At 39.8% G+C, this 1,066,633-nt stretch overlaps 12 protein-coding genes, 1 long non-coding RNA gene and 2 other non-coding genes across 33 annotated transcripts; 7 read left to right on the top strand and 8 right to left on the bottom strand.

The window, feature by feature from the left end:
• Positions 1–54,324: 54,324 nt before the first annotated feature.
• LOC109033965 (clarin-3) lies at positions 54,325–214,885 on the bottom strand. Of its 4 annotated transcripts, XM_072303164.1 has the most exons (8): positions 214,450–214,885; positions 164,167–164,192; positions 146,357–146,422; positions 119,816–119,840; positions 70,954–71,221; positions 64,433–64,621; positions 61,745–61,880; positions 54,325–57,525 (listed from the first exon to the last, which is right to left on the bottom strand). In XM_072303164.1, exons 5-8 carry the CDS (start codon positions 71,171–71,173, stop codon positions 57,393–57,395), a joined length of 678 nt encoding a protein of 225 aa, XP_072159265.1. In that variant the 5' UTR covers positions 71,174–71,221; positions 119,816–119,840; positions 146,357–146,422; positions 164,167–164,192; positions 214,450–214,885; the 3' UTR covers positions 54,325–57,392. The 4 variants fall into 4 exon arrangements, with proteins under 4 accessions (XP_072159265.1, XP_018902396.2, XP_018902395.2 ...); XM_019046851.2 differs by lacking the exon at positions 146,357–146,422 and having other exon boundaries at positions 164,163–164,192; XM_019046850.2 differs by lacking the exon at positions 146,357–146,422 and having other exon boundaries at positions 214,450–214,884.
• An 11,321-nt stretch (positions 214,886–226,206) lies between these two features.
• On the bottom strand, positions 226,207–352,242 carry LOC109033940 (probable G-protein coupled receptor No18). The gene is made up of 8 exons (XM_072303261.1): positions 350,607–352,242; positions 333,185–333,278; positions 311,446–311,590; positions 277,972–278,200; positions 256,733–256,919; positions 252,575–252,675; positions 235,479–235,717; positions 226,207–228,047 (listed from the first exon to the last, which is right to left on the bottom strand). The coding sequence occupies exons 2-8, from the start codon at positions 333,251–333,253 to the stop codon at positions 227,851–227,853; spliced, it is 1,167 nt and encodes a 388-aa protein (XP_072159362.1). The 5' UTR covers positions 333,254–333,278; positions 350,607–352,242; the 3' UTR covers positions 226,207–227,850.
• A 3,550-nt stretch (positions 352,243–355,792) lies between these two features.
• On the bottom strand, positions 355,793–365,172 carry LOC109033918 (ras-related protein Rab-28-like). The gene is made up of 5 exons (XM_019046772.2): positions 364,699–365,172; positions 363,647–363,829; positions 359,275–359,401; positions 358,285–358,388; positions 355,793–357,381 (listed from the first exon to the last, which is right to left on the bottom strand). Exons 1-5 carry the CDS (start codon positions 364,774–364,776, stop codon positions 357,214–357,216), a joined length of 660 nt encoding a protein of 219 aa, XP_018902317.1. The 5' UTR covers positions 364,777–365,172; the 3' UTR covers positions 355,793–357,213.
• Positions 365,173–365,302: 130 nt separating this feature from the next.
• PGAP3 (Per1-like protein PGAP3) lies at positions 365,303–374,422 on the top strand. The gene is made up of 7 exons (XM_072303222.1): positions 365,303–365,756; positions 366,947–367,095; positions 369,240–369,392; positions 370,766–370,890; positions 371,470–371,603; positions 372,818–373,022; positions 373,969–374,422. The coding sequence occupies exons 1-7, from the start codon at positions 365,615–365,617 to the stop codon at positions 374,018–374,020; spliced, it is 960 nt and encodes a 319-aa protein (XP_072159323.1). The 5' UTR covers positions 365,303–365,614; the 3' UTR covers positions 374,021–374,422.
• An 89,613-nt stretch (positions 374,423–464,035) lies between these two features.
• LOC109042826 (protein D3) lies at positions 464,036–469,349 on the top strand. Its single transcript, XM_072303139.1, has 6 exons — positions 464,036–464,478; positions 465,184–465,304; positions 465,840–465,977; positions 466,631–466,712; positions 467,861–468,040; positions 469,109–469,349. The coding sequence occupies exons 1-6, from the start codon at positions 464,284–464,286 to the stop codon at positions 469,113–469,115; spliced, it is 723 nt and encodes a 240-aa protein (XP_072159240.1). The 5' UTR covers positions 464,036–464,283; the 3' UTR covers positions 469,116–469,349.
• LOC109033953 (protein D2) lies at positions 469,036–488,552 on the bottom strand. Of its 11 annotated transcripts, none has more exons than XR_002009104.2 (7): positions 474,038–474,199; positions 473,515–473,764; positions 472,694–472,823; positions 472,162–472,299; positions 471,361–471,439; positions 470,176–470,408; positions 469,036–469,277 (listed from the first exon to the last, which is right to left on the bottom strand). XR_002009104.2 is itself a non-coding variant. In XM_072303142.1 (6 exons), the coding sequence occupies exons 2-6, from the start codon at positions 473,707–473,709 to the stop codon at positions 470,291–470,293; spliced, it is 660 nt and encodes a 219-aa protein (XP_072159243.1). In that variant the 5' UTR covers positions 473,710–473,764; positions 488,262–488,402; the 3' UTR covers positions 469,306–470,290. The 11 variants fall into 11 exon arrangements, 9 of the variants coding, with proteins under 9 accessions (XP_072159243.1, XP_072159244.1, XP_018902372.2 ...); XR_011900332.1 differs by having other exon boundaries at positions 470,186–470,408; XM_072303142.1 differs by lacking the exons at positions 469,036–469,277; positions 474,038–474,199 and adding an exon at positions 488,262–488,402 and having other exon boundaries at positions 469,306–470,408.
• LOC109033951 (protein D1) lies at positions 474,260–481,467 on the top strand. Its single transcript, XM_019046822.2, has 7 exons — positions 474,260–474,297; positions 474,467–474,671; positions 475,655–475,775; positions 477,716–477,868; positions 478,733–478,814; positions 480,340–480,528; positions 481,211–481,467. The coding sequence occupies exons 1-7, from the start codon at positions 474,275–474,277 to the stop codon at positions 481,215–481,217; spliced, it is 780 nt and encodes a 259-aa protein (XP_018902367.2). The 5' UTR covers positions 474,260–474,274; the 3' UTR covers positions 481,218–481,467.
• Positions 481,244–492,388, top strand: LOC109033952 (protein D1). 4 transcript variants are annotated; one of them, XM_072303141.1, is made up of 6 exons: positions 481,244–481,382; positions 489,330–489,559; positions 490,280–490,409; positions 491,041–491,187; positions 491,737–491,815; positions 492,180–492,388. In XM_072303141.1, the coding sequence occupies exons 2-6, from the start codon at positions 489,359–489,361 to the stop codon at positions 492,331–492,333; spliced, it is 711 nt and encodes a 236-aa protein (XP_072159242.1). In that variant the 5' UTR covers positions 481,244–481,382; positions 489,330–489,358; the 3' UTR covers positions 492,334–492,388. The 4 variants fall into 4 exon arrangements, with proteins under 4 accessions (XP_072159242.1, XP_018902370.2, XP_072159241.1 ...); XM_019046825.2 differs by lacking the exon at positions 481,244–481,382 and adding an exon at positions 488,569–488,669; XM_072303140.1 differs by lacking the exon at positions 481,244–481,382 and adding an exon at positions 488,634–488,720.
• Positions 492,389–493,821: 1,433 nt separating this feature from the next.
• LOC109041428 (phosphatidylethanolamine-binding protein 1) lies at positions 493,822–500,354 on the top strand. Of its 2 annotated transcripts, XM_072303136.1 has the most exons (5): positions 493,826–494,371; positions 495,655–495,787; positions 496,850–496,987; positions 498,505–498,586; positions 499,525–500,354. In XM_072303136.1, the coding sequence occupies exons 1-5, from the start codon at positions 494,102–494,104 to the stop codon at positions 499,784–499,786; spliced, it is 885 nt and encodes a 294-aa protein (XP_072159237.1). In that variant the 5' UTR covers positions 493,826–494,101; the 3' UTR covers positions 499,787–500,354. The 2 variants fall into 2 exon arrangements, with proteins under 2 accessions (XP_072159238.1, XP_072159237.1); XM_072303137.1 differs by lacking the exon at positions 495,655–495,787 and having other exon boundaries at positions 493,822–494,371; positions 496,828–496,987.
• Positions 500,355–507,068: 6,714 nt separating this feature from the next.
• Positions 507,069–516,938, bottom strand: LOC140225203 (uncharacterized). 2 transcript variants are annotated; one of them, XR_011900334.1, is made up of 3 exons: positions 514,626–516,938; positions 510,831–510,958; positions 507,069–508,568 (listed from the first exon to the last, which is right to left on the bottom strand). It is a non-coding gene; the product is annotated as an uncharacterized lncRNA (long non-coding RNA). The 2 variants fall into 2 exon arrangements; XR_011900333.1 differs by having other exon boundaries at positions 510,831–516,938.
• Positions 516,939–517,078: 140 nt separating this feature from the next.
• On the top strand, positions 517,079–526,690 carry LOC109033912 (protein D1). Its single transcript, XM_072303138.1, has 5 exons — positions 517,079–517,397; positions 520,237–520,363; positions 521,010–521,147; positions 522,359–522,440; positions 524,064–526,690. Exons 1-5 carry the CDS (start codon positions 517,215–517,217, stop codon positions 524,350–524,352), a joined length of 819 nt encoding a protein of 272 aa, XP_072159239.1. The 5' UTR covers positions 517,079–517,214; the 3' UTR covers positions 524,353–526,690.
• Positions 526,508–1,009,769, bottom strand: Octalpha2R (alpha2-adrenergic-like octopamine receptor). Its single transcript, XM_072303134.1, has 2 exons — positions 1,005,897–1,009,769; positions 526,508–538,459 (listed from the first exon to the last, which is right to left on the bottom strand). Exons 1-2 carry the CDS (start codon positions 1,006,557–1,006,559, stop codon positions 537,332–537,334), a joined length of 1,791 nt encoding a protein of 596 aa, XP_072159235.1. The 5' UTR covers positions 1,006,560–1,009,769; the 3' UTR covers positions 526,508–537,331.
• Positions 547,542–547,613, bottom strand: TRNAQ-UUG (transfer RNA glutamine (anticodon UUG)). Its single transcript has one exon. It is a non-coding gene; the product is annotated as a tRNA-Gln (tRNA).
• On the top strand, positions 550,730–550,803 carry TRNAN-GUU (transfer RNA asparagine (anticodon GUU)). The gene has a single exon. It is a non-coding gene; the product is annotated as a tRNA-Asn (tRNA).
• LOC140225202 (uncharacterized) lies at positions 727,703–729,650 on the bottom strand. Its single transcript, XM_072303135.1, has one exon. The coding sequence runs from the start codon at positions 729,180–729,182 to the stop codon at positions 727,797–727,799; it is 1,386 nt and encodes a 461-aa protein (XP_072159236.1). The 5' UTR covers positions 729,183–729,650; the 3' UTR covers positions 727,703–727,796.
• Positions 1,009,770–1,066,633: the final 56,864 nt, after the last annotated feature.

The following is a 1,066,633-nucleotide window of genomic DNA, read 5'->3' as shown; positions in this document are numbered from 1 at the left end:
GCATCGCATCGGAGATAACATCGCGGCACGCGTCTAGCAGCGCCGCGACGCACGGTGGAACGATTTAATAGAAGAGGTTGGACATGAATTTTTTTAATAAAACTGGAAATTTTGATGTTTATTTCGTCACATTTTCAATTTCAAAGGGTGCTTCTAGAAGAAAATTTTACGAGAAAACCAATGGAACCACTTTTAGAAACTCAAAGTTTTGTATAATCGGAGTTATACGCGTTTAAAGTTTCCGAATTTTGTCCGACCTCTCCTATTGACTTGATCCACTGTGCGACGCCAACAGGTGACAAAATGCGAGCATCTTCGCCTCGCGTGGCGCCTAGCTCGCGCTTCGGCTTGCGTGACTCGATTCCTTCGTGAGGTGTTGAAGTTCCGCAAACATTTCTGCGGATCAGCCTAGACCCCTTAAGTGTTTCCATTGGGTTGGGTGTTCATCGAGGCCTATTTTGACGAAACTGCCGTGCTGAGTAAAAACGCCGTTTAAACCTTCAGGCGTTGCCATATTTTCTTTATGGTAAATTACGAATTTTCGGGAAAATGCGTGAATATTTTTCTTCCAATTTTTCAGATAATCTTGTTCGAAATTTAACCTAAAGTTTCTGAAAATTTAAAGGAAAGATATTCATAACTTTCCTCAAAAATACACATTAAAGAGAGGGAAAATTGGTATCTTTTAAATGTTCATACGGCGTTTTTCCTTAGCACGGCAGTAAAAGGCAAGGGTAATTTTGAGGGTCAATTTTCGGCCTACTCTAATGTTCTTATCCTATCAGCAATTACTTTTTTAAAAAAAATCAGAAAGTCTCACGGAAACCGGTAGTATTTTATATCACATCATTTTTTTTCTCAAAGAGGGAAAACTTTGAGTAAAGTTGAAGTAATATGTCACGGAATGGTGTAATCCTGGAAGTGAAAGAAAATATGATGAGAGGAATAGCAACGCTAACAAGCTCATTTTATGAACGCATAAACACTTAAGAATTCAAATAAACATAGATCCTTTGAGAAGGTTTGACAAAAAGCTCAAAGGTTAATAACGTCAAAACATTTTATTGATGAGAGAACAACAATGTTTAAAGTACAAAGATAAAGTCATTCGGGACCTCGTGAGAATAGCTTGGGGTTGTACATATTGACGGTTTAAGTCAGCAATTATATAACTCGTTTGCGGTTCACATTTTTTGCGAAAGTCCCGTCAACACAACTAGCAGAAGTTCACGGAACTTTGCGCGAAAGTTAAGTTCCGTAAACCTATCTCTATGTGGACAAAGCCTTCCATTTATAAGAAATAAACGAAAAAACTATGAAAGAACAAACATAAATGTGGCATTATAAGTTTAACGTCCGCCACCGCGACCGCGCCACGTTGACCGTGCTGTGTTTGGCGCAATGCGTGAAGTATTCATGTAATCTTGTAGGCGCTATGCGCTTCACGCCGCGGCGCCGACCGCTGCGGACCGCACTGTGTTTGACGCGATGCGTGAAGTATTCATGCAGTCTTGTAGGCGCTAATATGTATTACTTGCCGACCGCTGGCCGCCGAGGGTTTCTGCTTTTCATCTCAAGTCCTCGTCATCATTGCTCTCTGCGATGCTTGGTTTTTCCCTCATCTGGCCTAATTAAAAGTTCGGTCTCTTGTATCACCGCAACACGACAAAATTAGAAATTACTTCACTCTCAAGAAATGAGAGATTTTGTCGCCTTTTCTCGTTTGTGATTTTATTTTGAGTCCAATTTTTTTTATACACCTACATTAAAAAAAATTGCAAAATTTGCCGCCATGGGCCGCGGCCCATGTGGCCACCGCCTAAATCCGGCCCTGGATGCAACCGACCTATTAAAACTCATTTGATTTCCAGACTTCAACATTTTCAAAAAACAAGACGCTCGCTCAAGGTCGTTGATAATTTGAAAACTGTAGCATCTTGGGAGTCGAAACGGGATAAAATATAAAACAGTAATCTGTCCCCGCAACGGCTGCGATTCACTGCACAGGTTAGCAGCGTTGCCATAACGTTCGAGAAAACATTTTATCTTGGGCTGAATCATCGGCATTTACTCCGAAACAGAAGACCATTTTACAAGCATGCTCGTTCAAGATAACTCAGTGCTGTTAAGCTGTGCAGCGATTCGACGAAATTCCGTTTGATAAATGAGATTTTTGTGTCTGAAATGGCAACAGCGGTGAGATCCCGGAAGATAAATCGGTGGACCATTAGGCGTGTAAATGAGCATTGCAAATTGTGCGAGCAGCCGGGCGCGGTAATTAACGCCGCTCATGATTTCGGCAAGCGTTTTATGGGTCACTATCTCGGTGAATGCACCTTATGGTGATCCGGCGATCAGATTTTCTTGCGAGGGAGATTGGAGTATTACAACGAGATGTAAGATATTTAATTTTGGAGGGTGGGCTCTGCGCGTATTCTTTAAGATATAAGGGTGAAATTGGACCGCGCTAAGCAGAAAAGAACCAAGCCACATCAGCTATCACCAAATTTAAGGTGATTCGATGGACGCCATATTTTGTGTCAGAACGGCATGCGATATATCGCATCAATTGGTTCCATTTTTTCAGCTACTCGTCATTTTTCTCCAATTTTGAGATCGCAATTCTGTTGTCAGGAGACTAAAGCACTCACTTACCAATACCAATTTTAACAGAGAAATTCAACGTAATAAAGGCGAGGTTTTTTCAGAGAGAAAACATCGCATTCGGTACTGATATCGAAACTGCACTCGAATGCGATATTTTCTCTCTAAAAAAAACACGCCTTTATTACGTTGAATTTCTCTGTTAAAATTGGCAAGTGAGTGCTTTAGTCTCCTGACAACAGAATTGCGATCTCAAAATTTGAGAAAAATGACGAGTAGCTGAAAAAATGGAACCAATTGATGCGATATATCGCATGCCGTTCTGACACAAAATATGACGTCCATCGAATCACCTGAAAGGCAATTGCTGATGTGGCTTGATTCCTTTCTGCTAAATGCGGTCCAATTGACCTTTGATTAAAACAAGATATTGAATTTGGTCGAAGGCGTCATAATTACATTCTGAACTCACCTTTTCCACACAAAAATTTGATTCAATAAAATTAAACACTAATCTTCTTTCATTGAGTATCACCAGTGAATGCTTGTAAATTTCTATTATTGGTCTTTGTATTTTCCTAGACATATTTATACCACAAACGTCAAAACATGTTAAATCCAAAGAAAGTTATGACAGTTTAAAATTCACAGTTCAGAACAAGTAGTTTTCAGAAAAAAATTTCTTTCCCATATGTGACGAGAAAATTATTTTTCTTATCTTTTAAACTGGAGTAATTAGCGCACGTTTTGCTCTTTTTTTGAATAGCTAATGACCAATTAATATTTTTTTTACTGGTGTATTTTTTGTCTTTGCAAGGGGCACGTCCCCTCACCGCTTCGCGGCTTAACCCTATACGAAACGCTTCGCGCCTCAGACGTTAGGCATACGTTACGCGGTACTCCTATGATTTTACTTTATAGTGTAGGATATAAGAACTAATTTTTATAGTGAATTAATCCTCAAATGTGGATTTTAAAGTCAGGACAAGCAGAAATCTCAAGAGGGTCTCTGAAAGTCAGAGGGATTTCTCCCTCTTCTCGACAGAAAACTCCATATTCAACGTTATACAACTTTCTGCCGATAAAACTCCAAAAATATGCTTGTGTGTATTACTTTATTGTCCATCAACTGCGAGAAACTGTTTTGAAGTGCCTTGTAATACGTATTATCGCCGAGATAATCCATCGGTGAGGATTGTCCTACGCAATACTCATTGCATCACATTTGTTGAACAATTTGGCACTCCATGCCTCTTAGCGTAGTAAGATGAGAAAATTGGACATGATGCAAATTATGTAACTGACTCTGATTAAGTATTTAAAATCGTCAATTTGTGTAAATACTTGTAATATGCCGTTATCGATAAATATCGTCAAATTACTTTTTGAACGTGGGGATCTTGAGATTTTTAAAACGAAAACAATAATTAAAACGGACGTTGCCTCTCGATAGAGCAAGCCCAACTTTCAGAAATGATTTGGTGTTTCAGAAATTCCAATTTTATGACGGTTTCAAAGGTTATATAATATTTTTTTAAAAAATTACGTTTTTGAAAATATGAATCGGTTCAGTAAAATTTATAGAAATTTATAGGCATTCTAAAAATCTTGTACAGCACTTAAATATTACCAACTATATTACTTTATACCTAGGATAAGAGTTTAACAAAACATATAAGTTGCAATTATAAAATAAACTAGATGGTTTTTATCTTAAAGTTGTGCAGAAGTAAAAAATTTATAAATTTTTAACAGTTTTTAACAATTTTTAACAGTTTAATAACATTTAATTTCGGCTTAATAATTAAGAACTTCATGTGTCTTCGTAAAATTTTAGTTAAAACCAAAGTAGATGTATATTATTGTTAATAATAAAAATGAGTTACTTTCTAACTAAACTGATAGACTAAAATATTAAATTATAAATTATAAATAATACAAGTTGGATTTTGCAATCGCTAGCGATGGCAATATTCGTCATGGGAACGTTAGCTTCTGGGATATGAAAATGTTAAGGTACAGTTCGTTTGTAGTATCTTCTGAATTGAAGGGGCTATGTAATTTTGGGTTGACATCTCTTTTTTAACATTTTTAATTATTTTCTTTGCATACAAGAAAGCTGTTATGTACCAATTATTTATTTTCGTTGGATTATATATGGTTTTAGGAAGTTAACGCATTTAAGTTTCAGGTTCGCTTTTTCGGCGTAAAGTATACATAAGGTATCCCAAAAAACTTGTTCTGTAACTTCGAAAGTAAGATAGATACAGACATGATCTTGATCTCATTTTAAAGATCAACTCAATACCCATCGATTAAAACCAAGATCAGCTCAATCGGATAAAAAATTGACCGAGTTATGGCAATTTGAAATCAGCGAGGAAAGTTTACGCCTACGGTTTTTAAGGAAGATTCTTCATCGCCGTAAATCGAAAAGTCGGCCGATAAAGTGATGCTTATTGTGTTTTTTTATTTTCGAGGTGTCATTTATCAACATTTTGTACCATCAAACACAACAGTTGACAGTGCGTATTATTGCAAAGTGCTAAAGGAGTTGAGAATGCACATTTCCCGGACACGGTCGGACTTGAAAGCTTCGTGGATACTCCATCAAGACAATGCGCGCGCGGCCTCACACATCGAGCTTAACACGTGAATTTATGAGTAAAAATGGAGTTGAAACAATCCCTCATCCCCCTTATAGCCCTGACTTGGCTCCATGTGATTTTTGGATGTTTCCTACGCTTAAAAAGGAGCTTCGCGGACGAAGATTCGTATCGAAGACCGAAATCCAGAATGCAATTCAAAACTTTTTCAACTCCATCCCAGAGGAAGAATTCAGGTAAACAATGTTGGATAAGTGGCAAGAGCGCATGAAAAAGTGCATCCGGTTTGATGGACGGTACTTTGAAAAGCAAAAGGAAGTTATGGAAGATTCGGAGGAAAGTGGATACGAATATTTACTTTTTGAATCCTGGTAAGCGAAAAATCTTCCTAAAAACCGTAGGAGTAAACTTTCCTCACTAATTTCAAATTGTCATAACTCGGTCAATTTTTATTCGATTGAGCTGATCTTGGTTTTAATCGATAAGTATTGAGTTGATCTTTAAAATGAGACCAAAATCATGTCTGTATCTATCTTACTTTTGAAGTTACAGAACCAGTCCCGGTACTTTTGGGACACCCTACGTATGATATTTTTACTCTCCACATATGCCCGAATACGCATCGTAGAAACCTATGTGCTTCCTAAGTTGCCAAGTATTAATTATTGTTAGATGATTGGTCTAACACATTCAATACAACCAGTAAAAATTAGCTGTCCCCTACGAGATTCGAACCCCCGCTCGCACAAAAAGTGACGCTCTCCCAGAATCAGAACAGTGGCTAACTGAGCTACCTCACCACTCGGATGATGACGGAGAAAAAGAGAACAGTTAAGTGATCTCGGACGCTGAGCGGGGCTTCACAAAAGACGTCCTTGAGATTTCGACAGTTCGGCCACTGGCGTCCTAAGAGACAACGGATTAACCGTATTACTCTGTGAGACATTGTTTACCTATGCTGTCATATGTCACAAGGTTCATCACACCATGCATTTGCGATCGCGGCAGTAAGCTGAGGCAATATTTCTGTATTCATGGATTAAATCCATCAATCGAGTTCTGATTTTGGCTCATATATCCGTAACGGGTCCTCCAGAGCAATTTTCCACCTTGTACGATGGTTATTATTTCTTTATATCTATGTTTAAAATTTGAGGTGGGATAATGGCGGCTTCTCAAGAGCAACGAGGTAGGCGATCTTTTGCACCAACGAACAGAAAACTGATGGCGAAAAATAGCCAATGAAAACCTCCCAAAAAAAAGAATTTGCCTAAAAACGGAACTTCGTGGTTCTGCGCAGATTTACCAGTCAGACACGACATCTCAAAGTGGAAAAAAAACTCGCTGAAAGCGAATTTTAGACATCAACACAACTTGACGTAGAGACATGATTGGCTAAAAAATACAACGGTTTTTGATACATCGGAAAATCTACCAAAAATCGGAGACTGGGCGAAACGCTCAAGGTCGCAGAGGTATAGGGAATCCCATAGCGAAAGCAACGGAACGATTGTAATATCATGGGGAACTCCGTTCCCACGACAATACTATAATGATACTACTTATAGTAGATATAAATAAAAGTTGTTGATGACGATGAATGATGACGAGGACTTGAGATGAAAAGTAGAAACCCTCGGCGGCAGGCGGTCGGCATGTAACACATATTAGCGCCTACAAGACTGCATGAATACTTCACGCATCGCGTTAAACATAGTGCGGTCAGCAGCGGTCGGCGTTTTGTTCGTAATTTGATCTCGAATTTCCGAAAATTTCAAGGAAAAATATTCCTAACTATCCTCAAAAACACAAATTTTCTAAGTGGAAATTTGGCAACATTTGGACGCTCATACGACATTTTTACTTAGCGCGGCAGAATGGACTTTGGATTAGGGATGAGCCCGAATTTGGAGTTGCGGAGAGCACGTCGGGGACCAAGAACACATATTTTCAGTATAGATTGCCCCGGAATAATGATAGATTGGCCCCATCAGCATTGCCAATAAATCCCTCCGCGAGGGAGTTTTGTCCGCTCGCTACCCTGCACCATGCGCCCTTTCAGCCTCCTCCGGAATCTCCGATTCAATCAAAGGCCCCGAGAAAAATGACTTCGCTGCCTTTCATCCCCTCCGCTCCGCCCGGTGTCGATCCTCCTTTTCAATGTCCCGCCGAAAATTCCTCGTCGTTGGGTAAAATCCGACAGAGCGCTTTCCAAAAAGGCGGCATCGTCAGCGCTAAATTTGTCGTTTTCCACTCGAAATAACGTAAGTTCATGTCAATGTTGCTCAATTTACCGTAGAAAACACTGGGAAAAAAAGTTATTGGATCTAGAGTCCATACTCTTGATAACATTGACAAGAAAAAATACTCTTGATTCAATCAGATTTAAGCTTAAATCAAAAGGGAATCCGCTCAAATGAAGAGGCTTGGTTCTCGATTTAATCAAAAATCCGATTGAATCAAGAGTATTTTTTGTTTTCGATGTTTTTAAGAGTCTGGACTCTAGATCCAATGTGTTTTTTCCCAGTGAATTTTATTTTTACCAGGAGTTTTGAGCATTTGTAACTGAACATTTCTCCAGCCTTTCCTCTGATCTCATGCAAAAATTAGACACATTTTGGACATTAATCACTGAGGCACACCGCACACCGCCCCACGGTGAATCGAGTCAATAGGAGAGATCGGACATTTGGAAACTTTAAAAGCTTATAACTCCGTTTATACAAAACTTTGGAATAAGGGAGAAAATGATGGACTGACTAAAGGTCTCTTGTCGGTTGCCGTTAGTTAGTCTGTCACTTACCACCTTTGTCCACCGCAACCACACGCGCTTCCGCCAAAAGGATCGCTTCATTTGCCCCAAGTCTTCTTTGTCTGTAGCTTTGTCTACCAATTAATCAGCCCGAAGACTTCATACGGAGATTTTTAACAATACATTTTGCATTAAAAACGGCATCAATGCCCAAACGATGCACAAAATTCTCAGCCATGTTTAAAAGAGCCGGAACGGTCTGATTGGAAATACAGTCACACACGGTTAAGTTGTTGGATTATCTTCATTTAGCAACTTTCTTTGCCTACAAAGACGAAAATATGTTGCCGAACTTTGAGGCGAAGCCAGGGATACATGGAGGCGCGCGTAATTACGAGGAGAAGTAACACGTTTGCGGTTGAGATCCCCTCCCTCCCACCCTGACACCCTTAAGACGCAACTCAAAGTTTCTTAAAAGCTCCCGGAGCCGCAAACGGTACCGAATTGGGTAAACAAGCGAACACGTTCGTCTGAGCTTCGCCATCGCCGCAATGTTTGTTCGCTCTGAAAACGGATCGAGCAACTAGACAAGGTTGTCGAATCGCGGACGGAGAGGACAGGACCTCACGAAGACTCTTTTTTTTTTTAATATAAATATTTATTCAATGTAAACTACTGAAACAGCATCGTATACAATTCCTTTTGACTCAATTTTAACAACAAATTTTAACAACCATATTCACGTTCAGATATAATTCTCGACTTTGAATTTTTGCGGGGAGAAACTCAACAAGTAGTTGAACTCAAAACCACCCTCAAGATTTTTCAGATGGGATCTTTACCCATCCATGTTTTTCGTATAATTTTACCCCGGGAAATCTTCTACTTGGTATAAAGTATCATTTGGATCGGATCTGACGTACCCCAACAAGTATTCGCATCAAATTTAAAATTAGGAAAGAAGTTTCGAAATCTTATTACTCCTCCAAAAAACTTAACGTTGAGGACAAATTTGAACGACCATTTTCACGTTTAAATATAATTCTTGACTTGGGATTTTTGCCGGGAGAAACTTAACAAGCAGTTGAGCTCAAAACTACTCCCTGCCCATTGTTTACTAAACTGTGACTTGGTGCGTCTCTGTAAAACTCGGTCCATTTGTGCACCTACTGACTCACGTGTGCAATCGAGAAGGACAAGCTATGATCCCTTCGCAATCAGTGGCGATTCTAGAAATTAGGCAACACTGCTTCTCCTCCATTTAAACGTTTATAAAACAATCGATTTAGGTGAGCTGCCTCACCTAGAATCGATATTTCGGTGCACTAATTGAAGATACCGTATTTAAAGAGTACATCTTGCTATGAAATAGAACCTATAATTAATAAGTTGATGCATAATGCTGAGATACCTATTTCATTATTGTGCGATGAACCATTTATCTTGATCCTTACCGTCCTCTTCAATTTGGCACGTTTTTCTCACTAATCATTTTTTATGGAAATTTAAGAGCTGCGGAAATTTAATATACCGTAAACTCATCCGCGGAAAACGCAACGACGCGTAGTCATCCAGTAATTGCATTAAGTAGATGAAAAATAAAATCGTTCTTTTACTGTCGCATATCTCTCTCCTCCTATGATTCCATATTTCTTCCTCATAAAAATTTCTATCGCACCGAGCAGAACAAGTTGACTGAGCCAGCTTAAGTAAATCAACGAAACACATAAAGATATATTTGCATCGTTGGGGTTCCGCGCTGGTACTTTAAAGTTTGAATATAACGCCCCACAATAAAATCAATTTTAGTAAGATCATTGCGCTATGAGATGGTACCCTGCGTAAACAACCTGATGCCAATTTTACAAATAAGTGCGCCGTTAAAAATATCGGAATGAATATTGAACGTATTTATGCTAAAAGGGACTATGTCCCACACAAACCCAATGCAAATAGTTCCTTTTAGCACAAATACGTCCAAATAGGAGTGTATTTTATTCCGGAGCCTGCCGTCTGCCGTCTCCTCCCCCCCCCCCCCCCCAAAAAAAGAGAGAAAATATTCGAAAGTCATGAAAAAGGAATGAAATCAGCTTCTTAAAAGCTGAATCAAACCAACCGATTGATATAAAAACACGATTCAATTAATCAATACTTCAGCATTTTTACCACCGGTATATCATCCAGAGAAAATTTATAAATTACGTTCCACCCCCGTGTATAGGCTCTCAAGGCCTTATGGGAGGAGGGGCTGTGCTCGAGTCCCCAGTGACCCAAGTTATATTTTATTATTATTTTTCATGTTTCGTCTCACCCTCAGACATGCAGAGACATTGGGGATGCAGGGTAGGCCCGATTTTACCCTTCGGATTATTGTTAATAAAAAAATAAATAAAAAAGTACATCACCCTCCGTTTTCATGACGCAATCGATATATTATGTCATAGCAACTCGGGTTTTTGCTAAATTGAGTTTTCTTTCCAACAAGACCTTTTTTAAAGAACATGAAAAGGGACTCATTTTTTTCAAGTTCCGACTTTCAGTTTTAATAATTTATTTTACCTTCCTATCATATCATACCTTCAAAACATGGAACCTTCAACTTTTCAAAAATGTAACCTAAACGACTGGTTAATATTTTTGAGTTAATTTTTCTTAGAGTTTACATTGATCAAACCTTTTGGGTTGAAAATTTGCAACCTTGTTGAAAAGCAGGCGCGAATCGCCAAGATTGAATCTGAATTGCGTCGATGATAATCCAAAGGATACATTCGTTCCGCATGCCACTTTCATCATCGATTGATCTGTCATTTAAACCTATTATAAAGGATCAATAAAAAGGTGTTTGCAACGAACACCTTAATAATTGATTCTTTACCACAGTTTGAAATGGAAAGATATGGATAATCAATCATTCACGTCTCGCCACTCTTCCTCATCAGATGTTGCAGAGTAACCTATGGTTTTGGCTGTTTTCACCAAAAATTTTGGCAAACAACCAAATCCATTTGGTTGATCCGATAAAAAAAAAGTAGCTCACAGTAACCCAAAGTAACCATAAACACGGAAATTTCAACTGTTCCAGCAGTTGCACATGCAGTCAGCTGTTGCACATGCAGTCAGCTGTTGCACATGCAGTCAGCTTTTGCACATTTTGTCAACTTTTACACATACGGTCAGTTTTTGCGCTTCCGTCCTCAATCTAGCACGGCGAAACGTATCCGAGGAACACTTTTTTTTCACGGAAGGAGATCCGAGGGTCGATATTTGGTTTCATGGAGGATGATTTCGCATCATTTACTTTGAGTTAAGTGTGCGCAATCAGCTTCACAGTCGAGCGCGCCTTGCTGCCTCCGTCTCCACTCCGAGCTGGCCCGGTGGACGCGAATCACTTCAGCTTTTGTCGCCGAAAATAATTGGACCCGGAACAGTTTTCCGCGAGGGACGAGTGAGGTCGCACTTCCTCAACGCATGGGGCTGTCAACTCTGCCCGGCAACGTTGCAAAATGTATCGTGTGCTATTTTGATTTTTTGGAATAGTGATGTGAAGGACTGGAACGAAATGCGAGGAAAATGTGGAGGATAAGACTGTCGTGCTAAGGAAGAACGCCATATGGACGTATTTCTACCAAACAGACCTATGTGGCGATGAGAAATGTGGGGTGTGCTCTAGAAATCTGGATAAGAAGCAATGTAAAAGTGGGCGTGGTTCCTTTTGAAGAATTGGCAAAGCGGGATATTGCATTCTATCAAACAGACCTATGTGCAACTGAGTGCGGAACTCATGAGCCGCGGGCATGGCAAGAGAGCCTTGTGCACAGGGCTCATGAGTTAAAGACCACGCTCCCGGGCATCGTTGCTCCCGTCATCGTCGCTGACGTCACTGGTGCTTGATTATTATCATTCACTCTTACGCAAAGAGACTAACGAGCACACCCCATATTTCTCACTTCCACGTAGGTCTGTTTGGTAGAACCACGTCCATATGAGCCTTTAAATTTTGTCAGCTCTCCTTTGGTAGAAACCGAATTTTCTGGGCAAATCATGAATATATGAGGCCTTATATGTAACAATGGCGGAAGTGAAAAATTACCGTTTAGAAACACGCTTAAAAAACTGTTTCGTTTACACAAAAATTTAATATGCTTGGCTCTGGCACAATGTACAGATCTCGAAGATCACGTCTCAAGTATTTTCTCAAAATTTTCTCGATGCCAAAACAGTTTTTTTAATGTGTTTCGAAGAGGTAATTTCTCACATCCGCTATTGTTACAGATAAGTTCTCATTTGTTTTCAAAATATTCAGACACTTTTGTATACATGGTTTAATCTAAAATTTCTGAAAATTTCAAAGAAAAATTTGCATAAATGTCTTCAAAAATGTATGTTTTACTGAGGGAAATTTGTCAACTCCTGAATGTTCATACCTCGTTCTTCCTCGGCACGGAAGAAGATAGATAGGTAATCCACATTGAGGAGCACTAAAAGAAATACTTTTGATTTGCCTGGGTGTTTGTTGATGGTGCCTATGATGGAATCTATGATTTGCAAATCATTTTCAGTTTTTCTTTTCTCTCATGTGAGAAACTAGTAACGAATATGGATAGTGCGATGTTTCCAAATTAAATTGAAATCGTTACAATTATTACTTGGCATGAGGCCAACAATCCGAAATTTGAAACGTTAATTTCATACATTTTGGAGTTTTGGAAATATTTCATATGGTATCCCACGATTTTAAATGAGCAATGTCGGCATACTTGTGTATCGCACTTGGGAACTTACTTGTGCATCGCACTTTAGGCTAACGAACATCCAAATGTTTCCGAGTTCCCTTCGGAATACAAAATCATTGAGATAATGAATATTTCACTTCGAAACTTGTTTGACATTTTTTTTCATTAATGTTAGAGTAGAACTCCCTAAAAATATTGAAGAAACAAAGACACGAGTTTTCCGCAAACATCGTGTCTCATTGGGGACGCAAGCGCAGAGTCCGGATGTACAATGTACTTACGACGTTATTCCTTAGGATGATGCAGTAGTTCCCGTGTCAGCCTTCGATTTCAAGCCGTATCGATACTCTCAGAGGCTTTGACCAGAATCAATCAACCATCATCGTACCCACAGAGACCCAGTTGACAATCGATGGGCTAGGCAAATAAACCAAACTGGACGAAAGAGCAAAATGTTTGGACTCAAATACTCTTATCATTTTTTGCAAATCTATGAGTAGGGATTAGCTGGATTGCGTTTTTCAAAAAGGAACCAGGAGCATTGCAATGTTTGAAAAGATTGTGCAACTTCATCATTTGCAATAGCAGCACTGAAATCATGCAAAAATATGAAACTATAGTCTGTTTCACGTAAGCTGATACTTTTTATTCGGCATTAAAATCCGTAAATGGCAACGCATCAGTCCCGAACGCGGTGACCTGACCGCTCGCCGGCCACCCTCTTTTGTTCAGCGACGAGAGGCCGGCAACCCGTCCATTGTGAGGGTAGGAACAATGGGCACCCTTTATCCCTCCTTAATGAGCCCTAGTACCAGGACCCAATTTTCTTTCTCGTTGAAAAATTAAACTTTTAGCGTGAAAATTCAGGTCCAGCGGGAAATTTTGATGAAAATGAACTAAAATTTCATCCGATTATCTTAATTTTTACCCGATATACGGCATTTGTGGTTGACCGCGATTTGGGAACCCTTCATCCCTCCTTAATGAGCCCAAGTGCTGTATATCGGGTAAAAATTAAGATAATCGGGTGAAATTTTAGTTCATTTTCATCAAAATTTCCCGCTGGACCTGAATTTTCACGCTAAAAGTTTAATTTTTCAACGAGAAAGAAAATTGGGTCCGGGTACTAGGTCTCATTAAGGAGGGATGAAGGGTGCCCATTGTTCCTACCCTCACAATGGACGGGTTGCCGGCCTCTCGTCGCTGAACAAAAGAGGGTGGCCGGCGAGCGGTCAGGTCACCGCGTTCGGGACTGATGCGTTGCCATTTACGGATTTTAATGCCGAATAAAAAGTATCAGCTTACGTGAAACAAACTATAATATGATAACGGTTGTCTTAAATTTCCAGTTTTAGGTGTAAAATAGAAACAAATGCTCTTGGTTCCTTTTTTGCAAAATACAATCCAACTACTATTAGAATACTGCCGCGCGCAACCGCACATGTAATAAGAGATTCTAATATATATGTAATATAATTCCTATTTTATCAATTCAATTTTTTTCTCCCTTTTTTATCTTTTATTTTTATAGGAAAGAGACGAAAAATTTTGGGCGCATTTATATAGAGGAATACTGTTTGGAGAACGTCGAAATTCATCATCAATTTTAGTGATCGATCACAACTAAACGACTATTACGCACTGAAACCATCTTCTCATTGTTGATGTCTATTACCTTCATAATGCGAAATAAGATCTTAAATCGATTCCACGTCTCGAGTATCAAACGATCATGCAGGGACTTAAATGACAACGCGATACTGAATGAACGAACTCTTTGAGCTTATTTCATTGTTATCACGGGCTTGAATAAACCAATCTGATGCGTGTATCATGTTTCGGATCTGCGTATGTTCTATACTCTATGCATTACTCTGCCGTGTTAAAGAAGAACGTTGTATGAACATTCAGACGTTGTCAAATTTCTCTAAACAAAATACTGAACTTTGACAAAAGCTATGTATATTTCGTTTTGAAATATTCAAATCATTTAGATTAAATTGAGAATGACATTCTCAGAAGAATTGGAGGAAAAGTATTCACAAATTTTTGTAAAAATTTTGATTTTATCAATGGAAATCTGGCAACGCCTGATGGATCATACGGCGTTTTTCCTTATTGAGGAAGTATCGCAGGACTGCCCGGGTGCTTGCAGTTCACGATACCTGAGGAAGTTCGCCACATCGTATGACAATTACATCCTAGTGAAACTAGAGGAACATACAGTGCGTCCAGTGTTTCAAAATTTTCGCTCGAATTTTAGTTTTTCAAGCACATCAGTACGTGTTATGCCTGCGGCACCGTCATAATTGAAATTACCTCGCATTATTTTGTCCAATTCAAGTTAAGAAAGTATATTTCGAACATTCTTCTTTCGCGATCGTGAGGTGTAAGAATTATTTTGGGGGCGCCTCTCCCTCATCACTCCGGCTATACTGATGTGCTAAGGAAAGACGCCGCATGACTCTTTAGATGTTGCCAAATCTCCTTTGATAAAGCAAGCATTTTTAAATTAATGAAGCATTTTAATTTGCATTTTTTGATAAATAGAGCATTTCAAAATTTTTAAATATTTTTCCTCCGATTTTCCATGGAATTGTCTTCGTATGTAATTTGATCTATACTGCCGAAAATTTGAAAAAAGTTTATTCATAACTTTCTTCAAAACTAAATATTTTATAGGAACATTCGAATACTGATCACTGAGAAAAAAAAGTCGCTTGGAACAGTGCGACCGGCGCCAGCGCGACGCGAGGCTGGTCGCTGGCGCGCACGGTGCGGAACGCATAGTAGCGCCTTTCAAGACCGCAGGATACTTCACGCAATGCGCGTACAGCACTACAGCACGGTGAGCGCGGCGCAAAGTACAGCGCCTTACAAGTCTGCAGGATCCTTCATGCATTGCACGTATACCTGGGTGCGCGCTTCAGTTGTTTATTTTCTTGGTGTCGAACCTGCCCCGTTGTACACATTTGCCAAACAATGCACACCTCGAGCTTTCAATCCTAGATCACAGGATAGTAGAGATTTTGCAATCTTGTATGATTTCCGGTAAAAATATAATTTACTCGCTCTGGAAAAAAGAAATACATTGGATCTAGAGTCCAGACTCTTAAAAACATTGACAAGAAAAAATACTTTTGATTCGATCGGAATTTTGCTTAAATCGAGAACCAAAACTCTTAATTCAAGCGGATTTCGTTTTGATTCAAGCACAACTCCGATTGAACCAAGAGTATTTTTTCTTGTCATTGTTTTCAAGAGTCTGGACTCCAGATCCAAGCAACTTTTTTTTTCCAGTGAACGGCGGTTTTTCTTAGTTCGGCATTATGCGATCATGAATTTTAACCTATCTCGGACTCACCCGCGGGTGGCACTTTGATTGGAAGCGTGTTAATTTTATTTACACTGATAATGTTAAGCGATTAAAAACTATTGTGACCATTCGCGAGAGTCGCAGACAAGCGGGACGGCTCTCGAGATGTGACATGTGCCAGTCGAGACGACGGTGATAAGTGTGCCACGGGCCGAAGCCACTTCCCACCCAAGTCATCGTGTGTAAGTGTGATGGAATAAAACCATGTATTCCATACTTATGTCTCACACTGACTCGGTATATATAGTTGCCGGATCTAAATAAACATTTTGTAACTTAAGTAAAATAAACGTATGTAAAATAAACTTACGTAAAATAAAAACAAGCAGTGAACTCCAACACAATGTGTTGATAAGGCGCCGTCATTAACTCGCACATATCAACCCCTTTAGTTTTCATTTACAGAGATTTCAAAATAGGCAAACAGCATAAAAAGAGAATTCACGATCCAACACTGCGAGGTCAAAGACGCACCTTGACGAGACCGTGTATTGTGAAAGTAGAAAGCTATTCGATCGAATTTAAGTTTTTTGATCTGCCTCAAGCAAAATCTTATCAGATTCTTGAAGAAAAGTGCTACGGAATAATTTAAGCGAAGAAAGGAAAAATTCTGTCGAACTCCTAGAAGATAAAGTCGATTTAAAGGTATTTTGGGGCTAAAATACCCAAATCACCGGTAGTAAAAATCCCGTTATATTATTGAAAAGAAATTGACTCGATATAAATGCAATTGCATTAAATACGTCTTGATTTTGTTATTTTAAACGTCTTTCCATGCAAAGAAGTTCAACCATGTCGTTGCTTTATTCATTCATGAATTGAAAGTAAGCAATCTACATCCCGAAAATCTACTGATTTGCCGTAAAAAATTGCAGAAACTTGATATACCAGGTCGATGCACCCACTCGTTGAATTTACCAACCAATTTTGTGAGTGCAAATGTGTAAGAATCAATATGCTATAGTCATTTTGGGTGCATTTATTTTTCATGAAACAATAATAATTTCAATCCCGAAAAACCATCAATTTTCCGTATAAAATCGAAAAAATCAAAATATGTCAACTCCCCGACGTGAAAATTAGATTCTACGTATGTAAAATGTAAATACTTATGTATCGATATGCTGAACAGAACTATGTGTGGACAGTCAGAAGCCCGCGGCAACATTAATTCAACAGAAAAACTGTAAAAATTAGATAGGATTTTAGCCGCTTTGCCCGCCTCTCCTCGCTACTTACAACAAACCGTTCTTATACTCATCTCAAAATTTTTCTCAGAGCTTTGGGTTATTATCAGCTTCCATTTAAACTCCGGTTCGATGGCCGAATCGGCTGCCAAAAAAGCAAGCCACTGTTGAGGGGTTCTATGAGAAATTCGTGATATTATCGGCTCTCAGGAAATCACCCCATGGCTAAAATTGGTGGTATAAATGTTTAAGTGCTTAAAATAATCGTATTCAAGAAACTAAGGAATTAAACTATGGAGTCAATTTCTTTTTAATAATATAACGAATTTACTACCGGTGATTTAGCTATTATAGCCCCAGAATACTTTTAAAGCGCCTTTGCGTTCCAGAATCTCGACGGAATTTTTTTTTTTTTTTTTTTTTTGCTTAAACGATTCAAGAAACATTGTAGTTAAAAATATAAAGATTTTTCGATTTGGACGTATGAAAAATGTTTAACTCGTTCAGGCACACCGTGTATTGTATGGAGTACTGCTGTTATTCGACCGTTGTCTTCAGGTCAAAATTCTTACAAAGAAGCCCCTTGCAAGAGGCAAATTTTTTGTAATTTCTCCCAGTTTTTTCAGCGTTAGGTATATAAATGAATTGTTTGTCAAATTTTGAGGTCAATTATATTTAATTGTAATTTATACTTTCTTTTTTTCCCCTTCATTTTATTTTTCGTATCGAGGAGTCGAGGTTTTGTTGATTTCTTCGGATTTCGATTACTGTAACTTCTCTTCTATTCGGCCGATTTTTATGAATGAGGTCTCTTTTTATTTGTGTTTTAACGGAGAGTAAGGAAAAAATTGCTAAATACATGCGAAACAATTTTTTTTGAAAATTGGATGAATCCTAGCGTGACGGTGAAATGGTTAATGAAGCGTGAGTAATTGGGGTACGGGTATCGGCCGCGTTGGGACCCAAGGCCCATTGTTCTTCGTGACGCCGACGCAGTGATCAGGAGCGTGGGGACGAGAGGGCTTAGTGGACTCCTGTATGAGCCACGTTTAGCAAATGGTCTAATGAGTCTCGAGGCTCATCACAGATTGCACTTACCACTATCCTGGTGGCCCCGGCTATCAGAGCAAGGAGTACCAACTTTTGAAAAGGATAACAGTGTTGTGGAGATATGTCAAAGCAACGTTGTGAACAAAACGGAGTGAGTGAAATTCTCATTCAAGGAGTGCCGAACTGGTCAGCCATCCTCGAATCAGTTCGCTTGCTTCCGCTTATATATGCATATTTTAAATCAGCGCGCCCCATTCTAAGGTTTTTTTAAAAAAAACCAAGAAACGTAGACTCTTGGTATTCATTACACATAAACTAGCGAGCCCCAGAATGAGAAACAAATTTTAATCATTATTATTGACGGATTAGTAAACTTTTTACACGCTTTGGAAAATCTCAGAAGTTCGCGGTAGTCACTTTTCGGTAAGGAACTAGGGGACTCGGTTATTGTATCGAGGGGGGGGGGGGGTCGAAACGATCGCAAAGGCGGTATACTACGTATACGCGCCAATAGCTGTAAATCCTCATTACTCGGCAAGAAAGACAAAATTATACCAATACCAACAAGTTAAATCAAATTATTAGATGTATGTAACTCAATCGAAAACACAGGAAAATGCGGAAACAAGGCTAAAATACAAAACACAAAGGCAGGACGTTTCGGTACCTTACGGCACCATTATCAACTGCTAAAACAGAATTAAAAATAAGGAAGAAACTAAAATAAAAACCAGCGAACAGTGTTACATGGTGAAGTTGGTATTGAAATCAGTATGTTTTGTATTTTAGCCTTGTTTCCGCATTTTCCTGCGTTTTCGATTGTCGTATCCGTTTCGGGCTGCTTTTACATTCTCTTTGTTCCCACTATATGTAAACATGAATCTCTACCTTCAATCAAAGTATCACAAGCGTTATGCAACGTTTCAAAATTTCCGCCGTCATTTTATTTTTTTACTGAGAAATTGTTCAACGAAGCGTTCAACGAAGCTGTCCGAAATTTTATCTGTGCTGCCGGTAACATTCAGTGAAATTTTCAAACAGATTCAACCAACAATTTCTCTATAAAAAAATGAAATGACGGCAGAAATTTTTCAACGTCGCATGGCGCTTGTGATACTTCGGCCGGAAGGTGACAAGATGCAAATCTTATATAGCAGCTCGTAACAATGATAACATGGAAAAACAAGGTGGAAAACGGGAAACAAGGCTAAACAAACGATACACGTCTCGTTGTTTTATTGTGTGTTTTTTTAGCCATGTCTCCTATTTTCCCCTTGTTTTTTCATGACTCATTGAAATCATAGAAAAATAGTTTTTATAATAAAAAGAACAGGAAAAGGATTAGTACCTACCAAAGTAAAAACTATTATGTTATTTCTATACCCTCCATCCTTTGGAACTGTCAGATTATGATTTTCATACTTTAAACGACTAATTTGGGTTATAGTGTCAATTTCTGGTACAATTTGACAACCGTGGAACCTTTTATGACTATAAGCTCCCTCTGAAGAGTGTTGACCCTTCTTGACTGAAGCCGTGTGGGAAAATTATAACTGGGAAGTGATGGAAAAGGAGCTGGAGAAGCCGGTATGATTCAAATGATTCAAGTGTGTTTACTTATTTTTGAAGTCTAGGTGCTGGACGCTCAAAGCACTCCTATTAAAAACGGAAAATTTTAGTGTGAATAATATTGTATCTGGGTAAAAACTCCATGAAGAAAGAAATTGAACAACAAAATATGAAAATTCCAAAATTAGCGTTATCATATGGCCTACCTGTCGCAAGCTCACTCCGCAGTTAGCAACAGCCCTCAGAGATACTCTTGAATTTGATCTGGAACTCTGTTAGGCAGCGTTTAAGTACTTTCAAACATGTGTAAGATTCGAGATCATTTTTTTGGCACTTGGCCCGTATTGATAATACATACGGCTTCAACTCTTGAGCTAAAACTGTTAAAATATAGCCATGCTGAAACTATCAGACCACGAAAAAACCACCTGAAAAAAATAAAATGAGAGCGGAGATTTTTGAACCCCGCCTAAGAGGTACGTGGTCTGGTGATTTCATCGTCGATTTATAATTTCAGAGACCCATTCGGGGTATTTTTAAAAACATTTTAGAAAATGAAAAAAGACCAACAATTTTTAATAAATTTAAGAAACTTCACTTACTTGAATTTATACACGGAGAAAAAAACCTCGTGCGTGGAACCCGAAGTTCAAGTTATATGGATCTCTGAAGTTTCCAGATTGAGCATCTGAACACTTTAGGTCTAGCTGTCGAGGTTCGAACCACACATCTGAAACTTCAGTTCTTACATCTGAAGTGCTTCGGTTTTCACATCCGAAAAACTTCGGTTCTCACAACCGAAAAACTTCGGTTCTCACATCTGAAGTACTTCAGATGTAAGAACTGAAGTTTCAGATGTGTGGTTCGAACCTCGACAGCTAGACCTAAAGTGTTCAGATGCTCAATCTGGAAACTTCACACACATCTGAAACTTCAGTTCTTACATCTGAAGTGCTTCGGTTTTCACATCCGAAAAACTTCGGTTCTCACAACCGAAAAACTTCGGTTCTCACATCTGAAGTACTTCAGATGTAAGAACTGAAGTTTCAGATGTGTGATCCGAACCTCGACAGCTAGACCTGAAGTGTTCAGATGCTCTCAATCTGAAAACTTCAGAGATCCATACGACCTAAACTTTGGGTCCCACGCACGAGGCTTGTTCTCCGTGTATATTCACAGACAATTTTGAAGACATTTTAAGGTTAATTTCATTCAAAACACTTAAACCTCAGAGATTCCGAAACGTTGCGATAAAGATGAGCATTCTCAGACCTTTGCCACCAATGTGCACATCTCTCAACTTCAGATGCTACAAATTGGCTGTAAAGGAGTTTCTCACATCGTTCCTTCGTTAGCAAGTCTCCTTCCCGATGTTGCGAAACGTGAATCATCGACTATCCATACATCCCCATTTGAAGCTATGATAAAGAATCGATTATCGAGGTGCTTGTTGCGATCGCCATTACAATCGATACTTTACCATATGTTCAAATGGCGAATCCATCGATTCATCGCGAGCACACTACGCTATTGCGAGCAATTACCCGGCGTCGACAAAGTGGAGGTCTATTCATCACCGCCAAATGCAGCTTTGATATCGTCATTAACGCATCGAATTCAAATGTTCGTTACGCTCGCGAGCTTTTCGTCATTTGTAGCAACAATTGTTGCTGATGCCCTCAGCGCGCAAATCGCTGGAAATCCGGCGAACGAGCGTTAAGCAAGGCGAGTTTCCGATTCAATCTAGCAACGCGTTAATGCCCTCAAACTTGAGAATTCGATAAGTCTGTTGATTTTTGGAGCAGGCGAACTTGTTAATTGCTCGCGGATTTGCAGTCACAAACTTACGCCCCGTTGCGAAGTCTCCGGGATCGCGATGACGCTGATGGTGTGGTTGTTTTGATTACTTGATGAGTTCGGCAACGGTGTAATTGCTTCCTTGCATCTTTTATTCCGTTTACGAATTCATGAGCGTTTACTGAAAGTTGCCGCACAATCCGGGTTTGTTTTTAACTTTTCTTCGGAATCGGCTATTAGTATCTGACTGCGCTCGAGTTTCAAGCTGCTTGGGAGTGGCTTTATTTCTCCCGAGTTTGCATTTAATTGAACATTTAAAGCGATACTAAGGTGGGACCCATTTTGAAGTCAGTTAGTTGTTTTTTATTAGTTACATGCGCGAGAAAAAAAGGAGTAGGTATTTTGCTGAGGGTTCAGTTACACGATCAAATTGAGCCATCAAACTGAAGCTCTGATTGGTGGAAAAAGACCTGAGGTGCGGATGCGATGCGACCGATGAGAGGCCCAATTTGATGGCTCAATTTGATTGTGTAACTGAACCATAATTAACGACCCGATGAAGGGGTGTAATCCACCCCACAATAGTTGCAAAAGTCATGTTGGTTACATCTTTAGCGAAGGTATTTCGATGATGAAATTACAAAATCGAGTATCTCAATTGAGGGGCGTGGAGGACAAGGCGCATTAGTGCAGTTTTTTGACGAAATTGAGATATTTATGAACTCAACTAAAACTAGTTTGAAAGTATATTCTGTGAAAAATTCACAACTAAAATCCAATTTTAAGGCATCAAAAAGTGAGTTTAAACATTGCGAGTGGTTTAATTTTTTAGGGGCGGGATATTGAGGGCAGTAGAGGGTGCGGAATTGCATTACAATCAGGATATTTAGTGCCTTGGAAATGACAGATGATTGTTAATTGCTCTAACTGGAATAAAGTCTCTTGGATCTAGACTCCAGACTCTTAAAAATTTGACAAAAAAAATTACTCTTGATTAAATTGGATTTTTTCTTGTATTAATCAAAAGGAAATCCGCTCGGACTGAAATGCTTGGCCCTCGATTCAAGCAAAACTTCGATTTAAACAAAGAGTCTGGACTCTGGATTCAAGAGACCTTTTTCCCAGTGCTCTCTTAAAGCTATACTATTTTATATTTTATTTTTATGTTTTCCCAAAAAAAGGATAGTAACTCTTAAACCATCATTTCTTCGATTTAGTGGAACATTTGTGAGCATTTTTGGTCCCAAAATACTCGTAGCATACCCCTTTCAATTTTCCCAACCAAGGTACCCACCAACTTTTCCATAGTCCCGTTCCCTGCAGCCAGTAACATTCTACAAATTAAAGGATAATTTACGAGCGATGAAATTGAGGAGCTTTCGGGAAAAAGGGCACATAGCAAAAAATTGCGTTTTAGAGAAATGCATTAGAAGTTTTGATCATTACTCTATGGCCACTAACAGTGACTTTCGTTCAAAATCGGGAGTCCAAGCTGCGCTCAAATGTACGATCAGTGGCCAGAAATTAATGAATGAAACTTAAAATGCATTTTTATCAAACGCTATTTCTTGCTGTGTGCCCTTTTTCCGGAAAGCTCCTCAATTGTCCTTTTTAAAAGAAAGAAGTAACTGTCAACAATCGCATCGTTTGTAAATTTTAAATGTCCCATTCCAATCGTGTGCAGACGGCTTCAGATTTTTTTTTTTTTTCAGCGGCGAGTGATATCTTCATCGGTAGCTTAGAATTAATCACACCTGTCAGAGCAGAGCTCATGAGCTATTGCGCTAATCCTCAAGATGCAATAGCCCGATTCATTGCACTTCAGATCTTCCGCTCATCTCCCACTCTCCTCTCTCCCCCTCTCTCTCCTCCCCCTCCCCCTCTCCCTGAGAACGAGTCTAGTTTCCACCTCGCGTTCCGGTGGCGCCTCCCGCGGTGACCATGCTCAGCTGCCATTAGAGTGTCTCTTCGATTTTTCGAGCCTCCTGAAATAGGTCGAGCCAATAAATAGACTATCCGTCTTCGCCATGACATGGAAAGGGCTTAATTTTGAATTGCATCGAATCAATAAATTTCAAGATCACGCGTTTATGCGCTGATTGCGTTTCCTGACGCAGAACTGCATCCTGAGCTTAGTTGCCAACTGTGATGAATGTTGAGACGTCTTTTTGTGAGGGAGAGCACAGACATGTCGGTAATGAAGATGTTGCACGTGTGAGGGATTTGCGATTGGACAATTGATTCTCATGTAAAAGTTTGCGAGACCTCGATGGTGCCACTGGTTTTCTCTGAAATCAACTCTCAAGCTCAAAAGAAGCTCTAAAGGTGAGGCCAAAATGGAGGGGATAACCCACGCTATCCTCAGAGTCCACCTCTACACCAAGACAAACTCTCCATGCAAAGATAGGGAGCAAATATATTGACAGGGCTGCCACTTTATTCGGGGACTCTAAAACTGAAAACACGGCATCACTGCTAATGTATTTGCTCCCTATCTTTGCATGGAGAGTTTGTTTTGATGTAGAGGTGGACTCTCAGGGTAGGGTTAGATATCCCCTCCATTTTGGCCTCACTTTGAGAGCTTTTTTTGAGCTTGGGAGATGATTTCAGAGAAAACCAGTGGCACCATCGTGTTTCTCGCGAACTTTTATATAAGAATCAATGGTCAAATCGCAAATCCCTCACACATGCAACATCTCCATTCATTCTCCTCATATCGTCGCTCCTCTGACATAAAGGTGCGTATATCGATTTCCTTATGAGCTCCAGAAAGCAAGGATTCATCACCATACAAATAAATAAACCTCAGTACGGCTAGGAACAAAATATTTTGGTCTTTCCTCTCTGGTTTCTTCATAGATGTCTTCTTTCAAAATTAGCATTTTGATCAGGCGAAAATTGCTTTTACTTGAGTGGTGGCAACTATGCCATTGTATAATAAACAAAACTCCAGCTCTCTTGGCAGCTGAAATTCCTTTATTTATAAGGTTGGTGTGTGGCCGGTGGGTGGTGAGGGACTCGTATCATCAGTCATCAATCGGTGCCAATAAATCCGGTTCATTTGGTTTGCTCTCTCGGATGTTGAGTTCTTAATTATGATCTCAAGTTTTATTACCTCGCGGGAGATAGAGCTTATGGTTCGTAGGATCGTTCTATCGATGGTCATTGTCAATTACCGCGGATGTTACAGAATGGTCATGGTTGCAATAATTGTGGAGGGCAAGCGGAAAAATTTCGTCGAGAAGTCCCATGTAGGAAGATGCGACGGAAAAGCGCTACCACTCCGTCTCAGATGCAGGCAACTTGACCAAAAAGGCCACCGAATTTTTAAAAAAACGCTAATTTTTTTTCGAGAAAATGTTTTTTAGAACTTCTTTCTCTTTTTATTGATCAATAATCTCAAATCTTCAAAACGAGATCCTATGCTGGGCTCAAAAAATCCATTGGACGGTTATAAAATTAAAGTACCTACATTATGAATCGCTCATATACTTTACCATGCTGTTTCATTTTTTTGTTACGAAAGAAGAAAACGGCATTGGAATGTTTGTGAATATATTGTCTCCAATCTAGGTGGATTTCATTGAAAATTTTCAAGGTGTTAAATGTTCTCTTATCTTAAAAGGAAAGAAAAAGAAATAAAAGAGAAAAAACGAGGGCATTTATAGGCAACGTGAAACGCAGTTAAGCAGATTCTAAATGAATCCGTTGAGCTGATGTTTCAGCATTCGTATTTTTAATTGAATGAGCTGTAACTAAATCTTCAAATGTGGGAAGTGTTTAACAAGTTGTTATACTTTACACTAATTGCTAAGCTTTAGCTTACACGTGAAAAGACTGCATACTGTTAGTGATATGCTGGCAGATTCTTACGCGTATAAGTTCTTCAGCAGAATCTTGTTAGTTGCCAATAAAACGCCTCTCTAATGAGCCTTTGCCTATACCCTTGTTTCGTGGCTTCATTCTTCTTGAATTACACGACCCGTTTTGTAACTTTATAGCTTAGCTGAGTTTGAAACATATGTCTCCGAGGAAAAAGGGTGCCTAAATGAGCTTAATTCTCATTCAGTGAGCATTCAGTTTCATACTGAATTTTTTGCATCACTTTTGAAGATTCATCTGCCAACTTTGAACGCAAGGACCAACAGAGAAATGGATTAAGCGAAACTGCCGTGCTAAGGAAAAACGTGGTAGACACCTCTAGACATCGTCAAATTTTCCAAAATTAAATATTTATCTTTGAGGAAAGCTATGTAATTTTGCCTCGAACTTTTCAGATACTTAAGAAATAATTAAAAATAAAATTATCGGTAAAACTGGAAAAATTATATCCAATAATTTCCTAAAAAATACTTATTTTATCAAAGGGAATTTTGCAAATACAAGGGCTATTATGACATTTTTTCTTAACTCGGCAACATACGCAAAGTTGTTCTGGTAACAAATTATTGTCACCCCTCTGACGTGAGGGCATATCTGAAATTCCTTAGGAGCCCTATTCTCCTATAACACTATGCTTTCTGCAGCTCAAGTGAAAATAGACATACGAACTTACGACTGAGTAGCTACGTTATGAGATCAAATCAACCACATTTCTAGCACTGGTCATTATACATTTTTAGGCTACCTCTGGCAAGTATTACTGTTATCAAATTTCGTGCCTATATTCAATTATTATAGTAAAACGTAAAATAGTAAAAAGTATGATTCAATTTACTAAGTCTTTTCTATTGACAAAGAAATATCTCCGAATTTAGATTATTTTTACGGCTGCCTCAGAACTTATTGAAGCTATATTGAAAAACTTGATCTATTACGAACTCAGTTGCTTCCAGGACTTTATGTTCACCTAACTTTCGTCTATTAAATAAATGTCCACCGCTATTTATGTCCACATTTTTTCCTTCTCATTTAAATGACAGGAACCACCTCAAAAATAAATGCATACTCGTACTACTACTACCTTCATTCTTAAAAACATTTCATTCATGAATCAAGTCATGAAATAGTTAGTTAGTTAGTTAGTTATTATAATTTTGAGACATTCAGTGACTCAGGCTATTAACGTCTTTACAGGTAATTTTGAAAATAGGAGTATAAACGAAAATTTAGATTTGAACAGACTCTAAGAGCGGATAAAAACATATGTTCATGTGTACACTGTATCGATATGATAAGACGAAAACCAAAGCGGGAGCCTAGGAAACGCTCCAATGCCAAATTAAACATTTTTCAGTAACAGATGCAGTCAAAATTGAAAGTTCTCTTTAACTAGTTATTTCATGCGCCTTCAATCTTGTAGGATACTGTGCAACGCCTCTGACGCGAAATAGTTGCTTATAGCGTTGCTGCGCGGCAGGCAAACAGCGTGAAACGCGCATAGGTGCCTACAAACCTAACAGGATACTTCACGCGTTGCGCAATGCGTGAAGTATCCCGTTAGGTTTGTAGGCGCCAGAGCGCGTTCTGCGCTGCTAAGACGCCGCTCCGCTCTGTGTTAGACTCTAATATTTAAACTCGCGGAGTCAGCGTTTTTCAACTCATGATTTTGAAATGTTTGCACTCTCTGCATTGAATATTCCCTTTTAAACTGATGAAAAAGAAATATGTACTACTGGAAAATATAATGTGTTTTTTATAAATATAATAGTGGTTCTGTGTCAAATTTAATGATTTCCAAAGCATTCAAATTTATTCTTTTATGTTTTGGGCTTTTACTGTGCTGCAGCGTGGTGTAAGCGCAACTAAACGCTCAAAATTGGACGTATTTAACGCAAGGAGGTCGATGTACAAATAAGTTAAAAACGAAAAATTGCGTGCTTCTTAGTTTTTTTCCTCTTTTATTAATTTTTGTATAGTTTCTTTCATCACAACTACGGCTCATTGAGATTCATATCGATGCCATCGCTAGGAAAAGGTTTTACAAATATTTACCACGTTTTAAAAATGTAAATGTTTTTAAAATGAAGTAATCAATTTCATTAAAAAAAAAAGAATGTACATTTAAGGCATATTTTATATGGAGAATTTCAAGGATAGAAATTAAACCAAGTATTTACCAAAGACAATTTGAAAAGATGAGTCAAAAGAAGAAATTAACATTTCATTTAAAATATGAATTACGATAACAACACCTCATTCTCTCTTAATTTTCTCATTTCGATATTGTCAGTATAATTTTACACACGGACTAAAATATGACGCTTGAATTTGATTTTAGTGGACTTTACATTTGTGGACTTAACTTAGTGGACGTTTAAGTAATGGACTCAACAATAGTGTGGGCTTTAGAACTGTGGACGTAAAAATTGTGGACGAAAAGTCTGTGGACGTAAAAACAGTGGACAAAAGTCCGTGTACCACTCAATTTTCTCTCACGTCAAGCATCCCCCAATGAAACACCTGACGGGAAAAATCCAGCAATGAAAACTTTTGTTCCTGTATCTAGTGAAATGAATAGCAACATTGAAGCAGCCTCACGTTTTCCTCTGGCAAATTCAGTCACTCCCGGTGAAGAGCTAAGATTGTGCGGATGCATTTAACGTGTATGAATGATTAATACGACAAAGTGCACAGTGCCGTTTTTGCTCGCAGAGAAATGGGGAGGTGCCGCGCAGTTGTTTCATTATGCTATTCTCGGTCCAATGACGCTACGAGGAACTTACCTTAAATTAAGTTTGCAGGAATTTATTTCCTCGTTCTCCTCCCTCGGGAAGCTTTCGCTAGTTTTTTCCCAGATGAAGATGACGCGAGAGGGGAAAAATAAGATTATGACAGTGTCTTCAAAAATGAAATTTGCTGAATATTCCCACACGAGTAGCTTTCCACGAGGATAAGTTATGTCACGAGCATAAAACTATCACAGAGAATATGATAATTTTCTTTGTGTCAATGATATGTGATGAAAGATATTTGAGAAATCGTTCACATCAAAAAAAGCTCCGGCCGTGGAGGCCATAAGCAGCGGACCTGGAGCACGGACTGGATGGGCTATATGGCACTACCGTTCGCCTACGCGCCTGACGGCCGGATTGCTACGTGCGGGGACGATGCGGAGTCCTACGGACATGAAAACCGTAAGTCGCGGCCTCGAGCGGCATAGGCAGCTTGCGCTCTAGGCGCTACTTACGGGCTGGACGGCCGGAGCTCTGCGCGCCGCCGCTGTCCGCGACGTGGTGGATTTTTTCGGAACTACAGCTGAAAATTCACCATTAAAGTACATACTTAGAAAAGAAAAACTTTCCAGCAAAGTTTTAAACATTGAGTGAATTATCTTGTGTCAATTTCTGAACAAGATTTTTTTTCTTTCCTTCTTTTTAAAATAGGTATATATTTCTTTGTTGATAGTTCATAACAATTTAGTTTCAGGAAAGTGATGGATAATTCAATGTCTAAGAAAGAAAAAGAGCATATGAACGTTAGCTTGTTGATCATGTTTCAGATATCAAGAGAGATTTGAACTCCTTGGCTGATAGTTCAGCAAGTCAATTTGAGAAAAGAGATGAATCTTAGAGAAGAGATGATGCTTATTGAGAAAGAAAATCAGCATATGAATGTTAGCTTATTCATCGTGTAGAGATATCAAGAGAAATTTTCAAAAACCTAACTTTAATGTTGCAAGCCTTCGTAGAAATAAATAAAGCACTGGGGAAGCACTGGAAGGAACAAATGTAGATAGATCAAAAATTCATGCTACCTATTTTAAATGTAGAACAGACTGTCCAAGGTATGATAAATTGCTAAAACTCATTGCAGCGAAAAATGTAAATTGAAAAATCATTTTTATCACTTGGCAGCCCGTTCTCAATAAATGTAATTACTTTCACTCAATGAGAATTCAGCATTTGTCAAAAACAAAACCTGGTTCATCCCTCAATAAAAAATACGAATGCAAAGTAGGAAATCACCCAAATGATTAACAAAGGAAAAGCACAGGCGTAGGTCTAGGTACTTACAGATTTTTACTCCTTACGACTAGAAAAGCTTCAGAATCTTGAAAATGAGGTTGAGAATATTTCAAAGTGTAAATTCAGTAGTAAAAGTTGACAAAACTTCAAGATATAACTCTCCGCAATAACTACCGGATACAATTTCCACAAAATATTAGCGAAGAAATATACCACCGAAAATTGTCACACTTGTTAAAATTGTAGATCTTCCCTTCAGCAAACTGAAGCGCGATTCACACAAAATTTTACCACTATTACAGTACACTGAGCTCCCTAGAATTGGGATATGGAATCAGAGAGATATTCACAGCAACAATGTTTGCACTGGCTCTTATCGGATAATCAACGCAGGCAAGATTGGCTTATAGCTTCCGCTGGCGGACAGCTATTTTGGCAACAGAGAAGGGAGGTGTTGGATGTCGGAGAGTGAAATACTACCTACTCTCAATTGAAAACATTTAAGTATAAGCCAGAGATTAGATTGAAATGGAATAAAAAATCAACCCAATCTTATGAGCAAGCAAAGGTGGCACAATGAAGTTGCAATCGGTAAATAGACATTCTTGTGTCTACATTATCAGTATTTTAGTGTGGCGGTAATTTACTCTGTGGGAAGATGCGTGGCAGGTAATTGATTGCTTTTCTTGGATTTAAGTTCTTTCCCTTAGTAGGGGGAAAATAAGTGAATTGCAAACGAACTTACAGGAGGAGAGGATATGAGCTCAGTGTGTAGGTAAAACTGACAATTTTCACTTAACTCTCGTCGCATTTCCGAAAGTATTTGACAAGCGTTATCACACAGAACTTTAGAATCAATCGTGCACCGCACAGAATCAAGAAAATATATCGAAAACCTCCAAAATTAAACGAAAAACGAACACACGTAATGAGCAATGATTTTTTTTTTTTTGTTGGTTAGGAATTGGAATCTACCCGAAAGTTTTTACCAATTTTGTTCGCTAGAGGTCGCGTTTGGTGGGAGCTCCTCCATTGAGGTTACCCAAAACAAAAACACAGTTTAGAAAGTATTGAAGTTCAATTCACTGGTCACTGACAATAAAGTTTTACCGAGTAATTTGAATGTTTGTTCACTTATTCCACGTCAGTACTACTACTGTCCATACCGATGTCGAGAACGTGGGTGCGTGCCAATCGTCTAGGCATTTGACTATTATCGAGAAGTCCGACAGCGAGGTGATTTGGGTGCACATGAAGTTTGTTTACATATTTTCGATGCATGACTTTAATAACTTCAGCTACATAAGGCATATTAGCATCACGATGTATTGAGTCATTACGAACATACCAGGGCATCCCTGAGATTCGTCGGAGGATTTTGTTCTGCAGTGTCTGAATTTTTTTAACGTTTGTTCGAGAGGCGGTTCCCCATAGTTGACAGCCATACGTCCAGACTGGTTTAATGATAGATTTGTAAATTTGCAATATGACCAACAATGACAAGCAATTTACTAGATTCTAACCTCAATAAACAACGCTGAGTGGTGGCTGCGATCGCTCCCGAAAATGTTCAAGGCTGGCGGCAACTTTAAATTCACGCACTGAATAACATTGACGTAAAATATTATAATTTTCTGCGAATATACACGTAGCCGTCTCAATTTTAATCTGATGGTGACGCCATTTTCCGAAAACTGAATCTCACCTCACTGCCAACGGCCGTGGAAGCGGTTGGCTCCGATCCTGAAACCCGTAACTTACGCTCGGCTCCTAACCGGTCTTACGGCCATGAAGGCCGCGCGGGGTCCACGGGACACCGGCCGCTGGGTCCAGTACTAGCTGGCGCACAGCGCGTTAACGCCGGGATCACCAGTGTCCAGAGCAACCGGGTCACAGGGCCGTAGTTTTTTTTTTGAGTGTTCATATTGGAGACTTCTCCAATTTGTATAAAACTTTCTAAAACTTCCACCCTTAAGTTTCATTATTCACAAACGCAGCCTCCATGTCTGCACACAGCTGGATATTGTGTAGTATACCTCCTAAATGAAAGCGCGGTTCAGAATTAATTTGCGCATTCTTACACCCAAGTAGCATTTTTAATGTAAAAGTTGAGAAAAGTTGAAACAGTGTTTGTATTAGTTGCAACAAAGTTGTAACTTTCGGTCAACTTTTGGTCGATAAGTGCCGATTTTCGGCGATCTGATCGGAAGACAAAGTTGCAACCTGCTGAGATTGCAACATTGCTGCACCAAAGTTGTTTAAAATCTAAAGATAGGTAACCAGCAATACTTTGAAGTTGAAACATGTTTCAACTTAATTGCAACTAGTTCCAACTTTGATAGCTCCTTCGGGGGAGAGAGTAGGGAATCTGCACATCAATCTATTAGTTGCAAGAATCAAACGATTTTGTTGCAAGTTGTTGCATTGTTGCAACCTCTGCTACTTGGGCAGAAGTCCAGATTAACGCCAATTTTACTTTATTTTGCAGTAAGGAAATACCATTTTCAGCTTATCACAGAAACAACGTACGTACCACCGATGTGGTATGCACATCGATAAGTGCTTTTACGGATGAGTTTGAAATACTGGTTCGTTACTGCAAAATGAAGTCCAATTCAGCTTCTCCTAATTTTTATTTCCAAAGAAACAGCCTTAGCTTCTAACAGGTAGTAATGGGCGGGGCCTGTTTTCTCCGAAAACTGAAAAAGATAAATGAAGCTGCACGTGGTAACTGAGTTTAAGAGTTTAATTTGCTCACTTGATCCGCTAACCCCCCCCCCCCTTTACCCCCTATCCCTCCCGTCCCATCTCCGTTTCCGTGCACCTCTCTCCGCAGTTGAAATTGTGCGGAGCACATATGTGAGGATGAAGTTTGAAGTCCAAGCGAAGGGGTTGAAGGGGGATGCGAGGGCAGGGAAATTGGAGTAAAACGCGAAACAAAGTAGTGAATTTTGGGGATTGGGCGCGGGTGGGGGTGGGTAGCCGGATAATGACGTTAATTACGCTTCGTTCCTTTGACGGAAGTAATTTCATTCACAACCCGTCGTTTCCCGGATGAAGGAACATAACTCCATTCCACGGTTGCAAAATTGACTAAAAAAATGCAATACTTACAAGGATGTACTAATGCGATATTCGTCCAAAATTTGCCTGATTTTTGCATGGAATCAGAGAAGAAATCGGTGTAATTTTTAATCAGAAATTCTCAAGATTCTCCTGGTAAAAATGCACTTTACAAGAGGAAATTTGGCAACATTAAAAATTAGTCACGTTCTTTTGTGGGGAAACGGATGAACCGCCTTAAACGTGCGTTCTCGGGACGCGGGTAAGTTCGCGCCACGAGGCGACATCGGGCTACCCTCTGAGTCAAAATCGCGTAAATGTCATGGGAGTCCTATGCACATAAGTGGTTTTGCATTTCGCACTCGGCTCCCGATAGGAAGTTGAGGAAAACCCCGGGTACTTTTCATGCACTGTCGCGGATCTTATGCGGAACCGTGGAAATTTTGTTGTTGAGGTGTGTTCGTGTGTTGGCTTTTGGGCCTGGCGGGAATGCTAGCCGCTTAAATTTATCGTGGAATTTCATCCCCATGCAGTAGCTTGCTCGTGAATCGTAGAGTCAAACAGGCTGCGTTGTGTATAATGCTGCTTATACACGGAGAAAAAAAACTCGTGCGTGGGACCCGAAGTTTAGGTCATATGGATCTCTGAAGTCTTCAGATTGAGCATCTGAACACTTTAGGTCTGGCTGCCGAAGTTCGGATCATACATCTGAAACTTCAGTTCTTACATCTGAAGTACTTCAGATGTGAGAACCGAAGTACTTCGGATGTGAGAACCGAAGTACTTCGGATGTGAGAACCTAAGTACTTCAGATGTAAGAACTGAAGTTTCAGATTTGTAATCCAAACCTCGACAGCTAGACCTAAAGGGTTCAGATGCTCAATCTGAAAACCTCAGAGATCCATATGACCTGAACTTCGGGTCCCACGCACGAGTTTTTTTTCTCCGTGTATCACTGGCGGTTGGCTGGGAAAAGTTGAAGGGATCATTTTTATTTTTTTATTTTTTTTCTTTTTTTTTTACTACTTCAAATAGCCCACAAGGGCTAATCCCACGCTTTAAGTCCCATCCCCCCTCCGTCCCTACTGAACCAGCCCCAGAAAACCATTATTTGACCATTATTGAACCATTATTTAGGGATGTCTCATATTTTTATTATAGTAGACTACTCACCAACAGTGTTATTTATCCATTCATTTAATTATTTATTTTTTTTATATTTTTTTTAAACTTATCTAAGACTTTTCTTGATACGCTGGAAAATCTCACAGAAAACGTTATAATAAATTTTTTGATCACTAAAATTCAAAGATAATCGGAGATTTTTAGCTGTTACGATGGAATCACGTGTTTTTCAACACCTATCAACTTCTTTATGGTGGAGAACATGCCTGCATGAGTTTAAATGTGAAAAGTAAGATATACGGTACATTTTTTTTTTTTTGAGGGGGGGGGGAGGTTAAGCAGACAATAAAAACCTCGAGCAGAATTACTTTGGTTAAAGAGATCGGGTTTTAAAAATTAAAGGTGAAAAAAAAAAATTACTGAAACACAAGGATAATCATTTACTCACGATCAATCTTCCATTAGCAGGGATGAGTACATGGCCTTTTCCAACCTTTCATTTAGATGAATATGCACTTGGACCTACGCAGAAGTTGATAGGGCTGTATCTCATCCTTCGCTTCGAATTCACTAATTGTACGAAAAAAGTCTGCGAAAGGTTCGTTTAAAGTTCGTCTAGCTGTGCTGAAAAGCTGTAACTGTCACAATGTGAGCCTTACTTACACCCCGCGTGTTTCAGTCGTAAATGTTACCGTCAGAGACCTTGAGAACTTGAACTCTCTATTGCTGACGCCTAGTCCCCCAGGAACGCAGGGTGAATTGAAATCCACGCAGAGGCATGATTCTGTTAAGATTTAATCATGTCAAAAATTATATCAGCCATTCTTGCAGCCGCATTCTCGAGTATTTACGGTGCAACATCTACCCTTTACCGTTGTTACTGTTGTAAAACTCGTAACTTGTAAGCATGCATAATGTAGTTAATTTGTCGCTTCGCTAACAAATTGAGTTTGTAAGAGCTCGAGCGAAAAGTCCATTTTCTCATTAATTTTGAATAGCAGAGTAAGCTATGTGGGTGTTTTTGCACGCGGCAAAACCCATTAGTTAACAATGTAACAAAATGCACCGTGGTGATTCTAGATGCATTCCAATGCAAACTTAAGGTGACGGATACATTACACCAGGGAGGGACGGATTGAGATGTTAAAAAAATATCTTTTATCGATGATAAATGATTGGAAAAAGGTTGGGCCTTACATACAACTTGTAACGCAAATGTCATCACCTCTGGTTGAATTCTGTTCCCTTCAAAAGCAAAACTAAAAAAGCTATTTTTGTAGATTTTAGATATTTTGGATTTTATGGTCCAAATGATGTTATCGATTATAATGCGAGACAATTTTAAGATTAAAAGTCTTAACGTAGATTCCAATTTAACTTGTGTTTGAAAACGCTTTATTTTAGAATTTTAATTTTTAAACCACTGCAGAGTCAGATCCGTGATTTTTGCATTTACTTTCTATGCAAAGATGGCGTCAGATAGTCGTCTGCTGCAGTCTAAACGTGCCTCAATTCACTGTCGTTTCTCGCTTGAAGGAACATAACTCCATTCCAAGATTACGAAATTTGACCGAACAATTCAATTTTTTACAAAAATGTACTCGTGCTTCTTTCGTTCAAAACTTACCTGATTTTTGCATGATATCACCGGAAAAAGTCGCTGAAGTTTTCAGGAATAAGTGCCCAAGATTCTCTTGGTAAGAATGCAATTCATGTGGGAAAATTTAGCAACATTGGAACATAGTTATACGTTCTTTTATACGTGAAAGGACGTCATTTTGCGTTAACTCCGGCGTGCCCGTCATATCTCAGCTAGAGGTTGAACGCGTAACAAGAGATGATAGGACGGAGCCTTAAATGAGTTTGTAAAATGGAGATGTTGCATGCGTGAGGGTTTTGCGATTTGACTGTTGATTATTCGTATGTAAAAGTTTGCAAGAAACACGATGGTGCAATTGGTTTTCCCTGAAATCAACTCCCAAGCTCAAAAAAAGCTCTCAAGTTGAGGCAAAAATGGAGGGATTATCCCATGCTATCCTGAGAGTCCACCTCTACATCATGACAAACTCTCCTTGCAAAGATAGGGAGTAAATATATTGACAGGGCTGCCACTTTATTTGGAGACTCTAAAACTGAAAACACGGCAACCCTGCGAATGTATTTGCTCCCTATCTTTGCATGGAGAGTTTGTCTTGATGTAGAGGTGGACTCTCAGGATAGTGTGGGATATCTCCTCCATTTTGGCCTTAAATTGAGAGCTTTTTTTGAGCTTGGGAGTTGATTTCAGAGAAAACCAGTGGCACCATCGTGTTTCTCGCGAACTTTTACATAAGAATTAACAGCCAAATCGCAAATCCCTCACACATGCAACATCTCCATTCCCACTCTTGGATTCTTCGACCAGCGATTCCTCATCCGAAAACATTGTGAAATTTGGCAACGCAGGTATCCCGGGTGCTGACGCCGGGAACTCCGGGAAGGCAAAACTGCGCTTCGTCTCGACTTATAGTCAGATCCGATCGGCACCTCGTCTTAATTAATTGATGGCACAGCCCCGCTGATATACAACATACTGGATGCACGAGACATAATTTTTATTAATTGCACGCCTGTCCCCTACGCTTACTCGCTCCTGCTGTTCTCAGAAAAGGTAAATGAGGTTCTCAGAGCAGACTTGCATACGAATAGCGAGACTAAACAAGTGAGCCATTATAGGTCGTAAAGAGTCCCCAGGAGTTTAATGGTCGCTAAACTGATGCTATTGACTTGAAAGCCGCCCGATCCATCCTTACGAGTATAATTTTACAGTCCGCACTTAAAAGAAAAATCTCGGTGCGTTTACTAAGAAAAGGGTAAAATTACGAAGAATTCAGGGTTCTATTTGATCCCAGTTTTTTCTTGGTAAAGTTACCATTCATGGAATTGGTAATTTTACCGAGAAATCTTGGTAATATTTTTGAACTTTCTCGGTAATTTTACTGGACCGTGGTAAAAACGCCAATATTTTTTACCGACTGTGGTAGAATTACCGAGATAAAATGGCTACGTTACCGGGAATCGATTACCGATAAAAGTGGTATTCTCACCTGAAAAAACAGTAAAAATACCGGTTTTTAGGTAAGTTTACCAGTCTATTTTGGTAAAATTACCAATAATTGGTAAAAAAAGTGATATGGTAAAGGCACCAGCGGACCTTGGTAAAAACGCAGAGAATTTTTTTTTCAGTGCGTAAAAGAGGGAAAAGAAGTGAAGAATCGCGAATGCACACACTGAAAAAAACTCCGGCCGTGGAAGCTGTATACTTACGGGCTATGTAGACATAACGTCTGCGTTCCGGGTTCAGAGGCCGAAAGTTCCTGGCGTAGCACTCGGAGGAATCGGCCTCTCAGCCCGGTGCGGACGGTTTGTCTATATAGCCCGTAACTTTTTTTTCAGTGCATAAGAGCTTTGAACTTACAAATGTCTATTTATTCCGTTTTATTCTGCTCAGATATTTTTAGTGTATTTTCCGAAGAACACACACTATTTTTTTATTTAGAGTAATAGGCTGAGTTAGTAACTAGGGAGGTGTGTCGAGAATTTTGGATGTGGTCGTCATTGCTGCCAGCATGAAAACCAAATTTTTCGGGCGCACTGTCTCCGGATAGATCCTGTTTTGTTGTAAAGGAGGTTGGCAGGAATTAAAAAGACTTGACTTGATCCACTCGTGGAAAATCGCCTAAAGGGTTCAACGAAATTGCAAATTCTCTACTTAACCATTTCTCCATGTAGGGAGCCTGATATACCTAACTTTAATCACATATCAACAGTGAATTTAAAAAAAAAAAGGTGAAGGAGGGTAGGAGGGGTAACAAAGATGGCCCTTAAATCCCGCCAATCAACTGTCACATTTCCCACCGAAACCGCATATCCAACAAAAAACGATTCGGCTTTGCCATACTTAACTCTGCTGTTATGCTCCACCAAAAAATTCGCCAAGGGAAATAAGAATTCCAAATAGTGCGCCTTGTCACAGACGCCTCGAGTTCAGGGATTTATTATTCGCTACCCACCCACCCTCTTAGCACACAAAATCCGCCCCATGTCTCATGCAGATGAGGCTTTAGCTCTCGAAAAAAGGAAAGAGTGCGGTTTTTAGGAGAAATGCATCTTCCTCCCTTGAAGCAGGAGATTTTCTTGAAAGCCATCTTTGATCAAAAAGCCAATGCATGTACAAAACGACGGAGCATTGTTGTCATTCAGTTTCCATAAAGCTACTTTTGTAGGCGTTCCTCCTCAAATATAATATTTTTTTGCACTACTGTAATGATGCTTTGACAGTTTTTGAAACGAATTAATATGTGAGGATTGAGGATTCGACTATCCTCCTAGTGGCGAGGCGTGAATGATCGATTATCGATATTTCCCCATTTGAAGCTATGGTTAAACATCGATTATTAAGGTTTTCGTTACGAACATCCTGTCCATCGATCTTTTTCCATAGGTTTAAATGGCAGAAAAATCGATATATCGCAAAGCACGCCCCACCAATGAATTCCTCGTGTGCTTCTAATTCAAATGAGTGCACCAATTGCACCACTGAGGGCAAACCATAAAATTAAATTTCATCAAAACACGTATTTTTGTAAAGAGCGTTGAAACACGTGGAGTTAAATTCTGTTTAATTCCCTCGTGTGTAATTTTTTCTATGGAAAGGTCATATTTTCAGCGAGAGCAAATGTTGCTTGATAGGAATAAATTACGAAAATAAGGAGCCGATGAGGAAATAAACACATTAAATGGAGAATGCGGAGAAAGTAAAGAAATTTCGAAGCTGTCCAAGGATTACCACAGCCCCGCCAAACGACAATTTTCCTAACGGTTTGTGACACTTGATCTTTAAAATATCTGACCATTTTACTGATCTAATTTTGGTTAATCATCTTCAGGAGAAGAGAGACAGCTTTCTGCCCATCTCTCAGGCGGTCATTCAGATAATCTTTTTCCTTCTTAAATAGTAGAAGATTAAAATGTTCAAAATCGAACTTTTAAGGCAAATCATCATAAATGAGTTAATTTTGGAGTATTATCAACGACCATCTGCATAAAATCATCATTGAATATTGGACAAGAGAAGGGGCTCAGCTCACAGCACTATTTAACTAAAACTCTGCCCTCTGCAAAGAAAATGAAACAAATCTTTCGACTCCGATTGGCGAGGGTCTCGTCTCTCGTGACCCATCGCAAATAAGGTTACTCGCGCGGTTACTACGCATCATACGATATCATTGATGCCTTCGACATCTTGCCCTCAGGGTGCCTACTATACGCTTATGATCCGGTAACGATTAATCTCGCTACGTGTAAATCCGTCGAACTCGAAGTTAACTTGGCAAAAAATTGATCTACGGCGAACGAAGATACTCACTATTCACCTTAAAACGAGTTTGAGCTTACTTAACCGTGACCTGAGGTCGCTTGAATGGCGAGTAAGATCGGACGACGATTCAGTGAATATTGGATTTGCGCACATACTATGCCTAAGCGCCATACTGCCGCGCTACCCTAGTAGCAGAACAAATTTTTGTTTTTCTAAAAAAAGTATAAAAAAAAACATATCTGTTATCTAAATGATCGTTTTATATAAAAAAGGTGTAACGCTTATATAAAAAAAAATCAAAGTTCAGACCTGACCGTAATACATGAAAAATGGTAAAAGCTAGATACGGTAATTTTTTTTTATACACACATTTTTTATTTTTTTATATAACGCATGCATACGAAAGTGTTAAAAGTGAACATTTTTATGTAACCATTATATAAAAAAATAGGTCATCATTTTCGTGAGATTTTTGGGAATTAGAAGAATTTTTAATATGTTCGCGAAAAACTCAGGAAAATTATAATATTTTTTTATATAATGGTTACATAAAAATGTTCACTTTCAACACTTTTATATGCATACATTATATAAAAAAAATTAACTTTCGTACATAATATTTATCTTTTCCTTCTGCGGTTCTGCTACTGGGGTAAGCAAGAACGCCCTATGATCCTTCAGACTATGCCAAATTTCCTTTGATGGAAACCGACTTTATTGGAAACTCATCAATATTTTTCTCCAGATTTTTAGAAAGTTTTGTTCGCAACTTCATCCTCAACATCTGAAAATTTCCAAAACAACTAGGTACTTGTAACTTTCCTCAAAAATTAATGTTTCATCGGTGGATATTTGGCAACCATCGAATATTCATACGCTGTTCTTCTTCAGCAACGGCAGCGTATAGGCCTCTCGTGAACACAAAATTGAAACGTGCATGTTGTTGTGCCAAATAAGGTTACCCTAAACTTTGCCTGAAACTTGACATCTGCCTGTTGGTAAGGTAGGAAGGTGCGTGTTTCAAATTTTTAAGCATTATACAATGAGTTAGAAAAACAAACACTCGATCCATAAAAATGATTTAAGTTAAAATTTGCGTGTTTTGGAGGTCAAATCGGACAGTTTTTGTGGAGTTTCTCCTACGCATGGATGTAACCAGCCCGGTTTTTTTCTTAAATGAACGGTGAGGCTTGTTGAAAGAGGAACGCGTTTGCGTCGCGCTGAAATTCTTACTTAATTATTTTAACCTCCCCTCATGATTGCTTGATTAAAGCGGCGTTTGCTTGATTAAATTTAAGCCCCAGTGACTCCTTGATTTAAATTTCAAAACAACCTTTTAAATAATGGTACCTTTTAGAGATAAGTGAGTTTCCGCAGGGTGTCCCGAAAGTTCCTCAAGTCCCTCCTCCCCCCTCACCACTCGCTCTGGTTAACTTTTAAACGCTTCCACATATTCTATTTATTGGGAAGAAGAGGCAGCTTACAACCTAAGTTCCTGAATAAGCAGAAATTAATAAAAGGTAATTCTGTGTAAGGTAGAGACGTTTTTACCTTTCTTCTGGACCCAGGAATTGATCCAAATTAATTGAGTGTTGTTTTGTGAGGATTTAGACCTCAAAAACTCCATTACAAATAATGGGCTTGTAGGACAAGTTTCTGAGTTTCTGAGTCTCTGAATCGTTGCAATAAGGATAAATATTTCCCCTTCAATCAATCGTAAAAACCGGGCGAAGAATCAGGGGTGCCTAACTGATTTCTAACAAAAGCAAAGAAAGTTTAGACCCGATAATTTCATTCGTCTTTATTACTGTCATCAGCAAAAAAAAAAAAGAAAAACAAATTGAACATCATTCGATTTTCTGAAACTTTGCAAATACGATCAGGAGCGGACTGGCTCCTTGAAGAGGCCGAGTAAATTATATTTTTACCGGGAAACATACAGGATTGCAAAATCTCTACTATCCTGTGATCTAGGATTGAAAGCTCGAGGTGTGCATTGTTCGGCAAATGTGTTCAGAGGGGTAGGTTCGACACCAAGAAAATAAACAACTGAAGCGCGCACCGTGGTACACGCGCAATGCATGAAGTATCCGGCAGACTTGTAAGGCGCTGTGCTATGCGCCGCGCTCACCGTGCAGTGCGCGCAATGCGTGAAGTATCCTGCGGTATTGAAAGGCGCTACTGTGCGTTCCGCACCGTGCGCGCCAGCGGCCAGCCTCGCACCGCGTCGCGCCGGCGCCGGTCGCACTGTGTTTGATGCGATTATTCAAATTTGCGGCGTCGGCAGTTTTCAACTGATGATTTTGAAGTTTTTGTAAGGTTTTTTGGAATTTATGCCATTTCAAGTGATAAAATATTACATTAAACCCAACTAATATTCTTCTCTTCATTTACAAGTTCTTATAAATGATTTTAAGTACAAGCATGAAAGTGAAGCGACTTTTACGCGTGGGCTCCCTCGTTGCTCAGCAATTAATGTCGTTATCGTTTGGACAATATTTTGCTGTTCAGAATGACAATTTCTGGCTCATCTCTAAAAACTCTTGGATGCATGAGGAAACTAACGGCCCATACGCACGGGACGCTAATGCAACACTAATATGAGGCAATTAACGACTTGTTTTTATTTCTCTCTTTAGTTTTATATTCATGCCCTCATACAATCTTTCTTCCTCTTTTTTCTGAATCCCCATTCTTTGCGAACTTGGTTTGAAACTGTCTGCAAAGAGCCTCTGCTAGAACCCTTTTTCCGTGAGATCTTCATTGACAAGGAAACTTGAGCGGTTCAAATCATGCTGATGGAAAACTTTAATGTTTAGGTTAGGGACAAATCTAACAACAAGAATACTACCATGCTAAGGAAGAACGTCGTATGGGCCTTTAGGCGTTGCCAAATTTCCCTCGATAAAATACGAATTCTGAAGGAAACTTTTGGATATTCGTCTTCCAATTTTTAGAAAATTTCAATCGAAATTTGAACAAAAGTCTGTGAAATGAAGAAAACACTTATGACTTTCCTAAAAAATTAATAGTTTTTCCAGGGGGAATTTGAGAATTCCTGAATGTTTTTACGGCGATTTTCAATACCACGACAGAATGTTACGCCCTCCAGGCATTGAGCAGTCATGGTAGGTGATATGGGTAGAGTCATGCATGCAGACGCACTTCATTTAAAGTTTCGGCGATTCGTTAATTTCGATTTAACTTTCCGAGTTACCTACATCACGATTTAATCAAAGCGCTACTATGGCGATCCCGGTGTATTTCTGTCAGACTGCAATTGGATTATGGTCTTAAGCGCAAAACTTTCTGCTCCCGTTATGAGCTTCCTGAGCTACGACATAAAGATGACATTTGGTGCGGTGTCGCCAAATTTTTCCGCAAGATAGTTCAAAATGACATCAGTCGCTTCATCTTTCACCGAGATTCGGCAAAGTTTAAAGTGTTAATCTTTTTCGCCTCGTTTTATCAAGTATAAAGCGTTCGTGTTGGATACAGAAGAGCGGTGTAAACGCAATGTAATTTGAGCACTGAAATGAAAATGTTCGTACAGCTCGGAAAAAACGTGAGGAGTCAAATTGTTGGGTTTTGATCAAAACGGAACCAGTAACCTGAAATCTGCAACAGCCATCGATACAATGCCGATTTTTTCGCCTTCGTATTCACAACTATAGAGTATTGGGCATTATTCATAACCATAATCATAGTGGCTGTAGACGTTAGCGACGACAAGGGCCAAAAAGGCATTTTGCTTTTCCAGAAAATCTCACTGTACTAATCGTAAGCTGAGAGTATGAATGTTTACTATAATGTATTTATATTTTTTTCAAGGACGACTTATTTACTTTAAAAGGCCCCATTTGAGTATGATAATTTTGTTAAAAAGATTGGAGGTGCCCTACATAACATGGCATCATAGAAAGGACAATCTATACCAATCCACAGTAAAATTCAACAGCATTATTGTAACTTTGAAATTACGTTTTCAAAAGAGATTTCAGTGCTTTGCCACCATCAAAAATGAGGAATACCAAATTAAAAGCGTATGGAGTTCAGCTAATTTTAAGATGGGTCCCATCTTATAGCCTTTCAAATTCTTAGATTCGTTTCTATGTGCTTTGTATTTTTGTGGTGATAAATCACATCTCCTAACTTAATACTCTAGAATTTAACTCTATAGGTGTAATTTTTTTTATTTTTTTATTTTTTATTTTTTATTTTTTTTTTTATGATGCCATGTTATAATCGTCCTCAACTCCTGGCTGAACAACAGTATGAGCCTCATAAAGCACTCTTAAAGAAAATAGGTTATCAGGGAGATGATTAAAAATACGGGCTTCAATTTCCTATCAAGAGGTATTTTGTACCCTGACCTCTTTGAAGATATTTTACTTAAATTGGCCCTGAATGCAAATGGAAGCTTTTAAATGTATAGAAAGCTCGGATGAAACTTAATAAGGAACAAATCACCGTCCAGTTTTACTTGTGGGCATCCGGTGTTTGAAACAAGTAACCCATGAATGAAACAAATTTCCTTTGATGATAGTGGGGATTTGAATGGGTGCTCCGAGGAGTAAATGCCGACTCGCCTTGAGAGTTGCAAAAAGATGAAGGCAAAAAACAGCGAAACTAATTTGGAACAAAGTGGCCTGCATCTTCATCCGAAGCAACGTACATGATAACTTTTTTTTGCAGAATGCAAAACTTTGTTTCGGCGTGTACTAACCGGACGGGAATATTTGCGTTGAATCCGGTAATTGAAAAACTCTGAGCAAGTGAGCAAACCGTTTCTACCATCCTGAGGAAAAACGCCGTATAAACCTTTGGGAGTTGCGGAATTCTTCCTGATAAAACCCAATATCTCCAGAAAATCTGTGTATTTTTGTCTTAGATTTTTTTTAAAAAAAATTATTTGGAATTCCGTTTGGTAATCCTGCAATTTTTTTAAAAACAAATACTTAATTTTCAAAGAACAAAAGGGGTCTCAAACGCTGGAAATCTAACAAAATTCAGACGCATATACGGCTTTTTTACTTAGGATGGCAGACCTCTCATGGTTTCCACTTTTTGTCGGCTTCCTCTCGCTCTGTTTTCTCTGAATTAATGAAATATTGTCTGGCACACTATTTCCCAAGCATTGCACCCCGAGAAAGCTCTTCCGCATGAGGTATAATTTACTTCAACAACAGGTTTTGTGGTCCGTTTTCTTTCACCCCCCCCACCCTTCTCCAAGTATTTCTGCGCATCTTTTTTCTTACATTTTTATTTGAAACTTCACTCATTATTTTATCTCATTTCAAAGAGAGTTTGCCCTCATGTATTCGTTCTTTTTGGCTGAGAACGTCTAAGAAGATTATTTTTAATGGGCTTTTATTTCAAATTGTTCGTGCAGTTTGTTGAGAAAGCACGCTCTGGATAACTTTTAGACTGACTCCTTGTTGAACTCGGAGGATTGCTCAGAACTACACTGAAAAAAATGAGTTAGCGTCAGATGACTAAAAATGGTTTCTATACACTAACTCAAATTGTGTGATTTGGACACACATGATTTTTGGTTTCTGTACACTAACCACTATTAGTGCTGGAAACTAATTCCGCTACTCTAATTCGCATTCGGTAGGGTTGGGTCAACCTAACCTCAAAACTGAGAGAGGAGAAAACGGCTTAGCGAATGATAACTGGACAATACTTTCAGGAAAAGAAGATTTCTTAAAAGATGAGAGGTAAAAATCAACTGACCGGTTCCAAATGAACGACAGAGGAAAGGAATATCCCATAGGTATGTGCAAGTAGACAGAATTATCCTTTAGAGAGACACACACTCACACATGAAACGGTAGCGAATGTTCACACTGAATAAACATATCTCGTCCGAACACTTGAGATATTCTTTTGAAATTACGGGAGAACACGAACTATAGAAGTAAGCAGTAAGTTCACAGATTTTCGTAAAATATAAACTGAACGCGGAACGCTTTAATCGCAATTTAATATAGAAGATTGACGACTCCAACGAATATCATGCTTGTTTACGTTTTGAATCGAACAGACGATTTCTAACCTTAACAGGTTTATTTATGTTGCTTTCGAACGTTTTCAAGAAAGAGAGGACACTATAAATCATACCGGGAGTATTTACATTGTCAAACGAGCCCGAAATTTCACATTTTAATTGATTTTCACGAGCTGACGCGATTGAGGCTGTTGTACCGACGCCACTTTTTCGAAACTAAATAAATGTAACGGACAATGTGGCAGTTAGTGTTGAGGGCGAATTAGTTTGACCCGAAGGTGAATTTGTCTTACCACAGCGCTAATTTTACAGCTAGTGCTGTTTTCCAATTCTGGTTCGCGCTCTAGTAAAGTCAAGTCAGCGTATGAAGCGAATTGATTGGTGCTTCAGTACAATAAATTAGTTCTGAAGCCTAATTTTGATTCTACTTGGCGAGAACTTACCAAATTAGTTCTCAACGCTAACTACTTTTTTTCAGTGTATTTTTTGTTGGAAAACTTAGAAGTCTTCTGAAAAGGAATTTATTCTTCAGACGCACATATGTTTTTAAAACTTTAGACTCGTTTTTATTGCAGTCAGACGACTTGCTTACCTCCTTCATCCACCACTGAAGACATCAATCATATCATTTAAAATCAGGAAGTCAGCAAACTATTTTAATGTTTATTTTCCAAAAACTTCAGTTCGAAATTGAGACAGTGTACTTAAGAAATCTCGCACCAAGAATTTACGCAACTTAATAGGTAAGGCAGAGATTCAGTTTTGAATTCAAAGCTTCATGCTTATCTTCTTAAAATGATTGACGAGCAATTTGTTTAACATTGAAGCACATAAAATTCGCCTAATGATGGTCGATGAATTCTAGAGTGAGTACTTTTCGAAGCAAGTTTTTTGAAAATTTGGTTGGGATATAGCTAAATTATTTGATCAATTCTTTGGTAATCAGTCATCATTCAGTGACTTTGACCGGTACCTTCCGAAAGTAACTTAGACAAAATAGTTAGTTAGTTTATTTAGCAACCAAGCTATTTACGTCGGGGACCAGGAAACCTTAAATTTTTAAATTCAATTGCTTGGGGTCTATAAAATATATTTTATCCAACCCAAAATCGGAGAAGGGTATAACTTCATTATTATGGACCAGAAAAATCGACCAACTCCCAATGAATTTATTGTGCTTTTGAATTTTATTACGAAAAATATCGGTGAACCGATAATACATGGGGTAAAAAATTAAATCATACAAAATTCCAGCAACTTCTCACAAAAGGCATTTTAAAGTTTTCAATAAATTATGTAAGACATCAAAGACACGATAATTTACTTTATATTAAAATAAAACTAAATACTGATAATATTGTCAGACTGTCAACTCATAACAGCTCCTTGCAACAGTTTTTCAATCCACCAAAATAACTCGATTTTTTCTGCGCTAAGTTTAAAAAATATCCATTGTTTTCCCCGTGAATTATTTTCATTCATCAAATTTCAGGTCGACTGATGGATGAAAAAGCTCATTTGTAGTATGATGATTCCAAAAGTGGACAATCTCCGCTCTTCCGTCAAACAATCACACGTATTCAATTACATTAACGAGCGAGAATCTGTCCACATCATGAAATAAATTGAAAAACGGGTGCAAGGTAAAAACAACCGAAATCATATTATCTGTAAATTCATGTAAGCTTTGGATTGCGTTACTTTCAGTTACAGGCGAGGCTCAAGTCGAGAATCACTCTATCCTTTGTCAAAGTGCGATCAAAATTGGAGAGGCAATGGAGTTGCGGGAAAGGCGATATTTCGTCGTATCTGTGACGTAAGCGCGAATCTCCATTCCCACGTGGGCCCTGATTTACATGTAAACCAATGCTTTTCGGGACTCACGTGAGAATCGAGTTACGCCCTTGACGATTCGCTGCAGCGAGCGGAAAAATCTGTTTAATCGAATTGAATTCGGAATCCAGGGCTGACACGATCCGCATTTTCACATCGTTCCGCAACGTGTTTATGACCGACATCACCCAATTAGACGGATGTTTTATTTCATTCGGACCCGTCCGGCCGTATTTCGCATTTCCAATGGCAAGTCGGAACGCCTTCGACGCGGAGGCAAGCGGCCCGCAGCGCGCGCCGGAAAAGCGGGCTGCATCCATTGTGATGCAAATTTAATGGCGGGAAGCAAGAGGAGGATGATTTATGGACTTGCGTCGAGACATGTGAGTAATTGGTAACGTACTGCGGATTTTAAGCCGTGTTGCCCGGTCATGTTAGCTTGGCATGAATGATCGATTATCGATTTTTCCTCATTTGAAACTATGGTGACGAATCGATTGTTAAGGTGTTCGTTGCGAATATCCTTATGTTGACCTTTTTCCATGCACTGGAAAAAAAACACATTGTATCTAGAGTCCAGACTCTTAAAAACATCGACAAGAAAAAATACTCTTGATTCAATCAGATTGAAGCTTAAATCAAGAACCAAGCCTCTTAATTTGAGCGGATTTTCTTTTGATTTAAGCTTAAAACTGCTTGAATCAAGAGTCCTTTTTCTTGTCAATGTTTTCAGTGTCTGGACTCTAGATCCAATGTGTTTTTTTTCCCCAGTGTGGGTTTAAATGGCAGATCAATCGATATATCGCAAAGCACGCCACACCACTGACTCGCTTCGGCGCAAGGAAGTTATTCCTGAATAAGGAGTATTGTTCTACAGTTAGGAGAAGTGTCGATACCAAAAAGTGCGGCTCATATTGAACACCGAAATTTTCTAGCTTTTCCGGTGTTTTTCGTCCCAAAAATCAAAGTTTGGCTCAGGTAATCGAGATTCAGTTCCTCTGAGCGAAAATTATGATTATCTGAACCAAATAACTTTATGTATAAGCCGAAGCTCAGTATCTGGACCAGACTCCTTTCTCTCGAGGTAGGGGAATGATATCTACAGACCTTTTTGCACGCGGGCTGAATGCAACAGAGAGGAACCATTTTGTGATGCTATGTCAAGAGCCGCCTCAAACTTCCCCTAGTCACAAAGTAAACCGTTTAGGGCTTTACGAAAGGAAACAACATTTAAGGAATGACTATGAATACGGCCCCAGGATATAGCTAAGCAAATCAAAAGTGGCTCATTCAGTGGCTATACTGTCATGCTAAGGAAGAACTTCAAATGAGCCTTCAGACGCTGCCAAATTCCGTCTGATAAAATATGAAAATTTCGAGGAAACTTGCGGAGATCTACCTCCCAATTTCTCAGGGAATTTAATTTGAAATTTGATCTACAGTATCTGAAAATTTTACGGACAAATATAAATTAATTTCCTTAAAAATAAATGTTTTACAAGAGAAAATTTGGCCACGTCTGGATGGTCATGCGGCGTTTCTCCCTAGCACGGTAGAACCCCCCTCCCCCCTCCCCCCTCACCCGTCCCTCCTTCAATAACGGGTGCAGAATTTTCCAAGTTTCCAAATTTTCACGGGCCCGCCTGCAGCTTTCCACATTTTTCTCATCAGTTTTCCACAAAATTCCTCACCGATTTAAAAAACGAGGGCCTTTTTCTTCTTCTTATTTTTGATTTTAGACTTTTGACCCAAGAATATTTTCCCTCCTTCGTAATTTGTAAGGGCCTTTCCACACTTCCTAACGCCCGTATCATCGAGCATTTGCTGCGTCCTCCCTCCTTCCAATCAGAAATGCAGAATTTTCCAAGCTTTCACACTTTTACGCGCCCGCCTGCAGCTTTCCACATTTTTCTCATCAGTTTTCCCACAAAATTTCCCACCGATTTCTAAAGCGAGGACTTTTTTCCTCTCCTTGTCTTCGATTTTAGACTTTTGGCCCTCAGAAATCTTTACTGGAAAAAAAAAACACTTTGGATCCAGAGTCCATACCCTTAAGAACATCGACAAGAAAAAATACTCTTGATTCAATCGGATTTTTGCTTAAATCAAGAACCAAGCCTCTTAATTCGAGCGGATTTCCTTTTGATTTAAGCAAGAACCCGATTAAATCAAGAGTATTTTTCTTGTGAATGTTTTCAAGAGTCTGGACTCTAGATCCAATGTGTTTTTTTTTCAGTCTTCTCTTCTTTCCAATTTTTTCTGAGCGCCTTTCCAAATTTTCATCGAGCGTTTGTTGCCACCCCCCCCCCTCCTCCAAGAAGTTATTCTAGCGCAACTGACCTATTACATTCGTATTCCAAACTAGACAGGACAATCGGACAACCCGGCGCGCACATTAGGTTTGCAAAACAAGAACCGGCCCGAATTAGTCATCTGAGCATTGTTCCCCGGACTGGGCTCACCCTTGATTGTTTCCAAGCGGTCCCGGCCCGGAATTTAGATTAAGCAGCGAGCACGCCCCGACAAAGTTGAGGGCACCGCGACCGGTGGCGGCGAGGGAGGTTGGGGGTAGCAACGGCGACCAGAGCTCGGGTTTTAAGGGCGCTTTTTTCAAGCTTATAAATAAAAGCCGGAGTCAATTACATCACAATCGTTCCAGCGCCCCGCGAGTGGTGTAATCCCCGCGAATCGCTCGTTGGCAATTTAAAAAGCGCACTCGCTCTTCCGCTTTTACTTGTTGCGCCGTCGGGTCTTGCAGTCGAGTGGTTTTTGTCCTTCCTTTTAGTTCGCGTTTTCCGAAAGGATAATTGAGTCGGCTTCTGCAAAAACTGCGGGTGTCGATCGAGGAGTTATAGGTGCAGTAACGGCTCGAGTAGCAAAATCGCGGTTCCACAAAACAGCCATTGAAGATTTTATTATGGTGCCAATGGAGATGTTGCTTGTGTGAGGAATTTGCGATTTGACCGATGATTCTTGTGTAAAAGTTCGCGAGAAACACGATGGTGCCACTGGTTTTCTCTGAAATCAACTCCCAAGCTCAAAGAAAGATCTCAAGTTAAGGCCAAAATGGAGGGGATATCCCACCCTACCCTGAGAGTCCACCTCTACGTCAAGACAAACTCTCCATGCAAAGATAGGGAGCAAATACATTAGCAGGGTTGGCGTGTTTTCAGTTTTGGAGTCCCCAAATAAAGTGGCAGCCCTGTCAATGTATTTGCTCCCAATCTTTGCATGGAGAGTAGTGATGGAGAGAAGTACTTGATGTAGAGGTGGACTCTCAGGGTAGGGTGGGATATTCCTTCCATTTTGGCCTCAACTTGAGAGCTTTTTTTAAGCTTGGGAGTTGATTTCAGAGAAAACCAGTGGCACCATCGTGTTTCTCGCGAACTTTTACAAATAAGAATCATCAGTCAAATCGCAAATTCCTTACACATGCAACATCTCCATTTGTATACATTATCAAGTGTAGCATTGGCCAAGGTCGAGAATGTTAGTCGTTTCCTCAAGTCTAAGTTGGCAATATTGGAATACAGGATAATCAAAATCGAGATACGCCCCTACGTCAGAGGAGCGACGATATACACGCACACACACGAGCACTCTGCCCTCATGACGAAAACTTCTGTGGCTATAACAGAAAAGGTTTAGAAGCCCTATGAACCGAACTATTTTTTTCAGTGTGTGGTGGAACGGATTTTTAAAAATTGTCCGAAAAGATCAAATATACAATTTAAATTATTTTCCTGTGAATGATAAGACTTTTCCATAAATATACGTCATCTTGCTAGTTTTAAACACACATACTGAATATCATACCAAATACTTTAAGAGAAATAGTACTTTTTCAAAAATTTCCAAAACTTTGGTAGGATTTCTCTCGTAACCAAAAGAGAGGAGTCATATTATTCAAGCAGAATAGTGTTGATCGCCAGTTTGATCGCAGAAAGTCTTTGCCGGCTCGGGGGACAAGAATCGCCTTCAAAAGGGCGCAGCCGCAACCCGGCGACGACTGAGTTTGAATAGTTATCACCTAGAATATGAAGGCGCTTTTGGCTGCCTCTAAAATCATGACATTACGCAGAGGCTAAAAATACCTGTACAAAATGGCTTACAATGTGTGGAATACCTAGGTTTAAGAACACCGAAAAAAAAGTGAAGCTGATTTACCATTCTGGATGTGAAAAAAGTGTGCGAGAACTCTCAAAATACTAAATTAACTGCTATGGCAGTTAGTTTTACATCTTGACATTGCTAAAGTAACTGCAGTAGCTGTTAAGTCAGCATTTTGTAAGTTCTCGCAAACTTTTTTCACATCCAGGATGGTATATCAACTTCACCTTTTTTTCAGTGAATCGTATAACTGTACTAACTTCGGGGTTTTACATATGGGGAGTTTCAAAATTATGTCTTAAAAAAAAAAAAAAAAAAAAAAAAAAAAAAAAAAAAAAAAACAGTAAAGATCTGCTTAAATTCATGTTCAATCATCTCAATCTTATACTCGCAGACTTTTCTGGACACTTAAATATAATACAGCTAATGATGAGGGATTTACTGTTTGTTCCCATGCACGGTTATCTCAGGTTTGAATCAGTTGTTTTCAAGAGGGAACAAGTCCATCTTTGCATGAGCCTTTGGCTTGCATGAAAGGACATAACCAGTGGCGTTGCGTGAATGACCGATAATCGATATTTCTCCATTTGAAGCTATGGTAAAGAATCGATTATTAAGGTGTTCGCTGCGAACACCCAGTTTATCGATCTTTTTCCATAGGTTTAAATGGCAGATCTATCGATATATCGCAAAGCACGCCACGCCACTAGACATAACTAAGACTCATCGAGGAATGGACGTGTTACCTTTTGAAAACAAGTGATCCTTTTGCACAAAGTTTAAAATAGTAATGTTAGATTCATGTTCTTCAATGGAAACATCTGAAGACTGCCTAAATTCCAAACCAAAACTATCAAAATCATTCATGAGAACTTTTAAAGCCAAGTCTATCATTCTGCGAAGTTGATTTCTAGTTTTTTTTTTTTTTGCATCTTCAGCATATCATTATCATAACACTTTCAAGCAACGATTTATAGGGTAGCAGAGCATGGCTTCAACAAAACCACCTCAGGTTGAGGAAAGAATCAGGATCAGGAAAAAAATGACATTAAAAGAAGTTATATTAAAGTACCAGATCAGATCATGTACTCCCTAGTCAAGCATTAAAATTCTCAGAGATTCATCCAACATTCTGAGGGAAATAATATGTTTTTTACTGTTGCAAAGCAATCTGGTTGAGGGGAAATATAGTGCGACTTTCCTCATAAATGTGAAGATAGAACTCAATGGAAAGGAATAGGGATAATTCAAGGGAGCAAATCCCACAAAATACATTAGTGGGATGAAGAAGAAATTAGAAAAGTTACGGAGCCTCCCATGAGGAAGTTAGCGGTTGGCAATCCGTGCCAACACGTTTAACAGGCAGATGTATTTAGTGAGGGCGTTGATACCAGGAAAACAATTCAACCCTGTAAATACTACTCGGAGAGAACTTTCGAAGCAGTAAAACTTTCGAAGACCAAACTCATTCGGAGGCTGGATTCGAGATTTCTTTAACCGATTGTTTATTGGTCTGAGGAATAGATTCCATTTTTTTCTCAGCGGAAACGCCTCTTACAAATGTTACATTTTCCGAATCATATCGATGTCAACAATTTCACATCAGATACAAGATTAAGTAGCACCGCGTCCAAGATATTGAACCCCATGCTCATCCTTGATATACTTGCCTCCTCATCTCGTCCAAGATCTTGGACTCCATGCTCATCGCTTAATTTCTCACTTCTTTGCTTGAGCATGGACTCCAAAAGCAAGCAGACCTCCCTTTAGTTTTAAAGTTCATCATGAAAGAAACTCGTTTACTTCGCGTATCTAATCTAACTTGAACTAACTTAGCCTAACCTAACCTAACCTAATCTAACCTAATCCAACCTGACATAACCTAAGCAATGCACAATTTTTTTCGAGGACACATTTTTTCGTCTTTATTTCACAAAAATTGCATTAATAAATGTTTGGACCCTATGCTCGTGTATTGTCAGAGAATACGTGCATTCCACAATTTTGGACGCTATGCTCACTTCGATTTTTCGAAAAAATTATCCCTAATTAAAGTGAGCATGGAGTTCAAGATCATGGATGTGATGAGCAACCGAACATTATATAGCTGAGCATGGAGTCCAATATCATGGACGCGATGCTAAATTACCAGATACAATACATTTGAAAGACCATATGCAAGTAATGCTAGCAGTTTCTACAAAGGTTTTCCGACTCGATGCGAGGCGATGTTTTTCATAAATGTTCAAAAAGCGGAGAATTTTGCACGGCAGTTTATGATACAAATATTTTAACTCTGGTGTGAGCGGTGAAGTATCACACAAAACTGAAGGCGTTTTCGACTTGTGACAAGAGTCAATGCTTTAACGGTTACACAGCCCTAAAAAAGAAATGCTATTGAGGCTGACAAAGAGATATTTTAATATCTTTGCTCCGATTTTTACATATAATAATCCTGCATGATTTATAAGTTTTGGTCATTCCAGAAGTTTGTGAAACAACGAAGCTTTTTGGTATTTTTTATTTATTTTATGCTTCATTTTATTCTCCAACTGCATATCTATTTTCCTCACTAAAGCTAAAGCCCAGTCCTTGCAACCGAAGTTTATTTCTCTGTGCGTACTGTCTAAGCTCAGAGATCCTTCAATTCGGAGGAAATGCAAGGTCTGTACGTTTCACAACAGTGAGAAAACACAAAAATTTTCAGGATATTTGCCGGATATTTTGGACAAAGTACGCTGTTTTTGTGATAGATTGAATTAGTGAATCATCTCCAGAAATGTCATCTAAAATGCAGTAAGGGTTTATGTTGATTGCTTAGCAATATTGGTTCCTCGTCATATAAATCAATGGCGGTGTTTCGATACTAAAGGAGCCAGGTGCTCTCACAAGAATCGATTATCCAACACAGAGTTAAATGGAGGGAAGCCGATGTTGCCAACCCACTGGATCTACTGGATCTCGCGAATCGATATCAGTGGCGTGGCGTGAATTGCGATATATCGATTGTTATGCCATTTAACCCTATGGTAAAGAATCGATTATTAAGGTGTTCCCTGCAAACACCCTGTTAATCGATCCTTTTCCATAGGTTTAAACGGCATAACAATCGATATATCGCAAAGCACGCCACGCCACTGATCGATATGTGTCCCGTTACTCATCTGAGTGATATTTTGCAGTTTTTTCTGCTAGCTTCTCTAAAAACAATTTGCAGAGATTTGACAAAGAAAAAAGACATTCTCAATGAAGAAATATTAAAGTTTATTTACAAAAGAAAATGTACAGAGTAGTTCGTGACTTACAGCAAAGGCATCCTTAGAATTAGTTAAATTTCCATTTAAATTAACAATTTTGATATTACTTCAATACCTAATCAATTTACATGGCGAAACGTTAACAGGTAAAAAATAATTTAACTACTGGACCTTGAGGTCAAATCTAATCTTAACATACAATCTAATTTTTACATCAGTTAGGTAATATTATCAGTCAAAATTCTTTCATCGTGGTAAAAAAGACCCTTTATTCCAATTTTTTGGGGAGGCAAATATATTCAACACGTGTCGTCTTCTTCCTCTTAAATATTTTTGAATTTTAGGGTCTTCGCCCAAAAGTACGTTGAAAATGAGCACGGGGTATCGAAAAAGAGGTCAACGCATCTGACCTCTTTCTGCAGAAAAGACATAACGACTATTGATTTTTGCATGTCGATGCGGACGGTTTTGTAAATTCGTTCAAACATTAGTTCCTCTCTAAACGCTATCGAGATGAAGTTAAGAATTAATTGCCATTATTTTGAAATTTCAAAATTCCTACATTTTGATATCATTTTACTGGTAAATGGTGGCTTTTGTTGATACATTTTTACTCTTTATGGATCAGAGAATCAGTGGAAAGGCCCTTGCTGCTTTTTGCAAAATTATAACTCTTTTGAAATTACGAGGCAACTGATCTTAAGACAAAATATGTTTTCCAGTTTCTAAAAAAAAAAAAAAAAACACACATCAAAGCTGATCAGATTTTCCAGGGTTAGAGAATGCCTTCATTAGCTCATGATCTCACTTTTTGGCCTTGGCGCCCTATATGGATAAACTCAAAATGAGAATAAAAAGAAGAAGAAGATGCAGATTGGATTTTTTCTTTGAGTAATTTAAGGCTGAAGAAAAAATTCTGGGAATATGGTTGAGAAATATATATAAATTCTCTGAATCAATCACAATATTCATCAATGAAGTTAAAAAAAAAAAAACCCAGCATAGTGCGAACAGAGATTGAGCCCATATCCTTTTGTGCTGTCAGTAATCTTCTACTTTATAAAAAATATGAAATAATTTTTCGTTGTGATTTTTTTTGTTCTTCATTGAAACATACATGATTTTGAGAACTTGAAAATTATCGCCAAAATCAATAGTTTGCAGTAATCTGATTTTCAAGTAAGAAAAGTAATTTATTTTAGAAATTCGTCAAGGACTGACTGACTAAAATACGTATTTCTAAGAAAAGTAATTCACTCGAGAAATTAGTCAAGGACTGACTGACTAAATTCCACCTTTGTAATGAAGCATTTACTCATCAAAAGCAAGTCAGATTTCTGTAATGCACTATTTCTATATCAAGATTGATAATTATCGAAAAACATATTTAATTCTCTACAGGCTATTAGAGAAAACGAGGAAAAGATCTGTATGAATTCTCATTTCCTATGAGATGAAGTGGATTGCATTTTGCAAAAAGGAACCACTAGCATTGCAATGATGCTAAGATTGTGCAACTTCATCTCTTGCAATAAAATTGCGGAAATCGTGAAAAACTATGAAATTTAGATGGTAATGTTTGTCTTAAATTTACAGTTTTTAGCGAGTAAAATAGAAACTCTTAATGGATAATCGGGTTTTTCCTCCAAGACATAAGAAGTTGCACAATCTTAGCAACATTGCAATGCTAGTGGTTCCTTTTTGCAAAATGCAATCCAAGTATTACACCTACTCATGATGAGTTTGAAAAATTAAGTGATAAAATTGTTTCAAATGGATATCCCGCAAACCTTAAAAAATTTTGACGAAGGATCATAGGTCGTGAAATTAGAAAAACATGTACACTTGGGACCTGATATACTTTTTGGTGAATTAAATTATTATCTAAGACCGATCGTTCAATGCTGAGCCATTATTTTGCATGTTTCTTCATTTTCTTTCTTCACATTCTAAGAAATCTGTGAGAATCGAATTCATTACAACGAATGTATACAACGGACGCATACAATGAATCGAGACACGTATTTTTAGACACACTCTTAACATGTCGCGCACTAATGAAAATCACAAATTTCGTCAAATGCCGAGGCAGATAATGAATAATTCTATCTTAGACTTAAAACATGTTTATCTTGATTTTTGTCGTGAAAATGATCTGAATAGGTATCCAGACACGAGCTTAAGGTTCAGTTAGCAATTAATTTCTGAGTTTTCCATGACTTGTTGGTGCTTAAGAAACATGTTCCGCGAAAATGCTTGATGCTTTCATGAAATAAAGATTATGCAAAAGTTTAAATGTAAAAAATTATGTTAAAAAATTTTGCTTTTTCGAATTTACACAATTTCCATATTTTGAAATCTTACCAGTGTAGAAAAAAATACAATAAGAATTTCCATCAAAAAGTTGAAAAACATATGTCTTCAAAATTTTACAATCGGTCTATGCAAACAATTACCTGATTTGACTAATAGCCTTCGACATTCACACTAAGATGTATCCCACTTGTTATGTCGTTTAACTCACTTCATTTTCTTGAGTAGCTCACATCCCAGACTATTTATCTTTATCTGTGGGGGTTCGTCCTTGCAAGTTTCTGAATATGCGAACATCAATTTTAAAGATTTCATACCAATACTGCCACGCAACGAAGGAACGTCTTATGAGCATTCGAGAGTTGTCAAAGTTCCTCGGATGAAACATGTATTTTTGAGGAAATTTATAAATATTTTCCCTTGACATTTTCAGATATCTCAGATTAAATTACGAACAAAATTGTAGAAAAATTTGAAGACAAGTACTCTCGAATTCCCTGTAAATTCGTTTTGTATATCCGGGGAAAATATGGCAACGCCTGAAGGCTCATACAGCGTTATTCGTTAGCATAGCGGAATACCATCGAGAACGAGTCATTTCGAGGCACGGAAGTCGTAGTTTTGGTTTATTTCGAAGACTCAAAGGAAGTAAACTTTGGTCGCGGTGAACGTCATCTTCAAGCGCATTGTAGTGAAGCGTTTTTATGGCACCGCAGTGTATGAAGACATTTTATCGAGTTAGTACAGCATAATGGCTCCATTTCCTTTCTCTTCGCTCATCGAGATGGATTTTTTCCTCAGGCCGTTCCCCGTCCCGTGGTATATGATGAGGAGATTGATCAGGTTTACTCCGATCCCAGCTGTTACGAACCTGCAATAAAATATCGGAATTTGATGAGAGAGCGTATTTAAAAATACTCACACTGTAAAAAAAAATCTCGGTGTATTTACTAAGAAAAGGGTAAAATTACCAAGAATTCAGGGTTCTATTTGATCCCAGTTTTTTCTTGGTAAAATCACCATTAATGGAATTGGTAGTTTTACCAAGAAATCTCGGTAAAATTATTGAACTTTCTCGGTAATTTTACTGGACCTTGGTAAAAACGCCTATATATTTTATCGACTGTGGTAGAATTACCGAAATAAAATGGCGAAGTTACCGGGAATTGCTTACCAATAAAAGTGGTATTCTTACCTGAAAAAAACAGTAAAAATACCGGTTTTTAGGTAAGCTTACCAGTCTCTCTTGATAAAATTACCAATAATTGGTAAAAAAAGTGAGATGTTAAAGGTACCAACGGACCTTGGTAAGAACGCCGAGAATTTTTTTCAGTGCATGAGTGTCGGGATGAAAAACGGCGCACAATGGATTTGGTCAATCAGAGAGGTCGGACTTGAAATTTTTGACTATAACTGCAAATTTCGATGTTTAAATCTGTCACATTTTAAATTTTGAGGGGTGCTCTATGAAGAAAATTTCACGAGAAAACCAGTGGAGCCACTTTTAAAATCTCAAAGTTTTGGTTCAACGGAGTTATTAGCTTTTAAAGTTTCCAAATTTTGTCCGACCTCTCTCGTTGACTCGATCCGGTGTGTGTGGCGACAGAGTAAGTACGAGGGGAGGGAAGTTATACACGTTTTTAAAGGAAATACGAGTGAGTAAGGATTTCGATTTTGCCTCTGAAAGAGTTTGAAACAGCTCTGGTAGCATTGTCTGTTTTCGGCCTATGTAAAGGAGTAGACTCATTGGACCGCGTTTAGCTGGAAGAAACCAAGCCACATCGGCCCAAATTTAACTGGGCAATTTAATTTTTTACAAGAGAACATCTGCGCGAATTCCTTTGACCATCTTACAGAATTTGCTCCTTGCCATGCAGAAAATTCGCTGAGATTTGCAAAAAAATCCGCACAACCGTTTTCATGTAAACAATTAAATTGCCAAATTGAATTTAGCTTTAGGTGCTCTGGCTTGATTCCTTTCTGCTTAGCGCGGTCCAATGGGGTTGTTGCATATATGAGGAATTTGTGATTTGACTGTTGATTCTTATGTAAAAGTTCGCGAGAAACACGATGGTGCCACTGGCTTTCTCTAAGATTAACTCCCAAGCTCAAAAAAAAGTTCTCAAGTTGAGGCCAAAATGGAGGGGGTATCCCACCCTACTCTGAGAGTCCACCTCTACATCAGGACAAACTCTCCATGCCAAAGATAGGGAGCAAATACATTAGCAGGGATGCCGTGTTTTCAGTCTTAGAGTTCCCAAATAAAGTGGCAGCCCTGTCAATGTATTTGCTCCTTATCTTTGCATGGAGAGTTTGTCATGATGTAGAGGTGGACTCTCAGGGTAGGGTGGGATATCCCCTCCATTTTGGCCTCAACTTGAGAGCTTTTTTTGAGCTTGGGAGTTAATTTCAGAAAAAACCAGTGGCACCATCGTGTTTCTCACGAACTTTTACATAAGAATCAACAGTCAAATCGCTAATTCCTCACACATGCAACATCTCCATTATTAAAATGTGTACAAGGTATGCAGACACGCTTCCTCTTTTTTAAGTAAGGTTCGTGCAAAATGTAATTTACAAATAATTTAGACTCGGACATTTTGTGTGTGTCCATCAACATAATTATCAATCAGTAAAAAGAAAACAGGAAAAAAAAATGCTCAAAATCTTTCACGAAAAGCCACATTGCTCTCAATGTCACGAATAACAACGTGCATACCTTGACCTAAAGAGATAAGCATAAAAAATAAAATTACGGGGATCTAAGTTTACATAATAACTTAGTTTTAAATCGATAAAAAGTAGCCCCAGCTCCTCTCCTCCCCCCTCTCCAAGGCCGAAGACGAGCAATTTACGCGGAAAAAAATTAAATTTTACCTATTTCCTATTCATTTTACATTTCTATCGTAGAATTTGCATATGTTAAGTATAGCGGAGGCTCTACTGAATCAAAACTTGGCCGTGCTGAATTTTCACGGTCATTGATAACATTGTTTTCCTATGTCTCTCAAACTAAAAACATTGAAACTAATTTTAACTTGTCTTATCTACTTTGAACACACAAGTCTCATCTTTTTATTATTTTTGTCCTTATGTTACTGAGATGAATACGGAAAAACTTTGAGACAAATCATTGTTCATTACATTTAAGTCACTCGTCAAGATTAGGCACAAGGCCATTAAGAAATACAGAATCCTTCGTGCGGGAAGAAGAGGGGCACGTAACGAGGGACGAACCTGAGAACAAAGCTGACCCGGAAAAGATCGAAAAATAGTTACAATTTAGGCCAAGGTTGCCATTGACAATACCCTTATGATTTACGGCTACGCGTGTAATTACGGTAGCAGGGGCGGATCCAGCAATTTTGCAACATCGGATTTCCTCCATTTAAACCTATGTTGAATAATCGATTCTTATTGAACCTGGCCCTGGCCCCTCCAAGAATCGATTCATTCACATAGGTTTAAATGGAAAATAAACAATGTTGCCAATTGGCTGGATCCACCAATGTAATTATGAGACCTCTACGAATATATTAAAAAAAATAATTTCCTTCGAATGCATATGGATTGCATTTTGCAAAAAGGAACCAAGAGCATTTCAATGTTGCTAGGATTGTGCAACTTATATTTCTCACAATAAAATTACCAAAACCTTGCAAAAAATTAAATTAACTATAGAAATTTTCGTATTGAATTTATAGTTTACTGGGAGTAAAGATAAAACATGTATAGATGATCAGTTTGTATTTGCGAGGTAAAAAAAAAATTGCATAATCTTAGCGACGTTGGAATGCTTGTGGTTCCTTTTTGCAAAATGCAATCCATGTATCCATAGAGTGAGGCGTCTGTTGGTCGAGTAAGGTTCCCTCTAGATAAATTATCGTACATACAAAATTCAATTTTCTGGAATGAAATTTTTTTCAAGAAGTTTAAATTTTAATGTCTTGCTGATACGATCAGTAATTTACAGCTTCATTTCAGTTTTTCATTCAAAATCAAATAGTTTTGAAAGCGACCACAGTCACTCATGAAATTCCAGTCGTTAGTTTTGAGCCATGAAAAAGTTCTTAAATCCTGGGATACAAAGAACTGCACCCCACATACGACAATGTGCGAATTTCTATGACTATTATGAAAAACTTGTTTTCATAAATGTTTGCGGTGTCACAAAATAATGAGCCGAACATTTTTTTCCGAGACTTGCGCGAATCCCCAGTATTCGCGGGTTTCTTTGATCATTTTGTCTGCATAGAGTTCCTTCCTTACTGAAATTTAACGATGAGAGATTAAGTTTTTTCTGACGACGAAAAGTGTTTCTTTCTTTACTACGAGACAAATTACAAGTCATCAAATGTTTAACTAATTTAAGACGTGTTGTTGACATTGTTAATATGACTCCGTCATCTTTGTTACCGATTGCTACTTGTTGCTAATCAATATCAGGTTCAATCATCGAAACACGAGTCAAAGACTAATGTTAACTTGTATTAACAATTGGACGTATTTCTGCCAAAAGGAACTATGTGCATTATGACGTGAGCCCTGTTAAGCATATATTCTTATGGGTTTCTGGGCTCATGTCTGAATGCACGTAGTTCCGTTTGGCAGAAATACGCCCAATTAGGCTTGTCCTCATTGGTGGACTGACAAGTTGGCAACATTGCTTCCTCTCCGTTTAAATCTATGGAAATGAATCGATTATCTGAGGGGCTAGGTGTCAGGTGCTTCGAAAAGAATCAATTATACAGTATATCAATGAAGGAATGTCGTTGTTGCCAACCTGCTCCTGCTGCATCCACTTTTGATAGACCTATCATCGTTTCCTGTTCAAATAAACGTAACTTCATTCCAAGGTAGCAAAATTGACTCGAGCAATTTAATTTTTTACAAGAATGCACCTGTGCAATTTTTGTCCAAGAATTTCCTGATTTTTGCATGCGGTCAGTAGAAAAATCAGTGAAAGCCAGAAATGCCTAAGATTTCCCTTGTGAAAATGCAATTTGTGAAGGAAAATTTGGCAACATTGAAATGGGGTTGCGTTCTTTCGTCAGGGGAGCGACGCTATGTTCAAGTTATTTCATACTAACCAGAAGGAAATCCCGAAGGTTGCAAGACCCTCCGATGTCCAGAAGTTCCGCCGGTCGGACAAACTCATCACATTGTATTGCAGCTTTTCGTAATACTGCAAGGACCAAACTAAAATAGCTACTAATTGAGAACAGACTGAAACACACAAAAAAATCGGAAAAATAACGATGTGTGCCACAAACAGTGAAACGACAAAAAGTAATGAGAGTCGTATTTGTGGAGTCGTCAAAATTATTCTCCTTTGTTTGATCTCATATCAGTCATGCCAGAAGAGCGGGGTTACATTTGAAACATTTTACGAGAGGTCAAACGATTTGAAGAATCGGAACGGAGAGGCTTGGCTGTGTAATTCTATGACTTGCAATTACAATTACAGCGTTTAATGCGATACTGTCTGATCGACACAATTAATTGCACGCATATTTTCTTAAATGAATAATTTCACGCAGCATGACCTCTCATCGAAGATGTAACTGTGATGAACAAATGAACTGGTACCATTTCATAAAGGCGTTCTCTAATTGAATACAAATATAATTAAAGACAACCCTGGTAAAAATTGGCGATAAGAGCTGCGTTTCAAAATACCAAAGGAATTTTTATAGCCGGCTAAAGATGGCTACAGAAAATCATATAGCTGGCTGTAGAATGCGGAGAAAATCATACGGCCGGGCTATACGAAGCGATAAAAAATTATGCAGACGGGCTATAGTTCCTATAGCTTTACACTTTATCGCCTGGCTGTTGCTTTTTCGCCATCGATTATAAAAGGCTATAAGATATTGTGTAGAAATTCGTGTGCTTTGGAAATCATTAACTTTGATACGGAACCACCTTAATATTTACAAAACACACGTTATATTTTCCTTTAATACATATTTGTTTCCATCAATTAAAACGAGAATAATCCATACACGATGTGCAAACATTTCAAAATCATGAGTTGAATAACGCTGACTCCGCCAGATTAAATATTAGAGCCTAACACAAAGCGGAGCGGCGACGCGCTGTCGCCTACAAACCTAACAGGGATACTTCACGCATTGCGCAACGCGTGAAGTATCCCTGTTAGGTTTGTAGGCGCCAATGCGCGTTTCGCGCTGGCTGCCCGCCTGCCGCACCGCAGCGTGTCACGGCGCTTGAAGCAACTATTTCACACCAGAAGTATTGCACAGTATCATACGAAACTGAAGGCGCTCTAATATATTAGGAATGGCAGGCATCCATCAAAAGTACGGAGCTTTCCTCGCAAAATAAATCAAGATACTACGGCCCAAAAAGAGAGCAGTGGTCCAAAAACTCACTAAGTCCTAGCATCCGTAATTAGTGACGTTTAGCATACACTTTATCGCCTGGCTGTGAGTTGTTTAATCGCCATCGGCTATAAAAGGCTATAAGAAATTGTGTAGCCGGCTATAGAGGCTATAGAATCTTATAGCCGGTCGTAGGTCTATGGTATTTTGGAACACAGATTGCCAATTTTTACCAGGGAAGCAATTTTAATGAGTTTGCAGCAACAGTTCTCCATCTTAAAAGGCATTTCAAGGAATAATATGCACTGAATAACACACTTACCCTTTTTATATGGATTTTATTGTAATGGACTGGGAGAGGTATGAGTTTGAGCAATACACTTCATCTTATCTCTTTTATATTTTTACGAGGAATGTGAATCAAACAACGGGAAGTTTCGTAAGCAACTTTTAAAAAGATATATATAGTAAATGTTAAAAATGAACATTGATTAAAAAGCAAACATAGAAAAACCATTTTGGAACGACAATTCCTGGCTCAGTTTAAAAACAACGTATACAATTACGCATACGTGACAATTGTGTTCCCTACAGATTTTTTTTTTTTTTTTTTTTTTTTTTTTTTTTTTTTTTTTTACGAATGAGCGGGTAATGGTTATTCCTAATAACAAAATTTAGTTAATTCGTTCTGTTCTAAGGTTATTCATTTCTATCACGTTCAACAGTTGATTTCCAAAATTCTCGTTGTGTGAACCATTTACTTCGTTATACTTAGAAAAAGGTTTTGTAGCTGTTTGTCTAGTCCAGACCTTTTTTAATAGCTCATTCACCATTCAAACAAGTGTGGTCATCGTTGGAAGTGAGTTTTTGGGTATTATTTTTGTTTTTTCTTTCGCTTTTTGCAGTTGAAAATGGTGCCGCATCTTGCTCGGTAGCCAAATAATTTATTTGTTTTTCTTCTTTGTTTTTTTATATCATGCGTGTGTTACGTTGGGCTGCTTTGTAATTTTACATCACACCATGTTGCCACAGTAAAAACTAGTTTAAATCTATGAGAGAAACTTTTGAATGTGAAGTTTACGAAGAACTTCGTTCCTGCTTTGAACGGCCGACCGGCGCACGGTGGATCGAGTCAATTATAGAGGTCGGACATGAATATTTTTGACTAAAACTTCAAATTTTGATGTTTATTTCGTCACATATTAAATTTCAAGGGGTGCTTGTTGGAGGAAATTTCACGAGGAAACCAATGGGACAGCTTTCAGAACATCAACAATTTGCATGAACGGAGTTAAAGGCGTTTAAATTTTCCAAATTTAGTCCAACTTCTCCTATTGATTCGAGCCACTGTGCGGCGTGACTCAAAGGATCCGAGATATTATCATCGGCGACAGCGGAAAGGGTTACCGTAAAATGCGGAGATATAAAACTTACGTGAAATTATGTTCCATAGGTAAAGGCCAGGAATTCCGGCCAAAGAGGTAATTGGCGTTGTGGCCGTGTTGATGACGGAAAATATGGCGGCGATAATTGAGAACACTAATCCTAGGGCCATGCTCGCCACGGTGACTAGCCAGTAATTGTAGACCAAAAATTCCGGGTCCTCCCTCATAAATTCGACGACTGTCAAACAGAGAACGCAGAACGAGCATTTTAGAATTTTCACTGGAAATTAAACCACGGGACAAGGACAATGAAATTCGGGATGGTCGCTGATGAACGCGGTGCGGCTTGTTTCGTGACTACAACACCCGTTGCCGGATGGTGCAAGGTAATAAAAGTTGGATGTGGGTAGAGAAATGCAAAAAGGAATGGTTTCTAACTAGAACTCCGGAATAGATCAAAGTAAGTAGGAATTGAAAATACACTCCATCAGAAAGTGTCGTCATTATTTGAGGACATTAAGTTTGATGTTCAGATTGTGTAAGTTATTACAGCTGAAATATTTGATATTCTTTGTAAAAGTTTCCTTCTTAAAATCCTTTCTCTTCTTCTCCCTTAAATTCCTCTGCAACACTCTTTTTCAGTCTGTTAGTCTATTCGCTAAAAGTTCTGAGAAATATGCATACCACATGCAGCGCTTTGTTAATTATGAATTTTTAAATCATTTCAATGAAATGCTGCCATACGCAGTTTATCATGTTTCACAGGACTTTGAAGCGGCATTAGTTTTCCTTCAATTCACAGGGTAGGCAGCAAGACCTACATAAAGGTGGAATAGTTGTGTCACAATGGACCAGTAGACAACGTACATTAGTTATGCGAATTTTGGATTCCCCACTAACATGAAAAACAATGAACTACACGAATCAAATGAACAAAAAAAAATGAAGGCGTCCCGCGCCGAGATAATGATTTTGAGGGTTTTCACACATCTAACCCTCATCATGCCGATGCTCATTATTGCATGTAAGCGAAAAAAACACGTGAACTGCTCACGGATCGTCGGCAATCGCTGATTCCATGCGACATAAATTTATTCGTGCTTGAAGGCTAGGTACAGGCAAACTTTTTCGGATGTCCTCTAAAAATACTTAGTGTAGCGCATTGACTAAGAGTCAAATTGTAAGACGGTATATAACCTCATGGCGAATGTTCGTCCTTTAACATTTTCATGGTTGCCATAAAATCCCTGACTTTCCTTAACTTTTTTTGCTTTTTCCTGACTACTTAAGTGTCCAATTTTCTGACTTTCCCTGGCTTTTGAACAAAATTTCCATCAAGAAAACAAAACGCTGACTTTTGCTGGACTTTGATAAGTAGATATGTCAGAAATGTCCACACTTTTCCCACGAACCCCCTGACTTTCCATGTCTCTTCCCGGTCTTTGCAAATTCCTTGATTTCCGCAGATTTTCCCGGTTTCCCAGACCACTGGCAACCCTGCATTTTTACAGGCAGATCCTTCAACATTTAACTACTGTTTCATATTCAGAAATTGCATTTTATCAAAACGAATACGTTCACTGGTGTTTAGGATTTTCTGGATCCCCATGTTTAAGACTTTTGGATTCGACCAGGCAACGTTACTTTCCACTTGCGTATGGTGGTGGGAGTGGTAGCGGCGGTCAACATGTTCGATGTGCTGTAAAATCTCAATCGGTCATTAACTCATTTTAAGGGAGGGATCGGTACGTTTCCACCTGACATACCGTTGCGGCTTGACCGTAAGGCCGTTACTGCATTTTCAGGAAGAGCTCTGTTGTGCGCGAAACTCTAGGTTTTCGACATTTTCGAGGCTGAAGTGGACTAGACGTATTTATGCTAAATGGATATATGTGTAAGTGGAAAGATGGGGTGTGCTCGTTAGTTGTCGGGCCATAAGAATGAATGGGAAATATACGGCGGCAGTGACGTCAGCGGCAACGACGTGAGAAATTAAGATAGGAAGGCGGTCTTTAACTCATGAGCCCTGTCCATAAGGCTCTAGATACATGCTCACGGCTTACGAGTTGGCACTCAGTTCTTTTCGATTTAATTGAAAATCCGCTTTTCCATTTTTTAAAAAGAAACTATATCCACTTTTACATCCGGCTTCCACGAACACTCCCCATCTTTCCACTTGCATACGGTTCCTTTTAGCATAAATACGTCCACGTATGCTGCCGTGCGAAGGCAGAATGCCGTATGAGCCATCAAGCGTTGTTATACATTTCCCTCGATAAAATAAGAGTTGACTCGAAAACTGTGAATATTTTTATCAAAATTTTTCAGAGAAGTTGTACATCTCCAATACCTGATAATTTAAAGAAAAATATGCACAACTTTCCAAAGAATCCATTTTTTATCCAGGGAAGTTGGGCAACTTTTGAATGTACATACTGTTTTCTTCCTTAGCCGGCAGCGTTTAGACAGATACTCTATAATATCTTTAACTTGAATTTTGCACTCTGCGGTATTTAATTGAGTTTATTTAATTTTGCCTTTAGATTGCTTACATAATATTATTAAACCTAATTCTAATACAAGGATGTAGTAGAATATAACTTAATAATAATCAAGCACTTCAAAGGCAATATTAAATGAACTTAATCAGATTCTGTATATAAAACAAAATTCACGTTACTATTTTTGATGTCCCCCGTGCTCATTTTTATATGCCCCTGCTACCACGACTATACCGCACAAAGGATCGAGTCAATTACAGAGGTTGGACATAACATTTTAGACTAAAATTTCATAGTTTGATGCTTAATTCGTCAAATTTTAAATTTTAAGGAGTACCTTTAGCAGAGAATTTTACGAGGAAACTAATGTAACCCCTTTCAGAATCTCAAAGTTTTGTATAAACGGAGTTATAAGCTTTTAAAGTTTCCAAATTTTGTCCAACGTCTCCCATTGACTCGATCCACTGTGTGCCGTGAAGGAAACCGCTGTCGGATAAAATTTCATTAAAATGCAACTTTGTGTGCAAGTCTACAGCTGAGACGGCCGGAGTAAACAGTAACCGTGATAGAGGGGGGGAGGGGGTGTGTTACACCGCAAAAAATAATCCCGAAAGTAATAAGTGTCATATTTCCCGCGCGGCACAGGCGCAGTGTCTTCGGCGTTGCCCGCGGAAAGGGCGAATGCAACGACCGGACTTACGTACTGCCGAGCTACGGAAAAACGCCGTATGAGCGTTCCAGAGTTGCCAAATTTCTTCCGCTAAAATGCTCAGTTTTGAGGAGTGTTCTGAATATTTTCTCTGGAAATTTTTTGGTAATTTAGATCTGATTACGAATAAAATTCCCTAAAAAACTTGAAGGAAAATATTCACAAATTTCCCAGATAATCAGTATTTTATTGGAGGGAATTTGGTAACGTGTGGAGGCTCATACGGCGTTTTTCCTTAGCACGGCAGCGTATCTCGGGAGGTACACGGTGCTGCAGTGCCGAGTTTTATTGAACGCATCAATTTTAAATTTTCCGTAATGACAAAAACGGCGCCTCCTTCCCCCCCCCCCCCCTCCTGTTCACCCGGATCCCGCAGCGGGGGAAACTAATCTCAAGGAAAGCATACGGATGCACACAAATTAGGGTCTATAGGTTGCAACGGGCGCGTTGTTGCCATTCTGATTGCACGGTAAAATGTTCACTGAAAAAAAAAGGATGTTGATTTAACATTTTGGAGGGGAAAAGTGTGCGACAACTCACAAAATGCTGAATTAACCACTATACAGCAGTTACTTTTGCAATGTCAAGATGTAAAACTAGCTGCTAGGGTGGTTCATTCGTACCTTGAAAATGATCACCGGTGCCATTTTTACCGGAACTGAGTTATGCATCATTTCCGATTCCTCGGATATTTTTGTACTTACGAAAAATATCATTTTCTGCTGAGGTCGAATCATTGAATATTTTGAAAATTTTAGGATCAACGAAAGTGCGTATGGCAGGTGCCGTTCATCAATGAAAAGAGATATAACAATTTTCGTCAAAAAAAAAAAAAAAAAAAAAAAAAAATTTGCAATGCAAGAAACCTGTCGTAATTCTCACCACCGGTCTAGTGGCGATTCTAACAAGTTGGCAACACTGTTGATACTCAATTTAAATCCATTAAATACATCGATTCAAAGTGAGACAAGCTGCATCACCAAGAATCGATTGTTTCATATACATTTAAATGGAGAGAAAAAAGTGTTGCCAACTTTCATGCATCTCCGCTGCATCGGTCCCTTCGTAATACGCGTATGTGACGCAAAATAATTTTCCGCAAGAAATTTCGCAATTGCTCAATTGAACTGATTATTTTCCAAATCACGTAAGAGCCAATCTCTATTTTGTTGGTTCGTTTTTTCTTTATTTTCCCTGCATAACCAATCCTGTCCGATTTCAAAATAGCCTCCTAGAAGAACATACATTTTTTGGAATTCGAAGATTGTCAACAAAGCAAACAAAACGGGTTTTCTTGTTTTTCTCGCATTCGCAATTTCGGCGCTTACGTGATTTGGAAAATAATCGGTTAAATTTTTGAGCGTTAAATAACGCCAGCTGCGTCCCTCATTCGATCCTCTTAACGCAGCATCACGGAGACCTGAGCCCCTGCGTTATGCCATGATTTAACGCTGCCCTTACAAACAATAATACAGCAAAAAAGCGTCTAAACGTATAAACGATTCTCTTTAACGCAGTTTACGGTACATTATTTCTCCCACGTTCATCCCGACTCTTGGTGCACGGTAATCACGCCCCTCCCCCCCGCTTACTGTTTTCTTTTTTATACCCTCCTCCCCCTTCCCGGGCGAGCTTCTCCCTCGTTTGTGTTTTGATTTATTATTTCCCGCGATATCCTTTTTAAGTGCGGTAAGAAGATAAATTCACTCTAGCGATTTCGGTTATGCGATCACTTCCGGAATTTCTCCGTTTCCCGCTTCATTTTCCGCGCTGACGAATGTCCTCGGCTGTTTCACCGCTGCCTCGGATCACTTGCATTTACCTGCCGGTATATTTTTATTTTGTAACATAACTTTAGGGGATTAACGAAAAATATGGGGAGGGGGGAGGTTAGAAATGAAAGTTAATGGGGAAAATAATTGGAAGAAATAGAAAAATAAGTGAAAAGAATTAATGGAAAAACAAGTGAGGTAAAAATGTTAAGTAGAAGTGATACGGAAAAAACGCAAATAGAGAAAAGATGAAAAAATATAAAAAAAAGAGAAAAATTGCAAGACTTTAAACAAATAAAAAATGAGAAGGAATTTAAAAATTGGGGGAAATGAAAATATTGAAAAATTGTTTTTTTTAAACGAAAATTATGGGGAAAAAATTAAAAATTATTAAAACAAATATGTGAAAAAATGTAAAATAAACATGCGCCAGGCATCAAATAGGTTGCACAAACAAGTGGCCGAATGTATGATTTTGTTGTTGGATTTGTCTAATAATCATACAGTAAAAATTCGAAAAAGGCATCATTGATGTACTTTAAAAATGATGATAATGAAATGATGATTTAAAAAAATGAACATCATGAACGAGGAGGAAGAACTTACTCTGCTAAATCTCAAAATTGAGGTATTGCTCCAAGCCATAGATAATATTATTGTATCTTAATGGAAACTGTCATTTTTGGATGCAAACACAAAGAAGATAAACGAAGGCCAAAAGACAATGAGATGAATTTTGTGTGTGATATTTGCGTAACACCGAGGAGGGGCCTATTTCCCATTTACGTGTGCTGAGTGAATTCGTAGATTTTTACGTAATTTAAAGGTCATAAAGAGGAAAACTGTTTATATGAAACAGGTCATTTTTAAAGATTTATTTTCAATTGTATTCTCAAGTTTTTCCACAAGAGATGCGCTAGAGAATAACTATTTACACACTTAACTAGACACATTTTCTGTCACCTGCAGGTCGATTGACGAATCGAAATCGTTAATTCATAAATCATGCAGCAACTCCTCATGAGATTGATGTAATTAAATAACGATTTAATAATCTAGGCGCAGGATACGACTTTTTGAACTCAACGGATATGTGTGTTGCATACGCATGAAAATGAAGGCGCACTGCGGGCCGATCAGTGAAGCTGGAATGCAAATCGATAGTTGAATTGTTATCGAATGATCTTCATAGATGTATCCCTATTCTAGTAATGTTATACGTCGTTTAAACTATTTAGCGATCAACATCACTTAAGGTCTATCACGTATACTAAGAATTCAAAGTTCATTTTGACAATACAAAGTTGCAAAGTTTATATGTTTTACTATTGAAAAATTCTGATATTTTGAAGTTCCTCAGGTGAATAACAACTTTAGTTGATTCCTTTCTATTTTCTGAGGCTCAGATTGCTAGCAACTGATTGATAATGCGCCTCAAAAAATAAAACTAGATCAACCAAAGTTTTTTTTTTTTTTTATTCTGGCAATATTTGAACAAAATTCCCAAGTTTTCCTCGAAAAGAGACGATTTTTTTAGGATCCTTAACAAACTAAAAGCAAAAGTTTTAATGCACTAAACATCACTTACTGCTAATATCATTCGTTCTGGACCCGTAGCCGACGTTGAGAGACTTCTCGCCTTGGAACAAGCCGAAATTTATTCGACCGGTCGAGGTCTGGGGGTTGAGCGTCCTCTTAGCCTGGGCGTCCACCCAGTGGTTCGTCGTGAGTGCAACCCCTATCAGCATGATAGCCACGCACGAACCCAGGAACGTGATGAATATCATCCCTCGTTTGTAGAGATTCATTTTCGCCTTCCTCTCCTCCCTTCAGCTGATCTCTTCCATAATGGGCGTCTGAAACAGAGAATGGAATTTGATTAGGACCTTTGCTTCGTGACATTTATCTTTGCTACAGAGCAAACTGCTCACCCAAAGCATAAATGCATTAATAGATCACTAAACCATGAACGAATGTTGACTTGAGAAAAGTGCTCCCATTTCCCGGAACTAGTTCCAAATTCCGGCACTTTTAAGGTTTTCCTAATTTTTTCCCCGAAATTTATAAAATGCCCGAAATTTTCCGGAACTTTTAAGATTATCCTAATTATTCCCCGGCATTTATAAAACTCCCGAAATTTTCCGGAACTTTCCCGGAACTTCAGAAAAAATTCAAAAGGAATCTCGGAACTTTTGACGGTCGTGGAGTTGGTGAAATTGGAACAAAAAAGTTCCGAATTCCGGAACTTTTGACGGACGTTGAATGAAAGCTCTGCTTGTGAATACAATTTTTGGAGGTAATTGACGCATAGAATATGATGCGCACATTAAAAACACGAAAAGTAACTCAGAAACCGAGAAATACCCAGATCAAAAAGCGCAACTTTTCCGCAAATTTAGGACGCCCCCGTTTTGCGCCGAACTGAATGCACCAATCAGAAGCGAGCATGGGTTTCTGCTACTTCCGTCAAGTGCCTTTCTACTCCTCGTAAATGAAAGCAATGAGAAATTTGAAACTCAGTTGCGTGGCGTGCTTTGCGATCTATCGATTTTTCCCCATTTGAAACTGTGGTAAATAATCGATTATTAAGGTGTTCGCTGCAAACACCCTGTTTATCGATACTTTTCCATAGGTTTAAATGACCGATCAATCGATACATCGCAAAGCACGCCACGCCACTGTTGAAACTATATATTCAGAATCAAAGAATCGAATCTCGTCCATGTCATTTGTTGGGAACAAGCATGCATTTTGCATTGAAATACGCTTTATTTTAACAAACATCAATAGAGAATGAGAGGAGACTCCGGAATTTTGGCTCCAAAAATACGCAATAACTCACCTCGATATCCACTAACCTGGTACTCTCAGAATATTAAATAAAAACACAAGGTGTAGTGACCCATCGAGTACAAATACATTTTAAATACGTTTAGTTTTATATTTGATGATTTAATTTCTGGCAACCTGTCAGGTATGACGTAAGTTGCTTTAAGAGGGAGGGAGGCTGAGCTTAATCGCAGGGTCAAACAACGAGAATTTTCTAAAAATACTCTTCCTCTCGCAAGCTCCGAGGCGGATTTAGCAATTTGGCAACACCGGGTTTCCTCCGTTCAAACCTATGTTAAATAATCGATTCTTGTTGGAGCACCTGGCTCCTTCAAAAATCGATACATCTTAATAGGTTTAAATGGAGAAAAACAATGTTGCCAATTTGCTGGATCCGCCAATACGCATGCAGACGTTATTATTCTATAAACAACTAATGTTCCCAGATTATTTACTCTCTGAACATAGAGATCAGATTTCAGTTGGTTTCAGTTTCTCGTGATATGAAAATAAAATTACCGTAACTTCCTGTCTTTAGAAGCAACTTCGAAAATGAGACGAGAGCAGTGGCGTGGCGTGAATTGCGATGTATCGATTGTTATGCCATTTAAAACTATGGTAAAGAATCGATTATTAAGGTGTTCGCTGCGAACACCCTGTTTATCGATCCTATTCCATAGGTTTAAATGGCATAACAATCGATATATCGCAGTTCACGCCACGCCACTGGACGAGAGTAGTTACCGCGCATCTCTGTGATGGTCAACGGTGTAAACGAAAAGCTCCCGAGTTTACTCTGTAAAACGCTGGCGGCTGAAGAATCTATCAACTTTATGGCTACGAAGTTTGCTCCCTCCTCGAGGCTTTCGATAAGAGATAGTTTGGAAGTTATAACCCTGATGATCTTCGCCTCTCATAAAATGGAGTGGGGAGGAGCTACGAGATAGGGCTCAAAGCGCGGGTGGACGATGGGCCTCCATCAACGATCGAGACGTGAGATGACGCGCAAGGTGTGTGCGGGAACTAATTGTAAGCAGCCGTGCTAAGAAAAAACGCCACATATGAACCTGCAGACACTGCCATATTTTTTTCAATAAAAACCTAATTTACTAGGAAAATCGTTTGTATTTTTCTTCGATTTTTAAAAAAAAAATTATTTGCAATTTTATCTAAAATGTCTGAAAATTTTAAGGAAAAATACGCATAATTTTCTTTAAGAATAAATGCTTATCCGGGACGACTTGGAAACTCTCGAATGTTCATACGGCGTTTTTCCTTAACACGACAGTGAGGAGGTTATGGCCTTTGTTGGAGTGTCGAGAATATATGCACGATTCATGATTTTTTAATCGAATTTACCGAATTGAGAAGATGCAAGGTCACAGACTCACAGATGTGACTGTTGTTTTGGCTCACTCTACCTTCCAATCCTTGTGAGGATAGAAATAATAAGAAAGAAAGTTCGGTAAAACCAAACTTGAAATTGATATGGAACCTATCTTCCAAAGTGAATGATTCGGACGAGCATCAGACCTACTGATTCTGTCGTGTTAACTGAATTCCTGAAATCCAATTTAGCAGATACCATTCAGTCAAATCACACCGCACTTTCGGTGGAGATTATTATGTTGCATTTTTTTGGTTTGAGATTTGGTGGAGAATCTTAATCCCACTCATGGAAAAAAAAAAAAAAAAAAAAAAAAAAAAAAAAAAAAAAAAAAAAAAAAAAACACCAGCAGGGTGCTGGTTTTGAGACGCGTTCACTCGTGTTGGATACATTTTTTGCGTAAGCCCTGTCAACACTCCTAGCAAAAGTTCACGGAACTTCGCGCGAAAGTTCACTTCCGTAAACCTATCTCTGTGGGGACAAGGCCTTTCATTTGTAAGAAATGTAAGAAAAAATTTAGAAAGAACAAACATAAATGTGGTTTAATCATTTTAACTTCCGCCGCCGTGCCGCGCTGACCACACTGTGTTTGGCGCAATGCGTGAAGTATTTATGTAGTCTTGTAGGCACTGTGCGTTTCACGCCGCGCCGCGCCGACCGCTGTCGACCGTACTGTGTTTGACGCAATGCGTGAAGTATTCATGCAGTCTCGTAGGCGCTAATATGTGTTACATGCCGACCGCCGCGTCGAGGGCTTCTTCTTTCCATCTCAAGTCCTCGTCATCATTTCTCTTTGCACCGCGCCGCTCCAGGCCAAATTACGTGTTTGGTTTCTCTCTTAACTCAACTAATTAAAGGTGCGCAGTCTTTTGTATCACCGAAATACAACAAAATTAGAAATTAATGAACTCTCAGGAAGTGAGAGATTGTGTCACCTTTTTTTGTTTGTAATTTTTTTCTGAATCCGATTTTTTTGTACCTGCATTTAAAAGAAATTGCAAAATTTGCCGCCCCCTAATTCTGCCGCCATGGCCCGCGGCCCATGTGGCCACCCCCTTATTCCGGCCCTGACTGAGTCAATATGAAATGGGCGCTTCAGAAGGCTGTATAGTGACCATACTCTCCCAATGAAGGAACTCGAGCTTCCACCATTGTCATGCTGAGAGCAAGTGATTCCTTTCTGTCGCAACGGCCGGCACCAGCGCCGAATCATAATAAGTGTTATTAATGAGCAAATGTTGTGGTACTGTGGTAGCATATGTTCCGCTTTTCCGGCAAAAATATTCTATCCTGAGGTTGGTTCGCGGCGAGACTGTATCAATCAAAGACACAGGGTTGCCCAATTCCAATTTGAGAGGTGCACTTTAATCAACCGAGGAATCCGGGGATAAATCGCTGCTTCAAGTTTTGTTTGTTTCGTGGGGAAGTAAAGGGACAGTGAAAATCTCAAAGTAGTTATGAAAATCAGGATCAGAAATAATGATCAATCTCAAATTGCACTTTTTACAGTCAGCGAATGCCCAGAGTACGGCACGGCAACAATGAATATTATAGAGTCGTGGACCGCTCTGGTGGTCGATTTTGAATGATCAATCAAAAGCTAATTTGTGGGATTGCGGGCTCCGTAAATTGTTGATGAAAACGATGAATTGGTCTGTCATGAACTTCCAAGAGGCAAGCACCGCTGGACGAGGATTACATTCCAATCACACTGAAAAAAAAGTGGAAGTGGGATTGACCATAATGGTATAGTAAAAAAAAATATGGTGATAAAAAGCCAAATAATGGTCGATTTAAGCATCTAGATGAAAGTGAGAATCATACTCGATATAAAAATTACCATACCCGGATTGTAAATATCAGTTAGGTGTGTCTGTCCATCGTTTAGGTATTTCTCACCATCAGCTGGGTATTTTTTACCATACGATGAGTTAAAAGTATGGAATAACATGGTAACACTTGCGTTTGATATCTGTAGGCATCTGTATGCGACTGGTCATGGTGTTGGTAGGTTAAATTTACCATACTGGTATAGTCAGCGTGGTGAGAGCTCCCGCTTGACTGCGCTGCGGTCTGTGGTCCGCCATTTTTCGTTTGTCTGTTTGTCAGTTATAAATTTATCACGTTGAGGGTCGGAGTCCGTGGCTGTGTTTTATTGATCCATATTAATCCATGTGAATCCACGCGTAATTTGCCCAAATTTGTGTTCGAATTGTCCCTAAAGCTACCGTCTTCTCTTCGAATCTATCTATATTGATCTGCCACATACATTTTCTGAGATTTTTTCGTTATTCGTATCGACCAATTTCTGGAGGTTAGGAGTTGCTACAATGAATCTGGCTTGCAAAGTGAAGGAATCCTGAAAATTTGAAAACCTTCGCAAAGTTGTTCTGCAATCCAGTGAATATCGGTTCTGTGTAAAGTCATTTCGAAAACATAAAAGTGCGGAAGTAATTTGAAAATAATCGACTAGAAGTGATTTTTGAATACTTCGTTCGTAGGTATATCTATATTCTTGTTAAAATTTTCGAAGCTCAACATACTCAGATGAAGAGACAAATGTGCGTGGGATTGATGTTTAACTGTAACTTTAAGCAAAATTTGGCAGCTTCTGCCCCACCGTGAACCGTGCGATTGGATTTTCATGTAGTGTCTTTTTGTGGGTATATTTTGAACTATCTATTTATTATATGCAATTAAATTTTCCGTGGATCTGATTTAGTCTGTAAATGATACCTTAACGCGAATAACAAGTATGGTTTTGGTATCATTTACTTGAAATCAGTGAAGCAATTATCTGCTATTTCTCGTTGAAACTGTCTTTAACTGCCATTGATTGTGTATGTAACGGAATTTCTAAAAGTAAGATGTAAGTAAAATATCCACGACTTTCATCAAAAGCATTTAATAATATAAGATGAGTGGATTTTAGAATCTACAAGGTTTGTCGCAGCATCTGGATGCTTGAAATTACCATACTAGTCAGTCGGGAACGCCACACTGGCACTGTGTCGCATAGTGTCAGCCGTATCGTGTTATTTACCATACCGGTATATTGGTAACTATGCTGCAGCTTCACTGTGTAAAAAATCAAGTAGACAGTATGGTAAATAACACCCAAACTCTGGTAAATCCCACCGATTATTTTTTTCAGTGCACTTTACCTTGCTTCATTATTTCTCGCTATTTTCAAAACCTGCATTAGCATGCAGATCAAATTGTTCACACTTGAATATGAAATTGAGTCGATTCATCCAACAAAATCCTTTTTGTCTAATTCTGTTATTTTCTGTTCTCTTCTATTTGGTCTGTTGGTTTCGATCTAGAAGCACTCACAAAAGTACAAGCTTTAATCTCAATTTTTCAGAATTTTCAGGGGTGTGTAAGTTTAGGGGTGTAATTTTTTAAAAGGAATGTAAATTTACAAGGGTATTAAAAAAATAAGGTGATACCTAGTGCTGTTGGCGCAAAAATGTTGGATCACCCTCAATTATCACAAACATTTATTAATGGATAAAATCTCGCCACGACCTCGCTTACGTTAGCCTTGCATCCTAAAGCAGAGAACTAAGATTTTCAACGTAAAGCACTTTCCGGCATTTTTTCAGGTTTTTTGTTCTATGATTTCGAAAAATCGGGGGGGGGGGGAGGGTTGGTCTCTAAAAGTCGACCACAGTGACTTACGTAATAAACTTGAACGAGGCCTTCTGTTTAGTCAACCATTTGAATTGGAGTATTTTTCTCAGTGCAACGAATTAAAATCACAACAAAGAAGGTCACTGGTTTGCTCGACTTCGAGTTCATAGAATCCAAGCGTAAATAGTGACTCACGTCACAATTTGAATCCAGGTTTTTCCATTGAAGTGCATTTATGATCTGTTAAACGGTCGTCCTCCCTCAAGAACGGAGCAGGGAAGCGGCACGCCTCGTCGCACAATGGACCAATCCATTGACAGACGTCAGACAAAAAATTTGTAACAAAATCCTCACATTTGTACAAATATTTCGTCAAATTTTGAATTTTTAGAGGGTGCTTTTGAATGATAATATTACAAGAAAAACAGCGAGAGCCAGTTTTGAGCCTCTACGTTTTGTAACAATCAAGATTTTGAAGTTTCTCGATCGTGTCCAACTTCTAGTTTGGTTGTTCCTTTGTGCGTCGCGTCGCGTCGCGCCATGCGCATGAAAAAGTGATTTGCGAGCTGAAGATGATGTTCCGCTCGCCGGGGCGCAGCTTAATAACTGGGTCGCAGAGATCTTGCTCGTTCATCACGATTTAATTCAATTATTGAGAGGTGCTCGGCTTTCATCTGGAATCATGATTTACGCGGACATTGATATAGTAGATCGGATCCGATCGTGCCCGGCCCAGAACCGGTTCACGCCTCGAAACAGCAGACGAGCGTGCGATCAACCCGAATGCTCACCGATTGTGTTCGGATCCCTAGGGGAGTCTCGCGCGTACAATATGGAGTGACAAATTGGAGAGTTCTTTGTCGATGGGCTAATGGAGATGTTGCATGTGTGAGGAATTTGCGATTTGACTATTGATTCTTATGTAAAAGTTCGCAAGAAACACGATGGTGCCACTGGTTTTCTCTGAAATTAACTCCCAAGCTCAAAAAAAGTTCTCAAGTTGAGGTCAAAATGGAGGGGATATCCTACGCTATCCTGAGAGTCCCCCTCTACATCAAGACAAACTCTCCATGCGACGATAGGGAGCAAATACAATGACAGGGCTGCCACTTTATTTGGGGACTCCAAAACTGAAATCACGGCAACCCTGCTAATGCATTTGCTCCCTATCTTCGCATGGAGAGTTTGTCTCGATGTAGAGGTGGACTCTCAGGATAGCGTGGGATATCCCCTCCATTTTGGTCTCAACTTGAGAGCTTTTTTTGAGCTTGGGAGATGATTTTTGAGAGAATCAGTGGCACCATCAGGTTTCTCGCGACCTTTTACGTACGAATCAATAGTCAAATCGCATATTCCTCACACATGCAACATCTCCATTACACTGGTCACAGAACTGTCCTTTAAAAAAACAATAAGATCCATCTGAACGCCATATCGAAAAATACGACGCATCCACCATTGTGTATACAATGGTTCCTTCCACCTTAGTTTCATCCATCATGAGACACAAATTTGCACGGGTCGCTGAACAGTGCTGAAAGTTTCCGGGAAGGGCCCCCTGAACCCCCTTGTGGGCTAAAAAAATTCCCCGAACTCTCCTTTAGAAGAAAAAAGGAACCCGCAGACGCCGACAGATAAAAGGTAATCAATTTGAGATGGCAGCAGAAATGTAAGAAAAGTCTGTGAGAGAATTGCGCACGATCAAACCCTAAGAAATAATATACATCGACGGTGTAAGTCCCCAACCACGTATCTTGTTTGCGGTGTTTGAAAATCTCCGCTCCTATTTTACTTGTTTGGGGAAGAACAAATCGACATCTTTCCTTGAAGTTTTTGCAGGATTTTCTTCGCACATAGAAAAAAAATCACGGCAGTTTTTAGGAACTGCTGTTGAGTAGTTTTCTATTTGAAAAATAAAGTATGACAGGAGGTCTGTCACGTCGCAAAGCGAAATCCGTGGTTGCGGACTTACACCGCACCGTCGATATATATTCTTTTTGTTCTGTAATAATAAAACGACCCTCAGCAAGTACGTGATAGTAAGGATACTCTTTTTTCCGAGGTTATCGTTCGCATCTGGGTTGGTTCCATGAACGTTGTTTTTGCTTTAACAGACATTTTTAGAGAAATTTTCAATTTACAAAGTGACAAGAAAGTAGTCTCATTAATGAGAGGGAGGCAAAATTAAATTCTTGACAAAGAGGTCGTTTACGTCAAGTTTATCTTACCTTTCACCCTTGAAGGGATTTAATATTTTAAATCCCGGGCTTCATTACCGTAAATTTTTCAAGTTCACGAAACTTATGAAAGGACAAACACGGAGATTAAAATAAATAAACAAAGCCGAAAAATTAACAAAGATTACTTTGCCAAGAGGATCCGGGCTCAAAGCTCGTCTCGAAATAAAACAATTAGTGCCGGAGCTCAACGGTCTATGGACGGCGAAACCAATATTTACTTTTGTTAATTGTTACGTCGGGCAAAGATGGCTCGAGGCAGGAAAAGAAAGGTGAAAAAAAGGATAATTAAATGGAACGAGTAGGAAGCATTGGAACGTGAAGATAAAGCTAAAGAGGAAGGAACGAGGATGGGGTTAAATAAAATTATGCCAGGGAAAGCGCCGCACAGTGGACTAAGTCAATCGGACAGGTCGGTCATCGATAGTTTTTCTAAAACTGCAAATTTTTATGTTAATTTTGTCAAATTTTACATTCATGACCAAAAGAAAATTTTACGAGAAAACCAATAGAACCACTTTTAAGACTTCAATTTTTTGTAAAAACGGAGGTGTATGCTTTGTAAGTTTTCAAAGTTCCTGGAAAAAACACATTGGATCTAGGGTCGAGGCTCTTAAAAACATCGACATGAAAAAATACTCTTGATTCAATCGGATTTTTGCTTAAATCAAGAACCAAGTCTCTTAATTTGAGCGGATTTCCTTTTGATTTAAGCTTAAATCTGATTGAATCAAGAGTCCTTTTTCTTGTCAATGTTTTCAAGAGTCTGGACTCTAGATACAATGTGATTTCCAATTTTTATGTTAATTTTGTCAAATTTTACATTTATGACTGGAAGAAAATTTTACGAGAAAACCAATAGAACCACTTTTAAAACTTCAATTTTTTGGAAAAATGGAGGTGCAAGCTTTGTAAGTTTTCTACTATCCCGTGATCTAGGATTGAAAGCTCGAGGTGTGCATTGTTCGGCAAATGTGCACAACGGGGTAGGTTTGACACCAAGAAAATAAACAACGGGAGCGCGCACCGTGGTATACGCGCAATGCATGAAGTATCCTGCAGACTTTTAAGGCGCTGTACTATGCGCCGCGCTCACCGTGCTGTACGCGCAATGCGTGAAGTATCCTGCGGTCTTGAAAGGCGCTACTCTTGAAAGGGTCTCGCGCCGCGTCGCGCCGGCGCCGGTCACACTGTGTTTGATGCGATTATTCAAGCTTGCGGTGTCGGCAGTTTTCAACTTATGATTTTGAAGTTTTTGTAAGGTTTTTTGGAATTATTGCCATTTCAACTGATAAAATATTACATAAAACCCAAAATATTCTTCTCTTTATTTACAAGTTCTAATCAATGATTTTAAGTAAATTCATGCACTGGAAAAAAAAAAACACATTGGATCTAGAGTCCAGACTCTTAAAAACATCAACATGAAAAAATACTCTTGATTCAATCGGATTTTTGCTTAAATCAAGAACCAAGCCTCTTAATTTGAGCGGATTTCTTTTTGATTTAAGCTTAAATCTGATTGAATCAAGGGTCCTTTTTCTTGTCAATGTTTTCAAGAGTGTGGACTCTAGATCCAATGTGTTTTTTTTTTCCAGTGTTCGTCAAATCTCACCCATTGACTCGATCCACTGTGCGACGAGGAGATGAGGATGAGCAATCGAGATGAAGCGCGCGGTTGCGTTTCTGGCGTTGAAGGCGCTCAAGTTCCATCGATTATCTACTTACATCGGCGAGAGGGAAAAAAGTGGAATCTTCCGGTGTTTCTCGGCCGAAATGCGGCGCTGTGGAAGAACAAGCTGTCAGCGAAAAGTAAAAAGAACGTGAGGTTCCGCTGGAAGTTCCTTAATGAGCTGTTTATACGATTAGATGAATAATTAGGATGCAACATTATTAGCCATTCGCGCATCGTCTCATTAAAAAACCTCCGAGAAGGAAACTGCCCTAAACTAATATACAGCGTTGTTCTTTCTAGTTTCGGGCTTCGTGGTTGCCAAATTGCCTCGTTTTGATGCTGCTAGAGAATTTGCAGGTGTCTGAAATTTGATGAATTCCGTGTTCAGGTTAGTGGAAACTATTGAATGGAACGAACACGAGGATACCCTTGCCTTGGTTCATAAACTGAACAATTATTGTAGGAAATATGACAAAATTATAAATCTGCTAAAATGAATGTGTTTGAATGAGAAATTCTGCCAGATGACGTCACTAGGCGGTGCATTTTTTCATTTTTTTTTTTCAAAAACCGCACTTATGCACTTTGTCCTCCAAGCCCCATATTTAGAATCACATGTATAATATTTCGAATCCAAAAAAACTCAAAATAAAAATATATTGGCCATCCTTTGATGTAAGAAGAGAGGGATGAGTTATATATGCGAGCGGAAATGAAACTGGGCACTCAGCAACTTTTACCCGAGTCATACCATCGCTCCTCTTTCTGTTTTCAAAGATGTTAGATAATAACCTTTTGACCAGCTTACGATTAATTGAAGGGGGAAATGAATTGAATTCAGACAACGATGCTCACTAACTTCACAGTCCCGTCTCTCCACATCTGTGGCGAATCGTTTGAATAAATTATAAAGATCAATTAAAGGCGCCGGATGGAATAATGAGTCATTTTCTGACGCACCAGCGTTTAAAAATCGGAGTCTTGTTAAAAGGAAGAGCAACTGGTGCCATCAAATGTTGGATCAACTTAATTTAAGCAAAGGAAAAACACGGAAGAGGAAAATGTACGATTTTAAACTTCCCAGGAAAAAATGTTTTACCCTCTACTCGACTTAGGCTCTCAAATAATATTGTTGCTCGACTTAAAAACACCCGATCTGAACAAGATTTGGGCCTAGTTTACCCTTAAATACCAAAACTTTTTTTATACGGAAAATCATAGATCGGGTGAAATTGACTCTATTTTATTTCTTTCTTTTTAAAGGCAGAAATACTCTCTGAAATTGAAGGAAAATTGAAGACACGATAGCATGAAGCATGAACTCGCAATGCTTTGCTAGGGTCTACGGTGTCAATGAGATGTCGCTCATATCGTCGCTCCTCTGACGTAAGGGCGTATCTCGTTTTCCACCTGAGCACCAGAAAGCCTTGAGTTATACGGAGCACGAGGCTCACGTGGAAATCCGGATACGCCCCTACGTTAGAGAAGCGACGATATTTGAGAGGAACGTTTAAAAAACGAAGTCCGATTTAAGTCTCTTCTATCTTCAGCTGTGTTGCTCGCGGAGCCCTTGTAACACTACTACAATTGCGACAAACCGGAACATCACAACATGGAGCGAGGGAAAGGATGCGCGATGTCAAAGGCGCAGAGATACAACTATTCGTACTTGATGGATGTCCGTGTTGCATCTAAAAAATTGAAGGCGCGATGGAGCAAGGCGTTAGCTCGCAATGCTCAGCTCTATGTTGTCAATGAGATGTTGCTTACATTTGGAGGGAAAGTTAAAAAACGAGGCCCGATTGAGTCTCTCCTATATTCGGCTGTGTTGCTCACGTGACCCTTGAAGCCCATTACAAATAAGACTAACGGAACCATCACAAGATGGTGATAGAGCGAAGGAAAGAAAGCGCGTTGATGACGGCGCGGTGATACAACTATTCGTGCTTTATGGATGTCCATGTTGCAGTTGCGAAATTGAAGGCGCAATGGCGTGAGGCGCGAACTCACAGTACTTGGATCAACAGACACGCACCAAGTTGCACCTAATTTGTAACAAGAAAATGAGATTTTAAGTTTTATCTCTATTGAAGACTCAATGTTCAGGACAAAATTCGGTAGCTACTTTTATAATCATAATATTTGTTCTTGACTTTTAATTTTTGACAGAAGAAAATTTACAATTAATTGAATTAAAAACTCTTCCTATCTCATTTTTTTTTCTTTTTTCAAAATACGACACAGTGCGTTTCTATTGATATTAGCCTACAGTTCACCCTATGAATTGGCTTTAAGTTATTCAACGGACAATGAGTATGATTCACAATAAAAGCAAATATGAGTTTAGAGACACGGAAGAATTTTGCGAATAAATACTTCGCAACGTTGAAATTTCCTTAGTTACTTCCCTCTGAGATTCGACGGTATTCCACGAAGAATAAAAGTTTGGACGATAAAGACTGACCAATATGCTTTTCAAAAAAATACAATAAATAAATAATTGGATGACAGCCAATAATTATTCAGTTTATCTCAGACAACGCGCAAAATTTACGACCGGCGTATCTGACCCGAGGAAGATTATTAGTGATACATCCCCTCTCTCTTTCAGTGTCTGTGGCATATCTCTGTAATTTATGGCTGTTAAAACAATGCAATCCACTATCAAAAATATAACTGTCTTATTTTCTGATTTTTTTCTTTTTTCTTTTCGGTAATATAGGTGCGGTCTATCTGACTTACTCATCACTAACACAGTTTGCAACGCTGTTTTTGGCTTTTGGGGATCAATAAAGATAGGTACCAAAGCCAGCCGAAGAGTTCCCACTGTCCGAATTTTGGAGCCCCCTCCCCCTTCGCACTTAGGGTTATGTCTGAAAATATGTTAATTATTTGGGCGCATAGGATGTGTTTTGCATGGCTTGCATATTAAAATTGAGGTGAAAAACTCTTTAAGCTGCGTAACTAGGCTCCAATTAAATATTGGACAAAAGTTCGGCTTCAACAAGGAGGATAGGCATAAATGCAGATCCAAAGTATCAAAATATTTGCACCCGTGCAAAATATTAAGATGAGCCGAGATCGAATCCACAAGACGAAGCTACAAGCAAGTAAACTCAAAAGTTTCGTCTTCAAGGGAACGATTAGGCAAGATAAGATTCTGAGTGGTGAAATAGTTCGAAACATTTTTAATTTTAGCGGCTTGAATTAACTAGACTCTACCTTTTGCAAGATCGAAAGATATTTTAAGACATATTTGTTGTTATACTTAACGGGTAAAAAATGCATACATAGAACGGTGAACATGTTTTAAAGTAAATGTAGATTGAAACCAGCTGTCAAATACTCAAATTTGACGATTAAAGATTAATCCAGCCAGGTGCAAATTAGTTTACAAAAATATTATCTGTAAGTATACCTTATTTTGATAATTTTAGACAATGCTGAGCTCGGTATTGCGCTCAAAATATGCATCCTCAGATTTAAGTTGCGCACCACCAAAAATCAGGCCCATCAAATAAATTATATTCAACCGAAATCGTTTTGACCGTTGCACAAATCAATGTGATACGATTCATACTAAATCAGTGATATGATTACTGCTGTGGTTCTCTGACTAATTGTTGAAAGCTCACGTCAGAAAACCATCTGCTTTTGAAGTTGAATGGAAACTCGAATCGATACCAACGCGAGCTTGCATTCATGCGACACGTTTCATCGCTGATAAGAACTCAGTAAGGGAATGCAAATGAAAGCCGAAAATCCCGGTCACCAAGACTGATCCTAAAATGCTGATAACAGGCTTGCCGCATACCTAAGTTCGGGTGATGCCATAAAAATGGTGTGGCAATGCGACGAAATGAAAATGGGTCGCCTCGATCCAATCAAAGGGTATCGGATGTTTTTATACACATTAAATTTTCGACCGAAAATCGGTCGTGATTAGTATCGCGGACCCATTGTCAAATTTACCAAAATAATATTTTGTTTTCAATTGCAAGAAAATTTCAGTATTGTACATAGTAATGTCATGTCCAGGGATTTGCCATGCTTTTATCGATCTTTTCCCGAATGAGGTTCTCAGACAGGGCGACGCGACGGCCATGCGCTTATTATATCGGTCACAGTACTTTTTCACTTTCGTGGTGATTTCGTATTCGGCGCACACCATGTCGCTTCCTCAATGCTACGTGCGCAAGTAGCATCAATCTACGTGTCTTTTGAATACAAACTGATCGGAACGAAAATTCATTCGATCCACTGAAATAATCATAAAAAAATAAAGGCAACTTATTGGAAAACTGCACTAATGCTGACTCATATGATTCGTGCTATAGAGAAATTGTCATTTACGGATTGCAAATGTGCCTTACGGTATTGTGCATTTTTCTGGGGTATTTAATACCCCAGAAACATTCGGCAACAGATTATATCACGCATATTTTTCGTTCGGTTTTGTACCACTTAGAAATGAGGAGCTTGGTGGCGCATAAGTGCATAGTTTTTGAAAAATTTAGATATTCATGTTTCAAACTAGTTTCTGTGAAAACTTCACCACTAAAATCCAACTTTTAAGCATCCAAAAGTGAATTTAAACTTCCTCTCCGCCATAATGCTCCATATTATTTGAAATTTTAAACACGTATTTCTTGAAATAGCAAAAACTACATTTATGCGCCTTGTCCTGCGAGCACCTCAAATGTTTTTTTTTTTTTCTTTTCTTTTCTTTTTTTTCTGACACTCGCTTGCTAGTAATGCTCTTGACTTCAATTTGTTCGATAACTTTAAAAATAAAAAATGGAATTGCTCAATTTTATACACAAGTTCATAAAACACGCTTTTGGGTTTAAAGTTAAAATATTTTAATCCCAGAAAACCTGCCAAATTAGTGCCTCCGAGTGGTTCCGGCTTGCTGCGCTGTAACCAAATTAAGAGGTGGATTATAAGTTTAAGCCTGTGAACTCCTTCTTTAATAAATTTTCATAAACTATGAATAGTAAGAGTGAAATTAGCATTGGGAGGTATCGGTTGTTCTGTAATAGACCAGCAAAAGCGTGAAGAAATATGGACTACATTTTGCAATTAGAAATTACAATTTCTGGCTGAGATTAGAAACAACGTATACACCATTAGTTTTCCTATGCACAATAGTTTTTTTTTACTGATTAGTCAGAAATTGCAGTTTGTAATTGCAAATATTTTACAAATTTTCATTTGTGCGAATTTGTTGATTAAAAAGCTTTTATTACGGCTCTGGATGTTTTTTTAGAAGTGTAAAAACCATTTCGTTAATTTGACACAAAAAATGACTTGCATCGGCAGATGTATTCATGCTCAATGTCATACAATATAGCAATTTCAGACTTCCATTTCCGAGTGGATACAGAATGTGTCAAAAGAGCAGCTTTTCATGGAGCAATTTTAAAGTCATTCAAAACTCAACGCCAAAAATGGTTTACTCATACAATTTACATTTATACATAGCATTCATCGCATTCATTGCATGAACGAGTCAATTGTTCAGACACGTGGCGTGCTTTGCGATATATCGATTGATCTCCCATTGAAACCCATGGAAAAGGATCGATAAACAGGGTGATCGCAACGAACACCTCAATAATCGATTCTTCGCCATAGTTTCGAATGGGAGAAATATCGAAAATCGATGGTTCACGCCGCGCCTTTGATGTGGTTGTCACTATAAATTTACGATTGGGTGAACAAAAATTGTCCCCATGAAAATTCGCCCTAAATATCAACCAATTATATTTTCAGAAGCTGAATGGCGATATGAAAAAAAAAAAAATATGTTCGTCGGGAAATTTATAGGGGAGGTGTTTTTTTCTTTTAATGTGGGTAACATCGATCATCAAAGACCAATATCCAAATTCTACGACCATTAGTTTTGTAATTGGGTGAATTTCGTCGGTTGAGCACAGTGAAACGAGTCGAGTGAGCTCGTTGCGCCTTGCTGCCAGCTTTAACAAATAATCAGCGGAAACTCATCATCCCACTACTTGTTTCGAGGTGAAAGTTTTACATAGAATGCAGTGAACGCATTCTTTTTATCCAAGCCAGATTATACGCCTTTTTGCGTGTGAAAACTTGAAAAAAAAATAATCAAATAATAAGAATAAACTTCTCGTGTGTTTCAATCGATTAAGGCTTGTTATAGTAATTTTGCGGTTCTTTTATACTTGAACCAGTAGATATTTTTCGCGGCTTCACTGGAAGAATCAATTTCGGGCCGAATAAGTTTAAAACTTACGTGAAATCTCATGGTTTGAATCAAGTTGAAAAGGGTGCCATAAAATCGAAAACTGAGTCTCATGTGCATAGCCTTTTTATGAAATATTTTGATCCCAGCTCTATTAATATCGATTATTTTGTCATTATTTTCAAATGTGCTTCAAAATAATTTAATGCACTATAAAACATGTAACGGTCTGGGAGGGTTGAGGAGACAATTCTGCCATTTTTTGTACGTGTTAACGGTTAGGTATACCGCAATCGTAAAAAAATTATTAGGGGGAAGCGGGGGTCCTCCAACTTTAAAGCAACTATAAATTTTATTCATAACCCTACACCTCATCGAAAAAACAGGATGCAGACTTAACATTCTGGATGTAAAAAAGTGTGCGACAACTCACAAAATGCTGAATTAACCGCCTTAGCAGTTACTACAGCAATGTCAAGATGTAAAACTAACTGTACTGAAAAAAAAATCTCGGTAAAAAAAAAAAAAAAAAAAAAAAAAAAAAATCGGTGTATTTACTAACAAAAGGGTAAAATTACCAAGAATTCAGGGTTCTATTTGATCCCAGTTTTTTCTTGATAAAATTACCAAAAATTCAGGGTTCTATTTGATCCCAGTTTTTTCTTGATAAAATTACCATTTATAGAATTGGTAATTTTTAAAATTATTGAACTTTCTCGGTAATTTTACTGGACCTTGGTAAAAAAGCCAATGTTTTTTATCGACTGTGGTAGAATTACCGAGATAAAATAGCAAAGTTACTGGGAATTGATTACCAATAAAAGCGGTATTCTTAGCTGAAAAAAAAAACAGTAAAAATACCGGTTTTTAGGTAAGCTTACCAGTCTGTCTTGGTAGAATTACCAATAATTGGTAAAAAAAGTGAGATGGTAAAGGTACCAACGGACCGTGGTAAAAACGCCGAGAATTTTTTTCAGTGCAACGTTTCGTGAGTTGTCGCGCACTTTTTTTACATCCAGAGTGTTAAGTCAGCATCCTTTTTCTGGTACTTTCAATTCAAATCCCTTTCATTTTTCCTTCATCGCCCTCAATAAAAACCCCGAGAGTAAGGCGTCAAAGTTGGCATCAAAGCTTGCGCCGGAATTTTACGGCAGTTATGTGTGGCGCGGCTCTGCGGTTGGGCGACGACAGGGCGGATGCAGGGACACGCTGGGTTTTGACATGGGGTTGCGGTCACGGACCAGTTGGGGTTGGGCCTGGGGTTGCAGCCTCGTGGCGCACGGGGGACCCTCCGCGTGTGGCGTGTCCGGATTTTAAATGCACTCTCCCCCAACCGTGGCACACACTTGCTCATATTAGTTGAGGCTGTGAAGTGGATTTCGGGGAAAAGGTGCATTCAAGTAGCCACAGAAGTTCCGTTTCGACTTATACTTTAACAGCCCAATCGCGGAACTACGTACCTTCATTGTTATTAGTGTTCGAAACTCACATGCGCCAAAGCGCCAAATGCGCCTAAAAAATCGGCCTTGGCGCCTAAAAAACGAAGGCTCTGCGCCAACGTGGCCCCTAGAAAATCTGAATTTTAATTCATATTCGGTGATTATTCAAAATTTTCAGCACCACAAATGAAAGCTTTTTCTATTCTTTACGATTTCATCATTTGTGGTTTTGTCTTCCCCAAGTTACAGCTGCTTACTAGTTCTGTTACGAAAACATCTTGCGTCTAACTTTTCACTAAATGCGCCGTAATATGTAGGCGAAAAGTCAATTTGGCCACTAAAAAAACTTCAATAGCGCCTAAAAATCGGGCTTGACGCGCCACGTGGCTCCTAAAACGCAAAGGTGAGTTTCGAACACTGATTTTGATGTTTCAAAAATTCTGCCTTTGTTTCATTTTGTCAAAGAGAAATAAAGCAATTTTATAGCTTGAGATGTACACAGAATATTCTGCCGAAAAAGAGGAAAATTCGAGAAAGTTGTCAAGAAATTACTTTAAATAAGATTCCAAAGGAAAAATAAAGTATGATAGGAAGTCTACAACGTCGCAACGAATGGAGATACGTGGTTTCAGACTATAGCCATCGATTCCGGACTTCTGTTACCGAAGAATCTCGCAGAACTTTCAGCAGCGCACAGTTTACTGTCCCTATCCTTTGCGCGGATGGAATAAGTCATAACTCAGCTGTACACTGAGAAAAAACTATGGCTTATAAACCTATTAGAGGTAAATATGGAACACCACTAATAGTAGTACCTCTACATATAATAATAGCACATATACCTTAGTTATGGTACGGGGTACCTTAATTAGGTACAGAGACCTTAGTATGGTTCACAGACCGAGAATCATTAGTTTATTTACGACTATTATAGGTGTTCCATATTTACCTCTAATAGGTTTATAAACCATAGTTTTTTCTCAGTGTAACTTGTTCAGCCCAAGTGCTGGGAACACTGCCTGTATAGAAAACTGCCGTGCTAAGAAAGAACGCCGTATGAAAATTCGAGAGTTGCCAAATTTCCTTCGATAAAATGTTTATTTTTAAGGAAAGATAAAAACATTTTTTCAGGGAATTTTTAGGGACTTAAAGTGAAATTGCGAACAAAATTATCTGAAAAATTGGAAGAAAAATATTCATAAGTTTACCAGGAAATTCGTGTTTCATCAAAGGAAATTTGGCAACGCCTGAAGGCTCATACGGCGTTTTTCCTTAGCACGGCAGGAAAGGCTAGTAGAGGGAGGAAGAAGGATCAAATTTCTACATTTTTCACAACCTAAGAAAATCACCTTCGTACAGGGGGGACGCAGACTCTCCCTGAAAGTAAAGGACGAAGTCCATCGCACCCCCAGAGAATTGCTCGAATTTCGCCTGGAAACAATCAAAACCTCTCCCTCTCTCTCCCCCCCGTAACTCCGTAACTCTGTAACTCTGCATACCAATAGACATCTATTTCAGCAAGTATAGAAGGTTGTGCTGAAACTGATGCATGTTCTCTATCCGCTTGTTGCACGTGCTGACCTCACTTGTTGCTTCGCTGAATCGTTCAGGGAGTGAATCCAACCGTTTATGATTTGTTGACTAATAGTTCGAATGGGGATAATCCTTCATATTGGAATAGGAGTCACACAATAGGAAAGACATAACTTCTATTGATGCTATAAACGATACATTTATGTGCGCATCGATTTTCCTGACTGTAGCACCAGTAGCACCTTCAACTACTTGAGGATCTGGCCGTATCGCTGCCATTATACAAAATGGGTATGAAACTATGATTAACACCAAAAATCTCTGTACCTTCCTAAAAATGCATGGACAATTAGGTGGCTGTAAACTGATGTAACAGACCTGGAATGGAAAATCTTCAACACCGAGAATTGGGACAGCTCAAAAATGATTCAAACATCTGCAGAAGAAAATATTAATCTCAAATATTTTATTGATGCAGGCTGTTCGATCTGTTCTTTCAGTATTTTTCAGTGACTTTCAACTCGATCGGAAATGCCCTTGCTTTACTACAATTATCTGCCTCTTTTTACATGAGATCTTAATTTTCAAAATACCTCCAAATAAATGTATTTACCGACCAACCAAACATTTCACCTGATGTTTAAAAAACATCTTTGCTGCGTTAGATGGCAACTAAGCGCTCAACATTTTTGGTTTCGATTTGTATTTAGTATATTACAGCACTAGTGCTTTGGTGACTGAATAGTCCACCAGCTTAAAAACAAGATGTCGGAAAGCTACCTATGTTTAAGATGCTTAATGGGAGCTATATAATGCTTTTTATGATAACCACGCGAAGGATATAATGAATGGCTTTTTCCCTAAAATTTACTTTGCTAAAGCCCGAGCAGTTTTACTCTCACCTCTGATCATCAAAATTTTTTCGCCTTCTCGTCTCAATTTTTTTCAACATCCCCACTTATTTCATCTGAGACTTTTATACAGCCCACTCTCACAATCGCAAAGTCATTTGCCGAGACCACCAACGGGAAAGTTCCCTAGAACGTATATTCAGAGGCGTTTTAAAGTGTAATTGTTTATGTTTAGTATGAAAGTGTACATGAGTGTGTGTTTTCTTTGAGTTTGCCAGGAAAGGAGATTTTCCCGGAAATTTCCAGGAACTCTCCCGGGATTGTTTCCTCTCAGATCCCTGATCCTTGTGCATCATACAGCCTCCCATTCGTCGTATTTTGAATTTTTTTTTTTAAATTTTCAACTTATTGTTTATTTTGATAATTACAGGGTGGAATTCAGTTGGACAGAACTTAACCCGAGGGCCTCTTTTACATTCTAATATGAGCCTATATTGATTTATTACTTACATTTATATAGTGTGTTTCCCCCCCGTAAATTTTTTCTCATAAAAGTATGTTGAATCTAATTTTTGGAGTGCTGGAGGTCCCGTATTTTGTTTTTTGATGACTGTGCAAAATTCATGAATGAAAATTACCTAAATTCTATTCAAAAGACTTTTTTTGTTTGAATTTCGTCCCTCGAGGAAGATAATTTTATTATTTTATAATTTTTATATTCAAATTTCCGCGGAGCGAGGGGTTAAAACTTCATACTTTTTTAATCATATTAGTGCACGATCCGATAACTTGCCTTTTGAGCGTCGCGTTGGCCGGTCGTGGCGATGCATTCAAATTTTATGCAGGATTTAAATTAAACTTGCCTAATCTTCTCGTACTAATTATTCAGTTCAGTGCGATCGGATCAAGCTGCAACAAATGCACAACTTTCAACGACGGCAAAATAAATAGAATATAAAGCTGCTTTCCCAACCTGACCTCGTCCGATTTAACGACTGAAATTTGCAAATTAATCGCAACACCAATCAAAAACACTGAAGCTTACAACTAGGTTATCATCCAGTGATATTTCATAACCTTCTACTTCGCAAAGAAAATCTTGCGATAAAACACAAGGTTTTCTTATGAGACAACGGAGAAAGACAGGTGCCCTTAATGGTATTTTTCACTTTAAAAAAATAATTTTTTACCTACCTTATTTCTATACCTTTTGTGTCAAAAACTTCAAATTGATTCGTCTTGAAGTTAATTGTATGAGATACAAAAGTAGTGTTTGGTCTTCAAATTTGAGCAACCTCGTGTATTTTTCACGAGATAATGTTCTCAATCTCGTATTCAAAGGAAAGAACAGGAAACTCTTTGCCTAAAGTTAATTACAGCGAATGCATCAATGTTTGCCACGCTGAAGCTTTTTTGAGGTATTTGAATTTTACGCGGAAACAAAAGTGTTAAGGGTTACCCCCAAAATTGCGATACTACCCCAGTTTGTTCGATGATATGGAAATGTTCAACAAATGTTGGTAGTGACTCAACTCATGTTGGGCTCGTACCGCAACATTTGGGTTAGTAACCAAAACTGGGGTACTACCACAATTAATTGGAAATGTCCAAGTTGTCAACCTTTACTTCTTTTTTTTCGGTGTGGGGTACAAAAAGGTCTTTACGGCCACCAGCCTTTAGCACGAGGGAATGCTATCTGCGTGTGAAAGTGTTTAAGGAGCTGAGCGGAGCTTTTTTTTTTTTTTGATATGGAATACTTGGAAAATTTACGGAACCATCACTGTGTTGATCACTGCGATGCAGAACCCAATGCCATAAAAAATGTAAAGTTTTGGTTCACTTTTCCTCGGTAAAAACCTCGGACTAAAATAGAAAGGCATGTTGCGCAAATCACAAATAGGTCGGTTTAAAAGCCTATTACGTCTATTTTCTGATGAATTCTCAGTTCCATGTGAATCAGTGTAATCCAGAGCTCATCCGATGAAGATCATTTGCGGTTAAAAACATCCAGGAATTCACGCGGTCTCAGGAATTGAGGAAGCCGAGCCGAATGAGATTTTCTGCACCACTCTCTTTTCCAGACGGGTGCATGGAAAATGGTTCGCTAATCAATCGGTACGTTGTTGTACGCCACGGAAAAGTATGTAGGTTAATATCACATAGTTCACGCTCCGAGCGTTAAATTCAGATTTTTCGAGCCATATGATGCGATGCTGTCTCTCTACTAGCTACACCGTTCGGCGCAGTGGCAAGGTAGTAATATTGTGACTCAGCCCCGTGCGGACACAATACCAACACATTTTAACCTAGATTTTTACTGTGGATTCACTGGCCAAGTTAGAAATGCTCATTGACCGAGTCAGAAGCGTTATAATTGATATACGTGACGATAGTTTCATATCTACGGAATAAGGCGAATGGCTGCGAAAATTTGCGGTGCGAACGGACACAGCTATTTAAAATTTCATGAAAATGAAGTAATATATACACCGAAAAAGAAGATGCTACATTCTGGATGTAAAAAAAAGTGTGCGACAGCAGACTCACAAAACGCTGAATTAACTGCCACAACAGTTAGGTTTACATCTTTTTTTTTTTTTTTTTTTTTTTTTTTCTGGACGAAATTGTTTTATTGTGATTTACAGGGTGGAACTATATGTGACAAGAGCTTACCCGAAGGCCTATAGTACATACTAAATGCAACCTAAATGTTTAAATTGAGTACATTTATATTATGCAAGATCCCTCCGTATATTTCCCTTTATAGATTCTTAAGTGCTATGGTCTGTGGCTTGAAGATTCCTCCAGTTTTGCATCTTGACATTACTAAACAATTGCTGTAGCGTTGATTCAGCGTTTTGTGAGTTGTCGCATGCTTTTTTACATCTAGAATGTTAATTAGCATCCTTTTTATTCGGTGTACAATGATTTCGTCATCGAAAAATTTCACGAAATGCTGCAATTAGATTTCAAATTTTCTACAGATTTTTTTTCTTTCATGTCACCTTGGGTATCAATCAACGCCGTCCCCCAGGTTGTTGCATTTCAGTCGTACCTTCTATTACTTTGTACTTCAGTCGGACAACCTCTGAGAAGTCAGTGAAATATTTTCACTCAGAGGGTGCAACAAGCGATAGGCGCTCGTCAATCGAATCGTGTCGAAGAAAGAGCGAAAAGTGTGACGGATTTGACAAATGCCTATTATGCAAGACTCGGTACAGCGACAGGGCGACGAGAATCGTTCAGGTTTGATGGATTAGCGACCATTCGAGGTTCGATTGATATCTGGAACGGCTTTGCATGACTCCCAATCTTGATTTCTACGTTGAGGAGCCAAAAAAGTGACGTCACGTCGAGATACGTTCCACGCACAGCTACCGAACAAACGTGACACACAAGACTGCGATTGTGGACACTCGGAATGGAGATGTTGCATGTGTGAGGAATTTGCGATTTGACTGTTGATTCTCATGTAAAAGTTTGTGAGAAACACGATGGTGCCACTGGTTTTCTCTGAAATCAACTCTCAAGCTCATGAGATTTACAGATCTATTGCCGGGATGTATGAAAGTAAAAAATCAGCCTACTGGATAGCTAACCCAGAAGCACAGTCTGTGGTTCGTTTCGGTTTCGCTATCCATATTTTCCGCTTTTGAAAGTGAAACGCTAGACGAGGCTGGGCGGATAATCGACGTTCGGACGTGCGCATGGAGCTACGTGCCATAATGCCATTCAATAACGCTCGCGCTTTGTCCGATAGAACGCGTTACCGAAACTGTTCCGGAACCAAGTGACCGCTTTACGTTCACAGGCTGTGTCCATGATATGCATATCAATTCCGCTTGGGATAAAAAATTCCATCTACTCCTCCAAAAGGTCTCGTTTTGGGTCTCTGCAAACCTCTAAAGAGGACACATATGGGCAGAATTCAATTTTTTCTACAACGTAAAAACTATCTCAAGAATTAGGATTAGTTTATGTCTTCGCTAAAACACTCTCAAGAACGAGACTTCAACAATAAACTGTTTTCCGAATCAAAGTGGTGATTATTATGTAACATGGATAGACAAAGTGACAGATAAAAAAGACTGAAGGAAAATGGAGTGATCCTAAAGCTTCCACAAGTAGAATTGCTCCATTTTCCATTTGTCTACAGCTTTGTTAATAGCTTTGTCTATCAATTTGAATATAGGCCCCGGAAGTTAGCGAGCGCTACTAAACTCAAACTAGCTTGTGTAATATGAGGTGCAAGAACGTCATATAAAAGTATTCGAATGGTTCTTTCATCCGTTTTTCAAAGCGCCTTCAAATAGTGATGATACCCCGCAACACACCAGAGCTCGAATAGTGGTATCACAGAAACTACTTTGTGTGGTACGGAGTGCAAGAACGTCGTATACGTATTTGAATGGTTCTTTCATTTGTTTATCAAAGCGCCTTCAAATGGCGATGATACCCCGCAACACACCAGAGATCAAATAGTGGTATCATAGAAACTACTTAGTGTGGTAGGGTGTGCAAGAACGTCGTATACGTAGTCGAATGGTTCTTTCCCCGTTTTTTTAGGCGCCTTCAAATAACGATGATACTCCGCGACACACTCGCGCTCGAATAGTGGTATCGCGAAACTTGTTCGTGCGATATGGAGTGCGCGAGTTATATATTGTGGAACGGATTTAGAGTAGTGCATGAAGTATAAGTCATAGGCACCTGCACCGGCGTCGCGGAGTCGCGCGGGACGACGCGGATTGGCGACACGGGTGGCCGAGATATTATGGCAGTCCCTGCCCGAGATGCCAGAACTACCCAAAATCTAGGTACAATCAAGATCAGAAGCCTGGTGGCGCGTGAAGGCGCTCCCCCCGAGCTGGCACCCAGGCGGAGTTCGGGACCTGGCCGATCCACCGGAGATGCGTCCGCGGGTCTGCTTACAAGTTCCTTGGGTCAGCAGATTTGGGGATGCATCTTCCCGTGGGAAAGGACGCCGTGGTCAAACTGAGGAGGCCCGGAAAATCTAGGCGAAAGGCGCGGTCCTCAGTCTCCTCGTACCGTTCACCGCGTCAACGGGCTAAAGTCGCCACGGGCACTCCCCTCCTTCTGGCCGGTCTTGGAAACTCCCTTTAGCGCCACGGGCCTAAGTGGTATTAACCCTTAAAGTCTAAGTCTATCTCTTAAGTTCTCGCTTAAGTCTCTGAGGTCTCTATAGTAACGGAAGTCGTGCCGTCACTGACCCGCGATCCGGGCCTTAGTGTTTAAGTTGTAGTGTTAAGTTGAAGTTATTCGTAGTGTTGTTGAAGTAGTTGTTGTTGTTCAAGTTATTCGTAAAGGATTAAAGTGTATCTAAACCTAGAACCAGTATTGGATTATTACCATCCCGCTTCTCCACGCCTAGAAGCCAAGGTTTGTGGGTATTTTAGGGATCTGGGGTTGAGCTTTCGGAGGTCATTCGGAGAGCAGTTTTAGAGGCATTGCAATTGATTGGGTTGATCAGCAAGGAAATAAGTTTTGCCCTGCTAATGTGTTTGATCCCTATCAGTTTGACTAGATTTAGAGGTGGATTCTCAACGTAGCGTGGGATATCTCCGCCATTACGACTTGAACTTTGAGCTTTCTTTGAGCTTTGGCATTGATCTAAGAGAAACCTAGAGGCGCCATCGTGTTTCTCGCAAAATTTTACAGTAGAAACAGTACTTGAATCACAAATCCCTTACACGTGCAAGAACTCCAGTCCACACTTCAGCGACCCTAAACGGTGACCGATCTCGGATTTTCACCTCAATTGCAGGCCGAAATTCAGCCTTTCAGCCTAATTTCACACGCCCCACGTTTAAAAACACAAACTTAAAATGTCATTTAAAAAGTTCGACTGTTCCAGCCGAGCCTCTTCGCCCTTGCTACAAATTCCGCACCGCTTTACGGCCGTGTTAGGTAAGTAAAAACGCCGTAAGAACCATCAGGCGTTGCCAAATTTCTTTCGATAAAACACGAATTTTCAAGAAAACTTACGTATATTTTTCTTCCAATTTTTAAGATAATTTTGTTCGCAACTTCTTTCGAAGTTCCTGAAAATCTCAAGGGAAAATATTCATAAATCTCCTGAAAAATACAAATATTATCGGGGGAAATCTGGCAACTCTCTAATGTTCTTACGGCGTTTTTCCTCAGCACGTTTAGAGCCTGACGATGCTGATGCGAGGCCGATTTAATGAGGCTTGGCGGCGGGCGCGCTCATCAGCCGAACTTATCAACTCCGATTCGGGCGTGCGCCCTCCTCCCTCCTCCCCCCTTCACCCCCTTCACCCCCCTTCACCCCCTCGCCCCCCGACCCTATCTCCACCCCCCGCGCCACCCGGAAGTCCGCGTTTTCGGGATCGGGAGCTGCGAAAGGGCGATGAGTCGGAAACGAAACTCCTTCGGGCCGGGCCCGGCGCGCTCCCCCGGAAGATGATTTCGGAACCCCCTCCACCCCTCCACCCCCTCCCCCTCGGAGCGTGGAGATTAGGCGCTGCGAATATGTCGGCGTGAGTTCCGGCTCTGTAAGTGAAGTTGCAGTCTTTGCTTTTGTTTGCGAGTTGAGAACCACCGGAGAGGCAGGTGGCGGGAGGAGACGTCGACACCCTCGGATTAACTCCGAACTGGGGCAGCGCGGCCGAGAAAGTGCTCCGGAACGCTCCGCCGAAACACGCACAGATTAAGTTGTTCGCGTAAGAAAAACTAATCTCGATAAATTTGATGTTATGAATGAGTTCATTTGTGAAAATTTGAGGAAAAGAATCACTCAAGCATACAGTGGCGAGGCGTGAATGATCGATTATCGATATTTCCAAATTTAAAGCCGTGGGAAAGAATCGATTATTAAGGTGTTTGCTGCGAACACCCTGTCTATCGATCCTTCCCAATAGGTTTAAATGACAGTTCAATCGATATATCGCAAAGTACGCCACGCCACTGCAAGCATAATCTGCCGTGCTAAAGAAAAACGCCGTATGAACAGTCGTGAGTTACTGAATTTCTCGGGATAAAACATTAAGTTTTGGGGAAAGTTAACTTTATTTTTTCTTAAAATTTTCAGATATTTCATATTAAATTGCGAAAAAAATTATCTAGAAAATTTGAGAAAAAAAATGTTAACAATTTCCCCGGTAAATTCGTTTTTTATGGAAAGAAATATGGCAACGTTTGAGGCTCATACGGCGTTCTTTCCTAGGACGCCGGTAATGTATATCGACTTTGGAATTTTGGGGAGAATGAGCCCACTTTATTTAGATTTAGAGGGTGTTAAACTCTCTCCTTGGACCGCGGGGTGGCCAGGAGGACAACCTACTAGTTGCAAATGCAATTAACTTCACACACGTAGAGTCTTAAGTCACTCCAGAGAGTAGCTAAGTTAGCATTTAGATCATAGATACAAATGTTTACGAAGCAGCCCGGGACAATGGCAACAGGAGCAAAAGAAGGGGGAAATAGAAAACAAGGCTAAAATGCAACGATACACTGAAAAAAAATTCTCGGCGTTTTTACCAAGGTCCGTTAGTACCTTTACCATCTCACTTTTTTTACCAATTATTGGTAATTTTACCAAGACAGGCTGGTAAGCTTACCTAAAAACCGGTATTTTTACTGTTTTTCTCAGGTAAGAATACCACTTTTATTGGTAATCAATTCCTGGTAACTTTGCCATTTTATCTCGGTAATTCTACCACAGTCGATAAAAAATATTGGCGTTTTTACCAAAGTCCAGTAAAATTACCGAGAAAGTTCAATAATTTTACCAAGATTTCTCGGTAAAATTACCAATTTCATAAATGGTAATTTTACAAAGAAAAAACTGGGATCAAATAGAACCCTGAATTCTTGGTAATTTTACCCTTTTCTTAGTAAATACACCGAGATTTTTTTTCAGTGTAAAACACCCGAGACGACTCGACTCAAAATGAGTCATTATTTTCAGTCGAAAAAAAAAAACAAAAATAGAACAAACATCGATGAAAAAACCTGAGACCTACATGTTGGTGGTCGACATCCAAGAAAAACAAACGAATGAACGTATAAAGTTTCATTGTTGTATTTTAGCCTTGTTTCCCGTCTTATCCCCTTGTTTTTCTTCAGTTTTCATTTAGATCATATCAAGCTCCTCTGATGTAAAGGTATACCTCCGTTCTCAGGTGAGCCCTGAAACGCATAGAGTTAAATGGAAAATAGAGCTAAACTTGTCACGCCCCTCTGTCAGAGAAGCAACGATACTGGACAACATTTTGAAATCCAGAATTCAAGAGTAGTATGGCAGTAAACTATTTTATTCCGATGAGCGCAGCATCCATGAATCGGTTAAGTATTAAGTGTACGACGCTAAGCAGAAAGGAACCAAGCCGCATCAGCTATTGCCAAATTTGATCCAGCAATTTAAATTTTTACACGAAAACGATTGGGCGGATTTCTGTACAAATTTCAGTGAATTTTGTGCACAGTGCGCAACAAAGTCCTTAAAATTTCTAAAGGAGTCTGTACTAACATTCTGGTGTAAAAAATGAAATCGCTCCATTAAATTAGGCAATGGCTGACGCCGCTTGGTTTTATTTCTGCTCAGCGCGGTCCAAGTGGTGTGTTTTTTTAAATTTTGAAATGTCTTTAAAATTACAAATAGAGGGAAATGTTTCTAAATGTTGTATTTCTACGAACGCCGAGCCCTCATTTCCGCAGAATCCAAACCCGTGGAGCACCACTCAATCGACGCTGATTCCCACCTTCCCGACGCGCTGCCGACGCACAATGGTACGAATTATTGGATGAGGTCGGACAAAAGTTCGAAACTTTAAAAGCTCATAACTCCGTGTATACAAAACTTTGAGGTACTAAAAGTGGTCCCAATGGTTTCTTCGGGAAATTTTCTTCTTGAAGCACCCCTTAAAGTTTAAAATATGACAATATGAACATCAAAATTTGCAATTTTAGTAAAAAAAGGTCATGTCCGACGTCTCTGATTGATTTAATCCACCGTGCGACGGCGCCGGCGGCAAGAACGGCTCACGCGTGATTTATCCCTCGCCGGAGCTAACGTCTCATTTCGCCGAGCTTAGCCGCGTTTTTCAACGCCGCCTCGCAATAAATCCCAATCCAAGTGCCGCGAGTCCTCCGGCCACGGCGCGAACAAAACGGCGGGAAAAAAACAAAAAACAAAAAGCAAAAACGGGAATAGATTAACAGAATCAATATCCGAGCTCCGAGACTCGCGTGATAAGGAATCGCGATGCATTGCACCCCCCAGGGATGACGGCTCCTGCACGCCCCCGCCTACCCCCCAATCAAATTGGCAAAATCCCCGCTTTCCCTTCGATTTATGCCCTTCTCCGTTGCCGTTTCGCCGTTAAAAAACCCCCATTTCTGTCGTGCTAAGATAAACGCCGTATGATCCTTCAGGCGTTGCCAAATTCCCTTCAATAAAGACCGAATTTACTTGAAAAATTGTGAATGTTTCTTTCCAAAATTTTCGGACAATTTTGTACGCAATTTAATCTGCAACATCAAAAGATTCCGAATAAAAATATGCACGAATTTCGTCAAAAATACGTGTTTTATGAGGGGAGATGTGGCAACTTTCGAATGTTCATACGGCGTTCTTCCTCAGCACGGCAGAATATACGTGCTTGTGATATTGAATGCAGATGATCATTTGACAGCGTAAATGCCATCCTTGTTGCTGAAAGATTTAGCGCTGCTGTAGTGAAGAGTGATATAAGATACTGGGTTGCCATTTTGGTGACTGGTTGACTGATGTGTTCGTAAAGAAACTATGAACATTTTTTGAAGAAGATTTCTGGGAGGGATCGGATCTGTAATGATAGAGTGCGTCAGGTCATGGAAGTCGGTAATGACATCGTATTCGACGTCATGACCAAACAGCTTGTCTGGTACCGTCATAGATGCGTTCTCTAAAGACATCAGAGAAAAAACGTTGCTGATTTTTCATGGATTACCCGATGACAAATTTTCGTCATGTGACTATTACGGCGGCTCAAATAGACATTGAGGTTATCTCAACGCTCAGCGGCCTTGCCAGCGGCCTTTTCACCTTTCAAAGGTGATGGGAGATTGCGTTGGCTGATGACCCGCCATGACAGTCATCGGGTAATTAGCGAGAAGTCAGCAAGTTTTCAAGAACGATCGTCCAACTCTCAAAGGTACTCATCGGGTAACCATCAGTTGACCCGATGCCTCCAGAGAACGCATCTTGTTAACAGGATGACGGAAGAAAGGCTGCCAATGAAGATGCTTGAGTCGTCTTTTTTTATGTCGTCGGTCGCTTACCGATGGCATCGCTGTGATTGCGACTGATGGTTACGCCCATTTTTCTCTATCCAATCACAGACAACTTGACTTTGTTATGGCGCGATGTTATGGATTACGCTACTAAAAAATTGTTAGAGGTTAGGTTTCACTGATGGTGCTCCATGGAGACACTCCGGACTCGGGTGACGAGTGATTGCGGCTGATGGCGTCAAAGCGTCACGTGACTGATGGTCTAGCTCAGTTTGACAAACTAAGCTCCGCCCATTTCTGATGGCATCAACGAAACAAAACACGAATGATTGCGCAGTGACGGCGACTGATGGCGACCGATGGCATAAAAAAAGACGACTAATATTGGGTTCCTAAGAGGAGACGACTGGAACGCTTAGTGTAAGGGTGGCGACAGGGAGTTTTAAATTAAATGAGGGAGTGGCAACTTCCTGAAGGGATGTGGAAGGGCCGGGCAATGTAGGACTCAAGCGTCGTAGCAGAGCGCCAGATAGCGCTGTAAAAGCGACAATTGTGTAATTAATTTTTTGGCCAAATTTAGGGGGAGGGGCAAAGTTATTTAAAGGATACAAAGCCTCAAATCATTTCCAGAAACGCCCTAAAAATTCTAAAGTGACCCCGAAAAGGACGCGAATTCCTGATATATACAGCCCCCAGTGACACTACCATTTGATGAATTTGTGTACCTATCTCCGTAAAGTCTTCGAATGTCCGTAAAGTCGATGCGGTATCTTTACCAAATTAGACCGATATTCAATCGGAGCTTTTCAATAAAGCTCTGTTTCAGAAAAAAAGAAACTGCTCAATTTTCCCCACTCTTCACGGCTCACAGCGGATCGAGTCAATTAGAGAGGTCGGAAATACAGTTTTTCACCAAAACTGCAAATTTTGATGTTTAATTCGATAAATTTTAAATTGTACGGATTTCCTCTAGAAGAAAATTTCACGAGGAAACCGCAATAGAACCACTTTTAAATCTGAAAGTTTTGATTAAACCAAGTTATGAGCTTTTAAAAATTCCAAATTTTGTCTGACCTCTCCCATTGACTCGATCCACCGTGCGGCACACAGTGGATCGGGTCAATTAGAGAGGTCGGACATGATATGTTTGACTTAAACTGCAAATTTTGATGTTTATTTCGTCACATTTTAAATTTCAAGGGGTGCTTTTAAAAGAAAATTTTACGAGGAAACCAACAGAACCACTTTTAGAACCTCAAAGTTTTGTATAAACGGAATTATAGGCGTTAAAAGTTTCCAAATTTCGTCCGACGTCTCCTATTGATTCGATCCACTGTGCGGCACGGACGGAAGGTCCGTAGAATGTCACCGTGGCCTTTAGCCCGGATAAATGGCAACGCAAAAGAACAAGTTTAATGGGTCGCGTTCGATTTCTCTCGAGTGAAATGGAAGAGCGGCCGGAAAAAAAATCCTAACGGGACTTATATTAGGCAATTTGAAACAATAGGTGGAGTCGTACGCTACGTGATGCTCGAAATTGAAGCCGGTCAGTGGTCAGCCGTATGCAAGCCAGAGAACCCGGTCAGCAAACCCGTCTCCGATCACATCCGTATCAATCGCTGCGCCATTGCTCACAGAATGGACGACCAACCAGGAAAAAAAAGTTGAAGCAAAAATAAGTGAAGAATCGAACCCGCGGTTGTCGGTTATTTGCGACGAATTCGAGTTGCAAATGGAACGAATCCGATCGGAAAGAGACTAGTTGGACGGTATCAGTGACAATAAACATAATATTCTTCAAATCCTCCAAATTTCGTGAGACATAACCACCAAAATCTTCAATATGCTCTCTATTCCAATAAAATCATTTTTAAGACGCTCGATGGATGGGGTGAGGAGGGAGAGTAAGACGGTCGAGGAGCGGGAGTGAGGAAAAGGAGTTCAAAAGTCAGAGTTTTAATAGAGCTGATCTTTACTTTCAGAGGCCTTTGTTCAGTCATGAACAGCTATATGTGGCCCTGCCAAGGTCGAATTTCAAAAAAGGAATCAAAATTCTGAGTGAATTTTTCTTTGAAACTTCGTCTTGTGATGCAGCTAAAATTATTTTCTCATTAACCGCCAACGGGCGATTTCGCTGGCCACGAAGTGGGCTCTGGGGAATACGCAGCGCCCCGGGGGTTGGGCTGCGTAGCGACAAGGGGGCAGAACCCCCTAGTTAACCATATACTGAAAGATTAAGGCAAAAAACCGGAGGTCACACTTGAATCAGTGCTCTCAAGAAGGGTGGAAATTCGAACCCGTTTTTTTTTTTTTTTTTTTTTTTTTTTTTTTTTTTTTGTATTTTTGACGATCTTTTTACGTGACATTTGCGTTCCGGTGGGTCTCTGAAATCACGTCCCAGGAAGTGGACTACCGCTGCTGCTTTCTCCGGGAATATGGTAAGGACAACCGGAGCGTTTAAAAATGCAAAGTAACAACGATTTTGAAAAATGGTCTTCCGCTGATGTAAAATTTCGAGCTGTGAATACGTTTGTGCTCAAGATTTTTCATACTGATCTGATGATTGCGTAAGCCAAAAAGCGCTTAAAGTAAAGTTTTATCCACAACACCTCGTTTTCTTCTCATTACATATAATCTAAAATATAGTGTTGTTCAATTTGAACTCCATAAATTTTATTTTGTATAGGGAATTAGGGAACGGTTTCCCCATAAGCAAAGCAGGATTAGTCATCTATCCGTGGTCTTAATGACTTAAACTCGGTCCAAACTCTGCCCATCAATAAATTGCAATCTGAAGTTCAAATTGAATGCAATAAAATCGCTGAAGCGGATCCAGCAATTTGGCAACACCGTGTTTTCTCCATTTACACTTATGTAAAACAATCGATTCTTGTCGGGGCACCTGGCCCCTCCAAGGATCGATACATTTTCATTGATTTAAATGGAGAAAAGCCAATGTTGCCAATTTGCTGTATCCGCCAATGTCGCTGGGTCATCGACCCATGGTTTCAAAGACTTGAACATGCGCTCTTTAGACCCTAAACATCGTTCCGGGGGAAACAATGCGAGGAATTCATAAGATAGAAGTGTATTTGGGGCATAAATCATGCTCTTTTATTCTTGAGCAGAATGAGAGTCACTGCCACCCATCGCACTGTCTCAGCTCGAGGCGAAGCGCAGCGAAGCATTCAAATTGGCACAAAAAAACGGGTCCCAATGAGCCTGGACCCCGATCTAATATTTATCTTGTCTCACAAATCATCGGCAGGACATCACTGCAAACGATAATTGCAGATCCGGAGAACATTGTTGCCGTTAGAGAGCTATAAGTTACAAGTTTTTGGAGACGTATTTTAAGTCATTCCTGAAGCAGGGCCCTGTCCAGCGTCCACATGAGCGCGGCTTGAGGTACTTTTTCGACGAACTGCTCAGTTCCCGGAACTTATTCCTTGAAAGGAGGGATGCTGTCCACACGAGTTCGCCCGAACTGGAACCGGAACTTTAATAAAACTGTACAATCATCGCAAAATAATAGATTATTACGGCCGCCAAAGTAACAAAAATAAATGTCAAGACATGTTAAGGACGTAAAAAACAAAAACAAACAAATTCACATCAAAAGAAACATATAAAGAAGCTCGGAGTACGGGGGAAGTTCCGGGTTTTGGAGGAATAAGTTTTTAGCTCAGCTAAAACTTGTTCCGGGAACAAGTTCCTCGGAATAAGTTCCGCGTACCGCGCTCGTGTGGACAAGGCCCAGCTCCTTTTCTTTGACTCAAAAGAAAAGAACTCCGAGTCTTAGGTGCGTACTAATAGTCGTTTCCGAACCAACTACTTTTTCTGGGAAACCTCATTCAGTCAATACGATGTTTCTCGGACAGAGAAACGTAAATCCATTTTGCGGTGGCTTTTATTCCGAAAATTTCTCATAACTTCAACCTCAGAAATCAATTTTTGAGCAAAATATTGTTTACGGATGGATCTAAGATAAATCGATTTCTAGGAAACATCGAGATTTGTTCCTCATAATCCATGTGTTTGCAAAAAATTGTCATCTTCACTGAAAATATGGCGCTAAGTCAAGTACCTCGCCGTCGTGCCCAAACAAACAAAGCCTGGCGTGATAACGTGAAGACAATGATCCATTAACTTCTCGGTTTGCCTAAGTCCTCCGGCACGCTCGGCGATTGTGTATGATTGATTCGTTCGATTATCACTCCAAGGGTCCATTGCAGAAAACAATTAGTGGCTCATCCCAGCAGGAACACTCCCGCCCTGCCTCCGGCCCGGACTATTCTGCATTGCTAAGGAAAAACGTCGTATGAGCCTTTAAATTTTGCCATATTTCCTTCAGTGAAAAGTCAAATTCACCAATTGTGAATATTTTTTTTCAAAATTTTCAGACAAACTTGTTCGCGATGTAAGTAATCTAAAGTATATGAGAATCTCAAAGAAAAATATGCATAACTTTCCTCAAAATATACGTTTTATTCGAGACAATTTGGCACCATTGGAATGTTCATACGGCATTTTTCCTTAGCAGCATTGACGTAAGAACCACTGAAAAAAGTGCCTTGTCCGAGAAACAAGGATTCCAGTCTCCCAGGCAAGACCGTCTTGTTATATTTGATCCACAAGGTATTCTAGTTCATGGGACCCATACAGTCTTGTTCAGGGAACAAGACTTCCTTGTTGAATTATCGCGAGGGCTGAGGGACAATACTGCCGTGCTAAGGAGAAACGCCGTATGAGCTTTTAGGCGTTGCCAAAATTCCCTCGATAAAATACAAAATTCCTGGAAAACTTGTGGATATTTCTCTACAATTTTTTTACAGGATTTCCATCACAATTTAATCTATCGTATCTGAAAATTTTAAAGGAAAGTATTAAAACTCTCTTGAAAAATCAACATTTTACTGGAGGAAATTTGAAAACTTTCGAATGCTCATACGGATTTCTTCCTTAGTACGGCAGAATACAGCCTAACTGACAATTTTTGCGAAAATGAGCCAGCGACTTTGCTGAATTCTACAGTATAAATTATGGAAGCGAATGTTCTTATTTGTGCGTTAAGTCATGGAATTCCATATATTTTCATCGACTTGGACGTAGTGATGCTTTTGATGGTAAAAATTTTCCAAAAGAATGTCCTCGGCTTGGAGCGCCTTCAAATCTTGGTGATACTCTCAGCATTGCCAGGGTGATAGTTTAGTTGCCTATCCCAGCCTCCAATCTAAACCCAACTAGCACCGGAATTACTATGTATGTACTCGCAAACGAGTGCGCTGGCTGGTACCATGCATTTATGAAGGAAAAAACAGCCTGTTTGAATTCCCAGTATAATAATACTCAAAGTTCTCTATATTAATTCTCCACTTGCATCTTGTTATGATATTGTAGAGAGGCAATGAACATTCTACCTTAAACTGTAAACTGTTCTGATTTAAGCGAGAGTAAAGTGTCAAAAAGTTGCTATTTTTCGGGAGAAAATTGGGTCAGTTTTGCCGTAGTTGTGACAGCAAAGCCGTAGGTAATTGGTCAGTTTTGGACCAAGAGGACAGTCTCTGGCACAATTGGTATGGCCAAGTTTAGGCCACGTTAAATTAAAGAGCCCCAATGGAAAATTTACTAATTTTCACTTAAAGAAAGTAAGCAAATGGATATAAATTCGAATTTGAAAACACGTTTTAAAAGCTTAAAACTTGAAACCTAAAATTAATCGAAAAATAAAGTAAAGGTAACCCCAACGTAAAAGTAACCAATTTTCACGGGAGAAAAATATGAAAGGGGAGTCTCGTGAGGTAGGTTTTTTAAAAGACAAGAAACTCGGAACGTCACACAAGTATATAATTCTGCCGTGCCGAGGAAGAACACCGTATGAGCATTCGTATGTTGCCAAATTTCCTCTAAGAAAAGATTAATTTTGAGGATAGCTATGAATATATTCCCTTGAAATCTTCAGACGTTCAAGATCAAATTACGAACGAAATTCTCCGAAAAATCGAAAGAAAAATGTTCATAAATATTCCCGAAAATTCGTGTTTTATCAGAGGAAATTCGGCAACGCCTAATGGCACATACGGCGTTTTTACTTAGCAGTGCAGTATTAGAGGGTGGATATTGACGGGGTGACAAAATGAGACGAGGAGAAAGTAGTTAGTCGAGTCGGTGGAGTTGAACTTTTAAAGTGAGCGCGGCGCAGAACCTCCAGAAAAGCGGACACGAGCGGCTGTTTACAGAAAGTTCCGAGGCATAATGGCCGAATTGTGACATATAAATATTTAGCAGACGGGGCAAAAATATAGGAAATATCGGAAGAGGGACGTTGGAAGTCGACGGAGGGGACTAGGGGAGGGGAGGAGGTTGAGCGGGCGGTCGGGCTATTAAGCGTGGCGTAACAAAAATTTTCACTTGCCTTTCCGTTGCCTGCGCTTTCGGTTGACGCCTGCGTTGTCAGATATATCTAATTTTCAAAAATTAAGAATTTGCAGTTGACTTAAATTTTGTGAATTTCATCTTTAAAAATTATTCTTCTCGGAAAACTGAGCACCATGATATCCTTGATTTCTAAATTGGACAATTATAGGACAAAATATGACAAAATAACCTGATCTGCTAAAATAAACGTGTTTAAATGGAAAATGCCGCCAGGTGACGTCATTAGGCGGCACATTTTCTTACTTTCAAATCCATTTTTTTTAATTCCCCATGTCAGAAAAAAATTATGAAAAATACTGCGAACTCAGCTCTCGGATGAAGCAATTTGTGTGTGCAAATTCTCCATCATACATTTCTCCATTATTCAATCCTAATACGATGCATTTTCTACAATTTCTTGCGGTAAATTAATAAGTTACTTTTAATGAATGGTTGGTTTTATGTATTCAAATATTTTTTTTATCATAATTATACTATTTATAAACGACTATCATTTAATGAACCAATATTACGCTTCGTAATTCATAACTGTGGTCCAGTATCTCGGGAATTTGCAACAAAGCGAGATTTGAATAGTTTGGTCAAATGAAATTAATATTAGTGTCTAATTATGATTAGAGGCTCGTTAAGGGAGCACCTAATATTAGCACAAGTAATTGGACAAATATTTGGAGGGTCCGTAGCTTCCGGCTGTAGGAAGATTAAATCATCCCTTGAATAGCCCACTTACACTACGGAGGGAGTCCTGAGAGAATGAAGGTCTACAAGACAGGGTTGCTTTTGGTCAACTATTAAGAATGAAGTGTAAACGAAGTAGAAAATGGGGGAGTTGAGGGTAAACTGAGGGTGAAGCATGCCGTTAAAGGTTTGTTATGCGTCGATAATTTGTAGGTAACGAGTTGAGGGCTGGCTCTTTCTTCAAAGCATGGGTTTACTGTAATGCGCTTTCGCGAACTTTTCACTAGGTTAATATTTAAACGTCTCTGATATTTCTACAATGAAAATTTTGAACACTGGAAGTATTTATAGAAATTCTGCGAAATGTGGCAACATCCAATTTGATCAAATTAAACCCAATGTGTTCAAATAATATTAAACGCACACATTTTTCCCCAATACAATATATTTTCATGTCCCGGCTGCCGGAACCGGGGACTAAGGCAGAGAAGTCAAAGTTCCTCGCTGATAAAAACTTTAAACGGCTATAATTTTTAAAGCAATTGAGATAAAAGCCGAATGAACTTTGTGCGGGGAATTATTCACTTTTTCATCATATTTTGCCTCGCTCCATGTTTTATACATTTAGTCCAGCCTCTCTGTCCCCGCCGGAAGAAAATTCAATATCAATTTAATTTTCGGAGCCTCCCATTCGATTATGATTTGACCCATCGACTGGAACTTCCTTCGTAAATATCTAGTTTTCTCTCATACGGTCATCCTAAAATTTAAGTGGCCGGTCGGTAAAATAACAGAATTGTGAGCATGAAATTTCAGGAGAATTATTCAGTCACTGAAACAAAAAGGCTGTATAGAGACACCGTCCGTTCCGGGCTCAGAAGCCGAAAGTTCCGGGTGCTGGAGCCGTAGCTTCGATTGCTCCGGTTGCTACGTCCGGAACTTTCGACGTCTGAGCCCGGAACGCGAACGCTATGTCTATGCAGTCCTTAAGGACGGCTTCTACGGCCAGAGTTTTCATTTCACTGTTGTGAAAAATTGTCATGCTGTGATGCAAAGATAAACGATGGAGGCTAAGAGGAGGGAGAGAAAAGGGGAGGGGGAGTGATGGAGGGCAATAAAAGGGGGTTGCTATTAAAGAGAAAAATCCTGAAGTTTAATGATTAGTGAACATTCATGCAGAAAGCGAATATCTTCTCATTGTTTTTAGCAAGACAAACTCTTTCTAATGAGCAAACATAGCGTCGCTCCTCTGACGTAAGGGCGTATCTCGGTTCCCGCAAGACCCCCAGAAAGCATGCATTTATACGTAAAACAGGGCTTACGCGGAAATGGAGATACGCCCTTCCGTCAGAGGACGACGATATGTGAGCACTCATTGTTAAGACTCAGAAAGCTACGTCGCAGCATTTTCCCGTTTTTTCGACCATTCTCCTCGTATGTAAAACTGCATGCGTGTACATTGTGCAACTGATTCTGATTCAGGTATGCGAATGGAAGGGTTTACAAATGGACTGCATTTTGCAATTTGGAACTTTAAATTCCGTCCCGGTTTGAAAACAACGTATGTGCCATTAGTTTCCCTATGCGCAATGCACATACGTGTTTTTTCAGATGTGCCAGAATTTAAAGACCGTTTGCGTGTTTTATGAAAGGCATACGCAAAACAAGGTCCCAAGAAGCTAAATTTGACGGAGTTCTTCAGAAAGGAACCAACTCACATTAAGTTACCACATTAGTTTAAGTAAGTATCACATTAGTTTAAGTAAGACAAATTGACTCCAATTTTTAAAATATGAATACGTCAACACAGCAAGAAACAGTGAAATGATAGTTAGCAGATCTACCTTGAAACCACGCGGCAACTCCGCATAAAACTTTAAAAGTCATGGAACTTGTAGGTACATAAATCCACTTCGACTCATTCTAACTCTCATTGAACTCCTACATCTTCGGGAAGGAAGAATACAGTGCAGGAAGAGGGAGGGGGGGGGAGTAGCCAGGATGGCTCATTCACTATGAAAGGCACCGTGAGAGAATGATAAAGGTCGGGCGAGTAGGAGCCACGCCGAGCGAAATAAGTAAAAGTAAGAGCAAAGAACGGAAGGGAAAGAAAAGTTAGTTACGGCCGTAAGTCCGATTTCGGCCAACCTGATTCGATTAGCCAAGTTTCGTTAAAATTGCCAGGGCTTTAATAAGATAAGTAGTTATCCCCGGTTGCAAGGAGGAGAGCACATGAGCGTGCTCTATTAAATACCCCCTCTCCACCCCCTTCCGCCCCCTTCCACCCCCTTCCACCCCCTTCCACCCCCTCAATCCCCTCCTCCCCTCCTCGCACCTCGCCTGCGGGTTTTGATCAAATTAAGCTAATGTGTCTCGCTCCTGAACCTGCGCTTTTTACGCGCGGCTTCGTTCGCAGCTGCACAGTCAAGTTAGCGACTATCGATATTTTCTCATTTAAAACTATGGTAAAGAATCGATTATTAGGGTATACCTTGATAATCGAGACTTTTCCACAGGTTTAAATGGAGGATTAATCGATTCATCGCAAAGCACGATATGCTACTGGCGCATTATCGGGACGGAATGCGTTTTTTTCCGATGTCTGTCGCGCCGCACAAAAACCGCGGGCACTTAGTGATGTTTAAATTTCAGTTACGCGGTTAATGAGTGCGCTCTGTCCTACTTGGAGGAAAAACCGCCTACTCACCGTGTGGTTCTCGATGGATATACGTGGTTTTGAGCGACGAGGGATACGCCTTCAGTGGAAGTGAAAATTTAACCGCAGATGAGACCAAATCTAACGGATGCAATTCCCCTCCCTCTGCTGTCTTCATTCACCCGTTTTTTTTATCGTTTTAGAACTCTTTACTGGGCCTGGAAATGTTGAAAAATTCGCCGTTTTGCGAGTGCGTCTTATTTTTTGAGGTAGACATGAACCCTCCTTCTTTTACCTCTTCCGTTCTTTTGATTGCAAGGATTAAATAATCTATTTATTTAATTTTCCTCGAAATAAATAGCAGAGGACGTCATTTTCATCTCGTGCTTGTAGTGTAGAATTGGCTGCAGGCACAAATATTGTAGGAAAAAACAGGGTCGGATTAAGGGGATGGCCACATGGGCCGCGGCCCATGGCGGGAAATCTATAGGGGGCGGCAAATTTTGCAGTTTTTTTAAATAGAGGGATAAAAAAAAATTCGGATTTAGAAAAAAAAATTACAAACGAGAAAAGGCGACAAAATCTCTAATTTTCTGAGAGTATAGTAATTTTTACTTTTGTCGTCTTTCAGTGATACAAGAGGCAGCACCTTTAATTAGTCGAGTTAAGAGAGAAACCAAACACGCAATTTGGCCTGGCACGGCGCGACTTACCTAGAGAGAAATGTGACGAGGACTTGAAATGAAAAGGAGAAGCCCTCGGCGCGGCGATCAGCATGTAACACATATTAGCGCCTACAAGACTGCACAAATACTTCACGCATTGCATCAAACACAGTGCGGTCATTGCGGAAAGCGTGAAACGGATAGCGCCTACCAGAATGCATTAATACCTCACGCATCGCGGCAAACACAGTGCGATCAGCGTGAGACGCATAGCGCCTACAAGACTGCGTGAATACTTCACGCATTGCGTCAAACACAGTGCAGTCTGCGAGGCGCGGCGGCGAAAGTTAAAATCATTAATCCACATTTATGTTTGTTCTTTCATAATTTTTTCGTTCATTTCTTATGAATGGAAGGCCTTGTACACACAGAGATAGGTTTACGAAACTTAACTTTCGCGCAAAGTTCCGTGAACTTTTGCTAATAGTGTTGACAGGGCTTTCCCAAAAAAATGTGTTCAACACCAGTAAACGCGACTTATGCACCCCTCCCCCGCTGGCACGTTCATTTGATGGTTTTCATTGATGTTTCAAAACGATTGAGAAGGGGGTGGTAAAATACTAGCGGCCCATTGGCGGCAAGTAGGTAAATCCGGCCCTGGGAAAAAATGAGGAAAACTTTAGAAAGAGTCACATTCAGTTAGTTTCACGCCTGACAAACGCATCCACATCATTCTACATGACATGGTTGACTATGTCGCCGTGATGCAACTATTCGTACTTCGTGGATGTCTGTGTTGCATAGGCTGTACAATGAAGGCGTTTTCATTTATGTTACGTCTTGCACACTTACAATCAAAAATTATGAGTCGATTTATGATAAAAGTAGTCAAGTTAAGGAAGGACATTTGAGCAGATAAATTCCTTCAACTTTTACTTTTTTTTTTATGCGTATCGCGCCAGTCTGATAGTAAAACCGTAAAACCATTAATTTCTGTAAAATGTCAGCACACGCTACGAGTAACAAATCAACAAATATTAATTCACCGTATAATATTAATCGACAACCAATGATGTACTGGCCGAATTTTTACGTAACTTCTATTACCAAGTACGTTAAACTCCGTAGCATTTTCTCGTGAATGGCAGTTACAGTTCACTCTTCCATGAGGACATAAGCATCTGGAATAACTGATAATGAAACCCCGAATGCTGACTTCATCCCTGCAAGGGGTGCACTAATGACCTGCAATTAGCTGCCCTCAGTGTCACAGGAGACCGAAGCTATGACCGCGGACACCTGGCTCGGTGGCAGAAGATTAGTCCCGATTAGCCTGCTGTCCCAGTCTGCCGTGCTAAGGGAAAACGCCGTATGCGCCATCAGACGTTGCCAAATTTCATTTGATAAAACATGGATTCCCTGGTGAACTTATGGGTATTTTCCCTTCAATTTCTTAGATTCATTTATTCGCAGTTTCACCTACAGTTGCTGGAAATGTCAAGAAAAAATATTCACAAGTTTCCCCGGAAATAAAAATTTTAGCAAACGAAATTTGGCAACTCTCGAATGTTCATACGGCGTTCTGCCTTGACATGGCAGCAGTTTGCGGGCGCGGAACATGACCGGTCATGAGCTGTCATTGCCCCACAGGTGATGACTTCTCTCCTGAAGCCGGAGGAGGGAAAAAGGCCATGCATGATATTAGATCTTTTACGGCACAGCGCAAATGCGATGCAATTCATCGTGGTCATCCAAACAATGTTGTCGGAAACGGGGGACTTAAAAATTTCCAGACATAGTCTCATTTAATTCAGCAATTTTCTCTCTTTCAAAATTTATACCAAAGGTTATAAAAATCCTTGTTTCAAATTATTTAAAATAATATCAGACACGGTAATTGTTCATATGATAATATAAATAAAAAAATTCCAATGATTTTGAAGTGTGACCACAGTGCGAATTCTTCATTCATAGGAGAAGATAGGGTCATAGATGCAAACGCACATTCAGCCGGATTTCTACGACATACAAGCAGAGGCGGATACAGCAATTTGGCACCCTCGGATTTTCTCCATTTAAACTTATGTTAAGTAATCGATTCTCAACGGAGCACTTGGTCCCGCCAAGAATCGATACATTTTCATAGGTTTAAATGGAGAGAAGACAATGTTGCCAATTTGCTGGAATCCTCAATGCATCCAGTGGCGAGGCGTAAATAATCGATTATCGATATGTCCCCATTAGATGCTATGGTAAAGAATCGATTATTAAGGTGCTCGCTGCGAACACTGTGTTCATCGATACTTTTCCATGGGTTTAAATGACAGAGTAATCGATATATCGCAAAGCACGCCACGCCACCAGACAACCGGGATGCATGAAGTCAAGTTGCGCCCGGTTATACAGGGACGAAGGCGGGAGTCTCAACTTTTAATGTCGTAACCTGTAACAACCAGCGAAACTAATCCATCCTGTTGCCAATCCACCAAGGCTAACAAACTGAATCGGATACATTCGGATGAAAAAGTTCAAAAATGAACGTTCGAAATGTTCACGGCGTCGGTTCGCAGTTCATTGAACTAGTGGAACTGTGCTGAAAGGAACTAACAAAGTTCAAATGAAATGAATTAAAAAGAACTCTGCAGCACGCAAATTTTATGCGCATCGTTCTATCATTTCGTCTATCGGTTTGTCTATAGCTTTGTCGATCGCTTTGTCTATCGCTTTATCTATTGCTTTGTATGTCGTTTTGTACATCGTTTTTCTATCGTTTTGTCTATCGTTACTGAATAAAAATGGATTGAATAAAAAAATAACTTTGCAGCACGCAAAATGCGCATCGTTCTATCATTTCGTGTATCGGTTTGTCTATAGCTTTATCGATCGCTTTGTCTATCGCTTTATCTATTGCTTTGTATGTCGTTTTGTACATCGTTTTCCTATCGTTTTGTCTATCGTTACTAAATAAAAATGGATTGAATAAAAAAATAACTTTGCAGCACGCAAATTTCATGCGCATCGTCCTATCATTTCATCTATAGGTTTATCTATAGCTCTGTCGATTGCTTTGTCTATCGCTTTGCATGTCGTTTCGTACATCGTTTTTCTATCGTTTTGTCTATCGTTACTAAATAAAAATGGATTGAATAAAAAAAAAAAAAAAAACTTTCAGCACGCAAATTTCATGCGCATCGTTCAATCGCTTTGTCTGTCCCTTTGTTTATCGCTCTTTATGCCATTTTGTCTATAGTTTTGTCCGTAGCTTTGTCCATCGCTTTGTCTATCAATTTCAGTGATTGCCCACAGTCACTTTCCTCAAAGCCCAATCTGGTTGATACACTGAAAAAAAATCTCGGTGTATTTACTAAGAAAAGGGTAAAATTACCAAGAATTCTATCTGCCAGGGAAATGAAATCTGAATTCTACCAGGGTTCTATTTGATCCCAGTTTTTTCTTGGTAAAATTACCATTTATGGAATTGGTAATTTTACCGAGAAATTTCGGTAAAATTATTAACTTTCTCGGTAATTTTACATGGACACTTGTAAAAACGCCAATATTTTCTATCGACTGTGGTAGAATTAACGAGATAAAATGGCAAAGTTACCGGGAATTGATTACCAATAAAAGTAGTATTCTTACCTGAAAAAACAGTAAAACTACCGGTTTTTAGGTAAGCTTACCAGTATCTCTTGATAAAATTACCAATAATTCGTAAAAATAGTGAGATGGTAAAGGTACCAACGGACCTTGGTAAAAACACCGAGAATTTTTTTTCAGAGTAGCTCCAAGAACTTCCGGCGAAATTCTGTTTTTATGGCATGATCCGGCAACGAGGGCGAATCGACGAGACCGGAGACGGCGTGACTCCGCGAGGCGCCAGCGCTGCGACGGCGCAGAGGGGCGTCCGGGGCGTCGGGACGCCGGCTTAGCCGCGGTTGCGTCACTCAGGATGGCCCTTTGTCGCGTCGCGTCGTGCAAAACACATCCGCCACCTCCGCCGGGCCGCGCTACGATCTCGCGAAAACGCCACCGCGGTATCCGTCTGTTGAGCCAAAACTGGATGAAAGGTGTGGGCTCACTCCGGAACCAAAAATAAATAAATAGATGAATAAATGGACTATTTTTGCCGAACGGAAATAGAGACAGCCGGGCGATTATTGAAATTGATAGAGAAACCTTTAGACAAAGAAGACAGAAGGGATATGGAAGGATCCTATTGGTGGAATCGGGTAGAGTACCTGTATAGCGAGAGTACGGACAGATCGCTTCATGGAGGGCTTAGGGTCCAAAAGTGCAGCCACCCTTCTAACTAACTTCTAACGCACAAAATTTCACTGCAAGTCTGCAGATTCCAATTCTAATCAAGATGGCTAAGGATGTACTTAATGAGCGTACTTTCGCAAAAATGAGTAAAATGCGAAAACTAAGTCAAGTACGTGCTTTTTAAACGATGGTTCGCAACAATTGTATCAATAAATCGCTCTGGATAATTGAAATTCTTAGGTTGGCTGCATTTCTGGGCCCTAACGTTATTCGCGGAGGCATCGGTGAAGGCCTAATGAATTTTCGGAGTTTCACATCTGTCTATACTCTCGCTATACAGGTACTCTAGAATCGGGTGATTGCAATGGACAAAGGAGGTAGGTAACAGACTAGGTATCGGCAACCGACGAGAGGCCATTTAGTTAGTCCATTATTTTCTCCCTCAGTATATGAGAACCACCCATCTCAACCAGTAGGATCGCTCCATACTCCTCATGTCTTCTTTGTCTATCGCTTTGTCTATCAATTTCAATCAGCCCATAAGAGGGAAAGAAGGGGTGTGCTTGTTAGTCGAGGACCGTAAGAATGAATGGGTATGATAAAGCTCCAGTGACGTCAGTTGCGAGGAAGCGGCCGCTGCGGTTCCGTGTGGGAGTCGCTAACTCATGAGCCCTGTCCACAACGCCCTTGTCACATGCCCATGGCTCATGAGTGCCACATTTAGTCGGCACACGGAGGAAAAACTTCGTGCATGGGACCCGAAGTTGAGTTCATATGGATCTCTGAAGTTTTCGGATCACGCATCCGAAAATTTGAGATCCAACTGCCGAAGTTCGGGTCAGACATCTGAAGCTCTTGGTATGTACCGGAGTACTTCAGATGTCCGACCTGAACCCTTCGGTGTATACCGAAATACTTCAGAAGTCTGACTCCAACTTCGGCAGCTGGACCTCAAGTTTTCGGATGCGCGATCCGAAAACTTCAGAGATCCATATGACCTCAACTTCGGGTCCCATGCACGAGGTTTTTTTCTCCGTCCACATAGTTTTGGTGAGATAGTGAGTTTCTGCATACACGGCACCACTGTGCATTGGATACCAAAATGTACTTAAAATTTCAAAACGGAACGGCGTTAAAAAGTTATTTGATGCAAGGTTCAGCCTTTTGGGCACCCTGTGATAAATATTCATTCTTAACGTGATGTGTTTGTGAATTCAATAGACTTCAAGGGATCGTAAGGTTTTGATGACATTTCTTGATCCGCAAACTTTGCTTGAACCAAATGCTTCCGTTGGGATCATTCTGGATTTACGATACGAGTATGGTGGCCTGACATTATCAGGGTTGTAAGTTGTAAACATACGCTTTTATTATATGTCAGACCGAAGTCAACCATGCAAACCCTTCCGTTCGACTTAACTCCCACAAACTCTGCTGCGCACAGTTGCCAAAAGATATGAGTGAATTAAAACAGCATTTTTTTTCTAAGCTAAGCTTTTGCTCAGTTATCAAACAAATGCATGAATCTATAGATATTGTGAAGATCTCGAGTAGGCTAAAAAAAACTCATTTACACTAAATTTTAAACTTTTCATTCGTCAACATTCTGAATTGAATCAGTGGGAACGAAAACACACCAACTCGAAAAAATGAAAATAATCAAGACATACACAAAACTGCACAGTGGATGAAGAATTTAGTCCATGAAAAAGATTTTTGGTGCCGAAAGACAAGTACTACAGCGCATTTTTAAGGTCCAAGATGGAACAGATGCGCTAACTTCAATGACCTTTATAAAAACTGACTGTCATCACTGAAAATGTAACATTTTCGAGTTATCGAGTTGGTGTGTTTTCGTTCTCACTGATTCAATTATTCAGTTTTGTAGTGGCTATAAGATGTGTTTTTTAGTCACGAAACTAGACAAAATTTTCAATGTGAATATTATGCAAGTAATTTTTGCACCTACATTTTCGATAATACGATTGAAAGTGTGTACTTTGAAAGTGTTCTACGCTCAGTTTTTTTGCAAAAAGACAAGGTTATCAGGAATTAAAGGGGTGACTTTTTTCAAGAATATTAAAATTAAAATAAGACATTCTAACTGAACTTCATGCTTGTATCGGTGAATCAAGGACTCGGACTCCCGCTTCCAGGACTTTGTGTCCACCTACCTTTCGTCCATTAAATAAATGTCCACCGATATTTATGTCCACTAAACATTAAGTCCAGTCTATATTAAGTCCACATGATTTAATGTCCAACCATGAATATGTCCACATTTTTTTTCCTTCTCATTTAAATGACAGGAACCACCTCAAAAATAAATGTATACTACTACTACCTTCATTCTTAAAAACATTTCATTCATGAATCATGTCCTGAAAGAGAACAGACTCTAAGAGCAGATAAAAACATACGTTCATGTGTACACTGTACGGATATGATAAGATGGAAAACCGAAGCGGGAGCCTAGGAAACGCTCCAATGCCAAATAAAACATTTTTCGGTAACAGATGCTGTCAAAATTGAAAGTCCTCTTTAACTAGTTATTTCGTGCGCCTTCAATCTTGTAGGATACTGTGCAACGCCTCTGACGCGAAATAGTTGCTTAAAGCGTTGCAGCACGGCAGGCAACCAGCGTGACTCGCGCATAGGCGCCTACAAACCTAACGGGATACTTCACGCGTTGCGCAATGCGTGAAGTATCCAGTTAGGTTTGTAGGCGCCAATGCGCGTTCTGCGCTGCTAACATGCCGCTCCGCTCTGTGTTAGGCTCTAATATTTATACTCATGATTTTGAAATGTTTGCACTCTCTGCATTGATTATTCCCTTTTAAACTGATGAAAAAGAAATATGTACTACTGGAAAATATAATGTGTTTTTTGCAAATATACTAGTGGTTCTGTGTCAAATTTAATGATTTCCAAAGCATTCAAATTTATGCTTTCATATTCTGGGCTTTTACTGTGCTGCAGCGTGGTGTAAGCACAACTAAACGCTCAAAATTGGACGTATTTGACTCAAGGAGGTCGATGTACAAATTAGTTTAAAACAAAAAATTGCGTGCTTCTTAGTTTTTTTCCTCTTTTATTGATTTGTATAGTTTCTTTCATCACAACTACGGCTCATTGAGATTCATATCGATGCCATTGCTTGGAAAAGGTTTTACAAATATTTACCACGTTGTAAAATGGAAATGTTTTTAAAATGAAGTACTCAATTTCATTAAAAAAAAGAATGTACATTTAAGGCATATTTTATATCGAAAATTTTAAGGATAGAAATGAAACCAAGTATTTACCAAAAACAATTTGAAAAGATGAATCAAAATAAGAAATTAAAATTTCATTTAAAATATGAGTTACGATAACAACACCTTATTCTCTCTTGATTTTCTGATTTCGATATTGCCATTATAATTTTACACACGGACTAAAATATAACGCTTGAATTTGATTTTAGTGGACTTTACATTTGTGGACTTAACTTAGTGGACGTCTAAGTAATGGATTTAACAATAGTGTGGGCTTTAGAACTATGGACGTAAAAATTGTGGACGAAAAGTCTGTGAACGTAAAAAAAGTGGACATAAAGTCCGTGTATCCAATATCCATTACCGGAAACTGCATTGACTAAAAAACGCACTCATATTATACTTAAGACGTAATAGGATATTACTTACACTTATGATCACATCACGTCAACATCTGAAATCAAACAAGAAAGCCAATTTTAAAATTTGCATATTTTGTTTCTTTAAGCAAAACATCGTCACAAAATGTGTGGGCTTACAAATGTGAACTTGTACAATTGCGAGTTTTTAAATACTTTATTTAAAAATGAGAGGGTGGGTAGGAGACAAAACGACAAGGGGTAGAAAGGAAGGAACATGTCAATTACTTTCGACTGATTCATCGGCATGTACGTCAAAACTCTTGAATTTTGACCTTTTGGGAGGGATGGTCGAATAGTGAAATTTAACGCTAAAACCTAGGGCAGCGACTTGAAGTTTTAACATTCAGGCATTTCAGGAATGCCACGAAGGGTGAATTTATCGTTGCTGCCACTAGTTCTGAAACGTGTCAGAGAAAGAAAAACGTGCAGTTTTTTAACGGTCGGATTAATAAAACGTTGCTGTGTCAAACGCAGAATCAGATATTTCCGACCTTGCCAAACCTCGCACGAAGTCGATGGGAAATTCCTGCAACGGAAAACTGAGCATCCATAAATTAACGATGATTGATGCAGGCAACGTAGAAAAAAAGGACCGATACACCACTCGTATGAACATAGCATTTGACCGTATGTGCATGGGGGTGGCTGGCATTAAATCGTGAAAGCGTTCGTCTAGTGGCAAAATAAACGGGTCTGCTGCAAGCATCAAAAAATTCTATTTTCCGGAAAGACTTCGAGAGGAAAGGGCAAAACATACATACCAAGTACTAGTATATACAGTTCTTTAACTTCCCACACGGGCAATGTCTTATTTCATAATTCAAGTGTTATTGCTGGAGCCATATTCTGGAGGAATTAGATGAAAACGTGTTTCAATTTGCAGTGCTTGTACCATAAAGTATATGCGAATGAATCAAACACTGGAAAAAAAGTCGCCTGGATCTAGAGTCCAGACTCTTGAAAACATTGACAAGAAAAAATACTCTTGATTCAATAGGATTTTTGCTTGAATCAAAGGGAAATCCGCCTAAAGAGGCTCGGTTCTTCGATTCAAGGAAAAATCGGATCGAATCAAGAGTACTTTTTTTTGTCAATGTTATTAAGAGTCTGTACTCTAGATTCAAGCGACTTTTTTTTCCAGTGCGCATAAGTGCAATTTTTGCGGTTTCAAGAAATACGTGTTTGAGGTTTCGAAATTTCATGGATTCTTATGGCGGAAAAGTAGTTCAAGCTAACTTTTTGATTCTTAAAACTTGGAATTCGGGAGCAAATTTTCACAGAATACGCATTTAGACTTGTTTTGACTTAAAATCATTAATCTCTCAATTTCTTAAAAAAACTGCACTGATACGCCTTGTTCTCCAAGCCCCTCTTGCCCCAATGTAAAACTTTGAAAACCGCCATTCAAGAGCAGAAATCCTACACAAAAAAGTTGTTCCCAAAGGTGTTTCCATTTCGCCACTTTAAGGCTACCTCCACTATCTTTCAACCCTTCATAATAATAATATTCATATATTGCAACCCAGCTCTCACACATTAGGAGGGCCGCGCACACGTATACAAAGGCCACCATGGTCGGGGGTGGGGGGGGGGGGTGAGAAAGTTAGAGCTTCTTAACATTATCCATGACATGGCCCAAAAACTTCCAGTGCACCCCTCGGTAACGCAGTGTTTCCTCTCAGCCGGTGAGAAAAACACCGATCCCCCTGATTTATGGCCGCCTTTTATGACGTTCTCTTTGAATAAGAGCCATGATTTTTCCTCGCCTCCGCCCCGGGACCCGGGCCGGCGCGGAACGGAACGAACGCACCGAGAAGTCACAAAATGAAACGGCGCTACGGAAAGGCTGAATTACATTTTGAGAACGGGCGCGCTCCCTCGCTCGGGAAAAACGGCGTATGTACATCCTGATGTTGTCGGGTTTCCCCCGTAACATTTAGTATCGCAACATGTATTTCATGCCCTATGTTGTAAATTCCTCTTCCTAATATTCCGCCCTGTAGATATTTTATTTTTAAATATAGTCTCAAGTGTATAAACTAATGTAATGCATTGATCTCTGTGTGAGGAGATACATAAAACCAAAAAACATTCCTTAAAATTTTCAGATAAAATTGACAATGAGTCTCAATCATCTACGATGGTAAGGATCGAAGCTACCGTAAATGATCAAATGTCCAACGAAACCATTTTGCCACGAGAGGAAATTGAAAAAGCTGCATTTTTAAAGACTTTAAAAAAATGTCAAATATTAGACAGAAATTTAATGATTAGTTCTGTTAACTGTCTACGGGGTGATAGGTCAAAATGTCCAAAACAAAAAGTCCAAAAGTCAAAATGTCCAAACCCTGAATGCCCAAAAATCTAAAAAGGCCAAATATTAGTAATGTTCGGCAGACAAAAAAGTCCAAAAGTAGGCAAATGTCCAAATGTGAGGTTAGGCATTGGTTGAGTTGTCATCGGATTTTTGGGTGCAGGTTTGCAAACTGTTTGTGAATGCAGCCATAGAAACAGATGTGTCGGATAATGAAGAGATGCAGGTTAGGAAAAAATGGTGATAAAATTTTTCATGAGAGCAGGTAAATTCTTACTTTTAAAAATGCATTAGTAATCTATTTTCAAAATTCTAAGTGATATTGACAAACATAACAAACATGGCTAATATTACCCCGTTTGTCATGAACAGCCAAAAAAATAAATTTATTCTTGTCCATAATAACTTCCTATATCAACGTCACTCTGCTTATAGGGACACAACCATATATTGGCGTTGCGTAGAGCGATCGACTTGTGATGCACGGTGCTCGACCAATGCTGACACGAGGGCGGTGCATATCAAAAGTGACGGAACGGCGAAGCATTTGCATGCTCCCGACGTGGCAAATGTAGAAGTTAGACGATTTTTGGAAAAATTAAAGAAACATGCAACGACCCGACCGAATGAAGGCGCCACGGATATTGTCAAAGACGAAGTAGGAGCCATCCAAAACGAAGAAGTGTTGGCACGCATCCCTGGACGGGACGCAATGCCCTCCGTCGCCTTGTAAACCGCACTCAGAACACAACGCGGCCACCTTTACCCATGGCATTGGAAGATATCGAAATTCTGAGACGTTACCGAAGGACATTATCAGGTCAACGTTTCCTGATGTACGATTCAGGACCGGCTGACCCAAGTCGCATTCTCATTTTTACAACTGTACAGAATATGCAAAGACTGACGGCTAGTAGGATGATTTTCACGGATGGGACTTTTAAAATTGTCCCTCGACAATTCTTGCAACTGATGACAGTCCATGGAGATTACAGGGGATACTCCTTTCCATTTGTGTATGTTTTGTCCGTAAAAAAAGACGAAGAAACGTACCGAACTGTGTACAGAGAGCTGAAGGCGTTCGCCGTCCGACATCACCTTCGCCTAGAACCCAGCGATATGATGTCGGACTTTGAAATTGCCAATATTAATGCGTCCCGCGAATCATCATTCCCTGATGCAGACCTCCACACCTGCTTATTTCATTTCGAGCAGTCTTTGTGGCGGAATATTGTCTCACATCATTTGGACTGCATTTTTCAATTTGGAACTATAAATTCTGGCCCGGTTTGAAAACAACGTATGTGCCATTAGTTTCCTACGCACATAAGTGTTTTTTCAGATGAGCCAGAATTTACAGTTCCAAATTGCAAAATGCAGTCCATTTGGTGCATGATTATCAGAACATCCATGAGCCACTCATCAGGGATTCTTTACTAGCATTCATGGGTCTACCTTTTGTACCTCTAGCGGATATTTTTGACGTCTTTGACCTGCTGTGCGAACAAGCGCCAGATGCCGTGCTACCTTTCGCTGAGTACCTTGATGAAAATTATGTCACAGGTAAACCGGCGACAAATCGCCGGCCAGCCCTTCCTCCAAGATTTCCACCCAGCCTCTGGAATGTTTACCAGTTGACAATAGACGGACTACATCGAACGAATAACATTGTGGAAAGCTCTAAGTACCAGAAAATGGTCAAGACACACCACCTAAATATGTGGAAATTCCTTGATTATATGCGCCGAGACCAGCACGATACAGAGCAGTTGATAATACAGATAGACCACGAGCACACCCGCATTAAGCAGCAAGTCAGCAAAAAATCTCGTCAGAATCAGGAAAAAATTGAAAGACGTGCAAGGCGGTACGCTGAATTCAAAGAACGCGATGAAATCCCACGTTACCTACGTGGGATGGCATATTACGTCCGCGTTTCAGCGGAGCCGCAACACGAAGCCGCCGACACCGATTCTGACGAAAACGCCTGAAAACAGTTAGTATATAATTACTCTTTCCATTAATTTGGACATTTGCCTACTTTTGGACTTTTTTGTCTGCTGGACATTACTGATATTTGGCCTTTTTAGATTTTTGGGCATTCAGGGTTTGGACTTTTTGACTTTTGGACATTTTGTTTTGGACATTTTGACCTATCACCGTCTACGGCGTGCATTAATTGTAGGTCTCAGATTCGGGGGGGGGGGGATCTATGTTATGTTATGTATCTTTCGCAAAAGTATATGAAGTCCCAAATTTTTTCCTTTCAATTTCAAAATTTTGGTAATCATTCTTTTTTAAAAAAAAGCATTGATAAAGCAACATCATACCCCGTAGAAATAGTTTCGATTTTTTTTAAAAAAAAATAATAATAATAAAAAACGCTTGCTTATGAATAAATTATCGATTTTCTGCCATAGAGGCTTGAATATAAATAATAATTCTAGACTCCACAGGAAATCAACAAAATTTTTCTTTTTGGAGACCCGCACAAGAAAGCTAATAATAAAACACTATACTCACTTGCGCGTAAAGTTTTTCAAAGGAAGTTACTTTGGCGAACATCACTATGGACGATTTTTTTAAAAATAAAAGTTAGCGCCAGATAATTGCAACTTTTTGGGCTGCGATCTAATCCGTCGTCTCAAAGAAAATGAGGCACTAAAAAAACCCGCATATAATCCGAATCGTGGATTATCAAAATTCTACTGTGCTATGGATGAAATTGCGATCAAAAATCTCGATAAAACGGAAAAAATGTCAAGTTCTTTGGGAAATTATCATTTTATGAAAGGAAATGTGGCAAAGTTCGAAAGCACATACTGTGTTTTCCCTTAGGACGGGTGCGGGCGGTGCCGGGAGAATAATGAGGGGAAGGGTGGAAGGGTGCTAGGATGCACGCGTGAATTTTGCCCCCGAAATAAAGGAAATGAGAAAAATAATGTACGCTTTTGGCCCCCCTTCTGGGCAGGGGCGAAACGGAAAGCGTGCAGTTATTCAGATCCTCGCCTTTTCGGAACGGGCGATGGACCGGCGGGCGTTTACCGACGTCCTGCTGCGAGCGCATGGGTCTTTCGTGTTTACATACGGCCGAGAAGGGGTGGAAAGTGAAATTGCATGTTTTGAATTTTCCGGCTTTGACAAAAATCGGTTTCTTTACATCGAGAGAACGGTTTTTTTCTCGGCAGCTGTTGCTGGGTACACTGGGGAAATACTTGTTGCGTCCAAAAAATGATTAATAAATCACCAAAGCTTAAGCAAATTTCGACGAACCAATACACTTTCCCTAAGGTAAATAACGCGTAAAAAACGATGCGCGCATGAAAAACGCGATAAAGTAGCGTAAATGGTTTTCAAGAGTGTACCTACTCGATTTTCGTTGAAAATTTGACTGATTTTTGTACGGGAAACAATGAAAAACCAATGTAATTTTCAGTTACAAATTTCCAAGATTCCCCAGCGGGCCGATTATTGAAACTGATGGACAAAGCTGTAGACAAATACGACAAAAGGGATTTGGAGGGATCCTATTGGTGGAAGCGGGTGGTGGCAATGGACATAGGAGGTAGGTTATGGACTGACTAACGGCAACCCACCAAAGACCCGACAGTTAGTCCATCATTTTCTTCTTTAGTCTATAGGAATCAACCGTGTCAACCAGTAGGATCGCTTCATACTTCCTATGTCTTCATTGTCTATCGCTTTGTCTATCAGTTTCAACAATCGGCCCGCTGGTAAGACATCATTTTGCGCTGGGAAATTTGGCAAAATTGAAATGCAGTTACCTTATTTCGTGCAAAACGACAAAAGGACCTCGGTGTTCTGTTAGTACCTACAAACCCCAAATATTTCTCCTCATGCATATCAATACATATACTGTCTCATCTCCACCGAAGTCGTTGAAAGCTCTAGAGTGTATGTTTCCGTGTGGCCACTCGATAGAGTATCGGGTTCTCAGGACCATGGTGCCAGTGGCGTGGCATGCTTTGCGATGTATCGATTGATCTGCCATTTAAACCTATGGAAGAATATCGAATGACAGGGTGTTCGCAACAAACACCTTAATAAGCGAGTCTTTATCATAGCTTCAAATGGGGAAATATCGAATCGGTCATTCAGGCCTCGCCACTGTGTGATGCATGCATGTTGGCATGTAACAAATTGGAGGAACATCTACAGCTCGTTGTAACACACACGCTTCACTGGTTGAATGACGCCCGGAATATGATGTGCGCACTGCCGAGCTAAGGAAAAACGCAGTATGAGCGTTCGAATGTTGCCAAAATTCCTCTCAAAAAATATTTATTTTTGAAGAAAGTTATATGAATATTTTTCCTTCGCATTTTCAGACACTTCAGATCTAATGGACCACTAGACAAGGTACGAATTTAAGCAATCTGATACATGTTTCTTAACCAGAATTTCACGTAGAACACGAATAGCGCAACGAATATTACTGAAACTAACTCCTAACGAAGATTTCAACGTTTTTATTTCACATTGGTCACGAGGAATTTGAACTGCCCGCTCACAAGAAACTCAAAGCTCTACTCGAGTCAAATCGCGCACTACAACGGTTTCAGCAAGCTTCTCCATCGAGCAATGTTCATTTCCCATTATATGTTGTTGAAACCACAAGAAAGCTATAGCTGAGCCAAACCGTCAAGATTGAGGTCTCCAGATTTTTATATTGCAGAGACTATCATGATGAAAGTTTAGCGCGCGATGTGAAACACGTAGAGCATTGAGTTTTCGTGAGCGGGCGGTTTGAATTCACGCATCATGAATCATAAAATATCTTCGTAAGGAGTTGATTTCGGTAACTTTTGCTATGCGCATCGCATTTTACGTGAAATTTTAGTTGAGAAACATGTAGCAGAATGCTGAAATTCGTACCTAGTCTAGTGGTCCATTACGAAAAATTCTCTTAAAAATTGGAGGAAATATATTTGCAAATTTTCCCGAAAATTCACGATTTTTCAAAGAGAATTTGGCAACGTGTAATGGCTCATACGGCGTTCTTCCTAAGCATGGCAGTGTACTTCATGTTCATAACCGAAGGGTATCAAATTGTAAGAGTGCCACCCACCATTTCATCGCCTCATTATCATGAGCTTAGATTTGCCGCCGGCAGGAATCGCGTTCCCTTGGTGCGGTCGCCGTCAACGTAGTAATAACACATCAAAAGCGAGCTTTATAAGCAGGTTTTTGGGGGAATACATCAAAGGAATAAGGTTCTAGGGCCGAAAATGTATTTTACCGGAAGGTAGGAATTTATTCTGAAGAAAGCGTCGCCAGTGTTTAGGAATCAAGCTACTGCCGCAGCGTTTTCCATCGGATAAAAGAAGAACATTATGCTGCAGAAAATAAAGTAGGCTGTGACAAGTTATTACGTATTCTTGGGATTTTTAATGTGTGTAGTGCTCTACATGGATTGAATTTTGCAAAAAAGAGCCAAGAGTATTCCAATGTTGCTAGGATTGTGCAACTTCCATTCTTCGCAATATCATTACTGGCTGCATGCAAAAATTAAATTTACAAAGATGATTTTCTTCTTGAATTGACAGTTTATTCGGGGTGAAGATACAACTTGTTCCGATGATCAATTTATATTTGCAAGATAGAAAAAGCTGCACAATCTTAGCGGATACTGGAATGCTCTTAGTTCCTTTTTGCAAAATACAATCCATATGTACTACACACGTATTCTCATGTAGTATTATGCTTGGTTGGTTGGTTGGTTGGTCAACACATTTATTCACAGGTGCACAGACAGGACAGGGCTTAACACTACACAGCCATTACCAACGGCTTGCATGTTATTCTGTAAAATAGCATGTCAATAAACTAAAAACAATTGGATTTCAATAAAAGCATATTAAAATTGCGTGATATGTTTCGGAGGAAACTAGCGAAATTACCTATCTAACACAGAACTCATTTCAGATACAACGTTTGTTTTTCTTTTTATCTGAATGATATGATTATCTTCTGAAATATGTACAATGATACACTTTTAGGCATTTTACACGTCTGCACAAGAATAGGTACACTGTTAGACATTTTACATGTCTCAGAAACAACAGGTGTCCCATTAGTTATACGCTACGCAGGTGGGTGCTTTCACGGATGAGCAAAGAATAACAGTTTCTTATTGCACAATGAAGTCCATACATAGATCACCGTGCTCGCAGTTCATGAGATGAAACTTTTTTCTAGTGAAGAGCTTGGTATTTTTGAAAAGACTTGGCAACGAAGCGCAAGCATGCAGTGCCCCATATACGATTGGTTGACACGAATCTGGGAACAGAGAGTTTTTTCACCGTTTGGAAACGTTTCGCAACAGTCGGTTCGTCATCACTTTCATTGTCACGAAAAGTGGCTTGCATGTTTCGGCGATCACAACTCGGTTGTCACGATGTTTTCAGTCTGATTTGCCACCGATAATTACGTCATCGTTCGTCAGTCAACACGAGAAAGACTGCACTCTACTATCGAAACATTCTCAATTTTAGAAATGCATGCAATTGAAGTTGATTTGCATGTACTGAACTAGAATTTTTCTTTGATTTTTGTCTACTATTTCATCGTTATTGTGTAAAAATGTCAACATATACTGCATGCACTAGCACGTTTAACAAAAAAATCATGCGTAGCAATCTTGAAACAGTATGAACAAAAGCTGATAAAGCTTGATTCCTAAGAAAAAAGTGTCCATAAAGACAGTTTTCACTTATTTCTTGCTGTGTTTGACAGTAATTGCAATCGGGGTATACCAGATATATATGTATGTACAAGGTGGTAAAATAGTGTCATTGACCCAGCGCTATTTTACCACCTTAAATGTTACGAACAGTTCGGACCACGTTTCTTGGAATTTATTTTAGTTTTCCTGGATATATACTATAGACAACAATTTTACAACATTGTAAGGGTATTGGTATGCTCAACTAAATGCTATCAAATTGCAACAACAAAGCGAAACTTTAAATAGCAGCGAAAAACACACCATCAGAGGTGGAGAGGAAAACTCCACCACCGATTGTTCTTCCCTCACTTTAAGTACGCGAGCGTTTTGCTGAGATCTTCTTTATCATTTCGAAGGTGTTGGCTCGGATCGACGGTGAGGTGTAAGTTTTCCGCACGCGAAAAAAAGTTATTCATCGTAGTCTCTCAGATTTCCACTGCGCGGGCACGTCAATGCGGCCGCGAAAAAACATCAAAAGACTTGACGGAGCGCGAACGAGAAGACAAGATAAAGTCTAACAACCACGATGAAGAGCGAAATAATAAAAATAAAGTACACTTTTCAGCAGTCAGGTGCGGAATCACTGAGCGCTCCCTCGATTTGTTGACTGCGAGGAAAGATGAAAAAAGCTCAACTTTTTTTTTTGGTCGAAATCCTGGCCATTTTTCTCTCTTCCCGACGAGCGCTTAGTCTTCGAGCTGTTTTAACGAGTGATAAAAAGTTATGTTCGCGTCTCAACGTCTGGATAGATTACTAACTTCTTGGCGCTTTGAACTTTTCATCCGTCCAATTTTCCCCGATGTTCCGGGAGATTGTACGGATATTTTTTCGAATAGGGATTAATGAATATTTCGACCGACTTTGAGCTGTATCAATAATATAAAATAACAACCAGACATCGCGAAAATAAATAGAACAGTCATCACAACCAGTGGCTGGTTAAAAATGCGCCAGCTACTGTGCGATAGTCAAGAAAACTACCACGGTAGAAGACACAACTAACCCGGTAGTTACAACGACTACCATGGTACACATCGTACATAGTAGTTGTTGTAACTTTCGGGTTAGTTATTTTCTATACCGAGGTAGTTATCGTAACTATATAGGTGGCGCATTTTTAACCAGCCGCTGGTTGTGACGAATATCCTATTTTTTCCGTGAAAATTAAATCGAAAAAAAATTGAAAAAAAAACCACCTATGTGAGAGCTTTGATACCTTATATTCTACCAATAAATAAAATGTTATTCTTCTTTCAGCTGATATAGTTTGGTATTATAATATTATATTAATGAAAATCTATATTTGTGTCATGAAAAAATAACACAAGAACCCTGGTTTTTAAATTGCGGGTACTTAATTGCTAAATAAAGCCCTCTAAATGGTAGCGGCGCGGGTCTGATAATCATGATGTTATCAGGCATTTTAGGCAACCGATTTATTATAATTATGTATATACAGAACCTATGTCCACGATTATTTCTTCGCAAATCTGGCGAACAACTACGAAAGTATTACGTATGAGCGGTCTAATTAGATAGTGTGCCTGTATATTTGGAGAAATTAATACTATGCCCAACATTTTATTGATGTGTTTTGTACCCACTTAATTCCAACCCTTGCTCTGGTACTTTTGAGAGAGTTTGACAACATCCCAGGGGATAAGTCCCTGATTAGTTTGCGATTCTCAGCGATTCCATAATTGAAGCGCTGATCGTCTTTTCAGCAATAGCCCCGATCAAAGTTTAATGGCCTACCGTCGGCTAAACTCCCTCCAAATTGGAAGCCTAATTACAATGAGCCCACTTTTGCTATCCGCCCCCCATCAGCGGCTTCAAAACTTGAAGTTATGAATTTAACGTTACACTGCTCAATATGCATACTTTGTTTCGCCAGAGGATTGTAAAATCGGCCAGGGGGTAGGTCCGATGAATTTCTTCGCCAACGATAGGACGGCACAAGAAAAGTGTTGTTTACTAATTTCCTTTTTAATTAATCCCTATTTTAATCGTGTAGTTTTATCGGTTAGCAAAACGTTGTTTTCAAATTTGGTTGTGAATCCTTAAAATTAATCATGTTAGAGACCTAAAGAAATGGGTTCACAGTTGCGGCCGTAGAGGAAGTAATGAAGGCCCTTGACCTAAAATTGGTGCAAATCGTTGTTTCAGTAGAAAATTTGCACAAATAAACTTTTTATATAAGCCTTTTTCTTAAAGCCTCAAAACCTCTTTGGAAACGTTTGTCTTTAAGTTTCCAGTTAAAGAACAGGAAAGTGGCCATGCATCATGATTCCCTGAATTTTCTTGACTTTCATACGAATGAATTTTTGACCGAGTAAGGCAATTTTTTTCTTTGTATATTACGTTTTTTTAACAGAAATACACAGTTGGCCAGTTAGTCAGCGCAAGGAAAATTAAAATTCAATCGCTTTGCACAGACTTCTCCTTTCATGAAGAAATTTCCTGTCTTTCTAAGAATTGCCCTGAATTACCCCTGACTCTCCAGATTTATTTTAAAATCCTACCCGTTCAACAAGATTTCCTTAGCTATCGACACCCTGACCAAAATGTAAAATAAAAATTCAATCCCGTTTCTTACTTTTTCGAGTCCAAACTGGGTTTCACATTGAATAATCTCGGTCGAAATCTCATTTGCGATCAAAAATGCTCCAGAGTCTTTATGTATTCATTTTTCCCGCCTCCAGGCACACATACAAAAAAGCTCATGATCATCAAACCCGCGTTGTAACTGCTCATTTTAATGACGTAATATCACACGATTTACATAAGTATTAGAGGCAGAGGAGGCACTAAAGGCCTAAAGAGTGGATATTTAAGTATGCATCTCAATAACGCTCCAGGCTTCCAGAGTTAAAAATGAACGAACTGCTATGCTCGTAACGGAACCTACACTTTGCGTTTCCAGATCGTGCTGAATTTTGCGCTTAGTGATTTTGGAACTGAAGAATTTCTACGGTCAAAATGAGAGAGGGTAAACTATAAGTTGCAAGTATAGTTCAGCCAGATTTTATTTAAAAACTGAAATAAAAAAATAACAAACATTCAAACACACACGTATGGATGAAGCAGTTATAAAACTAGAGAGTTAGAGAGGTTTAAGCTTTCTTGGAACTAAATATCTTGCTTCCACCTATATCTTTTCAACGTAGTTCTTGAAATAATAGTAAACTCTAGGGATGGATAGATCCTCTTAATCTTCTAGAGGAACAATAAGTAGAGGAAATTAACGAATGATTGGGTCCTAATTCTGACGGGATACTTTCACTGGCAGTTTTTGAAGCACTCCCTCACTATATGTTAGTTAATGTTATATCACAACAAATGCATTAATGGTTTTGCTTCTTTTCCTTTCTTCCAGCTTTGGCTGTGTGTAAGCTTTTATTGTTCGGGAAAGGAAGTTATTCACATTCTATTGAGGTCTTTAAAACATTAGAAGTTTACAACCTTTACACACATCACTATATCAAAACACCAATCGTTGAGATTGTTGGATCCCCAGCCCAACACGTTTTGTGCCACTATTTTTACACATTGGATATTATGCTAAATTTCAAACTTTTGAAAGAAAACGGGCTGCTCGTAATTTGAGCCAGGATTTTTTTAAACCCCTTTATTGACTTCTTTCTCACCGAACCTTCTTTTGAGGAATTTTTTAAAGCACGTGGACAGCTCCAAAGGTCCCATTTTTCCTGAGTATGTCCTAGGGATATTTCCATAAGCTACATAAACTGATTGCGGTAGACGCACATATCATCAGACAGTATGTTGGAATTTTTCAGCCAACGTGCGTTAAAAATCAGCATAAAGCTGAAAATCTCAATGCAGAGGAAAAAAACTCAAACACAAGCACAACTTTTCCTCGAAGAGATATACGCTGTTCAGTGCAACTTTAGTAACGTTTTTTGCAGTTGCCTGCAGGTCGTTACTGGTATTGCACCAAATAGTGTATCTCGTTGAGGGAAAATTGTGCTTGTGTGTGAGCTTTTCCCCTCCGTATTGAGATTTTCAGTTTTATGCTGATTAGTAACGCACGTTGCCTAACAAATTCCAACATACTATCTTCCATTAACTACACTGGAAAAAAAAAAAAAAACACATTGGATCTAGAGTCCAAACTCTTAAAAACATCGACAAGAAAAAATACTCTTGATTCAATCGGATTTTTGCTTAAATCAAGACCCAAGCCTCTTAATTTGAGCGGATTTCGTTTTGATTCAAGCAAAAATCCGATTGAATCAAGAGTATTTTTTCTTGTCAATATTTTCAAGAGTCTGGACTCTAGATCCAATGTGTTTTTTTTTTCCAGTGCAGGATTGCAAAATCTCTACTATCTTGTGATCTAGGATTCAAAGCTCGAGGTGTGCATTGTTCGGCAAATGTGTACAACAGGGTAGGTTCGACACCAAGAAAATAAACAACTGAAGCGCGCACCGTGGTACACGCGCAATGCATGAAGTATCCTGCAGACTTGTAAGGCGCTGTACTATGCGCCGCGCTCACCGTGCTGTACGCGCAATGCGTGAAGTATCCTGCGGTCTTGAAAGGCGCTATTATGCGTTCCGCACCGTGCGCGCCAGCGGCCAACCTCGCGCCGCGTCGCCGGTCAAGAAGAACCAAGCCTCTTAATTTGAGCGGAGTTGTTTTTGATTTAAGCAAAAATCTGATTGAATCAAGAGTATTTTTTCTTGTCAATGCTTTCAAGAGTCTGGACTCTCGATCCAATGTGTTTTTTTCCCAGTGTAAGCTACACACTTTTCCATTTGTTTCTTTCTCCCGTTCTCTCTCCCCAAACCAGTCTCCATTTGAGACAATCAGCAACTCAAACCTGAACTATCCCTAAGGTCTGTTACCCCAGCGTCCGTCGCACAAGTCCTCGTCCTTAGAGTACCTATATTGAGAGAGTATGGCCACTGGTGTTACCACCTCTGATTGGCTCAGCCATGTTAGGCTGAATGGAGCCCTTAGGATCCAAAAATGGCGGACGCCATAAATTAATATAATGCAAAATGACTCAAAATGTAGTTTTTTTTTGCTTATCGTAACGAGAAATTTACCCAAATGCACTATTGCGACTTCTTTACATATTTTTAAGGCTAACCGTGTGCAATTTTTGAGAAAAATTATCCTAGATGTAGTAAGGTCGGCAGCAAGTGCGGTTGGTGAAAACCGAAAAAAGTTGGCAATGACCCCCCCTCCCTTCCACAAAAACCAAAACAACGCACCGCCATTTTTGGGTCCTAAGCCTCTCCATGGGGCCCAGTGGCCACACTCTCTCAATATAGGTACTCTACTCGTCCTTAATTTCCAAACTCACCGCGAAAATCCGGCCGGGAAATGCGGCAACGCCGCGACAGTTATTCAATTCATAATTCGCTTTGGGAGTAACCGGTGATAGGATCCCGATGCTGATGCAGCCGGCTCCGAGCGGGAGCGGATTACTCGTTTTTACGGTAAACCAGGCCACGATTGCAATTAGAGAGGAGACGGGGCGACGTTGCCGAATCTCACCCAAAAAACACGAATTCCGGAGGGCGATTTCGTTAACTCCCTCGCAGCCCGACATCGGCGCCGCGGAGATGGAGACAAGGGGCAAGTTCATTACCAAGCTGCCCCCCTGCACCCCCACCCCACCTGCCCCCCCCACCCCCCACCTCCCCCCCCGTCGCCCGGTGGCCGGCCGGCACCGCAGGCCTCTCTCCACACTTCCACCGCCGCCGTCGAAGCTTTTTTATGCCCTCGCGAAGGCGGCTCGCCATCAATTTTAATTCTTTAGTTTGCTCCTGTTTTGTTAACGCCACGCTTACGGACGACCCGTTACGACTCGGTGGCGTTACCGAGTGATAAGTTTTCTTGCGGCTCCGAGGTAATGAATTTCCTGCAGGAGCACGTTTTGCTACCTGACGAATGTTGCGGCAGTGAGGAGGAACACCGTATGCAATGGTGATTCTTGTAAGCTGGCAACACTCTTTTTCCTCCATTTAAATGTATGTGAAACAATCGATTCTTGATAAGGCAGCTTATCTTACCTAAAATTGATATTTTCGATGGGTTTAAATGAAAGGAAAATAGTAATACTCACTTGAAAAATCACCACTGACCGTGCGTTCATTTGGAAAATCCAAAATGTTTTTGGTTCTTTCAAATTTTTGGGAAATACATTCACATTTCCTTCTCAAATTCTCAGACACACAAAACGTGCTTATATGGCTGCTTTTCGGTTCGCACCTAAGATTTCCGTAGCCAAACGAAGCATGAGAGCTGTTATGGGATGCGTGAATGAATAACTTACGCGCCTTCAATTTTTATCATTGCAATACGGTAATCCACGGAGCAGTAATAGTTGCGTCAAAGGATAACTTGCGAATAAACTTCTGTAAATATTTTCTGAAAATTTATGTTTATTACAAAAAATTTGGTAACGTTCAAACATGTATGCGTCATTTTTTATTGACACAACAGAAAACGCCACTTTGCCTGGTTCTATCACCTGAATGATAATCCCCTATGATTACACCGTGGCTAAAATGTATCATCCGTCAACATTTTTAGTTTTTGAATGTTCCATAGGAGTTAAAAATGTCGATTAGACTATGCTATTCACCATGGGCGATCTGTAAAATCCTCGTATCGGCAACAAAAATGTTCCTATTACAAGAGGGTGAATTTAACAAGGGGTTGTGGCATTGTGCCTAACACAGAGTGCGCGCGTCCAAAAGCTGATGAAATCAATAGGGGTCTGTTGCACCCAAGCAACACATTCAACTAAGAAAACTATTGAAAGATGAAAGTCGCAGATTTTTTACAGACACAGTCTAACTGAAGTCTCTGAAAGTTACATGTAACGGCCAATGACATTTTTTGAGGCGAGTTTTATGATGAACCGAATCCAATAAGCGAATTTTTTTTAGAGGTTCGGTACTACTTTTGTGCCCGAACCTCCGAGCTGGCTCTATTTGAGTTCGGAACCTCCGATTCGGAGACTATAACGAATCGTAGCGTCGATGCGTGATTTGTCTTCCTGAAAAAGGTTTGACCTATCGAAAACCAACGGATCTGATTGGTCGAATCTGAAAAAAACGGTGTCCACTGGTGTTGGTGATTGATGAGATAAACCGAGGTAGAATTTCCCAAAGAGGTTCGGAACTTTAAATAAAATTCGCTTTACGAGCCAAACTAACAATGAATTTTTTGCCGGAAAATAGCGCCTTTCCGGAAAAGATTTCAAAATAACGATTACATTTCCCAAAAACTTGTTCAATATATTGACATCCTACGCAGGGTAGCAATAGAAAGACTGACGTTGATTTTCTCCGCGTGAGTAGTCGCAAATTGTTTGAAAAATCGCTCTTTTCAATTCGGAAGACCTGCGCGCGTGCTTGAGTCGTCGCTCTTCTGACGTAAGGGTGATTTCGGGTGATCTCGATTTCCGCATGAACTCCAGAAAGCATGGATTTAAATGTAACCCAGGGCTCACTTGTAAATTTAGATACGCCCTTACGTCAGAGGAGCGACGAAGTGACAGCGCTGGTAAATGAGTCGTAAAGTAAAAAGCTAAGTTGGCTTAAGCGAGGAGCTCCGACAAAAAGCCCAATCGTGCAAGAGAATTTACCCCTCGAGGCATCGACGCGAACTACCCCCCTCGTTTCTTTCACGCCCCAACGCTTTGCTCTCCTTCGGGAAGTTGAAATATTAATTTTGGATGAGACCTGACGAATACTCACAAAGGACCCGCCGGGACCCCGTATCGCAGGCCGAGAATGCTGCCGTGCTGAGGAAGAACGCCGTATGAGCCTTCAGACGTTGCCACATTTCCTACAATAAAACCTTAATTTACTGGGAAAATCGTGAGTTTTTTCCTTCAATTTTTCAGACAATTTTGTTCGCAATTTTTTATAAAATGTCTGAAAATTTCAAGGAATAATACGCATAATCGTTCTCAAAAATACATGTTTTATCCGAGGCGATTTGGCAACTCTCGAATGACCATACGGCGTTCTTCATCAGCACGGCTGAATGCCGGAAGGGATCCGCTTTGAGTGTGACAACGCCCGAATGAAAATTAAAAACTCAGGTTGTACCTCCTCCTTTGTTTCCCTTGATTACAAACGCGCAGACAAGATTTTCTTCCGCGAACTTCAATGGAAATTCTGGTTGATCGGAGGACAAGGTTGACCTCGAAAAGTTCATCTTAAATTCTTGGAGGTTAGATTTAAATTACAATGCTGCCCTGTCTTTGGAACCAGTGACAAATCCTACTAGTGGTACTGATTGGACCACTTTTTGCAATGAGGAACTACTAACGACGCTCAAAATAATAACATATGCGCCTTCAGTTTTTTAGCTATGCAGTACGGACATCCACGGTGCAGTAATAGTTGCATCATAGAATAATTGAAGCGCTGGGCGCTGAAAGGACATTTCTTGGTTGCGGTTGGTTGGTAGAATCTTTGCTATCTATTAATCATTATAATTAAGGAAATAAATGAAACTCGTTTAAACAATCACCGAATTTTCTTAGATTTTACAGTGCTGAAAACGAAATATTTTAGAAAATTCACCCAATGGATAACTCCCAAAAATAAAAATTAGCAGTGGAGTTTCTGAAACACTGCAACTAAGAAATGACCTTTCTGCACCCGACGCCTAAATTTGCGAATAAACTTCTGTAAAAATTCATAGCCCCCCTCAAAAGCATCGTTTGTGTCACTCAATTTTGCGCGTAGATAAATGCGGTCATGCATTTGGCGTTCATTTGTATAAAGCTGCGCAGTCTGCAGAACAACCGAATTTTATAAGGTATTACCAAAAATTTTTCAGTTGATCGCATTCTCATCGCAACATTCCTTCATCACGTCGATGTATCCAAAAATCTTCCATCTACCCAAAATCTAATGCTTTTTACCTGTTTTTGGACAAAACTATCCGTAGCTGCATTTTGCATTTGTTTACATGAAGTTCCGTAGTCTGAGCAGATAAATCCCTCACCTTCTCCAAATCTTTCTGAGTTATCCGAGACGTAACACCAGTTAATTCTTTAAGGAACACCACTGTATCAGCAAAACATCCCCTCGGTGACATTATTGATATTAAGCCAAAAACATTCTAAAATGCGATTTTCAATTACGATGAAGAAGGGACGAACATTGAAACTAAGGGATGAATCTTTGCTATCGGACTCCATAGAGGGGAAAGTTCAGCGATGACCAGTGAGTCCAAAATCTTGAACAAGATGAGTAGGCAAGTGAATTGAGGATGAGCGTGGAGCCCAATATCTTGGACGCGATGCTACATTATCTCGAGATAATGTCGGATCGCAATTTTTTCGCTCCCGACTCGATGAAATCCGCTCGGAACGGCAACGCTAAGTGACATCTTCTTTGAATCGTCACGACATCCCGCACGGCGATTCTGACCGTTTGACCCAATTTGGCGGGAAAACTTTCCAGCTGAGACTCAGCTTCGCACAGGTACGAGCAGACGGGCAACCCACGTGTTCCATCTTTGAGTCTGCATCTCCGACTCCGACGGCGGCGGCGTCTGGCGTCATGACGCGCTTAATGAGCGCCGCCATTGTTTCGTTTGCGTCATCTTCTTCCGACCCAGGCGAGTACCGGTGTTGCCATTTTGACTGGAAATTCACCTATCGAGGATGAATAGGTGTGCTGTGTAGAGTCCCTTTATACTGAGAGTCAAGACAATGTGAATCCATTTCTGATTGTTTCCCGTATTTTAGGCCTTCACAGTGTCACAAACGGGAATAAAGATTACAATTTTACCGATTGCAAAGATTATAATCTGGAATGGACTAGAGTCCCTTTATACTGAGAGTCAAGACAACAACCCCTCACGGAGTCACAAACGGGAATAAAGATTACAGGAATTGAACGTTTTTTGTAATCTTTGATCGGCCCATTCTCAAATTCCTTTCTCCGTCCCTTCTCTCATTCCGTTTGTTCCTTGCCGAACCCGTAATTCCCTGGTCCATTCCGGACTATCAAGATATAATCTTTGCAATCGGTGAAAATGTAATCTTTATTCCTGTTTGTGACACTGTGGAGGCCTAAAATAGGGGAACCAATCAGAAATGGATTCACATTGTCATGACTCTCAGTATAAAGGGACTCTAGTTTGACGTATAATTCGTCGGATCCCGCAGGAAAAAACGTAACTACATTTGGACTACATTTTGCGATTTGGAACTGTAAATTTCAGCCCGGTTTAAAAACAACGTATCTGCCATTAGTTTTCCTATGTACATGAGTGTTTTTTCAGATGAACCAGAATTTATAGCACCGAATTGCAAAATGCAGTCCATTTGATTGTTGCTCAAATTTTCCTCGTAAATAGCATTTTTACCGATAGAATATTTCGTATTTCTGACAAAAAAATTTCCCGATTTTTCGTGTGATTTCACTCGAAAATCAGTCAAATTTGGGACGAAAATTGCGCGAGTACATCCCACTGCAAAAAAATTGAATTGTTTGAGTCAATTTTACTGCCTTGGAATGAAGTTACGTTCCTTCGTTCGGAAAACGACGAATTTTTAATATAGATAGGTAATGAAGAGTATTGGCAGTATGAAGACGAGTTTTAATGGTCGACGTTATCAGAGATGCTGCTCTTTAAATCAGCACGTTGTGTGATGGCATCCAGCACGTAGGTGCAAATACTGCAAATCATACACCTTGATTGTCTAGTTTCCCACATTGCCAATTCTGGGTGTCGGTTAGGTCATACCTAAGGTTAAACTGTGAATGATGGTAAAATTTTGCTCAACGAAAATCTAAAATTCTTTTAAAAAGAACCAAGCTTAACTTTCTGGTACTTTTTCATATTGATTAGATAAAGCCATAATGAATCCATGAATACCTCAGATCACACGCTTTCCAACTTTCCTTCAAGAAGAAACGTGTTTCCGGTGAATTTTACTTGGGATATGGCAACATAAGAGTCTACCATATACCTCTATTCAGACGTTTCCAGAGATAAAGAACGACCCTCGACTCGAGCTTGTGTCTTTTCTTTCCGGAAATTTGGCAACAAGACGCCTGGTTTGACTTTTTACACTCGTGTGGTGGTACATCGTGGTCATCGTGAATGTCGAGTATCGTTATTGGATTGCGCAACACAGCGGTAATCCAACATAGAACCTAGGAGTTCCCATAAGAAAATAACATATACTACACCTGATATAAATATGTTTTGGTGTCCTCTTGATTTGTGCACCGCTTTCGATACAAAGAGAAAAAATAACACGAAAATTTGGTCAATACGGAAGGTGAAACACTCAGTAACCAAGCTGTCGGTTGTTCCCGGGTTTCCTGGTTTTTCCATGATTTTCTGTGCTAAATTCAGTACAAAATGTACTAAAATTAACGTAAAATTTGGATTGATTTGCAGTGTTTCTTTTCCTATTTTGACCAAAAGAAACACGAGAACACAAATATTCTCGTCTTTGCACAGGGTAAAAATGTGTAAAATTCGGTCCTGTGCGATCGAACATTTATTGATTTTGTGACCGTAAGTATGTATGGTTTCAGATGAAATCATGTCGCTCATGTCTTTGCAAAAGCACAGTAATGCGTTTCATTAAGCCTCGTAAGTACTAGTATTCAGGCTTATGGGCGACAATTTCCTTCAAACCGGTGAGTATGCAACCTCACAACTGTTGAGTTGAAATGGTTATCGCTATTCGTTTTGAAAGATCAATAAAACCATAAAGTGAATGTGCCGGACAGGAAAGGGTGCATAAGACGCGTTTCCTCGTGTTGGACACATTTTTTTGCAAAAGCCCTGTCAACACTACTAGCAAAAGTTCACGGAGCTTTGCGCGAAAGTTAAGTTCCGTAAACCCATCTTTGTATGGACAATGCTTTCCATTTACAAGAAATTAACGAAACAATTATGAAAGAACAAAAATAAGTGTGGTTTAATAATTTTAACCCTCTATGGCATGAATTAATTTTGGATCTCAGATTCCAAGGAACACTAATCTATTTTGTAGCTTCCATAAAAATAATTGAGTACCAATTTTTTTTTTCAAAATTTTAAAGTTAACGGAATTAATTTTTCCAAAAAAGAAAAAACTAATGTAATTTTGCAAAATCTTGGCCCAGGGAAAAGACTCAGTTTTAAAAAAACCCCGAAAATACGTTGTTATGAATTTGTAAGCTATGTCATAGATGGTTAACTTCTGCCGCCGCGCCGCGCTGACCATGCAAAGTATTCATTCCTACAGTATTGTAGGTGCTATGCGTTTCATGCCAACCGCTGCTGACCGCGCTGTGTTTGATGCAATGCGTGAAGTTTTCATACAGTCGTGTAGGCGCTATACCTTTCAAGCTGACCGCGCTGTGTTTGACGCAATGCGTGAAGTATTCATGCAGTCTTGTAGGCGCTAATATGTGTTACATACCGACCAACGCGCCGAGGGTTTTTCCCTTTCATCTCAAGTCCTCTTCATCATTGATTGCTCTTCGCGCCGGGCGGCTCCAGACGTAAGGTCGTATCTCAATTTCTATTTGAGCCCCATGCTCCATATAACTCCAATGCTTTCTGGAATTCATGTTGAAATAGACATACGCCCTAACGTCAAAGGAACGACGATATGACTATCGGACAACGAATACGAAAAAGACTGGGTATAAAAATCACCTCGTACATCAGAGACACAGGTGTTGACATTTCGTCAGAGTCGTTTTGATCGGTCGTAACTAATGTTAATCCTAGCGTAACTCTAAAACGGAGAGTTTGCTCTTATTGAGTTTTAAGCTTAGTACTGAGCTTTTCTCTCTTATAGAAAGAAACATCGACAACCATGACGTAAACTTTTAACGTCTATGTCTTCAACACAAAGTTAAAAAAAAAAAAAAAAAAAAAAAAAAAAAAAACTTTAGTTCTGTTAATCATCCACTCTAATTAGTCACGCAGCTCGCTCTTTCCGAAGGGTTAAAATAGAAAGGAAAACCTGCCCCAACTCAACTCCCGGCGTACTTGCTCCACTCGGATCCGGTTGGAAGCCCACGCCGCGCTGCTCTCGAGCACTGATACAAATCTATGACGAACGATAACGGGCGATTTGTTTCGGAAGAGATGAATTAGCTCCATTACGCAATGTTAAGGGCAGACCTTGCGACAACACAACCGATGCGAAGTCGGGTTTGAAGTCATGGTTCGCGAGGATACCAGCATGGTGGCGTCTAACCTAATTTCCCTCGCTCCAGGCTACGTTTAGAGCAGGGACAAGAGATTCTCCACTATAATGGCGACAGGTGGAAGCTTTTACTTTCGGGGATTCAACATTACCTTATGGACATTGTACTGTAACATCCTTTTTGCATTTTTAATCCCAGAGTTAGGTCATTTCCTAACCAAACGCTCAAACTAGAGTACCTGTATAGCGAGAGTATAGACAGATGTGAAACTCCGAAAATCCATCAGGCCTTTACCGATGCCTCCGTGAATAAAGTTAGGGCCCAGAAATGCAGCCAACCTATGAATTTCAATTATCCAGAACGATTTATTAATACAATTGTTACGAACCATCGTTTATAAAGCACGTATTTAACTTAGTTTTTGCATAAATTTACTCATCTTTGTGGAAGAACGCCCATTTATGTACTTTCTTAGCCATCTTCGTTAGAATTGGAATCCACAGACTGGCAGTGAAATTTAGTGCGTCAGAAGTTGGTTAGAAGGGTGGCTGAACTTTTGGGCCCTAAGCTCTCCATGAAGCGATCTGTCCATACTCTCGCTATACAGGTACTCTAGCTCAAACTATCCCGCGTGTAAACGACCTCAAACGGCCTTGACCCACAAAACTACATCCACCAATATTGCTCATCAATCATGACCAATCGACAAACTATCAATCTCGTCAAACAATTCGTCGCTGCTCTTGCATAAGAACGTATCTAAATTCTCTTTGAGCCATGTTCTCCGTATAACTTAATGCTTTCTGGGTCTCATCCCGGAAATCGAGATTTGCCCTTACGTCAGATGGACGACGGATTAGCCCGCAAACGTCCATAAAACGCACGAGAAACCATCTGAGAGCGATGTTATCGAATCCGCCTCTCCGCGAAGTGCAGTCGCGCAACCTAAACGATCATTGCGGAAAGCATAAGTGTAGGTTCAGGCAGCCTCCCTCTCCCTCCTCCGCCGCACAATGGATCAAGTCAATTAGAAGAGTCGGACATGACATTTTCAACTAAAACTGCAAATTTTGATGTTTAATTTGTCACATTTTAAATTTCAAGGGGTGTCTTAAGAAGAGAATTTCACGAGAAAACCGATGGAGCCACTTTTAGAGCCTCAAAGTTTTGTATAAACGGAGTAATAAGCGTTTAAAGTTTCGAAATTTTGTCCGACTTCTCCGATTGACTCGGACCACTGTGCGCCGGTCCACGTGCACACGATGCGATGCACCGCTGACCCAAAAATCATGCAGGTCATTGTGCACGATCGGATAATAACCGGACTGCATAAATTATCCACGGCGCGGCGGGAGGAAAGATCATTCGTTGTGGGCGGAGCGCCGCGCGGCGTCCACCAGCGCAATGAGCCTCGCGATGACTCTGCGAATGCAACTGCGATTCGGATTATGATGCGCTGGTATCCTGCTGCTCTGAGGCAAAACAACGTATGGGCCAGTAGATGTTGCCGGAGTGCAGGTATCGATGAGGGCCGTTTTTGGGACCGCACCCTCCCTGAAATTTATCAACTATACGATTTTTTGGTGATTGAAGGCCTATGTTTTACGGAATGCATCATGATTCATAAACCAATTGGACTGCATTTTGCAATTCGGAACTATAAATTCCGGCCCGGTTTAAAAACAACGTATGTGCCATTAGTTTTCCCATGCACATAAGCGTTTTTCAGATGAGCCAGAATTTATAGCGCTCCAAATTGCAAAATACAGTCCAATTTAAGGTACGGAAGGGCACGCATAGGAGTATGAAGGGGGAGTCCAGGGAGGGCCTGACCCCCCTAGAATTGAAAATGGTATCAGCTGTCGCCCTCCCCGCAGAAATTCCGGATGGTGGGCAAAAAACCCTAGTCGAGCATCTCTTTTAATGTATAGTCCTAGATGGAAATAACTTGTTAATTCATTCAGGTAGCATCTCCTGAAATTTTCATCATAGAAGCCTCAAAATGCGTCCAAATAGAGTTCAACATTCGAAAATTTTCCAGATGTGTTGAATGCTAAAAATTAGAAAGTATTTAGTGCTGAAAATAAAAATAAAAAACGTAATTTTTCTGCAGAAATTGATGGAAAATGTGCGTCTTAGAAGCCTCAAAATGCGTCCAAATAGATTTAAAATTTCGAAGTTTTTCTCTCCCGGTTCCTCCTCTGAACTGGGGGGGGGGGGGGGGCATTCTATACCCTCCAGAGGGCGTAGCCACCTAGTTCGATAAAAAATCAAAGAAACTTTGGCATCATTCGAATGCTCGTACTGTTTTCTTCCTTAGCACTGCAGTATCATTGAAGTTCGATCGGGATGCATCAAAGCGGTCCAGGAAGCGAACGCAAGGCAAGACAGCGTCCTCGCGTTCTCTAATCTATTTTCGATGAATCATCTCTTGATGACGCTTCAAAGGATCGCGTCAGCTCATTCCGCTGCTGAGGTTTTTTTACTCCGCACTTTTACAGGGATTGAAGTATGAGTTTTTCTGGTGGCTTTTCACTTTCACGAGGAAATTACACACGCGAAATGGGTTACCGTGACTCGCGAATGGGAAAATCTCCCCGGGGAGACCGATTTCAGGCTTGAATCATTGACGAGTTCGTAGCGAAACTGAAGAAAATAGTTTTTCGGATCGTGTTGCTACAGATTTTGTAACGTATTTTGCTTATAAGAGGGATGGGAAATCACCGTAATTATATCGTAATGCATTGTAAAATATTGTGCAATTTGTCAAGCTCCGGACAGAGAAGGTACTGAGCCATAATCAAACATGCTGCCAATTTCCAAAAGTATTCGATGGCGCACTCTTTGAATACTGGTGAAACGTGTGAGCACAGACTGCCGTGCCAAGGGAGAACGCTGTATGATCATTTAGACGTTGCCACATTTCCTATGACAAATCACGAATTTTCGGGATTATTTGTAAAAATATTTTCTTTCAACTTCTCACAGAATTTTGTTCAGGATTGGATCCAGAAATTCTGAAAACTCCGAGGAAAAATATTCATAACTTTCTTCCGAATTAAATATTTTCTGAGAGGAAATTTGGCAACATTCGGATACTCATACGGCGTTTTTACTTAGTACAGCAACATGAAAGGATCATATTTGTCAATAGATTGAAATTGCAAAAAGAGCCATCTACCCCCGGCATGACTAAATCAGCGAAAGGAGCGGGGCGAAAAAGAAACCAACAGCAAGTGAACATAGGCGCGTGTTGATAGAAAAATAAGCATTGGTGGATTGGCACAAGTTTCAAGTGACGACTTTCAATTTTAATTTAACTTTCGATGTCTTCGGCGCTGTACCACTTTCACAGATTCGAATTGGCGGTCACGTACGGTCTCCAAATACGGCGCTTTCGACGAGCCAAATTAGCTTGCATTCATCTAACTCGGACCAGTCATGAATAGCTGAATCACAATCACTGATTGCCTCTGATGTCTTACGGGGACAATCGATAGTTTAATTTGTATACAAAACGCGTACCAGAACATGCTACGCAAAACAATCCCACCAAAAATATGCTCTTCTTTACTAATTCTGAAACTAGGTTTCGGAGCATTAGATTCATATTCAAGGTTTTCAAAAGGTATTATGAATTTTACGCTACAAACCAATGTTTAATGACCGCAAATCACTCACACACCGCACATCGGGAGTTTAGTCGACAGCATGACATGATGCCATCCAATAAAGTTTCCAAACTTTTTTCATCAAATATGTACACTGTTGTAAAAAAGAATAGCAATACTTACTGGGCAGAGAAAGCCAATCGTAAATATGAAATTATTAATGCAAGTTAAAATACCACTATCTTAGACCTACGGAGCACAAGGTCACACAAAATGAGAACCATAATTTGATGGAAAAATTGAATACGGAAGGGAGAAGATCATCGGGGAAATCGAATTTTATGCAAAGGATTCTGAGTGAAGTTTATCCATCAAAGAAAGTTTTCAAAGAGGAAAACTACTCTATGATAGAGCCACCACTGATGGTGGATTCGACTTGTGTATTAATTTGTAACGCTGCCTTTCAGTCTTTCTTAACTCTATAATAAACAACCAAATAACATTTCCAGTGCGAAATCTCCGTCTCGTGTTTCCTCCAGAAGAAAAATGTTACAGGAAAATTTTGAAAATGAAGTTAGAATGGAAACGAGTGCAACTTTCATGAAAAGAAAAATTTTGATTGCTGGCAAACAAAGATACAAAATCCCAAATTTTAGTCATTGATCGGCAATACAAATTTAAAAAAGTAGGAAAATCATCTGACCTCAGCTTTTGAAAAAAAGCTACATATAAAAGAGGGAAGAATATCCAATCCGTTGCCAATTTTAGACTGCAACAAAAAAAGGAAATGGAATCACCGATTGTAAATCGTAAGGTGCAGTTTAATTCGATAAAGAATGACAAAAGCAAGCGGTATTTTATTCCATCAATTCCAGACGCAGGGGAAACCCTCAAAAGGAGGAATATCCTGAAAGAAGCGTATATATGCTCGACTTATTTTCCCTTTTTTTTCTCGCTTGAGCAAACTGTCATTTTCATTAGGAAGGTCGTCGAAAAGGAAAGTGTTAAAATGGAAACTCGGTCTCCTATCTGCGCAAAGTTCTCATCTGAAAGCAATGTTGCCAAATACATAAACAAATATAGTTGGCAGACAATGATGCTTCCTGGTCTAGTGTTTAAGAAGACGCTTGGATGCAACTATTCCTGCTCTGTAGATGTCCTTATTGCCTAAAGAAAAAATGAAGGCGTTTGAAAGCTGATTTTTCTTGGATGAAATAAAGTTGCAATCTTTTGAAATTAAAATGATAGAGTAAAAATATCACTGGCGATGAATTTGGCTTTTCTTGTGAGCGTAAAATTTAGATAAAATCCCTGATTGAGACTATAGAAACGACACTTCTCCACACGTTTTTTCGTTTAAATATTTGCGTTGTGTGTGATGTCTTGCTGAAACAAAAAAGAGAGAAATTGCACTCGAGGTGCATGTGCCTCATACTATTTATCAATGGTCTATTTTATCATTCTTCTGTCAAGAGAAATGGATTTCAAATCCATTTCTCTATTGATCCTTTTGCAGGGGTGTTTTCGGAAGAGTAGTCGGTAATCACTTCTGAGAAAAAGAAAAGACGCCAAAAATAAAGGCTGCATAAGCATGTTGCGTGGGTGCCGCTTAAAGATGTACATACTTATTAGAGCGCTCTGACGCGGAAGGTATTGAAGTCCGTCGATAACGTTGTGACGTCGTGCTTGGTCACGAGTGATTTCTTTTAAATTGAAAATGGTAAACACTTCTTGCTCTTGGCGTGGATTTATTTTTGCGTCACAGAAAATAAGCAAAGCCAAATATGTACACAGAGATGGTTGCGGAAAATAACCGCAAGAGCAACTCTCACAAGTTGACAACAATTTGTTTCCTTCATTTAAGTTCATAATAAGTAATCGATTGCAGTTGAGGCGACTGAGACACTCTACCTGAATACTTATCGATTGCTTCAAGTTTACTTGAATGGACAAAATCCACTGTTACCAGCTATAGAGAAAATCGGAACTGATAACCTAGCGCGACCTCAGTGTCTTGAAAAAAGTACATTTTTTAGAGGAGCATTTTAGTTTTTTTCTTTCTTTGTTTTTCTACATGACGCTTTTGCTGTTAAAATTCTTGTCGATTTTCCCCATGCCAATTTAAATAATTTAAATGAGAGAGAAACTCAGTTCATATTCAATTTTTAGTAAAACTTGCTAATATTTTGGTTCCGATTGTTTTATGAATTTCAGACGCAATTCCATTACACATATCAGCAAAATCCAAAGAAAAACATTCAAGCCTCTCTTAGAAAATGAATATTTCATAGGGGGCAATTTGATGAACTCCAACTTTTCATACGGTTCATGATTGCAGAAACTTGATGTTTTGGCATCTCATTATGTATGCCTAATACTGAGGCTAAAACCATAAAAAACGGTTCTTTACGACTTATGCATTCTAGTTGCCCCAAAGTCAACTAAAAAACTTTTTCAACGTTGGGACCAGCTGTTCTTTATATACAAACATTTAGGGGAGAATATCAATTGATCAAACTAACTTTTGAGGAGGAATCGTCATAAACCAATCGCATCGACCGAAACTTTTCATCGAGCCAATCAGAGATGTGCCCCTCAACCATCCACTATCACACGCGAGCAGTCAACATTGTTCGAGCGAGCGCATCAGGGCAATTTTGTGCAACATTTCCCTGCCTGCTATGGGTTAAGAGATTCAGTGAAGAGTGAATAATAGGATTCTATCGATTTGAACCTCGGTTACGAATAACGGCGCCAATCTTTCACCTCTGAGCGTCAACGCCAGACACAGCTTGACCTTTTAAGTTAACTATTCGGCGTCGATTATTGAGTTCCTTAAATAGAAACTCAGGATTTTTTTTATTTCGTTTATTTTTAAAGAAAACTCGATTTTTTTGGAAGTTGAAGTAAGTACAATCGTTCAGAGAAAAGAATGAAACACGGGAAGGCAGCTTGGGCTCGAATAGATATCAATTCATTTTGTAGGTATATTCCTGGTACCACGTATGGAAAAACGCCGCATAAATACTTGGAAGTTGCCAAATTTAAATTATTTAAATGTTAAAATATTTATTTTTCAGGAGAGCAATGCATATTTTTTACTTGAAATTTTTAGATACTTAGAATTACATTGCAAATAAAATTTTTTGAAAAATTGGTAGAAAAATATTCATAGGCTTCCCTGAAAATTTCAATTACATCGGATGAAATTTGGCAATGTCCTAATGTTAGAGAACACCTAGAAAAGTGGGATAGGAAAGAGGAGAAGAAAAGAAGTCATCCCGAGGATAGTCTCGCAGGCAACCACCCGAAGGGCAGGCAACAAGAATAACTTAGGAAGATAAAGAAGAAGACAGGTGGATAGGAAAGAGGAAAAGAAAAGAAGTCATCCCGAGGATAGTCTCGCAGGCAGCCACCTTAAAGGCAGGGCAACAAGAATAACTTAGGAAGAGAGAGAAGAAGAAATGTAGAGTGAAAAAGAGTTGTTGATTGACGAAGGGGTTGAAAGAATGTGACGAAGAGAGAAAGAGAGAAAAGGGAGGGGGCGTCAGATAATGAGAATCGCCCTTGAAGGAAGAGTTCGTGGCGCCGTAAAGCTTAGCGCCGAAGCAGAGTGCCGAAAAACGTGGCAACCCTATTGAAGAAGACTTAGCGCCGTAAGAACGTAGCGCTGAAGAAGAGAAGCAGAGTACCGAAAGACGTGGCAACCCTGTTGAAGAAGTCATAGCGCCGAAGAAGGGTACCGAAAGTCGTGGCAACCCTTGTTTAAAGAGGTCTTAGCGCCGTAAAACGTAGCGCCGAATGAAGGAAAGGAGCGCCGAAATGCTTGGCAGCTCCGAATACTTACTCGTACTTACTTGTAGGTGAAGGAAGATCTTGAGATAAGATAACAAACTCAGAAGATTGAAGGAGAGACCTGCTACAATGAAATCGAAAAATAGGTGATAGAAGTGGGCAGAGCCCAGGTGAAACGGTTGCGGGCCCCATTGACGGGGCGGGCGCGCACGGAGCGCTGCCAAAAGGCTTCATTTGAGCCTTTCAGCTGGAAATCCCGGTAAGACGGGTTAGACGTCCATGGGTCATGTGCCCATCACGCCAAAGGGCGAAAGGTCGCAGTTTGTGGCCTTTAATTTGCCCTAAAAGGGACCTTAACGGTAGAATTGCGCCGAGCGCGCCCTGGTGGCGAATATAGCAAGCGCAGTCGCAGAATGTTCGCCGCGCAGTCGCCCGGGTTGCAAAGAGGCGGACAAGCTGATCCTTAACACCTAACCTTAATACGACTTTCTTAGTAGCGCACGGCAGTATGAACGATTGAGGGTAACAAAATCGTCTTTTTTCAGACGAAAGAACGTAACTTTATATCAAAATTGTCAAATTTTTAGTTCCAAATTTTGCTTTTTTTTTTAGAAAGTTTTGAGTATTCATAAGCAAAAATTTTACTGATTCTGTTAGTTGAAATGGTTGCGATAGGATTACGCAAATGCCCCCTTTTTTACATTTTTGGAGATGCATAGGATTGCGCGAATTTTTCTGATACTGAAACCTCACATGTTCGCGCGAATATTCAATATTCAACGAAGCGTTAATGTGGCAACTTACAGTCTTGTAGGCGCTTATATGCGTTTCACGCCAACTGACCGACTGTAGTGCGTTTGGCGCAATGCGAGAAGTATCCACGCAGTCTTGTAGGCGCTAATATGGGCTTTACGCCGACTATTCTGTTCAGCGCAATGCGTGAAGTATCCCTGCAGTCTTGCAGGCGCTAATATACGTTTAAAGCCGGCTGCACTGTCTTTGGTGCGATTATTCGAATTCGCGTTAGGACATAGTCGCGACATCGAATAATGGAGCTAAAAAGGTCCATGCTGTGTTTCGACGCCGTATGAGAATGTCAACGTTGCCTCGTTTCTCCCAATTAAAAAATTTTTTCCGAGAAAACTTAGGAAAGTTCTTTATACCTACGACCATTAGCCAGTCTTTTCATTTCATTTATCATCAGAAGGTAAGGCATCAATGACTTGTCAACCGACTAATCCATCGTAAACTAGCGTTAATATAAAAATGAGTTTTTCCAACTGTTTCCTGTTTTACCAAAATTTCTACCTTGAATTAAATTAATTTTAAATTCGCGCATTCCTGTATCCAAATTGCCAAATTTAAATTACTTAAATATTCAAATATTTATTTTTCAGGAGAGCTATGCATATTTTTACTTGAAATGTTCAGGTACTTAGAATTGATTTGCAGATAAAATTCTTTGAAAAATTGGTAGAAAAATATTGATAGGCTTCCCTGAAAATTAAAATGAAATCGGATAAAATTTGGCAAAGTCCTAACCTTAATACGACGTTCTTCCCAGCGCACGGCAGTATGAACAATTGAGGGTAACAAAATCGTCTTTTTTCAGACGAAAGAACGTAACTGTATATCAAAATTGCTAAATTTTTAGTTGCAAATTTTGCTTTTTGTTAGAAAAGTTTTTAGTATTTATAAGCAAAAATTATACTGATTTTTCCTCTGGTTCTACGCAAAAAAGCGACAAAATTTCAAAGAGGAAGAGAGAGTATTCTTCCTATAATAAATTGCTTTTGTCAGTCAATTTTCAACCTGGGAATTTTGGTTCTTTTTTCCGGAGAACGAAAGAATCTACTCTGGCAAAATATTTATGTTTACAAATTGTTGTCAATGAATTTTTCAGACTTACGGGATTAAGTTACGAATAATAATCTCCAAGGATGAAAAAGAAAATAAAATAAATAGTTTCCCAAGAAAGTTGCATTTTATTAGAAAAATTGGCAATGTCTCAAGATTCATCCGGCTTTATTCCTTGGCACGGCCGCATGGGTGTTTGGGGGTTTGTGGTGCTGAGACGAAAAATTGTTTTAGTCTGTAAAAGATGCTTTGACGTTAGCGATGTGCATTAGGTTTGATCGCATTAAATTAAGTTCCCGGAAGAGATCTTGGAAGGGGGTTAAAAGTACCAAAATGATTCCGAGAAAGCCTACGGCCCAAAAGATTCCTCTAGGATGATCACAGAAATATGTTCGTTACCACCCACAGAAAACGGGTATTGGTGCACAAGAGTTAACTTTTCTGAGAGGCTATTTCCGTCAGCTTGAGAAAATTTGAATCTAAGTTTTCGTTGAAAATAATTCCTATCAACCCAAAATTTAGATTAGGAGCGCATTCTCCTTTATTCTTGTGTCGATGGAAATTCTTAGAAAAGGCTAAATGAAAACTGACCAACTTTTCACTCAAGAGTACGATTCCTAACCTCGTAATTAACGATTCAAAACCTCCAAATTCCAGTTTGGTTTGAGGTTTTTCATAAATTGAGGACACCGCACCAAGAACAGCCAATAGGCGTATAGGTGGTTATTACGCCCATCTGCTTTTCGGATTCTACGTACCCTGGACTATGCTGTGGTAGCGATAGAATATAAATAGGTAACGGCTCGAGGTCAAAAAACCTTCATTTTCCGAGTTAAGCGAGGCCTCTGGATCGATATGTGCAAGAACGACCTATACGCGCGGCCTTATCATTCTCGGTTCGCGGGCATCGGCGCGGCGCAGCGATAGTGATGGCTTGATTTTTTTATCTCATTTTATAAAGATTTGTTTTTATTTCAGAAAAACGAGCTATTGAAATAATTTATTCTCCTCTCAAACTATCCATTCCTCCAAAAATGTATACTTCGCATATTGCCACCAAAATGACTGTTGGGCGTAATACGGCCCTATAAACCGCTTTTTTAAATTAAATATATTAGAGTGTAAACCCAAAATGTATCGCAAAATCTACCCGGCATCCTTCAATAGAAGGGTTCGATCACCCAAAAACACCAAAACAGGGTATATATATATGAGTCGCTTTTATAGCGCTCTTTGGCGCTGTGCGACGCCTAATCGCCACAAAGCTCGGTCTTCCCACAGGTCATCAGGGAGTTGACAATCTCTTATCTCATTTAACACCCCCTGTCGCCAACCTCTCACTGGGCGTCCCCTACGTCTCCTCCCAGGAGGAACCCAATCAAGCATCTTTTTTAGCAGCCTCTCTTCCGTCATCCTATTGACATGACCATACCAAACAAGTTGTTTGGTCATGACGTCGAACACGATGTCATTTTCGACTTCCATTATCTGACGCACTCTATCATTACGGACCCGATCTCTCCTAGAAATTCCTGCTGACCTTCTCCAGAAATCCATCTCCGTTGCTCTTAGCATATCCTGTGTCCGTTTCTTCAGCTGCCAAACTTCACATCCGTATGTTAATATACTTTTGACTATAGAGTTGTATATCCTCCTCTTGTTATCTTTGGAAATCCGCTGATCCCAGAGGATTCCATTTAACATCGCTATAGCCTTCCTTGCTAAGGTGTTCCTTTCCCTGATAGCTTGATCCGTCCTTCCATCCTGGGTCAACCGCACTCCCAAGTACTTAAAGTGCTCGCAGCCTTTGATCTGCTGCCCATCCTCCAACTCAATGCTTTGCTGATCACCGCCAAAAGTCATCTTCTCAGATTTGGATATGCTGACTTCCAGACCCCACTTCCGATACTCTTCTACTAGCTTGCGCATCATGTATTCCGCGTCATTTTGATCTTGAGCAACCACCACCTGGTCATCAGCAAAGCACAGAGTAAACAGAGTTTCGAGATCACCCAAGGGGACACCCATACCAGAGCATTTCTTTTCCCATTCTTTTAGCACGCACTCGAGATAAATTTTAAATAATGTTGGCGACAAACAACATCCCTGTTTTAAACCCTTAGTCACATAAAATCCCGCTGACAACCCCCCATGGCACTTAACTTTGGTAAAACTCCCTTTATAAAATCGCTTAACAGCGTCAATCAACCCCCCGTTAAAATACGATTTTTCCAAGGCCTCCCAAAGTTTCACCAACGGCACGCTGTCATACGCCTTCTGGAGATCCACAAAAATTAAATGCAGTTCCTGAGCTACGGCCATTTTCTTCTCAATGACCTGGACAATAACAAAGAGGTGATCTATCGTAGACCTGCCAGCTCTAAAACCAGCCTGCTTCTCTGCTTCGTAATCCTGCCATTCGTCCTCGATCTTCGCTTTCAGTATCTTCCCGTACACTTTGCTTATTGTCCCGGTCACTGAGAGCCCCCGGTAGTTGTTACAGTCGTCCTTCCTTCCCTTCTTTTTGTAGATGGCCTTGATCCAAGACTCCTTCCACTCCCTTGGTACCTCGTCACCCCTGATGCATTGTTGCATCAGTTTTCTGAGGCACTCAAAGAGCTTGGCAGTCCCGTACTTGACCAACTCGACAGGAATCCCACCAGGACCCGGTGCTTTGTCATTAATTAGCTCTTTAACCGCTTTAATTATGTCACAAGTGTGGATCTCCAAGTTGTTCATTCTTCCGTTGTCCGTGCTGTTGTCTCGAAACTCTGGGCGCCTTTCCGTCAAAAGATCTTTAAAATGATCCTCCAGTTTTTTAAGTGATATCGGAGAAACGATGTCGCGCTTCATGTCTCTACGTAAACCTTTAATTAACTTCCAGCTCTCAGCACTTTTTCTCCCCCCTAGGTAGGTGTTAATTCTAGAATAGTTGCTTTCCCAAGCTTCATTCTTCTTCCGTGTTATGAGGCTCCTAACTTTAGACTGAGCTTTCCTGTAAGCAACTTTATCTTCAGTCTTTTTAGACGACAGAAATATAAGGTGTTTTTGCCTCTTAAGATTTATCTCGTCTTCAATTTCTTCATCCCACCAGTAAGGATGCTGGTATTTATTACTGGTTTTGTGAACACCTAGGGCTTCTTTCGCTGCAGAGTGGATACAATCTTTGATGAACTGATATTGCTCTTCCGTGGTACCCGAGAGTCCATCCCCCAGCTTCTCATCTAAGCGTTTCCGATACAGAGCCTTGACACTAGGGTGCTCCAAACTTTCGATGTTATACCATACTTCATGATTTTGCGTTCCCTGACTCTGCTGTTGCTCAGGCATTGGCTCTTTATCTTTAATCCCTTTAACGGGAAACGCTATATCTGCTCGGAGGAAATGATGATCACTGCCGCAAGAGAGTCCCCTGCACACTCTAACTTGCTGCAATTTCAACTTAGTAGTGTGCTTTACAATTACATAATCGATGATGGATTTCAATCCTCGCGTTGGCTGGACCCAGGTATACTTATGGATGTCTTTGTGTTGAAAAAAGCCATTCAAAATTTTCATCTCAGTTTGAGAACAAATTGAGATGAGCCGATCACCGTTATCATTAACAGCATCCTCCCCAAACGGTCCAACAACTTTACAGTTTACTCGTCGTCCCGTTCTGCTGTTCAAATCACCCATAAGAATGGCTTCCCTGCCAGCACCAACGTTCAGTATTTCATCATTCAGATCTTCGAAGAATTGATCCTTACATGCGACAGTGGCATCATCATTTACACCGTATACTCCGAGCAGCGTGATCTTATGTCCGTGCAGGTTAAGGTTCATTTTGATAATGCGCTGGTTGACGGCCTCCCAAGTGCCCACGAACTTACGTAGGCTTCTCCGCAAAAGTAATACTACTCCTTGCTGAGCACGCTGATCTTTGGCTACGCCGCTGTAGAATAGATCATAGTCACCGTAATTTGCCGTAATTGCCGTGCCCTTTTTTCTTGGTCTCAGTAAGAACAGCGACATCCACTCCAAGTTTCTGAATCTCCGATATCACTTCCGGTAACTTATTTGAAATGCCTTGGACATTCCACGTCCCAAATACCATTGTTACCAAAACAGGGTACCTGCATAAAAAAAGTCTGCGCAGTATATGAAAAACAAAACTTTAAATGCGTTTTTCTCAAAACGCGGTTCCCAGTTAAAGGCATTCCGGAGAGTTCAAATAGTTGTATCATTGCGCCTTAGAAATGTGACGGAAGATTAAAATGGAAATAGCCTCCATGTACGCTGGGCTTGTCGATTTCCTGTGACATTTTTGCAGAGGTGAATGCATAGCTGAAGTGCGCTCCAGCTAGAATTGTGCATAGCAAATGGGTAATTTTTATAGGAGGATTATAAATAAACAAGTGATTAGAAATGGAAACAAAATAATATGAACTGTACAAAACGATTATTCCGATAACGGAACTTGGCTATTTTGAAAATGCCTTCAAATGCGGCTTGATACCTCACGCATTCCGGAGAGTTCAAATAGTTGTATCATTTCGCCGTAAGAATGTGACGGAAAATTGCAATTGAAATAGCCTTCATGCACGCTGGCCTTTTCGATTTCCGTTAACATTTTTGCAGACATGAATGCGCTTAAGTGCGCTTCAGCTAGAATTGTATTTAGCAAATGGGTGGTGTTTATAGGAGGATTATAATCAAACAAGTGGTTAGAAATGGAAACAAAATAATATGAACTATGCAAAACGATTATTCCGATAACGGAACTTGGCTGTTTTGAAAACGCCTTCAAATGCGGCGTGATACCTCACGCATTCCGAAGAGTTCAAATAGTTGTATCATTGCGCCTTAGAAATGTGACGGAAGATTAAAAGTAAAATAGCATTCATGCACGCTGGATTTTTCAATTTCCGGTAACATTTTTGCAGTCATGAATGCATAGCTTAGGTGCGCTTCAGCTAGAATTGTATTTAGGAAATGGGTGGTTTTTTTACGAGGATTCAAAAGAAACAAGTGGTGCGGAATAAAACAAAAGAATATGAACTATGCAAAACGATAATCCGGTATCGGAACTTGGCTGATTTGAAAACGCCTTCAAATGCGGCGTGATACCTCACGCATTCCAAAGAGTTCAAATAGTTGTATCATTGCGCCTTAGAAATGTGACGGAATATTATAATTTTTGGAAGAAAATTTCTTGCAATACTCCTCTATGGGATGGTAACCATTGTTCAATATTAAGTTTCTTGATATGAAAATCTTCCTAAAATATGATTAAATATCATTGAACTACATTCATAGGAACAAAATAATACATTTTCTAAGTTGTTGATATGCCTCATTATCATATAAAAATTTATTTTCAGTACACACTGTGATACTTCACACTCTTGCATGTACTTTTAAATGAACTGCTTTATTATACAGATGAAAAGACAACCGAGTTTAACATGCCTATACCTAATTGAAAAATTAAATTTTTGGAACAAAATTTGGAAAAATGTACCGAACACACTTGCTCAGATGAAAGAAATGTTTTAATCTTGAAGCTACAGAACACACTTTTATTCCGAGAATTTTAAGTATTAGTCATTGCCCATTGCGATAGTCAGCACTGCTTCATTTTCTCGTACGATATTTCAATGTGTTTCCGATATTTTTTTGAAGGAAACTTTGAAAATGACTGAGGGTTAGTTTGTCCTCGAAAAAGTTTAGGGGCATCAGATTTTAGTGTGAACAAATAGATTATGTTAAAGTATCCAGAAAATATGTCTTCCTGAGATTAGCTGAAATATTTATGTGTAGATGACTCTCGCCTTCTATTTTCAATCGTATTGATTCTGAGGATAAACGTGGCAACTGCTGAGTGCGAGTGAAAAACAGCATCTAATTTGATAAACAAACTATTTTGTAGGATGATTTTCCACCCGCAAGCCGTCTCGATTGAAAGCGCACGAGTTGTCGTGAGGTGGAGGTTGTCTATTTATACTTTCTCTTTCACTTCTTAAGTCAATTAATTTTCCCTCCAGAACGAAGACGAATGATACTGGTAAAAATTGTAATTAACTGCATAAGTCTTTTCAATTACTTTTCAATTATTTTTTTTATTTTTATTTCTAACTCTCCATCCATTTCGGTTGTCAGTTGACTTGTTGCGCTTTCTTTACTCATCAATACTGATTTTCAAAGATGAGGAAAAAACTTTTCCTCCAGGTTTGAATGATTTCTCTGCTCCTTGCGGACTATACGTTTGACTTTCTTGCAGATTTTTTTTTTCCAAATAAAGAGAACTCGTCCTTTGACGTATTACGATAAGTAAAATTGAAAAAGTGCGGTTTGTTTCGAAGTATGTTTGATGTGTTTAGATTGGACCCTCTTCATCCTCATACAGTCATACATGATCAAAATGAGGTCTTCAAAGTGAGTAAGAAACAGTATGAGAGAGACAGCGGAGAGAGTGAGTTTGGCTCATAATGAAGACTGAGTTTTATGGCTCTTATGATTGGAGTTTTCGGTCACAGAAACCAAATTTTGGCCCGGCGAAATTCCATTTCAAAGGCCGAATTTTTTTATCACATTGACCAAAAATCTTCTTTTTGTTCTACAAACATAACAACATTCTTCATTTGTCACTCTTATCGCCATCTATTTCGATATAAATGTGTTTTCTCCTGAAACTATGAAACATAAGGTTGATGATGCGGACGTGTGTTCCAAAACGCGCTTTTTCCGAATTTTAATAAAATCGGTTTTCAGAAATTGGTCGCTGGCTCAATCTTTGTTCTAACCTCATATTTTAGTATCGGTCATGCACTAAAAGATTGCGGTCTTACCGGTCTATACACCGGTTGTGTGTCATGACGAAATATTGAACTAAAAAACAATTGAGCGGTTTTTTTAAGCGAGGCATCCGTCAAAAATCGGACGCTGTCGTGTACATGTTTGACCAAAAATGCTCAAGTATAGAAATCACTTTGTTTGTAAATATAGTATACTATAACTGTTTGTAAATATAGTATACTATAACTTTTCTCAATTTAACTACTTTAGCTCTTAAGCTAAGCTTACCATATTAGTTTATTACATCATATTAATAATCTAAATTTATGTTAATCTACTAGTTTAAGGCAGTGACTATATAACCGAGCAGTTCAAAGTCCTGTAATTTATTGTATTTTGATGCAAATAAATTGAATTTAAACAACAAAAAAAATAGAAATCACTTAACTGCGGAAAAACGAGAATGGACGGAAAACATATCGGCTCTGGGTTCTATGTAGGCTAATCGTTCCGTCTTCATAACTTTGCGAATAAATCAAAGACCATAAGGAAAATGAATCAAAAACCGAGATGAAATATCGGATGAATTAGATAACTTTCTTTGATTGCTTGGTAAAAGGAGACGTTGATTTTATCACACCAGCGGGTCGATTGTTGAATCGTTATCGAATGCTTCTGATCGATAAAGCCCTATCTTAACAATGCTATATATCGATCAAGGTCATTCGATAACGATTCAACAATCGAGGAGCAGGATATCAAATATTTGAGCTCCAAAAGTTCGTTTTCACTTCAAACGCCAGACGTGTTCTTGCTCAAAGTTCGGTGACTTGAGATTGGCCCCGGGTGGTGTTATCTCCGGACACAGTATAGTACATCGATGCTTTGATATTACTAACCGACGATCTATATCTCATCAATAAGTTGATGACGTATGCCCACGCTTTTATACCAGTCCAGCCAGATGATTTCGAGCTTTATATGAGACGACAATGAAACAGAAAATTTCCGGAAAAATAGGGACTTTCAGATCCACGGAGATTGTCAAATTTTGTATCACTAATATTTAAAGAAAATCTCAAATCACAAAGGCTGAAATGTCTCTCGGTACCCCATAAAATCGTAACCAAACTACCGCGTGGTTTTCATGAAGAAATTGTCATTTCGATTATCGATTCCCGTCACAGGCTCTTATATGAAAATGTATCTCTGATTGTTGAATTATGTTTGGAGATATTAAAAGTTTCGCCCTTAATCTAACGTCTTCTTACATGACATTTTAATGATGGAACATGTCTCGTGGGCCCGTTGTGAATGGGCCTGTTGCATGCAAGAGATACAGCCGTGCGAATAGACTTTTTAGAGGTTAAATGACACGAAAATTACGATGGTCACATTAAAAAAGTCTGAAATACACTCCTTACTGCGCAATTTGTGTTGTTAGGAACGCGCTTTTTCAAATTTCCCGCGTCTGGGGGCAGTTTTCTAACGGAAACAATTAACGGCAACTCGCGGCTATTTCCGGTCAACTAAAACTGACAACATAACCTAAAAATCGGAGCTCGTGACATCGTGAAATGAAATGTAGAAGGATTGCGTTGGATATTTAAAAGTTGATCGATTTGGTCACCGCATAAAGCGTATGTGGACCACTATAGGAGATCACGTTGGGTTTGTAAACAAACTGAAGGAAAAAATAACAACAACAACAACAACAACGACTCGGCATCTTCCGGAAATCACCGAGCCCGCCGTCTGCTCGTTTCCGGTGATTAGAAAACTGCCCCCAGACGCGGGAAATTTGAAAAAGCGCGTTCCTAACAACGCAAATTGCGCAGTAAGGAGTGTATTTCAGACTTTTTTAATGTGACCATCGTAATTTTCGTGTCATTTAACCTCTAAAAAGTCTATTCGCACGGCTGTATCTCTTGCATGCAACAGGCCCATTATGATATAAGGCTTTTTTCGATTTCTCCACTCTCTTTCACACGTCAGGGCACGCCAGGTAACGTTGAACCCCCCCCCCCCCCCTTGAAAATTGTGTCAGGCTTAGGTCAATCCAATGTTATAGGTATAAACCATCCTCTTCCCTCCAAAAGTTATACCTGTTAGTTCAGGGACGGCTCCGTCACTGAAAAGTAAAGTCCCTTAGCTAGTAATAAATTGAGAATGAGAAACGATTTTGGCAGTAATTGAAACGATACTTAAAGAAGACATCTTTAGAATTCTAACGGTGTACATACTGCCATACAAAGGTAAAAATTCATAGTGCGTTGCCAAACTTCTCCCAATAAAGTATTTATATTTCAGGAAAGTTATGAATATTTTTTTTTTTCAAATGTTCACATACTCTCAAAATTTAGGGTTCTATTTGATCCCAGTTTTTTCTTGGTAAAATTACCATTTATGGAATTGGTAATCTTACCGAGAAATCTCGGTAAAATTATTGAACTTTCTCGGTAATTTTACTGGACCTTGGTAAAAACGCCAATATTTTTTATCGACGTGGTAGAATTACCGAGACAAAATGGCAAAGTTACCGGGAATTGATTACCAATAAAAGTGGTATTCTTACCTGAAAAAAAAACAGTAAAAATACCGGTTTTTAGGTAAGCTTACCAGTCTGTCTTGGTGAAATTACCAATAATTGGTAAGAAAGTGAGATGGTAAAGGTACCAACGGACCTTGGTAAAAACGCCGATAATTTTTTTTCAGTGTAAAACGCGCATTAAGGATCATAAGATTTGGTCTTTTGATGCACGCCAAGTTATTTTTTTTACTTGAAGCCTAAAATTTGGCAACTGTTTACGAGCGTGGAATAGGAGCCCGCTGCCACCGATCCACACCTGCATTCGTGCGCTGTCGTTTCCCCCAAATGAATACACGACTTTATACTTACTCCGACACCGGCGGCGCTGCCAACTTACGGCACCGATATCGGAATCGTGACCATAAACCGGGATCCGAAGATGCTGGTCCGACAATGTGAGGGGAAAGCAGATCGCGCCGAACAGAAGCTAAGAGGCATCGAAGTGACATTTCCGCTGCACGCGTGTGAGAGAAAAAAACAGAAGCTCCCGCGGGTTTTCCTCGCGAGGGGAACTGATCTGCCGTACTGCGGAAAAACCGCGCAACTGGAATCTAATGGAGATCTCACGTACGGGGGGGGGGGGGGGGGGGTGATGTAAAAGCCCTGTACACTGAAAAAATAGTATGCTTTTTTAGCACCTAGGATGTCAAAAATGTGTCTGGTGATCCACAAATGCTGCCTCTACTGCCAACGCCGTTAAATTTACATTCATAGGTTGTAAAATTAACTGCGAGGACAGTAAAGGCAGCATCTTCGGATCTTCAGACACATTTTTGACATCCTAGGTGCTAAAACAAAATATTACTTTTTTCAGTGTACCACCCGTCACGGTGCCCCTGAACTCACTTTAAATGCGACTTTGTTGTACATCAAAAATTCAAGTTGGAGGTTGTAGTGGGGTACTCCCTGATGGGTTTTTGGGCAATTTCGAAATAGGTTGTCGGAGCTCCTCGAAAAATAATCGCATTTTTGTGGTTTTTTAGGGGTAAAATAGCAAAATTGGCCTCCGGGCGACAAATTAAACCCCCTCTCCCTCATCCTTGCCTTGACCGATCTGAATTTTTAGTATGTTTTTACCTGGTATAAGATGGGACTTTTCTGAAATTTTCATGCCCATACAAATTTTTTTGCTCCCGCGGCAGCGTTGCCAAGTTGCGGACTCCAAAATATCGAATTTAATGATAAAATGAAGGTTTCGGAGTGTGATTTCCATTCAAAATCAAAAATTCAAATTGTAAGTTGTAGTAGGGTACTGCCTGATGGGGTTTTGGCCAATTTCGAAGTAGAGTGTTTGAGATTTTTGAAAAATAATCGAATTTTTGCGGTTTTTTAAGGGTAAAATAGCACACTGAGCACGGGGCGGCAAGTTGAACCTTTTCTCTCTCATCCTTGCCGTGACCGATCTGAACTTTTAGTATGTATTAACCTGGTATAAGATGTGACTTTTCTGAAATTTTCATGCCCATACAAAATTTTTTGCCCCCCGCGGCAGCGTTGCCAATTTGCGGACTCAAAAATATCGAATTTGATGATAAAATGAAGGTTTCGAGGTGTGATTTCCTCCAAAATTTCACGAAAAATGTGCAATCTGAGAGTTTTCGATAAGAAAAAGGCATACTTGAACAATTTAGAGTTGCAGTGTTGCCAGCTTTTGATTTAAAATTCGTCAAAATGACCCAAATCGCGTTGCAACCTCGAGCGCTGGATTTTTATTTCGTTCAGAATTGGTTATTACGGTTCTTCTGTACTCTATGCATTTAGGTACCATGAAAATTATGCCATTACTTACTTGATGGGTGCAGCTAACTCAAAAAGAGAGGCCGGATAAAGCGATGAGTCGGGGGAAAACGAGCGGTTCGGGTTGACAGAAAGTTCTTAAATCTACTCCATCACCAGAAAGTAGAATTTGAGAACTTTCTCCCACCCCCCAAACCTTATCCCTGTTGCAGTCAATCCTTTGAACATCTGATCTGAAATTTTGCCCCCGAATTTTTACCAAAAACGTGAAAAATAAAAACACGTTTTTGTGCAAAAACACATCATGTTTTTGGTAAAAATTCGGGGGCAAAATTTCAGATCAGATGTTCAAAGGATTGACTGCAACAGGGATAAGGTTTGGGGGGTGGGAGAAAGTTCTCAAATTCTACTTTCTGGTGATGGAGTAGATTTAAGAACTTTCTGTCAACCCGAACCGCTCGGTTGTGCGCGATTCGATTATCCACGATTTTTTTTGGTGGTTCTCTCATAGAGTGGAAGAAAATTTGGCCGCGGTCAATCCTAAAAAAAATTATCTTAAAACCTATGGCAATAATTGCAGCCCAAAACTGTCGTGATTCCATGGCGTAAACCACTGTAAACGATTTCTTCCGGGTATAATTTCCCCTAAAATTGATTCTTTTAAGATAAAATTTATTTATATTTAACTGGTAATGACGTTTCTGTCAAATATTTTTCAAGTGTTTTGATACAATCTTTTAAAATCCAGTCTCCTTTGTCACTTTTCCGAGCCAAATATCTTAGTTTCAGATTATTCACAATTTTCGATTATTCGCAATTTTCGAGTATCGGCGATTTTCGATTATTCGAGATTTTCGATTACCCACGGTAACACCGGTCCCAATCCCTCGGATAATCAATGCCTCACTGTAGGTTGATTATAGATCGAGATTTGAAATTTAGATTGAGAAAAAAGTAGGGCCCATGGTTTTCTTCAGGAAATCCGGTCCTCCTAAAATTTCGAGGGGTCACAAAAGTAGTTTCTTTCAGCCTACGGACGCTCCCAAAATGTCAAGTCTCTATCTCAATTAACTTAGAAGTTACATCGATGATGCAGCACTTTTGGGTCATCCTGTAGATACGGGGTTCTTGCTAAGCACAACAGTGATCTTCTGAAGCCCTGGTGGAGGTGAGGGTGTTCAGGATTTCTCGGTTCTTGTAGGGCTGTCAAGTGTCAATGGTGACGGATCTGCTGCGAAAGGGGTTCCCTCGCGTCGCGTGTGAGTTTGATCCATTGCATCCCGGAGGGAGATCATCTTGCAACTCATGGACCACGTAACTTTTATCTCAAAACGTAAGCACATCGGTGGTTTCTGCTCAACGAAGCGGGAATCACTGAAAGAGCGCAACACGTAGGAAACAAGATAAGTTAAAGATGGTTAAACTTTTCGTAAGGAACTGACTAAAAGTCGTCGAATAGGGTTCCTTTGGTCGAATTTGGAATTGCTAAAAGTGAACACACACACGCCGTGACCCATAGAGGAAAGGACAAAATATTGTGATTAGGAACTTTATACTATTTCTAGCGCCCACACAGAAGCAACCATCTACATCGGGAAACTAATGGTAGGTTTTTCTCTGAAAATGAGCCAGATATAGTCGTTCTTTTTGCAAAATGAAGTCAAATTACAGGGTCGAAAATATAATTACACTAATACTATGACATGCATTCATAGTATATTTTAAATTGAATTATCATGAAAAGAAAACTTACTCACATTGAAAGATGAAGATCGACCATTTTCTGAAAAAAGAAAACGTAGAACATTAATGCCGGCTGGTAAAAAATGATAAAATTCAGTCAAAAAATACAAATGCAGGAAAAAACTTTTAGATCATCACTGAAAGAAACCCCCTTGAATTAGACAATCATTAAAAAAAATCCGGTATCAATAAAAGAAAGTATGTAAACAAAACAGAATGAATAAAAAATTTACATGAGAGTAAAATCTGCAAGACAGGAAATACAAACATGCACATGACAGAAGTTTGCAAGAACCACATAGATGATAGAATAACTGTTCATAAGGTTGACAAAAAAGGCTGAAACCTATCGAAAATCCTATGAAAAGAAATTAAGCCGAGACTTAGAGTAACATTGAGACATGGAGACATTGTAGACATTGAGATTTGCGTCTAGCATCAAACTCCGAGATGTAGTTTTGTAAGCTTTAAAAGATCACTTGAGTGAGCTTTTGTGCTTTAACAAGACACTGAGAACGGAGGTAAAACAAGATAGTGCAGGATTGGAACACCTGCGCCAAGTTTTGCTTCCTTCGCGCGTATGTTATCTGAAATATGCATAATATTTCGTAAAATGGCATCGCTGGATCAGAGAAAAGCTCTGAATCCGTCGCTCGAAGGCGGAGGGATTACATGCTCATGAAATTCAACCGCGCGAGGAGTGAACTTGAAATCAGATAGATGCGTTTACACTCGCCGAACAAGTAGGTAGGAGCTTGAATACCCGGCATGCATTTCTGGTTCATACTCGTGTGACCAAAAATTCTATCTCTCACCTCGAAAGCGACCTGTATCTTCTTTCTGCAACATTTTGTACTCACTCTCCTTTTCTAGAGCTGAGTCTTTTAAATTTTCTTGTCTCTTTGACAAAGTACACTTGAGGGGCTTGGAGGACAAGGTGCATAAGTGCAGTTTGTGCTATATAGAGAAATGCGTGTTTAAATTTGCGAAAATACATGGACCCTTATGGTGGAAAGAAAGTTCAAACTGACCTTTTGATGCTTAAAAGTTGGAATTTGGGAGCGAATTTTTCGCTAGTTTTACTTGAATTCATGAGCATCTCAATTTTTTCAAAAAACTGTTCTTTTGCGCTTTGTCTTTCAAGTCCCTCGCTGCTGCATGACTTCAAGGTCATTTAAACCGAAATTAATAGAGAGGGACCTAGTCACATTGAAATCGAACGAAGGAAATGGGGTTCGAGGGGCTTGGAGGGCAGGGCGCACAAGTGCAGTTTTTGCTGTTTTGAGATTGACGTGTTTGAAGTTTTGAAATTACATGGATTATTACGGCCGAGAGAAAGTTTAAACTGATTTTTTGTTACTTTACAAATTGGAATTTGAAGGTGAATTTTTCACAAAATATGCACTACGGCAAGTTTCACTTGAATTCATCAACATCTCAATGTTTTCGAAAACTGCACTTATGCGCCTCGTCCTCCAAGGCTTCTTAATTCAACAATATAAGACCGGGTATGGAAAAAAGAGGGACTTAGAGTGAGGAAGACAAGGTTTGAGACATGAGTATACCAACACTCTAAGTCTTTCATGTTAAATTTAACCAAGAAGTTGGTTTTATTAGCCAATCTTCTGCCACTCACGATCAAACTTCGGTTTCATCGTCCTTGTTCTTTTCATTCATTTACTCATTGAAGAGCCTTGAGCGGTGTCGCAGAGCGCTAGAGAGCACTGTGAAGCAACTTTTATGCATGCATTCATTCACTCGCCGATCGCTGACTCCTTTAAAAAATTCGCTGGTGAAATATTTGCAAAACTCACAAGCAAAATTGCACTCAAAGGAGCGCTGCACCGCAGGAAACGCACCTACTCTCCCCTTCAAGATAAGCGACAAAGTAAACGAATATATATATAAGTTGAGTTTATGAGGAGAGTGGAGAGAAGATAAGTGTCTTCGCGAAATGATGCTTATGAAGAAAAGTCGCTTTACCGCAACTTTTAAGAGCTTTTCAGCAGTACGTGTTTTCCTTTGTGGCCGCTACTGTGGAGCTCGCACATTCTCTTGCGCTATGCTATGCCATCCTTTTGATATCAACGTTCCCGTAGAATTAACAGACCTCTGGGTGTACATGCATTGGAATATTATTTTGTGTCACATCTAAAAATGTTTCTATCACCGAAAATTTGAATCGGGTTCTGTAGAATGTGAGCAGGCGATGCATTTAACGTAAGAATGATCTGCCGTGCTAAGGAAAAACGCAGTATGAGCATTCGAATGTTGCCTTTCCTCTCAGAAAATATACAGTTTTGAAGAGAGTAATGAATATTTTTTCTTGAAATTTTCAGACTTTTCAGATCAAATTTCGAATAAAATGCTACACAAACACACATGCACACATAAACATGCACACCTTCTCCTGAAAAATCATTGTTTTTGGAGGGAAATATAGCAACGCCTGATGGCTCATACGGCGTTTTTCCCTAGCACGGCAGAATTGTTATCAAATTCATTAATTTTTTTTAGCAAACCGTTCCTAAGCCCTCATCAATTCTTAAAATACGGCTTTTTGTGTTTAAATGTATCAAAATTTAACAAATTATTGTGACGAATATTCTATTTTTTTCGTGTGTGTCCTACTTCCCGTATCAACGTTAAAAGTCGGTTACTTTTTCTTACCGAGTAGGTTATTTTTTCCAGCAACCCGTCTCTAACCCTCGTCAATTCTTAAAATTCAGATTTGTTTTTGTCTAAATTTATAGAAATTTAACAAAATTGTGACGACTATCCGATTTTTTCCGTGCGTGTCCTACTTCTCGTATCAACGCTAAAAGTCGGTTCACTGGAAAAAAAAAACACATTGGATCTAGAGTCCAGACTCTTAATAACATCGACAAGAAAAAATACTCTTGATTCAATCGAATTTTTGCCTAAATCAAGAACCAAGCCTCTTAATTTGGGCGGATTTCATTTTGATTTAAGCTTAAATCTGATTGAATCAAGAGTATTTTTTCTTGTCGATGTTTTCAAGAGTCTGGACTCGAGATCCAATGTTTTTTTGTTTTTGTTTTTGTTTTTTTTTCCAGTGTTACTTTTTCGTACTGAGTAGATGACCGGAGAAAAACGGGAAAATCGCGACACACCTCGCGATAAAGACGGGCGGATGGATAGGTGCGAGTAATCCAATTAGAGTTGGGGTGGTCTCGGAAATCTGTGTCAACCCTCTTCATGCGCTACAGTTGGCGGGAACTTTGAGGCGAAATGCTGGAGACCACTTCAAAATGCCGACCACCTCTACTCGCAATGAACTCAAGGGCAGATGTTGCCACTTAGATTGTCGATTAAAAACCACATAAGAGTAACAGCTTCTGCTGGAATCAACTCGGATGACGTGGACTGGGAGTAATTTGTCGTGCAATGGCAAAAGCACGTAAGTTGATTTTCGAATGAGCCTTTGAACGTACGGATTTCCACTCAAAAGAGGGTTCAGCAATAGATTGCGTTATGTGATCATCAGAGGAGTTGAATTTTGTCATTCAAGTGGTGCTCGGTTAGAGTGGTTTTTGCAAGATTCGCCGGCGAACCGAGCAGGAAGGTTTGCTTTCAACTCGTTCGCAGATAAAACGATTCGCTCGTGGATTTTCATTTTGCTCTAAAATTCTTCTATTTATGTGTCTCATTTGGACTGAATCAAACAGAGAGGATTCGAGTAATATTGAGTTACAACAGAGAAAAAATAGGCAGGTTTAATGTTTGCCTTTTTAACAGAACTTTGAATGAAATAATTATAATTAATTTAAAAATTAATTATAATGATATTTGAGATACTCCAAATTATTTTTGGACTCTATTTGCTTCAAACTGGACTGAAGTTGTTTTAAAGTGGTATCAGTTTTAACATCGTGACCGATGTTACATTGGTATGATAACGAATATCTCGCTCATAAATACAACGAGGAAAATTTATGGAAAGTGGACCTAGAAGAACAAGTGTCTTCATAGTGACATTTCAATATTTTTGAGCATTCTGTTTTTTCAAGAGAAAATTACTTTGCTTTTTGGGATCCCTTTTCGCGGCACGTCCTCAAGAGGGCGATAAAAATTATCTCACAATTTTATGCAATAATAATGACCAATTTTCCTCGGGAAAGCTAAATACGATTAAAAATCGTTTAACACAAATACGTCTCTTTTCTACGTTCATTATAAGTAAGATGTCTTAATGCAACCATTGATGCTCAGGGGCTGTCTGTTTTGCATATCGTAAAAACTTAAGGCGCTCTAAGTCTCTCAACCTCAAAGAGATGCGCTCGAATTCTCATTCAACGTAGCAGTCACTTAGTAACTAATGACTTTAATAACAGGCAGTTAAGTTTGACAAAATATGTCACAAGTACTTATAAGATGGATTGCTTTGACCTGTCACTCATCAACCATCATTACGCAAATATTGAACTGGTTCTTGAAAGTAATAGCTATACTTTGGAAAGCTATAAAGGTAGGGGCTCTGGAAAATTTTGCTTTCTCCTCGTGGTAAAGAAACAGATTTTCGATAATTTGACAACATAGACTGCAAATCCTGTCCGAAAAGCACGCACCGGCCATTAGCAAGCCTGCCAATCGTAAATTTCCCCGCTAACTAACTGGAGAGAGATCCGCAAAAAGAATGGCACAAAAAGGCTTGTGGGAGGTTTTGTTTGTCGCCGCGACGATCCTTATTCTTAGTCAATGTGTGTGCGTACGGTCAATTAGCCAGGTAATTTAAGAGGTCCTCCCTGTTACTAACTCTGCTTATACAAACCCCCGACTGCTTTGATTAAAACCAAGCCTCCTTCCCCGCTAAAAGATGGCAAATAAACTCGCTCCTGCAAAGAGTTTCCCACTTGAAAGTAATTGGACTGCGAAAATGTATTCAGAGGCTTATACGGTCACGCATTGTCTGAAAATTTTAGGAGCCACAGACAAACCATATCGAAGCCCATAATGCGAAACCGCACATTTCTCCGTTCGCGACGCTGCAGACTTCCCGTCATGTTTCATTTTTTGGCAAACTGGTTGACGTAATTTCTTGAGGACTTCCTTGGTTTTTTCCTCCGTTAGAGAAATATTCCGCATAAATTTCAAGTTATGATGCTGGCTCCTTTTTTATGAAAAAATAAACCAGGAGCGGGGATTTTGAGATGCGCAATTCCACACTTTGGGCATCGATATGAGGTTCTCGATTCCAAAACCAAAAATCCCTCCACAATTCTCAACAATTGTACGGTATCATTGTAATTAATATCAATATAATGAAAACGTACTCATGTGCGTATTTCTTGTTAATATTCTGCGTCTTATCGAAAAAGAAGCGAATTTTATTAAGCAGATGGATGATTAGGTCATTTCTCAAAAAAAAAAAAAAAAAAAAAAAAAAAAATAAAAAAGATTGCATAGTTTTTAGACGGTTACCGTAACGGAGGTTGCAGGTTTTAGAACTAGACCGTTCACAGTACATTGTAATCTGATTTGTTTTAAATGTAATTTCTTGAGAGGAATAATTATAAATTTTATTTGATTTGCTCATCGAATGAGATTTACTTTACACAAAGAAACATGCCTGCACTGTGCAGCCTGCACTGAAAAAACGTGTGGTAACATCTACTATAAGTCTACTTGATTTTTTACACAGTGATTACCATCTAGTGAAAATAACCAGAGTTATGGTAGTATTCACCAGAACTCTGTTGATACTTACCATAATATGGTAAATGCTCTCTATGATAGCATAGAGTCTGGTTTTTATTACCATACTCGTATCACTGTGTTAGAGTATGGTCAAATCTATCATATTTTTTGACTGTGTGCGCTGCTACAAGTTCGAAAATTTGCATCTATCAACTACATTCGACAAGATTTCTGTATTCGTTTGAGAGAAAAGTAATATTTGTTGCCAACAGATTGCAGCACGAAATCTGCGGATTGTAAATATTACAGGTCGTGTAAAACTGGAAACACGTTACCTCATTTTAGAAGTGACGTAAATTCCAGCACTCAACCCTTTTCTTTCCAATATGAGGAGCAAGTGAACCGTGCATTTTGAGCGCGCTCGACAAAGGAAGGAAAACAGGTCTCAAAACACCTGATCATCACAAAGCTACAGGTGTTTGCGGAATTCGGAAAGAAAGAATGGAAGGAAAAACAGGCAAAAAAACGCTAGAGTAAACAGGTCAGGATCGAAAGCAAGCGCCATAGGCGTAGCTAGGCCATTTTGCTGGGGGGGGGCCTGGCCCCCCACCACCGGGGGGTCTGGGGGGTATGGAATACCCCCCAGGTCAGCGGGGGGTCCGGGGGGCCTCCCCCGGAAAATTTTTGAAATTTTAACTCTATTTGAGCGCATCTCGAGGCACTTGTGGCGTTAATCTTCCTTCAATTTCTGCATAAAATTCACCCAGTTTTATGCATTTTAAGATTAAAATACTTTGAAATTGTTGCATTCAACAGGTTATTCCATTTATTTTCTCACTTTTAACCACTCATTTGTGTGAAAATTGCGAAATAAATGTTTAGTGAATGCCAGAATCATGCCAGAGGCATCCTCTCACGGGCCACGGCGACAGAGACTTACCGTTAAAGATGGTGTTTTTGCACCATCCAGAATTTCTGGGGGGGGCCAGATGATACTATTTCCAATTTTGGGGGGGGCCAGGCCCCCCCTGGCCCCCCCTTCCTACGCCACTGGCAAGCGCTTTTTTCAGCGAGGAGCAATGATGCAAGCACGCGAGGATATGGTGGCGACATTCTTTGCTATGTCTACGGTGGATTGTGAAGTGAAGTTTCCAGAAATCGTCAATTCGCTAACGCAAGGGCGCATACTAGTTTTGGAATAAGCCGCGGAAAGCATGGTATCTTACGGATGGAGGGCTCATGTCAAGAGGGGGCTACGCTTTTGCAACGAAGAGAAGAAATGCACTCTGTTATGAGCTTCACGTTGCAGTCGCTGAATGTGTGGAAATGACAACTGCATGTGGCAGAGAATGGGAAGTAAAGCGTTTGTCTTCTTTGGAGGAAAGAATCTAAGAAATGAAATATCGAAATCCTAAACGAAATTCATGTATTATGTATGTTTTTACTCATTCCGATTTGTTATTTTTATCTGACCTCATTTAAAAGGGTCACCCACGTATTATATGAATGCGAAACTGTTGAAAACGAAATTGACCAGCTTTGTGCTCAAGTTCAACCTTTAGATCTATCAACATTAACAAGCGGGCAAAAAACCTGAAAGTCTTTAACATACTTTGCAATCAAAACTTTAAAATTCTCTCTATATCCTACAATTTCCATAACTTATGTTTCCCGACATCCCAAAATTTAATTTTCTGTTTTCTTATATTCCCACAATTCTGTACCCCTTTCTGACACCTCACAATTTCATTTTCACTCGCTTCAGGCGACAACAGATATTTGATGCTTTGAAGTCTAATGAGTCTTATGACTATACCACTTACTTATTTTCTCATTTTTTCAATTTTTATCGATACCTGATACACCTGGGCAACTTTTAAAGTTTTGGTATGAGTCGTGTACTAGAAATCAAGATATGACCACATTTTGCGTTAAGAACTAATTTTAATAATATCATTCAATTCGAGGGGCAATATCGAAAATATCGAAAGACAGAATATTTTAAGATGGCTAAAGAACTGATTCTTGAATCTCAATTGTGAAGTGGTCTTTTAAAATGGTAGCTTGCACTAAATTTCAAGAGATTGTGTTTGAGGAAGCAAGGATTGAGAAAAACAATGATCCAGCCTCTTTTAAAAATCTAAAATTGGACAAGAGATTTGAATAAAAAAAAAAAAAAAAAAGTTTTGCCGTACGAATCCCGAAATAGAAAATGATCCGAAGATGATGAGAGTTCAGATGCATCAAATTCCCAAAAAAAACAACTTTTTGTGACTCTTGAACAAGCTGTCTCGCATTATAAGTTTGGCATCCCTGTGCCTTCCCCCTTGGTCCCCACTTTTACCATCGTACCACAATTCGATTGCTCGGCTCATGCGGTCTCAAGATTGAGAAGGCAAACATTTCTCGAGTACCCTCTGAGGAGCTTTCAAGTACTTTTAAGCGCTTATTAACTAATTCACGCGCAGGGCAAGATGTAATGCAAATGGTTGCATACCCTCCAGGGGTTGCCAAATTTATTTTTTTCCCGGGGAACACAACTTCATAACTTTTTAAAAGGCCCGTTCACGAGTACTTCGCAATCGACACGTTTGAAACGGGTTGCCTTGCGTGAATTCCCAAAAAGTGGGATCTCGAACTTTCGCTCTAATATTGCATTACCTACGCTTGAATAATGCACGGTTAAATAAGGGGGGAGGGGGGTGGGGGTGGGTTCGCGGCGAGAATGGGTTCGGACGGTCAGCGGGGTTAAGTGAGTGTACGGGGAGCATGGGAAATGTGGCAAATGTCGAAATTTGAAGCTCCGGAGTTGAAGTTGGCCATGAACGAGGACCTTTGCTTCGCGAGTTGACGGCTCGGCTCCGCGTGATCTGGACCGTAAATGATCTAATTTAAATGGATTAAAATATCCGCGTGCGGGAGCGCACCTACCAGTGTTGCCATTCGCGTGAATTACCGACTCGCTAACGAAGAACGGCGTAAACTTGATTCTATTTTGCTAAATTTTCCGTGGTACACTGGAAAAAAACACATTGGATCTAGAGTCCAGACTCTTAAAAACAATGCGACATGAAAAAGTACTTGATTCAATCAGAATCAGCTTAAATCAAGAACCAAGCTCTGTTAACTTGAACGGATTTCTTTTGATTTAAGCTGAAATCTGTTTGAATCAAGAGTCCATTTCTTCAAGTATTTTCTCAAGAGTCTGGACTCTAGATCAAATGTGTTTTTGATGTTTCCGAAAAGTTAATTTTCATCGGCAAGGTGAAGTAAACAGATATTGCTTAAAATGTTTTGAAATCACTCAGTTTAAATTCGCACAAAACTCACTGAGATTCCTTAAGAAAAATATCTTTGCGGAATCTGATTTCCTCCCTCTTCTCGGTCTTCTTCTTATTCTTCATCTGTTTTTTCCCGTTCCTTATCTATTTTTCTGTTTCTTGTTTTCTTCTCCTTCTTATTCTTTTCAATTTTCTTACTCGTCTTCATTTCCATTTTTTCTTCCTCATATTTTCTCCTTGGTATTCTTCCAATTACTTTTCGTATCATCTTATTTATATTCTTTTTCATCTTTTGCTTCTTTCACTTTCTCTTCTCCTTCAGCTTCGTCCTCTGTCTTTCTCCCTTCCGTATTTTCCCCTGTTTATTCTTCTGCCTCTTCCTGTTCATCGTCTGTTTCCTCTGATTTTTCATTGCCTCCTTTTTCTCATCCTTTCTCACTAAATGCACCAAAATTTTGAGAGAAAAAAATCCACAAGATCTCCAGTTGATTCATATATTGTCAGTGCAAACGTGGCAACATTCGAACCGCGTACAGTGATTTCCCAGCATAGCGGGTTCAGCGAATTCCATCCGAAAAATGACACATTTGGAGCCACAGTCTGCGGTAGTATTGCCTTTTCAGGGAAAGGTTCTCAGTATTTCCCATATGAAGCAACGTATAATACGTATCAAGTGTCCGTATGTGTAAAAAAAAATGACAACGTCAGTGTCGAATTGGCAACGTTTGAACTGCCTTGCTCATAAATTTAATAACCGCGTAATTCCAGCGGTAATCGTGTGTACATCCGCGTTTTTTTGCTCGAAACGGCAGTTGAGACCAACCGCAAAACCAACGGAGCGAATTTTGAATCGACCGGCAAACTAATTTATATGCGTAGTTTGGCCCTAAAAGCCATTCTCAGTGTTTATCTTTAAAATACTGGAGTCGAGATATGCGATATAAGTATCGAAAACAACGAGTGAGGGTTTTGAGGGTTGAATTGGTAATCGTCGGGGCGCTTTTGGACGACCCGTTGGTTACGCACAGGATATCGCTTCTCTGGGGCTTGTTGGTGCGGTTGAGCTTGTTCCATACTTGCGTTCACCGATTTTGGGCCTAGTTTCAACTCCCGCGAGAATACCGTTGAAAATTGGAGTAAGTCTGAATAAAGTGAATGAAATAAGTAGGTGAGGGTATGAAACGCTCAATTTTGGCCGCGAGAGTCGCTCACCCCTTCATTCCGAAGGAAACCCATTTCACCCTCTTTGAGAATTTCACGTTCTGACTGAGCATTTGCATGAAGCGGCCTCTCAGGAATAATGCCGAGTGCACGTATGTATTTCAGTAAGTCAAATTCCAGGCCAACCTCAGGAGCGTTGATTAATTATGTGGAAGAATACAGGAGTCAGCAAAGTTTTGTCAGATCAAAATTAAAATAAAATGGAGAATTGTGCTTTAAAACGCATATTTCCTTGCATATAATAGTTCAGTGAATGCACTTCCCGCACTTCATATCCATCATCAGCACCGGTTACCAAAAAATCAACTTGGGAAAATTACAAATCCAGCCAAAAAGGCAGGTATCATAATGCATGTTGGTATTTGAAAAAGTAGAAATAATAAAAGGAAAAGCAGTTCTAAGTTAAAAACTCGGAAACTCGAAACAGAAACAAAGGATCACACAAGTTTCGTAATCAACTGTACTCATTAAACATGTATATGAAATATTTTCTGGATTTTACGGTAGAATCGAACTCAGCGATCATACAAATAAATGCACTCAAAGAAAAAGAGTGCAAAATTTGATTCCTAACAATTTATTTGATCATTACTTTCAAGTTTGGCACATTTTAGACTCAAACGTTTTATTGTCTAGGTTTTTCGTGAAAACATGTAGAGATCCAACAACTGACTTCATATTTTTTATACTATTTTTTGGACTGTAGTTTGTTTAAAATGAGATTCAATTCAAGTAAAATTCAATTCAGGTTTTAAGTAGAAAAAATCTGAAATTGAAGTTTTATAATGATTCAAATCAAAGCTAACTAATTGAAGTATCAATTCTCCCGTAACGTAACTTTTGATTTTCCAACATTTGCACATCTCAAACAATGTGATTAATTTGAATGCAAAATTTTGACCTATATCCAAAACAGCTTACTTCGCAGCATACTCCAAAAGAGAGAAGATTAGTTATTTTCGTGCGGATCTTAGACTGTTGACCAGAGCAGAAAAGAAGGGGTTTCAGATAGCCGATCAGTCTTCACTCATCTGTCTAATGACCAGTCATTCATGACATCACAGCCAAACGTAAAAACTGGGAATACGTAATAACAGAAATTAGATTCCCAACTCATTTATTAAACTGGATCAGCGAAAATCGCTGATCGAATAAACCTCGCGGGCAGCTCAGGTGTGTCTTGATTCGCTTCATTTGATCTTTGTTCTAATTTATGATCTTGAGTTAAAATCAGCAAAAACGTTGATTTGTTGTCTAATTAATTGAGAAATTTCAAATTTATGGTTTTATCATTCCAAAATCTTCATTGCGGTGAGTTTCGCTGTGTATGTACCAATATCTATAACTTAATTTTGAGTTTTTTAATTCAGAAAAAAGATGAGAATCTACACGTTTTATTTTAATTGTATTTGCTTAATATTTTTGGTTTTAATCAAAATAATTAATCTTGATTTTGGATCTTTTTATTTTTTCCTACAAGGTTTTATAGTAACTATTATGAATTTTGATTTATTTGTAAGTAAAATATTTTCCTTTTGATAGATTCTAATTTTTTCTCATATTTAGCTTTTGTTATGTTTAGTTATCATTGTAATTATCAAATTGTTTCAAAGTGTAGAGGTCCTTTACGAATCACCGAAAAAAAAATTGAAGTCGAATTAACATTCTGGATGTATAAAAAGTGCAAGAACATATAAACTGCTGAATTACCCGCCACAGCAGTTAGTTTTACATCTTGGCACTGCTAAAGTAACTGCTGTAGCGGGTAATTCAGAATTGTATACATTCTCAACACTTTTTTACATCCAGAATATTAAATCAACTTAACTTTTTTTTCGGTGAAAAAAAATTATTAGCAGAGATCTCTATTCCCATGGACAGCCAAATTCTAAATTTCTGGTTTTATTCCGTCAGCGGACGTTGAATCGTTGGACTCGGACAGGGACGTAGAATTCCGAACGAAGACCATTCTCTTGAAAATCACGATCCAACGCTCATGCTGCCGTGCTAAGGAAGAACGCCGTATGAACATTCGAAAGTTGCCAAATTTCCTTCGATAAAATGTTTATTTTTGAAGAAAATTATGGATATTTTTCCTTGAAATTTTCAGGAACTTCAGATCAGAGAACGAACAAAATTCTCTGAAAAATTAGAAGACAAATATCCATGAGTTTACTGGGAAATTCGTGTTTTATCAAAGGAAATTTGGCAACGCCTGAAGGCTAATACGGCGCTTTTCCTTAGCACGGTAGCATGGTCCTGCAACTAGCCCTGTCTCGGCTCGGGATGCGCTGGTTGCAACTCCCGCTCAAACTTTCAACAATCCAATAATCGTTGTGCATTAGCATTCCGCGAGCATTCCGCCAAAGTTACACCGTCCTCTTCCCTTAACGCGCGGACATCATTGATCTACTCCACCGTGCCGAGAGAAAACACCGTATGGGGCCTTCGGCGTTGCCAAATATCCCACGATTAAAAAGCAAATTTTCGGGAAAACTACTCAATATTTTTCTCACGACTTTTTACATAATTGTATTCGCAGTTAAATAAAAAAAATGCCTAGAAATTTCAGGAAGAAATATATAAAACTGTGTCCAAAATTAAATTTTATATCAGGGTAAATTTGGCAACACCCTTATGTTCAAACGGTGTTCTTCCTTGGCACCGCAGTATATAACTCCACGTAGAGCGCAGGGCGAAGTATCCTCTTTTTACTCACTCTTTTTACCCTTTGCTCGCCGGAGAACCAGAATCAGTGTCGTAAAGTGAATATTCGGGCTCAACAAAACCACGAAGATCAATACATATAAATATTCTTTTTGGTGAAAGTTTTGGAATCTGAAGACTTTCATATCCCCAGGAAAGTTACGGAATCTGGGCCGAGGGGCATGAAATTACGGGGAATCGCTGAATTTGCTAATCAAGTTAGCGCATTGCGTTTTGGCCAACCTTGATGGAGGCCGACAACAAGTTTTTCGAAAAATCTGAGGATTATCCCGTCGCCATTACGTAAGAAATTCGTTTTTCCTTTACTTTAACTAGAGTATGCAACCCGCACTCAAACACACAAAAATAGAAGAAAGCCACAATCTTTACATTTTGCGAAACGCGAAAAGAAACCGGTATTTTTCGATATATTTCCTAAATTTCTGAAATTTCATGAGAAATTTCACGTCGAATTGCAAGATTTTATTTTTCATGAAACTTTTCCACCCTGAACCGAGGTTCATTTCTCCGTGTCGATGCCGTGTCGTATCGCGTCAGTCGGTCCTTCTCCGCTGACTTTAATATAAGATAACATCATTTTCCCTTTCTTCATTTCCCTCGCAAAAACGCAAAAGACAAAAACGCAGCCGCCTTGAAAATAAGCTCCTTCGACAGTGGAGGGGAGCGGGGGGGGGGGGGGGTGAGCCGCGCGATGAAGAATAAAAAGAAGGGGGATTCATAATAAATTCGCGTCGTGCAAATTGGAGTCTCCTGAAAACGACGCTCCTCCGACGAAAAGGCGTAACTCAATTTCTACGTGACCCCTGTTCCCCGTATCATTCCACGTTATCCGGGGCTCGTATGGAAATGGAGATACGCCTTTATGCTAAGAGAGCGACGAAAAGGGTCACGACGGACCTTCTTTCTTGGCGGGTGACTCACGGTTCATCGGAAACATCTCAAGCATCCCGGTCCGCGAATAATGAAAGCACAAAGTCTCGTTTGCGTGGTCGTGAGTGGCGCGGGGGTGGTGGCAGGGGAAGTGGGGGTGGGGGGGGGAGGGAGGAGGGTCCCTAATCTGCGTACCATCTTTTTCGGTGTATTAAATTTGCCGGAGCTGAATTTATGCAGGCTGGAGGCGCCGCATCGCACAGTGGATCGAGTCAATCTGAGATGTCGGACATGGAATTTTTAACTAAAATTGCAAATTTTGATCTTCATTTCGCCAAATGTTAAATTTTAAGGAGTACAAGTAGACTCTGGATTATCCGGGTTAATTGGTGCCGGGCCCGATCCGGATAAAAAAAAATCCGGATAATAATAGTAAACACAAAAACCACCAACCAACAACACAGTAATATTATTGTGTATGCATTATGTACATACCAACACGAATTTAAAAGTTTAACGCCAAATTAAACGACTCAATGGTGATTGTGAATGGTAGCCGACAACGATAAATTACAATACAACGATTAAAGCGCGCAATGCGTGAAGTATTCATACAGTCTTGTAGCCGCTAATGTGCGTTTTAGGCTGACTAACCGACTGCACTGCGTTTGGCGTAATGCGAGAAGTATTTATGCAATCTAGTAGGCGCTAATGCGTGAAGTATTCCTTCAGTCTTGCAGGCGCTAATATGCCTTGCGACCGCTTCTCCGCGGATCCGCTCACTTATCGGAATGCGTACGTAGTTAGATGTTTGCAAAATCGATCCGGATAATCCAGCGTCCGGATAATACGAAGCCGGATAATCCAGAGTCTACTGTACTTCACGGAGAAAATTTTACGGGGAAACCAATAAAACCACTTAAAGAACCTCAATCTTTTGTAGAAACTTTGAAATTTGTTGCCCAGTGCGTATAAGACCCAAGTCCAGTTGTAGGCACAGTAAAATTTCTCTGTATATAGTTTTCTATAGTGTCTGTATGTAGTTTAAGTATACAGAAGAGAATAGGTTAGGAAAACTCTGTATCTCTGCCTCTTCATTAATCCCACGGATATTTCTGTAGGAAATCACCAAACTCACTATTTTGCTATTATGTCACATTTGGGAATTTTTGTTTTTGGCTATAATACTGCTACTGGAAAGTCCAACCCAAAACTTGCATCTTTTGTAATGTCCCCCTCTCAGTTAAACACGTTTTAACAACTCGCCCTACCTATCAACAATTAAGGCCAAACATTTTTCCTCCACTTTCTGATCTCAATACCATACTTTCAAAGTTTTTTCTTGAAATCCCTCTCTTTTGCAAACTCCAGATTTGATGTATTCTTTTCTTTCCGTGTCCTATCTTTTAATTTTGTGTACTACTCTTTTGTGACCCGTACTTTTTAAATTTTTTAAATTCTGTACTTCACTATTTTGATCTCTCCTCTAAGATGTTAATGGCTCAGATGTTAGAAACACCAAATAAACGTATCTACCAACCAGCCAACCATTCCAGATATTTCATTGGAAAAAATACCACATTGGATCTAGAGTCCAGACTATTAAAAACATCGACAAGAAAAAACACTCTTGATTCAATCAGATTTAAGCTTAAATCAAGAACCAAGCCTCTTAATATGAGCGGATTTCCTTTTGATTTTTAAGCTTAAATCTGATTGAATCAAGAATCCTTTTTCTGTCAATGTTTTCAAGAGTCTGGACTTTAGATCCAATGTGTGTTTTTTTTCCAGTGTTGGACATGATTGTTTTAGATGTGGAATTTTTGCCCCTTGGACATTTTTGTTCTTTGGACTTTTATTTTTGGACACTTTGATCTGTCACTGGAGTTATAAGCGTGTAAAGTTTCCAAATGTTGTCCAACCTCTCCTACTGACTCGATCCACTGTGCGTCGCGCCCCGCCTCACGGTTTTCTTCCGGGAGTCCCGCCGCGACTCGGAGCTCGAATCTGCGGCGTTTCAGCCGCGAATCTGAAACGGAACGGGGATGAATAACGCTGAAATCATGACCGGACGAGCAGGTAGCGCACCGCCTCGGGGTGGCTCGTTTGGGGCTTGTTTACGACCTTGAAGTCCCACCGTGCGCCACTTTGTTGCGTTTCCGATTTCGGAGGTGACATTTACATCCGAGCTGAATCTCAAGAAACACCGAACTAACGAACGAATAATCATAATGAAATATCGTCACCTTCAGGCCGAGCTTTATCACAAGCGCAATGCGACGTTTCAAAATTTCCGCCGCCATTTTATTTTTTCGCAGAGAAAGTTTTCAGCAAAGCTGTCCAAAAATTTCACTGAGTTTTCTTTGCGCTGCCGATAAAATTCAGTGAAATTTTCAAACAGATTCAACCAGCGATTGCGAAAATGGAATGATCCTATTGGTTGAAACGGGTGGTTGCTATAAGTAAAATTTTGAACTAGCTGAAAGGTTTCTCGTGGGTTGCTGTTAGTTAGTCTATTACAATTACCTGCGGGCTGATTGCTGAAATTGATAGACAGAGCTATCGACAAAGAGGACAAAAATGATGCGGAGGAATCCTATTGGTGGGAGCGGGTGGTTGCGATGGACAAAGGAGGTAGGTAATAGACTAACTAAAGGCAAGCCACTAGAAACCCCATAGTTAGTTCATCATGTACCCCTAGTCATAGAAACCACCATTCAACAAAGGATCGCTCCAAAATCCCTACGTCTTCTTTATCTGTCGCTTTGTCTATCAATTTCAACAATCAGCCCGCTGATTCCACTAAAGGATCAATCCATATTTCTCTTTCTCTATCACTTTATCTATCAATTTCAATAATCAGTCCGCACAGTGGAGAAAAGCAACTCAAAAGAAGCTTTCACACGGCGATGGCGCATTATGACCCCGAGCGTAGCCCCAGAAAATAATTTCCAGAGGGTGGAAAAATTTCTTTCCCCGGAGTTGGAATCCATAAAAGCGGCGGCGGTAGAGCAAGATAAAACGTGAGGGCTGTTCCGCCGTGCTAAGGAAAAAACGCCGTATGAACCTCCAGGCGTTGCCAAATTTCCTTTGATAAAACGCAAATTTCCTGGTAAACTTCCAAGTATTTTCCTCCCGATTTTTCAGATGATTTTGTTCGCAATCTCACCTAAAGATTCTGAAAATTTAAAGGAAAAATATTCATGACTTTCCTCAAAAATAAACATTTTATCGAAGGAAACTTGGCAACTCTCAAATGTTCATACGGCGTTCTTCCTTAGCACGGCAGTGTTGCGGAGGGACGAGACCTCTCGAAGACCCTCGCGGAGAACTTGTTGAGTAAATCGTGTTATGCTCACAGCTGTCAGCATGTGACAATTTCGGGATCAGTTATCCCCACAGTTGGGTGATATTTATGCGTTCTCAGGTTCCTCGCGAACCCGCGGACAAATCGGTCGATGGTGAAACCGAACATATCAATTTTTTAATGCGCCTTGATGTACGCAAGATTGCTCATATGCTAGGGCTCATCAGATGACGGACATGTTTGATTTCAACATGGGCTTATTAGAGCAGGCGAGGGATTCACATTTGGATCAAACCGGCCGAGAAGGGTTATTGATTCTTCATACGATGAACCTCGTTCGAGTTTTCCCTGAATAAAGAAAGTGAAATGTAACGATGGTCGAAGTTATAAATAAACTTTAGTCTAATGGACTCTTCTCGGGAGAAAGAGGAGCTAAAGAAGAGGAGGAAGGAAAGTAAGAAGAAGTAGGGAGAGGAGGAAGAGAATGGAGGCAAAATAATAAGGGAATCATTTTTTTCTTCATCATCTACTCTGTGCTTTTTTCTCTTTCCTTTTCCTCTTTATCATTTTTTATCTATTTTCTCCCTATTCTACGTTTTATCTCAACTCGGTGATGTTAGACCGAGTCTGCCAGACTTTGGCAGCAAAAAAGAGGGGGAAAAAATAAAAAAAATAATAATAGAAAAATTGTTGAGAAGAGGCAATGGCTTTTTCTGACAAAAATTCAGAGGAAGCAGAATTGACAAAAAGCATGGAGGCACGAAGGATACACACATTATCATTTCGCCTTCAAGTTCCTGTTTAGGCAAAAAAACATCCCTCGCGCAGTAAAAGTTATCTTTTCGAGGAATCATCTCTGGTTTTGTCTACGTATCTCGTGATGGAATTGAACACGACCCGATGGATTTTCATGCTCAAGCGCTATTTTACCATTCGACGCATGCTAAACAATACCTTTGATCATGACTAATGTGCATAATTGCACTATGTAAAACTAATAACTCACTCAAAAATTCATTTACGGAAGCGAAGCTTCCACGGCGTACCTAATTTCAGAGAACGCCAGCGTAAAAGAGAGCTCTTTGCTTTTAGAAAGTGCTTACTGCATTATACGTAATTTCAATGCAACATCAAATCGTAATGAAAAGCAATTTCCTTTGACTCTGTGTCTTAATGACTTAAAGCAAATATCTAAACACAGCAGTGCTGAGTGCCGCCTAGGCTGAAACACAGGAACAATGCACGCAGAGTTATATTTCCTTATTTTTTTTTCGTGCATGTTTATACAGTCACGCAGTATGCAATTCCGCGATCAATTAAAGTATGTGTACCGTTCTATCTTTACTACCGTGCCAAGAAAAAACACAGTATGAGCCTTCAGGCGTTGCCGAATTTTCTCCGATAAAGTACGGATTTTCAAGGAAACTGTTGAATACTTCCCTTCAAAGTTTTCAGAAAATTTTGTAAAAGATTTAATCAAAATACTGAAATTTAAGCAAAATATGTGTCGCAGGCAAATAGTGAATTCAGGCATTTTGTCAAATGCTAAGGCACATAGTTAAATTTTGACGGTCTATAAAATTTTTTGACTTTATGGCAAAGAGCTCGGGAGTTTCAATATTTTTGGTAAAATAACTCATCAAACCTACGAACTCTTTTTGTCTCTTCCTCTTTAATTGTCTCTCATTTTTGAATGATGAAATTCTAAAAATTCTGTATTTATAACATACTGAACATTCCCAGATAAGTGCCTGCGCAGAAGCTAAACATCGTTTAAAATATTAATGTGCAATGCAAATTTTACTGAGATTTTTTTCTTACAGGAGAAATTAATTATTTTGTCAAAAATTAGGAAAAAAGCAGAATTTCAATCTAAGTTAGAATATTTGACTACTTGCCTATAGGCATTTGACAAAATGCCTAATTTTTCTATTTGCCTGCGACTAATGCATAAATTGCCTCAAAAATACATTCTTGGTTCGGGGGAATTTGGCAACTCTCGCATGTACATACGACGTTTTCCCTTAGCACGGAAGCTTAGCGCAGCGTGACGTCATAATAATCGCAGAACGTCATGTTACATGGGAACGGCGACCATTACGCGTGCAAAATAGATTGAAAAGCCGGCGCGGTCGGCGGGGAGATCAAACAACAGGAAAGAGGTGCGAATGCTGTGTGACAATGCTAAAACAATAGTCCTCCAAGTCCGACCCGAAGAGAGTTCTTAGCGGAGAAAGGCAAACAATTTTCGTGCATAATATTAATTACGGCCGGATAGGTGGTTGCGCCGTTGCCAAACGGCGTGAGATACCCAGAATTCCATCGATATTTTCTATCCTGCTATGTAAATACGCCGTATAAACCTCCAGACGTTGCCACACTGCCTCTGATGAAATACAAATTTCCAAGGAAACTTGTGGGTATTTATCACCCAATTTTTCAGAGAATTTAGGATGTGCTTTAATCTGCAATATCTGAAAATTTCAACGGAAAATATCCATTGATTTCCTCAAAAATGGATGTCTTATAAAGGGCAATTTGGCAACATTCGGGTGTACATATGGCGTTTTTCCCTAGAGTAGCGGTTTTGGGAGGATTTTATTTCGCAGACAGTCCGACGACGATGGTGACCGGTAAATCATCGGGAGAGGCGAACTCCTCTTCCGTGTCATTAAGTTTCCATCGCATAACATAAATCCGGAATAAGTTATTCCGGGCGTGCTGCTATCGGGGCATCTAGCGCTAAGCGAGAATGAAGTATGATTAAAGAGGGATATATTCAGGGTTGATTACAGTCAAAACATCATTTATTGGCCGCCCGGCGTTGAACTGTGCGAAACGGCCCCGCGGATATCCCGCCTTGCCCCCGGGAAACGGGATTTGTCCCGCTCAACTGCCAACTTCGAAGGGACGTGCGAGCAGTTCGGAGGTAACAGCTGTTGATGTCTATTCGCTTACTGTGCGAATATGCAACGCTAGTCTTTGATACTGCAAATGCACGGGTTCCGTTGTCATGTTGGGCGAAATATTTTCACCGTTACAGCCTTAACACACACACGGAGAAAAAAACTTCGTGCGGAGGACCCGAAGTTTAGGTCATATGGATCTCTGAAGTTTTCGGATTGAGCATATGAACATTTTAGGTCCAGCTGCTGAGATGAATGTATGTAAAGAATGTACTCGTGCAATTTGTATCCATAATTTTTTCGACTTTTGCATGGGATAAGAAGAAAAATCAATGACATTTCTAGTTTTAGTTTCTTTAAACCTCCCTGAATCACAATGTAAACTACGTGGTGGGGCCTCCTAAAGGTCGCGATAGACGATCAAATTCTTGAACCAATTACCATCAAAGTGTCGGTAGTCATCTGTCTTAAACTAATTCATTTGCTTAATTTTAAAATGAAAACTTGGCAGAAATGTTTCCTGTGGCAGGAAATGATGACTGGTGGCACTCCATTCTGATCTTACTTTGAACAAAATAGTGCGGCCCGTCAAAATTTGATGGTAGATGGTGACCATCAGTCATCAGCATGTCTACTTTGATCGGCATTGGTTCGGAATTTGATCGTCTATCCAGGGCTTAAAGAAAAGGAGCTGCGCAAGGAACAACTATGAATCTGACCCTACGAAAAGGGTACTAAAGAGTGTTATTTAATTTATCAGGTAGGGAACAAAATTTTCGGGTTTGATACAAGGTAAAGGAAGTCAAAAACGGGAAAAAGTTCATGACGGAGCGATTGAAGCTCCCTCGTCGAAGATTTCCACTATTATGGAAGCACGTTGACACTGTCTCAAAAACATTTCAAACTCGATTGAAGAGCTCGCGCATAGAGAGGATGGGAGTACAGATGGGTTTTATCGAATTTTCCGCCTTCGGGATGACACCATTTACGCGAAAACGGGCCACGGAGAAATGCGGAAGTCTAAGCTTTTAACTTCGAGAGTGAACGGAAACTTCCCTGACGGACAAAAAGGGTAGAAGTCCCAGACTTTTTTCGCCGTTGATGTAAGAGTAACCCACACAACAAAAGCTGCGGTACTCGCATGCCCTTTCATGTGAGGAGCAAATTGACCAATTACACAGCTTTTATCCGCAGAAAGGAACACATTCGACGGTTTATTCAAGAAATAACATATTTGCTATTGATTGTCACGTAAAGATATGTGTTTTTATGGATGGAAGCGTTCTGGTCATTTTTGGTAAACGCTGCGTGCAACGAGAAAATGAACAGTGCTTGATCATGAGAGGCTGTGTTTGCAGCACGGTCCGAGCACCTATTTTAACTCTTTTCAATAAATTCGTCGTGCTCCAAACGAAAGTACGTAACTTTATTACGAGGTTGCAAACTTTACTAAAATATTCGATTTTTTCAAAAATATTGCTTTGCATATTCTGTCGAAAATTTTGCAGATAAAAATCAATGATATTGTCGATTAGAACCTTACAGCAGTTTTCTAATGAAAATAGGCATACTGGAAAAAAAACACATTGGATCTAGAGTCCAGACTCTTGAAAACATTGACAAGAAAAAGGACTCTTGATTCAATCAAATATAAACTTAAATCAAAAGGAAATTCGCTCAAATAAGAGGCTTGGTTCGTGATTTAAGCTTAAATCTGATTGAATCAAGAGTATTTTTTCTTATCGATGTTTTTAAGAGTCTGGCCTCCAGATCCAATGTGTTTCTTTTTCCCAATGCACCAGTTGCGAGTGAATCTTTTGCAACGTTGAAAAATAGTTACGTCAATCCGTCTCAGAAATGACCGATTTGCTGCCAAAAAGCTTCAATAATCATACTAATAAAACAAGGAGGCTGCGGGGCGGGGGGGAGGGGGGTCAAAAATGACGAAAAATTGTGTAACGCAATTTTGGGATGGCCCGCAGTGGATCGAGTCAACGGGAGAGGTCGGACAAAATTTGGAAACTTTAAAAGTTTATAACTCCGTTCATACAAAATTTTGAGACTTTGAAAGTGGCTCCGTTGGTTTCCTCGTGAAATTGTCTTCCAGTGGCCCCCCTTGAACTTTAAAATGTGATGAAATAAACATAAAAATTTGCAGTTTTTGTCAAAAATGTCATGTCCGACCTCTGCTTGACTCGATCCACTGTGCGACCCCTAATCTCCTTGAAACCTCTTTTTCGTAGGATTACTCTAAATAAAAAATTTGAAAGTTAAACCGAAGAGTGAACGGGTACACCTGCATCTTTACCTGTCTCTTGAAAGTGGTGTGGTGTGTGTGTATGGGGGGGGGGGGGGGAGGCATGACGACTCTCTTTATCGAAGTTCAGGGTACCCTTCACACTTACAGCCTCTGTTTCGAATTCTCAGGACGGGCATGAGCAGCGTTGCCAAGTTAGGCCCGAAAAAAGTCTGGTCAATAGGTGAGAATTGTGTCGGAATTCGTAAGTTTGGCAGAGGCTCGACGGAGTCTTCCCACAACTCTCGACTCCAGCTCGGAAGCTCTGAAATTAATTAATGAGGATGAAAGTTGAATATATTTTCCCTGCGCTGATAAACAAGTTAGGAGAAGCTTCCACGCACATTTTATGGCGGCCGTCTTGTAATTTTCTTTAATTCGTTCTCTCGGCCGCGGTCGGGCTCAAATGCAAGGCGCTGTGGTGACGATCGAATCACTGCGTTGTCACATTGTTCTCAAAATTACTCCATTATTCTTCATCCCCGAGAATACCGGGGTGTTTTACTCGAGTAGCATTATTATTTTTAAGCTGGTAACGAAATAAGGCCGTGGTAAAAATGCGCCTGTCGTTGGCAATTAGCAATTATTGGCAAGTAGCAATCTGCCCTGGTAAAAATTGGCGATAAGAGCTGCGTTTCAAAATACCGTAGGAATTCTTATGGTCGGCTAAAGAAGGCTACAGAAAATCATATAGCTGGCTGAAGAATGCGGAAAAAATCATACGGCCGTACGAAGCGATAAAAAATTATGCAGTCGGGCTATAGTATAGTTCCTATCGCCGGGCTTTACACTTTATCGCCTGGCTGTTGCTTTTTCGCCATCCATTATAAAAGGCTATAAGAAATTTTGTAGAAATTCGTGTGCTTTGGAAATCATTAAGTTTGATACGGAACCACCTTAATATTTACAAAATACACATTATATTTTCCTTTAATATATATTTTTTTTCATCAATTAAAATGAGAATAATCCATACAGAATGTGCAAACATTTCAAAATCATGAGTTGAATAATGGTGACTCCGCCAGATTAAATATTAGAGCCTAACACAAAGCGGAGCGGCGACGCACTGGCACCTACAAACCTAACAGGGATACTTCACGCATTGCGCAACGCGTGAAGTATCCCTGTTAGGTTTGTAGGCGCCAATGCGCGTTTCGCGCTGGCTGCCCGCCTGCCACGGCGCTTGAAGCAACTATTTCACACCAGAGGTATTGCACAGTATCATACGAAACTGAAGGCGCCCTAATATGATAGTAATGGCAGGCATCCATCAAAAGTACGGAGCTTTCCTCGCAAAATAAATCAAGATACTACGGCACAACAAGAGAGCGGCAGTCCAAAAACTAACTAAGTCCTAGTATCCGTATTTAGTAACGTTTGGCATAAACTTTATCGTCTGGTTGTTGCTTAGTCGCCATCGGCTATGAAAGGCTATAAGAAATTGTATAACCGGCTACAGAAGCTATTGGAAATCTAACAGCCGGCTTTAGATCTATAGTATTTTGGAACACACATTCTACTGCCAATTTTTACCAGGGTGCTCATGTTTTACAAGGCAAATTTAAAAATTTAGAGTATAGAAACAATGTGAAAAGTACTGATTGTTATGCACTTGGAATTCAAACAGACTTTGTATCATCTGGTCCAGTAGCAATTAGTGCATCTGGTGAAATCAGTAACCTTATTCTGCCTGCTAAGGAAAAACGCCGTGCGAGCCTTCAGGCGTTCCCAGATTTCCTCTGGTAAATCATTAATTTTCAGGAAATTTTTTGAAAATTTGGACGTATTATGCCACAAGGAACTACATCTCACGCAAACCATAGTTCCTTTTAGCATAAATACGTCCATTTGTATACCAGTTTCTCAGCTAATTTTGTTCGTAATTTGATCTGAAACGTCTAAAAATGTCAAGGAAAAATATTCATACAATTTCTCAAAAATATAAATTTTATCGAAGGAAATTTGGCAGCTCTCGAATGTTCATACGGCGTACTTCCCTAGCAGGCTAGGTCCGGATAGGCTACTAAACTACCTGGCTGGCAAAGCGGAGAGTATCACCAGGATTTGAAGGCGCTTCCAGCCAAGGACGTGCTTTTGTTGTTCTTTACCAAATGAAATCAAAACTGAATCGATCTAAATTAGTGAAATTTGATGCCGCTTCTTAACTGCCGGCGAATTCTGACTGACTGCGACGTATTTACAAGTTGAAAAAACTCGGGTCAACGACGTTCCGGTCGAACGAAAGTATCTCTGAGATCGGCGTGTAGTTGAATTACATGGATGAAGATAGAGAGACTGTTCGTTGCGTTGTCGTCGTGGTTACATTCGAGAGATGCGAGATCCAATGCTGTAACACACTCGCGGGTGGGTGTCTTCCCGCTCGGCCGTAACTAGTTTCAATCCAAACAGCGTAATTAACTGACGGAAATTGAACTTGCAGAAGCTTTTACTTCCTCTTTTATGGAGATTATCAAATCGAAATTAAATTTTGTACACAAAAGCAAATAAATCGGTGTGAACGACTCATGAATGCTCCTGCTTTTCTACTTCTCATAGCTGAATGTTAATTATTTTGGATCGAGTTTGTAGGATCAGGAGCCAATGACCTGTGCTGTTGGCGCAACTGCCTCCCGTGAAAAAAAGTTCTGAAAAAAGTCTGATTTTTTTTAAAAAAAAAAAAAAAAAAAAAAGCATGATCATATTTCCTTGAGAAATACAATGAGATTTCTGACCCATGACATTGGAGTATAGCAATTGAGGACCACACCAAGAAGATTCTCAAGCCAACCAAACCTCGAGATGTAAACAAAGCCTAGACCAAGTTAGTGGTTAATACTTAGACGCATTTAAATCAAAAGGAACTTCATCCATTGTGGCATGAGCCCTGTAATGCATGCATTCTTATGGATCCTAGGGCTCATGCAAGCATGGCTATTGCTCTTTTTGATTTAAGGACGTCCAATTCTATCTGGCGACAGTTCTCAGTAGAAAAATCGCCATATAATGTCAGTCGGAATAATGTCACTTACTGCTGTTTTGCCTGAAACTACGTCATTTTTTGCGCTCTTACGGCTTTCACCTGTGTCTCGTTTTCATACAATTGAGACGCTGTTTGAGCTATTTCAGTGATTCCATTAAGATCAGACGAATTTTGAAGAAAACTCGATTTCGGAAATTTGAGACTTGCTGCTCTCTTTGCTCTCAAGGCAGAGCTGGTCTTCGATAAAAACCCGGGACGCACCACCTCTATAAAACTTTCCGTCCTGAACCTGACCTACACGCAGCATCGGTCCTCACAGTCCATTACCATCTCGGCATTCCTCCTCTTCGAGGCTCTGACACATATCCGCCGTCATCAGCATCATCTGGCCGGAGCCGAAAGCCGATGTCCGCCGCTGCCTCCCCCCCCCCTCCCTACGGCATGGAGGTGGCGGTGGTGGAGGAGCGGCGAGGAAGTACCGAACCGTAACGGTTTCAAAAGTCACACCTGAGCGCGAGTCCACCCATCCCGACCCGACTTGCTCCCCAGCCCCCACCTGCCCCCCCCCATCTACCCCCCCCCCCCCGGTTGACTGATTTAACTGCAACAGTGTAACTGTTCAACGTGCTTCGAATAACTTCGTCCGCTACTGCTGTAGAGTGGACCGGCCTGAGGCACCCGCATCGTATTACTGCGACGGCGTTTTCTGCATGTGTGCTTCTTTCGCGGTGTGAAATTTACACACAAAGATGGTAAAAATGTGAAAAAATTAGGCACACGGTTAAAAAGGGAAAACTATATCTGTAGTTGTGGGTCGAAGAATCGTAGCTACATTTTCGCGGCAATTCGAAAAATCAGAGGGAAACCATGTTACAGACCCCATTATATGTTGGCCGTTTTGCAGCTTTAGAGATCCTGCATCTTGGACCGGGTGCTAAGTCCTATTAATATATGTTTTTTTTTTTTTTTTTTTTTTTTTTAAAAATAATAGGGTTACAAAATGTATTTCGCTTCAGGACCAAATCTTTCAAAAAAAAAAAAAAAAAAAAAAAAAAAAAAAAAAAAAAAAAAAAAAACATTATTCTGACAAAATTGTGTACTTTTGTGACATATCGATGATGAAACTACCAAACCGCGTATCTCGTTTGCGGTGTCTAAAAATCTCCGCTCTCATTTTATTTTTCTGGAGGAGAACAATTCAATATCATTCCTTGAAGTTTTTACAGAATTTTCTTCTTCGCACTAAGAAGAAAAATCACGGAAGTTTTCAAGAATTGACGTTGAGTACTTTCCCATTTAAAAATTAAAGTATGGCAGGAAGTCTGCGACGTCGCAAACCGAGATACGTGGTTTGGTAGTTTCACCGTCGATATCTATTTCTCTAACAAAGTAAAAAAAAAAAAAACTCATCGATTAATCTATTCAATTTTCAAAAAAATGTTACAGATATTGTCTTGACTGACTCCAGACTACAGGATCTAAACCGGTTGGAAGTAATGCAAATGGAGGCGAAAATGTATTAAAGTCCAAGGAGGAGGGATGACGGGTGAACTATACGAGAACCATTGCATAGGCCGAGGACTCAGAACGAAGAGTTCTGATGTGAAATGAACGTATTTCTGTCAAACGGAACTTGACGTGAGCCCTGCTATGCATACATTCTTATGGGTCTCAGGGCTCATGTCTTAATGCACATAGTTCCGTTTGGTAGAAATACGTTCAAATGTTCCGTCTCGTTGCGTCACGTCGTCGAAACTTTAGAGATGAGCCGCTGCTAGTTCGATCCGTGTCTGAATTACCATTGAATAATTGACCGTCTACTGGATGAGAGACCATAATCCATAAACTTTCAAGTTAATGATACCACCGCATAAGAACAGACACCGCATTTCAGACAAGAAACTTTCCAAAAATGTAAAACCGAACCGGTAGTATGACGGTTTAAGGTGATTCGATGGACGCCATATTTTGTGTCAGAACGGCATGCGATATATCGCATCAATTGGTTCCATTTTTTCAGCTACTCGTCATTTTTCTCCAATTTTGAGATCGCAATTCTGTTGTCAGGAGACTAAATCACTCACTTACCAATTTTAACAAAGAAATTCAACGTAATAAAGGCGTGGTTTTTTTAGTGAGAAAATATCGCATTCGAGTGCAGTTTCGATATCAGGATCGTATGCGATGTTTTCTCTCTAAAAAAACCACGCCTTTATTACGTTGCATTTTTTTGCTAAAATTTGTAAGGGAGTGCTTTAGTCTCCTGACAACAGAATTGCGATCTCAAAATTGGAGAAAAATAACGAGTAGCTTAAAAAATGGAACCAATGGATGCGATATATCGCATGCCTTTCTGACACAAAATATGGCGTCCATCGAATCAACTTAAAGTTAGCTGTTCAACAAATGTAGTTTCGGGAGAATAAAAGTTAGGAGTCTATTTCGCCATTTTAAAGGCATTAAGAGCTACGAGTTTCATTAACGTTAAGCCCTCTTCATTCAACGTATTTCTCATGGCTTGAGTAGGTCTTACAGCTTAAGTAACGACTTACGACCTCCAATTATCGTAATATAACGAAAATTTACGCTTTTCTTAGTTTTAGCCGGTTGGCTTCTCTTCTTACCCGACCTGATTTATTCTGAATAAATAGAGCCAAACCAACACTATACCTAGTACCCGTTTGCCTTGAGGCAGATCAGCAAAACAACACAGGAATTTCTGCCATTCGATAATACTTTTCTAGATTCACTAAGCTCTTCCAAATTTCTTCCAAAGTTTTCTTGTTCAGTTATGTTGTTCGGCAAAATGTTTCTACGGATCTGGGTAATTCCTTGGAAATTTTAAAACCGCCAAGTGCGACACGCACAAAAAAGAAAAAAAATTGACGGCAAAATAATAAAATAAATTTTGGCTTCGTGTCTTATGTTGAACTTAATATGTTAAACATCTCGAAAAACTCAATTGTAAAATATTGAACGCTCTAAGAAGGGAAGCATAGCGTCATTGCTCTATCAATTGTTACGCCTTGTCTCCACGGGACGTTTCACGGGATTTTTCCAAAGTTTGAATCGCAGGAATGAAACTTCTGGAATTTTTCCCATTAAAAAACACAACAAAATGTCTTCTTCTTCTTTTGAAGTCATTCCTGGGACTCCGCAAGGACTCTTAGTTGGTACTGTGATTAGTATTGACAAACTCAATATTTTTCCCAACTTCGCAAGTGAGATTTTTCCGTGGGACAAATCCCATGAAACATCCCGAGGAGACAAGGCCTTATGCGATTCAACTGCCCTTTGCCACGCTTTTCATCGAACAGAAGTGGGTTTTGCTATCGATCTCTTGCAACTGCCTCGAAGCCGTCCCACAACAACAGTTCGAAGCAAACCATGCAATCAAGTAATTGGCATGTTTGTTTACATTGGACGTTAAGGAGTCTACTTAGCTTACGCCGAACCAATCTAATTTCCGAGCAACTCCATGTGCCTGTACATCAGGAACGGTTATTGCTACAACTTCTCTTGTATGCATTTATACATAGTCGTTCAATATCGTCATCTACTACCGGAATGAACATGTTGGCTCGAATGAAGTAATTGTCAAATTCCGCGGGTTCAAAACTTGGTGAATTTCCACGAGAATTTTTTAAAGCATTTTCCGAAGGCACATACACTATTGCATTCTCCTCTGATGTCTGGGGCCCGAATTTCGTCACGTTCTTTCACATAGAAGTGCATCATCCATCGATGAGTCCAAAACGCACCACCGGCCAATCAGAAGCGCTGAGCCGGCGACTGAAGTGCAGTCGAGACTCGTCCTAAGTATATTTAAATACGGCAGAATAACGGCCAAAAAAATTCGGACCTACCATTGCACTTAAATATACTAAGGTCGAGTCTCTACTACACTTAAGTCCGGCTTAGCGCTCTCTGATTGGCCAGTGGTGCAGTTTTGACTCATCGATGAGTGTTGCACCTCCCTGGGAAAGAGCCGACAAAATTCGGCCCCAGACTCAAGCCAGAGACCATTAAAAAGGTACTGCTCAAAGACTGGAGATTACGAATACAGTAGCCGTTCAGCTTACGAAAATTTTAAGACAACCGGTGAAATTCAATTGTAAGACTTTGGAATTAAATTTCCAGACAGTGTACAATGGTATACTACAACCAGAAATATAAAATCAAAAGGTAGAATGTTACAAATTTCAAAAAGGTATCACGGAAAGTATTATTGTACGTATAACTGTGTTAGCTGTAGTGAGAATTCATTGTAATTAATACTTTATTTCAAAAGTTCTTCTGCTCGAAAGAAAACTTCGGCCCTGAAAGTTGTACTTACGGGCTACATAGACATACAGTGGTAAAAATTGGCAGTAGAATGTGTGTTCCAAAATACTATAGATCTAAAGCCGGCTGTTAGATTTCCAATAGCTTCTGTAGCCGGTTATACAATTTCTTATAGCCTTTCATAGCCGATGGCGACTAAGCAACAACCAGACGATAAAGTTTATGCCAAACGTTACTAAATACGGATACTAGGACTTAGTTAGTTTTTGGACTGCCGCTCTCCTGTTGTGCCGTAGTATCTTGAGTTATTTTGCGAGGAAAGCTCCGTACTTTTGAAGGATCCCTGTCATTCTTAAATTGTTGAAGCGCCTTCAATTTCTTATGATACTGTGCAATACCTCTGGTGTGAAATAGTTGCTTCAGACGCCGTGGCACGCTGTGGCGCAGCGGGCGGGCAGGGAGCGCGAAACGCGCATTGGCGCCTACAAACCTAACAGGGATACTTCACGCATTGCGCAATGAGTGAAGTATCCCTGTTAGGTTTGTAGGCGCCAGTGCGTCGCTATTCCGTTTGTGTCAGGCTCTAATATTTAATCTCGCGGAGTCAGCGTTTTTCAACTCATGATTTTGAAATGTTTGCACACTATACATGGATTATTCTCATTTTAATTGATGAAAAAAAAATATGTTTTAAAGGAAAATATAATGTGTGTTTTGTAAATATTAAGGTAGTCCCGTATCAAACTTAATGATTTCCAAAGCAAACGAATTTCCACACAATTTCCTATAGCCTTTTATAGCCAATGACGATAAAGTGTAAAGCCCGGCGATAGGAACTATAGCCCGGCTGTATACTTTTTTATAGCTTCGTATAGCCCAGCTATATGATTTGCTCCGCTTTCTACAGCCAGCTATATGATTTTCAATAGCTTTCTTTAGTCGGCTATAAGAACTCCTATGGTATTTTGAAACGTAGCTCCTATCGCCAATTTTTACCAGGGTAACCGTCCACGTTCCAGACTCAGGGGCCGAGAGTTCCAAGCAACCGAAACTACGGCTCCAGCACCCGGAACTTTCGGCCTCTGAGCCCAAAACGGACTATATGTCTAAACAGCCCGTAACTTTTTTTCAGTATGTTGAATGTTACCCAAGGCTTAAAAATTGCCCTATTAATGATACAAATTTTAAGGTGTTTTTAATCACAGTGTAAATCATATAAGGGTCTTTATAATGAAAAAAAAAATATATATTTGAGCGACGCTTTTGAAAACCATTTCTCGTATACTGCCCTAACGTAATCAGTTCATGATTCGATTTCTGTCTGTTCATCCGACAACGTCGGCGCTTCTTTCGCTCTCGTTTTGATGGAGGGGGCTCCTCCTACTGACTGCTACAGATCCGCTCGTTGCTGCCGTATTGAATGTAATACTTCAATGTATTTACGCTCGATCCTATACCAACGTGCGCAAATTATTCAGAAAATGGCAACGTTGCCTCCACGATTTCCATTTTCGTGCGGACACGAGGCGCTGCGCTGTCGCGGCGCGAAGAAGGAGAGGGTGGGGGTGTAAAATCCTAGTGCACGTAGACCTAGTTGAACGAGTGTACAGTATTTTCATGTCATGCTAGAATAGTCAGTGTTCTTGTCGTAGGTAATTAGAATACACCGTGTTGCCGAAAAATCAGGATTGCCATCACGGTACGTGCCAATACAGGTACACTCCTCACAAGGAGACTCCAAACTTTCACACCGGGGGAGGGGGGGGGGTGTAGTTTCATTTGTATCCATTATTTTTCATTTTTTCGTGACTGGACCTTGATCAGATCTTCCTTTTTGGAACCCAACTAGGGCCCAATCATGAGCCGATCCCCACTCATTTTCACTTGAGTTTAGAGGCCGTAAAGGTGAAATCTACATTTCCGACTCCATTTGCACAGACTGAAATGTTAGAAAATGAGCTTTATGACTTCATACGCTGGCGCATAAAAGAACAAACCATTGGGTGGGCGTGTTAGACTATACGTTCGTAATTTGATGCCTTGCCTTGTCACATTATATTATTCAAGGGGTATTTCGTAAATTTGATGTTACTAAGAAACCAGTGATACAGCTTCTTACTTATACGTTTCCTAATAAATGCAAATGTCGCAGACAGTCCAGCAGTTGTTAGCAGTTCGCAAAAGGCATGAGCGTTAACTCGTCAAACTACAATAAAAAGCATTGACATATGGTGAATGATTCATCGGTAAAGAGCTTCGAAACGCGACCTCGCCTCGGATCGCCTTCAAATCTGGGTGATACTTTCCGCTTTGCCTAGCAGTTAGTTTAGTTGCTTATCCCAACTAAACCCAACAATGTTCATTAATATCAGTCCGAGCTGGTGTGATGGTTTCAAGAGGAACAGTTTGTCAGAATTTTAAGCAAAACAATCAGCACTTCACACATTGTCCCTTTACTTCTAAAGTTTCACATTATTTTATTCAGCACTAATTGATTGCAATTTGCCGGCGTTTGGCATGTATACAAGCTCTTAAAGTGCTCGCACCACGACCATCATGACTGATGCCTCTCAAATTGAATCGAGCCACTGCGAGGCAACTTCGGTCAAAAATCGCTAAATTTGGCAACTAAGAAGTGGACAACATGATGATGTCGCAGCATGTTGGAGGCTGGAGCGGGCCGGGCCGATGGACCCAAGTTGCGGAGTCCGAGCACAGAGCGACGGAGCTGCCTACTGGAAGGCCGCAGCCATAAATTTTTGTCAGATTCCCCACTAATTGTAAGTCGATGACTAAATGCAAGAGATTTTTAGATTTTGCTAGATTTTGATTTCTTGCTCACGTAGGAAAAGATTTTTGGTAAATATTTTCATTATTCAATTGTATTTTTAATGATTTTCAGCCCTCGTGCGAACACTCACCTCTTAGAGCATCATAAAATACTGAATTTTTAAAACTGTGACACTTAAGATATATGAGAAGCAATTGATTTAAGCAGAAAAACGTATAATTTTGATGAATTCTTACTTTTAAACATCGAAAACCCACAAAGCTTCTTAAACTGACACAATTTGACTGCCGGCTGAGGCATTTGATGAAATGCCTGATTTGACTTTTTTCCCGCTCAAATTGATTTATTGATTTTTGATGATTCAATAGATTCTGGATAATTGAAAGAATATGGAGAAAAAGTATAATTTATTTCTATAGTGGTACATTATTACGGCTTAACTTCAATAATTTGAGAATAAAATTTAAATATAAAAATAGCATTGTGGTTTTACTCCGTATAAATTAGAAAGATGGATGGATCGCAAATCCGCGATCCTCCCAGAAACCCTCCTTCCTCCCGCAATCAAATAATTTATAGCACATCCAATTGGACTTAATTCTGCATTTGAGGAATTATCCAGTAAAAGGGCGTATAAGGGTTGCAATACTGCTATGATTGCGCAATTTTTTATAGCGTCTGTGGTACATAAAATTCATTCCCAGTCGACTTGCTTTCTTACATCCTAGCTCATCCTTAAAACACGCATGTGCAAAGGAAACAAATGACAAATACATAATTTCTAAACTGAGCCATAGATTACATAGACCCTAATTGCAAAATGTAGTTCGATTACAACGTCTGCGGCGGTTGGTTCTTCTGTAAGATTAAGATATCAATTCCATCAAAATTGCTTCACTTAAAATGATACGTCTAGCCGGAGGTGCAGCTAAATCTGCTACCCTCCTGACGAAAACACTTAGCCATACTTCGCGTTGAACCCTGTCGTCGATTTATGTCGATACTTTCCCGAGCTCATCTCCGAGTGCAGTTACGCCCTTTTGTCAGCCATGCGAGGAATTGAATTGAGTAACGCCTACGAGCCTACGTTCTTCACGCATGTATCAGTTAAACGTGGAATGAAACCCAAACAAAGGGCCAAAGGCAAAGTGGCAACGTCATTGAGCGGGTAATTACTATCATCTACGAAAGCAGCCTGTCTTACGCAGGAATAATGAAAAATCAAAACCAAATTTATCACCGCGGCTACCGAGGGAGGCAGGTAGCCACTGTGTCCAATCCACCAGTTCTAATCAAAGATCACGACCTCGTCCTCCAAGTCCCTCGGTTGCCATTCTCCTTGAGATTCTCTTCATTACGGAAGGAGCGTCTTAATTTTAAAGGGACAGGTTTATTTTGACCCTGGAGCTAGGATCTTACACGAGGAAGATGAGTGTAATTTATGTGCAAGCGTGAAGAACAAAAAGTAGTGTTAAATTTCGTTCATCCATTCATTATCCATAACTAAAATTTCTGTTGTGCACACAAAAAAAAAATAAATAAATAAATTAAAATAAAATAAATAATAACGTTAACGTTGCAGTTGTAGCAACAATTAAGTACCTAAAACTTACTCACTTGCAAGTATTAATTACACATTAAATTGGCCTCTGCTGCTTTTTATCTGTATTCGTTGTTATCTATGTACGAAACCTAATCGACGTGAAAGAAAAACAAACCTAGGTAGATATTATTGAATGAATGTGTGGTTCTTTTCACCTACTCCATTATTTGAAGGCATTTATTCTGAGTATCTGGCATTTAAACTTACACACTTACACCAAATCATAATTATATGAGCTATCAAGAATTTGACTGAAAGGAGAATTTTTTTTATTTGCATACGTAAAGAGGAGACATGGAGTAAACCGGTGCGCCTTCAATTTTCGCGCATGCAATAGGGACAGTCGTAGAGCGCGAATAGTTGTATCTAGACGTCTGTATTTCGTCCGTTTGTGCGTGCGTCTACTGACCGAGCAATCAGTGAATTTCGTCTCATTACAAGTAGAAAGTGAGACAAAAGGTAAACTTTAATATTAATCGAAAATGCTAATCACAAGTTAGTAATGATGTGACTTACTCTTTTTCATTTATTTGACCCCGTTTCTTCTGTAAGATGTGTTTCAGGGAAATTTGGGGCGGGAAGGGCAAAAGAGGGCATTAATTGGTTGGGAGGTTTCAGATTCTCCTCTCCTAATTAATATTTCAGAGAGGAAACTATTGGGTGAATTTTCTGAAACCTCTCGCTTTCAGCATTGTAAAATCATGAAGTACAAGTCAGTACATGTCACATAGAATTTCATACATTTGCTTTACTGATAAGGAATGAAACGTTAACAGAGATACTGAGGCACAGCAACCAAGAAATGCCATTTTTGCATCCAGCACTTCAATCCCCCCAATTTTTCTGTTGATCAAAGGCGGTAAATTTGTGGGGCATGTAAGAAAAATGTTGCACCGTCTTTCGCAAAACACCAATAAACGTGTTTCAGAGACGGTGTGGCAATCTCCGGAGAACAACTTGGCGACGTCATTTAGTGCCCTGCCGAAGACAACGTCACAAAAGATTTATTACCAAATGACGGGCTAAATCAGGCTCACGTTTTTTTACACAACAGCTACCGTCTCAACCCCCCTCGTCAGCCCGAATACTGCCGGGATGCCGAGATCAGGTGCGTGACGGATCGGAAAATCACAATTTTCATTCCGCCCCGGGATCGTGCGTGAATTTCCTGAATTTTCAGAGACAAGTGCTCCATTTGTCGGGGACGCTCTCGTAATAGATTAACGCATACTTTCACGCAAAATGAAGCGCAGGGAACTTATTGCGAAAACTTTCTCACTCTGCTGCTTTGCCGTGCTAAGGAAAAACGCCGTAGGAACCTTCAGGTGTTGCCAAATTTCCATTTCTAAAACACAAATTTATTAGTAAACTTATAAATATTCGTCATTTAATAATTTTTCATAAATAATTGTTTGCAATCTGAGGCTCCTGAATATTTTAAGGAAAAATATTCATAGCTTTCCTCAAAAATAAACATTTTATCGAGGGATATTCGGCATCTCTTGAATGTTCATACGACGTTCTTCCTTAGAACGACAGTGTTCTGAAGAGAGTGTTTTCGAACTCTGTTGCCATTTAACGCGAATATCAATAAATATTAAAAACTTTACATTTTTTGTTCAGAAGTTGATTTTCAGACCCGTGATGAAAGATTCGTTTTTATTTTCTCGTAAAATTTTGAAGGTGAACTAATTTACGTAGCGCCTTGCAATACCATGTCTGGAAGTCCATTTTAAGTTGGAATGAATCCTAGAGAATCCTAATTAAATCAACTAGCCAATCAGATAAATTTGCAGAATGGTAAAATTTACTTTCACTCTGTTTTGTGGACCAGTACTCTTCTATGGCCGAAACGCGTTCATCCGAAAAAAAAGAAGCGTCGAGCTTTGTGCTCTTTTCGAAGGGGATTAACTTCCGCCCCAAATTGAGTATCCGATCCAAAGAGTTTCATTCGGATGAAACTTTTACCTCTTTTGAACTTTTAAAGTCTTAAACTTCCCGTTTTAAAGGTTAAGCGCAATGAGTCGGCTAGGCATGTTTTTCGACTGAAGCGTTGTCGAACCGATATTTTAAACGGCTTGGTAATTAAGAAATTCAAAGTTCGCCCATTCCATTATTTCCCCTCACGAACTGCGCTTCAAAACAAGGGCGCGTGTTTGGAGAGAAGCTTTCCAGCTTCACTGGATACTGGCGCTCTTGAGTGTGTCGAGTATTTGCAATTTGAGTACTGATTCCTATATAAAATTGTGCGCGAGACATGACGGTGCCGCTGGTTTTCTCTGAAATCTACACCAAAGCTCAAAAAAAGCTCTCAAAGTTGAGGCTGTAATGGCAGAGATATCCCGCGCTATCCTGAGAGTCCACCTCAATATCAAGACAAACTCCTGTATGCAAAGGCATAGGGAGAAAATGCATCAACAGGGTTGCCACTTTATTTGGAGACTTCAAAACTGAAAACACGGGAACCCCGCTGATATATTATAGCTCCATATCTTTGCATGGAGATTTTGACTACGTATACAGGTGGACTCTCAGGGTGACGTGGGATATCCTTTCCATTACGGCCTCAACTTTAGGAGCTTTTTGGAGCTTTGAAGTTGATTTCAGATAGAACCATGGTGGAACCATCGTGTTTCTTGGGAACTTTAAAGTAAGCTAAAAGTACTATAAATCACGAATCCCTCACGCATGCAAAAGATCAAACTCGTCGAACTATACTTGCATGCATACCCCATGATGTACCATGATTACTTGAAGTTGAGCTAAACAGAAAATGGATCACATTTCGGAATAAAAAAATTGCTATTCCTGTTGATACATAATAGCACACCTATCTGCGTATAGAGATCGATGGCTCAAATGGGTGGTATTGCGAAAAGGTACTGGGATTCCAAAAGACACAATATATTTTAATGATACCCGCTTTCATATTCTAAGCAATGTAATCCTGTAAGGCAAAAGTTGCCGTCCTCTAGATTTCTGAAGCACCACCTTGACAACGTTTGACAAACCAGCAGGCAAAAATTAAATAAGAATATCCTTTGACCTCTAATTACATCTTTCAACGCGCAGTGAGGGAGAATCATTCCTAAATACACTCAAATTTTGAGTAAAACAAGGCAACTCTGTGATGGAATGAAGGGTTACCCCTCACCGAAAATTGCGTCGAAGTTATGGCTCTCGGCTTTAATTTATTCTAATTAAATGAAATCGGGTATAGATGTAATCAGATCGGATTGGCCTAACTCGAAATGGAGGGAAATCAAAGGCTGAAGCGATTAAACTGAAGAATAAAGGCGAGGTTTGTAGCGAAGTTTGAGATTCTTATTCAAGTTTCTGGATTCAAATGTTTCGGGCAGTTTCGTAGACTGTAAGACCTTTGTTGCATCGTCCATTAAGAGCATGAATAGGTGTATTACGTCTTGACTTTTGAAGTATGAGATTGGGCATGGGAAAAAAGACTTGAAGGGGGGGCAAAGTTTTCCAGGGGTGCAAAAAAAAATCGCAATTGAGGAGCCTGGATGACAAGACGCATAAGGGCAGTTTTTGAGAAAAATTGAGATATTCATGAACTCAACTAAAATTAGTTTGAAAGTATATTCTGTGAACAATTTACAACTAAAATTCAACTTATTTAAATCATCAAAAAGTGGTTTTAAGCCTCCTTTCTGCAATAAGGCTCTCTTTAATTTTGAAACTTTAAACACGTATTTAAAGCAGAAATAGCATAAACTGAACTTATGCGTCTTGTCCTCCGCGCCCCTCAATTCAGGTAGAAATTATTTACGTTGCACATTCACTTAGTCTCACTTTCCTCCAAGCTCCTCAGCTATGAAAAGTCCATACCAGAAACCCAGTAACACTGACCAACAGCTAGTCTACCAAACACATTTCACGTGGTCATGTCTATTTATTATGTAATACTGCCGTGCTAAGGAAGAACGCCGTATAAACATTCGAAAAATGCCAGATTTCCCTGGATAAAAACTGAATTTTTCAGAAACATTAAGGTGATTCGTCAAGCTCAAGTGACGTGGTCGAACTGGCATGCGATATACCGCATCTTTTAGGTCAAAAATCTCGGCAGATTTTGAATTTTCAGCAAAAAAAAGGACGATAGCCCCTGCGCATGAGCCTAAAGAATCATTCTAAACCCAAAAATCGGCAAAATTCAGAGAAATGAAAGCAGGATAATGTTTGGAAAAAAACCTCGCATTCGATTCAGCTATCGATTTCTGTATCGAATGTGAGGTTTTTTTCCAAACACTATCCTGCTTTCATTTCTCTGAATTTTGCAGATTTTTGGGTTTAGAATGATTCTTTAGGCTCATGCGCAGGGGCTATCGTCCTTTTTTTTGCTGAAAATTCAGAATCTGCCGAGATTTTTGACCTAAAAGATGCGATACATCGCATGCCAGTTCGACCACTTCTTTTGAGCTTGACGAATCACCTTAAGCACATTTTCCCTCGACATTTGCATATATTTTAGATGGAATTGCGACCAAAATTGTCTGAAAAATTTGAGGAAAAATACTCAAGATTTTCCCATTAATTTGCTTTTTATCGAAGGCAATATGGCAACGTCTGAAGGCTCATACGGCGTTCTTCTTTAGCACGGCAGAATAGTTCAAATAGAGTCGAGAAGTCCGGCAACTGCCTCCAGACTTATTACTCGCGGGCGGTAATCAGAGGCAATGGCAGGGGAAATTCAATTTTACGCGTCTGTTTGGTTTGCGGGGGAGAATATTGCGCTCGGCTGACACATCGGTTGTGGGAAAAAAACCTCCTCCCAGAGCAAAATAGAGGTTTAAACGAATCGGAAAAGCACATTGGCAACCTTAAGGCTCGAGTAATTGCCGACTCATGAATCTTGTCCTTTTTTGGTCCGGCACACAAGTCCGCGCGTCCAGCGATTCTTTTCTGCTTATACCAACTGTTTCCGCTTGCTTTGCATAAACTCAGGACTCGAAAACCGAATTCCTCAGATACGCGAATATTTTCTCTGGAGCGGATATCTTTCCGCGCATAAAATTTAAATTAATTACGCCGCAGATGCGGAAGAGCCTCTCTCTTCTAGCTCTTTTCTCACCAATTTCAATTATTCGATGTATTAGTTAGGTTTAAGGCAATTAGGATAGGTCATGGACTATATTTCACTAAATGGAAAAAATGGTTGTCTATTATCATTTTATATTATATGTTTACAAGGTGATTTATTGGTGCAGCATTTAATTATTATGAAAGCTTATACTCCTACGGCAGCGAGGTATAGCAGTTGAAGAAACGGTCCCAGGACATTCTTAAGGCATCGGAAAATCATCTCAAACGGAATAACATAATTAATTTAATTGACACATAATCTTACGGTTTTCCTTGCGGGCCCTTTCAATAATAATTGAACGTATTTCTGCTAAACTGACATATGTGTGGGTGGGAAAGAAGGGGTGCGCTCGTGAATTGAGGGCGGTGAGAATAAATGGGAATTCCAGAGCGCCAGTGACGTCAGCGGCGACCATGACGGAACGACGACGACGCCCCGTTGACGAATCATTAACTCATGAGCCCTGTCCACAACGCTCTTGTCACATGCCCACGGCTCATGAGTTAGCAAACAGTCGGACTGCGGTAAGAGAAGGAAACCAAGCCACATCTGCTATTGCCACATTTAATTAGGCAATTAAATTTTTTACATGGAACGATGCGGATACTGTGCAAATTTCAGTGAATTTTCTCCATAGTGCGAGGCAAATTCTTTAAAATTTTTTTAAAGAAATCCGCACGAAAACCTTTTTGTAAAGAATTGAAATGCCTAGTTAAGTTTGGCAAAAGCTGATGTGGCTTGGATCCTTCCTGCTGAACGCAGTCCAGTTGGCGCTTGGCTCCGTTTGATAAAATGTAAAATCTCGCTTTTCCATTTCCAAAAAAGGAATCATGCCCACTTTCACATTGCTTCTGATGCAGCTTTCTAGAGGACACCCCATATTTCCCATCCGTGCATATGTAGTTCCGTTGAGCAGAAATACGTCCAATCGGCCGATAATCTTCAGGAGCAGAACCCATTCCTTTAGAAAAAAACCCTGCACTGAAAAAAAATTCTCGGCGTTTTTACCAATGTCCGTTGGTACCTTTACCATCTCACTTTTTTACCAATTATTGGTAATTTTACCAAGACAGACTGGTAAGTTTACCTAAAAACCGGTATTTTTACTGTTTTTTTCGGGTAAGAATACCACTTTTATTGGTAATCAATTCCTGGTAACTTTGCCATTTTATCTCGGTAATTCTACCACAGTTGATAAAAAATATTGGCGTTTTTACCAAGGTCCAGTAAAATTACCGAGAAAGTTCAATAATTTTACCGAGATTCTTGGTAAAATTACCAATTCCATAAGTGGTAATTTTTACCAGGAAAAAACTGGGATCAAATAGAACCCTGAATTCTTGGTAATTTTACCCTTTTCTTAGTAAAAACACCGATATTTTTTTCAGTGTGGTTTCTGCAAAACGCAATCCGGATATCCTCAAGCTAACCTGATACGACCATGTATTCCTTCCTGACGAATCCAACGCCGTCAAGTGTCGAGCTTTTTGCTCTGTCACGAGCTGCGGGGCCGAGCGGGTTCCCCGCCGCTTAGACAACAGTTGGACAAATTGCTCCGGTGATAAGGCGAGGCACGTCACAATCACCGGCTCGTTAGGATGGGCCTTGGTTGATTGCCCCGTCCTCCCCCCCCCCCCCGGCCCCCTTTACCGCTGCCCCGGGTGGCGTGGCCATCCACTCGAATGAATTTTGTCGGTTTTTCTCGCCGGCCACCAAGCTTTCTGCTGCGTTAGAGAAAAACACCGTATGAACATCCGGATTTTGCCAAGTTCCGCCGGTGAAATATGCCTCCCTAAGTAAAGTTAACATTATGCATGTCTCCTTTAAATTTTCAAAACCTTTAGATTAAACTCTGGAAAAAATTATCCGATAAATTGGAAGAACGATCTTTGTAAGTTTCCCAGAAAAGTCTTCTGTTATAGAGGACAAATTTGGATACGTCCAAAGGCTCGTGCGGCGTTTTTCCATAGGACAGTAAAGCTGGCAAGAAATTGAATCGGTCAGTTACAAAAAGACTCAACCGCCAAAAATGAGAATTCGAGAAAAACAGTAAAATAAGTTTAATCAGGCCCGCTCTGAATCATTGAGTTCAGAAAAATTATCATCTGTAAAGAAGGCAATAAATTTGAGGTTTGAATATAGTTGTTTCAAAAATTTTCATGTGATTTGAGCCGAGTAAGAGGGAAAAAACAAAGTGGCGCTTGAGCCCTTTTGTAAATAACCGATTCAATCGTGATTGGGATTGATTCAGACATTCGAGAGACAATCGAACACTCCGTTGCAGCCAAATGACTCATTTGCGCTCAAAATAATAGCGATTTTTCAGACATCCCCGCACGACGACGTGCTCATAAACTTGTACTGCGTTAAGCAGAAAGGAACCAAGCCACATCAGCTATTACCAACTTTAATTGGGCAATTTAATTTTTACGTGTAATTGGTTGGTTTGGTGTAATTGGTGGTTGTGTGGATTTTTGCGCAAACAGTGAATTTTCTGCATCGCACAAGGCAAATTCATTAATTTTTGTTTGTTTTTTGCCTATACTAAAATTTAAATGACTCCTGGAGCTGCAACCAACAGGAGAACTGGGAACGGAATACCGCGGTTAAAAATGGGGATGCGACGTTCACTTTCATACTCGGGCGTATACTGGCCACGTTTCCATCTGAACTCACGACACATGGAGTCAGCGGACGTGGGGCGAATGACGATGGGCGAAGAAGATTAAGACCGGATGAAGGTAGAGCTATGGTCCCTTTGTAGGGAGAGTTATGCCCTATGGCACACATTTTTGATTGGCTCTCATTTTTAGGCCTCATGAATGTCACAAACGGGCAGAAAGGTCATACTCTCGATGAGTTGCAAAGATTATGAACTCGAATAGAATAGGGAACTAAGGGCACGACAGGAAACTAACAGAATGTAGGAAAGGAATCCGGTATAGACCAAATATAACGAACAACGGTCCTAACTGCAAAATCTTTCTGCCCATTTGTGACATCCAGGACCTGGAATGGTGTAACTCTCCCAAAAATGACTTTAGGCGAAGTGAGTTTTGCACTCCTCATGAAAATGAATTTGCTCCCACCCAAAAAAAAAGTGATCATCATTTGGACTGCATTTTGCGATTAGGAACTATAAATTCCGGCCCGGTTTAAAAACATCGTATGTGCCATTAGTTTCCCTATGCACATAAGTGTTCATCCAGAAGAGCCAGAATTTATAGTTCCAAATTGCAAAATGCAGTCCATTTAACATTCTGGATGTAAAAAAGTGTGTGAGAACTCAAAAAACGCTGTACTGACCGCTGTAGCAGTTACTTTGGCAATTTCAAGATGTAAAACTAACTGCTGTGGTGGTTATTTCAGCGTTTTGTGAGTTGTCGCATACTTTTTTATATCCAGAATGTCATATCAGCATCACTATTGTTCGGTGTAGGCGGGAGTGTAATTTAACTCCATCGTGGAATAATAGCAGCCCCTAGAAACGTTTAAAAACAGTTTTGAAAGGAAATCCTCTTAATCAATATTTGGGTCAAAATTATGTTTTTTTCTCTCAACTTTGAAACACACTGTATAATAGTTCCGTTTTCCCTACCATTAATGCAGCCAATCTCCTTCCTCCTCCACGAAAGCGACTAAGTAGGCCCGCGCACCAAGCGTGAGTAAACTCAGAATCGTTAACTATTTCCTGAGGTCGCAAGTTCGGAAAATCTTAATGGCAAGGGCGACATTCCTCACCGTTGCCAGATCGGGCACAGAAACCATCCGTCCGCGAGGTTTCCACCGACCATCCGACCACGCTGCACGCATAATCAAGACTGTGGTGCTTTTTAAACGTCTAGCCGAACCGGGAGCTCCTAACAATTCTTAATTACGCAGGAATAAACTAATCAAATCTGACCCACTTTCTAATGTCAACACTGCTCGAGCATCTGGAAAATTTCAAACGTTCCGAAACGAAAAGGCAACGATTTTCTTTGGGTGCCCGCGCTCCTTGCTGCTCTACTCTGCGTACCCCCTCCCCCCCCCTCCTTCGCCCCTGTATACCAATATTTCTAGGCAGCGCCTTCCCTGCTTGCGGCTTCGGTTGTATTCTCTCAATTCTTGACTAGCAGTCGTCTGTGTAACGGTTTGTAGAGTGAAAAGCATCTAAATAAACTATTTTGTTTACCAATTTTTTTCAAATTATTCTTTCTCAGTATATTTATGGAGGCACACTTATTTTAGAGCCCTCGTAGAGGAGAAAGACATGGACAACCGCCCAATAGATGGGCACAAAGCTGGCTCTTAACACTGTAGCTTAATTAATGCTTTTCGTGTTTTAATTTTTCTATTGGCCGTTAGGATAAGGCCAATTTTTTAAAATATGTGTACCAAATTGGACTTATCTAAATAAAAAAACTGTATCAATTGAGATTTGAGCCTTTTTCATGTGCATGTGTATTCTTATGGACCTCAGAGCCCATGATGTCAGAATGGATATTTAGGGCGTAAGTCCGTAATCACATATCACGTTTACGGTGTCTGAAAATCTCCGCCTCTTTGTCATTTTTTTAAAGGGAACAAATTGACATCATTCCTTGAAGTTTTGGCAGAATTTTCTTCGCACAGAGAAGACAAATCACGGGAGTTTTAAAAAATGGCCGTTGAGTAGTTATTCGTTAAAAAAATAAAGAATGATAGGAAGTCTGCGACGTCACAAAAAAAAATTTAAAAAAAGAATAAATAAATGATTAAAAATAAAGAGTGCATAGAAATGCTGCGGCAAAAGGCTCCTGCGGCGAAGAAGAATCCGCCTGCAATCGTTTTAAACAGGAAGCATTTGCATTCCGGGCATTCAGAAGGAGGCGCACAGTGGAACGCGTCGATGGAACATATCGGACATGCTATGGAGACTTATTCGAAAGCATATATCTTCGATAAAATCAAATGCAGAGTTAGGAAAGTGGTTCATTTATTTTCTTGTAAAATTATCTAGCTAAAGCACCCCCAAAATCGATATGGGGACGGAATAAACATTAATTTTGTACAGTTGAAATAAAAAATGTTTTGTTCGTCTTTCCCAATGTTCCGTTCCACTGTGCGGTGGTGGAGATGCAGAGGTGGCTAATTTCCCGGCACCGCGAGTCGTTGCACCGGGAGCAGTGGGCATAGATCAAAATCAAGATCAAAAGAACTGGTCATGCCTTGTTGCCAAACATACGGCTAAAACAGGAAATTGCGTCATGTAAATGGACGCAGGTGTCCAAATCCAATCCGTTTTGCTTGGATATTTTTTGCATATACCCCAGGCAAATAGTCAAATCACGTATTTTTTCAAATGCTTAGGCAGACAGTCACTAGGATAGAAAAAAATTATATATATTCTCACTTGGGTTGCAATTTTAATTCTTGATGCTTTTTGGAAAATATAAGGCTTGGTTTGTGTAACAAATAATTCACTGTTAAAATTTGCAAAAAAACCTTCAATGGTATCTCTAATTATGTTTAGCCTTTGAACGAATATTTTCATCGAAATTCTCAGCAATTCATACAATACAAATAGTCTTTCAATAAAAGAAAGGTATTTAAAAACCATTAGCAAGTGAGAGAGAAATAGAAGAGTATATTTAATAATATTTAGGTGCGTACTAATAAAACCGCACTTAAATATATGTTTAATACATTCTTACTTTCTAAACGTTCAAATTAACTCAAGATCCCTTTGACGATATTCACCTGAACTGAGTGCACCTTCAAAAGTTAACTATCTGCCGGCGATGAGCATTTCATTAAATGCAGAATTTAAATTTTTGTCAGTCACACATATTAAGGCGTCCAGCTTTGTTGCAGGGACATAATATAGTTTGGTAAAAAGATAAATCAAATCATCCAGTAGCGAGTCTCGGAAACGACAAGGTGGATTTTTAAAAACACCTTAACGTACCTCAATTTTCATTATAATCGTTTTAATTTATTCGAGTTTAGGCAAGATAAAAAAGGTTAAAACGGTAGAGAATGCGCACTTTATTCCTATCTCACCGACCTCTACACTGCGATACATGAATAGACCCTTCTTAAAAATAATTAAAAAGCTCCTCTCCTCTTACGGGACGAATCTGGGGAGTTTATGAGCATTAAAGGCACCTTCATGCTCAAGTCCCTTTTCACGCTTGCCTCAGCAGCAGAACAATAAAACTCCGACTCATATTTTTCCTCCGCGTAATCGCGGGGTGTAAAATTAAAGGGATGGCTTCATAAAAAGAGAAAAAATAAGTTGGCGAGTTTATTTCACCTTTACTGCGCCGGAGACTTTCGGCGCGCGGATGAGATACTCGATTCAGCACCTTAAGAGTGCTTAATAACGACGAGAGCACCTGTTTCCGTTTCACATCTAAGGCCGCATCACTTCGAGCATTTGAGGCAGCCTGCTAATAATTTAATAGCTTCAGTCAAATGCCTACCTACATTTCAGGGTTAAGAAATTTCCTCTTCCAGATCATTTTCTTGAGTAGAAAGAAAATCATGCAGACGCAAGTGCACAACTTGGTCGCTCAACACGCGTGTTAAATCGATCCAATCCTCTGTTCGGTGATCCAAACCAAATGTTAATTTAAAAGTAAGTCTTTAAAATAAAGTTCAGAATAAGTAATCCGAAGTTTAGTGAAAAATTGAGGCATTTTCTTGTGAATATGTTAGAATTAAGGTACAACCATACGAAAAATTATTGTTTCCGTCTCTATTCCATGGAAATGAAGTACGTTTACTTAGACTTTCAAAATTTGAATTCCAGCATACGTAATACAAGCAGCCCAAAAATGTTTGATCATAGTCCAAAACATTAGCGGACCCAGCAATTTGGCAACACCGGATTTCCTCCTTTTAAACCTATGATGGAACTGTATCGATTATTGGAGAGGCCAGGTGCTCCGACAACAATCGATTACTTATAACATAGGTTTAAATGGAGAAAACCCGGTGTTGCCAAATTGCTAGATCCGCCTCTGGTCCAAAATTGTAGATGAATTACAAACAGTCAAGGTGAGAAAACGAATATTTTCCTAATCTATATTTAACGACAATCATTTATTTTATTTAGTCGAGTAGCGTTCCAAATGTATTAAAAGTGACCCAAACACGCCTGATAATAAAGTTCAAAGTTTTAGAGAAACGAATAGCAGCCAGCGAGAGGAAACGAACATTTTCCTCGTTCATAAAGGACAAACATTTAGTCACGACCTCACGGCTCAAAGCTACAGATTTACTCCCACTTTTCAATTAAAGAACTCAATAGGAGCGCTCTGATTGTAGGGCTTAGCGCGGGTGGCTTTCCGACGAGGGAAGGAAAATATTCAAGCGCCGACAACAGGACAAACAAACGGAGAAATTAAAAATGTTTCGAAATTAACAGGAACGAGGGCGCAGCGTCAGGTGTTGGATTTGAGGATTGGGCGAGAGCGTAAACAAAAGGGGCCTTCACGAGGGTTGATTGGTTTGCGATAGGCCGTAATAAGGCTCGAGGGAAAGAAAGGTTTCACCCCCTGTTGCGAGTCCCACCTGCGATTTGGGGGATGGTGATGTGGTGCCCCAGCGAGACCGATCTGTTGCGTAGCGAATGAGAACCCTTTAGCTGGTAATTACTCATGCCGGGTTGTGCCCTCCTCTCTTAAAGGTTTCGCTGTTTTGTGTTTCCGATGTATCGAGGGACATGACTTTATCCAACATCTTTTTCCTGTATCGTAGGTGGATGTAGTCGACAGAGTTTAAGGCGATTCGATGGACGCCATATTTTGCGTCAGAACGGCATGCGATATATCGCAGCAATTGGTTCCATTTTTTCAGCTACTCGTCATTTTTCTCCAATTTTGAGATCGCAATTCTGTTGTCAAGAGACTAAAGCACTCACCAATTTTAACAAAGAAATTCAGCGTAACAAAGGCGTGGTTTTTTTAGAGAGAAAACATCGCATTCGATACTGATATCGAAACTGCACTCGAATTCGATATTTTCTCTCTAAAAAAAAGCACGCCTTTATTACGTTGAATTTCTTTGTTAAAATTGGTAAGTGAGTGCTTTAGTCTCCTGACAACAGAATTGCCATCTCAAAATTGGAGAAAAATGACGAGTATAGCTTAAAAAATGGAACCAATTGATGCGCTATATCGGATGCCGTTCTGACACAAAATATGGCGTCCATCGCATCACCTTAACAGTACCTACTCGCATTTTGGATAAAAAATTAGTTTGCAGTAGCTTTGAGTTCAATTCTGTTAAAAATGTGACCACATTTTGCAATAAGGTGCCACTATTTCTGGCTCGTTCTAGAAACAAAAGATATGCCATCGGTTCCCGTGTGCAGAAAGGTGCTTTTACAAAGGAGCCAGAGATAGTGGCTCCTTATTGTAAAATACAACCCAATCCAAATTCGAAAAAAAATATTTTGATCGTGGAAAAAGTCTCTAAACTTTGCTCTTGACGTTGATTATAACTGAGTAATAAAACTTCAAATCCCTATCCCTTGGTTCAAACTCAATGCAACTTAGCACGGTATTGTTAAACTCTGTCCTAGTAATGGTGCTCGAATTTTTTTAGTGTGTAGGCGGATTAACTGTATTTTGAGATGAACTCTGTTGTCCGTAAAATTCCATGCTTTTCAAGACTCACGTTAAAATTGAGATCTATACCCCCACATTAAAGGTATGATGACATGCAGAGGATTTGAATTCATGGCATTTTCCTTCCCTATGTCCAATTTTGGTGTAGAGTCGTAAAAAGCTTTGATAAGTTGCTTGTAAAACTGGCGAGATAAACGTTTTGCAATTAGGAAGGTAGCAAATTTTATTGGATATCTTCATGCATTCATTGAGATTTTCTAATTATTCTTCCTCATAGGAAGACTATTTGGTGAATTTTTGGATGAATCCATTAAGATCATTATTTTCTTCGAGAAAATAAAAAAATTAAGCAAAATGTATGATTCTGTTCGTTTGTGGAGCCTCTTTATGAATTTCTGACCTTGACCTCTTACTCAACGAAAAATTTATGGTCTTATACCGTAGCACCTGACGAGGAAAAAAATTTAATGACACGAAGGAAAAGTAAGACAGGAAGACCAACAGCTGCTACTACCGTGCCAAGGAAAAACACCGTATGAACATTAACACGTTGCCAAACTTCATTTGATGAAATGCGAGTTTCTTGGCAAACTTCTCAATTTTTGTCCTTGCATTTTCCATACTATTTTTGCTATTCAATCTAGATCATTTGAGAGTTTCAAGAGAAACAATTCATAAACTTCCTCAAAACTTAAAAGTTTACGAGGTGAATTGTGGCAACATTTGAATGTTCATACGACATTCTTCCTTAGCGCAGTGCAGTAGTGGCCGACATAGTAGCTTTAACATCCTCTATGGGTGGACACCCTTCTTAAATGCTGACAGCTATTCGTCTTTTTTCATTATCAGACGAAGCCCTAAATTATTCCCCAGCTTTTTATTTCTTTTCTCTTTTTTAACCTGTTTGTTGTAATTCCAGTCTTTTACAGGCTGGAAATGAGGAGGGTCCTGGCATGCGACCGAGAATGATGTATGTTCCTCCGCGAGTCCGGTAATTCTTGGCTAAGCGAGCTTTTCTGTTGAACACGGCAGGGGTTTATTCCGCGATCTCAAAAAGAAGGGGACCTTTGAATTAATGGCTTTCGTGTGAGATAAATAGGGAACAGTCATGCAGTAAACGCACTATAGGTTTCCACGCTCAGTGCTCGCGGCATGTCATTCTTGAAATCAACACTTTGCCTCGCTTCTCTGCGCTGTCGACACTAAAACCAAAAGGATTATCATTCAATTTTAGGTGACTTCTGATTGGATAGGATATTTCATACGTGAAGAAGACTGTTCATAATAGTAGCTCACTAAATTTGTTGATCAAACACCCACTACACAACAGAACTTAAATTTGAGCGGCGCGGCTCAATCGAACATGATTCGCCCTCATTTGCCCGTATAGGCAAAATCAGCTCCTAGGCGTTAAAATAGTTACTTACTCAGTGCCTTGATTTTGATTTCCCCTGCAATCTTCTTTAGGATGCATGCACCGCGCAGAAAACCGTGCCAGAGTTGTTTTCAGCAAGATGGACGCAATTTTGTGTTAATATTTCAATCGTTTTGTCACAACTCATGTAGAAACACAGTAATTTGATATTTTAACAGAGAGTCTACGATAATCTTGACGATGAAGGTATTCTGACATCAGTGTAACTTTTACTTTCAAAGATTTTAGTTTTCCTACGAACAATTTCGCTGTTTCCTTTTACCTAAAGTAAAGCAGCATGCCTTATGATTTGGCCAAAAACAGCTTTTTTAAAAAGATATTGCTCTAAAGGTTCTTAAAATTCAATAAAGATGTAATGCCAATAAGGGCTAAAAAAACGAAGTCCTGGAATTGCAGATTTCCACGAGCATTAAGTCGGTCTGTCATAGCTCTCAAAAATTATAGATATGTCGACCGATACAAATTAGTGACAAAACGTCGGACTATTTTTGAATGATCAAGAGGTGAATCAATTGCTTCAGGATCAGATGGTCATATGAGTGCGACTTCTGACTAGGTTATATGCGATTGGTAGTCTCAAACGACCATCACATAAAGCCGATAATTATGATGGACTATCGTTAGGAGCCATCCAAGTAACAATAGGCACTTTTTCCAATTTTTTCACTCCCCTCTTCCACGTTTTAATTCCTTCCTTCCCCTCTTAGCATACTTTAAACAGATTCATCAGGCACTCCTCCCCAAAGCACCACCTTCTGCCCAAAGTTCCTACAGTCATTTATGGGAAGACTCTACCAGATTAATTTTGATCATTGGCCTTCAAAGATCTCATCGGCCGAAATTAATGATGGCTGCGCTGCCAAGTTAAGGAAAAACGCCGTATGTACATTCGAGAGTTGCCAAATTTCCTCAAGTAAAAAGTTTACTTCTAAGAAAAATTATGAATTTTCTCTTGAAGTTTCCAGATAATTTGAATCTAACTGCGAGTAAAATTTTCTGAAAAATTGGAGGAAAAATAACCACAGATTTCCCTGAAAACCCGCATTTTACAATAGAGAAATGTTGGCAATGTCTGCTGATTCATACGGCGTTCTTCCTCAACATAACAGCGTTATTAGGGACCGTCTAAACATTTAGTCAGATCCTCGCTGAATCAATTGTTGCACGTTTCTTTCAGCACCAAGAAACTTTTTATCTGGTTAACCCCATGGGGTTGTAATGAAAAAGAGCTACGAACCTCATATTAGTATCATCCGTATTCTCGGCACAGTATCATATCCACAATACGTATCACTCACTTCACTTTTCACTTCAACTATCAATACGCACTATCCAAAAAAGAAAATCCTCGGGTGTAAAACCACTTCAAAACAAATCTGTTTCAAAAATGCACACACACTCTCCGATAATCCAAGCTGGAGATTGACTCAAATTCACCAATCCCGCGTCAAATTTTCAAAGTGCACGAATTCTCAAAAGCGCGTGGTGCCGGGCGGAAACCGGCCGTAAACAATGATCGAAACCGGTTGATGCGCGGACAGCGGACTGGAGCGAAACGCACTGCGCAGCCGGTGCGAACGAACTGAGGTGGGTTCACCAACTGCCGCGGGTTCGGCGCTCTGCCCGGCTGGTATGGGTGATGCGGTCGGTCGCCTGGTCGTCCTCTTCGGATGAGCTCACGGTTTTCATGATCCAGAATTTCACGCTGAGTAGTTGTAGTTTCTACCCGGCTGCCCCCTAGCCCCCCTCCCCCGGCCAGGCGTCGCACAGTGTGGCATCCTCATGGACGATGCGGACAAAAATCTGGAAAACACTGAAAAAAATTCTCGGCGTTTTTACCAAGGTCAGTTGGTACCTTTACCATCTCACTTTTTTTACCAAGTATTGGTAATTTTACCAAGACAGACTGGTAAGCTTACCCAAAAATCGATATTGTTACTGTTTTTTCAGGTAAGAATACCACTTTTATTGGTAATCAATTCCCGGTAACTTTGCCATTTTATCTCGGTAATTCTACCACGTCGATAAAAAATATTGGCGTTTTTACCAAGGTCCAGTAAAATTACCGAGAAAGTTCAATAATTTTACCGAGATTTTTTGTAAATTTACCAATTCCATAAATGGTAATTTTACCAAAAAAAACTGGGATCAAATAGAACCATGACTTCTTGGTAATTTTACCGTTTTCTTGGTAAATACACCGAGATTTTTTTTCGCAGTGAAAACATTTAAATTTAAATAATGAAGATAGTAGCACCGACATAGGAAAACCCTTTGGCGCTATCAAATTAAAACCCCCAAAGAATTAGAAAATGTTATATCTGAGGATTTTGCGTATTTTTCGAGAAAAAATCCTTTGAAGTCGGCAACCTCGAATCAGCCCTATGTTGACCACGTAAAAGCGACGTGAAACACCCAAACTTTAACTTCGAATATCTCTAATAGTCGGAAAAAGTCGCAAGATCTTTTCGGCAGAATTGAAGTTGGATATTGAGGATTAAGAAAATGTCAACTACACAGAGAATTTTGCGTTTCAAGCGAGAAATATTCATTTGAAGTTGACGTCTTTTTCCCGTGTATTTCTTATGGACACTGGTCTATAAGAAATACACGGGAAAGAGAAGTCAACTTCAAATGAATATTAAAGGAGAGGATTAATTGTAACTTCTTTTAGTATAATTATCCGTTCTGAACTTATGAATGTTGGGTCTTTTTTATCAAATGAACATTTACATAATGTTGTAACTTCTCATGCTTTTATAATGATTTTTTGTATAACCATATCTTTAGTTATTGGTGGTTTTAGTAATTGACTTATTCCTTTGATAATTGGTGCTCCTGACATGGCCTTTCCTCGTATAAATAATTTAAGTTTTGGACTTCTCGTTCCTTCTCGACCAATTTCCCGCCTAATTTTTACCCAAAATTAAAGCAGACTTGAGGAAAAATTTGAAAATGAACCATCATTGTGTGTCAGAAATATCTTTCAGATGTCAAACTCCATAAAAAAAATTCAGATGTCGAGTTGTGAGTTTTTTATTTTTGTCCACAGAGGGCCGCACTGTGCGTCGGGGCCTAGCTCACGCGGCGCCGGTTGGGGGGGGGGGGGGGGGATTGCATCCAGAGATCCAGGTAACTTTCTTCGCCTCCCGCACAGGTTCCCGGGAGCATCGGATCGGCGGCCCCTGCTAATTATCGTCCCTCCGAACACGACCAGGTGGTACGGCGCCCGTAACCGAAACTCTCGTTTGTCGCCGTGACACGTCATTGTTGGTTTTCATCAAATTGTGTAACTCTCGGTTCGGCGAGGGTCGTTAAATGAGCATTCGCGGATGTTTCCTCCCAGCGATTTCAGTTTTGCACACGTTTTATGCAAATTACCGTCACGAGGTTATTATCAGTTTTTGGGATTAGTGTTTCGGCAGCAAGTCAGCGGGGCGATTACCTATTGAAACTGATGGACAAAGCGATAGACAACGAAGACATAGGGAGTATGGAGCGATCTTACTGGTTGACATGGTTGGTTCTTATAGACTAAGGAAAAAAATGATGGACTAACTGTCGTGTCTTTAGTGGGTTGCCGTCAGTTAGTCCATTACCTACCTCCTATGTCCATTGCCACCACCTGCTTCCACCAATAGGATCTTTCCAAATCCCTTTTGTCGTCTTTGTCTATAGCTTTGTCTATCAGTTTCAATAATCGGACCGCAGCCCTGACAAGCGAGAGAATACTTGTCTTGGTCACGTGGGGATTCGGCCGGTTGCCGATTTATTATTCAGAGTGTGGAAAATTTGGCAACAATGTTTTAATGCGAAGCATAGGAACGCTCTATATTTTGGTGACACCTCGAGATTGAAATCATGCATATCGGGGTCGTATTTCCATTCAAGGGGTGCAAAATATTCGTCTGAAGTGTTCCTGAATTTTGTTTTTGATCAGGAGAAAAACAGTCAGTGAAATTTTCCGTTTGAATTTTCCAACAGTTTCCCTATAGACATATACATTCTGGGATGACATTTTGAAACGTTAAAATGGAGTTGCACAGTTTAAAAAAATGTTCTGAAACGGATGAAGTTTTCACAGAGTTTAAAATAAATAAAAAATTGCCATTATTATGGATAAAAGTTTTCTTAAAGAGTCGTTGTTACTGGCTCGTGCGTAAAATCACATGCATGGGGATAATAACGATTCATGATTTTCTTTAAAAAAATGAGCCTGATATAATGGCTTCTCTTTGACAATTGTTTCTCTTTTAGTCAATTTTTAGACATTAATACCTACCGCGAAAATTCCAAATCAGGCTAAAGGAGACATATGAAACCATTAGCGATCAATTAATCCGACCTCTAATAAAATTCACCTCAACGTTAAAAATTTATATTCCAACGCGCATTGGAAATTTTCAATCAGAAATTAAAAGTAAACAGAATTGACACGAAGAGGAAATGTGGTTACGCAAATACGTATTTCCCCTTCAATTCTCAAGGTAGGCCAGACAACATCCTTCGAGTGGTAATAATTTTTCATGGGTTAAGTTTACCCTTGTATTTGATTTGCTCTATTTTTTTAAGTTTTTATGACTGACTGTGAATAAATACACATTGTAAGATTCTTCGCAGGAAGCAGTGTTACAATTGATGGAGAAAACGCTACATCCACCTGGATAGACGATCCATATTTGGATCTACATATTTTTCGCAGAATGCGGAGATCCATCTGGATGGATCTAGCTGTTTTTGCTGAATCCTTCAATTTTAAAAAATCAAAGCTCGATTTAATCATTGTAGCACAGTTCACCCAATTGTATAGCATACCCGATGAACTCCCTCAAGCAACATTTTTCAACAGCCTTTTCTCATTTTAAAAGATCCAATAGATCTTTTTTTCATAGATCCGAGTGTACTATGGTCCACAGTCTCTAACACATGTGTCAGTCGCATGAAACAAGTGCCAAACACTCTTTCAAAGTAAGCAATTTTCTGATAGGACGAAATCGTGAAAATACCAGTGGCAATGACGCATTCGTGAATAGACACAGGCCTTCAAAATATTTTTGCGGTTCGATATCAATGAAAGATGCGTAGCTGCTGACGTTCAAGGTGAAAATTAATTAGGCACAAAAAACCACTAACGGAGTACCGACATCGGATGTACTTCATAATGGAACAGTTGGCTGATCAGAAATAGCACGTATCATTGTTGTCACATTTAGGGTGCTCTTGGATAAAATGTGGCGCTCATATTTACACTCCAATAGACGCTCAGTTTAAAATATCATCGACTCTTGTGGATGTTATGAATTATTTGTAATTTCATGAATTTAAAATAGTGATATTTTTTATGAGACGAAATTTCCAAATTATTTAATAAATATAAGAAATATGAAGTGTAAGTTTCAAATTACTAACAGAAAAATTTGCGGGCTATATAGACATACCATCCGTTCCGAGCTCACAGGCCGAAAGTACCGGGTGCTGTAGCCGGAACTTTCAGCCTCTGAACCCGGAACGCGGACGGTATGTCTACAAGGCCCGTAAGTACGGCCTCCACGGCCGAAGTTTTTTCTCTCTTTTTTTCGCATATTACCACTCATGCCGGAAGTTCTCCCTTTTCCAACCATAAAATGAGAGGCTTGGAGGACAAGGCACATAAGTGCAGTTTGTGAACATTTGAGATATTAATAATTTGAAAGATAAGTAGCCTTGCTGCATATTTTATGAAAATTTCGCTCCCAATTTTTAAGCATCAAAAGGTCAGTTTGAACTTTCTTTCCGCCATTAGGATCCATATAATCTCGAAACTTTATTTATTTAAAAAACCGCGTATTTTTCAAAATATCAAAAACTGCACTTATGAACAGAAAAAAAATGATGGTGCTATGACGACAGAACCATCTGAGCACAAGGATCCTGCAGTTTCTTTGTTGCACTTACATAATTTTTCTGTTGTGAGAACAGAACTTCGGTCGTGGGAAAATAGTACTCTGTCCTCAACGGAAGCTTCTGTCACTATTACAAAAGAAGTGCAGGAGCCCTGTGAACAGAACCATTTCTTTCAGTGTGCGCCTTTTCCTCCAAGCCCCTTAGATTAAAAAAAAAAAAAAAAAAAAAAAAAAAAAAAAAAAAAAAAAATTCCTTTAGTTTCTCTCCACCCCGCTGATTTCAAACCCTACACCGTAAACTTGTCGACGATGGAGGCAGAGTTTCCGAGTTGTAAGCGAGCGAAAAAGAGGGAGGGGAGGAGCGACTTCCTGGGTTTCCACGTGTTAGTCTATTTACCGGATACCCCGGGTGTTTCGGCACTGCTCGGCCGCGAGTCGACCGTGGCACTCAATTTGAGAAAACGCGTTGCGCTCCGCTCCTCCGATGGCGAATAATTAACTTAACGACGACTTTTTACGCGCTGCACAACGGCTAATTAAAAATATTTAAATGCTCCCGGCTCGCCCGCCTTATCGCGGATCCGCCATCTTCCCGCTAAAGTGAGCCGGATAATTTTTTCATAAGGAATGAAACGCGACTATGGATATTTTCCCATTTGAAGCCATGGTGAAGAATCGAATATTAAGGCACACCCTGATAATCGATACTTTTCTATGGGTTTAAATGGCGGATTCGTCGATTCATCGCGCGCCACTGGAATGGGAAAGAATGCGACCGACGGAGCTTAATAGCATCTCTTGTTACCAAAATCACCGGGAGAATCCGATCGGAGCCGGGGAAGGAAGTAACCGCATTCCCGAGGAAGTTAATTTAATTATGAAAGGAAATTCCGCTCCGAGATGAATGTCCTTATTAAAAGATGCAGTTTCATTCACAAATTGGAAAACTATGATTATACTCGTTTCCACAGCTTTGTTGAAAACACTTTCCTGGGGATTTCTTTAAAAAAAATACTACGTGATTGCTTCATATTCATATCATAAGGAGATTGAAGCGCTGAGTGCAAAAAGGGCATTTCTTGGTTGCGGTGTCTCAGAATCTTTTCTAATGGCCTGGTTACACGATCAAATTTCCGTCAAATTCCGATCAAAATGATGACTAAGATGGCGGTCGAGGGTTATCTAGATTGATGAGTAAAATTAATTGAAACAACCTGTTGATTGAAATAAGCATGAAATAAGCACGGTTGTGTGGAAATCAGATGAAGGATGAGCCCCACAGCTCCATCATCTACGATCAAATTTTTGCAGGCCGCAGAAATTTGATGGTGCATGGTGCGCACCAGTCACCATTCGATCGGAAATTGATGGAAATTTGAGCGTGTAATCAGCACATAAGGTTCCACTCATTATGATTAAAGTAAATATATGGAATTCGCTGAAACTTTTACTGAATTTTCTCTATGATTTGACAATGCTGAAAACGAAAAATTTCAGAGAATTACCCAATAGCTTCTTCTCTAAAATATAAATTAGCGGTAAAGATTCTGAAACACAGCAACCAATAAATGCCCCTTCTAAATCTAACGCCACAATTTTTAGGTGAAAACGTTTTGAAATATGCATTATTACGTAAGACCAACTATTCTGTAGCTTCAAATTAATTTGCGTGAAATGGTCATTTTTGAAAATACATTTATTAAATTTGTTTAATTGAAATGCATGTTTTATATTATTTCATTCAATATTGAATTCGGTTTTAAAGTTTTCTTACATTGGTTATAGCATCATTAAACTCGTTCTGATCAATCGTAGCAGCATGTCTTAGGCCGGTTTTCTGTAGTTACTGCGAATACCAAGAACGATATTAATAGACTGCAATTGATGATATATTTCTTATAATAAACCACCAGAAATTGAAAAATGATTTGAATTTGATCACTCAGTTGAATGAATGATTTTGCAGTGGTCATACAATCAACGAAGTATTCAATCAAGACCCTATGGAGTTCTTCTCTGTATGCGATTTTGTATCTTTCGTAGTTGAAGGCAAATCTGACATGGACTGACTACTGAGTACAACGCAACTTCAGGAATAAAAATGAAGTGAAAGTTAGGTTCTTACTCACAGTCGTTCCTTAAATTTTAAGGCCTGTTTAACCAGTGTATTGGCTTAAGAAGGCCTAAAAATTTAAGGAATGACCATGAATAGGACGTCTCACAAGCACACTAATTTATCCCATTGATGTAAATGAAATCTACATCTACACATGCTTCCCTTTTCAGAGAGACCTATTGCGCACGGAAAGGCCCAATTATATTTCTTTTTTTAATATAACATTATTGGTAATGGAATATGTGTTGAGTAAAACGCTTTTCAAAGAATCTTATTTTAAAGCGCTAAGTTGAGACATCTGAATCGGAAGAAGAGTAATTTTACTTACCAATAAGTAGTAATTTGTTTGGTGACTTCAGAAGTATCTGGAGCTCTTCAACACGACACTCCGCTCATATATATCTATGATATGGGTAGATTTTTATTTTTAATGTAGATTTGTTTGTTTAGCTCAACAAATGTGAGTCTGTAAATGTTTGTGCTAGTTTGCATTTATCTTAAAAGGTAAAAATAAAATGTTTAAGCCTGTTTTCCTCCATTTTTGCATCGACTTGAGAGAGAATAGTGCAAATATTGAAAAAGGTAAAACAAATATAAATACAAATCTTTTAAAATATTTTAAATGATACACCCATCGGAATAGCTAAAGGTTGTAGAGCTCAAAATAATTAATAGAAGTACGAACTTCATGGATTTTTCAACCGCCAGGGGCATTAAAAGCGATTAACAGTTCAATTTACGAGAGCCATATAATTTATTTACCGATTGTAGTTAATAATGATCCCAAATAATTGCGAGCATGTAGAGCGTCAATCTGGGAGCCATTTTTATTCTACTGTGACTTACAACATAAACCATTAGCTCCCCAGTAATTTACGGGAACTGATATTGCAGCACGCAACTGCGTTTTCCTGGCTGGACGTGAATTAATACGTTTCAATAACATTTGATTTACTGTTTTTATACCACTACCCCTGCCCCTGAGACTTACAAACTGCACTTACGGCTATTTGTCATAGTGTGCATTTTCTCCGAGTGGAAATAATTTAAACGCACGGCAACTTGCAAGAGGGCATGGATTGGATTGATATGAATCGATCGAAAAAAAAGCGTGGATAAATCGACACGATTCGATCAACATCGAATCCATCCGCAATGCATCGACCGAAAATTAATTAAAAAACTTTATGTCGATCGAATAACATGAATCGATCGAATAACATGAATCGATCGACAGCGACTCGATCGAATAACAAGAATCGATCAATATAGCGACTCGATCGATACCAATTTGATGAACGATATTCGATTCATTCACGGGTCTGTCGATTGACTCACGCAGGGCCGGATTTACTTATTTGCCGCCCGTGGGCCGCCTGTATTTTGCCGCTCCCTTCTCATTCGTTTTGAAACATCAATAAAAACCATCAAATGAACGTGCCCGCGGAGGAGGGGTGTATGAGACGCGTTTACTTATGTTAAGAACATTTTGGGGAAGCCCTGTCATCACTACTAGCAAAAGTTCACGGAACTTTTCGCGAAAGTTAAGTCTCGTAAACCTATCTCTGTGTGGACAAGGCCTTCCATTCATGAAAAATGAACGAGAAAATTATGAAAGAACAAACATAAATGTGGATTAATGATTTTAACTTCCGCCGCCGCTCCGCGCAGACCATATTGTGTTCGGCGCAATGCGTGAAGTATTCCGACAGTCTTGTAGGCGCTATGCGTTTCATGCTGATCGCTCTGTGTTTGCCGCAATGCGTGAAGTATTTGTGCAGTCATGTAGGGCCTAATATGTGTTACATGCCGATCGCCGCGCCGAGGGCTTCTCCTATTCATCTCAAGTCCTCGTCATCGTTTCTCTCTAAGTCGCGCCGTTCCAGGCCAAACTGCGTGTTAGGTTTCTCTCTTACCTCGACTAATTAAAGATGCTGTCTCTTGTACCACTGAAAGACGACGAAAGTACAAATTACTTCACTCTCAGAAAATTGGAGATTTTGTAGCCTTTTCTCGTTTGTAATTTTTTTTTCTAAATTCGAATTTTCTATACCTACATTTAAAAAAATTTCAAAATTTGCCGCCCCCTACAGATTTGCCGCCATGATGGGCCGCAGCCCATGTGACCACTCCATTAATCCGGCCCTGGACTCACGGTTGTCAATCGAATCACGTTTATCGGTTCATGTTTATGTTTTTCGATCGATTCATGTCAATTGAATCTATATGATCCACTCAATTTTTTTGCTAACCCGCGGAGCTGACTCCTTGACAGGATTTTCATTCAATTTTTACTGTAACATCAAACGTAGAGCAACCAGAGTATCGGGACGATAGTTTCATACAAGAATTTGAAAATAACGGATATTTTTCCGGCAATATTCATTCAGCGAGCAGCATACCGCACATCTCGGTGAATACCCGTGGCGAGGGGTGAACGATCGATTATCGATTTTCCCCCATTTGAAGCTATGATGAAGACTCGGTTTTTAAGGTGTTCGCTTATCGATCCTTTTCCATAGGTTTACATGACAGAGCAATCGATACATCGCAAAGCACGCCACGCCACTGGTGAACACTTTTCTGGCATGCTGGCCGCGAACTGAATTTAATTAACCGACTGCACACATACCTTTAACGGCACTGCACCAAACCCTGTCCGGTTGATATTATTAATCCAATAATCTTATATATTTATCAGGGAAGAGAGGCCAAATACAGGAGGCGCATCGAAAAAAGCAACTATGCATTTTACTCATAACTGAATATACAACATAAAAAAGAACAAGTTTCGGTCAAACAGTTTAACAGAGGAAAACAAATAAATCTTTAACGTCAGGCTGTCGAGCAGCCGACAAACTCCGTGCAAGCACGAAGAGGAGAAAAATTACATTCGCATGCATAAAGCGCAGTATTACAATCAAAATACATGCGTTCGGCGTGGTTTGTCATAGACACAGCCGAGTTTTAAACGAAAGATCTGTAAAAATGATAGAATATTGTGACACGATGTCACGTTTCCATTTAAAATGTAAACTTCTCGTGTCAGAGGGAATAGTCATCTGTATCTAAACATAGTGTGTCTCTGAAAAAGTGAAAATATTATAAAGTCAAGAATACTTGCGTCACACTGATTGCCACGCTTTTTGGACTTAAATCATCTACTGCAGTTCTAGAAAAATAGGTGTCATAAGGGTTGTTGCCGTGATTTGAATTTACTATGGACACGCTTCACCCGTTAAAACACTGTGTTTATAGTCGTTTTTGAGTCAGCTATTTTCTTCAAGGAAGCCCAACATGTTTTACATTGACTTAATTTGCGTTTTAGGTATGTTAAACGAGGCCTAGGTAAAATACAGCGGCTGGTACAATGCACAATTTTAACACAATTTCGTAAAATTCAACGGTATAGCTCTAAAAATAGACTTTTGTAAGGAGTTTCGATGATTTGTTCCTTCAGCAAAGAAGGAGTGCTGGAGGAAAAATTCAGCAGATTTCTACATTTTAAGGTAGGTCCGTGCCAACCTTGAATTTCGTAAAAATTATAGAATTTTTTTCAATATTTGCATACTTTTTGTAGCGGTTGCTTATGCTATTTTATCTCAAGGATATATTTCTACAGCAATACTGTTGAATATTAGCAGAATGTTGTAATAAGTGTCCCTTCTATGAAACAGGATGTTTGAGGCCGCACAATTAAGCTTGCTTACACACGATGAAAATCATTTTGGATTACCTAAAAAAGGTGCAAAACGACATTGAATATGGTTTTAAGTCAATCTAACTTAAGTTGAATGCATGTAAGCAAAAGAAGTCCGTCTATTTTGGAAACAAATTTAAAAAGAATTTATATTGGATTTTAAGATTGGAATTGGAAGTTGGGTCAGGCCTTTTCCCTCTAAGAACTAACCGAGGAAATAGCGGTAAAAACGTCTGACTCAGCCCGAAGCAGATAGAGTGTTTCCTCCATGTAGATAGACTTGAATTGGACGTATTTCTGTCAAACGGAACTATGTGCATTATGACGTGAGCCCTGTTACCTATATATTCATATGGGTCTCAGGGTTCATGTCTTAATGCACATAGTTCCGTTTGACAGAAATACGTCCAATTAAACTGCTTCTTTTGAAGATTGCTATACGCAAAAGAAGTTTATGTGCAGTCAAGTTTAAAACCCATAACTATGGCGCCTTGAGTGCTTTAGCGAGGATTACTTTCTGCGACTACCACAAATTATTTTGTGCTGCAGGCCAGCATAAACATATAGGTAGACCTATAAAATTCCACATAAAATATGATTTCCTCAAAACTCCCGATGCAGGCAGACTTCTTTTGCTTTAAGTGTCTCCAAACTTAGATATCTTGACGGCATCGTCGCAGATAATGCGGAATAGAGTATTATCTGAAAAGAGAAAGCATTGACAGAACTATTCATGGCGGTCTCAAGAACCAAGAGGGCAGCAAACTTTCCTCACACAAAATATCTTAAACAGACGTTGCAAGCTTTCACATTCAGGTCAGAGACTTAGAAAATGGTTGCTGTTCGTAACGTTTGAATTTTCTAGACACCATATGACAATATTTATCTCTTGATATCCTTGAAACATGCAAAAATACTGTAGAAAATGAGTTTTAAAACTTGCATCAACTTAATTTTGAAGTTACATATATATAAAGAGCAACCGGTAATTTAAAACCATACGTTGGCTGCCGATTTAGGTTTTGCTGCCTACTTTGATCGGAACTGGCTCGGAATCTGATCGTCTTTTGAGGCCTTTCTGGCCATACCTTCACTCGTAGAGACATGAATGAAGGCCTGATGGATTTTCGGAGTTCCGCATCTGTCCAGACTCTCCCCATAAAGTCACTCTAACCCGAGTTACCATCCCTCTTAAATGCCAGTTCCACCTGCTTGCTAGACGCGAAAAGTAGGTTCCGATCCTACTTTGAGCGAGATACGATAGGATACGATAACGAGATACGGGTAATACTTTATAGGTAGAGTATGGACAACTCTTATTTACGTAAATCTTAGAGGCCAAAAGGGCGACAGTGAGTTAAACGAAAATCCCTAGACAAGTGCCGCTGCCGCTAGCAGCGGTAGTGGGTGCTATGCATTTGAAAGATTGATCGATATGGCCGACAGCGCATTGTAAACAAGCGTTTTAAGGATGAAGACTTTGAAACTGAGAAAATTCATGCAAAATCCAAGTTTTAAACGTGCTTTTATGATTTTTGACCAGCGTACCTACTCTCGCAGTTTAAATTGATACCACTTGTCAATGGAGATGTTGCATGTGTGAGGAATTTGGAATTTGACTGTTGATTCTTATGTAAAAGTTCGCGAGAAACACGATGGTGCCACTGGTTTTCTCTGAAATCAACTCCCAAGCTCAAAAAAAGCTCTCAAGTTGAGGCCAAAATAGAGGGGATATCCCACGCTATCCTGAGAGCCCACCTATACATCAAAGACGAACTCTCCATGAAAAGATAGGGAGCAAATACATTAGATGGGAAGGGATGCCGTGTTTTCAGTTTTAGAGTCCCCAAATAAAGTAGCCTCTGTCAATGTATTTTCTCCCTATCTTTGTATGAAGAGTTCGTCTTTGATGTATAGGTGGGTGGGCTCTCAGGATAGCGTGGGATATCCCCTCTATTTTGGCCTCAACTTGAGAGCTTTTTTTGGGCTTGGGAGTTGATTTCAGAGAAAACCAGTGGCACCATCGTGTTTCTCGCAAACTTTTACATAAGAATCAACAGTCAAATCGCAAATTTCTCACATACGCAACATCTCCATTAGAGTTCATAGACTGACTACCCTATTGGGCCCCAAGAGCTGCATGACCCGATCAAACCTAACCTCCAAATTTTCGAGGTGTCCATATTCTCCCTATAAAGGTACTCCAGTTACGGGCGGCGAGTTGCAACCCGATTAGCTACGAAGATAGCCAAACAAGCCGAAGGCCTACTCGCCGCTCAAGACGCGCGTCTAGCTCGCAGGTGTATCTTAGAGTCCCTTTATACCCAGAGTTAAGACAACTCGATTATCAGCTGACTGGCAGCCGGTCTTGGCTGGTCATGGAGCCACAAACGAGTGCACCCAAACGAACGATATTGAGGGATAAGGATCAGGAATCCTGCTGTGTCTGTCACACAAAAACAACATCAACAAATTGATCAATTAAAAAGAAAATGAGATTGGTTTGTGAATAATTTCTTAATTTATTTTCATTTTGGACCGATGGAAGTAACCATTTACTCTTGATAAACCACAATTAGGTAATATTTTCATTATTTTTGTTCACATTCGAGTCACCGCCATCTTGGTGCACTCGTTTATGACTCCATGAGTGAGAACCAATCAGAATTGATTTTTTTCTAGGCCACTTTCAGCCCAACCAAAAGAGAGTTGTCGTTACTCTGGGTATGAAGGGACTCTAGTGTATCTGGCACTTCAGAGTGGGACTCCGGACAGCTCGACGTCGTCGCTCTCCGAGCCGAGAGACCCCACGACGGACCGGCCGTGAGGTTTACCCGGAGGCTATACTTGGTTCTCGTTGAGGGTGGGTCCTGGTCCGGGACCGGGCTGGGGGCTGAAGGGCGGGTTGGCCGAGCGGGTGCTCCGGCCCGAGGCCCAGTGTCATGAGCCGTGGCGGCACGGCGTCGCCGCGGCCGAGGAGCGGAGGTAGACGCTCTGCCGCGTCGCCTGGTTCAGGAACATCTTGTTCCGCTGGCTCTTGGCCGTGCAGTGCCGCAGCGTCAGCCGCCAGAAGGCCAGCCGGAAGTCCGGGCTGTAGAAGGCGTAGATGAACGGGTTGATCGCCGAGTTTATCCAACCTGCAACAGAGCGGATTCCGGGTTCTTGAGGGGTGGGTTCGAGTGCGGGGATTCGAATGGAACATTGCACAGAGTCAGAACTAGTCGGCTGGCCACAGAGACAAGAGACCCTCCACTGGCCTCCTAGCGACAGGTGGAAGCTTTTACTTTCGGGGTTTCAACAATTCCTTATGGACAATTATTAGGGAGCAACAGTCATCACCCTGGTTTCGGCTGTTGACTTACCTACAACATGGTTGATGATGAGCCTCGAATGACGTCATGAGCCAAACAATAAGTTTCCCAAACGTCGGCCATTTTCGGCTTGTTTGTAAAACAAAACTGCCAACAAGTTGTTCAACATCAACCATGTAGGTAAGTCAACAGTAGAGTGCTGAAGTCCCGAAATTAAAAGCTTCCACAATGGCCAAGATACTATAGTGGAGGGTCTCTTGTCTCTGGTTCAAGTGCGGGGATTCGAATGGAACATTGCACAGAGTCAGAACTAGCGGCTTGGCCAGTTTGCTTTGCTGAAAATGACTATATGAGGACTTATCTGTAATAATGGCGGATGTGAAAAATTACCTTCTCGAAACACATTCAAAAAACTGTTTTGGCAGCGAGAAAATTTTGAGGAAATACTTGAGATGTGATCTTCGAGATCTGTACATTATGCCAGAGCCAAACATATTAAATTTTTGTGAGAACAAAACAGTTTTTTAAGCGTGTTTCGAAAAGGTAATTTTTCACATCCGCTATTGTTACGGATAAGTCCTCACATATGTATCTTGAAAATAAAACAGCCTGAGATGCCAAATTGCGACACCACGTATCTTCACTGCGGTATTTCAAAATTTCCGATCCTATTTTAATTTTTCGAGGAAAAATAAGCCAACTCTCCAGATTGAAATATACAGAATATTCTGCTGACAGAGAAGAAAAATAAGGTAATTTTTAAGAAACTATACGTTATCCAACTTGCCAAGGAAAAATTAAAGTATTGCAAGAATTCCTTAACACCGAAAACGGAGATACGTGGTTCAAGAACGATGATTTCGCAAGTGCGAATAGTAGAGCCAAACACAGTGCTGCCAGAGCAAAACGCGTACTGGCGCCTACAAGACTGCTTGAATACTTCACACATTGCGCGTAAATCACGGAGGATACTTCACGCATTGCACGTTACATCACGATGCGTATGCGCAATGCGTGAAGTATTTCAAGCAGTCTTGTAGGCGCCAGTACGCGTTCTGCGCTGGCAGCATTGTGTTTGACTTTACTATTCGAACTTGCGAAATCATCGTTTTTCAATTCATGATTTTAAAATGTCTGTTTACTCGTATTGTTGTTTAAAAAGCTAAAAAGTTATGTACGTAAAATCCAACTGATCCATTTTTTTCTTCACATGCTTATTTATAATATCTAAAGTTGAGGCTAAGTGGCGTAGCCTCCAAATCTATAATGTATTTGTACACAGATAACTTTGGCCCTCGGAAAAATGCACAGTAAAACGAATAATTATAATTTTACGAGAGCCCAACTTGGGTAATCAGCCAATCGCCAATGCCAATCTCCGGGGCCAATTTGACTTATGCTGTGAGAGAGGATTGAATCGATTCACCGTTGTTTCCCAGACGGAGGAACGTAACTCCATTACAGGCTTGCCAAATTGGCATAAAGAATTCAATTTCCCACAAGAATGTACACCTCTGCAATTTAGTTCAAAATTTCTCTGATTTTTGCTTGAGATCAGAGAGGAAATCAGGGAAAATTTCAGTTGGTAATGCCCAAGATTCTCGTGTTTAACTGCAATCTGGAAAAATTGAAAAAATGATATTGCTGATTTAACAATTTTGTAGTTAAAAAAGTGTCCGTCATGTTTCAATGTAGATTTTACAATAAATAAATGTTTATGTAACCACCGCCATGGTTAAATTAGCTTTTCACCATTGAAAAATGTACATTTGAAACATGTCGGACATATTGTTTAAAAATTTAATTGTTGAATCAGCATTTTGCTTTTTTTCCGTGAGGGTAAATGTTGCAACATTGAAATATAGTTACGTTCTTTCGTGGGGGAAGGGACGAAGTATCCTCTGATGTTAAGCACAGGTGGTAATTGCATACTTTCGAGGGCATTTCGAGAACTCTTAAAACGCTCTCCATAACATAAGCTGTAACAAGAACCGGATACCTCTCACGCTCTTCATAAGATCGTTCCTCCCGCGTGAAACTTTCCACGCAACACCACTTATAAGGGATGAAAATAGGGGCAAGAAAAGCCAGCGCTACGTGGGAGTAGTTTATCTGCAGCATTCCTGTGTCAAGCCGCGGATGGTGAGACCTGTCCGATGCAGCCTGTCCTCCGGCGTCGCGGCGCTAAGAAAAAACGTCGTATGAGCTTTCAGACGTTGCCAAACTTCCTTCGACAAATCACAGATTTTCGAGAAAATTTCTAAGTATTTTTCTTTCAAATTTTCAAGGAGCCTCTTTCGTAATTGAGAATTTGCAAGTGTCTAAAATTTAATGAATTTTGCATTTTAGTGGAAACCATCGAGTGAACTGAACATAAGGATACCCTTTGGTCATAAATTGAATTATAGGAGGAGATGTGACAAAATGATCTAATCTGCTAAAATGCATGTGTTTGAATAGGAAGTGCCGCTAGATGACGTCAGTAGACGGTGCATTTGTTTACTTTAAAATCTATTTTTATACCATTTCCCATACCAGAGAAAAATTGAAAAAAATACAGCGAAATCGGCTCTTTCAGCACTCTCAGATGAAGCAATAAAAAATTTGCGTGCAAATTCTCCATTTAATGTAAAGTGTCTAAAAAAGGCAATGAAAAATTCTCATAAATTTCCTTACGAATAAGTATATTTTTTAAGAGTAAATTCGGCAACATTCGAGTGTTTATACGGCGTTTTTACTTAACACGACAGCGCTAGTGCCCTCTTGAGTGGTAGCCCAAGGCTCTGAGGCGCCACTCACTCCCACGACAAAGCACCTTCTCGACTCGCCTGTGTTTTTAACAGCGGGATATATCAAACAGTTGCAACCGCCCATCGGGAATATGGACCCTGCAGTGAGGCGAGGCGGTTTGCGTATTACCCCCCCCCCCTCCCCTTCCACTACCCCTTTCTCACCACTAAAGACTATAGTGCGTGTGACAGGATATTGACTGTGACATTATGTATAACTACGTATCCGTATTGCAATGTTTCAAACCCTCCTCATAAATCTGATATTACCTCGTTTGAATTTACTTCTTATAAGAAGGCGGAAAGTCCAAGAAACCAACTTTTCCGGGATAAACAAGGAGATCACAAAAGTTCACGAACAGAGAACGAGGTAGTCTCCCAAGGTTTCTCGAGGAAGAGGTAATTTTCGATAATTCAGACAGTTATATAAGAGAAAATGTATTTTGAACAGGTCTTGTAGGATTGTTTTTTTTTTGAAATGGACTTCCCTCCGCCTTTTTCCTTTGAGCTTTGCGATGAAAAAATGAAGGTTCACTGCTTCCAATGTGGTGTAACATGAAAATTGAAACAATCTCGTTTTCAGAATTCAATTCAGATAAAATGTTGATCCAAGAAATCTGCCTCCAAAGGGGCCGTCCAGCAACTACATCACCCAAGTAGGGTGATGGCGTGGGGGGGAAGGGGGGTCTAGAGGTGGATGACTGTAGGAGACGGGGAGGGAGGGGGGGAAGTCAAGGATGACATAAGCTTTCTTGAAAGCAAAAAGGCTGAAAATGTTCGCTTGAAATTTGAGGGGGATTTTTTTTTCTTCTATAAATAATTCCAATTTTTTTTCAAATCGATAAAGTTTGCGTTATTTCATTGTTCAATATACTGTGGCCTTAATTACTTTTTTTTTTAAAAGAACACAACATTTATTGAATACTCAATTAAAAAGAATCAACCATGTTGTGGTCGCTGTACATTGTATATCTACTGATTTTTTCGATTTTCTGCGTTTTTCCCCCCAAAAAATTGGGGAAAGGGGAGCTACGCTAAGGATGACGTAATTTTTAGGGAGCAGGTCTAACAACAAATGACGGTTGCATAGGGTGAGGGAGGGAGGGGTCGAACAATTGAAAAAAATGGGTTTTTAATTTATGGACGGCCCCCAATGTTTACCCCGTGGAATTTATCGAAAATTATTTGCCCTCGGGCGAATAAGAGATTGGTAAAGGTTTCGCAATTTGGCATACAGAATTGATCTCCTCACTCTTATAAAGCGCGATTTTTTGCGGTTACGAGTCATATTAGAGGGACCGCGGAGCTATTGTGTTTAGATGAAGGGAAGGGGGTTGCAAAGCTGACGGTGAGCCAAGTTCGAACGTGTGTACCATTTGTATCATTATGCGAGCGAAACGCGCATTTGAGCCAATCTAACTGCGAAATTGAAACAGATATTTCAGAAAACTGTAAAGACGATAAACTTAGTGCTAAAAAAGTTCGCAGAACTGTCACGAAAATCTGCTTGCAATGGGGGGAAATAGATCCCACCAGGGTCATGAGTAAATTGATTATAAGTCTCGTTAAAATGGTCGAAGCTTTATTAATTGAATTACATTTTGCAGTAAGGAACCACTATTTCTGGCCCATTGTAGAAACAACATACATGCCATTGGTTTCCCAATGCAGATATGTGATTTTATGAAAGAGCTAGAGATGGTGGTTCCTTATTGCAAAATGTAACCCAATTTATCTTCAGTGAAAATGCATGACTATGGCTGATCCCTGACTGGATTTCTCAGATATGGATTTTCAGAGAATCCAGTGGCCAGCGCTGAGGAGTGTGTTACGTGTTTGTTTATGTATCTACCAGATGCATAATTATTATCGTTGCAAGCAGACGTCTCATGCTAGCTAAAATCTTAGTAATTCACCGTTGATAATTGCAAATTTTAATCACTTCTGCCTAAAATTGCTAAAAAAACATTCGCCTCATCGGGCTCAATTGGACGATTTCAAAATCATTTGATCATCATACAATGGTCGAAGATGTTCTCTTTACGCCCGGAGGAAAAAATAAAAAAAAGAAGAGGGGCAAAGAAACTCCGTCACATTATTTTTGAGAGAGTATGAATAAAAGTACTACCTCCATGTTGCCTCTTTTAGGCGCGTAAAATTCGGCATCACAGAAAGTTAAGAAATCAACTTTCAGACAAGACATGAACATGAGCCTCCGTTATTATATCAAATTGACCCCCGGAAAATGTCACCCTCTAATCTGCATTTTAAGACCGTTCATTTAATGGAGGCACGTTAAACTTCCCAACGATGTTATGCAAACTTTTGTGTACGCGCATTGTTTTTGGATAAAGTTTCAAAGAAAGCACGTGTGATGTAATGCTACAACTTATTCATTCCTTATCTACACCGACTCATTGACAAAGAGCGATGCTCAATTTCAGGGAGGGTCATTGGGTCATGCGGTGCAGAGAGAACGCCTCCAATGGCGTTGCGTGATTTGCGATATATCGATTTTTATGCCATTTAAACCTATGGAAAAGGATCGATAAACAGGGCGTTCGCAGCAAACACCTTAATAATCGATTCTTTACCATAGGCTTAAATGGCATAAAAATCGATACATCGCAATTCACGCCACGCCTCTACGCCTCCATGCTTTGAGAAAACAGTCTTCATTCTTGCCGCTCTGAGCCGCGGTAACAGCCAGAAGCCCCTTCAAATTCAATGAGCTATCTCACGCGATAACTATTCGTACTCCCGAGTACTGCGTTGCATCCCGGCGAAATGAAGGCGATTTATCACGAGCGGTGCGGCTCAACTTATTGGCGATGGTATCGGCCGTCTGGGAGTGATTAATTTTATCACTACCCGCACGCAGACACTGTTTCCCTCGTTTTATCTCCCGTTTTCCATTTCAAAAGCCTCAGCTTATGAGCATCGCATCTTACGGCATTTAATGCCGTAGTTTTTGACTTATATTCCAAGCTCTACTTCCGAAAATTCCCTTATCTCCCGTTTCAATTACTTGGCTGTTGCTGCTTCCTTTTGAAGCTTCATACTCTTGTTAATCTCGTCTTCTTATGTGCTTTCACGGTTGAAAGCTCTACGGACATTTATGAGAAATTGGTTGGTAACCACTTACATCGTAAAGAACCGATGTAATACAGACGAGTAAAAGCTAAGCTTCCAAGACGTTATTTTTTGCCAAAAACTTTCGCGTATCCTGAATCCCTAATAATCTCTTTGATCCTGTTGTATACTGGATGAAACATTTATTACTTTTTGTTCTTTTGATGCATGTTAATGCTTTTCATTGATACTCAGAGAGCAAATGGAGGGCAGTAATATGGTGTCGTTATGAAAATCAGTATGAAATAATTTATTATGAACTTTTGATGGATCAGAATCCTTTTCAGTTTTCGCATCTTTATTTATTGTGATTTGACAGTCTAATAGAACTAGTATGAAACGTGTGAATTTAATTTTAAAATTGCGGTGACAGTGAACTCAAAGAATCACTATAAAACTTGTTTAACAATAATTATGAGTCTTCTTAGTTTTTTACACAGTGATACTATCAACCGAAAATAAGCAGAATTATGGTAGTAATCACCAGAACTCTAATACGGTAAATGCCATATTATGGTAAATGCTACCATAAAGTCTGATTTTTATTACAATACTCGTATCACTGTGTCAGAATATGGTAAAATCTACCAATTTTTTTCAGTGTGTGAAAAAAGCTCTTAAATTCTTAATCAGTGATTACAATAATGCTGCTGTACTAAGAAGTCACGTGTTTTTCGGTACAGAATTAGTTCAGTTTGCCACGTGTAATTTTATTCAATGACAGGTTACAAATTTCATTTTTGTGAATTTTTCTATGATTACACGTCCTGCAGGTAAAAAATAAAATATACGTGTTTTTACGAATTAGCCAGAAATTGTAGTTCCCTGAAAAAAATTGTAAAGAAATTGTAGTCCAATTGAGACGATGATGATCCAACTCCGTGCAGTATCCCATTGAAAAGAAAAATGGGGGAGAATACATCCCCCCTCCCCATACGATTAGTTTCCCTTTCCTACATATATGTGTGTGTTTTTACGGATTAGACAGACATTGTAGTTCCCTGAAAAAAATTGTAAAGAAATTGTAGTCCAATCGAAGCGTTTATGTTCCAACTCCGTGCAGTATTCCATTGAAAAGCAAAATGGGGCAAAAATACATACCGCCCCCCTCCCATACGATTAGTTTCCATGAGTACATATGTGTTTTTACGGATTAGGCAGAAATTGTAGTTCCCTGAAAAAAAAATCGTAAGCGTTTATGTTCCAACTCCGTGCAGTATTCCATTGAGATGAAAAAGTAGAAAAAAAAAACCTGTTCAAACTGTGGCATGGAATGAAAAGAATGAATAGTATTGAATGAAACTAACTAGCTACTTAACCGAAAGCGCTAACTCACCGAGCCACGTGAGGCAGGCCATGAGAACCGGCGGGATGGAGCCCTTGGGTAAAAAAGGGTTGATAAGGTACACGATGAAGAAGGGGAGCCAGCATGCGATGAAGCCACCCACGACCACGCTCAAGGTTTGGGCCGTCTTGCTCTCCCGCTTGAACGAGGACACTCGCGTGCTGTTCTCCAAAAATTGGTTCCGACACGAAGTTGGCAGAGAGTTCTCCGTCGCCGGCCTATCATGCGTGCTGAAACAAAAAAATCGACGGATTTATTCACTCGCCGTAAATCGAAAGCACTTGAGATCCACAACCAGCATGAAAAAATGAGCCCGGAAGTGACTGAGAAAAAATGGAAGATAGCTGCACTGGAAAAAAATTCTCGGCGTTTTTACCAAGGTCCGTTGGTACATTTACCATCTCACTTTTTTTACCAATTATTGGTAATTTTACCAAGACAGACTGGTAAGCTTAACTAAAAACCTTTTTACTGTTTTTCTCAGGTAAAAATACCACTTTTATTGGTAATCAATTCCCGGTAACTTTGCCATTTTATCTCGGTAATTCTACCATAGTCGATAAAAAATATTGGCGTTTTTACCGGGGCCCAGTAAAATTACCGAGAAAGTCAATAATTTTACCGAGATTTCTCGGTAAAATTACCAATTCCATAAATGGTAATTTTACCAAGAAAAAACTAGGATCCAATAGAACCCTGAATTCCTGGTAATTTTACCCTTTTCTTAGTAAATACACCGAGATTTTTTTCTCAGTGTGGAGAGACGGGATAAGAGGGAAATGAAGGGGGTAAAAGGAGAGAGGTATGGTAAGAAACATTGAAAATTACAATGCATTTCCTCATCAAAATCGAACGGGGAGAAGAGGGTTAAAGTTGTATGCCTATTGAAAAACTCAAAGCTAGAAATGAAGATTGAGGCAACGATTCGTGCTCGAGGATTGTCCATGTTGCATAATCACAACAATGAAGGCGAAATAAATATCCTCGCTCGCAGCAACACCGGTCCCTACATTATTGTACCACCGCAAAGTTCGTAAAGATATCAGTTCCGTCTTAATTTCTTTGTTTACGTAACATACGGTATTTGAGCAGGACAAGTTGCATTCAGGCGTTCAAAACAGGATTGCATTTTTTGTGAGTGCAATGCCGAAAGTTTCCTAATGCGAATTGTTAAGACTAGCTAACTCTCTAAAAGGAGGTTAGTAGATGGAAGAGCGAAATCACGCAAGTTAATAACTATTGATGAATTATCGAAGTTTTTCGCCCTGCATAACTATGTAAAGCAACTTTTTCACACTTTCTATTTTCCGCAGTCTTTGAAGTGTAACCCTTTCCGTCCAGCAAACTTCTTTTTAACAACTTGCGTGGATTCTCCGCATAAGCTCTTGGTCAGGAGAGTTTAGAAGAATTTCACTCGAGCGTGCTCAGGGTCGCGACAACTTTAAATGATGGGATTCTAAAGGGGCACCTCAAAAATGCATCCGCGCATCCCTATCCGGAACTGCTTGAACTTTTTCATCTTTAATAATCTCACTCGAGTAATCCGAGGTAAGGGAATAAGGTGAGCGCTACATCCCTACTTTTGATGGAAAAAATGGTTTCCCTGTGTAATGTTAACAGGTTGACTCAAAACTTCACAAGCGCATGCCCCTGGTTATACAATAGTAGTTTTTATATTCATGATTTTGCTCCACAGAAACGTCCTTCAAATATTCGGGTGCTCCTACATTTCCTTTTTTCCTTTGATATTGCAAAATTTCGGCGTGAGTCCGCAATCACATATCTCGTTTGCGGCCTCTGAGAATCTCCACCTCCATGTTTATTCTTTGAAGGAGAACGAATTTACATCATTCCTTAGAGTTTTTGCAGAATTTTCTTCGCTTAGAGAGGTAAAATTACGGCAGTTTTAAAGATTTGCCGTTGAGTAGTTTCCCATAGAAAAAATGCAGAATAACAGGAAGACTGCGACGCGACGTCGCAAACCGAGTTATGTGATTGCTGACATACACCGTCAATTTGCTATTAAATTGCACCTCAAAATAGATCACTGCAACCTTATGACTTCATTGCGTATAGTCACCTTAAATTTCAATGCCCGCATCATGAGGTTATAGGACATTCCGTCAACGATTTTTTGTCCGTGCACCTGTTTTTTCCAGTAATTTACGTCCACGCGTTTTTTCGGCACGGGAGTTTTGGTCCACGTGCCAGTTGACACCCAAAGTTAATTGACCCACATGTAAATACAAACGACAATTGCTCACGACGTTTTTGGATGAAAATGTAAAATGTCTTGGAAGAATGCATGCGGATTTGCTTGTTTTTTTATTTTGTCTGTTTGGTCCATCGGAGAATAATATATAGTTAAGAGTTTTGGTAAAATGGGGGTGTGTCAATTCCATGAGACAAAATTCACTAAAACTCTCTACACCTCTTTGGTGTAACAGGACTTGATTATCTTTCAAGAAATTCCCACCTTGTTATACCTGAACGACCTGAACCGGATGAACCTCTGTATTTGCCTCAAATAAAGGCTCTTAGATTTTTCCTGTGTACGATAAGTACCTTGATTTATTTTGCGAGGAAAGATCTGTACTTTTAAAGGATGCCTGTCATTCTTAATACGTCCAATTTCGTATAATACTGTGCAACACCTCTGTTGTGAAATAGTCGCTTCAGGCGTCGCCGCATGGCGGGCGGGCGGCCAGCGCGAAACGCGCTTTGGCGCCTACAAACCTAAGTGGATACTTCAAGCATTGTGCAATGCGTGAAGTATCCACTTAGGTTTGTAGGCGCCAGTGAACCTCTTGCGCTGGCAGCACGCCGCTCCGCTCTGTCAGGCTTTAATATTTATACTCGCATAGTCAGCGTTTTTTAACTCATGATTTTGAAATGTTTGCACATTTTGCATTGATTATTCTCATTTAAATTAATGGGAAAAAAATATGTATCAATTTATCAAAGGAGAATAATAATATAATGTGTGTTTTTTAAATATTGTTGGTTCCGTGTCAAAGGGTATCCCGGGATAAGCATGTCAAAATGCCCTTGTGAATGGATTTTTATTTTAACCATTTTAAGTCATCAAGGGGGTCCTAAAACTTAGGTTTTGGGGGGTTTCAGCCCCCCAACCCCCTCCGCCCCCCCTCAGACCCCCAAAAACCGCTTTTTTGGGCTATTTTTGACTATGCTAACGTCATTTCCTCATAACTTTCGTAATTTTCGATAGAATTGAACCAAAATTTGTCAGAATCTACATCAATTAGCTTAGTTTGTGTAGAAAAAAATTCATTATCATCGGATAATATTTTAGCCCCTAAAAAAATTCGTAAAATTTTTGAAAAAATCATTTTTTTCCTTTTTTCGCGGCTAGGTGGCGTATGGAAACATGCACACAAACAAAAATTGTCTCTTTTCTTAATTTATACATCCAATAAGATACAGGAAAAATTTCGTGTTGATCGGAGTGGTGCGCCATACTTAAAAACGCAATTTTCTAACCTCAAAACGGCCTAAATGCCACCATTAGCCTCCTTTGATGACTAGGCGTGGAGAAATGTAGAGAGAAATATCCGGTTTTATCGTCTCACCTCTTAAGTGATCCACTTAAGTACCTTGAGTCAAAATTTCGAGTCGATCAGAGTGGTGCGCAACACCCAAGCACGCAATTTTCTAACCTCAAAACGCCGAAATTGCCCATTTCGGCACCCATTATCACTCCGTGTGAAAAAATAAGAAGAGGTACATCCGATATTATTGTCCTACCTCATGAATTAGACACTTAAGTGCATTTAGTCAAAATTTCGAGTCGATCAGAGTGGTGCGCAACAACCGAACGCGCCGATTTCTAACCTCAAAACGCCCAAATTGCCCATTTCGGCACCCATTATCACTCCGTGTGAAAAAATAAGAAGAGGATACATCCGATATTATTGTCCTACCTCATGAATTAGACACTTAAGTGCATTTAGTCAAAATTTCGTGTCGATCAGAGTTGTGCGCAACACCCAAGCACGCAATTTTCTAACCTCAAAACGGCCAAAATGCCTATTTCGGCACCCAATACACTCCGTGTAAAAAAGTAAGAAGAGATACATACGATATTATAGTCCTACCTCATGAATTAGACACTTAAGTGCATTTAGTCAAAATTTCGTGTCGATCAGAGTGGTGCGCAACACCCAAGCACGCAATTTCTAACCTCAAAACGCCCAAATTGCCCATTTCGGCACCCATTATCACTCCGTGTGAAAAAATAAGAAGAGATACATCCGATATTATTGTCCTACCTCATAAATTAGGCACTTAAGCGCATTTAGTCAAAATTTCGTGTCGATCAGAGTGGTGCGCAACACCCAAGCACTCAGGGAAACCTCTAAACTCCCAGGATATATATGACGGTAAGGAGGCTCGCCCATCCCCACGAAGAAGCGTTCCCTCCTCCAAACTTCCATAATACGTAGCGGTGCAATGAGTACTGGCAAATTCAAGTCAATAAATTAACAAGAGGTTAGAAAGAATCCTAAAGTGAAAGGAAATCACTTTTTTAGTAAAGAAACTTTGTTATGAGTGAAAGAAACGGGTTTTTTTTTAAATATAATTAAGATAAAACGGTAAATACGACTATATGTATAGTCGTATTTACCGTGGTCTAGCATTGGCCTCAGTATACCCTTCAGCTCGCCCAGAGGGATTCCCTTCATGAATCCCCAGACACACCACGTGAAGTCTGACCCACTTCAAAAAAAAAAAAGAAACCACACCTTCAATTTGTTTTTTGTTTTTGTTTTAACCTAATATACGTACAAATTGTTTCAGAGGTAAACAAAAAAAATTGTAATGAGCAAGTGTTTGTTGACAAAGTCTGTTAAAATGAACCTTCTTTGCCAAGAAGAAATCATACCAAATACCCACCAAATTAGGTCAAATTTATCTCGTGCTTCTTAAAAAAAATCTATCCTGTAAATTCAAACGCAAAATTGCGATTGACACCAGCAAAATGGAGCAACTTAAAACCATTGATCACTCGTCTTTATTTCTTGCCACTGATTTTTGTTTATTTTCCGATTTGTATATCATGTCTTACCTTAAGTAATAATTTTGTCATCTCTACAATTGTAAATATTAATTATATTTAAAAAAAAAAACCCGTTTCTTTCACTCATAACAAAGTTTCTTTACTGAAAAAGTGTTTTCCTTTCACTTTAGGATTCTTTCTAACCTCTTGTTAATTTATTGACTTGAATTTGCCAGTACTCATTGCACCGCTACGTATTATGGAAGTTTGGACGAGGAAACGCTTCCTCGTGGGGGATGAGCGAGCCTCCCTACCGTCATATATATCCTGGGAGTTTAGAGGTTTCCCTGAGTGACCGGGTCTGCTACGCGGCAGGGTGCCATAATAAACTTTGAAATGTGCATCATGCAATTTTCAAGCGGGATCTTGGCTGACATACAGTGATAATGAATGCCAAAATGGGAATTTTGGGAGGTTTCAGGTTAGAAAGCGGCGTGTTCGGGTGTTGCGCATCACTCTGATCAACACGAAATTTTGACTCTAGGTATTCAAGTGTCTAATTCATGAGGTAGGACTATAAAATCGAATGTACCCACCTCTCTTTTTTTTACACGGAGTGATAATGGGTGCCGAAATAGGCATTTTGGCCGTTTTGAGGTTAGAAAATTGCGTGCTTGGGTGTTGCGCACCACTCTGATCGACACGAAATTTTGACTAAATGCACTTAAGTGTCTAATTCATGAGGTAGGACAATAATATCGGATGTATCTCTTCTTATTTTTTCACACGGAGTGATAATGGGTGCCGAAATGGGCAATTTCGGCGTTTTGAGGTTAGAAAATTGCGTGCTTGGGTGTTGCGCACCACTCTGATCGACACGAAATTTTGACTAAATGCACTTAAGTGTCTAATTCATGAGGTAGGACTATAATATCGGATGTATCTCTTCTTATTTTTTCACACGGAGTGATAATGGGTGCCGAAATGGGCAATTTGGGCGTTTTGAGGTTAGAAATTGCGTGCTTGGGTGTTGCGCACCACTCTGATCGACACGAAATTTTGACTAAATGCACTTAAGTGTCTAATTCATGAGGTAGGACTATAATATCGGATGTATCTCTTCTTATTTTTTCACACGGAGTGATAATGGGTGCCGAAATAGGCATTTTGGCCGTTTTGAGGTTAGAAAATTGCGTGCTTGGGTGTTGCGCACCACTCTGATCGACACGAAATTTTGACTAAATGCACTTAAGTGTCTAATTCATGAGGTAGGACAATAATATCGGATGTATCTCTTCTTATTTTTTCACACGGAGTGATAATGGGTGCCGAAATGGGCAATTTGGGCGTTTTGAGGTTAGAAATCGGCGCGTTCGGTTGTTGCGCACCACTCTGATCGACTCGAAATTTTGACTAAATGCACTTAAGTGTCTAATTCATGAGGTAGGACAATAATATCGGATGTACCTCTTCTTATTTTTTCACACGGAGTGATAATGGGTGCCGAAATGGGCAATTTCGGCGTTTTGAGGTTAGAAAATTGCGTGCTTGGGTGTTGCGCACCACTCTGATCGACTCGAAATTTTGACTCAAGGTACTTAAGTGGATCACTTAAGAGGTGAGACGATAAAACCGGATATTTCTCTCTACATTTCTCCACGCCTAGTCATCAAAGGAGGCTAATGGTGGCATTTAGGCCGTTTTGAGGTTAGAAAATTGCGTTTTTAAGTATGGCGCACCACTCCGATCAACACGAAATTTTTCCTGTATCTTATTGGATGTATAAATTAAGAAAAGAGACAATTTTTGTTTGTGTGCATGTTTCCATACGCCACCTAGCCGCGAAAAAAGGAAAAAAATGATTTTTTCAAAAATTTTACGAATTTTTTTAGGGGCTAAAATATTATCCGATGATAATGAATTTTTTTCTACACAAACTAAGCTAATTGATGTAGATTCTGACAAATTTTGGTTCAATTCTATCGAAAATTACGAAAGTTATGAGGAAATGACGTTAGCATAGTCAAAAATAGCCCAAAAAAGCGGTTTTTGGGGGTCTGAGGGGGGGCGGAGGGGGTTGGGGGGCTGAAAACCCCCAAAACCTAAGTTTTAGGACCCCCTTGATGACTTAAAATGGTTAAAATAAAAATCCATTCACAAGGGCATTTTGACATGCTTATCCCGGGATACCCTTTAATGATTTCCAAAGCACTTTAATTTTTTCTTTTACATTGTGTGCTGCAGCGAGGTGTACGCGCAACAAAATTGTCAAAATTTGACGTATTTTACTCTAAACGATCGATGTACAAATGGGTTAAAACTAAAGATTGCGTGCTCCTTGGTTTTTTTCCCTCTTTTATTCATTTTTGCAATGTCTGTCGGGACAACTGCGGCTCATTGAGATTAATGTCGCTTGGAAAAGGTTTCAAAAATATTTGTCACGTTTTAAAAATATAAATGTTTTCAAATTGAAGTAATCAGCCCCAGTCTCCAATAATTTAATGAAGAGTATGTCCAGAAACGCAGCCCCTGTCTGCTCACACGCAGTGTGTAGCATCAAATAACTTTTTCTACTTGTTTCCAAAATATTCAATTTGGCAGTGCTGTAGAGTTTACAAGAAATCTAATGTTTCTGCCAAACGTAAATAGCTTTTGAACAACTTTTGTTTGTCTTCTGGAATTTCCTCATTAAACTTTTTTATCGAGATCCTTGCCCTCTTTTAAACGAACCACGGTAGTGGCATATGTAATTTGTGGCCGTAGTTGAAAGCGACATCAAACTGTAAACACAAATATTTTGAACAAACAAATTTTTAATTTTTCGGTATTGCAAATCAAATTGATAAGTTTAAATCAAGTGAAATGGAAAAAAGCTACTTTTGACCAAGATATTCGTTTTCCTGCAAGGACCGAAGTTGTGACGAAATTGAAAATCATTCGATCTTTCCCGGTCCTTCCTCAACAAAGCAGTTAAGCTTGTGCAGGGTGGCAAAATTTCATGAAAAATAAAATATTGCATTTCACGTGAAACTTTTCATGAAATTTTAGAAACTTATGAAACATAACGTGATACTTGTGAATTTCTTCTATTTTAGCATGTTTGAGTGGGGGTTGCATACTCTAACTCCTGAAAAATACGAAATATTTCACAGCCTCGTGAAATTTCATGAAGTGTTTCACAGTAATTTCCAATCTTTCATTTCTTTCTTACGTTTTGAGCGTGTGCCAGGGTGTCTTGGAGGGTGTCTGTTTATGCACTGGAAAAAAAGAAACTCATTGGATCTAGAGTCCAGACTCTTGAAAACATCGACAAGAAAAAATACTCTTGATTCAATCGGATTTTTGTTTGAATCAAGACGAAATCCGCTTAAATTAAGAGGCTTGGTTCTTGATTTAAGCTAGATTCTGATTGAATCAAGAGTACTTTTTCTTGTCGATGTTTTTAAGAGTCTGGACTCTAGATCCAATGTGTTTTTTTTTCCCAGTGTGTGAATTCGATTATTTCGAACACAATATAGGATATTGTCGCGACACACTTCAGTCAATTCCAAAACTCCGAAGATCCTCGAACCGTACCGTTACTCACCCGTTACGTTCTACTTTCACGAGTTCGCGAACTTGACGTTGTTTGTCGCCGTCGCCTGTTTGACGTTCCGCGACGATCGTGCGTTCCGTTCCGTTCGGGGGACTTTTAAAACTACTCGGGCGAGTCGTTTATCAAAATTTACTCGAACTAGCATCAGTTTATCCGCGAGCCCGTGGGAAAATAATTAATCTCTGATCCTCACCCGCTGAATTAGAAAAACTCGGGGCAATCTGTGCGGCTGTCATTCCGACTCGGGGTGCAGTTCAAATTAAAGTCACCCGCTCGACGTCATTAATCAAATTTTTCCTCCGCCGCACAAGGGGGCGAGGTCAAACATGATTTGGAAACTTTTGATTTTTTTTTTAAACTTTTATTGAAGAAAATAACTACAAGGTATCAAATGTTTTTACATTATCTATTTACAGGGCACAATAAGGGTAATTCGATGGACGCCATATTTTGTGTCAGAACGGCATGTGATATATCGCATCAATTGATTCAATTTTTTCAGCTACTCGTCATTTTTCTCCAATTTTGAGATCGCAATTCTGTTGTCAGGAGACTGAAGCACTCACTTATCAATTTTAACAAAGAAATTCATCGTAATAAAGGCGTGGTTTTTTAAAGAGAAGACATCGCATTCGATACTGATATCGAAATTGCACTCGAATGCGATATTTTCTCTCTAAAAAAACGACGCCTTTATTACGTTGAATTTATTTGTTAAAATTGGTAAGTAAAGGCTTTAGTCTCCTGACAACAGAATAATTGCAATCTCAAATTTGGAGAAAAATGTCGAGTAGCTGAAAAAATGGAACCAATTGATGCGATATATCGCATGCCATTCTGACACGAAATATGGCGTGTATCGAATCACCTTAAAATTTGATTAATCGAGTTGTTAAACTAACGCAGAATAAAATGCATACATGGTTACTATATTAACGGCGCGGCGTAAAGTCCGCAATCACATATCTCGTTTACAATGTCTGCAAAGTTACGCCTCTATGTTGTTTTTTAAAAGGAGAACAAATTGGCATCATTCCTTGAAGTTTATGAAGAATTCTCTTCGCGCAGAGAAGGAAAATCACGGCAATTTTAAAGAATTGCCGTTGAGTAGTTTTTCATATGAAAAATAAAGTATGACAGGAGGTCTGCGATGTCGTAAACCGAGTTTTACGATTGCCGACTTACACCGTCGATATACATAATCGTTGCTTTAATTGTTGTCTTTGTTTCACAGCATCTAGAAGGCACAATTTGGGCAAAAGATAAAAGTGGCCACCGTTTATGGAGAACTGACACTCCTATTTGGTGATCAACCATAGACAAATTTGGAAACTGTGGAAGCTTTACCCTCTCCGATATTACTTAAAAATGTGGAGGTTTTAGACTGGTTTAACTGTTTCCCTCGCAAAATTTTCTATTTAAAGCACCCATTAAAATCCATTTTTTGAAGAATTTAACATAAAAACTGTGCAGTTTTAGTCCTAACTTTCATGTCCGACCTTTTTCAAAGGTTTGTTCCACTGTGCGCGGCCGTGGCTTCCGCCTTGTCGTTTCCTCTCTCGCGGGTTTCTCGCTAAGTATAACGCTTTTGCCCTCGCAGCACGGTCTCCGGGGTCATGTTTTCAGGGCGGGTTTCGATGCATCCCGCTGTTCGAACCGGATAAGTACCCATTAACAAGGTCTACAGGGTGTCTCAGGTTTAACCAGTTGGATTTCAGGGGACGATTTATTAGGTCAAAAGATGGAAAAGATTTTCGAAGCTACAGCCTCCCCCTCCCCTCCCCCCACATGCCTTTCTTCAGAATGGACCATTAGGGAAGCGCAAATTCAGCATGAATTGAGACACTATACAACGCAAAAATACGTCCAATTGCCGCTCCTACTTTACTTTTTCGAGGAGAAACAGGCCGATTTTATTCAAACGAACCCGAATTTATTATAAATCAACATTGTTCTAAAAAATGTAACTTGAAATTGTAGCTGGATATTTGAATCATGTCCACCAAGTGTAATGCGCTGAAGATGGGGTAAGTCCCGAAATGCATCAGCTATACTTTATAAAATAAAAAGTAAAATATGCATCTTCGGCTAACATTTCTGTATTATTAACCAAAATATTGCAATTGAAATCCAAACAGAGTATTCTGCCTACGGAAGAGCAAAATCATACAAGGTTTTCAAGGAATTGCGTTGACTGGTTTTCGAAAGGAAAAAAATAAATTATAACAGAAAGTCTGCGACGTCACAAACGGAGATACGTGGTTTCGCATTTTGACCATCGATATTTTCGCTTCAAAATTTGACAGGGGCAACGAATAAAAAACTAAGTGTCTTGGAATCGAATCCTAAACAAGATATAAGCGTCTACAATTTCTTGCAACACCACTTAACTGTGTGACAAGTATCTTAAGGCCCACACAAGCCTTATGTCTTGTTTTCAATCCGTTAAATTCCATCCAAACGTGTGAAAGCTCCCCAGGAACGGTGCCAACTGTCGTTGACATCACTAACAGTCAATCGCCTCGTTGACACCATCACCATTAACACTTTGCGAAACGCCCAGGAGTACCCTGCCGTGCTAAGAAAAAACGCCGTATGAACATTCCAGAGTTGCCAAATTTTCTCTCAGAAAACAGTTATTTCTGAAGTAAGTTATGAATTTTTTTTCTCGAAATTCTCAGGAACTCCAGGTGAAATTTCTCACAAAATAATTTGAAAACTTGGAGGAAAAATAGCCACAAATTTTCCAGAAAATTCGTGATTTACTATAGGAAATTTGGCAACGCCTGAAGGTTCATACGGCGTTTTTCCTTAGCACGGCAGTACCGGCCTTTCCCTTCTTACGCTCTCGTTGTCGGCACGGCACGGTAACAAAGTTAAAATGATCATTGTTCGAGTTTCCTGCACCAGCGGTTGTGGCGGGGGGAAAGGGGGAGAAAGAGGGGGGGGGGTGCGGAAAGTCGGGCAATGAATAAATACCCATCCGAAGGGGCGATAAATCGATATTCCTTGTGGCTTTCACGGAAGGAAATTCCTAAAATCCCCAAGAGCCTGATTCGGGGAATATTTCACCGGCTCGAAGAGGCCATTTTTCGCTCCTCAGGTTGTTTTGACAGAGAATTGCGTCATTATTGATGTTCCGTGCGATCCTTAACCCACTCTCCTCGGGTGAACCACCGTTGCCGTTTGGGGTCCCCTTGAGCTGACAAAGTATCACAAGCGTCATGCGACGTTTAAAAATTTCCGCCACAATTTTATTTTTTTACAGAGAAATTGTTCGACGAAGCTAGTCTGAAAATGTCACTGAATTTTCTTTGTGCTGCCGATAAAATTCATGGAAATTTTCTAACAAATTAAACCAACAATTTGTATGTAACAGAATAAAATGGCAACGGAACATTTTGAAACGTCGAATGGCGCTTGTGATAATATAGCCGGAAGGTGACCACATGCACAGTAGATAAACTTAACCGACACTTGGTATTAATATAGGAGGTAGAACCTAAAATAACCTAAACGGTTAGTAATTTTGGTTTCAGGACATTTTGTCAACGATTTTTTGTCTGCGCACCTTTTTTGTCCAGTAGTTTACGCCCACACGTAAAATTAGCAACGGTGACTTGGTCCAAGCGTTATATTTTAGTCGGTATGTAAAATTATGTAAATAATTATGTATAATAATTATGTAATAATTATGTATTATGATAATATGGAAATGAGAAATTGAGAGAGAAGGAGGTATTGTTATGGTTGCTCATTTTCTAAATGAAATGTTATTACTTTCTCCTTTTGAATCATCTTTTTAAATTGTCATTGGTGAATATTTGGTTTTATTTCTATCCTTAAAATATTGAATGTACAATATACCTTATTTATGTAAAGGTACTTTTTTTATTTTTTCTTTACGAAATTATTAATTCATTTTGAAAACATTCATATTTTTAAAACGTGACAAATATTTGTAAAACCTTTCCCAAGCAACATTAATCTCAATAAGCCGCAGTTGTGCCGACAGAAACTGCAAAAATGAATAAAAGAGGAAAAAAAACCGAGAAGCACGCAATCTTTAGTTTTAACCCATTCGTAGGTACATCGATCTTTTTGAGTCAAATACGTAAAATTGTGAGCATTTGAATGCGCATACACCTCGCTGCAGCACAATAAAAGCACAAAATGTAAAAAAAAAAATTAAAAAGGCTTTGGAAATCATTAATTTGACACGGAACCACCAATATTGAAAAAACACATTACATTATTATTCTCCTTTGATAAATTGATACATATTTTTTTCCCATCAATTTAAATGAGAATAATCAATGCAGAGTGTGTAAATATTAAAGCCTAAGAGAGCAGAGCGGCATGCTGCCAGCGCGAGAGCCTCACTGGCGCCTACAAACCTAAGTGAATACTTCACGCATTGCACAATGCTTGAAGTATCCACTTAGATTTGTAGGCGCAAATGCGCGTTTCGCGCTGGTCGCCCGCCCGCTGTGCGGCGGCGCCTGAAGCAACTATTTCACAACAGCGGTGTTGCACAGTATTATACGAAATTGAACATATTATGAATGACAGGCATCCTTTAACTGTACAGATCTTAAATAAATCAACCGATCGCAAAATAAATCAAGATACTCATCGTACACTGGAAAAATCTAAGAGCCTTCAGATGAGGCAAATATAGAGGTTCATCCGGTTCAGGTATAACAAGGTGGGAAAATCTTGAAAGATAATTAAGCCCTGTCGCACCAAAGGGGTGTAGAGAGTTTTAGTGAATTTTGTCTCATGGAATTGACGCTCCCCCATTTTTACCAAAACTCTCAACTATATATTATTCTCCGTTGGACCAAACAGAAAAATTAAAAAAAAAACAAGCAAACCCTCGTTCTTCCAAAACATTTTACATTTTCATCCAAAAGCGTTGTGAGCAATTGTCGTTTGTATTTACATGTGGGCCAATTAACTTTGGGTCTCAACTGGCACGTGTACCAAAACTCCCGTGCCGAAAAAACGCGGGGACGTAAATTACTGGAAAAAACAGGTGCGCGAACAAAAAATCGTTGACGGAATGTCCTATAACCGTAATTTTTGGTTAGATTTTTTTCAAATTACAATGTAGCATTCACCAAATCTTATGGTTGAAAATTAGCAACCTCGTGAAAAGTCAGGCGTGAGCCACCAAAATCGGACCTGAATAGCATTGGTAATAGTTCAGCGAGCGCTAACCACTCGCAAGTTACAGCCTACACGGCAACCAAAAATGGAATAAAAAATATTGAAAAAAAAAACAACAACAATAAGATCAGTATATATGTATGTATGCATACTGAAAGGAAAAACGTCGTATAATATTTCAGGTGTTGCCAAATTTACTTTGGAAAATCACAGATATTCCAGGAAACTTGTGAAGATTTTCCTATCCAATTTTTCAGATACTTCAATTCGCAAATTTATCGAAAATATCTGAAAATATCAAGAAACAATAATCACAACTGTGCTCAAAAATACAAAATTCATCGGGAGAGGCCTACCACCATTCGAATGTTCATATGGCGTTTGTCCTTAGCTCGGCAGCGTAGCAAACATGTGTCCAGCGTGTGGGCCCAGCAGGTCTGAGGAAAACTCTAAATAATGAGAATATGATCTGATAATCTTTCGTACGTGATGAATTGATGATTGGTTTTAGTTAACAAAATAAGCGTGACGCTGGTGGCGTCACCTTTCTTTTTGTCCTTTTGTCCTTCTGTTCCATTTGCACTCTTGAACGCTATCCTTTGCATGTCAGTGTATGAACTTGCATTCAATGCTGGCATTTAGTTCCGATCGGACACGAAAATTACATGCTAAAATTAATATTAGGATGCACCTCGAAAGTGCGAAATGGACTCTACCCTTTTGTTCAACTTTGCATTTTGGTCGGCTCAGATTCAATGGAAAGGAGTCTGTGTAGGCATCAAAGGATTGAAGTTTCTCTGGAAGTTGAGTTATCATACAGAGACGGACACTATTGCGGTAAAATGTGAACATTCTCTATGTCCGCAAAACACAGGGACGTTTCTGAAGAGTAATTATATAATTTTTAATTACTTTTGATCTCTCTACTGAATTTCAACTAAAAGTTGGACCTTTCAGAGAAAATCGACTGCCCGCAATTCATGACGACACGCGTTTCCTATGTCAATTTTCTAGGAACTATGAAAATATACTGGAGAGTCCACGCTGTTATTTCTCTGAACATTATATCTGTCCTGGGGTTTTTGAAGTTTAAGTTAAAATACCCAAACCACATACTGAGTTCTGCGGCGCACAGTAACCGTGCTCTGCGCACCTTTTGAGAGTTTCATGATCGTCTCGATGAATTTGATTTTGACTTACAAAAGCAACCAAGCCCGTTTTACACCCTAAACAGAACTTGGTCGCTCTTTTAAAATGATTTTATTCTAGACTCATTTAATTGCTTTGATAGAACGGTTCATTCAAAATAATCTATCTGCTGTGGTTTTTTTTATGCAAAAGTACGTCCCGGCATTTGATTGTGACAAATGCCCACTTCACGTTAAAATTTTAGAGGGTCGGTTCCTAATTATGTTCAGGAGGCTGACACAAAACTCCGAGCTACAATTATAACGTCACAAACTAGTAGATGTATTCTATGAGATCAATTCTAAAAACCTCCCTAAAACTGAGAAAAATGTTTAATTTTGATGGGCTTAGTGTGTGTGAAAAAGTCTTAAATTGTAATTGTGCCCTTATTTCTTTCATACATTCACATATGTATATTGTTCCCCGCAAAACGTTCAAAAACAGTACGAAAGAAAACTCATAATAGCCGCACCATGAAGCCTGTGAGAAAAAAACACACAGCACAAACAAACAAATTCCTCCCTTTCACACGTATTTATTCTACCGTGTGGCTTTGGTGAATGAGCGTCGAAACAAGAAACAAAAGGTTAAAATGCCGATGTTGGGCCCGTTGGAATTTCACGCTCATCTAATTGGAGAATCCACAGCAAAGGGATCGAAAAAGCTTCTCCGATGTGGTTTAGCGGCATATCACCCAGGAGGCACAACAGTGCTGCGCTCTTTTCTGATTGCGAAATAGGGAGAATATCCCGAATTACACGAGAGAGAATTTCGGGAGAAACTTCGGGAGAGTTATCCGAATATTTCGGGAAAAATACTCGGTAGACAAAAGTGTTCGCGCCTTCAATTTTGCATATGCAACATGGACATCCATCAAGCACAAATAGTTGTATCTCTGCGCCGTCATTAAAGCGCATCCTTTCGCTACTCTATTTTCATGCTGTGTTGGCTGTTGGTTTCGTTTGTTTTATTTGTGAATGCGCTTCAAGGGCCACGTGAGTAACACAGTCGAAGATAGGAGAGACGTTTAATAGCCTTGTTTTTCAATTTTTCACCCTGATATGAGTAACAAGTCATTGGTAGCATAGAGCGGAGCATTGCGCGTCCAAGCCTCGCGCCTTCAATTTTGAAGACGCAACACGGACATCCATCGAGCACGAATAGTTGTATCTCTGCGCCGTCATGCACGCGCAACTATTCCCTTGCTCTAGCCCTGCTAAAAGAGGGCGTCACTAACTAGACGTCAAACTGTGTCTAATTTTCTCCCATAATTTATTATTCATTATTTTTTTGTTTAGTTGTATATAAGTAAACTAAGCAACATCCTGTCTTAAAAGTTCGTTGGTGTGTTTTTTTGTAGTCGATGAAAAATTCATAGAAAATTCCAAATGTTATTATGCTCTTTGGTGAGCTAGTAAATGATTGTGGTAACACATTTTGCGTATTAATATTGAATGAAATGAATTCTTTCTCCATTATTAATTTCATTTTCTATTAAAGAGAGAGCACGCGAGAAGAAAAGAGGCACCGTAACATTTGATTAGGACGGTCCTAGTTAAGTTTGTTCAACTGGTAACAAGCTCAAATCGTTTTTTCCACACATACAAAGTAAAAGGGGAAGAAGAAGGAGGAGAAGGAGAGGAGTAAGAGGAAGAAAAATAAAAAGAATAAGAGCGAATCTGTTGAAAGCAGTGCCTTAAACTTTAATGGGTGATAGCAAAGCATCGCCTTGGTCCGCCTGGCAAAAATTGTGATATGTATGAGCTAGACCATCATTTAATGCAAGATCTTCAGGCATTCATGCGTCGCCCCAATGTAAATTTACCTGCTCCGAGGATATTTATGTTGCGTTCATTAAAAAATTAGGGTACTTTGACTTTTTTTAAAGCTCAAAATTACTGGCATCAGTGGCATCGACCATCCAAGTTACTTTCATTTTCTCACCTCTTTAGTAATTAAAACTTCATATTTCATCGAAAACATTTTACATTCATGCAGTTATTGATCAAATCGAGAAATTAAATCATTCAAAAATACAGATAACATGTGTGATTTTATAAGATGACCATACAAATCAAATGCTTTTAAGTGATACGTTCTATGCTGAATACTCACTTATTTTGTTTGTGGCTATTGTCCTCGCTTTCACTAGATTCCCTATCGGACCTTTCAAAATCGTGATTTTGGTGATCACTATCCGATCTAATTTTGTTATTCTGAAACACACAAAGAGAAAAAAATCAATTAAAAATCAATAAAGTGACACATTTCTGATGAAATCGATTATTTAAATCAGTTTTGCAACCCTCAAATGAAGATACGTCCTTTCGTCTGGAGAGTGACGTAATATCAAGGAATTATTTCGCAAAATCCCTTAAACTATCTAAAGGAGGCCGAATAGAATTGTGGGATGGCAAGGTCCCGGCCCCTCTCAGTTCCTCCACGTATCCCAATCGGGAATTCCTGACCCTGATGGAACAATAATCAAATTCCCGGCTCTAATTGAATCTCGGAACAAGTCGTCCTTCCGCGGACGAAGGAACGTAACGCCATTCCAAGGTTGCTAAATCGACGCGAACAATTTAATTGTTCCCAAGAATGTACCGGTGTAATTTTTGTCAAACATTTGTCTGACTTTCGCCAGCGTGAGATCAGAAGAAAAATCAGTGACGTTTTCAGTCAGAAGAGCCCAAGATTCTCCCGGTAAAGATGAAATTTTCAAGAAGCGAATTTTATTTAGGGGTTCGGTACTCCTTTTGTGCCCGAACCTCCGAGTTGTCACCCTATTTGAGTTCGGAACTTCCGATTCGGTGACTGACGAATCGCAACGTTGGTGCGTGATTTTGGTGCTATCTCGCGAGGTGGCTCTAAAGAAAGGCTTGACCTATCGAGAACCAACGGATCTGATTGGTCGAATTTGGTGAAAACGATGTCCACTGGTGTTGGTGATTGATGAGCCAACCGGGATAAAATTTCCTAAAGAGGTTCGGAACTTTGAATAAAATTCGCTTCATTTGAGTTCGGAACTTCCGCTTTGGTGACTAACGAATCGCATCGTTGGTGCGTGATTTTTGGTACCACCTCGCGGGGTGGTTCTAAAAAAGGTTCGACCTATCGAAAACCAACGGATCTGATTGGTGGAATCTTTTAAAAACGGTGTCCAAGGTGTTGGTGATTGATGAGACAAACCGGGAAAGAACTTCCCAAAGAGGTTCGGAACTTTAAATAACCCTCTATCTAATCCTCATTCATATAACCCTTTTATCAGGCATCCTAAAATTAAGGTATCAATTTAATATATTTAAATGCTGTTTTATTAGTGCAGCACTTAAATATAATTAACTATATTATTTATTATTATAACTCTTCTTCTCTATTACTAATAATTACTATATATATTATTCTATCTCATCTTCTCTATTACTAATGATTGTTAAATATTTTCCTTACATTTATCAATTTAATCAAATACATCGACGGTGTAAGTCGGCGAGCACATATTGCGACGTCGCAGACTTCCTGTCATACTTCGTTTTTTAAACGAAAAACAACTCAACGGCAACTCTTTATAACTGCCGTGATTTTTCTTCTCTGTGCGAAGAAAATTCTGCATGAATTTCAGAGAATGATGTCAATTTGTTCTCTTTTAAAAAAATAATATAGGGGCAGGGATTTTCAGACACCGCAAACGAGTTATGTGATTGCCGACTTACACCGTCGATATACATATAAAATAAAATTCGCTTATGGGGAAATTTGGCAACACTGGAGTATAGTTACGTTCTTTCGCGGGGGAACGACGAGGCACCATGACTTCTAATCCGAAGCTACTCGATTCAGGGAAATTAGAGAAACACCCGCGCGCGGCATCGATCCGGGGACTCGGGGAGCCCTAACCTCTCCGACCGCAGACTCTATTGCCTCCGCTCAGCCATCAATCGGCAATTTGGAGGCGAGGACGTATAAAATCCTCCGAGACGAGTTCGAGTTCGCTCCCGGCCGCGCGAGGCGATGCAGATAAAACCTCATCGATGACACGCGGGTATCAGTAATGTCCCGGTCGCCGGCCTGCCCTACCCCTCGCGGTGCTCGATTGCTCCGCAGACGGGAGGGGTGAAAACGGTACTCGCTGAAAGGTGGTGGGATTCAGGCGCAATTTAGACCGCTGAATATTTCACCGCTGGAGCTGCGCTGTTGTCGGTGCGGGAATGGGACTGGGTCCGTGTTTTGTCGGACTTACCTCGGCAGTTTAACCGTGCTAAAGGAAGAACGCCGCATGAGCCTTCAGGTGTTGCCAAATCTACTCCGGAAAATCACGAATTTTTGGGAAATTTGTGAATTTTTTACTTCGATTTTTGATTGAATTTTGTTCGTAATTTGACCGAAGGTGTCGGGAAATTTCAAGGAAAAATATGAATACTTACTTCAAAAATACATATTTTCACACTGGAAAAAAGTAGCTTGGATCTAGAGTCCAGACTCTTAATACATAAACATTGACAAGAAAAAATACTCTTGATTCAATCGGATTTTCCCTTGAATCGAAGAGATTTAAGCGGATTTCCTTTTGAGTCAAGGAAAAATCCGAAAAGAAATGAGAGCTTGTTTTTTTTTTTCTCAATGTTTTTAAGAGCGGGGACTCTATATCAAAAGCGATTTTTTTCCAGTGCAGAGAATAAATTTGGCAACATTTGAATGTTCATACGGCGGTTTTCTTTAGCACGGCAAAACTGAGCTCAGCGATTATATCGTCGCACCTGTGGTGTATGGACGTATCTCACTTTCCACTTGAGCCCTGTTTCACATATATATCCATGCTATCTTGGGCTCATTCGGAAATCGAGATACGCTCTTACGTCAGAGGAGCCACTGAGTGGACCGCGTGAACCGAGCCACATCAGATATTGCCGAATTAAACCGGGCAATTTTTTACAAGAGGGTATTTGTGCGGATTTCTTTGAAGTTTTTGAGATATTTGCTTCGTACTATGCAGACTATTCACTGAAATTTGCACAAAAATCCGCACAACCTTTTTTGTGTAAAAAAATTCAATCGCCTAATTAAATTTGGCAATAGCTGATGTTTTTTTTATTTAATTTGCACCTAGAAGACTGAACAGAATACACTTGTCTACGTATAAATGTCTTTAAAAAGCTTATTTTAATTGTTAAAAATATAACTTAACATTATATACGAATGTAAACTATAAATTATATAGTTGATGTGGCTTGGTTCCTCTCTACTAAACATGGTCCCACACATCGATGGTGAAACTACAGAAATGCGCATCTCGGTTTGTGGAGTTGCAGACTTCCTTTCATACTTCATTTTCTACGTGGAGAACTACTTTAGGACATTTTACAAAATTTCAGTGATTTTCCCTCTCGTTAGAAAGAATATTCTGTGAAAGCTTTAAACCGTGATGTAGGTGCGGTCTCCTTTTAAAAAATAAAATAGTAGAATAGATTTCAAAACACAGCAACCGATATACGTATTTTTGCAGTGTCACCGTCGATATGACGTCCCAACAGCTTCAAAAAGAGTAACAAGCATAGGAATAACGTCTAGAAAAATGAATCTAATGGCGTCAGAGCAGGAAATTTTACTGAAGGAATCTCTCATTCTTCTTTAAATCATACTCTTTGATAGAAAAAGGCCCGAGCCTGGAATTGAAATATTTGGTGCGCCAGAGCGCAGATTAGAACAATGAGAATCAAACAAATCCAATGGGCCCTACAAGATGATATCAAAGTAGGAGAGACGCAAAATGAGTTAAATGACTCCTCGTAGTGATTTAAATCTCTCCTCCAGATTACGATGCCTGTGATATAGCCTTTATCGAAAAAACTCCACCTCGGAGGAAATCACACAAATTACAGATTGTTTAATTATAATAATAATAACCGACAAATACATGCAAAAAAATGGAGTGTACTTATTTCCTAATAGTAAACCCAGAATTGAGGGGCTTGAAGGACAAGGTGCATAAGTGCAGTTTTTGCTATTTCGAGAAACAAGTGATTGAGGTTTCGAAATTACGTAGATCTTTATGGCGGAAAGGAGGTTCTAACTGACTTTTCGATGCTTATAAAAATTTGAATTTGGGAGCGATTTTTTCTCAGAATATGCAGTCGGACTAGTTTTACTTGAAATCGTTCATATCTCAATTTTTTCAAAAACTGCACTCATATGCACCTTGTTCTCCATACAAGCCCTTCAATTATTCCTGATGTTTATGTGACCCCAAACCTTCCGAGAAAAATGTATCCTTACCTTGGTAGTATTTTGACTAAGCGCCTCTAAATGATTGTGCCGTTGAGCAATTACACAACTAATTTTGGTATAAACGTAGACCATGACCACAAGGGGAATGAAAAATGATCCCATTGCCGAAAAAACGACGTAGCCCTGGTTTTGATTGTACGTGCACTCGTTCATCATCCGGTGCTCAGGATCATACCTGCAACAAAAAGCAATCAAATGTGGGTTAATATAAATTAAGAGGTTTAGATGAGAATAAGAATGTTGCAAAAAATGGACCACTAGGCAAGGTGAGAAATTAAGCAATATGATACATGTTTTCCCATCAAACTTTTACGTAAACGCGATTTGTTGAACGAAAATTACTTAAATAGAAATTTTTAACGAAGATATTAATATTCCTCGATGCGCAAACACAAATTTCCCTCTCATCATGGGTGGCTGCAGCCACCTCCGGACAAAGTCTAAACTCAGCAACAATGTAAGCGGTCTGAAGAAAAGGTGGCACCTAACCATAGATACATGGTACTCCCTTATTCTGAAAATTCATAGAAAAAACAACCATCTACTTGAGTTAAATTACACACTAAAAGTTACCGTAAAAGTCTTTACTGTCCCAACATATGACAACCTTATTTCTAACGCTTTGGCTCGGCCATTACACGTTCTTTACACTTTGAGTGTTATACTTTATTAACACACAGAGTGGTCACTGCTTACTCAGAAATTATAAACGAAAACAAAAACAAAAACAATATACAAATAGAGTAAAATGAAGGAGGCGCGTTGATGACGGCGCAAAGATACAACTATTCGTGCTTGATGGATGCCCATGCTGCATCTGCATAATTGAAGGCGCGATGGCGCGAGGCGTGAACTCGCAATGCTCCGCTTTAAGCTGCCAATTCTATATCGCTCATATTCGAGAGAAAAGCTAAAAAACGAGACCCGAATACACCACTGGTATCTTCGGCTGAGATGATACTAAATGTTTTTCTATTTTTTCAACTTAGAATTATCAGCTTATCACATTAGAATTGTCATCTAGTTTTGATCCTCTATACATGCCCTGTTCTGGATTTCATAAAAGGATATTCCGCCTTCATTCAAAGAAGTGTTCACACTCTCGCACCTTTGTTACACCGAAATATATCTGTATTTTTGGTTTACTTACACTTTAGAAAAGAAAATTAAGAGGACACGTATAAACACGAGCAGCAACTTTTTCGTAACGGTCATCAAAACGTCCGAAACTAAAAATATGGTCCATTTATGTTCTGCATTATGAGGTGAAATTTTATTGCTGGCGGGTAGTGCAAATGCAATAAACCCTGCATCGCTGCGCCCATTCAGCTACAGAGCATCAGGTGGGTCGGTGTTGGAAAGAATATGAACCCAGACAATATAGAACTAACAACGCCCAGATGAGGACCTGTAAACTCCGGTGCAACAACGAGGAGAAAGAATCCTCCTACGTTCATTCAATGGCAACATTGTTGTATCCCACCGTCCATCCAGTTTATGTATCTTAACCTTCCCGTATTTTATGAGACGATTTCTCTACCGGGGCGAAGCTCTGCCTCCGGAGAGAGCACAGGGGAGATTTAATGCTAACAGGTAAGACAGGCCGTGCCCTGCTCCGCCATAACACTCGAAAGTGTATGCCTTTTCATTTTTACGACTCTCCAGGAAGATTTATTCGTCCGATGTAACTCGTTTCTTGAACGCGCACGGAGCTCCATCTTACGTTATAGTTCCAGTAAAGATTTCCAATCTTGCGACGCAACGTTTGGTATCGAAACGGCGGAGCGCTGCCCGAAAATTATGGGGTTCGAAACAAGGCGCTCCTCCAAAGCGTTAGCGTATGCATTCGGTAATACAAAGTCTACCGGTCCTTCAGTGCCTAGAGTAGGCAATCCTGAATACTTATCGGATGAGTGTAATCAAACAACGCGTATGTATGTCGCTATCTTTTCAAATTTCTGCTCAGTTTTTAATTTTTTTGCAAGGAGACTAATCAAAGTATCTTCTTTAAATTTCTGTGCCTGTATTTGAATGTGTGAAAAAAAACAAAAATATTTTTTTGAAAAACTGGTTTCGGTCAAAAAAATAAATCTTTGCACTTCATGATTCCATGTTTAATTATGATCCTTTTCGCAGCTATCGGCAGATTAAGTATCTCTAGGTGCGTCCGCTTTCTTTAAATTTTGAAATTTCACCCAATAAGCTTCTTCTAAATGTGAGACTACACTGCGGCCATAGAGGTGACCGCCACCCCTTCTATATTTGCACACATAAAAGCCGCTTTCACAGTGCTCTCTGGTGCTCTGCGAAAGCGTAACCGCCACAGTGCCTGTCCTCTCACGGCCCTTCGATCGGGGAGTTCGCACAACCTTATTTCATTTTAAACCCCCTGTCATCACCCAACGGCGTCCCTCCTTCTCCTCCCAGGGGGACCCCAATCTTCTTTGGTTTATTATCCTTCTTCTGTTTTATTATCCTGTTAACACCTGTGTGTCCCTCACTATACATCATTGTCCTAGAATCATGAGGTACCAAACTCCATTTTAGTCATTTCAAGATTTCAGGGAAAAAGTGTGCGTCGGCCTCATTGACTTCAATGTGTAAATCGCAATTTTTAATCTCATGACCGGCGTAAGATAGGGCTACCAAAACTCATTACACACAGGAAACCGTTATTGGAGGTTTTCAAAACAATACTAACTCGATATTTTCTCAAAAATGCGTGAATTAGATACCTTTTGGCTCTCGGGCACTAATATTTACGTTGAGAAAAATTAACTGTCGATGAAACGGATATGTAAGGTAACGAGCGACCCATAGTTTCGAGCCTAGAGCATACTTATTGAAAGAAACAAGTATTTGCCATTGACGGTGGGGAATTCGGTCGTTCCTGTTCGCTTTTTATGGGTTCGATAAATTACCCCCTCCCCCCGTCCCCTTCAGATGTTAATAGCCGCGGATAAGGAGTTGCAGGCCGTTAAGGAATTCCACTGTCAACCCTCTAAAAGGACTTAGGGCTCAGCGGCGGCGGCCTCTTTTTGTCAGGTGTTGATTAATCGAAATCAAAGCTGTCTCGGGCAAAATTCCCGATGTGGAGCGGGAGCGTGCTTTATCTTGAGTTATCGCTTCATCATCACCTTGTCATTTGCGGCGCCGTTGCCAACGACGATTCGGTTTTCAACCCCCGCCTCCCCGATAGGCCTGTATCGAGGTCGTAGACCGTTTCAAGTCATTCAAAGGGTGAGATAGAAGGGAGAGAGATGGGGAGAAAGAGGGGGCAGTATGTGCAAATTTTGTACAGTTGCAGAATGGAGATGTTGCATGTGTGAGGGATTTGCGATTTGACCATTGATTCTTATGTAAAAGTTTGCGAAAAACACGATGGTGCCACTGGTTTTCTCTGAAATCATCTCCCAAGCTCAGAAAAAGCTCTCAAGTTGAGGCCAAAATGGAGGGGATATCCCACCCTACCCTGAGAGTCCACCTCTACATCAAGTCAAACTCTCCATGCAAAGATAGGGAGCAAATACATTAGCAGGGATGCCGTGTTTTCAGTTTTGGAGTCCCCAAATAAAGTGGCAGCTCCGTCAATGTATTTGCTCCCTATCTGTCCATGGAGAGTTTGTTTTGATGTAGAGGTGGACTCTCAGGGTAGGGTGGGATATCCCCTCCATTTTGGCCTCACTTTGAGAGCTTTTTTTGAGCTTGGGAGATGATTTTAGAGAAAACCAGTGGCACCATCGTGTTTCTCTTGAACTTTTACATAAGAATCAATGGTCAAATTGCAAATCCCTCACACATGCAACATCTCCATTTACAGGATATTATTATAAAGTGCGAAACCTCGTATAACCATTGCGGTGTTTGCGGTGTGTGTGAACAAGAGCGGAAACGTATACTATCTCAATCAAGATATCGAAACCACCCAGCAGAGAACTTTGTATTAATATCATTGGCGTGGCGTGCTTTGCGATGTATCGAATGATCTGCCATTTAAACCCATGGAGAAGGATCAATATACAGGGTGTTTGCAAAGAACACCTTAATAATCTATTCTTTACCATAGCTTTAAACGAGGAAGTATCGATAATCGATCATTCACGCCTCGCCACTGATCAATATTGGTACTCAAATATTGAATACACATACAGCGTTTATGTCTAGATGCGACATTCTGAAACTGGCGTCATTCATTCCTCGTACCCAATTCGTCGCCACTCTGCCCTGGTAAAAATTGGCAGTGGAATCTGTGTTCCAAAATACCATAGACCTACAGCCGGCTGTAAAATTTCCAATAGCTTCTACAGCCGGCTACACAATTTCTTATAGCCTCTTATAGCCGATGGCAATTAAGGAACAGCCAGGCGATATGGTGTATGCTAAACGTTACTAATTACGGATGCTAGGACTTAGTGAGTTTTTGGAATAATGCTCTCTTATTGGGCCATAGTATCTTGATTTATTTTGCGAGGAAAGCACCGTACTTTTGATTGATGCCTGCCATTACTAATATATTAGAGCGCCTTCAGTTTCGTATGATGCTGTGCAATACCTCTGGTGTGAAATAGTTGCTTCAAGCGCCGTGGGACGCTGCGGCGCGGCAGGCGGGCACCCAGCGCGAAACGTGCATTGGCGCCTACAAACCTAACAGGGATACTTCACGCGTTGCGCAATGCGTGAAGTATCCCTGTTAGGTTTGTAGGCGCCAGTGCGTTGCCGCTCCGCTTTGTGTTAGAGTCTAATATTTAATCTGGCGGAGTCAGCGTTATTCAACTCATGATTTTGAAATTTTTGCACATCCAGTATGGATTATTCTCATTTTAATTGATGAAAAAAAATATGTTTTAAAGGAAAATATAATGTGTGTTTTGTAAATATTAAGGTGGTTCCGTATCAAATTTAATGATTTCCAAAGCACACGAATTTCTACACAATTTCTTATAGCCTTTTATAATCGATGGCGAAAAAGCAACAGCCAGGCGATAAAGTGTGAAGCCCGGCGATAGAAACTATAGCCCGGCTGCATAATTTTTTATCGCTTCGTATAGCCCGGCCGTATGATTTTTTCCGCATTCTACAGCCAGCTATATGATTTTCTGTAGCCTTCTTTAGCCGGCCATAAGAATTCCTATGGTATTTTGAAACGCAGCTCTTATCGCCAATTTTTACCAGGGTGACGCAAGGATTTATCTCTATTTTTGGATGAGCCCCAGTATCCATATAACTCTATGATTTTGGGGGCTCATACGGAAATCGTATTACGCCCTTATGTCGCACAGAGGATTGAGTCAATCAGAGAGGTCGGGCACAAAATTTTTGACTAAAATTTCAAATTCTGATGTTTATATCGTCACATTTTATATTTTGAGGGATGTTTCTAGAAGGAAATTCCAGGAGAAAACCAATGGATTCACTTTCAGAACCTCAAACTTTGGTATAAACGGACTTATAAGCGTTTAAAGTTTCCAAATTTTGTCCGGCCTCTCCTATTAACTCGATCCACTGTGCGTCAGAGGACTGGCGAACTGATGTGTTGCCTTTATATTAGATTAGAGAAAAATGGCAGACGTTTCTCTCCCAGGTATTTAAGAAGGTACTGTAAAATTCCATATTTTATGACGATAAATTGCATTTTATCATTTATTCAATATTTATATTAATTTTATGATTTAACTACATCGTTCAGGAAGTTATTACGTGCATAAAAGTAAGATCCACTCCGATTATTAACCATAAAGATGCTCAACTTACAATCTTTATCGGAAGAATTTGTTTATATTTCTTTTTTTTCCATTTTACTTTAAGTGGAGTCAATCTTAATTTGCATACAGATTAAAAATGACGACGCGGAAATTTGTGTTGAGACCTCTATCTTATTTTATTCTTTTAAAAACGCTGCTCTTAGAGTAATTAAAATGCCGAGTACACTTTGATGAAACACAGGAAACACCGGGCCTTTGCTTTTACCCTCAAAAAAGAGGGAATAAAATTAAAACTATTCTAAAAAAAATCCTACTCAACTTGCCTCATTGCTTATCTTTAAAGTCATAATAAATGAGACGTCCTTTAGGGTTTAATTACTAGACTGTAAGCATTTCTGAGTGCAGACGCAATTTTGCAAGTTAGCAACACTGTGTTTCCTCCATTTAAAGTCATTAAAAATATTGATTTTAGGTGAAACAAGCTGCCTCACCAAGAATCGATTATTTTTCATACATTCAAATTGAGAAAAAATAGTGTTGCTAACTTTCAAGATTCACCACTGGATCTTCAAGTAGATGTTCAAGTCCCTGATAAGACAATGCCACGCAAGTTCTCCAAGGTTCGAGATAAGACTTTTATCCTCTGTGAATTTTTTTAGAAAAAAGTGTCCCCAGTCAAGACATTCTTCCTTACCAAATATTTTAGAAAAACATCGTTTTTCACAGAATTCTGGCATCGGTTACAGACCAAAACTCATAAGAAATTCAAGAGGAACCTTGGATTTTTCTCAAATTTTTGGGGGCCGCAGCGCATAACTCCAATTATTCGGGGCTCTTTAGAAAAAAACCTTATGTATTAGAGAATCCTTATTTTCAGCCATGAAATATGGTCCTACAGGTTGGCCTTTTTGCGACACTCTGTATTATGACATCCCTTCTTTCTCACAGAATAAGAGACAATATATATTTTTTCTTGTTGGTTTATTGGCTTAAATATTCCGTCAGGAATCTACGATCTTGTCTCTATGGTATATATCTGTTGTCCCCAGATATCGAAGGATAGGAAGATCTGTGCTGTAGTCTTTCCCATTTTTAGGCGGTTAGGACCAAATGGAATGTGCTTCTGCAATGTACTCATCGAGTCCGTAAAAGTATGTTGCAAATACCAAAATTCGAACCTGGGACTTATTCTGTCGTGCTGAAGAAAACCGTGTCAGTCTTTAGACATTGCAAAATTTCTTTTGACAAATCACGAATTTTCGGGAAATTGTATTAATATTTTTCTTCCGCCTTTAGAGAGAATTTTTTTTAGTTTTATCTGAAGTGTCCAAAAATTTCATGGGAAAATATTCAAAACTTTCCTCAAAAATTCATTATTCCCGAGCGGAAATTCGGCAAATTTCGGATGTTTATGTATGTACGGTGTTCCTACTGCACGGCAGTATTCTGCCTTACTAAGGAAGAACGCTGTAAGAAAAATCGAGAGTTGCCAAATTTTCTCCGATAAAATGTTGATTTTTGAAGAATGCTATGAATATATTCCCTTTAAATTTTCAGGAAATGTTGGTGGAATTGTGAATAAAATGATCCGTAAAATCGGCAGGAAAATATCCACAAGTTTACTGAGAAATTCGCGTTTTATCAAAGGAAATTTGGCAACGCATGAAGGCTCATACGGCGTTTTTCCTTAGCACGGCAGTATTGACCCAGAGTCTGATCACCAGCCTAACCTGCTTGAAAAACCTCAAAATATGAATGCGCACCGGCAACACCGGAGTTTAAAGAGCGTCATTCATCGATTGGGAACACCGACTCAACGGCCAGCAGCGAGTGATAAACTACCTCTCGAACAAGTGAGGAAAAGTAAATGAATAAAAAAGATGATGGGCCATGAGCGTCAGGCGTCAGGAAAAGCTAAATCCATCACGATCGCCTCGTCGGATTCGGCGTGGCGCCATGAGCCGCGAGAACTTTGGCAGGGCGCACGGCGAAGTTTACTTCCTTTCCCAATATTTTAAACCGTCTCCAGCTTCCGATTCCTTGCGGAAAAAGTTTTGCGTCGTAAACCGGCATCGATCTTGTAATCATGTATACCGGACGCCCACTCAGAAATTTCACACGCATAGGTTCCGGCTTGAATGAAAAACATACTTGTGGGAGGTTGGTCATTTTCGTGGGCTGTTTTATGATTCAAGAGGCTGTGAAATTTATGAAAGATACAGGGTTATTCAAAAGTCACGCACCACCGGACATGAGAGGGTGGTCATTAGAAAATTTTTGAGTTGCACCCCCCTCTCCCCCTGAGGGGGTCAAAACTGGAATGTACCTAAAAAAGTTTCCCTTTCAATATGAGGAAAAACGTCACAAACTGCAAGTCGATATCATAGTTAAAACTAAAGTTATGGCCAGTGGTGCGTGACTTTTGAATATCCCTGTATGAAACGTTGGAGGCCTTGGTGAGTTCAATGTGCGCCAAGAACCCAATCACAATGCAAAAAGTCTTACTCAGTCAAAATCCACCCCCTCGCTTTTTTTACTCAATTCCGGTTTGTCATTCATTTTTCTCATGCGTGAGCCATGATAGATACAAATTAATTAAACGATGCTTCAAAATAATATTGACATGGTTTCGATCAAATTATTCCACATCCGGCTAGTATAATTAACAATCTGAAGGTCTTATTTCATAAAATTTCGTCCAGCAATATGCAAAGTAAAATTTCAAGATTTTTAATTTCATGAGATTTTGCAATCCTGATCCTGCACTGGAGAGTTTGATGCCTCGATGAAATATTGACAGCAGCTTTTGCTAAATCCAAACGGTGAATCAAGAAGAACATTAATGAGTCGCTCCATAATTTCAGAGGCATTTTATTTACGTATCTATTATTTTATTGAGTCATTGCACCTGACAGCAAAACTTACGCATCATCTATGGATTTGTAATATTTCTTGGTGCCATCAAGATCTGAGAAAGAGTTACGCCTAATTAGGTAGATCGTGTTAATTCTTGCGGTAGGGTTGGTTATATGCCATGTTAGACAAATAAGACTGGTTAGAGTTCACGCTAACTAAGTTTATGTGCAGCGCGTGGAAAGATTTTCCGTTTTCATTTCAGCATCGGTAAGAAATAGACTGATCAAGATGCAAAACTCCTATTTCACTTTAAGAATGCGTAAGCCTTACAGATTATACATGTTTAGGTCAGATAAGGTAGATAAGGTTGGTAAGGTTAGAATTTGGGGTTTGTAATGTCAGTCATAGCTTATTTTAGGTTGGTTGCGCCAATTCAGATAATTTAGGTTTGACTTGCTAAGAATGGTTAAATGAAATAAAATCCTTAGAATACAAAAATGAGATTACTTATTTCAGTTAGATGTGCCAGTTTTAATTCTCGATAGAAACAATTTAGTTTCGTCGCGCCACAAAGCTCCAATAAATCTGCGGCAGACAAAAACAATTCCTCTGCCTGGCGCCACGAGCCGTGACTTAATGAAACGTAATCTTTCATTTGATTTCCAAAACAGCATTACTGGATAGGGTCTGCAGTAAAAGCCTATTTTTCCTCATGCTCAGAAGAATAATTACAGCTGTCCCTAAAAATTCCCTCACCACGGTTTTTGCGTTTAAAATAGGTAGAGGAAATAACACAGCGTTTCACTAGGAAAGCAGATATAGCTTGGAACAAAACGCCATCCATTCGTATCTCCATCGACCGGCGCACAGTGAATCGAGTCAATAGAATAGGTTGGACAAAATTTGGAAACCTTCAACGCTTATAATTCCGTTTATACAAAACTTTGAGGTTCTAAAAGTGGATTCATTGGTTTCCTCGTGAAATTTTCCTCTAGGAGCACCCCTTAAAGTTTCAAATGCAATGAAATAAACATCCAAATTTGCATTTTTAGTCATTAATTTCATGCCCTACCTCTCTAATTGATTCGATCCACTGTGTGGCGCGAAGAGACGTGACAGTGATAATAACCCTTGAATACAACTATTCGTGCTCTGTGGATGTTTGTGTTGCATATATAAATATATGAAGGCGTTTCGGCTCCAGTTACTTTGGGCATTGCAAGTCGCTTGGGAATAATTTCTGTGATGAGCGAGGGACTATATTTAATCTTTGAAATGAACTCACACCACCGGTTGTGATCATTCGGAATTCTCTCAAAATTTGTCTCTCAGTGCAGAGAAGTGGAGGCATTTTCAAACACGCATATGAACGGCATTATCGGATTTTCCTTTAAAAAAACTTGATCGAAGAAAGTGTTTAGATGTTGTCATGAGTTTTGCGATTTTCGATTTTAGAGTAATTTTGAGATTAGATGACCGAAAATAATTATCAATCTATAGTAAATGGAGCTCTTAGTGGGTTTCCATTTTGGCAGAGGTTTACTTTTATAATAAACGTAATCACAACAACTATACTTATTGTTAGCCAAGGCATTCTCAATAAATCATAAAATAAAATTGGTCAAAAAAGAGGAAAAGAAAAATTTGATTTGTACAAGCTTATACCCCCATATGATGACGATGTTCACTGAGGAATAGTAAATACTGCTGTATTGCTTTTCCCATTAGTCTTATGATTACCTCATCATTTACTTTTAAATCACCCTTAATTTTAGTTTTCAACTCAATAGTTATACATAATTTCACCATCAGCCTCCATTATATGCTTTCAACTTACAGAAAGTAACGTTAAGTGTTGAAATATTACCTTGCTTCAACCATATATTAAACCGAGTTAACAGAAATCTTACTTTTCTGGCTCTGCGAACGCTTGTGTTATGACGATTAGTTTCAAAAACAATTAAATGTACTGGAAAAACTTGATTCACAACCTGAGCTTACGTGAAGTTCATTTGTCATAATCTCGAAAAAATAAAAGTTAAATAGGGAACCAAGATCGAAGGCCGCTAAATTTGAAGCTAAATGGTGAGTGAATCGAATTGAGGGCGGGTCACAGTATCAACCTCCAGCACTGCGAGCCGAGTTACTGCACGTTTCGGAGCAGTAAAACGCCACCATAAATCATCTTTTTACCACGGTTTCCTCCACAGACCAGGTGAAACAATTCTCCGCTGAAAAAAGGACCGTAGCACACTGCAATATTTAGCCCCTGAAACCGGTCGAAAGTCGAATGGGTGCTCTTTTTTCTTCTTCAGCTTGAAAGAGACTGAATCGAATTTTTGTACTGGGGTATGAGTCTGATGGAAATTTTCAGATTTGATGCGAACATATTATTTTGTATGGATTAGCTAACAAAAAAGTCTCTGGAATAATTAACGATTTGGGTTATTTATATGGGGGAAAAAATCATACATTTTGTCCTAAAAATTATTATCTCCGTTGTTCATCCCCAGAAAAGTTTTCTATCCTCGCGAATTTTGAAACGCTGTAATGGACTAGCGACCTCGTCAAAAATCAATTCAATTCAGGAACCAACCTTACTTGTTGCAGTTATTCAAAAACAGCACTTTGAATTTTCTCAAACGAATATGCCCACAGGTATGAAAAGTTCAGCAAATTTCGTAATTGATCAGGATTTGTGATAAACTTACAACTTTGACTAAAACGTAATGTAAAACGACTACGGATAATGTAAAGTATGTCTTCAATGTGTTGCATGACTATAAATATCGATTAACATGTTTTTCCCCATCAGTTCTATCAAATTTAATTGGTTCATCAATTTTTACAGCCACTATTTGTGACGAAAACAATTTAATTCTTACATCCTCGAATTCCATACACTTCCATTGGAATCATATCATCTACTTTTTATCATCTGAATTTACAACTTGCGAAAATTCCTCTACATACATATATAGCAGCCGTGGGCCAAAAATTCTTCTTGGCCAATAAAAATTCACAAGTTCCTTTCGTGCCGATGTTACTTCAATTCAAATTCATGTATAATATTAGGTTCTTATTTCCTGTAAAAAAAGTCTTCACGATGGCCAAGGCCGAAAAGCTCACCCTAGAAACTTCAAATAAAAACATTTAATACAAGTTCATCTTGATTTTTTAATTCATAGCCCTGGCTACCCCATAACACAACAATTCTCTGCCAAGACTGTTCCCCCGCTGAAAAATCGCAATTTCCCGACCAAGAAATCCCCCACCTCGATTCAATTACACCGTGGAAAGCATAACTCACAATCCAACTGGAAACACTCAGTAGCCCCGAATGTGGGTTAATATCTTTGTAACCTCTTGGAATTCGACTAACACGCCAACCTCATAAATCAACACCGAGTGGGGGTGATCTCACCGCCCATTAAAACCGGAAACGATGTCGTTTACTCTTAATAAATGCGCTCGAAAATCTTTTTGGCCAGTTTCGGGGGTCGAACGCTGCAGTGTGCGTAGTGCGTGCCGGGGCGTATTTAAATCGGAAGAAACCATCTCTGCCGTGCTAAAGAACGCCGTATGAACATGCGAGAGTTGCCAAATTTCGTTTAATAAAATGTTCATTTTCAAGGAAAGTTATGCATATTTTTCCTTGAGATTTTCAGGGACTTTAGGTCAAATAGAGAATTCGCAGGTGTCTGAAATTTGATGAATTTTAAGTTTAAGTGGAAACTACTGAGTGAACTGAACACGAGGATACCCTTGGTTCATGAATTGAACAATTATTGGAGAAGATATGACAAAATGATCTAATCTATTAAAATACATGTGTTTAAATGGGAAATGCCGCCAGATGACGTCATCAGGTGGTGCATTTTCTCACTTTTAAATCTATTTTTATACTATTTCCCATATCAGAGAAAAAGTATAAAAAATAATGTGAGATCAGCTCTTTAAGCACTTTCAGATGAAGCAATACAAAATTTGCATGCAAATTCTCCATCGCAAACAAAATTATCTGAAAAATTGGAAGGAAAATATTCGTGAGTTTACCCGGAAATTCGTGTTTTTTCAGAGGAAATTTGGCAACGCCTGAAGGTCCATACAGCGTTCTTGCTTAGCACGGCAAATCTCATCTGAGACTTGGGCCTGGGGTCCCATAAGGATACATGCAAACTAGGTTCCATGTTACAATCAAGATGGGTTTTTTTTTTATTTAAATACGTTCGTGTAATCCTCAAAGAGCCCTAAACGTCCGCATTACGTCGGCGGCGGCCCGCCGTTTGAAAAGAACCGAGATTACCGTCGAGGAACGCGCAAGCCGCAAGGGTTTTCCGGAATTTTTTTCGCCGCTGTTAGAGCGGGATTTTCCTTTTTAACGGTCGCGGGAAAGAGTTTCGGATCAAAGCAAAGGTCGAGGCGCGCGGACTTCAAAAAATGTCTCGCTGCGTCCTCTCGACGTACGACGGGAATCGCGAGGAGATACGTTCGCATTGTGACGCTCGGAGAAATGTCTTTGTCAGGATGAGTTTGAACGCTCCTCAGAATGTTAAAAGGAAGATATTCGGGGATTATGCAAGTTATGCGATGAGAAGAAAAAGAAAGGGAAAAAAGAAATGTGCGCTGACTTTCGTGATCTAATGCGATGTGAATTTTGAATTGGACGTATTTCTATCGAACGGAACTAAGCGGCATAAGGGGAGGAAGGAAGAGGGGGGCTTGGATTGGTGGGTGTTGCGGAGCGCGATGCTTGTTCCTTCCTATACTTGCAATGCTTTTCCATGGCGTTTAGTTCCGTTTGACAGAACGCGCTATCCGGAATTCTATGATCCTCAAAAGGAACTCAATTTGGCGCTTAGTTCCGTTTGACAGAAATACGTCCAATGGTGAATGCTGACTGCCGATGTTCCCGGAAAATTGCAACCAATCCTGCCGTCTTAAGGAAGAACGCCGTTTGAACCTTCAGAGGTTGCCAAGTTTTCTTAAATAAAAACCGAATTCACCGGGAAAATTATGAATATTCTTTTCCAAAATTTTCAGATAACTTTTTACGCTATTTAATCTACAATATGTAGAGATTCCAAAAAAGAATATGCATAAATTTCGTCAAAAATACATATTTTATGAAAAGGGATGTGGCGACTTTCGAATGTTCATAGGACGTTCTTCCTTAGCCAGGCATAATTGGAGGCGAAGATAAATAGAAATGACATAAAATCATATCCAACGCGTCTAAATAATCACATTTTTAGGAATTGAACGGCTTTTTAACGGTTCTCGTAGAACATAACTTCGACTGTATTGATGCCCCCATCAACGACTTTTACATGTATTGTAAGGAAAGGAGGAAAGAGCGGATTTCCATGCTATGCAATCTTTGCATAATCTTCCTCTTCTTTTCCTTTTCGAAATTTTGTGCCTCTTGACTTGCACTAATCTTGGCTATTCTCGAGCCAATAAGCTTCGATGGATATTTCTTAGCCATTTGGTCGGATGAAGTCTCCGAGTATAATGCCAGTACATTATCCTGCCTCAGTGGTATAAAACGCCTTCATTTAGTCCGTTATGCAATACACACCATGGATGTACGAATAGTTGCTTCTCCTCCCCTGACAATCCAGCACCGTGTTACTCCAAATGAATCTTCAAATTAGTAGCGAATTTTATCGCGTGATGTATCACGTTTTACCAAAGAGAGTTTCTCTATCAACATATGCAGCATACAATAGTATTCTAAACAATTTTTAGTTCCTAAACGCACATTTATCTCGAAATTTTCAGCACATCATAAAACAAAGAATTTTTAAAATTTTAACATTTAAATGTACGAGAGGTATTTGAAAAGGAAGGAACAAGGACAGTTCCTGAATTTGAAGAGTTTTTCTTCCCAAAATACTGAAAACTCGTTAATTTCTCGCCATTAATGTACAGCATTCCGTAAACTGTCAAAATTTGACTACCGGCCTAGGCATTTGGAAAACAACAAAACAAAACAGCAAAAAGGAAATGTTGCATGTGTGAGGAATTTGCGATTTGATTGCTGATTCTTATGTAAAATTTGGCGAGAAACACGATGGTGCCATTAGTTTCCTCTGAAATCAACTCCCAAGCTCAAAAAAAGCTCTCAAGTTGAGGCCAAAATGGAGGGGATATTCCACGCTATCCTGAGAGTCCACATCTACATCAAGACAAACTCTCCATGCAAAGATAGGGAGCAAATACATTGACAGGGCTGCCACTTTACTCGGGGACTCCGAAACTGAAAACAAAGCATCACTGCTAATGTAATCTTTGCATGGAGAGTTTGTCTTGATGTAGATGTGGACTCTCCGGATAGCGTGGTGTATCTCCTCCATTTTGGCCTCAACTTGAGAGCTTTTTTTGAGCATGGTAGTTGATTTCAGAGAAAACCAGTGGCACCATCGTGTTTCTCGCGAACTTTAACGGAAGAATCAACAGCCAAATCGCAAATTCCTCACACATGCAACATCTCCATTCCTGATTTGACTATTTACCTTCGATAGAAACAACGCGAAAAACGAATATTCAAAAACGGGAATTTGCCGGGTGACCCGGCAGCAATCCCGACGATAAGACGTGCGATCCCGACGCAAACTCGACGCGGATCTCCCACCTTCCACGACAGGCCCACTCATCCGTCGGAAGTTTCAACCTGCTCTCCATCTGCTTCCGGCCCAATAAATGGGCCAGATCTGAGGCCTGATACGGGCCCAGGCACCGTTACCTTAAGGGATGGAAAACTTTCACCCCCTTTCCACCGTCTCCCGCCTCCCCGTTATCCGCGCCGTATGGGTGTCTGTATTTGTGTATGTTAAGAGATTTCCAGGTGCGGGTTAAGCAGTTTGCCTACACGGACGGGGGAACGAAGGGGTGACGAGGGCACCGACTCCACGCTTCGCGCCCTTTCGCTGTCGACACCCTTTCAACCCGGCGCCTCGCCCTGAATCACACAGGCAGGCGCACGGTCGTTTCGTTGTTATATTGCCATGTTGTGCTAGGCTTAGGTCTCGACAGTGTTATGTTAGCTCTGCCGGTTTAAAAAAGAACGGCGTAGGTGCCTTTCGGCTTTGCCAAATTTTCATTTGTCACACTGAAAAAAAAATCTCGGTGTATTTACTAAGAAAAGGGTAAAATTACCAAGAATTCAGGGTTCTATTTGATCCCAGTTTTTTCTTGATATAATTACCATTTATGGAATTGGTAATTTTACCGAGAAATCTCGGTAAAATTATTGAACTTTCTCGGTAATTTTACTGGACCTTGGTAAAAACGCAAGTATTTTTTATCGACTGTGGAAGAATTACCGAAATAAAATGGCAAAGTTACCGGGAATTGATTACCAATAAAAGTGGTATTCTTACCTGAAAAAAACAGTAAAAATACCGGTTTTTAGGTAGGTAAGCTTACCAGTCTGTCTTGGTAAAATTACCAATAATTGGTAAAAAAAGTGAGATGGTAAAGGTACCATTGGACCGTGGTAAAAACGCCGAGAATTTTTTTTCAGTGCAGTTGAACATTTTTTCAAAGAAAAGTTGGTAATATCTTTCTTCGGCCCTGTCCACACGAGCGCGCTTTGAGGAACTTATTCGACGAGCCTGTAAGTTTCCCGAAACTTGTTCCTTATTAAAACAAGGGATGCTGTTCACACGAGTTTGCCCGAACTGAAACTGGAACTTCCATAAAACAATTGTAAAATAATAGATTACCACGTCCGCGAGAGTAACAAAAACAAATTTCAAGATATAAAGGACGTAAAAATATAAACAAACGAATTTACAACAAAACAAAAAAACATAGAATAAGCTCGGAGTGCAGGGGGGTTCCGGGGCTTGGAAAAATAAGTTTTAGCTCAGCTAAAACTTGTTCCGGGAATTAACAAGTTCCCCGAACTCAATTCCGCGAACCACGCTCGTGTGGACAAGGCCTTCAGATTCGTCAGAAAATTAGATTAAGAATTTGATCTGAATTATCTGAAAATGTTAAGGAAACGCATGTATAACTAACCGTCTCCGTGAAAAAATTTACATTCGAGGGAAATTGGACGTGTTTAGATTGAACGGAAATATGTTTCACGCGATCTCCATGTACATAGATCCATTTACCATGAAATATGCCCGATTAATAAAGATATTAACAATTAGTAAAGAGTACAGTCCATGCCACTTTAAAACTATACGGATTTCATCTCTAATGAACAGCAAAAGTTATGTGGGTAAAATACACACAGCACTTAGCTAAATGCAATTTTCCTTCACGTATTTGTCCCGTCTCATAAAACAAATAATACGTGCAAACATGAGGAGTTTCTTAATAGTATTGTGTGCATTTCAAAGAGGTACTAACCTCTTTCAAGGTAAAACTGCGTTTCCTGGTGCCTTGTCAGGAATAATGCAGGGATGACACTTCGTCGCCTCCTGGCCAAAATATCACAAGCACCATGCGACGTTTAAAAATTTCCGCCACCATTTTATTTTTTTACAGAGAAATCGTTCAACAAAGCTGTCCGAAAATGTTACTGAATTTACTTTGTGCTGCCGATAAAATTCAGTGAAATTTTCAAACAGATTCAAACCAAAAATTTCTCTGTTAAAAAAATAAAATTTTGGCAGAAGTTTTTAAACGTCGTATAGCGCTCGTGATACTTTGCCCGGAAGGTGATGACACCGGGTAAGTCTGAATTAGACTCTTAAAACACTCGTAATGAGCTACGACAGCCAAAACGCCTTCAATTTCGTGAATACCTCACCGCCCACATCGGAGTTAAAATATTTGTATCAAAATCACCGTGCATCTTTACACTACTTCGTTTATATTTCACGCCTGTGAGAAATGTCGCTTATGATACTTTGGCCGGAAGGTGACTACTTAAGTCAATGCATAACTATTATAACATCACCCCTATTCGAATAGTTTGTATCATATCGAGGAAAAACCAATCTTCCTTGAGCCCAACAAAGCAATTTCCCAAACTTGGCATCATCTTTTACCAGCGAGAGTCGCTCGGGGTTGAATGGAGGTCGAGACGTCAAAGGGCAAGTGAGAGTGAGTGATAGGAAAATAGATATTTTCATAAATTTTCTCGTTCGACGCGCCACCGAATAAGCCGACTCGATCTATTAACGGAAACGGATGTATTTCTGCCAAACAGGACCATGTGCATTATGACATGAGCTCAGTTATGCATATATTCTTATGGGCCTCAGGGCTCATGTTTTAATGCATATACTTCCGTTCGGCAGAAATACGTCCAAATGTGAAATGGAGTAGGCGGTTCGGTTCGAGGCTGGCGCAATTTACACGAGAATGCGACCCGGGGAGCACCGGCACCTCGCAAGAATATTCAGTGTAACAACCCCCTCGGTGGGAAAAATAATGGGGCACGGTTATTAGATGTTAGATAACTTTATGCAGTGTATATTCACTGTTCGTTTTTTCCGCACTTACTTGGAATTGATCCTTTTAACTGTTGCAAGACGCCCAACGAATAGTTGTTGGCAGAAAAATGATAGTAGGACATTCTCTGCCGTGCTAAAGGAAAACGCTGTATGAACCTTCAGGCGTTGCCAAATTTCTTTTGATACAACAAGAACCCCCTGGTAAACTTCTGAATATTTTTTTTCGAATTTTTCAGATAATTTTGTTCGTAATTTCACCTAAAGTTCTTGAATATTTCAAGGCAAAATATTCACAATTTTCCTCAAAAATAAACATTTTATCGAAGGAAATTTGGCAACTCTCGGATGTTCATACGGCGTTCTTCCTTAGCACGGCAGTACTGCTCTCTGTGGGCTGATTATTGAAATTTATCGACAAAGCGATAGACAAAGACAAAGACAATGGAGCGGTTCTGCCGGCTGATTGTTGATATTGATTGACAAAGTCACAGACAAAAAAGACATAAGGAGTGTAAAGCAACCTCTATGGTTATAATTGGCGGTTATTATAGACTAAAGGAGAAAATGATGGAATAACTGTTAAAGTCTCTCGTAGGTTGCTGTTAGTTAGTCTATTACCTGCCTCCTTTGTCCATTGCAAACACCCGTTTCCACAAATAGGATCCCTCCATGTCTCTTTTGTCTTCTTTTGTCTATAGCTTTATACACCAATTTCAACATTCACGCTGCTGGTCACACTGAACAAACGAGGTAAGCGATAGAAACTGACGAAAACTCACGAGAGACCATAAAGTTAGTCTATCATTTTTCCCCTTAGTCTGTAACAACCAAAAATTTCGACTAATGGGATGGCTCCATTTGCTCTTCGTATTCTTTGTTTATTGATTTGTCTAATAATTTCAATAATCGGCCCATGGCAGGATAATGTCTATTCACTGCTGTCTGTTTCATCGAAAATGACGAGGTCACCCGGTTGCACAGTTTGACAACAAGTAATTGCACCGATTTTCATTGGAATGTATTATGCATTAAACATATGATGTGAGCGCACATATTTCATGCTGAGCAGATAATTTTACCGTGAAATTTCTGTGGACCATGACCACCCTATTGATGAGACCATTAATTTTCCTCTCGTTTAAATTACGCATCTCACTCTGCCCATTCGGATAGAATAAACTGATGAACACTGAACGAGCAATGATTAAAAAGGACACGATTTTTGATTACAAAATGACTAAATTTCTCTTTTTGAATCAATCGATTATTTTTGCAACACTCATCTCGTCGTTTTCCCAACGAAGGGACGTGGCCCCATTCTAAGGTTGCAAAATTGATTCAAACAATTTAAATTGTTATTTCTTTAATTTATCGGTGCAATTTTTATCCAAAATGTCTCTGATTTTTGTGTGCAATTAGACGAAAAATAAGGAAAATGTTCAGTTTGAAAAGCCCAAGTTCTGTTTGTAAATAGTCAACGTGCGAGGGAAAATTTGACAATATTGAAATGAAGTTACGTTCGTTCGTGAGAGAAACGACAATTTGCTTTTTTTTTCTTTTTCTTTTTTTTCTTTTTTTTCTTACATTGAAGTTCAAGAGTGTAAATACACTGTAATTAAAACTACAGTTTTGGTCCTAATTTGGATCAGGGAGGAAAGCAATGGATAACTAATTAATGAGAACATCTTTCTTTTGACCCGAATGCGTGACAGCTCTTGTCGTAAGTTTCAAGCTGTCACTATTGTCTTCTCCTTTCAGCTTCGAACGACGCGACGATACAAAACGGAACTCAATGGATGCCCGTATGGGGGTGGCCCTATTTTTCCGCTTCATAACGACTAATGATTCGGAGCTTTGCATTCGAAAGCCCGTATTCCGATGCACAAAGTTTAGAGAAGCTAATTGACACTCAAAAAGAGAAACTTCTCTTTGTGACTTTGAATTTGACAGCGTATTTGGATGTCTACACGAGTTACGTCACACGGAAACTTTTGCAACTCTCGGGGCTAACGATGAAGTGCTTTCGCACTCTCAATGAACAGCTGAGTTCCATTGCTGTAGCTTTATAAGGAGATTCATTTTTAGGTGAGAAAGCAAAATGCCAAAATGGTGATTTTGCTACCACAGCGAGAAGTAGTCCTGAAAAATGTTCCCTACATCAAAAACCGTAAGATTTGATAGATAGGATTTTTTGTCAGCAGTGTTGATGATTGATCAGCCAGAACCAGAAAAAACTTCCCGAAGAGATTTGGAACTTGAGTTAAAATTCGCTTAAGTTGTGATTTTCATTTTACAGACAAGCTGATGTTCAGTAAACTTATTGAGACCACAAATATATGCTCGAATACATGCAACAGGGATGTATATGACCAACGCTGCCCACGAGAGAATATGTCGAATCCTCAAAAATTGAAGTTTCCACGACCCGGAAAAAAATCTTGGTTTTACAAACCAATAAGTTCATTTGGCACTTTCCGATTCAAAGGAATGAGGCCTCTGTCCAACGAGCTCACTTCATCTAGAAACTTGAAAACACGCCTAAGTAGAAAATATCTAATATGAACATATTAGAGCTTTCACGCTTGTTTTTTCTCAGGAAAACTAGTCATCGTAACTAGAAATCAAACCAGTTATCGTGATTTTTTGAGAACTTCCTTGATTGTTCTTCTCTGCCAGCAGAATATTTTATTTGAATTTCAAGCTATAAAGTTGACTTGCACTGAAAAAAAATTCTCGGCGTTTTTACCAAGGTCCGTTGGTACCCTTACCATCTCACTTTTTCTACCAATTATTGGTAATTTTACCAAGACAGACTGGTAAGCTTACCTAAAAACCGGTATTTTTACTGTTATTTTCAGGTAAGAATACCTCTTTTATTGGTAATCAATTCCCGGTAACTTTGCCATTTTATCTCGGTAATTCTATCGCAGCCCACAGTCGATAAAAAATATTGGCGTTTTTACCAAGGTCCAGTAAAATTACCGAGAGAGTTCAATAATTGTACCGAGATTTCTCGGTAAAATTACCAATTCCATAATTTGTAATTTTACCAAGAAAAAACTGGGATCAAATAGAACCCTGAATTCTTGGTAATTTTACCCTTTTCTTAGTAAATACACCGAGATTTTTTTTTCAGTGTGTTTCTCTTCAAAAAAATAAAATTGGAGCGAAAATTTTGAAACACCGCAACAGAGATACGTGGTTTCGCACTTTGGCCATCGATAAGTAGTAAAAAATGGAAAGTACTCACCATCCAAATATGGGAGGACAGGTGATGGTGAAGGCCATGAGCCAAACGATGAGGATCATGCAGGCGGCGAGACGCTTAGAGCGGCGTCTCCGAGAGTAGTTGAGTGGTTCGGTGACGGCGAAATAGCGGTCCACCGAAATCGCGCACAGGCTAAGGATCGAGGCCGTGCACAGGCACACGTCCAGAGAGATCCATATGTCGCACAACAGCCACCCGAGCTCCCACGAACCTGCAACACAACGGATCTACCATCAAAATCAGGCATGGAAAAAGGGATAGGAGAACACTGAAAAAAATAATATGCTGTTTTAGCATTTAGGATGTCAAAAATGTGTCCGGAAATCCCAAGATGCTACCTTTACTGCCCCAGCAGTTAATTTTACATCCTGTGAATGCAAATTCAATTGCGTGGGCAATCAAGGCAGCATCTCAGGATCACCAGATACATTTTTGACATCCTAGGTGCTAAAACAGCATATCATTTTTTTCGGTGAAAAACAAGGGGGGAAAACGGGAAACAACGCTAAAATATACAATAATAGAAAACCCGAGACGTTTCGACTCAAAACAGAGTTATTTTCAGAGTTATTTTCAAAATAAATCAAGACTTGTAAAAATATCGAAGAAAAAACCTGAGGCCTACATGTTGGGGGCCGCGATCTGAGGGATATCAATGAGGGCTAAATTTGGTTCGATACCAGAATCTCGAGATTTGGCTAAAATGTACAATGGACTACTAGACAAAGTATAAAAGTAATCGTTCTGAATGACGTATGGGCTGCATTTTGCAATAAGATACTACAATTTCTGGCTCATTGATAAAATCACGTATATGGATATGAAGATTGATGGTTCGTATGTTGTCTCTAAAATGAGCCAGAGATTAAGTTCGTGATTGCAAAGTTCAGTTTCAAAAGAAGGGGTACCGATGAGGGTCACTATGGGGCCCACCCTGAATTTCCTTAACTATACGATTTTTCGCTCAACAAAGGTGTACATTTCACGAAATACATCAGGATTTAGTCATTTTTGGTCTCTTTTCGTGCCTAGTGCTGGCCCAAACATGGGTCTGACGGCCGATTCAAGCAAAAAATGCGAGTTTCGTGAGTTGACGGTCAAATTCCGAAAAATCTGAATTTTTAGCCAGAGAAGAATCGATAGACCCATGTCAAGGCCGGTATCAGACTTGAAAAGATACCGAAAAAGACCAATCCATGCAATGTGCAAAAAGTCGTAGGACTTTAAAAATCCAGCTAAGATGGGCTTATTAACTGTCAAACGGCCCTTATCGATAATATATAATATCAGCTTAATATCAGAATTCCATAAATGTATAAGTTTAGAAATTTGCAAAATGCCTACTGAGTTTTGCGTTGAATTTCAAGAGCATATATCTGTTGTGAGTGTTGTGACACTTTCATTTTCCCTCGTTCTGGTGATTAAATACATAAAATTCCCAAAGAAATGTCAAAAATTAAGGGACAAGAAGGATGAGAAGTAAGTGGTTAAAAAGGAACACGTATTTTTTGATCGGAAATTTCTCTCCCTGATTGCTCTTTAAGTTCTTTTAGACACATCTATCTACAGACGTATTGCCTAAGGATGTAAGGAAAACCTGCAAAAAAGGACAATCGAACGCGGAGATGAGGCGTGAGAAGTTAGTGCGAGATAGAATACATTTAATCATCCCCTTTTATACTCCTCTTGAAATGTTGTTAATCGACTCAGCCACCTACACAAGAAGTGCCTGAGGGTATAAGCAGAAACTGCAAAATGGACAATCAACTCACCGACGTCTGATACAATTTGACGCGACCAACTTGTGCAGTATGCAGAAGATAAGGGCGGTCATAAATTTACGTGGTCGTTTATGGGCAACCCAAGAGCCCAAGGTGTTCGGACCGAGACCCTCGGCGCACAATGGATATAATCCTTGAGAGAGGTCGAGCATGACATTTTTCACAAAAAGTGTACATTCTGAAGTTTATTTATTTACTTCAGGGCTGAATTTTACGAGAAAACCAATGAGACTATATACCTTTAAACCTCTGCGTCTTGTATTAAGGAAGTTTTAGACCGAGTTTGGTAGAAACGCATCAAGTCGCATTCTGGAGAAAAAAATTAATTGGGAAAGGTTTTGAATTCAATTACATGTAAAATTCCCTCTGTCGAAAATGCTAAGTCGAGGAAGAATATTTTGAACGTGGAAAAAGTATTGTCAGCCGTTGTGTAAACCTCTAGTTTAATGGAGGAATAAAACTTCAAACCCTTTTTTCTCTGTTTAAACTCGATGCATTCCTGCGATTAAAAATAGAGCATTTGACTGTCACACATCGCGTGTAATTGTTTGCTATGTAATTTGCATGACTTGTACTGCAAAGTTACACGTATGCACGTGTAGGTTATCTATGTGACTTGTCCCAGTAGCTGTACCACTTGTTGCGTCCACCTAGAACGGGGGCCGAATTTTTCCGGACCTTCCACCGTGCTTAAATATACTGAGGACTATAGTCTCGACTGCGCTCAAGTCCGGTCTAGCGCTCCTGATTGATCGGTTATACGGTTCGGAATCATCGATGGCTGTTGCATCTACGTGTGAGAGAGCCAACAAACTTCGGCCTCTGGGAAAAGGAGAGGAGAGACGAATGTCACATCAACCTAAATGCACCAATAATCAGTTAGCCAATGGGCAAGTTGAGCTGGTAACTTGTATATTAGCCAAAAATAATAAGATCTGTCCAAACGGCAACTTTTTACGTTGAATATTAACCGAAATATTGCCCTTTGAAAAGTCGGGTTTTTGACGTCCTCCAGCATTAAAACATGATTCTGTGACCAGCGCAACTGACCCATTGTTATAACATAAATTTGTGTTGAACTGTGCCATTTCCCGAAGTGTCATTATTGTCTCCTCTTCATTTTCCCAGTTCCATGCGCGTCGCACAAGTACCTGCACAGTCAACATTGATAACGTAGACGTGAAATTCCACGAATCCGTTCAACTCGATTGCAGGGCAAGATCAGACAATGCGCCTTTTTTGCGTGTGCCAACTAAGCACGGTCTACTAAAGAGTTTAAAGTTCAGCCCCACTGCGCGGCGTGATAAACGCTTCCGTTCGGATAAAATAACGTCTCCAAGTAAATCGGCGAGCTCTATCCTACACCGTGTCATGCTGCTTCCGCGAAACTCAAGTATCAACCTGGGACCGTTCTTGCCCTAAACTGCAGACCTTGTTGCGGTGAACCTAGCATGTATAAAATATGATAGCTTTAGTTCGCGTAAAATATGTGGTTCGATATATATTCTACGGCATAGACAATGAACACCACAGCGGGCTTTGGTAAATGAATAAAGGTTACTTTGTAATGAAATGGAGGGCTGCTTTTATATCGAGCTTCGATGGAGTTTCAAGATTCTGGCCGACTGACATACTTACATCTATCCGCGCTAATTCATCAATTAACTATTTTATGTTTTTCCTATTGTTTGCTGTAATGTTAAATCAAAACCAACCTCACAGATCTATCTATGTCGAACCTATTTTGCGATTTTATTTTCGTATTTTTCAAATGGATACATATCGACATGGCCGAATTAAGGGGGTGGCCACATGGGTCGCGGCCCATGGCGGCAAATCAAGCGGGCGGCAAATTTTGCAATTTTTTAAAAAAAATCGAATTTCAAAAAAAAATTACAAACGAGAAAAGGCAACAAAATCTTTCATTTCCTGAGAGTGCAGTAATTTCTAATTTTGTTGTCTTTTAGTCTTAAAAGAGACAGCACCTTTCATTAATCGAGTTAAGAGAGAAACCAAACACGCAATTTGGCCTGGAACGGCGCGACTTAGAGAGAAATGATAACGAGGACTTGAGATGAAAAGGAGAAGCCCTCGGCACGGCGGTCGGCATGTAACACATATTAGCGCCTACAAGACTGCACGAACACTTCACGCCTTGCATCAAACACAGTGCGGTCACTGCGGTCAGCGTGAAACGGATAGCGCCTACAAGAATACATGAATACTTCACGCATTGCGCCAAAGACAGTGCAGTCAGCGTGAAACGCTTAGCGCCTACAAGACTGCGTGAATACTTCACGCATTGCGTCAAACACAGTGCAGTCTGCGCGGCGCGGCGGCGGAAGTTAAAATCATTAAACTACATCTATGTTTGTTCTTTCATAATTTGTTCGTTCATTTCTTATGAATGGATGGCCTTGTCCACACAGAGATAGGTTTACGGAACTTAACTTTTGCGCAAAGTTCCGTGAACTTTTGCTAGGAGTGTTAACAGGGCTTTCCCAAAAAAAAATATGTCCAACACGAGTAAACGATTCTTATGCACCCCTCCCCCGCTGGCACGCTTACTTGATAGTTTTTATTGGTATTTCAAAACGAATATGAGAAGGGGGCGGCAAAATACAGGCGGCCCATGGGCGGCAATGTAGGTAAATCCGGCCCTGCATATCGATGGCCAAATTACGAAACCACACATCTCCATGGCGGTGTTTCAGAAGTCCCGCTCCGGTTTTATTATGTTTTGATGAGAAACATTCCAACTTCATAGCTTAAAATTGAAACAAAATATTTTGCTAAGCAAGAGCGAAGAAAAATGAAGGAAGTTCTCCAGATATTACGTCGACTAGTTCTCAGCAGAAAAGAAAGTATGACAGGAAGTCTACAACGCCTCAAACGGAGATACTTGGTTCTGTACTTTGACCATCGATATATTTTCCCAGAACCAGCCTGTAATTTCTCCATAGAGTTTTATTTTGTCGCCAAAAGACTAAATTGAATTCATTTTGCAATACAGGAGTGCGATATTCTGACAAGATTGCCATAAAATAACCAAAACTAAGGGAAGTTGTAAAATGACTCGAAGTCAGCACTGGAAAAAAAGTAGCTTGAATCTAGAGTCCAGACTCTTGAAAACAGAGACAAGAAAAAATACTCTTGATTCAATCGGATTTTTGCTTGAATCAAAAGGAAATCAGCTTAAATTAAGAGGCTTGGTTCTCGATCTAAAAATCCGATTGAATCGAGAGTACTTTTTCTTGTCGATGTTTTTAAGAGTCTGAACTCTAGATCCAAGCGACTTTTCTTTCCAGTGAGGTGCGGATGTTGAAGTTTTACCATTGAAATCCGAGTTTAAAAAAGACAAGTTGGTTTTTGCAATCGCTAGCGATAGCAATATTCGTCATGGGAACTTTTGCTTCTGGGATATGAAAATTTTAAGGTAGGTACAGTTCGTTTGTAGTATCTTCAGAATTGAAGGGGCTATGTAATTTTGTGTCGACATCTCTTTTTTAACATTTTTAATTTTTTTTCTTTGCATACAAGAAAGCTGTTATTTACCAATTATTTATTTTCGTTGGATTATGTATGGTTTTTGGAAGTTAACGCATTTAACTTTCAGTTTCGTTTTTTCGGCGTAAAGTATGATATTTTTACTCTACGCATATGCCCGAATACGCATCATAACGACGGTGAAACTACCAAACCACGTATCTCGTTTGCGGTGTTTAAAAATCTCCGCTCACATTTTATTTTTTTGAAGTAGACCAAATCCATATCATTCCTTGAAATTTTCACAGAATTTTCTCCGCACGAAGAGGAAAAATCACGGAAATTTTCAAGACTGGACGTTAAGTAGCTTTTCATTTAAAAAATAAAGTATGACAGGAAGTCTGCGACGTCGCAAACCGAGATACGTGGTTTGGTAGTTTCACCGTCGATAAGTGACCTATGTGCTTCCTAAGTTGCCATTTTTTTCATTCAAATAGATGTAACCGAAATGTTAGATGTGTACTACCTATACTACTTTCATGTCATTGCTTTATTTATTTATTTACTTTTTGCGTAGGTATATATTGTTATTTTTTGCTGAATTTTGGAGAAAATATTGCTTTAAGAACGTGGAATGTAAATTAATTTTATTGAAAAAAGAAAATACCATCATTAATTTGGGCGAACAGAGAAAATATACATCAATATTTGGGTCAACATCTCCCTGATTATATAAAGGATGAATATATTAGTATTTCTGTATCAAAAAACTTAGCTTTTGTCTTCAGAGATACGATGATTCTAGTCCCAGTCAATTTGTTTTATTGAAAAAACAAAAAAACAAAAAATAAATAAAAAAAAAAAAAAACAACTGAAATGTTAGCATACTATTTTCATGTCTTTCTATTTGTATCAATAGGTACTTTTTGCTTAACTTACGAACGTTGAATGCAAATTAACTTTATTGAAAAAAGAAAATAACGTCATTAATTTGGGGGAACATGTGGCTGATTATATGAAGGAGGTATATTCCAGTATTTTTGTTTAACATATTAACTCACGAGAAAATGTTCGTACATTTATCATCTAGTATTAATTATTTTTTGATGATTGGTCTAAAACATTCAATACAACCATTAAAAATTATCTCCCATCGCCGGGTATCGAACTCCCGATCACCTATTGCCCGCACCTTATCAAAAATATGGGGCGCCTCAGTCGACTAGGCTATCACAGATCGAGCGAAGGATGGGAAAAAATAGCATTTAAAAGACTCGGACGATGGGCGGGACTTATCACAAGAGTTGTCCTTGAGCGATTCGGCGATTCGCGTCTTCGTAGCTTCTGGAGAAATGAGCTAAGCGCCTTTCTCTGTGAGACATTGTTTGCCTATGCTATCATGTGTCTCAAGGTTCATATCAGCAGGCATTTGCCATCGCGGCAGTAAGCTGAGGCAATATTTCTGTATTCATGGAATAAATCAATCAATCGAGTTCCGATTTTGGCTCATATATCCGTAACGGGTCCTCCAGAGCAGTTTTCCACCTTGCACAATAGTTATAATTTCTTTATTTCTATTTGTAAAATTTGAGGTGGGATAATGGCGGCTTCTCAAGAGCAACGAGGTAGGCGATCTTTTGCACCAACGAACAGAAAACTGATGGCGAAAAATAACCAATCAGAACCTCCCAAAAAAAAGAATTTGCCTAAAAACGGAACTTCGTGGATCTGCGCAGATTTACCAGTCAGACACGACATCTCAAGTTGGAAAAAAACTCGCTGAAAGCGAATTTTAGCAATCAACACAACTTGACGTAGAGACATGATTGGCTAAAAAATACAACGGTTTTTGATACATCGGAAAATCAACCAAAAATCGGAGACTGGGCGAAACGCTCAAGGTCGCAGAGGTATAGGGAATCCCATAGCGAAAGCAACGGAACGATTCTAATATCATGGGGAACTCCGTTCCCATGACAATAATTTTTTTTAAATTAGAGATAATGTTTTTAAATCTCGATGTTATTACACTACTAAATCCATATAATCAAGAGTAAAAACTACTTGCCCGACAATATTTATTGAGTACGAATTTCATTCTTCGGAATCCGTTATACATTATCCACTGGGAGGACAGCACATCAAAATAAGTATAACGTGACAACAGGGTGTGCGCGGGTATTTGACCGAGAAATTCATACAATTTTTTACCCTTGTAACCATGTTCAAGCCCTCCTGCGTGGATATTTTGTGCTAACGGTTGTTCTGGCTCGGCGTAGGCCCCAGATTAAGGGATCTGGATAGAACAATAAAATCGTACGTTTATTTCTCGTCGAGTATTTTCGCGGGCGAGTTTTTGTGGGAACAGCCTGGCACTCTGAAATTGATATCAATTTCACCCTCTCAGCGGGCCTCGATTTGCGGCGTGAAATGAAGTGTTTTCGCGTGTCGCCATCTTTAGCAAGGCGTTGAAAAGAAGCCGATAGTCAATTCTATTACAGCCTATTGTATAAGAATAAGATAACATCTAGGTGATTTCCAGAAAAATGGGGTATATTTTAAGAATTTCATTGAGTCTTGTGGTTCATACAAATATTTAACTGATATATAGTAATTCTTGAAATTGAGTTAGCCGATTGTTATCGAGAAAGTCCATTTAAAAACAAATTGGGTACTTTTCAAAATACCTCGGCGAATAGGTAGTGAATTATTTCACCTCAGATCTCAAAATCTCGGTCTCCCTTTTTTTTTAACCGAAAACCTTAAATTGAAGTAAACATCTTTCATGAAATGCATGTTTGAGTAAAACATGATATTTACTAGAATTTTTTATTTTTAGTAAACTTTTATTGACAGCTACTAAACATCTAAAAATTGCTTGGTTCTTCTTATAATATAGACACTTCAACATTTTGGCAAAGAAAAAAAAATTGACAAATTTTGAATTGTCAAATTGAAAAAAAAAATAAAATGTTTACTAATTGTTCCATTCCAAGCACCGTAAAAATCAGATGTCTTTTTCAAAATTTTTCACTCAGTTCTTATTAGTTGAACTCACTGCATACATAGGTTTTTTGGCGTGAGTTATGTTATGTCTTTTTCCCTATTAATAATCCCGACTCGGAACAAATTTTGCTTCTAACTTCTGTTTTAATATATGACCTGTAAATTAATAATCTGCCCTAATTTGTATTTTTGTTGCCTTCTATTTAGGCGGGTGAATTGTAGTAATCTTTAATCTGATATTTGCCATATTTTCATAGTAAGTTGGACCAGTACTTTCGACTAATAAATGATTCATTCATTCAAAAAAGTAGGAAACTTAATAAGTCCTTAAAATGTGACTCTTCGTCTATGAGGAATATTGCATATCAACATTCAAAATACATATACACTGGAATAAAAAACACATTGGATCTAGAGTCCAGACTCCTAAAAACATCGCCAAGAAAAAGTACTCTTGATTTAATCAGAATCTAGCTTAAATCAAGAACCAAGCCTCTTAATTTAAGCGGATTTCGTTTTGATTCAAGCAAAAATCCGATTGAATCAAGCGTATTTTTTCTTGTCAATGTTTTCAAGAGTCTGGACTGTAGATCCAATGTTTTTTTTTTTTTTTTTGGCGCGTATACGTAGTATACCGCCTTTGCGATCGTTTCGAACCCTGCTCGATACAATAACCGAGTCCCTTAGTTCCTTACCGAAAAGTGACTATCGCGAACTTCTGAGATTTTCCAAAGCATGTAAAAAGTTTATTTATCCGTCAATAATTATGATTTAAAGTTGTTTCTCATTCCGGGGCTTTTTAGTTTATGTGCAGTGAATACCAAGAGTCTACGTTACTTGGTTTTTTTAAAAAAAGCCTAAGAGTACGACGCGCTGATTTAAAATATGCATATATAAGCAGAAGCAAGCGAACTGATTCGAGGATGACTGACCAGTTCGGCACTTTAAGAATGAGAATTTCACTCACTCCGTTTTGTTCAAAACGTTGCTTTGACAGATCTGTAACCTCGGTTATACTTTTCAAAAGTTGGTACCCGTGCTCTGATAGGCCGGTGCAAGTGCAATCTGTGTAAGTGCAATCTGTGATGAGCCTCGAGACTCATTAGACCATTAGCTAAACGTGGCTCATACAGGAATCCACTTACCCCTTTCTTCCCCACGCTCCTGATCACTGCGTCGGCGTCTCGACGAACAATAGCTAATGACGGTCGCCAAGCGAGGCCGGATCCTCAGCCCCTCGCCCAATTACTTACGCTTCATTAACCATTTCACCGTCACGCTAGGATTCGTCCAATTTTCAAAAAAAATTGTTTCGCGAGTTTTTAGCAATTTTTTCCTTACTCTCCGTTAAAACACGAATTAAAAGAGGTCTCATTCATAAAAATCGGCCAAATAGAAGAGAAGTTACAGTATTCGAAATCCGAAGAAATCAACAAAACTTCTCCATTGAGAAAATAAAATAAAGGGGAAAAAAGAAATGTATAGATTACAATTTAATATAATTGACCTCAGAATTTGACAAGCAATTCAATTATATACCTAACGGAGAAAAAACTGGGAGAAATTACATAAAATTCGCCTCTTGCAAGGGGCTTCTTCGTAAGAATTTCGACCTGAAGACAAGGGTCGAATAACAGCAGCACTCCATACAATACACGGTGTGCCTGAACGAGTTAAACATTTTTTATACGTCCACATCGAAAAATCTTTATATTTTTAACTACAGTGTCTCTTGAATCGTTTAAGCCAAAAAAAAAAAAAAAAATTCCGTCGAGATTCTGGAACGTAAAGGCGCTTTAAAAGCATTCTGGGGCTATAATAGCTAAACCACCGGTAGTAAATCCCGTTATATTATTAAAAAGAAATTGACTCCATAGTTTCATGCCTTAGTTTCTTGAATACGATTATTTTAAGCACTCAAACATTTATACCACCAATTTTAGCCATGGGGTGATTTCCTGAGAGCCGATAATATCACGAATTTCTCATAGAACCCTTCAACAAAGGCTTGCTTTTTTGGCAGCCGATTTGGCCATCGAACCGGGGTTTAAATGGAAGCTGATAATAACCCAAAGCTCTGAGAAAAATTTTGAGATGAGTATATAAGAACGGTTTGTTGTAAGTAACGAGGAGAGGCGGGCAAAGCGGCTAAAATCCGATCTAATTTTTACAGTTTTTCTGTTGAATGAATGTTGCCGCGGGCTTCTGACTGTGTCCACACATAGTTTCTGTTCAGCATATTGATACATAGGTATTTACACAAGTAGAATCTAATTTCCACGTCAGGGAGTCGACATATTTCGATTTTTTCGATTTTATACGGAAAATTGATGGTTTTTCGGGATTGAACTTATTATTGTTTCATGAAAAATAAATGCACCCCAAATGACTATAGCATATTGATTTTTACACATTTGCACTCACGAAATTGGTTGGTAAATTCAATGAGTGGGTGCATCGACCTGGTATATCAAGTTTCTGCAATTTTTTACGGCAAATCAGTAGATTTTCGGGATGTGGATTGCTTACATTCAATTCATGAATGAATAAAGCATGGACATGGTTGAGCTTCTTTGCATGAAAAGTTTTTTCGGGATGTGGATTGCTTACTTTCAATTCATGAATGAATAAAGCAACGACATGGTTGAAAATTGACTTTATCTTCTAGGAGTTCGACAGAATTTTTCCTTTCTTCGCTTAAATTATTCCGTAGCACTTTTCTTCAAGAATCTGATAAGATTTTGCTTGAGGCAGATCAAAACTTAAATTCGATCGAATAGCTTTCTACATTCACAATACACGGTCTCGTCAAGGTGCGTCGTTGACCTCGCAGTGTTGGATCGTGAATTCTCTTGTTGTGCTGCTTGCCTATTTTGAAATCTCTGTAAATGAAAACTAAATGGGTTGATCTGTGCGAGTTAATGACGCGCCTTATCAACACATAGTGTTGGAGTTCACTGCTTGTTTTTTTTTTTTTTTTTCTTCCAGTGTAACCTTTATAAGTTGATGACGGACGAGTGATCGTAACAAATGGCGGACAATACTGACGTCAGGTTCAAATAAGTGCACGACGCAACGCTTACCGTTCCTTCTCCGAAGTTCGACCCCACATCTATAATCAACTTCTTTCCTTTATTTGCTCCAGGGTCTTAGATAAAAGCACCGTCGCGATGAGAAACACTTGGTCAGGAGACGTGTCCTTCGGTCACTGCTTCGGCGAAAACCGTCCCTCGGGATTGTTTGCGCTTTCAATCGAATCGGTTTCCGCGAAAACGTGACATCCCCTCCGTAATATCACCGTAATCGCGCAATCGTCCCCGTTCAGGACGCCGTTGATGCACTTTCGAGATTTCGCCGAACGAGAGGAAGCGGCATGACGGGGACATTTTCAGCCGAAATTGTTCCACCACTTTCAGGGTATGAAGTGTTCGGTAAAGTGCAATGGGGTCGTAGAATCGTAGCAGCGTTGCAGCGTACCAGGTAAAAATCGAGGTTTCCTATAAAACGTCACTTTAATCCAAGGTTGCAAAATCGTCAAAGATAAAAATGACCGAATATTTTTGGCTTTTGAGCTTCAAGCTTCCGCTTCGAGAACTTCGAATTGCGCCGGTCTAAGTTCCTGATGGATTATTTTGGACTTCTCTTTCGAGATGTTTCTAAAAAAGGTCCATGCCACCCACGATCATTAATTTGACGACTAAATTTTAGCTGATGATCGATTGGATGGAACCGGTGGGAGCCTCCGAAAAGGCACTGAATCTTTAAAAAAAAGTGTGCTTGTTGCGAAGAATTAAGTCATCTTTTTGGTAGAAAAACGTATCTAATTTCAACGTCACATAATTTCTTCTCGTAGTTATTAGCTATTTTTACCGGGAAATTAGGGCATGCAGGGCAAGTAATATGGAATCTTAAACGGGACTTTTTTTGCTTTTCTGCTGATTACGTTCAAAAATCTGCAAAATTTCGAACAGAAACGCTACGCTGTCATGCTAAAGAAAAACGCCGTATGAACATCCGAGAGTTCCCAAATTCTCTCCAGTAAAATGATTCTATAGGAAGGAGGTTATGCATATTTTCCCCTGAAATTTTCAGATATTTTAGATTTAAGTGCGGCAAATATGGTCTGAAAAATTGAAATAAAAATAAAATTTGCTGGGAAGCTTGTAAATAAGCTTCCCAGCAAATTCGTAATTTATCAGAGGAAATTTGACAGCGCCCGAGGGTTCATACGACGTTTTTCCTAAGCACCACACGGTAGTGAAGTCATAATTCTGTAGTATAATTTATAGTTCCAGTTTTCAACCATAGAGTAGAGTTACGTTCTTTTGTCTGCCTGGAAACGGCGATTTCTCAACACGCCAATCATCAGTCAGTATTAGAAAAGAAAAATGAAGGGGCCATTATGCTGGTTTTCGAAATTGAAAGATAAAGCTATACACAAAGAGAAAATGGAACGATCTTATTTGTGAAACGCAGTTGTCGCATTGGACGAGAGAGGTAAAGACATAGACTAACTAACGGTCTCACATCAGTAGTGTGGCGTGCTTTGCGATAACTCGATCTATCTGCCATTTAAACCGATGAAAAAGGATCGATAAACAGGGTGTTTGCAACGAACACCTTAATAATCGATTCTTTACCATAGCTTCAAATTGAAAAATATCGATAATCGATCATTCACGTCACGCCACTGTCTCACACGAGAGACATCAGTAGTTAAAATTTCCACCCCTAGTCTAAGTAGCAGCAACCACCTGTTTCATCTAACAGCATCGCTTCATGTTCTCTTTGTCTGCATTGTCTATAGCTTTGTCTATCAATAATCAGCTCGGAGTGGCACGGCGTATCCTTGAGCCAGAGATTATTCCAGATATTTTTAATGGCAGTGAGGTAGGAGTTTAAATCCAGGTCATAAACTCGTATCACGACTTCCCGATTGACTCAATCGAAACACAACGGAAATAGTTTCGATTGAGACAGGTTCCTAGATTCTCTCGAGGGTTCCGGTAATTGCTTTGATTAAGATCGGGATGTTCCTTCGAAACTTTTCCACGAGTGGCGGGCGTTCGATCGAGATGATTGCGAAATTAATAGCTATTTTAATGTTGTACAACTCAATAAAGAGCGGGTTTCTGCTCTGTGTAATTCGCAGCATACGTCTCGCGGTGGAATCGGAAACTTTGTGTTGGTTTGAACCCTCGGAATAGTTACGATATTCTTGCGAGCTTTTAAAACGCTTTTTTGTTGGAAACGAAATTCAGTCCCAGGTGATGTCTCCTACTTTAAATTTTGGGCGTCCACTAAAAAAAGGACCTTTGCATAAACTTAGAATTAAGTTATTGATAGAAGGTGTTCTCAAAACATTTTTGACAAATAATATCTGAACATATAAGAAAAGAGCATTATGACGGTTTAAAATTAGCAGTTTAAATTATATAGTTCCAAACAAAATTCTGACCTCTAACATAAAGAATTCCATTTACAGCAAATAAAAAACGCACAAATATTGTAAAAACGGAATCTACTCGGAATATGTTGGTGTGTCATTGGGATACATATATTTTGTTTTACGATACAAATGTTCTGTTGTCATAAACACATCCGTGTGTTTAATTTACAGAAAAATCTCCTCTCAAATGCAGGTCACTTCAAAGCGAAACGTCAACTCATAATATATCAAACTTCGGGATCCTGTGACCATAACAATTGTTTTATTGATGGATGAATCTTAATACAAAATGTCCAAATAAAGGCACCAGCATGCTCAATGTTTTGCAACGGTGTAAAGTTCCTTTTTACGAGAAACCTCGATACTCTTTTCCAAATGCAGGTATCCTGGAAACCAAACGCCGGCAAATTTCAACTCATAGTTTCTCAAATTCAGGGCTCTTATGACCACAATAGTAGCGTCATCGGTATTTTAACGCAAAATTTCCAATGAACACATTAGCATGTTCAATTCTTTAACAGTGAAAGTACCTTTCCACCGGAAAACTTGGATCCTCTTTATTCAAATGCAGGTCACTTCAAAGCCGAATCCCGTCAATTATTTAATCATGATTTATCAAACTCAGGGATGCTGTCGTCGTTTCCTGGACGAAGAAATGTAAGTCCATTCCAAGGTTGCCATATTGACACAAACAATTCAATTCTTTACAAGAATAATCCTGCGTGGCTTTATTTGAAAACATTTTCTAATTTTTTACGAGTTCATTACAGAAATCTGTGCAATTTACATCTAGAAATTCCGAAGATTCTCCTGTTAAAAACCGATTTGCGAGAGGAAACTTGGAAACATTGAAATGTAGTTACGTGCTTTTGTGAGGGAAACAACGTTATAACCACTGTCGGTATTTTTTTTTTTTGTTTTGTTTATATGATGTGTATCTCAAGACGAAACGTCCGAATGAGCACACTATCATGTTCAACTTTTTTAACGGTATTGAGTCCGTTTTCCCCGGAAAACTTGGATCCTCTATTTCCAAATGCAGGTCACTTCAAAGCCGAGCGCCGGCAAATATTAACTCATAATTCATCAGCTGCGCTCGTTCTCATTAGAGACGGACGGCGATGACATTATCCGCGGGATGACTGAACGCTACACGGGCGATCCAATCAATAGGAACGTTGCTCTCTGACGGAATCCTCTCGGAAAAGGGTCCTCTTCCTCCGGCGAGCAAATGAGTTTTTAATGGAAACGCCCAACACCCACGGCTCGGCAAATGTAATTTGGGGAGCTCCGCCTTGCAGTCCGAGCGCCCTCCTAACTTACGATAAATAAAATTGAATTAAATAAAAAAGAGGGCGAAGCGGCATAATTGTCAGGAGCGAATTATTTCGGCCCCGGGTCCTTTTTACCCGGGGCTCTCGTTAGAGGATCATCAGGCGTTTGAGCTCTAATTCAATTCGGCGCTTTCGGGGGCTGCTCATTTTATTATACTTACTTTCGCTCCGAAATCACGAATTAATCAGTATTTGGGCTCAAGTTGCGAATTGAAAGAATAAAAATATAACGAAATTACGCTTCATATTTGAAATTCCGAGATCCAAAATTAAGGAAGCACCCACCGGCCTTCCCGCTGACAAGCGGAGCTGAGAACCGATGATACCGCGGTCGTTCTAGAGAGACAGCTATCAGGTGAGAAGTTTTGTCTCTTTTTCTTATTTTTGATCATATTTTTTCACTTTTTCTTTCAAGGATCCACGAACAAGCTTGGCCCAAACAGTTTCTGAATAAAAAATCTTGTAGCGTTCAATGCTGATACTTGCAGCGAGCTGTTGTCAACATTTACATTTTTTCAAAAGGATTTCGGTTCGAAAATGTGGGCTCTTTGTCACTTCGGTGGCAAACTTCTCATTGTACTCCACCACCCTCTATTCCATTTCATGCATTAAAATTATGTTTTTCTCATCGGCACTGCTAAGTCATGCATTTTGATCATTTTAGAACTATCAGATATTTAGGACCAGGAGGTGAATAGAGAGGTGCGTCTCCGAAATGACGGACACACTTTTGACCGTTATCTCAAATGTCTGATGAAAATGAAATAAACATACGAGTAATTCATGACTGAGCAGTGCTTTTGAGGAAAAATTATTTTAAGGCATAAAATCTAGTAAAGAGTGGTGAAGTAGAAAGTAAAGTTGTCGCCGAAATGACAAAAAGCCCACATTTTTGCACCAAAACCCCTCTGAAATCCATGTAAATTTTAAATATAGCTCGCTACAAGTAGACTCCTGAAGTTTACAACAGGCCCAGTACAAGTCAAATTCGAAGAGTTTACCTTTAACATGAATATATTTCGTGGCAGTGCTATAAACAAGTCCAAAGTTGGCAACATTTATCCTTTTTCTATCCAATGCAACCACTATTTTTGGACCCTAAAGCAGCCTACATGAATAAAGGTGCATGCGGTTTTTCAAAAAAGATATTCTCCTTCGAGTGAACGCAACGGGAGGAATTTGCTGACTCTATTTTGGTCCCTCGTGAACGGAAAACGTTTGACCGCTGATCGCTCGCTCGGCTGAAAGCGGAGCTTCGGAAAAGATAAAGATTTGGTAAATCCATTTAACTCAATACCTTCCTCAAAAGCATTTTCCACGCTCATCCGAACTTATCAAAGGCAAAGCGGGGCCTTCGCAAAGCCTCAACGTCGGTAAAGTGTTCAGAAAGGTAGCTTGATCCTGTTTTTCATCTCAATGGACCTCTAATGGATTGCTCGTGTCAACGCGAAGGTTTCCGGGAATCGGTCGCTCCGAAATTTTTCAACGAGGATTTAGCCTGTTTCACATGAGTTACCATGTAGTCCCTCTTTGAAAACCTCGTTTTTCACCGTATGAAGGCGATGATATATCGTCCGCTCGGAACCGTGTTCAAACTTAATCTTTCATGATTAAATGTGATAGGATGTATGATCAATTTTCGCTTTTGATAAATACGCAATTTCACAGCACTTTGCCGCTGACGTGATATTTTAGTGACTTTAGTGCGGAAATACGTTCAACTCGCGTAAAGAGCATTGGACTTTTCAATATCTCGAGAACCTGGCTGCGAATCATGTTAATGTGAGGTTCAAATTACATATTCAGAGATTTTTTCGTGGTCGCATATATAAAATGGGTTGAAAGTAACTTTTAAAGCTAAAATTTTAGCTCCAAAATGTTATTGGAAGATTGGTGAGTTGTGGCATTTATACTGCTACACACTGAGTACTTATTCCGTAGATGCCCAAAACTTATTTCTTGCACGAACTTCCAAGTCGAGTCAAATCAACCTGTGTTTAAGTGCATTGATTTTGATATATTATCTATATTCTTTCAATTTTTTTGGAGGTAAGTAATACTTGAAATGTTTACCTTCCTGGTAACATACCGGCACTTTCTCACCCATGTTCCTCACGTGGCCCTTGAAGCACCGTTGCAAATAAGACAAACGGAACCAACACAATACGGAAACAGAGCGAAAGATAGGAGGCGAGTTGATGACGGCGCAGAGATACAACTATTCGTACTTGATGGATGACCGTGTTGTATCTGCAAAATTGAAGGCGCCATGACGCGAGGCGTGAACTTGCAATGCACCGCTCTCAGCAACCAATTAGATATAGCTCAGGTTCCGGGGGGAGAGTTGAAAAAAGAAGCCGGAGCTCTTCCATGTTCGGATGCATTGACATTCGATTTTTTTTTTTTTTTTTTTTTTTTTCTTAAATGGATGTCTAATCATTTGTTTAAGATATATATTTTTAGACCTTTATCTGAAGCTCGTATGTATTGACCCTATGTTTGGTCACATGCGTCCTTACGTGTTTTTAGGCCAATTTAACCCGGCTTGGGGATTCAAGGGTTAAATAAATGTAACCATGTACCGAAAAAAGGACGTTAGTTCATAGCGGCAAAATTTTCAGCAGCGAAATTTTGGTTGAGATAAGTCGAATAGTCAGGTCTAAAGATTTCGAAGGATCTCTACTGTGTCCTGAAAACTAAAATTCGAGCACCTTAGTTCAATTTTTGTGGTTCAAAAGAGGGTTTAAAATAATATAATAATCCAACAAGTTTGTTACTCAAGAAACGCACAAGAGTGCGTTTCTTGAGTAACAAGCGTTTAGCCATAACATCTTCGGTATAACTTGACATTTTGGGGGTTTCTTTTCGATTTGTAAGCATATTTCTAATAAATAGTTCCTCTATGCATTGGTACGACTGATTTAATTTTGATCAGTTTGTGTATACATGAAGTCCCTTGCCGATTTAATACCACACTTACTGGGGTTTCTTTAAAAAAAAAAAAAAAAAAAAAAGACATCAAACATGGTTTTAGAGAAAAAGTAAACGGAAACTCATGTGATACAGACTAAATTCTTTGATGACATTCGGGTCAGCTACTCACCGTTTCTATACAAACACGTCCTAAAAAAACTGCAATCTAATTCTTTTTCATACCTGATTCCGAATTTTGACCACGTTCATTCCTTTTTCCTCCCTCATAGGGTTGTTGAAAAGGGTGGGAATATCGGAGAGAATATTACATGAACTGAGTCCCGTTTCATTTAGCGCCGAGAGGCGAGATCCACATATGAAATTCGTCACTCCCTTGACGTAAGGACGTATCTCAATTACCTCGTGAGCCCTATTCTCCGTATACCTCTATGCTCTTTGAGGCTCATGTGGGGATAAAGAGATGCCCTTACGTCAGAGGAGCGTCGAATTCTGATATCATTCAGAATCAGACGTCTCATCTAATAAGACTCACACATCCCATCGACAATCACGGTCATATAAAGGAGTCCCGAGCGGGAATTCCTGCAGGTGGAATGAAAAGAAAATGACACAAATTGATTCGATTTCCAGGACAGAGGGAGAAGAACAAGGAGAGAAATGGAGTGCGCCATTCATTCTGCTTCAGCCCTATCCTCTCTCAAATATAATAATACGGACGCGCGTTTGCCATACTGTCAGAGAATTTCAAAGGATAACACCGTGAATTTTGATTAATTTCGTTCCATCTGGCGGTTTCGAGACCGGAAGGTGTCAGAAAAAGATAAACACGCCGAGAATGAGAGCAGGCGTTAGCTTCCAGTTTAATGCGATTCTCTCACTTGTCTTAACTTCAGTTAGGAACAAAGGAGTTAAGTATATTTGCCTGCTCTAGCGGCCGGTGCGCCGGTAAATTTCATTTCACCGGCACTGTATGAGATAGAACTTGCCGGGGCTTCCTTACTGAGTAAGTGGGCTTAACTCTACATCACTACTGGAACAGTCACGGAATGAGCGGAGAAAAGAAGTATATTCAGTAGCTTTTTATTAAAAATTTGCATACGCAAACGTTTGAATAAATGTATGCGTACTCGAGGTACCGGATAAAAATATACGTCGCGAAATGACTTTACTCGTAATGTGCACCGAGCACTGTCCCCCTATTTCATTAATCTCCAGAGACGGTGCGACTTTAAATTAAAGGTGCTAAGCATGATTTAAATATTTTTAGGGTCACGAACAAAGAGGAGGAAATGCACAAGTTAAAATAGACCCGAGCCAGTTGTCATCACAATGTTGATGAAAGGTTTTTTTTTCTTAATTGAACATCAGCAAAAATGCAGGGACAGTACATTTTAGAGACCCCATACTGCTACCGCCTCTATGTATAGTGTAGAGGTTATGTTCGAAGGTCGACTCTTAGATTTGCCGAATTACAAAGACAGAAAGATGGAGCGCTAAAAGCAAAAAATGAAGCTTCTTTTCAACCACCTCTACTATTGGCTAGAGGATTGGCGGCAAAATCGGGACAAGTTTGAAATTCAAATGTGAAAAGAAGAAAAGCAGAAGTTGCGAACAGTTTTGAAAACCCTGTAAACGCGATGGTTAGGTTTGCTAAATGCGATCAAATTATGAAGCAGCAACTTTATTGCAACACTGTAATCGCACTGGTGCCTTCTTGCAAATGCGATCCATATAAGGTGCGACTAAAAATGCGAGACTCAAAGTTTCATCCGGGCTTAAAATTCATTAATGCATTATAAAACGGTACAGTCATTGTTCCCGAAATAATAGCCCGGGGAAGATCAGACACTACCCGGTGCATTTTTAGTAGCTCGAGGGGGCGTGGTATCCTCTTCACCGGCGTTCTGCTCCCTCGGCAATCTTTTCTTCCGTAGCTTTAATTTGAATTTCAAGTTTTCACTCGACGCCGGCTTAATAAATAAGTGGGGCAGGAATGTAGGTGTGCATCAAAGGGGGCTGCACGCGCCTTGAGAACTCGGCGCCGGCGGGGGGAGGGGAGGAGGGTCGTGTAAAAGGCACTTGGTCTTAAAAGATTAAAGGGGTGACAAGTTCCGTTTAGGTACCTTACTCGAGACGTATTTATACACGTTCAGCGTGATCCGAATACATTCTCTCTCCGTCATTCTACGCTGCGTCTGTGCCGGATCTTCCCGAAATGGGTCCGTTGAAAAATTTCGCCGGAGCGAGAGGAGACGCTGCTTACCTTTGAAAGGGGCTCAAAAATCAGGATAATGACAATTACACAAAAAGGGAATCAATTAAGTCTAAAACTATAAAAAAAGCTGTGGGGATCATAAATGAATCAGTGAGTTCGAAAACACACCAACTCGGGTTTTTTTGATTTTCACTTTTTTACGGTTTAGTAACACTTATAGATAGAAGTATCTGCACGCAAAAGGAAATTTCGAAATTGCAATCGGAAGTGCTCGAAACAGCGACGGGAAAAGGGAAAAATCGAAGTATTTCATGGGAAATACCAATTTTTGGCCATTTCAAGGGAAACGAGTGACCATCCGATTTTGCGGTTTTATGTTTTCGGTTTAGTATACCCTGTACCAACAAGTTATATAAATATTCAAGCGTTATTCAGGTCGAAAAATGTAAATTTTTCTGGGCAGACTATAAAAAATCAATATCTGAAAGTCGGTGAGAACGAAAACACACCAACTCGGAAATTTTTAAACGCTTAATTCTCTGTCATCAAACATGGTGTATCGATTTCAATTTGGTGCTTTACAAAGTCTCTAATTACTTGTCCTTTGGCACCAAAAAGGTTTTTCTTAAACTAACTTCTTCGCCCGCTGCGCAGTTTTAGGTGTTTCCTGAACAATTTTTTTTTTTTTTTTCGAGCTGGTGTGTTTTCGAACTCACTGATTCAAATTTCAACAAGTCTAGAAATCACTGTATTTAAGGGTTTTAAATTCGTATAAATAAGAAAATGACAGATAAACTAGTCTGATATTATTATCTATACTATTATTAACAGAGAAGAAGAAGAGAGGAGAAAAGATGAAATAATATTTAAGTGATATACCAATAAAACAGCACTTAAATATATTAAATTGATAAATGTAAAGAAAATATTTAATGATCATGAGAATGAGAGATGAAGAGATAGAATGATATTTAAGTGTTGTACTAATAAAACAGCCATCGGGAACATCTGAATTTTACTCTCAATACGCATGTAATGAGCTACGACGCCGACGAACTATTTTCGCCGGTCAAAAACGCCTTCAATTTCGTGGATACTTCACCGCATACACCGGAGTTAAAATATTTGTATGAAAACGCCGTGCATCTTTACACTACCTCGTTGAGTTTCACGCCCGTGAGATCCTATATTTTAAGAGCCATTCAGTCCTTTTCCAAATTTCAAAATAATGTAGTATCTAGGATTTACCGTATAACGATGATTTTTTTGAAATGAAATTTTAGAATGGTGTTTGTTGCTTAAAGATCCCCAAAAACCGTTCAAGTGGACACTTCAATCAAACCCGAAAAAGTGCACTATTATTCTCGATTTATAATAATATCACCGTCAAAATATCAACATTGAGACTGTTGATTTAAACTTGAGTATTTTTCTTGGATCAACTTACTCTGCCGGCCGATTATTGAAATTTATAGACACAGCTATGGACAAAGAAGACATAAGGAGTATAGAGCGATCCTATGAGTAGAAATAGGTGGTTCTTATAGACTAACGATGACGGTCAACGGTAACGGTGGTCAATGATGGACTAACTATTAGATTTCTCGTGGGTTGCTGTTGGTTAGTCTATTACCTACGTTCTTTGTCCATTGCAACCACCCGCTTCCACCAATAGGATCCCTCCATATCCTTTTTGTCTTCTTTATCTATTGCTTTGTCTATCAATCTCAATAACCAGCCCGCAGGTAAGAATAAATGAAGCCACCCTCTAAAGTCATGTCCTAGGTGAAGAAACGTAACTCCATTCCAGGGTTGCAAAACTGACTGAAAAAATTAAATTTCCTATGAGAAAACGACTAAACACTGTCCGACCAACATATTACTAATTTCTTTGTTACAATCAAAATAATAATCAGTGTGATTTTCAGATTAAAATGCCCTGATAGAAATTCAATCCGCCAGCAAACATTTTGCAACGTTACAATAAAACGTGCACGTTGTAAATGTGTATTCTTTCGCCTGGGACAGGATTTAAATCTTGTAAGCCGAGTTCCAAATCCAGTTCTAATTTCACAGTGAGCGCTTTCCCCTAAAAACGCAGTCGGGCGGACTTTTTAGGCTCCGAGAATTTGGACTTATATGATCATGATAACCGCGGTCAACTCAGCAAAAAGGACCACTGACAGTAATGCTACCCGAGCAAGAAAGTTAATGAACCAAAAAAACCGAGGTTCTCCCCTAACGAAGTCAAGAATCGGTCCACTGATTCGATTTTCCTCCCCTATGCGACACACTCCCCTCTTCCGCGTTACCGAAGGGCGAGTAGATCAGTAAAGCCCGATTTTCCGTAATCGTGCTCCCCTCGAAATTTGACTAATCTTATGCAATTCAACATTTCCATTTCGACATTTTCGAACACGCGTAAGAATGGGTGTATCGAATTTCCCATTAGAAAAACGTTATCAAAGAAAGTGGTAAAAATGGATCGCGTTCGGCGGAAAGGAACCAAGCCACATCAGCAAATGCCAACTTTCACTGGGTAATTTAATTTTTTACGAGAGAATTTTTGTGCGGATTCTTTTGAAACTTTCAAGTTAATTGCCTCGTACGATGCAGAAAATTCAGTGAAATTTTCACAAGAATCCGCACAACCTCTTTTATGTAAAAAATCATACCGCCCCAGTTAAATTTAGTAATAGCTGATGGTTCCTTCCTGCTTTACGCGGTCCAATTGTTGTTCCCCATGGCAAAATGTAGTCTTTTTTGCTATTAATGGACCACCAGACCAGGTACGAATTTAGGCATTCTAATACATAATTCTGAATCAGAATTTTACGTAAAACACCTATTAAATGAGAGTTTTAATTCCTATTAATATATTATAAAAAAACAATTTATATCGGTTGAAAAGATCGATTAAAGTACTCCCCAGTTACAACAGTTTCAGGCGCTATATTCCTATTTTATGAAGTTAAAAATAACAGTTTAAAATAATTTAATGACATAAATCAACAATGATTAAAGTAGTGAAAAACAAATTTCATTTGGAAAATTTACTGGTGTAAAGCGACACTTGTCTTAAAATAAAAATAAAAAATTTAAATGTTGAATACGAGTTTTGAATTATTCTTGTAAAGTATTAAAAAAAACTTAAAATATCCATAGAAAAACTAATTTCTAATAATAGAACGACTCGTAAAATTGTAGTTTTATTGAAAATTAACAGTGTCAATATATGAAATTTTATTCGTTTTTAATATTTTGTTAAACTGTTATTTTTTGGTTTTAAAAGATCAATTATAGAACTCCCCAGTTTCAGGCCTCATATTTCTATTTTGAACACCGATGACGGTGAGCACCGATACTTCCTCTAAGGAGGAGCAACAAAGACTATGCAGCAGGGATGTGACTACACTCGACACACCACACTACAATCAACGCTATAGATAGGCCCATGCCCTGTCTAGGCACAGTTAACCACAGGGGGGTCATCAAAAATGTGAGAAGAAAATCCACTCATATGCACCGAACAAAGCAAACATAGAAGCCGTCGATAAAAAAACGTATGTCGTAGAATATAAATAATATATTTTATGTTTTCACTACACACAAAGGTTAGACAGGCACCATAAACGACCCATCCAAAAACAAAATAAATCGGAGCTCTCTATCGGAAATAAAAGGAAACACCCCGATTACAATAAAACAATCGGAAATTAAAATCGGTATTTAAAAAAATAATGTAATACTAATTTATATTTCACAACTGTTTAAAATAAAATGTTTTGCAGAAAAACTGCAATAAATCAGATATTTAAACTGTCATTTTATCACTATCACTTGTATCTTTTTATCGATTTAAATTATATTTTCCTTGTTAGTGATAAATAGTTATCAAAGTTTTTTATAAGGATTCTTTTTCGACAAAAATTAAAGCTACACCGGTTTTCAGGAAACAATGATTTAAAAATAGTTTCTCACCAATATTGTTTAATAAATAATGTAATAATAATTAATATTTCATGGTTATTTATAAGAATGTGTTTTGCAAAAATATGGCAACAAATGAGATATTTAAATTTGTTTTTTATTGTCTTTTTTTTATCTTTTTATTGATTTAGATTAAATTTTTCTCATTAGTACAGTATAATACTTTATGTTTTGTAAAATAGCTTTTTTAAAACAAAATGGTCTACTTCTGTGTTTTATGAAATCAACTTTAAAAAAAAATAAATTAGAATAATTTTTTTAACTTTTTTTAGTTATTAAAATGTTAATCTACTTTCCTTTCTTTAAAAAAGTTTTGTTAAGTAAGTGATTTTGATTGAGAATTTTAAACCGTCGTTTTATTTCAAATCTAAGTATGTTTTTATTGCAATAATAGTTTCCTTTTCGATCGGTGTATAACACTAGTTAAATTTGTGTTATATTTTCAGAAAACATGACTAAATTATAAATTTTCCACTGGTATTTTTTAAGTATGTAAGAAAAATTTTTCAGTGATTCTTGCATCAAAAATTACTGGAATCAAATTCTAACTAAAATATTTACGTTTTAACTCCACATTGGTTATGAGGATTTTGCATTGCCTCGTCACAAGAAACTCAATACTCTATGTGAGTCAAATCGCGCACTACAACGGTTTTGGCAGGCTTCTCAATCAAATATTGTTTATTTCCCACCCTTTATTGCTCGAAGTGTAAACAACTTGCTATAGCTGAGCCAAAGCGTCAAGACTGAGATTGCCATATTTTCATATTGCAGAGACTGCCACGGTAACGTTTAGTTTGCGATTTGACGTACATAGACCATTGTGTTTTTATGAACGGAAGGTTTGAATTCACCGGTCAAGAAACACTACATATCTTGGTTAAGAGTCAATTTCAGTAATTTTCGTTGCACGAATCGTGTTCTAAGTTAAATTTTAGTTAAGGAACATATATTAGAATGCTTAACTTCGTACCTTGTCTAGTGGTCCATTCTCCCTCTCTTGTAACATGACACGCCTTTCATACATTTCAGGTAAACATTTCACGTCCAGTTGCGCAACGGAGCCCGCGGCTGAAACTTGCAGCATTGGTTGAAGCGAGAGCAATTGATGTGACACACGAGTAAGTGTTTATTTTGGGACACACCGACTTCTCTGCCCCTCGCTTTTTCCTCGGGTACGGAGGGAACGTGTCGACAATAAAATGTGTCCCGAGCAGGGGGGAAAGGGTCTCCTTAGAATGGTCGCGAGAGTGCAATCAACGCATCGGTAAAAGACACGTTTGCTTGCGTTTCTACAAACGGAGCGCGTCGTCCGCGAAAAAACTCAAGTGAGACGAGGGTCTCGGAGACCTCACGCGTTTCTGCGGGCTGAGTAATTGCATCGTGCCCTTGGAAATCTCTCGAGGAACGGGCAGTTGGAGAGGTCTCGCGGACTTCCTAAAAAGCGTGCTCAGGAAATTACAAGCGAAAACTGAGAGTTAGGACGGCAGTCTACCTGATGGCTGTCAGTGCGAAGCTACTCTGAAATGTTATTTTGCGAGGACCCCTTGCTAAATTGGCCATCCATTGCTCTTAACGGACGACCTGAATACTAGCTCACTGAGACAAAAGAGGTGAAGTGGGAAAATTGCAGGTCGAGGAAACGAGGCCCTGCACCAGTCGTCCAAGAATGAAAAAGAGGGCTATACTTAGACGCACTTATAGTCGACTACATTTTGTAATTCGGGATTAAAATTTCTGGCTCAGTTTAGAAATAACGAAAGTACCATTAGTTACCCTATGTACACAAAGGTTTTTTCAGATGTGCAAGACATTTTGACACCAATTTACGGGATGAAGGCCAATTTATAAACTCCACTACAAGCCTAAACGGACAACATTTTAAAATTAAGAACTACTATTTCTGGCTAATTTCAGAAACAACATATTTGCTATTTGTTTCCCCCGACAGACAGGCGATTTTACGCATAAACTGAAAATGGTAGTTCAATAAAAGGTATCCGCGCAATGCATGAAGTATCCTGCAGACTTGTAAGGCGTTATACTATGCGGTGCACGCACCGTACCATACGCGCAATGCATGAAGTATCCCGCGGTCTTGTAAGGCGCTACAATGCGTTCGCGCCGCGCACGCGCTAGCCCCGCGCTGCGCCGGCCGCACTGTGTTTGATGCGATTATTCAAACTTGCGGCGTCTGCAGTTTCCAACTCATGATTTTGATGTTTTTGTTTATTCCAGGAGGGCTATGCCGCCTTGCTAAGGAAAAACTACTTATGAACATTCAAGAGTTGCCAAATTCCCTCCGATAAAATTTTTATTTTTGAAGAAAGCTATGGATAGTTTTCCTTGGAATTTTCAGGAAATTTAGGTAAAATTGCGAACACAATTTCTGAAAAATTGAAGGAAAAACATTTACTAATTTCCCCGAAAATTCGTGGTTAATCAAAGGGAATTTGGCAACGCCTGAAATCTCATACGCCGTTTTTCGTTAGCACGGCAGTATGGGAAGAGTGAAGATTACAGAGGTATAAAGAAGATTACAGTAAAATTACAGAAGAAAGCTATGGATAGTTTTCTTTGGAATTTTCAGGAAATTTAGATAGAACTGCGAACAAACTTTCTGAAAAATTGAAGGAAAAACCTTTACAAATTTTCCCGAAAATCCGTGATTGATCAAAGGGAATTTGGCAACGCCTGAAAGCTCATACGCCGTTTTTCCTTAGCACGGCAGTAAGGGTAGAGTGAGGATTACAGAAGTGCGGCGCTCGGTGCCCGGATGCTGTAAGTGGTTCGACTTTAAAAGCTCCTCGTGAGCCGGCGAGTGGATTTTGGACCCATCAACTATGATCAACGTATTTTCCGCGAAATTCCACGCAACTTCACGTGTTTAGCGCGCAAATCTCGACCGCGCACGAGATCCCATCACTCCGCTCCGTGCGCTCTCCGGAAAAAACCCCGACACTTGCTCTCGTATTAGCTTCCTCTGTAATCCGCTCGTGATCGCATAAAATAAGCGGACTGCGTGGAATAAGGAGAACTCCATCTTTCTTATTTTTCGAGGACGGACAGAGACCGGCGGTATAATGCCGGGTTGAAACCAAAGTGACTTCCTTCGCTTCAGATTTTTGCCATGTTCACAAAGAAAAGAGCCCCTAAAATGGCTGTCAGCTCATGGCGCACAGCTCGAGATGCTATCAGAAAATATGGAATCAGTCTCAATGTGCGTTTATGTAAGATTATACTAAGAATGGACTACTAGACAAAGTACGAATTTAAGCATTCTGATACATGTTTTTTAACCAGAATTTCATGTAAAACACGATTCGCGCAAATAAAATTACTGAAACCAACTCCTAACGGAGATATTATCATTTTAATTTTACATTGGTCACGAAGAATTCGAACTGCCCGCTCTTAAGAAACTCAAAGCTCTTCGTGAGTCAATTCGCGCACTACAACGGTTTCAGCAAGCTTGTCAGTCGAGCAATGTTCATTTCCAACCATGTGTTGTTCAAACTATAAGCAATTTGCTATAGCTGAGCCACAGCGTCAAGATTGAGGTTGTCAGATTTTTATATCGCAGAGGCTGTCATGATAACATTTAGCGCGCGATGTGAATCACATAGAGCATTGAGTTTTTATGAGCGGGTAGTTTGAATTCACGCCTCAAGAATCATTGAATATTTTCGTAAGGAGTTGATATCGGTAATTTTTATTGAGCGCATCGTGTTTTACGTGAAATTTTGGTTAAGAAACATGTATCAGAATGCTGGAATTCGTACCTAGTATAGTGGTCCATTGTTGTGAAAAAAGTGAGAGCACAGGCGACCAAATTTGACCTCCTTTAGAGCAATGGGCCTGTTGCAAACTTTTGCTATAGCAAAAATAAGAGTTGTTTCTTATAGATAGTGCCTCAAAAATCACGATGAGCGCATCGGCAAAGTCTGAAATGCACTCATAACTTCACAATCTGCGTAAGAAATTTGCGTTTTTTTAAGCTTCCCGCTTCAAAAACGATACTACGGCACAGGTGAACATTTTGTTAGAGGAGTCGCTCCATCGTCGGCGATATTCATCATGGCCGACGCTTGCGCGCAGTTCCGCGCGTGATTCAAGGAGAGTTCAAGGTCAATCAATTCGGGCGTGGAAAACATGAACGTTAAAACACGCCGATTGTTATCTGGTCTAATCCAGTTCAGGTATTATCTCGTCCCATCACACGTGTTTTGGCGGATTGGCGTCGGCCACGATGAGTATTGCCGACGATGGAACGACTCCTTTTACAAAATGTTCACCTGTGCCGTAGTATCGCTTTTGAAGCGGAAAGCTCAAAAAACCGCAAATTTCTTACGCAGACTGTAAAGTTATGAGTGCATTTCAGACTTTGCCGATGCGCTCATCGTGATTTTTGAGGCATTATCTATAAGAAACAACTCTTATTTTTGCTCTAGCAAAAGTTTGCAACAGGCCCATTTTGGTCATTTTAAGTTGGTAGGAGGAAAACCAGTGTTAACCTACAACCAAATTGCCTCTAATTCGCTCGTTTGACCCGTGCATCACGAGCCTGCCTAGGAGACTTGTATACTAACGTTGTCAATGTGTTGGGTAGAGTCTTGTGGTTTGTTAGAAAAATGTTAGGTACTTTGACCGAGAGGATCAAACTAACACTTTGTTGTTAGTTGGCCAAGAATAGGTCTTTTTGCGATTTAGACTACTTTTTACGATTAGAAACTACAATTTCTCGCTCGGTTTAGAAACAACGTAAATACCATTATTTCCTCTATACACATAGGTGTTCTTACAGATGAGCCAAGCGTTCGGGTTCCTAATTACATACAAAATGTTGTCCATTTCAGAGAATCGGGGATTTTCCCCCATGATGCACTGCTGCAGCTGCTTCGGCTTTACTTGGCTCCTCCCACTACGCCATTCTAAGAAATTTTTCGAGATTCGTTGAAACTTTGCTCTCCCCATCTCCAAAATTAATTATCTCTAGCTCGGTTCAAGGACTTTTGATCTCCTTCATTTACCCCATCAGTCAATAAGAACGACCTATTTCAGTAGGATCGCTCTATGCTCTGTATGTCTTCCTTGTCTATCACTTTGTTTACAAATTTCGCAGACATTTCAATCACCCTGTATCTTTTCGTAATATTACGGGGAAATTAAATGTTTCATAATCCATCCCCCAATCCTCGCGATTGACATAACCATTTGCCTAAAAGTCCAACTCCTTCAGGAGAGACTTAGAACTTTATTTATTTTTAATCGCGTCGAATAGAAGAATGTATCATAAAAAAACAAATCCCCTTCCGTAGAACACTCGGACTGTCAAGCACCAGATCATTTATTAAAGCTCCTGCAAAAATACTTACTTTAAGATTGCAGCTTTTCCAGGAATCTCGCGAAAAGTCGGCGAGAAAGGAAAAGGAGAAAAAATTGATCCCATCCGTCACCGTCCCGAACGGGGATTCTCCCTTTTGACTTTATCTGCCGGCTCTAAAGGTTTCTACTTTTAATGGCGCTCAAACGAACCTGTTCATTTATAATCTGTTCCGATCCCTCAAGCGTTCCGCCCTCCCCCTCCGGAGCAAATTTTATGATTGAACGGATTGTTTGGAAAAAAGGCGCAAATGCCACGATAATTTAATTGCTCCCACGCCTTTCTGCAAATAAACTGTTCAATTGCACTTTCTCTCGCTTTCTTTCTTAAACCGTCGGCAAATTCCCCCCAGTCCCTCTGCAAACACTGATTCGAGCTGGCGAAAGCAAATTAAAAGTATTTATAATCAAAAGTTCTCGGTTTCTTGGCGACAGCTTTTCATTAGCAGCTTTTATCGACTTTAAGCCTCGCTCTTGGACTTTGAAGCGTTACTCAGAATTGTATATTCCCGTCTAGTTCCTTCGCGTCAATTGTACTTGAAATTGTCACCAAATTGCTAATATTTTCTAGCTTTGGGTTGACATTTACAGCGATTGGTTAAAATTGCTCACAAAAGCCAAAGAGGTAATAACTGGGATATGCAGTCATAATTTATATCTATATTACTATACTCCGCAGATTTTTAAACTCCGCAAACGAGATACGTGGTCTGGTAGTTTCACCAGCGACGTATAACATGTTTGCTGAATGGAGATGTTGCATATCGACGGTGAAACTACCAAACCACGTATCTCGTTTGCGGTGTTTAAAAATCTACGCTCGCATTTTATTTTTTTGAAGTAGACCAAATCAATATCATTCCTTGAAATTTTCACAGAATTTTCTCCGCACGAAGAGGAAAAATCACAGACATTTTCAAGACTGGACGTTAAGTAGTTTTTCATTTAAAAAATAAAGAATGACAGGAAGTCTGCGACGTCGCAAACCGAGAAATGTGGTTTGGTAGTTTCACCGTCGATATGTGAGGAATTTGCGATTTTACTATTGATTCTTACGTAAAAATTCGCGAGAAACACGATGGTTTTCTCTGAAATCAACTCCCAAGCTCACAAAAAGCTCCCAATTTGAGGCCAAAATGGAGGGGATATCCCACGCTATCCTGAGAGTCCACATCTACATCAAGACAAACTCTCCATGCAAAGTTAGGGAGCAAATACATTAGCAGGGTTGTCGTGTTCTCAATTTTAGAGTCCCCAAATAAAGTGGCAGCCCTGTCAATGTATTTGCTCCCTATCCTTGCATTGAGAGTTTGTCTTGATGTAGAGGTGGACTCTCAGGATAGCGTGGGATATCCCCTTCATTTTGGCCTCAACTTGAGAGCTTTTTTTTGAGCTTGGAAGATGATTTCAGAGAAAACCAGTGGCACCATCGTATTTTTCGCAAACTTTTACATAAAAATCAGTAGTCAAATCGCAAACTCCTCACACATGCAACATCTCCATTATTGTAGAGATGAAGCAACCGTACCTGTGGCCCACCAACAACAAATCGAAGACCACATTTCGCACATAAAAGCGGCTCTGTAACTATGACAAACAAGCCATTCAACATCACGCTCGGTAACGGTCAATCGGTAACGTAAAATTTAAACCCTCGAAAGTATACAAAGCTGCGGACCGTTAGTGCAAAACCTCTAAAATATTTCCTCACGAGTTGCCACCCAAAAAGGGGGTTAAACTTTCACTCGGACTGTGTTTTGCCCCACTCATTACCGGTCAACGGAGGGGAGGGGCGTTTAAACAAACCATCGTCCGATGATAATCGACCCTCGAAAAAGAGTTTTCGAGGGTCGATGGGCCGGGGGCTGGGACGGGATAGGGAACAGTGACCCTTGGGGTGGGGGGAAGTATTGTCAGAACCATTTGCCGAAAGGGCGTCGCCGCGGGGGGGGGGGGGGTGATATAATCCTTGCGAATCTCCAGAGCTTTCATAAGGTTATTGTCTTGACAAGGGTCAACGCGGAGTCCCGATGAAGCCCGTTTATTGTTTCATCCCGGCGACGCACAGTGGATCGAGTCAATAGGAGAGGTCGGACAAAATTCAGAAACTTTAAACGCTTATAACTCCTTTTTTGCAGATCTGTGAGGTTCTAAAAGTGGTTCCATTGGTTTCCTCGTAAAATTGTCTTCTACATGCACCCCTTGAAGTTTAAAATGTGACGAAATTAACATCAAAATTTGTAGTTTCAGTCGAAAATTTAATATCCGACCTTTCTGATTGACTCGGTCCACTGTGCGACGCCGCGGTCGTCGGTGCTAGTAAAATAACCTACATTAATGATGACCTTTTCTGCCCGGAATTGCTCCGGGATACCATTGTGTTTCGGGACGTATTTCTCAGCATTTGGAAAGTTCATTACGTGGCCGTCTGGGACTCGTCGTTGAGTAAAGTCGAGCTTTTGTTCGCTTTTAACCGGTTTTTAGTCGTGTTCTTCCACGTGAACTGCCCTGCTAAGTAAAAACGCCGTATGACCATTCGAATGTTGCCAAATTACTCCTTCAATAATATTTATTTTTGAAGAAAGTTAAGAATATTTTTCCTTTGAAATTTCAGATTTTTTAGATCAAATAACGAACGAAATCCTGTAAAAAATCGGAGGGGGAGTTTTCAAGAAAAATTCAGAAAAATTGTGATTTTTTGAAGGGAATTTGGCAATGCCTAATGGCTCATACGGCGTTCCTACCTAGCACGGCAGTGAAGTCTTTCGAGTGTCCGCGTAAAAAATTAAAACCAAGCCTTGTCCGACAGGCTTAAACTTTTTAGACCTGTGTCTTCGTCATTTAAAGCAGATAACGAGGAGGGAGAAGAAAAATAAAAAGGAGAATAAACAGAGGGTAGTAGTAGAATGAGCTTATTTTTACGAGGTGCCCATTTACACCTCTAGGAAAATCAACATTATGATGTCTATAAATACAGATATAAATATGGTGAGGAAGATTGAGCGAAGAGGGAGAAAAAGAAGAAAGTCTTATCTTCCTTTATTTTATCATTATCAAGGCTCTTCTACTTTTTCTTATTCTTAATATTTTTAGCATGCCTTACATATATGTTGGCACGCTTTGGATTTCGTTTTGATGTGGAGTGTGAGGCCAGCCCTGTATTCTATAATTTTCAATGATTTTTGTGCCGAATCTTATGGGTTTTTCTTCTTATTTTTTTTTTTTTTTTTTTTTTTTTGCACTAGGTGGTTTTAAAATTTCCAAGAAAACACCCCGATCCGTAGAAACATTTAAGATTGTTAATTTTTTTTTCTTTTAGTTTAAAAACGGTCAGGTTATTGTGGAAAAGAATAAGTTATAATTTAGAAGTTCTGATTATTGGTAGAATGTTTTAAAATGTTTACAATTGAACTACTGGTTGCAGTCCGGAAACTATGGCCGTTCAAAGAGGATCAATTTTTACGTTGTTTTGTATTGATGTTGCCAACATGACGTTTGACACCAAGAAAATAAGACTTTTCAACGACCAGAGCGCGCACCGTGGTACACGCGCAATGCATGGAGTATTCTGCAGACTTGTAAGGCGCTATATTATGCGGCGCTCGCACCGTACTGTACGCGCCATGCATGAAGTATCCCGCGGTTTTGTAAGGCGCTACTATGCGTTCGCGCAGTACGCGCCAGCCCCACGCTGCGCCGACCGCACAATGTGTGATGCGATTATTCAAACTTGCGGCGTCGGCAGTTTTCAACTTATGATTTTGAAGTTTTTATAAAGTTTGTTGAAATTATTGTCATTTGAAATGATGAAACATTACATAAAACCCAACTAATTTTCTTAATTTCATTTACATATGTTTATAAATTGTGCGTTCTTACCCATTAGGTAGGCTGCTACTGCCAGCGGCATAACGAAAATCCCGACCAAGAAGTCTGCTACCGCCAGAGACATGACGAAGCAGTTGGTAACGGTGCGTAGTCGCCGGGTCGTTAGCACCGCTGTTATGATCAGCGTATTACCAACCTGTAAACAAATAAATTAGTCAATTGAAGAGACTGATGAAGAATTATACATTAATCGCTATCTTTAGCAAGACTGAGATTGCCAATCCATTCAAATACAAATAACCATCCCATTAAGATGGGACGATCCCAAATTTACAAATTGAAATTTGGCAACTTTGAATTTTAGTTACGTCCTTTCGTCTGAGAAACGACGATTTGAATCCCCTCGCTCCATCTAGGTAATTCTTGTGGACTCGATACATTTGATATATCTCGTACGATTTTCTTTGCGAAAATCCAACTTTAAAGCGCCCTAAAAATTAAATTACAGGCAGAGCACTGAGCACACTTGAAAAATTAAATTAATGCGTATACATATTTTTTTCCAAAACATTAACCCTGAACTTAATGTCGGATATTTAGCTTTGGGGGAGAGCCGGGTTCACCCGGGGTAACTAATTGAAAACTTTAGGAGCTCCAGGTTACAGCATCATTCTTTCAGATGAACTAACAAAAGACACGGACTTATTGATCCCTTCTTGGGGTGATTGATAGCCGGCGGATTTGCCACAGCGCTCCGTACATAATCCGAATACTCTCAAAGAAATCCAGCACGCCCTCAGAAAATGGAGTCAATCTATTCGCTAACTCCTGGAGAGTTGCTCTGGCGAAAATTCGTTCGCTTCCTGCCAACATTGCCGCCATATCCCGTCAAAAACTACCGTTTTCGGCTGAATTTCGTTCACCTTCTAAGTTGGAGACGCGTAACTCCAACATAAATGTAACGTAAAGAAAGTGGTTTTTCCTTAACTCCTCCGATAAGGAGCGCGTTTAGGCAGCCTCGTCCGACGAATCACTGACGGGCGATTGCCTTCCCTTAGCTGGAAAATAACACTCGAGAATTTGTTCCTTTGAGCACTCCCGGTTTGGATTAATTAAATTTTTGGAAGTTCGCGCGGTAAAGAAGTGGATTATTCTTGGAATTGTGTAAATTGAGGAGCATTTGTTCTAGACCCTCTTCTAAGTTGAGTGCGGTCAATGACAAAAGGTTCGTGGAACCTTCGCTTTTTCTTACGGTTGGACTATATTTTGCAATTACAAACTACTCTACCGTGCTAAGGAAAAACGCCGTAGGTATGAGCTTTCAGGCGTTTCCAAATGTCCGTCGACAAATCACTGATTTTCAAGAAAATTTAAGAATATTTTCTTCCATTTTCTCATTTAATTTTGTCTGTAATTTGATTTGAAAATTCTGAAACTTTCAAGGAAAAATCTTGAAAATTTTCCTGAAAAATAAAAATTGTATGGGAGGCAATTTTGCATCTACCTTTCTATACAATTATCAAAATTAGTTAAGCAATCTAATTTTTTAATTGCGAATTTTCAAACTGGTGCTCTATTTCAAGTATACTGAAAAAAAATAGATCTGTTCATCGGGTTCCTGCACTTTCCTTGTTACAGCTATACAGAAGTTTCCGTTATGAAAACAGAGCACTCTGTGCTCACGACCGAAGTTCTGTTCTCAGAACAGAAAAGTTCTCTCGGTATAACTAAGAAAGGGCAGGAGCCCTACGTCATCAAAACCGACCATTTTTTGCGTAATTGCCCTGTTTTATTTTAAGGAAGGGAATATTATTGGTTAAGGATAGTAATTTATTGTTACATACATTTTTTTTCAGAAAGATAGTTTTAAATTTTGCTTCGTGAGTGTAAAAAATTGCTACTTTACAACACCACAACCTAAGATACGTGTTTGGATCCATCCTCCTTTTTATCTTTCATCTCCCACAAAACTCCTTTTAGTCTAGCGCTTCATAATGGTTTCTATCTCGCGCTGGGGAGCGGAGTTCCTGAGCATTTTGGTCTAGTTGCCCCAACGCCGCAGCTGTAACGATATCTTGAACGGAGGTGTTTTTCTCACTCTGTTAAACGTCCTCACCCCTTCCCCGACAGATTTGCATTTCGCATCCGCTGCATTCGGAGGGAGCTGCTATCCTCGCTCCAGATATCTTCGTTTCTCTGACGGAGAAGCGTAAGTCTATTCCAAGGTTGCCAAATTCACGCAAACAATTAATTTTTGACGAGAAATTACTCTTGCAATTTGTGTCCAAAATTTGCCTGATTTTTCCATGAGATCAGAGGAAAAGTCAGTGAAATTTTCAGTAAAAAATGTCCAAGATTCTAACGTTAAAAGTGCAATTTCTGACGGGAAATTTGGCAACACTGTAATGTAGTTACGGTCTTTCGTGAGAGACACGACGACATGTGCATCTCCGGCCACGCCCAGGAACCTTGATGGTGTTTTCCTCCGCCGAACAGACCGCGAATATTGATGCGGCGAAAAGTAACGAGATAAAAAAAGAACTCGGATGCGGTGCACCCCGACATTTTAAACAAGGTGGATTGGTTATTTATGAAAGGAACTTTTAATGAACGACAAGATGATAAGGAATCTCTTTTTTCCAGCTTCCACGTCTCCGCGGTCTTGAAAGACGAAACTTTTCACATAAATTTAGTTCTTGCGTTGGGTGCACTGTTGCTCCGCTTGTAATGGTCAGGCACAACGACGTTGCCGCCGGATGAGTGATATCAGAAGCGTGGCGTGAATCGCGATTTATCGATTGTAATGTCATTTAAACCTATGGTAAAGAATCGATTATTAAGGTGTTCGCTGCGCACACCCTGCTTATCGATCCTTTTCCATAGGTTTAAATGGCATAACAATCGATACATCGCAAAGCACGCCACGCCACTGAGTGATATCAGAGTGAATCTTCATCAGTCTGTATTAAGGATTTTTCACGTGTGATTTGCCACCATTGTATTTTGATTTTCGTAAATACATCGTTGAACTTTAGACTTTGTGCACCCGTTGCTGCATAGATTGACTTTTACTGGCAAAATTTCAAATATCCTTATGAAAAAGTAACTCTTTAATCGGTGGATAATAGTTTTTTCCTTTTATCGAAAAAATTGGGGGGGGGGGGGGGGGGAATGCGCACAAGCAAGTTGCGAAAATTGATCTCAGTAAAAAGAAGACTTAACAAGTTGGTTTTTGCAATCGCTAGCGATAGCAATATTCGTCATGGGAACTTTTGCTTCTGGGATATGAAAATGTTAAGGTACAGTTCGTTTGTAGTATCTTCAGGATTGAAGGGGCTATGTAATTTTGTGTCGACATCTCTTTTTTAACATTTTTAATTTTTTTTCTTTGCATACAAGAAAGCTGTTATATTTACCAATTATTTATTTTCGTTGGATTATGTATGGTTTTCGGAAGTTAACGCATTTAACTTTCAGTTTCGTTTTTTCGGCGTAAAGTATGATATTTTTACTCTACGCATATGCCCGAATACGCATCATAAGTGACCTATGTGCTTCCTAAGTTGCCATTTTTTTCATTCAAATAGATGTAACTGAAATGTTAGATGTGTACTACCTATACTACTTTCATGTCATTGCTTTATTTATTTATTTATTTATTTATTTATTTACTTTTTGCGTAGGTATAAATTGTTATTTTTTGCTGAATTTTGGAGAAAATATTGCTTTAAGAACGTGGAATGTAAATTAATTTTATTGAAAAAAGAAAATACCATCATTAATTTGGGCGAACAGAGAAAATATACATCAATATTTGGGTCAACATCTCCCTGATTATATAAAGGATGAATATATTAGTATTTCTGTATCAAAAAACTTAGCTTTTGTCTTCAGAGATACAATGATTCTAGTCCCAGTCAATTTGTTGTATTGAAAAAACAAAAAAACAAAAAATAAATAAAAAAAAAAACAACTGAAATGTTAGACATACTATTTTCATGTCTTTCTATTTGTATCAATAGGTACTTTTTGCTTAACTTACGAACGTTGAATGCAAATTAACTTTATTGAAAAAAGAAAATAACGTCATTAATTTGGGGGAACATGTGGCTGATTATATGAAGGAGGTATATTCCAGTATTTTTGTTTAACATATTAACTCACGAGAAAATGTTCGTACATTTATCATCTAGTATTAATTATTTTTTGATGATTGGTCTAAAACATTCAATACAACCATTAAAAATTAACTCCCATCGTCGGGTATCGAACTCCCGATCACCTATTGCCCGCACATTATCAAAATTTAGGGCGCCTCAGTCAACTAGGCTATCACAGATCAGCGACAGTGGAGAAAAAATAGCATTTAAAAGACTCGGACGATGGGCGGGACTTATCACAAGAGTTGTCCTTGAGCGATTCGGCGATTCGCGTCTTCGTAGCTTCTGGAGAAACGAGCTAACCGCCTTTCTCTGTGAGACATTGTTTGCCTATGCTATCATGTGTCTCAAGGTTCATATCAGCAGGCATTTGCCATCGCGGCAGTAAGCTGAGGCAATATTTCTGTATTCATGGAATAAATCAATCAATCGAGTTCCGATTTTGGCTCATATATCCGTAACGGGTCCTCCAGAGCAGTTTTCCACCTTGCACAATAGTTATAATTTCTTTATTTCTATGTTTAAAATTTGAGGTGGGATAATGGCGGCTTCTCAAGAGCAACGAGGTAGGCGATCTTTTGCACCAACGAACAGAAAACTGATGGCGAAAAATAGCCAATGAAAACCTCCCAAAAAAAAGAATTTGCCTAAAAACGGAACTTCGTGGTTCTGCGCAGATTTACCAGTCAGACACGACATCTCAAAGTGGAAAAAAACTCGCTGAAAGCGAATTTTAGAAATCAACACAACTTGACGTAGAGACATGATTGGCTAAAAAATACAACGGTTTTTGATACATCGGAAAATCAACCAAAAATCGGAGACTGGGCGAAACGCTCAAGGTCGCAGAGGTATAGGGAATCCCATAGCGAAAGCAACGGAACTAGAGTACCTGTATAGCGAGAGTATGGACAGATGTGAAACTCCGAAAATCCATCAAGCCTTCACCGATGCTTCTGCGAATAAAGTTAGGGCCCAGAAATGCAGCCAACCTATGAATTTCCATTATCCAGAACGATTTACTAATACTATTGTTACGAACTGTCGTTTATTAAGCACGTGTTTGACTCAGTTTTTGCATAAATTTACTCAATTTCGCTCATTTCTGTACATTCTTTGCCATCATGGTTAGAATTGGAATCTGCAGACTGGCAGTGAAATTTTGTGCGTTAGAAGTTGGTTAGAAGGGTGGCTGCACTTTTGGGCCCTAAGCCCTCCATGAAGCGATCTGTCCATACTCTCGCTATACAGGTACTCTAAACGGAACGATTGTAATATCATGGGGAACTCCGTTCCCATGACAAAAGAAACGACTTACTGCTAAAGCAGCCAGGAATTGAATGCTTAGAAATTGCGAAATATATGTATATGACTTCTCCTCGTTTTTATGAACAAGCATGCCGTTTGGAAGGCTTGAATCAGTTTCCACCTTTTTAGAGCTTTCAAAGCACAGAAGGTGCATTTACGTAGGGCGTCTATTGCGATCGTTCAGACGATAATGAGACTTTTTATGGGCTGTTTGTGAATTTTGTTGAGCTTGAATGAAAGTTACAAATCTTCGTTACGGAAATGGTGTGGACCCTGCACCATCTCACCACTTTATTACATTCAGTTCTAGTAATTTCTTAACGTATTTTTCTCTAAGTTACTTAATATATTATATATTACATCTAATTTATTATATAATCATTATTTCAATCCCCAGCAGTTTCTGATATTGAATAATTAAGATGAACAGACCTCGTTACTTTGTATCTTTTGAATACCAAAAAATTAATCCCATCCGTAGTTCAAGCAGAACATCAAACTGGAATATTATTCCTCCTGGTTACAGCCATGAGATCGCTCGAAGAATTTTTTATAGGCATTTTCCGAGGTTATCATCAGATGACTTTCGTAAAAATTTGCAGTAATTTGCAATATTTTTTATTTTTTCAGTTTTTGCCATGCATTAAAATTTTCAAATCTTTCTCATGACTTGGCAGATCACATTTTACGGGCTCGAAAGAAAAATAAATGTATATGTATAAAAATAAATGGCTTACAATTATTTGCGAGGAGAGACCTTCAACCTACAAACCATTCTCTCTGCATTCTCTTCTCTTATCCTCTTTTTTATTGCGTTTCTACTGAAATACACGTCCCTCACAGCAAGGACAGAATAAGCATTGTCAAATGTTCACAAAAATTGAGAAGTTTCATCAGTTGGTTGGCCACTGGGAATACTCAATGGATCTTGCAAAGTTGTATCGCGTGACCAGAGCGCTAAAAGGAAGCTTTAAATGGACATGCAACTTCGCTTCCACCTTTGATGAATGGCAGAAAAATAAGTTCAGTTACTACTTCGTGCACAACTGAGTCTGACCTTTTGATTCTCGTGATCACTAATCGAAACAAATATATATTTTAAAGAATACCACCAATGAAGTATAGGCTCATGCCTTATCAGTTCGAGTTCAGAAGAGAATTTGTTGTAATACTCCACGGAGATTACAGTTTCATGGAATCTTTAAAGTAAAATTATATGGTCTTGAGGTTTTCAAATATTTTCAGTGTATTATACCATCATTAAAGGAGCAAATGGGAAGTTCTCCGTCGTTAAAAATCTCGGATTGAAATTCTGATCGTAAACACAGGTAAAAGTAGCTTCCAGGACTTTATGTCCACCTACCTTTTGTCCATTAAATAAATGTCCACCGCTATTTATGTCCAGAAAACGTTAAGTCCAGTCTTTATTAAGTCCACGTGATTTAATGTCCAACCATGAATATGTCCAAAATTGTCCAACTTGTGGACATGTTATGTCCACATTTTTTTCTTCTCATTTAAATGACAAGAACCACCTCAAAAATAAATGCATACTACTACTACCTTCATTCTTAAAAACATTTCATTCATGAATCAAGTCATGAAAGAGAACAGCTCTAAGAGCAGATAAAAACATATGTTCATGTGTACACTGTACGGATATGATAAGATGAAAACCAAAGCGGGAGCCTAGGAAACGCTCCAATGCCAAATTAAACATTTTTTCAGTAATAGATGCAGTCAAAATTGAAAGTCCTCTTTAACTACTTATTTCGTGCGCCTTCGGTCTTGTAGGATACTGTGCAACGCCTCTGACGCGAAATAGTTGCTTAAAGCGTTGCGGCGCGGCAGGGAACCAGCGCAGCGTGACACGCGCATAGGCGCCTACAAACCTAACAAGATACTTCACGCGTTGCGCAATGCGTGAAGTATCCCGTTAGGTTTGTAGGCGCCAGTGCGCGTTCTGCGCTGCTACCACGCCGCTCCGCTCTGAGTTAGGCTCTAATATTTAAACTCGCGGAGTCAGCGTTTTTCAACTCATGATTTTGAAATGTTTGCACTCTCTGCATTTATTATTCCCTTTTAAACTGATGAAAAAGAAATATGTACTGCTGGAAAATATATATATTTTTTTTTTTTTATATTTTTTTTTTTTTTTTTTTTTTTTTTATAATAGTGGTTCCGTGTCAAATGTAATGATTTCCAAAGCATTCAAATTTATTCTTTTATGTTTTTGGCTTTTACTGTACTGCAGCGTGGTGTAAGCGCAATTAAACGTTCAAAATTGGACGTATTTGATTCAAGAAGGTCGATGTACAAATAAGTTAAAAACAAAAAATTGCGTGCTTCTTAGTTTTTTTCCTCTTTTATTAATTTTTGTATAGTTTCTTTCATCACAACTACGGCTCGATGAGATTCATATCGATGCCATTGCTTGGAAAAGGTCTTACAAATATTTACCACGTTTTAAAAATGTAAATTTTTTAAAATGAAGTACCTAATCAACTTCATTAAAAAAAGAATGTACATTTAAGGCATATTATATATCGGAAATTTCAAGGATAGGAATGAAACCAAGTATTTACTAAAGACAATTTGAAAAGATAAATCAAAAGAAGAAATTAACATTTCATTTAAAATATGCGTTACGATAACAACACCTAATTCTCTCTTAATTTTCTCATTTCGATATTGTCAACATATTTTTACACACGGACTAAAATATGACGCTTGTATTTGATTTTAGTGGACTTTACATTAGTGGACCTAACTTAGTGGACGTTTAAGTAATGGACTTAATAATAGTGTGGGCTTTAGAACTGTGGACGTAAAAATTGTGAACAAAAAGTCTGTGGACGTAAAAAAGTGGACATAAAGTTCATGTACCGTAAAAGTATCCATGTTTATAGTCACTTTGGGTTACTTTGAGTAAATTTTTTTTCGGTTAAATCAATCAAAAGGACATAAATGATTGATCAAATTTTTCACTAAAGCCATCGAAACCGGAAGTTACTCTGAGACGTCTGGGGATGCAGAAAGTGTCCGGCAAAAGTAATGTAAAGTAATTTCTATTATCGTCACTTAGAAATTCCATCGTTCGAGTGATTAGCGCAATATACTATCACTGATGCGATCTAAGTTCGATTCTGGCGGTTCTTTGGTGGCCCTTAATATATTTCCTCAAGTGAAACGTTCATAATCATTCACAAACATGGTGTTAACCGAAGGCCTTTACAAGAAGAAGTATGACAGGAACTATGTGCCTCGCAAATCTTATGCACAGAGTTAATGTTAGCCAACTCACACTGAAAAAAAAATTTCGGGGTATTTCCTAAGAAAAGGGTAAAATTACCGAGAATTCTGGGTTCTATTTGATCTCAGTTTTTTCTTGGTAAAATTACCATTTATGGAAATGGTAATTTTACCGAGAAATCTCGGTAAAATTATTGAAGTTTCTCGGTAATTTTACTGGACCTTGATAAAAACGCCAATATTTTTCATCGACTGTGGTAGAATTACCGAGATAAAATGGCAAAGTGACCGGGAATCGATTAACAATAAAAGTGGTATTCATACCTGAAAAAACAGCAAAAACACCGGTTTTTAGGTAAGCTTACCAGCCTGTCTTGGTAAAATTAACAATAACTGGTAAAAAAAAGTGAGATGGTAAAGGTACGAAAGGACCTTGGTAAAAACGCCGAGAGTTTTTTTCAGTGCATTTTCACGTGATTATGTTTAGTATAAATACGTCTAAATCATGAGGGAAAATTAAGGAATCGAAATTCAAAGGGATTAAGCTTAGTATCTGTGAGATCCAAAAACCTAAAATCAGGGATAATTTCGTCCACTGGCGCCAAGGATGTAAAAAACAGTGAGAAGGCATCGGCGATCCAAGATAACTCTCCCTCTCCCCCCTCTCTCTACCTTTCTTTCCGGAGCTACCCACGTGAAGCCGACCATTATTTTTTCTTATCATGACAGATGAGCCAGTTTCGATTTTTGTTTTCTTCATTCTATTATTTTCCCCTCTTTTTAGACCGGTGCGAAACGAACCGGGAACCACCCGGAACTTGGAAGTAGGTCGAGGGCGGACAGCGCCTTCACTCAGTGGCGTGGCGTCAATTGCGATGTATCGATTGTTAAGCCATTTAAACCTATGGAAAAGGATCGATAAACAGGGTGTTCGCAGCGAACACCTTAATAATCGATTCTTTACTGTAGGTTTAAATAGCGTAACAATCGATAAATCGCAAAGCACGCCACGCCACTGCCCTCACTTCATTCTGATGAGTTTGTAACATCAGAGTGGATTGAATCTTACGTCAGCTGCTAGAGCTGCGTTTAGTAAAAAGGAACCAACCCTATGAACATTGGCCGTTAAAAACGAATCGTGGAATATCTCTACGAAAGCCATTTCGTTTTCAATGAACAATTTGCTCTTCGTTAATTTTTGGGGTTTTTTTTCGAAATGGGAAAGTTTGACTTTTTCAATACTGATGAAAACCAAAACCGATAATTTCTCACTTAAAAGCTGTACTTAGACTCTTCAAACATATCTAAAAAATTTTGCGTTATAGACTTTGACGAGTAAACAAATAAAAAGTGAATGTCTTAAGACACGTATCTTGATTTGCGGCATTATATATCTTATCAAATTTTATTTTTTCAAAAGAAAACCAACAAACCTTACTCCATTGAACATTTTCTGTATTTTCTTTATCCTGCGCAGAATATTTTGAGAACATCTCAATTAATAATTTTCATAGATTATTCACTGGAAAAAAAACACATTGGATCTAGAGTCCAGACTCTTAAAAACATCGACAATGAAAAGTACTCTTGATTCGATCTGATTTAAGATTAAATCAAGAACCAAGCTTCTTAATTTGAGCGGATTTCCTTTCGATTTAAGCTTAAATCTGATTGAATCAAGAGTCCTTTTTCTTGTCAATTTTTTCAAGAGTCTGGACTCTAGATCCAATTTGTTTTTCTCCAGCGTTCTTAGAAAGCATAAAGCAGCAGTGGAGATCTTGAGAAATAATCACAATAGGTGTTCTGTGACTTTCACCATTGATATTTGGTGTTCTTTGATAACTACTACGTTCAGTGGACTAGAGGGAATAATATCCGACGCCAGAGGTGTTCGGACTCGCACACGTTCATTATACGACCCAACAACATGGTAGTCAAGATTAAAAACAATACTCTTCTTATAATTACTCGCTTTGAAAAGGAGGACGTCTGTTATTATAGCTCGTTCAAGTTTAATGTGCCACGCTTGCGACACTTAAACTCCCTGTAGCTACCTTTGCTCAGCACGGTGTGGCGAGACACATGTTGCATTCAGACTTGCAGATTGTCCCCACGAACATCGCGTGCGCGACGCCCATGAGCTCTTTGCTCGAGGACATATTAAAAGGACACAGTGGGATTTTATCATAGATTTCATGGACATATTTCACATAAAGTATTCTTGCTTAACGCGCATGATATTTAGATTCAGAAAATAGTCAAAGCAGTGTTCGAAACTCACAGGCGCCAACGCGTCAAATATGCCGAACAAATCGGCCATGGCGCCTAAAAAATGAAGGCTCTGCGTCAACGTGGCCCCTAAAAATCTATTTTCATATCAGGTGATTATTCAAAATTTTTTGCACAACAAATGAAAGCTTTTTCTATTCTTCACGATTTCATCCTTTGTGCTTTTGTCTTCCTCAAGTTACAGCTACTTACTAGTTCTGTTGCGAAAACATCTTGCATCTAACTTTTCACTAAATACACCGTAATATATGGGCAAAAAGTCAATTTGGCCCCTAAAATATCTTCAATGGCGCCTAAAAATCGGGCTTGATGCGCCATTTGGCCCCTAAAACTCAAAGGTTAGTTTCGAACACTGAGTCGAAGTGTACTAATTTGAATTGGAATATTTGCTTCTGGGTGTTTTTAAACGTAAAATATCTTACAAGAATATACCAGTACAAATTTCATCCAAAATTTCACTGGTGTTTGCATGAAATCAAGTGACCAATGAAAAACCGGCACAGAAATGACCATACTCTGTCTATAGAGGCACTCTAGACCCACTGAGCGGCCACACTCGTCCAAAGCTCTTTTCATGCAATGTAAACGCTTTTTCCGTTGTAATTACTCTCCCTCCCGTAATTATTTTTCTTTCGACAATGCACCCCCTTCTTACGCGAGAATTTACGCCCCTCGCGCTGTCCACAGCGCCGACACAGTTCCCACGCCGTTGTTTCCTTCCGCTGATAAAACAATGCTCCTGTGTTGACTTACATCCCCTTCGCATTCATACCGGGCTTGTCATCGAAAGAAACCCGAGGAATAGAAATCTTTCCGGAGGATGTCAGGTTCAATATTTGCCAAGCCAGTGACCGCCATTTTCCCATTAGACCGCGGGAAGCGCATGCACATAAATCTCAATGAGGAAAAATCATGCTGTCGTCGTGAGGAAGAATGTCGTGTGAGCATTCTAATATTGTCAAATTTCCACATATAAAATATAGTCTTTCTTAGAATATTTATTGATATTTTCCTTTAAAAGTTTCACATGCGAAGCTGGTGAACATTCAACACACACATGGTTGAACACACCGGTGAAAATTCAACACAACATACGAACATTCTAATATCGTCAAATTTCCACATATGAGGGCTTACATGTATAACAATGGCGGATGTGAAAAATTACCTTTTTGAAACACGTTCAAAAAACTGTTTTGGCACCGAGAAAATTTTGAGAAAATACTTGTGATGTGATCTTCAAGATTTGTACATTACGCCAGAGGCGAACATATTAAATTTTTGTGTGACCAAAACAGCTTTTTAAGCGTGTTTCAAAAAGGTAATGTTTTACATCCGCCATTGTTATAGATGAGGCCTCATATAAGATATAGTTTTTCTAAGAATATTTATTGGTTTTTCCTTTTAAATTTTCACATTCGAAGCTGGTTGTATCACACCGGAAAAATGTATCGCAATCCCAAATATACCCCTAGCTGATTTTATCGCTAGTTATTAGATTAGTAGCACCAGCCAGAGGTATGGTTGAGTCAGCTGAAAGTGCAGTTGGATCAACCATTAAGTGTTAAGATTAAAAGAATGTGTATCCAAATGGGATTTGTCACTGTGAAACATAGTTAGAATTAAATAGGCCGGAATTCATTCTTTCATCTCGTACATTTTATAACATCTATTTTGACTTTTGATCATTTCAAGTCTGATCTGCCATTACCGGCCCTAGACTGTAATTGATTTGACTCAATACATTCATAGTGCTACAATAAGTCAAAAGTATTTGCGGTTCTTCAAAAGCTGTAAAAAGTTATTTTGTGCTCTTGTGATCTTATATACCTCATATTCTCCATTGAATTGCAAATTGGACTCTCTGAAAACTTTGAGGGAAGAAATCACAATTTTTCAAGATAATTCGTATTTTATCAAAAGAAATTCGACAACGCTTGAATATTCATACGGCGTTTTTCCGGAGCAAGGCAGCATGCACCGCACAAGCGGAATACTGCGTTATTTACTCTCCAGATAGTGGAGAAGAGAATCTCTACTTCTTTAATTTCTCCTCCGTTGTTGGGTTTTCTATTTAGTCGTTCCGGAATTTCATCCGACGGTTTGTCGCGTTAAAACCAACGGAAGAGAAATATGAGTGCTTTCAATGAGAGAGAGGGAAGTCTAAAGGAATAAGAACGCCGTATTTGCTGCATTTCCTCCATTATTTCGTATCTCTCAGGATTGAATTTCTGCACAAGAGGCTTTAGTGTCAACAATCATGTACAACAGCTTCATTCCGAGAGACAGATTTCCTTGGGTGAACCATTATTTTAAGGGCTCTGTAAACCAATCTCACTGGGTGGAAGAAATTTATTTAGATCGATGAGGTTTTAAGGGAGGAGTTATTGACAGTGTGGATGAGAAAAGGATGTATCCACGACGGATTCGAAGATTCAAGAGTTTTAAAACAGAAGTACTAAATCGAGGATGACTGATACCACTTACGTTTCAGCAACCGTCGCGAGTAGTTTCTCTCTCTTCCCACCCCCCCCATCCATTTTTATTGTGACACTAGAACAAAATGTGCCGCAAAGCCGGTGGTGAGGGGTGAAAGAACGATCATTTATCGATATTTTCACATTTGAAGCTATGGTAAAAAATCGATTGTTAAAAATATCGTTGCGAACACTCTGTTTATCGAGTCTTTTCCATAGGTTTACATGACAGATCAATTCATAGAGAAAATGCAGGAGGTGGTGGCAAGGCAGCCATCCTGAAGATTGGCTGTGACGTAGAAAAGTACACGGACTGGCGCGCTGTTCAAAAAAAAGTACATTTCATGATGGAACCTGTATGAAGACCTACATCACCACTTAAACTAACATTGAAAGTCATACAATTGAACATTAGTTACCATGACTCTCCAATTTCTGATTTTTTGACGCACAGAACGACAAAACGGGACGAGTCGAGATAAAAGTTTTTCCTATTTGAAGTATATATTGTCATGGGAACGGAGTTTTGTCATGGGAACGGAGTTCCCCATGATATTACAATCGTTCCGTTGCTTTCGCTATGGGATTCCCTATACCTCTGCGACCTTGAGCGTTTCGCCCAGTCTCCGATTTTTGGTAGATTTTCCGATGTATCAAAAACCGTTGTATTTTTTAGCCAATCATGTCTCTACGTCAAGTTGTGTTGATTTCTAAAATTCGCTTTCAGCGAGTTTTTTTCCACTTTGAGATGTCGTGTCTGACTGGTAAATCTGCGCAGAACCACGAAGTTCCGTTTTTAGGCAAATTCTTTTTTTTGGGAGGTTTTCATTGGCTATTTTTCGCCATCAGTTTTCTGTTCGTTGGTGCAAAAGATCGCCTACCTCGTTGCTCTTGAGAAGCCGCCATTATCCCACCTCAAATTTTAAACATAGATATAAAGAAATAATAACCATCGTACAAGGTGGAAAATTGCTCTGGAGGACCCGTTACGGATATATGAGCCAAAATCAGAACTCGATTGATGGATTTAATCCATGAATACAGAAATATTGCCTCAGCTTACTGCCGCGATCGCAAATGCATGGTGTGATGAACCTTGTGACATATGACAGCATAGGTAAACAATGTCTCACAGAGTAATACGGTTAATCCGTTGTCTCTTAGGACGCCAGTGGCCGAACTGTTGAAATCTCAAGGACGTCTTTTGTGAAGCCCCGCTCAGCGTCCGAGATCACTTAACTGTTCTCTTTTTCTCCATCAGCATCCGAGCGGTGAGATAGCTCAGTTAGCTACGCGACTGTTCTGATTCTGGGAGAGCGTCACTTTTTGTGCGAGCGGGGGTTCGAATCTCGTAGGGGACAGCTAATTTTTACTGGTTGTATTGAATGTTTTAGACCAATCATCTAACAATAATTAATACTTGGCAACTTAGGAAGCACATAGGTCCCTTACGATGCGTATTCGGGCATATGTGTAGAGTAAAAATATCGTACGTAGGGTGTCCCAAAAGTACCGGGACTGGTTCTGTAACTTCAAAAGTAAGATAGATACAGACATGATTTTGGTCTCATTTTAAAGATCAACTCAATACCTATCGATTAAAACCAAGATCAGCTCAATCGAATAAAAATTGACCGAGTTATGACAATTTGAAATTAGTGAGGAAAGTTTACCCCTACGGTTTTTAGGAAGATTTTTCGCTTACCAGGATTCAAAAAGTAAATATTCGTATCCACTTTCCTCCGAATCTTCCATAACTTCCTTTTGCTTTTCAAAGTACCGTCCATCAAACCGGATGCACTTTTTCATGCGCTCTTGCCACTTATCCAACATTGTTTTCCTGAATTCTTCCTCTGGGATGGAGTTGAAAAAGTTTTGAATTGCATTCTGGATTTCGGTCTTCGATACGAATCTTCGTCCGCGAAGCTCCTTTTTAAGCGTAGGAAACATCCAAAAATCACATGGAGCCAAGTCAGGGCTATAAGGGGGATGAGGGATTGTTTCAACTCCATTTTTACTCATAAATTCACGTGTTAAGCTCGATGTGTGAGGCCGCGCATTGTCTTGATGGAGTATCCACGAAGCTTTCAAGTCCGACCGTTTCCGGGAAATGTGCATTCTCAACTCCTTTAGTACTTTGCAATAATACGCACTGTCAACTGTTGTGTTTGATGGTACAAAATGTTGATAAATGACACCTCGAAAATAAAAAAACACAATAAGCATCACTTTATCGGCCGACTTTTCGATTTACGGCGATGAAGAATCTTCCTTAAAAACCGTAGGCGTAAACTTTCCTCGCTGATTTCAAATTGCCATAACTCGGTCAATTTTTATCCGATTGAGCTGATCTTGGTTTTAATCGATGGGTATTGAGTTGATCTTTAAAATGAGATCAAGATCATGTCTGTATCTATCTTACTTTCGAAGTTACAGAACAAGTTTTTTGGGATACCTTATGTATACTTTACGCCGAAAAAGCGAACCTGAAACTTAAATGCGTTAACTTCCTAAAACCATATATAATCCAACGAAAATAAATAATTGGTACATAACAGCTTTCTTGTATGCAAAGAAAATAATTAAAAATGTTAAAAAAGAGATGTCAACACAAAATTACATAGCCCCTTCAATTCAGAAGATACTACAAACGAACTGTACCTTAACATTTTCATATCCCAGAAGCTAACGTTCCCATGACGAATATTGCCATCGCTAGCGATTGCAAAATCCAACTTGTTTTTAACTTGTGCTCAATTAATCCTCAAAAGTTTAAGGCTCTCTTTTGCTTCCGTTTCCAAAATTCAATTAAACTGAGCTCATCTTTCTGATTTTCTCCCTCTCGTTTTTACTTTAGCGAGCTCTTTCACGCAAAATGTAGCCTTCCTGCGTAAGCACGTTTTTTATTCAGCTTTGACATCATGCAGTAAAAAGAAGACAAAGAAAACTAATGCTTGCTAGTAGACAGTTGTCCTGCAAAGGAATTCAGTTGAGAAACGGATCAAGGCGGCCTAGATGCGACTATAATTGTGTTTCGTGGATATCCGTGTTGCTTATTCCAAAAATTGAAGGCGCGTTTCTGTTTCTCACATCCAGATCCGGTTTTCATCATGAAGTCTGGCTCCAAGACCGATCACGACGCTTGGATGCAACTATTAGTGTTTCGTAGATGTCCGCGTTGCTATTCCAGAAATTGAAGGCGCATTTCTATTCCTTGAGCTTGCTGAGACTCATCGTCGGTGAAACTGCAAAAATACGTATCTCCGTCGTGCTGTTTTGAAATCTCCGCTCATACTTTATTTTTTAAAGAAGACCCAACCAACGTCATGGCTTGAAATTGTCATTGAATATTCATCATACAAAGAGTAAACATCACCGAGGTCCTCAAGAAATGGTGAAAACTACCAAACATAGTTTTCCTCGTAGGAAATAAAGTATGGAAGGAAGTCTGCACGAGATACGCATTTCTGCAGTGTCACCATCGACATGCTTATACGCAGTGGTGTTTCATGACTTGCATCGTCAACAAAATATTCTACCTGCATAAAGCTGAAGTACATGAGACCGGCACACGTCTTATTTGGAAGGGAATATTACGACTCGCTGATTAAAACTGCAGAGCATTCCGAACATTAGGCGGAGACAGAAATGCAGGAACGCAGTCTTACGGGCTGGCTCACTAAGTCGATGATGAAAATTTCAACTCCTGACGGATCCGTGTGACTTATTACAACGGCAATTGCTTTCGGAAAAGGCGCAGCGTGATCTTTGAAGTTTCAATCATAATTCCGAGTCGCAGGTTTGATACACAGAGATGTATACTGAGTGAAAGCTGATGAGTTAATGCAGATGAAGAGAGTCCTCGCTTTATGAAGCTTTATCGTCTTCACGTAGGATTACATCGATTTTCACAAGAACTCACAAATGCAGAATGATACGAATATACTTCGCAATGATCAAACTCTGAAAATAAATCCGTCCCATTCTAAAATATACGCGGCACTAGTTCAATGTGTAACACTAACAACGCTGTAAGGAATTCTAGAAGCGCCAGGGTTGGCCCTTGGTGAGAATGAAGGATTGTGAATGAGCTGCAGATGTACTAAAGAGATCTTCAATTTTTATCAAGTTAGAGTCGACGACAAAAAAATTTACGCATTTTTAGACTGCGCCAGAGGATCTGCCATATATTGATTCTTGTATTTACTTTCCATGCCAAAATGACGTCAGACGTACTTCTTTCACATTCTAAAAGTGCGTAAACTTACTTGGAGTGGGCTCTAGCTATTTAGTTGTCGGTCCGTTGTTGTCTCTTTACCTAATAAACACGGGTAATAATAAATGAGTTTGTCAGTAAGATTTTCTTCGGGTTACAAGGTTTTCGCTCAGCATTACGGTAGAGGATAAGGACAATTTAGGTCAATGTTATAGATCTACGATAGTTAAGTACGCACCACGCCGAAATAAAGGTGCTGTAGCAACATTGAGATCTTAAAAAAATGTGCGCCAACTCTTGGATGTTGTTATTAATTACTCTCTGGTTTTAAAAAGCATACTAGGATATTACTTTCACATCCTAGGATGTTACTTTAACCTCAGAGTGTTTTTTTTTTTTTTTTTTTTTTTTTTTTTTTTTTTTTGTGATGAGGGGAAAAATTCGCTACAGTGCCCCCATCATGAGGGTCGCCAAGACGCCCCTCATGAAAAGGGCCCACCGAATACCGGGACGGCAACGACCATCAGCTGGTGAAGAGCCGCCGAAGCGACCCCTAACCGACCCGACCGCTGTGAGATGGGAAGACCCGGTTATGTAGGGTTGAAGCACGCCGCTGTGTTCCGTACCCACTAAACGACCCCTCCAGGCCACACCCCGTGCAAGTGTGGCCCATCGGACGCTCTATCCTCCCGTCGGACGTCCCTAAGGCACTCTTCGAACGGCAGTCCCCGACCCCGGCCCCGGTTTAGCCGGCGCCCCTCAGGCCCCCCCACTTAAGGGAGGGTCCCCCCATCCCCCGGGACCGATCTGCCGAAGCCATCATTGTACCCGGAGTCAAGGGCGTAGGAGGAGAGCCTAGGCCCAGCTTGCGCCAAACCCTGCGACAACCCCACGGCAGGGCTCTGGAGCCGAGAACTGGAGGGCAGGGAGGGCAGACCAGCTACGTCTCGCTCAGCCCTCGAGGCACCCGATCTTATGCGGCCCCAGAAGGGGGCAGCCTACACATGACTCAGCTCCGCGGGTGCGTCGAACCCGATATCCCCAATTGGATAGCTTGCGGTAAACAGGGCCAGAGACCCGAGGGTTTCTGGCCCACTAGAGGCATCCGTTATCCATTATCCATCTCATTGTCCATCTTTACGTTTGCATGACATAACACGTGTCGCGAATCGCTCAAATGCTAGCCAATTTCCTTTGCTCTCCAGTAGCACACCCATTAGCTCTTCCGGGGGCGGGATGGGACCAATAACCCCCTCAAGTTCCCGCCTTTCCGCAGTCCATCTGTCACAGTTGTACATCGTGTGTTCCGCCGAATCACGTTGGCTACATTGAGTGCATTGATCCGAATCTTTGATCTTAAAGCGATGTAGATAAGCCGCAAAAGAGCCATGGCCAGTCAGCAACTGAGTTGTCGCGAAGTTTACTTCTGCAAACTCACTCCTCATCCACAAATCAAGATCCGGGATCAGTTTTCGAGTCCATTCAGCTTTCCCCGTGTTTGAGTACCATCTATCTTTCCAGGCATCATACATCATTTCTTCAGCCATCTTCGGATCTTGCGTGTCAAATCTGGTACCTCAGAGTGTTAATTCCTTTTTTTAAACACCTTTTTTTCGGTGCTCACAAGCAAGTTCAGGTTTTCAAAACGAACGAGCATTCGATGCTTTTTTAGCCCTTTCATGTGTCAAATCCGATTTATAATTTCGGGATTCTCCATTTGACCGTGTGATTCGTGCTGAAAGGAAAAACTCCAATGAACTCGGAAAACACCATCGAAAGCGCAGCTGATACTATCTCGCTTCGTAAAACATTAAGCAGCTTTCGTGTCGGAGTCCGCATCGTCCACACTCTTACACACTACACATCGACAAAGAAATAAATACTACCCATCAGGATCGATAAATGTGACAAGTATCGGCAGAAACTATTCACCGCAAAAGGGCCTTCCCATTCGAGTCACGCGCCGAAGCGATGAATTCATTGGGTAGCGAGGAGGAAACTTGCGAGGTATTTTGTCTACCCCGTGAGGGAATTTAAATTTACTTTGTGGCGTGCTCTCTTTGAGAACGAGATAAGGTGGATTCCGGTGACAGGCGTATTGACTTGTTTAAGTTGTAAAGGGTTAATGCAAGCTGCCTCCGGGCATTTTCATTACAGTAATTATGACCGGCATAATCGGATGACGGGAGGTGAAAGGTGGGGAAAGGAGGGGTAGGAAGGGAAAAAGAGGGAAAGCAAGGAGAAGGGAGGGGATGGGAGGAGGAGGGAGGGAAACGGACGGAAAGGGCAGGGGAGGGGAGGGAAGGAAAGGGAAGGAAAGGGAAGGTGAGGGAAGGAAAGGGAAGGTGAGGGAAGGAAAGGTAGGAAAAGGGAGGGAAAGGGAGAGAAAGGAAGGGAAAGGGAGGAAAAGGGAGAGAAAGGGAGGGAAAGGGAGGAAAGGGAGGGAAAGGGAGGGAAAGGGAGGGAAAGGGAGGAAAGGGAGGGAAAGGGAGGAAAGGGAGAGAAAGGGAGGGAAAGAGAGGAGAAGGGAGGGAAAGGGAGGAGAAGGGAGGGAGAAGAAGGGAAAGGGAGGAAGAGGGAGGGAGAGGGAGGGAGAGGGAGGGAGAGGGAGGGAAAGGGAGGGAAAGGGAGGGAAAGGGAGTGGGAGGAAGAGGAAGGGGAGGGGAACGGAGGGGTGGGGAGGAGAAAGGGGGGAAGGGAGGGGAAACAGACCCGTCGCGGGTTCTTTTTATGTCTGTCAAAACATATTTCCGTGAAATCTGAGTTACAATAAGATCCGATCCCTGAAAGGAGACCCTGTAAGTGCTCCGCGCGGTTTTGTGTCCAAAATGGAGGCAGTTATTTTAACAGTAACTATCTGCAAGTGGGTTAAATTGAAAGGAGCTATATGCGTATGATATTTGAGAGCTCCATACTTCACTTTGGATGAATTAATTTGAACGTAGCTCTTTGTAGCGTAAATGCGTCCTAATAATTTTCTGCGTCAAGGCGTATGAAAATCAGTGTTGTCACTGAGCAAGCACTTGTGGGTTATTAAGCAACTCGCGCACTTCCTGGAAATTGGAGGGCAGCAAAGCATTAATTGCACCTTCAGAAACTTAGCTCTGACGTACCAAAGTCTTAAATTCACATGCACGGAAACAAAGGAAGAATGATGGATTTAATCATATCATTGTCTGTTCATGACGCCACGGAAACTAGGTAAATTAATGAGACTAACGGAATATCTTTGTAAGTGTTCGTGTGCCAAATTGCAGACTATAAAGGTGCATTCACAGGCAGGTTTCTCAGTGTAATTTTCAAATTAACTTGACTTTGGGGTCATAATTTGTAATACTGGTATTATTGGCTAAAGTCGAAAAATGCGTGTCTTCGAACTTCCATTTGAACTGAGTTCATAAGACTTGTTAACGTCTCGTTCAGGAGTTGATTTCAAAACTTCCCGTTTGTGAATTGTAATTTATGTAAGATTTTGAAGAGAAAACATATAGATTGTGAAAATATATACCAGACCACGTATCTCGGTTTGTGACGTTGCAGACTTCCTGTCATACTTTATTTTTTAAACGAAAAAGTACTCAACGTTAATTCCTTGAAAACTTCCTTGTTTTTCCCTCTCTGTGCTAGGAAAACTCTGCGAAAACAAGAAATGATATTAATTTGTTCTCGTTTAAAAAATTAAAATGGGAGTGGAGGTTTTCAAACACCGCAAACAAGATACGTGGTATGGCAGTTATACTGTCGATAGGACGTTGACTTATTTACTTCAGATCTTGTATGGTGGCCCAATTCACACTGAAAATTGAATTTTCGTTCTTTTTTATGCACTCGTTGTGACAGTTGTGCGATTTTACAACTGAGGCATATTCATTTATCTGTATTAAAGTAGGGCAATGGTGCTGCGTTCACACCATTTCACAGGGAAAACGAAGCCAAGATATCTCCAAAAATTTCAATTAGAGTAAAATTTTTTTAGTTATGAGAACCAGTGCAAGATTGAGGGGACTTTTTTTTCTTGTTTATCTATATCTTACAAATGTAGCAGATCCATTTCTTAGTATGAACTAGGGGAAATATAGTATACTTACCACTGTGACGGTGATAAAAATACAGAAGAGTATGGTAAGAAAGTATTCCTGCAACGACATCGTGCGCATTGTCTCCGCTCATCTCCGTCTGAAACTGACAAATCAAATTTTGAACATCATCATGCTGGAATTTTAGAACTTGAGAGTTTTAAAATCTCAAGATACTCTATCAGTAGGGTAACGTGCTAGTCAATATCCTCAGGCTCTTCTGTCAGTATTGGTTTCAACTTGTATGCTCTTTAATAAAATAGTATGTCAAAAAAAAAAAAGAAAAAGAAAAAAAAAATCTTCAGGCCCAGGAAGAACGTCCTGTGCGTGTGTGTATGGTTGGACCGCGTGAAGTAGAAGTAGAAAGGAACCAAGCCGCATTAGCTATTGCCAAATTTCATCGGGTAATTTAATTTTTTCTATGAAAACGGCTGTGCAGATTTGTGTGCGAATTTCAGAGAAAATCCTACATAGTATGAAGTAAATTCCTTAAAGTTTATTAAGGAATCCACGCAAGGGTTCTAAACTAAAAAATTAATTTGCCCAGTTAAATTTGGCAATAGCTGACGTGGCTTGGTTCCTTTCTGATAAACGCGGTACATTTAAATACAGTCAGATTTTATCAAGACAGAACATTTTTCCGGAGAATTTTTGTGAGTATTTTTCCTCTGACATCAAAATAAAAAATCATGATTAGATCGCGAGTAAAATTTTCTAGAAAATTCAAAGAAAAAAATTCACCCATTTTCCTGGAAATTTGAAAAAGAACTTGACAAACATGCGTCGCAGAATAGAAAGAGAGAGGTTTTGATTGATATGCTAAATCATGGCGGCACTCGCCCTACTGTTGTCAGGGGTCGAGTAGATAACTATTCATGCTCGAGGAATGTTTTTTGCATGATCGAAAAATTGAAGGCGCTTACAGTAGCCTCTGTCTGAGCTTTTTAAACTTGAGTTCTATTCACTGTTCGGTCATTTTAAGGAATACATTACTCTCTGCCCAATGAGTTTAGTTAGCTTGAAGAAGTAAGATTGTTCATAATCGATTCTCTTTGAGCTTGGAAATGGGTTTTTTTCTTCTAAATTTTACGTTACGCCTTCCTTAAATCGAGGAACGGTCACAAAATTTTTGTTTGTAAGCACCGTAAATACACCGGAGTTTAATTTGGAGTACGTTTTTCTCAAACTAAAACAAAGAAAAGTTAGGTCAGAAGGACTATAATTTGGAATATGTTGAACCCCAAATTTTGATTGTCCAGGTAACTGTAAGTTTTGGTCATGGAAAATAAATTTCGCTACGCTGAAGCGAAACTCGGTTTCTGCATGTAAATGGGAACTTCGGTTTCTTGTACCGAAAATTTTGGCTTTCGATAAGTACCATTTTTTCTTTATATATATATATGAGTCGCTTTTATAGCGCTCTATGGCGCTGTGCGACGCCTAATCGCCACAAAGCTCGGTCTTCCCACAGGTCATCAGGGAGTTGACAATCTCTTATCTCATTTAACACCCCCTGTCGCCAACCTCTCACTGGGCGTCCCCCGCTGATCCCAGAGGATTCCATTTAACATCGCTATAGCCTTCCTTGCTAAGGTGTTCCTTTCCCTGATAGCTTGATCCGTCCTTCCATCCTGGGTCAACCGCACTCCCAAGTACTTAAAGTGCTCGCAGCCTTTGATCTGCTGCCCATCCTCCAACTCAATGCTTTGCTGATCACCGCCAAAAGTCATCTTCTCAGATTTGGATATGCTGACTTCCAGACCCCACTTCCGATACTCTTCTACTAGCTTGCGCATCATGTATTCCGCGTCATCTTGATCTTGAGCCACCACCACCTGGTCATCAGCAAAGCACAGAGTAAACAGAGTTTCGAGATCACCCAAGGGGACACCCATACCAGAGCATTTCTTTTTCCATTCTTTTAGCACGCACTCGAGATAAATTTTAAATAATGTTGGCGACAAACAACATCCCTGTTTTAAACCCTTAGTCACATAAAATCCCGCTGACAACCCCCCATGGCACTTAACTTTGGTAAAACTCCCTTTATAAAATCGCTTAACAGCGTCAATCAACCCCCCGTTAAAATTCGATTTTTCCAAGGCCTCCCAAAGTTTCACCAACGGCACGCTGTCATACGCCTTCTGGAGATCCACAAAAATTAAATGCAGTTCCTGAGCTACGGCCATTTTCTTCTCAATGACCTGGACAATAACAAAGAGGTGATCTATCGTAGACCTGCCAGCTCTAAAACCAGCCTGCTCCTCTGCTTCGTAATCCTGCCATTCGTCCTCGATCTTCGCTTTCAGTATCTTCCCGTACACTTTGCTTATTGTCCCGGTCACTGAGAGCCCCCGGTAGTTGTTACAGTCGTCCTTCCTTCCCTTCTTTTTGTAGATGGCCTTGATCCAAGACTCCTTCCACTCCCTTGGTACCTCGTCACCCCTGATGCATTGTTGCATCAGTTTTCTGAGGCACTCAAAGAGCTTGGCAGTCCCGTACTTGACCAACTCGACAGGAATCCCACCAGGACCCGGTGCTTTGTCATTAATTAGCTCTTTAACCGCTTTAATTATGTCACAAGTGTGGATCTCCAAGTTGTTCATTCTTCCGTTGTCCGTGCTGTTGTCTCGAAACTCTGGGCGCCTTTCCGTCAAAAGATCTTTAAAATGATCCTCCAGTTTTTTAAGTGATATCGGAGAAACGATGTCGCGCTTCATGTCTCTACGTAAACCTTTAATTAACTTCCAGCTCTCAGCACTTTTTCTCCCCCCTAGGTAGGTGTTAATTCTAGAATAGTTGCTTTCCCAAGCTTCATTCTTCTTCCGTGTTATGAGGCTCCTAACTTTAGACTGAGCTTTCCTGTAAGCAACTTTATCTTCAGTCTTTTTAGACGACAGAAATATAAGGTGTTTTTGCCTCTTAAGATTTATCTCGTCTTCAATTTCTTCATCCCACCAGTAAGGATGCTGGTATTTATTACTGGTTTTGTGAACACCTAGGGCTTCTTTCGCTGCAGAGTGGATACAATCTTTGATGAACTGATATTGCTCTTCCGTGGTACCCGAGAGTCCATCCCCCAGCTTCTCATCTAAGCGTTTCCGATACAGAGCCTTGACACTAGGGTGCATTTTGATAATGCGCTGGTTGACGGCCTCCCAAGTGCCCACGAACTTACGTAGGCTTCTCCGCAAAAGTATTGCTACTCCTTGCTGAGCACGCTGATCTTTGGCTACGCCCCATTTTTTCTTTCTCCGTGCAAAATATTTGTTTTATAATAATGAAAATTACTAAAAAAGAAAAAAAAATGGATCATTTTTAGGCCTAAACTGGAGTTCGTTTACACCACAATCTTCAATATTCAAGGAAAGAGGACGCGGGAAAAATGTGCTAGGGGTTATCCTCTAAAATTCTGGCACTAACCCCATTTGTTGGATGATATGGGCGCATCTCCAATTTATTTTGGTAGTATCGCAAGTCAAAATGGGGAAGTACCGCAACATTTGGGTTTGTAACTTAATTTATTGGAGCACTGCCTCAATTAATTGGAAGTGTCCAAGTTTGAACTTAACCCCTATCTCTTTTTCCCGTGAGGAATACATTCAATTTCAATTTTGATTATCGAGGTTGCGTGCGGTCTCATGGGCCGTGGAGTTATATGGGTCAACAAACACGAACACGATTCCAACGGCTCAGTTTCAAATTTTGAGCCATACTTTCGCAAGAACGCACTTTTATTTCCTACAATCGAAAATTTTATCGCGAGACGTTCTTATTTGTTATGGGTATAATTTATAATAAGTATCATCTTCCATCCTGATGCTCAACAACACTACCGTGCTAAGGAAGAATGCCGTATAAACATTCGGGAGTTGCCAAATTTCCTTCGATAAAATGTTTATTTTTGAGGAAAGTTATGAATATTTTTCATTGAAATTTTCAGGAACTTTGTGCGAAATTACGATCAAAATTATCTGAAAAATTATAAGGAAAATATTCGTAAGTTTATTAGGAAATTTGTGTTTTATCAAAGGAATTTGGCAACGCCTGAAGGTTGATACGGCGTTTTTCCTTAGCACGGCGGAACACCTCTCGCTCTCTCGCGGTTCCATCGGGGTCGCGGTGTCGTCTTAAGCGTAGATTCGTTTCCAGATGAGCCTGGAAGTGCGGTTAATGTTGTGTATTTTCAAGCTCATCTGAAGATATACATGTTTCCTATTGAAAAGAATGGGTTTGTTTCTCCGCACCACCGTTAGCAGCACGAAGATCAGAATCCGAACGGGTTCTTGCGCGCCAGTGAAACGCGGCCTCGCACAATTTTTCACGCTTGTTGACCTTAATGAGGTACCCTGCTACCGCTCTTTCTCTCCCCGAAGACCCACCCCTTCTACCTGCGTGCCTTGTTGCCGTTGAGAAACTTTAATCGTTAATCTGTTGACCGATTTCCTGAGACAGAATGGACATGATCGCTCGTACACTGATCTTGACTGGCAAGCAGGGCTATTGCAAGATAGGAGTTGGTAGCTCTCGTCATTAGACAACGGACGGCTAAAGTTTCAATAATTAACCTGCAAATAAGACCAAATTAGGTCCGATAAAGCCATATTGTACGTGAATGGTTGCTCTTTCAAAGTTCTAATTGGACGTATTTCTGTCAAACGGAACTAAGCGCCATCGGTGTAGGAAGGTAGAGGTGGGCTTGGATTGGCGGCGGAACCGGGCGTCGGGCACATACTCGCAATGCTTTTCCATGGCGCTTAGTTCCGTTTGACAGAACGCGCTATCCGAGATTCTAAATTTCTCAAAAGGAACTCAAATTGGCGCTTAGTTCCGTTTGGCAGAAATACGTCCAATTGTAGTAATGCCACGGAAGCATGACTATTCTATCAACTTAATCAGTTTAAAAAAAAAAAAATAATTAAAAAAAAATTGAATTAAATTAAAAAAACCCTATTTTTGTATTAATAATTGTTGAAAATACAAAAATGGCAGTGATACTGTCGCAAAAATCTGATCTACGTTCACGAAAAAAAAGAAAGAGAAAAACATTAGTTTTATAATAAAAGCGTAAATTCTCCGAGAAAATTTTGGTAACGTATAGATTAAGCTCTGCGCAAAAAGAGTGATATCGCATTAGACATCTTATGCAAAAAGGTCGCTGAAGGATAAATAGTTTCAATTGAGAATCCTCGTTGTTACTGTGATAGGTCAAAGGAATTTACCGTGCAGTGACGGCAAGCAAAAACGCCTTCAATTCATTGAATAGGCAGGATGAGCGCCCAGGAGATCGAATAGTGGTATCACGCTGCTTTGCAGCATTTGCAGCACTAATTTCAAGGTTTTGCATTAAAATCCGTGAAGTTTTCTGCTGTCGTGCTAAGGAAAAACGTTGTATGAGCGTTTCGACGTTGCCATATTTCCTTTGATAAAAAAATGAATTTACTTGGAAAATCGTGAATGTTTTTCTTCAATTTTTTCTGTCAATTATGTTTGCAATTTAATTTAAAATATATGAAAAGTCCAAGGAAAAATATGCATAACTTTCCTGAAATTAAACCTTTCTTGAAGGAAATTTGGTAACTCTTGACTGTTCAGACAGAGTTTTCCCAAGCACGGCAGTTCGGGTGATTTTTTGGCAATTAAAAAATTATTTTGAGAATTTATCCTCTAGCTATCCGAACAAAATCACGAGTGAAATTTTCAAAACATTAGTTTTACAAAAACTGCGTAATTTCTCCATGGAAATTTGGCAACGTTTAGATTTAGCTCTACACACACAGAGTAGCATCACATTAGATATCTCAAGCAAAAAGGTCACTGAAGAAGCAGTTTCGAATGAGAATCTTCGTGTTATCGCGATAGTTAAGTGGTATCTAGCGTGAAGTGACGCGACGGCAACTAAAACGCCTTCAATGAATTGAATAGGCACACCGAGCTCCTAGGAGGTCGAATAGTGGTATCCCACCCAACAGCACATACCTCAAGGTTTTTATTATGAACCACGTAGTTTTTTGGGTTATTGTTTTGGCAAGTAAGACATAGACTTTATCACTTCTTTTGTTAACTTTATCGGCCATACTTTATCAAATTTTGTAAAAACGTTTTCTTCCCGATTTTTCTAAAAAGTTTTGTGTAAGAAGTATCAACAACAATTTAGAAAAATCGGTGAGGAAAAGTTTTTACAAAATTTGACATAGGCTTTAATTATCTTTAGTTAATCGATTTGAATATGTTTCTCGAGTTAACCTCGTTCAAATTATGAGTGGAATTTTGTATAGATAATATAGTCATTTGAAAATATAAGTGTAAGCAATCAACTTGAAACCTTTACTGCAAGAATGTTTTTTCCCTCACATGCATAGTAAAGTTTAACACTTTTACTCATAAATTTACACCTTAAAATCTTAGAATATCTCCGGTGATAAAATTTGACATTATAACTCTCTCAATCATGAAAAGTCATTCCACCGTTCCGTAAGATGTCTTAAAAGTCTGCAGTTAATATATTACGTTTTACGCACCTTATTTTCACGGTTTATTCTCGGTGCACCACAGGTGGTTTGCATTAAAAAAGCATTAGTACAGATAAATTATATAAATTAGAGCGTCGTAATCGCTATAAGAGTAGGCGGGCGTAAATTAATATATCTTTTCGGTGTCACCTGATCCTCTGCTTTCTGGAAACTGGGAGTGAATTTAAATGGCGCCGGTGCGCCAACGAGCTTATGCATAAAAAACCCGTGCGTTTTAATCGCAGCTGCCACTCAGGGAATCATAAATCTTGTTAGCGGAGGAGAATTATCGTAAAGCATACATGTTGCAGCTTGTAAAGAACGGATGTTTTGTTTATCTCTAGCGTACCTGTGTTAATTTATCATCCCACAATACTAGGTCTCCCCCTCTCCGACCCCTCCAACGTGTGGCTACGCTTCATCCCCCTTCGCTTGGTTTATCTGGTTCTGTAAGATCTTAATTCTTGTGCTCAGATCCGTTACTAGCTTCCGCGGTACAAAGTTCCTGATCCCTTTTTATAGCTTTTCCGAGCTAAGTTGCAATATGTTTCCTTATTTTTCAATTGGTGACGGGGGAGAATGCATTTCTCATGGCCGCAGCTGGGGTAAATCAACGGGAAATTCACATTAGCCTGCGGACTGATAGTTGAAATTGATAGACAAAGAAGACGTAGGGAGTATGGAGCGATCCTTTTGGTTGAAATGGGTGGTTCCTAAAGACTAAGGGAGACAACGATAGACTAACTTTCGGTTCCCTCGTGGGTTGCCGTTACTTAGTCTATTACCTACCTCCTTTGTCTATTGCAACCACCCGCTTCTACCAATGGGATCCCTTCATATCTCTTTTGTCTTTTTTGTCTATAGCTTTGTCTAAATTTCAATTATCGGCCCGCTGTCTCCTTCCTTCTCATTTCTAATGCGTCCTCACCTGACACACAATAGAAGTCCCAAGACTTGAGTTTGTCAAACCGGTGTCAACTCCACCCTTTAAACTAAGAGAGAAAGTAATGGACTAAAATTGGACGTATTTCTGCCAAACGGAACTATGTGCATTGTGACTTGAGCCCTGCTAAGCATGTATTCTTATGGGTCTGAGGGCTCATGTCTTAATGCACATAGTTCCGTTTGGCAGAAATACGTCCAATTGTAGGGTCCCTCGTTGGTTGCCGTTAGTTAGGCTATTACCTACCTCCTTTGTCCATAGCATCCACCCGCTTTCCACCAATATGACCCCTCTATAGTCCTTTTGTCTTCTTTGTCTAATAATTTCAAAAATCAGCCCGCTGGACCCCTATTACACACAATCAAGCATTTTCTCTAGAAAACTTAATTTGTCATGATTTTCAAGAATTTACGACTCCTGAACCTCCCTTTTCCTCCATGAGAAATATTCACATCCCCTTTCATGTGAAACTATTTCGGCTACGGTTTTGCAGGAAGGATCTTCGAATTCCCTTATTTGATGATTATTTACGACCAAAGTTTTACATACTTCCTGGCAATTGCGGAAATGCAGTTGCAAAGACTCGGCAGTATAGTTAGGCTGTGAAATAAAAATGACCTCACTTTGATTTACACTGACAGACAGCCAATCAACGGCATATAATAGGCGGATGACCTATTAGGGTTTAAAATTTAATGCTAGACTGAAGAGGTTCCCTTCCTGTGCGGTTGACTCGTGGCAAAGCAGTTTTCTAGGTCATGTGGCGTGCTAATCGTTTACTTGTTGCTATCCGCGGCTGAGAAGAAAAGGAGGGCGGTCTCCTTCAGTGTTCAGCTAGAACGATTTGCTCAAGTTTTTGACACATGAGTGGTTTCACGATAACTGGAATAGTTTTGTCGCCGTAACAACACATTTTTCGGTCATATTTTTAGTAGCAATAATAATCACTAAAATTTTTTCGCATTCATCTTTAAAGTGTTGCGTATTATAACGCTTTTTTATGATATATTGCTGTCCTTCTCACTTAATATTATGTAAATTCCGAAAATGTGCTGTCTGTTACGCGGTAAAAAGTCAGCGTAACAGATAGCACATTTTTGGCCATTTATTTATTAAAATTGAAAAGTAGAGCGATAAACCCTTGAAAAGCGTTATTACCTACACCAGTGCCGGATTAAGGGGGTGGCCACATGGGCCGCGGCCCATGGCGGCAAAATTAGGGGGCGGCAAATTTTGCAATTTTTTTAAATGCCAGCTAGGTACAAAAAAATTGGATTCAGAAAAAAAATTACAAACAAGAAAAGGTGACAAAATCTCTTACTTCCTGAGAGTTCATTAATTTTTAATTTTGTCTTATTTCGGTGATACAAAAGACTGCGCACCTTTAATTAGTTGAGTTAAGAGAGAAACCACACACGTAATTTGGCCTGGAGCGGCGCGGTGCAAAGAGAAATAAAAGGAGAAGCCCTCGACGCAGCGGTCGCCATTTAACACATATTAGCGCCTTAGAGACTGCATGAATACTTCACGCATTGCGTCAAACACAGTACGGTCAACGGCGGTCGGCGCGGCGTGAAACGCACAGTGCCTACAAGACTACATGAATACTTCACGCATTACGCCAAACACAGTGTGGTCAGCGCGTCACGGCGGCGGAAGTTAAAATTATTAAACCACATTTATGTTTGTTCTTTCTTAACTTTTTAGTTCATTTCTTACAAATGAAAGGCCTTGTCCCCACAGAGATAAGTTTACGGAACTGAACTTTAGCGCGAAGTTCCGTGAACTTTTGCTAGTAGTATTGACAGGGCTTACGCAAAAAATGTGTCCATCACGAGTGAACGCGTCTTATGTACCCTTCTCCCTCCGGCACGTTCACTTGATGGTTTTTATTGATGTTTCAAAATGAATGAGAAGAGGGCGGCAAAGTACAGGCGGCCCATGGGCGGCAAGTAGGTAAATCCGGCCATGTATAACACGTAATCCTGTGTAGAATGCAAACAAATTTGAGTGATTATCATTACAACTAGAAATATTACCGAAAAATGCTTGTACAATTTGGCAACCGCTGGATGTCACTTATTTCGCTAACAAAAAACACAGCCCGATGCGGATCTGACGCTTCACAAGTCATCAATAGAAAAGTTCCACCAGAAAAAGACAGAATAGAAATTCCTCCGGGAGAAAAATATCGTCTGAAATCAATTTCGGCGTGCCTCATGATTATCGATTTATCTAATGCACTTCGATATTACTTTTACGAGATTAGTCTAGCGAGATGAAAAGGCGCATTTTGTTGGACGTGACATAGTTTACGAATCTATAGACGTAAGGCTTTTCCCCAACAGCAGGAGATTACTTCTGTAAGTTGGTTTTTATTCCTACCATGCGCGAAAATTTAAAATCAATGGATTTCATAGTAGTGTGTAAATTCAGACTTCCTGTCGAAAAATTAAATTATGCCTTATCACCAGATGACTTAATATATGACTACTTTTTTATGAGGAGACATGTATTCTCCATCTGATGAGTTGTTTTGAGAGACAGGAAAGACGGAAATTGAATGTTGTGTATTTTTAAAAATGAACGAAACATAATGAACAAGAACAAAACAACTATAATCAAATGAAGAAGATGCAGAAAGGTGCATTAAGTTGTACATGATAAAGCTCAGAGCAGCACAAAAGCACAGCGAGACAAAAGAAACAGACTTCAACTAAGCTCCTTAAGCGTCAATACTTCCTGTCATAAAATTCTCTCAAACCACGATTTTCCGTCTCTGGTAGTTTGCAGCTTATATTAAGTTAGGAAAGTTTTTCATTGTTCTTAAAATGAATCGAATTCTGCAGTCACATCCGCAACTACTGCGAGGGTTGCCGAATGTCGGCCATTTTTCGCGGTTTTGACGTAAAATTCAAACAGAATAATCTATTTAAATTTTAAAGGGATATTGGTTGAAGAAAAAAATAGGAAACTTTCGAGGAATTATAAACTTTGACTCTCCTTGGCAGAAAATCTGATGTTTTTACGGAGATTTGGTTACTTTCTGAAGCAGATGGTCTCTTGCTGTTGAACCCGTTCCAAGTACACGGGTATTGCTGTACAGGTTTAATGAAAAAAGTTGATGAAAAAGTTCTAAAGCTGTCACCTAATCCCTGCCTTTTTTCTTACATGTATGCACGTAATGAAGTTAGGAGATGCTCCATAAATTAACACCTAGTTATCAAGATGAGAGAATACGCCACACGAGGTACAAAACTAAAACTTCATGATCTGCCATCATCAAAATTTAGTCTTAAACTGTATAATCAAGCGTCATAAATCATTCCTTGAATCAAAATGAGGGTAAAAAGAAATTAAACAGTGCACACATTTATAAAACTGTGTAACCAGTTTTACCTTTCTAAGCTACACCAAAAATAACGATTTTTTTGCAATATAGCGAGAAAATTATTTTTCAACCAAAATTTTAAGTTTCACATATCAATTCCTACATAATGCACTAGAGGGACATTTTTCGCCCTAAGACAATTATATTGTGCGCATTACCTCTCAAAAAGCATTCAAATTATAATTATCGTTCCATTATTTATTAGACTCTTTCAAAAGCTGATCATATCCTTCAATAACGAGATCACTACATCTAAAATATAGGTTATCCAAGCCACCACTACCGACGCATGCAAAGAGTCAATATTATGCTACAAAACTATTTCTAGGTAATCAACTTCTCAATTATGTTGTATTGTATTTTTTATGATTTCTATCACCCTCTGTTATATTCCAGATTTTTTACTCACCCACGTAAATAACTCCATCCGTGCTTTGTGCATATACATCGTGGTTTTCTTCCCACCTTTGCACCATGACTTCGAAATCAATGTAATGTACATTGGTTGCACCAGGAGTATAACTGATAAGATCAAAGTGAGGAACCTCTCTAGGTATGCTCTTTCGTGGTGAACCTATTTTTTTCTTGGATATAAAGATATCCTCGTCATTACTGATTGTAAAAAAAATCCTGGCTAAGCGAATATCCTTATTTTTCCCTCCAAATATATGATGAATGATGACATATATTATGGTGTCAGTTTGCAACAACGTATCTCGTTTGCGGCATGTAGAAATCTCCGCTTCTACTCTACTTTTTTTAAAAAGAGAACAGATAAACATCATCCATTGAAATTTTCGCAGAATTCTCTTCGCGCAGAGAGAAAAAAAAACCACAGCAGTTTTTCAGAATTGCCAACGAGAGTGTTTTTCAATTTAAAAGATAAAGTATGCCAGGAAGTCTGCAACGTTACAAACCAAGGTTGTGGACTTACCCTGGTAAAAATTGGCGATAAGAGCTGCGTTTCAAAATACCATAGGAATTGTGATAGCCGGCTAAAGAAGGCTACAGAAAATCATATAGCTGGCTGGAGAATGCGGAGAAAATCATACGGCCGGGCTATACGAAGCGATAAAAAATTATGCAGCCGGGCTATAGTTCCTATCGCCGGGCTTTACACTTTATCGCCTGGCTGTTGCTTTTTCGCCATCGATTATAATAGGCTATAAGAATTGTGTAGAAATTCGTGAGCTTTGGAAATCATTAAGTTTGATACGGAACCACCTTAATATTTACAAAACTCACATTATATTTTCCTTTGATACATATTTTTTTTCATCAATTGAAATGAGAACAATCCATACAGGATGTGCAAACATTTCAAAATCATGAGTTGAATAACGCTGACTCCGTCAGATTAAATATTAGAGCCTAACACAAAGCGGAGAGGCGACGCACTGGCGCCTACAAACCTAACAGGGATACTTCACGCATTGCGCAACGCGTGAAGTATCCCTGTTAGGTTTGTAGGCGCCAATGCGCGTTTCGCGCTGGCTGCCCGCCTGCCGCGCCGCAGCGTGCCACGGTGCTTGAAGCAACTATTTCACACCAGAGGTATTGCACAGTATCATACGAAACTGAAGGCGCTCTAATATATTAGTAATGGCAGGCATCCATCAAAAGTACGGAGCTTTCCTCGCAAAATAAATCAAGATTACGGCCCAAAAAGAGAGCAGTATTCCAAAAACTCACTAAGTCCTAGCATCCGTAATTAGTAACGTTTAGCATACACTTTATCGCCTGGCTGTTGCTTAATCGCCATCGGCTATAAAAGGCTATAAGAAATTGTGTAGCCGGCTATAAAAGCTATTGGAAATCTTACAGCCGGCTAAAGGTCTATGGTGTTTTGGAACACAGATTCTACGGCCAATTGTTACCAGAGTACACCGTCGATATGCTATATATTTTCTGTATGGTGATAAGCCCCAAATCTCAATCTCGAGACAAGTAAGAATACAAAATGAGAGAAAAATTAAAAATACTTGATCCAGGTATTTTTCCAGTTTCACGATCGCGTTTGGCACCAATGATTATTATTTCAGACTGGAACATGGTGTTACTAAGAAGGGCTCCTGTACATTCCGTTTTAAATTACTTTTTCAGGAAGTTACTCTTCCGCTTTCATAAGTGAACGAAGATGCTAATGTGCGATTAAAAAGACATTAGTTAAACCACCCTAGTCCTCATCCCTCCAAACTATACGGTATACTATTTATTTATGTAGTTTTAATCTCACTCCGAATGTCTCTTTACATCTCTGCGCGGAAGTAAGACGACTGTGCTGTCATGCTGTACGGAAGAAAGCCGTATGAGCCTTCAGATGTTGCCTAACTTCCTTGGACAAATCACAACTTTTTGGGGCATTTGTAAGTATTTTTCTCCCAAATTTTCAGAAAATTTTGTTCGTAATTTGATCTTAAGTGTCTGAAACTTTACATGAAAAGTATTCAAAACAATCCTCAAACACTGCTATATTTAAAGTAAATTTGGCAACTTTTGCATCCGTGTGATCTTTTAACTATACCGCGTTAAGCAAAAAGTAACCAAGCCACATCAGCTATCGCAACATTTAATTGAGCAATTTACTTTTTCATTTAAAAGCGGTTATGAGGAGTTTTCTGCGAATTTCAGTAAATTTGCTGCATAGTATGAAGCAAACCTTGAAATTTTCAAACGAATTAGCCCAAACGGCCTTCTGTAAAAAATTAAATTGCCCACTTAAATTTGGAAATAGCTGATGTGGCTTGGCTCACTGGAAAAAAAACACATTGGATCTAGAGTCCAGACTCTTAACATTATCGACAAGAAAAAGTACTCTTGACTCAATCAGATCTAAGCTTAAATCAAGAACCAAGCCTCTTAATTTGAGCGGATTTCCTTTTGATTTAAGTAAAAATCTGATTGAATCAAGAGTATTTTTTCTTGTCAATGTTTTCAAGAGTCTGGACTCTGGATCCAATGTGTTTTTTTTTTTTCCTAGTGCTCCTTTCTGCTAAAAGCGGTCCAATTTTTACCCTATTCGGTGGTTCATTAAAATATCATTTAGGTCACATTTCAGCACGAGGTCGATTCCTAGTCTCCTTGAATTCGGACGCTGGATTTTTTAATCAGCACTGAAAATATTTTCGTAAAGGCAATGTTTGTTAAAACAAAACCCCAGAGGGCGCAGAAACGTATATAACTTAGAGTAGGTGGACGAGAGCCAAACCAACAATCTCATACCCATCCGCTCGCTGAGGGCCAATATTAGGGCGGAGGCGGCTTTAATTTCCTGTTGAACCGAATACAATTCCAAGTTTGTTGGGAAGTTCATATACTTTTTTGAGCGCACATATGCCCAACGTGAATTTCGTGCGATTTTACCAGCGAAGAGTACATTTGGACCGCGTTTAACAGAAAGGAACCAAGCGACATCAGCTGTTGTCAAAAACTGGGCAATTTAATTTTTTACGAGAGGACATTTGTGTGAATTTCCTTGAAAATTTTAAGGAATTCGGTTCGTGGTATGGAGAAAATCCACTGAAAATCGCACGAAAATCCGCACAACACTGGAAAAAAACACATTGGATCTAGAGTCCAGACTCTTGAAAAAATCGACAAGAAAAAGGACTCTTGATTCAATCAGATTTAAGCTTAAATCCGAAGGAAATCCGCTCAAATTAAGAGGCTTGGTTCTTGATTTAAGCTTAAATCTGATTGAATCAAGAGTATTTTTTCTTGTCGATGTTTTTAAGAGTCTGGACTCTAGATAAAATGTGGTTTTTTTTTCCAAAAAACCGTTTTCATGTAAAAAATTAAATTGCCCAAATAAATTTGGCAATACCGGATGTGGCTTGGTTCGTTTCTGTTTAACGCGGTCCATTTATTTGGATGTATCTCTTGCGTGCAACAAACTTATGCTGCCGTGCTAAGGAAGAACGCCGTAAGAGTCTTCAGGCGTTGCCAAGTCTCCTTCGATAAAAACCGAATTTACTAAGAAAATTGTGAATATTTTTTTCCAAATTGTTTAGACAATTTTGTACGCAATTTAATTTAAAATATCTGCAAAGTTCAAAGAAAAATATGCATGATTGTCGTCAAAAACACATGTTTTATCAAGGTAAATTTGGCAACTCTCGGATGTTCATACGGCGTTCTTCCTCAGCACGGCAGAATGTATGGTGTGTCGACGGCGTAAGTCCACAATCGCAGATCTCGTTTGCGGTGTATGAAAATCTCTGCCTCTATGTCATTGTTTTAAAGGAGAACAAGTTGACGTCATTCCTTTAAGTGTATGCAGAATTTTTTTTGCACAGAGAAAAAAAATCTCGGCAGTTCTAGAGAATTGCCTGTGAGTAGTTTTCCGTTTAAAAAATAAAGTATGACAGGAAATCTGCGACGTCGCAAACCGAGTTATGTGATTGCCGACCTACACTGTCCGTGTATACTTATGCACGGATGCTACTAACAGTCTGATCGGAGCTCACATCTTCCCGCTTTTCCTAATCCATCTCCTTAAGAAATGGCAACACTGTTTCTCTTCCATTTAAATGTATGTCAAACAATCGACTCTTGGTGAGGCAGCTTGTCTCATCAAAATCGATATTTTTAATGGATTTAAATGAAGGAAAAACAGCATTGCCAACTCTCAAGTATTGACATACTGTCTTTGAGCAGATTTCCAAAGTTTTGGAGCCCATTTTACATGGTCGGATTATTTTGAAGCATCATTTGAACAGTTGCATCGTTCGTAAGTAGGTTATAATGGTACATTGTTGAAATATAGATTATTTATGATCTCTCTTTCGTGTATTAATTGTCTACTAGGTGCAGCCGAGGAGGCAAAGATCAGTACATAATATATTTTTAATTAATATATTTCCTAGACTTAATTGTGCTATAGTTTTGCTATTGCACCTAGGAAATCATATACGTGAATTGAAATTTGTGATGTCACAGATTTCCTGTCGCATTTCCTTTTTTCGAACGACGAACGGTCATCAAAATCTGTGCGATTCGTCAGGATTGTTCTGTGAAAATGTCCCACTTAAACTTCAAAATTAGTTTTTCCAAAGGAAACAGAACCATACAAAACCCAAACAAAGGACGTTTTATAAAAGTAAGGTTATAGGAAACTCTAAATATCCTCAAATGCCTATTTTTTTTTTCAATTCCTACAGCCGGCAACGTTGGAATATATTTGAATATTGAATTTCTCTCGAAATTGACAATTTTGCAATAAAATCCAATAATGTTTTATTTCATCGGCATAAAAGGCAACGCTGGAATAATGTTAAAGTCTAAGAGAAACAATCAATGCTTCAGTTATTATCACATGTGGCGAATACTGATCGACTTTCATTATAGCGTCTAGATGCAACTATTCGAGCTCTATGGAGGTCCTTGTTGCATACGCACAGGAATGAAGGCGTTTGGACTTAAGACACTAACTGCCTCACCAGTTGCGCTCAGCGGAGCTGTTCGATAATAGGATTTATACAAAATGTAAAACTTACACTTATATGTGCACATCATATTATATTAAGTCGTTGACTCTTAATTTATAGTAGGAACGAAGCTTGAAACATAGAGCAACAGAGTACTGCTAGGTCCACACCACTCGGAAAGGAATCCAAAGCCAGAAATACGAAACATAGAATTGAAATTACAAAAGAAACTCTTCACCAGGAGCTCAACCTTGTTTGAAACTCATTAGAATTCATTTTGCGAGTAAATTTCTAATTTTTGTTACGGCTGGCATTGATTTCTCCTGAGGATAGTGTGGTTCTAGTTTCATCCTATTATTTTATTTCATATCGATAGTCAAGGTGCAAAACCACGTAACTCTATTGCAGTGTTGCAAAATTTCCAATATTTTATTTTCCAAAAAGTAACAAGCCAATTTTCTAGCTTGAATTTTACACAGAATATTCTGCTTACAAAGAAGAAAAATCAAGGTAGTTTTCAAGAAATTACGTTGACTAGTTTTTCAAAGGAAAATAGAGCAGACAGAGAGGCTACGTCTCAAACGGAGATACAACTTTGACCGCCGATATATAATGGAGATGTTGCATTTGTGAGGAATTTGCAATTTGACTATACATTCTTATGTAAAAGTTCGCGAGAAACACAATGGTGCCACTGGTTTTCTGTGAAATCAACTCCCAAGCTCAAAAAAAGCTCTCAAGTTGAGGCCAAAATGGAGGGGATATCCCACGCTATCCTGAAAGCCCACATCTACATCAAAACAAACTTTCCATGCAAAGATAAGGAGCAAATACATTGACAGGGTTGCCACTTTATTTAGGGACTCTAAAACTGAAAACACGGCATCACTGCTAATGTATTTGCTCTCTATCTTAGCATGGAAAGTTTGTCTTGATATAGAGGTGGACTCTCAGGATAGCGTGGGATATCCCCTCCATTTTGGCCTCAACTTGAGAGCTTTTTTTGAGCTTGGGAGTTGATTTCAGAGAAAACCAGTGGCACCGTCGTGTTTCTCGCGAACTTTTACATAAGAATCAACAGTCAAATCGCAAATTCCTCACACATGCAACATCTCCATTTACATTTATGTTTTTATGTCAATTCAAATGAGCATATACTTACATGTAGCTCACGGAAATAAGCGAAGGCGACTCCGAGTAAACGGTGACCACATGTAGCTTGGAAAAATCCAGCGTGGAGCAGTTTTCACAGAACTTCATGAGAGAATTCCACACGAGTCACATAGCGCACTTATTTTCCGATCGCGGTTCTTGCTAACGAAATCACAATATTGAAAACACCCTCGGAATCCAAACATCACGGAACGCTTTTCAACTTGCACCACTTACGCAAATTACTGAGCATTGTTTTCCGCGCATTCTTGAGGTCACAAGAAAATAACGTCACGCAGAACTTTTGAGGCAAATGCAAGGGATGACAATGAGAAATCGTGCAGCAGGATCACGCATGCGTTTCCTTATTTCTCATCCTCTTGGCACATTGTGTTTCCTTCTTATGCAATTTATGGTCGTTGAAAACATTTATTGGAATTTGTACTTCCTAGTAACAAGGTCAAAACTTGAGTGCATAATAAACGGATCTCAATTCTAGCCCCTGAATGCTGAATTTTCAAGGAAATCAGACATTTGACAGTTTATTTTTATCACGAATTATCGAATCGCGCACTTCCGAATTTTCGTTTTTTTCTCGGGAGAAGGGAGGGGATCAGGCTAGGAAAATCATCAATCTTAGACCATTCGATTTACCAGGCAGAGCTTCCGAAGTACCCTAATTATTAAAAAGGGTGAAGTATTTGACGCAAGCTGCACAAGATCAAAAAATGAATTAATCTATAATTCCTTGCGAAGGATAACAGTTCGCGCTAAAACTTTACACGCGGAAAGTTAAATTGATTTTTGCATCCCATTTCAGTAGCAATGCGGGTATAACGAAAACCACAAACTCAACTAGTTGTTAAACATTCATGTTCGCTTTTGAACATCGGAACACTGCACCTCAATTAAGGCTTGATTAAATCACAGAGCATTTAACATTTGCTTCCATTTTACTGCAGTGCGTTAAAATTACGTTAAGTGTATATACAGCAAAAACTTGCGCAAAAATAAATCGACTTTGCAAACACGAATTAACTAATTCAATATTAACGAAGTTGTTGCTTCCGGTCAAATTAGTCGTTAATTAAAATTCATCCTCCATTGATGTGTTTCTCTACCAATTTCACACACTCCATTGTTACTTTACAATACATTACATTACGTTACATTACGTTACGTTACGTTACGTTACGTTACGATAAGTTACGTTAATCGTGCGTGAATGATTAGGTTGAAAAACTTTCAAAGGCAGGAGGAAGTTCGGCTTCGCACCGCGCGAAAGCACGATTGAATTGGCGCGTGAAACTTTGATCCTCAGCACATCATTCGCAACTTTCTCCGACGAACTTTTTAGCGGGCGCGGCGATAAGGGTTCGCGTAAGTTCCGTGCGCGCCTGAAACAGTGCAGCGCGGCCACCCACGACACCGGCTGCCAACGGACTGAAACGGCTCCCGAAGCTGAAAAGCGAACGGAACGTTTAGGTTGGGTCTGGCTGCGCGGCGCGGCAGCAGGTCGCACGGCTCCTGAGGCTAAACCACCTCGCTGAAATTTTATTCCTCTCACCCGCGTGTGATCATCCCTTCCCCGACGATCGGAATCCATTCCGAATGTGTAACTTTGCTCTTCGTTTAAGGGTTGGCTATCGGCCAGTATGCGAGGTGTGAGTTCCAGCGCAAAGTTGCGTGTTCTCTGTGAATTTTGACGTGACAAACGGAGGCTTTTAACTAGAGTACTGCCGTGGTGAGTAAAAACGCCGTGTGTACATTCGCGGATTGCCTGATTCCAACCGGGTGAATGTCTATTTTTAGGAAATTTATGAGTATTTTCTTATGAAATTTTCGAATCATTTATATCTAATCGCAAATAAAATGTTCGGGAAGATTTTAAGAAAAAGATGCACAGATTTCCTTGAAATTCGCATTTTAACGAAGGATATTTGGCAACGTCTGATGGTTTATACGGCGTTCTATGATTGCACGGCAGAGTACATGTATCGTCACTTTCCGGCCAAAGTATCGCAAGCGCCATGATACGTTTCAAAATTCCCGCTGCCATTTCATTTTCTTACAGAGGAATTATTCAGCGAAGCTATCCGAAAATTTTACAGAATTTTCTTTGTGCTGCCGATAAAATTCAGTGTCATTCTTAAACAGATTCAACCAACAATTTTTCCGTAGAAAAATGAAATGGTGGCGTAAATTTTTAAACACCGCATGGTGCTTGTGATACTCTGGCCGGAAGGTGATGATCTATGAAGAGTACGAGAATGTCGAAATAAGGAGCTCTCATGGCCCAAAAGAGCAGGAAACCATTAAAAACGAAAAATGTCACCACAAAACTTCGGATTCCAATATCGAACTAAAATGGCCAAGAATGTTGATAAATTAGCTTTTCTCCGCAAAAATGAGTAAATTTAAGCAAAAACTAAGTCAAATACGTTCTTCACCAACGACTGGTCGTAACAATCGTGATAATGAATCATTCTGGATAATTTCAATTCATAGATTGGCTACCCTTTTGGGCCCTAAGAGCTACATCATCTAACCTCAAAATTTTCGATATGTCCGCACTCATCCCTATTTCTATGTACTCTATCTTTAACCAGAATTATTGAAGCGCAGGGTGCAGAAAGGGTATTTCTCGATTGCGGTGTCTTAGAATCTTCGCTAAAGTTTCATCCATTATAATGAAAGCAAACGAACGGAATTCGTCGAATCTTTTACTAAATTTTCTCCATGATTTTACGACGCTGAAAATGAAAAATTTAAGAAAATTTACTGAATATTTTTCTTCCTTAAATATAAAAAAGCAGTACAGATTTTGAGACATCTCGACCAAGAAATGTCTAATCTGCATTCAACTCCTCAATTAGTCTGACAGCGGGATAATTATTGAAATCAATAGACAAAGCTATGGACAAAGAGATCAAGGGAAATGGAACGATCCTATTGTTTGAAGCGTTTGGTTGTTATAAACTAAGGGAGGAATGATGGACTAACTACGTATATAAGGGTCTCTCGTGGGTTGCTGTTAGCTTGTCTATTACTTTCCTCCTTTGTCCGATGCAATTACTCGCCTCCACCAGTAAGTTCGCTTCCATTTCCCTTTGTCCTGTTTGTCTACCGCTTTGTCTATCAATTTTAATAATCAGCCCACAGAGTTTGCCTAATTTTCTCCAAGGTTTTATTTTTAAATGGAACAGCGAGCGACATTCTGATGTAAAGATTTGTGAGTATGTATATGTTTTATGCACTTAGAGACGTTCACTGAGAGTTTATTAAGGAAATATTTCTTATTCTGTTTTTCCTTTTTTTTGTCTATAAAAATATTGTGATTAGGATAAGAGAAGCCTAAAATTGATGAACAATCAGATAAGGATGCACACTGGAAAATAAACACATTGGATCTAGAGTCCAGACTCTTGAAAACATTGACAAAAAAAAGGACTCTTGATTCAATCAGATTTAAGCTTAAATCGAAAGGAAATCCGCTCAAATTGAGAGGCTTGGTTCTTGATTTAAGCAAATATCCGATTGAATCAAGAGTATTTTTTCTTGTCGATGTTTTTAAGAGTCTGGACTCTAGATCCAATGTGTTTTTTTCCAGTGCATACATGAAAATACTCTCCCGAAATAGATACTCTTCAGTAGGCAAGGCATGATCTGAAGCACCAGGTCGCGTGTCCTCTATGAATTTTAACGTGACAAACCATACACGCGAAGAAAACCTCGGGAGGCAACTCCCAAAGCTGACTTTATTGAATCCCGTGAAAAAAGAATTCAGCCCTTAAGGTTGACAAAAATAAACGGTATATCACGAAGCGACTTTTACATTTCAAGGTTTAGAGCTTTTCTTAAAGTTCTGTCTGGTTGTCTCATCAATCATCAACCTGAGTTCAGCCGTCACATTATTGAAATCCGATAATCATCGATGGAATGAAACTTTCTCAGACCCACATCGAAAAGTGGCTCCGAAATAATCCATCAGAAACTCGAAATATTGCAAGGAATTGAAAAGTTACGAATGTCCGAAAATCAAATGAAATGCGGGGCCAGAGGGTACAAAGATGTGGAAAGAAGCTCTCATCCGCTTATGATGGGTTAACATTTTTAACGTTGTCATTCACTTGGAAAGTCGTAAAGCTCCTTAGGGTGGATACTCTTTTTTTCTGTGTTCAATTTGATTTTCAAACTTTCCGCCGGGAAGGTTTTACGTATAAGATTTTGGAGTTTTCACAGTGGAGCATTTGACTCACAATGTGTTCACTCATTGTTGCTACATCTCTCATTTCGGAAATATTTCTGCGTTCTCGGTGATCTCGTAAAAAATTTCAGCTAAAACTTCCATTTACTTTAATAACTTACAAACCAAACCTTATACATTATTCTCGCAAAATTCTGGAGGTTTTCTTATCCCTCTCTACGCTTCCCTTCCCCCTCCTCCGGCTAAATGAACGGTTCGTTGGTAGATACGTTCATTTGGTGCTTTTAACAATTGAGCCATTAACACCTTAGAGGAGAGATCAAAATATATTACAGAATTTAAAAATCTAAAAAGTAGGGGTCACAAAAAGGTAGTACAAAATTAAAAGTTAGGATAAGGAAAGAATATATTGTATTTGGAGATTAATTCGTTTGAAAAAGAGAGGGATTTTTGTAACGCATACTGTGATCTCGTGTACCCAGGGCCGAACTAGCTCTCAAGGGCCCACGGTGTTGGCGGGCACAAGGGGCACGCACATTTGCCGGTCGCATACCCTCAAAAATGAAGGCATTTTACGTTTCTTAAAAATTAATGGTTCATTTAAAGCTACGACTTCCCCACCGTCCCAGGCTCCACCGTCATTTTATTCAAGGGCAATTAAAATATTAAAATAGCCCTCAAATAAGAGATGCCACACATAATATGTATTTTAGTATGTTACTACGTATACGCGCCAAAAAATCACTCGGGGGGCGTTCGGTTAGGGGCCAGCACCCCGTCTAATCCGGTCCAGGGTCACCTCGTGTACTTACGAGGGAATTTTGTGAATCAAGGAGTCAAGGCTGTTCGCAATAATTTTACCTAACTCCAAGAGAATGAAGATAGTTTCAAATGGTTCTAGTTTGATTTTATCGCACAGGAGGGATCATACTAAAAACTTATAAAAATAGCAAAAAAGAAGATCAGTACAGATTATTTTATATTTAAATATCTCAGAAAAAAGTCTGCATCAATAGATACATTTTAAATTTCTGCAAAAAATGTCATTACTTAACTACATATTTACAATCAGATTTACAGAAATGTTTACAACTTTATTACAAAAACAACGAATTTGAGCAAAGGAGCAGAATTTCTGGAGATGCAGGTCGTGATCTACTCACAGAAAAGTAATTTACGCCCGATGCCAGAAGATTAACGTATGAGGGGTTTATTAATCTTAGCTGATTTTGTGTTGGTAAAGACATCCATGGTACTTATTTAAATGAAAAAAAAAAAACACTAAGAAGTGGCCCGAACTGTATGTAACAAGGTGAAGAAATGCTGCTGGGTCCACACCATTTCTCCACCTTGGTACTTATTTAAATAGACACCACTGTGTGATGATAATTTTGGGAGAGGTTGACATCGAAGAATAAAGACGGAATATTATGTCATGTGATATAAAGTTGACAAATGTAGCCGTATTCTTGCCATACTACTTTTAGATCATCTTGAAAAATTATATTTTGGATAGAAGAAAATTATTTAACACCGAAAGACTTGTTAAACAGTTACAAACAGATTCGCATTCATTTCCTACAGAGGGCAAAATGGGCTCATAAGCTGCAAAAGAGGTATTTTTTACGTTACACAACCTGATTCGTGTGTAACTCGACTCTGAAGTATATAAAGTTCCAATGACATAATTATTGAAATCGTGTTCATTGAACTGCCGTATTCAAACAGGAATGGTCCGAAATTTCCATCAAGCCTGCGTCTCCGAATCAACAAAGCGCGATACAAATATTTCAACTCCTGCGTAGCTCAGATTGCATATGTACAGAATTGAAGGCAAAATCAATGTCTGTTTTAAATTTCCGCCTCTTTTTGAATGTTTCCTTCCTTTCAAAGAGTCCATGTGTTAAAGTCATAAGAGTTAATGGCGGAGAGGTCCAAATTTGCAATTGTAGTTACTGTATTCCATTGCAATTATTGTGTTATAAGTCATACAAATATGCCACATTGATGCTAGTTTAATTAAACAACTTTTTCATTAGATGAAACTTGCTTTTTCACTTGAAAGAAATCCCAGGTAATTTGCGTCATTTAAAACCTTTAAAATTCCACTCTCAAAATAAATTTTTCTCATAACATGTTTGGTCCATTACAGTCTTCGAATAAAAACTAATCCAAAGTTTTGTTAATTTTAGTAAACGATCATCTCTTAATATAATAAAGTATTACACTTGAAGTCTCCTTTAAGCAGTAAAGAAACTCTTGGTGAAACAAATTTAGAAATTATTTTTAAGAAGTGGTTATACGAACTCTGTTCCAGTTGGTCTACTTTGTTCATGTCGCAGTCGATATGGATGAAAATATACCGGATACCGGTTAAACTGTGTGAGGTTCTCAATCTTTCCGTTGGATGTCATTGCAATACGCAAGCTGAGGAAGTGGTTGTCGATACTTGAATCGCGTTACTCTGGTTGCTTGTGACGATTTCAGCTTTGATGACCTGTGTCCTCTCTTCGAGTTCATTTCTTGTAAGTTTGATGTTCAAACAGTTGGCACAGACTCTTTGGAAGCAACCAATGACCTGGAATCAAAACCAATCTCAAGAGGCTGATACAATACAGTTTGATCACCCTTCTCGAAGAAAAATACACGGAACTTATAAAGGTAAGTCCGCAAATCTGCATGGGGCTAGGTAAGATTTACCTAAAGACAAAAAGAGCAGAAAATTATAGGTAATATGATCTATTCTATATACTCCCTCAAAAACAAGAAATTCATTAATGATTGGAGGCAAATGCATCCTAGCAAGACATCTTAAGAACTTACACTTTTGTACACGATGGTTGATGGTTAGCCCATGGTGAAGAATCGCTCCAAAAAATTCCAAACGATTTCTAAGAATATACACCAATTCTTTTATTTCACTCTTAAAATCGTGTTTTACGTAACATTTTGATCCAGAAAAATTTCCCTATCAGAATAGATTTGCACCTTGTTTACTGGTCCATTATGCAACAAAACACTCTGGCTCAGGTTCAAGAGTATCAATGCAACTTTTAGAGAACAGTTACGGAACGCAACGTTTTCAAATCGCCTTCAATTTTTCAGATACCGCCCGACCATCGCTCGAAGTGAAATAGTTGTATCCTCGCGCCTGCCAACGATTTCACATTTGATTTATCCTTGCTCGCATTGAGAGAGTGTTCGCTGGTGCGATTAGAAGTTTCTGTTTTGTACCTGTTCTGTGGATGCAATTTAACTGAAAACTACATTTTTAGTTAAATTGCATCCACTGTTTGTTTTCCTCCACTGCAGCCCCACCATAATAATAGCCACCGCGTTACCATCTCTGCCAAACGGAACTATCTGCATTATGACGTGAGCCCTGTTATGCATGTTCTTATGGGTCTCAGGGCTCATACACATAGTTTCGTTTAGCAGAAATACGTGCAATTTTACGTCTACTTTTGCAGACACAACTCACATTTTCCCCGGTCCGCGCCGACACAATATGAGAGGAGAATCCAATATCAGATGCAAACTTCGCGTGTTTGTTGAGTGGAACACTTCTCTGATGCTCCATGTCACCTGCAGTCAAAGAAAAAAAAACATCGGGGCATTCAAATATAAGCTCTCAATCCTCGCTTGTGGGTAAATACTACAAATTCATTTTGAGAACGCTATCATAACGCCGCAGCTCAGCCTTTTTTTAAAAGCAGCAAATAAAGCTTATGAAAAAGGTCGGGTGTGCAATATATTTTTAAAAGCCACGCCCTCAATTGTGTCATTCGTCGTACAAAGCTTCAATTACGCATTGTATCGAGGACAAACTTTGCTGTCGCGATTCTTGAATTTTGGCAACACTGTTTTTCCTCCATTTAAATGTATATAAAATAATCGACTTTCGATCAGGCAGCTTGTCTCACCTAAAATCGATATTTTATCGGATTTAAATCAGAGGCGGACTCAGCAATTTGGCAACACCGGATTTCCTCCATTTAAACCTATGCTAAATAATCGATTCTTTTTGGAGCACCTGGCCCCTACAGGAATCGATATATTTCCGTAGGTTTAAATGGGGAAAAGCAGTGTTGCCATTTCGCTGGATCCGCCAATGATTTAAATAGGAGAAAACAGTGTTGCCAACTAGCAAAATTGCCATATCAGAATCGAATGCTATATTTATTCTTTACAAAACCCTGCCTTTATTACGCTAATTTTTCTTGTCAAATTTAGTAGGTGAATTCTTTAGTCTTGTGGCAACAGAAATATGATCTTAAATTTCAATAAAATTGACAAGTTGCATAAGACATTGAGCTAATCGATGTGACATATAGTGTGTCGTTGTGATTCAAAATATGGCGGTCATCGATTCACCTTAAGAAACTTTTTAACTCATATGACGTCTTCCTAAACACAGCAGTATTGTACATAGTATCTGTTTTGTAATGAAAACATTTCAATGAACACTTACTTTTGTTTCCAACCAAAGCAAGTTCGGTCGGTCTGGCTCTGGCTTGTACTTTTGCGACTGTGTCATACCATTGACGCACTGAGACAAAACTTGACAGGCTTGTGATGTCGTAAACGAAGAGTATAATCTGGCACAAAGGCAAATAACCATAAAAATCAAGTAAGCGATGCGTCCAATAATAGTAAAATATAACTGTGACGTTCAATTGCTTTTTTGTGCATCCCTCCTCCCCCCCCCCCCCCGTTTCATCCTTGTTTGTGCGTCATGTAATTTTTCTAACGGATTTAAATGACAAGTTGATGGATAAATTAAATGTGTGCTGATTTACATGCATAATTCACGAGGACGTCGTCCCTAAATTACGTAACGCTGTTGGGGGGGGGGGGGGGGGGTAGGGAGTCGAGGAGAGCGTTACGCCATTTTGTTTTCACGTGTTAAAGTATAGGAACCAGGGACCTACGCTACAAAAGCGTTACAAGGAGGGGGAGGTCGAAAATGCCAAAAAAGTGCGTTACGTGATTTAGGGATGGCCTCTGAAAGGATAAGAGGTCCTACACTTATGAATAGTAAACATTGAGGAAAGTCTTGGTCGCACGATCAATATGAATCGTATTCGATACTTCAAACAGGTGAGATTGTATCGATATCAATCGATTTAACATGTAAACATAGCCTCAAAAGTCAATGGAGATGTTGCATGTGTGAGGAATCTGTGATTTGACTGTTGATTCTCATGTAAAAGTTCGCGAGAAACACGATGGTGACACTAGTTTTCTCTGAAATCAACTCCCAAGCTCAAAAAAAGCTCTCAAGTTGAAACCAAAATGGAGGGGATATCCCACGCTACCCTGAGAGTCTGCCTCTACATCAAGAGGAACTCTCCATGCAAAGATAGTGAGCAAGTACATTAGCAGGGTTGTCGTGTTTTCAGTTTTAGAGTCCCCGAATAAAGTGGCAACCATGCTAATGTATTTGCTCCCTATCTTTGCATGGAGAGTTTGTCTTGATGTAGAGGTGGACTCTCAGGGTAGCGTGGGATATCTCCTCCATTTTGGCTTCAACTTGAGAGCTGTTTTGAGCTTGGGAGTTGATTTCAGAGAAAACCAGTGGCACCATCGTGTTTCTTGCAAAATTTTACAGAAGAATCATCAGTCAAATTGCAAATTCCTCACACATGCAATTACATCTCCATTATCCCAGTAATTTTGATTTTTATCGGAGGAAGCTTAGCAACGGCAAAAGGCTTATACGGCGTTCTTCCTTAGCATGGTAGTATTGCGTTTAGGCTCTTCGTGTTTCCGGAGAGTTCCTCCGACAAACTCATGTTTAAAGTTTCGTCATGAGCTGCAAATACGAGCGGAGCAATTGATTCTTATATTTAATTCAAAGCTGTCAAGTGTGCAGTGCGCAACTAATTCGAGTGATCTCTTTGCAGTGGCGTGGCTTGATTTGCGATTTATAGATTGTTATGTCATTTAAACCCATGGAAAAGGATCGATTAACAGGGTGTTTGCAGCGAACACCTTAATAATCGATTCTTTACCGTAGGTTTAAATGGCACAACAATCGGTAAATTGCAATTCACGCCACACCACTGCTCTTTCGAGGGACAGAATCTAATGCCTAAAACAAACCAATTTCCGTGCAGCCAGTGAAGAAAGAGAATCTATAATGAATGAAGTGAGCGATTGGCTCACGGTCTGAAATTCAATGAAAGCGTTGGTCTAGTCGTTGTTAAATATATAACTGATATGCAAGTGCAAACTGCCTTGAAAAGTCTATTTCTTTACTCAATTGATTTGATGCACTCTCGAAGATAAAATTTTCAGAGAAGTGGTGGAATTTCAAAAACTCAATATGAAAAGCAAAGCACGGATCATGGTGGAAAGAAAATAGAGAATGCTTATTACTCCTCAATAATATGCACTATTATTTCTTTCACTTCATACTGTTCTTTTAATCTCAGTCCAGAATAAAATGGAAAAGATCGTCAAAAAGACATAAGATGTTCTTAAGAGGAAACAAAGAAATATCGGCCGATGCCAGATTTCACTGGGAAATTTATTTCTTATTCACTGAGAAACGATTATGCCGATTTATTTGAAGGTTTCAGGAAGTTTTCTGTGTGAGATATGGAGAACATTTTTTGGCATTTTCGAGAGAATCTGCTCGATCGTTTTTTTGTAAAGAAGTAAAATGTCCGATAAAATTCAGCAACAACCTATCGACGGTGAAACTACCAAACCACGTATCTCGGTTTGCGACGTCGCAGACTTCCTGTCATACTTTATTTTTTAAATGAAAAACTACTTAACGTCCAGTCTTGAAAGTTTTTGTGATTTTTCCTCTTCGTGCGAAGAAAATTCTGTGAAAATTTCTAGGAATGATATTGATTTGGTCTACTTCAAAAAAATAAAATGCGAGCGTAGATTTTTAAACACCGCAAACGAGATACGTGGTTTGGTAGTTTCACCGTCGCTATGTCATTTGGTCCCTTTCCAAGGATGCCATTCAAAAATCTAGGCCAAATTCTAAATACGGATATTTTCGATGTGTTCATCCTCTCTGGGATTGAATGCGTTAAATACCTCGTACGTTTTTTGTTGCGTCTATTCATTTGAATAAATGAGCAGAATTATTCCAATCCGCGAAGGAGTCTAATGACCCCCCTTTTTTGCAGTCTCAACGAGGCTTGCAAAAAAACCCCAATGATCAGACATTATTCATTTTCGTGCGTATGGGGTACTCTAAACGGGTAGCAAATTCGATGGAGGGATGGGGGGGGGGGGGGGCGATAGGGAGTCATGAATGCCCTTGAGTCCACCAAAATACCAATGGTGTGTAAAATGTGTGATTTAACAGAATACATGCACGGCTCTCCACCGCTCTTGAAATATCGATTTGGGCGGGGAATCGTAATTGAATCACTTTGGAGGGTCGAAACTGTTCATTTAATTAAACTTGATATATGTATTGACAGATATTTGTAAATTGTTGAGATACTTTGCGTTCCCCACCATTATAGATTGGTCCCAATTCTTCGAATGAACGTGTTACATGATGATATCGTAGTTTTTACAGCTCTACTTTATGATATGGACATTCAAAATGTATAAACGTTGTGTTTTATTTGGCTCTTGACAATAATTGACTCTCTGTTATCTGATTTTTGCCATAGTTTCATCTGTTGTCTCTTGAACCTAGTGCTTAACAAAAAAATCCACCTGAACTTTCATTTTTTTTTATTTCACTATTTCATTTTTTTTCGTATCGGCAAATACAATTAATAGTGATTGAAAAGTCCCAAGTAGCTCTTGCTCCTGTTTTCAATTATTCGTGCGATACAAATATTTCAACTCCGCGGATGTGCGTGAAGTATCTCGACTTTTGAAGGCATTTTTGTGATTTGATGTTTTCATTGTGAGCGGTTAGAAAATCACTCAATAAAGTAATGTGTTATGGACTAATTCAACAGTAAACTACCATTAACGTTTATATCAAGGTTGTAAAATGTACCGGTCAACTACAGGGATTCTCTATTGAAAAAGAAAATAATTACGAAACGAGTGTCTCCGAAGTGCTCAAGCAACACATATAAACGAAAGCAGATTTAGGGAGTAAAGCCACGACGAATCCCCCAATAATTGAAACCTCCTTCATTCAAACATCTCTATAAAAATGGGCTCTCGTGATTTAAACCGTCGGTATAAGTCGAAATCTTTTCTTAGATTTATTTTATTGTAAGTCACTCTTGTTGTACTTCGAAACCTTGATATGGTTCGAACACATTCCTCCTTCCCTCGAATTTAGAATTATCCAAGGGATTGCAAAACAAAAAATAATGGATTGACTTCACTTTTCCTTCGTTAGACTCAGCGTCAAACTTGGAGTACTTAACTACTTGATGAGAATGCGCAGCAGATTTCCTTCAAAACGCCAGCTATGCAACTTAGGCTCCGCTACAGTTGTCCTAATTGCATACCCTCTCTTTTGAAGGAAATTTATGGCGCTGAAAAGCGTCACTGTGGGTGGGTGGTTATCGTAGGTATCATGAACAACGCTACCCCGCTTGGAAAAAAGCAACACTTGAAAGTTAGCAATATTTGACTAATTTAACGCGGTGTTTTAGCAACTATGACCATTACCACCTCTATAGTTGATAAAAAATAAAGGATGAAAAACTATCTGGAGTTTATTCGCTCCCCAGCGTAAAAACCGAAATTACCAAAAGCAGAATTCTCGACGGAGTAGGGTAATTAGAAAAAATTTCTATCTTATCAAAACTCATGTTACTATCCTCAACTTTCTAAGCTTCAAACATCCAGTTTTTCTCTCAGTTCTCAAGGACTTATTGATTACTATTTATACTCACATGCGCGTTATATACATAATTCGTTATCATTGGACTGTTCATCGCAGCCCCGCTGACATCCCAAATCAGGAGCTTGATGACGTGGTCTTGAATGTGGATGCGCTTCAAGAAAAAGTCCACCCCACTTGTTGGGTAGTACTGTCTTGTAAATTCATCGTTACAAAATCGGGCGCACAAACAGCTCTGAGAAAAACCGATAAACAAATATATGAATACAAAAATCAGCAAAAAAAAAATACTAAGAAACGTGGTCCGAACTATGTATACAAATCAAGTCAGTTACTAAAGTTGTTGGTTCCTCCACTTTCATAAATATGAATTTTCTAGGGTGTTCAAAGAATCGCCATAGGTACTTTATTTTACTCAATGCGTGTACTTCTTCAAACGGGTACTTCAATTTGCAATTTTTATTTGTCATTTGCAATTTTTAGTGTTGAGTAAACGAAACCAGCACCATAACATCTAATATAATTTTTAATTTTTTTTTTTTGTAACAGATACTAGACTTACTTATAATGTTTGAAATGCTCTATTCGTTCATTGACTGCGCATAAAAGAGAATTTCACAGAGTGTCTATTCAAAAACTATATCTTCTGCGCACATGGCGCCGCCCGTTTGGGTCGTAAGCTATTGTCCCAGATTCCCACTCAACATTTTTCTTTTGAGCCACGACTTTTCTTAAAAGTAAATTAAAAAATATCTAAAACGTTAAAATCTGCAGATTTTTTTTTTTTTTTTTATGACTTCCTAGGACGAAAACAATTAGATGACAATCATATACCAAAAAACAAAATCTATTTGATAATGAGTAAGTATTATTATTGATAAATTTTTCAATAAATTCTTTACTCAGGATGGAGGAAAAAGAAGGAATAGTGAGTAAACGACAAATGAAACTACACGAGAAACGGTCAAAATTTCTTAGACTGTCAATCGTTTATTACGAATTGTGTCTTTTTAGATGTACACGTGCTAATGATCTACACACTGAGACAAGAAGAATTTACTGTAAAAAATGTATAGAAATATTTAGGTGGACTGGAGCACATACCTTCCCAGTAGAAATATCTCCAAGAACAACAACCTTCACCTGTTTTTCAACTATAGCACCCTTCAATGAAGGTGCCATAACGAGGAAGAAGGTATCGTAATAGGTAAGTCACGCGAACATTCATTAATCTCAAGAGCCATACTTACTCTCCATATCTCTTCTAAATTTCAATTAATCACTTAGGAGGACAAGCCAGCCTGAAAACAAACACCAAAATTTAGCATACTTTCGAGCGAAAAACAGAGGTTACCGGTGTTTACAAACGGGGTTGCTATGACAGCAAGAGTGCCCATGTAGAAAAAACAATCTGTTTGGCGACATATACCTAGCCCGAAAACCCCACTTTCATCGCGTTGATGATGTGCCTCTAAATTTAATGTTTGTTTTAGTTCTATATAATCTCTTCGATTTTTCGACTCTTCCCTGTAAGTGGGCGAGAAATCTACTGGGTTTGGACGTAGGAATTCAAACAGCCCGCCAAAAGATGCTAGTTCAAACAATGGTTCATAGAGAGCAGTACATTATTATATTTATCAAGATAGTTCCGCTGTTCGCCAAGAGAGAGCGCTACTAAGACCCTCTCGTCTTATCAAGCTGGGTTTGTTTTGATTTGTTGATAATTTGTAAATTGTAAGGTTTCCGATAAGAGTAGGTTTGATTTCAAGAATGTTAAATTAGTGGAAAGTGACTCGAAGTATCGCAAAACTGATCTTTTTTCAATTCAAAGTTTAAAATTTGCTCTGTCGATTATATTCATCGCAAATCTTGATTGTGTTGTGTCCACTCAACATGATCAGCACGGTTTCACACCATCTCTTCACACCCCCGTTCAACTGGCCGGGCCATTTACAATTAGTTTAATGAATGACTTCCGACTCTTCTTTCACGTAGACTAAGGCTTTCAAAAGTAATACTCATGTTTAAACAAAGTTCTAAATTTATTTTAACCCTACTCGTGTTCTTTTGTAAACTAAAATGTTCCCTTTGCTCCTTGGGCGATAGTTTTCCCTATTACAGAACTTGCGTCTCCGAATGCAGTAGGAGTATTTGCGATGAAGGTAAGTATACTGTTTCTAGTTTTTACAATGTTCTCAGCAGACTTTACTTTTTGTCAATGCCATTGTATGCAAAAGAATTATCATGACCAGACATGCGGAGCCAATGCGACATGTCCGTTCTATTCGATGTTTCTTTGGTCTTTAAATACAGAATATTTTAATGATACATCCTAGGCGGATGAAGAATGGTGGTTGCATTTCGTAACCTCTTGATGTCAAACGGCATCGGATCCGTTTCGGGTACATCCTGATTGCATGGCAAAGCATGTACCCTCTGCGTGTCACAGCCTTTATAATTGCGGCTCAACTCGAAATGTGACCACCTTTCTTTATCCACCTTGGATATATCTACAGACAGCAGTCCATTTCTCCCAAAATCTTACCTGTCCCCCGAATCGGGTCAAAAATGATCGAAACTTGAGTTAATGTTTCTCTGACTTCTAGTGTTTTCTACTTCCCAGCCGACCACAATAAAATTTACTTAGGAAAGTGTGTTTTGTTGGAAATCATACATTCACTACTTTGAAAACAGTGAAACTTTGAAAACTACTTTGTCAACATCATATTTACCTTATTGCTATTTTTATTAATTTAGTTAGCTCTCTCTAATAGGTAGGTGATACTGGAATCAGGTATAAAAGGACATATTTGCACCATGCCACATTGCAATGTACCTACTTGTCACCTATTAAATTAAGCCTTGCCTCATTCTTACGATGAGTTTTAGAAAGTAAGAATTTCATAAACTCCAAAGATTTAAAAATATTTTGTAGTATCTAATCATGAGACAGACATTATTTCTTGACCATGATTAAATTCTGTTTATTTCTTAAAGTGTTCGCAGATTACAATGAAAAAAAAATGATTTGGTAAATAAATGTGTTCGAAATCTTCAACTTTGAATCAACTACCTCAGCAGTTTCATATTGTTTCTCTGTTTAACCTAAATATTAAAACTTTTCTTGGTTGGTGCCCAAGATTTTATGAGCAGCTGATTTAAAGAGAGGTTAAGCACAAGCTCTCTCTTGCCTGCATGGCGTAGATGAGAAAGGCTCCGTATCACGCATCTTGTTTCAATGTGCTGTGGCATACATCAGCGCAAAAGGGAATTTCGCTCTCCTTCTGTTTGGTAGTGTAGCCCCTTTTCTTAGGTTCATGACTAAGAATATGTCTTTCCTCCTCTTTTTCAGATGGATACCACAAAAAAGAACGATCTCCATCCTATTTCGAAGAAATGTTCGAATGGCAGTGCACCTCCGAATGCCGATATGTTTGTATGTGGGACCTAGTGGAGGCTTTTGAGAGGAAAGGTTGGAATGTACCACAATTTCACGGAAAAGTAAGTAATATGGCAAGAAATTTTTAATTGCACTCTCAAACGAGACTGCCTTCAGTGAAACATAAATCTCGATTTTAAAGAAAAGGAGCCGTAATTTTTGTAGCTTCTCTCATAGTGCTTGCCAAGAGAGCTATACTGAAATACCAGTTCCTTGGGGTGCAGAGCTCTGATGTCTGGAAAATCTAGAGATTTTATTTAGGTCTGTGTAGTGTCACCACTATGATAATTAGTTTCATTCAAGTTATTTTTGAAAAGTCAAATCCATGAAAAGTGCATATTTGCTTCAAAAACATGTTATTAAATTTTAAGATAAACGCAGCAGTAGAAAGGGTCAAAGTACGGTAGGTGAAAGTTCTGTTGTCTGATCTACACTATATTAATCAATTAAATAATGTCTTTCGTCTTTTTATCAGGGCATTTTGATTAATCAAAATTCAAAACAGTGTCATAGTCTATCGAATTCAAATTTATTTTTATTTATTTATTTATTAAAGAAAAAGTATGTTTTACAAGAAATTTAGGAATAATGAAAGAGCATTTGGTTCTGTCATTGAGCATAGCTCGTTCGACAGGACAAGTATATTTCTTATATAGAGACAATACACATAGCTAGTAGCCCAATTCAAAGACTTAACAATTCAGACTCTAACAGAGTGAGTAGAGTCTCAAAAATGTATTCAGTTAAATAAAAAATAAGAAATTCATAGTAAATCAATGGATTATAAAAGTCATAGAAGATCAACATTTCACCGCGAATAAAACCTACCAAAGTAGTTGTTCTGGGAAACGGCACTTTTTCATCTCATCTTGGATGCCGTCTTTCAGGAGGAACTCAAGGAAATACCCCTTTTGGCAACCTGGTGCCAATTATTTCTTACGCATGCCCTCACAAGATCGGTTGCTCGGTTTTAAGATTCAACATGCCCATAATTGCTCGGCCACGCTCTTTTCTGACACGTTACCACGATATTCCAGCTGCTCTTCGCGAGAGAATGGTGCAGTTATAGAATTTGAATTAATCTAATTAGAGATCATTGCATAATGAAATTTCAGGTCCTCAGACAAGCCATGGATCAGGATCTGCGAACAAGCTCCCTTATAAACTTATCTGGAGACAAATAATCTCAGCTAGTTTCAAATGGACCTTGCATTTTCTTCTAAGTCAAGAAACCATAAGTAACTCTCAAAGTGAATCAACCTAGAATTAGCTTACTCAGTTGCCCCTGCAATTTCTTAACTTATTTATTGTCTGTCAATGTCTTTAAATCATTTTTTATCATCGAATGAATAGTGAACACTGAAATAGTAGGGTTGGCTCACTATTAGAATGGAGGGTTTTTGGCAGTCTGAAAAACCTGGAAAGGTAGGAAATTTACGGCGACCTGAGAAATTAAGGGAATTCACAATGACCTGGAGAGGTTGAGGAATTTGGAAATACCGCATTGGCTCAGCAACTTCAACTGGTATCATTCAAGAGAGTGCTAACATTTTTGGGTGGTTTTCTCCATTTTTGAATCTCTAGAAGTGGAAATTTTGTCCTAATTTCAGCAGAGGTTGGTGTAATTAAAAGGAAAAAATCTAATTAGTTGTTTTGCTATAAGGTCAGGGAAAAGTCGAGGAATCTAAGGATGTTGGAGTGGGGGAAAGCCAAAAGTCAGAGAATTAAAATAGATTGACTTGTAGATCCTCAAATGGTCAAAATTGCTGCGTAGCAGAGAAACCCATATTATAGCGCTCTCACTTTAAGTATCTCACCCTCAGTACTGTCGCACTAAATGATGAGGAGTAAAGTCTCTCTCATTGGATTGATCTTGAGAGCAAGGCAGGATTGGGGCTGCAGAGATTAATTCATACAGCCGATTTTTTTACTGTTGTACCCCACTACTTCAATTTTAGTATTAGTTTTTAGCCTGTGCCACAGCTCATTTGTGGTTTGAATTTTTTTATGAAAATGGAAGGTACATGCAAGCATGAATATTACTCTAAAAACAGATATGTCTCGTTGCCAGGGGCTGAGGGTGTCAGCATTCCTATGTGATATTTAACCGAGCTTATTCCTGTGCCCATTTTAGCACTTCTTGAGCTTAAAATTGTACGTGTATCCAAATTTTCTATTTTTAATTTGTCTTTTTTTCCCTTTCCAGTGGCCATTTGTCCGATGGTGGGGCTTGCAAGAGCCGGTTTCTATGATCGCCTCAGTCATACATCTATTAGTCACCATTTATATGTTCCGTTATTTTTACAAAAGAGTTTGCTCAAAATCTCCCATGTATTGGATTTGGGTAACGTATGCTGTGGTATGTATCTTCCAGATAAGAGAAATTAAATTTTTAAAATTGTGATAGTCATTACCATGGAAGATGATAGTTAACTTCACAGTGTTTAAGGGGAAATGAGAAAAGGGCATACTGTCGTGTTAAGAAAGAACCGTGGCCTTCTACCCTAGATTTGTGAGTATTCCTGAAACAAATTTATTTTCGGAGAGGAAACCCAAGTAGTCACTCAGTACTCTCAGGAGACATGTTTCATGACCTGGAGTTTTAATTTTGGGAAAAAAAGAAATACAAATTATTTAGATGCAAGGGCTTCCTTTTTCTACAATTAACATGTGGAAAAACTTGCTCATCTTGGATTTGGAGCGCTGTTATTCTTGCTCAGCACAACAGTGTTCCCCTCCTAGAAGTAAGAGAATAAAGACTATCTTTTTATTCCTCCAAGTTTTATGAGAATAAATGAAAGCAGTCAAAAATGTCACTATCGATCTACTCTCAGCTCTCCGAAAATTCCTTGTTTTTTTACATTTGGTGCACTGATTCCAAAGTGACATCAATTTTTCGATACCCCCTGCAAGAGAAAAAATGACGTTACTCATAAACCAGTGCACTAAATTTAAAAACTTTAGCTTTTTGGAAAGCTCAAAGTATTCTGGTAAAGAAATTATTACCAGTTTTATTCATCTTTATTAGTTTTGGAGAATAAATATATGTGTAGGTACTGACTTCACAAATGCTGCTTGATATCGTTCCCTAGATTTTTCAGATGAGATTTTTTTTGCTTCAAATTATTTTTTTCTGCACCAGTTTCAATTTGCATCCTCCTTTTCCAACATCATTCTCTGAACATACTTCTCTATATTCAGTAAAAACTCGATTCACATGATTTTTTGGGAAGTGACAAAATATAAAAACTTGAAAATATACAAAACTTCCATTTTTGAAAGTTTCTAACCTGTTGCTCAAAGCTCTCCAACACTTTATAATCGACCACAAAACTGCAGGAATGAGCATCTTGTTTTTGAAGTTTCAAAATATTTGCTTCCATTTTATTTTATCTTATATATCTCAAATGAGAACAAGACAACGCTATTGCTAAAAAATTTCACTGAATATTCCTTACGTAGAGAAGAATAGTAAAAGAAAAGTTTAAAAGATGATGATGAGTAATGTTCCTTTTAAAACATGAAGTATGACCTGAAATCTCCAATATTTTAAATAAACGCATTCCTGCATTTTCAACATTCCTCTATGATTTCATAGCATTGATGAGATAAGATGTTAGTGAATGGAGCATTTTTGAACACTATTGAGTATAATAATCGAGTCTAATTGTGTCTAATTGAGTATATTTTTTGGTCCAAGTTTTGTATAAAAAATGAATAACTTCATTTCAGGTGTTAATGAATTGCTGGACGTGGTCTGCTCTATTTCATGCACGGGATCTACCTTTTAATGAAATAATGGACTATATCAGTGCTTTTGCAGCTATTTTATTTGGTTTCTTCGCTATTGGCTACAGGTACCTAACAAGTTGGTTTATTTTTTGCAAAAATGTCCCCTTTTTAAACTCAAAATTTAGAAAAGAGCGGTTTTCTTAATGCAATCTTTTATGTTCTCGACTTTTGAAATTTACGTAAGGCTCATGAAAAGTGTCCTCTCTTTGGAGCCATGTTATAGGGCTTTTTAAAGCTTCCTTAATCGCAATGTAAATCATATGGGACCTTCTTTTTTTTACGATTTTCAATAGCACACAAGGGGTAATTCTCTAATGGCTCTAAGGAAAGGAACTATGTAAGAAATGACTACGAATACGACCCTTAGAATATGACTAACAAAATCTCATCTCTCGATTTTCCTCTCTCTTCTATGGTTTTGAAGATATGAAAGCGGGAAACATACTTTTGGGTTTACCCTTGGACTGTCCTCAAGTGTTTTGTGAAATGAATAGCCAAAAAGTAATGCAAAACCAACCAAAAAATGTATACTTTTTGTTTCAGAATTACTCAATTTTTTTCCCCTTTTACTTTTGTCTTTCTCTATCAAAAATGACTTTATATTAGATTTTTCATCTCTCTTTAATTTGTTTTTTTTTTTGCAGAGTGTTGTTAAATAGCCCATCTCGCATTTTGTTCTCTATCTGCTGTCTGTTGTATTTTCTGAATCACACATTGTATCGAACATTGGATGAAAATTTTGACTATGCTTACAATATGAAAGCTAATATTGTTCTCTGTAAGTACTCGTAACTTTGATACATATTCATTAGAGATTATCATGTAGTGGAGTGAAGAAAAGGCCAGATTTACTCCTCTTTTTAGTTCATCTCTATTGAATCACGCAGGTTTACTAGATGTCAAGACACCTTTTTAAAGCATTCACCAATAGTCCCGATACAAGCATATTTATAATTTGAAAGTCACATTTCTCGCTGTTCCTGTCAAAGCTTTCCTCCCTTGGTGCAGCAAATTTTAAACTTTTCTTTCTTTACTGCGGACTCATAGATTTTCCACTGACAGATCTCAAGGTCTGTTTTTTCTTAAAAGAATTAAAAGTTACAAACTCTTGCAATCTTCGGCAGCAATTATTTTAAATCTCTAAATACTCCATCAAATCTTGCAATGCAATATTTTGAAGGGCATTGCAGTGGCTAAAACAGTTCTCAATTATCTGTTGTTCATGAAATTGCAATGGGCCAATCTAGCCTCAATTATTTTAATACATCCGATAGAAGAAATTGGTTTTTGCCCTGTGACAAAAGAAAATCAAAGCTACATCCAAAGACCCAATTTATTTTCATCATATTCTGTTTTTTTACGTCTGCAAAATATAAGAGAGGGAAGAATTATTGATTTTGGTGCAAAATAAAAGTTTGTACAAGTCACTATAGTCCTGCAGAAATGATCCACAAACTACCAGCATTGCATTTAATGAATCTTTTATTTAATGAATCTTTTATTTATGAATTTAATGACATTTAGTGCTTACTAAAATCATGAAGTAGTCCAGAAAAATGAAGGAGACCGGAAACTTGAAAAATCTCGAAATTTGTAATCGGAAAAAACATCAGCGCTCTTCACACAAGCAAATTGAGTCTCAGTCAGGTTTAGGATAGAATGCTTTGAGTTACACTCTGTATCGTGAATAGAATTACCTACAGTTTTTAAAAGGGTATTGTACTATTTATTTAATTGGATGATCAATACTTCAAGAAAAAAACTGTCATTTGCAGAGAAACTCAAGCCAAAAATTTTTCATATTCAGTTCAGTTGTCAATGTGAAAAGTCAAGGAATTTTGATTATTTTGAATCAGAAAAATCTCGAAAAGTCGTGAAATATTTTCTTTAGAGTCTGTAGACACCCTGTTTATTTTCAACATATTGATGTGTATGACCTTTGAAGGTAGTTTTTGATTTTTTTGTGATATTCTTTGTCTGCTTTTTTTTCAGCCATCATGACGAGTATTATTATCTTTGCTTGGACTATTAGAGAATGGAAAAATCTGTATCATGTTAGATATGCGCTTTACTATATGATCAATTTTATGATCGCTGCAATTCCAGAAATTTTGGATTTCCCACCAATTCTGTGGCTGGTGGATGCTCATGCTCTGTGGCATATCTTATCAATACCTGTCACCTACTTTCTATTTATGTAAGTTTCTACTCTGAGAGTAATCATTTTAATTCAAAATTTTTTTTCTTATATTCTTAAGCTTTTTTTTTTCTTCCTTGTCTAATTTTAGGCATCTGGCAGTAAAGTAGTGAGGAACAAGCAACAGAATTTTCAGGGTCTCTGCAGGTTTTTTAATCGTCATAGAACTCTAGGGAAATCAGGGGTAAGTCAGAGAATGGCATGAAAAAAGAACGGAAATTTGAAAAATTGTAACACTTGAAATCCAGAAAAATATTACTAATGTCCTTACAATGAAAAAACTAGAAGTTCACAAGCGTTCAGTTGAGTTGAGCCGATCTTGGTCTCAATCAATGTCTCTTGATATTGTCTTACATATGAAACCAAGATCAACTCAATGGATGGTTCAATTTTTTCATTATAACCTCAGTTTGGGTCACTTTGAGACGCATTATGCATAAAATAGACTCATCTCATAAAATTGCATTGCTGCTTACTTTTTTGTTCTCTTTATTTTGAATTTTTCTTTAACCACTTTGATGGTATACAAGATTTTTTTCGTTTTTATTTTTTTTTATTTTTTTTTTTTTAAGTAGTATCCCCTGCAAATATCTTTCATTGCCTCTTTATGTGGGAGTAAAGAGTAAAGCATAAGAAACCTTTTTACTTTCACCCAACATTCTTTAGTGTCTCAGAATATTGTACGTCGTCTCTGTAAGTCTCTACAATTTTTCTGAAGTTCCTGAAAAGCCCTGAAATGTTGTGGGTTTCATTAATTAGATCTCCTCAGTAAGTCGGAGAGTCCTGAATTTTGGTATCAAGAAGTTGCCCCTTAACCAGGCATTTCGGTCTTCAGGCATCATCTTCTTTTGTTTCCCCTTAATCCACTACATGTTCAATTTCCCCACATGTTCACTATCCCAGTCACAATCTTTCCGAAGTTCTCACTTTTACTCCTTCTTTTCAGGTATGGTGTTGAGGACTGTAGATATTTGCACAGATCGAAACTGCATCTCTGATTTTTTAAACTTACAGGCCTTGTCATTGCCTGTCTAGCTAAAGCTCAATATCTGATCAACATGCTCTGGTAAAAGACTTTCCCGGAAAAAGGGCGTACAAGAAATAAGCCCCATCTCAGTATCAGCCCTTTTTTAAGGATAATCCTAGTTGTTTTTTCACCTCCCTATGATATATTTTGTATGAAAATGTATTTTTGGTGCTTACTTTAGTGCTCTTTTATAGTTTTTTGTACCTACTCAGCCTTCCAATTAGTCACGGTTTTTTTTGTCTGAGGCATCACTTTATCATTGTTAATATTTTTTACTCGTGTTTTTAAATTTTAGAATTTACCACATAATTGCTAATGTAATTAGAAACACTATCAATTCTTAAGCATGAAGTATACTTTTTGTTCACCTTTTCCTCAGCTTTTCATTATTTGCAGAGACCAGCCTCACAATGATGACACTAAATTTTGATTATGGAATTGAAAATGAGTGTATTTCAATAGTTTTGCTCCTCTTTTGCTTATTTAACAGTAAATGGACAGAGTATATTGATTGAAATGTCTATTGAATATTCTTTCCAAAGAGAAAAGAAAATAAAAAAGAGTCATATGATCAATTTTGTAAGTGGTGAATAAGACCCAAAAATGGGAAGAAGAAAAACATGACCACCAACTGAATCTGAAAATCGTTTATTTTCCTTTTAAAAGCATTTTTTACAAATTAAAAAATAAAACAAACCTGGCAACTTCGCATTATACCACAAGCACAGCCAGGTGGTCAAATCTATTTGATGGGCATGACAAAACCTGTTTCCTGAACATGACCAATTTCTTTGGAGATCCTACCTCTTGGTGCTCAGTGTCTTACTCTGCCAGATGGTTCATTTGCAACCAGTGGATCTGGAAAGTTGGCAACGCTGTTTTGCTTTCGTTCTAAAGGTCTGGATACACCCTCAAATTTCCATCAATTTCCGATCAAATAGTGACTGGTGCACACCATCCACCATCAATTTTTTGCAGCCTGCATAAATTTGATAGTAGATGATGGGACTGTGGGTCTCAGGGGCGGACTGGCCATGGGGACGGGGAGGCGATCGCCCCCTAACAATTTGCCGCGGAGGTCCCGAAGGGGCACCCGCGGCGAATTTGTTCCGAATCATCGTTTTGTTCCCCGTAATGTTGTAATATTCTTATCCTTTTCAATAACTAAAAGGCCCAGCATTCCTTGAAAATGTATCTCTAAGAGACATGGAAGGTCGCCAAAAGCATTTGTGATGAAGGGATCCCCGATGAATCCTGAGAATGGGTTATTTTGAAGTTCAAGTACTGTAGAATCCAACTCAAATAATGCCTACGTGTTTTAAAAGTGTGAAATTTTCAGAATTTACCGGGGGAGGGCCCCCGGACCTTCTTAGAGGGGCCACCGAACGATAGGAGGGGCCACCGAACGATAGGAGGGGCCACCGAACGATAGGAGGGGCCCTTACATTTAGGCCTCCTCCTAACTTTTCGACCACTAGTCCGCCCCTGTGTGCCACTACCGCAGTTTTGACCGTTAAGGCCGTAGTTTAAGGGCGCTAAAGCCAGGATTCTATTTCGCAAAAATATAATTTTAGCAGAATAATTAAAAATTAAGAAGCAGGAGTAATTTAACTAAATGATAAAAGGAACTCAAATCTACAACATAATTCAAAAAAAATTGGAAAATCTCGTCATGTAAGTACAGAAGATGAAGATTCGTAAACGCCTTCAATTGAGGCGTGATACCTCATGCTTTCCGGAGTGTTCAAATAGTTGTATCCCTGCGCCTTAGCAAGGCGATGGAAGCTTATTATTGAAGTAGCGTCCCCGTTTGGTTTTTCGGCTTTCCTGTGCCGCTACTGCAGTTTCGACCGTTAAGGCCGTAGTTCAAGGGCGCAGAAGCCTAAATTGTATTTCGCAAATGGATAGTTTTTGCAGAATAATTAAAAATGAAAGAGCAGGAGTAATTTAACTAAATAATAAAAGGAACTCAAATCTACAACATAATGCAAAATAATTTGGCAAATCTCGTCGTGTAAATACAGAAGATTCGAAAACGCCTTCAATTGAAGCGTGATACCTCATGCTTTCCGGAGTGTTCAAATAGTTGTATCCCTGCGCCTTAGCAAGGCGATGGAAGTTTAATATCGAAGTAGCGTCCCCGCTTGGTTTTTCGGCTTTCCTGTGCCGCTACTGTAGTTTCGACCGTTAAGGCCGTAGTTCAAGGGCGCAGAAGCCAAAATTGTATTTCGCAAATGGATAGTTTTTGCAGAATAATTAAAAATGAAAGAGCAGGAGTAATTTAACTAAATAATAAAAGGAACTCAAATCTACAACATAATGCAAAATTATTTGGCAAATCTCGTCGTGTAAATACAGAAGATTCGAAAACGCCTTCAATTGAAGCGTGATACCTCATGCTTTCCGGAGAGTTCAAATAGTTGTATCCGTGCGCCTTAGCAAGGCGATGGAAGTTTATTATTGAAGTAGCGTCCCCGTTTGGTTTTTCGGCTTTCCTGTGCCGCTACTGCAGTTTCGACCGTTAAGGCCGTAGTTTAAGGGCACTAAAGCCAGGATTGTATTTCGAAAAGAGAAAATTTTTGCAGAATAATTAAAAATTAAGAAGCAGGAATAATTTAACTAATTAATAAAAGGAACTCAAATCGACAATATAGTGCAAACGAATTTGGAAAGTCTCGTCGTGTAAATACAGAAGATTCGAAAACGCCTTCAATTGAAGGATGATACCTCTCGCGTTCTGGAGAGTTTAAATAGTTGTATCCCTGCGCCTTAGCAAGGCGATGGAAGTTTATTATTGAAGTAGCGTCCCCGTTTGGTTTTTCGGCTTTCCTGTGCCGCTACTGCAGTTTCGACCGTTAAGGCCGTAGTTTAAGGGCGCTAAAGCCAGGATTGTATTTCGAAAAGAGAAAATTTTTGCAGAATAATTAAAAATTAAGAAGCAGGAATAATTTAACTAATTAATAAAAGGAACTCAAATCGACAATATAGTGCAAACGAATTTGGAAAGTCTCGTCGTGTAAATACAGAAGATTCGAAAACGCCTTCAATTGAAGGATGATACCTCTCGCGTTCTGGAGAGTTTAAATAGTTGAATCCCTGCGCCTTAGCAAGGCGATGGAAGTTTATTATTGAAGTAGCGTCCCCGTTTGGTTTTTCGGCTTTCCTGTGCCGCTACTGCAGTTTTCGACCGTTAAGGCCGTAGTTTAAGGGCGCTAAAGCCAGGATTGTATTTCGAAAAGAGAAATTTTTGCAGAATAATTAAAAATTAAGAAGCAGGAATAATTTAACTAATTAATAAAAGGAACTCAAATCGACAATATAGTGCAAACGAATTTGGAAAGTCTCGTCGTGTAAATACAGAAGATTCGAAAACGCCTTCAATTGAAGGGTGATACCTCTCGCGTTCTGGAGAGTTTAAATAGTTGTATCCCTGCGCCTTAGCAAGGCGATGGAAGTTTATTATTGAAGTAGCGTCCCGTTTGGTTTTTCGGCTTTCCTGTGCCACTACTGTATCCTCAGCCGTTCATCCTTAGCACGACAATGTAGCCGTCGACATACCGCCGCAGTGTAACTTGGGGAAGACAAAAGCACTAAGAATGAAATCGTGAAGAATAGAAAAAGCAAGCTGTTACTAACTTGTAGTGCTGAAAATTCTGAGTTTTTTCAATTCAAATAGATTTGTTTTTCTTTTTTTTATGTGACTTCCTGTGAAAATCCAGATTTTTAGGAGGCAATTTTTAGGGACCACGTTAGCGCAGAGCCTTCATTTTTTAGGCGCCATGGCCGATTTTTTAGGCGCATTTGGCGCGTTGGCACCTGTGAGTTTCGAACACTGTTTGTATCCCAAAAACGTAAAATGGCGTTTACGGCGTTTTTGCGTTGCATGGCAGTGTACCCGTCGACATACCACCGCAGCAAACAACCGAACCATCACCTCAAAGTGGAGCACGGTGAGTCTCTATTATTACCCAGTAACCCGGACGAATTGATTCCAAAAAATATGAAGACTAATACCACCCGAGCCGGGAAACAAAGTAGGTGGCGTAATGGAAAACAAGGCGGAAAGAATTACCACTGTCTAAATGGAAAGTCTAATGGGGGCGGAAGGAAGAGCGAGCCGCAGGGTTGCCGCCTCCCAACCCCCGAAATTTCCCACGCGGGGAAATTCCCCCACCGCGGGGAACTTTTTTGTCAAACTTGGCAGGCTCCGGTGGGCACACAGGAATACGGAAGCGCGGGGCCTTACGAATGTGTCACGTATTGTTCCAGCTCACTTTATCTGGGAAATCCTCGAGATTTATAAACCTATAGGTTGAGCTCAAGCCTCGCGCCCTCTCGCGGTGTATTTCCTCACTATTCTGACGAAGGAGCGTATCTGCATCTTACGTTGAGCTCTCCTGTGAATCTTTATTCATGCGCTTCGGAGGTTATACGAAAATATTTTGGATACTTTTTGTCGGCGGATAGATGATTCCTATAGGTTGAGCTCAAGCCTCGCGCCCTCTCGCGGAGTATTTCCTCACTATTCTGACGAAGGAGCGTATCTGCATCTTGAGTTGAGCCCTCCTATGAATCTTTATTCATGCGCTTCGGAGGTTATGCGAAAATAGTTTGGATTCTTTATGTCGGCGACGAAATGATTCGAAGCGATCCTGAGGCAGATCACATTTTATAGAGCTTCCATCTGTACAAGCTTGGCTCTGAAATTTTGGTTCTCCAACACCTTCATACGAAAAATCCATCTTGTCTCGGCTGAAGGTATTGTGAGACGATTAAAATTTGGACAGACTGCCGGTAGAAAAAATTAAGGTTTATGGATTCGAGAGGCTTGCATGCCATTCTCTGATATGATGAAATGCAGCCCCGGGAATGTTGATGGATGGCATCCACAATTTCATCATACAGTAAGCAACGTTTAAAAAAAAAAATCAAAGGCGCCCCGAAAAAATTAAAATTAAGACCAAGTAGTCAAAGATTTTGGTCTAAAGTCGAAAAATTGTCTCTAATTATTTTCAATCTATTGCATGATGAACATCTGGAAAATACAATCTAGCAAAGAGGATAATTTCACGAATGCCGCCGCCCGCGGCGCACTATGGTCCAAAATCAAGAATAGGAAGAAATAAGTCGGATAATGAATGAAAGATCACGTAAGTTTCGTGACTGATGTTTTTTGAGTCGCTAATTTCGAATTTGATGTCGAATTGCCCACATTATAACACCCTGACCTATTAATTGTGGGCAAGTTCATGGTACGCTGCGGCGCGGCGTGCTTGCCAGCTCAAAACGCGCACGGACGCCTACAAACCTAACCGGATACTTCAAGCATTGCGCTATGCGTGAAGTATCCCTTTAGGTTTGTAGGCGTCAGTGCGCGTTTCGCGCTGGCAGCACGCCGCGCCGCGGCTCTCCTGGCGGGCAGGTGGTGAACGAATTCTTGTGGGGAGAGCTCCCTGGCGGAGAAAATCGTGTATCGTGTAATTTTTTTTTTTTTTTTTTTTTTTTTTTTTTTTTTTAATTATTTTCGACTTTTAAAATTACACACTGGTGAAGTAACACATCGTGTTACATCGTGTGAAGTAATTAGTAAACTCTCAACGCTAGATGAAGTGTAATAATGAGAGGCGGGTCGTGCGCCATGCGCGCTGCGTACGGCGCAGGGCGGCTCATGAAATTCTTCCCTGTCCTCCGTCATGGAAAATGAAGATATTAAATTCGCGTATTTTCCGCGATTAAGGTGAAATTTGCGTGATCATTTACGCTCTTCGTCAACCGATGTAAAATTTGCGTACCGCCATGACACCGAGGTGGATAGCGCGTGATTTTTTATTATTTTATAAAACTCCTGGCACAATCGTGTATTCGCCGCGAAATTATGGTGATTATCGCTTAATTGCTCTTTTTCTTCACAAACTCGCTGCCAATGTAGCGCATGTTACGCGATACCGAGATGAAAAGTGCGCAATGTCTCAGGATTTAACGAACCCGCCGGAGCAATCGCGTACTTCTCGCAATATTGAGATGAAATTCGCACTATCTCTCATATTTCAACCAGCGGAAATGAAACGAGCAACTATTCGAACTCCTGAGTAGGCATATGGTATCTCGCGAAATTGAAGGAGAACCGTAGCTTTTTGTCTTGCTAATTTAAACGAATGACTCACTAAGTCTGTCAAAAATCATTATGTGACAACATTAAAAGGTAGCACCAGGATCTTCAATTTAACATTATTTAATCGATTTTTGTATGCGGGCCACGTTTCAGAATCGGCGAAGACTTTTACTTTTCTTTGAGTCTACAATTGTGAGAATGGAGAATTCGCATGCAAATTTTTTATCGCTTCATCCAAAAGTGCTTAAAGAGCTGATTTCACATTACTTTTTATAATTTTTTTCTGATGTGGGAAATAGTATAAAAATAGATTTAAAAGTGAGAAAATGCACCGCCTAGTGACGTCATCTAGCGGCATTTTCCGTTTAAACGCACGTATTTTAGCAGATTAGATCATTTTGTCATATCTTCTCCAATAATTATTCAATTCACAAAACACGGGTATCCTCGTGTTCGGTTCACTCAGTAGTTTCCTTTTAAACACGAAATTCATTGAATTTCAGACACCTGCAAATTCTCTATAAAGGGATTTTACCGGAAAAACGTGGAAAATATTCTTTCAACGTCTAATGAAACTCACAATGAAGTTCCAGGGACTTTCATATTTTTCAATAGTTCGTCTATTTGAAATTCAGATTTTCGTGGTTAATTTTGAACATCCTGATAGACTCAAGTACTTAGTAAAAAAAACTACGTCACTGTGCAATCGAATTGGGATTCGTTCCAAGAGACAACCCTCCCGACCGATATTTCCAAATCTTGCAACAGTCGCATCAGAATTAAATTTACGGTTTGCAGGTCATTCGCGGCACTTCCATTCGTATTTATGGCCGTGATCCCACTTTGCCCGGGGGCGTAAAATAAAGTGAATTGAAAAAGTGTTCGGTTGATAACTGCTCGAGATTCAGCTCGGTAAGAGCGGGGAAAGAAATAAGCGCCGCGAAAAAAATGCTGCAAATCTGAAGTTACGAACGTTCCGGATTTTAACCCCCCCCCCCTCCCCTCCGTCGTCATCGTCGTCCAGATGGGCCACGATTGTCACGCGAGGCGGAACCGGCGAAAATTAAATCATTATACTGTCGTGCTAAGGAAGAACGCCGTATGAACATTCGAGAGTTGCCAAATTTCCTTTCGTAAAATGTTTATTTTTGAGAAAAGTTATGAATATGTTTCTTTTAAATTTTCGGAACCTTTAGGTAAAATTGCGAACTAAATAATCTGAAAAATTGGAAGGAAAATATGCATAAGTTTACCAGAAAATTCGTGTTTTATCGGAGGAAATTTGGCAACGCCTGAGGGTTCATACGGCGTTTTTCCTTAACACGGCAGAATACGAGCGCGAGAGGGGGATGATTTGGCAACCCCGCGGTCCATCGGCGCCCAAGGCGTTGGAAACAAGGAGGGTAAATACGGCACTTCGTTAGGATTCAATTTATGAAGCAAGACTCCCCGGAAAATTATCTAACTTAGCAAATTAAAAATATCAGGCGCGACCAACGTCATTGAAATATTCCGTCTCGGTGCTGAATATTACGCAGAAAATGCAGGGATTTTAACCGACGATTTGCAAACCGGATTTTATTCCCTCTACAGACTAATTAGAGGGCTACGTCATTCTTGTGATATTTGACCTGTTGGTGTATTGATTGTCAATGGGTTTCGATGATGATTTCCGATGAACTATTGAAGATTATCTGAATTGAGGTTTTTATTTTTACAGCACACTGGAAAAAAAAACACATTGGATCTAGAGCCCAGACTCTTGAAAACATTGACAAGAAAAAATACTCTTGATTCAATCGGAGATTTGCTTGAATCAAAACAAAATCCGCTTAAATTAAGAGGCTTGGTTCTTGATTTAAGCTAGATTCTGATTGAATCAAGAGTACTTTTCCTTGTCGATGTTTTTAAGAGTTTGGACTCTAGATCCAATGTGTTTTTTTCCAGTCCATTCAAAACAGCTGTGTTTAGGTGACATCGATAAAATTTAAAAAAATATGAAATTTAATGTCTTAGAGCAAGAAATTAAAAAATAAATAGGGCACCGGGGATACAGACACGCCGGAATTGGAGGTCAAGTGAGGTAAATGCAGTTTTTGCTATTTCAAGAAATATACGGGTTTGAAGTTTCAAAATTACATGGAGCCTCACGGCGGAAAGAAAGTTCAAAGTCAGTATTGATGCTTAAAAATTGGATATTCGTAGTGCTTTTTTCCTAGAATACTTTTTAAATCCACGTTTACTTGAAATCATTGATATTTACAATTTTAAAAAAACTGCACTTGTCCCACTTGTCTTCCAAGCCCCTCAGTTCCAAATTTGCGATCAGTATTCATTGTATCACTGCAATAGAATCTGCCATAAAGGGATCGTAAATCAATTTATGACCCCTCCAACACTCCATGAGTTACTCCACTCCTTGACACCGTTTTTTTTTTTACAGTTTTACCTCGAAAAATTTTTTACATTTGTTTTCGTATAATGAGTGCAATAGATCCACTGAGCACCTACCAACCTGTAATCAGAGCGTTTTTTGGACTCTACCTTCTCACGAATCGTTTGGCTCCGTGAATGACGTCATCTTGAGAACACGCTCGCGATCTTCAACTATTATTAAATTCATCAGGCTGAATAGACTGCTTTAGTGGCTACGTCACTCGATACTTTTCGATAAAATAATCGAAATCTAATGGGTCCGTTTGATTTTCAATTAGTTTTGCCGCGCTCTGAAAGCACGATAAAATTAGAACAACCAATCGGAAGGTTGAATTTATTTAGATTGAGATAATGTTCTAATTCACAATCGGACCAATGAATACATCGATATATCGAAAGACGTAGTCGCTAATTTAGTGTATCCTTGAACAGAGCCGAACAGGGTACTCAAAACGCTCGTAATGCACCGATTCCAGGATAACATCTCGTCGATGTTTCGCCTCTTATTTTATCGACCTTGTAACCGAAAAACCTTCAAACCGTGTATCTGTATGTGTGGATGCATAAAAGCAGGGATTGAAGGGGCAATGAAGGAACTTAGCGCACCTACAACGTGCATTCTTCCCGACCCATTTCCTCGGCTTCTGGATGCGTTGCGCTATACTCTGCCGCGCTAAGGAAGAACGCCGTATAAACACTCGAGAGTTGCCAAATTTCTTTCGATAAAATGTTTATTTTTGAGGAAAGTAATGGATATTTTTCTTTGACATTTTCGGGAGCTCTAGTTGAAATTGCGAACAAAATTGTCAAAAAAATTTGAAGGAAAATATTCATAAGTTTACCAGGAAATTCGTGTTTTATGAAAGGAAATTTGGCAACGCCTGAAGGTTTGTACGGCGTTTTTCCGTAGCACGGCAGTACTCGCAGCTGCACCGATCATTGTGGCTGTGCATGATAGTAACCACGGGAATTCGAGCGGAAAAACAAAGAAGAGTTCTTGCAGTAATAACTCTTTCGCACGATTCCCGTGTTTTTATGAACTTACCGCTCTGATCACCCCCCTCCCCGCCGCTCTGCCTCTCCGTCGGCGGCTATTCCCGATAAAATGTGCATGCATCTGAGAGCAAAGGTTTAATGACGGCAAATGAAGCGTGCGAAAAATCCGCCCGCGGACGTATGCTTCCGCTCTAAGGAAAAACGCCGTATGAACCATCAGGCGTTGCCAAATTTCCTCTAATAAAACATGAGTCTTCGAGGAAACTTGTGGATATTTTTTCCCCAATTTTTCAGAGAATTTTAATCGGAAGTTAATCTACAGTATCCGACAATTTCGGTGAAATACATTGATAAATTTCCTCCAAAATTAATGTTTTATGAAGGGAAACTTGGCAACATTCAGATTTTGATACGGGGTTTTGCCTTAGCATAGCAGTGTGCTTCTCCTGTGTCATATCGTGCATGGGAAAATCCGGATTTTCGGTTTTGATGTGAGTCTTGTGCTGGCGTGCTGAGGAAAAATACCGCATGAACCATCGGGCGCTGCCAAATTTCCTCTGATAAAACGCGAGTATTCAAGGAAACTTGTGGATACTTTTCTCCCGATTTTTCAGAGAATTTAAATCGGAATTCAATCTACAGTATCTGAAAATTTCGGAGAAATATATTCATAAATTTCCTCCAAAATTAATTTTTTATGAAGGGAAACTTGACAACATTCGGATTTTAATACGGCGTTTTTCCTTAGTACAGCAGTTCGCTTCCCCTATGTCATATCGTGCACGGGAAAATCCGGATTTTCGGTTTTGATGTGAGTCTCATGCTGCCATGCTAAGGAAAAACGTCGTATGAACACTCGAGAGCTGCCAGATTTACCCGGTTAAAACATGTATTTAGTGGAAAATGTATGCTTATTTTTACTTGACGTTTTCAGATATTTTAGAATAAATTGCGTGCAAGTTTGTCTGAAAATGTTGAAGAAAAATATTGACAACTGTCCGGGTAAATGTTGTTTCTATTGAAGAAAATATGGCAACGTCTGAAGGCTCATATGGCGTTCTTCCTTAGCAATGCAGTATGCGCTACTTTTGAAGATCCAGCCAGAGCTAATGGGTCGGTTGCACTATTTACAGCATCATGTTTCGATCGTAAAGCTCTTAGACTATCAAAAATTAAGACGATCAGTCGAAACGTCAAATGTCTACGTCCAATATAAACGAAAATCCGCCTATCGAAAAACCTGGCAGTATAGTTACAGTAAGAATGTATGGAAGCGCTCTTTTACAGTCTTGCTCTTGGCATCATAACATCAATAATACGTCGCCCTTCTGACATAATGGCGTAACTACAATTCGTAATGAACCCTGTCTTTCGTAAAACTTCATGCTTACCCGGGCTCAATTCTAAGTATGGTAGGTAAGTAGCATTTGTTTTCTTCTATTTTTGTATGTGGTATCCCCAATATCCTTAATCCACTCGTCGTAAGTCAGATGAAAAGTGCTCAGTAAAAATATCACGATTTTTGGCAAAGTCAGCGACGACTGGAAATGGAAATGGTCATTGTGAAAAAATCCTCTTTCCATCCAAGGTCACTACCATTTTCAAACCCTGCAGCAGACCGCAAAGTGCTAAAAATGACAAATAATTAGAATAGCTATGTTCTTCGTGATCACTTCGTGTGCATACGAGTGGAATTAGGGATTATCGTTTTTTTTTTTTTTTTTGCTGTATTCTTTGAAATTAAAACTTCACGGAATGTGTAGGGAGTAAAGACATTGCAAGTCGGGGAATTGGTCACGCTGGGCTAAGCAAACGAATAACTACAAGCGAGGTCGAAATTTGTCCTCTCATGGCCAGTTATAAACTTTGCTTGCACCGAAATAGTACCGTTTCTTTTAATACTGCCGTACAAAATAAGAACGCTATATGAGCATTCGAATGTTGCCGAATTACCTCTCTAAAAGTATCTGTTTTTATGAATATTTTTCCTTAAACAGAGCAGACACCTTAGATCAAATTGCAAACAAGATATCCTGATAAATTGGAAGGAATATATTTACAAATTTTCCCGCAAATTCGTGATTTGTTAAAGGAAATTTGGCAACATCTAAAGGCTCGGAGGACGTTTTTTATTAGTACGGCAGTATAGTCAAGATGTCGTTCTTTCATTATACTCTAACGTACTTACTCTATGTGCTTAAGAGTGACCCTGTGCAGCAAACGTGCATTAATGTGTTTTTTTTTTGTTTTTTTTTTTAAATAAATCGCTAAAAAAAAGAGGGAACTAGTTTTAAACAAGCTCTCCCACAAAGGAGGTACCTCATAATTTAACATCTATTAGACCTACATGGAATCATATATCGACAGTGAAACTACCAAACCACGTATCTCGTTTGCGGTGTTTAAAAATCTACGCTCACATTTTATTTTTTTGAAGTAGACCAAATCAATATCATTCTTTGAAATTTTCACGGAATTTTCTCCGCACGAAGAGGAAAAATCACAGTAATTTTCAAGACTGGATGTTGAGTAGTTTTTCATTTAAAAAATTAAGTATGACAGGAATCTGCGACGTCGCAAACCGAAATACGTGGTTTGGTAGTTTCACCGTCGATATGTCAATTTTATTGTAAAATTGGAACACGAACCTTTAAGGTTGCGGACAATTTGGAAATGACGGGAAAAGGGAGCATGTAACGTGTGGGTAGTAAGTGGGATATGCTGTAACATCCGAGCGGCAGACCATGGTAACAAGGGACGCTTCAGTTGCGCGGGGGAGAGGGCACGGGTCGAGGGAGGCAAGTAAAACTCCTGTTCGTTCTCAAGACGAGTCTAAGTGGACACTGTAGCACTTTGAGTGGATGTTAAGTTCAACACAAACGACAAATGATGTCAAGTTGAATGCAAAAACCCCTCTAATAAAATCCGGGAAAAACTAATATTGATACAGTGTTGAAAATCGAGGAGTGAAATTCGGTGCCGGAGTCTATATAGCACCAAAAAATCCCGAGTGATATGAATGCGAAGTGAAATTAACACCATAAAAGCTTATGGCACTCCGCAAAAGGAATAGATTTCGCTCCGTAATAGTGTGAGTCTTTCCGTAAGGAGAAAAGATTCCACTCCGCACTCATATTACTCAAGATTTTTGGGCGTTATAAGGACTTCCACGAAAAAAAAAGTGTCAGGGGTTATCCCCTAAAATTGTGTTACTACCCCAATTTATTGGATGATATGGACATTTCCGCAACTCAAGTTGGGGTAGTACCGCAATATTTGGGCTTGTAACCTAAATTATCGAGATACTACCACAATTAATTGGGAATGTCCATATCATCCAACAGTTGGGACTTAACCCCTACCTCTTTTTTTCCGTGTCGGTACAGAATTTCACTCCAACATTTTTATTAGTGTATGACTATGGCTGCTGAGTCACTTACTTGATTGACTGAAAAAATGGAAAAGTACGTTATTTTTAACCCAGATTGTTGTTCATGTAAAGTTATTTTAAAATTGTCTGCAGACTCTTAATTAAAACATCTGATTTAAAACTTCCCTGCGAGTTACGATTAATTAAACAACTTAACTAAAAATGACGTTAATTTTCATTTTAGTAGAATTTATCGTTGATCAGATAATCAACAAGAGCTGGTAAGTTTACAATTGTTTTCATGAATTCGGACGACACACAGAGTTAAAGAATATCACCCATAACATGATCTTAGTTTCCTATCGCAAGCTGTAAATTTTAAAAATCAGGTCGGAAGTTTTTGGAAGTTTCATTCGAACCAATATTGAAAGCATTAGGACACTGATCTCTCAACAGTGGTTTGGTTTGATTTGAAAGTAAAGCAGCGTTTATTCTGCGCAAAGTTGCATTGACTTTGATGGAACACACGTCACACCAATTATGCGTTTCACTAGAACTCAATAATGTTTACCAATGAAGCTAAATCACTATTAGTTGAGCTAGGAATCGCCACATTTATGGGATGCGACTATTCGAACATGACGGATGTATTTTTGCCTATCTCGATCAAATGAAGGCAAATCAAGCCTCGTTGCCTTTTCGAAACCACGTCTTGTGGCTGCAGTTTTTATTCTGTGCAAAGTTGCATTGATTTTGATGGAACAAATGTAACACCAATCACGCGTTTCACTAGAGCTCAATAATGTTCACCAATGAAGCTAAATCACTATTAGTTGAGCTAGGAATCGCCACATTTATGGGATGCGACTATTCGAGTATGACGGATGTATTTTTGCCTATCTTGATCAAATGAAGGCGAATCAAGCCTCGTTGCCTTTTCAAAACCACGTCCTGTGATTGCAGTGTTTATTCTGTGCAAAGTTGCATTGATTTTGATGGAACTCATGCCGCAATAAAAATTAAGCGTTTCATTAGAACTCAATAATGTTCACCAATGAAGCTAAATCACTATTAGTTGAGCTAGGAATCGCCACATTTCGTCGTTTCCTGGACGAAGGAACGTAACTCTATTCCAAGGTTGCAAAATTGACGCACACTGTCCAATTTTTTACAAGGATGTGCCCGTGAAATTTGTCTGATCTTTTCATTCGATCAGAAGAAAAATCAGTGAAATTTTCGGTCCTAAATTCCGAAGATTCTCCTGGTAAAAACGCAATTTGCGTGTGGAACTTTGGCAACATTGAGATTTAGTTACGTTCTTTCGCGAGGGAGACGACGATTTATGAGATGTGACTATATTCGAACATGAAAGATGTATTTTTACCTATCTCGATCAAATGAAGGCGAATCAAGTCTTTACGATACCACGCCCTGTGGCTGGAAGGCTCGCTCGCGATGAATCATTTTTACCAATAAAGTGAACATAGTCCTTGTGGTAATGATGAATATCTTTGCCTTATCTAAAATTCACCTTCGTGAGCCGCGTTTTTACACGAGTTCTCGGTAAGCGCCTTTTGTCGAGGTGGCTAGCGTGATGGAAAATAATTCTTGGACATGCACATTAATCGCAGATAAAAGTTCATAAATAAGTTCATTGCGACGTTGCAGTATATCTGTCATTGGCAAATTTTTTTGAAATTTCGTTCCCCATCCACGTCAATTTTTTCCCCGCTGACGTATCTAAGTCTTCAATGGAGATGTTGCATGTGTGAGGAATTTGCGATTTGACTGTTGGTTCTTATGTAAAAGTTCGCGAAAAACACGATGGTGCTACTGGTTTTCTCTGAAATTAACTCCCAAGCTCAAAAAAAGCTCTCAATTGAGGCAAAAATGGAGGGGATATCCCACCCTACCCTGAGAGTCCACCTCTAAATCAAAACAAACTCTCCATGCAAAGATAGGGAGCAAATGCATTAGCATGGTTGCCGTGTGTTCAGTTTTAGAGTCCCCAAATAAAGTGGCAGCCCTGTCAATGTATTTGCTCCCTATCTTTGCATGGAGAGTTTGTCTTGATGTAGACGTGGACTCTCAAGGTAGGGTGGGATATCCCCTCCATTTTTGCCTCAACTTAAGAGCTTTATTTGAGTTTGAGAGATAATTTCAGAGAAAACCAGTGGCACCATCGTGTTTCTCACGAACTTTTACATAAGAATCAACAGTCAAATCGCAAATTCCTCACACATGCAACATCTCCAATATTACTCATCACGCTAGCCACCTCGCAAAAAGTACAAATTGTGACCTTTTTCAATTTTTGTTAGTTTGAGTGCGAGTTGCACACTCTAGCCCCTGAAGAGTATGAAATATTTCACAGTCTCGTAAAATTTCATGAATCATTTCACTGAAATTTCAGGAGTCTGTGAAAGATATTGAAAAATACCGGTCTCTCATTATGTTTCGCAAAGCGCACAGATTGTGATTTTTTTTCTATTTTTGTGTGTTTGAGTGCGGGTTGCATACTCAAGCCCCTGAAAAATATAAAATATTTCACAGTCAAATGAAATATCGAATCTTTCATTCGGACTACGTTTTGCAAATTAGGAAGTACAAATTCCGGCTCAATCGTAAAAACACGCATGTGCGTGGAGAAACTAACAGTACATACGTTGTTCCTACTGTGCACTGGTAAAAAAAACCTCTTGGACCAATGCCGCGGTGCATTGACTTAAGAGTGCAGTTTCTTGTCGCCGGATTTAAGAGTCTTGAGCTCTTGTTTCAAGCGGATTTTGCATTGATTCACCGATTGAAAAAGGAGTCCAGACTCTTAAATCCGGCGACAAGACAACGCACTCTTGAACCAAGAGGTTTTTTTTACCAGTGTGAACCAGAAATTACAGTTCCTTATTGCAAAATATATGCAGTCTATTTATTCTTCCTTACGTTTCATGCCACCACGACGGCCACCTGCTGTCATGTGTTTTCGACGCACGAGACGTGGCAACCGGAAGGATGACCACATCCAACGGCGAGTGTTAATGGTGACCATAGGCGGTTCTAGACCTTCATGCTTGGGGGTGCCCAGAGGTGGAAAATGTCGGAGACCGGCCCCAAAGGGGACGGTCGCTCGGGGGAGGCCTAAGTTTCGGCCCTCAAGTTTTATCCCTTTCCTACCCTCCTTTCTCTTTCTCTCTCCTCCCTTTCAACTTAAATATCTATAAATTCAATGTAGAAAATTTTTAGCAAAACTTTCCATCAAAACTACAATCTTACCATAAAAAAACAGTAGAATCTTTGTAAAACACGGCTATCAATATTAATTCTGTTAAAAACATTTTCAATTGATTGCTGGAATTTTTCTCAGTGTGGGCGAATATAGAATCTTTAAACCCTGGTAAAAATTGGCGATAGGAGCTGCGTTTCAAAATACCATAGGAGTTCTTATAGACGACTAAAGAAGGCTATTGAAAATCATGTAGCTGACTGTAGAAAGCTGAGCAAATCATATAGCCGGGCTATACGAAGCTATAACAAAGTATACAGTCGGGCTATAGTTCCTATCGCCGAGCTTCACACATTATCGCCATTGGCTATAAAAGGCTAAAAGAAATTGTGTAGACATTCGTGTGCTTTGGAAATCATTAAGATTGATACGGAACTACCTTAATATTTACAAAACACACTTTATATTTTCCTTTAAAACATATTTTTTTCATCAATTAAAATGAGAATAATCCATACAGAGGGTGCAAACATTCCAAAATCATGAGTTGAAAAACGCTGACTCCGCGAGATTAAATATTAGAGCGTAACACAAAAGCGGAGCGGCGACTCATTGGCGCCTACAAACCTAACAGGGATACTTCACGCATTTCGCCATGCGTGAAGTATCCCTGTTAGGTTTGTAGGCGCCAATGCGCGTTTCGCACTCTCTGCCCGCCCGCCGCGCCGCAGCGTGCCACGGCGTCTGAAGCAACTATTTCAAACCAGAGGTATTGCACAGTATCATAAGAAATTGAAGGCGCTCCAACATATTAAGAATGACAGACATCCTTCAAAAGTACGGAGCTTTCCTCGCAAAATAAATCAAGATACTAAGGCGATAAAAGCGAGCGGTAGTCCAAAAACTAACTAAGTCCTAGTATCCAACGTTTAGCATAAACTTTATCGTCCGGCTGTTGCTTAATCGCCATCGGCTATAAAAGGCTATAAGAAATTGCACAGCCGGCTACAGAAGCTATTGGAAATCTTACAGCCGGCTTAGGTCAATGGTATTTTGGAACACAGATTTTTACTGCCAATTTTTACCAGGGAAAGCAGTAATTTCACGGTTCCGATAACCGTACTTAATTTTTGCTTGGGGGTGCCCGGCACCCACTGGCACCCCCGTAGAACCGCCTATGATGGTGACGACATAACGATGCACTCACCGGAGGCATGTGACGTCACCGTCGTTCCTCTCGCGCCCTCGCCGGCGGCGGAAAGGGACGGAAAAATACAAACCCGGAGCTCCACAGGCACAGACTTCACATGCAAGAAAAGTTTTGAGTTCTAATTAACATATCGTCCCTTAAATTAAAAGACTCGGCGCTGCTCCCATCTGCTGCACAGAGCATTGCTAATGATGCGTCCTCCATGTCGGCGCTGGATCCCCCATTATAAATTCCCGAGATTCTACGTACCCGTCCCTGAAAGTGAGGGAATATGAGCGTGAAATCAGTTACTTTTGGCAGGCACATTTCGTCGTTTTCCGTATGGCGGAACTTAACTTCATTCAAAGGTTGTAAAATTGCACGGAAAAATGGATTGCTGATTTAACAATGGGCCAGCCGCGCTGGTGACGAAATCGTCTTTTGATGCTTGATTCTTGTAGATTAGCTTAAAATAATAAGATCTGTCCAAACAGCAATTTTCGGCGTTGAAGAATAACCGAGATGTCGTCCTTTCAAAAGTCGGGTTTTTGACGTTATCCACCGCGGTAGTGCACTGGAAAAAAAAAAAAACAAACAAATTGGATCTAGAGTCCAGACTCTTGAAAACATTGACAAGAAAAAGGGCTCTTGATTCAATCAGATTTAAGCTTAAATCAAAAGGAAATCCGCTCAAATTAAGAGGCTTTGTTCTTGATTTAAGCTTAAATCTGATTGAATCAAGAGTATGTTTTCTTGTCGATGTTTTTAAGAGTCTGGACTCTAGCTCCAACGTGTTTTTTTTTTCCAGTGTGCGTGACGTGGTACGCACTACCGCGATGGATGACCTCATAAATCGAGTTGTTTCTAGCAATATATTGTGAACAAACTTATGAAAAGTGTAAAATGCCTTGATTCTACTGCTTAAAAAAACTCCTTAATACTTACCGTTAAAAAAAAGAAGAAAAATAAAATCATGGAATAGAATCCTTTTTTAAAAATTAATTTTCATCAAAGCTATGGCCTCAGTTTCCGTATCAGGATTTGAAATCACGCGAAAATCGATATGAGACAGCGTGGGCACTGAATTTTACGGATTACGGATTAAGGAGATCGTTGATGATACGAGTAGCTACGCTCTCCGGCAGTCGAACAATCATTTATAATGTTCTCAAGAATAAAGATTTCAAAGTTTGCTCTGAACGTGTCTGAGCTTGATATCGTCATTGAGGATGCATCAAACATGTCTGTCAAACTGATTAAAGTTTTAATAGAGCGTCAAACTTTAAACGAAATGATTCTGCATTGGACTCAGCGCAAATGCCAGCGCACCAAAATACAACAATATCATCAAGAGTTCCACGCTTTCGAGTAGCAATGTTGCCGTTTTTCGGGTAAATGTTGCCCAATTCAAAGTAGTCCATAGAAAAACTAAAGAATGATTCTACAGTTCTGATTTAAGTCGGGAAATTAGCGCCCTCCTTCGAACGTTTCAAAACCTCCAATTATGTTTTTATTTCCCTATCCCTTCACCCAAGCCGATAAGTTTAATACGGGTTTTTCTGAGAACATGTGGCCCGCGAGTTGTGTGGGGTGGGTACATAAGAGGTTTAGATATCGGTCTACAAAAACATCGTAAAAGAGAATCTGATATTAAATTGAAAGAAGAAGAAAATCGGATATCAGAGAATTTCGTTTGACAACTCCTAGGTATTCCAAGCCGGGTCAGACTGACCCGACTAGGGAAATTTTGGTGCATATACATACGAGCTTTAGGTATAAGTCTACAAACACATCAAAAAAAAAGATTCAGACATCAAATTGAAAAAACAAAAAAATCGAGTTTCAACCCAGTCGAAAATAGGAGATGCGAAATCAGGCCTTTACTTTTCAACTCAAAACTGTTGTCATGGGAACGGAGTTCCCCATGATATTACAATCGTTCCGTTGCTTTCGCTATGGGATTCCCTATACCTCTGCGACCTTGAGCGTTTCGCCCAGTCTCCGATTTTTGGTTGATTTTCCGATGTATCAAAAACCGTTGTATTTTTTAGCCAATCATGTCTCTACGTCAAGTTGTGTTGATGTCTAAAATTCGCTTTCAGCGAGTTTTTTTCCACATTGAGATGTCGTGTCTGACTGGTAAATCTGCGCAGAACCACGAAGTTCCGTTTTTAGGCAAATTCTTTTTTTTGGGAGGTTTTCATTGGCTATTTTTCGCCATCAGTTTTCTGTTCGTTGGTGCAAAAGATCGCCTACCTCGTTGCTCTTGAGAAGCCGCCATTATCCCACCTCAAATTTTAAACATATATATAAAGAAATAATAACCATCGTACAAGGCGGAAAATTGTTCTGAAGGACCCGTTACGGATATATGAGCCAAAATCAGAACTCGATTGATGGATTTAATCCATGAATACAGAAATATTGCCTCAGTTTACTGCCGCGATAGCAAATGCAACCTGAGATGAACCTTGTGACACATGAAAGCATAGGCAAACAATGTCTCACAGAGAAATGCTCTTAATCCGCTGTCTCTTAGCAGCAGTGGCCGGATGTCAAGGTCGTCTTTTGTGAAGCCCCGCTCAGCGTCCGAGATCACTTAACTGTTATCTTTTCTCCATCCGAGAATGAGCGTCGAGATAGCTCGGTTGATTGAGACGCCAAGTCAGTGCTTCTATCGTATCCTTTTTGTTGCGAGCGGGGGTTCGAATCTCGTAGACGACAGTTAATTTTTACTGGTTGTATTGAATGTTTTAGACCAATCATCTAACAATAATTAGTACTTGGCAACTTAGGAAGCACATAGGTCCCTTATGATGCGTATTCGGGCATATGTGTAGAGTAAAAATATCATACGTAGGGTGTTCCAAAAGTACCGGGACTGGTTCTGTAACTTCAAAAGTAAGATAGATACAGACATGATTTTGGTCTCATTTTAAAGATCAACTCAATACCTATCAATTAAAACCAAGATCAGCTCAATCGAATAAAAATTGACCGAGTCATGACAATTTGAAATTAGTGAGGAAAGTTTACCCCTACGGTTTTTAGGAAGATTTTTCGCTTACCAGGATTCAAAAAGTTAATATTCGTATCCACTTTCCTCCGAATCTTCCATAACTTCCTTTTGCTTTTCAAAGTACCGTCCATCAAACCGGATGCACTTTTTCATGCGCCCTTGCCACTTATCCAACATTGTTTTCCTGAATTCTTCCTCTGGGATGGAGTTGAAGAAGTTTTGAATTGCATTCTGGATTTCGGTCTTCGATACGAATCTTCGTCCGCGAAGCTCCTTTTTAAGCGTAGGAAACATCCAAAAATCACATGGAGCCAAGTCAGGGCTATAAGGGGGATGAGGGATTGTTTCAACTCCATTTTTACTCATAAATTCACGTGTTAAGCTCGATGTGTGAGGCCGCGCATTGTCTTGATGGAGTATCCACGAAGGTTTCAAGTCCGACCGTTTCCGGGAAATGTGCATTTTCAACTCCTTTATTACTTTGCAATAATACACACTGTCAACTGTTGTGTTTGATGGTACAAAATGTTGATAAATGACACCTCGAAAATAAAAAAACACAATAAGCATCACTTTATCGGCCGACTTTTCGATTCACGGCGATGAAGAATCTTCCTTAAAAACCGTAGGCGTAAACTTTCCTCGCTGATTTCAAATTGCCATAACTCGGTCAATTTTTATCCGATTGAGCTGATTTTGGTTTTAATCGATGGGTATTGAGTTGATCTTTAAAATAAAATCAAGATCATGTCTGTATCTATCTTACTTTCGAAGTTACAGAACAAGTCCTGGTGCTTTTGGGACACCTTATGTATACTTTACGCCGAAAAAGCGAACCTGAAACTTAAATGCGTTAACTTCCGAAAACCATATATAATCCAACGAAAATAAATAATTGGTACATAACAGCTTTCTTGTATGCAAAGAAAATAATTAAAAATGTTAAAAAAGAGATGTCAACACAAAATTACATAGCCCCTTCAATTCAGAAGATACTACAAACGAACTGTACCTTAACATTTTCATATCCCAGAAGCTAACGTTCCCATGACGAATATTGCCATCGCTAGCGATTGCAAAATCCAACTTGTTTAACTTTACAACTTTTGTAAAATGATTTTTCTCCCAAAGCGGAGCAACATCTCACAAGCATGACGTATAAATGTTAACAAACAGTAAAAGTGATTATTCTCCTTAAATCTCACTATAGCAGCATAAAACGGAGCATTGCGAGGTAGCGCCTCGCTCCATCGCGCCTTCAATTTTGCAGATGCAACACGGACATCCATCGAGTACGAATAGTTGTATCTCTGCGCCGTTCACAACGCACATTCTTTCCTTCGCTCTGCTTTCATGTTGTTCCGTAAGTCTAAATTGTAATGGTGTTTCAAGAGTTACATGAGTAACACAAGCGAATATAGGAAAGACGTAATCGGACCTCGTTATTTAACCTTTCTCCCGAATCTGAGCGACACCTCAATTTTAATGTCATGCCAGAATCACACGCTGAATTTGGCAGCTGAATTTGGGAGTCAACAGTCATCGCTCAACGGCTGAAATTTTGCAAATTCTAGTTATTTTCATACAAATTTGTATCAAATCTATTCAAATATTTTAGACAAATCCGGCATTATTCGATGATGGTTGCTGAGCCTCGTTGCTGAATTTTGCGCGACAGGCGCAAAATTCAGGCATCAGGCCGATGACTTCCACACTGGAAAAAAAAACTTATTGGATCTAGAGTTCAGACTCTTAAAAACATCGCGACAATAGAAAATACTCTTGATTCAACCGGATTTTTGCTTAAATCAAGAACCAAACCTCTTAATTTGAGCGAATTTCCTTTTGATTTAAGCTAAAATCTGATTGAATCAAGAGTTTTTTTCTTATTGTCAATGTTTTCGAATTTTCTTCTGATTTAAGCTTAAATCTGATTGAATCAAGAGTATTTTTTCTTATTGTCAATGTTTTCAAGAGTCTGGACTCTAGATCCAATGTGTTTTTTTTCCAGTGCACATGCAAGCCACATTCAGCTGGCACATTCAGCGTATGATTCCGGTGTCAGCTGGATGATAGAATATGCTGTGCTATTGGTTTTAAAAATGTTGTGACGATTTTGGATGAGATTTGACCATCAAAATGCGACTTCGACACTGGCACAACTGGTTTATTCACCGCAAAGACGGCATCACTGTTTAAGAATCGAAATACGACTATTTCCCATCCGCAACTTCCTCTTTCATCTCAGCTGACACTTTTCGACGGTGTTCGGCGATCCGGCGGAATTTTTTATTCAAGCAAAGAACTCGCCCCGGAAATTGCCTGGAGCTCTCGGGCGACTTTTGGTCATCAACGACGCGGCTTCGAGGAGCTTGCACGCAAGTTATGCGGTGACAGAAACTTGGATCATAATATTGACCCAAAACAATCACTCGAAGTACTTAGCGGCGCTATATAACGGACTTAGAAAGTTTGCACTTGTAATTAGAGGGCGCATTTGCATAACGACGACCCCCCTCCCCGCGGAATCGCGTCTCGAGGGTCTCGTCAATACTTTTGCCAACTTACTTTGTCGCTTCTGTTGCTGTTATCACTACGCGACAGGGTTCATGTTCTCATGCCGTCACTCACAGGTTAAAATGAACGTAACGTAAGGGTCGATTAGCGTAAAATCGACACAATTTGGACTGAGTTAAGCAGAAAGGAACCAACCCACATTTCGGAAAAAATTGAGTTATGAGTGGTTTTGAACTCCACCACTGCTCTACTTTCTATCGCCAAAAATTCAAAGTTTTTGCTGGAGTAAATTTTGCAGAAATTGAACTTAAAGTTAATTTTTTACATTGAGTCTTATGCAGGAGCCAAACTGTAAACCTCTTTTTCTCGGTTCGATCCCGTTGTGGCTTGGTTCCTTTCTGTTTAACTCCGTCCATTTTAGCTTCAAGAGGCGATTACAAGAATCGTCGATCGTGAAAATGAAAAATATATTTATATCGGATGCAACGTTTCCAAATATTCGCTGTCAATTTTTCTTCCTTTCTTTCTTTTTTCTGGCTGGCTTTTTGGCTTCTGTTCCGTCAGGAACCCACAGTCACCTGTAGAGTAGATTTATTGCCCATAGACATCATGGCGATGGGGCTCCATGGTCCAGGCTTTTCAAATTTTCAGGGATTAAGGCCGATTGGAACCTGTTTCTGCAGATCTACTCGTCGGTTCCTTGAAAATTTGACGCCCTTACCGGGATTTGAACCCGGGACCTATTGGCCTAGAGTCAAACGCTGCCAATTTCTTGGAAATTTGGAAATAAAATTGTATTTTCTATTCAATTTCTGTGTAAGTAATCCAGTCAAAATATGTCCTTGAGATCCTCTACAAATGCACCGCACAACTGGAAAAAATCCAATAGAAATTTTGGGGGAAAACTATTTATTATTTTCCTTTTTTTGAAAAAAAAAACATTAAAACGTGAACAGGCACTTGCACTATATCAATCGAAAAACCCATACTTCGATTTCTTGCACTCTCAACTTGATGCACACAAATCTCGTCCCTAGCGCTGACGTGCTTTGTCACTCAGCATTTTCGGAAATTTCTTCAGAAAATTCTTGATTTACCACAGGAAATTTGGCAACGCCTGGAGGTTCATACGGCGTTTTTCCATAGCACGGTAGTACAGCAAACCAGAATATCTCCTTCCCCAATTGTCTGAAAATACTTTTCCACGAATCAAAAACCTCACAGGAAATGTGAAGGAAAATCGAACGAAGCAGAGGGCGGCAGCGCAGTGATCTCTCGAACCTAACTCGAAGGATCTCTCTCCGAATCAAAACCTCTATGCAAACACCTCAAGCTGAACTATACGGTGCGAGCCAGGGAAGATGCTTAATATATGATGACCCAGGGTCGTGAAAAGCCATGAATCAAGCACACAAAGAGTTCGGGGAAACGGAGGCCCCGAAGGGGGGTGGAAGGGGGTGAGGTGGTAGCTCAAAAACAAGGAAGCGGGTCCGAAGAGGATAAATTCCTAGTTGGCTTAATAGAGGCATTGCCGACATCCGACTTTTCGGACACAAAGGAAAACTCTTTAAGCTCCCGCCGTTATTTCAGGCCATGGCCGCATTGGCCGCTGATGCAGTTTCTGAGGCGCGTCCTAGTTGCCGTTTCGTTGATGATTCTTCGAGAATTCGGGGGTTTTTACGAGTTCTGGGGCTTTCGTTAGTGCAGCGGTTTTAACGGTCACACAACAAACGTGAGTCTGATGAGTTTGGAGCGGCATGACCGAAGTTTGGGCGGGGTTTAGATTATGTTCAACTTTCGTTGGTGGCAAGTATGGTATCTATCGAGCATTCTAGGTCAAGAGGAAAATTGCTCGAGCAACCACATATCTTCTCATACGGCCTCGTAATTTCAGTGGCCTGCCCGCCTGCCTATGCTGTCAATTTCTCTATAGTAGGAGCAACTGAAATTATAACTTTGAAATAAAGTTGTAAATTTTAGAAAGACAACCTTTAGAGGAAATGTCAAAATACCCTTTAGAGAAGACGATATTTTTCCGAGTAAAATTTACGAGAGGTAAAGCTCAAAAAGGAAAAGGTCAAAATACTCCAAATAAATCTGTTTTAGATTCAAACATCGGTTACCTGGGGCTGGCTTGATTAAGGACGGAGGAAGGATGGGGAAACGCAGGGTTGTCTCTCGTGGGATACTTAAAGTGGTAAAAAAAAAAAAAAAAAAAAAAAAAAAAAAAAAACTATTAAAAACTATAAAAAAACTATGCTGAAGTATTTTGATCCTATGAATTTTACCAGACGTTAATTTTAATTAAAATGTACCCAAAAAATATTCTTTTTTCAAGCAAAATTTTAACGGATACTTCTGTGAAGTTTTTAAAAAATGATTTTTGACAGGTGTTGCCATTATCACACGTATACGGCTCAATCAGTTAGGGCCGAAAGGAATTAAGGGTCATATAAGTGGTATAGCTTTTTAAATCTTCCTTGATTTTAATAAAAACTCATTCTGTCTGCAGTGCAACAGGAAATCGTTTGAAGTTACTCATAAAATTTGAGCGTTAAAAGTTTCAATAAAATTCTAGAAAATTCGTAATTTCCTCTTTGGCCTTGAGTACAAAAGGTGCGGTGGCGGGCATTTCCACCTCTGACGTCAAGCACGACGGAGATGTCTGGTCAAACTTTATTGTTTGTTTTTTTATCTACAATGATAACGGAAACAGAAAGACATGTGTAAAATCAAAATTAAAAAGAAATGTGTTAATCTCTAAAGTTGCATTAAAAAAGATAATTTTATGCTAAACTGAGCATAGGTTTTTTTTCTTGTTATCTTTGTTTTCATCACGCACCACGGACTTATTTGCATCACATTTTTTACCCTATGTTATTTCAATTTTTATCGTATATTCAAAATGTTTCAGTAGACTCATTTTTAAAACTGCATCCTGCCCTCGAAAGGAAATTGATAAGCTGACATTGCAGACACGATAAACTTGAGGTCACTCCTCGTTTTTTAAAGGCATGCAGTAAGTATGTACGAGACTGTCACCTATGAAATTTCATTGTAGTTCACAGTTCGTCGTGTTTACAGGTTAGTAAAAATGCATTGCCTCCTCAACATGTTTAATTTTCAACTGCGCTCTCTTTAAACTTAGGTGTTCGATAGTTTTTTCTATAGAAATTTTTGCCAATTTTAATTTTATTCCTCCGTGACTAATGAAGATATTCTCAACTCAAGAACTTGCCATCGGCACAGCGCTGAAACGGCATTTTTTTTTTATTTTAGGCTTCCAATCAGTTAATTAAAGCAAAATTTGATTCGTGGAATCGCTGAAAATTGAAGGATTAAAAAAACCTTAAAGTGGGTACTAGAATGCTTTGCTGTATGATATTTGTAAGGAGCTTACAAGAAAAAAACCAACCCACATTAAGTTGAAACTGAGGAAAAGAAGTTTGAAGTTTCATTCTTCCTTAAGACTCAATGTAGAGAATTAACTTAAACCCCTTTTTTCACAAACTGATTTTTTTTTCGAATTTGAGTTTTTGGCAGGAGGCATACGACTAGTGGAACTCGAAAATATTCTTAACTCAAGTTTTCCGAAAATGTGGGTTGGTTTCTCTCTGATAAACTCGGTCCACATATGCCTTTTTGAAAATACCGTGTAGCCAGTATTTAATCCCGACAATGCACGCGACTGATCGATCCACTAAACGCAAATTAACACTATCAAGAGTGTGGTGCGAATTACTATACTTTCTTGGTAAAACACGAAAGCCGCTTTCACAGCACACACTGACGCTCTGTGACCCCCAACAGCCTTGGTCCTTGCTCTTTTACAGCCTTTCAGAGAGTTGACACTCCTTCATTTTTCGTGAAACCTTCTGTATCGCCAACCTTTCACTGGGCGTATCCTGTGTCTCCCTCTAGTAGGAACCCGACCAAGAACCATTTGGACCGCGTATAGCAGAGAGGCACCAAGTCACATCAGCTATTGCCAAATTTAACCGGGAAATTCAGTACTTTACAAGAGAGCGTTTGAGCGGATTCCTTTGAAAATGTTGAGGAAATTCCCTCGTACTAGGCGGAAAATTAATTGAAATTCGCACAAATATCCGCACAGCCGTTTTCATGAAAAAAATTAAATTTGGCAATAACTGATGGGGCTTCGTTCCTTTCTGATAAATCGGTTCATTTGTGGCAGAATTTTTCTCGACACCTTGTTCATATCACCATACCGGACCGGCCGTTCGGTGACGACGTTACGTTACATATGATGTCATTTCCCACGTACATGATCTTCTTTGTCCAGGTACCTACACAATCCTCAAGATGCTGTCTCTCAAATCATTTCGTCTGATGGCTTTGACAATCGTAGCAATGTGCTCTATTGCCCAGGCAAACCCCTTGTCTGGCGTCTTATCGTTAATTAGAGGTAAGGAAACCAATAGCCCGGTGCACAATTTCTTGCTCCCGGATGACACAGTCAGAGGTGCAGCTAGAGATAGCGCAAGGGATATCCTCAAATCTGGAACAAAATTAGTGACCACTAGGGCAGAGACCATTGACGGAGTGGAAAGAGGACTGACCAGCGCTGCTGCACCGAACTTAGTAAAGGAAGCGACCAATGTTAGCGCCAGGAATATCCTCAAATCTGGAACAAAATTAGTGACCACTGGGGCAGAGACCATTGACGGAGTGGCAAGAGGACTGACCAGCGCTGCTGCACCGAACTTAGTAAAGGAAGCGACCAATGTTAGCGCCAGGAATATCCTCAAATCTGGAACAAAATTAGTGACCACTGGGCAGCAGAGACCGTTGTCGGAGTGGAAAGAGGACTGACCAGCGCTGCTGCACCGAACTTAGTAAAGGAAGCGACCAATGTTAGCGCCAGGGATATCCTCAAATCTGGAACAAAATTAGTGACCACTCGGGCAGAGACCATTGACGGAGTGGAAAGAGGACTGACCAGCGCTGCTGCACCAAACTTAGTAAAGGAAGCGACCAATGTTAGCGCGGGGATATCCTCAAATCTGGAACAAAATTAGTGACCACTAGGGCAGAGACCATTGACGGAGTGGAAAAGAGGACTGACCAGCGCTGCTGCACCAAACTTAGTAAAGGAAGCGACCAATGTTAGCGCCGGGGATATCCTCAAATCTGGAACAAAATTAGTGACCACTAGGGCAGAGACCATTGACGGAGTGGAAAGAGGACTGACCAGCGCTGCTGCACCAAACTTAGTAAAGGAAGCGACCAATGTTAGCGCCGGGGATATCCTCAAATCTGGAACAAAATTAGTGACCACTCGGGCAGAGACCATTGACGGAGTGGAAAGAGGACTGACCAGCGCTGCTGCACCAAACTTAGTAAAGGAAGCGACCAATGTTAGCGCCGGGGATATCCTCAAATCTGGAACAAAATTAGTGACCACTCGGGCAGAGACCATTGACGGAGTGGAAAGAGGACTGACCAGCGCTGCTGCACCAAACTTAGTAAAGGAAGCGACCAATGTTAGCGCCGGGGATATCCTCAAATCTGGAACAAAATTAGTGACCACTAGGGCAGAGACCATTGACGGAGTGGAAAGAGGACTGACCAGCGCTGCTGCACCAAACTTAGTAGTAAAGGAAGCGACCAATGTTAGCGCCGGGGATATCCTCAAATCTGGAACAAAATTAGTGACCACTCGGGCAGAGACCATTGACGGAGGAGTGGAAAGAGGACTGACCAGCGCTGCTGCACCAAACTTAGTAAAGGAAGCGACCAATGTTAGCGCCGGGGATATCCTCAAATCTGGAACAAAATTAGTGACCACTCGGGCAGAGACCATTGACGGAGTGGAAAGAGGACTGACCAGCGCTGCTGCACCAAACTTAGTAAAGGAAGCGACCAATGTTAGCGCGGGGATATCCTCAAATCTGGAACAAAATTAGTGACCACTAGGGCAGAGACCATTGACGGAGTGGAAAGAGGACTGACAGCGCTGCTGCACCAAACTTAGTAAAGGAAGCAACCTATGTTAGCGCCAGGGATATCCTCAAATCTGGAACAAAATTAGTGACCACTGGGGCAGAGACCATTGACGGAGTGGAAAGAGGACTGACCAGCGCTGCTGCACCGAACTTAGTAAAGGAAGCGACCAATGTTAGCGCCAAGGGATATCCTCAAATCTGGAACAAAATTAGTGACCACTAGGGCAGAGACCATTGACGGAGTGGAAAGAGGACTGACCAGCGCTGCTGCACCAAACTTAGTAAAGGAAGCGACCAATGTTAGCGCCAGGGATATCCTCAAATCTGGAACAAAATTAGTGACCACTGGGGCAGAGACCATTGACGGAGTGGAAAGAGGACTGACCAGCGCTGCTGCACCAAACTTAGTAAAGGAAGCGACCAATGTTAGCGCCAGGGATATCCTCAAATCTGGAACAAAATTAGTGACCACTGGGGCAGAGACCATTGACGGAGTGGAAAGAGGACTGACCAGCGCTGCTGCACCAAACTTAGTAAAGGAAGCGACCAATGTTAGCGCCAGGGATATCCTCAAATCTGGAACAAAATTAGTGACCACTGGGGCAGAGACCATTGACGGAGTGGAAAGAGGACTGACCAGCGCTGCTGCACCAAACTTAGTAAAGGAAGCGACCAATGTTAGCGCCAGGGATATCCTCAAATCTGGAACAAAATTAGTGACCACTGGGGCAGAGACCATTGACGGAGTGGAAAGAGGACTGACCAGCGCTGCTGCACCAAACTTAGTAAAGGAAGCGACCAATGTTAGCGCCAGGAATATCCTCAAATCTGGAACAAAATTAGTGACCACTGGGGCAGAGACCATTGACGGAGTGGAAAGAGGACTGACCAGCGCTGCTGCACCGAACTTAGTAAAGGAAGCGACCAATGTTAGCGCCAGGGATATCCTCAAATCTGGAACAAAATTAGTGACCACTGGGGCAGAGACCATTGACGGAGTGGAAAGAGGACTGACCAGCGCTGCTGCACCAAACTTAGTAAAGGAAGCGACCAATGTTAGCGCCAGGGATATCCTCAAATCTGGAACAAAATTAGTGACCACTGGGGCAGAGACCATTGACGGAGTGGAAAGAGGACTGACCAGCGCTGCTGCACCAAACTTAGTAAAGGAAGCGACCAATGTTAGCGCCAGGGATATCCTCAAATCTGGAACAAAATTAGTGACCACTGGGCAGAGACCATTGACGGAGTGGAAAGAGGACTGACCAGCGCTGCTGCACCGAACTTAGTAAAGGAAGCGACCAATGTTAGCGCCAGGGATATCCTCAAATCTGGAACAAAATTAGTGACCACTGGGGCAGAGACCATTGACGGAGTGGAAAGAGGACTGACCAGCGCTGCTGCACCAAACTTAGTAAAGGAAGCGACCAATGTTAGCGCCAGGGATATCCTCAAATCTGGAACAAAATTAGTGACCACTGGGGCAGAGACCATTGACGGAGTGGAAAGAGGACTGACCAGCGCTGCTGCACCGAACTTAGTAAAGGAAGCGACCAATGTTAGCGCCAGGGATATCCTCAAATCTGGAACAAAATTAGTGACCACTGGGGCAGAGACCGTTGTCGGAGTGGAAAGAGGACTGACCAGCGCTGCTGCACCGAACTTAGTAAAGGAAGCGACCAATGTTAGCGCCAGGGATATCCTCAAATCTGGAACAAAATTAGTGACCACTGGGGCAGAGACCGTTGTCGGAGTGGAAAGAGGACTGACCAGCGCTGCTGCACCGAACTTAGTGAAGGAAGCGACCAATGTTAGCGCCAGGGATATCCTCAAATCTGGAACAAAATTAGTGACCACTGGGGCAGAGACCATTGTCGGAGTGGAAAGAGGACTGACCAGCGTTGCTGCACCGAACTTAGTAAAGGAAGCGACCAATGTTAGCGCCAGGGATATTCTCAAATCTGGAGCAAAAACAGTGACCACTGGGGCAGAGACCATTGTCAGAGTGGAAAGAGGACCGATCAGCGCTGCTGCACCGAACTTAGTAAAGGAAGCAACCAATGTATCTGTGATCAACAGCTTGATTCTCTGTTTTGGTATAAGGATCTTGTATTGTATCACAAATCGCTGTTTTTTATGAAGAGGAACGTAACTATATCTCTACATTGCGAAATTTCCACTCGCATACGTTATTTTTAGTAGAAAACTGCTCTGCATTTCTAACTGACACCTTCCCTCATTTTCCCTCTGATCACACTAAAATGTATCATTTGTTTTATCATATATTCAAAATGTCTCAGTAGGCTCATTTTTAACACTGCATTCTGCCCTCGAAAGGAAATTGATAAGCTGACATTGCAGACAAGATAAACATGAAGTCACTACTCGTTTTTTAAGGGAATGCAAAAAAAGACTGTCTCCTATGAAATTTCATTGTAGTTCACAGTTCGTCGTGTTCACAGGTTAGTAAAAATGCATTTCCTCCTGAACATGTTCAATTTTCAACAACGCTCTCATTAGACTTTTTTGAGGGTCATTTCTGTAGAAATTTTGCATATTTTAATTTTACTCATCCGAGAGTAATGAGGATATTCTTAATTCATCGGCACAGCGCTGAAACTGCATTATTTTGTATTTTTAGGCCCCCAATCAGTTAATTAAAGCAAGCTTTGATTCGTGGAATCGCTGAAAATTGAAGGATTTAAAAAACCTTATAGTGGGTACTACAATGCTTTGCTGTATGATATTTGTAACGGGTTTAAAAGAACCAACCCACATCAAGTTGATACTGAGGTTAAGAGGTTTGAAGTTTCATTCTTCCGTAAGACTCAATGTAGAGGATTAACTTAAACCCCCTTTCTCACAAACTAATTTATTTTTAGATTTTGAGTTTTTGGCAGGAGGCATACGACTAGCAGTGGCGTGGCATGAATTGCGATATATCGATTGCTACGCCATTTAAACTTATGGAGAAAGATCGATAAACAGGGTGTTCGCAGCGAGCACCTTGATAATCGATTCGTTACCATATGTTTAAATGGCATAACAATCGATACATCGCAATTTCTGCCACGCCAATGACGACTAGTGGAACTCGAATCGAAAGGAACTTCGATCGAAAATATTCTGAACTCAAGTTTTTCGAAAATGTAGGTTGGTTTCTCTCTGATAAACTCGGTCCACCATATGCTCTTTTGAAAATATCTCGTAGCCAGTATTAAATCCCGACAATGGATACGACTGTTCAAATCCACTAAACGTAAATTAACACTATCAAGAGTGTGGCACGAATTACTAAACTTTCTTAGTAAAACACGAAAACCGCTTCCACAGCACACACTGGCGCTCTGTGGCCCCCAACAGCCACGGTCATTGCCCTCCTACAGCCCTGGTAGAAATTGGCAGTAGAATCTGTGTTCCAAAATACCATAGACTTACAGCCGGCTGTAAGATTTCCAATAGCTTCTATAGCCGGCACGCAACTTCTTATAGCCTTTTATGGCCGATGGTGATTAAGCAACAGCCAGGCGATAACGTGTATGCTAAACGTTACTAATTACGGATGCTAGGACTCAGCTAGTTTTTGGAATACTGCTCTCTTTTTGAGCCGTAATCTTGATTTATTTTGCGAGGAAAGCTCCGTGCTTTTGATGGATGCCTGTCATTCTTAATATATTAGAGCGCCTTCAGTTTCGTATGATACTGTGCAATACCTCTGATGTGAAATAGTTGCTTCAAGCGCCGTGGCACGCTGCGGCGCGGCAGGCGGGCAGCCAGCGCGAAACGCGCATTGGCGCCTACAAACCTAACAGGGATACTTCACGCGTTGCGCAGTGCGTGAAGTATCCCTGTTAGGTCTGTAGGCGCCAGTGCGTCGCTGCTCCGCTTTGTGTTAGGCTCCAATATTTAATCTGGCGAAGTCAGCGTTATTCAACTCTTGATTTTGACGTTTTTGCACATCCTGTATGGATTATTCTCATTTTAATTGATGAAAAAAAATATGTATTAAAGGAAAATATAATGTGTGTTTTGTAAATATTAAGGTGGTTCCGCATCAAACTTAATTATCTCCAAAGCACACGAATTTCTACACAATTTCTTAGCCGTTTATAATCGATGGCGAAAAAGCAACAGCCAGGCGATGAAGTGTAAAGCCCGGCGATAGGAACTATAGCCGCCCGGCTGCATAATTTTTTATCGCTTCGTATAGCCCGGCCGTATGATTTTCTCTGCATTCTTCAGCCAGCTATATGATTTTCTGTAGCCTTCTTTAGCCGGCTATAAGAATTCCTATGGTATTTTGAAACGCAGCTCTTATCGCCAATTTTACCAGGGAGCCTTTCGGAGAGTTGACGCTTCTTCATTTTTTTGTAAAACCTCCTATAGCCAACCTTTCACTGAACGTATCCTGTGTCTTCCTCTGGTAGGAACCCGACCAAGAATCATTTGGACCGCGTTTAGCAGAAAGGAACCAAGCCACATCAGCTATTGCCAAATTTATTTAATGTTTCACAAGAGATCGTTTGAGCGGATTCCTTTGAAAATTTTGAGGAAATTCCCTCGTAATGGGCAGAAAATTAATTGGACTTCATTTTGCAATTTGGAACTATAAATTCTAGCCCGGTCTAAAAACGACGTACTTGCCATTAGTTTCCCGATGCACATAAGTGTTTTTCCAGGAGAGCCAGAAGTCATAGTTCCAAATTGCAGAATGCAGTCCAATTGTAATTCGCACAAATATCCGCACAACCGTTTTCATAAAAAAAATCAAATTGCCCAATTAAATTTGGCAATGACTGATGTGGCTTGGTTCCTTTCTGCTTAACTCGGTTCATTTTTGGCAGCATTTCTTTCTTCACCCTTTTAACATCACCATACCAGTCCGGCCGTTCGGTGACGACGTTACTTTACATATGATGCCATTTCCCACTTACATGATCTTTTTGTTCCAGGAAGCAACAACAATCCTCAAGATGCTGTCTCTCAAATCTTTCAGTCTGATGGCTTTGACAATCGCAGCAATGTGCTCTATTGCCCAGGCAAACCCCTTGTCTGGCTTCTTATCGTTATTTAATGGTAAGGAAACCAGTAGCCCGGTGGACAATGCCTTGCTCCCGGATGGCACACTCAGAGCTCAAATCAGAAATAGCGCCAGGGATATCCTCAAATCTGGAACAAAAATAGTGACCACTGGGACAGAGACCATTGTCGGAGTACCGACCAGCGCTGCTGCACCGAACATAATAAAGGAAGCGACCAATGTATCTGTAATCAACAGCTTAATTCTCTGTTTTGGTATAAGGATGCTGTATTGTATCACAAATCGTTGTTTTCTATGAAAAAGAACGCAACTATATCTCCACATTGCGAAATTTCCACTCGCATAATTTATTTTTACCAGACAACTGCTCTGCGTTTCTAACTGACACCCTCCCTCGTTTTCCCTCTGATCACACTAAAAATTCAAGAAAATTTAGGGCAAAAATGTCTTACTCCCGCTTTCGTGAAATTTGAGATGCTTGGGTAAATGGACCTGAATGGACCGATGGAAAAGGTACAAATATAGGCATTCTGGTATAGATAGCTGCCTCTTCTTAGGAGCGACGAAAAACGGGCTATCAAAAAAACAACTCTGCAGTTACCAAATCCCAAGAAGCGTCCAATTTCGGCCTCAGTTTGGGGCCGATTTTGGCCCTTGAAGACACACCCCATTTTCCGATAGGGGCGAAATCTCGATGGGGTCCCGTCGCTGGGGGCTGATTATTGAAACTAATAGACAGAGTCGTAGAGAAAGTAGACAAAATGGGTAAGGAGAGCTGCTATTGGTGGAAGCTGGTGGTTGCAATGGACAAAGGAGGTAGTTAATAGACTAACTAACGGCAACCCACGAAGGACCTTTTAGTTAGTCCATCATTTTTCTTTTTAGTTAATCATTTTTCTCCCTTAGTCTACACGCACCAGCCACTTGAACCAATAGGATCACTCTATACTCCCTAAGTCTTCTTTGTCTATCGCTCTGTCTATCGATTTGAATAATAATCAGCCGGCGCTAACTCTCCTGCGTTACCACATCCGATCGCGTCGCCTTGCGTTACATTCGGGCGCTTCAGAGCCCGACTCGATTAATTTCGAAATTGATTCCTTCTTCTTTCTACCGTTCCCTTGTCTCCGCGTTCATTTCCAATCGCAGCCCGCCCCCGACAGCCCCCCCCCCCCCCGCAACGCCACCAACCAGATCTCATTCCAATCTTGATCTCAAACTTGTGCTTTTTATCCGAACCAACGACCGTGCAATGGTCTTTCCGGGAAGTTTCGAGGATTTGTGATTCGAAGCGACCCTTCTCTTCGGAGAAACGGGTTACATGTGCTCTTGGATTTCAAAATTTACTGACTTCTCCTCTTTTTTTTCCAAGATTATTGGACGCACGCCTCGGTTTTTCAAGAATTTAAAATATGGAAACGCAATGTTCATCAAGATGAGTTTGTTACGCTCAACCCTTTGAGGATACAATTGTACGATTCGAAAAAAGCACTGGAAAAAAAACACATTGGATCTAGAGTCCAGACTCTTAAAAACATCGACAAGAAAAAATACTCTTGATTCAATCGGATTTTTGCTTCAATCAATAACCAAGCCTCTTAATTTGAGCGGATTTCCTTTTGATTTAAGCTTAAATCTGATTGAATCAAGAGTCTTTTTTCTTGTCAATGTTTTCAAGAGCCTGGACTCTAGATCCAATGTGTTTTTTTCCAGTGAGGACAGAAGTTACTTTTTACAACGGGGTGCCAATCCATAAATTTTCACAGATAATCACAGGAAGAGCATTAATTGACTCACTTCCATGTCGTTTTCCAACTGCTCACGTGTTTTAGATGTGGAATTTAATGCAACCGTATTCGCAGTAAAACTCTTGGTTCTAAAAAGTTAAAAAGGAAAATTTCGATTGTAACGTTAAAGAAACGTTTTCGTCGCGTTCATTTTTTTTTTCTCAGTACATTGTTCCTTCGATGCCGGTGGATATTTATGAATTCCATACGATATGTATATATATATATATATATATATATATATATATATATAAAGTCGCTTTATAACGCACTCTGGCGTTCTACGACACCCAAACGCCACATATGCTTGCAGTGTCGGAACCTCCTCGCGGTTGCAAGCGGAAATCCGTGTCGGACGACTGTGCCGTGGGCCGGCCCGGTCCTCTCCGCGCGGGGCTAACTCCGACGTCTGACCCGTCGGACCTGCCACCCAGGGCGGTAGACGGGCGGACAGGGCAGCCTCCCCTCGTGTCTCCGGGTCGGCAGAAGGTCCGCCCATTATCACACTGACCGATGCCCTCGGCGAGCGACGGCGGACTGTCTCCCACCTCCTTTAGGGGGCGTAGGGGCGAACTACCATCGGCGGAGACGAGCGAGGGACTCGTCTCACTCGCCGAGGCGCCTCGCGGGCCTAAGGGGATCTCTTCGGTATACCGCCCGCGGGGGACAGCCTCTGAACTTGGCCTCCGATGCGGGGGGTGGCCTGGGCTCGGGCCACCGAGGTCCCATCCAGGTCGCTGCGTTGCCAGACCGCCTGACTACCCGAGCTGCGGGCAGAAGGCCGAACGGCGGACCCCTTTAGCCGTGAAGCCTGGTTCTGCGCAACAACCGTGCGCGGCGTGCCGCGTACGACAGTCCAGCGGCTCGCTCTGGGCCGATAGGCCGGGAGGGAGTCGCCTCGGGCCGATAGGCCCGAATAGGGAGTACACTGACGGGGGTCCCTGTCTCTGGCCTGTCGTGTGGCCGTGAGGCGGGGGCCGCAGCTCGCAGTGCGCCTACCGGGGGCCGAGCTGGGACCACTTGGTGGGACGGACAAACCAGCGACCCGCCTCACCCGGCCGACGGCGTCAACCGCCGGCCGGGCCTGGGCTCTGCCCGTAGGAGTCCCGAGCTCCGAGGCGGGCTCGCACAGGTGTCTCGTATCTTAACCAGCTTCCGGACACGCGCCTTACGACGCGCGTGCATTCTGACTGCGAGCGCCTGGCGGCGGGCGGAACCGGTGACGCGGGCCGCTGTCTTGCCGGTGCCGGGGCAAACGACTCGGGAACAAGGGAAACCGCAAGTATCGAAGCGGGCCGACCAGCACCGGCCCGCTCATAGAGTCCCGAGTCTGACACACGGAGCGAGCCTGTCGGCGGGCGGAACACGCCTCACGGTGCACCGCTGACGAGCCGGGGCCAAAGCCCGAGGCCAATACCGCTCTCTCTATCTGTGTACCCCAAAAACTCTGAGGCCTCGGGCCCGGACCTCGGCGCCGAGGGGTTAGCGAGGCCGCTCGCCGATCGTGGTAGACGCCGACTCTCCTCCGAAGCCGTCGGGCGGGTCTCCGGTGCTAAATGCCGGCTGACTCGTTGGTGGGGGATTTCGCCCGCCGCATAAGCCCTTGGTGGGGGCGGTCGTTAAGTGACTCCAATAAACGGACCCACGCAGGCTCGTCTGGAGAAGACCGTTCCCCTGGCGCTAGGAACAGCACGTGCTGAGGCCTGTCGTACGTCACCCACTCAATTCCAAACGCCACATATGCCTGTCTTCCCAGAGGTTATCGGGCAACTGACACCGCAACATCTCTTCGTCAACGCCCTGCCGCCAACCCTTTACGGGACGTCCCCGTCGCCTCTTCCCAGGTGGTACCCAATCCAAAACTTGTTTGGGCAACCTCTCCTCCGACATTCTTTGCACATGTCCATACCAGCATAACTGCCTGGACATGACGTCGTGCACGATATCTTTCTCAACCTTCATCACCTGGCGAATTCTCTCATTACGGACACGGTCCCGTCTCGAAATGCCGGCAGATCGCCGCCAAAAATCCATTTCAGTTGCCCTCAACATTTCTTGCGTTCTTTTCGTCAAAGGCCACACTTCACTACCATAGAGCACGATACTTTTAACGATGGCGTCATATATCCGGTGCTTGTTTGCCTTTGAGATGCTCTGATCCCAGAGCACCCCGTTCAGCATCGCGATGGCTCTCCTGCCCTGGATGATCCTGTCCTTAATTGCTCTATTCATCCTTCCATCCTGATCAAGCCAGACACCGAGATACTTATACTCATCACACTCTTCGATGCGCCGTCCATCCTCAAGCTCTATGCTTTGCCGTTGATGCGCTGCTCCCACGACCAGCTTCTCTGTCTTGGACACACTAACATCCATGCCCCATTTCCGATATTCTTCGACCAACTTCCGCGTCATGTAATCTGCATCTTCCTCATCTTGAGCGACAACGATCTGGTCATCGGCAAAGCATAGAGTATAAAGGGTCTGCCCATCAAGGAGTGGAACGCCCATTCCTGCAACCTTCTTCTTCCATTCCTCTAAAACGTGCTCTAGGTATACCTTAAATAGTGTTGGTGACAAACAACAGCCTTGTTTCAGTCCTTTTGTGACGAAGAAACCTCCGGACAACTCTCCACGACATTTAATTCTTGCTATCGTCCCGTTATAAAATGATTTAATTGCCCCCACAAGTCCTTTGCTAAAACCCCTTTTTTCCAAGGCTTCCCAAAGCTTCACTAACGGCACGCTGTCATAAGCTTTCTGAAGATCCACAAACACCAAGTGCAGCTCCTGGCTGACCGCCCTTTTCTTCTCGATGACCTGGGTGATGGTGAACAGATGGTCGACGGTAGACCTACCGGCTCTAAAACCAGCCTGTTCTTAGGCTTCCTGGCCGCTCCAAAACTCTTCGACCTTTGCCTTGAGAATTTTACCATAGACCTTGCTCAAGGTTCCTGTGACCGATATACCTCTGTAATTATCGCAATCTTGTTTACTACCTTTCTTATGACTGGGAGTAATCCAAGATTCCTTCCAATCCTTTGGTATTTCGGAACCATGCAAACAGTCTTGCATAAGTTTCCGAAGATGTTCAAATAGTTTACCGGTGCCACATTTTATCAACTCCGCCGGTATACCCCCAGGTCCAGGAGCTCTGCGAGTTTTCAACTCCCTCACAGCCTTCACTACATCTTGGAGCTGGATCTCCACGTTGGAATCTTCTTTAGGTTCAATCAAATGTTCCAACGTTAAAATACGCGTTATTATTGATAGAAAAATTTTGAAGATCATCCATGGCGGCATTTCACATCCATATTTTAAAGGCAGGATTTTTCTTTTTTTTTGGGGGGGGGGGGGGCGTACCCATAGTGGTGTCAAGAAGAGTTCGCTCTTACCCCTATTCTTCGTAGTCATAAAACCTGCCCAAAAGCGAGGCACGAGAGAACGCGGGAGAAGAAAGGTGGAATTTGATGGCAGGATTAGAGAAGCAATCCTTCCAATATAGTCTCAAAAAAGGCTCTGAAATTGACCATTAAGTTAAATTTTTAAGTTTTCGGAAAATCTCCCTTCCAGAAGCGGATCCAACAATTTGGCAGCATCGGATTTCCTCCATTTAAACTTATGCTAAATAATCGATTCTTGTCGGAGCATCTGCCCCCCCCCCCCCGGGAATCGATACATTTCCATGGGTTTAAATGGAAAAAGACGATGTTGCCAATTTGCTAGATCCGCCAATTCCTTTCCCAAAAGGTGTCATCACACATAACGCATGAAACACAAATCAGATCCTGTAGAGAGCAATCTGAACCGCAATTCTAGTCAAATTGGCCCAAGTGCTTCCAAAGGTCGGTGAAAGTGGCTGTTGCTCTTAAAGCCCTCACCTCGAGTAATTTAAAATGCTGATCGCGCGAAATGAACAAAAGCCGGGGACACAAGGGCGCGCGAATAATAAAAGTTATTTACAGCCCTGAAACAAAAATAAATAGAATTAAGAAGAAAGCAAAATCCGACTGGCCCCTCGTTACACCGCGCGCAATGTCCCAAATGAAACTCCAATTTAGAAAAACATAAATTAAAAGCCTTAATGCCTCGGCACTTTAAAAAAAGTGATACAAATCCGTTTCTTTAGATTCAAGTCCTCATTATGTGCCGACCCCTGATGTTGAGCTCGAAAAAACACAATACTTGGTGCGATTAGTTCACTGCGTGGTCTGGGGAACAACGGGTGGAAACGGTACCCCGCAACCGGCAGATTGGGGTTTGATTGAGATTAATTATAGTCATAGAGGCGGCGTTTCTAAGACTTTTAAAAGTAAGAATGGGGCATGAGACAATGTGCGAACTGAAGCGCGCCGTTATATATTTTCTCTTAGAATGATTCACACGGCGGAAAGTTCGGAAATCGCAACTTTCACTGAAAGAAAATTCTCGGCGTTTTTACCAAGGTCCGTTGGTACCTTTACCATCTCACTTTTTTACCAATTATTGGTAATTTTATCAAGACAAGCTGGTAAGCTTACCTACAAACCGATGTTTTTACTGTTTCTTTTTCAGGTAAGAATACCACTTTTATTGGTAATCAATTCCCGGTAACTTTGCCATTTTATCACGGTAATTCTACCACAGTCGATAAAAAATATTAGCGTTTTTACCAAGGTCCAGTAAAATTACCGAGAAAGTTCAATAGTTTTACCGAGATTTCTCGGTAAAATTACCAATTCCATAAATGGTAATTTTACCAAGAAAAAACTGGGATCAAATAGAACCCTGAATTCTTGGCAATTTTACCCTTTTCTTAGTAAATATACAAAGATTTGATTTTCAGTGTAATGGAGGATATCGATGACTTACGTGCGAAACCACGTATCTTCGTTTGCGACGTTGCAGAGTTCCCGTCATATTTTATTTCTTAATGATAAAATAGTCAAATTAAATTCTTGAAGACTTCCTTGGTTTTTCTTCTGTACTAGCAGAGTATTTTGTAAAAATTCCAAACTAAGTAGTTGACTCGTCTTTCTTCGAGAAAATAAAATAGGAGCAGAAATCTTGAAACACTGCAATGGAGATACGTGGTTTCGTATTTTAGCCGCGAATTGGGTATTTAGACGGAATTTAGCAGATACGCACCAAGTCGGTATTCGGAGAGAAAATGAGCTGGACGTACCTTTGGTTCAACTCTTCGTAAATTTTCTCCTATCTCCTATAAAAAGTTGAAAGTCGTGAAAAATCTTTTGGACATAAAGAAAGTCTCTCTTCAAGCAGAGCTGATTGTCGACGGCTCAGAAAAACCGCCCGGAGACGCGTTGAATATGAGAAAGAGCCATACAAATCCCAAATTATGCGTTTCAAAACCATTTTGATATGCTCCATGTGATTTTTGTTCGAATTTAATTTTCAAAAGTCTATTCATGTGTCTATGAATCATGTGTTCAACAGAGGAGGGTATGGATTCAAAAATGAAAACGTGAATCGATCGAAAAACGAAAACGTGAATCGATCGACGTGAATCAATCGACACCGATTCGACCAACAAATTTGGGATTTTAGGATTTCATTTAGTGCGTGATCATTTTTGTTTTAATCGTATTTTATTCTTTTGACAAAGCTCATCGTGGCTAAAAAAACCAAAAATGAAGTTCAAACACATAAAAACTTAACAAGGAGTGATTAAAAAAAAACTAAGGGCCTAAAGATGGGAAAAACATCTCTAGAAGTGGCCATCGTCCAATAAAATTTGTACAACAACTAGGAGACCAGGAATAAAAAAAAAGAAAAAAAAGAATGACATTTTCAAAAATGATTTCTGTATTCATGTCCAGCAACAAAAAATCAAAGGCCCACTTCTCTCTTTCTTCCATTTTTTTTTCGTCACAAGCCGACAACAGCGTAAGCTTCACCGCCGAGTAAAACAATCGCGAATTACAGTAAAATTTAAATGTTATTAGCAAGTTGATGTAAAGGCGAGCCTCTGAGCACCGTAGCATCCTCTATCTCCAGGGTTTAGCTTCTGGATCGTCCCGATCGATAAATTTCATTGCTGAGATAGGGATATATCGATCGAAGCGATTCGAGAGCGATATTTAAAATCGACCCGCAGGTCCCGAGCGCTATGATAACTGCAAGTTCGGATTAACTTTCGGTGCTCGAGGGTTTCGAACCCAATAACAATTATCTTTACCCCCGTGTATAGATATCCACTTGGTGCTCCAGTAAAATAGCGTATTTCCTCGGCACCTCTGTAGGACTTGCGAGGTTCTTGATCCAAATGGCAGCCGTGCCGTCTTAAGCTCTCATTTACGGCAGGCGCGCGCGAGGAAACGAACCTTTAAATCCGTCTTCGACCGGGTGTCTCGACGGTTGCTCATAAAACCTATTTTGTCCTTATTCTGATGAGTCCTAAGTTCCGTAAGAACACGTGTATTATAGAGTTCAGGGGATGGTGGATATGCGCTGTTTTAACACCTATTGATTTTAATGGAGCTCATTTTTCTGAGAGTCATTGGATTCCGAAGCGAATTTGCATATTGTACACATAAAATCCACATTAAAACACGCCTTTGCTCGTGAAATGACATTCCGTCCACCGAGGCAGCTAGTTTGTCCTCATTGAATGATTTTTCCGATATGAACGCTGAGCTTATTCCGCCAATGAATGAGTCGTTCGGTGGAGATAGACCATAAACTCAATAGCATATTTTTTTCATTGAATTTTGAGGATATTGTTTAGAATCCTACGAAGAAAAAAAGAATCTTTGTTCATCCAATGATTCTGGTGAATTCCAGGTCCTCTACCCACTTTTCTCATCAAGGTCATAGTGTCACGTTTGTGTTAACAAGTAGTTTAAAATGGAGGATTGCTATAGAGACCGAACTGTTCGTTGTCAACAAACAACGTAACTTTTTAACTATTATGATACATTGTGAGCGTTGCAAGCGCAGCGATTGATTTTTCTTCGTGCGCGAAAATTAAAAATTTTGTGTTAAACTGAGTGTGTCCGTTTAAACTCACCTTTACTATAAACCCGCGTGAAAAATATCAAGAGCTGAACCGAAATTTGCGTGTTTCATATTTGAAGGAGTTTTTCACTTGTTTCAGACCGTTTCAAATAACAATTTTTTGTTACCACATTGAGGATGAAATTTAGTCAACTGTGACTCTACTTTTAGGTTAAATGAAACTGTATTTCAATTCATTTGGCACAGGGATTTTTTTTTTTTTTTTTACCAAAAATACGTCTTGTTGCCCTATTAAATGCCTGTGATTGCCTCTAAATTTCCTTTACTGTCTATAAGATAAAGTTCCACTTGGACCGCGTTTAACCCTTAAATATCCAAGTTTTGTCAAATATTGACCCAAGACTTTATAGAAACACGTGGCCTGCGGGTTTTATGGAGCCATTATATACGAAGTTTAAAAATTATTATACAAATACATCCTAATAGAAAAATCAGACATCAAATTGAAAAAACGGAAAATCAAGTATCAGGGAATTTTTGTTGAGAACTACCCCTAGAAATCCCAAATCGGGTCATATTGACGTGAATTTTTCTCCAGGAGGAGTTATGGTGCCGGTACATCGGTTTAAAAATACATATTTTAAAACAATCAAACATCAAATTGAAAAAAAAAGAAGAAAATTGATTGTCAACACAGCCGAAGACAGGGGAGACGTAATGGAGCGTTTTTTAACTTTTCCTCAGAATAGGAGAGAAACCCCAATGGCAGCATACAGCGGGAGCATTCCGAATTTATGACTCGCGCCTTCGCGCCTTCAATTTTGCAGATACAACACGGACATCCATCAAGCACGAATAGTTGTATCTCTGCGCCGTCATCAACGAGTGTACATTCTCTTGCTCTATTTCCGTATTGTATTAGTTCCGTTTGTCCTATTTGAAGTAGTGCTTCAAGGGCCTCGTGAGCAACTCAGCCGAACATTGCGGAGACGTGTTCGGGCCTTATAGTAGGGCGGATAAGGGGAAAAGTTCCCAGAATCGTGCATTTCTGGAAGAAAGCATGAAACTTTCAGGATATCATCTTTACCTATAGAAGGTTCAATTTCGCAAGTGAGCCCAAAATTCTGAGGCCATGGGGGCCGGGGGGGCAGGGGGCCCTGATTTCGCTATGTTTTGTCGAATTTTCGCGTTGGATCATCGTGAGAACGCCGTTAACAATGTAAAATGTAATCAAAACTTGTGTAAACGTCATTCGTAGGTTCTCTCAAACAGTATCCTAAAATGCTGTCACTGTCCGATCCCGGAGCACCCCTCAAAATGCCTAAAATTCAAAATGGCGCCCATAATAAGGCCTCCGGAATATCGGTATTTTCACTTGTGCATATCCTGTCATGTGAGGTATCATTTTCCATGTAACTTTGGTCGCAGATTTCATATTTGAAGTCAAAACAACCCCCCGGTCAAAATTGGTGCCCCCAATCCAAGATGGCGTCCAGATTTGAAAGGCAGGAGGGTGCATTTTTTAAACTTTTACGCGATAAGGCAAGTGATATGTCATTACCTGTGTAATTTTGTTCGTAGATTTCATTACTGAAGTCAAAAGAGTCCTCCGGTCAAAATTGGTGCCTCAAATCCAAGATTGTGGCCAAATTTTAAAGGGAGGAGGGTGCATTTTTTCAAATTTTTACGTGATAAGGCAAGTGATACGTCGTTTCCTATGTAATTTTGGTCGTACATTTCATTATTGAAGTCAAAAAAGCCCCCCGGTCAAAATTGGTGCCCGAAGTCTAAGATGTCGGCCAAATTTAAAAGGCAGGAGTGTGAATTTTTATGAGAAAAAAAATCACGTGAGATGACAAGTGAGGTATCAGTTTATACGCATTTTTAGTCAACAAAACGAATCTAAATGAAATGTAAAAATATTGTTTACACAAAAATGAAACGAGATAATCAGGATGATTGCCATCATGGCTGACAAGTGAAATATGATGAGCCACTAATAAGGAGGTGTCTTGCTGATTACTGCACAAAAACTCTGAACTCAATTTCAGATGCCCTAGACTCAGAGGATGAACAATTAATAAGTACCGAAAATAATTTAGAAAACTTTCAGTCGGTTTCAGTTGGTGGGTCTCTACTCCATCGAGTGCGATCGAAGCATAGGCATACTTACGAATCCATTGCACAAACCTATGTTCCATCAAATTGATGAGCAGACACCAATGTTTCTTTGCGTTTTCAAAGTGATGTTAAACGCGCAAAATCCGAGATGATCGCTGTTCTTGCATGCGTTTACTGGTTGCGATTCAACCCCTCACATCCATAAAATAGGAATAGCAACTTTATTCTGTACGCTTTTATCTGCTCCTTACCTGCAAGAATCTAAAGAAAGGTTCTTTGAACCTAATCAAAACCATGAACGGATATAAAGAGCTGGAAAAGAGTAAATCGATGGTGAAACTGCTTAAATACTATTTCGGTTTGCGGTGTTGCAGACTTCTTGTCATACTTCCGTTCCGTCATTAAAAAATACTGGAGTCATTTCTTGAAAACTTTGCTTGTTTTCACTCTGTATGTGAGGAATATTCTGTAAAAATTTCATGATGTTGGTTTGGTCCCCTTTCAAAGAATAAAATAGGAGCGAATATTTTGAAATCCTGCAACCAATTAAGATACGCACGTTTGCTGTTTCACCGTCGAAATATTACTCCTCAATGGTAGCCAAAAACATGTGACTTTCGAAGACCTCCGTCATCATGTATCGAAGGAAAAATTTCCAGCTTTCAAAGTCTTCATTCAATTAGAGAAAGTACCCTCGATATCATCAGCAATGAAGTAGGTAACATTAATTTAGGAGCTACTTTTATACTCAACTGTGGATGGGATGAAGTGATCTGGATGCTTGTCTTTGGGGATGGATAAATAAAAACAAGGAGCTTCATCCTATTTTAAGTGACTTGCCTCCAGCTCCCGGAATCCCCGCTTAAAATTATCCGGTGTAATTGTAAGAAAGGGAGTGACACCATGCTGTACCACCAAGAAAATAATCTTTTCGTTCTTAGACTCATGCAGAAGTTCTGAAGACTCCAACTGTAAAAACTTACAGAACCGTAGGAGGAAGATCCTGTAGAGCGTCACTGGGAATGTGAATCAGCATGTGTTGATTAGGATTTTCTCCTATACTGACTGGAGAGGGTATGGCAGGTGCGTCGCGTGAAATGTCCTTATCTTTATTGAGAAATTATATGGGCTTAAAAATGAATAAAATAGCTCATTATAGATGCTCCTGTTAACATTATTCCTACCGTGGACGGCCAAACTGATCACCCTCTTAATTATCTCGTATCATTTTTGTGTAAACAATATTTTTACATTTCATTTAGATTCGTTTTGTTGACTAAAAATGCGTATAAACTGATACCTCACTTGTCATCTCACGTGATTTTTTTTCTCATAAAAATTCACACTCCTGCCTTTTAAATTTGGCCGACATCTTAGACTTCGGGCACCAATTTTGACCGGGGGGCTTTTTTGACTTCAATAATGAAATGTACGACCAAAATTACATAGGAAACGACGTATCACTTGCCTTATCACGTAAAAATTTGAAAAAATGCACCCTCCTCCCTTTAAAATTTGGCCACAATCTTAGATTTGAGGCACCAATTTTGACCGGAGGACTCTTTTGACTTCAGTAATGAAATCTACGAACAAAATTACACAGGTAATGACATATCACTTGCCTTATCGCGTAAAAGTTTAAAAAATGCACCCTCCTGCCTTTCAAATCTGGACGCCATCTTGGATTGGGGGCACCAATTTTGACCGGGGGGTTGTTTTGACTTCAAATATGAAATCTGCGACCAATGTTACATGGAAAATGATACCTCACATGACAGGATATGCACAAGTGAAAATACCGATATTCCGGAGGCCTTATTATGGGCGCCATTTTGAATTTTAGGCATTTTGAGGGGTGCTCCGGGATCGGACAGTGACAGCATTTTAGGATACTGTTTGAGAGAACCTACGAATGACGTTTACACAAGTTTTGATTACATTTTACATTGTTAACGGCGTTCTCACGATGATCCAACGCGAAAATTCGACAAAACATAGCGAAATCAGGGCCCCCTGCCCCCCCGGCCCCCATGGCCTCAGAATTTTGGGCTCACTTGCGAAATTGAACCTTCTATAGGTAAAGATGATATCCTGAAAGTTTCATGCTTTCTTCCAGAAATGCACGATTGTTATGCTTATCCGCCCTACTAAGATAAAATTTGTATTTTTGAAGAAAATTATCGATATTTTTCCTTAAAATTCTCCGACGTTTCAGAGTAAATTACAAACAAAATTATCTGAGAGATTGATAAACAAACTTTCAAAAAATTTCCTAAAAATTAGTGATTTTCCGGAGGAAATTTGGCAACGCCTAAAGACTCATACGGCGTTTTTCCTTAGCACGGCAGAACAATGACGAGCTGAAGAAAAACGCTGTGTGAGCATTTGAATGTTGCTAAATTTTCTTTTACTCGTACAATATTTCTTTTTGAAGAAAGTTAAGAGTGTTTTTGCTTTACATTTTCAGACACTTCAGATCTAAATGCGAAAAAAATTCTCTGAAAAGTTGGAGGAAGTAAATTTGCAAATTTTTCCGGAAATTCATGATTTATCAAAGAAAATTTGGCAACGTTTGATGGATATTACTTGTATGCTGTTTTAGCACCTAGGATGTCAAAAATGTGTCTGGTGATCCTAAGATGCTGCCTTGATTGCCCGCGCAAGTGAATTTACATTCGCAGGATGTAAAGTTAACTGCGGGGGCAGTAAAGGCAGCATCTTGGGATCACCAGACACATTTTTGACATCCTAGGTGCTAAAACAGCACTTTATTTTAAACAAATTTAAACTTTTATTAAAAACAAATCAAATCAATCTGAAATCCGCAATTCTAATTATACTTATTTTTACAATTATTTTTGCTTGTTTTACTAGCTTTAATTTGTAAAGCATAATACTGAAGCTATTAAGATAATTAAAAAAATTTTAAAACAATTATTGATTACAAATAATTATTTATTTTAACAAAAACACTATTTTTTCAATATAGAGATAAATACAAATTTAATAATTTTGAGTAGCAAAAACTTTTCAAAGCATGGCTTCTAACTATGCAGAGGTAAAAATTTTACTAAAGTTTTGGACACCGGGCACATTTTTGACATCCTAGATGCTGAAACAGCATATCATTTTTTTCAGTGTTCTTTATCTATCATTTTGTTTATAAATTTCAATAATCAGCCGGCAGAGATCGGATGAAACCCGCTATCTAGAACATGATTCACCATACCTCCCATCCCCAGACGCATGAAATTCGCCGACAGCGGGGCGCAGATAAGACGTGACACTTTCGGCGGTGCGCGACACGCCGTCCGAAGTCGGGTGACAGTCCGCGTCGGTCAGCGCGAAAATCAAGAATTCGATTACTTCCCCGGGAAAGTTACGTCCCGCAACTTTTCCCGCTCCCGCTAATTCCGGTTACGACTCGCTCAGGTGGAAAACGCGATCTCGGCGGGCATTTCATTAGCTTCTTTTCAGCGCTGCACACGTCCGGGAATGGATCGTCTGGCGGACGGATGCAGCGAGTCGCCGCACGTTCCCGTCTTTGAGTAGCTGGACGTGAAATGTCGTCCCTCCCCTCCTGACGGACGGGACGTCTCGGCGTGGATGAATGACGGCGGGAATGAGATTGACGCGGTGTTACAGACGGTAAACTTCTATAAATTGCGTCAGAGGAATTGGTGCAGCGGGAGTGCGGGACCCATGCCGCGCTTGGAGAGAATGCTCTTTGAGTATTCCAATGATGCCATAGTTCTTGCACTGTTATTTTATTTTATTTATTTATTTTTTTTTTTAGAAAAGGAATACATATTTGGATGTATTTATGCTAAATAAAACTATGTGCAAGTGGAAAGATGGGGTATGCTCGTTAGTTGAGGGCCTTAAGAATGATTGAGGATTTTAAACGCCAGTGACGTCAGCAGCAACGGAGCCGTCTCCATTGTCTTTCTTGCTCTGCTTCAACTCATGAGCCCTCTCCATGCACAAGGCTCTCGTGACATGTCCACGGCTCACGCGTTAGCGTTCAGTTCCTTTTAATTTAGTGCAATATCCCGCTTATCCATTTTCTCAAAAGGAACTATGTCCATTTTAACATTGTTTCTTATCCAGCTCACTACGAGCACACCCCATCTTTCCACTTGCACATAGTTCTTTTTAGCATAAATATGTTCACATATGTCTTTAAACTGCCGCGCTAAGAAAAATCGCCATACGAGCATTCGAATCCAGTCAAATTGCTCCTCAGAATATACTTACTTTCGAGGAGCATTGTGAAACATTGTCCTAGAAATTTTCAGACCCTTGGGATCATATTTGGAAAGAAAATTCTCTGAAAATTCGGAAGAGGAATGTGTTCTGATTTTGGGCCTACATAGACTTCGGTACAAAATTTCACTCCAAAATTTTTAACAGTGTATATAGGTGGTTAAAGAACAATACTGCCGTGGTAAGGAAAAACGCCGTATGAGCTTTCAGGAGTTGCCACATTAATTTTGATAAAACAAGAATTTCCCGGTTAACTTATGAATATTCACTTTCCAATTTTTTAGACAATTTTGTTCGTAATTTCAATTAGAGTTCCTGAAAATTTCAAGGAAAAATATCCTTAACTTTCCTAAAAAATGAGCATTTTATTAAAGTAAATTTGGCAACTCTCGAATGTTCATACGGCGTTCTTCCTTAGCACGGCAGATCACCGCCTAACTGACAATTTTGACGGATATCAGTCACATTCTCACTTCACAACTTTGTCACATTCTCAAGTTTAAAATATGCAAGCTGTTGTCTTTACTTTTTTCAATGGGTCAGTTGCGCTGGCCACAGAATTGTGTTTGGAGCTTGATACTTGTAGATTAGCTTAAAATATTAAGATTTGTTGAAACCGAAACTTTCTACGTTCGCTATTAACCGAGATATCGCCCTTTGAAAAGTTGGGTTTTTGACGTCATCAACCGGGGTAGTAACATCCTTGGCTTCTTTCACCTCGCTTTAATCCGCGTTCCACGTTGAGAAACTACTGCTAATGTGGGTCTTTCTAGACTGATAAAACTAAGGTGGAAGAAACCAGGGGTGTCACTACCGCGGTGGACGACGTCAAAGTCCCGATTTTTCAAAGGGCGATATCTGGGTTAATATTGAACGTAGAAAGTTGCGGTTTAGACAGATCTTATTATTTTGAGCTAATCTACTAAAATCAAACATCAAAACACAATTATGTGACCAGCACAACTGACACATTCTGCATGGGAGTGCTGCAATGACACTGTCACTGTACCTAATGTATAAAAAGCTTGCAGTTCGTAGGAGTCATTGACATTTATGTCAGTCCTAAATTCCCACGCAGGGCCGTTGGTGTCATAAAAGCATCTGTCACCGATTTGAGAATGTTTCGTCCAATGAAAATATGTCAACAAAGGCATGGGCTCAAACCGCTAAACGGTTTTTAATCAGGCAATGCAGTTAGCGAAACAATTCTCATCAGTAGAAGGGTGGTGACACATGAACAGAAAAAAATCGAACAAATAATTGAGTTGGTTTTGAAGTTTAATTAAGTTCCGATTGGTTTTTGTGGTTTTTTCGGTTCCTCGTTACGCTTCTCAAGTGTTCCAATTTTGTACGCGTCTCTGACAGAGACAAAGAATCTCAATCTGACGAATTTAATCGTGTTTGAACTATTGCTCATAAGTCATGTTGGTAGAGGAAGTGAAAAATTTACAAGTGGACACATTTTCTGTTGGATCAAAATTCCAATTAATTAATCCTGGGGAATCAATTGGAAATATCTGCGTTTTTAACAGTGATTCTGATATTTATGGGAGACGTCGTATCACTTTAAAGAGATTTCCGGTTGACTCAAGGATCCTCGTCGGAAAATTATCAACCGGGACATTAAAGTTTCTCCAAAAATTATGCGTCAGTTTCATACAAGCTCCTCTTTCGAGGCTCAAAGACGACGACGCCTGCCGAGCGCCAATTATGCAACCCGCTACACATTCGGCGTCTCGCTAAAACAGAGGCGATCGACTCGCTTTGACGCGAGAGACAAATTAAGCGAAGTTCATCCAAGATACACTCCGTGCCAAGTCGTAGCGATAATCGCACGACTGCCATGAAGCACTTCGACGTTCCGAACAAAAACCACCTAACTGCAGTAGATTTCCACGGAGGTTACGACGTTTCGATACGCTGCCGTGCCAAGCAAGAACAGCATAATTTCGATTGAAACTCTACGTATCGATCCGTGGTTCTTCACAAGCACGGCAGTATTAGCGACGAAGTCTGCAGACAATGGTCTTGTCTTCGGGGGCCCCGAAATTACGAATTCACGGAAACCCGCAACGGTTCGATTCTCGAATCGTTATCGAGTGGCCGCGGTCGATAGATAACATTGTTAAGATAGGGGGTATCGATATATATCGATCGAGGTCGTTTGATAACGATTTGACGATGCAGGCCTTGGTTTGAGCTGACGGCTTCTCATCTCTTGATCGGAGGAACGCGTAACGCCGTGATGCGCCGCGGTGTATTCTGCAGTTCTAAGGAAGAACGCCGTATGAGCCTTCAGACGCTGCCATATTCCTTCAGGAAAAAAACAAATTATTTGGATGATTCTGAAAATTTTGTAGATCATTTTATACGCAATGGAGAATTTTCACACAATTTTTTATTGCTTCATCTAAAAGTACGACAGTGGTTACGTGAAAACAGCTGGGGTCAGGTCGCAACTCAATTTTTTACTTGTTTTTGTGTGTTTTAACAGCTGAAAATGAGCTGGTGACAGCTCGAAACGTCCTGCCTTTTAGTGTTTTTAATTTTTTAGCCTTGTTTACCCATATTTTTATTAAATCACCTTCTTTATTCTAAAAGTACGCTAAGAGTTGATTTCACAGTATTTTTATAATTTTTTTCTGATATGGGAAATAGTATAAAAATAGATTTAAAAGTGTGAAAATGCACCGCTTAGTGACGTCATCTGGCGGCATTTTCCATTTCAACGCATGTATTTTCATAGATAAGGTCATTTGGTCACATTTTCTCCAAAAATTGTTCAATTCATGAACCAAAGGTATCCTCGTGTTCAGTTCCCTCAGTAGTTCCCACTTAAATAAGATATTCATCAAATTTCAGACACCTGCAAATTCTCTATTTATTCTAAAATATCTAAAAATGTCAAGGAAAAACAAGCCTACATTTTCTAAAAAATACATGCTTTAACCGGGGACATCTGGCACCTCTCGAATGTTCTTACGGCGTTTTCCCTTAGCACGGCAGTCTCGCGGTGTGACGGGGCAAGGGTGTAATGGTTATACAACTTATACACGCTTCTCGCTCTAGCAAAATGCACGATCCTCCGGAAATCAAAAGGACCCGCTCGACTGAGATAATTTTGGTTCCTCGTCATTTCTGCCGTGCTAAAGAAGAACGTCGTATGAACATTCGAGAGTTGCCTAATTTCCTTTGATAAAATGTTTATTTTTGCGGTAGATTATGAATACTTTTCCGTGAAATTTGCAGACACTTCAGGTACAATTGCGAACGAAATTATCTGAAAAATTCAATAACGTGGTAAATATTTGTTAAACCTGTTCCGAGCGATGGCATTGATATTTATCTCAATGAGCCGTAGTTGTGTTGAAAGAAACTATACAAAAATGAATAAGAGAGGAAACAAAACCAAAAAGTACGCAATCTTTGGTTTTAACCCAATTGTACATTGATCTTTTAGACTTAAATACGACCAATTTTAAGCGTTTAGTTGTGCGTGTACCACACTGCAGCATAGTAAAAGCACAAAACGTGAAAGAAAAAATTAAAGTGCTTTGGAGATCTTTAAAGACGACACGGAACCACCTTAATACTTACAAAACACACATTATAATTTCCTTTAATACATATTTTTTTTATAAATATAAATGAGGTTAACCCATGCAGATTGTGCAAACATTTCAAAATCATGCGTTGGGAAACGCTGACTCCGCAAGTTCAAATATTGGAGCCGAGCAGAGCGGAGCGGCGTGCTTCCAGCGCGAAACGCGTACTGGCTCCTACAAACCTAACAGGAATACTTCACGCATTGCGCAATGCATGAAGTATCCTTGTTAGGTTTGTAGGCGCCAACGCGCCGCAGCGTGCCACGGCGGCGCCTCAAGCAACTATTGCAAGAGGTCTATGCAAGAGGTGTTGCACAGTATCTTACGAAATTGAAGGGACTCCAACATATTATTAATGACAGGCATCTTTTAAGAGTACCGACCTTTCCTCGCTAAATAAATCAAGATACTACGGCACAAAAAGAGAGCGGTAGTCCAAAAACTCACTAAGTCTTAGCATCCGTATTCCATAACGTTTACCATAATTTTTGAATTTCATTAATGAAAAAAGTGACTCGATTTAGGCGAAAACATTCTTGAGTATGCCGTCAAGAAGGTTTTATTTTGAATCAAGAATGAAGTAGCTGAATGAAAGCGGGTTTCTGCTTGATGTAAGTGACTTTTCCTTTTAATGGAAGCATATTTTCCTCTATAAAGAAGCATTTTTTTTTTTTATTCATGAGGAAATCTTCTTGACTGTAAAATATTTCTGTTTGAATCAAGACAATTTTCCCTCTAAAGAAGTTCAAAAATCATGTTATACGTTATTGAATACATAGACTAAGACCTCGTAAGTTTTCCGACAGCCATTCTCTTTTTTTGTCGTTGTCACTCCATTTAATTTGCGAGGAAAGTTTATGCTTTTGAAAGATGCCATCAATCATGATACATTTGGGTGCTTTCTATCTCGTATGATACTGTGCAACACCTCCGTGGCGAGATAGTAGGTCGAAGTTCCTTTGGGACGCCGTCGTGGTGCAGTTGTGAAGTTATCGTACACAGGAAAAATTTAAGAGCCTTTAGCTGAAGCAAATCTTAAGGTTTATCCGGTTCATGTATAACAAGATGGGATTTCGTTGAAAGATAATCAAGTCCGCAAGATCGCAAGAGATGATCAAGAGCAATTGTCGTTTGTATTTACATGTGGACCAATTAACTTTGGGTCTCAATTGGTATGTGGACCAAAACTCCCGTGCCGAAAAAACGCATGGACGTAAACTACTAGAAAAAACAGGCGCGTGGACAAAAAATCGTTGACGAAATGTCCTGTAACCGTGCTCCGTCTTTATACCTTTCCTTCCTGTATCAATTCGCCTGCAACAAGGTTTCCGATGGAGTCACCGTTGAAAGATCTTGATGCAAAAACGGCTTTTTTTGCCCCCCCCCCCTCTTGAATTTTTCAAAATGTGTCTATTGCATTTGTCTAAAGAAATTTTCTAGACTCAAAAACTGGAAAAAGCACATAAGTTAACTTAGAAATGTGATTTTGGGATTTTGAACTTAAGAATATTAAGTATGTAATTTCAGCCGATTTTTCGTCCAAACTGGACCTCGATATCTTTCTTTGTTCGAGAGCTATCGAGGTTCACAGGTTTTGACTTTCATCCCCCCCCCCCTTCTTAGCGCCCCCCAAAATTTTTTGGAGGTCTGAAATTTTGAGGAAAGAAATGCTCAAGTTTGAGTAGTCAATAGACAAATTTTGAGGAAATTCCAGAGGGAAGAGGGGGCAGAGAAAAAAAGCCGTTTTTGCATAAAACTCTTTAGGTAGTGTGAAATACTGAAAAAGGGAGAACCTGGAGAGAAAAGAGTCTAAATTTGACAAAACTAATGGTGCGAGGAGCTCCCAGCTTCCTCAGGGAGGTTTTGGATCAAATAAGTAATTTCCATCAATTTATATTAATAACCTAGGTCCTGACGATGTGCGCACAACGAAAAGGGAGAAAATTAATGATTATTCTCATGAGTTTCGCTTCCGGCCTCTTCCGGCTTCGGGCTTTGTTAAAACCGGGACTCTGAGAACCTCTGATTCTGAGTTACTCATCAACACCTGGATGTAGAATATTTTGCGAACCAAAGTAGGACAGTGTATGTTCTCGTTCGTGATACACGTATAAACAAAAGCAAATTCGCGGAATAATCTGTCTAATTTTCCGAAGTAATGGAGATGTTGCATGTGTGAGGAATTTGCGATTCGACTGTTGATTCTGGTGTAAAAGTTCGCTGGAGACACGATGTGGCCGGTGGTTTTCTCTGAAACTAACTCCCAAGCTCAAAAAAGCTCTCAAGTTAAGGCCAAAATGGAGGGGATATCCCACGCTATCCTGAGAGTCCACCTCTACATCAAAACAAACTCTGCATGCAAAGTAGGGAGCAAATACATTGACCGAGCTGCAACTTTATTTGGGGACTCTAAAACTGAAAACACGGCATCACTTTTAACGTATTTGCTCCCTATCTTTGCATGGAGAGTTCGTCTTGATGTAGATGCGGGCTCCCAGGATAGCGTGGGATATCCCCTCCATTTTGGCCTCAACTTGAGAGCTTTTTTTGAGCTTGGGAGATTATTTCAAAGAAAACCAGTGGCACCATCGTGTTTCTCGCGAACTTTTACGTAAGAATCAATAGTCAAATCGCAAATTCCTCACACATGCAATTCATGGCCGCTGGACGTGTCGATTTCCCCTGAAATTTTTGCAGTGGTGAATGCATAGCTGAAGTGCGCTCCAGCTAGAATTGTATTTAGCAAATGGGTGGTTTTTCTATGAGGATTAAAAATGAACGAGTGGTACGGAATAGAACAAAAGAATATGAACTATGCAAAACGATAATCCGGGTATCGGAACTTGGCTGATTTGAAAACGCCTTCAAATGGGACGTGATACCGCACGCATTCCGGAGAGTTCGAATAGTTGTATCATTGCGCCGTATGAATGTGACGGAAGATTTAAATGGAAATAGCCTTCATGCAACTTCTCCTTTTTTTATGTTTTAGTACATCAATGGCTGAAGAGCAAAACCCCGTATCTCTGCCTGCGACACGATGTTACAGATTTCCTGTCGTACTCTATTTTTCTTTGGAAAATTAGTCAGCGTAATTTCTTGGAGACGGCCCGATTTTTTCTCTCTGTTGGCCACTCAACCAAGTAAGCAATTCAAGACAGCAGTGGCCTACTAGTTGTTCAATACTTCTTACTGGAAAGAATTAGATAGTCTGTTACTTATTTTTAGAGGCATTTTGCTATTTAGGCTATTCATGTCCTAATAGAGTTTATGAAATTAGGTGAATCCAGCATAAATCGTATCTATGATTGGACCGAGTTTATCAGGAAAGAACCAACCCACATTTACGGAAAAATTGAATTCAGAATGTTTTTGAGTTCCACTAGTCGTTTTTTTTTTCTCCTGCCAAAATCTGAAAGTCGAAAAAAAGAAATTTGTTTATGAAAATAGGGGCTGAAGTTCATTTTCTACATTAAGCTTTATGGAGGAATAAAACTTCAAACCTCTTTTTATGAGTTTCAACTTAAAGTGGGTTGGTTCCTTTCTAATGAAATCGGCTCGATTATGAAAGAGTATCTCATGTCCAAGCACGGTATTATAAAACGCCTTCAATGAGTCGAGCATGCAACTAACGACAGTAGTGCGTTATTAGTTGCCAATTTTGCCCTGCTGGCAAGAATGAAGTATAGATTTTTTGAGTGAAACCCGTATGCGACATTTTATCCCTTTTTTTAACCTAGCTTCGAGCGGTCGTTTTGGACTCCCAAACTGTGTCTGACAAGAAAAAAATTAAAAATCGGAAGACGAAGAAGAAGAATAAGGAAAAGAATAAAAATATTAACTAGAAGAGGAAAATGGGAAAGGAAGTCATGAAGGAGGAGATGAAGAGGAAGAACAAAAAGAAGAAGAGAATGGAAAAAAGATAGAGGAAGGAGAACGGTAAAAAAGGAAGAAGATATAGAACAGAATAAAACAGAGAGAAGGACAGAAAGAAGAGGACGAAGATATAAAGAAATGTTTCTTGTTCTTGTAAGTTCTCTTCTTCGTTCATTTTTCCTTTTCTTCTTCTCCTTCCTCAGATCCTTGATGAGTCTTAATCGGGCACATGTTAGGAGTCTTTAGATCTGAGTCAGACAGACCAAGATGAACCCTCCATCGACAAAATTTCCCAAAAAATTTCATAATTTTTTCATAACTTTTTTAAACGGTAGCTTTATACTCTAAAGCTCTCATCCCGACATTACTTTGCTACGATACACCGTTTGAGTCATTACGGAATTTCTTCACGGGTTAAGAGCACTCGAACGTAATATAAGCGAACCTAAGCGGCAGTGCGGTGAAGCAGTGGCGTGGCGCGCTTTGCGATACATCGATTGATCTACCATTTAAACCTATGAAAAAAGATCGATTATTAGGGTGTCCGCAGCGAACACCTTAGTAATCGATTCTTTACCATAGCTTCAAATGGCGAGATATCGATAATCGATCATTCACGCCACGCCACTGCGGTGAAGGGCATGCACTCAAAGGCGCAAAACTGAGCGCTGGCGTTGCTCACAGCCCCCCCCCCTTACCCCCCACAAAGTAGTGAGGGGGCGGGAGGGCACACGCTCGAGCACAGCATATTCAATTAAACTCAAGCGAATTCAATCGAATCAATCATGGAACAATTGAGATAACGGAAAAATATAAAACGGACCCGAGGGGGCGAGGCGGGTTGCCGCGCTGCGCCGTGCCGGCAGAGCACACAGGGATGCGCGAGATGCGCCCTGCAAGGGTGCCGACCCACTTCAGAATGAGGGATTTTTTGCAGTATGAAATTTCGTTTCAGTATCCGATTATTTTAATTTCCTGATACCTACACTGAAAAGAAAGAGATTTTTGGGGGGAAATGGAAAAAATGCTTCCCGACAATTTTGAAAAATAAGTAAAATTACAAAAAACAAACAAATCAGCGTTCCCCAGACAAATAAACCCAACCCACTCCAAGGTTGCGAAATTGACCGGAAAAAAATTATTTTTTACAAACACCAATGAAAAATCTCTGTTCTAAATGTTCCGGATTTTTTCGTCGTAATAAAATACCCATAGACAAACCAGCTTTAAAATTCAGGGATTGGAACGAACGGACAAAACGTCGATTCTCTGACTAAGGGGGCGTATCTCAATTTCCTCGGGAGTCCTGTCCTGCCGTGCTAAGGAAGAACGCCGTATGAACCTTCAAGCGTTGCCAAATGTTCGTTGGTAAATCACGAATTTGAGGGGCAAATTTGTAAATATTTTCTTTTCAATTTCTTAGATAATTTTGTTCGCAATTTTATCCAAAGTTCTTGAACGTTTATCGGAAAAATATTCATAACTTTCCTCAAAAACAAACATTTTATCGAAAGAAATTTGGCAACTCTCGAATGTTCATACGGTGTTCTTCCTTAGCACGGCAGTGTTCTCCGTAAGAATCTATGTTCGCTGGGGCTCATGAGGAAGTAGAGATACGTCCTCACGTCAAAGGGGCTACGAAACTTTGCGGGGGGAGGTAACATTTTCTCAGGGGCAAAACTTCAAAACATCCCTTTAAGTCCCTCAAATTGATGAAAGTTGATCAAAATCTCCCAAAATAGGTGAACTTTCATATTCTGGATGGGTCAGATTGTCTCAAAAGACGCCCCCAGTTTTGACCGAATTTTACTCTGTAACATGAAATCATACGAATGATGCGTAACGCATAACGTTTGAGGCGCGAAGTGCCGCACAGTGGATCGAGTCAATAATTGAGGTCGGACAAAATTTGGAAACTTTAAACGCTTGTAACTCTGTTTATACAAAATTTTGAGATTGTAAAAAATTGTGTTCCATCGGTTTCCTCGTAAAATTTCTTTATTAAATCACACCATGCAATTTAACATGTGACGAAAATGACATCAAAATTTGCAGTTTTAGTAAAAAATTGCATGTCCGACCTCTTTAATTAACTCGATCGACTGTGCGCCGCATGTGATTGGACCGCGAAGCAGTCAGGGGGCGTACCCCCTATTATAAGACAAAAAAGATCAGAAATGAACCTGAATCGACAACGACGACACCGGGGGAAGACATTAGAAATGAAGCGGGTGATCGATACATATTATGCGGGAAATATAAATCATGGGAGCGGGCGCGTTTGTGCCGAGAGACGCAGCTCGCCGCCCGCCTCAAAAAACGCTCGCCATCGCCGGCTACGGCTACGGCTACGGAATCGAACCTTCCAGTAATGTGATAGTAATTGGAGAGAACAATGATAGATTACCCTCCGCCCGGCCCGGTTTCATCGCTCTTTTCCATTTCATACAGTATCGGTTTGTAGCTTGCAGACCCCCCCCCCCCCCCCCCACTATCCGATGCACCCGAGCTGAGGAGTGGAAATTACCCGGCGCGGAGCGCAACCGAGGTACACCCATGGCATCCCACCGTTCGGTTGAAGGGGTAATGAGGAGTGGTGTCCTTTATTTCCCGAACATTAAGTAGAGGCGGTGTTTTAGGGGGTGCACTCGCACTGCCGTGCTAAGGAAAACCGTCGTATGGGGCCCCCAGGCGTTGCCTAATTTCCTCTCATACAATACGGGTTTATCGTTAGTATTTTTTTTTTTTTTTTTTTTTTCAAAATTTTAAACAATTTTGTTCGCAATAGTTGAATCCAAAATAGTTGAGATTTCTTGGAAAAAGTACTAATTTCCTCCAAAACAAATTTATTACCGGGGGAAATTCGGCAAATCTAAATGTTCGTAAGGTGTTTTTCCACAGCACGGCAGTGTAGGAGAGAGATCGATAAAACTTTGAAGTAATCAGTAACGTAAAGATATTTTTTCTGAAAGCTTTGAGCCCTGCCTCACCGGCTTGGAACTGGCCGTGGCACAGTGGATCGAGTCAATGGGAGAGGTCGGACAAAATTTAGAAACTTTAAAAGCTTTAAACTCCATTTATTCAAAATTTTGAAATTTTAAAAGTGATTCCAGTGGTTTCCTCGTGGAATTCTGTTTTAGAGGCACCCCTTAAAATTTAAAATGTGATAAAATAAACATTGAAATTCGCAGTTTTAGCTAAGCATTTAATGTCTGACCTCTCTCATTGACTCGATCCGCTATGCGTGGGTTTATGTATAAATCTTTCTAACTGGCGGACTTTTTTAGCTCTTCCGTAAAAAAAAAAAAAAAAAAAAAAAAAAAAAAAGTTGGGATACGCTCTATAAATATTTTTTTTGAAGTGTCCATCAAATGACTCTGCAGTATTCGTGGTACTTAAGTCAGGAAGTACACCCACATTTCAGAATGACAACGCTGTAGCACATTTATGCATTAAAGCATTTTCCGGAAAATTGACAGTTTTACGATATTTTACGGTAATTGGTTGCTTCATCGGCGAAATAGGTAACGCCAGAATTAAGTTGAGGTGTAAGGAAAACTAACAAAGCAGTAAAGTACCCTAGGTTTCAGGACATTCCGTCAACAAATTTTTGTCCGGGCACCTATTTAGTCCAATAATTTACGTCCACGCGTAAAATCACAAACAGTGACTTAGTCCAAAGGTTATATTTCAGTCCGTATGTAAAATTACATTGACAATATCGAATTAGAAATTTGAGAGAGAAGAGGGTGTTGTTATGGTAACTCATTTTTAAATGAAATGTTACTTACTTCTTCTGATTCGTCTTTCAAATTTTCATTGGTGAATATTTGATTTTATTTTCTATCTATAAAATTGTCGATTTAAAATATACCGTATATACATACCTTTTTTCAATGATAATATCACTTCATTTTAAAAACATTATATAATAAAAACGTGGCAAATATTTGTAAAACCTTTTCTAAGCGATGGCATCGATATTAATCTCGATGAGTCGTACTCGTGTTGGAAGGAACTATACAAATATGAAGAGAGAGAAAAAACCAAGGGGGACGCAATCTTTGGTTTTAACCCACTTTTACATCGATTTTTTACAGTCAAACACGTCCAATTTTAAGCGTTTGGTTGCGAATACACCACGCTGCAGCACAGTAAAAGCACAAAATATAAAAGAAAAATTAAAAAGCTTTGGAAATCATTAAATGAGGCACGGAACCACCTTATTATTTTCAAAACACACGTTACATTTTCCTTTCATACATATTTTTTTTTTTTCATCAATTTAAAAGAGAATAATCCGTGCAGAGCGTGCAAACATTTCAAAATCATGAGTTGAAAAACGCTGACTCCGCGAGTTTAAATATCAGAGCCTAGCACAGAACGAAATGCGCACTGGCGTCTACAAACCTAACGGGATACTTCACGCGTTGCGCAATGCGTGAAGTATCCCTGTTAGGTTTGTAGGCGCCTGTGCGCGTGTCACGCTGGTCACCCGCCGCGCCGCGGAGTGCTACGGCGTTTCAAGCAACTATTTCACGACATAGGTGTTGCACAGAATCATACAATATTGAAGGCGCTCCAACGTATCAAGAATGACAAACTTCCTTTAAGGAAAAAGAACAGGGAAATACATGGATCAGGAAACTAATACCAGAAATATACATTTGGTTAAATCCAAGACATGGCACAACAAATTTTTATATGACTCAGTTTCTATCCGGCTATGGCGCTTTATATAATAACGTTCCGCATAATTTTTGAATTTCATTAGAGAAAAATGTGACTCGATTTAGGCAGAAAGGGAGAACACCGTATGAACCTTCAGCCTTGACAAGTTTTGATTGATAAAACACGAACTTCCTGCTAAACTTATGGATATTTTTCTTCCGATATTTCAGATACTGTTCGCATTTCACCTAAGGTTCCTGAAAATTTCAAGTAAAAATATTCTTAATTTTTCTCAAAAATAAACATCATCGACAAAAAATTGGCAACTCTCGAATTTTCATACGGCAATTTTCCTTAGCACGGCAGTCCGGGTCTTCGACAAAGCCCATCCTCAAAAGGAGAGACACTAAAACTCGACGAACTCTACAGCGGCCCTGAATAATTGCCCGCCTCATGAACGTCGGAATTCCTTCCGCCTCTCGAAAACCGCGAAAACGCCTTTCATGAGTCACCGTCGGAATCTTGAGCCCCCTCGGCGACTTTGGGGCTGGTCAGTGACAAATTCCGCGCATGCGCCGCGCGTGGCTGCCGCTGGCAGTTCGCCGGTCAAAAGCGGGGTAATAAATTGCCCGGTCCATACATCCCGGCTAAAATTGCAGACCTGCCTTAAAAACCACCCAACTCTAGCGAAAACCTCCCTCGAAACCGTGGTTTTTGCTCCGCGAAGCGAAACAACCCCTCCCCCCCCCAGCCACCATCCTAGCGTTCCCTCTCGCTCCATTTAAACAGGTGCCCGCGAAAATGAGACGAATCCTATTATTTATATTTACACGGAGGGATAATGCTCCATCATTCCGGCGGGTGCAAGCTTTCCGAGAACATTTTATGATAAATTTAACATATTTACATAACTCGCATAACATATGTTATGTGAAACATCCAATACAACACCACTTTCAGGGTGAAAACCTGCGAACAATGGTATTAACATTTTCCTTCCCCAGACCTCCACACTCCCCCCCCCCCCCCGCCTCATCTTTCGACCTCCCCCTGCCGACGCGCTTGCCGTCCCGGACTCGGTCTTGCGGCCGCAGAGGGGAGGGAGGGTGGGGGGATTCGGGAGTTTTTCACGCTTAAGAAATCAAGGAAATATTATTTCAAAACAAATATACTCGGGGAAACAAGATGAATACCCCGGCTTACGGAATACATCGAAGGCTCCCGCGGATCGCGGTTCGTCGCTTCCTCCCCCTCCCCTCCCCCCATTTATTTCTCGATGATAATTTTTCCTCTTTTATCAGCTCCTTTCGGCGAGCGAGTCCCTCCGATGCAATTTTTATCCGCGCTATCATTCACAGGATGAGTTCTGCTCGCGTCGCACAGTGGATCGAGTCGATGGGAGAGGTCGGACAAGATTTGGAAACTTTGAGAGCTCGTAACTCCGTTCATACAGAAATTTGAGGTTATGAAAGTGGCTCCATTGGTTTCCTCGTAAAATTTCCTGCTAGAAGCACCCCTTAACATTTAAAATGTGACGAACTAAACACCACAATTTGCAGTTTTAGTCCAAAAAATTCATGTCCGAAGTCTCTGATTGACTCGATCCACTGTGAGTCGCTTCGGTGTTTCACCACGACTCCTCGGGAGGGTTTTTCTGAAAAGGGCACTCACTCTCTGCGTGTTCCGTAAAAGTTGTGAGCGTGATTTTTGTCAACCGTCGTTCCGTTGGAATCTTATAGTATCGTTTTGCAGAATGTCTGCGAAAGGGTCCCGTCTGTATGAAGTATATGCAGAGATGGAAAATTTTATATTTATTCGCGTGAAACGAAATTTTTTTGAAACTTTTGAGAATGCATTGAAAAGGCAAAGAAATGCCTAGAAACTATGATTCTAGATTTTGAAATGTTTCTCACCGAGCCAAAAAAAGTCACAAAATGCAAATGTGTTCGTTTGGTTTAGGGGTTAGGTTGGGGCTTGGCTGCTGCAGTTTCCTGTGCCGCTACTGCGGTTTCGACCGTTCAGGCCGTAGTCTAAGGGCCCTAACGCCAGTGTTGTATTTCGCAAATGGATGGTTTTTGCAAAATAATTAAAAATTAAAGAGCAAGAGTAATTTTACTAAATAATAAAAGAAACTCTAATCTATAATATGATGCAAAAAAATTTCGAAAATCTCGTGATGTGAATACAGAAGATACGAAAACGCCTTCAATTGAAGCGTGATACCTCACGCGTTCCGGAGAGTTCAAATAGTTGTATCCCTGCGCCTTAGCAAGGCGATGGAAGTTTAATATTAAAGTAGCGTCCCGGTTTGGTTTTTCGCCTTTCTTGTGCCGCTACTGCAGTTTCGACCATTAAGGCCGTAGTTTAAGGGCGCTAAGGCCAGGATTGTATTTTGCAAAAAGATAATTTTTGCATAATAATTAAAAATTAAGAAAAAGGAATGACTTAACTAAATAACAAAAGGAACTTAAATAGACAATTTAATGCAAACAAATTTGGAAAGTTTCGTCATGTAAATACATTAGATTCGTAAACGCCTTCAATTGAAGCGTGATACCTCACGCGTTCCGAAGTGTTCAAATAGTTGTATCCCTGCGCCTTGGCAAGGCGATGGAAGCTTAATATTGAAGTAGCGTCCCCGCTTGGTTTTTCGGCTTTCTTGTGCTGCCAGGGGCGGACTGGCCATAGGGGCGGGGCCCCCTAACAATTTGATTAACGATTGTTTTTCGAGTCATCGTTTTTTTCCTGTAATGTTGTAATTTTCTTAGCTTTTTCAATCACTAAAAGGCACCGAATTCCTTGAAAATTTATCTCTAAGAGACATGGTAGGTCGCCAAAAGCATTTGTGATGAAGGGACCCCCGATGAATCCTGAGAATGGGTTATTTTGAAGTTCAAGTACAATGGAATCCAACTCCGATAATGCCTACGTGTTTAAAAAGTGTGAAATTTTCAAAATTTATCGGGAGAGGGCCCCCGGACCTTCTCGGAGGGGCCCTTACATTTAGGTCTCCTCCTATCTTTTCGACTACCAGTCCGCCCCTGCAACACGGGTTTCCTCCATTTAAGTAAATGTAAAGGCCTGGATGTATGTATGTATGTATGAGCCGCTTTTACGGCGCGCTAGGGCGCTCTGCGACGCCTACTCTCCACAGGAATCTGTCATGGTAGAGATCCTCCGGAAGCTGGCATCTCTCCATCTCTTCACGGATGCCCTCTACCCACCGTTTGGCTGGATACCCTCTCCGTCGCCTACCTGGGGGGACCCACTCCAACACCTTCTTCGGCAACCTGGTATCAGCCATTCTCTGCACATGCCCATACCATACCAATTGCTTGGTCATGATATCGTGCACAATTGTAAAGGCCTGGATACACGCTCAAATTTCCATCAATTTCCGATCAAATGGTGACTGGTGGGCACCATCTACCATCAATTGTTTGCGGCCTGCAAAAATTTGATGGTAAATGTTGGAACTGTGGGTCTCATCCGTCATCTGATTTCCACACGAAGACTGTGCTTATTTCATGCATATTTCAATCAACACGCTGTATCAATTAATTTTAGATATCCCTCGATCGCCATTTTTGTCATCATTTTGATCAGAAATTGACGGAAATTCGAGCGTGTATCCAGGCCAGTAAATAGATAAAAGCAGTGTTGCCATCTTTCAAGCATCGCCACTGAATTCAATGGCACATTGGCGAAAGAACGATACCGCCTATCTGCAAACTGACGGTTTTGCAGGACAAAGAAAAAACTTCACCATTTATGCAATTTTCAAGTTAGATATGCAATTTTTTATACGTAACAGTGTAATTACCACTGATTAAATTTTCTGTGCAGATATGTGCTTTCATACCTAGATGAGCTTAAAATTATAGTTCCTGTTTGGGGAATTTAGTTTAACTGAAAGCTGATTACACGTCTCACGCCGTGTGCGTACTCAGCAATGTCAAAGTTTGATATTCGAGCGTGTGATACAAGAAATAATTAGAGGGCGTCGGAGAGAATAGGAAACGATTATACATTCTCATTACGTATCGCACCAGGGCTCGGATTGTGCTCCCGGGGGAGTAAGTATAGCGCCTTATCACCGAGGTGGTGCGCGTTGTCTTGGATTAATTATTTAATACTCGTATTTGCACGACTCTGTCACACGCGTTTGCCAGACTGGTGTTTAAACATGCAAATGGTTCCCCTCGGAAGATTTACACCGGATGAGTTAAATATGAAACCTAATGAGTTAAAACAGCGGATGTCGCATTTTTAAGTTTTGATAAGATCGCGTTCAAAGTGAATCAGTGAGAACGAAAACACACCAACCCTAATAGCAGAACAAATTTTTGTTTTTCTAGAAAAAGTATAGAAAAAACATATCTGTTATCTAAACGGTAGTTTTATATAAAAAAACGCGTAACGCTATAAAAAGAAAATCAAAGTTCAGACCATAATTAATGAAAAATGACAAAAGCTAGATAAGGTAATTTTTTTTATAGACAATTTGTTTAATTTTTTTAATATAAGGCATGCATACGAAAGTGTTAAAAGTGAACATTTTTATGTAACTATTATAAAAAAAGTCATCATTTTCGTGAGCTTTTCGCGAATTAGAAGATTTTTTAGTATGTTTGAGAAAAGCTCCCGAAAATTATGACTTTTTTTATATAATAGTTACATAAAATTGTTCTTTTTTAACACGTTATCTCTAAAAATGGCGGATGTTCGATGTCTGCTGTTTTTGCAAAGAGCTTGATGCAAAAACGGCTTTTTTCGCCCCCCCTCTGGAAGTTCTTCAGACTTTGTCTATTGATTACTCATACTTGAACGCTTCTTTTCCCAAATTTTCAGACCCCCAAAAAAATTTGGGGGGGAGCTAGGGGGGTGGAAGTTAAAACCTGTGAACCTCGATATCTCTTGAACGAAGAAAGATATCGAGGTCCGGTTTGGACGAAAAAATCGTCTAAAATTGCATACTTTAAGATTTCAAAGGTCAAAATCCCGATATCACGATTTTAAGTCCACATATGTGCTTTTTTCCAGTTTTTAGGTCTAGAAAATTTCTTTTAAACGAAAAATTTACAAAGATCTCAATTTTTTATTTGAAGAAAAACCAGTTTTTTTAAATTGTTCGTTTTTTTTCCGCATCCAACGAGTGGTCGTATAAGCTGGGGAACCGAACGGTTCCGGAGTTATGATCGATTGAAGTTTCCGCTCAACGCGCGCCGACCGATTTTCGCGCGCAAAAAAGTCGGATTTGACTGTTATTAGATCAGATTGAATGTTCAAACTGAGTAAAATGCTTTATTAGGGACTCTTGAGGGTCGCTGAATTCAGAAATTACCGATACTTCCAAAAAATTCACGTTTTTAAAATTGCAGCTTCGGACAGGACCACTGAGCGGCCGGTCGGCGCTCAGTGGGCCTCTAAAATAGCGCTGCGGAGCTGTAATTTTAAAAACGTAAATTATTTGGAAGTATCTGTAATTTCTGAACTCAGCGACCCTCAAGAGTCCCTAATAAAGCATTTTACTCAGTTTGAACATTCAATCTGATCTAATAACAGTCAAATCCGACTTTTTTGCGCGCGAAAATCGGTCGGCGCGCGTTGAGCGGAAACTTCAATCGATCATAACTCCGGAACCGTTCGGTTCCCCAGCTTATACGACCACTCGTTGGATGCGGAAAAAGACGAACAATTTAAAAAACTGGTTTTTCTTCAAATAAAAAATTGAGATCTTTGTAAATTTTTCGTTTAAAAGAAATTTTCTAGACCTAAAAACTGGAAAAAAGCACATATGTGGACTTAAAATCGTGATATCGGGATTTTGACCTTTGAAATCTTAAAGTATGCAATTTTAGACGATTTTTCGTCCAAACCGGACCTCGATATCTTTCTTCGTTCAAGAGATATCGAGGTTCACAGGTTTTAACTTCCACCCCCCCTAGCTCCCCCCCAAAATTTTTTGGGGGTCTGAAAATTTGGGAAAAGAAGCGCTCAAGTATGAGTAATCAATAGACAAAGTCTGAAGAACTTCCAGAGGGGGGGCGAAAAAAGCCGTTTTTGCATCAAGCTCTTTGGCTTCATGAAGTTTTGACTCATCTACGGCGGCGGTGCTACCGCAAAGAACTACGTATGATCAGTTAAAATGTTTCAAAATTTCCGCTCTTATTTTAACTTTTTAAAAGAACGGAATTTGTTATATTGGACCGTCTAGTCCATCAAGGCCAGTTATGGCCCAGACTTCGTGCTCTCCCCATGTAGGCCACGTATTTTTGCGAATACTGGTTAAGAAAAACATGAGAAATATGCGTCCTCAACTTTCTCCATTGGAGGTTTAAGACGAATTAATTTTATACGCTTTCCCGGAACGCCTCAAGTTTGTTTTGGCACTGCGCGGAAGTTTAAATTGGTTGAGCACCCCACTAGCTGTTTGAGTTTAAAACGCTTAAACTTAGGAATAATGCACAACTTTAGATTAGTTTAATTCAGTTGAGCGTTTCGGAGTACGATTTTGATACTTTGAAATTTATAGTGCCCCTCTGACGTCTTTTGTGTCGACATGCGTCCCACCTACAATGAATTGATCCATCTCTACGTCTTGGATGCCACTGCCAGTGGATTCTCCTCGACGTATACTTCTGAAAGTCTCTAGACGCGTTTGAGCCATCGCACGAAAACGGAATTCTATTCGGAAATAGGAGATGTAGAATAATATAGTTATATATTAATCATCAGCAATAGAGAAGGAGGGATAGAATAAAATATACATAAAAGAATATAGTTAATGATATTTAAGTTCTTTACTTACAAAACAGCACTTAAATATATTAAATCAATAGATGGAAAGGGAATATCTAACAATAATTAGAAGATCATTCGAGATTCGCCAAATTCGATAAGAAATTCGAGATAAAATGTTTGTTTTCGAGGAAAATTATAATTATTTTTCCTTCAAACATTTTGGATCAACTTACAAACAAAGTTATCCGAGAAATCGGTAAACAAATATTCAAAACTTTTTTTGAAAATTAGTGATTAACCAAGGGGAATTTGACAACGCCTGAAGGTTCATGCGGCGTTCTTCCTTAGCATGGTAGGGTAGTCCGCGTGCTCACGGACCATAGCGCACAATGGAGCCGCAATGTATTGATGAGCCGATGAACTTACTCTTTGAGGATATTTTGCCCCGTGCTTTTGAGACTAGTGTGCGGCGATGCCGTGTGTGTGCGCGCGTGGTGACGCATGAAGGGGCCCCAGCTCCGGGCTTACTCCGGGTCTACTCCGGGTCTACTCCGTGTCTACTCCGGGTCTACTCCGGGTCTACTCCGGGTCTACTCCGGGTCTACTCCGGTCTACTCCGGGTCTACTCCGGTCTACTCCGGGTCTACTCCGATCTACTCCGGGCTTCGCTCAGAAAATACAGGTTTAAACGCTGCCTACGAGAATGGAGAGGCCGTAACTACGATTCTGTGACGTCACACTAGTAGATGAAACTCGGCCGCGGTTTAACACGCGTTCTTATGGGAGAACGCTTGCCGCGCGATGATTTCTCGCCGATATCCCTTTCAGGGTTGATCTGACGCAAAATTTCATAAGAACCGTTTAGAAAGAGAATGAAATTTCACTTTAGAAAACTAACTAGTTCATTTGTGACATTGTCTAAATATCGAGGAAATGAATGCGTAATACCGAAAATCGTTACTCCACTCAGATTCAAACGGGCCGCTCGCGCAACTTCGGCCGATCGAGAGCCACTCTGATTGGTCCGCGCAGCGACTGCCTCACTCATCGATGCACTGATGACCCGGAGATGCTTGTTGTTTTCGGTAAATATCTACTAGCTTGACGTCACAGAACTGACTAGTTACGGCCTCTCCATTCTCGTAGGCAACGGTTTAAACTTTATTTCATAAAAACCGGGAGTTTCGTACATGTATGAATTCTTTATGACTTTGATCAACATAATTTGCCGAAATTCGCGAAAATAAATATCGATGTAAATTAATAAATCCCGAAAACCACCCGCAGGCCCGCGATTTCCCCATAAGCCGCCGTGTTGAAAAAAGCCGTATGGTTCCCACTTTTCGACCATAGAAAGAGTCGTAATGTAAATGTTAGAGGTGACGCCAATTTTGAGCATTTTCCAGGTCCCGAATGCCGAGACTCCTGTGTCACGCCGGGTCACTTTTTCGATACATAATCGATTGTTTTCGATACACGGGACCCGGCCATCCGCTGCAAGTCATTTTCGCACCACTTTTGCCTATTTTGGGCTTTCCGCACCAAAAGCCCGATTGACATTTCCGCAACATTTTTTGTGGGTAATTTTTTCACGCTGCAACGCGGCAGCGTTGCAATAAGAAAGTATTAGTCTCGCATGAGAATTGAATCTTTACCTCGATTACTTTCTATTATTTCAAACGGCTTAGACATTCTCGAGCGAATAATTATAACGCACAACGAGTAAAATTACACATGTAAGCTCATCTCTTTAAAATAAAATCAAAAATAACATCGAAATTATGACTAGATTGGAGAAGAAATGATTGTCAGAAACATAAAAATAACATTTTACGATTAAAAAAAAAGAACTTGCGGACATGTCGATCAGGAAACCAGGGTGCGGAAAAGACACAGTGCGGAAACGTCATATAGCCCGGACATCCGATGTAAACAAAGAGGATAGAAATTATTACGTATTCTGCATCGCCATTTTGGATCGAAAGTAAATCGAAAAAGTGACCGAAGCTCGACGCACACCGGGCTCGGAACTCGTCGACCAGAACATGGCGCCAGCTCTCCCATTTACATTACGATTTTATGTACTCAATGTTTTCGACGAGCAAGAGGCTAGAAATACATCGTTCTTGGATTGATTTCCTCGGCGCGGCTGTCCAGTAAATTGCGACTCTATTGTACTCTATGTCCTGGTCCGAGACATAAACGAATTCATAGGGTCCCGAGGCATAGGGCTCTAAGGCCTCATAGGGCTCTGAGGCATAGGGCTCTGAAGCATAGGGTTCCGAGGCACAGGGTTCCGAGGCCTCAAAGGGCTCTGAGTCACAGGGCTCTGAGTCACAGGGCTCCGAGTCATAGATCTCCGAGTCATAGATCTCCGAGGCATTGAGCTCCGAGGCACAGGGCTCCGAGGCATAGAGTTTCTGAGACTCTCGGATGGACTCTCGGGCAAACTGCCGTCCTCAACCCCTGGATCAGATTCTTCCTCGAACTCTTCTTGTGAGGAATCCGTCATCGGTTCGGTACCCACCCCCGTATAATGAAACTCGGACATACTGCCGTCCCCAACCCCTGGATCAGGATTGTTTTCTAACTCCCATTGTGCGATATCCTTCATCTGTTCGGAATCCTTCCACTTTTCAAGAAACTCATCTGTGGCCTTCTTTGCACACTTGGAGAAGCGGACCGGCGCGTAATATTCTCCGTCCCTCTTGAACATTACGCATGCGTGTTTGCCTCGCCTACAAGAAAACAAAATATCTGTCGTGTTACCAAAGGGAGCAGTATGCATAAAAATGAAGTTTCAAGGAAATCTACCTGGTAGCGTCTGAAAACGCGTTCACGCTGCAAGCCGAGCTGCTTTTCAGGCCGTCAGGTGTGCGGCTTGACAAACAGCTGCGGAAAGTTAGAATTTATTCAGCGGAAAAGAAACACAGTTCTCCTTCATTTTGGGGATAGGCAGTATTACCTACTTGGAAGTCGAAATAGTTGTTAAATGCTATGCGCCCCATCTAACTTTCTTACTCTGCATGAGTTAAAGTCTCTTTGTCAGCGGAATAAAGACCAAGTCCACATTCATACATTTTAATGCCAAATTTGGCTGGCTATCCCGAGAAAAAATGGATCATTCAAGCTCATTGAAAAATGAACGATCCGGATCATTCAATTTGAATGAGTTTTTCGTCAGCTCATTCAAATTGAATGATCCAGATCGTTCACTTGATCATTGAATTTCAATGCGCCCGAATGAGCTTGAATGATCCGGATCATTGGATTTCAACGAGCTTGAATGATGCGGATCATTGGATTCCAACGAGCTTGAATGATCCGGATCATTGGATTTCAACGAGCTTGAATGATCCGGATCATTGGATTTCAACGAGCTTGAATGGTCCGGATCATTGGATTTCAACGAGCTTGAATGATCCTGATCATTGAATTCCAACGAGTTTGAATGATCCTGATCGTTGAATTTCAACGAGCTTGAATGATCCTGATCGTTGAATCCCAACCAGCTTGAATGATCCTGATCGTTGAATCCCAACCAGCTTGAATGATCCTGATCGTTGAATCCCAGCCAGCTTGAATTCTCCTGATCGTTGATTTCCAATGAGTCAAGGTCTCGGTCTGATGAGAATCTATTATAAAAAGATTGTAAATAGTATAGAAGCAAAAGTACATGGATATCCATTCTCACTTTGCAGTTTTTTTTTCAACATAAAAAATGAAGGGGAAAAAACCAAAAAAACATATGATGATAGGAAAAGTTAAAAAAACACAGACTCACCAGAAGTTTATCCAATTCCTCCTGAAGTAAGCTCATCCTCCACCCTATTACAGCAACAGTGTGAATGTAGGTACTATAATAAAAGTAGTTTGAAGGTGAAAATTTTTGCTACAAACCATCTCCCACACGCTGTCAAGAATTCAAACCACACAACAGTCATTGTGGGAGAGGCTCGTAGCTTTGCCACCGAGTTGCAGAGCTGCTGCGGGGATTCTTTCCATCGACAACTGAAAAATTTAACTAAAATGGAACATATTAAATTAACAGCATAACCAGAAAAATGTTGAATTGAGGAATTAAACCGCGCGTTTAGAATTGCAGAAGCGATGTCGCTGTTTTACTCTGATTTAAAAGAAAGAAACAAGCAAAAATTACATTGGGATACAGGGGTATAAAATTGGCTTTGTCTCTGAAATAATTAATTTACCTTAGATTGTGCTTTGAAGTGAAATAAGGCAATAGTACCTACTTACAATTTTGTGCTTGCGTGTTTGTTCAAATGAAGCGTTATCGATGGAGAAAATATTGAAGTAAAATTGTGTCCTCGGAACACAAAGCAGTGCATTTGATGGCTGGAGCACAACTCACAGGTATAAGGTAAGTTTATACTGATAACTTGTTAAACAGTCCAGCGAAAAAACAATAAATACATAGAAAAAATCTGAGCGGCGACACGCTAATGATACGCAGGCAGCAAGACTGATCAGACCAAGTGGCGAATACCGCGACCCCTCGGCCGTTACAGGTTCGGGGGTGGAATTTCCATCTTCCTTGGCTCAACGGTCATCTTCTTTTCTTTTCTTCACGCGGCAAACGAGTGTTAGGAGGCGGGGAAGTAACGGCGTTGCCACATTGCTGAAATATTTTCCCATACTCCTGTCTTAAGGATTGCTATGATTATGTCAATTTCTCGTCTCTTTTTTTTTATATTATCATGTATGGCTCATTTTTTTTTACTGTCATAAGGCTAATCTTAAGAATTTTCAGAAAAGCTAGTGAGAGAGAGGCCCTACTTTCCTCGAAAATTGAAATCCTCTGTTCTGTAATTTCTCTTCTATGTCGCTTTAAATTCTATTTATTGTTTTTTCCCTTGACCGTTTAACAAGTTATCAGTATGATGTTACCTTATACCTGTGAGTTGTGCTCCAGTCATCAAATGCACTGCTTTATGGTCCGAGGACACAATTTTACTTCAATAAAATTTTCTCCATCGATGACACTTCATTTGAACAAACACTCGAGCACAAATTTGTAATTACCTACTGCTTTGTATCACTTCAAAGCACAATCTAAGGTAAATTAATTATTTCAGAGACAAAGCCAATTTTATACCCCTGTCTCCCAATGTAATTTTTGCTGGTATCTTTCTTTTAAATCAGAGTAACAGCGACATCGCTCATGCAACTCTAAACGCGCGGTTTATTCTTCAATTCAACATTTTTTTTGGTTATGCTGTTATTTTTATATGTTTCTTTCTAGTTAAATTCTTCAATTGTCAATGGAAAGTATCCCTGCAGCACTGCCGTGCTAAGGAAGAACGCCGGATGAACATCCGAGAGTTGCCAAATTTCCCTCGATAAAACATGTATTTTTGAAAATATTCATGTATTTATTTTTCTAGAAAAGTTCAGATATTTTAGATTAAATTGCGTACAAAATTGTCTAAAAATTTTGGAAAGTAATATTCGCAATTTTCCCAGTAAATTTGGTTTTTATCGGAGGAAACTTAGCAACGCCTGAAGGCTAATATGGCGTTCTTTCTTAGCACGGCAGAGCAGCTTTGCAACTCGGTGGCAAAGCTACGAGCCTCTCCCATCATGACTGTTTTGTGGTTTGAATTCTTGACAGCATGTGGGAGATAGTTTGTAGCAAAAATATTTTCACCTTCAAACTACTTTTATTGAAGGTACATTCACACTGTTACTCTAATAGAGCGGATGATGAGCTTACCTACTTCAAGAGGAATTGGATGAAATTTCTGGCGAGTCAGTGTTTTTGAACTTTTCCCTTATTCCTTCATTTCTGTCGAAGAAAAACTGCGAAGTGAAAATGGCTACCCACGTGCATTTGCGTCTATACTTCTTACAATTTCTTCATAATAGATTCTCATCAGACCGATACTTGAATATCCGAATCTGCTGAAGTGATCATATCATTGTGGTAGGTCCCAGAGTTTGACCCGATTGAGTATTTATTAAAGTTACATAGCAATTATATTAATGTAGAATAGTGGGAGGTAAAAATTATCCAAGTGACCCAATCAGACGCTGGCATAGTAGTGGCTTATTCAACTTAATAATCTGGATCGTTGACCTAAAAGCTTGAATGAGCTAGCATGTTGGGCCGTTCAATTTTAATGCTCTTAATGATTCAGCTACGATAAGCCTGATCATTGGCCCAATGAGTTTGAATAAGCCGATTAATTGAATCATTCAAATTGAATGATCCTGATCATACAAGTTGAACGATCCTACAAGTCGGCACATTCAAATTGAACGATCCAATAAGTTGGCACATTCAAGTTGAATGATCCAATGGGCCAGCGTATTCAAGCGCATTGGTCAAAGATCCGGATCGTTAGACTTGAACGATCCGGATCATTCAAGTTGAATGATCCAACGAGTCAGCGCATTCAAGCTCATTCGGATCATTGATGCTCATTGAAGAATCATTCAAACTCATTCAGGATCATTGAAAATCGAACGATCCTGAATGAGCTTGAACGATCCATTTTTCTCGGGAAGCTGCATAGAACATAGTAATGAAGGATTAACACGCAAATATTTTATTATTTCATCTAAAAGTGCTTAAAGAGCTGATTTTGCAGTATTTTTTATAATTTTTTTTCTGCAATGGGAAATAGTATAAAAGTATATTCAAAAGTGAGAAAATGCACCGCATAGTGACGTCATCTGGCGGTATTTCCCATTTAAACACGTGTATTTTACTCACCTGATAGAGTCCAGTTAAGCACGGAATTCATCAAATTTCGGACACCTGCAAATTCTCCATTGATTTAAAAAAACTGAGCTATAAGCCAAAAATAAATTAAACAATTACCTAATATAGTAGTTATGTAGTTTGAAATATTACATGTTTATCTATTTTTGGCTTGTAGCTCGATTTTTCTTAACCAATTACCATGGTCCACCCTCATATTTGTGGATATCCAGTTTCTAATGTAATCAACAGTTAACTGTCAACATTGACTAACAGTGCCAAAGCTCATTTTGGCAATACGGCGTTGCAAAATTTACATTTTTCGTTTCAAATTCGGAAGGTCAGTATCATCAGGTGATATTACTGTTATACCATTTTCCAATGGTAAAACATGTATTTACAACGCGGTATTGCAAAAACGAGCTTTGAATTTAAGCTGAATCTTTGATTGAAGAAGTTTCTGAGTGTAGGATTTCATCTATGCAACATTTGAACAAAATCCTTAAGATCCTCGGGGGTACACCAAGGCCCTTCTTTTGACAGACTCTTTGACTACTTGAGCCTCCCGCCTTAGAATGTATACTGCGGTAAAGGCATAATTTAAAACAGAGGCGGATCCAGCAATCTGGCAACACCGGATTTCCTCCATTTAAACCTATATACTAAATGATCGATTCTCGTCGAAGCTCCTGGCCCCTCCAAGAATCGATACATTTCCATAGGTTTAAATGGAGAAAAGACAACGTTGCCAATTTGCTGGATCTGCCAATGATTTAAACCCGATGAGTCATCTCCAGATTCACAACTCTTAATAATCACCGTCATTTTGTCACATTTTCTCTGTCAAGAACAAAGAAAATAGCAAACCCCGTTCAGCCGACAGCCCTTCTCTCCTGCTTTTCGAATTGATTTGATAAAAATATGTACCTAAGTTGTTGTTTTTTAATTTGAAGATTAGGCAAAACATATTTTTTTACATGTATTATTATCCTAGTTTCGTCAAAAAACACCTTTGCGATTTGTTTGACCCTAGATGCTTCAATCAACGGTGTTGCTAATTTTATCCTCGTTGTTCCTCTAAGTGTAAGTCTATTTACTTTTAAAGTTGAACTTCTTTTTATCGGGCTGCATTTTGTTTGATGATATTACCTTTCTCCCGATCACTTGTTATCCGATTTTAGACGATAGCTATTTCGATGTTACGTACACATCATCATCAGGTCACTTCGACTTCGATTTGGTAAACACTAAAAGTCACATCGTATATTATAAAAATCTAAAATTTACTAAAATTTACTAAAAAACACTATTAAAATTTACATTAATGACTCACCAGCCCACAGGAAAACATTGCGCGTCGAAATGGTTGACACAGAGGTTATTCAGGTCCTGGGGTAAAGCTTGGAGCTCCTTGACGGCGTTGTAGCAATTTGTGTCACGTGGATTCCTTCGCTTTTTGGCATAGTCAATTTCGGACCCTCGCAGAGAGTATAGACGCTTAAAACACACAGCTTTTCTATACCTTCTATCTTGACGCCATTCTGGATTCCTACCGTAGCCTCTGCAAGGATCTTTCTGCACCGCTGCCCATACCTTGGACATTCGTCTTATTACGAACATATCCCGAGACGGCCATTTGGCGCTTCCCTTTTGTTTTGATGAATCCGTTCTGATTGACCCCTCTCGTGACCCCTCTCGTGACCATGATCCGAGTGATGTAACTTCGGGTGACTCTGCTTTGAGTGATTTGGCTGCACTTGGAACGCCGAGTCCTTTCGATTTGGATGACGCGCGTTTGGAAAAACTTTGCAGTTTTCCAGTTAGCTGCTTGGATAAAGCCTTGAGTGGATGTGAAGAGAGTCTCGTCGAGAGAGCCCGTTGAGGTGAATATTTTTTGTCCGAGTTATGTGACTCCCCGTTTGACGCACCAGACATCTTTAGGCAAAGACACACATTTCACCATCAGAAGAATGCAGTAATTCACATTAAATTTATCTACATCGGAATATTTGAAAACAAGAAGGTGTGTGATCCCTTGATCACATACCTTTCTTCATCTCAAAAATTCAATCAAATCCTTGATGGATTGAATTTTGAGATGGCGTAGTTTAAAGGCAGAGTGGAGCCAAATGTATGCTGAATGGTAAGCAGTTAAGGACTGGTGGTGAAAAGACATGATTTGACCTGCAGGAGAGAGAGGTCGCTCTCCTATAGTTAATAAATTGAACCGCGTTAAGCAGAAAGGAACCAAGCCACATTAGCTGTAGCCAAATTTAATTGGGCAGTCTTTAATTTTTTACAAGAGACCGGTTGTGTGGATTTTTGTGCAAATTTCAGTGAATTTTCTACATAGTACGAAGCAAATTCCTAAAAATTTGCACAAACGTTCTCTTGTAAAACATTAAATTGCGCAAGTAAATTTGGTAATAGCCAATGTGGCTTGGTTCCTCTCTGCTTAACGTGGTGCACTTAACGTTACGTCATTTTCAGAGTGAAAATTGAGTTGAGTATCTTCAACGCCTACCGCCTAATACACACCCTGTGGGCGCAGTGATGTGTCGCACCGATTAGTTTTTCTCAATAACTTCCTCCACATCAAGAGACGCTGTAAGTGCCTAGAATGGACCACTAGACAAGGTACGAATTTCAGCATTCTGATACATGTTTCTTAACCAGAATTTTACGTAGAGCACGATTCGAGCAACGAAAACTAATGAAACAAACTCCAAACGAAGATGTCAACGTTTTTATTTCACATTGGTTACGAGGAATTTGAAATGCCCGCCGACAAGAAACTCCAAGCTCTACGTGAGTCAAATTGCGCACTACAACGGTTTCAGCAAGCTTCTTAATCGAGCGATGTTCATTTCCTACCATGTATTTTTCAAAGTATAAGCAATTTGCTTTAACTGAGCCAAAGCGTCAAGATTGAGGTTGCCAGCTTTTTATGTTGCCAGAGACTGTCATGATAACGTTTAGCGCGCGATGTGAATCACGCAGAGCATTGAGTTTTAATGAGCGGATGATTTGAATTCACGCATCAGGAATCATTAAATATCTTCGTAAGAATTTAATTTCGGTAATTTCTGTTGTGCGCATTGTGTTCTACGTGAAATTTTTGTTACGAAACATGTATCAGAATGCTGAAATTCGTACCTTGTCTAGTGGTCCATTGTTAAAATTATACAAGTATTTTTCGTATGCCACGCCCTCATGTTCAATATAAATGAAGATATCACCCTTCAGAAAGCACGAGCTATAAATTTATCTAAAAAATAGAATAAATCTAACTTCCTTCATTCTTAACGAATAGATCACACACAAAATTGTCCCCTGGATAGGTAACTATAATATTATTACTCTAAAAAAAATACTTTCAATAATTTTTGGTATCTTTGACCTTGATTTATTCGTAAAATATTACGGACCCCTGCAACACAGTTCTAGCATTCTATATTAATTGTTCTTACCTCGGTTTGCTAAACCTGTAATGAAAAAACGGTAGGCCGATTCTTGAAAGCATGAAGTAGCACGATAAGGTCTATGTCTTTTGTCGTATTGACACTAGTGGCGTGGTGTGCTTTGAGATATATCGATTGATCGACCATTTAAACCAATGGAAAAACAAGTTGGATTTTGCAATCGCTAGCGATAGCAATATTCGTCATGGGAACGTTAGCTTCTGGGATATGAAAATGTTAAGGTACAGTTCGTTTGTAGTATCTTCTGAATTGAAGGGCTATGTAATTTTGTGTTGACATCTCTTTTTTAACATTTTTAATTATTTTCTTTGCATACAAGAAAGCTGTTATGTACCAATTATTTATTTTCGTTGAATTATATATGGTTTTCGGAAGTTAACGCATTTAAGTTTCAGGTTCGCTTTTTCGGCGTAAAGTATACGTAAGGTGTCCCAAAAGCACCGGGACTTGTTCTGTAACTTCGAAAGTAAGATAGATACAGACATGATCTTGATTTCATTTTAAAGATCAACTCAATACCTATCGATTAAAACCAAGATCAGCTCAATCGGATAAAAATTGACCGAGTTATGGCAATTTGAAATTAGCGAGGAAAGTTTACGCCTACGGTTTTTAAGGAAGATTCTTCATCACCGTAAATCGAAAAGTCGGCCGATAAAGTGATGCTTATTGTGTTTTTTTATTTTCGAGGTGTCATTTATCAACATTTTGTACCATCAAACACAACAGTTGACAGTGCGTATTATTGCAAAGTACTAAAGGAGTTGAGAATGCACATTTCCCGGAAACGGTCGGACTTGAAAGCTTCGTGGATACTCCATCAAGACAATGCGCGGCCTCACACATCGAGCTTAACACGTGAATTTATGAGTAAAAATGGAGTTGAAACAATCTCTCATCCCCCTAATAGCGCTGACTTGGCTCCATGTGATTTTTGGATGTTTCCCACGCTTAAAAAGGAGCTTCGCGGACGAAGATTCGTATCGAAGACCGAAATCCAGAATGCAATTCAAAACTTCTTCAACTCCATCCCAGAGGAAGAATTCAGGAAAACAATGTTGGATAAGTGGCAAGAGCGCATGAAAAAGTGCATCCCGTTTGATGGACGGTACTTTGAAAAGCAAAAGGAAATTATGGAAGATTCGAAGGAAAGTGGATACGAATATTAACTTTTTGAATCCTGGTAAGCGAAAAATCTTCCTAAAAACCGTAGGGGTAAACTTTCCTCACTAATTTCAAATTGTCATAACTTGGTCAATTTTTATTCGATTGAGCTGATCTTGGTTTTAATCGATAAGTATTGAGTTGATCTTTCACAAATCATGTCTGCATCTATCTTACTTTTGAAGTTACAGAACCAGTCCCGGTACTTTTGGGACACCCTACGTATGATATTTTTACTCTACACATATGCCCGAATACGCATCATAAGGGACCTATGTGCTTCCTAAGTTGCCAAGTATTAATTATTGTTAGATTATTGGTCTAAAACATTCAATACAACCAGTAAAAATTAGCTGTCCCCTACGAGATTCGAACCCCCGCTCCCACAAAAAGTGACATCTCCCAGGGTCCGAACGGTGTTGCAGTCAGCTGAGCTATCTCGCCGCACGGATATGGGAGGAGAAAAAGAGAACAGTTAAGTGATCTCGGACGCTGAGCGGGGCTTCACAAAAGACGTCCTTGAGATTTCAACGGTCGGCCACTGGCGTGGTAAGAGAAAACGGATCAAGCCCATTACTCTGTGAGACATTGTTTACCTATGCTGTCATGTGTCACAAGGTTCATGTCAGAATGCATTTGCGATCGCGGCAGTAAACTGGGGCAATATTTCTGTATTCATGGATTAAATCCATCGATCGAGTTCTGATTTTGGCTCATATATCCGTAACGGGTCCTCCAGAACAATTTTCCGCCTTGTACGATGGTTATTATTTCTTTATATCTATGTTTAAAATTTGAGGTGGGATAATGGCGGCTTCTCAAGAGCAACGAGGTAGGCGATCTTTTGCACCAACGAACAGAAAACTGATGGCGAAAAATAGCCAATGAAAACCTCCCAAAAAAAAGAATTTGCCTAAAAACGGAACTTCGTGGTTCTGCGCAGATTTACCAGTCAGACACGACATCTCAAAGTGGAAAAAAACTCGCTGAAAGCGAATTTTAGAAATCAACACAACTTGACGTAGAGACATGATTGGCTAAAAAATACAACGGTTTTTTGATACATCGGAAAATCAACCAAAAATCGGAGACTGGGCGAAACGCTCAAGGTCGCAGAGGTATAGGGAATCCCATAGCGAAAGCAACGGAACGATTGTAATATCATGGGGAACTCCGTTCCCATGACAATATCGATTAACAGGGTGTTGGCAGCGAACACCTTAATAATCGATGATTTACCACAGCTTCAAATGGGGAAATATCGATGGATCGCAAAGCACGCCACGCCAATGATTGACACATATCGACGGTGAAACTACCAAACCACGTATCTCGTTTGCGGTGTTTAAAAATCTACGCTCACATTTTATTTTTTTGAAGTAGACCAAATCAATATCATTCCTCGAAATTTTCACAGAATTTTTTTCGCACGAAGAGGAAAAATCACAGAAATTTTCAAGACTGGACGTTAACCAGTTTTTCATTTAAAAAATAAAGTATGACAGGAAGTCTGCGACGTCGCAAACCGAGATACGTGGTTTGGTAGTTTCACCGTCGATATATTCAATAATCAATAACCCATTGTCCCGCCAGACGCTAACATACCCGTTACAGGTTAAGACCGTTTGGAGATAGAAAGTATTTTTTAACTTACCGGACGGACAAGTGTTCCTTGCCAAATCAATAAGAGTATAGAACTCGGTATTAGCCATGTTATCTTCATTCTCTTCTCAATACATGTAACTCTGCGTTTTAGGAATTTTTAGTGAAGCTCCTTCCTCGCTTACATAGCACTCTGCATAAAAAGAAAAGTAGAATACACTTTTTGAAAAAATGTTCAATTTTCCTGCAAAGATCAACGCAAGTGCCACGTACAATGAACTTTTTTGTAGATAATTTTCAAGGCTTAAAAACTAATGCTACTAATCCTAATGGCTAAGTTGGTTTTGGGTGCACTTTTTCCAATTTTGTGATCCTGCCTAATTGTTATCTTCGTTAAAACATAAGTATTTGAATGGAAATTTTGTGATCATTTTTAAAAATGTAACCAGTCCATCGAGGATACAGACATAGTAAAAATTGAATGATTGAAAAGTAAAGATAAACATCCAATTTATTCCCAATCATTGCCCATTTTCATTGATTTTCAACCATCTTGGGGGCATGGACGCTCTAATCGCTGAGTCCTCATATTACTATGGACAGCTCTGAAAAATTTTATGTAAGTTTTTTTTTCAGAGGGTGCAATGGCAAGTTTATATCGGCACATTAAAACCACAGGAGGTTTGAATATCATACAAAAATTAGAAAAATCAAATTAAATACGTAAAAGTTCACCATCGCTCCTATTGCTGATGCACAGTAATCATTTTCGGTGGCGTGGCGTGCTTTACGATAAATCGATCGCTCTACCATTTAAACGCATGGAAAAGGATCAATAAAGAGGGTGTTCGCAACGGACCTATTAATAATCGATTCTTTATCGTAGCCTCATATAGGGAAATATCGATAATCGATCATTTTTGCCACGCAACTGATCATTTTGTCTTCGAACTGCTATCCAGACCTCTCAATCCCAAAAGGGTTAAGGCTTAAGTTCAGTTTATCCCGGGCAAAATAAACTCCGACACACCCCGGAGATGTGAGATTGAGGCTCCGAATGAGGTATGCTGAATTTTTTAAAAAAATTTTGCTGGTGATTGCTTCCTTTGAATTTTTTTCTTTATAGTATGTCTTTTACACGACATCTCCTCTCTTGAGAATCACAATTTTCAACCTGTGGGGTTGGATAGATTGTGGAACCCCGCCCTTTTCGCTCTGAAATTGATGGAATTCAGAGAAAGATTAATAGCTATTACAAACTGCGTTTTGTTTATGTTGTGAAATCAATTTAAACAATTCTACGAAAACAGTGCCACCTTTGGAGAGAGCAAGGTCTAGCTCAAATCCAAAGATGATTAAAAAACGTCTCTCTTGTGAGTTTTATGGAACGGAAGGGAAGATAATCAATTGAGAGCGATTATAATTGGATTTTTGCTATATATTAGGCTGCAAAAAATTGATCAGATGTTTCAATGGAAAGGCGTGAATGATCGATTATCGATATTTCCCTATTTGAAGCTGTGGTAAAGAATCGATTATCAAGGTGTTCGTTGCGGACACCCTGTTTATCGATCATTTTCAGTAGGTTTACATGGCATATCAATCGCTATATCGCGAAGTACGCCACGCCTCTGATGAGTCTGTTCCACGCAAGAGACACAGCCAACTGAAGACACTTTTTAAGCGTATAAATTCGCTCAATAATCACGTTGGGCACATCAAATAAGTCTGAAATTCGCTTTTTACCATCCCGACTTTATTGATCTGTTCGTTTTAGGCATTTAAAATGAGATTCGAAGAAGAAATGTGGAAAAATGAAGAGGACGAGTTCAAATCAAATCGTTTCCCGCGCATTGATTCACAGCGCCAGAATGGCTTCACTTCTTCCCGTGATTTTAGATACGAGCACTCCGTCTTTATGTCTTTGGGCAAACCTGACAGCCAGCCAATAAGAAAAACTGCCCGCATACGCGATAAAGAAAAAGCGTGTTAATAACTACGCATATTGCGCGCTAAGGAGTGAATTTCAGTCTTTTTTGATATGTGCCCAACCCCAACGTTGAAGTTTTTCTTAAAAAAGGTAGGTATTCAGTTGGTTGTGTCTCTTGCTTGCACCAGACCCATTGAACCGCTCACATTACAAGTATCAATATTTACCAACCAATAATGAGAATACAAAAGGGAAGCTACTCTGGAACCGAAGCAAGTAATGTTGAATTGAGTATTGTAGTCATTTATTAATCTAAACCGCAACAACTTATACAACTTAACTAAGCAATGCCAGCTCATTTTTAAATGTCTCATATCCGTGATCAGGAGCCTTAACGTCTAATTATTTTTACTCTTAATATCACCGCAAGACTCACCGTTTTAGAAGGCCTCAACTCTAATCCGATCCAAGTGCCAGAAACTTCCACACTTCAGACTAGCTTACACAATTTCTGTAAAGTTCAAGCCACAAGGCATGAATCTCACTAATGAAATTTTTGAATGGCGTGGTCTTCTGCGATCCACTGCTGATGTGAAAGCGCTTTTTTTTCAATTTTTTTTCCACTTTCGTTCCCTCACTTGCACTGTTTTTTTTTTTTTTTTTTTTTTTTTTTTTTTTTTTTTTTTTTTGTGTTTTCAATTTGTTTTGTCACTGGCACTCTGGCTTACTGGAATTATCTGGAATTATTGAGGAAAAGGCGGGAGGACGGACATTTTCATACACATTCTATGATGACGCAAGTGCGACCAGGTATCTCCATTCCAGTGTTTCAAAATCTCCGCTCCCAGTTTACTTTTTCGAAGAGGAACGAGTCAACATTATAGCTTGAGATTGATACAGAATATTCTCGTAACAGAGGCAAAAATTCGAGAGGGTTTCAAGAAATTACAGTGACTAATTTTCCAAGGGGAAAACAAAGTATGATTGGAAGTCTACTACGTCGCAAACGGAAGCACGTGATCTCAAACTTCAGTCATCGATATTTGAATCGGTGAGAACGAAAACACACCAACTCGAAAAAATGAAAATAATCAAGACACACACAAAACTGCATAAAAGGTGAAGCAGTTAGTCTAAGTAAAAGATTTTTGGTGCCTAAAAGCAAGTACTTAAGGACACTTTAAGTTTCCAAGTTGGATAACAGATACGGTAACTTCAATGACCTTTATGAAAATTGTCTGTCCTCAGTGAAAAGTGAGTATTCAAGATATGCTACTGTATATGCTTAAATTCGTAGATATGCTAGTTTTAAATGTTCACCTGTGCCGTGGTATCGTTTTTGAGGCGGGCAGCTTAAAAAAACGCAAATTTCTGAGGCACATTGTGAAGTAAGGAGTACATTTCAGACTTTGCCGATGCGCTCATCGTGATTTTTGAGACATTTTCTATGAGTAACAACTCTTATTTTTGCCCCAGCAAAAATTTGCAACACGCCGATTTTCCGGGAAAGCCGATTCCGGCCGGAAAAATGATCATTATCCTGATCAGTTTTCCTGAAAACTGAGGGGTGATCGGGAAGAATAAACGCAATTTTTAGATTCAGTGACTCAAAAAGACATCGGAATAGTTCTATTGCGTATTCGAGAACAAAGAACTTCATGCAAAAACGGCCAAATCCCCCGTAACTCCGATTGCTTCCATTTTTTAGTACGCTATTTTACCATATCAAAGAGCCCCGTTTCTGATAATTTCAAGTTCAAAAAAAAAATTTTCCGCGCTTTGGTGGCGTTGCCAAGTCGCAACCTTAAAAATTCGATAACTTTTGAACCAATTGAGTTATTGATCTGCGATTTGCGCTAAAATTCTTTAAAAATTATGAACTTTTGTTTCATGTATGATTTTTGGACGGAACGTGACATTAAACTGGTAATTTATCTCTTTTTTTTATTTTTGATCTATCGAATTTTAAATGTTTGTAAATACCCAAAAAAGCCATTTTTTGATTTTTAAAAAAATAAGTCCAATCTATTTCTCGTCTGATTCCGCATCTATCGATATGTCATATTTGGCGAAGAAACGATTGGTATAGAAGTTATGACCATTTTTATCCGCGGGTTTCGACGCGCCGTACCCATTACGTACCGTTACAGCCGTCCTGGGCTCCTCGCCGCGTGGCCTATCGACTGGTTTATCGACTTTACGCAACTTTTTAGTTTTAACTGACTTACTCAAGAGATAATTTGTAATAATAAAGTTTTTGTGCCCAGTGATTTGTTGTTCTAACCCATAGTTAATAGCCAGTTCTAAGTGCCACAGACCATCATCCAGGCAAACGAATAATTTAGAATAAGTAGAAAATGGAATGTTGATTTCAGCCAAGTGTTTTATGGTTGACGAAGGCTTAAAGACGATTATTTCCAATGTTTGAAATTCAAACAAAATGGTATGAAAAAATCTTGCAAAAAATCTTTGTTTACGGATCTACGAATAACAGCTGCCATACACAACGCTTTTTTTCGTAGGAATTACAGTGACGAGCACAGTTAAACTGTGGCATTGGGAATATGTGTTCGCAAAAATTGACGAGCCAAATCTGATGCAAAAATCGTGAAAACGAAGGGCCTAATTCGAGAAAGTAAAAACTTTAAAATATTGGAGGAGACCGATTATCAGCAACTTCAGGTGTGAATTGCGGAGGATATGAAACTCTTTTGTGGATTATACCAGTTAAATTTCGCAAGATCTTACATAGCAGATCATTTTGCTTACGGCAAATATGAAAATAAAGTTTGCAATGGACAGCTACCAACCAAACTTTTTGGATTATGAAACACATGTTGTTGATCCAGTTTTTTTTTGAAATGTAGGTTATTGTCAAGACACAAATCGCTAAAGATGTACAGTGGACTTATATTAATTGATCTTAACAAACGAACAATATCCTCTGTGGCCACCTGCTATTGTACGTGCATGAATGGAGCCAGAACAATGTTGGGCACTGTGCACACGCGATTGCCATCAAATGGTACCTAGGTTTCGGCCGTCATGCAGGATTCAAGGCACCGGCAGAATATCTGAATTGGCACTATCACCAGATCAAACCTCTCTTAGAGGACACATCCGAGGATGATTCTGACGACGAATGTGGGAATTCATCTCAATAGGCGATTACTTTAAATTCTTTGCGTTTCATTGCGTATCGAATTTTTAAGGTTGCTACTTGGCAACGCCGCCAAAGCGCGGAAAATTTTTTTTGAACTTGAAATTATCAGAAACGGGGCTCTTTGATATGGTAAAATAGCGTTCTAAAAAATGGAAGCAATCGGAGCTACGGGGGATTTGGCCGTTTTTGCATAAGGCTCTTTACCCACATTCTGCAGGGGTGCCGGTCCTAAAAAAAACCAATAATGCTAATTATTATAGAAACTGACCCGGAAAATGATTTTGATTACAGTGTTACTGAACACTCTAATATATAATTATAATTATTTTAATTGTAATTATTATAATTATAATTATTGCAATAATTATAATAGCAACAATTATAATTAAAAGCAAAATAAAACCTATGAAAATTAACATGATATATATGTAGTATTTAGGCGCATTTTTAAGGGATTTCGGCGGTCCATGATTGCGTCCCCTAAGGCACTCCTTGCATGCTGGGAGTCTCTTATCCTGACGTGTATCGCTTGATTGATATTAAAAGTATATTAAAGTGCATTTTGATTAATTATACGCGTTTGCCGGGCCTTAAACGGAGTCCTGGCAATTTCTCGAAAAAATCGAAAATTTGGCAACAAAGATGGCGTCGGGACGGGCTCAGGACATCATCCAAAAATTCTGAAAAAATTGAGCGTTATTTTTATGCCAAAACGCAACTTTTTGGCACTAGCCTTCTTGGAATTCCGAAAAAAGTTCAAAAACGGTCCACCCTACCGCTCTCATCGGTGAACACGGAGACTGCGTCATTCATCGGTGCTTCGATCACGCGATCACGGTAAATCTACGTCTACTAGTTTGTTGTCACAAAACTGAGTAGTAAGGCCTCTGCGTTCTCGTAAGCAACGCTTTCAGACTCGCAAGTCTGGTAATCAAAATGGCCTTCGCTGATCTCGTGAAACTTAATGCACCATACAAAAAAGGATACAAAAAACCGCTCCTCAAAAATGTCGTCTGCCGATGACTCGGAAAAAAAAACTAGTTGCGGTGAATGGTGCTCGACTTTTCCAATGACGAGGGAAAACACTAAAAAAAGGAGCAAAAAAAACTGCTTCTCCTTCTGCGCAATTTTCCGAGTCACGCTTTTAATAATTTTTTTTTTTTTTTTTCACACAAAGTACCTTGTCAGTCCTGGATTATGTCAGCTCCTGCTCAAAGTGAGCAGATTGGAAGGAGACTCGCACTTATTTCTTGTCAATTACACTGATAAAATGATTAAATTAATTATCTTTGTCTTTGATATAGAAAATTTTAATAAAAATCAAATTTTAATAATACTCAACCAAAAGTTAAAAATTACTTTTAATTGAATTCTTTAAAAATTTAATTAAATGCTAACTAGAAAAATCATATAACTTTAATATAAGTAAAGATCGCAATCTTCCACCTTTTGTATCAGGGTTAATTAAAAATGAAAAAGAGTTTATTGTCTCGAAATGTCCTCTTGATTGTCACGATGATTCACCTACACAAATTGAACCTACGTGACATTTGACCTTCAACATCAGACCTACGCACTAAAGTGCTGGTGCCTCGTTTTTGCACCTTTTTCGAAATTAAAAAAAAAAAAAAAACTGATAGTGAAAAGTGCGTCTCCCAACCGTCCTGATAAAATACCTTCTTTCGTGTTTTAAAAGTATCAATATTAGTGACGGAATGACATTTTTCCTCATTTCACGTCATGAAAATGGCCTTATTACAAGGCCATTTCCAAGACCTAACGGACTGGCGCGGCGGGTGTCAACTTTTTGTCAACTTAGCTTTTACGTCGTCATGAGCTGTTCATTTTTGCTATCCGTCGAGATCAGCTCGCTCCTTGAAAAGGACACCCGTTTTAGCGTGCTCAGGAAGAACGCCGTATGAACATTCGAGAGTTGCCAAATTTCCTTCAATAAAATGTTTATTTTTTCGGAAAGTTATGAATATTTTTCCTTTAAATTTTCAAAATCTTTAGGTAGAATTGTGAGCTAAATTATCTGGAAAATTGGGAGGAAAATATTTATAAATTTCCCAGGTAATTCACGTTTTATCAAAGGAAATTTGGCAACGCGTAAAGGTTCATATAACGTTTTTCCTTAGCACGGCCGCGTTGACGCCCGTTTTTACGAAAGTTTCCTAGCCTCAGTCTTGCTACGACTCTCGATCTTACGATTGTATTTTATCGAATAAACATTGTCAAGTTTATTTGCTGTTCATTTTTTGTGTCCGGTCTACCCGGGTAGACTCCAAGACACTGGTAAGTTATTTAAGGGTCCCAATGGGGTACCGTCCTTTTCGTACATTTTAGCATTGGTTTCCCTACGCCAGATTCTTCAACTTCGTAGAAGTGCAGTAAAGTTACAAAGTTTCCGTATATATAAACAGTACAACGAAAAATCGACGCCTCGCGGATTGGTAATGTTTGATTTTGTTCGTTTTCATGAGGAAAAATACTTTGATGTGTCCCACACATGTTTCACCTATTCACATGAAAATGCATCGAAAAGAGTCTTCAACGGTTGTTCTCAAGTAAACTTGGCTAGACTTGACACTCAGCATTTTCAATAATAGGTCAAAAAGAAATTGAAGGGAACGACTAAAATCGAAATATGTCGATATTACAAGATTTCAGGGCATTTTACCTCACTCAAATGGCTCAGAAGTGAGGCTCCACACTACTGCAATTTTAGTGATTTTTGCTCTCAGAAACCCTCAGCCCCCAGTTTTTGGGCCCCTTCAAAGCACTTTTCCTAATAAATACAGAGAAAATCTATCATCGTATATCCATAGAGCATTAATGTTTCGTTGTACTTTTCTATTACACGGAAAATTGGAAACTACACTGCACCTCTAAGGAAGTGCACTTTACTGAAATTGAAGAATCTGCCTTAGAGAAACCAATGCTAAAATGTACCGAAAGAGGGATACCTAGTGAAACCCTTGAATATAAATATTTTCAAATCCGAAAAAAGTTACTTCAATAAAAGTTGGGGGCACCGACTTTTCACTACTCGATCTTAAATTTTGAGGACGATACAAAAATGAGCCACCCGACTACACAAGTATGATCTGCAAATTTAGACCTACAATTTTCTCGCCCACTTAATTTTTTGCGGATACCTTTTTTGGCCTATTCGCTGTTTGGGCTTCATGCCCATGTAATTTGGTCTAATTCTCATTTTCGCGCAAGCATTTGAACACCTTATGCATGAAGGATACGTTTAAATTGAGTCCATCTATTTTTCTCCATCTTGTGTCAACGGTGAATATATTGGAATTAATGTATCTTTAGAATGTTCCCTCGTTTGAAATAAGCAAAAAGAAATTCCCAAACAGTATTGGCCAAGATACGCGATTACTGCATGCATTCCGAAACCTCGAAAAATTGTACTTTCAGACTTCTAAAAATCAATAATAAGTGCTGTACACTATGATGGAGTATAATTTTCCCGGGCGTTAAAATTCGTTTATGTTTCTTAAGTTTTTATGTCTGGTCAGTTTTTGTATTAATTCCTTTTTTTTCTTGTATGTCATATTTTAGGCCGAGGTGGGAGGACGGAACAGTATTTAGGTCAAAAAATGTGTGGGCAAAAAAATTATTAGGTCAAAATAGGAGGCGAAACGTCGGGAAACTTTCCTCTGACATTCTTTTCCTTCACAAGGAGTGCTGAAAACGCCGTGAATATCGATTAAGGGAGGTTAAAAGCCCAAATCGATGTACAGAGAGACCCCCTGGGTCCCTCTTAACATGCTAAGTTCACCACTAACCCCCCCCCCTTCCTCCAGGAAGGTGCACTTTGGGGGAGGGGGCATCACAAACTGCGCCAGTGGGCCTAAAAATCCTAAATTCGGCCATGATGGTTGCTCTCGTGGAAACTTAAAAACAGTATACAAAACAAATACATGTCACTCATCTTATTGAATGATAACGTCTTCATCACATCAAAAGTAACAGATTATTCTTTTCATCCGATTGACGTAAAGATATGGTCGTTTGGTGAACAGCTAGACAAATTTAGTGTTGTAACGTTGACGATGCGTGGACGTTGGAAACTCTTTACCTTTTATAAATTAGTTTTCCTTTAATACCTACCCCCTAAAATGTTTTACTATTAGAGTAAATGAGTCGGAATTCACTTGAATCTTGGTCCTTTTTATTCATATTAGGTGGTGATTTCTAGACCGGAGGCGGAACTATAATATTGAATGTTGTGATTACTCTCTATAAGATTGATACAATGCACATTACTTTTTGCGTTATAATCCTCTTTCAAATTATCCTGTTAAATTTTCACGTTCTGGCAGCCCCTAAAACTGCAAGAACACCAAGACCACCAAAAAAATCCCCGGCCAAAATCAAGGAGAGGTTGCTCAAGTTCAACATCATCCCTGATATTATACCCTCTGTTGGTTGTCCTAGACATGAAATCCAGGTATTGTGAGTTTTGTCTTATTTTTTTAAAGAAAAAAGAATTCAACGATTTTTTGGCTTCTATGTCACGTTCTGTCAGCGTAGATCAGTTCGAACCACCTGAAAGGATAACGTTTGTGGTCAGAAGATATTAGAGATCATGAATGTTAAACAGATCTTATTTCATAGAATTATGAAACATTTTTATATAATATGGTCAATGTGGTCATGTGCGGAGAATGGTAGATGCCAGGTCAACGAGAAATGATTCAGATTTTTTTTTTTTTTTTCCACCACTTCGAATATCCCACGAGGGATAGTCCTGCAGTTTACCGTCCCTAGAGCACCATCCCCCTTGGTCCCTAATCAAGCCAGCCCTAGGTAACAATTGTTTTGGGACCATCAAACTTAGGTCACCTGACCGAGAATCCAACCGGGACCTCCCGAGCATAGAGCAAGCGCTACAACCACTGCACCACAGGAGGACGACAATATTGGGACAGACAGATTTGGATCCGTTTGGAGGGCGTATAGGGCCCCCAGTGAGAAACTGAAACTGGAGTAGGATTGAAACTGCAATGCCAAAGTTTGAGATTCCAAAGGGTTGTGTTTCAATAACGAAAGATGGCAGTCAGGGGCAATAAACCGTTTGAGAGCACTGTGGAAACAAGAAACATATCAACCCATGCATATCAATTTTTTAATTACTTTAAATCAATGCATCTAGGTAGTTTGGCCTAAAGCAAGAGCTGAACTTGGGAATCCTATTCCATCAGTATACACAATGACACAGCCTGAAGTTTCTTGGCCTGCAAGGCAAGGGCAATACTACACTTTACTTATGGTTGGTAAGTTTCAGTCTGTATTTTTTTAAACACCTCGTAAATCAGTGCAATGGTTTTTCCTTCGTCAAAATCATGTACGTTTTTATCATGCAATAATTCCTATAGGAGTTTCCAAACTCCACCTAATGGTATAAAAATTAATGTTAAAGTTCAAGAAGAATCAACATTTTCACTTTTTAGCATAACTCGTAGTCATGCTGTTACTTCAATTCTCAGCGATGAAGAGCATTGCCAGTTTTCGTTTGGACAATCGTCAATTTCAAAATGACGCGGCTAAAAACTATGCTCAAGTCACACATCACAGCGTCTGCCACATTATTTTTTTATTATTCCTCATTTTAATGGTTTTTTGTTTTTAAATCTGAGAGAGTTCCAAAGTTCCAATGCTGAGAGCGGCTTCTAAATTTTAAATTCGAAAATCCTGCAACGATTATTGTCTTGTTTGGCTGACTTCCTGCAATAAATGTTGAAATTAATTTTTAGCACAGCTCAATGACTCTAACAGTTATAGTTCATGTAAAACTCTGATTTTTTTTAGATCCAGACAGAGATAAAGGTACGAAATTTAAGGATCATGAATTCCAATGTTGGTTGATTGGCAATATCCCCGGCGGCAATGTATCAGCTGGAAAAAAATTAACTGACTACATTCCTCCTATCAAGCCTAAATCTTTAGGTCTGTAAAATAACTTTTTATTTTTTGCAATGTTTTTTTAGCAGCCCTATACGCGTACCAAAAATCTTCACAAATTTGTTTATTATGCACGAATGGAGAATTTGCACACAAAAATTGTATTCCTTCATCTGATAGTGCTTAATGAGCTAAGTTCGAAGTATTTTTCAAAAACATTTTCTGACATGGGAAATTGGAGAGTAATAGATTTAAAAGTGAGAGAATGTGCCGCCTCATGACGTCATCTGGCGACATTTTCCATTTGAACACATGTATTTTAGCAGATTAGGTTATTTTGTCATATATTTCCTCCAATAAATTGTCTAATTTAGAAACCAAGGATGTTCTCGTACTCAGTTTTTCTAGCAGTATCATTTTAAAAATGAAATTTACAAAATTTCAGACAACTGCAAATTCTCTATTTGCATAAATATTGAAACGTAACTTTGCCAAAAAAAAAAGGTCAAGAGTATACGAAATGCCACAAAAAATCACTCAAAATTTGCAATCACCTACATAATTCCTTGGGAAATACCTCTTTTTCCTCTCAGTTGCCCAGAATTAAAGCAGAATTTTTCTTTCTCTGTAAGCATGATCATTCCTTGGGATCACTCCTCTAATTACTCATTGAATATTCTTTTCTGTGAATATTTCAGATTATCATCGTTTCGTATTTTTCATTTTTAAACATGCGAATAAGACAACTGTGACATACGACGAGCCACGACTGATTTCAGAGTAAGTAGAGCGGAAAAAAAAAACTTCCTGACATTTATTACTGGTAATTCTAATATTAGAATTTGGTGTTTTGCATAAACGAGACACAGCCAATTCAATACTCTTTATACGGGAATATTCGCTCGAAAATCACGCTGGATACATCGAAAAAATCTGAAGTCCGCTCCTTAGCACAGATGCGCAGTTTGTAACACGCGTTTTCAAATTTCCCGCGTCCGCGAGCACATTTTCTCAGTCGGCGTCGATCAGGTTTGCACAGGCAGGAGTCAAAAAGCAGTAAACATACGATTTCTTTAACTTTATCTAGTGTATGTATGACTTTATTACGAGGGTATGTATCCTTTTCCTCTCTTTAGTTTGTTAAAAAAAAAAAAAAAAAAAAAAAAAAAAAAAAAAAAAAAAAAAAAAAGCTTTGAATCAATTGAAATCTCACGCAAGGAGAGGGGAGAGGTTATAACAGTTCATAAGGTTGTTTGTTTATGAAGGTTGGGTTTCTCTTCGGGCAAGCCTGACTGCCGGCCATCAAGAAAAACTGCCCGCATACGCGGTAAATTTGTAAAAGCGCGTTACAAATTACGCAGATTACGCGTTTTGGAGTAAATTTCAAACTTTTTTGATGTGCCCAATGTGATTTTCGAGCAAAACATTAAAAAAGTGTACTTAGCCGGCTGTATCTCTTGCTCGAAACAGATCCTTTAAGAAAAGTATGATTTATCCGTGTTTCCTTGGAAATTTTAAAACCACCTAGTGCGATACACACACAAAAAAATGAAAAAATAAAAAAATACTAGCAGTAATACTGTAATAATCCTTTGAGCAAGAAAAGTATGATTTATCCGTGTTTCCTTGGAAATTTTAAAACCACCTAGTGCGATACACACACAAAAAAATGAAAAAATAAAAAAATACTAGCAGTAATACTGTAATAATCCTTTGAGCAAGAACACAAAATAAATGAGGTTGATTACTTCTGCCTTTCAAAATACCTAGAAGTCAACACGTTTTAATAATAAACACACACATCTGCATGTTCTTGGAAATTTAGCAATCTAGATGAGCGTTCATGAGAATACCTACTTGGACTAAACATTTTCATTATTTCCTCCCCCTTCGAAATAAAGTAATTAATAAGTTTCTGAACTCGGCAGCTCCGAAGCATTCCGAGCTCATTTTCGGACGTTGAAGTTCATGCAGAAATATGGGTTCAAGAACGCATTCGCGGTGAATTTCTTCCATGGGGAATGGGATCAATGGGCACCAGGACCCGAGGAAGAAGCAGAAATGCTTACCACACCATCGCCACTTCCAACAACGACAAAAGGTTATTGGTAAGTTGATAGAGCGTCCACCAAGATTCTTTGCTGGCGCCCAAAACATATCGTGCAAAATTCTGAATACCGTTGGTATACTAAGAGTGTGAACTTTTTAACGATGCATCTAACCTTCCTTTAACTACAAAATTCATCATGAATTTGTCTTTCTTTTCCATAACCTAAGAAGCCCGAGGTGAGTCAAATTGACCCGAAGCTTGCTAAAAACACTGGGCTTGCGTGTTTTGCGGGGAAAATATACATGAACTTTAGGTATAGGTCTGTAAATACATCCTAAAAATATAATCAGTCATCTAGTTGAAAGCAAAGGGTGGAAAATCGAGTGCGAATACAGCCGAAGACAACAGATGTGTGGCGTTCTTAAACTTTTCTCCGAGTTTGCGCGACACTTGATTGGCAGCAGAGCGGAGCTTACAGAGTTCACGCCTCAACCCATCGCGCCTTCAATTTTGCAGATGCAACACGGACATACACTAATTACGAATAGTTGTATCTCTGCGCCGTCATCAAGGCCCGCCCTTCCCTTGCTCTATAGCGTTTCCAGAGGAGAGGGGTGATAAATGCAATAGCTCATCCCGCTCATCATAAGGTTAAAAAAAGGAGATAAAATTGAGGCCTAATTAAACAGAAGGGAACCAAGCCACATCAGCTGTTGCCAAATTCTATTGAGCAGTTTAATTTTTTTACATGAAAACGGTTGTGCGGAGTTTCGTGCAAATTTCGGTGAATTTTCTGCGTGCTATGCAGCATATTCTTTAAAATTTTCAAAGGAATCTGCGTAAAGGCCCTCTTGCAAAAAGTTAATTAACTTAAATTTGACAATCGCTGATTTGGCTTGTTTCCTCTCCGCTAAACGCGATCCACTTTCATGATAAAGGGTGTTATTTCAGTCAATAAAGTGTACCTTTTTATGTATCACGTTTGAATATGAATAGATGACTATCCTCTTACTTATGCACGTGATGCATTCTAGATACTCTGGAAATATAGTATTTTACAGTAGAATGATTCTTTGTGTATAAAGAAATGTAGAGTCCACTAAAAATACAATTATTGTCATTTCAGGGACTAAACTAGGCATCGATGATGACACACAGGAGCCCCATGAACAACGTTTCCGACCTTTACAATCATCTTCATCTTTGCCAACGCTGGAGTCTCTTTCAGCCACCGCCGTAATGGTATGGAATTTCGATGATTGGCCGGTGAATTTTCAGTTCAAAGAGCAAAACAGCTAGGAAATAGAGAAAATAATAAAATCATTTTGAAAACAAATAAAATTTAATGAAAAGCATTTAAAAGACAATGTATAATTATTTCTTGGTTTTCCGTTTTTATGAATGGATTGTTTTGACAACTATCCGCATATCTTTGCCAAAATCCCCAAGAGGGAAAATTGATAAACTGACCTTTTATTGAATATAAAATCAGCCCCTTTTTCTGTAAAAAGTTCCAAAGCCGTAAAAGTAACCATCTAATTTGTTTTAACCCCTGCAGCTAAAGATTTTTGCATTTTCCTATTACTTTTGATTACCTTTCCTTCGGCTAGATTCACGAAAACGATTTTGTTTTTTTTTTGTTAAAACAGTCAAAACCTCAGGTTGCTCCGAGACATTTCAAGACTCAAGAAAGTGTATTTGAGGCTTTTTATACCTTAAAGATAGGCACAACGGAACACATATGTTTGAAAAAGCTCTGGTTTTTTTATTTAGGATGTTAGTAACGCAAAGGCAACCGTCGAATGTACAGCACATATGGGAATGGGTCAGGGGCAAAAGGGCATAATTGCATTCAAACGCTTCAAAAATATTTGACAATGAAAAAAATAATTCAAATTCTGGAATTTTAAAAATTAAACATTCATACCTAATACTAAATAAAGAAAAACTCGCTAGTTACTGGATGCAATTTTGAAACGTTGCCATGCAATTAAACATTTTTGACTCTTGCCCCTTCATATACATAGTCTATCAACTAACGTGGTTGTCGTCGTTTTTCAGAATATCCAATTTCCAAGTAAAGCACAATTACGTAACTTCAAAATGTTTGAATTCTTGTCATTGACCAAGGCATCCTCAGGACACGTACATTATTAGTAATATTATGATTTTAGATTTTAATATAAACCTTACAGATATGTACAGGGACTTTTCAACGATGGTTTCTGCCAAATGATGTTCCAATGTTTAAGAACGCGTGTAATTATGTTCCCATTTATGAAGTTGTCAATATTGTATCCGATAATTTTTAATCCTCATGAGGTGGAGAGAACTTTGCGGTGAAGAAATTGACAGCATAAGGTCCTGCATAACCATATTTGTCTGCAAACTTGCGGTTAGAAAAGTTGTACCTAGGCTCAATATCCCTGCAGATAAAAGAAAACCGGCGCGTGTATAATATTTTACGATTAAAAGCAATGGAACTGGAAAATTCCACACATTTAGGAGGTTAAATTTTGAGGAGCCAGAAAAAATTAATTTAAGGTTTAATTACGTTAATTCTAGAAGTAAACAAATGCTTTACAAAGAAAAAGCTCCGAGAAAATAGCCAAGTCCTTTTTATTCGTTCTCAGATAATCGCAAGTCTATTGTCACAAAAACTGTGTGCACCAAATAGCTTCCACACTCAGGAAATGTTCACTTCAATAATGTTTTATCATTACTTCAAATTTATTCAAATGTAACTTCCAATGTATTGCGCTGCTCATATACTAGTGTGCGCGCTATTTTTTTAGCTTCTGTCTTTGCAAATTCAAGTTAATGTATGAATTTATTGATGAAAGGCAGATTTTGAGTTTGCAAAAAATTAGAGAAGGGTACTTAAAATCATGTCATCATCAGAAGCAATAAACGAGTGCTGTGAGTCGCCGCCACTAAATGTTACTGTTATGTATCTGTCGAACATGTTTCCAATAACCTTCCGGATTGGAGGACGATTCAGTCTATGTTAAAAAATAACCAGCTTCCGTAAGCCCTCGAAATTGGAAATTTACAAAACCTTCAAGGTCATACGACTCAAAATTCTACAGGGCTGTTGGCTAGAGGGAGGCATAGAAAGCCAAAACGTAGCCCCCTTAACGAGGATTTTTACCCAACCTTGTGATTGGTCAATGCCTAATTCTCCACCCTTCCTCGTTAATACCGCTCTACGGTATTCTGTACAGCTCTATTTAAGAGTATTCAACAGACCCCCGCGCCCTCCCACCACGCCAAATCGCTCACAATTCTAGCATCAGCCCTGACATAATGGTTTGTTTGCAAGAAAAATAAGGAAGTCATAACGTATAATTAATACAATTTATGAATAAAAATTATTACCGCTTATCGATGTGTTTCTCCCTGTAGATCATTTCCCCGCAAGGCTGTCGGTATACTATGTATACGTACCGATGTAAACCTATCGAAAAATGAAAAATTATTTAAATGCCGAACTTCAATTTAGTTCTAAAGTATTCATAGACTGAACGTCAGACCATCTTCAGTTTTAATCTCGGAATGCTAAAAGCGACTATGTGACAGTGTTTAGTACCAATCATTTTCCTCGCAGCTTATTTTATAACATGTGTATGCCGAAGACATTTTGTATACTCAGCCACATGTTGGGTCAAATTGACCCGTATTTAAAAACATTGATTTTGATAGTTTCTGAAGTCGTAACTATGTTCTTTCTAAGCTTTTGAAGTTAATAAATATTTTTTTGTTGAAAATTTCGCTCGTTCATTAACGCACGCTTTCACATCCCCCCCCCCTCTTCTCATTCGCTCCCCCTGTAATATAACTCGCCCAAAGGAATAGTCGCGGGTCAATTTGACCCGGCTTAAGATTTCTCAGGGTATAGTTTTAAAAAAAAAAAAAAAAAAAAAAAAAAAACCTTACGCGACAAAAATCTTGCCAAAATACCAACCTGTTAGACGTGCGCGCTGTGTGGCGTGGCACACAAAATAGCTATAAAGGTTTCATTCACCCAAGTTTAACTTTTTTTTCAAAATGATCATTGATTTAGACACAACATAGCATATGTAGAGCATTACCTTACTTTCCTCAAATTTGGACCTTAATTAAATTATGCTTTGAAACGAGACTCTAATGCGTTGAACATTTTTCATACAGAGCACAAACCTGTATTATTTTCTGGTTTTGGTTGTTGATACTCAGCAATGACATGACCGTTCAAAATTTTGCATATTGGAATGTTTGTGACCAACCAATATAAATATTCACGATGAATTGGCGTCTGGACTGACGGCTCATCCAGACCTGAAGGAAGAAGAGTTCAGAATTATTAGTCTCGACCGTATAATGAAGTATTGACCTTTCAAGTTAAAAGAGAATTTATGAGCATAATATCCCTCACTTAAGACGAAGCAAAATGAAATTTTTATGAATTTACTGAATATATATAATACTCTGATTGTATAATACGTCTTGTTGTTGATTTCTCTCTCCCAATTTCTCATTCGTTTGTATATCTAACATATGTTATCAGGCCTATCGTATCACCTATGAGGCTCCTCTCTAAAATCTTCATTTAGACGAGGTGAAAATTTCTCAGAGTATGTAAAGATCATATCCCGTTAATATTTCTTCGGAGATCTCACTGTATCGATTCGACTCCAATCGTCATGACAAGAATCGGGACAATTTCTCGTACCTACTAACATCGCAGTGTAGTAAATGTTTTCTTGTGCATTCCATATCATGTTGAATCTGAGCCATGTCATATCCGGTGCAGGATCCACTTCCGTGCCAAATTTAATGTATACATCACGCGTATATCTTATCTGAACACACAAGAAAATTTCTTTGTAATGGTGCTGACTACACTTGAAAAATACACCCTGTGACGAAACAACTCATTTGGCGGTTGTAAGTTTTCTAAAAATATCAGGAGAAAGCAAAAGAATCGCCTTTGAAGCACGTGTAAAAACCAAATTTGTATAAAATATATGAAGAATTCAGGTTATGAAGTGTTTCTGAGAAAAAAATCGAATCAAAATTTACGAATAGTGCTGGTTCAGAATCATCAAAATAAAAGATTATTGCAATAAGTCATTTATTGACACATAGATGAACTAAACTAGGTATACTTGTGGCTATTATATAAAAGGATCACAGAAAGAATTTTCCGCTAAAAATTCAGATGCAATTTGCTTTACCAACGTGAAGAAATTTTCTGCCTAAAGTTTTGCTTTCTGTGTACCAGAGTCTGTTCACCAGTGGACGGTGGCGATTTTTCAAATTGGCAACACTGTTTATACTGCGTTTGAATCCATTAAAAACGTCGATTTTAAGTCGATTACAGGAACGATTGTTATCGTGTACTTATACGGGAGAAAAACAATGTTGCCAACTTTCATGAATCGCCACTGACTGTGGTCAGTCACAAGTACAGACGTGTGGCCTTGGAAGCATTTAATAAAGTCAAAACCACCTAGTGCGACACACATAAACACAACAAAAAAATAAACATACCAAAAACTCATGACGTGGTTGGATTGAAAAACATTCGGGTATTATTTTCCATTTTTCCAACTTCTTCACCATTTCTTCTACAGGCGTTTCATCCAGAAAATCATCATTTGCCAGCGCAACATCCGGAATAACGAAGAATATTGAGGCCCATACAGGTAAGAGGAAACATTCCAGGTAAAAGAAGTTTAAACACATTTCAATTGCCTGATATCAGCTCTTTATTTTAATTTGTTGCACGATCCCGATTTCACTACAAAAAGGAAGAATTTAGAGTTAGGTTTCCATGATAAAGAAATGAATTAAAGAATTTACCTTTTGCCTTTGTTTAAGTAATTATTTATACTTTCATGTGTTTAAATTTTGATAAAATTAAGTCGTTATGTTAATGCCTGTATCAAGAACAAGATTGTTTCATTTGTTGGGTGATCTACACTCATTCTTCTTCTCTTTTCTGAATTATTTTATAATGTATTACACATAATGTGTTTGATTTTTTCAAGAATGTCCGGTAAATGTTTCTTACACAAATTTCCAGGAATACTTTCTTTAAAAATGAAAAGGAGTGTAAACCTTGAAACATCGTAAGGGTGGTGAGTTTATTGTAGTTCACGGAGAAGATATGATTGTGCTTCGACACACAGGGTGCACAAAACTCGAGGTGCCTATAAGTTAGGCTTACATCTGTTTTCAATTCAATCTCATCTTAAAGGTAATTTACGTTCATGGGTTAACTCTTTAACACCAATAAGCCCGACTTTGAATGGAGCAAGCATGTTATGAAAGGTATGAAGGTTATGGAATTTTAAATTAGTAATTGTCCAATAGCAGTTCACGTAAGATTGTAAGAGTAGATTTTTTAATGTTGATATTGAATCTTATCAGTTCACTGGGGTGTGTAAGATATGAATCATCATTGTTCCCCTTTATCCTAGATAACATTTCTTGTGCACAGAATGAATCGAGTTCTCGGAACTTTGTGCGTTTTCGTCTACTTGAAAATTTTCATCTCAAATTACTGCGCGGTAGCAGCCCCTGGAGCTACTAAGACGGCAAGTCTACGGAAAAAAACTCCTGCTGAGATCAAGGACAAGCTGCTCAAGTTCAACGTTATACCTGATATTATACCCGTTGAGAGCTTTCCGGAACATGAAATACAGGTAAACTAAAGATTTCTATTTGAACTTTTTTAATAAAAAAAAAATAAAAAAAAAAAAAAAAAAAAAAAAAAAATAGAGGTTTTTCTCAACGAAAGTTGGATTTACTCAAATCGAAGATATACTGGCCCGCAAAAAAAAAAAAAATTCTAAGGGATCCGTTTAAGCTGCAAAGTGTATTGTCAATTGGCCTTAAAAATCATACAGCCACGTCCTTTCTTGAAAAAAATTTAAAAAAATTAAAAAATAAATAAATAAATCGACATAAATTAAAATTTTAAGGGTCGAAACCTTAAGATCCTTAATTCTGAGGAACCGCCGGTCCGATTTCCTTAAATTTTGTTCCAAACCAAAGGCATTGATGTTCAAATGATACAAGAAATACGAAACTTCAAAATCTGCTCTTGAAAGTCCCATAATCACTCGCTTATCGGGGTTCGTAGTCGGGTAAGATGCGGAGGTGAGCAAAGCGAGCTAAAGCAGCAAGTAAAAATAAAATAAATAAATAGCTGGAACTATGGATGACAGAATATACGATTACTGGGATCGTGAGAAATGGAAGTTAACACTTCCTATGAATTCAAGTGTCATAAACCGACGGATTCATAAAAATATTAGTCTCTTTATATTTTTATTTATTCTGTAGTAATGATTAATTTTGTCATCAACATCAGATTTATGGCGCAGAGCGATCCCAATTTCGATATCAAGGCCATGCTGTTTCTAGAGTAGTGGGTAAAATGTCGAAAACTCTCGGTGTAATGATTGCATAGATTCATGAAAACATTCGTTCATCTATCGTTTGAATCCTCGCAAAACTATATTCGGCATTTGAAACTAAAAATAAACAGTTCTGGCGAGTTATGCGCTTTGCGCTCCTACAAAATGATCACAGTGGGTAAAGGATATTTTTACCGCAAGATAACATTAATTTTTGGAGTTGGAACTTTTCGAAGCAAACGATTCAATTTGCGACATGTTCGTAGGTAGTTTGGCCTGAAGCAAAAGCCGATCTTGGCAATCTCATTCCACCACACCTCACTATGACACAGCCTAATGTTTCATGGCCTTCATCTGAAGGATATTACTACACTCTACTTATGGTTGGTAAGTTCCAGTCTACTTCATATTTCAAAGCAAACTAAAAATCAGTGCTATGTGTTATTCACTCTTTCAAACTTTGTTAGTCTGTGTCCGGGTAGACTTAATGGCTAGCTTTTGAAAATAACTCTCCAGGGGCCCGCTAAATTTGAAAAACGCGAAACGAGGGGTGCAAATTATGCGTTGATGAGTGGATTTTAAGGCTTTCTAATTATTTCAACGTACGATTTTCCTGCGATTTTTTCGATGAAAATAGAGCTGAGTTGATTGTTTTCTTTGTTTGCGACAGGACCAACCTTGCATTAAGTTTCTTGTGATTTAATGATTTATGTTTGACTTTTCAAGGAAATTCTTTGAAAATTTAATACTTACGTGTTTGATAATGACCTCTCTTGAAATAATATATGAGGATTAGAAAAAATACTTACACGTGTTAAAACAGCGCAAACATTTTTTTCGTACTTTTAGATTTGCCATTGACACATTCAACAGGAATACTTATTCTTGGCGCATGCATAAACTTGAAAGTATGCGGCCAATGATTTCGGTTTTCTTCTAAATCATTCTTCTGTTTCTTTGAGATTTTAAAAGTTTCAAAGTTCTGAGGCTGAGAGTAACTTCTGAATTATTTTAAGCTCAGATGACATGGAACGAGTACTTCTGCGAAACGTGTTTCTTTCTTTGAACATTTCTATGAATAAAGGAAACAGGGCCGGATTACGGAAGTGGCCACCTGGGCCGCAGCCCATGGCGGCAAAATGTAGGGGGCGGCAATTTTTGCAATCTTTTTGATGGTAGGTATCAAAAAAAGAGAGAAAAAAAAATCGGATTCAGAAAATGAATTACAATCGAGAAAAGGCGCCAGAATCTCTCATTTCCTGAGAGTAAGAGTCTGGTAATTTCTAATTTTGTCATCTTTCGGTGATACGTTAGACAGCACCTTTAATTATTCGAGTTAAGAGAGAAACCAAACACGTAATTTCACCTGAAGCGGAGCGGCGCAGAGAGCAATAATGACGAGGACTAAGATAAAAAGGAAGAGTCCTCGACCGTGGCGGCGTGTGGCGGTCGGCATGAAACACATGGCGCCTACAAGACTGCACGAATACTTCACGCATTGCGTCAAACACACTGCGGTCAGCAGCAGTCGGCTTGAAACGCGTAGCGCCGACAAGACTGCATGGATACTTCACGTATTGCACCGAACACAGTGCGGTGGGCGCGGCGGCGGAAGTTAAAATTATTAAACCACATTTATGTTTGTTCTTTCATAATTTTTCTGTTCGTTTGTAGGAACGGAAGGCCTTGTCCCAACAGGGATGGGTTTGCCGAACTTAACTTTCGCTCAAAGTTCCGTGAATTTTTGTTAGTGTTGACAAGGTTTTCACAAAAAATGTGCCCAACACGAATAAACGCGTCTCATACACCCCTCCCCCACCGGCACGTTCACTCGATGATTTTTATAGATCGTATTCTATAGATCAACTAAGTGAGATTACATGTATTGATATCGATTGGTTCAATATGTAAACACAGCCTCAAAAGTCAATTTAGAAATCTGAGGTAACGGGTCTTATGTGATCGAATTTGTATTCTCTCGAGTACCAAATGGCAATGAAAAGTGAAATTGTCAGGAATTTTCTCATTTTCAGCTTTTCCAAATTAAATCCTAAAATTTTTCCTTGAGGCTATGTTCTATTGCTTTGAACCAAAAGATACATCGAACCACTATCGTAAACGATCTACTGATGTTTTAAAACGAATGAGAAGGGGGCGGAAAAATACAGGCGGCCCATGGGCGGCAAGTAGGTAAATCCGGCCTTGAGTGGAAATATATTTTCAGTGCAGTTCAGTAGATCTTAAGATCTAATAATTTTTGTAAAAAACCATGTATTTTATCACATAAATACTACGCATTTTTACGCTATATCATTGTTTCTTTTTAGATCCAGACAGAGATCAAGATACGGAGTTTGGAGAATCAAAAGATTTCATGAATGAATATCAATGTTGGTTGGTTGGCAATATTCCTGGCAGCAATTTATCAGCTGGAGAAAAATTTACAGATTACGTCCCTCCTATCAAACCTAAACCTTTATGTTCGTACCAAAATACTTTGCATAATTTCTTCAGTATGCATTATCATCCATTCATGCCCTTATCAAATGATTACAGATTCTGGTATCAGTCTTTGTAACTCGTTTTTTTTGTTTTATACGCAATTTTTCAAAAATATCTTAACTATCCTGGCTGATACCAGCTCACGATTAGAACAAATCGAGTGCGAATCAGTTGAGCCGAACTAAGAAAATAAGTTTCTCACAAAGTAAAGTTTGCATATACCTATTTTGTATGTGACCGACCACGATAAAAAAGGGTCTCATACTTATGAGACCCTTATAATCGGTATAATATCCCTATATATACCCTATATATAATCGGTTCAAGAAGGTAAAATTTTCGGCGCAGCTATTTTTATCGAATCCACTCGAAACATTTGACTTTGGATTTTGACGAAAAACTCTGAAGTTCTAAAGGCGAGCAATGTTTATCATAAATATCGACGGTGAAACTACCAAACCACGGTATCTCGGTTTGCGACGTCGCAGACTTCCTGTCATACTTTATTTTTTAAATGAAAAACGACTTAACATCTGGTCTTGAAAGTTTCTATGATTTTTCCTCTTTGTGCGGAGAAAATTCCAAGAAAATTTCAAGGAATGATATTGATTGGGTCTACTTCAAAAAAATAAAATGTGAGCGTAGATTTTTAAACACCGCAAACGAGATACGTGGTTTGGTAGTTTCACCGTCGATATATTTTTTTCAATTAGTCACCATACTAACAATTGACATACAATTTAAATGTTTTCTCCGTGAATAATGCATGAAAATCATATTGATTTTTTGACATCATGATTTTAATAATGCATCGAGTTCTTTTCCTCTTGTGGATATTTCAGATTTCATGCGGACCGTATTTTTCGTATTTGAGCACGCAAACAAGACAACTATAAAATATGAAGAACCTCGATTGCTTTCAGAGTAAGTTGTATTAAAACTAACTTACATTTTCCCACTCCTCTCTCGCATGATTCTAAATGTTTTCCGGGCTTAAAAAAGGCAAGGCACTCGAATATCATTAAATGATATATCTTTAAACGTGTTTCACGTGGTCAAAATAAAAAAAAAACACCTCAGAATTTTTGTCCTCATTTCATTATTCTGGTTATATTTAAGAAAAATGCGTGTGGCTCAAAAACTCGTAGGTTTTAAAATATTAAAGATTGATAATGATTTTGGGTGAAAACAAGCACAACATGTAAGTTTATAAAAACTATATTATTAGTTATACGGATATCATCTTTTGCTCTTAACATGTTTTACCAAAATAAAAAGTCAATACAGACAGGATGACCCTGATGATAAACCCAATTGGCGATATCACTTTGATAATAGTGATACGGAGTTTTATAAACAGATGTGGTAGCATACTCTCGATCACCACTCGCCACTTAGTAGTGGGCTTACTTCAAATTACATCATCGGGTGTGTTGTTTTTACTCCAGACTTGTGGATGTAATGTCCCGGGTTGGTCACATGGTGACAATTTACAAAACCGAAACCGAAATAAAAACACGAAAAACCAAAAAACTAAGAAACTAAAACCGAAAAACTAGCAGAAGCGAACTAAAACAAAAAACCGAGGAAAAAAAACGGGAAAACGACGGTTGCTTCGAGATCATCGGCACTCCTGATTCGGTTGCATGGTGGAGCGGTATCGTTTGTTTTAATAAACTGAAATTCATGGATATTTTGTGTCAGCGGAATCGTATTTGGTACACTGGAAAAAAAAACACATTGGATCTACAGTCCAGACTCTTAAAAACATTTACAAGAAAAAATACTCTTGATTAAATCAGATTTAAGCTTAAATCAAGAACCAAGCCTCTTAATTTGAAATATTTTTCCTTTTGATTTAAGGTGAAATCTGATTGAATCAAGAGTCCATTTTCTTGTCAATGTTTTCAAGAGTCTGGACAAGGGTCTGTTTAAATACTATTCCTTTTTCTGTCGTTTTTAACATGGTAATCTTTTGGGCTATAAGTGTTATTTTACTTATTAAGTTTAAATTGTTTATAAATCATATATATGTTAATATTTGTTTAATGTTTGTATTAGGTTTAGCGATTTCAGATTCTCTATCAGTTTGTGTTATAGTTGTTTTAATTAAAATTATAACTGGTGGAATTAATTTTAAATTTTTTTTTTTAATTTAGTTCTATAAATTTAAATACAAAGATTATTATATTTATCTATGGTTTAAAGATTTCTGGATTTCCTCCTTTTCTTGGATTCTTAATTAAAGGATTGCTGATTAATTATCTTTGATATCTTGGTTTTAAGTTCTTAGTAAGATTAATGATCTTAATTTCGATTTCTTTTTTTTGGCAGTTCCAATGTGTTTTTTTTCCCAGTGTAAGATACTCAATTTTTATTCAGTATCTCTGACATAAAAATGATTTAGCCCACCTTCAAGATAAATCAATTTTTCATTTCATGAATATAGTAGTGGCGAGGACGCATGGCGCGCTCATTTTCGGACGAGAAAGTTCATGAAGAAATATGGGTTCAAGAACGCATACGCGGTCAACTTCTTCCACGGTGAATGGGACGCATGGGTACCACCGGGACCCGAGGAGGAAGCCGAAATGCTCATCACTTTATCGGCACCGCCGATAACGACAAGAAGTTACTGGTAAGTTGATGGAATATCGCATGCAGAATCCGATACATTTTAAAACATGATGTACATAAAATTAGCACATCGTTAGATCGCTGGGAGTATGCGAATATATTATAAAGTAGTCCGATTTTGCTATTACTGCTGCATGGTTTGCGAGACCGGAATAATGTTTACCATCTACAAAAGGAGCATCGTAACCTGAAAAGTAGAGTAGAGAATCTGGATGGAGATGTTCCATGTGTGAGGAATTTGCGATTTGACAGTTCATTATAACGTAAAGAGTTCGCGAAAAACACGATGTCGCCACTGGTTTTCTCTGAAATCGACTCCCATGCTCAAAAAAAGCTATCAAGTTGAGGCCAAAATGGAGAGGATATCCCACTTTATCCTGAGAGTCCACGTCTACATCAAGATAAACTCTCCATGCAAAGATAGGGAGCAAATATATTGACAGGGCTGCCACTTCATTTGGGGACTCTAAAACTGAAAACACGGCATCACTGCTAATTTATTTGCTCCCTATTTTTGCATGGAGAGATTGTCTTGATGTAGACGTGGACTCGATGCACTCTGGGGTCTCCCAAAGAGTTCTCCCGAGTGCTTTTGGAAAATTATATTTTACGATATACGAGTAGTTTATTTTCAGCATATTAAATTGAATTATTTTTTAAAAATGTATTTCTCGTCATTTCAGGGACTAAATTAATCGTGATAAACTACGTTTCCGAGCTTTTCGGTCATCTTGAGGCCAAAAGAAGTTTCTTTCTATTGGTCGACACTGAATTGCGATGATATCAACAAGTGGATTGACGGTTCCAGGAGCAAAAACTTACTTTGTCAAGCAGCTGATAGATGAATGGATAAAAGTATGTTTGCAGTTAAGTAGATCTTATGGAAAGCGTTGAAAAGACAAAATGTCATGTCATTCTTAAATTATCGTTTTTATTTCCATTTTTGACTATTTTGTTTTTTACAAAGAGTTCCCTTATAAGGCCCCTCTCCCCTCCTGCCTCCCAAATTTTGGCAGATAATTGAGCCTTCATTTGATAAAAATAGTTACCAGCCTGCATTTGGAAAAGAATCAGTTCTGTGAAACATGAGTCATCTTGAATTATGTAAAATATGCAGAGGGAAATTATTTTTAGCTATTTTTCATTATCGATAAAAACTACGACTACGCGCCTGTAAATTACAACAAATCAGGAACAGAATGAAACATGTTTAATGATATCTAGATTTTGGGGATAATCAGAACTTATAATGTCGTTTCTCTCACATTAGGGCGTAATTCTATTTCACGTGAGTTCTGGAAAGCATAGAGTTATACGGGAAAAAGGACTCATATAGTATAGTGAAGATACGCCCCTAATGAAATTGTGAAACGTTGTTATACACTTTAACCCTTCCTGACCCTAACTCCTCCATAAGTCATAAGCTGTTTTAGCCATCGTCGGTTACTTACTCCTTTCTTCCTTATTCCCCAATCTACAAAATTAACGTGCTTAGCCCAAATTACAAATGAGGTGAATCGTCGTCATTGCCTATATAGGCATCCTCCACGTCACGTACATCATCGTAAGGGCAACTGGTTCACCCAGGTCGTACTTGCGGGAAAAATTTCTAACACAAAAATTCCGTCGTTCCCTGCCATCGTATCTATCAAATAAAAGACATAGTATAAATCTATTTTTTACAAGTGATTTCATAATGATTGGCCATTTTTAGATGAAGTACAATAAAGTTAAATATTGTACACTTAAATTTTGAGTCTCGTTACTTTCAAGAGAGTATATATCTTTAAGCGCTAAAGGTTAAGCAATAATTGCATAAAGGGTTGGGGTAGTTGTTGACGTTAGAGTCAGGAGAAAAGGGGCAGAGTATCATTACATGTTCGATTATGAATGTTCTTGAGCAATTGAGCATGCGCTGCGATGTAAAAAGTAGCCCTGAGTGCTATTTGGCAGGCAACCGTTGAAGGGATGAGCTAGGTTAAATTTCATTCTATTGAAGGCCACTCGTAAAATTTGACAAATTTAGATAAAAATGTCCAAGAAACGTTAGTAAAGCGTCCTCGTTTCATCTCCAAGTCTTGGTCAATAACCTTTTGAGGCTTGATAAGTGTGTTCTATGCAAAAACTATTAGATTATTTACAAATAGTTTTTCAATCCAAAAAGTTTGCCCTGTAAAAATAGGCTATATTGCTCGCCTTCGGACCTAACAAATGGATGTATTATTCATCTTAAAAAAAAAAAAAAAAACTGTGCAAAAGTATATTCAATAAAAAAGAGCATGTGCAAAAAAATGTGTGTGGATTTGCACGCTACGCAGCTCCATCCATTTGCACAGTTCCTTAGAGCAGATAAATACGTCCACATCTAACTCTTAGGTTGGCTCAAAATAATTTGGTCGGTTCCGAGGAGACTAAGCTGAGTACAAATAAAAATGACGCCAATTTTGATAAGTGGCCTCAATGTCAGCTCAGCAATCACAGGGTCATCGCTGATGGGTTCTCAGATGCACTAAGCAGAACTTTAAATAAGTCTCATTTTTGTTTCGTGCTGATCTAGAAGCAGATCCATTCTGAAAGTCAAAAGAGGTATTTTCATCAGGATAACGTGGAAACGATTCTCTCACCTCGCGTCCGTCAATTTCTCTTCAAATTCTATTTTTTGTTTTTGCTTGTATACCAAGAAAAAAATTCGATGCGCACCTAGAACACAAAGTCAATACTTAAATACAACATCAATTTCTTATTTCTCTTTTTTTTCTCCCTATATTTCAGTATTTTTAAGCTCAGAGAGGTTAGAATGTACAGACGGAAGGACTTGTACTCATTCTGAGCATCATGTATGCCGATGTTAATCTAACGAAATCAAGATCTAACGATTGATTGGTGCACCTGACATAGCTCTCCCTCTTATAAATAATTTAAGTTTCTGGCTTCTTGTTCCTTCACTAATTTTTATATCAATTAGAATGCTTGTTAGTGTAGGGACTGGTACTGAGTGAGCTTTGTATCCTCCTCTGTCTTTAAGATTAGCTCATAGAGGTTTATCAGTTGGCTCTTACGCTAGTCGAGACCGTGCCTCATTACCTCGCGATTGAAATTTTTTAAAGGGAGATTAAAAATTAAAATAACTGCTAAATTGAAAATTTTGAGATTGAGAGCTTTCTTTTGCACCCATTCTAGGCATGGACAATCATTCATGGCGAAACTTTTAATCTACTACTACAAAACTACAATACTACCTGCGTGCATGTGCTGTCCGAAAATGAGCATTGAACATACACAAGGAATGAATGCTGAGTTTTCTAACCGTATCTTAAAGTATAATTAAGGATCTTACCACCTGGATGAGGTACTTGAGGAGGTTGATATTTTGATATGATCTGTCCGTCAAACGTGGAGTTGCCAGGAATGTTTCCAACCAACCAGTTCCGATATTCTCTCCACTCATGATTTTTTGGTGTTGGCATATCAGGGTCTAGAAGAAACGATTGGTCTTTTGGTACTGCTTGTATAAACGTCCCGTTTGTGACGAAGAATAAACTGACAACATTTAAGTCATTACTTTGATTTGAATTTTGGTTGGTAAAGAAGAAAAAAATGAGAGGGAATTAGGCAGTGCCTGATATAATTGGGCTGACTCTGATTATTAATATTTCCATTCAGGATTCACTTTGGACAGTGTAAGGCACTTTAGAATACAGAGAGGTAGTATACCTTTCAATTCCAGAACAATTAATTCCAGCAATCTTAGTCTTAATTACGATAACTATAATTGAAATTAATAATGAGTTTAAAGTAAGGATTAAAAATAGCAAAATTAGTCGAATGAATGATATATGTGATTCATAAGAAATTTAAACTTACTAACAAAAATGATAATTGTAAAACCCAAATAAACTATAGTTAAAAAGACAACAGAAGAATGGCTTGTAGTTAAAAAAATAAAAGGCATTATTAAAAAGGCAACCTGATAAATCTATTATACAGGGTGTCCCAAAAGTCCCTTCCACCCCCTCTAAAATTTTACCTAATTAATATTTTGAAACGAAACTTTGGGGATGTTCATCGATCAATGTAAGCTACTTTTGGGGCCCCCCAAAATTTTCGGGGCCCCCCGTGGGGAGGGGCTGCGGACCCCAACTTTTTTTTTTCAAATGGCAACCCCTATCTTGTGATACCTCATTTGAAAGAACATAAATAACTAAGAATTTTGGCGCAAACCGCAGATCAATATCTTAATTTTTGACCGAGTTATGATAGGTCAAAGGTCAAATTTGACCTATTTTCAAAAAATCATAACTCCGGTTCAAATTATCGTAATGAAAAAAATAAAACGGAAAAATTTACCACATTGTAAGCACTTTTAAGGAAAAATCACAGAAATTACTTCAAACTAATTTTAAGGGGGGTTTCGGACCCCCAAATACGCCAATTCAAGGGTCATTCAATTTTCCCGCGAAATAAGCCAATTTCCCCCAGATTTGCCTCCACATTAGTTCAGTAAGGTCAAAATCAGTTCAACATTACGTTGGCAAGTCCCCAAATTTCGGGAAAAGTTAAAAAAAAAACGAAATTAAAGGTGATTAAATTTGACCGTTTAAATTTTTTTTTTTAACTTTTCCCGAAATTTGGGGACTTGCCAACGTAATGTTGAACTGATTTTGACCTTACTGAACTAATGTGGAGGCAAATCTGGGGGAAATTGGCTTATTTCGCGGGAAAATTGAATGACCCTTGAATTGGCGTATTTGGGGGTCCGAAACCCCCCTTAAAATTAGTTTGAAGTAATTTCTGTGATTTTTCCTTAAAAGTGCTTACAATGTGGTAAATTTTTCCGTTTTATTTTTTTCATTACGATAATTTGAACCGGAGTTATGATTTTTTGAAAATAGGTCAAATTTGACCTTTGACCTATCATAACTCGGTCAAAAATTAAGATATTGATCTGCGGTTTGCGCCAAAATTCTTAGTTATTTATGTTCTTTCAAATGAGGTATCACAAGATAGGGGTTGCCATTTGAAAAAAAAAAGTTGGGGTCCGCAGCCCCTCCCCACGGGGGGCCCCGAAAATTTTGGGGGGCCCCAAAAGTAGCTTACATTGATCGATGAACATCCCCAAAGTTTCGTTTCAAAATATTAATTAGGTAAAATTTTAGAGGGGGTGGAAGGGACTTTTGGGACACCCTGTATAAGAGCAGCCTGAATTAAGAATTCAGGTTGTGGTTTCCTTGATCGGGATGCGTTTGTATTTCTATGTCTCCCCTCTATCTTCGTCCCTCCTTCACGAATTCACATTATCGATGACCAAGAAGCAATTCCGCCTATCTGCAATCGGTCGATTTGACGGAACGAAGAAAAAACGTCCATCGCCATTTTTGTAATTTAGTTTGAAGTTAGATTTTCAAATTTTTGAACAGGTACATCACAGCGCCATTACGTCACTCCATGCGGAATTGGAAAGAAAGCAAAAAAAAAAAAAAAAAAATCCTCCGAACTGTCAGTAAGGTGGTATTGCTTCTTAGCCCTTGTTATTCATAATTCGAGGTGTTTGCCATCGTCAACTCACCTATCATAACCAGCGTGTAGAGGGTCGTGTTGCTCTCTATGGGCCATCTCGTACTCACGGGCGCTGTCTGGATAGTCGTATCATTGGGCATCAAGTGAACGAAAAACGTGGGGTACCAACCGTCACTGAACCTCAACTGAATTATCATTCAAACCCATATATTCATAAAAATAGACATGGATAAAATTGAACAGAGATTGAACTTGTAGGATATTCCTTACCCTTCGAATAGTCCCTTGACAGCTGAGCTGAAAGGTGACTTGATGGATTCGTAGAAATGACTAATATAAATGAATGGTTGAGTGACAGATTTATATTCTATTCCAAGAGTCTCCTTTATCATGTCAAGTGCAATAATATTTGCTTTAAATGTCCCATTTTTCTGAATTTTTCAGCTTAAAAAAATGCTCAATGTACACGTTGTCGACTGTTATCGTTTCCACTACTTTTCTTACGATGAAAAAGATGTACATTTTCTCATATTGACGGCGAAACTCCCGAACCACGTATCTCGTTTATAATGTTAAAAAATCTCCGCTACTTTTTAATTTCTAAAAGAGAAAAAATCCTTAGAGTTTTCTTAGAATTTGCTCCTAGTATAGGAGTAAAATCACGAAAAATTGTAAGTATGGACGTTGAGTAGTTCTCAATTGAAAAAATGAAGTAAAGGCAGCCGTTATCTTCTGTCATCATGTCAAAGCGATACTGCGGAAGGCGCTCCGAGCAACTATTCCACCACCGAAGTATTGCACAGTATCAGAAGAAAATGAAGGCGCACTAACGTTTGCAAAGTGACAGATGTTGTTTACCCCTTTCTAGGGTCCTGCTCCTGATCGTGCGATATGCGGCTCCTATTCAATCTAGTTTTGCAAAAATTATAATTTTTGCAAAACTATAGGTAACTATAGTATAAGGTACTATAGTATCTTTTTTGACGGGAAACACGAATCTCAACACAAATTTTTAAAATTTGAAAATCCAAGATGGTGGATGTGGCCTAAAATTCTGTCTCGGCTCATCTATCGAGTTTTGTGAAACTTGTTGTCATCTTTTTACTCGAAAGTCCAATTCCTGTCAAATTTATTAAATTCAAAAATCAAAGACGGCGGAATTGGCCTAAGATGCCATTTTGGTGCCTCCGAAGCTATTCCAACTTGCAATCGAGAATTTTATTCTTTTTCTTTTCAGTTTATAAAATTAAATCGATGCACTCTCAGCTATTTAGACCTCAAAATCGGCGCTCTATTCAACTTTCACGAGTTGAAACTACACGGAAAAAACGGGTTTAGGATCGGGTACTGCGGCGCAGGGCCCGGCCCCAAACCCGGGTAGGTGAAATTGCTTCACCTAAACCTCGGAGGGTCAGGCCCAAGCTGAAGGTAGGGTCCAGCCCTACCTCCATATCGACGCCGAGCGTAAAAAATCCGTGCCCTCGCATGGATTCGAACTCGCATCGCAGAGATGGTAGACCAGCGCGTTACCACCAGGCTACGAGGCCTCGATAATCGAGGCGGCGAATTTACGCCTCTTGAGTGCAATTCCCTCTCTCGGCATATCAATGACACCTGATCATACGGGCATCAGTCCTCAACTGGCGTTCAGCGAGAAATGACGTTATTCGCTACTCCTGCGCATGCGCAGTAACTAAAACCTCAAAACCCAGTCGGTGGCAGCGTTCGCAACTAGCTCATGGAGGTCTCGTGCCTGTAATCTGTAGGGAGGGACGTGAGCTACCTCTCACTGCCCTACCTCTAGTTAGGGCCCCATCCTAAACTCGTTTTTTCCGTGTATTCGTTTATTTATTCATGCATTTAAGTTGTTCTCCCTCTCTCCGAGGAATTTAATCGAAGTTAATAATCTTTACATCATAGACGTAAACTCGCTAAAGCGAGCTGATGTCAGCTCCAAACATTAGTCCTAGTTAAAATTTGTAAAGTTTTTAATTTCCAAATCGAACGGTTCTAGCGTAGTTTGAGGAAAAAATCTAACAATTAAGTTCATTACCTGTTACACTTCGTAATTTTAACGCAGAATGCGTTCCGTTCATCTGATTGTCAGCTTATCTTTGTGTAGTCAATGTTTGTAAAATGCATAACTTTTTACCTATTCGCACTTGTGACACTTAAATGTGGTATTATTATTACGATTTTGGATTTTGAATTCCAAACCTTGATTTTGTACGTGGGCAAGTCATCGATGATGTCCGGTATTATTTTCCACTGTCTGAGAAGGTCATCCTTTGCTTCCCAGCTCTGTCCCCGCGGCCCACCTATCGGCCCTTTCAAAGGGTGTAATTCAGCAGATGCGCAGCAAATCAACTCAAAAATGAAGAGTACAGTCACTAGCATAATCCGTCAATACTTTTCTTGAAAGCTGAGGTATAGTTTAACAAATACATCGCCTGAAGACTTCTCGAGGAAAACTATTGACAACATCACGAGACGGGAATTAAGTCACTGGTTGAGTAGTATCACCACCATGGATTACATGATTGTTAGCTTGATAAAACACCAGTGATAAGTCTTTCAATTAAACTTTTGTCTGGCATTAGTCTGTTGTGCTGCCGTTAAAATAAAGTGCGCGTGTGAATCACTCCAGTCAACGTTGTCTAGCGGTGGTGATATATAGTGGGTACCACCGCTAGACAACGTTGACTCATTCATAATGAAATCATAAATTATAATCATAACTATAATGATATATTTACAGTAATCAGGGGATAATAGAAAGAATTAAACACATATTATACACTTCAAGCAGTTATAATTGGACCGAGTTAAGAGGAAAGGAACCAACCCACATTTTGGAAAAAATTGAGTTATGAGTGGTTTTGAGCTCAACCACTGCTCTACTATCTATCGCTAAAAATTCAAAGTTTTTGTTGGAGCAAATTTTGCAGAAATTGAACTTGAGGTTTATCTTTTACATTGAGTCTTACGCAGGAGCCAAACTTAAAACCTTTTTTTCTCGGTCCGATCCCGATGTGCCTTGGTTCCTTTCTGTTTAACTCCGTGCAATTGATTTAGGGGGGAAAATTGTAAGCCTTAGACTATTTTACACTAAGAATTCCTCAGGGAATAATTTAAAATCTTCATTGAAATATGCTAGGTAATTATCCCCTTAATCCACGTTTGTATCACACACGCAGGAAGAACTTCTGATTTTTGTGAAATACGGAATTTTACCTTCTCATTACCAAATAAATATTTTTTTTTAATAATTCTTTGATTTTTCAGATTTTGAAATAAATTTTTGATACCTCAAGATGGCAATCGATCTCAGAGGTGAAGAATGCACTCAGCGATCACTGAATTGGATTTGCCGTGTCTCTTCATTCATGCTAGGATTTTCTGTAATTTTTTCGGAGGGTTTCTATTTTGTCACAGACCAACAATATGAAGAAGAATTGAAATTAGGTAACATTATTCCAGATGTGGTCGACAAAATACCAGAGGACGTTCTCCAAGTGAGTGTTAACAGTATCCTATATTTTACAGTTATTTTGACTTAAATTTTAACATTTTAGCGACGGCAATGCTTTTAGCCCCCGCAATTCTGATTCGGATATGTACTCTCAGGTGCCAGTACCTGATATGTCCCAAATCACAATCTCATTAATTTTTGAACCAGAGTCAGAATTCACGCGTCGGTTTTAATTAAAACTAGAAAAATCTGTAGTTCTCGGAGCTTTTCAGAGCTTTCAGATCAAAACTTTTGGACGAAAAAAAGATGATTTTACGGTCCAAATTTACCTTTCACTTTCTAACACGTGACGTCATCCAAAAATATGAAGGGCTCTTAAACTGATCTGGAAAATTCTGTTATAGAAGGGCATGAATTTGAACCTGTGCGCAAGAATCACTGGTAGGAGACAAATTTACACCGAAAAAGTATTTAAAAGGGCCTGAGGATATCAACCAGATATTAAACGCCGCGCCATGCCAATGTCACCACAAAAATTGGACGTAGTTATGCCAAAAGAAACCATGTGCGTAAGATCCATGTTCAGCATGGTTCCTTTTAGTATAAATACGTCCAATTTTGTGTGGAGCATAGCTTGATTTAAGCAGCCTTCTATACAAATTAAATCAAGTTGCAGTACATATATTCGTTTTTGATACAGCCGAGTAAAATTTTATGAACTAATCATTGTAGTAATTATAATACCGAACTTTGTTTTTTCCAGGTTGAATATTACAATGGAATAGAACCAAATCTTGGCCATATTTTAACCGCTCATGAGGTGTATATACCTCCTGTGTCTGTAAGGTGGAGATTGGTTGATAGGAAAAAATTGCACACTATCATACTCATGGGTAAGGATACAAAAAAAAGAAGAAAACAAGTTTTTTATTGAATATATAATAACATTAAGCTCAAGTCTGATCGATTATTTCAGTCATTGAGATTGCCACGGAAAAATGTACTTATTTTACAATTATTATAACATCTAAAGGAGCTTGGAATAAAGCTGTACCTACGTTACAGAATGTGAAAGCTCGTCAAAACACGTACGTTATAATTTTGTCCTATCTTTTTTGAACATTGAATAATTGCGTGCAGTTGCATTTTTATTAGTTTCACATTTTTTTTTGCCATGGTCAGCTAATATTAAATATTTTTTCGTAGTAAAGTATTTTCAAATTTTAAAAACAAATTTGTTGACCGACAATGACCCAATACTATTTACAGGAAGCAATCCGCAATTATCTGAGTTTAAAACGTCTCAATGGATGAAACTAAAATATATTTTTAGGAAATGCTGTGGGTTTTAATGGGTATATGTGCTCGTGCATTCTCCTTTTTTTAAAAAAAATCTAGCACAGAGATAGAAATTCTAACGATGATCAATTTTTAATCCCTTTTTCGGGAGATATTCGAATTTTGCTTTGCCATATTAGCATTATACCATAAAAGAAACTCTAATTTGTGAAAACGTCGTTTCAGATCTAGACGCACCAATTACAGAAAAACCAACAGACAGGTCTTACGTGCATTGGATGTTGATGAATGTGAAGGGAGAACAATTTAGAAAACCAAAACGCAATATAAAGGCTGCCTACCAGCCAGTGATAGTCCCAGAGGAGGACAAAGGTAAAATTTAGCATGGTTATGACATTCAATGAGGAAAAAATCGCGGTTACACGGACCATTACGTGCAGTAGGAGGCGCTTTTCGGTTCACAGGACTGTGCTCTCAATAGCGCAAATTGACCTCTTTCCTTGAAAAATCCGAATTTCAGTTCCAAAAACGGCGTGAGTGGGCTAACGTCATTTTTTTGTTAAGAGATTTTTATAATCAGCACACATTTCAGTGTTGCCACATGATTTTTCAAGTTCGTTGCTTAATATTTGAACGAAATATGAGAATTTCTCCTGAAGAGGAGTGACTCGTACCTGGTCAGAGAGATTTACAAATTTTGACGAGTTGTTACCCCACGAACAAGCCCAATAGGCGACAAACTAGCCAGCAATAGCAGCGAAATCAAGAGCAAATATCTCTGAACGTAATTTTACACAAAAAAAGAGCTCCGTCTGTGATGAAAATGGCGATTGTATTTTTGATTTAACCCTTAATGTAACTTCAATCTCAATGTTCTCACGATTAAAGCATATTTATAGCCGTACATAATTTAATTTACAGGAAAACATCGTTTGGTGTTCCTTTGTTACATCCAGAAAGAAAACATCACCATCGAGGAGAAATTCGACGATAAAGATGGGTAAGTTTGTTGCGTCCATGAGTTATTAAACATTTTCAATTCGACGGTGCAAGTCCGGAACCACGTATCTCGTTTACGGTGTTTGAAAATCTCCGTTCATTTTTAATTTTTTAGGGGGAACAAAGCGGCATCATTCCTTGAAGTTTTTGCAGAATTTTTTTCGCACAGTGAAAAAAAAAACGACAATTTTCAAGAATTCGCTATTGCGTAGTTTTCCATTAAAAAAATCAAGTATGACCGGGTGTCTGCAACGTCGTAAAGCGAGATGCGTGGCTGCAGGCTTACACCGTCAAAGTGCTTCGTTATTCAAGCAAATATGGAGCCTTACGTCGTTTCGTAAACGTCATCTTATTTCATGTTACAGAAATCCAGATAAGGTAGCTAGATCAAAATTTTCGCACAGTAAATTTGCAGAGAAATACAATTTCGACCGTCTGACCGCTCTCAACTGGTTTTACGTGGAGCACTACCCAAATTTTACTTACACAACTATCCATCCAGAGGCACTTAAAATTTAATTGAATAAAAAAATTGTTAAACTCTTGAAATAAATTGAGACTTTAACAGTAAAAATTGAATGTATTTTTTTCATTTGTAGGAGTTTGTTCCCTTCTTTTCACTTCTTTACCTTTAAATACTTCAGAAAAAAGTATACAATTTCACACCTGTATTTTTTTTATTTCATTGTTTATATCGTGCATCACAGATTAATTCCAGTGGAGAAAATAGAATGTGCGGACCTGCAGACTCGCCCCTTTAGCCAATTTGGCATATAGTGATTTCGTTTCATCAATCCAATTCGGTTGGATGACTGTTCTTGGTAAATGTTCGCTTCAATGGGCGATATTGTTTCGGTAGCCCACCAAAATGATAAGGCAAGGTACAGAACAAAAGTAATATTACTCTTATTCATCCTGTGAGAGTAGTATTGTTTCGTCCTAAACATTGCAGAGGTGATATTCCAATTAGTCAATTAAGATATGCGCATTTCAGGAACATTCAACCCTCCATCGTTAATCGATAACGATCGGCTCGGAACACACTCATCTTGATGAAATATCGTTTGTAAAGTTCCAGGTTTCTCGTCAATGGGCCTGTTGCAAACTTTTGCTAGAGCAAAAATAAGAGTTGTTTCCTGTAGATAATGCCTCAAAAACCACGATAAGCGCATCGGCAAAGTCTGAAATGCACTCATAACTTCACAATTTGCGTAAGAAATTTGCGGTTTTTTGAGCTTCCCGCTTCAAAAACGATACTACGGCACAGGTGAACATTTTGATGGAGGAGTCGTTCCATCGTCGGCAATACTCATCATGGCCGTCGCCAATCCACCAAAACACGTGTGATGGGACGAGATAACACCTAAACAGGACTAGACCAGATAACAATCGGCGTGTTTACGTTCATATTTTCCTCGCCCGCCTTGATTGATCTTTAACTCTCCTCGAATTACGCGCGGAACTGCGCAAGCGTCGGCCATGATGAATAATGCCGACGATGGAGCGACTCCTCTAACAAAATGTTCACCTGTGCCGTAGTATCGTTTTTGAAGCGGGAAGCTCAAAAAACCGCAAATTTCTTACGCAAATTGTGAAGTTATGAGTGCATTTCAGACTTTGCCGATGCGTTCATCGTGGTTTTTGAGGCATTATCTACAGGAAACAACTCTTATTTTTGCTCTAGCAAAATTTTGCAACAGGCCCATTATTACTTTTTCAAATACAAACCATGACCATTTGAGTCACGGGACGTTTACACATTTTTTTTCATCATGAATAGAAGAACTTTTCAAGAAATTTTCATCAAAAAATAAAGCTCCTTGCAAAAATGGAGTAAACTTCGCAACTTATATTTTAGGGACTCTGACATCGATTCCGATATCTCCCTGCTGACCAAAAAAAGCATCACATTCGAGGGCAAACTCTTTTCGTCAAAGTCACGGCGTTTATTTGGTTATGGATCGGATGATTTGGGTGTTGCGTCTCGTTTCGATCATCAACTCGTTTTAAATGGAAGTTACTGATTAGATTTGATGATCATCAACGATGATTGTGACAGTTTCCTAGGCATCAATATTATAAGGAGGACACTTGCTCGGTTATTATTTGTAATATCTGCTCTTGAAGACACAGTTATTTACACTTCTGCAATCACTATCTCGATAAAAAAGTGTGTGACCCATTGATAGCTGCTATATTTTATTTTCAGAGAAAATCTGGTATCTTAAAATTACCGTGAATAGAGTATAGGAGTTTTTGTGCATATGTGTATACAAATGCTTGATGTATGAACATAATGCCAAGATTCATAATTAGTTTGCGATACACTGCAACTGTGTTATTTCAATTAGTTTTCCTCTTTGTTTTATTGCATATATCTTTCGCAATCGTTAAAAAACCACCCAAAGAGATTAAGAAAAAAATGGAAGAGCACAAAATCTTACCAGATATTGTTGATCATCCCGGCAAATACAAACCCAAAGAGATTAAGAAAAAAATGGAAGAGCACAAAATATTACCTGATATTGTTGATCATCCCGCCAAATACGAACTGAAGGTAATAGTACAATTTTTCCCCCCTTTAATAAAGGCAGATTCCAGAAATGATGAGTCATGCTTCGAATGATAGTTACTTACTACTTGTTTTTAACAAAGTCCACTTACCTCAGCATGAGAGCATATTTTAACACACAATTCGACGGGTATAGCTTTTTGTGACCAATCTGATTTGATGAAATATATATACGAGGGGTATTCGTAAAGTAAGTTAATATTTGTCATATCTTCTAAATTAATAAAGATAATTTAAATCTGTAAAGAGTTTGTGAATTGTCATACTCTCAGCTTTCTAAAAAGCTTAAGTTTTTAAAATTTGGTCCTTTGGGTGCCGAGTGACATCAGTTTTCCCACACCCGTCTCTCACCACCGCGTGTCCAAAATTGACGCGCGCTGGGGAGGTCACAGGTCGGTAGCATGCGGCTGCATCCTGCAAATTGTTAAAATGGAATTTTTTGTTTAAAATTTAAAATTTCTATGTTTGTGAAGATCTGGCTTTACTTTTCCACGTAATTCCCATCTCGTTGGACACAATTTACATACCATGACAAGAGCTTTTTTATTCCATCAACGTAAAACTGGCGATTCCGTTTTTGCAACCACTTTTGTACAGCTTCTGTCACCTCATCGTCGTCCACGGAACTTTTATCGCCAAAACTTTTCTCTAGTTCAGGTAATAAGTGATAAATCACGTGGGGTGAGATCCTGAGAATAAGGAGTACGTGGGAAAGGTCTCATTTTAAGGATGTCAACAACTGATTGGCCACATGAGCTGTATGGGGCCTAGCATTATCATGAAGCAGCATCACTTGACGAGACAAAAGGCCAAGGCATTTTCTTTTGAATGCTGATTTTAGCCTTTAATGACATCACAGTTTCTGTTTGCATCAATATTTGTGCTTCTTTCTAAGAAATAAATGAGTAACACTCATCGAGCACCCCTAAAGACGTGCGTCAATTTTGGACACGCGGTGGTGAGAGACGGGTGTGGGAAAACTGATGTCACTCGGCACTCAAAGGACCAAATTTACAAAACTGAAGCTTTTTAGAAAGCTGAGAGTATGACAATTCACAAACTCTTTACAGATTTAAATTATCTTTATTAGTTTAGAAGATATGACAAATATTAACTTACTTTACGAATACCCCTCGTAGGAACTCCAAGGATGAATGGAGGGCCAGTATCAATGCAAACATGAATACATATTCGAGAACTTTACTATCCTCACTCGTACTCTATATCAATTAGCACTACTTGCGTTTTTAATATTTTCTTTTCAACAGTTAAAGTATTTCTATGAACACATTCCTAACTTTGGAAATGATCTCAATCCACACGATTTGGATGCACCACCATACTATGTCAATTTTGAACGGAGGTTGGACGTAGACGAGTACTATACTATGTTGATGATCGGTAAGTCAACGCAAGATCGGAAAAAATGAAGAGCACTTTTTAATTATTTTTTTAATACGTCCTTTCAATTCGAAGAATGATCAAAAAAGGGCAAAAACTCCAAGGATGATAGACTATTGGTCGTAAAAATATCGCAGATCCTAAAGTTGAATCTCTCAAAAAGTCAAAAATATCTCTTAGGTCCCATATCCATGATACACTATAACTCGTACATATCACACTCATACAACATGCATCCTAAAATCGAAACATAAAATTATTATCAAACTGGATTTTATAAATGATAGACCAATCAATATATCGCAAAGGACACCACGTCATTGCTAGATTTTAATGGATAACAGACACTACTTCATCTACTGAAGCCAATGTAGGTGATTACCTGAGAAGTTTGCATGGGACAACCCGGACTTAAGAAGCTGGGTGTTAATATGTCATACTATTAATTATTAATTACTATCAATTAAATACTATTAATTTTGCATTTGTTTTGGTGTCGTGTATGTAAAACATTACAATAGCGTGTTAAGTTTGATTAAACAGGAAAGGTGCATTGGAAAAAAAAAATCGGTAAATCCGAATACTATAGTTCGGATGATACAGAACCAAGTTTTGCTCGTTACTCACGGCCGAAATATTCGACCCGTTCAGCCAAAGTGCTCGGTTTGTGCGACCGAATTATAACAAATTCTTACAGTTCGGTTCAGCAGAGTCTGGTTTTGTATAATTTGGTTCAGCAGACCAAATAATTTGGTTGTGTGCACCGAACAAAATCTGGTTCCATATCATTTTAACTAGTTCGGTCTTACCGAACTTTTTACTTTCTCACTCCTCTAGGGTAGAGGAAGTATTTTTTCGGTGATGGAGGGATTGAGAAGTTGTTACGTGAAATATATTATTTGCCATGAATTTTAGTGCATGTTGACCATTATATTTAGTCGAAAATATTTAATAATATTATACCTCTACCTTAATGAAAAACGTTAGGGATGGTTAGTAAACATCTCCATTCTCATACCTCAATTCATTGCATTTTCTAGGTGGGTTTATTATCTTGTGCAGATCCAGACCAGCCCTCTCGGGCCCAGCCCGAGGAACGTGAATGGATCCATTGGCTCGTTACCAATATGTGGGGATGCAGTCTCCTTTCAGGCGATACAATCGTCAGATATTTGACGCCTAAGCCTGAACAAGGCACCGGTATGTTACATTCTCTGAACTACACCTTGCTAAGCTACCGTAGTAAAGAAGAACCAAATGAGATTTCTGTGTGTTGCCAAAATCTGCTCTTTTTTATTATTTTTTTAGAGAACTCAGCTTAACATTTTGGCGGAAAATGCTTATGGATATTCTTAAAAGCGAGAGAGAACACGGAGTTCCACGGAGGAAACTCAATCAAAATTCGTGCATAAATGATAAGAAGACCCTCCTTTTTTAAAAAAAAGGGACATCCTCTGCAACGTCGCAAAGCGGATAAGGGTCGATCATAAATTACATAAGGTATCTGCTAAAGAGGAGAGGAAAGATGATAGGGTGATAACCTAACTTTAAAAGAGCCTTGTGGGTAGGGAGGAAGATAGGTTAAATACTACCTCACAGACAATAAAAGCAAAAGATAGACGTGCAGGTTGATTGTTGAAACTGATAGAAAAAGCTATAGACAAAGGAGACAAAAGGTATGTGGAGGGATCGTATTGGCGGAAGTGGGTGGTTGAAATAGACAAATGAGGAAGGTAATAGACTAACTAACGGCAAACCACGAGAGGCCCTATATAGTTAGTCCATTATTTACCTCCCTACTCTATGAGAATCAACCATTTCAACCAATAGGGTCGCTCCATACTCCCTGTGTCTTCTTTGTCTATCGTTTTGCCTATTAAATTCAACAATCGCTGCTTGAAATGAGAAAAAACAGAAATTCTGAAAATGAATCCTCCTGTGAAGAGTCCAAAATTTATAGGAGCCGATAAGATTAGGAAAATAGAACTGAGTACTTTTTTCCTTATTCTTTTTCACCCTTTTGTTTCTCCCATTTTGGCGGAAAATGTTTAGGGATATTCTTAAAAGCACGGAGGAAAATCAATCGAAATTTGTGCATTAATGATAAGCAGACCTTATCGTTATCACCGAACTACGTAATTTTTACATATTTTAGATATTGTGTATTATGAATTGGCTTGAATAAAAGGACAGAGCCAGCTTCAAAATCTTTGAGAGGAGTTTAAAATAATTTACTGTGGGGAAAGATTTGTAGACGACACAGGACGTTTCCTAGCTTATCTCAAAAATTGAAGGCGAAATTGCAAGAGGTGCGCAACCTTCGTTATCACCGAGCATCTAGTTACTCTAAATTTTCAGTTGGGCAATGCCACCGGAAAAATACATGTTTATAATTAGGACGTTCACAATTTTTTCTAAAACAATTCGAATTTTCTAGTAAACTATTTTGAATTTTTTTCCGTTTATTTGTTTAAGAATTTGTCACGTAATCTGACACACGTCAAAAGGTTAAGGAAAATATTCACAACCTCAAAATCGAATATTTCATCGGAAAAAAATTTATCAACACCAAAAGAGGGTAGTCTAAACAACTACAAACAACTCTGCTTTTTCTAAGCAATACGAGAATAATTATCAATGGAGTAATAAAAAAATATTCGAATCTTATATTTTTTAGTTATTTTTTTTTTAAATTTTGTTTCTTTTCTTTCATACAGGGCCTCATCGGTATATATTTTTCGTTTTCCGGCAAGCTGATGGCGAGATGAATTTCGATGAAAAAATCATTAACAACACGAGGTACATTTATATTTGTATCATTCAAACTACTTATACTATTTTTTTCATTTTTTAAATGAAATGGTTCTGCGTGCAAGAATGGGATCCTAATTCTTGTATGCAAAACTTTCCTGCGAAATTGGGTTGAAAAATCAGATTTTGAAAGGAAATTCTTTTTAACGTCCTAAAATAAATCATGAGCAATTAATTTCATTTTGTGACAAAAGAGCGTAAATTATTATCATAATAACGCGAAATGGTGCGCTGCGCTTACGGCATTTACATTTTTCTCGGGATTACGTTTTTTGAACTGTGCACTTTCAACCACCGTGAGTCACGGTCCGTGACCTCTGATTTTCCCACTATCCGGGTTTAATATAACTTCATTTGGCCTGACAATGAGACTCCTTTTCTTTTTACCTGCACTTGCGAATGCTTCACAGAAAATCCCAAACGTCATCTTACTAATTTGCTAAAAATGACTGTGAGCTTGAAGCAATACACGTAGCTGCGTGCGTTTGCATAAATTAGTTTCGTTGATGTAAATGAATGGGTATCCCTGGGTAAGGGTACCAAAATGCCCATCCTCAAAGATTTGGAATATAATGGTCTAAACCCTTTCAGGAGGTCCTAAAAACATGGTTTTGGGCAATTTTTACCCAACCACCCCCCTCCAGCCCCATAAACCCCATTTTTCGAGGAATTTTGGGTATTTTCACGTTTTATTTCATATCTCCCGCGTTTTTCGATGAAAATACCCCTAAATTCCCCAAAAAATGCGGTTTTTGGGTCGGAGGGGAGGGGGGATTGTTGGGGTCAGGAGGTAAAAATTGCCCAATTCCATGTTTTCAGGACCTCCTGAAAGGGTTTAGACCATGAAATTCAAAATCCGTGAGGAGGGGCATTTTGGTGCCCTTACCCAGGGATACCCTTTTACCTTAACTTTTACTTTTTTTAAGGTATGACGGTGATCTGCGCGGACACTTTAACACGAAGGAGTTCATTAAAAGGAACCGTTTGGGGGCCCCACACGCAGTGAATTTCTTCTACAGTGAATGGCAACCACCGCCAGCCTCTACAGCTTTACCTTTTACCGTAGTGGTTGATGTTGAAGACGTTGAATATCAAGAGCTTTGGATTCCAGAAATGAACAGGACCAGTCCCTCTGATGATAGCAGGAAATATGAGGCTACAACGAACACGCACACCGAGGATGCTTAAGCCAATTCTGTGTACGAATATTGAAAGTTGAAGAAAAGAGTTTCTCGATTGAGGAGCTGCAGATTTTTCCTCTCACATTTCATTTATAAATGGACCGCGTTAAACAGAAAGGAACCAAGCCACATCAGCTGTTGCCAACTTTAATTCGGCAATTTAATTTTTTACATGAAAACGGCTGTGCAGATTTTCGTGCAAATGTCGGTGAAATTTCTCCATAGTACCAAGTTAATTCCTTAAAATTTTCAAAGAAATCTACACAGACTTTCTCATGTAAAAAATTAAATTGCCCGATTAAATTTGGCAATAGCTGATGTGGCTTGGTTCCTTTCTGTTAAACGCGGTCCAAATATCGTAATCTGGACACCTACGACTTTTTCCATCAATATGTGCATTCGGCATTTGTGATTAGCTCTTTTACAAGTGTGTTTACCGTCATGCATACTTAAAAATTGATTTAATTCATGACTGTCATACTATCTCTTCTTGCATAGAATTTGGTTGGAAAATGGTGTCATAAAAATGGATGATTTTTATCTACTAATAAATGAAATCTTATATTTGTTGAAATAATTGATATAACTTTTCATTCAATCTAAATTTGTATGATAATCTTTATATAAATATAAATTATACGATACAAAATACCCCTGTTGGCGATATTGTTTATATTAATGTAAATATAATACTTTACAAGCTTGTTTCCCCCAGGGCCGGATTTACCTACTTGCCGCCCACGGGCAGCCTGTATTTTGCCGCCCCCTTCTCATTAGTTTTGAAACATCAATAAAAACCATCAAATGAACGTGCCACCAGGGGAGGAGTGCATAAGACGCGTTTACTCTTGTTGAACACATTTTTTGGGAAAGCCCTGTCAATACTGCTAGCAAAAGCTTACGGAACTTTGTGCGAAAGTTAAGTTTCGTAAACCCATCTCTGTGTGGACAAGGCCTTCCATTCATAAGAAATGAACGAACAATTTATGAAAGAACAAACATAAATGTGAATAAATGATTTTAACTTCCGCCGCCGCGCCACCGCGCCTCGCAGACTGCACTGTGTTTGACGCAATGCGTGAGGTGTTCATGCACCTTTAATTAGTCGAGTTAAGAGAGAAACCAAACACGCAATTTGGCCTGGAACGGCGCGACTTACCAAGAGAGAAATGATGACGAGGACTTGAGATGAAAAGAAAAAGCCCTTGGCGCGGCGATCGGCATGTAACACATATTAGCGCCTACAAGTCTGCACGAATACTTCACGCATTGCATCAAACACAGTGCGGTCATTGCGGACAGCGTGAAACGGATAGCGGCTACAAGAATAGCGCCTACAAGCAGCTGTCTCTTGGTCCAGAAGGCCTCAGACACGGTGAATCTTGAATTCCTTGAAGTATGGCTGACCCAAGATGGGAAGTTTGATCGGGCCATCAGAGAACGTAATTTGCAAGGAAGAAAAGCCATCGCGATGTTAAACGGGGTTCTCTGGGATCAACGGAGAATGTACAGCGCCATCGTGAAGAGCATAATTACGTACGGGAGTGAGGTCTGGCAATTAAAGAAAATATCCGAGGATATCTTACGGGCAACCGAAATGGACTTTTGGGGAGGTCTGCAGGGATCTCGCGGAGAGAGCGCGTTCGTAATGAACGAGTGCGTGGAATAATGGGGGTTGAGGAAGATATTGTGCACGATATCAAAACCAGGCAGCTGGTTTGGTATATACATGTGCGGAGAATGGCAGATAGTAGGTTGCCCAGAAAGGTATTTGATTGGGTTCCTCCCGGAAGAAGGCGGCGTGGACGTCCAGTAAAAGGTTGGCGAGAGGGAGTGGAGGGGGAGATCAGACGGTATAATCTGCCCGATGATTTGTGGGAGGATCGATTCCGATGGCGATTTGGAGTCGCAGAGTGCTTTAGTGCGCTGAGGTAGCGGCTTGATATGATGATGAAGAATGAAACCTGTTACAAGTTTCTGCCGTATTATAGCAGAACTAAAGAAAACTTGAGGACTTAAGAAGAAAAAGAGAGACACACCCAAGAAGGACTTGATGACAGTATTCAGCTTAAGTCACTGAAATTAATTTGCTCTACAATTAGATTTTGTAATTTGAGCCGCGTTACTCAGCCCAATCCTTTGCTTTGATAAGATGGGACTTGAAAATCTGAATGTCGATGTAAAATTAGTTGAAAAAACTTGGCCTTTTTTTTTTTTTAATCTTGATTGCTCGATTACAGAATTCATGCAGTGCAAAGTATATGTACCGATGCATACACAACGAACATATTAAGCATGTACAAAAACCATGAAAAAATCAAGAGTAATGAAAATAAACGAAAAAGTAACGAACGAGTAATCCCGTACGAAAGTAAATAATGAAACCGAAGTACGTGCATGCGTTCTGAATAAACCGAGGAGGAACGTGAAAGAAAGGAGGAAAAGAGACGGAGGTAAAACGACTAAAATTTTCCGGAAGAAAAAATATATATATACATCATTTTTCAAAACAGGAGACGATCAAGAAATGTTAAAGACTTTTTCCCCCTTAAACCTGCATTTTTTGCAACCGCTTCTTTTTAACTGGACTTACTGTAATGAATATCCCCTTTTTTACGTATAATTCTTGATTCCCCGTCTTTTAGAAAAGTCTGTTAAGAAGATTAAAATTGAACAAACGAAAAAATCTGAGAATCAAAGAATATTTCATCGTTTCCTGTAAAAAAGTCATCGTCATTAAGATGAGAAAGTTATACGTTTTGATATCGAAACCACTATTGATACGTATACGGATTGATACTACACCGAAAAAAAAGTGAAGTTGATTTAACATTCTGTATGTAAAAAAAGTGTGCGAGAACTCAGAAAATGCTGAATTACCCGCTACAGCAGCTACTTCAGCAATGCCAAGATGTAAAACTAACTGCTGGGGCGGGTAATTTAGTATTTTATAAGTTCTCGCACACTCTTTTTACATCCAAAATGTTAAACCAATTTCTTTCTTTTTTTCGGTGTATCCCCCAGGATCTCCTCCCTGAGTTACACATGCGGCTGGCTTCTCCTCAGATTTGCAAATCTTGAGCGAGTTGGGATCTTCACGCTCCGTTGCGGACTCGACACTCCCTTCGTTTGTGCCAATTTCCATGGAAGTATCTGAAACACTGCTCAAAGATGCATTACACCCCAAATTTGTATCATTAAAATCAGACAAGGAATGAACCTCTTGCTTAACGTTTTTATCTTGTACGAAAATAACACTTCTTATGTAAATAGGTTCACCATCCACAGCATCTGAATCTGAAAAATCATACCCAGATTTGTCCAAAATCACTTCCTTATTACTGAAATTACTCTCTATTTTGTATCTTTTTGCTTTCTTGCGATCATTTTTTAAGGAATTTCCGGTGTCTTCAGAAATTGCACGCTTCGGGTCGTGGGTCACTGTTACTCCACGTACACCAGCATTGCCTTTAGCAAAAAACTTATGACACTCATTTTTTACAGGCTTCTAGGATTTTTAGTATCAAAAGTATCACGAGATTTCACTGTACTGCCTGAGGGATCCAAAGCCTCTTTAGAACTAATTGAAAATATCTTAGCTGTTCATTTTCCCTCACTGTTGCTTTCATTGTTCCCCCAGCATTGTTTTGTTGTTGAAAATTCTTGTACTCACTTTGATGAGGATTTGCAGGTTGCGGCCTTGAAACGGCCTGATTCACGTTCGTTCCCGTTCCATCTACACTGCTGATTCTTGGAGTTTGCTGAGGCACACAGGGCGTCAACTTCTTGGTTTCAGGTCCATTTTCTTTTCTTGAAGGGCATCCCTGCCATTTGTTGCTGTCCCTGATAGGGCGCATCACCGTACTCCGAAGCTCGTAGCCTTTTTCCTGCCGCGACTATTGCGTCCACTTCCCTGGCCAAATCCTGCCTCAAAGCGTCCAATGCGCGAGTGCTCCTATCCGTCTCTGCACGATTTGACTCAACTGCGGCTACCAACGTTGCTAAAGTATTTTCCGCGGTTTTTACCCTGGATTCTAGCAACTGGTCGTGACCCGCTGGGTGATTTATCACCAAAAGCGACTTTTTTTCTTTCTCTGTGGATGAAACAACCAGCTTAGCGTTCTTGACGGACTTCACCGATTCTTATATTGTTGAATCACGGCTGACCATAACTATGGCGCGGTACACTGCGGTGTCAGGCCCAATTTATGTTTTGAACTAGTTGAGCCTCTGTGATATTAAACCATAGATTCCTTGCCAATTTTCTCTTAATTTGGATAAAATCCAACGGGTCCTCGTCACTTTTTTGCTTGCAGGCCACGGATTTTTCTAGTGCGTCCTCTTCGTCGTCAAAGTATTCTATCAATTTTTGCTTGACCTCGTCAAAGGATCGACAATTCATGAATGATACTTCCTCGTTGTCCTAATACAGTACCGCCCTCTTGCCAAGGTGGCATCTGAGCTGTTCCCTCTTTTCTTTGTCCGAACAGTTGCGGTCGTGTGTTTCGAAGTCTTTCAAAAAGTCTCTGATCTCATAGTCACTTTCACCCTTGAAAAGTCTCTTGAAGGGGGGTGCCTTTATTGAAATTATTGGTCCTTCTGCTGATCGGGGAACGTTGGATCCTGCTGTCAACTGGTTCCATTCCAATATGGATTGGCTCAACGTTCTCATCACCTCCAGCTGGGCTTTAAAAATTTCTTGTTGCTGACCTTGAATTTCTCGGTTTTGTCCCAGTATTTCTTGGGAGACCTTGTGTCCTCGAGGATTCATCTGCGCGGAGCTTTGCCCCCATAAACCAGGTTGAAATGTTTGGTTCCAGTCTTGGGTCATTTTTCGGCCATTGTCTCTGGTCTCCATGCCCTCTAACAGTATGTCTCCTGGTCCTGGGATTGCCTGCACAAGTTCGGTTTGCCATTCAAACCCAACCGCATCGTACTCGTTCTCAATCAAACCGGCATGAGGCAATATGGACTCGGTCGGTTCTTCTTTGAGTTTACTGGCATCAGCGTTTTCGCAACCGCTCTCGGTGCAACGAGCGCGATTGAAAACATAGATGAGTCTCTAAAAACTCGATTTTGAAAAATATGTTTTCGCATTATACTATTCTCTTCATTGAGTTGCTTCCCGTAACTCTCACACAAGTCGCAATTCAATGTAGACAAGGTAGCTTTTACTGTTTATTTACTCGACGCGATGTTTATGGAACGACGCACAATTTCCCGACGAGCAGAGAAAATTTTGACTCTAGCAAAAAAAATAAGATACTTCCGCGTACTCGGCACTAATTTAGCAAACACTGATAGAGGCAATGAAAGAAGAATCAGCAAAAAGGCTTAAAGAAATCCGAGATTTCGTCGCGCGTCCAGATTCTCTGCGCAATCATCGTCGTGATTTGAAAAGTTTGATCACAGCTGCGTATGAGAATCAGCACGGGAGGATAAATCTGAGACAAAGTCGCCAAATTGCCGCGATAGGCACAAGGAGATGATACACTTAAACTAAACTTTCTTTTAAAAAAAATGCCAGTATGAAAGCTTGAAGAAGAAATCAACTTTCAGAACTTTGAAGTATGCACAGGTTGAACTTCACAAAGATTTAATCTTGCTTACAAGTTTGAAACAGAATTTTAATAAATAGCTTTTCTGCTGCCCCAGAAATTATTTGAAGCTATCTGTAGCTCTGTAAATTTACTACTTAAAGTAATATCTGCGAATTAAATTCGACTGATAATTCGAAATTTCAATGAAATTTACTCAAGACTTTCGTCTAAATTTCTTGAATTACTTTTCTGCTGCCCCAGAAATTTTAGAATAAACGAATAAAATAAACAAATTTTCTTGAAGACTTTTGTTTAAACAAATTTTAAATTCTTTTCTGCTGCCCCAGAAATGATCTGCAGTAAAATTTGCGAATAAAATTTCTCTCCATGATAACAATTCTCCTATTTCGACTTTTCGTCTAAATTTCTTGAATTACTTTTCTGCTGCCCCAGAAATTTTAGAATAAACGAATAAAATAAACAAATTTTCTTGAAGACTTTTGTTTAAACAAATTGCAAATTCTTTTCTGCTGCCCCAGAAATAATCTGCAGTAAAATTTGGGGATAAAATTTCACTCCATGATAACAATTCTCCTATTTCGACTTTTCGTCTAAATTTTGGTAATAATTTTCTGCTGCCCCAGAAAATTTAATGGAAAATCGGCGAATAGAATTTCACTGAATATTTAATTCTTCTAATAAACTTACTTGAGACTTTCGGCTAATTTTTCACTTTAAAGCAAATGAAAATTTTAGATTTGGATTGAACTATTGCAAGGAAAATTACCTAGAGTTTCGTAGGAAGTCCTTAATTAGAGAATATAATAATAAAAAAAATTCTTGAAAATTACGTTACGCTTTCTATTTTCAACTTTGTGAAGCTTGAAAATTACTAACTGTTTCCGTACTATCAATAAATAATGAAAATTACTTTTGGTTTTCGTGAATTTTTGACTTGGGATAGCTCGAAAAATTACTACTAACTTTACAGATCTTCTTAGTCGTAAAATTTAAATACTTGACGCTTTCTGTTTTCAACTTTGTGAAGCTTGAAAATTACTTACTGTTTTCGTACTATCAATTAAATGAAAAATACTAATAGTGTTCGTGAATTTTGACTTGGTGAAGCTCGAAAAATTACTACTAACTCTGTAAATTTTCTACCTAAAATTAAATGTCTCTCTCCTTTATTTTTTTAAATGTAGATCTAATTTTACTCAGAATGTGGGGAAATCCAGGACCTGCACAAATCCTTTTCCCTTTATTTTTCTCCATTTTTTTTCTTCCTTGCTTTTTTTCAGTTTTTCCCATCCCACCACCCATAGCAACTTTAGCTTTCATTAAATTTGTAATCAAGTAAGCAGTAAGTCGCTCCTCTAAAGGAGTATCTTTAGCAGTTACTCTTTCCCAAGCTTTATCTTTTAAAATTTCACTCTTTCCCAAGCTTTATCTATTAAAATTTTATCTGCTTTTCTCCTTACACCTCTGGGTATTCGCTATGGTGAAAAACTAAGTCATGGTCTTTGCAAAATAAATCGAGGGAATTTTTAGGGGGTTTTCCTTCTCTTAAATTCTTTTCAACATCAGTTCCTGGCCCGCACCATGTATAGGTTGGTAGCGTCAAATCTATGCCTTTTTCACCTAGAAAGTCAATTACAGAATTTATAAATCCCTTACCTTTAAATTTCTTCTTTAGGCGGTACACATATAATCGTTATCATGAATAAAAAAACTTGAAAACAGTTGGAATACATGTATATATTATTCATTTATGCATTTATGAATATCAACTAAGATTTATACATATATACGGTCTCATTTCTCTTCTCGGCATTTGGATGTGTTTATACTAAAAGGAACCAAGTGCATCATACGGTTTATGTGCGACATAGTTCTTTTTGGCATACGTATGTCCAATTGTATATTTACGTTGTCAAAAATGGAGGACTGCGTGTGCAATGGCCCACTATTCTTCCGAGGCACATCCGCATGACTAAGATTGAATAACTTTTTGAGGACCGCCGCGCCGTTTCGTCATGTTTCAGTATGAAAGAGTGTTTAAGATTGAAATCACTGATTAGATCTCATACATTTCATAGAGGTTAATTGAAATTTCAATGTCGTTAGTTTGCTGAAACGTTTAAGGGTGTTTTCGCGGTGCCATTAACCAGTGTGCGGTGCCGGTGTATATTGAAACTAGGGGGCTACGCCCCCTGGCCGCTACGCGGCCCAACCCCCTGAAGGCGCTCCGCGCCATCAATGGGCCGCTTCGCGGCCCTATTTTTACCCTCCTATCAGTGTTAGTTTTATTTTTCCCCTAAACAATTACGATATGAGGTATACTTTAATTTTAAACTTTACTTAAAATTACTTTAAAATTAAAAGGACCTGTTTTGAAATGACTGCTTGATGAAATATTGCAGTAGAACAATGACAATGATAGTAAGGTAATAGTGAAGATTTCCTGAGTCGGGAATCGAACCTACATCGAGTTCACAGTGGACGCGTTCGAAGTCTTAGACGACTCGGTCACCGCTCGACGTGAGGGCTTGGATGCGAATCTTGTGTAGATAAGTGTAGAGCTGATGCGCAGGCTACACAGCTACTGCGCAACCTCCTCGACCACTGCGCATCCTCCCGCGCATAGCGGTAGCAGTACCGGAGCACTCTATAAACTCACTCACTTTTATAACGTGATTTTAAAAAAACCTGGGTCCTTTTTCCAAAATCTGATTACAGCGGGCTCATCTAGGGCCTATTACCTATCGATTTACGCAAAAATCATGGAAATCGGCCCGGTAGAACGCTCAAACGAACTATGACAAAAAGTATAAATTTACATTGTTTAAATGGGAGAATTCGCAACTTTACCACGTAATATAAAAAAACCTGGGCAATATTTTGAAAATCTGAAAAGAGTTGGCTTATTTAGAGACAATTGCCCGTCGATAGCCGCAAAAATCATGAAAATCGGCCCGGTAGAACGCTGGAACTAAGCGTCACCAGTTTCGCAAAATTAGGAGGTCTTGGAGCTTATAGTATAGATTGTTTTTTCTTTTGTACAATGGCTGTTCAGCTCCGATTGAGTTTGATATTCGCTTTTTTGCTAGCGGAACTGGTCATGTTAGTGAAAACTCCGGAAGAAATTGAGGAACAGGACATCGTGCTTGATACTGTCGATCGTCCCTCAAAGCATGAACTAACGGTAAGCGTTTTCTCGGTACTTTCAACAATGTGGACGAGGTTTACCTACAGGCAAAAGAAAAAATCGAGATATGCTGCTGCTTTAAAAAAGAACGAGCTTTTAATTGCATGTGTGGGGGATGTGCAATTTAAACACCGGTTCCTACGCAAAATTTCGCGAAGAACACGATGGTGCCATTGGTTTCCTCCACAAAAAAAAACTCCGAAGCACAAAAAAAGCTCTCAAATTAGAGCCTGTGATGGAGGAAATATCCCATGCCATCTTGAGAGTCTACTTCTAAATCTAGTCAAACTCTCCGTGCAGAGATAGGGAACAATTACATACGCAGAGTTGCTGAGTTTTCAGTCTTGGAATTTGCATCACAAGGTGGCCTACCCTGATAATTCATTTGCTCCCTATCTCTGCATGTGGAGAATTTGCGGAGCGAAAGTTCTTCTGAACACACAGCCAACGTCGCACAAAGTTAAAAGAATCTTACTAAAAATATGTCTTTTTACCTCTATAGACGTGCATTCGTATCGTCATCTTAATTTTAATTTTCGACGCAGTTTCCAAGTCTCGGTTTTTCATTACATATTCCGTTATTTTCAGTGAGACAATACGTTTTCAACTTATACGTCGCACGATTTCCGCTTTTAACCCTTGGTACTATTTCCACACTCTCTCTTGGTAGCCAAAAAGGATAAACAATCTTATATTTTTGTTTCACCAGATTAAATACGTCTACAACGCTAATTTTGGAAATGATGTTGCGCGACCGTTTCCGGTCAGATTTTCGCGGGGAGTAGATGATTTCTTCACTTTTTTAATGATCGGTAAGTCATTTAAACAACTTCACGAAGTTTTTCTGTTTCTCACGTGGTGATGGTAGCCGTCTTTTAGCCGCTACTAATACATCACGATGGATATATAATTCAAAGAGTACCGATTTCTGCCCGTAGAAATTATAGATATAAAGAGTATTACTTGTTTGAATTCAAGCGACATAATCGACTATCGTTTCTGACTCATCGTTTTTGATTATTTATGGCTGCTATGTTTTATGCAGATATACGTGTGGTTCACGCCCTTTCTAATGAAATAACGTATTGTAAGAAAATAAAAGACTGTTGACGTAATCTTCCTCATGAGTATCATGTGATTTCAGGTTGTTTTGTTTCTTCATGAGTGTAGTGGCCTAAGAAGGTATATCCTCCTGGTGATAATGGATGTTATGAAAGAAAGCCACTAAGTATAATATGTCAAGAAGTAAAATTTAGACGCAGGGTCCGGCACTCTGCTGACTGTATGTCCTGAGGATCTGACATCATAATGAAAAGCACGGATAAAATTGTATAATATGATATATTTTCTATCGGTGGAAGAGCTATAAAGGTCTTTTTGAGCTATTGGGTCTTTTTTTAAAATGGCAAGAGGAACGTAATTGTTGAATTTGTATAGGTGTTATCGGTGGTTATTTTTTCTTTTCTGCTATCTGAGAATGTTAAGTGCAAATGTGTAATAACTAATACATTCTATAAATGTCAATTTTTTGCATTACCTACGCTTTCGACCTACCCATATCCATTATTTCCATACCTATGCAATGAATTTTCACCATCATTAAAGTATATTGAAAATACCCCCTCGCAGCTGCCCTAGAGAAAATATTACCTCGCAGCGAGCTCGCAGACAGCTCGCAGCATATTTTGGACCTCGCGGTTAGGAAACTCCTCGCAGTTAGGTGATGACCTTGCCAAGACCTCGCAGTGAGGAAGTCGGTTAGGCATGGACCTCGCCGCGAGGTGCTGACAGCTCACGGCGAGGACCTCGCCTCGCGATAGGTTAGGAGACCTCGCCGATAGGTGAGAGCACCTCGCAGATAGGTGAGAGGACCTCGCAGTTAGGTTGGCTCCTATCCACTGGGTGAGAGTCCTCACAGTAGGTATATTAGCCAGCAGGTAACCTGACCACAGAGGTAAACACAGGTTCAGAGCCTCATTAAAAATTAAGGATCAATTGCAGCATCTAATATATACTGATAAAAATGTTAAAAAAGTTTTTGAATTTGAAAGAAAAATTGTATTTAATTCAAAAGCACATTCCTTGGCTCAAAACAATGTGGGTCAGTGAACTGAAATTGTTCTGTATACCAAAAGAGTGCCTTAAAATTAAACACAATTTTTTATTTATATTTTTTTTTTTTTTAGAAAAAAAAACCAAAAAAAACCTACCAATCAAAACTTTTTTAACCTTTTTTTTCCGTGAATCCTCTCACAAATGTTCTTATCTATTTTAGCATGCCAAAAAATAAGAATAATCTGTACCTTATTTGCACATGGTCTTCCAAAATATTCCACACTATGAGGCATTCTTCGCTCCTTGCAAGAATAGACAAATTCCAAGAATTCAAGGATCAGGTAGTGATTTTTAGAAAAATTGCATCATCACTGGCCTATAAAATTAAAAAAATAATCATCATTCACCAAGATCACACTCAAAATGAATTGTACAAATTTCTGAATTTTGATAGTTATAAGTGAATAAGTCAAGTTAAACTGACCGATTCTTTTCATTAATTTTAAGCGAGAGCTTTTCCTTCAGCATATCAATCACACATAATGTGCTGTTCCTTCTCCTTCAAGCAGGAAAATACTCATTGGAGGGAGGAATTTTCTTCAAATTTACAATGTCTAATCACTCTAGAACTGTACTCTTTGCATCAACTTTATAGTGAAGGTAAGTGGGCATTTTAAAAGCCCAAATTTAGCATGTCAGCCCTTGCAGTTAAGTCAGTAAGTATACGCATTTTCCTTACTGCTTCTTGATTATGGTCTGATGTTGCAGAACTTTTCAAAGTACTATCCATGAAAATTCAGAGGACAACCAGTTGGTGACCACATACTTTTTCATTTGTTTACATTTTTTCATTTATATTCTTATTTAAATTCAGTGGATAAAATTAAAACATAAATTACAACTGGAAACCAAGAGGTATGTAAAAAAAATTAAAAATGTTAATCACCTTACAAGACTTACTCTGTCCCTTTCTTTTCATGTTGACTCCTATTCTTTTCATGCAACTTTGGCAGGGAACAGTAGGACAGGGTCGCATATTTGGCCTGATCATTGCTAGAGCTTCGGATGGTCCTAACAAATCCTTCAACTTCTGCAGTTTAGTGTCGCTGTCTGCGAGCTCGCTGCGGGGTAATATTTTCTCTAGGGTGGCTCTGACAAAGACCCGTGCGATGAATCTGCCTTACTTGGGCTTGACACATTTATTGCCCAAACCTTTTAATTTTGTTTTACTTTTCCCGATTCACCTGTTCTTCCAGGAACTACTTTTACAATTTGGGATTGGACTTGGTCTTTTAACTATTCCTTAAATGCGCAAGTGCATCCTGCTGCATTGTTGCACTTTACTATTTTCGGCATAATGCCTTGTTGCCAGCTTTATGTATTTCTTATTTATTTTGCTGCGCTCACTACACCCCTCCCGCCCCAAAGAAGCTGGCGGAAGACAGCGTACAAAAGTTCATTTCCTCATTTATCTTTTTTTTTCCGAGACAAAAGAATCAGAGAACAACTTAACATGTTAATAGTAAAGAAAATTATTTGAAACAGCGTAACATGACTTAAAACTAACCGTGTAATTCGTGATGGTTAATATACATAATTATATACTTGTGATTACTGATCGGAGTTGTCACTGGAAGATGACTTTTCGTATGACCCCAATTAGGTGTAGTCTACTAATCGTAGCAGTGTTGTACTCTCATATACTTGTTTTCTAACATCAGTTGCAGACAAATTCTTGAAGTTGACAATGAATAAGGATTCAGATTGTTTTACATGCACTATTTCAGATATGCTATTTCACTATATGCAAATAAATTCAGCCATGTCCATGCTTATTTCATTCATGAATTCAAAGTAAGCAATTTACATCCCGAAAATCTACCGATTTGCCGTAAAAATTCGCAGAAACTTGATATCAGGTCGATGTACCTACTCGTTGAATTTACCAATCAATTTCGTGAGTGCACATATGTATGTAAAATTCAATATGCTATAGTCATTTTGGGTGCATTGATTTTTCATGAAACAAAAATAAGTACTTTCAATCCTGAAAAACCATCAATTTTCCGTATAAAATCGAAAAAATCGAAATATGTCGACTCCCTGACGTGAAAATTAGATTCTACGTGTAAAAATACTAATGTATCGATATGCTGAACAGAAACCATGTGTGGACACAGTCAGAAGTCCGCGGCAACATCAATTCAACAGAATAACGGCAAAAATTAGATCGGATTAAAGCCGCTGTGCCCGCCTCTCTTCGTTATTTACAAACCGTTCCTATATTCATCTCAAAATTTTTCTCAGAGCTTTGTGTTATCATTACCTTCCATTTAAACCCGGGTTCGATGGCCGAATTGGCTGCCCAAAGAGCAAGCCATTTTTGAAGGGTTCTATGAGAAATTCGTGATATTATCGGCTCTCGGGAAATCACCTCATTGGTGGTATAAAATAATGTTTGAGTGCTTAAAATAATCGTATTTAAGAAACTAAGGCATTAAACTATGGAGTCAATTTCTTTTTAATAATATAACGGAATTTACGACCGGTGATTTAGCTTTCTTAGCCCCAGAATACTTTTCAAGCGCCTTTACGTTCCAGAATTGTCTCTGTTCCAGAATCTCGACGGGATTTTTGTTTTTGTTTTTTGGCTTAAACGACTCAAGAGACACTGTAGTTAAAAATATAAAGAATTTTTTATTTGGACTTATGAAAAATGTTTAACTCGTTCAGACACATACCGTGTATTGTATGGAGTACTGCTGCTATTCGACCCTTGTCTTCAGGTCAAAATTGTTACAAGGAAGTCCCTTGCAAGAGGCGAATTTTTTGTGATTTCTCCCAATTTTTCCTCCGTTACATGATGGAATTGCTTGTCAAATTCTGAGGTCAATTATATTTAATTGTAATTTACATTTATTTTTTCCCCCTCATTTTATTTTGTGTATGGAGAATTCGAGGTTTTGTTGATTTTTTCGGATTTCGAATGCTGTAACTTCTCTTCTATTCGTCCTTTTTTTATGAAAGAGGCCTCTTTGCATTCGTGTTTTAACGGAGGGTAAGGAAAACATTGCTAAATACTCGCGAAACAATTTTTTTTGAAAATTTGACGAATTCTAGCGTGACGGTAAAATGGTTAATCAAGCGTAAGTAATAGGGTCCCGGCGGCCGCCGCGCCGGGAAACGGGCTATTGTTCCTCGAGACGCCGACGCAGTGATCAGGCGCGTGGAGAAGAGAGGGATAAGTGGATTCCTGTATGAGCCACGTTTAGCAAATGGTCTAATGAGTCTCAAGCTCATCACAGATTGCACTTACGGCTGCTCTGGCTGGCCCTGGCTATCAGAGCAGAGGTACCAAATTTTGAAAAGGTAAACAGGGGTGTAGAGCTCTGTCAAAGCAACGTTTTCAACAAAACGGAGGATTGAAATTATCATTCGAAGAGTGCCGAACTGCTCAGCCATCCTCGAATCAGTTCGTTAGCTTCTGCTTATATATGCATATTTTAAATTAGCGCGGAGCATTCTTAGGTTTTTTTTTTTTTAAAAAAAAAACCAAGTAACGTAGACTCTTGGTATTCATTGCACATAAACTAGAAAGCCCCAGAATGACAAAAAAAATTTAAATCATAATTATTGACGGATTAGTAAACTTTTTACACGCTTTGGAAAATCTTAGAAGTTCGCGGCAGTCACTTTCCGGTAAGAACTAGGGGCTTCGGTTATTGTATCGAGTAGGGGGACGAAACGATCCCAAAGGCGGTATACTACGTACACAAGCCAAAAAAATCAAGAGCACATTTGGGGGTTTCCCAAATTTAAAGGCAGGTTCATTACTGGCTCCTTTACATTTTGCCGAAATTGTGGAGTTTTTTTCTTTCGTATTTCGTATTTTTTGGAGAGGCAAATCCTTGTGAGCGCTAAGGGTTCATAACCAGGGGTATGTGTCCGACATTTCAGTTATTCGGCACGCTTTTCCAACATATTCATGTTGGATTTATCTTCTTTTTCTTATAAAAAATATCAAACAAAACACTGTAATTTACCTGTATTTCATGTTCCGGAAAGCCCTTAATGGGTATATACTATCCGGTATGATGTTGAACTTGAGCAGCTTTACCTTGATCTCCGCAGGAGTTTTTTTCGGTTGACTTGCCGTCTTAGCAGCTCCAGGGGCTGCTACCACTCAGTAATTTGAGATGAAAATTGGAAAGTGGCAGAGGTACGAAGACAACACCTAAACAGAAATCTTTACACAGAGGATTCATCCGATTCTTTCAGTAAACTAACGAAATTGAAATTTCAAGTAGGCTCTATGAAATTTAGGAAACCTAATCAGTGATTTCAATCTAACCACTATCTCATATCAGATAATGACGAAATAGTCCTCAAAAAGTTACTTAATCTTTGTCATGCGTATGTGCTTCGGAAGAATAATGTGTCATTATACAAGCAGTGTAATACACACTCAATTTTTTACAGTATAAATATACAATTGGACATATTATTGCTAGAGAGACCTATGTTGCACGTAAACTAAATGCACACGGTTTATTTTGGCATAAACACGTCCAATTCCCGAGAGGAAAAACGAGACCGTCGGAACTGCAGTAGACAGTAGAAATATATGTAGAGATCTTTGCTGAGATGTACTGAGCTAGTATTTGTGATGTACTCGATTCAAACAATAGAATTAATCGAAAAAAGAGGGGAAAATATAGAGGTAATTTATCGGATCTTATAATTCAAATATGTGGCCAATAAGTTTTGTTTTAGCGATTATATTCTGTATATCGGCGGCTAACAAACAATTAATATACCACCCAACTGAAAATGAGTTAGCGACTTTCCCGCATTCTGCAGTATAAAATGCGCAAGCTGATGATCTTAGATTTTTTTCTCATTTTCTATAGGAAAGCAAAATTTAACCTTTCCCCTCAACCCTTTTGTATTTTTAGTGATATTTCCATGTAAATTTATGACTGTTACTGCCCTCTTTAGAGGTGTAAATGGCCTTAGATGCTAAAGCACCGCTCTAAAATAAAATTATTTTACTACTACTACTACTTCAGTGACGCTCCAACATAGAAAAGCTTTTAAATCTAACCTCAAAATTATAAAACTGGCGAAGTTTTCTCTTCTGTTTTGCAAAATCGTCAGTTTGCAGGTTGGCGGTGTTGTATTTGTTAGCCATCGATATGCAATACTAATTTTCTTCTTTTAATTATACGTCTCCTATAAATAACCTCTGATTAGGTGTACTCTGGTTATTTGTCTAACCTTAAATTTTGCTTAGTAACTCAGTGTTTTCACTTTTCATGAACTTTACTCTCTAATTCATTGTAATACATTTTTGGAAAAATTGAGATTTTATTGTATGTTTAAATATCTTACCCTATAATATGATATCATGAGAGTGGCGCACGAAACAATGCTTAAGGTGCGAAGTTATTTGGGGGGGGGGGGGCGTTTGACCGCGAAGCTGTCATGGGGCGTACGCGTACCCCCTGGTTTTAAATTTAATTTCCGTGATCACTTAGTTTCACCGTACTTTGATTACTTGCGAGCGTTAGGAACTACCGCGCCTTCCGTTTCGTATGTATGCAATACGGACGCTTACGAAGTAGTAATAGTGGCATCCGTCCAATATAGGCGCGCTTACATACAGTATTGTTGGGTCGCCTAGATTTTCGCCGGAGGATGAAAGGAATGATATTTCTTTTATCTCTGCTCTCTGGAAGGACATAACGCGATAACTTTTTTCTATTTTTCTTTTTTTTTAAAATGGACGATTTGTCGCGAAAATTTCTGTCTCCAACAATATCCACTACTTCGTCGTGTATGCATAATAAAACGCAGTTTTTTTTTAAAGGGTAAATAAGCTTTTAAGCTATGATGTATATATTAATATCAGTATTATCCTCAACTAGAATATTTTGTATAGGTAGTACAATTTATATTTTTATGAAGATTATCATAAAAATTTTACGATTTTACGACGACCATCGTGCAGAAAACAATGTTGCGCTTTACCTTAGAGCCATTAGTCACCATCTCAAAGTGTACCCGCAACTTATTGACGAAGATGTGGATGCTGGATGATATGACAACTAAAGAAGTAACTGATGTGAGTTCACTCTACCTGTTTCATTTAGAAGTGAACTTTCTGAGGAAAGACTTTTTGTAGGAGACATTTTCATTTGTAGACATTTTCGTAGTGGACTTTTTAGTTCTAGACATTTTAAATGTAGACCAAAGAATGTAGACTTTCTGCTTGTGGACAATTTTGCTGTAGACCTCCTGTCTGCATACCAACGTTTCTTCCAAATTTGCCTTGAGACAGTTTTTCATCTCTCCTTTTCTCCCTCATTTCTTCTGACTCTCTCTTAGTTTCTCATGACACGCATCTCCAGGTCTTTAGCCGATGCCTGCATACAATCAGACATACCATCTCATTTCTTTAATATATTTTTTATCGGTGCACAGGATGGCTGATGCAACACAGCCTAACTCTTGCAAACCCATGAGAAGGAGCTCCGCTTAATGGACTCCTTCGCCACTTCGGTTATCCACTCAGCATGGAAATAAGCGTAGTTTAGTGTTAGTGTATTGAGATTTTTTTTTCTTTTGAAAAAATGGCGGAGTATAGATTTGATTTTCAATGCTGTGTTGCTATTCAGCTCCAGTTGAGTATATTCGCTTTTTTGCAAGTGGCACTCGTCATCACCGCAAAAACACCCGAAGAGATTGAGAAAATAATGAAGGAACATAACATCGTGCCTGATATTGTCGAGTATCCCCCGAAGCATGAACTGAAGGTAAGTATTCTCTTGGTACTTTCAACAATACTAGGGGCTTTACTTACAGGCAAAACAAAAATTCTGCTGCATTAAAAAAGAGCGAGCTCTTGCGCGAATGGCGGATCGGTAATTAACTAAATTTTTGCCTCTACAGTATTTCTGGGAGTTTCCACTCCGCTGAAGTCGGAGACACTTATTGTTATAGTTCAGTGCCATACTTACATCAGAGGCACTTCGACGGTGAAAGTCGGCAATCACATAACTCGGTTTGCGACGTCGCAGACTTCCTGTTATACTTTATTTTTTAAATGGAAAACTACTCAACGGCAATCCTTTAAAACTGTCATGATTTTTCTTCTCAATGCGAAGAAAATTCTGCAAAAACTTCAAGAAATAATATCAATTTGTTCTCCTTTAAAAAAATGACGTAGAGGCGGAGATTTTCAGACACCGCAAACGAGTTATGTGATTGCCGACTTTCACCGTCGACTTGCCTTTGGAACAGACCTAACACTGACGTAGCAAATCTGCGCCCGGCAGCACTGACATCAGTGTTTAGGTCTGTTCCAAAGGCAAGAGCTACTGATCTGAGCACTTGCCATTTTTACCAGGGCAAAGAGGCCGTGATGGAGAGGATATCCCACGCCATCTTGAGAGTCTACTTCTATATCTGCATGGTCAAATCCTCCATGGATTGGGGAGCGATTACATTAGTAGGGTTGGATGGCAAACATGGTGGCACCCATGATAATGTATTTGCTCCTTATCTTAAATGCATGGAGAATAGCACTTGATATAGATATGGACTCTCAGAATAGCGTGGGATATCCCCTCCATTACGGTCTCAACTTTCAGAGCCTTTTGGGCGTTCAGCCGTTTAGGTCTCCGGATGTAACATGTACTATAGTACATAACCTTTTGCCTTGTGGATGATGACGCCATTCTGGTATACGCGGTAAAATTTTGATTTCGTTCTTCTCTGGTATTTGCAACAATTTTCGTGAAATGTTTTGCTTTTAACATAAGATCCGCGCACGGACTATTACCTGGTTAAATTATTTTAGGGCCTCGTTATGCTAAAATGCTTATATCCGAGGCAGTACCTTCAGATCGAACTTGAACAAATTACGAACAGTAACGTGATCTCTTCATTTTAGTGACGTATTACTGTGCTATTTTGTGATTGGTTCATTTTCTTGGCGCAGCATCGTTAAGCGTCAGCTGTTTGCGGCTTCGGGCTGAAGGTTTAAGGTTAAGTCATGGACCAATAGAATAAATAAGGACCCCCAACTCCAGTTAGCGGTAACATCAGCGCTGCCTGGCAGAGGGTCTAGTGAACTAAACCAACGATTGGGTCCTCCTGTTTATGTTTCCATGCACCAACTTTAGGCTTATAACTCAGTGCTCATAGAAGTTTCTACATCCTCGTGGTCGTCCTGAAGTTCTGAAGAGTTTAGTGGGAAAAGTTTCCCATTTTTATTTCAATCTTCGTCAGTCTTCGGGTATATAAACTGGTAATAATGTGCAGTGTTTCAGCAGCGCCCTGCACCGTTTTGGTGTTGGAACTGCTTGTTTTGAACTTCGAAGTTTGTCTCAGAGAAAAGTAGTGGCATCATCGTGTTGCACGCAAAATTTTACGTAAAAATCAGTACTTAAATCGAAAATTCCGGACACTTGCTACGGCTTCATTTCCTATGTACAAGTCTTTGTTCTGAGAAAGGCTAAAGGATTTTATTTTTTCTATGTAAGATCAAAACAGCTTCCGTTGCTTATTTAATTCTCTGAGAAAATGTAATGAGCAATTCACAATCATTTTCTTTTTTTTTTTTTTAGAATATTGTGTTTTTTGGCAAAATTCGACCACGTTTCAATGATATTGAGCGCCGCAAGATGGATCGAGTCAATAGGAGAGGTCGGACAAAATTTGGAAACTTTAAAAGCTTATAACTCTGTTTATACAAAACTTAGAGGCTCTAAAAGTGGTTCCATTGATTTTTTCGTGCAATTTTCTTCCAGAAGCACGCCTTCAAATTAATGTGTGCCGGAAATAAACATCCAAATTTGTAGTTTTTATTAAAAATTGTATATCCGACCTCTCTGATTGACTCGATCCTTCGATCCACTGTGCGGTGTTTCTTCTGAGCACATAGCAAATGTCACAAAAGTTCAATGAATCAGACTGAAAATACGTCTTTTTAGCTCTTAAAAATCCTGTGAGTTGTAATATAAAATGGATAGCATGTTGCAAAAAGGAACCAGACGCATTGCAGTGTATAGCAAAGATTGTGCAACTTCTTTTGATTTGGAAGAAAAACTTGATTGTCCATTGACAGTTTCTATCTTACTCGCTCAAAACTGTAAATTTAAGACAAAAATTACCATGTAAAGTTCATATTTTTTCAAGATTTCTGTAATTGTATTGCAAAGGATGAAAATGCACAATCTTAGCATCATTGCAATGCTTCTGGTTCCTTTTTGCAAAATGCAATCCAAATGTAAAAATTCTATATAGTGAGCTTGAAAATATAAAATTATTATAATCGTTATAATATGGCTCGACTAGTTTATCGTTGATTTGCCTAAATGAAAAAAATTCACCCAATATGTTGATCGAAGGGGAGAATTTCCTATACGCATAAAAAATAACATGACTACCGCTGTATCGTTATCATAATTTTCATTTTCGACGCAGTTTCCAAGTTAAGGTTTTTCATTACATATTCCATTATTTTCGGCGAGACAACCAGTTCTCAACTAAGTCCTCACACGATTTCTGTTGTAAATCCTTGGTACTATTCTCGAACTATTTCTTGCTAGCCAAAAAAGGAAATACATTCTTATATTTTTGTTTCACCAGATTAAATACGTCTACGGATACAAAGCTAATTTTGGAAATAATATAGATCCAAATGATTTGGAAGGGCGACCGTTTTGGGTCAGATTCCCGCGGGGAGTAAATGATTACTTCACTCTTTTAATGATTGGTAAGTCATTTAAACAACTTAACGAAGTTTTTCTGGGGGCTTGTAGCCGTCTCTAGCCGCTATTAATACATCACTATAGATATATATCTAACATTCAAGGAGTACCGATTTCTAGAAATATATAAAGAGTATTATTTGTTTGAATCCAAGCGACAATTTTGCCTATATCGAACTGGAGGGGCCCAGAGTAATGAAATACCGTTATATACAACTAGTGACGACACATATTCGCTATTTAGGCGATATAGACCTTCTCACATTACATTGCTATCGGATTTTCAATATTCGTAGGCTGAAACAAATCAGCTTTGAAACAACGAAAGATAACTAATAAAACAGATAATTAAAACACTCACCGTAAAAATATCCTACTGCACAAAATAATTTTCCATAAACGAGTCAAAATGACGCTATTTGTAAAAAAGAAAAAATATCAATTTTTTTTTTAGATTATTCGTGGAATTAGAGTCATTTTTCCTCATCGTTTTTTTTTTTATTTATGGCAGCTATTTTTCAGGTAGATTAGGTAGTTTACGTGTAGTTACGCCATTTCTAATGGAATAGATTATTGTAAGAGAGTAGGAAACTGCAGACATTACCTTCCTCACAAGTAAGTCTTTGAAGGTTTTTTATTATTTCTTTGCAGACCCAGACCAGCCCTCTCGGTCGGAACCTAAGGAATCCGAGTGGGTCCATTGGCTTGTAAATAATATGGACGGAATCAGCGTATATTCAGGCGATACAATTGTCAAGTATTTGACACCTAAGCCTGAAAACGGAACTGGTATGTTTTAATCTTTAATGCGTGGAATCTAAGGGCTGATTTCATTAATAGTCGTCACTTAAACAGCTATTTTTCTTGTAAGGCTCTATATTGCTTACATTTTGATTGTGGTTATGAACCTCTAGTAACATTCAACAGAATAACCTCGGAAATAGATCCATGCAAGAAATTGCAATGAGTTCATACTAGAATAAATACAACAAATAAAAAAATAAAAATCTTTGATTTTGCCTGTTTTTTTAGGTCGGCATGGACCTTTCTTGAAATTATCACTATCTCTGATTAAAACTCGATAAATATAACTTTCGTTATAGATCCTTGCTAGAGTTCACAGTGATTTGCCTCTCCCAAAAATGGAAATTGCGAAAGGAAAAACTCTACTATTTTGGCAACATTTAAAGGAACCGGGAAGAAGCCTGCCCTAAAATTTGGGAAACCCCCAACTGTGCGCTTGATTTTTTTTCATTTTTTAGATTTCAAACTTCCTAAGTCATGCTGTTGAATTCAGTCCATGGTTCATAAATATCATCCATTTTATGATGCTTAATTCAGGGCTTCTTCGAACCTTTCTCAGTCATGACAGAAACCATATCTATGTTGAAACTCCCAAACCACTTATCTTGGTTTGCAACGTTGTAGACTTCCTGTCATACTTAATTCTTTAAATGAAAAAAGACTCACTCAACGTCAATTCTTGAAAACTTTGGAATTTTTACTTCTCTATGTGAAAAGTTTGGGCATTAAAAAAATTGGAACAGAGATTTTGAAACACTGCAAACGAAATGCATGGTTTGGGAGTATCGCTGTCGATACAGAGCCTGTCTAAAAAGATGGTATGTTTAAAGAACCACTATGGAAACAGCTAAAAGTCTGATTATAGCACACAAGGTGCATGACTGGAGAAATTTGCGATTGTACATTTTGTTACAAGGAAAACTATTTAGATAAAGTGAACGCGTGGAATCACACTGAATGGTAAATGTGAAAAAAATATATCGGTTGCAGATTTGGGGAAGTTAGAGTAGTTAGTTCATTACCCGATTTCTTGTATTGTTCTAACCTACTTACCTCTCTAACTGTACATTTTTTTAAAAAAAAACTAAAAATGTATACCTACAAAAGTAAGTAAACGTTATGTTCCAGCGATTGTAAAAATTGTGTGGTATCTATTTGCGGGAAAATTAAAAATATGTTTCGTTTTTCTCTTTCAGGGCCTCACCGATTTATATTCTTTATTTTCAAGCAACCAGGTGGTCGAATGAATTTCACTGAAAAAGCCATAAACAACACAAGGTGAGTCGAAATTGAAGGAATTATAGGAATTAGTTACGTGAAGATTTCATCTCAAATAGTTTGTTTTTCTGTACATTAAATCAAAGTAAAAGTCTCGTTCATATTATTATTCCTTGTCACACTGAAATAATGGGCCTGTTGCACGCAAGAGATGGAGCCAAATAAGTAAACATTTTTTTTCCTTTTTTTCTTTTTTCTTTTTTATCACTTCAAATAGATCACAAGGGCAAATCCTGCGCTTTAGTCCCGTTCCCCTTCCGTCCTTACCAACCAGTCCCAGGCAACCATTATTTGAGGCCATCAAACTCGAGCCACCTAGCTGGGAATCGAACCCGGGACCTCCCGATCATAGAGCTAGCGCTACAATCACTACACCGTAGGAGGCCGACAACGGGTGAAGTTACACAAAAATCACACTGGGCTCATCAAAAAAGTCTGAAATCCACTTCTTAGCGCGAAGTTATAGAGAAATTGAAAAATATCGATGAAAAAACCTGGGACAACATGTAGGTCTCAGATTTTTCATCGATAATTTTCGATTTTAGTTCTATTTTTCGACTGAAAATGACTCAGTTTCGAGTCGAAATGTCTCGCGTTCTTTAGTGCTGTATTTTTGCCTTCTTTCCCGCTTTCCCCCCTTATTTTTCTTCATAGAGTACATAGAGTCGTAATGCAAGTGGGGGAGCTGGCGCCACCTTCAAGCATTTTCCAGGTCCCGAATTCCGAGACTCCTGTGCGGCGCCGGGTCCCTTTTTCGATACATAGTCGATTGTTTGCGATACACGCGGACCGGTGATAGGTCAAAATGTCCAAAAAAAGATGTCCAAAAGTCAAAATGTCCATACCCTAAATGTCCAAAAATCTAAAAAAGCCAAATATCTGTAATGTCCAGCAGACAAATAAGTCCAAAAGTAGGCAAATGTCCAAATTAATGGAAAGAGTATTTGTCCTTATGAGCAGAGTGACGTTGATATAGGAAGATGTTATGGACAAGTATACATTTTTTTTTTTTGGCTTTTCATAACAAACGGGGTAATATTAGCCATGTTTGTTATGTTTGTCAATATCACTTAAATTTTGGAAAATAAATCACTAATGCATTTTTATAAGTAAGAATTTGCCTGCTCTCGTGAAAAGTTTTATCACCATTTTTTCTTAACCTACACATCTTCATTATCCTACGCATCTGTTTCTAAGGCTGCATTCACAATCAGCTTGCCAACCTGCACCCAAAAATGCCTAATCTCACATTTGGACATTTGCCTACTTTTGGACTTATTTGTCTGCTGGACATTACTGATATTTGGCCTTTTTAGATTTTTGGGCATTCAGGGTTTGGACATTTTAACTTTTGGACATTTTTTTTGGACATTTTGACCTATTACCCGCGGACCCGGCCATATTCCACACCGCCATTTTGGATCGAATATGTATCGAAAAAGTGACCCCGCACACCGGACTTGGAACGCGTCGAGCAGAATATGGCGTCAGCTCTCCCACTTACATTACGACTCTATGTACTCTATGTTTTTCTCCTGTTACCATTGTCTCGGGTTGCTTCGTAAAAAGTGTCTTATTCAAGTTCTTGATTGTATTTTTGATCGAGGTGACTAAATGTTTCAGGTATGACGGAAAAATCCGTGGGCACTTCAACACAAAGGACTTCATAAAAAGGAACAAATTTGGAGCCCCTCATGCGTCCAATTTCTTTTACAGTGAATATAAACCCCCTAGGAATGGCACCACGACGGTTCCTCCCGAATTTAGGTTTACTTACCAAACGATCGATGCTGACATTCTCGACGGAGATATTGACTACGATGTACACGGTATTCCAGGGATCAACAGCACCAGCCATACAGAGAGCACAGGAAAAGACAATGCCTCGACCGCACACTCGCAGAAAAAATAAGTTCATCGATGTACTTATGTTATTAATAAGTGGAACAGGTCCATCAATATGAACGTTGGTTATAGGTTACCCCTTTTTTTCATTTTTAAAAAAGAAGTGTTATTATGTTTCGGAGCGATATATACGACTACCCCTTACTGGAAAAAAAACACATTGGATCTAGAGTCCAGACTCTTAAAAACATCGACAAGAAATAATACTATTCATTCAGTCAGATTTATGCTTAAATCAAGAATCAAGCCTCTTAATTTGAGCGGATTTCCTTTTGATTTAAGCTGAAATCTGCTTGAATCAAGAGTCCATTTTCTTGTCAATGTTTTCAAGAGCCTGGACTCTAGATCCAATGTGTTTTTTTACCAGTGCTACCCCTGCCGATTTCACTCAATTGTTAAGGTGAAGAAGTAGTTTGAGATTAGGGTCGAATCCTGTGTGGTTTGGCGTATAGAATCGACCAGGTATGGTCCCGAGGCCCTCTCGGCTTCTTCATCTGAGAAACAGAACAGGTACTTCTGAGTCTGACCGTTTTTGAGAGTCCACCCTCATGATTCGTTTGCAAATCACAGGAACTAGCGGACTCGTGGTGCTTTTTTGACCAGAAAATCGAACTTCTCAGGCCATTTGTCGGGGGACTAGCTTCAATTAAGCACAATTGGAGAACTTCCGATTTTAACCCAGAAATTTAGTTCATGTATGACCCTGGTCAAATTTTCTCAAAGGAAATATGGCAACATCTGAATGGCTCATACGGCGTTCTTCCTTGGCACGGCAACAAAAAACTACACGGTTTATGATACGTACTGTTTTGTTATTGTTTTTTCTTCCGGTTTTTGTAAAGTTAAAAATAATTTTACTCTTAATTTGATCCGGATAACTTAAGGCAAAATATTCAGATCAATTAATTAAAGTTAATTCGTTTCATACCTGACAAAAAAAAAAAAAACACACACACACACATACTGCCGTGCGAAGGAAATGCCATATGAACATTCATGAGTTGCCGAATTTTCTCCGATGAAATGTTCATTTTTTAAGGAAAGTTATGCATTTTTCTCTTGGACTTTTCATTTGTATCAGATTGAATTGCAAACAAAATTGTCACAAAGAATTTAAAAAAAACCCACAATTTTCCCACGTAAATTCATTTTTATGAAAGGAAATAAGGCAAGGCTGACGGCTCGTATGGCAAAAACCACACGGTTCACAATGCAAAATCTTAGGATTTGTGCTGTTGGGCGTGATACCACTCTTCGACCTCCTGGGAGCTCATCTTGCCTATTCCATTAATTTAAGGCGTTTCGCATTGACGTCGCTTCGCGCTGTACACTTGAACCATCATGGTATCGAGAGGATTCTAATTTTAAACTGATTTCTCCTATAACATCTTCGCAAGAGATGTTAGTTAAGATGCGGTTTTAGTAGTTATAGTTTAGTAGTTAAGATGAGTTTTTTTATTGAAGTAGATTTTAAGAAAAAGATAGAATAATCTTTCATTCTGGCTTAAGTACGTGAGTACTTACTTAAGTACTTTCTTAAGTATGTGATAGACTACGATATACATTGGTGTCAGATCAATTAGCTGAGAAATGTTTTCTAATTTTTCTTTTTTTTTTCTTGGAACTAAAACTGGTCGAATTCGATTTAGAGGAAAGGAACCCATGTACATTTTTCGAAAAACTAAATTGAGAGCCATATTGTGCGAGACCAAGTTCATTGATTTTTTTTTTCTCGTATGGAAGGATTGAAGGAATAAAGTCACAACTCTCTTTCCCTCTGCCCGTCCGCTACAGCATTCAGATGGAAAATAGGAATACAATTTTAAAAGTAAATGTAAGATTTATAATCGCTTTACTTAATTGAACGTTTTCCTTGAAATCCACAGAAAAAGAGTTGGTTCTTTTCTGTTTAAATCGATTCAAATATATCAGTTCGGTTCGCAATTCTGTGCACAACCAGTTTTGATTCTTGAAAGTTGGCAACGCTGATTTCCCTCGATTTAATTGTGTGTAAAACGATCGATTATTAGTAACGCAGCTTTCCTCAACTAAAATCGATATTTTTAATAGATTCAAATGGAAGTAAAACAGTGTTGCTAACTTATAAAATTGCTAATGTGCTCAGCATTAGGGACAAGGAACGTAAATGAGCAAGAAAGTCGTAAGAAATAATATATTCGATGTATTTTGTAGCAAGTATTAATTTGCCACATTTTATACATATTGAACATGATAAATACATTACAGCACATTATTCAAAATCGTAAGAGGTCAATGTTATAAATGTTTAGTTCAAAATGTCCAATTAAAATTGTAATCAAAACAGAAATAAAATTTACAACAATCTAAAATCATATTGACATAGATTCAAGTTCAAGTTTATACATATTATTCACAGAAGAAAATATATTTAACGTGTACGTAAAGTTTAAGTGACTGCATCGTGTAAACTGGAAAATATTTTCACCAGTATGGTGCCCAAAAAGAAGGTACATAAAGGAGCGGAACTGTCTAAGAAGTTGCATCATTAGTCATTATTTTTCTTATCCTCGCAATATATTTTAATCCCTTCTCTCCAACCGTCTCTTCGAGACTTCTTAGAAAAAATGTCAAAGAAAGCAAAAAACTTTTCTCATTTTCCTTCGGATGGTGTGATGAGAATTAATTTGCAAAGTAAATGAGTTACTATACTCCGTTATTCAGACATGTCTAAACAGATGAAGGTCTACGGATATCACGCCTAAAATTGTAGATAATGGCAAGAAATTTACAAAATTTTAAGTACCAAAGTAGAACCAGAGAATAAGTCCGATCAAAATATAACAGGAAGTCAATAATACAAGTAAATGGTCCATAAATAGAATTGTCTTCCTTCTTTTTTCAGACTTCGCAATCAATTCTCAGTCGAAACATACCTATTATTACAGGAAGCATGTTGGAAGTTTTGTTTTTACATTATTTGTCTTTCCATTTTAAGAGTAAATGAAATACTCTCACAAAGAGGGACTCAATTTATGGCTACGTCCCCTCACTGCAAAATGAATTCTTCCCAGGGCCTAAAAGTCCATTTTGAATTTCTAGAAATAAATCGGGTTAAACTATTACAAATTCATCTAATAATTGGGGTATCTCAATAATTTTTCATCGTTTTTTATCTACACTCTGGCGTATATTCATTGACAATGTTCGTTTTGGAGAATATCTTTTTACAATAAGTGTCGTAGAAAAAATGTAAAACATAACAAAATTAGTATTAATAATTAATGTAACGACCAAAATAAAATCAAACCATCAGGAGACGCACCTTGGTTGTCGTAAATAAATATGTATTCATCTGTCAATGAAAAATTTTCTGACACAGTCTTTCCCTTTCAAATTTGTGTCCATTTCTCGAGGGGGAAATAGAAACACAAATTAGGCAAACGAATTCAAGGAAACATTACCGGATATCGAGAGGCCCATTTTAGTCACTGATGCTTTAATATATTTACTGTCATCGTAATTTTAAGGTTAAGATAGAAAGAATTCCAGAAAATGAGAGCTAGATGAATGTTCATTTTAAAAAAACAGCTCTTACAGATACAGTCAACAAGGATTCATTTTAACGAAATGGAACAACGAACTTGGTGTTGAAAACAAGATTACGGTTACGGAGAAAAAAAATAAAATGAAAAATTAACAAATCAATAACTGAATATGTACATATACGAACAACAGAGACATTAATTTAGAAAAAAAGGCAGAGAAGAAAATGCACGGTGAAAAAATAATGCGCGCTTGGATGGTATAGGCCAATATCTCCGATACAATTATCGTTTTAATTTACTAGAGTGAACGATTGTGTATGTGCAAGCCGTTGAGTTGCGCATTCGTAATCAAATCTTAGGTCTTTGTCAATAAGAGTCTTGAGAGATATCCATTCTCTTCAGATTCGTAAAATTTTTCGAGCCAATTTTGGTTCCAAACGCTATAATTTGTATTGAAATATTGTAGGAACATCAAGACGGATAAAGGCGTTGGTGGGGGCGGTAGAGAAAGTTGGTCGCATTTCGAGTTCAGCCGCCATTTCGGAAGCTGTGACGCGCAGAGGATGCGATCATCATTGTTTTTCCGTCCTGGGAATCCTCCATGAAATCTATTTTTGATTTATCTACGGACTGATGTCGTCAGTTTTGATAAAATCTAAGATTTTTAGATTATGTTTCCCTCCTCCAAAATTTACGAAAAATGACGCCTTCGAGACAAACATATTTCATTATGCCTCTCGAAAAAAAGAAGAGTTGGGGATTAAGTCCCAACTTGAACATTTCCAACTAATCGCAGAGATACCCCAATTAATTGTGGTGATACCCCAATAAAACAGGTTACTGACCCAAATGTTGCGGCACTACCTCAACTTAAGTTGCGGTACCTCTAAAATTAATTGGAAATGTCCATCTCATCATTGGCTCCAGCAAATTGGCAACATTCTTTTTTCTCCATTTAAACCAATGAACATGTATCGATTTTTGAAGGGGCCGGGTGCTCCGACGATAATCGATTATTTAACCTAAGTTTAAACGGAGGGAATCCTGTGTTGCCATGTTGCTGGATCCGCCCTCGCATATCTTCCACCGAATGAAGATATTGCATGTGTGAGGAATTTGCGATTTGACTGTCAATTCTTACGTAAAAGTTTGCTAGAAACACGATGGTGCCACTGGTTTTCCCTGAAATCAACTCCAAAGCTCAAAAAAAGCTCTCAAGTTGAGGCCAACATGGAGGGGATATCCCACGCTATCCTGAGAGTCCACCTCTACATCAAGGCAAACTCTCCATGCAAAGATAGGGAGCAAATACATTGACAGGGCTGCCATTTTATTTTGGGACTTTGAAACTGAGAACACGGCATCACTGCTAATGTATTTGCTCCCTATCTTTGCATGGAGAGCTTGTCTTGATGTAGAGGTGGACTCTCAGGATAGCGTGGGATATCCCCTCCATTTTGGCCTCAACTCGAGAGCAGTTTTGAGCTTGGGAGTTGATTTCAGGGAAAACCAGTGGTACCATCGTGATTCTCGGAAACTTTTACATAAGAATCGATAGTCAAATCGCAAATTCCTCACACATGCAACATCTCAATTGGGGTGGTACAACAATTTCAGGGATAACCCCTGACACTTTTCTTCCTCGCCGGTTCGAACCAAGAGGATCCGTCGTTCGGAGGGAGGATGGATAGGGTCAAGACGGAAGCGGAAAACTATAACGAATCCCTCACTTAAATCCGTCGGAAAATGTCTGCAACGACATTCCACCCCGATGTGTATTCAAAACAGAACGATCCGCGGAAGGCTTCGACGATGCGAACCCGCTCAAATCGCGACCAACAGTAAATAAATTTCCACGGCCCGACGCGCGGGGCTGCCGGATTTCGGGCGAAAACCAGGATTCCCACCGGGGTCCAGGATTCCAGGATCCCGGGGGCAATTTTGCATGCGAGCCCGGCGCTCCCCGGTTTCCCCGCTCGCGACGCCGGGAGAGGCACTCTGGTGCAGCTGACACCTTTCTTGAATTTATTGGCCGGGAGGTTGGATGCGCGTAAGTTCTAATAGCCTCCTGAAATGCTTGAAATGGGGTAATGTGCATAAAGCTGGAGACAAAGGAGACTGTATAAAGCGACCGGCTCCGCGAACAAAAGCCCCCGCTCTGTGGCCCCTTTTGACAATTTTTGTTGATAGCGTTTAATCAAGGGATTAAAAGGGCCGCTCTCGTACAAATTTTCCGCCCCCCTCCCCCTCCCGCCAGCCCTGCCTCCCTCGTCAGTTTTAAAATAATAATAATAAAGCGGTGCGGACTTTGAAACATGGGCCGGGGCAAGGTTATGATACTCGGTTTTCATTAGCCTTAAAATTTGTAAAATTGTCGAAAGCAACCCAAATTATTACTTTCATGTGCTGATAAAAGGTCTTGATAAGCGTTATTTGGTCTTTTAAAATATTTAATTCGTGACGTCATGCAACACGTTATTGCCTGTGCGGACTTTGAGGCATGGGCGAGGGCAAGGTTATGATACTCGGTTTTCATTAGCCTTTTGATAAGCCTTAAAATTCGTAAAACCGTCAAAAGTGACTAAAATTACTTGCATGCGTTGAAAGAAAATTCTTGTTACTTGGTCTTTCGAAACATCTACTTAATAACGTCATACAGTTCCAGAATGTTTTCACTTCACATTATAAGTTTGATTTCTTTGTAATTTTCTTGTGATTACTCCCTCTTTACTTCTTCATTTTATATTTTCCTCTAGTGATGCCTGCTTGAAACCAAAAGGTCTTACGATCCATTTGTGTAAAGCTCTTAAAAAATACGAAAAATTATTTTTCAGGAAATCCACGTTCGTTAATTCTCACGTAAAATTTACGCCTAGTAAAAAGTAGGTGTAGAGTCTTTTAAAAATTGCTGCTTTTTGGGGTTTTTTTTAAGCATTTTTTAAAAATAAATTAAGTGCGTTGAAAATCCGAGATAAATCTTCTTAGAGTTTTGGAACCCTTTTACTTAAATTTTACCTTCCTTAAATTTGACCTATATATACCAAGATACGATTTCCAGAACACAGATTTTAATAGTTTTTTCTTTAAAGTTTTCTCTTTATTATTTCCGAATTTCTTATAATTATTTTCACAGTAGTTGCTCCTACACTGGAAAAAAAACACATTGGATCTAGAGTCCAGACTCTTAAAAAACATTGACAAGAAAAAGTACTCTTGATTGAACCAGAATCTAGCTTCAATCAAGAACCAAGCCTCTTAATTTAAGCGGATTTCGTTTTGATTCAAGCAAAAATCCAATTGAATTTAGAGTATTTTTTCTTGTCAATGTTTTCAAGATTCTGGACTCTAGATCCAATGCGTTTCTTTTCCAGTGTAGTTTGGATAAAATAACAATAACGCAGAAATTTCGAGACACAGCGATCAAAGTAAGCGTTTTTCACTTCCATAGTCAACACGGCACCCGACGGGGGCGACGAGTGCTTAGTGTGACTAATTAGCTCTCGTAGCGCTTCGCAACCGGTTGCAAGATCACCCCCTTAAACCCCCGAATCCGCATCGTGGGCCGGGATTCTCGGGGAAGTTCGCCGGTGCCGTATTTGCATAACAACACCGTCGAGTGAAGACTCAAAAATAGGTAGTTAGGGGTAGCTCTCCGTCGAGGGGCCGGGACAGCGAGAGGGTGAGTTTTGCAGCACACGCGCCCTCATTAAAAGCGGGGGATGCGATTGAATATAGATTAGAGACACCTAGTTCTGTCCCGGCGTCGTTAATGAGAAAGTATCGGCTAACTGAATGTAAATCGCACGATACAGCCATGGCGGAAATAAGAGGAGCTTCTGGGACTTGACGCGGCAATTAGACTCCCCCGTTGCCGCTAAGATGAAAATTATCGCATTTTTTGGCTCGATTCCTACGGAATGGAGATGTTGCATGAGTGAGGGATTTGCGATTTGACCATTGATTCTTATGTGAAAGTTTGCGAGAAACACGATGGTGCCACTGGTTTTCTCTGAAATCATCTCCCAAGCTCAAAAAAAGCTCTCAAGTTGAGGCCAAAATGGAGGGGATATCCCACGCTATCCTGAGAGTCCACCTCTACATCGCAAGACGAACTCTCCATGCAAAGATAAGGAGCAAATACATTAGCAGGGTTGTCGTGTTTTCAGTCTTGGAGTCCCCAAATAAAGTAGCAACCCTGCTAATGCATTTGCTCCCTATCTTTGCATGGAGAGTTTGTCTTGATGTAGAGGTGGACTCTCAGGATAGCTTGGGATATCCCCTCCATTTTGGCCTCAAGTTGAGAGCTTTTTTTTTGAACTTGGGAGATGAATTCAGAGATAACCAGTGGCACCATCGTATTTTGCGTAAAATTTTGGTTAAAAAACAGGCATCAGAATGCTTCATCTGTACCTTGTCTACTTGTCCATTTCGGAAATAGTTTTAACAGAATATACACCCCAAAACGATTTGATGTTAAGTTACGGCGATTGCGGAGCGGCTGTCTATGAATGACAGAGTTTAAGGGATGATAACAGGAAATGCACTAACTGCACTAATGTGCTAATTTGTACTAATTTTGCACTAATTTTGTGTAAGTTTTGTATCCCGTCGGGAATTAAAAATTTTCAACCACAAAGGAACAGACATGTGACAGCCTTGGTGTGTCATTGTAGGATAAATGAAAAATCGCTGTATTTTTCGATGCAAAAGATGTTACGCAAGTATGAGTGGCAACTCTGGTTAATTTCGAGAGCTTTTTCCGAGCACGGTTTGGCGCTCACGCTGAATGGGAAACATAAATAAGGAAACTATCAATTATGCAAATTGCGAATAAAAGCGGTGAAAAAGCGTGACTTCGAGGATTGGGGGAAGTATCGCAATTCTTGGAGGCTCTCTCCGGGGAAGTTGAGCTACTAATTTCTCGTTGATTCTCAGCGCTAATGATCTGTTTTAAACGCCCGTCCCTCCTTCGTACCGGTTCGGCGCTGCTATAATCTGATTAACTGGTGTTGAAAGAAAAGAGCAGAGTTGATTAATTATTTGGAAACGCTCCGAAGCTTTTTCTTCTTCTCTCCCTTGTTTCTCTTTTCTTCTACGCCATACTTACAGAAACGGAGATGAATCAATAAATTCGATAGGCGCAAGAAAATGTTGTGCCGGCTATATTTTCCGATTTGCATCAATTTTGAAAATTTCAGGAATCGGTTCGGTGCATTAAATTGAGAAAATTTCGAAGGGTACTTTTGTTTCGAAAACCTACATTCAACATTACGATTGAATTTTGCAATTAGGAACTACAATATCTGGCTCATCCGTGAAGATGAAGACACTTGTGTGCATGGAGAAATGTATGGTGGATAAGTTGATTCTAAACTGAGCCAGATATTTTAGTTCCTAATTGCAAAATGTAGTGGATACTTTAGTTCCTAATTGCAAAATGTAGTAGATATTTTAGTTCCTAATTGCAAAATGTAGTCCATTTATTAATTCACCCTGAAGAACACCGCAGAACGAATTTTCCGGTTCAAAAGCTTAAAGATTTCTTTTTAATTGTATTTGTAAAGGTTGTCAAAAAATATTAAAACAAATTATTTTCCTTATATTCAAGCGGTGAAACCCCGGAGGAAAGCGATTTTGCAAAATATTTCTCGCCAGAAAAAAGTTTCAATTTGGTTTAAAAATTGTCTCAACTTGTGCCAAAATTTTAAGATGCATATTCAAACTTTCCTCCATTAAAACCTTCTGGAAATTGCACCAAATACCAAACTTACGATGCACACAACTCAAAAAAAAACTGCGAGAACCTCTTATGGAGGAGTTCAAGGAGATGAATTCAGATAGGTTATGAAATTCTACGCAGCTCTGGCCCTAAATCACCCTAAAGCGCACATTATAAACGAGTTAATTTGGTTTGTAAATGTTGCATTTCCACGCATTGCCACTCGGACAATATTATTTTCTTCAACCTGCCTTCTTTTCAGGAGAAAATTATATAGAAAATTATAAGAAATATGTACCTCTACAAAATTTACCGTCCAACAATTTCAATGGTTAAAGGACTCACAAAAATTCATAACATGATTGGGTGTGAACGAGGGAAAATTAATCCTTGCTGTCATAATTTCATCACCATTGTAAATAAACATTCGTTTTTCAAACGACAACATTTTTAAAACCTAAAACAAGAATCAACAGACAAGTGTGCCTTGATTAAATAAAAATGTGGAATTGAAATCAAATTTAGGGAAATTGAATTCTAGGGCGCATACGAAAAAGTGATGCATCTCGAATAAAAGAGAGAGAAAGGAAAACTAATCCTGCATCCAAGACCGATGTTTTGAAAGCTCCATTTTTCATGCATCATATTTTTCAGTTTGTCCGTATCTTCAAAATAAAAATTGATTCAATAATTACTCGCGGAAAGTCTGTCTTAAATTTTAGTGATCGTTTTACATTCGTAATAAAATTTAAATTTGAAAATGTAAAATGCTTCATTTTTATAAACTACCGCAAAATTTGGATTTAGTTTAGTAGTTGATATTCAGTTCGGCTGTAGAAATAGTATGATTGCTGTAACCTACTTCATAAAAAGTTAAAATCATATAAAGTTATTTCATCTACATATATGCAAACCGTTTTTGCCCAGAGAATTGCAGAAGATTGTTAATTTCAATCCAAGAAATAAAATTTGATAAGTCCAGAGGATTTGATAAAATGCTTATTTGACCATGGGCTATTGAGACCTAAATTTTTCGATGACTGCTTATATGTCATTTAATCCAAGACTTACTGGAAAAATCATCGCCATTTTAATTTTAACCTCAATTCCACATTTTTAAATCACTAGAAAGATACAAAATTATCAGGAGGAACAACTTAACAACAGAAAATAACAAGAAAATAGGACAACAGATGAACTGGACTTCATCTTGCAGTAAAGGAACTACTATTTCCGGCTCATCTTAGAGAGAACATGAGTGTCATTAGATTTCCTAAGTAAAAAAGTTCTTTCATGGCTGAGCCAAAAGTAGTACTTCCTCATTGCAAAATGCAGTCCAACTAAAAGCTAGGAAGCGTCCCTGGAAAAACAAGGGGGGAAACATAATAAAAAGAAAACGACAATAGACTGTTCATAATTTGGTCCAACAAATATACTGTTAGTAACGAAACAACCTAATATAAAGTCAATACATAACTTAAAGCGCATTGGCATGGACGAATACCGGGACTAACAGACTGTAAGTTCCTGCGGAGTTTATGAGCCGATTAAATAGCATTCCTCGAATAATTCCCCGGATTCGCAATGAATGAGTAGAGATGGCCGGGGTAGGAGATGAGGTGGGGGGTAGGAAGTCAGTGTTCTATTGGTGATGAATGACTTAATTGTTAAATTCCGTCTTCTAATTCACCATATTTTGAAAACTGTTGCGCGAGTTGTAACTGTTGGCAGAGAGTATTATCCGTTTCAGCATTGCAGCATATTCAAAATTCTCTTTAACAGGATGAGGAATGTTCCTCAGAAAATTTTAAAAAGTGATAATTTATTTTTTATTTTTTAAAATACTTATCTCTGACATCAAAGGCTCAAAAGAAATAAGCATGCACATCTGCGGGGATACTTAAATGTGCCACTTGAGAAAATAAGAATTTTCAACTTAATGTACATTTTATTAAGCTAATAGTTGGCGCAGGCTGCATTTGTTTTCCCTCGAGCGTTGGGATTTCAAAGAAAATTGTTAAGAATTTTTTATCATAAAAAAGTAAAAGTATATGTTCATTGATTCAAATATACTTTCGATAACATTAACAAACTGGAGGGGGGAGGGGTAGTTGATTCAAATGATCAATTTATTTTGCACCTGGTTCTGATGACTGCTTATTTTGATCAAACATATTTATCTTGATGTATGGATGAGTTTTATTTAGGGACAAAAAAATATCAAAATTTGGAAAAAGAGCCAGACATATTCGATATAATCGTTTATTTAATCTCGAGTCTGTAAAAAAAAGTTCAACTGGAGAGAGGCATGTGTTGAGAGGACGCCTGCCAACATACGTAAGCATTTAAAATTATGAATGAAAAAAAGCTTAAACCTTAATGTGCTTCATAAAACGGGGAAAGAATTATGCGCTGAATCGGAGGGTAAAACTCGAAATTACCTTAATCGTTCCGAGAGCTGGTCTGTTGTACATCCTGTTTATATGTTTCTACGAGCGATAAAATATTTTATGCGCATTTTTTGATCCGCTATCTTATGACGCGGCGCTATCCTTGCACTTGCAGCAATTTTTTGTCTCCCTTTTTTGTTACATGAATAAAGAACGAGTTCATTTCCAGATGAGTTCTGACAACCATAAAGAGACAATTGCCTTGGAAATCCATAAAAATGACCGCGAGTTACTTTTTAAAAATGTATGTTCTTCTGTTTATTATTGATGTATTTTGTAGATAAATATGGTATCAGCTTCCTACCCTGCCGTATAGAGGGGAAAATGCATGGAAATAAGTGGATGGATAATATAAAAAAAGCAAAGAAATAGATAAAAACTGAAGTTTCGAGGAATACGATCAGTCATCTTTCATGATTTAACTGGGCAGTCACAAGAAATATATTTAAACGTCTCCTAGAAGAGATAATCTGAGGGGGAAGAGCATTCAAATTTTCATTGAGCGTTTCACTCACCTAATCAAGGTAATATAGTGAAGCAATGAAGTATATCATTAAGTTTCCAGCTGAATTATACTTGATAATATTACACGGTCGACGTCAAGTATTGTTTGTCAAGAGTTGGCACTTTATACTCATTCGAAGTATTGGAAAAGGTTATGTACTCGTTAGGATACAATTTAATACTCCTGAATCCAAGGAAAACAGTCATCACATTGGATTTAAACAATGGCATAACCTTTCATAATGCTACCTATGGAGACAAACTGATATCTTTCGACTTTCTGGTATACACCAGCGGGCTGACTGTTGAAATGTATCGACAAAGCTACAGACAAAGAAGACGTAGAGAATACGGAGTGCTCCAGTCGATTGAAACGGTTGGTTTCTATAGACTAAGGTTCAAAATAAAGGACTAATTGGAGGGTCTCTCGTGGGTTGCCATTAGTTAGTCTATTAACTACCTTCTTCGTCTATTGCAACCACCCCCTTTCACCAATAGGATCCATCCAAATTGCTTTTGTCTTCTTTGTCTATAGCCTTATCTATCAATTTCAACAATTAGCCCGCTGTGGTGTACGACTGAGTAAACATATTTGGAGGACTTACAAAACTACGCCATGCAGGATGGAAACGCAAGCAGAGCAAAACAAGAGGAACTGGCGAGTCGTTGAAACCGGACGACAAATTTCGATTGCAATCCACTAAAGACTATTATCACAGCCGGATATCCGTCCATGCCGGGCGCAAAACAAGTAGCTAGAACGATCTCGAGCGACCGGGTCGGAAGTCATTTGAAGAGGATCCTCCTGAAGGCTCGCCGGAAGTCCTTGTTGAAGATGGTGTAGATCACCGGGTTGAGGGCCGAGTTCATGTAGCCCAGCCAGAAGGCCACCGCGAACGCTTTCGAGGGAATAACACAGATGCTGCACAGGGGCGTGAGGATATACAGGAAGAAGAAGGGCAACCAGCAGGCGATGAACGACCCCATGATGAGACCCAGGATCAGCGTGGCCCGCTTCTCCTTCTTCCGGGCGATGCGCCGCTTCTCCCTCTCGGGGTCCCGCGGCTTCTGCGGCTTGACCGACTGCTGGTGGACGATCTCGATCTGGTTGCCGGGGGTGATCTCGACTGGGTGCGGGGACCCGATCTTCCCCAAGTCTATCATCTCCCGCTTCTGCTTGGACGACTTCTTGAGGCCGCCGAAGATGGGCTTGCAGAGCCGGAGCTTGAGCGGCTTCACCACGGCGCAGCGGCTCACGACCCCGGAATCGCTCGAGGAGGGGTCGAACTCGCTCACCAGGTCCGTGTCGATCCCGACCGACGGCGCCCGGCAGCGCGCGTTCGACATCGCCGCCAGGTCCCCGTTGATCGAGAGTGTGGAGCCCTTGAAGTTCTGACCTAGACTCTGCTGCGAGGGCAGCTTTAAATTCGATATAGTCAACACCTTCAGGGTGTCTTTATCCTTATCTAAATTTTGTACACCTAGGCCTCCGTTGGTCGGCGGGGGGGGCGGGGGCGGGCCCGCGTCCGGAGGGCCCCCTCCCGGGTCGGGCCCCTCGGAGGTGGACACGTCGGAGGCGAAGTCGCAGGTGACGACCGGGATGGACTTGGACTCGATGGTGACCGCGGGGGTCTTGGAGGAGGGGGAGCGGAGGGAGGCCGAGCCGTGGACCGGGAGGCTCAGGGTCCCCGTCTTGGGGGAAATTGTAAAACTAGTGGTCCGGTCGGCGTGGCCCTTGACGTCGGAGCTCCCGCCGACCGTGGCGCTCTTGGGGCGCTGGAGCTTGCGGATCCCGCGGCGCGCCCGCGCCTTGGCCGCGTAGTATATCCGGATGTAGACGAACACCATGATGCAGCTCGGGATGTAGAAGGAGCCCAGCGCCGAGTAGAGCACGTAGCCGATGTCCTTGCTCAGCTGAAACAGACAGAACGAAACGGGGAACGTTAGAAATCTGTATCTATTCACTCCGGGCAAAAAAAGTCTATGACTTTCCGTCGATGAAATTCTATAACTAAGTATAAAGCAACGACCGTGTCTACTTTTATCCCTGCGGGAGTGGCTATGGGGATAATTGTCACCTTCGAGCCAAAGTATCACAAGCTCCCTGTGAGGCTCACAAATTTCCGCCGCCATTTTATTTTTTTACAGAGAAATTGTTGGTTGGCTCTGCTTGAAAATTTCACTGAATTTTATCGGCAGCACAAAGAAAATTCCGTGAAATTTTCGGACAGCTTTGTTGAACAATTTGTCTGAAAAAAAAATAAAGTGGCGACAGAAATTTCGGAACGTCGCATGGCGCTTGTGATACTTTGGCCGGAATGTGACGAGATGTTCGTGACTATCACTATGGCTATACTAATAGTCATATTCAAGTAAAATACGTATTTAAAGGACGTATCCCATGAAGGAGGGTATTTTGGCCGTAACTTTGGTCGAAAATTGAAGCAGCTTAGAATAATGTCATGTATGGTCAAATCAACTCTAGGACTAAGTGAGTTTTTTAGATTACCGCTCTCTTTTTGTAACGTAGTATCTTGATTCATTTTGCAAGGAAAGCTCTGTACCCTTAAAGGAAGCTTGTCATTCTTGATACGTTGGAGCGTCTTCAATCTCGTATGATTCTGTGCAACACGTATGTTGCGAAATAGTTGCTTGAAACGCCGTAGCACTCCCTGGCGCGGCGGGCGACCAGCGTGACACGCGCACAGGAGCCTACAAACCTAACAGGGATACTCCACGCATTGCGCAACGCGTGAAGTATCCCGTTAGGTTTGTAGGCGCCGGTGCGCATTTCGCTCTGTGTTAGGCTCAAATATTTGAACTCGCGGAGTCAGCGTTTTGCAACTCATGATTTTGAAATATTTGCACGCTCTGCACGGATTAGTCTCATTTAAATTGATGAAAAAAAAAATATGTATTAAAGGAAAATATGACGTGTATTTTGAAAATATGAAGGTGAATCCGTGTCTAATTTAATGATTTCCAAAGCTTTTTAATTTTTATTTTATATTTTGTGCTTTTATTGTGCTGCAGTGTGGTGCATTCGCAACCAAACGCTCAAAATTGGACGTGTTTGACTGAAAAAGATCGACGTAAAAGTGAGTTAAAACCAAAGATTGCGTTCTCCTTGGTTTTTTTCTTTCTCTTTTTCATTTTTGTATAGTTCCTTTCAACACAAGTACGGCTCATTGAGATTGATATCGATGTCATCGCTTGGAAAATGTTTTACAAATATTTGCCGCGTTTTAAAAATATAATGTTTTTAAAATGAAGTAATATTATCATTTGAAAAAAGGTATCACTGTTTCTTATTTTACGCGTGGATGTAAATTACTGGACTAAACAGGTGCCCGGACAAAAAATCGTCGACGGAATGTCCTGAAACCTATGAAATATTTCACAGCCTCGTGAAATTTCATGAAATATTTCACTGCAACTTCTAATCTTTTGTTTCTTTCTTATGTTCATTGCACCCTGGTCACACTCACATACAAGCCCTACGGAATGTTCAAACCTGCGCAAATAAATGGAGACGTATTATTGCAAGTACGTCAAACTACACGTTAAACCGAAAATTTCACCGTGCCATGAATTTGGGTACGTTTGAAAGTGTTATGGGCGTCTTTTTGCCAAAAAATTTGCATAGAATACTATTTCTTACGCTTACATATCAAAAGCTTCATTGGCCGTAAAGCGTACGAGAATCACTTAAACGAAAAGAAATTAGGAGGTAAGCAAATAATGTGCACATCGTTTCTTTTTATTTACCTTCTTTATATTTCTTTTCTCCTCGTAGCTTTTTTTGGAATGAGTACGTCCATTTTTTTTTTTTACTATGCTTTCTACAGACCGGCAAACCGGTTAGAGCCTAGTTAAGCTGCTGGAACTAAACAGCCATACTACAAGCTTCAAATTTTCAGAATTTGGGCCGAAAGAAATCTTTCCGAGCAGGTATACACTATTCACTTCCCTGTAAAGTCGCCACCACCGGAACCTATTCTGCCGTGCTAAGTAGCCCACATAGACATTCGAGAGTTGCCAAATTTTCTTCGATAAAATGTTCATTCTTTAAAAATTTTATGGATATTTTCTATGAAATTTTCAGGAACCTTAGGTAAAATTGTGAAAATTAGGTAAAATTGTGTAAAATTGTGAAAAAATATTTACAAATTTTCTAAAAAATTCGTGATTTACCGAAGGATATTTGGCAACGCCTAAAGGTTCATACGGCGTTCTTCCTCAGCACGGAAGTATTGACCTAGAGTTAGACGTGTTGACCACGAGGCTAACCTGACGGGTATTTCATCCCTTCCCCGATGGATAGTTAAACATCTCCATTTTCGGAGTAGAGATTTGATTAGCAGGGTATCTCTCGGGTTCGACGACACAATGCCGTCGGAAAATCCGGAGTCGTCATTGCGAGGGCGAAGTTGTTTATTATGTGCCCGGATTGCGAATCGAAGGCGCGAAAGAAACCCGATCGACGAGAGCCATGAGGAAACAGCGATGAGCGGACTAACTCGACGCCCCTGGATCAAGGAAATGAGCGACCGGTGGATTCCCTCCCGAGCAAGTTCGCCGCGTACGTCGAGAAAAGAAAACTAAATTGACATCGGGATACGGAACGAAGTAGGAAACTTTCCCCGAGTTTTTACTTATTCCCGAAAACTCATCAGAGGTGTCCAACTTTCTGATAGCGTCGCGGACATGCCGCGGCAACGACCGCCTGTTGCCGAACCGGGAGGCACTGGATTTCGTCTTCCGAGTCATTCTTGTCTTCTAGAAACCGTCGTTTCTCTGACGTCAGGACGTAGCTACTGTTAGAATCCACTCCCTTTAAATAAATTCTTGCTCTGCCTTTGGGGCTCATTTGGAATAGATTCGGTGACACATACCTAATAAGTGGTACACATGAAATATCATACACTGGAAAAGAAAACACATTGGATCTAGAGTCCAGACTCTTGAAAACATTGACAAGAAAAAAGACTCTTGATTCAATCGGATTTTTGATTGAATCAAAACGAAATCCGCTTAAATTAAGAGGCTTGGTTCTTGATTTAAGCTAGATTCTGATTGAATTAAGAGTACTCTTTCTTGTCGATGTTTTTAAGAGTCTGGTATGCCAATGTGTGTCTGGTGGAGCCAATGTGTTTTTCTTCCAGTGTATGGAACACATGATGAGACACACAAGGAAACACAGGTTTCCTTCATTAGTACGGTTAGGCAATTTGAGTCACCAAGGATTCAAAATGGTTATAGCACGTGGTTAAGCACCTTAGCTCAACATTACCGTAATAAACAAGTGAGAAAATGCAGTTATCCTTCAATTCTATGGTTATGCAATTTGAGTCACCCAGGAGAGTTGTATTACGCAATTTAGTTTCTTAACATTAAAGTTCGCGAATTGAACAAGTTAAAATGTGTTTTGTGCATTTTCTTTCTGTAAATACACGCTCCCATATCGTCGCTCCTCTGACGTAAGGGCGTATCTCGATTTCGACGTGAGCCCTGTCTTCCATTGAACTCCATAGTTCCAAGGCTCATGCGGAAATCGAGATACGCCCTTACGTCAGAGGAGCGACGATATCTCTCAATACAAGCTAATGTACTTACTAGAGTACCTAAATATAGGAAGAGTATCGACATGTCAAATCGTAATATGGAGCTTTTGGACCCAGAAGAGGGGAAAACCTTTGAAGCGAAAACCGTCGCTGCCAATCCTCAGTTTTCAATATCAACCCCAAATGGCCAAGCATGTTCATAACTGATCGTTCTTCTGCAAAAATGAGTAAATTTATGAAAACTAAGTCAAATACGTGCTTTAATAACGACAAGTAGTACCAGTTATGATAACGAATCACTTTGGATAATTTTAATTCAGACTGGCTACCTTTTTAGGCCCGTAGAGCTTTATGATGTATGTATGTATGAGCCGCTTTTACGGCGCGCTAGGGCGCTCTGCGACGCCTACTCTTTACAGGAATCCGTCATGGTAGAGATCCTCCAGAAGCTGGCATCTCTTCATCTCTTCACGGATGCCCTCTACCCACCGTTTGGCTGGACGCCCTCTCCGTCGCCTACCTGGGGGGACCCAAGCTTTATGATGTAACCTCAAAATTACTGACATGTCCGTGGTATCCCCATATAGGTGCTGTAGAATAAATAGACAACGTCTACAGAATAGAAAGCTTTATGAGAAAAAATGTACACCATTTTTTTTCGAAGCCCACATCTCTCCACAATTTGATCGTTAGAAACTGCCAAGATAAGACATATTTTTTTTTGGAAAAGTACACATGCATTTATGTATTGATATATGTATGTAATTTTCGAAGTTGTTGGCATAATTTTTTCTGCAGACAATTTGATTTCCATCGGGATTTTTTTCAACTCGCGTAACGCAATTCCCCTCCTGGAGCGTTATGTGATGTAATGTATGAGCGGCCGCTCATAGTGCGTTAAAATTTCCGTTAGCTCTGTCATATATTGTGCTCTTGTCCGGAGATGTTTTCAAAAGAACTATACTTATGACAAAACTTTGAACCTAAGGTCATCTTAAAATCCCATGAAATAGTAGTGCTTAACGAATGATAGTCCCTTTCCGTTACCGTGAAACTTTTTTCATCCCACAAAGGAAGACCGCCCGGTACCTCCGTCAAAAACGGAAGTAAATAAAAACCATGGGCACAGCCACGGATCCAGACTTCAAAAGTCATTCGCTTTTGAAAAAGTGTGCGACCGGGCGTGCGGCCAAGGATGTAGCTAGACAATTAAATGTTTAGAACAAGGCTCGTCCCTTTTGTTGCCCCGTCACGGATAGGTATTGAGAAGGAGGCGAATGAGCGAAATTGAAAAGGCCAAGAAAAACAAAGAGGGAAAATTGTTTTCGCCGAGGAGTCTCTTCCAATTAAAACGCCGTGTTTACCTTTCCATCTCCGCTCGACGAGAGCGCCTCTCTGTCCTCAGGAAAAACGCCGTATGCACATTCAAATGTTGCCAAATTTCAATCAACTACTTTATATTCTCGAGGTGAGTTAAGGATATCTCCCACAGTTTTTTTTTTTTTTTTTTTTTTTTTTTTTTTTTTTTTTTTTTTTGTACTTTAGCGTAAATTGCGAACCAAATTGGAGTCGATTTCTGGTAGAATGGTGTAAATAAGTCAAAAACTGGACGTATTTCTATCAAACGGAACTTTGTGCATTAAGACATGAGCCCTGAGACCCATAAGAATATATGCATAACAGGGCTCAAGTCATAATGCACATAGTTCCGTTTGGCAGAAATACGTCCAATTTTCAAATTATGTTTTGTTTTTGACGGTTGGACTGCATCTTGCAATTTGGAACTATAAATCCTGGCTCTTCTGGAAAAACAGTTATGTGCATAGGGAAACTAATGGCGCATACATTGTTTTTGAACCGGGCTAGAATTTATAGTTCCATATTGCCAAATGCAGTCCAGTTCGTCCTCTCCCGCACGAAGGAACGTATAACTCCATTCCAACAGTGGCGTGGCGTGAATGGACCACTAGACAGGTACGAATTTAAGCGATCTGATACATGTTTCTTAACCAGAATTTCATGTAGAAAACGATTCACACAACGAAAATTACGGAAACCAACTCCTAACGAAGGTATTAACGTTTCTATTTCACATTGGTTACGAGGAATTTGAACTGCCCGCTCACAAGAAACTCAAAACTCTGCGTGAGTCAAATCGCCCACTACAACGGTTTCAGCAAGCTTCTCAATCGAGCAATGTTCATTTCCCATCACGTGTTGTTCAAACTATTAGCAATTTGCTATAACTGAGCCAAAGCGTCAAGATTGAGGTTGCCAGATTTTTATATCGCAGAGACTGTCATGATAACGTTTAGCGCGCGATGTGAATCACATAGAGCATTGAGTTTTCATGAGCGGGTGGTTTGAATTCACGCATTAAGAATCATTAAATATCTTCGTAAGGAGTTAATTTCGGTAATTTTCGTTGTGCGCGTCGTATTCTACGTAAAAGTTTAATGAAGAAACATGTATCAGAATGCTGAAATTCGTACCTTATCTAGTGGTCCATTGCGATAAATCGACTTTCATGCCATTTAAATCTATGGAAAATAATCAATAAACAGGGTGTTAGCAGCAAACACATTAATAATCGATTCTTTACTATCGGTTTAAGTGACATAAAAATCGAAACATCGCAATTCACGCCACGCTACTGCATTCTAAAGTTGCAAAATTGACTGAAACAATTCAATTTTTTACGAGAATGAACCTGCATAATTTCTGTTGAAAATTTGTCTGAGTTTCGCTCGGAATCAGAGGAAAAATTAGGAAAATTTTCAGTTCCGAATTCCCAAAATCATACCGGTTAAATTGAACTTTCCGAGGGCAAATTTGGCAAAATTGAAATGCAGTTATGTTCTTTCGAGCGGGAAACGGCGAGTTTTGGCCTCTTTGAGGATACAAGTAGAGTGTAACAGAGGAAGTCCGAGATTTTTAAAGTATACTTCCGAATTTTCAGAGAGGTCTCTTTTTCTTCTTTATCTCTTTGAAAAAAAGGTAGTGTCTCCATTTTTTTTCTTCAGCTAAATTGTTTACCTGCATGCTTTCATTTAATAACGAGAATTAGTATTGAAACTTTCAAAGTTCACTTCAAGCCTGCTTTTAATACTTAGATGGTCAATTCCCCTCCATCTTCTTGAAAAAAGGCGCACGTCCAAAAATAGAAATTAGCCACAGTGGAGGCTAAAAATTTTCCCATCGAAATGATTATTTTAGAACTTTCAAAATATGTTCAACCGTCCTTTGAACACTCCAATTGACTGTAAGTCATTCTGCTTGACAGCAAAATCAGTTTCTTATACTTTTCCTGTAGAATCACGTTTTTTGGCTTGATGTCCCTCTATCAGAAACCGATTCATTTATCCTTTAAATTTTTAGATATTTAAATTTATTTACGCACGAAATGCTCTGAGAAATTCTAGCAGGAATATCTAAAAAGTTTCCTGGAAATTTCTTTAATCGCTATATGAAACTCGGCAATGTCTGAAGGCTCTTACGACGTTCTCCTTTGCTGCATTGCTAAGGAAAAACCCCGTATGAATCCTCAGGCGTTGCCAAATTTCCGTAGGTAAATCACGAATTTTTGGGAAAATTTGTAGAAATGTTTTCTTCTAATTGCTCAGATAATTTTGTTCACAATTTTACCTAAAGTTCTCGAAAATTTTTCCGCAAAATATTCATGACTTTCCTAAAAAATAAACATTCTCTCGAAGGAAATCGGCAACTCTCAAATCATACGGCGTTTTTCCTTTTAGCGCGGCAATTTGGCGCGGTAGAATAAGTTTCCGATCTCTGGCGAATGCAGATCGCGGAAATTCGGAGTTCGAAACCCACGGAGGGGATGTCGCAACCCTGTCGGTTTTCGCACCTCCCCCGCCCCTGTTTCGAAAACTTCTCGGTGAATTTTATGGGGGATGGTTGAGCTAACGAAAACAAGGGGTGAAAGCTGCCAGTGCACTTTTGTCAGAGGCGCGAGCGTGAAGAGTTTACGTGGGGCTCTATTCGGATAGAGGGAGGAAAAAATCTGATCGGGGCGCGAGACGCGTTTTGAAAGACTGTCAAGAGTCTTTACTATCTCTGCACAAGCCTCGAGGGCAGTGCTGTCGTTTGAAATTTCGAGAATATACACAAAAAGAGCACCGAAAGGTCTGCGAAGAATTTTTTAGAGTTGTTCAGAAAAACGAAAAAAAAAAAATCAGATTTCTGATGTAATGAAAAAAATTATAAAACTTTTATATTTTTTTTTTGAAAAACTCACACTTTTACCAATTGGTTACTTTTCTAGGTTACTAGGTAGGCCTGAGTAGTAACAATGAAAACTTAATACAATGAATAAGAAGAAAAGAAACTGATTATGAAAATAAAAATTATTTTAATCTGATGAAAAATCCGATTTCTAGAAATTTACGCTGTTATTCCTGAAGTACATTATTTTATTTCAGAACTGGATAATATACTTTGGAAAAAGTTAGATTTATATAAAAAATATTAAATTATTTTTTAATCTACCAAATTTGATACTTCAAAGAAAATTTGGTTACTTTGTTAATATAATAATTCAAAGGGTCTTTTTGCCTGTTGTAATTTTTTTTTAAATGCATTTAATTTGGTCACTTGATTTTTTTAAAATTCTAAAGGGTCTTCTTGTCTTTTGTAAATGTTTCAATTTTTATTTAATTGTAATAGTTAACAAAGTTGGTGATACACAAGCAGTAATATTTTTATTGGAATGGGAACTTCATTTTACTAGAACTTCTTTAATTTTCAGGAAATTTACCTAATGACGAATAAAATATTCAATTATGTTATTGAGATGTGATTTAAATGATCGGTTACATTTTTATACATACTGAAATGCATGCTCTGTAGTAAATAATAACGTCTTACGAGTGTGGAATCGTGCCTGACCGCCATCGGTCAGATATTTAAGTAAAGATAAGAACATTTATTTTCTACAAATAATATGATTTCGAATAAAATTATCTGAATATTAATACGGAGAGATCAAGAGCTTCCAAGTTGAATATTTCTTATTTAAAAGGAAAGAAAAGAAAAGTAGAAAAGAAAGTAAATCACTTTCTTCTTCCTTTAGAATAATAGTTGCCACCATGGGTAGTCAAACTCGTCCATTAGATGATAATATTTATATTTTTAATTAAATGCAAAAATTCATACGCACTATATTTGATCAAATTCAAATAAGGTAACTTTATTACTCACTTAGTTCGTTCATTTTACTGCCATTAGAAAAGAAAAAACAACAAAAAATTTATTTTCCCATCATTACCAACGATAAAAATAAATCTCTTATCATATCAGTAAATCTGTTTAAAAGTAATAACTTTTGTTTACATTGGGTACTTAAAGGGCCATGAAGCACCAATAACCATTTCCGGGAAGTTTACCGATGATATCGGTGGTAAAAAGATGAGAGGTTCCACCGAGACTCGAACTCGGATCGCTGGATTCAAAGTCCAGAGTGCTCACCATTACACCATGGAACCGCGGTGAAGGGGGCGGCGAAATCGCGGCTCTTAAGAACAGCGGGTTCGGCGTTCCGCCGCTAGGCGCGCTTATACTCAGCAGTGAGCAATGACGACACTACGAGCGAAACACAGCATGGCCATTTTTAGGTTATGACTCCACTTATCTTACTGGGTCACGAGCGGAGTGCGCGGCTATTATGACAACTTGCGCAGAGTTGCCACGTTTAGCACTTTATTCTACATACGTGAAAAGCGTGTTGCACATTGTGTGCGACGCATTACAAACACCCGCGCTGGAGGATTTTTCGTTTTGCAGATGGAAAAGGTATTTGAGAAGTATGTATATTATTTTCATTAATCTAATAATTTAAATAAATATATAAGGTAATAAATAAAGAATTTGAAACCAAAAAAAAAAAAAAAAAAAAAAAAAAAAAAAAAAAAAAAAAAAAAAAATAGAAGAAATGGGAGGGGGAGGGGAAATTAACAATAAAAATTATTAAAGCATAAAAATATTAAAAAATTAAAAATACAAAAAATTGAAAAATTGAGAAAACTTAGATTGAAAAAATGAAAAATGGGCAAAAAAATCGAAAATATGAAATTTCTTTAAAAATATGTAAAAATAATAAAAAATGAACACAATAAGATATAAACATGCAGAAATACAAGGGACAAACTTTATTGTGAAAAACTGGAACGTTTATATTTTGGGTTCAGAGATAACTTATGAAGTGGAGAGCTTAATTCTATAAATACAAAGAGTGAATTTTTTGTTTGTTTGTTATTTTTTTTTTAAAAGTTGAATTGATTGTGAAGTATGTTTCGTTTACATTTTTTAAGGTCCTGCCTTGTATTACATTTCCCGCTTCTTCTTTTTCTGACGTTTTTCATGGCAAACCAATTGTTGGCCTATGTAAGGAAGAAGTTATAATATGGTCAATGAAGACTGTATCCAAAGACAGATCCCCCCCTAAGCGCTTAGAGTAGAATCAAATAAGTTTTGCTCTTGGAGCCATCGTTTTTTAAAAAGTGACTTTAGTTATTTTAAAACTTCAGCATGTTTTCTGAAGTCCTCATACTCTTGGAAAGTCGATTTTAATAGTGGTCAATCTTCGTTTTCAACAGAAATTTTTTTTTGGCCTCTTTTATCACTGGAAGTTAAATTTTTTGTCCGTACCGTAGACCAACTAAACAGGCTTGTTTTCCTATCAATACGTGCGATAATAATACCGTTTTAAGTTTTTTTGCACTCATAGAGCTATATTCTTGTAGAAGAATAAAACAAAATATCCTTCAAAGTTTTTACTTTCAAAATTTAGCCCCCAAATTGCTCGAAAGTCCGATTTCTAGAATTTTGCGCCATCATTTTTCTCCTAAAAAAGCCAGGAAATGTACTTAAACGCTTAATTTTAATTAATTTCTTTAGAACTAACTTAGAAGATGTGGTAGACAACTTTTTTAAAGAATTTCTACAGGTTTGCTCTTTTTAAAGCTACAAATTGTACAATTTTTTACTGGTCTACGGTACGGACAAACGGGCTACGGTAAGGACGAAGAGGCATTCGTAAATATTACTGTATGCAAGGGCCGAATTATAAAGAACTGAAATTCATTGGGGAATAAACTGCTAAGTTATAGCACAGCTTATAAGTGCCACTTTTATAAATAATTACAGGCAATAAAGGTAAAAAGAGTAAGTAAATCAGTTTTTCAAAAATAATGAATTGCTTTGATTTTAAAGTAAACGCATTAAATAATTATAGGGACAAATCTGAGAAGCTGAGTTCTTAAAACAAGCTTGACAACGTTAGAACGTTTTAGGTGCACTTTTACAAAAAAAGAAAGAAAACAAAAAGGTAACTTTATCGAAAATGTGGTCACAAATCACCTTAAATAAATATTTAAAGGACAATAAGAAAAAAATAAGTTAGATATTAACGAATAAATATTAAACGAATAAATTGCTATGAACTTCAGACGAAAAAGAGGACTCAAAGTTCTAAAAGAAAAAATGAAAAAAATAAAAAGATGGCGATCCTTATGCAATCATCGAAAAAAAAGCCTCCTTCTTCTAAGTCGCGTCGTACTAAAAAAAAATACGTCTCGCTTTTTTTTTAAATTCCAAATTTCGGTGATAGATAAAATAAAGTAATGTGGGATGATCTATCAAACAGCGCACCGATTTTTGGATGACTTTCGCATTTTGTCCGTACTTACCGTAGACCCGGCCGCATCGCGCGTCAGCTACGGGCTACGGTACCGGACGGCTACGGGCTACGGTACGGACGGCTACGGTGCGGACAAATCGTGTGATTATTGGCAACGGTGCTCGGGCATATTCACGCATGTGGTTGAAATTCTGGATTTGAGGTTAAGATATCAGAGCGTATCAAAAAATACCAAAATTCGAGAGTTTGAAGTGATTTATGCATTAAAAAGGTAGGTATACGGTAAGGACATCCTAGATGGTCGTTAAACCTAGAAACTCATAAAAAACGGTCAAAATTTACTGTTTCATTGCGGTTTTTTTTCCTCTGCTCGACATCAGCGTGTGATAGTCACGATAACGCAAAAAAAGTAAACAAAGTTCATAAGTGCTGCACTCTAACGGACGAAATGATGCTGAAAAAAGGGGGCTACGGTACAGGACGCGAATTCCGCAGACAAGGCTGCTTGACGCAAAGACGGTCAATATTTTCACTTATTTGGATGAATATAACTGAAAATAATAAGTTAGGTACAAGTTGAGTGTGAATTTACAGCAGAAGTGGAAGTATTTAGATGCAAGATGATGGTTATGAAGCGTTAAAGTTGCGCACTTGAGTCGCAGACAGGCTACGGTACAGGACATTTCAGCTGTTTAGGGCCAAAATTCTGATATTAAATGGCAAAAACTGCCTAAAACGATGTTGGGATCTGATTAAGCGTAAAATTTTGAACAAATTAAAAAAAAAAAAGGTCAGATTTTTCCATTTTGAAGGGCTAAAAAGTCGGGAGACATGGTAGAGCAAAACTTATTTGATTCTACTCCTTAATCAAAAAAAATTGAATTTTTAAGAGCTTCTTTCACCTCATTATCACCATAGATCATACTTCGTGAACTGACACCCAGTCCCAAATGCAAATCAGCGGCCTCCGTGGCGCAATCGGCTAGCGCGTTCGGCTGTTAACCGAAAGGTTGGTGGTTCGAGCCCACCCGGGGGCGTAGTTTTTGGAAAAGTCTGTTATCTAGCACTGTGCATGAAAAATGAACATTTCCAGTTCCCTACATCGAAATCATCAGGAGGTTTTGGAAATAACTTGATTGGTTTTTTCTTTTTTCTTTTTTTTAATGAGAGCGTAAGTCCAATTTCATGCTTTAAATGAGCAGGAGAATCCATTTTTGTACAGATTGAGAACTCAAACTTTTAAAAAGTTTATATATTTTTAAAACCAAAAACCTGGACCAGGTTACACAATGTGGGTATAGGGGGCAGGCGGAGGCGTGCAGGGAAAAGGCTATCAGGGGTTATTTCTGTAAAGTAAATTGGGCAAATGGGGTGAAAAGAGACCGTCTGAAAACAGAATCGGGCAATAATTCTGCTTTTTGCCCCTTCACTCCTCCCCTCGTCTAATGTTGAACGTCAAATGACGCTATCACAGTTCAATTTCGGGAGGGGACAAAATTGATAGGAAAGAATCCAAAAATGCCTTAAAATTTGTACCGGAATAGCTCTAAAAAGGAATCAACACTAAAATTGGGGTTGGCAAAGCCCTCGCATTGCTCAGATTACGGCCCCGTAAGCCCTTCAAACTACCTCTCTCCTGCTTGAAGTCATTTTTGAGTAACCTCTTAGACCCTCCTCGCAAAATTGGATCCATTTTTCTTGAATATTCGGGTCAATTAAAATTGGACGTATTTCTATCAAACGGACCTAAGCGCCATAGGGGGCGGAAAGGTGAGGGGGGGGGGGGGGCTCGGATTGGCGGGTGTTGCGGAACGCGATGCTCGCTCCTCCTATGCTGGTAATGCTTTTCCGTGGCGCTTAGGTCCGTTTGACAGAACGCGCTATCCGGGATTCTAAAATCTTCAAAAGGAACTCACTTTGGCGCTTAGTTCCGTTTGACAGAAATACGTCCAATTATCATCGGAAACGAACGTAACTTGGAGAATGGGAAAGATATAGTGTTCCAGACAGGGATCTCTGTAATTAAGAAATTTCGAAGAAAAATGAACGGAGGATTTACAGCGGCATCGTAACGAGTATAACTACCGACGGGAGTAAGGTCTGGAAATTCAAAAAATAAATCCTAGGGTAACCTAAAGGCACCCAGAATGGTCGCAGAGCACCCTGGTATGAAGTTGATAGTAGCTTAAATAAATAAAATAAAAAAAAAAAAAAATGCCAAAAAGTTCAATTGTACATCTTTAAGACCTTAGAAAAAGAATTACCATAGCTCCAATCAATACAGAAGTCCGTTGTTATAAGCGTTGTTGCATCGCTAGGTCGTTTCTTCATATCAATTCATTTCTTTATGAAAGTATTTTTTTGTATTTCATCCGTTTTTTAATTTTTTCCCCCTGTTCTAATTGTACGTATGTACATACACGAGTCGCTTTTATAGCGCTCTCTGGCGCTCTGCGAAGCCCAATCGCCACAAAACTCGGTCTTTCCACAATCCATCAGATTGTACATCTTATTGTACGTTCAGTTTTTAATAATGTAGCAATTAGGCGCGTATTACATACTGCTGTCTAAGGCCAATGACCTGCCAGTAGCACTTATACTGGAAGTGTTCCCTCTTCCAAGGTCAAAAAAAAAAAGAAAAAAATAAGAAAAAAAAATGATCCTCGGTTGTTTTGAGGTAGTTTTTTCGGCCCAGCACATTCTGCAACCCTCGAAAGAATCCCACGCTAGAAAAAAGAGTCGATTATTCGATCTAGAATCCAGACGCTTAAAAACATTGACAAGAAAAAATACTCTTGATTCAACCGGACTTTTGGCTTGAGTCGAAAGGGAATCCGCCTGAATCTAGAGGCTCGGCTCTTCGAATCAAGGATAAATCGGATTGAATCAAGGGTACTTTTTCTTGTCCATGTTATTAAGAATCGAGACTCTACATCCAAGCGACTTTTTTGTCCAGTGAACTACTTTCAGGAGTAAACCCAAATTCCAACTCCAAAACGAGATCCTACTTGCATAAACGTCGGTGCACCTCTGGCATCGTGTCTGAGCTGAATGAACTCAGCTGAGAGTCGATCAAAATTTGCATGAAAATTTGCAGTCTTACGGTCTATTACGCTCGTTTCGTTCGAGGGAATGACTCGTTACGGAATGAGTTTTCACGGTTATCTTTTAATAGGTTCCCCCTCCTCTTTGTTCCCCGCATGTAGCAGCAGAGGAACTCCACTGCCGCGGAAAGCTCGTGTTCTCATTAACAAGCGGAAAGAGGGCGAGATCTTGCGGTCGACTCAAATGCCCTTAAAGACTTTCGAGTCTGCAAAATGATTTCAGCCCTTGTTTCGGAGGGCTGCATAAGTTATATCCAAGACGAAATATTTTCAGACCCTGCCTAGGGCTGTTGGAGTACTGAAAAGAATAAGGATTATTTTTAGATATTCACGACTTTTAAGAGATTAATACTCAAAAAAATCGCCGAATGATGGCCGATGAATGTCGTATTGAGAAGTTACGGTGGAAGTTTTGCACCACCACTGAATGTATTATACGATCTGAGAAAAAAATGGATCATAGATTTGCTAAAAATGGATTGTTAAGAAAGGCTGTGACATGACTTAGAGTCTAAATGTTTAAGTCGTGTTTTCTTTATTTGAGTGGAGATTTCATCTACTTATTTCAAAAACCATTTAAGCCAAAGTCAGACTTATCTATATCAAGTACCTACACTTTGTGAATAAATTTCTAAGAAGACGCGTAAGTTCGCAATCACATATCTCGTTTGCAGTGTCTGAAAATCTCCGCCTCTAGGTATGTTATTTTTTTTAAAGGAGAACAAATTGGCATCATTCCTTGAAGAGTTTGCAGAATTTTCTTCGCACAGAGAAAAACAATCACGGCAGTTTTAAAGAATTGCCGTTGAGTAGTTCTCCGTTTAAAAAATAAAGTAGGTATGACAGAAAGTCTGCGACGCGTCGCAAACCGAGTTATAAGATAGCCGACTTACACCGTTGATTTGTTAGCCAACCTCTGTTGTACAAATTTACAATGAAAGGCAATCATCATCATCACCATCATTACATTCTAGGTAAAGTCACAAAATTAAAAAATGTGACAAAATCACCAAATGTGACAAAATCACCAAATGTGACAAAAATCACCGAATGTGACAAAAATCACCAAATGTGACAAAATCACCGAATGTGACAAAATCACCGAATGTGACAAAATCACAAAATGTGACAAAAATCACAATATGTGACAAAATCATAATTTGCTAACACCGCCTCGACTATTATTGAATATCTCTCAGTGCCTATGAAGTTCGTGATGATACTTTCACCTAGAATATCTCCAGAAACGTTCATCTTCGACGCCGGTGCCCCCTCCCCCTCCATGACAAAGTGCAGAGCTACCGGGCGGAAATCGGCGGGCCTCCTCGAGCCCGGGAGCCCGGGAGCCCGGGCGGGGGCGACGAGGCGACACGGAAAGTCACTTCCGGGACATTGATGAATGGTGAGTGCCGAAATTCCATTTCATTTCGGAGTGTATTGCGTTTCATTTTCGCCCGCTTCCATTGCGAGCTGACTTATTTCAATCCCGTTCCGTCCCGCTTCGCCGCCGCCGTGAGGATTGATTGTCCCCGCCCGCGCGGGGGGACGGGGGACAGGGGGACAACGGGAAGCCGAGCGGTCACTACGACGCGCGATGCCCCCCGCCCGCCCCCCTCCGGGCGCCCCCGAAATTCGCGGTTCACCGATGGGATTTCGGCACGCGCCCCGCGCCCCCCGCCCCCCGCTATGAGACACTGAGCCCGAGGCCATTTCAAGGGAGGACGCGGTGGATGCATTGTTGGTGGCGGCCGAGTGCAGTGCGCCTAGTGCATCGAGGATGCAATACGCGTTACAGTCGGAGGTAAATATTTTTGGGGTTCTGTCCTGAGTGAATGCAGTTCTGCCGTGCTGAGGGAAAAGGCCATATAAGCATTCGAATGTTGCCGAATTTCTTCTTTGAAAATATTTATTATTGAAGAAAGTTTTGAATATTTTTCAGTATGTTGGAGTTTTTTGCCAACGTGCGTTAAAAAAGCTGAAAATCTGAGTACAGAGGGAAAAAGCTCATATGAGCACAACACACAATGTGTTACTTACGTTGCCCTTAAAGCACTATTACAATTTAGACGTACGGATATATCACAGCATGAAAATAGAGGCCGGGAAAGGAATCACCTTGTTAACGGCGCAAAGATACAACTATTTGTACTCGATGGATGTCTGTGATGCATGTGCGAAAATTGAAGGCGCGATGGAACGAGGCGTTAGCTCGCAATGCTCCGCTCTATGCTGCTACACCGAGGGTAAAAACACAGTTATTCTACCGTTACAACGGTAGTAATGTCACACGGGATTCCACGATAGTAGAACTGTGGATTTTGATTCTTGTAACGATGAGCACGGTGATATAACCGTGTTCACCGTAATATCACTGTGGGCACAGACATACTATTATGAGCATGGTTATGCTACTGTGCTCATCAATAATATTACCAAAATCCATGGTTCCACTACCGTGGAATCCCGTGTGACATTATTACCGTGGTAACCGTCGAATAACCGTGTTTTTTTAACCGAATCTGAGCGACACTGTCGCTCAGATTCGGGAAAAGAGTCAAATAATGAGGTCCGATTACGTCTCTCCTATCTTTGACTGTGTTGCTCCCGTGCGTGTAGCCTGACTAGGCGTCAATTTTTCTGAAATTTAAAAGAAAATTAAGGCCACCGTAGCCATGCGTTCCTTTCCGAATCCATGCAAGTAGAACGTCACCATGTCCCCGGAACATGACGGATTGAAAAATCGAAAGATCGACACGGACAGGGCAAGATCAAGCTGTGTTTGCCCGCCCAACCGCGGGTGGAGCCGGGCGGTACCCCTCGATTTTGTTAGGGAAACAGGGAACGGAACAAACAAGCATGTGACTTGTGACTGCTTAATCCATTAACCTATATTCATTGAATTTCCCGGCGTGCAAAATCCGGTTGTCAGACGTAGAAGTAGAATCGCTCAATTCGTCATCCCTTTAACGTAAGAGCATATCTCAATATCTACGTGAACCCTTCTCCCCGTATAACTCCATACTCCCCGCGACTCAAGTTGGGATAGAGATACGCGCTTATTCCAGGGTAGCGGCAAATTTACCCCGGAAGTAACCTAGTGGAGGTTATGATTTGACAAGGGCGCGTCGAACCTTGCGGCGTCCATATAAAACGCTCCCGGCAGCGAGCCAGGAGAGAAGGAGAGTAAATATTTGAACGAGACTTAAAAAAGGAACAGATAGGCACGCTGAATGTTGCGCTCCGCGTGCACCGCTCCGATGCGCTACGGAAGAACGTCGTATGGGCAGTCTGATTTTGCCAAATTTCATCCGATAAAATATTTATATTCGAGAGGATTTACGATTATTTCCCCTCAAAAGTTATACAGATGCGTTAAAATAAATTACATCTAAAATTCGCTGAGATATCCAAGGAAAAATTGTCAAATTCTCGTGGGAAAACGCGTGTATTTTCAGAAGGAATTTACCAACGTTCGAAAGCACATACGGCATTTTTCCTCAGCGCGGAAGTCGTTTTAAGCTTCCTCGTCACAGTGCTCAACATTTCAACCCTTTTGTTTATAATTCGACGCTCCGCCTGCGTAAGGGCGTGACCCCACTTTGAGATGAGCCCTTTCGTCCGTTTGGTTACATGTTTCCCCGGACGCACGTTACGAATGGAGTTGTGCCCTTTTAACGCGATACGACGCATTTTTCCCCGACCCCACCCCCTCCCCCTATTCGACCCTGTTTGTGTTGGACTCATACGCGCTTTATTATTCTCTTGTGTGTTTTCCAGCGAAGGTGTTAGACTGTCCTGCCGTGCTATAATGAAGAACGCCGTAAGAACTTTCAGGCGTTGCCAAATTTCCCTTGATAAAACACGAATTTCCTGGTCAACATATAAATATTTTACTTCCAATTTTTCAGATAATTTTACTCGCAGTTCCACCAAAAAGTCCTGAAAATTTCAAGGGAGAGTATTTACAAGTTTCCTCGAAAATGAACATCTTATCGAAGGAAATGTGGCAACTCTCAAATGTTCATACGGCGTTCTTCCTTAGCACGGCAGTGTTGGTGCCCCGATTGAGGCACTATTCCTTTGGTGGAGTAAACATTGGGGGTGCTTGAAATAAATGGGAAAGTTTTAATTAAGTATACACGTATTTGACCGTTGAGTCTAGTATGATCGGACGTAGTTTGAGATGAAATGAACGATTTGTACCGAGTGTTGGTGGCGCTAACGTAAAAGTGGGAGTTTAAGAATGCGAGAACCAAACAAATATAGCCTTAATTTGGTCAACGTGAGCATTTTAGCCCCGATCTCTTCTGTTAGTGCGCAATTGGACGTATTTCTGCCAAACGGAACTACGTGTATTTAGATATGAACTCTGAAGCCCATAAGAAATTATGAATAACAGGGCTCTCACGTCATAATGCACATAGTTCCTTTTGGCAGAAATTCGTTCAATTGTTTTTGGTGGCCCCTCGAGCCTTCTGCTTCACAAAAAGATGGTCAAAAATCCTCAACTTCGATATTTTTTGGGAGATTAATAATAAAATATTTCTTACTTTTCTTAAAAAATAAATAATTGAAACAAGATACGCGGGCAAGTCATAAATTCCCTATTCGAATTGACGTTTTTAGTTATATACCCCTTAGTATTGTAGTATTGTACTATTCTTCACAGTAGCTGCTATGCAATCAATGATACGTTCATGTCTTGTTGATTGTATACTCATTCGTTTGAAGGAAATTTGTCGTGCGCCACATATTGCTTTCAGATAATTATCCTTGGTTTAAGGAATGCAACTCTGTATACACCGTATATCACCCGAATTAATGTTGATCGTAAGAAAAGAGAATACAAAAGGGGTAACCGATGAAAAAGTGCAAATGTGCAGTAAACCAATGAATTTTAAACGGAGTCTAAAAGGCTCTTATAGTCTAACTGGGCTGAAATTGATCATACATTGCTTTGATGGATAACGGATATAGCCGGTGCAAGACTTCAAAAAATGTTCGTCTCTGCGTCCTTCACATTTAAGCAGCAAAAATTATCAAGCGAATTGAGGCAAGCTATGCAGTACGTATGGTGCAAATAATGATGGAAGTTAATATTGTTTTTAAATATACTGTAATTACTGATACAACGTGAGTACTTCAAGAAGGGAAAAAAAGGCTGGGGAGAGAATTGATCCTCAAAATATCCGCATTCAAGCAGCTTGTACGAATAAAGGGAAACGAAGATATCGTCACCTTCCAGGCAAAGTATCACAAGCGCCATGCGACGTTTAAAAATTTCCGCCGCCATTTTATTCCTTTACTGAGAAATTGCTGGTTGAATCTGTTTGGAAATTTCACTAAATTTTATCGGCAGCACAAAGAAAATTCAGTGAAATTTTCGGACAGCTTCGTTGAACAATTTCTCTGTAAAAAAATAAAATGGCGGCGGAAATTTGTAAACGTCGCATGGCGCTTGTGATACTTTGCCTGGAAGGTGACGATATATCTCTCTTGCGTGAGGTGTTTTAATTTGCAATGTTATGGAGTTTCCGTTTCCGTGAAGCGTGACCGTGGACAAGCAATAAATCGAATGAGTCAGCTCCCAGCCATTGTTGACGGGGACATAAAAAAGCTATCCTCGTCTGAAGCCTCGATTTTAATGCGATCAAACTGTCGAAAAGCTGCTAAATTCCACCGGCTCAAAAGTAGTTCAATGCTAACTCGGTTTATTCCAGGACACTTTGTTTACTGCATCGGTTCGGGAATAAGTATTGGGTCACAGGACATTGGTGCTGGGAGGAATTCCCTAGCAGTACACATTCCCGACACGAAAATAGTGGTATGTTGCAAATAAGGAAAACAGGAGGAGGAAAGTAATCAAAGTAAGAGGATGTATTCAAAGTTCACAGGAGGAAAGTGGGTACCACAACCAGAAAATAGCGGCCAGTGTTGACCACTATTTTTCTCCCTTTCTCTTCCTCTTATTACACAATCGGTGTCAGGAAATAAGACAGTTGAAAAAGACTCCGTGCAGACCTCCTTTCAAGAAAAAAGTAAGCAACACAACACCCTAATAAATAAAATAATATAAATTATAAAATAAAGGAAAAATGAATAAAATATAAATACATGATCTCCGCTGCAAGACCGCCACTATAGAGCAAGCAGCTGCCGCTATACAGAACAAAAAATTCGGGTATTTAATACGAGGAGTTCAAGGGACCGGCCGATTTCGCCGCCAGAGAGAAATTTCCGCTATAGAGCTGGCCGCTATAGAGAGATTGTACTGCACTGAAAAAAAGTAATATTCTGTTTTAGCACCTAGGATGTCAAAAATGTGTCTGATGATCCGATGATGCTGCCTTTACTGCCCTGGCAGTTAATTTTACGACCTATGAATGTAAATTTAATGGCGTTTGCAGTAGACGCAGCATCTTTGGATCACCAGACACATTTTTGACATCCTATAAACAGCATGAAACAGCATAAACAGCATACTATTTTTTTCAGTGTGTTCATTAGAACAAAAAATGTATGTGGGTGTAGTTTGTTTTTCTCCTTTTAAAATTTTTAAAATTGACCCCATTCTTAAACACGATAAAGGAGATTGCCGGTTTTGGTTCTAGATACGCCTCTTTTCACGGAAAAATATATTTTCGCCGGAATGTTTGCAATCCAACCTCGAAAAAGTCTTAAAAACGCGAGGTTACAAGAATGCGGTCGAAGATGTTCACCCGCAATAAAACCCGCGCTTTTATTCGCATTTTAAAATCGGAAGGTGAAAATCAAAGACCCAAATCAGCGACACGGCGAAAGTGCAAGACGGAGAGTGCACTGAGGGGGGTTGCACTTACAGAGGGGCGGCGGGGGGAGGGAGGGGAGGGTAACGAGATGGAAGCAAACATCTTAAATCGGCGCGCGAGAGGAGTTGATGCAGCGCAATATTATTTCTTATGAAATTATTTCATCTCTGCGCGCCTCGGCGATGCCAGCGTAATTTGAAATCGTCTCGTCGGCTGGCGCAAATTTTCCGGCGTGGAATACAGCGGTTCCGAGCGCAAATTGAAACCTTCGCCTCGGCAAGCCGTAAAGGGCTCATTTCCTCCCTCCGAGTTGTTTTTTTTTTGTATGAGTTTCATTTCCTTGAAACGTCTTTCCGGAGAGGATGAATCATTCTCGCCCTTCATTGCCAAGCCGATCGGGAAAAAATGTTTCCAGCCGTGTCTTCATGTGACGTCATGAATGGAGATGCTGTGTGTGAGGCATTTGCGATTCGACTGTTGATTCTTATGTAAAAGTTCGCGAGAAACACGATGGTGCCACTGGTTTTCTCTGAAATCAACTCCCAAGCTCAAAAGAAGCTCTCAAGTGAGGCCAAAATGGAGGGGATATCCTGAGAGTCCACCTCGGGCCATTCGGGCATTCGGGCCACGTTTAAGTTTTCTCCCATGAATATGAGTGACACCTCATTGGAAGCATATCAGAGAAACATTCCCAGTTCACGCCTCGCGCCATCGCGCCTTCAATTTTGCAGATACAACACGGACATCCATCAAGTACAAATAGTCGTATCTCTGCGCCGTCATCAAGTGGTGCTTCAAATGTTAAAAGAGCACCCCGCCAGAGGTTCGGAGACATGTATTCGGGCCTCGTTTTTAACTATTCTCCTGAATCTGGAAGACACATAATGGACCACTAGACAAGGTACGAATTTCAGCATTCTGATACCTGTCTCTTACATAAAATTTCACGTAGAATACGACGCGCACAACGAAAATTACCGAAATCAACCCCTTTCCAAAGATATTTAATGATTCTTGATGCGTGAATTCAAACCTCCCGCTCATGAAAACTCAATGCTCTGCGTGATTCACATCATGCTCTAAACATTATCATGACAGTCTCTGCGATATAAAAATCTGGCAACCTCGATCTTGACGCTTTGGCTCAGCTATAGCAAATTGCTTATAGTTTGAAGAACACATGGTGGAAATGAACATTACTCGATTGAGAAGCTTGCAGAAACCGTTGGTAGTGCGCGATTTGACTCACGTAAAGCTTTGAGTTTCTTGTCAGCGGGCAGTTCAACTTCCTCGTAACCAATGTGAAATAAAAACGTTGTTATCTTCGTTTGAAGTTTGTTTCATTAGTTTTTGTTGCGCGAATCGTGCTCTACATGAATATCTTGTTGAGAAACATGTATCAGAATGCTTAAATTCGTACCTTGTCTATAGTGGTCCATCGGGAGAATATGGCGGAGCATGCTAGTTCACGTCCGTGCCACCGCGCCTTCAATTTTTCAGAAACAACACAGACATCCATCAAGTACGAATAGTTGTGTCCCTGCGCCGGCATCAAGTGGTGCTTCAAAGGTTAAGTGAGCACTTAATCCGAGGTTTGGAGACATGTATTCGGGCCTCGTTTTTCAACTATTCTACTGAATCTGGAGGACACCTAATATTTGGGAGAATAGAGCGGAGCATTGCTAGTTCGCGTCCGTGCCATCGCGCCTTCAATTTTTCAGATGCAACACGGACATCCATCAAGCCCGAACGGTTGCATACTCTCATCACTGCGTCCGTGGAATCGGGAGAGATGCGGCAAGAGCGCCGTCATTTCCCGGGCTGGCCCGAAGCAAAGGCGACGACAAGGGCCTATTTGAGTCCGGGCTCGGATTCCTCGGCTCAAATGCAGCGCGTGCACCCTCATGAATATTTAATCCTTACGAGTTGCGCCTTACCACTCGGCAACCTGCACGGCACTCTGATTCGGCCCATTAAAACGCGCTTTTTAAAATATTTACTCGCTCGGCTCCGAGGACGAGTCCGCTCGTGTGCTCCGCTCCCCGTCGCTCGCTGTCACACGTCGAGCCTCCGCCTCGTCTCCGTGTGAGTGCGTCTCCCATTGTCGCCGCACAGTGGATCGAGCCGATACCAGGGTGTCTACTAAAGCAGGCTCGTCAAAAATAAGTGCTTTTACAGTACTTTTTCGGTACATTCTTGAGAAATTCAGTACCTCCTCCAACAGAAAAATGCCGTACCTTTTCAGTACCTCCATTGACGAAATTGGAAAAATTTCAAAAATTTGAAATTGCGACAAAAATGAGAAAAACAGGCTCGTCAAAAATAAGTGCTTTTACAGTATTTTTTCGGTACATTCTTGAGAAATTCAGTACCTCCTCCAACAGAAAAATTCCTTACTTTTTCAGTGCCTCCATTGACGAAATTGAAAAAATTTCAAAAATTTGAAATTGTGACGGAAATGACAAAAAATTAAAAAGAATTCCGGACCTATTGCGGAATTTCCGCACTGTTTAAGTACACTGGAAAAAAAACACATTGGATCTAGAGTCCAGACTCTTGAAAACATTGGCAAGAAAAAGGACTCTTGATTCAATCGGATTTTTGCTTGAATCAAAACGAAATCCGCTCAAATTAAACGAGGCTTGGTTCTTGATTTAAGCTAGATTCTGATTGAATCAAGAGTACTTTTTCTTATCGATGTTTTTAAGAGTCCGGACTCTAGATCCAATGTGCTTTTTTTCCAACGTACTTCCGGACCAACCTTAAAAAATCAGTACTATTTCCGGACATACCGGACTTGAGAGGTCGAACAACATTTAGAAACTTCAAACGCTTGTTACTTCGTTTATACGGAATTTAGAGGTTCTAAAAGTGGTTCCATTCGTTTCTTAGTCAAATTTTATTCCGGAATCACCCCTGAAAATTTAAAATGTGACAAATTAGACGTCTAAATTCCCAGTTTCAGTCAAAAATGTTAAGTCCGACCTTTCGAATTGACTCGATCCACTGTGCGTTTTACATCGCACGAGTGCGTGTGTGTATACGTTTGCGGGTCGCGACTGTGCGCACGGATTTGAGTGTTTTTTACTCCCGACAAATCACATGCCTCCATCGATCTTGGGCCCGTTCTCTTGTCCTCGAAATAAATGTTGCCACGTTTTTAAAGCGCTCGGTCATGGAATAAATTAAGCAAACCTGTGTGGGGAGAGGACGGACACGTCAAAATATGGAGCTCTTAGGGCCCAAAATGGTAGCCAACCTTCTAATACGAAAAACGCTGGAACAAATCGCTGCCAAACCCAGAAAATCCGGAAACTCATGAACCTTGCAGCCTGATTGTTGACATTTTGTTTTGTGGTAGACATAAAAGACATAGGTTAAAAGGAGGAGTGTGATTGGTCGGCTATGTCTTATCGCTGCTTATTCAAGCCTTTGTAAGGAGGAATGGACGACATACTCTGCCGTGATAGCGAAGAGAGCCGTAAGTGCAAAATTTTCGAAATCGAGTTTTCTTCAAAATTCGTCTAAACTCTTTTAGATGAAATTACTGACATTTCAACAAACAAGCTGCTGGCTTTCGTTGATCACGCAGGGCGGTATGGCTCATGAGTTCTTAGACTTACCGTCTAACAGAAACCGATTAAATTAAACTTGACGCCGTTATGCTGCCGTTGTGGTTCATTTTGCTGCTTGAAGAGATAATTTTTTTTTTTTTTTTTTTTTTTTTTTTTTGGGGGGGGGGGGGTCCCACCAGGTGGTTTAAAAATGTCCAAGGAAACATCCAGATCCGTGGAAACATTTTGCACGACAATAAAATGGCACAAGAACATTTTTGAAAAAAAATTGGAAGAGCTTATTGTCAGTGAAACTAGAAAAATTATTGAATGACACATTTCCTGCGTTTTGCTGATCTTGAGCACTCATAAGTTTGTCAATTTAATGCATACCAATAAAATATTCTTCCCGCATTGCTTACAAAAGGATACAAACGTAGTAGAATCTGTGGGAATACGGTTGGAAAGAAATGCTTGCACACATGGGCACAGAAATTGTGATCCATTCTGAAATTGCAGAGCATATGTAGCGACAACCCCATTTCGACATGACTTATTCGTATACGAGAGGCACTAATTTGACACCTGCACACAACGACGCCTTGACGAATGGCACCACACTTTATAGGATGATTTCAAATCATGAGTGACAATATTCCCGGAGCAGCTTTGCCAAATTTCTCGATGATATTAGTGAAATCATCAGCCAGAAAATCAAATAGTTATTCGGTATGATTCATTCATTATAAGACACAATTCTGGGACCTGATCCACAGCTCACTCGCAACTTCATTTACAGGCAATTTTTTGTCAGAAACTGCCGTTGAATCATCGTATGAACGTTATACAGGGGTGATAGTTCTCGAGTGCAACATTCATAATTTCGCTGATGGAAGCAAAAACTATAATTACGCGCATGTGCCATTATTGCTAGAGCCGCCTCGACTGTAGAGACAGTCAAAAGCAACACCTTAAACAAGGACGGATGGATAGAAACCAATCCAAACACTATATTTTGATCGGTTCCAAAAATATTTGATTTATAAATCCTTGCATAAGGTTATGTTCACGGTGCTGATAAAGTATTAACAAAGTGCGTTATGCAACAACACACTCAAAACAGCATTTAGAGATCACTAACAGCCTGATTTTTGAAACTTTAACTGTCTATGTCAGCAAGAGAAGACAAGACGTAGTCATTTAAATGTTTAACATTCAAATTTTTTCAAAAACCCTGACTTCTCAACTTTTCTTTCCTTAGAAAATTTTTGATTGAAGAGGCTGTCTACAGCCTAAATTAATTCCTACAAGTTTAGTGTTAAACTGAAATTCATGTCATCGTAAACTATTCCTATTCGTATTGCTCAACTCGACCTACACTACAGTCAAAGTCTCTCGACTACTTATGTACCAATATTAAAAAAATAAATACAAAATAAAAATAATACAGCCCTATCTGTGCCGTTTACTGTATTGATTTTCGATTTTTGTCGTGTCGACATATGGATTGCATTTTGCAAAAAGGAACCAAGAGCATTGCAATGTTGTTAACATTGTGCAACTTTTTTTGTCTTGGAAGAAAATCCTGATAATCTGTAAACATTTTCTATTTTACACGCTAAAAACCATAAATTTAAGACAAAAATCACCATGTAGATTCCATTCATTTTCATAATTACATTAATTTTATTGTTAAAGTTGGAGTTAGCAACATGGCAATGCTCTTGGTTCCTTTTTGCAAAATGCAATCCATATATTTCAACAAACAGGCAGATGCTTTTTCTACAGCCTCAGAGCTGAAGCAGCATACTCTTTTTTTTTCGTTGAAAGTTCGCCACCGTGGTCCAACACCGCTTCCTCCGCGGACGATCACATCCTGCCTAAAAATGTGGCAATTTTATGAGGGTAGCGCGACAGGCATTTAGAGAGGAATCGGGCTGGCTTCGTGCCGCAGGCGGAGGTATGAAGGATAGCGGGAGGTCGAAAGCGGAAGAAGTGTGCTTTCAGCTGTCACTCAAAATTGATTGATCACCTCGCGCCAGGACTCTGCATCACGCTTAAAAACAACCTCATCCCCTCGACGCGACGCTAAAGCAACAAGTTTTTAAGAAATTAAGAACACAGTTTTTCTACCCGCCCCCGCCGACGCTTTTTATCCTTTCACCCTCGTCCCCCTTCCATGAAGTCGCGACCCCCTTTTCTTCGCACTTTCCATGGGGGCTCTTAGATTATTTCGAGCTTTTGAGCCTACGGACGTCTTGATTCTTTGCCGGGACAGTCAAATGTTAAACATGCGTGTCAATTTTCCTTCCCGGGAGCGTTGAAATATCCTCTCTATCCTAATAAAATCATTTTATAGACGCTCGATATCGATGACGATGTTGATGAAAGAAAGTTTAAAGTCCGTAAGTGGAGTCCCGTCCGTAAGTGCGTTGATTGAGTTTTCTTTTTTTAATTCTCAAAATACTGTGGTTTTCTTCATTTGAGGCACGAGCTTTCTCTGGCTGCGAAGCGGGCTTTTGGAGGTGCGCAGCGCCCCGGGGGTTTGGCCGCGTAGTGGCCAGGGGGCAGAGGGTGCTTGAAAAATCTTATCATCAGATCCTTAAAAATGGCGGGTTGAAACCCGCCATTTTTAAGCACACTTCACGAAGAAGATGTTTTTAAGAGTCTGGACTCTAGATTTAATGTGTTTTTTTTTCCAGTGTGGTGTTGGCTAAGAGCATGGATGTTAAACTAGTATCATCATTTTCTCGGTGATCTAGGAGCCGGAAATCATCCCACTTTTCAGGCTATGGCGACTGTGGTCTTCAAATGTTAAAATCAATTCTGAATGTCCATCTGTGTACGTGGTTTCACTGCTTGAAGACTTTCCCTTCGAGCGCAATTTCATAGGCCTTGCTAACCTCTGTTATATTTATTGTTTAAATTGTTCGCCATGGATGCATCTGCTTTTGACCGCGACTATGTTTTGTTCGAACCTTTCATTCCGTTCAAGTTCCGGCTGCAACATAGCTTTTGCTAATGTTTAATTGCATTTTGACAAACTGGCCAGCAGCTCCATTTGTCCCGTTGCGATGTCTCGACCTACTCTCTATAACCCATGCTCAGTTTTAAAGGCATTGTTACGTGGAGAGTTCATTTGTTGACAATGAGAAGTGTAGGTATTCAATTTATGAGAGGAACGGAATGACTGTCCAACTCATAGAAACTGATTCAGGGCAGGACGAAGCGACGAACACAAAATTCAATGTTACATCTTTGAAATAGCTTATTGAAACAACTAATAACTAAGGAGCTGCACCCTCTAACTGCTTTATGGCCAACCCCCAAAGGGCTTCCAGCCTGCAGTGCATAAGAATTATGAATTTTAAATGAAAAATTATGACCAAACTTCATTATGAATCACATGATTCAAATCGTTTCTCCCACTTTTTGAATTTATAAAATGTTTTGATTAACACCCTCATGATGTAACACATAGTTGCCGATGACTAAAAAGGGGTCGATGTATAAAAAGGCCGAATCAATCAAAACTTTAACTCTGGGATTTATAAATCGTCATTGTAAAGCAAGAAAAAGGATAAATATGGGATACTGGGATAAAGAGAATATCATTCCCATTGACGACGGGAAGAGAGCAGAGGTGGACGAGAAACCAGTTTGTGATGATTAGCGTGACATGATACCCTTATGACTTTATACTATGGGGTAAAAAATTTTTGAAAACATAAAAATAGGGAGAAAAAGGGGGAATAAATGCCAGAGCTTTTTTGTAAAGGGGAATTTTTCTTATAACACCTAACACCACGTAGTTTTAGTCTCCAATTTTTATATACATTGGAAAGTAATTTTCTTTGAGACTCGCCAATATTGATTCAGACCGAAATGTTTCCTAAAACTGTAACAGTGGCCATTTCCGGAACCGTTCCCATCGTCAGGCACGAAAAGACTAGTAATATCCGAAAACTTTAATTTTAAGAAAGTAAATGTGAAAATGAATTTTAGTGGTAAAACGCCATGGATGTGATGCACAACAATGTATCAGATTGTAAAATAATAATGAAGTTTGTAAGGGAGTGTATTCAAAAACAAACAAAACGAACAAAAATGTGAGCTACACCAAAGTTCAGATGCGTCATCCGTCAGAAATACGCTTCCCTACGGGACGACTCTACTGCAGCTACATCACATCGAATTCCCGGTTCAAAGTTGAAGCTTGAAATAAGTTTAGGGCGGTTGGAATTGGGCACCCTCCGGTCCTTTGGAATAATTTCCCCGAAATCGGTGGGAGTCGTGTAACTTTCAAAAGCAGCTTTGTTTCGCAGATAGAGTGGTTGCGACCGCCCTTGATCCAACTCAACTCAAGTGGAAGGTCCGTGGGCAATTCTGTGCCATGCTGCCGTTTTATCAGGTCAGTGGCGTGTCGTGCTTTGCGATTTATCGATTATCTGCAATTTAAACCTGAGGAAAAGGATCGATAAACAGGATGTTCGCAAATAACACCTCACTAATCGATTCGCTAACATAGCCTCAAATGGGGAAATATCGATAATAATCGACCATTCACGCCCTGCCACTGCATCGAGTGAGAAATTTGCTGGAAAATCGTGGTAAATTTTGCCGGACAGAGCAGGCTTTAAAACCTCAATAAAGAATCTTTTGATAGGTTTTGAAGTGAAAATGGTTATTTTGTTTTTCGTTTCACCTAAATTTAACCTGAAGTTATTTGTTTTGAGCCAAATGGCACCTAAAAGTATACCTTCTAGACAAAGAACAATTATTTAAACTTGTTTTCTGTATATCCTCACCAGTAACTATTTTACCTGCCCTCCCTTAAACACAAACGAACGCTGAACACAAATGATAAACTTAAGAGCGTTTGATATTAGTTTTATGTTTGTATTAATCGTAATTAAACTTTTGATGGTTGATGTCAAGTATGATATTTGACAATATATTTTTTTGTTTGTGATAATCGAGTTATTCAGCTGTTCATATTCATAAATTATGAATTTTTCCGACGGATCACATATTAAATTAGGATTTAATAACTTTTGTGCATCATGTACCACAGGTTTTTCATTCATTAAATGTGATTGTAAGAAATGCATTTTTTAAAGAGTATATTGTGTTCCTAACATGATGAAAACAAAGATATGAATCACTATACCTCGATTGATACCTATCACTTTAATCAATATATCGCATTGAAAAATGAAGTTTTTTTTATCAAGGTCAGTTCGTTATAAAAATGTTTATAAATCACTCCAGGGTTTTGATCCATCAGGTTTTGTAAAAAAGTATGTATCTTTTTTCTCGTAGCGAATGTAGTTCTGTGCATTTTGCTACGCCAGGAAAATATTCGATCGTTCAGGACTGTTGACAGAAATGAGACAAAGAACTTTTTCACCGAGAGAGTAAAAACTTAAAAAGAAAGTAAAAGCACAATACATTTATGGATCCGAAGTAGGGGTGGCGGAAGCTGGCTTCAGGAGGGCTTGGAATGACAAAAAGGAAACTTCCAACATAAAAAGCTTCAACAGGAGACAAATGACCTATATTTGATGGTTTTATCTTTTATGAGCGATTTGAGGGTTGAGTTGAAAGTACTCCAGACTTTAACTACTACCCCTCCTCCGCTGCATGTGCGATGGAATGGCATCGTTATTGAAAGCTTTAAGTACACTCTTAACACGTTGCCTCTCACATTTGCGATTTAGTAAAATTAATAACATTGAATTTTCAGGAAATGATGGATGTCAAGAGATCACCTGAGAGTCAGGGAGGACGAAAGGCTCACTGCTCGACGAGCACAAGGAACCTCATCGAATTACAGAATTGAAAAATTCAAGAATAGGTCAGTTGAGGTGGCCACAGAATCGTGTTTCAATGATCGATTCTTCTAGATCAGATAAAAAAAATCAGTCCAAACAGCAACTTTCAAAGTTCAATATCAACTGAGATATCGTTCTTTGAAAAGTCGGGGTTTTGACGTCATCTATCGCACCCGTGGTTTTTTCATCCGATTTTTACGTTGAGTAACCGTTGCATGTGCATCACACCGACAGATTAAAATATTGAACGTAAAGAGTTGCTGAACACATTGAAATTGCCTAATTCGGACTTTGAACTCTCCTTCCTCACCCCAGCCCATGGACCGTCTTGCCCCCCCCTTCCTCGCCCCGTCGATCTAGCGTTCTAAAAATGATTTTATTAGGATAAAGAGGATTTTATTATTTTTATTTATTTTTATTTTTTTTTTAAAAAAAAAGGAATTTCCCGTGCAATACTAGGACTTCAAGGAAGAATTTCGAGCAAATAATCAAGCGGGCTGCATGACCCGTTTAGTTGCGGAGATGAAAAATAGGAACAGATTTAAAGCAACGAACGCAACACACCTATGGCCGAGAGCTTTTATGAAGATAAAAGCGATGCAAAACCAGCAACCGGGATCAGCCTGAGTGCCATTGATGCCAATTTCACTGCAAATTTGCGGGATTTTGCTTTTATAAAATCCGGAAGTTGAAAATCTCACTGAATACATTATAAAGTAGGCTCAATTTGTTTATATTGAAAAACTATCCTTTTATTCTTATTCACCCATTTTTTGCATTTATTTTTCAATTCATATATTGAGACGTTACGAGTTATGACAAAATTCCAATTGGTGAATTCGAAGTTCCATTTGCGAAGCGCACTTTGCACTCCACTGTCTAGTCCACTTACTTTTTTATATCCTACCTCATGGATCATTTGGATTACATTTTGCAATTAGGAGGTACAATTGCTGGATCATGTTTAAAAACACTTATGTGCATATGGAAACTATAATGGTACATGCGTTGTTTTTAAACTGAGCTAGATATAGTGGTATTCCTGATTGCAAAATGTAGTCCATTTGATAAAGTTCCGGGCAATTACTCAAGGAACAGTCCGTTCCCAGCACTGCCATGCTAAGCAAGAACGCCGTAAATCCATCAAGATTTTCCCGTGTTTTTTTTTTAAACTTCACACTTTATAAAATAAAAACTATTTTACCCATACCGGAAAAAACACATCGGATCTAGAGTCCAGACTCTTAAAAACATCGACAAGAAAAAATACTTTTGATTCAATCGGATTTTTGCTTAAATCAAGGACCAAGCCTCTTAATTTGAGCGGATTTCCTTTTGATTTAAGCTTAAATCTATTTGAACCAAGAGTATTTTTTCTCGTCACTGTTTTCAAGAGTCTGGACTCTAGATCCAATGTGTTTTTTTTTCCAGTGCATGCACCTCAAATTTTCAGGTTAAGTTCTTGACAGTATTTGCAAAAGAATTCTGTAAAAAAATTGTCCCGAGGTACACAAGTTCGTCTGCTATGATACGCTGTTTCCAAAAAATTTAAAAAGTCGTTTACGGCGTTATTGCGTTGCACGGCCGAGCGCTTCTCCGTATATCCTCGATTTCTAGCAGAAGGATGGCAACCCTGTTTTTTGACGTCCGAGAGGGATGTACCGCGGTTCCCCTCACGATACTGAGATACGCACGGTCATTTAATCATTGTCCTGGAGCACAGTTAATACCTAATCATTTTAGCGCGCCGGAGAACCACCGAACCCGGAATAACAATATATAAAGCGCGTAAGGCCCTGGGGAAATTTGCCGCGAGCACTAAAAAATACGCTCCGGGAAATAGTGTCCGAGCGAAGTTGTTCTCGGACCATCCTAGCCGCGGCCCACGAACCTATTTCCCGCGTGAGCCACAGAATACACGGGATCAAACGGGGAGCAGGGTTCATCTTGAAGCGGAGTTAGGGTGAAGGGCGTAGTTTCGGTGGCCCATAAAACCTCCGGCAAGGAGTCGATACCGTGCCGCTGGGACCAGGCTGAGGATACTTCCTGCTCAACATGTCGGTCCCGCGTGGGAGATCGTTATTAGGAAATATCGCCGTCGTCTTCCGACTAAGTCGTGGCGTTTTTCCGCCCGGCCGAAATTGAGCCCCCGCGAAATAGCCCCGATGGTGTCCGTGATTATGTGAGTTGGTCACCGCGGAACGAGATAACCCGGTTTCTTTGGACCGTTTGGAGCTGGGGATGTTTAACGGGACTGTTCTGCCGTGATAGCGAGGAGAGTTGTGACTCTCGAGTTTCCGAAATCGAGTTGCCTTCAAAATTCGTCTTATCTAATGCATATGAAGTCACTGATGCTGCTAAAACAGAAAAATTCGTTTTTGAAAAAGACGTTCGATGGGACTGTTCTGCCGTGATAGCGGTCGTGATGACAGATGAATCGTGACTCTCAAATTTTCCAAAATCAAGTTTCCTTCAAAATTCGTGTTACCTGATGCAGATGAAGTCACTAATGCTGCTAAAAAAAAAAAAAAAAATCTGACTTCTTTGTGCAAGAGCGAGACATGTGATAAAACCGTAAGTGCACAAAACTTGACCTAATTTCAGACAAAATAATATCGAGGAATATTATTCCGCCAGAGAGCCAATGAGGGAAGGTGCAGATTTTCAATAAAAACTAGGTTTCGAGGAAATTGTTAAGTGAATAGGTACATACATACGTAAAAATAAAGTCTCGTGCCCTTTCAAAGTCGAGCAGTTCAATTTTTATCTACTCCTTTTTCCTCACCTGTGAACAGAAAAAAAATCATAGAATGAATAAACTGAGGAGTCAAAAATATGAATCGAGATTTATTAGCTAAAAGTATGCCAAATGTATCGTATTTTTACTAACATACCGAAAATTTAACACATGAGATACACAATCGTATCAATCTTCACCTTGACCAGTCATGACAAGGTTTCTTGGATTTCAAAATATCCTGACTTTTCCTTCACTCTTTATCGGGTTTGAACATAAATTTCCATGATTTCTCCGCGACTTTTCAATTTTTTTGTTTGGAATAATAGAAAATTTGCACGTGTCTCAAATTTTGTGAATTTTATTTTTAAAATGATGCTGCTAGGAAAACCGAGTGCGAGGATATCCTTGGTTTCTAAATTGGACAATTATTGAAGAACATATGACAAAATAACCTAATCTTCTAAAATACATGCGTTTAAATGGAAAATACCGCCGTATGACGTCACAAGGCGGCAAATTTTCTCATTTTCAAATCTATGTTTCTCCAATTTCCCATGTCAGAAAAAAATTATGAAAAATACTGCGAACTCAGCTCATTAAGCACTATCAGATGAATTAATACAATTTTTGTGTGAAAATTCTCCATTACCGATATAAATTATTTTGTCCTGAGTTGTGGACTGAGAATAAAAACTTCGAAACTCCCTGATTTTCCGGGGATGAGAATAATTTCCTGACTTTTCAGCATTAATAGTTGCTCTGGGCTTAGGGAAACCAACAAACTCAGTTTAACTACTTCAAAAGACGCATTTACTTTGCCCACGTGCCCTCGAGTGAATATCATGGACAAAGATGGACCGACGCTGGATGGAATTTCCACTGCGGTGCTGGCGGGAGTCACACAATGCATTATCGCCGGCCCTTATGAAGAGTTGCGACACTTGAGAGAAGTTCGGGAGTGCGGTCGCGAGGACGGCTGAAATTAGAGTGTTTCATTCACCTGCATTTGACTTCGTTTGGGATAGGCGCGCGATAAAAGCCCCCTGATGCGACGAAATCCTATCTAGTTTACTCTTAGTTGGGTCAATATACCGCCATCTGCTGTGCCCGAGTTTCAAAGTGACTGTTTTGATGATCCACCCTCAATGCTCGGTTCGGGCAGCCTTGCCATGTTGCATTAAGTGCATCGTTTTTGAACTTGTCGAAAAATGGAGATGTTGCATGTGTGAGGAATTTGCGATTCGACTGTTGAATCTTATGTAAAAGTTCGCGAGAAACACGATGGTGCCACTGGTTTTCTCTGAAATAATCTCCCAAGTTCAAAAAAAGCTCTCGAGTTGAGGCCAAAATGGAGGGAATATCCCACCCTACCCTGAGAGTCCACCTCTACATCAAAACAAACTCTCCATGCAAAGATAGGGAGCAAATGCATTAGCAGGGTTGCCGTGTTTTCAGTTTTGGAGTCCCCAAATAAAGTGGCAGCCCTGTCAATGTATTTCCTCCCTATCTTTGCATGGAGGGTTTGTCTTGATATAGACGTGGACTCTCAGGGTAGGGTGGGATGACCCCTCCATTTTTGCCTCAATTTGAGATCTTTTTTTGAGCTTGGAAGTTGATTTCAGAGAAAACCAGTGGCACCATCGTGTTTCTCGCAAAGTTTTACAGAAGAATCAACAGTCAAATCGCAAATTCCTCACACATGCAACATGTCCATTGAGCATCAATCTGCCGTCCTCAACGGAAGAATCAAACGTCAGGCACGAGGTTTAGAGGATGTGTCCCATTAAGGAGAGTATTTTAGCCCTAACTTTGGTCAAAAATTGAAACAGCTTAGAATAATGTCATGTATGGTCCAATCGACTCTTAATCATCTATCCTGTGAGAACTTGTCCTTATTCGAGGTGTTTTTGAAAGGTTTTTGCCTGATTCACCAGCGTAAAATAGTGAAGTTTTCCAGTTTTCTCGAATAATTGCTCATTTTCGGTCCTGAATTAGATTGTTTATGTATGGACACAATTGACTACCACTTTCATATTTCGAATATCTGAATCTTTAGTACACCCATTACAACATATATAAAGGAGAAAGTGGTAAAGTCACTTGGGTTTCAGGACATTCCGTCAACGATCTTTTATCCGGGCACCTGTTTAGTCCAGTAATTTACGTCCACGCGTAAAACAAGAAACAGTGACTTGGTCCAAAGGGTTACATTTCAGTCCGTATGTCACGTTCAATTTTGAGCATTTGGTTGCGAATACACCACGCTGCAGCACAGTAAAAGCACAAAATATAAAAGACAAATTAAAAAGCTTTGGAAATCATTAAATTAGGCACGGAACCACCTTATTATTTTCAAAACACACATTATACTTTCCTTTAATACATATTTTTTTTTTCGTCAATTTAAAAGAAAATAATCCGTGCAGAGCGTGCAAACATTTCAAAATCATGAGTTGAAAAACGCTGACTCCGCGAGTTTAAATATCAGTGCCTAGCACAGAGCGACATGCGCACTGGCGCCTACAAACCTAACGGGATACTTCACGCGTTGCGCAATGCGTGAAGTATCCCTGTTAGGTTTGTAGGCGCCTGTGCGCGTGTCACGCTGGTCGCCCGCCGCGCCACGGAGTGCTACGGCGTTTCAAGCAACTATTTCGCGACATAGGTGTTGCACAGTATCATACGAGATTGAAGGCGCTCCAACGTATCAAGAGTGCCAAGTTTCCTTTAAGGGAAGAGCTTTCCTTGCAAAATAAATCAAGATACTACGTTACAAAAAGTGAGCGGTAATCTAAAAAACTCACTTAGTCCTAGAGTTGATTTGACCATACATGACATTATTCTAAGCTGCTTCAATTTTCGACCAAAGTTACGGCCAAAATACCCTCCTTAATGGGACACTTCCTTTAAATACGTATTTTACTTGAATATGACTATAAGTATAGCCATAGTAATAGTCATGAACATCTCGTCACATTCCGGCCAAAGTATCACAGGCGCCATGCGACGTTCCGAAATTTCTGTCGCCATCTTATTATTTTTGCAGAGAAATTGTTCAACAAAGCTGTCCGAAAATTTCACTGAATTTTCTTCGTGCTGCCGATAAAATTCAGTGAAATTTTCAAGCAGAGCCAACCAACAATTTCTCTTTAAAAAAATAAAATGGCGGCGGAAATTTGTGAACCCCGCAGGGAGCTTGTCATACTTTGGCTTGAAGGTGACAATAATCCCCATAGTCACTCCCGCAGGGATAACAGTAGACACGTTTTCCGCCGTTGCAAAATTTCTTATTGAAAATTGCACATTTACCAGGAAACTGTAGGATATGTCTTAAAGAAAATTCCCTGGATTTTCTCCTGATTATATGCCAAAATTAGCCAAATTTTGGACAAATATTGCTCGATCACATTTCTGTAAAATTGTTTTCAAGATTTCAAATTTAACTTAAACGATTGCTTGAGTTAATTTTGAAATCCTAGAATGGAGTTATACGTTCGTTCGTCTAGGAGACGTCAATATGGCTATCGTAGCCACCATGGCTGCGTCTATTTCCATAGCTAAACATTCTTTGCGATGTAAAAGTGCTACCGCTAGTAAAAATTATCTTTTTCATCTCTCTTTTCCCTCTTTCTCTCGTGTCTCACTGTGGGGCGGGACTCTGACCTCGATGGATTGGGGTATGAGCGAACCCCTGACCTAACCTAACCTAACCTAACCTAACCTGACCTGACCTGACCTGACCTGACCTAACCTAACCTAACCCAACCTAACCCAACCTACACTATAAGTAAGACCTCCCTCCCAAAAAAAGTTGGTAATAATCCAATTCTCATGAAGCGTATTTAAAACTAGGTGAAGGGCTCAAGGTGAATGACTATCACGGGAAAAACACAGGAGAGACGATATCGCGAGGGGCAGAGATGCGGGCGGATTCGGTTTTGAGGTCAAAACGCCGGTAGTTGATGACAGTCGGATTCGATTACTCCCGAATATGAGTGAGGCGGGGGAGGTAGGCTTCGGGGGATTGGGGATTAATGGTACAATCAACGCCTGCAATTAGTCGTGAAGCCTCACACCTTACGGCTCCAGCTGCTGCAATTAATACGAGTGCCGACGCGACGGGTAAAACCGCAGGCAAATAAATTCTTGAAGCTGCAACGTTGACCCGCAACGAGCCCATGCCGGAAATGCACCCTTGCCGTTCCGTCTAAAATTGGACTGTTGCAAAGTGTCCGGTTTTTTTTTTCTCACGGTGAATATAGGGTTAATAATTTCTCTCGGAATTTCTTTCGACAAATTTCTGAAGATTTTGACGACAAGCTCGCTGAGATGCGAGCATACAGTATGTCTCAATGCCGAAAAGTAATAAAATACTGAGAAATTCATAGGACACATTTTTTTGTGCAGTTTTAGATCAAATAGTAAATTTCTCATTCCTGGGCAGTATGTCATTTTCGGGTTGATTCTTGACTCAGAGAACTACAATTAGCATTCCGTGTTTATTTTTAACCACTCGCCTTGGTTTATTATGTAAGTTGTGTATTATCTCAGTCTATTGTCTAATGTTTTATTAAGACGGTTTCAATTGGAATCAGCATGGCTAAATTTCAGACAGGAAACATGCTCCTCGGTCCAAAGCTAAGCAGCTTCATGCCTGAAAATTATCATTTTAATCGGAATATACCCAACACCCAACTTCATTGCGTCCCACAATTTTTCGATGCGGGAATTTGAGCATGAATATGACTTGACACTCGGTGCGTTAACTCTTCATGCTTTACAGTATTTATTTGCGGGGAATATTATTCTGCACTCAAAAAAAAAACTACGGCCCTGTGACCCGGTTGCTCTGGACACTGGTGATCCCGGCGTTAACGCGCTGTGCGCCAGCTAGTACTGGACCCAGCGGCCGGTGTCCCGTGGACCCCGCGCGGCCTTCATGGCCGTAAGACCGGTTAGGAGCCGAGCGTAAGTTACGGGTTTCAGGATCGGAGCCAACCGCTTCCACGGCCGTTGGCAGTGAGGTGAGATTCAGTTTTCGGAAAATGGCGTCACCATCAGATTAAAATTGAGACGGCTACGTGTATATTCGCAGAAAATTATAATATTTTACGTCAATGTTATTCAGTGCGTGAATTTAAAGTTGCCGCCAGCCTTGAACATTTTCGGGAGCGATCGCAGCCACCACTCAGCGTTGTTTATTGAGGTTAGAATCTAGTAAATTGCTTGTCATTGTTGGTCATTGCTCATTACGTGTGTTCGTTTTTCGTTTAATTTTGGAGGTTTTCGATATATTTTCTTGATTCTGTGCGGTGCACGATTGATTCTAAAGTTCTGTGTGATAACGCTTGTCAAATACTTTCGGAAATGCGACGAGAGTGAAGTGAAAATTGTCAGTTTTACCTACACACTGAGCTCATATCCTCTCCTCCTGTAAGTTCGTTTGCAATTCACTTATTTTCCCCCTACTAAGGGAAAGAACTTAAATCCAAGAAAAGCAATCAATTACCTGCCACGCATCTTCCCACAGAGTAAATTACCGCCACACTAAAATACTGATAATGTAGACACAAGAATGTCTATTTACCGATTGCAACTTCATTGTGCCACCTTTGCTTGCTCATAAGATTGGGTTGATTTTTTATTCCATTTCAATCTAATCTCTGGCTTATACTTAAATGTTTTCAATTGAGAGTAGGTAGTATTTCACTCTCCGACATCCAACACCTCCCTTCTCTGTTGCCAAAATAGCTGTCCGCCAGCGGAAGCTATAAGCCAATCTTGCCTGCGTTGATTATCCGATAAGAGCCAGTGCAAACATTGTTGCTGTGAATATCTCTCTGATTCCATATCCCAATTCTAGGGAGCTCAGTGTACTGTAATAGTGGTAAAATTTTGTGTGAATCGCGCTTCAGTTTGCTGAAGGGAAGATCTACAATTTTAACAAGTGTGACAATTTTCGGTGGTATATTTCTTCGCTAATATTTTGTGGAAATTGTATCCGGTAGTTATTGCGGAGAGTTATATCTTGAAGTTTTGTCAACTTTTACTACTGAATTTACACTTTGAAATATTCTCAACCTCATTTTCAAGATTCTGAAGCTTTTCTAGTCGTAAGGAGTAAAAATCTGTAAGTACCTAGACCTACGCCTGTGCTTTTCCTTTGTTAATCATTTGGGTGATTTCCTACTTTGCATTCGTATTTTTTATTGAGGGATGAACCAGGTTTTGTTTTTGACAAATGCTGAATTCTCATTGAGTGAAAGTAATTACATTTATTGAGAACGGGCTGCCAAGTGATAAAAATGATTTTTCAATTTACATTTTTCGCTGCAATGAGTTTTAGCAATTTATCATACCTTGGACAGTCTGTTCTACATTTAAAATAGGTAGCATGAATTTTTGATCTATCTACATTTGTTCCTTCCAGTGCTTCCCCAGTGCTTTATTTATTTCTACGAAGGCTTGCAACATTAAAGTTAGGTTTTTGAAAATTTCTCTTGATATCTCTACACGATGAATAAGCTAACATTCATATGCTGATTTTCTTTCTCAATAAGCATCATCTCTTCTCTAAGATTCATCTCTTTTCTCAAATTGACTTGCTGAACTATCAGCCAAGGAGTTCAAATCTCTCTTGATATCTGAAACATGATCAACAAGCTAACGTTCATATGCTCTTTTTCTTTCTTAGACATTGAATTATCCATCACTTTCCTGAAACTAAATTGTTATGAACTATCAACAAAGAAATATATACCTATTTTAAAAAGAAGGAAAGAAAAAAAATCTTGTTCAGAAATTGACACAAGATAATTCACTCAATGTTTAAAACTTTGCTGGAAAGTTTTTCTTTTCTAAGTATGTACTTTAATGGTGAATTTTCAGCTGTAGTTCCGAAAAAATCCACCACGTCGCGGACAGCGGCGGCGCGCAGAGCTCCGGCCGTCCAGCCCGTAAGTAGCGCCTAGAGCGCAAGCTGCCTATGCCGCTCGAGGCCGCGACTTACGGTTTTCATGTCCGTAGGACTCCGCATCGTCCCCGCACGTAGCAATCCGGCCGTCAGGCGCGTAGGCGAACGGTAGTGCCATATAGCCCATCCAGTCCGTGCTCCAGGTCCGCTGCTTATGGCCTCCACGGCCGGAGCTTTTTTTGAGTGTGTTTTTCTTTTCAGGAATTGTTCTACAAAAAGAAAATGAGGCACATGAGAATATGTTGCAACTGGATATATGCAGTTAGTCGGTTTCCAGTTTGAGTTAAAAGTTATGATTTGGATGACTTTAACTGAAACAAGCATAACTGCATTGAAAGTTGTCTAATTTCCTCATTTCCTCGCGTATTTTAAGTTCACAAGCAAACTAAGAAATATTCGGACATGTAATGTTGGGAAAATGTTTTTAAGAACATAAAAATTCCTAGAAAGTTTCAAGTTTCAAAAAAAAAAACAAAATGCGAGAGGAAATCAGGCAATGTAAAAGAGACAATATTTTGCATTTAAGAAATAATAATGCACGCATATTTTAGGAAAAACGTGTACGCTCTTAATTTTCCTATGCAAAGAGGCGCATCTTTTCCTTCTGTTTCTTCTTCTCTGTTCCTTTTTTTCTTCTCCTTTTTCGAATTCTTCTTCACCTACATTTTCAACATCTTCTTCTTTTTTCACTTTCTTTGCCATGCTTCTCCTCCTTTCTTTCTTCTTTCGATATCATTTTCTTTTCATCTTTTGCATCTTCTCCCACTTCGTTGTCCATATTTCATTTTCTTCTTCTTCTTTCTCCTTCTCTTCCTTTTCCTTGTTCCACCTTTGCTCATTTTCTTTTTCTTTTTCCTTCTCTCGTTTACCCTTTCCTTCTCCCTCTTCCTATCTCCTCTCTTTTGCTTAAGCTGTTATGAATGAGTCAGAGTTAGTAGTTCCTGAATTCAAATTGGCCTACATTTTGCAATTTGGATCTATAAATTCTAGCCCGTTTTAAAAACAACGTGTGTGCCATTAGTTTCCCTATGCACATTAGTGTTTTCCCAGAAGAGCCAGAATTTATAGTTCCATATTGCAAAATGCAGTCCGATTACAGTTCAGCTATGACACTCACTAGAAGCGCTCACATGCACCGCACGCAGTGTATCATAAGACAACACGAAGAGGAACGCCTTCAATTTCATATGAATGCAACACGAACATCCTCTGAGCCCTAATAGTTGCATTCTAATATTGCCATTCTTCAGCCATCACGTCGTTGCGTTAAGGTGATTCGATGGACGCCATATTTTGTGTCAGAACGGTATGCGATATATCGCATCCATTGGTTCCATTTTTTCAGCTACTCATCATTTTTCTCCAATTTTGAGATCGCAATTCTGTTGTCAGGAGACTAAAGCACTCATGCACTTACTTATTTTAACAAAGAAATTCAACGTAATAAAGGCGTGGTTTTTTCAGAGAGAAAACATCGCATTCGATACTGATATCGAAACTGCACTCGAATGCGATATTTTCTCTCTAAAAAAACCACGCCTTTATTACGTTGAATTTCTTTGTTAAAATTGGTAAGTGAGTGCTTAAGTCTCCCGACAACAGAATTGCGATCTCAAAATTGGAGAAAAATGACGAGTAGCTGAAAAAATGGAACCAATTGATGCGATGTATCGCATGCCGTTCTGACACAAAATATGGCGTCCCTCGAATCACCTTAAATGTGATGTACGGATTTAAAAGGACCATTTGAATTTACCCACTAGCAAAGATACATACATTTTAAGGCCAATATGGCAACTTGAAACAGCGGGTCGGAATGAGAGTGTGTAGCGTTTGGCGGCTTCGATTCTTTCACAATCGATGAGCGAGAGTCGTTACGATTCCCATCAAATTATGGCGCGAGCCTGCATTGTGGTTAGCGGTGCCCAAATCAAATGACGTCATTACAATGCATCGCGCAGGAGTGGTATTCACGGCTGAGCCTCCGAGCGGCTCGCAGGTTTATCGGAAACAATTCGCAAATGGCTGTTCCTATGCTAAAAGGAACTATGTTGCATGCGATTGCTATTCACGTGGTTCTTTTCAGCACTGATGAATCTGGATCATTGCGAGTGAAAGTGGCTTCATGGGGCCAAATTGAATTCCTGACGAGAGGCACTATAATTTTTGAACGGAATTAACAGAAATCAAGAAAACTTCATTTCACGTTACCTAATTGTTCGTCCTTTATTATGTGAGGGGTTTGGATTCGATCGACATGAATCGATCAAAAAATGAAAACGAGAATCGATTGACACTGATTCGATCGACAAATTATTGAAAACCGGTGTCGATTCGATCGACGACATGAATCGCTCGAACAATGAAAACGTGAATCGATCGACACCGATTCGATCGACAAATTGTTAAAAAACCAGTTTCGATTCAATCGACATGGATCTATCGAAAAATGAAAACGTGAATCGATCGACACCGATTCGATCGACACCGATTCGATCGACAACCGTAAATCGATCGACAAACCCGTGAGTCGATCGACGAACCCGTGAGTCGATCGACGAACTCGTGAATCGATCGACAAAAGCCGTGAATCGATCGACAAAAGCCGTGGGTCGATCGACAAACCCGTGAATCGATCTGCAAAAGCTGTGAATCGATCAACAAACCCGTGAATCGATCGACAAACCCGTGAATCGATCGACAAACCCGTGAATCGATCGACAAACCTGTGAGTCGATCGACAAGCCCGTGAATTTACCCTACACCATAAAGAATGTAATCACGTTCTCATGGACTGAAGTAATAAGTTTCTTCTTTCTCTCTTCTTCGATTTCTTAGTAAATGTGTTTTATCGTATATAACGAAAAGAAATAGTGTTTTTATATTCATTTTTAAATTTGTTATCATTATATTATTGAGTTAATAATGTGTTTCATGTTGAATTCGAATATTTAGTCTCGGATAAAATCCGGAGACATACACTAAAAGGATTTGACATGTCTGTCTGTGACGATAATAGAAGGCAAGTGATCGATTTCGATGTGTATGGGACACAAATTAAAATAATAGATTTCAGTGAGCAATTTTTTTCTCGGAAGTGCGGACCAAATGAAAAAGATTACCATATTCTTAAAAATATGACAGTTAACAAAAGCTGAAGAAAATTTTAAAAATTTAAGTAGCCAATTAGCGGTAACTTGAAGCTACTTCACGCAACAGTACGTGCTCAGAATCGTTCATGAAAACCCACAATGAATTAAACCTCCAACAAGCGGTCGCACAATCCGTTTAATTACTATTCTTTATCTTCCCTCCATAATTTCGGCTATTCATGTGCAATAAAGTCCTCGGGAAACACGGCGTTTAAAATTTAATTTGCGGCGGTACCGTTCCGAGGAATTAAGCTCGAATATAACTCCATCGTTTCCCATGAATTATATAATTTGAGACCGTTATAAAAAATGCAGGGAAATGAAGTTCATTTTCACCCACAGCTGAAGAACTAATCATTTCGAGCTCCGCATTGCAATGTCCCGGATCCCGGTTTGAAAACGAGGCGAGGCCATCTTTTCAAAATTAAGATTCAATTATAATTTCCCGTCGAAGAAACTTGGTTGTCTGATGTTTTAGTTGGACGGAGTGCCGGAGCGGGTTGGGGGGAGGGTGGGGGAGAAGAGGGAGGGGAGAGGGGGGCTGGGGCGGTGAAACCGAGTGGATGATGGAGTGAAGGGGGGCGGGAAGGTGTTCGCTAGTCGCTAGTGAAAGGATAGGGAGCTTTTTGCAAATAATAGTTCTGCTCCAATGAATAATGGACGCTAGCGGAGGGGTATTCAGAATTCTTGCCGCGATAGAAATTCATAATTCTTACGGGGGTCCGCATTGCCAGACTTGCTGATCGTCCTCGCGAGGAACTAATTTTGTTCCTAGGTTCGGAGGATCCCATAAGGAACTAAGTTATAACAAGTCGCTCTTAAAGCGCTTCTGCGCGTTCTGCGACACCCAACCACCATTGATAGCGATTGTGCCAGAGCTCCTCTTGCGAATTTTTTCTCCTCAGTTTCTGCCTAATTCCATCAATCCACGATTTGAAAGGGCGTTCTCTACGTTTTCTGCCAGGGGACCTGCCTTATACTGAGAGTCAAAGACAACACCCCCTCATGGAGTCACAAACGGGAATAAAGATTACACAAATTGACAGTTTTTCGTAATCTTTGATCGGCTCATTCTCAAATTCCTTTCTCCGTTCCTTCTCTCATTCCGTTTATTCCTTGCCAAACCCGTTATCCCCCGGTCCATTCTACATTATAATCTTTGCAATCGGTGAAATTTTGATCTTTATTCCCGTTTAGGACACTGTGGAGGCCTAAAATACGGGAACCAATCAGGAATGGATTCACATTGTTTTGACTCTCAGTATAAAGGGACTCTAGGAGGGACCGGATCCAATCCGGAACCATCCGTGACAACTTAGGATTCCGAAACGCCAGCCATTTTTTACGATCCGGAAGATTTTTTCTCCCGACTGAATTTCGGATTCACCTCCTGAAAAAATGCCGGATTTCACGACAAAGTGTGTGATCTGTCAAATATTTTAATATGATAAAGGAAGAAGGATCGACACGTCAAGGAAATAGATTTCGTTTGGCTATCGGGAACTACAATCTGTGATTCAGTTAGGAAACAACATATGTACCATTATTTTTCCTATACACCGGAGTATTTTTATGGATTAGCTGGCAATTGTGGTCCCTAACTTCAAAATGTAGTCCAATGAACCCACCATGTTTTCTGGCTAAAAAAGAGAAAGCAAAACTGATTCGGAGGAGGATAAGGGTATATGCCTATTCCAATTCCCCCTTCAATTTTCAAGGTAGGCCAAATGTCATCATTCTTGGAGCAATCGTTATCGATTCCAAAATTACTGTCTTGCGTTGTTGGCAAATATCTTGGCGATCGATAAATCATGTCATAATCTAACGCTACGATCTTGACACTAGCTCTGCTTGTTGTTTTGAATAGCTCCTCTCTGTTAAACACGGTCCAAATGAGGGAACGCGAAATATCAGAAAAATTATGGGAGGATAGGGAACGATGGCGGCTGAGTGTCGCAGAGTACCAGAGATCGCTATATAAGTGTCCCTCGTGTATTTTTATAAACCTTTCATGAACTCGACAGATGACGTTATCAACACATCGATTTCAATTGTTTTTCGTTATAAATAATATGGAGAGAAGATAGCCCCCAAAAGAGCAGTGCAACTCGGAATTGCAAGAAGAAGAGATTTCGTGAGGGTACGTCTGGCAACATTTTCTCTCGTTCATTGTTTCGAAAATTCCTCAAATGCTCTCTATCCCTTTCAGAAAACTCGACTAAAATGGGCACAATTGAAGACTCATTCATTCAAGTCTGAGGAGGCAAAACTTTATCCGAACATTCTGATTTAGGAAGGAAAAGTGCTTGTTGTGATAGTGGACGCACTGCCGCTCCGAGGAAAGACAATAAAGTGCAATCAAACTATGAAAGTGGACAAAATTCTAGCGCCGCGCCGCCGAATGAAAGCATTTCTTCACCCACTCCTCCTTTAAATTTAACGAAGGAAGACGAGCGCATAGCTCAATCCGAAAACTGTCTCTCCTCAATAAACATTAGCAAGCTGTATCTTAAGTCTGCTTTCCAGCCATTTTGTATGCACTGAAAAAAATAGTATGCTGTTTTAGCACCTAGGATGTCAAAAATGTGTCTGGTGATCCAAAGATGCTGCCTTTACTGCCAACGCCGTTAAATTTACATTCATAGGGTGTAAAAATAACTGCGAGGACAGTAAAGGCAGCATCTTGGGATCATCAGACACATTTTTGACATCCTAGGTGCTATACAGAATATTACTTTTTTCAGTGTGGCACTCATTCCCTTACCGAAACATTTTGCGAAAATTTTCCATGAAAACGGTTATTTTCTGTATAGAAAAACGCAAATTCCTTAAAATTTTCAAGAGAATTTGCACAAACATTATTTTGTAAGAAATTAAATTGCCTACTTAGATTTCGCAGAAGCTGATGCGGCTTGGTTCCTTCCAACCACACACGGTCAAATTACCCTCATATTATGTGCCTTAAAGTCATGTGGATTACATTTTGCAATTTGGAACTAGCCCAATAACCTCTAGCCCGGTTTAAAAACGTCGTATGTGCCATTAGTTTCCCTATGCACATAAGTGTTTTTCCAGAAGAGGTAGAATTTCTAGTTCCAAATTGCAAAATGCAGTCCATATAATGTATGAAATACCGAGATGAACCCTGCGACTTCTTCAAAGATCAATAAGATATCTGCCGTCTAAAGTAAAAATCGCCGTATCTCCATTCAACAATTTTTCAATTTCTTCCTGACATAATGCTGTTTCACAAAAAACCTAACGAATGTTCATCTTTAATTTTTTCAATACAACTCCACCGCACCATTAAGAACTGAAAGTTAAAGAATTAACCCTTGTGGCAATTGCATTTTCTTGTAATACACTGAAAAAAAAAACTCTCGGCGTTTTTACCACGGTCCGTTGGTACCTTTACCATCTTACTTTTTTTACCAATTATTGGTAATTTCACCAAGACAGACTGGTAAGTTTACCTAAAAACCGGTATTCTTACTGTTTTTTCAGGTGAGAATACCACTTTTATTGGTAATCAATTCCCGGTAACTTTGCCATTTTATCTCGGTAATTCTACCATGCACAGTCGATAAAAAATATTGGCGTTTTTACAAAGGTCCACTAAAATTACCGAGGAAGTTCGATAATTTTACCGAGATTTCTCAGTAAAATTACCAATTCCATAAATGGTAATTTTACCCTTTTCTTAGTAAATACACCGAGATTTTTTTTTCAGTGTAGAGCAATACGTGCTGGTGAAAATGAAACCATTTTAAGTGGAGTTACGGCGCTTATGCTGTGGATGGCGGATATAAGGATAATCCCGATCTTTTGTCATACACAATAAGTCGGTTGTCATTACAAAATTTTACAATTTTCGTCGCGAGTTTTCCGATATATCACGGACGGCCGTGCCAAAGCGCAAGCTTGCAGAATCGGAACCTTCAAGGTTGGGCCGTGCGGCAGTTAAAGGGCGCTCCTTCTGGCCCGGAATAATTTCTCGAGAGAAAGACCTCCTTTTTCTGACAGGGTTCGCTAAGGTGTGATTAATCTGGAGGCAGCGATGCACCCGGCGGGGGTGAAATCGGAGGGTACCTAGGAATCTTAAGTCAATTTAACAACGAATTAGCCCCCTCTTCCCCCTTCCCCTCCCCCTCTTACCCCCTTCCCTCCTCCCGACTTCCGTCGCCTATCCGTGGCGCATCCTGCTTCCTCTGCACTTTTTCCTTCGGTCATTTCTCCGTGTAGTTTATTACTTTATCCCTTCGGCTTGGAGCGTTCCGAAGCCGGGCACTCCTATCTTTCATCCGGTCCCGAAGACAAAATGACGTCATTCGTTCCGCGATAGGCACTAAGTTTGCGAACGCCCTTCAAGTCAACGTTTCTCAGACGAGAAAAACGTAATTAAGTCTCTTTTTTGGTGACATGTTACATGGATTGCATTTCGCGAAAAGGAACTAAGAGCATTCCAATGTTGCTAGAATTGTAAAACTTAAATTCTTTGTAATAAGATTACTGAAATCATGAACAAAATTTAATTTACGAAGGCAATTTTTTTCTTAAATTTATTGGGTATTTATTTTTTCTATATATTTAAGTTTATTGGGAGTGAAGATACAACTTGTTCAAGTGATCAGTTTATAATTACAAGATAGAAGAAGTTGCACAATCTTAGCGACATTGGAATGCTCTTGGTTCTATTTCGCGAAATGCAATCCATATTAATGTGACGAAATAAACAAAAAAAAATGTGCAGTGTTAGGAAACAATTTCATGTCCGACCTCTATAATTAACTCGATCCACTGTGCGGCCGCACAGCCCATAGTTACGACTTTCAGCCTGTAAGAGCAGGGTGATAAAATTTCATAAAAAATAAAATCTTGAAACACGTGAAATATTCCATGAAATTTCAGAAATTCATGAAAGATATTAAGAGATACTGGTTCCTTTTCATGTTCACAACATGTAAACATTGTGACTCTCTTTTTTTATGTGTTTTAGTGCGGGTTGCATACTCTAGCCCCTGAAAAATATGAAATATTTCACAGCATCATGAAATTTCATGAAATATTTCACTGAAATTTCCAATCTTTCACTTCTTTCTCACACTTCATGCCACCCTGTGTAGAAGCGCATTGCGAGAAGGCAGAGGGAACAGAACAAATGAAAAAAGTACACAGTGTACAATTTGAACTCCCCCTTCTGGTGCGCGGTTTCTGAGCTATTTATCTCAAGGGTGCAACGCAACGCGGCGTGGGCTCAAAAAAAAAGGAACAAAGCTCGTCGCGGGGCGGTGTTAAAATCACCGACCTGACCTCTAATCTGATATTCGAGGTTTTTCCCTCCGATTAGACGACAGGGGGCCGCGCGGCCGGGGAGGGGGGGGGGGGTTCGGGGCTCGAAGATGACAGCAGGGCGCATAACGACCCGACTGAAATCAGAGTGATGCTTAAGTTTTATGGGCCTCCTAAGCCGAGGCCCGGTCGACTCGAATCGGCAATCTACCGCGAATAAGTTGCCGGCTTCGCGCGCTCCCGCCATTGTTCGGCCCCCGCCGACTCCCCCAATTTTTTCCTGTCGTTTACTCTTCGTGTTTTTCCGACTCATTTTGCGCCCCGGCTCCGAGGGGTCTTAACATTCCGTCCTCCAGATAAATCCGCGGCCAACATGCTCGTGCTCCCCATCATGCTCCGCGCATTGTTGCCGCTTTTCGCCGAAAAATGCGCTTAAACCTCCCTAGATAGATAGATAGAAAAAGAGCTAGTTTTGCTGGGGCACGGTCTTTGTAACCTCTCACATTTTTGTCTTTGATCAATTCGTCCAAACCGTAAATCTTGTTGAAAGAGTTAATTATCCTCGGCATGCATCAGGAGCTTTGAACGGTTTGATTTTCTTTTGCATGTGTTACGCACAGATCGTGTAATTGCCCAGTTCATGAATTGGGCAGATTTTTGCTCATTTCATGAAATGGGCAATGTTGATAGTAGGAAATGATATCATGCTAATGTAACTCACCTAATTGTTATTGGCGCAGGTCCTTTGCGGGTGGCAAGCGGAATTGCACTGCACTTTATTCTTGAAGCAACGGCACTGTAAGGTGCGACACATAGATTTTTTGCAGGAGCACCGCTGGTACCCCTGTCCACTTCCGACGGACATTTTCCGCACCAATTCCCGAACACTGAAACAATCTTGCGGCACATCCTCCACCTTCAGACCTTTATATTTCACAACTTCAAAAGCATTTCGCGCTAATCGTGTAGAAATAATTCCACATTTACTACCGATCTGGAACAAGCCATTCTCCTCCTTCATCACGATCCCAATAATATTGGCTGGATCGCCGCGACTTCGGTCAAATTCGGAGACGGGGACGGTAACGCAATCCCCAACTTTGACTCTGGCTAACTTCTTTTCCGCACGGGTCAGCATTTTCTGTGCCTGCGTTTTTAAACTTTCGCTCGCTTTTTGACGAAGCGTTACAGCAGGATGAGCCTTTGATGCCTCTGAGGTCGTTGGAATGTTAGGCTGAGACTCTGCTGTTGTTCTGTCACTGGGTTGAATGTCGCACGCCGACATTTGACCGAGGTCGCGGCGATCCAGCCAATATTATTGGGATCGTGATGAAGGAGGAGAATGGCTTGTTCCAGATCGGTAGTAAATGTGGAATTATTTCTACACGATTAGCGCGAAATGCTTTTGAAGTTGTGAAATATAAAGGTCTGAAGGTGGAGGATGTGCCGCAAGATTGTTTCAGTGTTCGGGAATTGGTGCGGAAAATGTCCGTCGGAAGTGGACAGGGGTACCAGCGGTGCTCCTGCAAAAAATCTATGTGTCGCACCTTACAGTGCCGTTGCTTCAAGAATAAAGTGCAGTGCAATTCCGCTTGCCACCCGCAAAGGACCTGCGCCAATAACAATTAGGTGAGTTACATTAGCATGATATCATTTCCTACTTTCTACTTTTTCCAATACTTACTTTCAATATTTTCATGTCCCAGTTCACGAATTGGGCAATTACACAAATTGAGTGTGAGCGTTTTTTTCATTATTTGCCCAATGCGTGAATTGGGCGATTTTTTCCCGCCCCAATTCATGAAATGGGCAATTTTGGTGCCATTTCACAATTTGGGCAACAACATTGCCCATTTCATGAAATGAGCAAAAATCTGCCCAATTCATGAACTGGGCAATTACACGATCTGTGCGTAACACATGCATGGTATTTCCGTAACAGTTACAACTGCAACACTAACAAGTAATTCTAATTGAATATGTGGCTCCCCCTTCCATGGCGGATTTACCTACTTGCCGCCCATGGGCCGCCTGTATTTTGTCGCCCTCTTCTTATTCATTTTGAAACATCAATAAAAACCATCAAGTGAACGTATCGGAGGGAGAAGGGTGCATAAGACGCGTTCACTTGTGTTGGACACATTTTTTGCATAAGCCCTGTCAACACTACTAGCAAAAGTTCACGGAACTTCGCTTGAAAGTTCAGTTCCGTAAACCTATCTCTGTGGGGACAAGGCCTTTCATTTGTAAGAAATGTACTAGGAAATTAAGAAAGAACAAACATAAATGTGGTTTAATAATTTTAACTTCCGCCGCCGTGCCGCGCTGACGACACTGTGTTTGGCGCAGTGCGTGAAGTATTCATGTAGTCTTGTAGGCACTGTGCGTTTCACGCCGCGCCGACCGCTGTTGACCTTCCTGTGTTTGACGCAAAGCGTGAAGTGTTCATGCAGTCTCGTAGGCGCTAATATGTGTTACATGCCGACCGCCGCGTCGAGGGCTTCTCCTTTTCATCTCAAGTCCTCGTTATCATTTCTCTTTGCGCACCGCAGCTCCAGGCCAAATTGCGTATTTGGTTTCTCTCTTAACTCAACTAATTAAAGGTGCGCAGTCTTTTGTATCACCGAAATACGACATAATTAGAGATTAATGAACATCCATGAGAGATTTTGTCACCTTTTCTTGTTTCAAATATTCGCTGAATCCGATTTTTTTGTACCTGCATTTAAAAAAATTGGATCGCCCCACAATCCGTATGTCTTCTTTGTCTATCTTTTAGTCTATTAATTTCACCAAAAAGCCCGCTGTTCTGTTTAACTCTTTCCAATTTTAATTTCAGGAGCCCTTTCTAGGAAAAAATAAAAGTGTCTTTTTACGTTGTGTTCTCTAAATGAAATATTCGTGACTTTACAATGCCCATTTGGCAATGCTGCGATGCTTTAATCATTCTTACTTCGTCTCCAGTTCCCCCAAAAATTACTCCTCCGAGCAAACGACTTGCGTTCTTACTAAGAGCTGTTCCTCTTGTGCGGACCAATTAACTTGTGATATGAAGCTGAAGCGAACTCCGAGTTCCCCGCCTCCACCAACAATATGATCCGGTTTCATTGTTTAGAATTTCGGAGAGAGAGAAAGAGAAAGAGAGAGAGTCTCTCACACAGTATTTTTTGAGAGAGGATTTTAATCAAATTGGATTGAGGTTGGAGTGGTGTAGTTCCAATGTGCTTGCACATTACTGAAACGAATTACTTAAAATTCACGGCGTTTCCACCAGAATAGGAATCAATGGGAAAATTCTAAAAAAATCACTTAAGAATACACTTAAAAACTCTTCAGTTTTAGACATTGCTGCATAATTTCGAATTTTTAGTGGAATTGAAGCGCTCCAAAATCTCCGATTATGTTTTAAATTCTTTCTAAGAACACCGATGAAAATGTTTCCCACCAATTGTGTGCGATTTTTTTTCAACTATGAAAAAAATTCGCACAACATTCCAATGCTAACTTCTGGTTCCTAATTTCTAAAGTAATTGATTAATCATTTGGCTTAGATTGGCTGCCCATTTGGGCCGTAAGAGCTATACTTCGACAAGTCTGCACTCTCCCCATGCAAAGCGGTTGCTTTAATTTGTTTTACTGAGAAAGAATATCACCATCAGGCTAATTATTGAAATTGATAGACAAAGCGATAGACAAATAAGACATAAGGAGTATAAAGCGACCCCACTGGTTGGAATGGTTGCTACTTATAGACTAAGGGAGAAAATTATGGACTAATTACAGGGTCTCCCGTGCAAAGGTTGCCATTAGGTAGTCTATTATCTTCCTTCTCTGTCTATTGCAATCATCCGCTTCCACCAATAGGATCCCTCCATATCCCCTCCGTCTCTTTGTTTATCATGTTCAACAACCAGCCCGCAGTAATGGTGACAAATACTTTTTACGAAGCTTTTTCTTTGTCTATCATTTCCAACAGTCAGCCCGCAGTAATAGTAAAAAAACACTATTCACAAAACTCGCTTGAGGGCTTCGTCACTACGAGGAGAGCAGAAGTAAAAAAGGACCTAATTATAGGGTCTCCTGTGCATGGGTTGCCCTTAGGTAGTCTATTATCTTCCTTATTTGTCTATTGCAACCTTCCGCTTCCACCAATAGGATCCATCCAAATCCCCTCCGTCTCTTTGTCTATAGCTTTGTCTATCATTTTCAACAATCAGCCCGCAGTGATGGTAACAATCACTTTTCACGAAGCTTTTTCTTTGTCTATAGCTTTGTCTATCATTTTCAACAATCAGCCCGCAGTAACTCACACAGTAAAAAACACTGTTCACGAAACTCGCTTGAAAGCTTCGTCACTACGAGAAAAACGGAGGAAAACAAAGGACCTAATTATAGGGTCTCCTGAGCATGGGTTGCCGTTAGGTAGTCTGTTATCTTCCTTCTTTGTCTATTGCAACCATCCGCCTCCACCAATGGGCCGCAGTGGTAATGAACACTTTTCACGAAGCTTTCTCTTTGCCTATAGCTTTGTCTATCATTTTCAACAATCAGCTCACAGTAATGGTAACACTCACTTTTCACGAAGCTTTTTCTTTGTCTACAGCTTTGTCTATCATTTTCAACGATCAGCCCGCAGTAATAGTAAAAAACACTATTCACGAAACTCGCTTGAAGGCTTCGTCACTACGAGGGAAGTGGGAGAAAACAAAGGACGATGATAAAAAGTTTGCGTACAATGATCGTCGATTTAATACCGCAGTTGGTGGTGTCGATTAAAGTTGGAAACTTTATTTTGGGACGGAACGAGGACGAAGCAAAACTTCTGTATCGAATTAATCTCGCAACCAGGAATTCGTCTCCATCCCGGCGCGGCGCACACTGGACCCAGTCTATAGGAGAATTCGGACAACATCTAAGAGCTTTGAAAGCTTATATTTTCGAAAATATGAAACAAATAATTTAAGAGTAGTTCCATTGTTTTTTCCGTGAAATTTCCTTTCGGAAGCACCCTTTGAAACTGAATTTGTGACGAAACAAAATAAATATCTGAAATTTTAGTCAAAATGACATGTCTGACCTCTTCTATTAGTTGGATTGCATTTTGCAAAAAGGAACCACTAGCATTGCAATGATGCTAAGATTGTGCAACTTCATCTTTTGCAATAAAATTGCGAAAATCGTGAAAAACTATGAAATGTAGATGATAATTTTTGTCTTTTTACAGTTTTTAGCGAGTGAAATAGAAACTATTAATGGATAATCGGGTTTTTCCTCTAAGACAAAAGAAGTTGCACAATCTTAGCAAAATTGCAATGCTAGTGGTTCCTTTTTGCAAAATGCAATCCAGTTCATTCCATTGTGCGGCGGTCGAAAGAAAAGAGGAATTCGTTATGGGTTGGGACTGAAGGAGGAACATCCGGCGCACACTTGACCGAATCAGTTGGAGAAGTCAGACAGTGGCGTTGCGTGCTTTGCGCTATTTCGATTGATTGGCCATTTGAATCTATAGAAAAGTATCGATAAACAGTGTGTTCGCAGCGAACACCTTAAGAATCGATTATTTGCCACAGCTTCAAATGGGGAAAAATCGATAGATCGCAAAGCACGCCACGCCACTGAAGTCAGCCAACATCTGGAAATCTTGAAAGCTAAAATTTTCGAAAATATGAAACAAAAAAGTTTAAGTAGTTCCCTTGTTTTTTTCATGAAATTAGTTTGTAGGAACACCTTTTGAAATTGCATTTGTGACGAAATAATCACACAAATTAGCTGGCCAGGTTACCCTAGCGGTCAGCGCGTCTGATTCTAGGTCGATGGGTAACTGGGTTCGAATCCCGGTGGTGGCGACAAATTTTCACGGAAATGACGAGCGGATCTGCAGAAGCAGATTCTACTCGACCTTAATTCCTGAAAATTTGAAAGCCGGAGCATGGAAGTGCCAAAATTCCCCTGATGTCTACTGACAATAAAATAATACCTATGTTAAAACTCATGTCTATAGATGACCGTAGATTCCTATATATGTATGTATAAGCCGCTTTTACGGCGTGCTAGAGCGCTCTGCGACGCCTACTCTCCACAGGAATCTGTCATGGTAGAGATCCTCCGGAAACTGGCATCTCTCCATCATCTCTAGAAGATCTTAAGTTTTTAAAAAAAATCAGGAATAGAAGCCGAATAAACTGCAAATAATAAATAAATAAATTAATAAATGAAATGTTGGTCAAAAATTTCATATCCGACCTCTTGTATTAGTTCGTTCCCTCGTGCGGCGGTCGAAAGAAAATAGGAATTCGTTATGGGTTGGGAGTGAGGGAGGAACATCAGAGGCGCGGAGGAAACAGAGCGCTGCGAAGTTAGGTAAGTGAGTAACTCGATAGAAATTCACTTCCATCCGTGATGGAGGTTCCCGCGAATTGCGATGCGCTTGTCGTCAAAGAAAACTAAAAGTATACATTTATGTGTGGGATTCCGCATGGCGATGGGGGGGAGGGGGGTGAAAAATTACAGGAACGGGAGAGTAATCCGCAAGCAGTTCCGCGGAAATATTATCGTACGAGTTTGATTGCGTATTTGTAATATCAGTCCAGATTACATCCTGTTGGAGACGTAGCGTTGGCGGTACACCGCCGTGCTGAGGAAAAACGCCGTATGAGCATTCAAACGTTGCCAAATTTCCTCTCAGAATGTATTTTTTGGATGAAATTTATGAGCATTTTTCCTTGAAATTTTCAGATTCTATAGATAAATTCCGGAACAAAATCCCCTGAAAAATTAGAGAATAAATTTTCACAAATTTCTTGAAAAAGTTGTGATTTGTTGGAGGAAATTTGGCAACGTCTGATGGCTCACACGGCGTTCTTCCTTAGCACGTCAGTTGGACTGCATTTTGCAATTTGGAACCATGAATTCTGGCCCGGTTTAAAAACAGCGTATGTGCCATTTGTTTCCCGAAGCACATAAGTGTTCTTTCAGATGAGCCAGAATTTACAGTTCCAAATTGAAAAATGCAGTCCAGTTCAGACGAGTTGCTACCTTTTGGCTGTTCTCTTGATGACGGAGGATGAGGTTCTACTTTTGCCACTCGATCATGGAAAAAAGTATGAGGGGTTATCGCCTAAAATCGTGATACTACCCCCAAATTTTTGGCGTATACGGACATTTTCAATTCATTTCTGTAGTAGCACCACTCAAGTTTGGGTAGTGACGCAAGCTTTGGGTTGGTAACCTAATTCATTGCGCTACTACCACAATTGATTGAGAAAGTCCAAGTTGGTACCCAACCCCTATCCTATCCTATCCTATTCCCATTTTCCCCGCAATGATTCTCAGTACTTGGTACTCAGCCCTGGATAGAGTACTTGAGGAGAGTGCGGACAAGTCGGTAATTTAGAAGTTAGGTCATTGAGCTTTTAGGGCCCCATGAGGTAGCCAACCTATGAAATGAACATATCCAGAATTACTTATCATTACAATTTTGACAACCCGTTGTTAGTAAACCACGCTATTGACTTATTGGTTTTTGTATATATTTACTCATTTTTGCAGGGGACGCTCGTTTATGTAAATGATTGGTCATCTTGGTTTTGGTCCTGGAATCTGAAGATTGGCGCAGAGGGCGCCCAATGAAAGGTTGGAGGGACGGGATTGAAGCAGAAATGTTGAGGTGCTCAATCCCCCAAGATTTGTGGTTTGAAAGAGAGGAGGTTAGGAGTCGTAGAGCGCGAGGGAGTGCTGTAAAGCGACTTGTATGTATGTATGTAATCTGAAGATTGACGATGACATTTTTCTGGGTTTTTTCGTGTTAGAAGGTTGGCTGCCTTGCACGGCCCTTGGAGCACTTCCAACATACCCACACTCATTTCCAGCCCTTTTTATCGCTACATATTTCGCCGCATTTTTAAGTGATTTTTCCTTGATTCCGGGTCTGCTTTTCCGGGTATTTATCAGGAACTGTTGCAACAACTCCACTCACACAATATTCCACAGTCAAACTCTGTGAGGCATCGAGCGACGAATATTGCTGTCAGAATCAGTGATTAAAACTAGATGCGTCCAACATTTGTGACACGGTCTGAGGACTGAAAATATCACGAGAGGGTATCAAATAACCTCCGTTTTAATAAAATTTTCCATCCGTAGCTCGAATGATCACAGATTAGAGCCTGCGGCGCGTCATTCCCCCCGTGATATCGAACTTCAAAGGAATTTCGCCCAAAATCCCGCTACGATAAAAATAATCCTGTTTCGATACTCCGATGTTGCTCCAACGAAAATCGCCTCATTAGGGTTATGATCGGCCTCGTGTTATTGTTGTTGTTGTTGTTGTTGTTGTTATCTCCAGTGGTGATTCTCCCGAAGTCAGGACGCCGTTTTTCTACCATTTAAATCCATGATAAATCTCGATTCTGAATTTAACCATCGAAAACTGTGTATATCTTGGTTAGGATTTCCTTTCAATAATTTTATTTGCACACATCGTGTTTTACGTGAAACTCTCGGGAGGAAACAAACACCATATTGCTAAAATTTGCACTTTTTCTTGTTTATTTTATGGAAATAATGATGAATCAAATTGTTTACCTCTATTTAAACTTTTTCCAGGGGTTCTAAAGCTATACTCGGTCTCATTTATCGCACAAATAGCTCCATTTGATGATACGTTTCAATATTTTATATATTGACAGGCGCTTACCGTATGCATTTCAAATGGCAGACATAGGTCACTCACCTGAAACAAAGGACAAAATTTACACTTGTTAGTAATCTCAGACTTAGTCTAAAAGAATAGAACATGAAATCCTATCCGTGCTAAAGGCCGCAAAAGATTTCTTATTCCCCATTACATAAAAAAGGGGAAAAGTAGGCATTACCGTCAATTTAAAGAAGACGTATAACCATTTAAAAAATAGTATATTCTCTTCGAAAATATACCGTCGGCACAGATTCAAAAGAAACAGGTCCAATTTCGCAATCTAATACCAGGATTTCTGATTATCTGCGATATCTATCAATGCAATTACTCTAATTGATAATACCTCTCTAAGAAACATCTTAGACATGTAGAGCCGCTTAAAGGGTAGGGAATCAGAAAGGAAGGAATCGCTAAAAATCCCACGAAAGATTTAACGGAATCGACTGGGAGAGAAGTTCAGCGTGATTGAGAGAGGGAGGAAATGAAGTGGAGGAAAATATCACTTGAGAAGGAAATTTGATATTCCTTGTCAAATAGCATTAGACTTTGTGTTGCCAAGTTGAATCAATCGAAGTTCGAATATGAGACATATTTTCGGGGAACTTATAATTCAATCCATCGATGTTGAGCGTGAATGGAGATGTTGCATGTGTGAGGAATTTGCGATTTAACTGTTGTTATCAGCGTAAAAGTTCGCGAGAAACACGATGGTGCCTCTGGTTTTCTCTGAAATCAACTCCCAAGCCCAAAAAAAGCTCTCGAGTTGAGGTCAAAATGGAGGGGATATCCCACGCTACCCCGAGAGTCCACCTCTACATCAAGACAAACTCTCAATGAGTCCATGCAAAGATAGGGAGAAAATACATAAGCAGTGATGCCGTGTTTTTAGTTTTGGAGTCCCCAAATAAAGTGGCAGCCCTGTCAATGTATTTGCTCCCTATCCTTCCATGGAGAGTTCGTCTTCATGTAGAGGTGGACTCTGAGGATAGAGTGGGATATCCCCTCCATTTTGGTCTCAACTTGAGAGCTTTTTTTGAGCTTGGGAGTTGATTTCAGAGAAAACCAGTGGCATCATCCTGTTTTTCACGAACTTTTACATGAGAATCCACAGTCAAATCGCAAATTCCTCACACATGCAACATCTCCATTGAAGCGGCGGAAAATAAAAACGCCTTCAAATGATAGAATAGGCATGATGAGCTCCTAGAGGGTCGAATAGTTGTATCACGCTCTACAGCACATATCCTAAGAAATGTACGTTGTTATTTTTTGCTTACATGTTATGGAAAAACGCCGCATGAACCTTCAGACGTTGCCACACTTCCGTCGATAAAAAATCAATTTACTCGAAATATTGCGAATATTTGTCTTCAAATTTTTCTGACAATTTTTTTTGGGATTCAATCTAGAATAATACTTGAGAAATAAAACCAAAAATATGCAGAAGTTTCATAAAAAAATTAAACTCTATTGAGAAATGTCGGCAACGTGTCGATAAAGCTCTGCGCACACAAAGTGACATCGCAATAGACGTCTCATGTGACAGGTCATTGAAGAAAAAACAATTGCAAATGAGAATGTGCTTGTTAGCACGATAAATCAAAGGAATTTAGCGTGAGGCGACGGACAATGAAAACGCCTTCAATTAATAGAGTAGGCACGATGAGCTCCCAGAAGGTCGAATAGCGTATTACGCCCTGCAGCACATGTCCTAAGATTTGGTATATGAACTAGTTATTTTAAAAAAGAAAAAAAAAACAAGCGGGAAAGCTCTAATACGTGGGTATTAGAGAAGCGCTCAGCGGTGAGCGCAATTTTAATGAGTCCCAGATTTAATTTACTACCTATTAACTGAGTATTTTAAAATTTGCAATAATTAAAACATCTAAAATTGTGCTTCCTCCCCCACCCCCCGAAAAAAAATCCAAGATCCATAAGAAAAATAATGATCCATTACTTAAGTACCGAAATATTAATACATAAAAAATCCTCGATTTCTCATAAAAACAGAGAAAACTATTACGGCTCCAAAAAAATAACTTTTCTAGATCATTTGAAGAAAATGTATCAAAGATGAACGTATCACTTAACGAGGCCAAATTAATTGTTTTAATGATGCCCTAATTGGACACGTAAAAAATATTATAGGTAAATAAATGAACGAAATATAAATATTAATAGGTAAATGATGAGACAATAAACGAAATCAATCAACTGCAACTGATTGTGAGTACTGAAGGTAACTTTTCGCGAATCGAAGGCACCATGTGTCCGCTAGGTTGCAGCACACTACGCTAAAACCTTCTAATGACTCATGATCAGACACAACCTTTCCTATGTTTATTGTTTATGCTCTATGATACTCTGTCTTCGTGATAACAGGATTTCATACAATACAATAATCTAATACGTAATTACGTAAATAGAGAAAGAGAATTCTTGCAATACCAGAATTATAACCAGGGTAAACGGAAATTACATTCATTTTTTCCTCCTCATATTATGTTGAGCCTTAGTGAAAAATCTTTCCCACTTTCCTTCCGCAGTTTTCCTTCTGACAGCAAATTGTTAATCATGTTCTCCTGAAATCCTTGCTTTCATTTAGTAGATTCGGAATTTCTCATAAATTTTAGGAATTTAAATGCGTTTACAGAAATTTCTGGCCAACCAAAGGCAGAAGTTGCCTCTACGCCTTAATTTATAAAGGTAACTTACGTTCTGTGTAATTAATAAACCATGCTGGCCCAAATATCTGAAACCCTCTACTGTGATAACATTCGAATCAGTCACTGTTACAGGGACAGTAATATCTTCAATGTAATCTATAGGGATATTGTAGGTATAGGTATATCGTAACAAGTCAACAGTGAAACTAGCAGACCATGTATCTCGTTTGCGGTGCTTAAAAATCTCCGCTCCCATTTTATTCTTTTGACAGAGAACAAATCATTTTTCCTCCTTGGTTTTCACAGAGTTTTCTTTGCACAGAGAAGAAAAATTGCAGAAGTTTTTATAAATTGATGTTGGTTGGTTTTCCGTGTAAAGAAGAAAGTATGAAAGGAAGTCTACAACGTCGCAAACCGAGATACGGGGTCTGGTAATTCCACCGTCCAACTGTATTTTACAGAAATTACATTGTGAGTATGGAGCTGATCACTAGAATTACTATGCATAGATATGTACCTAGGATAAGGGTGGTTGCAACAGTATTTGTCATGAATGGTCCATGACACCTGCAGAAAAGATCGGTGGTTCCTGAGTGATGATAAGAGGACTCGTAGGTTTCGTTGAAACGCATGATTCTCATATGTATCTGTAGAGGTATAGAGTTTTGGCCTGCTGAGGAGTTGAGTAAATTAGGAGCCATTGCTCATAAGCTGATAAAGTTAGGAGGAAACACGATGAAACTGTAGAACTTTTGATACTTTGAGAATGTAAACAAAGACTCAACCTCAAAAATCTTTCACAATAATATTGTGTACTCAATTTCCAAAAACTCTATGGTTCATGAATTTTTTAATCAAAGGTAAGTAAAAGTTCTCCAACTGGATGAGAGATGGCCGTAGTGATCATTCGACGAAATTCTCTCTGAGCCATTTTACCTATTCATGGAATCAAGTAAATGTAGGTCCCCGTTTATTAGACGATGCGACGCATGAAAAAATGCCAGGCGAAAGCAGTATCTTTTGTTATTGTAAGTCATAAAATCAGGTTGTAGGTAAGAAAACTTCCTCACACATGGAGGTGATGTAACTTTCAACCTCATCTCCTACATAGTCTGGTGGAACACTTATTATCGTCTTACGGTAAGTAATGGAGAAACCTTGTTTTATCGTCTCAAAGCGAGTCCTTAAGGAAGGTTATTTACCCTCTTTACTGAAAAGTAGACAACAGGCCAGTTGAAATTTTGCTCTCATTGAGCGTTCAAATGTCTGTGTTAGGTCTGCGGAGATAACACATAAGGTGTCTTGCAATGAATCTGACGGAACCAAATTCACCAGAGAGTGAATGAGTAAATGAGTCATGAAACCTAGAATTTTTAGTACAAATAAGAGGCTAACACATACCTTTGTTATGGAGCAATGTGAGAGGTAGAATGTAGCGGTTTCAGAGTAGAGTGTTATAAGGAAGATTTATGAAACTGTCGGTGCCGCAAAAAATCTTAGACTTTGAAAGTACACAATTTTCTGCTACTTCAGATATCTCAGATTTTTTGACACCTAGTTAAACTCAATAATTAGAAGTTGTGAACTGACAGGGATGTGATGACGACATCGCTTTGAGAATAACAGATATTCTATGATCAAGGATACACTCGAGCGGTCCTTTTCATAATTTGCAGCGATGAGGTGGTGACAATTACGAAGGTACAAATCCCTGCGCTTGAGCTGCGCAAAATGCTCCAGTCGTTTATCTATGCTATTCAGCATAAAAATGCAAACCGTGTTGTAATTGGTGCTTGAGAACAACTGTGGTACACTAGTATAATGAAGCATTTTGCATGTATCGCAAATGGCAGATCTCCTACCTGACATACTTTAATTAACCCAAAAACACTAAAACAGTCTCTGAGGTAGCATGATAATTGGACGTATTTCTACCAAACAGACCTATGTGGCGGTGAGAAATGTGGGGTGTGCTCGTGGAAGCTGCATAAGAAGCAATGTAAAAGTGGGCGTGGTTCCTTTTGAAGAATTGGCAAAGCGGGATATTGCATTCTATCAAACAGACCTATGTGCAACTGAATGCGGAATTCATGAGCCGCGGGCATGGCAAGAGAGCGTTGTGGACAGGGCTCATGAGTTAATGACCACGACTACCGCAACCACGAGGAACGTGACGCGGCGTCCTCCTCCGTTGACGTCACTGGCGCACAATTATTCTCATTCACTCTTACGGCCAGAGACTAACGAGCACACCCCATATTTCTCACTTTCACATAGGTCTGTTTGGTAGAAATACGTCCAATTGGTCAAATAATTTCACAGCATTATACTTCACAAACTTTCACAAACTTCACGAGGTGGGCAGAACGAGTCTGAAGACAAGACACGACATACGTTGAATAATTCCAAAATATTATGCTTCAAATTTCAGACAATTTCACAATCTTAAATTTCACAACACAATCTTAAACGAGGCGGATGGATTATGGAATTAATTATGGATGGAGGGAGATGGACGAAATATGAAAACACAAAGGAGTAAGCGAGACGCGAGAAGCAAATACGGGAGAGTAGTGTCATCTGAATCTGAATCGCGGCTATGTACCTACAGAAAATGAACATTGATCTTATTAAGCCAGAAGAGGGCCAAAGACGCCAAAACTCATGAACCAATCAGAGAAGGGCAAAAGGATGGCAATACTCTCCAGTACCTAGGTCAAAGACACATAACCTAGATGTAGGCGAATTCTACTAAGGTCTCCGAATAAGGTTATCACCGGTGGAAAAGTTTTCGGAAAACAGAACGCGAATCTTGAACTTTCAGAAGTAATTATAGGATAACTATAAACCGCATAGCAAAGAGAGTTTTAGGACTGTTATTTATTTCTTACGCTAATTTGCATTTAATCGTATTCACAGAGGCATAATGAGGTAATCAAAAAAAAAAAAAGTAAAAATGGCGTTTCGTGCATCGATGAGTTGGTGCGCCATTTGATCGCTTGAGCGCCCTACTATACTAGAGCTCTAGTGGCAAATCGAAATCAAAAAGCGCCGCCTATCGGCTGAGCGCTTAAAAACGCACTACGCAACCAGTGGCCCCCTGGTACTCATGCCTTGCAAGCTAGGATCTCAGTGTGTGAGAATGCCGCGAGTAAAGGTCTCAGGGCATGTGAGTGCCAACGGTGCGGTAGTCGTGGAGAATGGATTCCCCGTGTGTAGCGCAACGCAGCCACGGGACGAGACGGGCGCGGCGCGACGCTCCGTAAATAAACAAATTGCTAGGCAAACACCCCCCCCCCCCTCCCAGCGCCGACGCCATGCACCGAAAACCGTCGGCTGGAACCTCCACGCACCCTCGCACACCGGCACACCACCCCCTCATGCTCGCTTACAAACACCCTGCTCGCGCGTCAACTTAAAGTAGCGCGCCTGGTGAACGGAGTGCTGCTACTTGTGTGAGAAAAAGTGCCGGCCGAGGAACGAACGCACGCACACGTTCGAGATGCAAACGTGTGACACACCAACACACCCTAAAACACACCCTCACATGCGCAACAATTGTGTGCGTAAACGAAGAATGGCTCCAAAGACATAAAGACGAAGCGCTAAAAGCAAAAAATGAAGCTTCTTGTCAACCACCTCTACTATTGGCTAGAGGATTGGCGGCAAAATCGGGACAAGTCTGAAATTCAAATGTAGGGTGGGAACTGAGTAAAATTGCGTAAACAAAGTATTCTAGGTTGATTTTTGCCAAAATTCACTTACCCACATATATTTTTTTAGCTTTAGGTTATTTTTGGTCCGTCATCGACCAATTAATTTCATTTGGGAGTAACGGTCATCCAGGACTGTAACGGTCATCTAGGACTGTAACGGCCTGTTTGAACCGGCAGGACCACCGTGAGCAGAAGGAAAACTAATTTTCTCTGAGAATACTGTCTGTTATCGAGAAAAAGTAAGTGTATTATAAAAAGTCGCAGTCCCAGCTTTCTTAATATATCGTTTTAGGAATTTAAAATACGTTTCGAAGAAGAAATGTGAAAAAATCAAGAGGATAAGTTCAAATCAAATTTCCGTTTGCCGCCATGGATTCCCGCGCTCATTTATTACACACTCACACAAGCACCAAGTCACTGCTGGTTGCCAATTGCTAATTGAAGGCGAATCATACGCGGCGTAGAAGTAGAGAAAAGAACTGCTACGCATTCTGTATCTTTCAATCTTACTATCTTGCTGCGCATTTCTTTATTTCTATCCTCAAAATTTCTGATGAGAGTTACTTTCTTCCATTCACGCTTTTCGTGCAACTAGGATTGAACAATAAGTTGACAACACTAGATCAGCTAAATGACGCAGCCGTGTTGGGAGAAAACAAAATATTATAACATCGCACTGAAAAAAAATTATCGGCGTTTTTACCACGGTCCGTTGGTACCTTTACCAATTATTGGTAATTTTACCAAGACAGGCTGGTAAGCTTAACTAAAAACCGGTATTTTTACTTTTTTTTTCAGATAAGAATACCACTTTTATTGGTAATCAATTCCCGGTAACTTTGCCATTTTATCTCGGTAATTCTACCACAGTCGATGAAAAATATTGGGGTTTTTACCAAGGTCCAGTAAAATTATCGAGAAAGTTCAATAATTTTACCGAGATTTCTCGGTAAAATTACCAATTCCATAAATGGTAATTTTACCAAGAAAAAACTGGGATCAAATAGAACCCTGAATTCTTGGTAATTTTACCCGTTTCTTCGTAAATACACCGATATTTTTTTTCTACTGAAGTTCACGCACTTTTGCATAAGAGGAAAGAGAATATTCCCTGGTATTCTACGATGAGATCTTCATGCGTCTGGGCGCCACCAAGCACCAAGCCACCTTTCATTGCTCTCCATCTAACTGCTTAACCTGTCCTCTGGGGGGTACCCAGTCCCGTCTATTAAACTGATATAACTCGAAAATATCGAGACAAAGCTTTGATCCAATGGCCAAAGGGATAAAAGGCGATTTCAGCAAAGCGGTCGGCTTTTCCGGATAACGAGTTAAGCCAATTTAATAAAGGGTCCGAGGCTTGTGTAAGTGTATACGCTATACGCCGCCATATGCGTAGGGATCATCAATTCTTTGTGTTTTCGCGGGAATGTTTTTATCGCTCACAGCATTGTGTCTGGGCCAGGTTTTTGCTTCTATTTTTATCTTAAATGACGATATTATAGAGTAAAACCACCGCTAGCAGTTCCAAAAGACGGTTCAGGCTATTTTTTCTGATTTCCGAGCGGAGATTTGACTTTTGCCTGCGTAAATTCTTTGGACCAAACAAAATTGGAACATCAGCGTATCATCGTTAAAACGTACAACGCTGGGAAAAAATGTCTTTAAAATTTTCTCTAGAACTTAATGATGCTAAGCAAGGTACAAAATTAATCTTTTTTTTACAGTTTTTTCAAAAAATCAAGTAGAAAATTAGTTATGCGACAGAGAGTTTGAAAATCAACACCAAAGGTATGTAAATGTGTCTATATTCAACATTATAACAATATATGAAAGAAAAGCGTCATTTGAATGATTCGAGTTCCATTTAAACTATACTTTCAAAAAGGAGCTACTATTTGTGGCTCCACTAAGTAAAAACATATGTGCCATTAGTTTTCAAGAGCAAAAAGGTGTTTTTATGGATAAATAAAGGTAGAAGGTTCTTATAGCAAAATATAGTCGATTTGATCAATATTCCTAAGGGTACATGTTAATATCACACTTTGGGGTTGAGTCGAAAACTTCCTACTCCTTTCAGAAGGCTAATATGGCCTTTTCGTCGCTCCTCTGACGTAAGGGCGTATCTCGATTTCCGCAAAAGCCTCAGAAAGCATTCATTTATATGTGATACAAGGCTCAAGTCGCTCACGTGGAAATAATTGAGATGGTTATAGGACATTTCAACAACAATTTTTTGTCCATGCGTCTGTTTTTCTAGTAGTTTATGTCCACGCTTTTCTCCGGCAGAGGAGTTTTGGTCCACCTACTAATTGAGAACCAAAGCTAATTGGTCCTTTAGTAAATATTCACATCACTTACATCAAGCAAAAGCCCGCATTTGTTCAGCTATTTCATTCTTGTTTCAAAATAAAATCTTCTTAATGGCATACTCAAGAATTTTTCTGCCTAAATTGAGTCACTTTTTCTCTGATGAAATTCAAAAACAATACTAAACGTTATTAAATACGGATACTAGAACTTAGTGAGTTTTTGGACGCTCTTCTTGTACCGTAATATCTTAATTTAATTTGCAAAAATCATAAAGGATGCTTGTCATTCTTAATACGTTGGAGCGCCTCCAATTTCGTATGATACTGTGCAACAATTCTGTTGTGAAATAGTTGCTTGAGGCGCCGTGGTGCGCTGCGGCACGGCGGGCGGGCGGCCAACGCCTACAAACCTAAGTGGATACCTCAATCATTGCGCAATGCGTGAAGTATCCCCTTAGGTTTGTAGGGGCCTGTGCGTGTTACACGCTGGCAGCACGCCGCTTCTCTTTGGTACTAATATTTAAATTCGTGGAGTCAGCATTTTTCAGCTCATGATTTTGAAATGTTTGCACACCGTGCATGGATTATTCTCATTTAATTTGATGGGGGGAAAAAATGTAATACAGGAAAACATAATGTGTTTTGTAACTATTAAGGTGGTTCCGTGTCAAATTTAATGATTCCCAAAGCACTTAAATATTTTCTTTTATATTTTGTGCTGTTACTGAGCTGCAACATGGTGTATGCGCAACCAAATGCTGAAAATTGGACAAACTTGACTTTAAAAGATCGATGTACAAATGGGCTAAAACCAAAGATTGCGTGTTTCTTGGTTTATTTTCCTCTTTTATTCATTTTGGTACAGTTTCTTTCAACACAACTACAGCTCATTGGGATTGATATCGACGCCATCGCTTTGAAAAGGTTTTACAAATGTTTGCCAAGTTTTAAAAATGTTCTTAGAATGAAGTAATATTTTCATTTAAAAACGGAAAAAAAGAAAAGAAAAAAAAGGGTATTTATAAAGTTTGTTTCGTGTTGAAAATTTTTAGGATAGAAATAAAACCAAATATTCACCAATGACAATTTGAAAAGATACATCAAAAGAAGAAAGTGACATTTCATTTAAAAATGAATTACCGTAACAACATCTCAATCCCTCTAAATTTGCTCATTTTGATATTTGCAATATAATTTTACATTCGGACTAAAATATAACACTTGGACCACGTCACTGTTGCTTAGTTTACAAGTGAACGTAAACTACTAGACAAAACAGGTGCGCAGACAAAAAATCGCTGACGGAATGTCCTGAGACCATTGACATACGCCTTTTCGCTGCATCAGAGGAACGATGACTTTTACTCGATGTAAAAACTTCCTGAGAAAATTGATCTCATTACTATCCCAGTTCTCCGAGGTAAAAATGGAGGCATTGAGACGCGATTCCTAGTTCTCTGAGTGATATTAAGGGAATTCAAATCATGAAGTTAAGGTATAAAATATGTAGTACAGCAGGTAAGTGAGTTTGTGGTTACTTTGTCCAGTCCTAAAGCCGGGAAACGTTTATTAAAACAGTCATCACAGATGAGTGTCACCTAATCAGGAAACAAATCAAAGGATATGAACCATAAACTGAGTGCAGCGTGTTCAAGAATATATTATTATTAAATTAGTAGATTGGTTTGAACAAAATCTGAGCATACTTAGATTTTGTTGAATTCGTTGCACACTGGGCAGTGGCGTGGCGTGCTTTGCGATATTTGTCTGGATTTGTCTAAACGGCGCTAGACAGATCGCGATGTGTCCAAATTACGGGATTTGTCTACAACATATCGATTGATCTGCCATTTAAACCTATGGAAAAGGATCGATTAGTAGGGTGTTCGCAGTGAATACCTAAATAATCGATTCTTTACCACGGATTTAAATGGAGAAATATCGATAATCGATCATTCACGTCACGCCACTGACACCGGGAGAGAAGCAAAATACGGAGGAAACTTTTCCTCAGGATGAGAACCGAATGTCAGGAGGGCGAGGATTAGTTCATTGATATAAGTAAACATTTGGTCTCAGAGAGACCTACATAAATTCTGCTCATTTCCTGTGTGACAATACTTTGAGACAAAACAAGAGTGAGAAAAAGGACGGTGGAAGCGCAAAGGAAAGCGGGGAGAATGTTTTCTATACCAACTTATCACGGCCCGAAGAGAATGAAAACCGAGTAAACACGGTAAATAAGCTTTCCCGAAAATATAGGGTGCGGGAATGAGAAAGAAAACATACCCGAAGCCTCAAAAATCCTCTCGAGGCACGCTGCGGCGTTATATCACCAAATCTTATCCGAAAATAGAGAGGGGAATTTCTCTATTTCTCCCCGAAAATGTCTAGGATCGTTCATACAGGGTGATCCCTTGAAAAATTTTTCATTCGATCTCATGATTTTGACTACTGATCGCAACTACTTGGCAGCAAACTTTTTAAAATGCACTCGTTCCACTAATGTTTCCTTTCGATTCTGACAAACTGTCAACGGAAACCGCTGATTGGTAGATTTAACCGATGAGCATCACTGAATTTTCTATTGTGATTCTTCCTTTCGATAATGAGTTTCCTTCGAGGATTTTGTTTGCCAGGAAGTCTATTTTTCACCGGAATAAAATCACACCGCGAAAACGGTATTTACGACGCGGATCTAGGAGACAGACGGGGGAAGCGGGAGAGGGGGTGAGAGGGGCAAAGATAGTTGCGGGCGCTGCAATAGAGGTGGAGAAACCCGACGACGCAAACCGCCCCGAACGAAATCTCATGATGAGGTTGCCAATCTGCGTGAATTCGGAGGGAAAATTGGAGGTTTTTATGTTTTTAAAGAAAAATTCACCAACAGTCTCTAATGGAGGATTTGCAAGGGTCTGAAATTTGATGAATTTCATGTTTAAGTGGAATCTACTGAGTAAACTGAACACGAAGATACCCTTGATTCATAAATTGAGCAATTATTAGAGGAGAATTGACAAAATGACCGATTCTACTAAAATACATGTGTTAAAATGGGAAATGCCGCCAGATGACGTCTACTAGGCGGTGCATTTTCTCACTTTTAAATACATTTTTAAAGCATTTCCCATGTCAGAAGAAAATTATAAAAAATACCGTGAAATCAGATCTTTAAGCACTTTTAGATGAAGCAATGAAAAATTGGCATGCAAATTCTCCATTGAATTTTTTGTGAAATTTTCCTACTCAGTCTGAAAAAATCTTATGCAAAGGGAGAATTTTCACGATAATGTAAGCGCTCAGCCAATAGCGAGCACTTTTTGATTTCAACATGCCTCCAGAACTCTAGTGTACTATTGGGAATGCGTTCAAATGGCGCAAAAGCCTTTTATGGTCATCATCAACCTCTTAAAGGTATTCTCCATACAACTTTTGACCAATTTTTTTCCGATTAATAAATAGTTTCTTACCACGGAAGAATAAACTCAATTTAAGCAGAGATACTTTTTAATCCTTTGCCAAGGAAAATAACATCCAAATCTAAGAAGGACAGTTGATTACATCGAAAGAAAAGTCGCTGACATCAAGCAGGAACCCGTTTGATTTAAGCGATTTTATTCTTAATTTAAGAGACGGTCTCTTCACGGCATATTCGAGCCACTTTTGAACTGGAAAAAAAACACATTGGATCTAGAGTCCAGACTCTTGAAAACATTGACCAAAAAAAAATACTCTTGATTCAATCAGATTTAAGCTTAAATCAAAAGGAAATCCGCTCAAAGTAAGAGGCTTGGTTCTTCATTTAAGATTAAATCTGATGGAATCAAGAGTATTTCTTCTTGTCGATGTTTTTAAGAGTCTGGACTCTAGATCCAATGTGTTTTTTTTTCCAGTGTTGCCCAATGTAGACATGGCTGTATTGTTAGCGCTATCCATTTGTCAAAAACACGATCATCTGCAAACCCGTCAACAAATTAAAGGCTTGTACAAAAATCGGCAACGCTGCTCCAGAGAATCCATGGCTGTTGGGACGAAAGGAGGACGAGGAACAGCAAGGGGGTAGGAGAGGGGGGATTGATAAAGAAGTGGATTAGGATCCAATTGAAAAACTGGATTAGTAATTGTTGCTTGTTTGTTTTAGTCGCAGACTGGATAAAGGAGGGGGCGGGGGGACGTGGAAGGGAAACCCATTTGTCTGACGCTATGCAAGGGATTGATATTTTGTCAGCGCTTGCAAGCCTGGTTATTTCAGATACCGCGGCTGGAGCGGTGCAGTGCCGCCAAACGCGCCCCAAAAAAAGCCAAATTGGAGATTTGACATTTTTCAGATGGATTTTTTCCGGGAAATCCCCCAAAAATTTCGATACGGTCGAATGAGTCCGTTGAACATAAGAAAAAAACCAACCATGTAAACTTTTGCGAGGTAAAATTGCACAAAAGGACTTGCATATTAGATGGACTATATTTTGCAATTAGGAACTAATAATATGTCTGACTCATGTATAGAAGCACGTATCTCCATAGGGAAACCAATAATGCATACGTTGTTTCTAGCATAACTCTAAAATGAAGATCCTCTATTGCAAAATGTAACCCAAATGTCTAGGATTCACGATTAAACGCAAAGTTTCCGTTTGGGCCATTTCGCGTGTTTTCAAATTTACTGCTTTCAGGAGTTATTTTTGGACTCACTTTTTGGAGTTTTTGGACTCTCTTCTCGTACAGTAATATTTTAATTTAATTTGCAAAAATCATAAAGGATGCCTGTCATTCTTAATACGTTGGAGCGCCTTCAACTTCGTATGATACTGTGCAACACTTCTGTTGTGAAATAGTTGCTTGAGGCGCCGTGGTGCGCTGCGGCACGGCAGACGAGCGGCCAACGCCTACAAACCCAAGTGGATACTTCCAGAATTGCGCAATGCGTGAAGTATCCCCTTAGGTTTGTAGGGGCCTGTGCGCGTTACGTGCTGGCAGCACGCCGCTTCTGTTTGGTTCTAATATTTAAATTCGTGGAGTCAGCATTTTTCAGCTCATGATTTTGAAATGTTTGCGCACCGTGCATGGTTTATTCTCATTTAATTTGGTGAGTCAAACAAGTCTGAAAACAAACGGAGAAACATGAGGAGAAAATCGAACCTGAATAAATGAGGCAATGTCGTCAACTGTTTCTTACGCATGATTTCAATTGTTTTAAAGCGGGTTCATTTTTTCGCCTTTTCCTTTATTCTGCTGCGAAACACGTTATAATAAACCATTGATATCATACGTTAGTTAGATCAGTAATAGTATGCATGATTGTTTCTATATTAAATTAAGGTATTCTTGCAATTCACCTTAAGCAAGCCTGATTTTTCCGCAGCTGAGGAAACAGTAACATTTGAGAATTGAAGGTATTTAATAGGGCTGGTAATCGATGAGTAAATTTTAGGATATTTTCATGCAGTCAACGTGGTTTTAATGCGATTTTTCCGATCAAAGTTCTACTCATACAGCTGTATTTCTAACACGCAAAATACCTATTACTATGATACCTTCATTCGAGTTTTTAGAAATTTATTTTGTCTAATTCATCAAAAGAAGGAGATTCATCATAAGTCTAAATTTTCGGTGAAAAATAGGAGTCTCACCTGCCTGCCGCCTTTGATGCCCGGTGATAACGTAATGAAATTTCTTTTGTAAACCACGAGGGATTTTTTTGCGAACTCAATTAGACTGTTTGGATTGTCACAACTTAAAAGCAAATGACAGTCTTCTGTTTTTTAGTGGTTGCAGTGCCTTCCATCCCAACGATCAGGAACTCCCAGGTTTTATTTCATGTGAGATGAACCAGATGAATTGGATGATATCAATTAGGCCTTGCCTTGGGGTCAAGACGGCGCGAAGATCGATGGAGAGGAAACTAGCGCGGGATTAGACCCTGGGGACTATTTGAATTAAGAACAAAGAACGGTGTCCAGAAAAGTAAGAGAATACGACCCTGCAGCTAAGGGCATACGTCACAACTTAGGGGAATGATTGCGTATTATATCTAACCCGTGGGGCCTTATTCTACATATAAGGCTTAATGAAACCTTATATGTATGTGATGAATCTATGTTTCAAAAAAATGAGCGCTATGATCTTATCTGTTAGCATAAGGGAAAAAATAGCAATTGCAATAGTGAGGATAAACATTTACCGGTTTTTGGCGAAGAAAAGTTAATATGAGATTGAAAATGTTGCGACATAAAATGAGTATTAATTCCTCATTATGATCCTTAAACACCATATAGAGGAATCATTGGAGTGAAGAATTATAGTCATTAATCATATTTACTTGAGATAAATGGATACACAAAACATTGAGATGCACATGAATTTTATGCAAATGGGAAATTAGTCTTTCGAATGAAAACTTCAAATCCCTTCGATGACTCCCTTTCTGATCCTTTTTTGACTTCTTCTTTGTCATACATCGTGGCAATCAACCACGTCGTTTTAGTAGGTACCTACAAAATTTAGCGGAGTACCTCTTTGGATACAGGAATTATTTGTTATAATACTGGTGTGATAGTAATTTCAAAGTTTCAGTGTCTTTGTGTTTTGTCTTACTTTTAACACTTTACTTACTTACACTTACTTACACTTTTACTTTTACATTTTACTTTATTTTACTTTTTTACTTTTTTGAGTTTGCACTGATTCCTACCTCGGTCAGTTTCATGCTCATTTTCTCGTTTTAATTTTTACATTTTTTAGCTTCTGTTCCAGTCTGGGCATGTAAACGTCCTGGTTGCTTTATGTCTCCTCTAGCCTTGTATATTCCCATTTGTTTTTTGTATTTTAGTGTGTTTTTATTGTTGTCTTACTTTAACCTAGCATGTACTTCACTTGACTAATTTTTAACTTTTACCTTGCTCAATCATATTGCTTGGACTGGTCTTAAAGCGGGATATTTACAATATATTTCCTCTGGACACACTTTCTGAAATCAGGCGATTCCCTGTCTCCTCTTCCACGACGCGAAAAAATGATTCCTACCGCAGATGATCGTGACAACAGCGTTGTTGATGGAAGGCTAACGTGTAACTAACCTTAAATCCCTCATACTTTGTTTTCAATCAAAACTGGCTTTTCGAGACGTGGTGAGCTCCTCTAACCTCACCGCCGCTCCTGCTCGGCGAATGCAGCGCTTCGGCTACCGAGTGGGAGGGGGGGGGGGGCGTATATCAATATGAACACAGCATACTCATCATCAGAGGATGCCCCTGTGAGAACGTTAAGCCAATCCTTCCAAGAAATCTCGCGCTATATAAACTTTTTATTCTCGCCGGATCGCGGCGGCGCTCCGAATAATGCACTGATCGTGTTGTGGAAAATTATGCGGTAAAAATGAAATAAACCCGCGAGGAAGTTGAGGTGTATGGTTCATAGTCGAGTGATTCATATTCGACAAGATGAGTAATTTAGACGGGGAAAAAAGCACTACAAATTCGGTCCGAATCAGCGAGTCTAAATGAACTTGTATTATGGAAGTGCGCCTTCAATTTTAGCGCATACAACATGGGTGGCCATCAAAATTGAGTGGTTGCATCACGTGCAAATTCAAAATTGCGACCTCGGTGACTTCTCAGAAATCAATATGTGCAGGGGACGTCAATTTAAGTCATTTCAAGTATTAATTTCCATGACGCGTTCAGCAGTTACAACTTAATGGATCAAATTTAGCAAAAAAGAACCAGCGCAATTACGGTTTTTTTCAAAATTGTACAACTTCTCATTTTCTTTCCAACATACCTACCATATGTATAATATTAAAATTTACACAATTATTTTACTTTAAAATTACCAATTTCTTGGTGGAGAGCCGAAAATATTTGCTATCCTGGGGAGATTTTTTTGATAATTATGAAGAAGCAACATTTTTACAGCACTGAAAACGAATGAATGAATGAATGTATGAATTTAAACTTGTTTTCGTCTTATTTTAAAAGCTGCGTGATGAAACTTCCACACATCAAAAATGCATACACGAATGAGCAAATCATTTCCCGATAAAAAGTATGCGATAAAGACAAGTTCAAATCTGATTTGATGGATTTCAAACTTGCATTCATTCGACATCAAGATTTTTGTACTGACACAATTTGTCTTCTGGATAAGGTTTGACAACTATGAATCCGAAATTGTCTGCAGAGATGTCTACCTTAAAACTGGAGAGTGGTAAACTGAGAGGAATTTAAGCAGACTGGATAGAGCATAAACAAGCTATCAGACAGAAAAGATAGTTATTTGGTGCAATTTGCTCCTCTTTGTGCAGAGAGAAATATTAGAGAAAAAAAGTTTGAAAAAGTGAACTAAACTTTAATTAAATTGACCGAGACGAGTCTTTTTCAGATGAATTCAACACTCCAGTATTGCCACTTTGATTTCCCGATCAGGTAGACAACGAGATCACTAAGTGAAAGAAGTCACGGATATACTGCCGTGCTAAGGAAAAACGCCGAATGAACATTCGAGAGTTGTCAGATTTCCTTAAATGAAACGCATCTTTCCAAGGATAATTATGATTATTTTCTCTTGAAATTTTCAGATAATTTAGATCTGATAGTGGATAAATTTCTCTGAAAAATTGGAGGAAAATAATTCACAGATTTTCCCTGACGTCATCTGACGGCGTTTCCCATTTAAACAAACGTATTAAATCAGATTAGAACATTTTGTCATGTCTTCTACAATAGTTGTTGAATTCATGAATCAAGGGTTTCCTTGTGTTCAGTTCACTCAATATTTTTCACTTAAACACGAAATTCATCGAAGTTCAGACACCTGCAAATTCTCCCTTCATTTGACTCAAAATTAATTTGATAAGCTCCACAATTGGGGTCTTATTTGACTTATTCTATAAGTCAATTAACTATCATATGATTACTTCAATACGAGAACAAAATAATTATTATTATTACTTTCAAAAGTTTAATTAATTTTAAAAAATCCGTTTCTTCTTTCAAATACAAAACAAGAAACACTGGAAAAAAACACATTGGATCTAGAGTCCAGCTTCTTAAAAACATGAACAAGAAAAAGTACTCTTGATTCAATCTAGAATCTAGCTTAAATCAAGAACCAAGCCTCTTAATTTAAGCGGATTTCGTTTTGATTCAAGCAAAAATTTGATTGAATCAAGAGTGTTTTTTCTTGTCAATGTTTTCGAGAGTCTGGACTCTAGATCCAATGTGTTTTTTTTCCAGTGAAGTAGGACCCTCTATAAAAAAAACTTGTACAGGGTCACATCCCGAGAATACCGAGGGGTCACCGACCCTCGACATTTCCGCGGTTCTCCGAAAAATGCATCCGACCCGCTAAGTAGTAAAGATCATTATACAGTCAGAGCAATGAGTTCATTATTTACACGAGAAGAGGAGGGATAATCTAGGGTAAAATTTCACCGCACACTCGAAAAAAAAAAATAATCATATCCCTTTCTACTCCACGGGACCATCCTTTCCGTCCTCCGAGCCGTCTCTTTTTACTTTTCATTCGAAATGGAATGAAGTTGTGTCGCTGAAAATCGAGATTAAAATTTTCGCCCGATGAATAATCCGGCACGCATCGGAAGGAAGATTAAAACGCGAAAATCGCCGACAAAGTAGCGAGTTAGGAAACACCGCTGCCAAACCTCCGAAAATTTAACTGCTCTACGCACCGAAAAAACAATAAAGAGGATAAAACTGGCAACGGTGCCGAAAAGTTCGGACGTCCCGGTTCCGCTCAAAGCGTTCGTCCATTTCAACTGATCCGTCAAGACTTTTTTTTTACGTTTACGACTTTTAATTCGCCGTCGGGAACGGGAGCGGCGGCCCTGGAACTTTTGCCGCATACATTTCGCGTTATTTAAATGCACATAACGCCACTCCTCTATTATAAGAGTTTATCTCGATTTCCACATGAGCCCTGAAAAGCATGGGGTTATATGGAGACCAGGGCTCAAGTTAAAAATTCAGATACGCCCTTAAGTCAGAAGGGCGACGATAATGGCGACTGTCGATGAGGCAGATGTTTGTTCAACTGTTTATGTAGATGCCGCAACGGGCGGTGCCGTGCCGAAACTTTTTCACCGGAGGAACTTGTTTGCGCCCGTTCAAATCGCATACCCGAAGGTAATTTAAATTACAGCTGCGCTGTTTTTGTTTTAAACGGCGGGGGGATGAAAGGGAGGTGAAGGATGAGGCGAACGCGGAGTTAAAAAATCAAATTTAGTGTTCAAGTATTTGTCGAATGTTGTTGGAATGGGGAGACGCCCAAGGACTGTACCTCCGTCCTAAGGAAGAACGCCGTATGAGCCTTCACGCGTTGCCAAATTTCCTTCGATAAAAACCGAAATTACTGGGCAATTTGTGAATATATTTTTCCAAAATTTTCAGATAATTTTGTTTGCAATTTAATCTAAAATATCTGAAAATGTGAAGGTAAAATATGCATGAATGTCGTCAAAAATACATGTTTTATCGAGGGAAATTCGGCAACTCTCGAATGTTCATACGGCGTTTTTCCTTAGCACGGCAGTGTAGGTATTCGGCTTCGTCCGTGTTTGTTTAAACTTGTGTATCACGTTTTTTTCGTTGCCTTTTTTCTCGTTCATTAGCAAGGGGAGGCATCCCGGCTTTTTAATTACTTTCTGGCTGTCTTTCGGAAGCAATTTTATCGGAATCGACGTTTTAAATGGGGTTGAGCTTTAGGCTCAGGAATTTCTAGGCGAGATCGGGTCTGTAATGATACAGTGCGTCAGCTCATGGAAGTCAGAAATGATTCATCGTATTTGACGTCATGACCAAACAGATCGTTTTGTGCGTAACATTTCGTAAGAGGGGTCGTTCCATCCAGCCCTTGCGCACAAGGATGCCACGCAATATTCAACATGGCTGATGCTTTTACGCGCAAATTGTAAGGAAGCACTATGGTCTTAATAAACGAATGTAAATATGAACACGCCGGTTCATAAAATCCTGTCTTGTCAAGAGTGTTTTGGTGGGTTAACGTCAGCCACGTTATATAATATATTGCGTAGCATCTTAGTGTGGAAGGGCCGGTTGGAACGACTCCTCTTACGGAATGTTCATATGTGCCGTAGTATCGTTTTTGAAGCGCGGAAGCTTAAAAAAAACGCATATTTACTACAAAGATTGTGAAATTAAGAGTGTATTTCAGACTTTATCATGATTTTTGCGCCATTTTCAAAGAGAATCGACTTTACTTTTTACTCCAACTGAAGTTTGTGATAGGCGAGACCCGTCTTGTCAAGTGTGTTTTGGCGAGTTAACGTCAGCCACGTTTTATATTGCGTAGCACCTTAGTGCAGAAGGATTGGTTGGAACGACTCCTCTTACAGAATGTTCAGCTATGCCGTAGTATCGCTTTTGAAGCGGAAAGCTTAAAAAGACGCATATTTCTTGCGCAGATTGTGAAGTTAAAAGTGTATTTCAGACTTTATCGTGATTTTTGAGAAATTTTCTATAAGAATCAACTGTTATTGAAGTTTGTGAGAGGCCCATTCACTGTAAAGTGCGGTCTATTCGTCCAGTTCCACTAATATCAACCCCAAAATATAAAATCGGTGCTCTGACACATAGTAGATCGAGTCAATAGAAGAGATCGGACAAAACTTGGAAACTTTAAACGCTTATAAGTCCTATTATACAAAACTTTGAGATTCTAAAAGTGGTTCCATTGGTTTCCTCGCGAAATTTTCTTCTGATAGCACCCCTTGCAATTTAAAATGCGACGAAATAAACATCAAAATTTGCAGTTCTTGTCAAAAATTGCATGTCCGACTTCCCTGATTGACTCGATCTAGTGTGCGTCGGACACGTCGGTAATTATGAAGTTAGATGGTGGAGCTCTTAGAGCCCAAAAGGGTAGTCAATCAATCAATTCAAATCATCCACAGTGATTCATTATTACAATTGTTATAACCAGTCGTTAGTAAAGCACGTATTTGGCTCAGTTTCTGCATAAATTTACTTATTTTTACGGAAGAAAGCGTGTTTATGAAAATTCTTGGCCATTTTAGTTCAATATTGGAATCTGAAGATTTGCGGTGACATTTTTAGTCAATAAAATCATGTCCGACCTTTCCGATTGACTCGATCCACTGTGTGGCGCATGTCCACGGGAAGGTGCAACTTGGTCGTCGGTGCGATGTGAAAAATGTGAGCCACTCACCGAGAATATAGAAACAAAGAAAAAGAACTTTAACAATTACAAGGAGCGTGGGACCGAGTTTTGGCACAAGGACCATTTACGGCTTTCAGAATAAGTTAGTGTTTGTTTTCCCAACTCGGAGTCAATTTAACGCATCTGCTCGTAGCATGCGTCTCCTCCACTTGGGGAGAACCAGGCTGGGACTCTTGAGGAATTCTCCCAAGTTTCTAATTATATCCAGAGCCGTTATTGTCAAATTTGGTGAGAACAATCAGCCCCGATCGGGTGGAACGCGGGGGTTTCGAGGCACCGAGTCAGAATCCGGCAAAGGGCTCATTCCTCAGAGGTGGTGTGCATGTGGTGAAGTATTTACGACATCCCTGACGAAGCCACAGAACTGGAAAGTTTCCGAGAGTGGTGACATCTTCGCAGCGTTGTAACTTTAGGTAAAAATATTTCGAGTTTTGATCAATCGTGATATTCACACTCTTAGAATCGACATTCAGGAAAAATATCAATCGCTAAAGTACAAAAGAATTGGTTTTTGAAATTGCGACATTGCACATTTCCTCTGATGATAAAACACAAAACAATGGGTAAACAAGACTTAAAACAGAGACATAAAAAAACCTGAATCTTTAGCCTTGTTTACCCATTATTTTGTGTTTTTTCTAGTAAAGTTATTTGGGATATCTTTGTGAATTATCTTCCTCTGATGTTTACTTTGTTCTTTTTGCAGAAAGAAAGAAGAAATAGAAAAAAATCTTCAATGTTTTTTTTAAATTGTCTGATAACACTCTCTGCAAGTGCATCCAAAAGTGATTGAAGAAAATTGAGGCACTTTCGATAAAAATGAGTATATGAAACTTCCAATGTTGCTAAAATTGTGCAACGTAGTTTTTTAGTTGTGACAAGGTGGTGAAATGGTGCTAGAGCTGGGTGCAAACAATTTTGGGGAAGACAAAGCCCAAAAGTTCCAAAAATTTTAATTAGAGTCAAAAATGTTGAGCTCTGATGAATACCAGTACAAGACTGAGATAGTTCAGTATTCAGCTGAAGCAGTTTGCATTGGAATGTTAAGTTGAGGTCACGCCGAGAGATCTATAACGTTTTTGGTCTTTTTAGACCTCATCAGTAGGTCACACTCATCAGTGGACCCAATTTAGCATCCTCCGAAATTCGAATCGACCTATTCCTTCCGGTAGCGATCGATTAAGAAATATTTTTCAAAACCTAAGTTCTTTCGGCTAGAACAAATTGTTCTATACCTAAAATTACTAGAATTATATTATTATCTCAAAAAATTGGATTGAGGACGTTCATATGAAACACAATTTTTTCGACCAAAATCAGCTTGGATGAAGTCCAAAGCTTGAGTTTCGAAGCTCGCTTACTTTGATGATGGTGCTACATATTTTGGATGCACTATATTTTTGTGTATAATTTGATCACACTAAGTGACAACATCGCTGACACTTTGCGGTATTTGCGGTGCAGTGTGTGACAGGAGCGCTCTCGAGCTGTGACAAACAGAGTGGGAGGATGCTTCTGATCCAAAGCCTTTGAATAAAAGGCTCGGTGGGACTATTATATGGGTTTGGCGGAGAGGAGAGGGAAGGGAAAAAGGTTGTTGTTAAACGTATAGAAATTTTCTCGCGGAAAAGTAAAATACAATATTTCGTAGGTTGTGTTCAATATTTCACCATGTACTCAGAACCTTAAAGTAGATAAGTAAAATTGTTAAATTTTGTTACATTTTGAAGAGCACTTGTTGGTGTAATAAATAACATGGGCATTATTAAATAATATATTAGACATCGAGAAAAAAGTCAAAGTAGAGGTTTGCATTAATACTCCAATCGCTACGAAATATTACAAATCAAACTTTCATACACAACTCAGTTTTCACAAACCATGAAGTTTACATTCTTCATTAGCTCAAATAGCTGCTACTGAATAGCGGCCCGAAAAGTTTCATACTTGCCACATGGTGACTCGTCTTCATTTTTAAATGTGGCTGAAGTCTGGCTTACAGTCCGCAAAAAAAGAAACAAAAATATCTTGGTCATCATTTACTGTTACAGATTTGTCATCAAAACAGACTTTAATTCTTGAATTATGATCCGCCTCCTTCCTTTTCAAGGATTTCTAAAGAAAAATCCCCTTGGAGGTGAGCATTCCTCATTTTTTTCCGTGAAATTTCGCGGAGAGGGCCCGCTTTAAACAGGCCTCGCCGCAGCAAAAAAAAAAAACACAAAAAATTTCCGTTACCATTCGATAATACTCTGGGGAAAAACTCACTAAAGAACTTATTCCACGTCACCCATTGGGTGTTCTTCGGCATGAAGAGGGCCCGCTTATACAGTGGCGTGGCGTGCTTTGAGATATATCGATTGATACGCCACTCAAAACTATGAAGAAAGATCGATTATCAGGGTGTTTGCAGCGAACACCTTAGTAATCGATTCCTCACCATAGTTTCAAATGGCGAGATATCGATAATCGATCATTCACGCCACGCCACTGCCGCTTAACACAGGCCTAACAGCAGCGAAAAAACCAAAAGATCTCCCAGACACCACTCGGTAACATTCTAGAGGAAGAACCTACGACAGAGCTTCTTACACATCCCTCTTCCCCCATAGTAAGTTTTCCGGCATGGAGAGAGTCTCTCCTACACAGCGGAAAAACCGCAAGATGTCCTCATCATCGCCCAATAAACTCCACCGCCTGGTTAACCCCACCCCCGACTCATTTTCGGGGCGGTCGCTCGATTATCGGCGAGATTATTTCGCGCAGATTATTATTCTCCGGCTTTAATGACGCTCCTCTCAGGATTGATTCAATAATAGCCGGCGCGAGGGGGGCGGGGGGAGGCGGGCCCCGAGCTGACGCGAATTACGGTTCGGTAAAGTATCCGTCAATCAAAGCGCGGATTAAGCGAATTAGCGGGAGAATGACGGAATAAACCCAAGGACAGGAACTTGGGCTCGGGCCCCGGACACGGCTTAGCCGCTAATCGGGGCCCCGCGAACTCTTTTCACTCTAATTTATGCAAATGTGTGGAGGGTGGCTTAGCGGGGAACTTGGACCGAGCCGGAGTACGGAGGAGATCTTGTGAGGTCCCGGAATTGCGGCGGCTGAAACGGAATTTCTGTTCTATTCACGTCGGGGTCACCAAAAACAGTAAGAACAAGGGGAAATGGGATGGATATAAGGATAAATAGCTAGGAGATCAGCGGAGCATGTATACAGGCGAAGACCAGGCGAACCAGGGACAAGTGGAGAACGTGATCTTAGAAACATATATGCAATATATATGTCGCAGGCAATTAGTCAAATCAGGCATTTTGTCAAATGTCTAGGTAAATAGTCAAAAATCTTACTTGGATTGAAATTCTAATTCTTTTGCTAATTTTAGACAAAATAATTATTCTCTTAAGTTGATGAGGAGTTTTTGTGAAAATTGGCATCATACAATTGTAAACAAATTAAATCTAGTCCTTAAACGAGCTTTCATCTCAGGATTTTCAGGATGTCATGTAATACCGACTTTTTAAAATTCTGAAAGTGAAAGTATGTGCGGAGCACTTTAGAATTATTTCTTTCAAAATAAAGGAAACTTAATAGTTCCCCGTCGAAAACATACAAGTCTTCGTAAACCATCAAAATTTGACTATCGGCCTAGGCATTTGATGACATGCTGGATTTGACTATTTGCCTGGGACATACACCCGAAATCGTACAGGGGTTGAACATTGAGGAAATATACTTCGGATAAACCGCAAAAGCAGTTGAAAAACCGTCGGAGTCACCACATTGTTGAGTTAATGCGATAATGAGAGCATCATTGATAATAACTAGAAGATATTACTTATGAACAAGTAATTACATAATTTATTGGGAAAGGCCGTAGCTTAGAGACATAGAATAAAGAGACCTCGCCTACAGAAGCGCAAGCCACCGCCATCTTCAAATCAACGAAGAGAAACTGCATCAATAAGTACTGTTTACATCTGTGGTACGTCGACGTTCTGAAAGGTCGAACGATAACGGATACATCCGTCCTTGGGAATTGAGAGAAGTTTTGTATCTATTTTTTTATTTTCTATAAGCGTGTCTTACATATCGACGGTGAAACTACCAAACCCCGTATCTCGTTTGCGGTGTTTAAAAATCTACGCTCGCATTTTATTTTTTTGAAGTAGACCAAATCAATATCATTTCTTGAACTTTTCACAGAATTTTCTCCGCATGAAGAGGAAAAATCACAGAAATTTTCAAGACTGGACGTTAAGTAGTTTTTCATTTAAAAAATAAAGTATGACAGGAAGTCTGCGACGTCGCAAACCAAGATACGTGGTTTGGTAGTTTCACCGTCGATATTTAAGTGTAGGCGCGATTTTGATTTTTTTTTTATGTAAAGTGTATACTTGTACAGCCAGCCCTGTTTTCTATATGTTTCAATGGGTTTTGCACCAAAACTAACAGAGCGAGTGTTATTTTTTCGTTTTTTTATTTTTTTTTTATTTTAAGTTTAAAAACAGTTAGGTTATTGTAGAAAGAAACAAGTAATAATTTACTAGTTCTGCCTCTTGATAGAATGTTTTAAACATTTTACAATTGAATCGTTGGTTGTCATCAGGAAATTATAACCGTTCAAAGTGGATCAATTTTTTCTTGGATAAGATCTTTTGTATTCAGGTTGCCAATGTGACGTCGTCTTGATACAATGACGTAGCAAGTGTTATGGTTTTTAACAGTATGTGTTCGAACAAGGATCCGTCGTGATGGTATCTGTCTTACGCGCAATGCCTGAAGTATCCTGTAGACTTGTAAGGCGCTAGACTATGCGCGGCGCGCATTGTGCTGTAAGCGCAATGCATGAAGTATCCTGCGGTCTTGTAAGGCGCTAATAAGCATTTCTTGCCGTGAGTGTTAGCCCCGCGCCGGCCGCACAGTACATCGATCGTGCCAGAGTGCACTGCACTGAAGCTATAGCTCCTTCTTAGCCATCCTGCTCGACAAAAAATCAAAGCCCATTTGAGTCAAAAAGTTTCCGTAACTGAATTTAGCTTGCTCTACGACCGTAGAACTTTCCTCGGGAGCTGATTTTTTCTATGACAAGATAACGGATCGATGGTGAAACTAGAAAAACACGTCCCTCGATTGCGAAATTTCCGCGCGTATTTTATTTTTCCAAGAAAATATTGAATGATATTTTGCACCAGATCTGGGACAAAGAAAAATCACGAAATATTTTTCGCGATAACAATGATCGATCATCCTTCAAAAGAGTAAATGATGACAGGGACTTCGCATTTAATTATTTGAGTCAATTTGGAGCCTTGAAATCAAGTTACTCTCCTTCGTCTGGGAGGCGAAAATATACGCTGTCGACTGTGGTGTTAAGAAATTTTCGCTCTCATTTCATTTTCCTCCAACACTATAACCATCCTACTAGAGAGTAAAAAAACAATGAATTGAAAATTTCAAATCCTTATGCTAAGAAATGGTTTTATTAACAACACCTAAGGCTTTTCCGCATTCACAGCCATCTTCACTAATATTCGTTCGTCTCTCTGTTCTTTTTTAATTTTGCTCAATATTCCTGCTTCCCCCAGAATGCTAATTTAATAAAAAGCCACCAACACAAGAAATAAAACAATTGGTTACTTTTAAACAGGACGTCGACAAAAGTTTCACTTCTAAAGAAAACATATACAACGAAAGTGGCCTTGCAACGCACGAAACAGAGAGTTCATGAATCATAGTGTCTTTAAGGTTGTCATCATTAGTAAGCTATTGAAATTTTGGTTCCATTTAAATCATGAAGTTGACAGGGCCAACTACGCCTAAGACTTCCTTACGATGGTATATCAAAAAAACATATTTCAAAAAGGTATCTCAAATGCTAGCTTAAGTAGTGCACGTGTGTTATGCTGCGCGAATAATTTCTACCCCTTGGTTTTCAGGGTGAGTCAGAAATTATTGATGTCTACGAATGGATTGGGGCGAGCTGAAGGAGGTGTCAGGCCCGCGTTCATTAGCACATGTCCGATGAGTGTGGACGATCGCTTCCTATTGTTGTCCTCCTTGAACCGCGCCGCGAAGCGGTTCATTCATTATCCAACAAAACTGACCCAAATACTGCCGTGCTAAGGAAAAACGCCGTGTGAACCTTCAGGCGTTGCCAAATTTCCTTTGATAAAACACGAATTTCTTGGTATATTTATGAATATTTTACCTTTAATTTTCCAGATAATTTTGATCGTAATTTCACCTAAAGTTCCTGAAAATTTCGAGGAAAAATCTTCATAACTTTCCTCGAAAATAAACATTTTATCGAAGGAAATATGGCAACTCCCGAATGTTCATAGGGCGTTCTTCCTTAGCACGGCAGAATACAGGAACGGGTGGATGAAATTGAGGGCCCCTCGCGAGCACCGGGGGAGGGTTTGTTCGGAGGGCGGTGCAAGATCGATTGAAATCACTCGGGATACAATACTTCAACCGTGTATTTACATTTTTGCCTAGGGAGGAAGAATGAGAACTCGCCTAGTTATCTTACACTATGGAGAGGCAAATTATCTTCGTTTACTTCGTCAGAAATAATGATATTCTGTTTCAATATTGACGCTAAGATTGGGTCAAACTTGACAGGTTTCCCATGCGTTTGACTTTGATTGAACTTCATTTTGAAAAGTGGAACTACTATTTCTGAGCAATGTGTAGCTTTCTTATGCGGAAATGAGATTATATGGATGGGACAGAATGGTAGTTCCTTATTTCTTGCCATTGCTCCATTCTATATACAATACTGCCGTGCTGAAGAAAAATCCTGTATGAACCGTCGGATGTCGTCGAATTCCCTTTGATATAATACGAATTTTTAGGAAAATAGGGAAATATTTTTCAACGAATTTTTTAAAGAGTTTCATTCGCAGTAAGATGTCAATGATCTGGAAATTTCGATAGCATATTCATAACTCTTATTAAAAATTAAAATTTTCAATGGAGAAAATCTGTCAACTTTCGAATGTTCATACAGCGCTTTTCCTTTAGCACGGCAGAATATATGCAATGTGTTACCTATCCCAGTGGCAATTTTGCAAGTTGGCAACACAATATTCCCAACCCTCCTCCCTCGACGACAAGTCAATAGACAATTCCGAGGAAAACGAAGAAGATCATATATAAACATATAGAAGACTGAGGATCTTCAAATGTAACTTAATCTATAAAATAAGTCTATAAAGGGAAACTACTTGGGGGAACCAATATGTAAATATTATAGGAACTTCTAACACTATTAGCATGTACATTATATAGGCCTTCGGCCATAATTCTGTCCAATTATGGTTCCACAATGTAAAATAAATAATAAATAATTCGTTTAATTGAAAAAAAAAGAGAAAAAAAAGAAAAAAAAACACAATATTCCGTCAATTTAAATCTATTAAAATCTCAAGTTAAGGCGAGGCAAGCTGCCTGACCAGAGGCCAAGAATCAATTGTTTTACATCATCCAGATAGAGAAAAACAGTATTGCCAATTTTCAAGAACCGCCACTGTGTGGTTCCAGTGCTCAAATCTGATGGCACTAGTTGCCACCGGTGAATTTTCACACGGTTAACAATAACGAAAAGAAAACTTACTGATTCACGAACTGATTAGAGCTATGAAAATTGACTTTATCAGGATGACTGATCCCTGGTTAGCTGGGTTAAAAATCCCTTTGATAATGGGGAGTTACTGAGAAGCGCGGGACTTCAGGAATGAATTATAAAGGACGAGTTCTTCCCTTCGTATAAAATGTTGCAGTCAACTGTTAGTAATATAAATTGAGTTCGGATCCGTTCGAGTCAAAGTTCGATCCGATCCGTTGAAAATCATTTCGTGTTCGGGACAGGGCAACTGGCCGAGTCTCAATGCGCGGGGAGCAAATAAGAGTCCTGCACCGAAACTCTGTAGCCAAGTCAGCCACGTCACCAAAGAGAGCAGTAATAAAACAATTTTCAAAAGCAACATTTCTTCCAGATTCGACATGTCTATTAAGCTTGTTCTGTAATTCGACGATGAAACTACCAGACCAGTATCTGATTTGCGGTGTTTCACAATCTCCGCTCCTATTCCATTTTTTGAAAGAGAACAAATCAATAAAATCCCTTGAAGTTTTTACGGAGTTTCCTTCGCATGGAGAAGAAAAATCAGGGGAATTCTTAAGAATTAACGTTGCACTAATTTCCATTTTTAAAATTTTGGAATGGCAAGAAGTCTGCAACGTCACAAACCGACGTACGTGATCTAGTGGTTTTACCGTCGAATGTTTACCGAGACATGTTTTGCCTAAGCAAGAGAACCTTTTATGAGAACATGATACGGTGGGACTTCCGATTATATTATCATGGGAGAATCGGGAGTAAAATGATGAAGGTAATACTTTGGACTGATTTAAAGGCGTTTTTACGAATTTTGATGAAAAACTTGGCTACCTCCAACTTCCCATTGAAGTGGAGGCTCTCTTACAGTGAGCGTAATCTGTACGTCTCTCATCTCCCTCTTTGTCTTTCCCATCGACTTCAGATCCGCTGTCCTTTTCTTCGAAAATTTTTCAACTGGCTTCTCTCAAAGATGAAATTATTTCTCTCCACCAGACAAATTATTTCCTTTTGGAAATACTGAATTCCGGTTTATGAAAAAAGTAATAAATGAGTAGTTCAATAAACGGCTCTTTAAATGGCACATTAAGTGAGAGAGACAGCTATTTGCCCGAGGCCTTCTCTCTTGACATCGCTGCCAAATCTAGCGTCATTTCATCATGAAGATTTTTACCCTCTCATTGCTTTACACGCTTCACTTGTATTTGGACCGCGTTTAGCAGAAAGGAACCAGGTCACATCAGCTTGTCAAATTTAACGGGACAATTTAATAATTTAAAAAAGAACATTTATGCGGATTCCTTTGAAATTTTTGAGAACTTTGCATCGTAATATGTAGGAAATTCACTGAAATTTGTACAAAAATCCACACAACCGTCTTTATGAAAAAAATTAATTGGCTTAGTTAAATTTGGCAACAGCTGATGTGCCTTGGTTCCTTTCTGCTTGACCCGGTCCATTTTGGAGTTCGCTGCCGTGCTAAGGAGGAACGCCTTATGAGCCTTCGGGTGTTGCCAAACTTCCTGTGATAAATCACTTATTTTCAGGAAAGTTTGTGAATAATTTCTCAGATAATTTTGTTCTGAATATGACCTAAATAATCTGAAAATTTCAGGGGAAAATATTCAAAACAATCCTCAAATATAAACATTTCTTCAGAAGAAATTTGGCAACTCTCGAATGTTCATACGACGTTCTTCCTCAGCACGGCAGTACGACGACGTGTATACGACCCAATTACATTCCAGTGACGATCCTAGGGTTTTGAGATAACTATCGTGCATTGACAAAACAAACCTTTCTTATAGCAGTTAATGCTTAAGTACACAATTGACGCTCGTAAAATATTTCAGCCTTTCACAAGTTTCCTCCGATCATAGTATGTCATAAAAAGACGCCAACTTCGGACTGGCCAATGGGATGAGACACGACTTTAAAAACTTCAGTACTGGACATATATCAGATTTAATCACGCGAAAGACTGTTTTATTCTGACTGGTATTGTCGACAATCATAAAAACATTCGAAAAGAGTATTCTTTCCGAAAACAAAGGTGACAATGAAGGCGAGAGTTTCAAAGCGACACGAAGTTTCTGAAGTGGAAATAACTTATGGGTTTTATTTTTTTTTGTAAGGAGACTGTCATATTTTAATGATTTGCGACGACGTGGTGTTTGAAAATTCTGAAATTTTTCTGTACATTAAAAATTTCACGCGGCTATTCTTCTGATAATAGATCCAAATGATTAAACAGAAAGGCATCAACTTACAACTTTCAAAAATGAAATATTATAGCATGAATTGTGATAGATTTGTTTGAGGTTTCGTAATTTGGTTCCTTTCTTGGATTAACATTATTAAAATTATTTTATAATTAATTGAAAATATTTTTTGAAGAGGGCACTCAGAACAGTTTGCTGATCTCTATGTACGGTGTTTGGACTAGACATTTTGCAATTAGGAGCTACACTAAAAGCTTACCGACAAAAGTACTTATCAGCATATGGAAACCAATAGCACACGTGTTGTTTCTAAACTGAGACAGAGATAGTAGCTTGAAACGGTCGCAGTGTAATATTAATTGTCACCTAAGAGAAAATCGGAAATAAAATTTTTATATTAACCTGATGTATAAACCGCGGTAAGCAGAAAGGAACTAAGCCACACCAGCAACTATCTTTAATTGGGCAACATGAAACCTGTTGTGCGGATTTTTGTGCAAATTTTCTGCATCGTGCGAAGCTAATTCTTTAAATTTATTAAAGGAATCCGCACAAATCTTGTCTTGTAAAAAGCAAAATGGAGCACTAGACAAGGTGCGAATTTCAGCATTCTAATACATGTTTCTTAACCAAAATTTCACGTAAAACACGATACGCACAACGAAAATTACCGAAATCAACTCTTTACGAAGATATTTACTGATTCTTGATGCGTAAATTCAAACCACCCGCTCATGAAAACTCAATATTCTACGTGATTCACATCGCGCGCTAAACGTTTATCATGACAGTATCTGCGATATAAAAATCTGGCAACCTCAATCTTGACGCTTTGGCTCAGCTATAGCAAATTGCTTATAGTTTGAACAACACATGATGGGAAATGAACATTGCTCGATAGAGAAGATTGCCGAAACCGTTGTAGTGGTTTGACTCACGTAGAGCTTTGAGTTTCTTGTGAGCGGGCAGTTCAAATTTCTCGTAACCAATGTTATAGAAAACGTTAATATCTTCGTTAGGAGTTGGTTTCAGTAATTTTCGTTGCGCGAGTCGTGTTCTACGTGAAATTCAGATTAAGAAACATGTATCAGAATCCTTTAATTCGTACCTTGTCTAGTGGTCCATTGCCCCATTAAAATTGGCAAAAGCTTATATAGCTTGGTTCTTTGCTGCTAAACGCGGTCCAAATGGACCGAGTTTAACAAAAAGGAACCAAGCCACATTAGCTATTGCCAAGTTTAACTGGGAAATTTGATTTTTTACGAGAGAACGTCTGTTCAGATTCCTTCGAAAATTGTAAGGAATTTGTCTTGTATTGTGGAGAAAATTCACTAAAATTTGCACAAAAATCCGCACAACCGTTTTCATGTAAAAAATTAAAGTGCCGGATTAAATTTGGCAATAGCTGATGTGGCTTGGTTCCTTTCTGTTTAACGCGGTCCAAATATGACCGATAAAGTGAATCAACCGGGTGCGAATGCTCGCGTTCACCATTAAATCTGCATGGAAAAAACCGCGGGAAACTCAGGAGCCGATATCCGCGGGAGCTGCTGCAAAACCCGGAGAGAAAATAGGTCCTTAAAACCGGGAGGTGGGGAGAGGCGAGGCGAAACAAATTGTTGCTATCCCCGCGTGGTCAGACAATAAAACGCCCGTAACTCATTTTCACTGGGTCAAGTTGTTTGTCATGGCCGCGGTGAGGTGGGGAAGAATTATAGTGCTCCACGTATGATAACAAGCCCGCTCTCTTCGTCGTTGGACTTGGCACGGAGTCGAACGAGTCTTAAAGGCACTTTCGAAACAAAAGCATCCGAGTTTTCTCGTGTGTTGGCAACTGCACCCGAAGTTTTATACGGGATAAACTCCCACATACTGTAGGCTAAGTTTATATCAACACTGGACTGAAGTATAAAGTCGATGATTGCAAACCGGTTTCATGGTAGACATGGGACGTCAACCCTCTACGGCATGAATTAATTGGACTGCATTTTGCATTTTGGACTTATAAATTCTGGCTCTTCGGGAAAAACACTTGTGTGCATAGGGAAACTAACGACACTTACGTTGTTTTAAACCGGGCTACAATTTATAGTTCCAAACTGCAAAATATAGTCCAATTTTGGATCTCAGATTTTAGGGGATACTAATCTATTTTGTGGCTTGCATAAAAAATAGAGTACCAAATTTTATTTTATTTTTTTTCAAAATTTTGAAGTTAAGGAAATCAATTATTCAAAAAAAGAAAAATCTAATGAAATTTTGCAAAATCATGGCACGGGGAAAGATTCAACTCTAATAAACCCGGAAATACGTTGTTACGAATTCGTAACGCTATGCCAAAGAGGGTTGATTGGATTGCAATTTGCAATTTGGAACTAAAATTTCTGGCTCATGGGTAAAAACACTTCTATGCGTGGGGAAAGTAATGGCACATACGTTGTTTCTAGACTGAGACAGAATTTATAGTTCCAAATTGCAAAATGTAATTCAATTCCGATCCGCACAAAAAAAAATAACTTGACATGCATATGGGGGTAAAAAATATGTATGATCCTTCATACCCATTTTGAATGAAATTGAACTAATAGATTTTGAGATATGGCTGCACACAAACGTCAGGAACGCCGGACGAACGGACACACATTTTTTCAAGTATGGTTTTTGCTTCCTACGTGTACCAAAAAAAGTCTAGAAAAAATGAAAATTCGACTTTTTTTCGGGTTGAAAAAACTTCCGCTACCCACAATGGAGCGAAAGAGTAAATGAATACTACTGGTGTTGTGCAAAAACTTATCGGTGCTGTACAGCAAACTTATTTGAGTCGTCCAACTTATGAAAGTTGTACTCGAACCAATTTGTGCTACTCCGATAAGCTGGAGTACAACTTCAACAAGTTTGTTGTGCAGTCCCAATACGTTTGTGTACAACACGAATTTGAGATAATTTAGTCGGTATCATCCAAACCTTTTTTCAGTGCGAAAGCAGCGTAACTACATTAAAAACTGCCTAATTTTCTCTGATGTTATATTTTTAACTGACAACTATGAAAGAAAATTAAACAATGTTAAATGAAGTTAGGCTAATTTTGGTTAAATCAGTCTAATTCTTATAAAATTTTAATAAAGTTGAGTTAGTTGGACAGGCATGACTAGACTCAACCTGATTGAACTTTGTAGGTAAGTTACTTCACTTGTTGAAAAAATTTCGATGCGCACACTTTCCATACTTAATTCAACATTGATGTGTAAAAAAACAACAACAACAACTCCATCCTTGGAAAACATGCTTCGACATTTAAATGACAAGTAACGTGACTTTAAGAGGACCTTGAAACGTTTTCTCTCGCAGAATTTTTTGAAGAAGTGTTTTACTGTGACCAGATTCCATTTTGCCAGGATTTTACTGTCAGTTAACACAATTTTTAGGACGAAACAAGCAAACAGGAAAGTAGACCGGTCTTGAAACACATTTAAATTGCACGAACTACGACTTCCTTCTACACTTGCAATAGCAATGGCTCTATCATCAGCCATCTCAAGTGTTACTATTCAGGTGAAGTGAATTGTTGTGAAGTTTTTAAGAATTGGGTTAGAATTTAGAATCAAAGCGGAAGTTCTTGGTAGTGGCTTTTTAGTAAAATTGCGGTGAATAGATTACTGCAGTGGTGTTCCAGATATACTTTAGTGTATATGGTATTCCGTCATATTTTCAATCTTTAATTTGGTGATTACAAAAAGACGTGCATTCTATCAGTTACTGATACATTCCCTAAATTTAAAAATCACTGCAGTTTCAGCATCACACGAAAAGAGGAGGAACTAAACACAATTTTTTCTCGGTAGGTTGTTTTTCATTATTTTCATCAATCCGATTAAATCATTCTTCAGACGTTAACGTAAATTTTAGTCAAAAGATCAGTAAATCATTCACAATACACTTATCTTGGAATTATTTTATATAGGATTTCAAGTTTCTAAAACAATAAATTGAACTAAGTGAGTTTTGACTTTAAGGAACACACATTTGCCGCGAAATGCTCGGTAAGTATTCTTTATTGATTTCCTTTCTTTTCTTGGCTTTTGGTTATCCGATAGGCTCCGGGACGAATCAAGACTCTGTTGAACTACATACAAAAAAACTAACTTCTCTAGCGTATGAAGTTTGTCATAATACGGTTTTACAATCAAAACAAGCGTTGTTTAATATTATTGATTTACATTCAAATCCGTCCGTCCAACCTTTGATCACGCTTTTACACAATTCTTCCGTTCAGACGATGCTTATGAACCGACCCGACAGATTGAAAGAGATGACACTTCTGAGTTACAAGAAAAACTTCATATTTTTCGTGAAAGCCGTTGGAGAAGCTTTGAGTGTAATATTGCATTCTTCTATGAAACATGAGGCACTCCATGGTCAGAAAAAATTTATTCCGAGGGAAACTATGAATGCTTCTCGGCATAAGCATGATATGATGGACGTATTGAGCAATTTCCCGCAGAAATTACCTCGATACTGTATTGAAGTCGATGGTTCATCACTAGAGACGGATTCGGGGAAATTATGCGATGAAAATGTGAGTATAACATCCGATGAGCTTGGCGATGATTCAATTCTCTCAGAGGCAAATTTTGACTTGACCCGCGGTTTATACAGCAACAGCGTTTGGAACTCGAACAACCACATAATCTTCATGCTTTGCGAATCAAACCGAGATAATTCAAACGTCACAGACCATGAACTGCTCGATACAAAAGCTCAACATTTGGACAGCACGGTCGTCAACGAGGATGCAGCAGGGAAATACGTTTTCTGCTTCAAATTTTTTTGGCGTTTCTTCAGAGGTCTAAAAACTGTAATTTGCGACGACACGCGATGCGATAGGTTTGATCCGTTCGAAGATAAGATTGTTTCGTACTACGGTATGTCGACCGAGGCATACTTTGACTTTTCTTGGAGCGACATGCATGGGAAAACCATTGGAGTCCTCGTTAACATGGTCGGCGGTAGCACAGCATTTGAAGACCAGGACCTGTGGAGGTACTGGGAATCGTTTTATTATGCCGCTCAAGAACATATAAAAACGTCGCTTAACTGTCATATCAAATATTTATCTACTGATTCCATGGAATATCCTACGGTCGACGCGGATGATAAAATTGAGTTTGATATGGGCCAAAAATTTGGAGTCCAATTGCACGGGGTATATCTAATAAAAATTCTGAGGGAAGTTAATTCTCTCGATTTAGAATACTCCGTTTGCCTCGATACTGCCACACTGTCAATACTAACTCCGCATAGTACACTTGTGCCGCAGTACTTGCTGATCTTCAGGACATTTTCACCGACAGTTTGGACTTTTATCATAATTACAACCGTAGCTTTTGTTTCGATGCAATGCATTTTCCAATTTTCCCAACGCGAAATTTTCCGCAGTTTTTACTCAGAGCGAGAGATCAGTACATACGAAAGCACTTCTGCGTGTTTGACAGTCTTTTCGTACCTCATTTGCGGAAGTCCACCAACGTTGCTTCTAGGCCGCTTTTTTACAGGCAGGATCCTCTTCGTAATTTTCAGTTTCGCGACGATTATCCTCTCGACCCTTTTTTTCAGCGGTGCAACGACGTTGTTGACTAAAGAAATTCAAAATCCTGAAATTGATACCTTAGAGGACCTAGCAAAAGCTGGGATTTTCATTCAAACTATGAATGTGGAGGACGCCTCAAGATTCCTGGCACATTTTGTGCCGGAATGGCACGGTACAATAGCTCCGATTCTAACTCAAAGCTTAGATGATCTAGCTTCTTATATATATTCAGAAGCACCATCCCACATCGAAATAGTTCAATGGCTTGCATGTAACGAAGTAAACGCAACGATTATAGCTAGTAAACTTCAGACGATCACAGAAAATGTACGCACTGTAACGGAGACAGATGCTTTTATTAAGAGTGTCCCCCACGCAATGACGTCAAAGAAAAGCGTGAATGTGTATGCTTTTTTGCGAAAAGATGAGCGAACTAAATTTCACGTGATGCAAGAGGGTCTGATGACTTACCCGGTTTTGTTTGCATTCTCGAGGAGTTCGTTTCTTTTCGATAAGGTGAACGATATCTTCGTCCGATTTTTGGAGACCGGCCACACCGTACAGTTTTACGAGCAGACGAGTATCTTCCGTGATTTTACAGAATTCGATCGTTTCGATGATCAGGAACCCAGACCCTACGATTTGAAAGATTTGAGAACAGCATTCATCAGCCTATTCATCGGTTGGTTTATAAGTTTCATTACGTTCGTGACAGAGCTTTTCCTCGACTTTTTTCGAAATCCCAGGAATCCGAAAATTGTATCGCGTATCAAAAAATTCTTCCGATTCTGAGGAAAATTCGACATGACAAAATGAATTTATACGCAATTCAGCAACTACTCTCTCCTGTCTCTCACGGCTTGGAAATTCCTGTGCAACGTTGACAGTTTTGTGTATTTGCATACTTTTCAAGGCAAAATAATCATCAGTTTATGGACACACCTTCAATTGGTAGCACGATGGTAACTCCGATTGGTACAACGCCACGATTCCAGAGGAAATTTACTGAATTTAAGGGAAATATTAAATAAATAAAAATGTGCTTTATATTGTGCCTTGTGTACTTGTTTATCGCGGTTTTGCAAAAAGTAGCAGAGTTTTGAGTAAACTTAACGGCCACTGAATATCGCAACTGCAAGACACAAAAATCATCAGTTTATGGATACACCTTCAATTGGTAGAACGATGGTAACTCCGATTGGTATACAACGCCACATTCCAGAAGAAATTTACTGAATTTAAGGGAAATATTAAATAAATAAAAATATACATTATATTGTGCCTTGTGTGCTTATTTATCCTGGTTTTGTAAAAGGCAGCAGAGTTTTTAGTAAACTTCACGGCCACTCAATATCGCCGAATTACTTTTACAAAATCGAGCATGTATATACTTATAAAGTAATTAATCGGTACACGGATTTTTAGGACTCAACTACTAAATATTCCTAACCATTCTACAGCCGGAACAAACAGCCTCTCGACCCATAATTGGACTGAATTCTGCAATTTGGAGCTATAAATTCTGGCTCTTCTAGAAAAACACTTATGTCCATACGGAAACTAATGACACAAACGTTATTTTTAAACCGGGCTAGAATTTATAGTTCCAAATTGCAAAATGTAGTCCAATTTACAAGCATGTGCCTCGATTTAGCCGGAATGATAAGTCTTTATGACCCATATTTACAGTGTTTTCTGTCTGTGGTTAACATTAAAGAACAACTGACACGAGACGTTGTCTTATGTCCGTCCATAAAGTCTCAGTCCCGCCATTAATGAGTGCAATTCCATCCAATAAGTGAGAAATAATGGGTGGAATGGGCAAAATTTACATGACAGCCATGTACTCATTACGTCAAGGGATCTTTCAAACCACGAATTCAGAACTCAATTTTAGTTGGTAGGGTATAATAATGGAAAGGAAAATCAAGAATGTAAGATGTCACTTACGAGGGAGAAAGAAAACGAAGTAACCAAAACTACAACCGTCAATGAGATGGCATACTTTTACTCTTGGACTCAGATTCGTTTTTAGGATTCACCAACTAATATACCTCAAACCCATAGCTGATGCCAGAAAACGGAGAGCTGTATATGCATCTGCGCATCATATCTCATTTGTATTCTTATCTTGGAAAAATGTTTTACCTCAAATTTCAATGATTCTCATCGATGATTTTCATTTTAGCTCAATATAGAATCATTGTTTTAACTTGTTGCTTATTGCGTAACATTTTCCTAAAAATATTCATAGATAAATGTACTGTGATGTAATGACACGTATAATGTAATATTAATAAATGTACTTACTACGTAAACAACATGAACACATCGAATGCAACTGATTATCTTACCTGAAACAAAAAAGAGAAAAAGCAACGATTAATTAATTAATTCTGTTAAATTGATTATTAACATTAATTAATTATTTAAATTGATAAAGTAATTAATTGGTACGATCTTCAAACAAAAAATCAATTAAGATAGTTTAACTTGAAAAAAGGTGGCATTGTGCACGAACAGACTGCAGCTGGCTTTTAGTTAACCAAACTAACCAAGTTCGTAGAGCACACAGCAAATTACTGATGTTGTACAAGTATAATTTGAAGTATGTTGACAGTTGGCGCGTGGTACCAATTAGTTGATAATCAACACAAATTCAGTTGTATGCGACATCAAATTGATCAGCTGGTTAAAAAAATTGGCATTCTGTTCGTGCACAACACAAATTAGACACATTTTTGATTAGTAGGCACTTCATTGATCTATTATAATTTCGTGAAAGTTCTTTCAAAAAGTTCATGGAATCAATGGCTTTTTGTTTACATTGATAGAAACATTGATATCCTTTTCTACTTTTTAGTGTGTTGATTTTTCAATACAGCTAACTCTAAATTTTGATACCAGATTCTCAGCTGTTCTATTTTCACCGTCTTGTTGATGCGTTCGACATGCAATTCATGTGCGAGTCAAGGCGGGGGACTCTTCACATGGTACAATAAGCCAATTCTCAGTTCGTCCAACTTTGCCAGCGCAGCTTGAGAACATTAAGCCATGACATATTCACTTCTGAGGCATATTTTTTCGGACACTCGAAACGCAGATAATTGGACCACTGTTAATTGAACTACATTTTGCAATGCAAAACCATCTTTTCAAGTTCGTTTTAGAAACAACATTCGCGTCATTAGTTTCCCTATATACTTGGGTGCTTCCATGGATGAGCCAGATGAGGTCCTTATTGAAGAATGCACGACTGGTCTTATAGATGAGACTCTTTTATGACCGGGTCACAGAATGTGTTGGATGTCTCGGTCAAGATAAATGAAGCCGTGGCATGCGGTTCCATTTCATTTTGGCTCACGCAGTTTCATTTCATTTTCGGTTCGCCTCCATTCAGAATGGCTATGCAATGCGTATACACCCAAGGAAAATCGGTTGTCTACTCGCAAAATTATAGAAGGGCCTTCGAATTCAGAGAAAGTTGCGCATAGAGAGAGCTGGGGCTGCAACAATAAAGAAAACCGGACGCTGCGTAGTAAATATAACATTATCGGTATTTATGATCAGTTCGTGGCGGGATCTAAAAACAGGCCCGCAATAAGAGCATACGCGAGAAGATCTTTCCTTAATAATAAAATATCAATGAATGTAGCTCGTGAAGCAGCAGTTTGAGGAAAACTAGTGCGCTCGAAATACAAAAGAGGTCAGTGAGTATAGTCGTAGTTACCGAGGATGGTCGTCACATTCCTGCTGACAAATCCTTACTAAAATTCTGGAGAAAAGGACGTTACTCATATATTTCAGTGCAATCAGCACATTATGGAGGGAGCAAAGAATGAGATAGACTTAATTCTCGAAGTAAATTGTATCGTTCCTGTAATCTCGAACCTTTTACGCCGGTATCACACGATCAAAGTTAGAGCACTCTATGTGTCAGTTATTCTTCAATCTCTTAGCCAGTTCTGAGAAAAATTCCTTTAAAATGACACGATCTCATCTGTGCTTTGTCTCGAACACATCAGTAACCTTCAAAGGTTGCCAATGCGAATGATGAGTCTCTTTCTGCCTCACTAAGGAAGAACGCCGTATAAGCCATCAGGCTTTGCCTAATTTCCTTCGACAAATCACGAATTTTCAGGAAAATTTGTGAATATTTCTCTTCCGATTTTTCGGAGGATTTAGTTCGTAATTTGATCAAAAACTTCTAAAAATTGAAGGGAAAAATGTTCTTGACTTTCTTCAAAAATGAATATGTTCATACGGCGTTCTTCCTCTTCGTGTGACATGGTCACTAGATGAAGAGAAAGAGGTACAAGTCAACGGTGTCTCAGTATGGCCTCAGTAAATGGATGCTCAGTGGATGTCATCATAAATTCATGTTTATACTGTCACAAATTCAATTTCAAGGGGTGTCATCATAAAATCATGTTTATATAGCATGAAATTCTGGTTAAGAACCATGTATCAGAATCCTTTAACTCGTCCCTTGTCTGGTGGTCCATTTGATCGTGTATCGAGACCTGTACGGAAGATAGTAGTCTCAGTGGCGTGGCGTGCTTTGCGATATATCGATTGTTATGACATTTAAACCTATGGAAAAGGATCGATAAACAGGGTGTTCGCTGCGAACACCTTAATAATCGATTCTTTACCGTAGGTTTAAATGGCATGACAATCGATATATCGCAAAGCACGCCACGCCACTGAGTATAGTCTCTATAATCTGTTGTCTTTCTACTTATCGCGGTGGCGTTGGCAACGGTGGTTATACCCGTATTCGAAAGCTACAAGCGACGTCACGATCGGGACCCTCTTAAAGTGGTCCTCGGGCTCATCCGACCACCAAACCTTCCTGCTAATCTGACCCTCTTGTAATGGAAAATATATGTTAGAGGCCGGCTTCGGTCAGCGTAAGCTCAAATCCTCTGCAGTTTTGCGCCTGTTCGCGGGGGCGGGGGAGGGGGAGGGGGGTCTCGAGAAACCGCCGCGCTGATGAAGACCCGTCCAGATTGATAAGGTTATGAGCCACCGCCCTGACTCTGTTGCAAAATGTGTATGTTAGAGTGGAATAGCCGAATTGAATCGGTGAGAACGGAAAACACACCAACTCGGTAACACATAAATGCTCAATTTTCATCAAAGAGAGTTAGTTTTCATAAAGGTCGTTGAAGTCAACGCATCTGTTTCAACTTGGACCTATAAAGTGTCCTTAAGGTGATTCGATGGACGCCATATTTTGTGTCAGAACGGCATGCAATATATCGCATCAATTGGTTCCATTTTTTCAGCTATTCGTCATTTTTCTCCATTTTGAGATCGCAATTCTGTTGTCAGGAGACTAAAGCACTCACTTACCAATTTTAACAAAGAAATTCAACGTAATAAAGGCTTGATTTTTTCAGAGAGAAAACATCGCATTCGATACTGATATCGAAACTGCACTTGAATGCAATATTTTCTCTCTGAAAAAACCACGCCTTTATTACGTTTAATTTCTTTGTTAAAATTGGTAAGTGAAGGCTTTAGTCTCCTGAGAACAGAATTGCGATCTCAAAATTGGAGAAGAATGACGAGTAGCTGGAATAATGGAACCAATTGATGCTGTATTTCGCATGCCGTTCTGACACAAAATATGACGTCCATCGAATCACCACCGTACTTGTCTTTCGGCACCAAAAATATTTTTCTTGTGCTAACTTCTTCAACTGCTGCGCAGTTTTGCGTGTGTCTTGATTATTTTCATCTTTTCGAGTTGGTGTGTTTTCGTTCTCACCGATTCAATTAGGAATTGAGCCTGCTTCCCTCATGTTTCTGAGGGCTGGTAGCAACAGTCGACACACTTACTTTTTTTTGCAATTACTGCCTCTGTGAAAAAAATTAATAGCTTTTTGATATCTGTCATTGTAATTAGTACTAGTGACAGTGATTTGCTTAGGTTTCATCCTATGTTCCTTTCCTTTGTTTAATATTTAACAAGATTTCCTTTTTTAATAAGATCGATGTTCCATATCGACCAAGTTTTCAAGATCGATGGATTGTACCGCCGTGCTAAGTAAAAATGCCGTATGAGCGTACGAATGTTGCCAAATTTCCTCCCAAAAAATAATTATTTTTGAAGGAAGTTATTGAATATTTTTTTTTGAAATTTTCCGACTTCATAGATCCAATTAACATAAATAATCCTTCGAAAAGTCGAAAAACGCATACATTTTCATGAAAATTCATAATTTTTCGAGGGGAATTTGGCAACGCCTGACGGCTTGTACGGCGTTTTTCCTTAGCACGATAGTGCAGTAGTCGGTTTCCTCGACTAAAGACAAAACGCCTGACGGATATTCGGTTCGTATAACCGAAGTTTTTTCCCCTCCGTGTCTCCTCTTAAATAGATTACATTTTGCAATTTGGAACTATAAATTCTAGCCCGGTTTAAAAACAACGTATGTGTCATTAGTTTTCCTATGCACATAAGTGTTTTTAAAGAAGAGCCAGAATTTATAGTTCCAAATCCCAAAATGCAGTCCAAATTATGATATTTCGTCGCTCCTCTGACGTAAGCGCGTATCTCCATTCCCACATGAGCCTTAGAAAGCATAGAGTCACATGGAGAAGAGGGTTCACGTTGAAATCGAGATACGCCCTACGTCAGCGGATCGACGACTTTCCACGGAGATCGGCGGCGCTCTCTCGTTCAGCCATTATTCGGATGAGGCCGCCCGAAATTTTCATCGAAATTACTATCTTCGGGCCCGGAATCAAGGACCATCCGACGGAGATCTAAGAGCCGACGGGGGGGGGGGGGGTTCCCGGGGGAACCGGGGCTCGGCTGACGTCTGAATGGAGCCCCAAGACTGGAGCATCCATTAGCGATGTAGGCGAATCCCGGGCCGTGCGGGAGGGGGGGGGGGGGCAGGAGCGCCCTCGGGGCGAAATTAGGTCTTGCGATTGTGACATGAATTAATATTCAACTGTTGCTGGCTAGACGCTCGAATCAAATCTGCACAATGGCACAGGCGTGAGAGCGCCATATCGAACTGAAAACTTCCGGGTCCCCTCCTTCAAACCACCCCCCCCCCCCCCATGGCCAGAGGTGAGGGTACAAGGAAAAAATTAAACGGTATACTGCCGTGCTAAGGAAAAACGCCGTATGAACATTCGAGAGTTGTCAAATTTCCTTCGATAAAATGTTAATTTTTGAGGACATTTTTGAATATTTTCCCCTGAGATTTTTAGGACGTTTAGGTGAAATTGCGAACAAAATTATCTGAAAAATCGAAAGGAAAATATTCATAATTTTACCAGGAAATTCGGCAACGCCGGAAGGCTCATACGGCGTTCTTCCTTAGCACGGCAGTATAGTGATCATGCTTGGGGAGGTAGGTCGAATGGGATCACCTATATTCAAGGACACCAAATTTGTTGTTTACATGGGTACCTAACAGGTCACCAGTGGCACGGTCTTGACCGTGCGCGGCGTGCTTTGCGATATATCGATTGATCTGTCATTTAAACCTATGAAAAAAGCTCGATAAAAAGGGTGTTCGCAACAAACGCCTTAACAATCGATTCTTTACCATAGCTTCAAATGGGGAAATAGCGATAATCGATCATTCACGCCTCGCCACAGATAATGACCTACGAGAAAAGGGATCTTAATACTGCCTTGCTAAGGAAAAACGCCGTATAAGCCATCAGGCGTTGCCAAATTTCCTTCGACAAATCATGAATTTTCAGGAAGATTTGAGAATATTCCTCTTCCGATTTTTCCGAGGATTTAGTTTGTAATTTGATCTAAAAATTCTAAAAATTGTAAGGAAAAATATTCATGACTTTCTTCAAAAATGAATATTTTCTGAGAGGAAAATTTGGCAACTCTTGTATGTTTATACGGCGTTCTTCCTTAGCGCGATAGAATACACCAAGGATGATTCTTTACTGGCAGCGTGGCAAAATTTCATAAACTTTGAAATTATGACATTTCTGTTGAGATATTCCCGGTGATTTCAGGGATGTCTTTTCCCGGACGGAGAAAAGAAAGTTCATTCCAAAGTTGCAAAACTGACTTAAACAATTCGATTTTTTACGAGAATGCACCTTTGCAACTTTTGTCCACACTTTAGATGAATGAGATCGGAAGAAAATCAATGAAATTTTCGGTTATAAATGCCCCAGATTCTCCAGTTAAAATTGCAATTAACTTGCCAGGGGAAATTTGGCAACATCGATAAGTAGTTACGTTCATTTTTCGGGAAAACGACAATATATGGAATATATGAAATTTAAAATTTTTAATTGAAAATTAGATGCCAAAGATCAAGATTTATTGCATTCAAGTGCGGGTTGCGTACCTAGCACCTAAAAAATACATTTCAAAAATTTCAGAAATTTCATATGTTTCACAGGCCCATGATATTTCTGGAAATATTTCACGGAAATTTTCAATTCCCAATATTTCTTGCGTTTCATGCCACCCTGTTCAGGGCAGCAATGTTTCTATGATTGAGACGATAAATGGGATTTCGAGTTTACAACCTCACTATTCTGAAGAATTTTCAGCGATGAATTACACACAAAATGGCATCAAAATATGACAATTTACGGCCCGGAGAATAATATGTTGAAGATTCGGACAGTTTTCCCAGCGAAAGACAATTACTGAGCAGCAAATTTAAAATCGTCTCGATTTCAATTCAACGTAAGTTTTTTAGCATTAGTCTGTCCGCACTTTAGCTATGCATTCACCACTGCAAATGCGCATTCATGACTGCAAAAGTGTTAACGGAAATCGAAAAGGCCAGCGTGCATGAGGGCTATTTCAAATGCAATCTTCCGTCGCATTTCTAAGGCGCAATGATACAACTATTTGAACTCTCCGGAATGCGTGAGGTATCACGCCGCATTTGAAGGCGTTTTCAAATCAGCCAAGTTCCGATACCCGGATTATCGTTTTGCATAGTTCATATTCTTTTGTTATATTCCGTACCACTCGTTTATTTTTAATCCTCGTAGAAAAACCACCAATTTGCTATATACAATTCTAGCTGGAGCGCACTTCAGCTATGCATTCACCACTGCAAAAATGTCAAAGGAAATCGACACGCCCAGCGTGCATGGAGGCTATCTCCATTTAAATCTACCGTCACATTCTTACGGCGCAATGATACAACTATTTGAACTCTCCGGAATGCGTGAGGTATCACGCCTCATTTGAAGGCGTTTTCAAAACAGCCAAGTTCCGGTATCGGAATAATCGTTTTGCATAGTTCATATTATTTTGTTTCCATTTCTAACCACTTGTTCATTTATAATCCTCCTATAAAAATTACCCATTTGCTATATACAATTCTAGCTGAAGCGCACTTCATCGCATTCATGACTGCAAAAATGTCAAAGGAAATCGACAAGCCCAGCCTGCATGAAGGCAGGCCCGTCACAAGGGTGGGATACTGGGTCCCTGGTACCGGAGCCCGGGCCCCGGAGGGGGCCCGTGTTACCCGTGAAAAACCACTACGAATTCACATGTAATCCTTGTTCCGTAAGAAAAAGTGAAAATTGTACCCTAAAAATTTCGCAAAAGGTAAATAGATTTTCAGAAACACGCTGGGACACTGTAGAATTCTTCTTAAATTTTCAAAGAGGTATACTTCCTGGAAAATTTCCATCTTTTTTCAAGATTTTCAGTACAGAGGGATATTTTTAGTAACTGCGTTTCATTTTCTTCCGTCGTCAGATGCTAAGAGTCTCCAGTCTGGGCATCCTCGACTTCAACGGCTCATGGCTCAACTCCCTTGCCATAGATAAACGAAGGGGAAGTAGTCCAGGGGGGGCCTGGCTCTCTTAGAACTGAAAATAGTATCATATGCCCCCCAAAAAAAATAAATAAAAATGCTCCAGATGTTTTGAATGCAACAATTCGCAAGTATTTTGTGCTGAAAGTAGAAAAAAAAATATAATTATTCCGCAGAAATTGATGGGAAAATTCTTTATGGAAGCTTCAAAATGCGTCCGATTAGTCGTATAAATTATAAAATTACTAGGGGGATGCCCCTCGGACCCCCCCCCCCCTCCGTGCTTGGGGCCCGGACCTTAAAACTGGTACCAGGGCCCGAGATGGGATGTGGCGGGCCTGAATAAATTACAATCCTTGAAAGAGTGGTGTCAGAGAAAGAGAGGAGATCAGAAGGTGCCAATTGCCTGATGATCTCTGGGAGGATAGGGGGCAATGGCGATTGGGCGTCGCAGAGCGCGAGGCGGCGCTATAAAAGCGGCTTTATGTATGTATGAAAGAGTGGTGTACCATCATCTTAACTTTAATTTTTTGTCACCAGAAGATCGTGATGTATTCACTGTGCTGTCTGTGTTCACATTTGCATGTGCCGTGGTTAAGCTGAATTGGGGAATGTATAGCAATAAGTAAAATATAATCCTGATAATTTGATTGACTGTTGTTAACAAAAAGCAATGCAACTGTTTGCAAATCGTCTCTGATATCGCGTGATGTTAAAGCCAACAGAGTGAGGGAACGATCCCAATAACACTAGTCTATTTGTTCCAATTCCGAGCTCTGTCACAAGAGACCAGTCCACTGCAGCGTTGCAATTTTCTGCGGCAAGAACTACCTATTTAAAGAATTCAACCAGACAAAATAGATACAATCGCCTAGTTTGGCAACCGCGAACTATTGTGCGGAGACGCGGTTCCGTTGCGTTCGAGCTGGGGTCCCGCTATGAAACATCCAATGAAAGATGCTTCGGAAGTTCCGCCCTACTGAAAAAGAACGTCGTAACAGCCTCCAAACGTTGCCAAATTCCCTCCTGTAAAGTATGAATTTTTTAAAAAATTTGTTATTATTTTTCTTCCATTTTTTTGGGCTAATTTTGGTTGCATTTAGATCCATAACATCTGAAAGTTTCATGGAGAATTATTCATAAATTTCGTCAAAAATAAATGCGTTTGTCAAGAGAAATTTGGCAAACTTTGCATGTTCATACGGTGTTTTTCCTCAGTGCAGCAGAGTTATAGCGCGCCTCCGACGGGTGCATCATTTATTCACGGGTTCTCCGGCCCCTTTCTTTTTACCTGACAACGGTTTTGATGTTGTGAATCGCTCCTCCCCCCCGCCCCGCCCCTATCCCCTTGCCTAGCATCCCCTCCACCGCTCCTTTCTGCAACCCCACTCACCCACTGTAACCGAATTCGAGCCCACACGAATGATGAACAACCCTCGACGCCCAGATTTGGTTTTACAGGCATCGATGCCAGGTTGGAAAAAATTAAACGCATAACTGGGAACAAGGAGAGTGGGAGGCATATTTTACAACATCGATGTTCAAAAAATGTGTGACAACTTTTGAATACTGATTAAACACCACCTGCTGCAGACTTGCAGCGGGGGTTGATGTCAATGATCATAGAGTCAACGTGCAAAGCGTTTGTTTGTGCGCGGTGTGAGCAACGAGGAAAGAAGTTTTCTTGATTTAACATCCAGCCTGTTGAAAAGTGTGCGGCAACCCTTGGTGGATCAATTAACTTTCGTAGCCCTGGTAAAAATTGGCAATAAGCGCTGCGTTTCAAAATACCGTAGGAAATCTTATAGCCGGCTAAAGAAGGCTACAGAAAATCATGTAGCTGGCTGTAGAATGCGGAGAAAATCATACGACCGGGCTATACAAAGCGATACAAAATTATGCAGCCGGGCTATAGTTCCTATCGCCGGGCTTTACACTTTATCGCCTAGCTGTTGCTTTTTCACCATCGATTATAAAAGGCTATAAGAGATTGTGTAGAAATTCGTGTGCTTTGGAAATCATTAAGTTTGATACGGAACCACCTTAATATTTACAAAACACACGTTATATTTTCCTTTAATACATATTTTTTTTCATCAATTAAAATGAGAGTAATCCATACAGGATGTGCAAACATTTCAAAATCATGAGTTGAATAACGCTGACTCCGCCAGATTAAATATTAGAGCCTAACACAAAGCGGAGCGGCGACGCACTGGCGCCTACAAACCTAATAGGGATACTTCACGCATTCCGCAACGCGTGAAGTATCCCTGTTAGGTTTGTAGGCGCCAATGCGTGTTTCGCGCTGGCTGCTCGCCTGCCACGGCGCTTGAAGCAACTATTTCACACCAGGGGTATTGCACAGTATCATACAAAACTGAAGGCGCCCTAATATATTAGTAATGGCAGGCATCCATCAAAAGTATGGAGCTTTTCTCGCAAAATAAATCAAGATACTACGGCCCAAAAAGAGAGCAGTATTCCGAAAACTTACTAAGTCCTAGCATCCGTAATCAGTAACGTTTAGCATACACTTTATCGCTTGGCTGTTGCTTAATCGCCATCGGCTATAAAAGGCTATAAGAAATTGTGTAGCCGGCTATAGTAGCTATTGGAAATCTTACAGCCGGCTGTAGGTCTATGGTATTTTTGAACACAGATTCGATTGCCAATTATTACCTGGGAGCAATTACCTTAGCATTTCTAGGTGTAAAATTAAGTTTCGTACCAAAAATTTAGCAACTCGAGGGCGTCCGTTCACTTTCTCAACATCTTCCTCTCCCTTAAAATGTTGACACCATACTTCAGAAAAAAAATAACTGCTTCCGTTAATATCATCGATACATGAGCCAAGTTGCATCATTCCTTGTCTGAACATTTACATTGACATTTTCTTTATATTAAACGATTCTTGGCGTGAAATTTGACAAAATTGGCATTTCAAGGTTGTCTTATTTAAAGCTATTTGACTGAATTTTGGGTAAAAAAGAGCCTCTAAACGTTTTGGAGCATACGTAGCGGAGAATAGTTTAATTTACCTCACCTACGGATAGTTGTAATCCGAGAAAAATATTTAGTTTCGGAAGATAGATATCACGATTTTATTTTTTTGACATTCATAGTTTGCATGCTGTGACTTTAAATTTGATATAGTCCTGACCAGATAATTATGTACCTCCTAAGAATTTGATACACGCTCAATAAACAATCATAATAAGAAAAGTATTTAAATAAAAATAAGCTAGATATATAACAAAAGAAGAACTGATTGCACTGCGTAAGGCAGAAATGGATCCAAGTTACATTAGCCTTTGCCAAATTTCTTCGAACAATCAATTTTTTTTTTATGGGAACAATTGTAAAAATTATTACGAAAATTTAAGGAAATTTGCTACATGTCACAAAGGGAATTTCCTGAAACTTTCGAAATAATACACACTACCGTTCTCTCGTAAAAAAGTAACACACCCGAGGACATTTGGGAATGACCGATGTGACAGGGTTCCTTTTCTGCTAAATTAATGTGATCTAATTTTAGGTATCAAACACGTGTATACTTAAACCAGTGGCGTGGCGTGAATGATCGATTATCGATATTTCACCATTTGAAGCTATGGTAAAGAATCAATTATTAAGGTGTTCGCTGCGAACACCCAGTTTGTCGATATTTTTCCATAGATTTAAATAGCAGATCTATCGATATATCTCAAAGCACGCCACACCACTGACTTAAACCTTTCTTTTCCCTTAAAGTATTCTATGTAAATCTCGAAACTTAAACTTGAACCTAAAATTGTGGAGAAAGGTCTCGAGAATCCTTCCAAAGGACATAATTTTAAGTTTCCGGAAACCCGAGCAGAAAATGTATAGACCCACAAACAAAGTCGTTGCGCTTTGTTATCCCTCTAAATCTTTTCTTCTGAAGGAAGAGTAAAAAATTACCCTTTTACATCGTGCGCAGGAACGGTCGGAAGATCGGGGCCGGAGCTGCGGGGATTTTTCTCACATCCCTATGCGATTCGGGAGGCGGCGAAAAAACCGGAATGTAGGCATTTTCTTCTTCGCAGGGCCGACTTAAAATGCAAGGGACAACGTAAGGGGAAAGGCTCCCGTCGGCACCACCATCCGTTTTTGTGAAACGGGATAAAACAGGAGAAATCCTTTAATTCGCCTCTTCCCCGCGGAGGGGCAGACATTGGAAAATCAGCTGACGTTTTTATCATAATTAATTATGCTGTGTGAGAGATTTAATATTTCATACTGGAGTCTGCATTAACTTATTTATGCAAATATGTTGAATGATTTATTATTCGGCTTGAATTTTTTTCCCGCCACCGCCGCGGCGACCGGGCCGCTCCGCGCTTTCTTCCTTTTCCTATTTCGGTTTCATATTTTTACCTCGGAGTTTTCCTTCGTCATTGTTTTCGTCGGCCGACATCATCCTCCTCCGCACGGTGGAGCAACTTAGTGAAAAAAAAAACCGGACGAAATATGAAAACTTCAAAAGCATATAACCAGTGGCGTGGCGTGCTTTGCGATATATCGATTGATCGGCGATTTAAACCTTTGGAAAAGTATCGATGAACAGGATGTTCGCAGCGAACACCTTAATAATCGATTATTTACCACAGCTTCAAATGGGGAAATATCGATAATCGATCATTCACGCCTCGCCACAGGTATTGAACTACGAGAAAAGGGATCCTAATACTGCCTTGCTAAGGAAGAACGCCGTATAAGCCATCAGGCGTTGCCAAATTTTCTTCAACAAATCATGAATTTTCAGGGAAATTTAAGAATGTTCCTCTTCTGATTTTTCAGAGGATTTAGCTCGTAATAAGATCTAAAAATTCTGAAAATTTAAAGGAAAAATATTCATGACTTTCTCCAAAAATCAATAACTTCTGGGAGGAAATTTGGCAACTCGATTGATCGCAAAGCACGCCATGCCACTGCATATAGCTTTGTTTCTACATACCGTGAATGTTTGAGAGTGATTCTATTGGTAAAATTCCCTTCAAAAATTACCCCTTAAAATTTACATGCCGACAAAATGAGCGTCAAAATTAGCAGATTTTATAAAAAAATTCGTTAGTCTGAAGTAGATCGACGGTTGGGTCCACCGTGCGCCGGTCGAGGCGTCGTCGTTAGAATGCCTCCGCGAAACGGAAGCTCAATTCATTTTGCCATTCGCAGCTCATTTTTCTTCCGAAAAAAAATCTCGCCCACGAGGTTTTAGTGATGTTTTTTTGAATGGAAAACTGATACAGCATTCTAGCCAGGCTCGTTTGTCTCGCGAGAAAAAAACCCTTTCGAAATATGTCCCAAAGGAGATTCCCTGAACAAACTGGTCTTTTTTTTCACTATCCCGTTGTTGGACCTTACTTCAAGATTATGGACTGTATTCATGGTCCCTCCTGAAAGCCCCAAACCACGTATCTACGCTTTCTGCGTCACAGACTTCTTGTCATTTTCAACATATATATTTTCGGCGAGAATCAGTATTCAGCGTCATTCTTAGAAATCCTCCATGATTTTTCATCTCCGTGCGACCAAGGAGATTCTGTGAAGACTTCATGGAATGATGTTCGTTTGTTCTCGTCTCAAAAATTAAAATAAGAGAGGAGATTTTAAAACAGCGCAAACGAGATACGTATTTTGGGAGTTTCATCGTCGATATTGTACATCGTAACGGAGAAATAAACGGAGAAAAATCTTCTACGTAGACAGTTTATTTACTAACAATATTTAAACGAATTTGTATTGAAATTTACTATAGTAACATGGTAGGTAGACCCTTGCGATGGCTGACAATGATTTACCTCTCCAATGAATTGAAACTAATTGTGAGAGAATTTCAATGTCACTAAGATTACATGGAACGTTTTGTACCTTGCAAATATTACCTGATTATCTAAACAAGTCTTATCTTTACTCCTAATACACTAAATATTCAAGACAAAAATATTGTTGTTATCATGACCTTTGTAAATTTAATTTTTTGCGAGATTTCAGTAATTTCATTGAAAGAATGTAAGTTGCACGATCCTAGCAACATTGGAATGATCTTGGTTCCTTTTTTAAAAATGAAATCCATACACAGCCATCCCTTCCTAAGAGATTTCAGTTCCAAAAAAGAACTATTTTTTTAACGGACGCTGATTTGATTTAAAAAATCCTCTCCTCGACTGAAAAAAGGAAAGGGAACGCTCTTAAACTTATTGAATCCTGACGTGAGTATTGGCGCACTATATCTTTCAATGTCAGGGTGAGAAAATCTCCGCCACTGCTTTTAAATGAGTAGGGAACTTTAATCCTTCAAGTTTTTAAAATATGAAGAAAAGTTGAGCGATACACGACGACGCTCCGGCGAAGAGTGTAAGTGAAATACTCTGCTAAAGTTTTATTGAAGTTTGACTTTAAGCTCGCGAGTTATTATCACTTTTTCCCTCGCCAGACCATTACTCTTCTTCGATGTAAAAACTGGGTTGAAGAGATACGTCCCCGGATAGAGGAGCGACTCAGTTGCTCGGGCGCATTCAAACAAGGGACTCCCCCGGTTTAAATGCGGAGTTATTGTTCATCCAGATGCAGTTTCTATGTTGCATTATAGAACCTCAAGTTTCGTTGGAGTTCGCGATGGTGTTTTTGTTCGCCCGTCTTTGACTCGAGGTAAAAGAGTAACGGGGACAATACATTTATTTCTGATAATTAAACATCGTCGGAGAGACTTGCGAACTGAGATGGACAATTTCATGAAAAATAAAAATTTGAAGTTCGTGAAATTATATGAAACTTTCCTTTGCAATTTCAAGCCATTCTTTATGATTAGTCAGAAACTTTTTGAGATTTTATGGAAATTCCACGTGAAGTTTCAAGTATAAAATTACGTGAAATTGCAAATTTAAAATTGCGTGAAATTTCAAGAGTGATCTCACAGCCAGTTCACGACTTGGGCATGCATTACGTAAGTCGCCAAGGACTTAAGCATGGAGAGAGGGGTCTAAGCTTGGCTTACGAAATGTAAGTTTTTTTTGCTTTTTTTTCTTTTTGTCAGGTCCAGGCTTCGGTAAGGCTCTCACTTGTGCAAAAACAAATTTTCCGATGAAAATACTTTTTGGCCACAATTTTTCGACGCCGTAGCTTCAGGCAAAGCTCGTTACAAGGAATTACGATGGTCTGTAGCCACAAAAAGCTCAAAATACAATAGAAAAAATCTATGATACTGACTCTTCATTTGATATTCACACTTTTTGCGGTATTGTTTCATTAAAATCTTATATGAGGAATTATTTTCAAAATTATATATCCATGAGTTTTTCGCAGTATTTCGTAAAAGTTGTTCTTCTTTAAGATCCTACGCCCAAGACATCCTTTCATCGTCCTCAATCAGTCAATAACAATGTAACATACATGAGACATTTTTAGGGAAAGAAGCTAATTTAAGACTAGCTACAAATATGGCCCTTACGATCAATACAGATATTTTCAACTGGAGAATCGCATTTTGCGTGTTGTTAATAGCATAAAATAAAGGAATAAAATGTGTGCCACGCATTTTAAATGATGAAATCTTAACTGTTTACTTTCCTAAGGGCATTTTGACAAGATGCCATCTTCAGCAAGAAGATATTTTTATGTATAGAAATTCAATTACCAAAGGTAGCTGAAGCCTGAAAAGAGCGTTCATCATCAAAAATAAGCATCCATAGAATTTTTTCTGCTATAAGTCCGATCAACACCACTTATGTCCTCTACTTAAACGACACTACGACCCCTTGTCGGTTAGACCTCCAGAGCGATTTCTCACCATCACAGATTGAAAAAATATTAGTGCCACTGTGGATTAAAATGCAGCATCAAGACTGGTGAAAAAATGTGATAAAGCACCAGGAATAAGCACATCGAACTGGGAAAAAGCTTTAAATAAAAAAAAAAAAACCCGATCGTTTTATTGCGTGCCCTTCTTTCCGAGGATTTCAGCATTCCAGCAGCATGGTGATTTCAGTGACATGACCCAAAAGCGCTTCCTTCAGCCGCTCTATGTCATTGAATAAATCACGCTGGCGGGTTTTATAAATCACGCTACCAACGTCGAAGCCACTCGAGACCGCGGCTCACGCTAGCCAGAAACAATGATCGACAAGATGATCCACACAACTATAAATCTATGAATCCTGTAGAAATTTTTAGTCGCCCTTCGACCCAGTCTATTTTAAACGTATAGTCCCTGGACCGTCATGGCCCCAGAATTTTTATCTCGCAGCTTTTCGAATACCCTTGATAAGAAAAGACTCAGAATATAGGTGTCATTAGAAGAAAGAGCGGGGATTATTCAATAGCCCTCTCTCCCTGCGTTTTACAAAACCTGAGACCAAAAATAAGGAAATCGATCAAATTTGCTAAAAATTTGATTTATTTAAAAACTTGTATTCATAGGTTGTTGGATTATGAATCATAGCGTAGGAGTCAGGACTATAGGGAAACAACGATACACTGAAATTCTGTACATGAAAAATGGCATAAGATGCCTAAAAAAATCTCATTTGAAACGGCGTTTTAAAATTTTTCAAGTGTTTGAGGAACAACAATCAACATAATTGAAACAACAAATATCAACATAATTGAAACAACAAATTACAACGTCAACATATTTTTAAATGCAAATCATCTTCATCGAAGCAGGCATAAACACACGTATTACAATAATTGTTGACCGGGTGAAGTCAATTGGGACTCTCGTTGCGGCATCTCAAAGCTCCTTCAGTTCGGTGAGTATGCAATTTGATCCCCGGAGAGTTAAAATAGTTGCTTGAGCGCGCCGTAGCGTCCCGTCTCATCGCACCGCGGCGCGGCACGCGGTCTCGGCCGGAGCAAAACGCGCATTGGCGCCTACAAACCTAAGGGGATACTTCAAGCATTGCGCAATGCATGAAGTATCCCGTTAGGTTTGTAGGCGCCAGTGCACGTTTTGCACTAGGAGTGCGCCGCGCGTCATCGTGCAGGATTTCCAATGAGTATTTCTTGATATGAGAGTAGTATTTCTTGATATCGGACAAAGATCCTTTTTACGTATCTGGTTGGAATACATATATAATCTGAGGAAATGCAACGGTCGGTTTTTCGTGCGGTGTTTTCCCTTCGCGCGGCCATTGCACAATGCCTAGTTGATGAAAAACGCCGTATGAGTCTTCAGACGTTGCCCAATTTCTTTCGACAAATCACGAATTTTCGGGGAAAATGTGAAAATATATTTTTTTATCGATCTTTCAGTTAATTTTAGTCGTAATTTTGTCTGAAGTGTCTGAAAGTTTTAAGAAAAATATTCATTGTTTTCTTCAAAGATATATCTTTTGTGAGAGGATATATCTATTATGCTAAAGAAAAACGCCGTAAGAACAGTCGAGAATTGCCAAAATTCTCCGGATAAAACATCTATTTTTGAGGAAAATAATGCCTATTTTACCGCGAGATTTTCAAATATGTTAAATCAAATTGCGAACAAAATTATACTTGAAAAATTAAAAAAAATATTCAAAGTTTTGCCGGTAAATTTGGTTTGTAGTAAAAGAAATCTGGCGACGTCTTAAGGCCCATACGGTTTTTTCCTTAGCACGGTAGATTTGGCAACATTCGAACGCTCGTACGCGTTTTCTCTTAGCACGGCAGTGTACCAAGATAGTTCGGCTTAAGAATGCAAAGAGGAGGGCGCGCAAGTGCCGACACCTACCGCCGAGTCGCGGAACTGCAGTTTGATCGATCGGGTATCGCCTTATTTAGGAGTTGCTTTTCATTAGATGATTGATAGAGGTTATTCACTGTTTTGAGCCGGAGCTTGATCCATTATATCATTACGCCGCTTCGCCACTTCCTCGGCGCATTTGGACGTATCTCTGCCAAACGGAACTAAGTGCATCGAGACATGAGCCCCGAGACCCATAGGAATATATGCATAACAGGGCTCACGTCATTATGCACATAGTTCCGTTCGGCAGAAATACGTCCAATTCACCTGTCAACAGAACTCACACGCCGCACAAAGGAATAGCGAATCCAAATGCTCCGGTGGTCGCGCCGGCGTTTCATGTTTCCGGGCCCCGCGTTAAATTTTGAATAATCGGATGAATCTTTAAATCCCCGTTCCCTCTCGAGTGCTGATGAGCAGTGGCGTGGCGTAGTTGCGATACATCGATTGTAATGCCATTTAAACCTATGGAAAAGGATCGATAAACAGGGTGTTCGAAGCGAACACCGTAATAATCGATTCTTTATTACCACAGCTTCAAATTGGGAGGTATCGATCAGTGGCGTGGCGTGCTTTGCGATACATCGATCGTTATACCATTTGAACCTATGGAAAAGTATCGATAAACAGGATGTTCGCAGCGAACACCTTAAGAATCGATTCTTTACCATAGGTTCAAATGGCATTACAATCGATACATCGCAATTCACGCCACGCCACTGCTGATGAGATGGGAGTGCTCTTCCATAGGATGCGTAATTCATAGTGCGGGTTGGTAACGCTCGAGATAAGCGAACTGTGCTGCCGTGTTCAGGAAAAACGCCGTATGAGCCTTTAGACGTTGCCAGATTTACTTCAATAAAAACCGAATTTTCTTGGAACATTGCGAGCATTTTTCTTCAAAATTGTCGGATGATTTTGTTCGCAATTTGATCTAAAACATCTGAGAATTTCGAGAAGAAATATGAATAACATTCCTCTAAAATACATGTTCTATCCGGAGAAATTTGGCAACTCTCGAATGTTCATACGGCGTTCTTCCTTAGCACACCAGTGTGGCTACGCTTCTGTGTGAGTAACGGAACAAATTTTTGCGACTAATTAGTACGAGAATCGCGATTTCGCGAAGAATTTTCTGTATGTACGATGTTAATTATCATTTTTTGTCATAGTGCGTCACAACGAACCGTTAAGCTGTAGTACCACCAAGTAATTGGGAACGTCCATGTTATCCAATACATACGTTTTAATGCCTTTGGCTGGCTAAGCTGTAAAGAATAATATGGTAATTGATTGAAAAAATCGCAGTTTGTAGGCGGTCGTAACGTTTGCTTTGTTAATTGTAAGTTTTAAATTATTTTCTCATCTATGTATATGTAGTTTGAAATATTACTTGATTGTTTTAGCATGTAGCTCGATTTTTTTAATCAATCACCATTATCCAATAAATTGGGGGGAGGGGGCACAATTTTAGCGCATAACCTCTAAAACTTTGTTCTGTCCCATGATGCGCGTTTTCTAACTGTGTAGCAAAAACAATGAGATCTGGATTTAAAAAAAAGAAAGTATTTTAAAACAAGTTGGTTTTTGCAATCGCTAGCGATAGCAATATTCGTCATGGGAACTTTTGCTTCTGGGATATGAAAATTTTAAGGTACAGTTCGTTTGTAGTATCTTCAGAATTGAAGGGGCTATGTAATTTTGTGTCGACATCTCTTTTTTAACATTTTTAATTTTTTTTCTTTGCATACAAGAAAGCTGTTATTTACCAATTATTTATTTTCGTTGGATTATGTATGGTTTTTGGAAGTTAACGCATTTAACTTTCAGTTTCGTTTTTTCGGCGTAAAGTATGATATTTTTACTCTACGCATATGCCCGAATACGCATCATAACGACGGTGAAACTACCAAACCACGTATCTCGTTTGCGGTGTTTAAAAATCTCCGCTCACATTTTATTTTTTTGAAGTAGACCAAATCAATATCATTCCTTGAAATTTTCACAGAATTTTCTCCGCACGAAGAGGAAAAATCACGGAAATTTTCAAGACTGGACGTTAAGTAGCTTTTCATTTAAAAAATAAAGTATGACAGGAAGTCTGCGACGTCGCAAACCGAGATACGTGGTTTGGTAGTTTCACCGTCGATAAGTGACCTATGTGCTTCCTAAGTTGCCATTTTTTTCATTCAAATAGATGTAACCGAAATGTTAGATGTGTACTACCTATACTACTTTCATGTCATTGCTTTATTTATTTATTTATTTACTTTTTGCGTAGGTATAAATTGTTATTTTTTGCTGAATTTTGGAGAAAATATTGCTTTAAGAACGTGGAATGTAAATTAATTTTATTGAAAAAAGAAAATACCATCATTAATTTGGGCGAACAGAGAAAATATACATCAATATTTGGGTCAACATCTCCCTGATTATATAAAGGATGAATATATTAGTATTTCTGTATCAAAAAACTTAGCTTTTGTCTTCAGAGATACGATGATTCTAGTCCCAGTCAATTTGTTTTATTGAAAAAACAAAAAAACAAAAAATAAATAAAAAAAAAAAAACAACTGAAATGTTAGACATACTATTTTCATGTCTTTCTATTTGTATCAATAGGTACTTTTTGCTTAACTTACGAACGTTGAATGCAAATTAACTTTATTGAAAAAAGAAAATAACGTCATTAATTTGGGGGAACATGTGGCTGATTATATGAAGAAGGTATATTCCAGTATTTTTGTTTAACATATTAACTCACGAGAAAATGTTCGTACATTTATCATCTACTATTAATTATTTTTTGATGATTAGTCTAAAACATTCAATACAACCATTAAAAAGTAGTTTCCATCGTCGGGTATCGAACTCCCGATCGCCGGGTGCCCGCACCGAATCAAAAATACGAGGCGGTTTAGTCAACTAGGCTATGACGGATCCACGTGAGCGAGAGTAAAAATAGCATACAAAAGACTCAAGCAATGGGCGGGACTTATCACAAGAGACTGCTTTTGGGATGATATGAAGCGCATTGCTGTATTGCTGTAGGAGCCATGGTTCGCACTGTTTTAATGCGTCTCGAGGTCCATCCCAGCACGCATTCCGATCGCGGCAGTTGAGCTAAGGCAATATTTGCGTATCCATGAATTAAATCAATCAATCGAGCTCTGATTTTGACTTCTTTATCCGTAACGAGTCCTCCAGAACAATTTTCCACCTTGTACGATGGTTATTATTTCTTTACTTCTATTTTTCAAATTTGAGGTGGGATAATGGCGGCTTCTCAAGAACACCGAGGTAGGCGATCTTTTGCACCAACGAACAGAAAACTGATGGCGAAAAATAACCAATCAGAACCTCCCAAAAAAAAGAATTTGCCTAAAAACGGAACTTCGTGGTTCTGCGCAGATTTACCAGTCAGACACGACATCTCGAGGTGGAAAAAAACTCGCTGAAAGCGAATTTTAGCAATCAACACAACTTGACGTAGAGACATGATTGGCTAAAAAATACAACGGTTTTTGATACATCGGAAAATCAACCAAAAATCGGAGACTGGGCGAAACGCTCAAGGTCGCAGAGGCATAGGGAATCCCATAGCGAAAGCAACGGAACGATTCTAATATCATGGGGAACTCCGTTCCCATGACAATATTTTTCATGAATTTTAGAAAAGTCACGAAATATGCCACTTAAAATTGCAAGCCTTTATTCTCTATGAAAAGCGAGTCCACCGTTTGCGGGGCGTCCGCTTTGAAGGGCTCACAGAAGAACGAGTCTTTGAAAGAAGTCGGACATGAAATTTTTGACAAAAATCTTAAAATTTTACGCTAATCTCATCACAATTTTAATTTTAAGGGGTGCTTTTTATAGATAATTTACGGGAAAACCAATGAAACTTCTTTCATGACGTCAAAATGTCATATTCATGTTAAGATATACGCGTTTAAAGTTTTTAAATAATGTCCGACCTCTCCTATTGACTCGATCCACTGTGCGGCTGCTGAAACGGAAGCACTCAATTCCGTTAAGACACCCCTGACAGTTCGATAATCAAGTGGACTCGGCGATATTCGGCGTGATTTCTGCGTTGACGGAAGCAGGGCAGAGCGCAGAGCGATTCGGGTGATGGGATCTCGGCTGGAAAGTGTTTGCGACGCGTTAATGAGAATCGTGACCGGGTATCCGCGACAAGAATTAACCGCTTAATCGAAAGATCCGAAGGAGCGACACGCGTGACCACCTGTTTCCGCGGCCGACCGGGCACGTCTTACGTTTGACATGGTCTTAGCATAAATTTCACCCCTTTCAGCTCGCTCACTTCTTTGCAGCTTGCAAACTCCTTGTAACTCGGTGTAATTTCTCTTGCTCGTTAGGTTGCCGTGTCGTTTCAGCCCACTGATTATTGAAATTGATAGACAAAGGGATAGACAAAGAAGACTAAGGGAAAATCAAATTATCTTATTGGTTAAAACTGGTGCGGTGTTATAAACTTAGTAAAAAAATGATGGACTAGGGGGTACGCCCCCGGTCGGTAATTAGTTCAACCTTCAGACGGTGCTTTATACGCTAAAAAAAAGTATTACAATCCCAACTATATGTCATAGAATGGATTTCAGCCCTTTCAGCTCTCTCCGTTCCTTGCTGCTTGCAAACTCCTTGTAACTCGGTGTAATTTCTATTGCTCGTTAGGTTGTCGTGTCGTTTCAGCAGGCTGATTACTGAAATTGATTCAAAGAGGGATGGACAAAGAAAACCAATTACAGGACCATAAATGGAGAATGTCCAAGTTGAGACTTAACCTCTTTCTCCGTGATTTCAAGCATTTATGTGCTCATCACTAGATCCTTTGATTCAAGTTCCGGGATTCTTTCAGATCTTTTCAAAAGTTCCGGGATTCTTTTCAGATTTTTTCAAAAGTTCCTAGAAAGTTCCGAAAAATGCAAAAAAAATCCAGAACATTTCGGGAATTTCAAAAGTTCCGGGAAGAAATTTTACAAAATCTCAAAATTTCCAAAATTCGGCACTAGTTTTGGGGAAATGGGACCACTGCTTGATTTAAAGTCAATTTTTTCCGCTTGAGAATGGGGTTATTAATACCCCAACTCGTTCCAACCTTCGAACATCCAAAATTTCAAGCCTACACTGAGAATAAAGCTCGGTAGAATTTACTATTCCTTCACGCTGTATTTCACACAGCGTTAATTCAGAGTCAATTTTGCCAGAGGAAAGGTAAACGTTGCTGTGTACCTGCACAGATAACCATTCCTGTGGCAGAATCGACTTGCAGATTGGTAGAATTTACCATTCCTTCACGCAGTGTGAAATACAGCGTGAAGGAATAGTAAATTTTACCAATCTTTTTTTCAGTGTATGCCACCAATGTTTTGCACATTTAACGCTATATTTCACACAGCGTTAATTCAGAGTCAAATTTGCCAGAGGAAAGGTAAACGTTGCTGTGTAATGGTACGAGTAACCATTCCTGTGGCAGAATCGACTTGAAGAATGGTAAATTTTACTGATCTTTTTTTTCAGCGTACACTGGAAAAAAAACACATTGGATCTAGAGTCCAGACTCTTGAAAACATTGACAAGAAAAAATACTCTTGATTCAATCGGATTTTTGCTTGAATCAAAACGAAATCCGCTTAAATTAAGCGAGGCTTGGCTCTTGATTTAAGCTAGATTCTGATTGAATCAAGAGTACTTTTTCTTGTCGATGTTTTTCAAGAGTCTGGACTCTAGATCCAATGTGTTTTTTTTTTTTTTTTTTTGGCGCGTATACGTAGTATACCGCCTTTGCGATCGTTTCGACCCCCCCCTCGATACAATAACCGAGTCCCCTAGTTCCTTACCGAAAAGTGACTACCGCGAACTTCTGAGATTTTCCAAAGCGTGTAAAAAGTTTACTAATCCGTCAATAATAATGATTAAAATTTGTTTCTCATTCTGGGGCTCGCTAGTTTATGTGTAATGAATACCAAGAGTCTACGTTTCTTGGTTTTTTTTAAAAAAACCTTAGAATGGGGCGCGCTGATTTAAAATATGCATATATAAGCGGAAGCAAGCGAACTGATTCGAGGATGGCTGACCAGTTCGGCACTCCTTGAATGAGAATTTCACTCACTCCGTTTTGTTCACAACGTTGCTTTGACATATCTCCACAACACTGTTATCCTTTTCAAAAGTTGGTACTCCTTGCTCTGATAGCCGGGGCCACCAGGATAGTGGTAAGTGCAATCTGTGATGAGCCTCGAGACTCATTAGACCATTTGCTAAACGTGGCTCATACAGGAGTCCACTAAGCCCTCTCGTCCCCACGCTCCTGATCACTGCGTCGGCGTCACGAAGAACAATGGGCCTTGGGTCCCAACGCGGCCGATACCCGTACCCCAATTACTCACGCTTCATTAACCATTTCACCGTCACGCTAGGATTCATCCAATTTTCAAAAAAAATTGTTTCGCATGTATTTAGCAATTTTTTCCTTACTCTCCGTTAAAACACAAATAAAAAGAGACCTCATTCATAAAAATCGGCCGAATAGAAGAGAAGTTACAGTAATCGAAATCCGAAGAAATCAACAAAACCTCGACTCCTCGATACGAAAAATAAAATGAAGGGGAAAAAAAGAAAGTATAAATTACAATTAAATATAATTGACCTCAAAATTTGACAAACAATTCATTTATATACCTAACGCTGAAAAAACTGGGAGAAATTACAAAAAATTTGCCTCTTGCAAGGGGCTTCTTTGTAAGAATTTTGACCTGAAGACAACGGTCGAATAACAGCAGTACTCCATACAATACACGGTGTGCCTGAACGAGTTAAACATTTTTCATACGTCCAAATCGAAAAATCTTTATATTTTTAACTACAATGTTTCTTGAATCGTTTAAGCAAAAAAAAAAAAAAAAAAAAAAATTCCGTCGAGATTCTGGAACGCAAAGGCGCTTTAAAAGTATTCTGGGGCTATAATAGCTAAATCACCGGTAGTAAATTCGTTATATTATTAAAAAGAAATTGACTCCATAGTTTAATTCCTTAGTTTCTTGAATACGATTATTTTAAGCACTTAAACATTTATACCACCAATTTTAGCCATGGGGTGATTTCCTGAGAGCCGATAATATCACGAATTTCTCATAGAACCCCTCAACAGTGGCTTGCTTTTTTGGCAGCCGATTCGGCCATCGAACCGGAGTTTAAATGGAAGCTGATAATAACCCAAAGCTCTGAGAAAAATTTTGAGATGAGTATAAGAACGGTTTGTTGTAAGTAGCGAGGAGAGGCGGGCAAAGCGGCTAAAATCCTATCTAATTTTTACAGTTTTTCTGTTGAATTAATGTTGCCGCGGGCTTCTGACTGTCCACACATAGTTCTGTTCAGCATATCGATACATAAGTATTTACATTTTACATACGTAGAATCTAATTTTCACGTCGGGGAGTTGACATATTTTGATTTTTTCGATTTTATACGGAAAATTGATGGTTTTTCGGGATTGAAATTATTATTGTTTCATGAAAAATAAATGCACCCAAAATGACTATAGCATATTGATTCTTACACATTTGCACTCACAAAATTGGTTGGTAAATTCAACGAGTGGGTGCATCGACCTGGTATATCAAGTTTCTGCAATTTTTTACGGCAAATCAGTAGATTTTCGGGATGTAGATTGCTTACTTTCAATTCATGAATGAATAAAGCAACGACATGGTTGAACTTCTTTGCATGGAAAGACGTTTAAAATAACAAAATCAAGACGTATTTAATGCAATTGCATTTATATCGAGTCAATTTCTTTTCAATAATATAACGGGATTTTTACTACCGGTGATTTGGGTATTTTAGCCCCAAAATACCTTTAAATCGACTTTATCTTCTAGGAGTTCGACAGAATTTTTCCTTTCTTCGCTTAAATTATTCCGTAGCACTTTTCTTCAAGAATCTGATAAGATTTTGCTTGAGGCAGATCAAAAAACTTAAATTCGATCGAATAGCTTTCTACTTTCACAATACACGGTCTCGTCAAGGTGCGTCTTTGACCTCGCAGTGTTGGATCGTGAATTCTCTTTTTATGCTGTTTGCCTATTTTGAAATCTCTGTAAATGAAAACTAAAGGGGTTGATATGTGCGAGTTAATGACGCGCCTTATCAACACATTGTGTTGGAGTTCACTGCTTGTTTTTTTTTTTTTTTTTTTTTTTCTTCCAGTGTATGCCACCAATATTTTGCACATTTTTTATCCTTACCACCCCAGGCTATTGCGTCGTTTCCTCCCGATCCAAGTCAACTTTCCCAGTGAAACACTCGAAGTTAAAACCGCCCCGGATCTTAACATCCGATAGGCCGAGGCGTCGAGACCAGGCTGCTCCTGAGAGCGGAGTCAGTCAAACGCCTCCACGAGATGATAAACGGCGGATCGTTTGTTAGAGACGCCGCGATGGCCCTCTTCCTCTTTTTACAACAGTTTACCCCCCTGTATCAATGCATTATACATATGTACCCGAGTATAAATCAAAGCCCCGGCGTGACGGCCACTATGAAATATACCGCCTGTCAGCCGGGGTGCTCCACCGGAGTCACGGACACGGAATTCCCTAAAAAAGGGAAAAAAGGGGGAAAGGGGGCCGGGGGCGATGCTAATAGAGGAACTTATGTTGGTTACAGCGCCGGGCTATTCCATCAATAGCTCCTCCATTAGTTATCTGTCATGTTAAGAGTCTCCCGCGCTGGACACGAGACAGTGTAGGATAGGTGTGGGGCGGTGGGAGTGGGGATCTTGGGGCGGTGGGGTGGGGATCTTTAGCCCGGTGGGATCATCAATCAAATCCGGTGGCCGGGGCTGTCGAAAATCCCTCCGAAAAGTGGGTGTCCTTCAACATATTTACACTTTCTTTTTCCTTTTCTTCCCGAGTTGGACATTCGGCATCCGGGACCGGGATCTCGAGGTGTATTTACTCTCGCGCGATCGGCGAATTCAAAGGATAACCGATGAGGGGGCTATGCATCCGGAATCCGTAAGTCGGAGACAACTTTCGCGGGACGGGGCGTCCGACCGCGGAAATAGACGGGATAGTGGTATGAATAAAATTACGGGGGGCACCGAAATGAATAATAATGGAGCGTTTGACAGAATGGGGATGCGGGAGCCACGATTCCGAACGTATCGCTGGCGAGGAAAGCGTTCGAGTGTTACGTGACGCATTTTTGTAAAGCCCCCCTCCCCCCGTCACGCTCCCCTGAGCCCTGACTCTGGGCTTGGGATTTTTTTTAAATTTCGAATGCGTTCTTATGTGACATATGTTGCGGGTCGTATATTATAGCATTCATCTGTGGCGAAATGTGAATGATCGATTATCGATATTTCCCCGTTTGAGGCTTTGGTGAAGAATCGAGTATAAAGGTGTTCGTTACAAACACTATCGATCCTTTTCCATGGGTTTGAATGGCTGATCAATCAATAAGTCACAAAGCACGCCACGCCACCGGCATACGTGTATTTATGGAAATCTCGATGTATAAGCAACTGTTGATTGGTTTTAAAGGTCATGGATTTTCCATGAATATTCAGAGTAGTGAATTTTGTGTTTAGGACTTCATTAAGATTCGTCTCTTGAGAATGAAAAAAATTAAGAAAAATCAGTTTTAATTACGGTGGCAACAAAAGACGATTTTCATTCTTGCCCCTCACAGCCGGAGCCAAAATGTAATAGTTGAATTTCATCAAAATTAGCTCAATTACATAAAATAGTCTACTTTTCGCGTAAGTTTTTTTTTTTTTTTTTCAACAGAAAATTAAGCAACACTCTGATTTAAAATCAAACTACATTTTGCACTAAGGAGATACTATGACTGGCTTTCTTTCAGAAACACCATGTCTGCCATTAATTTACGATTGCAGATAGGTGTTTTCTCGAAAGAGCCGACAGTTGCAGTTCCTCATTACGACACGAAGTCCGATTCCATGAGGAAATTCTATATAGCCTACGTACAATTCACATAACATTTAAGGGCGCTATATTATCAACAATTGGACGTATGTATGCTAAAAAAAACTATGTGAATAGGTTTTGCGTACAACATAGTTTTTTTTAGCATAAATGCGTCCAATTTGTCTTAAAAACAGAAAAAGAGCACAAAAAAGTGAGGCAACGTGAAATGCAGTTACATTTGGTTAAATCCGTCGAAATCATATTTTTCCTCTCACATTTTGCACTAAACGGGAGGTCCTGCCATGTATACTGCCGTGCTAAGGAAAAACGCCGTATGAACATTCAAGCGTTGCCAAATTTCCTTTGATAAAACACGAATTTCCCAGTTAACATAAGAATATTTTTCTTCTGATTTTTCAGACAATTTTGTTCGCGATTTCACTTAAAGTCCCTGAAAATTCCAAGGGAAAATATTCATAACTTTCCACAAAAATGAACATTTTACCGAAGGAAATTTGGCAACTCTCGAATGTTCATACGGCGTTCTTCCTTAGCACGGCAGTATTGCGTCTTGCGTCGTTGGCAAATATTTCTTTCTCCGAGTTTACTTTCCGCACCAAGTTCAACAAAGTATATAAAATCGAAGCGAAGCGAAAACTTTCCGAAACTCCTCTCCGCCGGTCCAGATTGCTCGCTCGACGGGGGGTATCCTTTCGATTTCTCACAGTTAATACGTCCAGCAATAAAGAACACGATCCAGACCGGGAGAGGGAATTAAGAACCGGAACATATATGTGTGTCTCGAGGGAGGGAGTAAAAAAAGAGATAACAAGAACCAACAACAGAGAGAAAATGTGTTTTAAATAAATCTCGACTTATCTCCGATCTTCATTACCGAAACAAGCCCGTATTTTCTTCAAGGGAGCTCCTCCGCCCTTAACTATCCCTCTTCTCTCCCACTTTTTAACCTGTCTCTGGCTCCCTCGAGCGGGTCAGTAATTCTGCCGTGCTGAGGAGGAACGCCGTATGAACCTTCAGGCGTTGCCAAATTCCCTTCGATAAAACACGAATTTCCTGATGAACTTATAAATATTTTCCTTCCAATTTTCCAGATAATTTTGTTCGCAATTCCACCTAAAGTCCCTGAAAATCTCAAGGAAAAATATTCATAACCCTCCTTAAAAATAAACATTTTATTGGAGGAAATTTGGCAACTCTCGAATGCTCATACGGCGTTTTTCCTTAGCACGACAGTTGTAAGTCGCATCTGACCGATCCTGTATTTACGATGCAATCATGCATGAGTGGTAGGAGAGGGACTGGACTCCTCCAGGGCCGCCATTTTTTAAGTCGGGTTAATCGGATTTGTTTTTAATCGGGTTCGGTCGAGTCTACCCCCAAATGATTGTTCGGGGGTTTGTACCCTTGTTTCAAGGCTCGTATTCATGGTCTTTCCTTGATTGAAATAAGGAGCCACTCTGCCATGCTAAGGAAGAACGCCGTATGAACATCCGAGAGTTGCCGGATTTTCTTCGATAAAATGGTCATTTTTGAGGAAAGTTATGTACATTTTTCCTTCGGTGGCGTGGCGTGCTAGCGATATATCGATTGATCGGCCATTTAAATCTATGGAAAAGTATCGATAAACAGGCAGTTCGCAGCGAAAACCTTCATAATCGATTATTTACCACAGTTTCAAATGCGGAAATATCGATAGAGCGCTGAGCACTTCACTTTACTGGTTTCCTTGAAATTTTCAAGAACTCTGGTTAAAATTGCGAACTTTGTATAAAAATTGGAAGGAAAATATTCAAAAGTTTACCGGGAAATTTGTATTTTATCGAGAAAAATGTGGCAACCCTAAAAGCTAATACGGCGTTTTTCCTTAGCACGGCCGCACTGTGGTTTGTTCTGCACTTGCGGGAGATTTTAGGAATCTGATTCAACAAGCCGACTAACTGCGCGGTTAAATCACACCCGCTGATCTTGAACTCATATTTTACATGTAATTCTAGGTTTTATATAGCATATTTTTTATTCAATCCATCTCTTAAATTTGGTGGTCTGACGTTCTGTAGTAGGAAAACCGCTTTTCCTCGTCGTAAAAGTCAGGAGGAAACATGCAAATCCCCCAAGTTGGCGAGAAGTTTGAGTTTAATAACGAGGAAAAACCGTGAAATTGACGAGTCTTTGACACGCAAATATCGAGAGAAGTCGTTGACAGAAGTCGAATATGTTCAGCCAAACCATAAGGATATTGAAGAGATTAGGTGCTCATAACAGACGTGAAATAATTTTTGCGTTGAAAAATGGAGGAAGTATCCCAAAAAATATCGAAAACCGGTCAAAATAACGGCCTGGATCAAAGTTGTCATGTTTTAAAAACTCATGAAATTTATACGATTTCGAGTATTTTCACATTTTGTCATACTTCCCGTTGCTTTCATTATTTTTCAAAACAGAGTCTCTGCATTTAATTTTGCCCTTTTTTCAATATCTTTCCAACGCCCGAAGGCGCGAGCAGCTGTAGCAGTCCTACGGCTTACAAAAACCCCTGCATAAATTTTTGTGGGCAAAAAAAACTACACAGAAGCTCTAATAGTTCTCGTTCGTAATCCGTTGTTACTCACAAGTAAATTCATGCACTAATTCGCTGGGCTGCTATAGGCATCCGGATGCGCGGTAAACATAAATAAAATTGAAAAAAAATTCAATAGAATTGAATTAAAACTTTAAAAAAAATATTTCAAATCAAGGCAGTGTTAGGGTGGTTGAAAAAACTAAAAAGAGAAATTTTCACTTTACACTCTTGAGCGGTTACATAAGATGACTTCATTTCTTTTCTTCTAACAAATACGTCTAACTTAAATACATACCGCGTTAGTGTTATTCAATTAGAATGATTGATTGGACTACTTTAATTTATCTTCATTTTGCAATTAGGACCACCATTTTGGCTTCGTTTAGAAATAAAGTTTAGAATGTAAGTATTTTTGGTTCCCTTATGCATATGTAGACGTGTTTTTACGGATGAGCCAGAAATTGTAGTTCCTATTCGCAAGTGTTTTTGCGGATGAGCCAGAAAGTGTGGTTCCTAACCGCAAAATGAAGTCCAATTCGAACTACCGAGAAGTGCAACAGTCGGTTCCGATGAGAAATATGTTGCTTTTTTCCACCGTGAGTTTCACATTCAAACTCAATTTTACTCACCGGTGAGACGCAAAGATGTCAGTTCGGGTTGAACAATTTCTCGGCGGAAAAAAATTGTCAGCAGAGAGCACTTGAGAAGGTGCAAAAGTGCCGGAGTGGGAAAGGAAACAAAGTGAATAGTATCTGGCAGGAAATCGAAACAGAGTGCATGGCTGGAATAAAGGCACGGAAAAGTCCGTCTCGCTGTTGCCATACTTTTCAAGCAAACCAGAGGGGAAAAAATGCATGCAATGAGAGACAACTTTATAACAAAAACTCAGTGAGACTGATTAGCCAACTGCGAGAATATACGGACTACATTTTGAAAAATTCTCGGAAAAATCAGAAGAAAAGTGCTCACAAAATGTCCCGAAAATTCGTAAGTTTTCATGATAGAGTTGGCAGCGTCGAAGGGCTTATACGGCGCTCTTCCATAAAACGGCAAAATAAGTGGAAAACATTGCGGCAATATGTGTTAGATATTCTATCTGAACTTAAAATGCGCAAATGGACCACTAGACAAGGTACGAATTTAGGCAATCTGATACATGTTTCTTAATCAGAATTTCACGTAAAATACGATTCACACAACGGAAATGACTGAAACCAACTCTTAACGAATATATTCCATCGAGCAATGTTCATTTCCCACCATGTGTTGTTCATCATTAGCAATTTGCTATAGCTGAGCCAAAGCGTCAATATTGAGGTTGCCAGATTTTTATATCGCAGACACTGTCATGGTAACGTTTAGCGCGCGATGTAAATCACGTGGAGCATTGAATTTTCATGAGCGGGTGGTTCGAATTCACGCATCAAGAATCATTAGATATCTTCGTAAGGAGTTGATTGCGGTAATTTTTGTTGTGCGCATCGTGTTTTACGTGAAATTTTAGTTACGAAACATGTATCAGAATGCTGAAATTCGTACCTTGTCTGAGATGACACTCATCTGTGATGACTGTTTTGATAAACGTTTCCCGGCTTTAGGTCTGGACAAAGTACATATAATTTGGGAATCATTAAAGTTGACACGGAACGCGTACCACCTTAATAGTTACAAAACACATTATGTTTTGCTTTATTACATTTTTTTTTTTTTTTTTCATAAAATTAAATGAGAATAATCCATGCACGGTGTGCAAAAATTTCAAAATCATGAGCTGAAAAATGCTGACTCCACAAGTTTAAATATTAGAACCTAACAGAAGCGGCGTGCTGCTAGCGCGTAACACGCACAGGCCCCTACAAACCTAAGGGGAAACTTCACGCATTGCGCAAAGCTTGAAGTATCCACTTAGGTTTGTAGGCGTTGGCCGCCCGCCCGCGCGCCGCGCCGAAGCGCACCACGGCGCCTCTAACAAATATTTCACAACAGAAGTGTTGCACAGTATCATACGAAATTGAAAGCGCTCCAACGTATTAAAAATGACAGGTATTCTTCATGATTTTTGCAAATTAAATTAAAATATTACGGCACAAGAGGAGAGTCCAAAAACTCACCAAGTTCTAGTATCCGTATTTAATAACGCTTAGCATAATGTGCAACCGTGCTGGTTGCTGTTTTAATAACTAAGATATGTTGAGGTAGCGCCCAGGGCGATTAGATGAAATGAAAAACTGGTATTATAATTGACACCCAAAGTGACTGTTCAAATAGCACCTCTTTTTTTTCGGTGTGGTGGTCCATTTTCACTCATTAGTAACCTCGGCAACGTTAAGAACAATTTCTTCAGCAAATGTGGTAACCGTCGCAATGTACACTCTCGATCTCTCAGTGAAGATGATCAAATCGCGTTCAAAGGCGCATATTTAAAACGCGAGAGTGACGGAGTTCAAAAACACTTTAACCTGTAATCGGAAACGGGGGTTAATGGTACGACTTCGACGACGGGTTCCAGGTTAAATGGACGGAGGTTACACTGACATTTATCCGTATAATTGAAAGTCCGAAATGAACCTAGGATGAGGAAACTTGGAACCGATTCAAACTGGTAGCGTGCGCGACACCACACCTTTGCGAAAAGACATTTTTTCACGAGATTCCAGGGAACACTTCAAGACATCTGCCCATTAAATAGGAATTCCGTGCTGCAAAACCGCAGATGCTAGTGAGTGATGAATTTCGGAGGGCTTTTTTCCCCATAAACTGAAAGTTCCGGGGCCGTAACTCTAAATTTGCCATTTTGAGATGATCACGAGAGAGCACCCAGACAAACCATTTCCTTGCTTTTTGCATAAACGCCCTACGTCATTTAAAGTCTCTCATCTCACATCCTGTATTACATCTCATTCTTGAATTCTTCACACGTATTAAACATAGTGAAAATTTTAAAAATTCAAAATGTTATCTCTCTGTTACTTTCTCAGAAATGAAGGTCTTACAGCAAACAAAGAATGTTGTCCAAGCGTTAAACAGCCGAAATCCAGGAGCGTGCTTTCTGCACTGAAAAAAATAGTTCTATTCACAGGGCTCCTGCACTACTTTTGTAACAGTCACAGAAGCTTCCGTTATGAGGACAGAGTACTCTGTTCCCACGACCGAAGTTCTGTTCTCACAACAGAAAAAATCTGTGAGTGTAACAAAGAAACTGCATGAACCCTGTAAACAGAAGATTCTGTCGTCAGCAACATCAATTTTTTTTCCGTGTGGTTACTGAAGAGACATTTTTCATTCTTAAAAGTTTTTTTTATGTTCAAAATTTCTCCAGTCGGAATGACTCCTCTCCTCCTCCCATCCTTATAAATGCATGTATTTAATACGATTTGACTTCTAATGAGTCTGTTCAGTTAGCTAAATCTTTCTTTCCCACCAAAACAAAATTTTGTACGTTGTCTTTCGATTTATTTCTATCTATTCTGGTGACAAAATATATAAATTGGAACTAAATTTCAAGCCACCCCTTTTTGTTTCGTCAGGAGTTGTTTTCTTCATGGGCGCTGAAAAATGCGGCACGGGATAAACGTCTCTGAAACTGACGTACACCCTGCGTTAAAATTTCATTAATTAGCCCAGCTAAGAGTGTAAGCGAGAGAAAAATGTACAGGCGGAAACCCTGAGGGGGAGGGGGTGAGGGGCGCGTAAGGCGGAAATGGCGGAGGTGCAAGAGGCGGAAATGAAGTTTGTGAGCCGCGGTTCAACCTATCCTAGCCCCACAAACTCCTTACGTGGTGTTCACTTCTGCTGCTTCTTAGCCTAATGAAGACAAATCGTCTGGCTCCGACCTGCACCCGCCTTAATTTTCTTTTAATTATTTTAATTTTTCTACAAACACAAAAGGTGTCTGGCGGAAAAGCCTCCAGGAAAAAAAAGAGAAGGAGAAAAATAAGGAAGCATCGAGGCAAATAAAATGATAGCCCTGATCAGGAAGTTAAGGGATTTGAGACTAATTATCCAATACTGACAATCTAATTGATGATACGTTTGCTGGTGACTTTGTTTCTGTTTTTTTATCAAACAATGTGAGATTTAGGTTGCTAACTTACGGATCGTAAAACTTGTTCTAAAATATTGAAATCTCATTCGTCACAGAAGAGAAGGATGCAAGGAACTATTACATGGATTGCATTTAGCGAAGGAACCACCGTGATTACAGTGCTTTCAAAAGTGTGCAACTTCTTCTTTTTTTTAAAAAAAAAATACGTATTATAGGTACAGTATTAAAATTTACACTATTTGTTCCTTTAAAATTAACAATTCTTTGGTGGAAGGCGAAAACTACTTGCTATTCGGGGAGATTTTTTAAATAATAATGAAGATGCACCATTCTTACAACACTGTAATCGCGATGGTTCCTTTTCGCTAAATGTGATCTACACTATTCTCAAACTTTAAACTCAAATTAATAAAATGAGTATATTCAAAACTATGCTTTGTCGCTTATAAGAGAGGAAAATTCTCTGTTTTAATATTTCCTTTTCCCAAAATGCTTCTTATCCTTCAATTATTTCTATCAAAACAAAAACATATTTTCTGTATGGAATTTGGAACAGTGCCTCTAACAGACAAAGCAAAATTTTGAGGCACCGCACTACATAAGACAAATGAAACCAACGCAAGATAGAAATACAGTAAAGGAAAGTTCGCGCGTTGATGACGGCGCAGTGATACAACTATTCGTGCTTGATGGATGTCCGTGTTGCGTCTGCAAAATTGAAGGCGCTTTGGTGCGAGGCGTGAACACTCAACTCTCCGCTCTGTACTGCAAATGAAAATGAGTTGTCACTCTTTGGAATAAAAGTTAAAAACGAGGCCTGATTGCTTCTCTCCAAACTCCGGCTGTGTTGACAATCGATTATTCTTTCAAATTAACGGTCGATTCTTTTTCGATTAGGATGTATTTGTAGATTAAATCGAAAGGTTCTACACCTTACAACCCGCGGGAAAAGTGTTTTTAAGAAACCTCGGGTAGATTGAATCGGACTTGGGTATCTAAGGGTTTAAATAAAGAATGACTGGAAGTTCCCAACTTTAAAAACCAACAAGTCTTGATAAAATTTTAACGGAGACGTATCATATGTAGTTTTGCGATACACAGAAATGCCAGTTTATTTAAATTTTGTGAAGAAAATATGAAGCAACCTTTGTTGCAAACGACAGATGTGATGTTTTATTTTGTATCACCATCAATAAAATAAAATAAAATCTATTATTTTCCGCTTATTTCTGCATAAAAACCCGAACAATTTTCGGATTTTTTGAAAAAAAAAAATTGACATAAGCGGCTTTTCAACCGACACAAAAAATCACAAATTCTAATAAAGCGCTGGTTTTAGCATTACTTTTTACGGGAGTATCCCGGGACCGAAGATAATTTCGACTTAAGCACATTTTCGTTATAAGCGTCGTTTGACTTAACGAACTTTTACTGTAAAATAAAATAAAAAACAGGAGTTGAAAAATTCATGAAGTTCATTTGATTTCTTGATAGGTACTGAAATCTAAATTGTTCCTATTCTTCGATCAAATTTAAGTATCTCCTCTTTCATCAATAGGGTTTAATAATCACTGGGGGAAATTCTGAGATATTCGATGTCAAATCCGGCACTGCCTTGCAACTGCGGCAGGTAGATATAATAGCCCCCACTGTTGTGCGAGGCCCAGGTTCCACAGGGAGCTTGAATTCATCGAAGACGGTCAAAGTGAATTTTAATCGGTGTCTAACTCATCCACCTCCTAAGGCCAGCACTCTACCTCATCCATAGTGAATCTCATAAATAAAGCTATTAATTCCCGGTTCAAAGTCCCCGGAGTGCGGCGGGGAGAGAAAGGGCTTGTCTAGAGTAGTCTTTTTGGAAAATTTCCTCGAGTCTAATCAAATTGAATCATTCTCTAGAGAGCGTTCAGCGCGGTGGCTGCCACATCAGGCCGACAAAAGAAAAAAAATTGGAATCCACTCCCTGTTAACCTTACACTGAGAAAAATTTCCAAGTTTTTGTGTTGTTATCGATGAAATGGAAATACAGTATCACCAAACTTAAGTTTTCCTGAATTTTATGGTGGCTCCTTATGTTGCTTTCCAAATCGGATTCAGGAAAAATTTACGTGTTCCCCGATGGAATTTTCGACGTCTTGCGGAGTTTGAAATATCTTATAATCTGGCAGTTACGAATGTTAGTCGTATTTAACGTGCTTATTTTGGCATAGGTAAAAGTATACTGTGCAGTTCATTCTGAGGTATTCTCTCAATGGATATCTAGATTCTAGATACACAATATGGAGCCTTAACACACTCCAAAGAAAAGGAAAAATCGAATTTTTTGCATTGCGCAGTATTAATGAGACTTTTTCCGTGCGGGCAGTCAACTTCGTATCATTCTCTTACTGATAAAATCATCAGAGTTTGTGAGAGTGTTTTCATTTTTCATTTTTACGCAATTGTAACAGAATCATGGGACTTCGGGTAGTCAGGTTGAAATTGAAGTTTTTTCCTCAAGGGGTTTTCTTTCCTTTAACTCCGACAAAGAAACGCCGCAAATTGCTTTCAAAAAACACTCATTAGCGACGCCTTATGAGTCATTGACAAACGCTCCACTAGAAAACTTGCCCGTTCCAAATAGTTGAATTGTAACGAGGGACACAACCGCACCATTTTCCCGGAATCCGATTCGACGTTTGGTAGATTCCAGGCTGCTCGGGGAAAGGGTCCGCGGGATTGGAGGGGGAAAAATTTCTAGGGTTATGCTCATGAATATGCGATCGATTGTAAACAATAATTTGAGCGGGATCCTGGGTGCCACTAATGACAACCATGAGCCAGGTCGCTTTCCAGAGATCATTAATGAAATCCCTACTGTATTGCTTTGACCACCACACCTTGTCTGCAAAGCGGCCTTGCCGGCTTGAACTGTTTGTTTCGACTATATTGCGGTGGACCCATTCGAGTGAAAGGTTATTCCGTCTGGAGGGCACCGCCGCTGTGATTTCATTTCGTCGGTGCGCTATCAAAGTCCGCGCGGCAAATATTGACTCCCTGACGAACTTCCAAAGAGTGTTATGAAAATGTAGAACCAACGGTTCATAAAGGGTATTCTCCGTTCATTTGCAACGAAATTGATGGAGACTGAAAGTGTTTTTTGATGACGATTTTTTGCCAAAAGGCTGAGTGTCAATCAGTATGAGCCAACACTGGAAAAAGAACACATTGGATCTAGAGTCAAGACTCTTGAAAACATTGACAAGAAAAAATACTCTTGATTCAATCAAATTTAAGCTTAAATCAAGAACCAAGCCTCTTAATTTGAGCGGATTTCCTTTTGATTTAAGCTTAAATCTGATTGAATCAAGAGTCCATTTTCTTGTCAATGTTTTCAAGAGTCTGGGCTCTAGATCCAATGTATTTTTTTTTCCCAGTGCACCTTAAATTTCTATAATACCTACCAGCATTTTTGCGATAAAAAAATGTCTACATTTAATGACGATAATTGGTGTTGACTAAATCTACTTTCTTAAATATATTGCCTTGAATATGTGTCCGAGAGCCAAAAATGACCTTCCCGGTGGTGTTACCGAAGGTAAAGTCATTTTCAGTGCGTGAGAGAACGAAATTTTTGCATCGATTGACCTCTCTGTTGTAATACTGTGAAAAATTGTATCAAAGTTGCAACCTGATACCAGCTTGCACTCTGGTTGACATTATAACTAAACCCCATGAAAAAACGACTACTTCAGACAGAGGTGGCAAAATATCATGAAATTTGAAATCGTGAAGTTCTATACGTGATATATACGGAGATTTCAAAAATGTACTAAATTAATATGGATATGATTCAAAATGGCGATTAAACTATCAACACTAAATAATGATCAAAGCTCTACCAATATTATATTTAGGGGCATCATTTCATGCAGTTGTTTTAGCAAAAGTTAAAGTTAAATCAACGAAAAAAAGGTGCGTCCCTAATTTCTTCCACACAAGAGAATGAAGAAATTGAAATCCAAAATAAGTTTTATAAAGTGTTTTTCTGCATCGTAAAGTAAATTAAGTACGCGTTACATTCCCGCCTCCTCTCTCGACTAAGGTCCCTTTTTTGTAGACATTTTTATTTTCCACTTTACACTGCTAACGTACTAAATAAAAAAAGGAACAGAACCTTTTCTTAAATAAAAAAAGGAACAGAACCTTTTTTTATTTAGTACGTTAGGAATCAGCCATCTATGGGCAAATGTGTTTTTTCTACAGAATTTTTTTGTCCGTAGACATCAGACGGATTTTTGGCACATCCATGCTCGACCAATGCTCCAGGCTTTTCAAATTTTTAGGGCTTAAAGCCGAGCAAAATCTGTTTCTGCAGAGCCACTCTAATTGTGGAAAATTACTTTTCTCTTTGAGCCAACGCACAATTCTTCAAAGTTTCTTTTAATTTGTTTTGTTTAAAGAAACGTGAATTTGCATGCGAGAAATAATCTAAAGAAGTTCATTTTAATGCACACAGAAATGTTTTTCACTTCATACAATTAAGATCTTAAACCATATTTGAAAACCTGCACAACGCTATGAGGATTGGTTGAAGAATATGCACCACGTTTTTGGGGGAAAATAGCTCTTAAAATGGATTCAAGTGTGAGATTACGATACTGAACTCAATATTTGAGCTATTCGATTAATTTCGACACTTTTTTCTTTCTTTGATCTCTCGTTTATTCAGTTTCTGTCTTTCTCTGATGTTTAAAGTCACATTTCACATTGATTAGAGGGTTTAAAACGTTCGATTGGAAATAATTTTATCCGGAATAAAAATGAGGGACGAGCAGAAAATGAGTGATAAGCTTGCCGCTTTCAATTTTTTAAACAGGGATCTCCTCCCCGAAGTACCTTAGATAAGAGGTCGGAAAAAAACGCATCCGTCATAATGAGCCTACGCAATGTAATTAAGTCATGTCATTCATCATTTATTCCTCTTTTTTCGAGCAAATGTTGGTCCTCCTTTTTTCTTTCACACCCCTCATTTTTATTTTTTATTTTAAAGGACCCTACAACAAAACGGCCAAATCGGCCTAAACACGGAATCGTACGATTTTCTCAGGGATGATAGAGGGTCTTCCCAGACACTCAAAACTGGTCATATTTTTTGCCTAACCCCCAGGGAAAAGGGGGGGATGGGGGGTCAAAGTCAAAACCTTTAAAGTAGCATAACTTCTCAACGGTTTGTCGTAGAAAGATGATCTTGATGTCAAAATTTTCAGGAAAATGAGAGCTTTCAGAATATATGTATGAAATTAATAAAATTTTAAAATTTGACCCACTTTTGGGGCATTTTACAAAGTCCCCCTTGCGTAAATTTTCGTTTTTTGAGATTATTGGTTGTTCGGTTCGCACGGATTAAAACAAAAACAATTTCAAATGAAAGTAGAGCGTTTAAGCTTTAAAACAAGTCCAAGATGATCCTGGGGAAACGATTAAAAGCGGAGTTATGAGTCTTCAAAGTTGACGCGGCGCGCGGGAACCTTGTATGTTCCGAGTCTCAAGGTCACCTGCGCGCCCCGGATTGCCTGCAGGTTGCAAGTTTTTGTATTTTTATGCTTCTGTAGGTCATTTTTAGTGTAAATCATTCAATGAAGATAGTTTATTCAGAATTTTTTAATTTTACACAATGGGCCTTCGGCGAGGTACACCACATTAACGTCAAAAAATTTTAACTGCGTTTCAAATAGCCCCCTCAAGAATAACTGAGACTTGTTTTGAAGCTCAAAGCTCGTCTGCTTCTACGAGAAACTATTTGGCTTGACCAAGTGAGTTCCGTCAAGCGCTGTAGCTTATAGCTCAATTAAAACATTTTAAAATTAGGGGTACCCCAAAATTTGGCATCAATGGGTTGTAATTTCTAAATGGTTCAGTTCTGTATGGAGCATATGTATATTTGAACTGAGGGTCCATGGTTTCTTCTAAATTATAAGAGCAGAATCGTCATCGTCAGCAAATGTTTAATGAGGTATGATGGACATAATGGTTGATACTCTAAGCCCCTTCTCGCTCCTCCCGTAAAATTAAAAAATTTCGATTATTCTATCTTCATTGAATGATTTACACTAAAAATGACCTACAGAAGCATAAAAACACAAAAACTTGCAACCTGCAGGCAATCCGGGGCGCGCAGGTGACCTTGAGACTCGGAACATACAAGGTTCCCGCGCGCCGCGTCAACTTTGAAGACTCATAACTCCGCTTTTAATCGTTTCCCCAGGATCATCTTGGACTTGTTTTAAAGCTTAAACGCTCTACTTTCATTTGAAATTGTTTTTGTTTTAATCCGTGCGAACCGAACAACCAATAATCTCAAAAAACGAAAATTTACGCAAGGGGGACTTTGTAAAATGCCCCAAAAGTGGGTCAAATTTTAAAATTTTATTAATTTCATACATATATTCTGAAAGCTCTCATTTTCCTGAAAATTTTGACATCAAGATCATCTTTCTACGACAAACCGTTGAGAAGTTATGCTACTTTAAAGGTTTTGACTTTGACCCCCCATCCCCCCCTTTTCCCTGGGGGTTAGGCAAAAAATATGACCAGTTTTGAGTGTCTGGGAAGACCCTCTATCATCCCTGAGAAAATCGTACGATTCCGTGTTTAGGCCGATTTGGCCGTTTTGTTGTAGGGTCCTTTTTACCTACAGTGTAGTATTTGCATTTTATTAAATTAACTCGCTTTGGTCATTTGACACAAAGCCAAGAGCTCCTTTGAATTTCAAGTCTCTGACCCGTCTTACAATATTGATTATTCTCCTCTTTGAAACTGGCTCCTCTCCCAGACTGTTGGGAAAGAAAAGTTTTCTAATTTAAAATGCATTTTTGATGCAAAATACACGGAAGGCAACTGTTAACTGCCTCAAAAAAGCGAGATGAGGAACTAGATGCATTCTGTCATGCTAAGGAAGAACGCCGTATGACGCCTCTTAATTTGAGCGGATTTCCTTTTGATTTAAGCTTAAATCTGATTGAATCAAGAGTCCTTTTTCTTTTCAATGTTTTCAAGAGTCTAGAACGCAGACCTTGCCAAATTTCCTGCGATGAAAGGCAAATTTTCCAAGAAAACTTGTGTATATATTTCCTCCGATTTTATAGAAATTTTGTTTAAAAATTTGATTTAAAGAAGCATCTAAAAAGTTCAGGTAAAAATATGTATTGCTATCCTAATAAATACACATTTTTTTCGGGGGATCAAGGTGTGTCTGGGGGCTTCACTAGAAAAAAAAAACACATTGGATCTAGAGTCTAGACTCTTAAAAACATCGACAAGAGAAAATATCTTGATTCAATCAGATTTAAGCATAAATCAAGAACCAAGCCTATATTAATTTGAGCGGATATCCTTTTGATTTAAGCCTAAATCTGATTGAATCAAGAGTCCTTTTTCTTGTCAATGTTTTCAAGAGTCTGGACTCAAGATCCAATGTGTTTTTTTTTTCCAGTGAAGAGTCCTTTTTCTTGTCAATGTTTTCGAGAGTCTGGACTCTAAATCCAATGTGTTTTTTTTTTCCAGTGTTCCCCAGAAAAGTTTCGAAATTTTAAAGCATCTGATTTGCAGTTTGAGTCAAAGTTGTCATGAATAAGTGCCAAATATGAGCGTCCCTCTATGCTGTCCAGCGATTCAATACCAAAGACTCCGCCTCCATTCGACTCAATCCAACCCACATTCATCCACAGAGCACTTGAGCCGTTTCCGAAAAGAAGCAACGTTAAAACGATTGCTTAATGCCATGCAATTAAGTCGGAGCAAACTTGGGGGATCAGTAACTTTACGCGCTATTTTGCAGGGGAATGTTTTCGAAGACATACCTATCGGCTTTAATTAAAAATTTAATTTAAAAAAAACATCTAAAAAATTCAGGTAAAAATATGTATTGCTTTCCTAATAAATACACGTTTTTTTCGGGGGATCAAGGCGTGTTTGGGGGCTTCCCCAAAAAAATTTCGAAATTTTAAAGCATCTGATTTGCAGTTTGAGTCAATTTCGTCATGAATAAGTACCAAATATGAGCACCCCCCTCCCCTTTGTCCCCACCCATACTGTCCAGCGATTCATTAACAAAGACTCCGCGTCCATCCGACTCAATCCAACCCACATTCATCCACAGAGCACTTGAGCTGTTTTCGAAAAGAAGCAACGCTAAAATGATTGCTTAATGCCATGCAATTAAGTCGGAGCAAACTTGGGGAATCAGTAACTTTACGTGCTATTTTTCAGGAGAGTGTTTTCGAAGACATACCTATCGGCTTACTCAACTTTCCGTTAAGCAAAACCGGGGTTGAAAGGGGGATCGGGGGGGGGGGGGGGGGGGGAGCTCTCGAGAAAATAAGCGGACTCAAAAGAGCGCGCTGGGTGGAGGAGCATGGATATCAATTTTACCCCGTCCGAAAGTGCACTCTTTAAACCGGAGCCCCTGGCGCTCGCGCGGGAATTAATCTCTTGGAAATTACAAAGGTCCCGATAAAAACTCGGCGATATTTCATTTAAAACTTCTCAACTTTTACTTCACTAAACTACAAATTAATCGCACTGTGAAGTGCAAGGATCGAGTCGGGAGCGCCAACTTTTAATAACTAACTTGCGCGGGGCAATAGGCGCGAGACCCTTCGGTGCTTCGGTGCATTAAAATGTGTCCCTGCTAAGAGGGGGCACCTCTCTGCTTCATCGGACCCATTAATTTTGCACCGCGGGTATATGTACAGGGTGTCGCGGGTTTCGCCGAAGGAATTTCAAGGGCCGATGCTGCAGCTCAGAATACCCCCCTATCCCTTATACACTGAAAAAAAAATCTCGGTGTATTTACTAAGAAAAGGGTAAAATTACCAAGAATTCAGGGTTCTATTTGATCCAAGTTTTTTCTTGGTAAAATACTAAGAAAAGGGTAAAATTACCAAGAATTCAGGGTTCTATTTGATCCCAGTTTTTTCTTGGTAAAATTACCATTTATGGAATTGGTAAATTTACCGAGAAATCTCGGTAAAATTATTGAACTTTCTCGGTAATTTTATTGGACGATGGTAAAACCGCCAATATTTTTCATCGACTGTGGTAGAATAACCGAGATAAAATGGCAAAGTCACCGGGAATCGATTACCAATAAAAGTGCGGTATTCTTACCTGAAAAAAACAGTAAAAATACCGGTTTTTAGGTAAGCTTACCAGTTTGTTTTGGTAAAATTACCAATAATTGGTAACAAAAGTGAGATGGTAAAGGTACCAACACGCAGTGGTAAAAACGCCGAGAATTTTTTTTCAGTGTAAGGGCGTGGGTCCTAAAGTGAATGTTCTTGTAGCCATGGTCCCGAATTTTAAAATTAGAAAAAAGAAAAAAAAGAAGTGAAATTAAATTAGAAAAATAAAAAGAAGAAAAATTGGAAAGCTGCAAGTTTTTGTAATTTGTAGCATCGAATCAAAGTTTCAGGCCAGAAGCTACATTGGTCCCAGTTTATTGGAGAGGATCTTGAGTACAGAATAAGGCCCATTTTAGGTTGAGAACCATTCATCAACCCTCACAGAAAAAAAATGATATTGCTGATTTAATAATTTTGTAGTTAATGTGTTCAGCATGTTTGAACGTAGATTTCAAAATAAAAAATGCTAATTTAACCACCTACATGGTTAAAGTAGCTTTCCACCAATATGAAATATACATATGAAACATGTCGGACATATTTTTTAACAATTTAATTGATTAATCAGCAATCCACTTTTTCAGTGCTCTTAAATTAGACCAATGCAATTTTTTTACCTAAAATTTAGATTTACCATTCAAATGACTTCCACCTCAATTCTATGCGACAAAACACACGGCACAGTCCTCAGAATTTTTAAGCGTGCCTATAGGGCTCGCTTTTTGAAATCACTCGGATGTACTGTAGTACAGCACACCGATCGACCAATGCTTTTCAAGGGGTGGTCCGAATTTTTTTTCCGTCGGATCCGTTCTTCCGTTTTTGAACCGTTATAGTGTCAAGCCCTGAAGGTCATTCATCGAGAAACCGAATTATCCTGTTACTGGAAACCCTTGAGAACATTTTCCCGTGGAAACCGTATTATTTTCTTTCATAGGTACGTCAAATAAGCTTTTCTACGCTCGGAGGATTTAAATTAGAAGTTTAAATGCCGCCATAACTATTTAGCGAATCAGCGTCTTTTCAAAAGCGGTTAAACCCAAGTTGGCTGCATCTCCATAGTTACAACTGCAGCGAAGTGAGCAATCTCCAATTCGACCAATTGGAAGGCAGAGTTTTGGAGGTTAGGTTCCCTTGTTGATTCTCTGAGTGTAAGTTGCATTTTTTTTTTTTTTTTTTGGTGTCACGTTTTTTTTTTTTTTTATTTCCAGAAAAGATACCTTAAAGTCTCATTTTAATACAAATCAATCGAAGAAAAGAGAAAAGACAAAGTTTGACTCATTAAACAGAGTAAACTCCATACTCTGCTGCTGCAAACTGAGCAATCTCCAACATGACGCAACAAACTGAACAATTTCCGAACTTTAATTTTAAATTCTGAATGAACCAATTCAGTTAAATGATTTATGATGTTATTTTCTTTGTTCATCCAATATAATTATGTTACTTTCTTTATTCAATAAAATGTATTTTCAATAAAATGTATTTACATTCGACGGTATCAAATCAATAATTCCTCCCCAATTTGCAGAGAGTACTAATTTATACACATCTCGTTGAAATGGAAATAGTGCACACACTAGATTTCAGTTCTTCGGCACGCTTTTCCAACATATTCATGTTGGATGTTTCTTCTTGTTTTTTTTTTTAATGATGAGGGGCGCAGCTACGGGGATTTAACTTCCAGACTCATATCCATGGCAAAAAAAATCTTACTAAGATCCAATGAATCATCCCATGGATTTTTGCTGGTTAAACCTGGACACCCTGTATAAGTATATTCATCCACGATATACACGTATATTTTGATTAAAAGAGGAAAACATCCTTCTCCGTAAGACGGCGCGGTTGTTTACTTCTAGTTCAAGCTCGCGAGAAAATCTAGCTGCAGTTGTGTTTACCTTCTCTGAAAACCGCGGAACGCGCATACGAAATTATTTACAATAATCAACTTCTTCACCCTCATACTCGAAGCGATTGAATATTAAATTTCATAAGTTTTGAGTGCGCTTATTCTTTTAATTAATTTTCAAGTCGTCCGGTGCATTCCCAAGGTATCCGTGATTAATATGAGAGTGAGTCTTGCAAACTTCCGATGACGCGATCAGGTTTTGAATTGCTGATAATAAAAAAAAAGCGTCTCTGAAATTTTTAATTTACTCACTAATTTGTAACTGGAAAACTTCGTACTGGTAGCATTCAGTATAAATATTAATAATAATAAGAGAAAGGAACCCCTAAGGCTACTTTTTAAGGCATTGATACCATTTTTACATATTATATTCTTCGATGAGGCCTCTAATGTGCCTTACTTATTGTTTTAATTTATGACCTAGTTATATATTGTTGATTTTATGATGGTGCTTACTCTAGGTTTGGTATTTTGTTTTTCTGTAAACCAAAAAGTGTTTATTAGACCACTTTAACGTGTGATAAAGTCCTCCTGAAGACGGTTTAAGGACATTCCGTCACCGATTTTTTGTCCGCACACCTGTTTTGTCTAGTAGTTTACGTCCACGCGTAAAATAAACAACAGTGACTTGGTCCAAGTGTTATATTTTAGTCCGTATATAAAATTATATTGACAATATTGAAATGGGAAAATTGAGGGAGATGGAGGAGTTGTTGCGGTAACTCGCTTTTTAAATGAAATGTTACTCTCTCCTTCTGATTTATAATTTTAAATGGGCAAGGGTGAATACTTGGTTTTATTTCTATCCTTAAAATTTCCGATATAAAATTAACATCATATGAACTTTTTTTAATGAAAATATTACTTTATTTTAAAAACACTTACATTTTTAAATCGTGGCAAATATTTATAAAACCTTTTCCAAGCGATGGTATCGATATTAAAGTCAACGAGCAGTAGTTGTGTTGAAAGAAACTATAAAAAAGAATAACATGGGAAATAAACCAAGAAGCACACAATTTTTGGTTTTAGCCCATTTGTTCATCGATCTTTTAGAGTCAAATACATCCTATTTTAAGCGTTTAGTTGGGCGTGCACCACAATGCAGCACAGCAAAAGCACAAAATATAAAAGAAATAATTCATAAGCTTTGGAAATCATTATACTTTACACGAAGCTACCTTAATATTTACAAAACATACATTACATTTTCCTTTCATGCTTATTTATTTTTTTAATCATTTAAATGAGAGTAATCCATGCAAAAATCACGAGTTGAAAAACGCTGACCCCGCAAGTTTAAATAATAGGGCCCACCATATGTAAAGCGGAGTGACGCGACGTGCTGCCAGCACGAAACGCGCACTGGCGCCTACAAACCTAAGGGGATACTTCACGCATTGCGCAATGCGTAGAGTATCCCCTTAGGTTTGTAGGCGCCAATGCGCGTTGCATGCAGGCCGGTCGGCCGCCCACAACGCTTCACTATTTCACAATAGAGGTGTTCTACAGTATCATATGAAATTGAAGAAGCCCCTACATATTAAAAATGGCCGGCATCCATTAAGAGTAAGGAACTTACCTCGCAAAATCAATCGAGATAAAAGAGATAAAGAAACATTCTTGAGTATGCCATCAAGAAGATTTTCTTTTGAATCAAGAATAAAATAGGTGAACAAAAGCGGGTTTTTGCTTGATGTAATTGACTTTCCTTCTTATAAATGCATCTTTTTTTCGTTTAGAAAGCAAAATTTTCTTTAATAAAAAAATTTTCTTTAATAAATTTTTGACTCATAGTGAAATTTTCTCGGCGGTAAATTTGAGGATATTTCTCTTTGAATCAGGTCACTGTTTCCTCTAATGGAGTTAAAAAATCATGCTAAACGTTATTAGATACAGATACTAGGAAAGAAAGTTTTTTGACTACCGCTCTCTTTTTGTTGCCGTCACTCGATTTAATTTGCGAGGAAACTTCGTGCTTTTGCAAGATGCCATCAATCATGATACGTTGGGGTGCCTTCAATCTCATATTATACTGTGCAACACCTCCGTGGCGAAATAGTAGCTCAAAACGCTGCGGCACGCCAGTGCCGTCGCGAAGTTATCATACATAGGAAGAATATAAGAGCCTTTAGCGGAAGCAAATAAAAAGGTTTTCCAGTTCAGGTATAACAAGATGTGATTTTCTTAAAAGATAATTAAGTCCTGTTGCACCAAAGAGGTGTAGTGAGTTATAGTGAATTTTCTCTCATGGAAATGACGCTCCTTCATTTTTACCAAAAATCTCAATTATAAATTTTTCTCCGTTGGAGCAAACAAACAAACAAAAAAATAAACTCTTCACTCTCCCAAGACATTAAACATTTTCATCCAAAAACGTTGTGAGCAATTGTCGTTTGTATTTACATGTGGACCAATTAACTTTGGGTCTCAAGTAAGTGGTAAGTGGACCGAAACTCCCCTTCCGAAAAAACGCGTGGACGTAAACTACAGGGAAAAACAGGTGCACGGACAAAAAATCATTGACAAAATGTCCTATAACCGTTGAATCGAAAGGACTCTTAGAAGAATAAACCTGTAAATAAGTTATCGAGGCTACTTTCCCTTACTATTTTTTATTTCATTTTTCTTTGGACGTGGGGTAATTTCGCCACTTGATTCCGGCAGCGTGAGGTTGTTTTAGGAATGGGCTTGAAATAATAGACCAAACTCAAGCTTGAAAATTATTTTAAACTGTTGAGAAAGATTAATCTGATCGTAGAAATATCGGACTTTGGTGAGCAAAAGTATGTTGCGCCGTGGATTTTAAAACGATGACGGCAACTGCGAAAAGAAAGGAGGGAGCATCTGATTCCAGCGATATATCAATCCGTTACATTCAAATTAAACACGGCATACTGCTGCTACGAACAGAGCAAAAATCTTTGGCTGAAGCTTCCGCGTTGGGGCCCGGGGCTCGAAGCCAGCGATGCCAATTCCTCGGTGAATTTTACATTTCCACGCTGTGTTTTGTGAAAAAACGGTCTGCATTCCCGACGAAGCGGCAACCCTGGTGGGCTAGTTGATGTGCGCTTGAACTTGGGACTCGGAGATTTATGGGCAGAAGTTAATCATCCCTTGCGCCTCCTAATTCGACCCCACCTCATCCCACTCTCACCCCTTTTTTGCCCTCCCCTCCAGCGGAGATCTTTATTGATGCCTCAATTTTCATTCATAACACGAGTAAACCAGTGATCTGGCATGGTAGAGGAGGTTTCCGTGTTGCTCAATATTCAATGGAAGAGAGGAAATATAAGTACATGTATTCATTGTCATTTAAGCGAATGCTGCGTAAGTTTTGCATCAAGAAAGTTCATTTGAACTCCAGTAAAATTACCAAGAGTTAAAGGCCCAGATACACTAATCTATATGTTTCGGAGATCATGCAGAATTTGAGATACGCCCTTACGTCAGAGGAACGACAATATATGACTTGAAAAAAGGATTTAACTTCACTATGGGAGTATCGTGGTTATTATTCTATCTGATTTTCCTCTAGTCTTTTTTGAAAAATCCCTCGTATACTTTTTATTTTAATCGAAGAAGTAAACAGGCTGAGATTTTGAGGCACCTCTGAAAAATAAACGTAATCGCTCTGTTTGCAGGTCATGCCATTCTGAAAGCTGTGCTCGAGAATAGTGGAATTCGTATGGATTTACTTCAAAACTTGACATCTCAAACAACACCATCAAAAATAGAGATAATGGATGGTGCATTTTGAATAAAATATTCAGTAGCATATAAAATCTTGTAAAAAAAAGCTGTTGAAAATATATGCTACAAAAGCACCAGACTATGGTGCCCACTGAACAAAAATGAGGATTTTCTTTACAAAAACTTGAAAGAAAGAGAATAATTGGGCAGTTCTAATTTGGGCTCTCATTAGTTTCCACGTACTTTGCGTTTAGTTTAAATGTAACACTCCGCAGACCGCAGACATGCTTTACCCTCGAAAGAATGATAAATTAATGGATCTTAATTCATGGTGAGGTGAAAAGGGCACATTTGTGCTAAAAAGTCACAAACCGAACCTTAAAAGGACGAATTTTAAAGCAGGCTTCAAGGCACGAATAAAAGCCGAGTACAAGCGGCGCAGGAAACACATACGAACGATTCTTCAGCACAACGATAGTTTCAACGAGCTTCGACGCAAAGCGCGGCTCGTGAAAATAAAATGAAATAAAATAAAACAAAAAAACTGTTGAATTCCCTCTCGGAAAAATGAAAGCGCGGGGCTACGCTCGGAGGGAATTTTTCAAAAAGGGAAAAATATCGTCATTGATAGCGTTCCTCGCTGCAACTTAATAAATGTCCCGGTCCCTTTTTAATTTGAAAAAACGGTTAAGTAATCTGACCAGACGGGCCGAGCTGTGCTCTCTTTTGTGTTTCCCTGACCAGTCTAGTTTTATTTCTCGTGCCTCGTTTTATTCCCATTATCCGCTCCCGATTAAATATACTTGTCGGTGACGGACGCTGTAGTTAACATGGCTCGAAGGTGCCTCCAAGTAATGTCACTAGAATAATTAAGATTTGTGTGGTGTTGTCAGATCGTGCACTCAGAGAATAATTTCGATTACTTGTACCGAAGTTTGGTGTTCCATACTGATCGAACTATTCGGTTTATCACGCCGAACTTTCTGCTTGTGTCAGAGAACGTTCAATTATCTTACTCTGCTCGATGTCATCCCAACTTCAATCACATAAAACTAGAGTACCTATATTGAGAGAGTATGGCCACTGGAGTTACCACCTCTGATTGGCTCAGCCATCTTAGGCTGAATGGAGCCCTTTGGACCCAAAAATGGCGGACTCCATAAATTAATGTAATGCAAAATGACTCAAAATGTAGTTTTCTTTGCTTATCGTAACGAGAAATTTACTCAAATGCACTATTGCGACATCTTTACACATTTTTAAGGCTAATCGTGTGCAATTTTTGAGAAAAATTATTTTAGATGTATTAAGGTTGGCAGCAAGTGCGGTTGGTGATAAACGTCAAAAGTTGGCAATGACCCCCCTCCCATCCACAAAAACCAAAACAAAGCACCGCCATTTTTGGGTCCTAAGCCTCTCCATGGGGCCCAGTGGCCATACTCTAACCAAATATACGGTTTGATGAATCAAAAGTTCAGTTTGACGAACTGGATAGGTCACACACATTTTCTACAAGTTTTCATTGGGGGGGGGGGATGATTAAACAGGTACCTATTGCTGGATTGTTGTAAAGTAAATCAATAAAGATATTATATTTCTACAATCCCTATTAACACTTTAGGGGGACGGGTGGTATTCGAACGTTCATTCCGTTTTATTCGGAGACATTTGATCCAGGATACATTCATACCCTTCATTTCGTTCCTTTAATTGAGGTTACCATGAATTGAAGAAAACGATTAATAAATACCTCACAGAAACCAAATTGACGACTTGTTGTGGGTCGGCTCCGAGAAAAAATCACTAAAAGATCCGTAGCTTACTTGACACCGTAGGATCCAAGAACGTCATCATTTAGATAAAGCAAAACGCAACTCGTTGGCTTACCTGAAACAAATAGACAAACAAACATAAACTTAGTCACGTTATTAGTAAAGTATATGCATGAGGAACAAAGTTAAAAAAACAAAATATTAGACATTATCTCCACCTAAAAACGGTGGTGCGAATTTTTCCGCAAATTTCAGTGAATTTTCTGCACAGTCCGGAGCGATTTCCTTGAAGTTTTCATAGTAATCCGCGCACAAGTCCTCTTGTGAAAAATTACATTGCCCGATTAAGTTTGACAATATGTGGTGTGGCTTGGTTCCTTTCTGCTTAACGCGGCCAAAATATTCAATATTCATAGCTTTTTTTGGAGACAAATATTTTACGAAGGAAAATTTTGCAACATTTGAGTATCCTTACGGCGTTTCTATATAGCGCAGAAGTAGAATTCTAGTACTAAACTTGAGCATTTACCGGGATTGTTCCCCGGGATCTTCATCCATTTTCCTACGGTTGGCACCAGAACAGCGCCAAGGCGAAACGGACGGAACGTAGAAGCATGTTACTAGATTGTGCAGAGACATCAGCACTTTTCTCCATTTAACTCCTTAGAAAATATCCGCATTATATCACACAAAAGGCAACCTTGGTCTCGGGGTAACACAGAAGGGCCGTTATTGTCTATGCAGCCAGCGTCTGTAGCAAAACACTTAAAATCCTCGTCACAGCAAGAGCATAAACACAGAGCGAACCGGATCGAACGGATCGGGCCTTGCCATTTCGAACCATAAATCGTCGTTCCGCTGACGTAAGGGCGTATCTGTATTTTCACGTGAGCCCTGAAAAGCATGGGGTTATATGAAGAACAGAGCTTACGTAGAACTTGAGATACGCTCTTACGTCGGAGGAGCGACGAAATGACACCCTGGCTAAGGAAAAACGCCGTATGAGCCTTCAGAAGTTGCCATGCTTCCTTCGATAAAAATCGGATTTCCTGGGAAAATTGCGAACATCATTTTCCAAAATTTTCAAACAGTTTTGTACGCAATCTAATATAAAGTATCTGAAAATTTCAAGGAAAAGTATGCATCAATGTTGTCAAAAACACATGTTTTATCAAGGTAAATTTGGCAACTCTCGAATGCTCATACGGCGTTCTTCCTTAGCACGGCAGAATTCCAACAAAATCCGATAATTTCGCGCCCGAATCGGCAACTGCGAGCGAATCGGATGGCGCGGGCGACAAACGCGCCAATGACAGCATAAATACAGACCCGCGATTAAAGCGTTTGGAATCAAATTTAAGACGCTTCTACGACGGGACAGGGGGAACTTAGTGGGGGAGGGGGAGACGAAGATGGGAAGGGGGAGGGAGGGAGGGAGGGAGGGGGTGTAGAGGAAAGTGCTCGGCATTTCTTTTGCATTTTTATCGAAACTCTTGGAGGGTATAAAAGGAATTACGGAGACGGTGAGTGAGCGGGGACGACTTGAATTGAGCGCGATTTTCGGGTTCCGCCAGACGGTGAGGGGCGAGGGGGGGGGTGGGGGGGGGGGGCGATGAGGGGGGCTCAAAAATCGTTCGCTTTCAAAATCAGACGACGAATCTTTGATCCTTTTGTTCCCGAGACTGCTGCCATTGCGAATCATGACGCTAACGGGATACTGAATCTTTGATATAAGTGAATTAGCGTGGCGTATTCTCTTTTTGTTTCCGTGTCTTAATTTATATATTATTTATTTATACATTATTTATGTACATTTTTATTCTTTTTTTACAGGCGTATGATAGACTTGGGTCTCATTGACTCGAGTTTTTGTCCTGTTAATCAGAAGACAATGACGGGGAAGAAAAGCAGAATGAGGAGGATGAAAAAGGAGGAAAAAAGAGGAATAAGAAGATAGAAAAATTGTTGCTCCGCAATAACCGCGAATTGAGTTCTCTTGTTCTTTTCAGTAATACTTTAAGTGAAGCATTGCTCGAAATAATCACGATTATAATTTTCTTTTAACTAAAACCAATTAACAAATCACTGAACCCTCAAGTTATATATCTTCCTGATCCTCTATTTCACTATCCCCACTAAAATAGTTACCTGCTCTCCGTCTACACATTCCTTCCGTTCGCGATAATTTTCTTTAAAATCGCCTTAACCCATTCAAATTTTGCAATATGGTCCCTTTCGGTCAAAGAAAAGTCCAGTTTGAATTTTGGTTCAATCGCACTTACTGTTTACCTATAAACGGTCCTCAAATTATGTGCCCTACATATGCTGTTTTCCACTAAAGCGTTTTCTTTTAATTTACAGTCTTGGTTCTTCCCAAAAATCTCAAAATAATTCGAAATCTTATTTGACTTCAGACGAAAAACTCTTTGATACTTAACATCATTCAGTAAAAGTCACAATGAATCTAAGTGCGTAAGAGAGCACTCGGAAAAGCTATTTGCGCGGGTAATATAGTCTTGGAGCGATGGACCACGAATAATGCTTGACCGGGGGGCGGGAAGGTCTGAAAGAGAGAGGAGGTGTCATTGACGGGAGGGTTCCGTCAAGAGAGGGGGCAACAAGACGGGGGTTACTGGCTGTCGGGTTAACGGCTGGAATGCGAATTTTATTAAAACGTAATAACGCGCATCGATTCTTGCGGATCACGACCACTCACCTCTCCACCGAGCCGCACATGGGTGAAAATTCGTCAAATTTTCCACGAAAAAACGGCATCGAAGGTTGTACACTTTGCAGCAACAGTGATTTCCGCGACTTTTTTATTTTTAAAAACTCTCGAGGTTCATTCCTGGATGTAACTGTTCAATGGACCACTAGACAGGGTACGAATTTAAGCATTCTGATAGATGTTACTTAACCAGAATTGCACGTCGAACACGATTCGCACAACGAAAATGACTCAAACCAACTCCTAACGAAGATATTAACATTTTTATTTCACATTGATTACGAGGAATTTGAACTGCCCGCTCACAAGAAACTCAAAGCTCTATACGTGAGTCAAATCGCGCACTACAACGGTTTCAGCAAGCTTCTCAATCGAGCAATGTTCATTTTCCACCATATGTTGTTCAAACTATTAACATTTTGCTATAGCTGAGGCAAAGCGTCAATATTAAGGTTGCCAAATTTTTATATCGCAGAGACTGTCATGATAACGTTTAGCGCGCGATGTGAATCACGTATAGCATTGAGTTCTCATGAGCGGGTGGTTTCAATTCACGCATCAGGAATAATTAAATATCTTTGTAAGGTCTTAGTTTTGGCAATTTTGATCGTGCGCATTGTGTTCTACGTGAAATAGTTACGAAACACGGATCAGAATGCTGAAATTCGTACCTTGTCTGGTGGTCCATTATCCCGTTTTTGGCTGTTGGCTCATGAAACTTCCAAAAAATAAGATTCAGAGTCATACTAGTGTCATTCAGGAAATTATTGAAATAGCTATGAAATAACTGTTTTGACAAAAGGGAAACAATAATAAGGGAAACATGAATAAATATGAACGAGAAGAAAAATGTATTCACTAAATTTCTTTAAAGCCTCCTAACCCCAACTTGCGAGTAATTTCACTTGATTCAGATATGCGGTCTCTATTTCATAGATAGCTCTATAAACAGTAAACACATCATCAAATGAAATCATCGGTATGTGGAATGTGGCCAATACCTATGTAGAATGTATCCAATGTAGCTTATACCGATATATTTCAGTGCTACTACCTTTTGGATATTGTATATACAATACAATGCTCGCTGAACTCAAATGAAATTATTCATGAAATTTTAAAAGAAGTAAAATTTTTGGGTTGCGGGAGATAATTATTCAATCAAAATATATTGATTTGCGGGAATTTTAAGACGACTCCTAAGAAATCGAGGGTAACTAGAGATACACACGAGATCTTTAATAAAATTTAATCATGGAGATTCTTGGGTTTGAAATCATAGCGCTGAGTTTATATTGACTTGAGACGGTGCAACATGAATTTCACCCACTGTGCGCGGTGGCGTTGTCCTTCCATCTTCGGGTTTAGAACTCGAGATGCATCACCAGTCACCAAGCGGATATCGTGACGACCGAGTTAAAAAGATGACCATGTTGCCAAATGGATCGATCGCAAAAAGTGCGTACTCAGTAGAAGGTGCATAAAGTTATCATGGTAATAGATTAAGGGAAATCTTCAGCACTTTGGAGGACGCCGCGATAATCGATCGATCAATTAATGATTTCTAGATTTTAGGATATTTTTTATGTATTTTTGAACATCACATCACGCTTTAGCACGTCTGGTGATGTCTGGCTACACAAAATTTGACTTGGAAATTTTTAAAACAGATTTAGAAGTACAACTCGAGTGAATATCGCAAATGTAAAGGCATCTTTTTGCAATATCCATTAGGCACGTACTTTCAGGGTTATTTCAAAAAAACTTCCGAGTCAAGTCATCAGACGGTCTGAAAATAATGCCAGTTGGTTTAAAAGTAATTGTATGCCTAGAAATATTAACGCCAACATACAAATACTCTACACAGAAGCAGGCACAAACACAAGTATTACCTCCGGGTGAAAAAGAGATACGCGCTGTGGCATTTCCAAGTTCCTTCAATTTGGCGAGTATGCAATTTGATCCCCAGAGAGTTAAAATAGTTGCTTGAGCGCGCCTTCGCGTCGCGTCGTGCCTTGTGCGTGATTCCCGATGAAGTTTTGGTAGTTTATCTCGTTGCTCTAAATGGATCCTTTTTTTTTGGATCGCTCGTGCACTTAGGCCTTATTGGCACCCAGACTGGTTTACTTTTACGGCACGTAAATTTGCCGGCACGGCAAGTTTACAAATTGACTTGATTTTTCACGATTCGACATTTACCTGGTGCGAGCATGTGTGCTTGGGTGAAGAAAAATACATTAGTTCAGTAGGACAGTCTCTTAATCCACACATCGTCACTCTCCGACCAAAGTATCACAGACGCTATGCGACGTTTCAAAATTTCCGCCGCGATTTTAGTTTTTTACAAAGAAATTGTTCAACGAAGCTGTCCGAAAATTTCACTGAATTTTCTTTGTGCTTCAATTAAATCTAGTGAAACTTCCAAACAGATCCAATCAACAATTTCTCTGTAAAAAATAAAATGGCGGCGGAACTTTTTAGACATAGCTTGACGCTTGTGGTAATTTGGCCGGAAGATGATATGTCTCAGGGTGAGTAACGATTTCGGTCGATTTAATCAAAAATTCGGTCGGTGAACCAAGTTCTTTTCGCTAATCTGGACAGAAAGAAAATACTCAAACTAACCAAAATTAACCACAGACACGGACATGTTTGCCACGCTTTGTCTAGAGGCTCATTATCGACTCATAATTAGCCACTTTCCATGTCCACCGTTTCATCCTACTCAAGCTGCTTTCCTACACAATGCGCGGTTTACTCCTCGACTTGTCTTCACTCCATTTTCATGGGAAGCACGATAAGCGAGAGAGATCACGGATCCAGTCGTGAGTGCCTTAACTTTTACGACCGATCATACGCGGTGCTTTCCATCCGGCCCGCGCGAAAACAAAAGAGTGCACCGTCAGATCCCTCTCTTAGCGAGGATAAAAAAATTCGATCCGGGGTGAGTTGCGCCGGGTTCGGAGGACACGAACTTGAATTACGTCGTGGACGAGGCTCTGAATACAAACAAGACGTCGCTTATCCGACGTAACGCCTTATCTCTATTTCCGTATGAACCCCAGAGAGCATAGAGTTGTACGGGGAACAGGGCTCAAACGGGAATCGAGATACACCCTGATGTCAGTGGAGCGACGAAGAGACGACGTCTCTTGGATGCGACGAAGAAACACGTAACGTCAACGAGGAACCTGCGTCTATCTGCTGTTTTGGTTGCACGTCAGATGCAGGGACTCGACATGAAATTTCATTTTACTGAAAATGAGATTTATTCTGCATTAAATTTCAACGAGCTTTTAAGGACTGGGTGTGCGACCCGCAAAAATTATTCCGGCATTTGATAACAAACGTTAACAGTTGACTCATGATTTTAATTTAAATTTTTTGTTAAAAAATAATAATAAAAAAAATATTTGACTGTTTCTACTCGTTTCATGGTGTACTGAGTCGATTGTGGAGATTTTTTTTATAAAAATGCAAGTAATTTCACTCGGCGATTTCGTCTTATACATTTTCGAGGATTTTGCATCTTTTGTAATGATCCATGATCATCATGCCCCCTCTGATCATCCACTTTTTTCCTCTTCTTCTTTTAATCAACTGCCTATGAGAGATGTACAATGTACATACCTCCTATTTTTATCGTTATAGGTGATTCGGATTGGAATACGTTGAATAAATCAGTCATCAAACTGTTAATACATCGGATATTATAACTACGTATGGGGTTTTTTTTCCACTCTTTATCCAAAGCCTCTTTACGCAAGCAACAATGTCATAAATAGTTCATACAGTATCGCTGTTCGCTTTTCCATGTTCCAACCAGATCCGAAAAAAAGGACCCGTGGAAAACAACGACAAATACAACCGACACTTCATCGAAAATCACGCAGACACGACGCGAGGCGACGGCGCGCTCAAGCAACTATTTTAACTCTCCGGGGATCAAATTGCATACCCACCGAATTGAAGGAACTTTGAAATGCCACAGCGCAAATCTCTTTAGATTAACTTCAACCGGTCAACAATCACTGTGATACGTGTGTTTGTGCCTGCTTTGATGTCGAGTGCGTGCATTTTGATATTAATATTCCTGGGCTTACAATTACTTTTAAATCGACTTGAATTAATTTCAAAGCGTCTGGTGTACGGATTGCTAAGGCTAAAAACATTCGATAAACATTCTTTTTTATTACATACTTCACAAAATTGTCAGTGTGACTGTTACAAATCTGCCGTCCATCATGACGCCAGATATTTGAATTTGGTTTAGATTTGGCCAGTTTTTCACAGATTTTTCAATTGCCTCCACAATCTTTACAATGTCGTGTTGAGGAAAACACCGTAAGAATTGTTATCCAAACGTTTTCAAATTTCCACGGATTAGACATTCATTTCTTTGAAAAAATGCCGCATGAGCCTTCGTAAATTGCCAAATTTCCTGTGACTAAACACAAATTTTCAGAAAAACTTGTGAATATTTTCCGTCAAAGTACTCATAAAATTTTCTTTTCAATGTGATACGAAGTATGTAAAATTATGCACAACTTTTCTCAACAGTTACTTGTTTAAGAGAGAAATTTTGGCAGCATGCGAATGTAAATACGGCGTTTTCCCTTAACACGGAAGTACATACAGCCCACGAAAACTTAAAGTTAACTTACGTTAAAGAGAAACGCCGTATGAACATTCCAGAGCTGCCAAATTTCCTCCGATAAAATGTTCATTTTTGAGGAAAGTTATGAATATTTTTCATCGACATTTGCAGACACTTTAGATCAAATTACGAACAAAATTCTATGAAAAATTAGAACAGAAATACTCACAAATTGTCTCGGATATTGACGATTGCTCAGAGGAAGTTTGGCGACGTCTAAAGGCTCATACGGTGTTATTCCTCAGCACGCGCCTCTAGGGTATTTACTAAAACAGGCTGGCCAAAAATCAGTACTTATACAGTGCTTTTTCAGTATATTCTCGAGAAAGTCAATACCTCCTCAACAGAAAAAATGTGCACCTTTTCAGTACCTAGATTTGACGGAATTCAAAAAATTTCAGAGATTTGAACTTTTCGCTCAAATTTCGATAAAAATGACCAAAAAATGAAACAAATTCCGAACTCTCTTGCGGAATTTCCGCACTCTTTCAGGACTACCGGACCGCCCTTAAAAAAGCAGTACTATTTCCGGACTTTCCGGACTTGTAGCCACCCTGGCCCCAAATCCTCGGAAATTCTACAACCCTCCGACGTCACTGATTATCCGAGAAAGTTTAGGTGCGGGCCTCGGTGGACTTGGAGCCCGGACGCTGGATGGGAGGAGGGGGGGGGGGCGGAGGTCGGCGTCACTGGGGTGTCGCTGGACGGGCGGTGGCGTCATCTTGGGAGCTGGCGGGGGTCCTTTATGCGGTTATAATTACCTGAGATCACTGTTATTAATTTAGTTTGTCCGCCGTAATTTACCATTCATTGGCGCTCCCGGGCCCCTCTCCGGCCTCGGCTCTGGCTAAGTGCTCTTTAATTAATCGCCCCTCCCCCGCCCCCACCCCTCCGACGCCACTCCCCCTCGGGTCGCCTTTTTAAGCGCCCGGCCACACGTCGGGAGGACAGAGGCAATTTGGAAATGAGAACCTCCTCGAGGAGCTCCGCGAGCACAAAGTGGGCTGCCTCAGACACCCCCCCCCCCCCCCCCCGAAGGCAGGGTGACGTGTTTTCTATAATTTCAAAATATACTGAAATTAAAATTACTATCAAAAATTACTATTAAAATACTATTAAAATACTATTGATGACGATAAAAAAAAATTAAATTACTATTTGAAATGCTTTCCGGGGATTTTGAAAAAAAAGAGAACAACATACCTTGACGTTTTAAATATTTATGGCATAGTTCCTCATACAAATTCTTTTCAAGTGCTTCTAGTTTTCCCTATTCCTTGAATAAAATTGGAATTTTCAGCGCTGATTCTCTAAAAATTGCAAAAAAGCGATGTTTTGGCTGGATGGAAACATCTGAAAGTCCCACAACACACTTCCTTAATTTTTTTTGCCATGGCAGGGTGGCGAGTTTTCTTGGATTTCACAATGCTTTTCAAGGATTTGCAACATATCATTCCCCGAATTTCCACTTTATCTCGGTATGATTCCTCATAAAATTAATTTTCACGAAAAATTTCCAGCACTTTGATTCTTGATATGGGTCTCTTGCACGCAAGAGATACAGTCATACATACATTATGTTCCACATACGTACTCAGAGAATGTATGGGCCTCAGGAAATTGTTTACTCATCTCCTTATTTAATCATCTTAGGTTAAATTTTTTTAACAATGAGTGAAAACCAAAGCTTAATACAAATTGAAAGTATTGGTCCAATGCAAGATGAAAAACCTACGCACAATCGCACAAGCGTTTTGATCACAGCCATTAATTTACGGGCATAGATTTCGGCTTTGTCTGTACATGAATCAAATGAGAAACAAAAAAGCGGCACGACTAAAAATTCCTCCTCTCTTTGTTCCTCCATTACGACGACAACTTTCCAAAAAGAGGGCGAAATACCGCGATGCGCATTTGATCCCTTTGTTTTTCCGTTATTGACTTTTGTTCCACCACGGGGGAGCACTTTGAGCTCGCGCTCTTTGTCACCTGCGAGAATTAAATGAAGCGAGAATTGACTCTCTCATCGATCACGACGATGAATTACCACAACTTTTCCATTTTTTATTTTTTATTTTATTTTTTTAACCACAATCGGGCCTGGTGGCAACTCGCTGATAGGGGGCGTTTGAGTATTACATATCCCACTTTTACAGGTTTTCATCAACCCATTCCCCCTTTAATATCACACTCGGAATGCGCGCTTGAGCCCCCTCCAGAGGCGGTCCAGCAATTTGGCAACACCGGATTCCCTCCATTTGTACCTATGTCAAATAATCGATTCTTGTCGGAGCACCGGTCCTCTCCAAGAATCGATACATTTCCATATGTTTAAAGGGAGCAAAACAATGTTGCCAATTTGCTAGATCCGCCAATGCTGACATCCGGACGACACCAAGTTTCTATTGACATTATACCAAGCTTCTGAAGAACTGCAGCAGTTGATGAAGCAGTTGAGTCTAGTGTAACTTTAAATTTCAAAGAAAAATATCCATTACTTTTCTCAAAAATAATGAAACATAAATTGACACACACAGCACACACATACACACCCTTTCTGGCGGAAAATAAATTCGTTTTTCAGGGTTGCCACAGAATTTAGGAAATGAAATTCCCTGACATATCCCTGATTCCTCTGACACATTTTGGTGGAATTCCCTGACAATTGAGGATAAGACGGATGGTTAAGAAGGTATGATTAAAAATATTTTCATGCAAAATTTGTTGTTCGAAACCTTAAACCCATTCTAGAAACCCAATGAAGGTGATTTAACAATTTTCTCTGACATTTTCGTCATTTTCCCTGACATTTCCCGGTTTTCACTGAGTGTGGCAGCCCTGTTTTTTTCCATCGAATTTTTCAAAATGAAAACTTATGAAGGGTACCACAAGATAGGAATCCAAGGTTAATTGAAGAGTTTTGGCAATGCGGTAGCTTCGATGCATTTGGCGAGCTAGACGAAGCCGAGATTTGAAACATTCTTGAGCAATCGGGGAAGACTCACAAGATGTATTGCCCCTAGTTAGTTTTATTAGAATGCTTCCGCCGAGATAAATCGACGCAATCTGTACATTTTCTCTAACTGAAATCCAAATTTATGACTGCGTATTTCCACTGGGTGCGTGCTGACAATTACACGGAGCGCATTGTTCCGCCTCGAAATAATTGGTGAATTTAGACTGGAAAGTGTTGGTCTTTTATTGCTTGTCACGTTCGACAGAAAATAGGGGGGAAGACACTTCTATGCACGGAACGTGTAGTAATGCAATTAGGGCGCCATAGAAATTCATTCGGAAAATACACCGAATACTTGTAAATTGTCACCTTCCGGTCAAAGTATCTTAAGTGTCATGCGACGTTTAAAAATTTCCTCCGTCATTTTATTTTTTTACAGGGAAATCGTTGGTTAAATCCGTTTGAAAGTTTTACTGAGTTTTATCGGCAGCGCAAAAAAAATTTAGTGAAATTTTCGGATATCTCCGTTGAAAAATATTTCTGTAAAAAATAAAATGGCGGAGGAAATTTTTAGACGTTGCATGGCACTTAAGATACTTTGGCCGGAAGGTGACGGAATGTGACCGAGTGAGATTAAAGAGATCTCTGCCCACAAAAAATCAATTTTAAGTTATTGCTATAAACATAAGTTTGGGATATGGAACACGTTAAAATCGGGAGTTGAGTCGCTTTGAAGTTCAGGGTTCAGTAATTTAGAGTAATAGGTAAAAACTGTTTGAAAATGTCAATTGTTATTGAAGTTTTAGAATTACATTTTTTTACTTCATGTCTTCCATTGACACAACAATTTGCTGCACAACGCACAGTATTTATTCTTTCGGGTGCTAAGGAGTTTTACTCGGTAACTCCAATCCAATTGCCAAAAATCATGGCATTCTTTTTCTGTGTTTTCTTTTTTTACATAAAAATTAGACGGATCGGGAGTATAACAAATGAACCAAGTTTAATAGAACGGTACCAAATCACATCAAAGTCGAACCGAGTAAAATAGGTCTTTTGATCCCCTCACAAAACTCAATGTCACAGATAAAATTCAACGACTATTTTCAAACTCAAAAAATTTCCCCTTGCCTTAAAATATAGCGAGCAATTAAGGTAAAAACTGCAATCGACTTTTTTTCCAAAATGAGACTACGTTCCTATTTTTTTGTGTTGAATGCAGTCCGAATGAGAAATGTAAAAAGCAACACTTCGGGCATATTGCACATGATGAGTCCCAGGCGCTAGAGTTGCGAGATTAGGATCTTCAAAGCTGTGTAAAAGTGCAATTTTTACGAGGAGGATAATTTGAATTCTATCGTGACGTATTCCTAACCGCCCCCCCCCCCTCTCCGAGAGCACAGCTTTTCTCCAGAGCAATAAATTTGGAACGGACGATTTAACAACTGGGTTAGAATACAGCTATTCACCATTATTTCACGTCTCTTCTCGTTATTGTTCCCACCGAGCGGGGCAGCCAGATTGTTTTCCGAGCCACCTGCATTTCCCGGGCGTTTTTTGACGGGGAAATTCTTGATGAGGAACGTCACCTTTCACACTTCTAACTTTTCACCGGGATGAGCGTAAAAGATTTATGCTCGTATCGGTAGCGTAAAACCGAAAGGTATCTAATGCACATTCTTGGAAAAATTGAGTCGAGGAAAAGCTTCTACGACTTGTGGTAAGAATTTTTTCTTTTTTCAGAAAAAACCGCACTGAGAAGAAACTATGGTTATAATTACCATATTAGTGGTGCTCAATATGCACTCTTAATTAGTAGTGGTCATAACCAATAATAGGGATATTTTCACTAGAGCAATCGTAATTTTACAAGTAAGCGGTAGTAAAATTGCCATTTAATGGTAAAAATATCTCTATTATTCGTTAGGGCAACTACTAATTAAGAGTTCATATTGAACACTACTAATATGGTAATTATAACCATGATTTTTTCTCAGTGCACACAATGAATTGAGTCATTATGAAGGCAACGTGGTGAGGTTCTTTTTCAGGATCTACCGCTGAAATTTCACCTTAGCGCACCGGAGACCTTAAATGACGGTTTTGTGAGTGGAAAAAAAAACAGTCCGACTTTTTACTCATTTTTATGAACTTTTTACAGCAAAAGAGACACGGAAATTACCTAAAACCAGTTATTTTTCAAAACAGTCCAGCGAAACAACACAGGAAATGATGTTGCCCACTAAAAGCTTCCATACCTAAACACAAACTACGAAGTTTTGCTAATTGACAAATCGTTATTTGTATATAGTGTTTTTTTTTTTGTTTTTTTTTTGGAAATTTTGATACCATCTCGTCGTGAGATATACACAAGAAACAATCCAGGGCAGGGAATGAGCGATGGAGTTCCGAAAATAATTATGTACAATGGAACGAACGTCAGCATGCAGCTTTTGCATCTAATGCATGCCTGTATCTACAAAAAAAATGGAATCTCAAAAAAGAAATAAAAATTGGTACTTGTTTACCCTCAGCTAGTGATATTAGTCTTAAACAAAGCTCACATTGACTCAAATGAAAGGGTTGTGCAAAACCATGTCAACACTTACTGTATTACTGAAATAGTATTTCTAAGTCTCACGTCTATGAACTGACAGTAAGTTGGAAATGGGCACGTGTTAAAAACTAGAAAACTGGTAATCTCAATTTACAGGGGCAAAAGCTCATTCAAGCACAATTTCACCTCAAATATTTTGTATTTTTTGACTGTTTTGCATTGAGATTTCCAGTTTCCTGAATTTTAACGCACGTTGGCTACATTTCCAAATTTACTGTCTGTACGAGTCCTACGTCTACCGCAATCAGTCTATGAACTGAGTATCGAGGAATCAATATCGTTGTTAATCCATGATTTACCACATTGTTCTATTCCAGAGGCGATCCCTCCTAAAAATACCAACCTATCCACACCAGAAATCCGATACTGTTGCCACAGAGATAATTCACAAGATAATTTGCAGTAGATCACGCAAAAATTGTACGTCATTGTGTTTTATCGCGTACTTGCAAATCATCCGAAAGCCGCGCAGAACAGCAGACCGAGTCTAGATCACATACTGCTGAGTATAAATCTACCCGTGTTTGTTAATCATCCATCATTTTTGTGCATCTCTGTTGAGGAGCACACAACTTCAATACCCTCTGCCTTTTTTCCCCCTCCTTCTTCTCCTCCAGATCGAATGTAAACACACACCAGCAATGTTTTCACTCGGGGCAGAAACCCACTTATTCTCTTGGCTCATCGATTTCTTGCGGTTATTGCTCTTGAATACTCCGCTTCAGCCAAGTTTACGGAGAGGATAACAAAGGCACAAAAGGGGAGCTTATGCCTCGAAGCTCGCAGGGGCCCTGTTCCCGCCATTTTATGAGGTGCTCGAGCTTCACACACTATAGAGCCATGATTGTACGTATTTTTATTTTAAGACAACGATAATTCGTTTATTCTCTCGGTTTGACTGCGATCAGCGGGGTGATTACTGGGATTGATGAACTAAGCAATAGACAAAGAAGAAAACGAGAAAAGAGGGCGATCCTATTTGCGGAAGCTGTTAGTTTCAATGGACAAAGGAAGTAAGTAATAGACTAACTATAACGGCAACCTACGAAGGACCCCATGGTAACTCCATCATTTCCTTCTTAGTCTATATGCCACAGGCAATTACTTACTCAAATCAAGTTCATCAAATGCCTAGGCAAATGGTTAAATTTTGGTGAAATACGAAATTTTGTAAATTTTTGGCGAAGAACACACGAATTTTCAATATTTTGGGAAACATAACTCATCGAATTTATGAACTTCTCTTCTCCCGTCTTATCCAACTACTTTACATATATTTTAATTTTAAAATTTTAAAAACTGTGTATTTTAAGACATGCATGAGATTTCAAGATACATGTTCTTTCAGGAGGTAAAAATCGTTCAAAATACTTTTGTATGATGCACATTTTTACAGAGAATTCATTCTTTCAGGCGCAATGAATTTGTTTCATCTGTAATTAGGAGAAGAATCGGAATTTTTTTGTACGTCAGAATATTTGACTATTTCCTTAGGCATTTGACAAAATGTCTGATTTTACCATTTGCCTTCGACATATAGTATGTATAAGAACCGCTCGTTTCAACAAGTAGATTAACTCCATTTTCCTTTTGTTTCCTTTGCCCATCAATATCAATAATCAGCCCGCAGGAGCCTGAGACCTGGGGGCCTCTTACGAATTCCGTGATCGTTGCTATTTGCTGTATAAAATGCATTAAAATTAACAAATTTTTTATGCAAAAAAGGGTTAAGTTTGTCAGCTAATTTAGTAAAGCCACTATTGGCCCCTACAAACCCAAGGGGATACTTCAAGCATTGCGCAATGCGTCAAGTATCCCCTTAGGTTTGTAGGGGCCAATGCGCGTTTCGTGCCGTTAGTGGTTTTCTCTAATTTGATTCCACCGATAAAAAATCAAAGATAATATCAACTACTGCGGATTTGATTCCTTCTTTTTAATTAAAATGACCAATAAGAAATCCTTACGAGTTCTGTGATCATTGCTATTCACTGTATAAAATGCATTAAAATTAACCAATTTTTTATGCGAAGAAGGGGTGAGTTTTCAGCTGATTGGTATCACTGTGCCGTTAGCTGCTTTCCCTAATTTGATTCTGCCAATAAGATATCTGAGATGATATCAACTGCAGTGGATCTGATCCCTCTCTCTTAATTAAAATCACCGATGAGAAATCTGAGATAGAAAAACTTTGCACTTGGTGACTCATTTCATTAACTTGACATGGCCCCTGCATTCAAGAGAAGGGAATCGAGTTATTAAAAATCTAAAAAGAAAGAAAGAAAAAAAGAAACTAAAATTGGGTTTTGCAGAAAATGTGAGCTCCTTGGTCACACAAGGACGAACAGATCCCTTCTGGCTTATTGAAATTGCAAATTTTGAAACGATACTTTGTCTGCAAGGAAATTAAAAAAAATCTAGAACGACCAGACCCTTGTGGTCTCTTTCTACCAGACTTGATCCTAAAGATTACAATTTTATTTGAGATGAATGGACTAGAAACCATGCGGCTAAGACTCGTTCCCAGATTTTCTTCTTAAAACTATGCCATTCCTTTGAATAATGCTGAGAATTCAAGAAAAATTAATTTCATACACTTATTAACACGTGATATTTTGTTGAAATATGCTGCGGACAATGCTGGTTGTTCGGCTAGCCATTCGTAGTAGGAGATGACATTGACTGTGCATTTCAATGAGTTTCTGGTCAGCCAATGATCTCATCGACCTTTCATTCTGGTCAATGTGCATAAATGCACTGTGCGGGGGAAATGAGCATACCACGGAAAGGGGGTAAAAGCGACGGAATTTATTTTAACAAGAAGGCGTTAACGTTTTTGAACATACGGTACGTCACGTTTGCTGTGATTATTATAGTCCGACTCGGGGAGACAGGCCAGTAATTGGACTTCCCTTTGCAATAAGGAACTTCTAATCTACCTCTATAATATAAATTACAGGAGTAACGGACAACGCCAAGGGCGCGAAGTGCTTTGAGAAGGATGGACCAAGAAGTGGTCAGGGGGTGTAGCACCTAGTTCTGGCTACTTAATGAAAGCACGTAAGTGCATAGGAAAACTAACAGCGCATTAGCGAGTTCTAAAATGAGCCAGAAATAGTAGTTCCTACTTGCAAAATGTATTCTAATTGGCAAAACCTAGTTCTGCCTAATTTATGAAAGAAAATCCGTGCATTAAACTAAAGACGCTTTTACGGTTTTGGAAATGAGCCAGAAATAGTAGTTCCTTTTGGGAAAATGTAGTCTAATTGGCAAAACCTAGTTCTGGCTAATTTATGAAAGCAAATACGTGCATTAAACTAAAGACGCTTTTACGGTTTTGGAAATGAGCCAGAAATAGTAGTTCCGTTTTGGAAAATGTAGTCTAATTGGCAGAACCTAGTTCTGGCTAAATTATGAAAGCACCTATGTGCATTAAACTAATGGCGCATTGCGGTTTTTAAAATGGGCCAAAAATAGTAGTTCTTTCTTGCAAAATGTAGTCTAATTGGCAGATAAAACGACATGCTAAATGTCAAAATATTGAAGAATTTAGGTAAAATTGTCGAAAATCTATAGAAATCGCGAGGTGGATCAAGGTGCGAGCTGAGAGATCAGGAATAATGGATAATGGGAAATACTAGAGAGCTCATTCAATCTATTCAGAAACAAGTGATGCTATCTGATAGTGAGTTTCGCATTGCCGTGAAAATTCTCGTCGAGGGTCAGGATCCACGTTCCGCGAAATTGAATCCGGGGAAGATTTGGAAAGAACTCTCCAAGGAGGGGACGATGGCGCAGATGATAATGACGACTATGCAGTGCAATTACCAGCCATCACATTTGCTGATATGGAAGAAGGGCTACTGATACGAGGGAAGTGGACCCAGGAAATGACGTCATTAACGCGATCACAGACCAAAAAGCAGCCATTCAAAATGCAGGAAATGTAGCGCGGTAGAATCGAAAAACCCAAGCTGGGGAAAAAATAAAAATTCAAATGAAAATTCTCTCGGTGCCATTTCAAAAACAACGTCTACTCTGGTACGAGGATTGCAGCAGGACAGCCTCTCTTAGAGCTGGATCGCAATTAGAAAAAGGAACCAGCGCGAATATAGTGCTTTCAAAATTGTGCAACTTATTTTCTTTTAATGATATCCAATATATGTACAGTATTAAAATTTACACAGTTACTTTCCTTTTAAAGTAATAATTTTTTTTGCAGGAAGCAAAAACTATTTGCTTTTTTGGGAGGTTTTCAGATAATTATGAAGGTGCAACATTTTTACAGCACTGATGTAATTCATTTTTGCTAGATGTGATCCAACTGATATCTCTTATGTATTTAAATGTAAAGAAAGCAAGATTGCCAAGTTCCACGAATTGTCGTTACACTTGCTCCATTTCCTGGATTTTCAGCTTTTCTATAACTGTGGCCCATCAACAACGACCCATCCTCCGTCACTCCCTCTTTGCACCTTCATTTCTAAACATATTTCAGTTTGGGAGCTGATTTTGGAGGATACCGTATTTTCTTCAAAATTTCACAGGAATAAAATTTTCTGAATTTAAAATCAATTGGCCAGGTTGATCCTGATCCAGACCGATAGGTCCTGGGTTCAAATCCCGGGAGTGCCACCATTTTCACGGAACTGACGAGTGGATCTGCAGAAAAAGACTCTATTCGGCCTTAATCCCTGAAAATTTGAAAATCTGTAGCATGGATGTGTACTAACAAACTGCGATGGCTGTTTCTTTGACTGAGTCCAAGGTTATCTCAAAAAGTAAAAATCTATCTGAACTCCAACCTTCTAAGTTTAATGACACCCTTGGTTTCTTACACCTTGCTTTCATCTTTATAAATGAGTGGGACACACATTAGCACTGGTTACTCTTACTCAACGTAAACCTTGGATGAAATCAAGGTGGAAAAACCAAAGGTGTCAACACCGCGGTAGATGACGTCATAACCAGAATTCTTCAGAGAGCGATAACTCGGTTGATATAGAATGCAGAAAATTGCTGTTGGGTCAAATGTTATTATTTTCAGCCAATCTGCAGAAATAATAAATTATCAAAACACGATTCTGTGACCAGCGCAACTGACCCATTGGACGCTAAATCATCGAACTCGAACCCACAAGCGAGACGGGTGGGGAAAAAAACCTAAAAAAACGGCCGGGTAAACAAATTATGCGGGCGATACGGCGCACAGTGAATCGAGTTAATTAGAGAGGTCGGACATGAAATTTTTAACTAACACTGCGAGTTTTGATGTTTATTTCATCACATTCAAAACTTTAAGGGATGCTTCTGGCAGAATATTTCACGAGGAAACCAATGAAATCACTTTTAAAACTTCTGAAAGTTTTGTATACACGGAAATAGAAGCTTTTAAAGTATCCAAATTTTGTCCGACCTCCCCCATTGACTCGATCCACCGTGCGGCGCGGCAAGAGCGAACGCCGCGCGTCGGGTCGGGTCGCGAAGGCAGCAAGAAAAAGGCGTCGCGACACCGTCGGTGTCGGTGCGCGGCGGCCGTGGGAGAGCCCTGCGACGCCACTTGCAAATCTGCCGGCTTTGCCTCGTCAAATAAGGGCGCTCGACGGTTAAGCCGCGGCGGCAGATGCTCGTCATGTGACACTCCGGGCACCGGAGGGGTGGAGGGGGGGGCATCCTTCAGCGCCGGGGCCGGGGAGCGGAAGTCCGGCAGGGCGTCCCTTCATTCCGCGTATATTCCCCGTCAAATTCAACCGCAGTTTGGCTTGTCCGTAATTAAGTGTGCTTATCTGGATCCCGAGCCCGGGACTCCTGCCGCGTTACGGAGAAGAGCCGTAAGTGCACTCTTAGGTGAGCCTTGAGACGCGTAAGAACACGTGCTAATTGTGGCTCATACTGGAATGTACTTGCGGCTCCAGGCTAGACCTGGCCGGCTCTGCTTCGCCGGGTTAATCGGTGTGCGTTGTCGGGGTTTCGCGTTAGTCTGCCGTGCTAAGGAAAAACGTCGTATGAGCCTTCAGACGTTGCCGGGATGAAGAAGGCGCTGGAAAAAAAAAAACACATTGGATCTAGAGTCCAGACTCTTGAAAACATTGACAAGAAATAGGACTCTTGATTCAAGCAGATTTAAGCTTAAATCCAAAGGAAATCCGCTCAAATTAAGAGGCTTAGTTCTTGATTTAAGCTTAAATCTGATTGAATCAAGAGTATTGTCGATGTTTTCAAGAGTCTGGACTCTAGATCTAATGTGTTTTTTTCTTCTTTTTTTTCCAGTGGGAAAATCCGTCCAACTGGCACCAGCCCCCATTCGTACGAGTATGATGATCAGTATAAAAAGTAAATGAAGGAACAAGAATTCAAAAATTTAAATTACTAGTTCGAATAAAAGCTATATGAGGAGCACTGATTCTGCCGCGCTAGGGAAAAACGCCGTATGAGCCTTCAGGCGTTGCCAAACTTCCTTCAATATTTAGACATTTTCGAGGAAAATTGTCAATCTTATTCTTGACAAGACAAATTTGTAGCCAATTTAATCTAAGATATTGTTAAAGAAAAATATGTATAGGTTTCCTCAAAATTAAGTGTTTTATCCGAAGAAATTTGGCGACTCTTGAATGTTGTTGAAGCTATATGAGGAGCACTGATTCTGCCGCACTAAGTAAAAACGCCGTATAAGCCTTCAGGCGATGCCAAACTTCCTTCAATATTTCAAAATTTTCGATCTTATTCTTCAAACGTTTCAGACATTTTGTAGCCAATTTAATCTAAGATATTGTTAAGGAAAAATATGCATAGGTTTCCTCAAAATTAAGTGTTTTATCCGAAGAAATTTGGCGACTCTTGAATGTTGATACGACGTTCTTCCTTGGCATGGCACAGTTATTGAAGGAACAAGTCAATTACAAAAGCCCCCAATGACTAAAGATATTGCTAAAAAGAATACAAAAAAGTATAAGGATCATAAATATCAAAAAGTCTGTTAACCAACCTAAAATTTAATTGTATACCAGAATAAGAAAGTTAAATTAAATAAATTAGTAATTAATATAGTTTTGGTCGTCCTTTAATAAAACGACGATTTTACTGGGAAAATTGTAAATATTTTTCTTCACATCATTAAGCGGATTTTCTGTAATCTAAAAGGTATGACAATTTCAAGGAAAAATTATCATGACTTTTCTTAAAAGTACATGATTTATGAGAGGAAATTTGGCAACTCTCGAAAATTCAATATTTTGCCTTGTTGCGGTGTCATTGAGAAACATCGTTTGAACATTTAAACCTCCCATAAGTTCTGTTAATAAAGTATGCAATCACTGAAAAACTCCTTAGCACTTCCTTAGCATTGTTCGAATGGATCTCTTGCGAAATTTTTCTACCGCTGATAGGAAAAATTCAACTCGCGGATAGAAAGCCGTATGTACATTCGAGCGACGTCAGATTTCTCCACATTAATTACGTATTTCCTAGAGACCTTGCAATTTGTTTCCTTCGATATTTCAAAGACTTTTCTCCGTAAGTGAATCTGGAGTCTCGGAAAATTTCAAGGAAAAATATTCATGCGTTAATCAGAAAACTTGTGTTTATTAAAGGGATTTGGCAACGTCGGATCATACGTCATTTTCTCTTAGCTCGGCAGCTCTAATGAATGAGTATCCTGAGAACCGTTGCTGCGGCTGAGAGGGAAAGTTCTCCTTACGTATGACTCCCCCGGAATCACGAAGAGTATAGCGTTCAAGAACATCACTCCCACCGCGCGCCTTCAATTGGGGAAAGTATGCAACAAACTAGCTCCCGTGCTGGTTTAGTTGTATGTTAGGTTTGAACCTAACTCTTGTCTTTAACATAAGACGTAGATTGATTCAGTGGCTATGTTTTACGTTCTACATCGCAGCTCAACGGTTGCATTGTAGACTAATTCATAATACTATCGTATCGAGGCTTGGTGGTAAAATGCGTCTGAAATTTCTAGTTTCTAATGGGTCATTGATTGATTTACGATTTATCGACGACAAAACTGTAATGAATTGGCATGGTTAACCTTCCACAGAGTTTGGTCATAACGTTGTGTTCTGATAGCTAGTTGAAACCATCGCAAGTCAAAATATATCAAATATCGCAATTTTTGCAAATCAATTAGTCGAATATCGCAACAATAGCATGTCCACTACATCCCAAGTAACCAAAAGCGATTACCGAAGTTGTGAAAACTTGACAAGGCTGTATAGTTTTTAGTTGCCTAGTTACCTCTGTCTGTCCTTTTCTTTGATCTATTACATACATAAAATTATTCTAGTCTCCATGCCGTGCTGAGGAAGAACGCCGTATGAACATTCGAGAGTTGCCAAATTTCATTCGATAAAGTGTTCATTTTGGAGAAAAGTTATTAATATTTTCCTTTTAAATTTTCAGGAACTTTAGGTGAAATTGCGAGCAAAATCGTCTGAAAAATTGGAGAGAAAATATTCATAAGTTTACCAGGAAATTCGTGTTTTATCAAAAGAAATTTGGCAATGCCTGGAGGCTCATACGGCGTTTATCCTTAGCACGGCAGACTTGCTCTCTTATTTTCTGATCATTTGGTAGAGCTATTGAAAATAGCTGCAGAAGTATTCGCTCTTTGAAAAACACGGTGAGAGGTCTACACTGGAAAAAAAACACATTGGATCTAGAGTCCAGATTCTTGAAAACACTGACAAGAAAAAATACTCTTGATTCAAACGGATTTTTGCTTGAATCAAAACGAAATCCGCTTAAATTAAGAGGCTTGATTCTTGATTTAAGCTAGATTCTGATTGAATCGAGAGTACTTTTTCTTGTCGATGTTTTTAAGAGTCTGGACTCTAGATCCAATGTGTTTTTTTTTCCAGTGCAATACCGAATATCGCGATTTTTCCGTTGAAAAATGTTGTTCAGAATCACGATGAGGCGTTAACTCAGAGCGTTCAGATAAAATTACCGTACATCAACGTGGTAAGTAAAATTGCGAGCAAAATTGTGCCAACAAAATAGGCTCGACGATTATGTCAGATTTGAGCGCTCATATCACCCGGCAGATAAAACCCGCCCGGTTTTATCGTCCCGACAACAACTTCCGCGTATTCCCTCAAAGTGAAACATCATTCAACGTCAAAACTCAAGCTGTCTGCATAGCGCGCCTCCTTGTCAATCCGTCTGAGCCGCGCGCGGCTGGTTGCGTCTCGCGCCGCGGTGGGGAAGTTAAAATAACATCAAAATATCTCGAATTTGTCACGGCTCTCCCCCGAGACGCAGCATCATTCGCTCTATCAATCCGTCAAGCATCAAGGCGCTCCGTTGACAGCGCTCCGCGGGTTCGCATCCGTCAGTTCTTAAGTCTCGGCAAAGGCCTAAAGTAAACATGATCCCATAATTAAAGTTCGAGCTGCGCCGCTATTCTGCCGTGCTAAGGAAGGACGCCGTATGAACATTCGGGAGTTGCCAGATTTCCCTCGATAAAAGAAGTATTTTTGACGACTATCGTGAATGTTTTTCCTTGAAATTTTCAGATATTTTATATTACATTGCGTACAAAATTGCCTGAAAATTTTGGGGGAAAAAATTCACAATTTTCCCAGTAAAGTCGGTTTTTATCGAAGGAAATTTGGCAACTTCTGAAGGTTCATATGGCGTTTTTCCTTAGCACGGCAGTATTCGGGGAACCTCGGCCTCGCACCCGTTGAACCCGGATGCGGGACGGGATTTTCCGGGCCGCGGACTCGGATACGAGGTTTTTTGAGGAACGAGTGATGGAGTATTTTTCGCGGAGCTTAACCCTGGTCTGCGAGCTGATTATTGGAATTGATGGACAAACCTTTAGAAAAAGAGAAAAAAGAGCGATCTTAATTGTTGGAAGCAGGTGGTTGCAATGGACCAAAAATGTGAATATACACAGGCTGACGACCTTTCAAGACCTCTTTGAGAGTACATCTCAGTGTGTAGCTGCAAAAAATCCGCATGTATAGGAGCAGTAACCGAAAAAGCACGTTTTCTTACCTGAAACAAAAATGGGAAAACAAAAATAATTAGTGGTCTGCAAAACACTATACCTAAAGTAAACATGCAACACTTTCAAAGGATCTGGCAAATGTGACAGACTGTGAGTTCCTGACCTAGGTTACAGAAATATAACAATTTGGTGATGTATAGTTAGGTATTGGTATGAATTTTATTGATAGAATGGTATTAACCCTAGTCTGACCGACTAAGATCGTAGGATTATTACGTGTGTCTGGTGAGCACGATGACGCAGGATGAAGACGATGAAAGAGATACAAATAGAAGGAGACGAATGGAGATAAAAAGAAGAAAAGAAGGAAAGGACAAGGAGATAGACATTTTTCGTGTTATCGTGCTTCTTCTTCTTCTCCTCTCAGTCCATCTTTTTCCTCTTCCTTCATTCTTCCTCCTTTTCCTCTGATTTTTTTCCTTTCTGTTTTTCTTCTACCTTTTCTATTTCTTCTTACTTATATTTTTTCTTCAATTTTTCCTCCTTCTTTGGTTGTTCTTCCTCTTCTAGTGCTACCTCTTTTCTGTTTTACAAATTGTAAGAAGTTCTTCCAATTTGTATTGTGCCCTCATCTGATCATACTAGAATTCAAACGATCTTAGGGGCGGGGCCGTTCTCAATACGTGACGCTCCGGGTAGGAGGAGGGGGACCAAGGAGAGCGTTACGTCATTCTATTCTTATGCTTTAAAAGATAAGGACCTCCGTCCCGGGAAGGGGGGGAGGAATCCGAAACGAAGCGTCACGTATTTTTCGAACGGCCTCAGTCAAGAGTAAATAAAAAATGCGTAGTGGTTTAAATCAGCCCGTTATCCCTCCTTTACGTTTCACTCCTCGAAGCTCTTTCAAAAGCCTTGACCTTTTATCAAAATCGAGTTAGAGACCCCGCGGAACTGACACGTTTCATCATGGCGAGTGCGCTAAACTGAGCGCTTTGCGGCAACTCCGAATTCCGGAATCCGGGTGGCTCCGGACTGGAATCATCGGGACACTAACTGACAAATAAAGACTTAGGAACTTGTTGTGCGCATTTCGGTTAAGCCGTGTGCCAACCGGGCGACTGTGGCTCCCGTTCCGGACGCCGCGGTCCGGGCCCGTGACGAGAAAGGATTACTCTCCGCTGCGCTCGTAATCAACGACGAAGCCAAATTGGACCACATTCTGCACTGAGGAACTGCTGTTCGAGGGACTTGGAGAACAAGGCGCATAAATGCAGTTTCTGAAAAAGTCGATATATTGATATTTCCAAGTAAAACTAGTGCACTGAAAAAAAAATCTCGGTGTATTTACTAAGAGAAGGGTAAAATTACCAAGAATTCAGGGTTCTATTTGATCCCGGTTTTTTCTTGGTAAAATTACCATTTATGGAATTGGTAATTTTACCGAGAAATCTCGGTAAAATTATTGAACTTCCTCGGTAATTTTACTGGACCTTGGTAAAAACGCCAATATTTTTTATCGACTGAGGTAGAATTACCGAGATAAAATGGCAAAGTTACCAAGAATTGATTGCCAATAAAAGTGGTATTCTTACCTGAAAAAAAACAGTAAAAATACCGGTTTTTAGGTAAGCTTACCAGTCTGTCTCGGTAAAATTACCAATAATTGGTAAAAAAAAGTGAAATGATAAAGGTACCAACGGACCGTGGTAAAAACGCCGAGAATTTTTTTTTTCAGTGTGTAAATACACATTCTGTAAAATTGTCGCTCCCAAATTCCAATTTTTAACTCCAAATTTTAAGATTGAACTCTCTTTCTGCCATCGTAATAATTTCAGTCAATGGGGAATACATTTTGCAGTGAGGAGCTACAATTTCTGGCTTATTCTCGGAACGACGTATGTGCCGTTAGATTCCCTAAGAGATATGATATTATACTGATGAACGAAAAATTATAGTTCTTTCCGCAAAGTGTGTTTCAATTTTCCGCTTACAAGATGAGAAGCACGTGAAAATTTCAGCAAAATTGAAATGCACTTTGCAATTAGGAGCTTTAATTTATAGCTTATTTTAGGAACGACGTATGTGCCATTAGTTTTTCCTCGCAAATAATTGCTTTTACGGCTAAGCTGGAAATTTATTACTGCAAAATGCAGTATAGATAAATCAGTACTTTTAAAAAGAATGGTAATCCAATTTTCAAATAGGGCTTTTTTCGCATTTTCGAACCCTCCGTTTGTCCTTAACATTTAACCCAGAGAGCAGCGTGCAGTAGTCCGCTCATTGGAACACGAGTGACAGACGCACAGAAAACAAGAATGCCACGTAAAAAAACCCGCCAAAAAACGCCAAAGAAAGAAAAGATTTTGAGTTACTGGACTTGAGCCCTTTTAAAAACTACTGATTTAGATGTGTCTCGTGTGACACTCGAAAAACAAGAGAAACAAATATGATACTTGACTGTCTAACTAGACATCAGTGGAGTGGCGTGAATTGCGATGTATCGATTGTTATGCCATTTAAACCGGTTATAAGAATCTTTGTTCAATGTTTTTGGGTCCAATTTTTTTTGGTCCATTTTACATTTATGTCCAGTAGTTAGTTTGGTCCAAAAGAAAATTTGTCCTACCTTTTTTAGTCCTCTTTATTACTTTGACTCGTACTTATGTGTCCAATGATCATATTTTATTTTTGTCCAATTTACAACGTAGGTAAATGTTAGAAAAGGGAGTAACGTAAGGGAGTAACGTAAGAGCATGTTGGAAATGAAGGTGGACTTAATAGATTCTGCATACATTTTAAGCTGTTGGTACAGAACGTTGTAAGTGTCCTCGGTTTTATGGGAACACAGCTTGTGAACTAAAGGCAGGACAACGCCCATGAAAAAGTATATACAAAGGACAGAAAAAAAACCGATTGGATCTAAAACGCAGGGCCATTTTATGAATTGGACCAAAAAATATCGGACCAAACTTACTGGACTAAGTGGTACCGGGCAAAATTTATTGGACTAAAATTCTCTAGGACGAAAAAAATTGGACGAAAATTCCTGAAACCTTTAAACCTATGGTAACGAATCGATTATCAAGGTGTTCGCTGCGAACATCCCATTTATCGATTAATTTCCATAGGTTTAAATGGTAGATCAATCGATATATCACAAAGCACGCCACGCCTCTGACTGCAGCTCGCGAGAACTCGAAAAACCTCAAAACACAAAGCATCAAAGAAATGTAGGAAGCAATGCAAAAGAAACGGCAAAGAAAATTGGTGGCAGTCTGCGGCCAGTTAGCATATCAAAGCCTAACTAGGATAAATGAAAACTTAGCGAAACTTAGGACGAAACTAAATGCTATCTAGATCATTAATTTTTTATATGACCCGGCAGACTTTGCAAAAACTCGCTGTTCCTCTATTATCTATGAATATTCGGTGTGCTCTTGCCAAATTGCACGATAAAACCTTCAAATTTCCTTTAATGTAGCGCAAATCTGGTACGAGCGGGCGCGATGGGCGTCAAAACGGACTATTCGGAATAATTTAAGTTGGAAAGTTTGCGGAATCGATCGATCCTTTCATTCCGAAGTCGTAAAGTAGAGAATTTCGTCGTCGAACAGCCGAAGGAAAGTTGTGTAAGTTATCGATTGGATTCCGGCGAAACTATTTTTTCCCGCTTCTTCTTTCTTTTTTTTTCCTGCCTTCCTTCGTAGGAGGTGCACTAGTTTTACTGATTCCAGGAAAGAAAATAAAACTATTAGGAATTGGCGTGAGCATCTCCCGACTGTATTCTGGAGATGCGCCAAGGATAAGTTTCACAACCCAGGGTTAAGTTGAGGGTTAATTCGCCTTGGTTTTTGGTGTAGTTATGGACCTTTGCACTCAGACGCTTAGAAATATTAGGATGAAGAATAAATCCGGTGCAATCCATAAGTTGCTGAATGCGATCAACTTGAATATTCGTACAATTTTGCGAGACACTAAATGCAACCTGCGGTGAAGTTCAAAATGTGTACTAAAGCTCTTATATAACTTGTTTATTTATATGTCCACTCATGACCTAATATGGGGCGAGTTCTAATGTGTAATTAGTCACATGTTCTATATAGAGGTTCGGCTAAAAGCATGGTTGCCACCATTTTCATAATCTCTTAGTTTTGAGTAGAGAATTATTATTTGCGTATACTTATCAACTCTCTTGGTGTTTTTGACTCTACTTCGCAAAAGTATGCAACCGGTCACAGGGTTGCAAATTTCTTACATTAATTGATAACAGAAAAGTCAACATCATGTCAGTAGTTTTCGCTGTCCATGTTCCATGCAATGAGTCATTCATTCGGCACCAAGTTTTTAAAGTTTCAAAGCGAAGTAATATACACTAAATTCATCATATTGAATCATACATTGAAGACCCCTAAACCCCTTCTACCCACGCCCCATGTCGTTATTTCTTTTTTTAGGAATTTATTTAAATATAACTTAACTACTACAAGTATTTCCTTGTATTTATCTACATAGTTTAAAACTAAAAAACGAATTGCATTAAATTTACATGGTAACGTTAGATAATGCGAAGATTATTATTGTATTTTTGCGCCTTTTTTCGCTTACTCTATCGGTGCTTTTCACTTCGCACTTCAACCGGAGCTGAAAACTCGAAGTTCGCAAACTGAAGCAGTGCGAGTGGATAAAAAAAACGCGCGAGAAAAAAAGAAAAACAAACATGAGGGTTTAATGTTTTGCCGGATGAAAAGGCCCGGAGGACACAAAACATTTATTGAAATTTACATTTTTTTTTTTACAAAAAAAAGTTCGGGACAAACTAAGTTAGCGAGGGAACTTTGTTCTCGCTCGTGGGAAGATGGCAATTTGTCTCTCTCGCGAGCTGGCGCGTGAAATCAGAAAATGTGTAACCGCCAAAGATAAAAAAGAAGAAGAAAAATGATAAAAATAATAAAATATGGGGGCGCGAATCCGCTACGACCTTGGGGTTAACGCAATATTCGCGAGGACCCCGCTCGGCGCACAGTTTATTGAGTCAATGGGAGAACAAAATTTGGAAACTTTAAAAGCTCATAACTCTGTTCATAATAAACTTTGAGGTTCTGAAAGTGGTTTCAGTATTCTCCTCGTGAAATTTCCTTCCAGAGGCTCCTCTTAAAATTTAAAATGTGGCGAAATAAACACCAAAATTTGTGAAAGATTTCACACTGAAAAAAAATTCTCGGCGTTTTTACCAAGGTCCGTTGGTACCTTTACCATCTCACTTTTTTTACCGATTATTGGTAATTTTACCAAGACAGACTGGTAAGCTGGCCTAAAAACCGGTATTTTTACTGTTTTTCTCAGGTAAGAATACCACTTTTATTGGTAATCAATTTTCGGTAACTTTGCCATTTTATTTCGGTAATTCTACCACAATCGATAAAAAATATTGGCGTTTTTACCAAGGTCCAGTAAAATTACCAAGAAAGTCAATAATTTTACCGAGATTTCTCGGTAAAATTACCACTTCCATAAATGGTAATTTTACCAAGAAAAAACCGGGATCAAATAGAACCCTGAATTCTTGGTGATTTTACCCTTTTCTTAGTAAATACACCGAGATTTTTTTTCAGTGCATGTCCGCTTTCTTCCAAAGACTCGCCCCACCGTGCGGCGGGCGGATCGATTCGTTTAAAACGCATTATCTGCTGCTCGATTAAAAGAGCCGGGCCAAAGTTGACAAGAAGTTTTTGAATAATACGCTCCCGGGCATAAGTTTACACCGCACCGAAAAAGAGAAAAGAATAACATTATCCGCGCCTCGCGTTTCACGCTGCGTCTTCGTTTTTATCTCCCTCCCGGTCATTTCGGTTCGTGGCCGTCAGATTTTGCGCGGGAAATTGTCGGCTCCCGGACGAAGGAACGTAACTCTATTCCAAGGTTGCCAAACTGACTCAAACAATTAATTTATGTTGAAAAAATGACAATAAAAACACACTAAAATACAAAAAACAAATGAATATACAAGGCTGGAGGAGACATTAAACAACCAGGACGTTTCGGGCCAATTACATGCCCATTCTCAACTGGAACAGAAGCTAAAAATTGTAGGAATTAAAACGAGAAAATGAGCATGCAACTGACCGAGGTAGGAATCAGTGCAAACTCTGGCAACATCCTGGTTGTTTAATGTCTCCTCTATAGCCGTGTATACCCATTTGTTTTTTGTATTTTAGTGTGTTTTTATTGTTGTCCGAATTCGGGCTATTGTGTCTCTCGCTCTCTTATCACTGTGTTAAAAAAATGTTCACATGGAATTTTTCTCCAAAATTCGCCCGATTTTCGCATGAAATCTGCGAAAAAATCGGTGAAATTTTCAGTTAAAATCGCCTGAGACTCTCTGGTGAGGTGACCTCACACGGAGGGAAGGAGGGGTAAACAAATAAAAAAAAAGGCCCGGTGTCATTTTTGACAGTTGTGTAACGGTTAAACATTCACCTTGCACTTATCGCATGCCCGCATTCTAGATTTGTCTTTTTTTCGTGCATACGTGCTGACGAAAAAAATTGTCAATATAACACAATTCGGCAATGATGTTTTACAAGCTACTCGTTTAAGTGTATACTGGAGGTTTATCCAAAATAAAAAGGCAATGACCCCAACTTTGCCACATTGGAGCTCGTTGAAGATTAATAGCACAACTTTGAATTACAGCAGGGGATTTCCCCTCATTTTAAATCCTTTATATTCTGCGTGGTTAAAGTTTTTGAAAATATTTAAGAGTTTTAAATTGAAGAGAGAAAATTGGTGGGCATATACTCACGTTAAGTAATTGAAAGTCCAAAATAAAGTTGCAAGTGCAAAGCACATATTAAAAAATTTCATATTCATTGATACTTGTTCCAGATTACACTCATCGTTCAAACTCTTCATTCCGAAGAAGTTTTGTGTATACATCGTGGGTGGCGGTAGCCACCTTAAAATTTCTGATCAAATGAGGTAGAACAAAAAGATTTACGTATTCAATTCATCGTTTTTTTTCGGTCAGTGCTTTTGTTTTCTTTGATGGCTATTCATTTTTTTTTCACAAATCGTCCCTTTTAAAGATTCTTTATTGATGCATCATTACTTTGTAAATGAATTATCGCGGTAAATGACGTCTTCCATAGTAGTTTATAAGCCATAAATCTTAACAAAAACTGAACACTTAGTGCCTGGATGGTCTGGATCAGCGTCATTATTATGGATATTTAAACTGAGAGAAGCTACTGGGTACAAATTCTCTCCTAGGAGTTGTGACCTGACGATAGAGGTATACGTACAATCATGATTTTCAAACGGAGAAGATTTATTCTCACTTTCTTTTCTGCATCAAAAAGTATTGCGGCGTATGTTTTGTTCCTTTGATTACAAATCAGCTTTCATTGTGATAGGGTGATGATCTGAAAATTTATAACTATTGCTTCCTATGACACTTTTCTACCTTAACTGAAGAAGTTATCACGGTCTGTCAATGGGAAACAAGACAATGATGATAAAATTTAAGGTTATACTCGAATTGTATCCATTTCAAGGGGATCTAACGCAACTACAGTGATTTCAAAATCTCAACTCCTTCTTTCCTCGAGATGCGCCTCTGCCCGTTATCCCTTAGTATGGATCGAAGTAACAAGCCTAAAAAATCAGGGCTCTCATGCATAACATTGTAGATGATAGTGAAGCGGCTGCACATTTTCTTCAGTTAAAATGTCCAGCGTGCACGCACCATTGGATACATGCTTTCATAAAAGCGGCCTCCATTTGAACAATATTTGTTTTCATGCTAGTTTAAGCGTCCTCTCTCGCCGAGTAGGACCCAACAGACGAGACTAAAGAGAGAAGAAGAATATATGAAAGAGAGATAACGCACTGTCATGCTCCACTTCGTCGTTTTCCAGACGAAGAGACCAATGCGGCCGTGCGTGCCGTGGCGTGCTTTGCGATACATCGATTGAACTGCCATTTAAACCTATGGAAAACTATCGATGAACAGTATGTTCGCAACTAACACCTTAATAATCGATTCTTTACCATAGGTTTAAATGGCAGAACAATCGATACATCGCAATTCACGCCACGCTACTGGAAGGGACGTATCTCCATTCCAATGTTGCAAAATTGACTTGATCAATTTATTTTTTTTTTTCAAAAATGTGCCTCAGCCATTTTTACTCAACAATTTGGTAACTTTTGCACGGGATCGGAACTTCAGAAGGAAAACCAACGAAATTTTCAGTTAAATATTCCTAAAATTCTCTTGGCACAAATGCAATTTGCAAGTTTTGGGAACATTGAAATGTATAACGTTCTTTCATAAGTGAAACGACGGCTTAAATCGAGTCACCATCATTAAATCTAATCACAGTGGCCGGGATTTAGACCCGGAACCTCTTGGTCAGCAGTCCGTTGCATAGGCGGATCATACAATTCGAACAGGACTGGGGACGTAATAAGGGGGGTCCTAGAGGCTTCCTCCAGGGAATTTTCGAAATCTTTATGCATATTATACGCAGTTTGACACACTTACGTCATGAAAAATTACCAAATAGAAGTGTCCTCCCTCCTTTTTTCTTTATTTTCCTTTTGTGCCCTCTACGCCACCCCCCCCCCCCACCGGTCCGCCTATGGTCAGTGGCTCTAACCACCAGACCGATCTAGGTCGGCTGCCCCAAGATTTTCACAATTTTTAATCCGACCCCCCATGATACCCCCTCCCTCTTGAATTATGCATGGCTAAGGAAAAATCTTCATCGGGGCAAAATTCAATTTAAACCGCTCACTGCTCGGGGGGCGGGGGGTGCCAAGTCCTGTTATCATTCCCTTGACACGCGACGAAGTCATCCGACGCGAGGAGCCGAGATTCGTCGTCTGCCCGGCAGTGGCGTGGCGTGGATTGCGATGTATCGATCGTTCTGCCATTTAAACCTACGGTAAAGAATCGATTATCAAGGTGTTCGCTGCGAACACCCCGTTTATCGATCCTTTTCCATAGGTTTAAACGGCATAACAATCGATATATCGCGAAGCACGCCACGCCACTGCTGCCCGGCCGAGTCCCGAAGCGCCACATAATTCGTCGTCTCCCGGACGAAATAACGTAACTCCATTCCAATGTTGCCAAATTTCCTCTCGCAAATTGCCTATAAATCAAGAGAATCTTGGGCATTTCTGACTGAAAATTTCCCTGATTTTTCTCTAGATCCCAAGCAAAAGACAGAGATATTTTGGATAAAAATTGCTTACGTACATTTATGTATCATACTTTAATTGTTTGAGTCAATTTGGCAACCTTGGAGTGAAGTTACGTTCCTTCGTGCCGGAGACGACGAATTCAGGATATTGTCTTCCCCTCGAGTCGGAACGGAGAACAAAAAGGGGCCGGGGCCCGCGGTAATAACCCTTCTTAGTACTGTACAGTTTAATCAAGAAAAACGGAGCAGTTGCTCAATCTGATGGAAATGATGCAGACATGACGAGGGGGAAGGAAACAGAAACAACCCCCGCGGACCGCGAAACCGCTCAACGTCCCCGCGGATCCCCGCGCGGATACGGGGTTCTGCGGGGGTGGGGCTGCCACTTGGCACCGGGAGATTAGGAGCGTCGCTCGCCCGCGGTGGATGTCGTGCGTCAAAATTAAGCGATGCGTAAGTATTTCGAAATTTCGGGCGGGGCCCGGGATTAATCTCCGAGTGCAGCCGGGGCTCTGTTTTCGTTTTTTCTCCCCCTCGCGAAGCGCTCCTCGGAGCGGAAGTCGGCGGCTCCGAGGGACCCGGAACCCTTCTCAAGGCTCCCCGAGACACTTGACAAGACGACAACTTGACACCGGTCACCGCTATCTCTTCGGGCGACCCCCGCCCCGAGTTCCCGACCGGAAAAATGCTGCCGAAAATCCCGCCGCCCGGACTCGCTCGATTCTTGAATCTTAATCGGATGACCTCGATCGATAAAGCTCTGTTTTACACTGAAAGAAAATCGGTCGTATGAACCGGACGTTCGGTGTTCCGTCTCAAATATTCGGAACGAATTATGGGTTCGTGCAACCGACCAAACGTTCCGCATATATGACCAAACTTTGTTCGTCAGTTTACTTTGCCGCACAAGTTAACATAACCGCACAAGGTCACTTAACCGCACAAGTACACTTAACCACACAAGTTCACTTAACCGCACAACTTCACTTAGCCGCACAAGTTCACTTAACCGCACAATTCACTTAACCGCACAACTTCACTTAACCGCACAACTTCACTGAGCCGCACAACATCACTTAACCGCACGAGGTCACTTAACCGCACAAGTACACTTAACCACACAAGTTCACTTAACCGCACAACTTCACTTAGCTGCACAAGTTCACTTAGCCGCACAACTTCACTTAACCGTACAACTTCACTTAACCGCACAACTTCACTGAACCGCACAACTTCCCTGAACCGCACAACTTCACTTAACCGCACAAGTTCACTTAACCGCACAACTTCACTTAACCGCACAAGTCCCTTTTAACCGCACAAGTCCACTTAACCGGCAAGTTCACTTAACGGCACAAGTTCACTTTACCGCACAAGTTCGGTTATACGAACCGAAAATTCAGTTTGACAAACCGAAAGTTCAGTTTAACGAACCGCATTAGTTGGGATGATATGGAACACCGAACTTCGGTGCGTAGGGCTGAACTTTTTTTTCGGTGTAGAAATCGAGGGCTAACAAACAATACAGCCTGACTGGCGATTTTGGCAAAAAAGGCTTAGCGACTTTGCCGCATTCTACAATCTAAAATAAACAAGCTGATGATTTAGGTTTTTTTCCAATACTGTATGGCAGCGCTTCAATAACGGTGTGATGTATGAAAAAAATGCATATCTGATCTTAAAATGACAGAAATGACGAAGATTTTCTCTTCGTCCTGCAAAATCGTCAGTTTGCAGATAGGCAGCGTTTTCGTTAGCGTTCCTAATGTTAATCATAGAATAAAAACTTCACGACCATACGGCTCAGCGTATTCTCCCGAAACAGAGGAATTTTGGCGACTATGCTCCGGGCTGCGCGCTATGCTCGACGTACACTTGTTTGCTGGGAGCCAAGCAGAGCAATTAGAGCTCACATAGGATCAGATGCTGGATTTTGATGATGTAGGCTTTAAATTGCAAAGGAGGTATTCTCACGTCGCGTGAAAAAGCAAGATTAATGGTTACCATTACACTCGACGTTGCCACCCTTTTCCAGAATCGTCTTTTTCTCCATCAAAGCGAGTGATTGTATTACTTGAATTTCATACTCTAAAACCTGGAGTGAAAATATGGAGAGAGTAGAGCAACTTGTATCTTTTTACTGATGGAAAGTTGTGCCATTTCTTGATTCTTCTGAGAATTTTAGGCTATCATAAAGCACTCGCGGTCGTTACTAAAAAACCGCTCCCAACTTCGTAGATGGTTCTTCGGAAGTTCATGTCAACCCATACATGAGAAAATACTCTGGACATACCATCTACTCTCGCTTTCTATTCTAGATCAATGCAGTTTGTGGCTTTTTCGAATCATCATATATTTTGACCTAAAATTAGCTCTGAAGTTATTTTAGCGTTACATGATTAACTGCCCAATTACATGTTTGATTATGATTTCATTGATTATTTGCAAAGGAGTTAACGATTGGGTGAAGTTGCCTGTCCATTGACTTACTCGCGACCGTAAATGCATCATATCAGCCTAGTTTTCACGTCCAATAAAAACAACCCACAAACGGCCATACTCTCTCCATATAATTATCCAAGAAAAAGCATCCTTTCTCGAACAATAGAACCTAACTTCATACCGCTGTAGCAAAATTTTCACTTGCAAACGGCGCTTTCATTAAGAAAAAATTATGCGTCTCTAAATAAAAATTCCTCTGACTTTTCCTCTGTTCACACGAAAAAATCGATGAAATTTTAAAGAAAGGTTGTAGTATCAAATTTCTGTAAAAATGTATTTTTTAAATTATAATTATAATTTTTATCATAGTATTATAATTTTTTTTTTTTTTTGGACACACGGTTCCTGTCGATTTCATTCATTATCACCGATTATGAATTTAGTCCTCGGCGCCTCACTTATTATGAACTAATTAAAAGTTTTGTCGGTAAGAAGCGTTGTAAAAGCTCCTCGGCTTTGCAACAAGCCACAGGAATTTAAAATCTGTTCATTAGTGGGGAAACGCAAATGAGTTTTGCAAAACATGCTCCACTGAAAAGTTGAAAACGGCAGTATCGCGTCCAAATAATGACGTGATCAAGACACTGCACTGGCGGTCATCTTGGTCACATATTAATTCAGCCAATAAACAAGTAAGATATGGTATTAAGGCGTCTTCAAGGCACTCACAATTTAATTTCAGCGGGCACGAACTTTGAACGTGCAAAAATCGTACGGGCGCATTCAATATCCTAGTCTCATCCAGGGTACATGAAATCCGTCAAGGCGGTTCGTGCAACTATTGCGGCTCTAAGATGTTGCACAGTATCAGATGAAATTGAAGGCGCTCTAGGGAACGTGATTTTCTTCGCATTGTTCAAAACGCCGAGTTTCCTTTGTCAGTTCGAGTCATTTGTTTTGCGTCGAATTTTTGGTTTTTTGATCATTCATTTGTATTCATTCCTCTAACGCACATACGTACGCACGCACGTACATAAAATAGTCCCTTGTGTATAGTGACGTATTTCACCAATGTAGGAACTGTTTGCCTCCCTTAATTTTAAATCTGAATTGTTGTTTATACACCCATCTTCCAAATTCTTTGTAAAGACGTTAATAGCCTAGGATGCTGAATGTCTATAAATAAAATAAATAACTAACTAACTGTATCGTATCTCAGCACGTAATGAGACATTAATCGTGTGCACACGTTTTATCCGATGGCGCACATTATAATCCACTAAATGTAGCATTAACATGTAAGTAAGTTGCAAACTACTCTATCGTCAGTACATTCAGCTTTACTTATTGGTCATTGACATTGTGTATAATGATTGGATTAGTAGTTCACAATACAGTATGGAAAAAAAGAGAGAAAAAACTAAATGTTGTCTTGCCCAATGTAGCAATGCATGTGTGAGAGAGAAATGCACACAGAATGGGGTATTTTTAGAAGAAACTTGGCGTTTTTAAATAATGCGAAGAAAATCAAGTTCGTCAGTGCGCCTTCAATTTCAGCTGATACTGTGCAACACTTTAGTGCCGGAATAGTTGCTCGAAGCGCCTTGACGGATTTCGCGTGCCTCGAATGATGGTGGGATATTGAGAGCGCCCGTACCGTTAGACTTTTTATTTTGAAAAATCCCTTTAAACTTGAAACTGCGAAAACCAATGTTTCTTTAGTTTAGGTTAGGTAGTTTAGGTTCCGCCGTAGAGACAAAAAAGAAACTCGGCGATTATTGGTATATCCCTTTTCAAAGATTATTACCGATAGGTGGAGGCGGTAGCTTACGATTTTTGAGAGGATAAAATGGGTCACTAACAATGAACGAATTTTGACTTCCAAATAAATTTTGCCAAAAGTAAATGACAGGAAGAACACGATGCTCGCAATTAAGACGCGAAAAAATAACTCAGAGACCGAGAAATACGCATTTTAAAAAGGAAGATTTTCCCGAAAATTTGAAACGCCCCGATTTTGCGCCAAACCAAATGAAAATCAAACATGGGTTTCAACGACTTCCGTCGGATGTCTTTCTACTCCTCATTGATAAAAACAATAGGAAATCCGAAAAATATTCAGAATCAAAAAATCGCATCCAATTCATGTTATCTCTACACTTTGAAATACGTTCTAATTAAACAAACATCAGTAAAAAATAAGAGCAGACAGCGATTTGACTGCCGCATTACATCACTTCCATCATCATTCCGCCATTCCAGCGAGTTTGAAATTCCTTCAATTCTTTTTTGGACTCTTTAAAAACGAACATGCACGGAATTTTGGCTCCAAAAATACGCAATGAATCACCACGTTTTCTACTCACCTGATACTTTCAGATTATTAAATGGATCACATTTACCAAAAAGGAACCAGCGCAATTTCTGTGTTGTAAAAATGTAGCTTCTTGATAATTTTCTAAAGAATTCTCCAGAAAAGTTTTTGCTTCTTACCAATGATTTGTTAATGTTAAAAAAAACTTGTTTCAAGTTTAATACTGTACATTTATTTATTTTTTTTTTTTTTAAAAAAAGGAAGAAGTTTGCCTGGTACTTTTTTTCTAAGTGCGATCGTAATAAAAAAAAAAAAAAAAACCCATTCCAAGATTTAGTGACCCATTAGTGAAATAAATGGGAACCGCAGCTCAAAAAAATAAAAAGGAAGATGTCAATACACGCATGGAAAGGGGGCATTACATAATTCTCCAACTTGGCAACCCTTTGATAGGGGTCCCACTTACGTTACACATGGGCAGGAATCAAGTCCACCCTCCCCTTTCTAGCGGTCGTTGTTTATGTGGTCAGTTTTCTTTGTGGTAGAAACCGTAAATAAACACGTTTTTGGCCTCCTTTTTTAAGTGGTGAATGCACTAAGCCACGGCAAGAATGACTTCCGCCCTCCCATCTCGTATAACTTGCGGATTCTTGACTGGGATGCCAAGTTGGTCGCTTTAAGGATTAGTTCGTGCCATAGAGCTTATGGTCTTCTTGGAAGGATTAATTGGGGCTGTTGCAGTTTCTTTTCAATTTCTTTTCGAAAAGGAAGGAAAAACTGACAATGTCTGCGTTTGGGGTTTTTTTTTTTTTCTAACACTTCAAATATCCCGAGAGGGAGGATAATCTTAAGCTTGCCGTCCCTTGAGTCCCATCCCCCTTAGTCCCTAATAAAGCCAACCCCATGTAACCATTGTTTGAGATCATAAAACTCGGGTCACCTGGCCGGGGATCGAACCCAGGACCCCCTGATCATAGAGCAATTAGTGCCTTATCATAGGCACATTAATTTCCTAACTAGCCAATAATAATCCAACACTCTTCCAAACGAAAGAATATTGAGCTCACAAATTGTGTGACGCGCATTAATATTTTGTATGGGATAAAAATTTTCGAGAGCAAAGCCAGAAAAAAATTAGTATGATAAAAACGAAACAAAGAAAAAAGTGATGAATGAAACACAGAAAATGAAATCATGTTGTTGTGGATTAGAGGGTTTTCATATTATGAGCTTTAGACAAATGTTTCATTTTCGTTCTTCTTCAATTTTTGGAATGAATTTAAAAGAGACCAACTACATCTAGTTCGTGGATATAGTAAGAGACTTCCAAGCTATGTTCATATTGTTTAATTTCAGACGAAATTTAAGTTGATCTTTTTGATTTCTTTTTTTTAAACTTTATACATAAATATCGCAACCACTCCTGGAATTAAATGCCTTGAATTAAGCCTACATAAATTAAATTTTCGAGGGTATTACGAAATTTTAATTAGAGACACAACAAAAAAATCTATGCCGAGAGAATGTTAGAAACTCCGATCGGTCTGGCTGTACAAGTCGCTTGACTACGAAGCGGAAAGCTGGAAAAGAATAATGCTGCATAAACCTCATGGTTTGGTAACGTCGCATTTGAAAGGAAAATTCTCTCCACTAGATCAAGATAGGTTTATTGCCCGAGCGAACATTAACCGTCGTTCGAACAGTGTGTTTCAAAAACAGTAGCGCTCTCAAGATTAGGTTGAAAATGGTGTTTACATGTACACCCCGCTGGATATTTTCAGAGAGCGCAGTTTGGTCAATCTCTTCCTCGGAGGCCAGATAGAGGTTGCGTGGGATAAGTTGTAAAATAATTTAAAATTAAAAGATGTTGCCGATGAAAGTGTTATTTATTTTTTCAACCAAGTGGGATATTCCGGTTACGATATTCAATAAGTGCTTAGAGTGTCCTAGAATCACTTTAGAACCTGGTGGCCTTATTTTGATGCCTTTTGCTCTGAACTTATTGGAAATACAAATATTTTAACGACATCATATCTGCTTAAATGGAAACATGAAGGAAGAGGAAATTAAGAAACGAATTATTTTGAGAAGAAAATTGACATACGTCACTTACCCTGACTTATTTTAAACAGGGTTTTTGTTCTAATTGATATTACTCCCATAAATAGCTTTTATTTCTTTAATTACTATCCCGTTTTCTGTTGTTTTCATAGTTATACTAACTTTATTACTAACTTTGGCTGAAAAATTACGATTTATAATCGGTGGCTCATCTTGAGCGTCCATTAATACCACTTTAAAAATCCACCGAAAACTAGTCTGAGTTGCAAACGAGTGCTTCGAAAATTAGATAAGCCAACGAGACTTGAGCGCGCGGTGTGCAACTTCGGAGAGGAAACTGACGTAAATATGATCTGCTGCGGATCGAATCACCCCTGTTACGAAGTTTTGTTGACTTGCTCAACACTTCCGTGTCTATAAGGGTATTACATTCATTAATAATAATGAGAACTAGGGGGCGCGGGGGCGGGGGCGAGCCAAGTTTGCAGCTTTTAAGCTGAGATTAAAACTTTCGGAACAGCCTGTGCGCTGAATACAATAATCCTGAGCTTTCTTCCAGTCTGTCATCATTCAAATGAAAATGCTTCTGTACGCACTAGGAAGTGGTCTAACGGCCCCGCACGGTTTAGTTAACTGCGGTGAATAGTGAATAGACCTACGAAAACGGTGAATTATACTGTTCTGATTCATTTGTTTCACTGAAAGAAGGTCTATTCGGGTTAGTCTAATAACGTGTAAAAAATGTGTCGGTTCGTCGTTTTTATCATGAAAGAACGTAACCACATCTCAGGGTTGCCAAATTTCCCTTCGAAAATTGAATTTTTACCGAGGGAATCTTGGGCATTTCTAATGGAAAAAATCCCTGGGTTTTCTTCTGATCTCAATGCAAAAATCAGAAAAATGTTTAAAACAAATTTAACGGGTACATCATTGTTAAAAATTGAATTGTTTGAGTTAATTTTGTAACCATGGAATGGAATTATACTTTCCTCCGGGGAACGAAAAATTCGTGTGCTTTGGAAATCATTAAGTTTGATACGGAACCACCTTCATATTTACAAAACACACATTATATTTTCCTTTCATACATTTTTTTTCATCAAATTAAATGAGAATAATCCATGCAAGGTGTGCAAACATTTCAAAATCATGAGCTGAAAAATGCTGACTCCACGAATTTAAATATTAGAATCTAACAGAAGCAGCGTGCAGGCGTACTGCCAGCGCGTAACACGCACAGGCCCCTACAAACCTAAGGGGATACTTCACGCATTGCGCAATGCTGGAAGTATCCACTTAGGTTTGTAGGCGCCGATGCGCGTTTCGCGCTGGGTGCCCGCCTGCCGCACTACAGCGTGCCACGGCGCTTGAAGCAACTATTTCACACCAGAGGTGTTGCACAGTATCATACGAAACTGAAGGCGCTCTAATATATTAGTAATTGCAGGCATCCATCAAAAGTACGGAGCAAGTTTCATCAATTAAAATGAGAATAATCCATACAGGATGTACAAACATTTCAAAATCATGAGTTGAGTAACGCTGACTCCGCCAGATTAAATATTAGAGCCTAACACAAAGCGGAGCGGCGACGCACTGGCGCCTACAAACCTAACAGGGATACTTCACGCATTGCGCAACGCGTGAAGTATCCCTGTTAGGTTTGTAGGCGCCAATGCGTTTCGCGCTGGCTACCCGTCTGCCGCGTCGCAGCGTGCCACGGCGCTTAAAGCAACTATTTCACACCAGAGATATTGCACAGTATCATACGAAACTGAAGGCGCTCTAATATATTAGTAATGGCAGGCATCCATCAAAAGTACGGAGCTTTCCTCGCAAAATAAATCAAGATACTACGGCCCAAAAAGAGAGCAGTATTCCAAAAACTTACTAAGTCCTAGCATCCGTAATTAGTAACGTTTAGCATACACTTTATCGCCTGGCAGTTGCTTAATCGCCATCGGCTATAAAATGCTATAAGAAATTGTGTAGCCGGCTATAGAAGCTATTGGAAATCTTACAGCCGGCTGTAGGTCTATGGTGTTTTGGAACACAGATTCTACTGTCACTTTTTTCCAGGGAAATACGAAGCAATGAATTGGGGCTGAAGCGATGCACGCTGAGCTGGGAGTATGAGACCGAGATCGGTGTGCAATCACCTCATTTCCCGCTTCCCCAATTGAACGCCTGAGGAGATGCACCGCTCACTGGCAGACTTGGCTCTACTCATGTGACGGATTGAAAAGAGGTCCCTTGGTTCGATTTCGTTGGACAAGTTAATCAAATACAGGCACTATGAAAATTTCGCTACGACCAAACTGTGTTATTTGAAGCCTACGATATTAATAATTAATATTTATAATTGGATTGCATTTTGCAATAAGGAACCACTATCTCTGGCTCTTCCATAAAAGTAGCGTTCTGCAAAGGGAAACCAATGGCATATATGCTACTTCTCAAATGAGTCAGAAATAGTGGTTTCTAATTGCAAAATGTGGTCCAATTATGGTTCCTTTCGGTACAGCCGAATTATTAGACCGGCTCGACGGTCATTCGGTCAACCACATTTCTAAAATGTTGCCTCCTCAGTCGTTAATCATCGTTGCTAAAATACCATGAGACAACCTCTCTCTCTAGTTATCACAAAATAGGGTTTGAGGGCTTTTTATATTTTTATAATTATGTTTTTTGGACAAGGATGGGGTTGAAACCAAGACAATCTATTTGTTCTTTGCATAATTTTCCCCATTATCTTGTGTAATCTTTCGTAAAGTATGTATATACTTAAACAATACTACACAAAAAAGCCCGAATAATTCACCTAAACAACACGAAACACGGGTAACGGGTTAATAAGTGTTTTTGAACACGGGTCAAAAAACAATAAACACAAAGCTTGGGACGTTTCAGGGTGGTTTCAACCCCCTCTTTCACCAGAAAACGAAAATACATGAGAAAAATTATAAAAATTAAAATACATAGACCCGCCTTCGGGATAAAAAAAACCCATTGTTTTTGTTTATTTATTTCTTTTTTTTTATCGCGAATGGGGGGTCCAGGAATGTTGATCTATATAATTTTTTAAATATATTTTTGTTTCCTGGTCGAGAAGGGGATTGACACCACCCAAAAACGCCCAGGCTTTGTGTTTATTGGCTTCTAACCTTGGTCACCCGTTTTCTTGTGTTTTTAAGTATATAATTGACTTTCCAATATTTTTCTTTTTATTCATAATCAATACGGTGATAGGTTGAAGAGACATTGGGGCTCGGCTGTGGAGCCTACGCGAGGCTATGTCCCTAAAAAGCGAGTTTCAATTGAGCGAATTTACCTGGAATCGGACGTACCCGAGTTGGCTCCCAAACGTCCGAATCGGCTCCCGTTTGAAAAAGGGTCCCCTCCCCTAAGGGTCGAGTTGGCTCCCGTTAGAAAAAGGGTCCCCTCCCCTAAGGGTCGAGTTGGCTCCCGTTTGAAATGAGTGGCGTGTGCGACGCGCCGCGCGTAAAGCGGCGGACACTAGGTGCGAAATGCATGAGATAAGTCTGAGAAATTAAGAGTGCTGAGGAGAAATCAGTTATCAGCAGTAACACTCACGCCCAAACAATGATTAGGTATTCGGCACTGGACGTTGTCACTTTGAAAAGCAACTGATTATTTTCAATGGAGAAAAAACTTGGAATTTTTTCGATGGAAAAAAGTATAAAATTAAAAAAAAAAAAAACTTTCCCTTCACACTTAATCCAGGCTTAGGACTGGCCAAAGAGTGTAGCGTACTCAAAGGGCGTGTTTAAAAAGTTTTTTTTTTTAATTTTATTTTGTTTGTTTATATCGTCTCTCTCCGGACAATGGGTATTAAAATGTAGGGAATGGAAATGATTAAAAACAGGTTATTAATTTTCACCTGCTACGGCCAATTAGCAGGACTTGTCATTGGAACATGGCCATGGAGTAGGATACTTATAATCGGGAAGGCAGGAATTTAAAAGAGACTCGTTTCACAAATTCGAACCGTGAGTATTCGTAGGTTTTTAATTTCAACATACAACGCTCAATGTACTCCCGTTTCAATCTATTTTTCTTACTTGGTTTTCTCATATTGCATGACTTAAGTTTCGCATATGTATCAATCTGCATATTGATTAGAATTTTACAACAGCAAAATATGTTGGGATGTGACCCTGGGATTTCTTTATTTAACTTGCCGTGAAATGATTCGCAACAATTGGTTGTCGTGTCCTCGTCAATACAAAACTTTGCCCACATCTCCGGAGGAAAAGGGGCATTTTCAGATATGTAATTATCTAATACGTAATCAAAGAATGCGTCGAGTTTCGGCTCATCTGAAGGCTTAATGGCCATTAGTTCCTCCACAAAGAAATCTCGAGCCTCATCGGGCGGAAGTAGAGGCAGTCCGAAAAATAGGCGTAAGATTCTGCCGACGATAGAATCCTTATTTTTAAATTCAATGGTTAAACCTAAACTTTGAATGCGACGCCACCACGACTGCGCAAGGTGAAAACGGCAACCGCGTATTTCGATGTGGAACCAAGTCAATGTTAGCGCACTGTGGATTGATTGCTCAAAGTCGACGAACACAATTTCACAGTTTATCGTAAATTCCGACATTGCTTGAAAGAATAGAGAATAAGTTTCGACTTTTTTATCCGGGAGGAGGCCGTATACAACGGGAATATAAAAAGAGTTCTTCTTAATGAAAATTGTAAAAATTTGATAAAATTGCGGAGGCGCACTTTTGAAAGTTCCGTCTATAAATATTATCACGGCTGATTTCAACGCATCTAGATTTACGGCAGTGGTGAAAATAATTATATTGTTCACTGTGTCATGTAAAAAAACAAACTCTTCACCCGTGGAAGTCTTGGTATGCCCGCTTGATTGAAATCCTCCAAATTTTGTATGTAAGTCTGGCATACTTTTGGGCAATTTGGGAAAAGTTCTAAGCTTTGCTGCGCTCAGATTTTTTCGGAAACGGTCCATATCATTCGCGGTAACTGATGGCCCATCGCTGCACTTCGAGATTTCTTGCCGGATAATTTTCGCAGGCCTTTCTGATATACATTCAGTTGCACGCCTCTTTAAGGTGTTAGATATTTTTTGCCGCAACAATGACCCTTCAGCTTCTGCAGCGTGACCCACGTGATTAGCTTGATCCTCCACTAGAACTCCGTTTTCAAGCTTTATGAAGGCTTTGCACAATCGCTTAACACACTTCCATCGCTCTACATCTCCCGCTAATTTCTTATGAAAACTGAATTTGAAGTTTCTTAATATAATTAATTTTTGCCCTTTTTCACTTAACATTTCACTTAAAATTTCATCCATGTTTGTTTCTCACACAATTTAAAAATTTAAAAAATCTAAAATACATACAAAAGAGAAAACACGCACAAAAAAGGAAACACTGAGCGGTCGTTTCTTTCGGCCTGGACCGCAGTCGAAATACTGGCGACTTACTCTTAATTCACGTCTCACGCAATGTTGTTGACACCTGATGGAGGGAGGGGTGCGTACTAGATAATGCGTGCAGTTGAAGGCGAAGATTATTTTTGATAGGAGAATAGCATCGTAGTTCCCGGCATCGAGTCTGTTATCTTCCCCCTCAATGAAGTGAAGAACGCGCACCTCTCGTTAAGCGTAAATAAACGCACGCTTACGGGAGCCAACTCGACCCACCAAAAAAAGACCAATTTTCAAACGGGAGCCAACTCGACCCATAGGGGAGGGGACCCCCTTTTTCAAACGGGAGCCAACTCGACCCACCTAAAAATGGACGGGAGCCAACTCGGCAACTTCCCCTGGAATCAAGCGTTGCCTAATTTATCACTCATGTTCAATTTCTTAAACAGAAAGCTAAGAAACACTAAAACTTCGAAGACTCTGGTGAGTATATTCTTCATAATATGGGCTGGATTCGCAAAAATGTGAAAGACGTCGAGCAGTTTAGTTCCTTGTTAACTCTTTATTGCATAGCGTTGCATGAAAGCAACACATGTTTGTCAGTTTTATTTTTATGCTGGAGCATTAAATTGAATCAAAGCAAGAAATGATTTTTGGGGAGCATTATAAGTCTGATCTCCTATCTTGAATAAAAACTACAAAAATCGATTCCAACTGACTCTATTGTCGAAAAAATACGGTACAATGTAGATTTTCTCTCCAATATCAATGATAAGCTCATGTAACAAAGGATTAAAAAACTACAACACGGAAGAAAACTAGGCAACGTAAAATGCAATTCGGTCGAATCCGTCGAAATTTCAGCCAAATACTTTGCGTGTGAAGCTGGCCCCTTGAACGGTCGCACTCTTGAGAGAGAGTATTTGAAACTCGCACGATAACTCCTATCGATTAGTGAAAAATATTTCAACGAGGCATTCAAAACCTCACCGTGAATGCACTCTGAAGAGCGGCCATCACAGGGTGCGATGAGAGCACCCCCTCCCCCTCCACCCCCGAACAGTAACGTAGACTACATCAAAGCCCGCGCGAGGAGTGGAGAAGGATGGGGGTTGCGAAAATGGGACCAATGCCCCCTTCGGGCAAACCTGAGCTACAGTTCCGTAGCTCCCTCGATAAAACATTTTAAAATCGTACCTCGTTGGTATTAACATTTATCGACGCGCAGTGGATCACGTCTCTTTTACCTACAGAATTTTCAAGTGTCTGAAATTTGATGAATTTCGTGTTTAAGTGGAAACTACTGAGTGAACTGAACACGAGGATACCCTTGGTTCATAAATTGAACAACTATTGAAGAGGATATGGCGAAATGAACTAATCTGCCAAAATATGTGTGTTTAGGCGCCAAAACTTTCTTTAAATGATCATTTATCGCATCCATTGTTGACTCGTTATTCAATGAGCTAAGGTTTGAGCTCGAGCGTTCCTATGTAGTGAGGAAAAGTGAAAGTATTGCAGAGATCTTTTCCGAGATTCTATAAGACTTCTATGGACAACCTACAAACAATTCAGGAGAAACTAAAAAACAAGCGGGAAAGCTCTAATACGTGGGTATTAGAGAAGCGCTCAGCGGTGAGCGCAATTTTAATGAGTCCCAGATTTAATTTACTACCTATTAACTGAGTATGTTAAAATTTGCAATAATTAAAACATCTAAAATTGTGCTTCCTCCCCCCCCCCCGAAAAAAAAATCCAAGATCCATAAGAAAAATAATGATCCATTACCTAAGTACCGAAATATTAATACATAAAAAATCCTCGATTTCTCATAAAAACAGAGAAAACTATTACGGCTCCAAAAAAATAACTTTTCTAGATCATTTGAAGAAAATGTATCAAAGATGAACGTATCACTTAACGAGGCCAAATTAATTGTTTTAATGATGCCCTAATTGGACACGTAAAAAATATTATAGGTAAATAAATGAACGAAATATAAATATTAATAGGTAAATGATGAGACAATAAACGAAATCAATCAACTGCAACTGATTGTGAGTACTGAAGGTAACTTTTCGCGAATCGAAGGCACCATGTGTCCGCTAGGTTGCAGCACACTACGCTAAAACCTTCTAATGACTCATGATCAGACACAACCTTTCCTATGTTTATTGTTTATGCTCTATGATACTCTGTCTTCGTGATAACAGGATTTCATACAATACAATAATCTAATACGTAATTACGTAAATAGAGAAAGAGAATTCTTACAATACCAGAATTATAACCAGGGTAAACGGAAATTACATTCATTTTTTCCTCCTCATATTATGTTGAGCCTTAGTGAAAAATCTTTCCCACTTTCCTTCCGCAGTTTTCCTTCTGACAGCAAATTGTTAATCATGTTCTCCTGAAATCCTTGCTTTCATTTAGTAGATTCGGAATTTCTCATAAATTTTAGGAATTTAAATGCGTTTACAGAAATTTCTGGCCAACCAAAGGCAGAAGTTGCCTCTACGCCTTAATTTATAAAGGTAACTTACGTTCTGTGTAATTAATAAACCATGCTGGCCCAAATATCTGAAACCCTCTACTGTGATAACATTCGAATCAGTCACTGTTACAGGGACAGTAATATCTTCAATGTAATCTGTAGGGATATTGTAGGTATAGGTATATCGTAACAAGTCAACAGTGAAACTAGCAGACCATGTATCTCGTTTGCGGTGCTTAAAAATCTCCGCTCCCATTTTATTCTTTTGACAGAGAACAAATCATTTTTCCTCCCTGGTTTTCACAGAGTTTTCTTTGCACAGAGAAGAAAAATTGCAGAAGTTTTTATAAATTGATGTTGGTTGGTTTTCCGTGTAAAGAAGAAAGTATGAAAGGAAGTCTACAACGTCGCAAACCGAGATACGGGGTCTGGTAATTCCACCGTCCAACTGTATTTTACAGAAATTACATTGTGAGTATGGAGCTGATCACTAGAATTACTATGCATAGATATGTACCTAGGATAAGGGTGGTTGCAACAGTATTTGTCATGAATGGTCCATGACACCTGCAGAAAAGATCGGTGGTTCCTGAGTGATGATAAGCAGGACTCGTAGGTTTCGTTGAAACGCATGATTCTCATATGTATCTGTAGAGGTATAGATTTTTGGCCTGCTGAGGAGTTGAGTAAATTAGGAGCCATTGCTCATAAGCTGATAAAGTTAGGAGGAAACACGATGAAACTGTAGAACTTTTGATACTTTGAGAATGTAAACAAAGACTCAACCTCAAAAATCTTTCACAATAATATTGTGTACTCAATTTCCAAAAACTCTATGGTTCATGAATTTTTTAATCAAAGGTAAGTAAAAGTTCTCCAACTGGATGAGAGATGGCCGTAGTGATCATTCGACGAAATTCTCTCTGAGCCATTTTACCTATTCATGGAATCAAGTAAATGTAGGTCCCCGTTTATTAGACGATGCGACGCATGAAAAAATGCCAGGCGAAAGCAGTATCTTTTGTTATTGTAAGTCATAAAATCAGGTTGTAGGTAAGAAAACTTCCTCACACATGGAGGTGATGTAACTTTCAACCTCATCTCCTACATAGTCTGGTGGAACACTTATTATCGTCTTACGGTAAGTAATGGAGAAACCTTGTTTTATCGTCTCAAAGCGAGTCCTTAAGGAAGGTTATTTACCTTCTTTACTGAAAAGTAGACAACAGGCCAGTTGAAATTTTGCTCTCATTGAGCGTTCAAATGCCTGTGTTAGGTCTGCGGAGATAACACATAAGGTGTCTTGCAATGAATCTGACGGAACCAAATTCACCAGAGAGTGAATGAGTAAATGAGTCATGAAACCTAGAATTTTTAGTACAAATAAGAGGCTAACACATACCTTTGTTATGGAGCAATGTGAGAGGTAGAATGTAGCGGTTTCAGAGTAGAGTGTTATAAGGAAGATTTATGAAACTGTCGGTGCCGCAAAAAATCTTAGACTTTGAAAGTACACAATTTTCTGCTACTTCAGATATCTCAGATTTTTTGACACCTAGTTAAACTCAATAATTAGAAGTTGTGAACTGACAGGGATGTGATGACGACATCGCTTTGAGAATAACAGATATTCTATGATCAAGGATACACTCGAGCGGTCCTTTTCATAATTTGCAGCGATGAGGTGGTGACAATTACGAAGGTACAAATCCCTGCGCTTGAGCTGCGCAAAATGCTCCAGTCGTTTATCTATGCTATTCAGCATAAAAATGCAAACCGTGTTGTAATTGGTGCTTGAGAACAACTGTGGTACACTAGTATAATGAAGCATTTTGCATGTATCGCAAATGGCAGATCTCCTACCTGACATACTTTAATTAACCCAAAAACACTAAAACAGTCTCTGAGGTAGCATGATAATTGGTCAAATAATTTCACAGCATTATACTTCAGAAACTTTCACAAACTTCACGAGGTGGGCAGAACGAGTCTGAAGACAAGACACGACATACGTTGAATAATTCCAAAATATTATGCTTCAAATTTCAGACAATTTCACAATCTTAAATTTCACAACACAATCTTAAACGAGGCGGATGGATTATGGAATTAATTATGGATGGAGGGAGATGGACGAAATATGAAAACACAAAGGAGTAAGCGAGACGCGAGAAGCAAATACGGGAGGAGAGTAGTGTCATCTGAATCTGAATCGCGGCTATGTACCTACAGAAAATGAACATTGATCTTATTAAGCCAGAAAAGGGCCAAAGACGCCAAAACTCATGAACCAATCAGAGAAGGGCAAAAGGATGGCAATACTCTCCAGTACCTAGGTCAAAGACACATAACCTAGATGTAGGCGAATTCTACTAAGGTCTCCGAATAAGGTTATCACCGGTGGAAAAGTTTTCGGAAAACAGAACGCGAATCTTGAACTTTCAGAAGTAATTATAGGATAACTATAAACCGCATAGCAAAGAGAGTTTGAGGACTGTTATTTATTTCTTACGCTAATTTGCATTTAATCGTATTCACAGAGGCATAATGAGGTAATCAAAAAAAAAAAAAGTAAAAATGGCGTTTCGTGCATCGATGAGTTGGTGCGCCATTTGATCGCTTGAGCGCACTAGTATACTAGAGCTCTAGTGGCAGGTCGAAATCAAAAAGCGCCGCCTATCGGCTGAGCGCTTAAAAACTAAAACTCGTTACGTGACGCTTCGGTCTATACCTCCCACCCCCTGTAACGCCGCGTAACGCTAGCTTGAGCGTTACGTAATTGGACGTATTTATGCTAAAAGGAGATATCTGCAAGTGGAAAGATGGGGTGTGCTCGTTAGTTGGGTGATAAGAAACAATGTGGTCAGTGGATATAGCTCCTTTTGAGAAAATTGAGAAGCGGGATTTTCTATTAAATCAAAAGGAGCTAAACGGCAAAATATGCTAACTCATGAGCCGCGGGCATGGGAAGAGAGCCTTGTGCACAGGGCTCACGAGTTACAGCGCCCCGACGACCATCTCCCCGTCGTTAGAGTGCGCACTCATTGCCGCTGACGTCACTGGCGCACAATATTCCCCATTCATTCTTATGGCCCGACCACAAACGAGCACACCCCATCTTTCCACTTGCACATATCTCCTTTTCGCATAAATACGTCCAATTTATGGACGGCTCACAATGGATCGCGGGTCCAAAATAGACGTCAGACGTAAATTTTTTTACTACAAATGCAAATTTTCATGTTTGTTTGTTCATATTTCAAATTGTAAGGGATGTTTCTAGTAGAAAAGTTCACGGTAAAATCAATGAAACCACTTTGAAAACCTCAACGTGTCATTTCGATAAAGACATACGCTTTTGAAGTTTTTAAACGGACGTATTTCTATCAAACGGAACTATGTGCATTGTGACATGAGCCCTGAGATCCATAGGAATGTGCGCATAACAGGGATCACGTCATAATGCACATAGTTCTGTTTGATAGAAATACGTCCAAATCATGTGCGACCTCCACCAGTAACTCGATCCACTGTGCGGCCCCTGACGGAATATAAGTCAATAAACCAGCAAAAAAAGGGGCGCAGGGGTACTGGGTACACACGGTCAAAGACCGGGAAAAATGCGTTACGCAGTAACCAAACGCCCCCGTTCCTTTGTTCCGGTTTGATAATTCATAGTTCCGAATTAACATTGATATCTCCGTGCAGGAACCGAGGCGAGCACGGCGAGGGAACGCCCAGTGATTATGGACCGCGGTGCGAGAAGATGAGGGAGAGATGCTCGCAGGGGGTGGCGACGGGGATCGGGTCGGGGGACGGGGAGTCAAGTTTCAAGGGACCGAGGCGGGTGTCACGTGCAGACGCCAAATTAAATTGCGGGGAGCAGGAACTTATACGACGCTAACGCATGTGAAAATCAGGATACACGCCACTGGTCAAGTGCATTAGATATTGTATCGCCGACAGCAGTCCGGAAGGATCCGCGGGGTGCGGGGGCGGAGGGGGTCGCCGAGAATAGGATCCCGCGCTTTTTGTCAAACTGTTGGTTCATATTTCAAACGCAGCCCGCGGCCTCGGGCGTTGTTGACACTTCGTCGGGCCGAATCTGTCAGATCTAGAGTCCCTTTATACTGAGAGTCAAGACAATGTGAGTCCATTTCTGATTGGTTCCCGTATCTTAGGCCTACACAGTGTCACAAGCGGGAATAAAGCTTACATTTTCACCAATTGCAAAGATTATAATCTGGAATGGACCGATGAATTACGGGTTTGACAAGGAACAAACGGAATGAGAGAGGGAACGGAGAAAGGAACTTGAGAATGGGCCGATCAAAGATTACGAAAAACGTTCAATTTGTGTAATCTTTATTCCCGTTTGTGACTCTATGGGGGGTGTTGTCTTGACTATCAGTATAAAGGGACTCTAGTCAGATCTAGAGTCCCTTTATACTAAGAGTCAGGACAACCCTCCTCATGGAGTCACAAACGGGAATAATGATTACACAAATTGGCAGTTTATCGTAATCTTTGATCGGCTCATTCTCAAATTCCTTTCTCCGTTCCTTCTCTCATTCCGTTTGTTCCTTGCCGAACCCGTAATTCCCTGGTCCATTCCAGATTATAATCTTTACAATCGGTGAAGTTGTAATCTTTATTCCCGTTTGTGACACTGTGTAGGCCTAAAATACGGGAACCAATCAGAAATGGATTCACATTGTCTTGACTCTCAGTATAAAGGGACTCTAGTCAGATCTGCCGTGCTGAAAAGAAACGCCGTATGAACATTCGAGAGTTGCCAAATTTCCTCTGATAAAACGTTTATTTTGGAGAGAAGTTATGCATCATTTTCCTTGATATTGTCAGATATTTTAAAACCAAATGCGGAAAGTATTGCCTGAAAAATTTGAGGAAAAATATTCACAGCTTTCCCAGTAAATTAGTATTTTATCAAAGGAAATTTGGCAACATCCAAAGGTTAATACGGCGTTTTTCCTTAGCACAAAAGAGGTACGAACACACCTGCGTTCTTGAGAAAGTTGTATTTTGGTGAGAAATGTGGCATTTTTGGACTGTGATTAATCCTGTTGTGGCCAGGGTTAGAGAAAGTTTGGGAAGTGAGACAATTTTCCCCCACGCCATGAGAGAAGCCCAACTGAAAATGGCCGCTCGGAAAAAAGACGAGATCAAAATTTTACCGCATGCACCAAAATGGCGTCATTTCCTATAAGACAACATGATATGCTCCATTTTGTTACAACGAGGAGTCCTACGGCTGGAAAGGGCGCATCTGGTAAACTAGCATCCCCCAAAAATAAAACAAATAATGCGGATTAAATCATTAGTCATTATCAGCTTGAAGGAATGCATTTGGTCTTCAATTGGGAAAAAAACCCTCAATCTCTCGTAACATCAGTTATTTATTGATTTTTTATATTTTTAATTTTGTAATTTTTTATTCCGATTGAAAATGCTTGAGCGGAAACGTTTCGGTTCAAGTAAATTGTATTTCAGTCCGGCCTCCGATGTTGCATTGTATTTTATCGTTATTTTCTGGTGAATGTTTATATTTCCTGAGCTGCTTGAGGCGTTTTGTCTTTTTTCAGGAAAATTGTTTTCCTTTTTGATGCGGCTTTTCGACGGAAACAGACTTTTCAGTTGTTTTTTCTCTGGACCAATCGCTGGTCTTGGAGGAGGTGGACAATTAATTGAAAAAGCGACAAGTATATGATAACTAACTATGACTTTTGACACGTTTAGGGTAATGACAAATGATTCTTGAGACATCTCTGTTTGACGCGTCATGCTTTTCATTATAACCTGCAAACTGATTTGAAGCGCAGGAATCTCGTGATTTGGTCATTTTAAACTCCCATTTCCACCGATCTGGCCACAAGCAGTGCACTTATTTCCTCGTTACCAGCTTCAAACTTCAAGGAATGAATAAGTGACGCTGTGTGTTTTCTCCCCTTTCCTTAATCTCAAAGGGCTTACGGGGCAAATCCATCCAAGGCTCAAAAGGCGGGCATTACTTCAAAGAGATGTTGGATAAAGCTATGTCTGATTTTGTTCTCTTTCTCCTACGCATCGTGAAAAAGTTTGCACTTTTTTTCTCGTGTCAAAGCAGTCGTTAATTGTTTACGCTCTTTATGACAGTGCGTGATTCCTCATGATACAAAACTGAAAGGAAAATTTCTAAACGATCTCGCTTCTAGTTTCCACTCTTATCAACTTTGGGCTTTGTTAAGCAGCCCATTCACATCAAAACTTTAGAAATAGAGTCATGAAAGGTTTCAGTAGGAATAAATGAATGATTTTGTAACGGATCTTGTGTGAATCGGACTCATTCCAGGCACAGAACTAAGTTGTTAATCTTCCTTGAATTGAGAAGAAGCCTCTCGTTTTCCTGCAATCACGTTTAGTTCGTCAAGCAAAGCATGCGAAAGTACTTTGTTGACAGTAACGGCTGCCTTGAAACTATTCAAACTTCCTGAAAGGCCGTGCTGCCTATACAAAATAACGAAGGCGCTAGAATTGATTCAACTTTGCTACACTGCCGTTCTGAGGAAAAACGACGTATGAAAATGCGAAGGTTGTCACATTTCTCGTAACGAAATATTTAATATGAGTATCTTTCCATGAAATTTTTAGACACTTTAGATTACATTGCAAAAAAAATCATCGAAAGAAAAAATATTCACCTTCCCCGGGAATTTGTAATTCATCAGAGGAGAATTGGCTACCCACTCATTCTTGAGAAATCAAATTGCATATCTTCTTATATTTTGTGAGAGGTAAAACTAGGTAAATGAATTAAAACGAATGAAAAAAATCCGCGCAAAGAGCCACAAATTAAAGTAATCATATTTTCAGTATATCACTTCAGTGTAAGTGCCTACATCTTATAATGTGCTAGGGTTATAAATCGCTGTACAACCCTTCAGAAATTGCCAGATTTTGATAATAAACATCGGAATTTTGGAGAGACAGTTATTTTGAAAAGTTGAATCGCAAATTAAATCTGCTAATTTCAAGAAGAAATATTAACAAATGATGTTTGTCCCATAATAAATGCTGAAAAGGGGGAAATTTGGCAACGTCTAAGTGCTCATAAATTGTTTTCCCTTTGCATACTATGGAACAGTCGGTATTACCAAGGAAACTTCCTTTAGAAAAACACTGTGAGTGATATGATACAATAACACATTCCGATAAAGCATATTGCCGCAGAGGTGCGCCTTCAATCAGGCGAAGTAGGCAAGAAAGCATCTTCCGTGCTGGTTTAGTTGCTCACTTGGGTTTGAACCTAACTCTGATCCGCAACGCAGGGCACAGAGCTGCATTGAAGATCTCCTTTTATTCGTAATTCAATCTGAATCATGTATCGGTGGCCAGAAAGCTAAACTATGTATCTCCGTATGCCACGTTGCAAATTTCCTATCATAATTCATTTTTTCTTTAAGAAAGTAGTCAATTTTATTCCACGCAAACTTCCTTGAATTTCCCTCTCTGTTACCACCGTATTCTGTGTGCATTTCATGCAATAAAGTTAGCTCGTTCCTCTTAGAAAGAATAAAATAGGAGAGGAAATTTTGAAGCGTTGCAATGAAGATAAGTGGTTTCTCACTTTGGCCGACGGCATTTTATTGGACAAAACTTGGTGACGTCCGAATCTTCATACGCTGATTTATCTTCCGCAAGCCATTACACTGCCGTGCCAAGGAAGAACGCCGTACGAACCTTCAGACGTTGCCAAATTTCCATTAAAAAATTGTGAATATCTGGGAAAATTTTTGAATGTATTTCTTCGAATTTTTCAAAGAATTTTGTTTGTAATTTGATCTAAAGTTTCGGAAAATTTCGAAGAACAATATTCATAACTGTCCTCAAAAATGAACATTTTATCGGAGGAAATTTGGCAACTCTCGAATGATCATACGGCGTTTTCTCTTAGTACGGCAGTATACTACCGTGCTAAGGAAGAATGCCGTATAAACTTCAATAATTGCCAAATTTCTCCGGATAAAACATGTATTTCTGATGAAAGTTGTGCATATTTCGCCTTGAAATTTGCAGGTATTTTAGATTTAGTTGTGTACAAAATTGACTGAAAAATTTAAGGAAAAATGTTTAACAGTTTCCTTGGAAATTCGCATTTTATTGGAGGAAATTTGGCAACGCACTAAGGCTCATACGGCGTTTTCCCTTAGCACGGTAGTATAAACGTAACCTCCGATTCTGAGATATCCCTCGAGGATATCATTATGATTCACGCGAAATAATGGCCATCGCGAAAATGACCGGCCGAAATTTGGAAACTAAGGTATGGATTGTTTTCCTCGACGACCGGGAGGGAAAGGGGGGGGGGCATCGGCTACTCTTCGTCTTTCCCGCGGGAAACAAACATTATCATTAGTTTTTGTCCGGCTGACAGCTACCTAAAGAAACAAGCGCTGTGGACAATTTATCTTATTAAGTTATTCTCCAACCCGCCGAGGAGACCGATGCCGGACGCGGGAGCAACGTCGCCAGATTGTGCGAAAAAATGAGGGTATTTTCCGAGGATTTAAATGGGGAAAGGCTTTAATCTTTCAGCACAATCTGGCAAAAGTGTGCGGGAGGGTCCGTCGGAGTTGCCGCTTTGATTGCAGGCTGAAGAATGAATCGAAGATCAAGCTTCCAATTAATTTTTCTTGGTTTCATTTTGACGTGAAAAAGTACAATTAGATTGATATTTACATTAAGATTGCGGTGAAAATCTTAATATTAGCAAATTTGTTAGCACTTTATTATTCCTGGCAAATTTGTAGAGGAAAATAATACTTCCGGTAAAATTAGTTGGTTTAAAGTATTGTAATAAAAAAAAAAAAAAAACCAAGGGTTTGGTTCCAACGTATGAGTGTTGGACAACGTTCACCGCACGAGACTGTTAATTGCATTTGTGGGGGGTCAGGTTAGGTTAAATAGCATAAAAATCATATTTATTAAACGTTCATAGATTTTTCAAAGGACATTAGAGCAAGAAGGGAGGAATTTTACCTAGCAACGACTTACATTAGCCGACTCATCCAAAAAATTGTTGGTAAAATTGTGCTGGCTGCTAGATTCACACCATTTTGCGGGGGAAACAAAGCCAAAAAGTTTAAAAATGTCAATTGCAGTTAAATTTGAGCTCTAATGAGAACCAGTACAAGACCGACATTTTATCACCTTGTTACATTTAGTTTGGGATCATTTTCTCCCTTATTACATACAGCTCGGGTCATGTTTCTAGGTATTTTTTCCTCTCCAATAAATTGGCACATAAGAACGAAAGCCTGGCAGTGTGGCGCAAGGGATAGTTTCACTCAAGTCTTCTCGAGATAAATCATGCTAAAATAACCCTTTCGTAAATTTCACAGAGGAATAAAACTATTCGAGATTTCTGCGACTGAATTATGCGTTTCGGTTCGTATTCATATCTTGAGCGAGGCGTCTCGGTGTTGCCAGATCTTGTCGCGGCTCCAATTACACCCTTGTCTTAATGAAAAGTGAATTATGGGATCGCCCGTAAATCTGTCAACGGCGACTGTCCTATTCCTCATTGTGTAATGGCCAGATTTATCTGTAAACTTTTCCATGAGCACCTTATCCGGTGGGATCTCCATATTTCCGCCTCTCGATCTGGTTTCCCCGGTGGTGCGAGCCAAGTGAATTTATTATGCTCACAAGTACTGAGTCTATACGTATGTGCATGCTTGAAACATTCCCGCTGGCGAGGAGTCGGTGAGGTAAACCGCAATATTGCCACTGGAAAATTTTCGTGGAGTGGAAAGCGGCGTAAGGTAAGCATCGTGGCAACATTGCCAAATTTAGGGTGAGGTGTACTCGTATTGCCATGCTACGAAAAAACGTTGTATGCACATCCGGATTTTGCCAAATTTTCTCTTGTGAGACATTTATTTTTGGAATTTGAGAATGTCACGGTTGCCACGGTTGTCAGAAAATGAAATTCGCTGACATTTTCTCTATCACATTTTGGTAAATTCCCTGACAATTGAGGATATGCCAGATGTTAAAAATACACGATTTGAAGTAGTTTTCAGGCCTAATTTGTTTTGTTCGAAACGTCAAACACATTCCAGAAAGGAAATAAAGGTGACTTTTGACCGGATGAGGCAATTTGGCAACTCTCGAATGTTCATACGGCGTTTTTCCTTAGTTGGCAGAGTTATTCTTCGTCAATCATACTTGGCATCAAACAGCGCTTATCAGTAAAGATGTTTAAGGAACCGAAAGAAACTACGTCACGACCACGGTAACGGTTGGCAGAACCGTCTCCTCCGGGTTCCAAGAACCTCCATTCAAGACTCTGCCATGCGCCGATTCCCGTAACGTTAATGTCTTTGAAAAGTCAGCGCTTCTGATTTCCACGAACACCCCGCAGCCGCAAAAATCCTCGCTCCTCTGACGTAAGGGCGTATCTGCATTTCCACATGATTCCTGAAAATAATTTATACGGACAGTACTACCGTGTCAAGAAAAAACGCAGTATGAGCCTTAATGCGTTGCCAAATTTCCTCCTATAAAATGCGAATTTTCAAGGAAACTGTTAAACATTTTTCAGTAAATGTTTCAGTCAATTTTGTACACAAGTAAATCTAAAATACCTGAAAATTTCAAGTCAAAATATGCACAACTTTCCTCAGAAATACATGTTTTATCCGGGGAAATTTGGCAATTATTGAATGTTCATACGGTGTTCTTCCTTAGCACGGCAAAGTAGGACTCATTTCAGAACAGAGATAAGACTTTACGTCGGAAAAGCGACGAAATTGGCCCTGTATAAAACTCTCACGTTCAGCTCCACGAGCAAAGACAGGGATGGAAATCTGCCGTGATACGGATAAAATCAGTAAGTGCATTCCTGCATGAGCCACGGACATCACGTACTTTTATGCGTCTCGGGGTTCATCCGAGAATGGACTTACGGCCCTCTTCAGTAACACGGCAGGAATCTCCGGTGACTTTCTCGTCTCAAAGTGAGCCAAGTGTTATTGCCTTTGCGCATCACTGTCCGCCAAGTAGCAGACGTTTTTTTGGTGATTTTCCGGTATTTTTATTTTGCTTTAGAACTTTTCATCCTCTTGAAAGAAGTGAATTCTACGGAGACCACTTGCTAGTTGCTAGTTTAAGCCCGAGCACTTATCATAAAATATAATCTACGTTCGAATTTATATTGGCGGCTCGAATCTTTTACCTAATGTTTTTGGATTGCATGGACACTGCTGTGTATTTTAAACTCTTGCGTAGTCAATCCTTTTGAGAAAGTCAGAGAGTAAGCGTTACAATATAGATTCCCATGTTGAAACTTTACACACAATACAGTGGGCATATTGTGAATTTCTAAATTCCACTCATAAGTGAGAGACACTTTATGAGCCAAAATTCCCTGGATGAAGAACAAATTTTAGGAGAACTTCAAAAAATGTTCCTTTTAATAATTTTAAAGGTTGTTTTTGCAATCTGATGTCAAATATATGATATCTTTAAGAAGGAATATTCATTATTAAAATAATCTGAGAGATAGATATTTGAAAGAACTGTGATAACTTTTGAGTGTTCATGCGGCGTTTTTGCTCAGAAAGGCAGTATATCCTATTTCCCGAGGGAATAGTCCATTCCGAAACACAGTGAGAGGTGTGCTGCAATATTGCACCGCGATGAAGAGTATCACTCCGCAAAGCGCCTTCAATTAGACAAGGTATGCGACAAAACAACTCCGGTGCTGGTTTAGTTGCTCAGTTGGGTTTGAACCTAACTCCATGGCGCAAGACATCGAGTCGGAGCTCGAATCACTGGAAAACGTGAAAAATACTTTTTGTTTGAAGCTCATTTTTACATTTAAGGTGTAATCATAGTATCAAGTACAAAAAACTGAGAGAATTGATGTAATTTATTTTGATCTGCTAGCGCATGTAAATAACCAGTACTAAATGATTCAAAAACACGATTCTAGGACTAGGATAAAACCGACATCTGAGTTTGAACTTAGGCTCCAGATTTCATTCATCCTCATTTTCTGTTTGTAAACAATTTTGTAAAATCTTAATTAGAATATTTCTTTCCAACTCTGACTAATATTAACCCTGCTCTTAATTCAACAGAATCATTTTAGGGGGAATAGTCCATTCCGTAACATGGTGAGAGGTGTGCTGCAATATTGCATCGCGATCAAGAGCATCACTCCGCAAAGCGCCTTCAATTAGACAAGATATGCAACAAAACAACTCCGGTGCTAGTTTAGTTGCTCAGTTAGGTTAGAACCCAACGCGCAAAGACATTGAGATGGAGATATCGTTGTCAGACGTATACCACATCTCCGCTCCTGTTCGATCGATTTTTGTGGAACCCTGTATCGGAGGTACTTTTGGACGGTGAACTCAAATTGTTAGTCCAATTTTCAAATTCTCAAAATCCTAGATGGCGGACGTGGCCTAAAGTGACATATTGGCTTTCCCAGAAATACCTATCGTTGCAATCAAGATATGTATTTACTTTCTGTTCATTCTCAAAATCATTTTGCCCACAGTTAATAAGCCCGTTAGCCCGTATCATACAATCAAAGTGGAGCTCTTAAAGTAGCGTCACGTGGGGTCACGTAGTCACGTGACGACACTTTGAGAGCTTTGCTTTGATCGTATGAAACGGGCTGTATATGTAGACTTGATCCAAATCAATGCACGCTTTTCAACACTGATCAGAGTGTCTACTATAACAGGTTGGCCAAAAATCAGTACTTTTACAGTACATTCCCGAGAAATTCAGCACCTCCTCAACGGAAAAATTTAGTACTTTTTCAGCACCTCCATTTTACGGAATTCGAAAAATTTCAAAAATTTGAATTTCCCTCTCAAATTGCGACAAAAATGAAAAATTCCGGACCTTCCAACGGAATTTCCGCACTTTTTCAGTACTTCCGGGCCGCCCTTAAAAAATCAGTGCCGTTCCCGAACCTTCCGGAAATTCCGGACTTGTAGACACTCTGCTGATGTGTTAAAACTGCTTGTTTTCTCTTTCAAATCTTATCAAAAACTATTCATACGACGGAAAGCTCGGATTACAACTCAATAATTGAAAAAGTTATGGCGGGTCGAGCGTTCCTTTCGCCCATCCCGGTAGACCCGTCCGTTCAGAATCACTAATTTCCCCCCGTCAGAGAGCGCCACTGTTTGCGGAACAACATGCGCTTTCCAAGAACGAGGTCTCTGTGCCACGCCGTGAGGCGAAGTCAAAACGCGGGGAGGAAATGAGAGATCGGCACCCGGCAACAGCTTCGGTGAGACAATACGTCTGCGATGCAAGACCAGGAGCTAGGCCTCGGACCAGCGTTGCCAAATCGGACGAGACCCGGGGCGAATCCTGCCGTGCTAAGGAAAAACGCTGTATGAGCCTTCAGACGTTGCCAAGTCTTATTCGATAAAAATCGAATTCACTGGGAAAATTTTGAATATATATTTCCAACATTTTCAGGCAATTTTGTACGCAATTTACTCTAAAATATCTGCAAATTTCAAAGAAAAATGTGCGTAAATTTCGTCAAAAATACATGTTTTATCGAAGGAAATCTGGCAACTCTCGAATGTTCATACGGCGTTCTTCCTTAGCACGGCAGTATCCCGCTCGGGACCCTCGATTTTCCGAGAGGTTCCGGCAACCTGGCCTGGCCCCGGCCACCGCTCAAAGTGACACTCGGGGTTAATGAGCATTTCTAAAGACCCGTACTTTAAAAGATCCAGACAGATTTAAAGAGGGATAAATTTACACTCAGGATTCCAGCTTTTTGTCTCTCCCCGCTCCCGGTTCTCTCTTCCTTCTTTGTCACGAGTCGTCCTCTGCCTCTGCAGTGCGCCCCCCCCCCCCCCCCGCCCCCCACGGGTCCCGTCGAAGCAAACACCAAGGAGTCTCAACATTGACAAGCGAAATTGCTCCCGGTTTGTATCGCTCATAGTGGTGCTCCGGTGAGAGCTAGAGTACCTTTATAGTCAGAGTATGGCCATTCGTATCTTTTAACTACAGGAAAACTGTTCCGCTTTTTGATTGGTCAACGAGTTTTTAGGCTTCATGATGCTCTTACGGCCGTAAATAAACAAACAAGATGGCGGCTCGCCGTAACATCGATAAGAAGCTAAATTTGACAAAAATTTCAATTCTACGGCAGTAACAATTTAAACAAGCATATCTACGAATGACACACGAAAAACACACGAAAACATTGTTAAATCGCCTTTCACCTTTATCACAGGAGGATGTAAGATGTGCATAACCTCAATCTTGCTTGCTGATAACGGCCATCTTGTTTGTTTATTTACGGCCCTAAGAACATCGCGTCAGCCTATTTTCACGCGACCAATGAAAAACCGGAACAGAAATGGCCATACTCTGTCTATAAAGGTACTCTAGTGAGAGCGAGGGATTTGAGATCCACCTGGGAAAAATCTCGAAAGTTGGCAACATTGTGCTTCTCGTTCATTTAAATGGATTGCATTTTGCAAAAAGGAACCAAGAGCATTCCAATGTTTCTAAAATTGTGTATCTTATATTCAAAATTTCTGAAATCATGCAAAAAATTGAATTTACAAAAGTAATTTTCGTCTTTAATTTATAGTTTATTGGGAGTAAAGATAAAATATTTTTAGGTAATAATCTGTGTATATTTGCAAGGCAAACAAAGTTGCACAATCTTAGCAACATTGGAATGCTCTTGGTTCCTTTTTGCAAAGTGCAATCCAATGTACGTAACACAGTCTATATCTATAGAAATAGGCTGGCACGGATGGAATCGATGACTAGTGATTGAACTGAAAAGAAGGAAATCATTGTTGAAACTTAGAAAGGATTCTTCCATAAGTATAAAGTAAAAATGGGCCTTATTTTTCAATAAGGAGCTACAATTTCGGACTCATTTCAGAAACAACATATGTTCCATTAACTTCTCTAGGTAGATAGGTGATTCTATGAATTAGCCAAAAATAGTATTTTGTTATAGGAGATTGTAGTCCTAATTGCGTCCAGAACCCGCGGGATTTCTGCTGATGAACATCGGATTTACTTGAAAATTTAAGTATATTCTTCTACGATTTTTTCACAGTTCGATCAAATGTTTTCAACAATTTCGAAAAAAAAAACAAACATGGCTTTACTCGAGACAAAATATCTTATCGGGGAAAAGTTGAACATATTAGAATGTTAAAATTGTGTTTTCCCAGTTAAATACCGATGGATAAGCCTGCGAAAATGAAAAACAGACCACAAATTTCCATCTAAAATCAACCCCAAGTTATTTCAATTTACTTATAAAATTAAAGTCCTCGGAACTGAGGTAAAAAAACATAGTTCAAGACACGTGCTTTGTAGAGAAAATTTAAATTTGAAGCAAGACATTTTGTGGCTCGATGAAGTGCCGAATTCTACTTGAAAATTAGGTTTTGAAATGAAAAATTGGCTGCGGTTTTATACAAGGGAAAACTAGATTGGGGTGACGTACCGCATGTTCTATTGCTTCTACTACAGATGTGTTTGAAATATTTTCATAGGTCTCACCTGGAACAAAAATACAAAAAATTAGTCGATTTAGTTCCAAATTAGACAAGTTGGTTTTTGCAATCGCTAGCGATAGCAATATTCGTCATGGGAACTTTTGCTTCTGGGATATGAAAATTTTAAGGTACAGTTCGTTTGTAGTATCTTCAGAATTGAAGGGGCTATGTAATTTTGTGTCGACATCTCTTTTTTAACATTTTTAATTTTTTTTCTTTGCATACAAGAAAGCTGTTATTTACCAATTATTTATTTTCGTTGGATTATGTATGGTTTTTGGAAGTTAACGCATTTAACTTTCAGTTTCGTTTTTTCGGCGTAAAGTATGATATTTTTACTCTACGCATATGCCCGAATACGCATCATAACGACGGTGAAACTACCAAACCACGTATCTCGTTTGCGGTGTTTAAAAATCTCCGCTCACATTTTATTTTTTTGAAGTAGACCAAATCAATATCATTCCTTGAAATTTTCACAGAATTTTCTCCGCACGAAGAGGAAAAATCACGGAAATTTTCAAGACTGGACGTTAAGTAGCTTTTCATTTAAAAAATAAAGTATGACAGGAAGTCTGCGACGTCGCAAACCGAGATACGTGGTTTGGTAGTTTCACCGTCGATAAGTGACCTATGTGCTTCCTAAGTTGCCATTTTTTTCATTCAAATAGATGTAACCGAAATGTTAGATGTGTACTACCTATACTACTTTCATGTCATTGCTTTATTTATTTATTTACTTTTTGCGTAGGTATAAATTGTTATTTTTTGCTGAATTTTGGAGAAAATATTGCTTTAAGAACGTGGAATGTAAATTAATTTTATTGAAAAAAGAAAATACCATCATTAATTTGGGCGAACAGAGAAAATATACATCAATATTTGGGTCAACATCTCCCTGATTATATAAAGGATGAATATATTAGTATTTCTGTATCAAAAAACTTAGCTTTTGTCTTCAGAGATACGATGATTCTAGTCCCAGTCAATTTGTTTTATTGAAAAAACAAAAAAACAAAAAATAAAAAAAAAAAAAAAAAACAACTGAAATGTTAGACATACTATTTTCATGTCTTTCTATTTGTATCAATAGGTACTTTTTGCTTAACTTACGAACGTTGAATGCAAATTAACTTTATTGAAAAAAGAAAATAACGTCATTAATTTGGGGGAACATGTGGCTGATTATATGAAGGAGGTATATTCCAGTATTTTTGTTTAACATATTAACTCACGAGAAAATGTTCGTACATTTATCATCTACTATTAATTATTTTTTGATGATTAGTCTAAAACATTCAATACAACCATTAAAAAGTAGTTCCCATCGTCGGGTATCGAACTCCCGATCGCCGGGTGCCCGCACCTAATCAAAAATACGAGGCGGTTTAGTCAACTAGGCTATAACGGATCCACGTGAGCGAGAGTAAAAATAGCATTTAAAAGACTCGGGCAATGGGCGGGACTTATCACAAGAGACCTTGACTGCTTTTGGGATGCGCATTGCTGTAGGAGCCATGGTTCGCACTGTTTTAATGCGTCTCGAGGTTCATCCCAGCACGCATTCCGATCGCGGCAGTTGAGCTAAGGCAATATTTGCGTATCCATGAATTAAATCAATCAATCGAGCTCTGATTTTGACTTCTTTATCCGTAACGAGTCCTCCAGAACAATTTTCCACCTTGTACGATGGTTATTATTTCTTTACTTCTATTTTTCAAATTTGAGGTGGGATAATGGCGGCTTCTCAAGAACACCGAGGTAGGCGATCTTTTGCACCAACGAACAGAAAACTGATGGCGAAAAATAACCAATCAGAACCTCCCAAAAAAAAGAATTTGCCTAAAAACGGAACTTCGTGGTTCTGCGCAGATTTACCAGTCAGACACGACATCTCAAGGTGGAAAAAAACTCGCTGAAAGCGAATTTTAGCAATCAACACAACTTGACGTAGAGACATGATTGGCTAAAAAATACAACGGTTTTTGATACATCGGAAAATCAACCAAAAATCGGAGACTGGGCGAAACGCTCAAGGTCGCAGAGGTATAGGGAATCCCATAGCGAAAGCAACGGGAACGATTCTAATATCATGGGGAACTCCGTTCCCATGACAAAATTATTTGGATGCAGGGATGTTTTATGGATGTTATTGGTTGATGCTCGACAAAATTTCATATATTTCCATGGAATCATTTCAATTGACTGATAATGTGGGGTGGACCACTTAACACAACCAGAACCACAAACCGTCCCAAACTTTGAGTTTATTTTGGTACAGTTCTGCGTTGGATTCCGCCCACAGAAAAATAAAAATCTTGAAATCCGTGGAACGGACAGAAGGCTTAAAATACTTTGTGTTCCACTTATATGGTTAAACAATATTTGTTACTTTTTTTTAAAAAATTTCATTTCCTTGGTGTATTATTCCGAACGAACAAAACAAACCGTGTGGTATGCGGCATATAGGTTTTGTCGAACATCAAATAATGATCCGTATTAAAATCAGAAAAATGACATCAATCAAAATTTAGAATTTCAGCTTTCAATTTGAAAGTTGAGAACATCAAAGACTCCTATTGGCTCACTTGAACTGCTCCGACTCATTCAGAATCCGGTCACTCTAAACCGGAGATCAAACCATGTATGCTGATGCTGGTGTGTGAGCTAATCATGGCACAAAACAAGCTAATCTCCCAAACGTAGCCGATGACCAACACAAAGGCAAGGTTCCGAAAAGGCGGGCGAAGAATTGGATTAAATCGAGCGCGGCTCGCTCAACAGTTCAAATATTTGATATCCTATTATGCAAACGCACACAGAATGCGGGGCGTGAACGAAAGACTATCGATATTTCCCCATTAGAAGCTATGGTGAAGAATCGATCATTAAGGTGCTCGTTGCGAACACCCTGTTTATCGATCCTTTTCCATGGGTTCTAATGGCAGATCAATCGATATATCGGAAAGCACGCCACGCCACTGCACTGAATGCGGGGCGTGGATGCGAGTGTGAGGCAGATTCACATCAACTTGAGCTATGTTCTCGCCGGAGCCAACATTAACTCGGTAATTGACTAATTTGCGAGGATAGAACATTGACGAGCATACATTGGATTCTGCTTTACTGAGGAAATTCGCCGTATGAGAATTTAGACGTTGCCCGATTACTTTCAATAAGAATCGAATTTCCTGGGAAACTTATGAATATTTTTTGTTAAATTTTTCAGGAAATTTTATTTGTAATATGGTCTAAAATATGTAAAAATTTCCAGGAAAAATATAAATAACATTTCCTTAAAAATACATGTTTTTCCGTGAAAATAAAGCAACTCTTGATTGTTCATTCGACGTTTTTTCCTCAACTAGTCAGATTCCTCGAACGGGTTTTATGGAGTAGATACAAAGCCCCGTTGCGCCTAAAATGTTCTCATCAGTATTGTCTTGACCTTCTTCGGCCCCGGTGATATTTTTTTCACGAAGTAATTGAGAATCTCCAAAATTTCAAAACTTTTGGTATTTCCTTTTTTCGCAGTGACTAATTTAACAAACATTTTACTCAGCTACAATTTGAAACGCATTTGAAGAAAGACATATCCTCTGAGACGTTCTCTAATGATCTTAAGTCAACGAAAGACAGCACTTTATAGGATAACGCCGTGCAGCGAATAAAATTAAGCTGGTCCAATAAATGGAATAAACCAAAAACAAAATTAATAAAAACTGACAGATGTATGACGATAGAGACGAATAAGTTCCGCTCCTCAGCGAGAGTCTTTTCAAAAAATGTTGATGCACTTTTACCGGCACCGCCGCACAGTTGATTCGAGTCAATTAGTGGGTTTGACATGAAATTTTTGACTAGAACTGCAAGTTATAATGTTTATTTCGTCACGATGGAGAATTTTCAGGTGTCTGAAATTTGATGGATTCCGTGTTTGAATGGACGTTACCAAGTGCGCTGAACACTAAGATACCATTGGTTCGTCAATTGAACAATTATTGGAGGTGATATGACAAAATGATCTAATTTGCTGAAAAACATGCGTTTAAATGAGAAATTCCGCTAGATGACGTCACTAGGCGGCGCATTTTCTCACTGACAAATCTATTTTTATACTATTTCCCATAGCCGAAATTGATTCTAAAAAACACTGCAAAATCAGCTCTTTAGACACTTTCAGCTGAAACAATAAAAATTTTGCATGCAAACTCTCCATTTTAAATTTTAAAGGGTGTTCCTAGAAGAAAATTTTACGAAGAATCGAATTGAATCACTTTTATAACCTTAAAATTTCTATGAATGGAGTTATAAGCATTTAAAGTTCCCAAATTTTGTCCGACCTCTCCTATTAACCCGATCCACTGTCCGCGTGGCAATAGTTGCATCCAGCACACCCGTCCTTGGCGCGATGATTCGAGGGCTGTTCTGATGACGGCATTTACGAATGGATTTCATTCGATCTCAGCTCGACATTAGATTAGTTTTCCGACATTTCATTCCGCCGCCTCGCGTCATTCGACTCCGTGGCATTCAAATTACGATGTTCACCGCGATTGCTTTCCGTCCGCCGCATCAAGTTCCACCGACGAACGGCGAGATATCAATATCAATCAAACGTGTTTCCACATTGTCGACGAATGAGCGAATTGAATTTATGCGGAAAAAGATACCTGCCGAGGAATCTGTAACGCGTCACGTTATTCACAGCCGCCCTCCTCTCCCAGTCCCGGTTGGGTTTTGTATACAAAAATCAAACACGATTTTTCCCGGGAGGGTAAAATCCCCACTTGCCGTCCAGGCTGAATAGCATCTACACATCAGGGACATCAGGGTGCTTCTTATTTTTCGACTTTTCGAAAATTAAATGTCAGTTCAATAAGTAAGTATCCCCCCCCCTCTAAAATCCATAAGAATGGACCAATTTTGAAAAAACTTGGGCTCAAAATCTTCCTTAGGATATTTTGAGTTCAACAAAACAAACCGCAACAAAATCGGACCATGTGCGGCCGAACGCGAGCCGTTTGAACGCGCCGAGGTGCTCGACGCTCCCGCCGAATCTGCGAGGATTTGAAGTCCGCTACAGGAGAAGAGCTTCTCTGCCAAAGCCTCAGTCGTTCATCACTGACGAAAAATCAAAGAAATTTTTGTAGAATAAGGGGCTTACCTCACTTCTCCACATAACCAGCTCGATCCAAGCAAGTCTGATACTGAGACTAAGACTAAGAGAACAGCTTTTGGATGCCTCGTGCGTGGAAGTCTTTCAGCTGACCGCGGATGAAAGAGTGGACGGCTTGTTTGACCTCTTCCACTGATTCAAAATTAACTCCTCCGAGTTCAGATTTCAGATACGATAATAAATGGCAAACCAGACCACCATTTATTCCCGTTCCTGAAATCTGAACTCGGAGGAGTTAATTTTGAATCAGTGGAAGAGGTCAAACAAGCCGTCCACTCTTTCATCCGCGGTCAGCTGAAAGACTTCCACGCACGAGGCATCCAAAAGCTGTTCTCTTAGTCTTAGTCTCAGTATCAGACTTGCTTGGATCGAGCTGGTTATGTGGAGAAGTGAGGTAAGCCCCTTATTCTACAAAAATTTCTTTGATTTTTCGTCAGTGATGAACGACTGAGGCTTTGGCAGAGAAGCTCTTCTCCTGTAGCGGACTTCAAATCCTCGCAGATTCGGCGGGAGCGTCGAGCACCTCGGCGCGTTCAAACGGCTCGCGTTCGGCCGCACATGGTCCGATTTTGTTGCGGTTTGTTTTGTTGAACTCAAAATATCCTAAGGAAGATTTTGAGCCCAAGTTTTTCAAAATTGGTCCATTCTTATGGATTTTAGAGGGGGGGGGGATACTTACTTATTGAACACGTCGATATTTTAGTCATATGCGTCCAATTTTTAGTCTTTGGTTGCGCGCACACCACGCTGCAGCACAAAATATGAAGTAAAGAAATTAAATTGCTTTGAAAATCATTGAATTTGACATGAAACCACCTAAATACACATACACTGTATTTTCCTTTCATACATTTTTTTTTTCATCAATTTAAATGAGAGTAATCCATGCAGAGTGTGCAAACGTTTCAAAATCATGAGTTGAAGAACGCTGACTTTGCGGGTTTAAATATTAGAGCTAAACACAGAGCGGCGCGGCGTGCTGCCAGCGCGAAGCGTGCACTGGCGCCTTCAAACCTAACGGGATACTTCATGCATTACGCAATGCTTGAAGTATCCCGTTAGGTTTGTAGGCGCTCCGCGTTTCGCGCTGGAGCAACTATTTCGCAACAGAGATTTTGCAAAATATAATACGAAATTGAAGGCGCTCCAAAGTATTAAGAGAGACAGGCGTCTTTTAAGAATAAGGAGCTTTCCTCGCAAAATAAATCAAGATACTGCGGCGAATTAAGAGAGCGGTGGTCCAAAAACTCACTAAGTTCGCAAACTCACTTATAAGCACTTTTTTTACGACGAATAATTTGAAATGGTATGAAAATTCCTAATGGTTGAAATGTTGACCAAATGTTGATGTAAAACTTGCTTTTCAAACCATTTTCACAATTTTAACATTTTTTAAACATTTTTGGAAACATTTCAGGATGGAGCATTTTAAATTTATAGCCTTGTTAATCTCAAAGCTACTTTATTAGTTTCTAACTTTTTCCCCCTTCTTTTCTCCACCAAGAAAATTAAGTTAGACCACCAAGTTGCACGGGGAAAGGATGAGCATCGCATCTTCCTCTACCGATGCAAATTCTTCGAAAAATGATGAAAAATAATCTGAGAAAGTCTGTTCACACAAGTATATACCGCAATTTTTTCGGTTGGAAACTGCAACTCTCCTATTCTCACTTACCTTCAAGCTCATGTGAAAACAAAAAAAAAAAAAATAAAAAAAAAAAAAAAAAAAATACGGATTCAAATTCAACGCATCGAAATTTAAATCCTTCCAGAATTTGATTACATTTACGGGTTACGCGCGGTTCGCGGAGCGAGTCGCGCGTTATTTATTTTCCGCGACAAAATCCGGCAAATATTTGAATCTTTGATTATTTTCGTGGGACTTTAAAGCTGCACGCTGTTGGTCCCTCTCCTTTGTTGATTCAGCATTTTCTAGGAATCGCGATACGGTCGTGGAGCTCTTCACCATCGTCCAACAAATTCCAGCCCGATGATAAAAGCGAGTCGATCGTCGAATCAATATCGACCCATCGATTAATCCCTATCCTAGCAACCAGTGGCGTGGCGTGAATTGCGATGTATCGATTGTTATGCCATTTAAACCTATGGAAAAGGATCGATAAATAGGGTGTTTGCAGCGAACACCTTAATAATCGATTCTTTACCATACGTTTAAATTGCATAACAATCGATAAATCGCAATTCACGCCACGCCACTGCTAGCGACGTTATCAATCGCTCATGTTCCTTCAACAATCGACTCGCAGCGCGGAGGAAGAAAAACTCGCCTTGGACCATCGTCCAACAAATTCCGGACCGATGATAACAGCGAGTCGATCGTCGAATCGATATCGACCCATCGATTAATCCCTATCCTAGCAATGTAATTAATCGATCACGTTCCCTCAAAAATCGACTCCCAGCGCGGAGGAAGAAAAACTCGCCTCGGGGAGATCCGACGTCAACCGCGATCTTATCAAGATTAAAACATGAGGTTTTCGCGGGAGCCCGTTCGTTCAACCTTTGTCTCTGTCGCAATTAATGGGGCCGTTTTAGACTCGCGATTTCGGATGTACCGTTGGCTAATCACTAACAATGACGGTTTGAAACATCCGAAAGACAAAACGGAACGAGCGGAAACAGAAAGAAAAGAAAAGAAAAGAAAAGAAAAGAAAAGAATACAAACCTCTACTCCTCGCCTGTGTGACGCGCCGTTCGATAAATCGAATTTCGACCCGTCGATCGAGCTGAGAACTTTTCGATAGATCGAATCAACCAGTGTGAACTGGGAAAACGATCGGAAGCTATTCGATATATCGAACCATGTTGGTTCTTGTGAGTAGTGAGATTTGTACGTTCGATATATCGAATGCTCCGAGCGAAAGATCTTCACCAAGGAAAAAGGAAGCCAGGAGCGAAAACAAAGACGGAACGGGAGAGAGGATAGAGCGAACGCGGAGCTGTTTACGGGAACGGAACAAAGGGAAGGGGGAAAAAGGAAATAAAAATTCCGCCCTCCAAATGCAAAAACACTTTGACTCAGGAAACTTTTGGGAACGGGAACGAAAAAAGAGCAGAGGAAAACCTCAGCTCAGGCCTTAGACTCCGTCGCTGCGTTGCCAATTACTCTGGAAAATCGTCGAGATTCGAACTATGTGCAGCGTGAAGTCACGTAACTTCATTAGCAAAGGCGAGGCAAGAATGATCGATCATCGATATTTCCCTATTTGAAGCTGTGGTAAAGAATCGATTAATCAGGTGTTCGCACGGAGAAAAAAGATTCGTGCGCGGGATCCGAAAGTTGAGGTCATATGGATCTCTGAAGTTTTCGGATCAAGTACCTAAAAAGTTAAGGTCCAGCTGCCGAAGTTCGGGTCAGACATCTGAAGTACTTCGATATACAACGAAGGGTTTGGGTCAGACATCTGAAGCACTCCGGTGCATACCGAATACCGCATCCGGTGCCTGTTTTTCATTGGTCGCGAGGAATGAGCTGATACAGTGCTCTTATGGCCGTAAACGAGCAAACTAGATGACGACGGCACGCAACCGTTGAATCCTCTATAGCAGAAATTAATGAGATAATCATAAAATACTAGATCGATGAAGAATTAATTATGAAATAAACATTACTGATTTTGATCATACTAACATGATAATTCGAAAAGAATCTATAAATTGGGATGATGACGGGAGAAGGTTGGTAACGGTACATCTGGATTTGTTTCTTTTTTAACAAATTTTAATTACATATAACGTAACTACTACAAAAATATGCCTTGTATCTATCGACATGATTTGAAATAAGCTAAATTCAATTATATAAAAATACAAAGAAACGGTAGATGATAATACCATAACATAAAAACAGGAGTTATAAAATTTTCTGCAGTCTTTTTTCATATAAAGATTAGGAATAAGTTCTCGTGAAAGGGCATAATTTTGGGATCCTATCAGCCAATAGGAGTTTTTTTTTTTTTATTTACAGCCGTAAGGACATCATGATAGCCTGAAACTCGAGGACCAATCAAAAAGCGGCATACTTTTCCTGTATTAAAAATTGATAAAAACGGCCATCCTCTTCCTAAATAGGTAGACTCTAATCCGTCCTCTATTTGGGAATGTTACACGCCTTCATATGACTGAGTGCGTAACCCCACAACAGTGATGCACCAACGGTCGCACATCTTCCCTCCTGAGTAAAGGAAAGGACATATGCTGAGCGAAATTAGTTTTATCATGAGGAAGCATACTGCGCCACGTGGAGATGTGAATAAGTAGAGTCCATTAAATTCAACAGTTCTAATGGACCATTAGACAAGGTACGAATTCAAGCATTCTGATACATGTTTCTTAACCACAATTTCACGTAGAACACGATTCGCGCAACGAAAATAACTGAAAACAACTCCTAACAGAGATATTAACAGTTTTATTTCACATTGGTTACCAGGAATTTGCACTGCCCGCTCACAAGAAACTCAAAGCTCTACGTGAGTCAAATCGTGCACTACAACGGTTTCAGCAAGCTTCTTAATTGAGCAATGTTCATTTCCCACTATGTGTTTTTCAAACTATAAGTAATTTGCTATAGCTGAGCCAAAGCGTCAAGATCGAGGTTGCCAGATTTTTTTATCGCAGAGACGTTCATGATGACGTTTAGCACGCAATGTGAACCACGTAAAGCATTGAGTTTTCTTGAGCGGATGGTGTCAATTCACGCATCAGGAATCATAATATGTCTTCGCAAGGAGTTAATTTCGGTCATTTTCGTTGTGTGCGTGTTTTACGTGAAATGTTGGTGAAGAAACATGCATCAAAATGCTGAAATTTGCACCTTGTCTAGTGGTCCGTTCTAATTTTGAACTCGAGTTGTCACGGTTTCGAAAGGAAACCGGCAACCTGGACTATTCTTAAGTCTGCTCCAGCGAGTAACTTGATCGAGAGCATAGTAATGTTTCGATGTTGTGCGGCAATGGATTTAAAAATAAAAGTTTCCAAGCGTTTTACCACCCATTGAAACCCTCTCAAGAGTTTAAAATCATTCCTCTTTCTTCGCTCTCATATTTCCACCACGAAATGAAAATTATTTTGCCAAAAATGCAGCTTGCATTTTTTTCGTTTTATTTAGCTTAAGCTTTCACCAGAAGTTGAGTGTTAAAAAGAACTGCTGATTTATGATTTTCCTCCGGGGAAATTCCATTATGTTTACCAAATTTAACCGACCAATTTACTTTTTGAAAAAGGAACGTTTTTGTTTTATTTAGCTTAGGCTTTCACCAGAAGTTGAGTGTTAAAAAGAACTGCTGATTTATGATTTTCCTGCGGAGGAATTCCATTATGTTTACCAAATTTAACCAGGAACGTTGGTGCAGATTTCTTTGCGAATTTTAAGAGGATTGCTTTGCATCGTGCTGAAAATTCACTGGAATTCGCACTAAAATTCGCAGAAGCGTTTTTATGTAAAAAATTAAATTTGACAATAACTGGTGTGGCTTGGTTCCTTTCTACTTTACGTGGTCCAAATGTTCAACACAAAGCTCAAATAGATGGCATCCAAGAACAGATGGTGGGATGCCAGCTTGCGGAAAATATCTACCTTGCGTTGGAAAAAAAAAGCCCATTGGATCTAGAGTCCAGACTCTTAAAAACATCGACAAGAAAAAATACTCTTGATTCAATCGGATTTTTGCTTAAATCAAGAACCAAGCCTCTGAAATTGAGCGGATTTCCTTTTGATTTAAGCAAAAATCTGATTGAATCAAGAGTATTTTTCCTTGTCAATGTTTTCATGAGTCTGGACTCTAGATCCAAGCAACTTTTTTTCCCAGTGTAGATGCCGCATCGCGGTAGTTACATGTCGCAGAGCGGTTCAGTGAGCTACAAAAGCAACTACTACATTCATAAAAAGAGTAAACTCACAAAATGTGGAGATACTATGTCGCTCAGTCTTCTGTTAAGAGAAAAATTAAATATACGAAGCGATTAGTCAACGTCTGACGTAGTTAGGCTAATTCCGGTCGAATCCGTCCAATTAATAATAACTAATTAGCCGCGCAAATGACCAATACGAATCCTCTTCGATCACACACGATAACGAATGGCTTCTTACACAGCGCTTTAACACAGTCGAGGCAATCGCAGCGCTATTATCACGGCAATCACAAGCTCGAATTAGCAGCGGCGTGAAATTAACGACCATCCGACTGTATTCAGTCGTAAACACTCCACCACTTCATGACGATACGCTGTGGAACGCACGAGTGTGGGACGATAAAAGAGAAGAGCGCGGTTGGATATAAATTATCAAGTCATAAAATGCATTTCGTTCCATTTCACTATCTTTGGCCGAACGGCGGCAGCGTAGTGCTTACGCTCCTCACAAGGCGATAAACTCTATTGTTTTGATTGACGTTAAAGGCTTCGAAAAAGTAATGGGTCACTTGCGCTGGTCTCAGAATCCTGTTTTAATGCTTGATTCCAGTAGATTAGCTAAAAGAAATAAGACCCGTCCAATCAGCAACTTACTACGTTCAATATTAATTGAGACATCGCAGGTTGAAAAGTTCGGTTTATGACGTCATCTACGCCGGTAGTGACACCCTGGTTTCTTCTATAGATACAAATTTTTAGGAGCAGCCCGAGACGATGATAACAGTGGAACAACAAAGATGAAAAAAACGGGAAACAAGGCTAAAAATACACAATTATGAAACCCGAGACGTTTCGACTCAACACTGAGTCATTTTCAGTCGGAAACAATAAAAAATTTTTAAAAGAAAAACGCTAAAAACCTGAGCTCTACATGGTGGGGCCGGGATCTGAGAGAAAAAAAAAAAGAAAATTGATAACAAACAAGACACATCGATGCCAGCACCAGTAACCGAAAATGACCGATACGCTAGTTCACGATCCACACACAGATGGCAGCACTAACCAGTGAAACAATTAAGTTCAAGGAAAAGCCAATAGGTGCCGCTGGGGCGTCAACCTAAACCTGACTTTTTAAAAAGTGAGTGGTATATTGCACTAAGCCCGCTGATGTCAGTGCGGTTATTACACACAGAATCCCCATGTTTGAGGATTTCGATCATTTCCAGGACCAGTCTGGGAAACAACTTCTCTTCCTTACATAAAATTACCACCTTATCAAAATCGAACCGGTGACCAAATTCTGTTTGGTGCCTCTTGAGTGCTGTTAACTCACTATTGTCATATTTATGACCACCAAGCCTCTTCCTTAGAAGTTGCTTGGTCTGACCGATGTAACTGATGTCGCAATTTCCACAAGGAATTTTATAGACCAAACCCGATTCCTGCAGAATCGGATTTTTAGCCTTCACCCTAGACATCAGGAACTCAAGATTGTTGTATTTGGTGTTAACCACATGGTACCCGAACAATTTTAAAATCGATGACAAATTTTCCGAAAGGAAGGGAACGTATGGAAGGCATACAATTTTGTCGAGATCCCGTTCTTTGGTAGTTTTATCCTGCCCCCCTCTCTTATTAAAACTACTAAGTACCTGGCGGAAAATCTTTGCTATCAAATTGGGTGGATAACAATTTTCAACCAACAGATTCTTTCCAATCTGGATCATCTCATGCCGATATGAAACATGAGAGAGACCAATTATGCGCCGTGCTAAATTAGATGCAACGTTTTTCTTTACATTCATGGGTTGAACAGATAAAAAATTAACATAACGACCAGACGCCGTTGGTTTCTGATACCACTTACATCTAATCTCGCTATTCACCCTTATTAAAGTCATATCCAAAAAATTGAGGCAGTTGTTATTCTCAATTTCAAGGGTAAATTTTATGGCGGGATTTAAACTGTTGAAAAATTCAAGAATAGCATGCGTATCTTCTTTTTTTACACAAGAAAAAATATCATCGACATACCGCTTGTACATGCGGATTTCGATGGGAGATAAACTCAAAGCAGTACTTTCGATGCGCTCCATGGATATGTTAGCCATGACAGCCGAAAGGCTACCTCCCATGGCCAAACCCGAAATTTGTTGATAAAACGCATCATTATACTGACAGATGGTATTGGTGAGGCACACTTTTAACGTACTAAAAAACTGTTCTTTAGGTAACGGACAGAACATTTCAACTTCCTCCCATTTCAATTCCACACATTGAAGGGCAAAATCAACAGATATGTTAGTGTACATGCTAACTACATCAAGAGATATTAAATCATAACCGTCAGGTACCTTTACACCATTGATGAAATCAAAAAATTCAAAAGAGTTCCGAATATGCGAGTCCCCCTTACCGACAATGTTCGACAAAATGCTAGATAAAAACCTGGATAGTTTTTGGTATGGTGTTCCTATTGTGCTAACGATTGGTCGCAAAGGCAATTCTGCCTTATGCAGCTTAACAAAACCATAAATTTTGGCAACGCTGCCACCACTAACCATAAGATGTTTACACATACCATCATTTATATGACCTTCCGCAAGCCATTTTTTGACAATAGAGTTGTTCTTATCGATTTGCGAAGGCACTAGAGACCTAGCCACCTTCTTGTATACACTTGTATCCCTGAGAATATGAAGCATTTTGTTTGAGTAGTCATTGCCATCCATGACCACTACCTTGTTGGACTTATCTGCTTTTACAAACTTTAAAGACCTGTTTCTTTTACAAAACATTATGGTGTTCTTTAGATCCTCTTTGAGATTTCTCATCAACCTACACTGATTAAATTTCCGGTTCGACATGATGTTTATTTTTTCAGGATATCCCTGAGATCTTTGCATTTCTCGGTGATAACGGTTAATCACCAAGCAAATGCCTTCCCTAATTTTATCAGCAACCATAGATGATTCATTTCTGATTTTACCTTCAATTTGAGAAATTATTTTCTCAAGAGGAACAGGTTTAAAAATTGAGTTTGCATCAGCTCCGATTTTAAAAAATGGCAAAGAAAACATGGGACCCAGACACATTACTCTTTCAACATAGCCTGGCAATACCGTCGAAGAGATGTTCTCTAACCATAACTGTCTCTTTTCCATGAAAGGACCAAACAATTTATGATATTTGTCCACAACTATTTCCTCCAGCCTGACAAGTTTATTTTCCAAGCGCTGCCAAGTGACACGCCCGAGACGTTTGGCAATTAAGGTGGTATTAACAATAAAATCAATGAGAACGAAATGCGGTAGCGACGCTTTAAGTTTGGTTATGACGTTTCTAAGATTATGATTGAGATCCATAATCTCATAGTGAACATCCTCAATGCATAAGTTCAACAAGGAGCTTTTGAACTTTTCCGTAACCTCAATGCACTTGTTACGCTTCTTATGTAAACCATTGGTGATGTGTTTAAGGTGGAAATTGATGAATGCCGGGAAAACCTTCTTTTCCCTACATCTCAGCAGGAAAATTTTCCGACATGATGACAACACTAATTTCCTACTAATTTTCCTTAACTGTTTGAGAGATGAAACAGTTGCATAACCATGTAACCGCCGTACTTGTTGATAAAACATATTGCAGTCTGTTGAATGAATGGTGCACAAATGTGTCAACTGAGTAAAAGATAAAACGACTTACCAAAAGTCAGAATAAACACAGGTTAAAAATCGAAAAGACATAACAATTAAAAGGCACAATGAACCCAGTGCAATCATAGATACAAATTTTTAGGAGCAGCCCGAGACGATGATAACAGTGGAACAACAAAGATGAAAAAAACGGGAAACAAGGCTAAAAATACACAATTATGAAACCCGAGACGTTTCGACTCAACACTGAGTCATTTTCAGTCGGAAACAATAAAAAATTTTTAAAAGAAAAACGCTAAAACCTGAGCTCTACATGGTGGGGCCGGGATCTGAGAGAAAAAAAAAAGAAAATTGATAACAAACAAGACACATCGATGCCAGCACCAGTAACCGAAAATGACCGATACGCTAGTTCACGATCCACACACAGATGGCAGCACTAACCAGTGAAACAATTAAGTTCAAGGAAAAGCCAATAGGTGCCGCTGGGGCGTCAACCTAAACCTGACTTTTTAAAAAGTGAGTGGTATATTGCACTAAGCCCGCTGATGTCAGTGCGGTTATTACACACAGAATCCCCATGTTTGAGGATTTCGATCATTTCCAGGACCAGTCTGGGAAACAACTTCTCTTCCTTACATAAAATTACCACCTTATCAAAATCGAACCGGTGACCAAATTCTGTTTGGTGCCTCTTGAGTGCTGTTAACTCACTATTGTCATATTTATGACCACCAAGCCTCTTCCTTAGAAGTTGCTTGGTCTGACCGATGTAACTGATGTCGCAATTTCCACAAGGAATTTTATAGACCAAACCCGATTCCTGCAGAATCGGATTTTTAGCCTTCACCCTAGACATCAGGAACTCAAGATTGTTGTATTTGGTGTTAACCACATGGTACCCGAACAATTTTAAAATCGATGACAAATTTTCCGAAAGGAAGGGAACGTATGGAAGGCATACAATTTTGTCGAGATCCCGTTCTTTGGTAGTTTTATCCTGCCCCCCTCTCTTATTAAAACTACTAAGTACCTGGCGGAAAATCTTTGCTATCAAATTGGGTGGATAACAATTTTCAACCAACAGATTCTTTCCAATCTGGATCATCTCATGCCGATATGAAACATGAGAGAGACCAATTATGCGCCGTGCTAAATTAGATGCAACGTTTTTCTTTACATTCATGGGTTGAACAGATAAAAAATTAACATAACGACCAGACGCCGTTGGTTTCTGATACCACTTACATCTAATCTCGCTATTCACCCTTATTAAAGTCATATCCAAAAAATTGAGGCAGTTGTTATTCTCAATTTCAAGGGTAAATTTTATGGCGGGATTTAAACTGTTGAAAAATTCAAGAATAGCATGCGTATCTTCTTTTTTTACACAAGAAAAAATATCATCGACATACCGCTTGTACATGCGGATTTCGATGGGAGATAAACTCAAAGCAGTACTTTCGATGCGCTCCATGGATATGTTAGCCATGACAGCCGAAAGGCTACCTCCCATGGCCAAACCCGAAATTTGTTGATAAAACGCATCATTATACTGACAGATGGTATTGGTGAGGCACACTTTTAACGTACTAAAAAACTGTTCTTTAGGTAACGGACAGAACATTTCAACTTCCTCCCATTTCAATTCCACACATTGAAGGGCAAAATCAACAGATATGTTAGTGTACATGCTAACTACATCAAGAGATATTAAATCATAACCGTCAGGTACCTTTACACCATTGATGAAATCAAAAAATTCAAAAGAGTTCCGAATATGCGAGTCCCCCTTACCGACAATGTTCGACAAAATGCTAGATAAAAACCTGGATAGTTTTTGGTATGGTGTTCCTATTGTGCTAACGATTGGTCGCAAAGGCAATTCTGCCTTATGCAGCTTAACAAAACCATAAATTTTGGCAACGCTGCCACCACTAACCATAAGATGTTTACACATACCATCATTTATATGACCTTCCGCAAGCCATTTTTTGACAATAGAGTTGTTCTTATCGATTTGCGAAGGCACTAGAGACCTAGCCACCTTCTTGTATACACTTGTATCCCTGAGAATATGAAGCATTTTGTTTGAGTAGTCATTGCCATCCATGACCACTACCTTGTTGGACTTATCTGCTTTTACAAACTTTAAAGACCTGTTTCTTTTACAAAACATTATGGTGTTCTTTAGATCCTCTTTGAGATTTCTCATCAACCTACACTGATTAAATTTCCGGTTCGACATGATGTTTATTTTTTCAGGATATCCCTGAGATCTTTGCATTTCTCGGTGATAACGGTTAATCACCAAGCAAATGCCTTCCCTAATTTTATCAGCAACCATAGATGATTCATTTCTGATTTTACCTTCAATTTGAGAAATTATTTTCTCAAGAGGAACAGGTTTAAAAATTGAGTTTGCATCAGCTCCGATTTTAAAAAATGGCAAAGAAAACATGGGACCCAGACACATTACTCTTTCAACATAGCCTGGCAATACCGTCGAAGAGATGTTCTCTAACCATAACTGTCTCTTTTCCATGAAAGGACCAAACAATTTATGATATTTGTCCACAACTATTTCCTCCAGCCTGACAAGTTTATTTTCCAAGCGCTGCCAAGTGACACGCCCGAGACGTTTGGCAATTAAGGTGGTATTAACAATAAAATCAATGAGAACGAAATGCGGTAGCGACGCTTTAAGTTTGGTTATGACGTTTCTAAGATTATGATTGAGATCCATAATCTCATAGTGAACATCCTCAATGCATAAGTTCAACAAGGAGCTTTTGAACTTTTCCGTAACCTCAATGCACTTGTTACGCTTCTTATGTAAACCATTGGTGATGTGTTTAAGGTGGAAATTGATGAATGCCGGGAAAACCTTCTTTTCCCTACATCTCAGCAGGAAAATTTTCCGACATGATGACAACACTAATTTCCTACTAATTTTCCTTAACTGTTTGAGAGATGAAACAGTTGCATAACCATGTAACCGCCGTACTTGTTGATAAAACATATTGCAGTCTGTTGAATGAATGGTGCACAAATGTGTCAACTGAGTAAAAGATAAAACGACTTACCAAAAGTCAGAATAAACACAGGTTAAAAATCGAAAAGACATAACAATTAAAAGGCACAATGAACCCAGTGCAATCATAGATACAAATTTTTAGGAGCAGCCCGAGACGATGATAACAGTGGAACAACAAAGATGAAAAAAACGGGAAACAAGGCTAAAAATACACAATTATGAAACCCGAGACGTTTCGACTCAACACTGAGTCATTTTCAGTCGGAAACAATAAAAAATTTTTAAAAGAAAAACGCTAAAAACCTGAGCTCTACATGGTGGGGCCGGGATCTGAGAGAAAAAAAAAGAAAATTGATAACCAACAAGACACATCGATGCCAGCACCAGTAACCGAAAATGACCGATACGCTAGTTCACGATCCACACACAGATGGCAGCACTAACCAGTGGAAACAATTAAGTTCAAGGAAAAGCCAATAGGTGACGCTGGGGCGTCAACCTAAACCTGACTTTGTTAAAAGTGAGTGGTATATTGCACTAAGCCCGAATGTAAGCATACGTTGCATCTAATTTAGCACGGCGCATAATTGGTCTCTCTCATGTTTCATATCGGCATGAGATGATCCAGATTGGAAAGAATCTGTTGGTTGAAAATTGTTATCCACCCAATTTGATAGCAAAGATTTTCCGCCAGGTACTTAGTAGTTTTAATAAGAGAGGGGGGCAGGATAAAACTACCAAAGAACGGGATCTCGACAAAATTGTATGCCTTCCATACGTTCCCTTCCTTTCGGAAAATTTGTCATCGATTTTAAAATTGTTCGGGTACCATGTGGTTAACACCAAATACAACAATCTTGAGTTCCTGATGTCTAGGGTGAAGGCTAAAAATCCGATTCTGCAGGAATCGGGTTTGGTCTATAAAATTCCTTGTGGAAATTGCGACATCAGTTACATCGGTCAGACCAAGCAACTTCTAAGGAAGAGGCTTGGTGGTCATAAATATGACAATAGTGAGTTAACAGCACTCAAGAGGCACCAAACAGAATTTGGTCACCGGTTCGATTTTGATAAGGTGGTAATTTTATGTAAGGAAGAGAAGTTGTTTCCCAGACTGGTCCTGGAAATGATCGAAATCCTCAAACATGGGGATTCTGTGTGTAATAACCGCACTGACATCAGCGGGCTTAGTGCAATATACCACTCACTTTTTAAAAAGTCAGGTTTAGGTTGACGCCCCAGCGGCACCTATTGGCTTTTCCTTGAACTTAATTGTTTCACTGGTTAGTGCTGCCATCTGTGTGTGGATCGTGAACTAGCGTATCGGTCATTTTCGGTTACTGGTGCTGGCATCGATGTGTCTTGTTTGTTATCAATTTTCTTTTTTTTTCTCTCAGATCCCGGCCCCACCATGTAGAGCTCAGGTTTTAGCGTTTTTCTTTTAAAAAATTTTTTATTGTTTCCGACTGAAAATGACTCAGTGTTGAGTCGAAACGTCTCGGGTTTCATAATTGTGTATTTTTAGCCTTGTTTCCCGTTTTTTTCATCTTTGTTGTTCCACTGGTTTCTTCTACATCGCTTTCATCCGAGTTTCACGTTCCATTACCAGTGCAAATGTGCGTCACCCCGACTGACGAAAGCAAGGTGGAAAAAAAAACCAAGGTTGCGTCACTACCGCGGTGGATGACGACACAAACCCGACTTTTCAAAGGGCGGTATCTCGGTTAATACTGAACGTAGGGAAAGAGAGTTGCTGTTTAGACAGATCTTATTATTTTTAGCTGAACTGCAAGAATAAAACATCAACACACGATTCTGTAACCAGCGCAACTGACCCATCTTTGGCGTTGAAATCCAAAAAACTGGAAATCTCAATACCGAGAAAAAAGCTCATTCGAGCACAATTTTCCCTTAAAGTGATTGGTTGTTTGGTGCAGTACTGAACACTATATTAAAATTTCCAGATTTCTGAATTTTAACGCATTTTGGCCACATTTCCAACTTACTGTCCATACGACTTATGCGTCTATCGCAATCAATTTGTGACAAAGATTTAGTCAATTTGACACAGGAAAAACTAACACAAAAAATTAACCAATCTCGTTTTACTTCGTGTTACACTTCCCATATTAACACAACATTTTGGTTACTATTTCTCACTGCGTGACCACAAAATTGATTAATTATAATGTGGTGATTTTAACTGTTTCTATGCTCAACCTCATTTAGCTTTTTCTAAATATGCTGAGCATGAGGTACAATTTTTGGCCAGGAATTGATTTTGCTACGGTGTTTAAAGTGGACCGCGTTAAGCAAAAAGGAACAAAGCTACAACAGCTATTGCCAAATTTAATTGAGCACTTTAATTTTTTGCATGAAAACGGTGGTTGTGCAGATATTTGTGCAAAGTTCAGTGAATTTTCTGCATAAAGAGAAGCGAATTCCCTATAATGTTCAAAGGAATTTACAACTAACGTTCTTTTGTAAAAATATATAATGCCCAATTAATTTTGGCAATAGCTGATGTGGCTTGGTCCCTTTCTGCTAAATGCGGTTCAATTTGTCTATCATCCCTGTTTCGAATTAATCCTATAATTCGTACAGCCAGGCGCCATTCAAAGCTTAAGAAAGGCTGAGTAAAAATAACCCCAGAGAAAGCACCCCAGATTGGGAGTCATGCCTCCAAATTTGACGGTTACATTTGATCGTTTCCACGCTTCCAACTCCTCGGCTTTTGATGGCCCCCGCCAGTTTTTCGCCATAAAATGTTTTCAGCGCTCTCGAGCTCTATATTTCCTTTCGGCTCGTCTCCACAAATTCTGGGCAGTAAATAACGCCTTTATCGCATCTTCGCATTCCTCATTGAATCACTATTAAATTATTTTTATGTCCCACCGCGCACCCGCGAACGGGGCGTGAAGGATTTAGGCCCGGCGCTACTTTTCTAATAAACATCCTTCATGCCGCCCGCGCTCCTGCCAGACGCCGCGCCGACGACGTTAGCGTAACGCCGCGTTGATAAACCGCCCGCTAACGTCCCGGCAACGCCGCGAGGCTCGTAAAGTAAACGATCCGTCATATATCATCGCCGCTCGCGCCTCAATCGACTTTTAAATACTTTTATTGCTCGCGTATATGGCTTTAAAATTGAAATTCAGCGGGAGTAATGGTCAATTGATTTGAAGGACGGGCCTCCGAGCCGGCGGTTTAATCGGGTAAATGGTTCCGATGTTAATTCTGCCCTATTCCTTTGCCTCCGTGCGGGAAGCCCGCTAATGATTTCCAGTATTTAGGGCATTTAGTATTCTGAACATCACGATTAACGATTCCTCTGCCTAGGCTGGTAAAGTGATCTAATTTTTTTTCATGCTGGAATTTTAGATGACATCCTATTTTCAGAATCTTATGAAAAAAATGTGTAAAATCTAGACATTGATGAGGCTCAATTGGCCCGCGCTCGGCAGAAATGAACCAATTCTAATCAGCTATTGCCAAATTTACAAAATTGTACTAATCTGACACAGAGTAACACCGATCAAGAAAATTTTTGACTGTACAGCACTTTAATTGCAAGTTCTTGCAACTAGGATTACTTAACCAATTGCTCACCTTCTTAGTCATCTTTCGGCGAATCTGAAAAATGCATTCATTTTATTTAATCATCTAATTCCTGTATCATTCAGATTCAAAGCAATTAGGAAAGGTCGTGGTCTAACTTTATTAATTAACTTCACAGCAACTACGACAGGTAATAATCCAGCTTTAACAAAGTGAAAAAATTGTTATCTATTATCATGTTTCAAAGTAACTATTACACTGCAGGCAAGGAAGCAGTGCGGGATCTGAGAAAGTACAATTCCCTCGGCCAGGGCCACAAACTACAATGCGGAATTTTCAGCTGGTCATTTATTTTCTGGTTATTTATTTATTTCTTTTCCCCCAGAAGAAAACCATTCCAGCATCCTCGTGTAACATTTACGAGGGTTTTCTTGACGAGACGAAAGAGAACTCACACAATGTCTGCAGACCGAAACTTGACCAACTTTTTCTCGCAGAAAAAGAAAGAAAAAATCCAATCGGAGATTTCCGTCGCCATATACCGAGATCCGCGATTTTCCAGTTCCCATCGTTATTCCGGAGGAATCATAAACATAGAGCTTTTCATTACGTGCATGTCCTCCACGGCCGAAGCTCATTCGAGCGGGTCGTTTAGCCCCTTCAATTCAGCGGCGACACAGTAGCTCCGTGACATTGTAAAATGTAAACTGTAAATTTTACGGTCGGCCGACTTGGCGTAACACCGAAACGCCACGCCAACACGCCATGCCGCACAGTGGAACACGCTAATTTGAGAAGCTCGACAATATGTGGGAACTTCAGAAGCTTAAAATTCCGTTAATTCAAGACGTTGAGTGTTTAAAAATGGTTCCATCGTGTTTTTCGTGAAATCTTCTTCAGGATTCATCTCTTGATTTTAAAATATGGCGGAAAAACTACCAAAATTTATCATTTTTAGTCAAATATTTCACGTCCAGCTAGTGCTCCCATATCCTGGAACTAGTACCATATTCCGGAACTTTTGAGATTTTCCTGAATTTTTCCGGAACTTTAGAAATTCCCAAAATTTTCCGGATCTGTTGTATTTTCCGGAACTTTCTAGGAACTTCCGGAACGTCCAATTAGTACTTCCAGTTCCCGGAACTAGTACCAAATTTCGAAACTTTTGAGATTTTCCTGAATTTTTCTGGAACATTTGAAATTCCTGAAATGTTCCGGATCTTCCGTACTTTCCGGAACTTTTGAAAAAATCTAAAAGAATCCCAGAACTTTTAACGGTCATGGAATGGGAGCAGTGCGTCCAACGTCTTCCGAAGGTTCTTTCCAATGTGCGCCGCGTTTCCGGAACTTTTGGAATCCCCGAAATGTTCCGGATCTTTTGTACTTTCCAGAACTTTTTCGGCACGTTTAAAAAATCTAAAAAAAATTCCGGAACTTTCAACAGTTATGGAATGGGAGGAGTGCGTCCAGCGTCTTCCGAAGGCTCGTTCCAGTGTGCGCCGCGTCGCGAAAAAGCAACAGAAGCCCTCGAAATCCTCGAAAACTACACTGTTATCCGTCGAAATCCGGCCCGTTATTACGCTTACGAATTCGCGCGCTTCGATTCGAGTTTACGACGGCTCTTAAACGCGGCCGAGCCTACTTTATTAAATCCCCTCGAATTTTAACGCCCCGGAGCGGTCGGCTTTAACGGATGTCGCCTTCGCGGCATCAAAAACGAGAGAAGAGTCCGGAGTCCGCCGAGGGATTTTTGAATGATACGAGTCGAGAGCACTCTGTAAAAAGCTCAGGTAGAAAGCTAATCTTTTGTCAGGGTGTTGTGCCAAAATCAGGGCTGCCAAATGGACCGTTTGAATGGGTGCAAATTTAAGCATTTACTGACAAAAATACGGTAGATTTTAGCATTCTCTGACACAGTGATCTAGGCATGGTAATAAAAACCAGTCTATGGTGGCATTTACCATACGGTCTTTATCACCAGAGTTATGGTGGAGTTTCTTATGATAAGCATGACCAGAGTTCTGACGATACTTACCATACTAGGGTAGGTCAAAAATGGGGGTCGAAAATGCCGAAAAAGTGTGTCATTTAATTTAAGGACGGCCCCTGATGAATTCAAAGATGTGTTTTACTTATGTTGTGACACACATGTAAGACATACGACTGTAACGCTCAATGCCTTCGAAAGTGGCCGTTCATAAATTACGTAACGCTCTGGGGGGGGGGGGGGGGTGTCGAGAAGAGCATTACGCCATTTTGTTTTTACGCTTTAAAGGATAGAGACCTACGTTAAAAACTCGTTACAGGGGGAGGGAGGGGGTCAAAATGCCGAACCAGTAAGTTACGTAAATGGACGGTCCTAAATAACGGATCATCGGTATTTTTATTCCTCACATTGCATCGTCGGATATTTTTTGGTTAATTTTACGGAACAACCACGCATATTTCCGTTACTTTTCCTGTAATCTCCGGAAAATTCAATTGGCAGAGCTAGGGTCAAAAAAGTCGAAAAAGTGCGCTACGTAATTTAGGAACGGCCTTAAACAACGGATCATCAGAATTTTTATTCTTCAAAGTGGACCGTCGGAAATGTATCAGTTTACGTTACGTAAGAATCACGCATCTTTGTGATTTCCGTGATTTTCCCTGTATTCTCCGGAAAATTACATTTGCAGCGCTGGGGTAAAAAATTCTGAAAAAGTGCGTTACGTAATATAGGACCTTAAACAACGGATCTTCGAAATTTTTAACCTTCAAATTGGACTTTCAGAAATGTTTCGGTTAACTTTCAGGAATAACCGCGCATATTCCGTAACTTTCCCTGTATTCTCCGGAAAATTTAATTGACAGTGCTGGGGTCAAAAATGCCAAAAAAGTGCGTTACGTAATTTAGGAACGGTTTTAAACATAACGGATCAGCGGAATTTTTATTCTTCGAATTGGACTGTCGGAAATGTAACAGTTTACTTTTCGGAATAACCGCGCATATTTCCGTAACTTGCCCTGCATCCTCCGGCAAAATTTAATTGGCAGCGCTGGAAGCTTTCACCGGGGCGTTACGCCGCAGCGACACCGACACGCGCTCACCATTAACCGAGGCTACGGCGGGGCGCGGAGGCGCTCCTTTCACACCGTAAACTTTTAGACCGGCGTCAAAAGTGCATGCATATATCACGAAATTCGGAAACTGGAAAAAATGAATCACTCACCGCGTAAACTGATAATTCTTATTTATTTCCCCGCGCCAAATCTATGAATAAACGGGGGTATCTCGAACTCGAGCCCCCCCCCCCCCCTGTCCCCGCGTTCCGCGAGCTTTTATACTTTTTTAATGCGCGGATCGGGGGCGCTTTTTAGCGCGACTATTCACGAGTCCCTGCTCTTTCGATAACACCGGAAAGGAGAAAAAATGCGAGTTAAAGTATATCAATAGGAAATACTAATATTGCTTGTACTGAGTGTAAACAGGCACACGTGTTCCGCGAGCGGGCGGCGCGGCGCGGCGGGAGGGTGGTGGGGGTTGAAATTGATGATGCAAAGTAGGAAATGTGCCAAGTTAGATGAAGCGAGTGGTAGCAGTAGCTACACCGGGAGTCCTAAATATTATATCCTCTTCCGCGTTGCCAAAGTCATGGCTCCTCCAGGCTTGGCTTTTACGCGAATTATTCGCGGTTATCAGCAAGTTGTCTAGTTTTTGATCATTTTGGGAAATCCTGATTTCTGACTGCTAAATCCTGTTTTCTTATTTTTCCAAATCGTGAATTTTTCCGGAGAAAAATTAACTGACGGACAGCGGATAATTAACGGAAAATAAGCGGACGGCCGATTTTTCTCAAAACCTGATGAAATCGGAATTAAATCTTGATTGACCTCAAATCCTGATAGAATTGGGCAAATTGGGTAAATCCTGATGCTAGACACCCGTATGAGATATATTTCACGTACAGAATTATTCACTATTTTCAACCGAGTACTCCAAAATGGGCCACTTCAGACCTTGTCTTAAGTGGGAAAAAATTTCGCATGTTTGCTCTTCAAAATGTTACATGCTCGTACAAAACATTGTACACAACGAGAAGTTTTGAAATCAACTCTTGAGATACTAACAAGCCTTTTAAATGCAATTCAAATGGAACTATGATTGTACAAATGACGTCATTTGTATTGAGCCATTTAACCAATGTTATATCTTGTTCAGGAGTTGATTTTCAGACGCGTGCGGGAAAATTTGGAACTGAAGATATTCAAGAAAGAAGGCGGGCAGGAACTAGAGGTGCGAACAGTAACCAATGCTTACTAAAATCGTAAATATCTTGGTTGGGAGTTGAACGTTCGTCATGCCAATCGCGTTCAACGAGAAATGGACCGCGTTTATCAGAAAGGAACCAAGCCACATCAGCTATTGCCAAATTTAACTGGGAAATTTAATTTTTTACAAGAAAACGTTTATGCGGATTCCTTTGAAAATTGTAAGGGATTAGCTTTCTACTATGCAGAAAATTAACTAAAATTTTGACAAAACACCGCACAACCCTTTTTAAGCAAAAAATCAAACTGCCCAATCAAATTTGGCAATAGCTGAAGTGGCTTAGTTCCTTTCTGCTGAACATGGTTCTTTTGGTTAGGAAAACACATATGAGAAAGCTCCAAATCGTACTTTGTCTAGAGGTCCATTAACCAAGGTTGCCACAGAATTTAGAAAATTAAATTCTCTGACAATCCCCAGATTTCCCTGACACATTTTGGTAAAATTCCCTGACAGTTAAAGATCTGGCGGATGGTTAAGAAGGCAGAATTAAAAATAATTTTCAGTCAAAATTTCTTGTTCAAAATCTCAAACCCAAGCTCGGAAGCAAATGAAGATGATTCAACATATTTCCCCTGACATTTTCGTCATTTTCCCTGACGTTTCCCGGTTTTCCTTAACCTTTTTAAAATTCCCTGACATTTCCCAATTTTTTTCTGACTGTAGCAACCCTGATTAACGTATCTGAGTGAATTTTGCAACCTTAGGCTGGAGATACGTTCCTCCGTCTGGGAAACGAGCCCGGAAGCAGGAGCCGCAGACATAATTTGAGAAATTTCTGAGGGCGCTCGCCGGGATATCCCTCCCCCCCGATTGCTCGTACCCACCCCCACCATATGGGCCCAATCGGGGGAAGGGGGGGGGGATCAGAGAGGGAGAAGGAGCTTCAGAGGCAAACGACGCACCGCGTTTAATATACTTTAGAATACAAAGGATCAGTCGAACACACGGTATCGAGTGCGTTCGGGCAGAGCAGTCGGACGCCGGTTGCCAAATCGTGCTCTGAATCCGTCGCGAAATTCGGGGATCCGAGGGGGGTGGGGAGCGGAGAACAGAGGTCCGCGTTGAAAATCAATATCGCGCGGGCGATATTGCCCCCGTGGGAATTCCCTCCTTCCGCGCGCCGACTTGGAGCACGCATCGGATCGGGCGAAGCAATCATTTTGCATTCACCCTGCGCCCGAATACTTAGATGGAAACGGGAAATCTACTATTTATGGAACGATCCCCGAACGCAAAAAAATATACGCTCCCGATCGCCGCGTATTTACATTGTCATTCATACCGCGCCGCACGGTCCCCCCCCCCCCTCGCTCCCCCTCCCCGACTCCGGGGGACCGCCGCGGCGAACCCCGCTCCCGCCTAACGAAGCGTGGGTTCATCTAGAAAGTAATGTATCCGCGAAATAAGAGGTAGACTCGAGTGGTGACCGTTTCCGTCGACGCACAGTGGTGCGAGTCAATCAGAGAGGTCGGTGATGAAATTTTCGACCAAAACTGCAAATTTTGGTATTTGGATTGCATTTTGCAAAAAGGAACCTAGAGCATTCCAATGTTGCTAGGATTGAGTGACTTAAATGCTTTGCAAAAAATTACAGAAATCATGCAAAAAATTAAATTTACAAAGAAGATTTTCGTCTTGAATTCATAATTTATAGGAAGTGAAGATAAAACTTTTTTAGATGATCAGTTTCTATTTGCAAGGTGAAAAAAGGTTGCACAATCTTAGCAACATTGGAATGCTTATGGTTCCTTTTCGCAAAATGCAATCCATTTAATTCATTAAATTTTAAACTTTAAGGGATGCATGTAGAAGAAAATTCCACGAGAAAACAAATGGAGCCATTTTTAAACTATTAAAGTTTTGATTTAACGGGTTTTAAAGTTTCCAAATTTTGTCCAACCTCTTTCAGTGACGTGGTCCACTGTGCGACGGGATGTTAGTGTGTCACGATTTGGTTTTGGTCCGTTGAATGATCGAGTCGCAGTGAATCGTTCGTGACGTCACGGGTTGGTGTAAATATTAGAGGAATGGAGTTAGATTTGAACAGAGACGGCTGTATTAAATGTCCCACCTGACGAATAAAATGGAGGTCCATCCAAGTAAAAATTTATTTTTAACATCAGTGTAAATCAAATCTTTAATGACCGCCAGTGGGTCGATATTATTTGGAATGGTAATAAGAATCACGATATATCGTTAAGATATTCAACTGCACAATCCCTGTCTGAGGTATTTCTCTTATGTCCGTCTAAATGATTCAACTCTCAGCAACTTCCCTCCTTCAAAAAAAAAAAAAAAATAAATAAATAAATGAAATAAAACGAAACAAATAACCGAAAGATAAATCCTTTTCCCTTCTTGCATTTCCAGAAAATTTTACTGCCAGACAATTCCAGCGTATAAAAAGTTTCAGGAGAAAACATTGATGATTTTTCTTGATGATAAATAAATTATCTAAGAAAATCAGGCAACATTCCATTTTTTGCAAGATATTTCTCTTAAAGTGGCAGAATTGCGCACATGACAGAACGTGGTGAAAAATAATGAATTACACCCGAACGCGCGCTTACCATACTGTCATGAAATAAGAAAAGGGAACTAGCCAAAAGTATCCTTTTTTAAATAGTTATCAATCTTTAAGAAATTAGTAAAATTGGCAACAGTGTAAACAATTATCATTAATAAATATCATATTGGTGACGTTGACTACCAATTTTAGCCTCATAATATTATGTCGTTTGAAGATTTTTTGCAGAATAAAACTTAAAAATGTAAGCATTTTTTAAGTTCCATGGTGTAAATTTTGCAACACTGTAAATGCATCGACCTTAAAATAGCATAAATTCAATGTTAATTGTTTTCAATAAATAATAGCAACTGCTGATCAGTGCCTACTAGCATAATGTAACATCTACTGGAATCATTTTATGAAAGTAACTTGAAATTATGATCATTTTTCACAGCTGTCATGAAGAAACTTTGCAACGCTGTATCGACACAGATCGCGAAAGTTTTGTATTAACTACAATTTTTATTCACGAGTAAATTCAGCTCGATATTGCGCCTGAAAAAAATAAGACAGCATCAATTAAAGCTGTTTATTTTTAAACTATGAGGAACATAAAAATATAAGCATCTTTCAATGGTAGAGAATGTAAACGTTGCAACCCTGTATTACCAAGATGCGCTTCCAGCTCTAGCTGAAACTTTCTCTTCATTGCGGGATTTCATATGGGACACTTTTGAACAAAATCCATGTGGTTCCAAAACGGGACGATTCTTGGCCTATCTCCCTTAGAAAGGTATAGTCATAATTAAGTATACTTCAGAAAAAATGATTTTTGCGGCGGAAATTTGACAACGCCCGAAAAAACATGCAGAGTTCTTTTTCAGTATGGCGGCATAGCCAATATTACCGAAATACTTGATTACTTGCCTATTCTGAAACAAGGTGAGAGCTATATTAAAATAACTTATTGCGATAAAGAGCATCACTCTGGCAAAACGCCTTCAATTAGGCAAGGTATGCAACAAAACATCTCCGGTGCTGGTTTAGTTGCTCAGTTGGGTTTGAACCTAACTCCGTGGCGCAAGGCATTAAGTCGGAGCTCGAATCACTGGCAAACGAGAATAATACTTAATGTTTGGAGCTGATTTTCACATTTAAGTCGTAATGAAGTATCAAGTACAAAAAACTACGAGAATTAATGTAATTTATTTTGATCTGTTAGCGCATGTAAATAACCAGTACTAAATGATTCGAACATAAATACACGATTCTAGGACTAGAAAAAAACCGCTATCTGAGTTTGACTTAGGCTCCAGATTTAAATCATCATCATTCTCTATTTGTAAACAATTTCGTAAAATCTTAATGAAAATATTTCTTTCCAACTCTGACTAATATTAACCCCGTTTTTAATTCAACAGGACCATCTTTATTTGATTAAGAAAAATTCACGATGATTTGATTAAAAATTTGAAAGCAATTTATTCAAATTAACTTTCCAGACTGTACAAAATTTGCTGCCGTGCTAAGAAAAAACGTCATATGAGCCTTCAATGGTGCCAAATTTTCCGCGACAAATCACGAATTACGTAAAAATTTAAATTTTTAAGAAAACTCACCTGCTCGTTGTTCATTTCCTTCATACCGGTCCTTAATAACAACGTGCAAGTGAGTTTTCTTGAAAATTTAAAGTATTAAGTTCCTTTTGCGAACCCGAACATCAACGTTATATTCGGAAAATATGTATTAATATTTCTCTTCCGATTTTTCGGATAATTTTGTTTGTAACTAAATCTGAAGTGTCTGAAAATTTCAAGGAAAAATATTCATAACTCTCTTTACTGGAAAAAAGTATGGTGACATCTACTTTAAGTCTACTTGATTTTTTACACAGTGATACCATTTAGTGAAAATGACCAGATTTATGGAAGTATTCACCGGAATTCTATTGATACTTACCATAGTATAATACAAAATAATACCATACAGTCCAGTATTTATCATCATACTGGTTTCACTGTGTCCGAGTTTGGTTGTGTCTACTATATTTTTTTCAGTGTTCAAATATAAACATTTTTTAAGGGGAAATTTGGTAAAATTCGAAGACTCATGCGGCGTTTTCCCATAGCACCGCAGAGTAAAGGCCTAGCTATTGCCTCACGTGTGCGAAAATAAACCGAACGAAAAAACACGCGAAAACGAGAAGCCCTGCGGCCCCCCCCCCCCCCCCGCATTCAGTACTTCCTCCGATCCCCGTGTATCTCCAGCGTAATTCTCTTGAAAATCGTTTCCCAACGTTAATGAGTCGATCCGCCGTGGTTCATTTATTTTCATCCGATTAAAAGAGGTGCAGTCGAACCGAAACTCTCGGCGGACGGAAGGTCAGTTTCCCCGGGCTAGGGATCCCCGCCCCCCGCTGAAAAAGGTCACTCAATCCCCCAACAATGAACCGATTTTTGATGGGTCGATTAACCGAAAACCGCCACGTTTCGCGTTATTGAAAGAAATAAATAAAAGGCGGGAACGGGGGGGGGGGGGGGGGAAAAATCGTCACAAAGAGAAACCGGACAATGCTCGCAATTCGCTAGTGCCCGCGGTATGAAAAGTTTGCGATTGATTGTCCACCGTTGTCGTGTCTGTTCTCGTCCCGAAAATTTGACTCCCGCATTGAGGAACTTCCGAGTCGGGGAATTGCAAGGACATAAAAGACTTTTCACTTCGGACCAGCTATTCTCTGTCGGAGAGTTCGCTCGTATGATATTATGATACGGGTTTTTTTTTGGTGTGAGTGCGCATTGAGGAATCAAACCTCTCTCGACTCAAACTTAGTAGATCAATATTTTGACTCTTGGCTTCAAGGACTGGTCTCCAGTGAATATTTACATAGAGAGAGAGGATGAGGTATTGACGATTCATCTCTAACTGGCAACTGCATGAGGCGTACAATTGGTGATCAATTCAAGCAACTAGAAAGGTTGGAAATTCGATTTTATATGCTTGGGGCATCTTGATTTTTACTAAAATTGTATGCTTTCTTTTTTTTATTCTTTAAATCAGAGGAAAATTACAAAATTTTACAATATTGCCTCCTAACCCCCCGGTAACGCCCGTTGGACATTCAACGATATTATTTGCATACTAGGGCATGTTATATACATCACAAACAATACATCAAATCAAGAATTTTATCAAACACCTTGGCAAGAAGAAGTCAAGTTTATAGTTTACGAAGTTTTGTATGTTTTTGACGATAAGTTTTGGAATTTGAAAAGTTTTGAATTTAAGAATTCCTCAAATCTAGAACTTTTTTTTGCGCACTCTCCAATGAATGTTCCTCACATATATTGAGAAATTCCATGTACTCAATAACTTGTTGAGATGAATGCTCGTCTGAGGGCTGGAGATAACTCCTATGCTCCTTTACCATTGTATGATGCAAATTTTTGCATATAATTTTATCCAACTTCAGCGTCTAAAATTTACGGAAAAATCCAAAGTTCAACCAAATTAAGAAAATTCAAATATTTCCTTTTGCATTTGACAAAATGCCTGGTTTAACTGATTGCCTGCAACGTATACACGGTTCAAAAACAGCTTATACTCGAGAATAACCCTAAAATCAAAATTATTTTGCATATACGCAATAATAATTGCAGGTTGTTGCATCCATCAAAAGATGGTGAATTCAACCACCTCACTCCACCCCACACCAAAATTAATGAGACCATTTTAAGACCCTTATGAGTGTCTAGACGTACTGGCAACGAAGGCAGTCCATCTTCTGGTGCGTTACACAGGAAGTCTGCAATGATACATGAAGTTTCGGTGTTCTCATAAAGATGCTCCACCTCCCACATTGAAATAAATCGAATTCAGTTTTACAAAAATTGTTTCCTTGGTAATTTTGCTTAACAATACTAGCAATACCGAATATACTAAAATCAATGAAATTATTAAATACTTAAAATTTTAGTTATGAAAAGAAATTATTATTGGCGTGATAAAACTTTCATGGCTCTAGTGAAATGTCTGATTTTGCCATGCATTTTTTGCGGCCCTGACGATAATTATTCTTAGATAGTCATTTTTCTTATTGCAGAGAGCTCCTCGTGATTTTAAAATATTTCCTTTAACTTTATCCCATGATTCAAAGGCAGAGCAGCGCATGCAAAACAGAGTCTTAATGCATTTTTTAAAGTACATCTCCCCATGTACTCGGTGACTTTTAGCACAATTTGGCAATCATGCTTTGACAGCCGCAGCCAATACAGCTCAGCTCCAGGGTCGTTTTTTTGCAGACTGCGTTTGAAAAACAAGCAAACAAGGATAAATCAATGCTGAGGAAGGGAAGGTTGGGGATCCGTAGGTAAAATTGACCGTGTATTGTTCGAGGGATAAATAAAAACGGTATTTGCCGGAAACGTCTTGTTTAAATGGTTCAAACGGTCGCTTTGTATCGTATAACATCAATTTGCTCGCATTGCTGCCATGTTTGATCTTGCGGAATGGATCGTAAATTGAGTCGGGTTCGACGGAGACTGAACGTGGTTAATTTGAGTGAATTTGAACGGGGAGCAATAACAAGCAGAAAGCAAGATCGAAGATAAAGATCCTTTCTACAATTCTTATCATCCGCAAGCAATCAGTGCAAAAGCCTCCAATGTTATTTTATGAGTCATTCGTTAGATTCGCGCCATGCATTTTTCATATCTCCTACAATGAGAGTTCAATTTAGAAACCAAGGACATCCTCTTGTTAGATTAACGGGCTAGTTTCGACTTGAAAATGAGAGTTTTTACGGATTTCAGACACCTGAAAATTCATGATACCCCAGTTTTCTTGGATTGTTGACATTTTCCGAAAAATCGCGACATTCCCCAAAAGTGTATGGCTTGAACACCGTGTTTTTGCTGAAAAACATTAGCTATAATTCTGCCGTGCTAAGGAAGAACGCCGTATGAACATTCGAGGGTTGCCAAATTTCCCTGGATGAAACATGTACTTTTAGGGAGAGTTATACATATTTTTCCTTAAAATGTCCATATTTAATTTAAAGTAAATTGCGAAGGAAATAGTCTGAAAAATTAGAAAGGGATTATTCACAACTTTTCCAATAAATTCAAATTTTATCAAAGGAGACTTGGCAACGTCTAAAGGCTTATAAGGCGTTTTTCCTTAGCACAACAGAATTATACCCACTTCATCGAAGTTTCTCATCGCTAGACATCTGCTGATAAAAACCCACGCACTTAAAACCGTAAAATAGAGACTAAAAAACATTGAAGAATTACGATTTAAAAGAAAAAGGTTAGTGTTGAAAAACTCAATTTACCTAAATAAAATAAAACATGGTGCTAGACGTACCCCACTTCATAAATCAGCCTTAGCGATCGCGCAAAACCCCAAAACCAGTGGCCCAAATCGGATTTCCGGACACGTTCGGCGTGGCGGCGAACCCACAAATCATGCGACGCGAAAATTCTGTCCGCGGAAAATGAGCCGAGCTAAAGGCGAGCAACGGAATAAGTTTTCCGCGAGTTTTAAGACTCAAATACTCAACCGGACTTGAATCCGGATCTGGCCGAAGAACTCGAGCATTAAACATCGTATTTTTCACGCGCAGGCACCAGGAGACAAGCGGCTGGACGGCACGTTGCAAGATTTCCAGATTAATCATCTAAATAAATGGATTGCATTTTGCAAAAAGGAACCACTAGCATTGCAATGGTGCTAAGATTGTGCTTCACACTTGGACTGCATTTTGCAAAAAGGAACCACTAGCATTGCAATGATGCTAAGATTGTGCAACTTCATCCTTTGCAATAAAATTTCGGAAATTGTGAAAAACTATGAAATTTAGATGGTAATTTTTGTCTTAAATTTACAGTTTTTAGCGAGTAAAATAGAAACTATTAAGGGATAATCGGGTTTTTCCTCCAAGACAAAAGAAGTTGCACAATCTTAGCAACATTGCAATGCTAGTGGTTCCTTTTTGCAAAATGCAATCCACTTGCACATTGCACTTCATCTTCTCCAATAAAATTGCGGAAATCGCAAAAAACTATGAAATTTAGATGGTAATTTTTGTCTTAAATTTACAGTTCTTAGCGAGTAAAATAGAAACTATTAATGGATAATTTGGGTTTTCCTCCAAGACAAAAGAAGTTGCACAATCTTAGCAACACCAACATTGCAATGCTAGTGGTTCCCTTTTGCAAAATGCAATCCAAATATAGCTCATCGTGCATCTACAGCAAAAGTAAAACAAATTTGAGAAATTATTATTCTCATTATTTTTTTTTTTTTTTTTTTTTTGGGGGGGGGGGGGCTAAATTACTGGCTAATCACTGGTCTCTCTTGACATGTATTAAAAAATGGATTTATTACACTTAGAAATTCATTTTAGCTCTTCCCTCGAAAATATACATATGTAATGTAAAGCCTGGGACAAAAAACACATCAAACACATCACAAAAATAAAACACATCAAACACAACAAACTCATCAAACTCATCAAACAAATCACAAAAATAAGACATATCAAACCCAACAACCACATCAAACACAACAAACACAACAACCACATCGAACACAACAAATACACCAAACGCAAGAAATACAAGTATAAGTATAAGTAGAAGTATTAGTATAAATATTCAACCGCAAAATATTATATTCCATTACTTAACCGTTGGTTAATTTTAGCGCTTGGGAACTTTAAATTGAACGTATTTCTACCAAACGGAACCACACGTAGGTTCTCTCTTCTGCCACATCCTCCACCTCTCCTTCTTCGTAATCTTCCTCTTCTCCTGTACAAGTGCGAAAGGCTAAACTTTTTATTTTAACTATCTATTGATACACGCAAAAATCGCCCCTCTACTTATCTTCTTCTTCTGCATCTCCTTCTTCTGATATCAAATGCGTCCTCATCAGACACACTTTGGTACTCCTAAACTTAATTTAGGAGTCTTGTCTAGTCACACACAAGTGTGTTTCTTCAAAACTCTCCGTATAGGTATGACTAGAGTCTCTTTATACTGAGAGTCAAGACAATTCGGCTAATGGATGTCACAAACGGGAATAAAGATTACAGAAATTGAACGTTTTTCGTAATCTTTGATCGGCCCATTCTCAAATGCCTTTCTCCGTTCCTCCTCTCATTCCGTTTGTTCCTTGCCGAACCCGTAATTCCCTGGTCCATTCCAGATTATAATCTTTGCAATTGGTGAAAATGTAATCTTTATTCCCGTTTGTGACACTGTGGAGGCCTAAAATACGGGAACCAATCAGAAATGGATTCAAATTGTCTTGACTCTCAGTATAAAGGGACTCTAGGTATGACTCTCCGCCCAATCGAATCCAATTACCCAGACTCTGTCGTGAAAGTCCGAGTCGGTCAGACTAAAGTTAGAGGGTCGACCCGGCAACAACCCTTATGAGCTTCATCGCGCGCGCGGGAAGTTATGTGTGACTGTTGAAAGATGTAGTTTCAAAGACCTCGCAAGTGAGAATGGGTGGACAGAGGGGGAGAGTGTGTGTGTATAGGAGGGGGGCGAGGGCTGTTTAAAGGGCAGTGAGACTCTGAACTAAGAAAAACACTACTTGAGGACGGTGAGGATTATAGCCAGAAATAATTTACCTCTCTCAATTTTTGTGATTAATCATCGGATTTGGGATATGAGGGTGGGTGCTGTTGTTCCAAGACAATAAAAATACAACTTCCACCGTCAGTTCAACATGGATGTAGTTGCCATATTTTTGTAGCCGCTTAGAAATGGTTTGTCTGTATGTTTGTTCTGATTAAAATATACCGGATACATACCAGTATACGCAAAGTCGACGGCAAATATTTGTCAAAGCAACTTTCAGAGAGGCCTTTCTTATATATTTTTCACACAAGTTCTCCTTGATATAACAAAAATTATTGCTAGGGCTAAAATCCAATTGAGACGTAGGGAAATTTGACTTTCTCAAAAAGTGATGTGATGAAGAAGATATTGAAAAAACCTACAGAAGCTATCAAAAAATTTTCTCCGTCTGTAAATAAAATGAATGAAAGAAAAACTTGTCGTGGATTTTTCCCCCTTTTTTTCCCTTATTTTTTACAAAAAAGTGCAAAACTTGAAGGGAGAGAGGGAGGGAAGAAGTTTCGATCACTAGCGGTGTATAGCATAAGTTCCATACTGAACACCTCTTGTAAACCTTCTAAAAAGGTAAACGATAGTGTAATTTTCTCAATTGATCGTTGAAATTAAAGGTGAGGCGAGTTTTGTTCTCACCGGTGCTCATCATCTTCGGGGAACTTGAAAACGCGCCTGCACAGAAAAAAAGCTAAGTACCTCTCTAATAAGAACGTACTAAGGCTTTCCTACTTATTTGTTTTTTACAGGAAAAGTGTCATGTGACTTATCCTGAAACTTCTGGCGATCATTCTTAACACTTCAATTTACTGAGACGAGCTATACTATGATTCTTTCATGAAAAAATAAAATTTTCATAGAAATACTGAAAGAGAACGGACGAAAAACGTTCCCTCTTGCGGCAGACGACGAGAGGTCGAAGATGATTTTAGTGAAGTCAGGAATGAAGATGAAGGTATCATCGACGTCACTGATGACGTCAAGACATGGCGCACAGTGGATCGAGTCAATTAGAGAGGTCGGACATGAAATTAATGTTTGACTAAAACTGTAAATTTTGATGTTCATTATGTCACATTTTAAACTGTAAGGGGGGCTTTTTCAAGAAAATTTCACGAGGAAACCAATGGAACCACTTTCAGAACTTCAAAATTTAGTTCAAACGGAGAATTATAAGCTTTTAAAAGTTCCAAATTTTGTCCGACCTCTCCTATTGACTCGATCCACTGTGTGGCGCCATGACTGGGCACCATGGCATGTTGTTTTAATCAATCAGAATCCCTTTGACAAAAAAGTTGAAATATTGTCCCAGCGAGGAATGAAAGGGCGCGGGAAAACCTCAACCCTGGTGATTATATATTAAGATTTTGCCGGTTACATTCATTTTTCAATTCTATAGAGCGCCGCGCAAAATTACTAGCTGCGCACGGAGGTTTTCAGTTCCGCAAAGGAGAGTTTTATGCAGGCATGCTTTTGCCATTCATACCGAAAAATGCGTTGGCCTGTCTGAGCCCGGATAATTTTTCACGTTTCTTTATAACTTATAAGAATTTTCGCGGTACAAAGTAATATTTCAGGAGCGCTGGAGGGAGCGTTTTCGGTCAAAGGAATGATAGTGTTGTTTTGATCTCGGAGCAGACTGCGGGGAAAGAAAAATGGAAATTACCGCGCTGCCGCTTTTCCGCCTAAAACGGAGGAGAATACTGTCATGTTAGCAAAAACAGCGGAGAAGCTGGTGAGCATGTAGTTTTTGGAAGTCTAGGGACAGGTCCAATCACAGATTTACTCCCCTACAATCAACAGAAATACAAACCCACTTACATGCGACGAACCCAATATTACTATCAAAATTCTTAAATTCTTCACCTCTCTTAATTTAGAAAGCAAAATTTTCTTATATACTCCCATTTTCAAAATTATCTGTGAAGACGTTAATAGCCTGTGATGCTGAATGTCTTAAAATATATTAACTGACTAACTAACTAACTAACTAACTAACTAACTACACTTTCATAGATTCTAGGAAGATATTGATAGCCTACATAGCTAAATGTCTCTAAATAGAGACAAACTAACTATTGTTTGAGGTCATCATACATTTGCAGTTGATATGAATGTGAATTCTGGTGCTCATTTTATTACCGCTACTGTGACTTTTAATGTTCTTGCAGAAACTAAATTTTTCTCTGGCCCGGATTTTCGAAATCAAGTTTCCCTAATAATTTGACATGCCTTGTTTAAATAAACTTAACAATTCAGTTAAAACGGCAAAGTTGGTCTCAAATTTCAACAGAGAAGACCCTCAGCAAGTTCACCAAAATTTGTGAGGTATGATCCCCCTAGGTTCTTATTGGTTTGAGTCTTCCCTTTGGAAGGCCCCATATGGTTTCCACCTTGACCAAGTGAACAACTTCCAAGAAAAGTTGAACAGAACAACTTCAAAAATGCATAATTACACTAGAATAAAATTATTTGCCATTAATGGCAAAAAACAAGCTCCTTCCCCTTGCAATTGAGACTAAATGCTGCTTTAACTGAATGACTCGGTTCTTTTAAATCACATTTTGAAGTCTTTTGAAAATTTGGGAATTAGAAACGAAATAATGAACACGCTCTTCGCTTTACTCTCCAGTAGCGTGGAAGGAAACCCTCAAGATGGAAGGAGCTGTTTTTCTTGAGTCGCGGCGCCACTGTGGAAAGGAGAGGAGGGCAAAGCCACGAATACGACATTTTGTTTGCCAAACGGCGCTGAGTGCGAGACCATTGTTGCCAGACAGTGCTAAAAATCGGCAGTTTTCCCCACTGAAACCTACAGAGAATACTCACAACCTGGCAACATTGTGCGGGGCCGGGAGCGACCGGCCGCACAAAAGCAGCGTTGAGCGAAATAAATGAACACATATGCACATTGAATTATAAATGTCGGCGGTGGATTTGTTCTTTGCTCATCGCCCGTGTTGAGAAATGCGATGCGCGGAATATGCCAAACTCGAGGTTTTTCTTTGTCGTCGGGAAGTGAGACCAAGCTACGGAGGGCAGCGGGTCGATAGTTGACTCGATATATCGAATGATCCTGATCGATAAATCCCTATCTTAGCGATACTTTTCATCGATCAAGGTCATTCGATATGGATTCAATCAACAATTGAGTTACAAGGGAGCATTTCAGTCAATGGCATTGCCAAATAGTGGCGTAGAAATGATTGATTCAAGCGTGACAATATAAAAATCTGTGTGGGTATTGATTAATGGAGAAATATTGATTTCCTTCTATTTGCATTTGGAGGCATGGGAACAGAGATGCTATCTGATTGGAGGTTGCACATATATTAAGTCACATGTCCGGGCGGGAGAAGGGTCTGAAGGTGAGTGGTATATGATGCGATATGTGATACACCCTTAGCAAAAGTCTCCTATAGCGCCACACCTACGCAAAAATGGGGAAGAGGTCACGCTTGAAAATGACGTAATTTTTACGGGGGAGGGGGGTTTGGTAGTGAATGACGATTAGGTGACAAAGAAGGAGAGAGGGGTCAATTTCCGACGAATTGCCGTTCGAACGATAAGAAAATAAAATTAAATTGACAACAACGAAAGGAAGCTGTCTAGACTGGAAGTTTTATTTGGTCCTTCCGATATGAATGTAAGATTATCGAAGCAAGGACAAAAAATCTTAAGACGTCCGTTGATGGAAAAATTTTGCATGATCACGCTCATCAGTTTCTACTATGATCAGAAGCAATCGTCTGATTTACATTTGAAAACCTCGAATGCAAAATTGTATTGCATCAATTGATCCCAGTAGCCAACATTTCTTAATGTGCTTCCGAGATAGTCTGCACGGATCCTTGATTCCCAACCGAGTCGGTAGCAACAAATATTTCGTAACGGATCATTGGTACTCTCATTTATCCAGCATCATTCATTTTGCACTATCAATCCATCTCTTTCTACTCTGTTCTGTAACATTTTCCCAATAGATGTGATCGAAAAAATATCAATTCCTTGCCTTGCCGAATTTGGCAGTGAAAAGCACTTTTGCGAGAGTTCGAAAGGGGTGGTTGGAAAACCTTGATGCACTTCATTACTTTAATTTTCTTACCTTTTCTTAAACAAAAGAATATTTATGACTAAGTTGCGTGACCAGAAAATTTAAAGCAAAGACGCGTGCCCATGCATAGGGGCTCTTCGTGACTATTGAGTTTTTTTTTTATTCATTTTCCATTCAATTTCTGCCATCTTACTCAGGTGCGCTGAAGGGGAAGGACTTCACCTGTGTGGATGTCGAATAATACTGAAGCTTATTGAACGAAAATTTCTCAATAGCTCATGAAAACTCCTGAACTTTCGCGTAGCACAAGTTTATCACAAAAGAAGCAACATAGGTCTCAGATAAAGTTGCATTGGAAGTATAGTGCAAGTCCAACTATTAGCATAATATTGGGTCCTTTTTAAAACTTCAAACCTGTTTTCTCGGTTTCAACTAGACGTAGACTGGTTCATTTCCGCGGAGTTCTATTCATATGAATTGCATCTTTCATCGAACGCAAATTTTGCGCGTATGGAGGGAATATCTACTTTGCTGCATAGACTGATGTAGTTTTTCACGTCATAATATGCAGCTTTTCAAGGCCGTAAGTACACTCGGTTCTTGAATATTTGCTACAATATGTCTTGCAAACTCGAGGTTATTTCCGCAAAATTTTACGCGGAAATTATGGTCAGCTTTCTTCCAAAAAATGTAAAAAAGAGATGAAAATCTGAAACACTGAAAAGCAGATGTGACTGTTTTGCCCTACTCCATCCAATTTTACGTGTGAGTAAACGTTTTACGTTGCATATTTTGCAATATATTTGGCGTTTGGCATCAGTTTAAGTGTATTTGCACTAATAAAAAAAAAAAAAATCCGACCGTTGAAGCCGCACTTGCGGGCTATACAGACATACCGTCCGCGTTCCGGGCGCAGTAGCCGGAGCAATCGAAGCTACGGCTCCAGAACCCGGAAGTTTCGGCAACTGAGCCCGGAATGGACAGTACGTCTATAAAGCCGGTAATTTGCTTTTTTTGATGTTGAATTTGACAAAATTTTGATGCCAATTTTCCAACAACGCGATTTTTTTGTTTTTCCCCGCGAAATGGTGTGGACCCAGCACCATTTCTCCTCCTTGTTACATACAGTTCAGGCCACTTCTTAGTGTTTTTTTTCCATTTTCCAACAACTTTAGGTCAAATTGATCCCACTTAATTACTATTTTTTCCCTTTTCTTTCTGGAGGTCCTTCTACTTTCAATTCGACAAGGCAGGTTTGTATCAATCGGTTCTTTTGAGACTGTAAAGTTGTGTTTCATTCCAGCTCCGTGCAGCTTTACGCATGCAAATGGCTGCAATAGAGGAGCCTTAGTTGACACGACTGAAATCCTCACGAGACCCGAGTCTGGCGGAACTGCAACAAATCCTCACCAGAGACAATGGTTCTTACATCCGCGAGAACCCGGTCCGGATGAACATCTAACGAGGAACACAGTGTCGAGTGGCCAGGGCCGTGGCTGGCGTGGAGGGAGCACGACGCGACGCGAGGTCAAGTGCGCCGTTGTCAAATTTCCCAGAAAAATCATCCTATTTCTCACAGGATCCTGTGGAATCCGAGCCGGACCGGCAACGGTGGTCAAGAGTCGCGAGGTGTCAAGAGCTGCTCCATCTTGAGCTCGGGAGATGCGTTCTTTCACTATCCCGAACAAATGTTTGCTCAACCAACTCAGGACTGCCGACACTCCTTCTCCAACTGGCCCTCTCGTGCACAGATTTAGTTTCACGTCTCTGTGAGGCCGACAATAGGCCTACTCGTTAGCGTTGTTGAGATTGAGGGAACCTCTTGTTTTCTACCAACTACTATACTATGCGCAATTACAGGTCTAGCCATCGCAGCATAAAATGAATCAAAATAACGCCAAGATGCAACTATTCGAGCACAGAGAACGTCTGGGTTGCATTTGCGATCGATTGAAGGCGCCAGTCTGTTTTTTTTTTTTTGTTTTTTTTTTTGTTTTTTTTTGAACTGGCAGCGTGTGCAAAGTCTTAGAGGACCGCATTTGAACAATTGCAGGTGTGGGCATCACAACGCATAAAATGAATCAAAGTAACGCCAGGACGCAACTATTCGTGCACAGAGAACGTCTAGGTTGCATTTGAATCAATTGAAGGCGCCTTCTGTGTCTTTAAACTTTCAGCATGTACAAAATCTCAGAGGGTCGCATATGAGCAATTACAGGTGTAGGCATCACAGCAAACGATGAATCAAAATAACGTCAGGATGCAACTATTCGAGCACAGAGAATGTCTGAGTTGCATTTGCAATCAATTGAAGGCGCCTTATGTTTCTTTGAACTCTGAGTATGTACCAAAGACATAAAGACGGAGGGCTAAAAGCAAAAAATGAAGCTTCTTTTCAACCACCTCTACGATTGGCTAGAGGATTGGCGGCGAAATCGGGACAAGTTTGAAATTCAAATGTAGGGCGGGAACTAAATAAAATTGCGGAAACAAAGTATTTTAGGTTGATTTTTGCCCAATTTCAGGTACAAACTCATATTTTTTTAACTCTAGGTTAGTTTCCGTCCGTCGTCGACCGATTAATTTCATTTGGGAGTAACGTTGATCTAGAACTGTAACGGCCTGTTTGAACCTGCAGAACCACCATGAGCAGAAGAAAAACTAACTTTATCTGAGATTACTGCCTGTTACCGAGCAAAAGTAGGTGTATTATGTTAGGACGCAGACCGAACTTTCTTAGTATATTCGTTTTAGGAATTTAAAATACGTTTCGAAGAAGAAATGTGCAAAAATCAAGAGGACAAGTTCAAATCAAATTTCCGTTTGCCGCCATGGATTCCCGCGCTCATTTACACACTCACACAAGCGCGCAGCGCCGAACCTAGCTTCACTTTTTCCCCGTGCTTTTAGATACGAGCGCTCCGTCTTTATGTCTTTGGTATGTACAAATGGACGTATTTCTGCCAACGGAACTATGTGCATTGCACTGAAAAAAAGTATGGTGACGGCTACAAAAAGGCTACTTGAGGTTTTACACAGTGATACTTTAGTGAAAATGACCAGAATGGGCCTGTTGCATGCAAGAGATACAGCCGTGCGAATAGACTTTTCAGAGGTTAAATGACACGAAAATTACGATGGTCACATTAAAAAAGTCTGAAATACACTCCTTACTGCGCATTTTGCGTTGTGAGGAACGCGCTTTTTCAAATTTCCCGCGTCTGGGGGCAGTGTTCTAACGGAAACAATTAACGGCAACTCGCGGCTATTTCCGGTCAACTAAAACTGACAACATAACCTAAAAATCGGAGCTCGTGATATCGTGAAATGAAATGTAGAAGGATTGCGTTGGATATTTAAAAGTTGATCGATTTGGTTACCGCATAAAGCGTATATGGACCACTATAAGAGATCACGTTGGGTTTGTAAACAAACTGAAGGAAAAAATAACAACAACAACAACGACTCGGCATCTTCCGGAAATCACCGAGCCCGCCGTTTGCTCGTTTCCGGTGATTAGAAAACTGCCCCCAGACGCGGGAAATTTGAAAAAGCGCGTTCCTGACAACGCAAATTGCGCAGTAAGGAGTGTATTTCAGACTTTTTTAATGTGACCATCGTAATTTTCGTGTCATTTAACCTCTAAAAAGTCTATTCGCGCGGCTGTATCTCTTGCATGCAACAGGCCCATTATAGGAGTATTCACCAGAACTCAAGTGATTCTTACCAAAATATGGTAAATGCTAACATACAATATGTTGTTAATTACAATACTCGGATGACTGTGTCAGAGTATAGTACAATCCATACTATTTTTTTTTTCAGCGTGAGACATGAGCTCTGAGACCCATAAGAATACATGCATAACAGGGCTCACGTCATAATGCACATATTTCTGTTTGGCAGTAATACGTCCAAATCAAAGTCTAAGAGGACCACATTGCTTCGGTTGCCGCAACATAAGACAGCAAACAAATCGCGTAGTTCAATATTCCTTCAGAGAAACTTAATATAGAGACTTCACACTATTATAAATATCTTTCGTATGGTGTAAAAAGTATTTTCAAAAGTCGATTTTCATATCCATCAAATGATGATTGATGACAAAAAAGTCAAGGAATTCATTGTTTCAGCAATCCTGAACTAATTTGCAAAAACTCGACTAATAGAGTATATTCATTCCAACATTTAGAGGGTATTGTTTGACACATTTTATTTGAGTATAAATACTCGGCAGTCATCGCGCAAGGTAGCGTTGACCTTCGAATTCAACTTTTTCCCCACCTGATTACATAGCAGTGGTTGCTATTGTTGAGTCTCTATAATATAGTGTCTTTGCTGACGAGAGGGCTGTTTGTATTTCTGAGGAATTACAAAATAAAAATATCTCACCGGACTGATTTGATACCTCCTCCAGCAAAATCACTATCTGGATTTTCATCATTCTTACCTGAAACAAGAAAAAGCAGCAAGATGTTAATAAACCTTTAAATAAGTTATTAAAAACATACAGTATAAGTGGAGTTAATTTTGCAATAAGGAGCTACTACTTCAGCCTTTTCCGTAAAAGCACCTATTTTTACCGAAGATCTAACGGCGCATTGTTATTCCTGAAAAGAGCTAGATATATTAGTTCCTTACAGCGACATGCAGTCCAAATCAAGACGCCAGATAAGATCCGTTTTCATGACGTTATGATCTGTTTCATAGAACAACCACGCCCTAATAGATTCATTCAGTTCCTACGTCATTATTTTTTATTCATTCAATTCGTCGGAAAAATGAGTCGTGATTCGTTAAGAGAACGCAGCTACATTTCAATATTGAAGGTAGACTAGCCAAATTAGTCATTTTTATTTTCGTCATTCAACTAATGCTAATTGTGAACAGTTATATCCTGTTAAGTAAATGATATGGAGACTTCCCGCATGATATACTTTCTTCGTGAAATTTTATAGGGAGAATATTTAGCGAAGTGATCGTCTCCATACCTTCTATAGTGGCTTCTTGTGGTGTATATCCAAGTTATCATGTTGGCATTCCAACTGGGGTCAGAAGAAAGGCATCAATGACAATTCAGAACGAAGAAAAAAGGTTAAAAGTTTTTTCCACCCGTTAAAGTATTGCATGTAAAAAATTAAATTGCTAGATTTACAGTAAACATCTCTCAACGTTGAATTTCTGACAAAAGAAAATAGACGACTAATTGAGCTGGAAACTTCTCTCGGGTCAATTTTGCAAGAAATGAGGGGTTTTCCCTTCTGTACAACTCGATCCATTCAACATTTCCGGGGGAAAAATTTACGTCCAGGGTTGTCATACCTCGTAACTTACAACTTTACGTATCCGTAACTTGAAATAGTGCTGTTTAATCCTCAGTGGTATAATCGACGAGTGTTTCACAAAAATGTTTATACGCGCTAAACGGCAACACTGCAAAGTTGACGGCTTGGATTCGCACCATTTTTCGCATCATCTACAACCCTGGTCGCATCCCCCATCAATGCTCGACGGTGTATTCGCTATTTCCTCCCCAATCCGCATCTCGCTCTTCTCACTTGGGTTCAACGCCGTAAGATCTCCTCAAATTCGTAGTTCACATAACTAACGAGATTAATACGTTTTTTTCCATGCGAGCCGGCAACGTCGCGAGCCTTTCAAATCCAAGTGTCTCAACGTCAGCGTTTATACGTCATCCAATCATCCATTTTCGGCCGGAAATACAGCTCCGCCGGAAATGGTCTCCCGATCTTATTTCAACTGTCACTTCCCGGAGCGAAAGCTGGAAACGCGGCGAAGGAATACGAAATCGCCAGCCCGCTGGTCGATTGTCGAATCGATATCGAGGAATCCCTATCTTAGCAATGCTACTAATCGATTGTGGTCTTTCGATAGAGACTCAACGATCCAAGCATTGGTGACGCCTATGGTGATAGGAAGGACGATTTCAGCGCCCCGCCATCAAGTCAGCGGATGGGAAGATTTTACGAGTTTCTTTTTCAGTGGCGTACTCTCTGCCGGAGGAATCTTATTAGCTTGAGACTTGTTGAATGATGTGATGTACACAGAGGGAAGATCAAAAACTGTGCCTTCCAAAGCAAAAATAAAAACTTGATCCAAAAAATACACTGAAAAAAATAGTATGCTGTTTTAGCACCTAGGATGTCAAAAATGTGTCTGGTGATCCAAAGATGCTGCCTCTACTGCCAACGCCGTTAAATTTACATTCATAGGTTTTAAAATTAACTGCGAGGACAGTAAAGGCAACATCTTCGGACCATCAGATACATTTTTGACATCCTGGGTGCTAAAACAGAATATTACTTTTTTCAGTGTAAACTCGTAGAATTTTTATTTATTTTTTGTAACACTCGGCTATACACTGGAAGAAAAACACATTGGATCAAGAGTACAGACTTTTGAAAACATTGACAAGAAAAAAGACTCTTGATTCAATCAGATTTAAGCTTAAATCAAACGGAAATCCGCTCAAATTAAGAGGCTTGGTTCTTGATTTAAGCTTAAATCTGAATGAATCAAGAGTATTTTTCCTTGTCGATGTTTTTAAGAGTCTGGACTCTAGATCCAATGTTTTTTTTCCAGTGCATTGCCGTACTAAGGAAGAACTCCGCATGAACCTTCCAAATTTTTTGAAATTGAATTTTTGAGAATGTCACTGATTATTACTCAGATTTAATGCAAAAATCAGGAAAATTTGGGATACAAATTGCACGGGTAAATTTTTATGAAATAAATTAATTGTTTGGGTCAATTTTACAACCTTGGAATGACGTTAAGTTCCTTCGTCCGGGAGATGACGAATTGTGCCAGTTAAAACATTTTCGATTTCCTCTACAACATGCTCCTGGAGACTTTCACTCTCCCCGCCTATCATCTCAAAACGTGTTTTTATTTTTTCATTTTTTAATTTTTTTTATTTTTATTTTAAATATCTGATGGTTTATTGGATCTCAGAACTGTAAAAATAGAATGAAGTCAAGAGGCCTCAAACGAAAACGAGCAAGCGTCATAAACCGGGGGAGAGGAAGGATTTGTAAGAGCGTCCTTCATCCCCAACCAATTCAAGTCATTTACGGAAAATGATTCGCACCCTGCCGCGAAGGATTCCAGATGCTTCCTCGGTTATTCGGTGCCAAATCTAACACTCAATTATTTTATTTCATTTCTAAAGTTTTCTTCCAAAACAAGGGAACGCCTCTCTTGCGGCCGAATGGATAAATGGAATGCATTTTGCAGTATAGAAAACCACTATTTCTGGCCCATTTTAGAAACACCATACAAGGCATTGGTTTCCCTATGCAGATACGTGCTTTTATGGGGGAGCAAAAGTTAGTGGTTCCTTATTGCAAAATGTAATCCAAATACTGTCCCTCATCAACGAAGTTTTTTGTGATAGTCATTACGTAAGCACTAAATTAAGCATTAAGAAAAAAAATGAATGCATAAGTTGCAAACAATCAACGTAGAGCCTTTATACTTTGACTTGCAAAAACAAAATGCCATTATTCGTTCTCGACCCCCCTCGAGCGGTACGTAGGCTATGAAGGGCCTCAAAACCTACATCGATAAAATTTCATATTAAATTCGCTTGCCTAATCTAATGTGTTAGAAGTATTTTCCGTAATAAGTTTCCCGTTATCGTAAAATAAGCTGCCAAATCTACCCCTCAATAATTTGATTATTGGCAACATGCCCATACCCGTGATCGAGTAGTTATCGCAAATAACTCTCGCATTGCGTTTGGTGCAATGCGAGAAGTATTCATGCAGTCTTGTAGGCGCTAATATGCGTCTGACGCCGACCGCACCGTTTGGCGCAATGCGTAAAGTATTCCTACAGTCTTGCAGGCGCTGATATGAAAAAAAAGGCTCACAAAAAAGGCTGTCCGTAAGATACGTAATGCTATTTTCGCCAGCGTCTGAAGTATCATACGACGTTCTTCTTTAGCATGGCAAGAAACTCCTATTCTTCAACTACGAACGACTAGGGTATAGCCCTGCTTGTCAGACTATCCAGTATCGAGCACAATAAATTATACACATATTCAAATCTAAAAATCACTAAAAATAAAGGACTCGTCTAGGGTGTCTGCAAGTCCGGAATTTCCGGAAAGTGGTACTAATTTTTCAAGGGCGGTCCGGAAGTACTAAAAACGTGCGGAAATTTTGCAAGAAAGTCCGGAATTTTTTTCATTGTTGTCGCAATTTGAGCGGGAAATCCAAATTTTTTAAATTTATCAAATTTCGCCAGTTGAAGGTATTGAAAAGGTATTGCATTTTTCTGTTGAAGAGGTACTGAATTTCTTGGGAATGTTCTGTAAAAGTACTGATTTTTGGCCAGCGTGTTTTAGTAGACACCCTGACTCGTCAAATCAATAAAAACAGCAAGAAACTCGGTGACGATAAAATATTAAACTAAATTCGTTTCTGTAAGCTGGTGATTCAAAACCGTGGCATCGCCGGTTAGCTGGAATCGTATTTTATACATTCAGCAGACACTTTGGTTTTTCGGAGGGCGGCATCGCGTTTTTTGTGCGTGTTTGGGTTTAGCCTCTTTTTTTATCCATTTCATGGCTCGCCCCTGTTTTCCCTACGAGTAGCTCCCCGACGGAGTTCCCGCGGGACGGAGGGTCAATCTCCTGCCTCCCTTATACAGTCTCCCCACGTTCCTCCGAGGCAAATCTTCCCGGAGCATCATTGACGACAATAAAAACTCGCGAGAGCCCTTCCATCGTTGTCGCGCCCTGCCCAACGTCGCTGAGCTGATCGATGACCTGTGCTACCGTGCGAAGGAAAAACGCCTTATGAGCCTTCAGACGTTGCCAAATTTCCTTTAACAAATAACAAATTTTAGGGGGAATTTGTGAATATTTTTCTCCCAATTTTTTAAGAAAATTTGTTTCGTAATTTGATCTGAATAATCTGAAAATTTCAAGGAATCATACATAAAACTTTCCCCGAAAAAACATATTCTTCGAGAGAAAATTTGGCAACATTCGAATGCCCATACGGCGTTTTTCCTTAGCACGGCAGTAAGGGCGTCCGGTTGGAACTGATTTAGTCATACGTCTGTCGTTTTTGTTCGATACATTCGACGGTACCACCCGAAACAAATGGACTATTAGTGTATTTCCAAAGGAAATCAACTTTTGAGATCTTTGATATCGATCTCTTTCCCGCTCTTTTAAAGGGTTGGCACAAATCGTCATTTCCCGAGCGAAGGAACGTAATGCCATCCGAAGGTTGCAAAATTGACACAATCAATTCAATTTTTTACAAGAATGTACTTGCGTATTGTCTGATTTTTGCATGTGATTAGAGGAAAATGTCCCAAGATTTTCCAGGTAAAAGTGTTTGCGTGGGAAAGTGAAGTCTGCAATGTCGCAAACCGAAATTCGTGGTCTGGTCTTTTCACCGTCGATAGAATTCTTGTAGTATTAAGATGTTTTTGAATAAAAATTGAGAGTGAGAAAAAAAGATACAGACAGCGTTGAAATGGCTGTTCGATCTCAAAAAACACTCCTCTCTCGCGCGTGCTTCGACGAATTTCACTGCAATTTCATCCTGGCGTCTAGCAACACATATTCGCGCGTCTGAAGAGGACAAAAAAGTAGCTTTCCCCCTCCCATGCGTGCGGATAAATCAAATCGGAATCACGAACGGTCGGAAAAATATTAAAGGAGAGGACGGAGGTGAGACGGGGGCGGAATACGGGGATGCTAGTTCAAACACGGTGACCGCTTCGGGAGGGATCGCATTGGAAACACACGGTCTTGCGGAAATGTAATTCCTGTAACAACTGTGACACGAGATGGTGTCGGAAGATAAAGCGCGGAACTATGTTGCCGCGTCCTATTTTTACATCAAAGTACTCGAAATCAGGGATGAAACACTCGGGAGAGCCTGTTGCAAACTTCAGCCATAGTGAAATGGGGAGCTGTTTCTCACAGATAATGGCTTAAAAATCACGATGAGCGTATCTGGAAAGTCTGATATACACTGGGGAAGAAAAACACATTGGATCTAGAGTCCAGACTCTTGAAAACATTGACAAGAAAGAATACTCTTGATTCAATCAGATTTAAGCTTAAATCAAAAGGAAATCCGCTCAAATTAACAGGCTTGGTTCTTGATTTAAGCAAAAATCCGATTGAATCAAGAGTATTTTTTCTTGTCGATGTTTTAAGAGTCTGGACTCTAGATCCAAGTGTGTTTTTTTTCCAGTGTACTAACTTCAGAATCTGTATAAAAAATATGCGATTTTGTGCGTTTTACTTTATGATGGTCTGTTCAAAGCTTCCTCAAAGCTCCCTGAATCACAATGTTAACTTTATGGGGTCTCTTGAGGACCTGTTTAGGGAAAGACGATGAATACGACCCTGTACCTCCGGTCAAAATTTACCGGGTACCCAGAGTGTTTGTTAAATTTTAATCGGGGAATAAATCTGTAACAAGAGGTAATAGAACCAAGCCTTATGGAAGGTAAATGTGTTTTGTGTGAAATAGACTGAAAATTGGAAGGAAAAACAAGCATAACTTTCTCCATGGGAAAATGTTCAAATAGAGCTGGGTCCGAAATATTTTGCTGGGAGAACAATAACCAAAATTTCTATTAAAATCAACAATTTTAACTGTGAATTTTTGGGCCTTGTTTAGTTGGACAAAATAGTGCGGACCAAGTACTATTTGGACCGCGTTCAATAGAAAGGAACCAAGCCACGTCAGATGTTGCCAAATTTAAGTGGGCGATTTAATTTTTTACAAGAAAACGCTTGTGCGGATTCCTTTGAAAATTTTAATTAATTTGCCTCGTACTATGCAGAAAATTCACTGAAATTTGCACAAAAATCCGCACAACCGTTTTCGTGTAAAAACTGAAATTTCCCAGTTAAATTTGACTATAGCTGATGTGGCTTGGTTCCTTTCTGTTAAACGCGGTCCTTTTAACCACTTCGTTGCGCACATTTCGGGCCACATTTTTGGGTCTTTTTCGTCATTTCTACATACATATAAGTCGCTTCATAGCACTCCCTCGCGCTCTACGACTCCTAACCTCCACTGCTCTCTTTCAAACCACAAATCTTGGGGCATTGAGCACCTTAACATTTCCGCTTCTACCTTTCCCTCCAACCTTTCATTCGGCGCCCTCTGCGTCGTTTGTCGTTTCTCCAAGACAAAAAAAATGTTATAAGGGAGGGGGGATTTGGCAACGCTTGAAGGCTCATACGACGTTTTTCCTCAGTGTAGCAGAGATCTGGTGGTGACTTCTGTGCACGCACGAATCCCGATCTCTTATTTCCGTGCGGCGGGGACCCGGGCTCCGGGTCGGGGGTTGGGGATGAAAAATGCTCCAGAAAATGACTTCCAGCCGGGAGCTGGGGCGTCCAGGTGAGGGGAGAGCATGGGGTTGTTTACTTCGCGACTCGTCCGCGGTCAAATGTAACGGAAGCGTAATCTGACGTCAGACGTGCGAACAAGGCGAAGGTTACGGATGCGGCCGGAAGTGGGAGCTCCCGAGAAAGATAAACAACCGGCAGGTTCAGAATGAGATTCTCGGCCGGTTACGTGATTCCTCACTATTCGTGCATGGTAAAATTCCCCGGTCGAAATTTCGAGACCCTCCCCGGCGCTCTTGGGGTTAGGAACTTCGGGGTCGTTCGTGGATTGGACGGATTTCACTACAGCTTTACTATATTGGACGTTGCCTTGTTTCGTCTGATGTTATATTTTGTTTAAGCAGAAGACCAAGCGTCACCGAAACTTCAAAGGATCTTTATATTGGCCGTTATCGATATGAGGGGCCGTTTTCGGGCCCACCCTGAATTTTCTCAACTCTACGATTTTTCGCTCATTGAAGGTCTATATTGCCGTGCAAAGTAAAAACGCTTTATCAGCATTTGAATGTCACCAAATTTCCTCTTTGAAAAGTATTTATTTTTAAGAGAGTTATGAATATTATTCCTTGAAATTTTCAGACTTTTCATAACAAGTTACGAAAGCAATTCTCTTAGAAATCAGATGAAATATTCACAAATTTTCCTAAAAAGTGATTTGTTTAAATACACTAGGCCATGATGGTTCATACGGCATTCTTACTTAGCACGGCAATACATTTTAAGGAATGCATCATGATTTGGTCATTTTCGGGCTCTTTTTGGGTTTTATACGGGCCTAAACAAGCGTCTGAGAGCTATTTTTGGCGAAAAGTGTGCAGTTTTTGGAAATCTACCGCAATCTTCAGAAAGCCGCATTTTTCGCCGATTTCAGCCTTCAAGCCCATATTTAGGTCCAGTGTATTCCAATATTGTGGAGGAGTTCGTCAATGACGGATTAATGTATGGAAAAATTGCAAATCTAATCTTGAAACAACAAAAATGACGAAGTTTCCTCTTCGTTCTGCAAAATCGTCAATTTGCAGATAGGCGGTATTGTTCGTCCATCGATATGTCCTTTGGCACCGAAAAGCTTTTCACATAGTAACTTCTTCATCTACCGTGCAGTTATTTGTGTCTATTGCACATAATCTTTCATTCAAGTTGGTGTGTTTTCATTCTAATTGATTAAATTAAGAGAAATTCACAGAGGGTAAAAAGGCGTTGAGCAGTTTTAATAGTTTTCCGTAATAATAATAGGAAAAAAAGAAACGGGGAAAAACATAAGGGGAAATTAGGCGATGAGAGATATACTTAGGCTGATTTGAGTCAAATCCATACTTTTAAAACGGAGGAAAACGAAAGGCCGATCGGGATTTTTGGCCCCGAAAAATAACGATTAATACATTTCCATCCACACTTTTCCGGGTAATGGCGTAGAGGAGAAAGTTCTCCCGCTCTCGTAGAAATTGATTCCAACTCATTCGAGAAAGTTGTAAAACCAATCCAACGTCGATTCCATCAGTCGTTCGAATCACTTAGGGGTATTACGAGAGCTAAGCCTCCTGAAACACCCGCAAAGGAACCGGCGAAAAATTCACTCGCCCAACGGGCGGAATTCGGGGCGGCATTTCGATGCCAAAATCACCGTTCGGCTCACGAAAAGGCGCAACTGTACATGGGATTCAGCCCGGAGAGACATTGAGTTGTACGGACGTCAGGGTTCACCGCAAAGGTTGCTTACGTGATTTTACCGAGAGGACGACGAAATAGTCGTGGAATTGAGCTTTGAGCGTTGAAAGAGGAGCTTTGAGGGGTAATAAGGAAAAATCAGCGGGAATTTTTAGCGGGATCGAATTACCTTTGACAAGCGTTTAGCTCGGTGCGTGCCGCGCGGGCTGAATGTTGCCTGAATGTTGCCGGATAAAATTGAAATCGCGGTATCTATTTGGACGTATTTCTATCAAACGGAACTATGTGCATTATACATGAGCCCTGAGACCCATAAGAATAATGGCATACCAGGGCTCACGTCATAATGCACGTAGTTCCGTTTGATAGAAATACGTCCATTTAATACCTCGACGAGGAATGCGGGGAATGGCAGGGGCGATACTGCGTGCTAAGAAGAACGCCGTATGAACCTTCGTGCGTTGCCAAATTTCTTTCGATAAAATACGAATTTTCAGGAAAACTTGTGAAAATTTTCCGCCCGAATTTCTAAAGAATTTTTTTCGTAATGTGATCTAAATTATCAGAAAATTTCGAGTAGAAATATTCGTTAATTGTCTGAAAAATCATTATTTGAGGAGGGGAAATTTGGCAACTCTCGGATGTTTATACGGTCTTTTTCTCAGCACGGCAGTATTATGCCTCAAATTTGCCGGGGGACATTGTAAGGGAACGTTAAATTGAAAATCCGGGGAGTCCCCGTTTTTGAGACGTAGCCTGATTTGGCTGAATATTGACTATTTAAAAAGGGGGCAACAGATCTTTAGAATTGGAATTCTCTCAACCCTTCAGGTTTTCTTTCGCCGATGCTGAGGATAACGTTCCTGACTTTTGAAACAGCACGGGATGATAATTAAATTTTAAGAATTTTCAATACGGCTAGCGGGACGAATGTTTGCGAAATGGAACTGCGAGATTATTGATTAAATCAAAAGGAACAATGAAGTGCATCATACACTCTATATACAAATAGTTATTTTTTGTGTGATCAGTTTTCAAATGGTTTCTTTTACCATGAATACGTAGAGTGGTGTGGTGTGCTTTGCGATAAGTCGGTTGATCTGCCATTTAAGCCTTTGGAAAAGGATTCGTAAACACGATGTACGCAACGAACACCCTAATAATCGATTCTTTACCGTAGCTTCAATGGGGAAATATCAATACTCGATCATTCAGGCATTGCCTCTGAAAACATTGCGCTGCTCACTTGGGTCAAGTTGGGTCATGCAACTATTCGAGCATGAGTGTAGCGCTAGGTTGCATACCATTCAATCGTAGGGGTTTTGAGAGCGCCGTGCCGCGCCGCGCCGCGTCGCGTGGGTACACTGCGGCACGGAATTCGTACGTTACAACTACAACACATGGACCATTCGATGTAAACGATAACGATACGTAAGTTCCGGTGAGTTCCTGATTTCCAGTGTTGTCGAATTTCAATGATATTTTATGAGCCTTTACGTCATTAGCATTAGCCTCCTTTGGGAACAGAATAATTAATTACCATATTAGTGGTGTTCAATATGAAATCTCAATTAGTAGTTGCCATAACCAATAAAAGAGATATTTTTGCCATTAAATGGTAATTTTACTACCGCACACTTGTAAAATTACGATTGCTCCAGTAAAAATATCACTTTTAAATTATCACGTTATGGCCACTACTAATTAAGAGTGCATATTGAACACCATTAATATGGTGATTATAACCATAGTTTCTTCACAGTGTGGTAAACTCCCTTGAAAACTGCGACAATACATTTGAAACTTTTTTGACAATCGGTGCTGAAACGATAAGAGAGACATAAGAAGGTTGTTTCCCTGTTGGGTCCCCTTGTTTCCCTAAAAGGTAAGCTAATTTAAAAAAAAAAAAAAAAAAAAAAAAAAAAAAAAAAAAAATATGCCGGATTAAAAGTAACCTTATACGTAAGACAGTACAGTAGTGATAATAATAAAATTACTAAAATTCATAATTTCATTCGAAACCCTCCAACCCCGCCTCACCGGAGAAGGTGTATTTCCGTGTTGCTGAAATTTTGCCGTAAAATATTTTAATCTCGTAACGTACCCAGACGGAGTGAAAAGTTCCTCCAAGTTTATGGGCTATAAGAGCCGGTTTTATGCTCTGTTTCAATAAACAGAGTACAAAATTTCGACGCACTTACATTCAGTAACTCTTTGAATAAAAAATTGAGCCACAACAAAGCTCGTGCCCTGGAACACGAGGAAACTCAGTGAAATAACAGCATCTGCGAATGAAAAGTTACGTGACTTGAATGAGCGCAAAATGCCACAAACGGGTTTGGTCCAGTTTTTACACCGGTTTCGGGAAAATAAACCTTAAAGTAAATTGAGGAGCAGCATGACAGACTTTTCAAAACATTAGTTGTGACTTGTAATCAAAACGTTTTCATTTCCGAAAATAAAATTCATCAACTCAGCCTATTCAGCTGTATTTTCCTCATTGGTCATGCCTTATTTCCATCCTAAACCTTAAAACTACGTAGTCAGATAGGAGCTCAAAAACTTTGCGATCAGTTAATCAGTAAATCAGATTATACGAAAAAGAAGGGAAAAACTGATACACGTACTGTATTTTTATGCGATATCTTACGTTAAAGAAACAATGTTGACTGATTCAAACGCTTTAACATACGTGGTTTATGGAGCGCCAACGCCCGCATGGTAAAATTTTGGCAAAAAATCAAGGAGACGTTTCCAAGTCTATCTTAACAAGTTCACATGACTAGAAACTCTTAATTTAACATTTACTTGTGAAGTTAGTAGAGAATCCAAATCAATAAATAAGAAATAAATAAAAAATGGAAATTAATATAGAACCTTGAAGAAAGAAGAAACCTTGTTTCAAAGTGAATATCGGCGCCATTTAAGAGCTTTGACTCCGAGACCAAGAAAATGTCGAGAGAAAACACTTTAGCTTACTCCTATGAGTATAATATCAAAGTAAGAGATGAAACTTTAACTATTTATAATTATGCAAAAAACCGATGGTAATCATTCCCTGATAGCAAAAATAATTTCTACCGATAAGTTACTTATCGATGCCTAAGAAACAATATACCGTATATCTGAAACTTACAATTTAGCGGTAAGAAGAGAAAACTTCACCATTTTTTTGTAATTTTGAGGTAGATTTGGAATGTTGCCATGAATTACAGTAGCCTCATTACAGCGCTCCCTTACAGAATTGGAAAAAAAACAAGAATGAGTAGCTTGCGTATTTGATACTGTAGAATGCATCAAAGTCGCTGACTCATTTTTGCCGAAATTCTCCGATGGGCGATATTATTCCTTAGCCCTCGTTAAGGCCTCCCTAAACCCACCGTAATCACGATATAAATCATGTAAAGCCATTCGAAAGAAAGGAACTGTTGAAAACCCCTCCATGAATAACAACGCTGCCGTACTGAGGAAGAACGTCGTATGAACCTTCGAGCGTTGTCAAATTTCTCTTGATAAAATGCGAATTTTCAGGAAAACTTGTGAAACTTTTCCGCCCAATTTTCCAGAGAATTTTCTTCGCAATTAGTGTGATCTAAATTGTCAGAAAATTCCGAGTAGAAATATTCATTATTCGCACCAAAAATCATTATTTGACGAGGAGAAATTTGGCAACTCTCGGATGTTCATACGGCGATTTTCCGCGACACGGCAGTATACCCAACTTCAAAGAATACTCCATGGCTGCCTACGCTACGGTGCTAAGGAAAAACGCCGTATGAACCTTCGAGCGTTGCCAAATTCCTTTTGATAAAATACAAATTTTCAGGAAAACTTGTGAAAATTCTCCGCCCAATTTTCTGGAGAATTTCCCTCGCAATGTGACCCAAATTATCAGAAAATTTCAAGTAGAAATATTCATTATTTGTCTTAAAAATTAATTTTTTAAGAGGGGAAATTTGGCAACTCTCGAATGTTCATATGTCGTTCTTCTTCAGCACGGTAGTACACTGCCATGCTAAGGAAGAACGCCGTATGAACCTTCAGGCGTTTCTAAATTTCCTTTGATAAAACACGAATTTCCCGGTATACCCATGAATATTTTTTTCCTTAAATTTTTCAGATAATTTTGCTCGTAATTCCACCTGATGTTCCTGAAAATTTCTAGGAAAAGTATTCTTAACTTTCCTAAGATAAGAGCATTTTATTGAAGGAAATTTGACACTCTCGAATGTTCATAAGTCGTTCCTCTTCAGCACGGCAGTACAGCCTAGGGCACTTCCGGCATGATGGGCAATTCCGAAAGTCTGCAGAAAATTTCTTCAAATTTCTTTCTTTTGATAAAATAAAAATTTTCAGGAAAACTTGTGAAGATTTTCCGCCCAATCTTCTGGAGAATTTTCCTCGCAATGAGATCCAAATTTTCAGAAATTTTCAAGTAGAAATATTCATTATTCGTCTTAAAAATTAATATTTCAAGAGGGGAAATTTGGCAACTCTCAAATGTTCATATGTCGTTCTTCTCCAGCACGGTAGTACACTGCCGTGCTAAGGAAGAACACCGTATAAACATTCGAGAGTCGCCAAATTGTCCCGGATAAAAAATATATTTTTGAGAACAAATATGCGTATTTTTCCCTGAAATTTTCAGACATTTCAGACAAAATTGCGAACAAAATTGTCTGAAAAAATTGAAGAAAAAAATTCACGATTTTCCCAGTAAATTAAGGCTTTATCGAAAGAAATGTGGCAACGTCTGAAGGTTCATACGGCGTTCTTCCTTAGCACGGCAGTACAGCCTAGAGCACTTCCGGCATGATGGGCAATTCCGAAAGTCTGCAGAACCGCCTTAACCTGTCTCGCAGTTTATTTATGAAAGGCGCGACGAAAAGGGGTTGCTTCGACAAGGGGTTGCGAGGGGGAGTCTAAAAGCCCGATAAGTTACGGCCGACTATCCGCCGAGCGCCGAAGTGTCGGTGCGTGAGAGCCGTCGACGGCAGCGCCGGGACGTGCTTTTTTGGGGGGCCCGGTAATTTCGGAGAGCGAGGGGGTAATTCAATCAGAAAGACATTAGTCAAGTAGTTATAAGCGCATTTGCACCGTCGCTCCGCACATTACAAATTGTCCTGACCCACATCCATCCTTCCATCCCGGTGCCGAATCCCGCATTCCCCGATCTTCTTCCGTCAAGAGTACCCCCCCCCGCCCTGCCGCCGCCGCGCCCCCACCTGTCTCCCCCACGGCATTTCTTAACTTTTCATCCCCGGTGAAAATGAAAAGAAATATCGCGCCCCAGTTGACGCGTGAAAGAGCGAAATGCGAGCAGGTAAGCATTGAGGAGTGTTATAGATGAACAACTTTGGGGGGGGGGGGGGGCTTCAAGTGTTGTGTTATGTTGGGGGAATAACGCCGTATGAGCAACCTCACGTTGCCTGATTTCTTTCGTTGACTTTTTTTCTTTTGGAGGGGGGACGTCCATACTTTGTAATGAAGACATAGTGAATGATATAAACACGAGGTGAAAGCCAAAAGATAATAATTCAGTGTCTTCAGCTAGATCAACTGTTGTGTGTTCACTGTTGTGTTAACATCATGTAGTTGAATACACTGAATTATCATTTTTTGGTTTTTAGCTCGTTTTCATATCATTAAAACGGTGAAAATGGTGAAAATGAAAAGTAATATTGCGCCCCAGATGATGCGTGAAAAAGCGAAATGCGAGCAGGTAAGCATTGAGGAGTGTTATGGATGAACAACTTAGGGGGGGGGGGGGCTTCAAGTGTTGTGTTATGTTGGGGGAATCACGCCGTAAGAGCATTCTCGTGTTGCCAGATTCCCTTCGTTGAAATATATTTTTCTTTTGGAGGGAGGGGGGGGGGGGGGCGTCCATACTTTGTATCGAAGACATAGTGAATGATATAAACACGAGGTGAAAGCCAAAAAATAATAATTCAGTGTATTCAACTACATGATGTTCACACAACAGAGAATAAGTATTTTTTGGAAAACTTGTACATTTGTATTCGATTTTTTTCGGAGGATTTTACTCTCAGAGTATTTAAAAATTTTACGACACAGCTTTCCTGGAAAACCAATATTAATTTAATGATATACATTATAAAAATATTGTAATCATATATGTTGCAATATTAATAATTTATAAATTATTATAAACTATAATTAATAATATGAATATAGAGGGGAGATTTGGCAGCTCATATGGCGTTGTTCCTCAGCACGGAAGCATAAAAGATGCTATTTAGTGCTTACACAGTGCATCTTCGTCCGAACAACTATTCGAACACTCCGGAGATAAAATTGCCTATACTTCAATTTGAAGGCGATCTTCAATAAATTGTCACTCTTAACCCAATACTCAATGTACTCGAATTATATAACTGCACACTTTTAGTCAGAATTAAAGTGTCACGATACATGCTTCCTCACCGACATCTAATGCAGAACACATTTAGTGCATTGCGAATTCCTCGGAAAACTCATTCAGAGGAATTCCTTGCTGTTCCTGACTTTAGAATCGCTTAATGCAATCCCTCCCTCTAGGAAAAGTAACATTACTCAAAGAGGCCAAATATGAGAAATCAGTATACTTGGCTAATTATCAAAATTGGGTGCCACATAAGTTTTCCTGCACTATGATATCGTATTCTAATCAGAAAAATGTCAACAAATACAAACAAACAGAAGTTGAACACAACCTTGGTTTGTGATGTTGCCGTGTTGCATTGAAAGTCTCCGCCTTTCAATGCAAGAAAACATGCATATTTTTCACATCTTTCAAAAATCAAATAATTCGGTAAGTATTTGTATTTTCAATCCTTTTTTCGTACTTTCTTCCTTTTGAGGTCTAAAAATATCTCCTAAAACTTTCTGCTTTAATATATTAATTATTTTTCTTCTAAAAGAAACATTTTTAGAACAATGCGTTTAAAATACGTGTTTCAGGGTACACACTCTTTTAAAAATTGTTGAAAAATAACCATTAAAGTTAAAACATTTTCTCGACTTTCAGAATTGTTTATATTTTTCCTGATTTTTCAAGATTCATAAACCGAAAAGTTTCTGAGGTTTTCCTGGCTTGCCAAGAATTTTGCGAATAAAAATGTGCCTTGCCAGACAAAGAAGTTCAAAGTCTCGGTTTTACCGATGAAAAGTATGAACGGGGTCAGATGAGAGCGATAGTTTAAAAAAAAAAAAAAAAAAAAAAAAAAAAAAAAAAAAAAAAAAAATTCAAGGTTTGATGGTTAAATTTGAGTTTTTCTTTTCATCGTGATGGAAGATTTTCCCGGTTTTCCCTGACTTTCCAAGAAGTTGTCATCATGCTATCGCGGCGCATACTTTAATATCCAGTTTATTATGGTGAGAAGGTCGCATCGGCAGAGTTTGAAGGGTAACCTCGACTCACAGACGACCAAAGGCAACAGAACGCCACGCATAAGCTAGCTGGCGAGAGAAAAGTATGAAATAAGAACAAGATCAAGCCACTACGACAAAGTGGTTCCAATTACAGAGTAACCAAAGAAAAGTTCTTATCTACACAGAGTTTTAACGTTCAACATCAATAATTTCAAGTCGCACTCCTACGTTTATGCTCAACACAGCGTTGCCAAATTCACGTCGGATTCAAAGCGGGATTCAGCTGAAAAATCCCTGATTCGCTCCGTTTCGAAACCGATGCGGTTTGGCGGAGGAGATAAGTTCCAATTCCTCTAGTTAATTGGACTCCTTAGTTTCCAGCCCCATTATCAAGCAGTGGCGTGGCGTGCTTTGCGATACATCGATTGATCGGCCATTTAAACCTATTGAAAAGTATCGATAAACAGGGTGTTCGCAGCGAACGCCTTGATAATCGATTAATTACCACAGCTTCAAATGGGAAAATATCGATGGATCGCAAAACACGCCACGCCACTGTTATCAAGGATCTAGGCTCTTAAAAAGCACGGACAGAGCGGGGTCAAAGAGAAAAATGCGCTGCGCCATTAATTTCGTCATCCTTCTCTTTCGTTCCCTTCGATTTGTATTTATTTTTCATCCTGGCCAAAGTAAAGGGATCCGTTTTCTATTGTCCTCCCAGATTGTAATCACCGTCATTTTCGTTCGCTTAAATCATAAGACTCCCGGGAAAGATTAATTTAACCCGGTGCTTTCCCGTCTTGCGGAGCTCATTTCCCGAACTTATGATTTAGGTCGTCTTATTCTTTCCCGGAAGCTAAACGACCTTTATTTATCATGAGGGTTTTTTCTTCCTCGGCCAGCATTTTTTTTTTCTCTCGCAGTGTGTGAGACGATATGTAAGTAGCCAGACTATACTGCCGTGCTAAGGAAGAACGCCGCATGAACCTTCGTGAGTTGCCACATATCTTACGATAAAATACGAATTTTCAGGAGAACTTGTAAGCATTTTCCGCCCAATTTCCTGGAGAATTTTCTTCGCAGTATGATCTACATTGTCCGTAAATGTCGAGTAGAGATATTCATTATTTGTCTCAAAAATCGTTCTTTGAAGAGGGGAAATTTGGCAACTCACGGACGTTCATACGAATTTTTCCCTTAGTATGGCAGTACTGTCGTGCTAAGAAAGAACGCCGGATGAACCTTCAGGTATTGCCAAATTTCCTTCCATAAAACGTGAATTTCCTGGTAAATTTATGAATAATTTTCTCTCAATTTTTCAGATAATGGAGATGTTGCATGTGTGAGGAATTTGCGATTTGACTGTTAATTCTTAAGTAAAAGTTCGCGAGAAACACGATGGTGCCACTGGTTTTCTCTGAGATCAACTCCCAAGCTCAAAAAAGCTCTCAAGTTGAGGCCAAAATGGAGGGATATCCCACGCTATTCTGAGAGTCCACCTCTACATACAAAAAAAACTCTCCATGCAAAGATAGGGAGCAAATACATTGACAGGGCTGCCACTTTATTTGGGGACTCCAAAACTGAAAAAACGGCAACCCTGCTAGTGTATTTGCTCCCCATCTTTGCATGGAGAGTTTGTCTTGATGTAAAGGTGGACTCTCAGAGTAGGGTAGGATATCCCCTCCATTTTGGCCTCGACTTGAGAGCTTTTTATGAGCTTGGGAGTTGACTTCAGAGAAAACCAGTGGCACCATCGTGTTTCTCGCGAACTTTTACAAAAGAATCAATAGTCAAATTGCAAATTCCTCACACATGCAACATTTCTTATATGTAGTTCACAATATTACCTAAACATTCTAAAAATTGAAAGAAAAAATATTCATAACTTTCCTCAAAAATGAACATTTTATCGAAAGAAATTCGGCAACTCTCAAATGTTCATACGGCGTTCTTCCTTAGCACGGCAGAGTACTGGTCTACTTCCTGACCATACGTCCCAATTTGCTGACGGTCCCCGGGTAAAGTGCTAATTATTCCCCCACTTCGTCAACCTTGACCGAGGTGTTGATCACGTTGCGACGGACGGGGCCCGCTCCAATTTGCGCTTGGGTCGGACGCACCGAGATCTGTCGCCGAGGATAATGCATCTTCCGGGATGGAGGACGCGTAATTGGCCGATGCCTCGAGTGTCCACAAAGCTCGCGGCGCGGGAATATCGATTGAAATTTGATGACGCCGCGCTTCGGTAACGCAGCGATAACGGCCACTATAACAGGACAGAGGGATGATAATCGAGTTGATACGCAAGGGCGTGCAAACCGCTGGTGCATTTGCGCTCGCCGGAACGCTGTTGCCGAACAGCGCAATAGGTAGCGCGCGAAAGAATGTAACTGCATTTCAATGTTGAGGAATTTTTCCTTGAAAATTGCATTTTTAGCACATTGATTTTTGATTAAACTACATGACCATCAAAGTATATGAACATAAGAAAAAAATTGAAAAATAAATAAATTTTAGATACAGCCTAATTTTCGGTCCATAAATCATTTAGCAGGTAGGAATAGTTAAAATATGAAATACCTGAGAAATAAAAGTGCACCAATTTTAACAGGATTTCATTACCTCATTCTAAAGGTATTAAACTTCCTTTTTCCAGCTTTGGCACGCTCTATTTTGATTCAGTGCAAAGTTAAAGTGATTGATAAACAAGCCATTGAATCAGGTATCAGCGCTTCCCGCGGGACTGCTGGAGGTCCACGCAAACATGGCGGCCCTGCCAAATTGTGTCGGTTACGTAACAGACACAGCGTAACCGACACTCAAAAATGTGAGATTAAAGATGATACAAAAGATGAAACTTGGCAATTCTTGAGTTATGAGGTGGAATTAATGCTGCCTTAAAAGTTTTCTAGACTTTGGAGACTTCGTTTTAGTTTAATACTATTAAATTGAGGTTTTTGCGTAGTGAGGAATTAGTGCTACACACGTAAAAATCACTGGTTTTCATAATAATTTAAGTTTTCATTGTAAAAAAAACTGACTTATCAGTAATGGTTTTGTCAAGAAGACTTCAGCGAACAATTTGATGGCAGTTTTGAAACTCCTGACTCCATCTGGCGAGATAAACACTGCACTTAATACAACTGCAAAAATTTGTTGCCAAATGTGGCGACATCTCTTTCTTATGACTTTTCTCGCTCAATAATAAACATTTCAGTTCAAACTGGCAATTTTCTTGAACACTAGAGTCTCTTTTCAGCAAATATTGCCAAAGAGTTCATGATCAGTACTGATATGTTACCGCAAATTGCTCTTTTGCTTCAAAATCGGGGTTGGCGACGCGTAACCGACCGGACATTTTCGGCCTTTAAAGTCTCATATTATTAAATATAATAATAATTCATCATATTTTTTAGCATGGATAGGTTCAGGGACATCATTCCTATTGATTAATTAATTTGGTTTTCAATCGTTTTGCCCTATGTTGTTCAGAACCCACGGCGACACGACTATGCCTATTATCGTGAAATCACCCAGGTATAAACCTTTAATAAGTACTATAAGGAAGAATTTAGAAAAAGATAAGAATACAATTATTCCATTAAGTATCAAGAACTATATACAAATCGCCCGTCATTCTCAAGTGTGTTGAGAATCTTCGGCATTTCTAACTGAAAATTTCACTGAGTTTCCCTCTGATCTCGTGCAAAAATAAAAAAAAAATATTCGACACAAATTTTACAGGTACACTCTTGTAAGAAATTGAATTGTCTGAATGAATTTTGCAACCTTGGAATGTAGTAACGTTCCTTCACAGTCTGCCATGCTGGAGAAAGAACGCCGTGTGAGCATTCAAGTGTTGCTAAAGTCCCCCCAAAAAGCATTATTTCGGATAAAATGTATGCACTTTTTTTGGACAATTTCAGATATATCAGGTAGAATCGGAATAAATTGTTTGAGGAATTAGAACAATATGTATTCAGACAATTCACAGTACAGGGTTTGTATTAAGGAATATATGGCAAAAACTAAAGTCTCATTCGGCGTTTTTCCTTAGCAGAACAGTACTTTCGAGCACTAATTTTTCAGCCTCCTTGCTTTTGCATTTCATCCGGACCTTCCCCGCGAGCGGTAGACAGCTCTAACCACGAAATTTGGACGGTTTCCGGAGCGATTTGACGTCGGCTCCCGATGCACAATGGACGTGACGTTGCCGGCGCGTGACGTTGACGTGGAGCCGTTTCGACTGGCGGTTGCGTGGGGTCCGGGTCGGAGTGACAATTACGCTGCCACGCAAAGGAAGAACGCCGTATGAAAACTCGAGAGTTGCCAAATTTCCCCGGATAAAACACGCATATTAAGGGCATATCATGCATATTTTCCCTTAAAATTTTCATATATTATAGATCAAATTGCAAACAAAATTTTCTGAAAAATTCGAAGACGAATATTCAAAATTTTCTCGGTATATTAGTTGTTTATCGAAGGAAATATGGCAACGTCTGAAGGCTCATACGGTGTTCTTACTCGGTGTGGTAGTATGCGGGAGCGGTTTCTTTCGGCCGCTTTTGTTCTTTCTGATTTATGATGGAGGTCGGGATGAGCTGATCAGGATGCAACCTGGATGACGTTAAATTATGGCCCGCTGCACAATGGCGGCATGATTAACGACGAGTGTTACAAATTGCTCATCCACCGCAAACACATATCCCCAATTATCGATCCCTCGCAGGCAGCAGTTGCCGGGATCCCTCAGCTTGCGTGTCCTCGTGTCCTCATGCCCTCGTGTCCTCGACTTGTCCCATCATTATCGGGGAACAACCAGAGACTGAGGGTCGTTTTCATAAACTTGCTCCTTTACAGCTCCTTTTCGGTAAAAAGGTCCCATACGGAGCCGTTCAAGTATTACGTGAGGCACTTTGGTGGGGGGGGGGGGTGTCCGAGCTTGTCTTACGGAGCCTTACGAAGGGGGAGGGGGTGAGGTCAAGCCGAGTCTTACGTAAGCCTTCCGCTGTAAAAAAAAAGGTATTTGCTTAAAAAATAAAAAATAAATAAGATAAAAAACATTATTGGCGTTGTGAGCTGTGAAACCCTGATTTTCTTGAAAAAACACCCCTTGTCGCGCGGGATTTTTGCGGCGGGATTCTGTCGGCACACCCAGTCTTTCCCTACACTTTGAGACTATTTGAATCCTAGTGTCTCTCTTTTCTTTTTTTAAAAAAAAAGGTCAAACTTTTTAACGGCAAATTCAAGTCAGTTTCTCTCCGAAGCATTCTAATGGGTATTTTTAACGTGCACTGGAAAAAAAAAAAAAAACGCATTGGATCTAGAGTCCAGACTCTTGAAAACATCTACAAGAAAAAGGACTCTTGATTCAATCAGATTTAAGCTTAAATCAAAAGGAGATCCGCTCAAATTAAGAGGCTTGGTTCTTGATTTAAGCTTAAATCTGATTGAATCAAGAGTATTTTTTCTTGTTGATGTTTTTAAGAGTCATAGACTCTAGATCCAATGTGTTTTTTTCCAGTGTGTACGCGTTGATCGTTGGAGAGGCATTACGGCAACACCGCAGAAAATAAAAAGGGGGCAATGTGAATGCCGATCAAGTGACAGCTCAAATACCGTCATGATGTTTGAAACACCTGCTCCACTCTTGAAAAATCCATCCGGGCGAGCACTCCCCAAAACAGGTTCAAGTATGACAATATTTAATTAGATTGATGGGTTTTTTTCATCTCGCGTATCTCCAATAGCAGATCTATCCAAGCAAAAACAACGTAACTCGATTTCCTGAACATCCTCCTTTTTCATCACCTATATTTTACTGTCATAAAACCTGATCCTCAAAATGCTTCATTTTTTCTTCATTCGTAGTTCCCGATGGTGTTTTAGAGTCATGTTAAAAATCCCAAGAATAAATATCCGTTGGTTACCTTTTGATAGAATATTTTGCGGGGAAAAAACTGAAAATATCTACAGTAAAGTTACGGCGTTTCTGCTTTATAACCGTCCGACTCACCGATGCATTTCCGAAAAAGCCGCGAGCCGTATAAATATGTGCACGTTTAAATACGCAGTTCGGCAAAACATCCTAACTGTCGCGGCGACCCCGAGGCGATACGTCTTTTTTGATCGGCAAAGCTGGAGCTCAGAAAAATAATTCAACGAGGCTCGGAAAGCGGCGAACCACAAAATTAAGCGCGCTTAATTTCGTTAGCGGCCCCGGGGCGCGTTAACTGAATTTCGATTTTGCGAGGAGCGCTTTTGATCGCGGGCGCCTTCGAATGTTTGGATACTTCACGCACTACATCGAGGCAATTAGCTTTACACTGTGTTGATAACACGTCGAGTGGATAATTACTTTCGTCCCGCTGCGGGATGATTTGCATTCAGAGTGGGTACCCCCTGGCGCCCGGGCGCTTTGCGGGTTCAGAAAAGGCACTTTTCCAGCTGTTAATTTTCGCGGGCATTTGGAACGAATCCGGCGGAATAAAAGCAACTTGTATCGATGGACTGTTCAGTTAATGATATACTCTGGAAGTCAACCTTCCATAGAGTACATAGAGTCGTAATGTAAATGGGAGAGCTGGCGCCATGTTCTGCTCGACGAGTTCCGAGCCCGGTGTGCGCCGAGTTCGGGTCACTCTTTCGATACATGTTCGATCCAAAATGGCGGTGTTGAATACGTGGTGATTCCTTTCTTTTTCGTTTACATTGGATGGCCGGGTACCCGTGTATCGCAAACAATCGATTATGTATCGAAAAAGTGACCCGGCGTCCCACAGGAGTCTCGGAATGCGGGACCTGGAAAATGCTTAAAAGTGGCGCCATGGCGCCGGCTCACCGCTCATCCACTTACATTACGACTCTATGTACTCTATGCAACCTTCTTATACTGCAGTACTATGGGAAACACCGCACGGTGGATCGAGTCCATCAGAGAGGTTGGACAGGAAATTTTTGACCAAAACTGCAAATTTTGATACTTATTTTATCATATTTTAAATTTTGAAGAGTGCGTTCGGAAGAAAATTTCACTGGGAAACCAATAAAAACACTTTTATAACCTCTAAGTCTTGTATAAACGGAGTTATAGGCGTTCGAAGTTCCCAAATTTTGCCCGACCTCTCCTATTGACTCGATCCACTGTGCGCTGTATGAACATTCGATAATTGCCAATTTTCTCCGGCAAAATGTTTACTTTTGAGGGGTAGAATGAATATTTCCACTTGAAATTTTCAGAAAATTTAGATCTAATCACGAGAAAATTCTCTGAAATATTTGAAAAAAATTCACAAAATTCCCTGAAAATGTATATATTCTTTGGGAGGAAAGTTGACATCGTTCGAAAGCTTATACGGCGTTCTTCCTTAGCACGTCAGTGTAACGACACGAACTCAACATACGTAACAACGTACGTATCGGGTAACGACTGAACTCAAACATCAACAATCCTTGGACTTCTTCTTGGCTTTCCTTAAAAATTTATAAAAAATATATGTAAAGATAATTTTTTTTTAAAAAAAAAATACTATCTACTTAAACAAAATTGACCCGTTGCGAGGTGCAGGGATTCACTATTTGATAACTGATTCAATGCTCGCGGAAAGGGCGATAATGTGATTGAAAGATCTTAAAATTGCCTTAAAATAAAAAAAAAGCTGTTTTTGGAACCAACGCATTCAAAACAGTCACTTTTGGGCGGGAACGGATACATGACAGAATATTTTCAAACGTTCGACAAAGATGATACAAGTCCGACCGGCGCAAGACCTGAATAAGGTTTCCACCCCAAAGGAAAATTTTTCTGTCTTTGAGTGTAAGTCCCTGATTTCCACATTGTATGAAATTCTCTAAAATGTCCATGTTTCCGAGCTATCGACACCCTGTATATAATTAGGTACAATCGCGTTTAATTAGGCAAACATTAACATCAAGGTGCTGTGACTAGTTAATGTTACCTTTAAATGTAAGTGCAATAAGGTCTCCTCACTTTCAAAGAGACAGAAAAATGAAAAACAAACGATCTTCAAACTGCATAAAATATGGTTGGATCATTGGCCCGGATACAGAATTCATAGAATATTCCGTGGGGAAAAACCTGCAAGATTTATAAATGCTCGGATAGAGGTTGGCAATCTTAGTCATCATAGACTAGGGATATCTTTAATCTTAAAAAAGTATTAGGTTTGGGATATTAGCCCGAGAAACGAGACAAAACGGAACATAACACTAAACTGACGAAAGAGCGTTAGTCAACGTTCAAGTAAGGTACTAACTTCATAAAAATACATTTGTTCCAGGGTTCAGCTACAGACGCTTTCGGGAGAAATACGAATTGTTGGATCTGGAATGAAACAAATGAATAAGTCACGAAGCGAGAGAAGGAAAAACTTATGAGAATGGAGACACGGGTCGCGTATGAAACGATGTAAAAAATTTAATCATAAAAAAGAAATCAAGTAATGACCATTCCGCAGAGGAAGGACAAAAAAGCAGAAGTGATGATCGCTGAAAATTATGAAAGCGTTTCTCGCAGTTTTGCCAAATTAAGGAGAAATAAACGTTAAATGAACTCGTGCATGCAGTAGCCACATTAGCATGCTAAAAATTCTACGGTTATATTCATTTCTGAATCATACCCACCGTATATACTTAGATGCAGTTATTCATACAATTTGACGGACTGATTTGTAATAAATTAACCACCTCAACGGGTAAAAAAAATATGTTTTCTCATAAAACTTGCACAAAAAATACGGTGAGCTCATTAAATATTTCCAAATTCAACTCAAAAGAGAAAAAGTAGCATTTTTATGTTCTAAGCAATATTCTAAATTCTTATTTTCAATAGAGACTATAGTCTACCTGAGTGAAAAAATAATTGTGAACTAATTTTAGTAAGTTTGTTGAAAAAATCAATGTTCTTTATAGTGCATTGTTAGTTTTCAAAATAGAGTTATACTTGAAACTGATTGTATGTGTTGCATAATTGACTGATTTTCAACTTTATTTTCATCAGACTCAAATGATTTCATTACAAATGAAATTCTGCGTTAAAATTCCTATGAAACGTTTCCGGATATACTAAAACTAGGTAAAAATGAAGAATTTCTTGAAATTTTCATCTGTACTTCAATGTCGATCTTGCAACGGAGCAGAAACGCGCGTTTGGCATGATGAATGCAGATTCTTACGTATGTTTTTATGCTCTGTTTGCTGCGGCAAAAATTTGATTTATGCTTAATAATTTGAATAAGGGAAAAACCTCTAACTGACATCTACCATCCTTTTATTTTCCTACCCTTTCCACTGACTGTATCCTCCTCACATGTTCGTTGAAGAGCACCAGCGGTATGTAGAGACATTTCTTTATTTCTTTTGATTTAGATGTCATGACGGGATGCTGAATTTTCATTTGATTACTCCCAAGTGGATACGACTGCAACCATCTCATCGGTATGTTAAACGAGGAATCCGAAATATACGGTCTAATTCACTTAAACTGTCGGTCCATTGCATTACTGCAAACGTAGCATGAATCCAGTCATCACTTCCAATTGAGTGCTTACGGACCGAAAATGAAAATATACACGTAAGAAAATATTGGAACGTGTACAAATCGCGGTTAGATGGTCAAATCGGGTATTTTATCAAATGCTTGGACTGATAGTCACATCTTGATTGTTGACGAACTGAAATTGATTTCGACGGAGGGCTCTTAATTTTTGAACGTTGTATATAACATGTATTTATTTATTCATTTATTTCAATGGCGTCAAATGCCCATCTCCACTGATACATTTTCTACTTCGGAAAATCATGTTTTCTTGAGTGTAATCTAAGCGATAAAAAAAATTATTGCGCAAATCTACGGGAGCCAAGCACAGAGTGATTCTTTTTAATACTATTAGTGCTTTTGCGTATACTAAAACAATCCAAATTAATTTCTTCTAAAATTAGAAACATTATATAATTCTGATAAAGTTTAAATAATGATACTAATACAAGTTAAAAGGAATACTTGTTTAGAGGTGTATTCATCTCTAGCAACCACAGAGCCTTGAAAAAGCAACTGTCATCAGAGACGAGGAAATGCCTATGAAAAAGAATATAATAAAATATTATTACGGATAATAAGTTCATTGTTCTATTTTCATGATTTTTGAAGAGTTTACTTAGACAGAGGCCCGTTAGGAAATTCAGTTTCAAGGGTTTACTTTCCAGAGCTTTTTTCTGAATACATATCAGAGCTAGGACATTAATTTAAACCTCACACCCCCACTCCTAACTCACTCTTCTTAATGCCTAGAAATTAGCTCTGAACTGACCACTAGACAAGGTACGAATTTAAGCATTCTGATTCATGTATCTTAGACAGAATTTCACGTAAAACTTGATTCGCGCAACGAAAATTACTGAAACCAACTCCTAACGGAGATATTTTTATTTCACGAGGAATTTGAACTGCTCGCTCACAAGAAACTCAAAGCTCTACGTGAGTCAAATCGCGCACTACAACAGTTTCAGCAAGCTTTTCAAGCGAGCAATGTTCATTTCCCACCATGTGTTTTTCAAACTACAAGTAATTTACTATAGCTGAGCCATAGTGTAAAGATTGAGGTTGCCATATTTTTATATCGTAGAGACTGTCATGATAACGTTTGGCGCGCGATGTGAATCACGTAGAGCATTGAGTTTTCATGAGCGGGTGGTTTCAATTCACGCACCAAGAATCATTAAATATCTTCGGAAGGAGTTGATTTCGGTATTTTCGTTGTGCGCGTCGTGTTTTACGTGAAATTTTGGTGAATTAACATGTATCAGAATGCTGAATTTCGTACCTTGTCTAGTGGTCCATTCGTAGTAAAAACTATTGAAAATCAAAGAAGTGAGTTTTCTTGTCGAAACTAGAATAATTCACAAAGTGAGACGTATTTCTTGCATGATGAGGTTATAAGATTAGTGTGTTTAATTCATCGAAAATAAATTGCAGGAAGTATCGGTAAGGACGCTTGGGCGCGCGCACACAAAGACCGCTTCCCTTATCATTATTTATGGTTTGAATCAGAATTTATGGCAGACCTACCGGTTTCTACAATTAAATTAATCTGTACGAAACACGCAGACTCCATACGTGACCGGGGCCCGTATATTTATGTGGACATTTTTAAACACACGGCCGTGTTCTCTGAAAGTGCTTCTGCCAGAATGCTGGACGTGCTGGGGAATAATAATAAGTTTGCTCACTTGGTTGTTAGATATCAGCCCGGCAGGTAAGTTAAAACTCTAGGAGATTTTGATGAATCTTGCTGAATAAATCAAACGTGAGGGGCTTTCTTGGATATCATGGTTTTTTAATCATGGTTGTTATATCATGGTTGGTTGAAACACCCGAAGAGGCACGATCACCAAAGTAAAAACAGAAACAACCGTTTTTGCTCCAAAAACATTGCGTTGTCCTAATATTCTCACTCAAACTTTATTCGTCTTAATCTCCGTGAGATTCCTTTTAATCAAGGGACTGTTCTCTAAGCCATCTTGAAAACGTCCTTCCCCCAAGGTCCCAGTGCGCTGCTGAAGATCTGTTGCCGCCTTTTCTTTGACCAACTGTTTAATCCGGCAAAGAACAGGCAACGAACACTTGTTATCCTGGGCGCAAAATAAAAGAGGAGAAAAGAACGCAAAAAAGAGATTTTTTTCTGTGACAACTCCGCGATTCTCCTGTTTTCGTCTCCGCCGATCTGAACCTTGATTTTCTCTCGCGAGCTTGATCGCAATCCGGGCAACAATTATGGCGATAATCGGATTAGAGTGCGTTTCATCGTGCAAAAGACTTTACACTCATTCGCTTCAATGTATTTGTTTTCCCGGGAGAGCGGAAATAACTCAATAATGTCGGAGTGAAAATCGCATTGACGGCTGGCATTCTTTTCCATCAACCTGCGAGTTTTAACCCTGTTTTGATCAACAGAGTAGTCGCTTTTTCAGGGCATGCGATGCAAGAGTAACATTTAACTGATAACTGGATGACTGCTACGCGGGAGTACGTTTTTTTTGTTCATTTTCGTTTCTTCCTTCTTTCATTGGCGGATTTATCAAGTTGGAAACATTTTTTTCTCCATTTAAACTTATGGAAAGGTATCGATTCTTGGAGGGACAAAATTCTTCGACAAGGATCGATTACTTTACATAGGTTTAATTGCAGGGAGTCCGGTGTTGCCAAATTGCTGGATCCGCTTCTGCCTTCTTTTCCTAAAATATCTGATGAGTCAGGAGTAAGACGTTGAGATAAATTGGGGAAGAAACAAAGTTGTAACAGAGATGTATATCCGCAAAGATAAATTAGAGGAATTCACCTTTCAATCATACCAATTTTCATCGAAATCGCATTCGTAGAAATCGATTTCAAAAGTCCTGCCCACCAGCGCCAGACATCACCCCTGTAACTTTTGATCAAATTGAGACTCAAACCTGTGGTCATTACTGCCGTGCTAAGGAGAGCATTCGAGAGCTGCCAAATTTTTCCGGATAAAACATGTATTTTTTAGGAAAGCTGTGCTTTTTTCCTTGAAATTTCAAATATTTTAGATTAAATTGCGGGCAATATTGTCTAAATGATTTAAAAAAAATGTTAACAATTTCCCCGGTTAATTCTTGACTTATTGAAGAAGATATGGCAACGTCTGGAGGCTCATGCGGCGTTCTTTTTTAGCCAGTGTTCGAAACTCACCTTGGAGTTTCAGGAGCCATGTGGCGCATCAAGCTCGATTTTTAGGGGCCAAATCGACTTTTTGCCTCTGTATCACGTCGCATTTAGTGACAAGTTAGACGCAAGATGTTTCAGTCACAAAGCTAGTTACTTGGGGGAAATTTCGAAAAATCACCAATCAGAAAACTAGGATTTTTTTTTTTTTTTTTTGGGGGGGGGGGCAATTTTTAGGGGCCACGATGGCGCAGAGCCTTCATTTTTTAGGCGCCATGACCGATTCCTCAGGCGCATTTGGCGCGTTGGCGCCTGTGAGTTTCGAACACTGTTCTTAGCCTAGCAGATTAGTCATCAGGCATCATTAGGCTGAGCGCCGACTTCCTGAAACATATTATCTCCGGGGCCACTTTGCTCCTAACAGTCAACAGTCGCAAGGACGACCCAATTCGGAGATTCCATTTCGACCGTTTGAAGACGGCATGCATCCGCACGCTGCAACCGCAAAGCTCGGCCCTGCTGGCTGCACCCACGAATCCCATCTGCCCACGAGCGTCATCTTCAAGGCACCTTCCACCATTGATCAACTGTCAAAGATCATAGCGTGGCTCATCCATCACGCATGATTTTACCCATTGTCCCCATCGCGACGCAAAAACCACCTATCTCCCCGCGTTCCGCCCCAGGGCTTGCGCGCTTCTTCCCGGGCCGCGCGGAGAGCTTTGTTTCCGAAATGCTAATTCCAATTTAACCGCCGCCTTCGAGTGATACGCCTCCTTGCCACGTCGGCGAAGCTCGTCCCGCGGAGGACGACAGTGCGCGTTAACGCGTTAACGGTAACGCACGGCAACGCGGTCCCTGATTAATTGTAGCGCGCGTTCATTTCCAGCGTTACACTCCCAGCGCCATCCATCTCTCGGCGAGATCTCGAATTATTCATGAGGTTTCCGGCCGATAGCGCCACCGCCGCCGCCGCCCACGGCCCGATGAATAATCGATGGCAAAAATTCGGGCAACCCCCCTCCTTGTCCCGCCCGAGTCGGCCCCCTTTCATTTTTTGATTGGGGTGGGTTCAGGTACGGAACGGGGGTTGATTCGGTCTAATTATGCACGATGCTACCCGAAAAACGCTTCATCATTCGACCGGCGGCGAGGCGTGGATGATAGATTATCGATATCTCCCCCTTTGAAGCTGTGGTGAAGAATCGATTATTTGCGAACACCCTGTTTATCGATCCTTTTCCATCGGTTTGAATGGCAGTTCAATCGATATATCGATATACTCCGCGGTTGATTGGCAGCGAGTGGACTCCCGAATACGATCGGGATTTGACTGGTGCAATTATATGTTCTCTCATCAAACTTTAACGGTAAATCCCGGTTGTGATGGAGGGTTTCGGAATCAGCGCTTACGGGAAAAATACATTTTTTCGGGGTGACAGCAAGAGCAGTAGCAAGTAAAGATTCTGATGATAATGTCATCCTCTAAATTAAAAAATTAAAAATAACTGAAGTACATATGGACGTATTTATGCTAAAGGGAACTAGAGTCCTACTTAGAGTCAAGACTCACCCCCTCATGGTGTCACAAACGGGAATAAAGATTACAGAAATTGAACGTTTTTTGTAATCTTTGATCGGCCCATTCTCAAATTCCTTTCTCCGTTCCTTCTCTCATTTTGTTTGTTCCTTGCCGAACCCGTAATTCCCTGGTCCATTCCAGATTATAATCTTTGCAATCGGTGAAAATGTAATCTTTATTCCCATTTGTGACACTGTGAAGGCCTAAAATACGGGAACCAATCAGAAATGGATTCACATTGTCTGGACTCTCAGTATAAAGGGACTCTAAAAGGAACTATATGCATAGGGCTTGCTTACAACATAGTTCCTTTTAGCATAAATACGTCCATTTTAGGGGCTTGGAAGACGAGAGGGATGATTGAAGTTTTTGAAAAAATTGAGATATTGATGATTTCAACTAAGACTAGTCTTGAAATTTATTTTGTCAAAAATCCACTACTAAAATCCTATTTTCAAGCATCAAAAAGTGGGTTCGAACTTTCTTTCCGCCCTAAAGTTTCGCGTGAGTTTGAAACTTGAGACAAGGATTTCTTGAAATAGCAGAAGTTGCACTTATACCACTTGTCCTTCAAGCACCTCCTTTCAATGTTGCAAAATTTAACAACGAAACTTATTTATACTAAAAAACTGTTCAGCGTTTTAACTAGAAATTTCAATAGAATTTTCTCTGATCAAACGAAAAAATCAGCAGACTTAAACAGAAATTCGTTTAGTTATATTCTTGGAAGAATTCTTGAACATTTCAATGCGTTGAATTGTGTTGTGTCAGTAATAGTACTACAGGAATGACGATTAGAAGATAAAAATAGTTTATGATCGCCCTTGAATGAGTTTTCTGTTAAGTTGTTTTTGGTGAGTGTTGTGTATATTGTGTATAGGGATCAGATGATGTTGATGCATTAATTACTTTATTTGCCTATATTTTTTCATTAATTTTGTAATTTTTACTGTTAAAGAGTTTCAATTTAGGTTGATCGAATGCGATAAAATGTCTGCAAGTGATTCGACCCACATTTTTCACTCGTCCTTCGGGTTTTTTTCTTTTTAAGGATGACGATGACACACAGTTTTAATGAGAAAAACGCGGGGTAAATCATTTATCGAGGAGGATAAAACGAAAAAAAGTTTTTAGCTTTGGGCTGATCGAAACGAAAGTGTTCCCAGGGAAAAAAATAATTTTGACACCAGCAACTGGAAAAAGATTGAGTAATTAAGGCTGTGCGCAGTGAACTGAGCGAGTTCATGCCGCAGCAAGTGACATAGTAATTAAAAACTCTTGCTAAATGGATTGTTTCTCTGAAAATTTAAGTGACGTCTTTCAGTTTACACAACAATGACATAGAAATTACTTTTAATTCAGGGACAACCTTCCTATTCATTAATCCCCTCCCCATTCTTCTGTCTTAAAAACAATAAAATGGATGAGGATAGAGTTGAGAAGGAACCGACTAGTTGTATTTAATCTCGTGCGCGACTTTTGCTTCATTTTATGAATTTGATTTGGACGAATGAATGTCAGAAAAACAACTGGTAAATTCATTGTCGTCTTGCAACAAGTCCATTAATGGTCGGTTATCAGTGATGAAGAATGAATCAGTTCAGGGGCATTTTAATAGCTTTTGTCACAACGGATTGGTTAGTCTCCCTCTTCCAAAAGAACACATTATTTTGAAAAATTTAATGTTGAATGATTCGAAGTTCATGGATAACATTCGGAATGACAACAGTTCTATGGCCTTCGCAAGTTTTTCTGCAACGAAGAAAGAAATACCTGGAAACGGACCCTATTGTTTCAAACTACAAGGCCAAGTTTGATACAAACAAAAACTGTAAAAACGTCGGAAAATGTTCACCAGAACTATATAGGATATAGATAGGGAAACTATCTGGGGAAAAAGTTTAAGTTTAGGAAACTTGAGGAAATTATCCTCAGGAAATCGTGAGGAAATTTGCTAAAGTAAAACGGGAGGAAATTTTCCTCAGAATGACGTTAGGAAATCATCTTGGATCCTCCCATAGGAGGAAATTTTCCTCCTATGGGAAAATCCATAATCCAATCAATGTCCCACTTGTAAACCAATTTTTCTACAACTTTCCGTTTCAGAAAAAGATCAAGAAAAATACTGGGAACTCAGCTCATTTAGCATTTTCATATGAAGCATACAATTTTGTGTACAAATTCTTCATGGGCCAAAAATGACTTTAAAATGACTCCAAGCAGGCAATACACTACAGGGTGAGGGCTCCTTTGACTCGACCTACGGGTTAATTAACCCCATTTACATTTTAAATCTGACAACAGAACTGTACTGTTTTTAACATTGTATAAAATTCGCAAAATAAAATCTTACTTCCCCGCCATGCCGGATGCTCGCAAGATTGAATCGTGCCGTCCCAACGGATTCAAGGTACACTAACTCCCCCGTTAAGCGAAACAATTGAGCATCACTAGCCACCTCCAACCGCTGTTAATGGTAATCCAGACGAGTCCATTAATGTAACGCGAGTTAATTACAACAATCAAACGATTATGCATCAAAACCGTCGGAGACACGGAATTCGTAACCGGTGTAATTATTATGATCCTCCGCCAAATTAAGCGATGCACTCAGCGCATTCGAGAGATTATGACTGGGCGAAGATAGCGCGCCATTAGTTCCGCGCCGATCTTAAGGACGGAGAAATGTTGACGTAGTACAGCGTGCTCTGCGATATATCCATTGATCATCCATTTAAACCCGTGAAAAAGGATCGATAAACGGGGTGTTCGCAAAGGATATTAATAATCGATTCTTTACCATAGCTTCAAAGGGGGAAATATCGATGATCGATTAATCTCGCCTCGCCGCTGACGTAGTGCCTCCGAAGGGTGCCGTTTGTGAACCTCCGCGAACAAGGGTAGTAAACCAGGGGATCAATCCGACAACGGGTGGGGGAGGGGGGGTTGAGCGAGTTAAGCACATACGACCATTAACAGAACTAACAGCCCCCATTCTGACGGTGCATCTGGGTCTTGCGCAGCCATTTACTCCGGCGCTTGCGGAAAAATATTCCACGGTGGTTAATGCAGTGGCGAGCTTTGATAGTGCTTGGTGAAGAAATTTTATGGCGCGGGCAGGGATGCTTGAGAAAAATCCCGCGACGATTCCGTGGAAATTCTGCAATTTGCCGAAGTGAGCTTAGCCAAAAGCTATGAGGATTTTTTTCTTTTTTTTTCGTTTGGTGCGGGGTACTCTTCAGATCCAGCATTTGAAAGAAAAATCATTGAATGCATCATCAAGTTTTACGAGTTTTTAGAGAGTTAAAATGACAACAGTCTCCGGAATGGCTCACTAATGCATGACCTTGACCAACCTCAAACCTCACGAATCAGACTTCGGGATTACTGAAGATTTCTTTAACATTGAGGGTGACATGTTTCATGGGATTCCGACATTTCCCGACTTCTCGGCGATTTTGAATGTTAATTTTTTTGTTTATTTTTCATGTATAAAGCTTTGAAGTATAAAGCTGCCTGAATTTTTAGGAGCTTTGAACGTGCAGTAGGTCCCTAAACCACGAACGAATACACTTTTCCAATGCTACCGTGCTAAGGAAGAACGCAGTATGAACATTCGAGAGTTACCGAATTTCCATCAATAAAATGGTCATTTTTTAGGAAAGTTATGAATGTTTTCCCTTTAAATTTCTAGGACTTTTCGGTAAAATTGAGAGTAGAATTATCTGAAAAATTGGAAGAAAAATATTCAAAAGTTTACTAGGGAATTCGTGTTTTATTAAATGAACTTTGGCAACGTCTGAGGGTTCATACGGCGTTCTTCCTTGGCACGGCAGAATGGTAAATGACGCGTAGAACACGATGCGCACATATATAACGTGAAAAAGTAACTCAAAAACCGAGAAATTTCCAGTTCGAAAAGCCCAACTTGGCCACAAATTCAAAACGCTCCGCTTTTGCGCTGAACCGAATGATGCAATCCGGCACCAATCAGAGGTGAGCACGAGTTCCGTCATAAATATCTTTTTACTCCTCGTAATATCTCATTCATGTTGTCTATGGTAAACTAGCAAATATTCCACACTGTAATACGTTTGATTTTAACAAACATGAGTGGAAAAAGAGATTTGACTGTCGCAAGATATTACTTCCATCATTTTCCTGCCATTCCGGCATGTTCGAATTTCCTTGGAGTCTTTGGACTTTTTAAAAGCGGTCTTTTCCAGGATTTTGATTCCAAGAATACGCAATGAATCACCACGTAATTTACTCAGCTGGTGCTTTCAGTAGAGTAAATAAAAAACACAAGGTTTAGTGACTCATTCTTCATTTAAACCTATGCTAAATGATCGATTCTTGTCGGAGCACCTGGCCCCCAAGAATCGATACATTTCCATGGCTTTCAGTGGATGAGATCCAATGTTCCAAAATTGCTGGATCCGCCAATGCTGACGTCTACGTAAGTTTTGAAATAACTTGCCATTATAGCTTTTACCTTATTGTCTTGCTCTATTTGGATGACTTATTGACTCGATGAAACGTACCTAAAACAAGAAAAATAAAAATAATTATATTAAATAATAATTAAATTAAATATTAAGTGAATTAAATCATCATGAATTGGGAAAGATGAATGTCGGTCAAGGGCTCAGATAATTAAGTCACTGCAAACTTTGTCAACAAGAGCTCGGCACAAAACTAAGGAACGCTACAGAGGTTGCGTAGAGACTTTCAGGGTGCTACGCAGCGTTAGATGCAGGATAAGTACATCGAGAAGGGCGTTACGTGACAATTTCGAGTGCTTTTCCTCTTCGTTTTGAAGTGCGATTCTTGTCTGTTTCGATTAAAACACGTAGAGGGAGACAAACGCACAAACTTGTCAAGATGAAAAATTTAAAAAATAAATAAATCCAACAACCAGTCCCGTTGCTTTGTTATTAACACTCAAGTATTTGCCAATACAGAACACTTTTCGAAATACACACAGACGATTCATTTTCCGCTGAAACAATTTTTTTCACGCACACGGTTTTGCAATGGTACAATAGTTCCGAAACGAGCGGATACACGAAACGCGACTCAACCGGAAAGAAAATATTAATCCGACGTGACAACGACGATACGGACAATTCCAGCGGAGAAATATTCAAAAGTAAACTTGAGATACAGTCGAGTGCATCCGATATAACCGTGTCGTTTACTATGTGAAACAGGCGGGGGAACTTTGATTGAAGTTCAATATTGCGCAGAAAAACGCTCATACCCTCAACTTATTTTCCGCTTCTCCGATAAGTCGTCGCCCCTCTGACGTAAGGGCGTATCTCGATTTCCGTCTGATTCCCAGAAAGCATGGGTTTATATGTAAAACAGGGCTCGTACAGAAATCGAGATAAGACTTTATGTCACAGGGACGACGAAGTGAGAGAGTTGAATTCCCCGAATGCAGCCGAGTGTTACGAGCGGTTGTCTCCAACACAGATTTGCCACCGATGCGCCATATATATTACTTCAGGGTGAGGGGGAACAAACAAAAAAATTAAATATTCGAAGGACGAATAATTAAAATATAAGTTTGTCATATTCTATTCTTATCAAGTTGTGAATAAATGGGCCACTAGACAAGATATGCGTTGAAACATCATGTAATATGAATGTTTCCTCTTTGAATTAAATTGAATTGAATTTAATGTTATATCAAATTTTTACGTAAAAAGTAATTAACGCAACAAGAAGTTTTTAAATTTTCGCTTTTTTAAAAAATTGATTAATCGATTAATAAACTACTAGAAAAATCCCATAAGAATTGCTCAATAGTTTCCCAAAAAAACTACAATTTGCGGACTGGAAATTTTTCAACGTTGAAATAAAGTTTTGTTTAGGCAACGACAACCCGCCGCACAATGGTTCGAGTCCATTATAAAGGTCAAACATAAAATTTTTGACTAAAACTGCAATGTTTGATTTTAAATGTATCCTCTAATTTTAAATTTAAGGCTGCTCTCAGCAGCAAATTTCACGAGAAAACCAGTGAAAGCACTTTCAGAACCTCAAAACTTTTTACAAACGGAGTTATAAGCTTTTAAAGTTCCCAAATTTTGCTCGACCTCTCCTGTTGACTGGATCCACTGTGCGCCGTATATACCCACCGTTGCCACATCGTCGTTCCTTTGCCGTAAGGGCGTATCTCGAGTTTTACGTGAGCCCTGCTCTCCGTATAACTCGACATCAGTTCTTCGGGGCTCAAAAGAAACGTCCTTACGTCAAAGAAACGACGATATGGCAACGTGCGTTAATACGTTTTGTTCCGAAAAAGTTTGGTTTTATGCGTCATCCCGGGATGGTGACAGTTAATTCCGATCTACCATCCCTTTCGTCGGAGCAGAATGATCCCTTTCATAGAGCTCCCTCAAAATGCGGCGGATGCGCAGAGAAACCGGAGCACCGCGCAACCGGCATTGCTGTTCCACTTTTAATTATAAAACAGGACTTACGATCTATCCCGTAAGCTTTTTTTTTTCTTTTTGTACCTACGTGTCCAGTTCCATTGTTTTGATGGGATTCATGAACCAATCTATGCTCCACCCCGGCTCCAGATATTGTATTTATTTACTTTGGGGCCGCACAGTGGATCGAGCCAATCAGAGACGTTAGACATGAAATTTTTAACTTAATCTGCAAATTGTGATGTTTATTTCGTCAAACATTACATTTTGACGGGCGATTCTTAATGAACATTTTACAAAAAAACCAATGGGATTATTTTTAAGACTTTGAACTTCTGTAAAAACGGAGTAATGAGGTTTTAAAGTTTCCAAATTTTGTCCGACCTCTCCCATTGACTCAATCCACTGTGAGCCGTCTCTAAATTACGTAACGTTTCGGGGGGAGGAAAGGGGGGTCGTGGAGTTCGTTACGGCATTTTGGTTTTTCGTGTAAAAGGATAGAGACCTTCGAAAAGGGGAGGGGAGGGTACAAATGCCGTAAAAGTGAGTTACGTAATTTAAGCAAGGTTGTTTCACTTTTTTTTTTTTAATTTGTTTCAGTTCTTTAAGCGACTTCCGTATTCGGTCAAATTCTCGCATTCAGAAATTGGACCGAAAACATCAGGAGGGTTGTCTTTTTGGGAGAGAACTTCGATTCAAGAAGAAGATTAATTTTATTTCACAGTCATGGCAACCTTGCTAATGTATTCAGCCCCATCTGTGCTAGGATGATTCGACTGAATACGGGGCTTACTCTCTTATACTGCCGCACTATTACCTCAGACTTCCAGAGCCTTTTTTAAGCTTTGAGGTTTATATCAGACGAAACCAGTAGCACCAAGTTACTTCTCTCTGAAATGGATATGTTGCACAAGATAGATACAACCAACTAAATAAACTGCAGGTAAAGGTTCGAGAGCAGGACAAAATGTTTTAGCACTGCCAACTTCTATCCACTCTATTGAATGGCTGTAGATTTCTGACGGAATTTAAGCCGAAAGCAGCTAAAAGTGAATTAAAATCTTCAATCGTCATGAAATCCAGTTATAGGGCACGGCGCACACAGGAACGAGTCAATAGGAAAAGTCGGACAACATCTAGAAACTTTGAAAGCTTATTTTTCTAAAAATATGAAACAAAAAAGTTGAAGAGTGGCTCCATTGGTTTTCCTTATGAAATTTTCTTTCAGAATTACGCATTGAAATCGAATTTGTGGTGAATTTAACATCAAAATTTGAAATTTCAGCCACAAATTTCACGTCCGACCTCTCCGATTGATTCGACTCACTGTGCGACGCGACCGCGGCTACGAACCCGAGCAGAAAACGATACATTCATCGGCGGATTTAAGATCATATCTGCGGAAGCGAATCGGGTAACTAACCACGAGCGCGATGAAAATTGATTTAATGATCACATTAGTCAAACCGCAACTGTCGGCGGCGAGAGGGGGGGGGGGGGGGGGGGGGGGGCTCGAAGCTTCGGAAATAATTCGGCAATACGAGCAGCCAACAATGAATGGCTTCTCGTCGCTGCTAATTGAGTCGCCCGAATCCCGCCGCTGGAGTTGTTACCGACACCCGTTCGAGGTTTTGCGATGAATTGGTTGATCTGCCATTCGAACCTATGTAAAAATATCGATTGTCAGAGCGCACCTTGATAATCGATTCTTTAGCGTGCCTTTAAATGGGAAAATATCGATAGATGATGCACGCTTCGCCCCTTAAAACCGCGGATACACGTGAAGGCTCTTTTGGTCACACGTGGTTTTGTACCGAGTCGGCAGCGCTTTTCGGTACTCGCCAAATTAAGTACGGAATGCACAAGCGGGCCGATACCTGTTTACCTCTCGAAACACGCTCGTGCATGTAAATTGTGTTACCGATTCTATCGCTCTATCCGTTGGAAAAAGGATGATTAGACAGCTAGGCTGCCATGCTAAGGAAAAACGTCGTATGAACCTTCAGGCGTTGCCAAATTTCCTTCGATTAAACGCGCTTTTCCTGGTAAACTTATGAATATTTTCCTACCAATTTTTCAGATAACTTTGTTCGCAATTTCAGCTAAAGTTCCTGAATATTTCAACGCAAAATATTCATAACTTGCCTCAAACATTGAAGAATTATCGAAGGAAATTAGGCATCTCCCGAATGTTCATACGGCGTTCTTCCTTAGAACGGCAGTAAGGGACAACGCCGTGTAAGCCCTCAGATTTGTGCGAAATTTTCATTGAAAAATCACGAATTTTGACCACATTTTATTAATATTTTTCTACCAATCTCTCCGAGAATTTCGTCAGTGGATTGATCTAAAATGTATAAAAATTTCGAGGAAAAGTATCTATAACTTTCCTCTGAAAGTAATATTTTTCTAAAGGAAATTTGGCAGCATTCAAAAGCTCATACGACGGCCTCCTTACCTCGGGAGAATAGTCTTGTGAACGATTATTGAGAATCTTACGACCAAAGAATCGATTCATTTAAATTTTCCGCTCAAATGGTTACTATCCATTATTGTCTTAAAAACTTCATTTTGGACTTGTTAATTTTGTCTCTGATACGCCATGCAGCGTAGTTGAACCAAACTCGTATTTTTTGGTGATTCATGTGTGTGACGAATTCAATAAATGCTAAATTTCCATCATGTATCATCCCTCCTTGGTTCTAAGTTAAGAGTTGGCATGAAGACATTTCCCATACTACAATACGACGGTGAAACTACCAAACCACGTATCTCGGTTTGCGACGTCGCAGACTTCCTGTCATACTTTATTTTTTAAATAAAAAACTACTTAACGTCTAGTCTTGAAAATTTCTGTGATTTTTCCTCTTCGTGCGGAGAAAATTCTGTGAAAATTTCAAGGAATGATATTGATTTGGTCTCCTTCAAAAAAATAAAATGCGAGCGTAGATTTTTAAACACCGCAAACGAGATACGTGGTTTGGTAGTTTCACCGTCGAATACTGCCGTGCTAAGGAAGAACGCCGTCTGAAAATTTTGGGAAAAAACATTCACAATTTTCCGAGTAAATTCAGTTTTTATCGAAGGAAACTTGGCAACGTCTGAGGGTTCATACGGCGTTCTTCCTCAGCACAGCAGAATACTACATTACCCCTTCAAGTTACGCCACCAAGTGCCATACCTTTTTGGTGTCCTTGTGATACGATACTTGGGACAGGAGTCTCTTATCCGCCGTGCTAAGGAAAAACGTCGTATGTATTTTCGAATATTACCAAATTTCTCCTGATAAAACATTAATTTTTAAAATATATCATGAACATTTCACCTTGGAATTGTGACATACTTTAGCTCCAATGGGCCTGTTGCAAACTTTTGCTAGAGCAAAACTAAGAGTTGTTTCTTACAGATAATGCCCTAAAAATCACGATGAGCGCATCGGCAAAGTCTGAAATTCACTCATAACTTCACAATCTGCGTAAGAAATTTGCGGTTTTTTGAGCTTCCCGCTTCGAAAACGATACTACGGTACAGGTGAACATTTTGTTAGAGGAGTCGTTCCATTGGCGGCAATACTCATCATGGCCGACGCGCCAGTCCGCCAAAACACGTGTGATGGGACGAGATAACACCTGAACAGGATTAAACCACATAACAATCGGCGTGTTTACGTTCATATTTTCCTCGCCCGCCTTAATTGACCTTGAACTCTCCTTGAATTACGCGAGGAACTGCGCAAGCGTCGGCCATGATGAATATTGCCGACGATGGAGCGACTCCTCTAACAAAATGTTCACCTGTGCCGTAGTATCGTTTTTGAAGCGGGAAGCTCAAAATAACCGCAAATTTCTTACGCAGATTGTGAATTTATGAGTGCATTTCAGACTTTGCCGATGCGCTCATCGTGATTTTTGAGGCATTATCTATAAGAAACAACTCTTCATTCTTGCTCTAGCAAAAGTTTGCAACAGGCCCATTGCGAATGAATCCCTGAAAGAAAGGAAGGAAAATAATCCCAAGTTTTCCTGAAAATTTGCACTTTTCCCAGGTAACTCTGGCAACGTCCGAAGGCTCATGCGGCATTCTTCCTCAGCGTGACAGTATTAGCACAGTGCGGCTGTTGGGTTCGCGGAGAATCGGAGGGTGTTTATTGTTTACAGAGGAACGCAGACTCACCGCGAACATTTATTCTGTTCAACGCGCAACAAGAGCCTAGTTTTCACGCAGAGGGGTTGATATATTAATTCAAAGTCATGCTTACAACGCGAAACCTCCTCGCCTCAAGCCTGTGCTTAAATGGGGAAACAATTGTAAATATTTACTTGCGTGAGAGTGAGTGTACAATTTTGAAGTGTTTCCCAACACGGATGGCACGCGTCAGATATTTGACAGAGGAGTTCGGCGAACAGCGGGATCATCATAAAAAATGTACAGGGGTCAGAAAATCCTAGATTACGCGATCTTAGGATCGCCGTTGTTCTATCGTGCAGAAGAAGAATGCCGTATGAGCCTTCAGACGTTGCAAAACCTCATTCGACAAATCCAGAATTTTCCAGAAAATGTGTGGATACTTCTGACTTCTGAGATACTTCCTGAGAATTTCGTTTGTAATTTGATCTATAGTCTTTTAAAGTGTCAATGTAAAACAGGTATAAATATCCTCAAATAGTAATATTTTGTGAGAGAAAATTTGGTAACATTCGAATGTTCATACGGCGCACAGTAACTCCGATCATACGAAACTTTGAGATTCTGAAAGTGGTTTCATTGGTTTTCTCGTGAAATTTTCTTCCAGAAACACCCCTTGAAATTTCAACTGCGAAGAAATAAATATAAAAATCTGTAGTTTTAGTCAAAAATTTCAAGTCCGACCTCTCTTATTAACTTGATCAACTGTGCGGCAATTTTCCTTTAAGAGGGCCCTCGATTTTTTTAACTTTTGGGTAATGCGAACACCGCAACTGTTGCTTCAAACGTATACATTTTGAAAGCCTTCCGCTGTTTTACTGTCTTCGTTTCTACACTTTTCGAAAACTGTGCGGAAACTGCCAAAACTTGTCGATTTAAGTGAAAAGTTCGTTGAGCAACCAAGACCTTTGGAAAATAACAATTTAAGTTGGGGAAAGGATTCAAAAAGAAGAGGATAAATAAAAAAAAAAAAAAAAAAACTCGGAACGTTTCAAAATGTCAAAATTTCATCATCAACCGGAGAAAAATCCAAAAAAAGAAGAAAAGAAAAATTAGTCGTCTATTCTCTCTGATAGCGAAACCGAGACTTAAGAGTCTTTTAGGTTGACCTGACACAAAAATAAGAAATACGAAGTAACCCAGTGTGACATCAAACACGGAAATTTTTAACTGTGCACACGGCTGTTATTTCTGGAAATTTGCTCAGTAGATTAGGTACCTGATTTGCAATTATATAACATAAATCTTCTCTTTTTTTATTCTTTCCCAGATTTACAGGATTGTTCTCATAACAATTATGAACAAGCCTGAATGAAAAAGAGAACAAGAATGGACTTCGAAATGAACAGGCGCTCGCCTGACAAATGACTGTTTGTTAAATCCAGAAATAAATAACTTCCTTGCGCGGATAATGTGACGAACGCGAGCGGCACCTGTTGTAAACAAGGGCTCGTGGGCGGAAGCGGGAGCTATTAATATGCATTATTATGCATTCGTAAGAACTCAAACTGAATAATAAACGAATAAAAAACTCACTTAGGACTGCTCCGCTTCGGAGCGAAATGCGGATCCCATCATGCCGCCGCACATAAATTCGCTTAATTACTAATCAACGAAAGGAGCTGTTGAATGATTCACTGGTTGCTCCGCCACCTTGATGTGTTGAACTGACGGTTGGTTTTTTGGTTGTCATGTGTTGAATCCGAATATTGGATGTCGATTTTGTTTCGCAATTTACTGATTTGTGCCTACGTCTTCGACGGGCCGGATTAAGGGGGTGGCCACATGGGCCGCGGCCCATGGCGGCAAATTTTGCAATTTTTTTAAATGTAGCTATAAAGATAAATCAGATTCAGAAAAAAAAATTATGAACGAGAAAAGGTGACAAAATCTCTCATTTCCTGAGAGTATATCTCTAATTTTGTCGTCGTTCTGTGATACAATAGACAGCACCTTTAATTAGTCGAGTTGAGACTAAAAGAGAAACCGAACACGGAATTTGGCCTGGAACGGCGCGGCGCAGAGAGCAATGATGACGAGAAAGTGAGATGAAAAGGAGAAACCCTCGGCGCGGCGATCGACATGTAACACATATTAGCACCTACAAGACTGCATGAAAACTTCACGCATTGCGCCAAAGACAGTGCGGTCGCTGCAGTCAGCAGCGGGCAGCGTGAAACGCATAGCGCCTACAAGACTGCATGAAAACTTCACGCATTGCGTTAAACACAGTGCGTGCAGCAGCGGTCGGCCCGAAACGCATAGCACATGTAAAACTGTAGGAATACTTCACGCATTGCGCCGAACACAGTGCGGTCAGCGCGGCGCGGCGGCGGAAGTTAAAATTACTAAACCACATTTATGTTTGTTCTTTCATAATTTTTTGGTTCATTTTTATAAATGAAAGGCCTTGTCCATACAGAGATAGGTTTACGGAACTTAACTTTCGCGCCAAGCTCCGTGAACTTTTGCTAGCAGTGTTGACAGGACTTTCGAAAAAAATGTTACCAACACGAGTAAACGCGTCTTATACGCCTCTCCCCCTCCGGCTCGTTCACTTGATGGTTTTTATTGATGTTTCAAAACGAATGAGAAGGGGCGGCAAAATACAGGCGGCCCATGGGCGGCAAGTAAGTAAATCCGGCCCTGGTCTTCGATGTACGATAATAATGAACTACGGATCGCTAAGTGGTTCAAACTAAAACTAATAATAAAATGTGGAAAGTTGTTAATCCGTGTATTGCATCTATTTATCACGATTAATAAGAAAATGAGTTTCCTCCAAAATGTCTTCTGCTTGCTTTTGAGATTCCATCTAGGATGCACAACAGACAAATATTAAGGTTAGAAACAGGCAACGAAGGCAACATTTTACTCAATAAGTGCAGTGATCTGGCAGAATCCTATCTCTGAGGCTGTTTTGTCTTAAAAAAACTGTGAATTTTTAAGCACTTACGGCTTCTTCATCCTCACAACAGTCTCGTTTGTGTACTAAAGAGACGAATTTGTATGTATCACTTTAATTCTGTCGTACTAAGGAAAAACGCCGAATATACATTTGAATGTTGCCGAATTTCCTCCAAGAAAATACTTATTTTTGAAAGAAATAATGAATATAAATTTTTGAAATTTCCAGGCACTTCAGATCAAATTAAGAACAAAATTCATTGAAAAGTTGAAAGAAAAATATTAAAAAAATTTCCCGAAAATTTGTTATTCGTCAAAAGAAATTGCGCAACATCTGATGACTCACACTGCATTTTTTCTCAGCAAGGCGGTGCGCAGCTGTCATTTGAAGGAAAAACACCCTTAGAAGAACCGACCGTTGAAACATTTCCTCAGATTAAACACTTATTCCAACCAGATTCGAAAAAAGGATCTGCGTCCAATAACAAGAAATACTCGCGAAACTTGATTGGAAATCCCGCGGGATTACACGCGGCGTGCTCCCAACGCAAAACGCGCAATGTCGCCTACAAACCTAAGGGGATACTCCACGCATTGCGCGATGCTTGAAGTATCCCTTTAGGTTTGTAGGCACCAATGCGCGTTAAGACATTTAGATCAGATTACGAACGAAACTCTCTGGAAAATCAGAGGAACAATATTCACAAATTTTCCCGTAAAGTCAAGATTTGTTAAAGTAAAATCGGCAACACCTAAAGGCTCATACGGCGATCTTTCTCAGCAGGGCAGACTCAGGGATTTCATCTAAATTAGATGTGACGAATTTCGACGGAAACTCGATTTCGAAAATTTCACGGTAACGGGGGCATATTAATTACTTTTTTCTACAAATCTTTATAGAATGATCTTAGAAATCTAGCTAACTAGAAAGGGAATGCATCAATTTTTTCTGACGCATCTCCGTACATCCGGCAACGTGTGGCTCGACACATGGCAGCGACTGGCGACCCTCGTCCGCGTCCGGTAAGTTTATTATTGATGCATGTTGCGCGCTGGCTACAAATTCAGTGTTTGACCCTCATTCCACGGCTCCGCAACCCCTCCTCCTCCTCCCCCACCCTTCCTGGGGCTCTTGCCTCTGTAATCCCCCTCCCCCGCCCCCCGGCGATCCCGCTCGTACAGCATCCGCGAAGTATGAATCCCAGGAAAACGGAAAACAATTCCTCGCCAAATTGAGCGCAGCGAGCTGGAGACCCGGGATATAGGTGGTTACGCCGCCAAATGTGCTAAGGAAAAACATCGTATTAGCTTTTAAACGTCGCCAGATTTCCGTCAGTAAAAACCGGATTTACTGAAAAAATTTTCAAATTTTTTTTCAAAATTTTCAAATTTTTTTCAAATTTTTTTCAAAATTTTCAAATTTTTTTTCAAAATTTTCAAATTTTTTTTCAAAATTTTCAGACGATTTCGCATTTATACTGTTAAAAGATGTTCGACTATTTCAAATGCTGATTTTACATTTCAACAGAGGCTAACGTTACTACGCCCACTGCAAAGCGTACAAATTAAAACGTTATGTTAGCATTTTTGTGTAGTAAAATCTGCAGCATTTGAAACTTGTCGGACATCTTTTTAACAGTATAAATGTTAAATCAACATTTAATTTTTTTCCGTGCGGGGAAATTTGGCGACTCTCAAATGTTCATACTGCGTTTTTCCTCAGCATGGCAGTATAAATGGCTACACTGCCGGTCGTGCTAGAGGAAAATGCCGTATAGACGTATGAAAGTTTCCAAAAGTCCGCAAATCGATGCGGCTAAAGTGCGATGCATGGAAAAAATGATATTGCTGATTTAACAACTTTTTAGTTAAAAAAAAGTGTCCGACATGTTTCAATGTAGATTTCGAAATTTAAAAAATGCTAATTTAACCACCCTCATGGTTGAAGTAGCTTTTTTTAAATGTAAAATGTACATTTGAAATACACCGGACATATTTTTTAATAATTCAATTGTTAAATCAGCAATCCATTTTTTTCTCGTGTGCCACGTATCTCCATTGGTGTTTCAGAACCTTCGCTCCTGGTTTATTTTTACGAAAAGGATTATTCGTTGGGCAAATCGTGTCCTGCGTGAAATTTGAAGTAGAGAACATGTAACAGAAGTCTTACATTCGTGCCTAGTTTACCGTCTATTCAATGCCCTGTGTGATGGATCAGAGTTGGGTTCAAACCCAACTGAGCAAATAAACCTGCACGGGAGTGGTTTTGTTGCATACTTTGCCTAATTGAAGGCGCACTTCTAGAGTGGTACACCTCATCGGGATGCGTTATTGCACTACAGCTCGCACCGTGTTTTCCACAGTCGATTTCTTCGATAATATCGACTGTGCTTCCGTACGAATGAAAAAGATGTATAAACAGTGCGACGTTGCAAAATTTCCTCATTTTAAATTTCCCAGAAAAACATTATTTATGAATATTTCTTCTTGAAATTTTCAGATTTGGATGATTTCTCTTGCTATGATAATGAAGCTAGAAAAAGAGCTTTGTTGATGACGCCATCACTATATTGAGCAAGAAACACATCAATCGGATGAGCGAAATGATCGGTGTTACGTACAGATGAAACTTTTCAGTTTGTTAGAGAAAAATGTCAAGTTGTAGGGTCGAAAACTTGATTTGCACGACTGAATTTCTTTTATCCATTCGGTTCAATCGGAGATCTCAAACTCATGAACCGAGCATTTGTTTTGACAAAATATTTGAGGTTTAGTTTGACAAATGAAATGGTTCGATTGATATGAAACATTGAACGTTTGGCTCATACAATCATTTTTTTTTCAGGGTGTGTTACAATCATCTGATATGTACGATGTTAAACCAAAACGTGTAGAATGACATACAAGAATAAATAATTTCCCTCATCAAAGGCAATCACATAAGTATGTGCATGTTCTTACAAACGTAATTGCAGCATTGCACACATTCGTTTAGATTATGCGCTCGATCTGAAATCGTTTCAATTGTTTTTTCTTTGCTCAAGCGAAACAGTTTTGTGAAAAGCAACCCTTTTGAAGTGTTTCGCCGTTTCCCAGAACTACTCCAGCAAAAAGGCGCGTTTACAAAGATCACGAATAAATTTGCCCGTAAAATCGGTGCTTCCATTTTATTTCGACACCCACCAAGGGGTCGATTTCCTTTGAGGGTTTTAAAGAAGCATAGGGAAATAGAAGAAACTGATTATAGCGACCATTCCCTGTTAAAAACCGAGCTTTGGATTTAAAGGGGGGATTTTATTGTTACTGCCAATCAATGTAATAGGTTCCCTCAGTCCAAACTGGTGTTTGCTTTGAGGGGCGTCAGTTTTTAACATACGATTATTAACAGGAGCATAAATGCAGATTCAACCCATATTGTGTTGAAAAAGTGCTTCTCAATGCACAGCAGTTATCGTTTCTTTTTATGAATTCAAAGAGAGCTTTTAAATTGAGGATTCCTCTCTGCTAGCTCACTAAAGTCATAACCTGCAGCTTAACAGCACAACCACGGTGAATATGCAAGTGCTTTGGCTTTTAAAACCTAGTAAGCACCTTCAAGTGTTGCTGATATTGTGCAACTTGTCTTCTTTTTTTAGGTGATTCTAAGTGATCCAAGGACGAGATCCACCACAATGCGCTGCTGGAAAAAATAATTATATCTTTGGGACTTAAACATTATCGGTCTGTAAAAATGCATGCAAGAAGATTATCCATAACGTGAAAAATGATTCACAAAGATAAAAGAGAGATATCATGACATTATTAACCTCTTAATACTAATTGTAAGTCAAAAGGCAACGTCCGTTTTGGTAAATCAGGGTGTCTAGTTTTTTTTTTTCATTTTGGGAAATCCTGATGAAATTCTGATTTTTCCTGATTTTACTGCTAAATCCTGATTTCATAATTTTTTCGAATCCGGATCAAATCCTTATTTTTTGCGGAGAAAAATTAACGGACGGATAACGGATATTTAACGGAAAATAAGCGGACGTCCGACTTTTCTCAAATCCTGATTTTATGACCGATTTTTCCTCAAATCCTGATGAAATCGAGATTAAATCCTGATTGCCCTCAAATCCTGATAGAATCGGGAAAATCCTGATGCTAGACACCCTGTAAATTTCGATATGCATGTACGTATACGTTCAATGAATCCAACAAAGGTGTCATACATGGTACCAAAGATTACAGTACTTGTTGATGTCATACATAGTGTCAACATTGTTACGCGTTATGGATAAGTTCCGTACATTGATTTGTATACATTAAAATAATTATTTCTTTGAAAAGAAAAACAATGCTTACAAGAGAAATACGGTGGCAGATTCCACTGCTACACATGACTTATAGAATCACCTTACTAGGAAGAAAGGGACTTAAAATCAACTACTACTTTGTTCAGTGGCACATATCGTCGTTGCATCACTTACTAGAATCACTTTACCGGGAAAACAGAGACCAAAGATTAACGACGATTTTGTTGAAAATAGGACCAAAGTTTATGGAGAATATTTCCCAAACAAATTTTAAGGAGCGAGAGGGTTTGGGCTTTTCCAAATTGAGAAACGTCATGCAAAATCCTAGCAACAAAATCATCTGGACTAGGAACTAGAGCAGGAACTTTCAAGTTTCCGAAAATTCTTGGTTGGAATGGACTTCGCCGAAAAAACTCCATGGGGAAATTTGCACATACTCAAAACGTTCACTTTTACTTGCGGGATTCACTTCACTCACACTTTAAGGAAGGATTAGATACATCCTGGAAAATTCCAGGGGATTCCAAGCTCCGGCACTCAACTTTCCCAAGAAAATTTGATCCGCGGATTGGACTACTTTGATTTATTCCCTTCCCCACTCAAACTGGTGATTTCCTCGAAAATGAAGAGTTGAAGCCTCTCTCCTCTTCCTCTCTGAAGTAACGACACTACAAATGGAACGATCATCAGTCGCATGCTGTGGTTGGTTGGTAGATACGATTATTTGGTGCTTTTAACACTTGAGCCATTAACACCTTAGAGGAGAGATCAAAATAATGTAGTGCAGAATTGAAAAATATTAAAAAGTAGGGTCACAAAAGGGTAGGTAGTAAATACAATTAAAAGATAGGACAAGGAATGAATACATTAAATTTGGAGATTCTACAGCAAAACGGCGTATGAACATCCAAAATTTGAGAAACTGCCCCCGTTGAAATATTAATTTTAGGGAAATTTCACGAATGATTGTCCTTGAAATTTGTAGATATTTTGGATAAAATCGAAGACAAAATTATTTAAAAAACTGAAAGAAGAATATTCACAAGTTTCTGGAAAAATTCTTATCTCATAAATCGAAATTTGACAACGGCCAACGTCTCTTGCGGCGTTCATCTTTTGCGCGGCAGAAAGGTTAGCGTTAAAGCTGTGCAAATTGGACGTAGCTAAAAGGGACTACGGCAACACGATTTAAATCAAAAGAAACTATGTGCACAGGATTTGCCCGGTGCATAGGTCCTTTTGCTTCTCATTCAAAATCACATAGTCCCTTTTGACAGAAACCCCCCAATTGTTCCGCGAACAACCGCGGTTCACGCGCGGACTCCGACGAAACCGCACCACCGCCAAATCCGCAGAATCGCTCAAAAATCCAGCCATGTCGATGATGGGTGTCACTAAACCGCACCAAATCAAAAACCGCGCATCTGTACATACTCCCCGGCTTGGTTTACGCGGTTTGTCGTGGGGAATCCGAGGACCCTCACACCGATGATCGGTGTCGCTCCACCGTACCGAACAAGAACCGCGCATCCACAGCGTATTTCCCTCTGCACTTACGAGGTTTCCGCCGATCGAAATCGGGTGATTTGGCAACCCGAGCGGGGAAATGGCGCGAGGGGGCTCGGTCAATTAAAGGCTGGCGGTCGCGGCGACGGAGTGCGGAAGGCAGAACGAATTCGGCGCTCGTTATTGCGTCGAATGGTGGGCGGCGTTGCCACTTCGCCGAAGAATCTCCTTTTACAACATGCGGGAATTTGGAATTGATTGGCGGGACGGCAACGCCGCGGGGAGAGCGGTTAATGAGCGGTTCCCGGGAAGTTCGTGTCTAATAGCTGTGTCTGAGGGCTCTCGACCCCCTGACACCCAAGCCGGGGGTGTTGAATCGAATGACCCTCATCGATTATCATCATTGCTGAGATAGGGATTTATCGAACGATATATCGATTCAAAAATCGATCTGCCGCCACTGCCGTGATAAGGCAAAATGCCGTATGATCATTTCAATGTTACAAGATGAGACATTTATTTTTGAGGACAGCTTTGAATATTTGATCTAGATTGTTTCGGAGACTTTGCATATTCGTAAAATTCTCTGAAAATTTTTAAGGAAAATACACACGAATTTACATTTTTTTAAAAGATGTTTGGCAACGTTTAAGCACTAAAATGACTTTTTTCTCAGCACGGCAGAGCTCACTGTCGTTTCCAGTGCAGAAGAACGTAACCTCATTTTCAGGTTGCGAAATTGCGCAAACAATTCGATGTTTGACAAGAATGTATCGGGATGATTTTTGTCCAAAATTTTTCTTATTTTTTCGTGAGATCAGAGGAAAACTCAGTGAACTCGTGAAAATTCATTAGACGAGGAGAAAGACGTTGGCAAGCCGGATTCACCATATTGGATCTAAATTTTGAAAATCTGAGTTGAGAATCAAGTTTCCCCTGGAAAAACGCCGCCAGGTACGAAATTGATCGAACAGGAGCCGAGAAGGCATGTTAAGCCACATCCGCCATCTTGGATTTCTTAATTTTATAAATTTGACGGACAATTCGACCTTGACGTCGGAGGATACCCACTGGCACCAAGTTTCAAAAATCGATCGAACAGGAACCGCGTATAGAAGGATGAATAGGACTCGACACAGTGGTCAACAATATCAGTCAGTTTACACGCGGAAAGGCGCCTTCAATTACGTTAGATACTGTGCAATACTTCCGTGGTGGAATAGTTGCTCAGAGCGCCTTCAGCAGTGTCGCTTCGATTTGTAATAGAAGATGACGCTTTCCGCTGAAATCGCTCTCTGGGGCAGGCAGCCATCAACGACGGTGAAGTTGAAAACATTTATACCTCACTCTGCGACGTTGCAAGTTTTTAACTGCTAATTTCAGGTGGGTGAACACATTTTGTGGACACTTTAAAGTCTTAAATATAATTTCAATGTTTCATTCAGGTCTATTTGTAATTTGTATGCTTTTGTTAAAGGAAGGAATGGAAGTATGAGGGAAAATGTTGACCGTTATTCTTCAGGTATCAACTATATATTCACTTTTCTAATAGTGATAATCCTCATTGTACATTACTCCTCTGAACACTCAAAGCTTGACATCGAGAATAGACTTCCGGATGGACAACGCGGATGTTTTGTTCCAAAATTCAAGTTTCAAGAATCATTAAATTTCCAATCGTATTCATAACGTTCATTGACTTCTCTCTGTTTCTTCTGACTTGATGAAATTCCGTGGCAACTCCCAGTTTGTCCGGTTATTAAACCCCCAGACCTTGTAGCCACCCTGTTCGTCATACTAAAAGTTTCGGGCAGTGTTTTGGAAGACTATTGACAATTTTACGAAGAATGGAGGATCCGTAAAATAAAAGTTCCAGCTTGGACGCTTCTCGGTCCATTTTCTCCGAGCATCATTTTTGCACTTACCCCCCCCCCCCCCCACCACCACCAAACATGGCAGCAGTGAGCTATGCATAAGTGAATAAACGCAACCTAAGAGTAGTGCAACAGACACTTCAGTTCCAGGACAGAACGTCGCTCCCCCAACGTAAGGGCGTATCTCAGTTTCCTTGTGAGCCCTGTTTTGCATATGATTTCATAGTTTCTGGGGCTCACGCAAAAATTGCGATACGGACGACAAAAGTATGATGGCATAGAGCATTACCGAGTAGCTCGAAAGCAGACGCTCTTTTATCATTAATTACGCAGTGTTACCATAAATATCCCATTATACCCTATTCCAGACGGCTGCACCGCCGTGCTAAGGAAGAACACCGTATGAACATTCGAGAGTTGCCAAATCTCCTACGATAAAATGTTTATTTTCGAGGAAAATTATGAATATTTTTCCTTGAAATTTTCAGACACTTTAGATAAAATCACGAAAAAAATTATCTGAGGAATTGGCAGAAAAATATTCAAAAATTTTCCTGAAAATGAGTGTTTTACGATAGTAAATTTGGCAACACCTGAAGGTTCACAGGACGTTTTTCCTCAGCATGGCAGTGCATGCGTACAGTATTTGGACAAGCAATTTCGCCATAGGTTCCTTTTTTTCTTGGAGCAAAGTTTGCATGTGTTATTTTTCATAAAAAGGGTACAAAGGAGCAAAAAACGAACACTGTTGTCGGATCGAGCGGAGAATTCCGGTACGAATTGCGAGGAGAACGGAGATCTGGCAAGGAGGCCGGGCCGTCAACCGCAGAAAGTGGCTTCATGCTCGAATGAACGTAAAGCCGTTCGGATGCTTCATCCTCGACCTTCCCGCTTTTAGCCTTTTGCCCATCTTTGTCTATCTATATATTCCGTGGAGCCATTATCATGGTCGGCTCAAGATTCAATCTTAAAATCGTCTCGCTTGGGATAATTTCACTCGAAACGCTTTCAAAATATTGATAATGGCCGGGACAGAATATCTTAGACGTTGCGCGCGATTGACGTAGGATTTCACGATCCGATGGATCTCATTATTCGTATTAATATAGTTGCGATCGTAGCAATCGAATTATGGTGCAAATCCTTAGCAAGCCAGAATGGCGAAATTACAACATTGACTTAAGACGACTCAATTTTTTGCAAGAGTTCGAACGTGTAATTTCTGTCCTAAATTTCTCCGTTTCTTGCGTGTATTTCTTAGAAGAATGAGTAAAATTGTAAGCTTTTATAGGAAAAGTGTTCCCCAATAAAAATTGAATTCCCATTTGATTATGATTGTAAATCTTTGAAGTTTAGTTATACTCCTTCGTCCAGGAAATAAACCAGTTGTAACATCCTCGTACACTGTGGTGTTGAGGTTGAACGCCGCATGAACATTCGAGAGTTGCCAATCTTCGATGAAATGTTATTCTTAAGGAAAGTTATGAATATTTTTCCTTGAAATTCTCAGGTTCCTTAGTTGAAATTGCGAATACAATTATTAAAAAAAGAAGAAGAAAAGATTTCATAAGTTTCGCTTGAAATTCGTCATTAGAGTTCGAAAGAGTTAGGTTCCAACCCAACTGAGCAACTAAATTACCACGAAAGAGTTTTTGTTGCATACTTTGCCTAGTTGAGGGCGTACTTTTTCGTGCCTTGTTTACCGGTCCATTAAAATAATGCCCAATGTGATGGATCAGAGTTAGGTTTAAACCCAACTGAGCAACTAAACCAGCACGGGAGAGGTTTTGTTGCATACTTTGCCTAGTTGAAGGCGCACTTCTTCACGCCTAGTTTACCGGTCCATTCAATGCCCAATGTGATGGATCAGAGTTAGGTTCAAACCCAACTGAGCAACTAAACCAGCACGGAAGAGGTTTTGTTGCATACTTTGCCTAATTGAAGGCGCTTTTCTAGAGTGGTACACCTCATCATCGAGATGCGTTATTGCAATACAGCTCGCAATGTGTTTTCCAAGGTCGATTTCTTCGATAATATGGACTGTAATTTCGTGCGAAGGAGAGACAATGTATAAACAGTCAGACGTTGCAAAATTTCCTCATTTTAAATTTCCCAGAAAAACATTTTCTTCTAGAAATTTACCTTAAGATATTTTAGAAATTTTACCTCAGAACCTTAGTTGAAATTGCGAACAAAATTATTAAAAAAAAATTGAGGGAAAAATTTTAATAAGTTTCGCTTGAAATTCTTGTTTTATGCACTGGAAAAAAACACATTGGATCTAGAGTCCAGACTCTTGAACACATCGACAAGAAAAAATACTCTTGATTCAATCAGATTTAAGCTTAAATCAAAAGGAGATCCGCTCAAATTAAGAGGCTGGGTTTTTGATTTAAGCTTAAATCTGATTGAATCCACAGTATTTTTTCTTGTCGATGTTTTTAAGACTCTGGACTCTAGATCCAGACTTTTTTAGACTAGATCCAGTGTGGAAGGACATTTGGCGACGCGTGAGGGTTCAAACGCCGTTTTTCCGCAGCACGAAAGCACAGAATCCACTCCGATCACGACGATTATTTTTCTTTCAATTTTTCCCCCGACGAAATTCGAATATGCCTGCACAAAGACAACGGAACGCAGATAAAACACGAAATGACAATCAACAATCGGTCGGGGACGGGCGGTATGACGGGCGTTCGCGTGATATAATAAAGAAGTTGGAAAATTAAAAACCTTTCGTTTCCCTCGCATTCGTTCCGCGCAAACAAACGAACGGTGAGCGTCGCTTCCTAAATGATTTGCAAATATTTATTCTAACAATTCACGTTTTACGTCTCAGCTCATCGCCCGCAATTCGCGGAGGCAGCACCTCCTAGATTTTAATGTAAAAACCGTGGTGGCTTCGCGATGGAAGCAAAACCACCTTCCCGCCAGTGGCGTGGCGCGCTTTGCGATATATCAATTGTTATGCCATTTAAACCTATGGTAAAGAATCGCTTTTTAAGGTGTTCGCTGCGAACACCCTGTTTATCGATCCTTTTCTATGGGTTCAAATGGCTTAACAATCGATATATCGCCAAGCACGCCACGCCACTGCTTTCTGCGTTCGTTTTGATGGGTGTTACGAGATTTTATCCGGCCCGAGGGACCATGAATACCAGCGGCTTCAAACGGAAACAACTTATCCGTGGAGGTTTTTCAATAAAGATAAGTGGTTCTTCCTCAGTGAAGTAAAATAAAAAAAGCCCGAATTCAGGGAGGAAAGCCGCCTTAAAAGCTCGTTCTAAACCTCAAATATTAGTCTGAAGAGACAGGAGATTCTGAAGACTACTTAGGATAAATCTACCTCGGTAGTTGACGGAACACTATCCACCGTATCTCACTGCTAAAATCAGATTCCGAAAGTAGCGATTGTTTTATAACTATCGGTGGCCAAAGTGCGAAACTATGTACTCCATTGCGGTGTTTCAACATTTCCGCTCCTATGTTATTTATACGAAAGGCGGTGAGCCAACTTCACGGCTTGAAATGAATACAGAAAATACCGCAAATAAAGCAGAAAAGTCAAGGGGGTTTTTAAGAAATTACATTCTGCGTTAGCTTTGAGTGGGAAAAAATACGTATTGGAGTTTGATTATGAATCCTTTCGTGTGGTCAGGGGTGGTTTTGTAAACTGGCAATAATGTTTTTCCTCTATTAAAATCCATTAAAAATATCGATTTTAGGTGGGGTAGCTTGCCTCACCTTTCGAAAATCGCTACTGCTTGGTCCACTAATTCATAAGCACATCAATCGAGGAATTAAAAATCGATGACCCTCCTTGAATATTAAAGCATAAGATATCTCGAGCTTTATAAGTCCAAGTTCGACCACAATCCGAATCAGAATCCTGCGGCGAAAGAATCGCAATTTCTCGAGAACCAAGAATCTAAATTAATTGTGCGTTCGACCGTTCAAAGGCGTAAATTAACCCCGGAGAGAGCAAATTTCGAAGTTCCGAAAAATGATGCGGGGGCAACTTTTCTGCCCTGGCCGACGCCTAAGTACCCCGACGAAAATTGATTAACTTTCTTTTTTCTCCCGCCTCTCCGAGCGGGGGCGAAGATTGAGAAGCGGTAATTTGAGTTGATCTCGAAGGGGAGAGCGAAGAGGATGCCAGACGAAGACAGAATGATAAAAACGGGTGGAGAACCGACCGGACCGGCTGGCCAGACCGTAATCGCTGTTTAAATACTGCAACTGATAGGGAACTGCCCGCCGGCGAAGATGCCCCGAAATCTAAGCGGGGTGCAAGGATTGTTGTCAGACCGAATTTTTTCCCATCATTTTCGGACATATCGTCACCTCCCGACCACAGTATCACAAGCGCCATGCAACATTTTGAAATTTCTGCCGCCATTTTATTTTTTTACAGAGAAATTATTGGTTGAATCTATTTGAACGTTTCACTGCATTTTCTTAGGGACACCATGCGAGGCATTATTTCTTAAAGCACTTACTAAATAGAGAATTTTCAGGTGTTTAAATTTGATAAATTTCGTGTTAAAGTGGAAACTACTGAGTGAACTGAACACGAAGATACCCTTGGTTCATGAATTGAACAATTATTTGAGAATATATGACAAAATGATCTAATTTGCTGAAATACGTGTGTTTAAATGGGAAATGCCAGATAACGTCATAAGGCAGTGCATGTTCTCACTTTCAAATCTATTTTCACACTATTACCCTTATCAGAAAAAAACTATAAAAAATACTGTGAAATCAGCTCTTTAAGCACTTTCAGATGAAGCTATAAAACATTTCCATTCAAATTCTCCATTGGCCGGTTATCCATATAAGCCCCCCCCCCCCCCGCGAAAAAACGCTTAAAATTTCGAATAGGCGCATTTCTTCAAAACGTGGAAACGCTGTTCTGGCCCTCGTGGCCCGGGAAAGTTTTTCAGTTGGAGCTCGCCGATACTTAGCTCCCCACGCTTCCACCTCTTCGTCCCCCGCCTCGCCCCCCCCCCTCTCCCTCGCACCGATTCGAGCACCCCGACTCATTAACTTGAGGAGAGGGGGAAAAAAGTGTGAAAACCCGCACTTAACTTCGATCCCATTTGATTCGATCAAAGGCGAAGCTACTTTCTGCTCATTTGAAACGCGTGAGCTTGTTAAATTGAGGCCGACGCAGAGCGCAGAGCGATGCAGACGTGAAGACTAGAGTACCTTTATAGGGAGGGTATGGACAACTCGAAAATTTTGAGGTTAGGTTTGATCAGGTCATGTAGCTCTTAGGGCCCAAAAAGGCAGCCAATCTATGAAATCGAATTATCCAGTGGTAATAATTCAACTCCAAGAGTAGGTACACTGATCAAAAATTATTAAAAAAACTTATACAATTTTGATTTTACATCATTTTCTTAGTTACATTTTTTTCCAAAATTTTTGGACAATTTTGCACGAAATTCAATCTAAAATATCTGGAAATTTCAAGTGAAAGTATGCATGAATGTCGTCTTAAATACATGTTTTAGGAAGGGAAATTTGGCAACTGTCGAATGTTCATACGGCGTTCTTCCGTAGCACGGCAGTACGGGTCATCGAGAATGAGTATTTTTGCTCGTGAGGAAATGTTAAATCCCGCGAATGATAAGGTCTTCATTTTGTCCTATCCCGGACGAAAGATTGTATTTCCATTTCAAGATTGCAAAATTTACTGAAATACTTCATTCCGTCACATAAAGCAACAGCGCAATTTCTGAATAAAATTTCGCCAATTTTTGACAGTAACTCGAAAAGAAATCGGAGAAATTAGCTAGTAAAAAAATCAAATTGTTTCCACGTGCGAAGCAGAATGTGAGTAGAGATTTTGCGGTTTTATATTGCTGTTACGTTTAGGAAAGAACATTTTTCTCTATCCGAGAGTGACCTAGAATTAAATTGGATCCAACTTAGTGAAACGAGAATTACCAAATAAGGAAAAAAGGGATTTCACGGGCAATTGCCTTTAAAATTTGACAACTATGTTCCTAAATGCCGGAGACTCAGACACATTAAACTTCTTAGACTGCAATAAGTGTCATAAATACCCCCTTGGGACCTATTGAAAACAAAACTACAAATTAGTAATTTATGAGACTTCCCGAAAACTTAAATCAGAAAGTTACGCAGCCCCACTCCTGAAAATTCAGCTTTTTCCTCATTCGTTCTTCTCTTTCACACAACGAAATACTTGAGACGCAATATACTGAATTTTGTAATTTACTCTGCGGAACGTATTACTACACTACGTGCACTTTTGATAATAGTCATCAAATTCCATTTTAAAAATCATAACTTTACAAACAACAACACTTGCTAACACACAATATTGTGAACCGTGCACGTTTATAAAAATACACATGTGACAATTGGACCGCGTCTAGCTGAAAGAAACCAAGCCACGTCAGCCATTGCCTAATTTAATTGGGCAATTTGATTTGTTACAAAAGAACGTTTGAGCAGATTCCTTTGAACATTTTAAAGACTTTGCTTCGGACTTTCCAAAAAAATTACTGAAATTTGCACAAAAATCCGCACAACCGTTTTCATGTAAGATATTAAATTTGGCAATATCTGATGTGACTTAGTTCCTAGTTGCTTAACGCGGTCCAATTGGCATTGGTTAAATGGCTTAAATACAACATAATTTTATTTGTACAATCTAATGTTCATCAGATCTTTGTTAAAAATGTTAAACGACATAGATAAATACCTTTTTTTCGGAAAACATTACGCTTATTCTAAGCAGGGAAGTATACAGATAACGCGCTCAATATCCAGGGTTGCAATTTTTCATGAAAGATAAATTTTTGAAATATTTTATGCAATATCAGACAACTATATGCAAGATATTGAAAAATCGTGTCCGAAATCAAATGCAAAATTAAAGAGAAGGCTAACTGTATTTACTTTTTGGTTTTTTTTAGTGCGTGTCCCATACTTAGCCCCTGAAACGTCTCATATTTTGAACAACTTTGTAAAATATATTTCGTGTAGTATTCAAAGAAAATTTCCCATTTCCTTTGCGCAATACTGTCACTATCCCTCGTTCCCTTTCAAGTTTCTCTTTCAAGATACACGAACTAGCGGCACGCATGGCAGTTCGGACAGTAGTTATCTTTTCAAGTATACGTATTAAAATGTGACAATACAGTCAATATTACGCACATATCGCACCCCTGTGACGTAAAAGCGTATCTCTTTTTCACGTGAGCCCTAATCTCCATATAATCCTATGCATTCCACGGCTCACGCGAAAACAGTGATACGCCCTTGCGTCACAAAAGCAGCGACATTTCGCTTCGAAACGGACGAGCATTCAATACGCCCGCTGGAAGTTGGAATAGTTATCTATACCCGACTATGTTTTCATCGTCTAATTGAGAGGGGCACTAAAATCCGTTTGTTTAGTGGAGCTTAAAATTCAGCGGGAGGATGTCAGCGACCCGGCTCGGCGACCCGCTAATCTGCCGCGCTATGGAGAAACGCCGTATAAGCCATCAGGCGTTGCCAAATCTCCTTACACAAATCACAAAATACCAGAAATTCTTTTGAACATTTCTCTTCCAATTTTTGGGAGGATTTCGTTTTTGATTGTAATTTGATCTGTAACGTCTGAAAATTTCGAGGAAAAATATGCATAACTTACTTCAAAAATAGATATTTTCCGGGGGGAAATTTGGCAACATTCGAATGCTCTTATGGCGTTTACACTTAGCGCGGCGGTAATCTAAGTTTCGACGGGGTCGCGTATTCTCCGTGCTAAGGAAGAACGCCGTATGACTATTTGAGAGTTGCCAAATTCCTTCGATAAAATGTTTATTTTTGAGGAGAATTGTGGATGTTTTTCCTTGCAATTTTCAGGAACTTCAGATCGAAATACGAACAAAATTCTCTGAAAAATTGGAAGAGAAATATCCATACACGGAAAAAACGAGTTTAGGGTTGGGACCTACATGTTAGTGCTGGGCACTAACGAGGGTTAGGTCAAATGGAGCCAGCAAGTCAGAGGAGTGCTGGGCACTAAACAGCTCGAGGCTGGGTCACTAAGGAAGAAGTAGTGTCAAGCCCTAAAGTGACTTTGGAGCGAGCGTAAAATATGAAACGTCTCCGCCTAGGATCGAACTCGGGTCGCGCCGGGGGAAGACCAGCGCGTTACCACCAGGCTATCGTGACTCCGACGTCTCGTGGGTGAATTTACACCTGTTAAGCGCAACTACGTCTCGCGGCATCTGATTAGCACTACTCATGTTCAGTGCCCACCTGCACTGCCTTCCGGTGTTGAGCTGTACAGCGCTTAGACGCCAGCCCTCAACTACTCCCCACTAAACGGCCAGTAGTGCTCAACACTAGTCTTGTTTTTTCCGTGTAGGTTTACGAGGGAATTCGTATTTTATTGAGGGAAATTTGGCAACGCCTGAAGGCTCATACGGCGTTTTTCCTCAGCGCGGGAGTATTGTTCCGCTCGGAAGGCGCGACATAGGTTGTCGAGTAACCTCCTCGACCGAGCCCATTAAAAAGCCATTGGGAGCCGTCTGGATCGCGGATAGTTTTCGGGGATTAAATAAAACCGAACGGCGAACAAAGCGGGCCGCTTTATTGTCCGCGTCGTCGATCCGTCGCAGGGATCCCGCGGAATTGGCAAACGCAAACGCGGCCCGGACCCTGTTTTTATTGGAGCGATATACGCGGACACACTGGCGAAGAGTTCCGTTTTCGCGGCTCCAACTCCCATGTTTTAAAGTCTGAACGCTCACACGTTCGGTTTCGTATTCGCCTGGGCCGAACTCACGCAAATTGTTGAATCGCGCTATGCACTGAGAAAAAACTATGGTTTATAAACCTATTAGAGGTAAATATGGAACACCTATAATAGTCGTAAATAAACTAATGATTCTCGGTCTGTGAACCATACTAAGGTCTCTGTACCTAATTAAGGTACCCCGTACCATAACTAAGGTATATGTGCTATTATTATATGTAGAGGTACTACTATTAGTGGTGTTCCATATTTATCTCTAATAGGTTTATAAGCCATCTCAGTGTGGAGAATTGCATGCAATTTTTCTATTGCTGAAAATCCAGTGCTCCCATTTCCCGGAACTTTTGAAGTACTCGAAATGTTCCGGATCTTTTGCATTTTCTGGAACCTCCTCAGAGCTGATGGAGAAATCTACATATATGAGGAATCCCGGAATTTTTTATGGTTATGGACTGGGCGATATGGAGAATTTGCATGCAAATTTTTTATTGCTTCATCTGAGAGTGCCTAAAGAGCTGATTTCGCAGAACTTGCTTTATGCTTTTTATCTTATGCGTCTGGGCAATTGAATTTATGATTTGAAAACAGTTGTGCAAATTTTTGTGCAAATTGCAGAGAATTTTCTGCATTGAACGGAGCGAGTTCCTTAAAATTTAAAAAAAAAAACCGCACAAACGTTCTCTTGTAAAAAATTAAACTGCCCGGTTAAATTTGGCAATATCTGATGAGGCTTGGTTCCTTTCTGCTGAGCGCGGTCCAATCTGTCAAGATTTACGAGGGAACTCATCGATATATTCAATCTTCGGAAATATTTGTCCAGTTGCCGAGTTTTCCCGGCCCACCCGCCGGTGCCGGTGCCGGTGCGGGGTCTGTTTTCATTGGACCGACACGTTTATTGCCCTCTTCACTCTCTGGGCCACTGGGTTACGGCTTTCGCGAGAGGCTCGCTCCGCCGGGTGGAAAACAACCTATCCGTAAACCCGTCCCGTTGGCGTTGCGTTGTTCCTGCGAGGCGGGACGGCGCTGTTTTGTTTTCGCGAGAAGTTTCGCGGGTTCTAAAAATTTCGCGCTCGGGTTGGAATGGGTCCAAACCGAGCTGGAATTTGAATCGTCTCCGCGCGATGTCCTCGCGTGACAATCTCGGGGATGGGAGCGCACCTCGCGCGAATGATGTTTTATGTCGCTTCGCCGCCTCTCCTCAAGGAGCTTTATGATTGTCAATGTCCGCAGCGTTGCGAGATTGTGCTCGAAATCGGATATTACACAGCGAGCATTTTGTGGGTCTCTACTGCTGCTGGAATTGGTCTATTGCGCGCAACACCGAAAAAAAAAGAAGTTGATTTAACATTCAGGGTGTGAAAGAAGTGTGCGAGAACTTCTAAAATGCTGAACTGCAGACTACAGCAGTTACTTTATCAATGCCAATATGTAAAACTAACTGCCTTGGGAAAAAAAACACATTGGATCTAGAGTCCAGACTCTTGAAAACATTGACAAGAAAAATACTCTTGATTCAATCAGATTCTTGCTTAAATCGAAAGGAAGTCCGCTCAAATTAAGAGACTTGGTTCTTGATTTAAGCTGGATTCTGATTGAATCAAGAGTATTTTTTCTTGTCGATGTTTTTAAGAGTCTGGACTCTAGATCCAATGTGTTTTTTTTCCCCCTGTGTGGATATTACACAGCGAGCATTTTGTAGGTATCTGATGCTGCTAGTATGGGTCTGTTGCGCGCAACATCGATAAAAAGTGGCGTAGATTTAACATTCTGGATGTAAAAAAGTGTGCGAGAACTTATACAACACCGAGAGAAAAGATTGGTAGAATTTACCACACTGGAAAAAAACACATTGGATCTCGAGTCTAGACTCTTAAAAACATCGACAAGAAAAAATACTCTTGATTCAATCTGATTTAAGCTTAAATCAAGTACCAAGCCTCTTAATTTGAGCGGATTTCCGATTGATTGAAGCAAAAATCTGATTGAATCGAGAGTATTTTTTCTTGTCAATGTTTTCAAGAGTCTGGACTCTAGATCCAATGTGTTTTTTGTCCAGTGCATTGTATTTTACACAGCGTGAATTCAAAGTCGATTCTGCCAGAGAAATGGTTACCTGTACCAGTAAATAGTAACGTTTACCTTTTTTCTGGCAGAATTAACTCTGAATTGACGCTGTGTGAAATACAGCGTAAAGGAATGGTAAATTCTACCAATCTTTCTTCTCTGGTGAATGCTGAACTACAGGCTACGGTAGTTACTTTATCCATGCCAAGATGTAAAACTAACTGCTGTGGCGGGCAATCCAAAATTTTGTAAGTTCTGGCACACTTACTATATCCAAAATGTTAAATCAACATCACTCTTTTTTCGGTGAAAAGGTACAGCCAACTAAATACACTAACTAAGGGCGAATTCCCTCGATAAAATCACGCTCATTATATCAACTAAGTCTGGCATTTCACAAAATGCCTGATTTGACTATTTGCCTTCGACACTTAAAATTCGACGTTTCCCTCACGAAAGAACGCCACTACACTCAAATGGTCCAACTTCTGCTTCAGAATGTCAGCAGTACCATTCATCCGAAAACAGTAAAATTTGTCTAGAGCTCGGCAACACTGATTCGAGTACTCAAGACCCCGTTGGATATTTACGAGCCACTCCGGCTGCAATATCATCGCCTTGTCTGGACATTAAGAGACCGGGATGCTCGCATCCCTGTTTCGCACGGGTCGGTTGCTTCGGGCCAATAAAACTCGCGAATTTTGCATTTAGTGTCAAACATGCAATACTGAACAATTCATGTTTCGCCCGCACCCGTCCTGGATAACGACGAACAAGAGACGAATTTCGCCTCTTCCTCGCTCCGTAAAACAAAACCTGACAAATAGGTCCGTTACGCTGGTCATAATATTCTGCTTTAATGCTCCAAACATCCGGGATCTTAAATAATAACTGGAGGGTCATGGCTCCTGACCCCCACGCGGCCCAACCCCCAGGGGACGCAAAGCGCCCGCCTCGCTGGCCCTCGATAGTTGAGGTGATTCGACGGTTGCCATTTTTTGTGTCAGAGCGACGTGCAAAATTTAACTACTTGTCTTTTTTTCGAATTTTGAGATCGCACTTCTGTTGTCATGAGACTAAAGGATTCGTGTATTTGACAAAGAAATTCAACGTATTAAAGGCAGGGTTTTTCAGAGGAAAAATATCGCATTCGATACTGATCGAAACTGCACTTGAATGCGATATTTTTCCTTTGAAGAAATCCTGCCTCTAATACGTTGAATTTCTTTGTCAAATACATGAATCCTTTGGTCTCATGACAAGAGAAGTGCGATCTCAAAATTCGAAAAAAATGGCAAGTAGCTGAAATGATGGAACGAATTGATGCAATATATCGCACGTAGCTCTGACGCAAAAAATGGCAACCGTAGAACCACCTTAATTTGAAAAGCGCGACCTCATCTAGGGACTGAATTCTGCCGACAGTTGGAAAATCATGAAAATCAGTCCGGTAGATTTTTGGAACGAACTAGGACCAATAAAGAAAATTTAATTGTTAAAGTGAAGAATTCACAACTTTATCGAGTAATGTACATTAACCTGGGTTGCAGTTTTAAAATCTAAATAGAGCGGACTCATTTAAAGAGTATTCTTTGTCGATAACCGCAAAAATAATTCAATTGGGACAGTGGAACAATACAACAAACTGTTACAAAAAATGAAAATTCAGAGACTTGGAGAGTTCACAGTGATGATAAAGTGATGAAATTGTATAGGTATCAAGTTTCTTCATTCAAAATTGACCGAAATATCTTCCTCTAATTAAACTCACAAAAAGCTACCTAGACCGGTACGACTGGTATCAAGTCTCTATTCATTCAAAATTGACCGAAATATCTTCCTCTAATCAAACACACAAAAAGTTACCTAGACTGGTACGTTTAAGTTTTTGTCATTATCCAAGTAAACCATGAGAAACCTTTTGATAAAAGTAAAAGATAGTATTGTAGCCTTGATACCTTAATATGTGTTTATTTTAATTCATGCTTCGCGAAAAGCCGTGAGAAGCTGTGATGGCCAATAATAATCAAGACCAACACATTTGATCGCATAAATGGCGAAAAAAAAATAAAATAAAAAAATTCCAACTGAGTATCTCAAAACCGTTCTGAGATTTGACTTACCAAAATTTTAGTGTGATTCTGTCGTGGGAATAATTTGAATTGTGATTGTTTTCATACCTGAAACAGAAAAAAGATAAATAAGAATTAATAAAATCGAAGAGCACGAGAAATGTTATATTTACAAGAAAAATGTGTTTTTGTAGGAAATACAACAGAGTGAATTTCCTGGGAATGGGAAGAGTGAATTTCCTGGGAATGGGAAGAGTGAAAAATTGTATTTTAATCAACAAACGGCAGCGGTGGTAATTACGAGAAAGTTTTGGTAGTCTATCTGAACAAAAAGGAACAATCCGTGACAGTTTTACGATATTTTCATGGACTTCCGCCGGATACTATGTAGACCACATTTTGCAAGGAGAAACGTTCATTCTAATAAAAGCATCTATATTTGCGTAGGAAAATCAAAGTCACATATTGCCATACCCTGATGAAAGTACGTAATTCCACTTCAACGTTGCGAATTTTCCGCTTGAAATTTGTGTTTGTACTGCGAGCAGCTATGTACTAGTACTACTGGTACAGCTAGTACTTCTTACCGAAAATGTCACTAATGTTTCCTCCAAGGATAACTGTTAAAAAACAGCTATTGCTGTCAAATTTTTTCTGAGTAAAATAATTTTGTGAATGGATTCTGGATCCTTGGAATGGGTAGACATTCCTTCGTCTGAAGGAAAACGCAATGTTGTTTCTAAAATAACTAGAAATTGTAGTTCCTAATTGCAAAATGAGGTTAAGAAGTAGATTCAGTAACCGAACTACCTTTCCAGTCCAACCTAACAACGATCAAGAAACTAAAAACACCAGCTCGCTTACGCCGCAAAATGAAACGGCCCCTTCAAAATCTCCCGATCCTGTCTCAAGCCCGCCAAAATCCATCGACTCAGGCGTTCGAAAGCCTGCGCTTTACAGAACCACAGGGTGATCCAGAAGTCCGCATTATCATCACCCTGTAACTTTTGAATAAAATGAGATAAAGAATTGAAATTTTTGAGTGGTCCTGCCTCAAAGGGAACGACATTTTAAAGCCCCCCCCCCCAAAAAAAAAAAATAAATAAATAAATAAATAAATAAAGAGATCTTCCTTAAAATAGGAAAGAGCCCTGTGGAGATAAACGAGTGGTGGGGGACTTTTTGATCACTCTATATATTTGAGGGGAGGGCAGGTTTTTTTTTTTGTTTACTTTTTATCGAAGACAAAGACACAATGATACGAATTTCACGTGCGCGGAAACGAAATAGTCGCGCTCCAGTGGCAGCGTGGCGTGTTTTGCGATATATCGATTGTTATGCCATTTAAACCTGTGGAAAAGGATCGATAAACAGGGTGTTCGCAGCGAACGCCTCGATAATCGATTTTTTATCGTAGGTTTAAATGGCATAACGATCGATATATCGCAATTCACGCCACGCCACTGTAGCCGCGCTCCTCTTTCGTTCGGAGGCCGTAAGACCGCTTATCGCGGTGATTTACTATGTATAGATATCGAAAACTTTCCGGCGTCATATGTGAACCTTTTATTTTTTCAGAATCCGGATTGTGAGCTCCGGTCTTAGTGCTGTCTGTCCAATTTAAGCCCCTATGCGTAAAGGAGATCATCGTTGCCGAATCGTACCGCAGTGTCGATAAATTGACACCGGAAGACGGGAAATCGAAAATATGATAGGTGCCATCCTGATACTGCTAAAATCGTGCAGCTATTCTTCTCATTTATAACTACCATAATCGCTTTGTACACACAGAAAAAAAATCTCGGCGTTTTTACCAAGGTCCTTTGGTACCTTTACCATCTCACTTTTTTACCAATTATTGGTAATTTTACCAAGACAGACTGGTAAGCTTACCTAAAAACCGGTATTTTTACTGTTTTTTTCAGGTAAGAATACCACTTGTATTGGTAATCAATTCCCGGTAACTTTACCATTTTATCTCGGTAATTCTACCACAGTCGATAAAAAATATTGGCGTTTTTACCAAGGTCCAGCAAAAGTACCGAGAAAGTTCAATAATTTTACGGAGATTTCTCGGTAAAATTATCAATTCCATGAATGCTAATTTTACCAAGAAAAAACTGGGATCAAATAGAACCCTGAATTCTTGGTAATTTTACCCTTTTCTTAGTAAATACACCGATATTTTTTTTCAGTGCGGTATATTCTTTTAAAATTCATTAGGGGTTAATAGTTCCGCAAGTATTTTAAGCAATAAAAAGTAAAAATAAAATTCTTTTCATTTAAAGGCAGCCCAGTGGCTGAAAACAACGACAAAGTATACAAGAGATTCCGCACTAACATCTCCTCTATCGTTAAAAAATTACTTTCGGGAGCTAACGACAAAAAAAAACAATATATGAAACAGTGCACAACGACAAGACGTGGTTTTTAAAGAGAAATTTCAATCTCACAGATCCTACTTTTCTGCGCTTCTTTTGAATTTGTCCATGCTCGCATTATTATTATGAAAACAAGTTGAATATCGAGATCGCAACCATTCAGGAAACCAATTTTTCCCGCCTGTCACTTTTGTAAAGAGTCAACTTCCTTTTCGTTTTCGTAGAGGTTTCCTCCAAAAATCTCAACATTTTTATGGGGTTTTCTCTTCAAATTAAAATCCCGTATTTGCCTGGTTCTTGGAAACACCCGCGAATGAATTCTCGTACTTTTTATCGGTCATCAGGGGATAACTTATAAATTTTTCCTCCTCGTGGAAAAAAAAAGAGAACACCAATCGACAACAGTGAAGACGATGTCAAACCGAGTGAACTCTTCTCCGACACTGTCATTGCGAATCAAAAACTCGTAAATCAATGTTCAAAGTACAGCTCGGGTCCGATCCTTCCTCTGCCTCCGATATTTGAACGTATTTCTGCCAAACAGAACTATACGCATTATGACGTGAGCCCTGTTGTGCACACATTCTTATGGATCCTAGGGCTCATGCATTAATGAAGATAGTTCCGTTTGGTAGGAATACGTCCATTTCTTACAAAAAATGTTCATTGCTAGCGTAGCGTCCTGAGTGATTTTTCAGCGCTTCACATGCTAGAGATCTGCGAAGCTGGATTTTTCTGGATATGACCAGGAAAAACGGAGCTTTTAAAGCTATGTTGTCACAGTAAGCAAACTTGAAGCTCACAAAACATGACTTTCAGTCCCTCCTAAAACAGGCTCATTAAAGTCCTTTCCGGGGAGGCAGGGAACTTTATCAGCGGGTGGTGTAAATTAAGGCTTATGATGATACAAGCTTTGCATGGATGTTTTAGATAATGTTTGATTCAGATGATTTGCATGAATCAGTTTTTCAAATTTTACGTTGATGACACTCCCGCTTGAATGTAAACTTTGTAGTACCGAATCGCCAGAACCAGTTTTAAATTGAAGCTAAAAATTACTAGTATTATAAATGGATTGCTTTTTGCAAAATGGAACTAAGGAGTATTCCAATGTTGCTAATACGATGGTGCAACTTCCATTCTTTGAAGTATAATTATTGAAATCAAGCAAAAAATTAAAGTGTTAGAGTGATTCGAGATGGAGCGATGATCCTACGTATTGTGCTGAAACTTCAAGTTAGCCTGTTTCGGATGCGAAGAGCAAAAACAGATTTGCGAGGGAGAACATTAATTATTTCAAAATTTCAACCGTGCGGTTTCCTCTTTTTCCCTGCGATCATCTGAAGCCGTCACTCTGGAACTAGGTCAAAACAATTTTGATTACCACACACGGGTTTTTTGGAGTGCACGAGCAGAAGTCATCCTCTCCCTACTTCCTACACATATCAAAATGAAACTTTGAGCTTTTTTTGACAAAGTTTCAGGCCCACTTTCACGAACAGAAACTCGCGATTATCCTTGCATGTCGTACATCATTAGTCTATGCTCAACGTGCGAATCCAGCGTCGCCACTTTCGTATGTATTAAGCCTCTCAGTGGCGAGGCGTTTGAATGGACGTATTTCTGCCAAACGGAACTATGTGCATTATGACGTGAGCCCTGTTATGCATATATTCTTATGGGTCTCAGGGCTCATTTCCTACTGCACATAGTTTCGTTTGGTAGATATGCATCTAAATGATCGGATGATTTACTTCAAAGCGCTGTTTTCATCGGCTCTCTGATAGAATAATGCACTTAGGGCTGGCTGTTTTGCCTGAGACTACGTCATTTTCTGCGTTGTTAAGGTTTTCCATGAGTCTCGTTTCCTTAAATTTAAGATAAAAACGTTGATATCTTAGTTAGGAGTTTATTTCAGTAATTTTCGATGCAATAATCGTATTCTACGAAAAATTCTACACTGGAAAAAAAAACACATTGGATCTAGAGTGCAGACTCTTAAAAACATCGACAAGAAAAAATACTCTTGATTCAATCAGATTTAAGCTCAAATCAAGAACTCAGCCTCTTAATTTGAGCGGATTTCCTTTTGATTTAAGCTTAAATCTGCTTGAATCAAGAGTCCTTTTTCTTGTCAATGTTTTCAAGAGTCCGGACTCTAGAGTGGTCCATTTTTCCGTCGCGGGGATCGGCAGCGCTGGGCGAGGCTGGGCAATTAGCCTGTAGGCGTGAGAATAGGCGGAGGTGGGGTGGGTGGAAGACCAGGGCGGAAATAGCCTGGAGACGTCACCTGGGCCGGGGCTGGGGCCGCCAAGCCGGAAATAAATGATGTGTGTTATCAATCACCATCACGATTCCGGGAGCCGCTCGGCCGCGGTACTTACCCTCAGCAAAAACAATGCTCGGACCTCCTCGGACTCGGCCCAGGATCCTAAGTCCAGCTCTGCTGCAGAGAGGAAAAACGCCGTATGAGCCTTCAGACGATGTCAAATTTCCTCTCAGAAAATATGTACACCGAAAAATTAGTGAAGTTTGATTTAACATTCTGGACGTGAGGCCTTGTCCACACGAGCGCAGTTCGCGGAACTTATTCCTCGAACTTGCTCAGTTCCCGGAACTTATTCCTTGAAACGAGGCATGCTGTCCACACGGGTTCGTCCGAACTGGAGCCGGAACTTCAATAAAACTATACAATTATTGCAAAATAATAGATTATTATGACCGCCAAAGTAACAAAAATAAATGTCAAGATCATATGTAAAGGACGTGAAAAACAAAAACAAGCAAATTCACATCAAAAGAAACATATTTAGAAGCTCGGAGCACGGGGGAAATTCCAGGTTTTGGAGGAATAAGTTTCAGCTCAGCAAAAAACTTGTTCCGGGAACAAGTTCTTCGAACTGAGTTCCGCGAACCGCGTTCGTGTGGACAAGGCCTGAAAAAGGTGTGCGAGATCTTATAAAATGCTTAATTATTCGCTACAGCAGTTACTTCAGCAATGTCTAGATGTAAAAGTAACTGCTGATGCGAGTAATTTAGCATTTTATAAATTCTCGCACACTTTTTTTACATCCAGAATGTTAAATTATCTTCAATCGTTTCTCGGTGTATTTTTGAGGAAAGTTATGTGCATTTTTCCGTGAGATTTTCAGATGGGTTTCGGTTGCCACAGAATTTAGAAAATGAAATTCCGTGATATTTCCCTGATTTCCCTGACACATTTTCGTGATATTTCACGACAGTTGAAGATATGACAGGTGGTTAAAAATACACCATTTGAAATAAGGTCTCAGGCAAAATTTGTTGCACGAAACTTCAAACCCATTATAGGAAGCAAATAAAGGTGATAAAACAAATCATCACAACAATCAACATCATCAACAATAATTTTTCTTGACATTTCCCGGTATTTCCTGACTGTGACAACCATGTCAGATATCATACACTGCAAATATATACTGCGAATAGAAATATCTAAAACATTGAAAGAAACATATTAGGAACTCTCCTGATAAATCCGTTTTTGGCGATATATTTGGATATCTTATAAATAGTATGGCCAAGTATGGCAAGGTCTGAAGGCTCATGCGACGTTTATGCTAAACACGCGATTGTCAGCCATTTACTCGCACTCTAAAGAAGGGTCGTATTCATAGTTGGACGTGTAATATTTCTGCTAAAAAGAGCCAGAGATAGGTATGAAAGAAGGAATGTGCTCGTTAGTTGAGGGCCGTAAGAATGAATCGGAGTTAAAATGCGCCAGTGACTTAATAATTATGGAAATGGATTTTAGCGAGGGATTATAATAATTTGCATGTATAGAAAGAAGAAAATAAGGAAGAACATTTTTTAAAATTTTGGAAAACTCCAAGGTAGGTCTACCTTAAAATCCACAAAACTCGCCCTCCCCCCCCCCTCTGTATCCCCCCCCCCTGTATTCCCCCTGTATCTCTCGATCTCTTGAACGAACAGCATCGAAAAATGAAAACTTCGGAGGGAGAAAATCTACAAGCACGACAGCCGTGGAAAGGGGGGAAATTTCAGTAAAATTTGGCTCTGTTCAGTTTTGGAGGGTCAAAATCATAAAACTCAGGGCTACGGTTCTTTTAGAGCCGATTGAAACATAACGCAAAAAGTTGAAACTTGAGCTATCCCTCGAGAACGCCTTTGAATTCAAGAGTCTGTCAAAGTAAAAGAAAATGTTATTTTGGACGTGAAGGATCTTAAATTAATGGAACGTTATAGAAATTTTTGAATTATTTTGTTCAATTAATTGCTTTCGATCGAGCATTTCTACGGTTTCACCAACTTTGAAACTGACCCACTCACCACGCCAAGACAACTTTTAGAGCAAAAAAAGCTTATCTTTTCTCTGGTGCGAGCCGTTTGACGAATGAACGTGCATCACTGGCGAAGTCTAGGTCAAAACGAAGTTAGCATTTCCCCACTTAACTCTGCGTCCACTTTGTCTGAGAAATGAACTTAATAAACTATCCCTTCTGAAGTCGTGTTCTTGCGAATGTACAAGAGAAAGAAATGGATTAGAGGTTCCAGTTACTAATTAGCGTTTGTTGAGTTCGTGAAATTTCGAGAACCCCGAGGAAGCTCCAGAGAAGATTATAAAGAATTAAGACGTAGCGAAGAGGAAGGTATGATAAGCGAGACGAAGGAGACGAAAGGTCACGAAAGGTTCGCCTCTACGAGTGCAAGCATAGTGGAAGTCTCTCCAAGTTTAAATTCAAGGTAACAGAATTAAGTGCATTTAGGTGCAGTGTTTCATTTTGAATAAACGTCTCGCAAGAATCTCCGAAAATGGGTCAATATGAAAGGCCAAAATGGACCACGTTTTGCTGAAAAGCGCCAACATTTTTAGATTTTCCTCGAAAGAGCGTACATATCATTGCTATATCCATAAAAATCGGTGCTTTTATAAACGCATCCATGTTCCTGATTCCTTTCTGCTGGGCACGAACCAAATGATCCCGCTTGACAATGACTTCGACTCATAATGGAATGCTCCCAACTTTTTTATAACTCGCAGAAGACGGTGCAATTAATTAGGGAAGGAAGGAAATGAAAAAAGTTCATTTAAGTTGCAAGTTTGTGAGCTTTGGTAGCTTTGGAAGCTCGTATTTATGGGGTCGAATTGTCACTCGGAGGTGCACGTCCTCAGGAAAAAACCTTTTTATCGCTCCAACACAAAAAACAACTCCGAGGGGGACTGATCAGAGATGGTATAAATTTTAACGATCCGCTTTCATACCGACATCTTTCCCTTTCAGACGCTATAAAATCACCACTGCTGGTTTTAGTCCTTAGTTATTGTACACGAGTGACGTAGACGATGAGAAAAAAACGATTTATTCATGTCTTTATTCTTCTGTTTATTCACTATGAATTTTTCCGCACTGTGGATTCGCTCGTGAGAGAGTCATCTCAAGAAATGATTCGAGCAAAAAAAAAAAATTTGAAGACAAGATGGAAAAGGGGGAACTAGTTTAACTTTCAGAACCTGGCACCTGGGCTCACCCGATGAATCCTACTAACATCTAAATTTTCATTAATGATATCGAAAAAAGTGTAAATCAAAATTTGAGCGCCATTCATGCGAACATTGTTTGATTAGACTTAGAGATTTGATAAGAACTATAATCGTCACAAAAAATGAAAATATACGACGTTCGTAATAAGCTTTATTAATTACAATCGATTACTAATTTTTCTTACTTAGTCAAATTATCAGAATTCGGGCTACGTATGAGAGGCCGATGCCATTGCACCAATGATCTGTTTAAAAAAAGAGTTCCGCATAAAATGGGAAAAAATCATATGATTTTCGTCACGTCAAATTTACAATTACTTGATATGAGATTGGATCAAATAATGAAAATTCCGAAACTTAAACGATTTATTATATTCAACAAAGAAATATTTAAAAAAAACTATCTGGTTCATTGTTGCCAGATTGTACTGAAAATGTAGCACTCAGCACACTTCCCCATTCAACTCAACGTAAAATATCCATGTGTTTGCACGCAATCTGGCAGCCTTGATCCAGTCGATCTCATAGAAATGTTTGATTAATGCTCATGTCAAATTTGGTATTGATCGTAGATGAAATACATCTTAAAAAATCAAGATTCTGAAACACTGACACGCATTTTCTCAAAGACTTAATAAAATTAAAATAAAAAAATCATTAATCATTAAATCGTGTAGTCGAATTAATTTAATCGGATCGGAAATCTCCACAGAGTATTGCCTAAACTGCATCCCCGAGAACATAGTATATTTTACGGTAAATTTTATACTGTATTTTTACACTCACGGATATCCATCGTAGATTCGAGAAATACGGTTCAAGACTCTCAATAAAGTGACTCACGTAAGAAATTTCCAATAAAGTATAACACATGCTCGGGGTGCAGTCCGTCATAATAAATTCCTAGGACCGTCTCCATGAAAAGAAAAGAAAGGCTCAAGCTGCAGCAGCTGGCCATATTCGCCCCGAACAGAATAATGTTTCTGAAATTCTGAGCATCTCTGTGTGCATACCTCGCGGATTTAAGCTGAAGAGAAAACGCACTGCATCAGCACTCCATCCTGGGAAAAGTATCCAAACTGTGTGGAAGTTACGTTTCTTCTTAGGCGCCTTCAATGCTTTGCATATGCAACACGCGCTTCCCCGAGGCACGAATAGTTGCTTGAAGGCGTCCATACCGTTGCGCAACATGTTTTGACCAAGTTACTGCTCTATTGTCATCAGTTAGCATTCGGCGAATCCGAGCTTGGATCTCCGGATATATTTATTACACTTTGGGCAAGATATTAGTGCAGTCTCTTGAATATATGGCCAAACGGAACTAAAGTTATGGTTATTCGGAGTGGGGGAAATTGAAACACAAATTTCCGAATCCCGGAACTTCTGACGGACATGGAATGGGATAGGGAACCTTTATAGGGATGGTACTGACAACTCGAAAATTCGGAGGTTAGGTTTGATCAGGTCGTGTAGCACTTAAAAACGCATGTTTGCAATGAGCTGTCTGCCCTGTTGATTAATCTTTCAAATGCATAGGTAGGCAACGGCACTTTTCTGCTGATTTTCGTTTTTCACGTTGTGGCCTTTTTGGGCCCTAAAAGATACATAAATCGAGTTTTCCATACTCTCCCTATAAAGGTACTCTAGATTTTCTGCATCCTGGGCGAAATAGTCGTGCAGAATAAAAATACGATCCGAGGAGAAGATTGGCATCGCTCAAAGCGCGTTGGTTCTTTTCCGCAGACCCCGAACCAATTCATTATTCGCCATGGGGTTTGAACAGCAAGAATGTGTGTGGTTACAAATATCGGTAAATAAGTGTGTAAAAAACGGGGCAAGAGCCCGAGGATAGAATGGGAGGGCGGAATGGGCGAGGGGAAGGGAGAAAAACAGAAAGCGCAGCAGCATCGGCGATCCAGTACGACGGTTGTCATGTTTTGTCTTAAAAAAAAGTAATAGCTTGCCGAGAAAAACTCGATTGGGTTAAAAAAGTGTTTTCTTCAAACATCTACGCTACTGTCAGTCCAGGGTGTCTATACTAAAACAGGCTCGCCAAAAATCAGTACTTTTACAGTAGTTTTCCAGTGAATTTCAAAGAAACAGAGTACCTCCCCTTTAGAAAAATTCAGTACTTTTTCAGTACCTCCATTTGATGAAATTCGAAAAATTTCGAAAAGTTGAAATTCTCGCTCGAGTGGCGACAAAAATTAAGTAGACACAAAATGTCATTGTTGGCTGGAAGATGAACTGACTGCACAATCGCCATCGTGCAGGCGAATCCTACTCTAAGGATCAATGATTGCATACTTTTCAGACTTTGTTACAAGATGCAAAAATATGCATTTCAAGCGGTAGAAGAACAGATTACCAGTTTCCGGAATGTGTCCCCTCCCTGGTTTTCCCCTGACTTTCCAGTTCAAGTTTTCCATTTTCAAATGAATTCCGGTTATTCCCGATTTTTGCCGAATCTAGACACCATGACTTAATGATGACCTCTAACTAAAAAGCGCAGACGCATCAGTCAAAGCACGTCGTATGCCGCCTTGATTTAACTATTCATGATCCGGGGATGTCCGTGTCGCATGAGCAAACAATTGAAGGCGCAAAATAATTTTGAGAGCAGGGTGGCTCTTGGTACCCTGTCATTCAAAATCCGTGCTTATTCCATGCATTTTCCTTACTATTCCCGCAATTTCTCAAAAGTTCCTCATTTTGACGATTCTTAAAAATCCTTGCATTTCCCTTACCTTTCCCTTACTTTTTCCTTACCTTACGCGCATTTTCAACTAAATTCTGATCGGAAAAGTGGAATGATGAAATGACAAAAGAGTAAACTGAAAAACACGAGGAATCGAATCGGGAACTTGAAAAATGGATTTAGTTAAGAAATCGCATACCCCCAAGGCTACTTGGTAGAGCTTATAACAAAAATCTTGAATTTCTGTGCCTTTTTACGGAAAATCCGTACTATTTCCGTATTTCCGTACCGTTACCTTCCAAAATCCGTGCTTTTTCAGTGAATCCATACTTGGATTGCAATTTGCAAAAAGGAACCACCATTATTGCAATGATGCTAAGATTCTGCAACTTCATCCTTTGCAATAAAATTGCGGAAATTGTGAAAAACTATAAAATTTAGATGGTAATTTTTGTCTTAAATTTACAGTTTTTAGCGAGTAAAATAGAAACTATTAAGGGATAATCGGGTTTTTCCTCCACGACAAAAGAAGTTGCACAATCTTAGCAACATTGCAATGCTAGTGGTTCCTTTTTGCAAAATGCAATCCACTTCTTCTGTGCAGTAGACACCCTGCAATATTATTTTGAGAGTCAAGCTAGGGATCTGGCGTCAGAGCCGGTCAAGAATGCAGCGGAATGGACGCGAGCGCGGCGGGCGAAGTATTTTCTTGGCGACGGAAATTATCGGATTTCTCCGCCGGGCTGCTTCCCGGATGCAACGAGGCGAAGAAAAGCTCCTGACCTGAAGCCCGTCGACCGAACGGGAATGTTCCACGCATGAAGCCCGGGTTATTCATTTCTTCCATGTTCCCCCGGATTGTTTCTCCAAGCTCGAAATTTGCATCAACACGAGTGCTTTCAATCTTCCTGGCGACGAATAGGGTCCCGATTATGCAAAGGGCGGAAGACTACGACTTCGGCCTGGCTATGGATTTCGGGAGGACAGCATTTACTGCATTTTACTGCCTTTTGCAGTTTTTTTTTCCTCCTTTTTTTGCGCCATCCAAATACCCCAGATACATAAAAAAATTCATTTTTGCACCCTAGCGCTTCAATTTTGGTTTTGGTTTTGGTTTGTTCGGCGCGTGAGATCAAATTTAAAATTAAAAAAAAAAAAAATAGAAAAAAAAATTAAAACATTCAATCCTACGAGCTGATATTTTGCTTTTAAAAACCGAACAATTTGATCGTTGTGAAAGACCGAATGATCAACTCATTAAAGCGAACTTTGTAACACAGAGAAGCAGAAAAGGCGGAATGGCAGAATTTGGATTCCGCATGCACTTCAGTGGTCGTGCTCACGGCTATGCCCAGAATTTACAATTAATTGTATAGCAGTAATTTGCCTTAATCATTTGTTCTACGGGCACCATGCTAAGCCTGATAAAACTGATGAACCAATCAGACAGGGGAACAGGCATGGCAATACTCTTCCTACATTGAATTGGTACAAACTCCAGTTCTCTTTAACCGTAGTCACTCTGAAAAACACAGCAAGCCTCTAAATGGCATGATGTGCGGAACACCTCCATATTCTATGTTGCACTTTGAATTTCAAAGATGACAGTAGTGAGTGAGGAAAGTTGAGCGTGCACCCTGAATTCAGAGCGCCTTCATTCAGCGATGCACACAAAACGGTTACATCCGAGCGGTAATGGTTATCTACCGATCTTTTTATTCCAGCGAGAAGTTTTGGAAGCGACCCAAGCCAAACGTGCTTATGCACTCTCGGAGCGCTGAGGGCTGTCCGATTGATTGAATTGCGTCACCAATCGAAGATCAGTGGTTAACATCATTGCCGTCTCTCATGATAAATATTGCCCGCGGGGAAAACACACTGACAAAATCGATTTTTGAAATCACACTTAATCACGCTCGTTCACATTAACGACATACTGACTAAAAAAGGTTTACATTTTGACCTATAGGAGGAAGATCAAATGGACTACATTTTGCAATTTGGAACTATAAATTCTAGCCCGGTTTAAAAACAACGTATGTGCCATTAATTTCCCAATCAACAGAAGTGTTTTTCCAGAAGAGCCAGAATTTATAGTTCCAAATTGCAAAATGCAGTCCAAATTGCGTTGCCTAAATTTTGAAATAAGGAGCTACAATTCCTGGCTCATCCAGTAAAGCAAGTGTCTGCGTAGCAGCGACGATTTTGCAAGTTGGCAACACTGTTTTTCCTCCATTTAAATCTATTGAAAATATCGATTTTAGGTGAGGCAAGGTGCCTCACAAAGAATCGATTGTTCAACATATATTTAAATGAAGGGGACACAGTGTTGCCAACTTTTAAGAATTGCCACTGCTGCGCGGGAAAACTGATGGCACATTTACTGTTTATAACATGAGCTAGAAATAGTACGAGGGGCGTTCAATAAGTAAGTATCCCCCCCTCTCTAAAATCCATAAGAATGGACCAATTTTAAAAACTTGGGCTCAAAATCTTCCTTAGGATATTTTGAGTTCAACAAAACAAACCGCAACAAAATCGGACCATGTGCGGCCGAACGCGAGCCGTTTGAACGCGCCGAGGTGCTCGACGCTCCCGCCGAATCCGCGAGGATTTGAAGTCCGCTACAGGAGAAGAGCTTCTCTGCCAAAGCCTCAGTCGTTCATCACTGACGAAAAATCAAAGAAATTTTTGTAGAATAAGGGGCTTACCTCACTTCTCCACATAACCAGCTCGATCCAAGCAAGTCTGATACTGAGACTAAGGCTAAGAGAACAGCTTTTGGATGCCTCGTGCGTGGAAGTCTTTCAGCTGACCGCGGATGAAAGAGTGGACGGCTTGTTTGACCTCTTCCACGGATTCAAAATTAACTCCTCCGAGTTCAGATTTCAGATACGATAATAAATGGCAAACCAGACCACCATTTATTCCCGTTCCTGAAATCTGAACTCGGAGGAGTTAATTTTGAATCCGTGGAAGAGGTCAAACAAGCCGTCCACTCTTTCATCCGCGGTCAGCTGAAAGACTTCCACGCACGAGGCATCCAAAAGCTGTTCTCTTAGCCTTAGTCTCAGTATCAGACTTGCTTGGATCGAGCTGGTTATGTGGAGAAGTGAGGTAAGCCCCTTATTCTACAAAAATTTCTTTGATTTTTCGTCAGTGATGAACGACTGAGGCTTTGGCAGAGAAGCTCTTCTCCTGTAGCGGACTTCAAATCCTCGCGGATTCGGCGGGAGCGTCGAGCACCTCGGCGCGTTCAAACGGCTCGCGTTCGGCCGCACATGGTCCGATTTTGTTGCGGTTTGTTTTGTTGAACTCAAAATATCCTAAGGAAGATTTTGAGCCCAAGTTTTTTAAAATTGGTCCATTCTTATGGATTTTAGAGAGGGGGGGATACTTACTTATTGAACGCCCCTCGTAGTTCCTAATTTCAACATATAATCCAACTATAGTTACCAGCCCTAAAAGAATCCGTGTTTAGCGCGAGGGTAAGACTGCCACCTTGTCCCAACCCCGAATCTACGCAACGCCATTTCACCTACTGTGTTAAGCACAGGCACCAAAATGTTTTTTCCTCACTGTTTGCATAAAATTTATACGAGTGTATTGGAATGCACGAGCTTTTGTTGGAGGAAAGAAAAAGAGAGAGAGAAAAAAAATAAAAGTTAAAAACAAACACGGTTCATCCATATAGCCTTATTTATTCAGTGTCGCGCTCATCTAATTTGCATAAAACTCTAATTAATTTTCCCTATGCAATGAATCTAATGTCAGAGTTGTACGTACTTTGATAAGAATCGGTGTACAAAAACTAAGAAATATCATAAATCCGAAACACAAGTTTAATAGAAAGGGAAAAACTGGCAGTGATTCCTTTTTAGAAACAAGCTTCTTTCTCTTACTTGTTTAGTGTAACCATTACTTTATTGCATTTTCCATTGGAGGTTATTCTATGGCAAATGAATCAGTGAGAACGTAAACACACTGACTCGGCAACTGAAAAATGCTCAATTTTCATTATAGAGAACAAGTTTTTATGAAAGTCATTGAATTCAACGCATCTGTTCCAACTTGAACCTTTAAAGTGTCCTTAAGTACTTGTTTTTCGGCACCCAAAATATTTTTCTTGTACTAACTTCTTCAACTACCGTGCAGTTCTGCGTTGTCTTAATTACACTGGAAAAAAACACATTGTATCTGGAGTCCAGACTCTTGAAAACATCGACAAGAAAAAATACTCTTGATTCAATCAGATTTAAGCTTAAATCAAGAACCAAGCTCTTAATTTGAGCGGATTTCCTTTTGATTTAAGCAAAAATCTGATTGAATCAAGATCAAGAGTATTTTTTCTCGTCAATGTTTTCGAGAGTCTGGATTCTAGATCCAATGTGTTTTCTTTTTTCCAGTGTTCGAGTTGGTGTGTTTTCGTTCTCACCGATTCAAATCTCTCCTGAGGCATGGCAACATGAGATCTCTGCATGCGGAGAAACTGCTTGGTCGGCACCAATTTCCAGACGATGCTGATATTTACTACAAATGACTCGTAAGTGGTCGGCGGGATCTGGTGCAAACTGTGCAGTTCTAACCTAACTACCCCCCCTCCTCGCCCATTCGCTCATGGAAGGAAGTTCTGGCCCCACTCAATTTTTACCTAAACCTTTGGATCGGTGGTTTCCAAACTTGTTCACTCACAGCTCAGACCGCTTAAGGATCCGCGGGCCGCTTTCTGGAATTTACAACTTTTTTCGTAAAAACTTGGACCGGACTTCCCGTTTTCCGCATGGCCGTGCATTTAATCCGAACTATCCATAACAAACTTTTCAATCCTGGTTAAGTTGAGCGGGATATCAGATGACCCCAAGGTTTCTAAATTTAAGAAATTTACCATATATCTTTGTAGATTGTCTGACTTGGTTTAACTTTCTTTAAGACCACAGCCCATATGGAAAAACTGTTGCGAGGGAAGGTTGACGTTTCCGCATAAAATTTCTAATTTTGACATTTCCACTCAAAATCTTTCCGAAAATTGTATTTATTCACGCAATTTGGCAGCACCGCGCAAATTAATGATTCGTATTTTGGAAAAGAGCTTTAAAAATAAAATAAAAACGATTTATATGTGGCGATGACAGAAACAGAGGTTTCTGTTCGAAAAAGGCATACCTCCGATACGTACCACCGTGGTGGATGACCTCATACGTGAGTTTTTCGAAAGGCGACACGTTCTTTTATTGGTCGCAGAAACTGGACATATGGACGAAAATTATTATTTTTTGCTAGTCCATGAATCTAAAAAGTCAAAACACGATTCAGTGACTGCACAGATAAAAATGTTCATGTTTTGTGTCACTTAGGGTTACTTGGAGTTTTTTTTCGGTCAGATCAACCAAAAGAACTTTGTAAATCGACCCATTTCTTTGTTCAATTGACCGAGACTGTAGGTTACTATGAGACACCTGTGGATTAGGGAAGTGCCCTACTAAGCTAATTCGTGTTTTGACTTTTCTTTCGAATCCGAGTGACACCTCATTCGCAGCACAGAGCCGAGCATTGCGAGTTGGTTCATGCCTCACGTCATAGCGCCTTCAGTTTTGAAGATACAACACGGGCATCCATCAAGCACGAATAGTTGTATCTCTGCGCCGTATTTCCCCTTGCCCTATTCACATGTTGTGTTGGTTCCGTTTGCATTATTTGTAGTGGTGCTTGAAGCGCTACGTTAGGAACACATGTTTCTTGGAGTTTCTTATGGAGACTAGCGCCATAAACTCATCGATGTGATCCAGGTTCAATCCTGCCTGCTCGTAAATCTAATTTTTAAGGAGGTTGCAAATTTTTAATCCAAAAATCCGGTCAATGAAACCCTTGAAAAATCATAGCAAAAAATATGAATCGCACGCTGAAGTTACTTTGTGTTCTACTTTCCATTATAGCACAAAACCTAGTTGATTTTTCGCACTGTGTAGCGCAACTTATTCTTTACCTGTTTCTAGAAAATTTGACGAACTCTCTTGAAACTTCCTTCTCAGAGTGTGAACCGCTGATGCCGTGAGTAGAGTAATGTTAAAAAGTTCCAAGGAAAATAATCCTTAGTGCGACAAAACTTGCAACAGAGGAAAAATACTGGCCTACTAACTCCTTGAACTCTGAACTCAAGCTCTGCGACTAATGTTCCAGATTAATTACCCAGCGAAGCCGACAAATGGATTCCGAGTCCAAAGTTTCGTTGCAATTGCCAAGCTGAAAGTTGCGAGTACAACTGGGTCAGCTTCTCAAACACGCATAATATTCGCCCCAACAAAAAACACGGAAAACAATACCTAAGTGGATTTTCGCATCTTGACGGTGTCTACCCATTTTTCCTCTCTAACTTTGACTCTGGCTCAGTCAACGTTGTCAAATTTTAGTCAATCTTTTTCCATCCCCCTCTCTCCTCTCATTACGAAACGAGGATTGGTCACATGAGCAGAATATCGATTCAGAGAACTAAAGTCTTTGGCGAGAAATACGGACTTTGATGTGCCTATCTTAAATAACAACTTGAGTGTTCCACATGAACCGAAGTTTCCTATGGAAGAATCCTATACTAATTTACAAAAACTCGTCTAGTAAAGTGTAGTGAGTCCGTCATTCATCAATCATCATTAGGTGAAAAATAGCATTGACCTCCGAATTTGACTGCTGTTTCGCTGAATGGGCCTGTTGCAACCTTCAACTATAGAAAAAAGAAGAGTTATTTCTTACAAAAAATTGCTCAAATTTCACGATGAGCGCATCGGGAAAGTCTGAAATAGACTTCTAACTTCACAATCTGTGTAAGATACATGCGTTTTTAAAGCTTTCCAATTAAGAAACGATACTACGCTACGCTACAGGAGAACATTTCTTGAATATTGCAACAGGCCCTTTACACCAAAACAAAACATATTCTGGGGCCGAATTTTGTTGGCTCTCACATGGAGGTGCAACATCCATTGATGAGTCCAAACCGCACCACCGGCCAATCAGAAGCGCGCTAAACCGCACTTAAGTGCAGTCGAAGCTCGTCCTGAGTATATTTAAGCACGGTGGGGAAGGACCGACAAAATTCGGCCCATGTATATTTTCTGACCTCGAGAAATCCCGTTGGGCAGATGAGTGCATGTGTTGGTATTCAATGCTATTCAGGGTTCGTTCTAAAAAAGGCTGCTTATAATTTAGGCTATCTCGGCGCTTAAACGACGCTGATCAAAAAGGAGAACACCTTAATTCGGCTGAACGAGTTAGCTCGGGAATATTCCCGGTTATCAGAGACCATCTAGCGGATACTTTCGTCGCTCGCTGCTCAAGAGAGCGGTTCATTCTCGAAATTTACATGCCGCCGGGCGAAAAAAGCTTTTGAAAGCAGCCAACGCAAGCAAACAAAAAGCCTTGCACAAAAGTCTTTGTGAACTTAAGGCCCCGGGCGAAACGGATCACGAGGCGAGGTTGTCGATTTTGACACTGAAAAGCCGTTTTATTCACTGAGAAGAACGCGTGACGATGCACGTAGAGAGCTAAATTAGCAACATTGGCTAAGGAATCTAAGTCCTTGTCTCAAAATTGGGACCTTTCATCGTGGTTCAAAGTCTTGTGCCTATTGGCCTCAGGTTGCTGGGTTGCCGGTTTAAATGTAAGCAAATTGGATGAAATTGAAGAAAATTGGGTGTAATTGGGGGCTAATTTTTGAGTGGTTTCATTCATTTATTGATTTCCATTCGCCACTGTATTTTTACAGGATAGAAACTGTAGATTGTTAAAAAAATTTTTCTTTTTGGTCATTTCATTGAATTGTTTTATTAGAACAAGGGAGAACTGGATTTAATGAATAAATAATAAAAATGTCCTTTCGATTTATCTTGACTATAGAAAAATAGGGGCTATTTTGATGTTTCATATTGCAATTTAATCCATCAGATTACTTCCTCATCACTGCTTGGAAACTTGATTTCGGAAATGTGAGAGACACGGCTTTGCCTTGACAGCGAAGAGAGCCGAAAGCGTAAAATAAAACTTTGAGAAAATGGGTAGAAGCGTCTGAGCGGAAAATTTTACTGAAAGAAGTCTCAGTTCTTTGTAAGATTGCCACCAATCATGCGAAAGACTCTTAGAAATTATTTGAGTGACTAAAACTCGACCGATTTTATTTCAAGCACATATATGTAAAGGGTATTATTCATTTTCAGGTGAGGATAGAGTTAGACAAGGAAGCCTTAAGCGCTAGTTGCATTATGGACACACAACAAACACATTTTCAGGTTAGAAATCGGCTGAGGAAGGCGGCATTTTACTTAAAAGCACTGTTTTCATCGGCTCTCTACAGGAATAATGTCACTTACTGCTATATTGTGTCTAAAACTACGTCATATTTTGTGCACTTACAGCTTTCTCATATCGTCATCCTTCTTGGTGTAAGGGCGCGTGTCTTAATTTTCACGTGAGCCTTAGCTGTTCAACGAATAAAATCATGTTTTCTGGGGCTCATGCAGAGATCGAGACACACCCTTGAGTCATAAAAGCGACAGTATGTTCCGTTTTCATAAAATAAGACTAAATTAGATGCTTTAGCTATTTCAGTGATTTCATTTCAAAGAGATTAAAAGACTTTTAAAGGGTACTCGATTTCAAAAACTTACTGCTCTCTTCGCTATCACGGCAAGATTACGCCTAAGCTTCAAGAGACGCTTACAATTCTGCCGTGCTAAGGAAGAACGCCGTATAAACCTTCAGGCGTTTTCAAATTTCCTTTGATTTAACACGAATTGCCCAGTAAACATATGAATATTTTTCTTCCAATTATCCAGATACTTTTGCTCGCAATTTCACCGAAAAGTCCTGGAAATTTCACGGAAATATATACATAACTTTCCTCGAACATTTTATCGAAGGAAATTTGACAACTCTCGTATGTTCATACGGCGTTCTTCCTTAGCACGGTAGAATCATGTTGTGCTTCGGGGAAAACGCCGTATGAGCCTTTAGACGTTGCCGATTCGCTTTACTAAAAAACAAATTTACATAGAACAATTTTGGATAATTTTTCTGAATTTTGTAGATAATTTTGTTCGCAACTTGATCATATCCGAAAATTTCAAGGAAAAATACGCGTGATTTTCCTCGAAAATACATGTTTTATTCGGAGAAATTTGGCAAACTCTCGAATGCTCATACGGCGTTCTTCCTTGTCACGGTAGAATCAGTCTCAGAAGACGCGATTGAGCATGGAATAACAGAGATTATTCTGCGACGTGTCAGCGGCGCAGGACTGGTTATTTGGAGCTAATGCGAAGTTCCACGAAAAGTTTACGTATCCTGCAACCTTTCATTTAACGGGAGGCAAGAAAAAGAGGCGGAGGGGGCCGGCGCTCGGGGAGGAGGGGGAGGGGGGTGACGAGACGGTTGTGTCGGAGTTTGCCGCCCCGGGGCTGATGGCTCAAGTGGGGCGGGAGGGGCGACCCAACTTACCCAATTATTTTGTCGATACTCGTTTATACATTTAAAGGCGCCGTTTTTCATTTGGGACAAAGCTGATAGCTCCCGCGATCTCACGTTCGGAGAGAGGCTAACAGCTTGTTACCGAAACAAAATGCCGCTCCGGTTGCCGGATTGAACGTAATAAAAGAAGAGTTTTTGAGAAGGCTGCATTCATCGAAAAGTTTGTGAAGGGACATAAAACGGTTCATAAACGCGGGGATGCCTACCTACGGGCTGATCCTTGAAATTGATAGACGAAAGAAAAAGAAGACATAAGGAGTATGGAGCGATCTTACTAGTTGTAATGGGTGGTTCTCATAGGCTAAGAGGCAAAATGATAGACTAACTGAATGATCTGTCGTGGGTTGCCGTTGGATAGTATATTGCTACAGTTGATTGTAACGTAGTAAAATCTTCACCGAAGGTACATGAAAATGATGGCGTGGGTAAAAGTAAAATTCTTACGATTCTGTGGTGCTTCCGTGCAATGAGTAAAGTGATATCACAGTCTTACCTGTAACAAAAAAACAAGAATATATTATAATAATTGTAAAAATGTAATCGAAACGCAAAGCTTATACACATAGTACGTGTGTGCGATACCCACGTGCACCTTTTAGTTGCCACAATTAAAAATTCACTTTGCATGATGAATCGTGTACTTGGCGCAACGAGAATTCTCACTGAGAAAAAGCTATGCATTATAAACGAATTCGTGGTTCATACGGAACACCACTAATAGTAGAAACGGCAACATGTAACAATATTGCATCTATACCTCCGTGATGGTATGTATGGAGTTTTCAATGAGAATTACAAAATTTAAAAATGTACAATTTTAATTTATTCAAATATTTACATTTCGCCAGCGTTTCGTTTGGTAATGGTATGCATACCTCAGTATGGTGCGAGATACCTTATTATGATTCACAGACCGAGAATCATTAGTTCATTCATGACTTAGAGGTGTTCCATATGAACCACTAATTGGTTTATAAATCTATAGATTTGTCTCCGAGCTCAGCTATAGTCCTTTTATACTGAGAGTCAAGACAACACCCCCTCATGGAGTCACAAACGGGAATAAATATTACACAAATTGAACGTTTTTCGTAATTTTTGATCGGCCCATTCTCAAATTCCTTTCTCCGTTCCCTCTCTCATCCCGTTTGTTCCTTGTCAAATCCGTAATTCCTCGGTCCATTCCAGATTATAATCTTTGCAATTGGTGAAAATGTAAGCATTATTCCCGTTTGTGACACTGTGGAGGCTTAAAATACGGTAACCAATCAGAAATGGATTCGCATTGTCTTGACTCTCAGTATAAAGGGACTCTGAGCTCAGCTACACTGGAAAAAAAAAGAATCTTAAATTTGCCGCCAAGAAGTATTTCTTCTTAAATCAAGTATTTTGCTGGTTTATGTAGGTTACTTTTTTGCTTAACCCAAGAATTATTTTTCTTGAATCAAGAAAAAGTCAGCTTAAAGCAAGATAAAGAAAATTCTTGGCGGCAAATTCAAGAATTATCATGCTTGATCCAAGCTACTTTTTTTTCAGTGTAGGAGAGAACATTGTTTTCTGTGTTGTCATAAAACAGTTTTTTCTGAGGGCGTTAGTTTTCTCTCCGTGTTACCTCCGGTTGACTCAGAGAAAGAATATTCTTCCTGTACTTCTTCTCGCGGATCGGAAACATGGAGATAAGCAGTTAAGAGGGGAGGGAGAAAGGTATACAGAGCGCGGTGGGTGTGGGGTGGGAGGGGGTTGAAGTGTCAGGGGTACCGGCAACCTGATGCTAGCCGGGAAATCGGGATGGGAGGAGGGGCGCAAGGTGACGTGGTAGCGTAGCATGGGCGTATCGGTCCCGGGGATGCGTTTGAGGGAAAGAAAACGGTCGCTGGTTTAATTAAATTGTTGCAGAAAGCAGCCAAGAACCCGGTCCCGATGAAACCACTCAGCGGAATGCCAAGTTCAGCTAAGAAGCCCACGGTTTCACGCTGGGAAGGCTGAAAAAAAATATGAATTTCTTCAGAGCTTTGCTTCTGTGCCCGCTGTGCATACCAAGATTACCGTTACCAGGGTGGGTTGGTTGGTTGGTTTTTGCGCTTAAGGCGTCACATCACTGCGAGGAGAGAGAATGATTCATAGAGCCTTCGCCTACAACGACGAGAAGTCTGAAAATGTGACATTTAAACTCCAGAGTAAGGTATTTCAGTTCTACCGTGGCGACGAGAAACGTCATAAGAGCCTCCAGATGGTGCCAAACTTTCTTCAATAAAATATGAACTTATTGGGAAATTTGTAGATATTTTATTTCACACTTCACGAGACTTTGATGCGTAATTTGACCTACAGTGTCAGAAAATTTGACTGAAAATTATTGAAAACTTTCCTCGAGAGGAAGAATTTCCTGAGTGTAAATTTGGCAACATTTGGAAGTTCATACGGCGTTCTTCTTATAGCGCAGCAGAATTTATTCAAGTGTTTTCACAAAATCGTCGGGGCTTTGAACAAAAAAGTTACTTGGAGCTGAGATTTTTAGGACAAATAAAGAAAAAGTCTCGTTTTTCTTCTTTTCTTCCTGCGCCCCCTTCCCCCCAAGAAAAAGGAAATGAATTTTTCATCACACGAAAACGGGGTTGCATCGACACCCTGAAGTCTTCATACTTAAGCCTAGTTTCTAAAGCTTTCTGCTTAATTTAACTTGCCTTAACACTGATGTTACATTCACGCAGTAAGTGTAAGTATGATAAGGAATCAAAACCGTTGAGGAATGTAAAAATTCACGCAAAAAAGAAAAATTGCCAACAGCTTTACAGACTGTGGTGTAAATTGTGACAGCAGTATATGCATTCTTTGTCTTTTTTACTAAAATTTGACCAGATAAACTTGATATACGATACGATATACGATTCTTTGAATGTTGAACTGACATGAAATAATTCAAAAATGAATTACATTGATCAAGTATATCAAAACTCACATTCTGTAGGGTTGTTGTTTTGTAAGGGGAGGGGGGGGGTATTCAAGGACATCCTATAGGATGTCCTTGAATTTTCGGATTATCAAACATATCTCATGAATTGGTATAGTGGCCCGATCGCTCTGTAAGGAAGTAGGGGTAATTCTGAGTTTAAATGCCGTGCTATGGTAGTACGCCGTATGAACACCTGGAAGTTCGTAATAGCGCCTACAAGACTGCCCGGATACTAATTGAAATACTGAATTTAAAATAGGGATTAGATTTTTGACAACCATTTTAGGCACGGGGCCACCTACATAATTGCAAAACACACAGTACACTTTCCTTTAAAACATGATTTTTTCATCATTTTAAATGAGAATCAAAGGTGCGAACATTTCGTTCCCATGAAAGCGAACGCTGACTCCGCGAGTAAGAATATCAGCGCCTATCTCAGAGCGGCCTGAGCGACACGCTAATTAGCGCCTACAAGACTGCATGGATACTTCACGCATTGCGCGTACGCACCGTGCCGAGAGGTCGAGGTACGCGCAATGCGGGAAGTATCACTGCAGTCGGTATACGCGCAATGCGTGAAGTATCCAGGCAGTCTCGTAGGCGCTGTTACAAACTTCGAAATGTTCATACGGCGTTCTTCCTCAGCACGACAGTTTAGCTCAAAACTATCTCTACCTCCTTACAGAGCGATCGGGCCACGGAGGAAAAAAAAACACGGTTATTCGACGGTTACCACGGTAATAATGTCACACGGGATTCCACGCTAGTGAAACCGTGGATTTTGGTAATATTATTGATGAGCACAGTAGCATAATCATGCTCAAAATAGTATGTCTGTACCCACAGTAATATTACGGTGAACACGGACGTATCACCGTGATCATCGTTACGAGAATCAAAATCCACGGTTCTACTACCGTGGAATCCCGTGTGACATTACTACCGTTGTAACGGTAGAATAACTGTTTTTTTCCTCGTTGAGAGTGCTTAAACATTGACCCCAAATTACAGTAGGTCTAAACTTGGACTTGCAAAGACTTGAGATTCGAGACACAAAAAGCACATTCGAGGACATTTCAAGGGACGTCGAGCCTCGAGTACCGAAGACAGACATTTCATAAAAGGGCTCGAGGGCCTACATAAAATATCCGAGCGACTTCATTCGATGAATATTCCCGAGGTGGAGAGGAAATAATACGCGGGAAAAATGAAAACATGTGTCGGATCCGCGAGGGCCGGGGAAAAGTTGCGGGGAAACTTCTTTCGACACTCATGACTACGTAAATAGAGAACACGCACCCCTCCAAGACAAGACTACACGCATGAGTCCGGGCCGCCGGGGAGGATTTAATTTAAAGTTTAGAGCGCGGAGTTAAAATTCGAGTTAAAGAACATGATATTTTTCCCGGGGAAGCACTCGTTCCGGCCGCCCCCGAGGAGCCCTCTTCATCACTGCACCGAAAACATATTCGAAAATTAGAAAATATAGCTCGCATCCGCGAGACCAACTTCCGAGAGCGTTACGATATGCAAGGGATAATATGTTGCGGGAAGCTCGGATTCCTTCTGCTCTGTTGTCGAATTGGTCCGACAGGGATTTGCATACCTTGTGAGGGGTTATCCCGTCGCTCCTCTGACTTTAGGGCAGTGCCTTAATTTCCATGTGAGGTCTATTCTCCGTATAGCTCTATGCTTTTTAGCGGACTTATTATTGAAATTAATAGACAGCGATAGATATAGAGGATATAAGGGAGTATGTAGCGATCCTATTGATTGGGATGGGTTGTCGCTATAGATTAAGGGTAATAAATCAGTGATGCTCACCGATTTTTGCGTTCAACTTGACGCAGGCATCGTCGTACACTGAATCGAACATTTTAAAAATAGTGTATTTTCCGACGAAAATACTCTAAATTTTCGCCACTAAAATTTACTCGTCGGAAAACGAGTAATAGTATAAGTCAGAGCATTATCAATTATTCTCTGCGGGCTGATTGTTGAAATTAATAGACAAAGCAATAGACATAGAGGACATAAAGGAGTATGGAGCGATCCTATTGGTTGAGATGGGTGGTTGTTATAGACTAAGGGAAAAATTATGGACTAACTATAGGGTATATCGTAGGTTGCCGTTAGTTAGTCTATTACCAACCTCCTTTGTCCATTGTTACCACCCGTTTCTACAAATAGCAACCCTCTAAATCCTTTTTGTACAAGTGGAAATAGAAATACGCCCTTAGGGGCCGTCCCTAAATTACCTTAATTAGGTGTATGGGGAAGGAATCGAAGAGAGTGTTACGTCATTTCATTTTTACGTGATAAAGAATAAAGACACACCTACGTTATAGAAGCGTTACAAGGGGGAGGAGGTCGAAAATGCCAAAAAAGTGTGTTACTTAATATATAATATAGGCATGGTCCCTTACGTCAGAAAAGCGACGATCTATGGTATTCTTTAGTACTAAACTCACGGCTACTTGGAAAAGGTGTTGGTTTAAGTAAGACGCTCCATTTTCCCCTCTATCTTCCTCGTCTATCACTTTGTCTATCAATGTCAATAATCAGTCTACTGATTTGGCAACGCGCTTGGTGCTGAGAGTGAGGTAGAATCTCGGCAGCGAATCAAGAGAGAATAATCGTGCTGGAGCAAATATTTATTAAGAAAGCGATAAATTTCCTCATTGGCAGATTCTTAAAGGTGCTTCGCGTGGATACGGGGGGGGGGGGGGGAGGGGAGGAGCACGCGAGGTTCGAGATGCAAAATTAAGTTGTTCCGTTGTGCAAGTGAAAGTTACTAACCGGGTAGTTTCGTTTCCGCGAAATTTTACACCGGAGTTTTTAACGGGGAATATCTCCCGCACACGCTTGGCAAATCGATCGAACAGTGGGCGCATTCCGAGGCGGGGAAGCAAAATTTCATGAAATTCGTCCTTTCCCAGATGAAAGAACGGGGCTTTCTTTCAAAATTGCGAAATTTCTATTCGCAAATTGAATTTTTCAAATGGTAACTGTGAGACGTCCTTAATCCTAAGATACGCAAGAAGTGTCTCACACGTAAAGTTGCAAGTCGAGCCAATTGTCCGGTACTTGAATTAATCAATTTTGACAGTTTTTGAAGTAGTTTCTAAGTTACGATTATGTGTTTAAAGGTATTTTTTTCTTTTTTTTAAAGAAAAATTTCATGCCATTTTCATGGCAGAATTTCATGAAAAGGAAACTCTTGAAACCTCACGTGAAATATTTCATGAATTACAGAAATTTGTGAAAGATATTAAAAAAATACCGGTTCCTTTTCCTGCTTCGCGAAATGTAAAAATTGTGACTATTTCTTCTATTTTTGTGTGCTTGAGTGCGGGTTGCATACTAGCTCCTAAAAAATTTGAAATATTTCACAGCCTCGTGGAATTTCATGAAATATTTCACTGAAATTTCCAATCTTTCATTTCTTTCCTACATTTCATGCCACCCTGTGTTTCATCTCTGTTCGCGTTGATAACAGCGCAGAGATACGGCTATTGATGTGTCCCTCGGATTCGAGAAGAAAGGTAGGGATCGAGCCAAATTACGTTGTCCTAACTTCGGTTGTGCTCCTTGCGCAGTCTTTGAAGCGATACTACACATAAGTAAATTGGAGCCAACACACAACACAATATGGAAGTAGAGCAGGATAAGGACGCGCGTTGGTGACGGCGCAGAGATACAACTATTCGTGCTTCATGGATGTCCGTGTTGCGTCAGCGAAATTGCAGGCGCGATGCCGAGACGAGAGAGGCGTGAAATCTCAATGCTCTGCTTTACAAATACTACAAATGAGGTGTCGTGTCGCTCGTCTTCGGGAGAAAATTTAAAATACGAGGGCTAAATTTTCTATTCTATCTTTGCCTGTGTTAACACTCGATTTTTCTTCTCTTGTACTTCAATTTGATGACTGATTCTTTGTTTACTGTGAGTTGGAGGACTTACAGCTGAACCTCGTATGTACTGGCCCCATACATATACAGCGGAGCGTATGTTTTTAGCAAGCCTGGTGTGAATTTGACCCAGCTTGGACGTCTAAGAGTTAAAGAACTTCTCTGATTATTATTGCACAAAAAAATTTGCGAAATTTTGGAAGGAAGTTGCGCAGTCTTTTTTTGTAATTTATTGAATTGCGTAAGTCAATTTTGTGACCTGAGAAGAGAATTCATCAATTGATCGATTAATAATTGAATTACCCCCCGAGATGCTTATCTACATACATACATATAAGTCGCTTTACAGCACTCCCTCGCGCTCTACGACTCCTAACCTCCACTGCTCTCTTTCAAACCACAAATCTTGGGGGATTGAGCACCTTAACATTTCCGCTTCAATCCCTTCCCTCCAACCTTTCATTGGGCGCCCTCTGCGTCTTCTCCCAGCAGGAACCCAGTCAAGGACTGTTGGCGAAAAGCGTCAGCTGTTTTGTAAAGTTTTGATTCCTCCAGTTTTTCATTTCTCAGTTTCAGTTCGGTATGATACCTTGCCCATAAAGGTGATCTAAAAGCGTCCTACGAGTGTTATTTTTTTTCCATACCACCTTTAGCTTTTACCTTTAGCCTTTAAAAGTCAAAATTTAATCCCCAAGTTAAATTTACATTTCATTTTTCAATGTCAAAATTTAATCCCCAAGTTAAATTTTGAGGGGGCGTGTTGGCGAAAAGCGTCAGCTGTTTTGTAAAGTTTTGATTCCTCCAGTTTTTCATTTCTCAGTTAGGACCTGATGCTTATCTGCCATGCTAAATAAAAACGCCAAATGAGCCTTCAGATATTCCCATATTTTTTAACAAAACTCAAATCAACCGGGAAAATTGTGAATTATTTTCATGAAATTTTTCAGAAAATTTTGTTCGCAATTGAATCTAAAATATTTGAAAATTTCCAGGAAAATTATGCAAAATTTTCCTTACAAACGAATGATTCATTCGATGAAACTTGGGAACCCTCGCGTTCTTCCTCAGCACGGCAGTTATGAACCACCTTATTATTGGTTCTTGGCATCAAGAACTGTCCATTGATGTATTTGACCCTAATCACCTTCTTCCATCCTTGTAAAACGGACTCTTTCCCTATCTAACACAGTTTTTCCAGAACTTACAAAACGAGAAAAGATCATACCTCCGAGGACTTAGAACAAAAGAGCCGCACAGTAAATCGAGTAAATCTAAAAGGTCGGACATGAAATTTTTGACTGAAACTGCAAATTTTAATGTTTATTTCGACACATTTTAAATTTCAATGAGTGTTTTTAGAAGATAATTTTACGATAAAACCATTAAAACACTTCTAAAACCTCAGAGTTCTGTATTAACGGAGTTATAAGTTTTTAAAGTTTCCGACTTTTGTCCGACCTCTCCTGTTGACTCGATCCACTGTGCGGCGCTGAGCGTTGAGTCGGACGAAAGGACGCCTTGAAAAATCGCTTGCAATGCAAGCAAGGAGAGTCGGAGAGTGTCGAGGCCATTACGGCCGCCGCGGTCGGGCTGTGAGGCGTGGATAAGGCTGAAATTAATCGTTGTCCGATGTTCGGTCGGGATAACAGTCGATGCAGAAATTCGGAAGCTCGCGATTCGTCGCGAAACGAGAACCTCCTCCGTCACTTTATCGCCCGTACTGCCGTGCTAAGGAAGAACGCCACATGAACAATCAAACGTTGCCAAATTTCCTTCGATAAAATATTTATTTTTGAGAAAAGTTATGAATATATTTCCTTGAAATTTTCAGGAACTTCAGATGAAATTGTAAACAAAATTGTCTAAAAATTTGGAAGGAAAATATACATTAGTTTAATGGGAAATTCGTGTTTTATCAAAGGGAATTTGGCAACGCTTGAAGGCTCATACGGGGTTTTTCCTCAGCATGGCAGCGTAATTCCATCCCTCCGGCTCCTCTGTCAACAGACTTGGTCGCTGGCCATTCATCTGAAAGCGAGTGCTTTCCGTTCTGCAGTCTACTTCCTTCCACTGGAAATATCGCTCTGTATGGAAAGGTAAAAATAACCCCAGGCAGGATGTTCTATTCTTTTTTTCTTTTTTTAACGTTTTGTGTCGGTTAGTTTCTTTCCCCATTTTTTTTTAAAATGGTTGTGCATTATCCTTTCCTGGAAGGTTTCATACATCTGATGATTTTATTACCTCTTATTATTTTCCTTACATCGTTACCTTCGATCGTTTCCTTCCGTCGTCGGCCTCCTATGGTGTAGTGGTTATAGCGCTAGGTCTATGATCGGGAGGTCCCGAGTTTGATTCCCGGCCAAGCAACCCGAGTTTGATAGCCTCAAACAACGGTCGCCTAGGACTGGTTATTCAGTAGGAACGGGACTAAAGCGCAGGATTATTCCTTGTGCGTGGGATATTTGAAGTAGTAAAAAAAAAAAAAAAAAAAAAACCCCCTTCCTTCCACAGTATTGCTAAAGCCATGTGACCTTTCTAAGGTTCCGCCGCCATTTTGTTCATTACAGAGAGATTGTTGGTTGAATCTGTTAGAAAACTTCAACATTTTACGACAGTGAACGACTTAAGCGCTCACGGTGGTATACGCGCAATGCATGGAGTATCCTGCCGACTTGTAAGGCGCTACTATGCGTTCCGTGTCACCGTGCTGTCCGCGCACTGCACGAAGTATCCTGCGGTCTTGTAAGGCGCTATGCGTCTCGCACCGTGCGCGCCAGCCGCTTTGTTTCAATGAATTTTATCGGCGGCATAAAAAAAATTCGGCCAAATTTTTGGACGGCTTCGTTGAAAAATTTCTCTGCGTAAAAAAAAAATAAATAAAATAGCGGCAGCAATTTTTGAATGTAGCACGGCGTTTGTGATCCTTTGGCCGGAAGGTATCGACATCTGGATTATAAAATTTAAAATATGACGTCATGATCGAGTTGCGACGCGCTTTCCGACTTCAGAGGCCGGCTGATCAGAACTAGATCAAAGTCTCTTGAGACTTCATCGATTAAAATCTTAAGAATGGTTTGAAAAAATTCGACAAAAATCAAAGAAACACGAATTCCGGAAATGAAATTGCCTCTGCATTGTAGAAACTAGCGACTGCAAGACATTAACGTATTTTTTTTTCAAAATACACAGTTTTTAAATTATTCACTGAAATTTGCTTTTCCATCTTTTTCTCTAATGTCTATTAATAAATTGTTTATTTTTCACAAAAATCTAAAAATTTTATTTTTTACGTCAATGCTAACGGCTTTTTACCTTGTAAATTAGAAACGGATGCAAAACGGACTTTTAAAAGCGCCTTCAAAGCATTTTGACTAATAATTATTTCGAGGTCTCAAGATAATATTTGAAAAAACCTGCTATCAATTGATAGAATATACTTCCGATGTTAAACAGTTGAATTACATCAAAAATTCGTTAAAAATGTCCTTTATGATGCTCTGTTAAGTATCTCCATAAACCTCCCTTGACCACAATGTAAACCGTATGCAACCTCGAAAGGAAAAGAGTTGTTTCATAGGCGGATCCAGCAATGGCAACATTGTCTTCTCTCCATTTAAACCTATGGAAATGTATCGATTCTTGGAGCTCCGACAAGAATCGATTATTTAACACAGGTTTAAATGGAGCGAAGTCGGTGTTGCCAAATCGCTGGATCCGCCTTCCAGTTGTTTAAGGTACGAATATGAATTCGGACCATAATCGTGGTGCAAATGCACACTGCACTTGACTGCGAAATCCCCGCTTGCATCTCTCTCGACCCAATTTTCGTTCGAGGGTTCCGAGTGTCAACACGGAGGTCATATCGGTCGGCCGCAAAGCGAGAAGCTGTCTCCGACCTTTACACTACCGTGCTAAGGAAGCACGCCGTATGAACCTTCAGGCGTAGCTAAATTTCCGTTGGTGAATCACGAATTTTCAGGAAAGTTTGTTAATATTTCTCTTCCAATGTTTCCGACAATTTTGTTCTCAATTTTATCTGAGATATCTAAAAATATCAATGGGAAATTTGCACCTGCTTCCTCAAAAATACATGCTCTATACGGGGAAATTTGGCAACTCTCGAATGTTCATACGGCGTTCTTCCTTAGCACGGCAGTATACACAAGAACCGACCGGCAAAGCTATTGACCTTGTGCTGCCGTGTTAAGGAAGAACGCCGTATGAACATTCGAGAGTTGCCGAATTTCCCTTGTTAAAAGACGTATTTTTGACTACATTTATGCATATTTTTCCTCGAAATTTGCAGATATTTTAGATTAAATTGCGTGCAAAATTGTCTGCAAATTTTGGAAAATAATATTCGCAATTTTCCCTGTAAATTCGGTTTCTATCGGAGGAAACTTGGCAACGTTTGAAGGCTCGTACGACGTTCCTTCTTAGCAAGGCAGCACTACCGTGCTAAGGAAGAGTACCGTACGAGCCTTCAGAGGTTGTTAAATTTCCTTGCACTAATCATAAAATTTCGGGAAATCTGCAAATAAAGTTCTTCTGATTTTTCAGCGAATATTGTTCGTAATTTTATCCGGAGTGTCTGAAAATCCCAAGGGAATATATTCATAACTTTCTACTGGAATTAATTTGTTCTGAGAGGAAACTTGGCAACATTCGAATGCTTATAGGACGTTTTTCCTAAGCACGGCCTTGTTGAGATTCGATCGCGGATTCCGTCATCCCGACACCCAACTCCGCGAAGATGCAGATAAATAGCGCGCGATTATGTTTTTATTGCTCATCTTTTATCTCCCTTCAGTTAGGATGTAAATTTTGCCTTTTAACGCAGATTGTCTCCTTTAAAAAGGTTTTTTCGGTGAAGGGGTGTGAGATCTCAGCGCGGCTTCCGGCAGGGTACTCGAGCCCCCCTTTCGCTTCGCGGTTCTCCAACGCTGTTGTCGGACCGACTGTAAAAATGACTTTTATTTTCATCTGCGAAAAAAACAATGGGAGGGTTATAACATTGCTCAAATCGTCATCTCTCGGACGGAATAATGATTAAATAATAAGATTACAAAAAACTCAAAAACCCATGAACTTGATTTAAATAAAGAACTGCGTTTACTTTTTAGGTACCGCGAGCAATTTGCAAAGTTTATCATGTCTTGATCTTCGTCGATATTTTTTAAAAAAAAAAACATCTTGGCTCTTAACTACAGAAAAAACAGGAATCCAGAGACCACGTAGATTCGTTTTAATCCATGAATGTTCTAATTTTTGCCTTGTCTGGTGGTCTTCTTAAGTAAAATGACATTTTAAATATTATTTTCTTATTAGTTTTAAGTAATTTTTTTAAAATATTATTTTCTTATTATTGTATACTTTATTTATTATTTTTATATTTTTCATTTTTTATTATTTTATTCATTTGATATTATTTATTATCTTATATGTATAAAGTTCACAATTCCTGAAACTCTCGATTTGGCAACCGTTCTCGTCGGGATCGGAATCGAGGGACGGCATCCTTTTCACTTAAAAATAAATGAGTTGAGGGTTGGTTTAGGGAAATGCATTATATTTGAGTACGCGTGTCAAAGTGATAAATCTGTCGGCGGGGGAAAAATCCCCTCTAGAACAACCAAGAGTGGCAATTCCCCGGGGACGCCGCACAAAAAATAGGATTCCTCCCGACAATCAACTTCGCAACGTTTGATCGAAAGATGCGCCCCGAGGCTCTTCTGCCTTCAAGTGATGAAAACAGTGGCGTGGCGTGAATTGCGATATATCGATAGTTATGCTATTTAAACCGATCGAAAAGGATCGGTAAACAGGGTGTTCGCAGCGAACACCTTAATAATCGATTCTTTACCATAGGTTTAAATGGCATAACAATCGATATATCGAAATTCACGCCACGCCACTGGATGAAAACCTCGCCGTTTGATCAACTCGACCAGGATCTCATGAACTTATGCTCGGTTTAAGCTGCAAAACTAATATTTGGACGAGTTTATGCTCAAAGGAACTAAAAACCGATGAATTGAATATAAAAAAAAAACATATCCATAAGATATGTGTCGCAGGCGAATAGCAAAATCAAGCATTTTATCAAATGCCTGGACAGATAGTCAAATTTGAACGGAGGTTTGGGTGTTTTTAACGAGGTGCTCTCGAAGTTTCGATGCTTTAAAAATGAGCCATCATCAATGGAGATGTTGCATGTGTGAGGAATTTGCGGTTCGACTATTGAATCTTATGTAAAAGTTCGTGAAAAACACGATGGTGCCACTGGTTTTCTCTGAAATTAACGCTCAAGCTCAAAAGATGCTCTCGAGTTGAGGCCAAAATGGAGGGGATATCCCACGCTATCCTGAGAGTCCACCCCTACATCAAGACTAAGTCTCCATGCAAAGATAGGGAGAAAATACATTGACAGAACTGCCACTTTATTTGGGGACTCCAAAACTGAAAACACGGCAACCCTGCTAATGTATTTGCTCCCTATCTTCGCATGGAGAGTTCGTCTTGGTGTAGAGGTGGACACTCAGGGTAGAGTGGGATATCCCCTCCATAGTGGACTCAACTTGAGAGCTTTTTTTGAGCTTGGGAGTTGATTTCAGAGAAAACCAGTGGCACCATCGTGTTTCTCGCGAACTTTTACATAAGAATCAATGGTCAAATCGCAAATCCCTCCCACATGCAATATCTCCATTCTACGATGATGACATGATTGCCGTCTTAATGAGCCATGAAGAACCGCTCCTAACATGTGCGCCTGCACATGGAATCTACTCGCCAATCAATAACGTCCAACTGATCGAAGACTATTTGATAAATTCAACGTATTCAGTATTACGTAAGTTGATGTTCGAAATGAATCAAACAATCGACAGTCTTAACAATTCACACCCTCTCCTCCTTCCCTCACCCTTGTCAGTCATACCCCCACTAACAACTAACGAGCCGCCTCCTTCGAAAAGCGGGAGGATGAGGTGGTCAAAGATTGGCAACCCCTGCCAAATTAGAAAATAAAATTCATTTTTCAACATACCGAAAAATTTGAATGCAATCGTAGAGAATCTGACATCTCTGTCCGCCCTTATTCAATCAATTACAGTTTTGCAGTTGTTTGCACATTTGTATTGGAATAACATCGACCCGGGCAGCGGAGGGGAAGGGGGTGGAAATGCAACTCCCGGTAGGGGCGGTCGGAGGGGAGGGTCGGGGTGCAGAGGGAGCCCTCAAGTTCCTCGTAAACTGTGAACGTGGCTGCAAAGTATATTCCATTTCGATCTGAAATCAGAACTGCTTTAAAATTCTCGACACACTGCGGGGACGTGCCCAGTCCGTTTTGCCACAGCTCACCAAATACCACGAGTTGCCTGAAAAGTGGCCGCCGCAGATTCCTCGATGTGTCTCGGCAGATGTATACACTATACTTCCCTGCAGCTGAGCCACAAATCATTTCCACTTGTTCTAATTCTGCTTTGTTGAGTTTTTCCGAGCGTGTTTACCGGATTTTCTCGGGGTTTCGTGGGTATTTCGTGCCGTATATCTTTTCATGAAGTAAAAATCAAGTCCGCTGCGGAAGTCGGCCATCCTGAGCTATCTACTGACGGCCAGAAAACTGAAAACATTCATCATCAGCAACGCGAATACGATAGAATGGACCACTAGACAAGTTACGAATTTCAGCATTCTCATTTATGTTTCTTAACCAAAATTTAACGTAGAGCACGCACTGGGAAAAAAAACACACATTGGATCTAGAGTCCAGACTCTTGAAAACATTGACAAGAAAAAGGACTCTTGATTCAATCAGATTTAAGCTTAAAATTAAAAGGAAATCCGCTCAAATTAAGAGGCTTGGTTCTTGATTTAAGCTTAAATCTGATTGAATTAAGAGTATTTTTCTTGTCGATGTTTTCAAGAGTCTGGACTCTAGATACAATGTGTTTTTTTTTTTTTTTTTTCCAGTGCAATGCGCACAACAAAAATTACCAAAATCAACTTCTGACGAAGATATTTAATGATTCTTGATGCGTGAATTCAAACCATCCGCTCGTGAAAACTCAATGCTCTTCGTGATTTACATCGCGCGCTAAACGTTATCATGACAGTCTCTGGGATAAAAAAATCTGGCAACCTCAATCTTGACGCTTTGGCTCAGCTACAGCAAATTGCTTATGGTTTGAACAACACATGGGGAGAAATGAACATTACTCGATTGAGAGGCTTGCTGTAACCGTTGTAGTGCGCGATTTGACTCACGTAGAGCTTAGAGTTTCTTGTGAGCGGGTAGTTCAAATTCCTCGCAACCAATGTGAAATAAAAATGTTAATATCTCCGTTAGGAGTTGGTTTCAGTAATTTTTGTTGCGCGAATCGTGTTCTACGTGAAATTCTGGTTAAGCTACATGTATTAGAATGCTTAAATTCGTACTTTGTCTAGCGGTCCATTCAGGTGAATGTTGCACCGAGAGGTTTGAGTTTTGCAGTGCGCCTTCAATTGCAGAGGACGACAACATTGGCTACCGCGGAGCACGATAAGTTAACGACTCGAAAAGTGAGTGATGCTATTTTGCCGTGCTAAGGAAGAACACCGTATAAGCCTTTAAACATTGCCAAATTTCCTTCCATAAAATACGAATTTTCAGGGAAATCTGTGAATACTTTTCCTGCAATTTTTCAAAGAATTTTCTTCCCTCTCAAATCTAAAGTATCTTAAGCTACGGAACCTTAGGCGCGTCTGGACGCGGCGTCCTGGACGCCGGCGGAAAATGCTGCTACCGAGTGGAGGGCGAGAAGACGCTCACATTTTGGAGCACGGCACCTTAGGAGCGGAATCCGTGGATTTTTTCCGCTCCGTCCGCCGTCAATTTCTCGAATTTTCGTTGATCGGACTGTATGCTCTGGGCCGCGAAAATGGCTGTACGCGCTTTTTTTTAGGAGGGTGTGGATTCGATCGACAAAAATCGACCGAAAAATAAAAACGTGAATCGATCGACACCAATCGATGGACAAATTACTAAAAAACGGGTGTCGATTCGATCGACAAAAAATGTGGATCGATAGACGAGAAATGATTGACAATTAAAAGGAAAACGGGTATCTAGTCAATCGACATGAATCGATCGAAAACCCAAAACGTGAACCGATCGACGTAATTCGATCGATTCACAACTTGGTCGATCGATTCACGGGTTTGTCGATCGATTCACGGGTTTGTCGATCAACTCACAGGTTTGTCGATCGACTCATAGGTTTGTCGATCGATTCGCAGGTTTGTCGATCGACTCATAGGTTTGTCGATCGATTCGCAGGTTTGTCGATCGACTCATAGGTTTGTCGATCTATCCACGGCTTTTGTCGATTGATTCACGGGTGGGTCGGTCGATCCACGGCTCTTGTCGATCGATTCACGGAATTTTCGATCGATTCGCGGCTTTTGTCGATCAATTCACGGCCTTTGTGATCGATTCGTGGGTTTGTCGAACTAAACACATTCAAAAATCGGTAGGAAAGGCAGCGGACTGAGCGGAATTTCTCGGCGTCTTCGCTCCGATCTGTTCGCGACAGATCGGAGCGTCCTCGATCGGCGTTCTCCGCAGCGTCTCTTCGCCGCTAAGGTGCCGTCCCCGCGCAAAAATCATTAGACAGATTTATCGGCGTCTGGACGCCGCGTCCAGACGCGCCTAAGGTTCCGTACCCTCAAACTTTCAAAAGAAAGTATTCATAGGTATCCTTGAAAATAGACATTTGATACGAGGAAATTTGGCAACTCTCAAATGTTCATACGGCGTTTTTCCGTGGCACGATAGCTGCATGGATAAATTAAGTAGGAAAGTGACAAACTTTCGGACGTATGGACTTCTAAAAACGGATTCGAAAGGGTAATGAATTCTAAATTGACATCAATTTTAAATCCTCCACTAGTGGAGAAAATAAACGTTTATATCAGTTTAAAAATGAACCTGTCTTGAGTTAGTTTTTTCTTCGCTATTTACACTTCATGAAAAACGTGACTCATTGCTAATAGGATAAACTAGAACAAAATTTCCAATTGCTGAAGAAGCGTTCAAGTTTTTCGCGCTTCGCCGAAGAGGCTCTGACATTGCATCGCGTTGCCAGGTGTCAGGAGGAAGGGAGGGATGAAACCCAGGGATACCCTTACGATCCAACTAAAAACAAGTAAGGAAAAAAAGAAAAACCGCATAATGAAGATGTTGCATGTGTGAGGAATTTGCGATTTGACTGTTGGTTCTTGTGTAAAAGTTCGCGAGAAACACGATGGTGCCACTGGTTTTCTCTGAAATCAACTCCCAAGCTCAAAAAAAGCTCTCAAGTTGAGGCCAAAATGGAAGGGATATCCCACGCTATCCTGAGAGTCCACTTCTACATCAAGGTGAACTCTCCATGCAAAGATAGGGAGCAAATACATTGACAGGGCTGCCACTTTATTTGGAGACTCTAAAACTGAAAACACGGCATCACTCCTAATGTATTTGCTCCCTATCTTTGCATAAAGAGCTTGTCTTGATGTAGAGGTGGACTCTCAGGATAGCGTGGGATATCCCCTCCATTTTGGCCTCAACTTGAGAGCTTTTTTTGAGCTTGGGAGTTGATATCAGAGAAAACCAGTAGCACCATTGTGTTTCTCGCGAACTTTTACATGAGAATCAACAGTCAAATCGCAAATTCCTTACACATGCAACATCTCCATTTTGGAAACACATTATTACTTTTGGGTCGCAATTAGTGAACACAACCGATGAAAAATTTGGAAGGAGAGGCCTGGCGAACGGAGTGTAATTCGTTCAGTGGACATTTCGACAGAAAATAAAGAGAAGTAGGATGTAAAATATTTGAGCACTCTTCGACAACTTTCAGCATTAAATATTCAATCGATGGGTAAAACTCTTTGATGTTTCATTTACATTCCCTCTTATATGTTAATTATTTCTGAGAGGAAATGAGGGAACGTGACGATTATATCGTCGTGTGACTGACAAGGGGACGTCACTACACATACAGGTGAGCCCGGGACAGCATCGAGTTCTATAGACAGCAAGGTTCATAGGGTGATGTAGTTACGGTTTTATGTCAGGAGGGCGGCGATGTCACGCCTACATGAATTCGGACGCAAACAAATTTTATTACTGAGAAAGAAAATATGAATTATACGATGCAATATTGTTAAAAGTTTATGATCTTTTCGAAATAATGTCTCTCTTGATTCCTCCTTCTAACTCACTTAATTCCACGTACTGAGCAACTTTTCACTTCGTTGGACGATTTACATTTTAATTGATAGGATTTCCCAGAATGTCCTACCGCTTTTCCTGGAACTCTGAATGTCACGGATAAATCAAGGAATTTTCCGGGAGATGTCGGGGAGGGAAGTGAAGTGAAGAAATTTCGAGGGCACTCTTTAAGAATCGGCCTTTAATCCGACCTGTCACCGGGGCCCATGAGACCTGGACCTGTATGAGGTATCCTTCCGTGCGAAGAAGAAAAGAATGCGGAATGAACATCCAGGCGTTGCTAGATTTCCTACCATTTAAAGACCAAATTTTGTGGAAAAATTATGAACGATTTCGCATTTCTTAGAAAATTTTATCAGAAAATTCCAACAGAGAGGTAATCATCATTTTGTCTCGACATTTTAATACATTATTTTTTTAAGCCCAAGGAAAAAGAGTTTTAAGGCATTATTTTGTGTAAAGAAGTACAAAAGGAGGAGGAGGATCACAAATTAAGTTTAAGTTTCTTTAAACTTCAATTGTTTTTTGTGTTTAATTGTGTGTTTCTTCTTCTCTTAGAGTGTAAAGCAGGCCTTCGGCTTGGAGCCTGTCAGCCTCTAACTCCGATTTGTAAATGAAGTAATAAACTTGTTTAAAAACAAATTTAAAAGAGAGAAAGAGAGAGAGATAAAATTAAGAATCGTGGGTATGCAGCTTAGGTAACTGGGTTAAATCCGTCTGATTTTTTCCAATTATGTTCATTATGTTTCATTGGGAGTGCGGTTGACCCAGGATGGAAGGACGGATCAAGCTATCAGGGAAAGGAACACCTTAGCAAGGAAGGCTATAGCGATGTTAAATGGAATCCTCTGGGATCAGCGGATTTCCAAAGATAACAAGAGGAGGATATACAACGCTGTAGTAAAAAGTATATTAACATACGGATGTGAAGTTTGGCAGCTGAAGAAACGGACACAGGATATGCTAAGAGCAACGGAGATGGATTTCTGGAGAAGGTCGGCAGGAATTTCTAGGAGAGATCGGGTCCGTAATGATAGAGTGCGTCAGATAATGGAAGTCGAAAATGACATCGTGTTCGACGTCATGACCAAACAACTTGTTTGGTATGGTCATGTCAATAGGATGACGGAAGAGAGGCTGCCAAAAAAGATGCTTGATTGGGTTCCTCCTGGGAGGAGGCGTAGGGGACGCCCAGTGAGAGGTTGGCGACAGGGGGTGTTAAGTGAGATGAGGGAGTGTCAACTCCCTGATAACCTGTGGGAAGACCGAGCTTTGTGGCGTTTAGGTGTCGCAAAGCGCCAAAGAGCGCTATAACAGCGACTCGTATGTATGTATGTATGTTTCATTTCATTAAAAACAAAATCAAGAGCAATTCTTGAAAGTTGGCAACACTGTTTTTCCTCCATTTAAATCCAGTAAAAATATCGATTTTAAGTAAAACATTGCCTCATTAAAGATCGATTATTTTACATACATTTAAATGGAAGAAGAACAGCGGTGCCAACTTTCAAGAATCGCCACTGGACAAAAAAGGAAAATACATTTATAGCCTAACCCAAGAATGGTCATTTTACCGGAATAAATTCGACAGCATCTAAACGCACATACGTCGTTTTTCCTCATCACGGGAGGAATCGGACCGCCGAGGCGGAATAACGACGCTTTCGAACGCCGGAACAAGTAGCGAAACCTCTCAACTTCGCCTTCACCCCCTCCCCTCCCCCCACACCAACGCCCCCGCGAGACAAATGGCGGGTAAGAGCGTTCCATCTCGAGGGCTCATCCTCATCCGAAAAACGGGGGTCGAAACGAAACGGGGGAATGGATACAAGTTGGAACCGAGGTTGCCAGAATGTACTATAAAACATGAACAATCACGGAGAAGAAAACTTCGTGCGTAGGACCCGAAGTTTAGGTCATATGAATCTCTGAAGTTTTCGGATTGAGCATCTGAACACTTTAAGTCCAGCTGCTGAGGTTTGGATCAAACATTTGAAACTTCAGTTCTTACATCTGAAAGCACTTCGGTTTTCACATCCGAACAACTTCGGTTCTCACATCCGAAAAACTTCGGTTCTCACATCTGAAGTACTTCAGATGGAAGAACTTTCGTTTTCACATCCGAACAACTTCGGTTCTCACATCTGAAGTACTTCAGATGGAAGAACTGGAGTTTCAGATGTGTGATCCGAACCTCGACAGCTAGACCTAAAGTGTTCAGATGCTCAATCCGAAAACTTCAGAGATCCATATGACCTAAACTTCGGGTCCCACGCACGAGGTTTTTTTCTCCGTGTAAAAGGGTTTAAGGCGATTCGACGGACGCCATTTCTTGTGTCAGAGACGTGCTATATATCGCATAGATTCGCTCGATAATTTCAGCTACTTGTCATTTTTTGCGACTTTTGAGATCGCACTTCTGTTGTCAAGAGACTGAAGAATTCATATACCAAATTTGACAAAAAATTCAACGTCATAAAGATGTGGTGGTTTCAGAGGAAAAATATCCCATTCGAGTGCAGTTTCGATAGCAGTATCGAATGCGATATTTTTCCTCTAAAAAACCACGCCTTTATTACGTTGAAATTCTTTGTCAAATTTGGTACATGAATTCTTCAGTCTCATGACAACCAAAGTGCGATCTCAAGATTCGAAAAAAACGACATGTTGCTGAAATTATCGAGCGAATCGATGCGATTCGCACTTCGCACGTCGCACACTGGACCGAATCATTAGTAGAGATCGGACAAAATCTGGAAACTTTAAAAACTTAGAACTTCGTTTGTATTAAACTCATAGCTTATATAAGTGGCTCCATCGATTTCCTCGTGAACTTTTCTTCTGAACGCACCCCTTGATATTTAAAATAAGACGAAATAAACATTAAAATTTTCCGTCTTAGTCAAAAATGTTATGTCCGACCTCTCCCATTGACTCGATCCACCGTGCGTGGCTCCGACACAAGAAACGGCGTCCGTCGAATCACCTTAAAATGCCCATTTTCAAGCAAGATCCATCAAAATCCATTAAATTAAAACAAGACGAAATAAATATCAAAATTTTCCGTCTTAGTCAAAAATGTTATGTCCGACCTCTCACTGGAAAAAAAAACACATTAGATCAAGAGTCCAGACTCTTGAAAACATCGACAAGAAAAAACACTCTTGATTCAATCAGATTTAAGCTTAAATCAAAAGGAGATCCGCTCAAATTAAGAGGCTGGGTTCTTGATTGAAGCTTAAATCTGATTGAATCAAGAGTATTTTTTCTTATCGATGTTTTTAAGAGTCCGGACTCTAGATACAATGTGTTTTTTTTTTTTTTTTTTTTTTTTTTTTTTTTTTTTTTTTTCCAGTGTGCGGTTTGTGTCTTTGAGTAGCAATAATTTGAGTCACGAACGAGAAACTGATCCATAATGTGTAGCAGCATTAATATTGAGTAGAATGACATCAAATTTGTGTAGATTGGTTGTAAATTTATACCTGTAACTACAACAACGGACGATTCCCCATTGACTCAATGTGTAAGAAAGTGTCATTATAGCGCTATCTCTCTCTTACACATTGAGTCAATGGGCAAATGGGCTAAATCGAATCTGTTTTTTTTCCAGGGCTCCCATTGACTCGATCCACTGTGCGTCTCTCCGACAAAAAAGCAACGTCCGTCGAATCACTTTAAAATTCGGATTTTCAAGCACGATCTGGCACCGAGGGTTCGAATCCGAGTTATGCGCCGCAATTATTTACGGCAGGTGGGAACCCTACCCGGGGCCGAGGCGAGACAAACGAGATCTCCGCTTGATCTTTCGGGGGTGCGAGCGAGGGGGCGGGGGCGGGGGCGCCGAGGGTGGAAAAATTTGTAGTCGCGACTTGAGAGCGTCGCGACGCCGACGTCGACAGCGGCGTCGCGGGTAGCGGTGTCCGCGTCCGAGAGGGTGCCTCGTTCCGTCGAACCATCATTTTTCACGGCGACTCGCTCCGCCACCCCCCCCCCCCTCACCTCTCACCCCCGTTGCCGCGTTTTCGAGCCAGGGACAAAGTCTCCTCCACGCCTCATTGTTTTGGTTTTTTCGATAGGGTTCCGTTTGAAGCGGAGACAAAAGTAGGGACAGCGCCCCCTGGCAGCTACGCGGCCGAACCTCCGGAGGTAGTGTTGCGGATTTTTAATCGATCACTGGAAAAAGAAACACATTGGATCTAGAATCCAGACTCTTGAAAACATTGACAAGAAAAAGGACTCTTGATTCAATCAGATTTAAGCTTAAATCAAAAGGAAATCCGCTCAAATTAAGAGGCTTGGTTCTTGATTTAAGCTTATAAATCTGATAGAATCAAGAGTTTTTTTCTTGTCGATGTTTTTAAGAGTCTGGACTCTAGATCCAATGTGTTTTTTTATCCAGCGATGTTCTTGAAAAATCGATTTGATCGTATTGATTTTATTGAGTTTGATTGATAAAGTAAATCGATTTTGAGGGAAAAATCGAAAATTCCGAATTTGGTCACGTATTAAATCGTGAGTCGAATTAGGACCAACGTTTTAGCAAACTTTTCGGAAACCTTCGTTCGATCCCCCCTTCCGTCTCTTTTTAAGAGTGCGCGATCTCGTCTGATATGTATCACCAGTCTTACAATAACAAATCTAAACTTTTCCACATGGAAAATCCTTAAATTTTAAACGTTTTGGTATAAGTTTGACTCATGTATCTCAAAGATTGAAGAAAATGTGAGCCTCGAAGTTGTTGGACAAAACTTTTCAGGATATAAAAAAACGTGGGTCGAGTTTTTTAATAAAAGTTGGGGAAAAAATAATTCTCATGGAGGGTAAGGCCCCTTTTCACAGATACGGTCACATTTACGTCTTAATGGATTTCAAAAGTTTCCTTGGGAAATAGATATGATTATTACTTGATGAAAGTTTTACATTACCAAAAATACAACACTGCACATGAAGGATCCTCAAATTTTGAAAATTTTGGCCCGAGTTTGCCCCTGAAATCTCAAAAATTGAAAAAGATGTGAGCCTTGAAGTTCTCAGACAAAAATTCTTCGGTTAAAAAAAAAGTAGGTCGAGTTTTTTGAAAAAAGCTTTCTCACGGAAAATAAGGCCCCTTTTCACAGATCTGGTCCCATTTGCATCTTAATGGACTTCCAAAGTCTCCTGTTGAAATAAATATGATTATCACCGGGCGCAACAAGAGCTCCGATCAAAATTCAATTTCTTCAGACTTCCGCGATAAATACGCGAAACACCTAAATAAAAAATAAACGGGAAGTTGGAGAAGAATCTGCGAAGATTTTAACTTCCTGGACTTTCCGCGGAATAGTTTATAACGTTCGGGTCGGGGGTTCCGAGCCGAGCGAGGCGCGAATGATCGATTATCGATATCTCCTCACTTGAAGTTACGGTAAAGAATCGATTATTATCATGTTCGTTTCGAACACCCTATTTATCGATCTTTTCCACGGGTTTAAATGGCAGATCAATCGATATATCGCAAAGCACGCCACGCTACTGGCTCCGAGGCGAGCTGGCCCGGAGCCGCTCATGCGAGTCGTAAGTTTACGGAGTTCCTCGTTAGTTCGTGCTACTTACAGCGAGACGGTCATCCCGAAAAGTTGATTTTTCCACACATCCGACTTCCGCCTGACCTCGGAAGTTTTCTAGTCGCTGCCTTTTCGCAAGGTTATCGTCGCTCTGCCGATGTAACAGCGTATCTCAATTTCCACGTGAGCCCTACTTTATCAGTGGCGAGGCGTGAATAATCGATTATCGATATTTCCCCATTTGAAGCTATGGTAAAGAATCGATTCTTTAGATGTTCGTTGCAAAAACCCTGTTTATCGATCCTTTTCCATGGTTATAAATGGCAGATCAATCGATATATCGCAAAGCACGCCACGCCACTGTACTTTATACATAAATCCACGCTTTTTTCGGCTCATGCGGAATCGAGATACGCTCTAAGGTCGGAGGAGCAACGTTTATGTGCACTTGCTCCTGTCCAGGGAGGGGAAGGGTGGGGGTCAGCTCCGGAATGGACTTGCCACGGATAATGGAATTGAATTAAGAGTTTGCTTGAATGTATCATTCTTCTTTACATTTGGAGAATCGAATAAGTTTTCCCGGGGAAAGATACTGCTCGACTTGCTCATCTCTTCGTTTCCCTCACGAAAGAACGTAACTCCATTTCGACGTTGCCAAATTTCCCCAAATTTTGCGAAGTTGCATATTCATCAGGAGAATCCTGGGAATGGAGATGTTGCATGTGTGAGAAAATTTGCGATTTGACTGATGATTCTTACGTAAAAGTTCGCGAGAAACACGATGGTACCACTGGCTTTTTCTGAAATCAACTCCCAAGCTCAAAAAAAGCTCTCAAGTTGAGGCTAAAATGGAGGGGATATCCCAGGCTATCCTGAGAGTCCACCTCTACATCAAGATGAACTCTCTATGCAAAGATAGGGAGCAAATACATTAGCAGGGTTGCCGTGCTTTCAGTTTTAGAGTCCCCATTTAAAGTGGCAGCCCTGTCAATGTATTTGCTATCTATCTTTGCTCGGAAAGTTCGTCTTGATGTAGAGGTGGACTCTCAGGGTAGGGTGGGATATCCCCTCCATTTTGGCCTCAACTTGAGAGCTTTTTTTGAGCTTGGGAAATGATTTCAGAAAAAACCAGTGGCACCGTCGTGTTTCTCGCAAACTTTTACATAAGAATCAACTGTCAAATCGCAAATCCCTCATACATACAACATCTCCAATTCTTACTGAAAATGTCACTATTTTTCCCACAGATTTCATGCAAAAATAAGACAAATGTTGCATAAAAATTGGACAGGTACAGTTCGGTAAAATAAAATAAATGAATTGTTTGAGTCAATTTGGCAACCGCGGAATAAAGTTACGTTCCTTCGTCCGGGAGACGACGAATTGAGGCGGTAAATTACAGCTGGCTCCGCAGATTTTTTGGCGGAAGCAAGGCCAAACGATTCCAAAAGATTTTATAAAAGTCAAAGATTTGAGCTCTAATGAATATAGGTTTTAAATGACTAAGAAGGGGAGGGGGGTGTGTTCAGCTCAGGCAGATGCTGAGAAGCACTGAAATATGCCTCTGCTTGAGCTGGCCACTCTCTCCCTCAGTCTTGAATGGTTTTTATGGGGGAAATAGATCACACAACGGAAATTCTAGGAGTACGATAAGGAATTAACCAATATGAAAACCGCCTTGGTGTGATTCAGCGACGCGACGTATAGACCAACGGATATTGATTTCTCTTTAATTAAATTAATTTTATTGAAAAATTAAATTCCTGCAATTTGAAGATCTTTATAAGCCGCATTTATACCGAACATCCGCTCATTAGACGAGTTCTTCCGTGAAATAGCTCCATTGGCATTGCCCATTTATCGTTGCAAATCAACAGAGACAGGATGCATTGCTGATTGACAGCTAGTCTTACACCTGACTCGCTTGCTGATCGCTTAGAAAAGGTTTTATTTAAAGCTGCAAGTTAATTCCCGTTTCTGTTGTCAAGTCAGTCAGTAAACCTATAGTACATCGTACAAAGTTATTCAAAATGAATTTTCGCTAACTTAATATTGAAACTCATTAATCGCAAGTGTGATAATTTTTCGCCGTCATTGATGATTAAATCTTCAATTGAAGAGGGTTTAGTAAAAATAAAGGAGTGAGAGAACAATCGTTCTACAATTTTTAATGTTTGAGTTGGACAAATTAATCGGATTTTGTTTAAAATAAATGCATTAAAATAATGTCTCTTATTTCAAATACGTATATTGAATAAACCACTGGCTTAGTGAATTCGAAATATTTCACGCAGCCCGGATGATCCTCCAGATCTACCGCAGGTCTGATCTTGTTTCTCAACTTGGCAACCAGTTCACTTAAAACTCTCCTACTCTCTACTCTCAATTTATCCTGTCTATCCTTAATTAAGCTTAATGCGTTTCTTATTAGCCTATAAGTTCCAGTTGCCAAGCAGTGCGGGGATGTCAAAAGTCTTGATTCTTCATTCTGCTTGAGAATAAAATACATCGAAGCACTTAAAGGTAGAATATAATGACAAAATATACGATCATGTGTTCAGTGAAACTTGGTTCATATTGTTCATTTAAAAGCATTTGAATAGAGAATCGCAGTTTTGTGGATAGTCTAATTTTTGCTTGTGTCATGTAGTTATTAAAAGTTAATAAATTGTATTAAGTTGAACAAAAAACGAGAAAAATTTAGCCTGGAAGTTACCCAAAATTCTAAATACTTACAACCTGCCGAGAATGATAATAAATAATCACTTATTTTATCTTGTTCAAATTAAACCATGGCCTATCTCAATTGCACTACATCTGAATGATACAGGAATGAGATTAACTGAACGCATAACGACCTTAATTTTTTGCCCTTAGACCAACCTTAAACTTCAAAATTATCAAAAAATTCGTTTGTATTGTAAAAGTAAATATACTGTAGGAGCAAATCGACGGTGAAACTACCAAACCACGTATCTCGGTTTGCGACGTCGCAGACTTCCTGTCATACTTTACTTTTTAAATGAAAAACTACTTAACATCTAGTCTTGAAAATTTCTATGATTTTTTCTCTTTGTGCGGAGAAAATTCCGTAAAAATTTCAAGGAATGATATTGATTTGGTCTACTTCAAAAAAATAAAATGTGAGCGTAGATTTTTAAACACCGCAAACGAGATACGTGGTTTGGTAGTTTCACCGTCGAAATACTGTAATATCTCGCAACGATCTATTCCCAAACATATTTGTTACATTTTACTCAAAATTCGTAGAAATTGTCTTCTTATCCATACTTTGTTAAATGCCTCTTGACTGAACGAGAGGCCTTCTTGAGGTAATAAGCTGTCTAAATAGAAATATTCTGAAGACGGGGTCAAATCATTTTCTTCATAGTAACATGTAGTGTTTTATCACTAAAAAAGAAATCAAGTCTCAACCCCTACTCGCTATGAATTAGGTGGCAATATTCCCGATTTCTTTCACGATATTAGTATTACTTTTGAGCGAAGTTACTCTATTCCTGAGAAGGAGTAATTCAATCTTCAGATTATCTGCGCGCCATTTTTGAATCTTGAGTCTCGGTAAAGCGTTGGGCGCAAGTGATAAATGGGGAAAGTTACGAGTAATCCTATTAATGTAAAGGAACTGTCAAGGTCGTGGTCGAGGAGAATCTATCTGGAACTCACACTTACAAACAGCGTTGCTTCCCGTTGCATACTTAAAGAATCTCCCACAGGGAAATCAAAGTCCGGCTTTTGCAGCTTTTGTCCCATTTAACCGGACGGATTCAACCAGGGTTATCTTGAATGCACTACATTTTGCAGCTTTTAACTACAATTTCTGGCCTGGTTAAAAAAAAAAAACGTAGATACAAGTAGTTTCCCTAGTACCGTATGTGTTTTTACGTATGAGCCAGATATTGTAGTTCCCAGTCGCAAATGAAGCTGAACTACAACACTGCCGTGCTGAGGAAGAACGCGGTATGTACCTTCAGGCGTTGCCAAATAACAAATCACGAATTTTAAAGAAAATTTGTAAATAGGTATTATCCTTTCGATTTTTTGGAGAATTTTGCTCATAATTAGATCCAAAGTGTCTGAAAGCTGCACACAGATTCTCTGAAAAGTTTGCGCGAATATACCTAAATGATCCCATGCAAGTAAAAGTATCAAAAATTTCGACGCAATATTTACGTTCGTTCTATTATCTTCTGATGTAACCAAAAAAAAATTAAATATTATCCGAGTTTTGAATCGTTACAATGAGGATACATATTTTCCCTTTGATTATGGTAAAAACTGGAGCATAAAGTCAAGAATGACGACACACAGTCCTACAGCATTCTTACAGTCTTGTCGGCGTTAATATGCGTTTGAAATGAAGCCAACTAATCGACTGCACTGCGTTTGGCGCAATGCGAGAAGTATTCACGCAGTCTTGTAGGCGCTAACATGGGCTACGCGCCGACCACGCTGTTTGGCGCAATGCGTGAAGTGTCCTGAAGTCTTGCAGGCGCTCGTATACGCTTAACGCTGGCCGCAGTGTGTTTGACGCGATCATTCGAAGTCACGTTAAAAGAATCGAAGCATCGAATAATAGTGCTTAAAAGGCCTGTGTTTCGACGTCGTATGAGCATTCTAACGTTGCCTCGTTTCTCCCGATTAAATCATTTTTCCGAGAAAAGTTTGGAAACTTCTTTTTACCTACAACCATTATTCAATCTTTTCAGCAGGTAAGACATCGATGACTTGTCAGCAAACTAACTTGAACTAGCGTGAACATAAAAATGCGTTTATTTTCCAACTGTTCCATGTTTTGCCAAACTTCCACCTTAAATTACCTTTATTTTAAATTCACGCATTCCTGTGGCAGATGTTACGGTTTCTGTTCGCTCAATCATTGTGCATTTTTTGCACAATCCTAATATATTTTCTTGGACCTTTCGCGCAATCCTGTATTACCGCTCCAGATACAGGCCCTGAGAAGTTCTTTATACCTACAACCATTATTCAATCTTTTCAGTAGGTAAGACATCGATGACTCGTCAACAAACTAACCTAAACTAGCGTTAACATAAAAATGCGTTTATTTTCCAACTGTTTCATGTTTTGCCAAGCTTCTGCCTTAAGTAAACTTTATTTTAAAGTCACGCATTCCTGTGGCAGATGTTAAGGTTTCTATTCGTACAATCTTTGTGCCTTTTTTGCACAACACTGGAAAAAAACCACATTGGATCTAGAGTCCAGACTCTTAAAAACATCGACAAGAAAAAGTACTCTTGATTCAATCAGAATCTAGCTTAAATCAAGAACCAAGCCTCTTAATTTGAGCGGATTTCCTTTTGAATTAAGCTTAAATCTGATCGAATCAAGAGTCCTTTTTCTTGTCAATGTTTTCAAGAGTCTGGACTCTAGATCCAATGTGGTTTTTTTCCAGTGCTGTGGCAGATGTTAAGGTTTCAATTCGCGTAATCTTTGTGCCTTTTTCGCGCAATCCATATGCCTTTTTCGCGCAATCCTTGTGCATTTTTTGCACAATCCTAATATATTTTTTTAGACCTCTCGCGCAAGCCTGGATTACCGCTCCAGATACAGGTTCCGAGAGAGGGAAGCGCCAGGACGTACGTTTATAAGTGAATTCCTGAGGGAGGAGTTGATTAAAAAATCAGTGAAAACGTTACGTCACCGAGGGCTGATCCTTTGTTTCTCGCACTCAGAAATGCGCTCGCCAATCACACACGAAGGAAGTAATGTGAAGGCCATCGCGATCACACAGGAATAGAGGATGTAAATGTCATCGGGCGCGGTGGCGCCACACTTACAGCACGCGCGCGAAACGACGGGAAACTCGCGGAAAGCGGGTTTTCCCGATACAGCGCGGCGGGGGTGGAGATACGTGACCTTGACGAGACGATTTGAGGGCACCGTGCGACCGGGGACAGGGCTGATGCTCTAAGGAAAAACGCAGTATGGATGTTCGAAGGTTGCCGAATTTCTCCGGATAAGATTTTCATTTTTGAGAATATCTATTAGTAATAAATTTTCGATTGGTATTGAAAGCTTTTTGTACTCAACCCGCCACTATTATTGAGGGGCACGGAGGAAACGGCGCATAAGTGCAGTTTTTTTTTTTTTTTAAATTGAGATATCGATGATTTTAAATAAAACTAATCTTAATACATAACCTGAGAAACAATTCCTCTCAAATTCCAATTTTTAAACGTCAAAAAGTCGACCTATCCATGTAATTTCGAAACTTCTAACACGTATTTCTCGAAATAGCAAAAACTGCGCTTATGCGCCTTGTCCCCAAAGCCCTTCAATTCAGGGCTGCATGGCATAACAATCATTTTCTTGATTTACGGAAAAGTAGCTTATATATGCGGAAAAGGGAGCTGAGATAAAACGCCGCAGAGCTTTCAGGCATTGCCAAATTACGAATTTTTGGGGAAATTGGTCGACACTTTTCTCCCAATTTTTCAGAGAATTTTGTTCGTAATTTGATCCAAAATGTATTTTTCATAACTTTTCTTTGGAATAAATATTTCCTGAGAGAAAATTTGGGAACATCCGAATTTTCATGCGGCGTTCTTCCTATCTTCCTTAGCACGGCAGAGTTGCTCATAATACTGCCAATAATATTCATCGTGATGGAGATACAGGGCCGTCCATATATTACGTACCGCACTTTTTATGACATTTTAGACCCCTCCCACTCCGTGCGTAACGCTTTTGTGACGTAAGTCCCTATCTTGTAACACGTGAAAACAAAATGGCGTAACACTCTCATGCACTCCTCCCCTCTGCTCTTGCGTAATTTATGGACCAGCCGTAGTGGCTATCAATGAACTGCCTACTAAATCGATGACCTACGTGACCATCGATGTAATTCTTCCAATGGAGAATTTGCATGCTTTTTTATTGCTTCATTTGAAAGTGCTTGAAGAGCTGATTTCACAGTATTTTTTATAATTTTTTTCTGATATGGGAAATAGTATAAAAATAGATTTGAAAGTGAGAAAATGCACCGCCTAGTGACGTCATCTGGCGGCGTTTCCCGCATTTAAACACACGTATTTCAGCAGATTAGATCATTTTGTCATATCTTCTCCAATACTTGTTCAATTCATGAACCAAGGGTATCCACGCAATCAGTTCAATCAGTAGTTTCCACTTAAACACGAAATTCATCAAATTTCAGCCACCTGCAAATTCTCTATTCTTCCTTTCCAGATATTTCTCGTGTTACTGTGACAAAGATGGAGAGATGCCAGCTTCCGGAGGATCTCTACCATGACAGATTCCTGTGGAGAATAGGCGTCGCAGAGCGCCCAAGCGCGCCGTAAAAGCGGCTCATACATACATACTGCGACAAATTTGGCAGCGTTCGAGTGTAGATACGCCGTTTCCCCGATTACGGTGGGGCGGAAGGAGCGGCCGGAACGCGAGGGAAGGAGCTCGGCGCCGGCGATTACTGGGTCATTGACAGGGTTAGGTTAGCCGGAGGATTGATTTAGGTTAGTGTGCTACTGCTACTAATGCACCATCCACCGAGATATGACTCCCGCAGAAATGTCACCGGGATGACGCGGCACGACGGTGACGTCATCGCGTCTCCCCCCCCCCCCCCCCTGCTCCGCGATTGTTCGCGGGGAATTGTGAGTTTGGGAATTTAATTAGTTCCGGCGCGGCGCGGAGCGGCGCGCTGGTGCAGACAATCGGTCTCCCTCCTCCGGGGCATCGGATTCCTTATCCGGGTGACCTTCTCGTTTTCTTACTTTGCGTTTCGAAAGTGGGCGGGGGGGGGGGGGGGGGCGGTTCCGATGATTGCCTCCCGTGGAGATCACTTGGATTACATTTGAATCAGTGAGTTCGAAAATACACCAACTCGGAAAAAAAAAATGTTTAGGAAACGCCTAAAACTGCGCAGTGGGCGAATAAGTTAGTTTAAGAGAAACCTTTTTGGTGCCAAGGGACAAGTACTTAGAGACTTTGTAAAGCACCAAGTTGAAATCGATACACCATGTCTGATGACAGAGAATTAAGCGTTTAAGAATTTCCGAGTTGGTGTGTTTTCCGTTCTCACCGACTTTCAAATACTGATTTTTCATAGTCTGCCTTGAAAAATTTATATTTTTCGACCTGAATAACGCTTGAATATTTACGTAACTTATTGGTACAAGGTATACTGAACCTAAAAAAAAAAAAAACAGCAAAATCGGATGGTCACCCGTTTCCCTTGAAATGGCCAAAAATTGGTATTACCAATGAAATACTTCGATTTTTCCCTTTTCCCGTGGCTGTTTCGAGCAATTCCGATTGCAATTTCGAAATTTCCTTTTGCGTGCAGATGCTCCTATCCATAAGTGTTACTAAACCGTAAAAAAGTGAAAATCTAAAGAAACCCGAGGTGGTGTGTTTTCGAACTCACTGATTCATTTTGCGATGAGGGAGTGCTTTTTCTGGCTCGTCCATAAAAGCGCAAACAGTGAAATCTCGCTAAGTCGAAGTAAGGTCAAGACGAAATCCCGATCAAGTCGGAAATGTGTTCGGTCTTACACGCCGTGTAAAGGGCAACTTAAAAACTACGATTGAACCGATGTCGTGACTCTTGTCGCGGAGGAAAACGCAGGGTTGACAAACACTGACTGAATAGCGCAAATTAACCCCTTACGGATTTTTCAGAAAACAATCCTCACGATCAAGAATTCCACTTTGAATTTCTCATTCATCCGTGAGAGAGGTAGATCCGCGCTGTTTCCCTCCTCCGTTTCTCGCCTAAACACATAAATTTAAGAAAACAGAAGCGGAAATTTTCGGAACGCTGACAATTACGGTGGAGGATAATCCTTAAACCTTCCGGAGAGAAATGCGCCGAAGAACAGAGCTATGCCGTTGTTCCCGCGGAGGGGACGTCACATAATTCTTAGGGAGGTCAAACTGGTGAATTAAGCGACGAATTCCGGGGGCTCAGGGGGTGGCGACCCTGGATGTCGTAGGTACGCCGAGTGCGCCGCGTTCCGCTGACACATGTCTGTATTTTATGTGATGAAGTTGGAAATTGTCTCCAAATGTGTCGGTCTAAATTGTTCGAGCACGCTCCTTCGTCGTGAGCCAGAAGATGTATTCCTAAGACATTTAAATTTAATTTCTCAAACTCCGACTGTAGCACCACCAAAACTGTGAGTTCTTAATTCCTCGTCCTTCTCCGACCCCTTGTCGCTACTCGGATTCCTTCGTTTTGCGCCGTTGCCGCAAAGGCTATGGTTAAAGGGGCAACTACCAATTGGACTGTATTTTACAATTGGGAACTGCAATTTCTGACTCATCATAGAAATAGCATATGTGCCACTGGTCGCCTCGTGTAGATAGGTGGTAAAAGAAAGAAAAACGTGAATTAACTGAGCGAGCAAAAGTAACTGAAATCCTACTAAACCTTAAGTTTTTGTGGTCAACCCCCCCCCCCCCCCTCAACCAACACTTGATAACAACAAATGCCACCGAGTATGCCTCCAGAGTATCCAGAGTATGCCTCCGACATACTCTGGATCCGCCACTATCGTTGAGTGCGAAACTATACATGGCTGTCAGAAAAAATTGTGCAAAACTACAAAATCTCATCAGTACGATTGCTTTAATAAGTGTATTAGCACGGTTCCAGCTTAAGTCTCTAGTTTTTTCGCTTGCATGAAATCGTTCCTGTGAATATTTTCCTTCCGATTTCCAGAAAATTTTATTCACGATTCGAACTAAATTATCTGAAGATTTCAAGATAAAATATTCATAACTCTCCTAAAAAATAAACATTTTATCGGCGAAAATTTGGAACTCTCGAATATTCATAGACGTTTTTTCCGAGAACGGCAGGACAATTCACCATATTTTTTTATGTTGGAGCCGAATTTCTTTGGTCCTTCCACCGCACCCTGCCTAGGACGGGTCTTAACTGCACTCAAGTGCGGCTCAGCGCTTCTGATTGGCCGGTAGTACGGTTTAACTCATCGATGGATGTTGCATCTCCACACTGAAAAAAAAACTCCGGCCCTGGAATCCGTACTTACAAGCTATGTAGACATACCGTCCGCGTGCCGGCCTTAGAGTCCGAAAGTTCCGGGCGTGGCACCCGGAGCAATCGAAGCTACGGCTCCAGCACCCGGCGAACGGCGGGACGGTATGTCTATACAGCCCGTGACATTTTTTCAGTGCATGTGACAGAGCCGACAAAATTCGGTCCCTGAGCTACTCCACCAATCCCTGCATCTTTTATTTTCATAATTCGTCCGTCACTTTGGCAACGCCTCACCGGCGAAATCCGGGACGAGCGGGGCAACTGCGACTGCCCTGTGGGGCGTAATCCTCGCCGGACGAGGTGCCACGGATTTTGAAGAGGAATTTGCTCGGGTATCAAATGGTGTCATCCCGGAGGTCTTACATTTATTATGGCTTTGCGACAGTCTCTTAAACGCTTTTCTTGTCCGGGTCTCGCCGGGCTCCGCCATCAGTTTCCCACCGCGGTCCATTCCGCCTGTCGCGCGATACGAGCCGGAGCTGTCGTCTCGCCGCGTAATAATGTGTCCGCACCGGTTCGATCCCGCCGTCACTCTCCGAGTCAGGTGCGGAATCTGTGATCATCGTCGTTCCGCCGCCGTAACCGCGTATCTCCGTTTCCACGCGAGCCCGACTCTGCCGTGCTAAGGAAAAACGCCGTATGAGCCTTCAGGCGTTGCCAAATTTCATTAGATAAAAGATAAAACAGGAATTTCCTCGTCAGTGCTCCCATTTCTCGGAACTAGTTCCGAATTCACAGTAAAAGATCCTCCAACATGTTCCGGATCTTTTGCATTTCCGAACTTTCTCGGCAAAATTAAAATACCTAGAGAGGAATCCTTGCATTTCCGACGGTCGTGGAATGGGAGAATTTCGACAAAAAGTTCTCAATCCGCGAACTTTTGACGGATATGGAATGTAAGCCCTGTTCCTGGTGAACTTTTTGAATCTTTGCTTTCTGCCGTGGTAAGGAAAAACGCCGTATGAACCTTCAGGCGTTGCCAAATTTCATTAGATAACAGATAAAACAGGAATTTCCCGGTCAGTGCTCCCATTTCCCGGAACTAGTTCCGAATTCCGGAAGTTTTGAGATTTCTCTGAATTTTCCCGGAACTTTTGAAATTCCCCAAAATGTTCCGGATCTTTTGCATTTTCCGGAACTTTCTCGGAAAATTTGAAAAATCTAGAAGGAATTCCGGAACTTCCGACGGTCGTGAAATGGGAGAAATTCGAACAAATAAGTTCCGACTCCCGGAACTTTTGACGGATATGGAATGGGAGCCCTGTTCCTGGTGAACTTTTTGAATGTTTTGCTGAAACATTTTCAGACGATTTTGCGATTTGATTTGAAATACCTGCAAATTTCTAGGAAAAATATGAGTAACTTCCTGAAAAATACATGATTAATCTGGGGAAATATGGCAACTATCGAATGTTCATGCGGCGTTTTTACTTAGCACGGCAGGGTTCTTAAGAAATGCACTAAAATCGAAAAATGATCAATTAACCGATCGACTTCGAAATATCCTCCACTCTACCGTGCTAAGGAAGAACGCCGTATGAGCCCTCAGGCGTTGCCAAATTTCCTTTGATAAAAGACGAATATCCCGCTAAACTTATTAAAATTTTCCCTCAATTTTTTCAGTTAATTGTGTTCGCAATGCCACCTAAATTTCCTGAAAATGCAAAGGAAAAATATCCATAGCTTTCTAAAAAAAAAAACCATTTTATCGGAGGAAATTTGCAGCAACTCTCGAGTGTTCATACGGCGTTTTTCCTAAGGACAGCAGTGCTGTTCGTATGACTGCATTTCTTACGTGGCTCACTCGGGGATGGAGATAAGCTCTTTCGTCAGAGGAGCGACGTCATATCAGAGCGTGGAGAACGGCAATGACGTTGGGTTGCACTGTCGTTAACGTGGATTGATTCGGACGTATGACTCCACCGCGGGGATCTAGTATAAAGGAAAGATGTCGTAAAGGGTCTGGTGCACGCGAGAGATATAGCCGTAAGAAAGACTTTACAGAGGTGAAATGACACGAAACTGAAGATGGTAACATTAAAAAGGTCTGAAATCCACTCTTAGTGCGAAGTTTGCGGGGTTTGAGACGCGCTTACACTACCACGTCTGCTGGCCGTGTCAACGCTCAACCCACATGAAATGAAGGTGTTCGGAGATACTTTTGGGATCACGAGATAGAAAAAATACATGCAAGTTTTGAGGAAAATTGGCACATCTTTTTGGACTTATCATACAATGCAATAAAATGTCTTTATCTTTAAATAGCCGCGTTTAACAGAAAGGAAACAAGCCACATCAGCTATTGTCAACTTGAGTCGAGCAATTTAATTTTTTACAAGCGGAGGTTTCTGCGGATTTTTTTCAAGCAATTTGCTTCGTACTATGCATATTATTCACTGAAAATTTCACAAAAATCCCCTCAACGTATTTATGTAAAAAATTAAATTGCCCAGTTAAATTTGGCAATAGCTGATGTGGCATGGTTTCTTTCATGCTAAACGCGGTCAAAATAGCTTATGTCTTAATTGTTCAAAGAAAATTTCTTTTCATGCATTTGACAACTGAAAATCTTAATGAAACTGAATAAAATAGCATTAATCAGGTACTCTGTACGTAGATGTGCTCTTAAAGGCGAAATTAAAAATTTGAAGAGAGAATCCCTCGAGAATCTAAATTATATACTTGCAGATACTACCTACAGGTGCCCAAATATTTCAGTAAAGATGTCCCAGAATAATTTTTGCGTTACCTCGTGTAGAAAACGGAAAAAAGTCTGCAAACTCACCTGTAAAAAATAAAATAAACAAAAATTAGCGATTCATAAAGCTGTCACACATATCTCGTTTGTGGTGTTTGGAAATCTCCGGTCTCACTTTATTTTTTTGAAGGAGAAAAAATCGATATTATTTCTTGAAGTTTTGACAGAGTTCTCTTTTCACGAAAAAAAGGTCAAGGCAGATTTCAAGAATTGACGTTGAATAGTTTTCCATTTAAAAAATAAAGTATGAGGGGTAGTCTGCAACGTCGCAAACTGAGATACGTGATCTGGTATTTTCATAGTCGATATGGGATTTGAAAACATTGCAAAGAATGAATCACGATAGTCACATGGGTATATCTTTCTTTCGTCTTATCACTATCAGTTTCTTTTTAGAAAAATGACGGTGTAATAGTTGTGGTACACCAATCATCCACAATTTTTTGAGGAGGGAAAAGAAGGAAGTAAGAGAAAGAGAGAGAGGGAAACAAAAGGGAGAAGGAGAGAGAGGGAGGATAGCAGAAGAAACAAGTCTTCGTCTTTCTTCTTCCATTTTTTACACGGAAAAAAGTAGGGGCTATCCCCTAAAATTTAGGTACCACCCCAATTTTTTGGATGACGTGGACAAATCCAATTAATTTTGGCAGTACCGCACCTCAAATGGGGTAGCATCGAAACATTCGGGTTAGTAACCTAATGTATTGGGTTACAAGCGCAATTAATCAGAAAAATCCAAATTGGGACTTAACCCCTACCCTTTTTTTCCGTGTTCCCTGTTTCGCCTCCTGTTTCTTCTCTTTTTCTCTGCTTCCCTCACTTCTTAAGATCTAAAACCTGTTTAAGTTTAAGTCGCGTCTAAACGACAAGAGTCCGCCAGATGAGGCTCAAACACTAATATTTCAATTTAGAGTGGAATATCGAAGCGAAACTTCTGGGCGCCCACTCCGCCGCACAGTGGTTCTAGTCAATGAAAGAAATTGGACATAATTTTTCTAACTAAAACAGAAAAATTAGTTATTAGTTTCGTAAAATTTTAAAGTTTGAAGGATGCCTTCAACAGTATCTTTTACGAGAAGATTAATGGAGCCACTTTTAAAACCTTCATGTTTTGTAATAATGGAGCTTTTCAAGTTTCCGAATTTTGTCCGAAAACTCGTATTGACCCGTCCCGTTGTGCGGCGCGTAATCAGGAGGGCACTTTCCGACGTGGACGAAGAGCCCTTCTCGGCTCGAGGGCCCGCGCTGAGGGATTTACAGCCCCTCGACGCGGGAAGGAAGAGATTGAGAAGAAAGAAGTCATCAAAATAAACATCCGGGGGCTCATTGTTTCGCGTCCGAGAGCCCGGGATCCCCGCCGGAATAACGAAACAATTAACGCGCCAAAAACAAAACTCATTAACAGAGATTAGACCCCATTACGCTATTCACTTGACTTTTAATGAAAGTGTATCAGCGGCACAATAGATTTGTTGGGCTTTAGGGCAACACATTGCAGCTTAAATTTGATGCCCGCTCGCCCGGCTCTCGTCACTTCGGACCCTCGTTGCAACGTGGATCGTCCGGTTTGTGTCCCATGTCATTTGTTGAGCAGATCGAAATATTTTCACGGAATTCCCTCCTTCTTCAAACAAGCCAAACTCCATATTAAATGCATTCTTTCCGAGTCCTTTTTCATTTTTTGCAAATCCAACCCCCCCCCCCCCCTCCTCCTATGGGTCACTAAACCTTGTTTATTTTATTGAATATTCTGAAAGTACTATGTGAGGAGATAACGTGGTGATTTTTCCGCATTTTCATGGAGCCAAAATCGCGGAGAAAACCGCTTTTGAAAAATCTAAAAACTGCAAGACATTTCAAACGCACCCGAATGGCGGGAAACTGACGCGGTTGATGTACTGCGGTAGTCATATCGCAATCTTCTCTCATTTTCCTCTGATGTTTGTTAAAATAAAACGTATTTCAATGTGGAGTTGTTGCTTGTTTATTACAGCTAACATATGAATGAGATTCTAGTCTTGAATTCAAAAGATATAATTTCGACTTTAGTATTGTTCTCATATACGAAGAGTAGATAGACATTTGACGGACGTCGTGGAAACCCGTGCCCGCCTCTGATTGGTGCCGGATGACATCATTCGGTGCGGCGCGAAACCGGGGCGTTTTAAATTTGCGTATAAGTTGAGCGATTTGAACTGCGCATTTCTCGGTAATTGAGTTACTTGTTCGCGTTTTTAATGTTCGCATCGTGTTATACGCGTCATTTTCCTTCAGAAAACTATATTCGCAAGTCAAAATTCGTTCATGGTTTAGTGACCCATTCTGCCGTGCTAAGTAGAGTCCCTTCATACTGAGAGTCAAGACAATGTGAATCCATTTCTGATTGGTTCCCGTATTCTAGGCCTCCACAGTGTCACAAACGGGAATACAGCTTACATTTTCACGGATTGGAAAGATTATAATGTAGAATGGACCGGGGAATAACGGGTTTGACAAGGAACAAACGGAATGAGAGAAGGAACAGAGAAAGGAATTTGAGAATGAGCCTATCAAAGATTACGAAAAACGTTCAATTTGTGTAATCTTTATTCCCGTTTGTGACTCCTTGAAGGAGGTTGTCTTGACTCTCAGTATAAAGGGACTCTAGTCCTAAGGAAGAAGGCCACTTATAAACCTTCAGACGTTGCCATGTCTCCTTCAATAAAATACGAATTTAACGGGAAAATTGTGAATATTGTTCTCCAAAGTCGCGCAATTTCGTTCGCGATTTGATCCAAAATATCCCATAATTTCAAAGGAAAATGTTTATAACTTTCCTCAAAAATTCATATCTTACGCAGGGAAGTTTGGCAACTCTCGACCTTCAGATGTTGCCATGTCTCCTTCAATAAAATACGAATTTAACGGGAAAATTGTGAATATTGTTCTCCAAAGTCGCGCAATTTCGTTCGCGATTTGATCCAAAATATCCCATAATTTCAAAGGAAAATGTTTATAACTTTCCTCAAAAATTCATATCTTACGCAGGGAAGTTTGGCAACTCTCGAATTTTCATACGGCGTTTTTCCTTAGCACGGCAGTATGAAGGCTAATAATTCTAGGAAGTACCTGGCTCCTCACCGTAAGCTCTCTTGCGCAAGAGCATCGCATCGAAGTTATTTTTCCACGTTATAACTTTTAATTGCTTTTAAAATGCAGACAAGTTTGCCAATTTCATGAATCAGGCGCATCCCTTGTAGGGGAGATTTCCAACTGATAGGTGAGTAATAAATAATGCTTAATCAAGCTTGATTGGGAAAATTTCCAACACAATGCAGATTGCACGGTCAGAAAAGGCTCTATCAGTACTGCCGTGCTAAGGAAGAACGCCGTATGAGCCATTAGGCGCTGCCAAATTTCCTTCGTCAAAACACAAATTTTTAGGAACATCTGTAAATATCTTTGTTCGCATTTTTCAGAGGATTTCGTTCGTAACTTAACCTGAAGTGTACGAGAATTTCAAAGGGAAATATGCACAAGTTTCCTCAAAAATACATGTACTTATCAGTGAAATTGCCAAACAAATTCAACGAACAGCTATCCTGTAAAAAAATAAAATGGCGGCGGAAATGTTGAAACGTCGCATGGCGCTTGTGATATTTTGGCCGCAAGGTGACGATATAATAACATTAACGTCTAAGAAAAATAACGAACATTTTCCAAAACATTCCATAAATTAAATAAATAATTGAGAACATAATTTTTTGTAAACGTACACAAGTTTCTCCAAAAATGTGTGTTTTATCAGATGAAATTTGGCAACATCGAACTCTCCATAAGTTGTTAATTTTTGCAGCATGGCTGCCTATAAAGTACAGAAAGAGATAAAGTGCTAGACAGTTCTATTGATCGAGATTGCAGAAATAGTGTGTTCAAATTGAGGACTGTGGCGCCTTCAATTCGAGTGATACTTCCAGCATATCCGTGAAGTTAGTTTGGTTGCGTGACCTAACTTAACCCAATGCGATACTGTCGGAACCAGTTCCCGAGCTTTGAGACTGGTCAAAATAATACAACTCGGACGTATCCATCACAGCAAAGACAAAATTTGCTCCAACGTCCCGGAATCACTTATTATGCATTATTTTTTACAAGGAAACTCATAAAATTGTTTTTTCTCGAAGTCCTCCGTGAATTCTTGTCTCCATGTAGGTTTGGTAGGTAAATGATATCTCAGCTCCTGTTCATTCGATTTTCATTTAACTTGGTAAAAGTGAGTATTTTTGGACGAGGAACTCGAATCTTCACGCAAATTTTCCTAATTTAAAAATCCAAAATGGCGGACTTACCCTAAAATGCTATTTTAGCTACTGTTCAACAAAATCTGTTCCAGCGTTCCGAAATCACTTTTCTTGCATTATTTTTTTATAAAAAAACTCATCAAATTGAAACCCTATACCACTGAGTGCTCGACCCCCATTTCATTCCCAAAAAATCCAAGCAATATGAATACTAGATGAAATTCGCTCCGCAAGAGGGGACACCTCTCCACAAAGAGATTAGATCCCGTTCCGTGGCGTTCCGTACTCATACCTATTGAGTTTTCAAGAAGAAAACATGCAACGAAGGGAAACTAAATGCGGATTTCTCCTGAATATATAGCCTTTCACTCAGTGTTAAATGTTCACGCACACATTGCGCACATTATTACGCACACATTATTATGATGAAGAGACATAGCATTCTGCGTTGCTTGATTTGTCACCCTGCCTAATGGTTTATTTCTGTTATTTTTAGTTTCTCTTCTATCTTATAAATATCAGTATAAAAAACGTACACCGAGAAAAAAGATTAATGGTAGAATTTACCATTCCTTCACGCTGTATTTCACACAGCGTCAATTCAGAGTCAATTCTGCCAGAAGAAAGGTAAACATTACTATAAACTGGTACAGGTAACCATTCCTATGGCAGAGTCGACTTTGAATGAAAGGAATGGTGAATTCTACCAATCGTTTTTTCAGTGCACTACAAGATTCAATGTTCGGCATAAACGCAACATTAACATTTTGTCTCGAGTTATAGATGCGGTTTAAGGTAACCTACCGCTGATTTTAATTGAAATCTTCGGTGAAGAACACAGGTTTAGACCTATGTTCAGTTTAGGCTGTGGAAAACGGAAAGTTTGGTCACAAAATCAAATTGAGAACTTTGGTTCTCCGACCAGAAACGTTGATATCCCATTCTAATTAAGCAATTTTTCTCCGTGTGACTGTCTAGGGCATCAGTGGACTGATTGTTGAAACTCTCTTTTCTTGGTGTAGGTTACAAGAGGAGTAACTGGAAAAACGCATCTCGCGTGCTGTTATGATAAACATGAAAAAGATGAAAAAGTATACCGAAACACGCATATTGTTGAATAAGGTTTAATGGCTTGGATGCATTTCGGGCTTAGCCCATCTTCAGCGAGCACTTAAAACAAAACACAGAAACAAGTTAATCACAGTAAAGAATTGTCACAGTGCATGATGGAGAAAGATATCGAGAGGCAAAGCGAACTAAAAACTTGGGAACTGGTCAAAAATGAAAAAAAGTTAAAAAATGTTAAAATGTTTAAAAACCAATGGAAATAGCTGGTAGAGTTAGCAGAAAAATATAGTAAACAAAATGAAGTATAGAGTGAAAGACGCTAATTATAAATACGGCATGGCTACCTACCACAGCTAGGCAACCAGTAGTACAACAATATGCGTGTTTCGGTATATTTTTTCATCTTTTTCATGTTTACAAGAGAAGTCCGAATTACAACTCATTTTCAGGCGTGAGAACTGGCAACGCGGCTAATGGTGAGCTCTAAGCGGGCGGCTTTAATTTATTCTGCTTATTCTGGCCACAAAATTGTAATCTATGTTTTTGGTGGACTGCTCCGGCGCTGGAATATAAATCAATGGCGCGATGTGCGAAAGCTCCCAGCTCTGCTTCTCCACGATTCCAGTTGACTTTTTCGCCAAATAATGACGATGCAAATTGAAACCGTCCGCGCAGCGTTGCCGAGTTGTGAGTTAACGACTGGCCCTCATAAAAAATTAACGCTCGGGTTGGTTACGCTGCAATTTATTTTTTTGGATAGCTGAACGTGAATGCGAAAAAGAGAAAACACGTTTATCATGAAATCACCGCAACTGACCTGTGATATTAGGGTTACAGTGATTGCACAAATGAATGCGGCTGGTGGAATAAAATATGAGCAACGCATCTGTTCTAGATGAAGCGATTTCTCCTATTAAAATATGATGTATAAAATATGCTGTATAAAAGCTGTAAACTGGTTTAAATTGGCTTGAAAGATGATTTCAAGTAAATTCAAGTACTTCAAGGGAATTGTTCTCGAGTATTGAAATATCACTGTGTAATCAGCGCGATTCTTTTTTCTTCTACGTTAAAAAAGTAAAAGAATGTGAAAATTATTAAATGTTTCCATAATACATTCCATGTTTTCTTGTAAAAGTCTAAACTCTATCTCATATTTGCATTACTCTACACATCTAATCCCCCAAATTATTTACAAATGTTAAATTATCTTATCAAATGTGCATAATTTTTCTTTCGGGGTTTCACTACTTTTTACATTTCCGACAAAACGCTGTTTTAGAATGCCAACTCTATATTAATTTCGTATGTTTAACAACTCATAAGAACTCAAGAAAACTGCTTTTCCACATTTACAGTATGTTTAAGATTAAAATTCACACACTTCAAGTTGTGCGAACGCAAACCAGTTACCATCACACCTTGATAATTAGTATGAATCTTCATTGCATTGCAAGGAGTTACATCTCTACGAATTATGCTCTGAAAAATTTGGCCTAGCATTCGTATTTGTAGATAGACGTATCTGCGAGAATTTCAAAACCCTGCGACTAGAATTGACGTTTTGCCTTTACTTTTTTCTGCTGCTTTACGACTCGGAAAGATAAATTTGGCAAGCATGCTTGTAAGCATGCATCTAGATTCATTACTTTATTTTACGTTCCGGCAGATATACTAACTCTTCCGCACGTATCTGCTGACTTGTACTTACGGGCTTAAATAAAATTACAGGAATTTGCCTTGCGTTCGGGTTTTGTCTGAAACCGTAGAACGTTATATCCTTTACTCTTTAAAATTAGATTTGGAAAACTTTACATTACCCTCTATCTCGTCACTTAGGTGTACATGCTTGGATACATTCATCGTGAAGGATTATGTTGTACATCTGATCATTTACAACCAAAAGTAAAATAAACGTCATTTCACTTTGTGCCATCGTTCCAGCGGAGAGGTCAGGAAATGATGGTATATTTTGCATTGGAGTGGCGTGCTTTGCGACGTATCGATAGATCTGTCATTCAAACCCATGGAAAAGGATCGATAACCAGGGTGTTCGCCACGAACACCTTAATAATCGATTCTTCATCATGGCTTCAAATGGAAAAATATCGATAATCATTTACGCCCGGCCCTCTATCTTGGGTCTCCGTGAAAGAACCTGTTTTATAATAGTACCAATTTAAATCAAAGAGGAATAACAAATTATTTTCTTTTGAAAATATTTGATTTCGCGAGAGAGATAATTTGAACAATACTTTAACCACCTGCTGCAAAGCATTACTGTAGGGAGAGCTACAAATACAGCGGTCACTTGCCTTCTCCTACACTTGATGTATCTGTGTTACACTCTTCTCCATCTACTTTTACCTACATTTTTTATAGATTTGCTAGGTTTGTTAGAATGGAACATAAAAGATTCTAGGCTTAGGAACGCGTAATGATGGTACAACTTAGGACTATAAGAGAGTGTCAAGTCCAGCTCTGCGATCAAACAGAAACTCTACATCGAGATTGGATTGAGTAAAACTCTCTTTCCTGTTTAAAATCGAAGGGACTTAATATAACATTAAACCCTAGAGTCATGGCAACATCTACAGTGAGAACCTGACTAATAACAGAGGTAGAGTCTCCCATAACCCTATAAATTGTACCGCCCATTATAGCCTCAAGCTTGAAAGCTTTGGCGAATTTCGGAGTGAATTTTCAACCTCACTAGTACCACCTAAAAGTGCCGTTGACAACGATCTCTTTTTCACGCAAAATTTCACAAAATAAAGATCCCAGGAAGCATCGAATCTTTCAACAAAAAAAACCCGTAAATTTCAAGGGGAAAACTCTAAAAACAGGTAAAATATCCAAAGGAAGAAACCTTTAGTGTCTTATTTAAGTTAAAATACCACCTTGCGGTTTTGAAAGTGTTTAATTACTATATTCTAGTAAATTTAAACAAATATTTAACATAATACAGAAAACTGAAGTGTCTAATGTTGCATAGTTTGCGGTTCATTTTAACTTAGGCATCGATACGACGGATTTGTAGAGTTTAAAAAAAATATAAAAGCCAAATTTTGTGCATAACTTTTTTATCATAAACACATTCACCTTACTTATGAAGGAACAAAGCGATTCCTAGCTTGTGCAGTTTAGCGATTTTTTTAGGTTTTTTAAAATCAGAATCCAACAGTCAGTGCTACTGGAAGAAAGTTAAACTATAGAACTCGTGTTGGTACATTGGTGCAATGACTTATCACCGAAATAAATGACAGCAACCGAACCTTACAAATCGAGTTTCCTTCATTTGGATGAGCTAATTTGGATGAACCGAATGATCAGGGTGTCTACTAAAACGAGCTGGCCAAAAATCAGTACTTTTACAGTGCTTTTTCAGTACATTTCCAAGATATTCAGTATCTCCTCCACAGGAAAATTCAGTACTTTTTCAGTACCTACCTCCAATTGACGAAAATTGAAACATTCCAAAAATTTAAATTTCTCGCCCAAGTTGCGACAAAAAATTCCGGACCTTCTGCGGAATTTCCGCACTTTCCGAATTTCCAGTACTTCCGGACCGCCCTTAAAAAATCAGTACTATTCCCGGACTTTCCGGACTTGTAGACACCCTGATGATGAAAGGCTGAGCCGCAAAAACCAGAGACCATATATTAAAGAGAGCCTACGCAATAATCTTCTCTATAGCGTAAATACATGTTGGTGACCGAGATCCGAGAAAAAAAAGTTTAAAGGAAATATGTGTGTAGGGTTTGCATGCAACATAGTTCTTTTTAGCATAGTGGGTCCATACATTGTCCCCGCACACGACATTTAAGATGACCATCCACTTTATGCTAAAACAAGATTCGGCAACATGGCGCGCTCATAAATCTAGAGAGCCTGTACCATCCTTGAAGGCCGGCTCGGTCCACCACTATCTTGCGGTTTGCGAATCGCACCCCGTCATTTTCTCAAGCTGACCCCCCCCCCCCCCTTCACCCCCCCCGGGCTCCCAGGGCCAGGGATTATCTCCGCGGCGGTTTTAAACTTTTTGCGGTGGAAACTCAACTCTCCGGGCTTGAGTGAATTTCAATGAATTCGTGTGTATTTTTAGCCGGGTCGAGCACTTATCTTTTTCGGTCTGGTCCGTATGCTAATTCGCGGTTAGAACCCGCGGTTTTTTTTTTCCGACCTCGGATCGTCGTCCTAGGTGCGAGCGTGAGAGTGGTGTACTGCCGTACTAAGGAAAAACGTCGTACGAACATTCGAGATTTGCCAAATTTCCTCCGATAAAATATTTATTTGTGAGGAGAATTATTAATATTTGGCTTGGAATTTTCAAATGATTTAGATCTGGGCGCGAATAAGTTTCTCTGAAAAAACCAAAGAAAAATGGTCATAGAATTCCCTGAAAACTAATGTTCTATAAGATGATATTTGGCAACATCTGAAGGCTCATATGGTGTTCTTCCTTAGCACGGCGGTGTATGACGTAAAACGAGGAAAAGTCTCTGAAAATGTGACACTTTGTAGCTCGCTCTCGTAACTCCGATCGCGGTCTGTTGGGCTTTCGAGCCTTCACGGAAGGATCCGTTCATAAATTATCCATAAATTATGGCAATATAGAAGTGGGGTTCAAAGTTTTTTCGCGGATTTCAAATTCCCTGTGTTTTTCCCGGAATCTTTCCGAGATTTTTTCTGTTATCGTAGGAGAATATTAAAACTGTAAGATACTAGAGAAGATCTGAACTAGAAGAAAACGTCACATGTTTCCTCTTCAAAATATTTCGTTGACAACGGTTCATGCAACGGAAAGTCTGGGAATCAACTTAGGAACGAGGTACTAAAAAGTTCTAAACATAGATTAAATGGAAGTAAGATCCTACAAATGACGTCATATATTCTCTTGGCTGATAAAGGGGCGTAACTACACATTGAGATAAACCCGGGAAAGCATTAAGTTAAATAAAAGACAGGGCTCATCGCGAAATGTAGCTACGTCTTTATGTCAGGTGGGCGACGTTATGTGGATTACATTTTGCAAAAAGGAACCACTATCTCTGGCTCTTCCATAAAAGCACCTTTATAATTAGGGAAACCAATGGCAAAAATGTTGCTTCTGTAATGAGCCAAAAATAGTGGTTCCTTATTGCAAAATGTAATCCATGCGTGTTTTTGCCTTTGAACCAATGTTAATTGTAAAAACGTACATCTTGGTGAGGAGTTGACTTTTCAGACTTCCTGTTGTGTGATTCGTGTCCCTCGTACAATTCTGAAGAGTAATAATGTTACGTAGAGCTTTAACTCATACCCTGTCTAGTGGCCTGTTTAGCCTTAAAATCATTCAGAGGCTGGAGACATTCACATGGAGAAAAAATGTTTGCTTCGAATGGAGAATCAACGTTTCTGCAGCCTGATTGTTGAGATTTATGTCGGCACGACAAGAATCGAAAATCGATGTATTACGCGACGCAGACAGGGCTATGTCTTGTCTTATCTTGCCGACATAGCCAGTTAAAGTTTCGACAATCGGGCTGCTGGTCCGGAGAAGCAAGGTTCTCAATTTCGATTTTTGTGACCAAGTTCGATTTTTGAAACCAAATTTTCCGTTGACCACAGTAAGACCTGTATTCTTCACGGAAGATTTCAATTAAAAGTAGCGGTAGGTTTCCATGACCTCATACCGCAACTATAACTCGGGACAAAATGTTATTGTTGCGTTTATACTGAACATTGAATCTTGTAGTAGATATTTTATTTCTTCCAGACAAGATTTTAGTTTGCCATCTGAAGAATTTACGCGGTATTCTGGTGGGTTTCAGGCAAATTGTATGTTACGGAATGGATTTTGGACTTTTCTGGTGGCGTGACGTATTTTGTGATATATCAATTTATCTGCCATTTACGCCTATGAATGAGGATCGATATACAGGGTGTTCGCAAAGAACACCTTCATAATCAATTCTCTACGATAGCTTCAAATTCGGAAATCATGCACGCTTCGCCACTTCTTTTCACGTATGAGCTCAACTTAATCCCCGTGCAATTTTACTTAACGACAATCAATGAAATGTGCTTATTCAAGCTTCCTAGCCTGAAGATCCGCTCATTGCTACACCTCCCGACTCTTTATCAACAGAGCGCGATTGATGACGTCACTCCGGAGCCGCGACACCCAACGCGGGCGAAACAAAAGGGCGGTCGCCGGCGTGACGTAAGCGTGGCAAGGGGGCGCGAAGTCGTTTAAACGGGCTGCAGGAACGAAGCACGTAAATAATGCACGAGGTTCATGCCCACGGATGCGGCCGGGCGGGGGTGAGGGGGTAGCGGGGCGGAACGGGAGGGGCGGCGGGGATGGGGGTGATAGGGGCGTGCGCCAAAAATTCCTTCGGGATCGAATATCAGCTTCCATTATCTCGCCTGCCCCGCGAGCGCGGACGACGCACTCGGCCAGGCCCACCCGCCGTTGCCAAATTTCTCAAAAAACCCTCATTTTCGTCTTTTATTTCTGGCTGGTGGTAAACTGGGGACCGTATTAAGGTGATTCTATGTGATCTAGGGACGAGATTCGCCACTACAGAGTCCAGACTCTTGAAAAAATTGACAAGAAAAAATACTCTTAATTCGATCAGATTTTTGCTTAAATCAAACGGAAATCCGCCGAAATTAAGAGGCTTGGTTCTTGATTTAAGCTTAAATCTGATTGAATTAAGAGTATTTTTTCTTGTCGATGTTTTTAAGAGTCTGGACTCTAGATCCAATGTGTTTTTTATTTGCCAGTGTACCTGGTTTGGGGGTCTCGCCGTCGTTATGTATTGAATGCAACGTTTTGTTTCGGTAAGAGTCCTTCCTTCCTGTGAATTTTGTGATCATTTTTTGGTTGAGGATGCTTCTTTAGACTCATGCGGTGGGAGTTTTGTCTAAAAATTCAACATCTGCCGAGATTGTTCACTTCACCGATTCAATATATCCCACGCCCGTTCGAACACTCCAAGAACCCAGGGCGGCCCACAGTTGGTAGATTTTTTTTTAAAAAAATATATATATATACCTGATTTTACAGAGAAATGGCAACATCTCGGTCCGCTGTGGCCGGAGCCACGGTTTCATCAACCACGCGCCCAGATCCAAGATAGGCAGATGCGCTCCCAGTTCCCCCCCCCCCCCACCTCCGCCGCCGCTGCAAGCGAGCATCCCCCAGCGCAATCCCCCGCCCCCCAACCGTCGTTGAATTTAACATGTAACTAAAAGGTCGAGGAAGAAAAAAGATAAATAAAATAATAGATATCAGGGATAAATTTAGTTACATTTCCTCCTATTACAGCATTTTGGGAGGAGCGTTCTTCAAGTTCAACACTTTTTGCAAGGACCTATTCTACATGACTGGAGTACCTGTATACGGGAGAGTATTGCCATCTCAATCCTTTTAAGGTTTTAAGTCGCACCTCAAAAGGTTTTCTTTACTCAAAAAATAGGAACTTGAAAGCAAACCTCAAAAAAATGAAAGTTTACAAAGGTTGAAATTTTCACATGTCATCCTCATGGGCAAGACGCAGCAGAAATGGAGATTGAGGTTAGCTATACTTGTTCTCCCACCCCCCTCCTGCTTTCAAAAACCGGCCCATGCGCGTTACGCAGGTTTGCTATCTCGCGGCCATTCTAGAGCTGTTGTTCGTTGCTTAAGAAACGTCTGATTTCCAAGTTTCGGGGGTTTATTCGGTTCGCGATTCCACTCGCGGCCCGCGCGTCGCCGGCATAATCTTGTCTACACCACTGCACGGAGCAATTATGAGCGGAAAACCTGACTAATTCGGCGGTCGTCGAGTCATGCATTCGCATAATGATAGTGAGGCGAGAAGCGCTCCGCCTGAAGGAACCGACAGCTCGCAGCAAAGCCGGCTTAGCTTAAGCAATCAAATGGACGTATTTCCGTCAAACAGAACTACGTGCATTAATGCATGAGCCCTGAGACCCATAAGAATACGCGCGTAACAGGGTTCACGTCATAATGCACATAGTTCCGTTTGGCAGAAATACGTCCAACTCAGCATTATGATATATCTACGCGATACTCCCGGCTTTAAGGCAACGCCCGACCACAATGACTGCAATTATTTACGCTAATCGCGCGGCACATAAGAGGCATCCTCTGATAAAACACGGCTAATGAATATCGCAAATATGCAAGCTTCTTTTGACCATGTTACAAAAATCCCCGCCTCCTAATCTGCCGTGCTAAGGAAGAACGCCGTATGAACATTCAAGAGTTGTCAAATTGCCCCGGATAAAACGTGTATTTTAGAGAACGATTATGCGTGCTTTTTCTTGGGATTTTCAGACGTTTTATACGAAATTGCGAACAAAATCGTCTGGAAAAGTTGAAGAAAAGAATTCAATATTTTCCCGGTAAACTAAGGTTTTATTGAGGAAAATTTGGCAACGTCTGAAAGTTCATACGGCGCTTTTTCCTTGGCCCGGCAGTAGTGGCGACAGGGAGAAGGCGTAGAGGAGGTTCGGTGAGAAGGTGGAGAGAGGGTGTCACGGTTCACTACTCTGCCGTGCTAAGGAAGAACGCCGTATGTACATTCAAGAGTTGCCAAATTTCCCCGGATAAAACATGTATTTTTGACGAAATTTAGGCACAGTTTTCCTTGAAATTTTCAGATAGTTTAGATTCAATCGTGAACAAAATCGACTGAAAAATTTGAGGAAAAATATTCGAAATTTTTTCAGTAAATTCGATTTTTCTTGAAGGAAATATGGCAACTTCTGGTGGCTCATACGGCGTTCTTTCTCATGGCAGTACTGCAGTGCTGGGTAAGAACGCCGTATGAGCCACCAAGCGTTGCTAAATGTCCTTCCACATAGAACAAATTGCCCGGGTTAGTTGCGAATATGTCTCCCCCGATTTTTCAGAGCATTTCTTGCTTTCGTAATTTTGATCTAAAACGTCTGAAAATTGCTAGGAAAAATATTCATGACTTCCTTCAAAAATACATAATTTCAAAGAGGAAATTTGGCAACACTCGAACGCCTTGTGAACATTCGAGAGTTACCAAATTTTCCCGAATAACCCATGTATTTTGAACGTGCACTATGTGTGATTTTCCTTGAAAGTTTCAGATAAAATTGCGAGCAAAATTGTCTGAAAAAGAGGAATAATATTATATTTTTGCTAGTAAATTCGTTTTTGGTAGAAGGAGATATGGCAACGCCTGACTAGAGTGCGAAACCAGGTTTCTCCGTTTGCGACGTTGCAGCCTCCCTGTCATTTTTTGTGTCTCCTGGAAAACGAGTAGACGTAATTTCTTGGAAACTTCCTTGCTTTTTCCTTATTTAAGCAGAATGCCATGCTTACAAATAGAATAAGATAAAAGGATAATGAGAATAATAGAATAGAATAAAAGCGGATATTTTGGCACGCCGCCATTAAGATATGTACGTGGTATTTCACTCTCGACGATGTTAGTTTACGTTAGGTAAGGAGTAACCTTTAAAAAACCAACTTCACTACAAATGAGTTATTACCTCTGGTAGAGAGTGATACCTCTAAATTTTACGCCAAATCAACTTCATCCAGCGTTTTGAATTAGGAAACAACTGAAAGTTCATCGCTGGCAAATTTCACGAATAAGTAAAAGAGAGACTGATCTCAAAGTTCGAGTGAAAAATATTCACACATGGAGTACTCTCAAAGCTAACGGACAATGCCTGTCAAGAACGGAAACAAGACCCAGATCCGAACAAAAACGACGTAAAACTGTGGTAAAATGGAATTAAACTGTTCATCTCCAGAGAGGCTTAAGCGCCAAAATCTCTTGAACCTCGGTTCCTGTTACACTTCGCAATTTTCAGAGTTCATAAGTTTTTGATGCTAAAGTCTTTATGAAAAGAAACGGTTCAATTGTGGGAAGTGAACAGTTGTGCGCGTAAAATATAAATAAATAACGCCCCGGAGGACTTTCCAACGAGGGGGCTATACCGCAACTTAACACCATTCTCATGGGCCTAAAGGTCGTTAAATTTTTATGAGATTTATTGTTGTTTTAATAGGAATGTTGTGTTAACTTCCATTTTTTTCAGGTTGTAGAGGAAAGAAAATGAGATATCTTAAAAAGGTATCTTGGGATAAGGAGAGATAACCTATAGAGATATCTTGATAACAATTTGCAATAATCGAATGGTTTCCATGAAATGTTGAGAATTTATGTATAAATAAAATGTCGCCTATCACGCAGTTCTTAAAAATAGCCTATACACGATAAACACTAAAAATCCAGCCTGGATACAATAAATAAAATGAGGGATAGTGTGAATCCAAAAATTATAACAGCATTCACCGTCTTCTGCAAGAGTCTGATGAGAAAATGTGTTTCGTCGCACTTGGTCTCTGCTCCGTTTAGTGCTCGATTGTAATAAAAAGTAGGTCTTATTGAATTACCAAAAGATAATTGCTTCAGAAAAAAAGTTTACATTTTTAAAATAATAGCTATTCGATGTGGAAAAACTTGATTGAAAAAAATTCGGAGCGCCACTGTCACCAGTGGCGTAGCGTGCTTTGCGATATAGCGATTGATCGGTCATTTAAACCTATTGAAAAGTATCGATAAAGAGGGTGTTCGCAGCGAACACCTTAATAATCGATTATTTACCACAGCTTCAAGTGCGAAAATATCGATAGATCGCAAAGCACGCCACACCACTGACTGTCACGCCAATCTCGGCGCAGCGCTCGCGCTTACAATACTCTGATTGATTTCGATCCAGCGCGCCTTCAAATCGTGTGATACTCCACGCCTCACCGGAGAGTTAGTTTAGTTGCTTAACCCAACCGAACCCAACTCTCGACCAGGACGGCCAGTCTCCACGAATGCGGGAGATCCAAAAGTGCGCCAATTAGATGAAAAAATACATTCTTCAAGCAAATACGACAAACTGAACATTTAACAATTATATTTTTAATTGATAATTTAAATTTGTGACTCTAATTCTAATCCGTTCTTTTTGGTTGCTTTGATTTTCTCTCAGAATAGTATGAGCCTAGCGCTATTATCCTCCTGTACAATTCCTGGACATAAATGTGTCAACTCCCTGCTGAAGCGTTGGTAAGAAACTGACTCTGTTGGCTACGTCATTACCTACTTAATTTCGGCATTGTACATTGGTAATACATACTTTTTCGTGACATTCAACTTTGAAATTTTTTCTTTTCCTTCTTTCAATTTATTTTTGATGCTTGATTTGTAAAATTTCTACTTTAAATTATAAGTAGTCTTGATTTTTACACATGAAATATGATTAGAGTCTGAAAGCTCATTTCAATTTTGAGGTTTTGAGTACCTGGAATAATTTAAGGTCCCCCCTCCAAAATAAGTTGAATTAGAGGCCAAGGTTAAAGCCAAATTCGTCTGAAATACCAAATGGTGTAGTCATTGAATCCTTCCTCTCCAACATGGTTTACGCTAACATGAGAAACACATTCGGTGCAGTGGCGTGGCGTGAATGATCGATTATCGATATTTCCCCATTTGAGATGTGGTAAAGAATCGATTATTAGGGTGTTCGCTGCGAACACCCTTATAATCGATTCTTTATCACAGGTTTAAATGGTATATCAATCGATAAATCGCAAAGCACGCCACGCCACTGATTCAGTGCGCTCCTCTCGTGGAATCTACTCTTCAAATGTAATTAAAATATTGCAAAGCTTGCCTGATATGAAAATGGTCAGAAATAATTTCATGAAGAGCGGTGGCAAAGCGTGAGTGTTCGATACTCGATATTTCCCCTTTGAGGCTGTGGTAAAGAATCGATTATTAAGGTGTACGTTGCGTACACCTTGTTCGTCGATCATTTTGCATAAGTTCAAATGGCAGATCAATCGATACATCGCAAAGCACACCACGTCACTGATGAGGAGGCTTATTAATATGGATGAGCTGGTTTTATAGAAATTGCAATATTAGAGCAGAAGGGATCCGAATAGACAAGCAACATTGATGAAAAACGGAGGGCTTGATTGCGTGATATTTTCTCATGGGGCAGAATGACAGGCCTCTTGCAATCAAAGAGGAAATCTGGTGACCGCGTTTCAACTTGCTTGAACAGCGGATGGTAATTTTCGAGGGAGCATTTTCGTAGCATGTATTTTAAAAACGGGTACGGTTTGGGAGACTGCACCCTATACGATTCTTCCCCTTTGAGAAGTAGAATCTCTACCGACATAAAATAATAAAGTTGTTCGTTCTACCTCCGTCATTTTTCAGACCATGAGTTTCTTGTTTTTTTTTTTTTTTTTTTTTGTTTTTTTTTTGTTTAAATTCAATTTATTTGCATCAAAATACAATAAATTACAGGACTTTGAACTGCTCGGTTATATAGTCACTGCCTTAAACTAGTAGATTAACATAAATTTAGATTATTAATATGATGTAATAAACTAATATGGTAAGCTTAACTTAAGAGCCAAAGTAGTTAAATTGAGAAAAGTTATAGTATACTATATTTACAAACAAAGGATAAATGCGCAAAGCTAAAAATATAAGGTGCAAAAAACCTAATCAAAGGAGAAAAAACACCTTAAATAATAATACTGATAGGAGCGAGGAATTTATGACCTCAAAACTTCGACAAGACAATTACGAAAAAACAGAGAATGAAAAGATGCCTATCAAGACATGAGGAAACGAGATGAACGCAGATTACGGCATCGAGAGAGATGCTCCTCGCACGAGGGCGGGGAGAAAGGCCTCGATAACCTTCATCATACGTTCAATCTGCTCTGATTGCTTTAAAACTAGCTCCTCTAGAGTCTTTATGCGCTTATCTGAAAAAGAAACATTACTTAGATTACTATTAGGAACTTGAACATTGATAATTGGCTGTGAAGCGTCTTTTGATTGCGGTTTAGCTCCAGCTACAGCACTAGCATACGACTTGCCCTGCACAGTTAAATTTCTAAGGGGTACGAATTGATGATTGACGAATTTTTCGTCTTTAGGCTTTTTACCCATACGCTTTTTGCGTATTTGTTTGTAAACTTTACATCCCCTGTAGTTTCCCACATGCATCTCACCACAGTGAACGCATGAGGGAAACACAGGGAGTTGTATTTCTTGGCATTCCTGGGGACGCGGGCAGTCAGCCAGGGCATGAAAATCCCCGCACAGCAGGCACCGAGGATCACGATAGCATCGTGATCGAGAGTGCCCAAAGGCGAGGCAGTTCTTACACTGGATGACCTCCCTACGTCCCTTAGGGCGCTCAAGTGAAACAATAAAATCCTTAATGGATTTTATTTGCCATATTTTGGCAACATGTACATTACTCAAAAAATCCACAAAAAATAAAGGAAGTGGAGTCTTCGTAATCTGATGTCGCATCTGAGAAACATTTTTAACAACTAAACCTGGGATTTTTTGTTCAAAATCGGATTTTAAACTCAGAGGAAGATAATCTCTAGGGAGACCCCTCACTACCGCCCTAATTGTCTTTTCTGATGCTTTTTGATAAGTATGAAACTTGACAATGTCATTTTTTTGCTTAAGGCTTACAATAAGTTTATCGTACATAAGCATAGATGAAGGGATAATTTTAACCTGAGAACGATTAACTATTCTCATCATCGATTTCGGATCGATGGGATCGATCTCACTTTTCTTAAATCCCGAAGGATCGGCAACAAAAGAAACAAAGATTGGAGGGGGAGCTCTCTCAGTCTTTTTCTCTTCTTTTTCTACATCTAATTTAGTTTCTTGTGCTCATTTTGTGTTTTCTATCAGTTTGGATTGTCCAATCTAGTTATCTATTAACATGGGCGGATTCCGCAATTTGGCAACAAATTATTTTCTACATTTTAAACAAATGTTAAATAATCGATTATTGTTGGAGCACCTGGCCCCTCCAAGAATCGATACATTTCCATAGGTTTACATGGAGGAAATCCGGCGTCGCCAAATTGTTAGATCCACCAATGTCTATTAAACTGTTATTTTGGTTGAAGTTTAGTGATAGATCGTTCACACATTTAGTTCCCATGGGAACTCCACTAGTTGTGTTGCACGTTGAACTTTTTTAACTTCCGTATGTTATTTGTTATTTATCTTCTCTTATTCGTGAAATTGTATGCCATTTAGGAATATGTATAGTTATCGCCCTTTAAATTTTTCTTTCATGACATCAGACCAAAACTGTCAAACAGTTTAGGCACAAGAAAACTCAAGAAACCACGAGAAAAAAAAAAGTTTTGCGAATCTCGTAATGTTTTAAAATATTTGTTAATGCAATTAAAAGACGTCATATAACCAGAAAATCAAGGCGAACACTAACCCCGATATTTTTACATTTTATTTCGCAATGCAGTCATTTACGAAGCGCCTGCTACAATTGCTTCTTCTTTCTGTCCTCGTTAGGTATATCCGAAGCACCGTTGCCACTTCCGGAAATCAGAATTCGATTTTCCCATTTGAAAAAACAAGAATTCTGGCCCTCGCCCCTGAAAAAATGGCACCGCGGATCGAAAACAAGAAGCAAAAACAAACGAGGGAAGGGAAAAAAACCTCGTTAAGCGTCGCCCATCCCAAAGGGATGAAAAGTAATTTATCTTACAAGATTGTTCCATAGGAGGTTTGGGTTATTACTTACAGGCGGGAGGAGTTGATAATGTTCTTACCTGCAACAAAGAAACCAAAAATAATTTAATTTTTCAGCGAGAACTACCTTGGACGGTGTGAAGAGTAGCCTATAAAGCGTCACATTAGGACGCCCTCTCGGAGAGCAAGATATTAAAATCAAACGCATCTCGGCGTTACAAGATACTTAAGATTTTAGAGACCGGAGCGGTGTTTCCTCCCGGTAACTTTAATCGCTTCCCTAATGCACTGCGCGATCGTAATGAAAAATTTTATTTTTGTCAGGGTCCGCTTACCGCGCCCGCCTTGGGAAACTTTTACGCAGGAGATAATGGGAGAATAGTTTGGAAATTATTTTATTCCCTCCCCCCTCCCTCTCTCAGCGCGGAGTAATGCCTGAGTGCTGGAACTCGGAACTCAAAGAGGAGAAAGTCAGCGATGCTGCCGGGTGCCAAAGTGAATTATCCGATTTCGCGAATCCCCTCCCGGGATATAATTAGTCGATTCGACCGCACTGGCAACCGGTTTTTAATTTCAATTACAGCGCTGAAAGTGTTTCACTAACTTCCGTAAAGGATTATCTCCGAGGAGAGCACTACGCAAAGTGAGTGAAAAAGTTTCGCCCCAAGTTTTTCTATTTATTTTCATTTCTGTCGATAAATCGAGTGAATAATGTTTGACGGGTTAAAGAAGTCCCCGCTTTAAACGGGGGACTCGAGTGAAGGCTCCACTTAAAAAAAAAAAATCGAATCGCTCTTCGAGTCAGAGACACTATGACCCGGATTTGGAGTGCAGGACACTCGACTCCTGCGGGCCGATAACTGATAGACAAGGCTATGGACAAAGAGGACATAGAGGGTATAGAGCGATCCTATTGGTTGACATGGTTGGTTCTTATAGACTATGGGAGAAAATGATAGACTAACTGTCGGGTCCCTCGTGGATTGCCGTTAGTTAGTCCATTACTTACATCCTATGTCTTTTGCCACCACCCGCTTCCACCAATAGGATCCCTTCAAATCCCTTTCGTCGTCTTTGTCTATAGGTTTGTCTATAAGTTTCAATAATCGGCCTGCAGAGCTGATCTCTTTCGCAATTGGGATCCCTCGAAGGGGGGTATACAGGTTAATCCAGGGTTAAACGGCCAGACTGCAGGAGCGTGCTTTATGGGTTAAAATAAGACTTTTTTGTTGGTAATTGATATTTCGATTTTTTGAGATCATTAATGAATTCAGGACATAAAAGTACAGGGAAGTAGAAATTGTCATGAGATTTGGTTAACAACCCTTGCCAAAATTCAGAAGAAACGATTTAATTTCCGATTGGGGGGGGGGGGGGGGGCAGGGGGCATAGCTTTGAATAAAGGCACATTTGAATCAGCTATTACAGAAAGGGCACAATCGACATTTTTTTCGAAATTGAGTTTTTTGCGGTTTTCGCATTAGTGTATGTAGACACACCCTGTAGTGCAGACAGGGCACTATATTCGCATTTTTTATGTGTTTTTGACAGGGGTTATGTTTCTCACGTAGAGCAGAAAGGGCACTGTTGCAGCAATATAGTGCCGTTTCTGCAGTACATGCCCACTGCAGGGTGCGCGCGCATTGGCAGCGGCAACTCGTCGTTTGTTTTGTTTTGATACGATTGAGAGGTTAGTTTTGCGTTTCAAAACGACAGTGATCACGCTACACGCTTCACTCACGCTGAAAATGAAAGGAGTGAGAATTGAACCTTGAGTGTAGGAAGTGAGAGGAGCCCTTAACAGGTTGGATGAGGAAGTAGGTAGAAGATTACTACGCTATTGAACCTCAAAGGATACATTTTTTTTTTTTTTTTTTTAAATTTCTTGACTTGAAATAAGCCAGAAATATTTTTAAAATTTACATAGCTACGGGCAAACCACATGGTGAAAGTTCGAAATCGCATACCATCAATTGCGACATTGCCAATTTTATTTCGTCTTCTTTTTTTGTTCTTAAGTATTCTCTATTAAAATTTTGTGTAAACTTTCTTCACACCATCAAGATTGTTTTCGGAAAATTTCATGGGAAAATCTCTATTAGTTCTCTTTAAAAAAATAGTATAAAAAGAGAGCAGAAATTTTGAAACGTTGCAATGGAGATGTACAATTTCCAACTTTCGCTATAGACATGCATCATTGCCATACATTTGAGATGAAAAACAAGGGCTAAAATAATTTTCTGGCTTCATTCTATCACTCTTTATGGCTCCTTCCCCCATGTATTTCAGAAAGGGCACTAATGCTCTTCCTTCAAGTGTCATTATTTACAACCCAGAAAGAGTATCATGTAAAAATTTTTTATGGAAATTGTCAGTCTACTTGGGGGACAAAAGAAAACATCGAAAATTTTTTTTCCAAAAGCTTATAGTTTACTCAAATCAGTTTTTTGCATTTTCTGAACAGTTAACATTTCTGCAATAGTGCCCTTTCTGCAATATGTGATTCATTTGGAAAAAACTTTGTACGACATGAAAGTCTTATTTTGACCCATAGAACACGCTCCTACAGTCTGGCCGTTTAACACTGGATCATCCTGTGCAAATACGCGGAGCCAGCTCGCCTCGTGCTCATACGAAATTCTATTAAATCTGAGGGCTTGACATTACTGCGTCAACCTGCTACGGCAAGTTACATAAAAAATAATTGGGAATATCTGAAGCCTCAATACGTAGGTATCAGAGAGATTCTCAGTTGTCACCGGAACTTTCAAAAGAGGATAGGATACTTTCTTTTTTGTAATCAGTAATCTTTAAATTGGTGGATACTAGATCTACTGATGACAAATTTCAAAACGGAGCAAATTTTATTTTAACATAAATTTAACTACATAAAAACATTTTTTGAAATTATTGGACGTCGTGTAACGTGTTTTCAGCCCAGTTTCAAAAGACAAGAACATGCGAAAAATGTGAATGAACGATGGGTTAACTTTCCTAGGTTCTGTGGAGCCATGCCAAGAAATTTTGTCATGGGAACGGAGTTTCCCATGATATTAGAATCGTTCCGTTGCTTTCGCTATGGGATTCCCTATACCTCTGCGACCTTGAGCGTTTCGCCCAGTCTCCGATTTTTGGTTGATTTTCCGATGTATCAAAAACCGTTGTATTTTTTAGCCAATCATGTCTCTACGTCAAGTTGTGTTGATTGCTGAAATTCGCTTTCAGCGAGTTTTTTTCCAACTTGAGATGTCGTGTCTGACTGGTAAATCTGCGCAGAACCACGAAGTTCCGTTTTTAGGCAAATTCTTTTTTTTGGGAGGTTCTGATTGGTTATTTTTCGCCATCAGTTTTCTGTTCGTTGGTGCAAAAGATCGCCTACCTCGGTGCTCTTGAGAAGCCGCCATTATCCCACCTCAAATTTGAAAAATAGAAGTAAAGAAATAATAACCATCGTACAAGGTGGAAAATTGTTCTGGAGGACTCGTTACGGATATATGAGCCAAAATCAGAACTCATGATATTAGAATCGTTCCGTTGCTTTCGCTATGGGATTCCCTATACCTCTGCGACCTTGAGCGTTTCGCCCAGTCTCCGATTTTTGGTTGATTTTCCGATGTATCAAAAACCGTTGTATTTTTTAGCCAATCATGTCTCTACGTCAAGTTGTGTTGATTGCTGAAATTCGCTTTCAGCGAGTTTTTTTCCAACTTGAGATGTCGTGTCTGACTGGTAAATCTGCGCAGAACCACGAAGTTCCGTTTTTAGGCAAATTCTTTTTTTTGGGAGGTTCTGATTGGTTATTTTTCGCCATCAGTTTTCTGTTCGTTGGTGCAAAAGATCGCCTACCTCGGTGCTCTTGAGAAGCCGCCATTATCCCACCTCAAATTTGAAAAATAGAAGTAAAGAAATAATAACCATCGTACAAGGTGGAAAATTGTTCTGGAGGACTCGTTACGGATATATGAGCCAAAATCAGAACTCATGATATTAGAATCGTTCCGTTGCTTTCGCTATGGGATTCCCTATACCTCTGCGACCTTGAGCGTTTCGCCCAGTCTCCGATTTTTGGTTGATTTTCCGATGTATCAAAAACCGTTGTATTTTTTAGCCAATCATGTCTCTACGTCAAGTTGTGTTGATTGCTGAAATTCGCTTTCAGCGAGTTTTTTTCCAACTTGAGATGTCGTGTCTGACTGGTAAATCTGCGCAGAACCACGAAGTTCCGTTTTTAGGCAAATTCTTTTTTTTGGGAGGTTCTGATTGGTTATTTTTCGCCATCAGTTTTCTGTTCGTTGGTGCAAAAGATCGCCTACCTCGGTGCTCTTGAGAAGCCGCCATTATCCCACCTCAAATTTGAAAAATAGAAGTAAAGAAATAATAACCATCGTACAAGGTGGAAAATTGTTCTGGAGGACTCGTTACGGATATATGAGCCAAAATCAGAACTCGATTGATTGATTTAATCCATGAATACAGAAATATTGCCTCAGCTTACTGCCGCGATAGCAAATGAATGATGAGATGAACCTTGAGACACATGATAGCATAGGTAAACAATGTCTCACAGAGAGAGGCGCTTAGCTCATTTCTTTCATATCTCAGGAGCTACGAAGCGTCCAAAACAACTCTTGTGATAAGCCCCGCCCACCGTCAGAGTCTTTTGTAGGCTATTTTTACGCTCTCGACCGCGGAGCCGTGATAGCCTGGTTGACTAAGTCGGCACATTTTTATGAAAAGGAGCGGGCACTAGGCAATCGGGAGTTCGGTACCCGACGGTGGGTGTTACTTTTTAATGGTTGTATTGAATGTTTTAGACTAATCATCAAAAAATACTTAATACTAGATGATAAATGTGCGAAAATCTTCTCGTGAGTTAATATGTTAAGCATAAATACTGGAATATACCTCCTTCAGCCACTATCAGCCACTTGTTCCCCCAAATTAATGACGTTATTTTCTTTTTTCAATAAAGTTAATTTGCATTCAACGTTCGTAAGTTAAGCGAAAAGTACCTATTGATACAAATAGAAAGACATGAAAATAGTATGTCTAACATTTCAGTTGTTTTTTTTTTTTATTTATTTTTTGTTTTTTTGTTTTTTCAATAAAACAAATTGACTGGGACTAGAATCATTGTATCTCTGAAGACAAAAGCTAAGTTTTTTGATACAGAAATACTAATATATTCATCCTTTATATAATCAGGGAGATGTTGACCCAAATATTGATGTATATTTTCTCTGTTCGCCCAAATTAATGATGGTATTTTCTTTTTTCAATAAAATTAATTTACATTCCACGTTCTTGAAGCAATATTTTCTCCAAAATTCAGCAAAAAATAACAATTTATACCTACTCAAAAAGTAAATAAATAAATAAATAAAGCAATGACATGAAAGTAGTATAGGTAGTACACATCTAACATTTCAGTTACATCTATTTGAATGAAAAAAATGGCAACTTAGGAAGCACATACACTGAGAAAAAACTATGGCTTATAAACCTATTAGAGGTAAATATGGAACACCACTAATAGTAGTACCTCTACATATAATAATAGCACATATACCTTAGTTATGGTACGGGGTACCTTAATTAGGTACAGAGACCTTAGTATGGTTCACAGACCGAGAATCATTAGTTTATTTACGACTATTATAGGTGTTCCATATTTACCTCTAATAGGTTTATAAACCATAGTTTTTTCTCAGTGTAGGTCACTTATGATGCGTATTCGGGCATATGCTTACAGTAAAAATATCATACTTTACGCCGAAAAAACGAAACTGAAAGTTAAATGCGTTAACTTCCGAAAACCATACATAATCCAACGGAAATAAATAATTGGTAAATAACAGCTTTCTTGTATGCAAAGAAAAAAAATTAAAAATGTTAAAAAAGAGATGTCGACACAAAATTACATAGCCCCTTCAATTCTGAAGATACTACAAACGAACTGTACCTTAACATTTTCATATCCCAGAAGCAAAAGTTCCCATGACGAATATTGCTATCGCTAGCGATTGCAAAAACCAACTTGTTTACATTTTGAAACACGTAATTGTTGGCCAAGATAAAATATTTGTGTTTTTTGCGCGTTGGAAGTTTTTCTTGAGGAGGGTAAAATTCAGGGAGAACACGTCCTACTCTTCTCCACGTTCTCATTCTGCAAGAGACACAGTTGCCCTGCTGTCAGAAACAAATCCCGAAGCAAGAAGTTGGGAAGGCAATGTCGCCATTTCACATAAAAAAGTGCATCAGTCCCTGGCAAAAAGCCAAATTAAACGTCTTCTCATTTACCAAGACATATAGTTGAATTTTGACTGTTTAGTAGGTATTGACGAAACACTCCTGAGTTTTAAAAGTTTTTCAAAGTATAATTTATCAAATCCACTATTGGACGTATTTCTGCCGAAAGGAACTATTGACGAGTGGATTAGATTGGGTGTGCTCTAGAAAGACAAGTAAAAAATAGTATGACATGGTGAAAAATAGTAATCACTTTCATTCACGCTCTGTTTGTAAGAGTTCTCTGCAAATGGATTTTCCAACATTTGAATGTTTATAATGACACGCTATGGAAATACGCATAATGACCATCTGGGAGTTGCCAACTTTCTCTTGGTAAAAAATTTACTTTTAACGAAGCTTACGAATATTTTTCCTTGAAATTTTCAGACAGTATAGCTTTAATTGCAAACGAAATTCTCTGAAAAATCGGGAGAAAAGTAGCCATCACTTTCATTCATGCTGGATGTGTTCTGGGTGTTGCCCAATTTTTCTTCTTAAAAAATTTAATTTTAAGGAAATTTATGAATATTTTTCCTTGACATTTTCAGATACTGTAGCTTTAATTGCAAACGAAATTCTCTGAAAATTTCGGAGAGAAATAGCCATCACTTTCAATCAGGCTTCGTCTTTTTTTAGAGGAAATTCAGCAACATCGGACGGCTCATACGCCGATATTTTTCAGCACCAATTGGCAACGTTACGCGCGTGACAGCAGCGCGGAAGCGAAATAAAGAAACCAACACAAACAGTCGGTGGAAGTGGAAAAATTTAAGGCCGAGGGACAGGACAGTCGACGCAGCAAAGACCCGTGGGGGAGGGGGGAGGAGGCAGAGGGGGACGCGCGATGAATATTCGATGCGGATGTTGTTGATGAGTCGCTGATGAGAGATGGAAAGACGGCGAGATGGAAGGAAGACCGGACTCGAACCGGGGAGCGACTGAATTATTTAGCGGGACGGCGTGGCACCGTCAAGCCGAGACCGGGCCGCGCTGTCCGAACGCTATGATCGTCCCTGTTCCGGCTGGGGCGAAAATCAAGTCGCATTTCAACGCAGGGATGTTGAGAGGGAACGAGTTTGTCTCCGGAAGAGTCCTGGAATATACGTAGAAATTCCAGGAAATTACGGCTCGTTTACGGTGTCAGGAATGGAGATGATGCATGTGTGAGGAATTTGCGATTTGACTATTGATTCTTATGTAAAAGTTCGCGAGAAACACGATGGTGCCATGGTTTCTGAATCAACTCCCAAGCTCAAAAAAAGCTCTCAAGTGAGTCCAAAATGGAGGGGATATCCCACGCTATCCTGAGAGTCCACCTCTACATCCAAACAAACCCTCCATGCAAAGATAGGGAGCAAATACATTAGCAGGGTTGCCGTGTTTTCAGTTTTAGAGTCCACAAATAAAGTGGCAGCCCTGTCAATGTATTTGCTCCCTATCTTTGCATGGAGAGTTTGTCTTGATGTAGAGGTGGACTCTCAGGATAGCGTGGGATATCCCCTCCATTTCGGCCTCAACTTGAGAGCTTTTTTTGAGCTTGGGAGTTGATTTCAGAGAAAACCAGTGTCACCATCGCGTTTCTCGCGAACTTTTACATAGAATCAACAGTTAAATCGCAAATTCCTCACACATGCAACATCTCCATTGGTCAGTTGAGCTGGTCACAGAATCGTGTTTTGATGCTTGATTCGTGTAGATTAGCTAAAAATAATAAGATCTGTCTAAACCGCAACTTTCTGCGTTCAATAATAACCGAGATTCCACCCTTTAGCGTCCAACTCACTTTCAAACTACGCGCTTCAAAGAGGCTTATCGATGGAACTGTTGATTGTTGAACTTGTTGTTGTTGAAAGATCGTCGGTTCGACGATCTTTACAACAGATGAGATCTTGAAATTTTCAAGGAATTCCGTGCAGAAATGGCTGAGAAATAGAAAAATTGGTGCCAGTTTGAGAGCCCCGGTTTGAAAGTGGGCTGGACGCTTTTGAAAAGTCATGTTTTTGACGTCATCCACCGTGGCAGTGACACCTTTGGTTTCATCCACCTTGCTTTCATCAGTCAGCGTGACGCACATTTGCACTGGTTGTTCAACATGTTAACTCCAATGAAAGTAAGGAGGAAAAAACCAAGGGTGTCACTGCCGAGGCGGATGACGTCAAAAACCAAAAAGCTAAAAATAATAAGATCCGTCTAAACCGCAACTTTTTATGTTCAATATTAACCGAGATATATCGCCCTTTGAAAAATTCGGTTTATAACGTCATCCACCGCCACCGCGGTAGCGACACCCTTGGTTTCTTCCACCTTGCTTTCATCCGAGTTTACACGTTGAAAAACCAGTGCAAATTAATGTGCGGCATGCTGACCGATGAAAGCAAAGTGAAAGAAACCAAGGGTGTCACTACCGCGGTGGATGACGTCAAAAACCCGACGTCTTAAAGGGCGATATCTCGGTTAATACTGAACGTAGAAAGTTTCGGTTTCGACAGATCGTATTATTTTTAGCTAATCTACAAGAATCAATAATCAAAATACGAATCTGTGAGCAACCCAACTGACCCACTCTTGGTCACGCTCATTCCTTGATTTCTCGGCCTTTCAACAGTCATTCACTGATGACGAATCGAGGTTCTCTCCCACTTCGCCTGGATTTTCTTGAGAAAGACGACTTCCCTGGATAAAACATGTATTTCTGAAGCAAGTTTAGGATATTTGTCCTTGAAATTTTCAGATATTTCAGATTCGGTAAATCGCTAACAAAACTGTCTGAAAAATTTGACGAGAAATATTCACAACATTCCTAGTAAATTGAATGTTTTCGAAGGAAATAAGGCAACGTCTAGGCTCCTGCGACATTTTTCCTCAGCACGGCAGTCATGTCCGAACGCTGAGACCGTTTTTCTTCTGACTAGCTCGAACATTAACTCTTATTTGAATGCAGAGAGTTGTCAGGGAACAAGTTTGTTCCAGACAGAAAGAGAAGGAGAAGAAGCGGAAGAAGAATAAATAAAAACAGTGGCATCTCATGCATTCCTTGTCCACAGATGCACTGACTAATTAGAAAGCTGCACTGTTGTGATGTTGAAGATCTCTAAGCCCCTTCAATTTTTGGAGTATGCAACACAGACATCGATCGAACACGAATAGTTGCATCTAAGGAGTTCTTATCAAGTATTAATTTTCTCAGATTGGCTGACGATGAGGTTGAAGTTTAGATGCTAAATCCCTCTAAAAATTACAAAGTAATATCAAAAGAGGAAAAATAAGTGAATTAAGTGCGCATCGTATATATTTGATCACACGGAATGCTTTTGGCAATGAATGGAAAGTAGGACATTAGATTGTGTTCGATTTTCGATAATTATTTGCAAACAGATACGTAAAATTACCTAAAATCATTGCTTATGTGAAAATCACATTTTCTCCTTCTATTATTTTCAATATACACATTTGTATCAAAGCACAGACCATTAAATTGCGAATATTCTTTGAATATCAGCCGTATTGATTAAAAAGAGGGAACCAAGATAAAAATTAAACAGAAAAGCTAAATTGGGAACGTTGAATTTACATTAATACATTAGATTACTGTAGAAAAGTAATGCATTACTTAGAAAGTAATACATTAGATTGTGGTCGATTTTCGGTATTTATTTGTAAACAGATACGTAAAATTACCTTAAATCATTATTTATGTAAAAATCACATTTTCCCCTCCTATTATTTTCAAAAAACAATTTTTTATCAAAGTACAGACCATCAAATTGCGAATATTCTCTGCATATCAGCCGTTCTGATCAAATAGGGGGAACCAACATAAAAATTAAACAGGAAAGCGAAATTGGGAACGTTGAATTTAAATCCGGTTAGTTTTGCAATTTTTAAACCTGTCAAATCCACTCCCAGCACACGGGCTCCGAACAGTTTTCAGGAAGGCAAAAAAATTCAAAACCTACGAGAGGACCACATCTCTGTCAACAATTCACGAGGAGCGTCTGCACCAGCCGCACTCAATTTTTCCAAACAACGACCAACCTCATTCGCCTGATCCTCCGATAGTTGAACCGATTAGATTGTGCTTGATTTACAGTATTTATTTGCGAAAAGATACGTAAAATTATCTTAAATCATAGTTTATGTGAAAATCACATTTTTCCCTTCTATTATTTTCAAAAACACACATTTTTATCAAAGTACAGACCATCAAACTGCGAATACTCTCTGCATATCAGCCGTTCTGATCAATAAGAGGGAACCAACATAAAAATTAAACGGAAAAGCGAAATTGGGAACGTTGAATTTAAATCCGGTTAGTTTTGCAATTTTTAAACCTGTCAAATCCACTCCCAGCAGACGGGCTCTGAACAGTTTTCAGGAGGGCAAAAAAATTCAAAACCTACGAGAGGACCACATCTCTGTCAACAATTCACGAGGAGCGTCTGCACCAGCCGCACTCAATTTTTCCAAACAACAACCAACCTCATTCGCCTGATCCTCCGATAATTGAACCGTTTGCTATCGAAAAAACCCGAGCGACGACCCTCTCCGAGCCCTCGTTACCCTCGCCCGACACCACTCCCGGAGCTCACGGGGCAGGTTCGAACACTTAGGCTCTTTCGAGAATAAACGGCTCAATTAATACCTCTCCAATCGTTTCACGAATACACACTGTCACTGCAAACCTTCAATTCTCTCTATCAACGACCACTTAAAGCCGCGCTCTCGTCAGCGCGCTGTGTGAGTGAAAGTTTGCATAGAAGAGGGATGGGGGGGGGGGGTAACGTTGAGTGTGTGAGTGTGTGCATTTGGAGGCGTGAACTTCAAGCCTCAGTCAGTCGGATGTCTGATAGAGAGGCCCCGTCTGTTTCTCATTGTGTTTCCCGCCAATCCTGCCGCGCTAAGGAGAAACGCCGTATGTACAACCGAGCGTTGACGAATTACCTATCAGAAAAACTTCATTTTTGAGGGAAATTCTGAATATTTTTCATTTAAATTTCCAGACTTTTTAGATTAATTACGAGCGATATTTCCCGGAAAAATTGGCGGTAAAATACTTAAGAATTGTAACGAAAATGTATGACTTTTTGAAGGAAGTTCCGCAGCGTCTGTAGGTTTATACGGCAATTTTCCCTGGCACGGCAGAATCGATGGCCTATCTCGGGTTGCCGGGCTGACGTCACAACCACATCATCGAGTGGAGAGCGGGGCGGGGGGGGGGGGCAGGCGGGGCGAGGGTGGGGGGGTGTTACCCGCGTTGTGGCAGCGGTGCGTCAGCCTCTATCACGTCGACTCTTGTTCGCCTTATCTCTGAAATTCACGACCGACCGGCCTAAATGTTTGCAGACCCGACGCTCGCCTGACTAGGGGGTGTAACTACATTTCGATATAAGCCGTGGGAAGCGTGGAGATATACGGAGCGCAGGGCTCATCTCGAAGTGAAGTTGTGGTGGTCTGTTGTAGCGCCGAAATTTCGTATGCCCGAGAAGCCCCAACGCTGTGGATTACGTGATCGATGACCCCGGGATGAGTGGAGTGTTGAATTTTTGGAGTCTGCGAAAGCGGCCTCCCCGTGACCTTTCGGAGCCTACTTCAAGAAATACACTGGGGAGCGGTGCGAATGGAGGCATCCTTATTCCGGCGTTACTCAGCGGGGGAAAAAATCCCCGAGGAGACTTTTAAGAGGCAACGTGAACGAAAAATACTAAATGTTTTTAGTATTAAGCCAATACAGGGTGTCTCAGGATTAAGTACGAAGATGGAAGAGATCGATTCTTTGGGTCAAAAAAAGATGGTTTTGTGGTATAACGTTTCGGTATAACGGTATAATGTATAACGGTAGTAAGTTTTAAGTTGTAATTTATATTAATTTATATCTTTAGATATTGATTTTATTGCATCTGCATGCAATTGGTTGTGTGATTCCTATAATCAAAATTGTATTTGGTCCTATACGTAATGGACCACTAGACATGGTACGAATTTCAGCATTCTGATTCATGTTTCTTGACTAAAATTTCATGTAGAACACGATGCGCACAACGAAAATTACCGAAATTAACTCCTTACGAAGATATTTAATGATTCTTGATGCGTGAATTCAAACCACCCGCTCATGAAAACTCAATGCTCTACGTGATTCACATCGCGCGCTAAACGTTATCATGACAGTATCTGCGATTTAAAAATCTGGCAACCTCAATTTTGACGCTTTGGCTCAGCTATAGCAAATTGCTTATAGTTTGAACAACACATGGTGGGAAATGAGCATTGCTCGATTGAGACGCTTGCTGAAACCGCTGTAGTGCGCGATTTGACTCACGTAGAGCTTTGAGTTTCTTGTGAGCGGGCAGTTCAAATTCCTCGTAACCAATGTGAAATAAAAACGTTGTTATTTTCATTAGGAGTTAGTTCCAGTAATACTCGTTGCGCGAATCGTGTTCTACGTGAAATTCTGGTTAGGAAACATGTATCAGAATGCTTAAATTCGTACCTCGTCTAGTGGTCCATTATGAATATCCAATTATCTTTCGTGATACGTCCATTTAGTCCCAATGTGTCAAGAGCAAACAAGATTGAATGCAACCGCGGTCAGCGAGGTAAAAATCCCCTGCGCACTCTCCCGGACGATCTTCCACCTATCCGTAATAGCTAGCGGCGACAGAAAGTAATCTGCATTCGTGTATTTATGAAGGCGACAATTTAGATGAGCTGGAGAAAATATTCAATCATAAATCAATTTTATTCGACGCTATGCCGTCCATCCCACGACTTATTTCCCGCTCTCCCGCCGCCGCACAGTGGATCGAGTCAATAGGGGAGTTCGGACAAAATTTAGAAACTTAAAACGCTTATAACTCCGTTCATACAAAAGTTTGAAGTTGTAAAAGTGGTTCTATTGGTTTTCTCGTGAAATTTTCTACAGCGGGTACCCCTTGAAATTTTAAATGTGGCAAAATAAACATCAAAATTTGAAGTTTTACTCAAAATTTTCATGTCCGACCTCTTTAATTGACTCGATCCACTGTGCGTCTCGTCTCCTAAGTCGTCGCAAAATTGGTTTTCCCGCGGGCTCCACTCCCGGCTCTCGCCGATTTATTTCTGCCTGAATACTTTGCACGTTTTACCTCCAACTCTCATTCAGATCTTGCTCCCATTGTATTTCGAGTCATCGTCTCTAAATATGTGCCGGCATATTCAATGCGTCTACTTACTGCGCCACTGCGCTTCGGTACTCTATTTTATTTATTTACCTTCGGCGTTTTTAAGCGGTGACGGCTTTGATCGATTTTATAAGACGGATTCCAGCGCCGTGTGCGAAAATAAGATAGTGGAGAGCTAGTTTATTGGTTTTTCTTTAATTTTGAGGTAGGGAAAGAGGTCGTTTTTTTATTCCTTCTTAAATTCAATCGCTTTGGGACCAAGAGGCAATATCCGTGAAATATTTAAGGATATATAGGGAATGTTTCCTGATGCTCTCTGATCTCAGATTTTAGGTCAGCAAAAAATAATTTGTCACTCTAAAGACGATCCTAATGCAGCGTTGGGGTTTCCACGGCCAATGTAATCAGAGATCCCCCCCCCCCCCCAGAAAAACACCATGTATGACGTCATCCACCGTAGTAGTACATATCATGCCTTAGTTCGTCCACCTTAGTTTCGTCCATGTTACATGTAGAGCAACTAGTGCAAGTGTGTGTGTCGCTAGTTGATGAAGGAAATGGGGAAGGAACTATGATGTGCTACCGTAGTGGATGAAATCACGTGCCTTGTTTTTCGAAGGGCGATATCTCCTTTTATTACAAACTGCTCTGTTGTTCGTATTTTCTCTTTATTTAAGTTGGAAGCAAAGTGTATATTTTTACTATGAAAGCTCACTTGTACCTAATAAAAAAAATGAAAAGAAATTTGTGGGGTATGGTTGAAAGTTGTCTTGAGTCAGAGCTTTGCAGTTTGAGTAGAAATTCAATATCATCATGAAAAGGCTTAAAGTAAGTGCTGATATTTCAAATCAATCATGGCTTCAAAACATGCTTCTTTCTTTAGTGAGAATTATTATAACATTACACTGAAAAAAAATTCTCGGCGTTTTTACCAAGGTCCGTTGGTACCTTTACCATCTCTTTTTTCTCACCAATTATTGGTAAATTTACCAAGACAGACTAGTAAGCTTACCTAAAAACCGGTATTTTTACTGTTTTGTTTAGGTAAGAATACCACTTTGATTGGTAATCGATTCCCGGTAACTTTGCCATTTTATCTCGGTAATTCTACCACATTCGATAAAAAATATTGGCGTTTTTATCAAGGTCCAGTAAAATTACCGAGAAAGTTCAATAATTTTACCGAGATTCTCGGTAAAATTACCAATTCCATAAATGGTAATTTTACCAAGAAAGATCTGGGATCAAATAGAAACCTGAATTCTTGGTAATTTTACCCTTTTCTTAGTAAATACACCGTGATTTTTTTTTTCAGTGTGGCTTCAAAACATGCTTCTTTTTTTAGTGAGAATTATTATAACTTTAAAACTACAAATGAGGCCGCGATGAAACTAGTAAGAATTTTTAAAATATTTGATCTTCTGTGTGGTAAGGTGGATGGTGAGGGGGGGGAGGGGGGGGCATCGATGAATGATCATTTCAGCGACTCCCGAGACGCATCTGTTTCCGGGGAAAAAAGGCATAACATATTCATGAAACAGTGGCGTGGCGTGAATAATCGATTATCGATATCTCGCCATTTGAAGCTATGGTAAAGAATCGATTACTAAGGTGTTCGCTGCGAACACCCTGATAATCGATCTTTTTTCATAGGTTTAAATGGCATAACAATCGATATATCGCAATTCACGCCACGCCACTGCATGAAACAGCGGTCCCACGAGTTTAATCATCTACGGACGTCATTATTCCGAGGAAACGAGATTACTTTCTCCGAATTCCGCATTGAATGCATAACTTTGATTGAAAAGAGGATGTAGGCAAAATATTTCGCAAGTGGTGTTCTCCCTGCAATCTTCCCGAGACGAGTGCACGGCTAGGGGGTGTTTCGCATTTTCCAGCGCCATTGAGGCGTGCGCCGAGAAAAAAATCGCACATCCGCACGAGACCATCTTCCGAGATTCGCGGTTCTTCCCTGCCGAGGCACCGTGGCTATTCAAACCTCCTGAATGAAAATGTAATTGCTAGGAATGGAGGCACCTACGGATACGTTGAAAACGACGCGAAAGAAAACAAGCAAAGCAACGGGGGCGGGGAGAAGGGGGCGGGGTTTCCCTGAATTTCGGATTACATTAACGTGAATTATGCACCACTACACTGCCAGGCTAAGGAAGAACACCGTATGAACAACCGAGAGTTGCCAAATTGCCCCGGATAAAACATGTATTTTTGAGAACGATTGGGCGTGATTTTTCTTGAAATTTTCAGACATTTTAGACGAAATTGCGAACAAAATCGTCGTATAAAAATTCGAAAAAAAAAAATTCAATATTTTCCCAGTAAATTAAGGTTGCATTGAAGGAAATGTGGCAACGTCTGAAGGTTCATACGACGTTTTTCCTTAGCACGATAGTACAGAGGACGAGGGGCAAAGAAGGAGGTTCAGGTTCTGTGCATCAATCCTTGCTTCACATGCATTGAGTCTCTTTATTTGAAAAGAGTTGAAAAGACAGCTGCGTTTGCTGCGGGGGAAAAAACGAAAATAACGATGGGAAAAGGATTAAGGTTGTTTTCAGTTTGGATGGTGGCAGCTCATTTGAATGAGGTGTTTTAAGTCGTCACTTCTCGAAAACTGGCGAGGTAGCGTTGTTTGTTTGCGGTGTAAAGAAATTGTAGGACGGAATAAATTCGACTGCAGAACCTATGATTAGGTGTAAAAACAATCAGAATAGAAGAAGGCCTAAAAGAATATCTTTAACACCGACAAAATGTATTCTTTTCTTTTCTCACTTCTTTCATTAGTTTCGTCGGTCATATTTATCAAGATGTTATGTAACCTTTTTTTTCTTTTTTTTTAAACCGATTTTTCCCAATTTTGATGTTTTTATTTTTCCACTACGGCCGTTTCGAGCAACCGCTCATCGTCAGGTGTTTAAGAATTGTGTAAAATCAATAATCCTTAAAAATTGTCCTAACTCTTAGATGCCTAGGACTTTTTTTCATACGCGCAGTCCAAAATCGAGTCAAATTAACCCGTAATATACAATCAAAATTTCCAGATCGATTATTGGATTGCGAGGGAGGACTCAACAACCTGCGAGAAGGTAGCGTTAGCCGTGTGGCACGACGTGGAGAAATTCGTGAATGAAATAACGGCATTTATCTCGGGCGTCCGGTCGCGGCCTGGGGCTCTCGCTCGAATTTTTCCCGCTTTTCTGGCCGGAGCGCCTGCCGGCAAGAATCGGTTCTTGCCTCTCTCGAATGCAGCTTGTCAGCCGGATGATAAATGACTTCGGTCCGGACGGATACTCCTGGAAACTCTGTTAACCAGCCCGACACCGCTATTGCCATCTCTCGTTTAATATTATCGTATTCTCTCCAAGGGCGCACTGAAAAAAAATTCTCGGCGTTTTTACCAAGGTCCGTTGGTACCTTTATCATCTCACTTTTTTTACCAATTACTGGTAATTTTACCAAGACAGACTGGTAAGCTTACCTAAAAACCGGTATTTTTACTGTTTTTCTCATGTAAGAATACCACTTTTATTGGTAATAAATTCCCGGTAACTTTGCCATTTTATCTCGGTAATTCTACCACAGTCGATAAAAAATATTGGCGTTTTTACCAAGGTCCAGTAAAATTACCGAGAAACTTCAATAATTTTACCGAGATTTCTCGGTAAAATTACCAATTCCATAAATGGTAATTTTACCAAGAAAAAAATGGGATCAAATAGAACCCTGAATTCTTGGTAATTGTACCCTTTTCTTCGTAAATACACCGAGATTTTTCTTTCTGTGCGGCTCAATGATTTTACTCGTGCTCGACAGCGAGTCTGCAGCCTTAATATGATTTGAAATCAGTAAATACGTTTTCTGCCTTGATAGCGAAGAAAGCAGGAAGTGCAAAAATGAAGTTTTGAAAGATGCGGCCGGCCAGCGCGCAACGCTCCTTGTCGCCTACAAACCTAACGGGATACTTCAAGCATTACGCAATGCGTGAAGTATCCTGTTAGGTTTGTAGGGGCCAGTGGGCGTTCCGCGCTGGCAGCAAGCTGCGCCGCGCCGCCTCGCTCTGTGTCAGGCTCTCATACTTTAACTTGCAGAGTCAGCGTTTTCCAAATCATGATTTCGAAATGTTTGCACACTCTGCACAGATTATTCCCATTGAAACTGATGGGAAGAAAAAAATGTACTGAAGGAAAATATAATGTTCATTTTGTAAATATTAAGGTGGTTCCGTTTCAAAATTATTGATTCATAAAGCACTCCAATTTTTTCTTTTATATGTTGTGCTTTTACTGTGTTGTAGCGTGGTGTACGCGCAACCAAACGCTCAATTTTAGACGTATTTGACTCTTAAAGATCGATGTACAAATGGGTGAAAACCAAAGATTGCGTGCTTCTTAGTTTTTTAGTTACAAATATTTGCCACGTTTTTTTTAAAAATGTGCAAAAAGCAGCATTGACTGCCGAACCCACAACTTTTGCTTAACCTGATCACATTCCTCAGATCGTCAGTGCACGGTCTCTGAAATGTATTGTCTCTACTGCCGTGATAGCGACGAAAGCAGTAAGTGCAACAATGAAGTTTTGAGAAAATAGGCTCAGCAGCTTCTAACCGGAAAATTTTATTGAAAAAAAACCTCCGCTCTTTGTCAAATTGCTACTAATCGTCCGACAGACTCCTAAAAATCATTTGTATGATTTAAAATCGACTGATTTAATTTCAATTACTTATAAAGGGTACTTCTCATTCTCATGCGAGGTTATTGTTGGGCAAGACAGCCTTAAGTGCTACCTTCTGCATGCTTTCGTGGTTGCGGTTTGGACGCCCTGAGCTCACCACTTCTACACAACTTTCACAGCCATCATTTCACTGGAAAAAAAAAACACATTGGATCTAGAGTCCAGACTCTTGAAAACATTGACAAGAAAAATACTCTCGATTCAATCAGATTTCAGCTTAAATCAAAAGGAGATCCGCTCAAATTAAGAGGCTTGGTTCTTGATTTAAGCTTAAATCTGATTGAATCAAGAGTATTTTTTCTTGTCGATGTTTTCAAGAGTCTTTTCTTTCCAGTGTGATTTAATTTCAATTACATATAAAGGGTATTCATCATTCTCATGCGAGGTTATTGTCAGGCAAGACAGCCGTAAGTGCTATCTCCTGCGCATGCTCTCGTGGTCGCGTTTCGGACGCCATGAGTTCACCACTCCTCCACAACTTTCGCCGCCATCATTTGCATTCTGCCGAAACGTAGCCGCTGCAACAAGCAAGTTCCTCCACATCCCTCTCACGAGTTCACTGCTCCTCAGGAGTCAGGATCCGCGGCCGAAACTCGCGACGCGTGCTCCTCGGCGAGGCGTCGCTGCACTCTGGGGCGTCGCGACGCCTCCGACGCGTCGGTGAGCGATCCTCGCGGCGCTTCCCGACGCCAAACGCGCGACAAAAGGTTAATGTATGCAGCGCCCTCTCCGTCCCGCTTCTTGTTAACGGGCGCCACCACCCCACGCAAAACCGCGCATGTACACGCGCAACACCGTCACACTTACGCGGTTTTGACCCGCGGGGCGTCACTCGTCGCGGTGGCTGCATTTAAAGCAGAATCCAAGATTGTTTCCGCAGAAATTCCGCGTGACAAATCGGCTCCGACTCTGGTGCCGCTGCCAAATCGTCGCTCCTCTGACGCAAAAACCTATGTTTATTTTCACATGAGCCCTGGAGAGCATGCATTCATACAGAGAACAGGGCTCACGTTGAAATCTATATACGCCCTTACGTCATAAAAGGGACGAAATCACCCGTCGTCGAGTACCTTCCGGAAAAGAACCGTAAGTCCATCGGGTTCTGAGCCCCGGATTCCGTCTGAATGCTCGGGATTTTCGTTTATAACCGAAGGCGCTTACGGCTCTTTTGCGTAGGACGGATGGGTTGACGCACCGCAGACCGAAGCTGGAACATTAAGCGGGGCTCTTGCAGACCCTGTGGCTACGGTTAGTATTCAGTTTCGCGGCGGAGTGCGCGCGACTGTGTTTTCGGTGACGGAAGTCGGGACGCGGTGATGAAATGAGTAAATAAACGGGTTTCGGAAAGGGACTGCGGTGTTGTCGAAAAGAACTACCGAAATATCCAAGTCAGAGGTATTATCGTCGCTCCTCTGACGTTAGGGGTGTATCTCAATTTCTGCATGAGCCTCAGGAGGCATGGCTCTATATGTAAAACAGGGCTCACATAAGAAATGAGATACACCTTACGTCAGAGGGGCGACGTTATGCAGCCGTGCTGAGGAAGAACGCCGTATGAGCCTTCAGACGTTGCTTAATTTGCTTTGATAAAATACGAATTTTTCTAGCAATCTGTGAGCATATTTCTTCCAATTCATAGGAGAATTTCATTTGCGACAAGCTCTAAAAATTTTTAAAATCTCAAGAGAGAATATGCGTATACTCAGCTTAAAATAAAGATTTTACTGGAGGAAATTTGACAACTCCTGAAATTCATACGGCATTTCTCCTTAGCACGGCAGCATTATGGAAAGAAAAAGTCTGCGTCGGATGTACGAAACTTCGTTCCCTACAGATTTTATACGATAAGAAAAGGCGACCAACGTTTTGTGTTAACATGGGGAGTAAAACACGAAGCAACACAAGCTGTTGGTTGTCTTTTTAGTATAAGTTTCCCCTGGGTCAAATCGACCAAATCTTTCGGTTGAAATGACCAAATATTTAAGTGGAAAATCTGCGACCTCATTGAAAATTTGCCGCGAGCGATCGAACCTAGATCACATCGGTGGTAATCCAATGGGCCCTTTTTGCGTCTCCAACGCAAACTAATTGGATTACATTTTGCACTAAGGAACCACTATTTATGGCTCTTCTGTAAAAGCACCTTTCTGCATACGGAAACCAACAGCATTTATGTTGTTTCTAAAATGAGCCAGAAAAAGTTGTTCCTTATTGCAAAATGTGGTCCAATTCTTCCCTGGAACATAAGCCGTGCAGGTTAACCTTAAAGCCGATCCAGCACTAGTGTGACTAACCCTGTAACATTGAAGTGAAACATGTTTTACCGTCAGTTAAGTCGACTACCTTTACGACTTTTACTCGCTTCGAGCGCGAAATCCGCCACTTTAATTTCCGCGTCGGTTTAATGAGCGTCGCTGTCAAACAGGATTAAAATAAACTTCCCGATAAAATTAAGAAAGTTCTTTTTTTCCCACCTCGAAAAACGAGGATAACACAGAGCCGCAAAACGACCATCTCCTGACGCGACTGGTCATCGAGTTGAGCCCTCACGCCCGTATAACTCCACGCTTTTCAGGGCTCACGTGGACGATGGAGGTACGCCCCGACGCGGCGCGTCGCACACCGCCTTGCCAAGGAAAAACGTCGCATGAACATTCGAGAGTTGTCAAATTTTCGATTAAATGTTTATTATTGTGTAAAATTATGAATATTTGTCCTTGAAATTTTCAGGAACTTAAGGTGAAACTGGGAACAAAATTATCCAAAAAATTGGAGGGAAAATATTCATAAGTTTACCAGGAATTCGTGTTTTATCCATGGAAATTTGGCAACGCCTAGAGGCTTATGCGGCGTTTTTACTTAGCACGGCTGCACAGTGGATCGAGTCAATTAGAGAGGTCGAACATGAACATTCGAAAGTTGCCAAATTTTCAATTAAATGTTTATTATTGTGTAAAATGATGAATATGTGTCCTTGAAATTTTCAGGAACTTGAGGTGAAATCGGGAACAAAATTATCTGAAAAATTGGAGGGAAAATATTCATAAGTTTACTAGGGAATTCGTGTTTTATCCACGGAAATTTGGCAACGCCTAAAGGTTCAAGGCGTTTTTACTTCGCACGGCTGCACAGTGGATCCAGTCAATTAGGGAGGTCGAACATGAACTTTTTGGCAAAAACTGCGAAGTTCAATGTTTGTATCGTCACATTTTAAAGTTCAAGGGGTGCTACTGGAGGAAAATTTCACGAAGAAACACTGAAAAAAATTCTCGGCGTTTTTACCAAGGTCCGTTGGTACCTTTACCATCTCACTTTTTTTACCAATTATTGGTAATTTTACCAAGACAGACTGGTAAGCTTACCTAAAAACCGGTATTTTTACTGTTTTTTCCAGGTAAGAATACCACTTTTATAGGTAATCAATTCCCGGAAACTTATTGCCATTTTATCTCGGTAATTCTACCACAGTCGATAAAAACACTGGCGTTTTTACCAAGGTCCAGTAAAATTACCGAGAAAAGTTCAATAATTTTTCCGAGATTTCTCGGTAAAATTACCAATTCCAGAAATGGTCATTTTACCAAGAAAAAACTGGGATCTAACAGAACCCTGAATTCTTGGTAATTTTATCCTTTTCTTAGTAAATACACCGAGATTTTTTTTTCAGTGAACCAACGGAGTCACTTTTTGAACCTCGAAAATTTATATAAACGGAGTTATAAGCTCTTAAAGTTTCCAAATTTTGTCCGACCTCCCCTTAGCTCGTTCCACTTTGCGTGGAGGGGCACGGGCGAATCTGAGCGCGGAGAAACCCGTAGAGGTAGAAAATGATACTTCATCCATACTTAACTGCACTAACCGGAGAGTCTGAAGAATAAACAAAGGAAGTAATTTAAAACGTTACGAACTACATAAAAAAAAGCCACGGAAGGGACCCGGAATGGCACTGCCGGGACTCGGAAGAAAGTGGGCGACTATCTTTTTTACGGACGCCCGCGCGGGGAGCGGGGGGGGGGGGGGCAGGGGGTGAAGTCGCCCGACTTACAAAGTTACACACGCCGGTGATTAATTTGATGTGAAGTGCACTCAAATTTGAGCTGCCCCCCCCCCCCCCGCCCCGCCCGGAGCCGGGGCAGCGCGCGAGATCAAAGGAAAAAACCCCGCCCGGGTTATCTGAAAATTTATATTGTTTGAAGTAATTTTCTTATCACGTCCGTGACTGTTTTATTTTATTAATGCTCCCAAGATATGGCTAATGCAGTGGCAATCCAAGCGCCCCCCCCCCCCCCCCGTTCCGTCCCCGCCTGCGCCCGGATGTCTGCTGGAGATTAGGATTGTGCTTTGGTTACTTTGCGGTGGAAAAACTTAAAATTCAATTAAGTTCCGCCCTGCGGTGCTGCCGAGTTGAAGTCGCGTTTCAGTCGGTCGACAAACCTGGAGCGTGTCCGAGGAATCGAACTTTTTGTACTGCAATAGACTCTTCTGCGATGGGAGTGGCGTATACCTGCGTCAACACAATACGTTAATACGCAAAGTGAAACACGAAATAACCTTACCCTTTGGTAGACCATTTCAAGAGAATATGTGAAGGAGAACACGCAAAGAAACGGAAAATATTTGTGGTTAGTTTTTCATTGGGTAACATAATCCTTGGTTTGAAAAATTGAAATCTCGTTTCAATTCACAATGGCATGAATCAATTTTGTGTCTCGGCCTCTGGGGGCACAAATCCACGCTGTAACTTTTGTAAAAGTAAAGAGTCTCCAATTTTTTTCTTAAGTTTTACAATTTGGCCATGCCATAAAGCGATAAAGTAGGCGCATGGTTGAGAGCCCAATTCGCTAACCATTCGCAGGTCAGGTCACAACCTCTGTGCAGTACATGTAGCAAGGAACACACTGGAAAAAAAACACATTGGATCTAGAGTACAGACTCTTGAAAACATTGACAAGAAAAAAGACTCTTGATTCAATCAGATTTAAGCTTAAATCGAAAGGAAATCCGCTCAAATTAAGAGGCTTGGTTCTTGATTTAAGCTTAAATCTGATTGAATCAAGAGTGTTTTTTCTTGTCGATGTTTTTAAGAGTCTGGACTCTAGATCCAATGTTTTTTTTTTTCCAGTGCAAAGTACATTAGTTCAGCAAGACCCCAAGATATCTCAGAGGACCATGACCGAACTCCGTTGATTTAACCAAAAATTGTGTTGAACAATCAAACCGGTTTGCCCGTCTTAACCGAAAGAAAACCAACAACCGCAAAAATGGAGACTTCTAACTGTGTGGCGGCCACACGAAGGACATCTCGCAATGCTCAATGCGGATTGAATTTATTAATCTCGCACTAAACACTGCAGCCATGCTACAGAATAGAGTCGTAAGTGCATTTTTGTACGAGCTACGGTCAGCATATGCTCCTACGTGATTCGAGGCTCATCCCAGACTGCACTTAGGGCTTTCCCGCGTAGCGAGTAATGACGGGACCGCATTCATCTGGCAACCCTCTTAACTTGCAGTCCACGTCACTTGTCTGACGCTGCCGGAGTCTGAGTCGGGGGGGGGGGAGAAAATGGGGTAGGGGGAGTGGGGAGGGTTGCGCAAAGTGGCGGTAGGGACTCATTTCGCGAATCAACTTCGCTCGCTTGCCCCGCGTCTTCAACCGCATGCCGAAAGCGGGAGAGACAGCATTTTTCTTCGCGGGATATTTCATATGCAGCATTTCTCCCCGATTAAAACTGCACCCGACCGGACGGGCGCACAATGGATCGAGTCGATGGAGAGGTCGGACAAAACTTGGAAACTTTAAACGCTCATAACTCCGTTTTTACAAAACTTGGAGGTTCTGAAAATGGTTCCATTGGTTTCCTCGTGAAATTTTCTGCAAGAGGCACCCTGGGGTGCGGCTTATACGAGAAATTAAAAATGATGAATTTTGAAATTGAGGAGTTCTTTGGCATAACCACGTATACGCGTATACGCCGTTTCTTCGGAGATCGGTTCTAATAAATCCTCTGACTCTGAGCTGTTGGTACAAATAGTTTGTATAAGTTTCTGATGAAAAATTATTAAGGTTAAGCCGGTCTGAACACACGCACCTCCTCATCCGAGACGTTCTCCGGAAAAACCACGTATACGCGTAAACGTGGTTTTCTAACCATGAATGTAAAATTCGGTATAATTTGCATAAGGAAAAAGTTAAATCGTACAATCAACTCAAAAGTGACCTCATCAGGGGGTATGAAAGTGATCCCAATACTGTTATTCTGGAGTTTGACTATGCGCAAAATTTGCCAGTGCCGAAATTAAATTGCAACAAACAATTTTATAAACGTTTATTGTGGTTTTACATATTTAATGTGCACGTGCACAATTGTCCACACTCTTTCATGTACGGTTGTATGGAATCGGAGGCCAAAAAAACACCAATTCTGTCATTTCTTTAGTGTATCGTTCTCTGATCGAACTCATGGACCGTGAGCCATTTAAACGCGCAATTTTATTAAGTGACGCACGTGGTGGCCAAAATAAGAACTTCTTGCTTATGTGCTTTTGTGCTTGGTTTTCGAAAGTGTATGCCGTCGAAATACTGCATGTTTACCCTGTTCGCGGGCACAGTTACTCAATTTGCGATCGTAATTTCGGGATTTACGGTAAAAAGTTGAAAAAATTACCCATTATTCAGACTGCTGCGGAGTATCTGAAAATCATTGCGAAAAGTCGAGAAAAGCCTTTCCCCTATTGGAGCACGTGGGACCCATCACTTTTTAAAGAATGGGAAACTGTATTGTGGCCTTTTTTTAAGAGAAAACCGACGAAGAAGCATAGTTGCTTTACTCTTCAAAAATATTGCATGCTGAAAAACAAGCCAGACGGAACTATTTCAGCCTCTAAGACGTACACTCCCGATTTTGAGGACTTCCAGTACTGGAAGAATGCCGATATTACCCGTCAAGAGTTGGATATAAAACCCCCACAAGCAACTCTTCCACCTTTGAAACCGGCCAAAATAGCAGATGTCAGAGCTCTCTATGAGTTTTTGAATGAAGAGGCGAGGACCTGGTTAAACATCCTTTTCAAAAACAGCGTTCCAGGTGACGATGGGCAAGGGCCCTTGGATCTCTCCGATGACGATATCAGCGAATATTAAAACTTTTTGTTTACTATTTGAACCTAATACAAGGTACATTATTCATACTAACATTTACTTTTTTTCATCTATCCTCTAACTCCTGAAAAATTAAAATCAATTAGACAAATACCCATTCGAAGTCGATCTCTGTTAAAACCACGTATAATTATTTATTTAGCAGATTCATTTACTCAAAAGCGTCTGTTAATTAAGGATCATGTGCTTCTGTAAAATAATTCTAGATAGTATGAGCTTTTAAACAGTCTTCAGTTTTTTAAATCGGTTGAGTAGTTTCGAAAATATACACTGTCAAACTTTCAATAGCGTATTTCTCACAACTATATTTTTCGTTATACGTGGTTATGCCAAAGAACTCCTCAATTGACAAGGGACCCCGCCAAAACGTTCCTAATAGTGTAAAAATAAACCTTGTAGAGCAGTTTTGCATTTGGCAAACATTTAGAGGTCCCGACGGACCCACAAAATTGCAAAATTTGGCTGACTTTGCAATTTTTGGACCTCTAAATGTTGACCTGTGCAAAACTGTTCTACAACGTTTATTATTTCACGATTACGAACGTTTTGGCGGAGTCCCTTGTCAATTTCAAAATTCATAATTTTTAATTTCTCGTATAAGTCGCACCCTAAGGCACCCCTTGTAATTTGAAATGTGAGGAAATAAACATCAAAATTTGTAGTTTTAGTCAAACATATCATGTCCGACCTCTCCGACTAACTTGATCCACTGTGGGGCGTCTGCTGACAGCCAGTTTCGCGTCGTCTGCCTTTGAATGATGATGAAAGTAGCGCGATTGCGGGTAGAAGACACTGCATCCATTAATCGCCCGGAATGATCGCTTTAATCTCCCGGAAAGAGATCGCAACTTCGGCGGGAATGCATTATTTGACAGAGGCGAGGATACCGGACATATGCTCATTGGTGGTGGGAATTAATGTTTATCATGACGAAAATACGAATGAGTTTATTTCAAACTTTGCTGAGAGAGTTGAGTCTCGTGAGAAAATACTCAAACATTACTGCGAGTACATCGGGAAACCGTAACTTCTCGATTTGCGTGAGTTTTTCTAATTTTTTGATGTGTATTTCACTTCATAAAGTCCAATACACTGCCGTACTAAGGAAGAACGCCGTATGAACATTCGAGAGTTGCTTAATTTCCTTCATTTTAATGTCGGCGTAAAGCCCATATTAGCGCCTACAAGACTGCGTGAATACTTCTCGCATTGCGCCAAACGCACTGCAGTCGTTCAGCTGGCGTCTTTCCATTGTTCTCTGCGCTAAATTCACTTCAAAGAACACCTAAATCAACACAAATGTTGTGTTGGTTTGTGTTTCACTTCCTAAATCAATCTTTAGTGACACAAGAACATAAATATTTTTCTCAGTGTATGTGTAGTTTCTGAACGTATTTTTTGTAGTTTTGTTGCGTATGCGGAGAAATGAAGGCAAACCGGAACCAGACGATATCGGCCAATACTATCATACTAAGGCAGAACGCCGCGCCGTATGAACATTCGAGAGTTGCTCAATTTCCTTCGATAATTCTTTACTTTTTGAGGCAAGTTATGGATGTTTTTCATTGAAATTTTCAGGAACTTAAGGTGAAATACTTATACATACTTTCCTCCCAATTAAATTGGAAGGAAAGTATTCATGTATTTGAAAATTCGTGTTTTATCAAAGAAAATTTGATAACGCCTGAAGGATCATGCGGCATTTTTGCTTAGCACGTGGTAAATTTATATTTATCATACAGAAAATACGAATGTGCCTTTTTCAAACTATGCTGAAAGAGTTCTTTCTCGTGGGAAAATACTCAAAAATTATTGTAAGTACGTCGGAAAGTCCTATAATTTTCCGATAACATAAGTTTTTTGGATTTTTTGATGAGCATTCCATTTCATTAAGTACAGTACAAAAGACACGTGATGGGATGATGTTTAAACAATGACAAATAAAACACGATTGCAGTTGAAGCACACTGCATCAAATTAAATCGTTCGGAACAATCGCTTTAGGAAGGTTGTTATAGATAAGTTTTGTGGAACAATCAACGTTTTGCTGTTTGACCAATCTCCCAAAAAAGGCTTGGGAAGAGCTCAAGGAATTATCGAGCTGACATCAATTACACAGTGCAACTGAAGCAATAGGGTGGAAATTTGTACCTCAATTTGAAATAATCGAGCCACCGAACCCAGTACATATTTTTAGTTTACTTACTCTCAAAATTATGTTATTGATAACAATGATAACTCCACGACAGTACTACCGCACGAAGGAAAAACGCCGTATGCGCCTTTAGATGTTGCCCAACGTCCTCTGATAAATCACAAATTTCTGGGAAAATTTTTGGGTACATCCCTTTCAATGTTTGTGAGACTTTTATTCGTAATTTGATCTAAATTGCCTGAAAAATTCAGGGAGAAATTTCCATAACTTTCTTCAAAAATACAGATTTTCTGGGAGGAAATTTGGCAATAGTCAAATGCTCAAAAGGCGTTCTTAATTAGGACGGCAGAGTACAACTACGGTTAAGTTCGACATTTCGGGGTATTTTTTTACGATATTCGTGTTCGTTAAAAATGTGTGTGCCAAAATTTTAATCCGTAGTTCTTTTCACAATAAATCCCTTCTACCCGCAGACAGTCACAATGAACTTCGCTATTATTTGCGCTCCGAGGAATATTTTCGGAGTTTCAACTTCGGATGAAATGTTTACTGTATCGTCGTATACCAAACCTTCATTCATGTTCGAGTTCACCGCCCAAAACGTATATCAGTGGCGTGGCGTGCTTTGCGATATATCGATTGTTAAGCCATTTAAACCTATGGAAAAGGATCGATAAAAAGGGCGTTCGCAGCGAACACCTTAATAATCTATTCTTTACCATAGGTTTAAATGGCATAACAATCGATACATCGCAGTTCACGTATATGCTCGTCTGACTAAAACCGGGACCCGGAGCGGCAATTTCTTAGCCCCCCCCCCTCCCCCCCGGCTATTATATTTTCAAAGTTCGTGGGGTCCCGTCGATCCGGCTTCAAACTGCTCGGAAAGCTATAAAGCCTTTGTCGATCGGGAAAAAAGGCAGGGCAGAAGGAAGGGAAGGAACAATCTGTAGCGAGTTTACGGGGAAACTTCGGTGCAAAGGTTACGTTTTCGATTATATAATTTCACGGTAGGGTTAGCAACAATGACTTTGCTGTTGTCCTGCACACAGAATGTTACTCACCGCCTTTTTCCTGCTTTTCGTGGCCCGGACTCCGGCAGGCTCAGACGATCTTAGTCGCAAGCCTCATGTGAGTAAAAATATTCCACGAGCGAATGTTGGTTGCCGTCCGTTTTGACTTGAGAAAACCGAGTGCAAGATAAACGTAAATACTGCTGTGCTAAGGGAAAAACGCCGTATAAACTTTCGAGAGTTGCAAAATTGCCTCCGATAAAATGTTTATTATTGCAGGGTGTCTACTAAAACAGGTTGGTAAAAATCAGTACTTTTACAGTACTTTTTCAGAACATTCCCAAGAAAAGCAGTACCTCCTCAACAGAAAAATTCAGTACTTTTTCAGTACATCCCATTGGCAAAATTCGGCAAATTCCAAAAGTTTGAACTTCTTGCTCAAATTGCGACAAAAATTGACACATTGACAAAAATTGCGACATTTTTTGACAAAAATGACAAAAAAATGAAAAAATTCCGGACCTTCTTCCGGAATTCCGCACTTTTTCAGTGCTTTCGGACCGCCCTTAAAAAATCAGTAGTATTTCCGTACTTTCCGGAAATTCTGGACTTGTAGACACCCTGTATTGAGAAAAGTTATAAATATTTTTCCTTGGCGTTTTTAGACTATTTCGATCTACTTACGAACGAGATTCACTAAAAAATCGAAAGAAAAATATTTATAAATATTCCCGAAAATTCGCGATTTATCAAAGGAAATTTGGCAACGCCTCAGGGTTCATACGGGGTTTTTAGCACGGCATTATTTACACATACTCGAGTCGGACACGCAGACCACTTGACCGTCCCAGTCACTGATAAAAATCCAGTTGCTCTCGGATCGACCGCTATGCGTAACGATGGACAGATATTTTTACACAACCCCCCCCCCCCCCTCCCCTCCACCTTACGGGCAGAATCACGGGCATTGTCACGCTTCATAAATAAAGATCGATCCGGGACTCTCGAGCAAAATCGAGTCGACTCCTGCGGTGTGAAACACAATGGAACGAGTTGTTTCTAAAAATGGATTGCGTCCGCTTTCGGCTGAACCCTGGGCATCATAAGTGTACGGATTTTCCGCGGCTCATCCGATATAGGACGTATCCACGTTTAGAAATGACGGTGGAGTCGCGACTACCGCTCAAAAAGCCAAGGGTAGTCACGCCTGGTGAGCAAATATCACTTTGACCGGGTAAGCTCTCTATTCATCAAGGTGGACCGTAGATGGGTGGATTCGTCTAGAGTACCTTTATAGACAGAGCATGGCCATTCGTATCTTTTTACTACAGGAAAACTGTGCGGCTTTTTGATTGGTCAACGAGTTTTTAGGCTTCATGATGCTCTTACGGCCGTAAATAAACAAACAAGATGGCGGCTCACCGTGACATTGATAGGAAGCTAAAATTTCATAAAACTTTCAATTACACGGCAGTAACAATTTAAATTAGCATATCTACGAATAACACATAAGAAACACATGAAAACACTGTTAAATCGCCTTTATCACAGGAGGATGTAAGATGTGCATAATCTCAACCTTGCTTGCTGATAACAGTCATCTTGTTTGTTTATTTACGGCCGCAAGAACATCGTGTCAGCCTATTTTCACGCGACCAATGAGAAACCGGCACAGAAATGGCGATACTCTGTCTATAAAGGTACTCTAGTAGTCACGCCTGGTGAGCAAATATCACTTTGACCGGGTAAGCTCTCTATTCATCAAGGTGGACCGCAGATGGGTGGATTCGTCGCTCGAGCGCGGAACCCGCGGGAAAACCGAAGTTACTTACGTTCTTCTTTAAAAAAGGGGGAAAAGGGGGGAAGGGGGGAAAGGGGGGGGGGGAGGGAAATCTGCTAAGTTCGAATCGAGTTGATTCCGGGTCCCAATCTACTGGCAAAGATTCGGAGAAATAACGGTGCTTACGGAAGAAAATGTTTCATAAAAATGTCAATGAACGGAAAAAAAGGAAATCGGCCGGTGAAACGAGCTGTGACGAAAGTGGGTGGAAAAGAGGAGAAAAGACACATTCGGTGAGCTGCCGTGCTAAGGAAGAACGTCGTATGAGCCTTCAGACGTTGCCATATTTCCTTCAATAAAAAACAAATTTACTGGGAAAATTTTGAATATTTTTCTTTTGAATATCTTTCTTTCTTTCTTTCTTTCTTTCTATAGCCCTGTCTAGACTGAGAATTGGTCACACAAATTTTTCCCATACCTATTTGATGACCCAATCAAACCGTCCTGCTTGCACTTCTTGTCCAAATTCCCCCTTAACGGTAGATCACGTTCTTATAAGTCGCCCACTTTATAAAGATATCCGAAAACGTTTTCTTCCCTACCCCTTACCCTCTCTTAAAAATTTACTTCTGAATACTCATCCTGTGAAACTTTTTGAATTTATGCGCTCCACTAATCTCAAAATTTAACCTTTCCTCTCAACCCTTTGTATTTTTAGTGATATTTCCATGTAAATTTATTATTGTTACTGCCCTCTTTAGAGGTGTAAATGGCCTTAGATGCTAAAGCACCGCTTTAAAATAAAATTATTTTACTACTACTACTACAATGTATTTGCTCCCTATCTTTGCATGGAGAGTTTGTTTTGATGTAGAGGTGGACTCTCAGGATAGCGTGGGATATACCCTCCATTTTGGCTTCAACTTGAGAGCTTTTTTTGAGCTTGGGAGTTGATTTTAGAGAAAACAAGTGGCCACATCGTGTTTCTCGCAAACTTTTACATAAGAATCAACAGTCAAATCGAAAATTCCTCACACATGCACCATCTCCATTTTTTTCCCACAGGAGGTTGGGCATTTAACATCTCTGGCAGCCTTAAAGACTGAAGACCGTGTTCATATTCGTTCCTCAAGCAGTTTACTTTCTCATAGGATAGCCCACCATGGTTTACATTATAATTCGGAAGGCCCTCAACATTGTATCATTAAAAAGACAAATTCAATAATCAAACAAAAATACTAAAGGTCGTGCTCATATTTGTTCCTCAAATAGCTTCTTTCATCGTAGGATGGACTTTCATGGTTTACATTATGATCTACGAGGATTTCAGCATAGTATCATGAAAATACCAAATGAATCAAACAGACAATAAGAAGTTTCTGATTTGATCCTATTTATGTCAGTATGGCAAAATCAAATAGCTCTACTCGATTATAAACCAATAATTTGTATGCGTGAATTCGGCGCCACTCAAATACGTACTGTCAACAGTGACAGTTCTCACCTTTTTTTCATAGTTCATTCGGTACCACTCTAGAAGTATATGCAAAATCTCCATGGGTAAGCAATTACAAAATATATCTCTTGAGAAACACTCACAGTAAGTTCCTATTGAACGAGATTTCGTGGAAAATTTGACACCCTTGTATCGTTAGTCAGCTTAAATACCCTCGTTTTTCATTTGAGTGCGCTTGAGTTTATTTCAGCAACTCAAGTGACAGCTCTCTCTCAATCTTGACCGAACTTTGTAAAATGGAGTGTAAACATAATTTAGGATGGTGTTCCACACAAATAAGAAACAAGTGGGCTCTTCTTGGGAAGATAGGAATCTCACAATTCTCACATGTTAGGCATTCTGAGGGCAAAAAGAGGGGAAACTACTTTCTTTTCAAAAGCAAATGGTAGGGTCGCTTCTGGAACATAAGGATCTATTTCCTCACCACGAGGAAACCTGTCCACCTTTCAGTGAATTTCAGGTAATTCAACTCAAAGCCTTGGCAACTCGCATATGCTCCCTTTCCATGACAAAGTGCTGCCCGTTTCCAGCTTTTACGAGGGTAAAAGTTGGGCCAAATCATTTTAATAAACGCTTCAGTTAAAAAATCAGCTCTTTGTTTTTTACGTGTAATGAGAGCAAGAAAAAAGAATTCAATTAATGAGAAGATATCACCTCAACATACCACCAAAGATTTCATCCAAGACCGGTGTTGAGGTTCCAAAAATGGTAGAGCTTTAATTGCCTAGGCATTCAACAACTCACCTGAAACAAAGGGGAAAATTACTCATTAAACACGACATCATAAAAAATATTTTCAAACTTTGCAGTTTAACAAGAACGCTGAGTGACTAAACTAAAATGGTGCCCAAGATAATTTATGACTAATACTACCGTGCTAATGAAAAACGCAGTATAACGACCATTCAAAGGTTGCCGAATTTCCCTTGATAAGAAACTTGTTTTTAAGAAAAGTTATGAATAGTACTCCTTGGAATCTTCAGATACTTCAGAATAGATTCTGAGCACAATCCTCTGAAAAATTGGAAGAAACATGTTTACAAAATTCGTTCAAAAAAAAAATCTTGTTTTATCGAAGGCGATTTGGCAACGTCTGAAGGCTCATACGGCGTTCTTCTTTACCACGATAAAATAGTCATCCACCACCACACCTTTTTAGCGGGGTGTAAAACCGATCGGAAGGAGAGTTTGCCCAAACAAGTTTTGGATTGGGTATCACCTGGGAAAAGGCGACGAGGACGTCCCATGAAGGGTTGGTGGCAAACACGTTGACGAAGAGATTGCGTTCTCAGTTGCCCGATGACTGGCTTCTGGGTGTCGCAAAACGCCAGAGTGCACTACACTGCCGTGCAAAGGAAAGGCGCCGTAAGAGCCTTTAGGCGTTGCCAAATTTTCTTTGATAAATCACGAATTTTGGGGAATATTTATAAACGTTTTTCTTCCGATGTTTCAGATAATTTCGTGCGTAATTTTAACCAAATAGTGTAAAAATGTCAAGGAAAAATGTTGATAACTTTCTTCAAAAATAAACATTTCATCGCAGGAAATTCGGCAACTCTTGAATGTTCACACGGCGGTTAACTTTAGAACGGCAGTGTTGGAATGACTTGTACGTACGTACGAATCAATACTCATGGTTGAACTTGAGGATTTCACAAATTCGTACTGGAGGTCTGGTTGACCTACATAACAGGTTAACTACTAAAAAGTTACTGAAAAGGTCTCACATTTTTTGCTGAGGGTTCGGTTCCTCCAAGTAAAATAGAAAAAACGAGCCAGCAAAGGATAAAACAACAAAAGCAAGCTTTTCTTCCGTATTCTGTCGAAAATTAATAAATTATTACCCGGCCCAATTTGTAAACTTATTCCCAGTCTCTGCAGCTTGTTTCTACCGAGGAACAGAACTTGAGGAAACAGATGCCAGTTTTCGTGAAAAAATCTTAGTGTTGACCGAGAGAACGAATGCCGCTCTGATACGCCTCCTGGTGAAAAGGCAACTTGCGGGAGAAATTCAATTAGAGAGCGCCGATAATAAAACAAATAAATTAGGCCGTATCAGAATGAGACGCGGTTGAAACAGAGATATAATTTTAATTTAGCAAGCGTGAGCCGAAATGGAGCGAGAAGAAGAAGGCGGGGGAGGGGGCACCCGCGGGACAGGGAGGGGAGAGAAATATTACGCGGGAATTAGGGGAGGCAGAGGATTATAAAGAAGGAAAAAAGTGGTTGAATGGTGTGAGAAATCAAATTAATTCCTCCAATCATTTCATAAAACCATTTTCATTTCCATTTAACAGGCTTATTTTTTGCTTCGAGAGCAACAAATTTGCGGCGAAATAAATTAGAACGAAAAGGTTGTCCGATCCACCGCGCCGGGGAAAAACGTTGTATGGGCATTTGGAAGTCGCCGAATTGCCAACTGACCGACGCGACGGCACTGCGTTTGGCGTACTGCAAGAAGTATTCATGCAGTCTTGTAGGAGCTAATATGGGCTACGCGCCGACCGCGCCGTATGGCGCAATGCTTGAGGTATTCCTACAGACTTGCAGGCGCTTGTGTACGTTTAACGCCGGTCGCACGGTGTTTGGCGCGATTTTTTGAACTCGCATTAGAGTAATCGTAGCATCGATTAATAGAGCTTAAAAAGCCTATGTTGTGTTTCGACGCCGTATGAGCATTCAAACGTTGCCTCGTTTCTCCCGATTGAATATTTTACTTTATTTTTTTTTTTAAAAAAAACAACGACAAAGACATAATTTTGATACAGATAAAGGACACAGCTCCTCAAATAGATACAAAACAAAGTAATTGCTGAATACGAATATTTTTCACCGATAAAATATTCATTTTAAAATAATAAAGGATACAAATTTGTAAACGTTGAATTCGCCAGTATAATAATAATAATCACACAGGTACTTGCTAGCAATCTGGTTTTCTTTGTTATCCAAGTTCACTATATTATCTACGTCCGATTTCGCGACGACCATCGTTGGATTTTCTTGTGTTTTAGTCTTAGTTATAATGTCGGCACTGAAGGGGCCCCATATGTAAGGCGAAACGCGTATGCCGTGAACTTGAATAACAAAGAAACCCAGAATGCTCGCAAGTAACTGTGTGAGATAAATATGTTCACTTGAAATGTTTAAATATTTCAAATTAATATGCAAATACAATTCTCTAATGAAGGAAGAAAAATATACGCACAAGTACCCCTAATAATTGAAATTTTATCAAAGGAAATTTGGCAACGACCCAAGGTTCATAAGACGTTCTTCCCTAGCACGTAAGTGATTCTTCAGCGCTGTGCTGCGTAGGCTGCCGCGAGTAGTGGCGATTCTTGTAAATGGGTAACGCTGTTTTTCATATATTTAAATCGGTGCAAAATAATCGATTTTTGTTGAGACCTACCATTCTAACCTAGAATCGATTTTTTTTCCATAGCTTTGAATTGAGAAAAACAATGTTGCCAGCTGAAAAATCACCGGTGGCCGCAAGGGTATAATACGTCAAACTTAAGGCTCTATCCATCTGCAGAAATTGCTCCCGCTGAATTATGGTTATCCTGGTTCTGATCGTTAGCAAAGCATAATTTTTCAGTTCAGGAATTCGTGTGTATATCAAGAGGGAGCTATTGTTGATTCCCTCATTATCTTCCGTGTATAGTACCACACTCGTCAAAAAAAATGGCTGATAGGGCTTGGCTCTTTCCTGCTTAACGCGGCCAAATTGATGTATGATTTGGATCGCATTCAGCAAAAAGGAACAAGCGCGATTATAATGTTGTAAAAATGTTGATTCTTTATAAGTATCTGAAAAAATCTCCCAGAATAGCAAATAATTTTTGCTTTCCACCAACACTTGTTAATTATAAGGGAAAATAATTGTGTACATTTTTACACTGTGCTTATATTGAGTATTTTTGACAGAAACATAGAAGTTGCACCACTTCGAAAACACCGTGATCACAGTGCTTCCTTTATACTATAGGTGCGATTCATTTGTCAGCTACAAAATACCACTTAATTGACACGATTAACTTTACACAAAATTCGGACATGAGTTTATGCTTTATTGTTCTAGTCAGAGACATCGCAAATCGATTAGTCAAAGATTGCAAGAATGACGTAGCCACCAAATCAGTTTTTTCTGCTCCTTCGAAATCCTCGATAAGAGGAATCGAATGTAAGAGGCTCGATAATTCCGTGCAAGAAGGATGCAACCGGCAATACTCCCCTTAAATAGGTACTCGAGTTTGTCGGCGGCGTTCGGCTCCAGTGACAAAGGGCTGATACAGGCGGAGAGACGCTGAGCGCTAGACGGACACGGGGAACTTCATGGGAAGTTGAGCGACATGCGACACAGTGGAACGCAACATTGCACCGATTCCAACAAATTGAATGTGACATTTTTAACTGAGACTGAAAATTTTAGAGTTAATTCTATCTTGATGTACAATTTACTTCTGAGGGGAATTGATACAGTAATACATCGATGAATACACGATGACATCTCTTTTAAACATCTACGTTTTATAATCGTGTTTAAGTGGTTTTTCGTCACTTGTGAGAACGATCCGATGGGTGGACTACATTTTGCACTTTGGAACTCCCGTCGCTGCCTCGAGTTGGGCAGGGTGTCTACTAAAACAGGCTGGCCAAAAATCAGTGCTTTTACAGTACTTTTTCAGTACATTCCCAAGAAAAGCAGTACCTCCTCAAAAGAAAAATTCAGTACTTTTTCAGTACCTTCATTTGACGAAATTCGCAAAATTTCAAAAATTTGAATTTTTCGCTCAAATTGCGACAAAAATGACAACAATTCCGGACCTCCTTGCAGAATGTCCGCACTTTTTTAAAACTTCCGGACCGCCCTTAAAAAATCAGTACTATTTCCGGACTTTCCGGAAGTTCCGCACTTGTAGACACCCTGATGAACCTATCTGCTGCGAAAAAGTGCAAAAAGTGCATCTACTATCATGGTTAACGCCCAAATCAGCTGGCAGTATAGCTGAGATTGTGATATTGTTTTTACAGGGTTGCCAGTGAATTTGGAAAATTAAATTACCTGACATTTTCCTGACACACTTTGGTGAAATTCCCCGACACTTAAACAATAATGCCAGATTTTTAAAAAGACATATTTAGAAATAGTTTTCAGGCAACATTTGTGTTCGAAACGTCAAGCCTACTCAGAAAACAAATGAAGGTGATTTGAAGATTTTTCCCGGACACTTTCGTAATTTTCAATAACTTTTTAAAGTTTCCTGACATTTTCCGGTATTCCCTGACAGTGGCAACCCTATTTTTCAGTGTAATTTCACTACTACACAGTCCTATTCTAAAACAAAATTGGGCTTAGTAATGTTCAAAACGATAAACTTGGCACCTGAAAAAAAATTCCAGAGTCAGCGTCAAATTCCCCGAGTTTTCCTTAAAATTCCATTTCCTCGGTTTTCCCCGTTTTCCAGGTAGTCGAAACCCTGAGAAATTCTTAAGAAATACCCTAAAATCCAATAATTATAGTTGACCGGTCGACTAACGCACCATTCTGAAGAACCAATTCAATGAAGACCTAAGCATTTAGAGCAGTGCTCCTATTTCCCGGATATAGTTCCGAATTCCGGAACTTTAGAGATTTTCCTGAATTTTCCCCGGAACTTTTGAAAACCCACAAATGTTCCGGATCTTTTGCATTTTCCGAAACTTTCGCGGAGTCCCATTTCCTGGAACTAGTCCCAAATTGCGGAACTATTGAGATTTTCGTGCATTTTCCCCGGAACTTTTGACGTTCCATAAATGTTCCGGATCTTTTGCATTTTCTGAAACTTTCTCGGAACTTTTGAACAAATCTAAAAGGAATCCCGGGACTTTAGACGGTCATGGAGTGAGAGACATTGCAACTAAAAAGTTCCGTACCCCGGAGCTTTTGAGATTTTCTTGATTTTTCCCCGGAACTTTTGAAAATCCCAAAAAGTTCCGGATCTATTGCATTTTTCGAAACTTTCTCGGAACTTTGGAACAAATCTAAAAGGAATTCCGGAACTTTAGACGGTCATGGAGTGAAAGACATTGCAACCGAAAAGTTCCGTATCCCGGAACTTTTGGAATGGAAGCACTGTTTCAGAGATTCTGCATAATATCCCAACGCTCCCGTCGACCGGTTCACTGTGCGACGAGGCAAGACGCTCACCTAATTAACGAAGTGAGAGTGATGCCGGCTGTGAAGAGCTTTTCATCGTAGCACACCTTGAGACCCCCCGAGTGCGGATCAATATCGCTATCACGGATGTCACGGATGACTCGGCCCGCGGTTTTATGAGATAACCCTGACTCTGTAGTCGCCGGCCCCGGCCGTTCCTTCCCGCGTTTAGTAGACCGACTATCGCAGGTCACAGCTAGTTTTTGCTGGAGTACCTTTATAGACAGAGTATGGCCATCTCTGTGCATGCCGATTATTCATTGGTCACGAGAAAAGAGGCTGACAGGATATTCTTACGGCCGTAAATAAATAAAGCAGATGACAGCTATCAGCAAGCAAGTTCAGGTCATGCACATCTTACATGAAAGGCGCTTTAACAGTGTTTCTATGTGTTTTTCATGTATTATTCGTAGATATGCTAGTTTAAATTGTTAACGCCGTATAATTGGAATTTTTGTAAAATTTCAGCTTCTTATCAATGTTACGGTGAGTCTCCCAATGTACCCGAAAGAAAGAGTAAAATCTCTGATTGAAACGTTACCACTTTAATGTTTCATTTTTAATAAACGTTTTTCAAAAGCTACATACAGTTTTTCTAAAAAGTTTTGCGAATTCACCTAAATGATCTCGACTAAAAGTATCGAAAATTTTGACGCGATATGTACGTTCGTTCTATTTTCTTCTGATGTAAAAAAAAAAAAAAAAAAAAAAAAAAAAAAAAAAAAAAAATGAAATATCATCCAAATTTTTTGGATCGTTACAATGAGGATACATATTTTCCCTTTAATTATAATGAACACTGGAGCAGGAAGTCAAGGATGATGACTAACAGTCCTACAGCATCCCTACAGTCTTGTTGGCGTTAATAAGCATTTCAAGCCAACTGACCGACTGCACTGCGCTTGGCGTAATGCGAGAAGTATTCCTACAGTCTTGCAGGCGCTTGTGTACGTTTAACGCCGCGCCGGTCGCACTGTGTTTGGCGCGATTTTTCGAACTCGCATTAGAATAATCGTAGCATCGATTAATAGATCTTAAAAGACCTATGTTGTGTTTCGACGCCGTATGAGCATTCCAATGTTGCCTCGTTTCTGCCGATTGAATATTTTACTTTATTTATTTATTTTTTTTTTTGAACAACGCCAAGAAATAAGTTTGATACAGATGAAGGACACAGTTCCTCAAATAGATACCAAACAAAGTAATTGCTGAAAGCGAAAAATGCCCATCTCAATCGTAACGTTTAAAACTCCCGATTATGTTTTATTTACTATTTATGTGAGGAAAAACTGAAAAAAAATGTTCCTTCCGATTTTGTGTTATTGTTTTAGAATGAGTGACGGAAATTTACAGAAAACCACGATAGAAACTGATAATAATTTCTACTTCCTAAATAATAAAACATTAACGGAGACTTACACGTAGCAATCTGAGATACAAAATTTTCTTTTTACTCGGTTCTTTTACTTTTCCTTATATTTTGCTTCTTTCCCTTTTTCTTCCTTCTCTCATTTTATTATTTCTCTTATAATCTCTTCTCTATCTTCTCTTCTTCTAATCTCGTCTTCTTCTGTCTCTACTCCTTTCTTCTCAACTTCTTCTTTCTCTACTCCTTCTTCCTCTACTTCTACTTTCTCTACTTCTTATATCTCTGCTTCTACTTATTTCTCGACTTCTTTTTTCTCCACTTCTACTTTCTCTATTTCATCTTTCTCCCCTTTTTCTTTTTCTACTTCTTATTTTTCTGCTTTCACTTATTTCTCAACTTCTTCTTTCTCTATTTCTACTTTTCCTACTTGTTATTTATCTATTTCTTATTTCTTTGCTTTTTCTTATTTCTCTTTTCCTTATCTCACTACTTCTTCTTTCTCTACTTCTTCATCTTTCCCTTCCCTGATTCTTATTCTCAGGACGAGAAACTGTATATTTAATAATATTCGGTACTGGTGGAAAGCGGTGGATCGGAGTGTTGGCAGGAAGGAGTGGGAAGGGGGATAGGAAGAGGGCAAAGCTGTAGGAGCCGCTCGGCGCACATTTTCCATAATTTAATGAAAGCGTTCCTCTCACCCTGTCATTTTTACGCTGCCTCATCGGGTGTGTTTCTTCCTTGAAATTACAAACCGTCTAAATCTATTCGAGGCGGAGATGCACCACCCACGAGCGAAAACCGCGTACCTCCATCGTGAAACTCGCGCAGATACGTCGTTTTCGCTCAGAGAATTGTTAACATTTGGCTCTGGAGAGCCGAAATTACACCCTTTTGATTACTCGGATGTATGTCAAGTTTAAAATTACACCCCCGCCCTCCGGATTACGGGTTAATTTGTATTTATGCTCGGTTTTTTTTTTTCGTGGTTTCCCGCGCGTGTAATTTCGTTGCCAGGCTTTTCATGCGCAGCGTGTTTGGGACGAAGCAGACTGTGTTGAAAAAAATGCCGAATGAACCTCCAAACGTTGCCGAATCACCCCATATAAAATATTTATTTTTGACGGGATCCATCACAATATTTTCAGGGTTACCACAGAATGACAAAATTGAAATTCCCTGACATTTTCCTGAAATCCCTGTCACATTTTGGTAAAATGCCCTAAAATTGAACATAAACTAGATGGTTAAAAAGACATAATTTCAAATAGTTTTCACCCAATATCTATTGTTTGGAACGTGAAACCTAGTCTAAAAAGCAAATAAAGGTGACTTGACAATTTAGTCCTGATGGCTTCAGCATTTTCGTCATTTTCCCTTAAAAATTTCAGGTTTTCCCTGACTTGTTTCAATTCCCTCACATTTTCCGGCTTATGCGATATTTCCTGACTGTGGCAACCCTGTATTTTCATAAACTTTTCAGATACTGTAGATTAAATTAGGTATTCACTTTTCTGGAAAAATCACAGGAGATCATTCACAGGTTTTTCGGAAAACTCGCATTTTCCAGAAAAGAATTGGCAACGTCCAAATGCCCATACAACGTTCTTCCTTAGCAATATAGAATGTGTCCCGAGTATGCTGCCGTGATAAGGAAAAACGCCGTATGAACATTCGAGAGTTGCCAAATTTCCTTCACTAAAATGTTATTTTTTGAAGAAACTTATAGACATTTTTCTCTGGAATTCTCAGGAACTTTGGATGAAATTGCGAACAAATTTATCGAAAAAATTGAAAGAAAAAAATTCATAAATTTACCGGAAAGTCGTGTTTTATCAAGGGAAATTTGGCAACGCCTGAAGGTTCATACGGCGTTTTACCTTAGCATGGCAATGTGGTTCTCGGTATATACTGCGGAATGTTACGTCAGCTGTATCCCTATAAAGGCGCTGACAGATTTTAATGCCGAGAGGCTTTCGGTGAAACTTTCGTATCCAATTTACCCTGAACTTTTGACGAACGCGGCTAAAGCTCAAGTTTGGAGCCGGATTCACTTCGCGTCGTGCTTGCGCTCATATCGTCACCCTTATGACGTAAGAACGTATCTCGATATCCACATGAGCCCCAGAAAGCATAGAGTTACACGGAAAACAGGGCTCATGTTCAAATTGAGATACGCCCTTACATCAGAAGAGCGACATGCTCGGTGGAAACTTACATGCTCGCATGCTGTTCATTTATGTAAGAGAAGTCTTGCTTATCTGGAATCCTGATCTCTACACGATAAATCGATGTCCTTGGGACAGGATGAGTCTCTAAACAGAACTAATCTACTGATGAAGTTATAGGAACGATGTATGTACACTGATATATTGAGATTCAGTATATCTCAAAGGTTCCGCAAGAAAATTTTAAGCACTGTAATAGAGTGGGGCAAAAGTTGATTTTGGAGGTCACTGCTATATTTTGCCTAATGATGGTTGATGCGCAACTTTTTGAGAAAAAAATTTTATATAATTCGCCTGATGAAGACAACGAGGTTAATAGAGAGGAAATGTGCAAATTGAAATCAGGGGAGAAATAGTGCTGGGTCCACACCATTTCGCGGGGAAATCAAAGCCGAGAAATCCCAAAAATTACAATTAGAGTCAAAAAATGTTTAACTGTAATGAGTACTCGTACGAAACTGAGGGGGAGACAGCTCAGCAGTTTGCATTGGAATATTAAGTTGAGGTCACGGAGGTCACAGGTATCGAAGGAAATATGGAAACTTTTGAAGGCTCATGCATCGTTTTTCCTTAGCACAGCAGAATAATGGCACGCACTTAGATCTTAAAAATGGAGCCCTCGATAGAGGTTCCACTCAGATGCTGAGGCATTCATCCGGTATTCCTTAAGACGGAGGCAACCCTTCTTCGCTCCTCTGATGGAAGAGCGTATCTCAACTCCGACGTGAGCCCTGTTTTACATATAGATTCATGCCTTCTGGGGCTCATGCAATAACCAAGATACGCCCCTTCGTCAGAGGAGGGACGACTTGAGCGGCCACGCGCACGAACAAGGAGCTCGGCGCGGGCATTTAAAGTAGGCTGAGAGCACGCTCCGAAACGACAAGGCTCATTTCCCGGAGGTTGTGCAAGTTCACGGGGCAGGGGCATTCGCGTGCTTTCGTACTATTTGCCCGGCAGACAGCATTGACAGAATAGTTGCTATTAGCGGCACGCACCGCCCGGCTATTCTTGACTCGGGCTAAATGTTGAGTGTTATCATTTCTCACTCGGGAATCTCGCGTATTTCCGGCTCCGGCCGCGGCGCCGAAGCGTGTTTATCAATAATTGTCCAAGGTAAACAGACCGATCCCGCCGCCGGTCCCGGCTCCAACTTCAAACACGGGTCCATGGGTTCGGCCCCGGGCGACTCGGCTGAGGTGCTCAAGAGAGCAGTATCGTCTGGAGCGCCAAAATCGAGTTTCCTTCAAAATTCTACGAATTTAATTTAAATGACTTGATTCGGCGAAAGCAGCAAAATTTGCTTTCATAAACTGCGTTACGCTAAAATTGCGGTTTAAAGACCCCTCCTTCTGCAAGGCTCCGTAACACTGTGCTAGACCCCCTTAAGAAATACGTAACACTTTTCCGGACCCTCCCTTCGAATTCGATAAAAAAATAATCATAATACTACCTCACATTCATTGACCGGATTGGCGATGACAAAAGAGCGATGGATTGGCCAATGGAGATGTTGCATGTGTGAGGAATTTGCGATTTGACTGTTGATTCTTATGTAAAAGTTTGCGAGAAACACGATGGTGCCACTGGTTTTTTCTGAAATCATCTCCCAAGCTCAAAAAAAGCTCTCAAGTTGAGGCCAAAATGGAAGGGATATCCCACGCTATCCTGGGAGTCCACCTATACATCAAGACAAACTCTCCATGCAAAGATAGAGAGCAAACACATGAGCAGGGTTGCCGTGATTTCAGTTTTGGAGTCCCCAAATAAAGTGGCAGCCCTGTCAATGTATTTGCTCCCTATCTTTGCATGGAGAGTTTGTTTTGATGTAGAGGTGGACTCTCATGGTAGGGTGGGATATCCCCTCCATTTTGGCCTCAACTTGAGAGCTTTTTGGGAGTTAATTTCAGAGAAAACCAGTGGCATCATCGTGTTTCTCGCGAACTTTAAAAGAATCAACAGTCAAATCGCAAATTCCTTACACGTGTAACATCTCCATTAATAGTACCGCCTTGTTAGCGCCTTGATGCATGTATGCGTCCTTCGGGGATGTCTGTGTTGCATATGCAACAAGTGGGAAAAATGTCAGGGGTTTTCCCCTAAAATTGTGGTACTACCCCAATTAGTTGGACGATATGGACATTTCAAATTGATTTTAGTAGTACCGCAACTCAGTTGGGGCGCTACCCTGACATTTGAATTTGTAACCTAATTTATTGGGATACTACCACAAGTAATTGGAAATTTCCTGGTTGGAACTAAACCCTTACCTCTTTTTTTCCTTTGTTTGAGAAGACCTCCATCTCATAAGAAGGAAATTTTCTCCAAACTTCCGGTTAGGTTTTGAGAGTTAGGTGTTAAAGGTAGAATTTCAGAATTTGACATTGGCCTTTCCCGCACGAGCGCACAGTTTAAGCGAATCAGTTCCACGAACTGGGGGTTCGAGGAACAAGTTATAGCTATGTTCAATTAAGTTCCTGAAACAAGTTCGCCCGAAATTCCGCGAACTGCGCTCGTGTAGGCAAAGCCTCAGGGGAACGGATCATTGCAAGGAATGAAGATGATTGGCCATTGCAAAAAATACAAATGCGAAGTAAAACATCCCATGATTTTTGCAAACTTTATGGTTAGTTCAGACATACCCTACAACATTTGCAATATTTTGCCTTCCGCACTTTAAAATGTTTTCAGTGGCAAACCGTTTAGATCCCTTGCAACAAGCTACTTCCAACGTCATGCTCTTGAACTTTACATTCGGTGTGTTAAAAGTGTAATGTTTCTCGAAGTACGTTCAGGGCCCCTTTAACACTGAAAGGTATACGATACCTTCCTGAAGAGAAGAACTGTTCAAGAATGAATATGAATACGACCCTCACTCTGACTCAAAAGCCTTAGTATGTTTGAAAGGCCACAAAGAGAAATGTTTTTACTGGTAGTTCACATATTTAGGCTCATGCAATGAAATACATTGGTTCCAAGTAAAAAACGACGGAACATTTGTTCTAACATTTCCTCTCTACGATTGATAATGCTTCCGGCGAATCTTTAGCCTTCACCCAGGTATACACCGCTGCAAATAATTACATTATCTCCGGTTACATTTGTTGATGACGAAATGGTTCTGTGTTGTCAAATTATTTTCAGCTCTATACAACTCCTTTTGTCCCTGAAATCCTTTGACGAGTAAGTAGGTGAATGCGTATTTGGTAACATTAGGACACAAGGTAAACAATGATCGCGTTTCATGGTCTTATTGTTGCGTGCTGACGGAGATGTCATTCGAAGTTTTATTGGATGTCTTCATGTATTACCCATGACATACTTGTCTTTATCGACCGCGTGACACTGAAATGGACGGTCTGAAATGAGTCCTGATTGGGGAGGGGGTCTCGAATGGTTTTAGTGCAGGAATTGATGCTGTTTATAGGTGGCACACAATTGAATCGTTCACTTACGAAAGGGTTCAAGCGCCAGAAACTGTTTGGTCTTGGATTCTCGCATCTACCACACCTTTCACAGCTTATGAGCTGTGGGATCTTGGGCCCTTTGGTAAGTAAACGATTCAATTGAGTCCTTGGGAACAATGGAACATAAGTGGTAAATGCGTTTACATTGTAACGACTTGGAGTTTCCGAAGTGTTCATTCATTGGTTTTTATTACCACCATCAGAGATGATTCATGAAAATTTCAGTCAGCACCGCTTGGGTACTTTCAGAAATAGACTTTCGGGGGCGTATTTGAAAAAGTTTTAAAAAAATGACATTATGGCATTTTGTAGTACTGTAAGATTCCTTTTTTACCCATATGAAAAAGGTTAAATTAGAAACCATATAACTGACCATTGGAGTATTTTAAATTTTCGCTCTAATGGTATTTTGCAAAAAATAATTAATTAATCATTTAATCAGATATTTCTGGGGTTGAATTTTCAATGTAAGAAGAAAATAATAGAAAATCTAAAACAATCAAAAGTAATATCTAAACAAAATATATACTGTGGGACTTTTGCCGTAGCATTATCTAGTTTACAGTTGAAAAATTACATTGCCTTCTAGTACTATTTTCTTTTTCTTTCACGTAATTTTATACTGCAATTGCGATCTATATATTTTCCTAATTTCAATATTTCAAAAAAAGACGACCAGGAGAGAACAAATTAAGTAAGTAAATACTTTTGTTTGCCACATGAAACAATAAAGACGCACACCTGAAGATACAAAATGATTTCCCACTTTCTCAAACGTCATTTTTTTTCCTCGGAGAGAATAAATAGAGAAAAAAATGTAGCCTCTGCAGGACCGAGAGGCAGAATTTAGCCCGTGTTTGGTCACATAAGAGGACGGGATGCTCATATCGAAAAGACATTCGCAGGGCTGTCAAGTGGGTCACTCGTAACTTCCTGTTTCTGTTTATCAGGAGCCTATTCGGAGTATCAGTGATTTGAAGGGAGGAGGATACCTACATTTTCAAAACTTACAATTGAATGGATTTCTGAAAGCATCCCACTCAAAACATGAAATACAAAGCCCACATCTCGCGAGAAATTGAAAAATGTAATCGGTGAGGAATAGAATTTCCGTGTTGATGGGGGTGACTTATAAAATTTTTCTAGAGAGAAGTTGCGCTGGACACCTTTTTTTCAGTGTGCAATGGTGCATTTTCAAACTTATCCTCCTGACTTTCATTCGGCGTCGGCAAAAATTCTCCATTTTAATAATGCAATTTTAAGGATTTTTGAACCTCTTTAAATCACGATATAAACCATATTTGGCGTCGGCAAACATTTTCAATTTCAATAATGCAATTTTAAGGATTTTTGAACCTCTTTAAATCACGATAAAAACCATACTTGGACTAGAATTGCAATGTTGCTATGATTGTGCACCTTCTTTTGTCTTGGAGGAAAACCCCGATTATCCCTTAATAATTTCTATTTTACTCGCTAAAAACTGTAAATTTAAGAAAAAAATTACCATCTAAATTTCATAGTTTTTCACAATTTACGCAATTTTATTGCAAAGGATGAAGTTGCACAATCTTAGCATCATTGCAATGCTAGTGGTTCCTTTTTGCAAAATGCAATCCATTTGGCGTCGGCAAAAATTTTCCATTCAATAATGCAATTTTAAGGATTTTCGAACCTCTTTAAATCCCGATATAAACCATATTGAGCCTCCCAAACAAAATGGCTGCACAAGGAACACCTACGAATCCGACCCTAATTCAAGAGAGATCCCGCCGAGTCCCCGAGACACATCCCCGCGCTCGACCAACCCGGCAACGCCCCGCGTCAACCCCATCCGAAACGGGCGAATCAATACGATCTCCGACTTGAGGAATCAAGGATGAGCCTGCTTTTGATTTGTAAACAGAAAGTTGCCGACCACATTCACAGAGGCTTGACTCTAAACCACTTCCTGCGGCTACTAGCGACGTTTCACGGTTGGAGTAGCAACCCCCCGCCCCCACCCCCCTCTCGACCCTTCCTCCCCTTCTTACTCACGTAATTACTCGCCAATCCGCGCGGCGCAACGTTTTTCCGAGCTTCGCGCTCGGTCTCCTGCGATTACCCGCGGACCGGCCCGGCCGCTGAACCGGAGGAATCGGGGCAGTGGCGTGGCGTGCTTTGCAATATATCGATCGATACGCCACTTAAACCTATGAAAAAAGATCGATTATCAGGGTGTTCGCAGCGAACACCTTAGTAATCGATTCTTCAGCATAGCTTCAAATGGCGAGATATCGATAATAGATCATTCACGCCACGCCACTGATCGGGGTCGTGCGAAAAAAGGCGGGTATCGAACGGAATGTGACGTCTCACTTCCGGTTGCGAACCGGAACCGGAAGTTGTCGGTTTGGGAGTTTCCTCCGAAACGAAGGAACGGACTGAACGCGGTTCTGGTTGGTTTTCTGCATGAGTGGAGGATTTTTGTATTTACAGATATTTCTTGCATCGATACACTGGAACAAAAAACACATTGGATCTAGAGTCCAGACTCTTAAAAACATCGACAAGAAAAAATACTCTTTGATTCGATCGGATTTTTGCTTCAATCAAGAACCAAGCTTCTTAATTTGAGCGAATTTTCTTTTGATTCAAGTAAAAATCTGATTGAATCAAGATTATTTTTTCCCTCAATGATTTCAAGAGTCTGGACTCTAGATCCAATGTGTTTTTTTTTCCCAGTGGATCACAAGTAGATAAAGTGGGTAATTTCCATTGGCGAATCCAGAGAAAAGCATAGCCCCCCCCCCCCCCCCTCCGAAATGGCCAAAATCAACTCACAAGCCAGTAATTAGCGTTCAAAGCTTTACATTATATATAACGTCCGACTTCCGGTTGCGGACCGGAACTAGAAGTTGTCGGTTTGGAAGTTTTCTTCGAAACGAAGGAACGGACTGAACGCGGTTCTGGTTGGTTTTCTGCATGAATGGTGGATTTTTGAATTTATAGATATTTCTGACATCGATATGAGGGATCACAGGCATAAAAAGTGGGTAATTTTCATTGGCGGATCCACAGAAGGGCGCAGGCCCTCCATCTCCAAAAAAATGGTCAAAAAGTCAACTCACAAGCCGCAGTAATTAGCGTTCAAACCTTCACATTATATGCGAAAAAGTCCCATGCCTTCCTACATCAGAGAGGAATTAAGTTGACACGGAAAAAAAAGCGTCAGGGGTTATCCCTTGAAATTGTGGCACTACCACAATTTGTTGGATGATACGGACATTTCTAATTAATTGTGGCAGTACCGCAATTCAAGTTAGGGTAGTATACCGCAACATTTGGGTTAGTTACCTGAATTATTGGGGAATTACCATAATTAATTGGGGTGCTACCATAATTAATTTTGGTGCTACCACGATTAATTGGAAATGTCCATATCATCCAACAACCCCCTGCTTTTTTCCGCGGAAACTGAGAAAAAGAGATTCTGTTGAAACCGAGAAAAAGAGATTCTGTTGAAACTGAGAAAAAGAGATTCTGTTGAAACTGAAAAAAAGAGATTCTAAGTTTTATTCCTGCGTAAAGCTCAATGTAAAAAATGAATTTCATCCCATTTCTTCACAATAAAATTTTTGTTTTTAGACTTTCAGTTTTTGGCAGGAGAAAATTTGCGGCTAGTGAAACGCAAAAACATTCTTGACTCAATTTTTTCGAAAAGGTGGGTTAGTTCCTTTCAGATAAACTCAGTCAAATTATAAAACCACGTCTTGTCATTCATTTGTTGGCTAAGGAGCAAAACTAAGTTAGTTAGTTAGTTACTATATTTTAAGACATTCAGCGTCACGTTCATCACTTGGGTAAGTTTATCTGAATGCTTGTTTTGCGTCGCACCTCGACGCGCGCGATTCAGTAACAGATAGTACTGTCGATCGTCACTGCAAAGTTAACGTCAACTCTAAAGCCCTCACATCCATACCGCTAATATCTAGAGCACCCCGGCCACTTTTCGTCTAACTCTCCTCACCCCACGCTCGAGTTCGGAAAGTCAAAATTTGCCGAGGATTAAAGTATACTTATCGAACAACTCGAGTTTGTATCCGCAGAGTTGACGAGTAAGAGGATCAGCGGCGTGGCGCGCTTGCGATACATCGATTTACCACCCATTTAAATCCATGGAAAAGGAGCGATAAAGAAGATGCTCCTCAATAATCGATTCTTTACCATAGCTTCAAATGGGATAGTAACAATAGTCGACTATCCCGTCTCGCTACTGAAGAGGATGGGATTCTGTTGTTTTGAGACACTATCGCACGCCTGTCTCCCTCCGAGTAAGTGTCTTGTCTCTCCGCCTTCCTGTACTTTTCTCTCGCGATAATCTCTTCTCTGAAATTCCTAGGAGAAGCTCACGGGCTAATTATCATTATCAGAGCTCGCGCAGTGATTTCGGCGAGCTGACAGGCTTTCAATTTGATGTTGACATGGGTGTCACCTCTCGCAATCCGTGATCCTGTAAATTTCTGCACTCGCAGGATCTTATCGAGACTAGCTTCCCTTCCCTTACGTCTAGTTCGCTAGTAGTAAACTTGAACCCCCCACCCCCCGAAGCCCTGAGCTTTCAAGAAGACAAGGTTTCTGTGTACTGCGCGAACTGTGGATGAAGGTTTGCATCTGATGGTGCTCATTACAACCGACATGATATGGATACTTGCTGTAAGCCGTTTTGGTCGAGTTTTTGATCAACCTCTCTCTGTTAGTCTCCTTTGAATTACGTAAGCCTGCGGGCTGATAGTTGAAATTTATAGACAAAGCGATCGACAAAAAGGACATAATGAGTATGGAGCGATCCTATTGGTTAATTTGGATGGTTCATACAGACTAAGGGAGAAAATGATGGACTAACTAAAGGCTCTCTCATGGGTTGCCGTTCGTTAGTCTATTGCCTTCCTCATTTTTCTATTGCAGCCACTCGTTTCTACCAATATGATCCATTCATATCCTTTTTGTCTCTTTTGTCTATAGCTTTTTCTATCAATTTCAACAAGCAGCCCGCTGGTTTGACCCCTGCTCCGAGGTGCTGTCCCTAGATTACGCAACCCTCTATGGGAAGGGGGGCATTTACTCGTTTTTTTTGACGTGTTAAAGGATAGGGACCTACGTCTCGAAAGCTTTGCAAGGGGGAGGGGGGTCCAAAATGCCGGAAAAGTGATTTACGTAATTTAGGGACGGAACTCAATTTTCCCGAAAGAAAAATGCAGAAAACCTGAAAACTTGCTAAAAAATCATTGTCATCAACGACATATTATTATTCCGCAAGTTGGTCAATTTAAATAGTTAGATGCCATGTTTATAGCATGTCCATATTAAGTTGAAACCAAGTTGTCGTCAACACGGGATCATGTTTCAATCACCAATATGGTCGTTCTTATCTCAGTTACCGCCTCTCTCCAAGCGAACTTTGCACCATCTCAACATCTTCCTGCCCTCCTAGGATTGGCCTCACGACGCTCCTACTTCGAAGAACACCACCGGTCTTGCCACGTTCGAAAGGTAGCGAGACGCGTCTCAGCAAAAATACGAAACACGACGTAACCCGAAACAAATCCTCTAGTTACACAGAATTTCAATTAAAAAGGTGCGCGAAAAGCGAACTTTTATGAACACATCAATCAAATCGACAGTGGAGACTGACGAGTGGAAGCCACATCCTTTATTCATCGCCCACGTCCGTCCGTGCCCGGTCGCGCTTTGCGATGTATCGATTAATCCGCCGTTTAAACCCATTAAAAGAATCGATTATCAAGGTACACCTTGATGATCGATTCTTCACCATAGTTTCAAACGAGGGAATATCGATACTCGTTGATTCACCCACGGCGGGCGCCCGCCCGCACCGTAGCGTCAAAAATATCGACAAGGTGTAGTTGCATCAGGTAATAAGTGCGAGCGGTCATTATTTATTCAGCTCATTTTTCCTTGGAAAATTCCCCGCGGATCCGCCGGTAATTGGCCCCGGAAGGGGACCGCCGCACAGTAGGTCGAGTTAATAGGGAGGTCGGAAAAAATATGGAAACTTTACACGCTTATAACTTCGTTTATACAAAACTTTGAGGTTCTAAAAGTGGTTCCATTCGCTTTTTCGTGAAATTTTCTCCTAGCGGCACCCCTAAAAAGAAATGCAGGGTGTCTACTACACTGGAAAAAAAACATATTGGATCTAGAGTCCAGACTCTTGAAAACATTGACAAGAAAAAGGACTCTTGATTCAATCAGATTTAAGCTTAAATCAAGAGGAAATCCGCTCAAATTAAGAGGCTTGGTTCTTGATATACGCTTCTTTTTTCCGGACTTTCCGGAAATTCCGGACTTGTAGACACCCTGAAATGGAGGAATTAAACATCAAAATTCGCAGTTTTTGTGGAAAATTTCATGTCCGACCTCTCTAATTGACTCGCTCCACCGTGCGCCGCGGACGGGCTTCAAAAAGTATTAAATCACAGCGCTTAAAAACCTACAAACGGAGTTGAGGAGCCGGAATGCGTTGTATAAATAAAGCTTTGATTTATTGCCTTTTTAAGTCGGTCGAACTGTTGCAGTGCCGTAATTACAAATGCAGATGACAGCCCCTCACCCCCTCTCCCCCCGTCCCAAAGGGCTCGGCGGGAAAGTGTGCACCCCGTTTGTGTTGCTCTCCAGAGGCGTGGCGTGCTTTGCGATATATCGAATGATCTGCCATTTAAACCTATGGAAAAGGATCGATAAATAGGGTGTTCGCAGCGAACACCTAAATAATCGATTCATTACCATAGGTTTAAATGGCATAACAATCGATATATCGCTGCTCTCCCTCCGCGTCCCTGCGAGGGTGGTCCGGGAACGGCATCACTTTCAAGCTCTTGACCCTGCAAAAACTCCTTCAGCTCCGCCGCGCCGCGCTCTAATCCCGTATGAATACACAAACCCCGGAGCCCGGAGCGTCTTCAGGTCAGCGCACCGCCGGCGATGCCAAAAGCACCGCATAAACCTCCGCCGGAGCGGGGCGCCTCGCCGGATCGATATCTGAACTGCGGCGGGAAATTTCACACCGAAGCTGTTGCTCTCGACGGTAAACAATGTTGGGGCCCGTTTCGGACAGCGAGGTCAGCAGAGAGGAAAAGCGCAAATTGGGATGTAGGTCCAAACAGGGATAGTTTTCAAAGACCCCAAACTGATAATCCAGCCCTATCATTTCAAGTCCGACAAAAGTTCCGGGATCAGGAGCTTTTTTGTTCCAATTTCTCTCATTCTGTGACCATCAAAAGTTCCGGGATTCTTTTAAGATTTTTTCAAAAGTTCCGGAAAATACAAAAGATCCGGAAAATGCAAAAGATCCGAAACATTTCAGGAATGGAGATGTTGCATGTGTGAGGGATTTGCAATTTGACTGTTGTTTCATATGTAAAAGTTCGCGAGAAACACGATGGTGCCACTGGTTTTCTCTGAAATCAACTACCAAGCTCAAAAAAAGCTCTCAAGTTGAGGCCAAAATGGAGGGGATATCCCACGCTATCCTGAGAGTCCACCTCTACATCAAGACAAACTCTCCATTCAAAGATAGGTAGCAAATACATGACAGGATCGCCGTGATTTCAGTTTTAGAGTCCCCAAATAAGGTGGCAGCCTTGTCAATGTATTTTCTCCCTATCTTTGCATAAGGAGATTGTCTTGATGTAGACGTGGACTCTCAGGATAGCGTGGAATATCCCCTCCATTTTGGCCTCAACTTGAGAGCTTTTTTTGAGCTTGGGAGTTGATTTCAGAGAAAACCAGTGACACCATCGTGTTTCTCGCGAACTTTTACATAAGAATCAATTGTCAAATCGAAAATCCCTCACACATGCAACATCTCCATTCGGATGTAGGTCCAAACAGAGATAGTGTTCAAAGACCCCAAACTGATAATCCAGCGCTATCATTTCATGTCCGTCAAAAGTCCCGGGATTAGGAGCTTTCTTGTTCCAATTTCTCCCATTCTAGGACCGTCAAGAGTTCCGGGATTTTTTTAAGATTTTGTCAGAAGTTCCGGAAAATGCTAAAGATCCGGAATATCGATCCTTGTCAAGGTACCTGTCAAGGCGTTGACACCGTTCAAGGACGTATTTTGACTAACTAAACCATTACGAGACAAAATGCTTGTTTTGAGCACACAGTGCTGCAACCTGGTGGTTCGTTACATTGAAACACGCTACACATCAGGAAAAACAGTCTTTGCCACACGTCGTTTCATTTTGAAATTAGATTCTACACGTTCTGTATAGCGACACGTAATTCATGAGGTAAAAGATCCAAGTATACATTAAGGCTGTGTTACACTTGTGGGGGGATTAGGAAAAGGAAAACGTGTGTCACGGAATTGAACCTCCTCTACAGCCTAATTGCATTTTCAAGAGGAGGCCTCTGGCTCTTCTCTCCCTGGATAATCCAAAAATACTCATACCCTCCCTCTTCGAACATAATTCGTCAACACTGGTATTGATTTGCAGAGGAGTCGCGCGGTAAATTACGATTTGACTTTCAAGAATCATTATTCACCATCATTTGAAACAGAGATGATATATCTCTGAAATAAATTAGATACATACGTGTAAAACTCCAAACTGCTATCTTTCCTTGAGTGTTAAGATTACTTTCGTAAGCCAAGGATTAGATTTGCCTAATTACAACTGCTGAAAAAGTAATTTTAAACAAGTTGGTTTTTGCAATCGCTAGCGATAGCAATATTCGTCATGGGAACTTTTGCTTCTGGGATATGAAAATTTTAAGGTACAGTTCGTTTGTAGTATCTTCAGAATTGAAGGGGCTATGTAATTTTGTGTCGACATCTCTTTTTTAACATTTTTAATTTTTTTTCTTTGCATACAAGAAAGCTGTTATTTACCAATTATTTATTTTCGTTGGATTATGTATGGTTTTTGGAAGTTAACGCATTTAACTTTCAGTTTCGTTTTTTCGGCGTAAAGTATGATATTTTTACTCTACGCATATGCCCGAATACGCATCATAACGACGGTGAAACTACCAAACCACGTATCTCGTTTGCGGTGTTTAAAAATCTCCGCTCACATTTTATTTTTTTGAAGTAGACCAAATCAATATCATTCCTTGAAATTTTCACAGAATTTTCTCCGCACGAAGAGGAAAAATCACGGAAATTTTCAAGACTGGACGTTAAGTAGCTTTTCATTTAAAAAATAAAGTATGACAGGAAGTCTGCGACGTCGCAAACCGAGATACGTGGTTTGGTAGTTTCACCGTCGATAAGTGACCTATGTGCTTCCTAAGTTGCCATTTTTTTCATTCAAATAGATGTAACCGAAATGTTAGATGTGTACTACCTATACTACTTTCATGTCATTGTTTTATTTATTTATTTACTTTTTGCGTAGGTATAAATTGTTATTTTTTGCTGAATTTTGGAGAAAATATTGCTTTAAGAACGTGGAATGTAAATTAATTTTATTGAAAAAAGAAAATACCATCATTAATTTGGGCGAACAGAGAAAATATACATCAATATTTGGGTCAACATCTCCCTGATTATATAAAGGATGAATATATTAGTATTTCTGTACCAAAAAACTTAGCTTTTGTCTTCAGAGATACGATGATTCTAGTCCCAGTCAATTTGTTTTATTGAAAAAACAAAAAAACAAAAAATAAATAAAAAAAAAAAAAACAACTGAAATGTTAGACATACTATTTTCATGTCTTTCTATTTGTATCAATAGGTACTTTTTGCTTAACTTACGAACGTTGAATGCAAATTAACTTTATTGAAAAAAGAAAATAACGTCATTAATTTGGGGGAACATGTGGCTGATTATATGAAGGAGGTATATTCCAGTATTTTTGTTTAACATATCAACTCACGAGAAAATGTTCGTACATTTATCATCTACTATTAATTATTTTTTGATGATTAGTCTAAAACATTCAATACAACCATTAAAAAGTAGTTCCCATCATCGGGTATCGAACTCACGATCGCCGGGTGCCCGCATCTAATCAAAAATACGAGGCGGTTTAGTCAACTAGGCTATAATGGTTCCACATGGGCGACAGTAAAAATAGCATACAAAAGACTCGGGCAATGGGCGGGACTTATCACAAGAGACCTTGACTGCTTTTGGGATGATATGAAGCGCATTGCTGTTTTGCTGTAGGAGCCATGGTTCGCACTGTTTTAATGCGTCTCGAGGTTCATGCCAGCACGCATTCCGATCGCGGCAGTTGAGCTAAGCAATATTTGCGTATCCATGAATTAAATCAATCAATCGAGCTCTGATTTTGACTTCTTTATCCGTAACGAGTCCTCCAGAACAATTTTCCACCTTGTACGATGGTTATTATTTCTTTACTTCTATTTTTCAAATTTGAGGTGGGATAATGGCGGCTTCTCAAGAACACCGAGGTAGGCGATCTTTTGCACCAACGAACAGAAAACTGATGGCGAAAAATAACCAATCAGAACCTCCCAAAAAAAAGAATTTGCCTAAAAACGGAACTTCGTGGTTCTGCGCAGATTTACCAGTCAGACACGACATCTCGAGGTGGAAAAAAACTCGCTGAAAGCGAATTTTAGCAATCAACACAACTCGACGTAGAGACATGATTGGCTAAAAAATACAACGGTTTTTGATACATCGGAAAATCAACCAAAAATCGGAGACTGGGCGAAACGCTCAAGGTCGCAGAGGTATAGGGAATCCCATAGCGAAAGCAACGGAACGATTCTAATATCATGGGGAACTCCGTTCCCATGACAAAGAAGAGGTGCTCAGTGCTCACCCTAGGAGACGAATTTTAATTTTTTTTATCATCAACCATTATTGTGCGAGGAGTAAACCGCAAAAATAAACTGCTCCCCACCCGATTACATTGTTTAAATTGATAGTGCAGGGTCTCTAAAACATATTGTCTCTGATTTACAATCTTAAAACAAGCTGGGCTAGATTCCCCTTTGCAAGGTTGATGCTAATGCAGTCCCAAAATCTGCGGTAGATTCATAAATAAAATTCGCTCAAACCAAGAGCATAAAAGAGCACAGTGGGTGGCTCCGCATTCTGGTATTCTCTGAAATCTGAATTAGCGCATTCTCCTTCATCTCCGAGCGCACATAATTCCCGATTTTAAGTCACTCACGGTTGCGCTTTTAGAGCTCGAACTTCCCGGAACCCCACCCGCGCGCGACTACCATACTGGTTCTTCAAAATTTGCGCTTGCATTTCGGCCGCTAAAAACACTCTACTCAGACCGCAATACACCCCCCCCCCCTCCCGTCTATCGGCTCTTTATCCCAGCCTCCCGCCCACTCACCAAGGGGTGGCATCTATCGGCGCACAATGGATCGAGTCAATAGGAGGAGTCGGATAAAATCTGACAACTTTGAAAGCTCATATTTGGCGAAAAAGTTTAAGAGTGGTACCATTGGGTTTTTCGCAAAATGGAGATGTTGCATGTGTGAGGAATTTGCGATTTGACGATTGATTCGTATGTAAAAGTTCGCGAGAAACACGATGGTGCCACTGGTTTTCTCTGAAATCAACTCCTAGGCTTAAAAAAAGCTCTCAAGTTGAGGCCAAAATGGAGGGGACATCCCACCCTACCCCGAGAGTACACCTCTACATCAAGACAAACTCTCCGTGCAAAGGCAGGGAGAAAGTACATTAGCGGTGATGTCGTGTTTTCAGTTTTGGAGTCCCCAAATAAAGTAGCAGCCCTGTCAGTGTATTTGCTCCCTATCTTTGCATTGAGAGTTTGTCTTGATGTAGAGGTGGACTCTCAGGATAGCGTGGGATATCCCCTCCATTTTGGCCTCAACTTGAGAGCTTTTTTTGAGCTTGGGAGTTGATTTCAGAGAAAACCAGTGGCACCATCGTGGTTATTGCAAACTTTTACAAAAGAATCAACAGTCAAATCGCAAATCCCTCACACATGCAACATCTCCATTCCCTTTCTGAAACACCCCTTGAGAGTGAATTTGTGACGAAATAAACATCAAAATTCAAAATGTTGGCCAAATATTTCATGTCCTACCCCTTCTTTTAGCTCGTTCCACGGTGCGACGGAGGGAATTCCCTCGACGTGTACATCAACGGCATTAACGTGTATCGCCTTCCGATGTGCGTATTCGGTGGTGCACTTGAGAGTGAATGGGATTTTTCCTCCCATTCACCCCTCCCCCCCCCAACCCCCACCGCCACCCTACCGAGCTTTGGGAAGAAAGCCCTCTCCCCAAATAAAGGAGCTTATCTCGTCCCCCTCGATGCCGGTTGGACATCTTTGAGAGGGAGGAGCCTAACTTTTGCTCGAGGTGAGCCCCAGTTGGACATCCTTTTTAGAGGATCCAAGGCTCATACCAAAATACGGTTGGGCGTCTTCAGCTTTGAGCTGTCCAGTTCACACGTCTCGATTTGTCGTTCACGGTAAAGATCCTGTTCCTGACGAGGGAGCTATGATCTGCCGCAGATTGGATCCTCGCAGTATGCAGCCGTTTGGATGTCGATGATGTAACTATAAAAACGGAGCATTTAGACCACAAGGTTAGGAAATTTCCGATTCTTTTGTTCCCTCGAGCAGACAATGTGTAGTGAAACGGCTAAACCCGTTTCACTACACATACCAAACCAAACGCAACACAAAATTTGGGTTAGTTTGTGTTTCACTGCATCTACAGGGTTATTCAAAAGTCACGCACCACTGGTCATAACTTTAGTTCTAATTATGATATCGATTTGCGGTTTAAGACGTGTTTCCTCATATCGAGGGGGAAACTTTTTTAGGTACTTTCCAGTTTTTGATCCCCTCGGGGGCGGGGGGGGGGGGGAACTCAACAATTTCGAATGGCCACAACCCTCATGGCCAGTGGTGCGTAACTTTTGAATAACCATGTATAAACAAAGATAATACAAGATCACAAATATCAGTAAGAATCAATGCGGAAGGATGATTGCACACTTTCTCGGGCAGCTTCTGGTATGAAGCAGAGAATTCCGTCCCTTCTTTCAGAATTTCTGCTCTTTTTCAATACTTCCGGACCAGACGATACAAGTACATTGAAAAACAAGCAGTGAACTCCAACACAATGTGTTGATAAGGCGCGTCATTAACTCGCACATATCAACCCCTTTAGTTTTCGTTTACAGAGATTTCAAAAAAGGCAAGCAGCACAACAAGAGAATTAACGATCCAACAGTGCAAGGTCAACGAGGCACCTTGACGAGACCGTGTATTGTAAATCTAGAAAGCTATTCGAACAAATTTAAGTTTTTTGATCTGCCTCAAGCAAAATCTTATCAGATTCTTGAAGAAAAGTGCTACGGAAAAATTTAAGCGAAGAAAGGAAAAATTCTGTCGAACTCCTAGAAGATAAAGTCGATTTAAAGGTATTTTTGGGCTAAAATACCCAAATCACCGGTATTATAAATCCCGTTATATTATTGAAAAGAGATTTATACTCGATATAAATGCAATTGTATTAAATATGTCTTGATTTTTTTTATTTTAAACGTCTTTTCATGCAAAGAAGCTTAACCATGTCCATGCTTTATTCATTCATGAATTGAAAGTAAGCAATCCACATCCCGAAAATCTACCGATTTGCCGTGAAAAATTGCAGAAACTTGATATATCAGGTCGATGTACCCACTCTTTGAATTTACCAATCGATTTAGTGAGTGCACGTATGTGAAAGTCAAAATGCTATAGTCATTTTGGGTGCATTCATTTTTCATGAAACAATTGTAAGTAATTTCAATCCCGAAAAACCATACATTTTCCGTATAAAATCGAAAAAATCAAAATATGTCGACTCCCTGACGTGAAAATTAAATTCTACGTGTGAAAATACTTATGTATCGATATGCTGAACAGAATGCCCGCCTCTCCTCGTAATTTACAAACCGTTCCTATACTCATCTCAAAATTTTTCTCAGAGCTTTGTGTTATTATCAGCTTCCATTTAAACCCCGGTTTGATGGCCGAATCGGCTGCCCAAAAAGCAAGCCATTTTTGAAGGGCTCTATGAGAAATTCGTGATATTATCAGCTCTCAGGAAATCACCCCATGGGTAAAATTGCTGGTATAAATTTTCGAGAGCTTAAAATAATCGTATTCAAGAAACTAAGGCATTAAACTATGGAGTCAATTTCGTTTTAATAATGTAACGGGATTTACTTGTCTTCAGGTCAAAACTTATACAAGGAAGCCCCTTGCAAGAGGCTAATTTTTTGTAATTTCACTCAATTTTTTCTCCTTTTTATAATTGAATTGCTTGTCACATTCTGAGGTCAATCATATTAAATTGTAATTTATACATTTCTTTTTTTTCCCCTTCATTTTATTTTTTGTTTGGAGAAGTTTTGTTGATTTCTTCGGATTTCGAATACTGTAACTTCTCTTCTATTTGGCCGATTTTTATGAATGAGACCTCTTTTAATTCGTGTTTCAACGGAGAGTAAGGAAACAATTGCTAAAAACTCGCGAAATAATTTTTTCGAAAATTGGGCGAATCCTAGCGTGACGGTGAAATGGTTAATGAAGCGTAAGTAATTGGGCGAGGAGCTGAGGATCCCGGCCTAGCTTGGCGACCGTCATTAGCTATTGTTCGTCAAGACGCCGACGCAGTGATCAGGAGCGTGGGGAAGAGAGGGGTAAGTGGATTCCTGTATGAGCCACGTTTAGCTAATGGTCTAATGAGTCTCGAGGCTCATCACAGATTGCACTTACACAGATTGCACTGTATTTCTTAGTTTTAATAAGAAATAAAATATAATTCTGTAAAATTAGTAAATAAATACCAAGACAATTATTCAGGATGTCAAAGACTGACTGAAAACTTTTTATTAACCTCATATGATAAAAATATTATTATCAGCTGACACTGACATTGTTGTCAGATGAACAGCACTATCAGAGCACGGGTACCAACTTTTGAAAAGTATAACAGAGGTTTGGAGATCTGTCAAAGCAACGTTCTGAACAAAGCGGAGGAGTTAAATTCTCATTCCGAGAGTGCCGACCTGCTCAGCCATCCTCGAATCAATTCGCTTGATTCTGCTTATATATGCATATTTTAAATCAGCGCGTCGTACTCTTAGGCTTTTTTTAAGAAAACCAAGTAACGTAGACTCTTGGTATTCACTGCACATAAACTAGAGAGCCCCAGAATGAGAAACAACTTTAAATCATAATTATTGACGGATAAATAAACTTTTTACACGCTTTGGAAAATCTCAGAAGTTCGCGGTAGTCACTTTTCGGTAAGGAACTAAGGGACTCGGTTATTGTATCGAGCAAGGTTCGAAACGATCGCAAAGGCGGTATACTACGTATACGCGCCAAAAAACTCCAGTCGAGGAAGCCGTCCTTACGGGCTAAATAAACATATCGTCCGCGTTCCGGGCTCAGAGGCCAAATGTTCCAGGCAGAGCACCCGGAGCAACTTAAGCTACGGCTTCAACACCCGGAACTTCTAGCATCTGAGTCCGGAAAGGACGGTATGTCTATAGACGCCGCATCTTTTTTTTTCAGTGTAACATGCAACATAGGTAATCGTTATCGTTTCCCAGCAAAAAATACGTAGTATTCAAGAGGCTTAAAATCAAAAATAAAGCGCAATCTGACAACGTGGATCTTGGCTATAATTCAAAGGACAAACTGGAGCCCGAGAGACGCGAAGGGTCACGCAGGGACAGGTGGGACGCGGGGCGAGAAATCCCTTGAAGCGAGGAGAGAGGAAAAACAATATTCATATAATCAAGTGACATCACACTTTATGACTTAGACAAACAGGTTAACCGTGCCGGCTCCCAAAAGCGGCCGGCAAATAATAAATTTTAAATTAAATTCTTGAGGATAAAGAGGGCAAAAGGGTTCGGCCAGAATCATTTTCGTGCTCGCGAAAACTCATTTACTTTTTGCGTGCAATTATTTATATAATTGTCGGGCCTTTCGTAGTTGCTCTTTTAGGCTTACCCCGGGATTAACTAAACTTTAAAAGGCGGGCAAAAATGCCTTCATCAATTTAAAATTAATGTTTTCCTTGTGCGGTACGTCTCAAGGCTGAAAAGAGCTTTCTTTAAAAAGGCTCTCGATATTTCTGGTCGTGAAAAAATAACTACGTTTTAGAGGATAGAAAAGAATTTTTCTGACCGCATTACTTGCAACGCTTTTAATGAAAAGTGGGGAAGGTAGAAAATTTAATTCGTGACTTCAATTTTTTTTTTTTTTTTCTAATTACGTCTCACTATCTATTCCAACCGTTAACAAAGATCCATCCGTTTGAATTATGTTTAGGTTCTGTCAGGTTTCTTTTGCAAAGAGAAAGAGGTAATTTTGAGCCTCACCAGGGTAATCCTTTTAATCCATATGGTCCTCCCTGTGGAAATGAGTTATTTCACGAACAACCATTCATCTCATCGCTCCTTTGGGGTAAGGATGTATCTCGGTTTCCGCATGAAAACCCACGAAGCATGGATTTAATTGTATAACAGGGCTCACGTGAAAATTCGTTGTTTTCTTCGAGAAAGAACGTAACTGCATTTAAATGTTGCCAAATTTCCCCTCACAAATTGCATTTTAAGAAAAAAATATTCCGCATTTCTCACTGAAAATTTTGCTGATTTTTCCTCTGATCTCACGCAAAAAAATAAAAATAAAAATAAAAATTGGACAAAAATTGTCCAGGTGCATTCTTGTCGAAAATCGAATTGTTTGGGTCAATGTTGCAACCTTGGAATAGAGTTACGTTCTTCCGTACGGGAAACGAAGAATTGGACTACATTTTGCATTTTGGAACTACACATTCTATCCAGGTTTAAAAACGACGTATATTCCATTAGTTCCCTATGCACATACGTGTTTTTTTTCCAGATGAGTTAGAATTAATAGCTCTAAATTGCAAAATGCAGTCCAATTGAGATACGTTCTTCGGTGGCGTCGCGTGAATTGCGATACGTCGATTGTTATGCCATTTAAACCTATGGCAAAGAATCGATTACTAAGCACTGAAAAAAGAAGTTCGGTAAATCCGAACTAGTTAGGATCACATGGAACCAGGTTTTGTTCGGTACACACAACCGAATTATTCGGTCTATTTAACCGAATTGGTCGGTTTGTGCGACCGAACCATAATAAATTCATTACAGTTCGGTTCAGTGGACTGAACAGTTCGGCTGAGCAGACCGAATAATTCGGTCGTGTGTAGTGTGTACCGAACAAAATCGTGGTTCCATATGATCCTAACTAGTTCGGATTTACCGAACTTTTTTTTTTCAGTGAGGTGTTCGCTGCGAACACCCTGTTTATCGATCCTTTTCCATTGGTTTAAATAGCAGATCAATTGATAAATCGCAAAGCACGCCACGCCACTGACGTCCTTACGTCAGAGCGGCAACGTTAAGAGTGCGTGGCAGTGGCGTGGCGTGAATTGCGATATATCGATTGTTATGCCATTTTAAATTATCGGAAAGGATCGATAAACAGGGTGTGTGCAGCGAACACCTTAATGATCGATTCTTTACCATAGGTTTAAATGGCATAACAATCGAAACATCGCAATTCACGCCACGCCACTGGTGCGTGGCGCCACAAAAAAGAATCTAAGGAGTCTGCATCCATGTAACTGATTTCCCTTTCAAAATTCTGTGAAAAAGATAAAAGGCGGGCGCAACGCGGCAGATCAGCGGAAATATTTCACGGTAAGCATCGCCCCTCTGTTTTGATTAAATTAAACGAACCGCCGGGCCGGCCGGTAAATTAGCTTGTAGCTTTGCAGCGCACCTCCACTAACACCGAGCAACACCGACAAAAGCGCTGTTCAGATCAGCGTTTTTGCGCTCGTGAGCCATCGCGCCGGTTAAAACCGCGTAAGCGGCGCTGAAAACGCTGAGCAGACTCGCGGTTTTTGCTTGACGCGGGAGCGAAGCGTGGTGGAGCGCGCTCACGGTCCGGATAAAACCGCGCAAACCCCGATTGAAACGCTGAGCCGAAAGGCGGTTCTTGCTTAGAGTGGTAACGCACTATCGCGGCTCGACGCATAAATAACGGCGTAAACGGATCGGCTGTTTAAGCCCCAGATGAGAAGCCACTTCTTCGTCTTCGTTATCCGAGCGCCGCGCCGGGTAGGCAACCTGCAGCACCTGCTTATAAATATTACTCCGAATCGGGGAACTTTGGCGTTAATATTTAATGCCCGGGTCTAATCTTTGGCGTGCTGCATGAATCTGGCTGACGGGCGATTCGAACGCGCTGCAAGTTAGGCTCTGAGGAGGATGATAAATAAACTCTTTGAGAGAGAGGTGGGCGGAGAAGACAGATTAGGATTTCTGGATGGGTAAAACGTGAAAAGGAAATACACGTAAGGGACCGCTCAAGTAATACACAAGTCGTTGGGGGGGGGGGGGTGTCTAATCCTACTTTTCCGGATCTTACGATGGGCGAAGGGAAAAGGGGTCAAGTCCAGTTTCGCGTTGGCCTCCCGTTTCGAAAAATAAAACAAAAATCACGGTTTGCCGTGTTTTCGAAACTGCACTGGAAAACAAGTCGATTGGATCTAAAGTCCAGACTCTTGAAACTAATGACAAGAAAAAACACTCTTGATTCAATCGGATTTTTGCTTGAATCAAAAGGAAGTCCGCTTGTATTCAGAGGCTTGCTTCTCGATTTCAGCAAAAATCCGATTGAATTGAAAGTATTTTTTCTTGTCAATGTTTCTTTGAATCTAAAGTCCAGACTCTTGAAAACAATGACAAAAAACAAGTACTCTCGATACAATCGGATTTTTGCTTGAATCACAAGGAAATCCGCTTAAATTAAGAGGCTTGCTTCTCGATTTCAGAAAAAATCCGATTGAATTAAGAGTATTTTTTCTTGTCAATGTTTCTAACTGTCTAGACTCTAGATTTAAGCGACTTTCCTTCCAGTGTGGATCACATTAGTGATAGCCACTCCCAAGTCGCAACCTCTGATTGAATCGGGACGTGTAAAAACCGGTAATGTCCATTTTTCAAGTCTTCAGTTTTTTGAGTTGACAATACTTTTAGGAGTTGGATGCAACCACGAAAGTGGTGTAAATACTCGTCTGTGCGTCACCTTAATCCCGAAACGAGTCCTTTCATCACTTTTACGATTGTATCCACACTTTAAAATGTATTATCGACTCAAAAAAACTGAAGACTGGAAAAAAGGACATTAGCGGATCTCGCACGCCCCGATTTAATTGATATCGGCATTGCTTTGCGGGACTCGAAATCGGGCACATTTCATTAAGGCACATGTTATAATATTTGGGAGAAAAAATACAACTAGAAATATCTCGGTGCAGTCACAGAAACATTGAATAAACGATCCCACATCAGTTCGGTCAGTTGAAGAGACGCGTCGTTGTTCGTAACGCATTAATGCAACTATTCGTGTTCTGCCGCTGTCCTGGTTGCGTCATTAAAATTGAAGGCGCTTTAACTTTCTAGCGCTACAGTGAAGGATTTGACCGATTTGCGGCTGGGAACTTGAATTTTCTCTCGAAGCGTTGTAGGTTTTTACAGGTTCTCTATGATTTTTGTAGCTTCAATTGGATTAACGACACTACATTACTACTTTTGCTGTCTGCTAAAAATCGATACGCTAGCCACACACACTAGGGCGCGTCAAAAAACATCGTCTTTCGAATTTCAAAATTGTATACGAGGGAAAAGTTGCGTCTAGGTATCAAACTTAAGTGTTCCAAAGCATTATTCGAAAAAAAAAAAAAAAAAAAAAAATTACAGCTACCGCTTTTGCAGTTTTTGTCAAAAAATCACACATTTCATGTTGTTTTTTGCGATTTCATCGCACTGTTTAAGCAAGATAAAAATGTCTGGAGCACTCATTTTTGGTAAGGGAACGAAGATTAATTTTTATACCGTTACTTTTTCGGCCCTAATTTTCTTTCTCCTTTAACGAGGGTAGCGTCGTTGAAATAGACGCACCAATATTAATGTAACTATGCATTAGAATGAACATTTACGCGGCGCGATACAAAATGTAAGTGGACAAAAACACGAAGATAATCGCAATCCTGAAAGGGAAATTTAGAACTTGGTCACCTGAGAGCCATTCCAGCTCTTAAAGGTACGAAAAAGATGTAAACTTAGAGCACTTGAGGACTCTTAGCCCGTGTCTTACTCCAAAGATTACATCTACTGCGCTCATTCCCTTTACGACATTAATACGATCATTCAAACTTCCATCTCAGGGAGTATTGCAGCAATTCCCTACGTTGCGAAGTTGTATATTTTTCAAGCATAAAAATACAATAGCGCAAGGATTATTACTTTGAGTAAGCGGGAATCTTCAGCACAATATGATGTATGTAGGATCGAAAACACAGGAATTAACATTTTTCAACTTTCAGAGAACCGCAGAAAACTGTGACTTTTCTTTGCCACGACAATTTTATTTGGACTAAAACTCACAATTTGGCCCGTAAAAGCCGTATCAAGGTCTTTCTTAGCTAGATTTTATATCTCTACCATTTTTTGCTGAATAAATATCTGTATTTTGTTAAATTCATCACAACTAGGTCATTTTAGACCTCTTTTCAGGTCTAAAACTGAACTAGACATGGGGCTGAGGGCTGATTTCGGCGAAATATGCAGATTTCTCGGCATTCGACCGCAGACCCGCAAAACTCGCATTTTCCGCCAAAATGGGTTTTCAGACCCATCTTGAAAAGAGACAGGGATGACCAAATCATGGTGCACTCCGTAGAATGTTGACTCTCAGTGAGCAAAAAATCGTCAAGTTGCGGAAATTCAGGTGGAGTGGGCCAACCATTGTGAGCTATTGCTAAATTGAACTCGGCAATTTAATTTTTTACAAGAGAACGTTTGTGCGGATTCCTTTGTAAATTTTAAGGAATTTGCTTCGTACTATAGAGAAAATTCACTAAAATTCGCACAACAATCCGCAGAACAGTTTTCATGTAAAAAAATTAAATTACCCAATTAGATTTGGCAATAGCTGATGTTGCTTGGTTCCTTTCAGCTTAACGCGGCCCAATTTCGCGTTACGCAACGGAGCCTGGTGGAGCTCGCATGTTGAAAATTATTCTCCCCGTTAGTTCGCAAAGAGGGGGGAAAGAAACATGCGACAAGAAAACACTCGATTATTACCATGAAAAAAGGACGCTTGTTAATAAAAGAGCCGCAAATGGTCGATAACTGCAACAAGATTGGAATCGCTCGGAATTTTGAGATAGGTTAAAAAATGTTTCGAAGGCGTGGGTGCGAGCGGTATGAAGGAGGAAGCGAGTACACAGGCAAAAGGGGAGGGAACTGAGGCTGCAAATTGTTTCAGTAGCGTGTAACATAAATCTTGCCGCTTGCGTTTTTCTCCGCCAGCGTTGCCATGCAGCTGCCGTCAGAATCCCTCAGAACAGCTTGAATTTCCATCTTTCCCTTCTAGCTGAAAATCTGCGCGCCTTACTCTGATTGAATCCGGCAATTTTAGGCTGCACTGGAAAAAAAACACATTGGATTTAGAGTCCAGACTCTTGAAAAGATTGACAAGAAAAAGGACTCTTCATTCAATCAGATTTAAGCTTAGATCAAAAGGAAATCCGCTAAAATTAAGAGGCTTGGTTCTTGATTTAAGCTTAAATCTGATTGAATCAAGAGTATTTTTTCTTGTCGATGTTTTTAAGAGTCTGGAGTCTGGACTCTAGATCCAATGTGTTTTTTTTCCAATGTGTGTTGTAGCATTTACGGGCAAGAAAAGGACCAAAAAAGAAAAACCGAGTCCCAATCGGAATAAGTATCCATTCGAGAACTTCAATGGATGAAGGAGACCTTGTTTTCTCAGGCTTCCATCTTTTTTGTAAAATAAAACAGTGGGATACAAGTCATTTTTGAAAAAGCAAAACTTGCTTAAGAGTAAATTCTTGAAAAACTAGGTCCAAAAACTACCCGACAATGATCTCAAGTATAATTAGCAACACGACTCAACGTAATTCTTAAAATTTGTTTTTCTCAAAATCAGGGATACCTCACTTATTTCCTCCATCCATAAGATTTTATTCAATTGCCAATTATTGAATAACTCCAAAAAAAAAACTATAAAGGATACTATAACCTTGCATGAACATTCGAATTGCATTTTTATCGGTTGTTTACGTACTCACCATAATTATCTTTTCGAAAAAATGTACATAATTCCGCATGTATCGTAGCTTACAAGAATCTGATAAAAAAAAGATAAAGAACATTATCCAAGGATTATCCTCTCTTGGTAAAGGTTGATTCATAATTCTAAAATAAAAGAAAATAGAAGATAAAAAGGACTCGTTATACTATTTTCCAGCGAGGTTTTCACAACAGCCTCTTAGGTCCAAAAATTAGTTTGAAAAAATAAATAAATAACTAAAAAAAAATGACTACTTCTCGACGCAGCATCGCGCGAAATGCGATACTCCTGTCGACAGAGGTTGCACGGAAAATAACACTTGGCAATGCGAGAGATTTTTCGATGGGATTAACAGAATTGCAACCTACTTCGACTTTTCTGGCGGAACGGGCGAAACTACCGAGGATTGGGGGGGGGGGGGGGGGGGGAGAGAAACAACTTATCGCTTTCGTTTGGAAGGCGCGCAAACGTACGTTATAAACGTCACGTCTTTCATTGGCATTTTAATAAGTGCCGCGCTCATCTCCTTTCCGTCTATTCCTCCCTACGTTGCCACAACGTTCGTTAAATCCTTGATTTATTTGTCTTCAACGTACCAACGGACATTAAAAGCTGTGAAGTCATGTCAAAATAGGGATTCTTCGTTTTATCAAACTACACTGAAAAAAAAAACTCTGGCCGTCGGAGCCGCAATCACGGGCTATATAGACATACCGTCCGTTCCAGGCTCAAAGACTGAAAATTTCGGCTGCTGGAGCCGTAGCTTCGGCCTCGGAACACGGAGCAATCGAAGCTACGCCTCCAGCAGCCGGAATTTTCAGTCTTTGAGCCCGGAACGGACGGTATGTCTATATAGCCCGTAATTGCGGCTCCCACGGCCGGAGTTTTTTTTCCCAGTATAGTTCCAAAAAGGAACGGCGACATAGTCTACTTAGGTGCCACCAGAGGGCCGATCATTGAAATACATAGACGAAGCTACAGACAAAGAGGACAAAAAGGGTATGGAGGAAGCCTGTTGATGGAAGTGGGTGGACAAAATGGTCAAAGGAGGTAGGTAATAGACTAACTAACGGCAACCCACGAGAGACCCATTAGTTTTTCTATCATTATCTCCCTTAGTCCATAGAAACCACCCATTTTAACCAATAGGATAGCTCCATACTCCCCATGTCTTCTTTGTCCATAGCTTTATCGATCAATTTTAATGATCAGTCCGCAGTGATGATAACCCCGCGACGTACAAATTTTACTGTGACGTTGAGTTATTGTCTATATGTTCTAGAAAGCAGAAGATAAAGCAATTTTAATTGACAGTTTTAATAAGTGTAAATGGTGCTGAGCAGTACGTTCACAAATTAGAGAGCATGATCAACAAACAACTTATGGAGAGTCATCATCAATAATGGATTTACTTCTAATTAGCATGGAAATAAAAACTAATAAACTTATCACTAAAGTGATAATTGTAACACATACTATTGTGATTAAGGTGTATTTCATAAGAAATGGAATAATTTTAAGTGCGGAAGCTAACACCGAGCTCACAGATCGATCGATTTTTATTTACTCTAATTGTTTATTTTTAAAATGTAATACAAACTTTTGAAATATGCCGGTGGATTTTTTAGTGTTTTTAGTGATTTAGTGCAAGATATAATGTCGGCACTGAAGAAGCCTCATATGGGGGGCGACACGCGTTTGCCATGAATTTCAAAAACAAAGAAAGCCAGAATGCTCGTAAGTAACTGTATGATTATTGTTATACTGGCGAATTCATCGTTTATTTGTAGTGTTTCAATTAAAACCATGTTCGGTGGCCAATTATGCACTAGAGCTGTATTCTCTTTCAGTATAGGAAAAAAGACCGTCGAGACTCTGATTTAAAGATGAAGAAACAACATGGTCGGAAAACAAGAGTGGAGGGGGAGGGGGGAGCATAATGCACCCCAAATGAGAATTAAATTCTCCCAAATATTTCTCATTCCGAGAGTCATTGGCTCGGATGAAATCGTGGTCAAAATATGCTCCGAGTTTACAATCGATTTCTAACAGTGAAAAAAGAAAACAGTTAGATGAACATCCTGACGTTGCCAAAAACCTCAACATGGAATGTTCATCGTCAAAAAAACGTTGGAAATGTTTTGGAAGTTTTCCAGGACTTTAATTCGTTAGTCAATCGATTAAACCTGAACTTTTCGAAGAATATCACCCAAAGAAACAGATATTCCATTAAACACTTAATCATCAATCGTACTTTTAAAACGCAACAGACGTCGGTCTGGGCCTCGTTATGGATGAGAATCTGATATTATTACTAAAGGAACGACTAGGGCGAGCAAAGATTCCTCATTCACCGATGACGCAAATTTCTATTCTTATCGAAAAAAAACCCCAATCGAGCAGATAGATGTGGAATTTAAATTTTTCATTCCCAACCTGATTATTTGAAAATTAAAAGAGGGAAAACTTGATTTGTTCGTCTCCAAGAAGCATTGCGAGGGGAGATTATGAAACAATGCGAGAGGGACACTTGTTTTCGCAGTTTCAGCATTGATTTATCGTGTAATAAATTAGACGACGCTCACACACCGACTGGAAAGAACGAGGCTGAAACAATATAAAATATTGGAGACGTTGACTCCTAGAATGGAGCTTTTTTAATCAATAAAATAGAGGATGTCAGCGGTAGTCGCTCGCGAATCGCGGAAAAGGCGTAAGGATTTACTGCGCAACGAGCAGACAGCCAAAACGAGAGGTAGACGAAAACCCCGTTATAAATGCGGTTTTTGGACTAAATGCATACTTGAAGAGGTATGTTTCAATTGTATTTTGCAAAAAGGAACCAACAGCATTCCAATGTAGCTAAGATTAAGTAACCTACATTCTTTGAAATAAAATATCTGAAACCATGCAAAAAATCAAATTTACAAAAAGAATTTTTGTCTTCACTTCATAGATGATTGGGAGAGAAGATGAAATTTGCTTAGATGATCAGTTTACATCTGCAAGGTAAAAAATTTGCACAATCTTAGCGACATTGGAATGCCCTTGGTTCCTTTCAGCAAAATGCAATCCATTTGGACTTTTTGTCCTAAGAGGAAGTATAAGGTGGTCAGTTAACTTCATTAGAGACACTCAGCATCTCAGGATATTAATGTCTTTACAGGAAATATGCTATGAATATATTGAATTAAATAGAGAAATTATGTGCACAGAAATTGCGTGTTTTACGGTTCCTTTTGTCTTGATTCATTTGCACATTGTTGCTTAGATACGCACAAATACACTCAAAGACGGTTGCATAAATACGTCCGTAAAGGTAATATTTATTCTCATTCACTGCATTTGAGTTTGAATTTCACATCATTCGAGTTTAGTGGCACTTCGTAGTAACACATGTGTCTCGCTACCTAGTACCTACTTATTCTCGCTGTGATTCTTAAAATTATGTTTACTTTTCCTTCGTAATTCTATGATAAATGTGCATATTTATGATATTAGGAACTATTTTTCATTTTAACGTAGCTCCTTTGAGCATTTCTACGTTCAAATATTTATAGTATGGTACGAGACACCTTAGTATGGTTCACAGATCGAGAACCATTAGTTCATTTACGACTACAAGAGATGTTCTATGTGAACCACTAATTGGTTTACAAAGCAATAGATTTTTCTCCGTGTTGGTTGGGTCTTCTTTTAAAAAAATAAAATATTCGCAGCAATTTTTAAACACCGCAAGCAAGGTACACGTTTTTGTAGTGTTTTCGTCGAAATATGATTTGGTAGCATGGTAGCCGACAATGCAATTCTTCTGCGGTGCCTGCGACGATCGGCTACAACAATACGTACTCGACGGTTGCCCGGGTTGCATGCGCAAAAATTGAAGGCGCCCTGCCTTTCATAACCGCAACGCTCGCACCCAGAGATAAGGTTCTCCTGCGGCGCCTGCAACGATCGGCTACAACTATACGTACTCGGCGATTGCCCGGGTTGCATACGCAAAAATTGAAGGCGCCCTGCCTTTCATAACCGCAACGCTCGCACCCAGCAGTACGCTTGGGAATTTTTCTTCGCGCGCGGTCGGTAAATTCGACAGCGACGCGGAGGGAATGACAGTGGCAAAAAGAAGTGGGGTGCATATACCTACAGGACGGAATGAAGAAACCTCAAATATTCCATAATTTTTAATGGAAAATACGGAATTATTCTCCAGGAGCTCGGCTCCCGACTTCTCAAACCCACCTCCCCCCCCCCCCGGGCCCGGCGGGGGGCGTTTTGAGTCCCCGACGACGCGCGAGGCTCCGGAATCCCACCTTGTCGGCGGTGAGTGACGTCACGAGACGAAAAATTCTAGCCCCGACTTAAAATTCCATTAGTATTCATTGGCGGCTGGATTTTCCGGAGCATGTTTTCATATCGACCCATCCACCTCCCGCCGCCCCCCTACACCTATTCACTCGTTCGGTGCGATCCATGCTACATTCAATGACCCTCCGATACTGCAACGCGAAAGCTGCGTTGTCAATTCAATTGGGAAAAGCGTATTTTATCGTCAACGGTTTTGCAAGACGGATTGAAGCGATGGCTGCGGTCGAAAATGCATATCTTAGATTGCAACGTTGTAAGTCCCTGCTCATGTTTTAGTTTTTCAAAAGAAAACTAACATACAGATTTCATCGGGATTGTTCGTGACTTTCTTCAGAAATTTGTCAGTTTCTTCGGTATAATAACATACACGAGTGCCAGAAAAACTCTTGACTGATATTCCGTGAAGAATGTAAAAAAAAATATCGAAGATTCTTGAACGTTACAATAATCGAGATACATGATTATCGTGCGTTTGATTTAGCCGGAATACATGTCGGTATCTGAGGTTTTTTTCACCGTTTAATATATCAGACTTGTGTTCCTTAAACATTTTGCTGTTCGTTTTAAGAGCGTGTAACTCCAAGAGAGTAGCCAAATTTCCTTCGATAAAATGTTCATTTTTGAGGAAAGCTATGACTATTTTTCCTTTGCATTTTCAGGAACTTTAGGTGAAATTGCGAACGAAATCATCTAAAAAATGGGAGGAAAAGTATGTACAAATTTTCCTGAAAATTCGTGACTCACCGAAGGAAATTTGGCAACGCCCGTAGGTGCATACAGCGTTTTTCCTTAGCTAGTATTCCTGGTGTACGGTCACGATTGTGTCAAATTCGCTGGATTTTCCGTTGCTTTTCATTCGGATTTCACTTACGTTTTCTCATTTTCTTCAACAAGCGCGTTGAGTGACGCGGAAGTCTACCCGACACGCCACATTTTTCCACATCTCTTTATCGTCCCCTACCCTTTGTGACGCTCGCGAGGGGAGGGGGTTGCATTGCTTGTTTCTCATTTAGATTAGTTTCCAGTCTTGCAGGAGCGGAAATCCGTGTTAAGACCAGTGGCAGTCAGTGGCGTGGCGAGCTTTGCGATACATCGATTGTTATGCCATTTAAACCTATGGAAAAGGATCGATAAACAGAGTGTTCGCAGCGAACACCTTAGTAATCGATTCTTTACCATGGGTTTAAATGGCATAACAATCGATATATCGCAATTCACGCCACGCTACTGGTGGCAGTGCCAATACACCAGCGCGCTTTCAACCGATTTTCTGCATTTTAATGAGCCTAGTTGAACACCGCTGCGTTGCCCCTTTCCACATTTTGTTCTTTTCGTCGTCTCTACCTCTATACTTGCTTTCCGAGCAATAGCAGTTTTCAGCCTTACCTCTAAGCCATGAAATATTTTCTAAAAAAATGGGGTCCTTTTGGATTGGAAAAACACTTTGGATCTAGAGTCCAGACTCTTGAAAAGTACTCTTGATTCGATCGGAGTTTTGTTTGAACCAAAACGAAATCCGCTTAAATTAAGAGGCTTGGTTCTTGATTCAAGCTAGATTCTGATTGAATCAAAAGTACTCTTTCTTGTCGATGTTTTTAAGAGTCTGGACTCTAGATCCGATGTGTTTTTTTTTTCCAGTGTACTTATTCTAATTAGAATTTAATTTGTTTGAGAACATACCTCGCATTTGGGGAAGGCCTCTGGTTCCTGCGGTCGCTTGACTTTCCAGCCGAGAAGCGGCGGGATGCAGATGACGGCGCTGAGGATCCAGACGAGCGTGATCATGACGGCGGCGCGGGCCGGCGTCCGTTTCTTCAGGTAGTCCACCGCCTGCGTGATGGACCAATACCTGTCCAGCGAAATGAGGCACAGATTCATGATGGACGCCGTGCTCAACAGCACGTCCATCGCCGAGTGGATATCGCACCACCAGTTCCCGAATATCCAGTAGCCCATCAGCTCGTTCGCCAGCGAGAACGGCATTATCACTAGCCCCAGGAAGAAATCCGCCACGGCGAGGCTCGCGATGAACCAGTTTTGGATGTTCTTGAGCGCCTTCTCCGTCGCGATCGCGATTATGACCAGCATGTTCCCGACGACGACGATGATCATGAGCAGGGAGACGATGATGGTCGCCAGGACGATCTGGTAGACATTGTAGCCGCTCGGGTACGATTCGCTCTCGAGGATGATGAACGTCGTGTTGTTCCTGAACAGGTCCGAGGTTCCGTTCAGGAAGTGGGTCAGGTTGTCGAACAGCAGGTAGAGCTCTCCGTCTAGCCGCGGCGTGAAATTGGATTCTTTCGAGATCAGGTTTTCGATGCTGAATGGATTGATATCCATCGTTTCAGGTGCTCGACACTCTTCGCATAGCTTCCCCCGGGCTCAGGTTTTCCACATTGCTACAGGCGCGCGATCAGGTTTCTCTTCAGGTTTACCGGATTTTCCACATTGCTACAGGTGGACGGTCAGGTTTTCCTTCAGGTTTACCGGGTTTTCCACATTGCTACAGGTGCGCGATCAGGTTTCTCTTCAGGTTTACTCGAGACGAATTCCGTATTCCGGAACCTGTCGATCAAACCAATACTCCGAATCCATCTTCTAAAATTCGCTGACGTAAATATACAGGACTTCGAACTTGAGACCGAAACCTGAGGACTCTGCCGACGAAAGCAGTAGACTAACGTTAGTGGAGGCTTCTACTACGAAGCAAAGTAGCGTTTGGCGGAATGAAGTTTCTCGATGCCAATATTTTTACTTGGTTCACGAGATTCGGTTGCGTTACGAAAGTTAGGGAAGCCGACTTTTAGAACTTTGGTTTATGTTTTTGGACCGCAAAAAGGAATTTATTGCATTATTACCAGTAAACATTTATCAGTACAATTTATTTCTTCTAAAAAAAGGAGGAGCTCTAATCTAAGGTCTTACAAATAGGTTTTCATCAAAATTAAAATTATTGCTCTTGCGTGATCTGGTTCTATGATTCCTCTCTTGTTTCTGAATTGGAATAAGATTAATCACAAGATTTCAGCAGGTTTGAAAAACAACAAGGTACAAAGTTGGAGGAACAATTTTCAATCTCCAAATCTAACTTTCCTTTTTGCTGTTTCAATACTGGGCTGGCTAAGCTATCTTTCTTCTTTCTAAAAAAAAACAAGCCTAGAAAGAACCTTCCTCTGACGGCAAAATTATCGAGGAATAGGAACAATCGAGTAGGATGATGAACCTGCTTAGTTAGTCAGACTTTTGAAGCTTATGATGAAAACGATTCACAAATTTTAGAGGCTCAAAATTCTTAAATTACTGACCAAATAAGGCAACAGAAATTTCAAAATAATTTTCAAGCACGCGAACAAGTTGGCGTCCGGTGATTAAACGAGAGCAGACAATATTTTTGTACAAAAGGGGTGAACTTTACATGAGGTATTTTGATTTGATAAAATCAGAGGGAACTATTTCTTTTCTCCCGTCCAATAATAGATTACAATAATTATTTAAGTGTTCGATAATCTATTATGCGATACTTATGGCGACTACAATATTTTACCCGTTATACCCGATAAGTAACTCGGCTTTGACGCGAATCACAAAAAAGGTGCTTCCACCAAACAAAACAAAATTAAACTATAACAATTTGAAACGGACCAAATAGACCAATTTCTATCGATAATAATCGAGAAAAAACTAAAGCAACGTATAGATCTGTGAGGTAAAAATAGAATGGAGAGAAACGTTTTAAAATGCAATTTTTACAGAAATTTTAAGTAAAAAAAAAAACAAACAAAAAAACACAAAGGGTAACGTAGCAAAAAAAAGAGAGAAAAGATATTTACATTGAAAAAATTTGTACTTTCATCTCGAAGGAATCTACAAGGAAAATATTTGTATGAACTTGTATGCTTCCGCTCAAAGATCCAGCTTTTGGAATATTGCAAGAGGACAGAGCTTTTTACAAATTGGAAAAAAAACCTCGACAGATACAGGTATGCGCTGCTGCGGTGCCAAAATTTAACAATAATTCTCTATAATATAGATCGAGCCAAAATGACGGCTGCGTTCCAAAAGGGCGTGCAATTTCAAGTCCGAGTCATATCAACAAACCGCTCATGAATTCCCGCGCATAAAACCGAGGAAGTTTCCGCAAAAACGCAGAAATGAAAACTAAGCACACTACTCAAAATTTATTCCGCCCATAAAGTACAACGTCGTGGTCGGGAAAACAATAAAAAATCTAAATTAAATTGTTTCATAGTGGCTTCGGCGGAAGTATTTCATCCTTGGGACCTACCACAGTTGGAGCGACATCATACGGGGGTGGGGGGTGGGGGGTCTCCATCTTAATTGGAACTCATAAGTATTCAGACAGCGTCCTCAGTTCATGATCATAATTTTTTACACTCAACCATCACCGAGGAGGGGCGGGGGGCGGGTAAAAATTCCCCAAAGCATCCCACCACTCTGCGTGGTTACCTAGCAACAACCGGGAGTAGCCTTAATGTGTGCCACTGTCAATGCTACCAAAACACCCCCCGCGGTAGGTTGCACGGTAGATCATAATTTACTGCCGGATTCTATTAATGAACGGTCGCATGCTTGGTTTGCGGCTGCAGTTTGTCAATACCACTGGAATGAGGATGTGTTTCGAAACGAAGAGAGTGCGAATTCATTCTCTAGTTTTCTAGGCGCTCTTGAACTCGAAAACTACATCGTCGTCTTACGTTGAACTGCCCGGATTTATCTCACCCTTTTTTGCGACACAAAACGTAACAGCTCCTCTGCGGCACGTAAAAATTTCTGGAATTGTTTTCGCAGCACATACCCGCATCCATATTTAACGCGTTCATGGACCTAGGACCTGTGATGCAATAAATTTAAGGGTTGTGTCGGTGAAAAACGTTGCAATATTTGCGGATCCCGAGTTCGTCGGCTTCCCTTCCTCCGAATCTACCCGAGAGATAAAGTTCTTAAACGGATAAGAATCTTCATACCCGTATTTTACCGCCGATTTATTCGATGTTCCAGGAAACAATCTACGCACAAAAGTAAATATATGCCTTAATTTGAGAGCATTATGCGCCTAGTCTGCGGGATGGGCGTATGATAACATGGATGGGTTTGCACGAAAACTGGCAGTGGCTTTTTCTTGTCGGTTCAAGACAGGAATTCTGAAACAAAAGAAAAAAGAACAATACGATTAATGCTTCGATCGAATTAGATCTTAATTCTACATTTATATACGTCTAAGTTACATTGGTGATCTTACGAAATAATACATATTCGTAAGGTTCCCAGTATAAGTTTCCTCTTCATCGAGAGACGACATATCGACGGTGTAAGTCGGCAATCACATAACTCGGTTAGTGACGTCGCAGACTTCCTGTCATACTTCACTTTTTACACAGAAAACTCGTCAACGGCAATTCTTTAAAACTGTCGTGATTTTCCTCTTCTGTGCGAATAAAATTCTGCAAAAACTTCAAGGAATGATGTCAATTTGTTCTCCTTGTGATTGCGGACTTACACCGTCGATATATCAGTTCAAGTATTATTGGTGATGCCCTGAGAATTATTTAACATTTGGAGTCGGGGTGTATGTATGTATGTATACGATATGGTTCCAACCAAGGAAATCAAACATAACCCCATGGCCTTCTTCTTCGGTGGGTTTTAGGGCTTAAACTACAATTAAGGAGCCTATCTCTATATCGCCTATGGTTATGTAAAATCATAAAAAAATTACGCGTTTTTCACCTATATTTCACTGCATGCATATACGCGATTGCTGCAGCGGTTATGTAAAAACATAAAAGACCACACAGATTTCAACTCAATATCGCGGAATAATGAGCGATTTTTATGACAATGCGAGCATTATACTCATAAACGTCAGTCATTTGAGACAAGCAAAAGGTTATGGTTTTCCTTCAATTTCGAGTGATACCACATACCTACTCCAGAGTTCGAATAGTTGCGCGTTTGATTTCGGCCTTTAACGATGAAAGATTAATACCTACATTCATAAACGTCAGTAATTTGAGACAGACATATGGTTATGATTTTTCTTCAATTTCGAGTGATACCACATACTTACTCCGGAGTTCGAATAGTTGCGCGTTTAATTTCGGCCTTTAACGATGGGAACATGATACCTACATTCATAAACGTCAGTAATTTGAGACTCGCGAAAAACCAAGATTTTGGTTAGAAAACATGTATATTGCCGTGCTAATAAGTAAGAACGCCGTAAAGAGCCTCCAGACGTTGCCATATCTCCTCCAATAAAAACGAATTTGATCGGAAAATTAGGAATATTTTTCTTCAAATTTTTAAGACAATTTCGTTTGCAATCGAATTGGAAGTATCTGAAACTTTAAAGGAAAAATAAACAAAACTTTCCTCAAAAATACACGTTTCATCCGGTAAAATTTGGCGACTCTAGAATGTTCATACGGCGTTCTTCCTTAGCACGGCAGTATAGGAATGCTAAAATTCGTACCTTGTTTATTGGTCGATTTCCACCCAGTAAATCGACCAAAACGAGAAAAGCCTTCGAATTTACGTTCAAGGTGTGACGTTTTAACTCGGGCATAGGGGTAGATTTTCAACAATTTCCTGAAAAATACATGTTTTATCCGGTAAAATTTGGCAAATCTATAATGTTCGTACGGCGTTCTTCCTTGGCACGGCAGTATACGAATGCTAAAATTCGTACCCTGTTTATTGGTCGATTTCCACACAGTAAATCGACCAAAACGAGAAAAGCCTTCGAATTTACGTTCAAGGTGTGACGTTTTAACTCGGGCGTAGGGGTGGATTTTCGTAGCGTGGTTTGAAGTCGCTCGAAGCAGGGGATGCCGGCCGACTTTTCCGGGCCCTCTTTGTGGGAAAACATTAAATGAGAGGGGTGAGGTCGGGATGGGCAAGTCCCGCTCGGTCGCGTGTCGTGTGTAATTAGGCGCGAAGAACAGTTAACCCTTGGAGTCAAGTAAAAGGGGATGGAGGGCAGGCGACAACGAAATAGGCGTCTAGATTCATCGATTTTTTCCTTCTTTGTTTTCTTTTTGTTTTTTTGACTGCGCAGCGCGGCTTGAGCGATTCGATAATTTTTCGATACTGTCGTGTTGCAAAACAGCAGTATCGACCAAATTAAACCTATTCTCGGTAGTAATTTAAATGAACTACACGGAAAAAATTAAAATGCTGATTAAACAATTCAATCGCTAAAAAAAAGTGACTGCAATGTTTCAACAAAACCAATTTCAATTTCAATCAACAATTTCAACAAGTGACAACAAAAAAATGCTAATATAACCACTATTGTAAGCTAATTTAACGACGAGGGTGGTTAAAGTAGCAAGTTTTGGTTGTAAAATCTACGTTGAAACATTGCAGTCACTTTTTTTAGCAATTGAATGGTTAAATCAGCAATTTAATTTTTTCCGTGTAACTATTGACAAATGCAGCTGATCTAGCAAAAATCGTCGTATTCACAAGAAAAAATAATGAGAACTATCCTACCATGCTAATGGGAAAAGTCGTATGAGCCATCAGACGTTTCCGAATCTCCTTCGAAAAATTTCGAAGGAAGTAGAAACCCTAGGGACAAAAAATCGCTTGAAATATCTGTTTATGATGCATATGTTACGCACAGAATGTGTAATTGCCCAATTCATGAATTGGGCAGATTTTTGCTCATTTCATGAAATGGGCAATTTTGTTGCCCAAATTGTGAAATGGCACCAAAATTGCCCATTTCATGAATTGGGGCGGGAAAAAATTGCCCAATTCACGCATTGGGCAAAAAATGAAAAAAACGCTCACACTCAATTTGTGTAATTGCCCAATTCGTGAACTGGGGCATGAAAATATTGAAAGTAAGTATTGAACAAAGTAGAAAGTAGGAGATGATATCATGCTAATGTAACTCACCTAATTGTTATTGGCGCAGGTCCTTTGCGGGTGGCAAGCGGCATTGCACTGCACTTTATTCTTGAAGCAACGGCACTGTAAGGTGCGACACATAGATTTTTTGCAGGAGCACCGCTGGTACCCCTGTCCACTTCCGACGGACATTTTCCGCACCAATTCCCGAACACTGAAACAATCTTGCGGCACATCCTCCACCTTCAGACCTTTATATTTCATAACTTCAAAAGCATTTCGCGCTAATCGTGTAGAAATAATTCCACATTTACTACCGATCTGGAACAAGCCATTCCTCCTTCATCACGATCCCAATAATATTGGCTGGATCGCCGCGACCTCGGTCAAATTCGGAGACGGGGACGGTAACGCAATCACCCACTTTGACTTTGGCTAACTTTTTTTCTGCACGTGTCAGCATTTTCTCTGCCTGGGTTTTTAAATTTTCGCTCGCTTTCTGACGAAGCGTTACTGCAGGATGAGCCTTTGATGCCTTTGCATTGCTACTCTCTGAGGTCGTTGGAATGTTAGGCTGAGACTCTGCTGTTGTTATGTCACTGGGTTGAATGTCGCACGCCTTTGCATCGCTACTCTCTGAGGTCGTTGGAGTGTTAGATTGAGACTCGGGTAGAGATGTTGATTGTACTGCTGTTGTTATGTCACTGGGTTCAATGTCGGCGGCTATTTCAATAACAGCATCCGTAATAATTTGACAACCATTAATGCCACTTTCGAACACTTCTTCGTCTAGCGCATTTTGAAGTTTTTCAAGGTAACAGGAGGGCACAGAAGAGGCAACTCCTATTTTAGCCTTTACACCAAACATTGCCGAGTATGGCTCAACAGATCCTTGTCTTTGGGGGTGTCTTGGTCGCCCATTTACCATAAGAAGTCCTGGCCATACTGATCCTAACTCCTTGATGACCTCGGCGGTGAATTCACGACCATTGTCACTCTGGAGAATGTGAGGAGCTCCATCGTGATGAAGGAGGAGAATGGCTTGTTCCAGATCGGTAGTAAATGTGGAATTATTTCTACACGATTAGCGCGAAATGCTTTTGAAGTTATGAAATATAAAGGTCTGAAGGTGGAGGATGTGCCGCAAGATTGTTTCAGTGTTCGGGAATTGGTGCGGAAAATGTCCGTCGGAAGTGGACAGGGGTACCAGCGGTGCTCCTGCAAAAAATCTATGTGTCGCACCTTACAGTGCCGTTGCTTCAAGAATAAAGTGCAGTGCAATGCCGCTTGCCACCCGCAAAGGACCTGCGCCAATAACAATTAGGTGAGTTACATTAGCATGATATCATCTCCTACTTTCTACTTTGTTCAATACTTACTTTCAATATTTTCATGCCCCAGTTCACGAATTGGGCAATTACACAAATTGAGTGTGAGCGTTTTTTTTCATTTTTTGCCCAATGCGTGAATTGGGCAATTTTTTCCCGCCCCAATTCATGAAATGGGCAATTTTGGTGCCATTTCACAATTTGGGCAACAAAATTGCCCATTTCATGAAATGAGCAAAAATCTGCCCAATTCATGAACTGGGCAATTACACATTCTGTGCGTAACACATATTTATGCAAAGAATTCTTTCTTACACGAGCAATGCATAATATGTCTAAAATTAGGGATATTAACAGAATTTCAGTATGAGTGAAACTATTTGATTATTTGCCTTGACATTCTGCTTGATTTGACTACTTGTCTACGACATATCGTTACTTAATTAATAGAGGACCTTCATCGATGAGGCGAATGATATTCCATCAACGACGGTCAGCATGGGTACTTTAAACTAAAGTTCACTAAAATCGATGGACAAAGCCTGATTTTACTACTTGCGTGCGACATATCGTCACTCAATCGATGGATCGTATTCGATAGTGGTTCGATGAATCGTTTGATTCAAAACAATAGAACATGACCGCAGACAAAACTTTTAGGAGTTGACAATAAGTTGGAAATGCAGAGAATGAGAGCATTTCTAATAATGATTCATACACACTGTTAAAAAAACACATTAGATCCAGAGTCCAGACTCTTGAAAACATTGACAAGAAAAAGGACTCTGGATTCAAGCAGATTTAAGCTTAAATCAAAAGGAAATCCGCTCAAATTAAGAGGCTTGGTTCTTGATTTAAGCTTAAATCTGACTGAATCAAGAGTATTTTGTCTTGTCGATGTTTTTAAGAGTCTGGGCTCTAGATCCACTGTGTTTTTTTTCCAGTGTAGTACTCAAAATCCGTTCCAACAGATTACTCAATTGATTTTTGAGGCTATGTTAACACGTTGAACCAATCGATATCGATACAATCTCACCTTTATGATGTATCGAAAACGATCCATAGAGGACCTTCATCGATAAAGCTAACGATATTCCATCGATGAAGGTCAGTATGGGTACTTTAGACTAAGGTTCACTAAAATCGATGTAGTCGAGGCTTGCACTTTTTATAATTAAAATCTGAAGCTGCAAAGTTTCAGAGGGGTGAAAAAGTGTGTCAACGTGTACTAAACAACGAAGAAACGGGGGAAACATAGCATTACTGTGGATGCCGACCCATTCCGATGCTGATCTGTTACGTGCTCCAGGAGTGAAATTCGGTATTAAACTTCGACAATAAACGCCAGAAATGCAAGCCAACGTCAGTGGCCGGGCGTGGATCATCGATTTTCGATATTTCCCCATTCGAAGATATGATAAAAGGTCGATTACTGTGGTGTACCCTGTTTATCGATCCTTTTCCATAGGTTTGAATGGCCGATCAATCGATGTATCGCAAAGCACGCCGCGCCACTGAACGTATCGCGCGTTATTTTTCTCCCCTCATCTTTGCTTTTTTACGAGCAGCGAGCGACGAAAAATCCGACGAAAACAAAATAGAGGCCTTTTCCCTTTATTCTTGGCTTTTTGGCGCCTCGATTTTTCAGCCCTTCCTGACGTCGAAGTATCAATTTTCTCTGCATAATTAAACTTTTATGCCGATGGCCTGGAAGGCAGCAGAGGGGATCCGCCCGCTTCCTACCCGAAAAACCGCGTAACATCCGGTGCAACCTTACGGGATGATACGCGGTTTTCAATTAACACACTGGGAGGAAGGCAGCCGGACGGGGCAAAGGCTATAGTTGAAAAGGTCGTTTTATAAACTTGGAAATATAGGATGATGATCTGACGGGGGACTTTCCCGACTCGGAAACGGGTGGCAAGGGGGTGGGGGGTGTGAATTTTCACTTCTTTTAATTTTATGTAATGATACAATAACGCCGAATTCAGTGTCGATTTCGTCGACGGCTTGAGCCAGCGCGTGCAATCAGCTACGCGTAGCTAAGCGATGATGCGAGGGACAAAACCAGAGCGCCTTCAGTTTTTCGGATAGGCAATACGGACATCCGCTGAACACGAATAGTTGCATCACAGCCTTATCATAAACTTTACAGCTTACACTGTCTCTCGCAAGGACGGGCCCGTCGACGCGCGACGAATGCTACCATACTAAGGAAGAACGCCGTATGTAGATTTGGAGGTTGTCAAATTTCCCCAGATAACAAACATGTTTTAGAAAGAAATTATTTCAGCAAATCTTCAGTAATTCACTGAGAAAAACAACTTACATTGGATCTAGAGTCCAGACTCTGAAAAACATCGACAAGAAAAAATACTCTTGATTCAATTGGATTTTTGCTTAAATCAAGAACCAAGCCTTTTAATTTGACCGGATTTCCTTTTGATTTAAAAATCTGATTGAATCAAGAGTATTTTTTCTCGTCAATGTTTTCAAGAGTTTGGAATCTAGATCCAATGTGTTTATTTTTCCGGTGTTACATGAAATTCACTTCTTTCGGTCAGTCCTGAAAATTCCGTTTATTACTCACCAGGGGCTACACCCCTTGACCGCTTTGCAGTTCGGCCCGCCGGAGCGCTTTGCGCATTAAACGCTACATGTATGCGTTACTCTTGGGGTTCTACATAATAGAGTATGCTGCCGTCATAGCGAAGACAGCAGTACAAACACGCTGGGATGAACCTCGAGACACATAAAAGGATAAACCTTGAGACACATAAAAGCATGTGCTAAGCATGGCTCATACAGAAAAGCACTTACGGCCCTCTTCGATATCACGGCAGTGCGACATGCGAAAATTTCGAAGTGAACAGACGGAATGATTACGGGCGGATATAATGGCTCTAGCATCAACAACTCAAAACTCGGAGCTTTGATACGAACCGCGAGGGGAGTGCTGAGATCATTTACGAGCCTCCGGATACTTGTAAAATGCACGATGGATGTTTTGATAAACGAGTAAATATTTATGCGGGACGGCCGGCCGGCCGAGGGAAATATTTACATTCACTTGGCATCGGCGCAAAAATGCAAGATCCGGCCGTCGGATGTCTCGGATCATATCCAACGCCTCGACTCGACTCTGCTTGATTTGTGCGAATTTTATTTGCGTTTCCGATCGCCTTATTTACCAGCTCGGTTTAATACCCACTGGCTCAGCCAGCTGTTGCCGCCGCACAGGGGAACGAACCAATGGGAGAAGTCGGACGAAATCTTGAAACTTTAAAAGCTTATATTTTTGAAAATATAAACGTTGAAAGCTTATATTTTCGAAAACAGGGTGTCTACTAAAACAGGCTAACCAAAAATCAGTACTTTTCCAGTACACTGGGAAAAAAAACCACATTGGATCTAGGTTTACACAAAAATCCGATCGAATCAAGAGTATTTTTTCTTGTCCATGTTTTTAAGAGTCTGGACTCTAGATCCAAAGTGGTATTTTTTTCCAGTAAACGTTCCCAAGAAATGCAGTACCTCCTCACCGGGAAAGTTCAGAACTTTTTCAGTACTTCCAATTATTGAGGAAATTGAAAAAAATTGAATTTCACTCAAATTGTGACAAAAATGTAAAAAAAAATAGAAAAATTCCGGACCTTCTTGCGGAATTTCCGCACTTTTATAGTACTTCCGGACCGCCCTTAAAAAATTAGTACTGTTTCCGGACTTTCCAGACTTGTAGACGCCCTGGAAAATACGAGACAAAAAATCTCATAAGTGGTTCTAATGAGCTTGTCGTGCAATTTCCTTTCAGAAACACCCATTGAAATTGAATTTGTGACTGTTGTAAACAGGGCGATCCAAGGTTAAACGGCCGGACTGCAGGAGCGTGTTCTACAGGTCAAAATAAGACTTTTATATTACATGAAGTTTTTTTTTCCAAAAGAGCCCCTAGTCGGACTTGAGGCCCACCGAAAATTTTGGGAAGTAAATCGTTTTTCCTGAATTTTGGCAACGGCTGCGAACCAAATCTCATGGAAATTTGTTCTCCCCCTATGAATTTTTTAACCCTGAATCCATAAATGATGTAGACAAATCGAAATCTCCCTTTAAAGAGGGGATGGGTTTGGGGATGTTTTGACTCCTGCAGTCTTGCCATTTAACCCTGGATCACCCTATATAAATATCAAAATTTGAAATTTTAGCCAAAAAATTCATGTACAACCTCATCTATTGGTTCGTTCCACTGTGCGACGGCAGAGCACTTCACTTCTCGTCACATTTTTCGGAGAAATTTTAACATCCTCTCACCCATTTAATCCGTCTTGCATTTTTCTTCTTCTTCTTCTTCTTCTTCATATTTTTATATCGATCAGCTTTCTCGGCAGCTGAGTAATTGAATCGGACAGCTAAGTATTAGAATCAATCGATGTATCGCAAAGCACGCCACGCCACTGCCCGGAACTTTTGACGGACATGGAATGGAAGCATTGGCTAAGGGTAAAGTTTAAAAATGAAACTTTGTTGGGCGATCTTCTAGCGAAAGAGAGAAATAAAACACCCCAAAAAATGGTACGAAGAGGCAACAGCACTTGCAAAAACAGCCCTCCCTCAATTGACAATATTTTAAAATGAAGAATATTTCTTTTTTACCGTATTCAAATGACATTCACGGGACACATGACGATGGAGATGACTCCGATAAAAAAGGAACGGGTTTACAAATGGACGTATTCCTGCCGAACGGAACGATGTGCGTGAAGACATGAGCCCTGAGACCCATAAGAATGTGGGCATAACAAGGCTCACGTCATGATACACATAGTTCCGTTGGGCAGAAATACGTCCAAAAGGTATAATTAAGCTATCTCGGTCGGAGCGTTGTGCGATCACGCTATGACCATGTCTCCGTCATCACTTGAGCGATGACGAGGTGAGGAAGTGGAGACAGGTCAGCCCTCATTGCGCCACGCAATAAAAAATGAGTCATGTTCTTGTTGTTCAAGCTCTAACTGATGCGGTTACTGATACGGGATTATAATTCTTAGTTAAAAAAAAAAAAAAAAAAAAAAAAAAAAATGAGGGGGGGGATTTAAAGCTTTCTAAAGGGTGTTTACACAATTCCCGAGGTTTTTCATTTATTTTGGAAAAAAAGGATTGCCTTTAAATTGTTGGTTTTATCTAAAAGTTATAGAATTTAAACCTCCATGCTTTGCCTAAATAAAATAATTGAAGGATTCAACTTTAAAAAAATCAACGTTAAATCTACTTCTTTTTACCTAAAATGTTTCATTATGAGGGAAAGGGGAATTTTAAAGGGTGTAAACCCAAAATTTCAAAACAGCCTGTGAGATTGCTAAAACTTTCACCGAAAAAATTTTGTTAGGACTGTCAAAAAGATGTTGACCCATACTTTGAACACTCCATATACTTTCAGTTATCTTGATTGACGATAAAAGTTGAGTTTTGCCTCCTCTGTAAAATTAGATTTTATGGACTTCACGCCCCCCTCCCAGAGATAGATTCAATTGAGGTTAGGTAGTGAGTCCCTGCGCCAAGTTGCCTGATGAAATCAGCGGATACAGTGATAATGTTTTCAAAAAATTTTTTTACCGTCTTTAAGCTGACTTCTGAATATCTATCAGCTAATCCTCAGTTTTTCATTAAGCTATTAATAAGCACAGATTGAATCCTAGGAAACTTTTTTTGAGAGGTGATTGAGGTTTAAATGTAAATAACACGAAGCGTTTATCATTTTTACGATGTTGGTTATAGTGGTATGAGACACTTCTTGCATGCTACATGTTTTTGTATTTATTAATAGAACAAATCTGATTATGAAGATTTAAAAACCATGGCAATATGCACATATGACAATGACAACAGTATGTTCCATTAAATACAGCAGTTTGGGCACTGAAACCATAGAAGCAAGTGGAATTATCACAGAACTTAAGTGATGCGCCGACGTCATTTTCCAAATGTTTTATACATCAATCTAATTTTTTAGAACACAACGGGCGAGCTCCTGCCAAAAAAGTTGGGTTAATTTTGGAACCTAAACGATGTATAAACACTTTGAGCTGCACTAAATCATTTCTATTTCCGTTTATAATTACTGTGGGAAGCTGTCGGTAAGTGCATGTGCAATCTCAAAGATAATTTATATTCGGATTACTCACAAGAGTGTGGGCCCTTCGAATATTACAGAACGCACACTTATTCCGCTACTTTGTAAATTTTACATCGCGGCATATTGTAAACGCTTCACGCCCTCTGAAACTTCGCTACGCGAGCATAAAATGTATCTGCGAACAGTGTAAAACCTTGGATCCATCATTAAAACGAGTATGTTCATTCTCAAAATTACACTGTGGATGCTTACACTGTAGACGTAAACGTTCGTGCTCGAAAAGAACGTGGTATAAACTTTTGAATATTTTAAAATTTCCTTGGATAGAATAAAATTCATATTGGAAATTTCTCAATATTTTTATTCCAATTTTTCGAGGGATTTCATTCAACATTCGATCAGAAATACCTGAAAATGTCAGGGAAAAATATCCAGACCTTCTGTTAAAAATAAATCTTTTACCAGGGGCAAATATGGCAATCTTCGAATGTTCATACGCCATATTTCCTTCACACGGAAGAGTACTCTTTCGTGTCGACGGGTCGATCTGCATACCAGGGTTGCCACAAAATTCAGAGAATGAATTTCCCTGAAAAATCCTTGATTTCTCAGATATGTTTTGATAAAAATGCCTTACAATTGAAGATATGTTGAAATGTTATGGAGACATAAAGAATGCTCTTGTAAGAATCGGACTGTTTGCTGGAATCGAAACGAAATCCGCGTAAAGCAAGAGGCTCAAGGAAAAGTCGGAATGAATCAAGAGTATTTTTTCTTGTCAATGTTATCAAGAAGCTGGACCCTGGATCCAAGCGACTTATTTTTCAGTGTAGAAAGCGAATAAAAGTAAACTAAACATTTTCCCCCGACACTTTAGACGTTTTTCTTGACATTTCCAGGTTCTGACCGACTTTTTAAAATTCTCCCGGTGTTCCCTGACTGAGACAACCCTGGTATCGTCATTTCCTCCGACTTTTCGAAATTTCCCGGTTTTCCCTGACTGTGGCAATCCTGGTACCGTCATTTTCTGTGACTTTTCGAAATTCCCCGGTTTTCCCAGACTGTGGCAACCCTGATTGCGTCGGTTTCCCTGACTTTTTGAAATTCCCTGAAATTTCCCGGTTCTCCCAGTGATCCCTGACTGTGACTAGGGCACCCTGGCTCCGTCATTTTCTCTGAATTTTCGAAATTCCCTGAAATTTCCCGATTTTTCCAGCGATCCCTAACTGTGGCTAGCTACCCTAGTCCCGTCATTTTCTCTGACTTTTCAAAATTCCCTGAAATTTCCCGGTTTTCCCAGTGATCCCTGACTGTGGCTAGGTACCCTGGTCTCGTCATTTTCTGTGACTTTTCGAAATTTCCCGGTTTCCCCAGTGATCCCTGACTGTGCTAGCTACCCTGGTCCCGTCAGTTTCTCTAACTTTTCAAAATCCCCTGAAATTTCCCGGTTTTCCCAGTGATCCCTGACTGTGGCAACCCTGGTCCCGTCAGTTTCTCTAACTTCTCAAAATCCCCTGATATTTCCCGGTTTTCCCAACGATCCCTGACCGTGGCAACCCTGCAGACGGCAGCCCCACGCGGATATATCCGTACGAGTTTACGTCAGTTGGCACTGGCCGGACGGATTATTTGCGGTGCGGCCGCTGTTTACTGGATGCTCTAAGTGCGGTGCGGCGTTTAGCCGGCTGTGCGCGACTCCGACGCCCAGCGTTATGGCCGGATCAACAGATTGCTAGTTTTGAGGCGGAATTAAAAATAGTGATGAAATTATGGAGAGCTTTCGCGGGGTAATCACTGCCCGCTTTCGGCTTCTTGCCAATAGTTCCGCGACTGCAATGCCGCCCGCCGCGGCCCCTACGCGTTCCCTTCACGGGCTCCAGTTTACATAAAAAACATCGTCCGAGACGAGGCGCGGGTGCGATTATTCTGGGTGTCGTCATGATGCATCGCGATGAGCCGTTTGCGTTTTATGACGTAATTTACAAGGTGGGGTACAACCGTTACTGCTGGGTAAGTGTTGGTCTCGCCGAAAAGCGGCCTTAGCATTGCGCATCATTAGGATCTTCTCATGGGGGTCATTAACTTTGTAAATTTTACGAGAACATAAGCATATTTCATTTTGAATGCAGAAACTGAAAAAAAAAAAAAAAAAAAAAAAAAAAAAAAAAAAAAAAACTCCGGCCGTGGAAACCGTATTTACGGGCTACATGAACATACCGTCCGCGTTCCGGGCTCAGAGGCTAAAACTTCCGGGCGTTACACTCGGAGCAATCGAAGCTTCGGCTTCAGCATCCGAAACTTTCGGCCTCTGAGCCCTGAACTGACGGTATGTCTGAGTAGCCCGTAACTGTTTTTTTCAGTGGAGCAAAAGTTGAGCACCTCCGAGGTCTCAGACCAGGGTGTCTACTAAAAATTCATCTTGAATATATCTGATATTTGGATGAAGTTTCCTAATTCCTTTGCGCGAATAAATAGACACTCATCTAATATTGCAAACCATCATAATATTTGATTAATTGAATTAAAGTCTCAATCTAGTGTACGATAAAAAAGTGCATCTAATTGAAACATTCCCGACAAATTCCCTAATTTATGATCAAACTTTCCGAAATTCCCTGACAATCGAAGATGAACCAGATACTTAAAAATACATAATTAGTCATAGTTCATAGGCAAAATTTGTTTTTCGAAACATCAATCTTGTTCTAAAAAGCAAAAAAAAGGACACAACAATTTTCCCCTGATATTTCCAGGTATTTCCTGACTTTTTAAAATTCACTGGCATTTCCGCGGTGTTCCGGTATTCCCTGACTGCGGCCACTGGAAAAAAAAAAACACATTGGATCTAGAGTCCAGACTCTTGAAAACATCGACAAGAAAAAATACTCTTGATTCAGTCAGATTTTTGCTTAAATCAAAAGGAAATCCGCTCAAATTAAGAGGCTGGGTTCTTGACTTGAGCTTAAATCTGATTGCATCAAGAGTATTTTTTCTTGTCGATGTTTTTAAGAGTCTGGACTCTGGATCCAATGTGTTTTTTCCAGTGCAACCCTGATGAATAATTTTTTTTAAAAATAAATACTTTTTCGGGGCAAATTTGGCAACATTCGGATGCTTTTACGGCGTTCTTTCTTAGCTCGGCAGTTTCGGACTCGGCCCTGCACGCGCCGGCCGCGTTCCGCTTTCAAAAAGTCATTACGGCCCGGCGGGCGGCGGGCGGGCGGAGGGCTGGCGAACTCGGGGCCGAGTTTCATCGGGGGCATCAAAACAAAGCTCGGACGACGATGACGGCGGCCGGCCGCCGAGAGCCTCGATTACTATCCAACTTCAGCCGGTCGTCAACCGTTGATCAAATCCCACGCTCCCATTCTCCGAGAGCCTTCCAACTTTTTCAATACCCAGACGCAACCTCGCGGCCCGGCAAGTTGCTCACATGTTCCCCGTCGCAAGCCGTCGCACAATGCAGCCACGGTGTCTACTGAGACAGGCTGGACCAAAATCAGTGCTTTTCCAGTACTGTTTGCAGTACATTCCCAAGAGATTCAGTGCCTTGACAACAGAAAATTCTGTACTTCTTCCGTGCCTCCATTTGACGAAATTCGAAAATTGTCAGTTTTTAGTGAAGGAAATCTGGCAATGTCTGAAAGCTTATGCACGGAGAAAAAAAACCTCGTGCGTGGGACCCGAAGTTTAGGTCATATGGATGGATGGATGGATCTGTGAAGTTTTCAGATTGAGCATCTGAACACTTTAGGTCTAGCTGTCGAAGTTCGCAGAGGTTCTCACATCTGAAGTACTTCAGATGTGAGAACCGAAGTTTTTCGGATGTGAGAACCGAAGTTTTTCAGATGTGAAAACCGAAGTACTTCAGATGTAAGAACTGAAGTTTCAGATGTGTGATCCAAACCTCAGCAGCTGGACCTTAAGTGTTCGGATGCTAAATCCGAAAACTTCAGAGATTCATACGACCTAAACTTCGGGTCCCACGCACGAAGTTTTTTTCTCCGTGTGCGGCTTTCTTCCTTAGCACCGCAGACCAGGTCAGTTGTGCCGGCCACAGAATGGCTTTTTGATGGTTCAAGCTAATAAATTGAGTCAAATGTCCTGATATCTGTTCAAACACCAAGTTTCCCTGTCCAATACAAATGGAGATATCAATCTTCAAAAAACACAGTTTATGACGTCATTCAAAGAAATAGGTTGGTCTTATCTTGGCATGTTAGTTGATATTCAAGTAATTCCAAACCAAACAGAAAATAATTAGAAGAAGTTGTGTTCTTTCAAAGAAAGCAACCTTCCAAAAAGAGGCTTATTATTTTCGCACCTTTCCGGGGAACCAACGAATTTCATCAGTATTTGGCTAAGGGGCCGTCCATAAATTACGTAACGCAATTTTCAGACATTTTTGAGCCCCACCTCCTTGTAACGCTTTTGTGACAGGCGTAGGTCCCTATCCTTTAACACGTAAAAACAAAATGGCGTAACGCTCTCCTCCCCTAGACCCCCCTCCCCCCTAGATCGTTACGTAAATTATGGACGGCCCTTAAAATCCGCCGTTGATGGAATCCAACGGTCCAATTCTCAGGAAGCTTTCCAACTTTTTCAATACCCAGACGCAACTCTATGGCCCGGTGAGTCACTCAAATCGTCCTCGTCTGACGTAAGGGCGTATTTCGATTTTTGAATGAGCCCCAAAAAGCATGGATTAATACGTGGAGCAGGGCTCACGCGGAAATTGAGATTCGGCCTTCTTTCAAGGGGGCGACGAGTTGTTCGCCCGTCATTCGCCAGTCACCACCCGCGTTAATCTGTTGAAACTCACTCACTTCTACGAGTCCTGGATTTTCTCCGTACTGGCCCTAAGCGAAAATATTACCTTGCGGTGAGCTAACCATCACCTTGCGGCAAGGTGTCGGCCTTGCCACCCTCTTCGAGCCCTATCCGAGCCCTCGCCGGGTCAGTTCGTGGAACTTAACGACTGGGAATAATTATGCATGGCAACGTTGGAGACGAAAATCAAGCCCAACACGGGGTATTTCCCGATGCTGTGTCGCCTTTTTCGCGCCCTGCGTCTGGATTTGGGTCTACAGTGTTGTCATACGGTTTTATTCCCGGTCGTCGAGTTCCTTGAACTGGCTCGGCGAGGGCTCGGAGAGGGCTCGGAGAGGATGGCAAGGCCGATACCTTGCCGCAAGGTGATGGTTAGCTCACCGCAAGGTAATATTTACTCTAGGCCATGCTAAGTAAAAACACCGTATGAACATTCAAGTTTCCAAGTTGCCAAGTTTCCCCTGATACACGGAGAAAAAAACTTCGTGCGTGGGACCCGAAGTTTAGGTCATATGGATCTCTGAAGTTTTCGGATTGAGCATCCGAAAACTTAAGGTCCAGCTGCTAAGGTTTGGATCACACATTTGAAACTTCAGTTCTTACATCTGAGGTACTTCAGATGTGAGAACCAAAGTTCTTCGGATGTGAAAACCGAAGTACTTCAGACGTAAGAACGGAAGTTTCAAATGTGTGATCCAAACCTCAGCAGCTGGACCTTAAGTGTTCAGATGCTCAATCTAAAAAATTCAGAGATCCATATGACCTAAACTTCGGGTCCCACGCACGAGTTTTTTTTCTCCGTGTAACAGACGCTATTAGTGCCACGTCACAGTCGGTATCGATTGTATCGAACTGGATCCAAACAATCAAACATAACCTCATCTTGACACCTCCCTCCCATAATTTCACTGTCAAAAGCCAAGAAACTGGAGTGGCACCGGAAAGGCCTAAATCATGGTGGCCCTCGTGAGTATTTTCACCTTTCTGAAACTGCTTTATCCCGTCAACTTAACAATACGGGAACGTTCCGTGATTAAAAATGCTGTCTCTAACACAACTTTTTTCTCAAACTGGGCGAATTATCTCTGAAATTCTTTAGTTTCATGTTGAATAGTAAGGTTATGTTTGATTGTTTGGATCCAGTTCGATACAATCGATACCGACTGTGACGTGGCACTAATAGCGTCTACAAATGTATTTTTGAAAATATGACGCGCATTTTCCCTTGACGTTTTCGAGTATATTTTAGATTGAATTGTGAAGGGAATTGCCTGATGAATCGAGGGAAAAATACTGGAAACTTCCCCTATAAATTCGTATTTTTCAAAGAAAATTTGGCAACGTTTGAAGGTTCATACGGCGTTTTTCCTTAGTGCGGCAGCGTAGTCCTCCGGCGCTTTCCTGGAAGTGGTGTGAGTGCAACATACGATACTAATAATTCCACAAAAATCCCTGTACTCACGTTAACATGTTCGGCGATATTCCTGTGATTTCAAGCGAAACGGGTTTAAAAAAAGACGGAGAAAATTTCTACCTGCAAAGGTCCTCCCAAAAGAGATGCCTCTTTACGCATTTTCTATGAATTTCGTCAAAATGTGGCTTAAATGGAAGCTTCGAGAAGACCGAAGGCTGCGGATTTTCGCAGGAATCTACCGTCGTTTTCCTGGAAAAGCTGTGAACGCAACACTATATACTCCTTGAAAACCTCTGTGCTTGCGATAATAAGTTGAGTGATGCGCGTATAATTCTGACCAAAGCAGCCCAAGCTGCGGAAATTTCTGGTATTAGGAACCCGACCTTCCATTGAAAGATAACCGAAGTTTTCGTTGACGCGTACTAGGACTCGTACATTGGAAAAAAAACACATTGAATTTAGAGTCCAGACTCTTAAAAACATCAACAAGAAAGAGTAATGTTAATTCAATCAAAATCTAGCTTAAATCAAGAACAAAGCCTCTTAATTTAAGCGGATTTCGTTTTGATTCAAGCATAAATCCGATTGAATCAAGAGTATTTTTTCTTGTCAATGTTTTCAAGAGTCTGGACTCTAGATCCAATGTGTATTTTTTTCCCGTGTATTACTTTCCAATAGATTTCAATTATTTGAACCAAAAGTCGGTTTCACACATTTCACACATTTTCCTAAAAATTAGTATTTTATTGAAGGCAGTTTGGAAACATCTGGAGGCTCGTGCGGCGTTCTTACCTATAGCATGGCTGAAAAGTATTATGTTTAGCAACCACTGGAATTTCGTTTTTCCAATTTTATTTCTTAAAACAATTTGATCCATTACAATTTATTGGAGATTTATTATATTTTTGGAGAATAAAACACCGATTTCTAGTATTTGCATTATGAATACACGTTAAAAGTATACAGCGTCAGTTGAGTTAATCATTACTATTTCTACGTACATTAATTTCTGTGGAATAAAATCCGGATGAGAATAGACACAGATGGATACGAAATCGTGACAACGTTTATTCGTACCCAGGCCAAATAATTTCCACTAAGAAAGTAACATTGTTTTTTCGATTAGAAAAGCATGTATGAGGTGGAAATTACTACGCGAATCATAAGAGCAATGATTGTTTTTCTCCGTGAAATTGGTTCGAGGTGGGCGTCAAAACTGGTTCATTTTTCAAAGTTGCTCGTGTGATATTTCCAAGCCAGAAACGATCTGATGCATTTTTAGAGTTGAAACTTTTTTCCACAGGTTTTTTTTTTTTTCCATCAATAAATAATATCGTCCTTCGTTGCTCCATTAGGATTCTGCGCTTATTTTGTTCCATCACGGAGGTCTTATACTGACTCAGAAAAAAAAAAAAGAATCGACGGAAATACAAATTGTGAAGGTCCATTAAAAATTCCCTTTGAGCCGAAACAAACGGAAGAAAACGCAAGGAAATTACTCTCCGTCGAGCATAATGCGCCTGTACGCGTCACCGAGTAAATAAGTTATAAACTCGGAAGCGCACAGTCGCAGCAACGTAATCAAACATGGTGAGTTTATAAAAGAGGCATGTGAGTCACAATACTTATTATCCTGGATGCACCAAACATCCCGGGAACAATTGCCAGATCCCGCGTTTCCACCCCGGAAGTCCCTGGTTTCGGGACGGGACTCCGTCTCCAGCCTGGCAAGCCTCCGTCATTAGCCGTAAATTCATTAAGCTTTTCCATCAGTCTCGTTTTCTTTAAGAAGAACGTTCGCGAACCGAAAAGCGCGTAACGAGCGATGGGAACACTGCCGTGCTAGGGAAGAACGCCGTATGAACCATCAGACATTGCCAAATTTCCTTCGATAGAATCCGAATTTACAGGGACAATTGTGAATATTTTCTCCTAAAATTTTCAGACGATTTCGCACGCAATTTAACCTATAATATCAGAAAATTTCAAAGAAAAATTTGCATGAATGTAGTCAAAAATACATGTTTTATCAAGGGAAATTTGGCAACTCTCGCATGTTCATACGGCGTTCTTCCTTAGCACGGCAGAACGTAGTACCGCTCCGCGGTTTTCGCCGGGGGGCCGCGAGCGCCGGGACACTTATGCCTCCCGCACGGCTTAAAAGCTTAATCTCATTCGGGGCTCAAAGCGGGAAGTTAGGCCGGTGATTATGGCCGCCTTCGGTTGGCGGGAAAGTCGAAGACCAAAAATGTTGCAGGCGAGTTAATTTGGACGACAAGCGTTGTAAATTAGCGAGCCGGAGTCTCCTCCGGGCGGGAACTTAGCAAATGAAGACGAATGCGCCCCCAACTCGGGATGATGGATTAAGTCGCGCTGAAATTTCGCCTCGGCGAGCGACCGGGGCAAGGGGGGGCGCCGGGGGCGCTCGCCGTGCGGAGCGGGTCACGTGGGGGCCCAAGATGATGGGCCTTCTACCGGCGTGGTTTAGAGGCTCTGCAACACTGATTTCGAATCCGAGAATTTTTACTTTCTCGCTCCCCTAGGGTAGAGAGGAAGTATTGTCATCCTCCAAGAAAAAAAAAAGAAAAAAGTTGAAATTGCATCATTTCTAGACGTTTTATTTTCTCTTTACTCACACTGAAAATAGGTATGGTAACATCTACTATCAATCAGAGGAAGTATTGTCATCCTCCAAGAAAGAAAAAAAAAAAGTTGAAATTTCATCATTTCTGGATGTTTTATTTTCTCTTTACTCACACTGAAAATAGGTATGGTAACATCTACTATCAATCTACTTCATTTTTTATAGTCATACTGTTCAGGTCAGTACAGTGCTGTACAGTAAGTTCCGAGATTCTTTTGAGATTTTTTCACGAGTTCCGAGAAAGTTCCGGAAAATTCAAAGGATCCTAGATATTTCGGGAATATCAAAAGTTCCGGAAAAATTTCGACAAATTTCAAAAGTTCCGAAAGGTGCCAGTTCCGGGATATGGGAGCATTGGGTGAAGCCGAAAAATACGAAAAACTGGTGCGCCTGCGAATTCTTGGGATACCCCCCAAACTACATATCTTGGAATTGTTCGGATATCGTAAAAAAAAGGGTGGAAAAGACACGGAAAAACTGAAATTGCTTATGAAATATGTCCGACATGTTTCAATGCAAATCATACAAAATTAGCCTTTGGAAAAATGAAAAGGGAAAGTTAGCATTTTTTGTCATTAAAATGCTAATTTTACCACCCCTGTGGTTAACATGTTACATTTACACAGTTACATTTGAAACATGTCGGACTTATTTTTTAACGATTTAATCGTTAAATCAGCATTTCATTTTTTTCCCCGTGAATGTAGCGGAAAACTGAACACTACAACAGTGGCCCCGATTACGGTGCAGTTTTTCACCGCGTAGACATAGTGCCGAAAGGAGAGGATCATAGTCGGATAATCATTTCTTGCTTTGACGTCATTCGAAGGGATCGGACTCGGGATACCACAGTTGAAAAGGAGAGAAAAGAACCGGGACGAGCGCTCCTGTTGGAATCTCCTTGGTTCATGAATGCTCCCGACGCGGCTGTCAAGTCGACGCTCGGATATCCACGGAGAATACGAGGAATCCTAAAGGCCAAATCCTATCCTGCCGGCTTCACGGCTCCCTGTTACATTCCTTCATTGGAAACTGACCAACATATTTCCCATTAATATGTATTTTGACGATATTTTCACTCTTTCAAAAATATTCACAGTAATCGGACTACAATGGAGATGTTTCATGTGTGAGGAATTTGCGATTGGACTGTTCATTCTTATGTAAAAGTTCGCGAAAAACAAGATGGTGCCACTGGTTTACTCTAAAATCAACTCCTGAGCTCATAAAAAGCTCTCACAGTTGAGGCAAAATGGAGGGGATATCCCACGCTATCCTGAGAGTCCACCTCTACATCAAGACAAACTCTCCATGCAAAGATAGGGAGCAAATACATTGACAGGGTTGCCACCTTATTTGGGGACTCTAAAACTGAAATCACGTCAACCCTGTCGATGTATTTCCCCCTTATCTTTGCATGGAGAGTTTGTCTTGATGTAGAGGTGGACTCTCAGGATAGCGTGGGATATCCCCTCCATTTCGGCTTCAACTTGGGAGCTTTTTTGGGCTTGGAAGTTGATTTCAGAGAAAACCAGTTGCACCATCGTGTTTCTTGCAAACTTTTACATAAGAATCAATTGTCAAATCGCAAATTCTTCACACATGCAACATCTTCATTACGAACTACAACAGTTAGCTCCACCTAGAAACATCGTATGTACCATTAGTATTCTTATACACGCATTAGTTTCGACAGATGAAGCAGGCATTGTAGCTCCTAATTCCAAAATTTAGTCCAACTGTCCAACTGTACTGTTTTAGTGAATATTTTAGTTATCTTTACAAGAATTAAACATTCATGGATACTCTTAAAAGTTGCATCGAAGAGAGGGGCCCTCCCTAGATTACATAACGGTTCGGGAAGGAGGGGTTCAGGAGAGTGTTACGCCATTTTGTTTTTACGTGTTAGGAGATACAGACCTACGTCACAAAAGCGTTACAAGTGCAGTGTGTCTACTAAAACAGGTTGGTCAAAAATTAGTACTTTTACAGTACTTCTTCAGTACATTCTCGAGAGATTCAGTACCTCCTCCAACAGAAAAATTCCGTACTTTTTCAGTACCTCCATTTGAAGAAATTAGAAAAATTTCAAAAATTTGAAGGTGCAACAAAAATGACAACAAATTTAAAGCATTTCCGGACCTTATCGCGGAATTTCCGCACTTTTTCGGTATTTCCGGACCACCCATAAAAAATCGGTACTATTTCCGGACTTTCCGGAAATTCCGGTCTTGTAGACACCCTGCAAGAGTCAAAAATGCCGAAAAATTGCGGCAAAAAAATTTAAGGACTGCCCCAAACGCATTTATCGGCTTCAGCCATCGATACTCCGTCTCCGAATTCACAGACGATTTCCACGTCCCGGTGGTAATTTTCCGAGTCGGCATCGATGGACACCAGAGCGCGCGGCGGGCGCGGCGGCGGCGATCGGAGTGCGGTTAGTGCTTTTGAGAGGAATAAATCAAATCCACCCTCTTTTGAGTCGAACGCCGGGAACACGTAACGAAACTGACAGTAGCCGCGCTGCCGATCCTCCCGCAAAAAACCCCCATTCCCCCCATTAAACATCCATTCTGCCGTAACATCAGGCAACGCCGCGTCTCCGGTCCAGACCCGGATCGGCGGGAACAGTCCATATTGAGCGGGATAAATTGGAACGAATCTCCGGTCGATTATCCGCCGCTCCGCCAAACCCAGTTATGAGATACTGCCGCCCTCAGGAAGAACCCCGTATCAGCCTACAGCTATTACCACATTTCTTTCGGTAAAACAAGAATTTTTTAGGATATCTGTGAATATTTACCCTCCAATTTTTCAGTGAATTTTATTCGCAATCAGATCTGTATTAGAGTCCCTTCATACTGAGAGTCAAGACAATGTGAATCCATTTCTGATTGGTTCCCGTATTTTAGGCCTCCTCAGTGTCACAAACGGGGAAAAAGATTACATTTTCACCGATTGCAAAGATTATAATCTGGAATGGACCGAGGAATTACGGGTTCGACAAGGAACAAACGGAACGAGAGAGGGAACGGAGAGGAATTTGAGAATGGGCCGATCAAAGATTACGAAAAACGTTCAATTTCTGTAATCTTGTGACTCCATGAGGGGGTGTTGTCTTGGCTCTCAGTATAAAGGGGCTCTTGCTCTACCTACACCTATTACCACATTTCCTTCGGTAAAACACGAATTTTCTAAGATATCTATGAATATTTACCCTCCAATTTTTCAGTGAATTTCATTCGCAATCAGATCTGTATTGTCTGAAAAATCAAAGGGAAAATATTCACGGCTCTCCTTAAAAATAAACGCTTTACTGGAGGAAATTTGGCAGCGCTCGAATGTACACAAGGCGTTTTACCGCGGCGCTGGAAACTCCACCAAACCGACACTCCCCTGAAATAATCGCAGACCTCCGTTTCCGCGTGAGCCCTGTCGTCCGTATGATTCCATACTTTTCAGGGCTCACGTGATGATGAAGTTACGTCGTTTTGTCGAAGCGACAAAATAAGAAAACGCGACTCGTCAGACGTCTGCAGTCGTGGTCGGCACTTTGTTCTCAGATCATCTGCATTCCCCGGCGGATTTACAACCCCCCCCCCCTTCCCCCCTCGTGACCATTAGCTCTCCCTGACCAATCGTCGAAAGGGAAAAAGATCGATTTTTATTGGTGTTTCGCAGAACAGATGAAGATCAGCTGAGGATGGAGCTTTTGGGAGTAGAAAGTATGACTGTGAATGATTGCAGGCTAATTTGACTACATTCTGCAAAAAGGAACTGCAATTTCTGAGTCAGTTTAGAAGCAACTTATAAACCGTTATAATCCCTATGAGCATACGTGCTTTTACAGAGGAGCCGGAGCTTGTAGTTCCTAATTACAAAAGTTGTCCAATTTAGAGTTTAGACTGCGGGAGTGAAGTATCGTCATTGAAGCTAATTGATGGCTAAAGTGTGAAACCACGTATCTCCATTGCGACGTTGCAAAATTTTCGCTCCTCTTTCATGTTTGCGAAGAGAAACCAACAAACTTCATACCTTAATTTTTTTACCTTGAATAGTATGCTAATGGATAGAAAAATCGACGAAGTTTTCAAGTAATTACGTTGACTATAGTTTTCTACAGAAATGAAGTAGTATGACGGGAAGTCATCAACGTTGCAAATGGAGATACGTGGGTTTGCGCTTCGGCCATCGAAGTGATATGATTTTATCACGCCCCAAATTTATGAGTGATATTTTTCCGATGCTTCCTGGAATTTTATTCGCAGTTTAATCTGAAAAAATTTAAAATTTAGGTAACAGTACTTAAAAATTTCCTCCAAGATAAATACTTCATCGAGGGTAATTTAACAAAGTTAAAAAGCTAAGGAAAATGTTTCCCTTATGCACTGCATAACTCTGCCGTGCTGAAAAAAAACGCCGTATTGACATTCGAGAGTTGCCAAACTTCCTCCGGTTAAATGATTATTTTTGAGGAAAGGCATGGATATTTTTCCTTGAAATTTTCAGGAACTTTAGGTAAAATTGCAAAAAAAAGTATCCGAATAATTGCGGGGGGTGGTTTAAATGAATTCGCTGGGAAATTTGAGTATTATCGAAAGAAATTTGGCAACGCCTGAAGGTTCATACGGCGTTCTTCCTTAGCACGGCCGTACAGAGGTCTTTCGGAGTAGGACCTCTACAATATACTTCATCCCTGCGTGTAAAATGTTCTAGGGGGGAAAAAACTTTGACTTTTGGTAAGTAGGTCGGGTCATCCCCATTCGCGAAAGCTACCGACCGCCGACTGAATTTATAGCGAAAAGGGGGAGAAAAAAAAGGAAGGAATTGAAGGAAAACGGGGAAAGCTCCTTCCGACGTTCGCGTGCCTCAGTTGATTAACCCCGATGCGAATTCGTGAACATTTTAATTAAAGCATTGTCTTATCTGAGAACCCGTTATTCAAATCCTCCGTCGTAGGAAATTGAGGGGGCCGGGGGAGGGGAGCAGCAGTCGATACTGAAATTTCCGGCTGAACAAATATGCCGCTTGTCACTTGGGTTTCGGTGAAGACTTCTGACTTTCCGAGTTGCCGCTCCGGTGTCAACAAAGCTCGGGACATTTCCATTTTCCAGATTAGTTTCTGCGATAAGTTCAAAAATGTTTACACGCAGGGCTACCCCCGCGGTCGTATCTGAAACAGCCCGTTTCCTTTGAAGGCACGCACGGTTCGCACTTATAAACTTGTAATTAAAGTACGTTTTAAGAGGCTTCGTATTCGGCAACAGGAAAAGTGACCATTTTTACGAGCTTTCAGTAAACTTCGACAAAATGACATAGTTGATAAATCCCAGTGGGGAATTTGCGATTTGACTGTTGATTCTTTTGTAAAAGTTCGCGAGAAACACGATGGTGCTACTGGTTTTCTCTAAAATCAACTCCCAAGCTCAAAAAAAGCTCTCAAGTTGAGACCAAAATGGAGGCGATGTCCCAGCTTACCCTGAGAGTCCACGTCTACATCAAGACAAACTCTCCATGCAAAGATAGGGAGCAAATACATTAGCAGAGTTGCCGTGTTTTCAGGTTTGGAGTCCCCAAATAAAGTGGCAGCCTTGTCAATGTATTTGCTCCCTATCTTAGCATAGAGAGTTTGTCTTGATGTAGACGTGGACTCTCAGGGTAGGGTGGGATATCCCCTCCATTTTAGCCTCAACTTGAGAACTTTTTTTGACCTTGGAAGTTGATTTCAGAGAAAATAAGTGGCACCATCGTGTTTCTCGCGAACTTTTACACAAGAATCAACAGACGAATCGCAAATTCCTCACACATGCAATATCTCCATTAGAGAAAGTTCCTAGTATGTACATCAAAATGTGTTCTATGATCCTAGCGAGAGTACTGCTGTTTATAGATAATTAAGATCAATTACATGACTAGTTCTTTTCAGTTATTATTCAGCATAAATTAAGACAGCCTATGAAATTGATCGTAAGTTTCTAGCTAATTTTTTTGAGGAAGTAAGTAAATGAAGTCATCTGTGCGGAGCTAATTCTGAAAAATGTTAAGGAATGACTTTCTTTGAAAAGATAAAATAGGCGCGAGAATTATTAAAAACCGCAAACGAGATATGGAGTTTGGGAGTTTCATCGTCTATACATGCATTTTCAATTGAGATGTGATGTTTGTGTTTCAGATGATACTGAACTATTTGACTTTGAAGTTCAAAAATGTTCCACTCGGCTACGGTTGTAGATGTGAGTAACTAAGGAAAAATTTGAAAGAAAAGAGCAATTCGTGACTATCGACTTACGCCACTGAGCGCTTCCTATAGAACGCCTCTCGTGAGTAGACGACAGTGGCATTTCAGATATTCTTGAGCAGTTAACTCACCTGGAACAGAGGAAAAAGAAGATAAATTAGTGACAGAACGGAAGCGATGTATGCTCAACATCGCGTCGAATTTATCGAGCCACAAGGCTCAAAGCTTAACCGCACCTTACATTTTTTCTATAGGCAACACGGTCATCGTCTGATTGTGAGTTGGAATAGATGTATCCAGGCGTTATCACTAACATCGACTTCCTACTGAGAGGACTGGAGGCTGAACAGCAACGTACAGGGTTGCCATAATTTCTTCATCATCATCCTCTCTAACTTTTCCCTGACTATTTTTGCTTTTCTTCGACTCCGAAATTTTCAGGTTCCCTGACTTATCCTGACATTTGAATAAAATTCCCGCTTTGATTGTTTCTTCTTTAGACAGGGTTGCCACAGAATTTAGAGAGTAAAGATCTTTGACAATTCCCTGATTTATCTTCACATTTTGGTGAAATTCCCTGACAAAGGAGGATATGCCAAATGCTTCAAAAGAAAAGACATGATTTGAAATAGGTTTCAGACACAATTGGTTGTTCATAACGTCAAACCCATTCAAGAAAGGAAACAAAGATAACTTGACAATTTTTCCCTGACATTTTCGGATTTTCCCCTGACATTTCCAGGTTTTCCCTGAATTTTAAAAATTCCCCGACATTTTCCATTTTTCCCTGACTGTGGTAAATTTTTTTAAATTACACTCACTTCTGTTAAACGCTCCTCGGTAAATTCCCTAAATTTCCCGATTTTCCAGGCCACCGGCAACCCTGAACATAGTAAGGGGCGGGTTCCTCAACAGTTGGAATCAAATCCAACAAGATGCGATAAAAACGAAGGTAATTATTTACACTTGTGCACTGCCGCGACTTCATGAAGTTGCGAAACTACATCAACTACCTAGTTCATAGCCGCAGGATTGGGCGATTTATAAAAGCGCCGGCTAAAACTGATGACAAAGTAAAAAATAACTTCATCGTGTAGAATTATTTCACCTCCAGGAGCATTCCCATTGTTCTCGGCTCGCCGTTATGAAGTTCCACTCGGAGTTGATACAAGTCCGGGAAGTCTTAATCATTTATTTATATTTCTTAATTTGGAAACTTTTCTTTAATGACTTTCCCCCGACTCGGGTAACTAGTTGAGGGAATAAAAGTTGATTCTTTACCCCTTTCCGGAATTTATTACGTACGCTCAACTTTTTGAATAATTTCACGGACAAGCACAATTAAATCCGGAATGACACGTTTAAAGTCCCATTGCGAGCGGGGGCACTGAAATTTCCCGGTGCGATAACGGGCGTCTTATTGGGTCGTTATGCGAAATGGAGCCGCGATCCTTAACCTCAACTTGATTTGCGCGAAAATAAACAATGCATGCATTCTTCAGACGCTACAATGGACGGAAAATATGAGATGCTTTGAACTGAGACAATATACAGGGTTGCCACAGAATTTGGAAAATTAAGTTCCCTGGCATGCTTTACACAAACTGATTGCGGTAAGCGCACAGTAATTGGACTGCATTTTGAAATTTGGCCTTATCAATTCTGGCTCATCTGAAAAAAACACTTATGTGCATAAGGAAACCAATGGCACAAACGTTGTTTTTAAACCGGGCCGGAATTTATGGTTCCCAATTGCAAAATGTAGTCCAATTAACACTAGTAACGCACACTAGCGCTGCACCAAACAGCGTATCTCTTGGAGGGTAAATTGTGCTCGTATGAGCTTTTTCCTTCTGTATTAGGATCTTTAGCTTTATGCTGATTTTTAACACACGTTGGCTGAAAAGTTCCAACTTACTGTCTGACTCATTTTGGTGAAATTCCCTGACAAGTTAAAAAATGCCAGATTTTTGAAACGACAAAGTTTAAAATGGTTTTCAGGCATAATTTATTGTTCTAAACATCAAACCCACTTGAGGAAGCATATGAAGGTGATTTGACGATTGTTCCCTACCATTTCCAGATCTCCCCAACTATTTAAAATTCTCTGAAACTTCCCGGTTTTCCCGATATTCCCGGACTGTGGCAACCCTAAATATATTAATCAGCATCCGTAGTCCGCACTGCTATCTTCATTTTCAATGGGCCTGTTGCAGTTTTTCGTTGGAGCATAAATATACGAGTTGTTCTGAAGAGGAACTGTCTCAAAAATCACAATGAGCGCATCGAGAAAGCCTTCACAATGAGCGCATCGAGAAAGCCTTCACAATCTGCGCAAGAAATGTGCATTTTTTTAACTCCCCGCTTCGAAAACGATACGACGACACAAGGGAATATTTCGTAAAACGAGTCTTTCCATCCAACCCTACACTTGAAAAAAAACACATTGGATCTAGAGTCCAGACTCTTAAAAACATCGACAAGATAAAGTACTCTTGATTCAATCGGAATCTAGCTTAAATCAAGAACCAAGCCTCTTAATTTAAGCGGATTTCATTTTGATTGAAGCAAAAATTCGATTGAATCAAGAGTATTTTTTCTTGTCAATGTTTTCAAGAGTCTGGACTCTAGATCCAATGTGTTTTTTTTTCCAGTGTAACGCACTAGAATGCTACACGATATTCAACATGGCTGACGCCAACCCGCCAAAACACACGTGACGAGGCGGTATTTTATCAACCAGTGTGTTCATAATTTACATTTTCCTTGTGTTGATAAACGTTCAACACCATAGTGTTTCTTCACGTCTTGCGCGCTGAAGCGTCGACCATGTTGAATATTGCGTAGTACCTTTCTGACCTTTTCGTAATATGTTTGTATTTTTCTTCCTTCGCCAGAAATCAATATTATTGCGCAAACATTGATTTTGGTCGGATTAATGGATTGCATATGCATTGTAATCAAGGAACGAGGGGGAGGCGAGCATAAGCCCTGTAAGGAACCAAACGGATGGAAATTGGCAGTGTTTGCTTTCAAACTTCTCATCGCTCCGAAGCAAATGTAAACACCGCGTCATAACTTTAAGAACAGCTTACTGTATTTCCTTCACACTCAAAAATATTCATTACATTAACACCTATGCAACAAATAAATACACATCAGGTACATTGAAAAAAATTGTTAACAAAAAGCCAATCAAGTTTTAAATGTTGATTTTACAATACAAAAATGCTAACACAACATTTGAATTTGTTCGTTTTACAGTGGGCGTAGTTGAGTTAGCACTTCTCCTAATGTAAAAACAGCATTTGAAACTTGTTGGACATGTTTTTAACAATATAAATACTAAATCAACATTTAATTTTTTTCCGTGCATTAGAGCAGGGCTAGTTTTATTATCATTTTAGGAAATCCTGATTTTTCCTGATTTTTGACTGCTAAAGATTCAGAGTTGTTCTAAATCCTGATCAAGAATAGGAGAGGGTTTTGAGCCACGATAACTCTTCTCGCGGTAGGCAAACTGCGGAACAACGACGTCATCACGTAACTTCACAAAAATAGCTCGATAAACAAATCCGATCGGACGGCCTACTTTTCTCAAATCCTGATTTTACGACCGATTTTCTTTAATCCTCATGGAATCGGGATTAAATACTGATCGACCACAAACCCTGATAAAATCGGGAAAATCCTGATGCTAGACACACTGTAGAGAGAATTCCTTAACCTGTATGATGCAAGTATACGGTTGAAAAGGTCATAAAAAGAGGAATCGGAAATAATAACTCGTCGTTAGAGGCCACGGCCGTGAAATCCATCGACGTTCCTCCCGACAACTGTGTGCTTTCCGTGTTTGCTCTTGTAAGTAGTTAACCGTTCACTCTTTATGATTCTGTATTAATTTAACCCTCGTAAATGTCAGGAGCCAATTACTTTTCCTATTATCCTGTAATCAATTTAGCCACTCAGTGTGCCCTTCCTCAAGTTTAGACAAGATCCAGGAAACTAACCTCGCTGCTCGCCTTCACTACCGGTAAAAATAGATAGATCGTTCATTATGAAAGATACTCGATAAACATCAAATGTAGCCAAGTTTCAAGTAAAATTGATTTTTGTTGCATTACGTCTCATTGCTTAACACAGCAAGGAATGGCAACCCCAAGCTTGTAGATTGTTTCCCTTTTCATGCGGTGGTAATATCAACTATGTTTGCCTTCATTTCGTAAAGTATACAAAACAGGCTCCGTGCAAGTCGAAATTGGTTCGTAAGCGCTGCATGGAGTCAATCATGAATTTTCCATGTGCAGCACACATGAGTTAAGCGGTATATTTGATCGACATTTTGCAATTAGGAACTACAATTTCTGGCTCAGTTCAGATATACCGTGTGTGCCATTGATTTTCCTATGCACAAACATGTTTTCACGGATGCGCCAGAAATTTTAGTTCCTAATTGCAATTTTGCATTGCAGTTTTTTTTTTTTTTTTTGGGCACAAGAAAATATAACATTGTACAATAATAAACACTTATAGACATATGATGATGTCTTTTAAAGCTTAATTTAACTGTAAAATACTTAACTATTATTTATACAAATTTTATCTTATTTGCTATTGCCTCTATGAATTGAGGAGGAAGGTTAAGATAAAAATGTATTATTAATAAGAATGTCTTTTTGTTTTTGATTTCCCTATGCAAAAACACGTTTTCACGAATGCGCCAGAAATTGCAGTTCCTATTTGCAAAATGCAGTCCAATTATTAAGGTTCGCTGCGGTAATCAATATATGGATGGCATTATGTAAAAAGGAACTACAATTTCTGACTCATCCAAATAAACACTTATGTGCATAGAAAAAATAACGGTTACGTATGTTGTTTCGAAACCGAGGCAGAAATCGTGGTTCCTAATTGCAACATGCAGTCCAAATACGCATTTCTCTCACGCGATAGAGTGTCCTTCGGGACTCATGTGAATGACAATAGCTACCACAGTCATAAGGATCATTTAAATCTGTACCACGGATTTCAAGAACTAAATACGACGAAATAAATACATATAAGGGAGTCACTGAAAAAAAAAATGTGCTTGACTCAATCATGCCGATTTTTGAATTTGCCGCCAAGAATCTTTTTAATCTTGATTATGCTGAAATTTTCTCGATAAAAGAAAAATAATGCTTGGGCTAAGTTCACGTATAAAAGTAGTTCACGTATAGCAGCAAAATTCTTGATTTAGAAAAAGTACTTCTTGGCGGAAAACTTTAGATTATTTTTTTTCAGTGTAATAATGATGATTTTGAAGGGCCAGTAAAGATACTTTTTTGGATATATATTTGCTGAGAAAGTCAATTGTGGATCCGAACTGAAATGGTTTCCTTCCACTGATCTAAAACATTCGTCAAAACAAAATGTCTCAAGAAGCAAAACTCTCAAGTTCCTGGAGCGCCGTTGAGATGTTTAACCAGAATAATATTCCATCAATTCCGCGTCAGACTGCATTAAGCGTCTTGAGACAAACGCCAGCAGACAGGAGTGCAGTCGGGCAACTTCCAATTAGACACGAAGTCAAAACTGACAACGGACCACCTGCCTGGAAAATGGCGGCCAGGACCCGACTCCTGACAGGGCGCGGGATGACAACGCGTTGGACTGTTGGCCGAATTCCCTTATCTCAAATGCAGGGACCATCATCGCGCGGGCTGCTGGCGACATCCCTTCTGCTCTCTCCAAATAAACGGCGTATCTTCATTCCTAGATGAGTCCTGGAAATAATGGAGTTATATGGGCTTCAGGGCTCATCTTCAAAGTGCAACTACGCCCTTGCGTTACTGGAGCGACGAACTCTAGCTCGGAGAAGTCGCGAATAAACAAACAGCGTTGCCAAAATTGAGTTAAAATAGCCGCCACGCCGCTCAGTGCGGCATCCTCATGGACGATGCGGACAAAAATCGGTAGAAGACGCTTAACTTTAAATAATGAAGATAGTAGCACCGATATAGGAAAACTTTCTGCCACTATCAAAGTAAAACACTCGATGATTAAGAAAATTTTACATTTCAGGATATTTTGCGTACTTTTTGAGAAAAGTTCGATTGAAGTTGGCAATCTCGAATAGGCCTTATGTTAACAATGTAAAAGCAACGTGAAACACCCAAACTTGAACTTCAAATATCTCTGATAGTCGCAAAAAGTCGCAAGATTTTTTCGGTAGAATTGAAGTTGGATATTGCAGGATTAAGAAATTGTCAACCACCCAGAGAATTTTGCGTTTCAAGCGAGAAATCTTCATTTGAAGTTGATTTCCTTTTACCGTGTATTTTTTAAGGACCAGTGATTCTCGACCCATTTTCCGCCCACTTTTCACCCAAATTTGAAGCAGTTTTGAGCGAAAAATTTGAAAATGAACCATCATTGGCAGACGATCGGTTGCCCATGTAGGTTTTCGATTGAGTTCCTCCCAGAAGGCGACAGCGTGGTTGTCCTGTGAAAGGTTGGCGACAAGGGGTGGAGGAGGAGATCAGTAGGTGCCAACTGCCTGATGATCTCTGGGAGGGTAGGGGGCAGTGGCGATTGGGCGTTGCAGAGCGCGAGGCTGCGTTGTGAAATCGACTTTATATATTTAACCATCATTGTGAGTCAGAAGTATCTTTAAGATGACAAACTCCAAAAATAAAATGTTCAGGTGTCGAGTTGTGAATTTTTACTTTTTGTTCACAGAGGGCAGCACTGTGCGCCGTGGGATTTCGATGCCACTTGGAGATTGTTGTCCAGAACTCGAAAGGGACATGGCCACGCTCAGACGTCGGGACGCCCTGGGCGACCGGCTCTGGGTGAGGGTGTCGCTTCGACGTGAGAACGCGTTGATTTTCCGTCAATTTTGGAGGGAAAGGTCCTCGTTTGGCAACAGTCCTGTGGCTGACTTAGCCATGTCACTAAGATTGAATCCGACACACCTCTGAAATGCTTTTTGGAAAATTCACTGTCGACAAGCAGACAGAGACAACCCCCCCCCCCCCCCCCCCAAGAGACAAGTTGGGAGCTTTGATACGTGGGTACTGGAGGGGCGATAGGCAGTCAGTAGGGGTTTAGAGATGGAAAATGCACGGATTTATGCCGCGAACCGCAATTTTACGGAAAAAAACCCATTATTTTTCCGCAGTTTTGCAAAAATTAACGCAATTTTGCCAACTTCCCAATTTAAGGACACCGATTTGAGGGCTTCCGCATTTTCGAATCGAGTCGATAGGAGAAGTCTGACAAAATCTAAAAACTTTAAACACTTATAACTCCGTTTATAAAAAACTTTGAGGTTCTGTAAGTGGTTCCATTGGTTTTTTCGTGACATTTTTTTCTAAAATTTTAAATGTGACGAAATAAACATCGAAATTTACAATTTTAGTCAAAAATTTTATATCCAACCTCTTCAATTGAGTCGATACACTGTGCGGCCGGTGACAGGGTCGAGAAGTTTTTGCACCCCTGATGAGTAGTGACGATCACCCTGACCACCAAACGAGACAAAAAATTAAACATCTTCGAAAGAAGAAAGTCTAAATTCGTATTTATTTATTCAGAAAAGAGAAGGGGGAGGGCTACGTCACTCTCCTCATTATTCCAGTTTCGAAGTTTGGAAAGTTCAATATTGACGTGCACTCGACGCCCATAAAGACCGCTTTAATGTGAGAGATCAAACATGGAAAAAAGGAAATAAATGATAGATACCCCGATACGACGGGGGGAGCGAGGGGGCGTACATTTCATCCTCACTTAAAACCTCAAAGCGCCTAAACCGATAATCCTCGTTTACTTCCGAAAGAGTGGGTTGAAGTCCTCATTTTCGATACCCTTAATTTAAAGCGATTAACCCCGCTAATGAAATAGGGAACTCTCTCCCAAGCGGGCGCGACTTCTCCCCCCAGCGTTTAGCTTATTCAAGGGGAAAAGGTCGGGCTCGAGAAGTTAAAATAGAGATAAAAGTATAAGGGAGAAACCTCCGCCCGGATTAAGTTGCGTGCTGACTGCGGCCCTTCGGCACGGAAAAAGCGGTTCAGCGCTCGTGCCTAGGAAGGAGGGTCAACTGGCATCACCTGGACTTTGGGTAGGCACTAGACTGCCGTGATAGCGAAGAGAGTCGTAAGTGCAAAATTTTCGAAATCGAGTTTTCTTCCAAATTCGTCTAAACTCTTTTAGATGAAATTACTGAGACAGCTAGAACAGCAAAATTCATCCTAATTTAATGAAAACGAGACGTATGAAAAAGCCGTAATTGTACAAAAAATGACATAGTTTTTTTCAATACAGCCGTAGGTGCATGAGGGCCAATGAAAACAGTGCTTTCCAGTAAAGTGCCGCCGTCTTCTGCCAATTTCTAACTTGAAAATGTGCTTGTTGGGCGTCCAAAACGCAACCACGAAAGCATGCAGAAGATAGCACTTACGGCTGTCTTGCCTAACAATAACCTAGCATGAAAATGAAAAATACCCTTTTTATGTGATGGAAATAAAATCAGTCGATTTTTAATCATCCATACGATTTATAGGAGTCTTCCGGACGATTAGTGGCAATTTGACAAAGAACGGAGGCTTCTTTCAATAAAATGTTCTAGTCAGAAGCTTCTGAGCCCGTTTTCTCAAAACTTCATTTTTGCACTTCGGCTCTCTTCGCTGTAATGGCAGTAGAGACAATACATTTCAGAGATCGCGCACTAACGATAGGAATGTGATCGGGTTAAGCAAAAGTTGGGTTCGGCAGTAACCACCTTAATATTTACAAAACGCACATTATATTCTCCTTCAATGCATATTTTTTTTCATCAATTTAAATGGGAATAATCTGTGCAGAGTGTGCGAACATTTCGAAATCATGATTTGAAAAACGCTGACTCCGCGGGTTCAAGTATGAGAGCCTAACACAGAGCGGGGCAGCCAGGCAGCGTGCTGTCAGCGCGGATCGCCCACTGGCCCCTACAAACCTAAGGGGATACTTCACGCATTGCGTAATGCTTGAAGTATCCAGTTAGGTTTGTAGGCGGTGGCCGGCCGGCCGCCGCGCCAAAGCGTGCCTTGGCCACTCAAGCAGCTGTTTCAAAACAGAGATGTTGCACAATATCATACGAAATTCAAGGCGCTCCAGCATATTAAGAATGACGAGCATCCTTAGAGTACGGAGCTTCCCTCGCAAAATAAATCAAGATACTAAGACACAAAAAGAGAGCGGTAGTCCAATAAACTCACTAAGTCCGAGCATCCGTATTTAATAACGTTCAGCATAATTTTTTAATTTCATTAGAAAAAAAAGTGACTCAATTTAGGCAGAAACATTCTTGAGAATGCCCTCAAGAAGATTTTATTTTGAATCAAGAGTAAAATCACTAAATGAAAGCAATTGCAGCATGTCACAGAACACAATTTTTTTTTAAAAAATTTGAATTTATGAGGAGCATTTGCAAAGGAAGGAAGAAAAGGAGAGATCAAAGATATGATGCGTCATTTTTTTCTAAAATATGGAAAACTCGTGAGCTATTTGTCATAAATTTATAAAAAAATTTAAAAACTGTCAAAAATCGACAGTCTGATAAAATTGATTTGATAAAATTCCTGACTAATAATAGTCTGCGACAAATAAAGAGTCATTCCGTAACGTTTAAGTTTCTTCTTTACACGAACGATAGCTGACTTTCCAGTCATCACGTCGTCCTTTTGACGTGATAGCGTATCTCAATTTTGACATGAGCCTTGTTTTACAAGTAAATCTGCGCTAGTTGAAGCTCATGCGGGAATCGAGATATTCCCTCACGCCAGAGGAGCGACCATCTGTGTGACAAAGCAACGATGGCCTAGGCGCACAGTGGATCCAATCAATTGGGGAGGTCGGAAAAAATTTGGAAACTTTAAACGCTTATAACTCCGTTTATACGGAATTTTGAGGTTCTAAAAGTGGTTCCTTTGGTTTTCCCGTGGAAATTTCTTCTTGTGAATTGCAACGACATAAACTCCGAAATTTGCAGTTCTAGTCAATAATTTCATGTCTGACCTCTCTAATTGACTCAATCCACTGTGAGACGTTTCAGTACGTTTAAAAGGGTCATTTCTTATTGGGTTGCAATCGAGCCACGGGTGATCCCGAAAAAATCCTTTGAGCTCTCCGCGCGCACATTGCGACACGTCCGCCATCTGGCGACTCCAGGCGGAAGATTTCCGTCGTAATTGAATCACATCTCATTTCCTCTCCGCCTCAAAATCGAACGTCCTAAAATTGAGCGGTCCTGCTGGAACCATTATACCATGCAGTTATACCGCCTTTTCGCTAGGAATCAAAGTTAATAAAAGTGCTAAGGGAGGGGGTGATGCGACAGATGAAGTGTTGACTCCCGAGAATTTGCCAGATTTCTGGACAGGGTGACCAATTTTCTCCGATTTCAAAATTCGCCAACTTATCCACGATTTTTCATGAAATATTTTAATATGAATATGCTTTTACTTAAAAAATATTCAGCGCAAATCTCTTTGAATAAAAATAAATATATTCATGAAGGCGCAGAATTTCTGCTATTTCTTGAAAAGAGTGTTAGCAATAGAAAATCAATACAAGTTTTGGCCGAAAGAGAAAGTTTCAGGGCTCCGCAGAAAAGTTCCCCAGTTTATCAGGGTTGCGCAAAATTCCCTACCTTTTTTAGATTTCCAATGACTTTTCAAGAACTTGCCACCTTGACGGAGGAGTCTTATAAATCAAAAATGATTTTAGAAGGAAAAGAAATTGGAGATCGAGGGGGACGGTGTCATCCGAAAGTTTTGGTTCGGCTTTCTAATGAATCTCATCTTGTTGAAGGTCGTTTTGTAATGCACGCCTTGGAACACGTGACTTTCTGACGAGGCGAGACAAAATCGCTATAGAGAGATGATTACTGTCAACAACTATGGAAAACTAATGTATGCTTGAATCTAGAAATATTAGTAGGTGTAAATATAAAAAAAGTCGTAATAGCATTTACAGAACTTGAGGAGGAATCTTTGAGCATTCGGAGAGGGAAGTCTGGCTTACGTTACTTAACTCATAATGGGGGTTGGTGTTTACGTAGTGGCAGTACCATAAGGAGGGGAACGGAAATAAAACCCGGAAAAGTGCAAATACTTCATCGCCCCCTAACACTCTGATAATTAAATTAAAAACATTGTGCCTTGAATGTAATACTTCAAATTTTTTCTCTCTTTTAAATTTTCCAAATGAAACCTCCGTAATATTTCTGCGCGAAATATTTTGAGATATAAATATGCCAAGGGAATATTCCATAAACTACGCATCAGAATGTCGACGGTTTCAGAGATACATAAATTCTTGTAGTTTCCAGCTTTCATTTGACTGCATCAAAAAACGTTAATGTATTAGGCTCGTGTACCCAAAATCCCCGGTTCTGGTCACATATTATTGAAAAACTATGCTTGTCGACCGGACAAAATGATACCAAGGTGAAATGGAGCTGTATGATTCGTCAGTTTTATCAGCCGTCTCCTAAATCGTGTCGATATCGGATAGAATTGACGACAAGTTATGAATGTATGACCTATGACTCTTGCGCCAACATGACTTATGAATTCTATCCGCCATATCTCAACATAGGCATGATACAAACTACATCTGACTGAGCCGAACAATCATACAACTAAATTCCACTTCAGTGTTGTCTTGTCCAGTTACCGAACCGAACGCAAAATTCTAATAATCAGTTCGCTGAAGCTCGCCGAAGCGAAGTTCGATTACCTGCATCGAAAGTTTTCCAGGTCTAAGGATCAAAGTTTCTCGGGAAAATCAAATGCCAGGGACGAGGAAATTCCGGGAAACTATCGACAGAGGTGCGGAAAATGTTAGAGCTCGCGAACCCTAGTTTGCAGGAAACGTGAGTGAAATTCATGGGCTAGTGAGAAATTTCTTTAGTGTTTAGTAGGCGATTTCTGCTTAGATTCCTGCTGGGCTACATGAGATACTTTGCTGGATTCTTTTCTGAGGATGACCTTCTCGTGTTTTTTTTTTTCTCTCTCCTTACTTCAAAGAGCCCACAAGGGCTACTACTTGCGCTTTTAGTCCCGTCCTTACAACCAGTCCCAGGCAACCACTGTTTGAGACCATCAAACTCAGGTCGCTTGGCCGGGAATCGAACCCGGGACCTCCCTATCATAGAGCTAGCGCTACAACCGCTAAACCATAGGAGGCCGACTAGAGTAGCCTACCGGGTCGATGGGTCGATGTAGCACAAAATGAGCCAGTTGCGCTGGTCACTAAATCGTGCTTTGATGCTTCATACTCTGGGAGATCAGCTAAAAATAATAAGATCTGTGCAAACAGCAAGTTTCTACGTTGAACATTAACCGAGATATCGCGCCTTGAAATCTCGATTTATGACTTCATTCACCGTGGTGGTACCGGGTTATGCACGACCCCGGTTGATGACGTCATAAATCGAGTTTTCAAGGCGCGATATCTCGGTTAATATTCAACAAAGAAAGTTGCTGTTGAGATGGATCATATTATTTTTAGCTTATCTTGAAAAATAAAGCACCAAAAGACGATTTTATGACCAGCGCAACTGACCTTTCGTGTTGAGCAATCAATTCCTTTAGGTTGACCAGACACAATCGACGCATTTAGTGAGACGTCACACATCTTGATTGAATGTCAATAACTCGAAAGTCGAAATGTGCCCCAACAAACGAACACAACGTTCGTCCGAAGACTAAGTATTGAGTTACGAGCTTATTATATGTATTATCATTTCTTGTGAACGTTTTGGAAACTGACTAGCTTTCATAATTTCATGGTCCCACTGATTAATGTTTTAGTTTTAGGATAGTTTTAGCATTATTTCATCAATTGTTCGTTTCGGAGATTATTATTGTTTGTTGGGGCACATTTCGACTTTCGAGATATCGACCCAACAATATCGCTCCGTGACGTTACCACTAATGCGTCTACAAAAAGTAACACAGAACGACATCAAACACGGACATTCCTAACTGTGTCGAGTAGAAAGACCTTACTTGTTCCTCTCAGAGTCCCTTTATACTGAGAGTCAAGACAACACCCCTCATGGAGTCACAAACGGGAATGAAGATCACAGAAATTGAACGTTTTTCGTAATCTTTGATCGGCCTATTCTTAAATTCCTCTCTCCGTTCCTTCTCTCATTCCTATTGTTCTTTGCCGAACCCATAATTCCCTGGTCCATTCCAGATTCCACATTATAATCTTAGCAATTGGCAAAATGTAATCTTTATTCCCGTTTGTGACACTGTGAAGGTCTAAAATACGAGAACCAATCAGAAATGGATTCACATTGTCTTGACTCTCAGTAAAAGACCTTGTCTCCACGGGACGTTTTCATGGGATTTGTCCCAAGTTCGAATCGCAGGAATGAAACTTCTGGGATTTTTCCCAGTTACCGTCTCCACGGGACGGGGCTCATACAGTCTTGCGACTAGTTTGCGCGGGAAGATAAATTACTTAAAGTCGAGTATTTAACCTGGATTAAAATAATAATTGCACTCAATTGACAATTAGACACATTATTTTAACTAAACAAACATGAACAATGTAGTAATGAATAAAATATCGCACAATTCGTTTTCACTTCTTCTTCTTCTCTCAGTGGGTCCTAGTACCATACTTGGTACTGGGAAAAATATTGATTAACTCAATATTTTTTTCCCAACTTCGTAAGTGGGATTTTTCCCTGGGACAAATCTCGTGAAACGGCTCGTGGAGACAAGGCCTAAAGGGACTCTAGTTCCTCTTAGTGCGAATGAAAATCGTTTCTGAAAAATAAAAATGTATGAGTGGCGGGTGATTCGGCAGCTGCGGGTAGGTGACGGCAGTTGCCAGCTATTCAGCGAGACATTCACCAGGAATCGAGCATCTGGAGGTAGCATTAACACTCCAGCGGCCCCTCGCGGGCTTCGGCCACTGGGAAAAGCTCGGGCGCGCGCGGGGTGGGGGGAGCTTAATTCAGAAAGTTAATTGTTTCGAGCGTCGGACCCGTTCGTCTCCAGATGCAAGGTGCACTTAATGTTATTTTCACACTTTCAGACCTCGCAGGAGGAAGACGATTGCCCCGGGACCCGCTTCCGGGAGGCGAGGCGCTGGCGCTTTATTAAATTAAACAACATTTTTCTCCCCCGAACGCAGGCGGGGGCGCGGGGGGGGGGTGCTCCGGGAGCAGCGCCACTCTTAAATTCCGCTCAAAAAGTTCCGAATGAAATCTAATATTTATGTTTATGGCTTAATGAATTCGGCGGCGCCCCCGCCCCGCGCCGCGGCGCTGACGCCGACTTTCCAGCCTCCCCGGCCGCTTCCGGGCTTTTCGCTCTTTTTTTTTATTTTTGCCCTGCCCGGGAATCAGGCCAATCATCTCTCGCGGTTACTCGGGAATCGATCAGATACCGGCCGCCGTTCACGATGCTCTCTGCAGTTCGCCGCTGCCAGGTTCTCGCAGAGAAAAAGGATGGACGATATTTTGCAATGGAGATGTTGCATGTGTAAGGAATCAGCGATTGGACTGTTGATTCTAACGTAAAAGTTCGCGAGAAACACGATGGTGCTACTGATTTTTTCTGAAATCAACTCCCAAGCTCAAAGAAAGCTCTCAAGTCGAGGCCATAATGGAGAGGATATCCCACGCTATCCTGAGAGTCCACCTCTACATCAAGACCAACTTTCCATGCAAAGATAGAGAGAAAATACATTGACAGGTCTGCCACTTTATTTGGAGACTCTAAAATCGAGAATACGGCATCGCTACTTATGTATTTGCTCCCTATCTTTGCATGGAGAGTTTGTCTTGATGTAGAGATGGACTCTCAGGACAGCGTGGGATATCCCCTCCATTTTGGCCTCAACTTGAGAGCTTTCCTTGAGCTTGGGAGTTGGTTTCAGAGCAAACCAGTGACACCGTCGTGCTTCTCGCGAACTTTTACAGAAGAATCAATAGTCAAATCGCAAATCCCTCACACATGTAACATCTCCATTGCACAGTACGGAAAAGTAACTTACATTTGGAGTATATTTTGCCATTGAATCGGGACGTGCGAAAACCGCTAATGTCCATTTTTCCAGTATTTAGTTATTTTGAGTCAAAAAACACTTTTCTGTCGTGCTGAGGAAGAACGCCGTACGTACATTCGAGGGTTGCCAAATTTCCTTCAATAAAGTGTTTATTTTAGAGGACAGCTATGAATATTTTTCCTTGAAATTTTCAGGAACTTTTGATGAAATTGTAAACAATAGCATCTGAAAAAATGGAAGAAAAATATTGATATGTTTACCGGGAAATTCGTGTTTTAGAAATGGAAATTTGGCAACACATCTTCGAATGTTGTATTGAACGTTTCTTTAGACCATCCCATGCAGTATCCACTATTCATCCCCCTCCCTCCCTCCCGGTCAAGATTTTCACGTATGAGCCAGAAATTGCAGTTCTATATTGACATCTTTCATCTGTAAATGCGAAAGTAAAGTTGCCCTAAAAAGCCTTTCTAAGGCCAAATACCCCCATACAAACGTCCAACATTCTATTGAATGATAAAAACAAATTCATCGAATTGGCAACGCCGCTAAACCCCTCGTAAATCAGATCAATCGTGAGGCTAGAAAGTTTTCATCCACCGAGATTTTTTCACACCTCTGAATCCGCTTAAAAAACAGCTCTTCAGAAGTTATAGAGTTGTTGAAACATCACAAACACTTCTTTCCGAGAGAGGTACTAAGTTTTGCACTTTTCTCGGCTCCCGGGGTCAGGGAGAGGTCTGGGCGAGGCATCTTTGATTGGGCGAACAATGACGGATCTCTCCAGGCAATCGCTCCGTATTGCCGTAGGAGCTTACGTGAAAATCGTTTTGAAACTAAGAGCGTTCAAGTTGCCATATTCTTCGGAGGAAGCTTTTCCGTATCTGCCGGAGTTAAAAAGCCGCCTTTCCTTCCAAAAGAGAAAAGTCTAATCTCCACCTAAAGTGTGTCTGTGCGGGACAGAATTTGATCATTTGTTTCCATACCGACGTAGGCTGTTAAGGTGATTCGATGGACGCCATATTTTGTGTCAGGACGGCATGCGATATATTGCATCAATAGGTTCCATTTTTTTAGCTACTCGTCATTTTTCTCCAATTTTGAGATCGCAATTCTGTTGTCAGGAGGCTAAAGCATTTACTTACCAATTTTAACAAAGAAATTCAACGTAATAAAGGCGTGGTTTTTTTAGAGAGAAAATATCGCATTCTATACTGATATCGAAACTGCACTCGAATGCGATATTTTCTCTCTAAAGAAACCTAGCCTTTACTACGTTGAATTTCTTTGTTAAAATTCGTAAGTGAGTGCTTTAGTCTCCGGACAACAGAATTGCGATCTCAAAATTGGAGAAAAATGACGAGTAGCTGAAAAAATGGAACCAACTGATGCGATATATCGCATGCCGTTCTGACACAAAATATGGCGTCCGTCGAATCACCTTAAACCACAAGTAAATTTGACGCAAAAAATGTCCAAAAAAGGTTTCCTAAATAATTCTTGTAACAGTGTGGTTATGAATTTCTGACGGCTCTTGTCACACAAGGGACAAAATTCAACTTATGAAAGAGGTAAAATTTATTTATGGAAAAGTGTTTGAAGAATAAATCGACAAATAAGTGGGATCATTTCTTTGAAGAATTAGCTACGCAAAATAACACGTATATGTATTTTACGCAAAAAAGTTCAAAAAAGTTTCCTAAAACATGCTTTAAACAATTAACAAGTGCCCTACTAAAAAAGATTCATCTTGACTAACATCTGCTAAACTAACTAAAAAATGAGCTTAAATCAGCAAAAAACACGAACACTGGGTGAAATTCCCATTTGATCTCCACGATGCACACTTTTTCATTTTGGTTTGCCCGCGATAAACGAATCACAAGTTTCCGAGACCATCTCAAACGCGAGAACAAGAATCCAACATTATTAAAAAGAAACGTATACACACTTTGATTCACTCGTAATCTTTTCAGATTGAGCTACGAGAGGAAGCTTACACGTAGTTCTGTTTTAAAACCCGTACTTCAAAGATTTCACTAGTGTTTTCTCCGGAGTGTGCACAGTGGCGGCAGCGCTAAGGCGATTTTAAAACTGGAGGAGGGAGAAAAAAAAAACAGACGGGAAAGGTACGTTAAGGTGAGGTATGAGAGAGAACCCGTGCGGATGATTGGGCGAGGGAGGAAAATCGCTGTAAAGAGCTTATTTCGATACTTACTCGGCACGTTAAGAGGCGAGAGTACATACAATAACTAAGCGCATAAGAGGTAAACTTTCCTCGGCTACACGCCATGTATTAGCCGCGTAGAAGACTCCTCTGATGTCAGTAGTGTTTAAGTGGAAAAACCGCCGTGGCGATAGGCGTTTTGAGCCATCGCCATCCCTTCCATCCTTACAGCGTTGCCGGCAGGAACAAAATATGTTGAAGACTCTGGTGGGCCTGAAAGGACAATGGAGATATTGCATGCGTGAGGAATTTGCGATTTGACCATTGATTCTTATGTAATAGTTCGCGAAAAACACGACGGTGCCACTGGTTTTCTCTGAAATCAACTACCAAGCTCAAAAAAAGCTCTTAAGTTGAGGCCAAAATGGAGGAGATATCCCACGCTATCCTGAGAGTCCACCTCTGCATCAAGACAAACTCTCCATGCAAAGATAGGGAGCAAATACATTGACAGGGCTGCCACTTTATTTGGGGACTCTAAAACGGAAAGCACGGCATCGTATTTGCTCCCTATCTTTGCATGAAGAGTTTGTCTTGATGAAGAGCTGTGGACTCTCAGGATAGCGTGGGATATCCCCTCCATTTTGGCCTCAACTTGAGAGCTTTTTTGAGCTTGGGAGTAGTTTTCAGAGAAAACCAGTGGCAACATCGTGTTTTTCACGAACTTTTACATAAGATTCAATAGTCTAACCGTAAATCCCTCACACATGCAACATCTCCATTTGTTTAGGTAGAAAAGCGGTGATTTTCCCGATGAGCGTTATCATTCAGTTAAAAACTGAAATTTTCTTTAAAGAGGGAGAGGGATCATTCAATCGAAATTTTTTCGAAAAAACTATGTTATTTGATGAAACATAGTTACTTTTACTGTAAAATCTGAACTTTTAGCGTTCTAATAAATTAAAACGTAAGTCCGCTTTGCTTAAAGTACGAGCGCGAGTAGTAGTTTCGAGTTTTTTCATTAACTTGAGGGTGATTCTTACTCTCTTGTTGAAGAAATTACATGAGTTAGAATTGGACGTATTTCTGCCAAATGGAACTATGTACATTACGGTATGAGCCCTGATATGCACATATTCTTATGGGTCTCGGGGCTCATGTTTGAATGCACATGGTTCCGTTTGGTAGAAATACGTCGAATTGACTTGCACCCGAGTCAAGTTGACCCGCGGATCTGGCGCGTGACATCTAACTCGTCGTTGAGCAAATAGAGCTCGCCCAATATGCTGCGTTTCGTCGCTATAACAGAGTTAACACAACGAACAGCTCCTTCATAATTGCATGTTCGCTTGGGACCTGGTCATTACAGACCGGGTGGTTAGCGACTGTGTTTGGTTACCACCCACCGTCGTTCATACATGCCACAGTTGTTTAGAAATGACTTTCAGCGGACGCTGGTGCAATACTCGTTCGGCTGTGTTAAACAACATGCTCTCTTTTGATCGTGTTTTTGTTACGTTGCTTTGCAATCCTGCCGTGCTAACACTGGGAAAAAAACACATTGGATCTAGAGTCCAGACTCTTAAAAACACCGACGAGAAAAAATACTTTTGATTCAATCAGATTTAAGCTTAAATCAAGAACCAAGTCTCTTAATTTGAGCGGATTTCCTTTTGATTTAAGCTTAAATCTGATTAAATCAAGAGTATTTTTTCTTGTCAATGTTTTCAAGAGTCTGGACTCTAGATCCAATGTGTTTTTTTTTTCCAGTGCTGGAATTTTTTTCCATGATACAACGCTAAGGATCACATCAAACCTCCCTTAATCACGATGTAAAGGCCTCTTAAGCAGCTGTATAAGAAACGACTTTGACTACAGCCCTTTAACATTTTTCCTGGGAGAGGCTGAAATGATAAAACTATAATATTCATATGGAAGCGCAAAGGTCGTCCGAATCAAATTACGCACAAGTTGACTCTTATTTGCAAAAGCTCCTCGACTCCAAGACAGGGCCATCTGTTTACCTTTTAATTTTCCCTACACAAAGTCGCCGAGCCCTCTCGAAGTTAGAACTAAGTCTGCCGCGATAGCGAGGAGAGCAGTAAGTACATTCCCGTATGAGACATGATTCGCACACGCTTTTACGTGTCTCGAGGCTCATCCCAGCATGCACTAACTGCTCTTTTCAATATCACAGCAGAAGTGAGAGACAACTTCGTGCACTCTCCGGTATTTGTTTATCAAATGACGACATCTTCAGGGCTCCGAAGGGCCAGGTAGACAGCGTCTGAGTTGCGGACCTATCTCCTACATTATATCCCTTGCTCCCTCGTCAGAATTCCATTTAAGAAAACCTGAGTTCTGCCGAGGCTTGAAGAGAGGTTCCTAATGACTACACTAGTGGAATTCAAAACGTCCGACGGCGTCGATATTTTTTTTCATGGGATGCAAATTTGGCGGAAAAACGTCGTATGAACCTTCTGATGTTGCCAAATTTCCTCTGATAAAATACTAATTTAGTGGGAAAGTTGTGAATATTTTTCTTCCCACTTTCCAGAAAGTATTATTCGCACTTTGATCGAAATTATCTGACAATATCGAGGAACAATATGCATAACCTTCCTCCAAAATGAACATTTTACCAGAGTAAATTTGGCAACTCTCTAATATTCATACGGCGAGTTCCCTTAGCACGGTAGTATAACTTCCATTTTTTATACCATTTCAAGTATTCTTTTGTCCCAAAATTATACTAGATAACCTATCTGTGCCATGGCACCGTTTCTCAATTTCGAATTTTCGTGGATAAGGATCTACTTTTCTATTATACAGTTACATGAAGGGACTTCTTCATCCAAAACTAGAGTCCCTGTATAACCAGAGCTACGAAATATCAATTTTGGTCGGGCTGAAAGTGGCCTAAAAAAAATCCAATTCTGATTGGCTCTCGCTCATGGAGTCACAAAAGAGTGAACCAAGATGGCGGTGGCTCGAATGTGAACAAAATAATGAAAATATTACCTAATTGTGGTTTAGCAATAGTAAATTGTTATTTCCATCGGTCCAAAATGAAAATAGATTGAAAAATTATTCACAAACCTATCTCATTTTATTTTTATTTGACCAGTTTTGTTGATGTTATTGTTTTTGGACGACAAACATCGCAGGATGCCTTATCCTAATCCCTTAATATCGTTCGTTTGGGTGCACACGTAGGGTTTTTTTGGGCTCGAATGTAAACAAAAATACTGAAAATATTACCTAATTGTGGTTTATCAAGAGTAAATTGTTATTTCCATCGGTCCTAAATGAAAATAGATTAAACAATTATTCACAGACTAATCTCATTTTATTGTTTTTATTTGATCAATTTTGTTGGTGTTGTTCTTTTTGGATGACAGGCATCGCAGGATAATCCCTCAATATCGTTCGTTTGGGTGCAGACTTTTGTGACAAAATGGCCAGCCCAGGCCAGCTGATAATCGAGATGTCTTAACTCTGGGTAAAAAGGGACTCCATCCAAAACAAAGTCTAGCGAATCAAATGACTTTCTAAGGCCTCACGAACTTTGCCCGGTGCTTTCCATTCGATTGATTTCTCGGGTGACGCGCAGTGGCGAGGCGTGAGATCGATCATCGATGTTTCCCCATTTGAAGCCACGGCGAAGAATCGATCATTAAGATGTTCGTTGCGAACAGTGGCGTGGCGTGCTTTGCGATGTATCGATTGTTATGCCATTTAAACCCATGGAAAAGGATCGATAAACAGGGTGTTTGCAGCGAACACCTTAATACTCGATTCTTTACCATAGGGTTAAATAGCATGACAATCGATATATCGAAAGTCATGCCACGCCACTGGTTGCGAACACCCTGCTCATCGATCTTTTTTATAGATTTAAATGGCAGATCAATCGATTCATCGCAAAGCACTGGTGACGCGTTAATTTTAGCCCGGGGCAACGAGAGAAGACGGAACCGGATAATGGACGGGCTGCACTCGGTGCAGCTTAAAAATCGTTTCAAATTGAAACGTAGATAATGACTGAATATCGATGAATTCTACGTGGAGCGGATTCTTTCCCCGGGAGCTTTTCCTCGAAAAATTAATGCATCACTGACTACAAGTTGAAGAAGATTAATTGCGAGCTTTCATAAGGAGGATAAACGCTCGTACGAAAAACGCCCGGGAAAAAAGTGAGACTCCGGCGCGGCGCTGCCATTCCGGCTCGAAAATCTCCGCTGAAACCGCGGGATCCAACGTAGAGTAGGCGGATTTTATCGGGGAAACGGCCACCGCCGCAACCCCTCCACGCTGAGAGTAGTTTGGTGTCTGGTATTAGAGTTTGCGTATTTTTTTTCTCCACCGCCAACTCTCTTACCGCCGCACGGTGGATCGAGTCAATCTGAGAGGTCGGACATGAAATTTTTGACTAAAACTGCGAAATTTTGATGTGTATTCCGTCACATTTTAAAATTTAAGGGCAGAGTGTCTATTAGAACAGGTTGGTCAAAAATAAGTACTTTTTCGGTACGTTCGCAAGAAATTCAGTGCCTCCTCCAACAGAGAAATTCCGTACTTTTTCAGTACCTTTATTTGACGAAATTAGAAAAATTCCAAAAATTTGAAATTGCGACGAAAATGAAAGAATTAAAAAAAAAAAATCCGCACCTTTTTGCGGAATTTCCACACTTTTTCAATACTTCCGGACCGCCTTTAAAAAATCAGTCCTATTCTCGGACTTGTAGACACCCTGTAAGGGGTCCTTACTGCAGAAAATTTCACGAGGAACCCGATGGAACCATTTTTAGAACCTCAAAGTTTTGTATAAGCAGAGTTACAGGCGTTTAAAGTTTCGAAATTTTGTCCGACCTCCCTAATTGGCTTGATCCGCTGTGCGCCGGGGCGAAATTTCCCACTCTATTCCGCGGAGTTACTGTAAACTTCTCGCCGACGACACCTTATTTTCAATTACGCGCCTCAAGTTAAGGCTGCCGGTTTGTTGTGGCAAAGTAAAAAAACATGGAAACTCCGTGATGAATGGCGCCGCGAGGTTATTTTGAATAATACATTTTCGTCGTTAGTGGCGGTCGTCTATCCGCGAGCCTTACTTTGTTTCTGCCTTGAGTGGTTTGCCTGATTTTATTTTAGCCTTAGGTTCTAAATACTTTCCAACATTTTCCGGCGGATTAAAAATGAATGAGGAATTTGAGACTGCTTACGTTGAACGCCTTTGGGTGAAAATGGCATAGCGCGAAATGTGTTTTTACTTGCAGGAAAGTTAACATTTTGAGTCGAGGTGTAAAATCTCACGTCTTTCCGAGACACGTTTCTCGAGGAACTATCCTTTTAAACTTTACACGGAGAAAAACACTTCGTGCTTGGGACCCGAAGTTGAGGTCATAAGGATACCTGAAGTTTTCGGGTCACGTATCTAAAAAATTGAGGTCCAGCTGCCGAAGTTCGGGTCAGACATCTGAAGTACTGCGATATATACCGAAGGGTTCGGGTCACACATCTGAAGTACTCTGGTACATACCGAAGCGCCTCGATGTCTGACTCGAACTTCGGCAGCTCCACCTCAAGTTTTCGGATGCGTGATCAGAAAACTTCAGAGATCCATAGGACCTCAACTTCGGGTCCCATGCACGAAGTTTTTTTACTCCGTGTAGTTTCATGCCTTAAATTTCTGGGTTGAACTTATCGTGCGAATATCTAGCGTGCTTCAACCTGATATGACGGTAGGATGTTTTAGATAAAAATCTTCAAATGAGTTTGCAAGCTGATTATTGGAATTAAATGGGCAAAACGGTAGAGAATGAATACAAAGAGAAAATGGGGCGATCTTATTGGAGGATTAGGGTGGTTGCAATGGACAATTATCTAGAAAATCTTAGTCCTTGTTTGTCATACACTGAAAAAAAAGTAACTTGGATCAATCATAATGATTCTTGAATTTGTCGCCAAGAATTTTTTTTATCTTCCTTTAAGCTGACTTTTTCTCGATACAAGAAAAGTAATGTTCGGATTAAGCAAAAAAGTAGCTTATATTAACCAGAAAAAATCTTGATTTACGAAGAAATACTTCTTGGCGGCAAATTTAAGATTCTTTTATCCAGTGTGCAGCATTGAGAAGATAGCATATTTTCAGCGGACTTAACCTTATAAATTTTCTCAAATTTCAAGAAATAACAGACTCCTCAACGCGCAAAACTTTAAAAAAAAGAGAAGGTATTAAGTCTTTCTTATCTACGGCTATGTCGCTCACGTAGCCCTTGAAGCACTACTACGAGTTGGACAAACGAAACCAACACAACATGGCATAGAGCAGGGAAAAACACGTGCGTTGATGACGGCGCAGAGATACAACTATTCGACCTTGATGGATGTCCGTATTGCATCCACAAAATTGAAGGCGCGCTGGTGCGAGGCACGAACTCATAGTAATCGGCGCTATACTGCCCATTCGCATCTCATTAGGTGTCGCTAAAATTAGGTTTAAAATGTTTGGTTAAAAAGGTTTAAATGACCACATTCTTTTTTTTTCAGTGTATGCTTCCCGACGGGCATTTTTCGGGATGAAATTTCACAACCGCGGTCCAATTGGCCGCCGCTGACTCCGCGAGTCGCCTCTTCGCGCGGGCGGGCAACTTCGGGCGAGATGTATGAAACTTTCGGGTGGCCACCGCGCGCAATCCCACACGGAACTGCCAACAGATGATCTTCGCGCGGAATAATTAACCTGTGAGAGTCAGTTTCCACACCAACGTTGCCGGTTCCTCTCACCAGGGTGAACAATATGATTTCCGCCCAGGTTTGGTGCCCAACGGTGCCCGCTCTGGTAACATTTCGTTTCCCAAACTTGGCGCCCGCTGCTCAACTTTTAATCTCCTAGGTTCGAGCGACCCTTGCCACCCTTGCCCGCAGAGTTATTCCAACTTTAATGGGAGCAGACCTGCCGTGCGATATGCCTCGGAGGGGGCAAGTTGGTCGCGTCAAAGGTTCATTCGCACGATCTTTTGTTATGGAAGTAAGAGATGAATCCATAGACTGAAATATACTCCTCAGTTTGTGATAGAAATTTTTTTTTTAATAGAAGATTTCGTGAGTTCATCATTGGAATCAACGGAGGAACCACCGCACAAAGCGCACCAAAAAACGGTTTAAATTTGCAGGTTCAAATTTTTTTCAATTTTGATTTATTGAATTATGCAGACTCGAATCAGATAAATTGCAGAAGAAAGTAGAAATTTGCGTGGATAAATTTCAAATTCCATCTTGGCTTTCTAACTTCAAAAGAAACATTCCTCTACGTATATACATTCTTAGAAGTGTCTGTCAAAAAGTCCTTGGACCGGAAATTTTCCAGAGGGTATCCGATGTATATACAAAAGTTTTTCTGGTGGTGAATTTCAAGGTCTATAATTAAAAAAAAAAAAAAAAAAAAAAAAAAAAAAAAAAAAAAAAAAAAACTAACCCAACTAAGTTTCTGAACTAAAAAAATGCCAACGGCTTCGACAAAACATCAAGCATTACACTGGAAAAAAAAAACACATTGGATCTAAAGTCCAGACTCTTGAAAACATTGACAAGAAAAAGGACTCTTGGTTGAATCAGATTTTTGCTTAAATCAAAAGGAAATCCGCTGAAAATAAGAGGCTTGGTTCTTGATTTAAGCTTAAATCTGACTGAATCAAGAGTATTTTTTCTTGTAGATGTTTTTAAGAGTCTGGACTCTAGATCCCATGTGTTTTTTTTTCCAGTGCTTAAAGCCTTCCTTGAGTCCTTCAAATTGTCGGTAAGTAGCCTCTTCCTCCTGAACGATGTCCATTTGCGGTAAGATTCCGAGAAGAATGAATATTTCATGGAAAAATCGGTAGGAGGAAAGGCCACAGGAATAAAAGCGGGGAGAAGGAGCCGAGAAAATGGGTTAGTAGGTTCATCTTACATACAGCTGAACCGTGAACTCGAGGAGCGGACAAACAAGACAGTTTAATTGCATTTTAATGCGCAATCATCTTAGATTCGCCGGATTTTTGCGTACAGCTCGGTTGTTGTTTCGTCGACGAGGAGCCGGAAGCCGCCCTCCTAATCGAAAACCGCGCAACTCCCGCACAGCCCGGCGGTGACATACGCGGTTTCGGCCCGGTCCCAATCGCGCGAGCTGTCTTCAAGATTGATGAATGGTGGAAGCCGTGAGACCGCCGTGTTTGCTCCGGGCTATGAGTGAAAGATACGGTGACAGTAATTTAAATTTATGCTCGGGAACAAGTCTGCCACGTCACTCGCGCGAAAGTTAGCCCGGCGAATCAGAGCCGAAACGGAGCAGCGGAAAATATGCTCCGAAGGTCGCTAATTTTATTTTATCTATGACTGCACACTTATTTACGGTCCGGGGAGCCGGCGATTGCCGCTTTTTCGAGCGGGAGCGAATTCCGCGCGAGCGAATAAACCTGTCGCACCTCGCGGAAAAATGTCTTTTCGTCGAGGGATTTATCATTATCGACTGCACCCGGGAACCGATCGGGTTGTCCGCGCGTGTCGGGAAATACCCGAGCACGAGGTGCTAAATAAAAAACAGGTGAAAGATAACAGGTCCTGTCGGGTTTAAAAATTCCCTTGATTTTCAGCGTTCTTCGTCTGCATATTGATGGCCAAAAAGTAGGAAACCACGTATTTTCATTGTGGTGTTTAAGAATTTTAGCTCCTATTCTATTTTTCGAAGAGCAACAAACCAACTTTACAGCTTGACATTTTTACGGAATATTCTGCAAACCCAGAAAAAAATCAGTGAAATTTTCAGGAAATAACGATGGCTACTTTTCCGAAGAAAAATGAAGAATGACAGAGAGTCTGCAAAATCGTAAACAGTTATGAGTGGTTTCGCACTTTGACTATCGATATACAATTTTTTCACGAGAAATTTTCAGCATGAAATCTCTTGAAATTGAAGAAGATGCGATGTCCATTTGTTACTTGCATCACTCACTTGCGCGATATTATTAGTGACCTTAGTCAAAGGACATGAAATAACTAGGTGACGAAACGTAGAGTATCATGAGAAAATGAAGGCGCTCTGAAGCGGATTGATGCTCTTTGAAGGCCTCTCCATCGAAAACATTTCCTTTGCCGATGCGAGTATTTGCAATTTGTTGAGAAAAAACGTAGGACGCTGGAAAATTACCAGCGATTGCTAATTACTGCCTGCGACAAGCAGGCTCGGAAATGAAAAACACTCTGAAGTTCGCTGCAATATTTCCAACAGTATAATTCGTCATATTCCGGACGAAGAAACGTAACTCCAATCCAAGGTTGCCAAATTGACTCGACCAGTTTTTACTTGTGCAATTTTTATCCAAAATTTTTCTGACTTTTCCTTCAGGTCAAAAAAAAAAAATCAGTGAGATTTTTAGTTAAAAATGCTCACAGTTACCCTGCTGCCTTAAAATGCAATTTACAACTAGAAATTTAGCAACATGGAGTGTAGTTCCGTTTCTTTATCAGAGAAACAACGCAACGGCTTGAACGCTGCCTGCGACAAAGGAAATGCAACGGAATTTATTTTCCAACGGCCAAGGTGCGCGATTCACACTTCGACAAAAACCGGCCGGTGTAGCGAAAGAAAACCGAAAGCACGCAGTTATATACCAGCGTACGGGCGCTTTCTGTACAGAGGGACCCCAGATCGAACCCCAAAACGACAAAATCTGCCCTAAATTCATCCGATCAAAAGTCGGACTCTTCTTAAAAATGCCTAATAACTGATTTGCTGAACACCATCTATTTCTAGCCGTGAAGTAAAACGTCCTTCATTCATAAGAAACGCTACGGTACTTCTTTTCCACGGAGAAATTACCCTAGATCGAACCTCAAAACTACTAAATTTACCCAAAATTCATCCGGTAAACAGTTGGGCTCTTCTTAAAAGGCTCGCAATGTAGATATAACTGGTTTCCTGAACACCATCCATTTCTAGCGGTGGAGTTGAACGCCCCTCAGTCAAAGGAAACGCTCCGGAATTTTTTTTCCACGGGAAATTCCGGCACCTAGGTGCGCGATTCGCGGTTCGACAAAAGCCGACCGGTACCGGGGGAGCCTAAGCCGCGTAGACATTCGCGAGCGTCAATTAACCACGGCCGCAACCCGTCATTTATCTGCGTCTAGGGGCTCACGCTGTAGCCACATCTACAGCATACACTACCCTCGCACAGTTGACCTGAACGAATATAAATATTTTAAAGTACCACAAGTGGACCACTTTCAGCAGAAAGGAACCAAGCTACACCAGTTATTGGCAGATTTAACTAGGAAATTTAATGTTTTAGGTGAAAACGGTTGTGCGAATTTTTGTGCAGAAAAATTCTGCACATTACGACGGCACATTCTGCAACAGTACGAAGCAAAATTATAATTTTAAAAAGGAATCCGCACTAATGTTCTATTGCAAAACACTGAATTGCCCGGTTGACTTTGGCAAAAGCTGATGTGGCTTGGTTCCTTTCTACTCAACGCGGTTCAAGTAAAAACTCTTCAGAATCTTGAAGTAGACGTAGTATACCGCCTTTGCGATCGTTTCGAACCCTGCTCGATACAATAACCGAGTCCCTTAGTTCCTTACCGAAAAGTGACTACCGCGAACTTTTGAGATTTTCCAAAGCGTGTAAAAAGTTTATTTATCCATCAATAATTATGATTTAAAGTTGTTTCTCATTCTGGGGGTCGCTAGTTTATGTGCAGTGAATACCAAGAGTCTACGTTACTTGGTTTTTTTAAAAAAAGCCTAAGAATGCGACGCGCTGATTTAAAATATGCATATATAAGCAGAATCAAGCGAATTGATTCGAGGATGGCTGAGCAGGTCGGCACTCTCGGAATGAGAATCTAACTCCTCCGTTTTGTTCAAAACGTTGCTTTGACAGATCTGTAACCTCGGTTATACTTTTCAAAAGTTGGTACCCGTGCTCTGAAAAACCCAAATAAGCCAAGTTCGTGTAACTATGGTGTCATTGCCTCGACCGGGCTGTGCTGTGTTGCCAATTGTTGGAGGATAGGTTACTTGCCCGGTGGTGGCTACCGCCACTCATGATAGTGCAATCTGTGTAAGTGCAATCTGTGATGAGCCTCGAGACTCATTAGACCATTAGCTAAACGTGGCTCATACAGGAATCCACTTACCCCTCTCTTCCCCACGCTCCTGATCACTGCGTCGGCGTCTCGACGAACAATAGCTAATGACGGTCGCCAAGCGAGGCCGGGATCCTCAGCCCCTCGCCCAATTACTTACGCTTCATTAACCATTTCACCGTCACGCTAGGATTCGTCCAATTTTAAAAAAAAATTGTTTCGCGAGTTTTTAGCAATTTTTTCCTTACTTTCCGTTAAAACACGAATTAAAAGAGGTCTCATTCATAAAAATCGGCCAAATAGAAGAGAAGTTACAGTATTCGAAATCCGAAGAAATCAACAAAACTTCTCCAAACAAAAAATAAAATGAAGGGGGAAAAAAAGAAATGTATAAATTACAATTTAATATGATTGACCTCAGAATGTGACAAGCAATTCAATTATAAAAAGGAGAAAAAATTGAGTGAAATTACAAAAAATTAGCCTCTTGCAAGGGGCTTTCTTGTATGAGTTTTGACCTGAAGACAAGTAAATCCCGTTATATTATTAAAACGAAATTGACTCCATAGTTTAATGCCTTAGTTTCTTGAATACGATTATTTTAAGCACTCGAAAATTTATACCAGCAATTTTACCCATGGGGTGATTTCCTGAGAGCTGATAATATCACGAATTTCTCATAGAGCCCTTCAAAAATGGCTTGCTTTTTGGGCAGCCGATTCGGCCATCAAACCGGGGTTTAAATGGAAGCTGATAATAACACAAAGCTCTGAGAAAAATTTTGAGATGAGTATAGGAACGGTTTGTAAATTACGAGGAGAGGCGGGCATTCTGTTCAGCATATCGATACATAAGTATTTTCACACGTAGAATTTAATTTTCACGTCAGGGAGTCGACATATTTTGATTTTTTTTATTTTATACGGAAAATTTATGGTTTTTCGGGATTGAAATTACTTACAATTGTTTCATGAAAAATGAATGCACCCAAAATGACTATAGCATTTTGACTTTCACATACGTGCACTCACTAAATTGATTGGTAAATTCAAAGAGTGGGTACATCGACCTGGTATATCAAGTTTCTGCGATTTTTTACGGCAAATCGGTAGATTTTCGGGATGTGGATTGCTTACTTTCAATTCATGAATGAATAAAGCATGGACATGGTTGAGCTTCTTTGCATGAAAAGACGTTTAAAATAACAAAATCAAGACATATTTAAGACAATTGCATTTATATCGAGTCAATTTCTTTTCAATAATATAACGGGATTTATAATACCGGTGATTTGGGTATTTTAGCCCCAAAATACCTTTAAATCGACTTTATCTTCTAGGAGTTCGACAGAATTTTTCCTTTCTTCGCTTAAATTTTTCCGTAGCACTTTTCTTCAAGAATCTGAAAAGATTTTGCTTGAGGCAGATCAAAAAACTTAAATTTGTTCGAATAGCTTTCTAGATTCACAATACACGGTCTCGTGAAGGTGCGTCGTTGACCTTGCAGTGTTGGATCGTGAATTCTCTTGTTGTGCTGCTTGCCTTTTTTTAAATCTCTGTAAATGAAAACTAAAGGGGTTGATATGTGCGAGTTAATGACGCGCCTTATCAACACATTGTGTTGGAGTTCACCTTGTCTTGTTATTCCAGGCAAAAATATGTAAATAGCTTTCAAGGATGAGAGATTAAAATTAGATAAATTAGACAGGAATAAGACGAATTTTTCTCTTTCTAGGCTGGAATGATTGGGAGAACACTCATTCAAGATCCTGATGATTTCTTGCAAATTACTCGCCGATAATTTATATCAGAAATATTTGAATTAGACATAGCAATAATTCAACAATTTTTTCTCCGTATAGGCTAGAATGACAAGAAAAACACTCTCCTCGGAGCTTTCGAAGATTTTTGCAGGATGACTCGCCCAGAAATTTCAATTAGACTGATTCGACAGGAATTAAACAAATTTCTTTTCTCTTTCGGCCAGAATCACAAAGAAAACTCTCTCCTTCGAGATTCTGCTGAGTTCCCGCTTCGGACTCGCCAAAAACCTGGAATTGGCCCAGGTAAACTGTGCGCGAAATAAAGCGCGCGAATCCGGCGGCAGCGCGACGCGCGTGCCTTCGGGGCGTGCGTGCGCGCCCGGAAGATTTACGAGGGAAGGCCGCGAGGGCGGGTTGCGGCATCCGCGAGGGGCGTCGGGGGAGGGGGAGGGGCGGGGACGCGGGGCGGGCGACGCGGTGACAGAAACGCAGCTGACACCCGATATCTGCGAGTTAATTAGAATGATTGGAACCTGAAAGGGCTCTGAAAGCCGCCATGATTCCGCACTCGAGCTCCCGGTCGTAAACGGCATCTGCTCGACGTACTCGCCGTCGTCGACGTCGTCGTGCCTCCTCCCGAGGCTCCACTTGATGCACCCCCGTCTTGCCGGATTATACTGATTTCCGGAATTTACCGGTTACCGGTAGCCCAAATTTTCCAATTTTTCTGGTTCCCGGAATGAAACAATTTTCCAGATGTTACCGGGTTCCCGGAAATTACCCAATTTCCGGATTTCATCGGTTGCCCGAATTTTCCCAGTTTTCTGGTTAACAGAATGAAACAATTTTCCAGGTGTTACCGGTTTCCCGGAAATTACCGAATTTCCGGATTTCACAAGTTTCCGGATTTTACCGAGTTTCCGGATTTCACCGGATACCCAAATTTTTCCATTTTTTTGGTTTCCGGAATGAAACAATTTTCCAGATGTTACCGGTTTCCCGGAAATTACCGAATTTCCGGATTTCACCAGTTTCCGGATTTTACCGATTTTCCGGATTTCACCAGTTGCCCTTTTCCAATTTTTCTGGTTTCGGGAATGAAACAATTTTACGGATGTGACCGGTTTCCCGAAATTTACCGATTTGCCGGATTTCACCAGTTTCCGGATTTCACCGGTTGCCAAAATTTTACCAATTTTTCCGGTTTCCGGAATGAAACAATTTTCCGGATGTTACCGCTTTGTCGGACTTCTGGCGAGGGAATCAAAGAGGTTTTACAAAATTCGTCAAATCCATCAGAATTTTAACATCTACGAATAAGCAGGAATACATGGTAATCCAAAATTTCCAATCCAACCCTATAAACCGCGGGGTTCTTGCTTGTTTTCCGAAAGACCTTCCTAGTTTGGTGTGTCTCGAAAATAGTGCACCCCCGTCTTGCTGGATTTTACCGGTTTCCTGGATTTTACCGATTTTTCTGTTATCCGAAGTTGACCAAAGGTCCGGATTTTTCCGATTTTCCGAAATTTTAGCGGAAGGGGCTCTGCAAAATTTTAGCATCCATAAATAAACACAAATAAAAATCTCCCTATTTTCAAGTGTCCCAAAAATAGTTTCATTTGAACCGGAAGCACTCACAAAATTTCAGATTTCTACCTCAATTTATCTAAAAGTTTCTTCACATCAAGACAGTGGCAAAGTTTCCGCAAAGGGGAATTATCAGTATCATTTGAATTGCATTTTGCAAAAAGGAACCAAGAACATTCCATTGTTGCTAGGATTTCGCAACTCACATCGTTTGCAATAGAATTACTACAATCATACAAAACATTTTGACAAAGTTAA

The sequence above is a fragment of the Bemisia tabaci genome, chromosome 8 (genome assembly GCF_918797505.1).
Source record: "Bemisia tabaci chromosome 8, PGI_BMITA_v3".
Taxonomy (NCBI): Eukaryota; Metazoa; Arthropoda; class Insecta; order Hemiptera; family Aleyrodidae; genus Bemisia; species Bemisia tabaci.
The sequence above is the reverse complement of the archived record's forward strand: the minus strand, read 5'-3'. Positions and strand labels throughout refer to the sequence as shown.

Bases quoted from the DNA above. Each gene is read 5' to 3' on its own strand.
- LOC109033912 (XM_072303138.1), top strand. From the start codon at position 517,215: ATGGCGGAGTATAGATTTGATTTTCAATGCTGTGTTGCTATTCAGCTC. The intron at 517,398-520,236 runs GTAAGTATTCTC...TTGTTTCACCAG, and splicing joins CCCCGAAGCATGAACTGAAG to ATTAAATACGTCTACGGATA. The intron at 522,441-524,063 runs GTGAGTCGAAAT...TAAATGTTTCAG, and splicing joins AAAGCCATAAACAACACAAG to GTATGACGGAAAAATCCGTG.
- LOC109033918 (XM_019046772.2), bottom strand. From the start codon at position 364,776: ATGGCACCTTCATTGAAGGGTGCTATAGTTGAAAAACAGGTGAAGGTT. The intron at 363,830-364,698 runs GTATGTGCTCCA...GGTTTTTCTCAG, and splicing joins GAGATATTTCTACTGGGAAG to AGCTGTTTGTGCGCCCGATT. The intron at 359,402-363,646 runs GTGAGTATAAAT...CCTTTGTGCCAG, and splicing joins ATTATGTATATAACGCGCAT to ATTATACTCTTCGTTTACGA.
- LOC109042826 (XM_072303139.1), top strand. From the start codon at position 464,284: ATGCACATTACTTTTTGCGTTATAATCCTCTTTCAAATTATCCTGTTA. The intron at 465,978-466,630 runs GTCTGTAAAATA...TGAATATTTCAG, and splicing joins TATCAAGCCTAAATCTTTAG to ATTATCATCGTTTCGTATTT. The intron at 466,713-467,860 runs GTAAGTAGAGCG...TGAACTCGGCAG, and splicing joins GAGCCACGACTGATTTCAGA to CTCCGAAGCATTCCGAGCTC.
- LOC140225202 (XM_072303135.1), bottom strand. From the start codon at position 729,182: ATGGATGAAATTTTAAGTGAAATGTTAAGTGAAAAAGGGCAAAAATTA.
- LOC109033965 (XM_019046851.2), bottom strand. From the start codon at position 71,173: ATGAATCTCTACAAACGAGGGATGATATTCATCACGTTCCTGGGTTCG. The intron at 61,881-64,432 runs GTAAGTTTTATA...TGTGTGTTTCAG, and splicing joins CCTATGGAACATAATTTCAC to TCTGTTCTCAATTAGTAGCT. The intron at 57,526-61,744 runs GTTAGTATGAAA...ATTTTATTGCAG, and splicing joins ACCTTCGGGATTTCCTTCTG to GTTCGTAACAGCTGGGATCG.
- LOC109033953 (XM_072303142.1), bottom strand. From the start codon at position 473,709: ATGTGTTTAAACTTCTTTTACCTGGAATGTTTCCTCTTACCTGTATGG. The intron at 472,300-472,693 runs GTACGAGAAATT...TTCTTCCTTCAG, and splicing joins CTACACTGCGATGTTAGTAG to GTCTGGATGAGCCGTCAGTC. The intron at 470,409-471,360 runs GTAATAATTTTT...TTTTATCTGCAG, and splicing joins GAGAAACACATCGATAAGCG to GGATATTGAGCCTAGGTACA.
- Octalpha2R (XM_072303134.1), bottom strand. From the start codon at position 1,006,559: ATGGATATCAATCCATTCAGCATCGAAAACCTGATCTCGAAAGAATCC. The intron at 538,460-1,005,896 runs GTATGTTCTCAA...TGTCTGTTTCAG, and splicing joins AGGCCTTCCCCAAATGCGAG to CTGAGCAAGGACATCGGCTA.
- LOC109033952 (XM_072303141.1), top strand. From the start codon at position 489,359: ATGGCAATCGATCTCAGAGGTGAAGAATGCACTCAGCGATCACTGAAT. The intron at 489,560-490,279 runs GTGAGTGTTAAC...TGTTTTTTCCAG, and splicing joins TACCAGAGGACGTTCTCCAA to GTTGAATATTACAATGGAAT. The intron at 490,410-491,040 runs GTAAGGATACAA...ACGTCGTTTCAG, and splicing joins GCACACTATCATACTCATGG to ATCTAGACGCACCAATTACA.
- LOC109041428 (XM_072303136.1), top strand. From the start codon at position 494,102: ATGAACATAATGCCAAGATTCATAATTAGTTTGCGATACACTGCAACT. The intron at 496,988-498,504 runs GTATGTTACATT...TCTTTCATACAG, and splicing joins TAAGCCTGAACAAGGCACCG to GGCCTCATCGGTATATATTT. The intron at 498,587-499,524 runs GTACATTTATAT...ACTTTTTTTAAG, and splicing joins AAAATCATTAACAACACGAG to GTATGACGGTGATCTGCGCG.
- PGAP3 (XM_072303222.1), top strand. From the start codon at position 365,615: ATGTTTAAACAAAGTTCTAAATTTATTTTAACCCTACTCGTGTTCTTT. The intron at 367,096-369,239 runs GTAAGTAATATG...TTCCCTTTCCAG, and splicing joins TACCACAATTTCACGGAAAA to TGGCCATTTGTCCGATGGTG. The intron at 373,023-373,968 runs GTAAGTTTCTAC...CCTTCTTTTCAG, and splicing joins GTCACCTACTTTCTATTTAT to GTATGGTGTTGAGGACTGTA.
- LOC109033951 (XM_019046822.2), top strand. From the start codon at position 474,275: ATGGAGCAAGCATGTTATGAAAG. The intron at 474,672-475,654 runs GTAAACTAAAGA...ACATGTTCGTAG, and splicing joins TTCCGGAACATGAAATACAG to GTAGTTTGGCCTGAAGCAAA. The intron at 478,815-480,339 runs GTAAGTTGTATT...TCATGAATATAG, and splicing joins GAACCTCGATTGCTTTCAGA to TAGTGGCGAGGACGCATGGC.
- LOC109033940 (XM_072303261.1), bottom strand. From the start codon at position 333,253: ATGCGCACGATGTCGTTGCAGGAATACTTTCTTACCATACTCTTCTGT. The intron at 278,201-311,445 runs GTAAGAACGCAC...GTTGTGTTGCAG, and splicing joins AGTAGCAGCCTACCTAATGG to GTTCGTGGGAGCTCGGGTGG. The intron at 252,676-256,732 runs GTAAGGATACAT...TGTGTGTTTCAG, and splicing joins TTAGTCAAAATACTACCAAG to AATAACAAAATTAGATCGGA.